This window comes from Podarcis erhardii (genome assembly GCF_964252035.2).
Source record: "Podarcis erhardii genome assembly, chromosome: 1".
Taxonomy (NCBI): Eukaryota; Metazoa; Chordata; class Lepidosauria; order Squamata; family Lacertidae; genus Podarcis; species Podarcis erhardii.
Genome location: NC_138497.1, coordinates 1859810 through 3013242, shown reverse-complemented (window position 1 = coordinate 3013242; position 1153433 = coordinate 1859810). Strand labels below are relative to the sequence as shown.

The following is a 1153433-nucleotide window of genomic DNA, read 5'->3' as shown; positions in this document are numbered from 1 at the left end:
TGATCCTCGGACCCCTGACTTGGTGACTCCTTGCTTCTTGATCCTCGACCCCTGACTTGGTGACTCCTTGCTTCTTGATCCTCGACCCCTGACTTGGTGACTCCTTGCTTCTTGATCCTCGACCCCTGACTTCGTGACTCCTTGCTTCTTGATCCTCGGACCCCTGACTTCGTGACTCCTTGCTTCCTGACCCTCGGACCCCTGACTTCGTGACTCCTTGCTTCTTGATCCTCGGACCCCTGACTTCGTGACTCCTTGCTTCTTGATCCTCGGACCCTTGACTTCTTGACTCCTTGCTTCTTGATCCTCAAGAAGTCAAGGGTCTGACTCCTGGCTCTCTGATCCTCAGACTCTTGGCTTCCTGACTCCTGGCTTCTGGACCCCTGTTCCTGCTCCCACCCCGCCATCTTGTCCCCGGTCCTGACGTCTGTCCCCTGCCAGGACTTTGATCGCCCGTGAACCAGACTGTGACACTCTGCTTTGAAACCTCCAAGGAAGGAGAGTCCACCACCCTCTGAGGGAGACTGTTCCACTGTTTTATTCTTTCTGATAGAACTGGGGCAGGCAGAAGGTAGATCTGGAACTCCTGGTGGATCTCTTGAGAGTTTTGCAGCAGATTGGCAAAGATTCCTAATTAGTTAACAAGAGGAACCATAGACCCCACCCCCTGTTGAAATGACAGAAAAGTGGGGTAGCCAGTAATGGATTGCTTCTGTAGAAAGAATGTAAGCTCTATTCTGCTGTGGCACTCAAAACAAATTCCTGGTCTCCTAATTCTTTAATACTATATTTTGCATTAGGTTGTTGAATTTTGGGGTTCTAGTGAAAAACAAAGTCGATCCCGCAAGTCTGAAGTCCGCCCATCCCTGCCCAAGAAGACGAGCCCCACAAATCTTCACAACTCCCAATGAAATCCCAGGAGAACTTATTATTAGATGTTTCAACTACCATCCACCTCCCTCCTCCACCCCTTTGTATTGGCCCAGAGAATGGGATAAATTACTCTTGGACTACAGTATGAAACCCAAGAAAACTTGTCTGTGGGTGATTAATGGCTCCATCTTTTAGAGCTGGCTTGAATTCCACAGCTATTAATTTGGGCTGCTGCGGCTGGCTCCAAAATCCAGGTTCAGCCTTCTCCCTGCCTCTCAGATCTTGCAGCTTGAAGAATGATGGGTTTGCTGTTCCTTACACTGTCAATCTCTGAGGGGAAAGCATTACTCCTTTTTCTTTCTTCTGATGGGAGAGGGAGGCATGAGCCAGATTCAGCCGGGTTCCAATTAGACTCTCAGTATTTCTCAAACCAGTGCTTGGGGCTGTGAGTGCATGTGGCCTCCAGCCACACAGAGAGCTCTTGAGGGGCTTCACACACACACACACACACACACACACACACACACAACTGCAACTCGCCAGAAAAGGTATTCTGCTGAATTACCGAGTGATGGATGCTCAGCAGAAGTCTAGCGATTATCTCCCAGCTGAGAGGCATGATTCAACTCAACTTTGCCATTTTTAGACATTAGAAAATGATCTGGTCTGAATTAAATCCAGACAACAGTAAACAGCGGTGGGATGGGGGACAGGGGAGAGTTCTGAGGTCCTTGTGTTCATCTGAGGGGAAGCATGCCATAAGAAGGCTTGGAACTCTCACATTCCTGCATTGCTAGGGGTCAGAATGGATGACCCTTAGGGTCCCTTCCAGCTGTACAATTCTATGGTTCTATGAGCCAACTCTGGTTTATTTTAATTTGTGCAAGCTGCCTTGAATCCTGGTCTGGGAAAAAGGTGGGATATAGATAAATATAATATCAATTGCAATAACAAATACAGTCATACCTCTTCTTGCGAATGCTTCATGTTGCGTTTTTCGGGTTATGAACGTGGCAAACCCAGAAGTGTTTACCTCTGGGCTTCGCCACTCATGCAGAAGTGTTCTGTGCAGTTCGCGCATGTGCAGAAGCGCTCTATCACGCTTCACACATGCGCAGAAGCCCCTTTTCGGGGTGTAAACGGCATCCTGGAACAGATCGTGTCCGCAACCAGAGGAACCACTGTAATAATAAAAACCACAGTTTAATGAGCCCCAGGCAGGGTGTCAGCTGTTAATTACAATACCAGCTTGTTTTTTGTTTTTTGCCCAATGAGGAGGTAGGTTCTGCATATCTAGGGTGTGAGTCATTTCGCTGTATAGCCGAGCCATGTCTGTAGGACTCTGAGGAAGTGCGTTAGCATTGTGTTCTCATGAAATCTGGTCCTTCTGTGTTAACAACTGGGCAGGAATAACTATTGTATCTTGTGGCAGCTCCGATTTGCTCCGCAGCTTTGGCAGTGATATGTGATGCGAGATGATCATTTCAGCTTCAAGATTACTAGAAATCAATGGACCTGTCATATCTGCTTGCTGACGGGTTGTGCCAAACAGTCTTCCGAGTTGCTCCGGGAAATGGAAAAAGACCCTATTAAATTGCTAACAAGCTGACAGGTCCGGACCAAGTGAGAGCATCCCTCGATGCGAGTGAAAACTTAACGGCGCCTCTCAAGACTTTTTGGAGGGAATCAGGAAGCATAACAGAAGTGCCCGTCTTGCTTGTGAAATCAATTACACACAACGTGATCCGGCCATAGCCTGCAATGTCCTTTATAGCATTGTTTGGAGACCGTGGGTTTCTCGGTCGAGGGGTTCGGCTGCACCAGGAGGAGGATTCGGGCGGAAATCGCCAGGGTCTGCTTCCAAACGAGGAAAAGCTTAATAGCACAGCAGGTGTAATGGCATGTATTATGGCTGGAGGTAAATGCCTTTGCTTTTTAAGAATGAAATGTAGCTCAACAGAATCCCCTTTTGATGCCTCCTGCATCTCCTGCGTGCACATAGCAACTGCAAACAAGGTAGCAACAAGGACAGTTTTTCTACCACATTAATTTTTGGAGTCTGAGGACACCACACCTCCCAAGATTGCAGCAAACTTGGTAATTTAGGTTGTTGGGGTGGGCTGAAGGGGAACAGGCAGCAGCAAAAGAGAGCCAGTGTGGTGTAGTGGTTAAGAGCCGTGGACTCGTAATCTGGGGAACTGGGTTCGCTTCCCCACTTCTCCACATGCAGCTGCTGGGTGACCTTGGGCCAGTCACACTTCTCTGAAGTCTCTCAGCCCCACTCACCTCACAGAGTGTTTGTTGTGGGGGAGGAAGGGAAAAGGGAGATTGTTAGCCGCTTTGAGACTCCTTAAAGGGAGTGAAAGGCGGGATATCAAATCCAGGGGGTCCCCAGTACAGTCACTGTCCTCCTCCAATATTTCTGTTGCTTTCTACTATACGCCAGACCTATATGGTTCTACCCATGAAGCTTAGATTGGGAATGAGAACCCTGTGGTTCTTCAAGGGGTTGGACACCAGTTCCCATCAGCCCCAGCCAGCATGACCAATAATGATTAATCTGGAACGTGTCCAGAGGAGGGCAACCAAAATGGTCAAAGGCCTGGAAACGATGCCTTATGAGGAACAGCTAAGGGAGCTGGGCATGTTTAGCCTGGAGAAGAGGAGGTTAAGGGGTGATATGATAGCCATGTTCAAATATATAAAAGGATGTCACATAGAGGAGGGAGAAATGTTGTTTTCTGCTGCTCCAGAGAAGCGGACACAGAGCAATGGTTCCAAACTACAAGAAAGAAGATTCCACCTAAACATTAGGAAGAACTTCCTGACAGTAAGAGCTGTTGGACAGTGGAATTTGCTGCCAAGGAGTGTGGTGGAGTCTCCTTCTTTGGAGGTCTTTAAGCAGAGGCTTGACAACCCTATGTCAGGAGTGCTCTGATGGTGTTTCCTGCTTGGCAGGGGGTTGGACTCGATGGCCCTTGTGGTCTCTTCCAACTCTATGATTCTATGATTCTATGATGCAAACTGTAGTCCAACCATAAGTGGAGGGCTACAGGTTAGGGCTGTGCATGGACCCCCACTGATCTGGCCTTGGAACACCGATCTGTAGCCCCCAGATCAGGGCAGTTCACTGTAGTGCAGCCAATTCCATGCAGAGTTAAGTCAACATCCATCAACTGACAGGTGCCAATTTCAGGCTGGGATTGGCTGCATGTGAGCAAATCTGTAGCACTGCCTATCCCAACTGGCTTGCTCTTGGCACCAATCATCTGATTGGCCCTGACAGCAAGCCTCACTCTGAATCATAGAATCATTGAAGAGTAGAGTTGGAGCGGACGCTAAGGGAAATCTAGTCCAACCTCCTGCGATGCAGGAATCTCAACTAAAGAATCATTGACCAGTTGGCCACCCAGTCACTGTTTAAGAACCTCCAAGGAAGGAGAGTCCACCACTTTCCAAGGGAGTCCATTCCACGGTCCAACAGCTCTTACCATCAGAAAGTTCTTCCTAATGTTTAGTCAGAATCTTCTTTCTTGAAATTTGGGCCCTGCCCTATGGTAGACCCTCAGATACCTGAATGTCACCTCTCTGTCTTTTCTTTTCTAGTTTGGTTGTTGTTGTTGTTTAGTCATTTAGTCATGTCTGACTCTTCGTGACCCCATGGACCAGAGCACGCCAGGCACTCCTGTCTTCCACTGCCTCCTGCAGTTTGGTCAAACTCATGCTGGTCCCTTCGAGAACACTGTCCCACCATCTCGTCCTCTGTCGTCCCCTTCTCCTTGTGCCCTCCATCTTTCCCAGCATCAGGGTCTTTTCCAGGGAGTCTTCTCTTCTCATGAGGTGGCCAAAGTATTGGAGCCTCAGCTTCAGGATCTGTCCTTCCAGGATCTGTATCTTAGTTGGTTTCTAAGTATAACCAACTCCCTAAACCAGGGGTCAGCAAACTTTTTCAGCAGGGGGCCGGTCCACTGTCCCTCAGAACTTGTGGGGGAAAAAATATGAACAAATTCCTATGCCCCACAAATAACCCAGAGATGCATTTGAAATAAAAGCACACATTCTACTCATGTAAAAACACCAGGCAGGTCCCACAAAGAACCCAGAGATGCATTTGAAATAAAAGCACACATTCTACTCATGTCAAAACACGCTGATTCCCGGACCGTCCGCGGGCCGGATTGAGTAGGCGATTGGGCCAGATCCGGCCCCCAGGTCTTAGTTGCCTACCCATGCCCTGGCCTAAACCATTCCTCATAAGTCTTGCTTTCCTTTATCATAAACTGGGGTGCACAGAACTGGACATAGGACCCCAGGTGACATCTGACCAAGGTGGGTTAGAGCAAGTCCTACGACTTCCCTTGTCAGTGGACATTTAGGGAGTGCCCTGGCAGCAGCTTATTCACCTGCCCCTCACCTGACTTCACCTGCAAGGTCAGGTGAGGGGCAAGTGGGGCGTGTTTTGGGGAAAACAGCATCCTGGTGCCCAACTGGAACTTGCACTGGGCCAAATTAATAGGCAGTGGTTTCTCAAACGAACTTTCCACTTAGATAAAAAAACAACAAAAAACCCAACACTCAGCCAACCGACACTTTTGAAATTCAAATGACTTGCTGTAACAGCTTTATTAAAATACTGCTTTCGTGTGTGTGCTTTTAGAAAAGGAAACCTAACTGTGTTACCAAATGCCTCGAAGAATAAGGCTGCATTCTTGAGGCTTCCCTGTTAAAACTTGATAATGGTATCAGTCTTCATTTAACAAGAAATGTCTGCAAAAAAAGAGAAACAATAAAAACATTAATTTCCCATTACGCTCGGCAATGACTTGATCGAATCCCCTTTGGTCCTGAAAACGGATATTAGGGAAGACAATATATTATGATTATTGCAACACCTGCATTTTTGAAACTCAATCTGCAGCCACCAGCCCTCCAATAAGGCGGCAGGCAGGCTGAGCCAGTCAGGTCCATTTTTCTTTTGTCTTGGAAGCTGTTCCAAATGGGCCAATTCTTATCTGCAGCTCCCCTCATTAAGGTGTCATTTAAAACCTCCGTGGTGCTCTTGACAGGTTTATGCCTCCCGGCAGATTAAATGATGAAAGATAAATGTATTCTTGAGCTTTCAGAGATGATTTTAGTATCAAAAGAAAGCGCAGTTGAAGAGTAGAAAAACACTGTGTTGCTCCATCACTGGAGAAAGCCCATGAGATAGCAGGTCAGAGGAGGGGTATCACTAGCCAGCTACCTGGAGTTGCCATTGAGGAGCGTACCTGGGACATTCTGGTTGCAAAGGAGATACTCCGTCCTTGAGCTACAAAGCCACTTCCGCCCTGCAGAGGAGGTGGGATTGCGGGCGTCACGGCCCTAGCCCCCGCGCGATTGGGAGAATCCCCGGCCACATCACCCCCTGGCCAGCCAATCGGCTGCCTTTGGGGGCATGGCTTGCCCAATTTAAACGCAGGCGCAGCCGGGGATTTCCCTCTTTTCCCTTATACCAGCTGTTCCTGTTTCCCACCTTCTCACCCTTTAAGGTTTTCGTTCCTTGACCTTGCTATGGACCTTGGTTGGTCGCCATTGAGGGCCTGGTAGGAATTTTTCCACTTGGCAAATTAGCACCAGCCACTTGGTTTTCGCCTAAAGGTAAAGGTAAAGGTAAAGGGACCCCTGACCATTAGGTCCAGTCATGGCCGACTCTGGGGTTGCAGTGCTCATCTCACTTTATTGGCCGAGGCAGCCAGCATACAGCTTCCGGGTCATGTGGCCAGCATGACTAAGCCGCTTCTGGCGAACCAGAGCAGTGCACAGAAACACTGTTTACCTTCCCGCCGGAGTGGTACCTATTTATCTACTTGCACTTTGACATGCTTTTGAACTGCTAGGTTGGTAGGAGCAGGGACCGAGAAACGGGAGCTCACCCCGTTGTGGGGATTCCAACCGCCGACCTTCTGATTGGCAAGTCATCACAACTTTCTTAGTATAGATGGAAGAGGGGAGGAACTGCCATCACCTGCCCCGCAGTGGCCCAGTCCGAAGCCTATGGAGGTGAGGGCCTAAGGCACGGCCCCTACTGGTGACTCCAGGGGAGTTCCTAGTTGATGTGCATCAGCAGGACTCCCCCTGCTGGTGGTTAACCCTTCCCGGACTTCAAGCAGACGGGCTGGAGTTGTATATAGTTGGTTAGGACCAATGCCTAAGCCAATACCGCTCATCACCTGTAACCAATAAAGTTGTGGCCTTTTTTAGCCCATTAACCTTAATATTTGTGTCATGTGTCATTATTTCCTCTGGGGGCTGGAAACTCGCCACGAAATGCTTCTGTTCACACCTGTACTAGCAGTTGGTACTTCTGGGAGGTTGGGGAAGAGAGTCAACCATCATTTTCCCATCTGGCATTTGCTTTTGCTGCTGCCAGCTTCCTCTGGAATAAGGATATGGCAGCCATCTCTGTGTCACGCACTCCTCCCCCTGAACTGTATTTAAGCCAGGCTCCTTGCAGAGCAGCAAGACCCGTGCCAGAAATGTTATTGTCAGCTAGTTGTTGCTTTGCTAGCAATGTTTTACTGGTTGCAGTTGTTTCACCGATGAAAAGGACACAACAAGATCCTCTCTCACCATTATATCTTAACTTTCATCCCCTACAGAGGAAGGTGTGCCCTCCCAGCTCTCACCTGAGCTCACCCTTCCTTCGTCACAGCCTCTGACCCTGGGAGATCTCCTCTTATCCGCCTCTCTTGAGGGGCCCTCAAAATCTCCTTCCCCTTCATTTGTATAAAGTTCTTGCCAAAGTGCAAGGAGAGAGAATATAAGAAGAATAAACTACCAAAGGAGAGAAAGAGAGAGAGAGAGAAAAGAATATACGCAACGGACAGATGGATAGCTGGAGGTCTTTTTATTGATGATTTGTTAATTATTCTATATGATTTATGCTATAGTTGCTTTATTATGTTATTTCATGTTGTTGTTATCCATTGTAAGCCTAAGAACAGAAGGCTGATCACTGAAGAATGGATGCTTTTGAATTCTGGTGCTGGAGGAGACTCTTGAGAGTCCCATGGACTGCAAGAAGATCCAACCTCTCCATTCTGAAGGAAATAGCCCTGAGTGCTCACTGGAAGGACAGATCCTGAAGCTGATGCTCCAATACTTTGGCCACCTCATGAGAAGAGAAGACTCCCTGGAAACGACCCTGATGTTGGGAAAGATGGAGGGCACAAGGAGAAGGGGACGACAGAGGACGAGATGGTGGGACAGTGTTCTCAAAGCTACAAACATGAGCCTGACCAAACTGCGGGAGGCAGTGGAAGACAGGAGTGCCTGGCGTGCTCTGGTCCAGGGGGTCACGAAGAGTCGGACACGACTAAACGACTAAACAACAACAAACAAGCCGAAGATCCAGGACAAAGCATCACCATTCCAAAATTCTTTGAAATCCCAGTAATGTCTGGGAAAATCCAGTCATATGGCAGCCCTTTGCCCCACCATGTCAGCTCTTCATATCCTCCAACATTTCTCCAATGAAAACAGGGATGTCCTATTAAATAACAACAACAACAACAACAACAACAACAACAACAACAGCAACAATAATAATTTGATTATGGGTTCTAGCCTGCGCATCCAACTGGGTTGCCCAAGCCACTCTGGGTGACTTTCAACATACTGAAAAACATAATAAACATTAAACATTTAAAAACATTTTAAAAACTTCCCTCGGGGGCACATACCTCCCTACTCTTCAACATTTTCCCAATGAAAATAGGAGCGTCCTAAGTAAAACCAGGACATTATGGGATCAAATCAGAAACCGGGACGGCTTCTCTACATCCTGGAAAACAGGGACACTTGGCGGGTTTGAGCTCTTGACAGCTGCCCCCTGAGAAGACCTCCTTATCCCCATGGCCCGTCATGTGACCTTATGCATGGGAAGCTTTTGCCTTCCTCACCCTTACGCAGAAGTGGCTGGCTAGATCCATCATGCTGTAAGTGAGCCGCATGAGCTAAAAAGCCAGGCCAGCAATCACTCCTGGTCCCTGAGGCTTCCACTTAGCTGAATATCTCCAGCATCTAATCCAGCCATTGCCCCCCTAACTAGAAACTGCAGTTTGTTCGTTTTCTGGTTTAAAATGCTTCCCACTGTGTTTGTGGTTACAGTGCAGAATTCAGTGGCGTAGCGTGGGGGGTGCAGGGGGGGCCGGCCGCACCGGCCGCAACATCTGGGGGTTAGGGTTAGGGGGCTCAAATCCATGGGTTAGGAGGCGCAAATCCACGGGTTAGGGGGTGCAAATTACTTGCCTTGCCCTGGGTGCTGACAACCCACGCTGCGCCACTGGCAGAATTAAAGAATCTCTAGGAACGAAAGAGGAAAATAAGAGTCCTTTGCGTTTGCGGGGTCAGAAGGAATCTTAAGACCCTCTCTCTCTCTCTCTCTCTCTCTCTCTCTCTCTCTCTCTCTCTCTCTCTCCCCTCTATGTTTGCATATATCCCAGTTTCCCACCCTGCTTGAAACTGTTGGCTCCATACGGAGAGATGCAGAAATGGCCTTCCTTTCATCTACCTCCAGCTGAGGCTGTTGTTGCTTAGAAAGGCTCAGCATCCTTTCAAGCGCTGTTGTGAAAATCAGGATGATTCCCTCTCCCCCAGGCTCTTGCAGGAAAGCAGAAGCAAGGGTCCAAGGGCCCGGTGCCCCCAGTGGAGTAATAAATGCAAATTACTGCAACATTCAGCATGTACGGGGAGGTAAGCTGGCGAGGGGAGGAGAGCAGAGGCAGGAACTAGGTTTGGGAAGGGATGCAGCACCTAGGAGAGTTTTCAGTGCAGCATTTATATTTTATAAGCTGCTTATTTACTGCAGATTCTGCAGATTGGCCCACTATTACTATTTTGTAGACTCACCCCATTGCTCTTCCTCTGAGGAGGGAGAAGTTGTTCTTCTAGGGTTGCCACCAAACGTGGAAGCGAGGATTCATTGCAAAGGGCCTGCTGTGTGCATGAACAGGGCTTCAATTTCATTATTTACTTAAGTAGATTCAGGACAGATTCAGGAAAGTAGCTCTTCACATAGTGCAGAGTTAAACTACGGAACTCCCTCCCACAGGAAGAATGGTGGTCGCCAACCTGTTGTTGTTTAGTCGTTTAGTCATGTCCGACTCTTCGTGACCCCCTGGACCAGTGCACGCCAGGCCCTCCTGCTGGTAGCTACTCATGCTGGTAGCTTCGAGAACACTGTCCCACCATCTCGTCCTCTGTCGTCCCCTTCTCCTTGCGCCCTCCATCTTTCCCAACATCAGGGTCTTTTCCAGGGAGTCTTCTCTTCTCATGAGGTGGCCAAAGTCTTGGAGCCTCAGCTTCAGGATCTGTCCTTCCAGTGAGCACTCAGGGCTGATTTCCTTCAGAATGGAGAGGTTTGATCTTCTTGCAGTCCAACCTAGATGGCTTTAAAAGAGGATTAGGCAAATTCATGGAGGAGAGGGCTATTGATGGCTAGTAGTCATGAAGGCTTTGCTCTGGATATCCGCTTCTTGAACCCACAGGAAGAGACAGACGGATACCAACAGGCCAATGTCGAGAGAAGCATGAGCTCAGAGGACAATTAGCAAGTCATGTAACTCTTTCACAGTAGCTTATAGAGTAGAGGATTCCCATGGATTTTCCCTTTGGAGCCTTTCAGCTTGATGATATGGTGGAATGTCAAGGGATCAGCTCCTCACTTACGACTGATACAACGCGCGGCAGCTTTCTGGTTTCCTTATTTGCCAAGAGAGAGACGCGCCAGCTTTGCCTGTTTGCAGTGATAGTTTAGTCTTGATGGGACTCGGCTGGTATCTGAGCGGCGTTTCGGGAAGCAATGAAAATAATCTCTGCTGTCCTGGTGTCTGAGAAGCGGTGTGTGTTCCGGTGGGGAATCTGGTAGTTTCCCTAGCTCTGAACATCGCTGCCTGGCTTTTCAGTCCATGCTGGGTCTCAACAGCAGCTTCACAAGCCACCCACAGCTCAGGAGGGAAATGAGGGCAGCCGAAAGCACAGAGGGGGGAGTTGTGGGAAGAGGCAGGAAAGCAAGCCGGAAGCCAAGCTTGCCTCATCGCAGCAAGAAAGCGAGAGCTAATCCTCGGAGTCACCGAGATTTAAAGCTGTGGTTTTAGCTGTGATTCCTTCATTGCAGGGACATGGACTAGGTGACGCTTCCAACTCTACAATTCTATGAGTCTATGGTTCATTGGAGGCATTTAAGCAGAATTCAGATGGCCGTCAGGGGTTCTTTTGCTATAATTCCTGCCTTGCGGGGTTGAGCTAGATGACCCCTTGGGCTCCCTTGCAACTCTACAATGATATGGTTTTAAAGCACTTGAACCTAAGAAGGGTCTGGCTGCTGGATGAGATGAAAGGAGGCCCATCTAGTCCACCACTGTTTATCGCCAGTGACTATTCAGAGGTGTCCTTTTTACTGACACTGGAAGCAGAACTGAGCAGAAGGGCTGCAGCTCAGTGGTAGAGCCCCTGCCTTGCATTCAAAAGGTCCCAGGTGTGAATCCCTCACAGCATCTCCACACAGGGCTGGGAGATTGAAGGAATGGGTTTCCCAAACCCAAAACTGACTGTGCAGGCAGTTTGAAACTGCACCAAAATCCCTATTTTTCCTTAGCTAAAATGCATAAACTTGAGCTCTTGAGCCAAAACCCAGCTGTACAAACAAGTGCTCAGAGCCCTCTCCTTTATCAGTTTGTGACGGCAAGAATGGCCTTGACTGTACCAGTAGAACAGGGAAGACACGTCTGTGCCTTATCTTACGTCCTGACCACAAAGATGCACAGACCTAGTCTGGAAACAGCGCCAGAGTGTGTTCCTGGATTTGGTGACCTCTTGCTCCAATATAAGAGTAGGAACAGGAAGATCCTTTTATGGTCAGAAGTATAGGAAGGAATACCCTTTTATGGTTAAGAATACCGGAGCAGGAACATATGTGATGTCAACCTGCGTGTATAGGCTGACGTGGTTGGATTCCTGGGGAAGGGGGGAGAGGGTGCCTGGAGGTTATATATACTGCATGAAATTTCTCATTTCCTTGGACTTGCTGTGGACACACCACGCAGGTGCCTTTCTGCTGTTCCAGAGAGCAGAAATAAAGAACTCTTTCTCTGAACCAACCCTCGGTGACATTTGATTTCCTTCCTCGTTTCCAGGAGCAACGCAGACCCAATCGGTGAACTCCAATAAGGCTACAAGATAACCCTCTCTGAAACCCTGTGAAGCTGGAAGGTGTGCAGAGGAGGACGACCAAGAGGACTAAGGGTCTGGAAAACAAGCCATATGAGGAACGGTTGAAGGAACTGGAAATGTTTAGTGCCTGGCGAAGAAGAAGAAGAAGAAGAAGAAGAAGAAGAAGAAGAAGAAGAAGAAGAAGACAAAGAGTTTGGATTTGATTTGATATCCCGCTTTATCACTACCCGAAGGAGTCTCAAAGCGGCTAACATTCTCCTTTCCTTTCCTGCCCCACAACAAACACTCTGTGAGGTGAGTGGGGCTGAGAGACTTCAGAGAAGTGTGACTAGCCCAAGGTCACCCAGCAGCTGCATGTGGAGGAGCAGGGAAGTGAACCTGGTTCACCAGATTACGAGTCCACTGCTCTTAACCACTACACCACACTGGAGAAGAGGAGATTGAGAGCAGACACGAGAGCCATCTAAATATCTCAAGGTTTGTCACATGGAAGCTTGTTTTCTCCTGCTCTGGAGGGTAGTATTCAAACCATTGGCTGCAAGTTACAAGACAGGAGATTCCAACTCAACATTAGGAAGAACTTCCTGACGGGAAGAGCCATTCAATGGTGGGACGGTCTCCCTTGGGAGGTGGTGTCCTCTCCTTCCTTGGAGGTTTTCAAGCAGAGGTTGGGTGGCCATCTGTCAGGGATGCTTGAGCTGAGATTCCTGTATTGCAGGGGTTAGACTAGATGACCCTTGGGGTCCCTTCCAACTCTACAATTCCATGAGTCAATGACTCATTGGAGGTTTTTAAGCAGAGACTGGATGGCCACCTGTCAAAGGTTCTTTAGCTGCAATTCCTGCATTGCAGGGGGTAATAATAATAATAATAATAATAATAATAATAATAATAATAGTAATAGTTTATTATTTATACCCCACCCATCTGGCTGGGTTTCCCCAGCCACTCTGAGCGGCTTCCAATAAAACACTAAAATACAATAACCTATTAAACATTAAAAGCTTCCCTAAACAGGGCTGCCTTCAGATGTCTTCTAAAAGTCTGGTAGTTGTTGTTCTCTTTGACATCTGGTGGGAGGGAGTTCCACAGGGCGGGTGCCACCACCGAGAAGGCCCTCTGCCTGGTTCCCTGTAAGAAGAAGAAGAAGAGTTTGGATTTGATATCCCGCCTTTCACTCCCTTTTAGGAGTCTCAAAGCGGCTAACATTCTCCTTTCCCTTCCTCCCCCACAACAAACACTCTGTGAGGTGAGTGGGGCTGAGAGACTTCAGAGAAGTGTGACTGGCCCAAGGTCACCCAGCAGCTGCATGTGGAGGAGCGGAGACTCGAACCCGGTTCCCCAGATTAGGAGACTACCGCTCTTAACCACTACACCACACTGGCTCCTCACAATGAGGGCACCGCCAGAAGGCCCTCAGAGCTGGACCTCAGTGTCTGGGTAGAACGATGGGGGTGGAGACGCTCCTTCAGTTGGGTTGGACTAGATGACCTTCCAACTCTACTATGACTCTCTTCTCTGGCTCCCCCTACAGCTGTTCTCCACTCATTAATCATCCATTTGGAAATGCAATTCTCGCTTGCATGATGAGCCTGTCATGGTTATCCATCGTTTGGCTTCCTTGGCACTGCCTGCTCAGGACATCCCTTACTTAATGTGACAGGTACAATAACCCGTCAAGAGAAGAGGGTCATTCTCCCGAGATGATTTAGCCATGTTGTACTTAGTAGTAAATGACCTTCTCTCTCTCTCTCTCTCTCTCTCTCTCTCCCTCTCCCTCTCCTTTTCCTTCTCCCTCTGATCTGTGGCTGAAGGTTAGCGCATGTCAAATATGTTTCCTGACAGTGTTTGCAGTTACTAAATTAACTCAAGAATTAGCGAGGGAGTGAGGGGCACTCCTACTGACATTTAATACGCTCCCAATCCGAATGTCCTTCTTCGGGAACAATGTTTTCATTTTGTTTCTTGGTTGATGTCCCACAGTGCATTCATACTGGGACATCTTGACAGATGCAACTCTGGGGTAACAGTTGACGTCTCACTGCAATCTTATAAAGCAAGGAGAAAAACACTGTTTCCCCACAAAATCTTTTCTGTCTCTCGTTGTAAATGAAATATACTCGGAGTCGCGTAGTGATTTCATGCTCTTTATTGCCGCTCGTAAAACAGTGGATGACACCTCCCCACCCCCAAATCTCAGGCTTTCTATACATTATTTACACAATGGGTCCCGTCTGATTTGCTGGTTCTGCTTCCCTCCTGGAGCCTGATTGGTCTTTTCCTACCTGCCCATTCTAGGATCCTACCTGCCTTTTGTTAAAAGACGCCTGCTTCTTGGGAGAAAAGCAATGACAAACCTAGACAGCATCTTAAAAAGTAGAGACATCACCTTGCCGACAAAGGCCTGTATAGTGAAAGCTATGGTTTCCCCAGTAGTGATGTATGGAAGTGAGAGCTGGACCATAAAGAAGGCTGATCGCCAAAGAATGGATGCTTTTGAATTCTGGTGCTGGAGGAGACTCTTGAGAGTCCCATGGACTGCAAGAAGATCCAACCTTTCCATTCTTAAGGAAATCAGCCCTGAGTGCTCACTGGAAGGACAGATCCTGAAGCTGAGGCTCCAAGACTTTGGCCACCTCATGAGAAGAGAAGACTCCCTGGAAAAGACCCTGATGTTGGGAAAGATGGAGGGCACAAGGAGAAGGGGACGACAGAGGACGAGTTGGATAGTGTTCTCGAAGCTGACCAAACTGCAGGAGGCAGTGGAAGACAGGAGTGCCTGGCATGCTCTGGTCCATGGGGTCACGAAGAGGCGGACACGACGAAATGACTCAACGACAACAACACAAGCGTAGCACATAACACCCCTCCCCTCTAAGTTCCCATTGCACCCGGAAGGTTTGCATTTGTAGTCATCGAGGTATGCCAGTCGCCTGCGTATGCATGGTGGTCTGGGGTGTCCTTCAGTAGGGGTTTCTGGTTCTGATTCTTGTTCCAGGGTTGCCGGAGCTGTTTGGTCAAGTGCCACTGGTCTGCTTGGTTGTGGCTCTGGTATCTGTGGCTGCTCGGGCTCGGGGCCACCTCTGGGCTTATTAGTTCTGCCTCCCTTGCCCGCTCCTCATGCTTTACTGGCCTCACCTCCCTGCTGTCCCCTTGGGTCTCCACCATCGTTCTGCCTGGACACTGAGATCCAGCGGCGAGGGCCTTCTGGCAGTTCCCTCCTTGTGAGAATGATTATCATGATTTAATGATTATCATGATTTTGCAAACCGACACAGAAATGGGGAGAGCCAAACGTGAGAACATGGGATCGACATGTTGTGGACTCTCCTTCCTTGGAGGTTTTTAAGCAGAGGTTGGATGAATTGTCAGGGAACTGCCATTGGCTCAGAGGCGAGAGGGGGAAGGGCAGATGGATTACAGAGAGCCTCCAAAAATCGTGGGAAGCAGCACTTCCTTGGTGGAGGAAGGAAGCCACGCTTCTAGTGGGGAAGAGCTGCAGGGCTCGGAGGAGGCAAGGTGGTGCCAGGACACCATGCCTGAGCAAAGCGGGGAGGAGGGAGGTCCTCCGTTACCCACACCCTCCCTGCGCAGTAGGCTTCCATGCAGAGAGGGGAAGCGCAGACTGGGCGTCAAGAGACTGTCAGTATATGGAAACATCACCGCTGCAGACAGCCAGATTGTTGACACCACATGATGCCCTTATCTCTGGGAAAGAATTTCCCAGGACGTTCACAGGCTGGATAAGTCTTTGTGAAGAGTGTAATTTGAAACCTTCTGATTGCGCACGTTCAGGAAGTTTGTCAGACTTGCTGGAAGAACGGACCTGAAAGGATGTGTTTTTCTCTAGTGCTGTAATGTCAGAAATAAACATCATGTAAATGGATTTCTGACTTATTTTCTTTCCCCTGTGGAAGCAGGAGGGAGAGGGGTTGTGCATTTTGCCCATGCTTGGGAAAATGTCACCTATCAAAATCTCCCTGGTCTGTCTGGATATCAGCCAGAGGAGGTTACCGGTAAGCAAGCTCCGAGGACAGTGAGAGGGGCCAGCCTCTGTGGAGGGGGCTTGCAAACCAACAGAGACTACTTTGCTGGGGAAAGTTTAAGGACTGTCCACTCTCAGATTCTGATAGTGAGTGAGCAAGACACGGACCAGAGGCGTTCTGCATTGTAAAGGTGTTTGCACCAATAATAAAGCTTTAGAACAGACCAGTGAGGGATCTTGCCTGGTCGCTCTTGAGCAACCACCCAATAGTCATAACAGAAACCTTGGAGAAAGTTGGAGCAAATTTATTGTGTAATTAAAGGATAATTGTAAAACTTTAAAAACACTGGCAGGATTGAAATAACTCTTAGAATGTTTGACAGATATAAGGTTAAAAATCAGAATACGCGATATAAGAAAATAAGGGATACCTGCTGAAGGGAAGGAGGGAAGTCGCAAGCCTTGCAGAGCTAAAAGTATTTATGTGATTCTATGTATTGTCTTGCAAAAGTATACATGAGGAAAATAATAACAAAAATAAAGCAGAGGTTGGGTGGTCGTCTGCCATAGTTGAGATTCCTGCAGCCTGGGGGGGGGGTTGGACTAGATGCCCCTCGGGTACCTTCCAACTCTTTTTTTTTAATTATTAAATTTTATTAAATGTCACAAAAAAGAATAGGAAAAAAGAAACAGAAACGATACATAACCATACATAAAAACATTTTGTCTACACAATTTTCCAGAATGCAGACTAGAAAAGAAGAAAGACAAAAGATAAAAGAAACAAGAAAAAGAACGAAGAGAAAAAATACTTTTCATAATCCATTATTCCAAATTCATACTTCAAGCATTACAATATTTTAATCCTAGTTAAAATATTATAAAAGACTTCCACCGCATTCACCACACGTCTCTTGGTTATCTATTTTAAATTTACATCTGTTCTTCAGTCACTTCCTTTCCTTAAATTCTTTCATAGTCCATCTAATCTTTGTATTCTCTGTATTCTTCACAAGGTTAGTCTAAGCACAACCAAACTTTCGTGTTTGATCCCTGTTTGAGTAAATATTCATTTAAGCATTCCCATTGTTTCTGTACCATAGATTTAGATTTATGCCTTATTATATCCGTCAATTTTGCTAACTCCAGATACTCACATAGTTTGTTTAGCCATTTCCTTATTGTTGGGATGTTATTTCCTTTCCAGTAACTGGCCACCAACGTTCTGGCTGCTGTTGTTGCATATAGGAATATGTTAATTTTATCGTTGGGAATATCCTTACTCAGAATTCCTAATGAGTATGCTTCTGCCCTTAAGTTACGGTATATGAAACCTTTATTAATTTTTTTATTTCTTCATGGATCATTTCCCAGAATTTTTTTAACTCTTTTGTCCAAGTCCAATGCCCTCCTTCCTTCTTGCGCGTCCGAGGGGCAAAATGTGCTGTGTTTTGAGATCTGAAACACCGGCTGTCGAAATCGTGCCACATCCCAGCATGGCGCAATTAGAGCGAAAGCAGAGGTGAGCCATGGAAATGGCTTCTGTTATGCCACACTGCACTCTGGGGGAGCCCAGCAGTGGGAGCCCAGCAGTGGCTGCTCTCCCCCTTCATGCCAGAGGGGGTGGGAGAAAGGGAGTATCCCCCCTCCCTCGCTCTGGCAGCTCCTGGAGAAGTTAATATTGGGATGAACCTGAAAAATGCAGATCCAACACTGAAAGAACAGCAGATCTCAAAGAGAGCAAGGCAAACGTTGCAAATTCCTTTCTAAGCTTATGAGACTGTTGTAAACAAACATCTGCCCTTGTTCCCTTATGGGGTGTCCAAGAGCCCATATAGAGTCCTTACGTAGGTTCCCTATTGGTAGGAGAAAATAACAGAGGTGAATCAGAGAATATTGAGAAGCAAAGCAGCGAGTAAGCTTGATCTTTGGGTCCTCACTCACCACACGCAGGAAAGGAGGAGGAACCCAGAACCAAGGTGTGCCTGCCCTTATATAGACATTTTAAATTCCCTGCCCTGGAGCTCCAGACCACCCCTCCATACATCATACATACATCACACAAGGGGTGTAACCTAAGACACCCCCCCCAGATACATCACAGAAAAGGCAGTCTACAGCAGAAATCTGAGTGTGTTGTTTATCTCGTCTGACAGGTTACCTGTTAATGTTAATACCCTGGGGAGCCTGGCCAGTCTTTTGTAATGATAAATACTTAGTTCCTGAGCCAGGTCACAGGCTCACCCTATTCAAACACAGACAGACATACCCTTAAGACAGGATTTGTGAAGGAAAAGACAATGGGGAGGCTTTTCCATTTTCCTTTGACCTTGCAGAGAAAACATTTGGTCAGTTTGGGAATCAAAAATGGTTCCAGGTCGGTCTTCCTGTGCTGATCTATGTACGTGCGTGGTTGGTACATTTATGAACATTTATTATATATCCAAGACCTTAAAATTCTTATCACAAGACCTTTTTGGGATCTCCTTGTCTGACCATGGAAAAGCCGTCCCAAACCATGGGCTAAGCCAGTGTGTCCCCTAAGGAACTGCCCATGCGTGGCATGCAATAAAGCAGCTGGAAAATGGACTTCCCTTGCAACTCCAAGGCTTCCGTGCCTGGGGGAGTCTTCTTGCTGCGCCTCTGCATGAGTCAGTGTTCTGGAGTTGCTCTCCACTTTGCCAGTGGGTGCATTTCTGGAGGATGGCTGGTGCTTAGTTACTTGAGGAGACCCTAATCCCAGAGCAAGCCAAATCTTTATATCCCAGCTCAATCACGGAGTTCATCTGCAAGCCGCTGACCTGAAACTGAGCATTAAGTGTCGTCGGCCCAGTCCTGTGGAACTGTCTGCCACTAGATGCCAAAGAATTGATCGCCGAAAAATTGATGCTTTTGAATTATTGCGCTGGAGGAGACTCTTGAGAGTCCCATGGACTGCAAGAAGATCAAACCTCTCCATTTGGAAGGAAATCAGCCCTGAGTGCTCACTGGACGGACAGATCCTGAAGCTGAGGCTCCAAGACTTTGGCCACCTCATGAGAAGAGAAGACTCCCTGGAAAAGACCCTGATGTTGGGAATGATGGAGGGCACAATAAGAAGAGGACGACAGAGGACGAGATGGATGGACAGTGTTCTCAAAGCTACCAGCATGAGTTTGACCAAGCTGCGGGAGGCAGTGGAGGACAGGAGTGCCTGGCGTGCTCTGGTCCAGGGGGTCACGAAGAGTCGGACATGACTAAATGACTAAACAACAACAACAGGTGACTTCTCTTTTAAACTTTAAATGCCTTCTGCAAACTTTGCACTGCCAGGTTTATGCCGACAGTTACTTCTTTCTGTAACTGTGAGTGGATGATCTCTGATTTTTTTATTTTTACACAGCCAAGGGCAGTGGCTCAAGTATTGGCTTTGCATGTGGCAAAGGATGGTTCAGCTTGGTGGTTCAGTGGGTGGACTTGGGAGAGGGACTGTCACCAAGCCTAGTCTGCCTCACAGGTTGTTGTGAATCTGGAGTCCCAAACTGAGCTCTGCAGAGAGAAGCCATTAAAAAAAAGAAGCCATTGTCTGACCCACATCCTGGGAGTAGCACAGATCTATAGCTTGTCCTGTCTTCCCTGGTTTGTGATGCCCACTCTCTCTGTTGTGTGTGGAAGAAAGAACTGGAAGCATGAAATATGGAAAGTCTGACTACAGCACAAAGACCCCTGACAGTTTAATGATTCTTTCAGAGCTCTTTCGATGATTTTTATGTGACGCCTCCAGGTAGAACGGAGCGTGTAAGTCGGCCCTCACCGAGAAGATGCCTTGGCCTGTTTGCAAAAACCAGCTTCCCACTGCCCAGGCGTTGACTCCTAAAAGGCATCGCCAAACTAATCTTTTCTAAATTGGTTGCTTCTCACTGAATGAGAACGGGCCCAACTTGCAGCCTGTCTCCATTAAGCTGGCCCAACGTATTTTTGCACAATCACTCTTTGTTTTGCATGCATGTTTTCTTTTAATGTACGCTTATTAATTTCCTTTTTTTAACAGTTTTTTATTTATACTTTTCAAATTTATACATTTCATTAATTTTACAATGCATTTAACATTTCGAAATTTGACTTCCTTCTCCCTCCTTCTGTGGTTCCTTAAACTTATTTTTTTCAAATCTTCTGCATATCCAAATTCATTTAACTTGCTCATTTAATTATCTACTGTAAATATGTACTCGTACAGAAGCTGAAGAGCTTAGGGAGGAGTTACCCAATTACGAGACAAGGGAGCCAGAAGGGAGGGTGCGTCTAGTTGAGATGTCCCTTGAGAGTGTGGGGGACCGCCCCCCTCACCATGGACTCGGAGGTCCAAACGTATCAGAGAGCAAAGCGGCCGGAGGGATGGAGGAACTTCCTGTCGACGCCTAAAATGCTGCGGAAGCCAGAAGGAGAATTTAGAACTTATCAAAAATGTATAACTTGCTGCTGAAATGGAATACGCAGGATGACTGTTAAATCAGCTATGATCAAGTGGGCACAAGATATTGGTCACAATATTATGTTCGCTGACTGGGAAAGGTTGTGGACCACCGGCATGAAATTCACGGCATGTAATGCCTTGAGAGAAAATATTATGAAAATGATATATAGGTGGTACATGACCCCAGTCAAGCTTGCAAAAATTAACCACTTGTCAGATAACAAATGTTGGAAATGCAAAGAGAATGAAGGTTCATTCTTTCACCTCTGGTGGACATGCCCAAGGATTAAGGCTTTCTGGGAAATGATATATAACGAAATGAAGAAGATGTTTAAATACACTTTCCTGAAGAAACCAGAGGCCTTCCTCCTGGGCATGGTTAGTCATGTGGTGTTAAAGAAGGATAGAACTTTGTTTTTATATGCTACAAGAGCAGCAAGGATTCTCATTACAAAGTATTGGAAGACATCAGACTTACCAACCCTGGAAGAATGGCAGATGAAGATGACAGATTATATGGGACTTGCAGAGATGACGGGCAGAATCCGAGACCAGGAGAAAGAGACAGTGGAAGAAGATTGGAAGAAATTTAAGGACTATCTTAATAAATACTATAAGATTAAGGAATGTTAGATTGACGTGGATTTAAAAATATGGTGGTTTTCAGAGATATTAGAGTATGAAAAGGAATGGAATTTGTTAAAAAAAATTGGGAAATAAGGGAATGGAGTTGCTGACGGGATAATGAAATTAGAATACAAAACGGTGAGGTATGAGGAAGTTGGGGAAATTAGGTTGAGAAAATAATTTTTGGAATTATACTTGTTGTTTTTTGTTTGTGTTTGTCTTTATTGTAATTGTTTTGTATTGGTATGTTTTACTGGAAAATTCAATAAATATTATTAAAAAAAAAAAAAACAGAAGGAGAATTTAGAGTAGTTAACTGCCCTCCTTGCTGAGAGCTGTGTATTTGTTCTCACAACATGATGCTGTAATGAATATATCAACTGCTCATTAATTTTCATCTGTGAATTTAAGGGAGAGGAGAACTCTCTACGTCTGACAGTACAGTCACACCTCGGGTTAAATATGTTGGGATACTGCCAGGGAGACAAAGGCCATCAGTGCCTCCACGTCGACTCCGGATGCCCATCGATCTCCCGTAGATACAGTATCAGCAATTAGCGACACGAGCTCCAGAAAATAGCTTTCCACATTCCAGAGCTCGTGCACGCTCTATCGCAAAGTTCGTACAGTGAAAGACGCACTCAGGAGAGCATTATTTAGGAGTTTATTCAGCGTTGGTCAGGACAGAGAAAAAACATGACTGCCTGCTTGCGTGTTCAGGCGCAGAGAGAGAGAGACAACAGCTCTATCAAAACAGAAACATCCTGTGAACAGGAAATACGCAGACTCTGTGACTCACAAAGCCTGCTCCCTTTTAAGGTGGAATGGAAATATCCTAACAAAATATGCTTCAGGTTGAGGGTTTTCGGCTTGTGCTCTGCGGCGACCAGCAAGTAACGGAACAGGTTACTTCTGGGTTTCGCCGCTCGCGCATGCACAGACGCTCAAAATGACGTCACGCGCATGTGCAGAAGCGGCGAATCGTGACCCGTGCACGCGCAGACGCAGGTTGCGTTCTGCTCAGGATGCGAACAGGGCTCCGGAATGGATCCCGTTCGCATCCAGAGGTACCACTGTACCTGTGTTCAGTCTAATGTGTGAATGTGTTTATACCTAGCAAGAAGCCCCCCCCCCTTATAGCATTGTTGAGAAGCACGGCAGTGAAGTAAAGGTAAAGGTACCCCTGACCATTAGGTCCAGTCATGACCGACTCTGGGGTTGCGGTACTCATCTCACTCTATAGGCCGAGGGAGCCGGCGTTTGTCTGCAGACAGCTTCCGGGTCATGTGGCCAGCATGACTAAGCTGCTTCTGGAGAACCAGAGCAGCACATGGAAACGCCGTTTACCTTCCCGCCGGAGCGGTACCTATTTGACGTGCTTTTGAACTGCTAGGTTGGCAGGAGCAGGGACCGAGCAACGGGAGCTCACTCTGTCGCGGGGATTTGAACTGCCGGCCTTCTGATCGGCAAGTCCTAGGCTCTGTGGTTTAACCCACAGCGCCACCCCGGCAAATGCCAACATTGCAAGCTTGGGTTTATTTTTTAAAAGTCTCCTTTTCCCTTTGCATCCCATTTGCAACAAACCAGAGTGTCACGAATTGTTTTGGTGACTCACTGACGCTTGCTGCTGTCCCCCCCCCCCACTTGTGGCCGCCTTGCTACCATTCCTAGGTGGCACAGGTTGGGGGGGGGCGTAATGCCACAAAACATTATGAGTCACTGCAGAAGAGGTGTCTGGAAAAAAGTGACAGGATTCCAGTTGTTCACAGAGCAGGCTTGTAATTATTGACCCAAAGATGATTCAGTTAGTGTCTCTGTGTGGAACATCACGCCAGGAAAGATTCAGCTGTTCAGCTTTCAGGAGCTCTGTCCACTTGGCATCTGGTTCTGCCATCAGTAATAGAATTATATAATCATAGAATCGTAGCGTTCGAAGGGACCCCGAGGGTCATCTAGTCCAACCCCCCTGCAATGCAGGAATCTCAACCAGAGCATCCCTCTTAAAGCAGTTTAATAAAAAAAAAGCCTCAGCAGCAGAAATCAATATGTAACCATAGAAAAACAGTGAAAACAGAAAGTTCTTCCTGAGGTTTAGAAAGAATCTCCTTTTTTTGTAACTTGAAGCCATTGGTTCAAGTCCTACCCTCCGGAGCAGGAGAAAACAAATACACCACCTTCAAATGTCTGAAGGGATGTCACATGGAAGAGGGAGAAAGCTCATTTTATTCTGCTTTGGTGGGTAGGACTTGATCCAATGGCTTCAAGTTACAATAAAGGAGATTAGTAAGTAAGAGCTATTCAACAGTGGAGCTGACTTTCAACACAGGTGGTGGACTCTCCTTCCTGGAGGTTTGTAAGCAGAGGTTGCATGGACATCTGCCTTGGATGTTTTAGTTGAGATTCCTGCATTGCAGAGAGTTGGAATAGATGACCCTCGGGGACCCCTTCCAACTCTATGATTCTCTTCTTCTTCTTTGGCGATCACTCTTAGCCGAGTAAGATTGTCTTCCATAAACACGTTTTTAACAGTGAGTCCGTAAGTGACTGTGGAGGCCAATTCTGGATCCACACGTCCTTCCACAGTGGGGACATTGGTTTCTGGACGGGAGTTGATCACGGTGTGGATTTGCCAAGCGTGTCTTCCTCTTAGCATGTTTCTCCCTTGCGTCCCGAGTTCAAGCGTCTTCAAAGTCCATATAAAATAAAAAAATTCATTCCAGTTCTTCTTCTTCTTTGGCAGTGATCCCTCCTAGCCGAGTAAGATTGTCTTCCATAAACACAGTTTTAACGATGAGTCCGTAAGTGACTGTGGAGGCCAATTCTGGATCTACACGTCCTTCCACAGTGGGGACATTGGTTTCTGGGTGGGAGCTGATCACGGTGAGGCTTTGCCAATTGTGCCTTCCTCTTAGCACATTTCTCCCTTGCGTCCTGAGTTCGAGTGTCTTCAAAGCCCATGACACCTTTGGTCAAGGCTGTTCTCCAACTGGAGCGCTCGCAGGCCAGTGTTTCCCAATTGTTGGTGTTTATACTACATTTTTTAAGATTTGCCTTGAGAGCATCTTTAAACCTCTTTTGTTGACCACCAGCATTACGCTTTCCATTTTTAAGTCTGGAATAGAGTAGTTGCTTTGGAAGACAATCATCAGGCATCCGCACAACATGACCAGTCCAACGAAGTTGATGTTGAAGAATCATTGCTTCGACACGGGTGATCTTTGCTTCTTCCAGTACACCGATATTAGTTCACCTGTCTTCCCAAGTGATGTGTAAAATTTTTCAGAGACACCGTTGATGGAATCTTTCAAGGAGTTGGAGATGGCATTTATAAGCGGTCCATGTTTCACAAGCAGACAGTAAGGTTGGTAGTACAACAGCTTTGTAAATAAGCGTTTGGTTGAGTTGGGCTTAGCAGAAGCCTGTGTCACTGTTCCCATGGGGAGGAGGGACCTTTTCCTGGCAGTGGGAGGGGCCAGTCTTGGCGGCCCTTTGGCTACGGTCTTAATTCAACATACAGTCCCTGACTACCAATTTACAATCTGCAGCTTGGGCTGTTCTTCACCTGAAGGCAACATGGATCTTGCACTCGAATCCTGGTCGGCCACAGTAGGAACAAAATGTGACTCTCGATTTCGGGGGTTCTGGGTTCGAGTCCCACCCCGGGCAAAAAGATTCCTGCATTGCAGGAGGTTGCAATTGTGCTGCCTAAAGGCTTTCACCCTGGCATATCACTGCCATGCCGATACTATGATTCTATGACTAGGTGGGCCCTTGGTCCAATCCAGCAGAATCCTCTTACGTTCTTATATTTAGGGTTATGTACAGAGCAGAAGAGGAATGGAGATGAATACACACAGACACACATTGAGAGAGGGAGCAATGAATTATCTGCTGTACTCTCCTGATACCAGAAAAGAAAATAGCTTTTCATTAACGTCTGTTTCCCTGGAAAAGTGAGTAAAAGATTGCAGCTAAGCAATAAAAAAACAACACCGGGTTTGTTTGTTTTTTGTTTTTATTTTTTAAAAAAGCTTTATTGCCTTTCTGTTGCCCTCCAGCCAAATGATTAAAATGTACTGTATATAAAACAGCGGCGCGAGACGGCAAGCTTGATGGTGCCTCGTGGGCTGGCACCCTGCCCAGGACTCAGAATGAAATAAAAACAGGAGGCGAAATGCCCTCTCCTCGCGCCCCCGGGAGAAGTGCAGGAACTCTGCCAAGTGGGCTGCTGGCGGGTCCTTACAAACAGGAGGCAGGAAAGGTCACCAGGCTCAGGGGATGGAAGGAAGGAAGCAGCAGGGTCTCCCTCTCCCTCTCGGACTTATGCCTTAAGGAACAGGGGAAAACACAAGAGCAGGGGTCAGGAAACTTTTTCAGCAAGGGGCCGGTCCACTGTCCCTCAGACCTTGTGAGGGGCCAGAGACCTACGTTGGCTCCCAGTACGTTTCCGAGCACAATTCAAAGTGTTGGTGCTGACCTTTAAAGCCCTAAACGGCCTCGGCCCAGTATACCTGAAGGAGCATCTCCACCTCCATCGTTCTGCCTGGACACTGAGGTCCAGCACCGAGGGCCTTCTGGCGGTTCCCTCATTGTGAGAAGCCAAGTTACAGGGCCTTCTCGGTGGTGGCACCCGTCCTGTGCAATGCCCTCCCATCAGATGTGAAAGAGAATCTTTGAGACAGAGTGTTCTACCAGGCCGGGGCCAGTGTTGAAAAGGCCCTGCCTCTGGTTGAGGCTAATCTAACTGCCTTAGGGCCAGGGACCTCTAGAGTGTTGCTATTTGTGGACCTTAAGGTCCTCCACGGGGCAGACCGGGAGAGGCAGTCCCATAGGTAGCCGCCATGTGAGAGAGAGGGAAAGAACGCGTGCGCTCGCGAATCACGCACTGGCGATTCCCGGACCGTCTGCGGGCCAGATCTAGAAGGCAATTGGGCCTGATCCGGTCCGCGGACCTTAGATTGCCGACCCATGCACAAGAGCCATAGAATCATAGAGTTGGAAGGGACCCCCATGGTCATCTAGTCCAACCCCCTGTAGTGCTGGAAACTCAAGTGAAGCATCCATGACAGAAGGGAGAGTTCTCACTCCCAACACTTCCCCAAATCCTGCTTCCCTCCTCATGGGAGCCACGGCCAAGGCAGTGAGGGAGTGCTGTGGCGCATTGGCCCAGAGATGGAAAGAAGATAAAAGTCCTCACCAGAGAGGAATGGCAGATCAAGTTGATGGATTATGCCAAAATGAATAAAATGACTGGCACAATCAGAAATCAGGAAGACCAAAATTTTAATAAAGAATGGGTTAAATTTATAATTTATCTTAAAAGCCATTGTAAACAGTTAAAATCGTTAGCAGGACTGGAATAACACTTGTAATTTAATAGTGAATTTTGGACACAATGGAGAGGTAAAAGATTTGGATTAACATAAAAGATGCAGGAGGAAATGATTAATAATAGGACCCACAAAGGAGAGGAGGGGAGATTTTTTGGAATCTTGTTCTTATGTTGTATGTTGGATATGTGATTGTAAAATTGTAATCTGAATAACCAAATAAATAAATTAAGAAGATGATCCTGGGTTTTCTCATTGTATCATTTTCTAAACTGCTTGGATGCTGTTGATCTTTTTTTCTTTTCTTTTTTACAACCAAGTGGTGTATAAGTTTTATTAAATATATAAATAAAGTTACATGAAAATGGGGGAACTGGGGAGAGGTAACTGAGTGTGGGAATATTCAGGGTGGCAGGAGAGGATATATTGTTTATTAATATCCTTCCTAACTTGCGCTAGCCGGTTCCTTTACTTAGCAGAGTGCCTTCCCCTTTAAACAGCAGAAAACTAGTTGGAAACTCGTGTGAGTTTCTTAAGACAATACTCAGTTCCATCTGGCTTGTCCAGACTGAAATGTGTTCTAATATTTTCCTGGTAAGACCCCTTGAATCCCTCCTAAAAGAATAAAGACACCATAGTCTTTTTTTTTTTTTTTAAAAAAAATATTTTTATTCATTTTACAGGATACAGAGATACAGAAAAGAAAAACAGAAAGAAAAAGAATATAAAAGTTTCAAATTTCCGTAATCCTTTTATCAAATCTACTGGACTTCCCCACATCCTCCAGACCTTGCATTATTTATAATACAAACTTCAGCAATTTGTCATCTTATTTCATAACTTATTGTATCTTTCAATTTATCATGTTATCAGATTCCAAATATTGTACACCAATTCTTATATATTTTAATTAAAACACAATAAAATTATTTCCTAATTCCACCTCAAATTTCTTGTACCTTAATTTTCATTTCACCTAATTGCTATTGCTGGGGCTAAGATTTCCTAAAAGGTGCATTTTCTTAGCAATCATACAACTTATAATGTTTTTGTAGATAGTCCTTAAATTTTTTCCAGTCCTCTTCCATTGCTTCTTCTCCCAAGTCTCGGATTCTGCCAGTCATTTCAGCCAATTCCATATAGTCCATCAACTGCGTCTGCCATTCCTCCAGTGTGGGTAAATCTTGTGTCTTCCAATGCTGTGCGATGAGAATTCTTGCTGCAGTAGTAGCATACATAAAAAAGGTTCTATCCTTCTTTAACACATTCTGGTCTACAATGCCCAGAAGAAAGGCCTCCGGTTTCTTAGGTAAGGTATATCTAAATACCTTTTTTAGCTCATTATAAATCATCTCCCAGAAGGCCCTCACTTTCGGACACGTCCACCAGAGGTGAAAGAATGTCCCTTCCGCCTCCTTACACTTCCAACATTTATTATCAGACAGGTGATATATCTTAGCAAGCTTGACTGGGGTCATGTACCACCGGTATATCATTTTCATAATATTTTCCTTCAAGGCACTACATGCCGTGAATTTCATTCCGGTGTTCCATAACCTTTCCCAGTCTTCAAACATAATGTTGTGTCCAATATCCTGTGCCCACTTTATCATGGCGGATTTGACTATCTCGTCCTGTGTGTTCCATTTAAGCAGCAAGTTGTACATTCTGGAGAGCAGTTTATTTTTGGGTTCTAACAATTCTGTCTCTAATTTCGATTTTCCCACCTGGAATCCCACCTTTTTGTCCACTTTAAAAACCTCCTGAATTTGGGCATAATGCAACCAATCTCGCACCTTGTTTTTTAATTTTTCCAAGCTCTGTAACCTCCAATTGTCTCCAATTTTTTCAATTATTTCCCAATATTTTGGCCAATAGGCCTCCATATTGAGTCTCTTACGTGCCTTGGCCTCCACCGGTGAAAGCCACCTCGGGGTCTTACTTTCCAATAAGTCTTTGTATTTTGTCCAGACCATAAAAATTGCTCTTCTAACAATATGGTTTTTAAACAGTTTATGAACTTTAACCTTGTCATACCACAAATATGCATGCCACCCAAAAGCATTATCAAACCCTTCCAGATCTAGGACATCAGTGTTCTCCAGCAAAATCCAATCTTTCATCCAGCAGAAGGCTGCAGATTCATAATATAACCTCAAGTCTGGCAGGGCAAATCCCCCTCTTTCTTTCGCATCAGTTAAAATTTTAAACTTTATTCGGGGCTTTTTGCCCTGCCAAACAAACTTAGAAATATCCTTCTGCCACTTTCCAAAACATTCCACCTTGTCCACGATCTGTAGGGTCTGAAACAAAAATAACATTTTCGGCAATACATTCATCTTTATAGCTGCTATTCGACCTAACAAGGAAAGTTTCAATCTTGACCAAATTTCCATGTCTCGTTTAATTTCTGACCAACATTTCTCATAATTATCTTTAAACAAATTCAAATTTTTGGAGGTCAGATACACCCCTAGGTATTTCACTTTTTTAACCACATTTAATTCTGTCTCTTTCAGGAACTCATCTGTTTCTGTAGATGTCAAATTTTTTGCTAAAACCTTAGTCTTTTGCTTGTTCAACTTGAATCCCGCCACTCGACCAAAATCAGAAATTAATTCTAAAACTCTTTTAGAACTAGAGACTGGCTCCTGTAATGTTAATACCAAGTCATCTGCAAATGCTTTCAGTTTGTATTGTTTCACTCCGACCTCGATTCCTTGTACCAACCGGTCCTTTCTGATCATGTTCAATAGCACCTCCAGGACTGAAATAAATAATAGAGGTGATAGGGGGCACCCCTGTCATGTCCCTTTTTCTATTTTGAACTCCTCTGTCACCACATTGTTAACAATCAATTTAGCTTTTTGCTCTGAATAAATTGCTTCTATTCCATTTTCAAACCCCCGTCCCACTCCCACCCCTTCCAAATTTTTCTTCATAAACATCCAAGAAATGTTGTCAAAGGCTTTCTCCGCATCAATAAATATTAACACCGCTCTAGTGTTAAGATTTGTTTGTAAAAGTTCCAAAATGTCGATGATGTTTCTTGTGTTATCAAACAAATGCCTACCAGGGAGAAAGCCTGCCTGGTCCTAAAGACACCATAGTCTTGTTCATAAGCAATAAAAAGAGAGTTTACTCACGATCCTAGAACAATAGGCAAGTAGGATCCTAGAATGCAACAACTGATTGATTGGCCTGCAGGAAAAGACCAATCAGGCTCCAGGAGGGAAGCAGAATCAGCCAATCAGATGGGACTCATTGTGTAAATAATGTATATAAAAGCCTGAGATTGGGGGGCAATTCCATCACTGTTTTACAAGCTGCAATAAAGAGTAAAATATACTTGGAGTCGAGGGTGGATTTCATGCTCTTTATTCAGCTCATAGTGGTGAGGAGGAATGGAAGTTCCCCCAGAATGTCTACATTATTTACACAATGGGCCCCACGTGATTGGCTAATTCCAGGATTCTCCTGTAGGCCAATCAGGTTGCAGATTCACTTCCACCTGGAGCTGGATTGGGTGGTTCCTGTGGACCAATCAGACTGCTGCATTCTGGATCGTAATGTTCTAGGACCAATCAGACTGCTGCATTCTGGGTCCTATTGTTCTAGGACCAATCAGACTGCTGCCTTTTGGATCCTATTCAACTCAGTACATAACAAAGAGCATGAAATCACTACAGGACTCCGAGTATATGTCACCAGGAGGAACAGGAAGTTTCGATTGGCTGGACTGAACATTCCCTTGCGTGTCCACTCTGGCAAAACAAGGAATGTTGTACTTGACTGCTCCCAGTGGATTACATCCCACGCTGAGGCGGCGAGGAGGGCCCATGAACTGACGGAAAAGCTCACTCTGTTCCTCCTAACAGCTCAATCTTTTTGCAAACATATGTTCCTTATCTCAGCCATCAATAAAATTGCTCCAGGAGACTTTGAGAGTGGCTGCTGATTCCTCCCTTTTTATCCTACCCCTCTTTTTCTTTTTCTTTCTTGCATTAGTAATGGGCGAGTGGGGAAAATCAAGCACACACGAAGCCTTGAGAGAGGACAGGCTGTCACAGCCCAGCCTGTCAGTCATGAGATGCCATGGCTCTGAAACTTCAGAGAGTTTGTCTGCAAGATGCAAAGCGGCGCTTGATGCCATCGCAAGGGGGGAGCAGCAAGTCCAGCTGTCAGGTGGTCCCTCCCTTCCAGCCGCTGTGCATCTCAGCGTCAGGGCCCCGCTCCGTCTCAAATCACAAAGAAATGCTCCCCCCCCAGCCTCTGGGCTCCCCTCAGCAAAAGAGCTTCCTTTCCAGCAGAGACAGGAAACTTGCCCGCCTGACTTGCCAAATTCTCCAAGGCTTCCCAGTCAGACAGAAAATGGTGAAGTGTCTTCTCTGCAATGCTCCAGACAGCTCAAAATGTTGGTCGGGATCCCCCGAGAAAGTCACTCTGAGAACAGCCCCCTTTCTCTCCCGGAAACTGGTGGTGCAGATGTTCTTGACAGCATCTAGTTACGTCCGGAGATTTCTTCCCTGTCTCAGGAGATGCTGGAGGTAAGCTCTGAAACAGAGCCTTCTCCTCTCCTTATATCCCCACCAGTGCTGGATTTACGTATGAGCTAAACAAGCTATAGCTTAGGGTCCCACTCTCTTGGGGACCCCCCAAAAATATAAAGGGAAAAAAAAACCCTGGGTGTACATTTCCAAAATAAAAGATAAAAACCAACTAAAATAAAACCTACATAAAGCAACGGTGTTGTGGTGTTTGCCTGTTCTTTTTAAAATGTCTGTACAGGGGGAGAGAAAGAGTTAATAGGTTGTTGTTGTTTAGTTGTTTAGTCGTGTCCGCTTCTTCGTGATCCCCTGGACCAGAGCACGCCAGGCCCTCATGTCTTCCACTGCCTCCCGCAGTTTGGTCAAACTCATGCTGGTAGCTTCAAGAACACTGTCCCACCATCTCGTCCTCTGTTGTCCCCTTCTCCTTGTGCCCTCCATCTTTCCCAACATCAGGGTCTTTTCCAGGGAGTCTTCTCTTCTCATGAGGTGGACAAAGTCTTGAAGTCTCAGCTTCTGATCTGTCCTTCCAGTGAGCACTCAGGGCTGATTTCCTTCAGAATAGAGAGGTTTGATCTTCTTGCAGTCCATGGGACTCAAGAGTCTTCTCCAGCACCATAATTCAAAAGCATTGATTCTTCGGCGATCAGCTTTCTTTATGGTCCAGCTCTCACTTCCATACATCACTACTGGGAAGACCATGGCTCTAACTATACGGACCTTTGTTGGCAAGGTGATGTCTCTGCCTTTTAAGATGCTGTCTAGGTTTGCCATCGCCTTTCTCCCAAGGAGCAGGCGTCTTTTAATTTCATGGCTGCTGTCACCATCTGCAGTGATCATGGAGCCCAAGAAAGTAAAATCTCTCACTGCCTCCATTTCTTCCCCTTCTGTTTGCCAGGAGGTGATGGGCCCAGTGGCCATGATCTTCGTTTTTTTGGTGTTGAGCTTCAGACCATATTTTGCGCCCTCCTCTTTCACCCTCATTAAAAGGTTCTTTAATTCCTCCTCACCTTCTGCCATCAAGGTTGTGTCATCTGCATATCTGAGGTTGTTGATATTTCTTCCGGCAATCTTAATTCCGGTTTGGGATTCATCCAGCCCAGCCTTGCGCATGATGAATTCTGCATATAAATTAAATAACCAGGAGACAAAATACAGCCTTGCCGTACTCCTTTCCCAATTTTGAACCAATCAGTTGTTCCATATCCAGTTCTAACTGTAGCTTCTTGTCCCACATAGAGATTTCTCAGGAGACAGATGAGGTGATCAGGCACTCCCATTTCTTTAAGAACTTGCCATAGTTTGCTGTGGTCGACACAGTCAAAGGCTTTTGCATAGTCAATGAAGCAGGAGCAGAGGTCTCCAGCCCCCCCTAAAATGTTTGGGGTTCCTCCACAGTTGACAGGCATTGTCTGTGCACCATGGCACGAGATCGATTATGCAGGGCAGGGCTTACTCCCCCCCATATTTTATTCCAGTTGGCCCCCCTGAAGGAACCCCAAGGTTTATCTGGTCTAAAGCCTCCCTGACAGATGGCCATCCATCCATCCAACCGTTGCTTAAAAGTCTCCAAGGAAGGAGAGTCCAGAACTTTAAAAGAAGATGAGACAATTTAATGGAGAAGAAGGCTTTCGGGGGCCATGATCCACAGTCGCCTCTGATGTTGGAGGTGGGACTCACAGGGTGGGCAGAGCGCTGCTGTGCTCATGTTCTGCTTATTTTAATTTTTTTTAAATAATATTTATTAAATTTTTAACAGGAAAAGGGTTACAAAAAAGTAAAAGAAAAACACAAAAATTACAAAAACCAAAATTAAACATAAAGAGAAAAAAGAAAAAATGAAAATCCCTCTTTCTAATATCTTACCACTCATTTACTTATTTTCATGACTTCCTCACACCTCCCTTTTTTGTATTCCATTTAAAAATTTGTTCAGCAAATTCATACCCTCTTAGTTTACCCTTAATTGTTTATCCTCACATATTATAACTTCAAATTTTCATCTAATATCAATCCATTCTTGCATATTCTTGTTTTGCCTTATTACTAGAACCACTTCGTTTCATTCCAACGTCATTAACATTCAATAATTTTACAGTGTTTCTGTAGATAGATTTTAAATGTCTTCTAATCTTCTTCCATCAACTCTTCTCCCTGGTCTTGGATTCTGAAAGAGACGTTCTGCTTATTTTAAATGCCTTGGCCCATGACATCTTGTCCTAACGCTGTTAGGCGAGGCGGGTGTTATCAGCCCCGTAGGACAGATAGGAGACTGCAGCTGATGGCAGCGAGATTCGAATCAGGGACTTCAGCCCCGTGAATGTTTCGGAACCGTGTCGAGTCGTGGATCCAAATTTTCATCAGCCGAGAAATGGGGCAGCCAGGTAATTAAGCCAAGAGTGGTGTTCGTTTTCCTGGCTTGCTTTGATATTTACGGCCATCCGGCAGGTCTAATTGGATGCCGGTTGCCATGACGATGGGCCGAAGTTGAAAGCTTCTTTGTGGGAGCTCTTTCAGTACAGATTCCACCTGCCATCACTTGAAATGCTCAGTGTGGGGTACACTCCCCACTTAAAAACCCCCAAACACCTGGCTCTGCTTTCCACACCTCACAGATCTCCCTGGGACATGGATTTGCCTCCAGCGACCTATTTGGACAGATCGCTTCATCTTCCCTGTTTTGATTCAGATCATATTATGCATTCAGTTAGTGCAAGTTATGGGCCTGTTGCCCCAAAATAGCTGTCAGGGTGGCTGGCTTTTAAAAAAAGTATGGGTTTTGGGGGAGGGATCAATAATTATGTGTCACAAGACCAAAGTGAGAGATCTCCATGGGCCAGATGTTTTAAAATGGAAGATTGGCTGTTCCCAACAAAGAGGTGGAAAAACTCTCCTATGAAGAAACCTCACAACATTTGTTTTTTTGCTTTTAGTTTAGAGAAAATGCATGCTGGAGAGGATACAATAAAAGTATATGCCTGGAGAAACTGGATAGAGAGAAGTTTTTCCTCTCCCTCTTATAACCCTATAATGCAGTGGAATGTCGGGAGATTCAGGTCAGATTAAAAAATCAGACTTTTTCAAACAACACATAGTTAACCTATGGAACTCCCTCCCACGATGGCTTTAAAAGAGGATTAGAAGCAGAATGCCTCTGGATACTAGTTTATTCAGCAATCATTTATTTATTAGAAATTATTTGCACCTGCTTGTCTCATGAAAACGATCTATCCAAGTGGTCTGCAGCAATAAAAACACAGGACCCTACGATAACAACCATGAAAAGTTAAAAAACAAGTGTTGATTAACCAGTGTGGAAGGATCTGTTCTCAATTGCCTGTGTAGGCCCGGTGGAAGGAGCCTGCTGAATCTCCAGTGGCAGAGAGTTCCACAGGACTGGGTCGATGACACGATAAGCAGGCTATCCCAGTTTCTGGGAATCACAAGTGGGAAGAGGCACTGTTGCAACCCAGATCCTCATTGGTTGCCTACCATGTTTGCGTAGACCTGTTGCGTAGACTATAAGTTGTGTAGACCTGTGTGGACTTTAAGGCCAAGAGAATCAAGCCTCGACTTCCGGTCGGCGCCAGCGTTTGATGGCGGTCCTAGCCTCGAGCTCCGAGGCAGGACTGCTCCGTAAGTTCGGGTCTTACCCGCTACGGCAAGCGGGGGACCCCTAAAATCACAGGCGCTGAAGCCTGTGAGCAAGGAGATTCGGTGGGCACCTTTGCGCCCCCCCGGCATCGTGAAAGAGCCTTTTTAAAGGCTCCGGAGCGGCATCGGGGTGAGCGCGGTGCTGAGGATCGCTACCCAGCTTACGGAGTGAAGCCGCGTCGCCATTAACGGAGAGCGCCGATTCCTTTCTGAAACTAAAGATTGGCAACAACAATACCCGTGAGTAAGAACGCAAAATTAAAAACGGGACTTAAAAATCTAGAAGATTTGGCTGAAAACGGGAAGGCAAAAATTAAGGAAGTCAGCCTCCCGGATCTGCATGATTAACGGAGCAATGAAAGACTGAGCTGTGTTTAAACGGACTTTCCTTTTAACTCTTATTAAACCAGACATCGAAAGGATCTCCCCCCTGTAGTGCAGGAGAAGGGGGGGAGGAAACAGAATTAATTTAACCTGCAAAAGAAAGGGATAAGGAATAAAAAACCTCTGCTGCTGACACTTCTGGTCAGGCTGCCGGAGCAACGATCGCCTGAAAAAGGAACTGTCAAGTGAGCTGTCAAAAGACAGTGGCTACAAAATAAGACTTATTTGAAACATATTAACGGGACTTTGGTGGATTACAATTTTAACAGTAAAGTGCTACAAATTAAAGACTCTTAGTGGGACTTTTGCCTTTGGACTTTCTGTTTCTTAGTTGTGGGTGCCTTTGGATGGTTACAATTTCCTCCTCTAGAGGGCTTTAGTTGTATTACGGTGTATCCAGCGGGATTTTCCACTTGCAACTTTCCTGTGTGAATGACCTTGAGTTATGAGCAACCCGCCAGAAGAAATTTCAACAAGAAGTAAAACAAAGCAGGCTCAAAAACAAGCTCAAAAAAGAGGCTCTTTATCAGGAGCAGCAGCTGCACAAGAAAAAATAACAGCAGCATCAATGGAGTCAATGACACAGGCTCTGCTCAAAATAAATCAGTCATTAGAAGTACTCACCAAGCAATCTGCAGAACTTACTAAACAGTCTACAGAGAACTCTAAGAAACTGACGGAGCTGACAACAAGACTAGACCTGAACACAACAACAATCTCATCTAATACAGATTCTATAAACCGTTTGGTTCAAGAGTCTACGGAAACAAGGAGAATAGCTGAGAGTGCTAGGTCTACTGCTGAAGAAACCAAAGGAAAGTTTGCGCCTATTGCAAAAAAAGTACATGAACATGATACAGCATTAGCCCTACTAGAACTGGAGAGGAAAAGTAAGAACCTGAAATTAAGACTGGTTCCAGAAGAGGAAGAGGACAAGCTTGGGGAATTCCTCACAGATAAATTTCAAGATTTTTGGAATGATGAGTTAGATGGAGAAGAAGATGAATTTGTGATAACCTCAGCCTTTCGGATTGGCAGGAAGCAAGGGAAGAAGCCAAGAGACTGTTTAATTACCTTGGGATCAAAGGAACAAAGAGACAAAATACTGAACCTACATTTCCAGAAGGCCTTGGTCATTAAAAATTCTCAGATCCAGATTTTTAAGGATATTCCTAAATACTTTTTGGAGGTTAGATCTCAATTTAAAGAATTAGTTGATCTACTTAAACAGAATAATATCCCATTCAGGTGGGAATTTCCACAAGGGCTGTCCTTTAACTTTAAAGGGAAGAAAATTAAAATAAAAACAAACCAGGATAAAGAACTCTTTTTGGAAAGAAATCAAGAGGATCTTCAGAAAGGAACTGTTAGTGAGGGGGAAGTACCGGACATTTCAAATCTATCGTTTGGACTGAACCGAGCACCGACCGAGGAGGAACAACAACTTGGTGCAGTCGGTGGAAGAGCTACCCAGTAACAAAAATGTCTCTGCAACTCTTCAGCTGGAATTGTAATGGTTTGAACCACCCTCGAAAAAGGGGTCAAGTATTTCATCTATTAAAGAAGGAACATCTAGATGTAATCTGTCTACAAGAAACTCACATTGCCAGGATACATAGAAAACTTTTAACAAATAAGAGATTAGGACAAGAATTTATTTCATCAGATAGAGTTAAGAAAAGAGGAGTTGTGATCTATGTCAAGGAAAAATTTGAACCAAAACTGATCTTTAAGGATGACCAAGGAAGATACCTGGCAGTGGAAATTCAAATTCATGGAGAAAAGATTTTGATTGTTGGAGTTTATGCACCAAATGAGGGGAAGGCTGAATTCTTCAAGAAGTTGCATGAGACTTTAATGGACTTTTTGGATTTTAAAATTATAATGATGGGAGATATGAATGGAGTCGTTTCCACAAACATGGACAAGGCCCAAAGACAAACAATATCTAATGATGGAAGACTACCAAAGACATTCTTCGAACTGACTGACACTATGGACCTGATTGACATTTGGAGAACTAGGAACCCTCTGGAAAGGGAGGGGACCTTCTTCTCTGAAGCAAAAATGACATGGACTAGAATTGATCAAATATGGACTTCTAGTAATCTGGCATCAAAAGTTAAAAAAATAGAAATCTGCCCAAAGACCTGTTCTGACCACAATGCTGTCAAGATGGAAATGAAACTGACAACAGCTGGAACCTTTAGATGGAGAATGAATGACACTCTTTTTGGAGATGAAGAAATTTGTAAAAAGGCCCAAAAGACACTTAAAGACTACTTCGAGATTAACCTGAGATCAGACACTGAAAAAAGAGTTATTTGGGATGCAAGTAAAGCCGTGATGCGTGGCTTCCTAATACAACAGAATTCAATAAAGAGGAAAAAACAGAATGAGAAGAAAGAGAAAATTTGGAATCTAATAAAAGAAGGGGAGAAGAAATTGAGATCTAAGCCTAAATCTCAAGAGATATTAAGAGAAATAAAATTCTATCAAACACAATATATGGAATTGATGAATCAGGAAATAGAATGGAAAATTAAACAAATGAGACAAAAGACTTTTGAGTCCGCAGATAAATGTGGGAAGCTACTGTCTTGGCAATTGAAAAAGAGGCAAAAATTGAATACAGTGACATCACTCGAAGTAGATGGGAAGTCTATTAATAAACCAAATGAGATAAGTAATTGTTTTCAAAGTTTCTTCAAGAAATTATACAAACAAGGGCCAAAAAACGAACAGGAGATAGAAGAATTTATTGGAAAATACGGCTTACCAAAAATCTCTGAAAATAATAGAAGGAGTTTGAATGAGAAAATTACAGATCAAGAAATAGAGAGCGCCATTCAGGATATGCAGCTGGGAAAATCACCAGGACCAGATGGACTAACTGCGAGATACTATAAAGCACTGAAGGATTGGTTAATACAACCATTGAAAGAAGTTTGCAATCAAATTTTGGAAGGGAAAAAGGCTCCCGAATCGTGGAAGGAAGCATTCATCTCACTTATACCGAAGACAGAAACTGAGAAACATCAAGTTAAGAATTACCGCCCTATATCACTCTTGAATGTGGATTATAAAATTTTTGCAGACATTTTAGCAAAAAGATTCAAAAAAGTTTTGTTAGAGGAGATTCACAGGGACCAAACTGGCTTTCTACCAGGCAGGCAATTGTCAGACAATGTGAGGAATATTATAGACATTTTAGAACTTCTGGAAACTGACATAAATAGAAAAGCTGTTTTGATTTTTGTGGACGCAGAGAAAGCCTTTGACAACATTTGTTGGAGCTTTATGAAGAGGAATCTCCAAGGGATGGGGGTAGGCAAAAACTTTGAAAATGGTATAAGTGCAATTTACTCTGAGCAAAAGGCCAAACTAATTGTAAATGGTATGGTTATGGACGAAATTCCAATAGAGAAAGGGACACGACAGGGATGCCCAATTTCCCCTCTATTGTTTATATCGGTACTGGAGGTTTTCCTAAATATGATCAGAAGAGACCAGCTGGTTAAAGGTATACAGGTCGGAACTAAACATTATAAGTTAAGAGCATTCGCAGATGATCTAGTCTTGACATTACAACAGCCAGAAACCAGTACAAAAAGAGTTTTGGAACTTATAGAAATATTTGGTCAGGTAGCAGGTTTTAAATTAAATAAACATAAGACAAAGGTGTTGGAAAAAAATCTTACGGTCGGGGAAAAAGATAGTTTTCAAAGAGAAACTGGTTTGGAAATTACTAAAAAGGTAAAATATCTGGGGGTGAATTTAACATCTAAGAATGTGAACCTATTTAAAGACAATTATGAGAAATGCTGGGCCGAAGTGAAGAAAGATTTCGATATATGGTCAAGATTGAGACTTTCCTTGTTAGGCCGAATTGCTGTTATCAAGATGAATGTATTGCCGAGATTGTTGTTTCTGTTCCAGACATTGCAAATTTTAGATAAGATGGACTGTTTCAAGAAGTGGCAGAAAGATATATCTAAATTTGTCTGGCAGGGCAAAAAACCCAGAATAAAATTTAAGATTTTGACTGATGCAAAGGATAGAGGGGGCTTTGCCCTGCCGGACTTAAAACTTTATTATGAAGCAGCGGCTTTTTGCTGGCTGAAACCATGGCTACTTCTTGAGAATACAGACATTCTGGACCTGGAAGGTTATGATAATAGTTTTGGTTGGCATGCATATTTATGGTATGACAAGGTAAAGGTACATAGAAATTTCAAAAACCATATTGTTAGGAAAGCATTGTATAATGTATGGAATCGATATAAAGATTTGCTTGAAAGTAAAACCCCCAGGTGGTTGTCACCAATGGAAGCCAAGGCGGTAAAAAGACTGAACATGGATACAGAGTGGCCAAAATATTGTGAAATTATAGAATATGATGGTGAAAAGTTGAAACTACAGAGTTTTGAGAAATTGAAACCTAAAGTTCGAGATTGGTTACATTATTTCCAGATCAATGAAACTTTTAAGCAGGACAGAAAACTAGGATTTCAGAAGGAGAGGTCAAAGTTAGAAACAGAATTGCTAGAACCCAATACCAAGAATTTGTCTAGAATGTATAATCTGCTGCTAAAATGGAATACACAGGATGAAACGGTTAAATCAGCTATGATTAAGTGGGCACAGGATATTGGTCATGATATCATGTTTGCTGACTGGGAGCAGTTATGGACCACAGGTATTAAATTTACGGCATGCAGTGCCCTGAAAGAGAACATAATGAAAATGATCTATAGGTGGTACATGACTCCAGTCAAGCTTGCAAAGATATATCATTTGCCCAATAACAATTGTTGGAAGTGCAATGAATGTGAAGGAACTTTTTATCACCTTTGGTGGACCTGCCCAAAGATTAAGGCCTACTGGGAAATGATCTATAATGAAATTAAGAAAATCCTTAAGTGGACATTTGTAAAGAAACCGGAGGCTTTTCTCCTGGGCATGGTCGGCCAATTGGTACCAAAGAAAGATAGGACCTTTTTTATGTATGCAACAACAGCAGCAAGAATCCTTTTGGCGAAGTATTGGAAGACTAAAGAATTACCTACTCTGGAAGAATGGCAGACCAAGGTGACTGAATTTATGGGACTGGCAGAGATGACCGGCAGAATTCGTGACCAGAGGAAAGAGACAGTGGAGGAGGACTGGAAAAAATTTAAAATCTATCTTAAAAATTGTTGTAAAATTTCGGAATGTTAAGATGTCAAGGGATTGGATACAAAGAATTACAGCTATAAATTGAAATTTATAAAATAGAATTTTTTTAAAGAGAATTAAATATAAAAATGGGATGAAGAATTGCTAAAAATTTTTAAAATATGGATGCAGGGAAGGGGAGGTTTGGGGAAGTCGTGTTATGTTTATTTGTTTTTTGTTTATGATGTAAAATCAATAAAAATTATTTAAAAAAAAAAAAAAAAGAGAATATTTGGAAAACAAACAAACAAACAAACAAAAATGGATTTTCATAACACGGGAGGAATGCGCTTCGCTTCGCTCCGGTTTCGAGGTTTGTGGGTCCTTCTGCTATTTCTGAGATTCATTCAAGTTATAATTAGTTTTGTTTTCCCCGAAGCTTTCAGGCCATCTGAACAAAAAGATTGAATTGGCATCGCCATGCATGAAATTATTTCTTTTCCATTGCAGAATGCTTTCAGTTGACATCAAGAGGAGACATTATTTGTGCATTTCCAGAAAACGCTGTGAAATTAGTCCCAGAATTGTAGGGTTGGAAGGGACCCGAGGGTCAGAGAATCGTAGATGTGTAGAGTTGGGGGGGCGGACCATCTAGCCCAACCCCCTGCAATGTAGGGATCAAAGCAAAAAAATCCCTGACAGGTGGCTATCTGACCTTTGTTTAAAAATCTCCTAGGAAGGAGATTCCACCACCTTCTGAGGCTATCCAATCCACCATCAAACAGCTCTTGCCACCAGAAAGTTCTTCCTTTTTAATTAATCCATTCATTAGGGCTGTGCCCTCTGGAAGACCAGAAAATGAGCTCGCTCCATTCCCTATGTGACAGCTGTCCAGATATTTAAAGGTTGCACCCATCCACCATTCCTCTTAAGGCTCTGTTTCCAGATCTTTGTTAAACTGCGATGAACAAAACTGGACTCCAAGTGTTGAAAGTTCAACGGGTTCTTAAAGCCTGTGGTCACAAACCACTGCCCTGAGCAGCGAAGACTGATGCACTGGAGCTCATGGGGCCCACCAAGATCCTTTCCACATATACGGCTAGTAAGCCAGGTGTCCCCCATCCTATATTTGGGCTCCCAGTATGTTTCCAAGCACAATTCAAAGTTTTGGTGCTGACCTTTAAAGCCCTAAACGGCCTCAGTCCAGTATACCTGAAGGAGCGTCTCCACCCCCATCGTTCTGCCCGGACACTGAGTTCCAGCACCAAGGGCCTTCTGGTGGTTCCCTCCCTGTGAGAAGTGAGGTTACAGAGAACCAGGCAGAGGGCCTTCTCGGGAGTGGCACCCGCCTTGTGGAACGCCCTCCCACCAGATGTCAAAGAGAAGAACAACTACCAGACTTTTAGAAGACATCTGAAGGCAACCCTGTTTAGGGTAGCTTTTAATGTTTAATAGGTTATTGTATTTTAATATTCTGTTGGTAGCTGTCCAGAGTGTCTAACCTGACATTTGTACCCATTGAAATTCATTTTGTTAGCTTGTGCCCTGTTCTCCAGTCTGCGAACGTAAACTTGAATCCCAATTTTGTCCTCTGCACAGTTAGCTACCGCTCCCAGTTTGGTGTCATCTGCAAATCTGATGAGCGTCCCCTCGATTCCTTTGCCCAAGTCATTTAGAAAAACGTTGAACAACAAACTGCCCAGGACAGAGAACCCTGCGGCACACCGCTTGACAATTTTTCCCAGGATGAGGAGGAACTATTAGTGAGCACTTTTGGGTTTCGATCAGTCACTTTGAAGGTGACCCGGAAACTACAACTAATGCAGAATGCGGCAGCTAGACTGGCGACTGGGGGCGGCTGCCGAGACCATATAACACTGGTCTTGAAAGACCGACATTGGCTCCCAGTACGTTTCTGAGAACAATTCAAAGTGTTGGTGTTGACCTTTAAAGCGCTAAACGGCCTCGGCCCAGGATACCTGAAGAAGTGTCTCCACCCCCATTGTTCTACCTGGACACTCAGGTCCAGCTCCAAGGGCCTTCTGGTGGTTCCCTTGTTGCAAGAAGCAAAGCTACAGGGAACCAGGCAGTGGGTCTTCTCGGTGGTGACACCCTCCCACCAGATGTCAAAGAGATAGACAACTACCTGACATTTAGAAGACATCTGAAGGCAGCCCTGTTCAGGGAAGTTTTTAATGTGTTACCTTTTAATGTATTCTTAATCTTTGTTGGAAGCCACCCAGAGTGGCTGCGGAAATGCAGCCAGATCGGCGGGGTACAAATAAATAAGAATAATAAGAATAATAATCCAGCTACAAATCCACCATGGTTGGCCACTGCGAGAACAGGATGCTAGCCTAGATCACCCATTGGCCTGGTCCAGCCGTCTCTTCTTATGTTCAGGGCATTCTGGGTATTTGGGGTGGAAGACAGTGGAGCCTTGCCTCTGGAGAACAGCCTGATCCTAATTCAGCTGGTAATTTGCAGCCACCCCCCCTATCTCTAGCCCGCATCCTGGCTCCTCTCTATCTGAATTTATGTCGATAAATTCCTCCTTTTGTTAAGCCCAGGCCTGCTTCTTTGAAGAGCGGGGAATTAGAATCTTTATCAACCCTTTGCGCAAATCAATTTGCTTTGCTCTCCTCAGTGACCGCAAGACTCGAGTGAGAGAGAAATGGCCCTGATCAAAATTCTGTCAGAAGACAACTTTCCGTGGAAGTTTCTTGAGCAAACATGTTAACTCTGACAGCTCTATTAAGGAGTGAATGGAAGCTTGAAGCCGAAGTTAGGATATTGATTGGCTATGGAATGCCATTGCAAGAACATCTCGCAAAGCAGTTCCAAAAGTCAGTTCCGGTTTGTTCGATCGGCACGATGCCTGTCAAACTTGCCGGAGTTCCCTGTGTCTGGCCATGATGGAAGACTGGGCCTTTCGGTAAGCTGGCTTGAAGAAAGAAAGCCCCTCTTCAGACAGCACACCGTTAAACTGTGGAACTCCTTGCCACAGGAGTCAGGGACGCCCCCCCCCCCAACTTGGATGGCTTTAAAAGAGGTTTAGACAAATTAGGACCACAATTTGAAAAAGAACTTTTACAAAATAAGGACAAACTTCTGTGTAAAACGTATAATTTTTGATTAGAATGGGAAACGAAAAACGAGCTTGTGAAAGCTTCAATGAAGCAATGGGCAATATATATATAGGACACAATATAGATCTTGGACATGGGTGGCACTGTGGGTTAAACCACAGAGCCTAGGACTTGCCGATCAGAAGGTTGGTGGTTCGAATCCCCGCGACGGGGTGAGCTCCCGTTGCTCTGTCCCAACTCCTGCCAACCTAGCAGTTTGAAAGCACGTGAAAGTGCAAGTAGATAAATAGGTACCGCTCTGGCGGGAAGGTAAATGGTGTTTCCGTGCGCTGCTCTGGTTCGCCAGATGTGGCTTAGTCCTGCTGGCCACATGACCCGGAAGCTGTATGCCGGCTCCCTCGGCCAATAAAGCGAGATGTGCACCGCAACCCCAGAGTCGGCCACGACTGGACCTAATGGTCAGGGGCCCCTTTACCTTTTTATAGATCTTAACCTCTGGGAGAAACTTTGGAAAAGTGACCCAAAATTTACTACATGCTATTCACTGAAAGGGAATTATTTGAAAATGATCCACAGATGGTTATTTATGTATGCAACAACTGCAGCCCATGTTTTGTTAGCCCCCAAATGGAAAATGAGCAAAGTCCCAAGAAGAGGATTGCCAATTTAAGATGACAGAATATGCAGAACTTGCAGATTTAACACACAGAATAAGAGAGCAAGAAGAAAATATATTTAAGGAAGAGTGGAAAACATTTATTAAATATATTGGGGGGGGGACTGTACACAACTGAAAAACTCTGGCAGCATTAAGATAAATTCAACAATGTAAATAATATTTGATTGATGTAAAAGTGGAAATCAGATTCGAATGGCTATAGTAAAATATGCAGGAACGTATGATATGTAAAATGAACCATGAAAAGAGAGACAGGGAAGTCTTTGGATATTCTAAAGTTTGTAAACTGTTTAAGTGGGAATGTAAAATTGGAAACTTCATAAAAATTACTACAAAAGGAGAGAGAAAGTATTAGACAAATTCATGGAGGAAAGGGCTATTGATGGCTACTAGCCAGGATGGCTTTGTTCTGTGTCCACAGTTGGAAGCAGTGTCAGGAGTGCATGCAGGAGCCAGGCCCTGTGAGCATAGGGCTTCGCAGGATTGGGGCCTTCCTAAGTTTGTTCTGGAGAGGCAACGTGCGTCCGCACAGGTGAAGGAGCGTCTCCACCCCCATCATTCTGCCCGGACGCTGAGGTCCAGCGCCGAGGGCCTTCTGGCAGTTCCCTCATTGCGAGAAGCAAAGCTACAGGGAACCAGGCAGAGGGCCTTCTCGGTAGTGGCGCCTGCCCTGTGGAACGCCCTTCCAGCAGATGTCAAAGAGATAAACAACTACCTGACATTCAGAAGACATCTTAAGGCAGCCCTGTTCAGGGAAGTTTTTAACGTGTGATATTTTACTGTATTTTTGGTTTTTATGGAAGCCGCCCAGAGTGGCTGGGGAGGCCCAGCCAGATGGGCGGGGTATAAATAATAAATTATTATTATTATTAACTCACAGCACCTGGTGGCAAGAGCCGGGAAGGGATATGAGGTCAGCATTTACCTTTGGCTCTTTGCCACAGCAACATGTTCCCTGCCTTGGGGTTCTTCCTCATCCTCGGACCTCGGCTTCTTGCCTCCTTGCTTCTCAACCCTCAGACCCTTGACTTCGTGACTCCTTGCTTCTCGACCCTTGAACCCTCGGTCCCTCGGACCCTTGACTTCGTGACTCCTTGCTTCTCGACCCTCAGACCCTTGACTTCGTGACTCCCTGCTTCCTGACCCTTGGACCCCTGGCTTCTGGCCTCTCGTTCCTGCTCCCACCCCGCCATCTTGCCCCCAGTCCCGATTTCCTCAGCCGGGACTTGATTGCCTATAGACCGGACCGTGACAGGCAGCAATGCTTCTGAATGGCAGTTCCTGGAAACCACATGTGCTCTTGTGTTCAAATCCTGCCTACAGGTTGTGGGATGTAATCCACTGAGAGCAGTCAAGTCCAACATTCCTTGTAATGCTACAGAAGGCATGCAAGGGAATGTTTGGTCCAGCCAGTCAAAACTTCCTGTTCCTCCGGGCTGGAGTATCCTTCCTTTTGCATGTGATGGAAGGTGGGCATGACCTAATCTGTCCAGGTAACAAAAGGATGAGTCACGCAGCACACCTCTCTCTTTTTCACTCCCTTCGTTGTTTGACCAACTGGGATTATTCCCCCATATGGGGTAGATCCACATGCACATTTTTGTAACTAAGTCTGCCTTCAGGAATCCAACTGTGAACTGATGTAAGTAAACTTCTTTTATTGGCTTGAAATAAGATTGTCATGTCTTTATTCTTTTAAGAGGGATTCAAGGGAACTTACCAGGAACGTACAATTCAATCTGAAGACAGATTGAATTGTATAATAGTAAGAGGCTCACACGAGCCTGCAATCAGCTATCTGCTGTGCATGAGAAGGGGGATGTAAACTCTGCTAAGTAAAGGGACTTGCTAGCACAGGTTAGGAAGGATATTAATAAACAATACAGTGGTGCCCCGCAAGACGAATGCCTCGCAAGACGGAAAACCCGCTAGACGAAAGGGTTTTCCGTTTTGGAGGTGCTTCGCAAAACGAATTTCCTATGGGCTTGCTTCGCAAGACAAAAATGTTTTGCGAGTTCCTACAGGTTTTTTTTCCTTTCCCCCCCTTTTTCTAAGCCGCTTATCTGCTTATACGATAAGCCGCTAATAGCGCTAATCCGCTAAGCCGTCAATGGGCTTGCTTCGCAAGACGAGAAAACCGCTAGACGAAGAGACTCGCGGAACGGATTAATTTCGTCTTGCGAGGCACCACTGTATATCCTCTCCTGCCACCCTGAACATTCCCGCACAGGTTTCCCGTTGGGGCAACTGGATGGCCTCTGTTAGAACAGGATGCTGGCCTAGATGGGAAAGTGGCCTGATCCAGCAGCCCTGTCTTATTTTCTTCTGCCATATGGTAACAGAAAAAGGTGCCTGTTTCAAGAAACGCCAAACTGCAACTGAAAAGGAAGTTCACGTACTTGTGGCTTGAAATGCTGAGTTGCACCTTTTATTCAAGCTGATCTGCAAAGGGGGGGGGGGGGAGAAACCTCCCTTGAACAGATGAAGAAAGGTGCTTTGTTTGAAGTTGAATCACCTGCCACCAGGTGACATCAAAGTGGTCCTCAGGGGGTGCAGGAGTCTTGGATCCAGCCCGTCACCTGGATCTAGTTTCTGTCCCTACATTAGAGAAATTAGAGCTCTGGTCTGCCAAGGTCCTGTGATCTGAGTTTCAAGGCTTAATTTCCTGGACAACGGGTTTCCTTAACTCCTCTTGTCCTCGCTGCTGAGGGTGAGCGACTCCTTTGACATTCTCACTCCGTGGTGGCCCACGCTAAGTGCACCTGTTTGCTTAGGTGCGCTGAGTTTCCATGCATATTTATTAAAAAATTAAGTCCTGAATTCCATCACATTAACCCAAGGATGGGCTTAAAGAGCATAAAAAGGCAAGTTTTCAATTGGTTTATGGGTGGTGGTTTTTATAATCTACTTCCTTCAAGGAAGAATGAGCAAGATTCTTCCCAGTGAGCAACTCAATACAAACGATTTTTTTTTTTACTTTAAACTTCTTTTTTTCTTTTTAAAATAACAGTCCTGTAAATTATTTCAAAAAGACCCTTTTATAAGGACATAATAAGAACAATGAGCAAAGGAAATGGAAAGGAAGAGAAAGGAGTAATGAATTAAAGTCTGGTTTGGCTTGTAAAGTCTCCATGGACATAAACATCAAAGGTGGAACACAACCCCCCCCCCTTGCAGGCTACAGACAGCCAATTTCGCTGGTCGATGGGTCACTCCAGTTGAGTTCACAGCTATCAGGCTGTGCTTAACAGTGCCTCTGTGCTTTACGACACCCTTCAAATATTGGTTCTGCTGGAGTGTGTTCTTGTTGCCTTCAGGTCCTGCTTTTAAGCTTCCCAGAGGCATCCGGTTGGCTGCTGTGAGCAGTGGCGTAGCAAGGTCGGGTGGTACCCGGTGTGGAAAATTTCTTGTCACCCCCCCACATTTACACACACACACACACACACACAGTATTATTATTATTATTAAAAAGCAGAGACATCACCTTGCCAACAAATGTCCGTATAGTTAAAGCTCTCGTTTTCTGAGTAGTGATGCATGGAAGTGAGAGCTAGACCATAAAGAAGGCTGATCGCCAAAGAATGGATGCTTTTGAATTCTGGTGCTGGAGGAGACTTTGGAGAGTCCCATGGACTGCAAGAAGATTCAACCTATCCATTCTGAAGGAAATCAGCCCTGAGTGCTCACTGGAAGGACAGATCCTGAAGCTGAGGCTCCAAGACTTTGGCCACCTCATGAGAAGAGAAGACTCCCTGGAAAAGACCCTGCAGGAGGCAGTGGAAGACAGGAGTGCCTGTCGTGCTCTGGTCCAGGGGGTCATGAAGAGTTGGACACGACTCAACGACTAAACAACAACACATTTTTCGCCTGCAAAAATGGAGGAGCCAAAGTTGTGGAACTTTTTGGGGGACGCCAGAGTTGTTGATATTTTTTTGCGGACATTGTGTCTCCCCTACAGCTGAGGGGGAGCCGTTTCGGTGGTAGGAAGCCTGCACACGCCAAAGGCACAGCGTCTCTCACAGACGTTGAGTGCCGTACAACATTTTGTCACCCCCTTGGAGGTGACACCTGGAGCAGACCGCACCCACCACACCTACCTTGCTCTGCCCTTGACTGTGAAAACAGAATGCTGGACTAGATAGCCCCCCCCCCAGCCTGATCTAGGAGGGCTAGGATTAAGTGTCTGGAAACCAAGCCTTATGAGAAAGGAGTTGGACATTTTCAGCCTGGAGAAGAGAAGACTGAGAGGTGATTGGATAGCCACCTTTAAATATCTGAAGGACTGTCCCATGGAAGATAGAGCAAGCTTGTTTTCTCCTGCTCTGGAGGAGGAGGAGGAGGAGGAGACAGAGAAGACGGAGAAGATGGAGAAGACGGAGAAGACAAGAAGGAGAAGACAAGAAGGAGAAGACAACAAGAAGAAATTATTTGTACCCCATCCATCTCGCTGGGTTTCCCCAGCCACTCTGGGCAGCTTCCAACAAAATATTAAAAATACAACAAAACATCAAACATTAAAAACTTCCCTCAACAGGGCTGCCTTCAGATGTCTTCTAAATGTCAGGTAGTTGTTTATTTTCTTAACATCTGATGGGACAGCATTCCACAGGGTGGGCGCCACTACCAAGAAGGTCCTTTGCCTGGTTCCCTGTAACTTCACTTCTCTCAGTGAGGGAACCACCAGAAGGCCCTTGGAGCTGGACCTCTGTGTCCAGGCTGAACGATGGAGGTGGAGACGCTCCTTCAGGTATACAGGACCAAGGCCGTTTAGGGCTTTAAAGGTCAGCACCAACACTTTGAATTGTGCCTGGAAATGTACTGGGAGCCAATGTAAGTCTTTCAGGACTGGTGTTATGTGGTCTCGGCGGCTGCTCCCAGTCACCAGACTAGCTGCCGCATTCTGGATTAGTTGTAGTTTCCAGGTCATCTTCAAAGGTAGCCCCATGTAGAGCGCATTGCAGTAGTCAAGTTGCAAGAAAGAAATTTCTGAATAAACACCAGGAAGAACTTTCTGACAGTAAGGGCTGTTTGACAGTGGAATGGTCTCCCTTGGGAGAAGGTGGACTCTCCTTCCTTGGAGGTTTTTGAGCAGAGGTTGGATGGCCGTCTGCCATGGATTCTTGGGCTGTGACTCCTGCATTGTAGATGCCCCAACTCTCCAATTCAATGATGCCCTTAACTCATTCCTGGACCTTGTGTGTCCAGCTGTTGTAGAATAATAGAATCATAGAATTGCAGAGTTGGAATTGTAGGGTTTGGGGAGGCCTCCCCCCCCCACAAGCCCACACAGTCCTATGATTCTGTGATCTCATAGAAGCTGAGTTTCTGAGCATGGTAGGATTGTGGGAGTCTGAAGATTGGGACAATCTCAGAACAGATTATTGCAGGTTGCTCCGGGAGCCATTTGAACCGAAGGACAGTGTAGAAATGCTCTAAATAAATAAATGCATAGTATCACCTTTCAAGCATATATATATATATAACCCACTGGGCTGATGTATTTGTAGTTTCTTTAGCCCATGTAAAGGTAAAGGGACCCCTGACCATTAGGTCCAGTCGTAGCCTAATCTGGGATTGAGGCACTCATCTCACTTTATTGGCCGAGGGAGCTGGCATACAGCTTCCGGGTCATGTGGCCAGCATGACTAAGCCGCTTCTGGCGAACCAGAGCAGCGCACGGAAACGCCGTTTACCTTCCCACCATAGCAGTACCTATTTATCTACTTGCACTTTGACATGCTTTTGAACTGTTAGGTTGGCAGGAGCAGGGACCAAGCAATGGGAGCTCACCCCGTCGCAGGGATTCGAACCACCAACCTTCTGATCTGCAAGTCCTAGGCTCTGTGGTTTAACCCACAGTGCCACCTGTGTCCAAGATCTATATTGTGTCCTATATATATATTGCCCATTGCTTCATTGAGCAATGGGTGCTCACCCCGTCGTGGGGATTCGAACTGCCAACCTTCTGATTGGCTAGCCTTAGGCTCTGTGGTTTAACCCACAGCGCCACTCATGTCCCTTTTTAGCCCATGGGATGCATGTATTTCTTTCAGCCTTTCCTCAAAAGCTTGCTTTTTTCTCCCAGCTCTCTTGAATCTGTTTAGCAACCATTTAACCCTTTCAATGGGAACAGCTTCCCCTCCTCGCTTTGCCATTGATGTTTTGACACATTTGCAACTTGCAACTCTGCCGAGTCTGGTGGCTGCAACCTACCAGCGTTGCTGAAAGTTTTCATTAGTTCTGGTAGATTAGACTGTATTAATTAACTCAGATTAAGCATTCTTTTAAACCGCCGTAAACTGCCATCTCGCTGCTGGCAGCTTATTAAGGAACATTTTCTGGTTGTTTGTTAAACCAATCTGAAGTGACAATGTAATTATAATTGTTCCATCAAACAGAAAGGTCAGTTGACAAGGCCGATGTTGCCAAGTTAATTACAAGTGGGTGATTCCATTGATTAAGAAAACATGGCACAAAGCTAAGAGGGAGAGATGCACACCAGGAGGACTTCCATTATTTCCGGAAGGACTTGACAGCAATTGTCTGTGTTCGTTCTTGCAGAGGAGCTGACAGGTTGGCCCCTTAATAGTCCCCCCCTCCCACATTCGTGGTGGGAAACTGGCATCCCTGATTGACCGCCTAAATAAGGGAAATTCATCGTGCCGTTTCAGAAGCTCAAGGCCCCAAAAGCAGGCCTCTTGCATTATTGTCTACATTTGAAAGGTGGGAAAAGAGAAAAATAAACAAATACCTGCTTAAAAATAAGATCCCAGCATCCAGGAGGTTAGAAATATCTGTGCAAGTGAATGGACGTCTTTTGCGGACCCCCTTGCCGACAAAGGTCCGTATAGTAAAAGCTATGTTTTTCCCAGTAGTGATGTATGGAAGTGAGAGATGGACCATAAAGAAGGCTGATCGCCGAAGAATGGATGCTTTTGAATTCTGGTGCTGGAGGAGACTCTTGAGAGTCCCATGGACTGCAAGGAGATGAAACCTCTCCATTCTGAAGGAAATCAGCCCTGAGTGCTCACTGGAAGGACAGATCCTGAAGCTGAGGCTCCAACACTTTGGCCGCGATGGAGGACGAGATGGTTAGACAGTGTTCTCGAAGCTGCCAGCATGAGTTTGACCAAACTGCAGGAGGCAGTGGAAGACAGGAGTGCCTGGCGTGCTCTGGTCCAGGGGGTCACGAAGAGTCGGACACAACTAAACGACTAAACAACAACAAAAATCTGAGATGGCTCTTAGCCAGGCATAGGCAAACTCGGCCTTCCAGATGTTTTTGGACTACAACTCCCATTGTCCCTAGCTAACAGGACCAGTGGTCAGGGATGATGGGAATTGTAGTCTCAAAACATCTGGAGGGCCGAGTTTGCCTATGCCTGCTCTTAACGCTGGACCACTGTCTGTGGTATCTGTGCACAGCAGAAGCTAGGGATGGGTTATGGAAAGAGGAGCACAGACTTGGAAGGTACTCAGAGGTCCTCTAGCCCCTGCCAGTGCAGGAAAATCTGCAACAACAGCACCCCTGACTGGTGAAATCCATTGCGCTGTTTCAGAAGCACAAGCACATCTCATGGAGGAGAAGGCTATCAATGATCATTAACCGTCAGAGGCAGGAGTGTTTCTGAATACCAGTTGCTGGAGACCACAGGAGAGGAGAATTTCTGTTGTGCTCAGGTCCTACTTGTGGGCTTCACATTGGTTGGCCACTGTGAGAGCAGGTTGCTGGACTAGATGGGCCATTGGCCTGATCTGGCAGACTTTTCTTACGTTCTTATGGCCCCAGTCCCAATCTCCCAAGAACAAACAGCCTTCTGACTCTATACCTTCTGTCAGGAATGATCCAGCTCCAAGTGAAGGTTTGCAGCCAACTGCAGAAAGCAGCTAGGAACAGAGAGGATTAGATGTTAGTCAGGAGAGTCGGCAGCTGCAGACTTTGGCTCTTCCTGACCTTGACGGGCAGCCTGATAAGGCAGCACCTGAGAGCGGGCTAGAACACCGACAAAGCTCGCAGGAAGCACAAATAGGAGTGAATAGACTCAGAGATAGTCTATCGGAAAAGGAAGAGGCTGGATTTGATCCAATAAGTCTGAGGAGTCAACAAATGGGAAGGCTGCTAGACAGGAAGCAAAACAAGAAATGCAAGGGGCGTCAGTTCAATATATTCTGTAGACACCGGAAGGAGTCTTCAGAAGGGTCATCTTGAGTAATGATGCTGGAGGCTTTGTCAGAGCCATCCGGAGCTCTCTGTTCGTTTTTGCAATAAATCCTCCTTTTTAATTACCTACGCTTACTGTGTTATCAAGCTGGGAACCTGGACTCCTGACACCTTCACACGAAAGCGTCGCAAACCCAATTACTCTGCGCCAACCTTTTACTCACCTCGGGATTGTTCTCCGATTGAGCACATTAGCGCAACCCAAAGGCTTCCCTTGAAAGCTTCGTAGGTTTCTTTGAGCTCACAGCAGCGGCGTCTTCAGCGACAGCTCCTGACAGCTCCTGGTTCCTGAGTGTTGCACCGGCTTGACAGAACAAAAGAACGGCACCTGCTGGATCCTGTTCAAAATGGAACACCCAAGTGTGACGGGGCCATTTCATGAGTCGTACACGAAGGAAGACTGACATCCAAAGGGAAGGAGAACGGGAGGCTTCACTGCTTGTGAAATGTGTTTGCCATGCAGGGCAGAAAGCAGTTAAGACACTGCTTGAATGCATTTACATTTCTTCTCCCTGAGCAGAGAGGTGCTAAAGCAACTGTCACGGGGTGCTGGTATTCAGTGTTTATTCTTCATCAACTTTGCTTATTCCTTCTGGTAAAAGGTAAAAAAGGTAAAGGACCCCTGGATGGTTAAGTCCAGTCAAAGGTGACTATGGGGTTGCGGAGCTCATCTTGCTTTCAGGCTGAGAGAGCTGGGGTTTGTCCACAGACAGCTTTCCGGGTCATGTCACCAGCAGGACTAAACCACTTCTGGTGCAACGGTTCTGTGTCAGAGCGCACGGTAATACCGTTTACCTTCCCGCCGCAGTGGTACCTATTTATCTACTTGCACTGGTGTGCTTTTGAACTGCTAGGTTGGCAGGAGCTGGGACGGAGCAACGGGAGCTCACCCCAGTGTGCAGATTCGAACTGCCGACCTTCCGATCGGCAAGCCCAAGAGGCTCTGTGGTTTAGACCACAGCGCCACCCACGTCCTTTACCTTTATTCCTTCTGGAAGCTCTGAGGAGTTGACCGAGAAAAAGGATGTGGCTCAGTAGTGTTTTGCATGCACGACAGAAGGTCCCAGGGTCAACCTTGGAAAACAATGAGCTAGGTGGACAAGAACCTGACTCAGTACAATGCACCTTCCTATGTTCCTAAGACATATGTGATCCATGCATGGAACAAGAACAAACGTCAGGACATAAGAAGAGCATCTGGTGGATCAGGCCAACAGGCCATCTAGCCCAGCAACCTGTTCCTACAGTGGCCAACCAGATGCCTATGGGAAACCTGCCTGGGATACAGTGGTGGAGGAAGCCGCTCAGGCACCTGGGATGGTGAGCCCAGGGGTGGTTCGAGCTGCCCATAGGGGCAGGGCGAGGGTGGGGCGAGCTGCCCATAGGGGCGGGGTGCACTTCGGTGCCTCCAAGGAGTCTGCCTGCCTCCTCCCACTCAGCCACCCTACAGCTGGGGGGGGGGAGAGGCAGCGGGCAGACCGTTTGGGCAGCACGTGCCAGGAGCGCAGCTACACTCGAGTAGGACCCTGGCAGAGACACATGTCCATCTGGCATGTTCCCTCCCTCCTGGTCTGTCGTTCGGCAGCTTCAAAATCTTTCTTCAGCCGGAAAATCACAGCGACCGATACCAATCGACACCGGCACACTTAGGGATCCGCAGAGTCTTCACAACTTGTGTGACAGACCTCAGCAACTCTGCATTTTGGCTAATCTACTTTATTTACATATCAACACACACGGAGCACTGCAACATGGCTCCCTCTCTCTCTAGCATCAGACAGCAAAGTGAAAAAGAACAAAGTACTATAGTCCCACTTCACGGAACACAGGAACACAAACATCCTGTCTCCGTCACTTCCCACTCTGTGGAGTCAAAACATACACCGTCATGTGATAGACAACAATCCCATGACTGCAATCATGGAGCAGGAATTCTAACAGCGTGGAGCCTGTGTGTGCCCGTGGCTCAGGCGTGCTGCAGGCCCCGCGGTGAGTGCTGCCCGGCATTTTGTCACCCCCCTCAGCGGTGACACCTGGGGCGAACCACACCCGCCGCACCTTCTTTCCTCCGCCCCTGCTGAGCCAATAAACTGAAGCTTAGTCCAGAAAAGACTGAGATGCTGTTAGTGGGGGCGTTCCCACTGTTGACTGGGAGGTTGCCTGCCCTTGATGGGATTACATTCCCTCTGAAGGATCAGGTACTTCTTGATCTTTTGCTCAGGTGGCCTTGGTGGCATGAAGGGCCTTCCATCAGTTTTGGCTGGTGGCCCAGCCACGTGAGATTTTGACCAGCTTCGGCCCATCTGAAGCTGAAGCTGATACAGGCTCGTCTTATCTGGAGCCCAAGCAGAGCGTCGTCACACACACAGCGGAAGGATAAGCAGTATGTGCCACATTCTTAACTTTATTTACACTTCTATGCTGAGAGAATACAAACATGCATTTTGCCTCTGCGAGAGCAGAGAAGCAACTCTTCTCAGAAACAAAGAACACTGAGAGAAACAGTGAAAAACAGGAAACCAGTGAACGTCACATCCAGTCTCCCATTCCCTTGGGAACCCAACAGCAACTCTGACTGTGGAATGCAAAACAAAGTCCCGTGACTGCATTTGCTGCACAGTGAGAGAAATAGAAACCAACACCTATCTGGACTGTTGTTTATGCTCTGGCAACCTCAGGGTTAGATTGCTGCAATGCGTTATACATACGGCTGCCTCTGAAGACAGTTCGGAAGCTTCAGCTGGTGCAGAATTCAGCAGCCAGGTTGGTCACTGGGGGAAAATGATTTCAGCATATATTGCTGATCTTGGCTACCAGTTACAGTCATACCTCGGGTTACAGACGCTTCAGGTTGTGTTCTTTTGGTTTACAGATTGCCAAAACCCGGAAGTACCAGAATGGGTAACTTCTGGGTTTCAGCAGTCGCACATGCGCAGAAGCGTTAAATCACGATATGCGCATGCGCAGAAGCGCCAAATCACAACCCACGCATGCGCAGTTGCGGGTTGCAAATGCTGCAGGTTGCGAACGTGCATCCCACACGGATCACGTTCGCAACCCGAGCATTCACTGTAGTTTCCCAGACCAAACACAAAGTTCTGGTTTTGACCTACAAAGCCTTAAAGGGCTCGAGACCGTAATACTGCAAGGACCGCCTCTCTCAGTATGAACCAACCTGGACCCTGCGAGCATCATCTGAGGCCGTTCTTCATGTACCTCTTTTGCGAGAGGACAGAGGGTGGCAACGTGAGGAAGGGCCTTTCCTGCAGCTGTTGCCCATTTATAGGATGCTCTCCCCAGAGAGGCACACCTGGCACCTTCATTACATGTCTTTAGGTGCCAGGTGGAAATGTTTCTTTATAGCCAGGCCTTTGGCTGGTTGTGATTTCCATGGCCTATTAAATGTGTTTGTGGGAGGGGGGGGTATTTGTTTGTTCTTGTTTTTATTATGCGCCTTGTGTTCCCTTTTTGCATTTTTATGTTGTGGGCCTCCCTGCCATCTTCGCACGAAGGGCAGTGTTCCGATTTAATAAATATATAAATAAAATCACCAGGGTGAAAACTCTGGGGTAATATGTACCTCTTAGCTAATGAGGCCCTTTAGTTTTTCCGCTGCCTGAGCAACAGGAGAGATTTAAGAGTTGTTTGTGGGTTCAGGCAAACCTGTAAACGCAATTTGCTGGCAATGTGCAACCAGAGAGTGCTTGACACAAAACACATAATTACATTAACAGATGTAGGCAAATTGTAAGGCTTGGCACATTAATAATAAAACTCACAGCCATTAGCTACCCACAGAACTCCGCCGAGGTCTTCTGCAGGGATTTCAGCCTGGGCCAATGGCTCCCTATTAGTGCTTGTTTATCTTTAAGCAAAGCAAAACCACAACAAAGGGGACATGAAAAGAGCCCTGCTGGATCGAAATGAAGGTCCAGTTCACCATCTGATTTCCAAATGGGAAGCCCACAAACTGAGCACTCCCAGGCCAGCAGGGTAGCTGACCAAGGAAGTAAAAATTGGATGTCCCCACCTATGAGTTGTGATCTATCAGGTATGCAACAAACCCTAGTTTTTGCAGTCCTAAGTAGGAAACACTGCCAGGTTGGTGGGTTACATTTGGCATAATGGATCACCAGTTTGGCAGCCAGGCCTATTATTATTATCATTATCATCATCATCATCCAGTTACAGATAGGTAGCCGTGTTGGTCTGCCACAGTCAAAACAAAAAATTCCTTCCAGTAGCACCTTAAAGACCAACTAAGTTAGTTCTAGGTATGAGCTTTCGTGTGCATGCACACTTCTTCAGATACACTGAAACAGAAGTCACCAGACCCTTCTATATAGTGAGAAGGTGGGGAGGGGTATTACTCAGAAGGGGGGTGGGAATGGGTGATTGGCAGATAGCTGTGATGAGCCTGTTGACGACTCTTAATGACTGCAATAGGTCTTACAGGAAAAAGCAAGGGGTGAGAAGGTGAAAAATGGCTTTGTCATGTATAATGAGATAAGAATCCAATGTCTTTGTTCAGACCAGGTCTCTCCATGGTTTTAAGTTTGGTAATAAGTTGCAACTCAGCAGCTTCTCTTTCCAGTCTATTTCTGAAATTCCTTTGTAATAGAACTGCTACTTTGAGATCTTGTATAGAATGTCCTGGGAGATTGAAGTGTTCTCCTACTGGTTTCTCTGTCTTGTGATTCCTGATGTCAGATTTATCCTTTGGCGTAAGGTGTGGCCTGTTTGTCCAATATAGAGAGCTGAAGGACACTGTTGGCATTTGATGGCATATCATATCATCATCATCATCATCATCATCATCATCATCATCATCATCATCATCACCATCCTGACTTTTCTCCCTAGACTGGGACAGCTTAAAGGTAAAGGCAGCTTAAAGGTAAAGGTAAAGGGACCCCTGACCATTAGGTCCAGTCGTGGCCGACTCTGGGGTTGCGGCGCTCATCTTGCTTTACTGGCCGAGGAAGCCGGCGTTCAGCTTCCGAGTCACGTGGCCAGCCTGACTAAGCCGCTTCTGGCGAACCAGAGCAGCTCATGGAAACGCCGTTTACTTTCCTGCCGGAGCAGTACCTATTTATCTACTTGCACTTTGATGTGCTTTCGAACTGCTAGGTTGGCAGGAGCAGGGACCGAGCAACAGGAGCTCACCCTGTCGCGGGGATTCGAACCGGCGACCTTCTGATCGGCAAGTCCTAAGCTCTGTGGTTTAACCCACAGCGCCATCCGCGCCCCCAAGGCAGTTTACACAAATTTAAATAATGCGTCCACATATGAAAGGCAATACCTACAAAGTAATTAAATTCTAATAGAATTGAAACAATATAAAAACAAATCTGTATCAAAATACAGATAATAAAAACACCATAGGAAGCTTTTTCCTGAGATGGACAGAAGATAAAGTCCTGACCAGAGATGAATGGCTGACAAAGATGATGGATTACGTCAAAATGGCAAAAAAAGACTGGGAAAATCAGAAACCAGGAAGAGAGGAACTTTGATACACAATGAGAAGAATTTACAATGTACTTAAGAGAACACTGTTGTCAGAGCTGCCCAAAGTCCCAGCTCACAGAGGACCAACACCAGGTCGTTGTTATATACAAAAGTCTTTATTGAAGTTCAGTCTCTATTTCAAAACCGTGGCACGCAGCTCTACGTCTTAAACCCTAGACCGCCGAAGCTCCGTCTGAATCTCCTCCCCTCTGACACCAGTTTAAGACTCTAGACCTGCTCCACCTCTTCCTCTGCTCTCTCCTCCTCTGGGTCCTCCTGTCCGCTGGGGCATTCCCCTTTCTGGACTCTTCTGACGCTGAGTCCCCTGACTCCTCCCCCTGCCTCCGGCGGGCTTTAGGACCTGGTTCCCAATCCGGGTTCTCTGCTGTCCCGCGCGCCTGTACATTTGAACTTGGCTCTCGCGCCAACCCAGTGACCTTCCTCCTGACCGTTACACTGCTTCTGTCACTACTTCCCTCTTCTGGGAGGCTAGCTGGACCTGACCTCCCCTCCGTTCCCTGACTCTCCGATGGAGGCGCGGTCAGCCCTGACTCATCTTCTCTCCCTGCTGGGGGAGACGCTGGCCCCGAGATCTGGGACTCTTCCCCCCCACTACGCTCTGGTGGGGAAGCTGGTCCTGATCTCCAACTGCTGCTCTGGGAGTCCCCGCTGGCCCCTTGCTTCTGGAGTGTCCCCTTTTGGACCCCCCTTGCCCTGGCCACCGGCGCCCCCTTCTGTGAATCTTCTGATTCGCTGGAGAGGCTCATGGAATCTCTCGGGCCACTGTCATCTTCTCCTACGCTGCCCTCAGATTCTTCCCCTTCGCTCTCCATTTCCTCTCTTCCCTGTGCCTCTGCTCCTGAGCCCCTGACATCCATCCCCCCTTGAAGTCCCCCTTCCCCCCTCCCCCTCTTCTGGTGTGGGTTCCGGGTGCTCCAGTGCTGTGGGGGTGAGTGCAGGATACAGTTCTTCCCCCCTGGTGTGCAGCCAGCCGGCTGGATCTGGCCAGTCCGCAATGGGCTCATCGATGTCGATCTCCTCTGCTTCCATCTCTCTGCAGGTGTGCTCGAACCCCGGATCCTCCCCCAACACGTCCATGTCCCCCTCTCCCCCTGTTGCCTCGGGTGACGCTGCATGCGAGGGCCCGCTCGGCAGTTCCCTGCTCCACCCCACCTCCGGTTGATCTTCCCACCAATAAGAGCGGTCCGTGCCAAACCCTGAGACTGACCCCTCTGGGGAGCTAGTCTCTGGCGCCGTTTCCTCAGCTGATGAGAACCCCTGGAACGTGCTGGCTGAAAGTGTGGGTGTGAAAAGATATTCATCGAAATACTCTGCCGGCATGGGTCTGTGTGGGAATAGCGCATGAAACTCGTCTTTGAGGTAGTGCTCCTCCATCGCATAGTAAGGCACCCACCTGTTGGCTCTGGCCGGGGTACCTTCCCTGGCTAGGAGATATTCTACCCCCTCTTCCCCCCATCTCGAGTCTAAAATCTCTGTGGCCTCGTTGAGTGGCACCGCCCTCGGTGACCCCCTCTTCGTGGGCGCCTCGCTGAGCGGGTCTGGTGCGGTCCCTGGCGCCTGAAACCTGTGGGGTTCCTTGTAGGGTGTGAGCACTGATCTATGAAAGACCGGGTGCATTCTGGAACCCTCCGGGAGCGTCAACCGGAAGGCCACTGGATTGATCTGTGCCTCGACTTGGTAAGGCCCTAGCTGCTTGTGTCCGAGCTTTTGCTTAGCTAACGATCTGGCCGGCACTGCCTGGACTGCTAACCAGACCCAGTCCCCCACCTGGATGTCTTCCCCAACTCTCCTGTGTCTGTCTGCCTGCATTTTGTAGGCGTGTTTTGCTAGCTCCAACTGCCGTCGGAGTTGCTCGTGGACCTCCTGTAACTCCACTGCCAAGGCCTCTGCTCCCTGTGGCTCCCCCTCCCCCACTCTCTCTAATCCCGGGAAGGTTCTGGGATGCCGCCCACTGTTGGCGAAGAACGGTGTCACCCCCGTGGACACGTGCTTCGTGTTGTTGTAGGCGAACTCGGCCAGCGGTAGGTAGTCCACCCAGGTCGCGGGCTGTTGATTCGCGTAGCATCTCAGGTACTGCTCCATGATGGCGTTGACCCTCTCCGCTTGTCCGTTGGTCTGCGGGTGTCGTGCCGACGCTAAGTTGATCTTGACGTTCAGAATGCCCAGCAGCTTCTGCCAGAAGCTCGAGATGAACTGGCGACCCCGGTCTGACAGGATGGACCGCGGTAAGCCGTGCACTTTGAACACGTGGTCTATGAACAGTTTGGCGGTCTGTTCCGCCGTGGCCACCTTCGCGCAAGGAATGAAGTGCGCCATCTTGGTGAACATGTCTACGACCACGAGTACCGCTGTTTTGCCCCGCGAGCTGGGTAGATCTGTGACAAAGTCCAGGGCCACCCTCTCCCACGGTTCGAGCGGCGTCTGTAGCGGTTCCAGCAGTCCCGCCGGCGGCCTGTGTACTGGCTTGGCCCTTTGGCATGTGTCACACCTAGTGACGTAATCTGTGACTTCTCCCCTCATCTTGGGCCACCAAAAGTCTCTGGCTACTAATTCCGCGGTCTTGTCCTTGCCGAAGTGCCCGGCGCTGGGCGCGTCGTGTAACTGTTGCAGTACTTTCGCACGGAGGTCGTCTCCCGGCACGTAGAGGGCCCCCTTGCGGATGAGCAGTCCGTCGCGTATCTGGAACTCATCGTCCTTCGCTGTGCCTCTTCGCACCTCCTCCATCTTGGATTGTGCGAAGGAATCTGTCTGCAGCGCGCGACGTACCGCGTCCAGGTCCACGGTGGCTGAAGCGCATGCCCACGCTTTCGGTGCGAAAATGTGTTTGGCCGCCGCCGGTGCCACTTCCTCGAGGTACTGCGGCTTCCTGGATAGCGCATCCGCCATGACGTTGTTGTCTCCCGGGATGTATTCTATCCTGAAGTCGAAATCCGCAAAGAACTCCGCCCAGCGGATGTGTCTCTGGTTCAGGAACCGCGCTGTGCGCTAGTACTCCAGGTTCTTATGGTCGGTGCGGACCTGCACCGTGTGTTTGGCTCCGATGAGGAAGTGCCGCCACGCCTTGAAGGCTGCATGAATGGCCAGCAACTGCCTGTCCCAGATGGTGTAGTTCTGCTCCGACTTGCTGAGTTTCCTGGAGTAGAAAGCACACGGCCTCCAGTCCCCTTGCGGATCTTGCTGCAACAGGACCGCCCCCACGGCTCTGTCCGAGGCGTCCGTTTCAACCCTCATTGGTTTGCTGGGGTTGACGTGTAGCAGTTGCTCTTCGGACACGAAGAGACGCTTGAGTTTCTGAAAGGACCACTCCGCCTGGTCCGTCCAGATGAACTTCTTCTTCTTGGAGCTGAGGGTGTCCGTGATGGCCACCGTCTGCATAGCGAATCCCTTGATAAACTTGCGATAGAAGTTGGCGAAGCCGATGAACTTCTGGACCTCCTTCCGATTGCGCGGGCTCTTCCAGTCCAACACCGAGCGGACCTTGGCGCTGTCCATGGCGAGTCCCTTGTCGGACAGCTTGTAGCCCAGGAAATCCACCTCCGTCATGTCGAACTGGCACTTCTCCAATTTGGCGTAAAGTCTGTGCTCCCGTAGTCTCTGCAGGACCTCCTTGACGTCTCTGTCGTGAGCCTCCTGCGATTCCGAGAAAATCAGGATGTCGTTTAGGAAGCAGACGCACTTCTTGTAGAGGAGTCCCGCTAACACGTGGTGCATGAAGGCTTGGAAACAATGGGAGCCATTTTGCAAGCCAAACGGCATAACTCTGTATTCATAGGTGCCTAAAGGCGTAAACATGGCCGTCTTCCACTCGTCGCCCTCCCGCATGTGTATAAGGTTGTACGCCCCTCGCAGATCCAACTTGGTGAAGATGCGTCCCTTCCTCACCGTCGCAAGCAGGTCGTTGATCTTGGGCATGGGGAATGCCGTGGGCTTTGTCCTCGAATTTATGACCCGGTAATCAACTGCAAGCCTCTTTTGGGGCGTGTCTTTTTTCTTCACGAAAAACACGGGACTGCCCCCCACTGCTTTGGATTCTTGGATGAATCCCCGCTTCAAGTTGTGATCTATGAACTCCCTGAGCTCTTGCAGTTCGTCTTCAGACATGGACTACAGTTTTCCAGTCGGCAGCGTCGCCCCCGGCAGGAGGTCAATCTTGCAGTCGTAGGGCCTGTGGGGAGGCAGCTTGTCCGCTTCCTTCTCGCAGAAGACCTCCAAGAACGCCTTGTACTTGTCGGGCACCGCTTGCAGCATGCCCAAGTGTAGCTGTGGTTCATCCTCTCGCCCCTCATCTTCCTGGCTAGTCAGGATGCAGTGTTCTGCGCAGTAGGAGGAGCAGAAGGTCAATTGACGCTGGTACCATGCTAATGCCGGGCTGTGCCTGTCCAGCCAACTCATGCCCAATACTATGGGCGTGTCCGACAGGTGGGTGACATTGAAGCTGATGACTTCGCGGTGATTTCCAATTTGCATCACCATTGGCGGTGTTTGCTGTACCACCTGTCCTCCCAGTAGCTCTCTGCCATCGACCGTGACGACGTTCAGGGGCATTGTGGCTGGTAAGAGCGCTATGCGATGTTGCTTGATGAAATCCACTCCTACAAAGTCTGCATTACTACCACAGTCAATGGTAATAGGGACTTCCAGGGTGCGTCCATTGGGCAGCTGGAGCGATGCGGTGAGTTGCACCACTGGTTTGGGCGGGAGGGGGTCTGTGGGCTGTAAAATCCCTGGGGACTGCTTCACTGACTCGCCTGGCTGGGCCCCAGTGCCTCTGCTTCCAACCAGGCTTCGTTGTTTCCCTGCAGCTGTTCCCCCTGCTGAACTGCTCCTTTTACTGTTGCTGAGGCTGCAGTGTGCTTTTGGAGCCTCTGGGGGCACTCTTTGGCCATGTGCTGTGCACTGTCGCAGATGTAACACTTCCTGCTCCCTCTAGGAGGCTTCGCCTTGACTGCTCCTGGTGTTTGGGCTCTGGTTGCTGTCTGAGCCCTGGCACCACCTATCTCCATCGGCTCTTCTCCCCCTCCCAGTGGAGGCGTGGACTGGGCGCGCGCTGTCTCTCTGGGTAGGAAAGGGGTTGATCTGGCTGGTGTGCGTCCCAAACGTCCTTCATCCTTGCTCCAAGGGCGTTCTTCCAGACGCACCCCTATCGCCAGCGCCCTTTGGACGACTTCCGTGGTGCTGTTGGGTCTCTCCCCCCTCGCAATTTCATCTTTCACAGCCCCGTTCAGCCCCTCCCAGAACAGGTCTCGGACGGCAGCTGAGTCCTTCTCCCAGCCCAGCGCATTTACCAACGCAAAAAAGCGGGCGTGATATTGTCTCACAGTGGCTTTGCCCTGCTTCAAACCATGCATTTCCCTTCTGGCCACATCCACATCAACCGTTGATTTAAAACAAGCGTCCATAGCCTTGATAAAAGCTGTGGAGTCTTTGAGGGCGGGGTCATTTTCGCGCCATAAATTGCGCAGCCACGATTTAGCTTCCCCATGCAGATGAGTTATTATGAACCCCACTTTCTCCTCCTCATCTCTAAAGTCTTTCCGAAGCAAATTGAGCGCAAAAACTACGTCTGCCCTGAAGTTAGGATACTGCTGCAGGTTCCCATCGAAATGGGATACGATGCTGCCCCCCCTCTTTCCGAGGCCAACTCCCTCCGGCTTCGGTCCTGGCAGCCCCTCCTTGCTCAAATGTTCCCACCTGGCTTGCAGATCCTGGCAGAACGCTACTGCTTCCTCCTCTCTCTTTCTGGATACTGCTACTTCCAAGGAAAGCCCTCGTGACTGCGTCTTGCAGGGCTGTCACTTTCTCATCTGTAGCCATCCTTGCCGATCTTCGTGAGCTCGCAAAACACCAAGTTTTGCCCCTCGCTGCGCCAACTCACGCTGCGAGGGTTTAGAAGGAGCAGACGGAGCTTACTGTCAGAGCTGCCCGAAGTCCCAGCTCACAGAGGACCAACGCCAGGTCGTTGTTATATACAAAAGTCTTTATTGAAGTTCAGTCTCTATTTCAAAACCGTGGCGCGCAGCTCTACGTCTTAAACCCTAGACCGCCGAAGCTCCGTCTGAATCTCCTCCCCTCTGACACCAGTTTAAGACTCTAGACCTGCTCCACCTCTTCCTCTGCTCTCTCCTCCTCTGGGTCCTCCTGTCCGCTGGGGCATTCCCCTTTCTGGACTCTTCTGACGCTGAGTCCCCTGACTCCTCCCCCTGCCTCCGGCGGGCTTTAGGACCTGGTTCCCAATCCGGGTTCTCTGCTGTCCCGCGCGCCTGTACATTTGAACTTGGCTCTCGCGCCAACCCAGTGACCTTCCTCCTGACCGTTACACTGCTTCTGTCACTACTTCCCTCTTCTGGGAGGCTAGCTGGACCTGACCTCCCCTCTGTTCCCTGACTCTCCGATGGAGGCGTGGTCAGCCCTAACTCATCTTCTCTCCCTGCTGGGGAAGACGCTGGCCCCGAGATCTGGGACACTTCCCCCCCACTACGCTCTGGTGGGGAAGCTGGTCCTGATCTCCAACTGCTGCTCTGGGAGTCCCCGCTGGCCCCTTGCTTCTGGAGTGTCCCCTTTTGGACCCCCCTTGCCCTGGCCACCGGCGCCCCCTTCTGTGAATCTTCTGATTCGCTGGAGAGGCTCATGGAATCTCTCGGGCCACTGTCATCTTCTCCTACGCTGCCCTCAGATTCTTCCCCTTCGCTCTCCATTTCCTCTCTTCCCTGTGCCTCTGCTCCTGAGCCCCTGACAACTGTAAACAACTAAAAACTTTGGCAGGATTAGAGTAATGCTTGTAATGTATTAAAAACTAACATTAGTAAAAATGGATTATTTGAGGAAATATGTGAGGCAGTTGAAAAAGATTGAAAACGGAAATTCTAAATGCTGATGGTGATGTCCAATGCATGAATTTAAATGTGCAGTGTAAAACTGAATAAAGAAGATTGTACAAAATAAAAATAAAAATAGAAAGCCCTTCCCTTAAAAAGCAGTCAGCTCCCCAAAGCCTGTTGGAACAACTGCTTCTCTAGGCAGGGACTTCCAAAGTTGTCTTGGAGGAGCCACCACCGAAAAGGCCTCTCCCATGTCCCCACCAAGCACGCCTGGAAATGCTGCGTTGGGACTTTCTGCATGCAGTGCAGATGCTTTACCGCTGAGCAACAGGCTCTGACAGGCTCTATGATGATGATGATGATGATGATGATGATGATGATGATGATACTACTACTACTACTACTATGACTAATATTTTGTTTATATCCTGCCCTCCCCAGCCGAAGCCGGGCTCAGAGCAGCTAACAACAATAAAAGTAACACGGTTTACATAAAATCACAATCAATTAATTGAAATGCATTCTAAAATCAATTCATTCTAAAATCAATTCAGAATCAAATTAATGGCAACCACTGGGCTAGGGTTCTGTGAGAATTACCAAAGGAGGGGGTCAGGCTGTGCACTCAGACATTGTGTGGGACCAAGAGCAAGTGGGAAAGAGATATATAAAACTGTTTATGTTAGCGGCAACAGCAGCAAGAACTCTTTTAGCCCCCAAATGGGAGCAACAGGAAATTCCATCATTAGAAGAGTGGCAGACGAAGATGATGGACTATGGAGAATTGGCAAGGCTGATCAGGGAAATCAATGAGCCAATGGAGATAGATGGCGGGCGCGAGAGAGAGGTTTCAAATTCCAGTCAAGGTCGCAAGAGGGAGGGGAAGGACTGGAAGACTGCCAAAAAGTGTTTCCTCTGCCAACGACCAGGACATTTTGCCAGGGTCTGCCCTCAAAGAAAGGCCTGGCAAGGGATGGTGGGGGCTGCTGGCTGTGAGAAGAAGGGGGAGGAAGGGCAGGCGCAGGGAAATGACAACGCCTGGCTGCCAACCAGCAGGGGCAGCAGCCAGGCCAGCAACCAATAGAAGTGCCCCAGCCTGACCCTCCCAGGGCAGTTATAGACATAGAGGTGGTGCTAGAACTCCTGAATGGGCACCCAGTGAAAGTGGAGGGGCTGCTGGATTCGGGGAGCTCCTGCAATTTCTTCAGCAGGGACTTCGCTCTGGAGCACCAACTCCACCTACTGCCACTAGATTTTCCCTTGCAAGTGACAACCATAGACGGCAGGGAACTTTTGGGGGGGAAGTGACACACCAGACCCCTCCAATGCGAATGAGGGTTTCCAGGCACACAGAGACCATTGCCTTTCACGTGGCCACTCTGGCAGGACCCCCAATAATACTGGGAATGAGCTGGCTGGCACTGCATGATCCAGTAGTGTCATGGCATCAGCGGTCAGTCACCTTTGGGTCAGCCTACTGCTTGGAACACTGTCTGGGGGGAGAGAACCCGAGAATGACAGTGGCCAGGGTGGCTGGGCTGGCGGTGGAAACAAAAGGGGAGGTGCCACCACAATATGCTGACCTGAAGGAAGTCTTCAGCGAGAAGGAGGCTGATAGACTACCCCCCCATAGACCCTTTGACTGCCAAATCAACTTACTCCCAGGGGCTCAGCTACCGGTGGGTAAGCTGTATGCCATGTCTGACTGGGAGATGCAGGAGTTGCGGCAGTTTATTGACAAGAACCTGAAGAGGGGTTTCATAAGGGAATCAAAGGTGGTGGGGGGCAGTCCGGTGTTCTTTGTGGACAAAAAAGACACCAACCAGCCCAGACTTGTAGTGGATTTCAGGGCCCTGAACCTGGTGTCAGAACCCGTGACCTTCCCAATGGTTTCTGGCGAAGAGTCTTGGGGCCTCCTCTCCGAATCCCCCATCTGCCCCCCTTCTCCACTGGTGTTACGCTGATTTCCTTCCCCAGCAGATGGGCTGCCTCTCTCCCTACTGGGACCCTCTCTGGCATCCCTCTGGAGCCTTCCCTCTGCCTCTGGCTCCAATGGCAGTTCCCTGACAGTTTCCAAAAAGACTGGAGTAAATTTGTACAATATCTGAAGGGCAATTGTAAACAATTAACAACGCTAGCAGGGTTGCCGTAAGAAAACTTGCAATGCTAAGGATTTGTACCTTTTAATATTTATTCTTTAAAATGGTGATCAACGGAAGGAGTCCGTATAGTAAAGGTCCGTGTAGTAAAAGCTATGGTTTTCCCAGTAGTGATGTATGGAAATGACAGCTGGACCATAAAGAAGGCTGATTGCCGAAGAATTGATGCTTTTGAATTGTGGTGCTGGAGAAGACTCTTGAGAGTCCCATGGACTGCAAGAAGATCAAACCTCTCCATTCTGAAGGAAATCAGCCCTGAATGCTCACTGGAAGGACAGATCCTGAAGCTGAGGCTCCAATACTTTGGCCACCTCATGAGAAGAGAAGACTCCCTGGAAAAGACCCTGATGTTGGGAAAGATGGAGGGCACACGGAGAAGGGGACGACGGAGGACGAGATGGTGGGTCAGTGTTCTCGAAGCTACCAGCATGAGTTTGACCAAACTGCGGGAGGCAGTGGAAGACAGGAGTGCCTGGTGTGCTCTGGTCCAGGGGGTCACGAAGAGTCAGACACGACTAATCGACTAAACAACAACAACAACAACAGAAGGAGTGAAACGTAAATGGGAAAATGTATAAATGCTATGAAGTAAGAATGAAATATGGAAGCCCTGAGATGGGAGGGAGGGGAGTCGAAGCTCAGTTGAGCAAATATGTAATGAGTATAATAAGGATTTGTTTAAATGTGATAAAATGGGAACTTAATAAATATTTTTTAAAAAGAGCAAGTGGCCGAAGTGAACTGAGAGTGTGCCCTCATTGCACTCTAGAACTCCCTGTGCATGCAGGTGCTGCTCTGTGGATTCTGTTGCTGCTTTTTCACAGGTGAAGAAGTTGCTTGGCCTTCAGGTTTGTGTGAATCGGCCCCCGTGCCGCACCTGAGCTATTCTTGGCTGCAAACATTCCAACAGCGAGGGACATTCGGGTATGTAATATATGTGCTTTGGCTTTTAAAGTTCTTGACTTGAATGCCTGCCTTTTATTTCCCAAGAACATGGAGCCAGAAATCTCTCGTCACCTGCAGCCTTTGTGCCTATCTGTACTCCATTAACGCACGATGCGCTTCCTTTTGTCAACACCACGGCAAACTTCGCTTTGAGGTGGAGATCAATGGGATGCGCAGGTACGTTGAAAGACATTTCCATCCTCCCAGCATCCCGGCACAACTTCAGAGATGACGGCTGTCCTTCTGATGAATCGTAAGCTGAGCATTTGCTGCCTGGTGAATCTAGGAGGGGCTTGGCGGTCAAATCTGCTTCCTGGCAGCTTGCAGAGAGGGATGCCACCTGGATGCCGTTTTACCTGCCAACCTGTTTTGTCAGTGCCTGGACCGCTTGCCAGGGCAGGCGATGGAGAATCCATTCAGCCTAGGTACCGCTTTCCTCCCTGCTTAGCAAACTGCCTTTGTGACAGCTAGGGCTGGGTGATATCTGGTTTTGAACTTCGTGATATATCACCAGCTGTATATTGCAATATACTAATGTATCACAGTGTCTGAAATAAGGATGGAGCTATGTTGGCTGCAAGTGCAAGCAGATAAATAGGTACCACTCCGGTGGGAAGGTAAACGGCGTTTCTGTGCGCTGCTCTGGTTCGCCAGAAGCGGCTTCATGCTGGCCACATGACCCGGAAGCTGTACGCCGGCTCCCTTGGCCAGTGAAGTGAGATGAGTGCCACAACCCCAGAATCGGTCATGACTGGACCTAACGGTCAGGGGTCCCCTTACCTTTTTAAAGAACTTTAAAGATGTGCCTCCTGTCATTTCCATAATACTCGAAAACACAGGAGTGGAAAATGTTCTACTTAATCCCTGTGAGAAGAGGATGACAAGATGGGCCATTGGCCTCATCCTGGAGGATCTTCTGACATTCCCTTGTCCCTAAAGCACATTTAGCTGTTGAGCTGAACTGGCAGAGCTGGGTATGCGGGTAAAGAAAAAGCAGAAAATGGTAGTATTGCACACCAGCAGTGAGCTGCGTGCTGTGTGCACTCGGAGCAGTGAGAACTTTCAGTTTTAGCAGCGGTGCCCTTAAAAGATCTACAGCCACTCAGAACTCACCCCAGTGTCAATTCTGAGGGTGGAGTGGCAGAAATGGGAGCCTTCCCTGGGGACATTTTGGAGGCGGGAGAGGATGGTGGTAAAAAAAACAAAACACCACATGGCACTGCAAGTAGTGTTAAAGCTTTCTCAAAAGGTCTGGACCTTCCCCAAGAAAGCTAGAAACTATCAAGGGAAGAGATATCCCCGTAACTGTCAAGGCAGCCAGTGAAACAGAGGAGGCTGCAGGCCATTCTGTGGACACGTCAATATGACAGATTAGGGGTGTTAAGTGACAGCGTAGCTGTGGTCTCTCTCTCTCGGAGCTGACAATTTTTTCAGAAAGTGGAGACAGGCTGCAGGGTGTCTTTGCTGGAGGGGTGGTTAAATCAGGTCACCCGTTTCCATTTTGCTAACACTTTAGCCCGATGATGGAAAAAAACAACACACCAAACCACCCAGCCATCGGCGCCAAATCCTTTCCGATTGCTCCTGAGTTCATTTGCGTTACCTGCAGGCAAAGAGACCCAGAACTCTTTGAGGCTTGCCCTTATTTACAGAGACAGCCGAGTCTGTGTGCCTGGCAGGAGGAGGTGCATCTCGCAGGACTTTTCAAAATCCCATTCCAGAAGTGTTTCTGAAATCAGAAGCATCGCTTCCTCCAGCTGTGGAAGCAGAGCGCAGGCAACCTGGCTAGGAGCTGTCAACAGCCTCCTCCTCCTGCTCCACCATGAATATCCCACAACATCTTTTTGCTAAGCAATCAGGGAAGAACTAGAGAACATCTCTCTCAGAAGGGGGAGGCAGTTCGGGCACATCACGATTTCCTATAGCCATGAACTGTTTCTCCCTGCGCCTTTCTCTCTCCTGTTTAAAAAAACAGCCCAAACAGAGACAGCCCCACACCAGAATGATGCATTATTCACATAGTCACGAGGGAAAGCAGAGAGAAAAATACGTTCAGATCTCCCAAGGATGTGCCCCACTGCAGACAATGAATACTTACTCCAGATGCCTGAGGTTCCACATTAGCCTTCAACTTCGCTTAGCTGTTCCTGCAAAGTGTCACGTAGGAAAGAATGCACACTCGCCCACACCAAGACGAGTTGTGCATTTGTTCCTTCTCCTTTTTAATTCCAGTGTAGTATATTCTACAAGTCTTTTGCATTCTGCTTTCCTGTCCTTGAGGAAATGCCCTAAAGTGACATCTGCCTTCTAGCACCAAGAAGCTGATATTCAGCAGGATAATGTATTCAAGCAATTCCACACAGCTGGGAGTTGTAGCTCCATCTGGTACGCAGGCTGAGACCCTCCATGCCTGCTGTCTGTCTCGCCAGAGTGGTGCATGCTCTGGTTATCTCCTGCTTGGACTACTGCAATGCGCTGTACGTGGGGCTGCCTTTGAAGGTGACTCGGAAACTACAACTAATCCAGAATGCAGCAGCTAGACTGGTGACTGGGAGCGGCTGCCGAAACCATATAACACTGGTCTTGAAAGACCTACATTGGCTCCCAGTATGTTTCCAAGTACAATTCAAAGTGTTGGTGCTGACCTTTAAAACCCTAAACGGCCTTAATTCAGTAAACCTGAAGGAGTGTCTCCACCCGCATCGTTCAACCAGGACACTGAGGTCCAGCTCTGAGGGCCTTCTGGCGGTTCCCTCACTGCGAGAAGTGAGGTTACAGGGAACCAGGCAGAGGGCCTTCTTGGTGGTGGCGCCCGCCCTGTGGAATGCCCTCCCATCAGATGTCAAGGAAATAAACAACTACCTGACTTTTATAAGACATCTGTGTTGTTCTAAAGCAGCAATGCTGCAGCAAGCAAAGGCTCTAGCAGCTCAGACAGCTGCCTGTGGCTGCAAAGCCAGACAGGGGGTGTGTGACTGCTGCCATGGAAACAAAGGGGCAGTCCATCCTTATTGAGCACAGGATATGAGCTCAGTGTGTGCCATATGACCTGTACAGGATGTACATGGGTGGAGTTTGGAGTTTCTCTCTGTTTGTTGAAGAGAGCAGACATCTTTTACTGTATGACTGCTATAGACAGGAATAAAAGCATGTAGTTACATTTCTGTCTGTGTCTGATTCCCCTCCCTGGGGATAAGCAGGGAGGAGGAGAAGCAGTTGGTGTGTTTTTCTCACAGCCTGAGGAAAATCGCCGGAACGGACCTCGTGTGTTTTTCCTGCCGGGAGTCGCCGGAGGGAGGTCAAAGGAATTCAGCCGGTGCCTGCTGATAGGCACATACCTCTGACCGAGCTTGAATTCCAACAATCTGAAGGCAGCCCTGTTTTGGGAAGTTTTTAATGACTGATGTTTTAATTATAGATAGGTAGCCGTGTTGGTCTGCCATAGTCAAAACAAAATAAAAAAATTCCTTCCAGTAGCACCTTAAAGACCAACTAAGTTAGTTCTAGGTATGAGCTTTCGTGTGCATGCACACTTCTTCAGATACACTGAAGAAGTGTGCATGCGCACGAAAGCTCATACCTAGAACTAACTTAGTTGGTCTTTAAGGTGCTACTGGAAGGAATTTTTTTATTTTGTTTTGATGTTTTAATGTATTTTTAATATTTTGTTGGAAGGCACGCAGAGTTGTTGCCCCAAACATCTGAAAGGTGCCAGGCACCAATGGCTACAAGGCAGCAATGCTTCTGAACACCAGCTGCTGTAAACCACAGGAGGGGAGAGGTCTCTGGTGCTCAAATTCCCAGAAGAGGCATCTGGTTGGCCACTGGGAGAATAGGATGCTGGGCTAGATGGACCATAGGCTTGATCCAGCAACACTGTTCTTCTATTCTTAGGTTGCGAAAGGCAGACACAAACTTAAGATGAATGAAATATACTCGGAGTCGAGAGTGGATTTCATGCTCTTTATTCAGCTCATAGTGGTGAGGAGGAATGGAAGTTCCCACAGAATGTCTGCTTTATATACATTATTTACACAATGGGCCCCACATGATTAGCTAATTCCAGGATTCTCCTGTAGGCCAATCAGGTTGCGGATTCACTTCCACCTGGAGCTGGATTGGGTGGCTCCTTTCAACCAATCAGACTGCTGTATTCTGGATCCTATTGTTCTAGGACCAATCAGACTGCTGCATTCTGGATCCTATTGTTCTAGGACCAATCAGACTGCTGCATTCTGGATCCTATTGTTCTAGGACTAATCAGACTGCTGCATTCTGAATCCTATTGCTCTAGGACCAATCAGACTGCTGCATTTTGGATCCTATTTTTCTAGGAGCAATCAGACTGCTGCATTCTGGATCCTCTTGTTCTAGGACCAACCAGACTGCTGCATTCTGGATCCTATTGTTCTAGGACCAACCAGACTGCTGCATTCTGGATCCTCTTGTTCTAGGACCAACCAGACTGCTGCATTCTGGATCCTCTTGTTCTAGGACCAATCAGACTGCTGCATTCTGGATCCTATTGTTCTAGGACCAATCAGACTGCTGCATTTTGGATCCTATTGTTCTAGGACCAATCAGACTGCTGCATTTTGGATCCTATTCAACTCAGTACATAACAATGAAGCCCCGAAAGAAGCTAACGCTATTCTAGGCTGCATCAAGAGGAACCTGGATTCCGGATCAAGGGAAGTAATAGTACCATTCTATTCTGCCACACCTGGAATACTTGTCCAGTTCTGGGCATCACAATTTAAGAAGGATGTTGACAAGCTGGAACATGAGCAGAGGAGGGTGACTAAGATGATCAAAGGTCTGGAAATCAAGCCTTATGAGGAACGGTTGAAGGAGCTGGGTATGTTTAGCCTGGAAAAGAGGAGACTGAGAGGAGATATGATAGCCATATTCAAATATCTTAAGGGCTGAAACTGTTAGAATTCAAGCTCGGTCAGAGGTATGTGCCTATCAGCAGGCACCGGCTGAATTCCTTTGACCTCCCTCCGGCGACTCCCGGCAGGAATGCACACACGAGGTCCGTTCCGGCGATTTTCCTCAGGCTGTGAGAAAAACACACCAACTGCTTCTCCTCCTTCTCCTCCTCCCTGCATATCCCCAGGGAGGGGAATCAGACACAGACAGAAATGTAACTACATGCTTTATTCCTGTCTATAGCAGTCATACAGTCAAAGATGTCTGCTCTCTTCAACAAACAGAGAGAAACTCCAAACTCCACCCATGTACATCCTGTACAGGTCATATGACACACACTGAGCTCATATCCTGTGCTCAATAAGGATGGACTGCCCCTTTGTTTCCATGGCAGCAGTCACACACATCCTGTTTGGCTTTCCAGCCACAAGCAGCTGTCTGAGCTGTTAGAGCCTTTGCTTGCTGCTGCATTGCTGCTTTAGAATAACAGAAACATGGGAGATGGAGGAAGGTTTTTTGCTTCTGCTCCAGAAACTGAACCAATGGCTTCAAGTTGCAAGAAAGGAGATTCCGACTAAACATCAGAAACAACTTTCTGACATAGTAAGAGCTGTTTGGCAGTAGAACAGTCTCCCTCAGGAGGTTGTGGACTCCCCTTCACCAGAAGTTTTTAAGCAGAGAGTGAGTGGCCATCTGTAATAATAATAATAATAATAATAATAATAATGATAATAATAATAATTTATTTATATCCCACCCTCCCCAGCCGAAGCTGAGTTCAGAGTGGCTAACAACAATAAAAGTAACACAGCATTCTAAAATCAATTCATTTTAAAATCAATTCAAAATCAAATTAATGGCAACCATTGGGCTAGAGTTCTGTGAGGATTACCAAAGGAGGGGGTCAGACTGCGCCCTGGCCAAAGGCCTGGTGGAAGAGCTCCGTCTTGCAGGCCCTGCGGAAAGATGTCAAGTCCCGCAGGGCCCTGGTCTCTTGTGACAGAGCGTTCCACCAGATTGGGGCCACGGCTGAAAAGGCCCTGGCTCTGGTTGAGGCCAGCCTAACCTCCCTGTGGCCCGGGATCTCCAAGATGTTTTTGTTGGAAGACCGTAAGGTCATCCGTGGGACAATACCAGGAGTGGTGGTCCCGTAGGTTCAAGGGTCTTAGGCCGTATAGTGCTTTCAAGGATTCTTTGGCTGTGATTCCTGCATTGCAGGGGGTTGGACTAGATGACCCCTGGGGGTACCCCTTCCAACTCTACAATTCTACAAATCCTGTCCCCACCCCCCTATTTCTCTCATGTCCATACAACTTCCTGTTAGGATATTTCCGTTCCACCTTAAAAGAGAGCAGGCTTTGTGAGTCACAGAGTTTGCGTATTTCCTGTTCACAGGATGTTTCTGTTGTGTCTATGCTTTCGTTTCTCTCTGTGCCTGAGCAGACCGAAGCAGGCAGTCATGTTTTTTCTTTGTTCTGACCAACACTGAATAAACTTCTAAATAATGCTCTCCTGCGTGCATCTTTCGCTGTGCCTTATCTGCTGATAGAGCGTGCATCTGCTCTGGAATGTCACAAGCTATTTTCTGGAGCTCGTGTCGCTAATTGCTGATACTGCGTTTCTACGGGAGGTCGATGGAGGTCCGGAGACGGCTTGGGAGCCATGGTGGCCTTTGTCTCCCTGGCAGTATCCCAACACTTCCCCAGGTCCCACTAGGGTCACAAGGTAAAGTGGGAAACAGTGGGAACCCTCATTCACGGCCACCTTTGGCCAGACCTGAGTCCAGTGCATCTCACAAAGAGCATGAAGAGCAGGCTGTTACCCAGAATGCACTGCTAACTCTTAGCCATTCTGCAAAGGAAGCTCTAGGGAAAAGATTCAAAGTGCAGCAGCACCTGGTTGTCTCCTAACTTGCCTAAGCAGAACATTACTAATGATAGCTTCAATTTATCTCATTTACTCCAGTTCCTGAACAATATGACTGGAGCCTCTGAAGCATTAAGTTGGAAGTTAATGTTCATTGAACCTGTGAAGTGCACTCGATGCTTTAATATATATTTTTTCTTCAAAGAAAAATCTGCATCAGTGGCTCTGGAACAAAAGGGCGCAGGCAGGATGGCAGCTACATCACAGGACAGCCAGCATGAGATTTGCAGAAAATACATATTGTTTGTTGCCAACCTCTAAGTGGAGAGAGACTCTAAGGGTTCCAGGCACTGACCCAGGTTCAGTTTGCCTGGAATGAAGGTCAGCAGAGACTGTGGTGTCTTTGGGATAAATGGGCCTATTTACACATACATATGGACGCGGGTGGCGCTGTGGGTTAAACCACAGAGCCTAGGACTTGCCGATCAGAAGGTCGGTGGTTCGAATCCCCGCGACAGGGTGAGCTCCCGTTGCTCGGTCCCGGCTCCTGCCAACCTAGCAGTTCGAAAGCACGTCAAAGTGCAAGTAGATAAATAGGTACCACTCCGGTGGGAAGGTAAACGGCGTTTCCGTGCGCTGCTCTGGTTCGCCAAAAGCGGCTTAGTCATGCTGGCCACATGACCCGGAAGCTGTACGCTGGCTCCCTTGGCCAATAAAGTGAGATGAGCGCCGCAACCCCAGAGTCGTCCGTGACTGGACCTAATGGTCAGGGGTCCCTTTACCTTTTTATGTAGGGTTTTGTTTCAGTGTTGCTTGTGCAGGTTGTCTGCTGTTCATTTGTGTTTCTTTGGTGGTGAGAGAGGTTGGGGTTGGCCATGGGGGTGGTTGTTTGTTTGTGATTGGCTGTGGTGATCTTTGTTTTCGTGTGTGAGTGGGGTGGGTGGGTCTTTTGGATCAGGTTAGCCATATTGATTTGTATGCTGTTGGTGGATTATTGTTATTGTCTTGTTGGGCTGTGTGATAAAGGGGAGCCATACTGGGGTGAAGGCGTCTTCTTCTGTTTGTCCCCATGTCAGTTTCAGTTTATTGGTTAATTTTTCTAGTAGGGCTGTTTCCCATACTATTTGGTACCATTGGTCCATGCTTACTCCTGACAGGTCTCTCCAGTGTCTTTTTGAAGATGGGGACAGCATTCACCCCCTTCCAGTCTGCAGGCACCTCACCTGCAGGGGCGAACAAAGGCTAACCGACACCTGGGGCAGGACAAACTGCCGGCTGCGCATGCGTTGCGCTGCTACGTACGACGCATGCATGGCGTTGCTACATAGGGCGCATGTGCATTGTTGCTATGTGCAGCGCATGCATGCAAAACTGCACATGTGTCGTAAGTATTAGTTTGCCGCCACTGCTGCCTGAGCCCCACCCAGACGGTGGTGGGATCCTCTGCTCGCGGCTGCAGTGGCGGTGAAGGGATCTTCGGCTTGTGGCTGTAGCAGTGATGGAGAGATCCCACTGCTGTCTGTACGGCACTCGAGCAGCGCCAGCGGCAAACCGCTATGTACAGCGCATGTGCAGCGTCTCTACATACAGCACATGTGTGCAACACTGCGCATGTGTTGTATGTAGCAGTTTGCTGCCGGCGCTGCTCAAACGCCATATGGATGGTTGGCAGGATCCTCTGCTCATGGCTGCAGCGGCTCGATGGCTGCCGCGCCCAGGGGCAGCGGGGCGAGCGCCCTGCAGGGTTCCTTCTTGTCACCCCCCCAGACAGGGCACCTGGGGCGCCCGCCCCCACCCCCTTGCGACGGCACTGCTCACCTGTTCTGCAAGAATTCTCAGAGATGGAAGGCAAAGGCTCTGAGGTTACATCAGCAAGCTCCTTTAGTACCATTGGTACTGCAGCTAATCAGCCTTCAAGGACACAGAGGAGAAGATGAGGATGAGAACCAGGTGGCTTCAGCCTTCTTCATAGAATCATAGAATCACAGAGTTGGAAGAGACCACAAGGGCCATCGAGTCCAACCCCCTGCCAAGCAGGAAACACCATCAGAGCACTCCTGACATATGGTTGTCAAGCCTCTGCTTAAAGACCTCCAAAGAAGGAGACTCCACCACACTCCTTGGCAGCAAATTCCACTGTCAAACAGCAGCTCTTACTGTCAGGAAGTTCTTCCTAATGTTTAGGTGGAATCTTCTTTCTTGTAGTTTGGAGCCATTGCTCCGTGTCCGCTTCTCCGGAGCAGCAGAAAACAACCTTTCTCCCTCCTCTATGTGACATCCTTTTATATATTTGAACATGGCTATCATATCACCCCTTAACCTCCTCTTCTCCAGGCTAAACATGCCCAGTTCCCTTAGCCGTTCTTCATAAGGCATCATTTCCAGGCCTTTGACTATTTTGGTTGCCCTCCTCTGGACACGTTCCAGTTTGTCAGTGTCCTTCTTGAACTGTGGTGCCCAGAACTGGACACAGTACTCCAGGTGAGGTCTGACCAGAGCAGAATACAGTGGCACTATTACTTCCCTTGATCTAGATGCTATACTCCTATTGATGCAGCCCAGAATTGCATTGGCTTTTTTAGCTGCCGCGTCACACTGTTGGCTCTTCTTAAGAAGAGCTTCCAGCAGCAGTCAGATGCTGGTAAAAACGTTTGTCATTCCTGGCCCTATATTGCTGCTTCCTGCTCATCTTGACCCTTGACCTCATGATCACCGGATTCCCTGACACCTGGACTGCTTAACCACAAGGATTGCTGTTTCCCCAACCCTAGGACTGGACCTCCTTCGGATGCTGACTCTGAGTCTGCCTCCAAGCAAGTAGACCTCGGAGGCTCTCCTGGTTGACTGGCCTCCCACTCCACTGAGCTCTGCATGTTGCTGCTCAGCAGCGAGACTACGACATTAGTGAGCAGGAAGAACCAATGACAGGGACTGGTTCAGACTCCGAGGCTGAAGCAGAGGAGGAGGTCAAGAGTCTGGTGGAGAATCCAGGGAGTCTCCCTCTCCTGCTGCAACAAGCTCCCCTTCCCTCGGTCTCCAAGAACTCACAGATTAATGGGAAGAGCAGAACAGAGGCCAGAGGTGCACAGATGCAGCTTGAGACTGCTTGGGAAACATCTGGGAGAGGGGAAGCCTTAGAAAGGTGGACGGCAGGGACCTTCAGTCCTGGCAACTTCTCCCCAGGGGCAAGACCTACCGGGATGGTGTATGGGCAATCTTTTCCAGAAGATAATTGTAATTTCGAGGGGTTAGTTGATCTAGCATGGTCGTCTTTTCCTGCCTCTGTTTACTTCTCAGCCCTATCTCTTGTTGAAGTTCTTTGATGGCTGAGAGCAGCCTTTAATGTATAATCTGGTGGAAGGAAGAAGTGATAATGTTGGGTACCTTCTGACTCTCCTTGATGTGGGAGCATCGGGAAGAGGGTGACTAATGAATGACCTGCACACTTGCTAATGTATATAATGCTTGCTGTTTAGAATAAAATATTTAATCTTCCCATTCACTTGTTGTGATGGCCTGGGAATCCGATTCAGAAGCCGAATTGGAGGAACTTCAGCCTGCACAGGAGTCCCCGCCTCCAGGGCCGGCTGAACTGGGGCAGGGCCTTGATTCTGAAGCGCCTGCACCTGTGCCGGATCCTCAGGAGCAGGCACCAGGTGATTCCACTCTGGCTCCAGAGGTGACTGAGGACTCAGTGCCTGCAGGTGCTCCTCTCCCAGCCCTGTCAGGGGAAGAGGAGTCTCCCCCTGAGTCCAGTAACCCTCCAGCCTCTCCTGAGCTGCAGAGGCTCAGGGCAGAGAGGTGGAGGGAACTGGTTTCTCCCAGGAGGAGTGCTCGCCTTAAGGCCAGGAGAGGCAGGTCACCTGGGGGCCGGGACCACCCCTGGCCTCAGAGAAGATAAAGGCCAGTCAGCCCGGTCCCAGGTTGCGGGAGCAACGTCGTTGAAGAGCTGTTTCGGCCAGCACCCAGACCTGTTCCTCCAGAGTTCCTCCAGAGTTCCCCGCCTCGCCCGTGGAGGACAGTCTACAGACCCTCGACCCAGGTCCTGGACCTCGCCCCATGGTAACCTCCCCCCGAGACCAGCACACTTGTGTTTGCATTGCTTCTGAATCTCGTTAAAAGAACCACCTTCCATTTGGCGAGACAAAAGGGTTGTTGAGCTGTATGCCGTTGCCTTGAATGAAGAGTTAACTTTACTGACAACAGAGCCTGGCATCTTTTGTATGGACTTGCAGCTGGTTCTGGCCCTGAAATCTGGCCTACAATGACTGCCAGCAGCTGCCCAGGGTTTTCAGGAAGAAGTTTCTCCAAGCTCCACTTGGCAATGCCAGAGACTGAAGCGAGGACCTCTTCCATGCAAAGGGTGTGTTCTGCTGCTGAGCTGCGACTCTTCCCGGCAACAGAGGTGAGTGCGACCCTCTCATTTCCGAAAGATCTCCGATTCGCAGGCTGGATCCGGGGCCTAGCAGCTCAGTCAATTAGAGGCAATGAAACTAATCAAGGTAGCTAAGCACCATTCGCCCTCTCCTTATAAATATGCTCAGGGAGGCAGATGTCTTGGCGTCTGGTTATTACATGGCTGAACGGTGGCTGGCATTTGATTGCAAAGCTGCCGTCATGACTGTATCATCCAAATCACTTTTTAATAAATCTTGCACCCAGGAGTCTGAGGCAATCAAATTAACTCCAAAGTAACCATTTTTCTTGGTTTCTTCTTAAATAATTGGGAACATTGTTTTGCCATGTGGGGAGCGGGTGGGGAGAGCTTGGAGGGAACAAAGTGTGCCCACCATCATTCTCAAGATGATGCTTCAGAGAAAGGGATAGAAAAAGGTGGGTGGTCCTTTCTCCTGGCTCAGGGAAGGTGAGATATTGGACTTCCCCAGACTGTCCAGCTGGCAAAATCATACAATCATAAAGTTGCAGAGCTGGAAAGGTCCCCAAGGGTTTTAACTTGAAGCCATCATCATTCAGTGGTTTGGTCCTTTGATGATAGCCATACATTTGAAAACGCATTCCCGTCCCAAAGCACATCTCAGCAGCTGCAGATTTAGACTTCCATCCTTTCCGTCAAGATAAAGGGACATGGAAATGGACCCGACTTATGTGTAAGCCTTTTAGCAAACAGAATTGTCAAACGTTTCAGTAATGAGTAGAAATCCTGGACATCACTGCTCTCAGCACACACAGCTTGCCAATTAGCTGGGTTGCATTAATTAAGTTGTGGAGTGAAGCATTGAACTGTCAAGGCTCACGTCACCTCGCATTAATGTTCAGTGGAAGAAAACGGAGAGAAAGATGCAAATGTGTAGCTAGAGCAACACACCAAACTCATAAACCAATATTGTAATCCTCTTAATTGGGTTCCACTAGATTATTAGGACGGCTTCAGATTCTAGGCCTAGGTAAGGAGGAAGAGAAGCGATGATGAGCAGGGACAAGGTAGGTTTTCCTTCTGTTTTTATGGCCCCTCGCTCTGATGTGAACCAACAGACTTGTGCCGCAGTGCATAACCGAAAACACCTGTCGTTGGGTCCCTTGCTCTGGCACGGACAGCACATGGGAACAAAGTTGGGGCATTTGGGATTGGGATCCAAAGTTGGCTTCTGTTGATTTGGGGGGTCCCGGTTAAATTGGGACCCTTTAGGTTTATGGGATGCTGGAGATGATGCACTCACTTCCTGGAGTGGCTGTTGGTCCTCAAGAGGGGAAGGAAGGCTGTTTGGGAAGCTGGAGGCACCTCCTCCCTGTATGAAGATCCTTAACCTTTCAGCCCCAGGGATAAAGCAAAATGACGGCCGTGTGACATCTCATCATGGAGGTGGCATTACGTGATGGTCCAGCTCTCTCCTCTCACGGATTTATGGGGTCACTGCTAAGTGCAGGTATTGAGTGGTCAGGAAATAGATTTTAATGCACAAATCATTTGCCCTTTTCCCAAGCGCTAGCTTAACAGTCTCTGAGCAGGACGGCAGTTTTTGGCAAAAGAACAAGTCGCGCTCTTCTTTAGCTGCTCACGGAATTCTCCACTTGCTCCTAAGAAAACTCATACTTCAATGCTTTATGGCCGGACTTTCACAGGTGCCACATAATGTTCATTTCACACTTGCAAAGAAAAGATTAACGTTGGAACTCCCTGCCCATTGGTGCTAAAAACTTTTTTTGTTCAAGCAAGCCTTATCTAGGCATGCATATTCGACATGTATATACTTTGTAACTTAAGTCTGCCTTCAGGGATCCAAGTGTGAACTGAATGTGAGTAAATCACTTTTATATACTTTACACAAGACTGTAGTGTGTTTATTCTTTTTAAAGGGATATAAGGGAACTTACCAGGAACCTAATAGTGAGAGGCTCACACAAGCCTGCAACCTGCTACCTGCTGTGTATTTAAAAGGGGAATGTGAAACTCTGCCAAGTAAAGGAACTTGCCAGCGCAAGTTAGGAAGGATATTAATAAACAATCTATCCTCTCCTGCCTCCCTGAACGTTCCCACAGTCATCACTGCCGCTGGAGCCGTGCTCCCTTCTCCAGTCCCCCCTCTGGCATAACACTGCTCAGAACAGAGGGACAGCATCGTAAGATTCCACTCACTTATGGCAAGATGGCACCTTCGTTTAGTCAATGCCCCCAAACCACAATTAATATTTCACTGCTAGGAGTCATTATGCATACAAGAAGAGATAGCAAAATCTCCATGTCTCTATAGCCTGAAGTCAAAACGCTGCTGTAAGGCAAGAGGCAGAATAATCAGGAATAAACTGTGCCCTGTTCTGATGCCTCCTGCATGAGAACTGATATCTCATCTGTGCCCTCAGAGCCTTTCCCTCAAAGGATGCTGGGAGCTATAGAATAGCAAATGAGCATCAAGGAAGTTGGGAAGCAGTTCATTGGATCGTAGAATTGTAAAGTTGGAAGGGACCACAAGAGCCAGCTAGCCCACCCCCCACAAACATAGCTATCTTTCTTTCCATGTGTGTATGGAATTATGTTGATATATCTTTGATGTTTTTGGAGGAATTTCTGCGAGTAAAACTTATGGGCATTGACAATGTTTTATTTCCGAACGGAGCTTCCAAATGCACTTTATTAGTTTCTTTAATACAGCCAGTGCAACTGCCATAAGGGAACACTGTGATGGGCAAGGGTTGTACCCACTTTCAGGGCCATCTTACCCATAGGTGCCAGGGGTGCGGGGCACCCGGGCGCAGGGTTCTCAGGGGCGCCAGGCTGAGAGACCGGGGACCGAGAATCATAGAATCATAGAATCATAGAGTTGGAAGAGACCACAAGGGTCATCGAGTCCAACCCCCTGCCAAGCAGGAAACACCATCAGAGCACTCCTGACATATGGTTGTCAAGCCTCTGCTTAAAGACCTCCAAAGAAGGAGACTCCACCACACTCCTTGGCAGCAAATTCCACTGTCAAACAGCAGCTCTTACTGTCAGGAAGTTCTTCCTAATGTTTAGGTGGAATCTTCTTTATTGTAGTTTGGAGCCATTGCTCCGTGTCCGCTTCTCCGGAGCAGCAGAAAACAACCTTTCTCCCTCCTCTATGTGACATCCTTTTATATATTTGAACATGGCTATCATATCACCCCTTAACCTCCTCTTCTCCAGGCTAAACATGCCCAGCTCCCTTAGCCATTCCTCATAAGGCATCGTTTCCAGGCCTTTGACCATTTTGGTTGCCCTCGTCTGGACACGTTCCAGTTTGTCAGTGTCCTTCTTGAACTGTGGTGCCCAGAACTGGACACAGTACTCCAGGTGGGGTCTGACCAGAGCAGAATACAGTGGCACTATTACTTCCCTTGATCTAGATGCAATACTCCTATTGATGCAGCCCAGAATTGCATTGGCTTTTTTAGCTGCCGCGTCACACTGTTGGCTCATGTCAAGTTTGTGGTCAACCAAGACTCCTAGATCCTTTTCACATGAACTGCTCTCAAGCCTGGGAAAGAACCTGCCCGTTGCGAGCTTGGGGGCGAGCGATCAAGCTAGACGCTGAGTTGGCCGGCCAGCTCCGCCCTCCTGTGTGCCTGGGATTGGTGTAGGACCATGGAGAGGCCCGACCAGCGCATGCTGTTTAGACCATGAGACGCCCAGCTTCGCTCAGTCGCCGACGCTGATGCCCTTTGCACCCTGGTGCCGCATATGCTTAAGACAGCCCTGCCCACTTTGCATCCAGAAAACCTCAGGTTCAATCCCTAGTGTCTCCACAAGGACTCCTGTCCAGAAATGTCACAGCTGTTTGAGCTGAACCAGATCTGCTACACCACATGGCCTGATTCAGGCACCTTCTGAGTGATAGGCAAATCTCCCCTAATCTTCCTGACATTTCAAAGTAGTTCTCTCAGAATTTATACAGATTCTTTGCCTGATTAGGACCTTCAATATTTACTCAAGGCTGTCACTTTAGGGAAAATTAGGTGGCAACACAAGTCACATCCATTTTTCTTCTCCTTTTCGCCTGACATACTCACTCATTTGCATGAGATTTCTAATTGCCTCTGTGGCTCGCTTCTCTTTTTTCCTCATCCATTTTTTTAAAAAATATAAAAAAATGGTATACCATTTAATTAAATTAAAACAGAAACAATAATCACAATCTCTATGCCCACCATACAAAATGCACCCATATTAATAAGAGTGCCCAAGTTATGAAATCTGTCCTCCAACAAATTTTAACCAACTGATTCCCCTGCTCTGCCTGGCCTAACTCACAGGACGGTTGTGAATAATCAATGGAGGTGGGACTTTAACTCCTTGAAAACAATAATAATAAATAGCTAGCCAGCTAAGTCAATACCCACACCTCTTCATATTCATTCATTCTCCACTTCCTATTATTTATGGGGTGTTAGGGGATGGGTCGTACCTGCAGGGGGACACACGTCATACTCCATCTGGGGTAGTTTGTCCACCTTTGGTCCCCACCCTGCACTCAGCTCTCACCTGTGGCTCCTAGAAGCTGTCAGCAGGTGACAGCAGCCACACCTGGAGAACAGCTTCGACTGGCTGGCTAAACTGGGTGAGGGTAGCCGATGGGTCTCAAACCCTCGATGCGTTAGGGACTTCCCCTGCGTGCAAAGACAGGCTCTGGCAGATTGAGCGGACAAGACCAAGAGTGGGCCCATGGGTCAAGAAAGTGGTTTCTTCCCATGCTGTAGAGGGAAGTGAGGGGCAGATGGGGCTCGTCTGCCTGGGAAAGGAGCCCACCTAGAAGAAGGAAGACTCTGGCCCTAAACCTCTGCTGCTTTGCAGGATATCTTCAGGAGAAGAAAAGTCTCAGGAGGAAACCTTACACAAATCTGGAGCGGAGTCCCTAAGGCAGTTGGGTGGTGTTATGTACAGAGCTGAATAGGATCCAAACTGCAGCAGTCTGATTGGTCCCAGAACAATAGGATTCAGAATGCAGCAGTCTGATTGGTCCTAGAACAATGCAGCAGTATGATTGGTCTGCAGGAGCCACCCAATCCAGCTCCAGATGGAAGTGAATCTACAACCTGATTGGCCTACAGGAGAATTCCGGAATTAGCCAATCATGTGCAGCCCATTGTGTAAATAATGTATATAAAGCAGATACCTTGAGGGGACATTCATTCCTTCTCACCACTATGAGCTGAATAAAGAGCATGAAATCCACTCTCAACTCTGAGTATATTTCAGATGGCGCCTTGTATATCTTCTTCCTCCTGCAGCCAACCTGGTGCCAAACGTCTTGCTCTGCTTTCCTTTGGACCACATCAGCCAGGCTGAGAGGTGGGCCTTGTCCTCTGGGCAGCCCAGGACCTCCAGACACACTTGCCAGGCTTGTGGCCCGGGTAGGTCACTTTGGTGCTGCTAACACATAAGTTTGACTTCACCCTTGGAGGCACGCTCCATTCATTGTCTCTTGAGACAGATGCCAACAATTGTGATGAAGATCCCAGCCTGCAGGTCTCAGGTGGATTTCCTTCCAGCACTGTTTAGGACCTCACAGCAACCAGTTGAAGCCCATCATATGGAGAAATTCCTGGTTCAATCCTGGCATCTCCAGGTTGGGCCAGGGGAGAAACCCAAGTGTGGGGGGCGGAGGTCCTGATAGCTCCCTACATTCCCACCTTAGCTTTCACCATGGGACTTTATCAGATCTTTTCAGGTCCGGCTGAAATTCTCTTTTTCATCAATGGCTCTGCTGGCTGCCTTATTCATTTATTCACTTGACTCACTTGCTGTTGAACTCTGGGCTGGCATTTCCCATACAGGAATTTCATTCACTTCTAAATTCATTGATTCCAAGCTCTGTAGGTGGAAAGGCTCTCAGAGCAGTCTCTGAATATCAATGCTAAGGCACTCTCTGCTCATAGGCTTGCAATCCACCAGTTCTTAAAGCGTCAGTTCTTCTAATGGCAGCGGCATGAAAACAATGCAGAAATCCTGGTGGACTGACTGCTGTCAGTGGTAGCTGGGATACTGAGTTGCAAAATGATGTAAGTGCAGCTTCTGTCTTTCTTTGGAAGACGATAATCAGGCATCCGCACAACATGACCAGTCCAACAAAGTTGATGTTGAAGAATCATTGCTTCGACACTGGTGATCTTTGCTTCTTCCAGTACACTGGTATTAGTTTGTCTGTCTTCCCAAGTGATGTGTAATTTTTTTTGGAAACATTCTGTGGTCTAAACCACTGAGCCTCTTGGGCTTGCTGATCAGAAGGTCAGAGGTTCAAATCCACACAACAGGGTGAGCTCCCGTTGCTCTGTCCCAGCTCCTGCCAACCTAGCAGTTCGAAAGCACACCAGTGCAAGTAGATAAATAGGTACCACTCTGGTGGGAAGGTAAACAGCATTTCCGTGCGCTCTGGCTTCCGTCATGGTGTTCTGTTGCACCAGAGGCGGTTTAGTCCTGCTGGCCACATGACCCGGAAAGATGTCTGTGGACAAACGCCGGCTCCCTTGGCCTGAAAGTGAGATGAGTGCTGCAACCCCATAGTCACCTTTGACTGGACTTAACTGTCCAGGGGTCCTTTACCTACTTATTACATGAGCAATACGACATTGACATCAAGATCAAGTAGCCATCGGTCTGCCTGCACAAACAGAGGCAGCCAGAGTACCAAACCATTTTCATCTGGGTAACTCCAAAGACGGACAGTTGGTTCAGTGTGGTGTAGTGGTTAAGAGCGGTAGTCTCGTAATCTGGGGAACCGGGTTCGCATCTCCGCTCCTCCACATGCAGCTGCTGGGTGACCTTGGGCCAGTCACACTTCTTTGAAGTCTCTCAGCCCCACTCACCCCACAGAGTGTTTGTTGTGGGGCAGGAAGGGAAAGAAGAATGGTAGCCGCTTTGAGACTCCTTAAAGGGAGTGAAAGGCGGGATATCAAATCCAAACTCTTCTAGGAATAACCAGACTTCCCCAGGCAGCCAAACCATTTAGAAAGTCAACTACTAAACTGTATAGAGATGTATTCATGTATGCCACTACAGCAGCAAGAATGCCACTCAACCCAAAATGGAAAGAAGCAGAAGTCCTAGCAAAGAAAGAATGGATACAAAAGCTTATGGAATATGCAGAAATGGCAAAACTTAACAGAAGAATAAGAAATCAAGATAACAAACTTTTTTTATAAAAGAATGGAAATGGTTTATTGGATATTTGCAGATAAATTGCAAACAGATAAAAGCACTGGCAGGATTGTTATAATAACCTGCAGTTTCATAAGAGTATATATTTAAAGTAGATAAATAAATGAGCAAATTAAACGGATTTGGATATGCAGAAGATATTAAATTTTTTTTTTAAGGAACCGCAGAAAGAGAGGGAAGGAAGCTAAGCTTTGAAATGTTAAAGCGATTGTAAAATTAATGAAATGTAGAAACCTGAAGAGTATGCATAATTTTTTAGAAAAAAGAAAGAAAGTCAAGTTCCGGAATAGTAACTCGTGCAACTTCGCTACGATTCCAAGCAGATGTGCCCATTGCCTGTGATAAAAACAGAGCAGGGATTCTCTGTGGTTTTGCAGGATGCTTCCTCCCCAGTGCTTTGTCTCCGTGGGAAGTGGTACCTTCATTTCTCTGCATCACTCATTCAGCTGCTTGGCGGCATGCCAGTTCCAAACAAGATCCACTTCGAAGGGGCGAAGGAGAACTTGTTCCCTGTCACATTCCAGACTGCAAAGTGCTGGTTTATTTAAAGCGCTTTGCTTCTCTCCCCCACTGCTGCCCCACAAACCAGATACACCTTGCAGTAAGCCCTCCCAGGCACCCACCCTTAATAGGCAGCAGTTGTTCTACATTAATCTATTTTAATGAAGTGCACGGCCTCCTTTCTCAGAGGGCCGAGGGCTAATTTAGCAAATAAATCTTCCCGGTGTCTTAATTCTATTTCGCAAATAATCCCAGCAGCTCATGTATGAGCACTTCGTATACTTCAGCGCGGGGACAACAGACAAGAAAGGAGACAATGCACAAGAAGGACTCTCCTTCTTGGAAGCTTTAGCTGTGATTCTTGTCTCTCAGGGCGTTGGTCTACATGAGCCTTGAGGTACTTTCCAAACCTACAAATCTGTGATTCTATCAAGCTGTGATGGCCTAGGACTCGGACTTGGACTCGGATTCAGACCCAGAGGAGTCTCAGTCTGCACCGGATCCTTTGCCTCAGGCATCATCTGAACCAAGTCTGGGGCCTGATCCTGAAGAGACCCAGTCTGCACAGGTTCCCCTGCAACAAACACCAGCTGGGCCGAATCAGGGGCCTGAGCCTGCCCTGGTTCCAGATGTGGGGATGACCTCGTTGCCTCCAGCTGGGCCATCACTTACAGCTGCTCCACTACCGGTTGGGTCAGGGGAGGCTGAGGCGGCCTCTGGGTCTAGTAACCCACCGATGTCTCCCGAGCTGCAGAGACTGAGGTCTGAGAGAAGGAGAGACCTGAGTACTCGCAGGAGGAGTGCTCGCCTTTGGGCAAAACAAGGAGGTGAATCACCAGGGGATCAGGACCGGCCACTACCCCGACAGAGATAAAAGGCTGTCGAACCCCGCCCCAGGTTGCAGGAGCAACATTGCTGTATGCCAGATCCTGCCTGAGATCCTGTACCTGCCCTTGCCTGGCTTCCTGCCTTGGCCCTGTTGGACTGACTCCTAGCGGAACCTTTGGATTCTGGACCAGTCCTGGATCGCGTTTCACGGGTTACCCCCGGGCCCAGCACACAAGCTCCTGTAATGCAGGAATCACAGCTAAAGAATGTGGGAATGTTCAGGGTGGCAGGAGAGGATATATTGTTTATTAATATCCTTCTTATCTTGCGCTAGCAAGTTCCTTTATGTAGCAGAGTCACATTTCCCTTTTCATAGCCTCCCTGAGCCCGGCTTCAGCTGGGGAGGGCGGGATATAAATAAAATTTATTATTATTATTATTATTATTATTATTATTATTATTATTATAGCTGGTTGCAGGCTCGTGTGAGCCTCTCACTATTATACAATTAAATCTGTCTCGGATTGAATTATACGTTCCTGGTAAGTTCCCTTGAATCCCTCTTAAAAGAATAAAGACACCACCATCTTATTCAAAGTGAATAAAAGAAGTTCACTCACATCAGTTCACAGTTGGATCCCTGAAGGCAGACTAGGTTACAAATATGTACATGTGGATCTACCCCATACAGGGGAATAATCCCAGTGCTTCTGCTAGCAGAGCAGTCCTAGCTAAAAGCTGGTCGAACGAAGAAGGAAGTGAAAAAGAGAGAGGTGTGCTGCGTGACTCATCCTTTTGTTACCTGGACAGGTGAGGTCACGCCCACCTTCTATCACATGCAAAAGGAAGGATGCTCCAGCCAGGAGGAACAGGAAGTTTTGACTGGCTGGACCAAACATTCCTTTGCATGTCTCCTCTAGCATTACAAGGAATGTTGTACTTGACTGACTCTCATGGATCACACCCCACAAGGACATCCTCTGAGAGATGGCCACCTAACCTCTGTTTACAAATCTCCAATGATGGAGAGCCCACTACCTTCCAAGACAGTTAGCTCTTACCCTCAGAAAGTTATTCTTAATGTTTAGTCAGTATCTCCTTTCTTTTGAATCCATTGGTTCGGGTCCTGTCCTTCGGAAAGCAAGCTTGTTCCACCTTCCATGTTATAGTCCTTTAGGTATTAGAAGATGGCTATCAAATCACTTCTCTCCTGTCGGACTACAATTCCCATCACCCCTGAACATTGACCTTCCTGGCTGGGGCTGAGGCCACTTTGCATGCAGATGGTTTCATGGTTCAGCCTCCAAAAATATCACCAGGTTCAGTTCAGTAAGTTTATTGTGCTAGCCGAAGGCCATGACTTAGCATAGAAGCACGAGCAATTTCAGATGCAAAATATAAATCAAGAAGTCCACTAAAACAAACAGAACCATCAATTTCTAGCAAGACTATAAGCAGGGAGCCTGCAATGCTACACATAATACAAAGTGTATTTCAGATTTAGACCTCTGACTCCCCCTTACAGTTCACAGCTATTTAGTCCAGTTCCTTCTTCCTAATCTTCCTTGCCACCAACGCAAATATGGCCACTCAATATGAGTCACTAATGCTTTGCCCTCACTCAGTAGCCACTGAACCTGCTCTGTTGGGGGAAGACAACTTCCTTGAACAAACAAGGATTTTTGAAAACAACTCCCCAAGTCAGCATATCTGGGCTGGCATATGTCCAGATTTCCCAGACATTACTGGGATTTCAAAGGCAGAATTGAGGTACGGGTGGAATTTCCCAAAGGCAGTGCCTTTGTCCTGGGTTTAGGCAAGTCAATTGAGAAATTGTGGCTTATTTTTTGTAAAAAAAATAAAATTAAAAATTAAAAAAGCTCAGCAACTTCTAGGCTTTCCTAAAATAAGCTTAAGAATTTCAGTGGTTTCCTTAAAAAAAGCTCAACAACTTTTCAGGGCGACCTGTCTACAATATCGCCTACCTGCAGTTGCTCACATATACATTGGCTATCTGCATATGGAATAACTGGGGGCATTGCTTGAAATCGCAACTCAGTAAAAGTGGATCTTAATGGTAGATGTCTGCAAACATGATATGGAGGCTGGCAGCATTAACCCCATTGTGTGGGAATCTCTTGCAGACGTTGGTGGTGCCTGGAAACAGTTAAGTTGTACATCCACAACAGTGACCAGAGAAGGAATGACCTCTGGGAGGAACAAAGAGAATCTGTAGCAGCACCTGTAACAGCAAAACTGGACGCCTTCAACTGTCCCAGGTGCAACCAAACATATCTCTCCCATATTGGTCTCTACAGCCACAGCAACGGTTTGACTTCACCCCCAAAGGTCTCCTGAGACAGATGGATGCCAACCAATCTCATGGTACAGGCAGAAGTTTAGATAAGTAACCGGGTCTGCAATGCTCCTTTTTCACTACAGGGAAATATGGGGAACATTTAGATGATTTAGTTGCTTGGAGGTCCCTTCTGGATTCTATCATTTAGAGCCAATCCCTTAGCTGGTGCTTATCCATCTTCAGAACCTCATTTGGCTCCGGCAAATGATAATAATCAAGACTACATTGAATGTTTAATTTTTCCCAATGTGTGTCCCCCAGTTCCGTACAGAAAATGGATGGAAGGCGCTCATTGGGTAAGGATGTACCGATAATTCTTTCCAGGTAATTAAACTGTGCACAGTCTTGCCTTGATTGTTGTCCAACCTGCTTTGTAAAAGGGCCATGGATGGTCCATTGATTAATCTCCAAAGAAATGGACTCAGAACTCTTTCCCAAATTTCACCTCCGTACAACATTTGGGGGTCACTTTGCTACCAACAAGGGATGCGGGTGGCGCTGTGGGTTAAACCACAGAGCCTAGGACTTGCCGATCAGAAGGTCAGTGGTTCGAGTCCCCATGACAGGGTGAGCTCCCATTGCTCGGTCCCTGCTCCTGCCAACCTAGCAGATTGAAAGCACGTAATGTGCAAGTAGATAAATAGGTACTGTTCCAGAAGGAAGGTAAACGGCATTTCCGTGTGCTGCTCTGGTTCGCCAGAAGTGGCTTAGTCATGCTGGCCACATGACCCGGAAGCTGTACGCCGGCTCCCTTGGCCAATAAAGTGAGATAAGCGCTGCAACCCCAGAGTTGTCCGCGACTGGACCTAATGGTCAGGGTCCCTTTACCTTTACCTTTACCTTGCTACCAACAAATTGTTAGTATTTCATTCCTTTGATGGTGCAGATGAGGTTGTTGTAAATCACATGCCTGTCTGGGACGAGTCTGGGAAAGTCTCTTCTGCTGTGGGTACTATTACAATGTACTTTCGCTTTTATTTCTGTTTGTTTGTTCTCTCGGAGCTGGAGAGAACCAACGCCATTATGCCTTTGTCTGTACATAGTGTGTAAATAAATTGTAGACTAGTTTCTACGATGTCTCAAGCTTCTTGCTGTGTTTTGCCAGAAGATTAGTGTGCATAAGTCATCTGATGGGAAATGTCTTTTCCAGAGCTGTGCATACTGGAGGATGCTCGGAGTTCCGGGGGCTTGCATGCTCACCCCCCAGGGCATTTTTCCAACACAAATTTGCTCAATCCTAGAAAGGCTGGGCTGGATGAATCCCAAGCCGGAAGAAATATCAACAGCCTCAGATATGCAGATGACACAACCTTGATGGCAGAAAGTGAGGAGGAATTAAAGAACCTTTTAATGAGGGTGAAAGAGGAGAGCACAAAATATGGTCTGAAGCTCAACATCAAATAAATGAAGGTCATGGCCACTGGTCCCATCACCTCCTGGCAAATAGAAGGGGAAGAAATGGAGGCAGTGAGAGATTTTACTTTCTTGGGCTCCATGATCACTGCAGATGGTGACAGCAGCCACGAAATTAAAAGACACCTGCTTCTTGGGAGAAAAGCAATGACAAACATAGACAGCATCTTAAAAAGTAGAGACATCACCTTGCCAACAAAGGTCCGTATAGTTCAAGCTCTGGTTTTCCCAGTAGTGATGTATGGAAGTGAGAGCTGGACCATAAAGAAGGCTGATCGCCAAAGAATGGATGCTTTTGAGTTATGGTGCTGGAGGAGACTCTTGAGAGTCCCATGGACTGCAAGAAGATCCAACCTCTCCATTCTGAAGGAAATCAGTCCTGAGTGCTCACTGGAAGGACAGATCATGAAGTTCAGGCTCCAAGACTTTGGCCACCTCATAAGAAGAGAAGACTCCCTGGAAAAGACCCTGATGTGGGGAAAGATGGAGGGCAGAAGGAGAAGACAGAGGATGAGATGGTTGGATAGTGTTCTCGAAGATACCAGCATGAGTTTGACCTAACTGTGGGAGGCAGCGGAAGACAGGAGTGCTTGGCGTGCTCTGGTCCAGGGGGTCATGAAGAGGCGGACACGACTAAATGACTAAACAACAACAACAAGAGCAAACAACTGACTGCCCTCCTTGAAATTAACTTCTGTGCCTTGGCTTTCATCGCCTCAATATGCCACTTCCAGGTCAGGGATTCACTCAAGAGAACGCCAAGATATCTAAAAGTTTGGCCCAACAGCATCCTCAGTTGGGGCTGGGAGCCAGTCCCATTGGAAACCCCAGAGAGTCATTGTAGACAATTGCCTACCTAGTCTTTTCAGAGTGCAAAACTCACCGCAGCTAGAAATCGCTGGCGTGGGCGGAGCAGGGAGCTTGCAGCATTTATTGAAACAAATTCCATCTTTTGTAAAGCAGAGTTCATAATGCAGGAACTATTTTAACTCGGTAAATACACGGAGGGCTCAATATCCCAGCCGCCGTGTTCTCTTATTTTAACGGTTTGTTTGCTCTTTGCAAAGCACCTCTCTGTATCCCTTTTATGGCCTCTGTAAAAGCTTTTCGGCTGCTAACTGGCTTCCTTAAGGCATAATTATATGTTTTATGAGAAACTGATGGGCATGCCCGAGAATAATTATTTGGATAAGTCTTGGGAAATAAATACAGTAATGAAACAGAAAGTTCCTTTCTGCCGAGCTTATATAAAAATCACGTACAGAAGATGGTTCTAGTCCCCTGAAATGGTACAGGGTCAGAGCTTGTTCTTTGAAAATAATAAAAACGATGGGGAAATCTCTGCAGGAAAAACGATACAGGAAATTAATGGAAATGTGTATGTCAAAATGAACCACGAGAGCCACTTTAGATGCACCTTGTTTTAAGACCAGCTCCCAGTGGCATTTCACTCTGGTTCCATGAAAAGATATAAGCCTGACATTTGCTGGAGACGGGCAGAGAAAGGGCATTATGAACATGGAGGGTGTTGCAGCTACCGAGGAAACAATGGTTAAGTGATCCATGGAGATGAGCAGATTTTGGAGCCAGGTGATCTTTTGTTAATAGAAGGGATAAAAGAATGGGTCTGATATCTAGGTGAAATATACTCGAGAGTGGATTTCATGCTCTTTATTCAGCTCATAGCGGTGAGGAGGAATAGACGTTCCCCCAGAATGTCTGATTTATATACATTATTTACACAATGGGCCCCCACGTGATTGGCTAATTCCACGATTCTCCTGCAGGCCAATCAGGTTGCGGATTCACTTCCACCTGGAGCTGGATTGGGTGGCTCCTGTCGACCAATCAGAATGCTTCATTCTGGATCCTATTGTTCTAGGACCAATCAGACTGCTGCATTCTGAATCCTCTTGTTCTAGGACCAATCAGGCTGCTGCATTTTTGGATCCTATTCAACTCAGTACATAATACTAGGGACATGTAAAAACTTCATTGGTTTTGCTTTATTTGTCTTTGTTAAGAATAACCGCCCCCACATCAAATGGGGGTGGGGTGCCTTTTGCATGGTCATGCGCAGCCCCCTGGATCCCAGTGCGACTCCTGGTAGTTGGGGCTTGATTCATCCTCCCCAGACTGCATACCTGGAGGTCTCCGCCTACCTCAGCCAATCGCCCAATCCCACCTGGGAAGGCGTTGCCAAGGGATTGGCCAGGTAAGGGGAGGGACCGTCCTGTCCACACAACAGAAGGTGAGTCTTACCTGTGAAGCAGCAGTCGGCTCCAGAGCTTCTCCCACCCTCCCCTCCCTCAGTGAAGTCTTCTTTTGCAGGTTAACCTCTTCTCCACAGGTACGCAGGTGCTGCTACGTCAGGGTCACTGTTGAAGAGCTGGAAAGGAATTCTCCTGCATTGGCAGGTTTTTCCCTTTCCTGGAGCAAAACGTCGCAACTTTGGCGGTTTCAGGCCTTGGGCGGAATCCTTTAATCTATCTTCCTAAACGGGGGGGGGGGCATGAAGTGGTGACCCACGCCCCCCTTGCGGCAGTGATCCCAGGGTTCCCCATTAAAGGGGTCTTGAGGGGAGGCATTGGCCATACACTGAGAGATTGTCATTGCTCTCCCCTACAACGGTGGTGAAACAGGGGGGCGGGCTTTCTGCTTGAACATATGTTCTCCAGAGTCAGCCCAGTCCTCACACATTCTGGATAACCCTGAAGTCTCCCAGATCGCCAGCTGGGGACTGGGAGGGATAAGCGCCCAATGTCTGAGCCAAGGTCAGTGTAAATAAGTTTTGATGGGTGCAGTAATGGAATACTGAATGCTTTAGTTTATATAAAATATGCAGGGATTTATGCTATGCAATGCAAAACAAGGGACGCGGGTGGCGCTGTGGGTTAAACCACAGAGCCTAGGACTTGCCGATCAGAAGGTCAGCAGTTCGAATCCCCGCAATGGGGTGAGCTCCTGTTTCTCGGTCCCTGCTCCTGCCAACCTAGCAGTTTGAAAGCATGTCAAAGTGCAAGTAGATAAATAGGTACCACTCCGGCAGGAAGGTAAACGGCATTTCCGTGCGCTGTTCTGGTTCACCAGAAGCGGCTTAGTCATGCTGGCCACATGACCCGGAAGCTGTACGCCGGCTCCCTCGGCCAATAAAGTGAGATGAGCGCCGCAACCCCAGAGTCGGTCACGACTGGACCTAATGGTCAGGGGTCCCTTTACCTTTACCTTTTTGCTATGCAAAATGAACCATGGAAAGAGAAGAAGGGAAGTCATTGCTATTTTAAAGTTGTTTAAATGAATATTCCAAATTGTGAAACAGAAAATTTAATTCTGTCTCTCTCTCTCTCTCTCTCTCTCTCTCTCTCTCTCTCTCTCTCTGTGTGTGTGTGTGTGTGTAGGGTCCAGCAAGCTCTCCTTATGGTCTTAGATTGGAGTACCAAAAGTAGCAGGAGAACCAAGAACTCCAGAAAGAGAAGGCTTTGTGTCCCTCCGTCTGATCTATTTCCCTTTTAACTCCCTGCATCACGCCATTCCGATTGATCTCAGATATGAGAAGATGAATGCTGAGAGATCATTTGGCTGTGTCATCAGAAGGTTCCTTATCTTGAGCCGGAGAGAAGCCTCTCTCTCTCTTTTTGTACTCAGAGATGAAAACACTAAGATCACTCTGGGTAATGCGACCAAAGCACTATAGGCAGGAGAAGGGGGTGGGGAGACAGAGAGCTCATTTTGCAAACCTTCATCTTGCTGTGGAGAGATTGCAGGCAAATTGCAGAATAAACTGATAATTTACTGTATTTTCCTCCTACCTCAGGGGCATTCTGTTGATGCAATTTCATCGCAAATTGTGTGCATGCCCTTAAAAATAAATGGAGTCTCGAGGCTTTGGCAGAGCTCAGAGTGCCAGAGTGGATTTCAAATGCCGTTTATCAGCATATGCCACTGAAATATCCTAAGATTTTTTCCCTCTTCTGTATTAGGGGAGGTAAAAGGGTTTCCTAATTGGGCCTGATTGGTTAGAGAACCCTTTGAGTTGTTCTGTGTTTTTGGGCAGATTTGGACTCCTTTAGAATTTCTCCTTCAGAGCCCCATTAAAAAGAAAGGGGTTTCTGAGGGGGAGTGGTCCAATGCGCCGTGTGCCAGTGAGTCAGATTTGTTCCTTGTTTTGCTTCTCAAATTTTGTACCTGGTACTTAGCAACCTGGCCACACGATAAGAAGAAACTATCGGCAAATGATTTTAATGAAACCACTCCAGCTATTACAGGATGAACATCAAAGGGTATGGACTGTTTTCCGCTTGCTTTGAGAGATTATTGGGTGGGTGGGTGGCTGAAGGGTGCAAGGAACAGTTGCCACCCCAGGCTGAGCGTCCTCTGGGTGATGACCCTGGATTTATATGGATGGATTACAGTGGTACGTTGGTTGTCGAACTTAGTCCATTCAACTCTCAGAACGGTTCAAAAACAGAGGTGTGGCTTCTGATTGGCTGCATGAGCATCTTGTGCTCAACTCGAATTCACGGAAGCAGCGTCGGACGTTCAGCTTCCGAAAAACATTTGCAAACCGGAACACTCACTTCTGGGTTTATAGTGTCTGGGAGCCAATTTGTTCGGGAGCCAAGCCGTTTGACAACCAAGGTACCACTGTACTGTGATCCCAAACCGCAGGATTAGAACCGGAAACTCAACTAGTGTGTGCTAGTTGTAGAATTAGCTAATAATAATAATAATAATAATAATAATAATGTTTTATTATGTTTTTATATATCCTGGAAGCTGCCCAGAGTAGCTAGGGCAATCCAGTCAGATGGGCAGTTTCTTCTTCTTCTTCTTCTTCTTCTTCTTCTTCTTCTTCTTCTTCTTCTTCTTCTTCTTCTTCTATTAAATAGGATGTCCCTATGTTCATAAGAAAAATGTTGAAGGCTATGCAGGTGAAGAATTTTTTCCCCAACAGGCCTTTGGGAACTGATTAGGTTTTTTCAGATGTCAAGGAAATAAACAACTACCTGACGTTTAGAAGACAGCTGAAGGCAGCCCTGTTTAGGGAAGTTTTTAATGACTGATGTTTTAATGTATTTTTAATCTTTTGTTGGAAGCTGCTTAGAGTGGCTGGGGAAACCTAGCCAGATGGGCGGGATATAATTAATTAATTAATTAATTAATTAAATCAATAAATCTGCTGGATTGGGCCAAAGACCTACCTACCTTCCTTCCTTCCTTCCTTCCTTCCTTCCTTCCTTCCTTCCTTCCTTATTCCACCTTTCCACCCAGGAGCTCAAGGCTGGCATACATAATTTTCCTCCTCCCTGTGTTATCCTCACAACAACTCTGTGAGGTGGGCTAGGCTGAGAGTGAGTGACTAGCCCCCAAGGGGACCCAGCGAGCTTCAGGGCCAAGTGGGGATTTGAACCCTAGTTTCTCCCAGGTCCTAGTCCTGCACTCTAACCACTATGCCACACTGCCTCTCTAGTCCAATGTCTTGTTCTCACAGTGGCAAGTCCAACACCTGCAAGCAGGACCTCAGCACAACAGCAGCTCCCAGCGACTGGTGACCAGAGGCTCCCTCTAGCCTTTGTGGCCAGTAGCAACCAGTAGCCACCTCCTTCTCTCCTTCAGCTTTTGGTTGTCTGCTGTGGGAATCAGGAAGCTGGACCAGATGGGCCTTTGATCTGATCCCTCGGGGGGCCCTTTTTGCTTTTCCACATCTCTGCCTCTCTGCTCTCCTGATCCTTTTAACTGCAGGTGGAAGTCAGGAAAGGAATGAGGACCTTATGGAAAGAAGGTTTAAAATTTACTGCAAGCAACGCGCTAAAAGAAAATGTGATGAAAATGATGTATAGATGGTATATTACACCTGTTAAGTTAGCGAAAATGTATAAAGTCAGTAATAAATGTTGGAAATGTAAAGAAAAAGAGGGAACATTTTATCACATGTGGTGGGAATGTCAAAAGGTGAAATGCTTCTGGGAGATGATATATAATGAGATGAAAAAAATGTTGAAATATACATTTATAAAGAAACCAGAAGCATTCTTATTGGGCATTGTTGGGAGTGATATAAATAGAAAGGAATATAAGCTCTTTTTATACGCAATAACAGCGACCCCTTCATGGATCACTGCCTTGCCGTGGCGAAGGGGCTTGAATAACTCAGAGAAGCTATGAGCTATGCCATGCAGGACCACCCAAGATGGACAGGTCATTGTGAAGAGTTTTGACCAAACGTGATCCACCTGGAGCAGGAACCGGCAAGAGCGGAGGACAAGTACAAGTAGATCCAGAGCTGATGAAGTGGCTGGGCCAAAGCCGAAAGGACGCTCAGTTGCAGATATGCCTGGAAGCGAAAGGAAAGTCCAATGCTGTAAAGAAAAATATTGCATAGGAACCTGGAATGTAAGAACCATGAACCTGGGTAAGTTGGATGTGGACAAAAATGAGATGGCAAGAATAAATATTGACATCCTGGGCATCAGTGAACTAAAATGGACGGGAATGGGCGAATTCAGTTCGGATGACCATCATATCTACTACTGTGGGCAAGAATCCCGTAAAAGAAATGGAGTGGCCCTCATAGTCAACAAAAGAGTGGCAAAAGCTGTACTGGGATGCAATCTCAAAAATGATAGAATGATCTCGATACGTATCCAAGGCAGACCTTTTAACATCACAGTAATCCAAGTTTATGCACCAACCACTGGTGCTGAAGAAATTGAAATTGACCAATTCTATGAAGACTTACAAGACCTTATAGAAATGACACCAAATAAGGATGTTCTTCTCATTATAGGGGATTGGAATGCTAAAGTAGGGAATCAAGAGATAAAAGGAACAACTGGCAAATTTGGCCTTGGAGTTCAAAATGAAGCAGGGCAAAGGCTAATAGAGTTCTGCCAAGAGAACAAGCTGGTCATCACAAACACTCTTTTCCAACAACACAAGAGACGATTCTACACATGGACATCACCAGATGGGCAGCATTGAAATCAGATTGATTATATTCTCTGCAGCCAAAGATGGAGAAGCTCTATACAGTCAGCAAAAACAAGACCTGGAGCTGACTGTGGCTCAGATCATCAGCTTCTTATAGCAAAATTCAAGCTTAAACTGAAGATAGTAGGAAAAACCACTGGGCCGGTAAGATACAATCTAAGTCAAATCCCTTATGAATACACAGTGGAAATGAGGAACAGGTTTAAGGATTTAGATTTGGTGGACAGAGTGCCTGAAGAACTATGGATGGAGGCTCGCAACATTATACAGGAGGCAGCAACTAAAACCATCCCAATGAAAAGGAAATGCAAGAAAGCAAAGTGGCTGTCCAACGAGGCCTTACAAATAGTGGGGGAGAGAAGGCAAGCAAAATGCGAGGGAGATAGTGAAAGATACAGGAAATTGAATGCAGATTTCCAAAGAATAGCAAGGAGAGACAAAAAGGCCTTCTTAAACGAGCAATGCAAAGAAATAGAGGAAAACAATAGAATGGGAAAAACCAGAGATCTGTTCAAGAAAATTGGAGATATGAAAGGAACATTTCATACAAAGATTACCATAATAAAAGACAAAAGTGGAAAGGACCTAACAGAAGCAGAAGACATCAAGAAGAGGTGGCAAGAATACACAGAGGAACTATACCAGGAAGAAATAGATGGCTCGTACACCCCAGGTAGTGTGGTTGCTGACCTTGAGCCAGACATCCTGGAGAGTGAAGTCAAATGGGCCTTAGAAAGCACTGCTAGTAACAAGGCCAGTGGAAGTGATGATATTCCAGCTGAACTATTTAAAATTTTAAACGATGATGCTGTCAAGGTGCTACACTCAATATGCCAGCAAGTTTGGAAAACTCAGCAGTGGCCAGAGGATTGGAGAAGATCAGTCTACATCCCAATCCCAAAGAAGGGAAATGCCAAAGAATGCTCCAACTACCGCACAATTGCACTCATTTCACACGATAGCAAGATTATGCTTAAAATTCTACAAGGCAGACTTAAGCAGTATGTGGACCGAGAACTCCCAGAAGTGCAAGCTGGATTTAGAAGAGGCAGAGGAACCAGAGACCAAATTGCAAACATGAGTCTGACCAAACTGCGGGAGGCAGTGGAAGACTGGAGTGCCTGGTGTGCTCTGGTCCATGGGATCATGAAGAGTCGGACATGACTAAACAACTAAATAACAACAACAACAGCGGCAAGAATATTATTGGCCCAAAAATGGAAGCAAGAAGAATTACCGACGATTGAAGAATGGAGGATGAAGTTAATGGACTATGCAGAACTAGATAAACTAACAGGAAGGATTCGAAACCGGCGGGACCAGAAATTCACAGAAGACTGGAGTAAATTTACGGACTACTTGAAAAGTAATTGTGAAGAACAGACGACGTTTGTAGGTTTGCAAGAAGTTTTGTGAGGAGTATTGTTGGAAGTATTGCAAAAATGGAGAAGGGGAAGGATGATTTGTTAAGAGATGTACAGGCAATATAAAGTTAAGAAATGCATAAGAAGTGGTTAAAACGGTGGATCATCAGAGGTGCTGCTGGAAGTCCAAAAAGATTGTATAAGTGATAAGTTTTGTGGTACATTTTATAATTTATATGTTAAAATCATTTTTTTTTAAAGGAACGGAACGAGGACCACCTTTGTGCAGGACCTGAGTTGTGGCCTCTCCCAACCATCCCTGCCTGTTTCCCAGCTCTTGCGTTTTTATGCTGCAAACCGCTCTGTGATCTCCGGATCAAGGGCGGTGCATAAATTTAATAAATAATAGCAACAGCAAAGTGTGCTTCTGGTTCTGCTTGCCTCCCATCAAAAGGGACATTGTAGAGTTGGAACAGGTTCAGAAAAGGGCAAGGGATGGAGCAACTGCTCTATGGAGAACAGTTGTAACTTTGGGGACTCCTTGGCTCAGTGAAGAAGAGGTAACATACCGTATTGCCCCAAATATAAGCCGCACCCGCAAATAAGTTGCACCTTTAAAATTCAAGGGGGGGGGGAGAAAATACCCGAATATAAGCTGCTCCCTTAAAATTGGAGTCCTTTTTTTGCACTTAATTTATTTATTATTAATGTTGCAATACACATGAAATCTTTACATTTCGATACATATACATTATATTTGTAAATTCACATTTTCACATTTCATTATGTACCAATATTTATCCATTTCTTGCCCTGTGTCTCCCCTCCATCAGTATGTGACTTCCTTGTTATTATTTTGTAACTTTATTATTGAGATTGTAATTTTGTATCTTAATAATTAAACATTCAATCTTATATATCTGCTTAGCTAAGCTTAGCTTAGCTTAACTTTGTGAAATCAGTGTATACATATCAATAAATTCTTGTTGGAGCATCTTTTGGTCATGTATTCTTCTACACATTTCCATTCCTGTTTGAGATTTTGATCAGATTGCATTCTAATTGTTGCCGTCATTTTTGCTTAACTCAATCATTTTTAAAAAATTTATTTTGCCAATTTTTTGGAGTCAATTTTTTCCTGCAGCAATCTCCAGGAAAAGAGCAGTGACGAAGTGACAAAGTCAGTGAGAAATAAGAGAATGACCGAACGGCAGGCAACAGCAGGAGATGCAGCCAAGATCCGGCGAGGAGGCCACCCCCCCGGCCGCGCCGCAATTTAAAGAGTCCTGCAGCCACGACTCTGGCCGCCCAATTGGACGGCCAGGAGCATGACGCAGCCAGAATCCCCATGACGTGGGCAGCATCCCTCAACCCCCAATCTGGAGAGTGGACATATCATAAAAGCTAACTTTTGTAAGGTCACAAATTTAAGCCACACTTTTACTTTTAATGGTCAGAATTTGGGGGATAAGTGTGCGGCTTATATTCGGGCCAATACGGTAAAGCGTGTTCTCCTTCATGGAGAGCACGTGTTGTTGCGGTGGAGGCCGCCAGGACACTCCAAAGTTGGGGGGCGGGCTAATTGATCGTTGGCCACTGATGCGATTGGGGCTTCCCTTGTTGTTGGGAAGAAGTTAATGTTGCCATTTATTGACAGCCAGAAATAGTAAAACTCCTTGCACGAGGCTAGGGCTTCCTCTTTTCGCCAGTGCATTGGATTGCCCGTCCCCCCCTCCCTAGAATTAGGGTTGTTTGCTTTGACCTTGCTATGCCTGTCATGGGGTCGTCTGCTTTGGAGCGGGGGCCTGGTAGGAATTTTGTCCATCTGGCTGATTGGCTGGGGCCATTTGGTTTTTGCCTACTGCGTAGCAAATCGTCACAACTTGTAAGGTTCGTGGTTAGGCATTGGTTTATGGTTTGTTTGGTTGAGGGGCTTGGATTGGCTGTGCCTGCCCCTCTAATGCTGCTGCTGCAAGGGATTCCGTTAAAGGAATTGGGAGCTAACTATTGCTTGTCCACTCTGTCAAGGGGGCTCGGGCCATAGCAATGAGCTCCTGGTTGCATTTGGGATGAGGGCAGGTTCCCTGCTCCGCATAACCCCCAAGTGTATTCCCCCATTCTGACTTTCGCATCGTGTGGAATGTCAGTCTGTCCCCCATGGTGGGGGCAGATAGTCGCAACCAATGCCTACGCAACCACTCACAAATTTGTATTTTAATAAAGTTGTGGCTAAAATTATGCCAAAAATCTTAAACAAAAATTTCTGTGTGATGTGTGAGTTATTGGGGTGGACCTGGGGACCTCGACACGCAATAGACATTTATGAAATTGTGCATAGCATGGAGAAATTGGAGAAAGGGCATTTCTCTCTCATAATACTTGAACTCATGGACATCCAATGAAGTTGAATGCTGGAAGATTCCAGACAGATGAAAGCAAGTCCTACTTCATAGTTGAACTATGGAACTGAGGCAGCGACGGCCACCAATTTGGAAGGTGTTAAAAGAGAAGGCTATCAATGGCTACTAGGCATGATGGCTGCATTCCACCTTCACGGCTAGAGGCAGTAATGCTTCTGAAAAATGATTGCTGGAATCTGCAGGAGGGGAGAAGTCTCTTGCGCTCGGGTTCTACACATGGGTTTTCCATTGAAGCTGGAAGGGCCCAAGAGGATGCAGAAGACTTTGCACCAGGCCCGAGCCCTCCGTGCTGGCAGATTGGAGCAGATCAGGGGTATGTGTGGCTCCCTTGATTAGCAAAGCCTGGAGAAACAAGCACTTTGCTAAATGAAAGGCTAATGGCTTTGGGATTCTTAATGTTGTCACAGGGCACTTAAAGATCAATGCACTTGCTCGTTAAGGAGCTATTTCCACCAACTTCCCTGGAATTAGCAGGCTTCTATTTTAATGGAGGGACGCGGGTGGTGCTGTGGGTTAAACCACAGAGCCTAGGACTTGCCTATTAGAAGGTCGGCGGTTCGAATCCCCGCGACGGGGTGAGCTCCCGTTGCTCGGTCCCAGCTCCTGCCAACCTAGCAGTTCGAAAGCACATCAAAATGTAAGTAGATAAATAGGTACCACTCCGGCGGGAAGGTAAGTGGCATTTCCGTGCACTGCTCTGGTTCACCAGAAGCGGCTTAGTCATGCTGGCCACATGACCCGGAAGCTGTCTGTGGACAAACGCCGGCTCCCTCGGCCAATAAAGCGAGATGAGCGCCGCAATCCCAGAGACGTCTGCGACTGGACCTAATGGTCAGGGGTCTCTTTACCTTTATTTTAATGGAAAGTGTAATGCTGGTGGTCAACAAAAGAGGTTTAAAGATTGTCTCCAGTGGCGGAGCAAGCCAATTGGGTGCCTGGGGCAGTGCGTGTGCCCTGTGCCCAGGGGCGGGGCCAGCTGCCCATGGTGGTGGGGCCAACCACACATGGGGCGGGGCGAGCCGGGGCAGGACATTCCGTGGGGCCTCCAAGGAGTCTGCCTGCCTCCTCCCACTTAGCCACCCTACAGCTGGGGGGCGGGAGGCAGGGGGCGGACAGTTTGGGCAGAGCGGAGCCTGCAGGCGCCCAAGCCACCATTGTCATTCACAGGAGAGATGCGTGACTTGGGCGCACTGCAGGCCCCGCACTGAGTGCCACCCAGCATTTTGTCACCCCCCTCAGTGGTGACACCCAGGGCAGACCGCCCACACCACACACCCCTTCCTCCGCCCCTGACTGCCTCAAGGCAAATTTCAATGCAATTCTGGGCTGCATCAATAGGAGTATAGCATCTAGATCAAGGGAAGTAATAGTGCCACTGTATTCTGCTCTGGTCAGACCTCACCTGGAGTACTGTGTCCAGTTCTGGGCACCACAGTTCAAGAAGGACACTGACAAACTGGAACGTGTCCAGAGGAGGGCAACCAAAATGGTCAAAGGCCTGGAAACGATGCCTTATGAGGAACGGCTAAGGGAGCTGGGCATGTTTAGCCTGGAGAAGAGGAGGTTAAGGGGTGATATGATAGCCATGTTCAAATATATAAAAGGATGTCACATAGAGGAGGGAGAAAGGTTGTTTTCTGCTGCTCCAGAGAAGCGGACACGGAGCAATGGTTCCAAACTACAAGAAAGAAGATTCCACCTAAACATTAGGAAGAACTTCCTGACAGTAAGAGCTGTTTGACAGTGGAATTTGCTGCCAAGGAGTGTGGTGGAGTCTCCTTCTTTGGAGGTCTTTAAGCAGAGGCTTGACAACCATATGTCAGGAGTGCTCTGATGGTGTTTCCTGCTTGGCAGGGGGTTGGACTCGATGGCCCTTGTGGTCTCTTCCAACTCTATGATTCTATGATTCAAAAAATGTAGTATTAACACCAACAATTGGGAAACACTTGTCTTTTTTTTTTTTAAAAAAATAATATTTATTAGCAGTAAAACAAAAACAAAAACAAAAACAAAAACAAAAACAAAAACAAAAACACAACCCAAACCCTAAAACATTAAACCAACCAAACAAAACAAAAACAATTTAAAAACACAACACATCCAATAATTTCGCAATTGGGAAACACTTGTCTGCGAGCGCTCCAGTTGGAGAGCAGCCTTGACCAAAGGTGTCATGGGCTTTGAAGACACTCAAATTCAGGACGCAAGGGAGAAACGTGCTAGGAGGAATGCACGCTTGGCAAATCCACACCGGGATCAACTCCCGTCCAGAAACCAATGTCCCCACTGTGGAAGGACGTGAGGATCCAGAATTGGCCTCCACAGTCACCTACGGACTCACTCTTAAGACCGTGTTTATGGAAGACAATCTTGCTCGGCTATGAGTGATCGCCAAAGAAGACGAGAGAAGATTTTATCTGCTTTCCACACTTAGATGATGCACCAGTTGAGGAGACACTTGGATCCAGAAATCTGTGTCTGCATACAAACAGATGCTTCTTGCACATTGAACTCTGTACAGAAAGGCTGTTGAAATGCACAGAGGTTTTCTGTATCTGTAAGTCAAGGAGGACTGACTGCCACAACGCTGCTCCCTTTCTCTGCCCACTTGCAGCAGACCCAGCTGGTTATGTGACCCGGCTTTGAGTGTGTGTGGTTGTGCGTATGGGATTTGGGTTTTTTGAAATACCAGTTTGGTGTGATTTGTAACGTATTTGCAAATCAGAATTGGGAGGGCATCTTCTGATCTGCAGTTGTCACAGGATCACCTGTCAGTTAAAAAGCAGCAATACCATGTAGATCTGAAACATTTTAAATAAGAAAGATTTGCATTAATTGGAGTAAGTTTTCCTTACAAACAAAAATAAAAATAAAGAATTTGTGACACTGGGTGATATTCAACTGCATTCAGACTCAGAACAGATGCACCCTTTCTCACCCTTTAAAACTCAGTGCCCCCACATCCCGCTGGAAAACTGGCTCTTTAGTGCTGAATCAGAACAAATGGAAATTTGGGTTTTCCACAGATGCTAGAAGCAGGTTAACATGAGGAAAGTACAGGGGCCAAAAAGTGTCATGGACCTTTGTTAAGGGTTTGCAAAAATTATTGCCCAACTATTTCTTATTTGGGATACTTATTTGGGTGTGTATGTGAAGGAAATCGGGGGCATTCCTAACTTCCTGACATCTATATTTACCTAAAATGCGGCTTTGGGACTTATATTTCCAAGCATCTGCAAAGATGCCCAGCAGGCATTTCAGCACTCGAGTAATAGCTACAAAGGCCCAAGATGGGAGAAAGTGAGCTGGAGGCTGGCTGTGTGCTGGTGATGGCAAAGCAGAAGAAGCTGCTGAACGGAGAAAGGGAGGAGGGAATTCCGCAGGGATGCTTTCGAGCGAGTGGGAGAGGACAAGCTCCGTTCTTTGTCCCTAACATGTTGAAAAGGAGACTAATGGGGTGGAACCGGAGGCACCGTTCCAGAGATTGGCACTCTTTGCAACAGAGACAAAGAAACTCCATTAGTTGGGAAATGTACGCGGGCGCAGTCCCTGCCAGACGGGAAAGGCAGTTCTTGGAACACATCAGACAAGACTCCATGTGCTGGTCCCGAGGGTTACCCGTGCGGCGAGGTCCGAGTCCAGTCTGAGGTCGAGGGTGTGGTATGGAGGCTGTCCGTCAAAGCTGTAGCTGAACCCAAGGCAGGGATTCGGGTGAGGTCAGGAGTTCCGGCAGGACAGGGTGCAGGCAGGAACAGGCTACCAACAATGTTGCTCCCACAACTTGGGACTGGGGCTGGCTGGCTTTTATCTGCCCCGAGGAATAGGGCGGCCCCGATCCTCTGGTGACTTGCCTTTCCTGGCCTAGAGGCGAGCCCTCCTGCGGGAACTTAGTTCCCTCTGCCTCTCTGCCCTGAGCCTCTGCAGCTCAGGAGAGGCTGGACCCAGAGGCAACCTCACCTTCCCCTGATGGGGCTGAGAGTGGAGCACCTGCAGGCAGTGGGTCCTCCATCACCTCAGGAGCCAGAGCAGACTCAGCTGGTGCCTGCACCTGAGGACCCAGCACAGGTGAGGACCCTTCGGGCTCAAGCCCCAGCCCTGGCTCAGCTGGTTCTGGAGACGGGGAATTCTGTGCAGGCTGGGATTCCAAATCCCAGGCCATCACACCCCATCTCCACAGACAGGGATATCTTCCAGTGCCCCTACAGAATTTGGAAGCATAATGAGGTTGTTACACGTCATCCAATTGCCACCTGCTTTTTGTGCTAAGTGCCTGAGGTCTTCCTGAGTCCACAAAGTCTTGGGTGGGTTTGAGAACTTGCTTCGTGATACTGTTTGGAGTGCGAGTTTTGTGGTTGTTCTATTTGCCTGGGGTTCAGCTTTACCCAACAATGCCGTCTTGGGTGCAGGGTGACTCATTATTGTTGCATTCACCCCAATCTCACAGCGGAGAGAGAATCTGGGGGTTCCAGGCACTTACCCCAAGCTCAGCTTCCTTGAAATGAAGGTCAGCAGAAACTGCAATGTTTTCAGGATATATGGTTTTATTTACACATATACCGTATTTACTCAAGTGTAATACGCACCTTTTGGGGCCAAATTATGTCGTGAAAATTAGGGTGTGTATTAGATTTAATGGCGCCAACACATAGAATCATAGAATCATAGAGTTGGAAGAGACCACAAGGGCCATCGAGTCCAACCCCCTGCCAAGCAGGAAACACCATCAGAGCACTCCTGACATATGGTTGTCAAGCCTCTGCTTAAAGACCTCCAAAGAAGGAGACTCCACCACACTCCTTGGCAGCAAATTCCACTGTCAAACAGCTCTTACTGTCAGGAAGTTCTTCCTAATGTTTAGGTGGAATCTTTTTTCTTGTAGTTTGGAACCATTGCTCCGTGTCCCCTTCTCTGGAGCAGCAGAAAACAACCTTTCTCCCTCCTCTCTGTGCCATCCTTTTATATATTTGAACATGGCTATCATATCACCCCTTAGCCTCCTCTTCTCCAGGCTAAACATGCCCAGCTCCCTTAGCCGTTCCTCATAAGGCATCGTTTCCAGGCCTTTGACCATTTTGGTTGCCCTCCTCTGGACACGTTCCAGTTTGTCAGTGTCCTTCTTGAACTGTGGTGCCCAGAACTGGACACAGTACTCCAGGTGAGGTCTGACCAGAGCAGAATACAGTGGCACTATTACTTCCCTTGATCTAGATGCTATACTCCTATTGATGCAGCCCAGAATTGCATTGGCTTTTTTAGCTGCCACGTCACACTGTTGGCTCATGTCAAGTTTGTGGTCAACCAAGACTCCTAGATCCTTTTCACATGTACACATACTTTTCACATGTACACATACTTTTCACATGTACACATACTTACTTGGTTTCAAGGTTTTGAAAATTGAGGTGCACATTAGATTCGAAGGCGCATTAGATTCGTGTAAATATGGTACGTAACAACAACAGTTGTATTATTTGTACTCCACCCATCTGACTGGGTTGCCCCAGCCACTCTGGGCTGCTTCCAACATAATAAAACATTGCACATTAAAAAACTTTCCTACACTGATCATAAGACGAAGCTCACAGCATCAACACCCCAACAGATCTTGATCTCTATTGTTGTTGTTTAGTCGTGTCCGACTCTTCGTGATCCCCTGGACCAGAGCAGGCCAGGCACTCCTGTCTTCCACTGCCTCTCGCAGTTTGGTCAAACTCATGCTGGTAGCTTCAAGAACACTGTCCAACCACCTCGTCCTCTGTCGTCCCCTTCTCCTTGTGCCCTCCATCTTTCCCAACATCAGGGTCTTCTCTTCTCCTGAGGTGGCCAAAATCTTGGAGCCTCAGCTTCAGGTTCTGTCCTTCCAGTGAGCACTCAGGGCTGATTTCCTTCAGAATGGAGAGGTTGGATCTTCTTGCAGTCCATGGGACTCTCAAGAGTCTCCTGATCTCTATTAGCCACAGCTTTGGATCCAGAACAGATCAAGCAGGTCTCTGTGTCTCCAGCTTCCAGCCTGCTCCCAGTCCAGCTCATACACACACCTCTCTGGCTGCTGCTGCTGCTGCTGCTGCTCTTCTTCTTCTTCTTCTTCTTCTTCTTCTTCTTCTTCTTCTTCTATCACTCACAGCTAGGTGAGGGGATGTTGGAGGAGAAAAGGCCACCCATTCCCCTGGAGGCCAGCACCACTTAGTTGCAGCTCTTGCAGCCTAGCTCAATCTTCTGGGATGCTGATGAGGAAGCTTAAGGAGCCAGCTAAGGTCATTGTCTTAAAAAGAAACTTGTCTGAGTTGCTCAGCAACTTCCTCTCTGGAGAAAGTCGTTGAGCTTTGCCCAAAATTCTTGAGCCATTTTTTAATGAAAGTTGCCAAAATCTAGACTTGGGTTGCCACATGTCTGGATTTTCGGTGATTTCTGAATGCCATATTCTGCTTCCGACTGCCGTATTCTGGCTGTGTGCAGGAAATTCCAGGTGTATGGCAGCCCTATTCTAACCCTCACTGGGTACAGAACCCCAAGAATTGGAAGGCACTCAGGGCATCATCCACACTGCCCCCTCCAACTCACAACACCATGGCTCATTTTTGAAAGAAAAGTCACTTGCCTATGTGGGGATTGAGTGAGGAGGGGAAAACCAAGAAGGCCCCTAAAAATTCCTGCTCAGCTCCCAAGCAGGCAACTAGCAAAGCCAAGGCTGTGTACAGAGGGAGGGAATTGCAGAGGGAAGAATGGAGTGCTTGGGGTGGAGCCAGTTTATACAGCTTCCTTTCTGGGTCCCTAAAACCACTGCGAACCTTCTTCCCAGGAGAGCTGGGGCATGGCAAATTCAACCTCCCCCCCATGTTTCAGAATACACAGTGATGTCACAGATGCACAGTCCTTGGAAGCTTCTAGAATGCACGGCAGTTGAAGGAAGAGCAAGGAGACCACCGCAGGGGAAGGGCAAGTCCAGAGTGCCGAGGGCTACTGTGACGACTCAAGGGCCATGATTCCAGCTGGCTGCCAGTAGACAGGAAACAACCGCAATCACCACCCAACATCTTCCCCTCTGGACAATGACACAACCTACATGCCACCTGCAGCCCCAATGAGAAAAAGGAAAAGGAGGAGGAGGAGAGACCTTGAAGTGAAATCCTATGCGAGGGGAAAAGGGACTTTCCATCTGTTTCAAGAGCGGTGAATTTAGCCCCCACGAAGAGCACCGAGCGAGAGGGCTGGGAGACGTTTGCCAGTGGTCCAGGCCTACCCAACGGACAGAGGAACTGTGCATTAATCTGCCCCACCGAGGTGTCATAGCAGAGAAGCAGGATGGATGACGACCCAGAGCCCGGTCTCGACGAAGCCGTCCTGGGCAGCTGCGAAGTGAGCGAGCAATCGTTCAGCGTTGCCGAGTTGCAGAAATGCACCCTTGAGGACGAGGTGAACATCCACCAGGAAGGTGGGGACAATGGCCCTTTCATGGATCAAGAACCCACCAAGAAACCCCTTTTGGGCAAAGATGTGCCAAACCAAGCCCTGCAGACAGAGAACAAAGGGGGCATTTTCAGAAGGAAAGACCAAAGTCAGGCACCAGATGTGTCCGGGAACATCAAGAGCAGCGCGTCGAGTCTACGGAAGCCATCCCGCCGCAGCATCCCACGACTTCCTGGTCAGGAGTCCCGCCGGAGCAGCCAGCAATCTGTTGGTGTGCAGTCCCCGCTGAGCCTGAACCCTTCCCGAACACAGTCCATCAGTGAGTCGGATGCGAAAGACATCACGTGGGTGAGCAAAAGGACCGGGAAGCTGATGAAGTGTCGGACCCAGCAAACGAGCCTCATATGGGAGCAGAAGAGCTTTTCCGATATCCTCAGTCCTTCCAGCGACGAATCCGACAGGAGCAGAGAGGGATCAATGGAAACCCTGAATACAGTAGACGAGTCTGAGATGATGTATTCGGAGGAAGCATCACTGCAAGAGTCTTTGGGGAGCAAAGGGTGCCACAGCAGCCAGCAGCTGGAAGGGAAGGGGTCAAAGCGCAACAGCCTAAAGAGGGACTCTTGCAGGAACAGCCAGAGGTCCATGGAGATACCTCTACTGCTCCCAAAGGGGATTTGCCTCGACGAGGACATATCCTGGATCAGCCCAAAGACTGGCAAGGAAATGAAATGCAAAGCTCAACAGACAAGTGTTGTTTGGGAACTGAAAACTCTCTCGGAAATCCTGCATACTTCGAGCCAGGAATCTTTCCCCAATGCCTTAGAAACAGATACAACCGAGTTGTCTTCTGAGACCGAGGCTGAACAGCGAGCCAGACGAGGGTCACAGCGCACTGTCCAACGACCAGAGAGCAGGCCGCCCATGGGTCAAGAATCTCGCCGAGGCAGCCTAGTTTCAGAAGCTGTAAAATCCTGGCAGGATACCCAGAAACTGGAGGAGCAAAAGCCAACGCCATACAGGAACGCTAAAATGGACACCTTTATGTTTGAGCAGGCCCAACAGACAGACAGCTGTGAGAGTCTAAAGGAAGAATTGATGCACCACAGTCAACAGAGGGATGCCTTGGTTGGAGCCCAAGTTGTTTCTCAACGTAGCAGCTTGCGAGAAGATGCCCAAATACCCCAGCCTGCCAATCAAGAGCTTGTGTGGGAAGAGTCACAGCCGAGCATACCAACAGCAGTGGATTTCCAGAGGGGTCACCCAATGCCACCCCAGGGCATTGGGAAGGACGTTGGTGTTGGGAAGGAGTCTAATATGCCAGCTGGTCTTCAAAGCAGGGCGACTGAAGCCACCCAAGAACCTCCTCTTGAGCAAGGCACCTGGATCAGCAAAAGGACGGGCAAAGTTGTGAAGAACAGGAGCCAGCAGACGGACAAGAGTTGGCTTCAGTTCTGTGCAGCCAAAAGGCAGAAGGTCAAGAAGTGCACCAGCCAACAGACCGACGAGAGTTTCCTCCAGAGCTATGCAGAGAGGAAAATGAAGAAAGCGAGCAGGGAATCCATGCCTGCTGCCAGGGATCAGCAGGAACAGCCCAGGACTGGGGACGCCAGCACTAAGTGCAGAAATGAAGATCCCAGAGGCTTCCTGCCCCATGGTTCACATTCATTGTCACCGCAGAATGAGCTATGTGGTGCAGAAATGGTGAGGGAAGGTAGCCGTGCAGAGGTAATGAAGGAAGTTGGCCATGCAGAGGAAGGTAGCCGTGCAGAGATGGTGAAGGACAGTGGCCGTGCAGAAATGTTGAAGGAAGGTGGCCCGGCAGAGATGGTGAAGGAAGGTAGCCGTGCAGAGGTGGTGAAGGATGGTGGCCGTGAAGATGTGGTGAAGGAAGCTGGCCCTGCAGAGGTGGTGAAGGAAGGTAGCCATGCAGAGATGGTGAAGGAAGGTAGCCGTGCAGAGATGGTGAAGGAAGGTAGCCGTGCAGAGGTGGTGAAGGAAGCTGGCCCTGCAGAGGTGGTGAAGGAAGCTGGCCCTGCAGAGGTGGTGAAAGAAGGTAGCCGTGCAGAGGTGGTGAAGGATGGTGGCTGTGAAGATGTGGTGAAGGAAGGTGGCCGTGCAGAGATGGTGAAGGAAGGTAGCCGTGCAGATGTGGTGAAGGAAGCTGGCCCTGCAGAGGTGGTGAAGGATGGTAGCTGTGAAGATGTGGTGAAGGAAGGTAGCCGTGCAGAGATGGTGAAGGACGGTGGCCTTGCAGATGTGATGAAGGAAGGTGGCCGTGCAGGGGTGGTGAAGGAAGGTAGCCAGCGAAGCTCTCATGAAGATGGTAAGGGACCACTGCTGCTCCACCCTGTAAAGGACCCCCCAAGCAGCAAGCTTGTCAGAAGCTCTCTCCAGTGGCCAGATGATTCTGAACCCAAGTCGTATATGGAGAACGGCATGCCATACTCATACTATATGGAAGGGGAAGATGACCAGATCTACAGCATCATTTCTCTGGAAGATGGAATCTGGATGAACAGGAGAACTGGGAAATTAGTGGTGAGTCACTTTCAGCAAACAGGTAAGACAGCTGTCCCAACCATCAGCAGGACATCTCTCCTGGGAAAGAAAGGCAACTCAGGAAGAGCCTTTGGGGCTCCTGGAAGTGGGTCGGATGGAGCCAGGAGCGATCAGGAGGAATCTGAAAAAGAAGAAGCCCCGTCAGGTCAGGAAAGCCACCGTGGCAGTCATCAAGATTCCGACCGAGATGCCAGCCTTATCATAGTGAAGCCTACAGGGGGCGAATCTCAGTGTGCAGACGATGTTGAGAAGCTCCTGAGCCGTCGCCTGAGCGAGGCTATGCTTCTGAGCGTAGAGTCTCCAGACGTGGGGGACGAAACTGCATTGTACACTGCTGTCTCCGTGGAGAAAGGGAGTTGGGTGAACCTGAAAACAGGCCAGTTGCTGGAATCTCAGAGTCAGCAGACAGAGGAGGAGCACATCGATCAAGTCCTTGTAGAGGATGTGGAACTGTCATCGGAAGGTGTTAGCCAGCAACAAGCACCTGGAGAAGGCCCAGTGGGATTTCCAATGCAGAGCCATGATAACATGCAAGGGTTTGGAAGAGAAGGCCCAGTGCGATTTCCAGATCCAAGCCACAACAAAACGCAAGGATTGGGAAGAGATGGCCCTGTGGGATTTCCAGAGCCAAGCCACAATAAAACGCAAGGATTGGGAAGAGATGGCCCTGTGGGATTTCCAGAGCCAAGCCACCATAACATGCAAGGGTTTGGAAGAGAAGGCCCTGTGGGATTTCCAGAGCCAAGCCACAATAAAATGCAAGGATTGGGAAGAGAAGGCCCTGTGGGATTTCCAGAGCCAAGCCACAATAAAACGCAAGGATATGGAGCAGAAGGCATGGATGATGATCCCATCAGCAGAGACGAACAACCAAGTCCCGCGGGTCGCGGGTAGTTGATAGAACCACCAACCCTTGATGGGCAAGGGCTGCTGGCACCTCAAGGAGATGGGGAGCACCAGAGGTGCAGACTCTAGGGATGGAGAACATGGAGGTCGAGAATGAAGTCTTGAAGATCAAAAGAGTAATCCTCCCAGGGACAAGGAAGGAAACACAAAATAAAAAAAAGATGACGAAACCAAAATACCGTCTTGTTTGTCTGACTGCGATGGCTGGGATTCCTGCATTGGTCCTGGGGTTGGACCAAATTTGGGTTCCTTCCAACTCTACAATTTCATGAATCAATGACTGAATCATCCCATCATTTGCTCTTCCACGCCCCACCTCTTCCCCAAGGAGAGAAATAGTATAGGGATGGCGGAAGAGGGCTTTGCTTTGCATTTGTTCCAAGTTGAGATTTTTCCACTTCCCAAAAAATGATGGCTCCATTACGAACATTTGCCAAAGTGAGAGGTGAGCCCAGAGAACTTTTCATTTGAAAGTGAGGAGCTCTTGCTGGGGAGGTGGGAGTGGGGGTCTTGCAGGACCTCCTCCCACCTTGCAGGGCCTTTTCACCACCTTGATTTCTTTGTAGCCCAGTGTGCTGGGCCTGGGGGCTAACCTGAGCAACGCAGTCCTAGTCCGGTCCCGAATCCAAGGATTCCATGAGGAATCAGTCCGACAGGGCCAAGGCAGGTCACAAGGCAGGAAACCAGGATAGGTCAGGCACAGGGTCACAGGCAGGTCCTAGCAAGCAGCAATGTTGCTTCCACAACCTGGGGCAGGGTCCAACAGTCTTTCATCTCTGTCGGGGTAACGGCCAGTCCTGATCCCCCGGCGACTCACCTCCCTGTCTTGCCCAAAGGTGAGCACTCCTCCTGTGAGTACTCAGGTCTCTCCTTCTCTCAGACCTCAGTCTCTGCAGCTCGGGAGACGTTGGTGGGTTACTAGAACCAGAGGCCACCTCAGCCTCCCCTGACCCAACCGGTAGTGAAGCAGCTGTAAGTGATGGCCCAGCTGAAGGCAACAAGGTCATCCCCACATCTGGAGCCAGAGCAGGCTCAGGCCCCTGACTAGGCCCAGCTGGTGCTTGTCACAGGGGAACCTCACCTGTGCAGACTGGGACTCTTCAGGATCAGGCCCCAGACTTGGTTCAGGTGCCGCCTGAGACAGAGGATCCAGTCCGGACTGAGACTCCTCTGGTTCTGAGTCTGAGCCCGAGTCCCAGGCCATCACACCCAGGCAGCCGTGACGCACCGGCTCATGATAGCTGCCAAGTGTTATCCCCACCACCAAACACCAGGCTTAAGAGTGAGGGCATGAAGCCCCACCCTCACTCTGAGTTGGCTTCAGCCCATAAGGTCATCATCACAAAGCAATCAGGAAGAAGGCAATTCTCCCTGTCCTCACACTGGAGCCCTGGAGAAAGAGGGGGGGGGGAGAGGGCATCTATCGTTTATTTTACCCCTTTAAACAAGGCTGGTATAGGCACCTGGTTCCACATGCCTCGCTTCCATGGTTAACAAGTTGACAATGCCAGCCATTCAAAGATGGCGTCATAATTTGGCAAAGTGAAAGAGTCATGCAGTCAGGGTGCAGCCAATGGGGGCATGGGATGGGTGGGTGGTAATCTGTCAGAAATTCTTTAGTGGGGATTTCTGTATTGCAATGGGTTGGACATCCTCATCATCATAATTATTATTATTTATTATTTATACCCCGCCCATATGGCTGGGTTTCCCCAGCCACTCTGGGCGGTTTCCAACAGAATATTAAAATATATTAACCTATTAAACATTAAAAGTTTCCCTAAACAGGGCTGCCTTCAGATGTCTTCTAAAAATCTGGTAGTTGTTTTTCTCTTTGACATTTGGTAGGAGGGCGTTCCACAGGGCGGGTGCCACTACAGAGAAGGCCCTCTGCCTGGTTCCTTGTAACTTGGCTTCTTGCAGTGAGGGAACCACCAGAAGGCCATCGGAGCTGGACCTCAGTGTCTGGGCAGAATGATGGGGGTGGAGACGGTCCTTTAGGTATACTGGACCGAGGCCATTTAGGGCTTTAAAGGTCAGCACCAACACTTTGAATTGTGCTCGGAAACATACTGTGAGCCAGTGTAGGTCTTTCAATGTAGGTCTCGGCGGCCACTCCCAGTCACCAGTCTAGCTGCCGCATTCTGGATTAGTTGCAGTTTCCAGGTCACCTTCAAAGGTAGCCCCACATAGAGCGCATGGCAGTAGTCCAAGCGGGAGATAACCAGAGCATGCACCACTCTGACGAGGCAGTCCGCAGGCAGATAGGGTCTCAGCCTGCGTACCAGATGGAGCTGGTAAACAGCTGCCCTGGACACAGAACTGACTTGTGCCTCCATGGACAGCTGTGAGTCCAGAATGACTCCCAGGCTGCGCACCTGGTCCTTCAGGGTCACAGTTGCCCCATTCAGGACCAGAGAGTCCTCCACACCCACCTGTCTCCTGTTCCCCAAGAACAGTACTTCTGTCTTGTCCCTAGAGTTGGGGTCCCTTTCAACTCTACAGTTATATGATTCCATGGGTTAGAATGCACCCAGCTGTTGGGGGAATGGGTTTGGAATTCCACATCCGATGGGTGACCCTCAGGATTCCTTCTCCACCTTTCTACGAGTCTATGATTCCCTTTATATCAACACAGCTCAGTCCCTTCCTGATGCCGTCACTGAAAGTACACCTGGAGAACGGTAACAAAAAAGCCCTGCAAATTCCTTTTCCTCAACAACACACAGTCCTTCAGTCCTAAAGCCTTTTGCTTTTCCTCTTGGCCTTTGAACACTTCAGTCATTAGGAGATACCTGGTGACGTTCCGCCTGGATGAGAAGATTGATTCTGACCCGAACTATTATTAAAATCCAATAAGGGCTGCAATGCAAAGTGAGTGAATGATGATCTGCTTAAGTGAATAATGATCTTGTGTTTTCCTGCTTGCTTGAAATAGCTATAGCTTCCACTGAATTTCAGTCAGCTCCTTGAACTGACATATAATCCTACCTGATTACTGGCAATCATTATGCTGAAAGGAAGGCAGTTGGATTCTGGAATATTCCACTGTCCACAAGAGAAGCATTTCTCTGATCCTAGCACACACTGTCCAGGGGCAGAGCGGTGGTTTTGTAGATGTGGGTGGAGTCAGAACGGAGCATGCCAGGAATCTGAGATCAGCTGTTTGCAGGATCTCACCACCCTTCTCAAGTGTGTTCAATGTATGAGGAACTTTATTAGGGGGGTGGTTGTAGCTCAATCGTCCAGCAACAATGCTGCATGCACGAGGTCCTTGGCTCAGTCCCCAACTTCAGAATCACAGCATTCCATGCAGAAGATTTACAGTTCTGTCTCCAGGGCAGGGGTCAGCAAACTTTTGCAGCAGGGGGCTGGTCCACTGTCCCTCAGACCTTGTGGGGGGCCGGACTATATTGGGGGGAGGAATGAACAAATTCCTATGCCCCACAAATAACCCATAGGTAAAAGGTAAAGGGACCCCTGACCATTAGGGCCAGTCGTGACCAACTCTGGGGTTTCGGCGCTCATCTCGCTTTCGAATCCCTGCAACGGGGTGAGCTCCCGTTGTCCGGTCCCTGCTCCTGCCAACCTAGCAGTTCAAAAGCATGTCAAAGTGCAAGTAGATAAATAGGTCCCGCTCTGGCAGGAAGGTAAACGTCATGCTGGCCACATGACCCGGAAGCTGTACACCGGCTCCCTCAGCCAATAAAGCGAGATGAGCACTGCAACCCCAGAGTCGTCCACAACTGGACCTAAGGTCAGGGGTCCCTTTACCTACACAGTGGTACCTTGGGTTACATACGCTTCAGGTTACATACGCTTCACGTTACAGACTCCACTAACCTAGAAATAGTACCTCGGGTTAAGAACTTTGCTTCAGGATGAGAACAGAGCGGCAGCGGGAGGCCCCATTGGCTAAAGTGGTACCTCAGTTTAAGAACAGTTTCAGGTTAAGAACGGACCTCCAGAATGAATTAAATTCTTAATCCGAGGTACCACTGTACAACTATGCAACCTTTAGAAGACATCTGAAGGTAGCCATGTAGAGGGAAGGGGGGTGGTTTTTTTAATGTTGAATGCCTCATTATGTTTTTATACTGTATATGCTAGAAGCCACCAAGAGTGGATGGACAACCTAGTCAGATGGGCAGATATTATCATTATTATCATTATTATTGAAAAGGACATCCCTATTTTCATTGGAGAAATGTTGGAGGGTATGGAACAGGGGGCTGCATTAGATGGGCCTCTGGCCTGATCCTGGCAGAACTTCCTATGGGCTTCCCATGGACATTGGGTTGGCCACTGTGAGAAGAGGATGCTAGATTAGATGAGCCAGTGACCTGATTCAGCAGGCTCTTCTGATGTTAGGTTAATTGCCTGATTTAGTATAAGGCAGTTTCCTGTGTCTCGTATCTTCAGAGTGGGATGGGGGTAAAGTAAAAGGAGAAGAACCGGGCAGTTTGGGAGCCCACCACAGATGAGCAGCTTCTGAGGAAAGATCATGCTCCTAATTTATATCGGTCATTGCTGGACTTGCCTTTCCACAGCTCTGAGCCCGACTCTCATTCCTACAGGACTTTGATCTCTCTTGCTACAAGCCACACGTGCAGCCCTGACATCTAGTCCTAATTGAACACCTTTGTCCGATGAAGCTGGCATCTTGCGCCGCTCAGCACATCAGGACTCACAAACCATTTGCTCTCTGATGTGCAGCCGGGGGAGGGAGGAATGCAAAGCAGGAAGAGAGCAGCGCCATTGTTTCGAATGCTGCCTGTGTTCTCGTTTTTTATCCGATGAAGAAAACCAGCCCTTGCATTTTGTTTTCCTTTCCTTGGCCCATCAAAGGTTTTCCTGTGGCAAAGATGGATCTAAACAGATGTGCTGTGAGAGGAATATCTCCCTCTGAATTTCTCAACCCCCCTCCCCAGTTCCTTTCATGCCCTCAAATGTTTAATGCACGAGCACCTTGCAAGCTTGCGAGATAGGGAGGTGAAGGGGAATGTCTGCCAATTAGTAAAACAATATTTTCCCTGCAAGATGAGGCTATGACTTGGAGGGGGGGAGAGGAACTTACCCATTTGTAATTGGGCTTATGTGGAACACCAGAGGAACTAATGGAATATGAACCTGGAAGATTAAAATCCTGCATAACCTTGATAATGTGCAGCCCTGGGAGATGAGTAAGAACACAGGAAGGAAGAAAAACAGAATACATAAATGCAACATTTGAAAACCAGGTTTCTTCCTAGTCATTTGGGATTGTCATTACTGAAAACTAGAGGAATGGCTTTCCCCCGCTGTGTTGTGAAGAGGTCTAGGCCAGGCAGCTGTTCCACAGGGGCAACTTCCCTTGGCATGGAGCTTCCGTTGTTGGATTTCTGCCTGCAAGGCAGTGGTTATTTTTTTAAAAAAATAATATTTATTACTTTTAAAGCTTACAAAAAGAAAAGGAAGAAAGAAGACAAAAGAAAAAAAAAGTACAAAAAAGAAAAAACAATACAATACATAAACAATACAAAACACAACCTTAACACATTAAACTAAACCAAACCAAACAAAAACAATTTAAAAACATACATCATACTCGACATCATACCTTTTCCATATTCTATATTTCATTCCCTTGTATCATTGACCTCCTCTCACCTCCCTCTTTGTATTCCACTTCCATTAATTGTTTCAGCAAATCCTCTCCATCTTTCTCTATTTTCTATCATATAAATGTCTTAACATATTTTTAATCTTATTTCCATTAAAATTAGTATACTTATTTAAGCTTAACTCCTTATAGCATTTCAGCTAAAGCCATGCAAGGCAGTGGTTAAATGCATTGAACCCCTCCCAGAAAATTGGTGGCTTGAAAACCCAGTGCTTTAGCATTTCCAACAAATGTCCGTCAAGTCTCTGCTAAAAATGGAAAGCTGAATCTCCCTGCCTCTCTGATCATCCACTTGCTCTCACCCTTAAGACTTTTCTCTTAATGTTCAGCCCAAAACAACACTCCTGCCACATCAACCTATTAGTTCCAGTTGTGCCCTCGAGGGCAGCGGAGAATAAGGTCACATCTTTGACCTTTGATTGGTCCTAGAACATTGGGATCCAGAATGATTGGTCCTAGAACAATAGGATCCAGAATGCAGCAGTCTGATTGGTCTGCAGGAGCCACCCAATCCAGCTCCAGGTGGAAGTGAATCTGCAACCTGATTGGCCTACAGGAGAATCCCGGAATTAGCCAATCACGTGGGGCCCATTGTGTAAATAATGTATATAAGGCAGACATTCTGGAGGAACTTCCATTCCTCCTCACTACTATGAGCTGAATAAAGAGCATGAAATCCACTCTCGATTCCGAGTATATTTCATAAACTCTGGAACTCTTTCCCACCAGGGAGGCAGGGATGGCCACCAATCTAGGTGGCTTTAAAAGAGGATTAAACAAAGGCACCCTTAACCCTACTGGATTCCTACCAATCCAAATGGAAAGCTATACTACATGAAAAGCTAAGAGGCTTTGGGCTTCCCCCACAGGCCCTGATAGCTTTAGGTTATGAGAAAGCTAGAGCAATAATCCGCCAATGAATTTGGGATGTGGAACTGCAATGCCACGTGAGCGAGGTGAATAAACACCAAGCAATAAAAGATAATGGAAGAGGATTTACCCCAGCAAATTATTTGTCAAAATTACAAATACCCAAATACAGACGGTCATTTACCCTCGCTAGATTCAACGTGCTGCCATCTGCCTTATTGCAGGGCAGATTCGAGGGTAAACCGTACGCGGAACGAGTCTGTCCCTGCAGCTGGATGGAAGTAGAACCTGTCTCTCATGCCTTGTTACGCCGCCGTTTCTATGGGGATATACGCTCAGTATTTATTACCCCTGATATGCAAAAATCTCCAAATGAATCCGAACTTCAATGTCTAAAATCCCTGGTAGAGGACAAGGATCCTGAGATCACGTTAAGGGTAGCCAAATTCTGTGAGTTTGCCATAAAACTCAGGGAACAAGCTGTGCTATCATAGTGACTAAGGCCTTAAATGATAATTTTAGGTTATACGTTAGTGACTAAGTTTTAATTTATATATTTTTAAACTGTTGCTGTATCTGTAGTGTCCCTGTTCTTTATTGTTTAGTCGTTTAGTTGTGTCCTCCTCTTCGTGACCCCATGGATCAGAGCACGCCAGGCCCTCCTGTCTTCCACTGCCTCCCGCAGTTTGGTCAAACTCATGTTGGTCGCTTACAGAACACTGTCCCACCATCTCGTCCTCTGTCGTCCCCTTCTCCTTGTGCCCTCCATCTTTCCCAACATCAGGGTCTTTTCCAGGGAGTCTTCTCTTCTCATGAGGTGGCCAAAGTCTTGGAGCCTCAGCTTCATGATCTGTCCTTCCAGTGAGCACTCAGGGCCGATTTCCTTAAGAATGGATAGGTTTGATCTTCTTGCAGTCCATGGGACTCTCAAGAGTCTCCTCCAGCACCAGAATTCAAAAGCATCAATTCTTCGGCGATCAGCCTTTTTGATAGTCCAGCTCTCACTTCCATGTCCCTGTTATACCTAATTGCAAATTCAAATGTTTCCCTATCATGTTTTATGACTTCCTTGATATTGTATTTCCAGTTACAGATAGGTAGCCGTGTTGGTCTGCCATAGTCAAAACAAAACAAATTCCTTCCAGTAGCACCTTAAAGACCAAGTCAGTTCTTGGTATGAGCTTTCGTGTGCATGCACACTTCTTCAGATACTTCAGATGTATCTGAAGAAGTGTGCATGCACACGAAAGCTCATACCAAGAACTGACTTAGTTGGTCTTTAAGGTGCTACTGGAAGGAATTTGTTTTGTTTTGATATTGTATGTGGGCTGGAACTGGTCTGTGGCCAAAATAATAAATTCAGTTGCTTTCAGGATTAAACAAATTCAGGGAGGAGAGGACTCTGCAGTTGGAGACAGCGATGCTTCTGAATACCAGTTGCTGGAAACCACAGTGTGTGGACTAGATGGGCCATTGGCCTGATCCAGCAACCTCTTCTTAGGTTCTTATGTGGGGCCACACAAGTGTGGGAATGTTCAGGGGTGCAGGAGAGGATATATTGTGAGATTATATCCTAATCCAACTTGTGCTAACAAGTTCCCAAAATATCAGCAGAGTTTATGACATTCCCCTTTTAGTTCGCAACGGTAACATCTGCACAGGTTCGCTAGAACCTCTATAATAATTACTCTGGTAATTTCCCCTTTGTTCCCTCTTAAAATACCAAGACACGACACAGTCTTCATAAAAGTATAAAAGAGTTTACTCATGTTCTGTTCACAATATGATCCCAGAAGGCAGACAGCTTAAAAAAGGTAAAATACACTTATAGGAAGATAGTACTGTCCTCTGTTGGCTGAGAGCCAAGAGGGCATGTTGTTCCTTCAGAAGATGAAGATGAGAGAGAGAGATATGGCTGCCTGCCCTGTGCTTTTATCATTTACCTGCAAAGGTGAGGCCACACCCACCTCTGGTCACATGCGGAGGAAGTCCGTCCCCAGGAAGTTTACCTGCTTGCTAGACAGACATCCCTCCCCATGTTCTAACATGTACACTCTAGGAATGTTGTCATTGACTGCTCCTGTGTTTACATCCCACAACAAGATGGAGCCATTTGTGTGCCCCCGGGAATCCCGAACCTTCAAATCACCATGAAGTCCACGGCTTGGATCCCACCCCTTCCAGTAGCATCGCCAGGGATGTTCCACTTCACTTCTCCATGATGCTCTCGCTTCTTTGATTTCTGCTGCTGTCATTGTTTTGACAAATGCAGTCTGGAGAAGTGCCTGCATGGACTCCAGCCAAAGCAATCCAGAGTGTCTGCAGGCTGGGCATAATTACTACACATCCCTGGGCCCTTATTGGGGTTAACAGGCGAGCAAGAGGAGCCAGGAGAGCTTGTCCAATGCTTTAGCCTTGAATGAACTCCATCCTCTGCTCCATCCCTCCCTTGCTCTGGTCCAAACCTCACCTGTCCAGAGACAGAGAGATGAGAGTCTCAAAACACAGCAATGTCAGGAAGTGAAAGACGTATTTCATTATTTTTTTTAGCATTTTTTAAAAGGCAATTTATACTTAATATCCCCCCGATGTCTATGCACAAACACACAGATCAGAGTGATCCAGTTGGCAGCCTGAGGCTTTGGGGGCAGGCCTAGGCAACATATGACACCCCCCCACACACACATACTGCCTTCCCAAAGCCAGTTGAGGTGCTGGGCTTTGGGAAAGAGGCATGAGGGCTCTGGCGGGGTCCTAGAGCCCTCCCAGCTCCTTCCCAAAGCTTAGTTAGCAATTTCCCAGCTTTGGGAAGGTACAGTGATACCTCGGGTTAAGTACTTAATTCATTCTGGAGGTCCGTTCTTAACCTGAAACTGTTCTTAATTTGAAGCACCACTTTAGCTAATGGGGCCTCCTGCTGCCATCGCACCGCCGGAGCCCAATTTCTGTTCTTATCCTGTTCTTATCCATGGGACTCTCCAGAGTCTCCTCCAGCACCAGAATTCAAAAGCATCAATTCTTTGGCGATCAGCCTTCTTTATGCTCCAGCTCTCACTTCCATACATCACTACTGGGAAAACCATAGCTTTAACTATACGGACCTTTGTTGGCAAGGTGATGTCTCTGCTTTTTAAGATGCTGTCTAGGTTTGTCATTGCTTTTCTTTCAAGAAGCAGGCGTCTTTTAATTTTGCTACACTGAGAGTCTGCAGCTGCTCTTAGCAGCAACCTTATCTATACACACGATCTCTAACACTCAGTCTCTCTCTCTTTGACTTCCTTTCTTTGTTGGAGCAGCTTTTTAGCTTTTTTAGCTTTTAGCCAACAAAGGGACTATCTCCATATGGGATAGACTCACATGTATATATATCTGCAACTAAGCCTGCTTTCAGGGATCCAACTGTGAACTGATGATGTGAGTAAATGACTTTTATATATCTTAAATAAGATTGTGGCATGTTTATTCTTTTAAGAGGGAAATAAAGAGGGAAATAAAAAATTAAGAAGGAAATAAAGGGATCTTACCAGGAATCTATATTGAGAAGCTTAAACAAGCCTGCAACCAGCTACCCTCTGTGCTTTTAAAAGGGGAATGTTCAAACTCTGCTAAGTTCTAGAACTTGCTAGCACAAGTTAGGAAGGATATTAATAAACAATATATCCTTTCCTGCCTCCCTGAACATTCCCACACACAGGGCTTGCTTCATCCTCTTCATCATTTTGGTTGCCCTTTCCCAAACCTTTTACATCTCTACAGTAGCCTTCTTTAGGCGAGGCAACCAGAACCATACACCATATGGTGTGCTTGCACCGTAGATTTGTATAACGGCACTATGCTCCTGGCTCTTTCTTTCCTGTGGTTCTCCATTCTGCTTCCCAGAAGGCTTATTCGCAGGTCCTGCCTAGAAATTTTGGCCGCTTTGACACATTGGCTTCCTGACACGAGGCTGGAGCGTTTGCAGCATCTATAAAAGGCCCCACTCAGTAGCAGGGCTGGCAGCTCCCTGTTGCAGTGCAAGATTGCTTGTTAGATTTCCATCCTGGCGGTGACAAGTCATGCACAAAAGGACTCTCCCAGAGGTGCTGAGTTGAACTGCAGACTTGTTGCAGTGGGGAATGAAGGAATCAGTGGACAGGAGAGGCTGAGAGAATGACTGATGGATTGCACAGGGCATTCATTTACAGCTGGAAAGAGACAGCTTTTCACTGAGCAAACGGATCATTGGTTTTCTGTGTGCACAGCGAGCCCTCTGAGCAAAGGATAACAATCATTTTAAACATTTCTGCAAATTTATTTTCAGCGATAGACCACTTGTTGGGAAGACCTCCTGCTGAAAGCAAGGACATTTTATTTTTATTTTATTTTTTTGGCAAGGAGCCTCACTAACACTGAATACAGATGTTACATTTTTAAAAGGGTTGAGCTCATCCTCTTTCTTGGAGGTTGGAGCTGATTTCTTGGAGCTGATTGAGATCAACCTCTTCCCTGGAGTAAGATCTGAATGGGGGGACACACACACACACACACACACACACACACACACACGGAGTATTGTGCAGGTTTTTACTTATGGTTCAATTTGAACAGCTGAGCTGTACCTATTGGCTAGCAACTGTGAAGTCACTAACATCCACCCCAACAGACTCTCAAGAGTGCATTGCAGGGGGTTGGACTAGATGACCCTTGGGTGCCTTCCAACTCTCCAATTCGAAGATTTTATGAGTGGTTTTGCAACCATGCTAAAATGTTGCATATTCTTTTTTGAATTAAGGCGACGTATGAACCCCTATATAGATTAAGGTATCAGCCTCCCTGCACAAAAGGAAGAGAAATACTGAGGGCTTTCGACACTGAAAATCGTAATGTCCTGTGGACTGTCCTTCTGATAATTGGCTGCCCAGATAAAGCAATGATTCTTCAACATCAACTTTGTTGGACTGGTCATGTTTTTCGAATGCCCGATGATTGTCTTCCAAAGCAACTACTATATTCTGAACTTAAAAATGGAAAGCGTAATGCTGGTGGTCGACAAAAGAGGTTCAAAGACTCTCAAGGCAAATTTTAAAAAATGTAGTATAAGCACTGACAAGTGGGAAACACTGGACTGTGAGCGCTCCAGTTGGAGAACAGCCTTGACCAAAGGTGTCATGGGCTTTGAAGACACTCAAACTCAGGACGCAAGGGAGAAACGTGCTAAGAGGAAGGCACAATTGGCAAATCCACATCGGGATCAACTCCTGCCCGGAAACCAATGTCCCCACAGTGGAAGGACGTGTGGATCCAGAATTGGCCTCCACAGTCACTTACGGACTCATTGCTAAAACCGTGTTTATGGAAGACAATCTTACTCAGCTACGAGGGATCACCGAAGAAGAAGGAGACGAAGATGAAGACGAAGACGAAGACGAAGACGAAGAAGAAGAAGAAGAAGAAGAAGAAGAAGAAGAAGAAGAAGAAGAAGAAGAAGATACTTTGAATGAGAAGGATCTGGTCCAATAAATTGCTTCCAGGTTTTGGAAGGTCACGTGCAGGGGATCAAAGTGAGTGCCATTCCTGGTATCTCGTATTCAGTGATACACTTCCACTGAACAGGGAGGCTCTATTTACTTTCCACCATTTGACACGTGCTTGTGTCCATCCGTAATATGAATTGTGAAGTTGGGTTCATTCATGAGTCTTCTTAAAATCTACCATCTGTCTTTATCTGAACATCACAGTGCAACAGTTCCATAGATTGAAAAAGAGTTTCTGACTTTGGTCTAACTACTGCAAGTCTCCCTTTGTCCCCAAGTGTGACAGTGTTCTCCTCGCTTGTGACTACCAACGACTGTTATCCGGTAACAAACTTTTTATAAAAGAATGGAAATGGCTTATTGAATATTTACAGATAAATTGTAAACAGATAAGAACATTGGCAGGAATATTGTAATAACCTGCAGTTTGGTACGAGTATATATTTAAAGTTAGATGAATAAATGAGAAAATTGAGTTTATTTGGATATGCAGAAAATATCAAAAATAAATTTAAGGAACCATAGAAAGAGAGGGAAGGAAGTCAAGTTCTGAAATGTCAAAATGATTGTAAAATTAGTGAAATCTGTGAACCTGGAAAGCACAAATAAAATTTAAAAACAACTGTTATCCAGAGGCATGCTTCCACTGCCTCCCGCAGTTTGGTCAAACTCATGCTGGTACAGTGGTGCCTCGCAAGACGAAATTAATCCGTTCCGTGAGGCTCTTCGTATAGCGGTTTTCTCGTCTTGCGAAGCAAGCCCATTGACAGCTTAGCGGATTAGCGCTATTAGCAGTTTAGCGGCTTTTAGCGGATCAGTTGATAAGCGGCTTAGGGCTTAGGAAAAGGGGGGAAAAAGGGGAAAACCCCCGCAGGAACTCGCAAGACATTTTTGTCTTGCGAAGCAAGCCCATAGGGAAATTCGTTATGCGAAGCACCTCCAAAATGGAAAACCCTTTCGTCTAGCGGGTTTTCCATCTTGCGAGGCGTTCATCTTGTGGGGCACCACTGTACCTTCAAGAACACTATCCAACCATCTTGTCCTCTGTCGTCCCCTTCTCCTTGCGCCCTCCATCTTTCCCAACATCAGGGTCTTTTCCAGGGAGTCTTCTCTTCTCATGAGGTGGCCAAAGTCTTGGAGCCTCAGCTTCAGGATCTTTCCTTCCAGTGAGCACTCAGGGCTGATTTCCTTCAGAGTGGATAGAATGTATAAGAATGGGGCCATGTTACAAGCTGTCAAAATGCTGTTCTTCTTCCACCTCTGAATTATGTCTCTGCTGGGAATCGCAGGGTGGCCAAATGCTCTTGCACTCACGTCTGGCTTGCAGGCTTTCTGCAGGGATCTTGGTTGGCTATGGAGAGAGCAGGATGCTGAGCTAGATGGCCCTTGGCCTCATCCAGCCAGCTCGTTTTATGTTCACCTCCATGAAAAGAACCATCTCGCTTCATCGGAATCATTGCAGCAGTTGGCAGTCTGCGCTTGGTCCTCCTAGTGATCTCTCCTTGGTGTTTCCACCTTTCTGAAGCCACAGTCTTCCGATTTGTGTGGGTGTTTCTTTTCCAATTATCGAGGGCTACTCTTTATTTATTTGCAATGCTCTCGTGGTGCAACACGCCTCCTGGAGCCTGTCCACTGATATTGTGAAGTTAATGAATTTTTGAGCAGATCTTTTTTAAAAGGCCTCCTTCAGAAAACGCTGTAGAGCTCGAAATTAATTGGTAACATTCACAAAAGGGTCCATGCTCAGCCTCTACGGAAGTCAGCAATGCAGGGGAAGCAGAACACAGAGAGGTTTATGAGGAGAGCATTGTGTGGCTTTCATTTCTCAGTACGTCTCTAACTCTCAGCCGCGTATGACTCTGCTTTATATTGGGAATTTAAGCAGGCACTCGGAACCAATTTAGGAAAAGGGAAGAGGGACTGCAGGGTTGGGAGCAGGTAGACATGGCTCAATTTGAGGGGAAGCCACTGCATCAGCCAAGCAACATCAAATAGCTGGAGCTTGTTAAGATAGAATATTTATTCAGCTGGTGCTGTTTTTTAAAAGATTTCTTTAATTCTGAAGGTTGGACTGTTGGTTTTAGCATGTGCTCTGGTGAAATCAACTTAGAAAGAGAGAGCAAATGCAACCAGAGTCTAGAAGCCTACAGTTTCTCCAAGAAGGTCAAGGAAAGGCCAGCATGGGCTTGTTCTTCATCATCATCATCATCATCATCATCATCATCATCATCATTTTATTATTTATACCCCACCCATCTGGTTGGGTTTCCCCAGCCGCTCTGGGCGGCTCCCAACAGAACACTAAAAACAGAGTCAAACTTCAAACATTAAAAACTTCCCTAAACAGGGCTGCCTTCAGATGTCTTCTAAATGTCAGATAGTTGTTTATTTCTTTAACATCTGATGGTAGGGCATTCCACAGGGCGGGCGCCACTACCGAGAAGGCCCTCTGCCTGGTTCCCTGTAACTTGGCTTCTCAGAGGGAGGGAGCTGCCGAAAGGCCCTCGGAACTGGACCTCAGTGTCTGGGCTGAATGATGGGGGTGGAGACACTCCTTTGGGTCTACTGGGCCGAGGCCGTTTAGGGCAGGGGTCAGCAACCTAAGGCCCGGGGGGGCAGATGCGGCCCACCGGACGCGTTAATCTGGCCCATGAACCTTGCAGACCCTGCCACCCGCTTAGTCAGTCCCTGCGCTAAACTGGTGCAGTGTGGAGGCTTGCCGTGCAGGGACTGACTTCCGTGATGCTGGTGCGGCTTCGGACTGGCCGACTCTGGGCGACGCCCCTTCTTTCCCACTGAGGCGGCCGGGTATGGCCAAGATCTGAGCTGAAGGAAGCGGTGGCAGCAGGAAGGCTGCCTCCGCCACCCAGGCCTGCGGCATGGGCTCTGCGCCCTGTGGACCCCCGGCCAAAGCAGAGGATGAGGACGATGCTGCCAAAGATGAGGCGTCGGCATCAGCGTGAGTGGCGGCAGTGGAGGTGCTTTCGGGAGAGGGTAGGTCCAGCCCCCCACAAGGTATGAGGTCTGTCCCGTCCTGAAAAAGTTTAAATTTTATTTATGCTTTTCAGGTTTATACATTTCAATGATTTTACAATCATTTTGACATTTCAGAACTTGACTTCCACCCCCCTCTTTCTTGCTTAAATTTATTTTTAATATCTTCTGCATATCCAGATAATAATAATAATAATAATAATAATAATAATAATAATAATAATAATTTATTTATTCCCCATCCATCTGGCTCGGCTTCCCTAGCAACTCTGGACAGCTTCCAACAAAATATTAAAATACAGTAATGCATCAAACATTAAAAGCTTCCCTAAACAGGGCTGCCTTCAGATGTCTTCTAAAAGTCTGGTAGTAACTTTTCTCTTTGATATCTGCTGGGAGGGCGTTCCACAGGGCGGGTGCCACCACCGAGAAGGCCCTCTGCCTGGTTCCCTGTAACTTGGCTTCTCACAGTGAGGGAACCGCTAGAAGGCCCTCGGCGCTGGACCTCAGTGTTCAGGCAGAATGATGGGGGTGGAGACGCTCCTTCAGGTCTACTGGACCGAGGCCGTTTAGGGCTTTAAAGGTCAGCACCAACACTTGGAATTGTACTCGGAAACATACTGGGAGCCAACATAGGTCTTTCAAGACCAGTGTTGTATGATCTCGGCAGCCGCTCCCAGTCACCAGTCTAGCTGCCACATTCTGGATTAGTTGTAGTTTCTGGGTCACCTTCAAAGGTAGCCCCACATAGAGTGCATTGCAGTAGTCCAAGCAGGAGATAACCAGAGCATGCACCACGCTAGCAGTTCTGCTTCTCCCACACCTAGAAAGCAGGGGTCTGAGTGGGTTTCCTCTTCTCCCACACTTTCTAGGCAGGGGTCTGAGTTGCTTGCCTTTGCCATGCTACTCCTCCCTGGAAAACCCAATGTGCCTTTGCCCTAAGAGAGTTTGTGTACTGGTCCAGTAAACGCTTCCGCTGCGCAACCAGCAACAGTTCTCTTTGCAGAGCATTAATTAAGTCCAGTGCAGAGATTCTTGTTGCAGTACAAGCTTCAGAGTCTCAGCAGCAAAGAAATAACGACACAGGGAAGCCTGTCTTTCCAAAGACAGGTTTATTGCAGAAAGATAACAGAAACACCTCCGGAGCTTTCAGACATTTTTGCTTCACACCCCACAGGCAGAGAAAACAAACACTCTTTATATACTGAGCAACTTAACAACTTAACGAGCTTGACTACTTAAAGTCACATGACATTCCTAACTTGGCAGCGTCTTAGGTTTCACACCCTAACATGCCCCCCCTGCATATTTGTTTGATGGGGGCCAGGCCCCTTCAATGTTGAGGGCACCTGGTGCATGTTGCACGTGTGATGTCATGTGCATTGTGCGTTGTGCAGCGCAGCATCAGGGCCTGGCTCCTCCAGAGCGCTCGGCACTATATGTTGCAGCTGTCTGGTGATAGGGGAATAAGCCCTGTATTCCCACTAAATCTCACCTAAAGTGAAGCAGAGATGAGAACCATAGGAAAGGGAAAAGCAATTTCAGAAAGATTAGCTATGTTTTTCAGAAGGGTTCTCTGCCCACAATGGCAGGAAGGAGAAAAAAGAAATAAAAAAAAGCACCCCCCCCAAGATATAACTTTGTTTGTAGATGCGTGATGCAGCAGAACAGCCTTTAACAACCTGGTGCTCTCCAGATGTTTTGCACAGCAACTCCCATCAGCCCCAGAGAGTTGTTGAGGCTGCAGAAGGAAGACCATTGGGCTGGGCTAGGAGAGACCTATAAGCAGATCCTCAGCTGCTCTTAGCTGCCCCTACTTTTGCCATGGGCCAAGATAGCATTGGGAAAGGAAATAATTTAACTCGATTTTCACAGAGGGATGACCTAATCTGATACTTGTAATCTTGCTCGTAGATCAGAAAGCAACTCCCGGTCGGATGATGCACTTCGGCAGATCTGACAATGCATGCACAAAAATACGTACTTTATGTAAATGATACTCACAAAATGTGTATTCTACAAGTGGATGCATTGAAACGCATTGTCCAATTGTGATGGAACAGGACCCAAAATGGATGCAAATGACCTCTCACTGAGTGCTAGTGAGTCAGAAATGGGGCAGAATTAGCTGTCTAGCCCAACATTTAGAGTCCTTGGACCCAGACTCCCTGAGTAGTAATTGCTCCAAGGTAGGGTTACCAGACGTCCCCAGTTCCTGGGGCCAGTCCCCGGATTTGCAAATCTGTCCCCGGACAAATTCCATGCCCAGAATGTCCCCAGACTTGCAAATCTGTCCCTGGGAAACATGGCAGCAGCAGCCTCAGCAGCCCGGAGCCAGTCTGGTAGCGCAGTTGGCTCTGGCTGGCTTCAGGAGCTGCCGTGGTGCCCGCCATAATTCCTCTCCAGAAGTCCCCATATGATGTGTTGCTGGGGACTTCTGGAGAGGAACAATGGCAGGTGCCACGTCAGCAAACAGCTCCTGAAGCCAGCCAAAGCCAACTGCGCTACCAGGCTGGCTCCGGGCTGCTGAGACTGCTGCTGCCACTGCCGCTGCAACTGCCGAGGGGGAACCAGGGATATCCGGCCGTACAGATCTCCTGCCCCTTTTGTTTTGACTGATCGGGGGAGGCTCAGGAGTTGTGGGCCATTGCCCAGTTTTTTAAAAACTCTACTCATTTATGTTTCACAGGATGTGAAATAGTAGTAGTAGTAGTAGTAGTAATAATAATAATAATAATAATAATAATAATAATAATAATAATAATAATAATAATTTATTTATGCCCCACCCTCCCTGGCCAGGGCCGGGCTCAGGGCAGCTAACACCAAATATGAATTACAGTAAAACATAATAGAAAAACAACCAACCAACCAACCAACCAACCAACAGTTAATTAAAATATGGCTTAAAAAGGGCTTTGCACCTTACCTGGCAGATAAACCATGCCCCTTGTGCCCCTCCTGGGCAACGGCTGCCTGCCCACCTCCCCGATCTATCAAAACAAAGGGGGAAGGGGGCAGGAGATCAGGGAAGGCTCAGGAGTCATGGGCAGGCAGCGTGCTGTTGCCCAGTTTTTTTTTAAAAAAACTCTGCACATTTATGCTTCACAGGGTGGGAAAGAAGGGCTTTGCACCTTTATACAATGTCCATGTGTGCTTGGGCCCAGGGTCTTTTGCTCACCATCCCCACTACTGACTCCCTGTTGCTACTCAGCTCCCCCCCCAAAAAAGTGCCCCCAGATTCATGCCCCCAGATTCATTGAAAAAAATCTGGTAACCATACAGTGTCTAAGGCGGAGATGGATTAAGTCCCTGTCCATTTCACATATATTCACTAGCACCAGATTCTGCATTCAACTTATCCTACTCCACAATCCAGAGGGTACACCTTTGACTAGGAACTTTGCAGTTCTGCTAATTCCTGAAGCCACCACCAAGAAGGACTCAATGGCAGCACACATCCTAATCTCAGGGTCTCGGGTTAGAGCCTCACATTGAGTGAAAGATTCCTGCATTTCAGGGGGTTGGACTAGATGATCTCTGTGGCCCATTCCAACTCTGATTCTCTGATTCTATGGCACTGGCCCTTTAACAAGCAGGCTGCAGCATCAGGAGACAGGGCTTCAGTCTGGATTTTCAAGGCCATTGCGACAAGCAGTGAAGCAGCCTTTCCATTTTAAGCAGCAGAACTGCTGTCCATGGTCCTGAAACTCTTGCTTCTGAATTCTGAGCCAGCAACCTGGGCTCTGTCCAGGGTCCTAACCTCACTCAGCACAAAACTGGCGCGGGAAGACCAGAGGCTGCTTCCATCATTTCATTTGAACGGCCGCCTTCTCATGGCAGGGGCAGAGATAGCTGTGGATCAGGAGAGCTTTGCTATTAGATTTATTTTCTCCCGCCTCACTATTATCTAAGTCACATTCATCTCATAAAGACTGTAAGACTGGGGTCACCTCACAGCTGTGCGCTGCACAGCACCTAATAGACCATTCAAAGTCATACACTGTATTCCAAGTGTGGTCATGCTATAGATCTGTGTTAAAAGCATGGGGCTAGTGGCAAGATTATTTCCAATCCTTTTCTTAATCCTTTTCTTAATCCTGCCTAACACTGGACTCACCCTTTTCGCAACAGGCCTCCTGCCCAATCCAGTGATGTCGTATTGCGTCATGGGGGCTGATACTGCAGACACAAACACACCTGCTTCCTCCTACGCTTGAAGAGGGCAGTGGGTCCTGAGCAAATTAAATCTTCGTTAGATTATGGGTTTAGTTTTTAGCATCAGGCCCTACAAATGAATGTGTGTGTGTGCATGTGTGTGTGAAGAAACAGGACTTTCTGGCATCTAGTGTTTGAGTTTGGGTTGCAAAACCTGACTTGTTAAATGTCTGATTTTTCACTGTAAAGGTTCTCCTGCACAGGAGGTCAAAAATTCACTGGGGGAAGTTCTACACAGGAGGGTCAAAAGTTCAGCCTTAGGAGATTGCAATTAAGGAGAAATTGAAACGCAACCAGGATTTCTTTCTCCTTCTAATAGGCTTAGAGGTTAGAAGAGAATGTAAATGCATTGGGGCAGATTCAGCTAACCTGGGGCAGTAGTGGCAGCCAGTGAAAGGAGTTCTGCTAGCATAGTGGAACTTCCTCTCGTCTCCCTGCTGCACATTCCCACACATTCCCCAAATCCAGTGTGGAGTATAAGCAGAACCCCTTGAAAGGTGTACTGGGGGCAGGGGGAGGAAAGCAGAATTGCTTGCGTCGACAGAACAATTGTATCAGCATGACATTGAATTCCACCCATTGCATAAATGCAATTATATAGAAGCCAATCTGGAAAACAGGGGTGCTAGCTGAAGATGCGTTGAAGAGGCACTTGAAGAACTGAAGAGAAATAACTGAATCACTGTAAGAGACAGAGAGGCATCACCATAGATGAAAAAGATCAGTGGAAGGTTGCAAGGGGACCCAGGAGTTGAATGATGCAAACTGAAGCATTCGCTTCGTTCGGAAAACAATGTACAATAGGGATAGAGCTGGGGTGGTGAACCTCCTGCTTGCAGCAGGTCTATTCAGCTCTCCCTGTTCTCCCTGTTTGGCCTCCAAGGCTGTTGCATAGAACTGTGGAGTTGGAAAAGATCCAAAGGATTGTCCATCAAACCTTACGAGGAACGGTTGAAGAAGCTGGGTACGCTTAGCCTGGAAAAAAGAGGAGACTGAGATAGGATAGGTAAAGGGACCCCTGACCGTTAGGTCCAGTCGCGGACGACTCTGGGGTTGCGGCGCTCATCTCGCTTTATTGGCTGAGGGAGCCGGCGTCCAGCTTCCAGGTCATGTGGCCAGCATGACTAAGCCATTTCTGGCGAACCAGAGCAGCGCACGGAAACGCCGTTTACCTTCCCGCTGGAGTGGTACCTATTTATCTGCTTGCACTTTGACGTGCTTTTGAACTGCTAGGTTGGCAGGAGCAGGGACCGAGCAACGGGAGTTCACCCTGTCGCAGGGATTCGAACCACCAACCTTCTGATCGGCAAGTCCTAGGCTCTGTGGTTTAACCCACAGCGCCACCTGCGTCACCTGAGATAGGATAGCCATCTTCAAATATCTCAAGGGCAGTCACATGGAAGAGGAAATAAGCTTGTTTTCTCCTGCTCTGGAGCATAGGACTCGAGCCAATGATTTAAAATTACAATAGGTTCCAACTAAACATCAGGAAGAACTTTCTGACAGTAAGGGCTGTTTGACAGTGGAACAGACTCCCTCGGGAGGTGGTGGGCTCTACTTCCTTGGCGGTTTATAAGCAGAGGTCGGATGACCATCTGTCATGGATGCTTTAGCAGAGATTCCTGCATTGAGGGGGTTGGACTAGACGACCCTCAAGGTCCCTTCCAACTCTACAATTCTATGAGTCTATGATCAGCCGATGACATAGGATACTGGGCATGGGATAGGCAAAACTGCAGCTCTGAACAGTGCCAACGAAACATTCCTTTGCAGCTGTGGCTTGAATCTGGAGCCTCATCCTGCTGTGTTGCATTAGGCAAGGACCTCCTGAATGGTGTGGCTGAAAAGGAACAGGCAGACATTTTCCACTCACCTAGAAAGCAGCCAATAGTTAAACTATGGAACTCGTTCCTACCAGAGGCAGTGATAGCCACCAACTTAGCTGGCTTCAAAGGAGGATTAGACAAATTCAGGAAGAATAAGGGTGTCCAGTGTGGTGTAGTGGTTAAGAGCGGTAGTCTCGTAATCTGGGGAACCGGGTTCGCGTCTCCGCTCCTCCACATGCAGCTGCTGGGTGACCTTGGGCCAGTCATACTTCTCGGAAGTCTCTCAGCCCCACTCACCTCACAGAGTGTTTGTTGTGGGGGAGGAAGGGAAAGGAGAATGTTAGCCGCTTTGAGACTCCTGAAGGGGAGTGAAAGGCGGGATATCAAATCTAAACTCTTCTTCCATGGCTGGCTCCTAGCAATAATGGCTCTGCCCTGCATCCACAGTCAGAAGCAGCAATGCTTCTGAATGTGGGATGTGAAACACAAGAGCAGTCAAGTACAACATTCCTAGAGTGAACATGTTTACACATGGGGAGGAATGTTTGTCCAGCCAGCAGGTAAACTTCCTGTTTCCTCCTGGGCTGGGACAGACTTCCTCTGCATGTGACTAGAGGTGGGTGTGGCCTCACCTGTGCAGGTAACGACAAAAGCACAGGGCAGGGCAGCCATCTCTCTCTCTTTGACTACATGCATCGAAGAAGCAACATCTGCTTAGCCAAAGATGCTCTCTTCCAGCCAAGAGAGGACAAAGGGACTGTCTCCTTATGAGATAGTTTCCAGGTGTATGTTACTTTTCTAAGCTAAGTCTGCCTTCTGGGATCCGATTGTGAACAGAATGTGAGTAAACTCTTTTTATACTTTTATAGAAGCTGTGTCGTGTCTTATCTTTTATGAGGGAATAAGGGGGAAATACCAGAACAGTTGTTATAGAGGCTTTAGCGAGCCTGAGCAAATGCATCCGCTGTGAGTTTTAAAAGGGGAATATTACTCTGCTAAATTGTGAACTTGTTTACACAAGTTGGAAAAGGCTATAACCAAACAATATATCCTCTCCTGCATCCCTGAACATTCCCACACTGAATACCTGCCTCTAGCAGGTGCAGGAGGGGACAGGGCTCTTGTGCTTGGATCCTGCTTGCAGGTTCCCCATTCAGGCACCTGGCTGGCCACAGTGAGAACAGGATGGTGGACTAGATGGGTCATTGGCCTGATCCAGCAACCTCTTCTTAGGTTCCTATGGTGCAGTCTACAGCCTGTCTCATCACAGAGAGGAGGAAAATATGAAAGCTGTACATTGAATTAAATGTATGGTTTATTTTCATGAAGTGTATAGCTTACATGCAAATAAATAAATGATAACCTTGCATATCTCCTTAGCTGGCATTTTCCTGCACTGGGACCACATTTTCAGAATGGTCAACATTTGAGCAACTCTCCAATTACTTAAAAGGATCCTGGCTGCTGCCAATTATTGAATGAATGATCCCCCCCCATTAGGTCTCCTCTCCCCCCTCTTTCTCCCCTCTCCTCTTCTTTTGGAATGTAGCAGCTCATGTGTCATTCCCAGTAATAGCTCTGGCTTCTTTTCCATTGTGTCTGTGAATTCTCTCTCTCCCCCCCCCGAAATTAAAACGCCAATTGCTTGGTTCGTGGATGAGGGCCAAGCGAGTGGATAGGGTGAACGGGAGGTCAGCTCCAAAGTGAGCAGATGCTCGAAAACATCCTTTCCACTCTTCGCTTTGCAATAAGCTTTAAAAGGTTTACATCGGGACTTGTCAGTCTGCAATTGTGTCAGCATGTAAGGCCCCGCTCAAGCAGGGGACACGGAGGATGAGTCAGACCCAGTTGCCTTAATCCCTTGGCAGCTGGCCAGAAGAGGGCACTGCTAACCTGCTCTCTGGTGGGCCGGCGCTGCAGATGGGCAGAGAATGGGGGCACCTGCCCTGCTCCTTGGCTAAGATGTTGGGCTCAGTTTGGTCTGAACTGACAAGTCTTTTCCTACATTGTACTTTGGTTTGTTTGTTTTTATCAGACCTCCTGATAGTCAGCCTTGTATGCCCACTGCACTTTTTTTAACAGGGAGAAAACATGCATTCTTCACACAATACAAAATTAAGCAAAATTACCAGCACAAGATGCCATGATGGCTACTGGCTCAGAGGGCTCCAAAGGGGTGCTAGACAAACGGACATGAGATGAGAACTGCTGGATCAGGCCAATGGCCCATCTAAGAGCTGTTCGACAGTGGAATTTGCTGCTAGGGAGTGTGGTGGAGTCTCCTTCTTTGGAGGTCTTTAAGCAGAGGCTTGACAGACATATGTCAGGAGTGCTCTGACGGTGTTTCCTGCTTGGCAGGGGGTTGGACTCGATGGCCCTTGTGGTCTCTTCCAACTCTAGGATTCTATGATTCTATGATTCTAGTCCAGCATCCTGTTCTCACAGTGGATAACCAGATGCCCCGATGGGGAACCAGCAAGCAGGATCTGACCACAAGAGCATTCTCCCCTCCTGCGGTCTCCACCAACTGGTATATGGAAGCATGGGAGGGTATAAATGACTTCTAGTCATGATGGCTATGGATTACTTCCAAGTTTAAGAGGAAGGATGGAGGAAGGTTATCATTTGGTCTTTTTGCAGCATCCAGTGTTCCCAGACTTGCTTGTGGATAAGAATGAGGCTATTGATTGGGTTATGTGCTTCTCCGGATTTTGCAAGGCAGATTCAAGTCTCCAGAAAGTGCACACGTAACAAAATGCTTATTTGGGGGGAAAATGCATTGAAAAGCATTGGAGGGAAAATTGTATTTTTTTTGTAAAGTGTGGTACTCAGCTGAATAGTTGCACTAGTGACTAGACCAAATATTATTGCTAATGCAACAGGATGTCCCTTTCTTGTCCCCACCCTGTGAACCCTGCACCATCCTCAAATCTATTTTGGATGGTTGGGCGAATCCCCAGAACAGATTTAGGGTGTGCATGGGGGCAGGAGGAGGTTGGAGGAACATCCCGTTATGTGAGAAGAAACACATGCGCTGATGGAACATTTTGCTTAGCGCTACATTGAATGCAACCCGAAAATGTGTACAATGAACATGCTGGCTTTCCATGCATTCTTCCAAAAGGTACGACACAGAATAGACTTAGATTGGTCTGCCCATTCATGTTTAGCAGGAATCATACTTTTCTGTGCCAGTTCTTCTGCAAATATTGATTGACATGATTAGCCAGAGAAAGCACAGTGCAAACACTAAGAGCAGCCCCAACACAGCACATTCTAATGTACCCCACACCTTCTGTTCTTACAACCTGCGAAGCACGGTTGCAACATCAGAAGGAGGCTGAGAGAGGGTAAATGTTTTGCAAGAACAGCAGTCCAGAAGGTTCATAAAGAAAAAAGGATGTTATCCGCAAATAAAGGGCCGGGGCAATATTCCCACCTGGAGGAGGAGGCAAACTCCGCTCATACCAATCCTTTGTTTGTTGTCCCCAGACAAGGCTGCAAGAGAGAACATAATTCTGGACTTGGCACTTGGAAATCACGCCAGGTGCTAAATGGCTCATCAGGTAATTCCCTTTTCGAAACAGAACAACTTGGCGCTTTTGAGCATTCCTGGCAAGCAAAGGCTGGACTGCAAAGGGGCTTACACAACAGAATGGTGAATTGGGTGGTTTTTTTTTAATGGGGTGGGGGTGATATTTCCAAATGCGTACCTAAATCCCAAACCCTATCTTCTCATCTGAAGGCCTAGAAAACTTTGTTGTTTTTGTCGTTGCCAACGCCATCTTCTCATTCACAGGAAGCTAGAGCAAGTTTCAAGCTGGTTTCTCATGAGTATTGAAAACCACTTCCCACTTGTCAGTGATTTCCTTCACCTGTTGCAGAGATAACCCACATTGTTTCATAATCATTCCCAGCACTAGTGAGTGGAAATGCTGTAAAATGCATTATCAGTGCCACATATATGTAGAACCTAATGTCTGGCTGTTAAGAGTGAAAAACAAATGCATATAGGGCACTTATAAGCTCTGGATGGGGTTACACTTCTTCTGAAGGAGACGGCACGTAGCTTTGGGGTGCTTCTGGAACCTTTGCTGTCACCAGGGGTGAACATTCCTCTGATCATTGCATGAAGGATGGTATACGTATAATAATAATAGTAATAATAAGGAGGAGGAGGTCTTTGCACACACAGCAAAAATATTTGTGTTGAGTAAGTGTTTTCAGGGGATGCAGGTGGCACTGTGGTCTCAACCACTGAGCCTCTTGGGCTTGCCTATCAGAAGGTGGGCAGTTTGAATCTGCACAACGGGGTGAGCTCCCATTGCTCTGTCCCAGGTCTTGCCAACCTAGCAGTTCGAAAACATGCCAGTGCAAGTAGATAAATAGGTACCACTGTGGCAGGAAAGTAAACAGTGTTAACATACACTTTGGTTTTCGTCGCGGTGTTCCATTGTGCCAGAAGTGGTTTAGTCTTGCTGGCCACATGACCTGTAAAGCTTTCTGCAGACAAGCGCTGGTTCGCTTGGTCTGCAGTGAGATGAGCGCTGCAACCCCATAGTTGCCTTTCAGTGGACTTAACCATCCGGGGGTCCTTTACCTTTTACCTTTCAGGCACTATGTTTGAATGAAAAGAGAATAAGGTGCTGGGTGTTACGATATAGAAGCAATGCAGCTGCAAAGTGGTAGCTTGAAAACAAAACATGATGGGAATGTTGGGACTGTCTCTGGGAAACAGAGGGACAGTCAGTTCACAGGGTGATGCACCGGAATTAGCTCAGAGTGTAATATGAGCTCTTCCTCTTGCATATGTACAGGAAGTACAGGAAGTCTTTGTCACTTGACTGCTGGAGTTTGAAGAGTACAGACATGTTTTCTGTAATGCTGCAAAGACAGAAATAAAGGCATGTAAATACATTTCTGTCTATCTCCTTTCCCTGCCGGGGGAGCAGGAGGGAGGGGGGGTGTTCTTCGCACGTTTGGGAAGAATCGCCTATCATGACCTAGCCTGGATCTTGCTGGGAATGCAGCCAGGGAGGTCAACAGGAGACCAAGCCGGGTGCCTGGGAGAGTTGCCAGTTTCTCCCGATAAAGGCTTGATTTCCGACACTGGGGTGGTAAAAGGTGGTAGAAAATGCTCGGGTGGAGGATGGAACAGCTGTGTTGTTGTTTAGTCGTTGAGTCATGTCCGACTCTTCATGACCTCCTGGACTAGAGCACGCCAGGCCCTCCTGTCTTCCACTGCCTCCCACAGCTTGGTCAAACTCATGCTGGTAGCTTCGAGAACACTGTCCCACCATCTCGTCCTCTGTCGTCCCCTTCTCCTTGTGCCCTCCATCTTTCCCAACATCAGGGTCTTTTCCAGGGAGTCTTCTCTTCTCATGAGGTGGCCAAAGTTTTGGAGCCTCAGCTTCAGGATCTGTCCTTCCAGTGAGCACTCAGGGCTGATTTCCTTCAGAACGGAGAGGTTTGATCTTCTTGCACTCCATGGGACTCTCTCCTCCAGCACCAGAATTCAAAAGCATCAATTCTTTGGCGATCAGCCTTCTTGATGGTCCATCTCTCACTTCCATACAACACTACTGGGAAAACCATGGCTTTAACTATACAGACCTTTGTTGTCAAGGTGATGCCTCTGCTTTTTAAGATGCTGTCTAGGTTTGCCATCGCCTTTCTCCCAAGGAGCAGGCGTCTTTTAATTTCGTGACTGCTGTCACCATCTACAGTGATCATGGAGCCCAAGAAAGTAAAATCTCTCACTGCCTCCATTTCTTCCCCTTCTTAGCTGGATTTCCCATACAGAGTATGTGTTAATGGACATGTTCTCACACACCTTTTTGGGCTGCAGCGATGCATTTCTGAATAAAATCTAACTGGAAATTTGGTGTGAGCTTCCTTATTGAACCTCCAAAGGGTATTTTCTCCTACAAGCTGAAGGGAATGAACATGGTTCTCCCCTCCTCTTTTTACTCAAACAACAATCCTTTGAGGTAGGTTAGGCTGAGAGGCAATGACTAGCCCAAGGTCACCCATTGAGCTTCCTAGCTGAGTGGGGATTCAAATCCTGGTCTCACAGGTCCTAGTCCAACACTCTAAGCTCTAGACCACACTGGCTTGGCTCTTAAATATAGCAGCCTAAATTTGTGCAGCTGTTAGGCTAGCACTAGTGACACCCAAGAGCATCATCACAGGTGTGTGTGTGTGTACAGAAAACCCTGGATAGCTTTGAAAAGGTAGGCTTGAGTCAGCTTCTCTTGGCTCCTGCCCATCATTCCTTTCACTGCTTGCAGGTAAAGTTCTGGGATGCCAAATATAGCAAGCGCCTTCTGGCGCAGCAGCGAAAAGCACCGTTGAGCATGAATCTTTTATGGCAGCAGGCCGGGCCCCGAAGTTCTCGGCTCATGCAATATGCAGGAGTCCCGCGTCTCCAGCATGTCACTCTATTGAAAGGGTAAATTCCAGGCAGCTTCTCTGACAGCCTGCCTTCTCTGCAAATGGCTCATTGTACACCACAAGGCCTCTTTAAAATTAACATGTGAATGCCTTGCCTTTTCCACTCCTCCTCTCTCTTTGCCTTTTGGCCCCTTTTGCACACCATGCCACAGCTGTTTTTGCATCTCTGTAGTTACACTGTGAGCAGAATAATTATTATGATTACTTATGGAATTTATATGCCACCCTATGCCCAGAGAGATGATGGATCCAGGGGAAGGAACTGAGGCAAGTCCTGCTTTGGGTCTCTCTGTCACTCGCCATGGGAGCATGCTGGCAGTAGATTATGGGCTCCAGACCTTGGGGCCCTCAAATGTCAGGTCAGTGAAGAACTTAAGAAGAGTGTTTTGGAAGAAGAAGAAGAAGAAGAAGAAGAAGAAGAAGACGACGAAGAAGAAGACGAAGAAGAAGAAGAAGAAGAAGAAGAAGAAGAAGAAGAAGAAGAAGAAGAAGAAGAAGAAGTGGTGTAGTAGTAGTAGTAGTAGTTTGGATTTGATATCCCACTTTATCACTACCCGAAGGAGTCTCAAAGCGGCTAACATTCTCCTTTCCCTTCCTGCCCCACAACAAACACTCTGTGAGATGAGTGGGGCTGAGAGACTTCAGAGAGTTATGACTAGCCCAAGGTCATCCAGCAGCTGCAGGTGGAGGAACAGAGAAGCAAACCCGGTTCACCAGATTACAAGTCCACTGCTCTTAACCACTACTCCACAGTGGGACTGGAGATTACAACCAAATGCAAGGAAGAATTTGGAAGGTGGTAGACCTTGGAAGGTGGTGGGCTTTCTTTCACTAAAGATTTTTAAGCAGAGAATCATAGAATCATAGAATCATAGAAACACAGAATCATAGAATCATAGAATCATAGAATCATAGAATCATAGAATCATAGAATCATAGAGTTGGAAGAGACCACAAGGGCCATCGAGTCCAACCCCCTGCCAAGCAGGAAACACCATCAGAGCACTCCTGACATATGGTTGTCAAGCCTCTGCTTAAAGACCTCCAAAGAAGGAGACTCCACCACACTCCTTGGCAGCAAATTCCACTGTCAAACAGCTCTTACTGTCAGGAAGTTCTTCCTAATGTTTAGGTGGAATCTTCTTTCTTGTAGTTTGGATCCATTGCTCCGTGTCCGCTTCTCTGGAGCAGCAGAAAACAACCTTTCTCCCTCCTCTATGTGACATCCTTTAATTTATTTGAACATGGCTATCATATCACCCCTTAACCTCCTCTTCTCCAGGCTAAACATGCCCAGCTCCCTTAGCCATTCTTCATAAGGCATCATTTCCAGGCCTTTGACCATTTTGGTTGCCCTCCTCTGGACATGTTCCAGTTTGTCAGTGTCCTTCTTGAACTGTGGTGCCCAGAACTGGACACAGTACTCCAGGTGAGGTCTGACCAGAGCAGAATACAGTGGCACTATTATTTCCCTTGATCTAGATGCTATACTCCTATTGATGCAGCCCAGAATTGCATTGGCTTTTTTAGCTGCCGTGTCACACTGTTGGCTCATGTCAAGTTTGTGGTCAACCAAGACTCCTAGATCCTTTTCACATGTACTGCTCTCAAGCCAGGTGTCACCCATCTTGTATTTGTGCCTCTCATTTTTTTTGCCCAAGTGCAATACTTTACATTTCTCCCTGTTAAAATTCATCTTGTTTGTTTTGGCCCAGTTCTCTAATCTGTCAAGGTCGTTTTGAAGCTAACTGTCCTCTGGGGTGTTAACCACCCCTCCCAGTTTGGTGTCATCTGCAAATTTGATCAGGATGCCCTTGAGTCCATCATCCAAGTCATTGATAAAGATGTTGATAAAGAGGTTGGATGGCTACCTGTCAGAGAAGTCTCCATTGCAGGGGGATGGAGCAGGCTGCATGTGGAGGAGCAGGGAAGTGAACCCGGTTCACCAGATTACGAGTCCACCGCTCCTAACCACTACACCACACTGGATGAGGCCAACAAGGCCATCTCTTCCAGCATCCTGCTCTCACAGTGGCCAACAAGATGTCTGTGGAAAACCTGAAACCAGGATTCAAGCACAAGAGCCTGCTCCCTTTCTGTGGTTTCCAGCAACTGGTATTCAGAAGCATTGCTCCCTTCTACCGTCGGAGGCAAAACATAGTCAGCATCCTGGCTAGCAGCCATTCACAGCTCTCTCCTCCTCCATGGGTTTGACTGACCCTCTTTTAAACCCATCCAAGTTGGAGGCCATCGTTGACTCCTGTGGCAGAAAGTTCCACACTTTGCACTCCAAGAAGAAGGACCTCCGTCTATCTTGACTATCCCATTATTCAGTTTCATTAGATGTACGTGAGTTCTAGTGTTTCTCTAGACGCTTTCTCCTCGCCAAGCAAAATTATTTAAACTGAGAATCATAGACCTGTCTTCTTCTTTGGTGATCCCTCATAGCCAAGTAAGATTGTCTTCCATAAACACGGTGTCAGAGTCACCCGTGGTCCCAGCTCACAAGAGACCAAAGTCCACTCCAGCTTATGTACAAAAGCTTTTATTGAAGAACATTATTAGCTTTGCATCCGAGCTCCGTGACTCTACGTCTGTTACCCTTAGACCGCTGAAGTCCCCTCTGAGTCGGTCCCCCCTCTACACCAGTTTAAGAGGCTTGTACTGGTCCACCTCTTTCTCTCTTTCCTTTTCCGCAGGGTCTTTCTGCCCCCCTGTGTTCTCTCCCTTCGGGACTCTCCAGAGGCTGAATCCTCTGCCGCCTCCTCCCCCCTCCTTCGGGCTTTGGGACCAGGCTCCTCCCCAGGACTCTCTTCATTTCCGCGCGCCTCCCATTTTGAACTTGGCGCGCGTACGTTGCTCCTGACCTTCCCTTCAACAGTTACACTGCCCTCGATACTACTTTCCTCCCCTTCCGGCAGGACGTTTTGCCCTGATCTCCTTTCCCTCTCTGCTTCCTGTTCTGCTCCTTCTGACACACTGGTCACTCCTCCCCCCTCACTCCGTTCCAGCGGAGCAGCCGGTCTCGCTCTCCAACTCCCACTGGGGGTTCCCCCTTCGTTTCCCTGCTCCTGACTGCTTCCCCCTCTAGCTTCCCTTGGCTTGACCAGAGGGGCTCCCTTTTGGGAGTCCTCCGATTCACTGGACGGACTCATGGACAATCTTGGGTCATTGTCATCCTCTTCCTCGTCACTCTGGAATCCTTCCCCCTCACTCTCTGTCTCCTCCCTCATCTGCGCCTCTCTCCCTGAACCCCTGACACACGGTTTTAACAATGAGTCCGTAAGTGACTGTGGAGGCCAATTCTGGTTCCACACGTCCTTCCACAGTGGGGACATTGGTTACCAGGTGGGAGTTGATCACAATGACGGTTTGCCAAGTGTGCCTTCCTCTTAGCACGTTTCTCTCTTGCATACTGAGTTCAAGTGTCTTCAAAGCCCACGACACCTTTGGTAAAGGCTGTTCTCCAACTGGAGTGCTCGCAGGCCAGTATTTCCCAGTTGTTGGTGTTTATACTACATTTTTAAAGATTTGCCTCGAGAGTGTCTTTAAACCATTTTTGTTGACCACCAGCATTACGCTTTCCATTTTTATGTTCAGAATAGACCTGTGGAGTTTGGAAGATTCTTCTAGCCCAACTCCCTGCGATTAAGGAATCTCTTCTATCATGGAACCTCTTGCTCGCCCTTTCTCTAACTCACCCTCAATTTCTCCCTGCCCCAGTCTAACTCCCTTTGAAGAAGCAGTTTCTTAGTTTTGGGGTGCTTCTTGACCCAGTTTTGTTGCTGGGGGCCCAGGCAGCCTCGGTGGCTAGAAGTTCCTTGTATAAACTCCTGCTGGCACAGTAACTGTGGCTGTTATTGGACCAGGATAGCTTGACCACAGGAATTCAGGCACTGATGATTTGAGGATTGGATTACTGCATTGTGCTTTTTGTAGAGTTTCCCATGGTTCAGAAAGTGCAGCCAAGGCAGAAAGCTACAGGACAGTTGCTGGCAGGGGTGAGATCCTGTCTGCATCCTCTGCTCAGAGTTCTGCACTGGTTACTGTCATGTTTCTGGGCTGAGTTCGAGGGCTTACTGTTGGCACATAAAGCCCTTAATGGCTTTGGACCAATTTACTTGTGGGATTACCTTGCCCATTATGTGCCCACTCAACTACAGTGGACACTTGGGTTGTGAACGTGTGGGAGGCACGTTCATAACCTGCAGGGTTCGCAACCCACAGTGCTGCATCTGCGCACATGTGGGTTGCGATTCGGTGCTTCTGCGCATGTGCAAAGTGCGATTTAGCATTTCTGTGCGTGCATGAGTGCCGAAACCTTGAAGTAACTCATTCCGGTACTTCCTGGTTCGGCGTGGTGCGCAATCCAAAAACGCGCAACTTGAAGTGTCTGTAACCCAAGGTATGACTGTATTTTGACCTGCAGATAGGTCTTAGCTGTAGCTGACTTAGCAGGAAAAAGGGCAGCTCCCCCAACCCCACCTCTATACTCCACAGCCCAGGTGTTGCAGGGCAAATTCCCCTTGTGGGGTTCAATTTTTCCCAATTTCCCTTTTGGTCAGACTTTCTTCAGTAATCTTTTACCGGGCCAAGAATTTGAGAGAGCATTTCCCTTCGGGCACACCCTATATAGGCAAAAGATACATTATCTTAGCTGCTCCGCCTCCACCCAATCACCTCCTGCCACATCACCACCTCTCATCCATCCAGCGTCCCTGAAATGAAACTCACTCAACCCATTTGGATCCCTTCCAATCGGGATTCAGACCTCACCATGGGACTGAAACTGCCTTGGTCACGCTGGTTGATGATCTCCGGCGGGCTAGGGACAAAGGTGAGAGCGGTTTCCTAGTTCTGCTGGATCTCTCAGTGGCCTTTGACACCATCGACCATAACATCCTTCTGGACCGTCTAGAGGGGCTGGGAGCTGGGGGCACAGTGGTTCCGCTCCTTCCTCCTGGGCCGTGTCCAGAAGGTGGTGGTGGGGGGTGAGTGTTCAGACCCCTGGGCTCTCACTTGTGGGGTGCCTCAGGGTTCTGTCCTCTCCCCCATGCTTTTTAATATCTATATGAAGCCGCTGGGAGAGATCATCAGGGGGTTTGGACTGGGTGTTCATCAGTATGCAGATGACACCCAGCTCTACCTCTCCTTTAAATCAGAACCAGTGAAGGCGGTGAAGGTCCTGTGTGAGTGCCTGGAGGCGGTTGGAGGTTGGATGGTGGCTAACAGATTGAGGTTGAATCCTGACAAGACAGAAGTACTGTTTTTGGGGGACAGGAGGCGGGCAGGTGTGGAGGATTCCCTGGTCCTGAATGGGGTAACTGTGCCCCTGAAGGACCAGGTGCGCAGTCTGGGAGTCATTTTGGACTCACAGCTGTCCATGGAGGCGCAGATTAACTCTGTGTCCAGGGCAGCTGTCTACCTGGTACGCAGGCTAAGACCCTACCTCCCCGCGGACTGTCTCGCCAGAGTGGTGCATGCTCTAGTTATCTCACGCTTGGACTACTGCAATGCGCTCTACGTGGGGCTACCTTTGAAGATGACCCGGAAACTGCAAATAATCCAGAATGCGGCAGCTAGACTGGTGACTGGGAGTGGCCGCCGGGACCACATAACACCGGTTCTGAGAGATCTGCATTGGCTCCCAGTACGTTTCCGAGCACGATTCAAAGTGTTGGTGCTGACCTTTAAAGCCCTAAACGGCCTCGGTCCTGTATACCTGAAGGAGCGTCTCCACCCCCATCGTTCAGCCCGGACACTGAGATCCAGCGCCGAGGGCCTTCTGGCGGTTCCCTCATTGCGAGAAGTGAGGCTACAGGGAACCAGACAGAGGGCCTTCTCGGTAGTGGCGCCCGCCCTGTGGAACGCCCTCCCATCAGATGTCAAAGAGATAAAGAATTACCTGACGTTCAGAAGACATCTTAAGGCAGCCCTGTTCAGGGATGTTTTTAATATGTAATGCTGTATTGTTTTTAATACTGATTGGGAGCCGCCCAGAGTGGCTGGGGAAACTCAGCCAGATGGGCGGGGTATAAATAATAAATTATTATTATTATTATTATTATTATTATTATTATTATTATTATTATTATTTTCCACTGCGCATGTTGGAACCTTCCTTGTACCTTGAGTTGCTTTTCACGTTCATGCCCAACATTAGATTCCTCCTTGACTGGTCCTTACCAGTCTTACAGTCAGGTTGTGTTCTTGCTGGCCTCTCCAATAACACAAAGTCCACCTCAAAGTGAACCCTGTTCGCTCCACGTTTTATGCCAGCTTTAAACTCTTGTGATGGCCCTGTTCTTTAAAACCCCAGAAGGCCTTATTAACGAAGGAACAAGATGGTAATAACAAAGGCAAAGACTTATGGGCAGCAATATCCTTATTGCAATATCTCCCCCTTCCCTGGGGCTGCTCCCTGGCTCCTCAGTACTCAAAGCGGAGCATTCCTCCCCCCAACAGGCCAAGGGAAAGTCATTAAGGGCAATACAGGCCTCTTAATAAGGCTTATAACTCAAGCCTAAGAGTGGACATTCATTCCTTTTCCTAGACATCTGAGAGAGAAGCTCAGCCTTTTAGCAAATGTGAGGAACATTATGCTCACATTAAACCACTTTCTCCCACAAAAGCTGCATTAACCTCTGGGGGAAAGGGCTACTTTCACAGTGCATTGTGAACTTTTCTATTTAGCCTCGGGCTGATCTTCAAGGCTCTTTTTTTGTTGCTCTTTCAGAAATGTGGCACTTGAGAGCAGTTTGACTGGGTCCTTGTCCTAATAAACCAGTTAGTCTTATCTAAGCACTCAGGGTGGTGTAAAGAACTTTACAAACAGTAGTAAACTCAAGTCAAATCAAGTAGCAGCTGGCTTTCTGAAAAGTAGCCATTTCCCCTTTCTAATCAATTTCCCCTTTCTAATCTCCTTCAATTAAGATTGCCGAAGAAATTTCAACAACCTCAGATATGCAGATGACACAACCTTGAGGGCAGAAAGTGAGGAGGAATTAAAGAACCTTTTAATGAGGGTGAAAGAGGAGAGCACAAAATATGGTCTGAAGCTCAACATCAAAAAAACGAAGATCATGGCCACTGGGCCCATCACCTCCTGGCAAATAGAAGGGGAAGAAATGGAGGCAGTGAGAGATTTTACTTTCTTGGGCTCCGTGATCACTGCAGATGGTGACAGCAGCCACAAAATTAAAAGACGCCTGCTTCTTGAAAGAAAAGCAATGACAAACCTAGATAGCATCTTAAAAAGCAGAGACATCACCTTGCCAACAAAGGTCCGTATAGTTAAAGCTATGGTTTTCCCAGTAGTGATGTAGGGAAGTGAGAGCTGGATCATAAAGAAGGCTGATCACTGAAGAATTGATGCTTTTGAATTATGGCGCTGGAGGAGACTCTTGAGAGTCCCATGGACTGCAAGAAGATCAAACCTATCCATTCTGAAGGAAATCAGCCCTGAGTGTTCACTGCAAGGACAGATCGTGAAGCTGAGGCTCCAATACTTTGGCCACCTCATGAGAAGAGAAGACTCCCTGGAAAAGACCCTGATGTTGGGAAAGATGGAGGGCACAAGGAGAAGGAGACGACAGAGGACGAGATGGTGGGACAGTCTTCTCAAAGCTACCAGCATGAGTTTGACCAAACTGTGAGAGGCAGTGGAAGTCAGGAGTGCCTGGCGTGCTCTGGTCCAGGGGGTCACGAAGAGTCGGATACGACTAAACGACTAAACAACAACAAAATCTCCTTCTCCCCCTACCCTAATTCTTGAGGATCTTTCACCCCCCCCCGCTACAATCTGATCTATGGTTTAATTCACTCAAGGGGAAAGGAAATTAATTACTGAGTCAACTAAGCATTCCTCCTTAAGTCATCTTCTGGATCTTGCCTCTACTGCCATTTCAATTATTTTATTACTGAAAAAAACAGGCAGGTGGACTTCAGAACCTAACTCTCCACTGTGTCAGGCATGGGCATCAAAAGCAATTAAATATTTTATAGCTCCCTTAAAGCTCTATCTGGATTTCCCCCCAACCACCATAAAAACGTCTCTTTTGCTCTACTCTCCTGCCCCCACAGATATGCACATGGTTTCTCTGGAAATGGAAAAACAGTCGATTCTTTTCTTTATGCACACCAAGTACCTCTCTTCAACAAGCTATGCCATGGATTTTAATGTCGAATCCCCAATCAAGCAGCGTATAATTTTTTTGGAAATAGAAATGAAATAAAAAAATCCATATGCTGAAAATGCAATGGTCTCTAGAACAGGAAAATAGCAAAACCCAGACCATAGTGACTTATTCTGCCATTGCTGCTCTTAGCAGGGGAAAAGGCCTTCAATTGTCTTCAAGGGCACATTAAATTTCTTTTAGGGTCAGGGTGTGTTTGTTTCAGTTTCTCTCAGTGTCCCATTTTTCCATGCTGATATTGTCTGCCACATTTCCACATTGGTTTTGCATTTTAAAAACAAACAGAACAAAAGCCAAGAAGATTAATCACAGGGCACATAACACACACCTAGCAGAAAGTAGTGCATCGACTTCCCCCACAGGAAAAAAGGATCATCTGCCAGGTTAGTGTGTGAAGCACCTAACCCAATGAGCCACACAGCTCTAATCCTGTTTAAGCCTCACTCTGAGGACTTAGAGTCTGATGGGCTTTTGACAAGGCACTTAACTTGCTTCACCTGGGAAGCTGCCTTCTGCAAGTCCTGGTCGCTGCATGATGGCAAGGGACTTTCAGTAACAATGCATTGTGAGACCTTTGTCAAATGTGCTGGGTTGTGGTCCCCCAACCCCCCCAAAAAGATGTTGTCATACGCTGATTCTGTTTTGTGATGTAATGGGTAGAATGGCTCTGCGAGTGCAGCTTTCTCCTGATTGAAGTGCAGAGTGTTTGAGGACTGGGACATTCGCAGGGAAACCAAAATGCTTGTTTACAAAGCTGTGGTACTACTAAGCTTACTGTATGCTTGTGAAACGTGGGCCACTCATAAATGCCATCTCCATCTCCTCAAAAGATTCCATCAACGGTGTCTCTGAAAAACGTTACACATCACCTCGGAAGACAGGTGAACTAATGTCAGTGTACTGAAAGAAGCAAAGATCACCAGTGTTGAAGCAATGATTCTTCAACATCAACTTCGTTGGACTGGTCATGTTGTTCGGATGCTTGATTACAGTCGTACCTCGGGTTACAGATGCTTCAGGTTACAGACTCCGCTAAAATAGTACCTCGGGTTAAGAACTTTGCTTCAGGATAAGAACAGAAATTGTGCTCTGGCAGCATGGTGGCAGAGGGAGGCCCTATTAGCTAAAGTGGTGCTTCAGGTTAAGAACAGTTTCAGGTTAAGAACAGACCTCCAAAAGTAATTAAGATCTTAACCCGAGGTACCACTGTATTGTCTTCCAAAGAAACTACTGTATTCCGAACTTAAAAATGGAAAGCGTAATGTTGGTGGTCAGCAAAAGAGGTTTAAAGACTCTTTTGTATAGGCAAATTTTTAAAAATGTAGTATAAACACCGGCAATTGGGAAACACTGGCCTGTGAGCACTCCAATTGGAGAACAGCCTTTACCAAAGGTGTCATGGGCTTTGAAGACACTCGAACTCGGGACACAAGGGAGAAATGCACTAAGAGGAAGGCATGCTTGGCAAACCCTCACTGTCTCCGCTGTGGAAGGATGTGTGGATCCAGAATTGGCCTCCACAGTCACTTACATTCTCACTGTTAAACCATGTTTATGGAAGACAATCTTACACAGCTACGAGGGATCGCCAAAAAAGAAGAAGGAAGAAGAATGTTTGACTTGGACCTGGGAGACTTGGGTTCAAATAATAAGCAAGCAAATTGTCAAACATGTAAGATGGCTGTAGAGTCCAAGCACCGTTCAAGGTAGGTCACTAGACCCCTAGATCTTAGCTAGGCATCATGTGATTCCTCATTCAGGTCCAGAATCCCTGATGTTTTATTCCCATCATGAGATCCACTTTAATGGCACAGAAGCTGGGATGAACCCCACAAGTTAATTACGCCTTGTGTGAAAAAAGAAACAGGTGTGCAACAGGCACCGACTGTTTCCAATCTGTCCTCCGTCAGGTACCAAATCATCTTTTAATGCCAGATTTATTTGCTGGAGAGCACACCTGAGCCACCGGGTCTCATCCTGTTCCTCTTCGGCTTTACATCTGCTTTGTAATTATTAAACAATAACAACAATTAGGGGAAAGACATTTTTTGCATTTCCCAGATGTAATTACCATCTCAGGCAACAACACGAGACCGAAATGATTTCAGATTGGTGAGCTGCAGCGGTGCAGGTGGCCCTGGCTTTAAGCGAGTGGGGTCTTGTCGCTGCAGCTGGAGATCAGTGCAGGATTGTCAAAGGCCAGTTGCATTCATCCTCACAAAGCTTACTCCCTTTATGCTGAAAAGCTCCTTCCCTCGGAAGGCAGGCGCCGGGGGGGGGGGGGGGGGAGGCATGTGAGCTGCTGTGCAGATGAAACGAGGAATGGAATGAGTGTATCTCATGATGAGAACATTGAATGAATCCAGAAGCAGAAGATTTATAAGAACATAAGAATGGCTTGCAGGATCAGGCCAGCATCCTGTTCTCACAGTGGCCGACCAGATGCCTTAATAGGAAACCCACCGACCAAAGAAGAATGGCAAATCCAGTTGATGGACTATGCCGAAATGGCAAAACTAACAGGGAAGCTCAGGAATCAAGAAGACAAGAAATTTAAAAAAAGAATGGGAAATGTTTATAATGTACGTACAGAATCATTGTAAACAGGCCAAAACTTTAGCAGGATTTAAAACACACATGTAATGTAACAGAACGTAGAGATCAGGGATGTGCAACTCCCAAGAGACTGTGATCTACTCCCACTATAAAAACACTGGCAGTGATCTACCCATTAGATGGACCAAAGTTGTTGAGCTTCTTCTGGGGAGACTATCAGGATCTTGTAAAGATCTATCAGGATCACGCGATCGACCAGGATCGACCAGGAACGCCCCATGATCGACCTGTAGATCGCGATTGACCTGTTTGACATCCTTGGTATAGATAATTTAGGAAGATGAAAAAATTGACAAGCATTGATATGCAGTTGAAAATAGAATCAGTAGGATGGGGGAAGTCAGGCAATAATTAGATTGGGAATTGTTTTTGCTGCATGTTTAAATTTTGGAAAATCAAATGAAAAATATATTTTTTTAAAAGGAAACCCAGAAGAAGGATTCAAACACAAAAGCAACACTTTCCCCTCCTGTGTTTTCCCGAAACTGATATTCAGACGCAACTGTGGAGGCAGAACAGAGCCATCATGGCAAGTAGCCTCCGATAGGTAAAGGTAAAAGGACCCCTGATCATTAGGTCCAGTCGTGACCGACTCTGCAGTTGCAGCGCTCATCTCGTTTTATTGGCCGAGGGAGCCAGCGTACAGCTTCCGGGTCATGTGGCCAGCATGACTAAGCCGCTTCTGGCAAACCAGAGCAGCGCACGGAAATGCCGTTTACCTTTCTGCCGGAGTGGTACCTATGTATATGCTTGCACTTTGACATGCTTTCGAACCTCTAGGTTGGCAGGAGCAGGGACCGAGCAACGGGAGCTCACCCTGTCACGGGGATTCAAACCGCCGACCTTCTGATCGGCATGCCCTAGGCTCTGTGGTTTAACCCACAGCACCACCCGCACCCCTCCAGCCTCCGATAGTCCTCTTTAATATGTCTTTAGCTTTTTGTATTTTATCGGCGTGGTTTTTAATTTGTGTAGGCTGCCTTGAATCCCAGCCTGGGGAAAAGGTTGGCTATAAATATAATAACAAAAACAACATTAATATCATAGACGGTCTGTTTTTCAGTCTCCATCATCTCCAACTGGGACTGGCAGAAAGCCCCATCTGAATTCCTGGAGAGCAGCTGCCATTCGGTGTATACAATATTTAACTAGATAGACTAAAAATCTGACTCATTATAAGGCAACGTTCTGCATTGCAGATGGCAAAATGTCTTGGGCTGGTCCTCTTGCCGTGACCCAGTGAGAGCAATTCATGGGTTGAAACTCAAGATGGGGTGGAATTCTGAACAGAAGTGGCAAATTAACTGGGTGTGTCCAGGGTGTGTGTGTGTGTGGACCTTGTCCATAAATGACCTTTAAAGGATAAGCAGTGATGTAGCCAAGTTTGCTGACGATACCAAATTGATCAGGGTGGTTAAAACAATAGGATTACCATAAATGAGGTCGACTTAATGCTATTGCAAGCCATCCTCTTTCCTGCCAATTGATTCCAGCTGCAGATAATGATGGGCATTTGAAATTATGGAATGTGGCCAAAGAGAGGAAAAACCTCTGGGGCCAGAGAGTGGGTTTTTTTTTTTTGGGGGGGTGGAATGCACCCCCTCAATCAAGTCTAATTTGATCTCCAGATGTTTTTCTTTTTCTGGAACGAGGGAGAAGCACAATGAGTTGTGCACATTGGGGTAGGAATAGACGGATTTTCTTGGATTTGTGGAATGCTTCCATTACCTAGATGAAATCTGAATTGAATGAATGGGATGCAGGATTGTGACTGGTCTCACAAAGATTTTCATAGTGTGGCAGTATACAGTTTGCTGTTCTATTCTTTTCTATTTTGATGAAAAAGGTCCTGCAGCCTGCAGTTCAACGACTTGCCACATGGAGCAGCCACACTCAGAGCAAAGAAAGAGGCAGGATGGTACCCAAAATCTGGCAGTCATCTGCCCTGCAAGTTCCCTAAGCTCCAGGCTCACACGTAGTGCGGGCACCCAACTGCAGGCTGCTATGGATTTGAGTCTTCCACACATTTAATTGCTTGTCAGGGCAAAGGGTATCCTAGGCGTTCCCTCATTGGCAAGTGCCTCCAGAAGACACATCTTCAGGCCCATAAGTGGAAAAGATGCATCTCAGTGGTGTTGTTGTTGTTTAGTCGTGTCTGACTCTTCGTGACCCCATGGACCAGAGCACGCCAGGCACTCCTGTCTTCCACTGCCTCCCGCTGTTTGGTCAAACTCCTGTCGTAGCTTCGAGGACACTGTCCAACCATCTCATCCTCTGTCATCCCCTTCTCCTTGTGCCCTCCATCTTTCCCAACATCAGGGTCTTTTCCAGGGAGTCTTCTCTTTCATGAGGTGGCCAAAGTCTTGGAGCCTCAGCTTCACAATCTGTCCTTCCAGTGAGCACTCAGGGCTGATTTCCTTCAGAATGGAGAGGTTTGATCTTCTTGCAGTCCATGGGACTCTCAAGAGTCTCCTCCAGCACCAGAATTCAAAAGCATCAATTCTTCATGGATCACTGCCTTTCCGTGGCGAAGGGGCTTGAAGAACTCAAAGAAGCTATGAACTATGCCGAGCAGGGCACCCAAGATGAACAGGTCATAGTGGAGAGTTTTGACCAAACGTGATCCACCTGGAGCAGGAACTGGGAAGCACTCCAGTATCCCTGCCAAGAAAACTCCATGGACAAAGAAAAAGACAACAGTGGTATAGTGTCTGCTTTTCATGAAGAAGGCCTTGAGTTCAAATCTCTGAGTCTCCAGGTAGGACTGGGGAAAACTCCCTGGACAGCTGCTGCCAGCCAGTGTGGGTGCCACTGAGGTAAATGAACACAACATCACACAGCTTCCTTGTGTCCATAGAAGTTTCTTTGCATGTGGCCCCCAAGTGAATTGGTCATGTTGTTTGGATGCCCGATTATTGTCTTCCAAAGCAACTATAGTCGTACCTCAAAAGTCGAACAGAATCCGTTCTGGAAGTCTGGAAATGTTTGAAAACCAAAGCGCAGCTTCTGATTGGCTGCAGGAAGTTCCTGCAGCCAATCGGAAGCCACAGAAGCCCGTCGGATGTTGGGCTCCCAAAAGAACGTTCGAAAACTGGAACACTCACTTCCGGGTTTTGATTGTTTGGGAGCTGGAACGTTTGACTCCCAAGGCATTCAGGAGCTAAGATACAACTGTACTCTGCTCTGAACTTAAAAATGGAAAGCGTAATGCTGGTGGTCAACAAAAGAGGTTCAAAGACTCTCTCAAGGCAAATCTAAAAAAATGTAGTATAAACACTGACAGCTGGGAATCACTGGTCTGTGAGCGCTCCAGTTGGAGAACAGCCTTTACCAAAGGTGTCATGGACTTTGAAGATGTTTGAACTCAGGATGCAAGGGAGAAATGTGCTAAAAGGAAGGCATGCTTGGCAAATCCACACCATGATCGTATCCCGCCCGGAAACCAATGTCCCCACCGTGGAAGGACGTGTGGATCCAGAACTGGCCTCCACAGTCACCTACAGACTCACTGTTAAAACTGTTTATGGAAGACAATCTTACTTGGCTATGAGGGATAGAAGAAGAAGAAGAAGAAGAAGAAGAAGAAGTGCACATATGAAATCAAACACACAAAATGCTACACTGGTTTTTCTTCTCTGGCTACGTTCGACTCAATAAAACCCAGGCAGGATTTTAGATTTGGTCTCTCCACTCTTTTCCCCCGTTTTAAATGCATTGTCTCACTTGTGGCATTGTTGATTAAAAATCATGTGCTTTATTGCCTCTGGTTTGCTGTAACTCTCTGTTCCTGTCCTCATTAGGTGCTTGTTTTAAGACAGTTGGCTACAGAAAGGCAATATATTTGGATCCCCCGGCCAAAAAAGAAAGAAAAAAGTCAATAAATAACCATCTGTAGTGTTAATAACTCACCTGGTGAATTTCCTAACACAAAGTTCGATCTGTCGCTTCTATCTCTGGGAGGTTTTCCTGTAATATGAGAGCTCTCTAAGACATGATAAAATGCAAAGTGGCTCAGGAGAAGTCAAAGTATTTTCCCTTTTGCAAGGAAACAAACCATTTGTTTCAGGAGAAATGGAATTATGAATTTGATTCCAGCGGAACAGGGGTGGGGTCAGTAATCTGAGTGATTCCTTCTCTTCTGACTGCCCCATCAACTAGGTTATTAATAGCAAAGAGCTTAGCTTTGCTAATCCTTACATGCTGGATGGTCACCCTCACAAATACAGGAAGTTTCATGTAAAAAGAGAGGATCCTGTTTTCCTTAAAACAATAGCCAGTCACAGGCTAGAGCAACTCCTCTTTATGCCTAGACTCAATGCCCAGACACCCATCACAGACTGCTGGTGATCTTCCAGATCTGGGGTTTGCAAACTAAGGCCTGGGGGCCGGATCAGGGCCAATTGCCTTCAGGATCCGGACCATGGACTGTCCGTGGATCGGTGTGGGGATTCTGATCGTTTGGGCTGCTCCATTTCTCTCCCTCACACGCATCGCGCTGCCGCCTCCTCCCTCCCTCCTCCTGGCTTCTCCCCGCCCTGCCTAGAGGAGGAAGGGGGCTGGGCTGAGCTGGCTGAGCACCATTTTGAGCTGTCCCTCTCCAGATCCAGGCCTTTCACGCTGCTCATCTTCCCTACTCCTCCTCTACCACCGCCCTGGTGCTCCTGTGGGCCAGAGAGCGGAGCGGACGACCTCCCTCGGCCTACTCACGAGAAGCAGCAGCAGCAGGGATGGTGGTGGTTGTGGTGGCAGAGGCAGTACCTGGGAAGGTAAGCGCAGCGGCTGGGGCTGGGGGGGGGGACTAATTGCGCTCCTTGCCGCCTCTTCCAGCTCCGCCCCCCGGTGCTTCTTCTCTGGCCCACCACAAGGTCCAAGGGACAGTGGACTGGTTAGCAGCTATAAATTTTTGCTGACTCCTGTTCCAGATCCTGTAGTTAAGAACAGAAAAAGAACCTGATGGATCAGGCCAATTGCCCCTTGAGCCCAGCATCCTCTTCTCACAGTGGCCAAGCAGATGCCCATCATGGGAAACCACAAGCAGGATCTGAGCACCAGAGCCCTCTCCCCTCCTGTGGTTTTTGTGGGATGTGAAACACAAAAGCAGTCAAGTACAACATTCCTAGAGTGAACATGTTTACACATGGGGAGGAGTGTTTGTCCAGCCAGCAGGTAAGCTTACTGTTTCCTTCTGGGCTGGGACATGTGACTAGAGGTGGGCGTGGCCTCACCTGTGCAGGTAACGACAAAAGCACAGGGCAGGGCAGCCATCTCTCTCTCTTTGACTACATGCATCAAAGAAGCAACATCTGCTTAGCCAAAGATGCTCTCTTGGGCTCCAGCCAAGAGAGGACAAAGGGACTGTCTCCTTATGAGATAGTTTCCAGGCGTATGTTACTTTCTACAATAAGGCTGCCTTCTGGGATCCGATTGTGAACAGAATGTAAGTGAGTAAACTCTTTTTATACTGTTAAAGAAGACTGTAGTGTCTTATCATTTATGAGGGAATAAGGGGGAAATACCAGAACAGTTATTACAGAGGCTTTAGCGAGCCTGAGCAAATGCATCCGCTGTGAGTTTAAAAGGGGGAATGTTACTCTGCTAAATTGTGAACTAGTTAACACAAGTTGGAAAGGCTATAACCAAACAATATATCCTCTCCTGCATCCCTGAACATTCCCACAGTTTTCAGCAACTGGTGTCCAGAAGAATTGCTGCCTCCAACTGTGGAGGCAGAACATAGCCATCCTGGCTAGTAGCCATCAATAGCCCTCTCCTCCATGAATTAGAATTGCTTTTCTCATAAATAGATGGGGAATCACAATCTTCCCATCCCCATGTGTGTGTGTGCGCGCGCGCACACACACACACACACACACACAAACATGATAGATATATTTTTGGCACATCATTATCTGGAAAAAACCAAAACTTCCAATTCTATCCATTCCTAGCTGCATCAGTGACATTAGCTTCCATTTTTTCCCAGTTGTTTTTTTTTTAATCCATCTGTCTCAAGAGGCAATGGAGCACACCTGCTGTGATAGCTGCACTGAGGTGACCACCCCGGGGCGCAAGCCTGAGCAGTGCGTTGGAGGTCCTGGGACGGCCAGACAACAAGAGTCCCATCTCAGCCTCACTGATGGGGTCCAAAGGAAAGCAGAGCAAGGCATTTGGCGCCAGCTTGGCTGCAGGAGCTGCAAGGAAGAGCAGTGGCGTAGCATGGGGGGTGCAGGGGGGGGCCGGCCGCACTGGGCACAACATCTGGGGGGGCGCGCTCGCCACCTCCGGAGTCGCCGAAGAGCCTCGGGCGCAGGCTGTAGCAGAGCCCCATGTCTCGCGGAACTGACGAGCTGTGCGCGCACCCAGGCAGCAGCAAGAAGAAGCTGGCAGCGGCGGCAGGTTAGGGGTTAGGGGCGCAAATTACTTGCCTTGCCCCGGGTGCTGACAACCCACGCTACGCCGCTGAGGAAGAGGCACACAAGACGCCACCCAACTGTCTTAGGAGCCAGGTTACAAGTGCTACAATTAGGGATGGGGGGCCTCCCATGGTGGGCCTTTCCTCCACCCCACTCAATAGCTGGTGAAAGTGTGCATGAGTTGGACTGGAAGCTGGAGATACAGAAGGCTGCTTGCTCTGTGCTGGATCCAAAGTTGTGACAAATGGAGAAACAAGGGTGGAATCTACACACATAAAAAAACCCCGCTGTGAAAATGCCTTTTAAAAAAAGTTCTGAAAATATATTGAATTTGCCATAGCTCACCATTGCCATCTAGTGTCACATTTGTACAATGCACTTTACAACACACTTAAAACTTTTTATTTGCAGCTGTATAGAAGACAGGAGTGCCTGGTGTGCTCTGGCCCTATGGAGTCATGATGAGTCGGACACGACTAAATGACTAAAGAACAAACAACAACAGCTGAGTCCAAGATCTGTTGGGGTGTTAATGCTGTGAGCCCTTCCATCCGATGCTCAGGTTGTATAGATGTGTACATAAAACCATGCATTCTAAAGACACCACAGTTGTTGATGACCTTCATTCTAAGGAAGAAGAAGAAGAAGAGTTTGGATTTGATATCCCGCCTTTCACTCCCTTTAAGGAGTCTCAAAGCGGCTAGCATTCTCCTTTCCCTTCCTCCCCCACAACAAACACTCTGTGAGGTGAGTGAGGCTGAGAGACTTCAGAGAAGTGTGACTGGCCCAAGGTCACCCAGCAGCTGCATGTGGAGGAGCGGAGACGCGAACCCGGTTCCCCAGATTACGAGACTACCGCTCTTAACCACCACACCACGCTGGCTCTCAAACAGAATCTTGACCAAGCGCCTGGAACCCCTGGAATCTCTCAGAGATTGGGGTGGTGTATAATGATGTACTGTATTTTTCGCTCTATAAGACGCACCTTTTCCCCTTCAAAAATTAAGGGGAAATGTGTGTGCGTCTTATGGAGCGAATGCAGGCTCCTTGGCTTCAGCGATAGCAACGCGAAGCCTCCAAAGTGCAGAGGGAGAGCTCCCCCCGCGCTCCGGAGGCTTCGCATTGCTTTCGTTGAAGCCGCCTGAAGCCCCCAGAGCGCAGCGGGAACTCCTGCTGCACTAAGGGGCTTCAGGTAGCTATCCGCAAGCCTTCGGAGCACAGCAGGAGTTCTTGTGGATAGCTGCCTGAAGCCTGGAGAGCGAGAGGGGTCAGTGCACACTGATCCCTCTTGCTCTCCAGGCTTCGCTTTGCTGGAGAGGCGCTGCAGAGTTTTCCCTCTCTGTGCAGCGCCCCTTCAGCGAAGCGGGAGGAGAAATGGAAGGGACTCCATTTCTCCTGCCGCTTCGCTGAAGGAGCACTGAGCAGAGAGGGGGAGAATTTTTTTATTACTGTTCTCCCCCTCCTATGGTCTGGTACGTCCTATAGAGCAAAAAAATACGGTACTTGCTTGAAGTGTGTTTATTACAGACAGAGAGTGATACCTGTGGGATATTTAAAATGCAATCAAACCACCAGTTCGTGTTTTGCTAGAAAGGCATATTAAAGGAGCCAAAGCTCACAGAGTTTCCCTGTAAGTTTGCTAGAGAGGACTCTGAGAGACCCACTGTCACAGTCCGGTTCACGGGCAATCGAAGTCCCAGCAGGGCATGTCAGGACAGGGGGAAAGATGGCGGAGTGGGAGCAGGAATGGGGGTCTAGAATCCAGGAGTCTGAGGGTCAGGAAGCAATGAATCGTGAAGTCAGGGGTCTGAGGATCAAGAAGCAAGGAGTCATGAAGTCAGGGGTCCAAGGATCAAGAAGCCAGGCAGGGAACGTGTTGCTATGGCAAAGAGCCAAAGGGAAAATGCTGACCTTATATATCCCTTCCTGGCTCTTGCCACCAGGTGCTGTGAGTTACCAATCGGCCTCACCTGTGTGGCCACGCCTTGCCTCTTCAGAACAAACTTAGGAAGGCCCCAGTCCTGAGAAGCCCTATTGGCCACAGGGCCTGGCTCCTGCATGCACACCTGACACCTGCCCACTGTGCCCTGACAGCGGGAGGGCATAGCTATAGGTATTTTCTTACATCTGCCAAGTCTGAGCTCCAGGGCTCAGACTCCATCTTAAGCTAGACTCCAGATGTAAGAAAGGAAAATCCATTCTGCCTTAAAGCATCCTGGTTTACTTACATTAAAAGGCTAAAACTAACCTACCCAAGCTTCCCTTTTAAGCTGATGAACTCACAAATGTGAGGAAGGAAAGATAATATCTAGCAAATATATCCTCTCCTAGCATTTATTCACACCCCAACAGTACTTTTGAAAAATCAATGGCACATCCCTCTCGACTGGAAGCAGCCCCCCCCCTTTATTCTGCTGAGTGTCTTTCGGGTAAAATCTTGTTCAGCATCTCTTCTCCCTCTCTGGTCACAAGAGGGACCTTCTTTCCCTGATTCTGCATCTTCCACTGATTTTCCCTACACAGGAATTCAGCCGCGAGGTGCTGGCCTCTGTTCTATGCGTCTTGTCAGAATTGGGTTCCCCAGGGCCGTCCCTTTTGACGAATTAGGGTTGTGTTAGGGGCGGGCGAGAGGCATGCTGAATGTTAATGCTCTTGCACAAAACATCCCCATGAAATCTAATGATCTCAGTGTATCTTTTATGGGTCAGAATGCACTTAATGAATTGAACCAGGCAGGTTACCTCTTCTGCTCTCTTTTCTTTCAATGGTTCAGGGAAACAGGCCACGGGAGAGGAGAGGCTTTTTAAATTATAAATTTTATCGTTTAAAATATATGTTACCAGAGTGGATAAAGCACGTACACTTAAAACACAGCTTATTCAAACATATATATCTTTTGCAAGGAGGGTGGGTCAGTGTTATAAAATCTGGGCACCCAATGAAACTGAATGCTGAAAACAGGCTCTTCTTATGCAGGTAGCACTGTGGTCTAAACCACTGAGCCTCTTGGGCTTGCCGATCGGAGGGTCGGCAGTTCGAATCCCCTAGACGGGGTGAGCTCCCATTGCTCGGTCCCAGCTCCTGCCAACCTAGCAGTTCGAAAGCACACCAGGGCAAGTAGATAAATGGGTAAGGTAAGGTAAGGAAGGTAAATGGCATTTCTGTGCACTCTGGTTTCCGTCACGGTGTCCCGTTGCACCAGAAGTGGTTCAGTCCTGCTGGCCACATGACCCGGAAAGCTGTCTGTGGACAAATGCCAGCTCACTCGGCCTGAAAGCGAGATGAGTGCCACAACCCCATAGTCTCCTTTGACTGGACTTGAGACTCCAATACTTTAGCTACCTCATGAGAAGAGAGGACTCCCTGGAAAAGACCCTGATGTTGGGAAAGATGGAGGGCACAAGGAGAAGGGGACGACAGAGGACGAGATTGTTGGATAGTGTTCTCGAAGCTACCAGCATGAGTTTGACTAAACTGTGGGAGGCAGTGGAAGACAGGAGGGCCTGGCGTGCTCTGGTGGTCCATGGGGTCACGAAGAGTCGGACACGACTAAACGACTAAACAACAACCACAACAACCATCCAGGGGTCCTTTACCCTTTACCTTAAAGCACATACAGTGGTACCTCGGGTTACATACACTTCAGGTTACATACGCTTCAGGTTACAGACTCTGCTAACCCAGAAATTATACCTTGGGTTAAGAACTTTGCTTCAGGATGAGAACAGAAATCGGGCTCTGGTGGCACGGCAGCAGTGGGAGGCCCCATTAGCTAAAGTGGTGCTTTAGGTTAAGAAAAGTGTCAGGTTAAGAATGGACCTCCAGAACGAATTAAGTACGTAACCGGAGCTACCACAGTACACTTAAAACGCAGCCTATTCAAACAAGCACATATTTTGCAAGGAGGGTGGGTCAGTGGTAGAAAATCTGGGCACCCAATGAAGCTGAATGCTGAAAACAGGCTCTCCTGATGCACTTGTGCTCCTGTGTGGACACACTTTCGGGGTGTCCTGGTTTTTACTTTTTGAAATATGGCAACCCTAGCTTAGCGCATAGCTGATGTGGCTCTTGGTTAGCATTCAGGAATGCGAGAGGCAGCCGCTAACTTAGCCTGAACTATTCCGCTTGCTAAGCACCCGCAGACTTTGCTCTCCAAAGAGCACTGGAGAGAGAGATAAAATCATGGTGGAGACTGCAGGAGGAGCATTTAGAGATTAGCGGCACTTGTGGAATACCCCCCCCCCCTTCTCCCTCCCTAATGACATCCTCGAGATAAAAATGCTCTCAGCTCCGTGCTCTGTTTCCCTATTTAGATCCACGAATGTGAGTCGAGATAACCTTTATCCTGTTATCAGCTCCCTTCCTCTACAACAGCCGATCTGCAGCCCTTGCAATTAACATCTATCAGAATCGGGGACTAGGAGAAGGCAAGACTCCCACCTGGCCCTTGGGGAGGAAGGGAGGGCAAGAGAGGAACCCTCGCTGAGGACCAGGAGACCAGTGGGTAAAAGTCAGAGCAAGCAAAGGGCCTTGGAGCAGAGCTTCCAGGCTGAACTCCCGGGCCTGTTTAAATTATGCAAAACAAACAGATTGCTGGCTCATTGCATTATTTACTCTGCTTTTGCAATCACAGGGAGATGCTCTGTGAGACATTGAAGTCATGTTTCTCAAAGGATGGATGTTAGCTGGCACAGTTCTCATCTAAATTCCAACATGAGAACATTGGATCCAGAGTTGTAAAGACTGTGGAGAGAAGAATTGGGTGCACTCTTCCCACCTTGGATCAAATCTATGCTTCCAGGTGTCATAAGAAAGCTGCAGAGATAGCGCAGGATAGTGCGCACCCCGGAAACGATCTCTTTCAGCTCCTGCCTTCTGGAAGAAGGTCCAGGGTTAGAAAGACTAGGACTAGCCGCCTGAGAAACAGTTTCTATCCAATGCAAATTTGGTTTTAAACGCAGTGTAAGGTAGTCTCTATGGGAGTATATTGTATTTAAAAATGCGGTATCAGAGTTTTTAGGGGGCTAACCAGGCTGGGATAGCTGGGATAGCAGGCTTGTTGGTTTTTGAATGTCTGGTGTAGATTTTTTCAGTTCCGTTGTTCTGTATGGGACAATGACAATAAAAAATATCATATCATAACGTATTGACATGGGACAATCTAGTCCAGCATTACAGTGGCAGGATCCAAGCATAAGGGCCCTCCCCCTCCTGCCATTTCCAGCAGCTGGTATTCAGAAGCACGACTGTCTCCAGTCCTGGACGCAGAGCACAGCTATCATGGTTAGCAGCCATCAATAGCCCTCTAGGTGGCTGGCCATCATTGGATCAGGCCATTGGTTCATCTGATCCAGCATCCTGTTCTCACAGTGGCCAATCAGGTGCCCCAGGGGGAAGCTTGCAAGCAGGATCCAAGCACAAGGGCACTCTTTCCTCGTGCCATAGGCGCCATCTTTGGGAGGAGGACCTGGGTACATTGGCACCCACAAAATTTCCACTGTGGATGCTGCATGAACTGCTCAGAGTGTCTGTGGCCATAGCAGGCCTCGGTGGAAGGCCATCTCTACAGGGCTGTGGGTACCTGTGCTCCTCTGTGTGGGATGTGATCTATGAGAGGCAGTCAAGTCCAACATTCCTTGTAATGCTAGAGAAGACATGCGAGGGAATGTTTGGTCCAGCCAGTCGAAACTTCCTGTTCCTCCTGGCTGGAGCATCCTTCCTTTTGCATGTGATAGAAGGTGGGCATGACCTAACCTGTCCAGGTAACAAAAGGACGAGTCAAACAGCACACACACCTCTCTCTTTTTCACTTCCTTCTTCGTTTGACCAGCTTTTTGCTAGGACTGCTCTGCTAGCTGTCAGCTAGCAGAAGCACTGGGATTATTCCCCCGTATGGGGTATGTACACATTTGGGACTATGTCTGCCTTCAGGAATCCAACTGTGAACTTATGTAAGTGAACTTTTTTTATTGACTTTGAATAAGATGGTGGCGTCTTTATTCTTTTAAGAGGAATTCAAGGGAATTTACCAGGAACTATACAATTCAATCTGCAACGGACTGAATTGTATAATAGTGAGAGGCTCACACGAGCCTGCAACCAGCTATCTGCTGTGCATATAAAAAGGGGAATGTAGCTAAGTAAAGGAACTTGCTAGCAGAAGTTAGGAAGGGTATTAATAAACAACATACTCTCTCCTGCCACCCTGAACATTCCCACATGCTGGCTGCAGCTCTTTGAGCCAATTGAAGTTGCTGAACCCTTAACGCTGAGTAGACTTGCTAAGATGTACAAGACTGAATCAGATAAATGTTGGAGATACAATGAGACTGAGGGTACCTTCTGTCATATGTGGTGGACCTGTAAAAGGGTAAAAGAGTATTGGGAAATAATCCATAATGAATTGAAAAAAAATGTTTTAAATAACTTTTCCAAAAAACAACAACAACAATCTTTATTACGGTCCAGAGACCCAACAAATCATTACAAATAAATACACAGTTCATACAGCCTACCTCCAGGTTAATCAAGCACTTTGTTTAGAATATAGGGCTCATTTGTTCTTGCAACCAAAAAACAACAACCCAGAGTCCTTCTCTTTAGGGATAATTCAGATGGAAATTCCCAGGTATCAAAAAAGGTTATTTATGTATGCCACTACTGTGGCTCATGTTTTGTTAGTCCAAAAATAGAAATGGAATGAAGTCCCAACTAAGGAAGAATGGCAACTTAAAGTGATGGAATATGCGCAGCTTGTGGACCTAACATAGAACAAGAAGAACATATGTTTAAAGAAGATTGGAAAATGTTTATTGAATATATGGGGGGAAATTGTACACTTGAAAATGCTGTAGCATTAAGATAAATTCAACAGTGTAAATAGGTTTTGATGGAAGTAATAATGGAATACTGAATGGTTTAGTTTATATAAAATATGCAAGGATTTATGTTATGCAAAATGAACCATGGAAAGAGAAGAAGGCAAGTCATTGATATTTTAAGGTTGTTTGAATGAATATTATAAAATGTAAAAGAAAATTTAATAAAAAATATAGAAAAATAAAATACAAGCTATTTATACCTTTGGAAAAAAGAAGAAGTTGTTTCTTAGCCCATTTGAAAGGTAGTCCCACATATAGCACATGACAGCAATCCAGACGGGGTAAAACTAAGGCATGAATCACTGTGGCCAAAACAGAAAACTCGAGAAGTAGGTGGCGAGTTTGCAATAAATTAGAACCAAATGGATTTCTCTCCCAACCTGAGGCTGGGAAATGGGGGTGGGGGGCTTCTCCATGGCATTCCCAGCTCCCCGCTTTCAACAAGGACTGACTGATAGCCAGATGACAGTAACATCCAAGCAGTAACAACTCCATGGTGATGACATTTCAGGCAAACGGTAGGTTTTATTTCCCCCTCTCTGCTTCCTTGGTGCTGACTTTTCAGTGGAAGAAATCTTTTAACTGTCTCTGGTTCACCTCCAGAGGAGTGCAGTTGAGATTTTTCCTAGACAGGGATATGTTACATACAGGATTTGTCACACTGCCATTGTCCAGTTGCTTCTCTTTCTCTCTCTCCTGTCCCAAGGTGCAGAACCCTACTGCCATAACTCTTAACACGGGCCTTCTGAAACTCCTTGATAACGCCCACAGTTAATGTTCTTGTTGTTGTTTAGTCGTTTAGTTGTGTCCGACTCTTCGTGACCCCATGGACCAGAGCACGCCAGGCACTCCTGTCTTCCACTGCCTCCCGCAGTTTGGTCAAACTCATGCTGGTAGCTTCAAGAACACTATGCAACCATCTCGTCCTCTATCATCCCCTTCTCCTTGTGCCCTCCATCTTTCCCAACATCAGGGTCTTTTCCAGGGAGTCTTCTCTTCTCATGAGGTGGCCAAAGTAGTGGAGTCTCAGCTTCAGGATCTGTCCTTCCAGTGAGCACTCAGGGCTGATTCCCTTCAGAATGGAGAGGTTTGATCTTCTTGCAGTCCATGGGACTCTCAAGAGTCTCCTCCAGCACCAGAATTCAAAAGCATCCATTCTTTGGCAATCAGTCTTCTTTATGGTTCAGCTCTCACTTCCATACATCACTACTGGGAAAATCATAGCTTTTACTATACGGACCTTTGTTGGCAAGGTGATGTCTCTGCTTTTAAGATGTTGTCTAGGTTTGTCATTGCTTTTCTCCCAAGAAGCAGGAGTCTTTTAATTTCGTGGCTGCTGTCACCATCTGCAGTGATCATGAAGCCCAAGAAAGTAAAATCTCTCACTGCCTCCATTTCTTCCACTTCTATTTGCCAGGAAGTGATGGGACCAGTGGCCATGATCTTCGTTTTTTTTGATGTTGAGGTAATAGAGACACTTTTAAAATGGGTTTGCAAGTCTTGAATACAGATGCATGGAAACCCACACACCCCACCGCCAAGTCTGGCTTGGAAACAACTTTTGGGATTTCAGAATGCTTCCTTATAGAAGAGAATGTTTTAAAAAGACACTCTGTCCCCACTTCCCCACATGCTTCTCCATTCCCCAAACCCTCTTCCCTTTATTTACCTGAAAGAGGAGACAGTAGAATTCCCTCCCTCCTCCTGTTAAACATCACTGTCACTATGAAATCGCTCATCTGGGTTCCCTGACTCCCCCCCCCCCCACTGCTCACTCGCTTCCCTGCCTGCTGTTTCATCACGATGCTGGAGTTGTCAGCCATGCAAACTGCAACATGATGGCAGCCTTCCATTTATATGGAGAGATACAAAAAATAGACACTTGTTGCAGAGACCCATTCATCCAGCTGGGAAAGCGTGTTATAACAAAAACGTCTTCCATTGTTTTCAGAATTTGAACCCAGACTCACTACAAATCCTTCTGCAGTGCTTGACCAAAAACGCTAGCTAAATCAGAATTATGCCCTGCTAAGTAAATATAAAGGGACGTGGGTGGTGCTGTGGTCTAGACCACAGAGCCTAGGGCTTGCCTATCAGAAGGTCGGTGGTTCGAATCCCCATGACGGGGTGAGCTCCCGTTGCTCGGTTCCAGCTCCTGCCAACCTAGCAGTTCGAAAGCACATAAAAGTGCAAGCAGATAAATAGGTACCACTACGATGGGAAGGTAAACGGCGTTTCTGTGCACTGCTCTGGTTCTCCAGAAGTGGCTTAGTCCTGCTGGCCACATGACCCGGAAGCTGTACGCTGGCTCACTCGGCCAGTAAAGCGAGATGAGCACCGCAACCCCAGAGTCGTCCGTGACTGGAGCTAACGGTCAGGTGTCCCTTTACCTTTACCTAAGTAAATATAAGCAAATCAATCCAATTCACAATGCAGTTGTAGGTGAGTTTTTGGCGCACAGAATTTGCAAAGGTTTTTCTTCTCTTTTTGGAAGCACTGAATCCCCGGCTTCCAGAACATGTCATGTGTCCTACTTAACACCAGAGCCAAACAGTTACATGTTTTCCAGGTGGCCTTCAGCCAGCAGGGAAACAATTCTGGCTCTCTGTTTGGGCAGCCTCAAAGTGGTCCGTGAGTGTCGCTCGCTGGCTTTGTAAATGCATTGCTATTTGAAAAGCATCCAAGTCGAGGGACTGGGAATACGGGACGCTTCATAAATAATTTCTGCACCACTTAGCTTCAAATTCCGCGGCTCTCGCTGATAAAAATGCAAGGCCAAACCTTCAGAATGCATATGCCCCCAATCCCACACACCAAATCCTTCACATTTTGTGCGAATGGAATTGTCAGAGAGTTCTAAGCTTGCATCAGTCCTGCAGCAATGGAGTGACTGAACTTTGCAGGCTCCCTGAGCTGCAAACCAAGCTCGTATATTCAGCTCTAGGAGAGAGGCAAAAATAAAAGCTGTCCAGATCATCTGAGTACACAGAGTAAGGCTTAGACATCTCTTGTGGTCCAGAGACTCAGCGCATTACCATGTCAAAATTCTGCCTAGGTCTAAAGAGTCTCCAGGGCCAATTTGTTCAGACTGCAGAATTCTTGGTGCAGAATTGGGGTTAGCCTAGTACAGGGTAAGGATTAGTTTTTCACAGAAGAAACACTGCCCAAACACCGCTCCTGACTGAGCTTCATTGAAAGATGTTACTGACCTCATCTTAGGGAATGATTTGGAGGTGCTGGCCCCAATCCCTGACCCTGGAGGTGGCAGGAGTGCCAGCTTGGCTCCGTGACCATGGGTGCCCCAGGTCGTGGGTGCCATGCAATGTGCATGGCCCTGGCAGTAAAATTGATGGGTGCCCAGCCCCTTCATGGGGAATTTTGTGGGTGCTCAGGAATGCAGGGTCCCAGGGAGCCGGTGTCAGGAATGTGGCCCCCCAGAGCACAGGGGAAGAGTTATACTCGGAAATCGAACTAAGTGAATGAGAGGCCGACTCTACAGATGAGAGCTGTCTGACAGAGTCGAGAAAGGGCAGTTTGACTCCCCTTCCCTGGGAAGACTCTGTTATCTCTCAAGGAGAGGAAGAGTTGGAAGGTAGCCAGAGCATTGCTAGGCAATCAGCAGGTAAGCAGAGGTCTGAGTCTGTGTCAAATAGCAGTGGGGAGGGGACAGGCCAGCCTCTCAGTCCCTGTGCTAGGGATATGATCTGAATAAGATCATATGGCACCGGAAGGGCAAGAGGGGAAAGGCGGGAGTTTGGAGTCCTTCCTGCTGTAGGAGGGGTGAAAATTCAGACTGACCAACTATCGTCAATGCGAGCAGGCGAGCAGCTGTGCTCTGAATGTGTCTTTTTGTAAATAAACGTACATAAAACTGCCGGAGAGTCATTACTTCTTATCAGGGGCTTGCTTGTCTGACAGAGATCATGCACCTATGGGAGTTGGTGTTGGACTGCACTGTTAGAATAGTTAAACAATGGAACTCACTTCCACAGAAAGCCATGCTGGGCACCAACCTGGGTGCTTTTAAAAGAGGATTGGACAGTTTCATGGAGGAGGGGGGTAATGGGGGCCATTGATGGCTGCTAACCAGGATGGCTATGCTCTGCCTCCAAAGGCCTCTTTCCACTTGCCTTGCCCCACCCCTTGGCCCTGGGACTCCTCATAAGGAAGCTGTGCCTGGAGGAAGAACTGTGAGGGGAGAGACTCCATCAGGCAAGGCCTCCTTCCACCTGCCTTGCTCCACCCTCCAGTCTCTGCTGCTCAATTTCTATTTGTAATGGTTCTAGGGGTTCCTCGCGCGTAAATCGGCGCCACGCTTGGCTGAGTTCCCTGGCTGAACCTTTTCTGTCCGGACAGCCACTCATCCGTGGCTGTCTCAATCGCTGGCAGAATCCGTCAGTGGGCGTTTCTTGAACTTCTTCCAGCAAAGAAGCTCTTTGACGCCTAGTCTCCGCCTACTCTCCCTGCGCGGAAGTCTTCTGCGCAGGGAGGGTGTGGGCAGCGGAGGACCCGTGCTCTCCCCGCTGGTCTCCGGCGAGGAGTCATGGAGCCCCCTCGCCGATTCCCCCATCTGCCCCCCTTCTCCACTGGTGCTACGCTGATTTCCTTCCCCAGAAGATGGGCTGCTTCTCTCCCTCCTGGTACGCTCTCCGGAATCCCTCTGGAGCCCTCCCTCTCCCTCTGGCTCTGATGGCAGTTCCCTGACACTATTGTACAGTGGTACCTCAGGTTAAGAACTTAATTCGTTCTGGAGGTCTGTTCTTAACCTGAAACTGTTCTTAACCTGAGGTACTACTTTAGCTAATGGGGCCTCCTGCTGCCACCGCGCTGCTGGAGCACAATTTCTGTTCTCTTTTTAAAAAAATAATATTTATTAACATTTTAAAGACTGTAAAAGAAAGACAAAGAATTAAACAAAACAATACAATACAATGCAAAAACAAAAACACCACACAGCACCAACCCCCAAACATTAAATTAACAAAACCAAACACAATTTAAAACACATCTAATAAGTTCAGTATCTTAACTTTCATTTACTTGTTTCAATGACCTCCTCACACCTCCCTTTTTGTATTCCACTTTAATGAACTGTTTCAGCAATTTCTTTCCATCTTCCTCTGTTTTCTGTCCTGTAATTTATCTTAGCATATTCTAACCTTATTTTTCCCTTTAATATATAATTGTCTTAACACATTTTAACTTTATTTTCCCTTTAATACTCTAATAATCTATTTGTACTTAATTCCTTGTAACATTTCTACTAAAGCCATATAGATCCTTTCCAACATTTTTCTAACACTCATTAATTTTACAATATTTTTATAAATAGTCTTTAAACTTTTTCCAATCTTCTTCCACCGACTCTTCTCCCTGGTCCTGGATTCTGCCAGTCATATCTGCCAATTCCCTATAGTTCATCAACCTGGTGATCTTCTGTCCAATGCTCTTAACTCTTTTCCAAGTCCCTTCTGCAAGTCACAATTTCTGTTCTCATCCTGAAGCAAAGTTCTTAACCCAAGGTACTATTTCTGGGTTAGCGGAGTCCGTAACCTGAAGCGTCTGTAAGCCGAGGTACCACTGTGTTTGCCATTGTTTTACTGATTATAGTTTAGAAATTATTCATCGTAACAGTTAAGGGTGAATTTCTGTTTAATTTCTATATGCTGATATTATTATTTTATACTATTATAATGATTGTTGAATGTTACTTTTTTGATGTAGATTGCTTATTTTAAAGTTATATTTTATTATCACATTTTTGTATTGCATTAGATTGTTATAAGGTGAACATTTTTTGTTTCTTCAGCTTGTAAACCACCTTGAGTATTGTAAGATAGAAAGACGGTATACAAATTAAAAATGATGATGATGATGATGATGATGATGATGATGATGAAGAGGGTTTCCCAGTGGGAGGACAGGCCTGGATGGGCCATCGGCGTGATCCACCAGGCTCTTCTTATGCTATTACTTCCTTAATATTTCACTCTGGATCCTTCACTTAAAGGAACTCTTGGTCTCAGATAGCCTCAACTCTTTGCCATCTGCTGAGCATTCTTTAGCTGTGATTCCTGCATCAGAGGAGGTTGGATTGAAAGAACGTCTCCACCCCCATCGTTCTGCCCGGACACTGAGGTCCAGCGCCGAGGGCCTTCTGGTGGTTCCCTCCCTGCGAGAAGCCAAGTTACAGGGAACCAGGCAGAGGGCCTTCTCAGTGGTGGTGCCCTCCCTGTGGATCGCTCTCCCGTCAGATGTCAAGGAAATAAACAACTATCTGACTTTTAGAAGACATCTGAAGGCAACCCTGTTTAGGGTTTGATGTTTGATGTTTTATCGTGTTTTTAATATTCTGTTGGGAGCCACCCAGAGTGGCTGGGGAAACCCAGCCAGATAGGCAGGGTATTATTATTATTATTATTAATTATTAATTATTGATAATGGTCCCTTCAAATTCTATGATTGCATTATTCAGTGTTACCTAATCAAAACAAGCAAATACTTCAGTTTCCCTCTATGTTTTTGCTCCTTGCATATGATCAGGTCCTCTCCTTTTTGAAAGCTTGGCCACGGATATAACAGAAAGATTTTGTTGTCCCGTTTCCCTTTTTGTCTGGATGTCCCCCAAAGTGGCCAAGGTGTCAGCAGCCAATGTCCATCTGTTGGTCCCAGAAGAGTCCTTTGTTGTAGTGAGCAACACTATGGCAACACTAATGGGTCAACTCAAAATCAATGGCGTTTCCTTGGGCACCTTACAAAAGGAATCATGATCTTGAATGAAGCACCCAGTGTCGGCAGGGACATTTCTGATCCTCAAATGGCAGCCGTGCTCAAAATGTCAAGGAGGTTGCAAGAGCTGACGTTATTTCTGGGCTGGGAGACCTTTAAGATACAATGAAGTCCTTTGCTGACAGCCTTTGGCATGAAAAAGTCAACACATCTGCAGCAAAATGGGAGACTTTCACAAGCCCAAATGGAGCATGAAACACAATAAGAAGGGGGCCTCTTGCTTTGGAGACCCAGAAGTACTTTCCTCACAAAGGATAAGATTTCCAGGACTAAGAGTAAACCTGGTGCTCTCCAGAAGAGAACTCAGAAATTTGGTGTTTGATATAAGAACATACAGTGAGGGGGGAAAGTATCTGATCCCCTGCTATTCCAGCATGACAATGACCCAAAACACATGGCCAAGGCAACAAAGGAGTGGCTCAAGGAGAAGCACATTAAAGTCCTGGGGTGGCCTAGCCAGTCTCCAGACCTTAATCCCATCAAAAATCTGTGGAGGGAGCTGAAGGTTCGAGTAGCTACACATCAGCCTTGAAATCTTACTGACTTGGAGAGGATACAAGGATACAAATCCACTCAGTGGATTTGTAACTGGCTGACTGACCGAACCCAAAGGGTGCTCATCAATGGTTCCTCTTCATCCTGGAGAAGAGTGACTAGTGGGGTGCCACAGGGTTCTGTCTTGGGCCTGGTCTTATTCAACATCTTTATCAATGACTTGGATGATGGACTCAAGGGCATCCTGATCAAATTTGCAGATGACACCAAACTGGGAAGGGTGGCTAACACCCCAGTGGACAGGATCACACTTCAAAACGACCTTGACAGATTAGAGAACTGGGCCAAAACAAACAAGATGAATTTTAACAGGGAGAAATGTAAAGTATTGCACTTGCGCAAAAAAAAAAAAAATGAGAGGCACAAATACAAGATGGGTGACACCTGGCTTGAGAGCAGTACATGTGAAAAGGATCTAGGAGTCTTGGTTGACCACAAACTTGACATGAGCCAACAGTGTGACGCAGCAGCTAAAAAAGCCAATGCAATTCTGGGCTGCATCAATAGGAGTATTGCATCTAGATCAAGGGAAGTAATAGTGCCACTGTATTCTGCTCTGGTCAGACCTCACCTGGAGTACTGTGTCCAGTTCTGGGCACCACACTTCAAGAAGGACACTGACAAACTGGAACGTGTCCAGAGGAGGGCAACCAAAATGGTCAAAGGCCTGGAAACGATGCCTTATGAGGAACGGCTAAGGGAGCTGGGCATGTTTAGCCTGGAGAAGAAGAGGTTAAGGGGTGATATGATAGCCATGTTCAAATATATAAAAGGATGTCACATAGAGGAGGGAGAAAGGTTGTTTTCTGCTGCTCCAGAGAAGCGGACACGGAGCAATGGATCCAAACTACAAGAAAGAAGATTCCACCTAAACATTAGGAAGAACTTCCTGACAGTAAGAGCTGTTTGACAGTGGAATTTGCTGCCAAGGAGTGTGGTGGAGTCTCCTTCTTTGGAGGTCTTTAAGCAGAGGCTTGACAACCATATGTCAGGAGTGCTCTGATGGTGTTTCCTGCTTGGCAGGGGGTTGGACTCGATGGCCCTTGTGGTCTCTTCCAACTCTATGATTCTATGATTCTAGGATCTGCAAAGAGGAGTGGGACAAAATTGCCTCCTGAGATGTGTGCAAACCTGGTGGCCACCGACAAGAAACGTCCGACCTCTGTAATTGCCAACAAGGGTTTTGCCACCAAGGGATCAAATACTTATTTCACTCATTATAATGCACAACAATCACTGACTTTTGACTTCTGGGTTCTGTCTCTCACAGCTGCAATAAACCTATCATTAAAATTATGGACTGGTCATTTCTTCATCAGAGGGCAAATGGGCAAATTTGTGTTGGGCCGAATTGCTGCTATAAAAATGAATGCATTGCCAAGGATGCTGTTTCTTTTTCAGACTTTACAGATTGTGGATAAAATGGAGTGTTTCGGGAGGTGGCAAAGAGACATCTCTAAATTTGTCTGGCAGGGCAAAAAGCCCAGAATTAAGTTTAAAATATTAACTGATGCTAAAGAAAGAGGGGGGTTTGCCCTGCCAGACTTAAGGTTGTATTATGAATCAGCAGCTTTTTGCTGGTTGAAAGATTGGCTGCTTCTTGAAAACACTGATGTTTTAGACTTGGAAGGATTTAACAATGCTTTTGGATGGCATGCATATCTGTGGTATGACAAGGTTAAGATTCATAAGAATTTCAAGAACCATATTGTAAGGAAAGCAATGTTTAATGTCTGGACAAAATATAAAGACTTATTAGAAAACAAGACCCCAAGGTGGTTATCACCTATGGAAGCTAAGGCTTTGAAAAGACCCAATATGGAGGTCAAATGGCCGAAATATTGGGAAATATTAGAAAGAGATGGAGACAATTGGAGATTGCAGAGTTTGGAGAAACTAAAAGACAAAGTGCGAGATTGGTTACATTACACTCAGATTAAAGAGGCTTTTAAATTGGATAAAAAGTTAGGATTCCAGGTGGAAAAATCGAAATTGGAAACAGAACTGTTAGAACCTAAGACTAAGTTACTTTCAAGAATGTATAACTTGCTGTTGAGGTGGAACACACAGGATGAAACGGTTAAATCAGCTATGATAAAATGGGCACAGGATATTGGGTATAATATCATGTTTGCTGACTGGGAAAGGTTATGGACCACCGGTATGAAGTTTACGGCATGTAATGCCTTGAAAGAAAATATTATGAAAATGATATATAGGTGGTACATGACCCCAGTCAAGCTAGCAAAAATATATCACCTGTCAGATAATAAGTGTTGGAAATGTAAGGAAACTGAAGGAACGTTCTTTCACCTCTGGTGGACTTGCCCTAGGGTTAAGGCCTTCTGGGAAATTATATATAATGAGCTGAAAAAGGTATTTAAGTATACCTTCCCTAAGAAACCAGAGGCCTTCCTTCTGGGCATTGTTGGCCAGAGGGTGTTAAAGAAGGACCGAACATTATTTATGTATGCAACAACAGCAGCAAGGATACTTGTTGCCAAATATTGGAAAACTCAAGATTTGCCCACGCTGGAAGAATGGCAGATGCAACTGATGGACTATATGGAGCTAGCAGAAATGACCGGCAGAATCCGAGACCTGGGAGAGGAAGCAGTGGAAGAGGATTGGAAGAAATTTAAGGAGTATCTTCAAAAATATTGTAAATTACATGAGTGTTAAGAAGGATGAGAGATTTGAAAATAACAGGGCACCATAAAGTTAGCTGAAAAGATTATGAAAATTAATTTCATGAGAAAGATATACTTTGAATAAATATTATGTTAAAACAAGGTATTTAAGATTTAGATAAAAATATTCAAAGCTAGGGATAAAATATTTGAAATGTGTACAATAAGAATAATAGTAATAATAATAAATTTTATTTATATCCCGCCCTCCCCAGCCGAAGCCGGGCTCAGGGCGGCTAACAACACTAAAACAATACAACATTATAAAACATTATAAAAATGAGTTAAAAACAAAATTAATGGCAACCATAAGCTAAAGTCTTGAAAAGATTGCCAAAGGAGGGAGTCAGGCTGCGCCCTAACAAAAGGCCAGGTGGAACAGCTCTGTCTTGCAGGCCCTGCGGAAAGATGTCAAGTCCTGCAGGGCCCTTGTCTCTTGTGACAGAGCGTTCCACCAGGTTGGAGCCGCAGCCGAAAAAGCCCTGGCTCTGGTTGAGGCCAGCCTAACCTCTCTGTGGCTTGGGACCTTCAAGGTGTTTTTATTTGAAGACCGTAAGTTCCTCTGTGGGACATACCAGGAGAGGCGGTCCCGTAGGTACGAGGGCCCTAGGCCGTATAGGGCTTTGAAGGTTAAAACCAGCACCTTAAACCTGATCCTGTACTCCACCGGGAGCCAGTGCAGCTTGTATAGCACCGGATGAATGTGATCTCTAAGCGAAGACCCCGTAAGGAGTCTCGCTGCGGCATTCTGCACCCGTTGGAGTTTCTGGGTCAGTCTCAAGGGCAGCCCCACGTAGAGCGAGTTACAATAATCCAGTCTGGAGGTGACCGTCGCGTGGGTCACAGTGGCTAGGTCAGGGCGAGAGAGGTAAGGAGCCAACTGCTTAGCTTGGCGGAGATGAAAAAATGCCGCCTTTGTTATAGCTGCAATCTGCGCCTCCATAGAGAGGGAGGTATCGAAGATTACACCCAAACTCTTAACGGATGGTGCTGGCACTAATTGCACCCCCGCAAGAGATGGGAGTTGCCCCCTCAGTCCCAAGTCGTCCCGTCCCAGCCAGAGGACCTCTGTCTTCGAAGGATTTAACTTCAACCGGCTCCCACGAAACCATCCAGCCACAGCCTCCAAGCATCTGATCAGTGTGTCTGGGGCCGAGTCCGGGTGGCCGTCCATCAACAGATAGAGTTGGGTGTCATCAGCATACTGATGGCAGCCCAGCCCAAAACTCCGGACAAGCTGGGCGAGGGGGCGCATAAAGATGTTAAAAAGCATCGGGGAGAGTATTGCACCCTGGGGCACACCACACACCAAGGAGTGGCGGGATGACAATTCCCCCCCAAGCGCCACCCTCTGTCCCCGACCAGAGAGAAACGAGCGCAGCCATTGAAGGACTGTGCCCTGGATCCCCACGTCGGCAAGGCGGTGGTCTAGGAGTTCGTGATCGACCATGTCGAAGGCTGCTGACAGGTCTAGAAGAATCAGCAGCCCCGACCCGCCTCGATCCAGCTGCCTGCGGAGATCATCTGTTAGGGCGACCAGAGCCGTCTCGGTCCCATGACCAGCGCGGAAGCCGGACTGGAATGGATCCAGAGCTGATGTTTCATCCAGAAACCTACCAAGCTGTTCAGCAACCGCTCTCTCAATCACCTTACCCAGGAATGGAAGATTCGAAACCGGGCGGTAATTGGATAGATCTAAAGGATCTAATGATGTTTTCTTTAAGAGCGGGCGCACCACTGCCTCCTTCAGTTCCCCTGGGAATGTCCCAGCGCCAAGAGACAGATTGATGATATTCCCCAGGGGGCCCCGCACCTCGTCTGGACACGCTCTAATCAGCCAGGACGGGCACGGGTCGAGAGGACAGGTGGTGGGCTTTCCAGCTCGGAGGAGTCTGTCCACATCAGCTGGGGATATCCAGTCAAAGTGGTCTAATACTGAACCCGAGGACAGTCGAGGGGCCTCCAGTTCCTTTATTGTATCCAAATTGGCAGGGAGGTCATGGCGGAGCAACAAGACCTTCTCCGCAAAAAAGCTCGCGAATGCCTCACAGCTGTGTGTCGAATTGTTATTTAAATTTGGCTGTCCTTCAAGGGACGTTAAAGACCGAATTATACTAAATAATTGCGCCGGGCGAGAGCTAGCGGATGCAATGGAGGCCGAGAAGTAGGACTTCTTAGCGGCCTTCACTGCCATCTCATAGGTTTTCATAAAAACCCTATAAGATGTTCTTGAAGCTCCGTCACGGGCACCCCGCCATACTCGCTCTAGCCGTCTGAGGTCCCGCTTCATTTTCCGGAGCTCCTCGGTAAACCAGGGAGCCCGGTTTCTGCGGGGTCGCAGAGGGCGCTTAGGTGCGATCTCATCGATGGCTGCCAGGAGCTGGGTATTCCAGGCCTCAACAAGCTCAGTCAATGAGTCGCCAGGGGGAGAAAGGTCCCGCAAGGCTTGACGGAATCTATCAGGGTCCATCAGCCTCTGCGGGCGAGCCCAAATTGGCTCGCCACCCAAGCAGGGTGGGGGTGGAACGTCAATCCTGGCTTTCAGAGCATAGTGATCAGACCATGGCACCTTCATTGAAGGAAACATGATCACATCTATACCGATGCCAAAGATCAAATCCAGCGTGTGGCCTGCTTGATGTGTGGGGCCCGAAACAAACTGGGAGAGCCCTAGTGTCGCCATGGAAGACACCAGGTCCAGAGCCTGTGAGGAGGGAGTGGCATCAGCATGGATGTTGAAGTCCCCCAATACCAATAGGTTAGGGAACTCCAAGGCCCAGCCGGCCACCGCCTCCAGCAGGCCTGACAGGGTGGCTGCTGGTGTGCTAGGTGGCCGGTACACCAGCCAGACAGCCAAGCTCACCTCGGAGCCCCACACTAGGCCAACACATTCAATGCCGGGGATCGATGGCGATGGTAGAGCCCTGAAAGAACAATCTTCCCGGATTAATAACGCCACCCCTCCCCCCCGGCCCACAGTCCGCGACTGGTGAAGGACGGAGAAACCCGGGGGCGCCATCTCTCGTAAGGGAACAGTATCCCCTTCACGCACCCAGGTCTCAGTCACACATGCCAGGTCAACCCCCTGCGAGGTGAAGAAATCTCGCAGGGTGGCGGTTTTGTTGCCTATAGACCTGGCATTGCACAACACCAGTGACGGAGGTGAGTAATCCTTGCTCACCCTACCCTCGTCTCTCGGGATGGGGCGCAGATTGGAAGGGGTACGAGCATATCCGTATCTCGATCCCCTTCGCCTATGACATCTGCCCCCACCGCCATACCTCCCTCGCCCCTGCACAGTAGGAATCCCAAGCCTAATATTCGCCTCCATTTACAGAATATAAAAACAAACAAATAAAAAACAATTACATGAAAACAAAACCAATCCCCACCCCACTCCACAACCACCCAACCCTGACCCAAAATAAACCAAAACAAAAAAACCCTGACCCAAAATAAACCAAAACAAAATAAAAATACATAGATAAAAGCCACCGCTTATGGTGGTACAACTAAGCAAAAAATAAAAACCGTTTAAAACATATAAAAACACTTCAAACAACCACTGCAGCAGCACTAGTGTCCCCCAAAGCTGCGGCAGTGGTAAGCGTGGGCCCCGCCCCCTGGCCTGATGGAAAGTGGGCCTGCAGGGGGAAGAGCCCTCCCCACAGATGCACGGCAAAGCGGCAGCAGCAATGATTCCAAGGGCTCCAATGCTGAGATGGAGTCTGGGGCCCGCCCCCAGGCCCAAGGTGGAGAATGGGCTTGCAGGGGGAGCGGTCCTCCCCAAGACTCACCGGCAAAGCGGCAGCAGCAGTGTCCCGGGCCTCCTTGGAGTCTTTTATGCTGGGGTGGAGTCTGGGGCCCGTCCCCAGGCCCAAGATGGAAAATGGGCCTGCAGGGGAAAGAGCCCTCCCCACAAACGCACGGCAAAGCGGCAGCAGCGATGTTCCAAGGCCTCCTTGGGGCCTTATATGCTGAGGTGGAGTCTGGGGCCCGCCCCCAGGCCCAAGGTGGAGAATGGGCCTGCAGGGGGAGCGGTCCTCCCCAAGACTCACCGGCAAAGCGGCAGCAGCAGTGTCCCGGGCCTCCTTGGAGTCTTTTATGCTGGGGTGGAGTCTGGGGCCCGTCCCCAGGCCCAAGATGGAAAATGGGCCTGCAGGGGAAAGAGCCCTCCCCACAAACGCACGGCAAAGCGGCAGCATGGAAATAAGGTGATAAGTTGCTGGCTAAAGTTTTATAAATTTGGAACGTAGGAGCGAGAGATGTGAGGAAGTCCAAAAAAATGAAGCAGAGATGGTTGTTATAAGAGGTAAAATTTTATGTTTGTTTCTTTTTGGTTTGTTTTCTGTTTATTCTAGTTTGTTTTCTGTTTTCTTTTTTCTATTGTATTAATAAAACTCTTAATAATTTTTTTATTTTTTTAAAAAAGCAAATGGGCAAATTTGGCAGGGGATCAAATACTCCCCCCCCCCCACTGTACACAACATACCCCATTGCTGCATGCCAAACCAGTCTGTGGTTGTTTTTTTTTGGGGGGGGGAATGAGGCACAGCAGAGACTGGGCAGAGATATGTGTTATTTACATATATATATACAACCAGAGCCTACAGTGGAGGGGGATTCTAGGGGTTGTTCTTGTTTACATTATGTATTGTATGTTTAAATATTGTGATTTTATGGTGTGAACTGCCCTGAGGGTTATAGGAGCCCACTCCTAGGGGCTAAGGGGGCTTCATGCACCCAATAAAATATTTGAGGGGGTTGAGCCAAAGTTGATGGGCACTGCCATTCAAACAATGTGTGTACACAGCGTCATGTGATCAATAATAATAATAATAATAATAATAATAATAATAATAACAACATTTTAATTATTATTTATACCCCGCCAATCTGTCTGGGGTGGTGGGGCTTACCTGGGCCCTTACAATATTTTATTCAAGTTGGCACACCTGCTGTGGGTATCATCATCACCATCATCATTTTTAATTTGTATACAGTGGTGCCTTGCAAGACGAAATTAATCCGTTCCGTGAGGCTCTTCGTATAGCAGTTTTTTCGTCTTGCGAAGCAAGCCCATTGACAGCTTAGCGGATTAGCGCTATTAGCGGTTTAGCGGCTTTTAGCAGATCAGCTGATAAGCAGCTTAGCGGCTTAGGAAAAGGGGGGGAAAGGGGAAAAAACCTGCAGGAACTCGCAAGACATTTCGTCTTGCGAAGCAAGCCCATAGGGAAATTCGTTTTGCGAAGCGCCTCCAAAACGGAAAACCCTTTCGTCTAGCGGGTTTTCCGTCTTGCGAGGCGTTCGTCTTGCGGGGCACCACTGTACTGCCTTTCTATCTTACAATACTCAAGGTGGTTTACAAGCTGAAGAAACAAAAAAAGGTACATCTGATAACAATCTAATGCAATACAAAAATGTGGTAATAAAACATAACTTTAAAATAAGTAGCCTACATCAAAATAGTAACATTCAACAATCAATTAGAATAGTATAGTATAGTATAGTATAGTATAGTATAGTATAGGGCAGTATACAAATTTTAACAACAACACGCCAAGGGTGCCTTGTTTTTCACATAGCCACCATCTTGGATTCAAACACACATCAAACATTGCTCTCTAGTGTTGCTCTCCCTCTCTCTCCATTTTGCTACTTTTCATCTCGGTGACATCACTTCTGTCCAGCACCAGAATTCAAAAGCATCCATTCTTCGGCGATCAGCTCTCACTTCCATACATCACTACTGGGAAAACCATAGCTTGAACTATACGGACCTTTGTGGGCAAGGTGATGTCTCAATATGGGGGGCAGGTAATGGCGCTTCCTCCCCTCTTGCATCTACAGAACAATACCAATGCCAAACCGCCAATACCAAGAAAGTTGGCATGATTTGCTACGAGGTGGGCGAAAACCAAGTGGCTGGTGCCAATTTGCCAAGTGGAAAAATTCCTACCAGGCCCCTCAAAGGCAACCTGCCAAGGTCCATAGCAAGGTCAAAGAACAGAAAGCTTATAGGGAGGAAGGGTGGGAAAAGCAGGAACAGCTTGCAAGTGGCAAAGAGGGAGATCCCCGGCCACGTCCTGGTTTAAATAGGGCAGGCCACGCCCCCTGAGCCAGCCGATTGGCTGGCCAGGAGGTGATGTGGCCGGGAATCTCCCCTATCGTGCGCGGGCTGGGGGCCGTGAAGCCCACAACTCCACCTCCTCCTATGGGCGGAAGTGGCTTTATGTGCTAAGGTCACCAAAAGTGAAGGCAGCCAATTCAGAGTGAGGACAGCCCTCCTTGAAGATCTGAACAGTTTTGTCCTGTTTCACAGCACTATTAGGAGCGAGGGGAGTCATTTGAAGTAGAGAAAAACTTTTTTTTAAAAAAACCCTCCCTTTCCAACTGTGCCCTATTATTAATAGGGCAGCACTTTAATGTTTTGGGGTTTTTTTGGAAAGAAAAATCTCACCGTTCTCACTGATTTGTATGCACATATCAAAATACATTATTAACTTCTGCATACCATAACTAATTATGCTTATTTTGGGCCCAGCGCTACACTTTAATTAGGAACTGTTTGCGTTTTCGCAGCCTCTCAGTGCCAAAAGTTTGCTTTCGTAATTAAAAGTAAAAATGCAAACGAAGGGCTTTCTTTCCGCTGGCGTGCGAATTATGTCCTAATGAAGGGGGAAGGAGGGGGCAGGATGGAAACTTCTTGACCTTTGGTTGCCTGGTGGCCTTACCTGAATCTCATTAGGCTACCGTCTGTTCAATGTCAAGGAGGAAGGCAAAATAGACTAATGAGGCCCTTTTCTTCCACAGAGTATGCCGAGATTCAGCTTGGCCAAGGGAAGAGAGGAAAAGAAGCATTTATGAGCCAAACAGTCTTCTAAAAATGCTGTCAGTGCTTAGGAATGGGGAGGGACAACTGGTGCAGCAGCTACGTTGAAGTCAGTAAGCCAAGAAGAGCCCTCCAGGATCACGTCAAAGAGGGCCCGCTTATTCCAGCATCCTGTTCCCACAGTGAACAACCAGATGCCAGTGGTGTAGCAAGGTGAGGTGGTACCCGGTGCGGGCAATTTCTTCTCAACCTTCCCCCCCCTCCACATTGAAATCTAGTTGGACTCCCAAGAGACCGCGATCTACTCACAGTATAAAAAGACTGGCTGTGATCTGTGTTATTGTTTAGTCGTGTCCGACTCTTCGTGACCCCATGGACCAGAGCTCCTTCAACCATTCCTCATAAGGCTTGGTCTCCAGACCCTTGACCATCTTGGTTGCCCTCCTCTGCACATGTTCCTGTTTGTCCATATCCTTCTTAAACTGTGGTGCCCAGAATGGGACACAGGACTCCATCTTCCAGTAAAAGTGAGATCCTCCATTAGTAAACCAAAGCCTTTGTGCCCATCATGACCTCCTCAAAATGCCAAGAAAGGGATTTTGATAAATCTTTTATTTCCATAATTTCATACCCTCCAACATTGTTTGTTGTAAAGACCTTCCACAGATAAACAGAAGGAAATAACATTTTAGCTATAAGCTGCCTTGAGTCTCTATCTGGGGAAAAGGTGGCAAGATATAATAATAATAATAATAATAATAATAATAATAATAATAATAATAATAATGAAGTACGCTCCATTGAATACATTGGGACTTACTTCTGAGTAGACAGTGCAAGGCTCAATTTACAATAAAGGAAGAAACATTGCACGTTTCCTTAAAAATTGCTGACTGCTGAAGCATTGCAGCTAAAGAATCTAAAGTGGATTGCTCACTTTTTTCGTCAAAAGTATAGGAAGGGCTTTGTATGCCAGCTTCACAACTTCCTTCATCGGGTGCAGGTATTTTATTTTCAGAATAAACATGACTCTGTTTTTACACCTACACACACACCACCACTTTTAATTGTTCTCCGAGAAGTGGAGAGGAAGAAAAAGGGAATCCGGGACATTCCTGGATCAGATCAGAAACCTGGTCGGTTTCCGTAATTCCAGGACAGTCCCCGGAAAATCGGGACACATGGAGGGTATGTAATTTCCAGATGAAACACTCCTGAATGCCCTGGATGGCTATTCCCCCCCCCTCCCCACGATACTCTTGCTCCTTGGACCATTATGGGAAATCTTGGCTTTGTGATGGCAGCTGCCAAGTGAGATGCCATCAAAAAGCAAACGTCGGTTTCCTAGGCACGCAACTCTGTGTACCCGCCGATGGAAAGGTTTGTGTATAAAGGTCACACACAAAGCAACTCCACTCGCAGCATGTCAGGTTGGCTGTAGAGGTGTACCCTTGTGGGGGATCATTTTGCACTCCCCCGTGAAATCAAGTTGGCAGTTTTCTGAAAGATGCAAAAAACCCCAAGCACATACGCTCTTTGAGCAAGGAGAGTGGCCGCCCCTCCAAGAGGCTCTTTGCTGTGTTTTCCGGGACAGCTTTATAAAAACAACAATCCACTGACTGCCGAGGCTTCCTTTTCAGTCAAGGCAGTGACCTGGATAATGGCATGTTTGACGTAGAGCAAATTGCGCTCTGTCTCTGGGTAAATGGCCCTGTCCTGGTTGAAGGACTGCTTGACCCAGCTGGGCCAAAGGGCTACCAGGGAGTAGGCAGCCAACATGGACAGAGGGATGCTAAAGGTGGGTCTTGGCAACGCAGTCAAACCAACCATTCATGTTTTGCTAGATAGGCATATGATAGAGGATGGCGTTGTGGTCTAAACCACTGAGCCTCTTGGGCCTGCTGATCAGAAGGCAGTTCGGATCCCCGCAACAGAGTGAGCTCCCATTGCTCTGTCCCAGCTCCTGCCAACCTAGCAGTTTGAAAGCACACCAGGGCAAGTAGATAAATAGGTACTGCTGCGGCGGGAAGGTAAACGGCATTTCCATGCGCTCTGGTTTCTGTCACGGTGTCCCGTTGCACCAGAAGTGGTTTAGTCCTGCTGGCCACATGACCAGGAAAGCTGTCTGTGGACAAACACCGGCTCCCTCAGCCTGAAAGCAAGATGAGCGCCGCAACCCCATAGTTGCTTTTGACTGGACTTTACCATCCAGGCATCCTTTACCTTTGCCTTTTACCTTTAGGAGCCGAAGCTCACAGAGTTTCCTTGTAACTTTGCTAGAGCATGAGAGACACTCCCAAAGGGAGGCCTAGCCATATGTATTGTCCTCACCTGACTGCAGACAGCCTCTTTTCTTCTTTTATCTCTTCATCTCATCAGCAAGACAGGAATGTGGAAACATCTGCATGTCTGAGCTCCAATGCTCAGGCACTATTTTAACCGACATTTAAGTGGCTGATAGTCTTAACCATGAATTTGTCCCGTTCTTTCTTAAAGCCATTCACATTGGTGGCTATCCCTGCCTCCTGTGGATGTGAGGTTTAACTCGGCACTGCGTGAAGAAGTTCTTTTAACTGTCCTGAATCTTCCGATATTCAGCTTCGTTGAACGTCCACCTGTTTGAAGGTTATTCCACAAAATTTATACACCACTTGGTTGTAAACAACAACAAAAATCCATCAAAGCAGTTTACCAAAAGGTAAAACAGTAAAACTAAACAAAATAAATCTACAAACATACTTAAAGGTAAAGGGACCCCCGACCATCAGGTCCAGTCGTGGCCGACTCTGGGGTTGCGGCGCTCATCTCGCTTTACTGGCCAAGGGAGCCAGCGTACAGCTTCCGGGTCATGTGGCCAGCATGACTAAGCCGCTTCTGGTGAACCAGAGCAGTGCACGGAAACGCCATTTACCTTTCCACCGGAGCGGTACCTATTTATCTACTTGCACTTTGATGTGCTTTCGAACTGCTAGGTGGGCAGGAGCAGGGACTGAGCAATGGGAGCTCACCCCATTGTGAGGATTCAAACCGCCAACCTTCTGATCAGCAAGTCCTAGGCTCTGTGGTTTAGACCACAGCGCCACCCACGTCCCACAAGCATACTTAAAAACACACAAAAAGTAAAAATACTAAAACAGATTAAAATTACCTTGTTGTTTAAACAAGATTTTTTTTTTAGCACTGAAAAGAGAACAGTGAATGTTTGATATCAATAGGCAGGGCATTCCAAAGTGTAGCTACTGCCACACTAAACAATCAACTTCTAACTGTTGCAGAATACATATTAGGTATGTAACTCTGTTCCTTGGCTTTTGATACCGATCACCTTGCTCTGATCCAGCACTTTGAAAAGGTGCTCACTCACACATGACTGCCACATTTCTCCTACTGCACCCGCATTCCTGGTTTACAACCTTCATTCGGTATCATCGCTCAAGTTCCTGGGCAGCTGTTCAGAGACGGTTTGTCACCGAATGCCACCAGAGGACCTTTGCAAGGTAGGAAACAGGCCTGGCTGCGCTCTGCTCTGCTTGCTTTCCGCCCAGACCTTGTGTCTGTTTTCATTTAATTGCTAATATGTTTTTAAATTTGCGGTGTGTTGTTTGCTTGCTTCCTGGATGCCCTTTGGTGACTTCCTCTGGCCTCATTTCAATATTGACATTTCCTCCTGTCCACAGTCATTAAGTGCTGAACTGTGGTGTCGCCAACCTTTGCAAGTGGCACTGAGAACAAAATAGGTTGGTTAAATGCAAGTCGAAGCTCCAGCAGGTGCAAAATGCAGCAGCCCGGCTGCTCGCCGTTCCTGGAAGAATTGAACTGGCTGCCAATTAGCTACTGGGCTAACTTCAAGGTTTGTCATAGGTTTGTCAATGACAAACCTACACAGCATCTTACAAAGCAGAGACATCACCTTGCCAACAAAGGTCCGTATAGTTAAAGCTATGGTTTTCCCAGTAGTGATGTATGGAAGTGAGAGCTGGACCATCAAGAAGGCTGATCGCCGAAGAATTGATGCTTTTGAATTATGGTGCTGGAGGAGACTCTTGAGAGTCCCATGGACTGCAAGAAGATCAAACCTATCCATTCTGAAGGAAATCAGCCCTGAGTGCTCACTGGAAGGACAGATCCTGAAGCTGAGGCTCCAAGACTTTGGCCTCCTCATGAGAAGAGAAGACTCCCTGGAAAAGACCCTGATGCTGGGAAAGATGGAGGGCACAAGGAGAAGGGGTCAGCAGAGGACGAGATGGTTGGACAGTGTTTTCGAAGCTACCAGCATGAGTTTGACCAAAGTGCAGGAGGCGGTGGAAGACAGGAGTGCCTGGCATGCTCTGGTCCATGGGGTCACGAAGAGTCGGACACGACTAAATGACTAAACAACAACAAAGTTCATAGAATCATAGAATCATAGAGTTGGAAGAGACCACAAGGGCCATCGAGTCCAACCCCCTGCCAAGCAGGAAACACAAGTTCAAGGAGCTGCTTTTGGTGTATAAAGTCTTATACTGCTTGCGACCAAGATAGGTGTGTTAACGGAGAAATCTGAGGGCTCACTTGGACAGAAAAAAAAGGACACCAGCCAAGAATACCTGAGCAAAACAGCAGCCAGTAGGCTTGGTCTTGATTGTGGCGACAGTACTCCCACCTGCCACCAGGTGAAACAAAATGGAAGCACAGAACAAAAGAAGACCCCAACTTTTATCAGCTACTAATCCCCCAAGCTACACCCCTAGAACTACATCACAACTACATCATGACTACATCATTGACACATCACAAAAAGGAGGGGTTGAGGGAGGAGTTGTGGAGGTAACCTGAGTATCTTGTCACCAGGCTGGTTCTTCCTCTCCCCCTCCCCATGAGTCATTTCCAGAGGACAAAAGGGAGTTGGCAGTTTCCTGCCCCCAGAGGGAAGAGCTGATCATTGTCCTTTGTTCCAGTCCGTGCTGAATCCACTCCCATATGCAAGTCCTTTGTGACCCTGATGGTCTTCTGTCTGGGACCATCAAGGTTGGCATAGCAACTGGGCAGGGCTCCTGTGTATGTGCTGGTATGCTCAAGGGATTATGGCTGCCCTGTATCAAACCTTCCCCATTTTGTAGTCCTTCCTTCATGGAGTAAAATAAAAGTGGAATGGTACAGATCCGATGTATGGTTGATTTTCTATGAGTTTATAACAGAAGCGTAGCGTATGTCGTGTGTGTGAGTGTGTGTGTCGAGTTTGTACAAACCGAATGATTGGGGGGGGGGTGTTTCCTGCGACAGGTGAAATTTTGCATTGCCCCTTAGGGGACATTTTTTTTCAGGCAGAACCCACCGGAACTGCATTCTGGCACCTCTCAGCTGGGCCCCAGAAGTGGGGGGAGAGGCCTGACTGAACTGGTGGAAGTTTTAGGATGGGGTGGGGAACGCTTTTGGCTCCACAGACCAGATCCTTTTCAGGATCAGCCTCAGGGAGGTAGGGTGAATTTGAAAGGTAGCAGGGCTGCCCATCAGACAATCACATGACATTGTTATGATATCATGTGGTTGACGGTCCACCTTTCAAAATCCCTTATGCTTGGCTTCAGAGCCCTTTTGCTCTTTGCAAAAAGGCTGCGAGGCAGCTTCCATGCACCTATCTAAGCCTTCAGAAGTCCTTTCTGAAGCAGCCTCATTGCTCATCCTTTCAGATGGTATGGGGTGTTAAGAGAAGATTCATTCTCCCCTCCCCTGGAGTCATGGCCTGCCTGATTAAAGGAGAAGCTGCTTCAAAGAACGCTTTTGCACAGAGCTGTGACCCCTGCTCATCAGCTGTTGATGAGGGATTAAATCCAGCTTCCTTGGCTGTGTCTGCCTGTTCCCTTCTGGGGAGAGGGTGTGCATCTAATGCAGAATTAAATCCTGTCCTCCCACGCATCTGCTGACATTGCTAATGATATCAGCTGATGGACAGGTGCCTGTGGCTTGTGGACAATGGCCTTATAGGCCAAACGGGACCCCCTGGTAATCCAGGATTGGTCCACTGGTGGAAGATTCTGAATACAAGTTGCTGGAGACCACAGTAGGGGGTGAGAGCTCCTGTGCCCTGGTCCCACTTGGTTTTCCATACCTGCCTGTTTGGCTATTGCGAAGAACAGATTTTGGGCTAGATCGAGCCTTAGCCTGTTCCAGGATCCTCTTCTTATGTTCTTATGTTTATAAGATTCCCATCTCCTGTTTCGCAAGGATGCAATTGAGTATTATCCATGCTTTCTTGGTGACTTGCTAATTCTTCTCATTTGCCAAATTAACATTGTTCTTTCCCATTTATAAATTGCTCCTATATTTCATCCCTCCTTTCTTTTTATTCTTCTGTGTCAGATATTGCTGAGTTTGTGCATTTCATTTATTGGCGAGTTTGCATATTTTCGCCATTCCTTTGCTTTGATCTTAACAAATATTTCCAATCGATTTCATTTATTTCATTTTATTTGGGGAGCTCTGACCCTTTCCTGATTGCTACCTCTGGCTCACTGGAGCAAGCCTGAGAGAGTCAAAATTCAAGAACATGGTTTTCAGAGGGCTAAGTGGATTGCTTGTTTGCAATTCACAAGGGCAGCGAGCAGGAAAGGCCAACAATTTCTCCGGGTGAAATAAGCTGCAGCCTTTTCATTTCAGCTTGAGCACAATGGGCGATGTTCCCCAACTTACAGAACTTGATTGCGCCTGGGAAACTCCTCCGGTTTTGTCCATGCAGCTTCTCAGCATGTACGACAAAGATGGACACAAAGGCCCTGGCAGGCAGGACCTGTGGAGACTCAAAAGGGCAGCACTGAACTCTGATCCTTGGGAATCCCCTCCTGTTATGAGACTATTGCCTGTTCCCAAAAGGCCGCTGGGAAAAGTGCAAAAGGCAGCGTCCTTTGCTCCAGCTCTGAAGTTGCATTTTCTTCCTGCATTTTCTTGTTTCGACATGCATAGAAATAACAACAGAAACTGAGATGTACAAGGAAGACAACAAGAAAGGGTTTAGTTCTACAACTTCTAGATTTCAAAAGGAAGTCATAGAAGAAGAAGCTGTTGAAGAAAGCATAAAGTATTCTGCTAGAATGGGAAACAAAAGATGAGGAGGTCAAATCGGTCATGATCAAATGGGCACAGGATATCAGACATAATATACAATTTGAGGACTGGGGAAAATTGTGGAAAGTAAATTTGAAATTTACAGATTGTTCTCTTTTGGGGGGGTTCGAAGGGGGGGTGGGGAAAAAGGGAGAAATTAATGAATATGATATGTCTTGATAATTTGTTATGTTGAAATTGTTAACAACAGAAACATAGAATTATAGAGTTGGAAGGGATCTTCAGGGGTCATCTAAACCACCCCTACTCAATCCAGGAATCACAGCTAAAGAAACCCTTGACAGGTGGCCAGCCAACCTCTCTTTAAAAGCCCCCCCATGAAGGAGCGTACATCGCCTTCTGAAAGAGCCTGTTCCACTGCTCAACATCTCTCACTGCCAGAAATCCTTCCTAATGTTCTGTCAAAGGGCTGATCCACATTTAGCATTTTCCCTGCTCTTTCTAGGGTTAAACCACAGAACCTAGGACTTGCTGGTCAGAAGGTCTTCACTAAGGTAAACTCCCAGGAATTTAAAGGAAGAGACTCTCTCCACACAACCCCCCTGAAATACAACGGGGCTTGTTCCCCTCTCTTCCTCCGAAAGTCCAACACCATCTCCTTTGTCTTGCTAATATTTAAAGGTAAAGGGACACCTGACCCTTAGGTCCAGTCATGGCCAACTCTGGGGTTGTGGTCTCATCTCGCTTTATTGGCCGAGGGAGCCGGTGTACAGCTTCCGGGTCATGTGGCCAGCAGGACTAAGCCACTTCTGGCGAACCAGAGCAGCGCACAGAAACACCGCTTACCTTCCCGCCAGAGTGGTACCTATTTATCTACTTGCACTTTGGCGTGCTTTTGAACTGCTAGGTGGGCAGGAGCAGGGACTGAGCAACGAGAGCTCACCCCGCCATGGAGATTCGAACCACCAACCTTCTGATCAGCAAGCCCAAGAGGCTCAGTGGTTTAACCCACAGCGCCACCTGTGTCCCGCCTGCTAATATTTAGGTTCAAGTTATTCTCTAAGAACCATGTTGATACTTTTTGAACCTCCCCTCTTGGTCACCCTCCTCTACACACAATCCAGTTTGCCCATCTCCTTTGTAAACTGGGGTGCCCAGAACTGGACACAGGACTCCAGGTGGGGTCTGACCAAGGCAGAAGAGAGCGGTACTATTATTTCCCTTGAGCTGGACACTAGACTTCTGCTGATGCTCCAGTGTGGTGAAACAGAGATGTTCTGCATGCAAACCATGCGCCTGACTACTTTGATCCTGCTTGCACTTTGAGAAGATAGATCCCCCTGCTTATTATCCCAGGTCTCCCGTTGGAGGACAGCGCCTGCCCTTAGGAACCCTCGCCATCATTATCACACCGGTGAAAAAACAGCACAGCTTCTCCTCGGAATTCAATTAAGCCTGTAGCCAGAGCAATAAAAGATTCTTTTGCGCATAGCCAAAGGCGAATGATGCCTTTGTGAATCCCTGCAGATGTATTCCCTAATTGTTGCTTCCTAGACCCTAACGGCATTATATCCGATTTGCAAGTGTAAATAAATATGCTTCTCGTGATGATCACATTTCACACCAATTTATTTGAATGACACTAATGAGCTCCTGCCACCTTCACACAAAGAAGGGAGACTGCATTTTGCTCCCCACAATTTAGGCTGAGCTGGTGTCAATGGAGAAAGTCTGACAGAGGGAGATTCTAAAAAGGACCACACATTTTGGGTATCTGTGGATGCTATATCTTCCCAGAACAAAATTCCCTTCAGGAATCTAAATTCAAGCAAAACAAGATAAAAAGTCACCGGTTTGGGAATTGTTCTCCAGAAGCGCCAACGGCACTTAAAAAATAAATCAAGGCAGTTGTGCTGCATCTCATCTGAAATACCGGTAGTTTGTTACAAGTCAAGATGATATTTTTAACCTAAATATAATGCCCTAAATGGCTGAGATCTTGGATTAGGAATGGGCAAATATGATGTTGTTGTTGATGATGATTTGAATTTTTCCTCTTTGTCTTCATCTTCGTCTTCGTCTTCTTTGGTGATCACTCGTAGCTGAGTAAGATTGTCTTCCATAAACACGGTTTTAACAATGAGTCCGTAAGTGACTGTGGAGGCCAGTTCTGGATCCACACGTCCTTCCACAGTGGGGACATCGGTTTCCGGGTGGGAGTTGATCAAGGTGAGGGTTTGCCAAACGTGCCTTCCTCCTAGCACGTTTCTCCCTTTGTCTTCAAAGCCCATGACACCTTTGATCAAGGCTGTTCTCCAACTGGAGTGCTCGCAGGCCAGTGTTTCCCAATTGTTGGTGTTTATACTGCATTTTTAAAAATTTGTCTTTAAACCTATTTTGTTGACCACCAGCATTATGCTTTTCATTTTTAAGTTAGAAATAGAGTAAGCTCAGACTAGAATTGAATTTATATACCGCCCTGGTTTCACATTTTCCCAATCTTACATTTAGTTTGCCACATCTCCACATGAATTTGCATTTTTCAGAAAACAAAACAAAACAGAAACTCTTCTCAAAAATTTGCTGTGTTACTCCTCCACACATCATCCTTCCCAAACCTCAAACGTTCAGGGTGTTTGGACTACAAATCCCATCTGTCCTAGACAGTGCTTGATGGGGATGATGGGAGTTGCACTCCAAAGCATCTGTGGCACACCTGGTTGGAGAAGGCAACTGTATGTCACAGTCCGGTTCACGGGATTGAAGTCCCGGCTGTTGACGTCAGGACCGGGGGCAAGATGGCGGGGTGGGAGCAAGAACAGGAGTCCAGAAAGCCAAGAGTCCGAGGGTCAGAGAGCCAGGAGTCAAGAAGTGAAGGGTCCGAGGGTCAGGAAGCAAGGAGTCACAAAGTCAAGGGTCCGATGGTCAAGAAGCAAGGAGTCAAGAAAGCGAGGTTCAAGGATCAGGAAGCAAGAAGCCAAACGCAGCGAGGAAGGAAACGTGTTGCTGTGCAAAGAACTGAAGGGAAATGCTGACCTTATATCCCTTCCTGGCTCTTGCTACCAGGTGCTGTGAGTTACCAATCGGCCTCACCTGTGAGGCCACACCTTGCCTCTCCAGAACAAACTTAGGAAGGCCCCAGTCCTGCAGACTCCTATTGGTCACAGGGCCTGGCTCCTGCATGCACACGTGACACTGGGCAGCCTCTACCATGTTGCTGAAGCCAGGTACAAGCGAGTAGCAAAAGTAGGGATTGTCTTCCCTAATCTAGTGCATGTTGTATGCACTGTAAGAACATAAGATGAGCTCATCTAGTCCAACATCCATTTCCCACAGTTGCCAACCACATGCCTGTGGGAAGCTGGGAAGCTGGATTCAGAAGATGGTGGACTCTCTTTCACTGGAGGTTTTTAAGGAGAGGTTGGGTGGTCAACTGTCGGGGACACTTTAGCTGTCATTCTGATATTGCAGGAGGTTGGATGAAATGACATGTTGGGTCCCTTCCAACTCTACAGTTCTATGATTCTATGGACCCAAGGACATGAGCCCCCTCCCCTCCTCTGGTTTCTTTTTTTTAATATACACTTTTATTGTTTTTTTTTTAACATATCATTTCCAACAATCATATAACATACGGTAACTTCTTATCTTATACAATATTTTAGACTTCCGTCAACACCTCTGATGATTTTTCATTCTTTATCACTTATTCTGCATTTCTTAATTTCTCTATTACTCTTAATTATCATTAACTAATAACTCTCCTCATAGTATTTCTTGCAATATTTCAGATAGTCCTCCTTACAAAACTTCTTGCAGTCCTACTAGCGTAATCTGTTCATTACAATTACTTTTCATATAGTTCATATATTTACTCCAGTCTTCTAAGAATCTCTGCTCCCGCAGGTTTCGAATCCTTCCTGTTAATTTATCTAATTCTGCATAGACCATCAACTTCATCTGTCATTCTTCTTCCATCTGTAATTCTTCTTGCTTTCATTTTTGTGCCAATAATATTCTTGCTGCTGTCACCCCCTCCTGTGGTTTCAAGCAACTGGTATTCAGAAGCATCACTGCCTCCAACCGTGGGGGCAGATCTGAGCCTTCATCATGGCCAGTTGCCAGTGAGAACCCTCTCTCCCATGAATTTGTCCAATCCTTTTTTATAGCCACCCAAGTTGGTGGCCATCACTGACTCCTGTGGGAGTTGTACACATGACTGAACATATCCCACAACGGAGGAAGCTTTCTCCTTTTCCCTAGGGCTCAATGTACACAGCCCCAGCGTGCAAAGACAACTCGCCTGGGGCATTTGTGCAACTGAATTGCCTCCCACTGGTTAACGCAGCATCCATTGGATCCGTCCATTTTGAGACTCGGCGAGCGAGCCTGAAACCGCGGCGTATAATGGCAACGTTGGCAAGGCTTCTGAAAGTGCCACCTCATCAGGAATGGCATCTGCCAAGCCGCATCATGCACGCAATGCCTGGTTAGCATCGACAATTCCTGTGTGATTTACTCTCTTTGTAATGTATGGGTGGCAGGACGCCACGCCAAAGGAAGGGGAATCGCTCATCTGCCTGGAATATCAAGTGGAAGAGATAACACGCTAGGCTGAGCTGGCTGGCTCTGCATGAATTCTGATGCAAACGCCTCTTGGAACGTCTCCCGTGAAACAATGGAATGAAACCAGGAAGAAAGGATGATTCCCGGAGAAGGAGAAGCTGCCAGCACCCCAAGGCTTCTGGGAAAGACGGAGGCACTAGGAAGCAGAATCCGTACCCTTCAGCGAGGAAATCTACTAGGCATGGTCTGATGTGGCGTTAAAAAGGCAAAGTTCACTTGGAGTATTCCCTTTGGCCAGGAAATAAAATAAAAAGAGCTATGCTGACTCTTCCTCAATCCGTCTTGTAATTTCCAAGAGTAGCAGTGGTCCCCAATACCATATAACACTGGTTCTGAGAGACCTGCATTGGCTCCCAGTACGTTTCCGAGCACAATTCAAAGTGTTGGTGCTGATCTTGAAAGCCCTAAACGGCCTTGGCCCAGTAGACCCGAAGGAGCGTCTCCACCCCCATCGTTCTGCCCAGACACTGAGGTCCAGCTCTGAGGGCCTTCTGGCGGTTCCCTCCCTGTGAGAAGTGTGGTTACAGCGAACCAGGCAAAGGGCCTTCTCAGTAGTGGTGCCCACCCTGTGGAACGCCCTCCCAGCAGATGTCAAGGAAATTCAGTGGTATCTTGGTTTATGAACTTCACCCATTCTGGAAGTCCGTTCTTAAACCAAGGCATGCTTTCCCTTAGCAGCGGGGGACTCAATTTACAAATGAAACATGCTCAACAGGAAGCGAAACATGTTCTTATTCCAAGGCAAAGTTCACAAACGAAAACACCTTTTTCTGGGTTTGCAGCACTCTTAATTCAGGTTGTTCATAAACTAAGCAATTAGCAATTTAGAAAATTTAATAACAACAACAACAACAATCTTTATTATGGTCCAGAGACCCAACAAAACATTACAAATCAATACAGAGTTCATACAGCCTACCTCCAGGTTAATCAAGCACTTTGTTTAGAATATAGGGCTCGTTTGTTCTTGCCACCACCGATAAAAACTTTGCCACTGCCAACGTTCTAGCTTTTGTCCGGTCTTCCAGTAGGAACCTGACATAGTGAGCCTCTGATTTTCCCGGGAAAGGCACCAGCAAGGGTAGTATCAGTTCAGCCCTGGCCTGCTCATACTTCGCACAATGTAACAAAATATGATTTATGGAATTGATGTCTTGAGCAAAGTCTGTCCTGGTAGGGAACTCCTCTCAACCTACCATCCAGCACTGCAGAGGGGAAGACATTTAGTCTGGCTTCGGTGAAAAGCCTTCGATAGTTAGGTACTGTCAGGTTTTTGATGTAAGATGTTAGCTCAAAGACATACCGATATTGAACTCCTGCTGCCAGCGGACTACAGACTGTGTGTGATCGAGATCGCAAGTCACTGTGTGCATTGTCCCATAATCTTTGCTTTAAAACCTTTTGGGTGCCTTCATAACCCAGGTAATACAGTGGGGGGGGGGGGGAGACAGACCAATAGAGGTGGCTTTTTTAGCCATGGTTTTCTGCCATTTGCTGACAAATTCCTCATGGGTCAAATGTTGGTACAGACCCTTCCCTAGATTTAAACACTGAAATCCTGAGCCAATGTTTTAGGGCAGCCCGCCACGCTCTAGCTGAAATTGGGCATTCACCAGCTTCCAACAGAAGTACAGAGTTGGGGACGCAGTTAGGTACCTCCAGCAGAGATCGTATAAATTTTGCCTGAAAGCCATCTAGCTTTGGCAGGTCCCCATTATGCCAGACATTTGCTGTATACAGGAGTTGGGAAACGGGCTTTGCGTTGAAAACCCTTAAGGCTGCTGGAACATATTTGCTGCCCTTTGTGAAGAAGAATCTATGTATGGCTAGCTTTGTAATCTCCACCTTTTGGAGGGAGGTTTGCCAATGGTGCTTCCAAGATCCTGTATGATGGAATGTGAGCCCTAGGTAACTGAAGTATTTTACCTGTTCAAGGTTATGGCCATCCAGCACCCATTCATAAACTAAGCTGTTCTTAAACCAAGGCACCACTGTAAACAACCACCTGACTTTTAGAAGACATCTGAAGGCAGCCCTGTTTAGGGAAGTTTTTAATGTTTGATCTTTTATCATGTTTTTAATATTCAACCAGTGTGACCAAGGCAGTTTCAGTCCCGTGATGAGGCCTGAATCCTGACTGGAAGGGATCCAAATGGTCTGCTTCTTCCAGGCATGCCTGGAGTTGTTCAGCAACCCCTCGCTCAATCCCCTTGCCCAAGAATGGAAAATTTGAGACTGGGCGATAGTTGGGCATAGTGGCCACATCTAAAGATGGTTTTTTAAGAAGCGGTTTAATAACCGCCTCTTCCAGAGGTTCTGGGAAGGCTCTCTCACAGAGGGAAGCATTCACCACCCCACAAAGCCCATCGCCCAGCCCTTCCCGGCTCGCTTTTATCAGCCAGAATGGACAAGGATCAAGGAGACAGGTGGTTGGTTTCACTCGTCCAAGCAGCCTGTCCACATCCTCGGGGGTAACAGATTGGAATTGATCCCACACAACTTGACTAGACAGGACTCTAGCACTCTCCCGCCCCGGCCCTGCTCCCACGGTGCATCTTCAGTCTTCCCACCGGTGTGATGGCAAGAAACTCTGAAGTCATGTTGTTGTTGTTGTTTAGTCGTTTAGTCGTGTCCGACTCTTCATGGCCCCCTGGACCGGAGCACGCCAGGCACTCCTCGCAACTGCCTCCCACAGTTTAGTCAAACTCATGCTGGTAGCTTCGAGAACACTGTCCCACCATCTCGTCCTCTGTCATCCCCTTCTCCTTGTGCCCTCCATCTTTCCCCACATCAGGGTCTTTTCCAGGGAGTCTTCTCTTCTCATGAGGTGGCCAAAGTCTTGGAGCCTCAACTTCAGGATCTGTCCTTCCAGTGGGAACTCAGGGCTGATTTCCTTCAGAATGGAGAGGTTGGATCTTCTTGCAGTCCATGAGACTCTCAAGAGTCTCCTCCAGCACCATAATTCAAAAGCATCAATTCTTCAGCGATCAGCCTTCTTTATGGTCCAGCTCTCACTTCCATACATCACTACTGGGAAGTCATGTTAATCGGGGCCATTTTACTGCGACGTTGCATCTTAATTATTTTAAAATAAATAAAGCTGAAGTGGTGGAGGGGAACACAGTGGCAGGAACTGCTATTAGCCCAATTGCATGCAGATTGCCAACACTTCACCCCCGAGAATCCACAAATATTTCACGTAACGCTAAGTTCCAAGGACTGTCCAAGCTCCTGGTTCGCCTTGAGCTGAGATGCCCCCCCCCCCCCGGAAATTAAAGCTCTGTTTTCTTCCATTACACTGCAAGGCCGAGGTGTTTCTGTTTAGCAGACTGCTCCCCTCTCCATATCTGCAGAAAGTCAGGTGGGGGAGGGAAAACCTTTTGTCTCTCCCAACAACTGCTGAATAATATGCAGCACTGTCCTTGTTCAAACTTACCTGCCTTGAAGTACCAAGGCAGGTCCCCCCCAGCCCCCTCCTGCGTCGACTCCTCAATGAAGTGTCAAGAAGAGATTTGCAATCCTTTTTTGCACTGACCCCCATAAATCTCATATGCGCCATATGAATTATGCTGCTTTAAAGAGTCACAAAGGACCACTTTGCACTTTGCATTATTCAGGCTCTTGTGGGAGATGACAAACTCACTGAAGAACTTCCTGGACTGGGTCCAAATCAGAACTGGATACCAAGCCTTTTGAGGAATGGCTGAGGGAGTTGGGGATGTTCAGAATGGAGAAGAGGAGACTGAGAGGCGACCTGAGAGCCCTCTTCAAATCTCTGAAGGGCTGTCCCACAGAAGATGGAGCAAGCTTGTTTTCTGCTGCTCCAGAGGTTAGGACCTAAACCAAAGGATTCAAATGACAAGGAAGGAAGGAAGGAAGGAAGGAAGGAAGGAAGGAAGGAAGGAGAAGAAGAGTTTGGATTTGATATCCCGCTTTATCACTACCCTAAGGAGTCTCAAAGCGGCTAACAATCTCCTTTCCCTTCCTCCACCACAACAAACACTCTGTGAGGTGAGTTTGGCTGAGAGACTTCAGAGAAGTGTGACTAGCCCAAGGTCACCCAGCAGCCGCATGTGGAGGAGCGGGGAAGCGAACCTGGTTCACCAGATTACGAGTCCACTGCTCTTAACCACTACACCACACTGGCACTGGAGATTACAACCAAATGTAAGGAAGAACTTGGAGGTGGTAGACTTTGGAAGGTGGTGGACTTTCTTTCACTGAAGGTTTTTAAGCAGAGGTTGGATGGCTACCTGTCAGAGAATTCTCCATTGCAGGGAGATGGATTAAACCCTTGGGGTAACTTCCAACTATAAACTAGATAGCAATTCAGAGAAACCAAGGCACCACTGGTTTATTTGTTTCCTTATTTGCTATAGACTTCAGTCAGTACTCTGGAGCTGGTGGAGCTTCTCAAACTTTCCATTGGACATATAGTACCAGATGAACTTGTTCATCTTTGCTTCTACCACTTGGCTAAAGAAGAATGCTTCACTGCTTTAACTGATTAATTCCACTGGTGTTCCACCTCTGGGTCCAGCTCAGGCCAAGAAGGGCTCTGAGGAAAGTGGCGACAGGTGAGGTCCCCATCTATTGGGGCTATGAAGACAAAGGGGAAGGATTTACCTGCAAACTGCCAGCCATTAATGCTAACAAATCAGAACTCACAACTGTACAGCCAGCCAATCCCAGGGGTTGATTTTGCCATCTGAATATTAGCAAGAAACTATAAGAAGCTGCTTTAAAAAAAATAAATTAATGGACAGGAATTATCAATAACCCAATGGTGTTACACCATCTCAGAACCCATGATAACAGTATAATTAGATTTGAGAAAATCAAAAGGGGTAGATGAAAAAGTGCAATTAGTCTGATAAAAACTAGGAATGTTGGAGAGTGCGACGGACTGGATTAAAGGGAGAAGGAAAGGTTAATTGGGAGCAAGAATGGAAGGAAAACTATTAGCAAGGAGCTGGAACTGTTCAAAACAGCGCTATGGTCAGAAGCAGCCTTTATGGAGCTTGGGAAATGCTAAGAACACCCAAACGTCAACACCCATTGAGAGAATAAACTGAGGATGTCCAGTAGAGTGAAACATCTATTCTTCCCAACACAGGAAAGGGCCTTTAACAGAACAGAAGAAGAGGAGAGCATGCCCGCAACTGGATCAGACCAAAGGACCATCGAGTTCCAGCATCCTTTCTCACAGCGGCCAACCAAATGTCTCAGCGGGATGCCTGCAAACAGGACCCAAGCACAAGAGCCACTTTCCCTACTTGTGGTCCCCAGCAACTGGCACATGAAGGCCTACTGCCTGACAGTGGAGGAAGACCACAACCATCATGGCTAGTAGAATCGTAGAATTGAAGAGTCGGAAGGGACTCCAAGGGTCATCTACTCCAACCCCCCGCAATGCGGGAATTTCAGCTAAAGCATCCATGACAGATGGCCTTTCAACCTCTGCTGAAAAACCTCCAAGGAAGGAGAGTCCACCACCTTCTGAGGGAGTCTGTTCCACTGTCCAACTGAAAGTTCTTTTTCCTGCTTGGTCGGAATCTGCTTTCTTGGAACTGGAATCCATTGGTTCGTGTCTGACTTTCTGGAGCAGTGGGAATTGAGTTTGCTTCATCTTCCAGGTGACAGATATTTGTTGGGAAAAACGCCCAGGAAGGCCGTCACCTTCCTAAGACACTGGGGCGTCTCTCCGGTGGTCACCCTCTGGCTGTAAATCTTCCTCAGTCCAGAGAGACCGGTGATATGCAACCCCTCCCTCCTGAGAGGAGCACACTTGTTTTCTGGCATCTCATTGCAGAAGAAAGAGACAATCAGTAGCTTGTTATTGTTTAGTCGTTTAGTTGTGTCCGACTCTTCGTGACCCCCTGGACCAGAGCACGCCAGGCCCTCCTGTCTTCCACTGCCTCCCGCAGTTTGGTCAAACTCATGCTGGCAGCTTCGAGAACACTGTCCCACCATCTCGTCCTCTGTCATCCCCTTCTCCTTGTGCCCTCCAGCTTTCCCAACATCAGGGTCTTTTCCAGGGAGTCTTCTCTTCTCATGAGGTGGCCAAAGTATTGGAGCCTCAGCTTCAGGATCTGTCCTTCCAGTGAGCACCCAGGGATGATTTCCTTCAGAATGGCTAGGTTTGATCTTCTTGCAGTCCATGGGACTATAGCCATAAACTACTTTATTTTACAGTCTATATACAAAGAACCCATCAGCATGTCTGTGCTCTCTCAGCATCAGTACAGAAAAGCATCACACACAGAAGTGAAACTAAACTCCCAACAGTGCTGAGACTTCCTGTCTCACGCTCTCAGGCACTCACATGCTATAAACAACATAGTGCTACTTGCTGGAGCAGCGCGGGTGGATAAAATTCCTAACAATATTCCAGTCCCTTGCTATGAGAGGAGACACGAGAGGAGAATTTGTGTCCCTGCTGGATCAGGTCAAAGAGGCCAATCTGACCCAACCTCCAGCTCTCACTGTGGTCAACCAGATGCCACAAGCAGGATTCAAGCAGTGCTTTTCCCCTAGTGGGGTTTCCAAAAGCTGGACTCTCCTTCATTCGAGGTTTTTAAGCAGAGTTTGGATGGCCACCTAGTAGCCATTGATCGGCTTGCCCCCTTTTGACTAATTGGCCCAACTCTCTTTTAAAATCGCCGAGGTGGCAGCCTGTTCCATAGCGTAGGTATGTGATGTGTGAAGAAGCAGTTTCTTTGGTTTGTTCTGAGCCTTCCAACATTCAGCTACGTTGGATCACTCCAGAATTCAAGCATTATGTCTATTGAGTCACTCATCCGCCTTGATCATTCTTGTTGCTCTTTCCTGAACCTTTCCCACCTCCACAATAGCCTTTTTTGAGTTGATTCGACCACAACTGTGCACAAATGGGGTTGCAACATAGACTTGAACAATGGCCTCATGATATTAGCAGGTTTCTTTTGAAATATCAGGCAAGCATTGTTCGGCAAATCCACCACGGAAGGTCATAAAAGCTGTTGACCTGTTGGGGAAGAGGACAGAACAGGAGAGCAAAGTCTTTATTAGGGCCAACCAAAATGTCATAAAGTGGGGAGCAAACTTTTCGAGTCCTTTGGAACTTTTCTTCAGGCTGGCTATTGAGTTTCAAAAGCAGGTGAGGAAATAGGGCGTGACGTTAAAAGCCCCCAAGTCTGCTGTTTGTAACAGTTTTAGGATGGAGTGTAGAAAGGGCTGTGCAGATTTAATTAGATTCGCGTCTTGCTAGGTGCTAAAGAGATTTCCGGTTCCACCAAGGGCGAGTGGAATGAAGAAGCAGTAATGGAATTTTTTTGAAAAGGATATGCAATCTAGCAGCTAGTTCTACTGGAGATCCTGAGCAGAGTTGAGCAGAAAAAGAAGTATTTCAGGGCCCAAAATGGAAGAAAGCAATTGAAGATGTACACCTTGCGAGAAGAGAAGCCTGCAAGCCATTGGAAGGAAGGACACAAACTGATGGATTCAAGTTACAAGAAAGGAGATTCTGACTAAACATCTGGAATAACTTTTTGACAGTAAGAGTTGTTTGCGGCGTAAGGGTCTCCCTGGGGAGGTGGTGGACTCTCCTTCCTGGGAAGTCTTTAAGCAGAGGTTGGATGGCCATCTGCCATGGATGCTCAAGTTGAGATTCCTGCATTGCAGGGGGCTGGACTAGATGACCCTTGGGGACCCGTTCCAACTTTGTGATTCTATGATGCTATGAAATGGGGAGGCCTCCCAAGTTCCAATCAATGTACTAGGTGGAATTCGCTCCCACAAAATGAAGTGATGGCATTAAAAGAGGGTATAATAATATTACTCTATTATTTATATCCCACCCATATGGCTGGGCCTCCCCAGCTACTCCGGGTGGCTCCTAACCTAATATTAAAAACACAAAACAGCATTTAACATCAAAAACTTCCCTAAACAGGGCTGTCTTCATATGTCTTTTAAAAGTAGGGTAGTTGCTCATTTCCTTGACGTCTGTTGGGAGGGCATTCCACAGGGTGGGTGCCACTACCGAGAAGGCCCTCTGCCTGGCTCCCTGTAACTTTGCTTCTCGCAGCGAGGGAACCGCCAGAAGGCCCTTGGAGCTGGACCTCAGTCACTGATGACTCTGGGGTTGCAGCGCTCATCTCGCTTTATTGGCTGAGGGAGCCGGCGTACAGCTTCCGGTTCATGTGGCCAGCATGACTAAGCTGCTTCTGGCGAACCAGAGCAGCGCACGGAAACGCTGTTTACCTTCCCGCTGGAGCGGTACCTATTTATCTACTTGCACTTTGATGTGCTTTCAAGCTGCTAGGTTGGCAGGAGCTGGGACCGAGCAACGGGAGCTCACCCCGTCGCGGGGATTCGAACCCCCGACCTTCTCATTGGCAAGCCCTAGTATCCAACTGGAAGTCCACAAGCTGCTCATGCAGTGCTTTAGCCAATAATGTTGCATAAATGAGAGGGGCACGACGACTGCATGTATTTACCCGATAGAAGAAGGGTATTATAAGAAGAGCCTAAGGGCATGTACTGTTGTCAGACCATGCTTGGGGCAATAGCCTGGTGGCTGACCATTCAGCGCTGCCTTAATGATTAATAAATCTCTGCTGAGCCTCCCTGTTGTGTACCTGACTCCACTATCCTTTCGGCAGTCTGCTCCCAGGAAGGGAACCTAGGAATTTTCCTAACAACCTCTAGCTATTTCCAAACAGTGCTTTGATATTCGTAATCTATCACAGTCACTCTGCAAATTACACGCCAGAAGGAACATTACACTTTTTTTTTTTTAATAAAAAAGAGAGACTATGCTACGAGTGAATTAAATATGCTTCTCTTGATTGTTATACTCCCTCCGTCAAATCAAGGAACCGCAGTCACTCACCGTATGAATTGTTCCTCATTTTCTTTTTTTATATTTAATGTGCAATGTGCGGCGTATGAATGAATCTTCTCTCTCTGCTCAGCATAAAAGGGAACAGCGGGGGCATGTTTAGATAGCGTGCAGCAGTTTAGGACTTAGCCTCCGTGTTCAACACTGGCAGCCCCGCTTTCCTTCCAATTAGAAAGCTATCTGCAGAGCTCTGCTGCTCACCTCCTGAACCCCCCATGAAAGTTCTGCAAAGGAGATCTTTGTACAGGCACTTTAATCTACCGAGGCATTAGCTCAGCTCTAATTCTGCAGAGCGGCTCAAATTTGAGCAGAAATTCAAATCTCGTGGCCTGCATCATGTCAATTCGCAAAGCGCCCCTTCACTTACAATGGGGGATTCATAGCTAAGGGAGATTCTCAACCAGTGGTTTCAAAGGGGGCAGTTCTGGTGGAATTACCTAGGGGGGCACTAAGAGGCAAGGGGGTGGGAGGGGACGCTGGGGGTGTAAATGACTGTCAGCTTCTGAAAAGCTGGGATCAACTGGGGGAAAAGACTGGTAAAAACTGGACCATCCTCTTCGGTTTTGTTGAATCAATTAAATGAAATTGTTGTTGTTGTTAAATTAAATTTGTATACCACACGCCAGAAAATGGCTTCAACTGCTCGGCTAAGCCAGAGGAGGGTGGCCAATGGGTCTCAAACCCTCAGTGAGTGAGGGACTTCCCCTGCATGTGAAGACAGGTTCCGGTGGATTGAGGAGATGAGGCCAAGATTGGGTCCAAAAGTCAAGAAGGGGGTTTCTGCATGTGCTGTGGAGGAAAGGGAGGGTCAGGTGAAGCTCAGCCTTCTGAGATTGTCCACTCTGCTGTCGAACAGCTCTTACTGTCAGGACGCAAGGGAGAAATGTGCTAAGAGGGAGGCACACTTGGCAAACCCTCACCGTGATCAACTCCCGGCCAGAAACCTATGTCCCACTGTGGAAGGACGTGAGTCACTTACAGACTCACTGTTAAGACCGTGTTAATGGAAGACCATCTTACTTGTCTATGAGTGATCACCTAATAATAATAATAATAATAATAATAATTTATTATTTATACTCCGCCCATCTGGCTGGGTTTCCCCAGCAGCTCTGGGTGGCTCCCAACCGAATATTAAAAACAATACAGCATCAGACATTAGAAACTTCCCTAAACAGGGCCATCTTCAGTTGTCTTTTAAAAGTAAAATAGTTATTTATTGCCTTGACATCTGCTGGGAGGGCGTTCAACAGGGCAGGCGCCACCACAGAGAAGGCCCTCTGCCTGGTTCCCTTTAAGCTCACTTCTCACAGCGAGGGAACCACCAGAAGGCCCTCAGAGCTGGACCTCAGTGTCCGGGCTGGATGATGATGGTGGAGATGCTCCTTCAGATATACAGGACCATTTAGGGCTTTCAAGGTCAGTACCAACACTTTGAATTGTGCTTGGAAATGTACTGGGACCCAATGAAGATCTTTCAGGACCAGTGCTATATGGTCTTGGCAGCTGCTCCCAGTCACCAGTCTAGCTGCTGCATTCTGGATTAATTGCAGTTTCCGGGTCACCTTCAAAAGTAGCCCCACATAGAGTGCATTGCAGTAGTCCAAGCGGGAGATAACCAGAGCATGCACCACTCTGGCAAGACTGTCTGTGGGCAGGGAGGGTCTCATCCTGTGCACCAGATGGAGCTGGTAGGCAGCTGCCCTGGACACAGAATTAACCTGCACCTTCATGGAGAGTCCAAAATGACTCCTAGGCTGTGCACCTGGTCCTTCAGGGTCACAGTGACCCCATTCAGGACTGTCAGAAAGTTGTTGCTAATGTTGAGCCAGAATCTCCTTTCTTGCCATTTGACTCCTTTTGTCTGAGTCCTCCCCTCCAGAGCAGTTGAAAACAAGCTTGCTCCATCTTCCATGTGACAGCTCCTTGGATATTTGAAGATGGCTCTCATATCTCTTCTCAGTCTCCTCTTCCCCTGGCTAAACATACCCAGCTCCTTCAACCGTTCCTCTTAAGGCTTGGTCTCCAGACACTTGTCTGGACAGGGGAAGATGACTGAAGAGTCCCAAGAACATCTGGAGGGTGACAGCTACCCCATCGCTGCTTTAGACAGGGCTAAGCCAGGTGGACGAATAGCCTGACTCAGCGTGAGGCAGCTCCTTCCAAGCTCTCGACTGCTGCTGCAATCCTGCTGCGAGGCAGCTGTCAGATTTGGACATCTGCTTGTCAGATGCCATCGCACACCCAGAACAACTGTGTGGCAAATCGTGAATTTGATAACACAGCCGTTTTGGAAAATGACCAAACGCGTGGCTTCAAAAAGGGCATGTCCCGAACCTCCCCCCGTTCCCCTGTTCCCAGAAGGGCACCGGTGCCCCCTCTTTTGGCTGCCAGTTTGGTTAGTCACACTGGCAATCCAGACGGACTCTGTTGCTAACAAGGTTATCTTTGCTAAACACCTCTGCGCTATGCAATAAACACATACTTTCTGCTTTAATGAATGATGTCTGGTTGGGGTACAGGCGACTGTGCCCATCAAGCGGGAGACAGCTCCTTTAATCTGCTCCGAAGCCACACGCCTTCCGCTGGGGTTTGCTCTCCCTCTAATATTTTTTCCAAGATTACAGGAGCGGCTGAACATTTTTTCCTGGCAGGTTTCATTGTTAAAGCTCCATTCTGAGTTGTTTTGTGTTTCTCTCTCTCTCTCTCTTTGCCTTTAATTTTTTCTCCTTTGGTTTCCCCTGCCTCTGTTTGTTCTTCTGTTTCCTGTAAGATGTCAGGATAAAGGCATTACAGAAATGTGCTCCAAATGCATTTCCTAGCTTGCATCATTCTCCCACGAGCATCAATCCAGCCGTAACATTACAGCATATTCCATTCTCAGACCCAGCAGGAGGGGGGAGGGTCAGAGAAAGTGAGTGATCTTATTATTATTTCTTCCCAATTCATATATATATGTTGTTGTTTAGTTGTTTAGTCGTGTCCGACTCTTCGTGACCCCCTGGACCAGAGCACGCCAGGCACTCCTGTCTTCCACTGCCTCCTGCCGTTTGGTCAAACTCATGCTGGTAGCTTCGAGAACACTGTCCCACCATCTCGTCCTCTGTCGTCCCCTTCTCCTTGTGCCCTCCATCTTTCCCAACATCAGGGTCTTTTCCAGGGAGTCTTCTCTTCTCATGAGGTGGCCAAAGTCTTGGAGCCTCAGCTTCAGGATCTGTCCTTCCAGTGAGCACTCAGGGCTGATTTCCTTCAGAATGGAGAGGTTGGATCTTCTTGCAGTCCATGGGACTCTCAAGAGTCTCCTCCAGTACCATAATTCAAAAGCATCAATTATTCCATATATATATATCCATAGACAAATATTTGCAGGTGGTGTATTCTGGAATAGGAGGGCAGCCTCTGAAGAATGAAGAACAACAGTTTGCAAAAAGGTGGGAAGAAAGGAACAGAAGAATGAGAACATTGGTTACCTTCATGTTCCAAAACTAGTTGCAGAAGCACCAGCTCTCCCATGTCCTGAAGGATACCAGTACAAAAACACCTGGAGTCCTGTGTCCAGTTCTAGGCACCAGGGCTTAAGAAGCACATTGGCAAGCTGGAACACATGCAGGGGAGGGCGACCAAGATGATCAAGGATCTGGAAACCAGGCCTGATGAGGAACCGTTGATGGCATTGGGAATGTTTATCTTGGAAAAGAGGAGACTGAAAAGAGATATGAGAGCTGCCTTCAAATACCTCAAGGTCTGCCACGTGGAAAATGGAGCAATTCTGTTTTCTCCTGCTCCAGAGGCTGGGACCCAAACCAATGGCTTCCATTGACAAGAAAGGAGATTCCAACTCAATCTTAGGAAGAACTTTCTGGCCGTGGAATGGACTTCCTCAGAAGGTGGTGGGCTCTCCTTCATTGGAAGTTTTAAAGCAGAGGTTGGTTGGGTGGATATCTGTCTGTGATGATTGAGCTGTGATTCCTTCATTGCAGGGACTAGATTACCCCTGAGGGTCTCTTTCAGCTATTCTGTGATTCTATGAATACTGAGCAGGCACCGTAAATATAGCCCATGCTGCATTATAAATGTCCACATGTGATGTGAAAAGACTTTTATGCTTCTTTAATGCTCCAGTCCCTTGTCTACAGGACTTCAAAACTACTGTTTCGGGAGATTAAAATAATGCAGGAACTCTGGTGCCTGTCAGGCTTTGCAAGAGGCTGCTGAGATCTGTCAACTCTCAGCCTCCAGGCAGGAGTGATTTTATGAGCCTATTAATTGTGTTAATTCTTTCAGATTCCTTCATCTTCCCCAACTGGAGCCTGGCCAGATCTGGAATGCGTTGCCTGTCCAAATACAGAACTGCTGGAAGTTGCAGATTCTTCCCGATGTGCTTTATTCTACTTATAGCTCACGAATGCCAGCGTAAGCCTCTATTGTCTTTCCAGTTATATATAAAGTTAAAGCACATCAGTTTGGAATCGTAAGATAATTTGCAATTCGCACTTTAAAAGCCATACCATGTGCGTGATTTAAACTGCAAAATGACAAACCACGACTGGCTGCAATTTAACTCTGCACAGTAACTATTTGTGGAGAATTCTCACACACACACACACACACACACACACACACACACACACACTTTGTGTTTTATCATTACTTAACCACAAACACAGGGACAAGGGTGGTGCTGTGCGTTAAACCACAGAGCCTAGGACTTGCAGAAGGTCGGCAGTTTGAATCCCCGCGATGGGGTGAGCTCCCGTTGCTCAGTCCCTGCTCCTGCCAACCTAGCAGTTTGAAAGCACGCCAGTACAAGTAGATAAATAGGTACCGCTCCGGTGGGAAGGTAAACGGCGTTTCTGTGCGCTGCTCTGGTTCGCCAGAAGCAGCTTAGTCATGCTGGCCACATGACCCGGCAGCTGTACGCCGGCTCCCCCGGCCAATAAAGCGAGATGAGCGCTGCAATCCAAGAGTCGGCCACGGCTGGACCTAATGGTCAGGGGTCCCTTTACCTTTAGCTTTTTAACCACAAACACAGATAATAGAGGTTTGGAATAAAAATCTCCCTCTCTGTGCTGGTCCCGGGGGAAGGTACCGTGGGTGTAAGCAGAGTCCACACGAAGAGGGGCGAGGTCCAAGACGGGGAGCCGGGCGGGGAACAGGTACGCTGGAACAGGAGGCCGAGCTGGGAACTGGAACACCGGATAGTCAGGAACAGGAGGCCAAGCAGGGATCAGGAACACAGGAAGGTCCAAAGCCAACAACGACGTTGCTCCCGCAACCTGAGGCCAGGCTGACTGGGCTTTTATCCTCTTCTAAGGCCGGGGGCGGTCCCGGCCCCCAGGAGCCCCGCCTCCTCTGGCCTTAAGGCGAGCACTCCTCCTGGGGGCAACCAGTTCCCTTCGCCTCTCTGCCCTAAGCCTCTGCAGATCAGGAGAGGCCGAAGGGTTACTGGGCCCTGGAGGAGGCTCACCTGTGGCCACTGAGTCGTCAAGCCCCTCTGGGGCCAGAAGGGCTTCACCTGGGGCCAGCTCCTGATGCTCTGTCACAGGTGCAGGCTCTTCAGCATCTAGGCCTTGCCCCAGTTCAGCCGGCCCTGGAGGCGGGGACTCCTGTGCAGGCTGGGATTCCTCTGGTTCATCCTCTGAATCGGAATCCCAGGCCATCACACCATCCCCCCTCCCAGGCCCCCCCCTCAACCGAGGGTCCGGACCCGGCTTGCCGGGGTACGTCGCATGGAACTCTCGGAGGCAGGCAGGTGCGTGGACGTTGGCCGCTGGTTCCCAGGAACGGTCCTCCGGTCCATACCCCTTCCAGTCAATGAGATACTGCAGCTTTCCCCTGCGGTATCGGGAGTCCAGGATGCGTTCCACCTCATACTCAGGCTCTCCCTGAACCAACACTGGCTGCGGACGGGGACGGTTCGGGTGGAACTCGTCGGGTGGGTTCACCGGACTCAGCAGGGACCTGTGGAAGACCGGGTGAACCTTCAGGGTTGCGGGTAACCGGAGACGGAATGCTACAGGAGAGACTTGGTCCACGATAGGGAACGGGCCGGTGAAGCGGGCGTCCAACTTCCGCGAAGGTCGAGAGGGGTGGAGGTGGCGAGTGGAGAGCCAAACCAGGTCACCGACGCGAAGTTCCGGCCCCACCTGGCGGTGGCGGTCGGCCTGGGCTTTGTACGCTTCCTTGGCCTGGTGCAGTTGCTCCACCAAAAGCTGTTGCTGGGACTGGAGCTCTTGAAGCCACTCCGTCACCGCCGGGACCGCGGATGCCGGCAGCACATCTGGAAACAGCCGTGGATGATAACCGTAACTGGCCTGGAACGGGGTCTGCTGGGTGGACGCATTCACCGCGTTGTTGTAGGCGAACTCCGCCAATGCCAGGTGGTCGACCCAGTCATCCTGCTGGTAGCTGCAGTAACACCGGAGGTACTGCTCCAGCACCGCGTTCGCCCGTTCCGTCTGGCCATCGGTCTGTGGGTGGTAGGCTGACGAGAGGCAGACCTCTGTCCCGAGGGTCTGGTGTAATGCTCGCCAGAACCGGGATGTGAACTGAACGCCCCGGTCGGACACCACGCGCTCTGGTAGGCCATGCAGGCGGAAGACATGCTGAAGGTACAGCTGAGCGGTTTCCTTGGCTGTGGGTACAGATGGGCAGGGGGTGCAGTGCACCATCTTGGTGAAATGGTCGGAGAACACTAGAAGGCAGGTACAGCCACGAGACGGGGGTAAGTCCACTACAAAGTCCACCGAAACCGTGTGCCAAGGGCGCGGTGGAACTGGCAATGGCTGAAGTAGGCCGGGGGGTCGCCCGGTAGGACCCTTGGCGCGCCGGCAGACATCACAACCAGCAACGTAGCGAGCCACGTCGGCCTTCAGGCGGGGCCACCAAAACTCACGACTGACCAGATGGGTGGTCCGATACCGTCCAAAGTGCCCCGCTGCTGGGGCATCATGGGCCATCCGGAGAACCTCCAGCCGCAGTGGCCCTGGCGGGATGTACAGACGGCCGTGGTGCAGCAGAAGGCCCTGATGCAGGACCAGCCCCGGATACTGTGGGCTGGACCCTTCAGCCAGCTCCCGGAGTCGTTCCTGGGCCCAAGCGTCGACCCGCTGCTGTTCCCGCACCCGAGCCTGCAGTGGTTCCGCCTCCTGGGTGGCCAGGAACGCAGCTGGAGGTAGGATCGTGGTGGGTTCTGCTTGCTGTACCGTGTCTGCGTTGTCTTCAGGTTTCCGGGACAGGGCATCTGCCTTCTGGTTCTGAGAGCTAGGGATATAGCGGATCCGGAACTGGAACCGGGAAAAGAACAACGCCCACCGGATCTGTCTTTGGTTCAGCTTGCGGGTGGTCTGGAGGTACTCCAGATTCCGGTGGTCGGTTCTCACCTCCACCGGATGTCGTGCCCCCTCAAGATGGTGGCGCCAGACCTCAAAGGCCACCTTGATGGCCAGTAGTTCCCGCTCCCACACAGTATAGTTACGCTCCGCTGGTAGGAGCTGGCGGGAATAGAAGGCACAGGGCAAGAGTGGCGCTTCAGGTCCATTCTGTTGAGACAAGACGGCACCGAGAGCCGTACTGGAGGCGTCGGTCTCCACCACAAAGGGTCGAGAGGGGTCAGGATGTTGTAAGATCGGCGCCCTCTGGAAACAGGCCTTCAACCCCTGGAACGCCTCCTCTGCCTCCTCGTCCCAGGAAAACGGCGTCTTTGGGCGCAGTAGCCGGGTCAACGGGGTGGTGCGATGAGCATAATCTGCGATGAAGGTCCGGTAGTAGTTGGCGAACCCCAGGAAACGCTGTAGGTCCTTGCGGTTCCGGGGTGCCGCCCATTCTCGAACCGCTACCACCTTCCCAGGGTCCATCTGCACCCCATCTGGAGAGAGCCGGTGACCAAGGAAGTCCACAGTCCGCTGATGGAACTCGCACTTGCTGAGCTTTGCGTACAAACGGTGCTCACGCAAGCGCTGCAGCACGGTCCGGACATGTCCCTCATGGCGAGCCGGGTCACGGGAGTAAACCAGTATGTCATCCAAGTACACCACCACGTACTTGTCTAACAAATCCTGGAACACGTGGTTGATGTAGCGTTGGAACACAGCAGGCGCGTTGCATAAACCAAAAGGCATAACCAAGTATTCGAACTGCCCGTACCGGGTCCCAAACGCTGTCTTCCACTCATCCCCGGCTCGGATCCGAATCAAGTTGTAGGCCCCCCGGAGGTCCAGCTTGGTGAACACCTGTGCCCCTTGCACCCGCTCCAGCAACTCCGAAATAAGGGGCAAGGGGTACCGGTCTGGGATGGTGATTTTGTTCAGGGCTCGGTAATCATGGCAAGGACGGAGTTCCCCACATTTCTTCTTAACGAAGAGCACTGGTGCCGCAGTAGGCGAGGTGGAAGGCCTAATGAACCCACGCTCCAGGTTCTTGCGCAAGAAGTCCTGCAAAGCCTCGCGCTCTGGCTCTGTTAGAGAGTATAAGCGACTCACTGGTAGGGGCGCTCCGGGCTGGAGGTCTATGCCGCAGTCAAAAGACCGATGCGGCGGCAGCTGGTCTGCCCCCCGTTCCTCGAACACGTCTTGGTAGTCCCGGTACACGGCTGGGAGCGTGGGTGCTGCCTCCTCCGTGGGTGCGGCCGCTAGCATCTGCGACTGAGCATGGGAACATGGATCTGGGAAGTGTACGGTCCGTTTGACCCAGTCAATCTGAACGTTGTGAGCCTCTAGCCAGTCCATTCCGAGCACCAGGGGGAACCGGGGCATGGAGGCAATGTCCAAGGTTCGCACCTCCCGGTGCTGCTGGAGACACAGGACCAAGGGCTGGGTCTCCCGAGTGACGGCACCCGAACGCAGGAGCCGTCCGTCAATTGCCTCCACCTGTACCGGTTCTGGCTTGTTCTGAAGTGGCACCTGATGATGAGCGGCAAAGGCAGCGTCCATATAGGAGCGGGTTGCCCCCGAATCTACCAAAGCGTGGGTAAGAATCCAGGGCCCACCTGGAGGGTAGAGACGCACCGGTACCATGAGATGTCGCAATTCTACTGGTGAGGGCCCTTCTTGCATGGTTTGGGACCCCACGTTGCTAGGGCCTTCGGCTACCGAGGTTGGCGGTTTCCCTGCGACTGGTAGCTTCTCGGGACAGGAACGGGCGTAATGTCCACCCCCACCGCAGTAAAGGCACAGGTTCCCCTCCCGATGCCGCGACTTCTCCGAGGGGGAGAGCCGAGGTCGCGCAGCCCCGAGCGGCGTTGGCTCGACTGGCAACTCGGCTGTGGGCGTGGACCTGCTGGGAAGGACTGGCGCCAGGAGTCGGGAGTGCTGGCGGTCCCGGGTCTGGCGACGGTCCTCCAACCGATCGTCTATCTGCAGGCTCCGCTGAATGAGGGTATCCAGTGTGGTGGGACGATCCATCATGGCCAACTGGTCCAGTATCTCGTCCGACAGTCCCTCAAGATACTGGTCCCGTAGTGCAGAGTCATTCCAAGACAAGTCTTGTGCCAACAGCCGAAATTCTGTGGCGTAGGCGGCGGCTGTGGACTTGTCCTGTCTCAACCGACGAATCGCCCGATTGGCTTGGCTCTCCTTCAGTGGGTTACCAAACGCAGTCTCTAAGTGGTTACAAAACCCCACATAGTCCGTTAGCAAAGGAGAGTCTTGCCGGAGCAGTGGCAAAGCCCACTTGGCCGCCTGGTCCTTTAACAAACTGATTAAAAAATGCACCTTGGTGCGGTCGTCAGGGAAGTTCCGGGCTCGCCCCTGAATGTACAACTTGGCCTGGGCGAGGAACATGGGAAAACTGGCCTGGGTCCCATCAAATTTCTCTGGCAAGGCCACTGGGTACTTGCCTGGAGCTAGGGCGTCGGCCCCAGGATCTGGAAAGGCTTCCAACCGCTGCTGAAGCGCCGCAACCACATCGCTTAGCTGCTGAACGGTGTGGGTCAAGGCCTGGTTTTCCTGGGCCAATGCCACCAGCGCAGCCGCCTGGTCAGCCATGGCCTCTGGCTCTTCCCGAACGCACCCCAACGAAGGGGGAGTGCGGGTGTGGCGGGAGCAAACTGTGCTGGTCCCGGGGGAAGGTACCGTGGGTGTAAGCAGAGTCCACACGAAGAGGGGCGAGGTCCAAGACGGGGAGCCGGGCGGGGAACAGGTACGCTGGAACAGGAGGCCGAGCTGGGAACTGGAACACCGGATAGTCAGGAACAGGAGGCCAAGCAGGGATCAGGAACACAGGAAGGTCCAAAGCCAACAACGACGTTGCTCCCGCAACCTGAGGCCAGGCTGACTGGGCTTTTATCCTCTTCTAAGGCCGGGGGCGGTCCCGGCCCCCAGGAGCCCCGCCTCCTCTGGCCTTAAGGCGAGCACTCCTCCTGGGGGCAACCAGTTCCCTTCGCCTCTCTGCCCTAAGCCTCTGCAGATCAGGAGAGGCCGAAGGGTTACTGGGCCCTGGAGGAGGCTCACCTGTGGCCACTGAGTCGTCAAGCCCCTCTGGGGCCAGAAGGGCTTCACCTGGGGCCAGCTCCTGATGCTCTGTCACAGGTGCAGGCTCTTCAGCATCTAGGCCTTGCCCCAGTTCAGCCGGCCCTGGAGGCGGGGACTCCTGTGCAGGCTGGGATTCCTCTGGTTCATCCTCTGAATCGGAATCCCAGGCCATCACACTCTCCCTCTGATGGTGGTAAAACTCTTTCTGTCCAGAAACAGATGAGGGGGTGAATGAAGGCGAGGGATTTCCTGAGGCCACCACCTTGCTGAAGCTAAGGGGGTCTGGTCAATGTCTGGATAGAAGACCACCTGAGGATCAGAAATATGCTGCCTTGGGTTCAAAAAGCATGTTGTAGAGTCAAAGGGATGGTGCGACTCCCCTATGCTGGAAAACGCCCTGGGGTGCCCCTGCAGCCCCCGAACTCCGAGCGTCCTCCGGTATGCACAGCTCTGGAAAAGGTATTTCCCTTCTTCTCCAGTGCGCTTCAGTAACATATAGCAAATTATATGTGCACACTAGTCTTCTAGCATTACACAGCAAGAAGAACGAGACATTGTAGAACAAAACTACGTATTTATTTACACACTATAGACAGACAAAGGAATTATGGTGTCCTCTCTCTCCAGCTCTGAGAGAAAGAACAGGGACAAGTAAAAGCAAAAGTACAGTACAATAGAACATACAGCGGAAGAGATAAGACTGTCTTCCTTTCCCACACTCTTCCCAGACAGGCATGTGATTTACACCAATCTCATCTGCAGCATCGGAGGAATGAAATACTAACAGGCCGCAGCGTTTGGGGCTGTATAGCTTAGAGAAAAGGCAAGCAAGAGGTGAAACGTCATGAGTATAAAATTATGCCTGGCATGGAGAAAGCAGAGAGAGAGAAGGCTTTCCTTCCTCTCTCAGAAGACTAGAATTGGTGGACAACAGACTTTTATTGATGGAACTGTTGGTAGGGGCCGAGACCGGGGAGGGGAGTTGGTGAAAGAAAAACTGGGAATTTAAAGTGTATATCTTTTTTCTTTTTTTTTCTTTTAATGAGAGATGGGGAAATCGTGGAATGGAATTTCTATGATCTCAGGGGAAACGTCTTAAGAGAATAAGTTCAGATATATAAGTTTTAAATGAGAAATAAGATTAAATAAAGTAAAAGTGGATGGCTAATTGGTAAAAGAGAGAATGGAAAATTACAATATATTAAGATAAGTTATAAGGATAAAAACAAGGATGAAGGATTTGCTGAAATATCTATTTGAAGTAGAATACAAAGAGAGGAGGTGTGAGGAGGTCAAGGAAATAAGTTAAGAAAGGGAACTATATTAAGGTTGGTTTTTTTTCACTGTATTTTTTTTTCTTCTTCTTTTCTTTTTGGCTGTTTTTTGCTTTTTTATCTCTTTATTTTACTCTTCTTTTGGATATGTTGTGTTTCTGTATTCTGTGTTCCTTTTTGTAATTTTTTTTTTTAAATTTGAATAAATATTATTTTGGGGGGGGAAAAGAATTAGTGGACAACCAAGGAAGATGAATGTTGGACGATTCAGGACAGATAAGCTCATGCAGCGTCTGGAAACCACAGAAGGGGAGATTTGCTCTTGCTTTCAAATCCTGCTTGCTGGTTTCTCACAGACATCTGGCTGGCAACTATGAGAGCAGGATGCTGGACTAGGTGGACCACTGGCCTGATCCAGCAGGCTTCTCTCACATTCTTATGGCAGTTGCCAACATCCTTGACCATTGTCCACAGTGGAGCAGGGATTGTTTTGTGGGAATGTTCAGGGAGGCAGGAGAGGATAGATTGTTTATTAATATCCTTCCTAATGCAAGTCTCTTTAATTAGCAGAGTTTATATTCCCCTTCTCACACACAGCAGAAAGCTGGTTGCAGGCTTGTTTAAGCTTCTCACTTTTAGGTTCCTGGTAAGTCCCCTTATATCCCTCTTAGAAGAATAAACACGCCACAATCTTGTATACAAAAGAAGTTTACTCACATCATCAGTTTACAGTTGGATCCCTGAAGGCAGACTTAGTTACAAAGTATATACATGTGGAGCTATCCCATATGGGAATAATCCCAGTGTCCTCTGTTGGCTGGAAGCCAACAAAGCATCTCTAGCTAAAAAGCTGCTCCAATGACAAAGGAAGTCAGAGAGAGAGAGAGAGAGAGAGTGCTGTGTGCCTTGTGCTTTTGTTACCTGCACAGGTAAGGTCATGCCCACCTCGAGGGAAGTATGTCCCAGCCCAGGAGGAAACAGGAAGTTCTGACTGGCTGGTCCAAACATCCCCTTGCATGTCCACTCTAGGAAAACAGGGAATGTTGTATTTGACTGCTACTTATGCAGCACATACTACATGCCTTCCAGAGGGCAGCAAGTTGGGGAAGGGCTGTATTCCGGGGCCATAGAATGTGGGCAATTTTTCAATGTTCAATGTTTACTTCGTTTTTATATATGCTGGAATCTGTCTAGATTGGCTGGGGCAACCCAGTCAGAGGGATGGGGTATCAAGATAATAATAATAATAATAATAATAATAATAATAATAATAATAATAATAATAATATAATGGAGTAGGATGTCCCTATTTTCATCATGGTGCTGGAGGAGACTCTTGAGAGTCCATGGACTGCAAGAAGATCAAACCTCTCCATTTTGAAGGAAATCAGCCCTGAGTGCTCACTGGAAGGACAGATCCTGAAGCTGAGGCTCCAGAACTTCGGCCACCTCATGAGAAGAGAAGACTCCCTGGAAAAGACCCTGATGTTGGGAAAGATGGAGGGCGCAAGGAGAAGGGGACGACAGAGGATGAGATGGTTGGACAGTGTTCTGGAAGCTACCAGCATGAGTTTGACCAAACTGTGGGAGGCAGTGGAAGACAGGAGTGCCTGGCGTGCTCTGGTCCAGGGGGTCACAAAGAGTCGGACACGACTAAATGACAACATTTTCATCAGAGAAATGTTGGAGTATATTGAAGTGGCTAATGTGGGGAGACTGGTGGCCTGGTAGTCTTGTCACTTCTGAAGGGCACCACGTTGCTTACCCCTTCTTCAAGTCCTTGGCCAGTGCTCTTGTGCTACAGATGCCCATCGAGGTGCTAATTAGCGCAATTATGTATGAGTGATCCACACTGCAGGCAGCTTCTCTGCAAGGCGCCAAGCAACTGCAACCCATCTGCGTCGTTCTGCATCCATCATCTGCCGGCCCAGGGCTCCCTTCTCCCCCCTTGTTTTCCCAGCGACTTGTCAGATGTGGAAGGCAGGCAGTGACCTCAAAGCAAAGAGTCCTCCTTGCAGTAGCAGCCCCTGGAGCTTTTCCTTCACCTCTTTCCCAAGGCCGCTTTGCTTTATGATCTCTGCTTTAAAGTCTGCAGAGGCTGTCTATGGGGCTAACCTTTGTGATCTGCTCAATCAGGCTATTGACTTTAAAGAGGCTTTTGATCAGCTCTGGGGCAATGAGACACCAATCGGACTGGATTATTTTTGTCTGCGGTGCTGCTCTGGAGAACGGAAGGGAAAAAAGCCCTTCTGCTTTGCAGTTTCCATTTGTTTCTCAACACACACAAAACCCCTACAGTGTCTGTAACCTGCAGTGCTTATGCCAGCTTTGATTTCTCAGGTCCCAAAGTAGGATTTTCATTTTTTTGTTTTTTTTAGCCAAAGAATTGCCAGAGTCTGTTGGCAGTTTTTCTCCCCTAGAATGAATGCCCTCCAGTTCACCTTGTGATTCTTCCACTGTCCTATTTGGTTAATCTCCAAAACTCTTTCCCCATTTTCAGGGCTAACAGGAGCTGAAAGTTTCTGATGGAAAAGTTTCACCTTATATTTGGGGAGAGACAGGGGCAGGCTCCTGGTGCCCTGCAGCTTCAACCTTCAAATACATAGAAGCATAGAACCACAGAACTGCAGAGTTGGGAGGGACCCCAAGGTCATCCAGCCCACCCCCTGCGGTGCAGGAATCACAGCTAAATAACTGCCTCCAAACATTGATTCAGTATTCCCACAGCCTCCATAGGATTAGCAGGATTAGTAGATGGAGAGGAGAGGTAAGGCAGAGAGTCATCTGCATACTGATGCAAGCTCAGCCCAATGAAGCTTCCATGTGACTTCTTGTGTTTTCATGCAAACATTAAAAAATATCGTGGGGCAATATAAATGAGACCCCCGTGGCCATGGCAGAGGGGATGCCATAATAGCTACAGCAACACCTTTCCTCTGAGTCGCACTTTAGAGAATAATAATAATAATTTATTATTTCTATCCCGCCCATCTGGCTGGGTTTCCCCAGCCACTCTGGGAGGCTTCCAACAAAATATTAAAATACAGTAATGCATCAAACATTAAAAGCTTCCCTAAACAGGGCTGCCTTCAGATGTCTTCTAAAAGTCTGGTAGTTGTTTATTTCCTTGACATCTGGTGGGAGGGCATTCCACAGGGTGGGTGCCACTACCGAGAAGGCCCTCTGCCTGGTTCCCTGTAACTTGGCTTCTCGCAGCGAGGGAACTACCAGAAGGCCCTCAGTGCTGGCCCTCAGTATCCGATGGGGGTGGAGATGCTCCTTCAGATATACTGGACCGAGGCCGTTTAGAGAAGCAGTCTAGACAGACGCCTTGGCTGATGAAAAGAAAAGTCATGGGAAGATCCAGGAGGGTCAAATTGGGACCTTCACCTCCATTCGTTTCAGGTGTTGGCCATCTATGCCAAGGTGGTGCACCCTATACAAACCTGCGCAGAGCTGGTCCGAGAGGCCTGGTTTGGGAGTCTTGTTTTTGGCATGACAGTGTAAGTTGGGCCGAACTGTGGCAGCCCCTCTCCTCAGGGCAAGTGGACCTGGCTGCCCCGCACTCTGCATGGGACTGACCACAGGTTTCGTGGGCTACAATTGCAGAATTCTCAGGGGCTGCTCCCAGACTCTGGAACTCCCTTCCTAGAGAAGCAAGATTGACTCCCTGCTGGTCCTTCTGCTGGCAGGTGAAGACTGGCTTATTCAGAAGGCTTTTCGGAACCGATTGTTTTTAAGGAAAGGGCTGGTGCGATGTTGTTTTCACGTCAGGCACAACAGAACACAGTGACAGAAGCCAGAGTGCATGGAAACGCCATTTACCTTCCTGCCAGAGCAATACCTATTTATCTACTTGCACTGGCGTGCTTTCGAACTGCTTGGTTTGTGGAATGTGATACATAAGTAGCAGTCAAATACAACCTTGTTTTCCCAGAGGGATGTTGGGTCCAGCCAGTTGGAACTTCCTGTTTCCTCCTGGGCTGGGACATATTACCTTTGCCTGTGACTAGGGGTGGGCAGGACCTTACCTGTGCAGGTAACAAAAGCACAAGGCACACAGCACTCTCTCTCTCTTCCTCCATCGTAGGAGCAACAGCTTTTTAGCTAGAGATGCTCTGTATATATTTTGTAACTAAGTCTGCCTTCAGGGATCCAACTGTGACCTGATAAACTGATGTGAGTAAACTTCTTTTATTGACTTTAAATAAGATCCTTGTGTGTTTATTCTTTTGAGAGGGATAAAAGGGGACTTACCAGGAACATACAATTCAATACAATACTGAATTGTATGATAGTGAGAGGCTTAAACAAGCCTGCAACCAGCTAGCTGCTGTGTGTTAAAAAGGGAATGCAGTCTGCTAAACAAAAGGGACTTGCTAGCGCAAGTTAAGAAGGATATTAATAAACAATATATCCTCTCATGCCACCCTGAACATTCCCACAAGGTTGGCAGGAGTTGGGACAGAGCAATGGGGGCTCACTCTGTCGTGGGGATTCGAACCATCGACCTTCTGATCAGCAAGCCTAAGAGGCTCAGTGGTTTAGACCACAGCGCCACCCACATCCCCTTTGATATAGATAGCTTTAATTCTATCAATGCTTGCTTTTTAATGTTTGTTTTTGCTCTCTTTTTAGTGTGGGAGTCCATTGCAGTGCCTGGAGACAGTTGGGTTGTGCAGTGACCAGAGGAGGAATGACCGCTGGGAGGAGGACTCAGAGAAGGAACGCCCTGGTGCACCTGCAGCAGGCAACTGGAAGCCTTCCTCTGCCCCAGCTGCAACAAAACATGTCTCTCTCATATCATTCTCGACAGCCACTGCAGGTGCTATAACCTTTCAACAGTTTGACTTCATCCCCAAAGACGCCTGTAATGGTTCTAGGGGTTGCTCGTGAATAAGTTGTCGCCACACCTGGCTGAGTCACCTGGGTGAACCCTTTCTGTCCGGACAGCCACTCATCCGTGGCTGTCTCAATCGCTGGCAGAATCCGTCAGTGGGGGTTTCTTGAACTTCTTCCAGCAAAGAAGCTCTTTGACGCCTAGTCTCCTCCTACTCTCCCTGCACGGAAGTCTTCTGCGCAGGGAGGGTGTGGGCAGCGGAGGACCCGTGCTCTCCCCGCTGGTCTCCAGCGAGGAGTCATGGGACCGCCTCGCCGATTCCCCCATCTGCCCCCCTTCTCCACTGGTGCTACGCTGATTTCCTTCCCCAGAAGATGGGCTGCTTCTCTCCCTCCCGGGACGCTCTCCGGAATCCCTCTGGAGCCCTCTCTCTCTGTGATGGCCTGGGATTCCGATTCAGAGGATGAACCAGAGGAATCCCAGCCTGCACAGGAGTCCCCGCCTCCAGGGCCGGCTGAACTGGGGCAAGGCCTAGATGCTGAAGAGCCTGCACCTGTGGCAGAGCACCAGGAGCTGGCCCCAGGTGAAACCCTTCAGGCCCCAGAGGGGCTTGAGGACTCAGTGGCTACAGGTGAGCCTCCTCCAGGGCCCAGTAACCCTTCGGCCTCTCCTGATCTGCAGAGGCTTAGGGCAGAGAGGCGAAGGGAACTGGTTGCTCCCAGGAGGAGTGCTCGCCTTAAGGCCAGAGGAGGCGGGGCTCCTGGGGGCCGGGACCGCCCCTGGCCTTAGAAGAGGATAAAAGCCCAGTCAGCCCGGTCCCAGGTTGCGGGAGCAACGTCGTTGTTGGCTTTGGACCTTCCTGTGTTCTTGATCCCTGCTTGGCCTCCTGTTCCTGACCATCCGGTGCTCCTGTTCCCTGCTCGGCCTCCTGTTCCTGACCATCCGGTGTTCCTGTTCCCTGCTCGGCCTCCTGTTCCAGCGTTCCTGTTCCCCGCCCGGCTCTCCGCCTCGGACCTCGCCCCTCTTCGTGTGGACTCAGACTACGCTCAAGGTACCTTTCCCCCGGGTCCAGCACACTCTCCCTCTGGCTCCGATGGCAGTTCCCTGACAACGCCCTTCTCCATTTTGTCCTGAAACAGAAGGATGCCATCTAAAACAATACAAATTGAATGCAAAGCCATTGCATGCCTCTAAGTCTCACAGGAGGGAAATACAAGTATTGGGTGATCTGCAAATCCATTGCTCATGCAATTTTCTCGATGGATGTTCAGCTTCACCAAAGATTCCACCTCTGCTACAGACATAGAAACTTGAGGTTCACTTTTAATGAGTTTCAACAGAATTGCACACTGAAAACTTGTGACTGAACCATGTACCATCTTGGCTTATAACCAAATCATTCTTAGCCGCTGAAGGAGTGGCAATCATACTTGGATTCCAAGCCACCTTCCCCAAGGGAAGGGATGGCTAAAAATATCCTAAAAGCTTCTCCCACCCCCTTCCTAGCAGGCGTTCTAATTCTCAGGAGCCAAAGTTAATTCAGTCAGCGATTTTCCAGTCCCGCCAGCAAGGATGTGTGGCTTGTTTGAACTCCTCAGGCAATTTGTTGAAGTGCCTTTTGATGGAAGTTTTTTTCAAGATACACTCAACAAGTGTTTTAAATCTCAGAGTTCAAGGAGCTTCTCATGAGTGCCCATTAAGTGCAAATTGGGACAAAGGAAAAAAAATGAAATTATGTCAGCTCAGTCCTAATATATGGATTGACAAGCATAAGGTAGTGAGGTTAACCGAGCAATGTCCGTGATTTGTTTTGTTTTTGCTTTTAAATTCCATATTTTAAATGGATGGTGCAATTCGTGTGTTTGGACCCATCGGGCCAAAAATTGAGTGAAGTCAGTTCAAAGTCATGTTTAGGTCTGCTATCTTGAATCAAATGGAATCTGGCACCCAAACATTGACAAAGACTGTCACCCGCACCTTGGGAAGATTTGGGCTTAGCTTGGTGACAATATTGGAACCACAGTTTTGGAAGGAAGTTCTGGAAGGTGTGCAGAGGAGGGCAACCAAGATGATCAAGGGTCTGGAAACTAAACCTTATGAGGAATGATTGAAGAATCAGGGTATATTTAGCCTGAAAAAGAGAAGACTCAGAGGAGAACAGCCATTACAGCCATGGGTTTTGAAGATGCTCAAACTCAGGACGCGAGGGAGAAACGTACTAAGAAGAAGGCACGCTTGGCAAACCCTCACTGTCATCAACTCCTGCCCGGAAACCCATCTCCCCACTGTGGAAGGATGTGTGGATCCAGAATTGGCCTCCACAGTCACTTATGGACTCATTGTTAAAACCGTGTTTATGGAAGACAATCTTACTCAGCTACGAGTGATTGCCAAAGAAGAAGGAGGAGGAGGAGAAGAATGTTGTTGTTTAGTCTTTTAGTCATGTCTGATTCTTCATGACCCCCTGGACCAGAGCACGCCAGGCACTCCTGTCTTCCACTGCCTCCCGCAGTTTGGTCAATCTCATGCTGGTAGCTTCAAGAACACTGTCCCACCATCTCGTCCTCCGTCGTCCCCTTCTCCTTGTGCCCTCCATCTTTCCCAACATCAGGGTCTTTTCCAGGGAGTCTTCTCTTCTCATGAGGTGGCCAAAGTCTTAGAGCCTCAGCTTCAGGATCTGTCCTTCCAGTGAGCACTCAGGGCTGATTTCCTTCAGAATGGGACTCTCCAGAGTCTCCTCCAGCACCATAATACAAAAGCATCAATTAGCCACCTTCAAATATCTCAAGGACTTTCACATGGAAGAGGGAGCAAGCCTGTTTTCTCCTGTTCTGGAGGGGAGGACTTGGACCAATGGCTTCAAGTTACAAGAAAGAAGTTTCTGATTGAACATTGGAAAGTAAGAGCTATTTGACAGGGGAACAGACTCCCGGGGTGTGTGTGTGTGTGTGTGTGTGTGTGTGGATTCTCCTTCCGTGGAGGTTTTTAAGCAGAGGTTGGACGGCCATCCATCATGGATGCTTTAGCTGAGATTCCTGATTTGCAGGGGGTTGGACGAGATGACCTTTGGGACCCTTCCAACTCTACAATTCTGTGATTCTATAATTTTCGAGAGGCCTCCGAATGCATACTAGACAAACAGACAAATGGACAAACCATTTTAGGACAAGCTGAGAGGCAGAGACTGACAGCTCTTCGGCTATTTCAAGATCTCCAGGTTGGGGGAAATCAGCGACTTCCCATCCACCAATGCACGCTCTTGCAGTTCTTTCCGGGTGCTGCAATTTGTCTGCTGTGCTCAGTTTATTCATTTACTTTGCATTTACTGCTCTTCTCCACATTTACTTTGCGTTTAATGCTTTGCTCATAACTCTGGAACGCAACACAGTTTATGTCAACTTTGTACTTTGTTTTGCAACCTCATTGTAATCTCATTTTATGCCATTTCGGCTTTACTGCTTCAGTATTTTGTGCATCTCGAGCCTGCCTCTTAAATTATTTAGCATTGCTTTTTGAATGCTTTTAATTCATGTGATCTCAATTAGCCTCCTTTCTGCTTAAATTCGTATCAACGGCACAACCTCCAACATCTCACACGCTGCGGAAACCGTGACATTACTAAGGTCTTGGAATTGCCACCCCAAGAGTCCCTGGGACAGGGATGGGGGGAGGCTGGAGAGTAGCCCCTCCAGCATTTTAATATGAAACTTGTTGTTGTTGTTGTTTGACCCTCCTGGATCTTCACATGACTTTTCATTTCATCAGCCAAGGCATCTGTCTAGACTGCTTCTTTAAAAGGCCTCGGTCCAGTATATCTGAAGGAGCGTCTCCAGCCCCATCTTTCTGCCCAGACACTGAGGTCCAGCGCCGAGGGCCTTCTGGCGGTTCCCTTGCTGCGGGAAGCCAAGTTACAGGGAACCAGGCAGAGGGCCTTCTCGGTGGTGGCACCCACCCTGTGGAACGCCCTCCCACCAGATGTCAAAGAGAAAAATAACCACCAGACTTTTAGAAGACATCTGAAGGCAGCCCTGTTTAGGGAAGCTTCTAATGTTTAATAGGTTATTGTATTTTAGTGTTTTATTGGAAGCCGCCCAGAGTGGCTGGGGAAACCCAGCCAGATGGGTGGGGTATAAATAATAAATTATTATTATTATTATTATTATTATTATTATTATTATTATTATTAAAGCCATCCAGTTTGGAGGACGTCACGGCCTCCGGTGGGAGGGAGTTCCATTTGAATGTCCATGAAGAAGAGCTTTCTTCTATCTGTCCCAAGTCTTCCAAAATTTGGCTTTATTAGATATTCATGTGTTCCAAGGGAAAATAAGGGACTTTTTACCATATGTGGTGGGATTGCAGAGAAATTTTTTAAAAATGGGAAATGATATATAATGAGTTGAAGAAAATGTTTAAATTTACATTTGTAAAAAAGCCAGAAGCATTTTTGTTTGGGATTGTAGGAAAAGACCTGCCAAGGGAAATGAAGAACATATTTATGTATGCGACAACGGCGGCAAGAGTCTTAATAGCACAAGGATGGAAGAATGAAGAAACCCCGACAAAAGAACAGTGGCAAGAGAAACTGATGGACTACGCGGAACTGGCAAAATTGACTCACAAACTACGTGATAAGGACAACTGTGACATTAAAGAAGAATGGGAACCTTTTACAAAGTACTTAAAGAAACAACCAAATGAATTGGACTCCCTGGCAGGTTTTGAATAAACATACAGAAATTTATTTGTTAATATAATAGAGGGATAATTCAGGGATTTTTACATTTTTTATAACCTGCAGAGAACAATATGTGTTAAAAAAAAATCAGAAAGAGGAACTGAGGGAAGTCGTAGGGGGGAGGGAGGGGGTATGTGGGGGAGATGGGAGGGGGAAATGGGGGGGGAATACAATAAACATGATTTGTCGGAATAATTTGTTATGTGAAAATAGTCAATAATAATAATAATAATAATAATAATAATAATAATAATAATATATCCATGCGTTCCAGTGTTACAAGAGAGGGAAGAAAACGTTCTCCGCTTTCTCCATGCCACACATAATTTCATAAACTTCCATCAAGCCACCTCTTCAAAGAATCCTGGGATTGTAGAGTCAGAAGGGACCCTGAGGATCATCTAGTCCAGGCACCCCCAAACTTGGCCTTCCAGCTGTTTTGGGACTGCAACTTCCATCATCCCTAGCTAACAGTACCAGTGGTCAGGGATGATGGGGGTTGTAGTACCAAAACAGCTGGAGGGCCGAGTTTGGGGGTGCCTGATTTCTAATCCAACCCCCTGCAGTGCAGGAATCAAAATGAAAGCATCCATGACAGATGTTTTAGTTTCCTCAGCACTCGGCGATCTACAACTGCATGTAGAAAAATGAAAAGCATTGCTCTTGGTTGCAAAGCAGAAGTTCTGCCTGGGCTGTTTGAAGTGCAATGGTCTTTTGATCCTTGTAAATCACAATTTGATCCTGCAGTCACCAAGCAACCAAGATGCTTGCACAGACCGATCCAATCTTTGCATCATTATTTTTAATTTTCGCTTCCCACCCCCCGCTACGCTACGTCTTGGAAAGTTCTGAATTGAGCATGATCGCCGCTCACCTTGAACCCGCTGAGAATAGGATGGGCCATAAATCAAAATCAAAAGCCGAAAGGGAACTTGGAACTTCCTCCGTAGGAAACGGGAGCCTTCTTGCTACAAGCTGCTCTGGAATATCTAATGAGTTGACTCCAGCGCCATTAAAATTCTCTCCACAAAAAAGTTTGCAGGGTATTAATTCTATTTCCTCCCCTCCCCCCCCCCGTGACATTTATCGCTTTGCAAACAATTCTCAAATGATTTGAGAAATATTTTCACTTATGCCCAACAGAGAAGCATCCTTTTGCCTTTCATCCTGGAACAGATTTGTCCTCAAGCCTTCTAAGCAAGATCAAATCAATACTTTCTGCTGGGTATCAATACGCTTCCTTCTTCAGCCGGTGGTATAATACAGTCCCATTGCTCCAGGGCTGGCAGCTATGGACAGGAGGTTTGCCTGCCGGAAAATAAATCACATTACGTGTGGTTTCCCCCCCCCCCATCCATGCACATGCCATTAAAGATTATGTGTGGCCGTTGTAAAAGGACCAAATTCTCCTCGAGAATTGCCTCTTTGATCTACATTTAGTAATCTTCCTATTTGGGCCACGCTCTGATTGGCAAACCATGTTTGCCGGATGGATTTTGTCCTTGGAGTTATTTCTGTTTCATTATTTTCAACGTTTGGAAACGACGCCGTGATGTCAATTTGCAAAAGTAAGATGAAAATGTTTAATAAAGATGCTTCTCTGGCGTTGGAAGGAAGGAGATAACTTCAGAAAGGAAGGCTGGGGTTTGCGCAAGATATGATCCACGAGGAAATAGAGGCCTTAAATTTACAGAATTAGACTTGCCAGATTAATGCTGCTTTTCAGCCAATTAAGGATGTCCTATTTTAAGTCTTAAAATGTCATTTTTTAATACATATAGAAACTGAGTGGAACTGACTTTGAAACCCACAGCTAACAACATTTCCAAAATCTAGGGACAGAAGGCTGTCCTTTCCTTGGAGGAGTCTCTGGAAGGCATGGTTTAACCAAACAAGGTTGTTTGAATAATAATAATAATAATAATTCATTATTTATATACCCTGCTCATCTGGCTGAGTTTCCTCAGCCACTCTCGGTGGCTCCCAGTCAAGTGTTAAAAATATTAAAAACTTCCCTAAACAGGGCTGCCTTCAGATGTCTTTTAAAGATAAGATAGCTGCTTATTTCCTTCACATCTGGTGGGAGGGCGTTCCACAGGGCAGGTGCCACCACTGAGAAGGCCCTCTGCCTGGTTCCCTGTAACCTCACTTCTCGCAATGAGGGAACTGCAGAAGGCCCTCGGCGCTGGATCTCAGTGTCCGGGCTGAACGATGGGGGTGGAGACGCTCCTTCAGGTATACCGGACTGAGGCCATTTAGGGCTTTCAAGGTCAGCACCAACACTTTGAATTGTGCTCAGAAATGTACTGGGAGCCAATGCAGATCTCTCAGGACCGGTGTTATGTGGTCCCGGTGGCCGCTCCCAGTTGCCAGTCTAGCTGCTGCATTCTGGATTAGTTGCAGTTTCCAGGTCACCTTCAAAGGTAGCCCCACGTAGAGCGCATTGCAGTAGTCCAAGCGGGAGATAACCAGAGCATGCACCACTCTGGCAAGACAGTCTGCGGTCAGGTAGGGTCTCAGCCTGCATACCAGATGGAGCTGGTAGACAGCTGCCCCGGACACAGAATTGACCTGCGCCTCCATGGACAGCTGTGAGTCCAAAATGACTCCCAGGCGGCACACCTGGTCCTTCAGGAGCACAGTTACCCCATTCAGGACTAGAGGACCAAAATAGCTATAGAATCATGGGATTGTTGAGTTGGAAGGGACCATAGGAGCCATCTAGTCCAACCCCCTGCAATGCAGGAATCTTTTGCCCAACATGGTGCATGGGAGAGGAAGGAGCATGTGATGATGGCCAGAAGTCTGCTCATTACCCAGATTTGGGACTTAGTGCCTTGGTAGCGAATCAAATGGCCCTGATACTAAGCATTGGTTTTCCTCCCCCAGGAACCCAGAAAAAAAAAAGTCAGAGATTGATGTGCATTATAATGAGTGAAATAAGTATTTGATCCCTTGGTGGCAAAACCCTTGTTGGCCATTACAGAGGTCAGACGTTTCTTGTCGGTGGCCACCAGATTTCCACACATCTCAGGAGGAATTTTGTCCCACTCCTCTTTGCAGATCCTCTCAAAGTCAGTAAGATTTTGAGGCTGATGTGTAGCTACTCGAACCTTCAGCTCCCTCCACAGATTTTCAATAGGATTAAGGTCTGGAGACTGGCTAAGCCACTCCAGGACCTAGGGTCATCTAGTCCAACCCCTCACCGTGCCCAAATCCAGCCAGTAAAAGTCCCCGGCTGCTTGAGGATTGGAAGCCAGATTTCCTGCCAACAGACCCAACTGACACTTAAGCCAATGCTCTGTTATTTACTACAAACCACCAAGGTGGTTAGCATAAAAGAGAACTAAAGATCTGAAATAATAGAACTGGATCTCTCTCTCTCTCTCTCTCTCTCTCTCTCTCTCTCTCTCTCTCTCTCTCTCTCTCTCTCTGCCCTAGACAAACACATTCTTACATCTGTTCAAAGAGCCATATTTACTATAATTCTTCTCTAATGGGAAACCTGCACAATCATTAATGCTATCAGTGTATGTCTTCATTTAATATGTCTTATGAAAAGCAGCTTAGTTATTGATATCCTCTCTCTCTTTTCATTTTGGCAGATGAAAGGCGCCTTTTTGTGTTTCGGGAATATTTGCTACATAAAAGTTAATGTGGAAGAGATGATTCAATATCCTACAGCAAGCCTGGGAGCAAACAATACCTAAATATTTAAACACGGAGTGGAGATGAATGCAACGCTGCACTAATATTGTTTTTCTGTTTCCCAACCCTTCTCCTCTTTTTGATGCAGAGTCTTTGTGCCGATAAAATGAGCTATGAATCCTTTGATTTAGCCGTTTTAAGAAGGAGGCCGTAAATTTTGAGTTAACTGTTGCATCCTGATTGAAAATCCATACTAAGTCCATCGGCAGATTCAAATGAAATTGTACATTTAGGAAGGCAATGGAGGAACACCCCTCTTCTTAGCCGGATCAGGTGCTCCAGGACACAGACAAGAAAAACCTTCTGGATCAAGCCAAAGGGTCCTCATCCAATTAGGGGCTTTGTAGACTGGTGGCGCTGTGGGTTAAATCACAGAGCCTAGGACTTGCCGATCAGAAGGTCGGTGGTTTGAATCCCCACGGCGGGGTGAGCTCCCGTTGCTCGGTCCCTGCTCCTGCCAACCTAGCAGTTCGAAAGCACGTCAAAGTGCAAGTAGATAAATAGGTACCGCTCCAGCAGGAAGGTAAACAGCGTTTCTGTGCGCTGCTCTGGTTCGCCAGAAGCGGCATAGTCATGACGGCCACATGACCCGAAAGCTGTACACCAGCTCCCTCGGCCAATAAAGCAAAATGAGAGCCGCAACCCCAGAGTCGGCCATGACTGGACCTAATGGTCAGGGGTCCCTTTACCTTTACCTAGACTACAAGCTTAGCATGAGCCAACCATGTGACGCAGCAGCAAAAACTTCTAATGCAATTCCAGGCTGCATCAAGCCTCCAGACCAAGGGAAGGGATAGTCCTGCTCTCTTCTGCCTTAGTCAGACCTCACCTGGAGCAGGGTTACCAGATGTCCCTGTTTCCCGGGGACAGTCCCTGGGTTTGCAAATAAGTCCGCAGACAAATACCAGCCCCGGAATGTCCCCGGATTTCATCTAACGTCCCTGGGAAACGCAGCAACGGCAGTCTCAGCAGCCCGGAGCAGTCAGCTCTGGCTGGCTTCAGTAGCTGCTGGGAAGTCCCCATGTGTTGGTGGTGCAGGGGCTCCAAGATGCAGCTTCTGGGCTGCCTCCACCTTCCCTGACCCCAGCAACTCAGCTGTGAAGGGAGGCTTCATGCTGCCTATTGGAGCAGCCTCACAACTCCTACTTGTGTGCAAACAGGAGTGGAGCAGGGATCTCTCAGCTGTGAAGGGAGGCTTCACACTGCCTATCAGAGCTTGCGTGCAAGCAGGAGGGGGCAGGGATCTCTCAGTTAGGCAACGGGAAGCCTCCCTGCCCAGCTGAGGGATCCCCGCCCCCTCCTGCTTGCACGCAGGTAGGAATGGGATTGGGGCTGCTCTGATGGGGAGGGAGGCATTGCGCTGCCTGAGCCTCGCCACCACGCCACTCTCGGCCCTCCTTCTCCGCCTTCCATGCCTGAACCACTGCGCACTGCTTCCTCACCACCACCCCCAAAGAACCAACAACTCAGGGGCTGCCCAGGCTCATGGAGAAAGGAGATAGAAGCCTCGGAGGAAGGGGAAACGTGGCAGTTGAGGTCAAGGCGGTGGCAGCCCCTCTGCCACTGCCATCACTGCAGCATCAACATCCCGAATGTGTAGTATTTATTTATTTATTTAGCATGTTCCCAGATTCATTGAAAAAAAATCTGGTAACCTTAACCTGGAGTCCTGTGTCCAGTTCTTGGTGCCACCATTTAAGAAGGATGTTGACAAACTGAGAAAGTGTGCAGAGGAGGGAGAAGAAGATGATAAAAAGGGTCTGGAAAGCAAGTCTTATGAGGAATGTTTGGCAGAATTGAAGGTCTGCCACATGCAAGAGGGAGCAAGCTTGTTTTCTGCTGCTCCAGAGGATAGGATTTGAACCAATGGATGCAAATTACAAGAAAGTAGGTTCCTCCTAAACATTAGGAAGAACTTTCTAAGAGCTTTTGACAGAGGACTGGACTCCCTCGGGAGGTGGTAGACTCTCCTTCCTTGGAGGTTTTTAAGCAGAGGTTGGATGGCCATCTGTCTGGGATTATTTAGCTGTGATTCCTGCATTGCAAGGGTTAGACTAGAAGACCTTTGGGGTCCCCTTCAACTCCACAGTTCTACGATTCCATGCTAATTCAGCCTCCTGTTCTTGCATAGGTTAATCGCCTCCCATCTCCATGGGCTTCCCTGGTGATTTCAAAGAGGCGGCTTTCAACCAGGGACTAAAGAGAAGATGTGTGCAAAGCAAACTCTTCCACTGAAACACAAGCAGACAGGAGTTCCACAAGTGCTTTGGAGCATCACATAGGAAACCTGAGGTTTTTGAAGATATTTGCATAACCATTTAAAATCCAGAACTGTGTGACCAATGGCTAAGTGACTTTTCCCTCAGTTTTAAAATAAGGATAGATGGATGAATCTGTCAATTTAAGTTTCTCTCAATTTCTCATTTTTCTGGTCTGAAGTTATATTCTCCACATTGCGGTGGTTTTTTGTTTTAAGTTCATTGAAAGTTCTGTTAAGTTTTTCAAGTTCTATGAACACCATCAGCACTTCAGTGTGAATTTCTAATATGCCTGTGTCTGTGTTTGTTGATTTCCTTGAATATTTACAAAACACACTTTCCTATGAACAACAGGCAGTGCACACCACGCAACTGTTACAGCAGCAACAACAAAATACAGTGGGACCTTGATTTCGAACACCAACAACCCAGAAGTGAATGCTTCCATTTTCAAACGTGCCTCGGAAGTTGAATGGCTTCCGAAGCGTGTTTCTCCATTTTTCCAATGGGTTTTCCCAACCGGCAATTGTGCCTTGGTTGTTGAACATTTCGGAAGTTGGATGGTCTTCTGGAATGGATTATGTTCAACAACCAAGGTTCCACTGTAAAGGTAAAGGGACCCCTGACCATTAGGTCCAGTCGTGACCAACTCTTGGGTTGCGGCGCTCATCTCGCTTTATTGGCCGAGAGAGCCGGTGTACGGCTTCCGGGTCATGTGGCCAGCAGGACTAAGCCACTTCTGGCGAACCAGAGCAGCGCACGGAAACGCCGTTTACCTTCCTGCCGGAGCGGTACCTATTTATCTACTTGCACTTTGACGTGCTTTTGAACTGCTAGGTTGGCAGGAGCAGTGACCGGGCAACGGGAGCTCACCCCGTCACAGGGATTCGAACCGCCGACCTTCTGATCGGCAAGTCCTAGGCTCTGTGGTTTAACCCACAGTGCCACCCGCGTCCCACAATGGATTATGTTCAACAACCGAGGTTCCACTTTACTTGCATGTAATTTTGCCTAACATGCATATTCCTTCTCTTCCCGCCCCCCCCCCAAGTGCCCTGAAAAAAATTGGAAAAACACGAATTTTGAAGGATGGCTGTGTCTTGATTCTCACATTCTCTTGGAAAGTGTGAATTAAGGATCACCACCTTAATCTGAATCAAATCCATCCCCTATCGCTCTTTGCAAGTCACCTGACTTTCAGCATCCCGTTGGGAAGCCAGTGACCTTTCTCTCGCCCCTCTTCCCATTCGCTTCTGCTTCTCTTTCTTCAGATGCTAAAATCCTGGGCAGGGACTGCCATTACATTTGTGCGCAGCCCCTACATTATTGATTGGGGCACTTAAGAAGTATTAAATAATTTGCTGCCTACACTCTCCTCATAAGATTGTGGGTTTGCAGCATTCCTCCGAAATTCCTCTGAAACCCAGCTGGATGGGCGTGGTATAAGTAAAAAATTGTTGTTGTTGTGCTGACCATTAAAGCCCTAAATGGTCTCAGCCCAGTATACCTGAAGGAGCGTCTCCACCCCCATTGTCCGGCCCGGACACTGAGGTCCAGCTCCAAGGGCCTTCTGGCGGTTCCCTCACTGCGAGAAGCCAAGTTACAGGGAACCAGGCAGAGGGCCTTCTTGCAGACCCTCCACATGTCCCTAATTTCCAGGGAAAGTCCTGAATTTATAGAAGCATCCCAGTTTCTGATTTGATCCTGGAACGTCCCGCTTTTCCTTAGGGTGTCCATTCTGAAATATACTCGGAGTAAAGAGTGGATTTCATGCTCTTTATTCAGCTCATAGTGGTTAGGAGGAATGAAAGTTCCCCCAAAGTATCTGCTTTATATACATTATTTACACAATGGGCTGCACGTGATTGGCTAATTCCGGAATTCTCCTGTAGGCCAATCAGGTTGTGGATTCACTTCCATCTGGAGCTGGATTGGGTGGCTCCTGCGGACCAATCATACTGCTGCATTGTTCTAGGACCAATCAGACTGCTGCATTCTGAATGCTATTGTTCTAGGACCAATCAGACTGCTGCATTTTGGATCCTATTGTTCTAGGACCAATCAGACTGCTGCATTCTGAATCCTATTGTTCTAGGACCAATCAGACTGCTGCATTCTGGATCCTATTCAAGTCAGTACATAACACAGTCCAACCCCCTGCAATGTAGGAATCTCAACGGAAAGTCCATCCAACCTTAAAAAGCTCGAGGGAATCTCCTTTCTTGTAACTTGAATCCATTGGGATCATTAGGGAAGGAATGGACAGTGACCAGGAAGATGGAGCCACTCTACTATGAGGAAAAGCTACAACATCTGGGACTCCTTAATTTAGAGAAAAGGCAAGCAAGAGGCAACATGATAGAAGGTTATAGAATCGTGCATGGCATGGGAAAAGTGGATAGAGAGAAGTTTCCTCCCCACTCTGTCTTAACACTGGAACTTGTGGACATCCAATGAAAGTTATAAAAGAAAGTATTCTTCACACAGTGCATAGTTAAGCTATGGAACTCACTGCCACTGGGAGCAGAGATGACTCCCCTCTGTCAAGGATTCTTTAGCGGAGATTCTAGAACCAACATCCACGCACACTGCCCAAAGCTCAGCAGAGGAAGGGTAGGATGGGACTATATGACTATATGTTGTTGTCGTTTAGTCGTGTCCGACTCTTCGTGACCCCCTGGACCAGAGCACACCAGGCACTTCTGTCTTCCACTGCCTCCCGCAGTTTGGTCAAGCTCATGCTGGTAGCTTCAAGAACATTGTCCAAGCATCTTGTCTTCCAGGGAGTCATGTTGTTGTTGTTGTTTAGTCGTTTAGTCGTGTCCGACTCTTCATGACCTCCTTGACCAGAGCACCCCAGGCACTCCTCGCAACTGCCTCCCACAGTTTAGTCAAACTCATGCTGGTAGCTTCCAGAACACTGTCCCACCATCTCGTCCTCTGTCGTCCCCTTCTCCTTGTGCCCTCCAGCTTTCCCAACATCAGGGTCTTTTCCAGGGAGTCTTCTCTTCTCATGAGGAGGCCAAAGTATCGGAGCCTCAGCTTCAGGATCTGTCCTTCCAGTGAGCACTCAGGACTGATTTCCTTCAGAATGGAGAGGTTTGATCTTCTTGCAGTCCATGGGACTCTCAAGAGTCTCCTCCAGCACCATAATTCAAAAGCATCAATTTTTCGGCGATCAGCCTTCTTCATGGTCCAGCTCTCACTTCCATACATCACTACTATACTATACTACACTTCCATACATCACTACATCACTACTATATATGACTATATAGTGCATGGGATTTTTAAAAAATGAACCCACCACAAAATCCTGTCTGTGCCAAAGATATATTGGATCCATGTTGCAGACCTCATGTTGCAGACCTCAAAAAAACTACATACAGCCAAAAGATGATGATGGAAAGAATATTCCGGTCTGCAACTTCCCCGTCTGCTATTTGTTTTAAGTTTTTAACGAGGGTAGGCAAAAGCGAGCTCTTGCATCACTTGAAGACAATTTCAATTAGAGCAATCTCTAGCGATCTAATATTCTTATCATACAAGTCGTACAGCATAAATATTTCATGCTGTATTTAGCATGCTCTTTTTTTAATAATGAAGAGACTTGTGCAGCTACCTAGGAGAGCTTTTTTTTCTTCTTCTGAGGGTGAAGGCTGCTGACGATGCAGAGGGGAAGCGGGGGAAGGGAGGCGGCCCTGGGGAGCCCATCTTGCTTTAGGGCAAAATTCAGGATGCATAACAAGGACGTGAAGCTGGGATTCTCCCTGCGGCCCAAGGCAAAGGGGGGGTGAGTCTGGATTTTGCACTTTGATTTGGGAACATCCGCAACAGCAGCCCTGAAAGAAAACCAGAGAAATCCCTTTGAGGGTCTTGGAGTGACTAAAAAGGAACGTTCAGCGCTCGAGAGCTTCCCATGGTGTTCATATGCAAGAGGCAGTGTGGTGCAGTGGTTAGAGTGTCGGACTAGGACCTGGGAGAGACCAGGATTCAAACCCTCATTCAGCAATGTAGTTCACTGGAGGAAAACTATGTCTGTCACCTTGAATGCTAAGAGAAGAGGCAGGAAAGAAATGTAGCAAAATAAATAAGTGTAGATAAATTATGTAGCCCTTTCAAGTTATTTTGCTGTGTCCTCAGGCACAGAACCCTCTGATTTTTACGCCACTGAAATGTCACCTGTGTAGAAACTTCTTCTTCGTCTTCTTTGGTGATCCCTTGTAGCCAAGTAAGATTGCCTTCCATAAACACAGTTTTAACGATGATTCCGTAAGTGACTGTGGAGGCCAATTCTGGATTCACACGTCCTTCTACAGTGGGGACATTCGTTTCCGGGCGAGAGTTGATCACAGTGCGGATTTGCCAAGCGTGCCTTCCTCCTAGCACGTTTCTCCCTTGCGTCCTGAGTTCGAGTGTCTTCAAAGCCCGTGTCACCTTTGGTAAAGGCTGTTCTCCAACTGGAGCGCTCGCAGGCCAGTGTTTCCCAGTTGTCGGTGTTTCTACTACATTTTTAAAGATTTGCCTTGAGACAGTCTTTAAACCTCTTTTGTTGACCACCAGCATTACGCTTTCCATTTTAAAGTCTGGAATAGAGTAGTTGCTTTGGAAGACGATCATCAGGCATCAGCACAACATGACCAGTCCAATGAAATTGATGTTGAAGAATCATTGCTTCACCACGGGTGATCTTTGCTTCTTCCAGTACACTAGTATTAGTTCGCCTGTCGTCCCAAGTGATGTAGAAACATGAGATGCTTCACTCATCCCCAGTCTTCGCCCATCCTGGGAACATGATCTCTGGAAGGATGTCCATAAGGGAATGTAGCTTAAAAAATATCAGCTGGTCTCTGCCGGTGCTCCTTAATTCTGGAGGGAAGGGGGAATCTGTCGGAACCAGAGCTTGTTAATTAGGACGACAGCCCAGGAATGTTGACTGAGTGGCATCACTGCGTCCCTCTGTGCTACGTTGAAATCCGACTGGGGCCTCGAATCGAAACACGATTCTCACTCTTTGCCCCCTGCACCAGTTTGTACAAGCTTCCTGGCAGGCAAATCATTAATTAAAAATAGTTGGGAAATCATACTAAAAAAATAAATTGGAATAATTAATCCCCCGTGTGCTGAGTTTGAGGCGGGGGAGGCGAGGGGAGAGGGGAGGTATTAATAAATAAATATTTAAATTGACAGAAGCTTTGGAGCCAAGGCCTCTTGGAAGGGAACTGCGCTCCGATTCTTGATCATGTGAAAGCTGTACTGAATGAAGGGTGCAGCGTTCTTTAAGCTTGGGGGGAAAGAATCACAAATCCATGACTCCCAATTTTATGCATTTTTTTTTTTGTGGTGGTGGGGTAAAAATGATTGTTGTTTGGGAGGAAAGTCCCCCTCTTTTTAAATCAAGCCTTCCCTCTCTTATTTCCAATGTGACCAAGTTCTGTGCTGCAGAAAAGTAAAACTCTCCAAGAACGGGTCCAGGTAGTTCATAACCTTCTCCTTGGGAGTTTGTGACATGACTAGAGCTTTTATAATGCTGCTGTTTATTATTTTAGGGTGCTTTTATTTATTTTTGTTTTATGTTGCTATGCATATTTGGGTCATGTTGTTCATCGAAGGGGGTTGGAGTAGATGACTCTTGGGATATCAGAACAAAATAAAAAAATTCCTTCCAGTAGCACCTTAAAGACCAACTAAGTTAGTTCTAGGTATGAGCTTTTCCGTGTGTATCTGAAGAAGTGTTCATGCACACGAAAGCTCATACCAAGAACTAACTTAGTTGGTCTTTAAGGTGCTACTGGAAGGAATTTTTTTATTTTGTTTTGACTATGGCAGACCAACACGGCTACCTCTCTTGGGATATCTTCCAACTCTACAATTCTACGATTCTCTGATTATGTGACACTAGCTTTGTGGGCTGTTAGAATTCCTGCTCCGTGATTGCAGTCATGGGATTGTTGTTTTTCACATGATTTGGTATGTTTTGACTCCACAGAGTGGGAAGTGACGGAGACAGGATGTTTGTGTTCCTGTGTTCCTTGAAGTGGGACTATAGTACTTTGTTCTTTTTCTCTTTGCTGTCTGATGCTAGAGAGAGAGGGAGCCATGTTGCAGTGCTCCGTGTGGGTTTATATGTAAATAAAGTAGATTAGTCAAAATGCTGAGTTGCTGAGGTCTGTCACGCAAGTTGTGCAAACTCTGCAGATCCCTAAGTGTGCCAGTGTTGGTTGGCAGCGGTCACTGTGATGTTTAGGCTGAAGAAAGCTTTTGAAGCTCCCGAACGATCGACCAGGAGGGAGAGAACATGTCAGTCGGGAATATGTCTCTGCCAGGGTCCTACTCGAGTGTAGGCTGAACTCCTGACAACTTGTAGACATCCAGAGAATCTGAACATTGCCAGGTTCAGGACAGATAAAAGAAAGTGTTTCTTCATGCAGAGCAGAGCTAAACTGTGGAACTCCCTCGAGCAGGAGACAGGGATGGCCACCAAACTGAATGGTGTGAAGAGAGGATTGGACAAATTTGTGGGCTAATGATGGCTCCTAGCTAGGATGACTATGCTCTGCCTCCAGGGCTGGATTTAGGTTTGATGAGGCCCTCAGCTACTGAAGGTACAGTGGTGCCCGGCAAGACGAACGCCTCGCAAGACGGAAAACCCGCTAGACGAAAGGGTTTTCCGTTTTGGAGGCGCTTTGCAAAACGAATTTCCCTATGGGCTTGCTCTGCAAGACGAAAATGTCTTGCGAGTTCCTGCGGGGTTTTTCCCCTTCCTCCCCCTTTTCCTAAGCCCTAAGCCGCTTATCAGCTGATCCACTAAAAGCCGCTAAACCGCTAATAGCGCTAATCCGCTAAGCTGTCAATGGGCTTGCTTCGCAAGACGAAAAAGCCAGTATACGAAGAGCCTCACGGAACGGATTAATTTCGTCTTGCAAGGCACCACTGTAATGGGGCCCTTTATCAACTGCCCATTGTCAACAACAAATTGTTGCTGTTTTTTGTGTTGAATATATGCTATATGGTCATTGATGGACCTCATAAGTACCTCAAGCCATTTGCACATGTTGCCCTGCAACCAATCCATGCAGAATGTAGGCACCCTATATACAGAAAGGAGCAAGCCAGTGATATTTGAGGGAGCAGGCTAGCAGGCGGGGCCCATGACTTACATCATAGGAGCCTACACAACACAAAACACTGTTGCTGGATATAGCTTTTATTTTATTTGATTTTTATCTTATATTTTGGAAATGTACATCCAGGTTTTTTTTTCCTTTAAATTTTTGGGGGCCCTTAAGAGAGTGGGGCCCTAAGCTAGAGCTTGTTGAGCTTACACGTAAATCCAGCACAGAGGGCAGCCCTGCATCCTGCGTGCCCCTCCGAGCTGTTGCGTCGCCTGGGGCTGCTAATATGAGCTGCACAAGGGAGGAGGCCGGAAGCAGCAGCCATGGAGAAGCCGTGGAGAGGCAGCGGGATTCTCCCTCGCAGCTGCTGCTATCACTCAGGACTGGCTTCTCCTTCTCTCTGAGCTCAGCAGCGGTAGGACTGGCAGGGGAAATCGGAACATTCCTGGATCAAATCAGAAGCTGGGACAGCTTTCATAATTCTGGGACTTTCCCCGGAAGATAGGGGCACTTGGAGGGTATGATATCGGGAAATTGCTCCACGCTCAATGGGCAGCAAGCGGGTGGTGCTGTGGGTTAAACCACAGAGCTTAGGACTTGCTGATCAGAAGGTTGGCGGTTCAAATCCCTGCGACAGGGTGAGCTCCCACTGCTCGGTCCCAGCTCCTGCCAACTTAGCAATTTGAAAGCACGTCAAAGTGCAAGTAGATAAATAGGTACTGCTCCAGTGGGAAGGTAAACGGCGTTTCCGTGAGCTGCTCTGGTTCGCCAGAAGCGGCTTAGTCATGCTGGCCACATGACCCGGAAGCTGTACACCGGTTCCCCCGGCCAGTAAAGCGAGATGAGTGCTGCAACCCTGAGTCGGCCATGACCTAATGGTCAGGGGTCCCTTTACCTTTTACAATGGGCAGCAAAAGTGCTGCCTCCCTCTCTCTGCAACACCCCTGTCTCTCTAGTCCTAATAGGCAGAGTTTGCAGCTTGCAGCTTGTGCATAACTTGCAGGTCACCTGGGATGTCATTCCCCAGAACATGCTAACTGGATTTTGCTCTGCGCAGACCACATGAGCGAGACCTCCAAACAATTTGCAGCTATGCAGAAAAGTTTCCTCTGGGCCCAACAAAGTGGTGTGTTTTTTCTCGGTCTTCTTCTCCCTTGAGTGTCAACAGGATTTTAATTTGCCTTGTGATGATGAGGAACCTTTGAAGGCAGCAAAGCTGACGAAGAAGGTCAAAAGGCAATTAAAAACATGGAGAGAGACTCCTTTCTCTCTTCTGGGGGAAGAAAAACTTGCTAATTAGCCCAAACCGGAATGAAACAGCAAGCCCTTTCATTTGGAAACTGTACTGCGCCTGCTATCAAACAAATTGATTAGCTGCCGAATCAGAATCCGAATGCTTGGATAAGGAGTTAATTGGCGGAATCAATTAATTGCAGGATTTTGATACCCCCACCCCGTCTCCTAAATGGGGGTAATGTATGGCTGTATGGGCTTGGAGATAAGAGATGCAGGATTAGGGCTTTTGAGCAATCCCAGGTGGCCAAAGTCTTTTCATGGGAAGTTTGTTTCTTGGGTTGTGGTGGTGTAATTCTTCCCATATTGTGTCCCCCCCCCCTTTATGCTGTCAGAATTTATTTACAATCGGGAGCACATTATTCTGGTATACATTTATTAAAAGCCTTGTGCTTGGTTGTTTGACTCAAGGGAACACGCACTAGTAATAACTTCTTCCCTCTAGGGCAAGGAAACGTTTTGCAGGGGGGTGCAATTATAAGCGACAATGAAAAAGCAAGGGGGGGGGGACACACATTCCAGAGGTGGCCCACGGCTATTTTCTTATTGCTTGAGTAGAGGGCTGGACCACAGAGCGATGATGTTGCAAAGATCCGAAGTGATGGGCTTCCTGCAGGTGGTCTCTTGACCATTACGCAGGGCAGGGAATTTGCATCTCTATGTGGGACAAGAAGCTACAGCTAGAACTGGATATGGAACAACTGATTGGTTCAAAACTGGGAACGGAATATGACAAGGCTGTATATTGTCTCCCTGTTTATTTAACTTATGTGTAGAATTCATCATGCGAAAGGCTGGGCTGGATGAATCACAAGCCGGAATTAAGAGTGCTGGAAGAAATATCAATCTGAGACAGATTGAACTGTGCAATAGTGAGAGGCTCACACGAGCCTGCAACCAGCTATCTGCTGTGCATGTAAAAGGGGAATGTAACTCTGCTAAGTAAAGGAACTTGCTAGCGCAAGCTAGGAAGGGTATTAATAAACAATATATCCTCTCCTGCCACCCTGAACATTCCCACACTTCTGGAGGTTGTTCTTTTGTTCCCTCTGGGCTACAGCGTCCCTGTGACTTTTGGACTTTTCCATTTCCTCTTCCTGGCTCCCTGGATGGATGCATTGCAAGCAACCTGTTCCTTCTTGACATCTCTATCTCCTGGCACCGGACGCCTGGAGCTGATTTTGACTGCCTCTTTACTACCCACTGTCACCTTCCCTGTATGCTCCCTCATCTTTTGTCCTCAATTAACCTTGCGTCATTTTGTTCTCAGGGGCCAAAGAACCTGGTATGGTAACAACTCCCCCCTCCTTCTGACGCAGTCCTTTCCTCGTAATACGTATTTTATTAAACTTCTCTCCCTGTTTTTATAGACATGGCAATCTCGCATTGTAAATTAAAAAGGCAGCCCATAAAAAAACCCTATAAAACTCTAATAATGTTTTTATGCATCGAGCTTAATTCTTATTGATTTTCCAGGCAGCGTATGGCTGTAAGCAAAAGTCAGCTGCCTTGTTTTTTTAATGACTTTCTCTCTCTCTCCCCCCCCCCCCCCGTCTTGCAGCAGTAATGTCCCAGGTCTATGAATCTGAGCTGGGAGGAATGAGCGCTTAAAAAAACAGCAACAAACCATTATTATTATTTTTAAGTTTGCAAATGACGTTTTGCATTTTACAATCTTCTAATGAATCCTGGAGGTTGAATTTGGGCCACCTTGAGAGGAAGAGAGAGAGAACGCTGGCATGCAAAGTAGCAGCAGAGCAACTCAGCAATTTGAGCCTAAAACTCCCTATTCCAAATCTCACTTCCATTGTGTCATGTTAACGGAGAAATCTGAGGGCTCCCTTGGACAAAAAAACAAGGACACCAGCCAGGAATACCAGAGCAAAACATCAGCCAGTAGGCTTGGTCTTTATTGAAGACTGTCGCGAAAGGACTCCCACCTGCCACCAGGTGGAACAAGATGGAAGCCCCGAACAAAAGAGCCCCCCCCCCAACTTTTATTAGCTGCTAATCCCCATTATGGTGCTGGAGGAGACTCTTGTGAGTCCCATGGACTGCAAGAAGATCAAACCTATCCATTCTGAAGCAAATCGGCCCTGAGTGCTCACTGGAAGGACAGATCCTGAAGCTGAGGCTCCAAGACTTTGGCCACCTCATGAGAAGAGAAGACTCCCTGGAAAAGACCCTGATGTTGGGAAAGATGGAGGGCACAAGGAGAAGGGGTGACAGAGGAAGAGATGGTGGGACAGTGTTCTTGAAGCTACCAGCATGATTTTGACTAAACTGCAGGAGGCAGTGGAAGACAGGAGTGCCTGGCATGCTCTGGTTCAGGGGGTCACGAAGAGTCAGACACGACTAAACGACTAAACAACAGCAACAATCCCCACATTACACTCCCCCAAACTACATCACTAATCCCTCATGGTTACATCATGAAGGGGGATGTCTGGTGACAGTAATCTGAGCATCCTGGACCCTGCCCCATGGTTCTCCTTGCCCTCTACCAAACACCCATCAAGTGTAACAAAAGATATCTTTACATTTCCCTATTTCCCAGCCAAGTTCATCACACCCTTTTGTCTTCATCTGGGTTTGTTATTTCTGGAATGGCTACCTGTCTGGTCCTCAGGTATCAGGATGCCAGGAATTATCACTCTAGCAGAGGGGCTGCTGAGTAACTGAGCTCACATGTCTATATGAATTTCTGAAGTTTTCCCAGTGAGCCAGTACATAGATACATTTATCAGTGAATTCTTACATTTGGTATCGTGCAGCAAAGGCCCTTTGAATAGATAGGAAGAAACTGTGATGAAGTGTTTTGTGGGGACAAATCACAAAAGTCACAAAAGTGATCGTGCTGGTTTTGGTAGTGGGCTGCATGTGCATGATATCTGCTGGAGGGGCCACCCCCCCAACCTGTACATAAATTCCCGCAACAGTCATAAGAGAATCGGAAGCTGCCTTATAAAGGTAAAGGGTAAAGGGACCCCTGACCATTAGGTCCAGTCATGGCCGACCCTGGGGTTGCGGCGCTCATCTCGCTTTATTGGCCAAGGGAGCCGGTGTACAGCTTCCGGGTCATGTGGCCAGCATGACTAAGCCACTTCTGGAGAACCAGAGCAGCACATGGAAACACCGTTTACCTTCCCGCCAGAGCGGTACCTGTTTATCTACTTGCACTTTGACGTGCTTTCGAACTGCTAGGTTGGCAGGAGCTGGGACCGAGCAACGGGAGCTCACCCCGTTGCGGGGATTCAAACCGCTGAACTTCAGATCGGCAAGCCCAAGAGGCTCTGTGGTTTAACCCACAGCACCATCCACAATAAAGAGCCTCCCATCTGACTATGTAACCACTCACCCTTTTCTTTTGCTCCTTCTGCTAGAAACTTTGATATGGAAAAAACAATTATTATTATTATTGTTATTACTATTAGTTTCTTTGTTAAATTTGTATATTGCACTTTATATGTAGATCTCAGAGTGGTTCACAAATGACAATTAAAAAAAAATGCAAAATACTGTTATAGATTTGGAGGGGACCCCCCCCCAAACCTATAAATTTATAAATGGTAGGATTTTGATTATTTGGGATGTGAAGGGAGAATGCAAGCTACAGATGAATTCCTGGGCTAGCCTGTGCAAAAATACTTGGCCAGGCTAGAGCCATTCAGAAATAATAGATGGTCATTGAGGGGCGTTGGCAATGTGAGAGAACTGTCCTGTCCCCTCTGCTCCTGAAGTGTCAACAGAGACTGGGGTTTGGGAAGGTTGCCAGAATAACTGGGTGTGAGGTGACAGGAAAAGAGAATCCTGAGCAAGGGTTGCTGGGAAGAAGAAGGAGGAAGAAGAGAAGGATCCATCTTGGGCAGGCTGGCTGTAGGCTGGCTGGGAGAGATGCCTTGGAGTCCAGATATTCTGGACGACATCTGCCATCACTGCCAGTTGTCATGGGCAATGATCAGGGTTGATGGGAGTTGTTGATGGGACTAATGGACTTTAGGACTTATGGACAAACCCTGAAACTAGCGTCAAGTATCATTAGAATTTTTTAAATAATAATTTTTATTAGTTTTACAAATAATCAAATTGCATAACATCGTACCCTCTTATTTAATCTCTTTGGCTCAACACAGCCTAACGACTTCCCTCCCTCCCGCCTAATGGTTTACAACAGGGGTCGGCAACGTGTGGCCCAGGGGCCAGATCCGGCCCATGAAGACCGTTTTACCGGCCCACAGCCCTCCTAATCCCATTCAGAAATTGAGTGAAGAATATCAGGAAGTGACAAAATGATTTTTAAAAAATAAAAAAAATAAAAAATGTTCCATTTGATTAAATCTCAGCTAACCTTTGGATTTCAAACGGCAACATTATCCCTGCAAAATCCCTGGACCACTTTTCTCACCCACGCAGATGGCAGGCGACAAAGACGCTCGCCAAATGTTTCGCGAGGGCTGGCGAGGAGTGTGTGTGGAGGGAGATAAACAAATAAATAAATAAAGCGCATCCATCATCGTAAGTGATAGGAAAGCGGCACAGAGGACGAGATGGGCTCATCTGACAGATTGCAGCCGACTGGAACATATGCCGGCTTCCCCAATTGAGATGGAATCTTTGGCTACAAAGAAGTGACAGACTCCGCAGAAGCCCGCCTTTTATTTTATTTTTGAGTAGCCCGTGTGCCCACAGAACGTTAACCAATCGAGGGCCATTAAAAAAAGGGGGGGGGAGAGTGGAAGCCTCTTCAGTTCTATAAAGCTTCCTCCGTCTTCTCACGTGGGGGTGGCGCTTACTCTCTTGCAGACCATTTTACAAGGCCAGGCAGCCCACCAGTGTCCCACACCATGGAGATAACCCTTTTAAGCTGATGTTTCAGCAGGGAAGAGGGGGCCGAGGCAGCAGAGAGGGCTTGTAGCCTTCTTAGACTTTACCGATTGGTAGGGTGAGCGTTGCTCCCAGAACAGGGAGGAAGGAGTCAAATGACACCGAGGTTGGTTCAGAGAAAGAGTTTATTCTGCTCTCCGGATAGCAGAAGGCACTGCGTGAATCGGTTCACAGCAAGCACACTTAAAGAGCGGTTACACACAGCTTATATACCCTTTCTGGTCCCCTTGCCCCCTCCCCAGGAATCCAGCCACGCCAGCTTATACACGTAAGTTGACATCCATGACCATAAACACATGTTCCTGTCCCTGTACTCTTGACCATAAAGGATGTTCCTGTTCCTGTATTCCTTATCTTGGGGTAAGAAGGTCACCAACTCTAAGAGCACTCCTGGCACCATCCCCGAGCGCGGGGGTGTCTTGCAAGGTCTGTGCATCAGTGTGTCAGGATATTTACAACCCACTAGATAAGATAAGCCCCAGCTCTGCCATCCTGTCTCTACTTCGGAACTGACAAGGCCATCCATTAAGCGTCACGGACTGATAAAGGAGAGGGCTTTGTTTATACAGCTGGGTTCCTGTTATACATTGGCTCAAGTGCTCAAGTTAATGGTTTTTAGCTAATGCACCCTTGGAGAAGGAAAAATGGGGATTTTGGGGCCCGTTTCAGACTGACTGCACAGTCAGGTTTTAGATTTGGGAAACCCATTCCTTCAAGCTCACATTGGAGGCAGGGGTTGAGCTAGTTATGATCTGAGAGCCAGTGTGGTGTAGTGGTTAAGAGCGGTAGTCACGTAATCTGGGGAACCGGGTTCGTGTCTCCACTCCTCCACATGCAGCTGCTGGGTGACCTTGGGCCAGTCACACTTCTCTGAAGTCTCTCAGCCTCACTCACCTCACAGAGTGTTTGTTGTGGGGGAGGAAGGGAAAGGAGAATGCTAGCCGCTTTGAGACTCCTTAAAGGGAGTGAAAGGCGGGATATCAAATCCAAACTCCTCTTCTTCTTCTTCTTCTTCAGCCCAAACTGCAGAGAAGTTTGGGCTCAGCTCATAATTTGCTCCCAAATGAAATAGAATACAACCATTTTAAAAAGGGTTTGCAGATGTGGATATACCTTCTCCTTGCCACCACTATGGCCCTTCTTCTCTTGCTCACCTGGTCTGGGCCAGAGGGAGAGGACAGGTGCGAAAGCAGAGGTACAAGTCAAAGAAGAACCTGCAGGATCAGGCCAGTAGCCCATTTAGTCCTGGTTCTCACAAAGGCCAACCTTTGAGACAAACACCCAGGGCTGCTGGGCATGGGCCTCACCAGAACCATCTTTCCAACAACTATACCAAACCGTGACGCCTCCTCTTCCAACAGTGATGTAAATGTGGGCCCATCTGAAAAGAGTGGTGTGCTGGGTCCGGGGGTAACCTGAGAACCGCAGTCCAGGTCCAGTCCAGAATCTGTAGGTTCCGCTAGGAGTCAGTCCAACAGGGCCAAGGCAGGACACGAGGCAGGAAACCAGGCAAGGACAGGCACAGGACCTCAGGCAGGTTCTGGCACACAGGAATGTTGCTCCCACAACCTGGGGTGGGGTCCAACAGCCTTTTATCTTTGTTGGGGTAACAGCTGGTCCTGATCCCCCAGTAACTCACCTCCTGGTCTCGCCCAAAGGTGAGCACTCCTCCTGCAAGTACTCAGGTCTCTCCTTCTCTCAGACCTCAGTCTCTGCAGCTCGGGAGATGTCAGTGGGTTACTAGACCCAGGGGCTGCCTCAGCCTCCCCTGACCCAACTGATAGTGGAGCAGCTGTAAGTGGTGGCCCAGCTGGAGGCAACGAGGGAATCCCCACATTTGGAGCCGGGGCAGGTTCAGGCCCCTAACTCGGCCCAGCTGGTGTTTGTTGCTGGGAAGCCTGTGCCGACTGGGACTCTTCAGGATCAGGCCCCAGACTTGGTTCAGGTGATGCCTGAGGCAAAGGATCTGGTGCAGACTGAGACTCCTCTGTTTTTTTAAAAATAATATTTATTACTTTTCCAACAATTTAAACACTACAAAAAAGAAAAACAATACAATACAATACAAAAACACTACATAACACCAACACATTAAACCAACAAAACAAAACAAAGACAAAAACAAAAACAATTTAAAACACATCAAATAATTTCAGTATCTTATCTTTCATTCACTTATTTCTGCGACCTCCTCACACCTCCCTTTTTGTATTCCACTTCCGTTAATTGTTTCAGCAATTCCTTTCCATCTTCCTCTGTTTTCTATCCTATAATTATCTTAGCACATTCTAACCTTATTTTTCCTTTAATACTCTGTTAATCTGTTTACACTTAATTCCTTATAACATTTCTACTAAAGCCATATAACTTCATTCCAACATTTTTCTAACATTCATTAATTTTACAGTATTTCCATAAATAATCTTTAAACTTTTTCCAGTCTTCTTCCACCGACTCTTCTCCCTGGTCTCGGATTCTGCCAGTCATTTCCACCAGTTCCATATAGTCCATCAACTTCATCTGCCATTCTTCCCTCAGTGGCAAAATTCAGACTGAGACTCCTCTGGTTCCGAGTCTGAGCCTGAGTCCCAGGCCATCATAAGTGGCATCTGAGTATCTATCTGAGCTGAAATGTTCTTGTCTGGAATTACCAGGATAAATGACAACACTGAACTCGCCGAGAACCTCCCCAGTTAATTATCTGATCTCCACATGCAATAGTTCCAACAGCTGTCAAAAATATTCAAATATAAAGGGTTTTTTAAACCACCTCTTGTAAAGACTGAGAACCATTTTTCAACGATCTGAAAGTGCTTCGAGCTCAATTATAGCCCTGAAAGGCAATGGCGGGGGGAAGTCTTCCTCCTTTCTCTTTGGATGGGTGAAACATCCGTCTCCACTTAATAGCTCTGCAACCTGCACAATTAAGCCCTTTCCCGGGCAGATGTGGGATTGTAAAATATTGCCTGCAAATGCCAATTAGTGGTGGTGGTGATAGGATGAGTGGAGTATGTGCCACAACTTGCTGGGAGACTGTAAAATTATGGGCTTCGAAGCCAGAAAGGATTCTGGGAGTCATTGATATTTACCTAATCTTTCAACGAGGTAAGAACATGCATGCAATAAAGTGATCAATTGGCCCCATGGTAAGAAGAACCTGGCTTTTGGATGAGGCCAAATGAGACCCAGTTGATCCAACATCCTGTTCTCACAGTGGCCAACCAGATGCTCATGTTGGGGAGCCTATATGCAGGACCTGAGAGCAACAGCATTTGCAGAATCATAGAATCGTAGAGTTCGAAAGGACCCCAAGGGCTCTGCAATTTAGGAATCTCAACTAGGGCATCCATGGCACATGGTCATCCAACCCCTGCTTAAAAACCACCAAGGAAGGAGAGTCCAGCACAGTGGCGTAGCGTGGGGGGTGCAGGGGGTGCCAGCCGCACCGGGCGCAACATTTGGGGGGGGGCGCTCGCACTCGCAGCTCTCTGCCCCTACCTGGCTCACTCTCTCTCTCTCACTGCAGTGCTGGCTGTGTGAATCCGATCCGAGCTGCCGGGTCGCCGCCCACTGTGGAGGGGGAGGGTGCCAGGCGTGTGTTGCGGTGCGGAGCGGAGAGAGAGCAAGGGAGGGACTATCTGGGGGAGGGACAGTGCAGCGGCTGCCCAGCGCAGCGCTGAGCGCAGGAGAGAACCACATCCGACCAGCCCAGGCAGCAGCAAGAAGAAGCTGGCAGCGGCGGCAGGTTAGGGGTTAGGGGGCGCAAATTACTTGCCTTGCCCCGGGTGCTGACAACCCACGCTACGCCGCTGGTCCAGCACCTCCCAAAGGAGTGTATTCCACTATCGAACAGCTCTTGCCATCAGAATGTTCTTCCTAACTTTTAGTAGGAATCTTCTGTCTTGTAACTTGAAGCTATTGGTTTGAGTCCTCCCCTCCTGAGCAGGAGAAAACAAGCTTGCTCCCTCTTCCACGTGACAGCTCTTGAGATATTTGAAGATGGCTCTCATATCTCCTCTTTTCCAGGCTAAACATACCCATCTCCTTCAACCTAATTTGCACCCTATTCTTCCCCAGCCATTGCTATACGGCCTCTGAAATTGGAGTAGCCAACATGACGAGCAACTGTCAACCGGTGGCCAACCAGGGGTCTGTAGGAAACCTCCAAGGAGGACGTGAACACGAGAGCTGGTTTCCAGCAAATGGTGTTCAAAAGTGTTACAGCCTTCATCTGTGGGGGCAGAGCTGAGCCATCCTGGCTGGTAGCCATCAATAGTGCTCTCCTTCATGAATATCCCTATTCCTCTTTTATTGCAACTGTTAGAATTCCTGCTCCATGGTTGCAGTCATGGGATTTTTGTCTTTCACATGACGATTTATGTTTTGACTCCGCAGAGTGGGAAGTGACAAAGACAGTATGTTTGTGTTACTGTGTTCTGTGAAGTGGGACTGTTGTCCTTTGTTCTTTTTCTCTTTGCTGTCTGATGCTAGAGAGAGAGGGAGCCAAGTTGCAGTGCTCCGTGTGTGTTGATATGTAAATAAAGTAGATTAGCCAAAATGCTGAGTTGCTGAGGTCTGTCACGCAAGTTGTGCAAATAATTCAAAAGCATCCATTCTTTTGCGATCAGCCTTCTTTATGGTCCAGCTCTCACTTCCATACATCACTACTGGGAAAAACATAGCTTTATTTTTACATGTAGCACATGGCTAAACCATGGAACTCACTCCCAAATTCAAGGAGGAGGAGACTAACAATGGGTATTAGCCAAGAGGGTTCTGTTCTGCCTCCCCAGTTGGAGGCAGCGATGCTTCTTGAATACCAGATGCTGGAGGGGAGAGAGCTCTTGTGTTCGAATCCTGCTTGGTCACCGTGAGAACAGGATGCTGGTCTATGTGTGCCATTGGACCTGGTCCAGCAGGCTCTTCTTATGATAGCTCCCATCATCCCTGAACATTGTCCGCACTGGTCAAGAGGGCAGCTGGTTGGGGAAGGGCTGAGCTCGAGTGCAACAGAGTGTGGGCCACCGCCTTCAGTGGCATAGTGTGGGGGGTGCAGGGGGGGGGGCGGCCGCACCGGGCGAAACATCTGGGGGTTAGGGTTAGGGGGCACAAATCCACGGGTTAGGGGGCACAAATTACTTGCCTTGCCCTGGGTGCTGACAACCCATGCTACGCCACTGTCCGCCTTCACGAGGATAGAGGTCCGCCTCTGAATGTGACTTTGCTGCCAAACCTGCTCCTGTTTCCCAAGCTTGAAGGTTATGTTCCTCTTGCAGTTTAATGTTTTTCCTCTCCACCAAGGGGGCTTAAAGAAAGAACAGGGGAAAAAAAGAGAACACCTTCTTCTCTTTCAAACCATGAAAGCTGATGCTATCGTGATTTTCTTATTGCAAGGCTTGTGATTTTTGGAGGCCATTAATAATACAATGAATCTCCTGAGACCAGCAATAAACCCATGAAAAGCTGGCAAGTCTGCTCACTCCGAGGGTGGTCTTGTTAAAAAATTTACCAGACAGGGAGGAAAGCTGCTGGCATTTGGAGTGGGAAGCTGGGAAGAGGAGGAGGAGGAGGAAGAGAAAGGCCCAGGTTTGCAGAAAGCGGTGCTGAAATCTGCAAAATGTCGAAGAGCAGAATGGAAGCATCTGCCTGATCGGACCAGGGTAGCAACTGAGACCCAGAGCCCTCAAAGGGAGGGACCAAGCACAGCGTAACCCAAAAAAGGAATCCAACACCAGTCTTGGCCTGGGTTAGGTAGGCACATAGTTAAACCATGGAACTCACTGCCACAGGAGACAGTAATGGTCCCTAAGCTACATGGTTTTAAAAGAAGACAAATTCATGGAGGGCTATGGATGGATGCTAGCCATCTTGGCTATGTTCTGTCTGTATAATTGGAGGCAGCAATGCTTCTGAATATCTATCTATCTATCATCTATCTATCTATCTATCTATCTATCTATCTATCTATCTATCATCTATCTATCTATCTATCTATCTATCTATCTATCTATCATCTATCTATCTATCTATCATCTATCTATCATCTATCTATCTATCATCTATCTATCTATCTATCTATCTATCTATCTATCTATCTATCTATCTATCATCTATCTATCATCTATCTATCATCTATCTATCTATCTATCTATCTATCTATCTATCTATCTATCTATCATCTATCTATACATAATCTATCTAATCTATCTATCTAATCTATCTATCTATCTATCTATCTATCTATCTATCTATCTATCATCATCTATCTATCTATCTATCTATCTATCTATCTATCTATCTATCTATCTATCTATCATCTATCTATCTATATCTATCTATCTATCTATCTATCTATCTATCTATCTATCATCTATCTATCATCTATCTATCATCTATCTATATCTATCTAATTAACATATCTTCAACAATTATTAAACATACTTTTATATCTTATACAATTTTTTTTTGACTTCCATCAATCACATCTGAAAATTTCCCAATCTTTTCCACTTACCGGTAATTTACACTTCTTACTTTCACTATTACATTTAAATATCATAACTAATATCTCTCGTCTTTCTCTTCTTTGCAATATTTCACATATTTCTCCTTACAAAACTTATTGTAGTCCTACTAGCGCAATTTGTTGATTACAGTTGGTCTCCAAATAATTCATATATTTCTTCCAATCTTCTGTGAATCTCTGGTCCCGCAGGTTTCGAATCCTTCCTGTCATTTTGTCCAATTCTGCGTAGTCCCATTAATTTCGTCTGCCATTCTTCTTTCGTCGTTATTTCTTCTTGCTTCCATTTTTGGGCCAGCAATGCTTCTGAATATCAGTAGCTTGAAACCACAGGAGGCAACTGTGTGCTGTGCTTGTGCTTGAATCCTGCTCCAGAGTGCAGGACCTGAACAAACATTTTCAAAATGCAAAGAAAGCTGAATACAACAAAATACAAGAAAGCTGATTCTGACTAGGAAGAACTTCCTGAGTGTAAAAGCTGTTCAACAGTGCAATGGACTCTCTCAGAAGATGGTGGGTTGTCCTTCATTGGAGGTTTTTAACTGAGTTTAACTGTTACGGCTTCCTTATTATTATTATTTATACCCCGCCCATCTGGCTGGGTTTCCCCGGCCAATCTGAGCAGCTCCCAACAGAATATTAAAAACAGAATAAATAAAACCTCAAACATTAAAAACTTCCCTAAGTAAGGCTGTCTTCAGATGTCTTCTAAAAGTCAGGTAGTTGTTTATTTCCTTGACATCTGATGGGAGGGCATTCCACAGGGCAGGCGCCACCACTGAGAAGCCCCTCTGCCTGGTTCCCTGTAACTTCATTTCTCGTGGTGAGCGAACCACCAGAAGGCCCTTGGAGCTGGACCTCAGTGTCTGGGCTGGATAATGGGGGTGGAGACACTCCTTCAAGTCTACTGGGCCAAAGCCATTTAAAGGTCAGCACCAACACTTTGAATTGTGCTCAGAAATGTCCTGGGAGCATCACTGCCTTCAAATGCAGCAGAGAAGAGCCATCATGCTAAGTAGCCACAGATAGCATTCTCCATGAATTTGTCCAAAATTCAAAGCCATCCAAGTTTGTGTTTCAAAGCCATCCAAGTTTGTGGCCATCGCTTCCTCCCAGGAGGACAAATAAGAGGAGAGACTTGTTTGCAGGCAATGGATTCCACTGTTAGGTCACTTCCAGACAAGCCATTGATGGAACGTTCATCCTGACTTTTGTTTGCAGGGAGATTAGGCAGCCTTTTAAAAATAAGGTTTCATTAGAGATTTTTTTGCATTACAAAAGAGACAAAAAAACATGGAAAGCCCCGTCGGACGTTTGGCTTCCAAAAAAATAGTTCGCAAACCAGAACAGTCACTTTCGGGTTTGCGGCATTCAGGAGTCAAAACGTTCGAGGACTAAGCTGTTCGAAAACTGAGGTACGACTGTAGATTTACAAAAAGGAAAGCACACACTATGGAAGTGAGAGATGGACCATAAAGAAGGCTGATCGTGAAAGAATTGATGCTTTTGAGTTATGGTGCTGGAGGAGACTCTTGAGAGTCCCATGGACTGCAAGAAGATCAGACTTTTCCATTCTGAAGGAAATCAGCCCTGAGTGCTCACTGGAAGGACAGATCCTGAAGCTGAGGCTCCAATACTGTGGCCGCCTCATGAGAAGAGAAGACTCCCTGGAAAAGACCCTGGTGTTGGGAAAGATGGAGGGCACAAGGAGAAGGGGACAACAGAGGACGAGGTGGTGGGGCAGTGTTCTGGAAGCTACCAGCATGAGTTTGACCAAACTGCTCTGGTCCATGGGGTCACGAAGAGCTGGCCACGACTAAATGACTAAACAACAACAAGCACACACTAATAAATTGATTTTAGAAAGGAAAGGGGCAAGGTTAGATGTGGATGCACAAAGCATTTTGTTTCGTTTTTAAATCAAGACTCTTTCCACTTTGCTTCACTCCCTCTTTCTTCCTGCCCAGGGTGGTCCTGCTCTCTGCCTTCCCCTCAGAGCTGGTTATCCCACCAGGCTGGACCTCGGAGGCCTCAGTCTCTCCTCCTCCTGACATGCAGGAATCTCAGCTCAAGCATCCATGACAGACAGCAATCCAACTTCTGCTAAAAAACCTCCAAGAAAAGGGAGTCCATCACCTCCTCAGTTCCACTATTGAACTGCTGTTAGTGCAAAGCACAAGAGGACATTTCCCTGTTCCCAAGGCGCTTACAATCTATAATGAGACCCGGGGGAGGCGAAAGGGGAAGGGGAACAGAAAGGAGCATATTGGGTTTTGGTCCCATGCAGGGCATGGGGTGGCGGGAAGGGGAATTTAATTGCGATCTCCAGATTCGGAGGAGCTTCACAATGCCATGGTAATCTGCCGCTTTGAAATTGCTTTGAGCAGTGGGAGAACGAGGTGCAGAAAACACTCTGAGAGGTTAAAAGGCTTTTGCAATCGTCCGTCCCTAATTGGCTGATCTTTGCTGAATAAGGCTGATGTTCAAGGCTTTTGCTGGACCCCGGCCAAGGACTGACACGGGCAGTGGGAAATGTTTTTGGGTCTGCTGAATAGAGAGACCTTGTGAGTGCCTTGGGGGATTCCCTGCTCTCTCCTCCGACTCTGTATTTTTGCTGAGGTGTCTGCGAGGTGTTCGATAATCTTTGGCTGCGCATCTCTCGACAGCCTTCGCTTCCAGGCACTCGGATGCCTGCTTCGGTCATCATTAGCTGCAAAGCCAGGAAAAGCTGAGCGAAGCTGGAGACAAACCCTTGTGGGCAGTTAATTAGGCCCAGCTCCGCAACAGAATCATAAAATTGGAAGGGACCCCAGGGGTCATCTAGTCCAACCCCCCCCCCCCGCATGGAGGAACCCTGAGGAGCTTCCAGGATCCAGATGCAGAGCCAAGCAGATGCCCCAATTGGAAGCCCACAAGCAGGACCTTGGGTGGCCCTATGCTTGGGATTCCTGCACTGCAGGGGGGTTGAGTTAGATGACCCTCAGGGTCCCACCCAACTCTGCAATTCTGTGCTTTGCTTTCTTCAAGTTGGGCTTTGTCTAAAACTTGCCATTGAGGTTTCCAAACCCCTTTTTTGTAAGTTCAGTATTAGAATCTGTACCTTTGAGTCCTCAATCCTTTATTACTGCCCTTTGCTTTATGTAGTTTGAGCTAGGATTATAACACTTCAGAATTTTTGGGAGTTCTACCCCCTTTTTTGAATTTTGGTCATTTAAGGTTTATGATTTTTCTATTTCCTTCTGAGGAAACTGAATAGTTCAGTGGAATGAGGTTTGTAGCTGGCATCCCGTTCAATTTTAGGTTTTTCTATTTTCCCCCCTTAAACTTTTTGATATTTATTTAGTTTATTTGCACAAGATAATATTTCTAGTTGATTACTTCTCATTTCAGGGATTTTCATGGTATTTCATTTGTTTTGTGCAATTTTCAGTTCCGTGACTGTCTTTTTTCTACCGGTGTTCAGTAGCAACTGTGGATGCAGAGCATAGCCATCAAACATAAAAGCATCCTGCTGGATCAGACCAAAGGGGGCCCGTTAAGGTCCAGCATTTTGGTCTCCCAGGAGCCAACCAGATACCTGTGGGAAATTCAGAAGCAGGATCTGAGCACAGCAGCAACTATCCCCTCCTGTGGCCTTCTGGTATTCAGAGGCATTGCTGCCTCCAACTTTGGAGACAGAACTTTGCTTCTGTCATGGCTAGTAGCTATGAATAGCCCTCTGCTCCATGAATTTGGTCCTTGGCACCCAGGAATTCTCTGTTCTATATACAGTGGTACCTCTGGTTACATACTAAATTCGTTCCGGAGGTCCGTTCTTAACCTGAAACTGTTCTTAACCTGAAGCACCACTTTAGCCAATGGGGCCTCCCACTGCCGCGGCTGTGTGATTGTGCTTGTGTGTGAGTGTGAGTGTGAGGGCTTTTCTCCAGCTGAAACTCACCAGAATTCACTTCTGGCCCCTCTCAGGTGTGCGCCATTGCCATTCTATGAGAACAAGGGAGGTGTTTATGGTGATTTCTGGCACTACTTTTTCGAGAAAAATAGCACTGTAGCACTCTTATTTTTTTTTTAAAAAAAAATGGTATCAGCTACCTTGGGCATTCTGGGTCCAGAGCAAAAAATGCAAGATAAAAAGAATCAATTGATGAATTGATTAATACTTTCCTGATGCATGAAAGAGAGAAAATGGCAAGTCAGGGTTAATAATGAATAAATTGTTCTAAGGCAGACTCAACAGTTTTCAGAGCAAAACTGCTACTTCAGCTGCTGAGAAATAATGCAATTTAAATGCACTATACTTGAAAGTGAATAAAAAGGATGAAGGTGAAATCTTGATGCTAAGGAGACGAAAGGCAGAAGATATCTATCTATCTATCTATCTATCAACCCACAGCCAACAGATTCTAAGAAGCTGCTACAAAGCGATGTGTTTCCTGCAGGAAGAATGAACTTTGGATTGTAAGCTCATCGGGGCAGGGACCTGCCCTGTCAATTGCTATGCATCCTGACAACTGATCAAGTCAGTTGGAACTCTCTGCCTGTTGACATCAGGCAGGGGTCTTTCCTGTACTTTTTTTGCCGCCTGCAAAAACCATTTTTTGTTTAGACAAGCCCAGTCCTCCCCCCCCCAAAAACCCCACGATTTATGGGTACTCTCATTTTCCTACTCATATTGAAATACTGCCCCTCAATGAGGCCAAGCTTAGATTCACAAAATGTTTAGGGGTATGCGTACCCCTGCGTCCCCCCAGAAAAAAAAACACTGGACAAGCCATCCCAGATTTTTAGAAAGCTGATGCACGTTTTAAATCTGTTTTTAGTCTATTCAACCTTTTTGAAAGTCTTTAATTGTTGTTAGTCCTTCTTATTCATAATTTTATTATCTTTTTCTGTAAACTGTTTTGAGGTGTGAGTTTTTTTAAGAATCAAGTGGCATATAAATTTTATGTTTTCTTAAAAGAAAAGAAAAGAAAAGGAAAAAAAGAAAAGAAAAGAAGAGAAGAGAAGAGAAGAGAAGAGAAGAGAAGAGAAGAGAAGAGAAGAGAAAAGAAAAGAAAAGCGAGAGCCTTGCAAAACGCTGTCTCTCTCATACGTACCTTTGCAACCTGAAGTGGTGCAGAGTCTACAGTGCTTTGAAGAAAAAATAAAATTTATACGCCACTTGATTCTTAAAAAAACACACCTCAAAACAGTTTACACTTTGCCTTCCCACAGTCGCTGTAGCTACGAGGCAGGGAAAAGAAAAACAGAGCACCTTGCAAAACACTGTCTCTCTCATACGTACCTTTGCAACCTGAGTCCTGCTATTATTCCTGCCTCGTAGCTCCAGCGACTGTGGGAAGGCAAATCTCTTGCCACTCCTGACAGGCGCTCATTGCCGCCTCCCTCTGTGACCCATCCAAAAGAGTAATGAGGTTGTGGCCAGAGTCTGGCCCCGTCACATTGCTCAACGCTGCTCTGGACCAATGGTCCACAGAGTAGTCTCTGTCCCGGCTTAATCCAGCCCACTGGGCACACGCTTGCTATGATTTAGCTCTTTCAAAGCCACCAGATTAATACCTCGCATCTCGTGTTTTATTGCCGTTGAAGTAAAATATTGCGCTGAGCCGTAAAGAGCCATTAAAAGGAAGGCTATATATAGCACAGGTTTTTATGAGGAGTCATTGCGCAGGCATTCTCAATGTGCTTTGGCTTGTTTCTTTTCGCACTGACTCAGAGGAATGGGATTCATAGTGGCCTGCCCTGCTGGGCTGAGAGCTGGCTGGCAACCATTCACTTCTATGGCAGGAAGGGGCCTGTAGGCCAAAGATGGAGGATGCAATGTTTCTGAATACCAGTTGCTGGAAAATGCAGGGAGGGAGAGGGCTCTTGTGCTCAGATCCCGCTTACTGGTCTCCTGCGAACATCTGGTCAGCCCCTGTAAGAACAGAGTGGTGGATTGGGCAGGCCACTGGCCTGATCCAGAAGGCACTTCCATACCCTCCTGATCTTCTGCATTGCAGAAGGTTGGACCAGATGAGCCTTAGTGTCCCTGATATTGTAGTATGTTGTTGTTGTTGTTGAGTCGTTTAGTCATATCCGACTCTTTGTTACCCCATGGTGGACCAGAGCACGCCAGGCACTCCTCTGATTGTAGGTTAAACACCGACAACTGGGAAACACTGGCCATAAACCGTGTTTATGGAAGACAATCTTACTCGGCTACGAGGGATCACCAAAGAAGAAAAATTGTCAGAAATTTTGTATTTGGGACCTTAGAATTCCTATAACAGCAGGGAACGACTTCCCTATGGAGAAAGGTCCCTTCCGACGCTACACCTCTTCTTCTTCTAAACACTGACAACTGGGAAACACTTGCCTGTGAGCGCTCCAGTTGGAGAACAGCCTTTACCAAAGGTGCCGTGGGCTTTAAAGACGCTCGAACTCAGGACGAAAGGAAGAAATGTGCTAAGAGGAAGGCACGCTTGGCAAACCCTCACTGTGATAATATCCTGCCCAGAAACCAATGTCCCCACTGTGGAAGGATGTGTGGATCCAGAATTGGCCTCCACAGTCACTTACGGATTCATTGTTAAAACCGTGTTTATGGAAGACAATCTTACTTGGCTACGAGGGATCGAAGAAGAAGAAGAAGAAGAAGAAGAAAAAGAAGAAGAAGAAGAAGAAGAAGAAGAAGAAGAAGAAGAAGAACTGGAAGGATTTTTAAAAATTTTGCATGGATTTTGAAGACACTCAAACTCAGGACACAAGGGAGAAATGTGCTAAGCGGAAGGCATGCTTAGCAAATCCACACCGTAATCAACTCCCGTCCGGAAACCAGTGTCCCCACTGTGGAAGGAGGTGTGGATCCAGAACTGGCCTTCACAGTCACTTACGGACTCATTGTTAAAACTGTGTTTATGGAAGACAATCTTACTTGGCTATGTTTTGCAGGGGCAGTAAGTGACCTACCTGCTTCATTCCCTTCTATCCTTAAGTTCTATCAATTGGTTTCATGGGGGAAAGGAGAGATTTTGAGTTCCATGTTTTTAAAAGCTTGGGTTTTGAGTGGGGATCTGTCCCTTTAAATGCCTGGTGCCCAATCTGTGGCAGGATAAATGGTTGTCATCTGCCTTTCCATAAATCCTCGGGTCATAAAAATGGAGAGTAAATGATGGGGTTTGAGATGCAGGGAATTGTTTCCCGTTTGTGGAAACGTCGTTATTTTTATGAGGACTTTTTTTTTTTTAATCATCCTTTCGGTGGGTCAGATGGTTTCCCCTCCCTCGTCTCCAGAGAGAGAGACGGGCGTGACTTGATTTGTGCATTTAACCAACACCCATTGGGATGAAAAACCATTGCAAAAGTCAAAAAGCAGCCAAAATGTGGAGAATTAAAGGCAGGATGGCATGTTGCAGAAATCAAAGCGGAATCAAGCATGCCTATAGGATGAACCAATAGCAGGTGGGCACAGGGGTGGGGCAGGGGCGGAGGAAGGCATAGCTGTCAACCTCTTCGTTGCGTTCGCTGCTAAAAACCTTTATCTCTCTATCCTATTTACTCTCTCTGTTCCAAAGGACCTGCAAGGTGACTAACAGCCATATCTATAAAATAACAGAAATCCAATTTTTAAAAACGCAACAAAACTGCCAAATTCCTGAAACTCCATCGAGCAGAGCAGCAAAGCATAAGCAAACTCATACCAGGGAACAGAAACTACATATTAGATTTCCAGGCAAAGATGTAGTATTTTGCTTACACCGGGAAACAATTTTCATTTTATTTTTTCATTTTCTGTTGCATGAGATTTTTCAACTGTTCTTATATGTTCTTTCAATGGTGATTTTAAATCTGAAATCGATTTTCGTGTACATGCTATAGTTATCTTTAATTACCGACTTTTGCTGATATGTCATATTTACACTGGGGATAAGTGGACACTGACACGTTGATCCACCCTAATCACATGGTAATTATTGTTTTGCAAACTTATTTTTTCTTTATTTTTATAGTGTTTAATAAAATATTGAATTCTTGCATTGTGAAAAACAAAGATTATGGTGAAAAGTGAAAAATATGAATTGCAAACGAACTAGAGCTTACAGAACAAAACCAACTTCAGATATGAAATCAGCATGTCGAAATTAGGTTAGAACAACTGCAGGTGTCAATGCAACAAAAAAAAATTGTTCCCCAGTGTTATTGTTCAGCCTGGTGAGCCACCGTCAAATGAGGGACCACCTGGATGTCTCAGGGAAAGATGTTGCTTAGACTGAGGTGGGGGCAAAACAGAGAAAGCCTTATCTCACGGAAACAAAGAGCTGTAGACTTGGAAGGGACCTTGGGGGTCATCTAGTCCAACCCCCCCACACACACACAATGCAGGAATCGCAACTCCAGAATCCCTGACAGATGGTCCATAGCTCCACGGTTCTCCATTCCTCTGGATCCAGGAGCATAATTGTATAGGTTTGTGGGTGCTAAATAAACGTTCAAATTTAATTAGAGCTTGTGTGTTAGAATCGGGAAATAGCCAGAATCACAGATCCATGTGTGCATTCACTGGGGAGGGAGGCCGGCTCAGCACACCAGTTCTGGAATCTAAGAATACACACGCGAGATCTTGCAGGAACTTGGACGGCCCCAGGAGTTGGGTTGCAAGACCCTCAGGCTGACCCCCCCCCCATTAGGATAAATAAATTCACACAGACACGGATATTTTGTTTAAGGTTTTTTTTGGGCAAAAATTTGGCCACAACTTTATTGATTACAGGAATGAGAGCGGTATTGGCTTAGGCATTGGCAAGACTATATCTGACTCCTTGGTCTGAGGAGAGAAGAAGGCTTAAAGTTAATGAGCTTGCTGAACTAACTTTTAAAGTGGAATACAAAAAAGGGAGACGTGAGGAAGTCAGGAAAATAAGTTAATCAAAGAGGAGAGGGAAAAAAAGAGGGGTTTTTGTTTTTTCTTTGTTTTAATGTTAATTGTGAGAATTTTTTGTATTTGTGTACTTTTGTGTTTATGTATTTTCTTTTCTGTGTTTCGTTATTGTATGTTTTTTAACCTTTTTTATTGTTAAAACTTAATAAAATATCATTTAAATATATATATATATATATATCGGACTCCTGTCCCCTTTGCAGAAAGTCTGTAAAGGTAAAACAACCCAAAGGGAAATTGCATAGGGGGAACCCACCTGCATCTCCCCTGGCGTTCCCAGAGGCCTGGCATGGCCCTAGCCCCTCAAGCGGACTTCAGATAGGAAACAGGCCCCGGATGCCTTTAATGGAATACCGTTGAAACTGGAGGGGCAGGCGATAGGCGACCTCCCCTCCCCCATTCACAATAAGCCACTGCCTAACCACCAAACCTTACAAAATTGTGACAATTGCTAAGAGGTAGGCAAAAACCTACAGGGAAGCGGGTGGCGCTGTGAGTTAAACCACAGAGCCTAGGACTTGCCGATCAGAAGGTCGCCGGTTCGAATCCCCGCGACGGGGTGAGCTCCCGTTGCTCGGTCCCTGCTCCTGCCAACCTAGCAGTTTGAAAGCATGTCAAAGTGCAAGTAGATAATTAGGTACCGCTCCGGCGGGAAGGTCAACGGTGTTTCCGTGCACTGCTCTGGTTCGCCAGAAGCGGCTTAGTCCTGCTGGCCACATGACCCGGAAGCTGTACGCCGGCTCCCTCGGCCAGTAAAGCGCCGCAACCCCAGAGTCAGTCATGACTGGACCTAATGGTCAGGGGTCCCTTTACCTTTAACAGGCAAAAACCAAATGGCCCATGCCAGTTTGCCAAATGGAAAAAAATTCCTACCCGGCCCCCGACTGAAGCCGGACAACCAACCAAAGGCCAAAGCAAGGCCAAAGGATCTAACTTAAAGGGAGGGTGGGCGGGTGTTCAGCAGCGCGAAGCAGGAGCCTGACACATGTCACACTGCTGCTTTTATACTTTCCCCCACTATCACCCTTTGACATGATTGGGCAATAGCCCTGGGTGATTGTGGTGCCAGGCTGGGTGGGGGGGAACCAGGTTGAGAGCCTGCACACAACCAGGACCATCTATAAAATGATCCCATATCTCGTGAAAGTCTCCCATGGGTGGCACGCTGAGCTGTCTAGCAAGGAAGTCAGAGAGCTCAAGGGCTCTTAAATGTGTCAAGTAGCCCCCGGCAGACTCAGCACGGAAAAAAAGCTTTTAAGCCACTTCTCCTGCCTTTAGCACTATCTGGTTAATTTAGCAACAATCTCAATTGAACCCTATCTCCTCTCACATATCCTTGCGAGGCAATAAGAAAAGCAATTGTCATATAACCCCAATACCATTTTATGATCGGAAAAACCGCTGCTACTTACCTGCTCCAGGAAAGCTCAGAGCTTGGAAAGGCTTCCACGTTGCAGCTGCATGGATGCTTCTCGTTCTGTTTCTTTTATGTTTTGCATTTGATTCAAAGCTCTGCACCTCAGTGCTCCAAGACAATGTTTTGGATACTGTGTTGGGTCATAAATGGAAGATAATTGACCATTTTGTTTGTTTTGTGTCTAGTGGTTTTTTGGGAGAGGAAAAAAAAAAAAGCTCTCCACCTTGCACAGGATTTGACTTGCACAATTCCCACCAGCCTGCCATCAACCGCGTATGGTTGAAATTGCGTCAGTTAAAAGCGAGAGTATCCTAGACAGTATCTTAAAAAGCAGAGACACCTTGCCGACAAAGGTCCATATAGTAAAAGCTCTGGTTTTCCCAGTAGTGATGTATGGAAGTGAGAGCTGGATCATAAAGAAGGCTGATCGCCGGAGAATGGATGCTTTTGAATTCTGGTGCTGGAGGAGACTCTTGAGAGTCCCATGGACTGCAAGAAGATCAAACCTCTCCATTCTGAAGGAAATCAGCCCTGAGTGCTCACTGGGAGGACAGATCCTGAAGCTGAGGCTCCAATACTTTGGTCACCTCATGAGAAGAGAAGACTCCCTGGAAAAGACCCTGATGTTGGGAAAGATGGAGGGCGCAAGGAGAAGGGGACGACAGAGGACGAGATGGTGGGACAGTGTTCTCAAAGCTACTAGCATGAGTTTGACCAAATTGCGGGAGGCAGTGGAAGACAGGAGGGCCTGGCGTGCTCTGGTCCAGGGGGTCACAAAGAGTTGGACATGACTAAACAACAACAAAAGTGAGAGAGATGCAATTGTACTGTGGTCCCATGCCTTTGGTGGGCATCCCCTAACCTCCCCCTGGTGAAGGACTTTAGCTGAATGGGGCAGAAAGAAAAAGGGATAGGAGAGACCCAGAGAAGGAAGTCCCTCTCTGCACAGGCGTGAGGCTCTCCAAAGGGACTGCAGGAGACAAATGCTATTCAACACAGAACTATAGAGTTGGAAAAGACCCCAGGGGTCATCTAGTCCAACCCCGTACAATGCAGGGATCACAGCTTGCATTTCGTCAATGAATATAGGGGCCTGCTATGAATGGGGGAGGAAATGGGTGGCTATCATAAAGGGATGTGTGGTTCAGTGGTTAGAGTTTTGGACTAGGATCTGGGGGAGGAGGGTTCGAATCACCACTTGGGCATGAAGCTCTCACTGGCTGACCAGTCATTCCTTCTCTCGGCCCAACCTACCTCACTGGGTTGTTGTGGGAATTAAATGGAGAAGGAAAGGTGGGGTGGAAATGGAATCAGTAAATAATAAAAGGAAATGATAAGGGTGGCTCCGGCACAACTACTTTTTCCTACCCTTTTTCTATTTATTTACAATTTTGAAAAATAAAACCATAAAAAGACGTTGCGGCATTTGGGAGCTTGTGGGAAGGGTGGGGGCAGTCAGTGGTAGAAGGAAGCTGTTTCCGGTCTTGTTGCAAAGCAGATCAGAGCTGTAAACATCAGAGTCCTTGCATGGCTCCAACAACCCAGACATTTCTGAGGAATCAAATCAAATTAGAAGTTGATCCTCTGATGTGCCGCAGGATTAGGCGGAAAAAAGCCGCCGTGTTCTCCGCCTCCCCTGACAGTTCCCTGGTGCATCATTTTTTAAAAATGGATAATCCAGCAGGAGGAAATAAAAGTCGAAGGCTTGGTTGGAGGGGAGAGTAGAAGCGCCCAGCCCAGGCAAAGATTATTGTCTGAGGTTTTAATCTGGCGGAGGAAAGCCAGTAGGGGTCAATAATATATTAATACACTTTTGGGGGAAAGAAGGAAGGCCTGGGGGATTAGCGGAGATGAAAAACGTGACCCTTCACCTCCCAGGCGACCTGAGATTGGAAAGAGGTCTCTACACGCACCACAATCTGATCATCCGTAGGAAATTAACCAACAGTTGCCCTCGCAGGAACATCCCATAAATCATTTGGAATCACAGGTGGCATCGGAGGTCCAGAAAATAATGGATTCCATTTAAAGACTACCCCAAGTTTCTAGGCCTTATGACCGCGGGGTGATTAATAGTACACAGGATAATAGCCAGGCCCAAGCAAGCCCTCTAAGTGGGTCCAGGCTCCAACCCAGTCCTGCACTAGACTTGTAGCAGATTCTGATAAGCCTTAAAACTGCTGAGGAGGAATTAAAGAACCTTTTATTTATTTATTTTTTAAATAATTTTTATTAATTTACAACAAAAACACACAATAGTTTCACATCCAATTTTTCACAAAATATCTCTTTTCTGGACTTCCTTCAGCTTCTCCGTAAATCATCCATAGTCAATATTTAAGTTACGCATTCCTTAAGTTTGTATTGTCATTATTTAGTCCTTTCCCCTTCTAGTCCCTTTTAACAATACTTCTCAAATTTCACAGTGCTTCTTTAAATCCCTCTAGCGTTATCTGCCCCTCACTTAAACTTCTCAGATATTCCACAAATTTTCCCCAGTCCTCGATGAACTTTTGGTCTCTTAGATATCTAATCTTCCCAGTCAATTTATCCAACTCAGCATAGTCTAACAGCTTCATTCTCCATTCTTACATGGTAGGTATTTCCTGTTGTTTCCAAACTGGGAGGGGTGGCTAACACCCCAGAGGACAGGATCACACTTCAAAACGACCTTGACAGATTAGAGAACTGGGCCAAAACAAACAAGATGAATTTTAACAGGGAGAAATGTAAAGTATTGCACTTGGGCAAAAAAAATGATAGGCACAAATACAAGATGGGTGACACCTGGCTTGAGAGCAGTACATGTGAAAAGGATCTAGGAGTCTTGGTTGACCACAAACTTGACATGAGCCAACAGTGTGACGCGGCAGCTAAAAAAGCCAATGCAATTCTGGGCTGCATCAATAGGAGTATTGCATCTAGATCAAGGGAAGTAATAGTGCCACTGTATTCTGCTCTGGTCAGACCTCACCTGGAGTACTGTGTCCAGTTCTGGGCACCACAGTTCAAGAAGGACACGGACAAACTGGAACGTGTCCAGAGGAGGGCAACCAAAATGGTCAAAGGCCTGGAAACGATGCCTTATGAGGAACGGCTAAGGGAGCTGGGCATGTTTAGCCTGGAGAAGAGGAGGTTAAGGGGTGATATGATAGCCATGTTCAAATATATAAAAGGATGTCACATAGAGGAGGCAGAAAGGTTGTTTTCTGCTGCTCCAGAGAAGCGGACACGGAGCAATGGTTCCAAACTACAAGAAAGAAGATTCCACCTAAACATTAGGAAGAACTTTCTGACAGTAAGAGCTGTTTGACAGTGGAATTTGCTGCCAAGGAGTGTGGTGGAGTCTCCTTCTTTGGAGGTCTTTAAGCAGAGGCTTGACAACCATATGTCAGGAGTGCTCTGATGGTGTTTCCTGCTTGGCAGGGGGTTGGACTCGATGGCCCTTGTGGTCTCTTCCAACTCTATGATTCTGTGATTCTGTGATTCTGTGATTCTGTGATTCATTTCTGAGCTATGTGGGACAAGAAACTACAGTTAGAACAGGATATGGAACAATTGATTGGTTCAAAATTGGGAAAGGAGTACGGCAAGGCTGTATATTGTCTCCCTGCTTATTTAACTTATATGCAGAATTCATCATGCGAAAGGCTGGGCTGGATGAACCCCAAGCCGGAATTAAGAGCGCTGGAAGAAATATCAATAACCTCAAATATGCAGATGACACAACCTTGATGGCAGAAAGTGAGGAGGAATTACAGAACCTTTTAATGAGGGTGAAAGAGGAGAGAGCAAAATATGGTCTGAAGCTCAACATCAAAAAAACAAAGATCATGGCCACTGGTCCCATCACCTCCTGGCAAATAGGGGAAGAAATGGAGGCAGTGAGAGATTTTACTTTCTTGGGCTCCATGATCACTGCAGATGGTGACAGCAGTCACGAAATTAAAAGACGCCTGCTCCTTGGGAGAAAGGTGATGGCAAACCTAGACAGCATCTTAAAAAGCAGAGACATCACCTTGACAACAAAGGTCCGTATAGTTAAAGCCATGGTTTTCCCAGGAGTGATGTATGGAAGTGAGAGCTGGACCATCAAGACGGCTGATCGCCGAAGAATTGATGCTTTTGAATTCTGGTGCTGGAGGAGACTCTTGAGAGTCCAATGGACTGCAAGAAGATCAAACCTATCCATTCTGAAGGAAATCAGCCCTGAGTGCTCACTGGAAGGACAGATCCTGAAGCTGAGGCTCCAAGACTTTGGCCACCTCATGAGAAGAGAAGACTCCCTGGAAAAGACCCTGATGTTGGGAAAGATGGAGGGCCCAAGGAGAAGGGGACGACAGAGGACGAGATGGTGGGACAGTGTTCTCGAAGCTACCAGCATGAGTTTGACAAAACTGTGGGAGGCAGTTACAGATAGGTAGCCGTGTTGGTCTGCCATGGTCAAAACAAAATAAAATAAAAAAATTCCTTCCAGTAGCACCTTAAAGACCAACTGAGTTAGTTCTAGGTGGGAGGCAGTGGAAGACAGGAGTGCCTGGCGTGCTCTGGTCCAGGGGGTCACGAAGAGCTGGACACGACTAAATGACTAAACAAAAACTGGTCTCTAGTGATGTGGAGAGGGGGGACCCTGAATTTTGCTATGGGGATGTAAATAATCCTAGATTGCAGTGACACAAGAACAGCCTTCTGGATCAGACCAGCAGCTCATCTCCTCCAACCTCCTGTTCTTATAGTGGCCAGCCAGGTGGCTGTGGGAAACCTGCAAGCAGGATTTGAACACAAGAGCCCCCTCTCCTTCTGTGGTTTCATGCAACTGGTATTCAGAAGCATCGCTGCCTTCAACATTGACACTCTTCTCCTTCATGGATTTGTGTTGCTGTTGCTGATTTTGTCATTGTTGTTGCTGTTGTTGCTGTTTTTGTTACTGTTTTCAGTATGAATGAATGAAATACTTTATTGTCCCTTGTACAACTTGTATACAGCGGTGCCTCGCAAGATGAAATTAATCCATTCCACGAGTCTCTTCGTCTAGCGGTTTTTTCGTCTTGCGAAGCAAGCCCATTGACGGCTTAGCGGCTTAGCGCTATTAGCGGCTTTTAGCGGCTTTTAGGGGCTTAGCGGATAAGCAGATAAGCGGCTTAGCAGCTTAGAAAGGGGGGGGGAGGGAAAAAAAACCCGCAGGAACTCGCAAGACATTTTTGTCTTGTGAAGCAAGCCCATAGGAAATTCATTTTGCGAAGCACCTCCAAAACGGAAAACCCTTTCGTCTAGCGGGTTTTCCGTCTTGCGAGGCATTCGTCTTGCGGGGCACCACTGTACAGTGAGATTACATTAGCACCCCCCCCCAGCTCTCTTAGTCTTAATTCCCCTTGTTTACTGACGCACACCCACCAAACCCCAAAGTCAGTTGCCCTGTTGTTATCTTTTCATTCAGCAGCCTAACAGCCCACGGATAGAAGCTGTTCTTTACCCTGTTGGTGTGACTAATCATGCTTCTAGATCTTCTGCCTGAGGGCAGGAGATCAAGAAAGTGCCGGCCAGGGTGTGAATCATCCCTGAGAATTTTCCTCACTCTCCTGAGGCAACGTTCTCCCGCTATTTCATCCATCCAGCGGATTCACGGGACAGCCCATAATATATTGTGCTGTATTCACCACCCTCTGTAGGCACTTCCTATCAGTTGACTATTAAACCAGCGTACCACACTGTGATGCAGTAGGAAAGGATACTTTGGAAGCTGCCCAGAATGGCTGAGCAACCCAGTCAGTTGGACGAGGTACAAAAAAATAAAGTAGCATGATTATGATTAAATCCGCTTTTCAAGCCATCCAGATTGCTGTCCATTATTGCCTCCTGTGGGAGAGAGTTCCGCACATTAACTATGCACTGCGTAAAGAAGAACTTTCTTGAATGTGCCCTGGATTTTCCAACATTCAGCTTCATTAAAAGGTAAAGGGACCCCTGACCCTTAGGTCCAGTCGTGGCCGACTCTGGGGTTGCGGCGCTCATCTTGCTTTATTGGCCAAGGGAGCCGGCGTACAGCTTCCGGGTCATGTGGCCAGCAGGACTAAGCCGCTCCTGGCGAACCAGAGCAGCGCACGGAAACACCGTTTACCTTCCCGCCAAAGCGGTACCTATTTATCTACTTGCACTTTGACGTGCTTTCGAACTGCTAGGTTGGCAGGAGCAGGGACCGAGCAACGGGAGCTCACCCCGTCGTGGAGATTCGAACTGCCGACCTTCTGATCGGCAAGCCCAAGAGGCTCTGTGGTTTAACCCACAGCGCCACCCGCGTCCCTTCAGCTTCATTGGGTGTCCACAAATCACATGCCATGCATAGTTTTACAGACTTCTACCATGTCCCGACTTCCTCTCCTTTTCTCCAAATTAAAAAGACCCAAACACTGCAAGCTTTCTTAACAGGGCAGTCTCTGCATCCCACTGACCATCTGGCTTGCCCTCTTCTGAATCTTGTCCAACTCTGCAATATCCTTTTTGAGGTGGGGCGACCAGAACAATAAATTTTGGGGCACCAAGAAGCCTGTTCTATAAAGAGCAGTTTGAGTGACTCTTGCGGATGCGAAACATGCCACAAATCCTGTTTACTTTCCTCACCAAGTGTTTTAGAAGGGTTAGCAAAATATGGAGCTGCCGGAGTAATCTGCGCCGTAAGAGAACGTCCATGATAATGTTAAGGTTTCGTATATTAGGAATGTCAAGGCAGAGCAGCCACTTTGAAAGCTTCCATCAGCATCTCTGTGACCTGCAAGCTCCTCTTCACAGCCTCCAAAACATTAATAGAGCCATTTCAATTCACACCCCGCGTGACACGGCCACTCTGCCAAAGGGGTCCGGAGCGAGGAGAGAGGGCTTTCTGAAAATGAAGCTGCCATGCAAGACACGGAAATAATTTCCCGAAGACGTACAAATGGAAAACACATTAGAAACAAGGCGGGGGAGGAAAGAAAATCCTACGGTATCAAGAAACAGTTTGGTAAGCATCAGTGTTAGCCAGCTTGGCCTTTGAGAAAGCATCATGTTTTATGCAGCCCAATATTCGAGTGGTGAGAGATGCCTGGGCTTCCAGGAATGAAGGTGAGAGGAGACTGTGCTGTCTTTAGAAAACAGTGGTACCTCGGGTTATGAACTTAATTCGTTCCGAGGTCCATTCTTAATGCCAAATCGTTCTTAACCTGAAGCACCACTTTAGCTAATGGGGCCTATTGCTGCCACTGCACCGCCAGCGCACAATTTCCATTCTCATCCTGGAATCTGAGGTACTGCTTCCGGGTTAGTGGAGTTTGTAACCTGAAGTGTTTGTAACCCGAGGTGTTTGTAACCCGAGGTACGTTCCAAAACCAAAGTATTCCCAAACCAAGGCATGCCTTCCCATAGAAAGTAACTTGAAAGACGGTGTATGAATGGTTTAAATATTTCCGTGAAGGGCGGCAAACCATTGAAGATGACCCTCAGTATGGCAGACCGTCGAAGAGAAGAATGGCGGCAAATATGAGCAGAGTTTGTGAGTTGCTGATGTAGGATCGATGTTTGTCTGTCCAAATGATGGTGGAAGAATTGCATATTCCACGTGAAATCGTTACTGAGGTTACGGAGTAGTCCCACCCTCCCTAATTTCCCAATCTGGCCCCACCGGATTTCTTTCTTTTTCCAAAACTGAAATCTGCCCTGAAAGGGCACAGATTTTCCAACATTTCACGCATCCAAGCTGCTGTGACGAGGGAACCGAAAGCAGTGCAAAAAGATGACTTCTCCAGAAGTTTCCAAAAGTTCTACAAGCATTGTCAATGGTGCATTGTATCAGAGGGGGCCTACTTGAAGGCCTGTAAGTCATGTAAAGGTAAAGGGACCCCTGACCATTAGGTCCAGTCGTGGCCGACTCTGGGGTCTCAGCGCTCATCTCGCTTTATTGGCCGAGGGAGCCGGCGTACAGCTTCCGGGTCATGTGGCCAGCATGACTCAGCCGCTTCTGGCGAACCAGAGCAGTGCACGGAAACGCCGTTTACCTTCCCGCCGGAGCGGTATCTATTTATCTACTTGCACTTTGACATGCTTTCAAACTGCTAGATTGGCAGGAGCAGGGACCGAGCAACGGGAGCTCACCCCGTCTCGGGGATTCGAACCGCCGGCTTATGATCAGCAAGTCCTAGGCTGTGTGGTTTAACCCACAGCGCCACCCGCGTCCCTTGTAAGTCATGTATGTTCGAATATTTCTCACTGTCCGTTTTCTTTCTGTTCACACCTTGTATTTGTCCCACTTCTGTTGCGCTGCAAGAAAAAGACTCTCCCTCCAGCCAGCAATAGTGCAGAAAAGCATCACTGAGTGACTCTAGAAAGGGGAACCCTGTGTGGAGGCTCCAGAATAAATCCCCTAGTAATGCGCTGTTACTGCATCAGCAATGTGTTGCAGGCAGATCTGTTCCTTTGTGTGCCAGCCCATAATTTCACAGGGAAAACGAGGGGCAGCCTCAGCTCCCCGCAGCCCTCTTCATCTTACATCAAGGATCACTGCCTGAGCCTCTCCACCTGTGCGATGCTACAACACATAGCTGAAGGCTCTTCCCCACACAATGCCTTCGTCGACCTGCCACGATTTAAAAGGAGCCAGAGTCTCTCTTTGGATGGATGAACATCCCCTGGAAAAACTAATATGTTATCAACCGTTCGCAGCGACTTGTACCAGCTGAAACATGAATTGGCAGGCACTGTGCTACATAGCAGGCTTTACATTTCATTGGTGTTTACAAGCGTCTGGAGGAGAGATCCAGCAACTCCCCACCTGCACGAAGCATTTCACAGAAGCACAGAATTGCAGGGTTGGAAGGGACACCCCAGGGGTCATCTAGCCCACCCCCTTGCCATGCAGGAATCACAGCTCATATGCATATGAAATCTGAAAACATGGGCATGTCCACAGGGTGCCCAAGCTGTCTGGAGTGGCAAACTGGGGCCCACAGCTGCCACGGTGCTCCTGAGGCAGAGTCACCATTGCCACCATTGTGGCTCTGCACTTTAGTTCAAAATAATAATGATAATAATTAATAATAATAATGATTTATTATTTATACCCCGCCCATCTGGCTGGGTTTCCCCAGATGCTCTGGTGGCTTCCAACTGAATATTAAAAACAATACAGCATCAGACATTAAAAACCTCCCTAAAGAGGGACGCCTTCAGTTGTCTTTTAAAAGTAAAATAGTTGCTTATTGCCTTGACATCTGGTGGGAAGGCATTTCACAGGGCGGGTGCCACCACCGAGAAGGCCCTCTGCTTGGTTCCCTGTAACTTTGCTTCTCACAGTGAGGGAACCAGCAGAAGGCCCTCAGCGCTGGACCTCAGTGTCCGGGCAGAATGATGGGGGTGGAGACGCTCCTTCAGGTCTACTGGGCCGAGGCCGTTTAGGGCTTTCAAGGTCAGCACCAACACTTTGAATTGTGCTCGGAAACATACTGGGAGCCAATGAAGATCTTTCAGGACTGGTGTCATGTGGTCTCAGTGGTCACTCCCAGTCACCAGTCTAGCTGCCGTATTCTAGATTAATTGCAGTTTCCGAGTCACCTTCAAAGGTAGCCCCACGTAGAGCACATTGCAGTAGTGGGAGATAACTAGAGCATGCACCACTCTGGCAAGACAGTGGAGTCTCAAAGGGGCTCACATTCTCCTTTCCCTTCCTCCCCCACAACAAACACTCTGTGAGGTAAGTGAGGCTGAGGGACTTCCAAGAAGTGTGACTAGCCCAAGGTCACCCAGCAGCTGCATGTGGAGGGAAGCGAAACTGGTTCACCAGATTACAAGTCTACTACTCTTAACTACACCACACTGGCCAATGTTACATGGTCTTAGCAGCCACTCCCAGTCACCAGTCTGGCTGCCGCATTCTGGATCAGTTGCAGTTTCTGGGTCACCTTCAAAGATAGCCCCACGTAGAGCACATTGCAGTAGTGGGAGATAACTAGTGCATGCACCACTCTGTAGAGACAGTCTGCGGGCAGGGAGGGTCTCGTCCTGCGTACCAGATGGAGCTGGTAGACAGCTGCCCTGGACACAGAATTGACCTGCACCTCCATGGACAGCTGTGAGTCCAGAATGACTCCCAGACTGTGCACCTGGTCCTTCAGGGGCACAGTTGCCCCATTCAAGACCAGGGAGTCCCCCACACCCGCCTGCCCCCTGTCCCTCAAGAACAGTACTTCTGTCTTGTCAGGATTCAACCTCAGTCCGTTAGCCACCATCCATCCTCCAGGCACTAAAACAGGACCTTCACCGGAAAGGGAAAGGAAAAGGGCTAGAGACCTCCAACCACAACCCACAAAACTTAGGAGAGGTGACAGCCATTTAGAAACATCACAGAACCCTGCACTTTGGTGGTCAATCCACAGAAGCTGATGAAGTATGGGGCAGGGTGGGGCAGGAATCACAGAATTCTAGCTGGGGACCCCAAAGGTCATCTAGTCCCAACTGGGAGGGGAATTTCCCCTTGGAGACACACACTAAATTCCAAATTGGTTGTGGAGGAACCTAACTGAACATTAGCATGAAAAATGCCTCCATTTAAGGTGCAAGGAGTGCTCTGCATATATAGTAAAAATAATAATGGGTTGAGTAAATTGTATTTCAAGGACCACGGATGGATGTGAGATGGTGGGGTGATGGGATGGCAGAGGGTAGTTAGATAGAGGATGAAACAGCCGGACACTGCATATTTCCCCTATATAGTGTGTATCCATAATGGCTTTGCTCTCACAGACTCTTTTGAATCACTGGAAGGGGGGGGGGAGTCTGAGTCTCCAGTTCCCCATGGAAATTGTCTCCTGTCTCAGAGGTAAGGAGTCTCCCGTTCCAGTTCCCCATGGGAATTGTTTCCTGTGTCAGAGGTAAGGAAGGGAAGATCTCCCAGGGTAGGAGGCAAGGAGAAGTTAAGATCCCAGGTGAGAAATGGGAGAGTTCACTTTTTTCTGTGTGGGACAAATTAAGATCTACCTGTGAGAGAGGACTCTGTGTTGTTGTTGTTGTTGTTGTTGTTGTTGTTGTTGTTGTTGTTGTTGTTGTTCTTCTTCTTCTTCTTCTTCTTCTTCTTCTTCTTCTTCTTCTTCTTCTTTTCTTTTCTTTTCTTTTCTTTTCTTTTCTTTTCTTTTCTTCTTCTTTTCTTTTCTTTTCTCCTTTTCTTCTTCTTCTTCTTCTTCTTCTTCTTCTTCTTCTTCTTCTTCTTTTCTCTTCTTCTTCTTCTTCTTCTTCTTCTTCTTCTTCTTCTTCTTCTCCTCCTCCTCCTCCTCCTCCTCCTCCTCCTCCTCCTTCTTCTCTCTTTCTTGTTGAGATCAATTTGTTTTTTATTGTATTGCATTATGAAAGCTCTTAATAAAATCTTACTGGGGGGGGGAAGGAATTATCTCCCACAGCTGGGGTTGATAGGAGCCGTAGTCCAGAACATCAGGAGGGAACCAGATTGGCAAAGATTGGACAGGGAGTCTGCTCTGGAATAAATCTGCACAATAATAGCACAATATCTGAGGCTTCCTGAACGGCATAAGAGGCTGCATCCTGCAAATCAGACCAGAGCATTTTCCTTGCTTAGCTTCCAAAGCTCTTGGGGAGCCCCACCTCCTTGCTCCCTGAGCCCCAGCTGCATATTTCCATCTCTTAATAAGACGTGGATGTTAAAACGTCTGAATTAACTTGACAACTTGTTTGCAGTTGGCTCCTGCCCAGAGGGTGGCACAGACGACTGGAACGTGCCAGGCGGAGAGACTCACTGCTCAGATGAAAGAATAGGCAGGAGAAGAAAACTGGAAGGGCTGCATTTTGTTATTATTATTGGCAAGGATCAAAGGCAACACCAGTTCATATTGCCATGGGTCCAGACTCAGGCTAAGCAGATGAGCAAAAGAGGTTTGGGAAATGCCAAAAGCAAAGAGACCACTTGTGCCTTTAGCTGGTCCTACTGGCTAGATGGGAAGGGGTGTGTGTGTGTTTGTGTGTGTGTGATTTTACAGAGGCTTTGAGAATGGCAGGGTTTTGTGCGGTCCCCTGAAGGAAGCAGGGCTCTTTCTGTCTGCTGAAAGACCTCCAACAACAGGCATCCCCTAACCCCAAATTCTTTCCATTTCAACTGGTTATCCTAAGAACTACTATTTCATTTCAAGATTTGGTGCTTGAGTTTGCTTCCCCCCTCCCCCCCGATCCCTTTTCCTTTTGTGTTGTATCTTTTATACAGTGGTCCCTTGGTTCTCAAACTTAATCCGTTCCAGAAGTCCGTTCCAAAACCAAAGCGTTCCAAAAGCAAGGCACACTTTTCCATAGAAAGTAATGCAAAACAGATTAATCCATTCCAGACTTTTAAAAACAACCCCTAAAACAGCAATTTAGCATGAATTTTACTATCTAATGAGACCATGGATTCATAAAATGAAAGCAATGAACGATGTACTGCAGTCACACAATCAATCCATCAGTAGCCGAACTAGGTTCCACACAGTCACACACAAAAAAGAGCCGCAAAAACAAAAATTCAAAATGAATAGCAAAAACAGACAGACCTCAGCGTAACACTTAAAATGGAAGTGTGGCACTCAAAATGGAGCGTGCTTGGTTTCCGAAAAAGGTTCGCAAACCAGAGCACTGACTTCTGGGTTTGTAGTGTTTGGGTTCCAAGTTGTTTGAGTACCAAAGCGTTTGAGAACCAAGGGACCACTGTATTGTAAGCCTGCAGATACAGGTGGTCTTTTAAAAACCTGGATGCACACGAGCTGCTCTGGGAGCTACTTTGGAAGAAGAGTTGGGTTCAAATGCTCATGAACATAAATGTTCATGCCACCTGAATCTCTGTGTGGCAAAAGACTCCAGGGCTTCCACGCGTTTACTTGGGTTCAGTTTCCTAGGAACGAAGGTCAACCGAGACTCTGGGGTTTTGGGGGTATGTTATTTTATTTAGATATGCATGCAACCTGAGTCACATAACTCCACACCCCCCAACATTTCTCTGATGAAATTAGGGACTTCCTAAGGAAAAGAGGGACGTTCCGGGATCAAATCAGAAACTGGGGTGGCTTCTGTAAATCCGGGGCTGTCCCTGGAAAATAGGGACACTGAGAGGGTCCTCTCATATCGTCTACCCAGACAGATGCAGGATCTGAAGAACTGGAAGGGACTCTAGTTGCATCTTCCAGACAGTGACCCTTCAAACTCATAACAATAAATTAATAATAATAATATACTTTTTTTTATACCCCGCCCTTGCCGGTTCAAAAAACTGGGCTCAGGGCGGCTAACAACAAATTTAAAACACTTAACTGATGCAATGGGATGTGGGTGGCGCTGTGGGTTAAACCACAGAGCCTAGGGCTTAAGGATCAGAAGGTCGGCAGTTTGAATCCCCGCGACGGCATGAGCTCCCGTTGCTCGGTCCCTGCTCCTGCCAACCTAGCCATTCGAAAGCAAGTCAGAGTGCAAGTAGATAAATAGATACCGCTCCATCGGGAAGGTAAACGGCGTTTCCGTGCACTGCTCTGGTTCGCCAGAAGCGGCTTAATCATGCTGGCCACATGACCCGGAAGCTCTACGCCGGCTCCCTCGGCCAATAAAGAGAGATAAGCACCACAACCCCAGAGTTGTCCATGACTGGACCTAATGGTCAGGGGTGCCTTTGATGCAACAAAAAACAGCATAAAATACAGTATAAAACGTGAATAACAATAAATTCAGAATTCAAAAATCAATTTAGGGAGGAAATCCATCAAATAAACATTAGCTAAATTAGTCCTATTTGGGCCAGTGAGGAGACCAGGGGAGAATTAGCTGTGGGATCCCAGAGCAGATAATCTTCATAAAAAGGGGAGGTGGAGGGAAGGAAGGGGAATAAAATATCAGGCTAAGTTCAAATTGAAAGCCAGGTGGAATAGCTCTGTCTTACAGGCCCTGCAGAAGGAATTTAAATCCTGCAGGGCCCTGGTCTCATGGGAGAGAGCATTCCACCAGGTCGGAGCCATCACTGAGAAGGCCCTGGGCCTGGTGGAGAATAATCTGACTTCTTTAGGGCCCGGGACCTCTAAACTATGGTTATTCATGGACCTTAAGGTCCTCTGCAGGGCAGACCAGGAGAGGCAGTCCCATAAATATGAGGGCCCTAAGCCACAAAGGGCTTTAAAGGTCAAGACCAGCACCTGACCTGATACTCCACTGGGAGCCAGTGCAACTGGTAAAGCACTGGGTGAATATGCTTCCATGGCAGGGACCCCATGAGGAGCCTCGCTGCAGCATTCTGCACCAGCTGGAGTTTCTGGGACAGTTTCAAGGGCAGCCCAGTGTACAGTAAATTACAGTAGTCAAGCCTGGAGCTGACCGTCGTATGGATCACTGTGGCCAGGTTGGGGCGGGAGATGTAAGGGACCAACTGCTTGATGCGGCGAAGGTGGAAAAATGTATTAAAGAACTACATCAGGCCCACCCACCCCCAAACAGCCTAAGAAATACAAATGACCCCCACCCCCGGAGTGAAATAAGCTCCTGATGTTATTGTCCCTTGTTGTCCACCTGGGCAAACAGGGAGTCACCCAGCAGGGCCTGATCCATGGCTGGCGGGTCCCAAGTTGCAAAGGCCATCACGATTTGCTTGCCTTCCTTTCCTAAATTCTGCCTGTTCTGCTGCCAAGGGCAGCCCAGCCTCCAGGTGCTTCGCTGCTGTCAGCGCCTGAAGGGGAGCCAAAATATCTCTCATCTGGTTTGCAAATGAAGATGGAACACCTTGCAAAACAGCCCAGACAGTTTTGCCAGCATCAGTCTGGAAAGCCCAGAATTTCCCCCTCGCCTGTCCAAGCATCGGGGCCCTTGCTTGCTCCATCAGACGCAGAGCCGGGGCATCCATCAAATTCATCAGAGACTTCAAAAGCAACAAGAGCTAAAGCAGTCTGTGCAATTAAGATCAGAGCGCTGAAAATAACACTGCCGATATCCTAATGCCTTTATATAAATCTATGGTGCGGCTGCAGTTGGAATGCTGTGTGCAGTTCTGGTTACCTCGCCACAAAGAGGATATTGTAGAGCTGGACAAGGTCCAGAAAAGAGCAAGACCCAGAAAATAAAAAGATCAAGGGGATGGGGCGACTATGAAGAAAGGGTGCAGTCAGGGACATACGGAGGGGGTGCGGTTTGCCCCGGGTGTCACCCTGATGGGGTGACAAAATGGCCGGTGGCCATTTGATTCTTAAGAAAGAATCAAGCAACAACATGTAAAATTTAAAATTAAGATTTACTTACTTTATAATCATGCACTGGTTCACAGCAGAGACAGCAGCAAATCTATGCATGCAAAATACTTACATTCACAATATAATCAGCTTCAGACATTTGCTGAAAACTGGAGCTAGCGCAGCACACATCTGCCCTTATGGCTAGTCAAAGAAAGGGGGGACAGGAAGTACTATATGCTTCAAGAGGAAATGACATCACACAGAGCCCTCTCTACCAATTGTATTTCCATGGTCTGCATACCTGCATCTAAGCAATTCATCTCTATGGACTTAACCCCTTCCCATGCTAACTAACTTTTTAGGTTTGGTAGCTAATCTCCCACCCTGGAGACCTTCTTGGGTGGGTTCTGTCCTGAGGTTCAGCAATGCCTGCCCACCCCACTGCCACCCTGAACCCACCGCCTGAAGCAGATGCTTACCTGTCCCTCCCTGCAAGGCCACCTCTAGAATTGAGACGAAATATTAGCCAATGATGCCTTGGAATAAAAATATTAGCATAAGTGCAGGGAGGAAGCTGAGTCACATCAGACATATCGATCAGGCCTGCGGGGATATCTCCCAGGGACAAATTACCTTATTTATTCAACAGAGAGCTGACAGAAGACACTTCAACAAATGCAAAATTGGATTTAAATCGGATTTGAATTTCCTATGGGGTCGGGAGGTTGAGGCGGCGATTAGAAAGAAAAGTGCTTTACGGAATAGGGAGAGGAAGAAGAGCGAGTGGATAGGGACTGCTTTGGCTGGGGGCCAGTTGCGTGGCGAATTCCCGCCCCCCCACCAGGATAAATAAAGACACGAGACACCATAATTAAGGTTGATTGGGCGAATTAGGCCACAACTTTATTGAATTCAGGAATGAGAGGCATTGGCTTAGGCATTGGTCCTAACGACTATCCGGCTCCAGCCCATTTGCTGTAGACACGGGGAAGGGTTAACACTATATGGGGGAGTCTCCTGCCGAGGCACGTCGACTAGGAGCTCCCCCCGGGTCACCGCTCGGGGGCGTGCCTTTGGCTCACACCTCCATAGGCTTCGGACAGGGCCACGCCCCCAGAGTCCTTTAACGGACCACCCTTCGGTCGCTGGGGGGAGGTGATGGCGTTCCTCCCCCCCCATCCTTTTGACCCCTTCTTACCAATGCCTACCGCCAATGCTGAAAAGTTGTGACGAGTTGCTACGAGGTAGGCGAAAAACCAAAAGGCTACAAATTGCCAATTGGGAAAAATTCCTACCATGCCCCTTGCGGCGACAGACCGAAGTCCATAGCAAAGTCAAAGACCTACCTAAAGGGAGGGAGGGTGGGAAAACGTGAGGGCTAGCCGGCGAAAAGAGGGTGAGCCCCCTCTGCGCCGGCCCTAAATAGGGCAGGCAACGCCCCCCCCCCAGCCAGCCGATTGGCTGGCTGGGGGGGGGGGCAGACACGGCCGGGATTCCCCTGTTCTCGCGGGGGCTGAAACCAGGCCCCGCTCACGTGGGGGTGGGCGTGAAGCCCGCAACCCCACCTCCTGGGCAGGCCGGAAGTGGCTTTGTCGCACAAGTTGCCACGGAGCCTGTTTGCAGGCCACTGTCTGCCACAGCACCACCATTTCCAAATTTCCCTGAAATCGCATGCAGAGCAGAGGTGTGTGGAATTGCCCTGAGAAATCTGAGCAGGTTTGGACACCTCTCAAAATTCTGCAGATGTTATTATTATTATTATTATTAATTATTATTATTATTATTATTATTATTATTATTATTATTATTAATACCCCGCCCATCTGGCTGGGCTTCCAAAGCCACTCTGGGTGGCTGCCAAAAAATATATTATTATATTAAAATACTGTAATACATCAAACATTAAAAACTTCCCTCAACAGGGCTGCCTTCAGATGTCTTCTAAACGTCAAATACTGTGGTACCTCGGGTTAAGTACTTAATTCGTTCCGGAGGTCCGTTCTTAACCTGAAACTGTTCTTAACCTGAAGCACCACTTTAGCTAATGGGGCTTCCTGCTGCTACCGCGCCGCCGGAGAACGATTTCTGTTCTCATCCTGAAGCAAAGTTCTTAAGCCGAGGTAATATTTCTGGGTTAGCGGAGTCTGTAACCTGAAGCGTATGTAACCTGAGGTACCACTATAGTTGTTTGTCTCTTTGACATCTGGTGGGAGGGCATTCCACAGGGAGGGCGCCACTACCGAGAAGGCCCTCTGCCTGGTTCCCTGTAACTTGGCTTCTTGCAGTGAGGGAACCGCCAGAAGGCCCTCGGTGCTGGACCTCAGTGTCCGGGCAGAACGATGGGGGTGGAGACGCTCCTTCAGATATACTGGACCGAGGCCCAGAGAACTGCAAACCTGAGGTGGAGAACTGAGCCCCCATTTGGGAAAATGCAAGAGAGAGAGAGAGAGAGCCTAACCTTGAGCGATTCACCTCTCCATTGCAGCGTTGGTATCCTGTGCCCAGGAAACAGGGTGGGGGAGGGGAGGCAAGCGGGATCTCTGTGTGTCCAAGTTTCCCAATGCAAATGGGATGCGTTTTCATTATGCTAAAAGCCTGGGGAGCAAATTCAAAAGCCGAAGAGGGTTAAACGGGATTAGAAGCGCTCTTTTCCTTGATAAGTCTCTGCCAAATAATTGAATTGTTATTTGAAAAGGAGAGCGAGAGAGAAAGCCAGAGGGAGGGAGGGAAAAGATTGCTTGATACATTGAGCTGGCTAGATGTTCCCCTGGAAGAATTTCCAAGAAGAAAAATGTGGCTCCGAGGCTTCCTTTCTGATCTTGGAGCTCCCCAGGTGATCCTCAGGTGTCGAACCACATGGCCAACGTTTAGTGAATTATTTTGGAGATGCATCCCTTGCCTTTCCGTATGAATATTTCCAAGATTTCTAGTGATAACATTCAACATTCATTCAAAAATAAGCATGTGTGGTGTTCGTACGGAGCCCCTGGTCATCTCACGGACTATTGACCCATACACCAGTAATCCGCTGCCACCAACCAGGTCCTCCCCAGTAAATCACTTAGTTTCAGTCAGGTTCTCAATTTTTTTTCTCAATTTTTTTATATTGATTTTCCAAAATTTTAAACAAACAAACATACATCTTAACAGTACTTGATCCAATCTTAGTAACATTGTTAAGTGACTTCCTCAAATCCCCCTAGCTGAATTTCAGTGTATATCATTGTGACAGTTTTCCAAAAACAATTTTTCTCGTAATATTAACTTATTCACTTAACATCTTTTTTCTTTTCATTTTAACTTTAAACATATTTCTCTAACATCACATATTTAAATCCTAAGCCTGTCTGATATTTGCAAGTTTTTCCAATTAAGTTACCTTAGCGTATTTAACTAAATAGTCTTTAAATTTCATCCATTCCTCCTGGTACTCCTCCTCCTTCTGGTCGCAGACTCTTCCAGTCAGGTCGGCTAGCTCCGAAAAGTCCATCATCTTCATCTGCCATTTCTCTACTGTTGGGACTTCTTGTGATTTCCAATTCTTGGCTAACAAAATTCTAGCTGCAGTTGTGGCATACAAAAACAATCTAACCTCTTTCTTGGGCAATTCCAAACCTATTTTTCCAAGAAGAAAGACCTCTGGTTTCTTTATAAATGTATATTTCAACATTTTTTTCAATTCATTATAAATCTTCTGCCAGAAGTCTTTCACCTTGGGGCAGGTCCACCACATATGATAAAAGGTACCTTTTTTTTCATTTCCAGCATAGATTATCACTGTTATGATAAATCTTTGCTAGTTTTACAGGAGTTAAGTACCATCTATACATCATGTGGAGAGAGGGTGAGCCAGAGCAGGCTTAAATTGCCTGCCACCACCTCCCCTCATTGGGCGATACTGCCCTCAGGCCACAATGTTCTCCCCTAGGGAGAAACCGCTTTCCCTTTTCTTCCAAAAAAGGAGGGGTGTGACAAATTCACCTGCCTCCATAATGGGGTGGGGGGAACAGCACTCCTGGTTTTCCAAAACAAAATAAAAAAATTCCTTCCAGTAGCACCTTAGAGACCAACTAAGTTTGTTCTGGGTGTAAGCTTTCGTGTGCATGCACACTTCTTCAGATACACTGAAACAGAAGTCACCAGACCCTTATATCTAGTGAGAGGGTGGGGAGGGGTATTGTTAAGTTGTGGACGAACATATCAGACAACACAGTGATTCTTCAAGCAGCTCTTGTTTATTCAAAGGCCAGAACAGAACTGAACTGAGGAGCTCAGTCAGCCTGCTTATATAGAGCTCCCGAACAGTGTAACTGTTGCAACTTTCTAAAACTATCCAATCACTGAACGTCACTTTTGATCCTTCATTTGCATACAAACTATCCAATCACTGAACGTCACTTTCGGTCCTTCATTTGCATAACTATCTACAGTATCCCCCTGCTGGCCCAGGGTGATAACTTTAGTACATAACAGGTATTACTCAGAAGGTGGGTGGGAGATGCGTGATTGGCTGATAGGCACGGTAAACCTGTTGACGACTGTTAACAACTGCAATTGGTCTTATAGGAAAAAGCAAGGGGTGAGATGGCTAAAAATAGCTTTATCTTATATAATGAGATAATAATCCAATGTCTCTATTCAGACCAGGTCTCTCCATGGTTTTAAGTTTGGTAATAAGTTGCAATTCAGCGGCTTCTCTTTCCAGTTTATTTCTGAAATTCTTTTGTAATAAGACAGCTACTTTGAGATCTTGTATAGAATGTCCTGGGAGATTGAAGTGTTCTCCTACTGGTTTCTCTGTCTTGTGATTCCTGATATCAGATTTATGTCCATTTACCCTTTGGCGTAGGGTTTGGCCTGTTTGTCCAATATAGAGGGATGAAGGACACTGCTGGCATAAACAATGTTAGAAGATGAGCAATTAAATAGGCCTGAGATGGTATGTTTGATGTTATTGGGTCCAGTAATGGTGTTGTCCGGGTGTCTTTGGCAGCAAAGTTGGCATCTGGGTTTATTGCAGGCTCTGGTGCCAGTGTCCATGTTAAATCTGGTTGTTGTATTATTGTGGGTGAGGAGTTGTTTAAGACTGGGTGGCTGTCTGTAGGCAATGAAAGGTCTTCCTCCCAGAGCTTGAGAAAGAGAACTGTCATTGCTAGGAGATGTTGTAGATCTCTGAGGATGCGTCAAACTGTTTTATACCTGAAGGATACCTGTATACCTGTATACCTGAAGGAGCGTCTCCACCCCCAACGTTCAGCCCGGACACTGAGATCCAGCGCCGAGGGCCTTCTGGCCTCATTGTGAGAAGTGAGGTTACAGGGAACCAGACAGAGGGCCTTCTTGGTGGTGGCGCCCGCCCTGTGGAACGCCCTCCCTTTAGATGTCAAAGAGATAAACAACTACCTGACATTCAGAAGACATCTTAAGGCAGCCCTGTTCAGGGAAGTTTTTAATATGTAATGCTGTATTGTTTTTAACACTTGATTGGGAGCTGCCCAGAGTGGCTGGGGAAACTCAGCCAGATGGGCGGGGTATAAATAATAAATTATTATTATTATTATTATTATTATTATTATTATTATTATTATTATTATCTTGGGAGCTGTCTCCAAAATCCTACAGCAAACTGGTCGCCCCCCCCCCCAAGTCCTGCTAGAAGTTCCTCAGCATTTTAGTGCAAATGTCTCCTAATAATTCACATATATCATAGTGCCACTGAGCATGTGAAAAGCTTGGCTGGTTGGCTGGCTGGACATCAGCCCAAACTGCTAAGTGTTTCCTTCCAAGTTCTGGTTTTTGCTCTGAATTCTGTCCTGGGTTATTTCTGAGAGCAGGCAGGAAGGCGAGGGACTGTGCTGTGTTATGAAGGTGGCGTTTGTGTGTGTGTGTATGTGGTGTTCCAAGCATTTGTGAACAATATGTGAGGGCAGCCCTGGGTTGCCGGTGCCACTCCTTGTGAAAAGTTTGATAATTAAAGCATCCTTTGGGAGGGCTAGGAGCTCTCTGTGTGCATCCCAGGACCCCAGCTGGCGACCCTTCCGAGGTGGCAGGGTCTCCAAAGGCACAGGAGGAGCTTCCATAGGGGAGAAATAATGAGGTCTAATTAAAATCTTCAAACTTGCAAGACAGCATGGTGGGGGCCGCCTTGCCCTGATCTCATTCCATCTGGCCCTTCCTGGCCTCTGCGCAGTGCCGGATTTACGTATAAGCTAAACAAGCTATAGCTTAGGGCCCCACTCACTGTTATTCTAAAGCAGCAATGCTGCAGCAAGCAAAGGCTCTAACAGCTCAGACAGCTGCTAGTGGCTGTAAAGCCAAACAGGATGTGTGTGACTGCTGCCATGGAAACAAAGGGGCAGTCCATCCTTATTGAGCACAGGATATGAGCTCAGTGTGTGTCATATGACCTGTACAGGATGTACATAGGTGGAGTTTGGAGTTTCTCTCTGTTTGTTGAAGAGAGCAGACATCTTTTACTATATGACTGCTATAGACAGGAATAAAAGCATGTAGTTACATTTCTGTCTGTGTCTGATTCCCCTCCCTGGGGATATGCAGGGAGGAGGAGAAGGAGGAGAAGCAGTTGGTGTGTTTTTCTCACAGCCTGAGGAAAATCGCCGGAACGGACCTCGCCGGAGGGAGGTCAAAGGAATTCAGCCGGTGCCTGCAGATAGGCACATACCTCTGACCGAGCCTGAATTCTAACAGTGGTAGCAGAGGATGGTTTCTTCGATCCATGGGAGTCTGCATGAAAGAGTGGCAGAGCTGCTGTTTCAATTGCTCCATAGAAGCCTGAAGTGAGAGGCTATTTCTCTGCAGCCAGAAGCTCACCAGAGGAAGCTGAAAGCCAAGCTACGGAGCCCAGGTATGAGATTTTCGGGCTTAAAAGTGTGAATGCAGATTGATTCATTCTCTGCTTCGAGGGAGCCGCGTTTGGGAAAAACAGCTCCGAGAGAGAAGAACTCTGCATTCCAAACATTCCTGTGGTTTTCCTGTCCAAGGAAAAGGAATGCAGTTGCTTAGCAACACAGGCCAGTTTCAAGATAAGGGCTGTAAGTCACACAATGCCTCAGAGAGGCAAAAACAGTTCGTGATTAGACTAGGCCCTTAGAAAGGAACTCTTGAAAACAACTCTGCAAGCAGCCAGTGTTATAGCTGCCAGGTGCACAGAGTGTAAACAAGCCAGCTATTGGATTTTAGAGGCTTGTGTTTGAGAGTCAATGCAAGGACTCAAAATGGATGCTAAGAAGGGGGGAGCCCTGCCTTCTTTCCCCCTTTTGACCAGTGACAATTATGCATCTTGGTCTATTAAGATGAAGGCCTTGCTGCAGAATCAGAGACTGTTTGGGGTGATTGAGAACCCCATCCCAGCAGCACCAACACGTGCTTGGGAGTCACAGGATGTAAAGGCCAGAACTGCTATAATTCTGTGCGTGTCAGACTCTGAGCTTATTCATATACAGGATTTACAGCACGCGAGAGATGTTTGGGAAACGCTGAGAAGGACACATCAGAGAGATGCAGGTTCTTCAGCGTTGCTGTATTTTGAGAAGCTGACCAACCTGAGGCTTGCGCCTGATGGAGATGTTCAAGCGCACCTGACGGAAATGAAATTTCTGCGTCAACAGATGGTGGAACTCAATTTCCGTCTGCAGGAGGAAGTGTTTTGCTTCATGGTAATCAACAGTCTGAATCGGACTTACAAAACAGTTGCCAGTCAGCTGGGGTCCCTCCCAGCAGCTCATCTAACGTCGGAGAGGGTCTTTGCCGTGGTTCTTTGTGAACATGACAGACTTGCCGCCCTGGAAGTCAAGGACAGGGGGAGACAAGAACGGAGTTCTGACACCCCCACTGCTACAGCTACTGGAGAAAATGCCGTAGCTTTGACCGTTGTCCGATGCTACAATTGTGGACAGACTGGGCATCTTCAGCGGTACTGCAAGAAGCCACGTCAGAACAAGGGAGCCAAGGGAAGCTCCACGAAGTCTGAGGCGTCAGGCAGAGGTCATGCCAAGTCACAGGCGAAGCCTGCAAAGGCTTTGATGTCGAAAGGAACCAAGCCGGATGTGGAGAACACTTTTATCATAGACACTGGGTGTACATTTCACATGACCCATCGTAGGGATTTGTTTTCGTCGTTTAAGAAGCAAAGCTTCGTTGTACAACAAGCCAACGGTCAAGAGCTGGAAGCCACCGGAATTGGGACTGTGTATCTTAAAAGTCAGAACTTGACTGTAAACAATGTTTATTTGGTTCCAGAGTTAAAGTACAATCTGCTCAGCGTTTCGCAGATTGCCAAGAAGGGACTAAAACTGTCCTATGATGATCAACACTGCGAGATCTACAAAGATGGAGAGTTGTATCTTTCTGCCGAAGAGAAAGATGGACTATATTTGTTGACTTTTGATCAAAGTGATTACATGGAATGTAATTCTTGTGATTCTAACATGATTTCTTTTGCAGGTGTAGCCAAGAAGAACGCCAACCAGGTCACCTCGAGGGTCGACAGGGCATTTCAGCGGGTGTATGCTGATGTGATTGGTCCTTTAGCACCTTCTAGAGGCAATGCAAAGTATTATCTAATATGTGTTGATTCTTTCACAGGTTTTGTCTGGATTTATCTTTTGGAGAGACCGAAAGAAGCCTTAGAAAGGTTTAAAGAGTTTTGTGACAAAATTAAAAATATGCATGATGCTGACATAGATTGTCTTTGCACAGATGAGAAGCCAATTTTTCTTTTACAGGATTTCCAGAGGTTCCTGAAGAAGAAAGGGATAAGACACAAAATTGCAGCTTCAGAAGAAGCTTGGAACAGATGTGTCTGTGTTAGGGTGAACAAAGAATTGCAAAAGGGAATGGAAGCGCAATTGCTTAGTTCACATCTGCCACATGAGTACTGGGCTGAATCGCTAACGTCGTTTTGTTATACGTGGTTGAGAAAGTTTTCAAAAGAGTTGGGAAGTTCTCCTTTTGAGAAACTGTTCCACAGAAAACCTTCTGTTGCCCATTTCAAGGTTTTTGGGTCTCATGTGAGAACAGAAGCTCCGGGTGGAGTAAAGAATGCCAGAGGCATTTTTGTGGGTTATGAAAAGGGTCTCTACAGAGTAATTTTGTCTGAATCTGGTAAGGTGATTCTCACAAAATTTCTAGAGAGTGCTCCTGAACAGGAGCGAGTGAGTGTTCACACATTTCCCACAGGTGATGATGATTCTGATGATAATGATGATGATGTTGATTTTGTTGAGTTCAGTAGTACTGATGACAGCGATAGCTCAGACAGCTCAGTTGTCACAGTCATTGAGAGGAAATCTCACGTAATGACTAGACCCTCAGAAGAGGAAGACGAACCACTGTTCACAATTGGTACTGGTTCTCCAAAGAGTCCAAAGGCTGAACCAGAAAGCAAAGAAGAGCAGCACTTCTTACGTAGGTCTGAGAGAGCAACGAAGGGTGTACCACCCAAGAGGTATTCAAAGGAGTTTGCTAACCTAGCTGTTGCTATTGTAAACGACCAAGGTCAAATTGAAGCTGTGTCTGAGTCAGAGACAAAGGCACATCAGGGAGTTGTTAACCAAGGTAATGCAGATGCACTCATTCCCTGGGAGACACACAACCAGAGAGGTACATTGGTAAAACCAGTAGCGGGTAGTTCCAAGGGTGGAACTGAAACAACAGGGGAGTGTTATAAGTATAACAACTGTTTGTTTTCTTCTCTGGATGACGCTTTGCTCGCAGCACGCATTGATACTTTAGGGGGAGTATGTTATTCTAAAGCAGCAATGCTGCAGCAAGCAAAGGCTCTAACAGCTCAGACAGCTGCTAGTGGCTGTAAAGCCAAACAGGATGTGTGTGACTGCTGCCATGGAAACAAAGGGGCAGTCCATCCTTATTGAGCACAGGATATGAGCTCAGTGTGTGTCATATGACCTGTACAGGATGTACATAGGTGGAGTTTGGAGTTTCTCTCTGTTTGTTGAAGAGAGCAGACATCTTTTACTATATGACTGCTATAGACAGGAATAAAAGCATGTAGTTACATTTCTGTCTGTGTCTGATTCCCCTCCCTGGGGATATGCAGGGAGGAGGAGAAGGAGGAGAAGCAGTTGGTGTGTTTTTCTCACAGCCTGAGGAAAATCGCCGGAACGGACCTCGCCGGAGGGAGGTCAAAGGAATTCAGCCGGTGCCTGCAGATAGGCACATACCTCTGACCGAGCCTGAATTCTAACACTCACTTGGGGGCCCCCAAAAATTTTGAAGAGGAAAAAATGGATGTACATTTCCAAAATATAAGGTAAAGAACAAATAAAATAAAACCTACATACAGTTAGAGCTTAATAATTATTTCACTATTAATATACTTCTTTTTAACTGTTGTTGTTCTTGTTTAGTCGTTTAGTCATGTCCGACTCTTCGTGACCCCCTGGACCAGAGCACGCCAGGCCCTCCTGTCTTCCACTGCCTCCTGCAGTTTGGTCAAACTCATGTTCATAGCTTTGAGAACACTGTCCCACCATCTTGTCCTCTGTCGTCCCCCTCTCCTTGTGCCCTCCATCTTTCCCAACATCAGGGTCTTTTCCAGGGAGTCTTCTCTTCTCATGAGGTGGCCAAAGTATTGGAGTCTCAGCTTCAGGATCTGTCCTTCCAGTGAGCACTCAGGGCTGATTTCCTTCCGAATTGAGAGGTTTGATCTTCTTGCAGTCCATGGGACTCTCAAGAATCTCCTCCAGCACCAGAATTCAAAAGCATCAATTCTTCGGCGATCAGTCTTCTTTATAGTCCAGCTCTCTTCTTAACTGTATTTCACTATTAATATGCTTCTTAATTGTATTTCAGTTCAACAATTACTTTGATAAAATACATACTGGTACTTTGTTATGTACGAATGGCTTTAGATATCTATTACAGTGGTACCTTGTGTTACGGACGGGATCCATTCCAGAGGCCCGCCTGTATCATGAAATGCCTGCAACTCGACTCAGGGGTCTGGAAACTAAGCCTTATGAGGAATGGTTGAAGCAGTTGGGTATGTTTAACAAGGAAACTAAACCGAGGATACTGAGGGGAGATATGATAAAAGGTAAAGGTAAAGGTGAACTGTCCTAAGATCCATTGATGAAGGAGGATATGCACAATTAATAAAATGAAATGACTGCCCAGGAATCTCTAAAGATTGTGCAGGACAGAAGAAAACAAGAAGAGTCTGCTGAATCAGGCCAGGGACCCACCTAGTCCAGTCTTCTGTTCCCACAGCAGCCAGGGAGACACCTGCAAGCAGAATTCCAGCACAAGAGAATCACTCTCCCCTCCTCTGTGGCTTCCTTTTTTAAAAAATAAAATAAAAATTGCATTTTTTAAATTTGTTAACATTCTTATATTACATCGGTAAACGTTGTCATATTACATTGCAGGACTTACGATAATATAACTTCCAACATGTATACAAAAATTATATACAAATTTTATATACAGTGGTACCTTGGGTTACATATGCTTCAGGTTACATACGCTTCAGGTTACAGACTCCGCTAACCCAGAAATAATACCTCGGGTTAAGAACTTTGCTTCAGGATGAGAACAGAAATTGTGCTCCGGCGGTGTGGCGGCAGCGGGAGGCCGCATTAGCTAAAGTGGTACCTCAGGTTAAGAACAGTTTCAGGTTAAGAACGGACCTCCGGAACGAATTAAGTACATAACCTGAGGTACCACTGTATTCTATTTTATTGGTTTTGTCATCTATGACGAGAATTTGCATGAGAAAGCAGGGCCAAAATCAAATAAGTTAGCTGTGCATGCTTTTAAAAGGATTTCTACTCCTGCAAGAGTTGGGGGCTCATCAGGACAGCTCTGCTCCCAGTTCCCACAGTGACCAACCCCTTTGCTGTAAAGGTAAAGGGAAGGGAAGGGAAAGGACCCCTGGGCAGTTAAGTCCAGTCAAAGGGGACTATGGGGTTGCGGCGCTCTGTTGAATGGTTTCTTTAAATGTAAAGGTTCATCATTGTTCCACCTAATGTGTATGTCTTTAAGGGGCCAGAGCAAGGGCCAGAGCAAGATAATGAGACCCAGCTTTACAGCTGTGAAACATAGCAGGTGCTGCTGAGTTGCATTGATTAAGGTGTGTCAGCATTTGCATGTAGTATATAAGGAGCAGCACCTAGCTCTCCCATTACCCTGGGGGTTGGCTTGGTGGTTGGGTCTGGTTTGTTGTTAATGTATTTAGTGTATAAGGAGTTTTTGTTTTTTGTAATTAAAACCTTGTTTAAGTTATTTTTGAGTCCCTTTCTTTTTAATGCATGGTCTCCCCAGCAAGCTCTCTGCAGCGCTAGCATACTGCAAATAGCCAACATCTTTGGTTATGGGCCCAGCACGCTTCCGCTGGGCCCAGCTGCTGAGTGGATGACTGCATATTTTTGGACTCTGAGAAAGGTTTGAAAACTCCTTCTCCTGTTAGTGTAGTTTTTGTGGGTCTGGAAGATTTCCAGAATGGTTGACCGGGTTCCTGAAGCTGAGAAGGCTCTGGTCTTCCCACAGCTAACAGATGAGAACTATAGTTTATGGTCTTTTCGGGTGGAGGCGCTTTTGACCTCTAGGGAAGTATGGACCTATGTAACTGAAGACCCTCCTGACCCTGTAACTAATGCTTGGTCGAAAGGAGATGCAAAAGCCAGGGCAATAATTAATTTGGCAGTCAGCGACCAGCAAGTAGTCTATATAAGGAATAAGAAAACTGCCAAAGAAATGTGGGACAGTCTTGCAGCAGTGCATGTTAGAAAAGAGTCAGCGTCTGCATTGACGTTTTTCAAGCAGCTGTACCAGACGAAGTTGCAGCCTGGTGGTGATTTGGCAGCACACTTGAGACGTCTGGAGGCAATACGCGGCGAATTAATTCGAAGGGACATGGACATACCTGATATTCAGTATGTTTTTATCATTCTTTGTTCCCTTAACGAGGACTTTGATGGTGTAGCTAGCCAGATATCTGCCGTCCCACCAGCACAATTAACTGTGGAAGGGGTAACGGCAAGATTAATGGGCGAGTTGGATAGAAGGGAGGCTTGTGCCATAAGCACTCCTATTTCCAGAAGTAATGAGGAACGCCATATGCAAACTTGTGGTGATACGACTGCATTTAAAGCTGCAAAGCGTTGTTGGTCCTGCAATAAGCAAGGACATTTTGCAAAGGACTGCAGAGCCAAAAGAAAGCAAAGTACTCCCAAGCCTGTTTCTGATCGTCAGTCATGGTTGTCATCTCAGCAGCCAACATCGCACCGTAAAGACAAAAATGAGCCGCGAGCTTTTCATGCTCGGACAACAGATCGTAAAAGAATTAAAGGTGCCAAGTGGAATTCTTTTATTGTTGACTCAGGAGCTTCTCACCACGTTTGCAACAATCGAAGCTTGTTTATTTCTTTCGAAGAGGAAATTGGTAATGTACATTTAGCCAATTCACAAGTCTTGCAGTCACTTGGCAGAGGTACTGTTAAACTTGACTCTTTAAACATTACAATAGCGAACTGCATTTACTGCCCATCAGTGGACAACTTATTATCAGTAAGGTGTTTTGCTCGTCAAGGCATAAGTGTGCGTTTCTTAAATTCAATGTGTGAGTTTTTTGAGGGGAACAAACGTCTATTGTATGCCCGGGACTCTGATGGTTTATATAGACTGTATTTTCGCACCTACTCCCAATTGCCTATAAATTGCAGAGCAGCACAGTCAAGCCAGGGGTTGAGGAATGCAAGGCCTCATTCCGGGTGTCTCCACGAGGCGCACAGAATTCTGGGACACTTGAATTTTGCTGATGTAATTAGGACGAAGAATATTGTTAATGGCCTCAACTTAAAGCCATGTAAATTCTTTATGCAATGTTTATCCTGTTGCAAGAATAAGATTAAGGTTGCACGCAAGGGTAGGTGCTCAGATAGGAAAGTAACTGAGCCATTTGAGCGTGTACATTGTGATTTAGTTGGGCCACTCCCACCATCATTAGGAGGTTCTAAGTACTGGCTTACCCTGATAGACCAGTATAGTAGATACTGTTGGACTTATGCAATAGCTGAAAAGTCACAAGCATTTGAGAAGTACAAAGTTTTTTGCAACTGGGTAAAAACGCACTTTAACAAACCAATTAAGAACCTGTTTTCTGACCGGGGCGGGGAATTTGTTTCTGAGGATTTTGAGAAATTCCTGGAAGCGCAGGGGACTACTCATGAGTTATCTTGCCCCCGAAGTCCCTGGCAAAATGGGCTTGTTGAAGTTGTGCAGCGTGACCTGCAGGCAGGGGTTAAAACGTATCTGCACGATGCTAATCTGCCCAAAGACTTTTGGGCTGAAGCGCTTAATGCATTTTGTTATGTTAGAAATCGCAGTTATCATTCTGGTTTAGATGTCACCCCCTATGAGAAGCTGTTTAAAAAACGCCCTAATCTGAAATACCTACGCATTTGGGGTTCAGATGTAATTATGCATTATCCCGCTAAGCAGAAATTGGGTGAGCGTAGTGTCCAGGGTAAATTAATGGGCTACCAGCAGGGGGCATACAGAATTTACATACCAGCAACTGGCAAATTTCATATTACCAGAAGCATGATACAAACTGTAAATTGGAATGGAGTTGCTGTTTTCCAAGATACTGATGGTATAGATAATACTGAGGGTATAGATAATACTGAGGAAGAAGAGGAAGAAGCAGCAGCAGCAGGAAATGGTGCTTCTGAATTAATGGAAAAAGACAAAAAGCCTGTTGAATCTGATAATTTGTTTGATGATTTAAAGTCACAGGCACCCGAGGGGAGGTTAGATTCTCTTGAGTTTTCTGACCGTGAGCTTAGCCTACAGGCATCTCTTCAATCTGACAATGATGATTTACAACCTGAAACTAGTGATTCACTTAGTCCCATTAAGTCTGAGGAGTCTGACTCTCCTTCTGGACTAAGACGTTCAGATAGAAAGAGGCAGAAGCCACAACGATTTGCAGATGAACATTTTAATACTGTGTATGCCAATAAGGTGGTTTTTGAGCCAAAAAGCTACAGTGACATTCAGAATTTACCTAAGCACCAAGCTGCAAATTGGTATAAAGCTATGAACTCTGAGATAGCTTCTTTAAAAGAGCATAACACTTGGTCTCTTGTACCACAAACCCCAGATATGAGACTTATTGATTCAAAATGGGTTTATAGAGTTAAAATGAATGACAAAAATGAAGTTGTAAGGTACAAAGCAAGATTAGTTGCTAAGGGTTTTCAACAAATCCCAGGCGAAGATTATGATTTGTGTTATTCGCCAAGTGTAAAATATGAAACAGTTAAGCTTTTGTTAAAAGATGCATCACAACGTGGACATTCTGTTTATCACCTAGATATAAAAACTGCATATTTGTTCGCAGATTTAAAAGAACAAATTTTTATGCGTGTTCCTGAAGGCATAGACGCTGCTGAAGGTTTGGTATGCAAATTAAATAAATCCCTTTATGGTCTGCACCAAAGTGGAAGGAATTGGCACCAAACTTTAGCAAAAGAATTGCTGGATATTGGTTTTTCACAAGGAAAGGCAGACAATTGTGTATTTATAAAGGAAAGGGCAAACTCTGTGACAAAAATATGTGTGTATGTAGATGATGTGTTAATTTCTACAAAAACTAAACAGGAATATGAAGAGGTAGTTTCACAGTTACAGAAGAAATTTGATGTGGTGGAATTAGGCATAGCTAAAAATTACTTATCCATGCAAATTGAGAAAGGCAAAAATGGATCTTTTCTGGTTCATCAAACTGCAAAAATTGATGACCTTGTTGAAATGCTACATTTAGAAAATGCAAATGGGAAGGAAACGCCTATGGTGTGTGGTTTCACCTTTACAGGTGAAGATAAGCCATTTCCTAACAAAACTTTGTATCGTTCTGCTATAGGCAAGCTAAATTTCATTCAAAGAATCTCAAGACCAGATATAACTTACGCTTTTCACTTTCTGGCAAAATTTGTGGAAAAACCTACTACACAATGTTTCTCTGCTCTTAAGAGAGTGGTAATGTACCTTAAACATACCAAACATTATAGGTTGCAGTTTACATCAAGTATTGACAAAGGTTTTGAAATTTTCTGCGATGCATCTCATGCAGTGGAACAAAATAATTGCAGGGGTGTGTCTGGTATGGTGTTTTGTTATAACGGTTGTCCATTTGAATGGAAGTCCCAGACACAAACCATTATTTGTCTCTCCACAACAGAGAGTGAATTATGTGCATGCGTTCAGGCCACTCGTGATGTAGAATGGTATCTGCAAGTATTCGCAGACCTACAGATGCAAGTAACACTACCAGTAAAAGTTTACCTTGATTTCCAGAGTGGACTTGCTATCCTATGTTCAGAAACCAATACGCAGCGCACCAGAGTCTTAAGATTACGTTTGGAGTTTGTAAAGAAATTAATTGCTGACGAAATGATTGTATTTGAATATGTCCCAGGTGATAATCAAATTGCGGACATTTTTACAAAAGCACTTCCAAAGGTTACACATGAAAAACATGTACAAAGTATGCTTTATGTTTTTGTTCCACAATGATGAACCGCAGGGGAAATGTTGAATGGTTTCTTTAAATGTAAAGGTTCATCATTGTTCCACCTAATGTGTATGTCTTTAAGGGGCCAGAGCAAGGGCCAGAGCAAGATAACGAGACCCAGCTTTACAGCTGTGAAACATAGCAGGTGCTGCTGAGTTGCATTGATTAAGGTGTGTCAGCATTTGCATGTAGTATATAAGGAGCAGCACCTAGCTCTCCCATTACCCTGGGGGTTGGGTTGGTGGTTGGGTCTGGTTTGTTGTTAATGTATTTAGTGTATAAGGAGTTTTTGTTTTTTGTAATTAAAACCTTGTTTAAGTTATTTTTGAGTCCCTTTCTTTTTAATGCATGGTCTCCCCAGCAAGCTCTCTGCAGCGCTAGCATACTGCAAATAGCCAACACGCTCATCTCGCTTTCAGGCCGAGGGAGCCAGCCTTTGTCCACAGACAGCTTTCTGGGTCATGTGGCCAGCAGGACTAAACAGCTTTTGGTGCAACGGGACACCGTGACGGAAACCAGAGCGCACGGAAAAGTCATTTGCCTTCCTGCTGCAGTGGTACCTATTTATCTACTTGCACTGGCATGCTTTTGAGCTGCTAGATTGGCAGGAGCTGGGACAGAGCAATGGGAGCTCACCCTGTTGTGAGGATTTGAACTGCCGACCTTCTGATCAGCAAGTCCAAGAAGCTCAGTGGCTTTAAAATCTATTAATACTTAACTGTTACTAATGATATTTTCTGTGTTTTTAGCAGTTCTTGTTTTGAACTTGTTACATACGCTTCAGGTTACAGACTCCGCTAACCCAGAAATATTACTTTGAGTTAAGAAATTTGCTTCAGGATGAGAACAGAAATCGTGCAATGGCAGCAGCAGGAGGCCCCATTAGCTAAAGTGATACCTCAGGTTAAGAACAGTTTCAGGTAAAGAACAGACCTCCGGAACGAATTAAGTACTTAACCCGAGGTACCACTGTACCTAGAAAGTAAATGAAACAACAAAGAAAGAAAGAACAAAGAGAAAAACCAAAAACAACCCCCCCCAAATCATATACATACCAACACACTAGACTTCCTGTCTTTCCTGTTGTATATTCCTTTTTTACAAATGAATGCTTTCTTATTATTGTATTCTTCTCTACATATTATCTAATACATTCCTATATCAATATGTGCTTTTAGTCTTATTTCTCAACTCAGTCTCACTCCAACGTCAATCAAATGCTAGCACAGATAGCGAACGTTTACTGCATTTTTGAACGTATGTTTTATAACTATCCCACTTTTCCATAAATTTTTGTTTTGAATTGCCTCTCAGTAGCCACCGATAGCCCTCTCCTCCCTGAATTTGTTTAACCCATCCAGGGTGGTGGCCAACGCTGTGTCCAGTGGGAGGGAGTCCCACAGTTTAACTCTGCGCCTTGCGAAGGACTTCCAAAAATCAGTTTTACCAGAAATCCATGAGTTCTAGTGATATGGGAGGGGAAGGAAAACTTTATCCGTGTTCTCCGTGCCAAAATAAGCCGAATTCCTCATCCTAACGAACATCCAACGCGCCACCCACCTCTCTTATTTCCCCAACCCACGTTTCCTGGAAAAAAAACAACAACACACGATGCTCCTGCCATCCTGGCTGTGAGATGGACTTGCGAGGTAAACAGCCTCTCTCTGTCTCCGTCCTCGCCTGTTAAATATGAAAGCCACCCAGAGCACAAAACAGATGATTAATGGCTCGGAATCTTCAGCCTGGCAACGTAAATTAGAGTCTTGGGCAGAACAAAAGTTTGCCGCAAATTGATTATTGCGGCCCCTGCTTAGAGGCCGGTTGGCTGGAGCGAAAGCAAAGCCGTCCGGGTGTTAAGCAGAGCGTCCGTGCGTGCGCGCAGGGCCAGAAATGTTCATTACGCCGCTACCGAAGTGATTATCCACCAGCGAAACCTGGGACTATTCCATTACTGTCAGACAGCCGTGGCAAGCGGGTGCGGCAGAGGGAAATGTATTATGCATCAGCAGGATGCCCAGATCCTGGTCATGCAAGCCACCCCGAGGTATTTGTTCAGCAGCTGCTGAAAAAAAATCAGAGAATCCTAGAATGGTAGAGTTGGAAGGGATCTCTGAGGGTCATCTAGCCCAACCCCCTGAAACACAGGGCCCACGTCCCTAACAGACGGCCACATAATCTCTGTTTAGTGTAGCAGCAAGAACTGCTAGGGGTGTCCACCTCTCTTTGGACCCCTCTAGTTTGCAGAGGTGAACAGATTGCACACACTTTTAATGTAACATAGTGAACATCATTTAGCAGGTTTTTTTCTCGCCAGGGTGTTGCATGCTCTGGTTATCTCCTGCTTGGACTACTGCAATGCGCTCTACGTGGGGCTACCTCTATGTCTCACGGATGGGAACAGACTCAGCTTCTTTCTTTCAGCTCTGCAACCCTTGAGAGACCATTGGTTGGAGGAGCAGAGTGTTCTTTCTTTCTTTCTTTCTTTCTTTCTTTCTTTCTTTCTTTCTTTCTTTCTTTCTTTCTTTGAGAGGGAGAGATGCAAGCTCCCGGCATCTCCTTATGTAAGGCAGAGAATTCAAAACCGCAATCAACCCCGTTCAGGTCAGGGAAATCAAACAGCCGCACAATGTTCTCATCTATTCTGCAGAAGATTTGAAAGTAATTTGAGAGAAAAGAAACCCATTCACTGCAAAATGCAGGGCTTGACGGCAGAAGCAGGTTCCCAGATCTCTCAGAAATATCACGTTGAGGAAACCTCTGCCATCTCTGCAGCACTAGGAGGAGGAATGTTTTTATAGCGCTTTCCCGAAGTGCTCAACGTGTATTGCATAGAGCAATTGTTATGAAATGTTTTAAATTGTTGGGCTAGATGACCCTCGCCATACCTACAATGTTGCGATTCTATGATGCTATGTTTTTAATAATAGTATTCCACTATATTGCTTTTCCTACTCTGTCCTTCGCCACCCATGGATCCTTTGGGCAAAAGGGTGGGGAGAAAAAGCTAATAAATCATTAAAGCCTTGCAACAGCCCTGTAAGGTAGGACAATATATTTAACCCCATTGCCACAGGCGGCTTTCTAGCTTCAGTTAGGGGTTTGGGTTGGGTGTTCATCAATATGCGGATGATTCCCAGCTCTACCTCTCTTTTAAATCAGAACCAGTGAAGGGGGTGAAGGTCCTGTGTGAGTGTCTGGAGGCGGTTGGAGGATGGATGGTGGCTAACAGATTGAGGTTGAATCCTGACAAGACAGAAGTACTGTTCTTGGGGGACAGGGGTGGGAGGGTGTGGAGGACTCCCCGGTCTTGAATGGGGTAACTGTGCCCCTGAAGGACCAGGTGCGCAGCCTGGGAGTCATTCTGGACTCACAGCTGTCCATGGAGGTGCAGGTCAATTCTGTGTCCAGGGCGGCTGTCTACCAGCTCCATCTGGTACGCAGGCTAAGACCCTCCCTGCCCACAGACTGTCTCGCCAGAGTGGTGCATGCTCTGGTTATCTCCCGCTTGGACTACTGCAATGTGCTCTATGTGGAGCTACTTTTGAAGGTGACCCAGAAACTGCAATTAATCCAGAATGCGGCAGCCAGACTGGTGACTGGGAGTGGCTGCTAAGACCATGTAACACCGGTCAGTGGGGTGTAGTTAAGAGTAGTAGTCTCGTAATCTGGTGAACCAGTTTCGCTTCCCCGCTCCTCCACCTGCAGCTGCTGGGTGACCTTGGGCCAGTCACACTTCTCTGAAGTCTCTCAGCCCCACTCACCCCACAGAGTGTTTGTTGTGGGGGAGGAAGGGAAAAGGAGAATGTTAGCTGCTTTGAGACTCCTTTGGGTAGTGATAAATTGGGATATCAAATCTAAACTACTCTTCTTCTTCTTCTTCTTCTTCTTCTTCTTCTTCTTCTTCTTCTTCTCCTCCTCCTCCTCCTCCTCCTCCTCCTCCTCCTCAGCCCTCTCCTGCTCTGTGAATTTGTCCAGTCCTCTGTTAAAGCCACCCGGGTTGGTGGCCATTCCTGTGGGAGGGAGTTCCGCAGTTTAACAATGAACCGCATGGAAAAGTCCTTTCTATTATCTGGTTGTCCCTTGTGTAAACTGAATCTCAGCTGTAGGATGTCGGATGGGCGGGGTACAAGTACTATGTTGTTGTTGTTGTTGTTACTGTATGGAGGGAGCAGGGTGTGAGCGTCAGAAGGAACTTGCGGGGGCGGGGGGGGCATAGCGAAATTAGTGGAACTGCAGCAGAATTGCAGCTTTCCTGCACACAGGAATGGAGCCGTCTCGCCTGCTGCTGCTGCTGCTGCTTTGTGGAGGAGGATGTGTTTGGTTCCGTCTGAGCGGAAGTTGCAGGGAGAAATTCTCTCCTGCCCAAAACTCCATTAGTGCATTAGGAACTTGCAAGGCCCTGGGGCATTCTCTGTTTCCACCACCACAGTGTCTCTGCCAGCTCCATGAGCCTGGAGTATGCAAATACAAGAGTTGCTGTTGAGAGTCTTTGAACTGAAGAGTCCTCAAGACAATTATCTTTATTTTCGCAGCAAGGCAACAGCTTCCCTCCGATTTGTTCCCTGCCGAATGGCGAAAGCTCGAGAGAACCCTCCCAGTTGGGTGTGGGTGTGGGTGTGTTCCTCTCCTTCCACAACACACCTTTGATCTGATCCTGCAGGGCTCTTTTCTCAAGCCACATCATGCTATTCTCTTCCTGGAACCTCTGGGAGACAACAGAGGTAGTTTGACGGTAGCACAACCGGTGCGGCGCTACCGGGCTCTGCGCTGCAGGGGGCGCCACAACAACGTTGTAGAATGGAAGGTGAGACAGGGTGGTGGTGGTGCACCAAATTTTAGCATCGCACAGAAGTCCGCTGAATTTTGAGAGCCCCAAATCCGCCACTGGTGACCAAGAGGCATGGAGCACTGCAGCCGGGAATAGGTGCATTTTGACAGTGGTGGACAAAAGCAATTGCCTCGCACCCTTTCCGCCTCCCACAAAGGGCTCCTTGGATCTTTCAATGGATAGTTTTAATTCTAGCTCGACCCCAAGCAATAGAGGAGTATGCAGAGGTCCCGCACGGTCACCAAATCTGCAACCTTGGAATTATCAGCCCACGCTGGTCGGCCTCCTCTGCAAACCTTCTGTTGCTGTCCTTCTTAAACAACGAGATACAGAACTACAGATTGAGCCTGGCACTTTTTGCATGCCGCTACCAGTCAGATGTGCTAATAATAATAATAATAATAATAATAATAATAATAATAATAATAATAATTTATTATTTATACCCCGCCCATCTGGCTGAGTTTCCCCAGCCACTCTGGATGGCTTCCAACAAAATATTAAAATACAATAGTCTATATTAAACATTAAAAGCTTCCCTAAACAGGGCTGCCTTCAGATGTCTTCTAAAAGTCTGGTAGTTGTTTTTTCCTTTGACATCTGGTGGAAGGGTGTTCCACAGGGTAGGCACCACTACTGAGAAGACCCTCTGTGAGGGAACCGCCAGAAGGCCCTCGGAGCTGGACCTCAGTGTCCAGGCTGGACGATGGGGGTGGAGACGCTCCTTCAGGTATACAGGGCTGATCAAATATTCTGATCTGGAACAAGCATCAGTGTTTGCGTGGCGAGTTCCCGCCTCCCCCTCAGAAATAAAGACATGAGACACAAGAATTTGAGTTAATGGGTCAAATTAGGCCACAACTTTATTGATTACAAGTGATGAGCGGTATTGGCTTAGGCATTGGTCCTAACAACTAACCTGTTTCAGCCCGCTGGCTGGAAGACCGGTGAGGGTTAACCACCAGTAGGGGGAGTCCTGCTGAGGCACGTCAGCTAGGAGCTCCCCCCGGAGTTACGGCTTGGGGGGTGCCGTGGGCCCACACCTCCATAGGCTTAGGACAAGGCCACGCCCCCCGGAATCCTTTACCGGACTACCCTTATGATTGGGGGGAGGTGATGACGCTTCCTTCCCCCCTTCATCTGCATAACAATACAACAATACCCCTACCAATGCCTAACCGCCAATACTGGGGAGTTGTGACGGATTGCTACGAGGTAGGCGAAAACCAGGGGGCTGGTGCCAATCTGCCAAATGGAAAAATTCCTACCAGGCCCCTTGACGGCGACCAACCGGAGTCCATAGAATCGTCATAGAGCCTATGATGACGGGTGGGAGGGAAGAGAAAAAACCTGGCTAGCTGCAGCGTGGGAAAGAGGAAGACCCTTGGCTGTGCCAGACCTAAATGTGTGAGGCCACGCCCCCCGAGCCAGCCGATTGGCTGGCCCAGGGATGACACGTCCGAGGATTCCCTAGCATTGCGGGGTCTGGAAGCAGCCCCCACGAGCTTGGGGGAGGGGTGTGAAGCCCACAACCCCACCTCCTCTCTAGCTCAGAAGTGGCTATGGGGTCAGGAAAAGGCACAGAACCCCGCTCTCAACACTGGCACCATTGCCGCTGTTAGCTGGACGGCTGTGGCAGACAGCACCAAGGGCAAAACACTGGTGGGACATCTGCCACCAATCACGACCCCCACATGGACCTGATCTCACTGCCCCCCTGCTAGAGCTCATCCAGGTAAGTGGTAGTGGCAGCACAAGCCTGGAGAAGAGGAGGTTAAGGGGTGATATGATAGCCATGTTCAAAGATATAAAAGGATGTCACATAGCGGAGGGAGAAAGGTTGTTTTCTGCTGCTCCAGAGAAGCGGACACGGAGCAATGGTTCCAAACTACAAGAAAGAAGATTCCACCTAAACATTAGGAAGAACTTCCTGACAGTAAGAGCTGTTCGACAGTGGAATTTGCTGCCAAGGAGTGTGGTGGAGTCTCCTTCTTTGGAGGTCTTTAAGCAGAGGCTTGACAACCATATGTCAGGAGTGCTCTGATGGTGTTTCCTGCTTGGCAGGGGGTTGGACTCGATGGCCCTTGTGGTCTCTTCCAACTCTAGGATTCTATGATTCTAAGTCTCGGGAGAGCAGCTTCATAGCTCTGCCACATCAGACATGCTGCAACTGTCTTGAAGAAGGCAGCATCCTGCAAGTTACAGTCACCATGAGCCCTTAGGGAAAAAACAGGGCATGCAAAATTGAAAATGATAGTCAGAAAAAATGGCTGCTCTAAAATGGGTAGGAACATATGACCTGTGGTGGAGGTTTATCAAAGTGAAAACTTTTCCGGAAAGCAAAAAGCAGTGGGATCTAAACTCTCTGTGTGTGTGTGTGTGTTTGTGTGCAGATGGCACACAAAACTAACTGCATCTTTAATTTCAGCCCATATTTCATCCCGACTTTCCAGGAAGCGCTTATGAAATGCTTGCCCAGGGGGCTCGTGCCTACAAGCCCAGGTCCTTACCGAAGAGCAGGAAGCATCTCCTGCCATTGCGAAGGTGAGATTGTTTATAAGTTTCTCGGATTTGCTGAATAACATTTGCTTGCAAGCTGCCCCGTTGGGAATCGGAGGAAACTTGTTGAGATGCAGCCTCCTCTAATGAAGGAACACGTTGTTCTGGTTTCCCGAAGAAAAGAATGTGTATAGCACGGTGTAGCTCTCGGCGCCACATGCCCTCCCCTGCACTTCAGGACGGGGACCGTTGTACGAGCTGCAGAGAACACGAGCATCAAGGAGTGGGGCTTGACCTCTGAAGAAGGTCGTGCGACCTTCAACAACACAATGCAAATGCTTCATCACAAAGAGAGACACACGGTCAACTCATGCATTCATCTGCAATTGCGCTCAGCCCAATGCTCACATCTACACCGGAACATCTCTGCACATCTATGCAATGGTTGACGATGGATGTGTGGAAAACGAGGAAGGGGCTACCAGGAGGTTAATCCCACTAATCTCTCCCATGTCTTCACAATACCTTTATTTTTAAAGATTTCATTAAATTGTTTCACTATGTAACAACATCAGTCAAGTAAGTGATGAAATATCCCACCCTAGACCCGAAGCTGGAGTTAAGCAGTGTCTGCAAAACAACATCTGGATAACATGTTACGTTCTTATCCCAGACTGCTATTTGTACAGAAGGTATAAAAATTAGCCAAAAAGCTTTGAGGGGAGCCTTCTATTTGCATTTTTAGCCCTGCATATAATGGAGCTGTGCCAGTCAGTTGCAAGAGGGTCTTTGTGCTTCAGACCTTGTGCCAGTTTACGTTTATTGTTTAATTTTTCCACAAAGGCTATTTGCTATACATTGTTGTCCCAATTGGTCAGAGAAGCACCTTCATAAGGTCTTCCAGTTCCTCATTCTAATGAGCCTGGCCACTATTAAAAGCAAACTACCACTACGTCTTCTTTGGCGATCACTTGTAGCCGAGTAAGATTGTCTTCCATAAACATGGTTTTAAAAGTGACTGCAGAGGCCAATTCTGGATCCACACATCCTTCCACAGTGGGGACATTGGTTTCTGGGCGGGAGCTGATCACGGTGTGGATTTGCCAAGCGTGCCTTCCTCTTAGCATGTTTCTCCCTTCTGTCCTGAGTTCGAGTGTCTTCAAAGCCCATGACACCTTTGGTCAAGGCTGTTCTCCAACTGGAGCGCTCGCAGGCCAGTGTTTCCCAGTTGTCAGTGTTTATACTACATTTTTAAAGATTTGCCTTGATAGAGTCTTTACACCTCTTTTGTTGACCACCAGCATTACGCTTTCCATTTTTAAGTTTGCAATAGAGTAGTTGCTTTGGAAGACCAGAATCAGGCATCTGCACAACATAACCAGTCCAACAAAGTTGATGTTGAAGAATCATTGCTTCGACATCTTTGCTTCTTCCAGTACACTGGCATTAGTTCGCCTGTCTTCCCAAGTAATATGTAAAATTTTTCAGAGACCCTGTTGATTAAATCTTTCAAGGAGTTGGAGATGATGTTTATAAGTGGTCCATGTTTCACAAGCAGACAGTAAGGTTGGTAGTACAATAGCTTTGTAGTCAAGCATTTTGGTTTCCCTGCAAATGTCCTGGTCCTCAAACACTCTGCACTTCAATCGGGAGAAAGCTGCACTCGCAGAGTTTATTAGAGGTTTATTGCCACTATCTTGGAAGACCTTTCTCTAAGACCTTGGATCTTGGGGCTGATGTCCAGAGACCCCCAGCCAAGAGGGCTCCCAAATCACTATCCAGAGGGGGACAGATGATGGGAGCAATTCCAAACAGGCCTGGCCTCCGCGCCTATCCTGGCATGAGCAGTGTGCTTCTTGCTACAGCATGCTTCTTTAATTGGAGGTTTTTAAGAAGAGGTTGGACGGCCATCTGCCATGAGTGCTTTTGCTGAGATTCCTGCATTGCTAGGGGGTTGGACTAGATGACCCTCGGGGTCCCTCTCAACTCTGTGATCTTAGGATTCTTCATTTTTAAAAGCCTTCGTTCTCCAGAGAGTGGCCCAGTGGGCACACACACAATTAGTGCTGTTTTTTTGCAACACTATGGTGCTTATCATTCCCAAGTAACTGAGTTGAGCCACCAGGGCAGCAGAAGCAAAGCACATTTTATTCCTTTTGTCATGGGGGGGGGTGGTACGATGCAAGTGAGTTTTCAAATGCAGACCTGCACGTGCTCAGGGATTAATTATTGTCGCCCTTTAAAAAATCAAAGATTGCAAACTTTCTTTGTTTCTGCTTTTTGCTGTAACTGTATCAGGAATGTAAGAAGCGTTTGCAAAACATGAAATGGCTTTGAGAGGATGAGAGAAGAGGGATATGTATTGCGTAACTCTAAATTGAAGCAACAGACTTGTTGTTTTTTTAAAAGGATCCCCCCCCCAAAAAAAAAGACCATTAAATTCAGGTTCCAGGCACTGAACTGCATCAGTAAGGAAGTAAAAAACCCTTTCAGGTGTGGAACATCTTTGCAGGCATCTTTGCAGGACCTTGTCTTTGCCCAGGTCTTTCCAGGATCCTGGCAGAGCTGGTTTTTCAATGGGTCCTATTTTATTCCCATCCTCTGGTTTTCAGTCTTGATTGTTCTAGCATGTATGCCACTTTTTAAATGTCATTAATCCTTGATTTCATAGAATCATAGAATCATAGAATTATAGAGTTGGAAGAGACCACAAGGGCCATCGAGTCCAACCCCCTGCCAAGCAGGAAACACCATCAGAGCACTCCTGACATATGGTTGTCAAGCCTCTGCTTAAAGACCTCCAAAGAAGGAAACTCCACCACACTCCTTGGCAGCAAATTCCACTGTCGAACAGCTCTTACTGTCAGGAAGTTCTTCCTAATGTTTAGGTGGAATCTTCTTTCTTGTAGTTTGGAACCATTGCTCCGTGTCCGCTTCTCTGGAGCAGCAGAAAACAACCTTTCTCCCTCCTCTGTGTGACATCCTTTTATATATTGGAACATGGCTATCATATCACCCCTTAACCTCCTCTTCTCCAGGCTTGCGCTGCCACTACCACTTAACTGGATGAGCTCTAGCAGGGGGGCAGTGAGATCAGGTCCATGTGGGGGTCGTGATTGGTGGCAGATGTCCCACCAGTGTTTTGCCCTTGGTGCTGTCTGCCACAGCCGTCCAGCTAACAGTGGCAATGGTGCCAGTGTTGGGAGCACGGTTCTGTGCCTTTTCCTGACCCCATAGCCACTTCCGAGCTAGAGAGGATTTTTGGAGTCGCATTTTATTGTTTCATCTTCTCTCCTTTGGAAGCCACCCTGGGGGGGGGCAGTCCTTTAATTGAAGTGCGGGATATAAATAAGTCAAGTCAATTGAAATAAATAAATAAACCCCTCTCAGCCTTGAGAGCTCAGCTGACTTGAAAAAGCCCCTTGCGGAGAATCCATTTTCAAGAGCGGCTTCTTCACAGGGAATTCCTTGCCCCATAAAATATGAATGGTCCGTTTTAAATTATGATCACGGAAGATGTACTCAGGGCATTTGGAGGGGATACGACTGGTGCTTTGAGGATGTTTCCCAGAAATGTTGTCCTCCCTTCATCTCAGTTGAAATGATGGCTGATATATATATATATATATATATATATATGTTTTCGTAGATTTTCACGGGTACAGGAATGCAGGTTTTGGTGTCCTCGGGTGTCTTCCCGTGTAAAAGTTGGGGTGTCTAGGCGACGTTTCGACGAGGTCTCACTCGTCATCTTCAGGCTGGTGCTTTCGGCTTCTTGTTACTGGAACAGAGCAGGATCTCAGTGTTTGAGTTCCTATAAATACTGTAGAGGGGGTGTGGTGTATAGCCTCCAATGTTCTGGGCAGAGAGGAAGTTCCCAGGCTAGTGTGCCTTTTCTTCTTTTGTTCCTTAATTACTTGAGAGATATCTTGAGTGATTTCTTGAGTGATATCCTGAGTACCACTTAGGTGGGTCATTAGGTGTGGATTAGTTGTTAAAGTCTTTGTGTCTTGACCTCTTGAACTTTGTGAAGAGTTTTCCTGAGAAGATGGCTGTACTGTACTTAGTTGTGCTCTGGCTTGGCTTCGTGTATAGGGGCGAGCTGTGGTTTTGTGGCTTGTGTCAGCCAGATCTGTGTAGGGATTGCAGGGGGGTGCAGCATCCGGAGGTGCCACCATGGATTGGCTACTGGATGGTGTCTGTAATTCATCTGTGGAGAGGGTCTGGGTTTGGGTCTGGTGTGGTTGATTGGTGTTGGCGTTCTGTGTGCCTCTGGATCTGGTGTCAGTTTTTGTGGGGAGGGCTAATTTCCAGATGTCTGGCAAGCGGGATGTGTCGTCACGCTTGTTCATGTTGTGAGGGTGTTTCTCTATCTCGATGGCTTCCATGATTATTCTCTTGTGGTGATGTTCCGTGTTAAAGAGCAATTTGGAATCTGCAAAATTAATTTCGTGTCCTGTTTCTTTCATGTGTTGGAAAAGAGAGGAAGTTTTTTATCCTCAGAAACCCCAAGGATAAAATCCAGTTGGAAAACCAAGGGATCTATGAAATACCCTGCAAAGTCTGCCCAGCCACGTACATTGGACAAACAAACAGACGAATAAATGCACGTATCGCAGAACACAAGAATGCCGTCAAAAAAGAAGAAAAAACTTCCTCTCTTTTCCAACACATGAAAGAAACAGGACACGAAATTAATTTTGCAGATTCCAAATTGCTCTTTAACACGGAACATCACCACAAGAGAATAATCATGGAAGCCATCGAGATAGAGAAACACCCTCACAACATGAACAAGCGTGACGACACATCCCGCTTGCCAGACATCTGGAAATTAGCCCTCCCCACAAAAACTGACACCAGATCCAGAGGCACACAGAACGCCAACACCAATCAACCACACCAGACCCAAACCCAGACCCTCTCCACAGATGAATTACAGACACCATCCAGTAGCCAATCCATGGTGGCACCTCCGGATGCTGCACCCCCCTGCAATCCCTACACAGATCTGGCTGACACAAGCCACAAAACCACAGCTCGCCCCTATACACGAAGCCAAGCCAGAGCACAACTAAGTACAGTACAGCCATCTTCTCAGGAAAACTCTTCACAAAGTTCAAGAGGTCAAGATACAAAGACTTTAACAACTAATCCACACCTAATGACCCACCTAAGTGGTACTCAGGATATCACTCAAGAAATCACTCAAGATATCTCTCAAGTAATTAAGGAACAAAAGAAGAAAAGGCACACTAGCCTGGGAACTTCCTCTCTGCCCAGAACATTGGAGGCTATACACCACACCCCCTCTACAGTATTTATAGGAACTCAAACACTGAGATCCTGCTCTGTTCCAGTAACAAGAAGCCGAAAGCACCAGCCTGAAGATGACGAGTGAGACCTCGTCGAAACGTCGCCTAGACACCCCAACTTTTACACGGGAAGACACCCGAGGACACCAAAACCTGCATATATATATATATATATATATATATATATATATATATGTCAGGGAACTGCCATCGGAGCTCAGGGTGGTGGAGAGGCTCTCGGATGCTGGGAGACCCTCGGATGCTGAGGAGGGAACCAGCAGGGAAAGAGGGAGAGCTTCCACTGAAGAAGGAGGGGAGGAGGAGACAGCGTCAGAGGTGAAGCTCAGAGATGCTTCCAGCGAGACCAGCGGTGAGAGCTCAGGACCTCCCCTTGGAACGCCCACTCTGCGCAGAAAGCTGTCGCGCAGGGAATCAAGGAGGAGACTTTCTGTCAAAGAACTTTTATGTTGGAAGAAGTTCAGGAAACGCCCACTGACGGATTCTGCCAGTGATTAAGGCAGCCACGAACTTATGGCTGTCCAGTTAGGGAGAGTTTAAAACCAGCCACGCAACTGGGAGCGTTTTGGCGCTTACGCACAAGCAACCCCTTATCCCATTACAATATATATATATATATATATATATATATGCGCAGCAGGATTCAGGTCCTCTATCCCTAGATAGTGTACACCCCGGAAATGATCTCTTTCAGCTTCTGCCTTCTGGAAGAAGGTGGTGGTTGTTGTTGTTGTTTAGTCGTTTAGTTGTGTCCGATTCTTTGTGACCCCATGGACCAGAGCACGCCAGGCACTTCTGTCTTCCACTGCCTCCCACAGTTTGGTCAAATTCATGCTGGTAGCTTTGAGAACAGTGTCCCACCATCTTGTCCTTGTATGGAAGCGAGAGCTGGACATAAAGAAGGCTGATCACACGAAAGCTCATACCTAGAACAACTTAGTTGGTCTTTAAGGTGCTACTGGAAGGAATTTTTTTTATTTTGTTTTGACTATGGCAGACCAACAGCTACCTATCTGTAACTGAAGAATTGATGCTTTTGAATTCTGGTGCTGGAGGAGACTCTGGAGAGTCCCATGGACTGCAAGAAGATCAAACCTCTCCATTCTGAAGGAAATCAGCCCTGAGTGCTCACTGGAAGGACAGATCCTGAAGCTGAGGCTCCAGGACTTTGGCCACCTCATGAGAAGAGAAGACTCCCTGGAAAAGACCCTGATGTTGGGAAAGATGGAGGGCGCAAGGAGAAGGGGACGACGGAGGACGAGATGGTGGGACAGTGTTCTCAAAGCTATGAGCATGAGGGAGGCAGTGGAAGACAGGAGTGCCTGGCGTGCTCTGGTCCAGGGGGTCACGAAGAGTCGGACACAACTAAATGACTAAACAACAACAACAACCAGGCTGGGATAGCAGGCGTGTTGGTTTGTGAATGTCTGGTGTAGATTTTTTCAATTTTGTTGTTCTGTATGGGACAATGATAATAAAGATTATCGTATCGTATGCCATCTCCCCTTCCTGATACCGCCAAAGGCTGCTACTGGGGTCAAGGCGTCAATCAGCTTCTCTAACTCCTTCAACTGTGTTCTTGTCCATTTCTTCAGAGCAGAGGAGGCACTGGAGAAAATGGATGGAGGCAGTGGTGGAGGAAGGGGGGTGGTAGGGGCATTTCGCCCCAAATGTCATCCTGAGGAGGGGCGACATTCGGCACGCTGCCCACCTGCGACTCCCAACTTCCCAAGCCTACCTTTGGCTGCCAGCAAAGTGGAGCAGCTTGAGGATTGGCAAACTCAGTTACCACCCCGGGCAGCAAAAGCCTTAGCTACGCCACTGACTGTAAGTATCTTATTTTATCTTCTTTTAATAATTTCAATGTGTGTAGTAGGATGACAAGAAAATTTCTGCACCAGGTACCACCTGACCTTGCTATGCCACTCCTTCTCTCATCACACCAGAATTCGTGGATATCCAACGAACCTGAAGGTTGGAAGAATTGATTCTATTTCTATGCCCCTTTTCATTCAAATAAATCTCAAAGCGGCTTACAAACAAAAGATAAAAATAACATAATGGAACATCACAAATACAGCATAAATCGTATAGAATACTTAACAAACCATCAATAAATCAATCCCAAATCAAACGGTTGCCATCTATGTAACACTATTAACAAAACAACTAAAAAATAAGCCAAACATAACAGTTACACCAAAAGTCATATTCTAGGATTCACAAAGTACGACAGCATTCATATCTATAAAACAATATCACCAACATTAACAAAATAACAAAAAACAAAAAAACAAAGCGCTGTTGAATTTGCACACGTGCTCTCCCCTCCGCCATGACTCATAAACTTTTATTCTATTCAATGCATCAGGGCAGATGGAAGGAAGGGCTTCCTCCCATCTTCTTTGCAGCATGACTCCCTCTCTCTCTAGCATCAGACAGCAAAGAGAAAGAACAAAGGACAATAGTCCCACTTCGTGGACCACAGTAACACAAACATCCTGTCTCTGTCACTTCCCACTCTGTGGAGTCAAAATATACACCGTCATGTGATAGACAAACATCCTGTCTCCATCACTTCCCACTCTGTGGAGTCAAAATATACACCGTCATGTGATAGACAACAATCCCATGACTGCAATCATGGAGCAGGAATTCTAATAATTACCAAGGTCTCCCCTGTTCCCTCCACTGGAACTTGTGGGTTTCCAATGAAGTTAGAATCACAGAATCATGGAATCTTAGAGCTATAAGGGGCCCCAAGAGTCATCTAGTCCAAACGCCACAATGCAAGAATGTCAACTAAAGCATCCATGACAAGTGGCCCTCCAACCTTTGCTCAAAAATTCAGGACCAAAAGGAAGCACTCCTTCATGTATTGTAGAACTATGGAACTCCCTCCTGCAGGAGGCTGTGATGGGGACTGACCGAGATGGCTTTCAACGAGGACAAGGCAAATTCATTGATGACTGCTAGTCATGATGGCTATGTTCTGGCCATGATTGTGTGGGAATGACCGCTCCCCACTTAAAACGGGGGGCGCCCTTTGCGTGGACGCGTGCAGCCCTGGATCTGGAGTGGCCCCATCAGCATAGGCTTTGCCTTCCCTCAGGTGGGATACCTGGAGGTCCCCGCCTACCCCAGTGAGTTGTCCAATCCCACCTGGGGGAAGCGTTGCCAGGGAAACCAGGCCAGGTAGGGGGAGGGATTACCTGCCCACACAATAGAGGGTGGATCTTAATTGGTAATCCTCACTTGGCTCCAGAGCTTCTCCCACCCTACCCACCCTCAGTTAATGTCTTCTTTTGCAGGTTAACTTTTCTTCATAGCTTTTGCAGGTTAACCTGTCTCCACAGGTATGCGGGCGCTGCTACGATAAGGTCGCTGTTAAAGGGCCGGAAAGGAATTTCCCTGCATTGGCAGGTTTCGCCTTTCCCGTAGCAAAACGTCACAACTTTGGCGGTATCAGGCCTTGGGCAGAATCCTTTAGTCCATCTTCCTCTTTGCGGCGGCGATACCAGGGTTCCCCGTTAAAGGGGTTTTTGAAGGGAGGCTTTGGCCGTACGCCGAAAGGTCGTCATTGCTCTCCCCTGCGGCGGCGTAACGGGGGCGGCTATCTCTGCTTGAACATATGTTCTCCAGAGCCGGCCCACCCCCCCCACACACACTGGATAACCCTGATGCTCCCTAGGTCCCCGGCTGGGGATTAGGGAGGGAGAACGCCCAATGCCTGAGCCAAGGTCTACCCACATTTGAAATTTAATAAAGTTGTGGCCAATTTAATCCCATAGCACGTTGTCTAGAGTCGTTATTCCACATGACGGGGGAGACCACTCGGGATCTGGGGACTCCGCCTGTCCACGCAATGTTCCGGGATGCAGGAGAGGATATATTGTTGGATTATAGCCTTTCCAACTTGTGTAAACAACTTCACAACTTAGCAGAGTAACATTCCCCCTTTTAAACTCACAGTGGATGCGTTTGCTCAGGCTCGCTAAAGCCTCCATAATAACTGTTCTAGTATTTCCCCCATATTCCCTCATAAAAGATAAGACACAACACAGTCTTCTATAAAAGTATAAAAAAGAGTTTACTCACATTCTGTTCACAGTTGGATCCCAGAAGTCAGACTTAGCTTAGAAAAGGAACATACACCTGGAAACTATCTCATAAGAAGACAGTCCCTTTGTCCTCTTTTGGCTGGAGCCCAAGAGAGCATCTTTGGCTAAGCAGATGTTGCTTCTTCGACGAAAGTAGTCACAGAGAGAGAGATGGCTGCCCTGCCCTTTTGTCATTACCTGCACAGGTGAGGCCACGCCCACCTCTAGTCACATGCAGAGGAAGTCTGTCCCAGCCCAGAAGGAAACAGGAAGTTTACCTGCTGGCTGGCTGGACAAACATTCCTCTCCATGTGTAAACATGTTCACTCTAGGAATGTTGTACTTGACTGCTCTTGTGTTTCACATCTCACAGATTGGAGGCAGTAAATGCTTCTGAATAGCAGTTGCTGGAAGCCACAAGAGGGGAGAGTTGGTCTTGTGTTCGAATCCTGCTTGCTGATTTCCCATTGGAGTGTCTGGCCTGATCCAGCGGGCTCTTCTCACGTTCTTCTGTCAGCCTGGGACCTTCTGCATGCAAAGCAGCTTCTCTGTCACTAGGCTGTGGTCCTTCCAGTAAGAAAAAACTCCCCCCACCCACCCACACATTTCTCATTTTTCTTGGATTAGCGTGGAAGGTAGACGTTAGTCCTGAAAAGGGAGAGGGAATAATCCTTGGTAGCCTCTATGAAAAGCAGGGAAATTAATGAGATTCATTCATCTCCATTTCTCATTTGGCTGAGTGTTTTAAGAAAAAGGGTAATGAATTTATGACTTGTTTATATATTGCATTGTCTGTGTGCATGTAGATATAAACAACCAAGGGAGATGATCATCTTTCTTTCCTTTTTTTTTAAGCCAGCGAGATTCAGCTTTGCCGGCTGATGTTCTGCCTGCTTGTGAATCAGACGCATGAAATCTTAGCCTCCGTTTGCAGGTACTGGGGGAGGACGAAGGAGCCAAGTGGTAGAGAATTGCAAAAGGGGCCATCTGTGAGAAGAGGAGAAGAGCCTGCTGGATCAGGCCAATAGCCTATCGAGTCCAACGGAGCGGCCAGCCAGATGCCCCCAAGGGAAACCCACAAGCAGAACTCGAACACAAGACCACCCTCCCCTCATCTGGTTTCCAGCAGCTCATATTCACAGAACCATGGAACTGTTGAGTTGGAAGGGACCATGAGGGTCATCTAGTCCAGTGTTTTTCAACCTTTTTTGGGCAAAGGCACACTTGTTTCATGAAAAAAATCACGAGGCACACCACCATTAGAAAATGTTAAAAAATTTAACTCTGTGCCTATATTGACTATATATAAAGTAATTCTCTTGAATAGGAATCAAATAAACACAAAGAAAGTATTTTATAATTACTTTTTTATGAAATAGTAAGTAAACAGAAATATGAAAAATTATAAAATACTTTATTTTTAAATCTTTCGAATTTTTCAATTTTTCCCACGGCACACCAGGCAACATCTCGCGGCACACTAGTGTGCCACGGAACAGTGGTTGAAAAACACTGATCTAGTCCAATGCTGGAATCTTTTGCTCAGCATGGGGCTCGAACCCATAACCTTGAGATCTCATGCTCTACCATCTGAGGCATCTACTGCTGAGCTGCCACTCTTCATCCATGATTGATGGATGGATGGATGGATATAAAATGGCCATCGGAGGTCAGTTTCTGGTCCGACTAGTTCAGCAAGCTCCCCTATGAGATTCTCACCCTTACTGGACAAAGGCCTCTTAGTGAGCGCCATGGCCGAGTCAGGATTCAAACCCCGGCCACCCAGGTCCTAGTCTGACACTCCAACTCAGTATCTGAAGAAGTGTGCATGCACCTGAAAGCTCATACCAATAACAAACTTAATTGGTCTCTAAGGTGCTACTGGAAGGAATTTTTTTATTTTGTTTCGACTACGGCAGACCAGCACGGCTACCTACCTGTAACTCCAACTCAGTGTTTCTCAAATGTGGGTTCCTAGGCTGTTGTTGGACTACAACTCCCATCACCCATGACCACTGGTCCTGCTGGATAAGGATGATGGCAGGGGCAGATTTAGGGCAGCAGGGCTGGTTCCGCTGCCAAGCCTAGGGGGCGGCTGCAGGGCACTGCAACTAGGGTGCAGTGAATTGGGGCCGGATGGAAGGCGAAGGGGAGTCTTGCTAAGGGTGTTGCTGACATTTGAAAGAACGCCGTCTGCCCCGGATGATGGGAGTTGAGAAACACTGCTCTAACTAGTACTCCGCGCTCCCCAGAAGGTCGGGAAATAATCTTGGTAGCTGGTTTGGTTTTGTAGATGCAGAAGAGGATGCTTGAATTGGGCCAGGGTCAATTTGGGTACCCCTTTGAGAGGCACCTGGGGCAAGAGCCTCACCCAACTCAACCCTCTGCCTGTTTCTTCTACCCTTTCCTGCTCCGTCTCCTCTTTTCTGGAGCCTTCCTTTCTTTTCAGCACATAAGGGCGCCATCTATAGGGCCCTGGGAGATTTATTCCGAGAGATTTGCCACAAAGCCTCGCTTGCACGGGGAAAGCAGGAACCGGGCAGGGGAAGTTGTCTGGATTTGCAATGGATGGAATATGCTATTTGCTGTTCCCAGCGAGGGGGGGGGGGACACATGCACACAGAGTCAAACTGAGCAGGATTAAACCTTCAGCTGGGGAAGGGAGGATGCAATCCTGATGGCTGCAGGGGTCTGCTGTATTCCCCCCCAGAGCAGCATAGGTAAAACAGCTCCCAGCAGGTGTGACCTTCCTGGTGTCTACAGTGCAGCCAGGAGGGGCCCAACTATATATTAAATTAGGGGATAAAATACCCCTAATTAGGTAAAGGTAAAAGGACCCCCCCGGGACGCAGGTGGTGCTGTGGGTAAAACCTCAGTGCCTAGGACTTGCCAATCGTATGGTCGGCGGTTCAAATCCCCGCGGCGGGGTGAGCTCCCATCGTTTGGTCCCAGCTCCTGCCCACCTAGCAGTTCGAAAGCACTCTTAAGTGCAAGTAGATAAATAGGTACCGCTTTATAGCGGGAAGGTAAACAGCGTTTCCGTGTATTATGCTGGTGCTGGCTCGCCAGCTGCAGCTTCGTCATGCTGGCCACATGACCCGAAAGTGTCTTCGGACGGCGCCGGCTCACGGCCTCTAGAGCGTGATGAGCACGCAACCCTAGAGTCGGACACGACTGGCCCGTACGGGCAGGGGTACTTTTACCTTTTTTAAAGGGACCCCTGACCATTAGGTCCAGTCGTGGCCGACTCTGGGGTTGTGGCGCTCATCTCGCTTTACTGGCCGAGGGAGCCGGCGCACAGCTTCCAGGTCATGTGGCCAGCATGACTAAGCCGCTTCTGGCGAACCAGAGCAGCGCATGGAAACACCGTTTACCTTCCCGCCGGAGCGATACCTATTTATCTGCTTGCACTTTGACGTGCTTTAATTAAAGACCCCCTAATTAAAAACTGCGGGAGGCAGTGGAAGACAGGAGTGCCTGGTGTGCTCTGGTCCATGGGGTCACAAAGAGTCGGACACGACTAAACGACTAAACAACAACAATTAAAGACCAGCCCCACACCCCAAATTGATTCAGGGACAAATCCAAGTGTTCCGCATGTCAACCTGGGTGGGATTGGTGTCGGGGTGTGAGCACAACCCTGGTTTTGAGACACAACATATCTTTGCATGTTATTTCCACCAATGCACATGTTCTTTTTAAATGTATTTATTAGATTGCATGCCTTGCAGGTAGTGCATAAAAGCAGTACAGTAAATGAACGGCAGCAGTGTAAACTAACATGTGGAAAAGAGTAAGCGTCTTGACTTAGGAAATAGGTGAGAGGTTATCATGAAAAAGTATAGGATGTCTTTGCAGGTCTTAGGGATCAATGTCCCAGCTGTTCAATGCAGACTTTTTCCTAGTGTATCCATTTTTTGTAAGCGTTAGCTGGAGAACCGAATTGTGAAAGTTGGAAAGGCACAGATTTCAAAGGGTACTTGTGTTTTGCCCTGTGTCTTGGTTTGAAAAGTGCAAATTGCATAGTTTCTTATGAAAATGCAAGCAAAATTGGATTCCCCCCCCCCATCCCTTCAATAAATATATCCTTGAAAACACTACAATTTCAAGGCAGCTAATCAGTTTCAGTTTCTGAGAGATAAGCAGCTTCTAATTCATTTTTCTCTCCCTAGACCCCAGAGAACTCGTGCTTTGCATGGACTGAAACAAGCTTCTCTCTGTTTCTTTGCGCGCTTATATTTCACAGCACAGATCTTTAATTTTTTTTTGCTTCAAAAGATGAAGGCATCTTAGGCAGGTATTTTCAGAATTGCACATGTCTACAGTTTAGAAGATTTGTAGCTGCCTAATACTGGAGATCGTCTTCCATAGCTCTTAGAAGGCATATTGGAAGCTGCGAAGGATTCCTAAAGTGATACCTTATAACCTCGCCTTTAACACAGCACATAATTAAACTATGAAAAAGGAGGCAGTGATGGCTGCCAAGTTGCAGGGCTTTAAAAGAGGATTAGACAAATTCACTGAAGATGGGGCTACAGGTGTGTAAAGGACTTCCTTTTATCCCTCTTGAATCTTCTTGCACTCAGTTTTCCTGGATGCCTGTGAGTTGTTAGGAGAGGAGAAGAAAAAACTTTTCTGTGTCTGCTTTCTGCCTGCCAAACATCATATTACAGACTCCGATCATGTCGCCTCTTGTCTTTCCTCTAAACGCAAAAGTCCCTAACTCTGCAACCTTTCCTTATAGGGTAAGGTTACCAGATAGATAGATACCTTCCAGTAGCACCTTAAAGACCAACTAAGTTAGTTCTAGGTATGAGCTTTCGTGTGCATGGTATCTGAAGAAGTGTGCATGCACACGAAAGCTCATACTTAGAACTAACTTAGTTGGTCTTTAAGGTGCTACTGGAAGGATTTTTTTTAAATTTTGTTTTGACTATGGCAGACCAACACGGCTACCTATCTGTAGATAGATAGATAGATAGATAAACTTCATTCGCATTAGCCAGCGGCCATAGCAACATAAAACAAGCAATACATACAATTAAAAAGACAATGTAGTGGTTCTAAGGGGTTGCTCATGCATAAGCAGATGCCTATCTCCCTGGCTGGGTGCAAACACCTGGCTGGGCTGCCAAAGTGAACCTCCTCTGTCCAGACCGCCACTCACCCGTGGCTGACTCAGTCGCTGGCAGAATCCGTCAGTGGGCGTTTCTTGAACTTCTTCCAGCAAAGAAGCTCTTTGACGCCTAGTCTCCGCCTACTCTCCCTGCGCGGAAGCCTTCTGCGCAAGGAGGGCGTGGGCAACGGAGGACCCCTACTCTCCCCGCTGGACCCAGGCAAGGAGTCATGGGACCGCCTTGCCGCTTCCCCCATCTGCCCCCCTTCTCCACTGGTGCTACGCTGATTCTCTTCCCCAGAAAATGGGCTGCTTCTCCCGATCCCTGGATGCTCTCTGGAATCCTTCTGGCTTTTGCTCTCTCCCTCCGGCACTGATGGCAGTTCCCTGACAAACAACAATGGGTAAAAAGGACAATCAAATGACCAAGATTATCATTCAGATAGTAGTTACCAGATTTTTAAAAAAGAATACTGGGACACTCTTTTTTTTTTGGAAAAGAGGGAATTTTATTTTATTTTTTAAAAAAATTATTTAAAAAAATAAATAAGTAAGTAATGTCTTCTCTTCTGTTGCACAGCCTTCCTCTGGGCCTCAGCCTGCTCTCTTGGAGTGCTAGCCACCATGGAGTAGGCTCGGGTTGGGTCTGGGCTCAGCCACGTTTCCTTGCCCTCCCGGCGCTCTCCTACCTCTCCTCCTTGGCGGCAGTGGCGCTGCAAGGTCAGGGCTCCCCTCTTTTCTCCTTCCTCTTTCTCTCTCTTCCTCCTCCTCCTTCTTTGTCAGCTCTAGGGTTTTTACTGGCCCTGGAGCGCCACTGGGCCATTGCCTGGGTGGCCAGGCGTTCTTGCCCCCGGCTCGATTTGGGTTTCAGGAAGGGGGGGGTCAGCAGTTCGCCCAATTGATTCGCCGGGCGTCCCCGGTTCCCCCTCATCAGTGGCAGCGTCAGTTGGCTCTGGCTGGCTTCAGGAGCTGCTCACTGCCATGACACCCACCATTTTGCCTCGCTGGAAGTCCCCATATGATGTGTCTTGTGCCATTGAACCAATCATGCAACATTCATTCCCTATTAATAAATCTAAAGTAAAGGTAAAGGGACCCCTGACCATTAGGTCCAGTCGTGACCGACTCTGGGGTTGCGCACTCATATCACTCTATAGGCTGAGGGAGACGGCGTTAGTCCGCACACAGTTTCTGGGCCATGTGGCCAGCATGACTAAGCTGCTTCTAGGGAACCAGAGCAGCGCACGGAAACGCCATTTACCTTCCAGCCGGAGTGGTACCTATTTATCTACTTGCACTTTGACGTGCTTTCGAACTGCTAGGTTGGCAGGAGCAGGGACCAAGCAACGGGAGCTCACCCCGTCGTGGTGATTTGAACCGCCAACCTGATCATCAAGTCCTAGGCTCTGTGGTTTAACCCACAGCGCCACCCGCGTCCTTCTTAATAAATCTTGTTGTTGTTTAGTCATTTAGTCGTGTCCGACTCTTCGTGACCCCATGGAACAGAGCACACTAGGCACTCCTGTCTTCCACTGCCTCCCGCACTTTGGTCAGACTCATGTTTGTAGCTTCGAGAAATAATAAATCTACAACACTTAAAATCTGAATCCGGGACATTAAATGAAATCCAGGGACGGATTTTGTCCAGGGACAGATTTGTAAATCCGGGGACTGTCCCCAGGAAACGGGGACGTTTGGTAACCGTATCATAGGGAGTTGCTCCATCTGTAGGCAAGGTGCAATAATAGAAAATGGAAGGCTCCAAGAAGGAATTGGGATAAGTTGGGGCATATCTCAAGATGAGAAGGAGCAGCAGAATTCATTGCAGGGGGCTGGACTAGCTGGTTTCCTTTACGACTCTCTACGATTCTTTGAAAGGAGCCGGGAGAAATGATCAAAGGAGCCAGTGGGAGCTCAAGACTGAAGGCAGGCTCCTGGTGTCTTCCTGGCTCTCTCACTCTGTCACAGCTGAGCAGATGCGGAAAAGCCCTCTCTGTGCGGCTGTGAATCAGAGACTCTGTTATCATCCGGCTTCCAGAGGGTTTCTGCGACTGCTTTTAGTGCACTCTGGAATGATCTGAATTGCTATCAATCCAGCTATTTAAAGCAAACTAGGCCAGCTTCTGAAAGGTGGATAAGAGCAGGACCAGGAAGCTGTTGCCAGCTGACAAATAATTCAGTTTTACAGGGCTGTCTAGAGGCGTAAATGCCGGCCGTGGACACGGTGGGGACGGGGATGGACAGGCCTGATCTGTGCTGTGGAACAGAGGGGAAGGGGACCTAGAAGCCACCCTGATTTTGTTGGAGGAAGGGTGGAGGGTGAGAATTTGAGCAAGAATTTCTTTGCTTGTTCATTCATTCATTCATTTGAGAGAGAGAGATATATATATATATATAAAATACAGTGGTACCTCGGGTTACATACACTTCAGGTTACATACGCTTCAGGTTACACACTCCGCTAACCCAGAAAGAGTGCTTCAGGTTAAGAACTTTGCTTCAGGATGAGAACAGAAATTGTGCTCTGGTGGTGAAGCAGCAGCAGGAGGCCCCATTAGCTAAAGTGGTGCTTCAGGTTAAGAACAGTTTCAGGTTAAGAACGGACCTCCAGAACGAATTAAGTACGTAACCCAAGGTACCACTGTAGATATCATCCCGCTTTTCATTCCAGGAGAAACAAAATTTACAAATCAGCCCTATCATTCCTACTGAAGTTGAAAAGTGTCCCCAGATTCATTGAAAAAAAATCTGGTAAGCTTACTCTGGGACCTTTGGCATGATAAGCATGTGTTCTACCAGTGAATTATGGTCCTTCCCTTTAGGTGGGATGCAACTGTCGGCCCACAACACACCGTGCAAATTTCAGAGCAAATCCCAAAATATAAGCATCCGCAAATGCAACAACACGAAACTAATGAAGAGCAAATAGCAAACTAATGGTTATTACATTCAGTAATTAATGAATACTAATACCAATGCTTTTAATATTTATTTAGCTTCAGCGCGATAAACAAGTGAGTCCTTCATTTGCATGTGGGATGCAAATTCAAATTTATTTGCAGCGTGTCCCCTATTTATTTTCCTTTCCTAGCCTCACTCAGATCTCGAGTGGTGGATTTGGGGCAAAAAAACAAAACACCTTGGAACAAAGTTTTAGATGAGTTATTGTATGGGCATCGGAGGGGAGGAAATGCAAGCTGGGAACAGCTGTGTTTCCTGCATTGCAAGGTGTCAGGTTATATGGCCCCTGGAGGTCCCATTCTACTCTGCAGTTCTGGGATTCTGTTTTGTGAATAATTCTTATTTATTTATTTATTTATTCATTCATTCTCCGCCCATCTGGCTGGGTTTCCCCATCCACTCTGGGCAGCTTCCAACTGAATATTAAAATACAATAACCTATTAAACATTAAAAGCCTCCCTAAACAGGGCTGCCTTCAGATGTCTCCTAAAAGTCTGGTAGTTATTTTTCTCTTTGACATCTGGTGGGAGAGCGTTCCACAGGGCAGGCGCCACCACTGAGAAGGCCCTCTGCCTGGTTCCCTGTAACTTGGCTTCTTGCAGCGAAGGATCTGCCAGAAGGGCCTCAGTGCTGGACCTCAGTATCCGGGCGGAACAATGGGGGTGGAGATGCTCCTTCAGATATACTGGACTGAGGCTGTTTAGGGCTTTAAAGGTCAGCACCAACACTTTGAATTGTGCCTGGAAACGTACTCGAAATACATCTTTAAATAACAAACCACAGGTTAATGTGGAAATGGGGCAGAACAAATTTAGGAATTAACAATGCAAAAATTACTCAGAGTTGTACCGGACACTGTCATCCCTGGATAACTTAAATCCATTTCAGTGGGTCTCCTCTGAGTAGGGCTACATTCACAGCACAGAGTTCACAAAAATGGACGGGTCCAGCCATCCTTTACGAAAAGGCATTTTGAAGCAAGAGGAAACGTGTATTCAGAGAGAAAAATATGTCTGAAAATACGTTTGAAAATGTATTTACATGCAAAGGCGATAGCTCAGTAGAGCATGTGGCTCTTCATCTCAGGATCGTAGGTTGGAGACCCAAGTTGGGCATAAGATTCCTGCATCTCAGGGGGTTGGACTAGATGACCCTCGGGGTACCTTCCAGTTCCACAGTTCTAGGATTCTATGAAAGTTTTGTATAGATTTCCTTTAAAAATTAAGCCTCTAGATCAGTGCAGGAAAGGGGTGAGATGGAGTTAACAGAGGAAGACATGGACCAGAAATCAACCAGTTTTATCACCCGTTAACTGAAGTCCCCTCTCTTATGCTCACCCTGCCCTCCTCTGAAGGCTGATTTGCTTTAACCTGCTTGGGAAAGAACTTTCCCCTGTTCTTCTTAGATCTTCAATTAGCCAGCACGATTGGCTCAGCAGAAGAGAATTAATGCAACATATGCTAAGTGTATGCATGACCTATTTAACCGAGGGATAATCTTTTTCTTCTCTTCCTGGTTAAGGCTCTTTAATGGTATAGTCCTGGTGCGCATCAGTGGGTATAAAATTCCCATTCTAAGTAGCAGCATTAGGGCTTGATGAACCAGCAAAAGGACGTACAGAAGCAAAGATGTGCCCAGCTGCAGGCTGGTGGGCAGGATGAAGAGGAAGGCAGGGAATGGAAGGGGGTGGAAATGCCTCTTGCCCACCTAGGAGGGCACTTTCTATGTTTCTGTGAGAGATGGTCTGCCCATGGACCTGGTGCTTGAAGCCAGCTTCCCATAGAGCATGCCCCTGGTGAAGGAAGCATGGAAGTCTTATGTGGGGAGAACACCCTTAGGGTGCCCTAATCCCACTCATTAAGGTTAAGAAAGTTGTTCTCTCTGGGTTTGCTGAAGTCTTGTCAGAATCCGTCCAACTTAGTAGCCATCAACACATCCCACAGCAGTGAATTAATGAGATGTAGCACGAGGACTTAAAAAGCAGAGACATCACCTTGCCTTATGCCTCTTAAAAAGCAGAGACATCACCTTGCCAACAAAGGTCCATATAGTTAAAGCTATGGTTTTCCCAGTAGTGATGTATGGAAGTGAGAGCTGGACCATAAAGAAGGCTGATCGCCGAAGAATTGATGCTTTTCAATTCTGGTGCTGGAGGAGACTCTTGAGAGTCCCATGGACTGCAAGAAGATCAAACCTCTCCATTCTGAAGGAAATCAGCCCTGAGTGCTCACTGGAAGGACAGATCCTGAAGCTGAGGCTCCAATACTTTGGCCACCTCATGAGAAGAGAAGACTCCCTGGAAAAGTCCCCGATGTTGGGAAAGATGGAGGGTGCAAGGAGAAGGGGATGACAGAGGACGAGATGGTGGGACAGTGTTCTCGAAGCTACCAGCATGAGTTTGACCAAACTGCGGGAGGCAGTGGAAGACAGGAGTGCCTGGTGTGCTCTGGTCCAGGGGGTCATGAAAGGTCGGACACGACTAAACAACTAAACAACAACAAGCACGAGGACTTCATATTCTCCCTGCCTCCATCCCAAATATACTGCCAAACAATTTTGTTGCATGACCTCAGCTTCACCCAATGTGCAACGAGCAGGAGGAGTAAAGTTTAATTGTATATTGCAGAGGGTGGGGTGGGGGGAAGTTAAGTGATTTCTGAAGTGCATTGTTAAATAAATAAATAAATTGTGCCCCAGTTTGAGGGTGCGCTTTTTTGCCTTTTTTTTTTTTTTTTGAGTAAACAAGGAAGCATCTGAAATTAATCCATGTCTGCTTTTTATGCAAATGCTGCATTGATTAAACCTGGACATTTGCTTTGGTCACAGCACTCTCGAGAAACCTCTGCTCGACGCACTTTCCCCTTAATCAACTGTGTTTTTGTAAGCAGTGTTGTTCGGTCACCAAACATGCAAATGAGGGTTCTGACCCCTGTCCTGGACCGGAATAATGCATGGAAACTGCCTGGTTTGTTTTGTAAGCCCGGCTGAAATGACCCATCTCCAAATCATATGCAGAAGTTGGTCAGATTTGCTCATCAGCTTCTCCACCGCTCCAGCAGTAGGAAAACTCACCGTATTTTTCGCTCTATAAGACGCACCAGACCACAAGACGCACCTAGTTTTTTGTGGAGGAAAACAAGAAAAAAAATATTCTGAATCTCAGAAGCTAGAACAGCAAGAGGGATCACTGAGCAGTGAAAGCAGTGATCCCTCTCGCTGTTCTGGCTTCTGGGATAGCTGTGCAGCCTGCATTAGCTCCATAAGAAGCACACACATTTCCCCTTACTTTTTAGGAGGGAAAAGGTGAGTCTTATAGAGCAAAAAATACGGTACTTTGCCACTGAAACATCCTCAGAGATGGAATTTGCTGGGATGTCTTTTTTTCCACTGCCATCCTTTGCTACCCCTTCCCTCTCCTATCCTTTGTTGTTCATTTATCTATTAACTTGCAGTCTTCCCGTCTGTGTATTCAGGAAGGAAAGCAGCAGCAATTTATTATTTACTATTATTGCACAGTTTTACAGGCTCTTTCCAAAAGCAGTTTGCAACCTACTGAATACAGACAATTTAAGCCTTTCAAATATCAAATTCATTTCAAATGCCACTAAAAGGCCAGGACAGAACGACAATGACCCGATATTGCTAAAGACATCAGAATCAAACCAGGATGGGATTTGCACAGCTTCCATCATAATCAGCTGCCCCCATTAAGAATGTAATAAAAGCCTTGCCGGATCAGGCCACTGGTTTATCTAGTCCAGCATCCTGCTCTCACAGTGGCCAACTGGGAGCCCATGATAGGAAACCTGCAAGCAGGATTCGAGCACAAGAGGAACTCTCCCCTCCTGTGATTTCCAGCAACTAGGATTCAGAAGCATGGTTTCAACCATGGAGGTAGCAACACGAGTAGTAGCCACTCATAACTTTGTCTTCCATGAATTTATCTAACCCTCTTTGAAGCCATACAAGTTGGTGCCCATTCCTGTGGGAGTGAGTTCCATAGTTTAACTAGGTGCTGCATGGAGTCCTTGCTTTCCTCCAGGCCCGCAACCCTGCCTGCTCATCCCTTTGCCCCAGTGGCATAGTGTGGCTAGAGCACGGTGTTCCATCCATCACCTCCACGTCGGCATCGGAACCATGGTTTCACTCGTGCCTCTACCGCCATTTGCGCCAGCCTCTGAATCATGGGACTCCTACCTCGCTCGGTTCGACTGCTACCTCCAAGCCAACGAGCTGACGGAAGTATCACAGGAGTGTAAGTGGGGCCTATTCCTCAGTCTCTGGGGACTTGAGGTGTTTGAGATGGCCCGAGCATTGGTTGCGCCTGAAGCAGTCCAGGCAACTCCATGGGACACGATTCAAGAGAAGCTAAAAAACCACTACACACCAAAGCCGTTCAAGATTGCTGCCCACCATGCGTTCTACCACCGGAACCAGGCAGAGGGGGAGTCAATCAACAACTACACCACCACCCTGCGACAGGCTGCAATGCACTGCGAGTTCCGAGACTTAGACGATGCCCTGATGGATCGAATCGTCTGATATGTTCACCCACAACTTAACACTGTTAAGTACAACATTCCTTGTAATGCTAGAGAAGACATGCGAGGGAATGTTTGGTCCAGCCAGTCGAAACTTCCTGTTCCTCCGGGCTGGAGCACCTTTCCTTTTGCATGTGATAGAAGGTGGGCGTGACCTCATCTGTCCAGGTAACAAAAGGACGAGCCACGCAGCACACCTCTCTCTTTTTTACTTCCTTCAACGTTTAGCTAGGAATGCTCTGCTAGCTTCTCAGCTAGCAGAGGCACTGCGATTATTCCCCCATATGGGGTAGACCCACATGTACATATTTGTAACTACATCTGCCTTCAGGAATCCAACTGTGAACTGATGTGAGTAAACTTCTTTTATTGACTTTGAATAAGATTGTCGTGTCTTTATTCTTTTAAGAGGGTTTAAAAGGAATTTACCAGGAACTACAGTGGTACCTTGGGTTAAGAACTTAATTCGTTCTGGAGGTCCGTTCTTAACATGAAACTGTTCTTAACCTGAGGCACCACTTTAGCTAATGGGGTCTCCCACTGCCGCCGCACCTCCGCCACACAATTTCTCTTCTCATCCTGAAGCAAAGTTCGTAGCCCGAGGTACTATTTCTGGGTTAGCAGAGTCTATAACCTGAAGTGCCTGTAACCTGAAGCATCTGTAACCTGAGGTACCACTGTATTCAATTCAATCTGAGACAGACTGAATTGTATAATAGTGAGAGGCTCACATGAGCCTTCAACCAGCTATCTGCTGTGCATGTAAAAAGGGGAATGTAAACTCTGCTAAGTAAAGGAACTTGCTATCACAAATTAAAGGTAAAGGTAAAGGTACCCCTGCCCGTATGGGCCAGTCGTGTCCGACTCTAGGGTTGTGCGCTCATCTCACTTAAGAGGCCGGGAGCCAGCGCTGTCCGAAGACACTTCCGGGTCACGTGGCCAGCGTGACGAAGCTGCTCTGGCCAGCCAGCACCAGAGCAGCACACGGAAACGCCGTTTACCTTCCCGCTATAAAGCGGTACCTATTTATCTACTTGCACTTAGGGGTGCTTTCTAACTGCTAGGTGGGCAGGAGCTGGGACCGAAAGACGGGAGCTCACCCCACCACGGGGATTCGAACCGCCGACCATACGATCAGCAAGTCCTAGGCACTGAGGTTTTACCCACAGCGCCACCTGCGTCCCAGCACAAATTAGGAGGATATTAATAAACAATATATCCTCTCTGGCCCCCCTGAACATTCTCACATAGCATGCATTGGAAGCGCCCAGGACAAGGCAAGGGTTGTACCCCCTAACCTCCTTGAGGACATTGCGTGGGAGGCAACAGGTGGATTTTGCTGCACCCCTTCGGTGGCTGCTCCTCATGCAGGTTGGCTGCTGGTCACTGTGTTTTCCCTCTCAGCTCTGTGAGCTCCTGGCGGGAGTAGCAGCTGGCACTCCTTGGTGAACTTGGTGGTATCCCAGCCGTGCCAGAGCCACAGCTGCTGCAAGTCTAGGCTGTGATGGCCTGGGACTTGGGCTTGGACTTGGAACCAGAGGAGTCTCAGTCTGCACCAGATCCTTTGCCTCAGGCATCTTCTGAACCAAGTCTGGGGCCTGATTCTGAAGAGCCCCAGTCTGCACAGGTTCCCCTGCAGCAAACACCAGCTTGGCCGAGTCAGGGGCCTGAGCCTGCCCTGGCTCCAGATGTGGGGATGACCTCCTTGCCTCCAGCTGGGCCATCACTTACAGCTGCTCCACTACCGGTTGGGTCAGGGGAGGTTGAGGCGGCCTCTGGGTCTAGTGACCCACTGACGTCTCCTGAGCTGCAGAGACTAAGGTCTGGGAGAAGGAGAGACCTGAGTACTTGCAGGAGGAGTGCTTGCCTTCGGGCGAGACAGGGAGGTGAGTCACCGGGGGATCAGGACCAGCAGCTACCCCGACAGAGATAAAAGGTTGTCGGACCTTGCCCCAGGTTGCGGGAGCAACACTGCTGTTTACCAGCTCCTGCCTGAGATCCTGTGTCTGCCCTTGCCTGGTTTCCTGCCTCGTGTGCTGCCTTGGCCCTGTTGGAGTGACTCCTTGTGGAACCCTTGGATTTTGGGACCAGACCTGGACCACGTGGCTGGGGCTACCCCCGGGCAGCAGAGAGCAAGACAAAGTGCCAATTGCAGCCCTTCTCTGGCTGCATCTCCTTGCCTGCACAGTCAAGGACTGTCAGTGGCAGGTCCCTGGTGAATGAGTGACTCTCCTCTTTGTGCTCCTGTGGCTGGGGGTGCCCCTTGCCCAAGGACAGAGACCAGGAGGGAGGCCACAGAGAAGGACCAGGCCAGGAAAAGTCTGGGCTCTGACTGGCAGGAGTTATACCCGGGGCAAGCGTCCCTTCAGTGGCCATGAGGAGGAGGCACGGCTGCAGTCTCAAGGGCCATGTCTGAGCGCGTCTCACCTCTCCATGGCTCCAGAAGGCAGCCTGTTGTGGGGGCACCCCTCAGAATTCTGTGCCCGGGGCCACAGCCCCCCTTGCCCTCATGCTACGCCACTGCTTAGTCCCCATTCCAGATGGCCTTGCACTTCAGTAGCATGAAGGCCGTTTCCGCCATTGTCCACGCAGCCTCAAACCAATGCCTGCAGCACAGATAGCGCACGGCCGGCCCCCCTAGCGTTGCTGGACTGTCGAGATAAGGCTGCCTCAAGCCACAAATCCTCCACTCTGACCATCCCCTGGAAGAGGCGGCGGCAGAGGCAGGCAGGGAGAGTAAGTGGCGGTGCCCAAATGGCTGCGTTAAACAATGTGAGCCTGCACGAAGCGAGCTGGAATTACATGAAAGGGCCAAGGCTCCGTTGACGGGGACGGCTCTGCTGGGATTGAGGGGACTGCCTGCTCCTCTTCATTTCCAGCTGCTGACGGCGCCTCTGCCCAAAAAGAGGAGAGGGCAGAAATGATGGAGCGATGGTTGAGGAAGCCGGCTGGTCCATGTCTCCCTGGCGCGCCTCGGATTCGTCTCCTCTTGCGTCCTGACAGCCGGGTCTCTCCTCTCCCTCTCCCCGGGAGCGAAAGGCGGCTGCAGATCGTTACAGCTTTTCAGATGCAGGTGCCGTTGGTGGTTATGGATGGCGGAACCTCGCAGGCATGTCTCTTCCCAGGAACGGAGCTGTCAGGGAAGGCCTCGCATCATTTTCTGCTCGGCTGCCGGCGCGCCCCTGGCTGAGCGCGCCGGGACAAACGGAGCCGGGCGGGCGAGGCGGCAGCTACAAGAGCGTGGAAGGCAGAAAGAGGGAAGCGGGTCACGGGGAGGAGGAGGAGGAGCTGGGAGTTTCGGAAGTGCATGCTCCTCGCGTGTCCAGGGGTGGAATTCGAAGGCTGTGGGCACTGAAAGCCGAACCGCTCAAATTCACGTTTTCCATGAGAGGCGAAACAATGGGACGGACTCCCTAGAGAGGTTATGGACTCTCCCAGGGCTTTTTTTGAGCACGAACTTGGGGGAGCGGAGTCCCCTTGCCTTTTTAAAATTAAATAATAATTTTCTGGCTGGGTGGGTGGGGGGAGCAGATACACACCCAATGCCTGAGCCAAAAAACCACCCATATCTGTAATCATTAATGTTGTGGCCGTTTCTAATCCAGATCATTGTCTGCTTGAGTTTATTAATCACATCTTATATTTATCCTTTTCCAGGGGGCGGGCGGTTGGCACTGCCAACTAGGCCCACAATAAACAAACAAACAAACGAAATTCGTGGGGATTTCCCCAACATTTTTCCCAAAAAAAACCAATGGTCTCTCCTCCCTTGGATGTTTTTAAGTAGAGGTTGCAAGTCCTCTGTCTTGGATGCTTTAGCTGAGATTCCTGCATCGCAGGGGGCTGGACTAGATGCCTCTAGGGGTCCCTTCCAACTCTATGATTCCATGAAACACAGCCGTCCTACGGAATTGCCACTGGTCCAAGTTTAACAATGTGGTTCTCCAAGCACACAATGTACGAAAATGTATATATTATGGTAAAGTGCATAAAAATGCATAGAAATAATTTGTTATTGAAATTAGCATATGGAAATGGCACTGGCCTGTTTTTATGTTCTTAATGATGCCAGGCTCTTGATCATTTCAGTTGCCATTTTCTGAATCCTTTCCAGGTCTGCAAAATCCTTTTCAACATGTAGAGTGGTACACAGCATTCCAAGCACAGTCACACCATTGGCATTATATAATGGCATTATGACATTGGCAGTTTTGTTTTCAGCCCCTTTCCTAATGATCCCTAGCATGGAATCGGCTTTTTCCACAGCTGCTGCATGCTGGCTCGACATCTTCGGTGAGCTACATTCGCAATGACCCCCAGATCTAAGTGGATCATATTCCAATGCTCCTATTCCTTTCCATCCTGCCTTTCAGGATACAAATTCCTCCAAGGCACCTTCATTGCACACACCACCAAGCTACCACGTCATAATGACAATATTAAAATTCCTCAGGATCCTTGCAACATGGCACTGGGGAAGTGAGCACCTAGGGACTTCTGGGATAGACCAGACCTGCTGCATGTTCCAGCGACATCACATAAAATCCCTCCCTTCCCTGTCAGAAGGAATCCAACAGCTCAGCAGAATGTTGACTATTTGCAGTATGGTAGCACTGCAGAGAGCTTGCTGGGGAGACCATGCATTAAAAAGAAAGGGACTCAAAAATATCTCAAACAAGGTTTTAATTACAAAAAACAAAAACTCCTTATACACTAAATACATTAACAACAAACCAGACCCAACCACCAAGCCAACCCCCAGGGTAATGGGAGAGCTAGGTGCTGCTCCTTATATACTACATGCAAATGCTGACACACCTTTAATCAATGCAACTCAGCAGCACCTGCTATGTTTCACAGCTATAAAGCTGGGTCTCGTTATCTTGCTCTGGCCCTTGCTCTGGCCCCTTAAAGACATACACATTAGGTGGAACAATGATGAACCTTTACATTTAAAGAAACCATTCAACACAGAAAGGGGCCGCCCTGATGGGCTGTTTTCCTATGTGCAAAGAAATCTTCATAGGGAAAACTGGTCCTCTCCAAATCTCCATCCCATGTTTATAGTAAAGGCGACACCAGCTTAATTTCAGGGGGACCACATGTTGATTTTCACAGTTTCCGAATCATAAATTTGCTTGCAAGAGATTTCCAACGTCTGCATGACATCTGTTTCTTGCTTACAGGAGGGGGTGATATTTAAATCTTCTGGCAAATGCAAGGATTAGTATGCCGATCTTTTCTGCAGCTATTAGAGGTCAGGGTGGTAATTATTCCTTCCAGGTCACGTCTGAGATAGGCGCTTGTAACCAGGGTCACAGATAGTTCAGGAGCAGTATATTTTACATTAGGCTTACCCTCCACTGCGCTGATGCCACGGTGCACAGAAATAAACCATGTTAAGATTCCAGGCCAGCCCCCTCCCCTTGCTTACAAAACCTTGAGGCTGCTGGTTCTGCAGGTGGTATGTTTGAGGCGGCCTCTGTTGCAGAAGCTTCCCCCAGAGGAACCCACCCAGGGGAATCCCGGGTGTTTCGCTCCCACTCTCTGCAGCAGACATTGGGCTCAGCTCAAAAGAAGAGGCCATTTCCCTGCTGCTTGCATTTGAGATTCCAGACCACAGTTTTGCTGCGTCCTTTTAACAATGTCATGCAAGCTATTTAATAATCATTAAAGTGGAATTGCCATTCTGCCGTCAGCTGCGGAGCCAAAATGCTCTGTTTGTGCCACATTGCCTTAATTTTCAGCAAGTTCAGCAGGATTCTTTTTCTTTTTAAAAAGGGAACCAGCCCAATTTGGATTTCCAGGAATGAGCACCCTGCAATTTCTCTTTATTTATAATTCATAGACGTATTGTAAAGAAAATAGCCCTCCCCGCAGAGGCGGCGAGCGATCTGCAGTGCTGCGTCGTCGCTTGCAGAGGACTGAGAATGAGACCCTTCTCTCTGTGATGCCTTCATCTTTTTCTCTCAGCAAAAACTCCCGCTACTTCTTGGTTACGGAAAACAAAAGGCTCTGCAAGCAGGCCTTCGGAGGGCATGCGGAAAAGATGCGTGAGCCCATCGGGAGTCCTTCTGTGGAGTTCACAAAGATCAGGTGGAGAGTTTCGCTTCTCCTCCAACCATAGGGGCCAACTCCTAGGGGCCGAGGGGTCTTTGCCCCCCGAATAAAATATTTGAGGGGGCTGAGCACCACCCCTAAAGTTGATGGGCCTTGTCATTCAAATGGGGTCTGTGCACCACACCATGTGGTCAATTATGCAGGACAGGGCTTACTTGGGCCTACCAATATTTTATTCAAGTTGGCACCCGTGTCTCCAACAAGGAACAACTTCTGAGGCAGAGTCTTGCCCTTCACAAGCACCCTGATGGGAACAGAGGAAGCTGGCTTATGCCATTTGTTGTTGTTTAGTCATTTAGTGGTGTCCGACTCTTTGTGACCCCCTGGACCAGAGCACGCCAGGCACTCCAGTCTTCCACTGCCTCCCACAGTTTGGTCAAACTTATGCTGGTAGCTTTGAGAACACTGTCCAACCATCTCGTCCTCTGCTGTCCCCTTCTCCTTGTGCCCTCCATCTTTCCCAGCATCAGGGTCTTTTCCAGGGAGTCTTCTCTTCTCATGAGGTGGCCAAAGTCTTGGGGCCTCAGCTTCATGATCTGTCCTTCCAGTGTGCACTCAGGACTGATTTCCTTCAGAATGGAGAGGTTTGATCTTCTTGCAGTCTATGGGACTCTCAAGAGTCTCCTCCAGCACCAGAATTCAAAAGCATCCATTCTTTGGCGTTCAGCCTTCTTTATGGTCCAGCTCTGCACGCTAAACACCCCCAACCTCTTAACAGCTCCTTACGTTGGTGGATAACTTCCATTTTTCCTATGCAGGTTGCTCCTCGTAGAGCAGAGTTAAAGGGACCTCAGAACTGGGGACCTCTTGTATCCCTCCGGTCCTCTCCTCCTGGTCCTTCTCACTAGTCTTCCTTCATACCCTTCTTGAAAATGTTTGCCTGGTTGGAATGTATCCTTGAACTATGCTAATGCTCCCCTGGATAGAGATGTGTGTGTGTGTGTGTGAGTGAGAGTGAGAGAGAGAGAGAGAGAGAGAGAGAACTCCCTTAGAGTCATAAAGTCTACGTTTCTGAGCACAATTCAAAGTCTTCGTGCTGACCTTGAAAACCCAAAACGGCCTTGGCCCAGTAGACCTGAAGGAGCGTCTCCACACCCATTGTTCTGCCCAGACACTGAGGTCCAGCTCGAAGGACCTTCTGGCAGTTCCTTCCCTGCGAGAAGCCAAGTTACAGGGAACCAGGCAGAGGGCCTTCTTGGTAGTGGCGCCCTGTTAGGATTCACGCTCCCCGGTGCTGATTTTATGGTTGGTATATTTCACACGCCTGTCTGAATGGAGCCTGAGAAAGGAAGACTGTCTTATCTCTCTTCCGGTGTGAGTCTGTGAAACTGTACTTTCACTTTTACGCTGTCCTGTTCTCTCTCGGAGCTGGATGAGAGAAAGGACCATGATTCTGTGTCTGTGTAATATAGTGTATATAAATAGTAGTTTAGAACTACGATGCCCCTTTCTTTTGCTGTGTTAAGAGAGAAGGCTGGTGTGCATAAATCAAGTTGGTTTATGTCGCTTGAGCACCTTGGAAAAGAAGGGGATGCCTTTTCCAGAGCTATGCTCACCGGAGGATGCCCAGAGATCCTGGAGCTTTATCCCAACACGCCCACCCTGTGGAACGCCCTCCCAGCAGATGTCAAAGAAATAAACAACTACCTGGCATTCAGAAGACATCTGAAGGCAGCCGTGTTTAGGGAAGTTTCTAATGACTGATGTTTTAATGTATTTTTAATCTTCATTGGAAGCCGCCCAGAGTGGCTGGGGAAACCCAGCCAGATGGGCGGGGTATAAATAATAAATTATTATTATTATTATTATTACTACTGTTATATTTTTGTAATTATGTAAATCTCTTTATGTGCCTTGAGCGCTGTTTAAACTATGGAAAAAAAGGTAAAGTAAAGGACCCCTGATGGTTAAGTCCACTTGCAGACGGCTCTGGGGTTGCGGCGCTCATCTCGCTTTATTGGCCGAGGGAGCCGGCGTTTGTCCACAGACAGTTTTTCTGGGTCATGTGGCCAGCATGACTAAGCCGCTTCTGGCGAAACCAGATCAGTGCACGGAAACACCGTTTACCTTCCTGCCGGAGTGGTACCTTATCTACTTGCACTTTTGGTGTGCTTTTGAACTGCTAGGTTGGCAGGAGCTGGGACTGAGCAATGGGAGCTCACCCCGTCGCGGGGATTCGAACTGCTGACCCTCTGATTGGCAAGCCCAAGAGGCTCAGTGGTTTAGACCACAGTACCACCCATGCACCCAACTATGGAAAAGTGGCCTACACTAGGACGATTGTGATGATGGTGCTCCAAAAAATTCTGCATCAACTATTAGCCATGGTGACTTGGCTGTCATCCCCACCCAGTGAGCTTCCATTGACATCTGGGTGGGCATTGTTGCAATGTGGACTTGGGTCCCATTCTGCTACAATCTTCTGACATTCTTCTGCTCCAGAAGCTTGAAAAGTAGGCTCAACTGAGTAGAACTTCTCAACCAGTTTAGCCCGGCCATGATTTATGGACCATCCAGCTTCTTTCCACATCGCATTGTATTTTGTAGGTTTCCAATGCAAGCGTCAATAGGGATACATTTTTTTAAAAAAAATAATTAAAATATATATATTGCTCTTCTATTAATAATACAGCAGCGCATAAATAATGGATGGGTAATTAATAATACGGCCGGGCGCGAATTCCCTCCGCAATTCATGGATGAGAATGAAATGTCAAACAGAGATTACGCAATGAATATTTGATGTTTTAATTTATTGTGTAATTTCAAAGGGGACAGTCACTTGGGTGCTTGATTGAGGCCATGATCTTAGGCATGCTTACGTGGAAATGGGTTGCGCTGGAGTCGGTGGGATTGTGATGCTCCCACATGGTGCTGCATCTACAGAGAGAGAGCACGACCGGTTGGACTCACTTGGGCATAAGCTTACTGCATGGCAGTTGGGACAGGCAGAGACAGACGCGCTAAGTCTCATGCCTGACTCTTGCCATCCAAACCTGGTTTGGCAAACCTGCAAGTAAAAGTCAGCTCCTGGACCAGAGGAGGAAAGCATAGTGCCCTCCGGTTGATGTGGGTTACAACTCTCATCAATTCCAGCCAGAAAACCTAATGGTCATAGAATCTTCTTCTTCTTTGGTGATCACTTGTAGCTGAGTAAGATTGTCTTCCATAAACACAGCCTTCTTAACAATGAGTCCGTAAGTGACTGTGGAGGCCAATTCTGGATCCACACGTCCTTCCACAGTGGGGACATTGGTTTCCGGGCAGGAGATGATCAAGTTGAGAGTTTGCCAAGCGTGCCTTCCTCTTAGCACATTTCTCCCTTTCGTCCTGAGTTTGAGCATTTTCAAAGCCCATGACACCTTTGGTAAAGGCTGTTCTCCAATGGGAGCGCTCGCAGGCAAGTGTTTCCCAATTGTTGGTGTTAAATACTACATTTTTAAAAAGATTTGCCTTGAGACAGTCTTTAAACCTCTTTTGTTGACCACCAGCATTACGCTTTCCATTTTTAAGTTCGGAATAGAGTAGTTGATTTGGAAGACAATCATCAGGCATCCACACAACATGACCAGTCCAGCGAAGTTGATGTTGAAGAATCATTGCTTCATGACTGGTGATCTTTGCTTCTTCCAGTACACTGGTATTAGTTCACCTGTCTTCCCAAGTGATGTCTAAAAAAAATTTGGGGACACCATTGATGGAATCTTTTGAAGAGCTGGAGATGGGGTTTATAAGTGCTCCATGTTTCACAAGCATGAAATATAGAACCATAGAACCATAGAGCTGGAAGGGACCTCCAGGATCTCCAACCCCCTGAAATGTAGGAACTGCAGCTGAAGAATTCCTGACAGATGGCATCCAGCCTTTGTTTGAAAGCCACCCATGAAGGAGAGTCCACTACCTTCCAAGGAAGTCCGTTCCACTGCATCTCTTACTATCAGAAAGGTCTTCCTGATGTTCAGTCGGAATCTCCTCTTTTGTCACTTGAGTCCATTGGCTTGGGTCCTCCCCTCTGAAGCAGTAGGCTCCCTTCACCTTCCATGTGACAGCCATTGAGATAGTTGAGGACAGCTATCATATCACCTCTCTTTCTTCTCTTCTCCAAGCTAAGCATACCCAACTCCCTCAACCATTCCTCATAAGGCTTGGTTTCCAGGCCCTTGGTCACTCCAGTCGCTGTCCACACAGATCTTCTACCTTGTCAATTCCCTTCTTAAACTGGGGTCCCCAGAACTGGACACAGGACTCCAGTGGCGTCTGGCCAAGGTAGAATAAGCTCCTGAGAGATTGCAGGCTCTATTCATTGACCTTTGGGTGGTGGTCCTCTACAGACCTGACTCAGCCAACCTGCAAATGAGAATCAGACCAGAGGCACGCAACAGGGTGTCCTCTAGATTTTGGGAGTGACAACTCTCATCACCCCCACCGACAAGGCTCATAGTCAGGGGGTATGGGAATAGCGATATAAAAAGGCATTGATTTATGTTCCAACCCACATTCGTCACCTGCAGGGCTGCTTCCGTCTCGCTGTAATTTGGCTTCTAGCAAAAACTCTGTTATTTGTCTCAGCATCCACTGAGGTGGCATTTTACACAATTCATTGTGTAATTATTTTATTACTCCACACCGTTCTTTGCAATGCAGAGGAAACACAGTGCAAATGATGGGGGTAGGGGGATGAACATAATCAATTTCATATCGTTTAAAGAGTGAGGACAACAACGGCGGCAGCAAACACCGTCAGTGTTTGCTGGATCGATTTCCTTTCTGAACATGGGACTAATAAGAAAACACTGGCAGCCTCCAATCCTATTTTCGCTAGATTCCTCTGACAGCAGGATCCTCAATGCAGGGAGATGGTCCTTGAGGGTCCCCATCCAATTCTTCAATTATAGGAAATATTTGAAATCCCTAGATTGGAATTGTAGCATGTTGGCTACTGCTTGGCCACTGTGTGAGCAGGTTTCTAGACTAGATGGGCCATTGGCATCATCCAGCAGACAGGCTCTTCTTGTTTACTTATAAAGCCAGTGTGGTGTAGTGGTTCAGAGCGGTGGACTCGTAATCTGGTGAACGGGGTTCGCGTCTCCGCTCCTCCACCTGCAGCTGCTGGGTGACCTTGGGCCAGTCACACATCTCTGAAGTCTCTCAGCCCCACTCACCTCACAGAGGGTTTGTTGTGGGGGAGGAAGGGAAAGGAGAATGTTAGCCACTTTGAGACTCCTTAGGGTAGTGATAAAGCGGGATATCAAATCCAAACTCTTCTAAAAAAAAATAAAAATTGTCCAGTAGCACCTTAGAGACCAACTAAGTTTGTTATTGGCATGAGCTTTCGTGTGTTATTGGCATGAGCTTTCAGATACACTGAAACAAAAGTCACCTTATACATAGTGGGAGGGTGGGGAGGGGTTTTTCTCAGGAGGGGAATAGGAGATGGGAGATGGACTCAATGGGTATGGTAAACCTGTTGACGACTGTTAACGACTGCAGTTGGACTAATTGCAATCATGAACAGTCTCAACAGGTTCTGTTTCAGTGTATCTGAATAAATGTGCATGCACACGAAAGCTTATACCCAGAACCAACTTAGCTGGTCTCAAAGGTGCTACTGGACAATTTTTAATTTTAATTTTATATTTATTTTGACTGCATCAGACCAACACAGCTACCTACCTGAATCATATTTTCTTATGTACATGGACTATATCAGGGATGGAAAGAGACCCCCCCCAGGCTTCCCCCTCATAGAATCATAGAATCATGGAGTTGGAAGAGACCACAAGGGCCATCGAGTCCAACCCCCTGCCAAGCAGGAAACACCATCAGAGCACTCCTGACATATGGTTGTCAAGCCTCTGCTTAAAGACCTCCAAAGAAGGAGACTCCACCACACTCCTTGGCAGCAAATTCCACTGTCGAACAGCTCTTACTGTCAGGAAGTTCTTCCTAATGTTTAGGTGGAATCTTTTTTCTTGTAGTTTGGAACCATTGCTCCGTGTCCGCTTCTCTGGAGCAGCAGAAAACAATCTTTCTCCCTCCTCTATGTGACATCCTTTTATATATTTGAACATGGCTATCATATCACCCCTTAACCTCCTCTTCTCCTCCTTTCATTGCTTCCTAGCAAGAGGTCTCCAAAGCGACTTACAATATTCAACACGTTCAACACAGCGAGCCGTAAAAACCACCATCGGCAATAAAATAAGCAGCAAGCAGCAGACAAAATCAATAAACAGCAGTCAATAAAAGCACAGGGCCAATAAAAACTAGCAGCAACAATTCAATTAAAAGCCTGGATAAAGAGGAGGAAAAAGGGAAACAGCTGGTGTCTAAATGATCATAATACAGGCGCCTTGCGAATCCGTCCTAGGGGGCTGCTGCAGAGGCATGACACCGCTGCCGCAAAGGCCTTCTTCTCTGTCAGCACCCAGTTAAGTTCTGAAGGTGGTGTTGGGGATGGGGAGGAGAACCTGGAGAAAGTCCTTGGAAGCAGATCTCAAGGAACAGGCAGGTTGACACTGAAATTTGTGGGCATCCCATGAAGGTGGAAGATTCAGGGCAGATAAAACAAACATTTTCTTCCCACAGTGCAGAGTTAAACTAGGGAACTCATTGACCCAGGAGGCAGTGGTGTCTGCAACCAAGATGGGTTTAAAAGAGGATTGGATAAATTCATGGAGCAGGAGGGGGCTATCAGTGGCCACAAGCCAGATGTTATGGCCTGGGACTTGGGCTCAGATTCGGAACCAGAGGGGTCTCAGTCCGCACTGGATCCTTTGCCTCAGGCATCACCTGAACCAAATCTGGGGCCTGATTCTGAAGAGCCCCAGTCTGCACAGGTTCCCCTGCAACAAGCACCAGCTGGGCCGAGTCAGGGGCCTGAGCCTGCCCTAGCTCCAGATGCGGGGATGACCTCGTTGCCTTCAGCTGGGCCATCACTTACAGCTGCTCCACTACCAGTTGGGTCAGGAGAGGCTGAGGCGGCCTCTGGGTCTAGTAACCCACCAACGTCTCCTGAGCTGCAGAGACTCAGGTCTGAGAGAAGGAGAGACCTGAGTACTCGCAGGAAGAGTGCTCGCCTTCGGGCGAGGCAGGGAGGTGAGTCACCAGGGGATCAGGACCGGCCTTTACCCCGACAGAGATAAAAGGCTATTGGACCCCACCCCAGGTTGCGGGAGCAATATTGCTGTATGCCAGATCCTGTACCTGTTCTTGCCTGGTTTCCTGCCTCGTATTCTGCCTCGGCCCTGTCATACTGACTCCTAGTGGAACCTTCAGATTCTGGACTGGACCTGGACTGCATTTCTCGGGTTACCCCGGGCCCAGCACACCAGGATGGCTATGCTCTGCTTCCACAGTTGGAGGCAGCAATCCTTCTTAATATCACTTGCTAGAAACCACAGTGGCATGGGGAGCTCTCTCATGCTTGGATCCTGCTGGCAGGTTTCCCATTGGGGCATCTGGTTGGCCACTGTGAGAACAGGATGCTGGACTAGATGGGCCACTGTCCTGAACCAGAAGACTTTTCTTATGCTTAGTCATGGCTTCTCCCAAAGTGATGTATGTAAGTGAGAGCTGGACCATCAAGAAGGCTGATCGCCGAAGAATGGATGCTTTTGAATGATCGTGCTGGAGGAGACTCTTGAGAGTCCCATGGACTGCAAGAAGATCAAACCTCTCCATTCTGAAGGAAATCAGCCCTGAGTGCTCACTGGAAGGCAGTGGAAGACAGGGGTGCCTGGCGTGCTCTGGTCCAGGGGGTCACGAAGAGTCGGACACGACTTAACAACTAAACAACAACAACAACAACAGAACCCAAGTTCCCCCTTTGGGCCTCACCTACAGAAACACAGGCAGTTAAGAAAAAGAGTATGGATGGGGAATGGGCCACATACTGATTATTATTAGAAGGACAACAGGATGAACCTATACTGAAAAAATATGAAGAAATTAAAGGGCACCTAACAGACTGGCTGCAATATTTTCAAATACATCAAAGATTAACCATTGATAAAAAAGCAGGACTTGCAAAAGAAACATCAAAATTTGAAAAAGAGTTGATACAAAGTAAAGGAGTGTCCACCACATTCCAAGGGAGTCCATTCCATTGCCAAACAGCTCCTGTCATCAGAAAGTTCTTCCTAACGTTTAATCGGGATCCCCTTTCTTGCCATTTGAATCCATGGGTTCGGGTCCTGCCTTCTGGACCAGCAGCCAACATGCTCACCCCATCTTCCGATGGCTATCATCTGTTCCACAAAGAAAATGCCCACATTGAAAAACACAAAACCAGACAAGAGCACCACAGAAAGCTGGTAGGAATGGGCCCTTTTTAAGTAGTGTAGGTGAATGAATTTTATTATTTGTGTCACAGACCAGTTCCAGCCCACATACAATATCAAGGAAGTCATAAAACACGATAGTTATACATTTGAATTTGCAATTAGGTATAACAGGGACAATACAGATATAGCAACAGTTAGAAATATATAAATTAAAACTTAGTCACTAACATATAACCTGAAATTATCATTTAAGACCTTAATCATTATGATAGCACAGCTTGTTCCCTAAGTTTTATGGCAAACTCACAGAATTTGGCTACCCTTAACGTGATCTCAGGATCCTTGTCCTCTACCAGGGATTTTAGACATTGAAGTCCGGATTCATTTGGAGATTTTTGCATAGCAGGGGTAATAAATACCTAGTGTATATCCCCGTAGAAATGGCGGTGTAACAAGGCATGAGAGACAGTTTCTACCTCCATCAAGCTGCAGGGGCAGACTCGTTCCACGTACGGTTTACCCTCGAATCTGCCCTGCAATAAGGCAGATGGCAGCACGTTGAATCTAGCGAGTGTAGGTGATATTTTCAGAATTCCTGAGGATCAGAAATGCCAGATTTAGCAGAGAGAACGTTTGAGACATCGGCTGTTACCAGTGAGCATTGTCCGAACAAGGGGAAATTAAAAAATGCCAAAGGGATCACATATTCAGCTTTTAGCCAAGTAGGGCAGGTGTGTAATATTTGCACAGTGGGAACCTCCAGGTTCAGTCTATCAAGGTCTGATTCCTTTGCTGAATGAGAAAAATCCTCTACGTGTTCCCAGCTGAGGCGTATCACTTTCTTCCAATTTGTGAAGGCATTATCGGGAACGATCCCATCAAGGACCAGAGCATGTAGCTCCGCCAAACGACCAGCGTTAGCTCATTTGACACAAGCAAACATTTCTGAGCTGCTGCTGGGAGAGTCGTACTTGGGTATTTGGCCGAGGGCAACACACCCCAGGCAGCTGCTGCCAAAACTCACTCCAGTACACACACAAGACGTAACCGGCTGTATTTTTGAATAAATAAGGTATACTATTCATTGTATCAAATTGTAGATTTCAATGGAAGTGTCATAAAGTTCAATGAAAAAAGCAGAAGAACCAGTGGATCAGTTCATTCTATATCCTGTTCATGCATAAGGTCCATAAATGTATAAGTGTCTATTCTACCTGTCTGTTCACAGAGTCCAAAAATCCACATGAAGCGTTGTTACAGTTCCACAGAATCCTTTCACAGAGTCTAAGACAAGGATTTCCGGAATATTAGCCTTGTTTCGCCATCCTAGGCTTCATCAGTAGTGCAGGCTCTAAGCAATGCAAATAAATACACTATCGTAATCTCACACATTTTTCAGCAAAAAATAATATTAAAAAAACCTTTAAGCTACTGTACATACCATATGTAATGTTACAGGATATTGGATCTTATAGCATAGTAGTGGTTGCAGTAAGCAACACCTTTTACTAAGCAGGATTATGTGGACAAGCACAATATTGGTTTGAGTAACAGGTGTTGGCAATCCACAGATACAAAATTTCTTTCTTAAAGTGACCCATATGGCACAACAGAAGTAAAGCAAACTTAATCCATGCTCAGATATTATACATGTAAACTCATACATAAATGTAATCAAGAGTGGCTGGGGAAACTCAGCCAGATGGGCAGGGTATAAATAAATTATTATTATTATTATTATTATTATTATTAGATCTAAAATAATAGCAGCCCACAGATACATGGACCTTATGCATGAACCGGATATAGAATGAACTGATCTACTGGTTCTTCTGCATAGCTGTCAACTTTCCCCTTTTTTTAAGGGGAATTCCCTTATTCCGAATAGGATTCCTCACAAGAAAAGGACAAAGTTGACAGCTATGTATCTTCTGCTTTTTTCGTTGAATTTTATGAACAATTAATGAATGCTGATGCAAAGATTTTGAATGCAATATTCGCGGCAAATTTACAAAAGGTTTATGTAAATTCCAGGACTGTTCCTGGAAAATAGGGACACTTGGAGGGTGTGTTGGTGTTTGCTCTGACTCAGCAGCAAACAGTGGGTTTTTCTGGGCAAAGGGGCAGGATCAAAGCAACACCTCTCAGACCTTTGCCTAGAAGTCATGGATCAGAAGTCATGGATCAGATGGAAGTGGGCATGAGCCCTCAGTCTTTGATGGAAACAGGAAACGGGAAGAAGAAACAGGAAGGGGGCCTTTCCCATCAGGCAGCTGGCTGGTCCCTGTGAGAACAGGATGCTGGAACAGATGGGCCATTGGCCGGATCCAGCGAGCTCTTCTTAAGATCACCATCTTTGAAGCTGGGTGGGACCCAACACCCTCTCCATTTCGTCCAAATGGCACGTGTGCTGGTCCCGATGGTTAACCGAGTCCAGTCTGAGGTCAAGGGTGTGGTATGGAGGCTGTCCGCCAAGGCTGAAGCTGGGTCCAAGGCAGGGAGTCAGGTGAGGTCAGGAACTCTGGCAGAAGAGCAGGACAGGGTGCAGGCAGGAACTAGCAACCAACAATGTTGCTCCCGCAACTTGGGACTGGGGCTGGCCGGCTTTTATCTGCCCCGAGGCATAGGGCAGCCCTGGTCCACAGGTGACTCTCCTCTCCTGGCCTGGAGGCGAGCACTCCTCCTGCGGGAACTTAGTTCCAACTGTAGCAGGAACCCCCCCACCCCAATCATTCTGTTTGTACAAACTTCACACACACTCACACTCGCACACTACACACTTCTGTTATAAATTCATAGAAAATCAACCATACATCGGATTTGCACTGTTCCATTTTTATTTTACTCCATATGACAAGGACTATCAAAAGGGGGTGGCTTGGTTCTGGTCAGCCATAATCCCTTCAGCATCCCAGCACATCCACAGGAGCCCTGCCCAGTTGCTATGCCAACCCTGATGGTCCTAGACAGAAGACAATCAAGATCACAAAGAACTTGCATATGGGAGTGGATTCAGCATGGACTGAAACAAAGGACAATGATCAGATCTTCCCTCAGGGGGCAGGAAACTGCCAACTCCCCTCTGTCACCTGGAAGTGACTCATGGGGAGAGGGAGAGAAGGGAACCAGCCAGGTGACAGGACACTCAGGTTACCACCACAACTCCTCCCTCAACCCCTCTTTTCTGTAATGTATGCATGATGTTTCTGGGGGTGGGCTTGACCTAGAGGAGGGGAATTTCAAAAGTTTTTATAAGACCTTGCACACTATTCTTCTTGGTCTTTCCTCTCACCTGCAAGTGAGGGGAGTACCCTGTTGCAACAGTCAATAAAGGCCAAGCCTACAGGCTGCTGATTTGCTCCAATTTACTCTGGTTGGTGTCTTTACTTTTTATCCAAGGGAGCCCTCGGATTTTTCCGGTAACACCTCCACCTCTCTAACCCTGAGCCTCTGCAGTTCAGGAGAGACTGGAGGGTTACCAGACCCAGAGGCAACCTCAGCTTCCTCTGAAGGGGCTGAGAGTGGAGCACCTGCAGGCAATGGGTCCTCCATCACCTCAGGAGCCAGAGCAGACTCAGCTGGTGCCTGCACCTGAGGATCCAGCACAGGTGAGGACCCTTCAAGCTCATGCCCCAGCCCCGGCTCAGCTAGATCTGGAGGCAGGGAATCCTGTGCAGGCTGGGATTCCTCAGGTTCAGCCTCCGAGTCCGAATCCCAGGCCATCACACCACGTCTCTTAATATTGTAGCCCTTAAGAGTTCTAATACTCCCGCATTTTGGAGCTGGAATGAAGATTGAAACCGCCTTTAACGCAGCATTTAAAATGAAAGGGTTTTTTTTTTTGGTTAATTGAATTAATTATGTGCCGTGTGTGAAGAAGGGCTTTCTTTCATCTGTCCTCAATCTGCTGCCAATCAGTTTAATTGGGTGAGATTGTGCTTTGGTACTATGAAGAAAGGGAGAGGAGAGAAAAAAACCCTCTCTCTGCCTGCACCACGCATATCTGTTACAAACTGTGATATCCGAAGTCTGGCAAGAGCCCCTCCCCCCTCAATGCACTACAAATCCACAAGGGAGCTGACAGAGGCTGCTGCAGCAGGTAGCTGGATCACCGTCCTCCTGCTGTGAGGAGCTCTCCACTAGGATGCTGAATGTTAGAAGTGTTTTCCTACACAATTACCTCCATGCAGGTAAATCATCCTTCGTGGAGCGGCGCTGAAGCTCGCCAGATCCATTCCTCTCAGGGGACACTCTAAGCTGGACAAACAAAACATCACAAACAGCTCCTGTTAAGAGCCTGCTGGATCAGGCCAATGCCTGTTCTCATTGTGGGATGAGAAACACAAGAGCAGTCAAATACAACATTCCTAGAGTGAACATGTTTACACATGGGGAGGAATGTTTGTCCAGCCAGCAGGTAAACTTCCTGTTTCCTTTTGGGCTGGGACAGACTTCCTCAACATGTGACTAGAAGTGGGCGTGGCATCACCTGTGCAGGTAACGACAAAAGCACAGGGCAGGGCAGCCATCTCTCTCTCTTTGACTACATGCATCAAAGAAGCAGCATCTGCTTAGTCAAAGATGCTCTCTTTGCTTCCAGCCAGGAGAGGACAAAGGGACTGTCTCCTTATGAGATAGTTACCAGGTGTATGTTACTTTTCTAAGCTAAGTCTGCCTTCTGGGATCTGATTGTGAACAGAATGTGAGTGAGTAAACTCTTTTTATACTTTTATAGAAGACTGTGTCGTGTCTTATCTTTTATGAGGGAATAAGGGGAAAATACCAGAACAGTTGTTATAGAGGCTTTAGTGAGCCTGAGCAAACTCATCTGCTGTGAGTTTAAAAAGGGGAATGTTACTCTGCTAAATTGTGAACTTGTTAACACAAGTTGGAAAGGCTATCATCAAACAATATATCCTCTCCTGCATCCCTGAACATTTCCACACTCATAGGGGCCAACTAGATACCTGTGGGAAAGCTGCAGGCAGGAGACAAGGACAAGACCCCTCTCTCCTCCTCTGGCTTCCAGAAACATTGCTGCCTCTGGCTGTGGAGGCCGAGCCGAGCCACCCTGGCTAGTAGCCATCAACAGCTCTCTCCTCTTCCATGAACTTGTCTAAACCTCATTTAAAGCCATCCAGGTTGGTGACCATCATTGCCTCCTGTGTGGGGTGTGATCCATGAGAGGCATGTCCTAGAGTGGACATGCAAGGGAATGTTTGGTCCAGCCAGTTGAAACTTCCTGTTCCTCCTGGCTGGAGCATCCTTCCTTTTGCATGTGATAGAAGGTGGGCATGACCTAACCTGTCCAGGTAACAAAAGGATGAGTCAAGCAGCACACCTCTCTCTTTTTCACTCCCTTCGTTGTTTGACCAGCTTTTAGCTAGGACTGCTCTGCTAGCTCTCAGCCAGCAGAAGCACTGGGATTATTCCCCCATATGAGGTAGATCCACATGTACATATTTGTGACTAAGTCTGCCTTGAGGAATCCAACTGTGAACTGATGTGAGTAAACTTCTTTTATTGACTTTGACTAAGGTGGCGGCGTCTTTATTCATTTAAGAGGGATTCAAGGGAATTTACCAGGGAATGTACAATTTAATCTGAGACAGATTGAATTGTATAATAGTGAGAGGCTCACACGAGCCTGCAACCAGCTATCTGCTGTGCATATAAAAAGGGGGAATGTAACTCTGCTACATAAAGGAACTTGCCAGCGCAAGATAGGAAGGATATTAATAAACAATATATCCTCTCTTGCCACCCTGAATATTCATTCACATCCTGCAGGAGCCAGTTCCATAGTCCACTGCGTGCAACTGCACTGCACTACAGTTTTTCCTGAATCTCCCAACATTCAGCTTCATAGGATGTTCGGAAGTTCTAATGCTATGAGAGAGGGAGGGAAGGCTTTCTTTACCCACTCCTTCCATGCCATGCATAATTCTAGAATATGCACAACCCTGTTTTTCAAACTTCTATTATTCTAATGTCTGTTTCACACCCACCAAGCTCCCTGTCTCCCCTTGCCGGCAGAGTGTGCTCAAATCCATCTACAGTCATACCTCTTGTTAAGTTTGGTTCAGGTTACGTCTTTTCAGGTTGTGTTCTGTGGCGACCCAGAAGTACCAGAAATGGTTACTTCCGGGTTTTGCCACTCGCGCATGCGCAGACGCTCAAAATGACATCGTGCTCATGAACAGAAGCGGCGAATCACAACACGCGTACGTGCAGACGCAGCTTGCGTTCTGCTCATGTTGCGAACGCGACTCCGGAACGGATCCCGTTTGCAACCAGAGGTACCACTGTACTCTCTGGCATCCTCCTCTCACGAGGGATGGGCACAGCCTTCCCATGCTAATAATATCTCTCCTGTGTTTGATGCAGAGTATCTGTTAGCCGGGGGTGATGGTGGAGTGCCCAGCATTTCCCTGGGAATTCTGAGGAGGCCTCGAGAGAGACGTTCCAGAAGAGTTTCCCTCCATGCAGGCGTATCAGCTCAGCTAGGTTACGCGATATTAAATTGCTCCCGCAGCTCATTTCCATAGCACACAAGAGAGAACTTTGCCAGGCAAGTGCGCTGTGCATTCATCTATCTGTATAACTTAACAAGGGCTGGCTCCCTTGCTCCCCCCCTCCCCTGCTGATAATGCAGAAGATCGTCATTACTCTTTTTAATGTCAGCCTTCGCTGAATTATCTGTGTGTGCCTTTCGCTTGCAAAATAACCTGAAGAAAGTATGGGAGGAACAAGGTTGCATTTTTTTTGAGTGCTGCTGGTATTGGCAGAGCAGAAGAGCAAGCTCATGTGTTAAGACCCAAGGCCATCCATCAACCAACATGCTGAGGCATCTTACCTGACTCCTGGATTTTCTTCTGCTCAATTAAAAGAGCTCCCAACCTCTGGGAGTCCAAGTCCTGGTTTTCAGAGAATCAAAGAATTGTAGAGTTCCCAGGGATCCCATAAGGATCACCTAGTCTAACCCCCTGCAGTTCAGTAATGGCAGCTACAGCACCCCTCGCAGATGGCCATCCAATCTCTGGTGGAAAACCTTCAATGAAGAAGACTCCAATACCTATGCAGGCCACCCCTTCCACTCTTGAACAGCTCTTGCCATTATTAAGTTCTTCCTAGTACATGGGACTTCCCCCTAGTCCCTTCCTTGGTTCCATTATTTGTCAATGTACCGCATGTCCATTCTTAACTTTGAAGTTACCTATTGTCCATTCATAACTAAATTACAAGTAATCCTAAAGGTAAAGGGACCCCTGACCATTAGATCCAGTCATGGACAACTCTGGGGTTGCGGTGCTCATCTCGCTTTATTGGCCGAGGGAGCTGGTGTACAGCTTCTGGGTCATGTGGCCAGCATGACTAAGCCGCTTCTGGCAAACCAGAGCAGCACACGGAAACGCCGTTTACCTTCCTGCCGGAGCGATACCTATTTATCTACTTGCACTTTGATGTGCTTTCGAACTGCTAGGTTGGCGGGAGCAGGGACCGAGCAATGGGAGCTCACCCCGTCGCGGGATTTGGACCGCCGACCTTCTGATCGGCAAGTCCTAGGCTCTGTGGTTTAACCCACAGCGCCACCTGCGCTAATCCTAAAATCCTGCTAATGTATTAATCTGTGTACAGTGCTTCTGTATATATGCAATAAACATCTCCTATTCTTCCTTAAATTCATTGTCATCTCTTCCTCTTCATTTCATTGTCATTTTTTGCCTTTTCAGATTATTCCATTGGTTTGACTTGCCAATCTTCTTTAGCTGGGACGCCTTCTTGCTTCCAATGTTGTGCTAACAGTGTCCGTTCGGCCGTGGTTGCATACATAAATAAATTCTTTTGTGATCTTGGTAAGTCCACTCCTGTAATACCCAGTAGGAAAGCTTCTGGGTTTTTTTTAAACAAAGTTTATTTTAATTTAAACAAATCTTTGGTTCAACTGCATTTGGATGGCCCTCTCTCGTTCTGGCTGCCTGATCTCAAAAAGGATACTGTAGAGTTGGAGACGGTTCGGAAAAGGGCAACCCAGAGTCTCAAGGGGGGTGGAGTGATGTCCCTATGAGGAAACTTTGCAGTGTCAGAGATTTTTTAGGCTGGAGAAAAGGCGAGTATGCATTGACCTTTCCGCAATCTATTTGGGGTCTAGCTTTGCTTGGCTCACCCACCGCTTTGCCCCAGTGTTCTCTCACTGCTCCACAAATGAGGCAGGCAGGCAGGCAGGCAGGCAGCCTGTCGGCAGTGTGGGATGGAAATCAGGGCACTGTGGTAAAGTTTGCTGACAGCTCTTTCTTTCAGCCTCTACAGGAATAGAGCTGCAATTTAGATTTCTTTATATATATATAAAGAGGATGCACAACGTCAGAGGCTGCAGGGACTGTATCTCCACAGGGCCGCTGCCTATTGTGTGCGGGAGTCTGAGATGAATATTAAGCGATTGGGGTTTATGGCGGTGAAAGGCTATATTCCAAAAATAAAATGTTACAGTACCGCACCGTGGAAAATGTAATTATCTCACAGTCCTCCTGGATCCACCGCCTTTTTTAATCAACGGTGACATCCTGATAAAACCTAATTGTTATTCTCCTGCAATCCTGTGATAAACATCCAGGAAGACGTCTTCCCGGGACTGAAGGGGGCTGCAGGGGAGCCGTGAGCCCCCTCGCTCAGTCAGGGTGGGCCAAGTGGGCAAGACGTATCCATCAACATTCCCTCCTTTGTCCTCCCCATGGCCACCACTCCAATGGTGTCCTTTAGCCTTCCTTATAATACTGCCATTTTGAAATGTTATTTAGTTACTTGTCGAAATTGTATAGTGCCCTTCACCTGAAGATCAGAGGGCAGTTCACAACATTGAAAAATAAAATGAGAAAAGAAAATGCATAATAAAACGAAAGCATGTCAGGAGTGCGTGCAGGAGCCGGGCCCTGTGACCATTAGGGCTTCGCAGGACTGGGGCCTTCCTAAGTTTGTTCTGGAGAGGCAAGGCTCACAGGTGAGGCCGCTTGGTAACTCACTGCACCTGGTGGCAAGAGCCAGGAAGGGATATAAGGTCAGCATTTCCCTTCGGCTCTTTGTCCCAGCAACACGTTCCCTGCCTTGCTGCGTTTGGCTTCTTGCTTCCTGATCCTTGGACCCTTGACTTCGTGACTCCTTGCTTCTCGACCCTCGGACCCTTGACTTTGTGACTCGCTGCTTCCTGACCCTTGGACCCCTGGCTTCTGGACTGCTCCCACCCCACCATCTTGCCCCCGGTCCCGACGTCCTCAGCCAGGACTTCGATCGCCTGTAGACGTGAGAAAGCAAGAGCAAAATAAAATTTTATCATTGTTTAAATATCTGAAGGGCTGTCCCATGGAAGGTAGAGAAAGCTTCTTTTCTTCTGCTCCGGAGGCTAGGACATGAACCAGTGTCTTCAAGGTTCCATAAACGAGATTCTGACTAAACATCAGGAAGAACTTTCTGATGGTAACCATAGAATGGACTCATTTGGGAGCTGGTGGGTTCTCCTTCCTGGAGGTTTTTGAACAAAGGCTGCCAGGGATTCTGTAGCCGTGATTCCTGCATGGGAGGGGGCTGGATTAGATGAGCCTTGGGGACCTCCCAACTCTGCAGTTATTTGATTCTATGAAACAACTTCCAGAATCCCCCTTCAACCTGGTCATGCTCCCAGCAGCCAAAGTGGCAGATGGCCACCTTGGGTGGGGCTGACGGAAATCTGTTTGCCTCCTATTTTACATTTAAATCAATGCTTCTTGGATTGCTAGGTTTTTTGGGGGGTGGGTGGGGGGAGGGATATGTTACTTCTCATCAGTTTAAAGTATGGAGAGGTTGGATCTTCTTGCAGTCCACGGGACTCTCAAGAATCTCCTCCAGCACCATAATTCAAAAGCATCCATTCTCCGGCGATCAGCCTTCTTGATGGTCCAGCTCTCACTTCCATACATCACTACTGGGGAAACCATGGCTTTAACTATACGGACCTTTGTTGGCAAGGTGATGTCTCTGCTTTTTAAGATGTTGCCTAGGTTTGTCATTGCTTTTCCAAATGCCTTTATCCATAGAGGACTTCCTCCATTCTCTTGACCAGGGGTCAGCAAACTTTTTCAGCAGGGGGCCGGTCCACTGTCCCTCAGACCTTGTTGGGGGCCAGACTATATTTTGAAAAAGAAAAAAGAACAAATTCCTATGCCCCACAAGTACAGTCATACCTCGGGTTGAAGTAGCTTCAGGTTAAGCATTTTTGGGTTGTGCTCCGCAGCGACCTGGAAGTAACGGAGCACATTACTTCCGGGTTTTGCCGCTCGCGCATGCACAGACACTCAAAATGACGTCACGCGCATGCACAGAAGCAGAAAATCGTGACCCGCGGAGACGCAGGCGGCGTTCGCTTCAGGATGTGAATGGGGCTCCAGAACGGATTCTGTTCGCATTTTAAATAAAAGGATACATTCGGACTTCCGGGTTAGCGCGAACGCGAATGGCGGATTCCCTCCGAGCTCCGGAGGGAATCGGCTCCGCTGAGGACGGATCTTGCCGCGCCGGCGACGTGGGGACCCTCAGAAACCGCAGGCGCGGATGCCTGCGGACCTGGTGACTCGGTGGGCACCTTAAGCGCCCCCCCGACTCATGAAGAGCCTTTTTAAAGGCTACGGAGGGGTACGGAGGGCGGCGTGGTGCTGTGAGTAGATCGCTACCTCAGTGGAGTGAAGCCGCGAGCCATGACCGGAGGGCGCTAACTTTCTTCCTGAAATTTGGACTGTAAAACAAGCTACCCGTGAGTAGAAGGGAATTTGGACTCAAAATTTCTTGGCTTTGAATTTGGTACGACCGGGGGATGTGCTAAAGGGAAGTCCGCACCCCCCCTATCTACAAACGATCTAAAGCAAGGATCGGAGAACTAAGGTGGAAAAATTGCTGTCTGATCAGGGAAAAAAAGATCTTTCCATGAATCTGACAGGTGAAGATTTTGTGCTGGAGAGAAAGGGAGGAATTTTGGAACTTTTAATGTAACCCCCCCCCCCCCCGAATCCGGGAGCGTCTTGCCGGAGGGAAAAAGAACAAAGAGTTTGACAGCTGTCAAAGGAGCTGTCAAACGAGCGGCCAAAGTTAAAATCTTGTTATCTAATAACTCTCTCTTTTAAAAGCGATACATTTAAAATGAGATGGTTGGAAACAAAGTAGTAAATAAATGACAAAGTAACAGACTGTTGGAAAGGACTATTGAGCAATTGGAATCCCCCTAGGGGGGGACTAGAGGCACTACAATGGCTGCAGAGGGAAAATTACTGGCAGAAATAGAAAAAATGTTTTTTCTCGTGGGAATTTTACAAGAGCAGACTACGGCTATGAGCAAAGTACTCATGACCTTGAACTCCAAAACAAACAATTCTGCCGAATGTACAAACGACACGCCTGAAAAAGAATCTGCAGCCGAGCCACAAGGAGGGATGGAAAGGAAAGGAGGAAGGGAGACAGTTCAAGTGGAAAATATCAACCAACTAAATATTAACCAAAAGCCTATACTGACAGAAAGTAAAGAAGAAGACCTTTGGATTACAACTCTGCAAAAGATGAGAAAGATGAAGAAGGAAGCCCCTGGATTACTTGGAACACTGGAATTTAAAAGAATAAAGAAATATGACCGAGACTTTCTTCTTAAGCATGGGCCTGATCTTCAGAAACAACAGCTTTAAAACTTTTTGGATGGAAGAAAACTTGATGTGACTGTGACAGAACTGTTTCGAGAACCGAAGACCAACAAAAAAGACTACCAACAAAACTGGCAGAGAGAGACTAACAGAGAATTAAGGGCCTCGGATGTGAGGAATCCGGGCTAGGAACTCTTTTTGGGGATGCTTCTCTGGGGACGGAAGCCGGGGTAGGGAGGGAGGGGAGAACAAAAACTTTTAAAACTTTATAATCTTTTATCAGGCCAAATGGATTTATAAGTAATACTAAAGGGAGAAATTCATGGAAGGGAAATGGGGTCGACCTTAGGAAAAAGAGAATTGGAAAGTGAAAAGTTAAATGTTTTTAAGTAAAATGTTTCTTCTTTTTTAAAACAACAATAATAATAATAATAATATGTGTAAGATAATGGATAGGAACTTGCTGAAATAATTATTGAAATTGGGATGTAGGAAGAGGGGGTGGGGGGAAGTCAGAGAAAGAGGGTAATGAAAGTAAGGGTATGAAATTACATACGTGTTTGTCTGTGTCTTTTTGTGTATGTATGTCTTTATAAAATGTGAAAACCTAATAAAAATTTATATATAAAAAATAATAATAATAAAAGGATACATTCTACTCATGTAAAAACATGCTGATTCCCGGACCATCTGTGAGCCGGATTTAGAAGGCGATTGGGCCGGATCCGGCCCCCGGGCCTTAGTTTGCCTACCCATGCTCTTGACATTTTCGGTTGTCCTTTTCCAGCTCTACAATATTGTAAGGCACCCAGAACAGTAGAGAGCCCTCTACAATGGGAAGGAAAGCTGCAAAGTTTCTTTTGTGCTGAATCTGAACTGGGATCCCCTTAGCATACACCTATATCCTTCTCCCCCCCCCCTTTGTTTTTAAGGTAGTGTTTTGCACATGGCAGACATTTGGGGTGGAGCTAGTGTCCTCAAGGCCTCTCCTTATTTTGCAAGACTTGAAAGATAATATTGAACGCTTTCCCTGTCAATAGAACAGAGGGATCGATAAACATTGTCTGGAAAACTTGTCACCCGATAGAGCATCTGTTCTTTCCAGCATCTGTCACTGAAGAGCAGAGAATGTCAAACTTTCACCTGCCTTCCTTTGGCAGTTGTCTGGCAAGTCCACCAGAGGGACTTCTGCCTTCTCCACAAGGACTGCCTTCTCCACAAGGACTGTGTCCAATTCTCAGGCAAGATCATTCTGGGGAGAAGCTGGGCAGCCACGTGGCTCTCTGCATACTTGCCAGGAGCCCAGACCTCATGGTTGGACCCCCATTGATCAGAAGACTGGGTCCCAAGGCAGTTGTAAAAATAGAAGAGGAGCCCTGCTGGGTCAGCCTAAGCCAGTGTCCTCTTCTCCAACCCAGAGCATCCAGGAGGGCCAGGAATAAAATGCCCTTCTCTGCTTTGCAGCTAATAGAAGTCCACAGTCAGAGAGGTCTGTTAAAATTAGAGGTTTTGTTTCTCACAGATCCATAGTTCCTGTGAATAGACCTCCTCCTCCTCCATGTTTGTCATGAAGTTGTTTCATCACCCTTTAAAGCAAGCTAATGGTCATCTCCACATTTTGTGTTAGTGGATCCAAAGTTCATTATGTATTGCGAAAATAAAACAACCCTTTAATAGAATCATAGAATTGCAGAGTTCAGAGGGACCCAGTGGTCACCTAGCCCAAAACCCTGCAATGCAAGAACCAGAAGAAGAAGAAGAAGAAGAAGAAGAAGACAACGGCCATTGGTTAAAATGTGGCACTTACTGTAACAATTTCATGGTGAGTACCGGCACCTTATCTTCTAGGAGAATAATAATAATAATAATAATAATAATTGTACCCCACCCATGTGACAGGGTTGCTCCAGGGACTCGGAGCGGCTTCCAACATATATAAAAACATAATAAAACACTGAATCTTAAAAAGCTTTCCTATACAGAGCTACCTTCAGATGTCTTCTAAAGGTTGTATAATTACTCATCTCCTTGACATCTGGTGGGAGGGCGTTCCACAGGGCGGGCGCTACAACTGAGAAGGCCCTCTGCCAGGTTCCCTATAACCTCACAGTGAGGGAACCAGCAGAAGACCCTCGGAGGAGGACCTCAGTGTGCCAGGCTGAACGTTGAGGGTGGAGGCATTCCTTCAGGTATACATGGCCGAGTCTGTTAGGGCTTTACAGGTCAGCAGCAACACTTTGAATTGTGCTCGGAAACATACTGTATTTTTCACTCTATAAGATGCACTTTGCCCCTCCTAAAACGTGTGTGCGTCTTATGGAGCGAATGCAGGCAGGAGGCTCTGCTCAGCGCTCCCTTTAAAGAGCCGCATGGAGGGAACGCGGCTCTTGGGGGAGTTTTAGCCATGCGCAGGCTGTGCGCGGCCATCCCATAAGCCAGGACACCCAGCAGAGTCGCTGTGCTGCGATCCCGCTGGCTGTCCTGGCTTCTGGGATTCAGAATATTTTTTTTCTTGTTTTCCTCTTCCAAAAACTAGGTGCGCCTTATGGCCTGGTGTGTCTTATAGAGTGAAAAACACAGTGCCTGTGGTGAATCTGCTGCCTATGAAGTTCCTTGAGCGACTCAAGTATTAGGAGAAAGTGTTGTGGGAAATGCTCTCTCCCTTCACATCATTTATTTTTTTAAAAAATAAATAAAATAAAAACCCATCATTTAAAAAAATAAAAACCTTTCATATCTCATCCCATTCATCTTTTTCCCCCCCAAACCCCAAATGCTTGGCCTAGTTCAAAGATGTCAGAAGAGGCCCGTCTAGTTCAGCATCCTGGTCCCACAGTTCGTCAATCAGATGTCCCAGCAGGAAGCTACTAGAATCATAGAATCATAGAATCCTAGAGTTGGAAGAGACCACAAGGGCCATCGGGTCCAACCCCCTGCCAAGCAGGAAACACCATCAGAGCACTCCTGACATATGGTTGTCAAGCCTCTGCTTAAAGACCTCCAAAGAAGGAGACTCCACCACACTCCTTGGCAGTTCTTACTGTCAGGAAGTTCTTCCTAATGTTTAGGTGGAATCTTCTTTCTTGTAGTTTGGAACCATTGCTCCATGTCTACTTCTCTGGAGCAGCAGAAAACAACCTTTCTCCCTCCTCTATGTGACATCCTTTTATATATTTGAACATGGCTATCATATCACCCCTTAACCTCCTCTTCTCCAGGCTAAACATGCCCAGCTCCCTTAGCCGTTCCTCATAAGGCATCGTTTCCAGGCCTTTGACCATTTTGGTTGCCCTCCTCTGGACACGTTCCAGTTTGTCAGTGTCCTTCTTGAACTGTGGTGCCCAGAACTGGACACAGTACTCCAGGTGAGGTCTGACCAGAGCAGAATACAGTGGCACTATTACTTCCCTTGATCTAGATGCTATACTCCTATTGATGCAGCCCAGAATTGCATTGGCTTTTTTAGCTGCCGCGTCACACTGTTGGCTCATGTCAAGTTTGTGGTCAACCAAGACTCCTAGATCCTTTTCACATGTACTGCTCTCAAGCCAGGTGTCACCCATCTTGTATTTGTGCCTCTCAGTTTTTTTTGCCCAAGTGCAATACTTTACATTTCTCCCTGTTAAAATTCATTTTGTCTGTTTTGGCCCAGTTCTCTAATCTGTCAAGGTCGTTTTGAAGTGTGATCCTGTCCTCTGGGGTGTTAGCCACCCCTCCCAGTTTGGTGTCATCTGCAAATTTGATCAGGATGCCCTTGAGTTCATCATCCAAGTCGTTGATAAAGATGTTGAATAAGACCGGGCCCAAGACAGAACCCTGTGGCACCCCACTAGTCACTCTTCTCCAGGATGAAGAGGAACCATTGATGAGCACCCTTTGGGTTCGGTCAGTCAGCCAGTTACAAATCCACTGAGTGGTAGCATAGTCAAGTCCGCATTTTACCAGCTTCTTTACAAGAATATCATGAGCAAGGCTAGAGCACAACAGCCCTTTGCTAGTTTGCTGTGTCCAGGGAGCTGCTTACAGATGGAAACCTTCAGAGATATGGCTTGGGGGCAGGAGTGGGCTGCCTGTTGCAGACTGTCCCAAGTGTCTCTTTTGGAGGGGAGACCTTTCCATGGGGGCTACAAAAACCCATATCGGCCAATGACTTTCTTTACATTAAAATGCATACCTGCCTTCCTGGAAAATTGGCTCAGTGGGACACGCAATCAAAATGCTAAAAGGCAACCGTGAAATGGTTACATAGGATTTAACCCTTAACAAATCGGTGTTCTTCCCAGCATTGGAACTGAGCCCCGGAGATGTTCTTATAACAGGGTCTCGGTCTCCAGCAATTGCAGGTCTTCTAATCTGTTGCAATGCATGGGAACTGGGAGGGCAGCATCCTGGCCGGAAACGGATGCCTCTCATTTGTTGTAACAAATGGAAGGAGCTAGCAGAGGTTGACCTGGTGATATTGACATATGGAACTTCTTAAAGGAGCTGGACAGATTGCCTCCCCCCCCCCCCCGCCCAGCTGGCAGCGATCCGTTCCCTCCTGCCCACCACCTTCTTCTGCATAAAGTAGCTTCCGCTATGCACTCCATTAAGTGACACAGATTTCATTTCTTCATTTCCCTTTTAATTTGTATACCATCTTTCTCTATTGCTCTACACAGGGCAGTTTCTGTAAGCTGCAGAAACAACAAAATATAAAACAAGGATCGCACATCATGTAACAATCCGACCCAATGCAGATGTGTCATAATAAAAAAAAACATGACCTTAAAATAAGCAACTTGTACCAAGTAATGGTCAATAATCCGTATAGAATATATTACGCAATAAAATTAACTCTCAAAATGTCAGCAAAGAATAAACAGAAATCCACTCTCAACAGTTACAGCAAATCATTACTAGACTATAATCAATGACAACAAAGCCACAAGACATAAAATATCACAGTGCATGAAAAGGCTGTGTAAAAAGTTCAAACTACAGCAAAGTCACATACAGCTCATGAAATTAAAAAATTCCCCAGCATAATTGGCCCCCTGGTTGAGGACCATATCTAATCCACAAGACTCTTCTCGTCTGTGTATTTCCAGTCTCTTCACAGCTGGAAATCCCCATTAGAGATAGAGAGAGAGAGTTGTGTGTGCTTTATGTAAACTCAATATTTTCTAAGGATGTTGTCACTCTGCAGTTCACATGGCTGCCAACAGGTGGTGCTCTGAACTACAGCATCCAACAAAATGGGCTCTCAGAGCTGCTGGTCCATCACAACTGTGCTGGAGGCTTTGGAGAAGGGAGATGGGGGCAGGCAGGTAGACAACTGGGCAGCCCAGGCCAGCAAGTGTCTTGGTGAATCTCCCAGTCTAGTCTAGCATCCTTTCTCACAGTGGCCAACCAGAAGAATGTTGCAAATTGGAAGTATTGCTGTCTCCAGTTGTGGAGGTAGAACCTAGCCATTGTGGCTAGGAGCCATCGATAGCCCTCTCCTCCTCCAGGAATTTATCTAATCCCCTTTTTAAGCCATCCAGGTTGGCGGTATTCTGATTGATGTAATGTGTGAGAAGTGAGAAGGTCAACATTATCAAGCCCATTTCGGATTGGAATGAAATTGAATTAGTTTGGCACATTTAAAGAGAAATATGATGGACCCAACCATTTGCAGCTATTTACTTATGGGATTCTAGGTGTGCATTGAATATGAATTGCAGGAAAAATCCCATGAGGCAGTGAGCTCTCCCCTTCTCACAATAGCAGCTGGGTTAGATGGCAGGAACTGCAGGAACTTTGCCAAACAGTGGGATTTACTGCTCACTGGTACACTGTTCTTTCAAATGGCAGACAGGCCTGAGGTCTAATCAACAGAAATGGAGTGTCCCGACCAAGGGAATTCCTTGTGCTTTGGTCAAACCCAACCTGGAGAAGTGTGTCCAGTTGTGGGTGTCACAATTTAAGTAGCATATTGACAGGCTGGAATATGTGATGATCAAGGGTCTGGAAACCAAACTTTATGAGGAATGGTTGAGGGAGTTGGAGGTGTTCAAGCTGGAAGAAGAGAAGACTGAGAGGTGATTGGTGTGGGATGTATCCATCGGAGCAGTCAAGTACAACATTCCTTGTTTGCCTAGAGTGGACACGGACAGGGGGATGTTGATCCAGCCAGTGGAACCTCCTGTTCCACCTGATCTGAAGCATCCTCCTCCTGCATGTGGCCAGTCACACAGCCACCTTCATCTCCTTTGATGTCTTTTCTTCTCTTGGACTTCACTGCTGGTTCTCTGTCAGCACCACATGGACCCTTCCTTACAAGGACGTAAACCACACTATATCTGTAGCTACAAGCTAAAGCCTGCCTTCAGGGATCCAGCTGTGAACTGGATCTGCATAAACTTCTTGTTATACTTTTAAAAGAAGCTTCTTGTGTCTTTATCCTTTTTTGGAGGGATAAAAGGGGTCTTGGGACACGGGTGGCACTGTGGGTTAAACCACTGAGCCTAGGGCTTGCCAATCGGTGGTTCGAATCCCTGCAATGGGGTGAGCTCCTGTTGCTCGGTCCCTGCTCCTGCCAACCTAGCAGTTCAAAAGCACGTCAAATAGGTACTGCTCCGGTGGGAAGGTAAACGGCGTTTCTGTGTGCTGCTCTGGTTCGCCAGAAGCGGCTTAGTCCTGCTGGCCACATGACCCAGAAGCTGTACGCCAACTCCCTCTGCCAGTAAAGCGAGATGAGCGCTGCAACCCCAGAGTCAGCCACGATTGGACCTAATGGTCAGGGGTCCCTTTACATTTACCTTTAAAAGGGGTCTTGCCAGGAACACACTCCAATCCGAACAAAGCCACAATGGATTGCTTAAGTAAAGAGATTCAAAGGAATCTACCAACTAGCTTCTGGCTATATATTGGGGAATGTCTCTCTGCTGCTGACTCACATGTGTGGGTTAGGAAGGATACTATTAAATCAATATATCCTCTCCTAGTACAGTGGTACCTCGGGTTACATACGCTTCAGGTTACATACGCTTCAGGTTACAGATTCTGCTAACCCAGAAATAGTGCTTCAGGTTAAGAACTTTGTTTCAGGATGAGAACAGAAATCGTGCCCTGGCGGCACGGTGGCAGCAGGAGGCCCCATTAGCTAAAGTGGTGCTTCAGGTTAAAAACAGGTGCAGGTTAAGAACTGACCTCCAGAACGAATTAAGTACTTAACCCAAGGTACCACTGTATCTACAACATTCCCACAATTGGATAGCCATAGAATTGCTGTTGCATGGAAGTTTGCAGCAAGCTTCTTTTCTGCTGCAAGAAGTTAGGACCTCAACCAATGGCAAGGAAAGAGAGTCTGGCTAAACTGTAGGAAGAGTTTTTTGTGGTAAGAGGTGTTACCTGGAAACCATGCTATTTTTCTAGAAACAGAGGGACTGGAGCTCACCACGAACTTCTCCCTTGTTCCCTTCTGTCAATGGCACCCAGCTGGAAGGTTCTGGAGTTGAGCTCTGGCTGGGGAAAAAGCCCCACCTGGAAAGGCAATGGACTCGCCTACATTGGAAGTTTTTAAGCCACAGGTGGATTCTTCAGATGTGATTCCTACCTTGCAGAGAGTTGGACTAGAGGATGCTTTGGGTCCCTTCCAAATCTCCATTTCTATGGTTCTGTGAAATCTCCAGTCTGCCATGGAGTTGAGCCTCTGACTTACCTTGATCCACTGTCTCTGTGCCAGGCTAACCCCTATTTCTGTTATGGCAATGAATGGAAGGGGAGGGCAGTGCCCCCCCACCCCTTTCCTCCTTCAGGAAAGGATGGGATACAAAAGTAATGGATAATGAAAAGTTCTATAGGTGAAGCCTTCTTTAGGAAAGACCATCAAGAAGGCTGATCGCCGAAGAATTGATGCTTTTGAACTCTGGTGCTGGAGGAGACTCTGGAGAGTCCCATGGACTGCAAGAAGATCCAACCTCTCCATTCTGAAGGAAATCAGCCCTGAGTGCTCATTGGAAGGACAGATCCTGAAGCTGAGGCTCCAAGACTTTGGTCACCTCATGAGAAGAGAAGACTCCCTGGAAAAGACCCTGATGTTGGGAAAGATGGAGGGCACAAGGAGAAGGGGATGACAGAGGACGAGATGGTTGGACAATGTTCTCGAAGCTACAAACATGAGTTTGGCCAAACTGCGGGAGGCAGTGGAAGACTGGAGTGCCTGGCGTGCTCTGGTCCAGGGGGTCACGAAGAGGCGAACACGACCAAATGACTAAACAACAACAACATAGGTGAAGCTTTTCCAGCATATCCATACGGTGATATGGATACCACCACCTGTTGAGTTTACAGTTGAGAAACAGATGTTAAGGGCACAGGAGCCCTCAGAGAGGGGGAAAGTTGGCCAGTATGACTGCATAAGGGATCGCGGTCTGTCTAACAGCAGTGACATACCACTTGGTGCAGCTGCCCGGCAGATGTGTCTATCTTGCAGGGGTGTCACAGAATTCTGACAGAAACTGGAGTGGAAATTGCCAATGCTTGCTTATTTGTCATCCCCATGTCTGGAATGGAAATCAATCTTGCAAATATGATCAGCATTTGCTGCTAGTGTTGTTTTCTGTCTGCAAATGGCAAGTAATTGATCCTCCCCCGATTTGCATTGGGTTTCTTTTGCATTGAAATGAATGGGGTGGGATAACATAATGGCAACACAATTTACATAATTAATTCTGTAAATTACATTAAGTTGCAGCGTTTTGCCATGGTGGACGGCGAGGCGAATAATGTAGCTTTCGGGGGAAGACAAACTGCAGTATAACATCGAAACATAAAATTGCAGAGTCGGGAGTCATCTAGTCCAATTTTATTCCATTCCATTTATCTATTGAAGGTGTTACACATTATCCCTTCCCTCACACCTTTTTTCTTCACAACAAACCTGTGAGGCAGGTGAGGCTGAGAGGTTGCAATTCACAAAAATTGTGAATTTTTCACAAAAGAGTGAAGACATGAGTGCCTGGCGTGCTCTGGTCCATGGGGTCATGAAGAGTTGGACACAACTAAATGACTAAACAACATGCAAAAGAGTAAAGGACCTCTGGACGCTTAAGTCCAGATAAAGGCGACTATGGGGTTGCGGAGCTCATCTCGCTTTCAGACAGAGGGAGCCGGCGTTTGTCTGCAGACAGTTCTCCAGGTCATGTGGCCAACAGAACTAAACCGCGTCTGGTGCAACGGGACACCGTGACGGAAACCAGAGCGCACGGAAACGCTATTTACCTTCCTGCCGCAGCGGTACCTATTTATCTACTTGCACTGGTGTGCTTTCGAACTGCTAGGTTGGCAGGAGCTGGGACCGAGCAACAGGAGCTCAGTCCCTTGCGTGGATTTGAACCGCCAACCTTCTGATCGGCAAGCCCAAGAGGCTCAGTGGTTCAGACCACAGCGCCACCTGCGTCCCTGTATATGAGTATATGATGTTTATGTCTGTGGAGAGACCAAACTCAGGCAAAACTTCCTGATGTAGAATAGGACGTCCCTATTTTCATTGGAGAAACCTTGGAGGGTAGGCTGGGGTCTGTCTCCAGGTATGGATTCCACAGTTTAAGAAAGATGTTGACAAACTGAAGTGTGTCCAGATGAGGGTGACAAAGGTAGTAGGTGCTTGGAGACTCAAGTCCTCTAAAGAAAGGGTGAAATAGCTTAGCATGTTTCATTGGAGAAGGCCAGAGGGACATCCAATCCTGTGAGCCCCCAACCTACAATACAACACAGTCCTTGATTTTCCCCTTCAATGAGAACTCAACCCTCACGCAACACCGACTTGGCTTTGCAGCGGAGCCACAGTCCCGTCGACAGCCAAGATAGCATCAGGTATCTTGGCTTGATGCCTCCCAATCTAGTTAAGGCTTTGGCCTACCACCATCTGCCCCTTCTGGACAGACATTTTGACAAGCAGGTTAGCTCTTTGCAGCCTGCATCATCTGTCATTCATTTTGGGCACGAATATTGCACTGACAAGAGGGAGGAAAAGGAAAGGGAGGCTTCTGTTTGTTTTTCCCCTCGCAGCAAGAACATAAGAGGATCCTGCTGGATCCCTCTAGCCCAGCCTCCTGTTCTCACAGTGGCCAACCAAATACCCCAATGGGAAACCTGCAAACAGATTTCAAGAACAAGAGCAGTCTCCCCTCTTGCAGTTTTCAGCAGCTGGTATTCAGAAGCACTCCAGAGGAGGGCAACCAAAATGGTCAAAGGCCTGGAAGCGATGCCTTATGAAGAACGGCTAAGGGAGCTGGGCATGTTTAGCCTGGAGAAGAGGAGGTTAAGGGGTGATATGATAGCCATGTTCAAATATATAAAAGGATGTCACATAGAGGAGGGAGAAAGGTTGTTTTCTGCTGCTCCAGAGAAGCGGACACGGAGCAATGGATTCAAACTACAAGAAAGAAGATTCCACCTAAACATTAGGAAGAACTTACTGTCAGGAAGAGCTGTTCGTCAGTGGAATTTGCTGCCAAGGAGTGTGGTGGAGTCTCCTTCTTTGGAGGTCTTTAAGCAGAGGCTTGACAACCATATGTCAGGAGTGCTCTGATGGTGTTTCCTGCTTGGCAGGGGGTTGGACTCGATGGCCCTTGTGGTCTCTTCCAACTCTAGGATTCTATGATTCTATGAAAAGTGGAGGCAGAGCAAAGCCATCCTGGCTAGCAGCCATTGAGAGTGTTCTCTTCTATGAATTTGTCTAATTCAGGCATGTCCAACAGGTAGATCATGATCTACCAGTAGATCACTGGTAGATCACTGGCTCCCCCCAAAGAAGCTGAACAACTGTGGCTCCCCTAAAAAAAGCTCAACATTTTACCTCCTCCCTGAAAAAATTCAACAACTTTGACCCGAACCCCCCCAAAATGGGCCTTCCTCCTTCCTAAAAAAAGCTCAACTACAACTTTGACCTGAACCCCCCAAAAGGGGGTAGATCACTGCCAGTTTTTAACTCTGTGAGTAGATCACAGTCTCTTGGGAGTTGCCCACCCCTGGTCTAATTCATAGACAAAGCCCCCCAAGTTGGTGGCCATCAGTGCCTCCTGAGAAGCATATTGCACCTCTGCTCAGAGATCTGAACTGGCTGCTAACTTCTTACTGGGCCCAGTTCAGAGTGGTATCTTAATGACTTGGTTTACTTGTTGGGTCACCTTACCTCAACCACTTATGCTCAACCACTTCAATGTGCAGAACTGGTGCTGTCACAGATTCCAAATAACACTTATACTGCACTTGTAAGAAATCAATATTTTAGCACAGCACCTAAACTTTGGAACTCCCTGCCAATTGACACCAGACAGGCACATTCGCTGTGCTCTTTTCAGTGGCTGATTACCGTATTTTTCGCTCTATAAGATGCACCAGATCATAAGATGCACCTAGTTTTTGGAGGAGGAAAACAAGAAAAAAAAAATCTGAATCCCAGAAGCCAGAACAGCAAGAGGGATCGCTGCGCAGTGAAAGCAGCAATCCCTCTTGCTGTTCTGGCTTCTGGGATAGCTGCGCAGCCTACATTCGCTCCATAAGACACACACACATTTCCCCTTACTTTTTAGGAGGGAAAAAGTGAGTCTTATAGAGCAAAAAATACAGTAATTGTTGTTGTTGTTGTTGTTGTTGTTTAGGTAAGCCCATCTAGACTCGTAGATATTGCTGTGTCTTTTTTTACTGTTAACGTTAATTATCTTTAAATGTTTTTAGTTGCTTTTACATGTTTTAATTGATAATTTTAAATATTTCATGTGAGGTTCTAATATACATGTGTGATATATGCATTTTGTTAAATAAATGAATGTTATAAATAACAGTTAATGAAAAGAAATAGGCATTGAGTTTTCTGCCAGAAATTCTGGACAAATTTCTAGGTGTACATTTGCGGGGGGGAAACATTAGGTGTACACCTAAAATGTGATATATGCAGGGATCCCAATTAGAGATTAGCTCAGATATGTCATGTTTAAGCAATGCCAACATTGCTGAGATCTCCCAGTATGGTTTAGCATATGTCTGCTCCTTATTTTTATATGTCAATTCGAAATGTATTCACAACATTTTGGGGTGGGGAGGGGAAGGCAGTTTTGCTTTCCTACAATGCCAAGTTTTGAGAGTTTTGACAATTTCCCATGTTTGCCAAAGACAGGGCTGGGGTGGAGGACAGGACACAACCCCTTGGACCGGAGGTGTTGGTTCTGCGTAAAGAACAACCTCCCCCTTTTTTTTGCTGGGAGGAAATGCCATTAGCATGCCATATCAAACCATGGAGGCTGACTCACCACCCTAAAATTGGATTTGGAAAGCCCTGGCTCTCCCCCCCCCCATGTGTGAAAGCCCTTGCACAGACTCATGTGCTCAAATCTCAAGCCGAGACGGCAAAATGATCTGGAGCGTTGGCTTCGAGAGTGTCAGCCAAGCAGGCAGGAGGGGAAATGAATGGCTGGTCTGGTCCTCAGGATGCTTTTGCGCCTTCTAGCCCTTTGTCAATGATGAACCAGGATGTGGCAACTTTGGGGCTTTTATCTGCAGCTACTTCCCTTCTCCTCTGGTCACACCACTCACTGACCACCCCCTTTCCACCCCAAGCATTCTTGCCTGGGTGGAAAGAGCCCTTGAACTCTAGTAAGGAGAGGGGCTGGCCAACAACGCTTTGCCACCTGGAATGAAGAACCATATGGGACCCTGCACCCCAACCCAATGATGGACTCAAGGGCATCCTGATCAAATTTGCAGATGACACCAAACTGGGAGGGGTGGCTAACACCCCAGAGGACAGGATCACACTTCAAAACGACCTTGACAGATTAGAGAACTGGGCCAAAACAAACAAGATGAATTTTAACAGGGAGAAATGTAAAATATTGCACTTGGGCAAAAAAAAAATGAGAGGCACAAATACAAGATGGGTGACACCTGGTTTGAGAGCAGTACATGTGAAAAGGATCTAGGAGTCTTGGTTGACCACAAACTTGACATGAGCCAACAGTGTGACGCGGCAGCTAAAAAAGCCAATGCAATTTTGGGCTGCATCAATAGGAGTATAGCATCTAGATCAAGGGAAGTAATAGTGCCACTGTATTCTGCTCTGGTCAGACCTCACCTGGAGTACTGTGTCCAGTTCTGGGCACCACAGTTCAAGAAGGACACTGACAAACTGGAACGTGTCCAGAGGAGGGCAACCAAAATGGTCAAAGGCCTGGAAACGATGCCTTATGAGGAACGGCTAAGGGAGCTGGGCATGTTTGGCCTGGAGAAGAGGAGGTTAAGGGGTGATATGATAGCCATGTTCAAATATATAAAAGGATGTCACATAGAGGAGGGAGAAAGGTTGTTTTCTGCTGCTCCAGAGAAGCAGACACGGAGCAATGGCTCCAAACTACAGGAAAAAAGATTCCACCTAAACATTAGGAGGAACTTCCTGACAGTAAGAGCTGTTCGACAGTGGAATTTGCTGCCAAGGAGTGTGGTGGAGTCTCCTTCTTTGGAGGTCTTTAAGCAGAGGCTTGACAACCATATGTCAGGAGTGCTCTGATGGTGTTTCCTGCTTGGCAGGGGGTTGGACTCGATGGCCCTTGTGGTCTCTTCCAACTCTAGGATTCTATGATTCTAACCCGTGTGCAAAAGCCAACCATGCTGGGAGTTGCATCCTAGTTCAGCACTGGTAATGGGACAGCTCCTCCATGTCTGATCTCCTTCAGAGGCTTAGGGGAAGGCAAACAGCTCACATAGCTGTGTCCCCTCAGCAACTGCCACCCGAGGCAGGCACTTCCCTCAGCCTAATGGTAGGGCTGGGCCTGCTAAGAAGAGCCTGGCTGGATTAGGACAAAGGCCTCTCCAGTCCAGCTTAGTGCTTTCCATGGTGATGAACCAGGTATCTTTGGGAAGACCAGAAGCACAAGACCATTCTCCCGTTCATGAAACCCAGCAACTGGCTTTCTGAGAGGCTGTCTGTCTCTGATACTGGAGAAAATATAACAGGCTATGGGCAGGACCATTCACTGTCTGAGACTGTGTGACTGAGTGGAGAATACCAGGATGAAATAATCTGATCCAGTAGAAGGCAGGTCCCCATGGACCTCACTATCAAGGATCCCTTCTCTCACACAAGTACTCTGACTAGCTAGTGAGGTCCTCTTGGGAGGGCCTTCTCAGTGTTGGCACCCTGTCTCTAGAATTCTCTCCAGGAAGACCTTCCTTCTGCTGCTTGAAATGTGCCTGCAGCAAAGACCTTTTATTTGCCCAGGCCATCTAGGTTGTGTTTATTAAATGCTATTTTGTTGTTGTTGTTGTCTTGCTTTTATTATCTCAGAAAGGGAGCCTGTCTGCTGGATCAGGCCCAAGGTCCTGTTCTCACAGTGGCCAACCAGATGTTCCAATAGGAACCATGCAAGCAGGATAGAAGCACTGCAGCACCTCTCCCCCATTTGTGATTGCCAGCAACTTGTATCCAGAAACTCTCTCAAATGCTGGAAAGGGTGCACAGGGGTCCTGCTGGATCAGGCCAATGGCCCATCATAGCACAGCATCCCATTCCAACATTGGCCAATCAAACGCCAATGGGAAGCCAGCCAGTGGGAAACGAGGTTCCTGTCAATTGGTGGGGCTTTTTTGCAGGTGTCTTCTGCAACATATAATTGACACAATAATAGTGCATTAGTGGCAGATTAGTACAGGCAGCGACCGTTGTAGGCGCACCCGATATGTGCATGACCGCGCATGTGAGCATCGCACTGAACGTGGAAGTGACCCGGAAATGTCACAAAAAAGTCACAGAAAGGGGCACAGAAAACTTTGCAGGCTTTTTCAAATGTACTTGATTTTGCTTAAAAGCATGGCACATTGGAACGCAACCACCATGTAAACTGGAAGTTGTCTGCATTGGAGTCCACACCTCACTCTGCTCCATGAATGATCATGCATTGTCTAGTGATAACCTTGTACTCAATAAATTTAAGAACATAAGGAGAGACCTGCTAGATCAGCCTCCTCAGTTCTTTCTCTTGATAGGATAGATTCATTCACCCCAAAATTTATGAACTGTCCATCTCTTGAAAGTCTTCAACTTCTTTGTGTAGGGCAGGAGGAACCTGTGGGCCATCTAGATGTTGTTGGATGGTGGTTGGCTAAGCTCCCCGGGGCAGATGGGATCTGGAGTCCAGCCCCATCTAATCATCCCTGGCCAAGAGTCCCAATTCTCACTTTGGGGGTCATGTCCCAGGCTCAAATCCCAGATTAGCCCATATTTGAGGAAATGAAAATTAAATCATGTGTGGGAAGAACTATAGCTCAGTGGAAGAAGACACACATTGCCTGCAGACCATCTCCATAATTTCAGTGACAGGGCTTCAACCAGTGGGCTGATTCAACACAAAGCACCTGTTGACGTTTATCCCAGAAGGGAGAGGGGGCCTTGAGAGTAATGCAGGTCACCCTCTTATTCCCCCTCCCAGGTTGACTTTGGGAACTTCTTTCTGTATATATGCATGTCTTCACTTTTGAGAAGCTCCTGGGAGGGGTATGTCTTGTGGGTGTCAACTGGCTTCTGAGCCCACCCAAAATCAAGTCGGTGAAAAGACCTGATGCCCAAAAGTGTGATGCAGAGTTCCCCAGCTTGCACATCATGTCCCCTTGCACATCATGTCATCCATATTTTTTTTTTTGGGGGGGGGGTTATGGCTGGTTTTGCTTTGGCTTCCAGGACCAGGGCCAGGGCCAGGAGTCACATATTTAAGAACATAACTATTCTTCACTTATTTATTACCCTCCCGTCACCCTAAGGTTCCAGGGTGATGGCCCAATGGACCATCTAATCCAGCACCCTCTTCTCACAGTGGCCAAACAGATGCTCATTGTGGGAAACACAGGAGCAGGACCTGAACACAAGGACTCTCCCCCCCTCGTGTGGTCTCCAACAATTGGGATTCAGAAGCATTATTGCCTCCAGCAGTGGAGGAGAGCATAGCCATAGTATCTAGTAGCCATTGGTAGCCCTCTCCCTCTTGATTTATGGTTTATATTAATGGGCCTAGAATCCTGGAATTGTAGAGTTGGAGGGGACCCCAAGGGTCATCTAGTCCAACCCGCTATAATGTAGGAATCTCAGCTAAAGCATCCATGACAAATGGCCACCCAACTTCTGCTTAAAAACCTCCAAGGAAGCTAAGTCCACCTTCTCCCGAGGGAGAGCGTTCCGCTGTCTAACAGCTCTTAGTGTCAGAAAGTTCTTCCTGGCGTTTAGTTAGCCGTGTCCATTAAGAACATAAATTGAGTCGGCTGGATCAGGCCCGTGGCCCGTCTAGCCCAGCAATCCGGTTCTCACGATGGCCAACCAGATGATGCCCATAAGCAAGCCCTGAGCGCAAGAACCTCTCTCTTTTCCCGCAGCCTCCAGCAACGGGCATTCAGAAGAACTGCTGCCTCCAACTGTGCCATTCTGGCTGGTAGCCATCGAGGGCCGTCTCCCCCGCCAATATCTGTTTGCCTCTTTTAAAGCCTCCAAGTCGGTGGCCGCCGCTGACCCCCCCCCGGAGGAGGGGGCATTTCCACGCTTTAGCTATGCGCTGCGTGAAGAAGGACCTCTTTCCACCCCTCTCGACTCTCCCCAGGAGACGGGTCGGCGCGCCCTAGCCAAAGATGTCCAAGCAGACGTGAGCGAGATCCCTGCACCCAGCCGCTTGCCGACGAAGCGTGCGGTGCTGCCCGCAAGCCGGCGAGCTTCCCACAGGCCAGGAGGAGGGAAGAAAGGAGGAGGTGCGCGGAGGCTGGGCAAGCAGGAGGCAGGCAGGCGCGGCGCCTCCCATTCCGCGGCGCTCGCGAGGAGGAGAAGCGAGAGGCGGCGGCACGAGCGGTCCCAGCGGCTGTGGCGGCGGTAGCGGCGGCGGCGGCGCGCGGTTGACGCGGCCGGCTCGGGGCTGCCTTGTCGGCTGGCGGCTCGGAGCACGTAGCGCCCAACGTGACCGCGGCGCGCAAGCCCCGCAGCTGCTGCCAGGCGCGCATCCTGCCTTTCCCAGCCCGGGCCCGCCGCTGCAGGAGGAGGAGGAGGAGGAGGAGGAGAGAGCCAGCCGCCCGCAGGCCCGGGAGTGCGCCGGGGGCGCTCCCGCCATGGCTGCGCCCTGTTCCGCCGCCGCCGAGCCGCTGCCGCCGGCCCCGCCGCAGCAGAGTGCGCCGCGCAAGGACGCCGCGATCTAGCCGGGGCTCGGAGCCTCCGCCGCCGCGCGTCGCCTCCTGCCCGGGGGGCGCCTCCTCTCCGCCTCCTCCTCCTGCCGCTGCCTCCCTCTCCATCCTCGTCCTCGCCCTCCTCCATCCTCAGGAGCCGCGAGCGGGCCGTGGCGGAGCGAGCGAGCGAGCGGGGCGCGCCTCCTCCTGCTCCCGGTCCCCTCCGCCCGGATATGTGGCTGCCGCTGCTCCCGCCGCCGCCAAGATGGATTTAGCCTACGGGGCCGTGTGGCTGCTCGCCGTGCTGCTGGAGGGCATCTCCGGGCAAGGCGTCTACGGTGAGTGCCGGCCACCGCCTCGCTACTGCTCTCTCTCTCTCTCTCTCTCTCTCTCTCTCTCTCTCTCTCTCCACCGGAGGGGAAAAAACAGCCCACCTCTCGCGTCGTGGTGACCTTGCAAGCGTGGAGAGCCTTCTGTTCGCACCCCCGACCTTCCGGGGCTCAAAAAGCAGCTCTTTCGCGCTCCCCCAAGCCCAAATCTCAACCGAATGTGGCTCGAACTCGGGTCTTGGCTCAGGCGACCGGATTGCTGCCCCCACCTCCCCGCCGGTCCGGGAAGAGAGGGAGAGGGGAGGGGGACCTGCTCTGCGCCACCGAGGAACGGTGGAGGGGGCTGGCATCCCAGGGAGAGGGACCGTTTGGAGGGAGCTGACTTTGGGGTGGGGAGGGAGGAGATTTGGCGGAGGGTGGTGGGCAAAAGAAGGATGGAGAGGAGAGGAAGCCCCAGGCTCCCTCCTCTTCTTCCTCCAGCTGCAAATCCAGCCGGTGGCACATCTGGGCACCGGGCAATGCCCGGGAGGACTCGGTCCGTCTCTGACTCGCTCCGTCCACCGCTCCATCCTCCCAGCTCCGGGCTTTCTGGAGCTCCGCGTTGCCTAGGTTGGCCGGGCTCTCCTGGGCGCGTAAATGGCCCCCTCTGTTCTCTTGCTGGCCCCCGCTCCCCTTCTCCACGCAGCTGTCTAAATACCAGCTGCAAAGACCTCGGGAAAGAGAAGGAGGCTCGTTTGCCTCACTCCTCGCCACCTCCCCCCGAAAGATGCGATGCCAGCCACGGTCTGCTTGCACATGGGAGGGGGGAATCCTTCCACCTCTGGGCTCGGTTTGGGAGCCTCCAGGGGGTCTTGCATTGGTGGGCAGGAGGCCCTGGTGATGGGCACCCGGAGAGGCTGGTGGGTGCAATCGGAGGCTGCAGAGACAGGCAGGCGTGTGCGGAGATGTCAGCAGAGCCCAGAGAGAGTCTTGGAGGCTGAAAAAGACCTCTCTCTCTCTCTCTCTCTCTCTCTCTCTCTCTCTCTCTCTCTCCCCCCCCCCCCCTTTCCTGAACTCCTCTCAGCCCTGCTTCCCGGTGAGCGGAGGTTAGGAGAGGTTTTGACAGGCTGCAAACTTTCCCGCATCTATTTCTGGGGTGGCCTTTTTTTTTTGCGGGGGGAAGCTTCCCTGTAGAAGGTTTTTGGTGTGCGTGTGTGCGCCCGCGTGTGCGCGCGTGTTGGAAGGATGCTAAAAATAACCCTCTATTAAATCTCCCCAACCCCCGGTGTTGTGGAGGTGGAAATTAACTCGGGTTGGCAGCCAGGGGGAGATGGAGTTTAACCCTCTGGAAGCAGCCGAGAGCGGGCGGCATCTTCAGCGTGGCACATTTACGCACACACAGCGCTGGCCGGCTCCAATGGCCGCGGTGCCCGGTTTGGAGGAGGAGGAGGAGGAGGAGACGGCGGTGGGCGCCGCTTGTGCCATGCAAATCTCCGGCTGACGTTGGCAGAGCGAGGGGGCGGCGGGGGAGGGAAGATTCATTCACTCCCCAGGCAGGCAGGCAGCTTGCTTCTCCTTCTCTGCGGCAATTGTGTGTGTGTGTATGTGTGTATGTGTGTACAAAAAACCCCTGCTCCTCCCCAGAATCAGCCTCCTCCTGCTGCACCGAAAAGAGACAAGGCTCCATGCCTCTGTATCGAACCCCTTTCTCCCCCTAGAAGTAACTGCTCCCCCCCTTTCTTTTTTTTTGCTTTGGTAGGGGTGGGGGTAGTTTTGCATTTTCCTTCTGAATTTCTCTCATTCATTCCATTTCCCTGGCAACAGCCTTCTGATGTGGGGAATGCCGAACCCAGAGAGAGGCCAAACCTTCCCCGCGTCTCTTCTCTCCAGCTAGTGATGACACACACACACAGAGAGAGGGAAGAGATGTATTTCATGCCTCTTTGAAGAACATCCTCTCTGGAAAGGGGGCTAGTGGGCAGGGGTGGCCCTGGGCCAGAGAGGCAGGCCCATTGGCTTCCCCTGGTGCCTGGAAGGCCATTTGGTAATGATGAGTGGTTTCTCTTGGGCCCTGGGAATTTTGCCTCTTGTGTGGTTTTCCCGCGATCAAACCAGGTTCTAGCTGTTTGAGGTGGCCTGTTCCTGGGGAGAAAAAAAACAACTAAACAAATTCCTCTCCTCTGGTGTGATTGATAGTATCCCCCATACACTCCCACCAATTTCCTTCCTAGCCGAACACCCAAAAAAATATTGCATGCAGAGAAGGTGTGTTGCTGAAGTTCTGTGCTAGTTTCATAATATTTTGGGGGCAAATGCATGAGATTTTCACCCCTGAACAGAGCACTCTAATGGCACTTGGACTTGTGTTTGGTTATATTCAATTTATAATGATCCCCCAACCATCTGTTGATGTCTCTGCCCGATTTTGTGACTCCTGCAGATCTGAGTTTTGATGGCAGGTGGTGTTATTTGGCACCATGGTTGTATAAATATATATATATATAGGGAAAAAAATAACCTTCTTTGTGTGAGTGTGCATTACAAAAGGTTCTCATCGGAGGACAGGATGTTCATTCAATCTAGTGTGTGTGTGTGCTTCTTTTCTCACAAAAACAGCATGTTATATGTGGGCAGGAAGAAACAGGCCGCGGTCAGTCTTGGTGGCTCTGAGGTGTGGGATTCCTGGAGTCGGGCACAGAGCGATGAGCATGATTGGCATAACCCTTCCCCGCTGCCGTTTTGCTCAACGCCGGGTGAGCTGTGCTGGTGCTGAGAGCGCATGGATGTGGCAGCCGACACACAGCTCTCCCCTGGCAAATGGTGTGTGATTCTGCTCACACTCCCCATTCAAAACACGGTGGTTGGTTGAGGAATTTCATCTGCAGGTTTTGGGTGCGAGTCTGCATCTAGAGACGGTTGGTAGGACTTAGTTGTCAATACCCCAATCATTCCGTCAATTCCTGTTGAAAAGGATTCTTTTATATAAAAAATGCAGATAAAGAATTGTCTTGCACTCCATGCTTTATCTCCTTCTTTTTGGCTGTTGCACACAGCTGGAATCTGTTTGGGTTTTTTGTGTGTTTGGTGTGTGCAGACTGCCCTAAGGATTCTTTCTTGTGGGTTTACCTTTGCTTTGGCATTTGTGATGGTCCTGCATGAACTGGTTGGATTTTTGCACATCCTCTGTTGGCCCCCTGGAATCAACTGCCCCAGTGGGGGCTGGAAAATGGAGCCTTTGTGAACCCCGCAGTGCTGTGGATACCCAGGTAGGCTGCTGGGTGGCTTAGCAGGCTGCTCAGATCCAGAACATTTCTGATTTTAAGGTGCGCCTTCTGTGGAAGATGGGGCCATCCATGTACTGTTGTCCAAAATGCCTAGTTCAGCAAAAGCAACTCTAGTTGAATTATTTCAATGCTTTGTGCTCACCACCTTCTCCTTGAGCAGCAGGAGCCTCTAGGGGGCAGTCTTTCACAGGGTCAGTTTCCTAATGATGAGACTGTCCTGGGGAGATAACACTTTCTTTTGCTGTACCTGTTTGCTTCAGGAAAAATGCATGCCAAGCTGGAGAGGGAAGGAAAGAATGTCAGCAGAGCTGGCTTTTTAAGCAATGACGGTTGTTTCCCCAAACCTTGGAGTTTCCACAGTCAAAGCTCCTTCTTGAATTGTGCAGGGTGGGGTGGGGGGTGGGATGACAACATTCCCAGGCATCTCCTGTTTGGTATCTCTGGATTCCTAACCTGTAAGCAGCTTCCTATTAAACCTCACCAAAATAGGTAGAACTTGTGCTACAGCTAGTAGCCACCAGCAATCAAGGGCAAGCAATGCTCATCTAAGCAAGCATCTTCTAGCCATTGGCAGTGGTTCTCAAACTATTTTCTCTGGGCTCACACTGATTTTTTAAATTGATATTGATATTGGTATAAATATTGATGCTTTTATTGATATTGATAGATATTGATTATTGGGTGTACTTCTTATACACTGGAGAACCAAAAGGAACAACTCCCTAGCGGGGCTTGATTTATAGCACAGAACACAGCTACTTTATAATATGATCATGGGACATCCCCGGAAAGTATAAAATAATGCAGCTACATAAGAACAGGAATAATTTCCAAAATATAACTATAAATGAGCATATTGCGTATGGGCCTCAATGAGAAGGGTGAGCTTGCACAATCACTTGATGCTCTTGCTCTCATTTTGCAAAGCTATCCAGTGCTTTTTTCTATAAAAAATAATGTTTAGGGGCATGTGTACCCCTGCGTACCCCTAGAAAAAAAAAGCACTGAAGATATCTATGTTCTGCAAAAAACTAAAACAAAACTATACAATACTACTACACTGAAAGGTTTAGATGCTTCTTTGATTGTGCTTGAATCTTCCTGCCACACTTACCTTCTTCGCCTGCCATACTAGTGTTCTGCTCCACACCCCTCGAGAACCACTGCTTTAAGGTGTCCCTTTTAGCTATTGGCTAAGGCTAAGCAAACACCTTGGGGAAAGGCCATCTCCTTACTCGGGAATTGTAATGTATGTATATTTATTTACAGTGTCAAAAGCACATGTGTAAACTAGCTGACACACACAAAATCTCAGGTATACACCCTGTACGCATTGGGGATTGCAGAGTTTCTGCTGTGGTGTTATTGTGAGAGCTCAGTAAGGCAGCAAGATTTGCTTTTGAGTGTTTTCTCTTTTAAATCAGAACCAGTGAAGGCGGTGAAGGTCCTGTGTGTGCCTGGAGGTGGTTGGAGGATGGATGGCGGCTAACAGATTGAGGTTGAATCCTGACAAGACAGAAGTACTGTTTTGGGGGGACAATGGGCGGGCAGGTGTGGGGGACTCCCTGGTCCTGAATGGGGTAACTGTGCCCCTGAAGGACCAGGTGCGCAGCCTGGGAGTCATTTTGGACTCACAGCTGTCCATGGAGGCGCAGGTCAATTCTGTGTCCAGGGCAGCTGTTTACCAGCTCCACCTGGTATGCAGGCCGAGACCCTACCTGCATGTGGACTGTCTTGCCAGAGTGGTGCATGCTCTAGTTATCTCTCACTTGGACTACTGCAATGTGCTCTACGTGGTGCTACCTTTGAAGGTGACCCAGAAACTACAACTAATCCAGAATGCGGCAGCTAGACTGGTGACTGGGAGCGGCCGCCGGGACCCCATAACACCGGTCCTGAAAGACCGGCATTGGCTCCCAGTATGTTTCCAAGCACAATTCAAAGTGTTGGTGCTGACCTTTAAAGCCCTAAACGGCCCAGCCAGATGGGCGGGGTATAAATAATAAATTATTATTATTATTATTATTGTTGTTGTTGTTTCAAACTATTCTTGACATTGTGTTTTAATTGTTGTAACCTGCCATGGGACCTTAGGGTGAAAGGCCTAAGAGCTGAACCTGACAGTTGTCCCTATTGAAATTCATTTTGTTGGCTTGTGGCCTGTTCTCCAATCTGATAAGGTCCAATCTGGCCTCAGTCCAGTATACCTGAAGGAGCTTCTCTCCCCCATCATTCAGCCCTCACACTGAGGTCCAGTGCCGAGGGCCTTCTGGTGGTTCCCTCACTGCGAGAAGCCAAGTTACAGGGAACCAGGCAGAGGGCCTTCTCAGTAGTGGCACCCATCCTGTGGAACGCCCTCCAACCAGATGTCAAAGAGAAGAACAACTACCAGACTTTTAGAAGACATCTGAAGGCAGCCCTGTTCAGGGAAACTTTTAATGTTTAACAGACCACTGTATTTTAATACTTTATTGGAAGCCTCCCTGAGTGGCTGGGGAAACCCAGCCAGATGGGCGGGGGTATAAATAATAAATGATTATTATTATTTTGAATTCTGATTCTGTCTTCTGCTGCATTAGCTACCCCTCCCAGTCTGGCATCATCTGCAAATTGGATGAACGCCCCCTCAATTCCTTCATACAAGTCATTCATAAAGTCTTTGAAGAACAACAGGCCCAGGACAGAACCTTGTGGCACCCCACTTGGCACTTTTTTCCAGGATGACAGGAACCATTAATGAGTCATCTTTGGTTTCAGTCTGCCAACCAGCTACTAATCCACCTAACAGTTACCTCGTTCAACCCATATTTTACCACCTTCCTTGCAAGAATATCATGAGGGACTTTGTCAAAAGCCTTACTGAAATCAAGATACGCTATGTCCAGAGCATTCCCCTCATCCACCAAGTTCCATCAAACTTAATTCCATAAAAAAAAAGAAAGAAATGAGGTTTGTTTGACGTGACTTATTTTTGAGAAACCCGTGTTGGGTCTTAGTAATCACAGATCACAGATGATATATGCTGTTGGAAGATCCAAGATCATTTTTTCTACCTGTCTCTCAAGAGTCTGCTTTCATAAACTGATTGACAATAGATTCAGGATGGAAACTTACTTCATTACTTAATGCATGAGTCAATGTCTTGCTGCCTGTTAGCCATGACAGCTAAATTTATTTGCTATAGACCTAGACTGTCATTTATCCATCAGGGTCACAGGGTGGTGTGCAATGTGCCTGTTGAGACAGTAGTGAACAATGGAGCCTCCAGGCTCAGGGGTAGCCTACCATGGAATACTAGTTGCTGGAGACTGGATTTGTCTTGTGACTCTGTTTGTGGCTGCGTTGGCTGGCTGCTATGTGAAACAGGATTGTCACCCCGATTGACCCACCTAGAGGGGCATGCCTGACGCTTAGGACATAAGAAGCAGGGTTAGCCCCTTGCAAGCGCTGTAGGAGAAGCAGAGGTCTGCATCCCGTGAGCTTCTCCTACTGCCTTGCAGTGTTGCTATGAATGGTGGGGCAGCTGTGCTGTTTACAACCAACTGCTCAGCACCCTCCGTTTCATTTCAGCATCTCTTTGCTCATTGAAGTCAGTTGGGAATACAACGTTGTCTTGGAGCTGTGCAAGGTTGCTAGGGTACTTCTTGCGGGTTTTCCACAGACATCTGGTTGTCCACTGTGAGAACAGGCTGCTGGACCAGTTGGGTCATTGGCCTGATCCAGTAGCCTCATATTATTGTATTATGCTCTTATGAAATATGTGAAACCACAGCCAGTTTGTAGTAGACTCTGTCGGCCACCATCAGTAGCCAGATCAAGGATGGTTCCTTGCCCGCTTTATGGTGATCTTAGATTTCTCCCTCTCCTTGTTCCCCCTTCTGTGGGCTCAGAGTCTGTTTCAACACAATCCCAATCTCATTTCCTTGATCTGCTGGAAGCGGGCACATCTCTGTGTGATACCATGTATTTCTGGTGATTGTGGGAAGCTGAAAGCATTTTTCAAAGCTCCTGGAAAGGTCGAACAAAAGGTCCTGTTAGCCTCTTTGTTTAGCATACTGACTTTATTTTCTTGGGGGGAGAGAACCCAACCTTAGAATTACCTCTTTGTCAATCCCGACAGGAGTGGTTTTTAACTCTCCATATGCAAATTAAATGGAGAATGAACACGAGTCTAATGTTGCTTAATAATAAGAGAAGCTCAGCTTTTCCCTTTCCATGCTTTTATTCAAGAGGGGTGTCATGGGGCAATCATTTAAGTAAAATGAAAGGGAAGAGCACAGCATGGCTGCAAGGAGCCATTGTTACAGCAAGGAGGATAAAAAATGTGAGATCATTAACATAAGAAATATCAAGGAGATTGAGCTTTCAAAAGGACAATTCTCCCTTTTTTCCTCGAAGGAGGAGGAAGAATAGCAAAAGTTCGCTCTTCAAGTCAAGTTCCGGAAAGCTGGTAAGAGTTTCCTGAGATTCTCAGAAGACCCAGGAGTCAAATTCTAGCTCTGCTGGAGTCTACTGAATTATAGAAGTCTAATGTCCAGATCAAGGGAAGCCATAGTATTGCTCATTTCTGTCTTGATCTGACTCCACCTGGAGTCCTATGTCCAGTTCTGGACACCAAAGTTTAAGGAGGATACAGACAAGCTGGAAGGTGTGCAGAGGAGGGTGACCAGTATGATCAAGGGTCCTGAAACCAAGCCTTATGAGGAACAGTTGAAGGATTTGGGTATATTTAGGCTGGGTAGGTGAGGCTGAGAAGCAGAGACTGGGCCCAATGGTCAACCAGTGAGCTTCATAGATGAGTGGGGAATTTGAACCCTGCATCCCAGGTCTTCATCCAACACTCTCTAACCACTGCACGACACTGCCTCTTCCCATAATATTGTTATAGGGAAAATTCTTGTTTGGCTTTGGCTGCCCAACTCCCCAAGGGACTCTGAGTCCCCTAAGTCCATGATTGGTCAGGGAAGAAAGGATGGAGGCAGAATCCAGTGGCAGGGAGGAAGATCTTTATTTTTCTGTTGCCACAGTGTCCCCCAAACCTCCTTGTAAACAGGTGAGAGACCCAGAACAAAGAAGGTTAGCATTTTTGGCATGGAGAAGACAGACATCCCCTTTACAAACCAGAAATACATCAGACATAAGGTGGGGTCACAGTGGCTCAGGCAGGTCAAGGTGTGATATTCCTGAGGATTAGAATCATAGAATCATAGAATCATAGAGTTGGAAGAGACCACAAGGGCCATCGAGTCCAACCCCCTGCCAAGCAGGAAACACCATCAGAGCACTCCTGACATCTGGTTGTCAAGCCTCTGCTTAAAGACCTCCAAAGAAGGAGACTCCACCACACTCCTTGGCAGCAAATTCCACTGTCCAACAGCTCTTACTGTCAGGAAGTTCTTCCTAATGTTTAGGTGGAATCTTTTTTCTTGTAGTTTGGAGCCATTGCTCTGTGTCCGCTTCTCTGGAGCAGCAGAAAACAACCTTTCTCCCTCCTCTATGTGACATCCTTTTATATATTTGAACATGGCTATCCTATCACCCCTTAACCTCCTCTTCTCCAGGCTAAACATGCCCGGCTCCCTTAGCCGTTCCTCATAAGGCATCGTTTCCAGGCCTCTGACCATTTTGGTTGCCCTCCTCTGGACCCGTTCCAGGTTGTCAGTGATTAACAGAGTTTACACAAAGCATCAACACTGGAAAGAGGAAGAGGAGGATCATTGATATGACAATCAGAAAGCCCAGCTGGACCTGGTGATCCCTCTATGCAGAGCATCTGGGCCATGGGTTGGCAAACTAAGGTCCTCAGGCTGGATCAGGCCCAATTGCCTTCTAAATCTGGCCTGCGGATGGTCTGGGAATTGCCACATTGAATCTGGTGCCATGCAAGTGAGTCTCCTCGCTGTGCTGTGCTGCGCTGCACTGGTTTAGCACAGTGCGTGAGCGGGTGGCTCGGTTCGGCTCATGGGCTGGTCAAACGACCTCTGTGGGCTGCTTCCGGCCCATGGGCCTTAGGTTGCTGACCCCTGGTCTATGTGCTCTCAGGCAAGGGGAATTATGAAGGGCTCCTACAATGCAAAGAGGCCCACATGACCAACAAGTTTCAAAAGCAAGAATTATGCATTTATTCTATATATTTGAGACTTCAGAATTTTCATAACAATATATACTTCTCCCAGATGACAGGTTCAGGAAAACATCCCCTGGTTCTTTTCAATGGATTGTTTCCTTCCAAACCACATCATAAAATCTGGGAGTTGAGCAATCTGGCTGGGCGCTGCCTCCCAAACTGTTGTTGTTCTCTTTATTTACATACTGCTGTGTTTGATATCATAGTAATGGAGCGTTTGTTGTTTATTAATGTGGTTGTGATTATTCTGAGCCACTTTTAGCTCAGCATTTGTTGCTGGAAAAGCAGAATACAAATATTAAATCGAATCACGGAAGTTCAGGAGCAGCATAATAAATTGGTCCCAGGCAGAAAAAAATTCCTCCAGCGGTCTTGTCCCATGTGCCACAGAGGCTGAGCTCTGTATTTATAGCTCGTGTAATTCCAGAAAACTAGAGTGCTGATGGTACACTAAAGCCTACATAAAATAGCCAATAAAATCAAGGAAGCAAACGGATCCTCACCGCTTTGCTTATACTTCTCCCTCCTCACCACAATGCCTGAAAAAGGTTTTGTCTTTGGGGTAAACAAATTAACAATCAATCGATCAATACGGAAAAGGGATCTTTCCTTACCCCACCCATGGCTTTGCAGAGAAGGTCTCTCTGGTTTCTTTTTAAAATAAAAATGTTGCTAAAGGTAAAGGGTAAAGGGACCCCTGACCATTAGGTCCAGTCGTGGCCGACTCTGGTGTTGCGGCGCTCATCTCGCTTTATTGGCCGAAGGAGCCGGTGTACAGCTTCCAGGTCATGTGGCCAGCAGGACTAAGCCGCTTCTGGCGAACCAGAGCAGCTCACGGAAATGCCGTTTACCTTCCTGCTGGAGTGGTACCTATTTATCTACTTGCACTTTGACATGCTAGGTTGGCAGGAGCAGGGACCGAGCAACGGGAGCTCACCCTGTCGCGGGGATTCGAACCGCCGACCTTTTGATGCCAAGTCCTAGGCTCTGTGGTTTAACCCACAGCGCCACCCGCGTCCCTTAAAAATGCTGCTAGTGGACATTAAGCTTTTTTAGGCCTTTGGACACATTTGGATTTTTGTGTGGGTGCCAGGCATGTCACCCATCTTGGTCAGCCATGAGAGAAGGAAAGTACGAATGAAAAAACACACACACACTTCTCTCTTTTTAAAATGGTTGCATTCAATTCCACCTTTTCTCCAAAGGGCTCAAGGCTGATGTACACACTTTTCTGCTGCTTTATATTTTATCCCCACAACAATTCGGTGACGTCGGTTATGTTGAGAGACAGTGACTGTCTTAAGGAGAGACAGTAGTGGGCTTCATAGCTGAGTAAGGCTTGCACCGTGGTCTCCCTGGTCCCAGGTAACAGCTGTATCCCTACCAGGTCCTTTCTGAGATTTTCTGTGAAAGTTTCTTAGAAGTCAAAAGCTGAGCTTGCTGCTTGGTGTTATAAGAAAAAAACTGCTCCTTTTCCCTTATGGGGTAGCCAAAAGCCCGTATAGAGTCCTTATGTAGGTTCTCTATTGGTAGGAGAAAACAATAGAGGCCAACCAGAGAATATTGAGAAGCAAAGCAGCTAGTAAGCCTGATCTTTATTACACTGTTGCAACAGGGTCCTCACTCACCACACACAGGAGGGAGGAGGAACCCAGAACAATGGTGTGCAAGCCCTTATATAGACTTTTGAAATTGCCCACCCTGTAGCCCAAAACCACTCCACAAATACCATACATGCATCACAGAAAGAGGTGGTCCCCAGCAGAAATTTGAGTGTGTTGTTTCTCTCCTGTCTGCCAGGATACCTGATAATGCCTTATCTGATTGCCTTTTCTGGGTAGCCTGGCCCTCCCTTTGAGATGGTAAATACTTAGTTCCTGAATCTCTTACGCATATTGATAGCATGTTGATAGTGTGCTCGGCTTAACAGATACTTGCCAGACTGTCTTTGCAGGAAAGGGTAAGCCCTTACAGTCCAAAGACAATTGGAAAGCCTTCCCCATTTCCTTCCTCCTTGCAGAGAAATATTTGAGGTCAGTTTGGGAGAGTCAAAATGGCTTCAGGGTTGTTCTCCTGTACTATTTCAGACACGTGGTTTATATACTTACGTATGTGTTTGCCTTGTAAATTTATGAACATACGCTTTATATATATATGATGTAGCACCCTGCTTGTGGTTAACGCTTAGCTGGAATGAAATATTCAACGCAGCAATAGAGAAATTAAAATAGTAATTTATTTGTCAGACAAATAAATAAGAGGCTCAGTGGTACGTGGTTACCAAGCTCTGGCCTGGCCTCCTGCCATTCTGGCCAGCACTTATATTCCCTTAATCCAGCCCCCTTTGCTCCTCCTGTGGCTGCCTCTGTCCAATCAGCCTGGTTGAAATTCCTATTGGCTGTTTGCTAGAGCCAATCACAAAAGATACACCCACAAAAGATACACCCACTTCCTTGCCCTTATAAGGGAGACAAAGAGCTATATATATGACATATAAGTAATAATATATCTTACATGGAATCTTAATTACCAGCTCACCTCTTGCCCTCCTTGCCCTATTGCCTTCTAAAACAAATGGTTTAATCTTACATTTTATGTTCAACAGATGTCAAGGATCTTGAGTTTCACATCAACATTGAAAGATTTCCTTCATTTAATGTTTCTAAACAAAATGCCTGACAACTATATATCAAGACTGCTTAGATGGCGTCTTCTGTCTGGCAGGGTGGGGGGCTGGTGGCTGACTTAATTTCAGGATAAATACAACTCTTACAACCATATGAAATAAGAATCTAGCATTCCTTAAATCCTTTGCATAATTACATTTAAGCCAATATATTTAAGCTAATATATTTCATACATTTATCATAGGTAGCCTCTTAAAAGAATAAAGCTTCTCAAAGTGAAAAGGAAGGAACTCAATAAAACACAGCTTTTAAAAGAAGCCTCTTCAGTTTGCACCTCCCCCTTTCCCCCTCCTCTCCAGCCTCAAAATAAAATAGGAAGAAGCTGCTTCTTCTGCCAAGCCAGTTGCCTTTCCAACATTTAACACATTTTAACCTTTTTTTAACTCTCTTAGTTTAAGAAACAGCTTTAGAAGAGACTTCCCCAAAAATGCTCTCTTTCCAGCTAAATGTTTCTCCCCATTGCTCCTGGCCTTTTAACCTTAGAAAGAAGATCTGGCTCATTTTACTGGGAGGCACATTGGTATTATCTTCCCCATTCCTAATGGTGTTTTCTCAGCCTTGGGGCAGCATATGTAATTCTCCCTTTTTATGACTTTGAGAATTGTTTTTCTACTATAAATCAATGGGGCCCTTCTTGTCTTAGGAGGAAAAACATCTTGCCAAGGTTCTTTTAGGCAGCTGGTCTTTTGCCTGGCATGAAACATTTGAAAATCCTTTTTTTTTTAAGCTCATTTTTAAATACAAGCCTTGATTGAAATATATAGAAGCTTTGATAAAAATGCAGGCTTATGATTAGATGCCTCATTCCCCCCTTTCAAGCTCAAGGACCTTCATCCCAAGTGTCCTTGATAGCTTGACCTTCATCATATTCCTGAGGTAAAGCTCTGTATAGGGCCATGATATGAGGTAGAGTTTCATTTGAAACCATCTTGCTAATTGTACTTCTAAAACATGAAATGATACATGGCATCATACATAAAACCAATACTACTACTGTCAAGAAAAACAAGCAAGACAATAGTATCCCTTTGAGTCCTGTGACATTAGGTAACCAATTGGTGAGCCATCCCATATCCCATCCTTCCCATGTTTGTACTGGGACATGTGCTATATTCTCCATCTTTGTGGCCAACACACGGATTGCCTCACCATTATCAGAAATGTTAAAGCAACAGGCATTCCCTGTCAAATTCAAGACTCCACATAGGCCTCCCTGCCTGGCAAGTACATAATCCATTCCCATTTTCAGCTGCAAAATGGCGGCTCTACTTTCATCCAACTGTTGTGCAATAAGTCTCAAACTCTGGGCCGTTGCATTGGTTACAAGTTCCACTACTGCTTGCAATCGAATTATTCTGTTTAGATTATAAATAGGATCCCGTGCCCCTTGTATGAGCTCACCAGGATTCCAGGAGGCAGGATCATAATAGGCTATAATGCGCTCTGGTGGCCAATCATCAGTACCGCTCCAACTTTGGGTACTTCCTCCTGCTATATGAGAAATATCAGCATTCCTTCGTGTTCGCCTGGCCGAACTAGTGGGCATAATCCACATTGGTGGTAATACCCAACCCAAGAAACAAGTCCCACTCCATTTGGAAGGGAGTTTCTTGTATGCCCATTCTCCACATATCCACCACAACCATCGGGTCTGAGGTTTTTGGTACGGGGAATACAGAAGGCAAAATACCAAAAGGGGTAGAGAGTTTACAGTGCAGTATGTTAGATTGCCTTTTTCTGTCACAGTTATGTTCCACACCACTTTCCATGCATGAATAAAAGGAGGTGCACAGGGCAAGGCATTCCGAGTTCGATAGGTAGTACCGTGTGCCCAGGTATGACTATTCTTCTTATAATCCCAAGTATAGTGACAATGAGAAGAGCCTATCATGGGAGAATCAGCTGCATCTGATGATTTATGTACACAGAATTCCCCTTGTACAGGTATAACTCGTAATGGTTTAGTTGAGTTCCATCCGGGGAAATTCTGTATTTCAGTTTGGTGTGGCATTTCGCTTACCATACCAATAGCATCTAATGGTATCGGTAATAACGGCATACCTCCCTCTGAATCATCTGGCCCAAGAGAGCAAACAAGGCAATTGGTCCTATTTGCAACATTAGCTACCATTTCAGCTAAACCTACCCACATATTGTGGTCATGGCTGAATCCATATTTAGCCAATTTGGTCAGATTCAAGGACCCTTCCCCTTCCCAAGGGATCAGGATTAATAATAAAATCATGTTGATGTCTAGTATATGCATTCCTTCCACAAAAGATTACCTTATTGTGATAGCAAATAATTATTAGCCCCAATATAATTCCCCCAGTGACAGAAATGGGGAACCACCAAGACCAAAACATATATCCCGAGGATCCCCAATGAGTAATATCTCTGATAATTGTTCCACAAGGGGGGCAGTCAATCAATTGTATTAGAGAATCTTTCTGTTCACAGTCGCTGGTTCAGACGCTCCTCAAGCTTCAGGCGTGCGCAGGTCAGCCAGCTTCCAGGTTGTGGCTGCAGCAGGCCGGTCGTCAAATGTTGCCCGTGACCTAGCCCGTTCCCGGTAGGGCTAGATACAGGGGTTTTTGGAGAGAGTTAGTTTTAAAGGATTAGAGGGGTCACCTTTGCACGTCCAACTGCCTTCAGACTTCTTCAAACGAGAGTGATGAATCCAGGGGGTCACCTCAGCTACCTTCACCGCTGTTGGAGTAGAGAGCAAGACGGTGTAAGGTCCACGCCACTTAGGTGCAAGTGGATCACGTTTCCACTCTTTCACCCATACGCTATCGCCAGCCTGGAACTGATGAATCGGCTCGGCAATGCTGCACGGCGTGCGCTCGAGGGCCCACCTGTTAAGAGAAACAAAAACACGGGAGAGAGATTGCACTTGTTCCTGTGTCACATGGTCTCCTATTTGTTTAAGGTCAGCTGGAATATCCTGAACAAAGGAGGGCGGTCTCCCATACAGGAGCTCAAAAGGTGACAACTTAAGTCTTTTTGTGGGTGCACACCGAACACGAAACAGTGTTATGGGTAACACATCTACCCATCCCAATCCCGTTTCCTGGGTTAATTTTGCCAATTGGGTTTTCAGAGTCCGATTCATTCTTTCAGTTTTCCCTGAACTCTGAGGCCTATATGCTGTATGCAGTCTCCATTTTACTTGTAGGACTCGACATACATCTTGTACTACTTGATCAATGAACGCTGGCCCATTATCACTTCCAATGCATCTAGGTAATCCAAACCTTGGGATCAATTCAGTGAGGAGTCTTTTAGTTACCTCTCGTGCCTTTTCAGTTCGGGTGGGAAAAGCTTCAACCCATCCGGTAAGAGTATCTACAAACACAAGGAGATACTTGAATCCCTTAGAAGGGACCAGCTCTGTGAAGTCCACAATTAGGCTTTCCATGGGGACGTATCCCACATGCTGAATTCCAGGAGGTTGTACCGGTCCCTGCCTGGGATTGTTTTTAGCACAAAGAACACATTTCTGTGAAATGCAAGTTGCTAATTGTGATAAATTAATAATATACAACTTCCGACTGAGACTCTCTCTAGTTGCAGTACCGCCAAGGTGAGTAGATTCATGATAATTTCTTACAATTGTGCCTGCTAGATGATGAGGTACATAAATCCTATTGTCCGGCAGGATCATCCAACCGTCCTTCACAACTGCTCTTTCCTGTTCAGCCCACTTCCTCTCTTCTGGGGTATAGTGAGGTTTAACTTCTTCTGGAACTACCTCTGGTATGAGGGCTGCTATAAATCCTCCCACAGGCTTTTGGGCTGCCTCTCGGGCTGCTTTGTCAGCAGCATGATTTCCTCTGGTTATTGGATCCCTTCCTCGTCCATGACCTTTGCAGTGCATTACAGCAATCTGTTCTGGAGCCCATACTGCTTCTAACAGGATTTCTACTTCAGGTCCATATTTTAAGGCCTTCCCGTGGGCTCCGATTAGACCTCTTTCTTTCCATAGAGCTCCATGTGCATGCAGGGTTAAGAAGGCATATTTTGAATCAGTATAGATGTTTGCCTTACATCCGGCTGCCAATTGCAGAGCTCTAGTTAAACCTATAAGTTCAGCCTTTTGTGCTGAGGTGCCAGCAGGCAAAGCTTCAGCTTCCACAACTTCCTCATTGGTAACCACAGCATATCCTGCTCGTCTGGTACCTTCATGCAGGTAACTGCTACCATCCGTATAATATACAACATCTGGATTTTTCAATGGCTCATCTTTCAGATCAGGTCTACTGGAATAAACTTCATCCATTACTTGGAGACAATCATGTGATTCCTCATCATCTACCTCTGGTAGGGGCAGCAAAGTCGCTGGATTGAGCATATTCACTACTCGTAGATGAATCCTGGGATTTTCACACAATAGGCCTTGGTATCTAGCCATCCTTGGGTTCGTTAGCCAATAACTACCCTTATATTCCATGAGTGTCAGAACAGCATGAGGTACATTCACATACATCGTCTGGCCAAAGGTAAATTTATCAGCTTCTTTGACAAGGCTCGCAGTGGCCGCTACTGCCCTTAGGCATGGAGGCCATCCTTTTGCTACTGAGTCCAATTGTTTAGACAAATAAGCTACTGGACGGTTCCAACTTCCTAATCTCTGGGTCAGGACTGCCGCTGCAATCCCATTCTGTTCATGTACATACAGCTGAAAGGGTTTTTCCGAATTAGGCAATCCAAGGGCTGGTGCCTCCATAAGTCGTTGTTTGATAACTAAAAAGGCTTGTTTCTGCTCAGGTCCCCATACGAATGGGTCCTTTTCTGCACCTCGAGTGCTTTCATGTAAGGGCTTGGCCAGACTGCTGAAATCAGGTATCCATAGTCTACAAAACCCTGCTGTTCCCAGGAATCCCCTAAGTTGTTTTCTTGTGGTAGGTTCCTTGATAAGGCAAATAGCTTCTTTCCTCTCTGGTCTCAATGCTCGTTGTTGGTGTGAGATGTCAAAGCCCAAATATTTGACCTTTTCTAAACATAACTGTGCCTTTTTCTGGGAAACTCGGTAGCCAGCTTCCCAGAGCAAGTGGAGCAGTTCCTCTGTCCCTTCTTTACAGGTATCAAAATCCTTTGCAGCTAGTATAAGATCATCCACATATTGCAGAACCACCTTTTCTCCCGGTATTGAGGGGTAACTTGTTAGATCCCTCGCCAAGGCAGTGCCAAATAAAGTTGGGGAATTTTTGAATCCTTGGGGCAATCTTGTCCAGGTTAGCTGGCCTTTTGTTCCTGTCAAAGGGTCTTCCCACTGGAAGGCAAATATAGGTTGGCTCTGTGGTGCCAGCCGGCAACAGAAGAATGCATCTTTCAAGTCCAATACAGTAAAAAATGTTGCTTCTGGTGGGATCAAACTCAGCAAGGTATATGGGTTTGGTACATTTGGGTGCAAGGTCTCGATAGCCTGGTTTACGAGCCTCAAGTCCTGCACTGGCCTATATTCATCTGTCCCAGGTTTTCGAACAGGCAAAAGGGGTGTGTTCCATTCTGATTGGCAAGGCTTAAGCAGACCATATTTTAATAGGCGGTCCAAATGTTTCTGGATGCCCTCCGCTGCTCGCCGGGGTAAGGGATATTGCTTTACAGATACAGGGGTAGCCATAGGTTTTAGGGTTACTACAATTGGAGCTATATTCTTAGCCATTCCTGGTGGGCTATTTTCGGCCCATACTCCTGGTGGCACCTGTAGAGTTCGGAGGAGCTTGTTTAATTCTGTATCCAATGTGGGTTGGACTTGCAAGGCTGACATTAGGCGCCATGATTGTTCCTTAGGTACTGAGAGGGTAATTATTCCTGCTGCTTTTGATGGCAGTTTCATTTCTGGACCTCGAGGAGTGAAAGTGATTTGGGCCTGCAATTTGGACAGCATATCTCTACCTAAGAGAGGTATTGGACACTCAGGTATATACAAAAACTGATGGGTTAAACGATGTCCCCCAATCTGGCATTCCAAAGGTTGGAGGAAAGACCTCTTGGCTGACTGTCCAGTGGCACTTTTAATGATTACACTTTTGGATGCCTTTTTCTGCAATAGTTCTGGGAGTACCGAGTATTCAGCCCCAGTATCAATCATAAAGTCTATTAAATGGCTCCCTAATTGAATCGTGACCGTGGGCTCCTGGAAGCCTAACTTTATGGAGTCCGGTCGTTCCTAGTCTTGGGTAAAATCCTCTTCTGCCAGTCCAATGAAATTGTCTCTACTCCGTCCCTGTCCTGGTCTCTGATATCTTCCATCTCGGATCATTCCCCGTCCCCGTCCCTGGTTTCTTGGGCCGGAGCCTGGGCCTGGGCCTGGGCCTGGGCCTGGGCGTACTTCTTCCAACCTCAGGGGTTCAGGACACTCCCGCTTCCAATGACCCTCCTTCTTGCAATTTGCACATTGATTCCTTCCCAGTGGTGGATTCCTTCCTCGCCCTCGCCCTCCATTTAAGGGGCGGTGGTCTTGCTTCACTGCTGTGGCTAGCATTACCATCTTTTCCTTCTGCCACTTCTTCTTCTCTTGTTTCTCAGCCTCATCCCTATTCCGATAAACTCGGCGTGCAATGGCCATAATTTGGCTCATCAGCATCCCTTCCCATCCTTCTGATTTCTGAATTTTCTTACGAATGTCAGAAGCGCACTGGGCCACAAATGTAGCAGTAATCATTCTGCTGTTTTCAGGGGCTTCAGGGTCAAAAGGAGTCCATATACGATAGGCTTCTTGCAGCCTCTCTAAAAAGTCTCCCGGACTCTCATTTGGTTTTTGTTCTACTTCTGAAACTTTAGACATATTAGTGGGCTTCTGGCATGCCCTGCGGATACCTTGCACAAGTGTCTGGCGGTAGGTGGTAAGTCTGGCCAGGTGAATTGCATTGTTTGGATCCCAATTAGGATCTTCCAAGGGAAAGTTATCTTGGAGATGACGGTCAATATTATAAATATTTCCCGCTCTGGCCTGCTCACGCAAATATATCTGTGCCTTTTCAATTATGTCTCTCCTTTCCTCAGTGGTGAACAGAGTATTCAGGAGCTGGCGGCAATCTGTCCAAGTAGGGCTATGAGTATTTACTATTGAAGTCACCAAGTCCATCATAGCCTGAGGTTTTTCTGCAAAAGATGGGGTGTGTGTTTTCCAATTCATCAGATCTGTAGTTGTGAATGGAATATATTGCAGGGTCGAAGTTCGAGGTGGCCGTGGTCCGGGTTGCCCATTAACCAGTGCAGGCTCCTCAAGTGCATCAAATACTCTTCTAAGAGGGGCTACTACGTGATCTTTCTCTTCACTTTGCTCTAGGGGCCTCAAATCATAGGGGATGGTATCTGTCGCAAGGCGTTCTTTTAGCAGCTTTATACGCCTGGCTGTATTGCTTGCTGACCGAGCAAGGTCTCCCTGTAACTTCTGTAATATTTCTCTGGGACTTGGATGCACAGGGGTTTGGGGTGGGCAATCAGTTGTTCCACTAAAGGAGACTGTAGATGGAGGTCTATTAGGAGTCACAGGTGGAATAACCACTTCTGCTTGGGCTTTATTATAGAACTCCAATGCCTCCTGAAGATATTTATCATAATCTATCAAGGAATCAAGCTCTGTGACTCCACTCCCATTATTCATTCCAGTTTCTTGCCTTGTGGTTACAACTGGTGGAGTGTTTGGATTAAGCTCCCTTCGATGTGGAGCATAGGGTGGAGGTGGAAGCACCTCTTCCTCTGGCCCCTCAAAAATGGGTTTGAGTTTATTTGGCAAGATTCCTTTCCTAGCTTCGGCTTTTACAGCCAATAATTTGCATCGTTTGACTTTGCATTCCCTTATCCATGGAGGATTTTTATTTAATGTGTTCAGCCAGGAATCTATATATGGAAATTGTTCTGGGCACCCTCCAGTTTCTTTGGCGATATCAGTCCAAAGTTTGCTTACTAAATTTATATCAAAGGTTCCCTGGGATGGCCATCCAGTAATTTGTTTTGGCCATTCTAGTTCACATAACGTTCTCAAGCGCTCTGGCGTCATTTTGACTCCATATGCCCCTGAGAAGGCTTTCTTAAAATTATTTAACATACACTCAAGAGGTGTATTTTCCCCCTTTGAACCCCCAACTCCCATTGTATGGCCCTGTGAAGTATCCACTCAGTCACTCACAGACGCGCTTCGTGGGTTTCCTTGCCTAGTGAAGTCGCCTTACTAGGAACCGAAGTACTGCCCACTCCACACTCGGGTCAGCTACAGATTGCTCTGTACTTTCTCACACATACAATGCGCTGGATACTTCACCACACTCTACCTCCCAATTTTTTCCTTTCCCTACACCAGATCACCATCTGATGTACCCAACCACCTAGCGTACTCAGTTTCCCCTTACTGAGACGCAGAAGTTTGATCAAGACTTCTCTTCCTCCTAATTAATTGGAGGGCCAAAAATCCCTTTGTGCACTTACCCTTGGTTGGTTCCCTGTTTCCCCCGGTCCGTCGCCGCCAGTGAGCAGGGTATCAGACAGACGAGTCTTCTGCGTTCCCCCTGGAAAAAATTACCAGTGCGCGCTTTGGGTAAGCAGTTGTCCTCTCTCTTGTACCCTGCCCAGTAGGGCGAAGGGGCTGCGTTCCAGCAGACCACTTATCCGAGTCACAGGGCACCATAAAATGTAGCACCCTGCTTGTGGTTAACGCTTAGCTGGAATGAAATATTCAACGCAGCAATAGAGAAATTAAAATAGTAATTTATTTGTCAGACAAATAAATAAGAGGCTCAGTGGTACGTGGTTACCAAGCTCTGGCCTGGCCTCCTGCCATTCTGGCCAGCACTTATATTCCCTTAATCCAGCCCCCTTTGCTCCTCCTGTGGCTGCCTCTGTCCAATCAGCCTGGTTGAAATTCCTATTGGCTGTTTGCTAGAGCCAATCACAAAAGATACACCCACAAAAGATACACCCACTTCCTTGCCCTTATAAGGGAGACAAAGAGCTATATATATGACATATAAGTAATAATATATCTTACATGGAATCTTAATTACCAGCTCACCTCTTGCCCTCCTTGCCCTATTGCCTTCTAAAACAAATGGTTTAATCTTACATTTTATGTTCAACAGATGTCAAGGATCTTGAGTTTCACATCAACATTGAAAGATTTCCTTCATTTAATGTTTCTAAACAAAATGCCTGACAACTATATATCAAGACTGCTTAGATGGCGTCTTCTGTCTGGCAGGGTGGGGGGCTGGTGGCTGACTTAATTTCAGGATAAATACAACTCTTACAACCATATGAAATAAGAATCTAGCATTCCTTAAATCCTTTGCATAATTACATTTAAGCCAATATATTTAAGCTAATATATTTCATACATTTATCATAGGTAGCCTCTTAAAAGAATAAAGCTTCTCAAAGTGAAAAGGAAGGAACTCAATAAAACACAGCTTTTAAAAGAAGCCTCTTCAGTTTGCACCTCCCCCTTTCCCCCTCCTCTCCAGCCTCAAAATAAAATAGGAAGAAGCTGCTTCTTCTGCCAAGCCAGTTGCCTTTCCAACATTTAACACATTTTAACCTTTTTTTAACTCTCTTAGTTTAAGAAACAGCTTTAGAAGAGACTTCCCCAAAAATGCTCTCTTTCCAGCTAAATGTTTCTCCCCATTGCTCCTGGCCTTTTAACCTTAGAAAGAAGATCTGGCTCATTTTACTGGGAGGCACATTGGTATTATCTTCCCCATTCCTAATGGTGTTTTCTCAGCCTTGGGGCAGCATATGTAATTCTCCCTTTTTATGACTTTGAGAATTGTTTTTCTACTATAAATCAATGGGGCCCTTCTTGTCTTAGGAGGAAAAACATCTTGCCAAGGTTCTTTTAGGCAGCTGGTCTTTTGCCTGGCATGAAACATTTGAAAATCCTTTTTTTTTTAAGCTCATTTTTAAATACAAGCCTTGATTGAAATATATAGAAGCTTTGATAAAAATGCAGGCTTATGATTAGATGCCTCATTGAGACCTTAGAATTCCTATAACATTGGAAATCCCAGTGTATTGGCCAACCACTGGCTAGCAGAAAGAAACTTTGCAAGCTCCTATGTCCCAACAGAGCCGACTGCAAGAGCTGAACTGCTCTGCAAATCAGTTCCAATAAATCTCAGTGCTCTTGGTCAAAAGTAGAAAGACTTTGGTACCCAGTCTTCCCATTTCTGAAGGAGGTGGCAGAGAGACGAGTCACAGTGTAAACTCCTGGAGATAAGTTGAGGAACCTCTGGTCATCCATATATTATTGGACTTTGTCTTGCCCTGAGCTGTACTCTAGATGTTTCTGGCTTAGTGCTTTCTGCACCAGACCGAAGGGCACATTTTGAGAAAATACTATGGGAGCCAACCATAAAATGGCCGCTGTGTTGTGTGTGGCACAAAATGGCCGCCACACCGCTCTCCTGTTCTTCACAGAAGGGAGGGCAGGTGTCCAATCCTGGCACCCAATGAAATTCAGGCATGCACCTAAGCCAGTGCAAAGAGAAAGAACAAACAGCAGCTGGGATGTTGAATAAGATTTTTAGTGGGGTATTTAATGGGCATCAGTACTGATGGGCACACTGCATACCCTGAAAGTGTCGTGTGAAAACTGGGACATCCTGTGTGTGTTTTTTGCGAGAGAATGTCGGCCCTTTTAGGACAGCGCTCTCTGGTGAGATCTTGAAGTGCGGTGCAAATTCACACAAGGGCACAGTGTCCAAAATGGGCACCGTTCTCTTGTGGGGGGAAACGGGAAGATGGCAACTGGCAAGATTGTGCCCCAGATTTTGCCACCGAGTCATTGGAGGGCATGGCACTTTTATAGTCACCATGTTGGGGACCTTTGGTCTACCCAAACTAGTAGTGGCTCTCCAAGGACTCTGGTGGAAACCTTTGCCATCCAACTTGGAGATCCTGGGAATAAAAAACTGGGACCTTTGGCATGCAAACTATGAATCATAGAATCATAGAATCATAGAATCATAGAGTTGGAAGAGACCACAAGGGCCATTGAGTCCAACCCCCTGCCAAGCAGGAAACACCATCAGAGCACTCCTGACATATGGTTGTCAAGCCTCTGCTTAAAGACCTCCAAAGAAGGAGACTCCACCACACTCCTTGGCAGCAAATTCCACTGTCAAACAGCTCTTACTCTCAGGAAGTTCCTCCTAATGTTTAGGTGGAATCTTTTTTCTTGTAGTTTGGAACCACTGCTCCGTGTCCGCTTCTCTGGAGCAGCAGAAAACAACCTTTCTCCCTCCTCTATGTGACATCCTTTTATATATTGGAACATGGCTATCATATCACCCCTTATGAGCTCTTATACACAGAGGCATTCCTTGTGCCCTTGGCAAAAAGCTGTATTGGCATTCCCAGCAATGAGCTACATCAGCCCTTGCCCACCCCCTGGGAAAAAAAATCAGTTTACTGCACACTTTTATGCTGTGGTGGAAGAAGGACGGGGAGTTTCTGCCCCTTTTGATCTTGCGGCGACAAATGCCACACAATCCATAGAGTGATAGGTATTTTTGTGCCCCTGGCGGGAACTGGTTTAATCTCTGATAACAGGAAGGCCCCAGCCCTTCTGTCTCCCTTTAACACCAAACAGCATGACCAGTCATTGGGGATGATGGGCGTTGTAGTTCCCCTCTATTGCCTCAGCTAGTGGGAGAAATTCTGTGCCAATGGAAAGGTATCTGTTCAATTTGCTTTTTTAAAATAATAATAATAATGGTTGGTGCTTCTTCATCTAGGAAGGGTCTGTTTCTTGAGCAGGCTGTAGTCAAAGTCGACTTTTGTTGTCCATGTCACTCCTTTTGTTTCTCATGTTTTGCCGCCAAGCGGGGCGGAAGGGGGGGGGGATGAATGGGGGCTGGCTCGGTGGTTCTTGATGGATGGATGTCATCGGAGCTGGCTCAGGTTTGCCTAACGCTTCGTGTTTGGTCTGATGCTTTAAGGAGAGTGAAAAGGAGGGTGGGATTTGCTGTGGGTGGGAAGGAGAACATCGAAAAAGGAGGTCTGGCGAAACCTCTCCCTCCCAAAACACAGCTTTTGAAATGCACCTTCCTCATTAGAAAGCCTAATAAAAACAGGGGGCGTAGTTCATTATTCCTTGTTATTTCCCCCCAAGCTGGTGATGATTGTCCTTGTGAGCCTGTCTTTTTTGGGGGGAGGGGGTTGCTGCTGCTGCTGGTGGTCCGTGGCTGTTTGGGAGCGCTGTTTTGAATGCGGTTATTGTATCATATGGGTTTAACCCTGTACAATTCTGGATATTGTGCGATAGGAACCAAAGTGGTTTCAGCAGAGAACAGGGACCTCATTATGCTGGGGCTGCAGTGCCATGCATTTCTAAATAGCATGCTGCACTCTCTTCCCAGCGCAGCCAAGGGACTCCGGCAAAAATTTAGAGAAACAACCAATCTTTCATTGGGTTTTAACTCTTACGTTGGCCTGCTTTGGGTGGGTGCGGGGGCAGAGAGATTTGTATGGCTGATCCAAAGATCTTCTGCAGAGATGCACAGCTGACTACAGAAGGCTGATTGATCTGGTTTCTAGTGGATCATAGAATCACAGGATTGTAGAATTGGAAGGGACCCTCAAAGGTTATCCATACCGACCCTCTACATTGCAGGATCACCACTGAAGAATCCTGGACAGATTGCCCTGATTAAAAACCTCCAGCGAAGGCGAGGCCACCACCTTCTGAGGGTGTCCTTTCCAACGCTTGCCATTAAAAAGTTCTTCCTAATGTTGAGTTGGAATCTCCTTTCTTGTAACTTGGATCCACTGGTTAAGGTCCTCATCTCTGCAGCAGCAGCAGAAAACAAGCTTGTTCCCTCTTCCATGTGACAGCCCTTGAGATATTTGAAGATGGCTCTCAAACCATCTCTCGGTGTCCTTCCTCACAGGCTAAACATACCCAGCTCCCCTAATTTGCTATCAAACTTGATAGCTGTCAGATGCTGGTGGTGGTTGCTCGTGAGTAACCAGGCAGGACTCCGACCTGTCTTTTACAGGTTTTATTGTGCAAACTATTTACAGTGCAGATCTACCAAGTTCATGTCCGTCTCAGTCACTTGCAGAATCCGAGAGTGGCCCCTTCTGGCTTCTCCCCCAGTGTAAGAACTTTGACACCCCAAGCCGCCTCCTCCCCTCCTTGTGTTTCACCCCTCTGTGCAAGCTGGGTGACGGAAGTGGCGTGCGTCACTCCTGGCCAGCCTGGCTAGGTGAGGCGCTGGGGTTCTCAGCAGCATCCTCCAGCCCTTTCCTCGCCTGGCTGGCCCCTTCCCTCTCTTCCCCACTGGAGGTGAGGCTTTTCCAACTGCTGGAAGAGGAACTGCTCCTCAGGAGTTTTGGGGGCTCTCTGTATTCCAACGGCCCCCCTGCCTCCCTCCCCTATTCCGATGGCAGCCCCCTGACAATAGCTTTCTTAAAAAAGCAAGACTTTCCATTGATTGATTGACTGATTGATTGATTCTACCCTACCTTTTCCTCCAAGAAGCTCAAGATGGGGTACGTGGCCTAATCCTATATAAATCTAATTATAGGAGCCAAGTCTTAGGGGCCAAGGGGTCTTTATCCCCTCCAATAAAACATTTGAAGGGGTCAGTCCACCCCCCCAAAGGTGATGGGCATTGCCATTCAAATGGTGTGCGTGCACTGTGCCATGCAATTGATTATGCGGGGGGGGGGGGTTACCTGCCCCCATTTTTTATTCAGGTTGGGACCCCTAAATCTAATAAACAGATAGATAAAGTGCTTTTTTCTGGGGGTACGCATGCCCCTAAACATTTTGTGAATCTAAGTTTGGCCTCACTGAGGGGTAGTATTTCAATATGAGTAGGAAAATGAGAGCACCCATAAACTTTTTTTAAAAAAGATAGATTAATAAATAAATAAATAAATAAATAAATAAATAAATATCCAACAAGTGTTTCTTATGTTCTCATGTTTTTATGTCTCCCATTCAAAAACCACATTGAGTAGCATGACTCACCACAGAAGTAATGAGCCGCTTTTGTATGTGTGGTGTTTTGTGTGTGTGTGTGTGTGTGTGTGTGTGTGTTTGGCTGTGTTTTTATCTTGCAACAGTGATAATTCTCGGACCCGCTGACTCCTTGGGACCCTTATCCCAAATGAGAGAGGAATCAATACATAGTTATCACTTTGGAGGCTTGAGGTCCTGGGTATTAATGGCATCTTTAATATGAGGCAGTTTTTTGGTCCCTTTACGGGGTCTTTGCAGGAGGAGAGCAGCTAAGCGGAGGGGCAGGAACACAGACTCGGTGTGCTGGTCCCAAGGGGTTACCATGCAGCGAGGTTCGAGTCCAGTCCGAGGTCGAGGGTGTGGTATGGAGGCTGTCCATCAAGGCTGAAGCGGGGTCAAAGCAAGAAGTCAGGTGAGGTCAGGAACTCTGGCAGAAGAGCAGGACAGGGTGCAGGGAGGAACAGGTTACCAACAATGTTGCTCCCACAATTTGGGACTGGGGCTGACTGGCTTTTATCTGCCCTGAGGCATAGGGCGGCCCCGATCCTCTGGTGACTCGCCTCTCCTGGCCTGGAGATGGGCACTCCTCCTGCGGGAACTTAGTTCCCTCCGCCTCTCTGCCCTGAGCCTCTGCAGCTCAGGAGAGGCTGGACCCAGAGGCAACCTCAGCTTCCCCTGATGGGGCTGAGAGTGGAGCACCTGCAGGCAGTGGGTCCTCCATCACCTCAGGAGACAGAGCAGACTCAGCTGATGCCTGCTCCTGAGGATCCGGCATAGGTGAGGGCCCTTCAGGTTCAAGCCCCAGCCCCGGCTCAGCCGGTCCTGGAGGTGGAGACTCCTGTGAAGGCTGGGATTCCTCAGGTTCAGCCTCTGAATCCGATTCCCAGGCCATCACACTTGGCTTGCCTCGCAGCTCAGTGGGTAGAGCACCTGCTTTGGACACCGAAGATCTCAGCTTCAGTCTCTGGACGGGGCTGGGAAAGCTCCACCGTCTGAAATTCTGGGGAGCCACTGCCAATCCGTGCTAGATGCACTGATTCAGTATCAGGCAGGTGCCTACGTTTCCGCCATGCGCATCACACCCGACGTCCTCTTGATGGAGCAAGTGCTGTTTTTTCTGTAGAGAAGTTGAGGCTGCAGTGCTGCTGCAGAACGCCTTTGCAGTCATAGAATCATAGAATCACAGAGTTGGAAGAGACCACAAGGGCCATCGAGTCCAACCCCCTGCCAAGCAGGAAACACCATCAGAGCACTCCTGACATATGGTTGTCAAGCCTCTGCTTAAAGACCTCCAAAGAAGGAGACTCCACCACACTCCTTGGCAGCAAATTCCACTGGCGAACAGCTCTTACTGTCAGGAAGTTCTTCCTAATGTTTAGGTGGAATCTTCTTTCTTGTAGTTTGGAACCATTGCTCCGTGTCCGCTTCTCTGGAGCAGCAGAAAACAACCTTTCTCCCTCCTCTATGTGACATCCTTTTATATATTTGAACATGGCTATCATATCACCCCTTAACCCCCTCTTCTCCAGGCTAAACATGCCCAGCTCCCTTAGCCGTTCCTCATAAGGCATCGTTTCCAGGCCTTTGACCATTTTGGTTGCCCTCCTCTGGACACGTTCCAGTCCTGGAAGGCTGTGTTTCTTTCCCCCTCGATTGCTTCCCTCTCTCCAAACCGAGCTCTTCGCTAGAAGCTACCTTGGGTGCCTGGATCAGGGGCATAGGCAAACTCTGCCCTCCAGATGTTTTGGGACTACAGCTCTCATCATCCCTCGCTAACAGGACCAGTGGTCAGGGATGATGGGAGTTGTGGTCCCAAAAACATCTGGAGGGCCAAGTTTGCCTATGCCAGGCCTGGATGCTATGCAAACTGGGTCTTCAAGGTTGGCCCTGCCTGATGGGAAACCCTGAGGACAAGGCCAAATGAATCAGATATCTTTATAGCACCATCTTTTTACCCTTTCTCTCTCTGGCTGATGCTAGCCTTGTTAGTTCAGGTGAGGCAGGCTGAGAGTGGCGGTTAATTGCTGCATTTATACGTCAAGCCGAGACTCGCAGCCAAGGAATTGGCCGATGAGAGTTTGCATGCAATTGCACCTTCCTCCTCCCTTTTTGTATCCACACAACACCAGCACTTAAGCCGTGTATGAAGTCTCTCCCTCCCTATCACCATCGTCCTCCTCCACTTCTTTATTTATTGCATTTATATCCTACCTGGGCTGGATCTGCACACAGGAGAAGAAATGCTATAAATAAGTCACAAATGAAATCATTTTAACAAAAGAAAAAAAAAACGCTATGTGAAATCACATAGAAAAGTTTTGTGCTCTACAGCGCCATCTGGTGTTGCATGTTTGTATTGCATTTAAAACACTGGGTGTGGTTTTTTTTCTAAGGTAGCTGAGTCCCTGTTCTCTGAGGAGCTCAAGGTGGCATGTATGGTTCCTTTTCTCTCTCCTCATTTAATCCCCACAACAACCCTGTGATGTAGGTTTGGCTGAGAGGCAGTGACTGGCCCTCCAAGGTAACCCAGTGAGAATTCAAACCCTGGTCTCCCAGACCCAAACGCAGCCCTCCAGATGTTTTGGGACTACAATTCCCATCATACCTAGGGTGCCTCTGGGATGCCTGAAATCAGGGGCTTCTGCACAGACCCCTCTCCTGTAGTGTCCACTAAACTGAATGTGGGTTTGGAGATGGTAGATATTTGCAAGGGTGCTGAGATGTGTCAAGGTTGGGAGAGGGAGGGTCCAGTCATATGAGTTAGGCCCACAGTAAAATGCGAAGAGTCTTCAGTTTACATCAAGCAAAGACTTAGTTCATGACAAGAAGAGGCACAGAGGTGTGCATTGTCAGAGCCTGTACAAATATCACGGTCCTTAAAATAATGTCAGTTATTTCCAGGGGCTTCTAATAAATGGGCCTTGCTGCATGTTGGCCTCATATTCTTCCGGCAATCCTTTTAAGAGACAAGAAAATGCTCTCAAGCCCAGTATTTAAAGCTCTCACCCTCAAATATTCATCAGACAAGAAGTTTGAAAAGGTTTTAAAAGTTGGGTGGGTGTGTAGAAAAAGAGTGAACCATTTCAAATGTTAATCTCTGCGTTCGTGGCTACTGCAGAGAAGGTGGATCTTGTGCCTTCGCTGATGGTGCAGCAGATATTTCCAAGTTATGTGTTTTGGGGTTTTGAAAGGAAGGGAAGCTTTTAATGTTTAACAGACCACTGTATTTTAATACTTTGTTGGAAGCCACCCAGAGTGGCTGGGGAAACCCAGCCAGATGGGCGGGGTATAAATAATAAATTATTATTATTACAGTCATACCTCATGTCCACTTCATGTTACGTTCTTTCAGGTTATGTCCCACGGTGACCTGGAAGTATCGGAAAGGGTCACTTCCGGGTTACGCCACTCACGCATGCTCAGAAGCGGCGAATTCCAGTCTGGAAAGAGAAGCTGCTGAATTGCAACTTATTACCAAACTTAAAACCATGGAGAGACCTGGTCTGAACAAAGACATTGGATTCTTATCTCATTATACATGACAAAGCCATTTTTCACCTTCTCACCCCTTGCTTTTTCCTGTAAGACCTATTGCAGTCGTTAAGAGTCGTCAGCAGGCTCATCACAGCTATCTGCCAATCACCCATTCCCACCACCCTTCTGAGTAATACCCCTCCCCACCTTCTCACTATATAGAAGGGTCTGGTGACTTCTGTTTCAGTGTATCTGAAGAAGTGTGCATGCACACGAAAGCTCATACCTAGAACTAACTTAGTTGGTCTTTAAGGTGCTACTGGAAGGAATCCTTAGATCTTCACCTTATAGAATTAAACATATTAATTCATCACTTAACATAAATAAAATCCTAAGCCCATTAAGTATCTGCAAGCTATTTCCAGTTAGTTTAACTTAACAAATTTAACTAAATAATCATTGAATTTATTCCATTCTTCCTGATACTCCTCCTCCTTCTGGTCACAGACTCTTCCAGTTAGGTTGGCTAGCTCCAAAAAATCCATCATCTTCATCTGCGATTCTTCTATTGTTGGTAATTCTTGGGTTTTCCACTTTTTAACTAACAAAATACAAGCAGCAGTTGTGGCATACAAAAATAATTTAACATCTTTCTTGGGCAATTCCAAACCCAGAAGCGGCGAATTGCAACCTGTGCGTGTGCAGATGTGCCGCTGCGGGTTGCGTTCCTTTCATGTTGCGAACGGGCCTCCAGAACGGATCCTGTTCGCAACCAGAGGTACCAGTGTATCATCATCATCATCATCATCATCATCATCATCATCATTATTACCAAGGCATAGATGTCCAGAAATGAATTTAGTTAAGCCCAGTGATTGATTGATTGATTGATTGATTGATTGATTGATTGAAGCTGCCGGTTGTTTCTCCTCTGCCCTTAGTTGCTGAAGGAACTTCCAGCTCAGTACGAATAGAATGGTATTCATACCAAACAAAAAAATCCCAGACATTTTTCCAAATTTTATAAATCTGCCTGGACAGAAATTTTAACTCTGAAGAAGAGGATGTGTCCGGGGGGGGGGGGGGATGGACATATGACAATCCTACTTTGGATGCCATTGGGAAATAACATCCCCCAGGATACCTACCACCAGGCCCAGATGGAGGGCCACTGAGGGAAACAGTCCTTTCTTCAAAATACAGGCAAGTACCCTGGTCTGGATCAGGGACGTGGGTGGCACTGTGGGTTAAACCACAGAGCCTAGGACTTGCCAATCAGAAGCTCGGCGGTTCGAATCCCTGCGATGGGGTGAGCTCCCATTGCTCAGTCCCTGCTCCTGCCAACCTAGCAGTTCAAAAGCACGTCAAAGTGCAAGTAGATAAATAGGTACCGCTCCGGGGGGAAAGATAAACGGCGTTTCCGTGCGCTGCTCTGGTTCTCCAGAAGCGGCTTAGTCATGCTGGCCACATGACCCGGAAGCTGTGCGCCGGCTCCCTCGGCCAGTAAAGCGAGATGAGTGCTGCAAGCCCAGAGTCGGTCACGACTGGACCCAATGGTCAGGGGTCCCTTTACCTTTATCTTTACTCTGGTCTGGATATGTGCATGTTCCCAGCCAGGTGAATATAAAGTTGGGTGCCACCACTTTCACATTCTCCTAGAAGCCTGTGGCATGGAGCAGCTTCTGAGTTGAAACATGCTCTCCACTGCTAGACACTGGAGAGGAAAGAGTCTTGTTTTGCAGAAGGGGTGTATAGAGGCATCTGGTGCTTTTGCAAACAAAGAGCCATTCCTGGCTTCTGGCAAGTTGATTTTGTTGGGGTTTTATCTTGAGCTGTATGCCTCTGGATTATTTATAAATGCTGGCACTTCTTTATATCCAGCAGGTAGTCGGCTTGCAGTCGTGTATAAAATAATTCAAAAACATTCTAGTGATGCAAATTTAGTGCTGGATATTTAAAACGCTGCAAGAATAAAGCCCCTACAAAATCAAAGCAAACCATTCTATAGAAAGTTTATCTTGATAAAGCCAGGAGGGTTTTGTTTGGGGGTGTGTGGGGGGGGGACCCATCATTGCCCAGACTTGCTCTGCAATGCAGGAATCTCAGCTCAAGCATCCATGACGGATGACCACCCAACCTCTGCTTAAAAACCTCCAAGGAAGGAGAGTCCACCACCTCCTGAGGGCGTCCGTTCCTCTGTCGGACAGCTCGTATTGTCAGAAAGTTCTTCCTGATGCTTAGTCGGAATCTCCTTTCTTGTAATTTGAATTCATTGGATGGAGTCCTCCCCTCCAGAGCAGGAGAAAACAATCTTGTTCCATCTTCCATGAGAAAGCCCTTGAGATATCTCGGACCAAACAAGGCCCATCTAGTCTAGCATCCCTTTCTCTTAGAAGCCAACAGATGCCTGTGGGAAACCTGTAAGCAGGATTCAAGCAGAAGAGCCCTCTCCCCTCCTGTAGAATCCAACAACTGGTATTCATAAGCATTGCTCCATCTTCTGCACTGTGGAGGGCAGAACAGTGTTGGTGCTGACCTTTAAAGCCCTAAACGGCCTCGGTCCAGTGTACCTGAAGGAGCGTCTCCACCCCCATCATTCAGCCCGGACACTGAGGTCCAGCGCCGAGGGCCTTCTGGCGGTTCCCTCATTGCGAGAAGCAAAGCTACAGAGAACCAGGCAGAGGGCCTTCTTGGTGGTGGTGCCTGGCCTGTGGAACGCCCTCCCATCAGATAGTCAAAGAGATAAACAACTACCCGACATTCAGAAGACATCTTAAGGCAGCCCTGCTTAGGGAAGTTTTTAATGTGTGACATCTTAGTGTATTTTTTGTCTTTGTGGAAGCCACCCAGAGTGGCTGGGGAAACCCAGCCAGATGGGCAGGGTACAAATAATAAATGATTATTAATTATTATTATTATTATTAACATAGCCACCATGACAAGTGGCTCTCAGTAGTCTTCTCCATGAATTTGCTCAATCTTCTTAAACCACCCAAGTTGTGGGCTTCTGTGCTTGTTTTCTACTTGTTGTCCCGTGATTTATATATCAATTTAGTCAGTTCCGCATAGCTGATCAATTTTTCTTGCTACTGTTCTTTTGTTGGGATTTCCTCGTTCTTCCATCCTTGTGCTATCAAGACTCTTGCCACTGTTGTACCATAAATAAGTTCTTTGTTTTTCTTAGTAGGTCTTGTCCTACAATCCCTAACAGAGATGCTTCTGGTTTTTTTACAAATGCCATTTCAAACATTTTTTTTTTCAATTCATTGTATATCATTTCCCATTTTTTCCCACTACTTTACATTCCCACCACATATGATAAAAAGTCCGTTCTTTTTCTTTACATTTCCAACATGTGTTTGACCCAGTTTTGTACATTTTTGATATCTGTACTGGTGTAATATACCATCTATGCATCATTTTTATGTAATTTTCTTTCAAAAGAGAACAATATGTAAATTTCATATTTTTGTTGTTGTTGTTTAGTCGTTTAGTCGTGTCCGACTCTTCGTGACCCCCTGGACCAGAGCACGCCAGGCACTCCTGTCTTCCACTGCCTCCCGCAGTTTGGTCAGACTCATGCTAGTAGCTTCGAGAACACTGTCCCACCATTTCGTCCTCTGTCATCCCCTTCTCCTTGTGTCCTCCATCTTTCCCAGCATCAGGGTCTTTTCCAGGGAGTCTTCTCTTCTCATGAGGTGGCCAAAGTCTTGGAGCCTCAGCTTCAGGATCTGTCCTTCCAGTGAGCACTCAGGGCTGATTTCCTTCAGAATGGAGAGGTTAGATCTTCTTGCAGTCCATGGGACTCTCAAGAGTCTCCTCCAGCACCAGAATTCAAAAGCATCCATTCTTCGGCGATCAGCCTTCTTTATGGTCCAGCTCCCACTTCCATACATCACTACTGGGAAAACCATAGTGATGTATGGAAGTGAGAGCTGGACCACATATTTACTTTCCACAATTTCCCCCAGTCCTCAAATTGTATATTATGTCCTATATCTTGTGCCCATTTGATCCTAACCGATTTGACTCCCAATGTTTGGTTTAAAGTCCCTTAGCAGGAGTACTAAATGGTCACTTCCATTTCCCCTCTGCTAGCCCTTTGTCTCTTAGCACTCCTCTGGATAATCCCACTGCCCCCAGGGAGAGTCCTTGCCCATTTTGGGAAACGCTGATTTGGGGAGACAGGAAAGAACAGGCTCTAGTTGCAGTGGAGAGTGATGGGTTGGGGCTTTAAATTGGTTGGCAGAGCTACTGTTTCCAGGCAAACTCTGCTTCCAGTCCGGAGTTCGGGATTCGTGACCCCTGAAGGCTACACAGGTTGGGAGCCGCCGCTGGCTAACGAAGCTGCGAGTGGCTCGCTAAAGGCAATCAGATGCCGACAAGTTTGTATTAACATTTTAATACTTGTCTTCTTTCTTACTCTCTCTCTCTTGCCTGCCTCCCTGCCTAAAAATAGCTCCTGTGAATAATGACAGATACCCAGGTTCTTCAAGCTGGCTTGAACATTTCTATCACACGTTTCCTTGGAATGAGATTCCCTTGGGGAGGGGCTTGCACTTGGAGAAATTCCAAACTTCTTCTATTGATTTTTTAAATAATAATAAAAACAATCATCCTTTCTGTAACTTGGATCTGGCAAGGGATAGAATCGTAAGAATCAGAGAATTGTAGAATTGGAATCTTTCACCCAATGTTGGGTTCAAACCCAGAGTCTCTTGTTAGAAGCAGGAGGACTGATGGCATCTATCAGCTGGGTGATTTCTTTTCTTCTTCTTTTTTTAATTAATTCATTTCGGGATTTTTACATGCATTATATTATGTCCTTCCAATTTTTAAATTTCTCGTACAGTTTTTTCCTTCCCCTCGCTCCCTCCCCCCCCCCATATCCAGTGGAAGGGTTCAAACAATTATCCTCAGCCATGGACATAGCGTCTTTCGTTTCCACCGAATGTCTTTTGTTCCAGTAGTATCGTTGCCTTTCCCGCTAATATCATAGCTTTGAAAATAAGCTGGTCCCCTTTCTCTATAGCCGTGATTCCAAGTATACCCATTGTCATGAAATCAAAGTCTGTTCAAAGCTTCACTTTAAACAGTTCATTATCATAGAATCATAGAATCATAGAGTTGGAAGAGACCACAAGGGCCATTGAGTCCAACCCCCTGCCAAGCAGGAAACACCATCAGAGCACTCCTGACATATGGTTGTCAAGCCTCTGCTTAAAGACCTCCAAAGAAGGAGACTCCACCACACTCCTTGGCAGCAAATTCCACTGTCAAACAGCTCTTACTGTCAGGAAGTTCTTCCTAATGTTTAGGTGGAATCTTCTTTCTTGTAGTTTGGAACCATTGCTCCGTGTCCGCTTCTCTGGAGCAGCAGAAAACAACCTTTCTCCCTCCTCTGTGACATCCTTTTATATATTTGAACATGGCTATCATATCACCCCTTAACCTCCTCTTAATAACCTTTAGGATTTTATTCCAGAATTCCTTTACCTCTGGGCATCCCCAGTACATATGGGTAAACCAATAATAATAATAATAATAATAATAATAATAATAATAATAATAATTTATACCCCGCGCATCTGGCTGGGTTTCCCCAGCCACTCGGGGCGGCTTCCATCTAAACACTAAAATACAATAACCTATTAAACATTAAAAGCTTCCCTAAATAGGGCTGCCTTCAGATATCTTCTAAAAGTTTGGTAGTTGTTGTTCTCTTTGACCTCTGCTGGGAGGGCGTTCCACAGGGCGGGCACCACCACCGAGAAGGCCCTCTGCCTGGTTACCTGTAACCTCACTTCTCGCAGGGAGGGAACCACCAGAAGGCCCTCGGAGCTGGACCTCAGTGTCCGGGCAGAACGATGGGGTGGAGACGCTCCTTCAGGTATATCTAGTTGGCATCACTCAGGTGTAGCCAATGCAGTCGGGGCTCCTGACTTTGGGGATGCCAGATCACACCAGCCTCATCCAGCAGAGAAAACAAAGTGGGGTGTTTGTAGTCAGGCTGTCAGAAATCAAGCCCATATTAGGAGAAACTGGCAACTCTCCCAGGCACCCAGCATGATTCCCTGTTGACCTCCCTGGCTGCATTCCCCAGCAAGATCCAGGCTAGGTCGCAATAGGCGATCCTTCTTTCCTGCCCCCTGGCAGGGGAAAGAGATAGACAGAAACGTATTTACATGCCTTTATTTCTGTCTTTGCAGCATTACAAAAAACATGACTGCTCTCTTCAAGCTCCAGCAGTCTAGTTACAAACACTTCCTGGACAGGAACAAACGGAAGAGCTCATATTACACTCTGAGCTAATTCCGGTGCTTCACACTGTGAATTGACTGTCCCTCTGTTTCCCACAGGCAGTCCCAACATTCTCATCATGTTTACTTTTCAAGCTAGCACTTTGCAGCTGCATTGCATCCATATCGTAACACAGGCAACATCCAGAAGGCAGGATGTTGTGTTGCTTTGGGGAGCCCTGACTTGGTCCCTAGCAGTAGGGAGAAGCACAAATTGTGTTTTCTGCTGCTGCCGCCTTCCTCCTCCCATTTCCCCACCAATTACTTCCTCTTTTACAGACACAGATGACTCGAATAAAAAGGATCATTATATGTTAATTCAAAGTGTGTTGCTATTTTGGGAAGATGGGCTGGTAGGATGAAGGACTTAGCTTTCATTATGATAACCACCATGTACTTTTATTGGCAAATCGTCTACTTATCTTTAAAACCGAGCACCTTTTTATTGTAAGCCCCGTGATGGAAAATTGCCCTGATAGCCAGTGATGCCGATTTAGCTCTGACTTTAACAAAGGAAGTGAAAACGCTACGAATGGTGGGAAGTCTGAAGCCCAAAGGTCACATCTGCAAGAGTAGGTTTGCATTCGGATCTTAACATGTATTGCAGATATTAATATTGCACAGTTTGAAGAGACTGGAAGCATAAGAACTGACCCCTTTGCAAGAAATCGTTGTCCTGTCCCATAAAAATATTATTCAAAGTTTTACTGGCAGAATTCTTCAAAAACTGAACATAAGCATCAAAGATGCAACCAAAATACCCATACAATGTCTTGTGTTCTCCAGCAAAGGCTCAGCATCTTTTTTGAAATAAAAGATTCCAAAAATCCAAACTCTGTCTCTCCTCCATTGCAGCTTGCATCTCACATATTTACAGGGAGCATGAGAGGTCAAGGCAGCCCTGCTCATCTCCCATGCAGTGTTAGCTGTGCGTAGAAAACACCCAGACATGTTTACTGGCCAGTGTAAACACAGAATCCAGAATAAAATATGCATTGGAAATGGAATAAGGTGTCAAAGCAAATGATAAACCATTGCAGGGAGTTGGACTTGGGATCCCTTCCATCTCAACAGTTCTATGGTTCTCTGATAACTGAGGAATGATACAGTGGTATCCAAAATAACTAATGATATCCATAGGTACAAATGACAACAAAGACTGATTAATTTTTTAAAGAAAGGATTGTTGTTGTTCATTGACTTGAGTTAACAGACTGTTTGTTTTTTGGATGACATCAACGGTGCTTTTTATTGTAATACCAATTTCAACGAACTTTTTATTGGTGTGCTACACTTGAAAAATAATAATTAAAAAGGATTAAAGATTGGATTACCTTAAGAGATACAGGTGTGCTAGACCTAGAGGTGTTTGATAACCGCTATGGTTGACATGCTTTATCTGATTTATGAAAAGGTGAGGGTACACAAGGGATTTTTGAATCACATTATAAGAAAATTGCTGTATAAGGTCTGGGTAAAATATAAAGGAGTATTAGAACCACAGATCCCTATGTGGACCTCACCCACAGAAGTCCTGGCTGTCAAAAAGAAAAATACGAAGGGAGATTGTGCTGGCTGTTCAGTGCACAACTGTAGGGCTGAAGAGGAGATGATTACTGTTCTTTCTCATCCTTCCAACACCTGGTTGAGCAGAGAGCTGGATCCTGGAAGATCGCCATGTTGCAGGTGGCCAATGGGATTTTTAAAAATCTTGGTGCAGGAAACAGTAGTTGCCCCTCTCCCTCCCCACTGTGCAGGACACGGGTGGCGCTGTGGGTTAAACCACAGAGCCTAGGGCTTGCCCATCAGAAGGTCGGCGGTTCGAATCCCCACAACGGGGTGAGCTCCCGTTGCTCGGACCCTGCTCCTGCCAACCTAGCAGTTCAAAAGCACGTCAAAGTGCAAATAGATAAATAGGTACCACTCTGGCGGGAAGGTAAACAGCGTTTCCGTGTGCTGCTCTGGTTCATCAGAAGCGGATTAGTCATACTGGCCACATGACCCGGAAGCTGTACGCCGGCTCCCTCGGCCAATAAAGCAAGATCAGCACCGCAACCCCAGAGTGGGCCACGACTGGACCTAATGGTCAGGGGTCCCTTTACCTTTACCTTTACCTTTACCTTTACCTCCCCACTGTGCAGATGTTAGAGCTTTCTGCTCAAATTGGGCTCCTGGATAAATATCCGCAAACATGGAAATGGTAAAGTTGTTTGTTGAAATGGTTTGGCTTAGAACAGACAAGAGGAGCAGGATTTCGACACTGCCCATGGTGAAGTCCGACGCCTGCAGAGCACGAGGAATAGATTAGAAGTGGCTGCCCCCTTTCCTTCAGCTACCCTTAATTCAGTTTAAAACAGCATTAATCTTGGCTCAGAGGAGGGCCTGCTAATCTACAACGGGCGCCCGTCTGGAGGTTTAGAAGGGCTTAGCACAGATTAAGCTCTGTGTATTAAATGCACACCCTAAATTAATCTGGGTTAATTATGTAGACTTTCTCATTAAGACGAGGCTTCCTCAGCACGAAACACAGCAAACATGGAATGTTGCCACACACTTTTGTATGGAACTGTGCTGCGTTTCCTGTTCTCGTGTAAATGGCGACACCATAAATAGCCCCTTCTGAAACAGACTGAAGCCCATCTGCTACAGTGGGCAGCAGTTTACGGCCAAGGCAGGCACTGGGGGAAAAGAAATCACGTTAGCATATCTGAAGGGCTAAGAATGATATGCCAGGTATCGATGGAGACATTCGCCTATGGCGAGCAGAGGGTTCTTTCCAGGTGAACAGTTGGGGGAAACAGAATGGCTTATGTCTTCCACCTGCCAGGTTCGAGCTGACTTAACATTAGATAGCATATGCGGTGATAAATCCCCCTTGCAAACAGAAAAGGCAAGCGTTTTCCTTCCGATGTGTCCCTACATTTATCATGTGTGGCATATTGCAAGCCTGAAATAATAATAGTAGGAATACTGAACAGAGAGTCTGAGATGAACTTTCGGATAAAATTATCTTCAGATGAAAAAATCATCATAAAACCACAGAGTTGGAAGGGATCCCCTAAGCCCATGTAGTCCAACCCCTGCAATGCAAGAGTTACAGGTTGGCCATCCAACCTCAGCTTAGAAACCTCCAATAAAAGAGAGTCCACCACCTTCTGAGGGAGCCTGTCAAGCAGCTCTTGCCATCAGAAAGTTCTTTCTAATGTTGAGTCAGAATCTCCTTTCTAGTCATTTGAATCCATTGGTCCTATCTTCTGAAGCGGCAGAAAACAAGCTTCCTCCATCTTTTCTTCAGATATTTGAAGACTCCTTTCAGTCCTCTTCTCCAGGCTAAACATACCCAACTCCCTTGACCGTTCCTCATCAGGCTTGGTCTCCAGACCCTCAGTCATCTTGGTTGCTCTCCTCTGCACACCTTCCACCTTGACGATATCCTTCTTAAACTGTGGTGTCTAGACCTGGACACAGGATGGGGTCTGACCAAGACAGAATAGAGAAGTACTATTACTGCCCTTGATAGTATTGGGCAGTTGGATGGAGAAGACCTCAGTTTTGGGTTTGGGAAACTGGTCACCTTGGGGTTAGATTGGCCTCCTTGAATATATGGCACCTCATCATATGAAGACTTTCAGGTATAAATCTGTTGGTATGTGAAAGGGCAAAGTATGTGCCTCAGGAAGTCTGAGTCAAGAAAGGCTATTGAAGGTCCATAGTGTATTTATTGGGTCTCTCCGATAATTGCTCCCCATTCCCCATAAGTACCTTTCCTCCCTCCATGACCTTTCTGTCTTCTGTTAGGTGCAGCACTCCAGGGTCCCTTCCTTCTTGTAAATTAGCTTAGCGAGCCAACCTTTATCTTGGATGGGTTTCTTCCATCAGCAGGTAACCTTCATCTTCCTCATTGCAGCCAAGCACGCACAGATTATGCTGATATATGAACAGAGCTTCCTGGTTACTCTGGAAGGTCACCGGGTGGGATGAAAGCAAGGATAAGTGAAATAACTCATCTGACTCTTGGACCGAGCAGAGAGTTTCAGGTGCACTTACTCTTACGAGAAGATAAATCCATTAAGGTGTGAAATGGTGGAGCACACCACTGGGGTTTGGCAGATAACGTTGTCTCATAAAACATGGCACCGTCCCTTAATTGTCCTTCCTTGCATAAGTTGGGCAGGAGGATATTTTGTTCTCTTGCTTTGCTATTCACTTTCCTTTCTCTCTCTGATCCCCTGAACTTTGGGTTTAGCCATCCCCTCTAAAAGGTGACATGATAGAAATTATATGGATGGACGGACCCCTTTTGGCCGGATCCAGCAGGCTCTTCTTATATTCTTAAGTTAGGCTGTCATTTATTTGCAGTTTTTGCAAACAGATGCTTTGGATTTACACTGCAAATTTTTCAGGGTGGGGACAGCAAAGGAGGAGGAAGACTACCTCCCCACTAACAGCACATGTGAACCTCAAACTATGATGAGGATAATAAATCTGAAAATTGCATAACTATTCATGGCAAAATATATTGCTCTCAGGAAAGGCCTAGGATTCCTCCTCCCACCCCCACCCCCCAGCTCTGATGTTTCCATTTGAGTTGCATGCAAAAATTCTGATTATTTTGAAAAGTTCTGGTAGAGAAGAATGAAAAGCCATGTTGCGAGGAACGAGCAAAACACTTGCGCTGGTTTCTGTTCTCTGCGTTTAAGTTTTGAAAGTTGCAGTGCTCCATTTCTAATGGAGGATGCATTACCCACCCAGACCTCATTAACTTTGCTCTTGCAAGACTCAGTGGGCTGATGGTCCCTTGGAAGAGGCTCATTAGCTGAATGTTTACTTGTGCTCAGAGTTAGGCGCTCTCCTCCCCACAGACACAAGGCATTCAGTCACCTCATCCAAGCAGAGAAGCAAGAGACAGATGAGGGATGGGTGCTGCCAGGTGTGTGTGCAGGAGCCAGGCCCTGTGACCGGTAGGGCTTCACAGGACTGGGGCTTTCCTAAGTTAGTTCTGAAGAGGCAAGGCACGGCCGCACAAGTGAGGCCGATTGGTAACTCACAGCCCCTGGTGGCAAGGGCTATAAGGTCAGCAATTCCCTTCAGCTCTTTGCCACAGCAACACGTTCCCTGCCTTGCTGCGTTTGGCTTCTTGACCCCTGGTTTCCGGACCCTCAGACCCTCGGCTTCTTGACTCCCGGCTCTCTGACCCTTGGCTTCCGGACTCTCATTCCTGCTCCCACACTGCCGTCTTGCCCCTGGTCCTGACATCCTCCGCCAGGACTTCGACCGCCCGTAAACCAGACCGTGACAGGTGCTCCTTTCCAACTCTCCAGATTCTTCTGGGCTCAAACTCCCATCATCCCTTGCCATTGGCCAGGCTGAATATGGCTGGTGGGAGTCCTACAATGTCTGGAGGCTCACAGTTTCCCCAACGTTGTATTTACTTACTTCTTTATTCATTTCACCTCCTACCTTTTCATTACACCAGCTCAAAGTGGGATAGATGGTTTCCCCCCTCCTCATTTAATCCACACAAAGGCCCTGGGATGTTGGTTAATGTGGTGTTTGCCCATTGGTTTGAAAATGTCTGTACAGGGGGAGAGAAAGGATTAATATGTAGACCAATAGGAAAGCCGGAGGCGGAGCATACCTGTTTATAAAAGGGCTTAGCCCGAGGTTTGGGTGTGGGTAGTTGGTTGGTTTTAGTGGGTTGGTTGGGAAAGGCAGCTGGAAAAGCAGTTGGCAGGCAGTTGGAAATAGAGGGACACTTAGTGCAGTTGGTTCTTGCGTGAGGGGAGGTAGAAGAGTTAGAGACAGGATAAAATAAGAATAAGAAGGTAAAGAGTAATAACGTTTGGAATGCAGTTAAAGTTTGTTTGTGTCTGCAATAAACTACACTCTTCTTTGTTAATTTGAGACCCTGACTGAGACAAAGTGATTTACCGGGGAGGACCTGGTTGGTGGCAGTGGATTAGTGGTGTATGGGTCAATAGTCCGTGAGACGACTGGGGGCTCTGTACAAACGTCACAGTTAACTAATTGATGCTGTTAGGAGTGGACACTAGAATCTAGAACCAGTATGGTGTAGTGGTTAAGAGCGATAGACTCATAATCTGGGGAACCGGGTTCGCTTCCCTGCTCCTCCACATGCAGCTGCTGGGTGACCTTGGGCCAGTCACACTTCTCTGAAGTCTCTCAGCCCCACTCACCTCACAGAGTGTTTGTTGTGGGGGAGGAGGGAAAGGAGAATGGTAGCCGCTTTGAGACTCCTTCGGGTAGTGATAAAGCGGGATATCAAATCCAAACCCAAAGCATAGAACTGTAGAGTTGGAAGGGACCCCAAGGGTCATCGAGTCCAACCTCCTGCATTTCAGGAATCTCAGCTAAAGCATACTTGACAGATGGCCATCCAACCTCTGCTTAGAAAACTCCAATAAAAGAGAGTCCACAACCTCTTGTGGGGGCCCAACCCATGGTCAAGCAGCTCTTACCACCAGAAAGGTCTTCCTAATGTTGAGCCAGAATCTCTTTCCTTGTCGTTGGAATCCACTGGTTCGGGTCCTAACCTCTGGAATGGCATTTAATAACACCCTCTTCCAGTTGCTCCTGTAGTGGGAGACTGAGTGGGTGGGAACTGTCAATTGTTGTGGTGCCATCCAAGTTTCAAATGCCCTACCTGGGAGGCCCACCTGATGCCCTATGCTCATGTTTTTATTCACACTGGACTTATTTTTTAAAAATCTTTATTACACCTAGCTATATTCAAGGTCTGTATAGTTAAAGCTATGGTTTCTCCAGTAGGGATGTATGGAAATGAGAGCTGGACCATAAAGAAGGCTGATTGCTGAAGAATGGATGCTTTTGAATTATGGTGCTGGAGGAGACTCTTGAGAGTCCCATGGACTGCAAGAAGATCAAACCTCTCCATTCTGAAGGAAATCAGCCCTGAGTGCTCACTGGAAGGACAGATCCTGAAGCTGAGGCTCCAATACTTTGGCAACCTCATGAGAAGAGAAGACTCCCTGGAAAAGACCCTGATGTTGGGAAAGATGGAGGGCACAAGGAGAAGGGGACGACAGAGGACGAGATGGTGGGACAGTGTTCTCGAAGAGACCAGCATGAGTTTGACCAAACTGCAGGAGGCAGTGGAAGACAGGAGTGCCTGGCGTGCTCTGGTCCAGGGGGTCATGAAGAGTCGGACATGACTAAATGACTAAACAACAACAATATTCAAGGTGCTGATTTTGGTGTTTAAAGCCCTATACAACTTGGGACCAGGATACTTGAAACATCACCTCGCCTCTTATACAGCCTAAGAGATCACTGGACTCTGCAGGTGAGGACCTCCTGCAGCTACATCTTATCCCAGAAGTCCCTTCCGCACAGTGTAGGAATTTGGGTGTTTCGCGTGGTGGCACCTCCCCTTAGACAGGCAACATCTCTGTTGTCTTTGAGGGCCTACTGAAGAACTTCCTCTTCCAACAAGCCTTTTAAGAAGAGAGATCTTCCAGTCTGCACTGTTCTCTCTCTCTCTATATATATTTTACATAAAGTAAACAGAAAAATAGCCATAAAGAGGGATTCATAATATTACAACAGGCTGAAAGCAACGTAAGATTGAACATTATCATTGAACTTATTGTTCCAAAACATTATGAAAGATGTTTTCCCATGTGTATTCTTTTTATCTTAGTCATTATTTCCAGAGACCTTTATTATTATTATTATTATTATTATTATTATTATTATTATTATTATTATTAATTCATTCATTCATTCATTCATTCATTCATTCATTCACTCACATAAAATAGCAGATGCACTTTCCCTGCAGTTTATGCTATCATAATCTTAGCAGCAGTTACAGGACTGGAACACTCTTTCTCGAACATTTTCCTTCCGCTCACCAAGTAGAAATATTTCAGGATCTAAGGGTATACGATACCCTAACATGTCAGAAATATTGTCCTGAGCAGATTTTTAAGATGTTAAAATTGTTTTATCTTTTCCATGATTGCCATCCTGGACTCCTTTGGGAAGAAGGGAGGATATTATTTTGATGTTTTCAAAGGCCTTTTAATCTGTGGCTGATTTCCCCCCATTTCCACCCTGCCGCTATGACTCCCCCCTCCCCCTTCACCGCCCTGGTGCTTTTAGTTGAGAGATGACTTTATTTGTCTGATTTATTAATGCATTGCCTTTTTATGAGTTTATTGCTTTTGTGTGTGACTGATAGTCCCTCTCTCCACCACCACCGCCCCAGCCCCCAAACTACTGATAACTGAAGGGTGGGACATCAATCTTCCGAAATCGTAAATAAGCCAGCCTCTTCGTGGAAGAGATGAGTTTTCTGATGGGTGAGACTTGGAATGGGGAACTTTCAAGAGAGAAAGAAGAGGCATTTCTTCCCACACCAGCTGAGATCAGAGGCCTTTCATAACACTGGAAATGATCAAGCACAGGGAGCAGCTTCTCATGAAGGTTGCAGCATCTTCAATTTTTAGTTTAGAGAAAAGGCGAGGGAGAGGTGACGGGAGAGAAGGTTACAAAATGATGCCTGGCATGGGGGGAAATGGAGGCAGAAAAGTATTCCCCCCTCTCTCCAAACACTAGAACTTGCAGACACCCAACGAAGCTGAATGTTGGAAGATTTGGCTAAACTATGGAACTCCCTCCCACAGTGATGGCCCCAAATCTAGGCATGCAGTCCAGCCGTTTGGCAGCCCAACAGGTTGAAAGTGCAGCCAGGCCACATTCCCACACCTGTAGCCAATCCAGGGGGCAAGACATTTGACGGTCAGTCCTGAAGAGCTCCCTAGAACATCTAAGCCAGGGGTAGGCAACTGAAGGCCCAGGGGCCAGATGCGGCCCAATCGCCTTCTCAATCCGGCCCACGGACGGTCTGGGAATCAGCATGTTTTCACATGAGTAGAATGTGTCTTTTTATTTGAAATGCATCTCTGGGTTATTTGTGGGGCATAGGAATTCGTTCATTTCCTCCCCCCCAAAAAACCAAAATACAGTCCGGCCCACCACATGGTCTAAGGCAATGTTTCCCAACCTTGGGTCTCCAGCTGCTGTTGGACTACAATTCCCATCATCCCTGACCCTTGATCTTGCTAGCAAGGGATGATGGGAGTTGTAGTCCAAAACAGCTGGAGACCCAAGGTTGGGAAACACTGGTCTAAGGGACAGTGGACCAGCCCATGGCTGAAAAAGGTTGCTGACCCCTGATCTAAGCCATGGTCCAACCAAAATGGGAAATAGAGCAGAACCAACCTCTCAGTTCTGCTGCCCTTTTTTGTTTTTTTGTTTTTGTTTTTTTAATAATTTTTATTGAATGATTTTATGTTACAAAAAACAATAATAATAATAATAATAATTTTTATTTATATCCCGCCCTCCCTGGCCGAAGCCGGGCTCAGGGCGGCTAACAACACTAAAACAGTGCAACATTATAAAAACATTATAAAAATTAATTAAAATCAAAATTGATGGCAACCATAAACTAAAGTTTTGTAAAGATTGCCAAAGGAGGGAGTCAGGCTGCGCCCTGACCAAAGGCCTGGTAGAACAGCTCTGTCTTGCAGGCCCTGCAGAAAGATGTCAAGTCCCGCAGGGCCCTTGTCTCTTGTGACAGAGCATTCCACCAGGTTGGAGCCGCAGCCGAAAAAGTCCTGGCTCTAGTTGAGGCCAGCCTAACCTCTCTGTGGCCTGGGACCTTCAAGATGTTTTTATTTGAAGACCGTAAGTTCCTCTGTGGGGCATACTAGGAGAGGCGGTCCCGTAGGTACGAGGGTCCTAGGCCAATACAGCCATACTACCACTAAATATAATTAAGAAATAAGAATTACATACATCAATATTTGGTTTGTTATTTGTTATTTACCGTCTTATTTCCTCCCAAACATTGCATACAAAAACACACATATGTGCAGACACCCACACACCCACACCCGCACACAAAATGATAATAATGAAAGTAAATATTTTTTCCCCTTTTATCTTCCAAAATCTTTTCTTCAGCTTTGCTGCCCTTTTGTACTTTGCATACTGATTGCAACATCTGGACATCTGGAGTGCATAACCCCACAGCAGATTCTAGCATGCAGTCCAGCAGGTCAACAGGCCAACAGGCCAACAGGTCCAGAGTGCAGTCAGGCCAGGTTCCCACATCTGCAGCCACTCCAGGGGTCAAGACATTTGTCCATCAGTCCTGAAGAGCTCCCTGGAACATCTAAGCTATGGCCCAACCAACTTGGGAAGTTGAGCAGACTCAGCCCCGCAGTTCAGCTGCTCTTTTATACTATGCATGCTGATTGCAACACCTGGACTTGATGAGGAACGTGACCCTCAACTGTTCTGAGCTTACTTCAGCTGAGGAATCACAGATCTTCTCCCAGGGCTACTGAGCCCCACCTGGTGAGACAGTGAGCTGGGCTGTGGGCCCTAGCCTCAGCTATGGAACTTCCTCCCACAGTGGGGCAGTGATGGCCCCAAATCTACGTGGCTTTAAAAGATGATTGGGCAGGAGATTGATGGAGGAGGAGAAGGCTACCAGGAGCAGACAATGCTGCTTTGGTCCTGAAAGTTGCTTGTGGGTTTCTCATAGGCATCTGGCCAGGCACAGTGAGAACACGATGCACACCCTCCCCTCCATGTGTCCTGGTTTTCCAGAAACAGTCCAGGAACGACAGAAACCATCCCAGCTTCTGATTTGATCCCGGAATGTCACTATTTCCCTCACCAGTGCTGCTGCCACCCAGCTCAAAGAGAAGGAGGCGGCGGCGCTTGTCCCAAATCACATCTGCGGCTGTGAGAGAGCACCCAGTCACCTCTCCATGGCTGTTGCTGCCGGCCTCCTTCCTTGGGCAGCTCGTAGGGGCAGCGGCGTAGCATGGGTTGTCAGCACCCGGGGCAAGGCAAGTAATTTGCGCCCCCTAACCCGGGGCAAGGCAAGTAATTTGCGCCCCTAACCCCTAACCCCTAACCTGCCGCCGCTGCCAGCTTCTTCTTGCTGCTGCCTGGGCTGGTCGGGTGTGGTTCTCTCCCGCGCTCAGCGCTGCGCTGGGCGGCCGCTGCACAGTCCCTCCCCCAGATAGTCCCTCCCTCGCTCTCTCTCCGCTCCACACCGCAACGCACGCCTGGCACCCTCCCCCTCCACAGTGGGCGGCGACCCGGCAGCTCGGATCGGATTCACACAGCCAGCACTGCAGTGAGAGAGAGTGAGTGAGCCAGGTAGGGGCAGAGAGCTGCGAGTGCGAGCGTGCCCCCCCCATGTTGCGCCCGGTGCGGCTGGCCCCCCCTGCACCCCCCACGCTACGCCACTGCGTAGGGGCTGCTGGAGAGAGGGGAAGGAGGAGGAGGATAGGTTGCAGCCGCTGATGTCCAGCCCTGCATGATGCGCCGGCTCTGAAGGGCAGGCAGAGGGCAGGGCCAACCTGGGCAGGAAGAAAGGGGAGCCTAATGGAGCCTAAATGGAGGGCACAAGGAGAAGGGGACGACAGAGGACGAGATGGTTGGACAGTGTTCTTGAAGCTACCAGCATGAGTTTGACCAAACTGCAGGAGGCAGTGGAAGACAGAAGTGCCTGGCGTGCTCTGGTCCAGGGGGTCACGAAGAGGCGGACACGACTAAACGACTAAACAACAACAAATGGAGACTAAAAGAGATGACCTAACCCGGGAGAAAACAGTAAAGACCTGATGAACAGAGCACAGTAGAGGTTATATTTTCTGAGAATCCTCTGGAGAAATAATCTCTCAGAGGACCTGTTGATGGCATTTTACCATTGTACTTGTTATGTACTGAGTTGAATAGGATCCAAAATGCAGCAGTCTGATTGGTCTGCAGGAGCCACCCAATCCAGCTCCAGGTGGAAGTGAATCCGCAACCTGATTGGCCTACAGGAGAATCCCGGAATTAGCCAATCACGTGCGGCCCATTGTGTAAATAATGTATATAAAGCAGATATTGTGGGGAAACATTCATTCCTTGCTACTATGAGCTGAATAAAGAGCATGAAATCCACACTCGACTCCGTGTATATTTCACTGTACTGTTGAGAGTGTATTCACTTATGGTCTGTGTGTGTGGTTTGGGAGCTGCACGGTCAGGGAAAAACCAATGCTGTCCAGGGTTGTAAAGACTGAGGAGAGAATAATTGGGTGCCCTCTTCCCACCTTGGATCAAATCTATGCTTCCAGGTGCCATAAGAAAGCTGCGGAGATAGCGCAGGACAGTGCGCACCCCGGAAATGATCTCTTTCAGCTTCTGCCTTCCAGAAGAAGGTACAGGGTTATAAAGACTAGGACTAGCCGCCCGAGAAACAGTTTCTACCCAAATGCGATTTTGGTTTTAAATGCAGTGTAAAGTAGTCTCTATGGGAGTATATTGTATTTAATTACGGGGTATCAGAGTTTTATCCCAGGGCTAACCAGGCTGGGATAGGAGGCTTGTTGGTTTTTGAATGTCTGATGTAGGTTTTTTCAGTTTTGTTGTTCTGTATGGGACAATGACAATGAAGATGATCGTAAAATATAAGATTGGGATGAAGGTGTTTTCTCAGGAAGATGGATGGCGTCTGTGCTGTGCCCCATTGGTGGCACTCTCTTCTAATAGGAAATGCTCGGGGGAGAGGCAAAATAATAATAATAATAATAATAATAATAATAATAATAATAATAATAATAATAATAATTTATTACTTATACCTCCCCCCATGTGGCTGAGTTTCCCCAGCCACTCTGGGCGGCTCCCAATCAAGTATTAAAAACAATACAGCGTTAAATATTAAAAACTTCCCTGAACAGGGCTGCCTTCAGATGTCTTTTAAAGATAGGATAGCTACTTATTTCCTTCACATCTGAAGGAAGTCTTAACCTGCGTGCCAGGTGGAGCTGGTAGACAGCTGCCCAGGACACAGAATTGACCTGTGCCTCCATGGACAGCTGTGAGTCCAGAATGACTCCCAGGCTGCGCACCTGGTCCTTCAGGGGCACAGTTACCCCATTCAGGACCTGGGAGTCCTCCACACCAGCCCGCCCCCTGTCCCAACCTCAATCTGTTAGCCGCCATCCATCCTCCAACTGCCTCCAGACACTCACACAGGACCTTCACCGCTTTCACTGGTTCTGATTTAAAGGAGAGGTAGAGCTGGGTGTCGAGGGAGGAGTCGAGAGGGTTAGTTGGGAGGGAGGGGGAAATGTCCTTATTTTCATCTAAAGAATGTTGGAAGGGTACATAGCATGCTGGACTAGATGGGCCACTATTTGATGCAGCAGACTCTCCTCATGTTTGTATATTCTTGTTCTGAAGAGAACTGCTTTACCGATAGACCTTCATCTTATAATTAGATGGGATCCTGGACTGGGATTTTCTAAACTGGAATGGAGTCACCTTTTGCCCTGTTTACCAAGAGGAATTTGCATCTATATCACCATGGCTTGCAGGAGCCCTGGCCATGCACTGGTGCAACAAATCATTGCAAGAAACTCTTCTGCGGCTGCCATTTTCGCTGCCCCAGGCAAGTCCCAGGAGATGGGATTAATTAAACACACAAAGGCATTAAGCGAACATTACTGTGGCTGATTTAAGGTGGTACAACCACTGAGTGAGTCTGAATAAGAAAACGTCGCGGCTTCTTCTCTCTCCTGTATCCAAGGAGAGTGGGAACAGCCGATGGTTCACTTGCTGGCACAGAGCATCCAGGGACAAGGAGATGCAGAAAGTTACCTGGAAACACCTAAAGACTATTTGGGGGTGGGATTCACCTGCGGATGCATAAATTCATGTTGCACAATTAATAATAATAATAATAATAATTTTTTATTTATACCCCACCCTTCCTGGTTCAGGGCGGCTAGCAACAAATTTAAAACACTTAATTGATGCAACAAAAAACAGCATAAAATACAGTATAAAACATGAATAACAATAAATTCAGAATTTGAAAATCAATTTAGGGGGAAAATCCATCCAATAAACATTAGATGATCACCAGGTCTAGCTGGCTAAATTAGTCCTATATGGGCCAGCGAGGAGACCAGGGGAGAATTAGCTGTTTGACCCCAGAGCAGATAATCTTCATAAAGAGGGGAGGGGGAGGGAAGGAAGGGGAATGAAAGATCAGGCTAAGTTCAAATTGAATGCCAGGCGGAATAGCTCTGTCTTACAGGCCCTGTGGAAGGAAGTTAAATCCTGCAGGGCCCTGGTGTCGTGGGACAGAGCATTCCACCAGGTCGGAGCCATCACTGAGAAGGCCCTGGCCCTGGGGGAGGATAATCTGACTTCCTTAGGGCCCGGGACCTCTAAGCTATGATGGACCTTAAGGTCCTCTGCGGGGCAGACCAGGAGAGGCGGTCCTGTAAATGTGAGGGCCCTAAGCCACAAAGAGCTTTAAAGGTCAAAACCAGCACCTTAAACCTGACCCGATACTCCACCGGGAGCCAATGCAATTTATAGCTAATTGGGAGGCAATGTTCTGCTCTGCCTGCATGGTTGGAGGCAGCCATGATTCTTAATGCCAGTGGAAGTCACTGGAGTGGAGAGGGCTTCTTTTGCGACCATATCCTGCTTGCTAGTTCCCCACAGGCATAGAATCATAGAATCATAGAATCATAGAATCACGGAGTTGGAAGAGACCACAAGGGCCATCGAGTCCAACCCCCTGCCAAGGAGGAAACACCATCAGAGCACTCCTGACATATGGTTGTCAAGCCTCTGCTTAAAGACCTCCAAAGAAGGAGACTCCACCACACTCCTTGGCAGCAAATTCCACTGTCAAACAGCTCTTACTGCCAGGAAGTTCTTCCTAATGTTTAGGTGGAATCTTCTTTCTTGTAGTTTGGAACCATTGCTCCGTGTCCGCTTCTCTGGAGCAGGAGCAGGAAGCGGATGTAGGACTAGATGGGCCCATGGCCCAATTCAGCATGATCTTGTTATGTTCTGAATCCTCTCAATCCTCACACAGATATGAAATGGCCCTCAAGGTTGAAAAACAAAATACTCAACGAGAACACAAGACGGTGTGCAACCTCCTGAGCCCATTCTGTAAACAGTTGTCTGCCAGAGGGCACAATCGTGATGTTTTAAAAGACCTTGTTCTGCATTTTTTCTCTTGTTCAGTTATCTCATAACACGCCAGATTCTCACAATGGTTTGCAATATCTTTTTGTTTTTTGTTTTTGCAACTCTATGAAATGAACGAGGTGTTCAGAGAGCTCTAATGTATTTCGCAAGAAACCTGGGCTCCCTAAGCACCAGCAGCTCATGCTGCGATGCAACGAGGGCCGGATTTAGGTTGGATGAGGCCCTCAGCTCCTGAAGGTAATGGGGCCCTTTATATGTCCAGCTGTCCTTTGTCAACAACAAATAACTGTAAGAAAGACCATGGAGAGAGTTATTAGTTAAGGACAATTAAATGTAATATAGAAATTAAGAAATGTAGAATAAGTGATAAAGAACGAAAAAGCATCAGAGGTGTTCACGGAAGTCTAAAATATTGTATAAGATGCGAAGATACGTTGTATGACTTTTGGAACTGATATGTTAAAAAATCAATAAAAGTGTGTGTGTGTGTGTGTGTGCTGGCATTGTGTAACCCATGGGTAGGTAAACTAAGGCCTGGGGGCCGGATCCAGCCCAATTGCCTTCTAAATCTGGCCCGCAGACAGTCCAGGAATCAGCGTGTTTTTACATGAGTAGAATGTGTGCTTGTATTTAAAATGCATCTCTGGGTTATTTGTGGGGCATAGGAATTCGTTCATCCCCCCCCCCATATAGTCCGGCCCCCCACAAGTTCTGAGGTACAGTGGACCGGCCCCCTGCTGGAAAAGTTTGCTGACCCCTGGTGCGACCCCAGAAAAAAGCACCAGTTTTCATCAATTTTGGGCTGAAAAAGAAGATGATGAAAAAGCTCTATTGACTGAAAGTGTTTTAATCAATGGGTAATTGAATGGGTTCGTTAAATAATTGTTGCAGCTCTGTAGTCCATCTTGTTCTTCCATCGTCAACATCAACATCATCACGGTTTTCAGAGTTTTGACTCCCTGAACCATACCTGGTTCAGCTTCCATGTGTGCACCAGAGATGGGTTGTCTGGTCACATTAAATCTCTGATCAAAGAAAGCATTTAAGCGAAAGAACAGGTGGTGGTTCTAACAGAGGGGAGCCCCAGAGCAGGTGACCCAGGAGAATTCCCTCTTGCTGCCATCTTTGAGGAAGGACTGGAGCTCAGAGGCAGAGCTTCTGCCTTGCATGCAGAAGGTTGCAGGTTCAATCCTCAGTGGTGGCTCCAAGCAGCGTAATAATAATAATAATAATAATAATTTTTTATACCCCGCCCTTCCCGTTTCAAAAACCGGGCTCAGGGTGGCTAACAACAAATTTTAAACACTTTAAAACACCTGATTACAAAACCAGCATAAAATACAGTATAAAAACATGAATAACAATAAAAATCAAAAATCATTTAGATAATCCCCAGGGCTAGCTGGCTGAATTGGTCCTACTTGGGCCAGCGAGGAGGCCAGCTGCGGGGTCTCAGAGCGGGTGATCTTCATAAAAGGTGAGGGGGAGGGAAGAGAAGGGAAGGGAAATAAAAGATCAGGCTGAATTCAAATTAAAGGCCAGGCGGAATGGCTCTGTCTTACAGGCCCGAAGGATGGAGGTTAAATCCTGAAGGGCCCTAGTCTCCTGGGACAGAGCATTGCACCGGGTCAGAGCCATCACTGAAAAGGCCCTGGCCCTGCGGGAGGATAGTCTGGCTTCCTTAGGGCCCGGGACCTCTAAACTATGTTTATTCATGGATCTTGGGAGAGAACCCTCTTGGAAAAGGTGGAGAGCTGCTACCTGCCCAGGCGGACCATACTGAGCTAGATGGGACCAACAATCAGACTCAGTCCAAGTCAGTATTCAATGTTCCTAAAGGCATCCAAGAAAGTACTTATTCATTCAGCGCATAGTTAAATTATGGAGTCAGGAGGCAGGGATGATCACCAACTTGTTGTTGTTTAGTCGTTTAGTCGTGTCTGACTCTTCGTGACCCCCTCTTCGTGACCAGGCCCTCTGTCTTCCACTGCCTCCCGCAGTTTGGTCAAACTCATGCTGGTAGCTTTGAGAACACTGTGCCACCATCTCGTCCTCTGTCGTCCCCTTCTCCTTGTGCCCTCCATCTTTCCCAACATCAGGGTCTTTTCCAGGGAGTCTTCTCATGAGGTGGCCAAAGTATTGGAGTCTCAGCTTCAGGATCTGTCCTTCCAGTGAGCACTCAGGGCTGGTTTCCTTCAGAATGGAGAGGTTTGATCTTCTTGCGGTCCATGGGACTCTCAAGAGTCTCCTCCAACACCATAATTCAAACACAGATCACCAACTTAGATGGCTCTAAAAGAGGATTGGAGAAAATTCATGGAGGAGGAGAGAGCTATTGATGGTGCCTCCACAGTTGGAGGAAGCAATGTTTCTGAATATCAGCTGCTGGAAACCACAGGAAGGGAGAGTGTCGTTGTGCTCAGGTCCTCCTCGGAGCATCTTGTTGGCCACTGTGAGAACAGGATGCTGGACTAGATGTGTCACTGGCCTGATTCAGCAGGCCCTTCTTATGTTCTTAGGTGGCCATCGCTACATCTTGCGGTAGGGAATTCTGAATCCTCTGATAACCCCATCAGTCGGCTGGCCAAAGTGGTTGATCCTAGAGCTTTCCCATCATTTCAGGGCTTACATGAATCTATTCTCAGTTTCTTATTAAAAGGAAAGTAGAATGGTTATTATGAGGAATGGTTGAAGGAGTTGGGTATGTTTGGCCTGGAAAAGAGGAGACTGAGAAAAGATATGAGAGCCATATTCAAATATCTCAATGGCTGTCACATGGAAGATGGAGCAAGCTTGTTTCTCCTGCTCTGGAGGGCAGGATCCCCAACCAATGGCTTAGAGTTACAAGAAAGGAGATTCTGGCTAAACTTCAGGGAGAACTTTCTAGGAGGTTTTTAAGCAGATGTTGGATGGCCATCTGTCAGGGATGCTTTAGCTGAGATTCCTATATTTCAGGGAGTTGGAACAGATGATCTTTCCAACTCTACATTTCTATGATTCTGTGTTTCTATGAATTTTTATGGTCTATGGATTCTTTTCACGTATCCTACTGTTGAGCCAGGTGCCCCCCCCAACTTTTACTGGTACAGATGGTTATTCCTGCCTATGTGTAGAACTTTATAGTTGCCTCTGCTGAAATTTATTTTCTCAGTTTTGGTCCAGTTCTTATGCTGTTCCTCTTGTTCATAGAAGGTGGCTCAGATATCTCCCACTCCCAACCCCTTTCATTGGTGGTGAAATATTCCAGCTGCATGGGAACATCATAAGCTGCACTATTTTATCAGGCTTTCAGGGTTGAGATTACTGCATTGCAGGGGAGTAGATGACCCTCGGGTTGTCTTCCAATTTTCAACTCTATAAGTCTATTATTCTATGATCCTACAAAGTGTTGGCTGAGTGGCTTTCTAGATCCTTCTGTTATCTCTAGCTCAGGCATAGGCAAACTCGGCCCTCCAGCTGTTTTGGGACTACAACTCCCATCACCCCTGACCACTGGTCCTGGTTAGCTAGGGATGATGGGAATTGTAGTCCCCATACATCTGGAGGGCTGAGTTTGCCTATGCCTGCTCTAGCTGCTGCTGTTCAAGTGGATAAGCTTTGCAAGAAAAGGAAATCCACAACCTGGAGTAGAATATTTGTTTTGAAAGGAAACACATTAAAATATTATTATTATTATTATTATTATTATTATTATTATTATTATTTTATTATTATTATTAGCATTGTGATTACACCTATTTTGCATAGAAGTCTTACCTGTGGCACTTTAATTAAGGAAAAGAGGGGGGGAAACCCTCCATGCCCCATCGCTTCAAGCTCTTTAAACGATCATTGCTAACGAACATTGAAATAGTGGCAACGTCTAAGCTTTTTATAGCACATTGTGAACAAAATTGCTCTGCAGAGCCTCAGCAAGCTGAAGTGCTTTTAACTGTACATATTTTCAAGGGAAATCAGTTTTGAGATGTCATTTTCTCACCAATCTCCATAACATTAGAACAGAGAGCATCAAATTGGGATTATTTTAAGGAACACTCTTCTCTCCTACCCAGCGCACTGGGATCTCGTATTGAAACGCTGGAGGTTTTAATGTTTAAAATAAGGCTCTTCTTACGCAAGTTCTAAATAAAGATTGCAAACAAGGAGTTGCAGGGGAATAACTTTGGCGGAGGAGCGAAATTCAGAAAACAACTAGGCCAGTGGCTGGACGAGCCTTAAGAGGTGTGTGATGGAATGGAAGCCTTATGGTGTGCTTATTTCATTGCTCTTTTATTTTTCATTTTGCAAAATTACTTTTCATTCATTTCCTCCCTTTCCGGCCGAGTTTTATGGTTTGTTCTGGTGACCATGGCTTTGAAAGAGGATTAAGCCAGGAGCAGACTTTGTTGTTGTTTAGTCGTTTAGTTATGTCCGACTCTTCGTGACCCCATGGACCAGAGCACGCCAGGCCCTCCTGTCTTCCATTGCCTCCCGCAGTTTGGTCAAACTCATGCTGGTAGATTCGAGAACACTGTCCCACCATCTCGTCCCCTTCTCCTTGTGCCCTCCATCTTTCCCAACATCAGGGTCTTTTCCAGGGAGTCTTCTCTTCTCATGAGGTGGCCAAAGTCTTGGAGCCTCAGCTTCAGGATCTGTCCTTCCAGTGAGCACTCAGGGCTGATTTCCTTCAGAATGGATCGGTTTGGTTTTCTTGCAGTCCTTAGGACTCTCAAGAGTCTCCTCCAGCACCAGAATTCAAAAGTATCAATTCTTCGGCGATCAGCCTTCTTTATGGTCCAGCTCTCACTTCCATACATCACTACTGGGAAAACCATAGCTTTAACTATACGGACCTTTGTTGGCAAGGTGATGTCTCTGTTTTTTAAGATGCTGTCTAGGTTTGTCATTGCAGACTTTAGTCTTTCAAATTTCAGCAGCTCCCTCTTGGATCCTGGCCGGCTGGGGGAAGGGTGGGACAAGGCGGTGTCAAATCCATGATGAATGGCCTTGCGCAGGAAGTCTCATGTCAGGAGCCATCCCTGACAGGCTCTTTCTGAGAGTGGCCATTGCCGGTGGGTATGAAACGGGCACCTGACATCCCTTTGATTATTTCCTCTTAGCAACCTGCTTATTCAGCACTCGCAGCTGATGAGCAAAATGGATATATTGTCATACACTCCTCACCCGGCAAATGCTATTTATGCCAACGCTCCATGTCTTCCATTTATGTTTTTAATGGTGCAGCATTCTTTTAAGAGAAGGATTGGATGATTTCATGAAGGAGAAGGTTATTGCTGGCTAGGAGCCAGGATGGCTGCACTCTGCTCTCATGGTCAGGGGCAGAAATGCTTCTGAATGTCCGCTGCTGGAGATTATGGGAGGAGAGGGAGCTCTTGTGCTCAGATCCTGTGCGTTTCCTACATGCATCTGGTTGGTCATTGTCAGTAGAGGATGCTAGACTAGATGGGCCACTGGCCTGATCCAGCAATGCACTAACAACAACAACAAGAAGAAGAACAACAACAACATATTAGTAGTAGTAGTAGTACTATTTGTACCCCACCCATCTGTCTGGGTTTCCCCAGCCACTCTGGGTGGCTTCCAACAAAGATTAAAAACACATTAAAACATCAGTCATTAAAAACTTCCCTGAACAGGGCTGCCTTCAGGTGTCTTCTAAACATCAGGTAGTTGTTTATTTCCTTGATATCTAATGGGAGGGCGTTCCACAGGGTGGGTGCCACTACTGAGAAGGCCCTCTGCCTGATTCCCTGTAGCCTCACTTCTCGCAGGAAGGGAACCGCCAGAAGGCCCTTGAAGCTGGACCTCAGCGTCTGGGCAGAACGATGGGGGTGGAGATGTTGGGCCGAGGCTGTTTAGGGCTTTCAAGGTCAGCACCAACACTCTGAATTGTGCTTGAAAACATACTGGGAGCCAATGTAGGTCTTTCAAGACCGATGTTATGTGGTCTCAGTAGCTGCTCCTTGTCACCATTCTTACATAACCCCTGAAATGCATCTAAGCAACCTCTGGATTCTCCCAGGACTATGGTTTGGAAATCAATGTCTTGCAGCAGTACAGTAGCCGGTAGGTACTGTTCATTAGCTGCCTTTTGCCTGCTGTCTTGTCACAGTGGGATTTTGCTTGACATTCGTTTTTGAAGATCTGTTTGGCTTGGCTCTAGCAGAGATCCTAACCTGCCTCCAAGATTTTCCGTATACAGAGTAGACTTAACGGAATGAATAGATGTGACTGACTTAGGTTCGTTAATTTTTGTGGTGTTGATCAGTTGGATCCAAGCCCTTTTGTCATTCTTACGCTGCTTGGTGACTTGTACGTTATCGGTAGTCCACCTGGGTTGGAAAGGGATGTGGGACAGGGGTAGTCAACATGGTGCCCTCCTATGCTAGACCCCCAACTCCCATCAGCTCCAACCAGCAGAGCCAATGGCCAAAGAAGCTATTCTTGGAAGGTGGTGGACTCTCCATCACTGGCGGTTTCCAATCAAAGGTTGGCTGGCCATCTGTCAGGAAAGCTGTAACTGTCATTCCTGCATTGCAGGGGGAGTCTATAGTTGGGTCCCTCACAACTCTACAATTCAGTGGTTCTAAATTGTGATCTAAAAGCCTCTGAAGGCCACCGCATTGGCCCCCCTGATGTACAGGATGGTATTCATATTCTGAATGCTGCCGTTTGTGGTGACAGATTCTTCCTTAGCCAACCATCCAGGTATAACTAATTGATTTACTTGGCTCTGCATTCCTCGCCAATCTACACCCAGCGCATGGAAGGAACACCCCAAATCAGACTTCCGTTCTGCGCTTCAGGCTGCTCGGCTGAACTGATATTCAAGAGGACATTATCTCCATCCTGCAGGCACAGAAGGTGCTGCTGTCCCTCTTGTGTGTTTTCCACCCTGTCTCAAGAAAGCTTTGCTTCTGAGGAAAGATAATAGGGTTGCATTAGTTTAGCATGGATCCATTCTGACTAATTGTGATTGAATGCGAAAATTGCAACACGAAACCAATCTAATTATTACACTCAACGATCGGTGTCAGGGCTTATGTTCGGCACTGCAGGAAAAAACAAAGCCAATCTTCCCTTAGAAAGGGGTGCATGGTGGAATGAAGTGCCTTCACCTTTGATGTTGCTGCAATGTTTCAGCAGTCTTGCTATTGCTGTTCAATACGGTACTGGGATAGATTGCAAGGAGGATGCAGTTCATAGAATCATAGAATCATAGAGTTGGAAGAGACCACAAGGGCCATCGAGTCCAACCCCCTGCCAAGCAGGAAACACCATCAGAGCACTCCTGACATATGGTAGTCAAGCCTCTGCTTAAAGACCTCCAAAGGAGGAGACTCCACTCCACTCCTTGGCAGCAAATTCCACTGTCGAACAGCTCTTACTGTCAGGAAGTTCTTCCTAATGTTTAGGTGGAATCTTCTTTCTTGTAGTTTGGAACCATTGCTCCGTGTCCGCTTCTCTGGAGCAGCAGAAAACAACCTTTCTCCCTCCTCTATGTGACATCCTTTTATATATTTGAACATGGCTATCATATCACCTCTTAACCTCCTCTTCTCCAGGCTTAACATGCCCAGTAGCCTGCCTAACACAGAGACTTTCCAGATGGTGTTTTGGGTCATCATTATTCTGAATTGCAGAATTGGAGAGAGTTGGAGAAGATGACCTTTGGAGTCTTCTGCAGCTCTACAGTTCTTTGACTATGATTCTATGAAAAGAGCTGGGTAGCCCCTGTTGACTTAGTTCTGTGGAGTTTTCCTCTTTCCTGCCACATAGCCTAGGAAGGGATGGGAAAACTCAGTCCAGAGGCCAAATGAAGCCTTGCTGTCTGGCCTTTGGGAATGTTGTCCTGTGTTCCTTCCCAGGGTGGCTTATAAAATCATAGGGTTCTAAGGGCCCAAAGAGTAATCTTGGAATGGCTTGGGTCTCTCCCACACACGAGAGATGACTCCGGCAGTTAATTATTTCAGATTTATTAGTCACATTAAAAAGCCCCGCTCGGAGCTCAGCTAAACTCCATCATCCTCAAATTGCACAGATATAATGTGGTGTAGTGGTTAAGAGCGGTAGTCTTGTAATCTGGGGAACCGGGTTCGCATCTCCGCTCCTCCACATGCAGCTGCTGGGTGACCTTGGGCCAGTCACACTTATCTGAAGTCTCTCAGCCCCACTCACCTCACAGAGTGTTTGTTGTGGGGAAGGAAGGGAAAGGAGAATGTTAGCCACTTTGAGACTTCTTAAAGGGAGTGAAAGGCGGGATATCAAATCCAAACTCTAATAATAATAATAATAATAATAATAACAATAATTTATCATTTATACCCCGCCCATCTGGCTGGGCTTCCCCAGCCACTCTGGGTGGCTTCCAACAAAATATTAAAATACAGTAATGCATCAAACATTAAAAGCTCTGCCCCCTTTCTCCCCAACATGAAAACCCCCACCTTCTCTCCCTTTCCTTTTCATGCTTCCAGCCAGTCTCGTGACCCTACGAGATTTTGGAGAGGGCACCAACTGTCCGAGCCAACAAGTTGCATTCTTTCATTTTCCCTGTGTCCAGAGATCAAGTTATGGCTGCTCCCAGCTGCTTCTCCCTCCCCTCTGCGTTCCACTCTTATCTGTTTTCTCTCTATGCCTGTGTTCTCATTCCCTGTCAGTGAAGGAACGCAGCTGACAAATCTAGCCCAAGCCCCAGTGATGCAGGAATCACACCTGAAGAATCCCTGAAAGGTGGCCATCGTTCAACCCCTTCTTAAAAACCTCCAATGGAGGAGAGTCTCTCTCAAAATCTGCACCCCTTCCTCTTTAAGTGGTTCCTGCATTGCAGGAGATTGGACCAGATGACTACAGTTCTATGATTCTGCTTTCTGAAATAGTCCATCCCACAGCTAAACAGTTCTTACTGTCAGAAGGTTCCTCCTAACGTTGAGTTGGACTCTCCACCCTTGACATTCATATCCATTGGTTCAGGCCCAACCCTCTGCTCCATCTTCCACATGGCAACCCTTCAGATACAGGAGGGACGCACGTGATTTGTTTGTGGCACACCGTGGAAGTGAGACCAAACCCTTTGGTGTCTTTCATTAGGAGAGAAAAGTGCTTGGTCTTCTAATATTTTCATCAGCCTGGCCTTGAGGAGAAAGGCTATCATTAATTTGGCACGTGTGGATTCATGCAAAATTCAACCCATTTCTATACTGAGTTAAGGTCTCACTTCCCCGACTCTGTGAACGTGGTTTTGGCATTTTAGTAAAGCAAGAGATTGTCAAAGTTTCCCTCCCCTCCCAGCTTGAAGGTGGATGTCTTTGTTTTGGTGCATTCCACCTGGTATGAACACCTGGGGGTGGCATCTCAGGTACAGCGAATCCACTTCTGCATTGAGGGAAATGGTTAGAGTTCCAACCAAACATTCATAGATTTTGCTTCTGAATGGGAGAAGAAAAGGCTATGGACTCCTGGCGGTAGCATAAGCATCCATTCTCCTGTTTACCGCAGGTTTCCTTCCTTTTGTTTCCTTCCAATTCACTCAATCTTTTTAAAAGCCGGATGAATAATACAAGCACAACTTTTCGGAAGGAGCCAGGGGGCTGATAAGGAACTCTGGGAGCTATTTTTACCTGCCTAGTGTGCTATTTTTCGAATTCATTTTGCTCGATTCTGGGTTTAGTGTCACAGATGGCAAAGTCAAATTTAAGAAGCACAGCATTTGCACAGGGGTTGGAAAGGACCAAATGTCAATCTGCCCACGGATTGGCCTCTGTAGTTCCGGGCTGCCATGTGCTGCAGTCAGGGAGCCTGTGTGTGCGTGCGTGTGTGTGTGTGTGTGTGTAATTAAAGGCAGACTGAGCAGCAACCACTTCTCACTTGTCCAAGCAAGAGAGCCAAGGAAGCTCCATGCCGGAGGGAAGAGCATAGGAAACATCTAACTGGATGGATAATTCTTTCCTTGTACATTAGAACATAAAAGGTAAAGGACCCTTGGACAGTTAAGTCCAGTCAATGGCAACTGTGGGGTTGCGGCACTCATCTCGCTTTCAGTCCGAAGGAGCTGGTGTTTGTCCACAGACAGCTTTCCGGGTCATGTGGCCAGCAGGACCAAACTGCTACTGGTGCACGGAGGACCATGACGAGTGCCAGAGCGCATGGAAATGCTGTTTACCTTCCCGCCGGAGCGGTACCTATTTACCTACTTGATCTGGTTTGCTTTCGAACTGCTAGGTTGGCAGGAGCTGGGACAGAGCAACAGGAGCTCACCCTGTTGCAAGTAGTGCAAGTAGATAAATAGGTACTGCTCCAGCGGGAAGGTAAACGGCGTTTCCGTACACTGCTCTGGTTCGCCAGAAGCAGCTTAGTCATGCTGGCCACATGGCCCGGAAACTGTACGCCGGCTCCCTCGGCCAATAAAGCGAGATGAGCACCGCAACCCCAGAGTCGGCCATGACTGGACCTAATGGCCAGGGGTCCTTTACCTTTATCATAATAGTAGTGGGTGCTGCCTTATAGCACGTTAGGTCACTGGTCCGTCTATCTCAGTTCTGTCAACTCCTACAGGCAGCTACTAGCTAGGCTTTCCGGCAGGAGACTTTTCTACCTGGAGATGTTGCATGTTGAACCTGAGATCTTTTGCATGCGAAGAAGATGCTCTGTCACTGAGCTATTTCCTCGGGAGCAGGATAGAGAAATCCTAATTTCAGAACCGTGGACATTAGAACAAGTTCCTCTGTTCTGAATCACTGGATAAAAACCAGTGCTTTTGCAGGAGGGAAAAAACCACATTTCCCCATAAGCCTTTAATTGTGCAAATCGTCAGCCGGGATGAGTCACAGGAGCATTTTCAAAAAATTGCCATTGGCACCGTGAATGGGATGATGGAAAGATGCTCCGGAGGCAATCGGATCTGGCCATCTGCCAACATCACTGAGACTGGCCACAGAAATCGATTTGGAGGGATGGCAAAGTTTGATTATTAGGAGGATTCTCTGAAAGTGCTCAGAAGAAATGTCCTCAGATTTGACTAAAGGGGCGGTGGCTGCATTTCAACACTGCCAAAACCAACAACAACGCCCACTTCAGTCTGTCGGCACACATATAGATCAGCTCTGCTTGGAAGATCTTCTGGCCAAAATGGGAGGTATAAGAATAGAAATCACATGATCACAGAGTCAACGAACTCTGTTTTGAAGCCAGTGGAGCAGAGGTCAGCAAACCTTTTCAGCAGGGGGCCGGTCCACTGTCCCTCAGACCTTGTGGGGGGCCGGACTATATTTTGGAAAAATAATAATGACCGAATTCCTATGCACACCAGGCAGGCCCCACAAATAATTCACAGATGCATGTTAAAAGGGCACATCCCATGCAAGAGCAGGCTCTTCTTTTGACATATTTTTGGAGTTCACCATTCTCTCCTTTGCCTCTTTCCTCCTTTGCTCTGGGCTGTGCTGTAAAGGGGACAACCCTTTGCCTCCTTCCAAGAGGAATTCATAGGCAAAGGTAAAGGGACCCCTGACCATTAGGTCCAGTCGTGACTGACTCTGGGGTTGCGGTGCTCATCTCGCTTTACTGGCCGAGGAAGCCGGCGTATAGCTTCCGGGTCATGTGGCCAGCTTGACTAAGCCACTTCTGACGAACCAGAGCAGCACACAGAAAACGCCATTTACCTTCCCGCCGGAGCGGTACCTATTTATCTACTTGCACTGGTGTGCTTTCGAACTGCTAGGTTGGCAGGAGCAGGGACCAAACAATGGGAGCTCACCCCGTTACGGGGATTCGAACCGCCAACCTTCTGATCAGCAAGTCCTAGGCCCTGTGGTTTAACCCACAGCGCCACCCGCGTCCCATTCATAGGTAAGGGTTGGCTAAATTTGGGAAGTTGGGCTATATAAGCTCACCCCCATATTCTCTCCGATGCAATGAGCTTGCAATTGTGGGCCTATCGGGATGAGAAGTGTGAGTGGTAACCTGATCGCTGCCAAATTTTCAAGATGGTCATCTGTCCTTCGCAGCTTCTTGGTTCCAACTGCAGGAAAGAGGCATCTTCCAGCCTTTGCTGGATGCCTCCCCACCCCCTATAGTCCTGCAGAGCCAGGAAAAGAAATAGAAATTAATACTCTGCCAAATCATTGCGAACTTGCTGTGCACAGGCACTCATCAAAAATGCACAGGCATCTGGTACTGTCTTATTTCTCTCTCTTCTCCTTTCCCCCTCTTTCAATCTTCTTAAGCATTACTGAAAAAGTGTGAGCAAGGAGTAGAATTAGGAGCTGTTCTGTGACCCTAAAGTAAATAATCTCCCACCTCCCTAAAACAGGGGTTAGCAAACTTTTTCAGCAGGGGGCCGGTCCACTGTCCCTCAGACCTTGTGGTGGGCCAGACTATATTTCGAAAAAAAACAATATGAACTAATTCCTGTGCCCCACAAATAACCCAGAGATGCATTGTAAATAAAAGCACACATTCTACTCATGCAAAAACATGCTGATTCCCGGATTGAGAAGGCGATTGGGCCGCATCTGGCCCCCGGGCCTTAGGTTGCCTACCCCTGCTTTAGTTGGACAAACAGCTTGTGTTAAACGAAGGCCAAGGATGCTTGTGTGACTGGACAGTTCCCTTGCGATCGCAAGTGCTTGGATGGGCTTTGCAGTCTGAAGCCTTCATAAAATTCGTTCCCAAGAATGCCTGCTGACAGGGCTGCCTTCAGATGTCTTCTAAAAGTCTGGCAGTTGTTCTTCTTTTTGACATCTGGCGGGAGGGCGTTCCACAGGGCGGGCGCCACCACCGAGAAGGCCCTCTGCCTGGTTCCTTGTAACTTGGCTTCTCGCAGTGAGGGAACCACCAGAAGGCCCTCGGAGCTGGACCTCAGTGTCCAGGTGAAATTATGGGGGTGTAGACGCTCTCTTCCAGGAGAGACGCATAGCTCAAGCACACTGCAGGCCCCGCAGTGAGTGCCATCCAGCATTTTGTCACCCCCCAGTGGTGACACCTGGCTCAGACTGCCCCTACCGCACTCCCCCTTCTTCCACCCCTGTTCTGAGCTACAGCCTTTTCCCACCATGAAGGCTTCATTCGAGCCAGAACGCCCTACAGCCAATGGAAGGAAACATCGCTTAAAAATAACAAGCCATTCTTGTGCCGAGATGCACACTCGGTTCATTGCAGTTGGGGTTGCGGGTGTGTGTGTGTGTGTTTCTGAAAAAAAAGGGTCTTCTTCTCCTTCCATCTCCTCCTCTCTTCCCACGTCTTCCTCCCTCCCCTAAGCCGCTTTAATCTTTCTGCCGCATACGGGATGGAATAAAACCCCGTAATTGGACTGCGCAGCTCCAAAGTTGGGATTTCCTCTTTAAACGAAAGTGCATTTCGCTGGATTTCCCGGCTTGTAGTTAAAACTGCCTCCATGTCATTAAACACTGGTGCTAAAAATATTCTAAAGCCCAACTATCAGTGTTTAATGGTAGCTGGGCTTTCCAGATGGGGGGCTTTGATCTGTGCATGGTGTGTGTGTGTGTGTGTGTGTGTGTGTGTGTGTGTGTGTCATAAAAGGGGACTTTGTGGGACTCGGATATATAAATTGGGTGTGATTAGGAGGGTGGAGGAGGGGCAACAATATCAGTTTCTATCAGGCATTTTGCTAAAGCAGCAGCACTCTTTCCTGTTGGCACATCAACCACAATGGCTATGCACTGTCTCCCCAGTCAGAGGCTGCATTGCTCTGGGGAGCCAGCATGGTGTAGTGATTAAGAGCAGTGGACTCGTAATCTGGGGAACCGGGTTGAATAATAATAATAATAATAATAATAATAATAATAATAATAATACCCCACCCTTCTGACTGAGTTTCCGCAGCCACTCTGGGCTGCTCCCAATCGAGTGTTAAAAACCATACAGCACTAAATATTAAAAACTTGCTGAACTAACAGGGAGGATAAGAGGAGATATGGTGGAAAAAGTGAATAAGGAGTGGGCTATCTTTAAGGAATACATGAAAATTTATGTGGAAAAAGTAGAATTTCTGACAGATGCTGAGTGAATCTAGAAAATGATTAGAGTGAAAGGAGAGTAAAGTTAAGATAAAAGAAGAGATTAAAGAAATAATGAAATGCGTTTAAGCTAGTTGGAAAAATAAAGCAGCGTAACAAGAACGGCTGGAAGTCAAGTCACTTGGTGGGTGTCCATAACACTCAAAACGGAGTATGTGCAGCTTCTGCAAAAAGTTCGCAAACAGGAACACTTACTTCCGGGTTCGCAGTGTTTGGATTCCAAGTTGTTTGAGTACCAAGGCATTTGAGAACCAAGGGACCACTCTACTCTTGGACCTGATCCAGCTGCAAAACTCTTCGTAACGTTCACAAGAACCTGCCAGATTTCTAGATTTCCACAACCAATCCATGAAGACTCAGCTCTCCTTCAAATTCCTCTGAATTCTGCCATGCGGTTCTCAAACAAACAAATAAAAATCATTCCAAAATGCACATATCAGTGGGGGAAAGCATGCAAAAGAGGGTGTATTTGTGCTGGCAGGTGACATTAAAAATTTTCTCGCAAGAATGTATGTACTAGGCCAGGGGTCGGCAACCCACGGCTCTTTTACACCTTTGCCGCGGCTCCGGGGCGGATACTAGCGAGGGGAGGAGGCGCATTGTGCGCCCCGACACTCCCCACTGTGGCGGGTGCTGTACTGGCTGTGACGTCACATGGGGGCGGTGCGTGCATTTGTCACGCACCATCCCGCCGTCACCTTCCCGGTTTTGCGGCTCCCAGTTTTTTTTCTTCAGAAACGGGTCCAAGTGGCTCTTTTTGTCTTAAAGGTTGCAGACCCCTGTACTAGGCAAAACTTTGTACAGAAGTTCATAGATTAGCAGAAATACATATGGAAAAATGTGTGATTTTTCATGCAGCTACCTTGGCACTGCTTTTTGGTAGCTCTATTATTAATTAACCTTTATTCATCTTTTAAAAGAAACCATAAAAATATTACAACTGCCCAGACAGTATTATACACTCGAAATAAACTGACACAATCTAAGGTTGGCAGCCAATAAAAGCACTAAAGAAATGAATAAATAAAAAAGAAGTAAATAAAACAAAAGTAGGTATTTTTTAGAAACACACACACACACAAATACATACATACATACCACAGTCGGTTTACCATATCCAAAGCATATCCATTGGGCAGGTAAGTTTGTTATTCATTTTTCACAGAATGGAGGAGTTCAAAACAAATTCCTAAATTTATACATAAAGATTGGAACCTTTTCCTGGCTGTCTTAGATACACCACGTGAAAAAGTAAGGGGAGCTTACGTCAACTGTTTTTATTGTATTGGTTTGTTTGCTTTGCTTCAATCTTTAAAAAAAAAATATTTATCAAAATTGACATATTTTCCCATTCCTACGATTAACATATCAGCGCGCAGACAGGCAGTTAAGAATCCTCCACAACTCCAGTCTCAGAGTCAGCTGTTGTTGAAACTTGGCAAATATGCAGCAAATACAGGCCTGGCACAACACAAAATGTGGCTTTCCTAATTATCTATTTGCTGGATCCGTCTCTTCCAGATATGGAAACACAGGACTGTAGCGTCAGGAGGGTCATCCATCCCACCCCCTGAAATGCAGGAACCATACAACACAGCTCTTTCCTTTTTGCATTGGTACTTCTATTTTTCTTACTCTACTGATCTGTTTGACCTAATATAATAATTGCTGGTTGGTTGGTTACATATTTGCCCGTTCCCTAAGATTGAAATGTTACGCAGAGGATCCTTAACTGCCTGTCTCGGAGACGGCTGACTGCTGAGAGTTGACAGGAGACCTTTGCCCCCCCCCTCCGTTTGGGGCTCTTCCTCCGGGGCCTAATCCTGAGTTGGCATTCTACTGGAGGATGGCACAGAATTGCCTCTCTGGCAAAGGGCCAGGCCTTGGCGGCCGTCCAACGCAGCCTCCAGTGGATCAGGTGTAATCAACCTCCACGTTTCCACATGCGCCGGAATACCAATTAGGCTCGCAGGCCGGCAGGTTATTAATAAGGCCCGGGGTGCGCTGGCGAGGCCGCGCTTCAGTCGTAAATAGAGGGTGCATCGGGAGCTGGGAGTGTGGGGGGGGTGTGCGGGATTGGAAATTACATGTATTATTGAAATAGCGAAGGAGAATGATTAATCTGGGGACTCGTAATAGCCAGGGGTTGTCGCAGCTTGACATGAAAATGATGCTTTGTGCGCAACAAGGGCATCATTAACCGGAGTGCGTCCATGCTTCTTTGGGGCCTCTGAGATGCAGGAGCTGCTTGGCAAAGCGCAGGATTCGTGCCTTGGGGGAAGCAGGCGTTGTTTGTTAAGAAGCCAACAACCTGTGACTTTCCAGACTAGGCGGTGATGCCGGCCTGTTGCGTCCCCCCCCCCCCTTGCTTGGGAGCCCCTTGTTCTATGATTGGCTGGGATTCTGTGATGTCACTGCAGCTTCACTGTGATAGCTGTCTTCAGATATTTGAAGGGCTGTCCCGTGAATGATGGAGCAAGCTTGTTTTTCTTAGAATTCCTACTCCGTGATTGCAGTCATGGGATTTTTGTCTATCACATGGCGGTGTATGTTTTGACTCCACAGAGTGGGAAGTGACGGAGACAGGATGTTTGTGTTCCTGTGTTCCGTGAAGAGGGACTATTGTCCTTTGTTCTTTTTCTCTTTGCTGTCTGATGCTAGAGAGAGAGGGAGCCATGTTCCAGTGCTCCGTGGGTAAAGGTAAAGGTAAAGGGACCCCTGACCATTAGGTCCAATCGTGGCCGACTCTGGGGTTGCGGTGCTCATCTCGCTTTACTGGCCGAGGGAGCTGGCGTACAGCTTCCGGGTCATGTGGCCAGCATGATTAAGCCGCTTCTGGCGAACCAGAGCAGCGCACGGAAACGCCCTTAACCTTCCCGCCGGTGCAGTACCTATTTATCTACTTGCACTTTGAAGTGGTTTTGAACTGCTAGGTTGGCAGGAGCAGGGACCGAGCAACAGGAGCTCACCCTGTTGCGGAGATTCGAACCAGCGACCTACTGATCGGCAAGTCCTAGGCCCTGTGGTTTAACCCACAGCGCCACTCCGTGTGTGTTTATATGTTAAATAAAGTACAGTGGTACCTTGGGTTAAGTACTTGATTCGTTCTGGAGGTCTGTTCTTAATCTGAAACTGTTCTTAACCTGAAGCACCACTTTGGCTAACGGGGCCTCCTGCTGCTGCTGCCCCGCCGGAGCATGATTTCTGTTCTCATCCTGAAGCAAAATTCTTAACCAGAGGTAATATTTCTGGGTTAGCAGAGTCTGTAACCTGAAGCGTATGTAACCTGAAGCGTCTGTAACCTGAGGTACCACTGTACTGTAGATTAGCCAAAATGCTGAGGTCTGTTACGCAAACTGCGAAGACTCTGCGGATCCCTAAGTGTGCCGGTGTCGTTTGGCATTGGTCGCTGTGATGTTTGGGCTGAAGAAAGCTTTTGAAGCTCCCGAATGAATGACCAGGAGGGAGAGAACATGCCAGTTGGGCATGTGTCTCTGCCAGGGTCCTACTCGAGTGTAGGCCGAGCTCCTGACAGTTTTCTGCAGCTCTGGAGGGAAGGACCCAAAGTAATGGGTTCAAGTTACAAGAAAGGAGATTCCAACTAAACATTCAGAAAAAATCTTTCTGACAATAAGAGCTGTTGGACAGTGGAACAGTCTCCTTTGAGATTGTGGACTCTCCTTCCTTGGAGATTTTTAAGCAGAGGTTGGATGGCCATCTGTCATAGATGCTTTAGCACTGCAGATGGTTGGACTGGATCATACCCTCCATCATTTCTCTGATCAAAATAGGGATGTCCTATTCCATAATGACAATAATTTTATTATTTGTACCCCACCCATGTGACTGGGTTGCCCCAGCCACTCTGGGGTGCTTCCAAAATATAGTTAACATTTTAAAACTTCCCTGTACAGTGCTGCCTTCAGACGTCTTCTAAAGGTTGTACGGTGGTGCCTTGGTTTAAGAACAGCTTAGTTTATGAACAACTTGGATTAAGAACGCTGCAAACCCAGAAGGAGGTGTTTTGGTTTGTGAACTTTGCCTTGGAAGCAGAACATGTTGGGTGTGTTCCATTTGTAAATTGAGTCCCCTGCTGCTATGGGAAAGCATGCCTTGGTTTAAGAACGCTTTGGTTTAAGAACAGGCTTCCGGAACGGATGAAGTTTGTAATCCAAGGGGTACCACTGTATAGGTACTTATCTCCTTGACTTGGGGGGGGTCACAGAACCCCATGATTGTTGAAAATAGGGATGTTCTAAGCAAAAGCAGGACATTCTGTTGTTTTTTTAAAAATAATATTTATTAAGTTTTCCAATCTAACCATCCAATAAAGGCTACATCAAAGACATTCCAAAGTATAAAAGAAGCAAACAGGCCAAATATTAAGCCAAATCATCAATCTTTCTTTGAATTCCCATGCTCTGAGGTTGGAGCACTGCCATCACCTCACATTTGCGCTGGATTCTGTAAATCTGGGACTGTCCCTGGAAAATAGGGCTACTTGGAGGGTCTGCTAGATGACCCCTGGGTTACCTCATGGCTCTACACTTCGATGGCGCTATGCCTTCCTCCTCCATTTCCTCCTACAGTTGGAGGCAGCAAGGCTTATGAATACCAGTTGCTGGAAACCATATGAGAGAATACCGTATTTTTCGCTCCATAAGTCGCACCTGACCATAAGACGCACCTAGTTTTTAGAGGAGGAAAACAAGAAAAAAAAATATTCTGAATGAAACAATGGATGTATGATTTTTGTGGTTCATGCTGTGGCCACAGACATGTGATCTGATGGTGAATTTGGGGTGACCCAATGCAAAAATCCTGAGGATCCATGGGCTTTTACCTCCCTCCTCCCAGGCAGCTTCCTCTAGTGTCCCTTATCTCTCTTCTGATCCCACCGATCAGCTGTTTCCTTTCAATACCTTCCCTCTTGTTTGCCTTAGTGTCTTTTCCTTAGCTGGAGCAATTTTTTGCTCCTCCTTTTCTTCTCATTTCTCTCCTTATTCCTTTAGTCTTCCTGTCTCCTCTCCTACAAGTTTGCTGTCTTTACCTCCCCCTCCCAGGCAGCCTCCTTTATCTCTAGCGTCCCTTATCTCTCTCACCGATCGGCAAACGATCAGCGGCTTTGTTTCAACACCCCCCTTCCCTCTTTCTAAAAATAAAAGCACGATCTGCTTTTTTGCCCCTGGGCAATTTGGCTCCAGGGACCACGCATTCGCTCCATAAGACGCACAGACATTTCCCCTTACTTTTTAGGAAGAAAAATGTGCGTCTTATAGAGTGAAAAATACGGTAATTGCTCCTGCGCTCGAATCCTGGTGCTGGTTTCCCATGGGCATTTGTTCACTGTGTGAACAGGATGCTGGAATAGAGGGGTCGTTGGTCTGATCTGGCAGGCTCTGTTCTTACCATTTTGATTGCAAAAACCTTGCGAAACATGGCAGAATCTGGCCCTGCGGTTGGTTTTCTCCCTGCATTCTCCTGTGCTGTTGGCTTTCCCTGGTGCCTCTGCCAGCCTGGGCTGGCTCCGCTTCACCCTCCCGCCTGCGTTGTTGCCGGGTCCTTGCCCTCCTCATTTTCACGCACGCCCTCGTAATCCCTTGTTGGAGCAGGCGGGGATTAGGCCTCTGGAGCCAAGCCCACCCTCGCGTCGGATGGGGTGGCAAAGTTCAGAGCAGAGCCGTCGTATGTTGGGGCTGGCTCAATGGACTAGCTCCAGGGTCAACTAAATCTGGTTTATTCAGATCAGCCATCTGTGTGCGCACTTGTGTGTGTGTGTGTTAGACATTGTGACATACTTCCGTTCCCTCCTTGGAGGCACAATTGCCAGCTGATGGGGTGTGGGGCTCAGCGGGGCTGCCAAGATGGGTGCCTGGAAAGAGTTTTATTAGGAAGTGCTACCACTATAAATAAAGTTGGGGGGTAACGATGGGAGAAGATTCAGCTGGCATTTAAAAGCCAATATCCCTGATTCCAGACCCTCCCAGTGTCCCTATTTTCCAGAGACAGTCCTAGATTTACAGAGGCTGTCCTGGTTTCTGATTTGATCCCAGAATCTCCCACTTTTCCTTAGGACTTCCCTATTTTCATTGGAGAGATGTTGGAGGGTGTAGAGTTATCCGACCTCCAAGCAAAGGAGCTAAGTTATATAATGGTACCTCAGGTTACAGACGCTTCAGGTTACAGACTCCGCTAACCCAGGAATATTACCTCGGGTTAAGAACTTTGCTTCAGGATGAGAACAGAAATTGTGCTCCGGCGGCGTGGCAGCAGCAGGAGGCCCCATTAGCCAAAGTGATGCTTCAGGTTAAGAACAGTTTCAGGTTAAGAACGGAACTCCAGAACGAATTAAGTACTTAACCCGAGGTACCACTGTACAAGCTTTAGAAGACATCTGAAGGCAGCCCTGTTTAGGGAAGTTTTTAATGTTTTATTATGTTTTTATATATTGTTGAAGCTGATCAGAGGGGCTGGAGCAATCCAGTCAGATGGGTGGGGTATTATTATTATTATTAAAGACATCCCTATTTTTTATCGGATAAATGTTGGAAGGTATGTACTTCACACAGCTGTCTTTTGGAGATCGCCCTTCTCCAACCTTTCCAATGTAGTTCTCTGCCCAGCATATGCAAAATGCAAATGCCAAGGGAAAGTTTGAATAAATGCATGTTAGTGCAAACAGCGTACTCAAATGCATTATAAAAAGATGCACGATAGGCAAAATTGCATTTCGAAAATGGGTGTATTAGGAGAAAAACTGTGAAATGCTGACTAATGCCCATGAGGATTTATTCATTTATTTATTTAAAAAATATTTATATACTGCTAGGTCATGAAAAAAAAAAAGCTGTTTACAGTAATAAAACATTACAACGGTACCGTAAAAACCATAAAAGTTAAAATAGTAAAAAAAACAGACTTTGATTAACATTGTGGGAGGATGTACTTTTAATTGCCTGCAGAGGCCAGGCAGAATGAAGAGGTTTTAAGCAGGTGCTTAAAAGTTGGCACAGAAGGCGCCTGCTGAATCTCTGGTGGCAGAAAGTTCCGCAGGACTAGGCCGATGACACTAAGGACTCGGTTTCTCACTGTTATATATGAGCTTCACCAACTCAGGGAATGAGCAGCGATGCTTTTGCAGGTGATTTCAGTGATTGAGCTGGGATGGTCCCTGAGGTTGTTGTTGTTCTTTAGTCGTTTAGTCGTGTCTGACTCTTCGTGACCCCCTGGACCAGAGCATGCCAGGCACTCCTGTCTTCCACTGCCTCCCGCAGTTTGGTCAAACTCATGCTGGTCGCTTCAAGAACACCGTCCCACCATCTCGTCCTCTGTCGTCCCCTTCTCCTTGTGCCCAACATCAGGGTCTTTTCCAGGGGGGCTTCTCTTCTCATGGCCAAAGTATTGGAGTCTCAGCTTCAGGATCTGTCCTTCCAGTGATCACTCAGGGCTGATTTCCTTCAGAATGGAGAGGTTTGATCTTCTTGCAGTCCATGGGACTCTCAAGAGTCTCAGCCTTCTTTATGGTCCAGCTCTCACTTCCATACATCACTACTGGGAAAACCATGGCTTTAACTATACGGACCTTTGTTGGCAAGGTGAGGTACCCTGGACTTTTTAATTAATACAACAACCTTGAACCTGTCTTGTTACGGCTGGTCAGGAGAGGCGTGTTGTTCCTTTCATCCCAGAGCAACTTGCTCCTTGTGGTTGTTGGTGTGGAACACAGATGGATGCGATATGACTGCCTTGGCCAACCTGGTGCCCTCCACCTGCCATGCAATTCCCGGGGCTGATGGGAGTTGCCGTTCAAAATGGCACCACATTGGCAAAGGCTAGCGCATACAAATAGCTGAGGGCCAGCACCAAGTGAAATGCGTGTTGTGTTGCTATTCCCCCGACACAAGTTGTTCCCTTTCCCCGCTTCTCACTATTTCTGCACATCCTCTGACCTCTTCCCATTGCCCTGCGCTATTGATCCTCTTAGCATTCCATATGCTCTCCAGCGTCACTTTCATAAGGTAAAGATAAAGGGACCCCTATTAGGTCCAGTCGTGACCAACTCTGGGGTTGTGGCGCTCATCCCGCTTTACTGGCCAAGGGAGCCGGCGTACAGCTTCCGGGTTATGTGGCCAGCACGACTAAGCCGCTTCTGACAAACCAGAGCAACGCACGGAAACGACGTTTACCTTCCCGCTGGAGTGGTACCTATTTATCTACTTGCACTTTGACATGCTTTCAAACTGCTAGGTTGGCAGGAGCAGGGACCGAGCAAAGGGAGCTCACCCCGTCGCGGGGATTCAAACCGCCGACCTTCTGATCGGCAAGCCCTAGGCTCTGTGGTTTAACCCACAGTGCCACCCGTGTCCCTGACTTTCATACTTCAGATTAATAAGGCTGGAGTGGGGCTGGGGCTGGCGAGTTGGCGGTGCAGTCCTTGAATATGTGATTTGCTTGATGCCAGAGAGGCTGATGGGAAAATCACCCCCTTTTTTGGGGGGGGGGTGGGCAAGTTTTTGCAGAGGCAACCGGTGGTTCCTAAGGCCAGCTCCCATGGGGAATGTTGTGGGCTTCTCCTGCTAAGAAGAGCTGCCGGCAGAGATCCTGGCAGCGCTCAAACTGCGCTCGGAAATCAATTGACCTCTTAATTCCTCCATAAATATATACGCGAGTTTGCTGATGGGGGAGCAGCTAACTGATTCTGACAGGGGTCCTCTGATCTCTGTGCGCAGATGACCTGCGATAAATAGGTTTTCCATTTATCCTCTAGGACAAGCAGAGAGAGAAGTTGCTCCAGCAGACCTGGTGGAAGCCTTTCTCGTCCCATAGGAGACAGTGATGGCCGCCACCCCAAGTATCTCTTTTTGTTAAAAAAAGAGACAGTTTTGTGTAGGAGAGGGCTAGCAATGGCTACTTACTGGCCATGATGGCGATGCTTTGGCTCCACAGTTGGTATCCTGCTTGCTGGTTTCCCTTTATGCTAGAAAAATGCAAACTGTGCTGCCCAACCTGTCCAAGTAATCAAGGTGCAAAATGCTGGTTTCTCTTTATAATAATAATATAATAATAATAATTTATTATTTATACCTCACCCATCTGGCTGGGTTTCCCCAGCCACTCTGGGCAGCTTCCAACACAATATTAAAAGACAGTAATGCATCAAACATTCAAAGCTTCCCTGAACAGGGCTGCCTTCAGATGTCTTCTAAAAGCAGTTCCCTCGCTGCGAGAAGCAAAGCTACAGGGAACCAGGTAGAGGGCCTTGTCGGTAGTGGCACCCGCCCTGTGGAACACCCTCCCACCAGATGTCAAAGAGAAAAACAACTACCAGACTTTTAGAAGACATCTGAAGGCAGCCCTCTTTAGGGAAGCTTTTAATGCTTAGTAGGTTATTGTATTTTAGTGTTCTGTTGGAAGCCACCCAGAGTGGCTGGGGAAACCCAGTCAGCTGGAAGGGGTATAAATAAATTATTATTATTATTATTATTATTATTATTATTATTATTATTAATCTCACACTGGTGGTGTCTACTCCAACCAGCAGGGCGGTCTCCAGAGACGGAAGCAAGGAGACTTCCCCATCACTTTCTACCAGTCCTTTTTAGCTGGGAAATGCTGGAGATCTCACCTGGGTCCTGCCACATGCAGAGCATTGTGCTGTAACCACTGAGCAAGGATCCCTTCCCATTTCTTGGCTGCTGCTTTCATCTTGCTTCCTTGAAACGTACAGACAAAAAGGAAGCTCGGGCGACTTGTGAAATTGTCCTCTTTTTTTTTATCCTACCCTTTCAAAAGTGGTTCCTTCCCTTCTCCAATAAGGTGATTGAAAGGACTATTACTTGGTAGTATCAATTCCTTTAACCAAGGCATTCTGGGAATTGTAAGGGGAATGAGAGAGTCTCCCAGCAACTCTCAGCACCCCGAAGGAACTGCAGCTCCAAGGATGTTTTGAGAGAAGCCCAGGCGGTTTTTAACGTGTTACGAAACTGCTTTGAATGTTTAGCGCAGAGGTGTGGCCCTCCTTCTTCGAGGGCCAGTTGGTGGGAAGGAGAGCCGGCCGGTAATTGGTGCATTTTTGCTTTGCAGCGGTTCTTGTTTGCCTGTTGTGCTGCCTGCATCCCAAGCATTCTGCAAAGACCCCCCTTCTTCCTGCCAAATACGCGGTGTGAGTTTTGACATGCTAGGCAGTTCAAGAACGAGGTCAAATGGGACATATGGCAGATTTGAGTGGGGAGCGGAGCTGGGGGCTATCCAATCAGATGAAGGGAAATACAATTTGTAGGTAGCTGGTAGTAGGACGTTGGTACTGGAGCCCAAGAGGCAGAAAACACTTTATTATCTGACAGAGGGGGATGGAGCAACTAACTTCTTTTGATTTCTGGATGTGTGCTTAAGACCCCATCTGGCTCAGCATCCTCTTCCCACCACAGCCTCTCACATGCTCCAAAAGGAAGCCTGAAAAGCAGGATTTGAATAATATTTATTCAGAGTTTAAAAGTTACAAAAAGAAAAAAGAACAATACAAAATACAAAAAAGAGTAAAACAGCAAAATAAAAATACATTCACTTAAAAAAGAAAAAAAAAACAGATTAAACCTTTACATAACTTTCTTCCTTTACTTATTTCCTTGACCTCCTCACACCTCCCAATTTTGTATTCTAGTTCAAATCGTTATTTCAGCAAATCCTTCCAACCTTATTTTCATTTAAGTAATTTAATTTAATATATTATAATTTAACGTCCTCTCTTTCGTCAATTTCATCAACTCATTTTTACTTAATCCTTTATATCATTTCTACCAAAACCACCTAATTTTCTTTTTCCAACATCTTTCTAACAGCAGGATTTGAGCACATGAACACTTTGCCCTTCCGTGGTTTCCAGCAACTGGCGTCCAAAGGCAGGTCACATAAAATGCAATAGATAGAATAATAATATACAGTAGTACCTCGGTTCTTGAACAGAATCCATTCCGGAAGCCTGTCCAGCTTCTGAAATGCTCAAAAACTGAGGCACGGCTTCCCATTGGCTACAGGAGCTTCTTGCACTCAGCGGAAGCTGCATCGCCCATTCAGGTTCCAAAAAACACATTTACAGTACTTCCAGGTTTTCAGCGTTCGAGAACCGAAACATACGACAACGGAGGCATTCGGGAACCGAGGTACCACTGTACTCGTATTGTTTGTTAAATGTATTGGTGTTGCTCTCTTAGTTTACCAAAGTAACACCACAAAGCGACTTACAATATATGCACAAACACATAAATTTAAACCGGCATAAAAGAGAACAAAGAATATATATATATATATGATAATATATATTATCATATATGGCAAGAAAAAGATGTTTTCACCTGGCACCTAAAGATACGTAAATGATAGTATCATGTAATGCATGGGTAGGCAAACCAAGGCCCCAGGGGCCGGATCTGGCCCAATTGCGTTCTAAATCCGACCCGCGGACAGTCCGGGAATCAGCGTGTTTTTACATGAGTAGAATGTGTCCTTTTATTTAAAATGCATCTTGGGGTTATTTGTGGGGCCTGCCTGGTGTTTTTACATGAGTAGAATGTGTGCTTTTATTTCAAATGCATCTCTGGGTTACTGGTATTTGTGGGGCATAGGCATTTGTTCACCCCCCAAAAGAAAATATAGTCTGGCCCCCTACAAGGTCTGAGGGACAGTGGACCGGCCCCCTGCTGAAAAAGTTTACTGACCCCGACGTAATGCTTCCCTGTTGGTGGAAGCCACAGGAAGGGGCTGGAATTCTCTTGTGCTTGGATCCTGCTTGTGGGTTTCCCACTGGGGCATCTGGCCGGCCACTGTGAGAACAGGAGGCTGGACTAGATGGGGCATTGGCCTCATCCTGCAGGCCATTCTTATGTTTTTATGGTCAGATGGGGCAAGGAGACTGGGGCAGAGGGAAGATGGAGAACGCCTTTCACATTCATTGCAGATGGAAGATCCAAACTGGGAACTTGGTGGTCAATAGTCAAGTCTCTAATCTGCAGCTATGATTGGCAGCTGAACATATCAAGCACCCCATTTTTCTAAGCTTTTTTCCCCCCTTCCATATGCCAGGGACACTTTGGAGCTGAATTTCCATGGTCTCCTTTACCGTCTTCCTGGTTTCCTGAACTTTGATGACATTTAATATTCTCGCCCCCTCAATTTGCATTTTTAATATTTCACCTCTCTCAATATGTCACACATAGGAAAAGCATAATGAACTATATCCCCCACCCCCACTTCTTGCACTCCTGAGTTAAGATTTTATCTTCCTGTCTCTTTTCTGTGTGGCATGTGTGTTTTAAAAGTTTCCTATCAGGCTTTGATCACGCTTTTTTAATAACCCAGGCTTAGAGGGCTGTCTTCCTCTGGTTTGAAATGATAATCGCCTGTTTCTCCGCAAATATGTTTTGTACACCAAAGTGACAACTGTGTAGATATTTTACATTTGAAAAGGCTGCTACACACAACCCCCCACCAAAAGGGGTGGTGAGGGGGGGGGGAATGAAGATGCTCCCAAGGAACTTGAGGCCTCTTTAATTCCCCCCTCCCTGCCTGCCCTTGATTTGTCCTCGAGCGTTACTGGAAAAGGTTGTCAGTTCCACTCTGTGAAGATAGTTTTCAGGGGAAAATAAATGCTTCAGCTCAGCTTTATGATCCCATTTGCTACACTCTTCAGCTTGCAAGCTGCTAATGGAAGAAATAGGAGACAGTTTTGCTTGGGTTCCAAACTGAAGCCGTGTACTTTTATTTGATGGATAGCTGTGCAGGGAAGATGCTGGCCTTGTGACTTTTTGAATAAATGCTCCTCAAAATCCAACCTGAGGCTGTCCGGGGAAAACACCCAGTTTTACAACTCCTGTCTGCTCTTGCTTTTTATCATGGAGTCGTAGAATTGTAGAGTTTGGAGGGACCCCGAGGGGTCATCAAGACTAACCCCTGAAAAGCATCCATGACCGATGGCCACCCAACCTCTGCTTAAAAACGTTTAAGGAAGGAGGGTCCACTGCTGATCAGCTCAGAATGTTTTTGTTGTAGTTTTGTCATCGTTGTAGTAGGAGTTGCAAATCATTGTAAATCACATCTGTGCATAAACTGTGGAACTCTCTCCCGTATGGTTACCAGATGTCCCTGTTTCCCGGGGACAGTCCCCGGATTTACAAATCTGTCCCCGGACAAAAATCTGTCCCCGGAATGTCCCCGAATTTCATTTAATGTCCCTGGATTTATATTTTAAGTGTTGTAGATTTATTAGTAGGGAATGAATGTTGAATGATTGGTTCAACAGCACAAGACACAACATATGGGGACTTCTGGCGAGGCAAAATGGTGGGCGCCATGGCAGCGAGCAGCTTCTGAAGCCAGCCAGAGCCAACTGTGCTGCCACTGCCGCTGCCACTGCTGAGGGGGAACCGGGGACGCCTGGTGCGTCAACTGGGGGAACTGCGGACCCCTCTCCTGCAACGCAAATTGAGCCGGGCACGAGAGCGCCTGGCCACCCGGCCGACTGCCCAGCGGTGCTCCGGGGCCAGGAAAATCCTGGAGCCAACATAGGGAGAAGGAGGAGAGGAGAAAGAGAAGGAAGAGAAAGAAAAAGGAAGGAGAAAAAAGAGGGGAGCCATGACATTGCCGCACCGCTGCCGCTGCTGAGAAGGAGAGGTAGGGGAGCACTGGGAGGGCAAGGACACATGTCCGAGCCCAGGCCCGACCCTACTCCACGGTGGCTAGCACTTCAAGAGGGCACGCTGGGGCCCAGAGGAAGGCTGTGTGACAGAGGAGACCACAGAAGAGAAGATATTCTTAATTGTAAAAAAGTGTCCCCTTTTTTAAAAAATCTGGTAACCTTGCCATAGGAGGCAACAATGGCTACTAACCTAAAAAGGTAAAGGGACCCCTGACCATTAGGTCCAGTCATGGCTGACTCTGGGGTTGCAGAGCTCATCTCGCTTTACTGGCCGAAGGAGCCGGCGTACAGCTTCTGGGTCTTGTGGCCAGCAGGACTAAGCTGCTTCTGGCGAACCAGAGCAGCACACGGAAACACCGTTTACCTTCCCGCCGGAGCGGTACCTATTTATCTACTTGCACTTTGAGGTGCTTTCGAACTGCTAGGTTGGCAGGAGCAGGGACCGAGCAACGGGAGCTCACCCCGTCGCGGGATTCGAACCACCGACCTTCTGATCGGCAAGTCCTAGGCTCTGTGGTTTAACCCACAGCGCCACCCAGATGTCTTTTAAAGAGGATGGGACAAATTCATGGAGGAGGAGAGGGCTATGGATGACTCTGTCCTGCCTCCACATTGGAGGCAGCAGTGCTTTCAAATGCCAGTTGCTGCAAAGCTCAGGAGCAGAGAAATAATCTTCCCAATCTCTGTTTCATGATCATTTGCACAGTCTGTAACAACTGCCTTCCAGTTTGAGAAACTTTCCAAAAATGCAGCTGTAACATTAATTCAAAATGGGACATGCCCAGAGGACTGGCAATAGTCCTGGAATCTCAAATGATGTGACAGGTTGATTAGCTAACACCTTGGCTTTGTTCCGGAAATGAGACCAGGCTAATCTCTCAACCCCCCCCCCCCATCATCTGTTCCCTGGCTGCAAGGGGAATGATGGGACGAGACAGTGTCAAATCCATGATGAATGGCCTTGTGCAGGAAATCTCATGTCAGGAGCCATCCCTGACAGGCTCTTTCTGTGAGTGGCCATTGCCGGTGGGTATGAAACGGACGCCTGACATCCCTTTGATTATTTCCTCTTAGCAACCTGCTGATTCAGCACTCGCAGCTGATGAGCAAAATGGATATATTGTCATACACTCCTCACCCGGTGAAGGCTATTTATGCCAACGCTCCATGTCTTCCATTCGACTTTCTGTTTAGACAAGGATTGGGCAGATTCATGGAGGAGAGGGCTATCAATGGCTACTAGCCAGGATGAATCCTATGCATAGCTGTCAACTTTTCCCTTCTCTTGCGAGGAATCCCATTTGGAATAAGGGAAGGGAAACGTTGACAGCTATGATGCTATGGTCTGCCTCCATAGTTGGAGGCAGAAATGCTTCTGAATTTCAGTAGCTGGAAGCCACAGTGTAAGAGAGTTGCTCTTGTGCTCAAATCTTGCTTGCAGGTTTCCCATTGGGGCATCTGGTCGGCCACTGTGAGAACAGGAGGTTCTCCTTATGTTCTCATGTTTGAAGCCCATGGAAAGGAGAAAACAGAGGCAATTGTTGTTGTTGTTAATTCAATTTATAGACCACCCTTTATCAGAAAATCCCAGTACAGTGTACAGTGGTACCTCGGGTTAAGTACTTAATTCGTTCCGGAGGTCCGTTCTTAACCTGCAACTGTTCTTAACCTGAAGGACCACTTTAGCTAATGGGGCCTCCTGCTGCCGCCGTGCCCCCGGAGCATGATTTCTGTTCTCAACCTGAAGCAAGGTTCTTAACCTGAAGCACTATTTCTGGGTTAGCGGAGTGTGTAACCTGAAGCATATGTAACCTGGGGAAACTGTACAACATTGAAAACACATTACAAAACATAGATGATAAAAACCATACTGACCAACAGCCAAATAATATAATAGTCATCATGATAACAGTCCTCTGGCCCACACTTTCAAAGACCACAGATCATTTAATAGTCATTGGTTTGGCAAAGAGGAATGTTTTGTCTGATGCCTAAAGACATGTAATGAGTGGAGCCACCACAGAAAAGGCCCCGTTCTCTTGTTGCCACCCTCTGAACCTCTCGGGGGGGGGGCATAGAGAAGGGTATCGGATGACAACTGCAGGCCAGGTCTGGGTCAGTTCATACGAGGACAGACGATCCTTAAGGTGTTGAGGTCCTGAGCCATGTAAGTTCCTAAAGATGTGTGGAATGAACTTGTCTCTTTGGTTAAAGACCTCCATTAGGCTGCTTCTCCAAGCCAAATGGAACATGCTAGAAATATTGTGCTGAACAAGTTTCCCCCTCTTCCTTACAGTTTCAGGGAACCAGGCAGAGGGCCTTCTCGGTGGTGGTGCCTGCCCTGTGGAACGCCCTCCCACCAGATGTCAAAGAGAAAAACAACTACCAAACTTTTAGAAGACATCTGAAGGCAGCCCTGTTTAGGGAAGCTTTTAATGTTTGATAGGTTATTGTATTTTAGTGTTCTGTTGGAAGCTGCCCAGAGTGGCTGGGGAAACCCAGCCAGATGGGCGAGGTACAAATAAATTATTATTATTATTATTATTATTATTATTATTATTATTATTATTATTATATTATAATTATTATTATTATATTATATTATTATTATTATTATTATTATTATTATTATTATTATTCATACCAGCAGAAAACAACCGCAGTTGGGTTAAAACTGTTTGCTACACTCGAAGCCACGACTTGCTTGAAACTGTGGCAGTGGAACTTGTGTGATATTTACAAGGAGATTAGACAAACTCACAGAGGACAAGGCTATTGCTGGCTACTATCCACATGGTCAGAGGCAGCCATGCTTCTGAATATCAGTTGCTGGAAACCACAAGAAGAGAGAGTCTCTTGTGTGCTTGATTCCTGCTCAGAGTTTCTTACGGCTCTCCTGTGCTGCTCTTTTTGGTGGTTAGCTGGGTGGGTTTCATCATATCGTCTTAATAGCACTTGTGCTTTTTTTAACTGTGACATTTTTGTAAAGGCAAAGCCAAACCCAGAGAACATTTGGCAAGGGGCAGGCGACAAGTGTGAATAATTGAAACCTTCATTGCTGCTCTGTGAGGCTCTGGGCTGTGTCTCTGTCCACATGGGGCAGCTTAGTCCTGCTATGAAGGAGACAGGCTGCAATCAGACAGCGCTTTGTGCCATTTCCTTCCCTGATGTTTCCCGCATGTTGCATAACCTTTCTCATGATGTAAACACCACTTGTGGAAATCTAGTGGAAGTTTGGGAAGAACCAGATCTGACCAAGCAACAATCTTACCCAACATCTTGCCTCATGCTTCTTCTTCTTTGGCGATTCCTCGTAGCCGAGTAAGATTGCCTTCATAAACACAGTTTTAACAATGAGTCCGGAGGTGACTGTGGAGGCCAGTTCTGGATCCACACGTCCTTCCACAGTGGGGACATTGGTTTCCGGGTGGGAGTTGATCACAGTGTGGATTTGCCAAGCGTGCCTTCCTCTTAGCGCGTTTCTCCCTTGCATCCTGAAGGCTGTTCTCCAACTGGAGCGCTCGCAGGCCAGTGTTTCCCAGTTGTAGTGTTTATACTATATTTTTTAAGATTTGCCTTGAGAGAGTCTTTAAACCTCTTTTGTTGACCACCAGCATTACACTTTCCATTTTTAAGAAGAGGAGTCTGGATTTGATATCCCGCTTTATCACTACCTGAAGGAGTCTCAAAGCGGCTCACATTCTCCTTTCCCTTCCTCCCCCACAACAAACACTCTGTGAGGTGAGTGAGGCTGAGAGACTTCAGGAAAGTGTTACTAGGCCATGGTCACTCAGCAGCCGCATGTGGAGGAGCAGGGAAGCAAATCCGGTTCACCAGATTACGAGTCCACCGTTCTTAACCACTACACCACACTGGATCATCGGGCATCTGCACAACATGACCAGTCCAATGAAGTTGGTGTTGAAGAATCATTGCTTGAGAGTGAGCCCCCTGCAACATCCAGCTGGATGTTCAGACAACCAGAAAGCCCTAATGGGCTACCCAGTGTCAATTGGACAGCAGCCCATTGGTGGAGAGCAATCAATGCTCTCAATGCACCTAAGTTAAGTTATAGCTGGAGCTTCCTTGGCTCAAGATGCAGCTGCCTCATTCAGAAGTTCCCGCCCAGATAATTTGGCACTCGGCTCTTGGGATTCTCTCCAGCCACTGCCAATCTTGCAAAGCCTTGACGGGCGGGAATTCTTGATTCTCCTCAAAACAATGTACCGCCATCCAAGAATATGAAGTTGCCAATATTCACCACTGTGTTGGCTGGGTCTTGTCTTCTCTGCCTCCCACAGGATGACACAGTTCTTAATTTAAAGCAGCTCTTTTATTGATTCCTGATTGTTTGCTTGGATGTGGTCCCATTAATTTTAACAGAGCTGTTAATAAAATGTCAGCTTTCCTCTCGGAGGCTCCTTCCCCCCTGCTCTGAGCTGGCAGCTGGCTACCACCCCACCCCACAAGCCAGCTCAGCTGTTTTCCTTCACTGTCATTCTTACAATAACCTCAGTTCATAGGAGGGCAAGTGGTGATCAGTTTGCGGGTTGTGGGTATCTTTGAATGAATTTAACTCTGGAACCATTTCCCCAGCCCTTTGGGAGAGGAGACCTTATCTCCCAGCCACCCAAGGTCATTGGCTCTATCCAAGAGATCCCTGTTGAAAAAGATGACGACAGTGATCTAAGGATATCCTTCTGGGCTGTGGTGGTCATTAGCCCTACTTAGGAAGTAATTCTCCATGCAGTGAGAAGAAGGCAGGGATGGCCACCAACAAGGGGGGCTTTAAAAGAGAAGGAGAGGGCTATTGATGTATATTAACAATGATGGCTATGTTCTGCTACTGTTGGGGGCAGCAATGCTTCTGAAGATGAGTGGCTAGAAACCAAAGGAGGTGAGAGTGCTCTTGTGCTTGAATGCTGGTTGCTGGTTTCCCACAGGCAGTGGCGGAGCATATGCCCACACTGTCCAGGGCAAACACACTCCTGTGTAGGGTCTAGCATGGAGGGTGCCCTCCCAGGCGTGGGATAGCTGCACGGGTGCCCAGAGCGGAGTGTGTGCCCTGCAGCCGGGGGCAGAGCAAGCCACCCATAGTGGACATTCGGTGCGCTGCCCGCCTGCGACTCCCAAGCCCCCCCCCCCAAGCTGTCAAAATCAAGGGAGAAGGGGGGAATGTCACCAGCAAAGCAGCACAGCTCCCCCCCTTACCCCGATGGCTCAGGGTAGGCTTGGGAGTTGTGGGTGGGCAACACGCTGAATGTCACCCCTCGGTGAGGGTACCCGGGGCGGTCCACCCCCACCACCCGCTTCCTATGCCCCTACCCACAGGCATCTGGTCAGCCGCTTTCAGAACAAGAAGTTGGACTAAAGCAGCTTTGGCCTAATCCAGCAGACTCTTCTGATGCTCATATGTTAGGAAGTTGCCGTTGGATCATCTAGCTCCCATTCCTGAATGGAAATGCTGGGGACTTAACCTGAGGCCTTCTGCTCGCAAAGCAGGTGCTTCCCTTTTGGATGCAGTCAGATCACACTCCAGGTCTCATCAGTTTATGGACCATGTCCCTTTGCTCTTGCTCTCAGCAGCACAACCACTTCCTTAGGACAGTGTTTCCCAACCTTGTGCCTCCAGCTGTTTTTGGACTACAATTCCCATCATCCCTTGCCACTGGTCTTGCTAGTCAGGGATGATGGGAGTTGTAGTTCAAAAACAGCTGGAGGCACAAGGTTGGGAAACACTGCCTTAGGAGAACACTTGAGCCAGCAAGCCCAACTCCCTTGGAGCTGTCCAAGGTGCTGTTCTGCCTTCCAGGAACTGATGTTCAGAAGCATCACGGCCTCCAACTGTGGAGCTAGAGCAGGCATAGGCAAACTCGGCCCTCCAGAAGTTTTGGGGTGTGTCTGTGTGCTGGGCTTGGGCAATTGTGAATTCTCCTTGCACCCCTTGTCAGTTCCCAGGCAAGCGGATTCTGTGACTGTGCAGGATCTGGCCTGGGGGGGACCCTGTGCATGCCAACCTCTGAGTGTGCGAGTGCGTGAGAGGGAGAGGGAGAGAGGGAAAGAGATTCTGGAGGCTTGGCATAAACACCAGGGTGCACTGGGCACCAAGAACTGAAGAACCCTGCAGCTGGATGAAGCCAAAAGAGGCCCATCTAGTCCAGCATTCTGCTCTCACAAGGGCCAACCAGATGCATGTGAGAAACCAGCAAGCAGGATCTGAGCACAAGAGAAACTCGCCTCTCCTGTGCTCTCCAGCAACTGGCATTCAGAAGCCTTGCTGCCTCTGACAGAGGAGATAGACAGTAGCCATCACAGCTAGTAATCATCAATAGCCTCCTCTTCCATGTATTTGCCTATTAGATCATTTAATATGTTCATTTGGACATATATTTCCCATTGAGACAATTAGAGCAGGCATCCCCACACTTGGCCCTTCAGATGTTTTGGGACTACAACTCTCATCGTCCCTAGTTAACAGGACCAGTGGCCAGGGATGATGGGAATTGTAGTCCCAAAACATCTGGAGGGCCAAGTTTGCCTATGCCTGAGCTATAGCAAGGCCATTGTGGCTAGTAGCCATCAACAGCTTTCCTCCATGAATTTTAAAAACCCTCCTTTAAAGTCGCTTGGCATGATTTCACCAGACACCACCCATTTCACTCCATCCTCCAAACGACAAAGGTGGGTTAACCTTCTTTGATCTCAAGATTCCTCAGCAGTGACAAAGACCCATGGCTTTTGTTTGTATTTCATTTGTAGTTTATTTGTGGTTTCAGCGTGTTCCTAGCATCTGCATTCTATTGTGATAGGATCCATAAAAATGTATACAGAAAATGTTATCCTTTTTAAAGCGGTGCGGAAGATTGATGGCTTGACCTTGAAGCCAAGGTCAAACATGGTCTGTCTTGGCCATGCAGCCTGTTGATTACGGGCTTATTCAATTTATGCATTTCAATCCCTTTATTCCCCCCCAAAAAATACTGGAACTATCGTCTTTTTAAGGGTGCGCTTTGTGAAGGCAGCCTGAACAAACTACAGTTCTCAGAATTCTTTGGGGAAAACACTTTCAATGCAGTTTATATGCATAGTGTGAATAAGCCTTTAGACAGGACCCAGTAGAAACTGTCCCTTTAACTGCTATGGAGGCAGCCACTTCACAGCAGTTCCATGCTGCTGAATATAGCATATGCAATAGGCTAAAGAGCTCCAAAAGTAACGATTTCCAGAGCATTCCCCTCCCAACCAAGCATTTCTCTTTTCTTTTCCAAGTATTTTCATGCATAATCACCTCTAGGCAATTTCTGCTCCCTATAGTCAACCAGGTGAGTGGCTCTTTAGAAGCCCGAGCTAACCCTGTTCACCTGCATATTGGTCCTGTGAGTTGTAAGTCCACTTACATTTTATCCTTACTTCACAGGCAAGAGAACCATTGCTCAGAGTCTTCCTCAAGGCTGCAGTTCTATGGTAGAGGTGAATTCTGAGCCACTCTCAAGTGCCTCGCTTGGGGCACTTAGAAGGAATGGGTTGCATCTGCGAGGCGGTGCACCAAAAACCATGCAAAACGTGCTCAGCTTCCTACAAGCCTCTCTTTCAGCTGGAGACTTGCATTTACATTTTGCACCTGAGCTATTACCAAGCCTTGGCCTTGATTCAGGCATGGATAGATTTATTAACTTCACCCCGCAGGCCTGCTCCTCATAAGTCATCCTGATCCTGGGCACTTGAAAAGAAGAGATCATATCCGTTAAGAACATATCTGCTTTAATTTATGTTGCTGGTGACTTCAGCCTCCCTTTGTGGGCTGGTGGTGACTCTCTCTCTCTCTCTCTCTGCATGTGGAGGCACTTGTTTGTAAAAAACCAAAACAAACAAAACAAAGTAAAGTTCTGGATTTGTTTGGCTGTCATCTTAGATGGAGAAAGTCCTGCCAAACCTGCATAATGGACAGTTGAGGTTCAAACCTTCTCTTGACTGTTGTTGTTTAGTCATTTAGTCATGTCTGACTCTTCGTGACCCCATGGATCAGAGCATACCAGGCACTTCTGTCTTCCACTGCCTCCTGCAGTTTGGTCAAACTCATGCTGGTGCTTCGAGAACACTGTCCCACCATCTCGTCCTCTGCCGTCCCCTTCTCCTTGCGCCCTCCATCTTTCCCAGCATCAGGGTCCTTTCCAGTGAGTCTTCTCTTCTCATGAGGTGGCCAAAGTCTTGGAGCTTCAGCTTCCCGATCTGTCCTTCCAGTGAGCACTCAGGGCTGATTTCCTTAAGAATGGATAGGTTTCATCTTCTTGCAGTCCATGGGACCATCAAGAGTCCAGACCAATTAAGTTTGTTCTGGGTATAAGCTTTCATGTGCATGCACACAAAAGCTTATAAAGTGGTACCTCTTGTTACCTACTTAATTCATTCCGGAGGTCCGTTCTTAACCTGAAACTGCAAGCCCAGGCCTTTTGCTCACAAAACTTAGCATGGGAGTTGGAGAACCTGCAACCTGTTCCTCTGCCGGCAACCCCATCCTCAGCAACACTTAGGAAAACATCTCCATTTGTGTGGATCACATGCTACTCTCCAGAACAAAACCACAGCAGTGGCCTCCAGCAATTTGTCATCTTTCATTTTCCTTAAGGTTTCCCAAGGGAGAAAACCTACAGCATCGATTTTTCTTCTTCTGTATTATCTATCATTATTTCCCCCAAATTTCTTTTTTCCATCCTCTTTAGCCCTGGGGGAGATGAGTTCATCCCTGGGGCATGAAGGAAAGGATGTTCAAGTGGCTAATTTGGAAGGTAACCACCTGAATTATTTATCTCTCATTTTAAACGTATACATTTTAAACGTAAAATATATACACCACTTGATTGTGGAAAAACAACAAAGGGGTTATGGAATGGATGAATAATATAGAAGGATTAAAAATTTGGATAAGTATTGATATGCAGTTGTAAATAATAATATTATGACCCATTGAAGGAATGGGGGGTGGAGTCAGGAGATTCAGGGCAATCCCAATATTTGGATTTGGAACTGTTTTTGTTGTTGTATGTTTTATATATATTTTTCCGTCTTTTAAAATCAAATACAAAAATTATACAAAGAAACACACATCTGGGTTGTTGTTGTTGTTTAGTCATTTAGTCATGTCTGACTCTTCGTGACCCCCTGGACCAGAGCACGCCAGGCACTCCTGTCTTCCACTGCCCCCCGCAGTTTGGTCAGACTCATGCTGGTAGCTTCGAGAACACTGCCCCACCATCTCGTCCTCTGTCGTCCCCTTCTCCTTGTGCCCTCCATCTTTCCCCACATCAGGGTCTTTTCCAGGGAGTCTTCTCTTCTCATGAGGTGGCCAAAGTCTTGGAGTCTCAGCTTCAGGATCTGTCCTTCCAGTGAGCACTCAGGGCTGATTTCCTTCAGAATGGAGAGGTTTCATCTTCTTGCAGTCCTTAGGACTCTCAAGAGTCTTCTCCAGCACCAGAATTCAAAAGCATCAATTCTCCAGCGATCAGCCTTCTTTATTGTCCAGCTCTCACTTCCATACATCACTACTGGGAAAATCATAGCTTTAACTACACATCTGGGTAAGCTTCTCTAAAGAAAAATGTTTTTAGCAGTACCAAAAAGAGCACAACAAAGGTGCCTTCTTGATCTCAATAGGCAGGGAGTTCCAAAGTGTAGGTGCTGCTACACCAAAAGATGGTACGGGTATTGTGTGGCATCTGTAATAGTGCCAGTTCCACTGATGGAGGTGGTTGACTGGGATATGGTATAAAATGAACTCATAGATAAACTGGTTCCAATTTGTTAATTTCTTTGTGCAATAGTAGTAACATCTTTAACTTGGCCCAGTGGCAAATTGGCAACCGGTCCAGATCTCTGGGCTGCATGAAAATTTACATTTAAATGCATATCTAAATACACCAGACTGAATTCATTTTCTCTCACCTTTCTAATTATTTCATCTCTTCCAGTAAGCTTTCGAAAATGTATTTTGATGTGTGTGTTTTTGAGCTGAGAATTGCACTGGAACATTCAGCAAATGTAGAAGCCAGTGGATAAAGAAGCTCTGAGCTGCACATCCTTACGGGGTCAGGCCAATTCACATCAGAATTTGCAAAGAGCAAATTCCTCCCCCATCTCTTCTCTGGCTGGAAGGCAGAAATATTGTTTGTTGTTTAGTCGTGTCCGACACTTCGTGACCCCCTGGACCAAAGCACGGCAGGCCCTCCTGTCTTCCACTGCCTCCCGCAGTTTGGTCAAACTCATGTTTGTGGCTTGGAGAACACTGTCCAACCATCTCATCCTCTGTCGTCCCCTTCTCCTTGTGCCCTCCATCTTTCCCAACATCAGGGTCTTTTCCAGGGAGTCTTGTCTTCTCAGGAGGTGGCCAAAGTATTGGAGCCTTAGCTTCAGGATCTGTCCTTCCAGTGAGTACTCAGGACTGATTTCCTGAAGAATGGATAGGTTGGATCTTCTTGCAGTCCATGGGACTCTCAAGAGCACCATAATTCAAAAGCATCAATTCTTCGGTGATCAGCCTTCAGGACCTGGGACAGAGCCCTGCGTGGATGGAGGCAAGATGGAAGCTTGCCTGGCTGCTCATAGACTACAGAGCAGGATTGGGCTCCTGTGTTGGGCCCAAGACTTGCAAGTGAAGGCAGGTCTAGGAGCTGAGCACCCCTACCTGAAACCTTTGAATCATCCTCTTTTGTCGACCTAAAAGAATGGGGCACTGCATTAATTTTATCCCTGCTGTGATGTAAAAAGCTCCCTTCCCTCTCTCACTGTGTCTGATTTTTAGTGATTAGACTAATGTCATTAGTCCTTTACAAAAACCCATCAGCTTTCTAAATTGCCTTCTCGTGGTGGCGGTTTAGGTGAACTGCCAGGGCTTTTGACGTGATGGATGTTTTTGTGCTTTATTAATTCCAGGCTAACATGGGCCGGGAAGGAGAATCTCACATCGGGGAAATAGGTGCAGATCAGAGGAAGGTATATCTATGCATGCAGGGATCACGTTGGGAGATCACTGGGGAATCTTGATCCCACATAAAAAAAAGAAACCCTCCATGCATGAAGAAAACTAGCACAGGAGGTGAGACGAGACCCCCTTTCCCTGACATGCTGGGTTTGTGAATGCAATGAATCTTTGACATGGGGAGGAGGAGGTGCCAACAAAAGTGTGTATAGTTAAAGCCATGGTTTTCCTAGTAGTGATGTATGTAAGTGAGAGCTGGACCATAAAAAAGGCTGATCGCCGAAGAATTGATGCTTTTGAATTCTGGTGCTGGAGGAGACTCTTGAGAGTCCCATGGACTGCAAGCAGATCAAATGCATCCATTCTTAAGGAAATCCCAACATCGAGTCTTCTCTTCTCATGAGGTGGCCAAAGTCTTGGAGCCTCAGCTTCAGGATCTGTCCTTCCAGTGAGCACTCAGGGCTGATTTTCTTAAGAATGGATAGGTTTGATCTTCTTGCAGTCCATGGGACTCTCAAGAGTCTCCTCCAGCACCATAATTCAAAAGCATCAATTCTTTGGCGATCAGCCTTCTTTATGGTCCAGCTCTCACTTCCATACATTGCTACTGGGAAAACCATAGCTTTTACTGTAAGGACCTTTGTGGGCAAGGTGATGTCTCTACTTTTTAAGATGCTGTCTAGGTTTGTCATTGCTGTAGAAGTAGTAGTAGTGGTGTTTTATTAATATTTATGTGCATGATGAGCACTGAGAACTCAGTGCAGGCATACTCCTTTTGATAGCATCCCAGCACCGAGAAAAATGTGTCGTTCTGCTCTTAGAGAACATAAGAAGAGGCTGCTGGATCAGGCAAGCCCAGAAGCATGATTCAAGCACAGAAGCAGCATTCTCCCTTCCTGTGGTTTCTGGAAACTATTAGTCAGAGGCGTAGCATAGCCATCGTGGTTAGGAGCCATCCAAAGCCCTCTTCTCCTCCCTGAATTTGTCTAATTCTCTTTTTTTTTTTAATAAAGATTTTTATTAAGTTTTAGAAAAGACAACAAACATAAGAAAGAAAAACAAAAACACAAAAATACAAAATTATAAAATACATAAGAAAAGAGAAAAATAGTTTCAAAAAAGAAAAGAAAAAACACATTTTAAGAAAAAAGAAGAAAAAATACAAAAAATCCCTCCTTTTACTTCTCATCTTTGATTCACTTATTTTCTTGACTTCCTCACATCTCCCTTTTTTGTATCCCTGTTAAAAATTTGTTCAGCAAATTCATATCCAATTTATTAGTCTAATTATCCATCCCATCTTATTTTTAACCTCGTTGCTAGAACCCCTTCAGTTCATTTCAATGCCATTAACATTCAAACATTTTACAATATTTCTGTAAATAAATCTTAAATTTCTTCCAATCTTCTTCCACTGACTCTTCTCCCTGGTCTCGGATTCTGCCGGTCATTTCCGCCATCTCCATATATTCTATTACTTGCATATGCCATTCTTCCAGAGTGGGTAGATCTTGTGTCTTCCAATGCTTTGCGATGAGAATTCTTGCTGCTGCTGTTGCGTACATAAAAAAAGTTCTATCCTTCTTTAACACCAATTGGCCGACTATGCCCAGGAGAAAGGCCTCTGGTTTCTTAGGGAAAGTGTACTTAAGTACCTTTTTTAGTTCATTATATATCATCTCCCAGAAAGCCTTAATCCTTGGGCACGTCCACCAAAGGTGAAAGAATGTACCTTCTGTTTCTTTACATTTCCAACATTTGTTATCGGGCAAATGATATATTTTTGCTAGCTTGACTGGGGTCATGTACCACCTATACATCATTTTCATAATGTTCTCTCTTAGGGCATTACATGCCGTAAATTTAATCCCGGTGGTCCACAACTTCTCCCAGTCAGCAAACATAATGTTATAACCTATATCTTGTGCCCATTTTATCATAGCAGATTTTACCGTTTCTTCCTCAGTGTTCCATTTCAACAGCAAATTATGAATTTGTCTAATTCTCTGTTAAAGCCATCCCTGCTGGTGGCCATCGATCGCTGCCTCCTGGGGGCGGGAGTTCCATAGTTTAAATATGTGCTGTGTTATTAAGGACCTTTTTTTTTTTTTTTTTTGGCCTCTTTCAGTCGGTCTGCAACTTCATCATGCTTTAAGGCACTGGCGAAAATAAAACTTTATTATGTCGGAGAGAAGCAGCAGCACTTAATAATAGTCTAAAATCCAGGCCTTGCAGTTAATGGAGATGAGTTCATTATTTTTAGCCCATCAGGGACTTTTTAAAATTAAGCCTTGGTTGACACAATTTCTGTTTTTAATGCAATTACGAAATGAAAAGGATCTGGAAGTTATGGGTGAAGGAAGTTAGCACTCCCTAGTTAATAGTCAATAACAAACATTAATAACCAAGCAGTCAATCTTTGATAAGTCTGAATAAATATTAATTGCATTTGGAAATCCTACTGGGAGATCTGTGGAGTCCAATATATGAAAATGCGATTTAGTCGTGGAGCGAAGCAGCTGACTCGGCGTTGAATTGCCTTCGCAGAGAAGCACGGAACCTGTTATTTCCGCAGAAATGGCTTTTCTTCTGGGGCCAAACAACCTTTTGAAAAAGCCCTCAATTCATCACTGCAGTCCAGCATTCTTTCTCAAAAGCTTTGTTTCCTAAGCAACAGCCACGTTCCAGCATCCTTCAATTAAACGGCATAGCATCTTCCTCGTGATGAAAGTATCTGGCCCTGTATAAATATGTCATGTCACCATGGAGCAGTGTAGATTTCAAAATCCCTTCTAGAGATGCGCATCATAATTTATTTTTTTACAACTATATTCTTGGCTTTCTACTTTATCTCCCTATATTTCCTCTCCCCCCCCTTTTTTTTTTTTAAAAAAAAACCCACAATCCTCCCTCTTCTTCTTGGAAACTGACATGCCAGCCACTGATGGAGGCAGATGGGGGCAGCTTCAATGGGAAGGAGAATATGAGGCCCAAGGGATGCTGGTAAGTCATGAATGGAAGCTGACCAGGCCAGCTCTCTTGGGAACAATAATTCCATTTGAGAATGGAAAGAAAGGGAAGTGGTGCCCTGTTGCAAGTTCACCCAAGGGTGGTCCCTGGTTCACTTCATGATCATGGAATCATAGAATTGTAGTGTGGGGAGGGACCTTGAGGGTCATCTAGATGAACCCCCTGCAATGCAGGGATCCCAGCAAAAGAATCCCTGACCACCCAGCCTCTGTGAAAAGCCTCCAGTGGAGAGCCCACTACCATCTGTGGCAATCAATTCCACTGTGAATAATAATAATAATAATTTTATTTATATCATGCCCTCTCCAGCTAAAGCTGGGCTCAGAGCGGCTAACAACAGTAAAAGTAACACAGTTTACATAAAATCACAATCAATTAATTGAAATACATTCTAAAATCAGTTCATTCTAAAATCAATTCAGAATCAAATTAATGGCAACCATTGGGCTAGAGTTCTATGAGGATTACAGAAGGAGAGAGGGGGTCAGACTGCCTTGGCCAAAGGCCAGGCAGAACAGCTCTGTCTTGCGGACCCTGCGGAAAGATGTCAAGTCCCTCAGGGCCCTAGTCTCTTGGGACAGAGCGTTCCACCAAGTTGGAAACAGCCCTGTCTCTGGTTGAGGCCAGTCTAACCTCCCTGTGGCCCAGGATCTCCAAGATGTTTTTGTTTGAAGACCGTAAGGTCCTCTGTGGGACATACCAGGAGAGGCAGTCCCGTAGGTACGAGGGTCCTAGGCCGTATAGAGCTTTAAAGGTTAAAACCAGCACATCTCCCGGAGGGTCCACTGTATAGCTGTAATTTGGATGTAGAACTCGTAACTGAGTGGATCTAGCACAGCATGCCGTGAATTCCTATGATCTCTGTCTTTTTGGCTGAAACAAAATAAAAAAAATTTTCTTTCCAGTAGCACCTTAAAGACCAACTGAGTTAGTTCTAGGTATGAGCTTTCGTGTGCATGCACACTTCTACATACCTAGAACTAACTCAGTTGGTCTTTAAGGTGCTACTGGAAAGAAAATTTTTTTTATTTTGTTTTGACCATGGCAGACCAACACGGCTACCTATCTATTTTTGGCTGAAGAGAGAGTTGTGATTTTGGGTAGAAATTGCACTGTGCTGCGCTAGATGCAAGGTGAGAAGTGCCATCAGCAGGGGGTTATCTTGCCCAGAGATGGAACAGAAGGCTCTCCTTTGATTTATCAGCAAGAGGAATGGGTCGGACCATTTTCTGAACATTTAAGCTCTTGGCAGCAAGATTCCAGGTGGAAAGTGGTTGCGGGCAGTGAATGGCGCACTCCATTGACATTGACCCAACAGCCTTTATGGCATCAATGGCAACCCTATTGCATGCCCACTATCCTGGAATGCCTATTTTATAGTTGGTGTGCTCATAGTGGGGCATTTTGGTGGGTGAGGTATGAAATTCACACTGTGCTTCTTCGCACAGCGCAAACTTGGGAACTCCCACAGGAGGCAGTGATGGCCTCTCATTTAGATGGCTTTAAAAGAGGACTGGATAAATTCTTAGAGGGGAGAGCTGTCAACGGCTGTTAGTCATCATGGCTATGCCCTGCCTCCAGGGTCAGACGCAGCAATGCTTCTGAATACCAGTTTCCGGAAACCACAGGAGGAGAGAGGGCTCCTGTGTTCGAATCCTGCTTATGGGCTTCCCAGAAGAGGCATCTGGTTGGCCACAGGATGCTGGATTTGATGCACCATTGGCCTGATCCAGCAGGCTCTTCTTCTGTTCTTATGCTTGTGGGCTCCCCAGAAGGACCTCCTCCTCTCAGAGCCAGGGTGCCACATTGGACATGCCTCTGGTCTTACATAGCCAAAATTATTTTATTATCATTTTCCTTATTCATACTTTTACAACGCAATACAGTAAATCCCATAGTTACTTTAGCTCTGCTGAGCTCGCAACTTCCCTCCCTCCCTTCAGCGAGTATCCCTTATTTTCTTATATCACATATTCTATTTATTTAATCTTATATCTGCCATACATTGTAAGAGCTATTTCAATCCTGCCAGTGTTTTTAAGCTTTTACAATTGTCTTTTATATACACCGTAAATTTACTCCAACTTTCTTGAAACCTCTGGTCGTCCTGGTCCTGAATTCTTCCTGTCAGTTTGGCTAGTTCTGCATAACTCATCGTTTTCGTTTGCCACTCCGCAATGGTAGGGACTTCTGGCACTTTCCAGTTTGGGCCAATCATATTTCTTGCTGCAAGTCCACTTTCTTAATTTCCTTCCCCATCAAACTCAACCAAAAGGCTTCTGGTTTTTTGGGAAAGGTGTTTGTTGTTGTTTAGTCGTTTAGTCGTGTCTGACTCTTCGTGATCCCCTGGACCAGAGCATTCCAGGCACTCCTGTCTTCCACTGCCTCCCGCAGTTTGGTCAGACTCATGCTGGTAGCTTAGAGAACACTGCCCCACCATCTCGTCCTCTGTCGTCCCCTTCTCCTTGTGCCCTCCATCTTTCCCAACATCAGGGTCATTTCCAGGGACTCTTCTCTTCTCATGAGGTGGCCAAAGTCTTGGAGCCTCAGCTTCAGGATCTGTCCTTCCAGTGAGCAGTCAGGGCTCATTTCCTTCAGAATGGAGAGGTTTGATCTTCTTGCAGTCCATGGGACTCTCAAGAGTCTCCTCCAGCACCAGAATTCAAAGGAAAGGTGTACTTAAATGATTTCTTAAGTTCATTATAAATTAACTCCCAAAAGTTCTTAACTTTGTCACAAGTCCACCACATGTGATAAAAGTCTCCATCCTCCTCTTTGCTCTGGTCTTACATAGCAATAAAAGTCTCCATCCTCCTCTTTCCTCTGGTCTTACATAGCAATGCTTCTCTTTTGTTCTTCCCGTCTTATTTCCACCTCAGCAGAAGCAAAATGCACATTTTTTTGAGCAGCCGTCATGTTACGTCGCTAATGGGTGAGATGAAGTGCGAAGCCTGCCTCACCACTTCCTGGTGACCCCAGATGCCCTTCCTTGATTGGCTCTGGGCTGCTGCTCTGCATCCCTTGAACCAGCCGCCAGAGAAGGAGCAACCTGTCCTTGGGCAATTTAATTAAAGAGGTCAGGAGCGGAAAGTCCTCAGCAGAGCCTGGCTTCAGACTGGAGCTTGTGGCTCGTAGCTGATTTATTAAGTATCATTTAGGATTGGATTAATTTTGGTATCAACTGCCATCCTTCATCAAGATCAGAGCTGGCCACACACTCCCCATAAATCTTATCCAGGAAAGGCCTTGGGAGGAGGGTGGGGGAACAAGAAGAAGAAGAAGAAGAAGAAGAAGAAGAAGAAGAAGAAGAAGAAGAAGAAGAAGAAGAAGAAGAAGAAGAAGAAGAAGGAAACTCACCCACTCATCTCTGATTAAAAGCCTTGGGGACAAATAATTGCTGTCATCTTCCTGGGCTTGGCCACCACACTGAAGGAAAAACAAAACACCGTATGTCAATCTGTTTATCCTGTTACACACCACTACAATCTCAGAGCGATGAGAGATACCAGGGGCTCCAGGTACTCACTCAGGTTTGATTTCCTAGGAAGGAAGTCTACCTTTGAAGGTGACCCAGAAACTACAATTAATCCAGAATGCGGCAGCCAGACTGGTGACTGGGAGCGGCTGCCGACACCATATAACACTGGTCTTGAAAGACCTACATTGGCTCCCAGTATGTTTCCGAGCACAATTCAAAGTGTTGGAGCTGACCTTTAAAGCCCTAAATGGCCTCGGTCCAGTATGCCTGAAGGAGCGTCTCCACCCCCATCATTCTGCCCAGACACTGAGGTCCAGCGCCAAGGGCTTCTAGTGGTTCCCTCACTGCGAGAAGCCAAGTTATAGGGAACCAGGCAGAGGGCCTTCTCTGTAGTGGCGCCCACCCTGTGGAACGCCCTCCCACCAGATGTCAAAGAGAAGAACAACTACCAGACTTTTAGAAGACATCTGAAGGCAGTCCTGTTTAGGGAAGCTTTTAATGTTTATTACAGTATTTTAATGTTTATTATAGTATTTTAATATTTTTTTGGAAGCCGCCCAGAGTGGCTGGGGAAGCCCAGCCAGATGGGCGGGGTATAAGTAATAAATTATTATTATTATTATTATTATTATTATTATTATTATTATTAACTGTAATGTCTTTACAGGGCTTCCCAAACTTGAGTCTCCAGCTGTTGTTGGACTACAACTCCCATCATCCCTAGCTAGCAGGACCAGTGGTCGGGGATGATGGGAATTGTGGCTCCCCAAACAACTGGAGAACCAAGTTTGGAAAGCCCTGCTTTAGAATATATGACTTTATGTACACATATATACAACCTGAGCAGATGTTGTGTGGAGCTCACATCATCAGCATATATTGCTTCTCCATAAGTCACAACTCTGTATACAGCACAGAGCAAGCATGTTTCTGAGACTCCAGCTTCCAGCCTCTTTCTAGCTCAGCTCTGCTCAGCTCTCACAAGCCGCTCTGTCTCTTGTTCTCCTACCTAGCAGCTAGGTGAGGGGGGGGGGGGCGGGAAGGAAAGGCCCACCCGTTACCCCGGAGGGCCCCATCACTTAGTTGTAGCTCTTGCAATCTGGCTCGTTCTTTTGGGGTGCTAATGAGGACACTCAAATGGCCAACTAAAGTCATTGTCTCCTAAAGAAACTCCTTTGACTAGTTCAACAACATCCTTCTCACTGGAGGACCCCAAGACCCCAATAATTAAATAATAATAATAATAATAATAATAATAATAATAATAATAATAATTTATTTATACCCTGCCCATCTGGCTGGGCTTCACCAGCCACTCTTGGCAGATTCCAACAAAATACGAAAATACAGTAATGCATCAAACATTAAAACTTCCCTAAACAGGGCTGCCTTCATATGTCTTCTAATAGTTTGGTAGTTGTGGTTCTTTGGCATCTGGAGGGAGGGTATTCCACAGGGCGGGTGCCACTACCGAGAAGGCCCTCTGCCTGGTTCCCTGTAACCTGGCTTCTCGCAGTGACGGAACCACCAGAAGGCCCTCGGCGCTGGACCTCAGTGTCCGGGTAGAACGATGCGGGTGGAGATGCTTCTTCAGGTATCCTGGACCAAGGCCGTTTAGGGCTTTAAAGGTCAGCACCAACACTGTGAATTGTTCTTGGAAACGTACTGGGAGACATATTGAATGGTACTCAGGGCACCATCCAAACTGACCCCCAGAAACCCACAGCTCTATTTCTTACTCACTCTCATATCTCTTAATAATCAGAATTACGTTATAAAAATCAGCACACTGCTGGTTTCATGCACACACACCTCCAGTTTCTAGGTCTCTCTTGTGTGGCCGGTTCCTTCCTGCCAAAAGCTCACAGTCTTTCCATTTGACCTTTCCCTTTCCTCGCTGAAGCTGCAGTGTTTTCCAGCATTCTATTGCATGCACCCTAATAATATTATGTGTTGACGAGAGAGGGGCGTATGATGCATGAACAAAGAATCACAGAAATAAGACTAAAAACCAAAAGGAGTGTTAGTGGTAGAACTATAAAAATACTTCTCCCTTAGCTCCTCCATTCTGATGTTATCATTATTCTGCTAACTGCAGTTCCATGCTGTAATCTTATCATTTTTTCGCCTTAGATTCTTTGGGCTTCTGCATTTTTGTAAATGTAAATGTTTTTGCCCCTTTTTATGCACTTCAAAACATTTTTCATGGTTTTATCACCTGACCTTTCAAGGAATCTCTGCTTCACTGCTTTCATTGACTGCCGTTGGAAGTTGTTTTGTAACAGGCCAAATTATCTGCCCACTGAAAGCAGTATTACTACTCAGGGACTGAGCTGGACTCCCCGATCCTTATCTACCATATTTTTCGCCCTATGGGGCGCACTGGCCCATAGGACGCACCTCATTTTTTGGGGGGGGAATGAATAAAAAAAATTATCCCCCCCCCAGCTGCGGGGCTGGGGCAGAGGAAGCCCGAGCTTCCCCCGACCCCAGCCCCCAGAACAGGCTGCTATCCGCAAGCCTTGTGAGCCCGGTGGCAACTCCCGCCGGGAGCGCAAGGCTTGCGGACACCTGTGCGAAGCACGGGGCATCCTCTGGAGGGCGCCCTGTGCGAACCACGGGGCATCCTCTGGAGGGCGCCCCGTGCTCTGCGCTGCCGGCTGCCGCCCGCAAGCCTTGCGCACCCGGGGGAACTCCCGCTGGGCGCGCAAGGCTTGCGGATAGCTTCCTGAAGCCTGGAGAGCGAGAGGGGTCGGTGCGCACCGACCCCTCTCGCTCTCCAGGCTTCAGCGAAAGCCTGCATTCACCTCATATGACGCACACACATTTCCCCTTCATTTTTGGAGGGGAAAAAGTGCGTCCTATAGGGCGAAAAATACAGTACATGTGATTCCACATGTCCATGCAACTAACCGGAACCTTAGAGCAGACCCTCCAAGGGTCCCTATTTTCTAGGGATGCCCCTGATTTAGAGAAGCCACCCCAGTTTCTGATTAGATCCCGGAATGTCCCACTTCTGTTTTCTTTTTTTATAACTTTTTATTTTCAATACAAAATTACAGCAAAAATTACAAACATTGAGTCCAAAATAAAACAGTACAAACAAGAAAAAAAGAACACAAAAGAAAAAAGAACACAAAAAACCAAAAAGACACATCTACAAATAAAACCATATCATCATTCTAATCTAGTCATTACATACATATGCAAATATTGACTTCCTTCCTTTGTTCTAAGACCTTGAAATTAAGTTGTTGTGTCTAATGTAGATAACTTCTATCTTTATACTTTTTACACCGTTTTTCTCTTTCTTTAACTCTGCAAAGCATCATTCATTACATACCGATATGCTTATTCCAGAACAATGTGTTTTCATATACTCTTTAGCTGGATGTCCCTGTTTTCATTGGAATAACATTGGAGGGTCTGGAGTTGTCTGATACCTGAGTTGTATGACTGCAATCCTGTATAGGGAAGGTTTTTATTTTAATGTTTAATGTTTTATTATGCTTTTATATATGTTGGAAGCTGCCCAGAGTGGCTGGGACAACACAGTAAGATGTGTGTGGGGGGGGGAGGGTATTAATAGTAAAATTACCATTATGGAACGGGACATCGCTATTTTCATCAGAGAAATGTTGAAAGGTTTGTTAGAGTCATGGGGTGTAGGTTAAAAACTGGGGGTGGCGTTCAACAAAACAGCTGTGAGGACACAAGGATGACAGCTAGTTTATAAAATTTAAAATCATGGACATCCCACGAAGCTGAATGTTGGAAGATTCAGGGCAGACACAAGAAAGCAATTCTTTATGCCATGCATAGTTAATAATAATAATAATAAATTTTATTTATACCCCGCCCTCCCCAGCCAAGACCGGGCTCAGGGCAGCTAACACCAGGCATAAAACAATTGATTAAAATACAACTTAAAAACAAGATTGAAATACAACATTAAAATGCAGCCTCGTTTCAGTAGAAACTCAAATCAAAAACTTTTGGGGGATGAAAACGTCAAATCTTCACCAAGGCCAACTATCCAGGCTGGTCCTACGTGGGCCAGAAAAAAGCCAGGGAAGTCCCCAAATAGGAGTTCCATCACAGGAGAAGAAAGGGAAAAGGAAAGAGGGGGAGCGGATCAAGTTGATTCCAAGCCAAAGGCCAGGTGGGTGAGTGTCAGGGATCTGCTTGGCAGTCAGTGAGGGGTGGCTCTCAACTAATAATAATGATGATGATGATAAATTATTTATACCCCACCCATCTGGCTGGGTTTCCCCAGCCACTCCAGGCAGCTCCCAACAGATTAAAAACAGAATAAAACATCAAGCATTAAAAACTTCACTAAACGCCCTCCCACCAGATGTCAAAGAGAAAAACAACTACCAGATTTTAAAAGACACCTGAAGGCAGCCCTGTTTTGGGGAAGTTTTTAATGTTTGATGCTGTATTGTGTTTTTAATATTCGGTTAGAAGCTGCCCAGAGTGGCTGGGGAAATCCAGCCAGATGGATATAAATAATAAATTATTATGATCATCATCATCATCATCATCTCAAGGTTATGAGTTCGAACCCCACATTGGGCAAAACGCATTGCAGGGCGTTGTACTAGCTGACCTTCATGGCCCCTTCCAGTTCCACAATTCTACGATTCTATGAATCTATGGATCCTGTTTTCACAGTGGCCAATGCTTCCTGCTACTGAAATGAAGTCCGTCCCCCTCCCGCTGTACCCTTACCCCCAAATTGGTTCTGGGGTTTAAAACACACACCCCTAAACACTGTGCAAGGGAAGGAGAGAGGGGGTAATTTCATCTAACAAGCAGAAAATGTGATTAATACTTTACTGTGCTGGTTTTACTGTATTTTTTTTCTAATAATAATAATAATTTTTATTTATACCCCGCCCTCCCCTGCCAAGGCCGGGCTCAGGGCAGCTAACAAGCAATAATAAAAACAAGTTGAATGAATACAACTTAAAAACAAGATTAAAATACAATGATTAAAATACTGAAACATTAAAATATTAAAGTGCAGCCTCATCACAGGAGGAGAAAGGAAAAAGAAAAAAGAGGGGGAGGGAATCAAACTGGCTCCAAGCCAAAGGCCAGGCGGAACAACTCTGTCTTACAGGCCCTGCGGAAAGAAATCAGATCCTGCAGGGCCCTGGGCTCATGAGACAGAGCGTTCCACCAGGCCGGGGCCAGTGTTGAAAAGGCCCTGCCTCTGGTTGAGGCTAATCTGACTTCCTTAGGGCCCTGGACCTCTAGGGTGTTGCTATTTATGGACCTTAAGGTCCTCTGAGGGGCAGACCGGGAGAGGTGGTCCTGTAGGAAGAGGGTCCTAGGCCATAGTTAAACTATGGAACTCCCTGCCACAGGAGGCAGTGATGACCACCAGCCTGGAGGGCTTTAAAAGAGAATTAGACAAATTCATGGAGGAGAGGGCTATTGACGGATACTAGCCAGGATGTCTATGCTCTTCCCTCCACAGCTGGAGGCAGCAATGTTTCTGAATACCAGTTGATGGAAGCCACAGGAATCATAGGATCCTAGAGTTGGAAGGGACCCTAGGGGTCATAGAATCATAGAATCATACAATCATAGAGTTGGAAGAGACCACAAGGGCCATCGAGTCCAACCCCCTGCCAAGCAGGAAACACCATCAGAGCACTCCTGACATATGGTTGTCAAGCCTCTGCTTAAAGACCTCCAAAGAAGGAGACTCCACCACACTCCTTGGCAGCAAATTCCACTGTCAAACAGCTCTTACTGTCAGGAAGTTCTTCCTAATGTTTAGGTGGAATCTTTTTTCTTGTAGTTTGGAACCATTGCTCCGTGTCCGCTTCTCTGGAGCAGCAGAAAACAACCTTTCTCCCTCCTCTGTGTGACATCCTTTTATATATTTGAACATGGCTATCATATCACCCCTTAACCTCCTCTTCTCCAGGCTAAACATGCCCAGCTCCCTTAGCCGTTCTTCATAAGGCATCGTTTCCAGGCCTTTGACCATTTTGGTTGCCCTCCTCTGGACACGTTCCAGTTTGTCAGTGTCCTTCTTGAACGGTGGTGCCCAGAACTGGACACAGTACTCCAGGTGAGGTCTGACCAGAGCAGAATACAGTGGCACTATTACTTCCCTTGATCTAGATGCAATACTCCTATTGATGCAGCCCAGAATTGCATTGGCTTTTTTAGCTGCCGTGTCACACTGTTGGCTCATGTCAAGTTTGTGGTCAACCAAGACTCCTAGATCCTTTTCACATGTACTGCTCTCAAGCCAGGTGTCACCCATCTTGTATTTGTGCCTCTCATTTTTTTTGCCCAAGTGCATAGGATCCTAGAGTTGGAAGGGACCCTAGGGGTCATCTAGTCCAACCCCCTGCAATGCAGGAATCTCAGCTCAAGCATCCATGTCAGATGGCCATCCAACCTCTGCTTCGAAACCTCCAAGGAAGGAGAGTCCATTCCACTGCTGAATGGCTCTTACCCTTAGAAAGTTCTTCCTGATGTTGAGTCGTAATCTCCTTTCTTGTAACTTGAAAATGGAGGGGAAAGTTGCTCTTTTACTCCAATCTTGCTTTCAAGTGCCCCACAGGGACTGGACTTGTTGGGCCACGGGCCTGATCCAGTAGCCTCCTCTTTTGTTGAAGGCTGCTTAGGCAGCAAGAGTTAACCAAGTTCATTTAAACTAAGTGAAACGATGCATTATGCATCAGAACAGAGACTTCTGGGATCATAACGCCACAATTTATTTATCCGTAATATCCGTGATGCTTCCTGGCTCCTCCATTCCTCATCCCTACTGCTTATTTCTTGATTGTTTTATACAGCCTTCTGGTTACTTGCTAGCTGAGGTGCGGCATTCATCCTTGCCCAAACAAATGACTGGAAATGTAATGCTACATTATGCTTCAGATTTACATGTACCAGCATCAGGCAAGCAAAGAGTTATGGTCCACCAGTCAGTCGTAGCTCATATGAGTTATGCTTGGAGAGTCTTTCTGGCTGAGTCGGACAAAGTACCTTACACAGAACCAGCCCCCCACTCAGTGTTCAAACGGATGGGTGGGCGCTCCAGATTACTTGCCGGGACTCTACAGAACTATACAATGGGGAAATCTGCAATGGCTGATCAAGGCAGAATAATTTGCCACTTGCTACATTCAACTCTCAGCCTTCATATCCATTTGTCATCTTAAAAAGGTAAAGGTAAAGGGAACCAGCCATGCAGTGATGGATCATTGAGCCATCTTGCTCAGTATTGTCCTCAGCAGACTTTCTCAACCCTGGCTCCCCAGGTGTTGTTGGACTACAACTCCCATCATGCCAAGCCAGCAGGACCAGTGGTTAGGGACAGTGGGAGTTGTAGTCCAGAGACATACAGAGATCCAAGGTTAAGAAAGGCTGGTCTAAACTACAGGGTTGGAGCTGAGGGACACTCAGTCCTACCTTGAGATGCTTTGTTGTTGTTGTTGTTTAGTAGTTTAGTCGTGTCCGCCTCTTTGTGACCCCATGGACCAGAGCACACCAGGCACTCCTGTCTTCCACTGCCTCCCGCAGTTTGGTCAAACTCATGCTGGTAGCTTTGAGAACACTGTCCCACCATCTTGTCCTCCGTCGTCCCCTTCTCCTTCTGTCCTCCATCTTTCCCAACATCAGGGTCTTTTCCAGGGAGTCTTCTCTTCTCAGGAGGTGGCCAAAGTCTTGCAGCCTCAGCTTCAGGATCTGTCCTTCCAGTGAGCACTCAGGGATGATTTCTTCTGCATTCCAAGCAGATGTTCTAACTAGCTAAAGGTAAAGGTAAAGGGACCCCTGACAGTTAGGTCCAATCGCGGACGACTCTGGGGTTGTGGAGCTCATCTCGCTTTACAGGCTGAGGGAGCTGGCATTTGTCCACAGACAGCTTCCAGGTCATGTGGCCAGCATGACTAAGCCGCTTCTGGCGAACCAGAGCAGCGCACGGAAACGCTGTTTACCTTCCCGCCAGAACGGTACCTATTTATCTCCTTGCACTTTGACGTGCTTTTGAACTGCTAGGTTGGCAGGAGTTGGGACAGAGCAACGGGAGCTCACCCCGTCGCGGGGATTCAAACCGCCGACCTTCTGATCAGCAAGCCCTAGGCTCTGTGGTTTAGACCACAGTGCCACCCACGTCCCTTTTTGTCATCTTAGATGTTGGCTTTTGGCTTGCTTTATTGCATCCCTCTCTTCTTTCTCCCTGACCCAGATTCTCTTAGGAGCCAACGGTTTTGTATGAGTCATGATCCATAGAATCATAGAATTGTAGAGTTAGAAGGGACCCCGAGGGGTCTGTGGTCCAACCCCTGCAATGCAGGAATCTCAAGTAGTCCAGTCAATAATGGCAAAATTCCCATTTTTGTGATATATGGGGGGAAGCCTGCATATTACAGGGCTAATGGGCATGTACAAAGAAACATGCATGCACATGCAGCCAACACCACGAGATCATCGAGGGAAGGAATAGTTCTGTTCTGTTCTGCTTTGGTCAGACTCACATGGAGGAACCTGGCAGCGTTCGGGAATTTTTATTTCAGAGAAATGGCAAGTCAGATGTGACATGATAGAAGTCTCTAAAATTATGCATGGCATGGAGAACGTGTCCTTCAGCTCTCTATATTGGACAAACAGGCCAGACCTTACGCCAAAGAATAAACGGACATAAATCGGACATCAGGAATCACAAGACAGAGAAACCAGTAGGAGAACACTTCAATCTCCCAGGACATTCTATACAAGATCTCAAAGTAGCTGTTTTACTACAAAGGAATTTCAGAAATAGACTGGAAAGAGAAGCTGCTGAATTACAACTTATCACCAAACTTAAAACAATGGAAAAACCTGGCCTGAACAAAGACCTAGGATTCTTATCTCATTATACATGACAAAGCCATTTTTCACCTTTTCACCCCTTGCTTCCTCCTGTAAGACCTATTGCAGTCGTTAAGAGTCGTCAACAGGCTCATCACAGCTATCTGCCAATCACCCATTCCTACCACCCTTCTGAGTAATACCCCTCCCCACCTTCTCACTATATAGAAAGGTCTGGAAACTTCTGTTTCAGTGTATCTGAAGAAGTGTGCATGCACACGAAAGCTCATACCAAGAACTGACTTAGTTGGTCTTTAAGGTGCTACTGGAAGGAATTTTTTTGTTTTGACTATGGCAGACCAACACGGCTACCTATCTGTAAATGGATAGTAAAGTTTTTCTCCTTCTCTTTTATGGCCACCAACTTGAATGGCTTAGAAGAAGACAAGACAAATTCATGGAGGAGAAGAGGGCTATTGGAGGCTACCAGCCATGATGGCTATGCTCAGAGGCGGAGCTAGCTGTTCCAGCACCCAGAGTGGTGCACATGCTGTGCACCCAGGGGCAGGGCCATGGGGTGTAAGACACCCATGTCCCAGTGGGTGAGATGCCCATGGGGCCAGAGCAAGCCACCCATGGTGGGCTGCTTCCTGGGCAGGGTGGTGGTGGAGAGAGCCATGCCACTTTGCCAGCAGCCTTCCTCCCTTCCCTCTTCCTTTTGACAGCTCAGGGGAGGCTCCCCTGCCCAGGAAACAGCCCAGGAGTGGGGGGGGCAATGGCGTGCCACCCGCCTGCTACTCCCAAGCCTCCCCCAAGCTGTCAAGACAAAGGGGGAAGGGGGGAAGGCCGCCAGCAAGGCGCCACAGCTTTGCCACTTCCCCCAACAGCTCGGGGTAGGCTTGGGAGTCATGGGTAGGTGGCACACCGGATGTCACCCCCTCCGTAATGACACCTGGGGTGTCATTCCTCCAAAGTTGGAGGAAGCAATACTTCTGAATAGCAGATGCTGGGAAATGCAGGAGGAGAGACAGTTCTTGTGCTCAGGTCCTGCTTATGGTCTTCCCAGAAGAGGCATCTGGTTGGCCACTGTGAGAGCAGGATGCTAAACTAAATGGACCACTCGCCTGATCCACAGGCTTCTTAGATTCTTAATTGTCCATTTGCCCCTGTTCTCTGCTTCTTGTTACTTAACCAGCTCCTGAACTGCAAGAGGACCTCTCTTCTTCTTCCCTGACTACTAAGCTTGCTGAGGGACGCGGGTGGTGCTGTGGGTTAAACCACTGAGCCTAGGGCTTGCCGATCGGAAGGTTGGAGGTTCGAATCCCCGCGACGGGGTGAGCTCCCATTGCTCGGTCCCTGCTCCTGCCAACCTAGCAGTTCAAAAGCACCTCAAAGTGCAAGTAGATAAATAGGTACTGCTCCGGCGGGAAGGTAAACGGCGTTTCCGTGCGCTGCTCTGGTTCATCAGAAGCGGCTTAGTCCTGCTGGCCACATGACCCGGAAGCTGTATGCTGGCTCCCTAGGCCTATAGAGCAAGATGAGCGCTGCAACCCCAGAGTCATCCACGATTGGACCTAACGGTCAGGGGTACCTTTACCTTTTACTAAGCTTGCTCAGGGGTCTTTGGTTAGGGACTTTGTCACGAAGGCCTAGGAACCCCTTCCCAAAGATTGCACCCTTGACGTTTATACGTGGAACATGCAGTGTGTGTTTAAAAACCCATAAACCTCTTTAGTTAAATATTTTTGTTTCTTGCCTTCCTAAGTATTACACCTGGGATTTTAAATTAATGCTGGGAGCCAAGGTGACAGTTTTAATAACACTAAGGATGGGGGGGAGGGGGGAATCTAAGGAAATGCGGCAAAGAACAAATTAGCAGAAAAATCTGGATACAAAGTAGGTGTTATCTTCAAGATGAATTCTGCGGAGCATTGGGGTCTTAAGTCTATAGAGGCAGAAATCTCAAATTTCTTCCAATATCCTATGAATGTTTAATTAAACACAGCCTCTGCTTAGTCATTCACTTATTTGCATAAGTTACAATTTTGTATTGGGCACAACACAAGGATGCAGAGAGTTCTAGGATTCAGAGCCTCCTTGTTTGCAGTGCGGCTAAGCAGCTTTTTCATAGAACTGTAGAATTGAAAGGGACCCCAGGGGTCATATAGTCTAACGCCTGCAATGCAGGAATCTCAACTAAAGCACCCATAACAAGGTGGCTATCCTTCTGAGGGAGTCCATTCCACTGCTGAACAGCTCTCGCCGTCTGAAAGTTATTCCTGCTGTTAAATTGGAATATCCTTTCTTTTCATTTACAGATAGGTAGCCGTGTTGGTCTGCCGTAGTCAAAACAAAATAAAAAAAATCCTTCCAGTAGCACCTTAAAGACCAACAAAGTTAGTTCTTGGTATGAGCCTTCGTGTGCATGCACACTTCTTCAGATACACTGAAACAGAAGTCACCAGACCCTTCTATATAGTGAGAAGGTGGGGAGGGGTATTACTCAGAAGGGTGGTGGGAATGGGTGATTGGCAGATAGCTGTGATGAGCCTGTTGACGACTCTTAACGACTGCAATAGGTCTTACAGGAAAAAGCAAGGGGTGAGAAGGTGAAAAATGGCTTTGTCATGTATAATGAGATAAGAATCCAAGGTCTTTGTTCAGACCAGGAGAGACCTGGTCTGAACAAAGACAATGGATTCTTATCTCATTAAGAGAAGGAAGGATTTTTTTTATTTTGTTCTTTCTTTTCATGATACATAGATCCATACAGACACATCCCACCTTTTCTCTATTTCAGAGGTGTGGAATCTTTGACCCTCCAGATGTTGTGGGACTCTTCTTCTTCCTCCTCATCCTCTTCCTCCTCCTCCTCCTCCTCCTCCTCCTCATCATCATCATTATCTTCTTCTTCTTCTTCTTCCCATGCTGACATTTCAGTCAGCGCGGAGCCTGCTGGTGCCCGGACCACCGTGTCACTCCCAGGAGAGACGCATGACTCAGGTGTCCTGCAGGCCCTGTGGTAAGTGCCACCCCCCACGGTGTGGCACCCAGTGCCCCTGCCCCCTGCCCCCCTAGCTACACCTCTGAACGTAGCTTGATTTTCTTCATTAAAACCAACCAGCAAAGAACACTACCTTGGGGCCACTCTGACTTGTCCTGTTTGTTTCCCAACCTTCCTCCAATGAGCTCAGAGTGGCGTTTCCCCGGCTGGTTTTCGTCCTTGTCAGCGGCAGCTGCATCTGACAAAAATCTTAATTGAGGAGACTGACAGCAAAGCAGAGCTCTGCTGTGTCTTTAAATAACTCCCTTTGTGATCTAAATAAAAGAAAAAACCGAGAGGGAAACTGTTTTCCAGACAACAACAGGGTGAAGTGGTGTCTTCGTCATCCCAGCTGGGATGTGGATCATGACATTTCATAGAGGGATTTGCAAACTGCAAGTCCTTGAGACTCTTACTCAGTCTCCATCTCTGAGCTGAGCGTGTGGGCCACTGATCTTGGCCCTTTCGGATTTGGGACTTTGGCGAAGTCTCACCTGAGTTCCAACTCTGAGACAAAACGCAGGAGTCTGAGACTGCCAGACTGTATGCGAAACAGAGGAAAATGTTTGTTTCTTGGCGAGCATATACTTTGGTGCAGGTGTTTGGGGGTGGGGTGCTCCCCACTGTTGTTGTTACATTTTCATTGTGCGAAAATAGCATTTCTTGGGGTGTTATTTCAGAGACCAGCTGTTCACCAGTAAGCTGGCAAAACTTAAATGTGACTACCCCTCCAAGGGAGATGCTAAATATACTTTTTATATGGGCATTGTGTGTGTGTGTGTGTGTGTGTGTGTGTTGAACAGGTGGAGATAAGCCAACAGAAAGCTTTCTTTGCGTGTCAAGACCCTTGAAGCTACCCCCTTGTTGAGAAACGACACACACAAGGACATATTAGGTCCACCGCAACTCCTCCCCACTGGGAAGTGGAGCGGATTAACCAGCTATTGATGCAATTCAACTGGTCTAGAATCCTGTTCCTACGGTGGCCAACCAGTTGCCCCAATGGGCGATCCCCAAACAAGATTTGCACACAACAGCCCACTCCCCTTTTGTGGTTTCCAGCAACTGGTCATGAAAAGCACTGCTACCTCCAAGATCTTAGCCATCCTTGCTAGGAGCCATCCATAACCCTCTCCTCCTGGACAAATTTGTCCAATCCTCTCTAAAGCCACCCAAATTGGTGGCCAGCACTGTCCCCTGTTGGAGTGAGCTCTGCCCTGAATATTCACTGAATGGCCACGAGTTCTAGTGCAAGGAATAAGTTTTCTCTACGCCCTTTCTCCAAGCCGTGCACAATTTCATAAAGTCCTCTCACGTCCCCTCCTGACTTCCAGAGGAGCTCTATCACACCTTCTGGTTTCTTAACTCATTAATTTTCCCGTCTTGTCCGAAGGGGCATTGTGTGGTCTGGGACTTTTTTTTTTTACGAAGCGCCGTGCTAGAAGAATAGCTAAACGATTCAGGCGGGGAATGACGGCGACAGACTTGTCAGCGCGGCAGAAAGAAGGATAGCAGAAAAATGCATTTTTACAACCCTGGAGGAGCGCGGCAAAATACATTATATTCTGTTTCATTGTGTTCCCTTTTCTGTTCTATTTGTCATGTACCTCTCCAGGAGCGGCGTCAAGAAATTGAATTCCATTTCCTGAGTCATTTCTTTGCTGTTCCTAGTTGTGTTTGTCATTGTCCTGACCACCGACACGAACCTTCAGATGTGGTTTGCAGGTGTGGGCGGGTATTCCTTGTCTGTGCGTGCTTTCCAATATCACCACTTTCCTTCTCTGCACTGTTATTACAGTGCATGAGCGAGCCGGTCTCTCCAGGCAAGCTCAAGCGAGCATGTTAATTAGGGAGGTTTATAAACAGCACCAAATCAAATGACAAATGCAGAAGGTTTTTATTTGTTCTTTCGGGGCCAGAGCACTGGCAGATTGGAGACAGAAAGGCTCTCCTGTTTCTCGCTTTGTAGCTCCTCGGAAGATTGCAAAGAGAAGGGATCGAGCATCCATGTGGGGCGAGGGTGGTCCAGGGTCAGCCCTGTTATGAGGCAAAGGGAGGCGGCTGCCTCAGGCGGCAGATATTTGGTGGTGGTGGTGGTAGTGGGGAGAACCTATGCACAACCAATGAAGCTGAATGTTGTAAGGTTCAGGACAGAGTAATAATAATAATAATAATAATAATAATAATAATAATTTATTTATACCCCACCCATCTGGCTGTGTTTCCCCAGCCACCCTGGGTGGCTTCCAACAAAGTATTAAAATACAGTGGTCTGTTAAACATTAAAAGCTTCCCTAAACAGGGCTGCCTTCAGATGTCTTCTAAAAGTCTGGTAGTTGTTGTTCTCTTTGACATCTGGTGGGAGGGCGTTCCACAGGGAGGGCGCCACCACCAAGAAGGCCCTCTGCCTGGTTCCTTGTAACTTGGCTTCTCGCATGGAGGGAACTGCCAGAAGGCCCTCGGAGCTGGACCTCAGTGTCCGGGCAGAACAATGGGGGTAGAGACGCTCCTTCAGGTATACTGTACCGAAGTAGAGTTAAACTATGGAACTCACAGACACAGGAGGCAGTCATGGCCAAGTAGATGGGTTTAAAAGAAGATGAGACAAATTCCTGTACAGGAGGGCTTTCAATGGCTCCAAGCCATGACATCTATGCTCTGCCATGCTTGTGAATACCAGTTGCTGGAAAGCCGAGTAGAGAAGGGTGCTCTTGTGTTCAAATCCTGCCTCTGGGGTTCTAGAACTAGATGAGCCTGATCCAGGAGGCTCCTCTGATGTTCTGAAGGCACAGTGTTTCCTTAGTCTAGTCTGCTGCCTTCAGGCAATTTTGAGGATCTTCTCCCTTTGCCAGTGATGACATAGCAATCAGTTTCTGGTCACGGAATCAGAGAATAATAGTTACAGGTATCTGAAGAAGTGTGCATGCACACGAAAGCTCATACCAAGAACTGACTTAGTTGGTATTTAAGGTGCTACTGGAAGGAATTTGTTTTGTTTAGAGAATAATAGAATTGCAAAGTTGGAAGGGATGCCAAGGGTCATGTAGTACAAGCTCTGCAATTCAGGCATCCTGCCCACAGCCATCCTTGGGTGGGCTTGAACCACCCACCCTCTGGTCAGTGGTGTTGCAATGGGGGGGCGGGCGGTGCGCCCTGCGTTCCGTGTCTGCAGGGGTGACAAGAAGTCACCCTGATGCCTGGATAGCTCAGTTGGTTAGAGCGTGGTGCTGATAATGCCAAGGTTGCAGGTTCAATCCCCATATGGGACAGCTGCATATTCCTGCATTGCAGGGGGTTGGACTTGATGAACCTCAGGGTCCCTTCCAGCTCTTTGATTCCATGCAGGGGCTCACGGTGGCGCAAGCAAGCAGCCATGTGGAGGATCCTCCATTTTTGGCTGCAGCCGTGAGCAGAGGATCCCAGTGCCAGCAGCAAACCGCTATGTACAGTGCATGTGCGGTGTTGCACGCATGCTCTGTACGTAGCGACACTGCACATGTGCTGTACATAGCGGTCTGCCAGCAGAGCCTCTCCAGCGCCATACAGACGGTGCCGGGATCCCTCCGTCGCCACTACAGCTGTGAACGGTGGATCTCCATTTGTGGCTGCAGCTGCAAGCAGCGGATCCCTGCACTGTCCATATGGCACTGGAGCGCCGGCGCCAGCAAACCGCTATGTACAGCACTTGTGCGGCGTTGCTACATATAGCGCATGTACCCTACGTAGCGACGCCCGCCCCGGGTGTCACAACGCCTTCCTTTGCCCCTGCCTCTGGTTAACAGCCAGACGCACTGACCCATTGCGCCACTGGAGGTCAAGTCAGGTTCTGCATGTAGTATGGGAGTCAACATTTTGACCTCAGTCAGGTTTGATGTCTTGTGTTGGGATTCAACACATGTCCCATGCTTTTTCCCAATATGCTCCAGAAGATTGGGGGAACCCCTGGAGCAGATATGAGGAATGTAAGGGAGGAGAGGTGAAGGATATTTTGCCGAAAAAGGAGAAACCTTTGAACTGATCTAAGTGCGGCTTTGAATACAGTCAGTTGGATGGTCCGTGGCACTGAATAGAGGTTCAGAGGCATTCTACCATGATCTCCTGTTGCTAGAGGGGGACGGGCAGAGAGGATTTCTGGAAACATCTGACCACCAGGGACATCGCAAGGGGGGTGCGGGGGTGTGGTCCATACCGGGTATCATGCTTTGGGGGGGTGACAACCCCCGTGGGCAGATCACACCCCCGGTGGGCAGATTTTTGCAATTGGTGCAATTGCCACCGTGAAATCTGCTAGCTGATTGCATCCCTGGCAGCCAGTGCTGCACGCTGGGCGTATTTGCACAATGAGCAGGCAGCACTGGCACCTCTGGGAGGATCGGGGCCACTGCTGGCACCCCTGGGAGGATCTGCGTGCCCCCATGGGCATATTGTACTGCCTCCGTGGGTGGATCGCCCTGCCCCCAGGTGCACGTCATGTTTGCCGCTCCGGGTTCCTTTTCTCCGCCACTGCCAACCACCATTGGAAACAGGAGTGGCAGTCAAGATGGGCCATTGGCCTGATACAACCAGGGCTTTTCTTGCATTCTTTCATCTGCCTTTATTTGTAACCAACCCCTTTTTCAAATATAGGGTCACGCATGACAAAAAAGACCACATCAAGAACTGTGTTGTGTTCCGGGGGGTTGGACTAGATGACCCTTTGTGACCCTTCCAAATTCTAAGAAGCTGTAGAAAGCAGAGAGGACAGTCCCCACAGTGGCATGAAGAAGTCTTAAAGAGGAGCCATTCAACAGATTTCTTTTTTTGGTTGTTGCGGCTGCTCCTCATGGCAACTATTGATAGAACTCTATTTTTAACTATCGCGGCTGCAGAACACCCTTGAATTTATTTTATTGAAGTCATCTGCATGGTTTGTTGTTATTGGAGCTGGTGGCATGGTTCTGCCTTTGCAGAAAGCAAAACGAGCAGTCTTCAAATGCATTGGGAAGTCTTCATAATGAACATTGTAGTCCATTCATTGTCCAAAGGGTTTTGGGACAGCAAGGCATTTGATCAAGGAAGTACCATATTTTTCCTTCTATAAGATGCCCCCATGTATAAGACGCCCCCTATTTTGGGGGACTCAGATTTAAGAAAATGGCCTCGGCACTATCCATGTATAAGACACCCCCTAATTTTTGACATCATTTGTTAGGAAAAAAACCTAGTCTTATACATGGAAAAATACGATATATGCAGAAGTGGCCATTGACTGCAACACATTTATCAAACACACACACAACTGAGCGCAGGAGTGTTCAAGTCCTGCTAGGTGCAAATAGTCACAACTTTGAACTTCCATGTTATGAACTACCCTGTGATCTTTGAATGAAGGGCAGTATAGAAATTTAATGAAAAGTAATATTTGGTTTTGTCTAGTCTTTTGCAATTGATCAGCACACCCACTTAAGGGGATTGTAAACCCTAAGACTCTTGAATTTGTTTCAATCAGACGTAAACAAAAAAAGGAACTAACTTAGTTGGTCTCTAAGGTGCTACTGGAAGGATTTTTTAATTTTTTAATTTTGTTTCAAAAAAAAAAAAAAAAAGGAAAGTGAGAACAGCAAAGTACAGATATTTCACCTTAATGTTTTGATAGGTTTGGAACATTCTGGTTTTTTAATCACTCTCGCACTGGATCTTCGTAAAGTTCCACAAAGCCCTTCTTTTCCTGTAACTTCCCCTGTTCATTATTGATCCAGAGGGGAGAGAGAGAGGAAGATGACACAGTCCTCCAGAGTGAAACAAAAGACCTTAATTCCCTAACAGTGTCTAATGCGTAGTTGAAGTTCAGTGGTGAGTCAACGTGTTCATCAAGGCGACTCAACGTGAACGTTAGTCGGGGGAGGGATTTTGGAAAAAAATGTTAGGGTGGGGGAAGGGGGGAAACGTTCTTAAAAAAAGATTTGTGGGGGTGGTAGAGCATGATGTCAGCCTCACCCACTTGGGACATGATCCGCTGCAAGGTTTTGGAGAGCTGGACGGAAGACGCAGAAGCTCTCTGATGAGAAATCCTGCTGCAGGAGAAGACCATCAGTGTCATGGTCTCATCTAGCAAGACCATACAGCTGCCTTTGTGAATCTGGTGCTCTCCAGATGTTTTGGACTACAACTCCCATCAGCCTCAGCCAGCACAGGGTGGAGCCCCCTTTTGCATTCAGGAGAAGTTTCCTAAATGGGAAACCCTGGAGAGCTTCTGTGAGTCTGTGCAGAGAATGATGAGCTAGGTGGACCTGTTATCTGACTCAGGAGACAGAAGCTGCCTGTATCTCTAAATATCTGAGAGAAAAAAAACCTCATAAACACACCACATGGAAACTGGCCAATCTCAGCTGGGAAGAGTTCCTTCCTGATGCCAAGGATGATGATCAGATGCGGTGTCGGAGCAGTGAGTGAGTGTGTGTGTGTGTGTGTGTAATTATTGACTGGTTTGGAGAACTGAGTTGCGGCTCAGGGCATAACATCAAATGTGCTCCTTGGCACTCGGGTGGCAGTTTCAGGTTAATGTTATGGAAATAAAACACACACACACACACACAGAGTATGCGGGTGGCGCTGTGGTCTAAACCACTGAGCCTCTTGGGCTTGCCCATCGGAAGGTCGGTGATTTGAATCCTCACAACAGGATGAGCTCCCACTGCTCTGTTGTTGTTGTGGTTTATTCGTTTAGTCATGTCCGACTCTTCATGGCCCCCTGGACCAGAGCACGCCAGGCACTCCTGTCTCCCACTGCCTCCCACAGTTTGGTCAAACTCATGCTGGTAGATTCAAGAACACTGTCCCACCATCTCGTCCTCTGTCTTCCCCTTCTCCTTGTGCCCTCCACCTTTCCCAACATCAGGGTCTTTTCCAGGGAGTCTTCTCTTCTCAGAAGGTGTCCAAAGTCTTGGAGCCTCAGCTTCAGGATCTGTCCTTCCAGTGAGCACTCAGGGCTGATTTTCTTAAGAATGGATAGGTTTGATCTTCTTGCAGTCCATGAGACTCTCAAGAGTCTCCTCCAGCATCAGAATTCAAAAGCATCCATTCTTCGGCGATTAGCCTTCTTTATGGTCCAGCTCTCACTTCCATACATCACTACTGGGGAAACCATAGCTTTCACTATATGGACCTTTGTTGGCAAGGTGATGTCTCTGCTTTTTAAGATGTTGTCTAGGTTTGAGAGTTCAACATGTTAAGCCTCAATTCTAAACCTAATTTGCTGTCTGACATCAATGATGGGGCGAAATCACAGGATTGTAGGAAGGTGCCTTCTAGTGAGTCAGACTGTTGGTCCATCTAAGCCAATATTTCCTGCACTGACGGCAGCTGCTCTCCAGGGTTTCAGAAACTGGAGTCTCTTCAAGTCTCACCATTGGGAACTGAACCCAGGACCTTTTGCGTGTAAAATGGATCCTCTGCTTCTGAGCACCAGACTTTTGCCAGTCCTGAGCAGCAAATGTAGACTGTGGACTCCTGGTGTGAAATTTGACAGAAAGCTTCATTGTAATTCCCAGAAGCAGAGCGAGCGTGTCGGAATGAGCTTGTGCAATCCAGTCACAGAGAGATTCTTGCTTGGTGATTATGAATCCAGGGAGGCACTTTTGCAAGAGATAGAGCTGTCTCTAGAGCACTCTGCTCGATCTCCAGGGAGGAGCAAAGCCTGGATAATGAAGCTCTGCAGTGGATTGCAAACCGGAACACTGACAGCTGCTTTCCACAGAGCTGGGGTGGGTTTGAGGGTGTGAACCCAAAGTTTAGGTTCTGGGCTGTGCCAGGTTAGAATAATAGAACTCTAGAGTTGGAAGGGACCGCGAGGGTCATCTAGTCCAACCCCCTGCAATGCAGGAATCTTTTGCCCAGTGTGAGACTTGAAGCCACGTCCCTGAGACTCAGGGTCTCATGCGCTCCCAACTGAGCTGCTCCTCTCTCCTATCATTGGGACAGTGAAACTGTTGGGCAGTGGACTTCACATGATGTGCAATTAATTAAAAAAATATATAGAATACCTTTGACTCTAGAAAGAATTTACCCTCACCCTTTACCCGGCCTAGGGCCCTCGTACCTACAGGACTGCCTCTCCCGGTATGCCCCACGGAGGACCTTAAGGTCCATAAATAGCAACATCCTCGAGGTCCCGGGCCTATTATTGTTTGTCAAGAAAATTACGCGTCTATGGTTATTTTTGTAATTTGTGTGTAATTTGATACTTGTGGGGGGGTTTTTTGTGTGTGTGTTTTCTTGTTTTTTCTTGTTGTATAAACAAATAAAAAAAAAAAAAAAAAAATAGCAACACCCTAGAGGTCCAGGGCCCTAAGGAAGTCAGATTAGCCTCAACCAGAGCCAGGGCCTTTTCAACACTGGCCCCGGCCTGGTGGAACACTCTGTCTCATGAGACCAGGGCCCTGCAGGATCTGATTTCTTTCCGCAGGGCTCTGTAAGACAGAGTTGTTCTGCCTGGCCTTTGGCTTGGAGCCAATTTGATTCCCTCCCCCTCTTTCTTTTTTCTTTTTCCTTTCTCCTCCTGTGATGAGGCTGCACTTTAATATTTTAATGTTTCAGTATTTTAATCATTGTATTTTAATCTTGTTTTTAAGTTGTATTCATTCAACTTGTTTTTATTATTGCTTGTTAGCCGCCCTGAGCCCAGCCTTGGCTGGGGAGGGCGGGGTATAAATAAAAATTATTATTATTATTAGAAAAAAATACAGTAAAACCAGCACAGTAAAGTATTAATCACATTTTCTGCTTGTTAGATGAAATTACCCCCTCTCTCCTTCCCTTGCACAGTGTTTAGGGGTGTGTGTTTTAAACCCCAAAACCAATTTGGGGGTAAGGGTACAGCGGGAGGGGGACGGACTTCATTTCAGTAGCAGGAAGCATTGGCCACTGTGAAAACAGGATCCATAGATTCATAGAATCGTAGAATTGTGGAACTGGAAGGGTCCATGAAGGTCAGCTAGTACAACTCCCTGCAATGCGTTTTGCCCAATGTGGGGTTCGAACTCATAACCTTGAGATGATGATGATGATGATGATCATAATAATTTATTATTTATATCCATCTGGCTGGATTTCCCCAGCCACTCTGGGCAGCTTCTAACCGAATATTAAAAACACAATACAGCGTCAGACATTAAAAACTTCCCCAAAACAGGGCTGCCTTCAGGTGTCTTTTAAAATCTGGTAGTTGTTTTTTCTCTTTGACATCTGGTGGGAGGGCGTTTAGGGAAGTTTTTAATGCTTGATGTTTTATTCTGTTTTTAATCTGTTGGGAGCCACCTGGAGTGGCTGGGGAAACCCAGCCAGATGGGTGGGGTATAAATAATTTATCATCATCATCATCATTAGTTGAGAGCCACCCCTCACTGACTGCCGAGCAGATCCCTGACACTCACCCAAGGTATGTGGTCATTTGGAGAATTGAGTCACTGCAGAGACTGTTGCGTGGTGAGCTCCCACCTCCCCCAGTAGAAATAAAGACACAAGACACCATTGATTAAGGTTTAACTGGATAGCTCAGTTGGTTACAGCATGGTGCTGATAACACCAAGGTTGCAGGTTCGATCCCTGTATGGGATAGCTGCATATTCCTGCATTGCAGGGGGTTTGACAAGATGATCCTCAGGGTCTCTTCCAACTCTACAGTTCTATAATTAAGGTTAATGGGCTAAAATTGGCCACAACTTTATTGGTTACAGGTAAGAGCGGTATTGGCTTAGGCATTGGTCCTATCCAGCTTCAGCCTGTTTGCTTGAAGACCGGGAAGGGTTAACACCAGCAGGGGGAGCCCTGCTGATGCACATCAACTAGGAACTCCCTCGGTCACCGCTCGGGGGCGCGCTTTAGGCCTTGGCCTCCATAGGCTTCGGACGAGGCCACGCCCCCCGGAATCCGTTTCCCGGACTACCCTTCAATATTTGAGGGAGGTGATGGCGCTCCTCCCCCCAACACATCTAAATAACAATACTCCTACCAATGCCTAACCGCCACTCGAGCGAAGCTCACCGCCAATACCCTCAAACCTGCAACCAATCCCTAATCCCAGCAAATATGGCATTCAGCCAAACATCATCATGGAGGGAGTCTAGATCTCACAGCATGGTCATTTCAGGAGGGTCTTGTCCCCCACTGTGGTGCATCCCTGGAGGCATGTCTCCCAGCCAGCCTGCAGCCAGCCTGCCCAAGATGGATCCCTCTCCTTCTTCCTCCTTCTTCTTCCCAGCAACCCCTGCTCAAGACCCTCTTTTCCTGTCACCTCACACTCTGGCAACCTTCCCAACCCCCAGTCTCTGTTGACACTTCAGGACAAGAGGGGACAGGACAGTTCTCTCACATTGCCAACGCCCCTCAATGGCCCTTTACTGTTCCTTAACTGCCCCAGCTTGGCTAGGTCATTTGGCGTAGGCTAGCCCAGGAATTCCTCTCCAGCTTGTATTCTCCCCTCATACCCCAAATAATCAAAACCCTATCATTTATTGAATTCTAGGGTTTTGGAAGGTCCCCCACCCACCCAATCTGTAACAATAGAAATGAGAGCTGGACATCAGTAGCTGTCAGAATGCAAATCCATGCATAAAACTAGAATTAACTAGCTTTCCTTAAGTTCTATGTACAGATAGGTAGCCGTGTTGGTCTGCCATAGTCAAAACAAAAAAAATTCCTTCCAGTAGCACCTTAAAGACCAACTAAGTCAGTTCTTGGTATGAGCTTTCGTGTGCATGTGTATCTGAAGAAGTGTGCATGCACACGAAAGCTCATACCAAGAACTGACTTAGTTGGTCTTTAAGGTGCTACTGGAAGGAATTTTTTTTGTTTTAAGTTCTATGGTTCTGCATTTCCTACAGCATGTGAGTATTCAAATTCATAGAATCATTGGCCACAACTCAGTGCAGAATAATGCACAAAAAGTGCATTTCACCAAAATCTATGGCACATGTGACTCAGCGCTGGATCTGAATGTCAACATCCAGGTTTGCAGAATTCATTCCTCAGGGGCCTCTCTGCTGTCAGATCTTGCCAAATGGATTGCTGCACTGTCACACCGAGGAGCTTTTAACATGTCTATTTTCACCTGGTGAGCAATGGAAGGAATGACCTTTCAGGATGCCAATTAAATAATGAATGTTCTCTGTGGGTAGGAAGAAACAACTTCCTCAAAGGTTCCAAAAAGATGTATTGCTCCAGTTGGAGTGCCAGGTGTGCCTGGCGTTAGGGATAAGTTGAAACAGCTAGCAAACGGAATATGGAAGCATGGAAGCATAGAATCATAGAACTGTAGAATTGGGAGGGACCCCGAGGGTTATTCAGTCCAACCCCCTGCAGAAAACTAGATCATACATGACAGATGGCCACCCATCTTAGATCATGGTACAGTCATACTTTGCGTTACAGACGCTCCAGGTTGCATTTTTTCAGGTTACGGACCTGCCGAAACCTGGAAGTTCTGGGACGGGTCACCTCTGGGTTTCAGGGGTTGCACATGTGCAGACGCGCTTAATTGCACTTTGCACATGCGCAGAAGCACCAAATCGCAACCCGCACATGTGCAGACGCACCGCTGCGGGTTGTGAATGCTGCAGGTTGCGAACGTGCATCCCGCCCGGATCACGTTAGCAACCCGAGAGCGTCCATTGTAGCCTGTAGTCCATGGTCCTGATAGCCATGGTCATTGCAAATTCAAATAACTAGAATGTGTAAGGTGATACAAAGAGCCTTGCAGAAGCAAGGCAATGGCTGATCTAACCCAGAATTTGCAAATTTACATGGAGAAGTCCCCTGGCAGCCACTCCAGGCAGGGTTGAGAGAGACTCCCTGACTGACTCTCAGGGAGCCCTTGCTTCCAGTCAGTGCAGATGGTACTTGTGGGAATGCTCAGGGATGCAGGAGAGGATATATTGTTGGATTACAGCCTTTCCAACTTGTGTAAACAAGTTCACAATTTTAGCAGAGTAACTTTCCCCTTTTTGAACTCACAGCAGATGCATTTGCTCAGGCTCGTTAAAGCCTCTATAATAACTGTTCTGGTATTTTCCCCTTATTCCCTCATAAAAGATAAGACACGACACAGTCTTCTATAAAAGTATAAAAAGAGTTTACTCACATTCTGTTCTCAGAAGGCAGACTTGGCTTAGAAAAGTAACATACACCTGGAAACTATCTCATAAGGAGACAGTCCCTTTGTCCTCTCTTGGCTGGAGCCCAAGAGAGCATCTTTGGCTAAGCAGATGTTGCTTCTTTGATGCATGTAGTCAAAGAGAGAGAGATGGCTGCCCTGCCCTGTGCTTTTGTCATTACCTGCACAGGTGAGGCCACACCCACCTCTAGTCCCATGCAGAGGAAGTCTGTCCCAGCCCAGAAGGAAACAGGAAGCTTACCTGCCTGCTGGACAAACATTCCTCCCCATGTGTAAACATGTTCACTCTAGGAATGTTGTACTTGTGTTTCAAATCCCACAATATTAAGATGGGCCCCAATATTCTGACTCGGTATAAGGCCCCTTCCTATGGCCCTATACTTTAAACCTTCCTCTTGTTTGCAAGCCTTTTCCAGAACATGGCACTGGCTCTGTGGGCGTCCCATTCTCCAGCCACGGCTGCAGACATAAACGAAAGCTGGAAGTTGCACTAGAGAAACAGAAGAGAAGCAGCTAAATATCTGGGAGGTGTGCCGCGCCCAGCATGGATTGATCTGCTGAGCTGCCTGCCGATCCATTTGTTTATGCAATTGATAAGCCATTGCCTTTATTACAAATAGGCAATCAGGCTTTTGAAGGAAACCCTCTACCGAAATCAATCCTATCGAGCATCGTTTCAGACTTAATTAAACCCCCGGAAAGCTCTTCTTTTCACAAGCCCAGACCCATCGACCCCCTTGGCGTTCCATCGGAAACGTGGGAAGCAGATCGGAATGCCTGCAAACGCAGAAATTCACATGCATAATGGAACCACAGAACTGTCATTCTCCAACGCTTTGGCTTCAGCCCTGAAGTCATACCTTTCCATTGTCTCCTGAGACAGACGGGTGCCTGCCAACCAGAGTTGAAGGGACTCCAAGGGTCATCTAGCCCCCAAAATGCAAGGATCACAGCTAAATAATCCTTGACATCTGGCCATCTAGCTTCTATCTAAGAGCCTCCAAGGAAGGAGAGTCCACCACCTTCTGAAGGAGCCCATTTCCCTGTCGAACGGCTCTCATCACCAGCAAGTCCTTCCTGATGTCAGAATCTTCTTTCTTGTCATGAGAATCCATTGATTTGGGTCCTTCCCTCCAGAGCAGCAGAAAATAATCCTTCTCCATTCTCCATATGATAGATTGATGTGTGCAGATAGCTATAATATCAGCTTCCCCAGCTGCAACAAAACATTTCTCTCCTGTATTGGTCTCGGCCACCACAGCAGGCGCTGTAACTCGCCAATGGTTTGACTTCGCCCCCAAAGGCATCTTCAGGGAATAATGCAATACCGCCTTCTCTAAGCTAGACAGACCAAACTGCCTCAACTATTTCTCCTAAGGCTTGGTTTCCAGACCCTTGATCACCTCAGCCACCCTGTTCTGCACTCCTTCCAGGATGCCAATAGCCTTCTTCATCTGAGGTCCCCAGAAATGGACACAGGACACTGAGTATGGTCAAGGCACACACTCTTTCTTGGTCCCAGAATGGATATTCCAGATGCGAGAAGCAGTTCATTATTTCCATTACGCCATAGATTTCCACCGTGTACACCTTTCTTCACAATAAACATTTCCTTTATGCTCACAACAGCCCTGTGGCAGATGCCTGCTTGGGCTGGCAGAAATGCAAGAAGTAGGGGATATTCGGACACTGCCACCTTTGTGATATGCTTGCTGCAAAATGGTGCTCCTTTAGCTAATGGGGCATTTGGGACTCGAAGGCTTAAAGCCAGCATCTTTCCTTCTTTGTTTATTTTCAGGGTTTCTATGCTGCTGTTTCCTTATGAAGGGACACAGGTGGCACTGTGGTCTAAACCACAGAGCCTAGGGCTTGCCGATCAAAAGGTTGGCGGTTCGAATCCCCGGGACGGGGTGAGCTCCCGTTGCTCGGTCCCTGCTCCTGCCCACCTAGCAGTTCGAAAGCACGTCAAAGTGCAAGTAGATAAATAGGTACCACTCCGGCGGGAAGGTAAATGGCGTTTCCGTGTGCTGCTCTGGTTTCACCAGAAGCGGCTTAGTCATGCTGGCCACATGACCCGGAAAAACTGTCTACGGAGCAGACAAACAGCAGATCCCTCGGCCTGTAAAGCGAGATGAGCGCTGCAACCCCAGAGTCGTCTGCGACTGGACTTATCTGTCAGGGGTCCCTTTACCTTTACCTTTATTTCCTTAGGAGTGTCAGCAGTGGAGAGCTTCTTGATGGGCTGGGGCAGGGCAAGGCAGCAGCAAGGTCAGGGTTGCACGGTTTTTAATTATTTTATTTTGTTTGCTTTGTTTCTATCCCGCCTTTCTCCCCAAGGAGCTCAAAGTGATGTATATGGTCCACCCCTCCTCAATTAGTCCCCACAACAACCCTGTGAGGTAGGCTGAGGGGCAGGGATTGGCCCAAATGAGCTTCAGGGAGGGATAGAGATTTGAAACCCCATCTCCCAGGTCTTAGTCGGACACTCTAAACACTACATCCCACTGGATCTCACACAGATAAGTTCGGGGTTTTCAATCAAGGCGAAATTGTTTCCAAAGCCGTACTCCACCACCAGTTGCAAAACATTGCTATCGTTCGCTATATGCAATTTGAATCATAGATGCACTTAGAAGAGGCTGATGCCTTAAACGAATGAATTGGGTCTGAACTGAACGTAAGTTCTCCTTACGAGGAGGGATGGCGCAAAGTCCATTTAATTTAATTTGGTGCCTATGGATCTTGGGGGTTCCTCTCTTCTCCCTCTCCTTTTCTTGCAAGCAAGCCTCTTCCTTCTCCACCCTTCTTTCCTTCCAAGCAATTTAGAGTGAAAGCAACAAGGAGGCTGTTAAGGGAAAGATTCAAGAAGGGCAGGCACCGGGCCGTTAATTTGATGCTTTTCCTTATTGCATTGTGTCGAAAGAATCCAATTAGGATCAATCCACATTTCTTCTCCCTACTTAGGAATGAATATCGGAAGGCGAGGCCCCCCCTGTGCATTATTCTGTGTGCAAGAGGCTTGTAGCCAAGAGGGTTTTACTCATAATTGAGAGGATCTTTGTTTGTTTCTTTGAGGTACGGAAAAGCTCCATAGTATTCCCATTGTCCCCATCCATTCACTCCCCAAGCATGCGCAGGTTCTGTGGAGTGGAAATGCATGGCCTCTCCAAAGCGGAAGGATGCGCAGCTGTAAAAAAACACACCCAAATACTCTGCAATTCCTGGGACTTCCTTAAGAGATTGTGTGTGCATTTGCGCAAAGCTCACCAAGGGTCCTACAACCAGCTGTTTGTCAGGTGCGCTGGGTGATTCAGTCAAGCCCCGCCCTTACCTATAGATGACATCAGGTGTAGTTTGGATGGGCGTGGCTTGGCCAAAGGGATCTCATGGGCCAAAATGGAGATCCTGGCAAGTCAAGGTTGACCCACCAGACAAGGGGCCACCCACCCCTCATCTAGGGATACGAACATTCACCTTTGCGTCTGGTAACGGGATAACCCTGTAAAAGGTTGAAGGCTGTCTTGAACAGAAAATGTAAAAGAATTTTGACATCATTTGAAATAAACACCACAAACACAGGGAATAATGTGCCCATGGGAAATGCAGATTTGTTATTGTTGGATTTGAGAGTGGGAATTTGATAAGAAAATTTCTTAGCTTGGTGATTTAATGTGATGTATTCATTAGTATGAAATATATTTTCCCCCTTTTAAAAAAAGAATAAGGACTTCTGTCACATGATAAATATAGGGGTTAAAATACCACAAATCATTACTAGTGATTTGGGTGGGGTATAAGTAATATTATTATCATTATTATTATTATTAAATTTATTTATACCCTGCCCATCCAGCTGGCTTTCCCTAGCCACTCTGGGAGGCTCCCAACAGATTAAAACTTCCCTGAACAGGGCTGCCTTCAGATGTCTCCTAAAAATCAGATAGTTGTTTATTTCCTTGACATCTGGTGGGAGGGCGTTCCAGAGGGCGGGCGCCACCACCAAGAAGGCCCTCTCTCTGGTTCCCTGTAACCTCACTTCTCACAGTGAGGAACCCAGCACATGTACAGAGTCTTGCATTGGAAGCATCTGTCAAGGAATTTTCACATGTTACATTGGTCACATTTTGTTGGTCACATGTCATTTCATCTGCCAGAAAAGCTTTCCTCCACCGTTTACAGTAAACATGACCATAAGTTTGACACTTGTCCATGAAACATTAGATCTTTATATATATTGTCATATTTGGGCAGGGGGTATGATTCATACTTTTAGAGAAAACGCTTGTCCAAGTCTCAGATAAATTCTTGAGGTTGCAAAACTGTTACATGGGTCACAGCTTTTAAAACGTGGGCCACAGCTTTTATTTTTGTAGGGAAGAATAAGCAGTAAACAAGTAGTTTGATGTTAATTGCAGTTAAATAATATTAGCTAAAACACACACACACACAAAAAAAAATGGAAGGAAGCATGGAAATGTTACACTGGTCACTATGGAATTACCCCAAAGCATTTCACATATGGCTGCAGCACAACTCTGGCTATGACATGATAATACCAGCTGTTCAATATTCAATCCCTTTCCAAATAATCACCAGTGTGGAATTTTTCACAGCTGCAACACACACTGGATTGACCTTGTCATTGACCTCTCCATCAGGAGCCTGAGCTCTGTTCCCTGGTTAAGCCCCTGTCACTTTAGACCCAGTCAGTATATATCTGATTGCTGGGTTTATAGTCTTATGTAGGGTGACAAGGATGTGGTCAAAGAGTTCTATTCAGTGCAGTGTATCCTTCAGAAACAGCTGAGCCTCTTGGGCTTGCCGATTGGAAGGTTGGTGGTTCGAATCCCCATGACGGGGTGAGCTCCTGTTGCTCGGTCCCTGCTCCTGCCAACCTAGCAGTTCGAAAGCATGCCAGTGCAAGTAGATAAATAAAGACCGCTCCGGCGGGACGGTGTTTCCATGTGCTCTGATTTCCGTCACGGTGCCCTGTTACGCCAGAAGCGGTTCAGTTCTGCTGGCCACATGACCCAGAAAGCTGTCTGTGGACAAACGCCGGCTCCCTCGGAATGAAAGCAAACTGAGTGCTGCAACCCCAGAGTCGCCTTTGACTGGACTTAACCGTCCAGGAGTCCTTTACCTTTACCTTAAAAGATAAAGGGGCCCCTGACCATGAGGTCCAGTCATGACCGACTCCAGGGTTGCAGCGCTCATCTCACTTTATTGGCCGAGGGAGCCGGTGTACAGCTTCCAGTTCATGTGGCCAGCATGACTAAGCCGTTTCTGGCGAACCAGAGCAGCACATGGAAACACCGTTTACCTTCCCACCACAGCAGTACCTATTTATCTACTTGCACTGGCGTGCTTTCAAACTGCTAGGTTGGCAGGAGCAGGGACTGAGCAACGGGAGCTCACCCCGTCGCGGGGATTCGAACCACTGACCTTCTGATCGGCAAGTCCTGGGCTCTGTGGTTTAACCCAGAGCGCTACCTGTGACCCTTCACCTTTACCTTACCTCTGCCAAAACCCAGGCCACGTCAGGTACTGGGGGTGGTATCCCTTTAAACCCTTAGGATTGTGGGTAAGATGCCCTGGAAGATTTAGCATCCCTTCTGGATTTCAGATGCAAATGAAGTGAAGACTTTTTCTAGGCCGTTTTCATGTCGAGCTATATCACTCTGGACCCAAGAAACACCCTTCATTCAGGAATATAAATTCATTACCATGTCCAAAACCAATTTTTGGGCATTTTACCAAAGCCCCAAGGGTTGCATCGCATTTGCACAGAGATTTGCATACTTACATATATATGTGTGCCCCCCCACCACCTCCATCGACCTGAATTTCACTGTAGTGCAATTAGGATGCACAAAGCATGGCTAAATAACTGTAATAGAGTTTGTAACCCAGGAAAGTTGCAGGAGCAGTCACTGTTGTGTGCCATTTGCTCATTTGTCGTCTGCTTTTGTTGCCGTTCTCCTCCTTAGCCCCACAACATTGCGTCCTCCTCTCCTTTGAGACTGGGGAGCAGGGAAACAATACAGTCATACCTTGGGTTACAGACACGGTTTTTTGGGTTATGGACTGCCAAAACCCGGAAGTACTGGAACGGGTTACTTCCGGGTTTTGGCGGTCACGCATGCGCAGAAGTGCGGAATCGCAACCCGCACGTGTGCAGATGCACCGCTGCAGGTTGCGAATGTGCGTCCCGCAAGGATCATGTTCACAACCCAAGCGCCCACTGTACTGAAATTCCCAAGAGCAAGCATTAAAATGTTGAAGCACTTCAAATATTTCTCTGTTTGCTGATATCTTCCCTCTTCTGCACCTCCTCTCCCAACACTCTTTCTGAATCTCCCCATATTGTGCTAAGAGCTGGGCAGCTGCAACTTGGCTCACCCGGGGCTGCCCTTGGAAGCTGCAGCTGGCACAGTAAACTGTGGACTGCCTTTTAGTTGGAATGATGGAAGTAGAGCTCCTACCTTAAGGTCTATGAATAATCGTAGTTTAAAGGTCCCAGGCCCTAAGGAAGTCAGACTATCCTCCACCAGGGCCAGGGCCTTCTCAGTGATGGCTCCAACCTGGTGGAATGCTCTGTCCCATGAGACCAGGGCCCTGCAGGATTTAACCTCCTTCCACAGGGCCTGTAAGACAGAGCTATTCCACCTGGCTGTCAACTTGAACTTAGCCTGATCTTTTATTCCCCTTCCTTCCCTCCCTCTCTCCTTTTCATGAAGATTCCCTGTTCTGGGATCCCACAGCTAATTCTCCCCTAGTCTCCTCGCTGGCCCAAATAGGACTAATTTAGCCAGCTAGCCCTGGTAATCCTCTAATGTTTATTGGATGGATTTCCCCCCTAAATTGATTTTTGAATTCTGAATTTATTGTTATTCACGTTTTATACTGTATTTTATGCTGTTTTTTGTTGCATCAATTAAGTGTTTTAAATTTAGTTGTTAGCCGCCCTGAGCCCGGTTTTCTGGACTGGGAAGGGCGGGGTATAACTAAAAAATTATTTATTATTACATATATATATATACTTTGTATATCTCTCCTTTTCTCTGGTGGCACCGGCGTTGTGGTCCCAGGTTCAGTCCTTGGCATCTGCAGCTAGGGCTGGGACTGTCCCTTTCCTGAAACCCTGAGAGTGCCTGCCAGTCAGTGCAGCGACTGTTGAGCTAGATGGATCAATCGTCTGGCTCAATAGAAGCCAGCTTCCAAGGTTCCTATCAGGCCAAAAGGCTCCTCTGCTCAGGTCCTGATGTTCTTATCATAGGGCTGCCATACGCCTGGAATCTCCTGGACATAGCCGGGTTTCGACGGTTGGAAATGGCGTCCAGGTGGAATTTTATGAAAGCAGTTATGGGAAAACTTGGGTGTGTGGCATATCGGAAGTGTTGATGTTTTCGAGAATTTCCTGGAAAATCACTCCTAAAGCTCATCAACTTTTTTGTCCACGTTTGTTCACGTTTTGAAATACGGCAACCCTATCTAATGGTTGTGATGATGGTGTCTCCAGAACTTAATTTCTTTTATTTTTTGAGATTTTGCTCAACAACTTTGGCCAAAAAAGCTCAACAACTTTTTGCCCACCCCTATCTGATGGTTGTGATGGTGTCTCCATGGGCAGCTGCTTGAGTTGTCACAAAATCATTCTGAAGGCCAAGATTTCATCTCCGGCAAGATCCAGAAGCCAAGGACAATGCTGTTTATGTGACTTACTCGAATTGTTGTTGTTGTTGTTGTTTAGTCGTTTAGTCATGACCGATTCTTCATGATCCCATGGACCAGAGCATGCCAGGCACTCCTGTCTTCCACTGCCTCCCACATCTTGGTCAAACTCATGTTCGTAGCTTCGAGAACACTGTCCCACCATCTCGTCCTCTGTTGTCCCCTTCTCCTTGTGCCCTCCATCTTTCCCAACATCAGGGTCTTTTCCAGGGAGTCTTCTCTTCTCCTGAGGTGGCCAAAGTCTTGGAGCCTCAGCTTCAGGATCTGTCCTTCCAGTGAGCACTCAGGGCTGATTTCCTTCAGAATGGAGAGGTTGGATCTTCCTGCAGTCCATGGGACTCTCAAGAGTCTCCTCCAGCACCAGAATTCAAAAGCATTAGTTCTTTGGCAATCAGCCTTCTTTATGGTCCAGCTCTTACTTCCATACATCACTACTGGGAAAACCATTAGGGACTCCAAACTCCTGTTTATTTCAATATTGGCCGTCTCGGTGGGGCTGCTGCAAGACTTTGGGACTCCCTCCCTAGAGAAGCCAGACGGGCTCCCTCCTTGCTGTCCTTCTGCTGGCAGTTGAAGACCATCTTCTTCCAGTGGCCTTCGGACTGTTTGAGGAAAGGGCTGGTGCCATGCTGTTTCTCTTGTAATCCTCTATATGTTTTATATATACATTTGTTCTTAAATTGTTTTCCCCCTATGTTTTTAGCTGTTCTTATTTTATCTGTAAGCTGCCTTGAGCCCCGTCAGGGAAAAAGGCAGGGTACTACTACTACTACTAATAATAATAATAATAATGGGGGGAGAAGACTCAGTCCACAGCAGTGCATCCTTTCAGAAGGGGCCGATGACCTTAAATTTGCCTGCTCTGTCTTGTCTGCTGAACTTGTTGCCACAGAGGAAACATGGGCTATTTTTAATATGTATTCCTTATAGTTCAAGACACATGAAATGAAACAAGTTGCAAGATAAGCGCCCGGCGGGCCCTCGGCTGTGTCACAACGCATAAGTCTTCTGGGAGACTCTTATTGTACCTACGGAGTGGAGCTAAAAATAGGAGGGAGGGGGAAGGCTGCGTGTTGCCTTTCATTACTTTAATGGGAGAAGAATGTCGGAAATAGGCTATGACTTCTTGTAGCAGCAGAGACGGTTCTCCCTCCTCCCCTCCCTCCCTCCCTCCTCTCCGACTACTAGCCATGGCGGTCATGTTCTGCCATCACAGATGGAGGCAGTAAATACTGTATTTTTCTGTCTGTAAGACGCCCCCATGTATGTTGTTTAGTTGTTTAGTCATGTCCGACTCTTCGTGGCCCCCCGGACCAGAGCACGCCAGGCCCTCCTGTCTTCCACTGCCTCCCGCAGTTTGGTCAAACTCACGCTGGTAGCTTCGAGAACACTGTTCCACCATCTCATCCTCTGCCGTCCCCTTCTCCTTGTGCCCTCCATCTTTCCCAACATCAGGGTCTTTTCCAGGGAGTCTTCTCTTCTCATGAGGTGGCCAAAGTCTGGGAGCCTCAGCTTCAGGATCTGTCCTTCCAGTGAGCACTCAGGGCTGATTTCCTTCAGAATGGAGAGGTTTGATCTTCTTGCAGTCCATGGGACTCTCAAGAGTCTCCTCCAGCACCAGCCCTCATGTATAAGACACCCCCTATTTGGGGGACTCGGATTTAAGAAAATGGGGGGAGATGGCCCCATGTATAAGACACCCCTTAATTTTTGACATTATTTCCAAGGGAGGAAAAACCCTGGTCTTATACATGGAAAAATTGGGTACTTCCGAAACCCAGTTGCTGGAGAGTACTTCTTGTGCTTGAATCCTGCTTTCTGGTTTCCAACAGGCATCTGGTTGGCCACTGTGAAAACAGGCTGATGGGACATAAATCTGACCCAACAAGCTCCCCTTGTGTTCTTCCCCCAGCCCCTCCCACATCTACGCAATAAAATACAGTTTCCCCTATTGATCTAGAGTTCTGTCAAAATGGGGGGGGGTCAGGAATTAGAGACAATAATAATAATATTATAATAATTTATTATTTATACCCCGCCCATCTGGCTGGGTCCGCCAAGCCACTCTGGGCAACTTCCAACAAAACACTGAAATACAATAAACTATTAAACATTAAAAGCTTCCTTAAACAGGGCTGCCTTCAGATGTCTTCTAAAAGTCTGGTAGTTGTTGTTCTCTTTGACATCTGGTGGGAGGGCATTCCACAGGGTGGGTGCCACCACCGAGAAGGCCCTCTGCCTGGTTCCCTGTAACTTGGCTTCTCGCAATGAGAGAACCGCCAGAAGGCCCTTGGCACTGGACCTCAGTGTCTGGGCAGAATGATGGGAGTGGAGACGCTCCTTCAGGTATACAGGACCGAGGCCATTTAGTGCTTTAAAGGTCAGCACCAACACTTTGAATTGTGCTTGGAAACACACTGGGAGCCAATAAAGATCTTTCAAGACCGGTCTTAGGTGGTCTTGGTAGCTGCTCCCAGTCACCAGTCTAGCTGCCGCATTCTGGATTAATTGTAGTTTCCGGGTCACCTTCAAAGGTAGCCCCACATAGAGCGCATTGCAGTAGTCCAAGCAGGAGATAACTAGAGCATGCACCACTCTGGCGAGACAGTGGTGAGACAAGGACAATAGTGCAGTGTTTAGCATGTTGGACTAAGACCTGGGTTCAAATCCTCGCTTGGTTAGGAAGCTCCTTTTGCATGACCTCCCTGCCTCTCTGCCTAAACTACCTCTCAGGGTTGTTGTGGAGATTAAATGGGGATGGGGGAGAGCCATGCATGCCCTTTGAGCACCTTTGAGAAAAAGTGGGATAGAAAAGCTATCATAAAAAATATAATAATAATAATAATAATAATAATAATAATAATAATAAATTATTTTTATTATTATTATTACAGGTACTGTAGATGAATAAGTGAGCAGTTTTACAAAGCTCACAAGGCAAAGGGTTTGTTTAGTTCTACACTGTGAATATTTTGGGACTGAGGATATATCGGGGTGTAAATTTGTGTGTTGCTTCCTCCTACACTTAGCAGAGCATCCGTAAATAGTTCATTAGTACAGTGACTAATCACCTGAGAGAGGTTTTAATGGCTGAAATCCTCATATTGTTCACCAGGTTTCTTCGCTACAGCTGATTACCACCTACACACAAACACACTTCCTTTACTTGAAAGCAGGGAAGGGAACAAAGAAACGTTTCCCTTTGCTGATAATTTAATCCCTAGATTATACACTTCACCCAGCGCTGCTTATTCTGCGTTGCTGCAGGTATTTAGATTCCACATCTCTCTTGTCTGCTGGGGCTTATGGCCCACAAATGCTTGAGAGATCCAGAAGAATGGAGTGGCTGAAATATCCAGGGAAGGAAAACAAGGCAAAGCCAAAAAAAGAAGAAGAGGGGGGTACATTCAGTGGCGTAGCGTGGGGGTGCAGGGGGGGTCGGCCGCACCGGGCGCAACATCCGGGGGTTAGGGTTAGGGGGCACAAATCCATGAGTTAGGGGGCGCAAATCCACAGGTTAGGGGGCGCAAATCCATGGGTTAGGGGCGCAAATTACTTGCCTTGCCCCGGGTGCTGACAACCCACGCTACGCCACTGGGTACATTTTGTCAATTGGTTAGAAAAGTGGCTCCCAAAGTGGACAGGACCACCTCCGGGGGTGGGGGGTGTTGGTTGGGGGGTGCTAAAAGGCAAGGGGAATGGGGGGGGGGTGCTGGATTCTCAGACTTTAAAAACCTGTTATCACTGGAACAAGTTCATCCGTTTCATTGAACTGATCAAGCGGAATAGTTTTAAATTTGAATGTGCAATTAATTGCTACCATTTTGAATTTTATTGTGTTATTATCATGCAAACCACTATTCTGAATAATGCTTTTTATAGGGTGGAAACACCAGGGATGAGTTTATTGAACCAAGGGGGTGGTGGCTCCCCAAAAAACCACTGGGAGAGATGCTTTATAGGAACATTTTCCAAAAGGAGAAGCACATTGGGGAGACAACCGAGTCTGTTGCCATTAAAAAATGGGTTTTGAAATATAAAACTTGGCTTATATATTGCAGAGTTAAAAGGATGGGAGCTGGATTCACCCAGTCCTTCCACCGCCCGTCTGTCTCATTAGCAGTGCTTAAAAGAGTAAAGATTCTCTACTTACAGTTTTTTCATATTTATTCCATGGCGGGAGCTAGTTTCTCACGGTTTCTTCAGGCAGGAGAGAGGGGAGGAGAGGTGGAGCTTGAAGAGTTAGTGGAATACCACAAATAGTATATTTCTCCCTATCTGTTCTTGCCCTTATTATTAGAATTTATATGCCACGCTTCCTTTCCAAAGGTTCAACTATTTTACACGTAACAAATTTTGGACAGTTGTTGTTGTGTTCATTAGAAGAAAGTGTCAAGACAGAAATGCAAACCATCTATTAGCTGAGAAGCAAAGACAGGTCCAGGCCAATTTAATTCCGCTTGCTGGAGGAGAGAGGGCCGCTCTTGTGTTCGAATCCTGCTTGCTGGTTCCCCATTGAGGCATCTGGTTGGCCACTGTGAAAACAGGATGTTGAAGTGAAGGACATGAGGCAGGAGTTGATAATGCAGGTGAGCTGTGCACAGGTGAGCTGCAGGCAAGCTGCCAGCCAGCTTTGTGGAGGCTCCTTTTATTGACACAATATGCAATCCCTGGCAGATACATTTTGGGCTGTGACCTTTACGCATCTTCCAGTCCCAAGATCTTGGGGTGGTACAAAGTTATTTTGGCACCTATTTCCACCGCGTCATTTTCCCCTTGCACAGTGTATGACGAAGGAGACAAAGGTCTCAGAGACAAAGGTCGCAGACAGGACACCACAGACTACTAAGACTGCAAAAGGTTAGACAGAGGGCAAGATGTTCAGACAGCTGTGGCTTTATCTGTGAGGGAGAGTGTGCTCCAGGTGGGGTTTGACCAAACACCCCAAGGTCACGCATGCAGACAGCTGAGGCTGCCCGCGGGCAGGGAGTGTGCCCCCCAACCCAGCGATCATTCCTATAGATGTTGGACCCAATGGGCCCCCTTTGGCCTGATCTTCTTATGTTCAGAGAGCTGGGCCTCGATTTACTGAAATGAACAAACATAGCCACAGCAGATCACAGAGAGAGATGGTGCCATGTGAATGAAGTGTGGTGAAGTCATGTAAGGAGACAACTATCTGGAAATACAGGATTTGCCGGGTGACAAGGCAAACGTCCACCCAGTTAATTACTTTTAGGAGTGTGAAAAGCCATGTTGAAGGGTTAAGGGGAGGGTGTGCCTCAGGGACATATTATCGTTGGTGTTTTTGCTGGTGGTTGTCATCTGATGAAGAATGCAAAGGCTTTGCCCTCTTCCCCATCATAAATACAAGGACTGGAGATCCCAGCAGACCGAGGGGGTTAAGTGAGGGGGTCGGCTCACACTGCGGTTGTGCAAACAGCTTGTAAAATGCCAAGACACGTCCTTTAAACCCTCCTGCGAGTTTCATTCTGAAAAGAAGTTGACGCAGCAAAATGAAAAAAATGGACTGCTAAGAGGAGCCCTGTTGGTTTGCGTTGGCCAACAAGATGCACACGAGAAACCCACAAGCAAGAACTGAGCAGAAGAGCTGTCTCCACTTCTGTGGCCTCAGCAACTGGGATTCAGGAGCATTGCTGCCAGACTCCATTTCCCCCAAAGGACTTTTTCTCCTTTGCTTATAGCCTCCTCGCTTTCCTCATTATTTCTACCGGCGGCTCAAAGTTACAGCCAGTTCCTCTGACAGATGCATGTTTTCCTGGCTTTGGTTGCGACCAATTTTCCACCCTGCAAAGATGGGCGAGCAGCTGTCTCTGATGGGGACATCAATGCTGGTCTTCAGAAGCTCCCAGAGAGAATCCATTCATTGCCAGAGGGGGGGTGGGGGACAAAAGCCTCAGCCATCCTTTGGCTTCCTCCTCTGGCATGGTACGTGCCATCTGCCCTCAGGCGATCCAGCGAGAGACATGGCCAGCAATGAGCTGGTGCATCATCATTGTTACAGAAACTTTGGGATGGGGTGAACATTTTCACTTGGGAAGGACCCAAATGCTCACGAAAAACCTGCCCCAAGTTTACCTTTTTAAAAGCAATATTTGCTACCCCCTTTAGAGCTATTGCAACCAGTTTCAGAAGAAGTTGTTGTTCAAGTCTGGAAGGTAGGACCTGAACTAATAATAATAATAATAATAATAATAATAATAATAATAATAATTTATTTATACCCCGCCCATCTGGCTGGGTCTCCCCAGCAACTCTGGGTGACTTCCGACCTGGAAGACAGCAGGGTTCAAATTCTTACTCAGCCATGAAGCTCACTGGGTGACGCAGTCACTGCCTCTCAGCCTAACTTCCCTCATAGCAGTGTTGTTTTGGGGGTTAAAGAAGGGGAAGAACCACAGGATAAAGGTAAAAAAGGTAAAGGGACCCCTGACCATTAGGTCCAGTCGTGACCGACTCTGGGGTTGCGGCGCTCATCTTGCTTTACTGGCTGAGGGAGCCAGCGTACAGCTTCCGGGTCATGTGGCCAGCAGGACTAAGCCGCTTCTGGCAAACCAGAGCAGCGCACGGAAATGCCGTTTACCTTCCCGCCAGAGTGGTACCTATTTATCTACTTGTACTTTGATGTGCTTTTGAACTGCTAGGTTGACAGGAGCAGGGACCGAGCAATGGGAGCTCACCCTGTCGGGGGGATTCGAACCGCCGACCTTCTGATCGGCAAGTCCTCAAATGTTTTGTGACCAATTCCCCTTCCTTTCAGGTTCTTGCCCTTTCCTCCCCCCCTCCCTGAACAGGCACCTGCAGGGACCCAGTAGAATATTATCCTGATGGGACATTTCGTTAATTGCCACTTGGTTCACTGCCTTGCAAAAGAAAGAAAGAAAGAAAATGGGTCAGGCCCAATTAAAGGGAGACAAATTGGCGTGTTTTTATTTAGAAACAAACATGTCCCTAATGAGAAAAGGAAGCGTCAGCTATAAATGGGCAGACCAAAGCACTTGGGAGTGGCCAGCAAGCAGACAACTTAGATTTTGAATTTGGGTCTTCATCTTTCTAAGTCCGTTGTAAATTTAATCTGAATTGCAGCCGTCTGAATTTTGTGATACAACTCTCAGCTCAAAAAGGGCCCAGATGCATCAAAAACTCATTTATTGGGCTAAAATAGTTTTTTTCAGAGATGTGCATATTGAGAGAATATTAAATGCACATTTTTGTACAGATATATGTGTGTGCTGATAAATGTGGAAACTGGATGGAACAGGCTTAGGAACGAACGCAGGTAAAACCAGTGATATTTTTTCCAGGGGAAAAAGGCACCAAAATTCAGCATGAACTCCTTCCTTGTTATCTTAGAGTAGCAATGGCGCCCAGTTGAGAGGTGCTGGAGCTGAGCTCTGGTGAACTCTAGCTGGAAGAAAAAAAACCAAGACCTGTGTAAAACTATTATGGTTTGGGGAAAAAATCAGTGAGCTGTAAAATAACTTGGATGAATCATATATCAGGTGAAGATGTTACAAGCAAAAAGTTTGCAGGTTCAGTCCCGAATGGCATCTCTGGAAAGGACTCCTCCTGTCTGAAATGCTGGAAAGCCACTGACAGTGAGTGTGAAGGCAGTAAATACTGAGCTAGATGGAACAATGGTCTGAATTAGTATAAAGCATCTCTCTGTGTTCTTTAACCGAACTGTCCATCTCTATTTCAAGGGTAGGTGGGGACCAATTTTCAGGACCATGGACAGCACCCATGGAGACAGAGTTCTGTTTTATGCCTATGTCTGACAACGCGCTGCGGGTTAAACCACAGAGCCTAGGACTTGAAAATCAGAAGGTCGGCAGTTCAAATCCCCGCGAAGAGGTGAGCTCCCGTTGCTCAGTCCCTGCTCCTGCCAACCCAGCAGTTCGAAAGCACGTCAAAGTGCAAGTAGATAAATAGGGACCACTGTGGCGGGAAGATAAACGGCGTTTCCGTGCGCTGCTCTGGTTTGCCAGAAGCGGCTCAGTCATGCTGGCCACATGACCCGGAAGCTGTACGCCGGCTTCCTTGGCCAGTAAAGCGAGATGAGCGCCGCAACCCCAGAGTCGTCTGCAACTGGACCTAATGGTCAGGGATCCCTTTCCATTTCCCTTTACTGACAAGCCACCAGACTTTGATAGCTGCCTGAGACTTTTACCAGGAAAGTAGGATGGGATTTGGCCATTGGATGTTAAGATCTCCTGTCAGAAATGGTTCTGTCATGTGGCTTACTTTGGACATTTAATGACATTACAGTGGTACCTCTGTTACGTACTTAATTCGTTCCGGAGGTCCGTTCTTCACCTGAAACTGTTCTTAACCTGAAGCACCACTTTAGCTAATGGGGCCTACTGCCACGCCGCCACCACACGATTTCTGTTCTCATCCTGAAGCAAAGTTATTAACCCGAGGCACTATTTATGGGTTAGCGGAGTCTGTAACCTGAAGTGTCTGTAACCCCAAGTACCACTGTACTGGGAAAATGCCAGCACATACTTTTAAATCAGCCTTCCCAAACCAGGTGGCCTCCTTGTTTCCAGGGCTCATGGGAATTGCAGTACAAAACATCTGGATGACACCTGTGAGTTAGAGAAATGAGAAGGGAAATGTTCATTACCCCATTACCTGGCCTCTGTAAGGTCTGTCTGACTCAGAATATATATAGATCATAGTTTCATGTGTCCTCCTTCTACAGTTGGAGGCAGTAAACCTCTGAATGTTAGCTACTGGGGGAAACATACTATTGCATTCCAGCTGTGCTTGCTGGAAGATGCAGGAGAGATAAAATAAAGTCCGTCTTCATGCATCACGTACTTAAACTATGGAACTCTCTCCCACATTAGGCTGTGATGCCCATCAACCTGGATGGGTTTAATAATAATAATAATAATAATAATAATAATAATAATAATAATAATATATTTTTATTTATACCCCACCCTCCCCAGCCAAGATCGGGCTCAGGGCGGCTAACAACCAATAATAAAAATAAGTTTATTAAAGTACAATTTAAAAGATTAAGATACAATATTAAAACAGTTAGGGAGCAATCTCATCATAGGAGGAGAATGGAAAAAGAAAAAGGGGGGAGGGAATCAAACTGATTCTAAGCCAAAGGCCAGGCAGAACAACTCTGTCTTCCAGGCCCTGCGGAAAGAGATCAGATCCCGCAGGGCCCTGGTCTCATGAGACAGATCGTTCCACCAGGCGGAGCCAGTGTTGAAAAGGCCCTGGCTCTGGTTGAGGCTAATCTGACCTCCTTAGGGCCCGGGACCTCGAGGATGTTGCTATTTATGGACCTTAAGGTCCTCTGTGGGGCATACCAGGAGAGGCAGTCCCATAGGTATGAGGGTCCTAGGCCGTGAAGGGCTTTAAAGGTCAAAACCAGCACCTTAAACCTGACCCTGTGCTCCACCGGGAGCCAATGCAGCTGGAAAAGCACTGGGTGAATATGCTCCCATGTCAGAGACCCCGTGAGGAGGGATCCTTTTAATCCTTTTAAAAGAGGATTAGACAAATTCATGGAGGAGCTGAGGGTTCTGATGCTCTTGTCCGACTTACCAATTTGCCACTGGTTGGCCACTATGAGAACAGGATATTGGACTAGATGAGCAACTAGAACTTCTTATCCACTTACATTCTTATGTAGGCTTCTTGTGGTCATCTGGTTGGCCACCGTGAGAACCAGATGCTGGAATAGATGGACCACCTTTTGGCCCGATGCTTCAGGGCTCTTCTTACATTCTGACGTGCATAACCGCGGCAAGTTTTGCCAGATCACATTTTCCTTAATTGGATCTCCACACATGGAATGGAACCTGGGGTTTTGATATGGTCCCAAACAGAGGAAATTTGTTCCCTGCAAACGTGCCTGACAATTCCTTTAATGTGTTGTGTTTCTTGAACATTTCTTAGCAAACAGCTGCGGGGAACACTTTAATTATAAAGGATACCTTTGATCGGCAGTAATAATGCCGGCATTCAATGGCTGTGTTGCATACTGAATTGTCTGGCAAGCTGTGCTAACTGCATTTGATGTGTGCACATAACAGACAATCGTGCCCAGTTTGGGAGTTTGATTATCTGATGGAAAGATGCTGAAAAAGCCCACCGATATGCTTTCATCCATCACACATGTCCCGATTTGCAAACGAGACACATCCCACAACTCTCTCCCTTTTGAGAGATAAATTAATAAATAAATGAAGTTTTATGAATAGAGCAGCTGCTCAGCACAGACTTGAGTCTAGTAAATATTTGGGCTGAAAACACAAGATTAGAGGCCTTCAAATATTGTGCATGGTTATTCAGGCTTGACAGCTGTCACGGAAAGAAACTTTGGGGATTTTCTGGCTGGCTCCGCGGGAATTGGAGGTGGCAGCCGGGGACAAAAAAAGCACAGCAGCCTGCCTCCTGGTGGCAGTGGTGGGAATTACAGCACCAAGCACAGAAAAGCGGTCGACTACTCATACCTAGGGATGCGGGTGGCACTGCGGGTTAAACCACAGAGCCTTGGACTTGCCGATCAGAAGGTCGGCGGTTCAAATCCCCGCGACGGGGTGAGCTCCCATTGCTCAGTCCCTGCTCCTGCCAACCTAGCAGTTCGAAAGCACGCTAGTGCAAGTAGATAAATAGGTACCGCTGTGGCGGGAAGGTAAACGGCGTTTCCGTGTGCTGCTCTGGTTCGCCAGAAGCGGCTTAGTCCTGCTGGCCACATGATCTGGAAGCTGTACGCCGGCTCCCTCGGCCAGTAAAGCAAGATGAGCGCCGCAACCCCAGAGTCGGCCACGACTGGACCTAATGGTCAGGGGTCCCTTTACCTTTACCTTTACTCATACCTGCTTCTGCATGGAATGATAGGGGTCTCCTGCACATCTATAAGGCTTCTGGGTCTCAAGCCAGGGTCTGTATTCTACAGTTTCCCTCCAGATGAGCTGCTGTAGGTCTTTTAAATAAAATGTGCAGATTCACTTACAATTTCGAAGTGGGGTGTGGGGGGCATTGTCCACCCATTGTCTCTGCCGATTTTGCAGCCACAACACCTTGAAGATTCCTGCGTGTGATATCACAGAATGTCAGGTGAGCAAGAGGGGGGCTCAAATACGGATCTGGCCCTCCAGCCCCTGCAATGTTAAACTCATTGCTGCCTTGAGCAAGCTGCCTGCCGGCTAACCACCGGAAACTGCCTTATGGTGCTGGGTGACTTGCTCAACCCTTGGTGGATGTGGCTCTGATAATAACCATTTGTCTTTGAGGTGATAGGGCAGTTTGATCAGTAGTGCTTGTCCTTTCAGGAAGGCAATTCGTCACTCTTAGCCATTGCCCTTGAGTGAGCCATGCGCATGTGTGGACTGACTTTGCATCCAGAACATAAGAAGGTCCTGCTGGATTAGGCCAACGGTCCAGCATCCTGTTCCCACAGTGACCAATGAATTTATCATTATTAGGAAGAATTGCAGCAATTAAGATGAACGCCTTGCCGAAAATGTTGTTTTCGTTTCAGGCAATACTGGTAATAAGTAACACAGCATGTTTCAAAAAAATGGCAAAAAGGATACTTCAAAATTTACATGGAAAGGGAAGAAGCCAAGGATAAAATACAAACTACTTACAGATGTTAAAGACAGAGGGGGATTCTCCTCATTTTAAATTATATTACGAAGCTGCTCGTGTTACTAGGATCTGAGATTGGATAAAATGAGAAAACATGGATATCTTAGATCTGGAAGGAAATGACAACAGATTTGGATGGCATGCATACTTGTGGTATGAAAAAGGGAAAGTACATAAAGGATTCCACAATCATATAATTAGGAGATCACTATTAAAAGCATGGGAAAGATATAAAGGTTTACTAGAACAGAAGATTCCATGGTGGTTGTCCCCAACAGAAGCAACCTCAATTAAGAAAATAAACAGGGAAGGAAAATGGCCTACAAAAAGAGACCTCTTAGTAGAAACAGGAGGGAAATCTTAGCTGTTTGCCTAGAGTGAGCCATGCACATGTGTGGACTGACTTTGCATCCAGAACATAAGAAGGGCCTGCTGGATCAGGCCAATGGTCCAGCATCCTGTTCTCACAGCGACCAACCAGATACCCATGGGAAACCCACAAGCAGGATTCAAGCAAGCGGGATTCAAGTCCTCTCCTGTCCTGTGGTTTCCATCAACTGGAATTTGGGTGCATCTCAGCCCCCAACTGTGGACACAGAGCATAGCAATCGTGGTCAGGAGCCATTCCTGGCCCTTTCCTCCTCTATGAATCCCCGCAATTTGCTCGATCCTCCTTTATTTATTTTTTAAATATAATTTAAATAAATTTTCTGCTTTGCAATTTAGAATGCTCACTTAAGCATCCTTAAAATATCAGTGCCTTCCCTTCGTCTCTTTCCGTGGTTCATTTTACAGATCATAAATCCCTGCATATTTTACCATTCAGTATTCCATTATTATACCCATCAAAACTTATTTACACTGCTGAATTTATCTGAATTTGTGCTGCCGTTTTCAAGTGTACACAATCCTGCACATATATTCAATAAACATTTTCCATTCTTCTCTAAACGTACGTTCTTCTTGTTACCTTTTTATATGTTATGTCCGCCAGCTGAGCATATTCCATTAGCTTAAATTGCCATTTTTCTTTAGTTGGGACCTTGCTCATTTTCCATTTTGGGGCTAACAAATCACAGGCCGCAGTAGTGGCATACATAAATAACCTTTTTTGACACCTAAGAATTTCCGTCTGAATAATAATAATAGTAATTTATTATTACGGTTGGAGACCAGCTTGTGAAACACAAATGGGACTACCATCCCAAAAGCAAAACCAACATTTAAAACAATATACAACAATGGATTTAAAGTTTAAAAATGTGATAGACCTATAAACCCATAAAACCTTTAGGATAAACTACCTTAGAGAAATGACCCAAAGTCGCCTGTGGAATTTTCTTAACAAACTAGTTTGAATTGGGGGGTGGTCTGTGCCTACAGATCTGTGCACAGAATCTGGCGACCATCCAGGTCATCTTGTGATCTTTGCCTAACAGGAGAAGATCAAATTTTTGCTTTTCCGGGAGGTCAGCAAGCCTCACCAGCAGGGGGTCAATGGTATCTCTACATGCCTCATCGCGAAAGTAAAGATGAAGGGACCCCTGACCGTTAGGTCCAGTCACGGACAACTCTAGGATTGTGGTGCTTCCGGGTCATGTGGCCAGCATGACTAAGCTGATTCTGGCAAACCAGAGCAGCACACGGAAACACCGTTTACCTTCCCGCCGGAGCGGTACCTATTGAACTACTTGCACTTTGACGTGCTTTTGAACTGCTAGGTTGGCAGGAGCAGGGACCGAGCAACGGGAGCTCACCCCGTCATTGCGGGGATTCAAACCGCTGACCTTCCGATCGGCAAGTCGTAGGCTCTTTGGTTTAGCCCACAGCGCCACCCACGTCCCATAGAGGGAAGTCATAGTCCCGTTCTATTCTGCCTTGGTCAGACCACACCTGGAATACCGTGTCCAGTTCTGGGCGCCACAATTTAAGAAGGACGTTGACAAGCTGGAAGGTGTGCAGAGGAGGGTGACTAAGAGGATCAAGGGCCTGGAAACCAAGCCTGAAGAGGAACGGTTGAAGGAGTTGGGTATGTTTAGCGTGGCAAAGAGTGGACTGAGAGGAGATATCTTGGAGCTTCTTTAGCTGTGATTCCTGCATTGCAGGAAGTGGGACTAGAAGAGGCCTGGAGACCCCAATTTTCCTGTGACTCCATGGTTCTATGAACACCACCCCATTTTTCAGCAGTCCTTGCTAGGCTTGAGAATTCTTATAATTTTTTTCAGACCTGGCAGTTTTCTGCTGCTGAACAGGCACCTCTGGTGTCCCATCTCATCGCAAAAGGGGCATCTAAAAAATAAATAAATGTGGTTGGATCTTCCTATATCCCCCAATGGGCAGGCGCAAAGTCTCTGGGCATATGGGACTTTTTTTAAAAAAACACACACAAACAAATTGACAGCAGCTCCACAGGGTTTAATGGAGGGAGTGTCTCAAAGAATTGTAGAGTTGGAAGGGACCACCACGATCATCTAGTCCAGTCCCTTGCAATGCAGGGGTATCCATGAGAGATGGTTATTCAACCGCTGCTTTATGGTCTCCAAGGAAGGAAAGTCTCTCACCTCCCAGGGAGTCTGTTCCTCCATCGAATGGCATGAGTATTGACCCATGGCACCTTCTGCCTGGAAAGCACATCCTCTACCACTGAGCTAACATGCTTCCCTGTTGGGGAAGACCACCTGCTGCACAAAGACTGCCTTCCGTTTTAGTCTGTGGCTTCAATAAAACTTCGCATTTGAATGGTTTAAACTTGCCTCGCCTCACAGCAAGTAAAAACAAGATTAAAAGCCTGCCGAATAACCTCCTGAACATGCTTCAGTGGAATTCCCTGTGGTTAGATGGTTCCACACCAAAGCAGGCGTATGGTGAGAAACAAAGTCTAGAGGAGGGGATGCTATCTATATTAGTTTGCCGGGAGAGCAAGAAACTGAGAAACTTGCCTGTGGGGTTCTAGGGGTAGATTTCTTTGGCTCCATCACACCTTCCAGGTTTCTTTTTCATGCAGTTCTGCAGAAATGGGCTTTAAAACTAATTTCAAATATGTAGGTGCTGTGATCCAAGTTTTAGGAGCCCATGTTAAACTTTAGGTGACAGCTCTGTAGAAGCTTCAATGAGTTCAGTGAGGCTTACTCGCAGGTAAGAGGGTGTTGGGTTGCAGCCTAAGGCTGCATCCAGATCTCTGCCTTGTTTTGTTGCATCTCAAGATTATTCGTCCTGATCCCAGAGCTCCCCGTTGCATGCATATTTGGAATACTCTTAAGAACATAAGAAGAACCTGCTGGATCAGGCCAATAGCCCATCAAAAAGGGTATTGTGGAACCAGAAAAGACTCAGAAAAGGGCAAAAGGAAAGTTCGGGATATATAATAATAATAATAATAATAATAATAATAATAATAATAATACTTTATTATTTATACCCCGCCCATCTGGCTGAGTTTCCCCAGCCACTCAGGGCGGCTCCCAGTCAAATGTTAAAAACAGTACAGCATTAAATATTAAAAACTTCCCTAGACAGGGCTGCCTTCAGATGTCTTTTAAAGATAGGATAGCTGCTTATTTCCTTCACATCTGAAGGGAGGGCGTTCCACAAGGCGGGCGCCACCACCGAGAAGGCCCTCTTTCTGGTTCCTGTAACCTCACTTCTCGCAGGGAGGGAACCGCCAGAAGGCCCTTGGTGCTGGATCTCAGTGTCTGGGCAGAACGATGGGGGTGGAGACGCTCCTTCAGGTCTACTGGACCGAGGCCATTTAGGGCTTTCAATGTCAGCACCAACACTTTGAATTGTGCTCGGAAACGTACTGGGAGCCAATGCAGATCACTCAGAACCGGTGTTATGTGGTCCTGGCGGCCGCTCCCAGTCACCAGTCTAGCTGCCGCATTCTGGGTTAATTGCAGTTTCTGGGTCACCTTCAAAGGTAGCCCCACGTAGAGCGCACTGCAGTAGTCCAAGCAGGAGATAACTAGAGCATGCACCACTCTGGCCAGACAGTCTGCGGGCAGGGAGGGACTCAGCCTGTGTACCAGGTGGAGCTGGTAGACAGCTGCCCTGGACACAGAATTGACCTGCGCCTCCATGGTCAGCTGTGAGTCCAGAATGACTCCCAGGCTGCACACCTGGTCCTTCAGGGGCACAGTGACCCCATTCAACCTCAATCTGTTAGCCGCCATCCATCCTCCAACTGCCTCCAGGCACTCATAGTAGTCCAAGTGTTCTTTTCCATTCTCTAAACTTCTCAGGAGACTAGGTCCTTGGTATATATCCAGTGGCATAACCAGGATCATTATGAAACCCGGAACTTGAGGTGAAAAGGAGCCTCAAATCTTAAATGAACCCAAATCTGCTCCTTAGAAGCAAGGCCATTTCAAATCTCTTTTTAAAAACATTTTTATTGGTTTTTTAAACAAATGCAAATGCAATAACCACTAAACACTTATGCAGAAGTACAATCATACCTCGGGTTACAGCCGCTTCAGGTTGAGATTTTTTGGGTTACGCACCCACCGAAACCCAGAAGTACCGGAATGGGTTACTTCCAGGTTTCGGCGGTCGTGCATGCGCACTAAACCGTGCTTTGCGCATGCGCAGAAGCACCGAATCACAACCACACATGCGCAGACGCGCGTTGCAGGTTGCGAACGTGCCTCCCGCACGGATCATGTTCGCAACCTCAGCATCCACTGTACAGCTAATGGTGTTTGTTTTATCCATTGTCTCTAGACAAACATGATACAGGGGTGCTAGAGCCCGGAGAATAGGAGACAGAGAGGAGATATGAGAGCCCTCTTCAAATATCTGATGGGCTGTTGTATGGAAGATGGAGCAAGATTGTTTTCTGCTACTCAGGAGGGGAGGACCCAAAGCAATGGATTACAATGACAAGGAAGGCAATTCAACTGAATGTTAGGAAGAACTTTCTGATGGCAAAAGCCATTCAGCAATGAAAAGGGTTCCCTTGGGAGGTGGTGGGCTTTCCTTCCTTGGAGGTTTTTAAGCAGAGGTTGGGTGGCCGTCTGTTGGAGACTCCTTAGCTGTGATTCCTGCATTGCAGGGGGTTGGACTAGATGACCCTTGGGGTCCCTTCTAACTCTACACTTCTCTGATTCTATGAAGTCAAGCCTGGGAAATGCTGTCCATCTCTGCTCCAAACCAATTTCCCATTTCCTCTCCCTTTGCACACTTAACTGGCTCTCTCCAGTTCTCAACAGAACGAGCGCTTCCATAATGAAAGTTAATGGCTAATTGTATTGTGTTAATTAAACTGAAAATGTCATACAACAGCTTGAAGGGGGACCAGATATTGTATAAGCCTTAATCCATCATCTTTATGTGCTCTGGAAACTGGAACAGGGAAACGAGAATCTTCGTCATTAATTTTTTTATTGATTTGTTGATCTTATGGAAGAATAAAAAAGCCCAAGGAAGTGCTAATAATTAAACAAACTCTGGGGATATCGGGGCAGTAAAATTTGCATGATCCCTATTTGATATGGATTTTTATTTCATCCATGGTGCTGTTGGCACGGAAAGAAAAGGCTCTGAGCTTAGTTGCTGTTGGGAAGGCTTTGCATTTAATTTTGCGTCCCTGAGGTTGCCATGGCCATCCTGATGCCCTCCAGATATTTCAGACTGCAACTTGCATCAGCTCCAGCCAGCATGCCCAGTGGTGAGGGAGGAAGGGACCTTCAGCCCAACACAGCTGGAGGGCCACAGCTTGGCGAAGTCTGCACTGGGTAGTGTTCTGCAGCAATGGGCAAAGGGGAACGTTGTGTTTCAGGAGTGACTCAGTTCCTGGTGCACCATCAATGCTGAACTTGGTGGACTTTGCTGTGATCCATCAAGGCACTTCTTAGATTCTTAAGAATAGTTCAGAGATAGAACAACTAAGAATAGAAGAGATGGATGAGGCCAATGGCCCACCTAGTCCAGCATCCTGTTCTCACAAAGGCCAACTGGATGCACACAAGCACTTTCTCCTCCTGTGGTTTCCAGAAACTGGCATTCAGAAGCATTGCTGCCTCTTGTTGGTATTCCATTCCTTCGTTGTGCAGACGTGTGGAATTGATTTAATGGCATGTCTGTGTTTTGCATTCCAGCGCTGATTGTTGGAGTCTTGTGAACGGAAGTTCTGTTCTGTATTGCTTTTGTGTTTTCCCTTTGCTCCATGAGCAAGAAGGAGAGGAGCCATGTTTTCCTTTCTCCTGATTTTGTATATGAATAAAGTAGCTTAGTCCTCACACCCCAGAGCCTGGTTTCTGCTGATGGTGCTTCTCTGGACATGAGTCACAGAATTTCGTCGGGGAAGAAGTTTGATGGACTGTTGAGAGGAACGGGCTGGCACATATAATGTCATTTGAGAGCCAGTGTGGTGTAGTGGTTAAGAGAGGTGGACTCATAATCTGGTGAACCGGGTTCGCGTCTCCGCTCTTCCACATGCAGCTGCTGGGTGACCTTGGGCCAGTCACACTTCTTTGAAGTCTCTCAGCCCCACTCACCTCACAGAGTGTTTCTTATGGGGGAGGAAGGGAAAGAAGAATGTTAGCTGCTTTGAGACTCCTTCGGGTAGTGATAAAGTGGGATATCAAATCCAAACTCCTCTTCTTCTTCTTGCCTGGTCGCCCGGTCTGCCTGCCGGCAATTACCCCAACAGTTGAGGCAGAACATAACCTTCCTGGCTAGTAGCCATCAATAGTCTTCTCCTCCTCCATGAATTTTCCTAATCCTCTTTCAAAGCCACCCAGCATGGTGGTCAGCTATGGGAGTGAGTTCCAAAGCTTAACTAAGCACTGTGTGAAGAAGGACTTTATTTCATCTGTCCCATATAGTCCAATGTTCAACTTCATTAGCTGTCCATGAATGAAGCTAATGTTGGGGTTGACTTCTTTCAGGTAGCAAAAAGGATGTATATGAGAGCTGTGGATGCGTCCCACTCCAAACAATATGAGTGTGTTGAAGACCCCTGAACAAGGACTTATTTTACACCAAAGCTCCATTAAATTAAATGTAAAAATTAATCAAAGGCCCGTTTAAGATAGAATCATAGAATCATAGAGTTGGAAGAGACCACAAGGGCCATTGAGTCCAACCCCCTGCCAAGCAGGAAACACCATCAGAGCACTCCTGACATATGGTTGTCAAGCCTCTGCTTAAAGACCTCCAAAGAAGGAGACTCCACCACACTCCTTGGCAGCAAATTCCACTGTCGAACAGCTCTTACTGTCAGGAAGTTCTTCCTAATGTTTAGGTGGAATCTTTTTTCTTGTAGTTTGGAACCATTGCTCCGTGTCCGCTTCTCTGGAGCAGCAGAAAACAACCTTTCTCCCTCCTCTATGTGACATCCTTTTATATATTGGAACATGGCTATCATATCACCCCTTAACCTCCTCTTCTCCAGGCTAAACATGCCCAGCTCCCTTAGCCGTTCTTCATAAGGCATCGTTTCCAGGCCTTTGACCATTTTGGTTGCCCTCCTCTGGACACGTTCCAGTTTGTCAGTGTCCTTCTTGAACTGTGGTGCCCAGAACTGGACACAGTACTCCAGGTGAGGTCTGACCAGAGCAGAATACAGTGGCACTATTACTTCCCTTGATCTAGATGCTATACTCCTATTGATGCAGCCCAGAATTGCATTGGCTTTTTTAGCTGCCGCGTCACACTGTTGGCTCATGTCAAGTTTGTGGTCAACCAAGACTCCTAGATCCTTTTCACATGTACTGCTCTCAAGCCAGGTGTCACCCATCTTGTATTTGTGCCTCTCATTTTTTTTGCCCAAGTGCAATACTTTACATTTCTCCCTATTAAAATTCATCTTGTTTCTTTTGACCCAGTTCTCTAATCTGTCAAGGTCGTTTTGAAGTGTGATCCTGTCCTCTGGGGTGTTAGCCACCCCTCCCAGTTTGGTGTCATCTGCAAATTTAATCAGGATGCCCTTGAGTCCATCATCCAAGTCGTTGATAAAGATGTTGAATAAGACCGGGCCCAAGACAGAACCCTGTGGCACCCCACTAGTCACTCTTCTCCAGGATGAAGAGGAACCATTGATGAGCACCCTTTGGGTTCAGTCAGTCAGCCAGTTACAAATCCACTGAGTGGTAGCATAGTCAAGACCACATTTTACCAGCTTCTTTACAAGAATATCATGGGGCACCTTGTCAAATGCCTTGCTGAAATCAAGGTAGGCTACATCCACTGCATTCCCTTCATCTACCAGGCTTGTAAATCTGTCAAAAAACGAGATCAGGTTAGTCTGACATGACTTATTTTTCAGAAATCCATGCTGACTATTGGTGATCACAGTATTCCTTTCTAGGTGCTCACAGACTGTTTGCTTAATGATCTGCTCCAGAATCTTCCCTGGTATTGATGTCAGACTGACTGGGCGGTAATTATTTGGGTCCTCTCTTTCCCCCTTTTTGAAAATAGGGACAACATTTGCCCTCCTTCAGTCTGCCGGGACTTCGCCTGTTCTCCAGGAATTCTCAAAGATGACTAACATGGTAAACACATGTTAGACTCAACATTGAAACCCGTTGACATGATTATAATTATAATTATAGAAAAGGCTTGTTCTGAAATATCTGGCTTCAACCACCGTGTCTGCTTACTTCCCCGCTTTGTTTAGAAAAGGGGAATATATCAAATCAATTCCCTTCCCCTTAGCTCTGCATTATTCAAGTGCCAAATTCTACAAGGGAACATTGATTTCTTCAAAAGAGGAGAAAGAATGGTCTTTGTTCCAGAGCCAATCTCTCTGCTGACATTTGTGATTGTGCTTGGACTTCTTCTGCAAAGTTCTCCAAATTAGCGGGTAATGCAAAGAGTTTCTGCTAATGGCCTGATGCTGAGATCAGGAGAGGTACCAAAAGGCTTTCCTTTCATTTAATAAGGAAGTAATCAGGGATGTCTGCTGTTTCCTCAAAACCCTGACAAAATATAATGTAGCAAGGAGGTTCCACCTTTTGTCCAGCTTCATTGGTAAACTGATTTCCTGACCTCCGCAGAGGAAGTTTGGCCAACTATCCAGAACTAACTGGATTCCATAGCTGTGTTCTGGATCCCACCCAATACCTTCAGATGTTGTGGTTTCTCCTCTTACATTTGAAGTGGCTCAGACTATGGAGAGACAAGGTGGTTAGAAAGTAGGGGTTGGTCAAAGACTTGGGAGACCAGGATTTGAGTCCACGAAGCTCACTGGGTGACCTTGAGCTAGTCTCTACCTCTCAGCCTAACATACTTCACAGGGTTGTTGTGTAGATTAAACGAGCAAGGGGACCTGTGTATACCACCTCAAGTTCATGGAAGCAAAAAGGGGGTATATAAATGATATAAATAAGTAACAAACATTTAAAAATGACACAAGGTGATAAAATAATGGCATCTAACAAGATCTGAGTAATGAGATCTAATAATAATCAAATAATAATTTATTATTTATATCCCGCCCATCTGGCTGGGTTTCCCCAGTCACCCTGGGCGGCTTCCAACAAAACACTAAAATACAATGACCTATTAAACATTAAAAGTTTCCCTAAACAGGGCTGCCTTCAGATGTCCTCTAAAAGTTTGGTAGTTGTTCTTCTCTTTGACATCTGATGGGAGGGCGTTCCACATGGCGGGCGCCACCACCGAGAAGGCCCTCTGCCTGGTTCCCTGTAACTTGGCTTTTCGCAGCGAGGGAACCACCAGAAGGCCCTTGGAGCTGGACCTCAGTGTCCGGGCTGGATGATGGGGCTGGAGACGCTCCTTCAGGTCTACTGGGCCTTTGAGGCCGTTTAGGCTCATGACAGCCCCCAGATAAAATAGCAATAACATCTTCTTACGTGGAAGTCATGCCCCACCATCCCAGAGCTGTAGAGGGGGATTAGGGAGCAGAATCCACATTCTCAGTTGATCATTTAATATTGCTTCAAGACATGGGGGAGATAGGGACGTGGGTGGTGCTGTGGGTTAAACCACAGAGCCTAGGACTTGCCAATCAGAAGGTCGGCGGTTCGAATCCCCACGACGGGGTGAGCTCCCGTTGCTCGGTCCCTGCTCCTGCCAACCTAGCAGTTCGAAAGCACATCAATGTGCAAGTAGATAAATAGTTACCACTCCGGTGGGAAGATAAACGGCGTTTCCGTGCGCTGCTCTGGTTCGCCAGAAGTGGCTCAGTCCTGCTGGCCACATGACCCGGAAGCTGTACGCCGGCTCCCTCGGCCAGTAAAGCGTGATGAGCACTGCAACCCCAGAGTCATCCGCAACTGGACCTAATGGTCAGTGGTCCCTTTACCCTTTACCTTTATGGGGGGAATAATTAGTATGGTTCCTCTGAAGAACGAGACCTTGGTGTTGCATTTTCTTTTGCCGTTTAAAAAGCAGTTTCAGGGGTCCCGGCCCCCTCAGAGTGGAAATCAATGACTTCCGACTCTTAAGAAGAAGGCCATGAGGTGATTCCACCATCTCACTTTCAGATGTCTGATGGTGCTGATGAGGGAAACCAAGCCTGAAGAGGAATGGTTGAGGGAGTTGGGGGTGTTTAATCAGGAGAAGATGACTGAGAGGTGGTCTGAGAGCTGTCTTCAAATATCTGAAGGGCTGTTGTTGCGTGGAAGATTGAGCAAGCTTGTTTCCTGCAGACGCTTCTTATGTTAAGTGCTTGCCATGAATCATGAAATCCACAGGGCTGTTAAGATGGGTGTTTATAAAGGCCTCCAGGAAGCATCTGAAAGGGTCAATGTGACCCGCCAAGAGCAACCTGGGTATAGTTTCTTTATCTCTCCTTCCTCCATTAGCTCTGTCTATCAGCAATGCCCCCTCTCAATTTGTTTTCTGGAGTGGCAGTTCTCAAGTGCTCCTAAGACCCTTTGAGGAGCAGCTTCCTTTCATTTGCAAAAGCCTCTTGTTCCTGCATATCAAAGCAGATACCTTTCAGTACTTGTGGCGGAGCAGAAGAAGGAATTTGATGCCGCCTCTCAGTGGCTGTGAATGTGATCACTCAGCAGCATGAGATGGTGTTTACAGAAATGCAAATTCTCCCAAGGCCAAGTGGGAAAGGGGGGCATCTCTTGAATACTAAGAATCCATTTCTTCCTGCTGAAGCTGCCTAGGGACTCTGAGTCACACACAGACCTGTGTTTTGTGTGTGTGTGTGGTGTGTGTGTGTGTGTGATGGAAGTCACATTATCACCTTTGCTTTCCCCTAGTTTCACATTTCCTCAATCTTACTTCCATTCCTCACATTGTTGCATCGGCCTGCATTTATTTATTTATTTTTTAAAAAAGATTCTCACAAACATTATTAGCATTTTAGTACGCACTTTGCCTTAGTAGACACATTTTTATATGTGTTATTGCCCAATATAGACGTTTCGTTCATTTTCATTTGGAAAATTATATCTCAGCATTCAGGAAAGCATGTGTTTCAGGAGACGGCTGTGACATTTGAAGATGGCTCTCATATCACCTCTCATATATCATATATTGTAAAGGCCTCCGCGGGAATAATAAAGAAGGACAGATCCTGGCCACCTTGTTGAGCCTCACGCAGGGCCAGTTGCCAGGGTCTTTCTGACTTATAGCAGCCCCCTCCCCACTAAAAATCCATGTCAACCCCCTTCTCTTCTTCTCCACAAGCAAACCTTCCTTAACATCTCAATTGCAGCTTTCAGCATTCCACACTGATGGTCCCCTGGGGACAGCTCCCTGCTCTCAGGAACCTGGCATTGTTGCCTGCAGAAAGCATCCCTTGTTTTCCTCCCCTGTTTGTAGCAGGATCTGCGTTTTCCAAAAGACAGTCCCAACAATTGGTGCCAGCGATAAGAACATAAGAAGAGCCTGAGACAAAATGGGGAATTTTGATATTCTTTTCTTTTGATATCTGGTATGCCCCACGGAGAGCCTCAAGGTCCATAAATAGCAACACCCTAGAGGTCCTGGGCCCTAACGAAGTCAGACTAGTCTCCACCAGGGCCAGGGCCTTCTCAGTGGTGGCTCCGGCCTGGTGGAACACTCTGTCTCATGAGACCAGGGCCCTGCGGGATCTGTTTTTTTTCCGCAGGGCCTGGAAGACAGAGTTGTTCCGCCTGGCCTTTGGCTTGGAGCCAATTTGATTCCCTCCCCCTCTTTCGTTTTTCTTTTCCTTTCTCCTCCTGCGATGAGGCTACATTTTAATATTTTAATGTTTCAATATTTTGATGTTGTATTTTAATTTTGTTTTTAAGTTGTATTCATTCAGCTTGTTTTTATTATTGCTTGTTAGCCGCCCTGAGCCTGGCCTTGGCAGGGGAGGGTGGGGTATAAATAAAAATTACTATTATTATTATTAAAACAAAACAAATTCCTTCCAGTAGCACCTTAAAGACCAACTAAGTCAGTTCTTGGTATGAGCTTTCGTGTGCATGCACACGAAAGCTCATACCAAGAACTGACTTAGTTGGTCTTTAAGGTGCTACTGGAAGGAATTTGTTTTGTTTTGACTATGGCAGACCAACACGGCTACCTATCTGTAACTATTATTATTATTATTATTATTATTATTATTATTATTATTAGAATTGTAGAAGTATCCAGTGGCCCTCTAGTCCAGCTCTCGGCAGTGCAGGAATCTCAGCTCAAGCGTCCATGACCGGTGGCTATCCAACCTCTGCTTAAAACCCTCCAAGGAAGGAGAGTCCACCACCATAATATGTACATATGTAGAGCCTGCTGGGTTGGGCCAGCAGCCCATCTAGTCCAGCCTCCTGTTCTCACAGCGGCCAACCAGATGCCCCAATAGGAAACCAACAAGCAGGGGCTGAGCACAAGAGCAACTCTCCCCTCCTGGCGTTTCCAGAAACTGGTAGTCAAAGCATTGCTGCCTGTGACCACAGTCCCATTGATAGTCCCCTCCTCCTCCTCCATGAACTTCTCCAACCCTCTTTCAAAGCTATCCCAATTGGTGGCCACCTCCGCCTCCTGCGGGAGGGAGTTCCGCAGTTTAATTGTGCGCAGAGTGAAGAAGGATTTTCTTTTCTCTGCCTGGAATCTTCCAAAGTTCAGCCCAAGCAATCAATAGGTAATGCTAGGCGCCTTCTCCTGGCTCCTCAGCATCGTTTTCACCGGTAAGCTTCCAGTTCATCAGAGTTGTCAAGAAAGGCATAATGTTCATGCCGAGACATCAGGCATTCCTGGAAGCACATGGAAATGAGTCTCATGGCATTCAATGCACAGGAGCATCAGCCATGCTTCATCAGCTGCTTGTTGTTGTTGTTGTTGTTGTTTAATTGTTTAGTCGTGTCCGCTTCTTCGTGATCCCCTGGACCAGAGCATGCCAAGCACTCCTGTCTTCCACTGCCTCCCACAGTTTGGTCAAACTCATGCTGGTAGCTTCAAGAACACTGTCCAACCATCTCGTCCTCTGTCGTCCCCTTCTCCTTGTGCCCTCAATCTTTCCCAACATCAGGGTCTTTTCCAGGGAGTCTTCTCTTCTCATGAGGTGGCCAAAGTATTGGAGTCTCAGCTTTAGGATCTGGCCTTCCAGTGAGCACTCAGGGCTGGTTTCCTTCAGAATGGAGAGGTTTGATCTTCTTGCAGTCCATGGGACTCTCAAGAGTCTCCTCCAGCGCCATAATTCAAAAGCATCAATTCTTCGGCGATTAGCCTTCTTTTTGGTCCAGCTCTCACTTCCATACATCACTACTGGGAAAACCATGGCTTTAACTATACGGACCTTTGTTGGCAAGGTGATGTCTCTGCTTTTTAAGATGCTGTCTAGGTTTGTCATTGCTTTTCTCCCAAGAAGCAGGCGTCTTTTAATTTCGTGAGTGCTGTCACCATCTGCAGTGATCATGGAGCCCAAGAAAGTAAAATCTCTCACTGCCTCCATTTATTCCCCTTCTATTTGCCAGGAGGTGATGGGCCCAGTGGCCATGATCTTCATTTTTTTGATGTTGAGCTTCAGTCCATATTTTGCGCTCTCCTCTTTCACCCTCATTAAAAGGTTCTTTAATTCCTCCTCACTTTCTGCCATCAAAGTTGTGTCATCTGCATATCTGTGGTTGTTGATATTTCTTCCAGCAATCTTAATTCCGGCTAGGGATTCATCCAGCCCAGCCTTTTGCATGATGAATTCTGCATATAAGTTAAATAAGCAGGGAGACAATATACAGCCTTGCCGTACTCCTTTCCCAATTTTGAACCAATAATTTGTTCCATATCCAGTTCTAACTGTAGCTTCTGGTGACTATCCAACCTCTGCTTAAAAACCTCCAAGGAAGGAGAGTTCACCACCATAATATGAACATATGTAGAGCCTGCTGGATCAGGCCAGCAGCCCATCCAGTCCAGCCTCCTGTTCTCACAGTGGCCAACCAGATGCCCCAATAGAAAACACACCAAACTCTTCCCTTCTGTGGTTCAACATGGATTCAATAAAGAATGTGAAGTGGATCTTGCTTTGCAAAGGACTCGAGGAAAATGTCTTGATATGTTCTTTATTTGTGAAGGATAAGGCTATCAGTGACTATTGTCACCCCAATATCATGTGCTGGCTATGTATTGCTCTCAGTCTATGTACTGCTTTCAGTGCTTTTGAATCCCATTTGCTGGAATCAACAGGAGGGGAGGTTCCACTTGTGCTCAGATGCTTCTTGCGGGTTCCCCACAAGCATCTGGTGGGCCTCTGTGAGAACAGGAGGCTGGAGCAGATGAGCCATTGGCTGGAGGGAGCATCCCTCTGAATACCAGTCACTGGGATTCAGCTGTGAGGAGAGTTCCTGCGGTGTTCAAGCCCTAGTTGTGGGCGTCCCACAGCTTGACCACTGTGAGAACAGGATGTTGGGCCAGACAGGCCTTCGTCTTGATCCAGCAAACCTCTCCTTTTGTTCTTATGGCCAGCCTGGGAGTCATTCTGGACTCACAGTTGTCCATGGAGGCGCAGGTCAATTCTGTGTCCAGGGCAGCTGTCTATCAGCTCCATCTGGTACCCAGGCTGAGACCCTACCTGCCTGCGGACTGTTTGGCCAGAGTGGTGCATGCTCTAGTTATCTCCTGCGTGGACTATTGCAATGTGCTCTCATTGGGGCTATCTTTGAAGTTGACCTGGAAGCTACAACTAATCCAGAATGCGGCAGCTAGACCGGTGACTGGGAGTGGCCGCCGAGACCACATAACACCGGTCTTGAAAGACCTATACTGGTTCCCAGTACATTTCTGAGTGCAATTCAAAGTGTTGGTGCTGACCTTTAAAGCCCTAAATGGCCTTGGTCCAGTATACCTGAAGGAGCATGTCCATCCCCATCGTCCAGCCTGGACACTGTGGTCCAGCGCCGAGGGCCTTCTGGTGCTTCCCTCCCTGCAAGAAGGGAGGTTACAGGGAACCAGGCAGAGGGCCTTCTTGGTGGTGGCACCCACCCTGTGGAACACCCTCCCATCAGATGTCAAGAAAATAAACAACTATTTGACTTTTAGAAGACATCTGAAGGCAGCCCTGTTCAGGGAAGTTTTTAATGTTTGATGTTTTAAGCTGTTTTTAATATTCTGTTGGGAGCCACCCAGAGTGGCTGGGGAAACCCAGCCAGATGGGCGGGGTATAAATAAATTAATAATAATAATAATAATAATAATAATAATAATAATAATAATATTTACTGTGTGTAGCCCTTGCCACTTGCAGGATTCATTCTTGCCTTGGTGAGCTAAATCCTCAATCCTTCTGCATGCCTTGCGCTCATTTTGTAAAACAGCATGTGCAGGATTTGCAAGTGGTTTCTCACCCAGCCCTCGCACACCCGGCAGTCCTGCCAATTGGCCTGAAGATTCTGCCCTGCCATACAGGATGCTGATCAATACAAAGGAACTGACAAGCTCGGATCCATCAGCAGAGAACTGAAAACACAATGGCCTTTTAAAATGCATGATAAAAGTCCCTGCTTCCCACCTCTCCCCTCAAACTGCTACTGCCTCCTTCTCTGCAAGTAAATATGAACATGCGCCGTATGTCACAGGCCATAAGTTTTTAATGCTCGCCCAGCTGGAGGAGCACAAAACAGCCCTGCAAATGTGCTATAAGGGGGAGATCTCGCCGCTTCCAAGAACCAGAGTCTTTCCCCCCACTCTAACTTAATAGATAGCTTGCTGATCAGCCTTGCAGTGTCAAAATTAGATCAGCCGGCTACAGGAGGGCCAGAGAGGCAGGGCTGGGATCTAATTAGCGGCGTGTTTTCTTATGCTTTTGCTATTAATTAGGGACACTGGCACAAATTGGGCAGTGTGGTTTGGGGGTCGAATAGAAACAGACAAATGTTCAGCAAATGGAAGCCGCTGGCCAGAAAGGCAAATCTGTCTCTGTGGGTCTGTGGTTGTGTCCATACCATACATATAAAACAAATTTAAAGTGTATCACATCCCCCCCCCCAAAAAAAATTATAATCCTGGGTTCTGTAGCTTACCTGGAAACTGTTTGTGGAATACTGTCAGCAGGGAGGTTCATCTGATGACTTCTGATTAATATTCTACAGCCATGTGTTTATGGGCGGGGGGGGGGGGGGGTTACTATTCTGTTGCCTCTGTTTGGACTGTTTATCTGTGGTTTTATCTTGTGTTTCTGACGCAGGTGGCACTGTGGGTTAAACCACAGAACCTAGGACTTGCCAATCAGAAGGTCGGTGGTTCGAATCCCCACGACGGGGTGAACTCCCGTTGCTCAGTCCCTGCTCCTGCCAACCTAGCAGTTTGAAAGCACGTCAAAGTGCAAGTAGATAAATAGGTACCACTCCAGTGGGAAGGTAAACGGCATTTCCATGCGCTGCTCTGATTCGCCAGAAGTGGCTTAGTCATGGTGGCCACAGGACCCGGAAGCTGTCTGCGGACAAACACGGGCTTCCTCGGCCTATAGAGCGAGATGAGCACCGCAACTCTAGAGTCAGCCACGACTAGACCTAACGGTCAGGGGTCCCTTTGCCTTTACCTTTAAGAACATACAAGTACAGTGGTCCCTTGGTTCTCAAATGCCTTGGTATTCAATCAACTTGGAACCCAAACACTGCAAACCCAGAAGTAAGTGTTCTGGTTTGCGAACTTTTATCGGAAGCCAAACAAAGGTTTTGAGTGTTATGCTTCCGATTTGAGTGTTATGCTGAGGTCTGTCTGTTTTTGCTTTTTATTTTCTGTTTTTGCAGCTCTTTTTATTTTATTTTTGTGACTGTGTGGAACCCAGTTCAGCTACTGATTGTGTGACTGCAGTACATTGTTTATGGCTTTCATTTTATGGATCAGTGGTCTCGTTAGATAGTAAAATTCATATTAAATCACTGTTTTAGGAGTTGTTTATAAAAGTCTGGAACGGATTAACCCATTCTGCATTTCCTTCTACGGAAAAGCGCACCTTGGTTTTGGAATGCTTTGGTTTTTGGAACGGATTAAGTTTGAGAACCAAGGCACCACTATATTACTGGCCTGCAAAGGTAGTTTGTGGCAAAACACTGGCTGAAGGAGGCTGGATCAATCTAGTAAGGTTCCTTTATCCTTTGGATAGCAAACTTGGATGGCTTTGAAAGAAGATTAGACGAATACATGAAGAGGCCTATTGATGGCTCTTAGCCACACTGGCTGTGCTGTGCTGTGCTTCCAGGGTCAGAGGCAGAAATGTTTCTGAATACTGGAAACCACGGGAGGTGAGAGTCGCTCAGATTGTGCTGGAGGCTTTTCCCACTGGGGCATCTGGCTGGCTGCTGTGAGAATGGTCCACCAGCCTGATCCACTAGGTTTTTCTGATGTTCTTCTGTATGGAAGCGCTTTGGAACAAGGGCAAGCAAGTCAATATGCCATGTTCAAATATATAAAAGGATGTCACATAGAGGAGGGAGAAAGGTTGTTTTCTGCTGCTCCAGAGAAGCGGACACGGAGCAATGGCTCCAAACTACAAGAAAAAAGATTCCACCTAAACATTAGGAAGAACTTCCTGACAGTAAGAGCTGTTTGACAGTGGAATTTGCTGCCAAGGAGTGTGGTGGAGTCTCCTTCTTTGGAGGTCTTTAAGCAGAGGCTTGACAACCATATGTCAGGAGTGCTCTGATAGTGTTTCCTGCTTGGCAGGGGGTTGGACTCGATGGCCCTTGTGGTCTCTTCCAACTCTATGATTCTATGATTCTATGATTCTATGATTCTATGACCCCTCATCCCCCCCTGCCACGCATCTGTGCAGCCAGCCTTGCCGCGAGATGCATTGTATTAACATCCAGCCTCTTCTCCCCACTGTGAAATAAGATGTTGAGGCTGTGCTCTGGCTCCTTTGCATGCTGCCGTGGTGATCGCATTCCGCATTTGTCCTCTTCCCATGAAATGCATCTGGTCGCCTGTCTCCATCTCTTAGTTCAACGGCATTCCTAGCGCTCCCCAGATAGGCTGCCGAAGATGCATGGGCTTGTTCTGCACTTGTGCCACCTCAACAAATGGCTTCGGCTGAGTTTTATTTCTCTAAGCCAATTGAAGATGCTTTTGTGAAAAGTACACGGTGGAAATCAGAGGGTGCAAGGTGAAGGGGACCCCTGCAGTCTGCCTCCCCAGGGAGGGGACATTTTGCTGCCAGGCTCATTTGCAGTGGCTCCAGCGAATAGCTACGCACCTTCAAAGTGGCCATCATAGAGTAGAATCGTAGAATTTTGGAGCTGGAAGTGAACCCAAAGGTCATCAAGCCCAACCCCTCTTGTGCAGGAATCACAGCTAAATGAGCTCTCCAAACTCTGCTTAAAAACATCAAACGAAGGAGAATCCACCAACGTCTCTCCCCCCCCCCATAATTTTTATTACATTTTCTGTTTCACCGTTTAGAATATTAATTTATACAACCTTAAACTATCAATGACTTCCCTTCTTCTCTTTCCGTGGTTCATTTTGCATAACAGAAATCCCTGCATATTTTATATAAACTAAACCATTCAGTATTCCATCAAAACTTATTTATGCTGTTGAATTTATCTTAATGCTGCCAACATTTTCAAGTGTAGACACCCCCCCCATATATTCAATAAATATTTTCCAATGTTCTTTAAACGTGTGTCCTTTTTGTTCTCTTATTCTATACGTTAAGTCCACAAGCTGCGCATATTCCATCAGTTTAAGTTGCCATTCTTCTTTAGTTGGGACTTCACTCGTTTTCCATTTTTGGGCTAACAAAACACAGGCTGCAGTGGTACTATACATAAATAACCTTTCTTGACACCTGGGAATTTCCATCTGAATTTTCCCCAACAAAAAGGACTCTGTTTTTTTTGGGGGGGGGGGTTGCTGCAAAAGTACTTTTAAACATTTTTTTCAATTCATTATAAATTATTTCCCAATCCTCTTTTACCCTTTTACAAATCCACCACATATGATTGAACGTGCCCTCAGCCTCATTGCATCTCCAGCACTTTTCTGATTCAATCTTTTATATGCAAGTCTATTCAGAGTTAAATACCACCTGTAAATCATTTTCAGGTAGTTCTCCTTCAAGGAATAACATGCTGTGAACTTCAGATCACTCTCCCAACGTTCTTCCCAAAGATTATATTATGTCCTATATGAGAATCCACCAACTTCTGACAGAATCCATTTCCGTGTCAAACAGCTCTCACCATCAGAAAGTTCTTCCCAATGTTGAGTTGGCCTCTTCTTTCGTGGGAATCCACCGGTTTGTGTCCTCTGCTCTGGAGAAGCAAAAAGAAAACTTGATCCATCTTCCATGTGACATTCCTATAGATAGCCGCAGATATGTTCTAGGCTGATGAGACAACAACCCTGGTAGATGAAGGGAACGCAGTGGATGTAGCCTACCTTGATTTCAGAGTCCTGCAGGGCTGAATCAGGCCAATGACCCACCTAGTCCAGCTTTCCATTCTCAGGACTTGATGTATATAATAACAGAACATGTTTGTAAGAATAGCCTCTTTAATCAGACCCAAGGGCCCATCTAGAAAAGAAGAAGAAGAAGAGTTTGGATTTGATATCCCACCTTTCCCTCCCCTTAAGGAGTCTCAAAGCGGCTCACAATCTCCTTTCCCTTCCTCCCCCACAACAGACACTCTGTGAGGTGAGTGGGGCTGAGAGACTTCAGAGAAGTGTGACTGGCCCAAGGTCACCCAGCAGCTGCATGTGGAGGAGCGGGGAAGCGAACCTGGTTCCCCAGATTACGAGACTACCGCTCTTAACCACTACACCACACTGGCTCTCTAGTCAGTGTGGTGCAGTGGTTAGAGTACTGGTAAGGGTAAAGGGACCCCTGACCATTAGGTCCAGTCGCGGAGGACTCTGGGGTTCGCAGCGCTCATCACGCTTTATTGGCCGAGGGAGCTGGCGTACAGCTTCTGGGTCATGTGGCCAGCATGACTAAGCCACTTCTGGCAAACCAGAGCAGCGCACGGAAACACCGTTTATCTTCCCGCTGGAGCGGTAACTATTTATCTACTTGCACATTGATGTGCTTTCGAACTGCTAGGTTGGCAGGAGCTGGGACCGAGCAACGGGAGCTCACCCCGTCGTGGGGATTTGAACCGCCGACCTTCTGATCAGCAAATCCTAGAGTACTGGACCAGGGTTCAAATCCCCACTCAGCCATGAATCTCAACAGGTGATTTGGGGCCAGTCGCTTTCTCTCTGCCCAATCCACCTCACAGGATTGTTTTGAGATTAAATGAGGAGGGGGAGAACCACGGAAGCCACCTTGAGCTTCTTGGAGAAAAGGGTGGGGTAAAAATGTAGTTTTTAAAAATAAAATAAAAAACAGCCTAGCATCCTGTTCTCACAGTGGCCAACCAGATGCCCCGAAGGGAAAGCCTGGACGCAGGATATGAGTTCAGCTGATTCCCAGCATTCAGATGTATTTGCTCCTTTCAAGATCTGGAAAGAGAGTCTTTAGACTAATTAATTTAGACTAATCAGTCATAACTTTGGCTGTACCGTGTCAGTTCCTCGTTGCCTCTGCCTTCTTGCATTTGGTTTATTTACTCCTGAGGATAGGATCCTAATGGTTTCTTTCGTACAATTTTTATTGGGTATAATAAAAAGATGAATTCTTCTACGGGGGAAGAAAGAAAGTCTCTTCCCAACATAAATGCCACATAGTATATTACCGCCGTGTCTCGCCTGGCATTTAATCCTGGCCGACCTTCTCTCAGGAGGAGCCACGGTAGCGATTATTTCCAGGGGTGGGAAGGAAGGGACATTTGGTAAATATGCGAGATCTCCTGAACCATAAAAAAGCAAGGAGTCGAAACAGCAGCAAGCGGCAGCAGCAACAAAACGTGATACTCTTGATCACTGCATATGAGTTTGATCTTTACTATCTCCTGACTCAACCATTTGTCTCTCACGATTGTTCTGCATCATTTTAAATGGCAGGAAGTGGGATTTAGGTGAAATGTCAGGAAGAATTTATCTCCACTGAAATTGCAAGGAGTAAAAGGGGATGGAAACCAGAATCATTGCTTCTGTGACATCTTCATGGTAGAATCATAGAATTAGAAGAGGTCCAAAAGGGTTCAGAGCTACAGAATACCTCACAAATGGTCCTTACAGTTTCTGCTAGGTATATTCAGGGCCGTATTTAGGTTTGATGAGGCCCATAGCTACTGAAGGTCATGGGGCCCTTTATATGTCCAGCTGTCCTTTGTCAACAATCAATTGTCACTATTTTTTTGTATTGAGTATATGCTATATCGTCATTTATGGACCTAATAGGTATCTCAAGCCATTTGCACATAACAAAATATGTATTTTATCAAAGGAATTGTTGAACTGAAATTAAGGAGAAGTATATTAATAGTGGAAAAATTTTGGGGGGCCCAAGAGAGTGGGGCCCTAAGCTATAGCTTGTTTAGCTTATACGTAAATCTGGCACTGGGTATATTAATGGATGAATGGTATTTGCAACTGGGTATGGGAAGCCCAACCATCTGGAGGAATTCCATGTTGAAGTTCATCTTTCGGGGTGGAGCAGCAAATTTCAATCTGCGACATGGACTTTCAGGACTTTCTGATCGCAAGTCGGTTCCATTAGTTCAGGGGTCAGCAGCCTTTTTCAGCCATGGGCTGGTCCACCGTCCCTCAGATCATGTGGTGGGCTGGACTATATTATGAAGGGGGGGGGGAAATGAACAAATTCCTATGCCCCACAAATAACCCAGAGATGCATTGTAAATAAAAACACACATTCTACTCATGTAAAAACATGCTGATTCCTGGACCCTCTGTGGGCCGGATTGAAAAGGCGAATGGGCTGCATCTGGCCCACGGGCCTTAGGTTGCCTACCCCTGCTTTAGTTGGAGAAACATCTTGTGTTAAAAGAAGGCCAAGGATGATTGTGTGACTGGACAGTTCCCTTGCGATCGCAAATGCATGGATGGGCTTTGCAGTCCAAAGTCTTCATAAAAGTCATTCCCAAGAATTTCTGCTGACATGAGGCTGGCCTGGACAATGTCCTTTAGAATGATGCTGCCCAGAGGTCTGCTGGGGTACAACCCTTTGCAGAAGGTAGACAGGACAGGTCTGGGGTTGTTGTAGCTGACCATCCCCAAGGGCCAGGAACGCAGTGATGGCGGGATTGCACCCTGCATGAGTCCATGGGAGGAGCAGGGAACATTCTGGTGACAACCCTATGGCAAAAGAAAGCCCAGAAGAAGCCTGTTTTTGAAGCAGTCTTGCTAATTTAAAAGTTGGGCATCTTGCTCATGCATTCTTAGCCAGTTGGTAGAAATGGTGCATGTGTTCGTTCTTTCATTTGTTCATTCATTTGTTCATTCTCTCTCTCTCTGCCTTCAAATCCCTCCTCAAAATCTATTTCATCCTGTGTTTAAGCCCTTCACCTGTTCGTTATGCCAATCTGGAAATAATATACCAAGAAAGAAGCACACCAAGAACTCAGGTCAATGTAACTTTCAATAGTGGGAGTGGTCCCTGCTCACAAATCAATAGTCAATAGTAACAAAAACTAATCCATTCAAAAGTATGTATTCTGACAAGGATTACAAACTCAAATAAAGATTACAAACTCTAACAGAGATTACACACTCAAATGGATTAGTTTTTGTTACTATTAACTATTGATTAATTGTTACTATTGATTATTGTAACTACTGATTACTGTTACTACTGATTTCGAGCAGGGACCACTCCCACTATTGAAACTTACATTGGCTTGAGTTCTTGGTGTGCATTTTTCTTGGTATAAATCTGGGAATAATAGCAAGTGGACACTGACTGTGGAGCCAGGATGTAGCCACAAACTCTACTCTTGAACTCCATGCATTGAACTGAACTTCTGTGCAGAGCCTACACCCATTGGCAGAGGAAGCAGACCGCCCCTGGCACCACTATTCTGGCAGGGAGCCATCATGCCCCCCCCGACACATGCCGCACCCCACCACGCACTGGGTGGCATGCCCCATAGGTGGTACGCAACGCCCCCAGAATCCGCACCATGCCCTGTGGGCAGCATGCCACGCCCTCGCAGGCAGTGTATCATGCCCCCACGATGCGCACCACACACCCCGGGTACACGCCATGCCCCCGCCTGCTCTCCGCCCCCAGTAGTGGAGCATGCAGCTTCGCCACTGCCTACACCAACAGATTCTATTTTTAAAAAAATAATATTTATTAAAATTTTAAAAATTACAGAAAGAAAAAGTAAAAATACCACATTAAACAAAAACAAAACAACACATCACAATATATAAAAAAAGAAAAAGAAAAAAACCCAGAGAAATAAGACCCATTAAACAAAAACAAAAACGCAGAAAAAAAATACATCAGATCTCCTCATTACTAATCTTTCATTAGCTTATTTCGTTGACCTCCTCACACCTCCCTTTTTTGTATTCTAGGTCAATTATCCATTTCAGCAAATCCTTTCCCTCTTGTAAAATTTTTGTCCTGTAAATTGTCTTAATATAATGTAACTTTACTTTTCCTCCTTTCACCAATTAACAGTCAGTTATTCCCAAATCCTTTATATCATTCCTGCTAAAATCATATAATATTATTCCAACATCCCTCTAACAAATATTAATTTTACAATGTTTCTGTAAATAGTCTTTAAATTTCCTCCAATCTTCCTCCACCGACTCTTCTCCCTGGTCTCGGATTCTGCCAGTCATTTCCACCAGTTCCATATAGTCCATCACCTTCATCTGCCATTCTTCCTGGGTGGGTAGATCTTGTGTCTTCCAGTACTTTGCAATAAGTATTCTTGCTGCTGTTGTTGCATACATAAAGTTCTGTCCTTCTTTGGCACCAATTGGCCAACCATGCCCAGGAGAAAGGCCTCTGGTTTCTTCAGAAAGGTATATTTAAACACCTTTTTCATTTCATTATAGATCATCTCCCAAAAGGTCTTAATCCTTGGGCATGTAGGTGAAAGAATGTACCTTCGGTCTCTTTACATTTCCAACATTTATTATCGGGCAGATGATAGATTTTTGCAAGCTTGACTGGTGTCATGTACCACCTGTATGTCATTTTCATTATATTCTCTCTCACCAACAGATTCTAAATGTTGTTGCCTTGTTTCTCTGTGACGGAGCTCAAGCTCAGTCTAGCAACAGGTGGCATAATCAGCACCGCTGGCCTATTTGCAAAGTGCATCTCTGAGGTGGTAACTGTCTACCTTGAAGAACATAAGAAGAGCTTGCTGGATCAGGCCAATGGCCCTTCTAGTAATAATAATATTAATAATAATTTATTATTATTTCTGCTCCACCCATCTGGCTGGGTTTCCCCAGCCACTCTAGTCCGGCATCCTGTTGTCACAGTGGCCAAACAGATGTCTGTGAGAAACCCCACAAGCATCACGGCCTCCAGCTGTGAAAGCAAAGCATAGCATTCATCCTCTCCTCCTCCATGGATTTATCCAATCCTCTTTCAAAAATATTGAAGTTGGTGTCCATTACTGTCTCCTGCAGAAGTGAGTTCCGTAGTTTAACTCTGCACCATGCAAAGCAGGACTTTCTTTTATCTGTGCTGAATATTCGAACATTCAGCTTCATTGGATATCCACAAATTCAAATATTAGGAGAGAGGGAGGGAAAACTGTCTGCTTTCTCCATGCCATGAAACAAAGGAGCTCATTTAAAAAAAAAAAAAAAACGGGGTGGCTCTTCCTCTCTCTCAGTGTGTTTGATTTTGTTCTGTTATTTTAATGGGCCAATGGAATTCCCACCTCCATAGACATCACTTCTACAGGACACAGGACACTCATCTGGGCTGAACCCTCGCTTGCAATTAAGTTTAAATTCTGCAGAGTGTTAGTTAATGCTTCACTGTCAATTCCCACCCAAGGACTGGAAATTGAGCTACCTAGAAAAGGAGAGGCATGGGGAGGCCTCTTATTTTATTTTACGATGATTGAGTCAGAAGCCTGAGTGTCCCCAATAGGCCAGCAGGAGGCGCCTCCCGTGGAGACAAACGGGCTGTTCGAGATGAGTTGTGCAAAAAGAGGGAGGGTGGGGCGGGGGTCCCATTGTGCCAACTGCTTAGTTTTATTGTCCTCATTAAAGTGCTTCGCTTGCGTAACGAGCAAGATAATGCACTTCAAGCAGTACATACAATAATGAAGGAACAATAATGAAAAGCTAATTTTTGAAAATTAAACCCAAAATAACCAGAGTTTTTTTTTAAATAAAAAATAAAAATGAAAGTTTCCTTTGGGGGGTTCTTGGAGATTAATAAAACGATGATGGATGGAGCCTTGTCTGCTAATTTCCCACCATTGCCGTGAGAATGCTGATGCAGAGATGGAGTTTTCCCCACCTGCATTCAGCGGAGGGGAAATTTCTGTACATGCCAGTGAAGTGAAAAATGGGGGACAGGAATCTCATTTCAGTAGGACTTCGATGTAGCCATGTGAACCTTGGATGGTTCCATTAGCTTAAGCTAAGGCTGGTAATTATTTGGCTCCTAGTGCTGGTGGACCTGGGTTCAAATCCTGCTGTCAATTCATGTCCACTCTGTCCATTTTCCATCTCATAGTACCAAGTGATTACTGGGATGGCATTTCAGCTGGCATAGCTCAGTTGGCAGAACATGATATTTTTAACCTCAGGGTTGTGGGTTCGAAACGCACCTCAGACAAAATATTCCTGCATTGCAGGGGGCTGGACTAGATGGCCCTCATGGTCCCTTCCAACTCTACGATTCTATGAACCTGTAACAAGATGTTGCAATGCCTTGTTCAGGGTGACAAGGAACCTTTTCTGGGATCTTCTCTCTCTCTCTTTTTTTTATAAAAATAATATTTATTCCAAGTTTACAAGTTACAAAAAGAAAAGAAGAACAATACCAAATACAAAAGCAAAAAAAAATACAACAACAACAGAGAAACAAAAACAAATAAAAATACATTCTCTTAAAAAGAAAAAGAAAAAAAGGAACAATATTAAACCTTTATATAACTTTTTTTCCTTTACTTCTTTCCTTGACCTCCTCACACCTCCCAATTTTGTATTCTAGTTCAAATGGTTGTTTCAGCAAATCCTTCCAACCTAATTTTCATTTAAGTAATGTAATTTAATATGTTAAATTTTAACGTCCCCTCTTTCGTCAATTTCATCAACTCATTTTTACTTAATCCTTTATATCATTTCTACCAAAACCACCTAACTTTCTTTTTCCAACATCTTTCTAACATTCCTTAATTTTACAATATTTTTGAAGATATGCTTTAAATTTTTTCCAATCTTCTTCCACAGACTCTTCCCCATGGTCCCGGATTCTGCCAGTTCTGGGATCTTCTCTCCAATGGGTTTCCTTTCTGCCAGTTTTCCATGCTGGTTTTCTTCCTCCTCTTAGGGGTCCTCCCCACAGATATTTTGGCACTTTTAAAGTTCTGCTGATACCCCCCTCTTTTGTGAGGGCAATGCTCTTTTGGCTAGAGCTAGCACATGGAGAAATAGTTCACTATTACTATACAGAATTAATGTAGTAGTCACAAAATCAAAAGATGGAAAGTTGGAAGGGACACTAATGAACACCTGGTCCAATGCCCTACAGTTCAGTGGGGTTATAGGTAACAGGTAAAAGTAAAGGACCCCTGGACGGTTAAGTCCAGTCAAAGGCGACTCTGGGGTTGCGGTGCTCATCTCGCTTTCAGGCCGAGGGAGCCGGCGTTTGTCCGCAGACAGCTTTCTGGGTCATGTGGCCAGCAGGACTAAACCGCTTCTGGTGCAACGGGACACCGTGACGGAAACCAAAGTGCACGGAAATGCCATTTCCCTTCCCACTGCAGCAGTCCCTATTTTTTAAAAAAATAATATTTATTACTTTTAAACACTACAAAAAAGAAGGACAATACAATACAATACAATACAATACAAAAACACAACATAACACTAACACGTTAAACTAACAAAACAAAACAAAAACAGTTTAAAACACATCAAACAATTTCAATATCTTATCTTTCATTCACTTATTTCTGCGACCTCCTCACACCTCCCTTTTTGTATTCCACTTCTATTAATTGTTTCAGCGATTCCTTTCCATCTTCCTCTGTTTTCTATCCTATAATTATCTTAGCACATTCTAACCTTATTTTTTTCCTTTAATACTCTATTAATCTATTTATACCTAATTCCTTATAACATTTCTACTAAAGCCATATAACTTCATTCCAACATTTTTCTAGCATTCATTAATTTTACAATATTTCCGTAAATAATCTTTAACCTTTTCCCAGTCTTCTTCCACCGACTCTTCTCCCTGGTCTCGGATTCTGCCAGTCATTTCCGCCAGTTCCATATAGTCCATCAACTTCATCTGCCATTCTTGTGTCTTCCAATACTTTGCGATGAGTATTCTTGCTGCTGTTGTTGCATACATTAAAAATGTTCTATCCTTCTTTGGCACCAATTGGCCGACCATGCCCAGGAGAAAGGCCTCTGGTTTCTTCAGGAAGGTATCGCTTCTCGGCCTTTTGGCTAAGATCAAGTGCAGCAGTCCCTACTTATTACTTGCACTTTGTGCTTTCGAACTGCTAGGTTGGCAGGAGTTGGGACAGAGCAACGGGAGCTCACCCCATCGCGGGGATTCGAACCACCGACCTTCTGATCGGCAAGTGCTAGGCTCTGTGGTTTAGAGCACAGCGCCACTCGTGTCCTCCTCAGTGGAGTTATAGCAGGTGTCTGACAAATGAGTGAATGAATGACTGTACATGAATTCATTGGTTAAAAAAGAGAAGGATCGCTGCCTCCAAAGACACTACAATCTCAAATGAAACATAGCTGTCAACTTTCAGATTTGAAAATAAGGGATCAGCAGCCTCAAAAATAAGGGATCAGCAGCCTCACCTGTCCCGGGGACAGTCTACGGGATATCTAACAATCCAGGATAGTGGTGGGAAGAAGTGGGAAACGGCACTGGAATAAGGGAATTTCCTGCAAAAAAAGGGAAGGTTGACAGCTATGGTGGGAGCATTGCCACAAAGGATAAATGTTTGGCATTCAGTTAGGGTTGTGGCATACTAAGGGGTGTGTGCAAATTGCTTCCTTTGGCACCCTCAAATGCTATTTCTGCGTCTCATCTATCATTATTGCTTCAGATTTATTTTCCTGTGCATCGACAAGCAGTAAGTTCACGGTTTGGTTTTGTCATGTATCCTATTTTCAAAATGATAACAGAGATCTCCTTCCGCTTGTCTTTGCAGCCCCACCCACAGTGAGGATCATCCACTCGGGCCTGGCCTGCAACATTGAGGAGGAGCGATACTCGGAGAGAGTGTACACGATCCGGGAAGGGGAGACGCTGGAGCTGACCTGCTTGGTCACCGGCCACCCTCGGCCGCAGGTGAGCTTTTCTTGTGAGGTGCAAGGTCCACAGCTGGATTTGTATCTCCAAAATTCGGGGAGGGCGGTTTTTCTTGCCTTTACCTGCGACATTTTTGTATGACGTCATTGGCTGCTTAGAGACACCTTTGTATCAGTATGTGGACTGCACCAAACCTACGTAATTAAATGACCTTACAGGGCTGTTGTGAGCACTGAGAATATATGACTGGCCACTGCAAGAGCAGGTTGCTGGACTAGGTAGGCACTTGGCCTGATCCTGCAACTCTCCTAGGTTGTTAAGGCCCTTCTGCAGCCCCTACAGTGGAGAGACACTACGATATATATTTTGTTGTTGTTTAGTCGTTTAGTCGTGTCCGACTCTTCATGACCCCCTGGACCAGAGCACGCCAGGCACTCCAGGCACGATATATATTTATATGGGGGCATTGCTTCCATGGCAACTAATGTCCCACTTAATGGATATTGACAGGGGGGGCAGGCCGGGAGGTGAGACTCCCTGGTCCTGAATCAGGTAACTGTGCCCCTAAAGGACCAGGTCTGCAGTCATTTTGTTTTTTGTTTTTCCCCCCAATTTTTTTTATTGATTTTCCAAAATTTTTAAACTAACAAACAAACATACATCTTAACTGTACTTAATCCAATCTTAGTGACATTGGTAAGTGACTTCCTCAAATTCCCCTGACTGAATTTCAATATATATCATTGTAACAGTTTTCCAAAACAAATTTCTCATAAAAATTACTTAATCAGTTAACATCTTTCTTTCTTTTCATCTTTACTTTAAACATATTATTCTATAACTTCACATATTCAAATCGTAAGCCTATCTATTACTTTCAAGTATTTCTATTTAAGTTACCTTAGCATATTTAACTAAATAGTCTTTAAATTTCATCCATTCCTCCTGGTACTCCTCCTCCTCCTGGTTGAGGACTCTTCCGGTCAGGTCAGCTAGCTCCGAAAAGTCCATCATCTTCATCTGCCATTCCTCCACTGTTGGGACTTCTTGTGATTTCCAATTCTTGGCTAATAAAATTCTAGCTGCAGTTGTGGCATACAAAAACAATCTAACATCTTTTTTGGGCAATTCCAAACCTGTTATTCCAAGAAGAAAGGCCTCTGGTTTCTTTATAAATGTATATTTCACCATTTTTTTCAATTCATTGTAAATCTTCTCCCAGAAGCCTTTCACCTTAGGGCAGGTCCACCACATATGATAAAAGGTACCCTCTTTTTCTTTACATTTCCAGCATAGATTATCACTATTATGATATATGCTTGCTAGTTTTACAGGGGTTAAGTACCATCTATACATCATTTTCATAATGTTTTCCTGCAGTGAACTTGCAGGTCTGCAGTCATTTTGGACTCATGGCTATCCATGGAAGTGCAGGTTATTTGTGGGTTCAGGACAGCTGTCTAGAGGTAGACTGAGACCCTACCTGCCTGTGCCCTGTTTCACCAGAGTGGTACATGCTCTGGTTATAATTTACCACCACTTGGGGACGGCACAGAACTGTATCAGACTCCTGGAGGACTCCTAGCAATTGCTCCCTGAGAGCTTCAGATGCTTTGAATGGCTTGGTGTGACTGCCAGCTTTTTATAGTGTCTGGAAAATGGCTTCCTTAAGCAGGCATAAACTCTGATGCTACTAGATCAGCAAAACTCTGGCAAAACCAGCCTATCGTGGTTCCAGCACGTTGCACAGATCAGTGTGTTTTCTCCCCTCAAATCTCTATTTTTTCATCTCAGGCCCTGGAAGGAAAATTGATTTCACTTCGTTCTACCAGTTTATAGATTTCTCTCTCCCTCCTGCTCACACGCTGATCATCTCCGCCTGTCTCCCATCCTCTCTCCTGCGCTCTCTCTTTCTCTCTCATTGCAACTCTCAGCAAAGAGAGGGGTGGGAAAAGCCGTCCCTTCTGACAATGAATTGCTTGAAGTCCCTGATGAAGAAAGGGAACCACGGTTGTGTCCTGCCAAGGGGGATGAACTTGGAATCAGGAAGTCCACGGCTTAAGAACATAAGAAGAGGCTGCAGGATCAGGCCAGGGGCCCAGTGGATATTGCATTATGAGAAAAGGAGACTTTCTCTATCTGCTTTCTCCTTGCCATGCATTCTCTGCAACCTTTCTTAATCAGGGTGTTTCTCCATCCTCTTAATATAGGAGAGAGCCAGTATGGTGTAGTAGTTAAGAGCGGTGGACTCGTAATCTGGTGAACCGGGTTCACTTCCCCGCTCCTCCATATGCAGCTGCTGGGTGACCTTGGGCCAGTCACACTTCTCTGATGTCTCTCAGCCCGACTCACCTCACAGAGTGTTTGTTGTGGGGGAGGAAGGGAAAGGAGAATGTCAGCCGCTTTGAGACTCCTTCGGGTAGTGATAAAGCGGGATATCAAATCCAAACTCTTCTTCTTCTAAATCATTTTGGTTTGCTTGAATCTTGCCTCTCCCATGAACTCCCAGGGTGGCCTCAGACATGCCTCCCTCTATAGAATAGAGAATCATAAAGTTGGAAGGGAACATAAGGGTCATCTAGTCCAACCCCCTGAAATGCAGGAATCTTTTGCCCAAAGTGGGGTCGAACCCACAACCCTGAGATTAAGAGTCTCATACTCTACCAACTGCAACTATATTGTCCTACCTTACAGGGCTGTTGTGAGCACTGAGAATATATGACTGGCTGCTGCAAGAGCAGGTTGCTGGACTAGGCAGGCACTTGGCCTGATCCTGCAACTCTCCTAGGTTGTTAAGGCCCTTCTGCAGCCCCCACAGTGGACAGAGAGACTACGATATACGTTTATATGGGGGCATTGCTTCCATGGCAACTAATGTCCCACTTAATGGATGAAATTATTCACATTCTTCCTGGCTTCCTGCACCAGAATGATGCAAAATAGAAAATTAAGTAATTTGCCAAAGTGTTTGATATTGCGGCACAGATAATGGCTAAAAAGCATCCAGGAGTGCTTTGTTTTGGAGAGGAGGGTTGTGTACAGACAATCGTAAGCATGTCTACTCTGAAGTGTGTCTAAAACAGCCGTTGTGTTATACCACATGCCTGGGATCCAGCCATGCAGAACTCGGCGGGAGTTATTTCTGAGCGCAGGACTGCAGTGTTCGACAACCAAACAGAGGTCCTTTTCTTCAGATAAATTGGAAAACACAAAACAAGCATGTCCCCTGGTTGAGACCAGCCTAACCTCCCTGTGGAAGATCTCCAAGATGTTTTTATTTGAAGACTGTAAGGTCCTCCATGGGACATGCCAACAGAGGCGGTCCTGTAGGCACATGGGTCCTTGGCCATATAGGGCACCTTAAACCTGATCCTGTACTCCACCAGGAGCCAGTGCAGCTGCTACAGGACCGGGTGAATGTGATCCCACAGCAAGGACCCCATAAGGAGTCTCGCATTGTGCACCCGCTGGAGTTTGTGGGTCAGTCTCAAGGGCAGCCCCACGTAGAGCGAGTTGCAATAATCAAGCCTGGAGGTGACCGTCACTTGGATCACAGCGGTTAGGTCAGTACCTTTTGTTTAGGCACCTGAGAGAGTGGTCTGTAACCCCAGGAGAGTCAGTGAATCCTCTGGGAACATGCAGAATGAAAGAAATATTTATGCACAGCTTGTCCCGCAAGATGCAAGGTTCACTCCTTAAAATAAAATGGAAGGTACAAGCAGTTTTCCAGCATTTTTTGAATGAAAGCTGTTGACGTGAGTTTGCACAGCAGTTGCTTCCTTGTTCCAGGCAGCTTGTGGCTACATGTGAAAGAACACTGCGGTCATTTGTTCTTTTGCAGCTCAGTGGTCAGTTTGGCCTTTTGCACCAGGTCACCTGCTTCTGGGGTGTGTGGGGTGTTAGGGGATATGCTGTGCTTCTTCTGAGGTAGTTTGGTTCCCACCCTGCACTCAGCTCTCACCTGTGGCTCCTAGAAGCTGTCAGCAGGTGACAGCGGCCACACCTGGAGAACGGCTTTGACTGGCTGGCTAAACCAGGCAAAGGTAGCTGATGGGTCTCTAACCCTTGATACGTAGAATCATAGAATCCTAGAGTTGGAAGAGACCACAAGGGCCATCGAGTCCAACCCCCTGCCAAGCAGGAAACACCATCAGAGCACTCCTGACATATGGTTGTCAAGCCTCTGCTTAAAGACCTCCAAAGAAGGAGACTCCACCACACTCCTTGGCAGCAGATTCCACTGTCGAACAGCTCTTACTGTCAGGAAGTTCTTCCTAATGTTTAGGTGGAATCTTCTTTCTTGTAGTTTGGAACCATTGCTCCGTGTTAGGGCAGGCATCCCCAAACTCAGCCCTCCAGATGTTTTGGGACTACAACTCCCATCAGCCCTGACCACTGGTCCTGTTAGCGAGGGATGATGGGAGTTGTAGTCCCAAAACATCTGGAGGGCCGAGTTTAGGGATGCCTGCATTAGGGACCCCCTGTGTGTGAAAACAGGGGTGGGAGTGGACAAGACCAAGAGGGGGTGCAATGGTTAAGAAGGTGGATTCTGCATGTGCTATAGAGGGAAATGAGAGGCAGATGGGTTTTGTCCACCTGGGAAGGGAGCCCATGTAGGCAGGGCCGGAATTAGGTTTGATGTGGCCCTCAGCTACTGAAGGTAATGGGGCCCTTTCTATGTCCCGCTGCCCTTTCTCAACAATAAATGGCCACTGTTTTTTATGTTGAATATATGCACAGCCTAGGACCCTCGTACCTATGGGACCGCCTCTCCCAGTACGCTCCATGGAGGACCTTAAACAGCAACACCCTAGAGGTCCCGGGCACTAAGGAAGTCAGATTAGCCTCAACCAGAGGCAGGGCCTTTTCAACACTGGCGGAACGCTCTGCCTCTTGAGACCAGGATCTGATTTCTTTCCGCAGGGCCTGTAAGACAGAGTTGTTCCGCCTGGCCTTTGGCTCGGGATCAACTTGATTCCCTCCTCTTCTATCCTTTTTCCTTTCTCCTTCTGTGATGGAACTCCTATTTGAGGACTTCCCTGGCTTTTTTCTGGCCCATGTAGGACCAGTCTGGATAGTTGGCCTCGGTGAACATTTGATGTTTTCATCCCCCAAAAAGTTTTTGATTTGAGTTTCCACTGAAATGAGGCTGCATTTTAATGTTTTAATGTTGTATTTTATTCTTGTTTTTTAAGTAGTATTCCAATCAATTGTTTTTATATCAGGTGTTAGCCGCCCTGAGCCTGGTTTTGGCTGGGGAGGGCAGGGTATAATTATTATTATTTATTTATTTATTTATTTATAATTGTTATTATTATTATTGAATATATGCTATATTGTTATTTATGGACCTAATAGGTATCTCAAGCCATTTGTACATAAAATATGTATTTTATCAAAGTAATTGTTACGACCAGTCCATGCAGAATGTAGGCACCCTATATATAGAAAGGAGCAAATTGGTGATATTTGAGGGAGCAGGCGAGCAGGTGGGGCCCATGACTTACATCATCGGAGCCTCCACAACACAAAACACTGTTACTGTATGTAGGTTTTGTTTTATTTGTTTTTATCTCATATTTTGGAAATGGACATCCAGTTGCTTTTTTCCCTTCAATTTTTTTTGGGGGGGCCCAAGAGAGTGGCTTGTAGTGACAGCACATAGACAGCATCTTTAAAAGCAGAGACATCACCTTGCCAACAAAGGTTCGTATAGTTAAAGCCATGGTTTTCCCAGTAGTGATGTATGGAAGTGAGAGCTGGACCATAACGAAGGCTGATCGCCAAAGAATTTTGAATTCTGGTGCTGGAGGACACTCTTGAGAGTCCCATGGACCGCAAGAAGATTCAACCTCTCCATTCTGAAGGAAATCAGCCCTGAGTGCTCACTGCAAGGACAGATCCTGAATCTGAGGCTCCAAGACTTTGGCCACCTCATGAGAAGAGAAGACTCCCTGGGAAAGACCCTGATGTCGGGAAAGATGGAGGGCACAAGGAGAAGGGGACGACAGAGGACGAGATGGTGGGACAGTGTTCTCGAAGCTACCAGCATGAGTTTGACCAAACTGCGGGAGGCAGTGGAAGACAGGAGTGCCTGGCGTGCTCTGGTCCAGGGGGTCACGAAGAGGCGGACACGACTAAACAACAACAACAACAATCTTTCGTGTGGCAGCACTCGAACTTTGGAACTCCCTGCCTCAGGGAGTGGGGCCCTAAGCTAGAGCTTGTTTAGCTTATACTTAAATCCGGCGCTGCACCTAGGAGAAGGAAGACTCTGACCCCAAACCTCCACAGCCTTGTAGGACATCTTTCGGAACCCCACAAAAATCTGGAGAAGAGTCCCCAAGATGGTTGGGTGGCGTCTTGTACATCTCCTTCCAGCAACTCCTGCAGCCAAACTGGTGTTTGTATCTCTCTCAGCCCACCCACCTCAACCCTGTCCCTTCTTTCCAGGGCCAAATCAAGACCTTTTGATGCCTTGAGCGCTTAAGAGATTTCAGTACCCCATTGTAATGGTTCTAGGGGTTGCTCGTGCGTAAATCGGCGCCACACCTGGCTGGGTTGCCTGAGTGAACCTTGGCTGTCTCAATCACTGGCAGAATCCGTCAGTGGGGGTTTCTTGAACTTCTTCCAGCAAAGAAGCTCTTTGACGCCTAGTCTCCTCCTACTCTCCCTGTGCGGAAGCCTTCTGCTCAGGGAGGGTGTGGGCAGCAGAGGACCCGTGCTCTCCCCGCTGGTCTCCGGCGAGGAGTCATGGGACCGCCTCGCCGATTCCCCCATCTGCCCCCCTTCTCCACTGGTGCTACGCTGATTTCCTTCCCCAAAAGATGGGCTGCTTCTCTCCCTCCCGGAACGCTCTCCGGAATCCCTCTAGAGCCCTCCCTCTCCCTCTGACTCCAATGGGAGTTCCCTGACACCCATATACATCTAATTCAAAATATGAACAATAATAAACAGCAGTCCTTTTTTTCCTAAAAATAAATAAATGTCGAGGGGTACTCTCATTTTGTCTCAAGAAAATCACCACTTTGTAGTTTAAATCGAGGGGAATAAATACAGTAAATGGACAAAAGTATAAAGATTCACAAAAGGTTTAGGGATATGCGTACCCCTGCGTCCCCCCAGGAAAAAAAGCACTGATAAACAGCAAAAATAAATTTCATTTTTCGAAATGGAACAAAACCTGCAATGAGATGGAAAATAATGCTTATTATTGTATACTTCCACTTTATTTATATCTGGGGGGAAAAATTCTCCTTTTTTCTAATTTCTGTGCTGCCTGCCTTACCCCTCTTTCTCTCCACTTCATTCCTCTCCCTCTTTCTCTCTCCCTCTCCTCTCTCCTTCCTTCCTTCCGCTCTCTCTCTCCCCCCCTGATTTATTTCTTTATTTCTTTCCCCCTGCTTTGCATGGCCGTAGCCCGCAGTTGTGATTACTGCATTACAAGTTGATTAGCAGCTATTACTGCCACAGTGGGGAAAGCGAGAGTCATCAGCATTAGCAGGGAAAGTGAAATTCCATAACGAGTTGGAGAGGCTGTGGGCCCTGGAGCGGGGGGGGGGGGGGGGAGAGAAGTGCTGAAATGCGCAGGAGTCTGCGCTTGCACATTTCTCTCCCATTCTTGGCCTCGTCTCCCGAAAACAGCCCGCTGGAAGTGTCTCAGCACTGCAAGGGAGGGAGTTTCGGTGCTCAGTGCTCCCTGCTAAACAACCATTTTTATGCAGCCCCTAATATAGATGATGCATCAGCTGAACTATCTGCTTGCTGCATCCCTGACAGAGATACAGTGGTACCTTGGTTCTCAAACGCCTTGGTTCCCAAACGCCAAAAACCCGGAAGTAAATATTCCGGTTTTTGAACCTTTTTTGGAAGCCGAACGTCCGATGCGGATATCGGCTATTGTTTCCAGGGCACCTGCACCAATCAGAAGCCATGCCTTGGTTTTCAAACATTTCGGAAGTGAAACGGAATTCCGGAACAGATTCAGTTTGGTGCTCCCCCCTCCCCATATATTTTGCGTTTTTGTTTTTGAGGCTTTTCCGGTTCATTTGCTTTTGTGACTGCGTGGAACCCAGTTCAGCTACCGACTGATTGTGTGACAGCAGAAATGGATAGAAGCCTCCCATCCAAAGAGTGACTATCATTTAATTTGAATTTTTTGTCATCTACAATACTGTCTTATTTATTTATTTTATAGTACAGTACATTGATTATTGCTTTCATTACTATCTTGTTAGATAGTAAAATTCATGTTAAATGGCTGTTTTAGGGGTTGCTTTTAAAAGTCTGGAATGGATTAATCCATTTTGCATTACTTTCTACAGGGAAACACACCTTGGTTTTGGAACGCTTTGGTTTCCGAACAGATTTTTATCATCTACAATACTGTCTTGTTTATTTTATAGTACAGTACATTGATTACAACGCGGGTGGCGCAGTGGGTTAAACCACAGAGCCTAGTGCTTGCCTAACAGAAGGTCGGCGGTTTGAATCCCTGCAGCGCTCATCTCGCTTTCCTGGCCGAGGGAGCCGGCGTACAGCTTCCGGGTCATGTGGCCAGCATGACTAAGCTGATTCTGGCAAACCAGAGCAGCACACGGAAACACCGTTTACCTTCCCGCCGGAGCGGTACCTATTGAACTACTTGCACTTTGACGTGCTTTTGAACTGCTAGGTTGGCAGGAGCAGGGACCGAGCAACGGGAGCTCACCCCGTCATTGCGGGGATTCAAACCGCTGACCTTCCGATCGGCAAGTCGTAGACTCTTTGGTTTAGCCCACAGCGCCACCCACGTCCCATAGAGGGAAGTCATAGTCCCGTTCTATTCTGCCTTGGTCAGACCACACCTGGAATACCGTGTCCAGTTCTGGGCGCCACAATTTAAGAAGGACGTTGACAAGCTGGAAGGTGTGCAGAGGAGGGTGACTAAGAGGATCAAGGGCCTGGAAACCAAGCCTGAAGAGGAACGGTTGAAGGAGTTGGGTATGTTTAGCGTGGCAAAGAGTGGACTGAGAGGAGATATCTTGGAGCTTCTTTAGCTGTGATTCCTGCTTGCAGGAAGTGGGACTAGAAGAGGCCTGGAGACCCCAATTTTCCTGTGACTCCATGGTTCTATGAACACCACCCCATTTTTCAGCAGTCCTTGCTAGGCTTGAGAATTCTTATAATTTTTTTCAGACCTGGCAGTTTTCTGCTGCTGAACAGGCACCTCTGGTGTTTAGAGATGAATCTTCATGACTCTCCTACTTAGTGATCCAATTCAACTTTCCTTAGAGGAACAACCATTAGCAAAAATGCTTGTTCGCTTTAAGAATCTATAAGGAAATTTAATTGGGGAAAACAATCAGGCGGGAGGAGGGACGAACAACTAATTCATCTAACAAATTTCCTCTGCAAAAAATAAAATAAGAATAAAGTCACTGCACATCCCCCCCAAAAAATGGAGTCCCAGCTTGTATATAGCTATTGTGTTAGTTTATGCCGCAAATTGATTTGCTCCTGTTAAATCTAATTTCCTTGTTCAACTTATAACCGGCCTTATTTTGATGCCTAAAAGGGTCCCTCTTCTTATTCCCCAAACCTACCACTTGATCCAAAGGCAATTTATTATTTTGTGCCAAACCCAATTGGCAACAATTTTCCCTGGGACTCGGTCCATCATAATCGCATTATGCCTTCATTAGCGGTGCATGTAATAAAAGTGAAATCTATAAAAGACAGCCTCCCTAATGGCGCTTCGAGAATAATGGCGCACAAACCTTGTTAACGCAGTCCGAGGTGCTAAGCACGGAGTCAGGTGTAATTAACTACGTATGGAAGGATGCAAACGCCGAACTGAAATACATTGTCAATATTTGAAGCGGGCTTGGCTGGAAGGGCATAAAGACCAGTGCCGGATTTACATATAAGCTAAACAAGCTATAGCTTAGGGCCCCACTTTCTTGCCCCCCCAAAAGGGGGGGGACCCAGATGTCCATGTCCAAAATATAAGAATATAATATAAAAACAAATAAAATAAAATCTACATCCAGCAACAGTGTTTTGTGTTGCGTAGGCTCCTATGACGTAAGTCTTGGGCCCCGGCTGCTAGCCTGCTCCCTAAAATATCACTGGTTTGCTCCTTTCTATATAAAGGGTGCCTACATTTTGCATGGACTAGTTGCATGGCAACATGGGCAAATGGCTTGAGATACCTGTTGGGTTCATAAATTACCATATAGCATATATTCAACACAAAAAACAGCGACCATTTGTTGTTGGCTAAGGACAGCTGGACATAGAAAGGGCCCCATTATCTTCAGGAGCTTAGGGCCTCATCAAACCTAAATCCAGCCCTGGTAAGGACTCAAGGCGAACCTGCTGGATCAGGCCAACGTGTGCTGGGCCTGGGGGTTAACCTGAGCAATGTGGTCCAGGACCTGTCGAGAATCCAAAAGTTCCGCTGGGAGTCAGTCCGACAGGGTCAAGCCAGGTCACGAGGCAGGAAACAAGGCTAGGTCAGGTGCAGGTTCTCAGGCAGGTTCTGACAAACAGCAACATTGCTCCCGCAACCTGGGGCAGGGTTCAACAGCCTTTTATTTTTGTCGGGGTAGCGGCCGGTCCTGATCCCCTGGTGACTCACCTCCCTGTCTTGCCCAAAGGCGAGCACTCCTCCTGCGAGTACTCAGGTCTCTCCTTCTCTCAGACCTCAGTCTCTGTAGCTCGGGAGACGTCGGTGGGTTACTAGACCCAGGGGTCACCTCAGCCTCCCCTGACCCAACCGGTAGTGGAGCAGCTGTAAGTGATGGTCCAGCTGGAGGCAAGCAGGTCATCCCCGCATCTGGAGCCAGGGCAGGCTCAGGCCCCTGACTCGGCCCAGCTGGTGCTTGTTGCAGGGGAACCTGTGCACATTGGGAGTCTTCAGGATCAGGCCCCAGATGCTACCAGAGGCAGAGGATCCAGTGCAGACTGAGACTCCTCCAGCTCCGAGTCTGAGCCCAAGTCCCAGGCCATCACACAGCGGAACACCAAGTGCAGAATCCTGTTCTCCCAGCAGCCAACCAGATGGCTCTAGGAAGCCCCCCTTATTATGGGCTGTGCTGGCTGGACTGACAGGAGTTGTGACCAGCTGAATCCGAGAGATGTCATTGGGTTAGGTCCCAGCCTTACCTATCAATCTGTGCTTGAGCTGCCATTTGTGCATTGCAAGGGGTATGACCAGATGACCCCCTGGCTCCCTTCCAACTCTACGATTCCATGATCCTCCTGTTCTGAAGGAAGGCTCCGTGTCGCCCGCATCCCTGCCGCTTCTTCCGAGCGAGAGGCCTGCTCCCGGCGAAGATGCTGATGCGCAGTTAGGAAGGAATTGCTGGAGCATCTTCCTTTGTATCCCAGCAGTGGCCTAGAGAGGAGGGCTATATTTAGCACAGCCGATCCTTGAGCTTTGCAGGGCTGGTTAGCATCAAGCAGCAAGCCAGTGAGGAGCGAAGCTGGTGTACACTAACATTGCCCAAAGGCTCTTGCTGCATGGATGGCGTCGGCTGCGCAAGGAAGTGCTGGGGGGCAGCTCGCTGGCCAGTGTGGGGTGGGAGCCGGTGCTGGGCCTCGGGGCAGCCAGCTGAAGACTCCTTCTTCCACCCTGTCTCCTAGAAGCACAGACGGCAGACGGGCAAGGCTCATCCACAGCAGCAGGAAATGGGGCCCGAGATGCAGGCCCACGCGGCTGGTGCTGTGATATAAACCACTAAGCCTCTTCGGCTTGCCGATCGGAAGGTCGGCGGTTCGAATCCCCGCGATGAAATGAGCTCCTGTTGCTCTGCCCCAACTCCTGCCAACCTAGCAGTTTGAAAGCACACCAGTGCAAGTAGATAAATAGGTACCGCTCCGGCAGGAAGGTAAACAGTTATTCCGTGCGCTCTGGCACTTGTCATGGTGTCCAGTTGCACCAGAAAGGGTTTAGTCCTGCTGGCCACATGACCCAGAAAGCTGTCTGTGGACAAACGCCGGCTCCCTCGGCCTGAAAGTGAGATGAGCGCCGCAAGGCCAGAGTCATCTTTGACTGGACTTCACCGTCCAAGGGTCCTTTACTTTACCTGCTGGCCCATGCCAAATAAGCTCGGTGCATCTTGTGCTCCCCTGCTCTGAGAGCATCTTTCCCTGTCTCTGCTGGAGAATTCCCGTTCAGAACGCAGGTTGAGCAAATCCTTGTCTCCTAGAACACGGGAAGGGTCCCATAATTAAGGTTACCAGATTATTTTCAATGAATCCAGGGAATCTTTAATTAATTAATTAATTATTACATGTTCAGGACATTGATGCTGCAGCAATGGCGGTGGCAGAGGGGCAGCCGCCGCCTTGACCTCAACCGCCACGTTTCCCCTTCCTCCGAGGCTTCTATCTCCTTTCTCCATGAGCCTGGGCAGCCCCTAAGTTGTTGGTTCTTCAGTGGTGGTGGTGCGTGGTGGGTCAGGCATGGAAGGCGGAGAAGGAGGGCCTCCCTTCCCATCGGAGCAGCCCCAATCCCTTTCCTACCTGTGTGACACTTCCTTTCAGAGCAGCCCCACCCCAACTCCTACTTGCGTGCAAGCAGGAGGGAGCAGGGGTCTCTCAGGCAGTGCAATGCCTCCCTTCCCATTGGAGTAGCCCCAATCCCATTCCTACCTGCGTGCAAGCAGGAGGGGTCTGGGATCCCTCAGCTGGGCAGGGAGGCTTCCCGTTGCCTAACTGAGAGATCCCTGCCCCCTCCTGCTTGCACACAAGCTCTGATAGGCAGTGTGAAGCCTCCCTTCCCAGCTGAGAGATCCCTGCTCCACAGGAGTTGGGAGGCTGCTCCGATAGGCAGCATGAAGCCTCCCTTCACAGCTTAGCTCCCGGGGTCAGGGAAGGTGGAGGCAGCCCAGAAGCTACATCTTGGAGCCCCTGCACCACCAACACATGGGGACTTCCGAGCAGCTCCTGAAGCCAGCCAGAGCCAACTGCTCCGGACTGCTGAGACTGCCGCTGCTGTGTTTCCCAGGGATGTTAGATGAAATCCAGGGACTTTCCGGGGATGGAATTTGTCCGGGGACTTATTTGCAAATCCGGGGACTGTCCCCGGGAAACGGGGACGTCTGGTCACCCTACCATAACTCACTGGTAGAGCATCTGTCTTGGTAGAGCATCTGTCTTGCAGGTCTCTTGTTCAGTTCCTGGCATCTGCCTCCGTGGTGGGAGGCAGCAATGTTTCTGAATTCCAGTTACCAGAAACCAGCAGAGAGGGCTCTTGTGCTCAAATCTTGCTTGTCGGTTTCCCACAGGCGTTTGGGTGTCCACTCTGAGCATAGGATACTAGACTGGACGGGCTTTGGTCCGATGCAACAGCTGGGCTGTTCCTCCTCCACCACCACTGGCCTGATCCAGGAGGCTCATCATATGGTCTTATCATAGACTCATAGAATGGTAGAGTTGGAAGGGACCTCCAAGGGTCATCTAGTCCAACCCCCTGCGATGCAGGAATCTCAGCTAAAGCATCCATGACAGATGGCCATCCGACCTCTGCTTCAGAACCTCCAAGGAAGGAGAGTCCTCAACCTCCCAAGGGAGACTGTTCCACATGTTACCTTTTATATATATATAAAGGTGAAGGTAAAGGGACCCCTGACCATTAGGTCCAGTCGTGACCGACTCTGGGTTTGCGGAGCTCATCTCGCTTGATTGCCCGAGGGAGCCGACGTTTGTCCGCAGACAGCTTCCAGATCATGTGGCCAGCATGACTAAGCCGCTTCTGGCGAACCAGAGCAGCACACGGAAACGCTGTTTACCTTCCCGCTGGAGCGGTATCTATTTATCTACTTGCACTTTTGATGTGCTTTTGAACTGCTAGGTTGGCAGGAGATATATATATATATATATATATATATATATATATATATATATAATTAGCAATTGCAACATAACAAATTATCAAAACAAATCATCTTCATTATCCCCCCCATTTCCCCCCTCCCCCCTCCCCAACAATCCCTCCCCCCCAAGATTTCCCTCAGCTCCTCTTTCTGACTTTTCAACCCATGTTAACTTCGGCATATTATAAAATTGTATACATCCTTATATTATCTATCTACTATATTAACCCTCAACAAATTTGTGTATGTTTATTCAAAACCTGCCAAGGAGTCCAGTTCCTTTTGTTGTCTTTTTAAATTTGTAAAAGCTTCCCTTTCTTCTTTAAAGTCACAGTTGTCCTTGTCTCGCAATTTGCATGTCAATTTTGCCAGTTCTGCATAGTTCATCAATTTCTCTTGACACTGTCCTTTTTTCGGGGTTTCCTCATTCTTCCATCCTTGTGCTATTAAGACTCTTGCCGCTGTTGTAGCATACATAAATAAATTCTATATTTTCCTTGGCAGGTCTTGTCCTACAATCCCTAACAAAAATGCTTCTGTGTTGTTTTTTATATATAAATGTTATTTTAAACATTTTCTTCAACTCATTATATATCGTCTCCCAAAATTTTTAAATTTCTCTGCATTCCCACCACATATGGTAAAAAGTCCCTTCCTTTTCTTTACATTTCCACATGTTACCTTGAACCCAGGCACAAGCTGCCTCTACACATGTACAAGTGTTTTTGTGAAAGAGTTACCGTACATTGGTTGATTTGGACAGTGCAGCTATTCCATACACAGGTAGACAGACTCACTGAATGTCACATGTGAATGACTACACAACCATAGAGATTTGCACCCAGGCAGACTGAACACTCATTGAACCTGCAATTCAAGACATGTTTGATGAAGTGGACTGCAGGCTGCAAAAGCCTCTATCATAATCAATTTTTTCATCCTTAAGATCCCGCAAGACGGTTATTTCTACCTCCACAATCTACCTAAAGCTTTGGAAATTTGTCTCCAAGAGCTGCCTCACAAAGTATGAATTTTCGTAATCCAGGCCTGGAGCGTTAAATCAGGACAGGAGTGTTCTGAGTAAGCACTATCCCCCTTGCAAGCAATAATGAAGTGTAATTATCAGCATTTCTGTCAATTAAAACTGCACTTCCTGTCTCTGCTTAGACATGAAAGGAGCCTTTTATGTTGCACTTAATTGTGATCAAAGGAAGCTGTAAATATAATTTTAAAGAGGTCCTTTTATTTTCTTTTTTTGTTGCAAATTTGGCTTGCAAAATAACAATGCCCACTTTAGCAATCCTTACTGTGATGAGGGGAGAAGCAGATTGCACAAAATCAAAAATAGCTGCGTCGGTGGCCTCTTTTCTCAACGAGGCAGCAAACCTGCATCTTGTCTTTACCATTCCAGAATGCTGGCTGAGGCTCACAGGACTGCAGAGACGCGCCACTGCCACCCCACAAGGAACCTAAACACAAAGTCGCATGCCAGCCCAAACTCCAAGTGGCAAGAGACTCTGGGGGTGCCAGCCAGCCCTTGCCCAGAGTTCTGTTTCCTTGGAATGAAGTCCAGTGGAGAATGTGGTGCCTTTAAAATACAGTGGTACCTCTGGTTGCAAAGGGGATCCATTCCGGAACCCCGTCTGCAACCTAAGCAGAATGCAACCCACGTCTGCACATGTGCGGGTCGCGATTCGCTGCTTCTGTGCATGCGTGTGACATCATTTTGAGTGCCTGCGCATGCGCGAGCGGCGAAACCCGGAAGTAACCCTTTCCAGTACTTCTGGGTCGCCGTGGGACGCAACCTGAAAACGCTTAACCTGAAGCAAACGCAACACGAGGTATGACTGTATATGCTTTTATATAAACATACAGTGGTATCTCGGGTTACATGCTTCAGGTTCCATACGCTTCAGGTTACAGACTCCACTAACCCAGAAATAGTAGCTTAGGTTAAGAACTTTGCTTCAGGATGAGAACAGAAATCGTGCTCCGGCGGTGCGGCAGCAGCAGGAGGTCCCATTAGCTAAAGTGGTGCTTCAGGTTAAGAACAGTTTCAGGTTAAGAACGGACCTCCGGAATGAATTAAGTACTTAACCCGAGGTACCACTGTATATACAACCTGAGCATAAGACTGAGAGGCTCACAGCATCAACACCCCAACAGATCTTGCTTCTCTATTAGTCGCAGTTTTGGATCCATCACAGAGCAAGCAGGTTTCTGTGTCTCCAGCTTCCAGTCTGTTCTCCTACCTCACAGCTAGATGATGGGGTTGAGGAAAGGCCCCTATCCTGGAGGGCCCCACCACTTACCGTATTGGCCCAAATATAAGCTGCACCCGGATATAAGCCACACCTTTAAAATTGGAGGGAAGGAAAAAATACCCCAATATAAGCCGCTCCATTCCCCGCTGCTCCTGGCTAAATATGGGGGGGGGGGCTGTGCTCTCTCACTTTCTCCCTTCCCAACCTTGGGGCAGGGGATGGGGGATGACATGCAGGGCGGGCGGCGCTTTGCCGCGCTCCTGGCACTGTTTGCCCCACACTCCAGGCGGCATACTGTAAGGTTGTGAATATAAGCCGCACTTTAAATTTTCACAGTCAGAATTTGGAAAAAAAGAAGAGTGAGGCTTATATTCAGGCCAATATGGTAGTTGTAGCTCTTGCAACCTGGCTCATCCTTTTGGGATTCTGATGAAGACACACGAGTGGCCAGCTAAGACCACTGTCTTACAAAAGAAAACCTTGCCAGGCCAGCTCAGCAAACTCCTCAAATCCTCACTGGGCACAGGAGCCAAAGAATTGGAGGAGACTCAGAGCATCTTCCAGACTGACTGCCCCCATCCCAAATACCTACAATGATTTCAAGCCAAAGGCAAACGAAAACCAGGAGAGGACACCAGAAACTTCTCCATCTTAGTAGGATGTTGTTTTTGTAAAGGAAATGTAAAAAATATCTTGAAAGACAGAAGGCCTCCTTCTCTTCCCTGGGCTTCCCTTACTCCATCCACACAAGTGTCAATCAAAGGATGGAGATTTTGTCTTATACCTTTTTTTTAAAGGCGCAATTAGGCATAATGACATGTTCAAATGATTACACATATGAAAACTAATTGCATAATTGTGGATCATTATGCTGATGAGGTAAATACCCAATTACCAGAAAAAGCTTCTTTCCCACCTAAAAAAAATAAATCAAGGAAATTGGCAGGAACCACCCCAAAAGAGTAAGTTGAACCCCTGAGGAGATCATCAAAGTGCAAATGTTATTCACAGGGGAGAGTGAATAACAGGGGAGAGAGAGAGAGACCTGAGCAGGGATTCTAGACTGAGACATCCTTGAGCATTTCCAACACGTAGTTCGGATGCAGGAAGTCCCATGTTCTGTCGCAGAAGGGCAGCGCTGCCAGATGAGGCCAACGACCCATCTAGCTCAGCTTCTTGTTCTCCTAGGGGCCCCGCTGCTACCCATTATGGGAAATCTGCAAGCAGGATTCGAACACAAGAGCATCACCCCTCCTGCGGTTTCCAGGGAGGCAGAGAACATATCCCACAACTGTCCCGTTTTATGTGCGACATCCCGGAATCACTGAACCCAATCCCAGCTTCCATTTGCATCTCCTGTTTTTTGGACTGGCGCAAGTCAGCAGGGTCATGCCAGAGCTCTGGCGCACCTGCTGATGATGGCTAGAGTGCCTTTCATACACTGCTGACTTGTGCAAGAACCAATTTTGTGGACAAAAATGTTGGAGGGTATGGTAGAGCATAGCCACTGCGGCTAGTATAATAATAATAATAATAATAATAATAATAATAATAATAATAATAATAATTTATTATTTGTACCCCGCCCATCTGACTGGGTTTCCCCAGCCACTCTGGGCGGCTCCAACAAAGATTAAAAATACATTAAAATGTTACACATTAAAAACTTCCCTGATGTCTTCTAAATGTCAGGTAGTTGTTTATCTCTGTGACATCTGGTGGAAGGGTGTTCCAAAGGGTGGGTGCCACCACCGAGAAGGCCCTCTGCCTGGTTCCCTGTAACTTGGCTTCTCACAGGGAGGGAACTGCCAGAAGGCCCTCAGTGCTGGACCTCAGTGTCCGGGCAGAACGATGGGGGTGGAGACGCTCCTTCAGGTATACTGGACCGAGGCCGTTTAGGGCTTTAAAGGTCAACACCAACACTTTGAATTGTGCTCAGAAACGTACTGGGAGCCAATGTTGGTCTTTCAAGTGTTATGTGGTCTTGACGGCTGTCACCAGTCTGGCTGCCACATTCTGGATTAGTTGTAGTTTCTGCCTCACCTTCAAAGGTAGCCCCATGTAGAGCGCATTGCAGTAGTCCAAGCAGGAGATAACTAGAGCATGCACCACTCTGGCAAGACAGTAGTCATCTATAGCATGGGTAGGCAAACTAAGGCCTGGGGGCTGGATCCGGCACAATCGGCTTCTAAATCCGGCCCACAGACGGTCTAGGAATCAGCATGTTTTTATATTAGTAGAATGTGTCCTTTTATTTAAAATGCATCTCTGGGTTACTTGTGGGGCATAGGAATTCGTTCATCCCCCCCCAAAAAAGAACATAGTCTGGCCCCCCACAAGGTCTGAGGGACAATGGACCGGCCCCCTGCTGAAAAAGTTTGCTGACACCTGATCTATAGCCTTAACTTCCTTCATGAATATGTCTAATCCTCTTTGAAGGCCATCCAGGTTGGTGGATTCCTGTGGCAGGGAGTTCCATAGTTAACTGAACTTAAGTTGACTATGTGCTGCACAAAGGACTTCCCTTTATCTGGGCTGAATCTTCCAACGTCCAGCTTCATTGATGTCCCTAGTAATCTGGGAGAGGGATAACCTGCTTTTTTTTATTTTTTACTGAACGTTTTGTGTATTTAGCCATGGAGAAAAATTGCCGCCATGGCCCAGCGCACATAAAACATTGTGCTGGAATCTACCCCGCTTCTCGTTTAACTAATGCTGTGGGGTTTTCACCATGGGAGCTAGTTTAAGTAAACACTATTGTATTGCAAGAAATCAATAGTGTCTGTGCGCAAAGGACAATATAGTGGGAGGAAAGAAAACATTCAGAGAGCGTGTTCCTGGATGCTCAGTTAACTGGATTTAATTTGAAGGTGGGGGGAGGCGGCGAAGGGGCCAAAAAGAGTGCCAAGGCTGCTGTAGGGAGAATGGCTGGAATAGCTCAGCACCAGCCTAGCAGTGTAGTCTCTGACACTCTCTTGTCTCCAAGGATATGAGTTCGAGTTACGGAGCTGACAGGCAGGTCAGTGGTTCACCCCTGGCATACAGCTCGATGCATGATCCTGCTTCAGTACCTCCAGGATTATTTCGCTTGGGAAGAAAGGCTTTCAGAGGCTCAAGGAGCTTCCTTCTTGCAGGGCCAGGATATAGAGAAACGCTCCCTGGAGCCCTGAGAATGGAGAGCTGATTGCAAGCCTCTCAGCAGCGGGGTGAGAAAACCTCTTCCTCTGGGTCGCAATTTGCAAAAGTGAGCCATTGCCCCGCAACAAAACCAGCATCACGGGAGCCAGCATGGTGCATAGCTGTCAACTGTCTCTTATTTGGCGGGAAACTCCCTTATCCCAGCGCTCTGTCCCTGTCCCGCTTCTGTCCCTTATTGATGATGTCCCTTAAATTTCCAGGGTTTCAAAGGAAGCAGCTCCTCTCCCTCCCTCCCTCCCTACCGGCCAGGGAGAAGGGAGGCTCCAACTGTGTTGCTTGGCTGCGTTGCTCACCCAATAAGAAGTCTAAGAACGACTGGGGGGTGAAGCTTGCATGCCTTGTGCTGATCAAATCGGCCGCGTTGCCTGGGGACTCGCCTTTGCTCAGCGCTTCCCAGCGGAGAGGTGACGGTGGTTTTCCTTGCTGCACCCTCTTTGCCGGGTTGCTGCGCTGTGGGAACCATCGCTTGAGGCTTCGTTTGGCTGCTGGCTGGGCTTTCTGCCTTTGGCTCGGAGGGGCTCAGAAGTTGAACATACCTGTGCCTCTTGGAAAATCCCTTATTTTGGATGCTGATCCCTTATTTCGAGGCTGTTGGTCCCTTATTTTCAAATCTGTTAGTTGACAGCTATGGCGTGGTGTAGTGGTTCAGAGCGGTGGACTCGTAATCTGGTGAACAGGGTTCGCGTCTCCGCTCCTCCACCTGCAGCTGCTGGGTGACCTTGGGCCAGTCACACTTCTCTGAAGTCTCTCAGCCTCACTCACCTCACAGAGTGTTTGTTGTGGGGGAGGAAGGGAAAGGAGAATGTCAGCCGCTTTGAGACCCCTTAAAGGGAGTGAAAGGCGGGATATCAAATCCAAACTCTTCTTCTTCGCTGTTGCTTGGCATCCAATGAAGCTGAATGCTGGAAGATTCAGGAGAAATAAAAGGAAGTTCTTCTTCAAGCAGCGGAGAGTTAAACTTTGGAACTCCCTCCCACAGGAGGCAGTGATGACCAGCAACCTAGATGGCTTTGAAAGAGGATTAGACAATTTTATGGAGGAGAAGAGGGCTATGGATGATTACCAGCCAGGATAGCCATGTTCAGCCTCCACTCATTGAGGCACCAATATTTCAGTGTGGTGTAGTGGTTAAGAGCGGTGGACTCGTAATCTGGTGAACCGGGTTCGCTTCCCCGCTCCTCCACATGCAGCTGCTGGGTGACCTTGGGCCAGTCACACTTCTCTGAAGTCTCTCAGCCCCACTCACCTCACAGAGTGTTTGTTGTGGGGGAGGAAGGGAAAGGAGAATGTTAGCCGCTTTGAGACTCCTGAAGGGGAGTGAAAGGCGGGATATCAAATCCAAACTCCTCCTCCTCCTCCTCCTCCTCCTCCATATTCAGCCCTGCACCTCCCAGCAGTGACTTTCCCTAGGTGTGGACTTGTCAGCAAGTAACTTGGGGTCGGCAGGCAAGCAGAATGCAATGAATGCCCTTTTCTGTGGTGTATTATAAGATATTAGAGGTTACCGCTCACACACTTCCGCTGTGCTTTTCTGCTTGTGTGGTGCCACCTCGGTAAAACCACTTCTTACGGTTTGTAGCAGAGTTTTCCCCGGAGGCAGAGGACAAGAGCAGGAGTCAGTCGAGAGCTTCTTTATTGCTTGACTGGTTGCACAAGCATTTCTGTTACTATTATATACAAAATATTCACATTCCTCCTTTATCTCTCCAACACGGTATAATCTCAGTCCAGTAATCAACAATCCTGACACAGCTAAACTCACAGTATCAGCAGCACACATTGTCTTACTTCCAACCTTGTTGTCAGGGTCCGTGCTGACAGCGTGTGTGTGTCTGCTTTCCTCTTGCAGAATTGCAGCCTGCAAATTCCTCCCTTTGTTTGCCCCTCCAGCCGACACCAATCAAACCAAGAGTGCCACTCCTACACACTAAAGAAAATTTTGTGGGACACTGAATGCCAGGAACTAACAGCAGAGAATACATGTTCCCCTCTTTACTTTCAACTTTCTTGGGCACATGAAACTAATGATAATTATCTTGAATTTCTGCTTCTTCCCCCAAGAAAGAAGGACATTTTCGTTGGCCAGGTTTAATTCAAACCCATCAAACCTCCTTTGGGGTAGGTTCTCGGGAATGGTGGAAGGAGAAAGAATTTGCCCATGTCAAGACCACCTGCTGGAAACTTTTACTCATGTGGTCTTTAAATGTAAACTATTGCTGATCTCCACCAGCAGTTGTGTGGCAAGTCCCCCCCCCCCCCGAGGAAATAATGACACATGACACAATTATTAAGGTTAATGGGCTAAATAAGGCCACAACTTTATTGGTTACAGGTGATGAGCAGTATTGGCTTAGGCATTGGTCGTAACCAACTATATCTGACTTCAGCCTGAAGTCCGGGAAGGGTTAACCACCAGTAGGGGGAGTCCTGCTGATGCACATCAACTAGGAACTCCCCCGGGGTCACCAATAGGGGGCGTGCCCTAGGCCCTCACCTCCTCTTCTGTTTTGAGTGCCATGCCTCTGTTTTGAGTGTTATGCTGTGGTCTGTCTGTTTTTCCTATTTATGTTGCATTTTTGTTTTTGGAGCTCTTTTTGTTTTGTTTTTGTGACTGTGTAGAACCCAGTTCAGCTACTGATTGATTGATTGATTGATTGTGTGACTGCAGTACATTGTTTATTGCTTTCATTTTGTTGTTGTTGTTTAGTCGTTTAGTCATGTCCGACTCTTTGTGACCCCCTGGACCAGAGCACGCCAGGCACTTCTGTCTTCCACTGCCTCCCACAGTTTGGTCAAACTCATGCTGGTAGCTTCAAGAACACTGTCCCACCATCTCGTCCTCTGTCGTCCCCTTCTCCTTGCGCCCTCCATCTTTCCCAACATCAGGGTCTTTTCCAGGGAGTCTTCTCTTCTCATGAGGTGGCCAAAGTCTTGGAGCCTCAGCTTCATGATCTGTCCTTCCAGTGAGCACTCAGGGCTGATTTCCTTCAGAATGGAGAGGTTTGATCTTCTTGCAGTCCATGGGACTCTCAAGAGTCTCCTCCAGCACCAGAATTCGGCACCTACTTGATATCAATAGGCAGGAGGTGCTAAGTGTAATTGTTTAATTAGCACTGGAATGGTAAAATGCCTGTGTGTGTTGCTGAAAGGTTTAACATTGGAAAATTCTTTTTTAAAAAATAAAATAATATTTATTACTTTTAAACACTACAAAAAAGGAAAGAAAAAAGACAAAAGAAAAAAAGACAAAAAAGACAATACAATACAATATAAAAACATTACACAACACTAACACAATAAGCTAAACAAAACAAAACAAAAACAATTTAACACATATCATACAATTTCAATGTCATATCTTTCATTTACTTGTTTCAACGACCTCCTCATACCTCCCTTTTTGTATTCCACTTCTGCTAATTGTTTCAGCAATTCCTTTCCATCTTTCTCTGTTTTCTGTTCTATATTTATCTTAACATATTCTAACCTTATTTTTCCCTAATACTCTAATAATCTATCTATACTTAATTCCTTATAACATTTCTACTAACTTCATTCCAACATTTTTCCAACATTCATCAATTTTACAATATTTCTATAAATAGTCTTTAAACGTTTTCCAGTCTTCTTCCACCGTCTCTTCTCCCTGGTCTCGGATTCTGCCAGTCATTTCCGCCAATTCCATATAGTTTATCAACCTGGTAATCTTCTGTCCGATGCTCTTAACTCTTTTCCAAGTCCCTTCTGCAAGTCTTCTTCGTATTTATACATGCACTTTACTTTGTCTTCTACTGATCTTATTTTTATTTTCCTTCCTTTGAGACTGAAGAGTAGATCTCGGGGAAACTCCCACCTAGAGATGATTTTGTTCCTTCTCAACAGGGCAACCAAATCTCTGTAGTTAAACCCAAAATCCAAAAGATATTTCGGGACGTCTTTCAAAATTTCCACTATTAACTGTTGTTCTAGGTTCTTCTGTTAGTTCCAACAGTCTCTTATTTTTTTATTCTCTTTTTTCCCTCCTCTTCCAAGTCTGAAGGCCCTCACAATTTTAATCTCTTCTTGACCCAAGTCCAGGTCCCCAAAATCAGCAAATTCCTGCGGGATGAAATCCATCAAACTCCCCTTCTCCAGTTCAAGTAGGGCTCTAATCCTCAAAATCTGATTTTCTTTAAATTCAGTCGTAGAAGGCATCAATTTATGGTCATCAAATTGCATCTGTAAGGCTGGGACTCTCTCTCTCTCCAACTGTGTTACTTTAGGTTCAACGGCAACAACTTTCTCCCTAGCCTTCTCCGCAGTTTGCCATGTCAAAATAGATTCCTGTATCAATTTCTGAATAGTTTCTGTATTGATGTTCACTTTTTGTCCCAAATTATCAATTTTGGTAGTTACCACATCCACCTTCTTGTTAAGCTGTTCCAGTGAGTTACTTATCTTACTTAATGCGACCGCTAAGGCCTCTTCTATCGACATTCTTAACCGATTCAAGGTCAGTCCTAGAGTCTCACAGCTTTTTATCTTGCAGCTGGAAATTCCCCCAGATCAGCTCTTGTAACAGTTTCAAAAGCTTCCTCTAGAGGGAAACAGTTTCTATTTGTATTAGTCCTTTTAGACACAGTTCAAACAATAAAGTTAGTTTCAATTTTCAGTTACTTTTACTCCTTTTTAAACGCAGACGGAGACATTGGAAACAATGTATTTCTCTTATTTAACTAACTGTCAGTGACTGTCAGTGAACGTTCTAATCACGATCAATAAGCATTCCAGAACACGTCAGTCCTGTTGGCAGCCCGTTTCCAGGATCGGAGCGGTGGTATTGTAACTCTGTTCGCTCTCTCCTGTAGGTATACTCAGTCCAAAACTCCCCCCCCCTCTTCTCCTGCCACCAAGGGGGGTTTAGTATTTTTTACTGATGGAAATTTAGTCCTTCACAGTAGGCTTTCCAAGACTTTAGCTTGCAGCCTCTTTGCTTCAGTCTATTTACAAAAGGGGAAGGCGGACTTCCTGTTTTGAACCTCCCCGTTTCGGTGCCAAATTAAGACGTTTAAAAATCCAATTCTCCGCTCTACTCACGGGTAGTTGCTTTAAGATCAAATTGTCCACAGGAAAAAGTCAGCGCTCTCCGGCAACAGCTATGCGGCTTCGCTCCGTGGAAAAAGCAATCAATTCGAAGCACCGCGCCGCTCACCCCACATCGCTCCGGATCCCTGAAACCAGGTTTCCCCACGAGTAGGGGAGGCGCAAAAGGTGCCAGCCGAATCCCACGTTCACAGGCTTCACCTGCCTGCGATTTTTAGTGGGTCTCCGCCTTCGCCGTGGCGGCCAGACCCGGATTTCCACGAGGCAAATTCCTCCCGGTCAGAGGAATTCCGCCATTACCGGAGGTGCCAACCCGGAGGTCAAACATTGGAAAATTCAACTGAAGTATACTAAATGGTCTCTGAGCTCTTTGACTGGTTGTTAACTAATTATTTTTGTTTTCTGCTAGCTAACACATGAGTGTTTAACCTTAGATCAGGTGACAAAGGTATTTGGTTGCAAATCTCCATTTTGAAAGGAAAGCCTTTAGTTTTTGTTCCCAGGCTCTGTGGAAGGAAGAATGTGTAAATGGATCTCCAGGTATAAAAGTTGCAGGCAAGGACTTCCGGGTTAGCGCGAACGGCTAATGGCGGATTCCCTCCGAGCTCCGGAGGGAATCGGCTCTGCTGAGGACGGGTCTTGCCGTGCCGGCGACACGGGGACCCTCAGAAACCGCAGGCGCGGAAGCCTGCGGACTTGGTGACTCGGTGGGCACCTTAAGCGCCCTCCCCGACCCACGAAGAGCCTTTTTAAAGGCTGCGGAGAGGGTACGGAGAGTGGCGTGGTGCTGAGAGTAGACCGCTACCTCAGTAGAGCGAAGCCGCAAGCCATGGCCGGAGAGCGCTGACTTTCTTCCCAAAATTTGGACTGGATAACAAAGGACCCGTGAGTAGTGGAATTTGGACTTTAAAAATTTTATCCTGTGAATTCGGCACGATCGGGGGATGTGTTAAAGGGAAGTCCGCACCCCCTCTACTTATAGACGTTTCAAAGCAAGGAACGGAGAATTAAGGCGGAATGAATACTGTTTTGAGGATTTAAAAGTTTCTCACAAATTTGATAGAACAAGATTTTTGTGCTGGAGAGAAAGGGAATTTGGAACTTTGTGGGTATCCCCCCCAAAAAACCCGGGAGTGTCCTATTTGGGTCTCGGAGGAAGAAGTGAAAGGAGTTTGACAGCTGTCAAAGAAGCTGTCAAACGGGCGGACAAAGTAAAGAATTTTGCTATTTAATAACTCTTGGAATTAAAGCTGATACATTTGGACTGAGGCGATTGGAAACAAAGTACTGATAATAACAAAGTAACAGATTATTGGAAAAGGACTACTAAATAACTGAAAGCCCCCTAGGGGGAATTAGTGACATTACAATGGCTGCAGAGGGAAAATTACTGGCGGAGATAGAAAAAATGTTTTTTCTCGTGGGAATCCTGCAGGAGCAGAGTATGGCTCTGAGTAAAGTTTTTATGACCTTGAATCCTGAAACAAACAACTCTGCTGAATGCACAAAGGAGATGCACGATAAAAATTCTGCAGCTGAGCAGGAAGAGATGCCTTTGGAATTGACAGAGAAAAAAGAAGGAGTTCAGACACTACAAGTGGAAAATATCAACCAGAAATCTGCAGCGTTAGAGTATGAGCAAGAAGACCTCTGGATTACAGACCTGCGAAAGATGAGAAAGAAGAAGAGAGAAGCCCCTGGAGTACTTGGAATATTAAAACTAGAAAGAACAAAGCAATATGATTGGGACTTTTCTCTTGAGTATGGAAAACTAGATGGTCTTTCGCAGCAAACACTCTTCAACATTCTGAATGAAAGAAAATATGATCTGACTCTGACTGAACTCCTTCGGGGTCTTAGGACCATCAAAGAGGACTACCAATATAGCTGGCAGAGAGGGACTGACAGAGAATCAGACGCCTCGGACGTGAGGAATCCGGGCTAGAAATATTTTTTGTTTGCTTTCTGGACATTTGTCTAGGAAGGGACAGAAACCGGGGCGGGGGGGGAGAGAATAGAATTATAAAATGTTATGTTTTGTTTTACTTGGTCAATGTGACCTATAATTAATATAATAAAGGGAAAATTTGTGAAGGGGAAGTTAGATCGACCTTAAAAAAAAAGAAATTAATGATTATAAGAGAATTGGATAGTTGAATACAGATAAACAAAAGATTTTAATTTTTAAAAGCAATGTGAATATCTTTAAGAGGTTAGGTAAGAACTTGCTGAATTAATTTTGGAATTGGGATGTAAGAGGAGGGGGTGGGGGGAAGTCAATGAAAGTGGGTAAAGAAATTTAGGGTATGTAATTGTATTTGTGTGTTTGTTTGTCTTTGTCTTTGTGTGTGTGTCTGTTGTTATAAAATGTAAAAACCCAATAAAAATTATTTAAAAAAAAAAAAAATAAAAGTTGCAGGCAAAATGAAAGCTGGAAGGAGAGAGACATTTTGAATTTTCTTTTATTTCTAAGGAGTCTGGAACTATTTGGATGGATCATCTACTGCCTTTTTCTGTTTTGAAGAAAGTTCTGCAAGTAAAGCTTTAATTAGACGGATGGGCCTTGGCAATGTTTTATTTCTAAGAGGAGTCAGTTCTTATGCATCCAGTCACTTCAAGCTGCACAATATGAACATCTGCAGCAGAAAGTTCCAATGTTCAGGTGAAGGCCACACTAAGTGGTCAAGTTCTTACAGATGTGGCAGCTGGTTGAGTGGGCATTTGTAGGGCAAAGCCATCTTGTAGGTTGTTTTGTAGTTCCCTTGAAGTTGCTTGTAGTTGATTTCAATATTGTGTTTTAATGTTGTGACCCGCACTGGGAGATTTGGTGAGAAGGGCAGGTAATAAATAAGTAGGTAAGCAAATAAGCAAATATTCACTAGTCACGTTAATAAAAATATATCTGGAAGATGTCCTGGGAGGTCCTGATCCATTAAGGAGAAAGAATCTATCTGCTGTATTTTGAAAGCAAGAAGGGGAAAGGTTGTTTCCCCTGCCTGCATTGACAAAAATACAAAATAAATAAAGCAGCCATTCAAAGGAATTATTTAATCATAGAATTAGTATTGATTATTTCATATGAAAAGTGCTAAATGTGAAGCGATAAAAACCTCTTCACATCCCAGAGGAAATTATGGGGATTAATGGCCGCCTTTGATCACTCGGTGGGTGAGCCCCCAGAAGAGATGCCTTTACAGCATCCCGTCTTCCTTGCCTTCGCGATAATGACACATTTACTCGGATCTGTTATGATGGCGATTTCCAGAATGGTCTTCTCATAAGACAGCTCCAGCAATTTTACTTTTAACAGCATACCTTCTTTTCTGCATAATGCAGCCATTAACTTGCTCGGGGGCTTTTTAAGCCTCTCATTTTGAATGCAAGGATTTCGCTACCCCTTTATTTGTGCCAAAGAACTGCTGAGGGTTCAACTTCCAAAAAAGCAATTCCAAACAGACACACACATCCACAAAACCTTTGCCCCCCACTCCTTTTAAAAGGAAAACGAAACAAAATCCACAGGCATTTCTATAATTCGGAATCATAGAATTGTAGAGCTGGAACTCCTTTCTTGTAACAACCCTCCAGAACAGGTGAAAGCAAGCTTTCTCCATCTTCCATGCAACAGCCCTTCAGATATTTGAAGATGGCTATCATATCTCCTCTCAGCCTCCTCTTTTCCAGGCTAAACAGGCCCAACTCCCTCAACCCTTCCTCATCAGGCTTGGTTTCCAGACCCTTGATCATTTTAGCTGCCCTCCTCTGCACATATTCCAGTTTCTCAACATCCTTCTTAAATTGTGGTGCCCATAACTGGACACAGGAATCCAGGTAAGGTGGCCAGGACGAGGCAGAATAGAATGGTACTCTGTCCCCTTTTTAACCTCCAATATAGGGGGAATCATACAATTGCCTCATGCGTGATAATAAAAGAAATAATAACAATAATAATTTATTTATACCCCGCCCATCTGGCTGGGCTTCCCCAGCCACCCTGGGCGGTTTCCAACCAAATATTAAAATACAGTAATGCATCAAACATTAAAAGCTTCCCTAAACAGTGTGCCTTCAGATGTCTTCTAAAAGTTTGGTAGTTGTTGTTGTCTTTGACATCTGGTGGGAGGGCATTCCACAGGGCGGGGGCCACCACCAAGAAGGCCCTCTGCCTGGTTCCCAGTAACTCGGCTTCTTGCAGTGAGGGAACCTCCAGAAGGCCCTTGGAGCTCGACCTCAGTGTCCGGGCAGAACGATGGAGGTGGAGACGCTCCTTCAGATATAATAATAATAATAATAATAATAATAATAATAATAATAATAGTAATAATTTATTATTTATACCCCGCCCATCTGGCTGGGCTTCCCCAGCCACTCTGGACCAAGGCCATTTAGGGCTTTAAAGGTCAGCACCAACACTTTGAATTGTGCTCAGAATATAGGTAGCCAATGTAGGTCTTTCAAGACTGGTGTTATGTGGTCTCGGCGGTCCTTCCAGTCACCAGTCTGGCTGCTGCATTCTGGATTAGTTGTAGTTTATGGGTCACCTTCAAATGTAGCCCCACATAGAGCGCATTGCAGTAGTCCAAGAGAGAGATAACTAGAGCATGCACCACTCTGGCCAGACAGTCTGCTGGCAGGGAGGGTCTCATTTTGCGTATCAGATGGAGCTGGTAGACAGAATTGACCTGCGCCTCCATGGACAGCTGTGATTCCAGAATGACTCCCAGGCTGCGCACCTGGTCCTTCAGGGGCACAATGACCCCATTCAGGACCAGGGAGTCCTCCACACCCACACACCCTCACTCCTCCCAAAACTGTACTTCTGTCTTGTCAGGAATCAGCCTCAATCTGTTAGCCGCCATCCATCCTCCAACTGCCTCCAGACACTCACACAGGACCTTCACTGCCTTCACTGGTTCTGTCTAGTCCAAAGCCCTACAGTGCAGGAATTGCAGCTAAGAAGAGTCATAGTGGTTGAGCAGGAAGTTTGAAAGGATCAGCGTAGGTTGTTAGAACATAGCCATCATGGTTAGCAGCCACTCATAGCCTTCTCATAGAATCATAGAACTGTAGAGTTGAAAGGGAACCTAAGGGTTATCTACTCCAACCCCCTGAGAAGCAGGAATCCTGTCCACAGCCATCCCTGGGAAGGCTTGAACTACCAACCTTTTGATTAACAGCCAGACCCATTGTTCCACCTGATAACTCTCCTCCAATAAGTTGCCTAATCCTCCTTTAAAGACATTGGCATTGAACTCCATGAAAGGAAGAGAGCAGGAAGCAAACAAATCAATGCTTTTGATATTTGGTGCTATCAGTAATAAATGAATTTGTGGTTCTCCTCCTGTGAGTCTTGTTCTTCCCGATTTGCTACTTAACTGCTGGGAAAGGAGGTTGGACAAAGCAAAGCTGTGCGAATCGAAGGGGAACATCTGCAGAGGCTAAAGGAGCCACACCAAGTTATCCATCACTGTGAGAGATGCAGCCTGCAGGGAGATGTCAGACATACTTTGGCACATGGTCACATCCCAACATCTGACCTGAGCTCAGAAGTCCAGCCTGTTTAGTCTCTGCACCTTGTCTGGATCATTAGGCGGCGGCGTCTAGTGAAGGAGAGCCTGTAGTCTCTCTCCCAAGAGGGCTGGCACGTCAATGGTTTGCACCATACTGTCTGCAGATGATCTGGAGCAGATGATCTAATTAAATTAAGCTGCTTAGCCACAGATACTTCAGCCATCAGAGAAAGTTAATCATGTCTGGACGTCCTGGGCTTTAACACTACAACTCGCAATCGTCCAACCAAACTGAATGTCGGAAGATTCGGGACAGACTCCCAGAAAGTCCTCCTTCATGCGGCACATAGTTAAACTGTGGAACTCCCTCCCACTTGAGGCAGTGGTGGCCACTGGGTGGCTTTAAAATAGGACTGGGCAGATTCATGGAGGAGAGAGTTCTCAGTGGTGACGAGGCAGGGTGGCCCAACTCTGCCTCCAAAGTTGGAGGCAACAATGTTTATGAATCCCAGTTGCTGGAAGACAAAGGAGGGGAGAGGGCTCTTGTTGTCGAGTCATAGAATTGTAGGGCTGGACAGGATCCCAAGGGTCATCTAGCCCAACCCCCCTGCTGTGCAGGAATCACAGCTTGTGCTGGGCCTGGGGGTAACCCGTGAAACACAGTCCAGGACTGGTCCAGAATCTGAAGGTTCCGCTGGGAGTCAGTCCGACAGGGCCAAGGCAGGACACGAGGCAGGAAACCAGGCAAGGACAGGTACCGGATCTTAGGCAGGATCTAGCATACAGCAATGTTGCTCCGGCAACCTGGGGCTGGGTCTTACAGCCTTTTATCTCTGTCGGGGTAATGGCTGGTGCTGATCCCCCGGTGACTCACCTCCCTGTTTCACCCAAAGGCGAGCACTCCTCCTGCGAGTACTCAGGTCTCTCCTTCTCTCAGACCTGAGTCTCTGCAGCTCGGGAGATGTTGGTGGGTTACTAGACCCAAGGGCCGCCTCAGCCTCCCCTGACCCGACCGGTAGTGGAGCAGCTGTAAGCGATGGCCCAGCTGGAGGCAAGGAGGTCATCCCCGCATCTGGAGCCAGGGCAGGCTCAGGCCCCTGACTCTGCCCAGCCAGTGCTTGTTGCAGGGGAACCTGTGCAGCCTGGGACTCTTCAGGATCAGGCCCCAGATGGTGATGCCTGAGGCAAAGGATCCAGTGCGGACTGAGACTCCCCTGGCTCCGAGTCCGAGCCCGAGTCCCAGGCCAACACACAGCTGAAGCATCCTTGACTGATGGCCGCCCAAACCTCTGCTTAAAAGCCTCTAATGAAGGTTCCTGCTTGCTGTTTTCCCATAAAAGGCCTGATTCAGCGGGCTCCTCTTCTGTTCTTAAAAAGGTTTGCAAAGTCTTTTTAGGAAGACAGGATGTTGCGTGGCAAGTCCCCTCCCCCAAGAGAAATGAAGACACTGGACACATTATGTAAGGTTAATGGGCATAAAAAGGCCACAACTTTATTGATTACAGAATTGGAAGGTATTGTCCTTAGGCATTGGCTCCTATCGACTACCCGGCATGGAAACCGGGAAGGGTTATCCACAAGCTGTGGGAGTCCTGTTGAAGTACGCCAACTAGGATCCCACGGGTGTCACCACTCGGGGGCGTGCCGGAGGCCCTCACCTCCCTAGGTTTTGGACAAGGCAATGCCCCCCGGAGTCCTCTACCAGACTACCCTTTCCATTGGGGAAGGTGATGGCGCTTCCTCCCCCCCATTCATTTGCATAACAATTGACCCCTGCCAATGCCTAACCGCCAATACTGAGGAAGTTGTGACGTTTGCTACCAGGTAGGCGAAAAAACCAAAAGGCTCGAAGTGTGCCAAATTGGAAAAATTCCTACCAGGCCCCTTGCAGCGACCAACCGAAGTCCATAGCAAGGTCATAGCTAGCTAAACCTAAAGGGTGGGTGGGATGGGAAAACTGCTCGGCCGGGAAAGGGGAAAGAGGGCGGTCCCCGGTCGTGCCTGGCCTTAAATGGGCTAGGCCACACCTCCCCGGCCCGCCGATTGGCGGGTGGGGTGGAAGGCACGCCCAGGGATTCCCTCTTCATGTGGGAGCAAGGTCCCGCCCCCGCATGAGTGGGAGGAGGGTTCTGCCCGCAACCCCCTCTCCTCCCAGTCAGGTCGGAAATGGCTTTGATTGACTCATTCCTGGATTCACATTGCCTAGAACAAGGGGCAGATCAGGAGGTCTGAAGAAGCTCAAATATCCACCCCCTGTGTGCGAATGGACACCGAAAGCTCATCAGGTGGCAGGATCCTGTTCAGCTTCAGCTGCCTTGTTCTGGGCAGCTGAAGCTTCATTCACCTCAGGGCAGCAGAGGGTTATTGCTGCGCACAATTGCTTTGAAGGCCTTTCAGGTAGCCAAACACTTCCTCGGTGTGTTAAGCTATAAGGAGAGCTGAGCCCTAAGGCATAGCAGAAGGAAACGTCTCAATATTAAGTGCCAAACCTTTGGATGATGAGGCCTGGAGGATGTGGAGCTAGATAGGAAAGAGAGATGTTGCATTTCTTGCAGGGAAGAAGGTCAGAGGGAATCTTGTCCTGCAGACCCTCAGAGGAGGAAGTCCCTGGGTTGTGTTTCCATATACAGTGGTGCCCTGCAAGACGAATGCCTCGCAAGACGGAAAACTTGCTAGACGAAAGAGTTTTCCGTTTTGGAGGCGCTTCGCAAAACGAATTTCCTTTGGGCTTGCTTTGCAAGACGAAAATGTCTTGCGAGTTCCTGCGGGTTTTTTCCCTTCCCCCCTTTTTCTAAGCCGCTAAGCCGCTTATCCGCTTATCCGATAAGCTGCTAAAAGCCGCTAAACCGCTAATAGCGCTAATCCGCTAAGCCGTCAATGGGCTTGCTTCGCAAGACGAAAAAACCGCTAGACGAAGAGACTCACGGAATGGATTCTTTTCGTCTTGCGAGGCACCACTGTATCCATGAAGAAAAGGTTCCTTGCTTTCCCCCTTGCTGATCCATGGGAGAGTTGGAAGGAGGGTCTCAGGAGAGAGGGTCCAGGGTGGGTATTTATTATGGCCCTGGCCAGCATCCACTTCTCACAAGGGCCAAACAGATGCCAGTGTGAAGCTCACAAGCACAACATCGCAAGAGGCCTCTCGTGGTTTCCAGCAACTGGTCTTCAGGAGCTTTGCTGCCTCTGACTGTGGAGGGAGAGCAGAGCCACGCTGGCCAGGAGGCACCAATTGTGCTCTCCACCACAAATCTGCCTAATCCTCTTTCAAAGCCAAGCAGGTTGGCAGTCATCCCTGCCAACTGTTGGAGTCACCTTATTTTTTGCTCCATAAGACGCACCTGACCATAAGATGCACCTAGTTTTGAAGCTGAGGAAAACAAGAAAAAAAAATATTCTGAATGAAACAGTGGATGTATGATTTTTGTGGTTCATGCCGTGGTTCAACCACAGACATGTGATTTGATGGTGAATTTGGGGTGACCCAGTTCAAAAATCCTGAGGATCCATGTGGATCCGTGCTTTGTAACCACGTTTTTCATAGAATCATAGAATCATAGAATCCTAGAGTTGGAAGAGACCACAAGGGCCATCGAGTCCAACCCCCTGCCAAGCAGGAAACACCATCAGAGCACTCCTGACATATGGTTGTCAAGCCTCTGCTTAAAGACCTCCAAAGAAGGAGACTCCACCACACTCCTTGGCAGCAAACTCCACTGTCGAACAGCTCTTACTGTCAGGAAGTTCTTCCTAATGTTTAGGTGGAATCTTTTTTCTTGTAGTTTGGAACCATTGCTCCGTGTCTGCTTCTCTGGAGCAGCAGAAAACAACCTTTCTCCCTCCTCTATGTGACATCCTCTTATATATTTGAACATGGCTATCATATCACCCCTTAACCTCCTCTTCTCCAGGCTAAACATGCCCAGCTCCCTTAGCCATTCTTCATAAGGCATCGTTTCCACGCCTTTGACCATTTTGGTTGCCCTCCTCTGGACACGTTCCAGTTTGTCAGTGTCCTTCTTGAACTGTGGTGCCCAGAACTGGACACAGTACTCCAGGTGAGGTCTGACCAGAGCAGAATACAGTGGCACTATTACTTCCCTTGATCTAGATGCAATACTCCTATTGATGCAGCCCAGAATTGCATTGGCTTTTTTATCTGCCGCGTCACACTGTTGGCTCATGTCAAGTTTGTGGTCAACCAAGACTCCTAGATCCTTTTCACATGTACTGTTCTCAAGCCAGGTGTCACCCATCTTGTATTTGTGCCTCTCATTTTTTTGCGCCATTGCGGCCCCACACAGCAGTGGGTGCATGGGTTTTTTTGGTGCAGGCTGTAGCCATGGACATGCTATGTGATCTGATGGTGAATCTAGGGTGACCCAATGCAAAAATCCTGTGGATCCATGGGCTTTTACCTCCCCCCCCCAGGCAGCCTCCTTTATCACTAGGATCCCTTATCTCCCTCCTGATCGCTTGCCGATCAGCTGCTCAGCAGCTTCGTTTCAGCACTCCCTTCCCTCTTGTTTGCCTTAGTGTCTTTTCCTTAGCTGGAGCAGTTTTTTGCTCCTCCTTTTCTTCTAATTTCTCTCCTCATTGTTTTAGTCTTCCTGTCTCCTCTCCTTGCAAGTTTGCTGTCTTTACCTCCCCCTCCCAGGCAGCCTCCTTTATTGCTAGCGTCCCTCATCTCGCTCCCGACCGCTTGTCCATCAGCGGCTTTGTTTCAACACCCCCTTCCCTCTTTATATAAAAAAAGAAAGCACGATCTGCTTTTTGCCCCTGGTCAATTCGGCTCCAGGGACCACGCAGTTGCTCCATAAGATGCACAGACATTCCTTACTTTTTAGGAGGAAAAAAGTGTGTTTTATGGACTGAAAAATACAGTAGTTCTCCCACTGCTTGAATTCCTGCATCTTCCAACCTTCAGCTTCATTGCATGTCCACAAATTCTAGTGTTATGGGAGAGGGAGTGAAACTTTTCCCCTCTCCCCCTTCTCCATGCAAACTTCTGTCATGTCGGCTTTTACGTTAAACTATCATTATTATCAACTGTGGGACTTGCTCTCGGGTGATTATCTTGCAAACTATTTGATATTCCCATTTTTTGTTCTAAGCTGTAGATGACCAAGGCTGCTTTTCTCTGCATCTCACAGCTATTAGCATATGAAATAAGGTACGAAGGCAGGTTTCCATCCAGCCCTCGCATATTCATTACCCTGCTGCCTTCTTTCAAATGAAGAGCTGCGTCCTATACATTTTTCCAGACTCTGTGGGTGGCCAGTAAGTTCCTTCCTGCCGCACAATAAAAATTTAAATCCACCTCCTGCAAGTATTTACAAATGGGTCTACAGTAAAACCTGTAATTTGCCACACGGGCAAGGTGCGCCGGGGCCTCCTCCCTTCCTAGATGTTCTTCTCTGTTATGAAGCCGGCTGCGGGTGTCAGCCTATCAGCATTAGCAAACAATCCTCTCCTTCCCAAGCAAAATATGCTAAATGGGAGTCTTTGGTGCCTCACAAGCTAAGCAGCCTGCTGTTTCAGGCCGCGGAAGTGGAGCGCAGACGTGGCAATTTGCAAAAGTTCAATAGGAGACAGTGATATTTCATCATTCTCCTCCTTTACAAGGCTCACGGCAGAAGCTACATCTTCGCATTTAATGGGGAATAGTGCCTGGCAAACTGTAGGAGTGAATCAGAAGCAGTTGCAGGGATTCGTCGTGGAGTTCAAACTTCTGTGTTCTGCAAAGGGAGACCATGTGTGTTGCACAAGAGGAGCTTTTTCTGGTGGACCTCAGCAATCATCTGGAGCTGGAGCTCTTCAGTGGCTCGTGTGGCGTGTGGAAGAGGACATGGGACCATCTAATGGCTCAGTGGTAGAACTGTTACTTTTCATGCAGAGGCCACAGGTTCAGTCCATGGCATCTCTGGGAAAGGGAAGGGATGTCTCTGCAAAACTCTGGAGAGCCACTGCAGGTCATGATAGAGTGGACAACACTGGGCTCAATGGAACAGTAGTTTGATTCAAGGCATCTCCTGATCTTCCCATTGTCAGTGGCGTACCGTGGGTTGCCAGTGCCCGGGGCAGGCAAGCCACGAATCCTGCCTGTGCTCCTCCCCACTGGAGCCAAGCGAGGCCACACTGCAGTGCCTGCCTACCTATACAGTGGGGAGCCTGGCTGGCCAACACGGCCCTTGGGGGGCAAATCCCCCTGATGCCCACAGAGAGGAGCACTGGGCTCTTCTGTGCTTGGGTTGCCCCTTGTCTGTCTCCATCTGCACCCACTCACTCTGGACCTAGGCTGCTCTGCCAAGTGGGGATTCCCACAGAAGCTGGCACCTGCGTGGGGGCGCCTGGTTGACCCCCTCAGAATTTTGCACCCGTTCCCCCGTTACACCATTGCCCATCATGACTGGTTCTCTTCCTCTCTTCTTTTTATATACATTTTAAGTTAGCTCCAACATCCAGTTGGAATACATTTCCCATTTCTTCCATTTGGACATTATATTTTATTTTTTTAAAAAATATATATAAATCAAATGCCATATGATTCGCTCCATCCTTCTTTGCTTGCTAATCTCAAAAGGCACAATGATGATTCCAAATTCTGGTTCCCGTGAATTAATGCAATGAAGGATGCATTTTCTAACGTGAAAGCAGGAAGGGGAAGGGAGAAAACAATCAATTTGACCTCCAATCATGCATTTATCCAGTGGCACATTCCTTGTACAAATGATTTAAAGCTCCTCATTGCCAGGAGTTTAATAATAGAAAAATGCTGACAGTCTGAGATGGGGGGGGGGGATATATCTGTGCTAAGGTTAGCTGTCTCGCGTGTACGTCAAGTTTTCTTGATAGAACACATCTGTTCGGTTTTAGACGGACTGACAGATGGTGCTTGTCTTGTCGAGTGTGGCACGGATGGGGGCAGCTGCCACTCCAAGCTCTGAGAGATCTGACAGCTCTGGAAAGACATTGGCAGTGCCTCCCATTGCATTTGGAAGGGAATTTTGGAGCAGACATTGACCACAAACCCTGCAGCAAAATGCACCACTTTCTAAGTCAAGAGCGTGCTGCCCGTTTCCAAGATGGCGGTGCTATTGTTGCACGTAGACATGACCTTCTTGGGCTCGCTGGTTTTTCAAGATGGGTGGGATTTGCGAAAGGGCAGACTGCCTACTCTTATGAGTAGGTGACAGGGCAGCCATCTTCAAACATCTTCTTAATATCTTAAAGCTTTCACGTTAGAAAATGCATCCTTCATTGCATTAATTCACGGGAGCCCTGAGGGCTCACTGAAAGCACAATGAGGTGAATCGGAAGTTAAAGGGTATGTAATGTCAAATGAGGTGTTGTTAGTGTCTATGTTGTTTTTCGTTTTGTTTACGTTCTATGTAAATGGTTTTGTATTAAATAATTTTTTTAAAATACAGTAAATAAAAATAAACAATTGCTGACGGGTCTTGTAACACCCGTCCTCAGAGATCTACTATTGTTGCTACAGGGCTGATTTCAAGGCATTACTATTAGTATACCAAGCCCTTAAGAAATTGGGACCAGTTTACCTGCAAGATCTCCTTACCCGACATGTGCCCTCTCAGCTGCTTCAGTCAGCGGAACTGGCACTTTTACAGCTGCCACGTAATACCTTCATTGCATTTGTAAGAACGTAAATGGAGACAGCACCTTACCAACAAAGGTCCATATAGTTAAAGCCATGGTTTTCCCAGTAGTGATGTATGGAAGGGAGAGCTGGACCATCAAGAAGGCTGATCGCCGAAGAATGGATGCTTTTGAATTCTGGTGCTGGAGGAGACTCTTGAGAGTCCCATGGACTGCAAGAAGATCCAACCTCTCCATTCTGAAGGAAATCAGCCCTGAGTGCTCACTGGGAGGACAGATCCTGAAGCTGAGGCTCCAAGACTTTGGCCACCTCATGAGAAGAGAAGACTCTCTGGAAAAAAACCCTGATGTCGGGAAAGATGGAGGGCACAAGGAGAAGGGGATGACAGAGGATGAGATGGCTGGACAGTGTTCTCGAAGCTACAAACATGAGTTTGACTAAACTGCGGGAGGCAGTGGAAGACAGGAGGGTCTGGCGTGCTCTGGTACAGGGGGGCAAGAAGAGTCGGACACAACTAAACAACTAAACAACAACAACAATCTTTTGTGTGGCAGCACTGGAACTTTGTAACTCCCTGCCTCATGTTATTATTCTTTTTGGTGGACAAACCTACCCAGATGCTTAGAAAGTTTCTATTGTTTTAGTTTCTTTAGGTCTATTCTATCACATTTTTATTATTTGTAAGTTTTGAATTATTACTCTAAATTTTTTAGTGATAATTTTATTTTGTCTTTTTTTGTAACCTGCTTTGAAGTTTCCCCTCCACAATTCATCAGCATATAATTTCATGAAATAAATAAGAAACCTCATGCCTGCCCCTGCCTGCCATCTCCTTCTGTTCTTTTCCTTCCCTTGTCTAGCTGAGATATTAAAAATAGGAAGGATATTGGCTGAAGTGTACAGATTCTACTTGGATGCTGTGAAAATGGCTTTCATCTCAGTTGAAAAATAAATGGGTGGGTTTTTGGTTTTTTTACAGTTTCCGAAACCTGTTCCCTAAGATTATTGTGTGTGCTTAAATATGTGATGATTTGCAGACAGTGTTCTTCAACATCTCTAGAAAACAGACAATTAGATGCAGATGAGAGGTTTAGCAGAAATGTTTGAACATCTATGGCTAGCAACAAATGCTAGTTTGAATATAATTATTGCTGTGCTTCTTATTTATTGCTTTTTATGATGGGGTTTGACAATTGAATTATATAGGTACATTGTTAATTGCATTGTGACTTGTTTACCATCTTGACTTCCTGAGGATATACCGTATTTTGAGCTCCATAAGACGCACCTAGTTTTTAGAGGAGGAGAACAAGAAAAAAATTATTCTGAATGAAACAGTGGATGTATGGTTTTTGTGGTTCATGCTGTGGCCACAGACATGATATGTGATGTGACGGTGAGTTTGGGGTAGCCAAATGCAAAAATCCTAAGGATCCATGTTGATCCGTGCTTTGTAACCATGTTTTTGTGCCATTGCAGCCCCACAAAACAGTGGATGCGTGATTTTTTTGGTGCAGGCTGTACCCATGGACACGCTATGTGATCTGATGGTGAATTTGGGGTGACCCAATGCAAAAATCCTGAGGATCCATGGGCTTTTACCTCCCCCCTCCCAGGCAGCCTCCTTTATCACTAGCGTCCTTTATCTCCCTCCTGATCGCTTGCCGATCAGCTGCTCAGCGGCTTTGTTTCAATACGCCCTTCCCTCTAACCCTCCCCCCAAAAAGCACAATCTGCTTTTCGCCCCTGGGCAATTCGGCTGCTGGGACCACGCATTCGCTCCATAAGACGCACAGACATTTCCCCTTTTTAGGAGGAAAAAAGTGCGTCTTATGGAGCGAAAAATACGGTAGGTGGAATATAAGGGCTGGACTCAACTTAGTCCACAATGGCTATAGTTTGCCTCCAGGGTTGGAGGCAGCAATGCTTCTGAAAATCGGGCTTTAGCAGAAATATTATAAAGGATTAAGTAAAAATAGATTGTTAATGGATGAAAGGAGGAAAGGTAAAGTTACATTATATTAAGATAAATTATAGGATAAAAATTGGGAAAGATGGAAAGGATTTGCTGAAATAGCTAACCGAACTAGAATACAAAAAAGGGAGGTGCGAGGAGGTCAAGGAAACAAGCAAATGAAAGATAAGTTATGGGAAGGTTCGTTGTGTTTTTTAATTGTTTCTATTTTTCTGTTTTTTATATATATTTTTTCTCTTCTCTTCTTTCTTTATTGTGATGTGTTGTCAAGTTTTTGTTTAACTTGGAGTTATCTCTTTCTCTTTTTGTAACATTTAAAACTTTAATAAATATTATTTTTTTAAAAAAGCAATGCTTCTGAAAATCGGTTGCTGGAAACCACAGGAGAGGAGAGTAGCTCTTGTGCTCGGATCCTGCATGCAGGTTTCCCACTGGGGCATCTGGTTGGCCACTGCGAGAACAGGGTGCTGGACTAGATCCGGCAGGCATATCCTCCAACATTTCCCCTGCCCATCTCACTGGGTTGCCCAAGACACTCTGGGAAGCTTCCAACACATTAAAAAAAACCTTCCCTCTTCAGGATTGCCTTCAGACAGCTTAGGAGTCAGATAACTGCAAACCTTCCAACATTTTTCCAATGAAAATTGCCGTTGTTTAGTCATTTAGTCGTGTCCGCCTCTTCGTGACCCCCTGGACCAGAGCACGCCAGGCACTCCTGTCTTCCACTGCCTCCCGCAGTTTGGTCAAACTCATGCTTGTAGCTTCGAGAACACCGTCCCACCATCTCGTCCTCTGGCGTCCCCTTCTCCTTGCGCCCTCCACCTTTCCCATCATCAGGGTCTTTTCCAGGGAGTCTTCTCTTCTCATGAGGTGGCCAAAGTCTTGGAGCCTCAGCTTCAGGATCTGTCCTTCCAGTGAGCACTCAGGACTGATTTCCTTCAGAATGGAGAGGTTGGATCTTCTTGCAGTCCATGGGACTCTCAAGAGTCTCCTCCAGCACCAGAATTCAAAAGCATCAATACTTTGACGATCAGCCTTCTTTATGATGAAAACAGGGACGTCGTATTTTCTTTTTTTAAAATAAATGTTTATTAGAGTTTCCAATTTAATACAAAAAACAAAAGTACACAATTACACAATTAAAAAACAAAAACAAAACACATATAATTTCCAATACTTATTTCTATTACCTTGTTTCTCGGACCTCCTCTCACCTCCCCCTTTTGTATTCCAGTTCAAATCTTAATTCAGCAAATCCTTATTGTAACTTATTATATCTTATTTTAACTTATTACTCCACTTTTACATTACAGCTGGAAACCACTTGATTTCTGTCCAACAACTTTCTAACATTCGTTAATTTTACAATATTTCTGCAAATAATATTTGAATTTCCTCCAGTCCTCTTCCGCCGACTCTTTTCCCTGGTCTTGAATTCTGCCGGTCATTTCTGCCAGTCCCATATAGTCAATCATCTTCATCTGCCATTCTTCCAGAGTGGGTAGATCTTGTGTCTTCCAATATTTTGCAATCAATATTCTTGCTGCTGTTGTTGCATACATAAAGAAGGTTCTGTCCTTCTTTGGCACCAATTGGCCGACCATGCCCAGGAGAAAGGCCTCTGGTTTCTTCAAGAAAGCGTACTTAAGTACCTTTTTCAATTCATTAAATATCATTTCCCAGAAGGCCTTAATCCTTGGGCACGTCCACCAAAGGTGAAAGAATGTACCTTCAGCCTCTTTACACTTCCACCATTTATTATCAGGCGAATGATAGATTTTTGCAAGCTTGACTGGAGTTATGTACCACCTATAAATCATTTTCATAATATTCTCTCTTAAGGCATTGCATGCCATGAATTTCAAACCAGTGGTCCATAACTGTTCCCAGTCAGCAAACATAATGTTGTGTCCAACGTCTTGTGCCCATTTAATCATAACAGACTTCACAGTTTCATCCTGAGTGTTCCATTTCAACAGCAAGTTATACATCTTAGACAAATTCTTAGTTTTAGGTTCTAACAATTCTGTTTCTAATTTCGATTTTTCCACCTGGAATCCGATTTTTTTATCCATTTTATAAACCTCCATTATCTGGTAATAATGAAGCCAGTCTCGTACTTTACTCTTTAGTTTCTCAAAACTCTGCAGTTTCCATTTGTCTCCCTCTTGTTCCAAAATCTCACAGTATTTTGGCCAATTGGACTCCATGTTAAGTCTTTTGAAAGCCTTAGCTTCCAGGGACGTCGTATTTTCAATGAAAATAGGGACAGCCTAAGGAAAAGCAGGACATTTCAGGGTCAAGTCAGAAACTGGGATGGCTTCTGGAAATCCAGGACCATCCCTGGAAAATAGGGACACTTGGAGGGTCTGCCAGCAGGTTCTTCATATGGTTGCATGCCACCCCAATCTCTGAGCAGTGTGAGATTCCAGGAGTTCGAGGTGCTCAGCCAGAGTTTGTGTTTCCTTTTGGGAATAAGTCACAGTGAGATTGTGGGGTCTTCACAAGATATATGGTTTATTTACACATATATAGAACTTGGAGGGGTCACAACTAGGGCTGGGCGATGCCTGGTTTTCAACATTGTTAATTAATTTTATAATGAATGATTTTAGAGTGTTGTTGTGCTGTACTTTTGTACTGTTTTATTGTTGTTAGCCGCCCTGAGCCCGGCTTCGGCTGGGGAGGGCAGGATATAAATAAAATTTATTATTATTATTATTGTGATATATCACCAGCTAAACATTGTGATAGATAAATATATCACAATGTCTGAAATAAGGAGGGACCTAATGGGGTAATGTCCTGGTAACTGCTACAACTTAGGGGTCTAAAACTGATATGTGTTTCCTTACCTTTCGCATATTTTTACAACTGTTATTTAATATTCCCGGGCACTAGGGGTGGCAGGAATCACGAGAGAAGTGATTTACGGCTTCACACTTTCCCCCGCATCACACTTTTTTACACAGCATGTGCACACATCATGATGTATCGCTTTGTTGAATATTGCGAAACCATTATCATGGGATTGGGCGATGTATCGAGACATTGTCCAGTCCTTGTGACAACATCAACGCCCCCCCCCCCCAATGTCCTCCTTCTCCCATAGCCACAGGCTATGCAGCAGTAAGCTAGAAACAGATTTAAACATATAGCAACAAGTCTACATGTCTAGGTAGGTTTGTCTGAGCAAAAACATTTGCAGCAGGTGACGAAAACAGTACAGTGAAGTTGCCGTCCTGATATCAATAGGCAAGGAGTTCCGAAGTCTAGGTCCTGCCATGCTAAGAGATCAATCTCTTACAAATGTAAATGGGTGTTTTGTGACACTTGTGACAGTGACAGTTCCTCAGATCAAAGCAGTCAAGTGGAATAATAATAATAATAATAATAATAATAATAATAATTATTATTATTATTATTATTATTATTATTATTATTATTATTATTTCTTATCTATACCCTGCCCATCTGGCTGGGTTTTCCCAGCCACTCTGGGCATCTTCCAACAAAATATTAAAATACAGTAATGCATCAAACATTAAAAGCTTCCCTAAACAGGGTTGCCTTATACAGAGCAAGGTGTTCTCACAGGTAAACTGGCCCCAAGTTGTTAAGGGTTTTATATACTAATGGTATCCCCTTGAACCTTGACCAGTTTCAATGGCTCATGAAACACCAGTCTCTCTTTTTCTGTGTCTTCAGAAAGCAGCCCTCACTCCGCAGCACAAATGGGCATGCTAAAGTAACAATCTGTTTTGATGCTTGCTCAGATCAGGTGGACCAAAACAGCAGGAAGTGCCTCTGACCGGTTTCAAGACTCCAGCGTCTTCAACGAGACGTTGAGGATCGCCAACATCCAGCGACATCAAGGAGGCCGCTACTACTGCAAGGCAGAGAATGGCTTGGGCTCGCCAGCAATCAAATCGATCAGGGTCGACGTGTACTGTAAGTACCTGCTTCTGGAAGCCCCAGAGCTGTTCTTTTCTCTGTTGCGGTTGAGTGTCAAAGTGCCATGGCTGGCAGCCTGAAGGGAAGAGAGGGGTTGACCAGGCAGGAGGCCAGGTAGGTGGCCGGCAGAGTTTGCTAGCGTTTGAACGCAACAATTTATTTTTTCCAAATATTTTATTGTTTCCACTTATTTATACGAGAAGCAACAACCAATATTCAACAATCCCATGCCCAGCAAAAGCACCAAATGTTTATTTTATTGCATTTAACGGGTTCTAGACAAAGGTATTGTTCCATAAGTTGTCATGTGTTGGTGGGCACCAAAAAGCATGTTCTGCCAATGTTGCATATGTAATAAAACTGCCAGGCGGATTGAAAAGTAGTGGTTTTCTCGTTTATTCCACTCTCTAGGACATGGTCTGTAGGTTTGTCTAGTAATATTGCATCTCAGAGTTGTGAGGTCCAGATCTCAAACAGGTCTGCATTTAGGGAATCCCAATCCCTTGCAATAGTATACTGCGCTGTAGCCATTTGGTGAATAATGAGATCCTTGTGGGAAAGTTGTTCAGCAGTTTCTGAATACAGTGGCACCTCGGGTTACATACGCTTCAGGTTACATACGCTTCAGGTTACAGACTCCGCTACCCCAGAAATAGTGCTTCAGGTTAAGAACTTTGCTTCAGAATGAGAATAGAAATTGTGGTCCGGCGGCACGGCGGCAGCAGGAGGCCCCATTAGCTAAAGTGGTGCTTCAGGTTAAGAACAGTTTCAGGTTAAGAACGGACCTCTGGAATGAATTAAGTACTTAACTAGAGATACCACTGTAATATGATAGAAGCGCTATTTTAGGAACCAAAGGGACATCTTGTTTTGTGATAAGGCCTGCTTCATGAAAGACCCTTTTCCCCAAACAGAAAGAATCATAGAATCATAGAGTTGGAAGAGACCACAAGGGCCATCAGTCCAACCCCCTGCCAAGCAGGAAACACCATCAGAGCACTCCTGACATATGGTTGTCAAGCCTCTGCTTAAAGACCTCCAAAGAAGGAGACTCCACCACACTCCTTGGCAGCAAATTCCACTGTCGAACAGCTCTTACTGTCAGGAAGTTCTTCCTAATGTTTAGGTGGAATCTTCTTTCTTGTAGTTTGGAGCCATTGCTCCGTGTCCGCTTCTCTGGAGCAGCAGAAAACAACCTTTCTCCCTCCTCTATGTGACATCCTTTTATATATTTGAACATGGCTATCATATCACCCCTTAACCTCCTCTTCTCCAGGCTAAACATGCCCAGCTCCCTTAGCCGTTCCTCATAAGGCATCGTTTCCAGGCCTTTGACCATTTTGGTTGCCCTCCTCTGGACCCGTTCCAGTTTGTCCGTGTCCTTCTTGAACTGTGGTGCCCAGAACTGGACACAGTACTCCAGGTGAGGTCTGACCAGAGCAGAATACAGTGGCACTATTACTTCCCTTGATCTAGATGCTATACTCCTATTGATGCAGCCCAGAATTGCATTGGCTTTTTTAGCTGCCGCGTCACACTGTTGGCTCATGTCAAGTTTGTGGTCAACCAAGACTCCTAGATCCTTTTCACATGTACTGCTCTCAAGCCAGGTGTCACCCAAGACTTTGGGGCATTGCCACCACATGTGGATAAGTGAGCCAATGGCCTTATTATTTTGTCAACACATAGCTGATACACTTTTAGTCATTTCACCAAACAATAATGGGTATATATACCATTTGTGCATATCTTTGAGTGCATTTTCATATCACAGGTCAGAGAAACATAGAATCATAGAACTGTCGAGCTAAAAGGTACCCCGGGGGTCATGTAGTCCAACCCCCTAAAATGCAGGGATCTCAGATATGGGGAACTAGCTATTCTGGAAGAAAATGTAATCCACCCTTTTGGCCTGCATTGCACAGGGCTGCACTAGATTACTCTTTGGGTTATTTGCAACTCCACAGTTCTGATGCTATGATCGTCTGCAGCTTTAAGTCACACACAGCATGAAGAAAGTCATAGGAAAGACATTCAGTATAAGGCAGATATATAAGATCTCAGCATGCGCAAAGCATTTGCTGGTATCTCTTCTCTCTCTCCACCCGAGGGTGCTGATGGGGAATGTTTTATACTTTCCCTGGAAAGGAAATTTGACCTAGTGGCGGATGAATTATCGACATTGTATAAAGCAAAATCAGCTAATGGGGGGGCCGGGAAATGGTCGTCTTATCTTTTAAAAGAAGGAATTCTAGTCAGAAAAGAAGTTGACTAGCTTTTGAACAAAAGGAGTCTTAACAGATGCATGGCGAGTGTGTTTTCTTAATCTTCTTACGTGGCTGATCCTGGCAAACGCCCAAGGTCAGGAATCGCTTGGCATGGGGCAATGGTTACGAGCGAGGTCATCAGGGCTGAGTTCTCGTGGAGAGAGCCATCCTGGGCTGGGACTGTACCGCTTTAGGCTGCAGGTGGTGACTTGCCAGACTGAAGGCTCGTCAATGCAAACAGAACATGCCTCCATGGCACAGATCCTGAATCCTGGCGGTGGGACAGGTGCGCTGAAGGACCAGGTGCGCAGCCTGGGAGTCATTTTGGACTCGCAGCTGTCCATGGAGGTGCAGGTCAGTTCTGTGTCCAGGGCATCTGTCTACCAGCTCCATCTGGTACGCAGGATGAGTCCCTCCCTGCCCGCAGACTGTCTCGCCAGAGTGGTGCATGCTCTGGTTATCTCCCGCTTGGACTACTGCAAGGCGCTCTCCGTGGGGCTACCTTTGAAGGTGAACCAGAAACTACAACTAATCCAGAATGCGGCAGCTAGACTGGTAACTGGGGGCGGCCGCTGAGACCACATAACGCCGGTCTTGAAAGACCTACATTGGCTCCCAGGATGTCTTGCAGAGGGTAGTTCATGCATAGTGAAGAAGGAAGCCCTTCCTGAAATCTTCTGTATACTGATCTGGTGCTTCCTAATCCAAGAATTCATAGAATTGAATTGTGGAGTTGGAAGGGACCACGAGGGTCATCTAGTCCAACCCCCTGCAATGCAGGACTCCTTTGCCCAACATGGGGCTCAAACCCACAGCCCTGATTTTGAGAGTCTCATGCTCTACTGGCTGATCTATCCCACCAGTCACAAGCAGGTAAATTTCTATTTACTGAATTCCTATTTATAGAATGTCATACAATTCTATGGTTTTATTTTCCCAGAAGTTATGGCCACCTCCCCTGCATTTTGTCCATTACTGACCTGTGACTTATGTTCCAGCTTCCTGCCAGTCGGAACATAGATCGTTTCTCAAATTTATCCCAGAATTAGTGCATGGGCAGTTTGCAGCAAAAGTTCAGCCCCTTTGATTAATTTGCGTCCCTTTCCTGGCCTGGTTTGCCGATGCACTCGGATGCTGAATAATAGCCAAGGCTCCTGGCGAGTGTCAGGGCAGATGGATGAAGCGTGTGATCACGCATAACATTACACCTTTTGAGATTCCTTGTTTGGCATGGCGTGTGCATCAGAAACCAGATCGTCTTTTTAAAAAATACAGAGGTGCAAAGAACGGGGGAATGAAATAAGAGTGTGTGCATGGATGAAGATAAAGATGCACAAAATGAATAAATAAAAACTTTGCTGAAAACATAGGAATAGCTCTGCTGGATCAGACCAGAGGGGGTCCATCTAGTCCAGCATCTGGTTCTCATGGTGACCAAGCAGAGGCCAGTCAAAAACCTGTCAACAAGATCTGAGCACAAGAGTAACTCTCCTCTGCTGTGGTTTCCAGCAACTGGGATTCAGAATCATGGCTGCCTTCAGTGGTGGAGATAGGGCAGAGCTACCATAGTTAGCAGCCATCGCTGGCCCTCTCTCTCCTCCATGTAGTTGTCCAGTCCCCTGTTCAAGTCATCTAGTTTGGTGGCCATCGCTGCCTCCTGTGGGAAGGAGTTTGTGATAAGAATTTTGAGGTCTTAAAGGTAAAGGGACCCCTGACCATTAGGTCCAGTCGTGGACGACTCTGGGGTTGTGGCGCTCATCTCGCTTTATTGGCCGAGGGAGCCGGCGTACAGCTTCCGGGTCATGTGGCCAGCATGACTAAGCTGATTCTGGCGAACCAGAGCAGCGCATGGAAACACCGTTTACCTTTTCACCATAGCAGTACCTATTGATCTACTTGCACTTTGACATGCTTTCAAACTGCTAGGTTGGCAGGAGCAGGGACCGAGCGATGGGAGCTCACCCCGTCACGGGGATTCGAACTGCCAACCTTCTGATCAGCAATCCCAAGGCTCAGTGGTTTAATGCACAGCGCCACCCACCCAAGTGTACCAACCAAGCAAGTACATAGATCAGCACAGGAAGACCGACCTGGAACCATTTTGATTCCCAAACTGACCAAATGTTTTCCCTGCAAGGAGGGGGGGGGGTCAGGGAGCCTTCCCATTGTCTCAGGAATTGAGTAATCAGCATTTTAATGGGTGACAGACTATCAGGAAAGGCAATCAGGAAAGGCAATCAGATAACCTGGCAAACAGGAAAAACATTCAAATTTCTGTTTCAGACCACCTTTTCTGTGATGTAGGTATCTGGGGGGTGGTCTTAGGTTACACCCCTTCTGTGATGTATGTATGATGTATGGAGGGGTGGGTCTGGAGCTCCAGGGCAGGGAATTTAAAATGTCTATATAAGGCCTTGCGCGCCATTGTTCTGGGTTCCTTCTCCCTCCTGCGTGTGGGGAGTGAGGACCCTGTTGCAACAGATCAATAAAGATCAGGCTTACGAGCTGCTTTGCTTCTCAATATTTTCTCATTGGCATCTGTTATTTTCTCCTACTGACAGAGAACCTACATAAGGACTCTATTCGGGCTCTTGGATACCCCATAAGGGGAAAGGGGCAGATTTTGTTTACAAGAAGTTCCATAGTCCAACTCTGTACTGTGTGAAGAAGGACTTCCTTTTATGCATCCTGAATCTTCCAATGTTCAGCTTCAAGTTCTAGTCTTAGGAGAGAGAGAGGAAAACTTTTCTCTGTGTTTTAAGAAAAAAAACTGCTCCTTTTTCCTTTATCTAAGAGCTCATATAGAGTCCTTAAGTAGGTTCTCTATCGCAGAAGAAGATAACAGAGGCCAACCAGAGAATATTGAGAAGTAAAGCAGCTAGTAAGCCTGATCTTTATTAAACTGTTGCATCAGGGTCCTCACTCACCACACGCAGGAGGGAGGAGGAACCCAGAACAATGGTGTGCAAGCCCTTATATAGACTTTTGAAATTGCCCACCCTGTAGCCCAAGACTACCCCACAAAACACCATACATGCATCACAGAAAGAGGTGGTCCCCAGCAGAAATTTGAGTGTGTTCTTTCTCTCCTGTCTGCCAGGATACCTGATCATGCCTTATCTGATTGCCTTTTCTGGGTAGCCTGGCCCTCCCTTTGAGATGGTAAATACTTAGTTCCTGAATCTCTTACGCATATTGATAGTGTGCTCAGCTTAACAGATTTTGACCAAACTGCAGGAGGCAGTGGAAGACAGAAGTGCCTGGCGTGCTCTGGTCCATGGAGTCACGAAGAGTCGGACACGGCTAAACAACAACAACAACAGCTTAACAGATACTTGCCAGACTGTCTTTGCAGGGAGGGGTAAGCCCCTACAGTCCAAAGACAATTAGAAAGCTTTTCCCATTTCCTTCCTCCTTGCAGAGAAATATTTGAGGTCAATTTGGGAGAGTCAAAATGGCTCCAGGATTGCACTCCTGTACTATTTCAGACAGGTGGTTTATATACTTATGCATGTGTTTGCCTTGTACATTTATGAACATTTATTTTTCATATATAAGACCTTAGAATTCCTATAACAACTGATATGGGGAGAAGTGTGGATAGGGGGGGATTTTGCAGGCATCCTTATCTCCCATCACTCCACCTGTAACTACGATGACAGGGGGAAGGTCCAGGTTTGTCGCTTTCCGCCTTGCACAAAGGCCCCCGCGAAATGCCTGCTTCCAACATCAGGCTTGCAAGGAGCGAATGCATTTGCATCCCAACAGCTTGCAAGATGAGGACGCAGGATGTTTACAAGCCTTCACCCCAGGCCAGGACAACTCCTTGCTGCTCCTGATTCTTTCCCAGGGCAGGGAGGGAGCGAGGCATCAAGCGATCTTCATGCAGAGCACACCGCTGACCCTTTCATCCAAAGGGCAAGACAGTCTCCCTCCATTCCAATTGACAACTTGATTGGCAGCTCCTGCACCTCCACACCTAGCCTGCCTTTGACAGTTCTCTCCCTCCACAGACCCCGGCGTAAAAAAAAAAAATGAAGCAAAAATTGAACACAGCAAGAATGATAACAAGACCTCCGGGAGGAAAGGGCAAATCTCGGCCAAATATTCCTACAAAGTGACTAGAATTGCAGAACTTGCATGCCAGCCAGGAGTGGGGGAAGCACATGCTTTTGTTTTTATTTTTAAACTTAATAATAATAATAATAATAATAATAATAATAATAATAATTTTATTATTTATACCCTGCCCATCTGGCTGTGTTTCCCCAGCCACTCTGGGCGGCTCCCAACAAAACACTAGAAACAGAATAAAACTTCAAACATTCAAACAAAAACTTCCCTAAACAGGGTTGCCATCAGATGTCTTCTAAAAGTTAGAAATAAAATTATATACTGCTTCTATAGCAACAGGGACCCTCCCAACAGTACATATTCATTTTGCCCTGATTACTACTACTACTACTATTATTATTATTAACATTTATATGCCACATTTTTCTCTAAAGAGCTTGAGGTCCTGTTACAGATAGGTAGCCGTGTTGGTCTGCCATAGTCAAAACAAAATAAAAAAATTCCTTCCAGTAGCACCTTAAAGACCAACTAAGTTAGTTCTAGGTATGAGCTTTCGTGTGCATGCACACTTCTTCAGATACACTGAAACAGAAGTCACCAGACCCTTCTATATAGTGAGAAGGTGGGGAGGGGTATTACTCAGAAGGGTGGTGGGAATGGGTGATTGGCAGATAGCTGTGATGAGCCTGTTGACGACTCTTAACGACTGCAATAGGTCTTACAGGAAAAAGCAAGGGGTGAGAAGGTGAAAAATGGCTTTGTCATGTATAATGAGATAAGAATCCAATGTCTTTGTTCAGACCAGGCTCATCACAGCTATCTGCCAATCACCCAATCCCACCACCCCTCTGAGTAATACCCCTCCCCACCTTCTCACTATATAGAAGGGTCTGGTGACTTCTGTTTCAGTGTATCTGAAGAAGTGTGCATGCACACGAAAGCTCATACCTAGAACTAACTTAGTTGGTCTTTAAGGTGCTACTGGAAGGAATTTTTTTATTTTGTCTTGAGGTCCTGCACATTGTTCTCCTGTTGTTGTTGTTTAGTCGTTTAGTCATGTCTGCCTCTTTGTGACCCCCTAGACCAGAGCATGCCAGGCACTCCTGTGTTCCACTGCCTCCCGCAGTTTCATCAAACTCATGCTGGTAGCTTCGAGAACACTGTCCAACCATCCTGTCCTCTGTCGTCCCCTTCTCCTTGTGCCCTCCATCTTTCCCAACACCAGGGTCTTTTCCAGGGAGTCTTCTCTTCTCCTAAGGTGGCCAAAGTCTTGGAGCCTCAGGTTCAGGATCTGTCCTTCCAGGGAGCACTCAGGGCTGATTTCCTTCAGAATGGAGAGGTTGGATCTTCTTGCAGTCCATGGGACTCTCCAGAGTCTCCTCCAGCACCATAATTCAAAAGCATCAATTCTTCGGCGATCTGCCTACTTTATGGTCCAGCTCTCACTTCCATACATCACTACTGGGGGAAAACAACCCTGTGAGGGCCTTTAAGATGAGAGATGGTGAGTGGCCCAAGGCCAACTTGTGAGCTTCATGGCTGAATGGGGATTTGACCGCTGGTCTCTCAGGTCCTAGTCCAGCACTCCAACTATTAGCAGCCGCCACCACTGTCTGCTTCACTTTAACTTTTAATATGTCTTTTGAAAACACTTTTAAAATAATTCTTCACTGCTTCAAAGATTGGAAAGCAGTCAAGTAACCCTATAAAAATAAATTCATTAGGACTCTCAAGCAATTAAATATGTATTTTTAGATGAATGACAATCTGCTTTTACCCAATTAATCCAACATCACAAAAAAAGATGCATTTTCCAAAATGGATGTGCATTCAACTGCCTAATGGTGGCCATGCCACCCAGGAGATCACAGATGCAGAGGCAGGAAAAGAAGAGCCATTCTGTTGTCTGGAGTGGTCACTTCCTGGTTTGCATGGAGAAACCCTTTCTTTTAATCAATTTTTAAAAATTGATTTTCCACATTTATCACAAAAAAGACAAAACAAAACACACAACAAAGAAAAACAAATTGGACTACATTAAACTAAACTAAACACAAAGGAAAATTATTACTTCAAATACCTAAATCTCTTTACATTGATAACTGACTTCCTTGAAACCCCTCTAACTGAATTTCATTATATCACCTGTATAACAGTTCTCTAAATTCATATTTCTAATAATAATGGGATGCAGCACCAGAAGTTGTTGAGGCAGCACCAAGTGTTGAAATTTTGTGCCTCTAACAACTTTGTAACCTCCCCTGCAACCCCCCTACACCATGGGGCAGCAAACTAAGGTTTGCGGGCTGGATCAGGCCCAATTGCCTCCTAGATCCGGCCCGCGGACGGTCCGGGAATCCAGGCAGTCCGCATAGCATGCGTGTGCGATGGTTTTTGCAACTCAGCCAGGCTTGGGGGTCAAAAGTGAGGCAGGCAGCTGCTTGAGACAAGCCCCTTCTCTGTCCATCATGCGCAGCAAGCTTTTCTTCCGGGGTGGGGAAGAGGGAAAAGGAGCCACAGTTCAGATTTCCACCTTGCAGCTGCTGGCGACTGACCTCAGGAAGGGCAGCTGCAGTGACAGGGGCACAGAGGCGCCTCGGGAGCAATGCCTGCTGGTGTCTATGGCAGCGGTGCTCCTGCCGGAGGAAGCGGTGAGCGCCTGGGTGGCTGCACTCCTAAGCAGTTCTGTACTCTCCTGGGGAAGCTTTTCGTTAGCTACATGGTGCGAGCCATGGAAAGGTAAATAGCCGCTGCCACCTCGTCTTCCAGAGAGCCAGCGTGGTGTAGTGGTCAAGAGTGGTGGACTCGTAATCTGGTGAACCGGGTTCTCTGGTCTAAACCACTGAGCCTTGGGCTTGCCGATGAAAAGGTCGGCGGTTCGAATCCCCGTGACAGGGTGAGCTCCCGTTGCTCAGTCCCTGCTCCTGCCAACCTATCAGCTCGAAACCACATGAAAGTGCAAGTAGATAAATAGGTACCGCTCTGGCGGGAAGGTAAGTGGCGTTTCCGTGCGCTGCTCTGGTTCGCCAGAAGCGGCTTGGTCATGCTGGCCACATGACCCGGAAGCTGTCTGTGGACAAACGCCGGCTCCCTCGGCCTATAGAGTGAGATGAGCATGCAACCCCAGAGTTGTCTGTGACTGGACCTAATGGTCAGGGGTACCTTTACCTTTAAAGTTCTTAAGCACAGTGCAGAGTCTAGATCTGGGACTACAAAGGAACTCTCTTTCTCTCCAGGGTGTCTGAGGGTCCTGCATAATGTTGGAGGCAGAGCAGAGGCAGGAAAGGAGAGCAGCTGCTGGCATCTTGATTCACAACGATCCGCAACAGCTCTGGCTCCCAGCCTCCTGGTCCTCAGAGAACCAATTACCACCATAACAAATAAAAAAAAGGTTGTAATACAGAGATGAGTCTCTCTCTCTCTCTCTCTCTCTCTCTCTCTCTCTCCCTCCCTTGTTCACCCCCCAAGCACAGAGAGGCATTTTCCTGAAAAGCCAATATTATTATCTTATATGTTCCCCCACCCGCATCCTGGGGAGAGCAACGCCTGAGATTTGTGTTACCTTGCAGCGAGGGAGGTAGCAGGAGCTGCTGATTGCAAACCGAGCCCAGTCTCTGAAGAGGAATGCCTGGTTTAGCATTTCTCCAGCAACCAGCCCTCTTCTTGCAACTGCCTGCCAGCCTAGGTGCATCCTTCGCAACGTTCACTTCCCTGAACTGTGAAGTGCAATGTTTGCAAAATAAATAAATAAATGCAGATGTTGGTGAAGCAAATGTACAAAAATGCCTTAAATTGGGGAAATGCTTAGCAAAAAAATGTGCATTTTAGGACTCTAATGCTGGTGCATTTTTAAGGGGATTTAAAAATAATAATGCAAACTTGCCTGGAAATATGAAGAACTGCACTTATGACCAGAAAAGGGAGAAATGGGAAGAATCTGCTGGTCTCTTTCCATTCTGCTCCTGCAATGAGCACCTGCCCCAGGAGATCTGAAATAGGACTTTGCACATTTCAAACATTTCCTGACTCTCTGAACACCCAAACTGATGGCAAAGGGTTGGTCTGGATGACCCTCTGGGTCCCTTCTAACTCTGCAATTCTATGACATAGCTCTGCACAATGCTGAGCTAACATGAGGAACTTATAACTGATTATTATTTTATTTAAAAAATGAACACATCACCTGTAAACAAATGAGAATTACAAGCTACTGACTGTTTTTTTAAATGAGAATCCATTATTATCTTTTTTATCATCTCTGATTTAGAAATGGGGGGGGTTGATATTTCAGATAACCAATTGCACTAAGTTACACATGGAGCCTATATTGGACTAGAGATTCAGCTTGCTTGAAGTCCAGCAGAAGCAAACTGCACCAGAACAAGCTCACAGTAGATTTTTATTTATTTTTTTTAGTTACAAATTAATGGGCTGGAGAGCTCATTTGCATTTTGTCTCCATTTGGAAAAGAACTAATTAATATGTTTTATTGAGCTAATTGCAGTGCCACCAGCCTTTGTGGGAGGGGGGGGAAATAGGTCTCAGGGATGTGTTTCCAGAAAGAAAAATCTTACTGCTAACATGCGTGACTAATAATGGATGTAGCTCTGTTAAAAAATTAACCACACTTTAATTAAATGAACATTGCAAAGATACCCATTGTAGCAGGCCTTCCTGATTTAAAGTCCCTCGGGGCTGGCCTGCCATTGGTTATATGAGGCGAGGCAAAGGCTCATTAAAAGAAAAAAAGAAAAAACACCAAACTCCAAACACCTGCCAATCACTTCTTTTCCTTCAGCCTCCGCTAATGATCACTTACTGCAAGGAGGCTCCAAGTTCAGAACTAGTTACCGTGGAAGAAGGTCTCCCCACTTTGAAACGAGGGAGAATTGCCCCAGTTTTAAACTAAAATGAAGTTTACAAACCTTCCTTGCAGGTTTTTAAGCAGAGGATGGATGGGCATCTGTCCTGGATGCTGAGATTCCTGCATTGCAAGGGGGCTGGACTAGATGAATCCCGGGGTCCCTTCCAAATCTACCATTCTGTGATTCTATGAAAGCGCGTAGAGAAAAGTTTTCCTTCCCCTCTCATAACACTAGAAGTCATGGGCATCCAAGGAGTGCCGAATGTTGGAAGGTTCAGGAGAGCTAAAATGCAGTTCTTCTTCAGCGTTAAACTGTGGAACTCCCTGCCACAGGAGGAAGTTATGGCCACCAATTTAGATGGCTTTATAAGAGGATAAATTTACAGACTACCAGTGGCTACCAGCAGGGCCATCTTTACCCAGGGGTGCAAGGGTTGCGGGGCACCCGGGCGCCAAATTCTGGGGGGCACCAGGCGCTGAAGCCGCCTAAGCTCTTAACTATCTATCTGTTATGAAATAATAAATAATTTTGATCAAGCTAGAAAAACAAAATACATATATACCTGGGTATTACCGAAATGAATACATGCTGTTTCACTAAAGGACTTTCGACTTTGTGCGCTCGTTTATCAAAGACGCGCCGAGCCAGTCGTGGCGCTTGTCATTCACAACGGCGGCCCTTGTCAGACGAGTCAACAACAGCGGTTGTCATTCTCAGTTAATTGGGGGGCTAAACTAAATTTGGGGGCGCTGGGCGGATCTTTGCACCCCAGCGGCACATATGCTAAAGACTGCGCTGGCTACCAGCCGCAACGGCTGGGCTGCGCATCCATTGTCTTGCTTGTGGATCCCAGTTGATGGACACCACAGGAGGGGAGAGTTGCTGTTGAATTCTGCTTGTGGATTTTCCATCTGCATCTGGCTGGTTGCTGTGAGAACAAGATGCTGGACTAGAGAGGTCCTCGGCCTGATCCAGCACTCTCTTTTCATTTTTTTTTAAATGAATATTTATTAAGATTTTACAAAGTCATAAATACAAAAATACATAATAAAGCAAAAAGAAAAGACTCTCAAACAAAAATACAAAATACAGAAAATGAGAAAAATAGGGAAAAAAGTTAAAAACAAATCCATTTTTTATGACTTTAGACTCATAAGCTTGTTTCTTTGACCTCCTCACACCTCCCCTTTTTGTATTCCCATTAATATAATCAAATCAGCAAATCATTACCCTCTTTCAGTTATCTTAACTCTATATCTTAACATATTATAGCTCTATATTTTCATCCATTATCAATTCATTTTTATATACTCTTTTTAACTTTGTTGCTAATGCCACTTATTTTCAATCCAACATCATTTTAACATTCATTAATTTTACAGTGTTTCTCTTTTCATGTCCTCATGTCCTTAGTGTGTCAAGTACACACAAGAGGCAGCCATTTTTTTAATAAGATCCCCAATTCCCAACAGTGGTCCGACCAGTGCAGGATTTACGTATAACCTGTATGCTCCTGCCCACCTAGCAGTTTGAAAGCACGTCAAGTGCAAGTAGATAAATAGGTACCACTCTGGCAGGAAGGTAAACGGCGTTTCTGTGCACTGCTCTGGTTTCGCCAGAAGCAGCTTAGTCATGCTGGCCACATGACCTGGAAAAACTGTCTGCAGACAAACACCGGCTCCCTTGGCCTATAGAGCGAGATGAGCACCGCTACCCCAGAGTCGTCCGTGACTGGACCTAACGGTTATGGGGTACCTTTACCTTTAAACAAGAAAATCTTAGGGTCCCACTCTCTTGCAAGGCCCCCAAAACAGTTTAAAGGAGGGAAAACTGGTTGTAATTCAACAATAACTTTGATAAAATACATAATTTTGTTATGTGCAAATTGCTTTAGATACCTATGAGGTCCATCAATGACCATATAGCATATATTCCACACAAAAAAAAACAGCGACAATTTGTTGTTGGCAAGGGACAGCTGGACATATCAAGGGCCCCGTTACCTTCAGGACCTTAGGGCCTCATCAGACCCAAATCTAGCCCTTTGTCCAATCCTGTCTCCTATGCTGAACACAAGGCGGGGTTAATATTTCTCCAAGTCCTCTTTCGGCGGCGATACGATTTGGGTATCTACCTTGGATGGATATTGAAAGTGGCATTGCAATAAGAAGGCTGGCCTGTCTGCAGAGAGGCCAAAGGAAACTCGACTCCGAAGGTAGCATGGAAATTAATGAGGCAGCTGAACTATATTTTCAGTCCCCGAATTGGATCTTAATTGCTGCAGCCGGGAGAGAGTTACAACCCTCTGTAGGGACATTTGCTGGAAGCAAGGCTTTAGACTACACTCCCGGCAAAAGGTACAGAATCCGAAGGCCGTGAGGCAGGAGAAGGTTATGAAGCTCATTGCCCAGGGCATCACTGCTCAAGTTTGCAGCTAGATCCTTTATATGATTACTTAGGAGTAAGTCTTACACCTCGGTGACCAGGCAGAGAGACACAGCTTTGCGTTTGCTGAGCAGACATTTCCTTGCCCAAGGAGCTGAAATCCTGCAAGCGATTCTCCAACGGAATTCTCAGGAGTTTCTTCAAACTGGGATGCCAGAAGATGCCAGAAAGCAGTTGACTATCATTAATATGCAATGATAAACCTAGACTGCATCTTAAAAAGTAGAGACATCACCTTGCCAACAAAGTTCCGTATAGTAAAAGCTATGGTTTTCCCAGTAGTGATGTATGGAAGTGAGAGCTGGACCATCAAGAAGGCTGATCGCCAAAGAATGGATGCTTTTGAATTATGGTGCTGGAGGAGACTCTTGAGAGTCCCATGGACTGCAAGAAGATCAAATGTATCAATTCTTAGGGAAATCAGCCATGAGTGGTCACTGGAAGGACGGATCCTGAAGCTGAGGCTCCAAGACTTTGGCCACCTCATGAGAAGAGAAGACTCCCTGGAAAAGACCCTGATGTTGGGAAAGATGGAGGGCACAAGGAGAAGGGGACGACAGAGGACGAGATGGTGGGACAGTGTTCTCAAAGCTACCAGCATGAGTCTGACCAAACTGCGGGAGGCAGTGGAAGACAGGAGTGTCTGGCGTGCTCTGGTCCGGGGGGGTCACGAAGAGGTGGACATGACTGAACGACTAAACAACAACAACAACAACAACAATTCTCCTTTTGCATTTTTCTGTTGTCCTCAGAACTTCAGATGAAGCGTGGTAAACAAAATTAATAAATAAATGAAAAATGAGGCTCTACCAGGTTCAGATTTCTCGGTTTCTCTCCCCCCCCCCCCCAATTTTAAAATCAGTTCTCCAGACGTCTGCAGGAAACAACACAGAGATTTATCAGCATTTGGGGGGCAAATTTCTCTTAATATGCACATGGTTTTGTATGCAGTTTTGTACATATCTTTTTGCAAGCAATTATCCCTCATATAACGAATTTTCATATGTTGCTTTCACAATCATATTCATTTTGATTTCCTCTAATAAATGCATTTCGGTAACATTGCTTGGCACAAGAACTGCATTGCAAAAGTGCAAAATTCAGAAGATGGTTGTGTTGTGTTTCCCCCATTGTTTGGAAAGGCTTAATGTGGTAGATTGACCTTAAGATGCAACCTGAATCATCTGTAGAGGACACATGCAATAACCCTGTTTAGAAGTCATTTTGAACTCACTGTCATCTTGGGAGTCATTTTGGATTCACAGCTGTCCATGGAGACGCAGGTCAATTCTGTGTCCAGGGCAGCTGTCTACCAGTTCATGCAGGATGAGACCCCCTCTGCCCGCAGACTGTCTTGCCAGAGTGGTGCATGCTCCAGGTATCTCCTGCTTGGACTACTGCAATGCGCTCTACGTGGGGCTACCTTTGAAGGTGACCCGGAAACTACAACTAATCCAGAATCCAGCAGCTAGACTGGAGACTGGGAGTGACCACTGAGACCATGTAACACTAGTCTTGAAAGACCTACATTGGCTCCCAGGATGTTTCTGGGCACAATTTAAAGTGTTGGTGCTGACCTTTAAAGCCCTAAAGGGCCTCAAAGGCCCAGTAGACCTGAAGGAGCTTCTCCACCCCCATTGCTCAGATACTGAGGTCCAGCGCCGAGGACCTTCTGGTAGTTCCCTCACTGCGAGAAGCAAATTTATAGGGAACCAGGCAGAGGGCCTTCTCGGTGGTGGCGCCTGCCCTGTGGAATGCCCTCCCATCAGATGACAAGGAAATAGACAACTCTCTGATGTTTAGGAGACATCTGAAGGCAGACCAGTTTAGGGAAGTTTTCGATGACTGATGTCTTAATGCATTTTTAATCTCTTGTTGGAAGCTGCCCAGAGTGGCTGGGGAAACCCAGTCAGATGGGCGGGGTATAAGTAATAAATTATTATTAATATTGTTATTATTGAAACAAGGGAGCCCTATGCCTCTGCTAACCTCCTGCTTCCTCCTCCTTCCCTTTCCAGATCTGGATGACCCAATTGTGACCGTCCACCAGAGTATAGGGGAAGCCAAGGAACAGTTTTACTATGAACGGACGGTGTTCCTCAGGTGCGTGGCCAATTCCAACCCACCTGTCCGGTACAGCTGGCGGCGAGGGCAGGAGGTGCTGCTCCAAGGATCCGACAAAGGGGTTGAAATTTACGAGCCCTTCTTTACCCAGGTAGGAATCAAGGTACAGTCATATTTTTTCTTACTTACTACTCTTATCAATGTCATTTCAATTTTGGAAGAAACGCCTTTCAAATGGGCATGTGGGTTGAGGTGAAAGCAAGGCAGACCGGTGACAAAATAGCTGCACTAGTGGCCAGTATGTCTCTGGGTTCCACTGAATGCCAGGTTTTAATCTTATAAAGGCTTGTCTTAGAGCAGGGATCAGCAACCTAAGGCCACAAGCGGCCCACGGGGGTTGTTTTACCGGTCTACGGTCCACCCCCAAACTGAGCTGCCCACTCGGCAAGTCACTGTGTACAGCGTGCTGCAGAGAGTCCCTTCCATGGTGCCGGAAATCGTGTCTGCGCATGCTCAGACGCCCCAAATCATGTCTGCACAGACGCTGGAAATCACGGTCGCGCGCGTTCTGGCCCACGGAGGGAACTCCATGAGAGTGAACTGGCTGAGGCGAGGTAAACCTTTCTGAACCCTGCCCTAGAGAACACCTAGCCAGGTAAGATCTGCCAGGGAGGCCCTGCTCCCGGGTTTGTCCTCTAGGACCAGGGTGGACAACCTTTGGGGGTCTGAGTGGTGCATCCTATACTGTGAAAGTGCTTGGGGGCTGCGCAATTCTGACAAAAGTGGGCGGGGGGGGTCACCTCTTCTCTTTCCCTGTGTAACAGCCTGTCATGCTCCATGGGAAGCCCTCAGGGTCAAGAGTTGTAAAAGCCTTTCACCCAAAAATGTATGCAAAAGACTGGGGTTCGAGGTGCAGCCTAGTCTCAACATGCATGGTTCAATGCGGAGAATCAGTTTGGCTCCAGAACATGATCCGAAACAGAGCTCAGGAAAGGTCCATATGATCAGGAGTCTGGAAAGCAAGCCTGAGGAGGAAGGGATGAGGGAGTTGCGTACGTAGAGGAGAGGACACATAAGATAAGGCTACCAGATTTTTTCAGTGAATCCGGGGACACTTATTGTTCGCTATGTACACATGAATGCTGAGAAAACCGTAAATCTGGGGACTGTTCCCGGGAGACGGGGATGTCTGGTAACCTTAACATAAGAGCCGTCTTCAACTATTTGAAAGGCTGCCACATGGAAGAGGGAGCAAGCTTGTTTTCTGCTGCTCCAGAGGGGAGGACCCTAAACAATGGATTTGAATGACAAGAAAGGAGGTTCCAACTCAACATGAGGAAGAGCTGTTTGACAGTGGAATGGACTCCCCTGGGACTTCCTTGGAGCACATTCTGAGCTGCCTTCCCAATGTGGGCACTGCGTTCGGCTCCAGACCTTTCCCCACATGGCGGAGCCACAGCTCCTGGGATCGAGGCACGAGAACTGACGAGAGGCAACAAATGAGATACTGAGTGTACAATCAGCAACCCGGCGCAGAACAACTTTCAACTTTCATAGATAATTCTCAACTAATGGCTCGGAAAGGCCCATCACTTCCATCCTTTATTGCACCTGACAGCTTTATATTGCTCAGAATCGCTGGCAAAGCCTCGCAGAGGATGAGGCAGCGATGAGACCTCAAGAAGGAGGAGGGACTGGGCCAGGTTCAACACCGTGGGATTGGACTCCCCTCCTTAGGAACATTTTAGGAAGTTGCAGCCTTCTTCCCAGGATGGGATCACCTGCAATGCTCTGCAGGATAGGGCCCCTGCTCAGGAGAGGCTCCTTGCTGGAACTGAATTGTGGATAGTCTTCTGCTGTGGACAATTTTTTGTTTATTCCATTTATATCTCTCCTTTTCCTCCAAGGAGTTCAAGATGACATACATGGTTCTTTCCCTCCTTATTTAATCGCTGAGAGGCCACACGCAGTGAACTTCAGGGCCAAGTGGAGATTTGAACACAGCACTCCCAGGTCCTGGTCCAAAACTCTAACCACTAGACCGCACCGGCTCTCAAAAGTGCACTTTAAAATACAGTGGTACCTCGGGTTACAAATGTTTCAGGTTACAAATATTTTGGGTTACAAACTCTGCTAACCCAGAAGTAGTACCTTGGGTTGAGAACTTTGCCCCAGGACAAGAACAGAAATCACGCAGTGGGAGCGTGGCAGCAGCGGGAGGCCTCATTAGCGAAAGCGCACCTCAGGTTAAGAATGGTTTCGGGTTAAGAACGGACCTCCAGAATGAATTAAGTTCGTAACCCGAGGTACCACTGTAATTGTGCAAAATAAAACTAAGAGCAACAGTAGCACCAATAATTTTCAACAGAACAAGCACACGAGATACAGTGGACACTCGGGATGCGAATGTGATCCGTGTGGGAGGCACATTCGCAACCCGCAGTGGCGCGTCTGCACACACACAGGTTGCGATTCGGAGCTTCTGCGCATGTGTAAAGCGTGACCTAGCGCTTCTGCGCATGTGCGACTGCCGAAACCCAGAAGTAACTCATTCCGGTACTTCCGGGTTTCGGCATGTCCTTAACCCAAGAAAACACAACCTGAAGTTTCTGTAACCTGAGGTATGACTGTACTTTACACCCAGAATGGAGAGACCTCCAGGCTAGTCAGATATTTATTTTTATTTTCAATTTTAGTTGTAGAACCCCAAGATCTACCAACCAGAGCATGGTGCAGAAGACGGACAGATTTTTTTGGTGTGGTGAGAAAATGTGCCATTAAGGGCTGCAATACCTCAAGGACAGCCTCTCCCCATATGAACCTACCCAGACCTTGAGATCATCCTCTGAGGCAGTGGCATCACAACGGGGGGGGGGGGGCAGTGCAGGGGCTGTGCGGGTGCCATGTCTGGTGGGGGGGTGACAAGAAGGCACCGCGTGGGGGCTTGCGGTGGCGTAAGCAGCCATGTGGAGGATCCTCCGTCGCTGGCAGCAAACTGCTATGTACAGTGCCGCACACATGCACTGTACGTAACAACAGCGCTCATGCGCTGTACATAGTGGTTTGCCAGCAGCGTACGGGTGGTGGTGGTATCCATCCGTTTCTGCTACAGCTGCGAATGGAGGAGCCCGGGTGGGACCTAATAATAATAATAATAATAATAATAATAATAATAATTTATTTATTATTTATATCCTGCCCATCTGGCTGCATTTCCCCAGCCACTCTAGGCAGCTTCCAACCGAATATTAAAAACTCAACACAGCATTAAACATTAAGAAACTTCCCTTAGGGATCACTCACTGCCTTTCTCAGCCTAACCCCCCTCGCAGGGTTGTTGTGTCATGAAATGAGACTGGAATAACTGCATTCGCCTCCTTGGAGGAAAAGGTTGGGACATAAATGCAAGGCAGTAATCCATTACGTCAAAGCATTAGCTGCCCAAATGTCAAGGTGCGTTGATAAGAAGCATTCTCTCCCCCCCCCCCCCCGAAATTGACAAGGCCCCGTAATCCAGTGGGGAGATTGCCCTGTCAAAAGCGATCTCAGCCGCTGGATTTCATCTCCATGCCGCGTGGGTGATTCGCAATTTATTAATTTATTAATTATTATTGGGGGGGGCGGACACAAACAGGCTGACTGGCTGCTCTTTTGAGCGTTTAATTAAAAGTGAAGGGCTCCTTGCGAGCTGGGATTCCTCACCTAATAATGCCGCGATACGGAAATGTTTATTATTATCTCCTTTATTAGATAAGTTCTTACCGGGTTATATGATATGTCACATTAAATTAGATTCCATTTTGGAATAGCGCTGAGCTTTTTAGGCTGCTACCCGGGATTCGTTCTCTGCTTTGAATTTAATGAACAAATCAAGTTGCCGCCTTGATAACTGAAGGCTTATCGCTAACCTTTTCTATATTTATCAGAGGTCAGCTTGAATTAGTGTATCTCTCCCTGGGTAAGGGTGAGATTGGAAAGATGTTTATAAAAAGGACAAAATGTAATTAAAAGTTTAAGAATCGCCAATGTTCCCCACAAATCTGCCTTGATGTTGGGGGCGGTGGTGGTCTGAAGCTTAATGCATGATTTCCATGTACAACATGCAAGGCTCCAGTTATTGTTGTTCTTTTTAAAGAGGATCGTGGAAAAGGCTGCTTAGATGCTGACATTCCAGGGCTGCTGCAAGCCAGTGTAGGGAATATTGGACTAGAGAGAGTAGACCTATAGCTTCACCCTTTGCAAAGGCCCAGATCCTGTTGGAATGAACTGGAATGCTGTCAGCCCTATCAGCAGTGCTGATACTTATGTTTTAATGTATTATGTATTAAGAATTAATATACTTATGTATTAATTAACGCAGGTGGCGCTGTGGTCTAAACCACTGAGCCTCTTGGGCTTGCCGATCAGAAGGTCGGCGGTTCAAATCCCCACGACGGGGTGAGCTCCCGTTGCTCTGTCCCAGCTCCTGCCAACCTAGCAGTCCGAAAGCACACCAGTGCAAGTAGATAAATAGGTACCACTCCGGCAGGAAGGTAAACGGCATTTCCATGCGCTCTGGTTTTCGTCACGGTGTCCCGTTGCACCAGAAGCGGTTCAGTCCTGCTGGCCACATGACCTGGAAAACTGCCTGTGGACAAACACCAGTTCCTTCGGCCTGAAAGCAAGATGAGCGCCGCAACCCCATAGTCGCCTTTGACTGAACTTAACCATTCAGGGGTCCTTTACCATTACCTTTTATGTATTATTGTTGTTATTATTTATTATAATTATTATTATCATTTAAGGTAAAGGTAAAGGTAAAGGTAAGGGAAACCCTGACTGTTTAGTCCAGTTGCAAACGACTCTGGGGTTGCGGTGCTCATCTCACTTTACAGGCCGAGGGAGCTGGCGTTTGTCCACAGACAATTTTTCCGGATCATGTGGCCAGCATGACTAAGCCTCTTCTGGTGAAACCAGAGCAGTGCACAGAAACGTTGTTTACCTTCCCACCGGAGCGGCACCTATTTATCTACTTGCACTTTGATGTGCTTTCAAACTGCTAGGTTGGCAGGAGCAGGGACCAAACAACGGGAGCTCAACCTGTCGCAGGGATTCAAACCACAACCTTCTGATTGGCAAGCCCTAGGCTCTGTGGTTTAACCCACAGCGCCACCCACATCCTATTATTAGCATTATCAATCACTCGATTCCAAAATAGGATACTAAGTGGTTCACCAGCATTGAAAGCAATCGCTCAGGCATTAAAGTATGAAGATGGAATTCAGCATAATATGCTGAACTAGCTAGAATAACAGGAAGACTAAGAGACCAGGATGACCAGAAGTTTCATGAAAATTGGAACAAATATCTGACGTATATAAGAGATAAGTATAGAACTTCGATGACTCTGGCAGGGTTGGAACAACTCTAACAGTGTTTGGCAAATATGTAAAGGAGATAAAACACGTAACTTTAGAAATTATCTGATACTTACCAATGAAGTGAAGGGAAGTCCGAGGCTCGGTGGAGCCCAAAATAACTGTGTACTATATATATGATTCTTGTAACAGCTATGCTATATGCAACTTATGTAATCTAGACTGTATATATGTAGAATCGATGGAAAACCAATAAAAATTTATATGGAAAAAAAAAATATGAAGATGGAATTGGTTGCCATCCGTCTGTCTCATGAGACAATGGAGGAGTGCACCGCTGAGGGTGAAGCGAAACTGTTGGAAGGTTGCAGCGCCTGCTGTGGCTGTAGAGACCGATATGGGAGAGACATGTTTTGTTGCAGCTGGGGCAGATGAAGGCGTCTAGTTGTGCTGATACAGGCATACCAGGGCATTTCTTCTCTTTGTTCCTCCCAGAGGTCATTCCTCCTCTGGTCACTTCCGTGAATGGACAACCTGACTGTCTGCCTCCAGGCACTGCGGTCGTCTGCAAGGGATTGCCATGAGGCGGGGTTGATGTTGCCAGCCTTCATATCACATCTGCAGACATTTGGGACCTGCTATCTGAAGCCAGCTCCCCAAAGAGCACATCATGGAATAGAGGAGTACCATTACTTCCTTTGCCCTTTTCCTACTTGTCCTAGAATCATAGCACTGTAAAGTTGGAAGGTACCCAAAGGCAGCATTTTCCAGGCTCGACTTCATAGAATCAGAGAAGAAGAAGAAGAAGAGGAAGAGGAGGAGGAGGAGGAGGAGTTTGGATTTGATATCCCGCCTTTCACTCCCTTTAAGGAGTCTCAAAGCGGCTAACATTCTCCTTTCCCTTCCTCCCCCACAACAAACCCTCTGTGAGGTGAGTGGGGCTGAGAGACTTCAGAGAAGTGTGACTGGCCCAAGGTCACCCAGCAGCTGCAGGTGGAGGAGTGGGGAAGCGAACCCGGTTTCCCAGATTACGAGACTACCGCTCTTAACCACTACACCACGCTGGCTCTGTAGAGTTAGAAGGGACCCCAAGGATCATCTAGTCCAATCGCCTACAATACAAAGAATCACAGCTAAAGACTGATGGCCTGACGGATGACCATTCAATCTCTGCTTAAAAACCTCCAGGGAAGGAAAGTCCATCATCTTCCAAGAAATCGACTTCCAACTAACTCCATGTGGATCTTTATTCCTCATATCACTGGTTGTCTGTAATGATTAAATTATTGAAGAATAAGTTCAATCTAGGTGAAATTGTTTCCAAAGGTGTACTCCACCACCAGTTGCAAAACATTGCTATCATTTGCGATATGTGATTTGAATCATAGGTGCACTTAGAAGAGGCTGATGCCTTAAACAAATGAATTGGGTTTGAACTGAACGTAACATCTCCTTACGAGGAGGGGTGGCCAGACATCATCTTTGCAGGGAGGAGGGGGACCTCACCCCCACCCCCCCAAAAAGCAATTTTCATCATCATTACATATTATAATTGCAGAGCCCAATTATGAGATTACATTTGCTGTGTTTACGCTAATTAAGTCATTAGGCATAATAAGTCTAATTACACAAATTGGCTGAGAAAAATTCTTTTGACAAATGTTTGAAATTTTCATGGCATGGATCCCACTCCGATTGGGAGGTAGAACCTGTTTTTGGGGGTGGGGTGTGTTTTGCCCCCTCTGCTCGATATCTTCATAAACTTAATATGCAAAATACTTTATTGGTAGAGGTGGGGAAAGTGGTCTGTTTTCAGTCTCATAACTCTGCTCCATCTTGTTACTGAATCCATCCCTGAAAATCTGCATGAAACTTTACAACTTCATACGGATTTTGGAACAGGTTTTCTCAAAAAAAATATGCATTCCTGGGCATATTTTATCTCAGCAAATCTAAGAGGCTTTCAACTTGTTTCGTTGTCCTATTTTTGCTATGGTATTCCAAGAAGTACAAAATCCAGTAGTTACGTTCCAAGCCAAACATTGGCCAGCTCACAATACTGCCGTACGAAATTGTCGTTTCGCAAGCCCCCTCCACAGAGGCTGGCCCCTCTCACTGTCCTCGGAGCTTGCTTACCAGTAACCTCCTCTGGCTGATATCCAGACAGACCAGGGAGATTTTGATAGGCAACATTTTGCCAAGCGTGGGTAAAATGCACACCCCCCTCCTCCTGCTTCCGCAGGGGAAAGAAAATAAGTCAGAAATCTATTTACATGATGTTTATTTCTGACATTACAGCACTAGAGAAAAACACGTCCTTTCAGTTCAGTTCTTCTAGCAGGTCTGACAAACTTCCTATACAAACGCAAACGGAAGGTTTCAAATTACACTCTTCACAGAGACTTTTCCAGCCTGTGAACTTCCTGGGAAATTCTTCTTTCCCACAGATAGGCGCATCATGTGATGTCAACAAACTGGCTGTCTGCAGCTGTGATGTTTCCATATACTGACAGAAATAACAACTCCGGTGATTCCCTGCAAAACTGTTCTCCCTCAGTTAATGAGGAAAGAAATTGTATTTGAAAATTATCAAAGGAGAGAGGTGGTGGGAATCAATAAAATGATCATGGGTGGTGTTTGTGACTTTCCCTTCTTTTATTCCACAACACATATTCGTCCTACAAAGAACATAAGAAGAACCTCAGTTGGATCAGGCCAGTGGTCCATCTTTTGAGAAGATGGCAATGAACTCACTCTCTGCACCTGTGGCCTCCAGCAACCAGGACTCCAAAGCATTTCTGCCCCCAATCAGTGGCAGGACATAGTCATTCTGGCTAGGAGCCACCCATAGCCCTCTCCTCCATGAATTTGTCTAATCCTCTTTGAAAGCCCTAAGAGGTTGATGGTCATCTCTGCCTCCTGTGAGAGGGAGTTCCATAGTTCTTCATTTTCTGCATGAAGAATTGCTTCCTTTTTATTTGTCCCCCACCCCTTGTAAAACTGGAACTCATAGGCATCCAATGAAACTGAAAGTTGGAAGGTTCAGGACAGAAGAGGAGTTTGGATTTGATATCCCGCTTTATCCCTACCCGAAGGAGTCTCAAAGTGGCTAACATTCTCCTTTCCCTTCCTCCCCCACAACAAACACTCTGTGAGGTGAGTGGGGCTGAGAGACTTCAGAGAAGTGTGACTGGCCCAAGGTCACCCAGCAGCTGCATGTGGAGGAGCGGAGACGCGAACCCGGTTCCCCAGATTACGAGACTACCGCTCTTAACCACTACACCACACTGGCTCTCATTTTGTGTTCTCCTTTCCCTTCCTCCCCACCAACAAACACTCTGTGGGGTGAGTGGGGCTGAGAGACTTCAAAGAAGTGTGACTGGCCCAAGGTCACCCAGCAGCTGCATGTGGAGAAGCGAGGAAGCAAACCCGGTTCACCAGATTACAAGTCCACTGCTCTTAACCACTACACCACGCTGGCTCCCAACAACAACAAGAAGTTGGCCAACAACTTGGATGACTTCCAAAGAGGATTAGACAAATTCATGGAGAAGGAGAGAGCTGTCAACAGTTACAAGCCAGGATGGCTATGCCTTGCCGCCACATGCTTCTGTGTGCTGGCCCCGGGGGTAACCTGAGAAACGCGGTCCGGGTCTGGTCCTGAATCCGAAGGTTCTGCTAGGAGTCAGTCTGACAGGGCCTAGGCAGGACGCGAGGCAGGATACCAGGCAAGGACAGGTAGAGGATCTCAGGCAGGATCTAGCATATAGCAATGTTGCTCCTGCAACCTGGGGTGGGGTCCGACAGCCTTTTATCTCTGATGGAGTAACGCCCGGTCCTGATCCCCCGGTGACTCACCTCCCTGTTTTGCCCGAAGGCGAGCACTCCTCCTGCAAGTCCTCAGGTCTCTCCTTCTCTCAGACCTCAGTCTCTGCAGCTCGGGAGACATCGGTGGGTGACTAGACCCAGGGGCCGCCTCAGCCTCCCCTGACCCAACCGGTAGTGGAGCAGCTGTAAGTGATGGCCCAGCTGGAGGCAACGAGGGAATCCCCACATCTGGAGCCAGGGCAGGCTCAGGCCCCTGACTAGGCCCAGCTGGTGCTTGCTGCAGGGGAACCTGTGCAGACTGGGACTCTTCAGGATCAGGCCCCAGACTTGGTTCAGGTGATGCCTGAGGCAAAGGATCCGGTGCGGACTGAGACTCCTCTGGTTCCGAGTAAGAGCCCGAGTCCCAGGCCATCATGTTCTGAATCCAAGTTGATGTAAACCACAGGAGGGGAGAGTGCTTTTGAGCTCGAATCCTGTTTGCTAGTTCCTCATGGGGACATCTGGTTGACCACTGAGAGCAGGATGCTGGACTAGATGGGCCATTGGCCTGATCCAGAAGACTCTTATCAAAACATTCCTCTATCCACTTCCTCCAAGCCAGGGATCATTTCATACACCCCTATCATGTTGGTTCTTCCTCACCTTTTCTGCAAGCCACAGAGTCCCAAACTCTGCAAGCTCCTAGGGGAGTCATTTCACCCCCTTGAGCGTTTGGGTTGCCCTTATCTAGACTCTTTCACACTCACAATTGTTTCTCCTGCTGCCAACAGGGTGAAACCAAGATCCTGAAGCTCAAGAACCTCCGGCCGCAGGATTATGCCAACTACAGCTGCATCGCTTCGGTCAGGAACGTCTGCAACATCTCCGACAAAATGGTGTCCTTCCGGCTTTCCAACAAAACAGGTATTTCACGATCCCCTGTTCTCATTGCTGTTGTCGGTCAGTAGGAGACCTCTCACCAAGCCCACTCACTTTTTGGGGGGGCAGGGAGCTCAGGGATTAGTGCTACCGACCCATTTCCACCCACCATGTTTCCATACTGTGCACAGTCGCTCCCACACAGATTTACAGTCGTACCTTGCTTCCAGAACGCCTTGCGAGTCAAACGTTTTGACTCCCAAACACCGCAAACCAGGAAGTGAGTGTTCCAGTTTGCGAACGTTCTTTGGAACCCAAATGTCCAGCGTGACTTCTGATTGGCTTACAGGAGCTTCCTGCAGCCAATCGGAAGCTGCGCCTTGGTTTCTGAACGTTTTGGAAGTCGAATGGACTTCCAAATCCAGGGAGGGCTGGATTTTTTAAAAATGTGGAAATATGCTTTTCCGTGTGCTGTTCTGGTTTGCCAGAAGTAGCTTAGTCCTGCTGGCCACATGACCCGGAAGCTGTCTGCGGACGAACGCCAGTTCCCTCGGCCTATAGAGCGAGATGACCATGCAACCCCAGAGTCATCCACGACTGGACCTAACGGTCAGGGGTCCCTTTACCTTTATGCTTTGATTTTTATCCTCATTGCATCCTCTTCCCTCCTGTTGTTAACCATCCTTCAGATTCCATATGGACAGCAACCTTTGGCCAGCCACATTTGATGCTCTAGCACACAAAAAGTCTCTGGGGTGTGACAGCGAAGTGGGGTTGAGACCACATGGAGACTTCCATCCTGAGTGCAGGATATTCCGATTGGTGCATCAGCCCCCCCATCCTTCGGGCTGTTTGCCTGAATCCAGCCTGGATTAATTTATGCAAAACACTTTCCTTGGCAGAGGTGGGCTGTCAGAGGCTTTTGGTGGATCACCAGCCAAACACGGCTGCCTCTGCTTTCCTCTGCAACCCCCCCCCCCGCCAATCCCTTCCTTGTTCCAAGTAAAGAGGAGCTACTAATTTTGAGCTGATGTTTGGTGGGATGCGATTTTGCAGGGAATGTCAAAACATTTTGGAGGACAGGATGAATAATATCAATGTTGCCAAGGCACAGAGCACTCCGAAAGAAGGGAGACTCCTGCTTTGTGTCTAGATTGAGAATTGGGGCCCCTTTGCATCTGACTTCTTGGATCTCACTGGGCTCCTTCCTTTATTTTTGCAGTGAGAAAAGGAAACTACCCCCCCCCCAAAAAAAATTATTCATTTTATAACACAAATAAACAACACAAAGAGAAAAACAAACAATACAAACAAATTCTTGTCTTATCCTTATTTTTTCTAAACATGGTTAGGTGGGCTTCCCCAAGTCTCCCCTATCTGGTTTTCATTTTACCTCATCTTTAGCAGTTTACATATATCATAATTTCTAACCATTTTTTTATCACTCTTCCTTTAACCATACAAATTTTATCACTTACAAATAATACTATTTTAAAATACACTGTCTTCTGCTTCTAACCCTACAGCCTATAGCCACTTCCAAAGCTATTCTAAGATTTAAATATTAAGGAAACTCTTGGACAATGTACAGTAGTACCTCGCGTTACGTAACCCTCTGGTAAACTTCGGGATGCAAACCCAGAAGTATTTTTCCGGGGTTTGCCACACGCACATGTGCAGAAGTGCTCTACCTTGTTGCACACATGCGCAGAAGCAGTCCTCAGGTTGCGGAAACCTCGGGATCCGACCGGACCTCTGGAACAGATCCCGTCCGCAACCGGAGGTACCACTGTAATGCCTGGGAGCGAATAGTCAAGTGTTTCCATTATGCAGCATATAGAAGAACAAGCCTTGCTGAGGCAGTCAGCATGGCTTCTGCGAGGTCAAATCCTGCCTCGCAAACCTAGCAGAGTCCTTTGAGAGTCTCAACAAGCATATTGATAGAGATGATCCACTGGACATCACGTACTCTCACTTTGAAGAAGCTTTCGACAAAGTACCTCACTAAAGACTCCCGAGTAAGCTTAGCAGTCAAAGCAGACGTCCTCTTGTGAATGAGGAATTGGGAAGCAAAGGGTTGGAGTTAATGGATGGTTCTCTGAATGGAGGGATGTAGAAAGTTGAGTGTCCCAAGAATGTGTTGGGGGACCTGGGGTCAGCCACTGGGAGAACAGGATGTTTGACAAGATAGGCCATTGGTCTCATCCAGGGGTCAGCAAACCTTTTCAGCATGGGGCTGGTCCACTGTCCCTCAGACCTTGTGGGGGGCCGGACTATACAGTGGTACCTCGGGTTAAGTACTTAATTCGTTCCAGAGGTCCGTTCTTGCAGCGCCGCCGGAGCCCGATTTCTGTTCTTATCCTGAAGCACTATTTCTGGGTTAGCAGTGTCTGTAACCTGAAGCATATGTAACCTGAAGCGTATGTAACCTGAGGTACCACTGTATTTTGAAAAACATAAAATAAAATATGAACGAATTCCTATGCCCCACAAATAACCCAGAGATGCGTTTTAAATAAAAGGGCACATTCTACTCATGTAAAAACACAATGATTCCCGTACCATCTGTGGGCCAGATTTAAAGATGATTGGGCCTGATCTGGCCCCCGGACCTTAGTTTGCCTATACATGGTCTGATATCCATCAGACTTTTCTGATGTTCTTAGAAGGAGTGGGCTTCAGAGAAGCCCCTTAATACCCCACCTCTTGGTGAGCGGGGACTCAAACTCAGAAATCCTGCTGGGGGAGAAAGTCAAACTGGTTGCACAAATTTAGGTCAGGGATGCATCCCAGGGACTGGTGAGACTGTTGGATATGGTCTCAGCAATGACCAGACACCATGATGCAGGAGACTTCATAAATCATAGCATCGTGGAGACCAAGGCAGGCAGGCAGGCTCACAGAAACATAGAGTTGGGAATTACTTATTGTGCTTTCTTTATTCTAAATGCACAATATAATAATAATAATAATTTATTATTTATACCCGGCCCATCTGGCTGAGCTTCCCCAGCCACTCTGGGCGGCTTCCAAAAGAATATTAAAATACTGTGATACATCAAACATTAAAAGCTTCCCTAAACAGGGCTGCCTTCAGATGTCTTCTAAAAGTCTGGTAGTTGTTGTTCTCTTTGACATCTGGTGGGAGGGCGTTCCACAGGGAGGGCGCCACTACCGAGAAGGCCCTCTGCCTGGTTCCCTGTAACTTGGCTTCTCGCAGTGAGGGAACCGCCAGAAGGCCCTTGGCGCTGGACCTCAGTGTCCGGGCAGAACGATGGGGGTGGAGACGCTCCTTCAGGTATACTGGACCGAGGCCGTTTAGGGCTTTAAAGGTCAGCACCAGCAATTTGAATTGTGCTCGGAAACGTACTGGGAGCCAATGCAGCCAGTGTACAAAAGATAAGAATTTAATTTCAACTCACCTGTAACCTGGGCAACTTACTGCAACACTGCAATTTAGTTCTTTACGGCTGGTTTTGTTTTACAGTATATCGCTTGTTCATTTCATGGTTGCTGGATCACCTGCAGATTTGTAACTATGATGGTACGTTCTGTATTGACGGCGGCTGAGTCCTATGTTCATGGCAAATGGTTACTCAAAGAAAGCTTCTTCTTTTTTTAAGAAAAAACTAGGCAGTTGATGGCACTTTCACCTGCCTCTTGGCATTCTACCAAACCTGAATCGAGCTTTTGCTTGTCTTCCCTCCTGTAGGGAAAACCAGATCTGCCAATCAATTTCCTCCCCGTTAGAATTTGTCCCTGAGCATCCCGGTTCCTGGTGATCAAATCGGGTGGGAACAGCCCTGTTGCCTGAACAATCTGCTCCTGATCTGCATGATTTGTTCAGAGGTCTTCTGGGCATGCACAGATTGCCGCAGCTTTCCATTTGGGTCTCTCCGCTTCCCCCTTAGAAGTGGCTGAAGCACATGAGTGCATTGTGTGCTCCTCATTAAAACTGGCGTATCCATGCTCACTCTTGCGCAGTGGAAACCGCTAAGGGGGGAAAAGGAGAATTGAAATGAATCTTAGCATTTTTCAACAGGTGGGGTGCAGCAGGTGGCAGAAACAAGGAACGGAACAGGAACAAAAGCGGGTGCAGACACCTGCTCATCCCTGAGCATTTTCAAAAATGGCCCCAATCTATCCAAAGCCAGCCAAGTTGGCGGCCATCGCTGCCTGAGGGAGCAAGTTCCATAGTTTTAAATGTGCGCCGTGTGAAGAAGGACTTTCTTCTCTTCTCCTCAGCGTGCATCCCTGTAGTTCTCCAGCCAAGTAATGTGTATAAAAATGCCGATATTGGGGTAAATTGTGCATCTAAATGCCCATATTACTGAAAATAACATACAAGAATGCACTGTATTAGGGGAAATTGCTTTGCAAGGCTGTGTGCATTAGGCAAACTTGCATACTAATGTGTTCGTGAAGGGAAGTGCACACTAAAAGCCTGATGAATTTTCAGGGGAACTTCTTCTTTTTTAAATTGCAAAGCAATGTGGAACTGAAGTTTAGACCAGAAAAATGAGAAACTGGACCTGGCAGATTCAGGCTCCCTTAAATCTTCACCGTACCTGAGACATTTGAGCTGTGTGACAGAATAGACTTTTGTCATTATTGTCAAGAGAATATATGCAGCTTCGGTGGGGAAAACATTCGGTAAGGAAGGAGTGTCTGAATGCTTTGCTCAGCCTGTTGACAAAGGTGAGATGACTCTGTTTGTGGGCCTGGAGCCAACACTATTCTCAGGCTCAGAGATTTATGCCTGTATTGGGGAGTCAGCTCTGAAAAAGCTGTGTCTTCAGTGTCCGTTTAATATCACAAAGCGATAATGACAATCGCCTCCCAGAAAGCAGCTGATGGTCGAATAATGTAAAATCCACACCATTCACTGGGGATGGTGGTGGAATTAATTTTATTCCAGCATCCATTTCCTGCTGATATCGCTTTCCTCCATGCTTTATGGAATTCGTAAAACAGGGGTTGTCTTTTGAACATTTTATCTATGGGGGAAAAAACCACTAGTCGCCAGCATTTGAAAATCGGAAATTGAGAGAGGGGGGCAAAACTTAGAGGTCCTTAACCCAATGACCAGAATATAAGGAAAGCTTGCAGGATCAGGCCAATGGGCATCTTCTTTGCAGTGGTGGAGGAAGGGGCCGGGGGTGGTGGTCTGACCCAGGTGCCATCTCTGAGGGGGTGACAAGAAGGTATGTAGCGGTGCTGCGCATGCGCTGCCAGGCGGTTTGCCCTGCTCCGCTGCAGCCACGAGCAGAGGATCCTGCCGCCATCCATACGGCGCATGCGCGGCAGTGCCATATGTAGTGGCGCCACGCCTGCACTGTATGTAGTGGCACAGCTCATGCGCCGTACGTAGCGGTGCTGCGCATGTGCCACCGGGCGGTTTGCCCCGCCCCTTGACACCCCGCACCAGGTGCCGGAGAGCCTGCTTCTTTGCATCTTCTGAAAGCCAATTTTCCCAGTGCAACCTGGCCATCAGCTGGCTGGGTTCCTAATCGACGGGTCCTCTGCCTTAATCAGAAGCAAACAATTAAGCCAATGCCTCAGCTCCACATGTGTTCATCAGGAAGGCATCAGACGCAATGGAGGTTTACAGCATTACACAGAAGTGTAATTGGGAGCACTTAAACCCACCTAATTCACCGGCCGCTTGATTTTATCTGTGGGGCTTGACTGTACATCACCTGAGTCATCGTGCTTGTCCTCGGAAGCTCTCAGAGGCAGACTACTTTTTCTCTCAAGCACTGCCGAGACTCGTGAAGCTGAACATTGGAAAATTCAGGACGGATTCAAGAAAGTGGTTCTTCACTCAGTGCACAGTTAAGCGGTGGAACTCCCTGCTACAGGAGGCCGTCATGGCCAAGAACCGAGATGGCATTAAAAGAGGATTAGACAAATTCATGGAGGAGGAGAGGGCTATTGGTGGCTCTTAGCCAGGGTGGCTTGAGTCTGCCTCCACAGCTGGAGGCGGCGATGTTTCTGAATACCAGTTGCTGGAAACCATATGCTTGACTCCTGTGTGCTGGTTTCCCACAGGCATCTGGTTGGGCCACTCTGATGGCTGTTCTAAGGGTGGGTGCCATGGCACCAAAGGCCCGGTTCCTCTAGTGTGCAGGACAGCTCCACAGACCTCCCAAGGAGCCACAATAAATAACAACATTGTTGTTGGCCTACATCTGTCTTAGGAGGCAATGGAGCTCACCTCTGGGGGTGAAGTCAAACCGCTGCATGAGCAGCACTGGAGTGACCTGTCAGGTGTGCATGCAGGAGCCAGGCCCTGTGACCAATAGGACTTTGCAGGACTGGGGCCTTCCTAAGTTTGTTCTGGAGAGGCAAGGTGCAGCCTCACAGGTGAGGCCACTTGGTAACTCACTGCACCTGGTGGCAAGAGCCGGAAAGGGATATAAGGTCAGCATTTTCCTTTCGGCTCTTTGCCACAGCAACACATTCCCTGCCTTGTTGCATTTGGCTTCTTGCTTCCTGATCCTTGAACCTCAGCTTCTTGACTCCCTGCTTCTTGACCCTCAGACCCTTGACTTCTTGACTCTTTGATTCTTGATCCTCAGACCCCTGACTTTGTGACTCCTTGCTTCTTGATCCTCAGACCCTTGGCTTCTTGATTCCCGGCTCTTTGACCCTCGGACTCTTCGCTTCCTGGCTTCTGGACCCCTGTTCCCACTCCCACTCCGCCATCTTGCCCCGGTCTTGATGTCCCCTGCCGGGACTTTGATCACCTGTGAACCGGGCCATGACATGACCTCCCTGAGGTGCAAGCCTGGGCAGTGTGCCTGGAGGTCCTGGGCTGCTCAGATGACAAGACCTAGCCTTGCTGATGTAGTCCACAGGAAAGGAGAGCAAGACGTTTGGCACCAGCCTAGGCGCAACAGTTGCCATAAGGAGGCATGCAACGCTCCACACAACAGTCTTAGGGACTCCACTCTGGATTTGTGTGGGGTTTACTCCTGAGCCTTTTCTTCTCCTGAAGATATCTCACAAGGCAGCAGAGGTTTAGGATGGAGTTTTCCTTCTTCTAAATGGGCTACCTTCTCAGGTTCCTGTTGCATGATTGCAGTCATGGGATTGTTGTCTATCACATGACAGTGTATGTTTTGACTCCACAAAGTAGGAAGAGACAGGATGTCTGTGTTTCTGTGTTCCTTGAAGTGGGACTATTGTCCTTTGTTCTTCTTCTCTTTGCTGTCTGATGCTAGAGAGAGAAGGAGCCATGTTGCAGTGCTCCATGTGTGTTTAGGTGTAAATAAAGTAGATTAGCCAAAATGCTGAGTTGCTGAGGTCTGTTACACAAACTGCGAAGACTCTGCGGATCCCTAAGTGTGCCGATGTCTGTTGGTATTGGTCGCTATGATGTTTAGGCTGAAGAAAGCTTTTGAAGCTCCCGAACGATCGACCAGGAGAGAGGGAACATGACCGCCAGGCATGTGTCTCTACCAGGATCCTACTCGAGTGTAGGACAAGCTCCTGACACATTCCCTGTACAGCAGATGCAGAAATCTCCTTCTTGACAGTTGGACCCATTTTGGGTCTCATCCTCTCAGTCCACCGCAGCCTGTCTTTGCATGCAGGGGAAGTCCCTAACTCGCTGAGGGTTTGAGACCCATCGACTCCCCTCACCTGGTTCAGCCAGCCAGTCGAAGCTGCTTCACAGGATTGTGACTGCTGTGACAGGTGAGCAGCTTCTAGGAGCCACAGGTGAGAGCTGAGTGCAAAGTGGGAACCAAAGGTGGACCAACTACCCCTGAAGGAGCGTGACACCAGAGGTACTACACCTCTCTTTACTCTCTATGCATCAACATCATCATCATCATCATCACCACCACCACCACCATCAGAATAAAATAATAATAATATTTCTATCCTATCCTTTTCTCCACGGAGCTTGAGGTGGTGAAAATGGTCCTTGCACTCCTCATTTCATCCCCACAACAACTTTGTGAGGTAGACTAGGCTGAGAGGCAGGGACTGGCCCAAGGTCACCCACTGAGTGGGGATTTGAACCCTGCTCCCCCAGGTTCTAGTCCAGGGGTCGGCAAGGTTTACTTCGCTTGGGCCTCTTCACTCCAGCGGAGATCCCGCTATGGGCCAGATCGTGCACATGACCACAATTTCCAGCGTCTGCATAGACTTCTTTTCTGGTGTATGCCTCTGCGTAGACATGATTTCCAGTGCAGCGGAATTGAGTCTCCATGCCACGCTGTGCTGGTTCAGCACTGTGCGTGGGGATTTGCCGAGCAGGCGGCTAGGTTCGGGGGTGGCTCATGGGCCAGTTAAACGACCCCCGTGGGCCGCTTGTGGCCCATGGGCCTTAGGTTGCTGACCCCTGTTCTAGTCCAATGCTTTGACTACTATGCTACATAGGCTAAGCCAAGGGTCAGCAAACTTTTTCAGCAGGGGGCCAGTCCTCTGTCCCTCAGACCTTGTGGGGGGCCGGACTATATTTTGCCAAAAGAAATGAACGAATTCCTATGCCCCACAGATAACCCAGAAATGCATTTTAAATAAAAGCACACATTCTACTCATGTAAAAGCACGCTGATTCCCGGACCATCCATGGGCTGGATTGAGAAGGTGATTGGGCCGCATCCGCCCCCCGGGCCTTAGTTTGCCTACCCATGGGCTATGCTCTTCCTCCTTGGTCGGAGGCAGCAGGGCTTCCGATGATCTGCTGGGTCGAAGTCAGGCAACGTTGATGACCTCCCTGGCCCCTGCCAGCACTGCGATGCTCAGCCGCTGCTCCGGCGATGACTTCATGCTCATTTTGCGAAGGCATGGCGGGTGGATTAAGCCCACCTCTCGACTGAGATTTCACGGCCCTCGTGGCGAGGAGCACAATGCGGATGTTAGATGCTGATGGGTTGCTTAAGGAAAGATGATCCCCTGCAATCTGCCTGCCTTAGCGGTGTGGCGCTGTGTAATGAAATCATGTCATAAGCTGCCCTTTTATCTTCTCTCCTAAGGTCCAGACTAAAAAGGTTGCCTCGGCTCTTAATCTCGCCATTAAGTGTCGGCCTGTTTTGTCTAATGCTTCTTTTAGAGAGAGAGTGAGAGAGTGGGGGGAGAGAAATTCTTTTCAATGTCAACATATTAAGGAATTATCTGGGTTGAGGAGTGTATGCATGTCTCTGTGTTCGCGTTACAATATATAAATTATTCCTTTAGTAGGCAGAACAACAACTTGCCTCGCTCCAAGGATGCCTGTAATCCCACGATAAGGAAAACAGCCCCTCTAATAAGCAGAACGGAGTGATAAAATGGGGTGGCTTCACGGCGGAGGCTTGAAATAGCAAATTACCCATGGCCAACAAGCAATAAGCCAGGGGTCAGCAACCTTTTTCAGCCGTGGGCTGGTCCACCATCCCTCAGACCATGTCGGGGGCCGGACTTCATTTTGTGGGGGGAAATGAATGAATTCCTATGCCCCACAAATAACCCAGAGATGCATTTTAAATAAAAGCACACATTCTACTCATGCAAAAACACGCTGATTCCTGGACTGTCTGTGGGCCGGATTGAGAAGGTGATTGGGCCGCATCCGGCCCCTGGGCCTTAGTTTGCCTATCCCTGCAATAAGGGAAAGAGGGATAGTTGGCAGTGGCTGGAAGGGAGCAGTGGGCACAGCCCATTTCTGGAACGACAGATCAGGTCCATAGCCTATTTATTCCAGCATCCCATTCCCATGGCAACTCTCCCCTCCTCTGGTTTTCAAGGCTAGCAGCCACCCAGAGACCTCTCCTCCTCCATTAATTTGTCTAATCCTCTTCTAATGCCATCCAAGCTGGTGGCCATCAGACGCACCAGGTTCTGCCTCCATTTTGTGGGTGCCCGCGGCACGTGCATGAGATCACAGGGCAGGGGAAGGCACCGTGGGAGGCGCCATGGCCACAGGGATGCCTGACGGAGTCTGCCATTGGCTATGGGAGAGCCCGATGGGCCCGTTGCGGCCTTGGGGGGGGGCTGGCAGGTACAACAGCGGGTGACAGCAGCGGGAGAAGGTCAGGCATCCACAGTCAACATTTTGTGGGTGCCCAGCCCCCCCCCCCCCGATGCTGCCAGGTGTGGCCATTACTGCCTTCTAGATGAATTTATACTTTTCAAATTTATCCATTTCATTCATTTTACAATCCTTTTGACATTTCAAAGTTTGACTTCCTTCCTCCTCTTTCTGTAGTTCTTTAAATTTATTTTTCAATATCTCCTGCATATCCAAATTCATTTAATTATTTTCTTGAAATATAAACTCTTATGAAACTGCAGTTTATTACCATAATCCTGCCAATGTTGTTTTTTTATCTGTTTGCAATTTATCTGCAAATATTCAACAAGCCATTTCCATTCTTTTATTAAAAAAATTGTTATCTTGATTTCTTATTCTTCCGGTAAGTTTTGCCATTTCTGCATACTCCATAAGTTTTTGTATCCATTCTTCCTTTGATGGGACTTCTGCTTCTTTCCATTTTTGGACGAGAAGCATTCTTGCTGCTGTAGTCACATATATAAATCAATTTCTATGCAATTTAGCTTGTTCTGTCCCTATAATTCCCAAAATTCTTCTGATATTCTTTTTTTTTTAACTAACAACCAAAACGCAAACAGTGAAACCCCCCAGGTGGCTGATACATTTGGTATACATAATCAATAATAACATATTCAAATCAGCCATATGTACGGTTCTATATACATTAACACTCCTCCCTCCACAAGGTTTATTTAACTTTTAACATTTTAATTGCCCCAAGTTGTTCAAACCTACCCAAATAATTCAATATCTTCTCAAACCAATCCTCCTCTTTCTTTTATTTTGGGGTGTTTTTTTTGAAAAGTTATGAATGATTTAATATATAAGGACCAAGCAGGTTTTCTCATTGACCTTAAACCCTTTCATTTTGTGTATCTTCACATTTAGATATTCTAAAATTATAATATTATTCAGTTTTTCCCACCATTGGTTCACCCCTAGCTCTTCTGCATTTTTCCAATTACTTGCTATAACCTGTCTGGCTGCAATTACCATCAATTTTACCCATTTACATTCCTCTTTTGTTTTTACCTTGGTGCTACTCAGGCTAATAAGAACCATTAATTTAGATATTTCCACCTTCCTGCCCACAATTCCCGATATTTCTATACCAATCTGTTTCCAAAATTCATTACCTAATGGACAATCCCACCACATATGACTGTATGTTCCCATCGCTCCACATTTCCTCCAGCAATTCTTACTTCCAGATTTTGTAATATGATATCACCTTACAGGTGTATAATACCATTTTTGTACCAATACCAACCCTTGTTCCTGGATTATCCTAGAGGTTGCAGCAAAGGGTGGTTGCAACAAAGGGTGGTTCTTTCCCAATCTTCATCTAAAATCTGCTCCTGAATATCTAGCTTCCAATATTCTTTCAAACTTTCCTTTAGTGATTTCCCTTTGTCTAATAACACCTTATACAGTTTTGAAATTATTTTGGACCTATCTGTCCTATAGGTAAAGGGACCCCTGACCATTAGGTCCAGTTGTGGCCGACTCTGGAGTTGCGGCGCTCATCTCGCTTTATTGGCCGAGGGAGCCAGCGTACAGCTTCCGGGTCATGTGGCCAGCATGACTAAGCCGCTTCTGGCAAACCAGAGCAGCGCATAGAAACACCATTTACCTTCCCGGCAGAGCGGTAACTATTTATCTACTTGCACTGGTATGCTTTCGAACTGCTAAGTTGGCAGGAGCAGGGACCGAGCAACGGGAGCTCACCCCGTCGTGGGGATTCTAACCGACAACCTTCTGATCAACAAGTCCTAGGCTTTGTGGCTTAACCCACAGTGCCACCCACATCCCATCTGTCCTATATCCTTTCACAAATTCTTCGAAGGGTGTAATAATTCCCCCCCACACACATTTTTTAACTTCTTCCTTTATCATCCTTCTTGGCGCTGACCTTGAACCCTGACCAACTTGCCCCCTTGGTCCTCTTTCCACAGCATCTCCCTCGATCAAGCTCTTGGTGGACGACCCCATTGTGGTCAATCCTGGGGAGGCTATCACCTTGGTGTGTGTCACAACAGGCGGGGAGCCCCTCCCCACCCTCACCTGGGTCCGGTCGGTGGGGGCCCTGCCTGAGAAGACGGTCCTGAAGGGGGGGACGCTGACCATCCCAGCCATCACCTCTGACGACGACGGTACCTACAGCTGCATCGCCAACAACAACGTGGGGAACCCAGCAAAGAAGTCCACCAACATCATCGTCCGAGGTAAGAGCCGCCGGCCACCTTCTGTGGCAATGAGAGTGGGTCTTCTTTGCCTGCGCAGTTTTGAATTGGCGTGAGATCTGGGTCTCCATGCCTCTGATGGAGACGGTTCAAATCCCGGCGGACTGCGCGACTCTTTTGGGTTGAAACGTTCAGTGGAAGACCCATGGAATGGCGTTGGAACTGGGCTTACTGGCTAGAAGGTGCAGATTCATGCAAAGTGCATCTGTGTGGGGCTACTCTTGAGGTGTGTCCAGCTGGTGAAGAACGTGGAGGCTCAATGGCCTCTGGGGGCAAAATGCCACAGGATATGGCACCTTTGTAGCATGGATGTCAAGTTTTCCCTTTACTTGCAAGGAATCCTATTTAGAATAAGGGAATTTCCCTTAAAGGGGAAAACATTGACAGCTATGCTTTGTAGGCTGTTGGGAGCAGCCCAGAGTGGCTGGGAAAACCCATCCAGATGGGCGGGGTATAAATAACAAAATTATTATTGTTGTTGTTGTTGTTGTGAAGGCCTTATGTTTATTTATTTGTTTTGGGGAGGTTTTTTTAGAGCATTTGTGCCCCACTGTTCAACTATAAGGGCTTGCAGAGTGACTTACAAACAGGTAAAATAAGGCAACAACAACAACAACAACAACAACAACAACAATTTATTTATACCTCTCCCATCTGGCTGGGTTTCCCCAGCCACTCTGGGCGGCTTCCAACAGAACACTAAAATACAATAATCTATTAAACATTAAAAGTTTCCCTAAACAGGGCTGCCTTCAGATGACTTCTAAAAGTCTGGTAGTTGTTTTTCTCTTTGACATCTGGTGGGAGGGCGTTCCACAGGGCAGGCGCCACCACCGAGAAGGCCCTCTGCCTGGTTCCCTGTAACTTGGCTTCTTGCAGGGAGGGAACCGCCAGAAGGCCCTCAGAGCTGGACCTCAGTGTCCGGGCCGAACGCTCCTTCAGGGATACCTGCAGGCTTACAATGATCATAATCAGGGCTTTTCTTCAGCTGGAACTCTCTGGGAGTCAGTTCCTGCCCCTCTCAGGTGGGCACCATTGCTGTTATAAGAGAACAAGGGAGGCGTTCGTGGAGAGTTCCAGCTCCTCTTTTTCTTGTGGTGGTAGTTGTGGTGGTAGTAGTAGTAGTAAGCCGAAGGCATGACACACAAGGGAATAGGCACAGGGAGAGAGGAGGAAAATAAAAATCGGAACTCAGTCATCAATATCTTTTTTCTTTTTTTTAAAATAGTTTTTATTGAAAATTTCAACATAACAAATTATCAAAACAATTATCATCTTCTTTTCATTCCCCCCATTCCACCCTCCCCAAAAAGAAACCCTCCCTCCCACCCCCCCGAGACTTCCCTCAGTTCTTCTCTCTGATTTTTCAACACATATTAATCTCTGCATATTATCAAATTGTCAAGATCCTTAAATCATCTGTCCATTATGTTAACAACCAATAAGTTTGTGTCTGTTTATTCGAAACCTGCCAAGGAGTGCAATTCATTTTGTTGTTTCTTTAAGTACTTTGTAAAGGGTTCCCATTCTTCTTTAAAGTCACAGTTGTCCTTGTCCCGTAGTTTGTGCGTCGGTTTTGCCAGTTCTGCATAGTCCATCAATTTTCCTTGCCGCTGTTCCTTCGTAGGGGTTTCTCAGGCATCAATTTCTAAACAGTTCTTATTCTGACCAGCTGGGACAATTTGGGGCAGGAGGTGGCTGGTGGAGCAGGGCTTCCAGCAAAGCTGATGAAATGAACCTTCTCCTTGCTATCTATCCCACCAAGAATGTGTATTCCTGCATTGCAGGGGATTAGACTCGATTTTGGGGTCCCTTCCAACTCTACCATTCTATGATTCCATGTTTGTGTGTTTATTTCTGTCCTATCTAAGGACCGGGTAACTGGAGAAGCCAGCTGATTGATTTCTTCTTCTCCTTGGGGGGGGGTCCCCAAAATACCTGAGGCCTTCTCCACAGAGCAGGGCTTTGAACGTGGCTGTCCCTGTTATGTGGCACCGCATCACAACATCCGGATATCACAGGTGCTTTCCGGAAACAGCTGAAGACATTTTTTTGCTTCAAACAAGCTTTCTCATTGGGATGAAAAGGTCTCTGTCTGAGGAGTTCATTTTCTACCGTTTCCTGACCTAACTTCAGTTATTTTTAGTGCCATTCTTTCGAAACAACAACTATTTTTAGCATGGCACACATGTAGAAGGTAATTCAGAAAGAAATAGTTGTGCTATTTTTAAAGCTGTCTTTGCATTGAGGACAGATGTCAGCTCCTGCCTGTTGATGGAGGAGACGGGCCATTGCCCCAGAGTTCTGCTAGTGCCCAGGATGGTCCTTTAAGACAACTGCTGCCTCTCCAACCAAGCTTCACACTTGGCATTTCATCTAGGGTTGCCATTCCTCCTCTTTTTCCAGGATGTGTCCTCTTTTTCAGGGGTAAAATTTCTGTCCAGGCAGATTTTTTGAATTTGCCAAAATGTCCAGGGGTACGGGAGTGGGCTACTTTTTATGTTGCCTACTCAGTACTAGGCGACCAAGTGCAAAACATACATACTGTGTGGGTTTTGCATGATGCAGGAAAGGATCAGGTTCTCGTTTTTGTACATTTTAAAGGGACATTGTAGAATATGCCCACTTCTGCACCACCTCCCCTTTCTGCCCCAGGTGCCGGCAAAGTGTCCTCATTTTTGCTTTTCAATATATGGCAACCCTAATCATCTGGAGGATTTGGTCCTTATTCGAACTCTTGGTTAATCACTGCGGACCAGGCTTCTTCCCATGTGTGACCCACCATGCCAAAGCCATTGTTGGCATCCGTCTGTCTCAAGAGACAGTGGAAGAGTGTGCCATCGGGGGTAATGTCATACCATTGGAGGAGGTGTGCTAAACTAGCTGGCTGCCTCCTCCTTCTTCTTCTTCTTCTTCTTCTTCTTCCATAAACACAGTTTTAACAGTGAGTCTGTAAGTGTCTGTGGAGGCCAATTCTGGATCCACACTTCCTCCTTTTATGACCACTGGGTGGTGACCCCACTGAGCGCGGTAATCCACTCAGGGAAAAAGGGAGGCAGACTATGTTTAGGGCACCTTTTCTAGCCCCTCCTCTTTTGGGGGTGAGCAGAGTGGATCCTAAAAGGGGCTGTTCAGTCATGGATACAGCTGCCGAGCTGCTCAACTGCCTTGTTCCTTGAGTCAGAGCGACTGAATCTGTATCCACCGGCCATGTTCCAATTCATGACTAGGGAGAGCCAGTGTGGTGTAGTGGTTAAGAGCGGTAGTCTCGTAATCTGGTGAACCGGGTTCGATTCCCCGCTCCTCCACCTGCAGCTGCTGGGTGACCTTGGGCTAGTCACACTTCTCTGAAGTCTCTCAGCCCCACTCACCTCACAGAGTGTTTGTTGTGGAGGAGGAAGGGAAAGGAGAATGTTAGCCGCTTTGAGACTCCTTCAGGTAGTGATAAAGCGGGATATCAAATCCAAACTCTTCTTCTTCTTCTTCTAGGGGCTTCTAGATTTCATTATCCTGCCCCAGTTACTATTTGCCAATCACCATAGGACTTTTGGGGTTTGGGTTTGGGATGGGTTTTTGGAAGAAGCCTGTGCGTGGATTTGTTTTATGTGTGTAGATCAGGGCATGCTGACCAATGCACAGTCTTTGCAGTATGGCTCTGTTCCGATGGCATGAAGTAGTCATGACAATCAGGAGATTCTCATCTGCTGCAGCCTTCATCCGCCTTCACAGCCGTTGTAACATGCCTCTTGTCATCTTCCTCTTGTTCTGCCATTGAGGACTTCTTGGATCATTCATTGTCTAGCTCCTTTCCTTTGACCTTACCGCCTTGGTTGACCCAGCTGGGAGAACAAGTCTCCCAAAGGCTTCGCTCACAAGGGTCATAGGAACGTGCAAGCTCACTTGCCACGACCAGGTGGTGATCCAGCGAGATGGCTATCATGCATGGCTCGAAAGCTGTGGTTGGGCTTGGTGGGTCATAGTCTGCGCAGGTGCACAACTGCTAAAGGGGTATTCATCCCCAGAATCCCCTTGCAGTCTGGGCATGCATGAGAGAAGTCCATAGCTCCTTAGCAGAACATCTACCTTGTATGCAGAAGGTGCCAGATTCAACCTCTGATGGTATCTCCAGATAGGACCGGGAAGGACCCTGGTCTGAACACCTGGAGAGCCTCTGCAAGTCAGTGTGGACAATGCTGAGCTAGAGGGACCTTTGGTCTGGATCAGAATAAGGAATCTTCCTATGCTTCTGTGCTCCTCTGCTGCTTGGTCTTCTCCATCCAGCGTCCAGGTCTGTCCTCTGTTGTTTCTCTATCTCTCAGTTCTTGGCTCTGGTCATTTACTGCCTTGGTGTTTTGTTCCCTTCATAGCTCACCGTTCCAGAGTCAGGGTGCTTTGTGCAGTGCCTTGTTGTGTAGCCTTACTGGAGTTCACCGATTGGGTCTGCGTTGCTCCCGAACAGGAGGAAGGAAGTCAAATGACACCGAGGTTGATTCAAAGAAAGAGTTTATTCTGCTCTCCGGATAGCAGAAGGCACTTGCGTGATCAGTCCACAGCAAGTCCAAAGAAATGAGAAATTTCATGCAGTATATATATCCTCCAGGCACCCTCTCCGTCCTTCCCCAGGAATCCAGCCACGTCAGCCTATACACGCAGGTTGACATCACATATGTTCCTGCTCCAGTATTCTTTTTTTTAAAAAAAAAATATATTATTTATTAAAGTTTTAAAGGTTACAAAAAGAAAAAGAAAACACACAAAGTTAAACACAAACTTGTAAAAAACAGAAAAATAGAAAAATAGAAACAATTAAAAAAAAACACAACAAACCTTCCCATAACTTATCTTTCATTTGCTTGTTTCCTTGACCTCCTCACACCTCCCTTTTTTGTATTCTAGTTCGGTTAGCTATTTCAACAAATCCTTTCCATCCTTCCCAATTTTTATCCTATAATTTATCTTAATAAAATGTAACTTTACCTTTCCTCCTTTCATCCATTAAGTCTATTTTTACTTAGTCCTTTATAATATTTCTGCTAAAGCCACATAACTTCATTCCAGCCTCCTTCTAACATTCCTTGATTTTACAATGTTTCTGTAAATAATCTTTAAATTTCTTCCAATCTTCTTCCACCGACTCTTCTCCCTGATCTCGGATTCTGCCAGTCATTTCCGCCAGTTCCATGTAGTCCATCACCTTCATCTGCCATTCTTCCTGCTCCGGTATTCTTAACCATAAAAGGGTATTCCTTCCTGTACTTCTGACCATAAAAGGATCTTCCTGTTCCTACTCTTATATTGGAGCAAGAGGTCACCAAATCCAGGAACACCCTCTGGCGCTGTTCCCAAACTAGGTCTATGTGTCTTTGTGGTCAGGATATAAGATAAGGCACAGACGTGTCTTCCCTGTTCTACTGGTACAGCAAGGCCATCCTTGCCGTCACAAACTGATAAAGGAGAGGGCTCTGAGCACTTGTCTATACAGCCGGGTTTTTGTTTATACATTGACTCAGAGCTCAAGTTAATGGATTTTAGCTAAGGAAAAATAGGGATTTTGGTGCCTATTTCAAACTGCCTGCACAGTCAGTTTTGGGTTTGGGAAACCCATTCCTTCAGTTGAACTTTGGAACTCGCTCCCGCAGGAGGCAGCGAAGACCACCATCCTAGATGGTTTTGAAAGAAGATCAAACACATTCATGGACCATCAGAGGCTACTAGCCATGACTGACTCCACAGTCAGAGGCAGCAGTGCTTCTTGATACCAGTTGCTGGAGACCATGGGAGGGGAGAGGGCTCTTGCGCTTGGATCCTGCTTGCTGGTTTCCTATTGGGGCATCTGGTTGGGCACTGTGAGAACCAGATGCTGGGCCAGGTGGACCATTGGCCTGATCCAGCAGGCGCACCTTCAGTTCCTATGTTCTGAAGACTATGCACAAGTGAGAAACCACACAGGGACTTCCTGAATTTTGAGTGATGGGTACATCTCACTCAGGGTCCTTTGTGTATCCTGGATTTCCCCCCTTGTGTTTTCCCACCACAATTGCAGAGGTCCAGATTGGTAATAGATCTTGCTGGCAAGCAAAGAGATGGAGAGCGGTGGTGTCAGCCTCTGTGATATAGTGGATTTTGTGGATATGTGATGCGCCATCCATTAATTTGCTTCAGGTGTTTTGTAAAGACATATCTTTATTTCCAGGTTTTCCCTGGCCCGTAAGATCGGAGCTTTTTATCACCGAATTCCTTTTTTTTATCATACTTTTTTATGATACTGCTTTCTCGACTTCATGTTGTATTTCTGTTTTTAAACAGTAGGTGGTTCAGATAAAGAAAGAGGGTGTTAGACTTGTTCAACCATGGAAGCCCTGAGCTCATATTCCCCTTTCCCACCTTATTCATGAAGATAACATGACAAGGGAGCCATCACAGCACTCCAGGGGCCTCAAATAAAGGACAAGACCCAAAATATTAATGTGTGGAGAGGTGGCTGATCAGGGAAGGAAGGGAAATACAGTGGTGCCCCGCAAGACGAACGCATCGCAAGACGGAAAACCCGCTAGACGAAAGGGTTTTCCATTTTGGAGGCGCTTCGCAAAACAAATTTCCCTATGGGCTTGCTTCGCAAGACGAAATGTCTTGCGAGTTCCTGTGGGTTTTCCCCCCTTCCCCCCCCTTTTCCTAAGCCGCTAAACCGCTTATCAGCTGATCCGCTGATAAGCCGCTTATCAGCTGATCCGCTAAAAGCCGCTAAACCGCTAATAGCGCTAATCCGCTAAGCTGTCAATGGGCTTGCTTCGCAAGACGAGAAAACCGCTATACGAAGAGCCTCACGAAACGGATTAATTTCGTCTTGCGAGGCACCACTGTACAATGACAAGGGAGTGGGTGGCCTCAATCCCACAGAAAAATTGTTGTATGAACGTCAAAAGAAATGGCAAATCACATTTGATGGGTGGGGATGCAGTAAAGATTGGTGGGGACATGGCTGAAGCATTTATTTCCTGCCAGGCCTTTGGTTTTTAATTATCTGGGCCCTCCTCCTGTGGGTGGGATGCTTTCAACCTGCCTTTTAAAAACATGAATGTGTTTTAGGTTTTTTTTATACTGCTTTTAATGCACGTGTTCCATATTTATTGCTGTAAGTTGCTTTGAATTTCAGTGGTACCTTGGTACTCAAATGGCTTGGTACGCAAACAACTTGGAACCCAAACACTGGAAACCCCGAAGTAAGTGTTCCTGGTTTGCGAATGTTTTTCAGAAGACAAACGTGGTCCGTTTGGAGTGTTACGCTTCCATTTTGAGTGTTACACTGAGGTCTGTCTGTTTTTGCTATTTATTTTGTGTTTTTGTATCTCTTTTTTGTTTTGTTTTTGTGACTGTGTGGAACCCAGTTCAGCTACTGATTGATGGATTCTGTGACTGCAGTACATTATTGCTTTCATTTTATTGATCCATAAATAGTAAAATCCATGTTCAATTGCTGTTTTAGGGGTTGTTTTTAAAAGTCTGGAATGGATTAATCCGTTTTGCATTACTTTCTATGGGAAAGCGTGCCTTGGTTTTGGAATGCTTTGGTTTTGGAACGGACTTCCAGAATGCATTAAGTCTGAGAACCAAGGTACCACTGTACTTTTGCAAATTAATAAAAAGGTGACTGATAAGTTGTTGTTTTTAGAATCATAGAATTGTAGAGATCCCAGGGGTCATCTAGTAGAATGCATGGAGGCCTGGGGGCAGGAATCTAGCCTCTGTTTAAAAACCTCCAATGAAGGAGACTCTATCACTTCCTGGAGGAATCTGTTGCACTGTCAAACAGCTCAGGGTGTGTCTCTCTCAGTGTGTGGTTAGGACACCTCCATTCTTCCATCAGAATAAGTTTTCTCAAAAGTAGGTGTAATGGTTGTTAGGGGGTTACTTGTGCGTAAATTGCCTTCAGTTTAGTTAGATCGCTTGGCCAACCACGCTTAGGCTGACAGCTCGCCCTCCGTGACCTGTTAGTCACTTGCAGAATCCGTCAGTGGGCGTTTCTTGAACCTCTTCCAGCATAAAAGCTGTTTGACGCCAAGTCTCCTCCTACTTTCCCTGTGTGGAACTCATCTGCGCAAGTACGGGGAAGGCAGGGGCGTGTCAGCGCTCTCTCCACTAGTCTCGGGTGAAGGGTCTTGGAGACCTGTCTCCAATTCCTCCATCTCCCTCTCTTCTCTACTGGTGTTATGCTGAATTCCTTCCCCCCTGCTGGTCCCCTCTCCGGCATCGCTCTGGAGCCCTGCCTCCGCCTCTCGCTCTGATGTCAGTTCCCTGACAGTAGGGGTGGGAGGGAAATTTGATTCCATTTGCGTTTAAGGTGAGACTTCCTAATTTGCAACTAAAAATAATACTGATAACTCTTGTGGCGAGTTGGTTGCTTTCTGTTGGCTGCTTAGCACCGATGTGGCACATTAATCTTTCCAAACCGAGTAGTTCATATAAACCTTGTTTTCTCTCTTTCTTTCTGTAATCCAATAGGGCAATAACACTAGAACACAGCCTCGTTCGCAATGGGGGCTTTTAATAAGAACCAGAGATTAATCATAATAGCCTCGGAGGGCTTTTGCGGTGTCAGAGAAATCCCGCTGTGATTATTTCATGAGGGTCAGAACCTCTGTTTGCACTTTATTACCCAGAAAACTATAGAGTCCTCAGGATGACATGTTTTATAGTGTGTGGCTCACAGTGGCAGTGGGGGGGGGGTAGAGGTGTCACAAGGTAAACAGTAGATAAATTTTTAGATTGAGCGATTTGGATCTGCAGCAAAATGGTGCAGCGTGGAAAGTTCCTGTTCAGTGTTCACCTGCTATGACCTCCTTCTGGGCTATTCCATCCCATAATCCTAGTTACCCTAACTCCCCATTAGCCAATCGAAATTCTGGGCTCACTGAGCATGCTCAGTCCTCTGTTTGCGGGAGGGTTCCCCCTATAAATACAGTGGTACCTTGGTTCTCAAACTTAATCCGTTCCAAAACCAAGGTGCGCTTTCCCATGGAAAGGAATGCAAAATGGATTAATCCATTCCAGGCTTTTAAAAACAACCCCTAAAACAGCAATTTAATGTGAATTTTCCTATCTAATGAGACCACTGATCCATAAAATGAAAGCAATAATCAATGTAGTGTACTATAAAATAAATAAGACAGTATTGTAGATGATAAAAATTAAAACAACTTTTTTTGTTTACCTGTACTGATGATAGTCATTGTTTGGATGGGGGGCTTTTATCCATTTCCGCAGTCACACAATCAATCCATCAGTAGCTGAACTGCGTTCCACACAGTCACAAAAACAAATGAACTGAAACAGCCTCAAAAAGAAAAACGCAAAATAAATAACAATAACAAAAGCGCCAAACTTAATCTGTTCCGGAAGTCCGTTTGACTTCCAAAATGTTCAAAAACCAAGGCGCAGCTTCTGATTGGTGCAGGCACCGTGGAAACAATAGCCGACAGCCACATCGGATGTTCGGCTTCCGAAAAACGTTTGAACTAGAACACTTACTTCTGGGTTTTCAGCATTTGGGAACCAAGGCATTTGAGAACCAAGGTACCACTGTACCATAAATATTGTTCATGTTAAGGCAGAGACACTGTTAAATTAAATCTGTGGGAGATGGCTGATCCTTCATAGCAAGTGAGCCATGGCTTAAAACCACTCTCCCCTCTCTGAAAAGAGCCAGATTTTTGCCTAAAATGGAATGCCCCAATAATGGGAACTTTCGTTCAAGATTCATAGGCAGACTGTCGATATGTTTGTTGCTACCATCTGCTCAGCTGCACTGGAACGACTGTTACAGACAAGTGCTGCATGTGCTCCTTCATTCATAGGTAGCTTGCAGTCACACTGCATCATGTGTTTATAGTCTTATTTCAAAGTAATTGTGACTATTATTATTAGCAATAATAACCATTTCCCCAACCTGATGCCATCGAGGCAGTCTGGACTAAAACTCCCATGAGCCCCAGTCAGCAGTTCAGGACATCTGCCAGGGGACAGGCTGCTGAAGTCTAGTGGGTGCCATCAAAAGCAACAAAACCCATAATGCAGTGTGAAATTCATTTAAAGTTTTGATGGTTTGTTTATTAAATTTATAGGTCACTTTTTCTTGCCCAGCGCACCTCAAAACGACACGCAATCGAGCATCTCCTTCAACATTTCTTGCAGCATCATGTAATACTGCAAGGCTCATGGTGCAGTGTAAGGGTGAAGGGAGAATGCACAAGAGAAAAGATGTTGAAACTGAGAATTGTTGCACTGCAGGCAGGAATAGCCAAGACCAGTAGAGTAGATCTTTGTAATGTTTTCCATGGAAATGCATAACTTTGCACCGGGAAAATCAGTCTTTGTTGTTTAGTCGTTTAGTCGTCTCCGACTCTTCATGACCCCCTGGACCAGAGCACACCAGGCACTCCTGTCTTCCACTGCCTCCCGCAGTTTGGTCAAACACATGCTGGTAGCTTCGACAACACTGTCCCACCATCTCGTCCTCTGTCGTCCCCTTCTCCTTGTGCCCTCCATCTTTCCCAGCATCAGGGTCTTTTCCAGGGAGTCTTCTCTTCTCATGAGACGGCCAAAGTCTTGGAGCCTCAGCTTCAGGATCTGTCCTTCCAGTGAGCACTCAGGGCTGATTTCCTTCAGAATGGAGAGGTTGGATCTTCTTGCAGTCCATGGGACTCTCAAAGGTCTCCTCCAGCACCAGAATTCAAAAGCATCCATTCTTCGGCGATCAGCCTTCTTTATGGTCCAGCTCTCAATTGAGAGGTGCAATTTCTCCTTGGGGGGGTGTCACATATCCCTAACCGGAAATGTAAACTGAGAAGACACTGACTTGACATGTTGGTGTGTTTCGTTGGAGTGGGTTGGTATGCGTGTGTGTGTGTGTGTGTGTGTGTGTGTGTGTGTGTGTGTGTGTGTGTTTTAGCATTTCAGAGCAGGCAAGGAAAGAGGTTAGCATCCAAGATTCTCTCAGAGATAGCAAAGAATATAAACCCTGACTCCCCTTGGATACAGATTTCATGAGTCATGGCATAATAAACCAAACCTCCTGCATATTTATTCATAGCAACTCAAGCCTGGGAGCCTCATGAGACTGAACAAAATATAATTAAAATTCTATCTTGATTTTTTTTTTAAAATTAAAAAAACAACAAAAACCGCACTCCTGCACTGCCTAATGAATTCCTCAAACGATCAGAAGCTGGGAGAAGGAAATGGAAATGTCAGGGAGCGCGAGTAAACTCAGCTGCATCCCCAAAGCCTCCAACGCCGGCGAGAGAAAATACTTGTGATGGCCTGCCTCTCTCTATTGCCTGAACCAGCCCTGCTCCAGAAGCTCAGGGAGACCATCAGCGTTTGAAACAAGGAGATTGGCCACTCGGAACTGTGAGCTTCCTTATGAAATAAACAAATTTACAGCTCAAACGGTGAGCTTCCTTCCAAGCACATTTTGAAAACAGGGAAAGCGTAGGAAATAAGGAGAACGCCTACAAAATGGCTCTCTTTTCCTCCCTCCAGTTCCCATTGATTTTTGCAAAGATGCACACAGAGGATGTGGACTGAAGCAGCTATTTGATTTCTGCAACGTGTCCCCGCATGGTGGACACACCAAGTGGCTGAGATGTGGTGAGCTTCGCTTCGGACGTGGCATTGAAACATCTCCGCAGCGAACCCAGAAAATTCCCTTTGAGGGTTCAAGTTAAGAGGGTAAAGATTCCCAGTCAGCCGGGCTTCATTCAGCAGAGCAGAAATAACAATAATATTAATGATTGTTGTTGTTGTTTAGTAGTTTAGTCATGTCCGCCTCTTCGTGACCCCATGGACCAGACAACGCCAGGCACTCCTGTCTTCCACTGCCTCCCGCAGTTTGGTCAAACTCATGCTGGTAGCTTCGAGAACACTGTCCCACCATCTCGGCCTCTGTCGTCCCCTTCTCCTTGTGCCCTCTATCTTTCCCAACATCAGGGTCTTTTCCAGGGAGTCTTCTCTTCTCATGAGGTGGCCAAAGTCTTGGAGCCTCAGCTTCAGGATCTGTCCTTCCAGTGAGCACTCAGGGCTGATTTCCTTCAGAATGGAGAGGTTTGATCTTCTTGCAGTCCATGGGACTCTCAAGAGTCTCCTCCAGCACCATAATTCAAAAGCATCCATTCTTCAGCGACCAGCCTTCTTGATGATCCAGCTCTCACTTCCACACATCACTATTGGGAAAACCAGAGCTTTTACTATACGGACCTTTGTCGGCAAGGTGATGTCTCTACTTTTTAAGATGCAGTCTATGTTTATCATTGCATATTAATGATAGTCAACTGCTTTCTGGCATCTTCTGGCATCCTAGCTCATCTCTCGTCCAACCTCAGTCCTTGAAAACACTCAAACCAAGGGCTTTTTGTGGAGAGACCAGGGTTCAAATCTCTCGCCCTGCTACGAAGCTCGCTTGGTGACCTTGAGGCAATCACAGGCTGACCTACCTCACAGTTGGGGAAATTAAATGGGGAGGGGGAGAACCATCAATGCCACCTTGAGCCCCTTGGAGGAAAAGGTGGGATATCAGTGCAAAAATGAAAATGAATAGCATGGATTAGCATGTTTTTGTTTTCCGTCCACTGTGAGTGTCGTCTTCTGCCAGAAGAAAGGTGCGCAGAGTTGTCCAGGCTGCAGTTGTGGGGCCATGGGGCAGGGTGTTCAGGAGTTCAGCCTACACTCGAGTAGGACCCTGGCAGAGACACATGCCCCACTGGCATGTTCCCTCCCTCCTGGTCGATCGTTCTGGAGCTTCATTAGCTTTCTTCTGCCCAAACATCACAGCGACTGATGCCAACAGACACTGGCACACTTAGGGACCCACAGAGTTTGCGCAGCTTGCGTAACAGACCTTAGCAACTCGACATTCGGCTAATCTACTTTATTTACATCTAAACACACACGGAGCACTGCAACATGGCTCCCTCTCTCTCTAGCATCAGACAGCAAAGAGAAAAAGAACAAATGACAATAGTCCCACTTCACGGAACACAGTAACACAGACATCCTGTCTCCGTCACTTCCCACTCTGTGGAGTCAAAACATACACCGTCATGTGATAGATAACAATCCCGTGACTGCAATCATGGAGCAGGAATTTTAACAGCAAGTGTCCCAGGGGTCAAGACACCTATGGGGTGGAGCGAGCCGCCCATGGCAGGCTGCTTCCTGGGCATCGGGGGGTGGGGAGCCACACTGCTTTGCCAGCAGCCTTCCTCCCTTACCTCTTCCTTTTGTCAGCTTGGGGGAGGCTCCCCCCCCCCCAGGAAACATCCCAGAAGCAGGGGGCAATGGCATGCTGCCCGCAACTCCCAAGCCTCCCCTGAACTGTCAAAACGAAGAGGAAGGCCGCGGCAACGCGGCGCAGCTCCTCCCCCTTCCCACAATGGCTCAGGGTAGGCTTGGGAGTCACGGGCGGGTGACATGCCAAATGTCACCCCCCTCGGCGATGACACCTGGGGCAGATCGCCCCACCGCCCTCCTTCCTCTGCCCCTGGCTGCTCCATCCTTAACAGGAAGCAGGCCCTTCATTTGTGTCTCCTTTGTGCCAAGCTCTCATTTGGACAGGGGAATGAAAAGGTTGGGAGGGAGGGCATGGGAGTTGCGCCACATCTGTGGAAATGCCGCCTAATGCTCCAAAGCCTCTGTGGCTCATTTGGAAGGAGCAAGTCATTCATGTAGCAGCCCCACGTTTGCACTTAGGCAGGGAAGGCCAGCAGGCAGCCACAGCATTGGCAGAGTGGGCATTTTGGTGCCAGCTTTTTAATCCTCCGTGCTCAAGCAGTGGGGACCTTTCCTGTATTATTGCAAGATTACTTTGTCCTGTTTTATATGCTCCAGGGTACCAAGTTCTCTGTAGGAAAACTCTTCTCCGTATTTTGGGTTTCATAGAGATTTTTAGGGGGGGGGGGGCTTTTAAGATTTTGTTCCTGTGAGTTGCACTTCTTTTTTCTTTCCTTCTTATTTCCCTGCAGACCCCCCAAAATACATTATGAAAACCTATATCCCTGTACATACACCACAACAAATCACAGTACATTCGTACCTCGGTTTTTGAAGACCCTGGAACTTGTACGTTTCAGCTCCCGAATGATGGAAAACCAGAAGTGACTGCTCCAGTTTCCAAACGTTCTTTGGGAAGCCGAATGTACGATGGGGCTTCCGTGGCTTCTAATTGGCTGCAGGAGCTTTCTGCAGCCAATCAGAAGCCGCACTTTGGAAGTCGAACGTTTCGGAAGTTGAACGGACTTCCGGAACAGATTCCATTCAACTTCAGAGGTACAACTGTATATACATCTGTAAAACACATTCTTATTTAGTGATCCAGAAGTTCGTATAAGCCATTGAAATGGGTGTTTGGTTTCCTGGAGAAATTTGTAAATTTAATGAAGCTCCATTCTTCTCCTGCCAAGGAATCTTGGTGCCTTGTTCCTCTGTGGTGAAACTCTTCTCCATATTTTTTGTTTCGGAGAGTTTATTTTAAGAGGGGTGTGTGTGCCTTTTCAGGGTCTGTCAGTGTGAGTTGCAATTCTTCCTGTCTCAGCTCACGTCTCCAAAACAGAAGTCTTAGAAGCCCAACGCAGATGTTAGCACCTGTTCCAGGGCTGGGGAGAAATGCGAGCGAAGAGGGATTCAGGGACAAGAATTTATTTGCCATTTCAGCATACTGCTTGAGTCATCTGGAGCTAAATCAAGCCATGCCCCACCAGGAGGGACAATCTCCTTCTGCAGACAGCTAGATGCCTGTAATATGTGTTTGGGTCCATTCTCCTTCTGCTTGTTGATGTGGTGCTCAAACAAGTCCGTTCATGTTTCCCACTACAGACGGAAAGTTGCAGAGGATTCAATATCCTACCCCAACTTTTGGCACCTTCAAAGTGCATGCACCCCACAACTGTAAAGGAGTCCCCTCAATGTGCAGGTCTGGATTTAGACACTAGCAAAAGATATATTGCATAGCTATGATCCTTCCTGTTTCATGTGAGTGAGATCAGCAGAGTACAGTTATTTGCAGCTTAAACTCAGAAGCTAAGACAAGGTTGTTTTAAACTTTTAGAAACAATTATGCAGGATGCTTTAAGGTGCAGTTGATTTTCCTGGGATTAACACTTTTTCTCCCCCTTAAAAGCAAAAATCAAAGTTTTGTGAAGAAGTAAAAGTAGGACTTACTTACATAATCTAGGTCTTGAAGCAGCAATTGCAGTAGCAAAATGAAGGCAAGCTTATAACTATTATCTAAATTACAAAAGCTCAAAACCTAAGTTCAAAAATGGCATCTGAGGTGCAGAGCTCAGACATGCATATGTGGTCAGCTTGGAATCACGATGAAGAAAGAGGAGGCTGCTCAAAAAGGAAGTATGTAGTGTTGCAGCTTCCTGCCAAGGCAGACAAAGGAAGTAATCTCACAGAATTCTCTCTAGCAATTTTTACAAGAAAGCTCGTCAATAGGTTTACCACACCTATCAGCCAATCACCCATTCCCACCACCCTTCTGAGTAATAACCCTCCCTCTCACTATATATAAAGGTCTGGTGACTTCCGTTTCAGTGTACAGTCATATCTCGGGATGAATACGCTTCAGCTTAAATATTTTCAGGTTGCGCTCTGTGGCGACCTGGAAGTAACGGAGTGCGTTACTTCCAGGTTTCGCGGCTTGCGCATGCGCAGACACTCAAAATGACATCACGCGCATGCACGGAAGCGGCGAAACGCAACCCGCGCAAACGCAGATGTGCAGTCGTGTCTTATGTTCACTTCAGGATGCGAATGGGGCTCTGGAACGGATCCCATTCACATCCAGAGGTACCACTGTATCTGAAGAAGTGTGCATGCACATGAAAGCTCATACCAATAACAAACTTAGTTGGTCTTTAAGGTGCTACTGGAAGGAATTTTTTTATTTTGTTTCGGGGAAAAAACTCTGTGAGCCTCAGTCCCTTCATGTGCCTACCAGGCAAAGCATGAATTGTTGATCTGACTGCAATAAGGTCATCTCAATAAACCCCCTAGAGCCAAGGTTCTTCAGTAGAATCCAAAGTAACAGAATTGTACTTCTACATGCGGCACATAGTTAAACTGGATGGCCGCTAACCTAGATGCCTTTAAAAGAGGATTAGGCAAACTGATGGAGTAGTGGGCCGTTGATGGGAAAAAACGAAACTCATGGCCACTGGGCCCATCACCTCCTGGCAAATAGAAGGGGAAGAAATGGAGGCAGGGAGAGATTTTACTTTCTTGGGCTCCATGATCACTGCAGATGGTGACAGCAGTCACGAAATTAAAAGACGCCTGTTCCTTGGGAGAAAGGCGATGGCAAACCTAGACTGCATCTTAAAAAGCAGAGACATCACCTTGCCAACAAAGGTCCGTACAGTTCAAGCTATGGTTTTCCCAGTAATGATGTATGGAAGTGAGAGCTGGACCATCAAGAAGGCTGATCACCAAAGAATGGATGTTTTTGAATTCTGGTGCTGGAGGAGACTCTTGAGAGTCCCATGGACTGCAAGAAGATCCAACCTCTCCATTCTGAAGGATATCAGCCCTGAGTGCTCACTGGAAGGACAGATCCTGACGCTGAGGCTCCAAGACTTTGGCCACCTCATGAGAAGAGAAGACTCCCTGGAAAAGACCCTGATGCTGGGAAAGATGGAGTGCACAAGGAGAAGGGGACGACAGAGGACGAGATGGTGGGACGGTGTTCTCGAAGCTACCAGCATGAGTTTGTCCAATCTGCAGGAGGCAGTGGAAGACAGGAGTGCCTGGCGTGCTCTGGTCCAGGGGGGTCACAAAAAAACCGACACGACTAAACACCTAAACAACAACAACAACAAAGTCATGATGGCTCTGTTCTGCCTCCACAGTTGGAAGCAGCAATGTTCTGGATATCAGTTGCTGGAAGCCACAGGAGGGAAGAAGGGTCTTGTGCCCCAATGCTGCTTGCTGGTTCTCCACAGATGTTTGGTTGGCCACTGTGAGAACAGGATTCTGAATGAGATGGACCATTGCCCCCATCCAGCAGGCTCTTCCTACATTCTTTAGCAGCTTGCAAGTGGTTTAAGTTTGTACTTTTGCCATGCTGAGCATCCCTCTCCCCATGAAACTTTACAAGCCCATGGATAAAAACACAGAAGGGCAATGGCCACTCAAGGTTAATCGCCTTGTGCATTTTACAGCCGGGAACCCAGGCCGGGACTCTCTCCTTTGCCAGCAGCCGAGGCATTTCCTGGGTCGATTTTATAGGCAGCTCCGCATTAAGATGTAGATAGCCTATTGATCACGGTTGTTGCAGCCGGATGCAGTAATGATTATTCCTAAATAATAGGTTAAAAGCTTTCTGTGCTACGAGGGCGCCTCTGAAGAGTTGGGGGGAAGAGGGTGCAATCAAGCTGTGAAGGAAGGCTGCAAACAGCAGTGGATCTCCAGGGCCTGAGGAATATTGGAAGCTGCCTTCTGCTAAGTCAGATCATAGAATCGTAGAGTTGGAAGGGACCCCAGAAATTAGCTAGTCCAACCCCCTGCAGTGCAGGAACAGGCAGCTGTCCCTTATGGGGATCGAACCTCCAACCTTGGCGTTATCAGCACCACGCTCTAACCAACCGAGCTATCCACACCCAAGTATCACCTCGGGCGGAGATTTCCCTGAACCGCAATGTAACGTCCGGTAGGGGAACAGTCTAGCCAGAAGAGCTTTGACTCCTCGGCCCAGCTGGTGCTTTTTGCAGGGGAACCTGTGCAGACTGGGGCTCTTCAGAATCAGGCCCCAGACTTGGTTCAGATGATGCCTGAGGTGCAGACTGAGACTCCTCTGGTTCCAAATCCGAGCCCGAGTCCCAGGCCATCACATACTGGAACACCATGACTGAAACCAGGGTGCATGGAAATGACGTTTACCTTCCCGGCGCAGCGGTCCTATTTATCTACTTGCACTTTGACGTGCTTTCGAACTGCTAGGTTGGCAGGAGCTGGGACCGAGCAACGGGAGCTCACCCTGTCACAGGGATTTGAACCGCTGACCTTCCGATCGGCAAGCCCTAGGCTCTGTGGTTTAAAGGACCCCTGGACGGTTATGTCCAGTCAAAGGCGACTTCGGGGTTGTGGCGCTCATCTTGCTTTCAGGCCGAGGGAGTCGGCGTTTGTCCACAGCCAGCTTTCCAGGTCAATGTGATGGGGTGAGCAAACAAGCACCAGCTGGGCACCAGCTGGGCCAAGTCAGGGTCCTGAGCCTGCCCTGGCTCCAGATGCGGGGATGACCTCGTTGCCTCCAGTTGGGCCATCACTTACAGCTGCTCCACTACCGGTTGGGTCAGGGGAGGCTGAGGCGGCCTCTGGGTCTAGTAACCCACCAACGTCTCCCGAGCTTGCAGAGACTGAGGTCTGAGAGAAGGAGAGACCTGAGTACTCGCAGGAGGACTGCTCACTGGGGATCAGGACCGGCCATTACCCCGACAAAGATAAAAGGCTGTTGAACCCCGCCCCAGGTTGCGGGAGCAATATTGCTGTTCGCCAGAACCTGCCTGAGACCCTGTGCCTGACCTAGCCTGGTTTCCTGCCTCGGCCCTGTCGGACTGACTCCTCGCGGAACCCTTGGATTCGGGACCGGACCTGGACTGCATCACTCGGATTACCCCCGGGCCCAGCACACATTGCGCCAGAAGCGGTTCAGTCCTGCTGGCCACATGACCCGGAAAGCTGTCTGTGGACAAACCCCAGTTCCCTCGGCCTGAAAGCGAGATGAACGCCACAACCCCACAGTCGCCTTTGACTGGACTTAACCGTCCAGGGGTCCTTCACCTTTTTTTACCTAAAGGAGAGAAGCGAGGGGGGGCGCCAGCCCGCAATGGTGCCCACCTGAGAGGTGCCAGAACTGTGCTCAGGTGCACTTCAGCTGCTGAGTGCCTCACTCCTGCAGAGAATCCACCTATGGCCCCCACCCCCTGGAATCCTGCCAGACAAACAGTACCTAATTAACTTGATCCCAGGTGGATGAAGACATCTGTAGTGCTACACTTGCAAAAGATCAAGTTCTCTTGCCGTTCTCCCCCTCTCCTCTCCCCTCTCCTCCACCCCTTTTTTTAAAGAAAGAGGCATTTATAAAAATTAGAGGTACCAACCTGTGTAAATCCTTCAGCAGTATTTGCATTTAAATTGAAAATGTGAATGCATCTGGTCTCATAAGTGCCAAGTAATTACTTGATATTAAAAAGTTTTGAGATGCCCTGGTAGGATAATGCCTTGCTGCTTAACTGCACCGACACTTTTTGGAAGTTGGGGATTTGTTAAATGCTAAGGAGCAGAGGAGGAGCCCCACCAGGAGCAGAGGAAGGCGCTGCTGGCGTCTGGAAGGAGAGGAGCGTGGGGAGATGCTGTTTGCGGAGCCGGACTGTGGCTCCTTCCAGCTCAGTATCGCCCACACGGACTGGCAGCAACAACTCTCTGGGGATTCAGACGGGGGTCTCTATTGCAGTTAGGACTGTTCCACAGTTGGAAGCAAGATTTCCGGGGCTTCCTTGTGTCCCAGCGGCCCCTCTGCCTCCCTTCCCTTTTCCAATGGCAGTGCCCTGACAGTCTCGCTAGTTCCACAGATTCTCTTAATTTGCTTTGCCAGTCTGATTTAGATGGGGTAGCATCTGGGGGAGCTGTAGTTTGTTAGGGGCACTGCAGGTTGTTATGAGACCCTCCTATTCCCCTCCCAAAACCACCAATCCCTTTTCCCAGGGAGCTCCTGCAATTGTAGCTTTGGCAGGGGGGGGGGGATGAGAGTCTCCTAACAGCCATCAGCACCCTCAAGAAACTATAGTTCCCAGGATTCTTGGGGGGAAAGCCATGTGTGTTTCAAAGCGGAACTGTAGTCCTTTAAATGCACGGTGTGAATGTGGCTTTGATCGCGAAGTGGGGGTGAGAGAGAGAAAAAAGACTCAGCAGAATTTTCTCAGGGGGGAAGAAACAGTCTTCTGAGAATTGTTGGCTCAGCTCTAGCCCAATTTGCTTCATCTCGCAGGCTGGCTCGTCGACGCCACGGGCTTTGCATGGTCAAACCCGTAAACACCCTCTGCAGAGGCCGATGTGAGCAGCCCTGGGTCCCTGGTGGGCGCTTCAGAGGCGGCTGACTTTGCCATAAGTATTCCAGCAAAGCCTGTTGACAGAAGGGAGCTGAAAGGCTCCCTTTGATGCCATTCATGCCCGGCTAAATGTGCATTTGCAAGATAGGGATGTTTGGGCAGATTAGAGGAATGCTTGGGGTGGAGGTAGGCCAGCACAGCTACACCTCGAGAGGGCATGGAGAAGTTGTCGCCAAGGCAGTTGCAACTTAATTTGTGCATTAGAAATGCAGTTGGTTGAGGCAGGGGATAGGAGGGGTCGTGTTTGGCCACAGGGAGGGCTTAGGACATGTTTTGGAATTGCTTAAGAAGATGTTCTGGAGTAGTTGAGTCTTGCAGGTGGGGCGTTTCCTGAGTGTGGAGCAGTCAGCTGCTAAAATGGCCTCCCTTTTTTGTAAAAGTGTCAACTCCTTTAAGGCAAATGCCCGTCCAAAGCAGCTTAAAATGATCAGGGAGGAAAGATGAAAGGAACAATTAAAGAAAAGCGGAAAGCTACAACTCAGCAGCGCTCCATATAGAATCAGAGAATTGTGGAGTTGGAGGTATAAAGGGTAAGGTAAAGGACCCCTGACTGTTAAGTCCAGTCGTGGACGACTCTGGGGTTGTGCGCTCATCTCGCTCTATAGGCCGAGGGAGCCGACGTTTGTCCGCAGACAGTTTTTCCAGGTCATGTGGCCAGCATGACTAAGCCGCTTCTGGGGAAACCAGAGCAAGCGCACGGAAACATTGTTTACCTTCCCGCCGGAGTGGTACCTATTTATCTACTTGCACTTTGACGTGCTTTTGAACTGCTAGGTGGGCAGGAGCAGGGACCGAGCAACGGGAGCTCACCCCGTCACAGGGATTCGAACCACCGACCTTCTGATTGGCAATCCTAAGGGGCTCAGTGGTTTAGACCACAGCACCACCCGCGTCCCTTCTCACCTTTACGTACTTCTGAGAAGAGCAAAGCAGAATCTGGCCAGCATGTGCAAGTCTACTCTCTTTTTTAGACCTATGATTCCAGCTAGCTTCCTAGCTGCTGTTGGACAAGCTACAGGACAAACCCGTTTGCATTTCCTTTCCTTCAGCCCCTCTCCTGTGTAGCAGCTGTGGGCTTTGAACTTTCCAGCCCACTACTCTACTGTTGCACATGTGTGCGTTGGCGCAAGGGCCCATCCTGGCTGTCCTAGCCACCTGCTAAGAGAATGAGGAGTCAGGAGCACATTTATTTGACTGGCACCAGAGTTAGGGCCGATTCCCGAACCAGCTAGAGAGACAGCTTGCGCATGTCCCATGTGGAGCTGGAAGGGACCCCAAAAGTAATTTCTGCAATGCAGGGATCTCAGCTAAGGCATCCATGACAGATGGCCATCTAACCTCTGCTAAAAAAAAACTCCAGAGAAGGAGAGTCCACAACCTCTTGAGGGAGACGGTTCCACTGTCAAACAGCTCTTAATCCTTTAGAATCGGTGTTATATTGTCCCGGCAGCTGCTCCCAGTCACCAGCCTGTCAGCCACATTCTGGATCAGTTGTAGTTTCTGGAATAAGATGTTTGAAGATGGCTCTCATATCATAGAATCACAAAAACAGAGTTGGAAGGAACCCCAAGGGACCCCAAGAATCATCTAGTCTACCCCCTGCAATATCTCCTCTCAGTCTTCTCTTCTCCAGGCTAGACCAGCCAACTCCCTCAAGCATTCCTCAGGAGGCTTGGTTTCCAGAGCCTTGGTCCAAAGAGTCAAAGCTGTTGAGTGTGGATGAGAGATTTCTGTATTTGCCAGGGGGGAGGGAGCTGTCCTATGTGAACTATGGATGCCCTCATAAGACCTTTCCCAGCATGCATTGCTGCACATACGGCCACAAAATTGCCAAATGACGTAAGAACCGTGTCGCGACACAGAGGGACGATGAGCTTGTCTAGAGCCTTCTGCCTTTTGTTGCGATAATGTCCCCCTTGGTCAGTCCACCATTGCATCAGTCCAGGGCAACAGACTGTCAGCAGTGTCCTAATTTCACCCACACCTCGTCCTCCTGGGAAGTAAGGGGGTGTGGAATCAGCTGCCAGAGAAATAAGGGGGCGTGGAAGTTCTCCTAGGCTGCGGAGTCCGTGCTGCTGCTGCTGAAATTTGCATTTTGCTATTTGTCTTGCACAGTTTGCATTCAGCCTGAATGTTTGCTTGCTAAAACGTTCGGCCCGTGTCTTTGTCTTCGTGGCACTTTTCCAGCACGGAGCAAAACAGAGACACTTATACGAGCAGGAATCGTATGGGTGGCACTTAAAAAGTGGCTTATCTTTTAAGGTGGCTTGGGGAGCATCAAACTTCAGCACGCCCAGAGGCTAAGTGAGAGCAGCTGGCCAGGCAGAGAGGCACAGTGGTTGCTTCTCCTTGGCCTCGTGGCTACAGCATAACACAGCAAAGCACATTCAGTCCAAAGGAAAATGTATATTTTTTTGGGGGGGGGATTAGCTGTTACTTACAGAACTGCTGGCCCAACAGAGATGCTCTCCCTTTTTGACGGTTTGCCATAGTGTTGTGTGGAAGGGGGGGGGAATCTTACTTTGTTTCTTGTTATTTCTCTGCCCTTCCACCTAAGGCCCCAGGGTTTGGTTGCAACAGTGAAAACACGATATTAAAATCAGTTTAAAGAAACTTACAATCACAGAAATAATGTAGGTGCTGAAAATATACATCCCAGGTTGTCAAAAGCCATTCGTCATTTGCCAGAAGCTGCACAATGAAGGTGTCAGACACACTTCTGTGGGGAAGGGGTTTCCCAGCTCAGGGGCCACTACAGAGAAGGCCCTGTGCTGCCACCCCTTGAGCCTCAGTGGGTGGAGGAACGACCAAAAGGGCCCCATCTGCCTATCTCAGCACCCAAGAGAGTCTGTAAGGAAGGAGGTGGTTTTTTAGGTATTTGGGTTATATCTGTGTTGTTTTAATGAGAAATGACTTTATTCCAGCATTTCAAACCATTGCATGAACCCAACACACACTTATCCTCTGCAATCTGTACTTCTTTGAATTTTGCAAAACACTTCTCCAACCAAATAATGTGTATTAAAGGGTGCATAAGAATGTGTGTATTAGTGGGGGAAAGCATCAATGAATGCATTACATGGAAGGAAGCAGCTTGCAGAAATATGCACATTAGTCAAAAGTACATACAAAAAATGTGTACTTTAAGAGAATTTTGCACTAAATTGCCATCAAAGTTTCACACAGCTTTTGAAACATTATACTTGTGTTGCAAGTTGCTGAAAAAATGTGGACAACCCAATTGGAAAAGCTGTGAGAAGTAGAAATTGGCAGGTTCCTGCATCCCTGGTCTCACCTGTGCAGTGAATATAAATGGGTCCTTGCCCCCCAACTCACCTTGCGCTTCTCTTCTTTTTAGCCTTGAAGAAAGGGCGGTTCTGGATCACACCTGACCCATATCACAAAGACGACAACATCCAGATCGGCCGGGAGGTCAAGATCTCCTGCCAGGTGGAGGCGGTCCCTTCCGAGGAGCTCACCTTCAGCTGGTTCAAAAACGGCCGGCCGCTGCGCAGCTCGGAGAGGATGGTCATCACCCAGACGGACCCCGACGTCTCCCCGGGCACCACCAACTTGGATATCATTGACCTGAAGTTCACGGACTTTGGGACATACACCTGTGTTGCATCCCTGAAGGGCGGGGGGATTTCGGACATCAGCATCGATGTCAACATTTCCAGCAGCACAGGTGAGGGCATTTCCGTCACTGATGGAGTCTGATTTGGCAGCCAGAATGGGAGGCAAGAGGTAATGTGTCAGATGGCTGTTGCGGTTGCTCGAGAGTAACCAGGCAGGACTCCGACCTGTCATTTACAGGCTTTATTTTGGTGCAAACTATTTACAGTGAAGAGCCCCAAAGCTCATGTCTGGCTCAATCGCTAGCAGAATCCGGGAGTGGTCTCTTTTTGGACCTCCCCCAACATAAGAGTTTTGTTACCCCCAAACGTCTCCTCCCCTCTCTGTGCCTCAAACTACTGCAAGTCATTTTGGACTCACAGCTGTCCATGGAGGTGCTGGTTAATTCTGTGTCCAGGGCGGCTGTCTGCCAGCTCCAACTGGTACACAGGCTGAGACCCTCCCTGCCCGCAGACTGTCATAGAATCATAGAATCATAGAATCATAGAGTTGGAAGAGACCACAAGGGCCATCGAGTCCAACCCCCTGCCAAGCAGGAAACACCATCAGAGCACTCCTGACATATGGTTGTCAAGCCTCTGCTTAAAGACCTCCAAAGAAGGAGACTCCACCACACTCCTTGGCAGCAAATTCCACTGTCGAACAGCTCATACTGTCAGGAAGTTCTTCCTAATGTTTAGGTGGAATCTTCTTTCTTGTAGTTTGGAACCATTGCTCCGTGTCCGCTTCTCTGGAGCAGCAGAAAACAACCTTTCTCCCTCCTCTATGTGACATCCTTTTATATATTTGAACATGGCTATCATATCACCCCTTAACCTCCTCTTCTCCAGGCTAAACATGCCCAGCTCCCTTAGCCGTTCTTCATAAGGCATCGTTTCCAGGCCTTTTGGTTGCCCTCCTCTGGACACGTTCTGTCTCGCCAGAGTGGTGCATGCTCTGGTTATCTCCCGTTTGAATTACTGCAAAGCACTCTACATGGGGCTACCTTTGAAGGTGACCCTGAATTTGCAATTAATCCAGAATGTGGCAGCCAGACTGGTGACTGGGAGTGGCCACCGGGACCACAAAACACTGTTCCTGAGAGATCTGCATTGACTCCCAGTATGTTTCCGATTCCAATTCCAATTCAAAGTGTTGGTGCTGACCTTGAAAGCCCTAAACGGCCTTCGTCCTGTATACCTGAAGGAGGATCTCCACCCCCATCGTTCAGCCCGGACACTGAGATCCAGTGCCGAGGTCCTTCTGGTGGTTCCCTCATTGCGAGAAGTGAGGTTACAGGGAACCAGACAGAGGGCCTTCTTGGTGGTGGCGCCCACCCTGTGGAACACCCTCCCTTCAGATGTGAAGGAAATAAGCCGCTATCCTATCTTTAAAAGACCTCTGAAGGCAGCCCTGTTCAGGGAAGTTTTTAATATTTAATGCTGTACTGTTTTTAACACTTGATTGGGAGCTGCCCAGAGTGGCTGGGGAAACTCAGCCAGATGGGCGGGGTATAAATAATAAATTATTATTATTATATGCACAGGATGGGCAATGGCAAGGGCATGTTTCCCTCTTGTCCGGCCTGCCCAGAAGCGGTGTTAAGGCTCTCACCAGCATCCTCTGGTCTTTGCACCTTTTCCCTGCTGGAGGTGGGGCTTTCCTCCTCCCCAGAAGAGGAACTGCTTTGCAAGATTTTCGGAGGCTCCCTGTAACACAATTGCTCTTCTGTTTCTCGCCTCTGAGCCGACGGCAGTTCCCTGACATAATGTTTATTTATTAATGGCATTTATAGCCCAACTTTTACTCCAAGGAGCTCCAGGTAGTGGCATCCATAGTTCTCCTCCAGCTGCTCCTCATTCAATCCCCACAACAACCACAACCCTGGGAGTTAGGTTAGGCTGAGAGAGGCAGAGGCTGGCCCAAGGTCGCCCAGTGAGCTCCCAGCTCCTAGACCAACACTCTACTGGTGTTTCTCAAGCTGGGGTCCCCAACTGGTTATGGACTACAATTCCCGTCTCCTCTAGCTAGCAGGACCAGTGGTCAGGGATGATGGGAGTTGTAGTCTAACAACAACTGATGACCCAAGTTTGAGAAACACTGCTCCAACCCCTCCACCACTGTGGAGATTCAGGTGGGTGGGCAGTGAATGGAGACCAGTGGCACAGTTGTCACGGAGCCTTGAGACTCCGTTAGGTTTCCAGGAGTGATGGGCAACCGTTCCCCACCTCTCATTTCAACAGGGGCACATATCAAAGGAGCTAATTTGGGCTGGGATTCATCATTGTCGCATCTCTTCATTGTTAAAACCATGCCCAAGGTGACTTACAACATGAACCGATTTGCACAATTACAAAAAATATATATAACCCAAGCTAGTTATGAGCTAGGTGGACCAGTGAGTCTGGTTCCGTATGAGGCCAGACCGTCCAAGTACCCCAATTTCCCATGCCTGGAATTACAGAAGCCATCCCAGTTTCTGATTGGATCCTGGAATGTCCACTTTTCCTTCACTGGAGAAATGGTGGAGGGGGTGGAATAGGACGCCCCTGTATTCACTGGAGAAAAGTTGGATGGGGTGGAATAGGACATCCCTATTTTCACCGGAGAAATGTTGGAGGCAGTGGCGTAGCGTGGGGGTGCAGGGGGGGCCGGCTGCACCGGGCGCAACATCTGGGGGGTAGGGTTAGGGGGCGCAAATCCACGGGTTAGGGGGCACAAATCCACGGGTTAGGGGGCGCAAATCCATGGGTTAGGGGGCGCAAATCCACGGGTTAGGGGGCACAAATCCATGGGTTAGGGGGCACAAATCCACGGGTTAGGGGGCGCAAATCCACGGGTTAGGGGGCGCAAATCCACGGGTTAGGGGTCACAAATCCACGGGTTAGGGGGCACAAATCCACGGGTTAGGGGGCACAAATCCACGGGTTAGGGGTCACAAATCCACGGGTTAGGGGGCACAAATCCACGGGTTAGGGGGCACAAATCCACGGGTTAGGGGGCGCAAATCCACGGGTTAGGGGGCGCAAATCCATGGGTTAGGGGGCGCAAATTACTTGCCTTGCCCCGGGTGCTGACAACCCACGCTATGCCACTGGTTGGGGGGTATGTAAGGCCTCCTACTCTATTGATATAGACCCCACTCCTGTGGAAAGAATGCATTCTGCAAGTTAAGCACCTCGGCGTAGGCCCCAATTCAGCCTAATTTAGTCTGCTTATTACTCAGAGCACTAGAGGAGAGGAAGGAAGAGCTCGTGAGGCTTTAGATTTGATTTCTGAGAAAGATTAACATTTTGGGAGGGTGATCAAGGAGGTGTCAGGGAAGAAGAGGAGGTGAGTTTTCAGCTGAGGACTGAAAGGCAAGAGGCGCTGCCATTGTTTGATGCTTTTGTAAAGCCAAACCCCCTGACCTGTAAAGCAGACGTTGTGGTCCTGGGAATGAGTGTCTCTCCACAGTCTCCTGGTCCTTTGTGGTATGAGTAACACGTCTCCTGGGACAACTTCGAGGAAGTCAGGCTGCTGACTCACCAGAAGGAGAAGGGGGGGGTTGGACAATGAGGGGGGCAGAGATTCAGTCGCAGTCAGAGGCAGCAATGCCAGTCACAGGAGGGAGGAGTCGCCCTTGTGCTTGGATCCTGCTTGCAGGTTTCCCACAGGCATCTGAGAGAACAGGATGTTGGTGTAGATGGGCCACTGGCCTGATCCTGCAGGGATCTTCCTGGGTTCTTATTTCCAGGGGTTGGGCTAGATGGCCCTTCCAACTCGACAATTCATGATGCTGATAGTTAGACAACAGAACTGGCATCCTGCGGGAGGCAGTGATGGTTACCAACTTGGATGGCCTGAACAGAGGACTGGACAGATTCATGGAGGACAAGGCTATTGATAACTATTAGGCATCATGGCTATTTTGCACCTCCCCCCCCCCTTGGAGGCAGCAATGATTCTGAACACCAGTTGCTGGAAACCACAAGAAGGGAGAATGTGACATGCCAGCCCAATCTCTGGGCAGTGAGAGACTCCAGGAGTTTCTGCGCTTACCCAGGAGTTAGTTTTCTTGGAATGAAGGTCAGCGGAGACTGTAGTGTCTTTAGAATATTTGGATTTATTGGCACATAGATACATCCTGAGCATAGGATGGAGGAGCTCACAGCATTGACACTCCAATGGGTGTCAATGGGCTTCTTCATTAGCTGCAGTTTTGGAGCCAGCACAGAGCAAGTGGGATGTCAGGTGTTGGCTGGATGAAGAGGAGGAGTGGGAGGCACCAGCCAGGGAAGAAGACTCAGGGGAGGAAGACTCAGAACCTGGACAGTGGTGGTGGGACACTGAGGACACGCCGGAGGATGAAGGTGGGGGACAGGAGGGTTGGAGGCTGAAGAAGCGACCGGCTTGAGTGAGAGAGAAGAGCTAGAGCAGAAAGCAATATAGACTCAGGACATGAAGCAGAGAAGGAGGGGCCGCTTGTCTCCAAGGTCACAGAGAGCCTTGCATGTAGCAGAACGGTGGGCACGGTGGCCCCACCCCAACTTAGTTTAAGGCTGCTTGGGAGACATCTGGCAGGGGAGGAGACGTAATGGGAAGTAGAAGGCAGAGAGCTTCAGTCCTGGCAACTGTTTCATGGGGACCAGTCCTTTTTTATAGGCATTGCTGCCTAGTATGCTGTTTTCTTGAAGGAAGAGCTAACCATTCGTTCTGCTTGTCTACATCTTGAGTGCTGACCTGCATCTAAACCAGCTGACAGCAGGGTACAGTCCTCTGAGAATTGAAAGGAACTCAGGGCATCATCCAGGCTGACCCCGCCCCTCAAGCTCATTACAGGCACACACACACAATATGTCAGGCCCTGGAAAGGTGGGCATTTGCCCCCAACATCCTCGCTGGCCAGCCTATCAGTTCTGGTGGGCCTGCGGGCGAGAGAATCCCCACCCCTCCTCTAGGATTTAAAATCAATATAAGACAGAATGTGAGCAATGTTCATGGATCCTAAAGTAACTTTGCTCAGGGTTACCAACATCCTTCTTTCCTTTAGCACAACACAGCTGCTCATAACTCACAGCAAGACCCAAATGTTGAAGTGTAGTGTGAATACAGGTCTTATTGGATGTCCATGGCATGATGGATGGGCGGCGGACACGGCTGTGTTGTGACCGTCTCGCCAGGTTGCCGCCGGGCCGTTCCACACAGTGGCATATTTCTTCTCCAGCAGAAAGTAACCGATGCATTATTGTTAGTTGTGATGGATTCATTTGGAAGAGGGATTGGAGATATCAGAAGCATCCATCAGAAGGTCGGACCTGAAAGCTCTCCATAACTTCCTCGGGCAGTGATGGATGGGCGATGATGGATGGAGAAAGGGCTGAGAGGAAGAAAGCCTTGAGGTAGAACCAATCTCCTTGGGTTTCCTCTTAGTCATCAACACCGTCTAGAGGGCAGAACTTGATCACAATCGCACAGCAAACTCCAAGTGCATGTGAAGGTCATTGAGAGTTACTCATCACTGTTTGGACTTGCAGGGATAGCAAAGAGATATTTAGACATTTCCATAATGTCCAACAATTCACTCACACACACACATATATATATATCAAATCCCAAGTAGTGCTAAGTCACTGGGTGAGTGGAATGACTTCTGCTTCTGCAGTGGGACTTCCACCTCTCCCCACATGCCCCCAGATCTGTTCTGCACATTCCTTTGTGATTCCCCAGGTGTATTTAAAATCACAGAATCATTGAATTGTTGAGCTGGAAGGGACCCCGAGAGCCATCCAGTCCAACCCCCTGAAATGCAGGAATCTCAGCTCAAGATTCCCTGACAGACGGCAACCTTATTAAAAACCTCTAGTGAAGGAGAGTCCACCACATTCCGATGGCTCCTTTCCACTGCCGAACAGCTCTTACTGTCAGAAAGTTCTTCCTAATGTTTAGTTGGACTCTCCTTTCTTGTCATCTGATTCCATTGCTTCAGGTCCTACTCTCCAGAGCAGCAGAAAGCAAGCCTGCTCCATCATCCATGGAGCAGCCCTTCAGATATATGAAGAAGGCTTTCCCATTGTCTCTCTCTGCTGTTCCTTTACAATTCTATGATGGTGTGATGGAGCAGCAGCCCTCTCCTGACTTCTGGGTGTTTTAATGTGTGTGCTTTTTTTGGTTTTTTAAAAGAATATTTATTAAAGTTTTCCAAAAAAAAGCAACACAATACAAGACAAAACAGGAAAAAGAAAAAAAAAACAACAACAAAAATACAACAATACAAAAATAATTAAAAAACAAATAACGTTTTCATTACTTATTTTCTTTTAACATATTTTCCAGACCTCCTCATACCTTCCTTTCTTGTATTCCAATTCAAAATGTTAATTCAGCAAATCCTCACCATTAGTTATTACTTATTTCTAGACCTTTTTTTTTTCATATCTCTTAAACATTACAGCTGGAAACCACTTAATTTCTATCCAACATCATTCTAACATTCATTAATTTTACAATATTTCTGTAAATAGTCTGGGTGTTTTAATGTTTTTGATATACTGTATGGCTGTTTGTTTTCTGGAAGTTGTTTTGTAAGCCTCTTGGAGTTGACTTGGCAAAAGCCTACAAGATCTCCCTACTCCACATCTGCCCACTCAGTCGCTTCAATTGGCAGAATTGGCAGTTGCCACGTGGTACCAGTTCTGCATTAGCGAGAAACTTGATAGTTTAGTGAGACAGCATGTACTCTGTGGAACTCCCTGCCTATTGAGATCAAGCAGGCACCTTCACGGTGCTTTTTCCAGTGCATTCCTTTTTAGACAAGCCTGCCCAGATTTTCTTCTTTTATCTTTTTGTAAACCACTTTTGTTTACAATCAAGCGGTATATAAATTTTGTGAATTAAATAAACAAGTGGTGATGATAATGATGATGATGATATCATCTGACTTTCAAACAGCTTCTCCCATCCTCTCCTCCTCTTCAACTAGGTAAAGGTAAAAGAAGGGAACTTGGGTGGCGCTGTGGTCTAAACCACTGAGCCTCTTGGGTTTGCCGATTGCAAGGTTGGTGGTTTGAATCCCCGCAACGGGGTGAGCTCCCGTTGCTCGGTCCCAGCTCCTGCCAACCTAGCAGTTCGAAAGCACGTCAAAGTGCAAGTAGATAAATAGGTACCACTGCGGCGGGAAGGTAAACGGCATTTCCGTGCGTTCTGGCACTCATCACGGTCCTCTGTGCGCCAGTAGTGGTTTAGTCCTGCTGGCCACTTGACCCAGAAAGCTGTCTGTGGACAAACGCCGGCTCCCTCGGCCTGAAAGCGAGATGAACTCCACAACCTCATAGTCGCCTTAACCGTCTAGGGGTCCTTTACCTTTACCTTCAACTAGGGTAACCTCGCCAAAAGTTAGGGCACAGGCTGGTTGCTACAGAACATCCATCAGGATTCCTGTTCTGAGTCATTTCTTTAAGCATCTGGAGAAGTTGTTTCTTTCTCTGCCCCCCCTTTTTATCGTACAGGGTGAGTCACAGTTGGAAACTGTGTTAAGCTCTTTGAGCAAGGAAGTGGCGGGTCAGAGTGGCCTCTCCTCCTTTTGACTGACCTTTTTATCTGCAAAATGCACTTACTAATTGAATGTCACACTCTCAAGAGACCAAAGAGAGCCTGTTCTTCCCGGTGCTTTTGCTCCCTTCCCCGGATGAGCCTGGCGGGGAAGGAGAGAAACAACCTTCTCTTCATTCCGAAAGCAACCGCTGGAGTATTTTGTTACCTTTAAATAAATGTGCCCATTGCAATCATGACAAGAGTAAATTCCTACACTGTAATTAATGGCTCGGCCGAGACTTCTTAAAAACGGCAAGCCTTACACAGAGCAATAATAATAATAATAATAATAATAATAATAATAATAATAATAATAATAATAATAATATATTATTTATACCCCACCCATCTGGCTGGAACCCCCAGCCACTCTAGGCAGCTTCCAACAAAACAGTAAAATACAATAACCTATTAAACTTTAAAAGCTTCCCTAAACAGGGCTGCCTTCAGATGTTTTCTAAAAGTTTGGTAGCTATTTTTCTCTTTGACATATGATGGGAGGGCGTTCCACAGGGTGGGTGCCACCACCGAGAAGGCCCTCTGCCTGGTTCCCTGTAACTTGGCTTCTCGCAATGAGAGAACCGCCAGAAGGCCCTTGGCACTGCACCTCAGTGTCTGGGCAGAACGATGGGGGTGGATACGCTCCTTCAGGTATACTGGGCTGAGGCTGTTTAGGGCTTTCAAGGTCAGCCCCAACACTTTGAATTGTGCTCGGAAACATACTGGGAGCCAGTGTAGGTCTTTCAGGACTGGTGTTATATGGTCTCAGCGGCTGCTCCCAGTCACCAGTCTAGCTGCCACATTCTGGATTAGTTGTCGTTTCGGGGTCACCTTCAAAGGTAGCTCCACGTAGAGCGCATTGCAGTAGTCCAAGTGAGAGATAACTAGAACATGCACCACTCTGGCAAGACAGTCCACATGCAGGTAGGGTCTCAGCCTGCGTACCAGATGGAGCTGGTAAACAGCTGCCCTGGACACAGAATTGACCTGCGCCTCCATGGACAGCTGTGAGTCCAGAATGACTCCCAGGCTGCGCACCTGGTCCTTCAGGGACACAGTTACCCCATTCAGGACCAGGGAATCCTCCACACCCGCCCGCCTCCTGTCCCCCCAAAACAGTACTTCTGTCTTGTCAGGATTCAACCTCAATCTGTTAGCTGCCATCCAACCTCCAACCGCCCATCCATCCTCCAATCATTTCTAAAACTTTTTAAACACCTTTCAATATTATTGTGCCTGCAAAACAAATACCTGTTTTAATGGAAAAGTAAGTTATTTTTTCCACTTCTTTTTATCTACTTCTTGTGGGATATGTTTTAATACGTAGGAGAGGATATATTAATGGCAATTTATCCCTCCAGGTGCCAAAGTGTGTGGGTTGAACATACACTGAGAAGAGTTTAAAGTCTGATCCTTAGTGGAAAAATGGAAAGCATATAGGAACAGGTTGCGAATTAAGTCCAGCTGAGAAGCAAGCTGCCTCCCCCTTTTCTTCCCCTGCTTAACAAAGATGCAGACAACAGGCTGAGAAGTAGTTTAAAATATGATTTATTTACTCATAGTCCTGCATTTGTTCTCAGCAGCAACGGCAGGGAAATAAATGAAGGGAAAATCTTAACCACATAAACAGACCTGAGGCGTGTGGTTGAGATAGAACAGTAGGATCCATATCTGCTCCCATCGCTGGTCAAAGAGAAAGAGAGAGGAAAGGAACAGGAAATACTTCTTTGATTCTTCCTGCTCAAGAGAGGAGGGGAAATGACATCACGCAGAGCCCTCTCTACCAATTACATTTCTATGGTCTGAGTCTCTGCCCATCAGCAATACAACTCTGTGGCCTTAACCCCTTCTTATGCTAACTAGCAAGAATATGCATTGTTAGATTTGGCTGCTAATTTCCCACACTTCTGGTGCTGTGAGCAGCAGACATTGAGGAAGATGGACTGCACAGTGGTTGGTCTACTGCAAGGGGGAGTTTCCCCCTCTTTGTCCTGCTTCATGTGAAATTCTCAAAAGCCCAGATAATTTCTGTACAATGGCATCTTTATGTTCTGGGCATGGTGCGGATGTGCAAAAATGCATATATTCAAACGGCCTCCTTGGAACTGCCCCCATATATGCATTCATGCCTTCTGGAGCTGGTGCACCAACCAGGCTATACCCCCCCCCTCCACAACTAAAAGTTCTCTGCTTTGTTCATTGGGCAAGACTCTGTGATGCTCTCACGGGGTCTCACAGGGCCATCCAACTAGCCACAAGACCATCCCTAGCCTAGCAAGCAAAGCAGAGAGATTAAAATCTTTTTGCATGGGCTCCACTTGGGTCACCCGGTGCAAAAGAGTCCCCCCCCCGCATTTAATTTGCACAGTTTCACAGTTTCAACCATTATGTGTGTGTGTCTGTGTGTGTCAGGGAACTGACATTGGAGCCAGGAGTGGAGGCAGAGCTCCCAAGCGATGCCGGAGAAGGGGCAAGCAGGGAGAGAGGGAACTCTTCGGCTGGGGAAGGAAATCAGCGTAACACCAGGGATAGAGGGGGGCGGTCGGGGGAATCGGAGAGGGGTCTCCAGAACTCTTCGCTGGAGACCAGCGGGGAGAGCACAGGTCCTCCTCTGCCCACACCCACCCTGCGCAGAAGACTTCCGCGCAGGGAAAGTAGGCGTAGACTTGGCGTCAAAGAGCTTTTGTGCTGGAAGAAGTTTAAGAAACGCCGACTGACGGATTCTGCTAGCGACTGAACAGCCACGAAGTGAAGGGCTGTCCAGTCAGGAAAGGTTTGACCAGGCTAACTAGCCAGGCAGGGGAGCAACTTACGCACGAGCAACCCCCATACATTCATTACAATATATATATATAAATGCTGTAAATCCTGACAGACAGAGCAATCCTATGCTTGCATCATATGCAGAGAACTTCTAAGTACTAATCATCTCTTTTTTGTCCCCCTCTCTCTTTCCTCCCTTTTCTCTCTCCCACCCCTTTGCCCCCATTTGAAGTTCCACCCAACCTGACTGTCCCACAAGAAAAGTCGCCCTTGGTGACCAGGGAAGGAGACACGGTTGAGCTGCAGTGCCAGGTGACCGGGAAGCCCAAGCCGATCATCCTCTGGTCCAGGGCGGACAAGGAGGTCCCCATGCCCGATGGAACTATGCAGATGGAGAGCTACGATGGGATCCTGAGGATCGTCAACGTCTCGAGGGAGATGACGGGGACTTACAGGTGTCAGACCAGCCAGTACAATGGATTTAACGTCAAGCCAAGGGAAGCCCTGGTGCAGCTCATAGTGCAGTGTAAGTCCACACCCTCTCCTGCCCCCCGGTTTTGTAAAAATGAGTCTGGGTTGCTTTCTGGGCCAGGTCTTGTCTCTGGAACCATCCGCTGTTGGTGCTAAGCGCCCGAGGTTTTCCTGAGCTCCACAGAGTCTTGGGGATAGGTTTGGGAACCTGCTTCATGACACACTTTTGTGTGAGAGTTTTGTGGCTTCTCCTTTGTTGTCAGGGGTTCAGCTTCACCCAACAACGATGTCTTGGGTGCGGGGTAAATCAGTATTGTTGCATGTACCCCAATCTCCCAGTGGAGAGGGACTCTGGGGGTTCCAGGCAGTTACCTAGGCTCTGTTTCCTTGGAGTGAAGATCATCAGCGACTCCAATGTCTTTGGGATGTGTGGTTTTATTTACACATAAATACAAGCTGAGCATAGGATCTTGCTTTGCCATTAGTCACAGTTTGGGATCCAGCACAGAGCAAGCAAGTCTGTGTCTCCAGCTTCCAGCCTTCTTCTGGTTCAGTTCATACACACACCTCTCTGGCTCTTGTTCTCCTACCTAGCAGACAGGTGAGGCAGGTGGAGGAAAGCCCCCCTCCCATTAGCCTGGAAGGCATCGTCAGTTGTAGCTCTTGCAACCTGAACCATCCTTTTGGGATGCTGATGAAGACACTTGAGTGGCCAGCTAAGGTCCTCGTTTTGCAAAGAAACATGTCTGGTAATTTGGTAGGAATTGAACCCTTTATTTAGATTCTAACCCTCACTGGGTAGAGGACCCCAAGAATTGGAAGTAAGTTAGGGCATCCTTCAAACTGGCCCCACAAACTCACAACTGTATTGTGTAGTTGGCCCAAGGCAAGCCAAAAGAGGTAGCTTTGGGTATCTTGGAGAACAGAAGGTGATGACCACCTTTGACAATGCGAAGGGTGTTCTTAACCCTTGTGTGATTGGGGAAAGCTCTTTAGTAATGAAATATTGAGTTCAAAACATACCCCTCTCCCAAGTCACAGTGTGTTGTTGTTGTTGTTTAAAAGATACATTGGATACATTGCATTGCAGGAGATTTCACTATATGACCGTTTGGGTCTCTTCCAACTCTACAGTTTAGTGGTTTTGTGATCCAGTTTAGTGTAATAAAATTCTAGAGATGTCACCTTCTTAATCTGTTGTGCCTTTCACAGCTTTATAGCGACAACTTTTGTGGATCGGATCCTGTTTTGTTTAGCTTAAGATGGGTTTGTTCCATAAGGCAGGATAAATTGAGGTGTGTTTTTTCTTCTTTTCCAGAAGCTTTAGCTCATAGAATCGTTGAATTGGGAGGGACCCTGAGGATCATCTAGTCCAACCCCCTGCAGTGCAGGATTATACAGCTGCCCCTTACGGGGATCAAACTTGCAAGCTTGACATTGTCAGCACCATGCTCTAACCAACTGAGCTATTTGCCTCCAACAAATGTCATTTAGGGAGGATATCTGCTGCTTGCAGGGGTTTAGGTGATGGTCTCTACAGAGTCCGGCTCTGGGGGGTCTTTGACTGCTGATCACTCTTCATGTCTAAACAGAAGGAATTGGAAGTTTCAATGGCTCCTTGAAGGGCTTTGGAAGGTGCCACACTGAGCCCATTTTTAAATTTTGCATTTTGGGGATAATATGTTTAGGTTCTTGGTCTGGCGCTGCACTTTCTTTTCTCAGGGTGAGGGAAATGGCTTTCTATAGAATCCGAGTCACCTGCTTTTAGCGTGGCAATCAGAAAAGCGATCAAAGTAAAGATTATGAAATCTGGCTGCTATTATGTGAAAGAATGTGGAGGTGTTACATGAGGAGAGCTTTTTGCTCAGTGAGGAGGTGTGTTTGCATGACTGAGTTCAGGGTTATTTCTGAAGGCAAATGAGGATCCTGCAGAACACCTTATTAAGGCACTCCAGTTCCTTTTTTGGGAAGCAATTATGTAAGATTCCGTCTGCGATGACTCTGTGGTGGGCTATAAATAGAATGCGGTATCTTATCTTAGAGTGCCATAATTGGTTTCTTGTAAAATGTGTGAGTCTATATAAGACGAGAGGGTGTTTCTTCCCCCCTAAATGCAAAGACAGAAGTTGCAGTCTCTGGCTTTGCCAAGACTTCTGTGCACGCACGTATTTCTGAAGTTTTACATTTGCAACTTTCTTATTAATTTTTATTTTTATTTTTGCAAGTCACCGCTTTGCAGCAGCTACATTGTGACCGGAGATCACAGCACAAAAAAATCACAGTGCTGTGGTTTTTTGCAGTGTCACCTAGATACAAATGGGGAGAGTTGCAGTTTCACCGTTTCCCAAGTGTTCAAGTGGCTGTCGGAAACCTGTTAAGAAGCAAGGATTGCTGCACCACAGGGTCAGCCTGAAAATGATGGCAAGTTGCACACATTAAAATTCCAAATTTTAATTTTGAATTTTAGAAATTATCACAGGCAGCCCTGTTCAGGGAAGTTTTTAATATGTGACATTTTAGTGTATTTTTCATCTTTGTTGGAAGCCGCCCAGAGTGGCTGGGGAAACCCAGCCAGATGGGCGGGGTACAAATAATAAATTATTATTATTATTATTATTAAATAAGAGCATAACATAAGAAGCCTGCAGAATCAGGCTACTGGCCGACCTAGTCCAGGGACCTGTTCTGGGGGGAACCAGCCAGCAGTTCTGGGGGGAACCAGCAAGCACAAGACCAATGGTCGTCTCCTCTGGCTCACAGCATCTCATATACAGAAGTACTGCTGCCGTGTTCTGTTCCTGTAAATAGTCCACTGTATATAATAAACACCTAACTACAAGTTCCTGGTTCCAGCTTTGTCTATCCTGTCTACACCCAAGTTACCAATTGCTTCCATGGATTCTATGTGTACTCTGCTAGGTCTGGCTAAGGTCCTACAACTACTCAGAAAGTTATGAAACACCAAATAGGTTTTGCCAATAACAGAGCTTGGCCATCCTGGCTAGGAGCCATCGACAACCCTCTCCTCTTCCATGTAATTGTCCAATCCTCTTTTAATAATAATAATTAAAAGAGCTGGTGTGGTGTAGTGGTTAAGAGTGGTAAACTCGTAATCTGGTGAACCGGGTCTGCTTCCCCGCTCCTTCACATGCAGCTGCTGGGTGACCTTGGGCCAGTCACACTTCTCTGAAGTCTCTCAGCCCCACTCACCTCACAGAGTGTTTGTTGTGGGGGAGGAAGGGAAAGGAGAATGTCAGCCGCTTTGAGACTCCTTCGGGTAGGGATAAAGCGGGATATCAAATCCAAACTCTTATTCATCTTCTATCATGTCCCCCCTTACTTGCCATTTCTCTAAACTAAAAATTCCCAGCGCTGCAACCCTTCTTTGAAGAAGAGGCACTCCATCCAGTTAACCATTTGGGTGGCCCTTTTCTAAGCCTTTTTCGACTCTACAATGTCTCTTTTGAGCTTAAGTGCTGCATTCCGGTGTAATATGTAGCTTGGCCCTAAGACTCTCATGAAATGGGCAAAAATAGTACATTCCCGTTGGAAGTGAAGCCATTCATGTTATTTGTTCCAGTTGCTGCTATTAAACAGCCACTTTACACATGGCTGGAAGGATGGATTTGTGTGTGTGTGTGTGTGTGTGTGTGCGCGCGCGCAAATTGAGCAATTTACTTCATCATCGCCCTCTTTCCTCTGCAAAGTGATCTTGTTTAATGGCTGAAAATTGGAGCTTTTACAGAAGCAAGTGCCCTGATACACACACACACACACACACACACACACACACACACACGATCTAGAAAGAGTAGCAGTAAAGAAAATGTCTGAAAATTAAAGACATTAATGACTGACAAATTCACTGGAGCAGCAGGAGCTTTCATAGACAAGAGTGGACTCGCTTTTCCCTGATACCACCTTTTTCAAGATTGGAAAAATCATACAACTGCAGAGCTGGAAGTGCCATCTGGTCTAACCTCCCACAGAAAACCCAAACTGCCATTTGTTGCACTTCAGCTTTAGAGAGTGGGTTTTCACAGGGGGAAGGAGCGCTCGGACCTTTAAAGTTTGGACCTGTACTTGGAAAGAGGGGGGCAAAAGAGAAGTGTGCCTGAGCCTCTGTTCCCCCTTCCCGCTCCTCGCATCCATGCTGATGAGCGCAAAACCATCACTGCAGCGTGGAGCCATGTCCAAAAGCAATTTCAGCCATCCGCTTTTACCATCCTCGGGGACGACACCTAGCGCATAAAAATGCCACCAGGCACAATATAATCAGATGTTTACATCATGTACCTTATCAAGCCACAATATCCAAAAGGACAAGAGGTAAGTTATTGCCGGGGTTTCCGTCCAGAGTTTATATGCAATCATTTCGCGTTGGCGCTGCATAGAAAATATTGTTTATAGCATCCGCGGCTTGGGGAAAGGATTTGCCTCGGAACACTTATGAGGCCTTCTGAGAAAACCTGTTTCTCTGCCTTGTCTCTGCTCCCAGGCTGGAGCTGGTTTGCAAGGAGAGGCTCCCTTGATTAGATGCTGGCCGGCGAAGAGACTGACCGCTGCCAGCCACCAGGGGGTGCAACACTTGTCCTGCCCCGGGACCTGGTAACCCACGCTACGCCCCTGTTTGTTAGGAATGGCTAAGGAAATCTGCAGTATGGCATGTGCTGTGTTGGGAGGGGGGGTTAGGGAGGAATTTTGTTGTTAGAGATGAGGAAGAAAAGCCACCCATTTTGCATTTTAGTATGATCCTATCTAATTTGCATGCCCCACACGAAGAGCAGCTTTCGAGCTTCCCACAAGGACGTCTGGTTGGCCACCGAGAAGACAGGTTGCTGGGCCAGGTGGGCCATTGGCCTGATCCTGCAGGTGCTCTTCTCATGCTCTTCTGGTCCACTGCTCAAGTGGAACAGCTTCCTCTCAAGCAACGGACCTTCCTTCCCTCTCCTCCACCTCCACCCTTTGTGACCCATTGTCTACTTAAAGTTGGGGGTGGGGCGAGGGGAAGAGAGGGAGGGGAATCGTGGAATCATAGAGCTGTGGAGTTGACAGGGATGCCCAAGGACCATCTAGTCCAATCCCCTGCAATGCAGGAATCTCAGCTCAAGCATCCATGGCAGAAGCAAAGTTCTATTGCACTAGGAGAAATTGCTCCTCTCACGGAATGGCATTGCTATAGCCAACCAACGGAAGACGGCAGTATAGATGTATTGAGCGCCGCTCACCTTCTCTCGCTCTTGGGGTGCCGCGACTTGATGAGCAAACAGCCTTGTTTTGTTAACGGTAATCAGGATCGCGGAGAGCAGCTCCCCTAGGGGGCCACCAAGGAAGGAGCTCTCATCTAAAGCCAATATTGGGATCAGAACAACTATTGATTAACGCCAGCACCTTGGAAGAAGAAGCCTCGCTCTGTGTACAGGAGCGAGGAAGCCCTCCTTCCCGGAGGTATTTGCGAAGTGATGTATAACAATTTAATTAATTGTGCCGACACAGGTTATGACTTCCAAATTGATTGGAGAAGCTTGGAGCTTCACAGCTGAGAAGGTCTGTAGGAACCTCTTTGCTTGGAGAAGAGAAATCTTCATTCCGGATTTCATTTTTTTCTTGGACTCTGGAGTCATAATAGCTTCCATCTGTGACAACTCACTCCAGCACCCTTATTTCTCCCTTCTTCAACTTTAAGTAATCAAAATTCAATAAAGCAAAACCAAGAATCAGGCAGCAGCTTGCTATTATAGAATCATAGCACAAGGTTAGATATGTCATCAGAACATGTAGAGATTTGATCTGAACTCAGACAAGAAGATACAATTATTGTTCTCATGGAAACAAAGATGGCTGATCGCCGAAGAATGGATGCTTTTGAATTCTGGTGCTGGATGAGACTCTTGAGAGTCCCATGGACTGCAAGAAGATCCAACCTCTCCATTCTGAAGGAAATCAGCCCTGAGTGCTCACTGGAAGGACAGGTCCTGAAGCTGAGGCTCCAAGACTTTGGCCTCCTCATGAGAAGAGAAGACTCCCTGGAAAAGACCCTGATGTTGGGAAAGATGGAGGGCACAAGGAGAAGGGGACGACGGAGGACAAGATGGTGGGACAATGTTCTCAAAGCTAGCAGCATGAGTTTGACCAAACTGTGGGAGGCAGTGGAAGAGAGGAGGGCCTGGCGTGCTCTGGTCCATGGGCTCAAGAAGAGTTGGGCACGACTAAATGACTAAACAAGTGTCATAAAATGGTTTACAGTGGTTTACAACAAGAGGAAAACATAAAACAGGGTGGTGAAATAATAAAAAGTTAAAAATATGTCAAAAGCAAATAATAAACAAAAGCAAACATTGGTTGAGCATTGTGGGTGATGTACTCTTAAAGGTAAAAGGACCCCTGACCGTTCGGTCCAGTCATGGACAACTCTGGGGTTGTGGCGCTCATCTCACTTTATTGGCTGAGGCAGCCGGCGTACAGCTTCTGGGTCATGTGGCCAGCAGGACTAAGCCGCTTCTGGTGAACCAGAGCAGTGCACGGAAATGCTGTTTACCTTCCCGCCAGAGTGGTACCTATTTATCTACTTGCACAGCTGTCCGAAGGGCTGTCACATGGAGGATGGAGCAAGGTCGTTTTCTCTCTGGAGGGGAGGACCTGAACCCAGGGCTTCAAGTTAAAAGAATGGAGATTCCAATTAAGCATCAGGAAGAGCTTTCTGACAGCAAGAGCTTTTTAACGGTGGAACAGTCTCCCTCAGGAGGCAGTGGACTGTTCTTCATTTGAGGTTTTTAAGCAGTTGAGATTCTTGCATTGCAGAGGGTTGGACTAGATGACTCTCGGGGTCCCTTCCAACTCTATGATTCCTTCTTCTTCTTCTGCAATCCCTCATAGCCGAGTCAGATTGTCTTCCATATACATGGTTTTAACAGTGAGTCTGTAAGTGACTGTGGAGGCCAATTCTGGATCCACACATCCTTCCACAGTGGGGACATTGCTTTCCAGGAGGGAGTTGACCCCAGTGAGGGTTTGCCAGCCGTGCCTTCCTCTTAGCACATTTCTCCCCTGCGTCCTGAGTTCGAGTGTCTTCAAAGCCCATGACACCTTTGGTAAAGGCTGTTCTCCAACTGGAGTGCTCGCATGCCAGTGTTTCCCAGTTGTCGGTGTTTATACTACATTATTTTAGATTTGCCTTGAGAGTCTTTAAACCTCTTTTGTTAACCACCAGCATTACGCTTTCCATTTTTAAGTTCGGAAGAGAGTACAGTGGTACCTCGGGTTAAGAACTTAATTTGTTCTGGAGGTCCATTCTTAACCTGAAACTGTTCTTAACCTGAGGTACCACTCTAGCTAATGGGGCCTCCTGCTGCCATTGCACTGCCACTGCACAATTTCTGTTCTCATCCTGAAGCAAAGTTCTTAACCTGACGTACTATTTCTAGGTTAGCGGAGTCTGTAACCTGAAGCATCTGTAACCCGAGATAACACTGTAGTTGCTTTGGAAGATGATAATCAGGCATCTGCACAACATGACCAGTCCAACGAAGTTGATGTTGAACAATCCATGATTCTATTAAAAGAGCTGGGAGCATGTTGGCTACAGGACTCTGCTCAAGAGGTCTCTTACTGTGTCACTCTGTAAGGAAATACAGAGGCCCCCTTCTTCTCCTCCTGGGGTGATGTCCTAATAATGTCATTGCTTGATTTCTGCTCCTTTGGTGCATCACTGTTCCTTTCTTCTCCCCCAGCAGGAGATCTCTCTTAACTATGTTCCTGTTGCTCGTGCTTCTCCTGCACTTTTCACGTTCCCAGGATTGCTCTTTATCTCACCTCCCTTTTGATCATTTCTGCCCTGCTTTGAGTTATTAAGCTGGACCCTTATTCATCTATCGGCGCTGACCTTCCGACCTGTAGCAACTCTCACAGCTTGTTTCTGCACAGAGCCTCCTGCCGTGGACCTTTTGATAAAGAAAGCAGCAGTTCCGTCAAAAGAGAGGCTTTCATTTGAATTCTGTCTCTCTCGTGCACATGCACACACTTGTTAAATTCTTCTGTCCTATATGTCCGTTGGGATTTGAATCGGTAACGAAGAGAGTCCTTTGGCTTGAAAACTTTGGATCAAAAAGTGGAGTCTGAATTATTATGAAATTATTATTATGAAGCACTGAGCCAAGCTGCAAAAGGTAAAGGTACCCCTGACCGTTAGGTCCAATCACAGACAACTCTGGGGTTGCGCGCTCATCTCGCTTTATTGGCCGAGGGAGCCAGCGTTTGTCTGCAGACAGTTTTTCCGGCAAAACCAGAGCAGTAGTTGCTTCGGAAGACGATAATTCAGAGCAGAGTTATTGTGACTGGTTGCCATCAATAGCCCTCTCCTCCAAGTTGGCTGTTGCCGTTGGTGGCTAACAATGCCTCATGTGGCAGTGAGTTCCAGGGTGCATTAACATGCTTCATAAAGAAAGGCTTTGTTTTACCTGTCCTAAATTTTCCAACAGTCAGCTTTTGGGAAGCCCAGAAGTTCTAGTGTTTTGAGAGACAGAAATAAACTTTTTATCTTTCCACTTTCTCCAAGCTGTTCATGATCTTATAATCTTCTATCATGCCGCTGCTTCCCTGCCTTTTCTCTAAACTAACATGTTCCCAACGCTGCAACCGTTCTTCATTGTGGTGCTGGAGCTGATCTTCAGCTATGGGATGGCAGCGTGTGGGAAGGCTAGGTGCCACTCCTGAAAATGACAGCAAACTGACTGGGGGGCGGGTGGCTTGGGAAAAGTCCCCACTGGCTCCGGAAAGCAACAAAGCAAGAAAAATTAAGCAGCTGTCAACACCATGACTCTGTTTACTAAAGCGAGCAGTCAGGACACCCTGACATTTACGGTGGTTGAAGGCTATCTGTGCCCAACGACCTGTGCAAAGGTGAGGAATTTGCAAGTATTAACAGAAAAAGAAACTTCCAAATGCTGAGGATAAGTTTAGTAAGGTTGTGGCTGGTGGAAAGGGCTCTTATTCCTAGCTGGTGTATTTTATTTTATTGATTTATTTTTAAAAGGTGACCTACGGAGTGTTGTGTAGTTTGGTCCTTCCTGGCTGGAACATCAGTAGAGAATGCAGAGTCCGGCTATTAGAGGTTGAATTTATTTCTTTTCATATTGAAAGCAGTTGTTCCCAGACTTATGGAGATTACCTCCTTCTTGGCACCTCTTGGTAAACTTCTCCCCCAATGCCCCCTACCCTATTAAAAAGCACACACACCCAGAATAGTGGTTTCCACAACCCACTAAGGAAGATAATAATACCATACAATTCAAAACAGCAACAATTCATTGCACACTGATTCCAAAATCAAATTAAATCTATTTAGTGATTTATAAGCTTTTAAAGAGGAGAGCGCAAAATGTGGTCTGAAGCTCAACATCAAAAAACTAAGATCATGGCCACTGTTCCCGTCACCTCCTGACAAATAGAAGGGGAAGAAGTGGAGGCGGTGAGAGCCCCGAAATAAATAAAGAAGAATCTGGTAGAACAGATGAGACCTGTTGGATAAGAAAACAAGCAAACAGAAGCCTTCAAACAAGGCAGGCGGTGGCCCCCACCCCCCACCTGTCGGTGTTGCAAATATTGAAGGCAGGGAATCCTCAGTCCCTGAAGCAGTTGTCTGGCACCATCAGCATCACGGTTCTCTCTCAAGGAGGATGTGTCAACAGCATCCAGTGTTGACAACCTGCAAAGAATTCAGAGTAGAGATGAGAACTCCAACGGAGGACTAAAATGTGACTTTGGTTTAAGAAGCAGAACCAGTGCCGGATTTACATATAAGCTGAACAAGCTCTAGCTTAGGGCCCTACTCTCTTGGGGGCCCCAAAAAATTTAAAGGAAAAAAACACCTGGATGTACATTTCCAAAATATAAGATAAATAAAACCTACATACAGCAACAGTGTTTTGTGATGTGTAGGCTCCTATGATGTAAGCCATGGGCCCCGCCTGCTCACCTGCTCTCTGAAATATCACTGGTTTGCTCATTTCTATTTACAGTGGAACCTCCTGTTGTGGACGTAATTTGTGATGGAGGCACATCCGCAACCCACAGTGTTCACATCCTGAAGCACCGTGTCTACACAGGCACCGGCATGATTTGGCACTTCTGTGCATGTGCAAAGCACAATTTAGTGCTACTGCGCATGCACGAGTGGCGAAACCTGGCGAAATTTGAATTAATTTTATAATGAATGATTTTAGAACATTGTACTATTTTATTGTTGTTAGCCGCCCTGAGCCCGGCTTCGGCTGGGGAGGGCGAGGTATAAATAAAATTTATTATTATTATTATTTTATTATTATTATTATTATTATTAACCCATTCCAGTACTTCCGGGTTTCCTGCAATCCGCAACCCAAAAACACGTAACCTGAAGCGTCTGTAACATGAGGCATGGCTGTATAGGGTGCCTACATTCTGCATGGACTCGTTGCACGGCAACATGGGCAAATTAGGTCCATAAATTACCATATAGCATATATTCAATACAAAAACAGTGACATTTTGTTGTTGACAAAGGACAGCTGGACATATAAAGGGCCCCATTACCTTCAGTAGCTTAGGGCCTCATCAAACCTAAATCCAGCCCTGAGCAGAACCGACACACCCAGAATAAGAATGTGAGAAGAGCCCGTTGGACCAGGCCAGTAGACCATTTACCCCAGCGTCCTGTTCTCATAGTGGCCAACTGTATACACCCAAGGGAAACCATTAAGCAGGATTCGAACACAAGAGCAACAGCCCCTTCCGTGCTCTTATTGTGCATATAGATGGGGTCTTTATTAAATCAGGGTCATGAACCCAGCTCAGCAGCAGAAAAGGAGCTAATTCAGTTTCTCAACGCAAAGGGTTGGCAGGGAGAACTTGGTCTAGGAGCAAGGCTCAAGAACATAAGGAGAGCTAGCAACCATTGACAGCTCTCACCTCCATGAATTTCACCAATCATCTATTTCACCTTCTATCCCACAGTGCCAACCCTCTAAGGACAAGTCCATATATTTGTGGTTTTCTTTGGGTGGTGCATGCATACCAGCCCAGGAAGAATCCTTAGGGCTGGTCAACACTTCTGTTTGCACTGCGCCCGAGTCCAAGTGGTTTTCCTCCTGGCCCACACTTCCTAGGTAAGTGTCTGAGCACTTTTCCCCTTTCCAAGGGAAAACCCTCTCTTTACAGATTGTTGTTTAGTCGTGTCCGCCTCTTCATGACCCCCTGGACCAGAGCACGCCAGGCACTCCTGTCTTCCACTGCCTCCCGCAGCTTGGTCAAACTCATGCTGGTAGCTTCGAGAACACTGTCCCACCATCTCGTCCTCTGTCGTCCCCTTCTCCTTGTGCCCTCCATCTTTCCCAACATCAGGGTCTTTTCCAGGGAGTCTTCTCTTCTCATGAGGTGGCCAAAGTCTTGGAGCCTCAGCTTCAGGATCTGTCCTTCCAGTGAGCACTCAGGGCTGATTTCCTTCAGAATGGAGAGGTTTGATTTTCTTGCAGTCCAATGGGACTCTCAAGAGTCTCCTCCAGACCATAATTCAAAAGCATCAATTCTTTGGCGATCAGCCTTCTTTATGGTCCAGCTCTCACTTCCACACATCACTACTGGGAAAACAATAGCTTTAACTATACGGACGTTTCAGAACATATGACAATCTGGGGAAAACCCCATTTCCTCTGACTGAATGCTAAAGTGTGGTTTTCCCAGGGGGAAAGCAGAGGGACAAGAGAAAGTCTCCACCCCATCACTCAGCCTGGAAACCGAGGTCTACCTCCGAGGGCCTTCTGGCGGTTCCCTCCCTGTGAGAAGTGAAGTTACAGAGAACCAAGCAGAGGGCCTTCTCAGTGGTGGTGCCCGCCCGGTGGAATGCCCTCCCATCAGATGTCAAGGAAATAAAGAACCACACTGGTACCTCGGGTTACGAACTTAATTCGTTTCGGGGGTCTGTTCTTAACCCGAAACTGTTCTGAACCTAAGGCACACTTTTGCTAAGGGGGCCTCCCGCGCACAACGGCGCACAATTTCTGTTCTCATCCTGGGGCAAAGTTTGTAACCCGAGGTACTACTTCCAGGTCTGCAGAGTTTGTAACCCAAGGTGTTTTTAACCCAAGGTGCCACCGTATATGGCTTTTAGAAGACATCTGAAGGCAGCCCTCTTTAGGGAAGTTTGTAATGTTTTATCATGTTTTTAGTACAATCATACCTCATGTTACGTCCGCTTCAGGTTACGTTCTTTCAGGTTACGTCCCGTGGCGACCCGGAAGTACCGGAAAGGGTTACTTCCGGGTTTTGCCGCTCATGCATGTGCAGAAGAGCAAAATGACGGCACACGCATGCGCAGAAGCGGCAAATCACAACCTGGGCGTGCGGAGACATCCCGCTGTGGGTTGAGCTCTTTTCAAGTTGCAAACGGGCCTCTGGAACGGATCCCGTTTGCAACCAGAGGTACCACTGTATTCTGTTGGGAGCCGCCCAGAGTGGCTGGGGAAACCCAGTCAGATGGGTGTGGTATAAATACAGTGGTACCTCGGGTTACATATGCTTCAGGTTACATACACTTCAGGTTACACACTCCGCTAACCCAGAAATAGTGCTTCAGGTTAAGAACTTTGCTTCAGGATGAGAACAGAAATCGGGCTCCGGCGGCACGGCAGCAGTGGGAGGCCCCATTAGCTAAAGTGGTGCTTCAGGTTAAGAACAGTTTCAGGTTAAGAACGGACCTCTGGAATGAATTAAGTACTTAACCTGAGGCACGACTGTAATCAAGTTGCTGTTGTTGTTATGTGGATAAGCTCTTACCCTGAGTCAGACCACGGGTTTGTATTGCTCAGTACTGTTTTGGACTGACTGGCAGCAAAGCCCCTCCAGGATTTCATCCCCGGTCTCGCTGCCATCCCCACCCGCAGATGCCAGGGGGGTTGAAAATGGGCCCTTCTGCATGGAAGGCAGACACTCTCCCCTGAGCTGCACAAGCACCTCTCTTGAACTGCCACGTCTCGAGCACCGCAAAAAGTAGCCATTTTCTCGCGATTCTTGACAAATCCAGCCAAGCTCTGGGGCCCAGACATCTCGGTCCCACAGCTTCCCCCAGTTGCACATCCTTCCCTGCAGCTGCGCCCAACAGCACTCCGAACAAATCTCCAATTTCCAGGTTCCAGCCCGCTAATCCCTCCTCCATGCCCTTTCATACAAGCTCAAACAGCTTTGTTTTGGAAAATTGCTAATTAGCAGCTTATGCCGTCTTAGCCACATTATGCAGGTTGATTGCAGAGCCGATCTCATAAGTTTCTGTCTCGGGGGACTGTGTCGAAGTGGAAGCGAGTCCTTCATGCCTCTTCCTCCAGAGCACCCCCAGATAGCTTGGTTTCATTAGAGGAGGTAATTAGCGGCTTACGGCTACTCCAAAGGGCCATCTTGATTTTCTTTTTCAATCAAGCACACTCGTTCAAAAGAACACTCTTCCCCTTTCCTGAGCAGCTAATCAGTCCCCAGTCCAAGGCTGATGGCTTTGCTTTCTGCTTCTGGGTCAAAATATGCATCTCGTTAGCAGGAACCCAAACTTTCGTATCAAGTGCACATTAATTCCTCTAAATGATCCGGCCATGTCTGAATTTGGCAGGGGTGGGGTGGGCAAAGGGAGACGGCCTTTCTACTCTGAAACGATGGCAAAGTTTTCCAACGGGGGGGAAAGCCCAGATCGGACTCTGCAAACTTGCATCGACCCCTCGCCTCCACCGAGTGCTCTGTGCCAAAGGAGCAGAGAGAAGGGTTGAGGTGCAACACTCCCTGAGCCGCATTGTGCTGAGCCTGGATTTCAGTCCTGACCACACCTCAAAGCAGCAAAGCTGCAGGAGCCGTCAGGGCACAGTCCCTTCATCACAGCTGAATAATAATAATACAGTAATAATATTTATACCCCACCCATCTGGCTGGGTTTCCCCAGCCACTCTGGGTGGCTTCCAACAAAATATTTAAATACAGTGGTATCTCAGGTTACATATGCTTAAGGTTACAGGTTACAGAATCCGCTAACCCAGAAATATTACCTCGGGTTAAGAACTTTGCTTCAGGATGAGAACAGAAATCGTGCAGCGGCAACACAGCAGCACCAGGAGGCCCCATTAGCTAAAGTGGTGCTTCAGGTTAAGAACAGTTTCAGGTTAAGAACAGACCTCTGGAATGAATTAAGTACTTAACCTGAGGCACGACTGTAATCAAGTTGCTGTTGTTGTTATGTGGATAAGCTCTTACCCTGAGTCAGACCACGGGTTTGTATTGCTCAGTACTGTTTGGACTGACTGGCAGCAAAGCATGTTCTCATTAAAGGAGAGCACGGGTTGCGGATGGGGCTAACAGAACACCCCATAGATGCCAGGCAGGATAGATTCAAGAGCCTTGAATCAGATTGGAGGTTGGAGTTGCTGGGGCAAAAATGCTGTTGCCAATTTAGGGGTGGGACCTGAGGCTATTTAAGTAAGGTCCACTGCTCTTTCCTTTCTCTTTCGCTGTGGACACCGGATCACCCGCCCGCCCTCCCTTGATTGGGCTTCGCTCTGACCTTGCTATGCCTGTCATGGGGTCGTTCGCATTGGTGCGGGGGCCCGGTAGGAATTTTTCCTTTTGGCTGATTAGTGCGTGCCAATTGGGTTTTGCCTACTGCGTAGCAAATCGTCACCACTTGTAAGGTTGGCGGTTAGGCATTGGTTAAATTGGTTGGTGGAGGGGTGTGGATTGGCTGTGCCTACCCCTCCAATGCTGCTGCTGCTGGGAATTCCGTTAAAGGAATTCTGGGGCTTACCATCCCCTCGTCCAAACCCTTGGAGCAGGGTGCGGGCCGTGTAAGTTCCCAAGGAGCATGCGGGGAGTAGCTGAGGGTCTGTGTCGCAGCCCCAGTTGTCCCTGGTCTTGTTCCTCCACACTGACTCACGGGAGTCAGTGCTGTCCCCCAAGGCGGGGGGGGGGGGACAGCTAGTCATAACCAATGCCTAAGCAACCACTCACAATCTTGTATGATAATAAAGTTGTGGCCAAAATTATGCCAAAAACCTTAAACAAAAATTAAGTGTGATGTGTGAGTTATTGGGGAAGGGGTGTCCTGGGGACCTCAGCACGCAAAGCCCCTCCAGGATTTCATCCCCGGTCTCGCTGCCATCCCCACCCGCAGGTGCCAGGGGGGTTGAAAATGGGCCCTTCTGCATGGAAGGCAGACACTCTCCCCTGAGAGAGTGTTCAGGATGAGAACAGAAATCGTGCAGCGGCAACGCAGCAGCACCAGGAGGCCCCATTAGCTAAAGTAGTGCTTCAGGTTAAGAACAGTTTCAGGTTAAGAACAGACCTCCAGAATGAATTAAGTTCTTAACCCGAGGTACCACTGTACAATAATTTCTCAAATATTAAAAACTTCCCCAAACAGGGCTGCCTTCAGATGTCTTCTAAAAGTCAGATAGTTGTTTATTTCTTTGACACCTGGTGGGAGGGCGTTCCACAGGGCTGGTGCCACTACCGAGAAGGCCCTCTGCCTGCTTCCCTGTAACCTCCCTTCTCCCAGTTTAGGGGCCCAGTAGACCTGAAGAAGTGTCTCCACCTCCATCGTTCTGCCTGGACACTGAGGTCCAGCTCCGAGGGCCACCTAGCGGTTTTCTCCTTGCAAGAAGTGAGGTTACAGGGAACCAGGCAGAGGGCCTTCTAGGTGGTGGCGCCTGCCCTGTGGAACGCCCTCCCATCTGATGCCAAGGAAATAAGCAACTATCTGACTTTTAGAAGACGTCTGAAGTTCAGGGAACTTTTTTTTTTTTTTTTTAAAAAGCAATTTATTTATTTGTTTTTTCAGGAATCTCCTGGACTTCCATCCTCCCCTTTCTGGGTCCTATTATGAATCATTTCCTCCTGCATCTTTTACATAATTGTCAACGTTTCCCATTTTTTAAGGGAAATTCCCTTATTCTGAATAGGATTCCTCGCAAGAAAAGGGAAAACGTTGACAGCTATGATCTTTTATGGTACTCCAAGTCCTTTACCTCTTTCATTATGTCCAGAATTCAACTTTGAACTACAAGTGATATTCCAATCCTACTAACGATTTTAGCTGTTCACAATACTCTTTAAGATAAGTTATAATTTTTTCCCATTCCTTATTAAAATGTTAGTCTTCCTGAATCTTCCAGTCCTTTTAGCCATTTCAGCATAATCCATTAGCTTCATATTCCATTCTTCTCTGGAAGGAACTTTACCTTCTTTCCATCTCTGGGCCAGTAACATCCATGCAGCCATGGTCGCAGACATAAATAGTCTTTTCTGCTATTTTCAGCGCCTAGAATTCCTAAAAGGGAGGCTTCAGGCTTTTTTAAAAATAGTTGTTTTAAACATTTTTTTCAACTCATTATATATCATTTCCCAAAAGCCTTTTGCTACCTTGCAATTCCACCACATATGATAAAGGGTGACTTTGTTCGGGGAAGTTTTTAATGGCTGATGTTTTACTGTGTTTTTAATATTTTGTTGGGAGCCGGCCAGAATTATTATTATTTTCCTGACCTACCATCCTGGTCTGAACCCATAAGGAGGTAAGAAGATCCTGGATGCTGGATCAGGGCCAAAGGGCTTAGGGCCCTCATATTTACGTGACCGCCTCTCCTGGTCTGCCCCACAGAGGACCTTAAGGTCCATGAATAACCATAGTTTAGAGGTCCCTCGTATTTATGGGACCACCTCTCATGGTCTGCCCCGTAGAGAACCTTAAGGTCCATCATAGCTTAGAGGTCCCGGGCCCTAAGGAAGTCAGATTATCCTCCCCCAGGGCCAGGGCCTTCTCAGTGATGGCTCCGACCTGGTGGAATGCTCTGTCCCACGACACCAGGGCCCTGCAGGATTTAACTTCCTTCCACGGGGCCTGTAAGACAGAGCTATTCCGCCTGGCTTTCAATTTGAACTTAGCCTGATCTTTCATTCCCCTTCCTTCCCTCCCCCTCCCCTCTTTATGATGATTACCTGCTCTGGGATCCCACAACTAATTCTCCCCTGGTCTCCTCGCTGGCCCAACAGGACTAATTTAGCCAGCTAGTCCTGGTGATCATCTAATATTTATTGGATGGGTTTTCCCCCTAAATTGATTTTTGAATTCTGAATTTATTGTTATTCATGCTTTATACTGTATTTTATGCTGTTTTTTGTTGCATCAATTAAGTGTTTTAAATTTGTTGTTAGCCACCCTGAGCCCGGTTTTCTGAACTGGGAAGGGTTGGTGTAATCGTTCTAGGGGTTGCTCATGCGTAAACCGGCGCCACACCTGGCTGGGTTGCCTGAGTGAACCTTTTTCCGTCCGGACAGCCACTCGCCTGTGGTTGTCTCAATCGCTGGCAGAATCCGTCAGTGGGCGTTTCTTGAACTTCTTCCAGCAAAGAAGCTCTTTGACGCCTAGTCTCCTCCTACTCTCCCTGCGCGGAAGCCTTCTGCTCAGGGAGGGTGTGGGCAGCGGAGGACCCTTACTCTCCCCGCTGGTCCCCGGCGAGGAGTCATGGGACTGCCTCGCCGATTCCCCATCTGCCCCCTTCTCCACTGGTGCTATGCTGATTCTCTTCCCCAGAAGATGGGCTGCCTCTCCCCACCCCGGGACGCTCTCTGGGACCCCTCCGGAGCCCACTCTCTCCCTCCGGCCCTGATGGCAGTTCCCTGACAGTGGGGTATTTATTCTTATTCTTATTCTTATTCTTATTCTTATTCTTATTCTTATTCTTATTCTTATTCTTATTCTTATTCTTATTCTTATTCTTATTCTTATAAAGAGGGTCTATCTAAACCAGAATCCTCTTCTCCTGGTGTCTCCAACAGTGAAGGGAGAACATAGTCATTGTACCTGGTCACTGCTGATAGCCTTGTGTGCATTTGTCTAGCCCAGACACAGAGGACAGCTGCTCTGTTTATCAACGAAGCTGCATTTGCATGTATATGTGTCTGGTTCCAGAATGCGTGTAAAAGCATTACGGGCGAGTGAATCCGTATTTCCTGCTACACTGCATTAGATGATGTCTAATCTATCTCTGTGAGCCTGTTGTGTTATACACACTGGTGTACAACATGGGGTATGATGACTTGTCGATTTAGCCAGATTGCATTTTTATATACATATATAAAAAATGTGGTTTTTGAAATGTCTTGACTTGTGCTCAGAATTCTTACTGGGGTATGTTAAGAGGAAGGAAAATCCCAGACAATCGATAATACCTGAGGAAAAGAGCAGAAACGTAGAAACGTGGTTAGGTTGAGGGGTGGGTGGAGGGCAAGGAGCAGTTGGAGCTGCAAAAATGGAGGAATGAGAGAGAGAAAGCGACCCCAAAATGTTTTAATTACTCAGGGAAATGTGCTGTTAGCAGAGACTCAGAAAATGTTTGGCATTGCCTTGCTTTTGAGTCTGTGTGTTTGTTGTTGTTGTTTAGTCATTTAGTCATGTCCGCCTCTTCATGACCCCCTGGACCAGAGCACACCAGGCACTTCTGTCTTCCACTGCCTCCTGCAGTTTGGCCAAACTCATGCTGGTAGCTTCGAGAACACTGTCCCACCATCTCGTCCTCTGTCGTCCCCTTCTCCTTGTGCCCTCCATCTTTCCCAACATGAGGGTCTTTTCCAGGGAGTCTTCTCTTCTCATGAGGTGGCCAAAGTCTTGGAGCCTCAGCTTCAGGATCTGTCCTTCCAGTGAGCACTCAGGGCTGATTTCCTTCAGAATGGAGAGGTTGGATCTTCTTGCAGTCCATGGGACTCTCAAGAGTCTCCTCCAGCACCAGAATTCAAAAGCATCCATTCTTGGGCGATCAGCCTTCTTTATGGTCCAGCTCTCAGTCTCTGCTTTTTTGATGCTATCTAGGTTTGTCATTGCTTTTCTCCCAAGAAGCAGGTGTCTTTTAATTTTGTGACTGCTGTCACCATCTGCAGTGATCATGGAGCCCAAGAAAGTAAAATCTCTCACTGCCTCCATTTCTTCCCCTTCTATTTGCCAGGAGTTGATGGGACCAGTGGCCATGATCTTCGTTTTTTTGATGTTGAGCTTCAGTCCATATTTTGCGCTCTCCTCTTTCACCCTCATTAAAAGGTTCTTTAATTCCTCCTCACTTTCTGCCATCAATGTTATGTCATCTCCATATCTGAGGTTGTTGATATTTCTTCCGGCAGTCTTAATTCCGGCTTGGGATTCATCCAGCCCAGCCTTTCGCATGATGAATTCTGCATATAAGTTAAATAAGCAGGGAGACAATATACAGCCTTGTCGTACTCCTTTCCCAATTTTGAACCAATCAGTTGTTCCATATCCAGTTCTAACTGTAGCTTCTGTGTGTTTATGTGTGTGTATATGAGGAGGAAGATAGATGAGAGAGAGAGAGAAAGAGAGAGAGAGAGAGAGAGAGAGAGAGAGAGAGAGAGAGAGAGAGAGATTTGGGGCTTATTCCAATGTTTCTCTGCTAACTCTCTTTAAATAGAATACCTACTGTGTAACTGGATCAAATGTACATTTTAAAAGCCCCCAATAACTCTCAACCTGCTAAGAGTTATGAAGAACTTTCCTTCTCCAATAAAAACAAAACGATGGCACATAAGTCGCTGGGGAAAACAGTTCCACACCATATAAAGTACAAAAAGTTACAAATGCACATACGCTATGCATGGACATTCCAGCTAACCATTGGGAAGAACTGTCTCGCCAGAGTGGTGCATGCTCTGGTTATCTCCTGCTTGGACTACTGCAATGCGCTCTATGTGGGGCTACCTTTGAAGGGGACCCAGAAACTACAACTAATCCAGAATGCGGCAGCTAGACTGGTGACTGGGAGCAGCCACCGAGACCACATAACACCGGTCTTTAAAGACCTTCATTGGCTCCCAGTCCATTTCCGAGCACAATTCAAAGTGTTGGTGTTGACATTTAAAGCCCTAAACGGCCTTGCGGCCCAGTATACCTGAAGGAGCGTCTCCACCCCCATCGTTCTGCCCAGACACTGAGGTTCAGCGCCGAGGGCCTTCTGGCGGTTCCCTTGCTGCGAGAGGCCAAGTTACAGGGAACCAGGCAGAGGGCCTTCTCGGTGGTGGAACACCCTCCCATCAGATGTCAAAGAGAAAAATAACTACCAGACTTTTAGAAGACATCTGAAGGTAGCCCTGTTCAGGGAAGCTTTTCATGTTTGACGGACTATTGTATTTTAATATTTTGTTGGAAGCCGCCCAGAGTGGCTGGGGAAGCCCAGCCAGATGGGCGGGGTATAAATAAATTATTATTATTATTATTATTATTATTATTATTATTATTATTATTATTACTTTCTGAGGGTGTTTCTCAAACCTAGAACAAGCAACCTCGGAAGGTGATGGACTCTCCTTCCTTGGAGGTTTCTAAGCAGATGTTGGATGGCCATCGGTCAGGGATTCCAGAGCTGTGATTGCAGGAGGGGCTGGGCTTGATGACCTTTGGGGGTCCCCCCCAACCGCACAATTCTATGATTGCATGAGTCTAAGCTATGGGTGTGTGTATGTGTGTGTGTAGCATCTCCCTTCACAACTCAGGGAGGAAAAGGCCTTGTGACATCCCTCCAGAAAGCACAACCCTTCAGATCCGGTAAAGGCTCTTCAAAAACTGACAGTCGCGCCCGGGGTCTGTCCTTCAACAGTAACCTTTCGCGGCCGCTCAAGGGAAGGGTAATCAGCTGTAATGCCAGGTAAGCAAACCTGTCACCGGATTGGAGGCTTTCAGCTCCCAGAGCTTCCAAATGCGATGCCTTCTTCCCCACCTGACAAACAAGGGTGTTGCTTCCCCGGAGAATAACATAAATGTGCTTTATGGCCCAGTTGACAGCCTGGAGACGAAAGGTGTGCCTTTGTGTATAGCAGCAGGGGCAAGAGAGGACTTTGCATTCATCTTGTGGCTCTTGGTTTGTTGGGGAGGGAGACTCGCGCAGGGTCCGTATCCCATTGTGCATGCAAGGCTTTTCTTTTTTTGGGGGGAGGCAGCCTTGGAAAGCACTGCAGGGTTGCAATAAGGGGGTGGGGGAGAAAGTGCATCTGCAGAATAAGGTGTGACAGTATTCAGGAAGGAACAGAGAAAAGAAGGAGGGGAAAATACCTCTCTCCAGTAACCTTGAAATTCAATTTGAGAGATAAAAAGGGGGCTTGATAAAAATGAGCAAGGAGCTTGGAGGGGGCAGCAAAGAACCAAAGAAGAAAGGGAATGAGAAAGCCTGGAAGGGACGGGGTCGGTGCAGGTGGGGGGCAGGAGAGATGCTTTTGTGTGGGTCTCTTTTTTAATAATAATAAAAAGCAGACAATTATACGGCACAGAGGAAGAAAACAGACTTGCAAAGGAGAAGCATTAGATTTCATGAAATCCTGAAATAGGAGGGCGATGATCAGATGCAGGAATGCACTGTATAAAAAATAATATCTTCTTCCTGCCTAAAGGAGCCTGCTAAAGGAAGAAGATTGCCTGATGGACTTGACAGAAGCTGCAAGGAGCTATGTCTGGATTAGGCTCCCTATGGGCATGGGGTGCGGGTGAGACCCAAAGCCCAGTAGAAGCTGTGGGGTTGCAGAGCAAAAGGTGGGATTCAGCTCAGCTTTTGCACTGGTGCAAGAATTACATAAGAGCATCATAATGAGGAGATTTCACCCCTCCCATATCCAAGAATCTCCTGACGAGTCTGCTGATTCTCCAGAGAGGAGGAGCAGTGTTTTGCTTTCTACTTATTAAGCTCCAGCACCAAGTCAGTCAGTCAGTTAGTCAGTCAGTCAGTCAGTTAGTCAGTGTGTCGGAGAGAGAGAGACACTGAGTGTTAGAGATAGTGTGTAGAGATAAGGTTGCTGCTAGGAGCAGCTGCAGACACTCAGTGCAGCATTCATTTATGCTTAGACCTATTTAGCTCTGTATATAGTTTTGTAGTATAGTTGTAGTTATAGAATAAAAGAAGATATTCTACAGAGCTGCTCTCCGAGTCGTGTATACACTGCCAGACTCTGCTATACTCTGCTGTGCGACGACTGTATTGTGGAAGTGAATCCGGTCTCACAACTCTAAGCTGTGAGTCCACAGCACTTTGACCTGGTGGTCTCTGGAAGTGCTACCCAGCTCGCCTAGCCCAGTCAGGGTTGAAGTGCATGAGTCCAGTTGGTGACACTGGCTCAAGGGCGATGCCGACACATAAGAGCCTGCTGGGTCCAGCCAGTGACGCATCTGGTCCAGCATCCTTTGCCCATGAACATTTGCCCAGACTCCACTTCCAGCAGAAGAAACAGAGGAGGGCTAAGAAAAGCCTCTATGTCAGGAGTGCTCTGATATGTCAGGAGTGCTCTGATGGTGTTTCCTGCTTGGCAGGGGGTTGGACTCGATGGCCCTTGTGGTCTCTTCCAACTCTATGATTCTATGATTCTATGATTCTATGAAATGAGAAGCAAAATGGAAATATCCTTTCATTCCTACTCAGGGGGTGAAGTCCTGAGGGCCAGGGAGAGAGGTCTTGGAGGATCACATTTGGATCCTGGACCTTACTCCCCCACCCCTATTCCAGACCCTGGATGTAACGGTCGTCTTGGAAATGGAGAAGAGGCTGAGATGGTCAGGTGTGAAGCCCTGGGCTTCAGGCAGGGATCTCTCCCAACCCCAGCTGGAGATGCCAAGGATCAAACATAGGTCATTCTGCGTGCTAAGCAGATTCTCTAATCAGGGATCTTTCCTCGGAGAGCCACTCCCAAGCAGTGTAGAGTCCCACTGTTTCTCAGACTTCTCAACCCCAGCTGTGGTTGGAATACAGCCACCATCCCTTGCTAGCAGGTAAAGGTAAAGGACCCCTGGATGGTTCAGTCTAGTCCAGGCACTTCCAAGAGACTGCGATCTACTCCCAGTATAAACAAACTGGCTGTGATCTACCCATTGTCATTGTTGAGCTTTTTGGAGGGGAGGGTTGACCAAAGTTGTAAAGTACCACACAGGAGATCAATTTACTTCATACTGTGATCTACCTGGGACACACCTGCGATCAACCTGTTAGGCGACTCTGGGGTTGTGGCACTCATCTCGCTTTTCAGGCCGAAAGCGACAGCTTTCTGGCTCATGCTGCCAGCAGGACTGAACCGCTTCTGGAGCAACGGGACACCATGACGGAAGCCAGAGCGCATGGAAACACCATTTCCCTCCCCACCTCAGCGGTACCTATTTATCTACTTACACTGGTGTGCTTTTGAACTGCTAGTGGGTGGCGCTGTAGTCTAAACCACTGAGCCTCTTGGGTTTGCTGATCAGAAGGTCAGTGGTTTGAATCCCCGTGATGGAGTGAGCTCCTGTTGCTCTGTCCCAGCTCCTTGCTAGCAGAACCAGTGGTCAGGAATGATGAGAGTTGTAGTCCAACAACAACTGGGGACCCGAGTCTGAGAAACACTGGAGACAGTGTATTACGAAGCTGGATGACCCAATTGCAGCTTCCTTCCTCACATCCATATCTCAAGTCCTCACAGTCTTCTGCTTTACTCTTTCCTTTGTCAAGTACAGTCATAAATATCCTTCAGGATAAGTATTTATGGGTTGCGCTCCGCCGCTCTGTGTTACTTCTGGGTTTCACCACTCACGCATGCGCAGGCGATCAAAATGATGTCACGCGCATACGCAGAAGTGGTGAAACATGACCCGCACATGCGCAGACGCAACTTACATTTTGTTCAGGATGTGAACGGCGCTCCAGAACGGATCCCATTTGCATCCCGAGGTACCACTGTAAACTGTGTCTCTGTTGGTGATGAGGGCCTTTGTCAAAGCAAGATAGGGGCCACGAAAGGGTAGCCCTCTCCTCCTCTGGGCTGCTCTTTTGTGCTTCCGTCCTCCTGACACATCTTACACAATCCTGCTCACTTTTCTCTGCAAATTGCAAAGCGCTTGTTGGCGGAAGTGCAACAGGGCCAGCCCCGCCAGAGAGATCTGATTGCCAGTCAACGGTGATGATGAACTTACAAGTGGCCGCTGAATCGTAGAAAACCTTGCGTGCATGTGCCACATTAGGAAGAATCATTTCCAGGTAAAATTTACAAACCCTGGACGATTCTAATTTGTTCGAAATTACGCGTAAGTGGCTGTCTCTCGCTTGTACATTATCTAAATTACTAGCAAATTGGTCTGTTAGCTTTCATTACAGAGGACATGTGGCCGCAAAAAGCGCCGCCTGGGCTTATGTTTTGTGCTGTTGCGCGAAAGGGTGGCAGCGTTTGGGACCCGACTTGTGAGTTTTCGTGGCGGATGCAAATTGGCTCCGCTTCAAGGAACCATGTCTGTTGATGACTTCCCTTTTCCATTTCAGGTTTTGTCTGAATGTAGGGGGAAAGCTCTCTGCCTGCTTGTCTGCATTGTTTATTTTGTTTTAAAAGGCTTGCAGGCTGCTGAATCACAAAACTTTGCCAGTTGCATGCATGGCAAAATATTAGATGGAGCAGCTAAATAGCGTAAGAAGAGACTCCCACTGGATCAGGCCAAAGGGGGGGGGGCTGTTCTTCCAAGGGCTAAACATATGTACCATTGGGCCTCATCATGGGACTGAAACTGCCTTGGTCGCACTGGTTGATGATCTCCGGCAGGCTAGGGACAAAGGTGAGAGCTGTTTCCTAGTTCTGCAGGATCTCTCAGTGGCTTTTGATACCATCGACCATAACATCCTTCTGGACCGTCTAGAGGGGCTGGGAGCTGGGGGCAATGTCATACAGTGGTTCCGCTCCTTCCTCCTGGGCCGTGTTTAGAAAGTGGTGGGCGGGGGGATGAGTGTTCAGACTCCTGGGCTCCCACTTGTGGGGTGCCTCAGGGTTCTGTCCTCTCCCCCATTCTTTTCAACATCTATATGCAGCCGCTGGGAGAGATCAATGGGGGTTTGGGCTGGGTGCTCATCAGTATGCGAATGATACCCAGCTCTACCTCTCTTTCAAATCAGAACCAGTGAAGGTCCTGTGTGAGTGCCTGGAGGTGGTTGGAGGATGGATGGCGGCTAACAGATTGAGGTTGAATCCTGACAAGACAGAAGTACTGTTCTTGGGAGACAGGAGGCGGGCAGGTGTGGAGGATTCCCTGGTCCTGAATGGGGTCACTGTACCCCTAAATGACCAGGTGTGCAGCCTGGGAGTCATTCTGGACTCACAGCTGTCCATGGAGGCGCAGGTCAATTCTGTGTCCAGGGCAGCTTTCTACCAACTCCACCTGGTACGCAGGCTGAGACCCTCCCTGCCCGTGCACTGTCTCACCAGAGTGGTGCATGCTCTGGTTATCTCCTGCTTGCACTACTGCAATGCGCTCTACGTGGGGCTACCTTTGAAGGTGACCCAGAAACTACAACTAATCCAGAATGCAGCAGCCAGACTGGTGACTGAGAGTGGCTGCCGAGACCATATAACACCGGTCCTGAAAGATCTTCATTGGCTCCCAGTACGTTTCCGAGCACAATTCAAAGTGTTGGGGCTGACCTTTAAAGGCCTAAATGGCCTCGGTACTGTATACCTGAACAAGCAAGTCCACCCCCATCGTTCAGCCCAGACACTGAGGTCCAGCTCCGAGGGCCTTCTGGTTGTTCCCTCACTGCGAGAAGTGAGGTTACAGGGAACCAGGCAGAGGGCCTTCTCGGTAGTGGCACCTGCCCTGTGGAACACCCTCCCAGCAGATATCAAGGCAATAAGTGGTACCTGGGGTTACATATGCTTCAGGTTACATACGCTTCAGGTTACATATGCTTCAGGTTACAGACTCCGCTAACCCAGAAAGAGTACCTCGGGTTAAGACCTTTGCTTCAGGATGAGAACAGAAATCGGTCAGCAGTGGCGCGGTGGCAGCAGGAGGCCACATTAGCTAAAGTGGTGCTTCAGGTTAAGAACAGTTTCAGGTTAAGAACAGACCTCCAGAATGAATTAAGTTCTTTAGCCGAGGTACCACTGTATTTTACTTTTAAAAGACAACTGAAGGTAGCCCTGTTTAGGGAAGTTTTTAAAGTTTGATGCATTATTGTATTTTACTATTTGGTTGGAAGCCGCCCAGAGTGGCTGGGGATGAGATGGGCGGGGTATAAATAATTTATTATTATTATTATTATTATTATTATTATTATTATTATTATTATTAAGCCTGCAGACTGGTCATCTGCTATGAGAAGCAGTATTACAGCCTCAATGGGGCCTTGACCCCAGAGGGGTCACCTTCTTCTGAATACCTTCCAGGTGTCCCGATTTTCCAGGTACAGTCCCAGAATTACAGAAGCTATCCCGGTTTTTGATTTGATCCTAGAATGCCCCAGTTTTCCTTTTCCCTCCCTGCGAGTATAGGACAGTATAGAAATTTAATTAAATATAATAATAATAATAATAATAATAATAATAATAATAATAGGCGTGTGTAGGTGCAAAAATGGAGCTCTGTTTATACTGAAAATAAAGTACCTGCACCAAATGAAGGAAATGCAGAAGCTGGCATATAAAGCCCTTCCTATAATTTCTAACGGAAATGTCACCAATCCACTTAAAATTCTTTAATTGCAATGATTCAGCAGTCAGCCATTTCTTAGGAAGCGAGGGAGGCGTTTATTCCTTTATCGTAAATGGAGCCTTACCCTGCAAGCCTTTACATGTCTACTCAGCTGTAAGTCCCACCATATTCAATGGAGCTTACTCCCAGGCAACTGGGTAAAGACTGGGCGGCCTTACACTGCAATCCTAAGCATGTTTACTCGGAACTGAGTCCCACTGAGTTCAATCGGATTTACTCTCTGGTGTGATCCTGGTCATTCTCGCAGTTTCTGTTACTGTTGTTGTCGTTATCATTATTATTCGTGCCACTGTATTCTGCTCTGGTCAGACCTCACCTGGAGTACTGTGTCCAGTTCTGGGCACCACAGTTCAAGAAGGACACTGACAAACTGGAACGTGTCCAGAGGAGGGCAACCAAAATGGTCAAAGGCCTGGAAACGATGCCTTATGAAGAACGGCTGAGGGAGCTGGGCATGTTTAGCCTGGAGAAGAGGAGGTTAAGGGGTGATATGATAGCCATGTTCAAATATATAAGAGGATGTCACATAGAGGAGGGAGAAAGGTTGTTTTCTGCTGCTCCAGAGAAGCGGACACGGAGCAATGGCTCCAAACTACAAGAAAGAAGATTCCACCTAAACATTAGGAAGAACTTCCTGACAGTAAGAGCTGTTCGACAGTGGAATTTGCTGCCAAGGAGTGTGGTGGAGTCTCCTTCTTTGGAGGTCTTTAAGCAGAGGCTTGACAACCATATGTCAGGAGTGCTCTGATGGTGTTTCCTGCTTGGCAGGGGGTTGGACTCGATGGCCCTTGTGGTCTCTTCCAACTCTATGATTCTATGATTCTATGATTCTATGATTCTATGATTCTATGATTCTATGATTCTATGATTCTATGATTCTATGATTCTATTCCGCCTTTTTCACTGAGAGGGACTCAAGTCAGCTTACAGCTAAAATTTTTATTGCATTCCATTTATCTGTGCGAGATGTTGTACAGGATCCCTTCCCTCGTGCATTTTTTTCCCTTTACAACAATCCTGTGAGGTAGGCCAGGCGGAGAGGTTGTCATTGGCCAAGTGTAACAGCTTGTATTGAAATTGAAATACTTTATTGTCACTTGTACAACTTGTATACAGTGAGGTTACATGAGCACCCCCCCAGCTCTCTTAGTCTTAATTCCCCTTGTTTACTGACGCACACCCACCAAACCCCAAAGTCCGTTGCCCTGCTGTTATCTTTTCATTCAGCAGCCTAGCAGCCCACGGATAGAAGCTGTTCTTTACCCTGTTGGTGCGACTAATCCTGCTTCTAGATCTTCTGCCCAAGGGCAGGAGATCAAGAAAGTGCCGGCCAGGGTGTGAATCATCCCTGAGAATTTTCCTCGCTCTCCTGAGGCAACGTTCTTCCGCTATTTCATCCAGCGGATTAACAGGACAGCCCATAATATCTTGTGCTGTATTCACCACCCTCTGTAGGCACTTCCTATCAGATGATGTCAAACCGGCGTCCCACACCGTGATGCAGTAGGAAAGGACGCTTTCTATTGTGGACCGGTAGAAGGAGATCATCAAATGTTGATTGACATCGTTTTTCTGCAATACTCTGAGGAGACGGAATCTCTGTTGGGCTTTCTTAACCACCTGGGTTGTATTGATTTTCCAAGGAAGGTCTTCACTGAGATAAACTCCTGGGAATTCAAAGGAAGAGACTCTCTCCACACAGCCCTCCCTGATGTACAGCAGGGCTGGTTCTCCTCTCTTCCTCTGAAAGTCCATCACCATCTTCTTCGTCTTGCTGATATTCAGGTGCAAGTTGTTCCCTAGGCACCATGAAGATATTTTTTGGACCTCCCCTCTATATGCTGATTCATCTCCACATGGGTATATGTGTGTGGCAAGATAAAACATGGGAGAAGCTTCCAGATGGAGTATAGACTGTCCCTATTTTCATCTGAAAAATGTTGGAAGACTGTGGACTCTCCTTCCTTGGAGGTTTCTAAGCAGAGGTTAGATGGCCACCCGTCATGGATTATTTAGCTGAGATTCCTGCATTGCAAGGGTTAGACTAGATGACTCACAGTGTCCCTTCCAACGCTATAATTCCATGATTTTAACTTTTCAAAACTCTTGCATTATTGTCATTGTCAAAACAAAATAAAAAAATTCCTTCCAGTAGCACCTTAAAGACCAACTGAGTTAGTTCTAGGTATGAGCTTTCGTGTGCATGCACACGAAAGCTCATACCTAGAACTAACTCAGTTGGTCTTTAAGGTGCTACTGGAAGGAATTTTTTTATTTTGTTTTGACCATGGCAGACCAACACGGCTACCTATCTGTAACTGGAATTATTGTCATTGATTATTTTCTTATTGATAGTTTTATTGTTTTATCTTTTTGTCCACTGCCTTGAGGAGTTTTTTAAACAACCAAGCAGTATGGAAACTTTGCAAAATAAAAAGCATCAAATAAATGTCTGGAGGAACACCCCTTGTTCAAAAGATATTGCAGAATCAGCTATTATTATTAATTATTATCATTATTAAAAACATTTTCAATCTTAAATGAAAAATCTGGTGGTACCATTTGCAAAGAAGCATCATTCGAGCTGGAGGAACGACGCTTTTTCCAACTGCTGCATTGCGCTTTGAGATCCCCGTTGAAGGAGGAGGCGGCATTCCCCAAGGTTCTTTAGCAGAAATACGAAAGTGTTCGGGGGGGTTACTTTAACAAGTGAGTGCCCAGGAAAGATCTCCATGCACAGTGGCATGACCTAGATAAGGTGGGTTAGATACGTTGCCGCTGGTGTTTGTTTGCTTTTGAAAAGGTCGGGCCACACGCTACCCAGAAAATAATTTTTGGAAGGGAGCCAAAAAGTCAAGATATTTAAAGCTGCAAGAATCAGAGAACCTGGTGTTATTTTGTTAAAACACACACACACACACACCTGGATTTGTTCATAATTTAAATATGGATTTGCTAACCTTGATTTTCTTGTGAGCTGAAGAGTTTCTACATGGAACTCCATGAAGTGTGGAGAAACATGTCAATTTACAGGAAGACCTTCGCCTGAATCAAGCCATACACTGACTGGCAGCAGCTGTCTCAGGGAGTCTTCTCCCCCTAGGTGGAGATGCCATGGAGACCTTCTGCACTCAGAGCAGGTGCTCTAGCCCTGAGCTAGGGGGCCTGCACTGAAGATTGGGAAAATGAGAAGCAGGGAGGAATTGAAATGGACCCATTTGCCCCCCGCTGCCTGGCCTGAGCACAACACACTCAACTTCTGTATGTGCAGCTGGTCAGCTGAAACATGCAGCCGCGCCTCCTCCCATACCCTCCAACATTTCTCCGATGAAAATAGGGACGTCCCATTCCATCATTTTACTTATTATACCCCACACATCTGACTGCCACTCTGGGCAGCTTCCAACATGTATAAAAGCATAATAAAATGTTAAACATGTTTTAAAAAACCTTTCCTATACAGGATTGACTTCAGACAGCTCAGGGGTCAGATAACTCCATACCCTCCAAGATTTCTCAAATGAAAATAGGGACATCCTAAGGAAAGTGGGATGCGGGTGGCGCTGTGGTCTAAACCACAGAGCCTAGGGCTTGCCGATCAATAGGTTGGCGGTTCGAATCCCTACAATGGGGTGAGTTCCCCATTGCTAGGTGGGTCCCTGCTCCTGCCCACCTAGCAGTTAGAAAGCATGTCAAAGTGCTAGTAGATAACTAGGTACCGCTCCGGCGGGAAGGTAAACGGCATTTTCGTGTGCTGCTCTGATTCGCCAGAAGCGGCTTAGTTATTCTGGCCACATGACCCGGAAGCTGTACGCTGGCTCCCTCGGCCAATAAAGCGAGATGAGCGCTGCAACCCCAGAGTTGTCCGCGACTGGACCTAATGGTCAGGGGTCCCTTTACCCTTTACCTTTAAGGAAACATGGGACTTTTTGGGATCAAATCAGAAACCAAGATGGCTTCTGTAAATCAGGCAACGTCCCTGGAAAATAGGGAAACTTGGAGGGTCTTTTCTTACCTTGCAAAGCGCAATTGTGCTTTTTTGCTTTTTTCTTCATCTTTCCTCTTTGGTGATCACTCATAGCCAGGAATAAAGTAGTTGCTTTGGAAGACGATCATCCGGCATCCGCACAACATGGCCAGTCCAACAAAGTTGATGTTGAAGAATCACTGCTTCAACACTGGTGATCTTTGCTTCTTCCAATACACTGGTATTAGTTCGCTTGTCTTCCCAAGTGATGTGTAAAAATTTTCGGAGACACCGTTGATGGAATCTTTCAGAGTTGGAGATGGCATTTATAAGTGGTCCATGTTTCGCAAGCAGACAGTAAGGTTGGTAGGACAATAGCTTTGTAAACAAGCATTTTGGTTTCCTTGCGAATGTCCTGGTCCTCAAACACTCTGCACTTCAGTCGGGAGAAAGCTGCACTCGCAGAGCTCAGGCGATGCTGGATTTCGGCATCAATGTCGGCCCTTGTGGAAAGATAACTGCCTAGGTAGGAGAAGTGATTGACACTTTTCAACGTTACACCATTGAGTTGGATTTGTGGTGCTGCAGAGGGTTGTTGGTGCAGCACTTTGTTTTTTTGGATGTTGAGCGACAGGCCCAAACATCCAGTGCCTGAGCAATAGCCCCCACTGTTGTGGGTTTGTGGTTCCTTTTATGAGCCCCTCAAATACCTCCAAGATGAAGTATATTGTTGGCAAAAGGAGACTGCTGCTCTGGACATGGTCAGGGAAGCCATGCTGGCAATATTTTTATGGGTATTAAAAGCCTGCCAAGTGGTGCCCATTCCAGTCGCTTTTGTCACTTTTTATTTCCTACTGCCAGGCCCTTCCTAACTGTGGCTAGAAAGTGCTCAGGACGTCCATCGCAGGGCTTGCAAAAGTCTTGTGTTATTTATTTTCTGCCATATTCATAGCCTGCTCTTCGTTGAATGTTTTCAATCCCAGAGCGGGGGGGGAGCGAAGCAATAAAAATCAACAGAGGAATACAATACCCAAAAAAACAAAATCACATAAACAGGGCCAGTAAACAATGGGAAAGATTCAGTTGTTTGGTAACCAGGCAAGATTGCAAGGGCATAAATTAATATTTTCAATTAAACAGAGTGTGTGCCTTGAGATCAGAAGGGTTGTCAGGTCTCCGGGGTCTGTGAACAGAGATCTCTGCAGCAGCTTCTGTGCCCCTTTGAGGGAGAAGGAAGGACAATAACTATAATAAAAATTAAATGTTTTATTACCATGCAAAGGTCCTTATAGTTAAAGCTATGGTTTTCCCAGTCGTGATGTATGGAAGTGAGAGCTGGACCATAAAGAAGGCGGATCGCCGAAGAATGGATGCTTTTGAATTCTGGTGCTGGAGGAGACTCTCGAGAGTCCCATGGACTGCAAGAAGATCCAGCCTCTCCATTCTGAAGGAAATCAGCCCTGAGTGCTGACTGGAAGGACAGGTCCTGAAGCTGAGGCTCCAAGACTTTGGCCACCTCATGAAAAGAGAAGACTCCCTGGAAAAGACCCTGATGCTGGGAAAGATGGAGGGCACAAGGAGAAGGGGACGACAGAGGACGAGATGGTGGGACAGTGTTCTCAAAGCTACCAGCATGAGTTTGACCAAACTGCGGGAGGCAGTGGAAGACAGGAGTGCCTGGCGTGCTCTGGTCCAGGGGGTCACGAAGAGGCGGACATGACTAAACAACAACAACAATTACCATGCAAAAATGGGGAAAGGGGGTTGTTTGACTTGAATAAAGGGAAGGTTTTGCCTCTAATGAATGAAGAGGAACCACCATGCAGCTGGGCTTGCCACGGACCATGGCTGGAAGCTTATTTGAGGGAAACGTATTCTGCAAACAAATAATAATAATAATAATGTCATACTAATTCAACCCTGGAATCTCCCATTCAATAAACAGCAGGTGCCTCGGAAATGCAGGCTGGATTTTGAATGCTGAGGAGAAGAATAACACCTTTCCTCCCAGGCTCAATATAGAAAGAATGCAGAGTTGTGTTGGGTGGGGAGCCAGACTGACTTTTTTTTGCAGGTCGGCCCCTGTGAGAACAGGATGCTGGACATGATGGGCCATTGGCCTGATCCAGTAGATGCTCTTCTTATGTTCTAGTTCCCTGGGACAAGGGATTGGTTGTTAAACTGCATTGGGAACTGTAGTTTTGAGAGGGGAAGGTTGGGTCAGCTGACAACTCTCAGCACCCTTAACAAACTCCAGCTCCCAGGGTTCTTAGGAGGAAGCCATATACCGCATTCTTCCATGTACAGTCATACCTCGGGTTAAATATCCTTCAGGTTGAGCATTTTCAGGTTACGCACCGCGGCAAGCTAGAAGTAACGGAATGCGTTACTTCCGGGTTTTGCCGCTTGCGCATGCGCAGATGCTCAAAATGACATCACGTGCATGTGCAGAAGCAGCGAATCGCGACCCGCACAGTTGCAGGTTGCATTCTACTCAGGATGCGAACGGGGCTCCAGAACGGATCCCATTCGCATCCAGAGGTACCACTGAATTAGATAATAAAATAATAATAAACAATTTTATTTATATCCTGCCCTCCCCAGCCGAAGCTGGGCTCAGATGAGGTTTTTTGACTCAAAAATCATGTCAAAAAACTGGGGTTGTCCTATACATGGATAGTGGCATGGGGGAAACTGCGCTCCATCAGCCAGCTGGTTGGCAGGTGCACAACATCCCCCATGCCAATGCCAGGGGTGCATGCTCTAGGGAGCATTTCCCACCCGCAGTGGGAAACTTTGCCAGTCCCCAGCAACGGCTCTGCTGGGGTGATGGCGCGCTTGCAATTCCCCTTAAAAAAAGCTCAACAATTTTGGGCCTTCTCCCCTCATTTTCTTTAAATTTAGTCTCCAAAAATCGGGGGTGTCTTATACATGGAGGCATCTTATAGATGGGAAAATACAGTATATTTAGAGTGGTATGACATAGCTTTAACTGCATGCTGCAAGTGAAAGTGAGCATGGACCTCCATCTTCTCCATCCTTGCTTGTCCCTTCAGATGGGGACCGATTCTGGCTCCAGTCCATCTCCTGTGGCTTAACTGCACTGGGGAATCATCCTTTGGATTGAACAAAATCCCCCCCCCCGGCCGCCTATTTGCTGCCACCCACCCCTGGCAGAGCCTGCTAATCCAAGCCATTTCCACCCGCTTCCAATGATGCATCGCTCTTTTTTGCGCAGTCCATCTCCGCTATGCAAACCACCTCATCCAAAATATGAAGTATGGAGCGATAATGCATAAAACATCGGCCGCGGAGTCGGTTATTCTGAAGAGCCATAAATTATGCAGGCTTCATGGAACTTTAAAGAAGTCTGTCACTGTGGCAAATCAGGATCCCTCAAGAGGCGGCCGCGTAAGGCCCCCTCCTTGTGATTTGTGACTATTTCAGCAAATAAAAGTTTCAAATTCACTACAAACAGACTTGAGATATATCCGTCTCTTGGAGAATACTCTGGTGACTGGCGGCTTCTAAGGGAAGGAGGGAGCAGGAGACAGACGCTGCCGAGAAGGGAGCCCTGCGGCGAAGGAGGGGATCTGGAGTGGATTGATTCAGACACACACTGTGATGGCCTGGGATTCATTCTCAGAGGCTGAACCTGAGGAATCCCAGCCTGCACAGGATTCCCCGCTTCCAGAACCAGCTGAGCCGGGGCTGGGGCTGAGCCTGAAGGGTCCTCACCTGTGCTGGATCCTCAGGTGCTGAGTCTGCTCTGGCTCCTGAGGTGAAGGAGGACCCATTGCCTGCAGGTGCTCCACTCTCAGCCCCGTCAGAGGAAGCTGAGGTTGCCTCTGGGTCTGGTAACCCTCCAGCCTCTCCTGAGCTGCAGAGGCTTGAGAGCCTGGCTTGAGAGCAGTACATGTGAAAAGAATCTAGGAGTCTTGGTTGACCACAAACTTGACATGAGCCAACAGTGTGACGCGGCAGCTAAAAAAGCCAATGCAATTCTGGGCTGCATCAATAGGAGTATAGCATCTAGATCAAGGGAAGTAATAGTGCCACTGTATTCTGCTCTGGTCAGACCTCACCTGGAGTACTGTGTCCAGTTCTGGGCACCACAGTTCAAGAAGGACACTGACAAACTGGAACGTGTCCAGAGGAGGGCAACCAAAATGGTCAAAGGCCTGGAAACGATGCCTTAGGAGGAACGGCTAAGGGAGCTGGGCATGTTTAGCCTGGAGAAGAGGAGGGTGATATGATAGCCATGTTCCAATATATAAAAGGATGTCACATAGAGGAGGGAGAAAGGTTGTTTTCTGCTGCTCCAGAGAAGCGGACACGGAGCAATGGTTCCAAACTACAAGAAAGAAGATTCCACCTAAACATTAGGAAGAACTTCCTGACAGTAAGAGCTGTTGGACAGTGGAATTTGCTGCCAAGGAGTGTGGTGGAGTCTCCTTCTTTGGAGGTCTTTAAGCAGAGGCTTAACAACCATATGTCAGGAGTGCTCTGATGGTGTTTCCTGCTTGGCAGGGGGTTGGACTCGATGGCCCTTGTGGTCTCTTCCAACTCTAGGATTCTATGATTCTATGATTCTAGAGAGGCAGAGGGAACTAAGTTCCCACAGGAGGAGTGCTCGTCTCCAGGCCAGGAGAGGCGAGTCACCTGAGGATCGGGGCCGCCCTATGCCTCGGGGCAGATAAACGCCAGCCAGCCCCAGTCTCAAGTTGTGGAAGCAACGTTGTTGCTAGCCTGTTCCTGCCTGCACCCTGTCCTGCTCTTGTGCCAGAGTTCCTGACCTCACCCAAATCCCTGCCTTGGACCCAGCTTTAGCTTTGACGGACTGCCTCCATACCACACCATCGACCTCGGACTGGACTCAGACCTCGCCTCTCAGTTAGCCCCCGGGACCAGCACACACACCCAGTCTTAGCGATGACGGACAGCCCAAAACCACTTCACAGGGTGGGGGAGCTTCCTGTGGCATAAGAAGAGCATGTGCTGGATCAGACCAGTGGCCCATCTCGTCCAGCATCCTTTTCTCACAGTGGCCAACCAGATGGCTCTCTTGGGAAGCAGGATCTGAGCACAGGAGCCCACCCTCTCCTGGGGGTTCCAGCAATGGGTATACCAGGCCCTCCAAAGTGTCCTGATTTCCCGGGGACAGTCCTGGAATTACTGAAGCAATCCCGGCTTCTGAATTGATCCCAGACTGTTCTGCTTTTCCTTTTGATTTTCATTATTATTATTATTATTATTATTATTATTTATTTATTTTTACCGCACCCATCTGGCTGGGCTTCCAACAAACCACTCAAATACAATAAACAAGGCTGCCTTCAGATGTTTTCCATAAGTTTGGTAGTTATTTTTCTCTTTGACATCTGGTGGGAGGGTGTTCCACAGGGCGGGCGCCACTACTGAGAAGGCCCTCTGCCTGGTTCCCTGTAACTTGGCTTCTCTCTTTCTTTCTTTTTGCAAAAGTTTTATTAGTTTTTACAATATCAATGACAAACAAAAACATAAAACAAACAAAACATAACAGACATAAATCATAACCTTATTGAAAATAACAGTTATTTACTTTGTAAAACGACTTCCTCGTTTCCCCTTAGTTGAATTTCATTGCATATCCTTATAACGGTTTTCCAAATCCCAATTTTAATACCCTTTAAATTAAACATTAACATCTTTAAATCTTCTCCTTCTTGTATTAAAAATATTATTTTATCAGTTAACATAGATACAATCCTAAGCCCTTTAAGTATCTGGACGCTATTTCCAGTTATTTTAGCTTAACAAATTTAACTAAATAATCATTAAATTTCTTCCATTCTTCGTGATGTTCCTCCTCCTTCTGGTCGTGGACTCTTCCGGTTAGATCGGCTAGCTAATCCATCATCTTCATCTGCCATTCTTCTACTGTTGGTAATTCTTGAGTTTTCCACTTTTCAGCTAACAAAATACGAGCCGCAGTTGTGGCATACAAAAATAGATTAACATCTTTCTTGGGCAATTCTGAACCTGTTATTCCAAGAAGAAAGGCCTCTGGTTTCTTTATACAGTGGTGCCCCGCAAGACGAACGCCTCGCAAGACGGAAAACCCGCTAGACGAAAGGGTTTTCCGTTTTGGAGGCGCTTCGCAAGACGAATTTCCCTATGGGCTTGCTTCGCAAGACGACAGCCCATAGGGAAATCTCCGGGACAGTGGGGAAGCGCAGCTCGTCTTCCCCGCTGTCCTCGGACCTCCTCCGAAGCCTGGCGGCGGGGCGGGGACACCTCCTCCCGCCACCGGGCTTCGGAAGGATGCCCCGATGCCAGGCAGCGAGGCGGGAACGCCTCCCCCCGCCGCCCGGCATCGGAACGATGTCCCGAAGCCGGGCGGCGGGGCGGGAAAGTCTCCCCCCGCCGCCCGGCATCGGAACGATGTCCCGAAGCCGGGCGGCGGGGCGGGAAAGTCTCCCCCCGCCGCCCGGCATCGGAACGATGTCCCGAAGCCGGGCGGCGGGGCGGGAACGCCTCCCCCCACCGCCCGGCTTCGGGGCGGGAAAGCCTCCCCCCGCCGCCCGGCTTCGGGGCGGGAAAGCCTCCCCCCGCCGCCCGGCTTCGGGGCGGGAAAGCCTCCCCCTGCCGCCCGGCTTCGGGGCGGGAAAGCCTCCCCCCGCCGCCTGGCATCGGAACGATGTCCCGAAGCCGGGCGGCGGGGCCGCGAAGCCTGGGCGCGCTGGCAACTCTCCGCAAGGAGCGCTCCCGCTGCTTGCGGAGAGGTCCGCGAAGCCTGTCCTGGACCTCTTCTGAAGGCAGGCGGGGGGCAAAAGTCTTTGTCCCCCCTGCTTGCCTTCCCAGGGGCTTTTAAATCGCCCGGACAGAAGAGGTCGGGGGAAGGCGGTTTCCATAGGAACGCATTAATTGATTTTCAATGCATTCCTATGGAAAACTGTGCATCGCAAGACGAAAAACTCGCAAGACGAAGAGACTTGCGGAACGAATTAATTTCGTCTTGCGAGGCACCACTGTAAATGTATATTTCAACATTTTTTTCAATTCATTATAAATCTTTTCCCAGAAGTCTTTCACCTTGGAGCAGGTCCACCACATATGAAAGAATGTGTATCTGAAGAAGTGTGCATGCACACGAAAGCTCATACCAAGAACTGACTTAGTTGGTCTTTAAGGTGCTACTGGAAGGAATTTGTTTTGTTTTGAATATGAAAGAATGTTCCTTCCTTTTCTTTACATTTCCAACATGTATTATCACAATTATGATACATCTTTGCTAATTTTACAGGTGTCAAATACCATCTATACATCATTTTCATAATATTTTCCTTTAACAAAGTACATGCGGTGAACTTCACCCCTTTCTTCCACAATCTTTCCCAGTCCTCAAACATTATGTTATGTCCTAAATCTCTTGCCCAGTCTATCATCACCGATTTAACTTGTTCATCTTTCGTATGCCTGTCCAGCAAAAGCTTGTACATTTTAGATAAGTTTTTACCTTCAGTATCCAACAACTCCATCTCCAACTTAGATTTTTCCAAGGCAAACCATTTTTCTTATGCAGTTTATACAATTCGTTAATCTGGTGGTAATGTAGTCAATTTAGCTTATCTTTAATTTGCTCAAATGGTCTTAATTTATAGCCTTCTTCCTCCTCTATTAATAAGTCATAATATCTCAACCATTTGGTATCCATATTTAATTTTTTCTGGGCCTTTGCCTCCATTGGTGAAAGCCATCTGGGCGTCTTTCTTTCTAAAAGGTCTTTGTATTTTATCCAAACATTATACAACGATTTCCTAATTATATGATTTTTAAATGCTTTATGGGCTTTTACTTTATCATACCACAAATATGCATGCCAACCAAACACATTATCAAATCCCTTGATAATGTAACTTGGCTTCTCGCAGCGAGGGAATCGCCAGAAGGCCCTCGGTGCTGGACCTCAGTGTCCGGGCAGAACGATGGGGGTGGAGACGCTCCTTCAGGTATACTGGGCCGAGGCCATTTAGGGCTTTAAAAGTCAGCACCAACACTGTGAATTGTGCTTGGAAACGTACTGGGAGCCAATGTAGGTCTTTCAAGACCGGTGTTATGTGGTCTCGGCGGCCGTTCCCAGTCACCAGTCTACTGCCGCATTCTGGATTAATTGCAGTTTCCAGGTCACCTTCAAAGGTAGCCCCACATAGAGCGCATTGCATTAGTCCAAGTGGGAGAAAACCAGAGCATGCACCACTCTGGCGAGACAGTCCACGGGCAGGTAGGGTCTCAGCCTGCGTACCAGGTGGAGCTGGTAGACAGCTGCCCTGGACACAGAATGGACCTGCGGCACCTAGAAGTTTTGTTGCCACCAACTGTAGATGCAGAAGAGAGTCATCTGTGCCAGCAGCCACCGATAGCCCTTTCCTCTAGGAATTGGTCTAATGCTCTTTCGAAGCCTGCCAATGGCTTATGTATCCAAGCAGGGCGGTTTTTTGACCTGGTATCGTTCAATCGGAACAAACGTCAGTTGGGGTTTTAAGCGGATTGTCCCCCCCCCTCACCCCCCGACGCTATGCCCCTGCAGAGAGTACATAGCCTCCCGTTTTTTCTTTGTTTGGGTGGGTGGCTTTAAAAGAGGATTTGACAGATAGGAAGTGCCTACAGCGGGTGGTGAATACAGCACAAGATATTATGGGCTGTCCTGTGAATCCACTGGATGACATTGTGGAAGACATACCTCACTCAGGAGAGTGAGGAAAATTCTCAGGGATGAAAATTCTCAGGCAGAAGATATAGAAGCCTGATTAGTCGCACCAACAGGGTAAAGAACAGCTTCTATCCGTGGGCTGTTAGGCTGCTGAATGAAAAAATAACAGCAGGGCAACGGACTTTTGGGTTTGGTGTGTGTGTGTCAGTAAAAGAGGGGAATTAAGACTAAGAGAGCTGAGGGGGGGTTGCGCGTGTAACCTCACTGTATACAAGTTGTACAAGTGACAATAAAGTATTTCAATTTCAATTCCTGGAGGAGGAGAGGGCTGCCGATGGCAATTGATATCTTCTAGCCGCCATGGCTGTGCTCTGCCTCCACAGCAATGCTTCTGAACACCAGTATTTTGGAAACTGCCCTGTGACCCTCAGCAGTATATGAAACTAATAAATAAATAAAAAATTAATAAAACAGCAGTAAGGGAGAAGGTTCATGTGCTCAGCTACTGCCAGGGGGCTTCCCAAAAGACGCATCTGCTCAGACCCTGTGAGAACAGGATTCAAGACTTTAGCTGAGATTCCAGAGGGGTGGACTAGATGACACATGGAGTCCCTTCCAACTCTATGATTCTAAGACTAGATGGGACACTATCCTGACTCAGTGGGGCTCTTCCTCCCTTCTTATATTTAGGCTTCATTGAAGCTTGGTTTTTGGCACTCTATGGCCATCTTTGTTGGGAGGCAGGTCTGTTGCCAGGATTCACAGTGTACCACTGGGAAGCAGAGGCATAGAGAGGAGGAGAGACTCGCGTCAAGAAGCCTCAACATTAATTGTAGGTGAGGTGCTGATTGTTCCCAGCAACCTGTCTGCCAGGAGCCCGCCCGGCGGATCTGCTGTGAAACAGCCCTTTGACAGCCTTCTTAAAGTGGGAGCTGATTTCAGGGGCTGCTGTTTGCAATCCTTGATTGAAGCAGGTTGCAAATTGTTCTGCTGCCTGAGGAATCGGCAGCCGAGAAGCCAAAACCATGGCAATCTCCTTGCAGGAGGGGGCAGGAGGAAGGTTTCCCCCTCTCCTGCTATGATGTTTCAAGTGCAAGGAAACCAGAAACTGGGATCTGTGGCATCACCTCGTTTAGCGTCAGATTGGGAGCAATAGGATTTCTTCTTCTGCGATCCCTCGTAGCCCGGTAAGATTGTCTTCCATAAACACGGTTTTAACAGTGAGTCCGTAAGTGACTGGTGGCCAATTCTGGATCCACACGTCCTTCCACAGTGGGGACATTGGTTTCCAGGCAGGAGTTGATCATGGTAAATGTCTCCACTGTGGAAGGACGTGTGGATCCAGAATTGGCCTCCACAGTCACTTACGGTCTCACTGTTAAAACCGTGTTTATGGAAGACAATCTTACTCGCAGAAGAAGAAGAAGAAGATCATGGTGAAGGTTTGCCAAGTGTACCTTCCTCTTAGCGCATTTCTCCCTTTCGTCCTGAGTTCGAGTGTCTTCAAAGCCCAGGACACCTTTGGTAAAGGCTGTTCTCCAACTGGAACACTCACAGGCCAGTGTTTCCCAATTGTCGGTGTTTACACTACATTTTTAAAGATTTGCCTTGAGACAGTCTTTAAACCTCTTTTGTTGACCACCAGCATTGCGCTTTCCATTTTTAAGTTCGGAATAGAGTAGCTGCTTTGGAAGACGATAATCAGGCATCAGCACAACATGACCAGTCCAACGAAGTTGATGTTGAAGAATCATTGCTTCAACACAGGTGATCTTTGCTTCTTCCAGTACAGTGGCTTTAGTTCACCTGTCTTCCCAAATGTTGGAGACACTGTTGATGGAATTGTTTGAGAAGTTGGAGATGGTGTTTATAAGTGGTCCATGTTTCACAAGCATACAGTAAGTTTGGTAGGATAATAGCTTTGTAAACAAGCATTTTGGTTTCCCTGCGAATGTCCTGGTCCTCAAACACTCTGCAGTTCAATGGGGAGAAAGACATACTCGCAAAACTCGGGCGATGCTGGATTTTGGCATCATTGTCGGCCCTTGTGGAAAGATAGCTGTCCAGGTAGGAGAAGTGATTGACACTTTCCAACGTTACACCATTGAGTTGGATTTGTGGTTCTGCAGAGGGGTTCTTTAGTGCTTGTTGGTGCAGCACTTTGGTTTTTTGGATTTTGAGTCATAGGCCAAGCTTTTCATAAGCTTCTGTGAAGATATTTAGCAAGTATCTGTCTTCCTTCGTGTCTCTGTTTGGCTCCTCCAAACATTATTGCCTCTTCTTTGGCAACAAATCTACAGAGCGAACTTTCTTGTTAAGAGGAGAATATAACCCCTGTAGGAGGATCAGGACAAATGGAGCCCATCTTGTGTAACATCTTGTTCTCCCATTGGCCAGCCAGGTGCCACAAACCACAAACATCCAAGTTGTGCTTCTCAGAAACTGGTATTCAGAACTGTAGTCTTTTTTTCAAAGCTAAATATATCTTGGTAATTTTTCTACCCTGGAAGCAAACCCCAATCCCGAGTTCTTGACAGTGGGGAAGGATCCAGCCCAAAGCTCTTTTTGTGCCCTTACTATTTTTTTTATTAGATTTATAGGCCGTCCTTCATCACAAGACCTCATGGGAGATCACAAGAAAAAAATACCAGGTTGCTGATTTTATCAAATGTTATTTTTCTTATGTTCTGCATTACAATGAAAAAATTCATTACATTTGCACTTAAATATGAAGTTACATTATAGTCCAAAGGCTAATAAGGAAATAAGGATTTGTTTTAAGTTTTCATGTGTGGTAAAACTCAGTCTAAGGTGTGTGTTTTTTTGGGGGGGAGGACGTTTAACCACATCAGTTAACAAATATGGACACATATGCCGCAATGTTATTGTTTTAGTTCAATAAATGGTTTAAATAGTTGTTAAGGAAATGATTATTTTTCTCCTTTCAATAAAGTCCAGAAGAAAAGTTGTCCAAATATAAACAGTTCACTTATTAAACCTCACAAGAATTTCATAATTATCTGTCTATGTATTTCTAATAGTATAACCAAATCAGATTTTTTTTTATATAACTGTAAAAACTACTCTGAAAATTTATTATTCCAAAAATGAAACCTTCCTCTGGTTGTAAATATTAAGATGATACCAGCAAGAAGGAGTCTTTCTGTAAAAAGAAATGATTTAAATTAAGTCTTGCTGACTAGTGATTTAAATTGTGGTTTAAATCGATTTGATTTAAAGCAAATCCACCCTGGTCCCTTCGAACTATGATTCTATGGAAACATTGATCCGCCTACATGACTCAGGACTGTCCACACTGCTCTGCCACTGAACTAGGGAGCTTCCCAAGCCAGACCCACCTGAAAACCCGAGTCCAGGTATGTCTCTAGCTCCCTCCCACACCTGGATCGAATACCGAAATTCCTCAGAAGGGGGGAAATCTGCCTAGAGGATCTGTGATTTTAGGGGAGGGGCAGAGAGTTGAGGAAAAGAGAAAGAACTTTAATTGCCCTCCCGAGGACTCAGAATGACCTGTAACTCTCAGCACTGTTTAAAACTGTCTAATCTCCTGCCTGTCAATCAAACAGATGCTTGGAGCCGCAAAGGTCTTTGCTGCTCCACAGGCTGGGAGGTTCTGGCCCATTAATAGCCTGAAGGCTGGAGGAAAGATGACTGAGGGGGGGGGGCAGCTTCTCTGTAGGGGCCCAGCAGAGCCAGGATAGCTAATGTAAGGGTACCAGATTTTTTTTTCAAATAATCCAGGGACACTTTTCTTCTTCTTCTTCTTCTTTTGAAAAGAGAAAAAGAAAGTTATTTTTTAAAAAATAATTAAAAAAAAAAAAGTAATACAGTGGTACCTCAGTTTACATACGCTTCAGGTTACATACGCTTCAGGTTACAGACTCCGCTAACCCAGAAATAGTGCTTTAGTTTAAGAACTTTGCTTCAGGATGAGAACAAAAATCGTGGTCTGCTGGCACAGCGGCAGCAGGAGGCCCCATTAGCTAAAGTGGTCTTCAGGTTAATACCGTTTCAGGTTAAGAACGGACCTCCGGAACAAATTAAGTACTTAACCCGAGGTACCACTGTATCTTCTCTTCTGGGTCTCCTCTGTCGCGTGGCCTTCCCTTGGGCTCCAGCCTGATCTCTTGGAGCGCTATCTGCCGTGGAATAGGCTCGGGTCGGGCCTGGGCTCGGCCACGTCTCCTTGCCCTCCCGGCACTCTCCTACCTCTCTTCCTCAGTGGCGGCAGCTGTAGCAGCATGGCAAGGTCGGGGCTCCCCTCTTTTTTCTCCTTCCTCTTTCTCTCTCTCTCACCCTTCTCCTTCCCCTTTCCTCCTCCTCCTCCCTGTTTCGGCTCCGGGGTTTTTACTAGCCCTGGAGCGCCGCTGGGCAGTCGGCCGGGTGGCCAGGCGCTCTCACTCCCGGCTCAATTTGAGTCATGGGGGGAGTGTCATGGGGGGAGTGTCATGGGGGGAGTGTCCCAGTTGACACGCCGGGCGTCCCCGGTTCCCCCTTGGCAGCGGCAGTCTCAGCAGCCCGGAGCCAGCCTGGTAGCACAGTTGTCTCTGGCTGGCTTCAGGAGCTGCTCGCTGCCATGTCACCCCCCCCCCATTTTGCCACGCCGGAAGTCCCCATATGATGTGTCTTGTGTTTTTCTTTTTTATTATTATTAAATAGTATTTATTCAAATTTTAAAAATTACAAAGATAAAGAATAAAAGGGGAAAAAAAGAAAAATAAAAAAGACAGAAAAAACACAAACAATTGACAAAAAAGAAAAACAAGTCAAGCCTTTACATAACTTTCTTTCTTCTGCTTATTTCCTTGACCTCCTCACACCTCCCTTTTTTGTATTCTAGTTCAATTAGATGTTTCAGCAAATCCTTTCCAACTTTGTTTTTATCCTAATAATTTATCTTAATATACTGTAATTCTCGTCTTTCACCAATTAAAAAATCAATTTTAACCTAATCCTTTATATCATTTCTGCTAAAACCACATTACTTCATTCCAACAACCTTCTAACATTCCTTAATTTTGCAATGTTTCTGTAGATAGACTTTAATTTTTTTCCAATCTTCTTCCACCGACTCTTCACCTTGGTCTCGGATTTTGCCAGTCATTTCTGCCAATTCCATATAGTCCATCACTTTCATCTGCCATTCTTCCCGGGTGGGTAAATCTTGTGTCTTCCTCCATATGATGTGTCCTGTGCCATCAAACCAATCACGCAACGTTCATTCCCTATTAGAATTAGATTAATAAATCTACAACACTTAAAATATAATTCCGGGGACGTTAAATGAAATCCGGGGACATTCCGGGGATGGATTTTGTCCAGGGACACATTTGTAAATCCGGGGACTGTCCCCGGGAAACAGGGACGTCTGGTAACCATAGGCTAATGACGATGGTCAGAAAGGATGTTTGGGTCATTGCTGGGGGATGTACAAAATTGGGAATGTCTCTTCGGCCATTTATTTGTTGTTCAGCACTTCGGCACAAGCAACCAGATGCACGCAGGTAGGATGGAGGACACACCTGGCTTGACAGGAGTACACAGGGAAAGCATCTAAGAGTCTTAGGCCTTATCCAAATTCCCACTTGTCCTGCTGCTTCCCCCCAGGGAAAACTGCTCTTTAGTACTCAATCGGAGCAAACAGCAATGCAAGTTTTCACCAGATGGACATTTGCTCTGAATTAGCACTAAAGAGTGGTTTTTCCCTAGGAGAGGAGAGGGGCAAGATGAAAACGGCTCAGACTGGTACTTTCTAGGTACAGGACGAGTGGCAGTGTGGCCATAATAGACCCCAAGCTTAATGGAGTCCACAGTGTGATGCAGCAGCAAAAAATGCTATTCTAAGCTGCATCAACAGAAGTCTAGAGTCTGGATCAAGGGAAGGAATAGTCCCACTCTGTTCTACCTTGGTCAAACCACACCTGGAGTCCACTTCTGAGCACCACAATTTAAGGATGATCCTGACAAGCTGGAACGTGGGCAGAGGAGGGTGACCAAGTTATTAAATGGTCTAAAAATAAAGCCTGATGAGGAACAGTTGAGGGAGTTGGATGTGTTTAGCCTGGGAAAGAAGAGACTGAAAGGAGAGATGATGGCCATCTTCAAACATCTCAAGGGCTGTCATATGGAGAATGGAGCGAGCTTGTTTTCTGCTGATCCAGAGGGTAGCAAGCAATGGATTCAAAGGAGAGGAAAGGCGATTCTGACATAATATTAGGAAGATCTTTCTGATGGTAAGAGCTGTTCAACAGTGGAATGGACTTCCTCAGAAGGTGGTGGGCTGTCTTTCACTCGAGACTTTTAAGCAGAGGTTGGGGGGAGTGTCACCTGCCAGGGGTTCTTTAGTTGTGATTCCTACCTGGGGCTCCTACTGCCAGAAAGCTCTTCATAATAGTTAATTGGAATCTCCTTCCTTGCAATTTGAATCCTTAGTTTGAGTCCCACCCAGGATAATGACAGCTTACAGGCAGTGAGAAGAAACAGTTTTTTAAAATATCTATCTATATCTATATATCTATATGTATATATGTATATATATATATATGTATATGTTGTTGTATAGTCGTTTAGTCGTGTCCGACTCTTCGTGACCCCCTGGACCAGAGCACGCCAGGCCCTCCTGTCTTCCACTACCTCCCCCAGTTTGGTCAGAATCATGTATGTAGCTTCAAGAACATATATATACACACATATATATATACATACATATACACACACACACACACACATATAATTGAATTATTATGCAAATACAAATGAAACAAAGTATACAAACATTTCAACTGAATACAAAAAAGGGGGAAAGAAAAGAAACAGAAAAAAGAAGAAGAAGGGAAAAAAAGAAAACATAATAATCAATAAAAATATTTTTTTTATTTATACCCCGCCCTTCCCGGTTCAGAAAACCGGGCTCAGGGTGGCTAACAACAAATTTAAAACACTTAATTGATGCAACAAAAAACAGAGCCAAAAAGTAAGAACATCAGTATAGTATAAGCTAACTATAACAGACATCCCATAATGTCATTTCTCTACCGAGATGCTGACCCTTCTGGGGTGGACCTCTTTTTATTATACTTTTGGTTTTTTGACTTCCATTGACCTATAGGTTCATTTCCTATAGCTAGAACAATTTCTCTGTATTTCAATATATTCCTCATCTTGCTATAAGGAGACATTTTCCCACTTACGGGTTTATTCTAAACACAACCAAATCTTGGTTGTTGAACCTTGACTCGATAGGTAGGCATTTAGGCATCCCCATTCCTTCTGGACTATTTTATTGGGCTTGTTCCTTAAGGCTTCCATCAACTTAGTGAGTTCCAAGCGCTCGCTCAGCTTTTGTAGCCCTTCTTCTCCAGTTGGTATATGGTCACCCTTCCAGTGCTTTGTTGTTGTTTAGTCCAGGAGGACTCCCCTGAGTGAGTGCTTGAGGGCCCTGCTCTTGCCACTTACCATCTGGCCTGGGGCGGGGCCTGAAGCCTCACAAGGACTGCGTGCTGCTTGCTGCCTGCTGCCCAGGAGGACTCCCCTGAGTGAGTGCTGGAGGGTCCTGCTCTTGCCACTTACCATCTGGCCTGGGGCGGGGCCTGACAGGCCTCACAAGGACTGCGTGCTGCTTGCTGCCTGCTGCCCAGGAGGACTCCCCTGAGTGAGTGCTGGAGGGCCCTGCTCTTGCCACTTACCATCTGGCCTGGGGCGGGGCCTGACAGGCCTCATAAGGACTGCGTGCTGCTTGCTGCCTGCTGCCCAGGAGGACTCCCCTGAGTGAGTGCTTGAGGGCCCTGCTCTTGCCACTTACCATCTGGCCTGGGGCGGGGCCTGAAGCCTCACAAGGACTGCGTGCTGCTTGCTGCCTGCTGCCCAGGAGGACTCCCCTGAGTGAGTGCTTGAGGGCCCTGCTCTTGCCACTTACCATCTGGCCTGGGGCGGGGCCTGAAGCCTCATAAGGACTGCTTGGTGCTTGCTGCCTGCTGCCCAGGAGGACTCCCCTGAGTGAGTGCTTGAGGGTCCTGCTCTTGCCACTTACCATCTGGCCTGGGGCGGGGCCTGACAGGCCTCATAAGGACTGCGTGGTGCTTGCTGCCTGCTGCCCAGGAGGACTCCCCTGAGTGAGTGCTTGAGGGCCCTGCTCTTGCCACTTACCATCTGGCCTGGGGCGGGGCCTGAAGCCTCACAAGGACTGCGTGCTGCTTGCTGCCTGCTGCCCAGGAGGACTCCCCTGAGTGAGTGCTTGAGGGCCCTGCTCTTGCCACTTACCATCTGGCCTGGGGCGGGGCCTGAAGCCTCATAAGGACTGCTTGGTGCTTGCTGCCTGCTGCCCAGGAGGACTCCCCTGAGTGAGTGCTTGAGGGTCCTGCTCTTGCCACTTACCATCTGGCCTGGGGCGGGGCCTGACAGGCCTCATAAGGACTGCGTGGTGCTTGCTGCCTGCTGCCCAGGAGGACTCCCCTGAGTGAGTGCTTGAGGGCCCTGCTCTTGCCACTTACCATCTGGCCTGGGGCGGGGCCTGAAGCCTCACAAGGACTGCGTGCTGCTTGCTGCCTGCTGCCCAGGAGGACTCCCCTGAGTGAGTGCTTGAGGGCCCTGCTCTTGCCACTTACCATCTGGCCTGGGGCGGGGCCTGAAGCCTCATAAGGACTGCTTGGTGCTTGCTGCCTGCTGCCCAGGAGGACTCCCCTGAGTGAGTGCTTGAGGGTCCTGCTCTTGCCACTTACCATCTGGCCTGGGGCGGGGCCTGACAGGCCTCATAAGGACTGCGTGGTGCTTGCTGCCTGCTGCCCAGGAGGACTCCCCTGAGTGAGTGCTTGAGGGTCCTGCTCCTTCCTGCCACTTACCATCTGGCCCAGGGCGGGGCCTGACAGGCCTCACTAGGACAGTGTTACTGCAGGAGGGGCACAGAGTGTTTTTAAAATGTTTTTTTAAAAATTTCTTTTGGATTTTTTGTATGTGGGCGTGGGGGTGGGATGGATGTTTGGTTGGGTTTGGGGAATTATTTTTTTATTTTGATGATCTTGTAATTTTTACATTTTTTTGTTTGTATTGTTTTATTAGTTTTGTTTGTTTGTATAAGTTGTTATTTTGTTCTTAGGGGGAGGGGTCAGGGCTGCCGGGGAGTGGGCCCCAGCCCACAAAATGGCTGGGGCATGTTCCACAGGGGGGAATGCACTGGGACAACCGATCTCAGTGATCACGGGTAGGAGGAGGAGTTACGCTAAGACCAGACCATGTCATTACAGAGGAGGCAGGTTTAGTCGTTGTCTGAGGACTATTCCTGCCTCCGGGTCTGGTCCTGACCGGATGGATACTAGAATCAGCAAGGGATACCCACATGACCTGAAAGTGTTGCTGTGCAATGCCAGGTCAATGATTCATAAGACCACTGCCATCCATGACTTGATCATGGATGGAGGATTTGATCTGGCATGTGTAACAGAGACTTGGTTGGATGAAGCAGATGGGCCTGTCCTTGCCGCTGCTTGCCCACCGGGTTTCTCTTACGCACAGCAACCCAGGTCATGTGGGCGGGGAGGGGGGGTTGCAGTGATTTTTAGGAAGTCATTAGTCTGCACCAGGCGTCCTATTGGGAAGACCCAGTTTTCTGAGTGCATGTTCTGGAAGTTGGGCAATAGGGGCAGTACAGGATTCCTACTGGTGTACCGACCTCCCCGCTGCACCAAGGATTCCCTGCCCGAGCTGCTTCAGGTCGTGGCGGATATGCTCCTGGAGACACCTAGCTTGGTTGTCCTGGGGGATTTTAACATCCATGCCGACACGACCTTACAAGGGGCCGCTCGGGACTTCGTGGAAAGCATGGCCTCCATGGGGCTGTCCCTGAATAAGTCTGGCCCAACTCATAGCCACGGACATGCCTTAGACTTGGTGTTTACCTCTACGGATGCTGGTGATCTGACATTAACTAAAAGTGAAACAAAAGAAGTGCCATGGTCAGATCACTTCCTGGTGCAACTGGACTTCTCCGCAACCCTTCCCCTCCGCAGGGAGGTGGGACCGATTCGGATGGTCCGCCCCCGCCACTTAATGGATCCAGTTGGCTTCCAGAGAGTGGTAGGGGATGCTCTATCCCAAGTTGATGGCCTTTCAGCTGATTCCCTGGTGGCCCGCTGGAATGCGGAGTTAACCAGGGCTATTGACTGTCTGGCTCCGAAGCGCCCTCTCCGATTGCATGGAGCCCGGACAGCCCCGTGGTTTTCCCCGGAGCTGAGGGTGATGAAACAATCGTTGAGACGGCTAGAGCGCCGGTGGCGGAAAACTCATTCTGAATCAGACTGGACACGGGTTAGAGCTCAACGTCGAGCCTACCAAGTGGCAATGGCGACGGTGAAGAGGGCCTTCTTCACCGCCTCCATTGCATCTGCAGAAAACAGCAGCAGGAGACTTTTTCAGGTGGTTCGCAATCTATCAGAACCACCTGTACCAACGGGGCCTGGTAGGGACCCCAAGATCTCCTGCAATGCTTTTGCAAAGTTTTTTGCAGATAAAATCGCTCAGATTCAGAAGGAGGTAGACTCCACCGTGGGAGCAGGGCCAGGGCGGGAGAGTGCTAGAGTTCTGTCTGGTCCTGTTACATGGGATCGATTCCAATCTGTTACCTCCGAGGATGTGGACAGGCTGCTTGGACGAGTGAAACCGACCACCTGTCTCCTTGATCCTTGCCCATCCTGGCTGATAAAAGCGAGCCGGGAAGGGCTGGGCGATGGGCTCTGCGGGGTGGTGAACGCTTCCCTCTGTGAGGGAGCCTTCCCAGACCCGCTGAAAGAGGCGGTCATTAAACCGCTTCTTAAAAAAACATCTTTAGACCCGGCCAATTTGGCCAACTATCGCCCAGTCTCAAATCTGCCATTCTTGGGCAAGGTGATTGAGCGGGTGGTTGCTGAACAACTCCAAGCACGCCTGGAGGAAACGGACCATTTGGATCCCTTCCAATCGGGATTCAGGCCTCACCATGGGACTGAAACTGCCTTGGTCGCGCTGGTTGATGATCTCCGGCGGGCTAGGGACAAAGGTGAGAGCTGTTTCCTAGTTCTGCTGGATCTCTCAGCGGCCTTTGACACCATCGACCATAACATCCTTCTGGACCGTCTAGAGGGGCTGGGAGCTGGGGGCACTGTTATACAGTGGTTCCGCTCCTTCCTCCTGGGCCGTGTCCAGAAGGTGATGGTGGGGGATGAATGTTCAGACCCCTGGGCTCTCACTTGTGGGGTGCCTCAGGGTTCTGTCCTCTCCCCCATGCTTTTTAATATCTATATGAAGCCGCTGGGAGAGATCATCAGGGGGTTTGGACTGGGTGTTCATCAGTATGCAGATGACACCCAGCTCTACCTCTCCTTTAAATCAGAACCAGTGAAGGCGGTGAAGGTCCTGTGTGAGTGCCTGGAGGCGGTTGGAGGTTGGATGGCGGCTAACAGATTGAGGTTGAATCCTGACAAGACAGAAGTACTGTTTTTGGGGGACAGGAGGCGGGCAGGTGTGGAGGATTCCCTGGTCCTGAATGGGGTAACTGTGCCCCTGAAGGACCAGGTGCGCAGCCTGGGAGTCATTTTGGACTCACAGCTGTCCATGGAGGCGCAGATTAACTCTGTGTCCAGGGCAGCTGTCTACCAGCTCCACCTGGTACGCAGGCTAAGACCCTACCTCCCCGCGGACTGTCTCGCCAGAGTGGTGCATGCTCTAGTTATCTCACGCTTGGACTACTGCAATGCGCTCTACGTGGGGCTACCTTTGAAGGTGACCCGGAAACTGCAATTAATCCAGAATGCGGCAGCTAGACTGGTGACTGGGAGTGGCCGCCGGGACCACATAACACCGGTTCTGAGAGATCTGCATTGGCTCCCAGTACGTTTCCGAGCACAATTCAAAGTGTTGGTGCTGACCTTTAAAGCCCTAAACGGCCTCGGTCCTGTATACCTGAAGGAGCGTCTCCACCCCCATCGTTCAGCCCGGACACTGAGATCCAGCGCCGAGGGCCTTCTGGCGGTTCCCTCATTGCGAGAAGTGAGGTTACAGGGAACCAGACAGAGGGCCTTCTCGGTAGTGGCGCCCGCCCTGTGGAACGCCCTCCCATCAGATGTCAAAGAGATAAAGAATTACCTGACGTTCAGAAGACATCTTAAGGCAGCCCTGTTCAGGGATGTTTTTAATATGTAATGCTGTATTGTTTTTAATACTGATTGGGAGCCGCCCAGAGTGGCTGGGGAAACTCAGCCAGATGGGCGGGGTATAAATAATAAATTATTATTATTATTATTATAGTCGTTTAGTCGTGTCCGCCTCTTCGTGACCCCCTGGACCAGAGCACGCCAGGCACTCTTATCTTCCACTGCTTCCCACAGTTTGGTCAAACTCATGCTGGTAGCTTTGAGAACACTGTCCAACCATCTCGTCCTCTGTCATCTTCTTCTCCTTGTGCCCTCCATCTTTCCCAGCATCAGGGTCTTTTCGAGGAAGTCTTCTCTTCTCATGAGGAGGCCAAAGTCTGGGAGCCTCAGCTTCAGAATCTGTCCTTCCAGTGAGCACTCAGGGATGATTTCCTTCAGAATGGAGAGGTTTGATCTTCTTGCAGTCTATGGGACTCTCCAGAGTCTCCTCCAGCACCAGAATTCAAAAGCATCCATTCTTCGGCGATCAGCCTTCTTGATGGTCCAGCTCTCACTTCCATACATCACTACTGGGAAAACCATGGCTTTGACTATACGGACCTTTGTTGGCAAGGTGATGTCTCTGCTTTTTAAGATGCTGTCTAGGTTTGTCATTGTTTTTCTCCCAAGAAGCAGGCGTCTTTTAATTTTGTGAGTGCTTAGCAATAGCTAGTAGTGAAAAGAAACTATTAAATCCTTGTTGGGTGGGGTGAATGTTGTAAAAACAGAGCCAGGAGATCTTCTGATGATTGAAGAAATTTGTGGATGAGTTTATAGCCTTGATGCTTCCTCTGTGCCTGGGATTGCTCTGTCTGTTAAGGCTGTTGCTTAGTTACCTGGTTGCAGCTCTGCTTGTTATGTGACAATGTCTACTTGTGTGTAAAGCTAAGGTGAGGGAAGGCCTCTGTGCAGTTTAGAGGCCTAACAATTTAACCCCTGTGTTGCAAACAATGGTCAGTAATATCCAAGGCATATTATATACTTATACTTTTTCATTCACCATATAGATGGGTTTATGAAGCATTTCTGTATCCTTCTGCTGTGCTGAAGAAGAATTCCACGAAACAGTGGGTATATCCAGAATCACTGTTCACAACGTCTGTTTGTCATTGCCGGACGCCATAAACTAAGCTTTACAACCTGTTTCCACCAGATAAAAATCTGACACATTGCTTCTTTCAGAGACTTGCATAGTCTTCAAAGACTTTCAGAGACTTATAAGACTTATGTTTATTTGGTTTTATGTTTTCCAGAGAATCCATTAAGAGAGCATATTTTGTGACTTTCAGAGATTCCTAAGTTTTCTGTTTATGTGATTTCATATATTTCATATTATATAAAGAGCGTATATTGATATTGTATCATTGAATTTGGTCATCGTGTTGCCTTGGATATTACCGACTAGTTTATGGGCCTGGTGACTCTGCTTTTTGTGGGTTCTGACCTAGCAAAAGTGTCTCCATCATCACAGCCGGTGTGGCTCACTGAAGAAAACCTATTGCAATCCCCTCTCCTCTCCTGCTTCTTGCAGATCCTCCCGCCGTGGAGCCGACCTTCTTGGAGATCCGTCAGGGCCAAGGCCGAAGCGTCACCATGACCTGCCGTGTTCTGAGGGCTTACCCCACCCGCGTCTTGACCTTTGAGTGGCGGCTGGGCAACAAACTCCTTCGGACGGGGCAGTTTGACGCCCAGGACTCCACCGAGTACACGATCCGGAGCCTTTCCAGGGACAGCTATGGGATTTACAACTGCAACATCATCAACGAGGCGGGGGCCGGGAGGTGCACCTTTCTGGTGACAGGTAGGCTTCCCCCGTACTGCTGGGTCTAGGGCTGGCAGGCCAGGATGGGGCAGGGGACAAAGGCTTTCCCCCCACACCCCCACCTCCAGGATTGCCATGATGCCAAGGCTGTAGTGCGCACTCCAGCACATGAAAATCCGGAACAGGTGCCTTCTCTCTGGAGTGCAAAAGATGGGCCACCTCCCTCCATCGCTGATCAATGTGGGCAGGCAGTGGTGACTTTGTGATGGAGGAAAAGTAGTGTGTGTGCGTTGAGAGCATGTTGTCATAATTGTGTGTAGGTGTGGGGTGGGGGGAGAGAGAGAGAGACTCCAAATGTCCCTATTTTCCAGGGACAGTCCCGGATTTACAGGAGCTGTCCCAGTTTCTGATTTGATCCTAGAATGATCTGATGATGATGATAATGATGATGATGATGATTTTATTATTACTATTAGAATTTATATACCACCCTATACCTGGAAGTCTCAGGGTGGTTCACTGAAAAGATCACAATATATAAAATCAAAATAAAAACAATAAGCCAATAACACCCCTCCCATCCCAAAGAGCCACATTTTGAAAGGGTATAGGACGTCAATCAGGTCAGGCAAAGGCCTGGTTAAAAAGGAACGTTTTTGCCTGGTGCCTAAAGGTGTATAATGAAGGCGCCAGGCGAACTTCTCTGGGGAGAGCATTCCATAGACAGGGAGTCACTGCAGAGAAGTCCCTGTTTTTGTATTGCCACCCTCCAGACATCACGAGGAGGAGGCACACGAAGGAGGGCCTCAGAAGATGATCTCAGGGTCTTGGTAGGTCCATATGGGAAGAGGTGGTCCTTGAGGTATTGCAGTCCTGAGCCGTTCCTTAGGGCATCCCTATTTTCACTGGAGAAATGTTGGAAGGCATCCTGCATATGTGTGTAGGAAGGACTCGAGCATTTAGGATGCAATTTAGACAAATTCATGGAGGGGAAGGGGGGGGAGGTAAAGGACCCCTAGACGCTTAAGTCCAGTCAAAGGCAAGTAGGGGGTTGTGGCGCTCATCTCGCTTTTAGGCGTTTGTCCACAGTCAGCTTTCCGGGTCATGTGGCCAGCAGGACTAAACTGCTTCTGGTGCAACGGAACACTGTGACGGAAACCAGAGCTCATGGAAACGATGTTTCCCTTCCCACCGCAGTGGTACCTATTTATCTACTCGTGCTGGTGTGCATTCTAACTGCTAGGTTGGCAGGAGCTGAGACAAAGCAATGGGAGCTCACTCCGTTGTGGGGATTCGAACTGCCAACCTTCTGATTGGCAAGCCCAAGAGGCTCAGTGGTTTAGACCACAGCACCACCCGCGTCCCTAGAATACAATAGTGCACAATAAAATCAGCTCTTGAATTATCAGCAAAATCCCTTGGGGAAAGGGCATTGATTACTACCAGTAATCAGTGTCAGAGGCAACAATGCTTCTGAATGTCAGGTGCTGGGAATCCCAGGGTGGGAGGTTCCCTTTGTGTTCCTCCTTGCTGGTTCCCTGCAGGCACCTGGTTCGCCCCTGCGAGACCAGGATGCTGAGCTAGATAGGCCATGGGCCTGATCCACCAGGCTTTTCTGATGTGCCTTGGGGCGAGGAGGAGGAATGTGCAGGAGGAAGCAGGCTTCGCATCCTCTCTGGATTGCTTGCCTTGAGTTCCGCTTTGGATTCCCCACCTTCTGCAGTGATCTGAAAAGAATCCCTTTGACACGGTTGCTTTTGTGCTCAACTCCACTGCGTTGTCGGAAGCCCAAATTGCCGGTGCAGAGAGGAGCCTCGGGGACCATTAACGTCCCTCCTGCTCGCTGGCGAGTCCCTGTTTAATAGCTCTGGCACTCATTGCCCAACGATTTGCCACCCATTACGAGCAAGCGCAGCTCCATCGTTCTCCCCTGAGGTGTACATTAGGCCCTTGATCATCTTTCTTTCCTCTTCTTTCCGGTCTGCCTCGGAATGAAGACAGGCGGGAAGGACGGAGAAGCGTTTCAGGAGCCTGATGCAACGCGGAGATGCTCTGGGGCTCCGCAAGGCGGACCAGTCGCTTGTTGCTCAGGCTGTTCATCATCATCATCATCATCATCATCATCATCATCATCATCATCATCATTTATTTATACCCCACCCATCTGGCTGGGTTTCCCCAGCCACTATGGGCGGCTTCCAACAGAATATTAAAATACAATAATCTATTAAACATTAAAAGCTTCCCTAAAGAGGGCTGCCTTCAGATGTCTTCTAAATGTCAGGTAGTTGTTGTTCTCTTTGACATCTGCTGGGAGAGCTTTCCACAGGGTGGGCGCCACCACTGAGAAGGCCCTTCCAGGGAACAGGCCTGGTTCCCTGAAACCTCACTTCTTGCAGGGCGGGAACCGCCAGAAGGCCCTCAAAGCTGGACCTCCGTGTCCGGGCTGAATGATGGGGGTGGAGACGCTCCTTCAGGTCTACTGCGCCGAGGCCATTTAGGGCTTTCAAGGGCGCCCAGTCACCAGTCTAGCTGCTGCATTCTGGATTAGTTGTAGTTTCTGCCTCACCTTCAAAGGTAGCCCCACGTAGAGCGCATTGCAGTAGTCCAAGAGGCAGATAACCAGAGCATGCACCACTCTGGCAAGACAGTCTGCAGGCAGGGAGGGTCTCATTCATTCAGAGCAGATTATTCAACCACGATGGGCAGCTGCTGGCAACCTGATGTTATGTCTCCCAGATGTTGTGTGCTACTACTCCCATCGGCTAGAATGGTGATTTGGAGTTGCGGCTGAAAACATTTTGTGGAAAACGAAAATAGAGAGAGATGAGTTCTGGAGGCAGCAATGCTCCTGGGTACCAGTTGCTAGAAACCACAGGAAGGCGGTTGATTTCTGGTCCATCTGATGGGCTTCCCATTAGGGGATTTTCTGGGCAATTGTGAGGACCAGATGCTGGACTAGATGGGTGACTGGTCGGATGCAAAAGGCTCTTTTTATGCCCCAAAGGAAGGATGCAACTGTCAACTCAAGGGATATTAATGCCACCCAATTCAGCTTTGGATGAGTCTTCTTCTAGCCTATTCCCCACATTTCCCTTATGTAGGGATGGAGGATGACAAACCTAGACAGCATCTTAAAAAGCAGAGACATCACCTTGCCGACAAAGGTCCGTATAGTTAAAGCCATGGTTTTCCCAGTAGTGATATATGGAAGTGAGAGCTGGACCATCAAGAAGGCTGATCGTCGAAGAATGGATGCTTTTGAATTCTGGTGCTGGAGGAGACTCCTGAGAATCCCATGGACTGCAAGAAGATCAAACCTCTCCATTCTGAAGGAAATCAGCCCTGAGTGCTCACTGGAAGGACAGATCCTGAAGCTGAGGCTCCAAGACTTTGGCCACCTCATGAGAAGAGAGGACTCCCTGGAAAAGACCCTGATGCTGGGAAAGATGGAGGGCACAAGGAGAAGGGGACAATGGAGGATGAGATGGTGGGACAGTGTTCTTGAAGCTACCAGCATGAGTTTGACCAAACTGCAGGAGGCAGTGGAAGACAGGAGTGCCTGGCGTGCTCTGGTCCAGGGGGTCACGAAGAGTCAGACACAACTAAACGACTAAACAACAGGGATGGAGGAAGAATGCAGTTCCATTTCCATGGAAAATCAAACTTGCTTATCTTGTGCTTCCTGACACAACATACAGACTGACGTGCAACCGCCTTCAGAAATTCGTTTTCTTCCAAAATTTGCAGTCTTTTTCTCCAGACTGATGTGTACAAGAATGGATTTAAAGGTGCATTTTAAAAATGGATATATTGGTTAAAATGGATGGCATTAGGGATGCTTGCACAGCATTTTTCATGAGGATTTTAAAAAATAACAATCACAAGCGGATCTGAAAATGCACAGAACCAAATTTAAGATCAGAGGGAAATGATAAACTGAGCCTGGCATATTTTCCGATCCGCACAGTGCTGGCAGGGTTGAATCAGGGACCCGCTCCCTGTCTCTCAGCTCTTCCCTACAAAGAGAGTTGCAGGATCAAGGCCCATTGCCTGCTGATGGCACCCACTGCACCCAAGGCATTATGGAACCTCTCGTCCACATGACTTATAGATAGGCAGAAAAAAGTACACAAGGACATGCAAAATCCTTGGATCACTCTTTGTCTTCTGTGTGGGATTGATTCCTGTCTTCATGTCGCAATCCTGGATCCTAGGCTGAACACCTCACTTGGTTTTTTATTGCATTGCAAAAGAAAAAAGAAAAAGGATATAGCAAACCATTGTGCGAAATCTGGGCTCTTATGAGATAACTTGTAGAACAAGGTCTTTAAAACATCACGATTGTGCCCTCTGGCAGACAACTGTTTACAGAGTGGGCTCAGGAGGTTGCAAACAGTCTTGAGTTCTCATTGAGTGTTTTGTTTTTAAACCATAAGGGCCATTTCATGTCTGTGGGAGGGCTGAGAGGCTTCAGAACGTGAGATCCTGCTGGATTAGCCCAGTGGCCCCTCGAGTCCCCTATCCTGTCCTCACTGGGGCCGACCAAATGCCTGGGGGAAATAATAATAATTATTATTATTATTTATACCCCACCCATCTGGGCAGCTTCCAGCAAAATATTAAAATCCAATACAGTGGTACCTCTGGTTGCAAACGGGATCCGTTCCGGAGACCCGTTCGCAACATGAAAAGAGCGCAACCCACAGTGGCGTGTCTGCACACACATGGGGTGCAATTTGCCGCTTCTGCGCATGCGCGTGACGTCATTTTGTGCGTCTGTGTATGCGCGAACAGCGACACCTGGAAGTAACCCTTTCCGGTACTTCTGGGTCGCCGCGGGACGTATCCTGAAAGAACGTAACATGAAGCGGACGTAACATGAAGTGTGACTGTAATTCATCAAACATTAAAAACTTCCCTAAACAGGGCTACCTTCAGGTGTCTTCTAAAAGTCAGATCGTTGTTTATTTCCTTTTACAGATAGGTAGCCGTGTTGGTCTGCCATAGTCAAAACAAAATAAAAAAATTCCTTCCAGTAGCACCTTAAAGACCAACTAAGTTAGTTCTAGGTATGAAGTGTGCATGCACACGAAAGCTCATACCTAGAACTAACTTAGTTGGTCTTTAAGGTGCTACTGGAAGGAATTTTTTTAATTTTGTTTATTTCCTTGACATCTGATGGGAGGGTATTCCACAGGGCGGGCGTCACCCTTGAGAAGGCCCTATGCCTGGTTCCCTGCAACCTCACTTCTTGCAGGGACGGAAGCGCCAGAAGGCCCTCGGAGCTGGACCTCAGCATCCAGGCTGGATGATAGGGATGGAGACGCTCCTTCAGGTATACTGAACTGAGGCCGTTTAGGGCTTTCAAGGTCAGCACCAACACTCTGAATTGTGCTCAGAAACAGACTGGGAGCCAGTGTAGGTCTTTCAAGACTGGTGTTATGTGGTCTCCCCTCCTGGAGTTTCCAGCAACTGGCATTCAAAAGCATTCCTGCCTCCAACTGTGGAGCCAGAGCAGAGCCATCCCGGCGTAGCAGCCAATAGGCTTTTCCTCCTCCACCAATTTGCCTCCTTCTCTTTCAAAGCCATCTAAGTGGGTGGCCATCACTGCCTCCTGGGGGAGCGAGTGCTGCCGGCGCTGTGTGAAAAAGTGCTTTCTTTTATCAGTCCTGAACCTTACAGCAATTGGTGTCAATGGATTTCCATGAGTTCTCGTATTACAACAGAGAAAACCCTTTCTGTATCCACTTTCTCCACTCAGCGCATGATTTTTTTAAAGTGCCTCTTCCCTGGCCTTGTTTCTCCTTCGAAAAACCACATTCAGAAGGCTTTTGATATATCCTTAAACAAGTTGCCAACTTTGGGTTCATCTACTTTTTTGTCTGGGTATCTTTCTTTTCTTCCGAGGCCCCTTGCTGTATTTATTTTTTCAGAAGGACCAACGTTCAGTGGGAAAGCGTTTATTTTCGGTGCAAACTGTTGCATTTGCAACCATCAGGTTTTCCAAAGAAAGGTCCCAACAAGACAGCATTAGATAAGGGGAAGGGCCACAGACCGTTAAACTATAAAGCGCCTGATTTGCATGAAGAAGGTTACAGGTTCAATCCCGGGGGCTTGCAACATTCTTTGTCGGGAACCCCCTGGGTAGCTGGTACCCTCAAGACCATTGAATACCTCAGATACATCCGCTGTAAATGATGGCACTGAATTGAACGTGTTTCCTTGTGGGGCCATGAGAACAAATCCCCTGTAATTCTCTTCTGCCTGCCATGGGAGAGATTTGATTATCAGACTGACTGTTAGTTATTAGCTTCCACTTTTAAGTCCAAATGAAAGTTGGAGGCTATAAACCAGCAGAGTAAATTATAAGTTTCCATAGGAGCCTTAAGGACGGTTCCTGCGATGTTTAAACCTCCCGCAAGGACAGGGAGAACAGAAGTCTCTTTTTTCCTAGCTGTGCCATTCGGGGTGGCAGTTTCAGAGTCGTGCAAGCCATGTATCTGGTTCCTCTTTGAAGCCCTGACCCTCCAACAGGCAAAGTTCAAACCAAGCCATCCCTCACCTTTGATGCTCCGGTGCTCTGGTTCAATTCACACAGCCAGTTTAACACATCAGAGCTCTCATGACGGGACCTTTTGGGTCCGGCTGAGTCACCCGGCAAATGTTCTGTGACGTCTTGGGCACCATGTCGAGCCCTTCACATGCCGCCTCCTCGTTCAGTCGGCAGTTCGGAGAGCCAGCCTAGGCAAAGAGATCAACGTTCTTCTTGGAGTTTGCCTGGCTTTTGAGTTTAGGAGAAACGGCGGTAAATGGGGACATGGTAGAAGTTTATCAGATAATGAGTTGGGAGGGCCCTCTAGCCCAGGGGTCAGCAACCTTGCCACGCCTCGGGCCGGTGTCTCCAGCGCTGCTCTCGTGGCGGGCAGGAGGGCGGGGGAGCGCACTATTTCTGGTGCACCTCCGGGTTGGAGGAGCAGCGGAAATAGCACAGGCCTCCTCCAACCCAGATGTGCACCGCAAATAATGCTTGCGCACACGCAAATAACGTTTGCGCATGCGCACAAGCTATTTCTTGTGCTCCTCCTGAGGAGATTTCACCCCTCCCATATCCAAGAATCTCCTGACGAGTCTGCTGATTCTCCAGAGAGGAGGAGCAGTGTTCTGCTTTCTACTTATTCAGCTCCAGCACCAAGTCAGTCAGTCAGTTAGTCAGTGTGTCGGAGAGAGAGAGAGACTGAGTGTTAGAGATCATGTGTAGAAATAAGGTTGCTGCTAGGAGCAGCTGCAGACACTCAGTGCAGCATTCATTTATGCTTAGACCTATTTAGCTCTGTATATAGTTTTGTATTATAGTTGTAGTTATAGAATAAAAGAAGATATTCTACAGAGCTGCTCTCCGAGTCGTTTATACACTGCCAGACTCTGCTGTACTCTGCTGTGTGACGACTGTATTGTGGAAGTGAATCCGGTGCTCACAACTCTAAGCTGTGAGTCCACAGCACTTTGACCTGGTGGTCTCTGGAAGTGCTACCCAGCTCGCCTAGCCCAGTCGGGGTTGAAGTGCATGAGTCCAGTTGGTGACACTGGCTCAAGGGCGATGCTGACAGCTCCAACCTGGAAGTGGGCAGCCATGCAGCGCAGTGTCGGTAAGAGCGGGTGGCGGCAGCGGGGTTCGCTGCGGGCCAGATAAACGAGTCCCTCAGGCCTTATCCCCTTAGTTTGGGGACCTCTGCTCTAGTCCAACCCCCCTGCAATGCAGAAATCTCAGCTAAAGCATCCCTGATAAGTGGTTCATCCAACCTCTGCTTAAAAACCTCCAAGGAAGGAGAGTTCACTATCTCTCCTGGGAGTCCATTCCACTGCCAAACAGCTCTTACTGTCAGAAAGTGTTTCCAAATGTTTAGTCGGAATCTCCTTTCTTGCAACTTGGAGCCACTGGTTCGGGTCCTCCCTGTCAGAGGTTCCGTACAATCGAGATGAAATGCCTCTCCTCCTCCAGTCGTGTCTTCGGAATCCATCTAGGCTCTCCTCCAACAATGATTAATGACCTAAGCCTTTGATGAGGCTTAGGCACGCTGCCCCATTACGCAGAGTATCCAAATAGCAGAAGGAGTCGAGAAATGTGTGCTACATTGCTACGTTTATTCCTAACTACGCAGGACAGAAAAGAATATGCGACTGCTCTCTTTGTGAGAGAAAAGGCACAAAGAAACAGGAAACCAGAAACATCAACATCCGTCTCCCGTGAGATTTTCAGCAGTCTGGAATGTCAATAGAGTCTTGTGACTCCAAAAACTGCACAGCAGCATAACAGAAATTTAACACTCCCCTCCAGAGCAGGAGAAAACAAGCCTGCTCCCTCCTCCATCTGACAGCCCTTAATATATTTGAAGATAGCTTTCCTATCTCCTCTCAGTCTCCTCTTTTCCAGGCTAAACATATCCAGCTCCTTCAACTGTTCCTCATCAGGACCCTGGATCCTCTTGGTTGCCCTCCTCCGCACACCTTCCAGCTTGTCCGCATCCTTCTTAAATTGTGGTGCCCAGAACTGGACATGGTATTCCAGGTGTGGTCTGACCAAGGTTGAACAGAGTGGTACTATGACTTCCCTTCAGAGCCGGACCATGCATGAGGCAAGCTGAGGCTCCTGCGGCAGCGGGAGGCCCCATTAGCTAAAGTGGTGCTTCAGGTTAAGAACAGTTTCAGGTTAACAACGGACTTCCAGAACGAATTAAGTACCGTATTTTTCGCCCTATAGGACGCACCGTCCCATAAGGCGCACCTAGGTTTTTTTTGGGGGGGGAAATAAAGGGGGAAAATTATTTTCCCCCCAGGCGCAGGGCTGGGGCAGGGGAAGCCCGAGCTTCACCCGACCCCGGCCCCCAGAACAGGCAACTCTCTGCAAGCCGTGGGAGCCCGGCGCCATGCTCCCGCGCCTTGCGGAGAGCTGCACGAAGCCTGGAGAGTGAGAGGGGTCAGTGCGCACCGACCCCTCTCACTCTCCAGGCTTCAGTGAAAGCCTGCATTCGCCCCATAGGACGCACACACATTTTCCCTTCATTTTTTCAGGGGAAAAAGTGTGTCCTATAGGGTGAAAAATACGGTACTTAACACGAGGTATCACTGTGCTGCTTCACGAGTACCACCACACAACCCAGGTAAAAGTGTCTGTGCAAGGACTTCCGGGATAGCGCGAACGGGTAATGGCGGACTCCCTCTGAGCTCCGGAGGGAGTCGGCTCCGCTAAGGACGGGTCTTGCCGTGCCGGCGACACGGGGACCCTTAGAAACCGCTGGCGCGGAAGCCTGCGGACATGGTGACTCGGTGGGCACCTTAAGCGCCCTCCCTGACCCGCGAAGAGCCTTTTTAAAGGCTACGGAGTGGACCGGAGAGTGGCGTGGTGCTGAGAGTCGATCGCTGCCTTGGCGGAGCGAAGCCGCGAGCCATGACCGGAGAGCGCTGTCTTTCTTCTTAAAATTTGGACTGAAAATGTAACCCGTGAGTAAAAGGAAATTTCGGCACTAAAAGTTTCTTATTTACGAATTCGAGTATGATCGGGGGGACGTGTTAAAAAGGAAGTCCGCACTCCCCCTCCCCACCAAAAGATTTAAAGCAAGGAGATAGCACCAGGTCGGAAAGACTTTGGTGCTCAAACGGAGAACTTTTACAAACTGAATTAAGAAGTAATTTGAGCAGGAGTGGAAGAAAGAGGAATTCCGGGGGTTCTGCTTTTTAAGTTGACCCCCCCCAGACCCGGGTAGCGCCCAGTGTGGGAGCCCGAGAAACAGAATAAGGAGTTTGACAGCTGTCAAAAAGAGCTGTCAAACGACTAGCCGAAACGTGGAACTGTGTCATAACTGCTTTTCTGGATTAAATGCTACATTGAAACTGAATTGATTGAACTGATTGGAAACAAAATAATCCTTAACAACAAAGTAACTGACTGTTGGGTGAGATTCATGATGGAGATCCCTCTGGAGGGAACTGATGACATTGCAATGGCTGCTGAAGGAAAATTACTGGCAGAGATACAAAAAATGTTTTGTCTGGTGGGAACCTTGCAAAAACAGAACACAATTATGACTGAACAGTTGATGACCTTCAGTCTTAAACTTAACGACTCTGTCAATGGAACTAAACAAGTGGAAAAAAAATTTGCAGCTGCAGAAGGAGAGATAACCCTATGGGGGGAAGGAGAAAAAGAAAGAGTTCAACAAGAATGTAAACAGAAACCTGCAACTTTTGGGAATCAAAGAAACAAGGAGGATGACTATGGGATTGCAGATCTGCAGGGCCAGAGGAAGAGAGAAGCCCCTGGAATAATCAGAATATTGAATCAACAAAGAATGAACAAGTTCAATGGGGACTTCTTTCTGGGGCTGGACTTTGGGAGATTTGTTGTCTTTGGTCAAAAACTGCCTTTGTTTGATTTGGAAGAAAGAAAATATGAGGAGCTGCTGACAGAACTTCATGGAGAAGGGAAGACCAACAAAGAGGACTATAAACAAAATCGGCGGAGAGAGGCTAACTGGGGCCTGAAGGCCTCGGATGTCAGAAATCCGGGCTAAAGCTGTTGTTTATCTATTTGGATAGGGGCAAAGCGGGGGCAGGGGGGAGGGGAATTTGGGGTGGTAAAAACCTGGGATTTGGAACTGAAATATTATGATTTTAGATTTAATATTAAAAAAAAAAAAAGATGAGTTTGTGGGAGAGAAATTAGGCCAACCTTGGAGAATAGATCCAATATGGGAAAGGGAACATGTAAAATTATGATAAGTTAAAAAGGGGGAAAAGATAAATTGGAAGGAAAGAATTGAATAATTTTTAAGAGATCTAATAAATAATTTGCTGAGCTATGTAGTGAAAATGGAAGGTGGGCAGGGGAGTGCGGGGAAGTCATTGAAAGAAGGAGATGAAAATTTGGTTGTGTTTTGTTTTGTTTTGTGTTTGTTTTACCTTTGTTTTGATTTTTTTTATGTAAGTTTGTTTTGTCTTTAAAATTGAAAATTGAATAAAAATTATTTTTTTAAAAAAAAAAAACAAAGATGATTAAATTACTTGCATGTGTAAAAAAAAAAAAAAAAAAGTGTCTGTGCAAGTGGGGCAATGCCATCCCTGCTTCACTTGATCTGGGCATGATACTTCAATTGATGCAACCTAAAATGGGATTATTTTTATGGTGCTGGATCGCAATCTACCACCTCAATCCCAATCTGCCATGTCTAGTTTATGAAATGGGCAGACCTTTGCCAGGGTTTTATATTTAATCCTGAGCCGCCACGCCACAATTCTGATTTCAGAGGGCATCCCAGAATAGATAAGGAGAGGGTCTATAGACATATCAAACCAAACCCACGAGGAGCCATACTCAAAAGGGATCTTTTGTGGGTTCAGGAAAGCACAACATGGCAGCAAGGCGTTGTCTAATTATTTTGCAACAGACACAGCCTGGCCAAACTACAGTCTGCAGGAATAACTAAAGGCTGTTCATTAAACCACAGACTATTTAATACTGCCGGTTCCTTTATTTTTCAGTTATTAAAGCACCTGATCCATCAATGACCCCCACACACCCACGAGCTCCAGTTTAAACAGAAATGCACCTGTATCTCTCCTTTCACTGCCATCATCACACTGACCTCGCCGTCGCTGCCAAATGTCAGGGCAGGATTAAGCCCACCCTGTACATTTCCTCCCGCAGCCAAAACTCTGTTTTAAGTGTTCAAAGCTTCCAGTAAATTAGCGCTGTGGGTCTTTTCAAAGACGCTTTGTCACGTCTATTCCACGCAGCCAATACACCGATTATAGGGCTTTGTATCTGCGCAAGGTAAATTGGAAACGTGAGCCTGGCAGGCTGCCTCTCCATCACAGGAGGCTCAGGACGGTAATTAATTTTTGCGTGGTTTGAATGGACTGGGCTCCAAATCCCAGGGGCTCATAAACTGGAAAGATGCTCCACACGCCCTCCGAGCCTTGCAGGAACATTGTTCAGCTGTGGAGCTCCATCCATCTCTTGAGACAAGGTGGTCAAATGCCTGGGAAATAGAATCATTGAACTGCAGGAAGGGACCCAAGGGTCATCTAGTCCAACCCCCCGCAATGCAGGGATTGCAAATAAAGAATCCCCAATAGGTGGCTATCCAACCTGTGTTAACAAACCTCCAAGGAATCATAGAATCATAGAATCCTAGAGTTGGAAGAGACCACAAGGGCCATCGAGTCCAACCCCCTGGCAAGCAGGAAACACCATCAGAGCACTCCTGACATATGGTTGTCAAGCCTCTGCTTAAAGACCTCCAAAGAAGGAGACTCCACCACACTCCTTGGCAGCAAATTCCACTGTTGAACAGCTCTTACTGTCAGGAAGTTCTTCCTAATGCTTAGGTGGAATCTTCTTTCTTGTAGTTTGGATCCATTGCTCCGTGTCCGCTTCTCTGGAGCAGCAGAAAACAACCTTTCTCCCTCCTCTATGTGACAACGAGAGTCCATCACCATCTGAGGGAGATTGTTCCACGATGGAACAGCTCTTGCTGTCAGAAAGTTCTTCCTGATGTTTAGTCAAAAACTCCTTTCTTGTAATTTGAAGCCATGGGTTCGAGTCCTACCGTCCAGAGCAAGAGAGAACAAGCTTGTTCCCTCTTCCATGTGACAGCCCTTGAGATATTTGGATAGATGGCTATGTTGTCACTTCTCCATCTTCTCTTCTCCAAGGTCAGAGGGCTGCTTCTTCTTTGGTGATCCCTTGTAGCCAAGTAAGATTGTTTTCCAAAAACATGGTTTTAGCAATGAGTCTGTAAGTGACTGTGGAGGCCAATTCTGGATCCACACGTCCTTCCACAGTGGGGACATTGGTTTCCGGGCAGGAGATGATCACGGTGTGGATTTGCCAAGCGTGCCTTCCTCTTAGCACGTTTCTCCCTTTCGCCCTGAGTTCAAGTGTCTTCAAAGCCCATGACACCTTTGGTCAAGGCTGTTCTCCAGTTGGAGCACTCGCAGGCCAGTGTTTCCCAGTTGTCGGTGTTTATACTACATCTTTTTGAGATTTGCCTTGATAGAGTCTTTAAACCTCTTTTGTTGACCACCAGCATTACGCTTTCCATTTTTAAGTTGAGAATAGAGTAGTTGCTTTGGAAGACGATAGTCAGGAATCCACACAACATGACCTTGTTGCAGGAAATGTACAGAGCGTCATAGAACTGTGGAGTTGGAAGGGATCCAAATGGTTATCTAGTCCAACCCCCTGCCATGCAATGTGATGCACCCTCTGATCTTCACATTTCCCTGAATTGCAGGGTGCAGTTCTCCAGCCAAGGAATGGGTATGGAAATGGATATCCTAGAGTAAATGTCTCTCAATGTGTATATAGAAATATGTTCTATTGGGGTAAATTCCTTTGCAGGGGAAAAAAAGGGAAAAGTGGGTCTATTAGCCAAAGCTGCCTAGAAAATGTATTTATCAGCAGAAATTCTCATTGTAATGCTGATGAATTTTCATGAGGATTTATGGAAATAGTAATTGCCAAGTTGCTGCAGGAATGCATGACCGCCTCTCCTGGTCTGCCCCGCGGAGGACCTTAAGGTCCACAAATGACAACATTTTGGAGGTCCCAGGTTGCAAGGTGGTTAGATTGGTCTCAACTAGGGCCAGGGCCTTTTCAGTACTGACCCCGACATGGTGGAACGCTCTGTCACAAGAGACCAGGGCCCTGAAGGACTTGACATCTTTCCGCAGGGCCTGCAAGATAGAGCTGTTCCGCCTGGACTTTGGTTTGGACCATTATGTTTCCCTCCCCTTATGGTTTTGATCTATGGGCTGCTGTAAGGGTATCAGGGGGTTACTCGAGAAACATCAGGCAAATGCCTCCCTTGTTTGTTGTTTAGTCGTTTAGTCGTTTAGTCGTGTCCGACTCTTCGTGACCTGCTGGACCAGAGCACGCCAGGCACTCCTGTCTTCCACTGCCCCCCGCAGTTTAGTCAAACTCATGCTGGTAGCTTCGAGAACACCGTCCCACCATCTCGTCCTCCGTCGTCCCCTTCTCCTTGCACCCTCCATCTTTCCCAACATCAGGGTCTTTTCCAGGGAGTCTTCTCTTCTCAGGAGGTGGCCAAAGTCTTAGAGCCTCAGGTTCAGGATCTGTCCTTCCAGTGAGCACTCAGGGCTGATTTCCTTCAGAATGGAGAGGTTGGATCTTCTTGCAGTCCATGGGACTCTCAAGAGTCTCCTCCAGCACCAGAATTCAAAAGCATCCATTCTTCGCCGATCAGCCTTTTTTATGGTCCAGCTCTCACTTGCATTGGTGCCAAAAAAAACCTTCACCATGCAGAGCGCCACTATTCCATGGCTCCCTCATTCACTGGCAGAATCCGTGAGTGGGCGATCCTTAAACCTTCCCCAGCAAAGTAGTTTCTTGACGCCCAGTCTGCGCCTCCCCTCTCTGCGTGGAAGCCTACTGCGCAAGGAGGGTGTGGGTAACGGAAGACCTCTCTCCTCCCTGCTTTGCCCAGGCAAGGTGTCCTGTCACCGCCTCGCCTTCTAATGGGCCCTGAAGCTCCTCTCCACTGGAGGTGTGGTTACTCTCCTCCGTTGAGGAAGTGCTGCTTCCCACGATCTTTGGGGGCTCTCTGTAATCCATCCAGCTTTTCCCCTCTCGCCCCTGAGCTGATGGCAGTTCCCTGACAGCTACTTTTAAAACGAGGCTGCATTTTAAATTGCATTTTGACCTGGGTTGCTCTGACCAGGGAGGGCGGGGTATAAATACAATTTATTATTATTATTATTATTATTATTATTATTATTATTATTATTAGCATTGGAATGTGAAGATTGAGGGAATCTGAAATTAACATATCTGTCCCTGGTCTCTAGGATAAGCCAGTGACACACCTTTTTTTTGCACTGGGAGGATGAAGCTGGAGTTGGGGAAACAAGATTGCTGGGGTTGGACTAGATGACCCCTGGAGGTCATCTTCAATTCTTTGATTCTGTGCTGGAGGAAAGGCAGATGAGTCCGTGCTCTTTCCCTCTTCATCCAGCAGGGGTCACGTTTGCTTAGTTTTGGCACAGAGGGTTCTGTGGACTTTCTGTTATCTGGGAAAAGGAAAGAAAGGAGCATGGAGGAAACTCGCTCCACTTCTTAGGATTGCGCCTGCTCCAGAGATCCCGCTGTGCACATCTTAAGTTCCATAATTGTGTAATTAATGGAAGCAGCAAAAAGGGAGAGAGGATCAATTGGTGCAGGAAGGTGGGGAGTGACTTGCGATGTGAAGAATGGTCTCCTCCAACAGACCCAGGCTGCTTGAAGATGTGGAAATCACCCTTTGCGAATCTAATTCAAACGACGGCATGCCTTCCCCGTTGCACAGACAGAGGAGCAGAATTTGCATCTGCATTTATTATCAGCTCTTCATAAAATATATATTGCATAATAAAGGCCAAGTGGGTAATACAAAGCATCTTTCAGGCTGGCTGCAGCCGGCCGTAACTCGCAGGGTAAATATACAGCTTTGTTTAGGATTTATAAACCACAGGCCTTGTAAGGAGAGGAACCAAAACTTGCGAGGGGGTCACAGAATTGGCCCCCCCCCCATCTTCAGAACTGCAGTTTAGGGAACAGCCAGGGCCCTAAACCCCACGAGGAGCGTCCAGGAGGCTTGTGGAGTCATAGAGTTGGAAGGGACCCCCAAAGGTCATCCAGCCCAGCCCCTGCAGTGCATGAATCACAGCTAAAGCATCCCTGACAAGCTTCCTGTGCGCCTGGATCAGGTGATGCACTGGAAACCAAACACCTGAAACAGTTGTGTAATGAAGCTTGAGGCTGGCTGTGATGGCCTGGGAATCCGATTCAGAGGCTGAACCGGAGGAATCCCAGCCTGCACAGGAGTCCCCGCCTCCAGGGCCGGCTGAACTGGGGCAGGGCCTTGATTCTGAAGCGCCTGCACCTGTGCCGGATCCTCAGGAGCAGGAACCAGGTGAATCCACTCTGGCTCCGGAGGTGGTTGAGGACTCAGTGCCTACAGGTGAGTCTCCCCCTGGGCCCAGTAACCCTCCAGCCTCTCCTGAACTGCAGAGGCTCAGGGCAGAGAGGCGAAGGGAACTGGTTTCTCCCAGGAGGAGTGCTCGCCTTAAGGCCAGGAGAGGCGGGTCTCCTGGGGGCCGGGGCTGCCCCTGGCCTCAGAGAAGATCAAGGCCAGTCAGCCCGGTCCCAGGTTGCGGGAGCAACGTCATTGATGAGCTGTTTCGGCCAGCATCCAGTCCTGTTTCCCCCAGAGTTCCTGTCCTTGCCCGGCTTCCCTCTGTGGACCCCGCTTTGCTCGAGGAGGACCGTCTGCCAACCCTCAACTCAGGTCCTGGACCTCGCCCCACGGTAACCTCCCCCCCCCCCGGACCAGCACACTGGACCTACATAAGAAGCTAAGAAGATCCTGCAGGATGAGGCCAATGGCTCATCTAATCCAACACTTTTCTCCCAGGGGCCAGCCAGATGCCCCCAATGCGAAACCTGAAAGCAGAACGTGAGCACCAGAGTGCTCCCCACGCTCCTGTGGTCACCAGTAACTGGTATTCAGAAGCGAAGAAGAAGAAGAAGAAGAAGAAGAAGAAGAAGAAGAAGAAGAAGAAGAGGAGGAGGAGGAGGAGTTTGGATTTGATATCCCGCTTTATCACTATCCAAAGGAGTCTCAAAGCGGCTCACATTCTCCTTTCCCTTCCTCCCCCACAACAAACACTCTGTGAGGTGAGTGGGGCTGAGAGACTTCAGAGAAGTGTGACTGGCCCAAGGTCACCCAGCAGCTGCAGGTGGAGGAGCAGAGACGCGAACCCGGTTCCCCAGATTACGAGACTACCGCTCTTAACCACTACACCATGCTGGCTCTCAGAACTATGTGAGTTTCCGACATAGAGAACAGGATATTGGAATCGATGGGCTCTGGTCTGATCTATCACACTCCTCTTGGGATCTTGTGCTCTTAGTGGCGATCCCAAAAGGAGCAAATTCTTGAGCAAAACTGTCCTCCCCACAGACGGCCATCTGTGATCATCTGTGATTCCTACTGCAGTTTGATGTGACTGGATGCATAAAAACTCTTTTTTGAAATGAAACATTCTCCAGACCCATTAGGTATTATTCAAAACTTTACTTGCAGAACTTTCTTTAAAATGATACAGAAACATCAAATAATGCATCCATAGGACATATGCCAGTCCGAAGCATAAACTCAGCATTTTGCAACATATGAACTAATTCCAACAGTCCTAGAAGCAGAGGCCTGTCTCTCCCCACAATCTGCATTCCAGCCGGAGGCTGTTTTCCTGGAGAACTGCCTTTCTTCCATGGAGTCTGAGAACAAAGACTCCAGCCACCCCCTTTCCAGGATGGCGGATTTGCAATTCAATACCTCTCATGTGATCTAAGGTTAAACACTCATGCGTTGGCTAGCAGAAAACAATCATTAATTATCAACTCAGTTAAAGCTCAGAGTCCCTTAGAGTTAAACCCTTTCACCCATACCACTGGCATTCCCATTTCAGTAAATATTAAACAATTATGCTTAGCAATTGCTTCATTGCAGAGGGAGGGGGGAAAGTTGACCTTTGGGACCCCCTCCCAACTCTGCAGCCCTTTTTATTCTCTTTACAAACTTTGTTGTTGTTGTTTAAAAAACAAGCCATCCCCAATTACCTCCACGCAGTTCTACGATACGATGCTGCGATCTCTTCCTCTGAGAATGTGGATGAATGCAAAAATGCTCTTTCTTTCCTGAGCCATTTAAGAAAGGGAAGTGTAAACAGTTGTGTCTGCTTTCCCTGCCTCAAATTCTTTGCCAAATTGGTAATTATGAGAACGAGGCTTTGAGACTTGATGCGCCTGATCTTTCTGGGGGAGAGGAAATGCTTCCCCGCCATCTGCCGGAGCGCTGTTCCCCAGTTCATTTCCTCCACCGCACCCTGTCAGACTAATCGCTGCGTCTCCCTGTCTCTCTCTGTGTGTGTGTATTTATGGAAAACGCAGAGAGTGCTAAACGAACACACAACATATCCGTTAAGGCCTTTGGGATGTGGCCGGGGTTTCTGGAGTCCCTGTCTGCACAGGAAGCCTGTAGCTCCGTGGTAGAACATCGGCTTTGATTGCAGAAGGTCCCGGTGGCATCTCCTCATAGGGCTGAGAGCATCCCCTGCCCCAACCCCCTGGAGGGATGCTGCCAGTCAGTGCAGGATATACTGAGCAAAATGGACCAATGGTCTGGCTCATTATAAGGTACTTTCCCACGTCCCCAAGAGGCTTACATTTCATGCTTTGTCGCCGTCATCATCATCATTTTTAATTTGTATACAGTGGTACCTCGGGTTACGTACTTAATTCCTTCCGGAGGTCCGTTCTTAACCTGAAACTGTTCTTAACCTGAAGCACCACTTTAGCTAATGGGGCCTCCCGCTGCTGCTGTGCTGCCGGAGCATGATTTCTGTTCTCATCCTGAAGCAAAGTTCTTAATCCGAAGCACTATTTCTGAGTTAGCAGAGACTGTAAGCTGAAGCGTATGTAACCTGAAGCGTCTGTAACCCAAGGTACCACTGTACCATCTTTCTATCTTACAATACTCAAGGTGGCTTACAAGCTGAAGAAAGAAAAATGTACATCTCATAACAATCTAATGCAATACAAAAATGTGATAATAAAACATAACTTTAAAATAAGCAACCTACATCAGAAAAGTAACATTCAGCGATCATTAGAGTAGTATAAAATAGCAATATCAACATATAAAAGTTAAACAGAAATTCACTCAACAGTTACAATAAATAACTTCTAAACTGTAATCAATAAAACAACGGCAAGCCACAGGACATAAAATAATACAGTACAAATTGAGAAGCAGAGACTGGAGGGTGGGGCAAGGCAGGTGGAAGGAGGCCTTGCCTGACGGAGTCTCTCCCCTCACAGTTCTTCCTCCAGGACCAAGCAGGGAACTGTCTCTCAATAAGCCGGTTGAGACGCTTGGAGAGCCAGCGTGGTGTAGTGGTTAAGAGCGGTAGTCTCGTAACCTGGTGAACCGGGTTCGCGTCTCCGCTCCTCCACCTGCAGCTGCTGGGTGACCTTGGGCCAGTCACACTTCTCTGAAGTCTCTCAGCCCCACTCACCCCACAGGGTGTTTGTTGTGGGGGAGGAAGGGAAAGGAGATTGTGAGCCGCTTTGAGACTCCTGAAGGGGAGTGAAAGGCGGGATATCAAATCCAAACTCTTCTTCTTGTTGTTGTTGGTGTTTATACTACATTTTTTTTTAGATTTGCCTTGATAGAGTCTTTAAACCTCTTTTCCTGACCACCAGCATTACGCTTTCCATTTTTAAGTTCGGAATAGAGTAGTTGCTTTGGAAGACGACAGTCATTCACACAACACAACCAGTCCAACGAAGTTGATGTGGAAGAATCATTGCTTCACCACGGGTGATCTTTGCTTCTTCCAGTACACTGGCATTAGTTTGCCTGTCTTCCCAAGTGATGTGTAAAAAATTTTGGAGACACCGTTGATGGAATCTCCCTTCCATCCTGAGTTTGAGTGTCTTCAAAGCCCATGACGCCTTTGGTCAAGGCTGTTCTCCAACTGGAGCGCTCGCAGGCCAGTGTTTCCCAATTGTTGGTGTTAATACTACAGAATAGAACAGAATAGCGTAGTTGCTTTGGAAGACGATCATCAGGCGTCCACAGAACATGACCAGTCCAACTAAGTTGATGTTGAAGAATTGTTGCAGCAATGATTCATTGGAAGTCCACAATTTCCAGCTCTCTCTCACTGCCTCCCTCCCTCCCTCCCTCCCACACACACACACTTGCATTGCTTTGAGTTCAGCACCGCAATCTCTGTTCCGTATTGATCCTCCTGCTCACGGGACGGGAGAAACCTCTTTGAACTCTAGAGATCTTGCGTTTTCCTCCCCTGCTCTTTGGAAGCGCCGAGCTTGCAGTCGATAACAAATGCCGTGGAGATGGAAGGTGCTTTGCGAGAGGAATTTTAACTGAAATTCTCCTGGCTGGGCTGACAGGCGCCCCAGAGCATCTCCTTTCAAGGCACAGGCCAGCTCTGTCGGGGATCACAACCTAAAAGGGACCACGAGTTCCATTTCCTGTGGGAGAAAATATCCTACACTCCACTAATATTGATACATTTCACAATGCAAGGCAGTGTTGCTCTTTGCCCAAATATGTATAAAGGGCTCATTTGGATGTTTATTGTTCATTGATTTATTCAAAGGCCGCTTATCTCCCTCTCTTTGCTCAGAAGGGCTCCTGGAGCAGCTTATGTGTCAAGGAATGCAACACGGTCCTTGCCCTCTGTCTAAAATGACATGGCACAAAAGGAAACAGGGATGGGGAGGGAAGAGGAAAATGAGCGAGCTGAGGCACCAAGCATTAAGATCAGCAAGTAAAACCCACTCCATTTTAGAGTCAGAATTGTAGAGTTGGAAGGGACCCTGAGGGTCATCTGGTCCAACCCCCGCAATGCAGCCTTTCTTTATTATGTCTTTTGTGTTGTTATTTTGCATTGTTATGCTGTGATTCGCCCTGTGGTCTTTGGATGAAGGGCAGTATAAAAACTGAATAGATAAATAAAATGTGGCATGTACTCCCTAATGAAATGCAAGAGTCCCCATCTATGCTGGCATTCTGCCGGCTCTGGAAGATGCATCTGGTACGTAGGCTGAGACCCTCCCTGCCCGCGCACTGTCTCGCCAGAGTGGTGCATGCTCTAGTTATCTCCCACTTGGACTACTGCAATGCGCTCTATGTGGGGCTACCTTTGAAGGTGACCCGGAAACTACAACTAATCCAGAATGCAGCAGCCAGACTGGTGAATGGGAGCAGCCGCCGAGACCACATAACCCCAGTCCTGAGAGATCTGCATTGGCTCCCAGTACGTTTCCAAGCACAATTCAAAGTGTTGGGGCTGACCTTTAAAGCCCTAAACTGCCTCAAAGGCCCAGGATACCTGAAGGAGCGTCTCCAGCCCCATCGTTCAGCCCAGACACTGAGGTCCAACGCCGAGGACCTTCTGGCGGTTCCCTTGCTGCGAGAAGCGGTATTGTTTTTAACACTCAATTGGGAGCCACCCAGAGTAGCTGGGGAAACTCAGCCAAATGGGCAGGGTATAAATTATTATTATTATTATTATTATTATTATTATTATTATTATTATTATTATTATCTGATTACACCATACACCAGCACACCTTCCATCGTTCTACCTGAGCCTCTTGTTTTTAATTGCTGTGGTGTGTTTTTTAATGGGATTGCTTTACTGTGTATTTCATTTATGAATGTTTATAGTTTGAACTTCATCTGTTAGAAAAACTCATGGCAATGACTACCGATTAGTTTCCGGGACCAATTCAAAGCGCTGGTTTTGACCTATAAAGCCTTAAACGGCTCAGGACCGCAATACCCCAAGGACTGCCTCTTCCCATATGAACCTACCTGGACCCTGAGATCATCTTCTGACACCCTCCTTCGTGTGCCTCCTCCTCAAGAGGTTCAGAGGGTGGCAACACGAGAGCAGGGCCTTCTCTGTAGTGGCTCCCCATCTGTGGAATGCTCTCCCCAGGGAAGTTTGCCTAGCACCTTCATTATACACCTTTAGGCACCAGGCAAAAACGTTCCTTTTTAACCAGGCCTTTGGTTGATTTGATTGACATCCAACACCCTTTTAGAATGTGGCTTGGGGGGGGCAGGGGGCCGGTCCACTGTCCCTCAGACATTGTGGGGGCCAGACTATATTTTTTTGGGGGGGGGAATGAATGAATTTCTATGCCCCACAAATAACCCAGAGATGCATTTTCAATAAAAGCACACATTCTACTGATGTAAAAACACGCTGATTCCTGGACCATCCGCAGGCTGGATTTAGAAGACGAATGGGCTGGATCCAGCCCCCGGGCCTTAGTTTGGCTGCCCATGAGATTCTGAAACAGGGGTCAGCAACCTTTTTCAGCCCTAGGCTGGTCCACTGTCCCTCAGACCATATGGTGGGCCAGACTATATTTTGAAAAAAATAATGAACAAATTCCTGTGCTCCACAAATAACCCAGAGATGCATTTTAAATAAAAGGACACATTCTGCTCATGTAAAAACACGCTGATTCCCGGACCATGGGCCGTGGGCCGTGGGCCGTGGGCCGTGGGCCGGGTTGAGAAGGCGATTGGGCTGGATCTGGCCACTGGGCCTTAGGTTGCCTACCCACGATCTAGAAACATGATGTGCCCACACTGTTTGTTTTCTTGCTGCTTTGGCATCGCCTCCTCTAGCCTGACCCTCGTTCCTCTCTTCCCTGCAGGCAAAGCCTATGCACCGGAGTTCTACTATGACACATACAACCCGCTGTGGCAGAATCGGGCCCGCGTCTATGCCTACAGCCTCGAGTGGACTCAGATGAACCCGGACGCTGTGGACCGCATCCTCACGTACCACCTTGGCATCCGGCAGGTGAGAGTCTCAGGTGCTTCTTCCGAAGCAGGGCCAGGTGCCTTTTGCCCAACTCCAATCTCATCTCCTGTTTCAACTCGCTTTTTGTCTCTGTCAATTAGAAGTTTTTTGGGGGGGGGCGACACGTGATGTACAAAAGAGGGTTTTCGATGTGCAAAATGAATTTGCAGCTCTCTGGGATGCAGAGCTGAACAGGAAGATGAAAGACGTGGTCTCGGTTGAGGCTGGAGGGCTGCAGGAATCTCAGCAAAAAAAAAGGAGAGATGTTTTGCAGCAGAGACGGACACCTGCGGTGTCATCACATCTGCTGCATGAGCTTCACGTTGTGTTTTTTCCCCTGGTTGTTGAGGGTGTCGAGGGAAAGGCAGAAGGGGCACAGAACTCTGTCTATGGAGCCCAACATATTTCAAAGGCAACTCTTTTGTCTACAAAGATGGAGAGTTGGTTGTGCCTAAATCTTGTGGTGCAGTTTTCTGACCAAACACCGTGCATACATTTATTAGAGGAAAATGTCCGTGCAAATATCCATTTCAGTGAAAATAGCATACCCAAACCTATCATTTTAGGGATAAACTTGTTCTCAGAATGGGGTAGATTTGGGGAAACCACAGAAACAAAACTGTATAGAATGAGAAGTCAGTGTTAAAATGCTAATGCATTTTCATGGGAACTTTAAAAAATAATCTGAAAGTGATGTAGAAAGCGGAATGGTCTTTAGGAATTTAATCACCCCACTTTGGCAAAAGTTGGCATCCCTCCCTCCTCGTCGCATCACTTGGGCAAAGGTTGCATGAGGTCCCTCGCAGGTGTGTGACATAGGTATGGCTGTTGAGTTGCACATTTATAATCCCACTATGGAATAGCACATGCATAAGGAGGCTGGCTTCTTCTGCAAAGGAACTGTGTGCATTACTTCCAGATTATTTTCCTAAATTGGACTGCCAACTCACTGCTGGTCACTGGTGTGTAAGGCCACTCCCAGGACGCCTTGCAAAGCTTGAGTGGTGATTGAGAGCAGGTAAGAAAAAGTCCTTCTTTGCACAGCACAAAACTAGATTGTGGAACTCTCTCCCACAGGAGGCAGCGATGGCCAAAAACCTCAATGGCTTTAGAAGAGGATACAGCAAATTAATAGGAGGGAGGGCTATCTCAATGGCTACCAGCCACAAAGGGCTTCTGCTCTGCCTCCACAGTCAGGGGCAGCAATGGAAACCATGGATGAGAGAAGCTCTGGTCCTTGGGGGGGCACTAGGGGGCGCATCGGAAGATGGCTGACAATAACATCTCTCCGACCCACACGAGGTAATTTGGAGGCTGTGATGGGAGTAATTAGCTTCCCTACCCCCCCAGGATGGTGGGGGGACTGCCCTTGCCTGCTGTGCCCTATACCACCCCCGAATTTGTGGGGATGGGGGCACTAGGCACAAAGCCCTCCTGTGGGATTCCGGCGCTCCTGGACGCCGTCCCTGATCTGCAGCCACTAGCTGCAAGAACTTCAAAAGAAACAATTTGGATGAAGGAATGCACATATTTCAAGGAAGGAGGGGGAGTAAAGACTGCTAACAGAAGAGATCTCTGATAAAACAAGACAAGAATAAAACATGAGAAGATACGCCAAGATACGGTATGGCAAATGACTGATGGGGGAGGGGGGAAAACTTTCCTTTCTTTCCTTATGTGATTAAACAAGAATCCCCTCCCCTCACGAGTCAGAATTGTCGTTTTAAGGACTTAAGCTGTGGATTTAAGACTGTGTGGAGATAAACTTTCGAACCAAAGCATGTTTTAAGAAGAGTGTGGAATGTATAAGAGCTTTGGAATGACGCAGTTAAAAATGCCGTTGCCATATTGGGAAGTTCTGTCGGAGGTCTTGAGTCTGGGAGGAGAAAGAGAGAAATAGAGCTGTTTATATATGGTGGGTGAAACTCCTCAGAGGGACTTAAGAGCGACAGTTTTGCGAGATAAATGATGGAAAGAGCGATGTTATCTATGAAGGTGATGACATATAGAAACCATCTCGATTTGAGAATTGGAAGAGCGGAAAAATTCACACAGGATTATTATTGGTGTTTATTGGCTTAAGGAGACTATCAGAAGAGATCATAAAGAAAAAAGAGAAAATATATGAACAAGATGTGATGTGAAAACAGCAAGATAAGACTGGATAGAATTATGAACTCTGTTTGGACTGATTTGGATTGATTTGGACATTAACGCAGTAGCAAGAAGATGATCAGAATCCCCCTTCGGATCTTGAAATATGGGTCCCCCCAACAAAATTTAAAATTCGGCTTTGTAATTCGGAATTTATGTGATGTGATTTAATTTGGTTTGATTGGCCGGTTAATAAAAATTATTTAAAAAGAGAGAGAAGAGAGAGAGAGAAGCTCTGGTCCTTATGTTCTGCTTGCGGGCACCTTATGGAGTCCTTGCCGCGGGACCACTTTCATCCAGTGCTTTACCTACTGCACTGGCTCCCGGTGGAGTACAGGGTCAGATTTAAGGTGCTGGTTTTGACCCTTAAAGCCCTATGCGGCCTGGGACCCTCGTACCTACGGGACCGCCTCTCCTGGGATGCCCCACAAAGGACCTTGAGATCCACAAATAACAACACTTTGGAGGTCCCAAGCCTCAGGGAGGTTAGATTGGTTTCAACTAGGGCCAGGGCCTTTTCAGCACTGGCCCCGACGTAGTGGAGCACTCTGTCACAAGAGACCTGGGCCCTGCGGGACTTGACATATTTCCGCAGGGCCTGCAAGACAGAGCTGTTCCACCTGGCCTTCTGTTTGGACTCAGTCTGACTCTTCTGTTTCCCTCCCTTTATGGTCTTGATTTATCGGCTACTTTTAAAATGAGGCTGCATTTTAAATTGCATTTTAACCTGTATTTTAATTTTTTTTTTTTTTTTCTCCTCCCTCTATTTCCCCCCTATTATGTTTTTACTGTGATTTTATTTTATTGGCGTTAGCCGCCCTGAGCCCGGCTCTGGCTGGGGAGGGTGGGGTATAAATATTATTATTATTATTATTATTATTATTATTATTATTATTATTATTATTATCTTCTCGGTAACTGTGAGAGTGGGATGCTGGGCTAAATGGGCCATCGGCCTCATCCGGCAGGCTCTTCTTATATTCTTAAGGTAGATCCGTCTTTGCCAACCTGGTGCCCTTTCAGATGTTGCAGCTAATATCAGCCTCAGCCAACACAGCTCTGATGGGAGCCGTAATCATAGACTCAGCAAACTGTATAAAGTTGGGAGGAAAGCCAAGGGTCATCTAGTCCAATCTCCTGCAATGCAAGAATCTCAACTTAAGCACCTGTTATTTATTTATTTATTTCATTTGTACACAACCCTTCATCCAAAGATTTCATAGTGGTTTGCAACATGCAATCACGATACAGAAACCAAAAAATACATAACAGTGGAACATCGGTTTTCAAGCATCTCGGAAGCTGAACGTTTCAGTTTTCAAACGCCGAAAACCCCAGAAGTAATTGCTTCCATTTCCGAACACGTCTTCAGAATTGAGGCGCGTTTCTCAATTTTCTCCATTGAAATTGCAGACAGCCCTTTGCGCACTCAGTTGTTGAACGTTTCGGAAGTCGAACGGTCTTCCAGAACAGATTATGTTTGACAGCTGAGGTTCCGCTGTAGTAAAAATAAGAACAACAACAAACCAAGAACTGCCCCTCCCATAACACAGTTAAAATGGCATCGGATGTCAATGTCAATCAGCCAAAGGCCTGGTTAAAGAGGAACATTTTCATCTGGTGCCTAAAGGTGTATAATTTGGGGGCCTCGTGAACCTCCCTGGTTAGAGCATCTCAGAAACAGGGTGCCAATGCAGAGAAGGCCCAGTTCTCGTGTTGTCACCCTCCTGACCTCTCGTGCAGGAGGGACACAATGATTGATTGAATAAATATAAATAATTTTTTTATTTATACCCCACCCTTTCCTGTTCAGAAAACCGGGCTCAGGGTGGCTAACAACAAATTAAAAACACTTAATTGATGCAAAAAAAAAAAAAACCAGCATAAAATACAGTATAAAACGTGAATAACAATAAATTCAGAATTCAAAAATCAATTTTAGGGGGGAAATCCATCCAATAAACATTGGATGATAACCAGCACTAGCTGGCTAATTTATTCCTCTTTTGGCCATCGAGGAGACCAGGGGAGAATTAGCTGTGGGATCCCAGAGGGGGTAATCTTCATAAAAAAGGGAGGGGGAGGGAAGGAATGAAGGGGAATAAAAGATCAGGCTAAGTTCAAATTAAAGGCCAGGTGGAATAGCTCTGTCTTACAGGCTCTGCGGAAGGAAGTTAAATCCTGCAGGGCCCTGGTGTCATGGGACAGAGCATTCCACCAGGTCAGAGCCATCACTGAGAAAGGTTTCAGATGATGAATGTAGGGTCCTGGTCAGTTCATATGCGGAGAGGCAGTCCTTGAGGTATTGCTGTTGTAAACAAAAATTGCCCTTTTCCCTTATGGGGTACCCAAGAGCCCATATAGAGTCCTTACATAGGTTCCCTATTGGTAGGAGAAAATAACAGAGGCCAACCAGAGAATATTGAGAAGCAAAGCAGCTAGTAAGCCTGATCTTTATTGATCTGTTGCAACAGGGTGCTCCCCTCACACGCAGGAGAGAGGAGGGACCCAGAAAAATGGTGTGCAAGGCCTTATAAAGACTTTTGAAATTGCCACCCTTTAGATCAAGACCACCCCTCAGATACATCATACCTACATCACAGAAAAGGTGGTCTTAAAACAGAAATTTGAATGTTGTTTTTCTCCTGTCATTGTTTTTCTCCTCTCTGGCAGGTCACTTGACTGGATTTCCTGGGGAGCCTGGCTAGTCTTTTGTAATGATAAATACTTACGGTAATTCCTGAGCCAGGTCACAGGCTCACACCCTATTCATATCTTAAATGTGCCCTTAAGACAGGATTTGTGAGGAAAGAGACAATGGGGAGGTTTCCCACTTTGACCTTCCAGAGAAAACATTTGCTCAGTTGGTTCTCAAAATGGTTCCAGGTTGGTCTTCCTGTGCTGATCTATGTATGTGGTTGGTTGGTAGGCTTATGAACATTACCATATATCTAAGACCATAAAATTCCTATCACAATATCAGATGCCCCCCCCCAACCGCTGCTTAAAAACCTTCAGAGATGGAGAGTCCCCCACCTTCTAAGGGAGTCCATTACACTGCTACACAACTTTTATTGTTCTTGGTCTCAAACACCAGATCAGGGCACCAGATCAGCAAAGGCCATCCTAGACTTTGCAGGATAAACGAACGGCGAAGTGAGAAGATTGTGGGCAGCCTTTGGCCTCGGACGAGGACAACTGAGGAGATTTCACCCCTCCCATATCCAAGAATCTCCTGACGAGTCTGCTGATTCTCCAGAGAGGAGGAACAGTGTTCTGCTTTCTACTTATTCAGCTCCAGCACCAAGTCAGTCAGTCAGTTAGTCAGTGTGTCGGAGAGAGAGAGAGACTGAGTGTTAGAGATCGTGTGTAGAGATAAGGTTGCTGCTAAGAGCAGCTGCAGACACTCAGTGCAGCATTCATTTATGCTTAGACCTATTTAGCTCTGTATATAGTTTTGTATTATAGTTGTAGCTATAGAATAAAAGGAGATATTCTACAGAGCTGCTCTCCGAGTCGTTTATACACTGCCAGACTCTGCTATACTCTGCTGTGCGACGACTGTATTGTGGAAGTGAATCCGGTGCTCTCAGCTCTAAGCTGTGAGTCCACAGCACTTTGACCTGGTGGTCTCTGGAAGTGCTACCCAGCTCGCCTAGCCCAGTCGGGGTTGAAGTGCATGAGTCCAGTTGGTGACACTGGCTTATTAGGGTTCTCCTAATAAGCAGAGAACCAGGACCAATTCTTTGGACATCATTGACTAGTTCCTGATTTTCCCTGTGGATGAGATGATGCTTTTGTATCTGCCTGCCAGCATTGGTCTGGAACAATAATTGCGTCCTCCTTTATATGAGGAGTTACATGAGCACTTTGATATTCCTTACGTCCTCACAAGTGACACCTGCGAGGCGGGTTTGTCTTCAGAAAGGCAAGATGGCGGGACGTGTTCGACGCTCCCCGTATCGGCTGCTCGAGACGCAAGGCCGCCAGGCAAAGCTTACAAGGCATTATCAAAGAGCACTCATGGAGATAAGCAGCTTTTGAAAGGGCTGACATGTCTGCAACGGGGAGTTGGCTCACCTCGGCTCTCGCGGCAAGAGCACGTTTCAGGCAGAGCAACAGGATCTGAGCTGCTTGCCGTTTGGTAGGGAAGCTCAAAGCGTTCTGGAACAGCTTTCCTCGGGCCTTGCGCTATTTGCTTTCTTGCTCGGTGGGGCTGTGCCAAGAGGGGAAGCAAGTTGGAGGCGGTTCTGCTAGCTCGCACTTCTTGTTGTTTAGTCGTTTAGTCGTGTCCGCCTGTTCATGACCCCCTGGACCAGAGCACGCCAGGCACTCCTGTCTTCCACTGCCTCCCACAGTTTGGTCAAACTCATGCTGGTAGCTTCAAGAACACTGTCCCACCATCTCGTCCTCTGTTGTCCCCTTCTCCTTGTGCCCTCCATCTTTCTTTCTTTCTTTTTTTATAATATTTTTATTAAATTTATGAAATACAGAAAAAAAGAATAAAAGACAGATATAGAAAATAAAATAGAGAAGTTACAAATTTCCATATATCCTTTTTTTCAGCAAATCCAATGGACTTCCCCGCATCTTCCTAACCCTGCGTTCTCTGTGATACAAAACATCAGCAATTTGTTAACTTATTTCAAAACTTATTGTATCTTTCATTTTATCATGTTATCTAGTTTCCAAAGTGTTGTAACCCACATCTTATACGTTTTAGCTTAAACATAATAAAGTTATTTCATTATTCCACCTCTGACTTCTTGTACCTTAATTTCCATTTCATTAATTTACAATTGCTGAAGCTAGAGTTTCCTAAAAAGTGCATTCCCTCCATCTTTGTGCCCTCCATCTTTCCCAGCATCAGGGTCTTTTCCAGGGAGTCTGCTCTTCTCCTGAGGTGGCCAAAGTCTTGGAGCCTCAGCTTCAGGATCTGTCCTTCCAGTGAGCACTCAGGGCTGATTTGCTTAAGGATGGAGAGGTTTGATCTTCTTGCAGTCCATGGGACTCTCAAGAGTCTCCTCCAGCACCAGAATTCAAAAGAATCAATTCTTCGGCAATCAGCCTTCTTTATGGTCCAGTTCTCACTTCCATACATCACTACTGGGAAAACCATAGCTTTTACTATACGGACCTTTGTTGGCAAGGTGATGTCTCTGCTTTTTCAGATGCTGTCTAGGTTTTTCATTGCTCAGCTCACACTTAACAGCATTCAAAGAATGCTGGTGGATCAGGCTTGTTGTCCGGCATCCTGTTCACACAGGGGCCAAATAACCCTAAGAATCCAGATAGACTGCTGCAGGACCTGGAGGCTCCATAATAAAATAAGTGGAGCCTGCTGCCTGTGGCCCTTCTAGTCCAGCATCCTGTTCTCACAGTGGCCAACCAGATGCTTGTGGGAAACCAGCAATCAGGATTTGAGCACAAAAGCAGTTCTCCCCTCCTGCAGTTTCCAGCAGTTGGTCTTCAGAAGCATTGCTACCTCTGACCGTGAAGTCAGATCCGAGCCGTCCTGGATAGTAGCCATCAATAGCCCTCTCCTCCTCCATGAACTGGTCCAGCCCTCTTTTACAACCATCCAAATCGGTGGTCATCTCTGCGTCCTGTGGGAAGGAGTTTCACAGTCTACCTCTGCACTGTGTGAAGTGAATGGTCACAAATGGCCCCTACCAGAAGAGGCTCAAATCAGTGTGATGTAGTGGTTAAGAGAGGTGGACTCATAATCTGGTGAACTGGAGAAGAGAAGAAGACTGACAGTGGAGATGATGGCCACCTTCTGATATCTGAAGGGCTTCCAAGCGGAAGATGAAACAAGCTTGTTTTCTGCTGCTCCAGAGGGCAGGACCCCAACCGACAGATTCAAATGACAGGAAAGGAGATTCTAACTAAAGATCAGGAAGAATTTTCTGATAGGAAGAGCTGTTCGACAGAGGTTAGATGACCACCTGCCATGGATGTTTTAGCTAAGATCCCTGCATTGTAGGGGGTTGGACTAGATGACTCCCGGGTTCCTTCCAACTCTACAATTCTACGATTCCATGAATCCATTTTCTGTCTTTTGGAAACCTTTTCTGCACTGTCAAAAAGTCCATCACTTTCAATTTTTTATGGCAATGTCCTAAAGTCAGGGAGGGGAACCAGCCCTGTGGCCAAACCTTGGTTAAGAGCGATAGACTCGTAATCTGGGGAACCGGGTTCGCTTCCCTGCTCCTCCACATGCAGCTGCTGGGTGACCTTGGGCCAGTCACACTTCTCTGAAGTCTCTCAGCCCCACTCACCTCACAGAGTGTTTGTTGTGGGGGAGGAAGGGAAAGGAGAATGTGAGCCGCTTTGAGACTCCTGAAGGGGAGTGAAAGGCGGGATATCAAATCCAAACTCTTCTTCCATGGCTGGCTCCTAGCAATGATGGCTCTGCCCTGCACCCACCGTCAGAAGCAGCAATGCTTCTGAATGTGGGATGTGAAACACAAGAGCAGTCAAGTGCAACATTCCTAGATTGGACATGTTTACACATGGGCAGGAATGTTTGCCCAGCCAGCAGGTAAACTTCCTGTTTCCTTCTGGGCTGGGACGGACTTCCTCTGCATGTGACTAGAGGTGGGCATGGTCTCACCTGTGCAGGTAACGACAAAAGCACAGGGCAGGGCAGCCATCTCTCTCTCTGTGACTACATGCATTGAAGAAGCAACATCTGCTTAGCCAAAGATGCTCTCTTGGGCTCCAGCCAAGAGAGGACAAAGGGACTGTCTTCTTATGAGATAGATTCCAGGTGTATGTTCCTTTTCTAAGCTAAGTCTGCCTTCTGGGATCCAAATGTGAACAGAATGTGAGTAAACTCTTTTTATACTTTTATAGAAGACTGTGTCATGTCTTATCTTCTTATGAGGGAATAAAGGGAAAATACCAGAAGAGTTATTATAGAGGCTTTAGCGAGCCTTAGCAAATGCATCCGCTGTGAGTTTAAAAGGGGGAATGTTACTCTGCTAAATTGTGAACTTGTTAACATAAGTTGGAAAGGCTGTAATCAAACAATATATCCTCTCCTGCATCCCTGAGCATTCCCACAGATTCCAGCTAAATATTAGGCAAGAACCGTTCAACAGTAGAGCGGTCTGCCTCGGAAAATGGTGGGCTTGCCACTGGAGGTTTCTGAGCAGAGCTTGGCTGGCCACCTGCCATGGATGCTTTTGTTGAGATTCCTGCATTGCAGAGGGTTGGACTAGAGAACCTTTGGGGATCCCTTCCAACTCTACAGTTCTATCAGTGTATTGTTCTCACCCACCTTGGAACCTTATGGTGAAGGGTGAGTAGGACATCTTTCAAATAAACAGCCGCAATCTTTTAAAGGTCCTGAAGTGCCCATCAGGGAGCCTTCACTTGGAGCTGTTCTTGACTGTGTTATGTGACTCAACTGCAAATGGGGATTTTCACGTGTGTGTGTGTGTGTGTGTGTGTGTGTGTGTGTGTGTTTGTTTGAGGAAGAGAGAAAGAGACTCCGCTCTCTTCCTTCATTATGCCGTGATATCTCCTGGAGCCAGGGTGATAATTAGACGCCTTCTTCCCTGTTAACACCTGCTGCGAATTTGCTTAAGAGTTAGTCTGCCCAGCGATAACGTTCAAGAAATCTCTCAATGCAAACACATTTGCAGAAGTGAATATCCCTCTTTGACTCAGTTGTGGAACCTGATAAGGAGTGGGAATGAGTGTTAAATAATACAGTTTGATCTTTAGGTACACCAGTCTTCCTGGGGTGGCTTGAAGGAAATTCTCACCCACATGTTAAAAAGAGAAAAAAATCAGCTCAAGGGACTTTCCTCATCTGCAACCGTAACACTTAAAAAAATCTCATCCATGGTCCTGTGACCCCTTTTGCCCATGGGAAAGGAGCTATGCTACGTGCCACTTCAATCCTATGCCTGCTGTTGTAGGACTTGACCCCGTTGAGTTCAATGCAATTTAAACTCTGAGTAGACGTACTTAGGGCTACAGTCTTACTCATCTTTACCTGGGATTGCAGATAAAAGAAAGCTTATGTTCTCACTGAAAGCCATGAGAATTTCCTTTGAGAAGGCATGGTGAGGATTGTGCTGTTGATTCCAGGTGTGGTAAGAATCTTATACAATTCTTGCTATCCAGTTTTGTCCAAGGATAGCTCGTCCTACACTCGAGTAGGACCCTGGCAGGGACACATGCCCGACTGGCATGTTCTCTCCCTCCTGGTCGATCGTTTGGGAGCTTCAAAAGCTTTCTTCAGCCCAAACACCACAGCGACCAATGCCAACCGACACCGGCACACTTAGGGATGCGCAGAGTTTGCGCATCATATGTGTGACAGACCTCAGCAACTCAGCATTTTGGCTAATCTACTTTATTTACATATAAACACACACGGAGCACTGCAGCTTGGCTCCCTCTCTCTCTCTAGCATTAGACAGCAAAGAGAAAAAGAACAAAGAACAATAGTCCCACTTCATGGAACACAATAACACAAACATCCTGTCTCCGTCACTTCCCACTCTGTGGCGTCAAAACATACACCGTCATGTGATAGACAACAATCCCATGACTGCAATCATGGAGCAGGAATTCTAACAGTCACATCCTTTACACAGCTGTGTGGATCTTTTCAGACACCAGCTTTGGTCCAACTTGCAACTGGATCTGTACCTAGAACACCCTCCACCATTTCTGTTTCTCCTCTGTTGTTTAAAAGTGAATTCCTTACCCTCTGCTTTTGCAAATCCAGTTTTCTGCTGTGACATACACAAGCTGGTTAGGGATGGAGGTTGGAGCTGAAGGTGTCCAGGGGAGGTTGACGAAGAAGGTGATGGATTTGGAAACCAAGCCTGATGAGAAATGGCTGCGGGAGTTCAGTGTGTTTAGCCTGGAGAAGAGAAGAAGACTGACAGTGGAGATGATGGCCACCTTCCGATATCTGAAGGGCTTCCAAGCGGAAGATGAAACAAGCTTGTTTTCTGCTGCTCCAGAGGGCAGGACCCCAACCGACAGATTCAAATGACAGGAAAGGAGATTCTAACTAAAGATCAGGAAGAATTTTCTGATAGGAAGAGCTGTTCGACAGAGGTTAGATGACCACCTGCCATGGATGTTTTAGCTAAGATCCCTGCATTGTAGGGGGTTGGACTAGATGACTCCCGGGTTCCTTCCAACTCTACAATTCTACGATTCCATGAATCCATTTTCTGTCTTTTGGAAACCTTTTCTGCACTGTCAAAAAGTCCATCACTTTCAATTTTTTATGGCAATGTCCTAAAGTCAGGGAGGGGAACCAGCCCTGTGGCCAAACCTTGGTTAAGAGCGATAGACTCGTAATCTGGGGAACCGGGTTCGCTTCCCTGCTCCTCCACATGCAGCTGCTGGGTGACCTTGGGCCAGTCACACTCCTCTGAAGTCTCTCAGCCCCACTTGTTGTGGGGGAGGAAGGGAAAGGAGAATGTTAGCCGCTTTGAGACTCCTGAAAGGGAGTGAAAGGCGGGATATCAAATCCAAACTCTTCTTCTTCTTCTTCTTCATTATCAGGACCAGGCTCTGACCAGCTGAGCTATCCAACTATCCAGGGATTGGAATATTTGGGTGACTTTCAGCGGCAGACAAATTGTATATATTTAGGCGACTCTCGCCTTTATGGAGTGGGCTAGGGTTAGTTTTTATTTATTTTCCATTCATTTCATAAAATCTATATGCCACTTGATTGTAGGGGGAAAACCCTCAAAGATTTAAAAAAATTCAAATTATCACTAAAACTTTTACAACCATTATTATGTATTGAAGTTCTCACCCTGGGCCAGCAGGGGGATACTGTAGATAGTTATGCAAATGAAGGATCGAAAGTGATGTTCAGTGATTGGATAGTTTTAGAAAGTTGCTACAGTAACTGTTGTACTGGAGCTCTATATAAGCAGGCTGACTGAGCCCTTCAGCTCAGTTCTGTTCTGACATCTGAATAAAGAAGAGCTGTTTGAAGAATCGCTGTGTCGTCTGATATGTTCGCCCACAACTTAACACCCATCATTCAAAACATACACACAGTTAAAGCCACAATAGAGTAGACTGAAACTCGGTAAAACTCAAACTTCCTAAACATCTGGGTAGGATTGCCTAGACAAGAACGTGCTTCCGCAGGAGCTGAAATGAATACAATGGAAGTGCCTCCATGATATCAATAGGCAGGGAGTTCCAAACTGTCCACCACACTTTTCTTTCTGATGTTTAAGCCCTGCTCACTAAAGATGAGGAATCTGTTTATTTAGGTCGCACTGGAATCAAGCTATTTGAGAAACTGCTTGAAGAACCCATTTAGAATTCTAAAATTCTGAGGGTCATCTAGACCAACCCCCTTCAATGCTGGAAGATGCTCAGCCCCTGAAATCAGACTTACTTTCCTCTCCACCTTCCGACTGGCAGTTGCCAGAGTCAGGGTTTTCTTGGTGTTGGCTCCACATCTGTGGAATGTCCTTAACAGTAGCTGCCTTTAAGCAGTCCTCCAAAACTTTTTTTGTTTTGCTTGCTGTTTGGTTGATTTTGTCATACATGCTGGCAGTGAGTTCCTGTTGTCTGGCTGGTTTAGATCATCTTTAATTGCGTATCAACCATTTTTTGTCATTTTAAGTTTTAAAATCGCTGTGAGCTGCCTCGGGAGGGTTTCTCTGAAAAACAGAATAAAAACAAAGTGATAAATGGAGGATTTTTCATCTCACAGCTGCTGTGCTAAAGGAGCTCTCAACCTATGCAAAATAAAAATGGCTGAGACCTTTTTTGTGTGTCAAAATTTCCACACACTTTTGTTGGAGAAAACATCATCTCATTTCCATCTTTGGCAAAGAGTTGATTTTGGAGAGCGGGTGTCGAGTGCTCCAACTGAGAGGTTTAGATTGCCTTGCCTTGATTTCTTAAATTAACCACCCTGTTGGAGTGCGGGTGCTTAATCCACAATCTGACACTTGGGTTTTATTCCAGACGCCATCCAGGGCCAAGTTAACCGGGAGAAGAGCTCTCTTCTAAAGCAGAGAAACCCACAGAGCTCTTCGGATCTTGTTTGCAAGAGGTTTATGGGTGGCCAACACTAAAATTATTACCTTCCATGGTAATGATTTTGGAAGAACTCCCAAGGACATAAAAGGGACTGTGTAGATCATGGTGTCCCTTAGGCTTGGCACCTGATACACCAGAATGGGTTAAAGGTAAAGGGACCCCTGACCATTAGGTCCAGTCGCAGACGACTCTGGGGTTGTGGCGCTCATCTCGCTCTATAGGCCGAGGGAGCCGGTGTATAGCTTCCGGGTCATCTGGCCAGCATGACTAACCTGCTTCTGGCGAACCAGAGCAGTGCACGGAAACGCCGTTTCCCTTCCCACCAGAGTGGTACCTATTTATCTACTTGCACTTTGATGTGCTTTCGAACTGCCAGGTTGGCAGGAGCAGGGACCGAGCAACGGGAGCTCATGTCAAGCCGTGTGTTCAAAGCAGTCTTTCAAAAGATTCATGCTAAGGATCAGTGCTCATTAGATAGTGTAGTATCTGCTGATGACTATCTAGTGAGCACTGATCCTTAGCATGAATCTTAGTTGCATATTCTGTTGAAAAATATTGGTTGATGAAGACTATTACAAAACAGTAGTATCATTCTGGAGACACTGTCCTTTTGAGGCTTATGAGATGTCTTCCGTTGAAACTTTTGAAAGACTATTGAGAGACTGTCCTTAGACATCTGTTTTGAACATACGGCTTGTCGGTCTTTGCTACCACTCTGTTATGTTGTACATATGAACTTTGATTGGCTTATTCCTATAATTTGAATGGTATCATTATTCGATTATAAATTCTCTACTAACTATTAGCCTACGTGTTGTGTTTGTATTGCTGTGATTGGCTCTTATTGCAACACAAGGGTTCTTTTTGCTTCCCCTCTGTTGGAGAGCAGAAGCGGAAGTACCTTGCACACCGAAAACTTCCCGGCAGCCCTCAGGTGGGCTTGGAGATGCTGCTATCCTGTTGACATCAAGGAGATTCAAACTGCTGGTTTGAAATATATAAAAAAATATTTAAAAATGTCCAGTAGCACCTTAGAGACCAAATAAGTTTGTTCTGGTTATAAGCTTTCATGTGCATGCACACTTCTTCAGATACACTGAAACATGGGTCACCAGACCCTTCTATATAGGAGGAGGGTGGGGTGGGGTGGGGTTTTTCTCAGAAGGGTAGTAGGAGATGGGAGATTGACTCAATGGGTATGGTCAACCTGTTGATGACTGTTAACGACTGCAATTAGTCCTACAGGATAAAGCAAGGGATAGTATTTAGATGATTAGCATATGTAACGAGACAGGAATCCAATATCTCTATTAAGACCAAGTTTCTCCATAGCTTTCAGTTTAGTGATAAGTTGTAATTCAGCAACTTCTCTTTCAAGTCTTTTTCTGAAATTCTTTTGTAATAAGACAGCTGCTTTGAGATCCTGTATTGAATGTCCTGGGAGACTGAAGTCTTCTCCTACTGGCTTCTCTGTCCTGTGATTCCTGATGTCAGATGCTGGCTTGAATATGACTTAAGGCCAAGCTATCTGAAAGACCGCATTCCCTCATACAAACTTTCCCGGGCTCAGAGATCTTCCAGGGAGGCCCTTCTCTTGATGCCATCACCCTCCCAGTCATGTCTGATGGGGATACAAGACAGGGCCTTCTTGGTGGTGGCCTCTCCCAGGCAACTTTGGAACTCCCTCCCCAGAGAGGCCAGACTGGCTCCTTCCTTGCGGTCCTTCTGCTAGCAGGTATAGACTTTCTTGGTCCGACAGGCTTTTGGGAAGTGGTTGCTGTTAATGCAGGAATCACAACTGAAGAAACCTTGAGAGGTGGCCATCCATCCTCTGTTTTTAATAACCTCCAGCGAAGGAGAGTCCACCACCTGCAGTACAGGGGGTTGGACTGGTTGATTCTTGGAGTGCCTTCTATGATTCTACCTTCCAAGAGAGGGCACTGAGCTACTGAACAGCTCTTGCCCTCTGAAAGTTCTTCCTAATGTTGAGTTGGAACCTCCTTTTGTGTCATTTGAATTCTTTGGTTTGGGTCCTAACATCTGGAGCAGGAGAAAACAAGAAATCTTCCATGGGAAAGATGGAGGGCACAAGGAGAAGGGGACGACAGAGGACGAGATGGTGGGACGGTGTTCTCGAAGCTACCAGCATGAGTTTGACCAAACTGCGGGAGGCAGTGGAAGACAGGAGTGCCTGGTGTGCTCTGGTCCAGGGGGTCATGAAGAGGCGGACACCACTAAACAACTAAACAACAACAAATCCTATCTCCTCTCAATCTTCTGTTCTCCAGGCTAAACAAAATTCTGATCTTTTTCCAAGTCGTTCTATGCTCCCTCCGTTGCAATCTGTGCTTAAACAAAGCTCTTCATTTCCTGCATTTTAAAAGCCTTTGCAGCTCCACACCAGTTTGGGTCTTAGAGGCGTTCCGATAGGCATTACAAAGTGAGGCTGTCAAAAAGGCTGCCCCATGGAGTTCTGAGGAGCTCGGGGTGTCTTGTGTTGTTAGAGCAGAGCAACATGGGGTTTTTTAAAACTTAAATGAAGCTTTTTGCTAAACAAAAACAAAATATCCTCTATGCCTGTGCTTTAGCAAAAATAAATAAAAATAACAACCCTGAGCGCTTCATTTCTCCATGTGCAAAATCTTGGCTGGAATCATAGAATTGTAGGTTAGGAAGGGACCCAGAGGGTCATCTAGCCCAACCCACTTTAATCTAGGGATGACCCCTGCAGTGCAGATCCCTTGAGGCCAGAGAAACATAGAATATGTATGGTAAGAGCAAAGAGACAAAATGCATTCAGGTCCTGCTTATGGGCTTCCAACTAATCCAGAATGCGGCAGCTAGACTGGTGACTGGGAGTGGCTGCCGAGACCAGATAACACCAGTCCTGAAAGACCTACATTGGCTCCCAGTACGTTTCCAAGCACAATTCAAAGTGTTGGTGCTAAACAGCCTTGGCCCAGTATACCTGAAGGAGCGTCTCCACCCCCATCATTCAGCCCAGACACTGAGGTCCAGCACCGAGGGCCTTCTGGCGGTTCCCTCCTTGCGAGAAGTGAGGTTACAGGCAAAGGGCCTTCTTGGTGGTGGCGCCTGCCCTATGGAACACCCTCCCTGCAGACGTCAAGGAAACAAACAACTATCTGACTTTTAGAAGACATCTGAAGGCAGTCCTGTTTAGGGAAATTTTTGATGTTTGATCTTTTGCTATTTTGTTGGGAGCTGGTCAGAGCGGCTGGGGCAACCCAGTCATATGGGCGGCATATAACTCTTTTATGATGTTTTAAATATTCTGTTGAGAGTCGCCCAGAGTGGCTGGGGAAACCCAGCTGGATGAGCGGGGTGTAAATAATAAATTTATTATTATTATTATCATCATCACCACCATCATCATCATTCCCAATGGGGCATCCTGGGAACAGGATGTTGGACTACCTTAAGGACATACAAATATCCTGCAGAATCATGCAAGCGGTCGATCCACTCCCACATCCTTTTCTCACAACCAGATGCCCTGAGGAGAAACCAGCAAGCGGGATGTGAGTACAAGAGTCTTGTAGTTTCCAGCCAATGCCCTTGAGAAGTGTTGATGGTTGCAGCCGCAGATGGCCCACTGGCCTGATCCAGCACCCATGCTCTTTTGCCCCCCTGTTTTCTAGAGAGTTTCGCCAGCCTTCTCGGAAGTGGTTCCGAGCAGACTCCAGAAATGGCAAGCGGAGGAGCCTATTCAAAGCCACGTCAATCACGTCTTGATTGATGGGAGGACACAGGAGGCGATATCGGCAACTTCCAGGATCCTGAAAGGACGGATAAGGGTGTCAGTCACTTGCCAGATGGAGCAGGAACAGTCCTTCCCTGCGCAGATGGATGGATGATTCACCACCTGCCTGCCTCCCTTTCTTCCCTTCATCCTTCTTCCAAGGCTTCTTGTTGAATAACAAGGAATAAATGGCAAGAGAGTAAACTGATGGGAGCGATGAAGTCTCACTGCATGGTGCAACTTCGAAAGAGACTTCTCTGAGTTGCCTCCACCCGTGTGGGAGATGGGCTGCGGTGCTCAGACACAGCTCAGGCAGTCTTGGAAGTGGCAAACTATCCCTGGCCTCTCTCGTGAATGCAGATGCTTATTTTATTTTATTTTATTTTATTTTTAATTTCCCAGCGAGACAAAAGTCTGTCTGGATCTGAGTGAGAAACGACCCAGATTCCACCGGAGATCAATCGCCCGGCTCTGTGGCAGAATTCCTTAAACAGCACCTCTTGTCATTCTGCCGCTGTTCCCTGACAGAGCGAGTGCTAAACACATGTCAGGAGGGTTTTGACAGGTAACAATCTTGTGAAAGTTGAAAACCTTTAAGTTTCCGGAGCAAGCTGTCCTCCCTCCTGCACCCACCACCCCTCCGGCTGCAACGGCGTCGATCACCAAGATCCCTCGGAGCTGAAAAAATTGAGCTGTCACTCAAGCTCAGCAGGAGGAGACGAAGCCAGTGAAAGGGAAGAGGACCTGTCACTGTCTGCTCCCCTCTCTCTCTTATGTATGGGTGACCATCACAAGCCAGCAAAAGGCCTCAATCAATGCTGTTTGAGGAAAAGCAAGCAATGTACAGATTCACCATAAAGCTCTCTTTTTATTCAGACACCTGCATGTTGCTTTGGCATCTGTCTGTCTCAGGAGACAGTGGAACCAGGGCCGCCTTACCCATAGGCGCTAGGGGTGTGGGGCACCCGGGCGCTGGGCTCTCAGGGGCATCAGGCCGAGAGTCCAGGGCTGAGATTTGGAGGCCGGGGATTGAAGAAAGCCAGGCCAGCCAACAGCTGCTGCTGAGCAGAGCAGAAGCCAGTGTGGTGTAGTGGTTAAGAGCGACAGACAGGATGTATTGATCCCTTTGCGAAGCAATGTGCCACTTTGGTTGTCGCTGTCCACGTTTCAGCCATGAGGACAATGTCCTCCACTTGTGGTTCCCCCATGGCAAGAGTGTCCTTTTTCCATTCAGAGGGCCAGGGCTTCCTGTTGAAGCAGGCATGTGTGGTGTAGAGGTTAAGAGCAGTGGACTTGTAATCTGGGGAACCAGGTTCGCGTCTCCACTCCTCCACATGCAGCTGCTGGGTGACCTTGGACTAGTCACACTTCTCTGAAGTCTCTCAGCCCCACTCACCCCACGGAGTGTTTGTTGGTGGGGAGGAAGGGAAAGGAGGTTGTGAGCCGCTTTGAGACTCCTGAAGGGGAGTGATAAAGTGGGATATCAAATCCAAACTCTTTTTCTTCCTGCTGCGGGCGCTGAGGCAGCTGGCCTTCCCCCACCCTCTGTGGGGATTGCTCTCCTCTCACAGTGGCATGGGAGAGAGTTGCACCCCCCCCCCAAAAAAAGCTGCACAACTTTGGCCTGCCCCCCCCCCCAAAATGGGGGCACTGGGAAGTTTTTTGCACCCTGGCGCTACATATGCTAAAGACGGACCTGAATGGAACAGTGCACCTTTGTGGGTGAAGTCAGACTGTTGAGGAGTTACAGCGCCTGCCGTGGCTGTAGAAACCAATATGGGAGAGACATGTTCTGTTGCAGCTGGGGCAGAGGAAGGAGCCCGGTTGTGCTGCTGCAGATACACCAGGGCATTTCTTCTCCACGCTCCTCCCAGCGGTCATTCCTCCTCTGGTCACCGCTGGCTGTTTGCTGGCACTGCGGTCGTCTGCAAGGGATTCTGTTATGTACTGAGTTGAATAGGATCCAAACTGCAGCAGTCTGATGGGTCCTAGAACAATAGGATCCAAATTGCAGCAGTCTGATGGGTCCTAGAACAATAGGATTCAGAATGCAGCAGTCTGATTGGTCCTAGAACAATGCAGCAGTATGATTGGTTGGCAGGAACCACCCAATCATGCTCCAGATATAAGTGAATCCACAACCTGATTGGCTTACAGTAGAATTCCAGAATTAGCCAATCATGTGCAGCCCATTGTGTAAATAATGTATATAAAGCAGATACTTTGAGGGGACATTCATTCATTCCTCCTCACCACTATGAGCTGAATAAAGAGCATGAAATCACTTTGCGACTCTGAGTATATTTCAGATTCCCACACAGTTGATGTCGCCAGACTTCATATCACATTTATAAGCATCTTTGTAGCACAGAGTTGTTCTGCCAACAGACCTGGTGCCTGAAGCTCGTTCCACATGGAGCGTGTCCTTGGGGGTCTTGCCATCTTCCATTGTGTGGACGTGACCAAACCAGTGTAGACATTGCAGAGACAAGAGTGTGAACATGCCGGGAATGTGGGTTGGGAGAGCACATCTTTGTTTGGGATTCTCTCCTGCTACGTGGTGCCCAACACTGGCTCCTGGTGGAGTACAGGATCAGGTTCAACCTGACCTAGGACCCTCGTACCTACGGGCCTGCCTCTCCTGGTATGTCCCACGGAGGACCTTACAGTCTTCAAATAAAAACATCTTGGAGATCCCGGGCCACAGGGAGGTTAGGCTGGTCTCAACCAGAGCCAGGGCTTTTTTGGCCATGGCCCCGATCTGGTGGAACGCTCTTTCACAGGAGACTAGGGCCCTGCAGGACTTGACATCTTTCCGCAGGGCCTGCAAGATGGAGCTGTTCCACCAGGCCTTTGGCCAAGGCACAGTCTGACCCCCTCCTTCTGTAATCCTCACAGAACTCTAGCCCAATGGTTACCATTAATTTGATTCTGAACTGATTTGAGAATGTATTTCAATTAATTGACTGTGGTTTTATGTAAATTGTGCAATTTTTACTGTTGTTAGCCGCTCTGAGCCCGGCTTTGACTGGGGAGGGCGGGATATAAATAAATTATTATCATTATTATTATTATTAATTATTATTATTGATGCAATGCACATGGAAGGTGTTGAGGCATCGCTCCTGATGGTTATAAGTTGCCCACGACCCACGACCCACTTCCATAAAGCATCTTGCTCAACACACAAGCCTGGATGAGCGTCAAGTCCTCTGAGCTGTGTGCAGAATGTAAGGAATATTTATATGCATAGATGTCAAGTGTCCCTTATTTGGCGGGACAGTCCCTTATCCCAGCGCCATGTCCCACTGCTGTCCCTTATTAATGATGTCCCTTAAATTTCCCGGGTTTCAAAGGAAGCAGCTCCTCTCCCTCCCCCCCTGCCGGCCAGGGAGGTGCGAGGCTCCAACTGTGTTGCTTGGCTGCGTTGCTCACCCAATAAGGAGTCTGAGAACGACTGGGGGGTGGAGCTTGCATGCCTTGTGCTGATCAAATCGGCCGCGTTTCCTGGGGACTCGCCTTTGCTCAGCGCTTCCCAGCAGAGAGGTGACGGTGGTTTTCCTTGCTGCATCCCCTTTGCCGGGTTGCTGCGCTGTGGGAACCACCGCTTGAGGCTTCGTTTGGCTGCTGGCTGGGCTTTCTGCCTTTGGCTCGGAGGGGCTCAGAAGCTGAACATACCTGTGCTTGGAAAATCCCTTATTTTGGCTGCTGGTCCCTTATTTTCAAATCTGTAAGTTGACAGCTATGTTTATATGTGGTTTGTCACACGAAGCACAAGGACTAAGAACTTAAGAAGAACCTGCTGGCTGTTCTCACAGGGGCTGAGCAGTTGCCTGTGGGAAACAGGGGAGCAGGATCCAAGCACAAGAGCCCTTTCCCCTCCAGCAACTTCCAGCAACTTCCTCCAGGGGAGGCACGGGCGTAGACAGCTTGGCCAGTAGCCATCGGACGCCATCATTGCCTCCACGCCCCCCCCCCCCGATCATTTTGGTTGCCCTTCAAAATATAAAACGAAGCCATTAATACTGATTTACAGCTTATTACCACACTGCCAACAGCAGCAAAACAGTGTCTCGCGGGGAAATGGAAAAATAAAGATTCCCCCCTACCGTGTCTAATTGGTTAAGAAAAATTTGGCAAACTGCCTTAATGATAAAAAATTATGAGAGAAACACAATCAAGAAAACAAATTAATGGAGAGGTAGGCCCTGTTTTCACATTTCTGGAATTCTAATGTAAAAATGATGATTTTTTCCCCCCCTTTCAATTTATTCACCATACTGTAGAGGGTGTTTGTTTGTTTGCTTGCTTGCTATGCTCTCCCCCCACCCCCCCATTTCTTTTTATTATTTTCTTTTCTATTTCATTTGTATATAATGGTCTTGTCCACAAATTTAAATAATACCTGCAACGGGAAGTTCAAAGCAAACTTTCAGCATGTTCTGAAATTGCTGTCTCCCCTTTAAATTCATCTTGCAAATAGCCCAATTATTCTCCTGTCCCAGGCACTCTGCGGTTACATGTGTCAGGACACAACTCTGCTCTTTTGCAGCTAAGCAATGCACAAATCATTAAATGCCATGGCACCTTTTGTTCCAGGTCGCTCTCCTTCCCATTTTAACTGGGGCTGAGTTCCAGTGGCGTAGCGTGGGGGGGGTGCAGGGGGGGCCGGCCGCACCAGGCGCAAGATCGGGGGGGGGGCGCTCGCCACCTCCGGAGTCGCCGAAGAGCCTCGGGCGCAGGCTGTAGCAGAGCCCCATGTCTCGCGGAACCGACGAGCTGTGCGCGCGTCCGGGCTGAAGGCGTCCAGCAGGCAGCGGCTCTCAGCGCTCGCCACGGTCCCCGCGCGACAGGGGCGCGCCAGGCAGCCCCTCCTCACAGCCCCCCTGCTGCCGTTGCTGCTGCAGCTGCTGGACCATGTTGCATTTTCCTCGCCTCTCTGCCCTCCTCCTCCGGGCAAGCAGCGTTGTTTGGGCAGCAGCGCCAGCAGCAACTCACCTCAGATCACCTGACACGGACCCGCCGCCGCCGCCATGGCTACCTTACCATAAATACCCCAGCCCAGGCAGCAGCAAGAAGAAGCTGGCAGCGGCGGCAGGTTAGGGGTTAGGGGTGCAAATTACTTGCCTTGCCCCGGGTGCTGACAACCCATGCTACGCCGCTGCTGAGTTCAGCATCTTTAATTCTCTATCCCAAGCCAAACTTATTGATTCCGCTGACACACTTAATGAAATGGAGACAACAAAGAGTCTTGAGGTATCTTAAAAACTAACGTGTTCATTGCCTTTCGTGGACTACAGATTATGCCATAGCAAAGGTGCTAGTCCTCAAGGGCACATAAGATTCTTGATTCCAACAAAGTTGGAGGAGAGGGCTATTGAAGGCTGCTGGCCAGTATGGCTTGGCTCTGCCTCTGCAGTTGGAAACTGCAGGAAGGGAGAATTGCTGCTGTTCTCAAATCCACCGTATTTTTCGCTCCGTAAGACACACCTTTTTCCTCCTAAAAATCAAGGAGAAATGTCTGTGCATCTTATGGAGTGAAAGTGTGGTCGATCGCTGGCTCCCTTTCTGGCCCCGCCCCCTTGCTCAGGCCTCCATTGCTGAATGTTCTGCAGAAGGGGGGCCGTTTGTTTCCCCAGCAACATGTGACTGGCTGATTAGATTATCTGTTTGGAAACTGTAGAAACTGCTCCCTTTCCTTTCCTAAAGAAGCTGCAGAACTGTGAGTTGAAGCCCATAAAAACAGGATTTTTTCCCTTTGCAAAGTAAGCTCAACAACTTTTAGCTGATCCTCAAAAATGGGGGCTTTTCCCCTTTGCAAAAGAAGCTGCACAACTGTGAGCGGATCCCCCAAAACTGTGACTTTCCCCCTTTCCTCCTCTAAAAACTAGGTGCGTCTTATGGTCAGGTGCATCTTATGGTGCGAAAAATACGGTACTTGCGAGTTTGCCCCAATTATTTGGTTGGCCTCTATGAGAACAGGAGGCTGGACATGACTGGCCACTGGCCTGATCCAGGAGGGCTCCTCTGACGTTTCGTGTTTTATTTTTTTATGATTAAACTGATTAATTTAGGAATGTCTTTTTTCATATTTGCCACAATACTTTTTTTTACAGACATATCATGAAGCAACTAAAGTTGTTATTAAAACAGTGGGTGGGAGGTGCAGAAACCTAACTGATTTTTTTTTTTTTATAACAATCCCAAATTTATTGATTTGTTTGTTTATTATTCAATTTGTATACCGCACTTCACCCGAATATCACAGGGCAATTCAAAACAAATAAACTCCTGGTGCAAAGACCTTCTCATCTAGCTGGGAAAGCTTGTTACGTGGGGGGGGGGGATTGGCTTCAATCACTCCTGGAAAAAAAACAGAGAGTGGGCTTTTATTGCTTTTTTGATCCGTTCTTCAGGGCTCTGTTGCTGTTTTACATGTTGGAAGCAGCTCTGTGAGAGAACGGCCTTGGAAATCGGCCGCAAGATCTCAAAACAAGCAAACAAATTTGCTCACTTACATCCTAATGAATAATGGAGAGGGGCCCATCCGTTTCCTTCTCGGGTCAAATGGAAACTCTCTCTGCAAGCGAACCATCTCCCGATGCAATTTCCCAGGGAAAGAAGCGATGTTTAAAGAGGCATCTCCGCTCTGGCTTCCTTGCACCTTGAGCGGTTTGTTCCCATCAACCAGGCTAGCGCAGGATGTCAAAGGAAATCAAGCCTACGCACTGCGGTTGGGCAAAGGTTTGTTAAAAGACTCTGTTTATGAAGACAAGGCAATTGCCTCCACCAGCCAGACTTTGTTCTGAACTGATTAATAGGGTTTCCTCTCTACATACATAGAAATCGTAGAATCTTAGAGCTGGAAGGGACCACAAGCGTAATCTAGTCCAACCCCCTGCAAATGCAACTGTTTAATGTGGCATCGTAGTGCTTTCTTTTTATTATTATTATTCAAAATTATAACAAGACATATTATCCAAAAACATATCATCCTTGTTTTCCCCCCATTTTTCCTCCCTCCCCCCCAACAAACCCCACCCTCCCCCAGCCCCTGACTTCCCTCAGATCCAGTCTTTGTTTTCTCTAAAAATGCTGTTTTCTGCATGTTACACAGTTGTATAGATCCTCAAACTATTTAGCTGATTATTATCAATAAAAAGTTTTTGAATGTTTATTCAAAGCCAGCCAAGGAGTCCAGTTCGCTTTGTTGCATCTTCAAATACTTTGTAAAGGGTTCCCATTCATCTTTAAAGTCACAGTTATCCTTGTCCCGTAGCTTGTATGCCAGTTTTGCCAGTTCTGCATAGTCCATCAATTTTTCTTGCCATGATTCTTTAGCTGGGGTTTCTTCAGTCTTCCATCCTTGTGCTACCAGAACTCTTGCGGCCGTTGTCACATACATGAAGATGTTTTTCAACTTTTTTGGCAGGTCTTTCCCTACAATCCCCAACAAAAATGCCTCAGGGTTTTTAAACAAATGTTAAATGGAACATTTTCTTCAATTCGTTGTATATCATTTCCCCAAAAAATTTAATTACCTTACAATCCCACCACATATGATAAAATGAGGCATCGTAGTGTTTTCAATGCTTGGTGTGGATGTGGACAGTGGCTCTCCAGAACTTCAGACAGCGGATTTCTTTCTTTCCCAGCCATGCCGGGAGATGCCAGGGGACAGAGGCTGGGGCAATTGACATGCAGACCAAGCATGACTTGGAACAGGTGCCGAGAGCAAAGGAACACCATTGGAATTGAGATTTGAGCAAATGAATGAAGGTCCGCATGTGATTCTCTAATTCCCCTGCCATGGCTGTGACCCACTGAGGTCAAAGGGGGGCAGCCATTCATGGGATATTCCCCATATGAACTGACCCAGACCCTAGGACTATCACCTGAGTCCCTTTGACATGTGCTTCTCTCCATGGGAGGTCTGGAGGGTGACTACATCAGAACAGGGCCTTTTCAGTGGTGGCTCCTCATTTGCGTAATGAGGCTTTCCCTGGGATGCTTGCCTGGCACCATCCTTCAAGTGCAAAAACATTCCTTTTAAACCAGGCCTTTCGATTTTAACTATCTGTGGTCTTTTAGAGTGGGTGGCCTGTTTCAACATACAGTATATCTTTTCCCTGGTTTTATGTACCGTATTTTTCGCTCTATAAGACGCACCCGACCATAAGACGCACCTAGTTTCAGAGGAGGAAAACAAGAAAAAAAATATTCTGAATCTGCGCAGCGCCTCTCCAGCAAAGCAGGAGGAGAAATGGAAGGGGCTCCGTTTCTCCTCCCGCTTCGCTGAAGGAGCTCTGCGCAGCTTTCCCTCTCTGCGCAGTGCCTCTCCAGCGAAGCAAAGTCAGAACAGCAAGAGGGATCGGTGCTTTTGCTGTGCAACCATTCCTCTTGCTGTTCTGGCTTCAGCGATAGCTGCACAGCCTGCATTCGCTCCATAACACACACACATTTCCCCTTACTTTTTAGGAGGGGAAAAGTGTGTCCTATAGAGCAAAAAACACAGTAGTTTTCTTCCCCAAGTTGTTCTGTACTTCGTTTTGAGTTTCTGGGCAAAAAAGTAAGCAACCAATGCAGGCATAGGCAAACTTGGCCCTCCAGATGTTTGGAGACCACATTTCCCATCATCCCTGACCACTGGTCTTGTTAGCTACGGATGATGGGAGCTGTAGTCCCAAAACTAATATCTTTCATAAATAAACATCTTTTTGGTTTTCTCACATTTTGCCGGGTTTTGCGCTGCTGTTTTGAGTGTTTTGCTCATCTGGAACTCAGCAACCTTCTCACCTCTTGCTTCTAGGCCGGACAGCAGCGCTGGTGGGAGCAGGAAATTGCTGTGAACCTGAAGATCCAGAAGGGAGAATTGATCACCTACAACCTGACAGAGCTGATCAAGCCTGAGGCTTACGAAGTCCGCCTGACCCCGGTCACCATTTTCGGAGACGGAGACTCGACCATTCGCGTGATCAAATACAGCGGTAAGAATATTTGCTTCATCGTAGTAATTTCGTAGAATTGTAGATTGTAAACAATCACCCCTCGAAACCTCAAAGCAGTTTTCAGAAAAGGCAAGACAATGAAGCCATCAGGAAATGAAATAATTAAAATATTCCAAAGATAAAATCAGTGACAAACTAAAAAAATCCCTAATTTGAGGATCTTGGGAAATGTGGCTCTTCAAAGCTTTAGACAATATCCCTCCCTCAACAAATGGCTTTTTTTTTCCTTTTGCAGCAATAGGACAGGAGGGTGTCTCGCCACGCAGTAATGGAACATTAGATTCCAGTAGCACTTTTAAAGCCAATTAATCGTATTAATAGAGCATAAACCTTTTGTCAGCTGAAACGTCCTCCTCCAAATGCCAGGAACGAAACTGTTATCAGCCGGTAACCAAAGGCAGTTAATTGAATGTTTACAATCTCCCTCTACCTCGTTTTTAAAGGGGGAATTTTCCACATTGTAAGTACATCATCATAAAAAAGGCTGCTTTTTAAGGCTGCCTTTTATAGCATGAGAGGAAGCCAAAACCCCTCGCTAGGGCCTTGGCTCAGCCTGCCACGCACATCCATCATGCTTGCAGAACTTGGGTGCCCGCAGGATCAGGCCCCAATAGCAGGAGGTGCTGCAGGGAGCCGGCAGCAGAGGAAGCGAGATGTCGTGAAGCCTGCTGTCTAGTCACAGAGATACCTGCTCTCTTCTGGGAAACCCAGCCAGATGGGCGGGGAATAAATAAATTATTATTATTATTATTATTATTATTATTATTATTATTATTATTATTATTATTATTATCCTGCCTTGGTCAGACCCAGGGGAGTCTTTAGTGTATGCGCCACCAGGGCGCAAAGATCCATCCAGCACCCCCAAGTCTGACAAGCGCTGCCATTGTGAATGACAATGTCTCTGGTAAATGAGCGCACAAAGTCAAAAGCCCTTTAGTGAAACAGTAGGTATACATTTCAGTAACACCTGGGTATACCTCGGGTTACAGATGCTTCAGGTTGCGTTTTTTCGGGTTACGGACCCGCCGAAACCCGAAAGTACCAGAACAGGTTACTTCCGGGTTTGGGGGGGTCACACATACGCAGAAGCGCTAAATTGTGCTTTGCACATGCGCAGAAGCGCTGAATTGCAATCCGCACATGTGCAGGTGCACTGCTGCGGGTTGCGAACGCTGCGGGTTGCGAACATGCATCCCACACAGATCATGTTTGCAACCCAAGCATCCACTATGTATTTTGTTTTTCTAGCTTGATCAAAATTACAGTGGTGCCTCGCAAGACGAAAAGAATCCGTTCCGCGAGTCTCTTCGTCTTGCGGTTTTTTCGTCTTGCGAAGCAAGCCCATTAGCGGATTAGCGCTATTAGTGGCTTAGCGGATCAGCTGATAAGTGGCTTAGCGGCTTAGAAAAAGGGGGGGAGGGGAAAAAAAACCGCAGGAACTCGCAAGACATTTTCGTCTTGCGAAGCAAGCCCACAGGAAATTCGTTTTGCGAAGCACCTCAAAAACGGAAAACCCTTTCGTCTAGCGGATTTTCCGTCTTGCGAGGCATTCGTCTTGTGGGGCACCACTGTACTTATTATTTCATAACAGGTAGATAGTTAAGAGCCTAGGCGGTTTCAGAGGTGGGCACCAGACACCCCCCAGAATTCAGCACCTGGGTGCCCTGCACCCCTTGCATCCACAGGTAAAGGTGGCCCTGGTCAGACCCCACCTGGAATCCTGGGTCCAGTTCTGGGCACCACAATCTAAGGATACTGGCAAGCTGATAAGCTGGAAGGTGTGCAGAGGAGATCAACCAAGATGATCCAGGGTCTGGAAACCAAGCCTTGTGCTGAAAGGTCCAACCCTGTCTGCAGAGGCCAGCCATCCTGGCCAGGAGCCATCAATTGTCCTCTCCTCCATGAATTTGTCCAAAGTTCTTTTTAAACCATCTAGGTTTGGTGGCTATCACTGCCTCCTCTGGGAGTGACTTCAATAGTTTGCCTACGCCGTAGGTGAAGAAGTCCTTTAAAAAAAATCCTTCCTGAATATTATCTCTGTTGCAGGCACACACACATTTATGTATATACTTGGCTGGCTTTCCTGCGCGAAAAAAGGAGGGCAACATCTTTTTCACAGAATGAGTCATTTTGGCTTGTGCCAAGTGCCACACATGCAATTAGAAGTTTATTGAGAATATTAATAGTCTGATTCATGGCTCTTTGGCCGCAGGCTGGAAAGAGAGGAGTTGGGGGAGAGCGAAAGATTAGTCATGCTACCAACTGGGTTGTAAATTCTTCCTTAACTCCTGCATTCGTCTTGCTTTAACGTTTGAACTCCTGCGCGGTAAATGTTTACGATATCGCCTGCCTTCCTCTTGACTCACGGCTGCAAATGAGCCTCTTATCCAGGTATCGTCTGAGGCTATCTCCATGACAACACCAAACACTCAAGGTGGACGCAATCAGATCTGCTCCGGAAATAAGCAGGAATAAGTGGATTACTTCATCCAGATTCTAATTATTATTTATCTGCATGCCACCGTTTTGCCAAAGCTGGTTTATGGTTAGGACAATGGTTTGCAGGGGGGACTGAGAGGAGAAATGAGAGCTGTCTTCAAATATCTCAAGGTCTGTCAGGTGGAAAATAGAGCAAGCTTGTTGCCTCCTGCTCTGGAGAGCAGGACTCGAACCAGCGACATCAAGTTACAAGAAAGGAGATTCAGAAGAACTTTCTTCCAGCAAGAGCTCTTCGACAGTGAAATTATCTCCCTAGGAGGTGGTGGACTCTCCTTCCCTGGAGGTTTTTAAGCAGAGGTTGGGTGGCCATTTGTCATTTAGATGAGATTCCTGCATTGCAGGAAGTTAGACGAGATGCCCTCAGGTTTCCTTCCAACTGTACATTCCAATTATTCTGTGATTTTATAGTTAGAAATTAGGAATAGTGGGGAGGAGCATTCAGGGATTGACTCTTACGCATTGGTGCATAACAAAGTTGCATCGTGACCAGGTGGGATGTTCTAGGACAGGCACGTTCAACATGTAGATCATGATCTACTGGTAGATTGCGGGGTGTTCCTGGTAGATCTCTGGTCCCTCAGGGATATCCTTCCCCCCAAGATTAAGGTCCACTATTTGACTGCAGATTCAGGACCCTAAGCTGTGTTTGGTCTTTGTCCATGGAATTTTCTTGGCAGGGATACTGGAGTGGCTTGGCAGGTCCAGGTGGATCACGTTTGGTCAAAACTCTCAACTATGACCTGTCCATCTTGGTCGGCCCTACATGTCATAGCTCATAGCTTCTCTGAGTTATTCAAGTCCCTTCACCACGGCAAGGCAATGATCCATGGGCTGCAAGAAGATCAAACCTCTCCATTCTGAAGGAAATCAGCCCTGAGTGCTCACTGGAAGGACAGATCCTGAAGCTGAGGATCCAAGACTTTGGCGACCTCATGAGAAGAGAAGACTCCCTGGAAAAGACCCTGATGTTGGGAAAGATGGAGGGCACAAGGAGAAGGGGACGACAGAGGACGAGATGGTGGGACAGTGTTCTTGAAGCTACCAGCATGAGTTTGACCAAACTACGGGAGGAAGTGGAAGACAGGAGTGCCTGGCTGGGCTCTGGTCCAGGGGGTCACGAAGAGGCGGACACAACTAAACAACAAGCTGTGTTTTACACAATTGACTTTTTATTATGTTCTGTGTATATCACAATGCTCATTCAGTTCCATTCATTCATTTGCTTGCTAAGAAAAGCTCAACAACTTTGATCCATCCATGGGTAGGTCACTGCCAGTTTTTTTATACTGTGAGTAGATCGCAGTCTATTGGGAGTCGGACGTCCCTGTTTTAGGATGAGATAGTTGCTCCTGCAGCTCCACTACCTTAGGGATGGGAGAGATAATCGATCCATTTCACACTGAAAGGCATATCTACGTAATTCGCACTTTCTGAGATGATGTGCCAGCTGAAACAGAGGCAAATTTCCAAATTTTCTCCTCTCTGAATTTTGCACTGCATTTCCCCAGCCTAGTAATGTGCACAGAAATGCATTTTATTTGCATAGAAATGCACATATTAGTGAAACTGCCAAACCGAGAAGTGTCTGTTAGGGGAAATTGCTTTGCATTTTCTCCTCCCGACAAACCTGCGGAGTAAGCTGGTCTTAGAGGCGGTAACTGGCTTAAGGTCCTGCAATGAGCTGCAAGGCTGAGGCTGAATTCGAACCCGGGTCTCTCTCAGGTCGTAGCCCACTGCTCTATCCACCACCCTGCACTGGTTTGCCACCGTCTCTCCCACCCATTCGGCGCCAGAACTTTCAGAAGGGACAGCGGAAGAATCACCGTGAGCTGCAGCTCCCCCCACCTACATTTCTCTTTTTGCTGCCGTTCCCTGACATTCAAATAACTAACCAGCATGTTGGATTTGTTTCTGTGCTCCTGTCAGTCACAGGGGAGGTGAGCCTTGTTTGCCAGCCCACTCGTTCTGCCCTGGCCGCCACACTGAGAACAATATGAATATTGCGCCATTCAAGGTCCGCCATTAATGATAGCTTCCCTGAAAGCCACAAAGTTTTGCAACAAAGCGAGTGTCGCTCAGCGCTGTCCCCCCCACAATTTGGGTTCATTTGGAGTCAGGAGAATGCCAAAAAAAGGAGAAAGAAAGTGCGTTCCTCAGCAAATGAGAAGTAATTGTGTTAGCAAACACGGAGAGGGCGATCTTGAATAATTGACCACGTTTTTCCCGTGGAAAATTACACAGGAAGCAAATCGCTGATTATTCTTCTTAGAGAAAGGAATGGGGTGGGGGAATAAAGGCAGTGCAGCTGAATCAAAGTGTTCTTTCAAAAGGGTTTTTGCTGAGTAAAATTTCAGGGTAGCACTCGAGTGCTCAGATCCATAACGGGCTCAGATCCATAAAGGCGGAAAGGTCAGCACTGGAGCCATTTTCATGGGCATCTAATGCAGGTGAATGGGGGAAGATTTGGGTCAAACAAAAGGAAGTCCTTCATGCAGTGCATAGCCAAACTTTGGAACTCCCTGCCACAGGAGACAGTGGCAGCCACCAACCTAAAGTAAAGGTAAAGGGACCCCAGACCATTAGGTCCAGTCATGGCCGACTCTGGGGTTGCAGCACTCATCTCGCTTTATTAGCCAAGGGAGCCGGCGTACAGCTTCTGGGTCATGTGCCCAGCAGGACTAAGCCACTTCTGACAAAGCAGAGCAGTGCACGGAAATGCTGTTTACCTTCCCGCCAGAGCGGTACCTATTTATCTACTTGCACTTTGATGTGCTTTCAAACTGCTAGGTTGGCAGGAGCAGGGACCGAGCAACAGGAGTTCACCCCATCACGGGGATTCAAACTGCCAACCTTCTGATCGGCAAGCCCTGGGCTCTGTGGTTTAACCCACAACACCACCCGCGTCCCAGCCACCAACCTAGATGGCTTTAAAAGAGGATTGGACTGATTCATGGAGGAGAAAAGGGCTATCGGTGGCTCCAACCAGGATGAAGTCTATGCTCTGCCTTCAGAGCTGGAGGCAGCAATGCTTCTGAATACCCGTTTCTGGAAACCACAGGAGGAGAGTTTGCTTCTGTGCTCGGACTCTTCCTGCGGATTTCCAGAGGCGTCAGGGTGGCCATCTTGAGAACAGGAAGCTGTGGCATCTATGGCACCATTTGAATGGCCTCAGTGTAAAATAAAATTAAAAAAACAAGGAAAATAGATATGAAAAGGTGAAAGATATTATAAGATAACATAAAAAGAACAAAGTAATAATTACCATATATTTCGCTCCATAAGACGCACCTGACCATAAGACACACCTAGTTTTTAGAGGAGGAAAATAAGAAAAGAAATATTCTGAACGAAACAGTGGATGTATGATTTTTGTGGTTCATGCTGTGGCCACAGACATGTGATTTGACGGTGAATTTGGGGTGACCCAATTCAAAAATCCTGAGGATCCACGTGGATCCGTGCTTTGTAACCATGTTTTTGCACCATTGTGGCCCCAGGCAACAGTGGGTGCATGGTTTTTTTGGTGCAGGCTGTAGCCATGGACATGCTATGTGATCTGATGGTGAATTTGGGGTGACCCAATGCAAAAATCCTGAGGATCCATGGGCTTTTACCTCCCCCCTCCCAGGCAGCCTCCACTAGCCTCCCTTATCTCTCTTCCGATCCTACCGATCAGCTGTTTCCTTTCAACACTCCCTTCCCTCTTGTTTGCCTTAGTGTCTTTCCCTTAGCTGGAGCAGTTTTTTGCTCCTCCTTTTCTTCTATTTTTCTCTCCTTATTGCTTTAGTCTTCCTGTCTCCTCTCCTTACAAGTTTGCTGTCTTTACCTCCCCCCTCCCAGGCAGCCTCCTTTATCTCTAGCGTCCCTTATCTCTCTCCCCAGAAACTATCAGCGGCTTTGTTTCAACACCCCTTTCCCTCTTTAAAAAAAAAAAAAAAAAAGCACGATCTGCTTTTTGCCCCTGGGCAGTTCGGCTCCAGGGACCACACATTTGCTCCATAAGATGCACAGACATTTCCCCTTACTTTTTAGGAGGAAAAAAGTGTGTCTTGTGGTGCAAAAAATACGGTATATGTACAACAGATAGTAGAAATGGTAAATATACTGGGGGGGGGGGTATGACAGGAAGTCTTATGTACTTTAGTAAGAATTTATGGTGAAATGGACTAACTAAGATTGAACTGATTTTTATTTGTATACTTGGACATAATCATACACAGGAACATTTTGTTATCAATTAATTTCAATAAAGCATGTGAAAGCTAAGAGAGAGAGAGAGAGAACAGAATGTTGGACTAGATGGGCCACTGGCCAGATGGAGCAGGTTCTTCTTCTGAAGAGTTGCCTGGGAGAAGACAGAGAATCCGAGTGAATGAGATGGGCTGGAGAAAGGAAGCAGAGGTCTTGCCTGCAAAGACATCTTGGGCAAGCCACATATTTCTTTACACATTGCATAGTCAAACTATAGCACATGCTTCCAGAGGAGGCTAGGATGGGTACCACCTTGGGCGGCCTTGAAATCAGGAACGTACAAATTTGTGGAGGGGAAGGCTGTTGGTGGCTAGAGTTTCTGGGAAGTTGCAGGAGGGGAGGGTTGCATTCATGATCGGATTTCAGGTTCTCCGCAGGCATCTGGGTGGCTGCGGAGAGAACAGCATGCTGAACCAGGTGGGCCATTGGCCTGATCCAGCAGGCTCTTCTTACCCTCTGTTGTTTAGTAGTTTAGTCGTGTCCGACTCTTGGTGACCCCCTGGACCAGAGCACGCCAGGCACTTCTGTCTTCCACTGCCTCCCGCAGTTTGGTCAAACTCATGCTGGTAGCTTTGAGAACACTATCCAACCATCTCGTCCTCTGTCGCCCCTTCTCCTTGTGCCCTCCATCTTTCCCAACATCAGGGTCTTTTCCAGGGAGTCTTCTCTTCTCATGAGGTGGCCAAAGTCTTGGAGCCTCAGCTTCAGGATCTGCCCTTCCCGTGAGCACTCAGGGCTGATTTCCTTCAGAATGGATAGGTTTGATCTTCTTGCAGTCCATGGGACTCTCAAGAGTCTCCTCCAGCACCAGAATTCAAAAGCATCCATTCTTCGGCGATCAGCCTTCTTTATGGTCCAGCTCTCACTTCCATACATCACTACTGGGAAAACCAGAGCTTTAATTATACGGACCTTTGTTGGTAAGGTGATGTCTCTGCTTTGCTTTTTAAGATGCTGACCCTCTTATATACACAATGCTTTTCAAACCTATTTCCATGAAACACAACAGGGATGGGGAATCTGTGGCCTTCCAGAAGTTTTTGGATTACAGCCCCCACCCTGCTAGACCATTGGCTATGGTTCCTGGGCCTAATGTGAGTTGGCATTTAACAACATCGAGTGGGAGCAAACGTTCCCCTATCCCTGAAGTAGGATGCAGAAGAACAAATGGGTTCCAGATATTCAAATCTGAGATATTCCCTTCCTCTGTAGCCTTGGAGTCACATTACATCATTTATCTTTGTAATTATTTTATTATATTTTATTTATAAAATTCCTATGCCTTTTCAGGAACTTTTTTATTTATTAAATCTTCTCCGACGTATCAGCAAGAGTCGGGCAGAGTGCCAGGATTTCCTTCCCCATTCCCTCCATCTCAGAAGTTGTTTTACTGAAACATGAATATACACTTACAAAATAAACCCACTTGAACCGGAGGCAAAATGTTCGCTGTGATGCATTTATGTCATACAAGTATTTATGTAATGCCTTTCACTCTTCAGAAATAAGGCCAGTGCAAAGTTAATATAAAAAAACTGGACAAAATTAAACTGACAAAACATAAAAAATGCAACATCAGAAATCCTGTTTTCTGTAGGTGGTTTTGTATGCACACCATTTAGATGTATGAAAAATTGAGGTCTTGAATAAATAAATGTAAATGCCTTAAATAAAATGAACTGAGAATGCAATTTGAGTGGATTTGGAAACATAATTAGAGGGGGCAGAGAATCAGCCGCAAATTTCTCATCAGCATGTGCAGAAATTAATTAATTTTAGGATCTTCTCTCTCCTTCTCTTCTAGCCCCGATGAATCCTCACCTACGTAAGTATTTGCAATACCTGGTTTCTGCATTAATTAGAATGAAATGTCAATAAAAATAATCTATGGCATGCTTAGGGAAGTTGCTTGCTTCTCTGTTTGCTAAGCAATTTGGACACCTCTTCAGATGTCATGACCCAATTTTGCATGGTTGCCTCCTTAGATCAAGGGAGCAGCTTTTTGCCTATGTTGGGATGTGGTTGGGTGCCATTTTGAATCAAGATGGCAGACCGAACTTTTCAAAGCAGCACTGATTTTAACCAAATTTTGCATGATGGTTCTTGAGATCATGGGAACAGGTTTTCGTCTATGTTGGGATACAGTTAGATGCTGAACGGAACCTCTCTAAAATATTGTATTTTAATATTCTGTTGGAAGCCGCCCAGATATTCTGGGAAACCCAGCCAGATGGGCGGGGTATAATTATTATTATTATTATTATTATTATTATTATTATTATTATTATTCCCAAACAATGCTGGCTATGAGCCTGCTATTTATTGATGCAAGGAGGAATGTGACATAGCACTAAGGAGATCCCTCCATAAATGCAAAGATTTGTGCTTGCCTCATGGAACAATCTCACTCTCCTCCTTCTGCCCTGGGGGTATTTTGAGGGCAAGGGAAGAGAAGCAGAGCCAGCCCACTTCCTAGGATCCTAGGTGCAGTCTCTTAACTTCTTTTTTTGCTCCCAGCTTTTAAAAGCACTACTATAGAGTTCGGTGCAACCTATAGCCTGATCCCGTGCATGTTTACCTAGCTGCAAGTCCTCCTGCATTCGATGGGTTTTGCAGCCCAACCCCAGGCAGGTTTTCTCAGAAGTCCCATTGAATTCGGACGAATTTTCAGCTAAACCTACCTAGCGATGTTCTGCTCTGCTTTACAACCTCCACCCCATGCCCCACTTCCTTCCACCGCTGCTCCTTCCTGCCCCCACCAAGAAATCTTCTACATCAGGCATGTCCAACCGGTCGATTGCGATCTACCGGTTGATTACTGGGTGTCCCTGGTCGATCCTGGTCGATCGCATGAACCAGATTGATTGCCCAGCAACAACCAATTGTTGGAAAGCTCAACAACTTTGGTCAATCTAATGCGTGGATCACTGCCATTTTTTTTATAGTGGGAGTAGATTGCAGTCTCTTGGGAGTTGGACATGCCTGTTCTCTGTGTTCCTGCATGCAGGCAAAGGCTTTGCTTCACTTCCCAGGCTGTCTACTCCTAGAGGTTGCCAGGACTAAGGTCCAAAGTGGAGCCTTGTCTTGGGGTTGTCCGCATTCAGCCTGCCTGAGAAGATGAGCCCCAAACGCTTCACGGTTGTTGAAATCCTCTTTTTTTCATGCGAATGTGGTGTCCGTCTGTTGGCAGGAGAATTCCACTGCGGCTTTGAAGACGGCAACATTTGTTTGTTCACCCAAGACGAGAAGGACAACTTTGACTGGACGAGGCAAAACATTATCCTCCGGGACACCAAGTACACCCCAAACACAGGGCCCAGCGCTGACCGGTCAGGATCCAAGGAAGGTAAAGTTCATATCTTGGCCTAAAGCTCAGGTTGACTTTTGATCAAACACAAGAGCTCCTTCACTCTTCCATTTGTAATGTCTTGGGTGCCCTGGGTGATGAACTCTGCTGGGAGAGACACTAAGGGAATGTGTCCCTTGAGCATCTTTATTTTATTTTATTTATTTTATTTTACTTCTATACCGCCCTATACCAGAAGGTCTCAGAGCTGTTCACATAAAGGATCACATACATAAAATCAAAATACAACGACAACCCAATAGAACCCCCCTAAAAAGAGCCAGCATTTTTTAAAAACGCATAGGATGTAAACCAGGTCAGGCAAAGGCCTGGTTAAAAAGCAATGTTTTTGCCTGGCGCCTAAAGGTGTATAATGAAGGTGCCAGGTGAATTTCCCTGGGGAGAGCATTGCACAGACAGGGAGCCACTGCAGAGAAGGCCCTGCTCTCATGTTGCCACGCTCTGGACCTCTCAAGGAGGAGGCCTCAGAAGATGATCTCAGGGTCCAGGTAGGTTCATAGAATCATAGAATCATAGAATCATAGAGTTGGAAGAGACCACAAGGGCCATCGAGTCCAACCCCCTGCCAAGCAGGAAACACCATCAGAGCACTCCTGACATATGGTTGTCAAGCCTCTGCTTAAAGACCTCCAAAGAAGGAGACTCCACCACACTCCTTGGCAGCAAATTCCACTGTCGAACAGCTCTTACTGTCAGGAAGTTCTTCCTAATGTTTAGGTGGAATCTTCTTTCTTGTAGTTTGGAACCATTGCTCCGTGTCCGCTTCTCTGGAGCAGCAAAAAACAACCTTTCTCCCTCCGCTATGTGACATCCTTTTATATATTTGAACATGGCTATCATATCACCCCTTAACCTCCTCTTCTCCAGGCTAAACATGCCCAGGTTCATATGGGAAGAGGCGGTCCTTGGGGTATTGCGGTCCTGAGCCGTTTAAGGCTTTATAGGTCAAAACCAGCACTTTGAATTGGGCCAAGAAATTAAGGAATTGGGCCAAGCCAGTGCAGTTCGACCAGGATTGGTGTAATATGCTCAAACAGTCTTGCTCCGGTGAGCAACCTGGCCATTGAATTCTGCACCAGTTTCCGAACCGCTGTCAGAGGCAGCCCTACGTAGCACATATTGCAGTAATCTAACCTTGAGGTTATCTTATGTGCTGGGGACATGATTCAGGACCTCCAATCTCAGACATCTCTGGGAAGGATGCTACCATTTGAGCCAGGAACTTTTAAGTCTAATATGTCCTGGTTGTGCATTCATAGAAAGTTGCAGTTGGCCTTTGGGACCTGAGAGGTAAGAGGGTGACAGGGGGACCCTGGAAGTGGCAATTTAAAACTCCTGCTAAGCGACTCTAAACTAGACATTGGGAATCTGGCGTCATTTCATGCTCACCCATCATATTAAGAATTTACCGAAAATTGACATAGTTGTTAAATGTGGCCTCTAAGACCCTTGCTAAAACATCATCATGACTTTTAATTTGTATACCGCCTATCTTACAATACTCAAGGTGGTTTACAAGCTGAAGAAACAAAGAATATACACCTTAAAACATGGCTTTAAAATAAGCAATCTACATTAAATAAAGCCACATTCAACAATCATCAGAATAGTGTAGAATAATAATATCAGCATATAAAAATTAAACAGAAACCCACTATAAATAAATAAATAAATTACAATAAATAAATAAATTACAATAAATAATTTCGAAACTACAATCAATAAAACAACGGCAAACCACAGTGCATAAAATAATACAATACAAATTGAGAAGCAGAGACTGGAGGGCGGGGCAAGGCAGCTGGAAGGAGGCCTTGCCTGATGGAAGTCTCTTTCAGGCCTTGGAAAGCTGGTAACATTGGATCTACTTCATCAGTTTTGTTAAATCAATTCAACCCGGGTTTTCCCAACTTGGCCCTCCAGCTGTTTTTGGACCACAGCTCCCATCATGCCAAGCTAACAGGACCAGTGGTCAGGGATGACGGGAATTGTAGTCCAAAAGCAGCTGGAGACCCAAGTTTGGGAAAGCCTGAATTAAACTGAATAGTTTCAACTGGATTTGAATGTACGCGCAATTAATTGCTTCCGTTTTGAATTCCATTGCATTGCCAGCTTCCATTGTGGGTCATGCAAAGAGCTATTCTGAATAATGCTTTTTATAGGGAAGGGGGGCACTGGGGTGACTTTATGGAAGCAAGAGGGCGGTGCCCCCCCCTAAAAGTTTCGGAACCGCTGATTTACCTGCTTATGATTCATGCAACGGTCACCTCCAGGCTTGACTACTGTAATTCGCTCTATGCGGGGCTGCCCTTGAAGCTGACCCAAAAACTCCAGCGGGTGCAGAATGCTGCAGCGAGGCTCCTCACGGGGTCTCTGCCATGGGAGCATATTCACCCAGTGCTTTTCAAGCTGCACTGGCTCCCGGTGGAGTACAGGGTCAGGTTCAAGGTGCTGGTCTTGACCTTTAAAGCCCTTCACAGCCTAGGACCCTCATACCTACGGGACCGCCTCTCCCGATATGCCCCGCGGAGGACCTTAAGGCCCATAAATAGCAACACCCTAGAGGTCCCTAAGGAAGTTAGATTACCTTCAACCAGAGCCAGGGCCTTTTCAACACTGGCCCCGGCCTGGTGGAACGCTCTGTCTCATGAGACCAGGGCCCTGCGGGATCTGATTTCTTTCCGCAGGGCCTGTAAGACAGAGTTGTTCTGCCTGGCCTTTGGCTTGGAGCCAATTTGATTCCCTCCCCCTCTTTCTTTTTCCTTTCTCCTCCGGTGAAGAGGCTGCATCCTAATATTTTAATGTTGTATTTTAAGCTTTTTAAATTGTATTTTAATCAACTTGTTTTTAATATTGGCTGTTAGCCGCCCTGAGCCCGGTCTTGGCTGGGGAGGCCGGGGTATAAATAAATAAATATTATTATTGTTGTTTTTGTTATTATTATTATTATTATGGTCTACAGCCTGGGCAGAAGGAGAAGCTCCTGGGTTCAGTTGGCTGCTGTCATCTTGCTTCTTGAACTTGCTGTTTCCTCTTTGCAGGGTTCTTCATGTACATTGAAGCCTCCAGTCCCAGGAAGGAAGGAGACCGGGCCAGACTGACCAGCCCCCTTTTCAGCATCCCCCCAAAAAACCCCTACGGAGCCACCAACACGGCCTACTGCTTCAGCTTCTATTACAACATGTACGGACAACACATAGGTGAGCTGATTCTGCCGCTTGTGTTAATTTCACTGCTGTCACAAGATTGTGTTGTTGTTTAGTCGTTTAGTCATGTCCAACTCTTCGTGACCCCCTGGACCAGAGCACGCCAGGCCCTCCTCTCTTCCACTGCCTCCCACAGTTTGGGCAAACTCATGTTCGTACCTTAGGGAACACTATCCAACCATCTTGTCCTCTGTCGTCCCCTTCTCCTTGTGCCCTCCATCTTTCCCAACATCAGGGTCTTTTCCAGGGAGTCTTCTCTTCTCAGGAGGTGGCCAAGGTCTTGGAGCCTCAGCTTCAGGATCTGCCCTTCCCGTGAGCACTCAGGGCTGATTTCCTTCAGAATGGAGAGGTTTGATCTTCTTGCAGTCCATGTGACTCTCAAGAGTCTCCTCCAGCACCAGAATTCAAAAGCATCCATTCTTCGGCGATCAGCCTTCTTGATGGTCCAGCTCTCACTTCCATACATCACTACTGGGAAAACCATAGCTTTAACTATACGGACCTTTGTCGGCAAGGTGATGTCTTTTTAAGATGCTGTCTAGGTTTGCCATCGCTTTTCTCCCAAGAAGCAGGCGTCTTTTAATTTCGTGACTGCTGTCACCATCTGCAGTGATCACGGAGCCCAAGAAAGTAAAATCTCTCACTGTCTCCATTTCTTCCCCTTCTATTTGCCAGGAGGTGATGGGACCAGTGGCCATGATCTTAGTTTTTTTGATGTTGAGCTTCAGACCATATTTTGTGCTCTCCTCTTTCCCCTTCATTAAAAGGTTCTTTAATTCCTCCTCACTTTCTGCCATCAAAATTGCGTCATCTGCATAACTGCGGTTGTTGATATTTCTTCCGGCAATCTTAATTCCGGTTTGGGATTCATCCAGTCCAGCCTTTCGCATGATGAATTCTGCATATAAGTTAAATAACACATAGGTGAGCTGATTCCGCCACTCGTGTTAATTTCACTGCTGTCACGAGATACGTTTGCCCAGATCTTCCGGTTGATGTTGAATGTTCTCTGGGCAGGGAAGATTCCTCTCCTCCTCTCCTCTTCTCCCCTACCTTTGACCTTTATTCTGTCCTTCATCTCCAGCGCCTGGTCTTTGGAGATGAGCTGAGACTGCTTAGCAAATATTGCTACTGGCCTTGCCCTTTTCAACATCTCTCGCTTGACCTCCAGAGAGAATTCAGACGTGGAGAAGTTGGTGGAAGCGAGCTCTGGCTTAGCCAAATGCCCCAGGGAGGTCCACTGTCTCTCACCACGGCCAGCCTTTATTCTTAATGTTCCCAGACATCCCATTACATCTCAGCTGTTAGATCATAGGATAACAGAAGCATAGAGTTGAAAGGGAGTTGTGCAGATTTATTTTATATTATTTTATTTATATAAAAAAAATCTGTACTGCTGTATCATTAAATATATGTGTATATATCATAGCTGTTTACAACAAATGTACAATAAAAACCATATAAAGATTTAAAATCTGGCATCAGTCAACTACTGAGTGAAGGTTGTTTTCATAACTACCTGGCACAATAGAAAGGTTTTCAGCAGGCATTTAAAAGCTGGCACAGAAGGCACAATGGCAGGGAGTTCCACAGGACTGGACTAGTTTCTTATCGCTACCAAGTGAGCCTCTCCAGCTCAGGGAATGACCAACAAAACTCGTGCAGATGATCTCAGAGATCGAGTTGGGATCAAAGGGTTCATGCGATCCCTGAGAGACCCCGGACATAAATTGTTCAGGGCTTTGGGAATTAATCCAAGGACTTTGAACCCAGCTCTGTACTGGATGCGTAACTGGTGCAGCTGTTTTAACCATGGTGTGCTGTGTTCATCAGCAAGCCATCAACATTCTGCACTAGCTGGAGTCTCCAAACCAGACCCAGCCTCTGACCCTGCTGGGCACAAGTAGCAGGTAGCCTTCAGAAAGTCACCCAGATACGAATATGGCCCTTGGGCCTGAAAAGCACTCCCTGCGCCTCTTTCTGGGACATGAAGCCACAGGTCTGGCTGTGGATTCCTTCCGCCAGTGGCCACATCGCAAATCTTGGCTGACTGCCTCCGTCTTTCATCACTGCCTGGGATTATTCGCCGTCGAAAATCTTCCAGCCGGAATCTGTGCCAAGGGATTTTGGAGACTGTTAAATTAGGGTAATGGATCTGGAAGAGGGCAGGGAGTTTGCTGAGCTGAATTGACATCTGCCGTATAAAAGGTTCCCCCCTGAGTCTGGGGAAAAGGTCTGGGAGCTTGAGCATCTTGAGCGTCATTTGTCCGAGCGCCCCAGCGTCTTAAAACCTTCTTAAGCTCTTTGCGGAGATCAAACGAGGCTGGCTGGCAACATCCATATGCATGAAAGCTCTGCTCCTTATTAGAAGCAGGAATGAAAGGCCTCGCCGGGCAGACACGAGTTTGGGGGATAAGCTCCTTTCAAACTTCTCTGGGGTTACTCTTCCGCAAAGTCACCAAGTCCGTTGGAGCGAGCTTCTGAGGCCTTCGCCAGGTGCCCTCGGAGGTTTGAGGTCCGAATAGGGCAGGTGCTGTTGTTGTTTGGTCGTTTAGTCATGTCCGACTCTTCGTGACCCCCTGGACCAGAGCACGCCAGGCACTCCTGTCTTCCACTGGTAAACGGCATTTCCGTGCACTGCTCTGGTTCGCCAGAAGCGGCTTAGTCATACTGGCCACATGACCCGGAAGCTGTACACTGGCTCCCTTGGCCAGTAAAGCAAGATGAGTGCAGCAACCCCAGAGTCATCTGCGACTGGACCTAATGGCCAGGGGTCCCTTTACCTTTACTGGTTGGCCACTGTGAGAACAAGATGCTGTAGTAGATGGCCCCCCTTTGGTCTAATCCAGCACACTCTTCTTCTTGTTGTTGTTTAGTCATTTAGTCGTGTCCGCCTCTTCGTGACCCCCTGGACCAGAGCACGCCAGGCACTCCTGTCTCCCACTGCCTCCTGCAGTTTGGTCAAACTCATGCTGGTAGCTTCAAGAACAGTACCCAACCATCTCGTCCTCTGCCGTCCCCTTCTCCTTGTGCCCTCCATCTTTCCCAATATCAAGGTCTTTTCCAGGGAGTCTTCTCTTCTCATGAGGTGGCCAAAGTATTGGAGCCTCAGCTTCAGGATCTGTCCTTCCAGTGACCACTCAGGGCTGATTTCCTTGAGAATGGAGAGGTTTGATCTTCTTGCAGTCCATGGGACTCTCAAGAGTCTCCTCCAGCACCACAATTCAAAAGCATCAATTATTCGGCAATCAGCCTTCTTTATGGTCCAGCTCTCACTTCCATACATCACTACTGGGGAAACCATAGCTTTAACTATACGGACCTTTGTTGGCAAGGTGATGTCTCTGCTTTTTAGAATGCTGTCTAGGTTTGTCATTGCTTTTCTCCCAAGAAGCAGGCGTCTTCTTAAGCAGGGTCTTGTGTGGTTTCAGATTGGATGAGGAAAACCATGGTTGAGATTCCTGCATTGCATAGGGTTGGACTAGATGCCTCTGGGCTGGGGGTCCCTTCTGTGATTCTGCGAGTCTGTGATTCAAGAGATCTGGCTCAGCGGCCCATTTCAGGTTTCTCTTGCGGCATCCCACCACCCAACATCTCACAACGTCCTAACATTTGCCTTCTGCTGTGTGTGTTTGCTTCCCCCCTCAAAGGAACCTTGAATGTCTACCTGCGGTTAAAGAACCAGGCTTCCATAGAAAACCCCTTCTGGTCATCGAGCGGCAACAAAGGGCAGCATTGGTCTCAGGCCCGAGTGAACATACACCCAAACACTTCGTTTCAGGTAAGATGGAGGAGGAAAGGAGGGTCAGGGGGCCGTAGTCTCAGATCCAACCGCTGTTTTATTGGTTTCCTCCTTTGTAAAAACCCACCTGTCATGCACAAAGCACAAGCAACGTGCCTAAGGTTTGCACAATTCGACTCAATCCCAACAAAAATTATACGAAACGCAATAAAAACCATCACAATTAAACTGCAAAGAAAAACATAGCAGCAGTTCATAGCAGCAATGAGGTTCCTCTAATTTTTTTAAAAAAATATGTTATGCATGAATGTGCACTCATGGGAGCAAGCACACTGCCAGCAAAAAGCTTATAAATTGCTCTCGGTGTTTTGAAGTTTTGGAGGGTTTGGGAGGGAGGATCCAAAACAGGGTGGAACAAAAGAGAAAAATCTCCAGGCAGGAATCGTGACCCATAACTACAGTGAGCTTTGGATGTCTCACATTGCAAGTGCTAGAGCAGGGGTCATAAAACTTACTGTGCTTCGGGCCAGTGTCTCCAGCGCTGATCGTGTGGTGGACTGGAGGGCGGGGGAGCGCATGCCCATACGCATGCGCACATGCTATTTCCGGTGCACTTCCGGGTCGGAGGAGTACCGGAAATCACTTGTGCACATGTGCACGGGCCTCCTCCGAGCCAGATGTGATCGGAAATAATGCTTGTGCATGCGTACAATGCTTGCACATGTGCACATGCTATTTCCGGTGCTCCTCTTACCGTGGGCAGCCGCGCAGCGCAGTGCCAGTAAGAGTGGGTGGCGGGCGGCAGGGGTCGCCGTGGGTTGGATAAACGAGTCCCTCGGGCCTTATCCGGCCCGCGGGCCTCAGTTTGTGGACCCCTGTGGTAGAGACACAGGGATCCCACTGAGATTCTGCAGGTGTCCAGTTCTTTCCTTGAATTTAACAAACTGAAGCTCCAATCTGATTATCGCCAAAAGCAACCAGTGAGATTGACTTGAATGTAATCTGCCCTGAGAACCTTGGACAAAAGGTTCTCTAGAATCATAGGACTGAGGAGTTGGAAGGAACCCAAGGGTCATCTAGTCCAACCCCCTGCAATGCAGGAATCTCAGCTAAAGCAACCCTGACAGATGCCCATCATATTAGTAAATCCCCACAGCCTTCTGCTACAAGCCAACCCACTTGCCAGGGAGCTCTGAATACAGATTGCTGGGAATAAAGCATGGAGGAGTGATCTCGCACTCGGGTCCTTCTGGCAGGCTTCCTGTGGACACCTGCTTGGTCCCTGTGAGAGCAGGCTGCAGACTAGATGGTCTCCCTTTGGCCCAATCCTTCTTCAGGACCCTCCTTATATTATCCTGGGTTAGTTGCTTCTCCATTGGTGGGGCTTCCTTCTGCGTAATGAGGTTGCACTGTCTGTGTCTAAATAGCCACCCAAGTCAGGAGGACATTCCTGGGTGCTGAAGCTCAAATTTGGAATGACACATCTTCTTTTGGGATGGTCATGGGCACAGGAGACTCGTGCTCCTGGTCTTAGATGTCACGTCCAAAGATGGATGAAATTCAGAGTCTTCTGAACTGGCAGATGGTGGTTGAGGTCCAACATTCACAGTCGTCCAGTAGTTCCATTATTCTAATGTGTTACTCATCTCTTCGTTTGGCTTGCTGATCAAAGCATCTTTTTTATTTTTATTTTTGCAAATGATGACATTTCTGATTAAGCAGCAATATTGGACTTTATATTGCTAGGCAAAGCATTCTCTCCCCTCTTGCATATGCATCTGAAAAGGTCTGAAGGTCTGGTGCATATGCAGATGATTGGCAGATGCTTCCTGAAACAGGTCAAGTGGCTGAATAGATCCGTTCTGATTTCTTGCTCTTGGCTGATGAACAAAATTGACCCTTTTGTGTTAATGCACCTGCCAGAGCTACGAGGCTGGATTTCACACGTTGCAGAGGAAATGAAGATTTGGCTGCTTTTGAGGGGCATCCCATGAAATTCAAGTTGTCCCTGTGGTTCAGTCACAACCATGTTGCCTCTTTATAGATACCTCAGACTCAGTGGGCTTGCATCTCAGTAGCCATGGTTAGAACTGAATTGCAACTAGGGAGATACAGTAATACAGCACTGATTTGCATTCTGAGACATATTGGCTGCGTGCCGCTCTGTTTCCACTCTGCTGCGGTTCGGCTTCTGACAGAACCTGCTCTTTTCCACCTTGCTTTCTCGCCTGTGGCCTTATTTCCCATGATTAATTACGCCACCAGTTGTGTAACTATTAGGCCGGTCCACCCCATTTATTTCAATGCAAAGGAAACACAATGCAAATTGCAGAGGGGGGAGGCAATAATCAATTGTGTGTCGTTTGCAGAATGAAAACCACAATGAATACTGATAGGGGGACATTCAGACCAAGAGGGAAACTGCTTACAAGTATAGAGGGGACAGGGAAATAGTGAATGTGAGTCCCATGGGGTTCTAGTCTATGCAGTGTACCCCAAGAACTTTGCCATTCCCAAGATAACCCCCCACTACAAAAACCCCAACCCCGGATGCATCTGTGATGTTTAAAGCTTTTGCACAACTCATTGCTAACTCCAATGCCCTGTCCTTCTTACTTTCCCCACGAACAGGACTAGCGAGAGTCTGTTTTGGTGGAATCATTCAATTTGTCCATTCGCTCCTGGAATTTCCTGCCTCCCTGGTTCCTCTGCCCCTCCTTTTCTTATTTTACAGCATAAAACAAATTTAGGGCCGTGAAAACGCTGAACAAATAAAGCCGAATAAATGTCAGCACAGCTGGAACTTTAAATTTCTTTCTTTCTTTTTTCCAGCTCCTGGGCCAACCAAACTTTATTTTGCATTTCAGAGCCTAAATGGGAAGGGATGTAAACCTCCCAGTTAATTTTAAGTAGAGTGAATCAGAGTGAATCTCTGTCTGCAGTAAATGCTGTTGCTCCAGCACAGAAATTAAAGCTTTTTATAGGTTAATTCACACACTGAAGTGCATCCAAGATTTATTTTATGCTTTCCAGGCCCACATATCATCGGCAAAGCATTTCTCATCTGAAGAGGGGATTATGAATGCTTTGCAGCAATCCCTGATTCTAAATGACCAGCTAAGGCAGGGATAAATTATAGCAAGAGCATTTCCTAGTATAAACTAGAATTTAACATTACTGGAGTGCTGTTTTGTATAGATGAAAAGAGTGCCAGTCCTTGCCCAAAGGACCTTCTGAGATCTCACTGCAGTCTGACATAGCCCTTTTCTGAACCACCATAAGATATGCATTAACCACAAAGAATATAGAATCATAGAGTTGGAATGAACCCCTGAGGGACATCTAGTACAACCACCACACTGCAGGAATCACAGCTAAAGAATCTCTGACAGATAGCCACCCAACCTCTGCTTAAAAACCTCCAAGGAAAGAGAGTCTACCACTTTGCCAGGTGCTCCATCCCATGGCAAGCAGCTCTTGCCATCAGAAAGTTTCCCCTAATGTTTAGTTGGAATCTCCTATTCTAATCATTTGAATGCATCGATTCAGGTCCTCCCCTCTGGAGCATGAGAAAACAAGGTTTCTCCACCTTTCATGTAGCAGCCCTGAGATATTTGAAGATGGCTCTCATTGAACCCCACCTATCCACAATTCAAGCTATTGGGCCAGATGACATGAGGGGTGCCCATAGGGAAGAGGAAGATCACCCGTTCCAGGTGATGGAGGAATATGAGGCACAGAAGCAGGACTGTCAGGACCCATGCTGTGTCCCTGGAGTTGCAAAATTGATTCCTTGCCCTTCTCTCAGACACTGATTCGGAGCCAGAGGAGCAGAGACAGCAGTTGCCTCATGGTTTCAGTTGTCTCTATACTAATGCACAGAGTATGGGAAACAAGCAAGACGAATTTGAGCTTTTAATTCAGAATGGAAAAGATGACCTGGTAGGCATTGCTGAAACCTGGTGGGATAAAACTCATGACTGAAATGTAAGAAACTGAGGGGTATAACCTGTTCAAAAGGAATAGACCAAACAGGAAGGGAGAAGGAGTAGCATTGCATGTAAAGGATGTGTACACTTATGAAGAAATCCATGACCTGGAGCATGGAAGGCAGATTGGGAGTATATGGGTAAAAACTGTAGGTGAGGGAAACAACTTTTCTCTTACCGTGGGGGTCTGTGATGGATCTCCAAGCCAGTCTGAAGACTTGGATGATGCCTGCTTTCTTCTTTTTTTACATTTAATCTTTATTGGTTTTCCAGTATACATCACAATTATCATTCTCTATCAGAGATGTACATAAAAATAAAAAAAAATACTTAACTGTTGAAAATGAAATGAAATGAAAATAAAATAAAATTACCATATTTTTCTGTGTAAAAGACTAGGTTTTTTTCCCTTTAAAATAATGTCAAAAATTAGGGGGCATCTTATACACAGATATATCTCCCCCCATTTTCTTAAATCTGAGTCCCCCAAAATAGGGGACATCTTATACATGGGGGTGTCTTATAGATGGAAAAATACGGTATATAGTAAAGTATTAAGACTTCGCTCCACGTGGGTCCACTACAATTCTATATTAACTGCATATTGAATAATGTCTAGTTTATATTTATCCAATATATGCATAAGTTATGTCACCTTGCAGGAGTCATTCAAAGCCTGCCAAAGATTTCAGATGTTTACAATGATTTTTTAGGTATTGTCTGTATTTGTCCCATTCTGTGTTCAGTGTTTGGTCGTCATGATTCCTAACTTTCCCTGTTAGTCTTGCCATCTCAGCATAGTCAATTAGTTTTGCCTGCCATTCCATTTTTGTCGGTATATTGTCTCTTTTCCAACATTGGGATAATAGTATTCTCACGGCTGTGGCTGCATACATAAATAACGTCCTCAAATCTTTCGGTATATCTACGCCTATAATATCTAGGAGAAAGGCTTCAGGATTTTTGGCGAAGGTTAACTAAAATAATTTAGTTTGTGGTAGATCATGTCCCAAAATTCCTTTATCTTTTTGCATTTCCACCACATATGGTACATAGTAAAGAAATGTAAAGAAACAGAAGGAACTGTGGATGATGCCTTCTTAAAACAGATTATTGAACATTCAGAAAGCAGAGATATTGTAGTCATAGGAGATTCAACGGGCCCTGTATCTGTTGGAAGTAACTCTGCTTGTATGACCCCCTATTTCTGTTGCTCCTGCAGCACTGATCACCTTTTTCAGGTGCATCTCATGTGATCTCATTGCAGGTTGTTTTTGAAGGGATCCGTGGCAAGGGTATCGAAGGTGACATCGCCATCGACGACATCTCGATTGTGGAAGGCGAATGCACAAAAGAGGACTATGTGAACAATCGTAAGTGCCTCTTTGACCCAATCTATCCTCACAGCAGTGTCCCAGCCACAATCTGCTCCAAGGCCCCATGTAAATCTAATAATCTAAGTTCTTTTCTTTCTTTCTTTCTTTTATTCAACTTATACACCACCCTATACCCAGAGGTCTCAGGGCCGTTCCCAACAAGACAACATATAAAATTAACCAAAAGCTTGCTTGCTTGCTTTCTTTCTTTCTTTCTTTCTTTCTTTCTTTCTTTCTTTCTTTCTTTCTTTCTTTCTTTCAACTTATACACCGCCCAATACCCAGAGGTCTCAGGGTGGTTCACAACAAGACTAGTAAAGGTAAAGGTCCAGTCGTGACCGACTCTGGGGTTGCAGCGCTCATCTCACTTTATTGGCCGAGGGAGCCAGCGTACAGCTTCCGGGTCATGTGGCCAGCAGGACTAAGCCGCTTCTGGCGAACCAGAGCAGCACACGGAAACGCCATTTACCTTCCCGCCGGAGTGGTACCTATTTATCTACTTGCACTTTGATGTGCTTTCAAACTGCCAGGTTGGCAGGAGCAGGGACCGAGCAACGGGAGCTCAGCCCGTCATGGGGATTCAAACGGCCGACCTTCTGATCAGCAAGTCCTAGGCTCTGTGGTTTAACCAACAGCACCACCCGCGTCCCTCACAACAAGACTACAACATATAAAATCAAACCAAAAGCAATAACCCAATAAACCCCCTTCCAAAAAAAGTGCCACATTCTAAAAGGGTGTTGGATGTCAATACAATCAACCAAAGGTCTGGTTAAAAATGAACGTTTTTGCCTGGCGCCTAAAGATATATAATGAAGGCGCCAGCCAAACTTCCCTGGGGAGAGTATTCCACAGATGGGAATGAACAGGAGGATCTGGAAAATATTGTAAAATGACAAGAAAATATCCTGAAAGTAAACGTGGCAAAAATTTGACGTTTGGCCAAAAAAAAAAAAAAAAAAGGAAATATATGAGCTATAATAAATGGGTAGAAACAGCAATTAATAAATGCTTTTATCTATGATGAGAAGAAAAAACAGGCTTAGAGGAAGGCACAATAAATAAGCCATGATCAATGGGAGGGCTTGTTGAGTATTCAAAATATAAGCCACTACTAAGGAAAAGGTACAGTAAATTCAGTGGCATAGCAGGGGGAGGCATGGGGTCTGTGGCCCAGGGGGCACAATCTAGGGGGGGCACAAACTAGGTGACCCCCGCAGAGGCACCCCTTGCACACTGCTGGCAGTGGGGGCTGGAGAGCACGGAGGGTGAAGATCCCCCTCTGTGTTTCCTGCCCCCACCCAGCACGCCCAGCCGCACCCCCCCCCTTCCCAGGGCGAATCAAGACCCAAAGACAGAGAGAGGCTGTGCCGCCCACTCTCCTGGACTGGGGTGGGCAAGGGCACCCCTGTGCTGGTGCTGTAGTGGACTCCCTCCGTGTCACGCCCCCTTTGGGGACTTGCCCCTTGCACCCGATCCAGGCCCTATTTAGATGCACTCTGCCACTGTGTGAATTGCAATTGATTACAGGGTTCCTGCAGGGGGCTGGTCCACTGTCCCTCAGACCTTGTGGGGGGCAGACTATATTTGGGGGGGGGAGATCCCCCCGACTCTCCCTTCTCCACAGCACTGGACCCGGTGGCTGCTTACCTGGGCCTTGCGAGTGGCAGGGGCTGGCGGTGGTGGCAGCGGAGGGATGATGAGCGGCGCAAAAGCGCTGGCTCCAGAGAGGGGCTGCTCAAAATGGTGCTCAGCCAGCTCAGCCCGGCCCCCTTCCTCCTCTAGGCAGGGCAGGGAGAAGCCAGGAGGAGGGAGGGATGGAGGAGGCACCACTGAGGTGTGTGTGAGGTAGGGGGGGGAATGGTGCAGCCCAAACGATCACAATCCCCACACCGATCCATGTGGCGATTCCCAGGCCGTCCGTGGGCTGGATCCAGAAGGCAATTGGGCCAGATCCGGCCCCTGGGCCTTAGTTTGCCAACCGATGGGTTACGCCTTAGTTTGCAGAAGATCAATATTTGTTTGTTTGTTTGTTTCCTGCCCTTCACCCTAGGTTTAACCTTCTGAGTAGGTTAAAGCGCTATAATTCAGCAGAGCATCAGAACATTAAAACGCTACGGCAGATTGCTCCCATTTCTCCGTTTCGCTCTCCCATGCGCATCTCCTCGTATTACGGCATGAAATGTGTAAGAGGCTTAATGTCTCCTGACTGCTTCCTTTGGAACAGAAGACTTGCAAACGGGGAAGCAGCCCCTTAATCTCAATTTAAGTGGCTAACCGCTCTGTCCCTTTAGCCGAGGACGCCGCTCGTTTGTCATTAACCCCACGCGACATTCAGGCCAACACTGAATTGAAGCTGTGGGTTGCTCATAAGGGTGAACTAGCCAAAAAGGAGGAGAAAAATACAGGTCTAGTTAATGGCATTACAGAACAAGATGCCCAACTGGAAAAACAGAATTGTTGGAAGGGACCGCGAGGGTCATGTAGTCCAAGCCCTACAGGGCCGTCTTTAGCATATGTGGTGCCAGGGTGCAAAAAACTGCCCAGCGCCCCCAATTTTTTGGGGGGGGGGGCAGCTCAGAGTTGTTGAACTTTTCAGGGGGCACGCAACTCTCTCCCATGCTGCTGCAAGAGGAGAGCAACCCCCTAGAGGCTTGGGAGGGAAACTGCGTGCTTCGTGTGAGCAGCATGTGTGCGTTGGGCAGGCCTCTCTATGGCCCGCCTATCCCAGGCACTCAGAAGGGCCTCAGCGCCCGCAGCAGAAACCCCTGCGGTGCTCTAACGGGCTCTGCTCCACTCGGCAGCAGCTGGCCTGGCTCTTCGATCCCCGGACTCCAAATCTCGGCCCTGGACTCTCAGCCTGGCACCTCTGAGAGTCCAGCGCCTGGGTGCCCCGCACCCCTAGCGCCTATGGGTAAGCCGGCCGTGAGCCCCTGTTAGCAGCTGAACCCCCAGCTCATACCATTGAAAGGGGAGGAAGATAATGAATTTATCGAGCAAATTCAGCACTGAAAGACTATACTTCTAGCAGTGATGGAAGGGCAGTTTCATAGGAAAATGTTCTTTCTAGGAGGAATGCATCTGAAATCTGGTCAGGTTTTTGGGAGGGCAAAAAACTACGTCAAACTGGAAACAGGAAAGGGAGAATTCTGTCCGTCCATTGAATCCTCAGAGGCCTGCCTAACTCCAATGCTTGCTAACTCTCTTTCCCCTTCTCTCTTCAGATATACCTTCGGGCACAGTCAGGACTCTGCCGCATATACGGATTTTCCCCGTTTTCCTTCTCATGTCTGTCTTAAGTCATCAGAGGTGACCTTATTCCGGCAGAGGCTACAGCAGACGAGGTGGGCATGAGGAAACGAGAACATTTTTAAAAAGAAACAAAAACTACCAAAGATTCCTCCACTGACTGACTCAAAAACGATTTTTTAAAAAATAAAAAAGAAGAAGACGATGAAGAAGAAGAATCAAACATTAAAAAAAATATAAATATATATAAAAAAGGGAGCCTTGGGAGTTTATAAACGACAAAAGAGATGGAGCGACAAAGGGGCTGCGGACGCCACAGTTTTCCACGTGGAAGTGAAGGAGAGAGACCTTCAGGTGCTTTTGTGGTTAATTAGAGACAAAGAAACGAAACCAGAGAGGGAGAAAAGAGAGAGACACACACATACACACATATACACAGCATTCATTGGAAGAACTCTGTCAAAGAGCTATAGAATTCCTTGTTCAAAGCACAAAGTCATGGCTTGTTTTGTTTCAAATGAATAGCTCGCTTGTTGCCATGGAGGCCCTAATGACTTGCCAATGGAGAGATTTCGTGAAAGAGAGAGAGCGTGAAAGAAGGGGGAACGGAGGAGAGAGCCCACTCCCTACACCTCACTGCAAAACAGGGTAGAAGATGAGCCTGCATTTCTGTTCTTCCCCCTTCCACACGAGGTTTTCCCCCCGCATCGAGTCCCACAATGCCCTTTCAGGCCCCCTTTCCTCGCCGCTGCCCTCGGGAAGGAGGACCCGGCGGCACCCGAGCTCTTCTTGAAGACATTCTCGTTTCAGTTCCCCATGGCAAGGCCAGATCCACGGTATGCGGCCTCCTCGCTTTGCATGCATCGACGTAACTCCGGGAACGTGCGGACGTTCGGTGGTGACACGGGTCTGTCCAAAGTTGGCTTGCGGCCACTCGGACGCCATGCCCGGATGCCATCTTTCCCTGCCCCCAGGCCCTCGCACCCTCTGAGACCCCTTTCCTCCTGCTCCTCCTCCTCCTCGCTCTGCCCCTCCCCTCCCAAGCCCGGCCGGAGTCATCCGTTTGAACCAAGTGACGAAACCAAACTACCATCTTTTTTTCTAAAAACGCCATGGAAACCAAGTGCCTTCAACAATAACAAGCCTGAGGAGAAGAAGAAAAACGTGGGGTGGTTGGGGAAACGGAATCACGGAGGGGAGAAGCTTGCAGGTTCGGGGGACGTTTGCAAAAACAAAACAAAAAACACTTCTCTTTTTTCCCCTAAAGAGCAAAAAAAAATCAATCATAAGAAGTCAATCGTAAACGTCGAAGAGGAATGGGAGAGAGCAAAAGCAGCGAGCTGCTTCTGGAGATGGATTGACTTGGAAGCCCCTTGCGGGCAGAGACCTTCCCGACAGCCATGGCCTTTCTACGTAGCGCCCATGAGAAATTGGTGCCCGTTTGATCCTGGGGGAAACGGGGGCAGCCTTTGCTTTTCAGAGTACCATGTGAGGTTGGCTGGAGGAGTTGTAAAAGAAGGTGGTTCACACACACACAAACACACACAGAGACACACAAACACAGAGTTTTTCTTACTCTAACCTCTGCGCAAAACCAGATTGGTCCTTACTTTTAGCGAGCTGAGGAAGCAGGGGGAGGTCAGCGAGGCGAGGGGACGCAAACAAGACTCTTTGCGGCAAAATGCAAGCCAGCCGACCTGGTTTCATGTCAAAAACACGGAGAAGAGAAGTCCTCTGCCCTTTCATCAGACTCTTGTGCAAAATTGTGAAATATTATTTTATTATTTTAGCAAAATTTTAAGAAAAAAATACAGAAAAAAAACCAACGACAGCAAATCACTTTTACAAAAAAATAATAATAAAAGAAAAAAAATAAAACCTGTACAAATTATTTTCAGTTCCCTGGCTCCACCCCATACCTCTAATCAGCCAATTTTTCCAATACACTGTAAATTTCCCCTTCTATACAAGTCGGTAATGGAAAAAAATAGAAGACCTTTTTTCCTTAAATTATCTCAGCTTTTGACTTCATTAAAAAGAAAAAGAGTTTTGCCTAAGCAAGAGTTATTATAATTATTACGAATATTCTCCATTCTTTCAGAACCCTGGGGATGGAAAGGGGAGGGGGGAACCGTGTATGCAAATAATTCGGATATTAAAAGGAAGAAAATAAAAGTTCAATATTTGAAAACAGTAATATTTCAAAAAAAAAAGCACAAAGAGACACAGGTAAACAATGAGGAGGCTTGATTTTATATTTTAAAAAAACAATCTGTAGAAAAACGTTTGTGCCGATGATTCAGTCATTCAACTGAAAGAGATAATTTTACAACTATGTTCAATAAAGCTTATTTCCAGGTAAGGTATTGGTAAGTGGTGATTATGTTTGTTGAACACTCCAGCCACCCAATGGTCCCCAGCTTCAGGAATAATAATAATAATAATAATAATAATAATAATAATAATAATACTGGCGAATGTTTTACACAAAGTGTGGGTGGCTAGACGACGATGATGATGGTGATGATGATGATGATGATGATGAGAATAACATTGTGTGCCACAAAACTAGGCTGTTGTCTTGCTTGCTTGGTGGCTGCCTAGCAACTGGAATTAGAACAATCATCAGAAAAACACTATAATAAGGTGGCTGGCTGTTGTTATAATAAAGTACTGGACTGCGTGCAATGTACTCACAACACACGCACAACACAACACAACACAACACAACACAGCCCTAATAAGAGAACTGAGAAGTTAAAGGTAAAGGGACCCCTGACCATTGGGTCCAGTCGTGACCGACTCTGGGGTTGCGGTGCTCATCTCGCTTTATTGGCCAAGGGAGCCGGCGTACAGCTTCTGGGTCATGTGGCCAGCATGACTAAGCTGCTTCTGGCCAACCAGAGCAGTGCACGGAAATGCTGTTTACCTTCCCACCGGAGCAGTACCTAGGTTGGCAGGAGCAGGGACCGAGCAACAGGAGCTCACCCCGTCACAGGGATTCGAACCGCCGACCTTCTGATCGGCAAGCCCTAGGCTCTGTGGTTTAACCCACAGCGCCACCGCTAAATTCAGTTGTAAGTAAACCTTACCTAGGAACTAGAAGCAAAACTGGTGGTGGAGAGGCTGAGACAAAGACAGCAAACTAAAAAAAAAAAGAATGGGAATAATTGGGATATATGGGGACAAGATTCAAAAGAAACACAAGCGGAGCAATTGCCAGCCAATTCCACCAAACGTTTTCTGAGACAGAACTTCAAGTAAAGTCTAGCTTCGCCCCCATTTGCTGTGATTAGAGAATGTTGAGTGAGGTCATAGCATTCTAGGCTAATCTTGTGTGCTGGTCCCATGGGTTACCCGAGAGGCGAGGTCCAAGTCCAGTCTGTGGTCAAAGGTGCAACGTAGAGGCAGTCCGTAGTAGCTGAATCTGGGTGCAGGGCAGGGAGGCGAGTGAAGTCAGGAACAGGCTTGCAAGCAGGGAGCCAGGGTGGGTCAGGAGTTCAGGCAGGAACTTGTTGTTGCTTAGTCGTTTAGTCGTGTCCTCCTGTTCGTGACCCCCTGGACCAGAGCACGCCAGGCACTCCTGTCTTCCACTGCCTCCTGCAGTTTGGTCAAACTCATGCTGGTAGCTTTGAGAACACTGTCCCACCATCTCGTCCTCTGTTGTCCCCTTCTCCTTGCACCCTCCATCTTTCCCAACATCAGGGTTTTTTTCCAGGGAGTCTTCTCTTCTCATGAGGTGGCCAGAGTATTGGAGCCTCAGCTTCAGGATCTGTCCTTCCAGTGAGCACTCAGGGCTGATTTCCTTCAGAATGGAGAGGTTGGATCTGCCTGCAGTCCATGGGACTCTCAAGAGTCTCCTCCAGCACCTTAATTCAGGCAGGAACTAGCAACCAACAACATTGCTCCCACAATTTGGGACTGGGGCTGGCCGGCTTTTATCTGCCCCAAGGCTTAGGGCGGCCCCGATCCTCTGGTGAATCGCCTCTCCTGGCCTGGAGGCAAGCACTCCTCCTGCGGGAACTTAGTTCCCTCCGCCTCTCTGCCCTGAGCCTCTGCAGCTCAGGAGAGGCTGGAGGATTACCAGACCCAGAGGCAACCTCACCTTCCCCTGACGGGGCTGAGAGTGGAGCACCTGCAGGCAGTGGGTCCTCCATCACCTCAGGAGTCAGAGCAGACTCAGCTGGTGCCTGCACCTTAGGATCCAGCACAGGTGAGGACCCTTCAGGCTCAGGCCCTAGCCCCGGCTCAGCTGGTTCTGGAGGCGGGGACTCCTATGCAGGCTGGGATCCCTCAGGTTCAGCATCCGAGTCCGAATCCCAAGCCATAACATCTTGCATCCCTCATTAGGCAAAGTCTAGCTCCGCCCCCATTTGCTGTGATTTGAGAGTGCTGAGTGAGGTCATAGCATTCTAGGCTAATCTTGCATCCCTCATTATGCAAAGTCTAGCTCCGCCCCCCAATTACTGTGATTGGATAGTGTTGGGTAAGATCATTCTAGTCCTCCCCCAAGTCCTCTCCTCCCCCTGGTCTTCTCCTTCTGTGGTGTTGAGGGAGATGGGTATGTTTAGCCTGGAAAAGAGGAGACTGAGAGGAGATAAGAGAGCCATCTTGAAATATCTCAAGGGCTGTCCCGTGGAAGAGGGAGGAAGCTTGTTTTCTCCTGCTCCAGAGGGTAGGACTCGAACCCATGGCTTCAAGTTGTAAGAAAGAAGATTCTTTTTTTAATAGAATATTTATTAAAATTTTCAGAATTAATACAATGTAAAAGAAAAAGAAAAAATAACAAAAATACAAAAATACAAAAATAAAAACAATTAAAAACACATAGAATTTCCATTACTTATTTTCTTTTAACTTATTTCCCAGACCTCCTCATACCTCCCTTTTTTGTATTCCAATTCAGATTGTTAGTTCAGCAAATCCTCACCATTAGTTTTTACTTATTTCTAAACCTTATTTTTCATATTCTCTTAAGCATTACAGCTGGAAACCACTTAATTTCTGTCCAACATCATTCTAACATTCATTAATTTTACAATATTTCTGTAAATAGTCTTTAAATTTCTTCCAGTCTTCTTCCGCCGACTCTTTTCCCTGGTCTCGGATTCTGCCAGTCATTTCTGCCAGTCCCATGTAGTCCATCACCTTCATCTGCCATTCTTCCCGGGTGGGTAGATCTTGTGTCTTCCAATACTTCGCGATGAGTATTCTTGCTGCTGTTGTAGCATACATAAAAAAAGTTCTGTCCTTCTTTGGCACCAATTGGCCGACCATGCCCAGGAGAAAGGCCTCTGGTTTCTTCAGGAAGGTGTACTTAAACATCTTTTTCATTTCATTATAGATCATTTCCCAGAAAGGTAATAAAGGAGATTCTAACTAAACATCAGGAAGAACATTCAGACAGTGAGAATGGAATGGACTCCCTTGTTCCTTGGAGGTTTTCAAGCAGAGGTTGGATGGCCACCTGTCATGGATGCTTTAGTTGAGATTCCTGCATTGCAGAGGGTTGGACTAGATGACCCTTGGGGTCCCTTCCAACTCTGTAACTCCATGAATTCTATGTAGTGACCGCCCTGAGGTGCAAACCTGGGCAGTGTGTCTGGAGGTCCTGGGCTGCCCAGATGATGAGACCCCTCCTCTCAGCCTCCCTGAGGTGATGCAAAAGAAATCAGAGCGAGACGTTTGTCATCAGCTTGGCTGTAGGAGTTGCCAGAAGGAGGCATACAAGGCATGGCCCAATGGTCTTAGGGACTCCACTCTGGATTTGTGTAGGGTTTTGGATTTGGTGGTGGTGGCTATAGCTTGTTCCTTGGGGTTTACTCCTGAAGCCTTTCTCACTCATGTCCACAAGGCAGCCACGGTTGAGGATCAGTTTTTCTTTCTCCTGGATGGGCTGGAGCTTGGGGGGGGGGAGGCTTGTGATTCCTAGAAACCCCCCGTTTGATGGATTAATTTGTAATGTGAGATGAAAGTTTGTGTTGGGCAATACAGGTTCATACCGTAGGAGAGAGAATGGAAGTTGGTTATCTTTGGGCGAGGCTTCCTGAGGGCCATCTCTGTCTGTCTGGAGCACTGACTCAGTGGCGGAGGAATAATAAAAATAATAGTAGTAGTAGTAATTATTATTATTATTATTATTATTATTATTATTTATTATTTATACCCCGGCCATCTGGCTGGACTTCCCCAGCCACTCTGGACGGCTTGCAACAAAATATTAAAATACCGTAATGCATCAAACATTAAAAGCTTCCCTAAACAGAGCTGGCTTCAGATATATTCTAAAAGTCTGTTTATTTCTGTTTATTTCTTTGACATCTGGTGGGAGGGCGTTCCACAGGATGGGTGCCACTACCAAGAAGGCCCTCTGCCTGGTTCCCGTGTAACTTCGCTTCTTGCAGTGAGGGAACCGCCAGAAGGCCCTTGGAGCTGGACCTCAGTGTCCAGGCAGAACAATGGAGGTGGAGACGCTCCTCCCAATGTACTGGGCCGAGGCCGTTTAGGGCTTTCAAGGTCAGCACCAACACTTTGAATTGTGCTTGGAAATGTCCTGGGAACCAATGTAGGTCTTTCAAGACCAGTGTTATGTGGTCTCGGCAGCTGCTCCCAGTCCCCAGTCTAGCTGCTGCATTCTGGATTAGTTGTAGTTTCCGGGTCACCTTCAAAGGTAGCCCCACATAGAAGGGTGCAAGGGGGCAGTCCGCCTTGGGTGCCATCTCTGAGGGGGTGACAAGAAGGCACCCTGTGGGAGACTTGCCCTGCTGCCCCCGGACACAGCGTCACGAGCCACCGGCATCGCACCCCCGCAGCTGCATGTGGAGGATCGCGCTGCCGTCCATACGGTGCTCGTGCGGCGCTGTCAGCAAACTGCCTAGTGGGCATGCGTGGCAGCATTACGTACGTCACATGCATGTGCACTGTACGTAGCCGCGGTGCACATGCACTTTACATATGGCGCATGCGCCTCTGAGCGGTTTGCCCTGGCACCCTGCACCGGGTGCCGGTTAGCCTTCCTTCACCCCTTAACTGACTTAGCCCAGCCACATTAAATTGGCTCTGCGGGCATCAGATGGATCTACGCGAGAGGCTGGCACAGGAGCCCATGGCTCTCCAGAGAAGAGAAATCCAATGGTCCCTGGCTAATTATTTTTTGTGATCCCTTTTGCATGCTGTGCTCCTTTACTGAAGGGCAGCCAAGCTTGCCCAGAGCTGCTCCCTTTTGTTTCATGGACACAATAACTCCTCGCAAATAGATTCTCTCTGGTGGCATCCATTAGGTGACTAGGGAGAGGCCTTTCTCGCCCGGCTGAATGAAAGGCATCTATTCATTATGGCCCCAGGCTCATGCTAACCCCCAAATTACTCCCTTTCTTTTTCCTTCCTGTGGGCATGAGCTGGCTCATCTCCATGATGTCAGCGCAGGATTTCCTTTCCACAAGGAGAAGCCACACTTTAGACGTGCAAAGAGGTGAATTGATCCTTTACTGCAAAATAATAATAATAATAATAATAATAATAATACTTTAAACCTGTCTTTTTCATGTTTTCACATGGTTTGCTCAGGACGTTTTGCTGCCTAGAACAGAAATCACAATGGTATTATTATTATTATTATTATTAGTTTTGTTTTGTTTTATAGTTAAATTCAATAAAGTAAACAAATAATAATAATAATCCATAAACAGGTCCTCGTGATATTACAACAGGGCAAAGGCAGCTTGAGGTTGAACATTTTCATTACGTACTCCAAAACATTATGAAAAATACCTATTTTCCCAGAAATCTGTTAGGATGATTTATATGTATTATTTTTTAATACACTAACTTAATCATTGTTACTATAGACCAGTTTGGGTCTATTGCACTGGGGGGGGGGGAATCTGGTTATTATTATTATTTCATTCATTTATCCCCGACGCTCTCTGTGAGAGCCTTCCATTAGAAAACACTATATAGAAAAAGTGTGTGTCAACTTGCCTGTTTCACCTTCTCATCCAGCCACAGCCCTTGAAAGGCAACTTACTCAAACCATTTTTTACTGCACGTATCGGAACCCTCCTTGAACTTCATGCGAAGTTGTTTTTCACTTTAACATTCCGCTGTTCCTCTTCAACCAGCTCTCGCCAGTCTTGTCCTTCGGTTGCCCTCTTGTTTATGTGACCCTGGACTCAGTAATAATGGATCTAAAAGGGATTCCACCCAGGGGCGGAGGAAGGGGGTGCGGTGGGGGCGAGTCGCCCCGGGTGGCACCACTGAGGGGCTGACAAAATCCCAGGCGGCACTCACCACGGGACCTGCAGCGCACCTGAGCCACGCGTCTCTCCTGGGTGTGACACGGTGGCTTGGGCGCCCGCAGGCTCCACGCTGCCCCAAACGGTCTGCCCACCGCCTCCCTCTCAGCTGTAGGGTGGCTGAGAGGAGGCAGGCAGACTCCTTGGAGGCCCTGCTGAGCATCTTGCCCTGGTTGGCCTCATCCCTGGGCGCAGGGCACGTGCACAACCCAAGGTGCCCAATCGCCTTACTCCGCAGCTGATTCCACCGCATGCAAGGCTGTGACTGTGATCTGCAACCCTTTGTGACAAGGGACAGTGTGTCCAGGCCCAGACAGAGGGGGGGCCATATGCGATCTGCTCCACAGAGGAGCGCGGAACTGGCGCCGGGTGGGTGGAGGCAACCAAGGCTCCAGCAGCCAGTGCGCCGCGAACGTGATGGTGGAACATGTTTTTCAATGCTGTTAAAGGTGGTGAGTTTTTGTTTGAAAGCTTGTTTGCCAAAAATGAAAACCACACGTACCTTGAAGATAAGACTTCAGTTATCCCCAGGGTAAAAAAAAGGAGGACACATTACCTACCTGGGCTGGGCCTCTGCCTGGCTCTGCAAGTCCCTGAGTGTGTGAGGGTCAGTCTTGATGGAGTCAGGCTGGCCAGGAATGCAATGGTGAGAGAGGGTTAATGCCCACAGCCGTGTTCTCTCTCAAAGCAATGTTATTTGTGTGGAAAGGAAAACCTTTCCACACAAATTTTGACCCAAATTATGCATCAAGCCATTTTACAGCGGAGCAGATGGATGCCCCAAGCCCCCACCAGATGTTTCGAGACACAGGCAACTAGCTTGTATGGATGTGGATTTCAAAAGAGCGACTGAGATGTGCAGAAATCGGCATACATGCCACCCTAAGGATGCCAGGGCTCCTGCCGCAATAAATGAGGATTGTGTGTTTTCCAAGGAAATTCCTGCCCTGCTACCAGGGAAAGTACCTCATGGGGGACCCCTGGGGTCTCCCAAGACCAAGAGATTGTGTGATCTCAAGTGGTTTGAGGTTCTCTTTCTTTGCTTGCAAGAGTGTGAACCTTTTCCCTTCCTCTTCTTTACAAGACCAGCCTCTCTGCAACCTGCTAATAAATCATCTCTGTTGTTAACGAATGGTAATCACATCCTACAGACAGCCATTAAGAGAGGCTGAATGAGTTTGGAATGACCTTTAAACCCTCTCTAATTTTCATTAGTGTTGCCACTACGGGCTCTGTGGGGGGGTCTTCGCTGCAATGCTCTTTCCCCCGCTGGGCATGAATGCTAATCCACGGCTCACATCAGCAGAGAGTGGCCACTTGAGTGGGAATGAGGCGAGCAAGACAATCAAGAACTTTCAGGGCAATGCGAAGGGAGGGTCCGGCTGGACAATCCTCTGTTTCTGAATTTGCATCCTGCCCGGCAAGGGGGGACACAGCTCTCAGAAACCATCAACCTGTTCAGAGGCTGTTCAAAGGCAGGTGTAAAAGGCTCGAGATTTAAACTCAAATAGAAATTGCATTCTAGGCAATAGTTGTCTTCTTCTTCTTCTCCTTCTCCTTCTCCTTCTCCTTCTTCTCCTCCTCCTTCTTCCTCACGTTGATCATCTTCTTCTTCTGCGATCCCTCGTAGCCGAGTAAGATTTTATTCCATAAACACAGTTTTAACAATGAGTCCGTAAGTGACTGTGGAGGCCAATTCTGGAGCCACGCGTCCTTCCACGGTGAGGACATTGGTTTCCGGGCGGGAGTTGATCTTTTACGACCACTAGGTGGTGTCCCCACTGGGCGTGGTAATCCAGTCAGGGAAAAAGGGAGGCAGACTATGTTTAGGGCACCTTTCCTAGCCCCTCCTCTTTTGGGGGTGAGCAGAGTGGATCCTAAAAAGGGCTGCTCAGTCACGGATACAGCTGCCGAGCTGCTCAACTGCCTCGTTCCTTGAGTCAGAGCGACTGAATCTGTATCCACCGCCCATGTGCCGGTCCATGACTAGGGGCTTCCAGATTTCACACTCCTGCCCCCGTTACCATTTGCCAATCGCCATGGGACTTTTGGGGTTTGGGATGGGTTTTTGGAAGACGCCTGTGCGTGAATTTGTTTTATGTGTGTAGATCAGTGCACGCTGACCAACGCACAGTCTTCACAGTAAGGCTCTGTTGCGTGGCAAGTTCCCGCCCCACCCCCAGTGGAAATAAAGACACATGAGACAATTATTTAAGATTAATGGGTTAAATATGGCCACAACTTTATTGGTTACAGGTGATGAGCGGTATTGGCTTAGGCAGTGGTCCTAACAGACTATCCGGCTTCAGCCTGTCTGCTTGAAGTCCGGGAAGGGTTAACCACCAGTAGGGGGAGTCCTGCTGATGCACATCAACTAGGAACTCCCTTGGGGTCACCAATAGGGGGCGTGCCTTAGGCCCTCATCCCCATAGGCTTCGGACAGGACCACGCCCACCAGAATCCTTTACTGGACTACCCTTCAATATGTGGGGCAGGTGATGGCACTTCCTCCCCTCTTCCATCTACAAAATAATACCAATACCAATGCCTAACCGCCACTCGCAGGGCAGAAGTGGCTTTCCGATGGCATGAGTAATCATGATGACCAGTAGATTCTTATCTCCTGCAGCCTTCACCTGCCTTCACAGCCGTTGTAACTTGCCCCTTGTCATCTTCCACCTCTTCTGCCATTGAGGACTTCTTGAATCATTCTTTCTCTAGCTCCTTCCCTTTGACCTTACCGCCTTGGGTGACCCAGCTGGGAGTACGAGACCCCCGACGGCTTCGCTCACAAGTTTCATAGGAACATGCAAGCCCACTCACCACGACAAGGTGACGATCCAGCGATTGAGAGGCAATAGGCAACCAGCAAAACGTTCACTTCGCAGTGCAGGACCTGTCAGCCGTGATGTGGAGCACATTTTTTTAATTATTATTATTATCCTATCTGCCTTTTAGAAGACATCTGAAGGCAGCCCTGCTTAGGGAAGTTTTTAATGTTTGATGTTTTTAATATTCTGTTGGGAGTCGCCCAGAGTGGCTGGGGAAACCCAGCAAGATGGGCAGGGTATAAATGATAATTCATTGTTGTTTAGTCGTTTAGTCATGTCCGCCTCTTCGTGACCCCATGGACCAGAGCACGCCAGGCACTCCTGTCTTCCATTGCCTCCCGCAGTTTGGTCAAACTCATGTTTGTAGCTTCGAGAACACTGTTCCACCATCTTGTCCTCTGTCGTCCCCTTCTCCTTGTGCCCTCCATCTTTCCCAACATCAGCGTCTTTCCCAGGGAGTCTTCTCTTCTCATGAGGTGGCCAAAGTATTGGAGCCTCAGCTTCAGGATCTGTCCTTCCAGTGAGCACTCAGGGCTGATGTCCTTCAGAATGGAGAGGTTGGATCTTCTTGCAGTCCATGGGACTCTCAAGTCTCCTCCAGCACCAGAATTCAAAAGCATCCATTCTTTGGCGATCAGCCTTCTTGATGGTCCAGCTCTCACTTCCATACATCACTACTGGGAAAACCATAGCTCTAACTATACGGACCTTTGTTGGCAAGGTGATGTCTCTGCTTTTTCAGATGCTGTCAAGGTTTGTCATTGCTTTTCTCTGAAGAGAATTTAATTTAATTTAATTTAATAAATCTACTTCAATGAAATCTTTAAAGAAATAACAACAAGAAGAACATTAAAACAATAAACAACTTCCGGGGGCACTGTGAGAATTACGACTTGGGTCATTCTAACGTGCCATACAAATCCTATGGTTTATGGTTCACGATGGCTGGCCTTTGACAAGAGAGGAGACCTCGCTCCTGTGCTTCAATCCACCCACTGAGCTCCGCTTCCTTCCCTCTAATGCCCCATGGAGTGGATCCCTTCGGAACAGGAAGCCTCCTTGAAATATACTTGGAGTCGAGAGTGGATTTCATGCTCTTTATTCAGCTCATAGTGGTGAGGAGGAATGGAAGTCCTCCAAGAATGTCTGCCTTATATACATTATTTACACAATGGGCCCCACGTGATTGGCTAATACCGGAATTCTCCTGTAGGCCAATCAGGTTGCGGATTCCCTGCCACCTGGTGCTGGATTGGGTGGCTCCTGAGGACCAATCAGACTGCTGCATTCTGGATCCTATTGTTCTAGGGTGAATCAGACTGCTGCATTCTGGATCCTATTCTTCTAGGGTGAATCAGACTGCTGCATTCTGGATCCTATTGTTCTAGGGTGAATCAGACTGCTGCATTCTGGATCCGATTGTTCTAGGACCAACCAGACTGCTGCATTCTGGATCCGATTGTTCTAGGACCAATCAGACTGCTGCCTTTTGGATCCGATTGTTCTAGGACCAATCAGACTGCTGCCTTTTGGATCCTATTCAACTCAGTACATAACACTCCTTCTGACACCCCCACCTGAATGGGTTTGTTTTTGGCACCCCCACCCGAATGGCAGCCGCTTGGGGACTCGCGAGTGTCTAGGAGGGTGGAAATAATCTGGCCCCCGCTGCTTCCACCTTTCTTTAAAGGCCTGTTTCATTCAAGGCAAATAGGTGGGAATGAACCGCAGATATCATTACATCCCACTTCATCACTACATAATGTCTTTTTAATTGACTGGAGACAGGATCAAGTGCCCTCCAGTTGTTAATTAAAATAATGCCAAGTATTGATTCCAGCCTCTGACTTGCTTCGACGGCAATCCTGGTTTCCTGTGGATGATGAAGAGTTCATAATGTGCTCCCTGAAGACCATCCCTTCCAGACGGGAGGAGAGCCCAGGTTGCACGGAGCTCTTGCAACTTCCCTATCAACCCACAAGGCACAAAGCTGCCACCAGATCTTGCACGAGCTCCAAGGGTTGCGCGAAACCGTATGCCTTGGTTTTTTGGACTCCTTGCCAATCTGGTTCGCTGCATGATTTACCTTCATTTATTTCCCTGCTTACATCACAATCCTACCGATTTCTACTTGGAATTTCAAGAAGAAGGGATTGTGGTTGGAGGATGAATGGAGATTGAGATTGAATCCTGACAAGAAAGAAGTACTGTTTTGGGGGGAGAGGAGGCGGGCAGGTGTGGAGGACTCCCTGGTCCTGAATGGGGTAACTGTGCCCCTGAAGGACCAGGTGCGCAGCCTGGGAGTCATTCTGGACTCACAGCTGTCCATGGAGGCACAGGTCAAATCCGTGTCCAGGGCAGCTGTTTACCAGCTCCATCTGGTACACAGGATGAGACCCTCCCTGCCCGCAGACTGTCTCTCCAGAGTGGTGCATGCTCTAGTTATCTTCCGCTTGGACTACTGCAGTGCGCTCTACGTGGGGCTACCTTTGAAGGTGACCCGGAAACTACAACTAATCCAGAATGCGGCAGCTAGACTGGTGACTGGGAGCGGCCGGCGAGACCATATAACACCGGTCTTGAAAGACCTACATTGGCTCCCAGTACATTTCCAAGCACAATTTAAAGTGTTGGTGCTGACCTTTAAAGCCCTAAACGGCCTTGGTCCAGTACATCTGAAGGAGTGTCTCCACCCCCATCGTTCTGCCCGAATGCTGAGGTCTAGCACCGAGGGCCGTCTGGCGGTTCCCTCACTGCAAGAAATGAGGTTACAGGGAACCAGGCAGGGGGCCTTCTCAGTAGTGGCGCCCTCCCAGTGGAACGCCCTCCCACCAGATGTCAAACAACAACTACCAGACTTTTAGAAGACATCTGAAGGCAGCCCTGTTTAGGGAAGCTTTTAATGTTTGATGTATTACAGTATTTTAATATTTTGTTTTGGAAGCCGCCCAGATGGGTGGGGTATAATTAGTAAATTATTATTATTATTATTATTATTATTATTATTATTATTATTATTATTATCTCAAGCCTGATTTTCCCAGTCTTCAGTTCAGTTCTCTACATCGCTACAGACATTTTAAGTGAGCTGCAAATGATTTTTTTCTCTCTCTAAAAAACCCCAAAACCTCCTGGTTTTTAAAACTCTTCTCCTGCTGCTACCAATGCTGTTTGTCAGTTCCTCGTTCCTCATCTCTCACGACCCAACTCTTTGGTTCGTTTGGAGGAATTTCAGAATCCAGGGGCTTCCAATCCATTTCTCTAGTTGTACAACTTCTGGAGTTCTTCAGAAATTCCAGATTTGTTTGCTTTTTAATCCATTGCAAGGACAGTGAGTGTGAAAATACTTATTCTTTCGCCCTTGATTTCACTCAGCTGGAGTGGTTTTCTTTTTGGCTTTCAGACTAATTCATAAGAGGGTTTAGTGGGACATCTATGATTCATTAGCATTTAATGTTTCTATTCATTAAGCGGCTTCAATTAATTCTTCCTTATTGTCAACTTCTTCTCTCACATCCTCTCAGGAAAATTCTGCCTGTTGCTATGGCAATTTCTTCTGGGTTACTAGATTTGGGACAGAACATAAGGAGAGTCTGCTAGATCAGACCAGTGGCCAGCCTAGTCTGACTTCCTGTTCAAACAGTGTCCAGCCAGATACCTGGAGGAAGCCCGCAATCAGGATTCGAACCCATGACCTCTCTCTCACCTCCTGCGTTTCCCAAAAAGTGGCATTCAGAAGCATTGCTGCTTCCAGTTATTTTATTTTTTATTTTAGATTTTCTTGTTTTACAGAAGTAAGTGTAATGTCTCTCATATTTTTTCCATGTAACATTTTTACAAATCCGTTTCATTTGTTGAGACATTAGGGGGAGAGAAGAAGAAGAAGGAGGAGGAGGAGGAGGACCAGGAGGAGGAGGAGGAGGAGGAGGAGGAGGAGGAGGGGTGGAGGGAGGGAAGATGGGTGGGGGTGGGGTCGGGTGGCGATGTTTCTGTTATGCTTAATGTATGTAGGGTTTGGTGTCAGCGTCGCTTGTGCTGTTCACTTGTGTTCCTTTGGTGGTGAGAGAGGTTGGGGTTGGCCTAGGGTGTGGTTGTTTGTTTGTGATTGGCTGTGGTGATCTTTGTTTTCGTGTGTGAGTGGGGTGGGTGGGTGTTTTGGATCAGCTAAGCCATATTGATTTGTATGCTGTTGGTGGATTATTGTCATTGTCTTGCTGGGGTGTGTGTGTGATAAAGGGGAGCCATACTGGGGTGAAGGCGTCTTCTTCTGTTTGTCCCCGTGTCAGTTTCAGTTTATTGGTTAATTTTTCTAGTAGGGCTGTTTCCCATACTATTTGGTACCACTGGTCCATGCTTACTCCTGACAGGTCTCTCCAGTGTCTGGTTATGGTGTTTCTGGCTGCTGAAAGTAACCCCACTCAATGGACCAGAATGTGGTCTAAACCCCCCTTTAAATCCATATCAACGAAAAGAAAAGAACTCACTTTGAAACTCACCTACAGGTGGTACCTAACACCAAGAAAACTAGCGCTAATACACCCAGGAACCTCACCAAAATGCTGGAGAGGGTGCACCTCCACAGGCACATACCTCCACATGTGGTGGGAGTGCCCCAAAATCCAACTATTCTGGAAAACAGCCATGCAAGAAATATGTAAAATAACTAAGCAAGTAATAGCCCTCTCTTCCTCCACTAATTTGCCTAATCCACAGTTCAACTATATACGGTGTGAACAAGTCCTTCCTTTTATCTGCCCTGAACCTTCCAACATTTAACTTCCGTGGGTGTCTGCAGTTTCTGGTGTTACAGGAGAGGGAGAAAAGCTTTCCTCTCTCTGATTTCTCTCTCCCCCCCCCCCAAATAATTTTTTATTGTTTTCTTCATATGATCCTTTTCCCAACAATTCTTATTGTTGTTGTTGTTGTTTAGTCGTGTCTGACTCTTTGTGACCCCCTGGACCAGAGCACGCCAGGCCCTCCTGTCTTCCACTGCCTCCCGCAGTTTGGTCAAACTCATGCTGGTAGCTTCGAGAACACTGTCCCACCACCTCGTCCTCTGTCATCCCCTTCTCCTTGTGCCCTTCATCTTTCCCAACATCAGGGTCTTTTCCAGGGAGTCTTCTCTTCTCACGAGGTCGTCAAAGTCTTGGAGCCTCAGCTTCAGGATCTGTCCTTCCAGTGAGCACTCAGGGCTGATTTCCTTCAGAATGGACAGGTTTGATCTTCTTGCAGTCCATGGGACTCTCAAGAGTCTCTTCCAGCACCAGAATTCAAAAGCATCCATTCTTTGGCGATCAGCCTTCTTTATGGTCCAGCTCTCACTTCCATACATCACTACTGGGAAAACCATAGCTTTAACTATACAGACCTTTGTTGGCAAGGTGATGTCTCTGCTTAAACTTTTATAGTTCTCCTTTAAATATTCAATGAATTTACTCTAGTTGTTATTGTATCTCTGGTCCTCTTGGTCCCAGATTCTCCCTGTCAATTTGGCTAATTCCACGAAATCTGTCATCTTCACCTGCCACTCCTGGATAGTTGGTAAATTTTGTGTCTTCCATCTTTGGGCCAATAGAGTTCTCGTGGCGGCTGTGGCATACATAAACAAATTCTGATATTTTATTTTAATCTCTCTTCCCATTAGACCTAGCAAAAATGCCTCTGGTCTTTTGGGAATACTCTCTCCAATTTCTCCATGCCAGGCATGGTTTTATAAACTTCTATCCAGCCGCCTCTCACTTCCCTTTGCTCTAAACTTAAAAAGCCCCGACGGCTGCAACCATTCTCCATAGGGCAGTTGCTCCATTCCCTCGATCAATTTGGCAGCCCTTTTCTGAACCTTTCCCAACTCAACAATATCCTTTTCCAGGCCATGCGACCAGAACCATACGCAATGCAGCCTAGGACCCACGTACCTATGGGACCGCCTCTCCTGGTAAGGTCCCACGGAGGACCTTAAGGTCCACAAATGACAACACCTTGGAGGTCCCAAGTCGCAAGGTGGTTAGATTGGTTTCAACTAGGGCCAGGGCCTTTTCAGTACTGGCCCCAACTTGGTGGAATGCTCTGTCACAAGAGACTAGGGCCCTTGACATCTTTCCGCAGGGCCTGCAAGATAGAGCTGTTCCTCCTGGCCTTTGGTTTGGACTCATTCTGACCCTTATGTTTCCCTCCCCTTACGATTTACATTTATGGGCTACATTTATGAGGCTGCATTTTAAATTGCATTTTAATCTGTATTTTAAACTGGTTTTTTCCCCATTATGTTTCCATTGTAATTTTACTGGTGTTAGCTGCCCTGAGCCCGGCTCTGGCCAGGGAGGGCGGGGTATAAATAATTTTTTTAATTATTATTATTATTATTAATGCTCCAAATATGGCAACCCTTCTCATAGTGAAAAGAGAGGATATTCCCAAATGCACTGATTTGCTTCATTCTGGTTGCAGAAACCCCCCTTCTGCGGTCGGGGACAGAATATTGGCTCACCTGGCACCGATTAACAAGAGCTTTGAAGTCCAGGAATCGAGGCAATGCCCTGGATGTCAAACTGCCCATTGTGAGCGCCCTTTGCACCGTGCCAGGGAAGACAAATGAGTGGAATTATTTCTCCTGCCTTCTAACATATTGAAACAAAACAAACAAAAAGGCAATTCAGGGCGGGGAGGGGGCTGCCCAGCCAGCTTCCGTTTTTCCACATGTGCCAGGAATTTTGATGTTCTCGTATCTGCATGCTCGGCCCTCCAAATTAGCATATAAAACTGCTCCAAATGAAAGAGATAATCAGTTATGTGGCCCTGGCTGCTTCCAGAGTCGCCGGGCTCAGGGCCAGCTCCTTTTGTCTTCCGCGCTGTTCCTTGATGCACGTCAATAATACATATTCAGCAGGAAAAGAAAAGCTATTAACCAAACGTCCAAGATCAGATCGCCTCCTCCCCCTTTTTTTCCTTTTTTCTTTTTTAAAAAAATCCTCACCACACACAATACTGGAAGGGTAATTAATTCCTCCTAGTTTCCTTTGGCACAAAAGACGGGGCAGAAGAAAACCCGTGGAAAAGAAAAAAAAAGAACGGGAGAGAGCCTGAAAGGGCCCCAGCGTTTCATTAATTAGCGCCAGCACAAACAGAAGCTCTGCAAATATTTGCGTGGCACTAATTTGATATATCTAATTAAATGCTATTTATTAAATTAGGGCTGCAGCCCGTCGCTGCTCGCCTAACCATTGGAGACAAGGAGGATCTCTGCCCCCGTGCATTGTGGCTGCCTATGAAATTGAGTCATCTTTGTTAAATGGCTTGTGAGGTCTCCTTGTCACCTGCTGGGAAAGGCTGCTGGGCGGGACCTTTAAGAACCTAAGGCAAGCTGGTTGGATGAGGCCAAAGTCTCATCTAGTCCAGGATCCTGTTCTCACGGTGGCCAATCAGATGCCTGTGGGAAACCCGCAAGCAGGGGAGACAGCAGGATGTATTGATCCCTTTGGGAAGCAATGTGCCACTTTGGTTGTTGCTCTCCACATTTCAGCCATGAGGACAATGTCCTCCACTTATGGTGCTCCCATGGCAGGAGTCTCCTTTTTCCACCCAGAGGACCAGGGCTTTCTGTTGAAGCAGGCATGTGTGGTGTAGTGTTTAAGAGCGGTGGACTCGTAATCTGGTGAACCGGGTTCGCTTCCCTGCTCCTCCACCTGCAGCTGCTGGGTGACCTTGGGCCAGTCACACTTCTCTGAAGTCTCTCAGCCCCACTCACCTCACAGAGTGTTTGTTGTGGGGGAGGAAGGGAAAGGAGAATGTGAGCCGCTTTGAGACTCCTGAAGGGGAGTGATAAACCGGGATATCAAATCAAAAAGTGATATCAAATCCAAACTCTTCTCTTCTTCTCCCAAGAGATTGCTATCTACTCCCAATATATATATAAAAAAAACTGACAGTGATCTATCCATTGGATTGACCAAAGTTGTTGAGCTTTTTGGGAGAGCCAAAGTTGTTGAGATCGCAAGATCGACCAGGATCGAGCAGAGACGCCCCGCGATTGACCAGTAGATCATCACCATCAAACCTTTTATTGGCATCACATACCAACATCCAAAACAAATCAATACAGAATTCCCACTTCCCCAGTGGCACAAAACATTTGCTAAAAGAAAGGAGGCAGAGCAGTCTATCGTCGCATCTCTTGGCTTCCAGGGAGATCAGACGTCTGCAGTGTATTTTGACGACAGAAAACCAAATAGAGATATTTAGCCACTAACTTGGTGAGCTCCTGATCATTCCCCAGTAATAGAAAATGTATGACCTCCGACTCTGGTTTCCAATTGGGGATACAGAGTTGATCTAGAAATTGCTGACGGAGACCAGCATATAGTTTACAATTGAGAACCAGATGTGTGAGGGTGATAAAAAGCTGCCGTCCAGCTATTGGCCAATTGTCAAACATCAGGAAATTATATGCTAAACATCTGTTAAATAAACTAACTACAGTGGAACCTCGGGTTAAGCACTTCATTCGTTCCGGAGGTCCGTTCTCAACCTGAAGCAAAGTTCTTAACCTGAAGCACTATTTCTAGGTTAGCAGAGTCTGTAACCTGAAGCGTATGTAACCTGAAGCGTATGTAACCTCAGGTACCACTGTATTTGACTTGATGAAAATAACATCATAGGTCCAGAGCAGGCAGGGTTTAGGCCAGGGAAATCCACTTTATGCGAAGAACATCTCTATGTGGCCTTCCTAGATATTAAGGCTGCTTTTGACACTGTTGACCAGTAGATCGCGATCGACCGGAAATGTCTGTGTTAAAGAATCCCTGACAGATGGCCATCCAGCCTCTGCTTAAGCCTCCAAGGAAGGAAAGTTCTCCATCTTCTGATGAAGACCATTCTACTATCCAACAGAAAACACGCTTGCTCCATCTTTCATGAGACAGCTCTTCTGAAGAAGTGTGCATGCACATGAAAGCTCACACCAAGAACCAACTTAGTTGGTCTCTAAGGTGCTACGGCAGACCAACACAGCTACCTACCTGTAAACAGCCCTTCAGGTATTGGAAGATGGCCAACATACCTTCAACCGTTCCAGATCCTTCAACCGTTCCTCCAGACCTTTGATCATCTTGGTTGCCCTCCTCTGCAACATGTGCAAGTTTACTGCAAGCATGGCCCTGTGTCCTGCCATAAGCCACAGACCCAAACAGGGATCCCCAGATCAAGGCGAGAGCCTGCTTTCTTCTTCTTGCAAAGTATTGGCTGCCTGGCGAATCAATGACTCTATTTTAAGCAAATGCTAATGGCGAGCCATTAGGTAGGAGCTCAAATAGGTAGTCTTTCATGCTGCAAAAATATGATATATTTAGCCAAGGCAATCTTAAATAAAAGCAGGGGTAATTACTTGCTTTTTTCTCACCCCCCTCTCTCTCTATATATATATATTCAAGAAGCGGGAAAGCTGACCTTACATGCACATTTTCCCTCAAGGAATCCATTAGTCTCTTTCTATTGCTTTGCATAGCAAGGAATAATAGTTCACAATGGAAGTGGCAAGATTGGAGGGAGCTGAATGGGAGCAACAGAGGGGGCAGGTTGTGTGTGGAGCAGAGCGCCATTTCCCATTCTTTGGCTGCCTGCATTTTGTTCCAAAGCACTTGTCAGCTCTTTTATGCCTTGCTACTAGATGTTTCAACAGCGAGAAATACCCCACTATTTTAAAAAAGCGAATTCACAGCAATGATGCATTCAGAGAAGCAGGAGGAGTTTGGCTCCTGCCGAGGGAAGAGAAAACAGCCCGTCGCCAAGTCAGCCAAGGATCCAGGACAGATCAGACCTGCGTTGCGAAAGGTTTCTCCTGGATTGTCAAGAGTTGGTGGGGGGTTTTTCAAGCAGAGCAAGGGGGCACAGGGAACTCTTGTGAGAACCACATCACGCAGGCAATGGGGAAGAAAAATGATTCTCTTCGCATTTAAATGTGGGCCTACCCAATTTGCGAGGGACGCGGGTGATGCTGTGAGTTAAACCACAGAGCCTAGGGCTTGCTGATCAGAAGGTTGGCAGTTCGAATCCCTGTGACAGGATGCTCAGTCCCTGCTCCTGCCCACCTAGCAGTTCAAAAGCACCTCAAAGGGCAAGCAGATAAATAGGTACCACTCCAGCGGGAAGGTAAACACCATTTCCGTGCGCTGCTCTGGTTCACAAGAAGTGGCTTAGTCCTGCTGGCTACATGACCTGGAAGCTGTACGCCGGTTCCCTTGGCCAATAAAGCGAGATGAGCGCCGTAACCCCAGAGTCAGCCATGGCTGGACATAATGGTCAGGGGTCCCTTTACCTTTACCTTTACCTTTACCTTTACCTTTACCTTTACCCAATTTGCAGCATGGCCTTGTGGTTAGAGTGTGGAACCAGGACTTGGGAGGCGAGGGCTCAAATCCCCACTCGGACATGGAGCCCACAGGGTGACCTTGGGGGGCTGGTCACTGCCTCTCAGCCTAAGCTACCTCACAGGGTTGTTGTGGGGATTAAAATGAGGAGGGCGAGGGCCATGTCGCCCCCCCTTGAGCAGCTCGGAGAAGAAGGTGGGAAATCAATGCAACATCAGCAGTGGCAGCAAGCACTATGTGAACTGAAACACAGCAGTCCTTTGAAAACCTTCCTTCTCTCAAGAGGCGGAGCTACCTGCTCTGCACCTGGAGTGGCACGGGGGCGGGGCTAGTCACCCGCCACCCACGTGGCGAGCATCGGGGGCCCTGCTAGCCTCCCACCGCCTTCATGGCGAGCATCAGGGGAGGGGCACCACCAGTCTTCTGCTAGCTGTGCAGCAAGCATGGGGAGGCGCCACTAGCCTCCCGCTGCACATGTGACGAGCGTCAGGGCAGGGTGCCGCTAGCCGACTGCGTGGCAAATGTCTGGAGGCACAGTGAGCATGGGGGGTGCGGCGATGTCAACCCCCCGGGATGGCACTCGGGGCGAGCTGCATCCCTGCACCCCCTTCCTCCGCCAGTGCTTCTCTGAGCTTTGCATTGCAGTGTACAAAAATGTATCTTACCAACGGCGTAGCGTGGGTTGTCAGCACCCGGGGCAAGGCAAGTAATTTGCGCCCCCTAACCCGGGGCAAGGCAAGTAATTTGCGCCCCTAACCCCTAACCTGCCGCCGCTGCCAGCTTCTTCTTGCTGCTGCCTGGGCTGGTCGGGTGTAGTTCTCTCGCTGGGCGACCGCTGCACTGTCCCTCCCCCAGATAGTCCCTCCCTCGCTCTCTCTCCGCTCCGCACCGCAATGCACGCCTGGCACCCTCCCCCTCCACAGTGGGCGGCGACCCGGCAGCTCGGATCGGATTCGCACAGCCAGCACTGCAGTGAGAGAGAGTGAGTGAGCCAGGTAGGGGCAGAGAGCTGCGAGTGCGAGCGCGCCCCCCCCCCAATGTTGCGCCCGGTGCGGCTGGCCCCCCCCTGCACCCCCACGCTACGTCACTGTATCTTACTAGGACCTAAGAATGAAAACTGCATGCAAAATTGCATTCTATTGGGGCAAATTGCTTTTCAAAAACTGACCCTAGGCAAAATTACATGGGAAATGTGTTTATTACCCTGTTTCCCCGAAAGGAAGACATTTCGGGAATACCTAGGTATATATGTATTTTGGTTTTCTAGCTTGATCAAAATTATTTATTATTTCATGACAGCTAGATAGTTGAGAGCTTAGGTGGCTTCAGAGGCGGGTGCTGGGCGCCCCCCAGAATTCGGTGCCTGGGTGCCCTGCGCCCCTTGCACCTCCAGGTAAAGACGGCCCTAAGAACAATGCCCTCCACTTACGGTTCCCCCTTTCCCCACCCAGAGCTCCAGGGCTTTCTGTTGAGAGAGGGACTTTGCCAGAAAGGCAGCCTTCTCTGGTAGGATAAGCCCGGGCTCCCAAGGTGGTCGCTGAGTACTGGACCGGGTAGATTTGTACTATTGACTTTCTTTCTCGCTAAGCCAGAAATCATCAGATCCTATTACGGAGGGGGGAAATAATACATGGATTTCATCCTGTAATAAATCATAAACCAGATTGGATTTACAATAGCCGAGTGGATCAATGGAGGCAAGAAATAGCTGGAGGCTGAGCTTTATTGGCAGCAAAGATGCACAACAGGCATTCTGACCTTTCCAAAGTAATAATTGCTCCTTAGCTGTCGTCCGGCAGGGGGGGGGGCAGGGGGCAGCCTGGCCTCCTTTGTCCATTTAAGCCTTCACTTTGGGAGCCGGTGGATGTCAGTTACTGCAAAATGATAATAGTATTTATGTCTCCGCCAAATGCTTTGTATTGAGTGATACAAAGCCGAGATACGCCGAAATCAGGTGTGGCATTTCTGACGGGCAAGGCGAATGGCCCCCAGGAATTAAGGGAGATCTAGAGTATAGATAGGAGTATAGCATCTAGATCAAGGGAAGTAATAGTGCCACTGTATTCTGCTCTGGTCAGACCTCACCTGGAGTACTGTGTCCAGTTCTGGGCACCACAGTTCAAGAAGGACACTGACAAACTGGAACGTGTCCAGAGGAGGGCAACCAAAATGGTCAAAGGCCTGGAAACGATGCCTTATGAGGAACGGCTAAGGGAGCTGGGCATGTTTAGCCTGGAGAAGAGGAGGTTAAGGGGTGATATGATAGCCATGTTCAAATATATAAAAGGATGTCACATAGAGGAGGGAGAAAGGTTGTTTTCTGCTGCTCCAGAGAAGCGGACACGGAGCAATGGTTCCAAACTACAAGAAAGAAGATTCCACCTAAACATTAGGAAGAACTTCCTGACAGTAAGAGCTGTTGGACAGTGGAATTTGCTGCCCAGGAGTGTGGTGGAGTCTCCTTCTTTGGAGGTCTTTAAGCAGAGGCTTGACAACCATATGTCAGGAGTGCTCTGATGGTGTTTCCTGCTTGGCAGGGGGTTGGACTCGATGGCCCTTGTGGTCTCTTCCAACTCTATGATTCTATGATTCTATGATTCTATTCTAGAGTCTCTGGGATGTGGGTGGCACTGTGGGTTAAACCACAGAGCCTAGGACTTGCTGATCAGAAGGCTGGCGGTTCAAATCCCCATGATGGGGTGAGCTCCCGTTGCTCGGTCCCTTCTCCTGCCCACCTAGCAGTTCAAAAGCATGTCAAAGTGCAAGTAGATAAGTAGGTACTGCTCTGGCGGGAAGGTAAATGGCGTTTCCGTGCGCTGCTCTGGTTCGCCAGAAGCGGCTTAGTCATGCTGGCCACATGACCCGGAAGCTGTACGCCGGCTCCCTCGGCCAATAAAGTGAGATGAGCGCCTCAACCCCAGAGTCGGCCACGACTGGACTTAATGGTCAGGGGTCCCTTTACCTTTACCTTAGAGTCTCCGGATGCAGCAGCAGGACAGGTGTGTTGTGGTTGAAGAAGAGGAACGACTATGGAGGAGAAGGTGGATTCAGCTGGAGTCCTGTGCCAAGCAACCTCAGCACCTGTGCCAAGCAACGGTGAGCCAACCTAGGTGGCTTTCAAAGAGGACTGGGCGATTTCATGGAGGAAAAAGCCATCAAAGGCTACTAACTATGATGGTTTCACAGTCAGAGGCAGAAATGGTTCTGAATACCTGTTGCTGGAAACTGCAGGTGTGCACAAGGCTCTTGTGCTCAAATCCTGCTTGCTTGTCTCCCAAAGGCTTCCAAAGAGATAACAGGATTGTGGCTTCCCATGTGGGAAGCCAGAGACCAGGGACATGGATCAATGGCAATTTCCAATGAGAGGCAGAGAAGGGAGTCAGTGGGCAAGTTTCCAGCACCCTGTTGCCAGTGGCCAAACAGATGCCTATGGGAAACTCAGATTGAGGTTGAATCCTGACAAGACAGAAGTACTGTTCTTTGAGGACAGAGGGTGGGTGGATGTGGAAGACTCCTTAGTCCTGAATGGGGTAACTGTGCCCCTGAAGGACCAGGTGTGCAGCCTGGGAGTTATTTTGGACTCTCAGCTGTCCATGGAGGTGCAGGTCAATTCTGTGTCCAGGGCAGCTGTCTACTAGCTCCATCTGGTATGCAGGATGAGACCCTCCCTGCCCGCAGACTGTCTCTCCAGAGTGGTGCATGCTCTAGTTATCTCCCGCTTGGACTACTGCAATGCGCTCTACGTGGGGCTACCTTTGAAGGTGACCCAGAAACTACAACTAATCCAGAATGCGGCAGCTAGACTGAAAACTGGGAGCGGCCGGCGAGACCATATAACACCGGTCTTGAAAGACCTACATTTGCTCCCAGTACATTTCTGAGCACAATTCAAAGTGTTGGTGCTGACCTTGAAAACCCTAAACGGCCTCAAAGGCCCAATAGACGTGAAGGAGCGTCTCCACCTCCATCATTCTGCCCGGACACTGAGGTCCTCCTCCAAGGGCCTTCTGCCAGTTCCCTCCCTGTGAGAAGTGAGGTTACAGGGAACCAGGCAGAGGGCCTTCTTGGTAGTGGTGCCTGCCCTGTGGAACGCCCTCCCATCAGATGTCAAGGAAACAAACAATTATCTGAATTTTAGATGACATCTCTATTTAGGGAAGTTTTTAATGTTTGACCTTTTAGTATGCTCTTAATATTCTGTTGGGAGCCACCCAGAGTGGTTGGGGAAACCCAGCCAGATGGGTGGGGTATAAATAAATTATTATTATTATTATTGTTATTATTATTATTATTATTATTAGCAGAATTTGAGCACAAGAGCTCTCTCCCCTCCTGTGGCCTCCAGCAATATCATTCAGAGGCACTAGTGTGGTGTAGTGGTTAAGAGCGATAGTCTTGTAATCTGGGGAACCGGGTTCGCGTCTCCGCTCCTCCACATGCAGCTGCTGGGTGACCTTGGGCCAGTCACATTTCCTTGAAGTCTCTCAGCCCCACTCACCTCACAGAGTGTTTGTTGTGGGGGAGGAAGGGAAAGGAGAATGTTAGCCGCTTTGAGACTCCTTAAAGGGAGTGAAAGGTGGGATATCAAATCCAAACTCTTCTTCTTCTTCACTACTACCCCCAACCATGAAAACATAGAATAGCCATTGCGACTAGGAGCCTTACGCTCTATGAATTTATCTAATCTTCTTTTAAAGCCTCCTAGGTCAGTGGCCATTGCTGCCTCCGCAGCAGTGAGTCCCACAGTTTAACTAAGTGCTGCAGGAGTAAATTCTTTCTCTTGTCTTTCCTGGATTTTCCAACAGTCCCGTTGTCGAGGCTGATGAGAGTTGTAATCCCAACAACACTTGGGACAGCAACAGGTTGCCCATCCGGACTTTCAAAGCTGTGATATTCCTGCATGAGAAATCCTGGCTGCAGCTCCGAAACTGTTGACTGAGCTGCTCTGGCCTAAATTAGGCAAGAGATGAGAGCAGATCATAATGATCCGGTCTTGTATGGAAATCTATCAATCTATTACTTTGGAGCTGGGAAGTGAGTGTGTCTAAAAAGGCAGAGGGGACAAAGTCATCTAAATAATCTGTCTTTTTTCCCTTTCTCTCCTTTCCCCGGCGAGAAAATCATTTACAATAACGACTTGCTCATTTCTCCTTCTTTAACCTTCTCCTTCCATTACTTATCTGCCCATAATAACATTTTTTGCTCTTCCATCCTGCCGGCTACCCTCGTAAGTCTACCTTCTCCTTCCACAGTAAATTCATCATTCTGGTTTGGGTCATTAATCTCTGCTTTTCCTTCCAAAGATAATACATGTTTAATGGCTGTGGGATGTAATATCGTGGCAAGACCAGAAGTGTTTGACATGCAATTGAAGGGCAGCAGAAATTATGTTCTCCCAAATGTAGCTCGGATGACGTGTCTGCAATGAGAAGCGGCTCCGGGGGCTTTCGGGGGCTGCGCTGCGGGGCTCAGGATGCTCTGGGGAGAAGCGGGTATTCACAGTGTCAGCTTCAACCATCCCTGTGTTGATGTTTGCACTGAACCGACCATATGGTAGAGGAATAGAGTGGGGAGCAGCCTGACAGAAAGGATCAGGCACACCGGGGACTCTCTGGCCTGTGCTTTGCACCTAATGAGCACAACCAAATCGAGCTGAACTGAAACTCCCATTTCTTTGTCTAATAGCACCAGTCTGAGACAGGATGCAGGTGGCCCCAGGGCGAGATTTGTTGTTGTTGTTTAGTCATTTAGTCGTCCTTTTCCCAACAATCCTTATTGTTGTTGTTGTTGTTTAGTCGTGTCTGACTCTTCGTGACCCCCTGGACCAGAGCACGCCAGGCCCTCCTGTCTTCCACTGCCTCCCGCAGTTTGGTCAAACTCATGCTGGTAGCTTCCAGAACACTGTCCCACCATCTCATCCTCTGTCCTCCCCTTCTCCTTGTGCCCTCCATCTTTCCCAGCATCAGGTCTTTTCCAGGGAGTCTTCTCTTCTCATGACGTGGCCAAAGTATTGGAGTCTCAGCTTCAGGATCTGTCCCTCCAGTGAGCACTCAGGGCCAATTTCCCTAAGAATGGATACGTTTGATCTTCTTGCAGTCCATGGGACTCTCAAGAGTCTCCTCCAGTGAACTGTATAATCCCTTGCTAATGCCATTCACTGCTCAACCAAATGCCCATCTCCTCTCTTCCCCTCTGGAGAGGAAGAAGATTGTTGTACTCAAAATAAAGCTTTGGATTGGTTACGAAAGAAAGAAAGAAAGAAAGAAAGAAAGAAAGAAAGAAAGAAGGGGGGGGAGAGAGAAAGGAGATTCTGACTCAACTAGCATGCCTGACTGTCATGTTCTCTCTATCCTGGTCGGTTGTTTGGGATATTAAAAATCTTTCTCCAGCCCAAACATCACAGCGACATATACCTTAGAGGCATCAGCACACTTCAGGATCAGCAGAGTACAGGCAGGCAGTGTTCAGACTCAGTAGCACAGCTTTTTGGCTAAACTATGTTTAGTCACATATAAACACTTGGAGCATCGCAACTCAGCTCCTTCTCTGTCACTTCCCACAATGTGGAATGAAAACATACACCGTCATGTGATAAAAACAATCCCATGACTGCAACACGGGGAAAAAATCTTAACAGTTTTGAGGCATGAGTCCTACCTGGAGTTGCCAGGGATTAAACCCGTGAACTTCTGAATGCAAAGCAGGTTCTCTACCCCTGAGCCACAGTCTATCACCCCCTTCCCCAACCAGATGCCTTGGCAGATGGATTTCTGGAATTTGAGCATGGGGGCCTTTGTGCAACATGCTCACTTCTGCCCACCCCTGGTCAAGTCCAGGGCTGGATTTAGGTCTGATGAGGCCCTCGGCTACTGAAGGTAATGGGGCCTTTTATATGTCCAGCTGTCCTTTGCCAACAACAAATTGTCACTGCTTTTTGTGTTGAATATATGCTATATGGTAATTTATGGACCTGATAGGTATCTCAAGCCATTTGCCCATGTTGCCATGCAACCAGTCCATGCAGAATGTAGGCACCCTATATATAGAAAGGAGCAAACCAATGGTATTTTAGGGAGCAGGTGGGGCCCATGACTTACATCATAGGAGCCTACACAACACAAAACACTGTTGCTGGGTGTAGGTTTTATTTCATTTGTTTTTTATCTTATATTTTGGAAATGTACATCCAATTTTTTCCTCTTTTTTGGGGGGGGCCCAAGAGAATGGGGCCCTAAGCTAGAGCTTGTTTAGCTTATACGTAAATCCGACACTGGTGACCAAGCTGAGAAACAGCACACAGTCCTGGCAGAAAATGGTCCCGGGGGTCGCGAAGGGTTGGACACGACTAAACTGACAAACTGGAATGTGTCCAGAGGAGGGCAACCAAAATGGTCAAAGGCCTGGAAATGATGCTTTATGAGGAACGGCTAAGGGAGCTGGGCATGTTTAGCCTGGAGAAGAGGAGGTTAAGGGGTGATATGATAGCCATGTTCAAATATATAAAAGGATGTCACATAGAGGAGGGAGAAAGGTTGTTTTCTGCTGCTCCAGAGAAGCGGACACGGAGCAATGGATCCAAACTACAAGAAAGAAGATTCCACCTAAACATTAGGAAGAACTTCCTGACAGTAAGAGCTGTTCGACAGTGGGATTTGCTGCCAAGGAGTGTGGTGGAGTCTCTTTCTTTGGAGGTCTGTAAGCAGAGGCTTGACAACCATATGTCAGGAGTGCTCTGATGGTGTTTCCTGCTTGGCAGGGAGTTGGACTCGATGGCCCTTGTGGTCTCTTCCAACTCTATGATTCTATGATTCTAAATGACTAAACAACAACATACAGTTCGCGCATCCAGTTTGCGGTGTGGGGAAGGAAGTCAGGTGTGCTGAAAGGAGCAGAGAGAGGACCTTGTCCCGTGTACTTGGGCTGTGTTTGCACGTTACCCTCAAACCACGGTTTAGTGCAGCATTATCGAGCTGGACCACCTGTCCCACGACCCTCAGCCTCCTGCATAGCCAGGACAGTGCCAGAAGCTGTTGCAAGCTTGCATCTGAATGAGGCATCACGGCTCACCTATGGTCTGTTTCAAAAGATGCCTAATGCAAACCATGGTTTCACGAAGCTGCCTTGCTGAAACGAGCCCTTGCTATGGCGAAACTGGGATTGGACATGGCAAGTTTAAAGGAAAGGGGGAGCGGAATCTTACGAAATCCTCCTTTTCTGGCTGTGCGAGAGGATAAGGAGAGGAGAAAGGCACGACTTTCCTTTCTTGAAACTTGAATTCACTTTCAGAGAAGTTTGCAGAACAGCTGCTGGACTTTTAACTTGATGGGATTTTGATCACCCTCCCCTTCTCCTACATATGGCAGGTGAAGAAGGGATTCCACAGGGCTGAGCCCCAGAAACCTTTCCTTCCCACAAAGGAGAAAGCTCAGAAGTGCTAAAAAGTTGCAGACTTCAAAAAGCAAAGCCCCGTTTCCTGAAGCTAATGTGTTGTTCAGCTAATTGCTGTGCAAAACGCATGCCTGGCAGTTGGCTGGATTAGAATGGATCTCCGTTCCTCTCCATCTCCTCCTAAAATCTCCCAGGTCCCCTTTGAAATGTCATTTTTCACCACGTTCAGCTTTGCATGGCAGGCGAGTTTAAAATAAATAAATGTGTAATGCCACGACGTGTCATTAAAGGCCATCTATCTCCAGGAATTGCTGGTTAAGAATGAAGAGAAGCAGGTAATATTCCATAACTCTAATTTATAAAAGCCTATAAATCCTATTAGTCCCTTGTACATGATTCTGTTGACACAAAAGATTTTACATTGTAAAATGAAAGACAAAAAAAACCACACAAGAGTAATGGATCATCGAGAAAGCCCTGAAGAATAATGATATCACAGGGGGGTTGAGAAACAGGGTATCTTTCACCAGAGTAATAGTCTTGAACTCAAATATGGGGTGTTTTGGGAAAGTATTTGCCAGAGCTGAAAGGGGGTCCAGCTAGACAAAGGGGGGAAACAGAATTTTTCAAAAATAAAGTCTATTGGTTTTTTTTTTTCATTTTCTGCCAGGACTGGGTGCTGTTTCTCAGCTTAGTCCAGCTTAGTGCTGGATTTATGTACAAGCTAAACAAGCTCTAGCTGGAGGGCCAAAGGTTGGGGGTGCCTGATCTAGTCGAACTCCAGGCAATGCAGGAATCTCAACTAAGTCACACATGGCAGGTGGCCAAAGGTGGCCAAAATCATAGAACTGTAGAGTTGCCCACCGGCATCTGATCATTGTGACAGCAGGATGGTGGGTTTGATGGGCCATTAGCCTGATCCAAAAGGTTCTTCCAATGTTCTGATGGCTCTGGTACCCCAAGAGATATTGGCAGGGATGGGATTCTGACTCCTTCTGCCCTGTGGAACGCCCTCCCATCAGATGTCAAGGAAATAAACAACAGCTGGAGGCAGTCCTGTTTAGGAAGCTTTTAATGACTGATGTTTTAATGTATTTTTAATATTTTGTTGGAAGCCGCCCAGAGTGGCTAGGGAAACCCAGCAAGATGGGCGAGGAATTAGTAGTAATTGTTGTTGTTATCCCGAAGGTTCACTTGAGACTCTAAAAAATAATGTTAAAAGGGGGGGTAGTCTTATACACAGGGGCAATCTCCCCCCCATTTTCTTAATTTTAAGTTTCCCAAAATAGGGGGCGTCTTATACATGGGTGTATGTTATACATGGAAAAATACAGTATATGCGTTGTATATGCAATATAACATTGTGCAGCCAGGTGGCACCGTGAAGTCTCATTTTTCTCCACCTGTTTTCCCTGTTTAAATTTACAGCGCGTTTAACTGAAACGCTTCTATTAAATAGTGGGTGGACATAGCAGACAACACAGAGATTTCTCCAAGTAAAGAACTCCAAGTAGTTATTTACAAGTAAGCTGGTACTGAACCGAACAGCAAACAGCTCAGCCCTCTGTGGTGGAATGCATGGTGGACAGCAATTTTGGACAGCTTTGGAGCATAGTGGTTATTTAGCTTTTCTTTTGGCACGTCCCACGGAGCTGCCTGGACTGCTAGTGGCGCAACCAAAACTTGGGCCGTCTCAAACACCTTGGGCCCACAGAGATTGGGGAATAGGCCCCACTTACACTCCTCTGACCCTTCCGTCAGCTCATTTGCTTGGAGGTAGCAAGTGAACCGAGTGAGGTTGGAGTCCCATGATTCAGAGGCTAGGGCAAATGGCAGTAGAGGCACGAGTGAAGTCATGGTTCTTATGCCGACGTGGGGGCGATAGATGAAACACAGTGCTCTAGCCAGAACAGTCAGCTCTGAATTGGTTCTGTTCAGTGATTTCGCTCAGTGTTGCTCAGTGTTTCAGCTCAGTGAGCGTCCAAGTCTGGCTGTGCTCTGATGTCCATCCGATCCCATCCTTGTCGCCAGTATTAAATAGTGGGTGGACATAGCAGACGACACAGAGATTTCTCCAAGTAGTTCTTTATAAGTAAGCTGGAACTGAACTGAACATCAAACAGCTCAGTCGGCCTGCTTTTATAGGCAGCCGGCTGTCAACATTGTAACAACAACACCCCAGGGTTTCCTGCCTAAATTAACTCACGTGGACCTGAGTGAAAACTATATACATGATACCCCTGGTGGCCAGGGTGAGAACTTCAATACATAACAGCTTCTTTGCTACTTCTCAATCCAGCCTTGGCCCATGAACCATGGACAGAGCCTCAAGGAGACACCACACTCTCATGGTTTATTCCCAGAAACTGGTACCTACCTGGTGGCACAGTGCCAGCGGATGTGGAGACCCTGAAAGGTTTAGCATCTTCTCCAAGAGGTGTTTGCCAAGTCGCTCCTCTGCTAAAGAAGTTAATTTGCTTAGAATAAACCTTGGCTTGGGAGGAAAGAAACCCCACCAGAACACTAGGGAGAGAACAGACAGCTCCTAATGAGACCGAGAGGTTGTTAGGGATGTCCCCTCTCAATTACAATTAGACGCAACTGAATCTCTTTATAGTAATTCAGTTATCATCGTAAATTCATTAGGAGGCAAACAGCAGCTCCTTCTCTGCCAAGAGAACCAAGCTGGCTCGGTGTGGCAAACACCGGTCCTCATTAGGAAGCTGTGAAATATTCCTGGTGACACGTCAAGGAAGCTTCCGGAATGCGCTGGAAACAGATGAAGCCATTAGGTGTCTTCTCTGCATTTTTGCATTCTATAAATGGATCAGGGAGGGAGGGAGCCCATAAACCAGAGATTCGCAGGCTGGGAGACTAAAACGGGGAGGAAAACTCTCGTCTCCATCCCTCCAATAGGGCAGGTTTTACCCCATCACTGGGACTGGGCCCTATTCCAGCCTGCCGCACAGGAATAGCAAACTGAAAAGCAGTGTGGTGTAGTGGTCAGAGGCGTGAACTAGGGCCCGCGAGAGGCCAGTGTTCAAATCCCTGCTCAGCTGCCAAATTCAGTCTCTCAGCCCCATCTGTCTCCCGGGGTTGCTGCGAGGATGAGATGGGAAGGAAGAGGACAAGCTACGCCACCTGGAGAAATAGGTGGGATATGAATGTAGCAGATTGAGACAGCCTTGCTGAAGGAGAAGCTCGTTCCAGGAAGAGGGCAGGGCAATGAACAGGAGCTTCAAATAATAATAATAATAATAATAATAATAATAATAATAATAATAATAATAATAATATATTATTTATACCCCCACCCATCTGGCTGGGTTTCCCCAGCCACTCAGGGTGGCTCCCCAACAGAATATTAAAAACACGATAAATCTTCAAGCGTTAAAAGCTTCCCTAAACAGGGCTGCCTTCAAATGTCTTCTAAAAGTCTGGTAGTTGTTCTTCTCTTTGACATTTGGTGGGAGGGCGTTCCACAGGGCGGGCGCCACCACCGAGAAGGCCCTCTGCCTGGTTCCCTGTAACTTTGCTTCTTTGCAGTGAGGGAATCACCAGAAGGCCCTCGGAACTGGACTTCAGGCAAAACGATGGGGGTGGAGATGCTCCTTCAGATTTACTGGACCGAGGCCGTTTAGGGCTTTAAAGGTCAGCACCAACACTTTGAATTGTGCTTGGAAACGTACTGGGAGCGAATGTAGGTCTTTCAGGAATGGTGTTATGTGGTCTTGGTGGCCGCTCCCAGTCATCAGTGTAGCTGCCGCATTCTGGATTAGTTGTGGTTTCCGGGTCACCTTCAAAGGCAGCCCCACATAGAGCGCATTTCAGTAGCCCAAGCGGGAGATAACCAGAGCATGCATCACTCTGGTGAGACAGCCCGCGGGCAGGTAGGGTCTCGTCCTGCATACCAGATGGAGCTGGTAGACAGCTGCCCTGGATACAGAATTGACCTGCACCTCCATGGACAGCTGTGAGTCCAAAATGACTCCCAGGCTGCACACCTGGTCCTTCAGGGGCACAGTTGCCCCATTCACCACCAGGGAGTCCCCTCATCCCAGCAGTGAGCACTATCACAGGGTTGTATATTTCCACTTCCTTCCTTCCTTGAAGGCAGGTCTAAGGCTTGACCCCTTGCCGTGGTGTGTGTCTCATGAGAAAGGATGGTGCATTATGGCAAAAGATGTTCATTGCGGTGAGTGAGTGGCAAGGTCACCACAATGGCATTCCACAAGGAAGAAAATGTGCGGCAGGAAATGTGTTTTTTCCACTGTGTCTTAAACCTTTTCTCATTATATCAGACCCAGCAGCTGATCTTGAAACCTCCTATCACACCATGGATTCCTTCAGGAAGATTCTGGGCCCCATCAGAATGACCCTCCATGCCAAGAGATGGTGCATGCTGGGATTTGGTTCAGTTCGCATTCCAGTATTTAACTTCCCAATTTGTGCTTTCTGAATGACAAACCAAAATTCACCCAACCTTTGAAAATTCACACTTTTGGAATGCAACTCTCCAGCCCAAAAATGTGTACAAAAACCAGCGACTTGCTTGCCTCTGTGTGCATAAACATGCATATCTTAGTGGAAGTGACATACAAAAATGCAATGAATATGGGGACATTTCGAAATGTGTAAATTTCAGACAAAATGGCATACAGAAAATGTGTACATTAGGGGGAAATCATAGAATTGCAGAGTGGCATTGCCTAAAGCACAGAAATGTGGAAGTAAATATGGAATAGCTGCTGCATTTAAATGTTTGATAATCCTCAAAACCAAACAAGCAAAGGTGTTTATCTGCTGTTTTCTCCTGTTCTGCTATGACAAATGAGTGAGGGGAACACAAACACCTGCTTCCAGCAAAAGCAAAACATGGTTCATGGCATCCTACATTGCAGGGGATTGGACTAGATGAGGCACGTCCAACTGCCAAGAGACTGTGATCTACTCACTGTATTAAAAAACTGGCAGTGATCTACCGCTTGTCATTGGAGGATAGAAAAGAGTTGCTGATCTTCTTTTAGGGAGCCAGAGTTGCTGACCTTTTTTATTTGCTAATAGATCGCTCAGGGTCCAAAGATCCACCACAATCGACCAGGAACACCTCACGATGGACCAGGAGATCGTGATCGACCTGTTGGACTTGCCTGTACTAGATGATGCTTTGGGTCCCTTCCAACTCTATAATTCGTAAATCCAGTCCAACCCCCCATTAATGCAGGAAACACAGCTATAGCATCCCTGACAGATGGCAATCTCACCACTCTTCAAAAACCTCCAGCAAGTCCATCACCTTCCAAGGGAGTCTGTTCCACTGCTGAATGGCTCTTGCTCTCAGAAACTTCTTCCTAACATTGGGCTGGACTCTCCTTCCTTGTCATTTGAATCCATTGGTTTGGGCCCTCCTCTCCAGAGCAGCAGAAAACAAGCCTGCTCCATTTTTCATGGGACAGCCCTTCAGAAATTTGAAGAGGGCTCTCGTGTCCAATGGTGTAGCAAGGTCAGGTGGTACCCGGTTCGGGAAATTTCTTGTCACACCCCTGCATTGAAATCTTCTTGGACTCCCAAGAGACTGTGATCTACTCACCGCATAAAAGGATTAGCTGTGATCTAGATATTGTCATTGCCAGGAGATGCTGAGCTTTTTTGAGGGGAGGCCAAAGAAGTTGAGCTTTTGGGGGAGGGAGGGTTGGCCAAAGCTGTTTTTTTTGGGGGGGGGGTTACAAGCTTTCAGTCCTGAGCTGAGGGAGCTTCTCTTCTTCTCTCTATCCTCCACTTGTTTGCTTGCCTGCCTCCTTCCCGTCCTCTCCCTGCCTGCCTGCCTGCCTGCCCCCCTGCAGCCCAGGAGTGCGGGGCTGTCAAACCGAGGGGGGGAGAGGCAGCCGGCAAAGCAGCGAAGCTCCCCCACCATCTCCCCATGGTTGAGGTAGGCGGCAGTCACGAGCGGGCGGCACTCCAAATGTCACCCCCCTCACCGATGACACCCAGGTCAGTCCACCCCCACCTTGCTCCGCCCCTGCTCATATCCGAGCACAATTCAAAGTGTTGGTGCTGACCTTGAAAGCCCTAAACGGCCTTGGTCCAGTATATCTGAAGGAGCATCTCCATCCCCATCGTTCTGCCCGGACACTGAGGTCCAGCTCCGAGGGCCTTCTGGCGGTTCCCTCATTGCGAGAAGCCAAGCTACAGGGAACCAGGCAGAGGGCCTTCTTAGTGGTGGCACCCGCCCTGTGAAACTCCCTCCCATCAGGTGTCAAGGAGATAAATAACTACCAGACTTTTAGAAGACATCTGAAGGCAGCCCTGTTTAGGGAAGCTCTTAATGTTTGATGCATTACTGTATTTTAATATTTTGATGAAAGCCACTCAGAGAGGCTGGGGAAGCCCAACCTGATGGGTGGGGTTTAAATAATAGATTATTATTATTATTATTATTATTATTATTATTATTATTATTATATCTTCTCTTCTCCATACCCAACTCACTCCCCCAGTTCTAGGATTCTAGGTTTGATGGACTCAGAAATTCAAGTTTCCTTTTCCACCAATTTGCTTTCCCTGCCCCCCCGAGGACCTAAAAATATACGAATAACCAGATGTCTGACTTCCTCCCATCAGCCTCATTCCGCTTCAGGTCATTTCAGAAGCCTCCTCTGCCTCCTGGTTTGCAGTCCCAGAATGGCCTTTTCTCGGCCCGTTTGCCATTTGTGACACAAGGCGGCGAAACCTGATGGCTCTCCCCAGAAAGGTTTAATGACGAGAGGATTTGCTCGGGGAGCAGGTGAGTCCATAAATGGGCTTTAGCAGTGACTCTTGAGCCCTGAGCTGGTGTGTAAAATCTCCTCGAGTTTTACTGCCTCAATATCGGATGGCTGCAAAGCTCTGAGCCAGCAGCCCAGTCTTGCCCTGGGAGCACAGATCCAGGACGGTGCATTTGCAAACTCCTGGTGGTGCCTGGTAGGGAGGAATTTGGATCAGGTTGCATTTGAAAGGTGAACCTGTGCAATTCATGCTTTCCCAAAAAGAAGAAGATGCAAATGAAAAACAAGGATCCCCCTTCAAAATTAGCTACGTTCTGTCTCTAGTTTAGTGTTGTTTAGTGTCCTTTTAGTGTTTAGTGTTTAGTGTCCTTTTAGTGTTTAGTGTTTAGTTTAGTGTCCTTTAGTGTTGTTAGCCGCCCTGAGCCCGGCTTCGGCTGGGGAGGGCGGGATATAAATAAAATTTATTATTATTATTATTATTATTATTATGCTTGGAGGCAGTCAGTGCTTTTGAATCCGGCAGGTTTTTCTTAAGTTCTTACATTCTCAGGTTCTTAGACATTTATTATTTTATTTTATTTTATTTTATTTTATTTTATTTTATTTTATTTTATTTTATTTTATTTTATTTTATTTTATTTTATTTTATTTTATTTTATTTTATTTTATTTTATTTTATTTTATTTTATTTTAATCAATGTAATAATCATAAATAAATAAGAATAGAAATGTGCACCCCACCACCGAGACCATTCCATTGGAACTATCCAACCTCCCAAAATTTCAACACCTCTTGCGATGGTTGGACCCCTTTCCATTTTAACAATACAAATTCTGCAAACACCCTCCCTATCTCCTCAGAATCATTTCTCCTGCGTATTCCCCGTCTTACCTTAACGGCACTTGTTAATTTATCATTAACAGCTATATCCCACACATCTTTATCCCATTCTTCCATTTTATATCCTGCTTGCCCCTTCCACTTCCTAGCTAGAATAACGCATGCAGCTGTCAATCAATTTGTGAGCAAGTCCTTCATAGTTTGTGAACCTTCCACCCCATCGTACATTGATAATGATGCTAAATCTGGACTTTTGGTCAGCTTTAAGGCAGTGATTTCTGTTATCTCCTTAAACATCCTTTGCCCCCCAAAATTGTACATATTTGCACCCCCATCACATGTGAATGTAATTCCCTGTTTCCTGGCATCCCTTTCAACATAACACCATATATCCTTAAACCAACTACCGTAAACCAACTGACCGACAAACATATCTACATGCCTCTAGCTACCATCCCAAACACACCAAACAGTCCATTGTATATAGCCAGGCACTACGTTACAGCCGCATCTGTTCCAATTCTACAGACAGAGACTCTCACCTAAGAGATCTACAGCAAACCTTTTTAGAACTAAAATACCCAACAGATGAAGTTAGACAACAGATCAACAGAGCCAGACTGATACCCAGAGAGAACTTGCTGCAAGACAGACCCAAAAAAGAAAATAACAGAACACCTCTAGTCATCACATACAGCTCCCAAGTTAAAACAGTACAACGCATCATCAGAGATCTACAACCTCTCCTGGACAATGACAGTTCTCTTTCTCAAGCTCTGGGAGGAAGACCTTTCATTGCCTACAGACAGCCACCCAGTCTTAAACAACTCCTCACCCACAATAATACTACAACCAGACCTAACACGGACACTGGCACCAGAGCCTGCAATAAACCCAGATGCCAACTTTGCTGCCACATACACCCGGACAACACCATTACTGGCCCCAACAACATCACACATACCATTTCGGGGCTATTTAATTGCGCATCGTCTAACATTGTGTATGCCATAAAATGCCAACAGTGTCCTTCAGCTCTCTATATTGGACAAACAGGCCAGACCTTACGCCAAAGAATAAACGGACATAAATCGGACATCAGGAATCACAAGACAGAGAAACCAGTAGGAGAACATTTCAATCTCCCAGGACATTCTATACAAGATCTCAAAGTAGCTGTTTTACTACAAAGGAATTTCAGAAATAGACTGGAAAGAGAAGCTGCTGAATTACAACTTATCACCAAACTCAAAACCATGGAGAAACCTGGTCTGAACAAAGACCTTGGATTCTTATCTCATTATACATGACAAAGCCATTTTTCACCTTTTCACCCCTTGCTTTTTCCTGTAAGACCTATTGCAGTCGTTAAGAGTCGTCAACAGGCTCATCACAGCTATCTGCCAATCACCCATTCCCACCACCCTTCTGAGTAATACCCCTCCCCACCTTCTCACTATATAGAAGGGTCTGGAAACTTCTGTTTCAGTGTATCTGAAGAAGTGTGCATGCACACGAAAGCTCATACCAAGAACTGACTTAGTTGGTCTTTAAGGTGCTACTGGAAGGAATTTGTTTTGTTTTGACTATGGCAGACCAACACGGCTACCTATCTGTAACTGGAACCATATATCCTTGTTTGTTTAATCTGACAGGTGTCCAATACCATCTCCAAACTAATTTATACTAATTTTCTTTCATTCTTATAGACAACATTTTCAACGTACGTTTCTCCCATATTTCCCCCCAGCTTGGACTATCTATCTGCCCTCTTGTCTCCTTTTCCCACACCTCTTCTTAGTCATTTCTTTTTAACTGAAGAGACCAAGAATTGAAACTGGGGCCAGCTCAGCTGCCTGCAAAGCCACTGAGATATTGGCCCCTCTTTAAGGGACGAGTGAGTGGGCTGTGCTTGGAAGGTTTCCAAACTTGCAAGGTGCCAGGAATCCACCTGGAATTTGCAGTCTTCTGCGTGCAACACGATTAGGGTGTTTTTGCAGAAACTGAAGCCTCCAGCTCCATCACACGGCTCTTTGAAACAAATGGCAGCAATGCCGTTCCCCACCAGTGGAAGATGTTCGGGCAGCTCCGTCCGGAGAATGCTGTCTCCACTTGCTTTGTGCCCCACTAGGAGGAGCTACCGTCTTGTGGAATGAAATCCACAGGGGCAACAACTTCCCTGTGGCACAGGCTTTGACGGACCTGGCAGAAAGCGCTTCTTCAGAGACGTGCAATGCTATTCTCAGCTGGTGCAAAGGGGTCTGCCCCAAGGCTGCCCGAGAGGGAGCAGCAAATGGCAGCCCTTTGACCCAATACTACCTCACCCCAAAAGTCAAGGGGCAGAGCATCCATCAGAAGAGCCTGCTGGATCCGGTCAAAAAGGGCCCGTCTAGTCCAGGATCCTGTTCTTTCAGTGGCCAACCAGATGCCTGTGGGAAATCTGGAAGCAGGATCCGAGCACATATGCAACTCTCTCCTCCTGCTGTTCCCAGAAACTGGTTTCCAGAAAGCCACTTCCGCCCTGCAGAGGAGGTGAAGTTGCGGGCGCAATTGGGGGAATCCCCGGCTGCATCATCCCCTGGTCAGGCAATCAGCTGGCTCCGGGGGAGGCGGGGATCTCCCTCTTTTGCCGCCTCCAGCTGTTCCTGTTTCCCACCCTCCTGCCTTTTAAGGTTTTCATTCTTGACCTTGCTATGGACCTCGGTTGGTCGCTCCCGAACAATTGACCAGGAGGGAGAGAACATGCCAGTCAGGCATGTGTCTCTGCCAGGGTCCTACTCGAGTGTAGGCTGAACTCCTCTGACATCTCCTTCGTTGGAGGTTTTTAAGCAGTAGTTGGCTGGCTACCTGTCAGGGATGCTTGAGCTGAGATTCCTGCATTGCAGGGGGTGGACTGGATGACCCTCAAGGTCTCTTCCAACTCTAAGATTGTATGATTCTATGACCCTTTAGGTCCATTCCAGCTCTCCAATTGTATGGAGCTTTCAGTAAGAAGCTTCAGTCTTTTGGAAGAAGCACAGCGTCAGTCATCTGGCTATCATACTCCCTGTCATACTACAAAACCACAAATCCAAATCTACAAATTATAGTCTTGCAAAGATATTCCAATTTGAGCATCTCTCCCCCCCCTTTTTTTTTCCAGGGCAACCGTGACAGGGAGATGATGAACACTCATCAAGCGCCAAACTGTCGGAAAGATGCCAAACAAGAGATGGAGTCCCTGATTGACAGAAATCCATGCGGAAACTCCATTTGCATAAAAATAGACCGCTAATTTGGGCTGAGCAAGGTAGACGCTCGCAATGTTCTCGTTTGGGGTTTTAAATGCATTCTGCAATCAGGAAATTCACATTTCCTGATTGATTGATTGGTTCGAGTACATTGATGCGAAAGGAGCATTGTTTAAAGGAGCCTCTCCCCATCCCCACCCACGTTTACGGGGTTGTGGTTCAGGTGCTGCTGTCTCAGGGGTGGTTATTCTACCCAGGCTGTCCGTCACTCGCGTCACAAACCCACAAACCCCATAGTTCTTCCAGTGGTGTTTCTGTTATGGGGTGTGGAATAAAAAATCCATGGCCGTTTAGAGCTTTCAAGGCCAGCAGCAACACTTTGAATTATGCTCTGAAACGTACTGGGAGCCAATGTAGGTCTTTCAAGACCGATGTTATGTGGTCTCAGCAGCTGCTCCCAGTCACCAGTCTAGCTGCCGCATTCTGGATTAGCCTCCATGGACCTGCACAAGGGAAGCCCTGCATAAAGTGCATTGCATTGACCCAGCCTTGAAGTAACCGATGCACAAACTACTGTGGCCAGGCATTCCCAGGCCAGAAATGGCTGTACCTGTTGGGCTGCCGTTGGTAAAAGGCACTTCTAGACACTGAGGCTACCTGAGTCTCCAATGACAAAGCTGGATCCAGAAGCACTCGCAGGTTGCAAGCCTTTAGGGGGAGGCAGCTGAGAGCACACATGCCAAGTGTCCCGGGAAAAACAGGACATTTTTCCATAGCGGCCATTAGGGGTGCTGCAGTCTCATGTATCATGCGAAAGGCTGGGCTGGATGAATCCCAAGCCGGAATTAAGATTGCTGGAAGAAATATCAGCAACCTCAGATATGCAGATGACACAACCTTGATGGCAGAAAGTGAGGAGGAATTAAAGAACCTTTTAATGAGGGTGAAAGAGGAGAGCGCAAAATATGGTCTGAAGCTCAACATCAAAAAAATGAAGATCATGGTCACTGGTCCCATCATCTCCTGGCAAATAGAAGGGGAAGAAATGGAGGCAGTGAGAGATTTTACTTTCTAGGGCTCCATGATCACTGCAGATGGTGACAGCAGTCACGAAATTAAAAGACACCTGCTCCTTGGGAGAAAGGCGATGGCAAACCTAGACAACATCTTAAAAAGCAGAGACATCACCTTGCCAACAAAGGTCCATATAGTTAAAGCCATGGTTTTCCCAGTAGTGATGTATAGAAGTGAGAGCTGGACCATAAAGAAGGCTGATCGCCGAAGACTTGACGCTTTTGAATTATGGTGCTGGAGGAGACTCTTGAGAGTCCCATGGACTGCAAGAAGATCAAACGTATCCATTCTTAGGGAAATTAGCCCTGAGTGCTCACTGGAAGGACAGAAGCTGAGGCTCCAAGACTTTGGCCACCTCATGAGAAGAGAAGACTCCCTGGAAAAGACCCTGATGTTGGGAAAGATGGAGGGCACAAGGAGGAGGGGATGACAGAGGACGAGATGGTTGGACAGTGTTCTCGAAGCTACCAGCATGATTTTGACCAAACTGCGGGAGGCAGTGGAAGACAGGAGTGCCTGGCGTGCTCTGGTCCAGGGGGTCACAAAGAGTCGGACACGACTAAACGACTAAACAACAACAATCTCATGCACTCTTGCACCGCAATCTCAGGGCGAGATCATGTGAATGTGTCGCGGAAGATGTGCATCTTGGTTTTTCCTGTAAAAAAGTTGGACGGTATGTGAGAGCTTGTATGTGCAATATTCCAGAATGTTTTTAAAGAATGTCTGTTTTTTTTCTCCCCAGTTCAAGCCTTGTCCTGATAAACATCCACTTTTTAAAAGAGGCCGACCTTAAACCTTCATTATCTTCTTGAAAACGACGCTATCCAAAGCAACATTTAAATAAAATAAGGCAGCAGGTCCCTCATTGTTTCCTGCCGAAAGCTCTGCGAAAATGCCGGCCTCCTTCAAAGGGATTATGCTCTTTGCTAAACATTTATTCACCCTCGAAGGTGAAATAATCTCTGCAAATTTCCCCCTCTCTTTTCCCATGAGTGCAGCAAGCCTAAAATCATAAATTTAACCATTGCCCAGAGCAACAACAAACCAGGCCCAAGAGCCTGAATCAGTGGATTATGGATATTCACACCAAAAGGGAGGGCGGATGAGGAAGCAGAAAGCAAAAGGGAGATACTATATTATTTGACAAATGTTTTGCTCTGCAGAGAAAGAGTTGACAAAGGCAGAGTCAAAGGCAGTGGGAGTCCTTGTGATGTTTGCTACGTCGGAGATGAAAAATAAAATGTCTCGCTTTCTTCAGTCTTTTACCTTACTTTATCCCCCATTTTTAATACCACACAGACTGTACAAACACCCATTCGCACCTGAGCAGGTTTCTATGTCTTCTGAAAAAAGGTAATCAGGAATCCCTGAAAGCTGGCCATTCCACCTCTGTTCAAAAACCTCCAGCAAGTCGATCACTTTCCAAGGGAGTCTCTTCTGCTGCTGAATGGCTCTTGCTATCGGAAAATTATTCCTAACATTGAGTCGGAATCTCCTTCCTTGTCATTTGAATCCTTTGGTTTGAGAAAGCCAGTTTGCGCCCAGTTTGGTATCTGAAGAAGTGTGCATGCACATGAAAGCTCATACCTAGAACTAACTTAGTTGGTCTTTAAGGTGCTACTGGAAGGAATTTTTTTATTTTGTTTTGACTATGGCAGACCAACACGGCTACCTATCTGTAACAGTTTGCTCCCTCATCCATGTGACAGCCTTTCAGATATCTGAAGGTGGTTCTCAAGTCACCTTCTGTCTCCTCCTCTCCAGACCCTCGGTCATCCTGGCCGCCCTGCCATGAACACGTCCCAGCTTGTTGATATCCTCCTTAAATTGGGGTGCCCAGAACTAGACACAGTGATCTAGTACGTTGTTTAGTCGTTTAGTCGTGTCCGACTCTTCATGACCCCCTGGACCAGAGCACGCCAGGCGCTCTTATCTTCCACTGCTTCCCACAGTTTGGTCAAACTCATGTTTGTAGCTTCGAGAACACTGTCCCACCATCTCGTCCTCTGTCATCCCCTTCTCCTTATGCCCTCCATCTTTCCCAACATCAGGGTCTTTTCCAGGGAGTCTTCTCTTCTTATGAGGTGGCCAAAGTCTTGGAGCCTCAGCTTCAGGATCTGTCCTCCCAGTGAGCACTCAGGGCTGATTTCCTTCAGAATGGAGAGGTTTGATCTTCTTGCAGTCCATGGGACTCTCAAGAGTCTCCTCCAGCACCAGAATTCAAAAGCATCCATTCTTCGGCAATCAGCCTTCTTTATGGTCCAGCTCTCACTTCCATACATCACTACTGGGAAAACCATGGCTTTAACTATACGGACCTTAAATTGGGGTGCCCAGAACTAGACACAGGGATCTAGTACAATGTCTTCTAATTTGACTTTGGATCTGGGCCAAAGCATTTGGGGAAGCAGGTGCTATAAGAAAGCTGCAGAGATAGTGCAGGATAGTGCACACCCCGGAAATGATCTCTTTCAGCTTCTGCCTTCTAGAAGAAGGTACAGTGGTACCTCAGGTTACATACGCTTCAGGTTACAGCCTCCACTAACCCAGAAATAGTGCTTCAGGCTAAGAACTTTGCTTCAGGATGAGAACAGAAATCGTGCTCCGGTGCCGCGGTGGCAGCAGGAGGCCCCATTACCTAAAGTGGTGTTTCAGGTTAAGAACAGTTTCAGGTTAAGAACGGAATTCCGGGACAAATTAAGTACTTAACCTGAGGTACCACTGTACAGGGTTATAAAGACTAGCCGCCTGAGAAACAGTTTCTATCCAAATGCGATTTTGGTTTTAAACGCAGTGTAAGGAGTCTGTATGGGAGTGTATTGTATTTTTAAAATGGGGTATCAGAGTTTTTAGAAGACTAACCAGGCTGGGATAGCTGGGATAGCAGGCTTGTTGGTTTTGAATGTCTTATGTAGATTAATTTTTTTTCCAATTTCGTTGTTCTGTATGGGACAATGACAATAAAGATGATCGTATCGTGCATCCTTGAGAATGAGCTGCGGTAGCGATTGGCTCTTCGTGTGTCAGTCTCACCCGCTCCCTGTTGGTTGATGGAGCATGAATCCAGTGTTACCAGAAGCCACCTATTGCTTCTCTTAAGGTAAGGTAAAGGACCCCTGGACGGTTAAGTCCAGTCAAAGGTGACTGTGGGGTTGCGGCGCTTATCTCGCTTTCAGGCCGAGGGAACTGGTGTTCGTCCTCAGACAGCTTTCCGGGTCATGTGGCCAGCAGAACTAAACTACTTCTGGCACATGAAGGACAGTGATGGAAACCAGAGTGCACAGAAACGCCGTTTACTTTCCCGCCACAGTGGTACCTATTTATCTACTTGCACTGGCTTGCTTTTGAACCGCTAGGTTGGCAGGAGCTGGGACAGAGCAACAGGAGATCATTCTGTCGCAGGGATTCAAACTGCCAACCTTCCAGTCGGCAAGCCCAAGAGGCTCAGTGGTTTAGATCACAGCACCACTCGTGTCCCCTGTTGACCTTTAACACCCTGCTGACCCTATGAGGAAAGGTTGAAAGAAGGGAAGGATTTTTTATGGGAAAAAAAGCTTTGTGAATTTGTAGCATGTGCCTGGGAATGATCCCACTCCCAATTTGCTCTATCCTCTTCGTCTTCCTATATAAATAAAAACTGAAGGCTGTTGTCACCCTGGAGGTAATTCAGAATGCATCTTCCCACAATGGTTGATTTACATCTGCTTTTAACCTTTTGTTTTGTTTTTTCACTGTTTTTATGTTTTGCAAACTACTATGATCTTCTTTTTTGTGAAATAGCAGTCTATGGATGCTTTTTTATAAACAAACAAGACAAAACAAAAGCTGCTGAGATGCTTCAGTTGTGTTTTCTGGTTGCTAAGCCTTCAACCCCACATATTCTGGAGACAGGCCGAAAAGTGGGTGGCTGCAACTTGCTGCCTTTGAAAGTGCTCAGAAACTCCAACTAGCCCAGATGGCTATGAGTCTGTCTCTGGGCACAACCCAAAGGGCTGGATATGACCTGGAAAGCCCTATATGGCTTAGGTCCAGGTTATGGGAATCTGCCCAGACTCTTGACATCTTCAGGGAAGGTATTTATTTTGGTCCTGCCAGCCTCCCAGCCACACATGATGGGGACGCAGGAGAGGGCCTTCTTGGTGGTGGCTTCTCTCAGGCAACTTTGGATCTTCCTGCTTAGAAGAGCCAGACTAGTTTCCTCACCTGTTGCCTGCAGGCAAGTAAAGACCTGCTTATTCCAACAGGCTTTAGGGAACTGACTGCTTTTAAAGGGCTGGTGCTGTGCTGTTTTTATTGTAAGTATCTGTATGTTTTTAACAGATTATATATATATATATATATATATATATATGCAGGTTTTGGTGTCCTCGGGTGTCTTCCCGTGTAAAAGTTGGGGTGTCTAGGCGACGTTTCGACGAGGTCTCACTCGTCATCTTCAGGCTGGTGCTTTCGGCTTCTTGTTACTGGAACAGAGCAGGATCTCAGTGTTTGAGTTCCTATAAATACTGTAGAGGGGGTGTGGTGTATAGCCTCCAATGTTCTGGGCAGAGAGGAAGTTCCCAGGCTAGTGTGCCTTTTCTTCTTTTGTTCCTTAATTACTTGAGAGATATCTTGAGTGATTTCTTGAGTGATATCCTGAGTACCACTTAGGTGGGTCATTAGGTGTGGATTAGTTGTTAAAGTCTTTGTGTCTTGACCTCTTGAACTTTGTGAAGAGTTTTCCTGAGAAGATGGCTGTACTGTACTTAGTTGTGCTCTGGCTTGGCTTCGTGTATAGGGGCGAGCTGTGGTTTTGTGGCTTGTGTCAGCCAGATCTGTGTAGGGATTGCAGGGGGGTGCAGCATCCGGAGGTGCCACCATGGATTGGCTACTGGATGGTGTCTGTAATTCATCTGTGGAGAGGGTCTGGGTTTGGGTCTGGTGTGGTTGATTGGTGTTGGCGTTCTGTGTGCCTCTGGATCTGGTGTCAGTTTTTGTGGGGAGGGCTAATTTCCAGATGTCTGGCAAGCGGGATGTGTCGTCACGCTTGTTCATGTTGTGAGGGTGTTTCTCTATCTCGATGGCTTCCATGATTATTCTCTTGTGGTGATGTTCCGTGTTAAAGAGCAATTTGGAATCTGCAAAATTAATTTCGTGTCCTGTTTCTTTCATGTGTTGGAAAAGAGAGGAAGTTTTTTCTTCTTTTTTGACGGCATTCTTGTGTTCTGCGATACGTGCATTTATTCGTCTGTTTGTTTGTCCAATGTACGTGGCTGGGCAGACTTTGCAGGGTATTTCATAGATCCCTTGGTTTTCCAACTGGATTTTATCCTTGGGGTTTCTGAGGATATTGGCTATTTTTTGGTTGGTGCAAAAGGCTGTTTTGATATTGTGTTTGTGGAGGATTTTGCTAATTTTATCTGTAGTGCCCTTGATATAAGGAAGGAGGGCCATGCCATTGTTTTCTTCTGTGTCTTGGTTTTTGGGGGGTGTTTCCTTTTGGATTAGCTTCGTAATCCTGTTTTGCTGGTATCCATTGGCAATTAACACGTTTGAGAGATTCTGTAACTCAGTTGTCAAGTGGTCTTTGTCAGCCAGGCGTTTGGTTCTGGAGATGAGAGTCTTGGCTACGGAGTTTATTTGTGCAGGGTGGTGGTGTGATTGTGCATGTAAGTAGCGGTTGGTGTGTGTTTTTTTCCGGTAGATAGTGTGTCCTAGGGAGCCATCAGGTTTTTTGTAGATTAGGACTTCAAGGAAGGGAAGTTGGTTGTTGGCTTCTATTTCCATAGTGAATTGTATTTGGGGGTGTAAGTTGTTGAGATGTGTGAGGAAGCTATCCAGTTTTTCCTTCCCGTGTGGCCAAATTACAAAGGTGTCGTCAACATATCTGAGCCAAAGTTTGGGTTTGTGTTCTGACTTGTCTAAAGCATTGGTTTCAAAGTGTTCCATGTACAGGTTTGCGATGACCGGTGAGAGGGGTGATCCCATAGGTGCTCCTTCTATCTGTTTGTATCTTTGTCCATTGTGGATGAAGTACGTGTTGGTTAGGCAGTGGTTGGTCAGGTCCAAGATGTATTCGGGGGGATTGTATTTGTTTTGAATAGCTGTCAAGGCTTCATTAATGGGCACTTGTGTGAAGAGAGATACAACATCGAAGCTCAACCCAGATGAAGCCAATAAAATCAGACTTGAAGTCACCAACATCCTCTGCTCCAGCAAACCACCCAGAAGCAATTTACACAAAGAAGAACAGAAAGCACTCACCAACCTGAGGAAAGACAACAACATAATCATTCTCCCAGCAGACAAAGGTAATGCCACAGTGGTGATGAACACATCGGACTACCAAGCAAAACTATCAAATCTACTCCAAGATCCTGCCTACAAACCTATAAAAACAGATCCCACCACCTACCTGGAAAAAACCACCAAATCCAAAATAAAAGCCTCTCCTATCAGTGAAGAAATCCAGCTAAGAATCATCCCCAGAGAAAAATCATCCAGATGCCCCAAACTCTACGGCCTCCCCAAGATACACAAAGAAGGAACACCACTCAGACCAATAGTCAGCTCCATAGGCTCACCTCTACAAAATCTCGCTAAATTTCTCGCCAAGCAACTTCAGCCCTATGCAGAATCCATCTCTTCACACGTACCAAACTCCTTCCAGTTCATAGAAACAATAAAGAAGCAAAACCTACATCCTAATGACCTACTTGTGAGCTTCGATGTTGTATCTCTCTTCACACAAGTGCCCATTAATGAAGCCTTGACAGCTATTCAAAACAAATACAATCCCCCCGAATACATCTTGGACCTGACCAACCACTGCCTAACCAACACGTACTTCATCCACAATGGACAAAGATACAAACAGATAGAAGGAGCACCTATGGGATCACCCCTCTCACCGGTCATCGCAAACCTGTACATGGAACACTTTGAAACCAATGCTTTAGACAAGTCAGAACACAAACCCAAACTTTGGCTCAGATATGTTGACGACACCTTTGTAATTTGGCCACACGGGAAGGAAAAACTGGATAGCTTCCTCACACATCTCAACAACTTACACCCCAAAATACAATTCACTATGGAAATAGAAGCCAACAACCAACTTCCCTTCCTTGAAGTCCTAATCTACAAAAAACCTGATGGCTCCCTAGGACACACTATCTACCGGAAAAAAACACACACCAACCGCTACTTACATGCACAATCACACCACCACCCTGCACAAATAAACTCCGTAGCCAAGACTCTCATCTCCAGAACCAAACGCCTGGCTGACAAAGACCACTTGACAACTGAGTTACAGAATCTCTCAAACGTGTTAATTGCCAATGGATACCAGCAAAACAGGATTACGAAGCTAATCCAAAAGGAAACACCCCCCAAAAACCAAGACACAGAAGAAAACAATGGCATGGCCCTCCTTCCTTATATCAAGGGCACTACAGATAAAATTAGCAAAATCCTCCACAAACACAATATCAAAACAGCCTTTTGCACCAACCAAAAAATAGCCAATATCCTCAGAAACCCCAAGGATAAAATCCAGTTGGAAAACCAAGGGATCTATGAAATACCCTGCAAAGTCTGCCCAGCCACGTACATTGGACAAACAAACAGACGAATAAATGCACGTATCGCAGAACACAAGAATGCCGTCAAAAAAGAAGAAAAAACTTCCTCTCTTTTCCAACACATGAAAGAAACAGGACACGAAATTAATTTTGCAGATTCCAAATTGCTCTTTAACACGGAACATCACCACAAGAGAATAATCATGGAAGCCATCGAGATAGAGAAACACCCTCACAACATGAACAAGCGTGACGACACATCCCGCTTGCCAGACATCTGGAAATTAGCCCTCCCCACAAAAACTGACACCAGATCCAGAGGCACACAGAACGCCAACACCAATCAACCACACCAGACCCAAACCCAGACCCTCTCCACAGATGAATTACAGACACCATCCAGTAGCCAATCCATGGTGGCACCTCCGGATGCTGCACCCCCCTGCAATCCCTACACAGATCTGGCTGACACAAGCCACAAAACCACAGCTCGCCCCTATACACGAAGCCAAGCCAGAGCACAACTAAGTACAGTACAGCCATCTTCTCAGGAAAACTCTTCACAAAGTTCAAGAGGTCAAGACACAAAGACTTTAACAACTAATCCACACCTAATGACCCACCTAAGTGGTACTCAGGATATCACTCAAGAAATCACTCAAGATATCTCTCAAGTAATTAAGGAACAAAAGAAGAAAAGGCACACTAGCCTGGGAACTTCCTCTCTGCCCAGAACATTGGAGGCTATACACCACACCCCCTCTACAGTATTTATAGGAACTCAAACACTGAGATCCTGCTCTGTTCCAGTAACAAGAAGCCGAAAGCACCAGCCTGAAGATGACGAGTGAGACCTCGTCGAAACGTCGCCTAGACACCCCAACTTTTACACGGGAAGACACCCGAGGACACCAAAACCTGCATTCCTGTACCCGTGAAAATCTACGAAAGCAAATAATATATATATATATATATAGTTTTACTTCTGTTCATGTCTAATTGTTTTTTAATGGTTGTTTTGCTTCTATGGTTTTAGCTGTTCTTATGTTATCTGTTAGCCACTTGAGTCAGGGGAAAAGTGGGGTATAAACAAATATATAATTGTTGGCCTCCGTCTGTCTCGGAAGACGATGGAAGAAATTTATAATATATAAATATAATTATAAATTTATAATTATATAATTATAATGACATCATCAAAAAAGTGTCCCGGTAGCACACTTGCCCCTGAGACGGCAGGGTCATTCCCACACATGTTTTTCCACTTTGTCGTTGAATTCCCTGCCGAGGTTCTCTCAAGATGTTTGCAGTTTATCATCCGACGGTGGGTTTATTGCTACCCCGGAGCGAGAGGAAGTGGCTGAGCGCACATAACCAAGCAGGTCTCAGTTTGGCGGTGGCAGAGCCTGCTGAGCTCAGATGAAGGAAGACGCAGCTTCATTCATCCTCTTGGTTGTGTTCGTGTCTCCGAGGGAGGATGCCTTCATTTTGGTCTCCGTTCTCAAACAGAAGAGCACAAAGCAGAATGAGGCTGTTGCCGCCTTTCAGCGTGGGTTCAGCTTCAGCTAACGTGCGGGTCCCAAACCCAACATTCCTCAAACTTGTTGTTGTTGTTTAGTCATGTCCAACTCTTCGTGACCCCCTGGACCAGAGCACGCCAGGCACTCCTGTCTTCCACTGCCTCCCGCAGTTTGGTCAAACTCATGCTGGTAGCTTTGAGAACACTATCCCACCATCTCGTCCTCTGTCGTCCCCTTCTTGTGCCCTCCATCTTTCCCAACATCAGGGTCTTTTCCAGGGAGTCTTCTCTTCTCATGAGGTGGCCAAAGTCTTGGAGCCTCAGCTTCAGGATCTGTCCTTCCAGTGAGCACTCAGGGCTGATTTCCTTCAGAATGGAGAGGTTGGATCTTCTTGCAGTCCATGGGACTCTCAAGAGTCTCCTCCAGCACCATAATTCAAAAGCATCCATTCTTGGGCGATCAGCCTTCTTGATGGTCCAGCTCTCACTTCCATACATCACTCCTGGGAAAACCACAGCTTGAACTATACATTCCTCAAACCGGCTCCTTCCAAAAGCTAGGACTGCAATTCTCTTCAGCCCTGGCCAGCTTGGTGCTGATGGGAGTTGTTGTCCAAAACTTGTGGAGGGAGCCAGGTGGGCAAAAGTCTGCTCTTTCTTGATGTTCCTGCAGGATAACTAAAGATGCAGCTCTGAAAGTGCACCAACAGACCTACAAGCTCAGGCCAAAATCAGCACCACCTGCTACCAATGCTAACCAACTCCCCATAAGGCTGTGTTAATAAAGATGTTATGACCGCTGAGAGGAGCACAGAGGGAAGAATCACCCTGGTGCATCTGCAGCAACACACCAGAAACCTTCCTCTGCCCTGCTGCAACTAAACATGTCTCTCCCATATTGGTTTCTACAGCCACAGCAGGCATTGTAACTCTTCAATGGTTTGACTTTGCCCCCAAAGGCTCACTCCTCCATTGTCTCCGGAGACAAACAGAGGCCAGCAAGAAGCTTGGAGATCTTGCACATGATCAAATTAGCCTCTACTTCGCAAATCCTTATTATGGGGATTCAGACAATGGTGGTTGTATCTCAATTTGTAATTTACAGGAGAGCAGCACCCTTATCTGTGTCTTATTATCTCGACGCCTTTGTTAACTGGCCATTCCAGCTCCTGTAAGGTGATGTCCAAATTTACTTTGCGTCTGAGAGCCCATTTAGCGGAGCGATGTGATCAAATACCTTTGCACGGCAGAAGGTGTTATCTTTAGAAAAAAAGGTTTGCTCCTGTGCGCTGGGGATGAAAGGCTCCTTCCCGATAGCTCCGAAACAGAAAAGAAAAGGAAGATAATTGACAGGTGATGGATAGTGCAAGTGCCTCGGCGTATGAATAGCCATCAAGAGGATGACAGGCTGATGAAAGGGAAAGTTGCAGTGGAATATTAGGCAAGATTGCAACGGGTGCGAAGAAGTCACCTGATGATGGGGAACATTGTTAGGGTGATATAGCCAATCAGCATTATGAGATGGCCGAGCAAAGCTGCTGACATGCCCCAAGATTTCGTTCATCATTACCAAGAACATAACAGTGGGCAGAGGGCAGAATACATTCAAAGCTGTGTTTGGAGCTGGGTCGGACAGTGACAGTGAACGTCCAAAACTACAGGAACAATGACATTCAAGTTGCAAACACCGATGGCCCTAGTCAAATTTCATGAGTGTCCAAAGACTCACAGCTATGCCAGCAAAGATGGACAGGCAGCAAAAATGCAATTGCTAGAATTCACAGAGGCATTGTGGGATTCAGACATCCGGCACGTTTCTCTGTGCCTCTGGACTTTTCCCAGCTTTGAGCAGAGTACCGCGGACAGCGGTGTGTGCCTTGTGTGTGTGCAAAAATAACAGTCCATACACAGCTTCTTCCTAATCTAATAAGTGTTTATTTGTACAGCAGCAGTAAATCAGCATATCAGCATTCCAGGAGAACGAGCAGACATTGCTGGCTCTGATGGTCAGCAAAACCGAAACTAAGTCTCATAACAAAGAACAGACAAAACTCCTTATGTGGGACCAGCCCCCAGTGGGCAGAATGCACACTCTGAGCTATTAACCCTGTAAGCTCTGATTCTCCTCACAGACATGTCTGGAAAGCAGTGGTGGGGAGGAATTTCTCTCTATATGTTGTGATTCTTCTGGAATGGTGAGTGTCCACAGGTAGATGCCTTGGTGCTGTTCCGGGGTGATGGGGAAAGGTCTGGTAATTGAGAAACCCCAAACCCAGGCCCAAATTCAAGAGGGGAAAATTGGATTTCCATAAGAACAGAAGAAAAGCATGCTCAGGATCGCGATGCCTCAAGGACCGCCTCTTTTCATATGACCCTGAGATCATCTCCTGAGGCCCTCCTTCGTGTGCCTCCTCCTCAAGAGGTCTGGAGGGTGGCGACACGAGAACAGGGCCTTCTCTGTGGTGGCTCCCCATCAGTGGAATGCTCTCCCCAGGGAAGTTCGCCTGGCGCCTTCATTATACACCTTTGGGTGCCAAGCAAAAATGTTCCTTTTTAACCAGGCCTTTGGTTGACCTGATGGACATCCTATACCCTTTTAAAATGTGGCTCTTTGTTGGGGGGGGGAGGTGTTTTTGAGTTAGTGTTATTTTGATTTTATATATTGTGATCATTTCGGTGAACCTCCCTGAGACCTCTGAGTATAGGGCGGTATATGATGATGATGATGATGATGATGATGATGATGATGCTGTCAGAAGCATCACTGCCTCAGGCCTTGGAGGCATATTCCCCATATGTAGCCCAAAAGGAGGTAAAGGTAAAGGGACCCCTGACCATTAGGGGTCACTTTCTTCTCTTGTAACACCAGAATTCATGGGCTTCCACTGAAGCTGAACACTAGAAGATTCTGGACAGATCAAAGAATGGACTTCTTTAAAAAGCACATAGTCAAACTATGGAACTCCCTGCCACAGAAGACAGGGATGGCCACCAACCTGTTGTTGTTTAGTCGCTTAGGGCCTCTAGGGCAGGGGATTTAAAATGTCTATATAAGGGCAGGCACACCTTGGTTCTGTGTCCTCCTCCTTTCCTGTGTGTGAGGGGAGCACCCAGTTGCAACAGATCAATAAAGATCAGGCTTACAAGCTGCTTTGCTTCTCAATATTCTCTGGTTGGCCTCTGTTATTCTCTCCTACCAATAGGGAACCTATGTAAGGACTCTATACGGGCTCTTGGATACCCCATAAGGGAAAAGGGCATATTTTTGTTTACAACACTCTCTCCTCCTCCATGAATCAGTCCAATCCTCTTTTAATGCCACCTCATGAGAAGAGAAGACTCCCTGGAAAAAACCCTGATGCTGGGAAAGATGGAGGGCACAAGGAGAAGGGGACGACAGAGGACGAGATGGTGGGACAGTGTTCTCGAAGCTACGAACATGAGTTTGACCAAGCTGTGGGAGGCAGTGGAAGACAGGAGTGCCTGGCGTGCTCTGGTCCAGGGGGTCACGAAGAGTCGGACACGACTAAACGACTAAACAACAACAAGAAGAAGACTTTAAAATTCTTATCACAAGGGCTATCGGTGGCTCCTAGCCAGGATGAACACTATGCCCTGCCTTTGCAGCAGGAGGCAGAAATGCTTCTGAAATTCCAGCCTCTGGAAACTGCAAGAGGGGAGAGTTGCTTTTGTGACCAAATCCAGCTTGCAGGTTTCCCACAGGTATCTCGTGATCAGCTCCTCCTTATGGGTTTCCCATTGGAGCACCTGGTTGGCCACTGTGGGAAAAGCATAACGGACTGGGCAGGCCATGGGCCTGATCCAGCAAGTTCTTCTCATGTTCTTACTTCAAAAATAACCAAATAAAAATTGTCACCCTTAAACTGCATGGGGTGGCAGGAGGGCAGATATTCTTAGTTTATTAGTAGTATTAGTATTAGTTGTATTAATGTGCCGCCCAACTGACTGGGTTGCCCCCAGTTGAAAATTATGATGAAATCCACTTCAAAAAGTAAAATAATAATAATAATAATAAATCACCCAACAGATTGTGCCTGTCTTTCTTCACTGCCCCTCTTCATCTTCTTCCTCCCGCCACACAACAGCAACGCTGAGAGTCTGCCGAGTCCCGAATTCGATTTACCAGTCCCCTCGCGCTCATTAGCCCAACTGCTTTGCCGCCACTCCGGAATTCATGAGGATGCCCATCTTATGAACTAGTAAATTAAGCTTAAAAGTATGTGAGTTCCCTCTGCATTTTATTGGCTCCTCAGCCTTCCCCTGAATCTTAATTACAACGGGTGAATTCTAAAGAGGCTGATGGTGGCGGAGTCATTCGACAGGGGGAGGGAGTTGTAAATCCACCTTTGCTCTCAAGACAATGTGCCGTGACTCACGGCTGAGATGGGCTGGAGAGATGCTGTGGCTGTAATACCCCATGAATGGTTGCATCTGGCTGCACCTGAGAATGTAGCCTTAAGATTACCTGCCTGCAGACTGTCTGGCGAGAGTGGTGCATGCTCTGGTTATCTCCATCTTGGACTACTGCAATGCGCTCTGCGTGGGGCTACCTTTGAAGGTGATCCGGAAACTACAACTAAGCCAGAATGCAGCAGCTAGACTGGTGACTGGGAGCGGCCCCCAAGAACACATAACACCAGTTCTGAAAGACCTACATTGGCTCCCAGTACGTTTCTGAGCACAATTCAAAGTGTTGGTGCTGACCTTAAAAGCCCTAAATGGCCTTAGTCCAGTATACCTGAAGGAGCGTCTCCACCCCCATCGTCCAGCCCAGACACTGAGGTCCAGCTCTGAGAGCCTCCTGGTGGTTCCCTCATTGCGAGAAGTCAAGTTACAGGGAACTAGGCAGAGGGCCTTCTTGGTGGTGGCGCCTGCCCTGTGGAACACCCTCCCATCAGATGTCAAAGAGATAAACAACTACTTGACATTTAGAAGACATCTGAAGGCAGCCCTGTTCAGGGAAGTTTTTAATGTGTAACATTTTAATGTATTTTTCATCTTTGTTGGAAGCTGCCCAGAGTGCCTGGGGAAACCCAGCCAGATGGGTGGGGTACAAATAAATTATTATTATTATTATTATTATTATTATTATTATTATTATTAGCAGCAGCAGCAGCAGCAGCAGCAGCAGCAAAGAGGGATGTGAAGAGAGGAAGCCAGCCTTCACTGAGGGCTCCTTGTCGGGATGGCTGTGTCCTGCTTGCATATGGAACTCCCTGCCACAGGAGGCGGTGATGGCCACCAAGACAGCTGGCTTTCAAGGAGGATTGGACAAATTCATGGGCGAGGGAAAGACTATCAATGGCTCCTGGCCACAATGGCTGGGCTCTGCCTCCCCTGCATCTGAATACCAGGTGCTGTAGCGCTCAGATCCTGCTTCCAGGGCTTCCCATTGAGGCACCCGGTTGGCCACTGTGAGAAGAGGATGCTGGACTCGATGGGTCATTGGCCTCATCCTGCAGGCTCTTCTTATGTTCTTAATGTGGGGGTTGGACTAGATGATACCTGGGAATCCCTTCAAAGAATGATTCCATGATTCTGTCTGGCCCAAAGTCAACAGAGGAATGTAGGGAACTGCCTAATATTGGATCATACCATTCCTTCATCTAACTCACTATTCTCTGCACTGACTACCCAACAAAGAAACCTTCTACAGACTGCTGGAAACGGGGAATCATCCACACTTTTTCTTGTCCTGAGGCTTTCCTTGCCCCAGGGAAAGCTGCTTTTTACTGCTGAACCAGAGCAAACATCAAGAGTGTTTGCCATGGACTGACATTTGCTCTGATTCAGCGGCAAAGTGCCCTTTTCCCCAGGGGAAGTGGCAAGGCAAATAGATAACCTCTCAGACTCATCACCAGTCCTGAGAGATCTGCATTGGCTCCCAGTTTCTGGGCACAATTCAAAGTGTTGGTGCTGACCTTGAAAGCCCTAAATGGCCTTGGTCTCCACCCCCATCGTTCAACCCGGACACTGAGGTCCAGCTCCAAGGGCCTTCTGGCAGTTCCCTCATTGCAAGAAGTGAGGTTACAGGGAACCAGGCAGAGGGCCTTCTCGGTAGTGGCACCCACCCTTTGGAACGCCCTCCCTTCAGATGTGAAGGAAATAAGTAGCTATCTTCTCTTTAAAAGACATCTGAAGGCAGCCCTGTTGAGGGAAGCTTTTAATATTTAATGCTGTATTGTTTTTAACACTCAATTGGGAGCCGCACAGAGTGGCTGGGGAAACTCAGCCAGATGGGCGGGGTACAAATAATAATAAATTATTATTATTATTATTATTATTATTATTATTATTATTATTATTATTATTACATTACTTCTGTCTTGTCAGGATTCAACCTCAATCTTTTAATCTCAGTCTCCAGACACTCACACAGGACCTTCACCTCCTTCACTGGTTCTGATTTAAAGGAGAAGTAGGCAGAGCCTAGGGCTTGCTGATCAGAAGGTCGGCGGTTCGAATCTCCATGACAGGGTGAGCTCCTGTTGCTTGGTCCCTGCTCCTGCCAACCTAGCAGTTCGAAAGCACGTCAAAGTGCAAGTAGATAAATAGGTACCGCTCTGGCGGGAAGATAAGCGGCATTTCCGTGCGCTGCTCTGGGTCGGCAGAAGCGGCTTAGTCCTGCTGGCCACATGACCCGGAAGCTGTACGCCGGCTCCCTCAGCCAGTAAAGCGAGATGAGCGCTGCAACCCCAGAATCGGTCATGACTGGACCTAATGGTCAGGGGTCCCTTTAACCCTTTACTAGAGCTGGCTACACCTGGAGATATCTACCTTGTCCAGGACTGGAAATATATATTGCATGGCATTGTTTTTTCTGTTGCCCTGCCCCGGAATCTCTCTGTCAAGAGCTCAAGCGGTGGCAATCTCATCTGTACGCCTGACCAGCCCTCCTCTGCCCATCTTATGTAAACTGCATCCTTTTCCCAGACTCACCTTTCCTGACTCTTCTCCGCTGGCTGATGTCTGCCTGGGGAGCCCTTCCCTCAAAAAAGCTGTAAAGCTTGCTGCCATCAGCACCTGGTAAGATAATTACCATGTCAAGGGGGCGGGAAAGGAGACTCTTCTTCCAGGATATGAGGAGATGAGCCTGTTTGGGGGTTGATTTGTTGATGTTGCTCCCCCCCCCCCCTTTCTGAAGCAGATGCCGACCTCCTCAGCAAGGCCTCCTCAATGGTCCCTTAGCAAGAAATAGACTCCACGCTCTTTGCCCTTTGAGCTCTCATGCAATCTAGAAACATTACACATCTCGTTTCGACAGCCATTCTCTAGCTCCCTTGCTCTGCAGCAATCTCATATTCCCGAAATAGCTCTTTCTCCCCTGCGCTGGGCGATGTGTTTGGATTCCAGAGAACGGGGGGGGGGGGGAGGGAGAGAGAGAGAGAGAGAGAGAGAGAGAGAGAGAGAAAGCTTTCCTGTCCTTGTCGCTGAAACAGCAACAACTGCCAACAGTAGAAGAATGGCAACAGAAGGCAATGGAATATGCAGTGATAGCTAAATTAATGGGGGAAATTCGACAACAGGGTGATGAAACATTTCAAAAAGAATGGGAAAAATTTGTGTCATACATAGGAAAGATAAGGTGAAATAGAGAAACCAGTTGTTGTTTTTGTTGTTGTTTAGTCGTTTAGTTGCGTCCAACTCTTCTTGACCCCCTGGACCAGAGCACGCCAGGCCCTCCTGTCTTCCACTGCCTCCTGCAGTTTGGTCAAACTCATGCTGGTCGCTTTGAGAACACTGTCCCACCATCTCGTCCTCTGTCGTCCCCTTCTCCTTGTGCCCTCCATCTTTCCCAACATCAGGGTCTTTTCCAGGGAGTCTTCTCTTCTCATGAGGCGGCCAAAGTCTTGGAGCCTCAGCTTCAGGATCTGTCCTTCCAGTGAACACTCAGGGCTGATTTCCTTCAGAATGGATAGGTTTGATCTTCTTGCAGTCCATGGGACTCTCAAGAGTCTCCTCCAGCACCAGAATTCAAAAGCATCCATTCTTCGGCAATCAGCCTTCTTTATGGTCCAGCTCTCACTTCCATACATCACTCCTGGGAAAACCCATAGCTTTAACTAGACGGACCTTTGTTGGCAAGGTGAGGGAAACCAGCAGAACAGAAATAAACCTGATAATGCGGAATACAAAGGATTTTACTGGGCAATAATAACAATAAGAAGTAAAACGTACAATGTGACCAATCTAATAATAGTAGTTGTAAATGAACATAGACAGACAACAAGAATTGTATATATAGAAGGATTTCTTTGTTTACAGACACTTTATGGATAAATGTGGAAGAAGAAGAACAATATACAAAATGGATAAAGACCATGCGAAAAATTTAGAGGTGATATAAAAAAGCCAGAAGACGTAAGGAGTGAAGTCAGCTCCTAGGAGCAAGTATAAATGTAAAATATAATACAGTAGGTGCATGTACAGTTTGTAACTGAAAAACCAATAAAGATTATTGAGGAGGAGAGAAAAGAAAGGGCACATGCCACTCTTTGTATCATAGGTGATGTGGATGCCACACTTGCTGCACAATTGTTGGTGCTGAATTAGCACTCAGAGCTTATAGTCTGCCTGCCGGGGTCTTCACTTTGCTGGAGCTGAATCAATGGCATCTAGGCAGGCGAAGATTCCTTCTTGTTTTATGTGTCAAATGATATAGAAGCACCCGGACATTTAAGAAAGAAACTGCCCTAGTTATCATGCAGTATCTAAGCCAGTATAGAATCATAGAATCTTAGAGTTGCAAGGCACCCTGAGGGTCATCTAGTCCAACCCCCTGCCATGCAGGAATCTCAACTGACTGATCTAACCTCTGCTTAAAAACCTCCAAGGAAGGAATATGTGGCTCAGAAGAACATAAGAAAATACTGGATCAGGCCAGTGGCCCATCTAGTCCAGCATCGTGCCCTAATCCTCTTGGAAAGCCATCCATGACTGCGGAAATAATAAATAAATAAATAAATAAATAAATAAATAAATAAATAAATAAATAAATAAATAATTTTTATTTATTACCCCTCCCCCAGCCAGAGCCGGGCTCAGGGCAGCTAACACCAATAAAATCACAGTAAAAAACATGATGGGGGCGGGAACCAATTTAAAATAGAGGTAAAATGCAATTTAAAATGCAGCCTCATTTTAAAAGTAGCCAACAAATCAAGACCATAAAGGGGATGGAAACATAAGGGCTAGACTGAGTCCAAACCAAAGGCCAGGCGGAACAGCTCTGTCTTGCAGGCCCTGCAGAAAGATTTCAAGTCCCTCAAGGCCCTGGTCTCTTGGGACAGAGCGTTCCACCAGATCATATAGTTAAAGCTATGGTTTTCCCAGTAGTGATGTATGGAATCGAGAGCTGGACCATAAAGAAGGCTGATCGCCGAAGAATGGATGCTTTTGAATTGTGGTGCTGGAGGAGACTCTTGAGAGTCCCATGGACTGCAAGAAGAACAAACACATCCATTCTTGAGTTAATTAGCCCTGAGTGCTCACTGGAAGGACAGATCGTGAAGCTGAGGCTCCAAGAATTTGGCCACCTCATGAGAAGAGAAGACTCCCTGGAAAAGACCCTGGTGTTGGGAAAGATGGAGGGCACAAGGAGAAGGGGACAACAGAGGACGAGATGGTGGGACAGTGTTCTTGAAGCTACCAGCATGAGTTTGACCAAACTGCGGGAGGCAGTGGAAGACAGGAGTGCCTGGCGTGCTCTGGTCCAGGGGGTCACGAAGAGTCGGACACCACTAAACGACTAAACAACAACAACAACAATTATCTGAATACATACAAATACAGCTTTAACTGTAGTGATCCAAGCAAGATCTCCCAGTCTGTCCCAAAACATTGCTTGAAAACATCCAATGTAAAGCAGGATTTATTTTAACACACACACATACCACCAAATCCTGCCCCCCTTCTTGCCAGGCTCAAGAACATTGCCCAGGTCCTTGGCAATGGCTCACCCTCTTCCAAGCATATAAAAACAAGCTGTAGTCACACACTTTCTGCGCCTCCTCTCAGCGCCACTGATGGCCAATTTATCCTCAGCCGTGTATTTACAAGAGCGGCGGCGGCATTGAAATTCCACACCAGGGCCGGTGCTACATCACCTCCGAGTGCTATAGAATTTAATTGAACCAGAACAAGGAAGTTCTGATGAATGGGGCTCTCTGGCAAGGAATGTGCAGAGCACAGGGCAAGAATTTCAATCGCCGCTTCAAGGATTGCCGGAGCAAAGAGAGAAGAGAGGAGCAAAGACTACGCCAGGCTGGAGAGCAGAATGGCGAAGGCACCAGGATTCGACCCAAACATTGGAGAGAGAAGCCACAATCCTTTCTCGTGAGAAGCCTGTCTTTATGAGTCCCAACCCAACAGAGCATCATAGAAGGGACCCCCAAAGGTCATTTAATTCAACCCCCTGTCATGGGGGGCATAGGACACCTTCCTTTCTCATCCGTTCCACTCTCAAACATCTCTTACTGTCAGAAAATATTCCTAATGTAAAGTTGGAAGCTCCTTTCTTGTCACTTGAATCCATTGCTTTGCGTCCCACTCTGTGGAGGAGCAGGAAATAGGTTTTCTCCATCTTCCATGGGACAGCCCTTTACATATTTCAAGGTGGCCAACATTCATTCATTCATTCATTCATTCATTCATTCATTCATTCATTCATTCAATTTCAGTTATGAAAATAAAGTGCTAAAAGAGAGAGAGAAAGAGAGAAAGGGAGAAAGGGAGAAAGAAAAGAAAAGGGAGTGGGGATGGAGATGGAGATGGAGATGGAATACAAACCTGCTGTTCCCCTTTAAAAGGCAGCTGCAAAGCAGTGTGGTTGACTGCTCTTCAAGATTTGTGTGCAGAATCTGCTCACACAGAAAACTGGGCGGGGGGAGAAGCGGTGTGATCGTTGCAGTTGTGTTTTGAAATTCTGCAGTTGGCAATGACTGTGCCACATTCTGTGTTTCTGAGAAGGCAAATCATCCTTTAAAAGTAAAGGTAAAGGGACCCCTGACCATTAGGTCCAGTCGTGACCAACTCTGGGTTTTGGCACTCATCTCGCTTTATTGGCCGAGGGAGCCGGCGTCATGTGGCCAGCATGACTAAGCCGCTTCTCGCAAACCAGAGCAGCGCACGGAAACGCCATTTACCTTCCCGCCGGAGCGGTACCTATTTATCTACTTGCACTTTGAGGTGCTTTCAAACTGCTAGGTTGGCAGGAGCAGGGACCAAGCAACGGGAGCTCACCCATTGTGGGGATTCGAACCACTGACCTTCTGATCAGCAAGTCCTAGGCTCTGTGGTTTAACCCACAGCGCCCCCCAAATCATCCTTTAGAGAGGAAGAATCAAAGGGTTGAATCCGAATTAGGGCTTTGTAAGCATTTTCTCATTGCAAGAAGTCCTCGCACAAGAGAATGCCCCCCCCCCCCTCCTTGCTCTGCTCCCTGAAACTGTTAGAGAAGTTCCCCATGCCACCTGGAGAAGACTCAGACACTTCTGAATAAGAGTTTATGGAAACCACAAGAGGGGAAAGCTCTCTTGTGCTTGAATCCTGTGTGTGGTCTTCCATACCCTCTGACATTTCTCCAGTGAAAATAGTGATGTGGTCTAAACCACAGAGCCTAGGGCTTGCTGATCAGAAGGTCAGCGGTTCGAATCCCCGCGACGGGGTGAGCTCCTGTTGCTCGGTCCCTGCTCCTGCCAACCCAGCAGTTCGAAAGCACATCAAAGTGCAAGTAGATAAATAGGTACCGCTCCGGCGGGAAGGTAAACGGCTTTTCCGTGCGCTGCTCTGGTTCGCCAGAAGCGGCTTAGTCCTGCTGGCCACATGACCCGGAAGCTGTCTGCAGACAAACGCCAGCTCCCTCGGCCTGTAAAGCGAGATGAGCACCACAACCCCAGAGTCATCCACAACTGGACCTAACAGTCAGGGGTACCTTTTACCTTTTTAAGGAGAAACAGAACATTCCGGGATCAAATCAGAAACCAGGACAGCTTCTGTAAATTCAGGGCTGTTCTTGGAAAACAGGGACACTTGGTGATGGGTGTTTAGGCAATGTGGGAACGGAAAACTAATCCATTTGACCTAATCCAGCACGTTCTTCTTTTATTCTTACTACTGTGCCCACAGCTCAGCATCCTCATCAATACCTTGCTTTCATTTTCCAGCCTTCCTCTATTGATTTTGCCAGCTCCGACACTGACCTTCTGTATAAATATCTCCAGGCCGGCTCCCCTCTATGTCAGGGACACAGGAGGGGGGTCCTCCAGGGTCCTGTGGATATTCAAGCAGATTTTTCCAGCTGTTTAATCAGGTTAGAGAGGGGCGAGCTTTGGGCCCCCACCCCTTCTAATACTGAGATCAGGAGAATGAGAGCAGCCTGTTAGTACCGTGAGTCACCAGGAGAGAGAGAGAAAAGGTGTGTGTGTGTGTGTTTTGTTGCATTGTGAATTCCTGAGCAGGAGCCCTATCTCTCCTTTGCAGGGCTCTGGCAAGCCATGTTCAAGTGCATCGAACAATCCCGCTGAATAGAGCCTTCAGTGTAATAGCTGCATCCCAGTGGAAAGGTCACGCATCGAAGTTGAACGGAGATAACATTCAGGCAATTCAAACAGAATATCTTCATGTCCAGAATTGCTGGGATATAACACAGAAGGAGAGAGGGAGGGAGGCTAATGCCAGAAAAAGAGCGTTGGCAGGGGGCAGATTTACATCCAAACCAACAAAGGGCATTGAGAAACAAAATTAGGGAGGAGAAGGCTCTCAGTGGCGACCGGCCATGATGGCTGCATACAGGGCCGGATTTAGGTTTGATGAGGCTCTCAGCTCCTGGAGGTAATGGGGCCCTTAATATGTCCAGCTGTCGGGAGAAATACCAACTAAAGAACAACGGCAAGAGAAGTTGATGAACTATGCAGAACTGGCAAAAATGGCAGATAAAGAGAAAAAGACAACAGCGACTTTGAAAAAGAATGGGAACCATTTATATTATATTTGCAGAAACAAAGAAAGTCAATAGACTTGATGGCAGGATTTAAATAAACATTCACATTATTAGTATTAGAAAATGTTTAGAAAATAGTGAAATATTATAGTGCATTTTATTTTTTATGTTTTTAGGCTTGATGTTATGTTATTAATAACTTTTTCTGTTAAGAGATAGCAAAGTGGGTGAGAAGAGAAACAAACCAGAAGCGGAAGTTGGGGGGAAGCCCTGGAGGGGAGGGAGGGAGGAATATATAGTGAATGTTAAGAAATTGAGGTGTGTGTAATGAATGAAGAAGGAAAACTGAATTGTTATGTTGAAATTACTAATAAAATTATTTTTTTAAAAAAAGAAAGAAAGAAAGTTCTCCCTGATGCTCCGTAGGAACCTCCTTTCCTGTAACTTGAAGCCATTTGGCCGAAACCAAAGTTAACTCTGGAGAAAGGCTCAGAACCCATCTGGTATCTGTCTCCATTTCTAAAGGTCGAGCAGAACGAAGGATTTTTTCCCCTTCACAGGCCACATCCTTCACACTGAGAAAATGTTAGCTCAAGCAGGTGAGGCAGCAGCTGCCGCAAGGTGTGGAAGAAATGTTCCATAACCAGCCCAGGATATCATAAGTTTCGGAAGGAGATACTGCTTAATGGTGCCTTTCCCTTCCACCGGCCATTAATAAACGGCAGACAGCCTGTTGATCCACAGATAACTTTCACCATGGACCAGTCGCATCTTAGTGAAAGTTTTCCCTGGACAACGGAAGACAGCTGGAAGACCCAGAGGAACAAGAGGCTTGGTTGCCATTTAATGCTAAAAGTATCTTCATCGCAGAACCAGCAGAGAGGTAAGTAGGTTGGTAGGTAGATGGCAGATTCCCAGCTTAAGAATGGAAAGTGTGATGCTGGTGGTCAACAAAAGAGATTTAAAGATGCTCTTAAGGCAAATCTAAAAAAATGTAGTATAAGCACCGATAACTGGGAAACACCTGCCTGCAAGTGCTCTAATTGGAGAGCAGCCTTTACCAAAGGTGTCATAGGCTTTGAAGATGCTCAGACTCTGGACAAAAGGGAGAAATGTGCTATGAGGAAGGCACGCTTGGCAAACCCTCACCGAGATCAACTCCTGCCCGTAAACCAATGTTCCCACTGTGGAAGGACGTGTGGGTCCAGAATTGGCCTCCACAGTTTGTTCTGGGTATAAGATTTCATGTGCATGCATGGTATCTGAAGAAGTGTGCATGCACATGAAAGCTTGTACCCAGAACAAACTTAGTTGGTCTCTAAGGTGCTACTGGACAATTTTTTTATTTATTTTGACTGTATCAGACCAACACAGCTACCTACCTGAATCTCTGAAACTATCTACTATTTATTTAGATTCAGAGATAGTTACAGAGAAAGGGAACATCAGACAGATAGATGGAAGGAAGGGGGATGTATAGATTTTATGAAATAAATAAAATAAATAAAAGCTCATCACACCTACAATCATAGAATTGGAGAGTTGTACTTGACCCCCAAGGGGTCCTGCAATGCAGGAATCACAGGAATCTGCTCTGCTCTGGTCAGACCTCACCTGGAGTACTGTGTCCAGTTCTGGGCACCACAGTTCAAGAAGGACACTGACAAACTGGAACGTGTCCAGAGGAGGGCAACCAAAATGGTCAAAGGCCTGGAAACAATGCCTTATGAGGAACGGCTAAGGGAGCTGGGCATGTTTAGCCTGGAGAAGAGGAGGTTAAGGGGTGATATGATAGCCATGTTCAAATATATAAAAGGATGTCACATAGAGGAGGGAGAAAGGTTGTTTTCTGCTGCTCCAGAGAAGCGGACACGGAGCAATGGTTCCAAACTACAAGAAAAAAGATTCCACCTAAACATTAGGAAGAACTTCCTGACAGTAAGAGCTGTTCGACAGTGGAATTTGCTGCCAAGGAGTGTGGTGGAGTCTCCTTCTTTGGAGGTCTTTAAGCAGAGGCTTGACAACCATATGTCAGGAGTGCTCTGATGGTGTTTCCTGCTTGGCAAGGGGTTGGACTCTATGGCCCTTGTGGTCTCTTCCAACTCTATGATTCTATGATTCTATGATTCTATGAAAGAATCCTTGACAGATGGCCATTCAACTTCTGTTGAAGACCTCCAAAAGAGGGGAGCCCACCAGCTTCTGAGGGAGGTCTGTTCCACCATCTGACAGCTCTTGCCGTCAGAAAGTTCTTCCTGTGATTTAAGGAGGCAAACTGCAAGCATGGAAAAGGCTCTGCTCTCCCCCTGTTTTGGTTTGTCTCAACAAAAACTTAACTTGCATTTTTTTGAATAAAATAACATAAAACACACCATCAATGGAGAGTGAAAATGTGTTAGCGCAACTGGAGTGTGTGCCTGTCCTGTTTACGCTCCAATTTTCTACTAAGTACCCCCCTCTGCCGCTCGTTCAGTCTCTCCCAACTCCTTGTTTCTGCCGTCCTCTCCCTCCTGACCCTGCCAACATCAGCAGAATAGTTTTCTCCCAAAAGCAGCTCGCTTGCAGATCTCGTCCATGTGGGAATTACCAGGGAATAAAAATAGGTTTGGGCTTGTTTGCATTTGCCATCTCTGTTGAAGATGAAAACACTCAGGAAAGCAATTTGTAGCACTGGCCTTTTTTCTTATTCTTTTTTTTTTAAAAAAAGTAAAATTTATTTACCTGTTTATCAGAACCTTGAGCATCACTTCATATTGCACCACATAAGAGAAAGCAAAAATAGATCTGCAGACTTCATTTGCTGTTTTAGTGTCTCTGGGAAGAATTGCATTACCCAGCTCGGCGCAGCAGACTGCAAAAAAGACCTCGCTTGAAATTTTCCTCCCCTTTTTAGCAATTATCAAAACCATGTCTGAGTTGTTCAGTGAGGAGCGGACATCAGGAGTTTGCTGCAGCAGGTGCTTTTTACTACCTGGCTCCTGCTATCTGTCTTCAGGACAGACCCTCAGAAAAACATGTCAGGATTCCAGCGCAAATTTCCTCTGTATCAGGAGGACCAGGGTCCTTGATTTCTCCTTGTGTCTTGATGTTCTGAAGCTCCCAGGCTGTTGTTGCATCCCCTTTAAAAGCAAGAGAACATGCCGAATACATTCATTAGGGCTGTAGTTCATAGAACCCTAGAATTGTAGGGCTGGAAGGGACCCTAAGGGTCAAGGGTCATCTAGACCAACCCCCTGCAATGCAGGAATCTTTTGCCCAACGCAGGGTTTGAACCCACAATCCTATTCTCCCAGTGGCAACCAGGGGCCCCAATGGGAAACCAGAAGGCAAGACCTCTGCTGATGCAGCCTAGAAGTACATTAGCATATCATATGCTCACATATGGAGGCCATGTTGCTCCTGAGTGTGTGCAGAGTCTATAACTGGGGAGTCCTGGCTTTCAGGTGGTACCAACATCCCTAGATCCTACATAAAGATGACCTTCAGAGAATAGTAACCTTGGCTGCTCCCTGGCTGACCAGAGGATGCTTTTGCTTGGAGGGAAAGAGTTGAGACTGTGGGAATGTTCAGGGTGGCGGGAGAGGATATATTGCTTATTAATATCCTTCCTAACTTGCACTAGCAAGTTCTATAACTTAGCAGAGTTTTACATTCCCCCTTTTACATGCACAGCAGATAGCTGGTTGCAGGCTCGTGTGAGCCTCTCACTATTGTACAGTTCAATCTGTCTCAGACTGAATTGTACGTTCCTGGTAAGTTCCCTTGAATCCCTCTTAAAAGAATAAAGACTCCACAATCTTATTCAAACTCAATAAAAGAAGTTTGCTCACATCAATTCACATTTGGATCCCTGAAGGCATACTAGGTTACAAATATGTACATGTGGATCTACCCCATACGGGGGAATAATTCCAGTGCTTCTGCTAGCTGAGAGCTAGCACAGCAGTCCGAGCTAAAAACTGGTCAAACGAAGAAGGAAGTGAAAAAGAGAGAGGTGTGCTGCGTGACTCGTCCTTTTGTTACCTGGACAGGTGAGGTCACACCCACTTTCTATCACATGCAAAAGGAAGGATGCTCCAGCCAGGAGGAACAGGAAGTTTTGACTCGCTGGACCAAACATCCCCTTGCACGTCCACTCTAGGAAAACAAGGAATGTTGTATTTGACTGCCCCCATTGAATTACATCCCATAGAGACATGGGATCCAGCACTTTGGGCCTTCCAGCACGGCAGTTTTCTGTTTCCTGCAGGAGTTATGGGTTTGCACTGATGAAGATGATGAAAGCACCAGGGGAAACTTCCTTGGGCCAAAATGTCATGGGGTAAGTATTGTGTTGATTGCTCAGAACAACACTCTCCCATCCACCTTCCGAGAGGAATAGCCACTTCTCTTGAGGGATAAGATCTGGAAGCAGCAATTGCATTCTCAAGGAACTGCCGCCCCTACCCCACCCTCAGGCATGTGTGTCTGCGGAGTGGAGCTGCTATTTAGGCAATGCTGGAGCGCATCGCTTTTGATGGTAGCATTTGAGTGAAAACCAACCGCATCTTGTTTCTATGGAGACTGGAACATGAGTACAGGGCTCGGAGCCTGACGAGATGGGAGAGATGATTTAAATCAACCAACGAAGCAAATCGCCATCCCCGGTGGAGGACGCACTTAATGGAAATAATAGTAATTTCGTCTGAAGGAGAACTATGCTTTGCTTTGGAAATGCCGGGGTGTGAGTGTGTTTTGGGAAACTTGTTTTGTTAGCTCAGTTTCCTGCCGTTTTTCTTTTCTTAATTTCACAGCGTGCCAGCGAGATGGAGCGAGGGCAAGACGCCCTTTTGTGAATGGCAACCACCAGCATGGACCTGGGAAAGCCAACTGTGACTCCCAGCAGCTCATGGTGTGAAGCGCAGGACATTAGGGCACCAGAGGATGGGTGAGATGAGCTTAACAAATGGAGGGGAAAGAAGCAGGGGCGTGCCAGGCCACATTTTAGCTGCATGGAACTGCAGAATTGGAAGGGACCCCGAGGGCCATCTAGTCCAACCCCTGCAATGCAGGAATCTCTGGCAGATGAAGGTGATGGACTACATGGAACTGACGGAAATGACTGGCAGAATCCAAGACCAGGGAGAAGAGTCGGTGGAAGAAGATTGGAAGAAATTTAAAGTTTACTTACAGAAACACTGTAAAATTAAGGAATGTTAGAAGGATGCTGGAATGAAGTTATGTGGTTTTAGCAGAAATGTTATAAAAGACTAAGTAAAAATGGATTGTTAATTGGTGAAAGAAGAGAATGTAAAATTACAGTATATTAAGATAAACTATTAGGATAAAAACAAAGATGGAAAAGATTTGCTGAAATATCTAACTGAACTAGAATACAAAAAAGGGGGGCGTGAGGAGGTCAAGGAAACAAGCAAATGAAAGATAAGTTATGGGAAGGTTTGATTTGTTTTTGTTTTAATTGTTTGTATTTTTCTGTTTTTTTCCCTTTTTTTCTTTTTTCTTTTTTCCCTTTGTAACCTTTAAAATTTGAATAAATATTATTTTTTTAAAAAAAGCAATGCAGGAATCTCAGCTAAAGTACCCATGACAGATGGCCATCCAAACCTCCATGGAGGGGAGCCCACCACCTCCCGAAGGAGACCATTCCACTATCGAACAGCTCTTGCTGTCACCAAGTTCTTCCTGAGGTTGAGTTGGAATCTCCTTTCTTGAAGCCGTTGGTTCGAGTCCTCCCTTCTGGAACAGCAGAAAACCAGCTTGGTCCATCTTGTATGTGACAGCCCAGTTTAGACATTTAGAGATGTCAATCATTTCTCCTCTCCACCATCTCTTCTCCAGGCTTCCACAGCTCCCTAAACTGTTCTGCATAAGGCTTGGTTTCCAGACCCCGGACCATCTTGGTGGCCCTCCTACGTGCACCATCTAGGCTGTCAATAACCTTCTTCAACTGTGGTAACCAGAACTGGACACAGGTCTCCAGGGAGATCAGACCAAGGCAGAATAAAGCAGTCCTTTTACTTCTCTTAGGGACGTGGGTGGCACTGTGGGTTAAACCACAGAGCCTAGGGCTTCCCGATCAGAAGGTCAGCGGTTCGAATCCCCGCGACGGGGTGAGCTCCCGTTGCTCGGTCCCTGCTCCTGCCAACCTGGCAGTTCGAAAGCACGTCAAAGTGCAAGTAGATAAATAGGTATCGCTCCAGCGGGAAGGTAAACAGTGTTTCTGTGTGCTGCTCTGGTTCTCCAGAAGCAGCTTAGTCCTGCTGGCCACATGACCCGGAAGCTGTGCGCCGGCTCCCTCGGCCAATAAAGCGATATGAGCGCCGCAACCCCAGAGTCGGCCATGACTGGACCTAATGGTCAGGGGTCCCTTTACCTTTAATACTTCCTTTGATCTGCACTCCATTTCATGTGTCCCAGGGCAATGCATCTGTAGGGAAAATCTCTATGTGTGTGTGTTTGTGTGTGTTGTTAGCAATTTGGGTAGGATGAGTGCAGTTTCTCAAATGGGTGGGGCAGTGCCAGCCTGGTTAGCCGTGCGAAATGCACATTGGTGCACATTAAAGTCCTGACAGGCTCCATCTGTTTCAATGAAGCCTCTTTACAATTGAATTATGCAAGTTATCCATGGCTGAGCCATTAAGAGAGTGATGAATAATGGGATTCATTAGCGTGGTCCCAGGTCCCGGGCCTGCTGTTTGTTCCCCTCACATGCTTTATATATATATATATATATATATATATAAATTCTATTACTGTTTTGCTGTAATGTATTGCTTACTTTGGATGATTTGCTGCCTGAAAGTCCAGTTAGCATGTGCATATAAATATATTCTGTCTTTTGAGAAAATGCCCTGCTGGTGTTGCCAGCATAATGCACAGAATTCTTCAAATTCAGCTGAGGAAAGATAAGGACGAAGGCTCTGGTCCTCGTCAGCGCCTGCCAAAGCCAGTCCATCACCACTAGTAGCCATTGATAGCTCTCTTCTCCTTTTTTTGCATTTCTTGAGCACCATGGCAGTCAGTCATATAATAATTTATTATTTGTACCTCGCCCATCTGGCTGGGTTTCCCCAGCCACTCTGGGCGGCTTCCAACAAAGATGAAAAATACATCAAAATGTCACACATTAAAAACTTCCCCGAACAGGGCTGCCTTCAGATGTCTTCTAAATGTCAGATAGTTGTTTATCCCCTTGACATCTGATGGGAGGATGTTCCACAGGCTGTGTACCACCACCAAGAAGGCCCTCTGCCTGGTTCCCTGTAACTTGGCTAATCGCAGGGAGGGAACCCTCAGAAGGCCCTCAGAGCTGGATCTCAGTGTCTGGGCTGAACGATGGGGGTGGAGACACTCCTTCAGATATACAGGGCTGAGGCCATTTAGGTCTTTCAAGGTCAACATCAACACTTTGAATTGTGCTCGGAAACATACTGGGAGCCAATGTAGGTCTTTCAAGACCGGTGTTACGTGGTCTTGGCGGCTGCTCCCAGTCACCAGTCTAGCTGCCACATTCTGGATTAGCTGCAGTTTCTGGGTCACCTTCAACGGTAGCTCCGGTAGAGCTCATTGCAGTAGTCCAAGCGGGAGATAACCAGAGCATGCACCACTCTCGCAAGACAGTCCACAGGCAGGGAGGTTCTCAGCCTGTGTAGCAGGTGGAGCTGGTAAACACCTGCCCTGAATACAGAATTGACCTGTGCCTCCATGGACAGCTTTGAGTCCAAAATGACCCCCAGGCTGCGCACCTGGTCCTTCAGGGGCACAGTTACCCCATTCAGGACCAGGGAGTCCTCCACATCTGCCCACCCCCTGTCCCCCAAGAACAGTACTTCTGTCTTGTCAGGATTCAACCTCAATCCATTAGCCATATGAAGACTGCAGATCTGGAACTCCCCCTCCTCCTAGAATTACTTCTGTGGGTGCCCATGGGTGCTCCCCTGCTGAGCCGTGGTGCTTCTTCTTTCGCCCTAGGGACTAGCCTTGTCTGTTATCCATATCCCTAAGCAAATTCTCCTCTGCAAGTTCCACGAAAACAAATGTGAAGGGCAAACTTCTTCATGTGGTGGAGAGTTCAGCTGCGGAACTCTCTCCCACAGGTAGTGGCGAAGACCATCCACCTTGGCAGCTTCCTCCCGCCATCAAATACGTCTGTTTCCTTTTGTCACATAGGGAGAGAAAGCAGTTAGAAGCCTCAAAGAAGAACAAATATGAAATATACTCGGAGTCGCAAAGTGATTTCATGCTCTTTATTCAGCTCATAGTGGTGAGGAGGAATGAATGAAAGTCCCCTCAAAGTATCTGCCTTATATACATTATTTACACAATGGGCTGCACATGATTGGCTAATTCCGGAATTGTACTGTAAACCAATCAGGTTGTGGATTCACTTCAATCTGGAGCATGATTGGGTGGTTCCTGCCAACCAATCATACTGCTGCATTGTTCTAGGACCAATCAGACTGCTGCATTCTGAATCCTATTGTTCTAGGACCAATCAGACTGCTGCCTTTTGGATCCTATTGTTCTAGGACCAATCAGACTGCTGCAGTTTGGATCCTATTCGACTCAGTACATAACACCCCTCCCCTCTAAGTTCCAGTCCTGCCCGGGAGGTCGCATTCATAGTCCTCAAGGTACGCTGGCGGCCTACGTGTGCGTTGCGGCCTGGGGTGTTCCCTGGTCCGGGGTTCTGGTTCTGGCTCGTGTTCCAAGGATGCTGGCTGTGATGGGGCTGTTTGGTCTGGCGCAACCGGCTCGCTCAGTCGTGGTTCTGGTTCCGGTGTCCTTTCGGCCTCCCGGGACCTCTCTGTATTTACTGGTTCTGCCTCTCCTGCTGGCCCCTGCTGCTCTATGGGCCTCACTGCCCCACTGTTCCCCTGGGACTCCTCTGACCTGTCCTCCTCCTCCTGGTTTTCTCCCGGGAATCGTCGCCGTATCTGGTCACAGTGGCGGCGCCAGCATTGCCCCCCATCCGTTAGCACCTCGTACGACACGGGGCCAGTGACCCTGGTGACTGTGGCGGGTACCCATGCAGGGCCTGCCCCAAAATTCTTTGCGTACACTGGGTCCTGGGCCTCGAAGGTCCGGGGGTTCCTGCCTTCCCCCACCCCTACCTCATCCTGAGCTCTATCGGGGTGAAGGCGGTCCAATCTGATTGCAAGGCGCCGACCCATTAGTAGTTCAGCGGGGCTCCGGCCAGTCGTTGAGCTGGGGGTGCTGTGCTGTGCTAGAAGGAATGTGGCAAGGCGGTACTCCCAATCCCCTTGCGTCATGCGGCGAAGGGTGTCCTTGGTGGTCCGCACCATGCGTTCTGCTTGGCCATTGGTGGCAGGGTGGAATGGCGCCGAACGGATGTGGCGGATGGCGTTCTGCGCTGTGAAGGTTTGGAATTCTCCTGACGTAAATGCAGTCCCGTTGTCTGAGACGAGAGTGTCAGGGAGCCCGTGCGTTGCACACAGCCTGCGTAGTACCCGGATGGCTGCGGATGTAGAAGTGGATGGTACCAGTGCGACTTCCAGCCATTTGGTGTAGGAGTCCACCACTATGAAGAATGTTTTCCCCTGAAAGGGGCCAGCGAAGTCCACATGCAGGCGTGACCATGGTGCTCGGGCAGACTCCCAGGACTGGACTGGGGCCCTTGGGGGATCTGGGCGGGATTCTTGGCAGGCCTGGCAGTGTTTGACCCAGGCCTCTATCTCTCCGTCGATCCCCGGCCACCACACATAACTCCTGGCAAGGGCCTTCATTCTTACTACCCCTGGGTGTGTCTCGTGTAGGGCTGTGAGGACCCTTTTGCGGAGGGGCTGGGGAACAACGACCCTGCTTCCCCATAACAGGCACCCCTTGTGGGCCGACAGTTCATGTTTGCGGGTTGTGTAGCTGGCGAATTCTGGCCCGGGGCTGCTGCTGGGCCATCCCCTCCACACCCAGTCCAGGACCCGGGAGATGACCCTATCTTTCTTGGAATGGTGTGCAACTTCTTGTGCCTGAATGGGGCGGTCGGGAAGCAGCTCCAGGCTCATAACCTCTTGTGCAGGTGCCGGGTCGGGGCCTGTTTCTGGTAGTGGTAGCCTGCTGAGGGCGTCCGCATGGCCCATCGCCTTCCCAGGGCGGTGAATCAGTGCATACTGGTAGCTGGCAAGGAAAATTGACCACCTGAGGACACGAGGAGACAGCACTTGGGGGGTCTGCTTTTCGGGGGCAAACAAGCCAAGCAACGGTTTGTGGTCAGTCACCACGGTGAAGGGCCGCCCATACAAGAAATCATGGAATTTTTTTACTCCCTTCACGATTGCCAGGCCCTCCTTGTCGATTTGTGAGTAGTTCCGCTCGGTTGCGTTGAGTGTCTGGGAAAAGTATGCCACCGGTACCTCTCTTCCATCTGGGAGTTGGTGTCCCAGGACAGCGCCAATGCCATAGGGTGAGGCGTCGCATGCTAGCACCACCGGCAGCCTCTCGTCGAAGTGTGCCAAGACCGAGTTTGAGACAAGCAAGTCCTTGACTGCCTGGAATGCGGCCTCCTGGCGATGGCCCCACACCCAAGGGGCCCGCTTGTCCAGGAGTCTGTGTAGGGGCTCCGCTACCGCCGCCTTGTGGGGAAGGAAGGAATGGTAAAAGTTCAATAGTCCCAAGAAGGCCTGAAGTTCAGTCTTGTTCCTGGGCGCTGGGGCATCACAAATGGCCCGTACCTTGTCCCCAGTCGGGTGGACCCCTTCTGCGTCCACCATGAATCCCAGAAAGTCCACCTGGGGCACTCCTAGTAGACATTTTTCCCGCTTTACCTTGAGACCCGCTGTCTGGAAACGGTGCAGAACGGTGCGGAGGCGGTCCTCAAACTCCTCTGGTGTGGGCCCGGCAATCAACACATCATCGAAGAAGGGGGTGACGCCAGGAATCCCTTTAAGGAGAGAGTCCATTAGATTCTGGAATATGCCTGGTGCCACGCTGACACCGAATTGCAGCCGCTTTACCCTGAATGCTCCTCTGTGCGTCACAATCGTCTGTGCCTCTGCTGTTGCCTCATCTACTGGCAGCTGTTGATATGCTTGGGCCAAGTCCAGCTTGCCAAAAATTTTCGACCCAGCCAGGGTGGCAAGGACATGGCTGACCACTGGCACTGGGTATGCATGGGCCGTGAGGGCCTTGTTTATGGTACATTTGTAGTCTGCGCAGATGCGGACTGAGCCATTAGGCTTGACAGGTGTGACGATTGGGGTTTCCCAGGGGGCATTAGGTACCGGTTCCAGCACTCCTTGCTCCACGAGCCGGTCCAATTCCTCGTCTATACGGGGTTTCAGAGCGAACGGGACCCGGCGGGCCTTGAGCCTGACTGGTCGTACTGCGGGGTCAAGCTGTAGAGCAATGGGGGGGCCCGTATACTGTCCCAATTTCCCATCGAAAACCCCCGGAAATTCCTTGCATATGGCGTCCACGTCCACTTGTAAGCTAGTGTGGTTCACCCCGGTGACAGCTAGCCCCAGTGGTCCAAACCATGCCAATCCCAGTAAGCTAATGTAGGGGCCCTTGACCACAAGCAAGTCCAGTTGCCGCGTCCGCCCTCGGTATTGCACCCTGAAGGTCCCCACCCCCATTGTGGGGACCTTACGTTTCTGGAAGTCCCGGAGGGTGAATGGGGCCGGCCTGAGTTTGGGACCCCCAGTAGGACACAGTTTCCTTAAGGTCCTTGCCGAGATTATGGATAGAGTTGAACCCGTGTCAAGCTCCATGCGGCATGGGGCCCCCTCTATCTGTACCTCTACATAAATTTTCTCTATGTTGGGGTGGGGCAACTGGTATACCTGGAAGTCCGTGAGCTCTGTCGAGTTGCCTTGGTGCGTTGGGCCCCGGGACCTGGGGTTCTTGGATTGGTCGTCTGATGCCTGGTGTCGGGTGGGCCGAGCCCGACACACCCGGGCGATGTGTCCCGATTTTCTGCACTGTCTGCACTCTGCATTGCGGAAACGGCAGGTCCTCCTCTCATGACTTTCTCCACAGCTTGCGCAGTTCCCTCCTTCTCGTCGAGGCAGCTGTGGTATGTGGGCTGCTTGAGTGCGCTGCTGTACTCGGTGCACCTCCTCCCTGTCAGATCCTGAGTCGTCGGTGAGGTCTTCATGGTGGACCCTCGGTTGGGACGGCTGGCTCGGCCGTGCCTCTTGTGTCGACCTCTCGGCAGCTTCCGTTGCCAGGGCCTCCTCCAGAGCGACCTGGAACGTTAGGTTCTTCTTAGCGTAGAGGCGTCGTTGCAGCTTCTCATCCCTCAGGCCACCGACGAGGCGGTCACGAAGCATGTTCTCCAGCTCTGAGAAGTTGCAGAACCGGGCGGCTTGGCGGAGAGAGGTCACAAACCCAGTTATGGTTCCCCCAGGGGCTTGCCGCTTTGCGTAGAAGGCATTTCGACGAGCCACCACTGAGGGCTGTGGCGAAAAGTGCCCCTTCAGCTGTTCCATTATTGTTTTGTATGGAACAGTAGCAACGTCTTCAGGCGCAAGGAGAGCCCGGGCGATTTCAAATGTCTCCTCTCCGCAGACGCTGAAGAATATTGCCCTCTTCTTGGCGTCTTCATCATCGGTGACCCCTTTGGCTTCTAGGAGGAAGGTGAAACGGGAGGCGTACGCTTCCCAGTCTCCAGATGCTGGGTTGAACGGCGAGAAGTTGCTGTCAGTTGCCATTCTGAGTTCCTTGTGTCCCGGAGCTGAAGCCTGGATACACGGTGCGAGGCAGCGGTGCGGCAGGTGGCGGTGCTGCGGTGCTGTGTGTGGCAGTCAGCTCAGCAGGATCCCACCTTCGTCGCCAGTGAAATATACTCGGAGTCGCAAAGTGATTTCATGCTCTTTATTCAGCTCATAGTGGTGAGGAGGAATGAATGAAAGTCCCCTCAAAGTATCTGCCTTATATACATTATTTACACAATGGGCTGCACATGATTGGCTAATTCCGGAATTGTACTGTAAACCAATCAGGTTGTGGATTCACTTCAATCTGGAGCATGATTGGGTGGTTCCTGCCAACCAATCATACTGCTGCATTGTTCTAGGACCAATCAGACTGCTGCATTCTGAATCCTATTGTTCTAGGACCAATCAGACTGCTGCCTTTTGGATCCTATTGTTCTAGGACCAATCAGACTGCTGCAGTTTGGATCCTATTCGACTCAGTACATAACAAAATAGAACAAGAAAAAGGAATGAAAGGAGAGAGAAAAAGAAACAATAGAGCTGAGCTACAAATACTTAGCGAAAGAGGATTGGGCAAATTCATGGAGGAGGAGAGGACTATCAATGGCCCTCGTACCTACGGGACCGCCTCTCCCAATATGCCCCGCAGAGGACCTTAAGGTCCATAAATAGCAACACCCTAGAGATCCCGGGCCCTAAGGAAGTCAGATTAGCCTCAACCCAGGGGTCGGCAACCCGCGGCTCCGGAGCCGCATGTGGTTCTTTTACACCTTCGCCGCGGCTCTGGGGCGGATACTAGCGAGGGGAGGAGGCGCATTGTGCGCCCCGACACTCCCCACTGTGGTGGGCGCTGTACTGGCTGTGACGTCACATGGGGGCGGTGCGTGCGTTAGTCACGCACCGTCCCGACATCACCTTCCCGCCCGCCCGCCCGCTACATTGTAAGGGGCATGTACGCTGGTCACTGCATTGGAAGGGGGCATGTACGCTGGTCACTGTTTTGAAGGGGAGTGAAGAACACACACACAAAAAAAGGTAACTTGTTAATTTAACGTTTATTTCTATGAGGAGGAGTAATTCTGAGGGGTCAAACAAAGAAATAATAAAAAAGTGACAAAAAAGTTATTTTTATAATGACAAGTTTTGCGGCTCCTGGTTTTTTTTTCTTCGGAAATGGGTCCAAGTGGCTCTTTTTGTCTTAAAGGTTGCATACCCCTGCCTCAACCAGAGTAGGGCCTTTTCAACACTGGCCCTGGCCTGGTGGAACGCTCTGTCTCATGAGACCAGGGCCCTGCAGGATCTGATTTCTTTCCACAGGGCCTGTAAGACAGAGTTGTTCCGCCTGGCCTTTAGATTGGAATCAACTTGATCCCCTCCCCTTCTTTCCTTTTCCTTCTGTGATGAAACCCCTATTTGAGGACTTCCCTGGCTTTTTTCTGGCCCACGTAGGACCAGTCTGGATAGTTGGCCTTGGTGAAGACTTGACGTTTTCTTCCCCCAAACAGTTTTTGATCTGGGCTTCCATTGAAATGAGGCTGCATTTTAAGTTGTATTTTCATCCTGTTTTTAAGTTGTATTTTAATGAATTGTTTTTATACCTAGTGTTAGCCGCCCTGAGCCCGGTCTTGGCTGGGGAGGGTGGGGTATAAACAAAATTATTATTATTATTATTATTATTATTATTACAAGCCAGGATTGTTCTGCTCCATCTCCACAGTTGGAAACAGTAATGCTTCTGAACACCAGCTGCTTGAAGCCACAGGTGGGGCTTCAACTCTTGGGCTCGGATCCTGCTTGCTGGTTTCCCAGTGGGGCATCTGGTGGGCCACTGTGGGGAGAAGGTCTGGACTAGATGGGCCTGACCCAGCAGACTCGTCTTAAGTTGTTAAGTGAGCAGTTTAGAACTTGAGCAGGAGAACTGCCAGCCTCATACCTTGCAGCCGTCATAGCTTCATGCCCACCGCCTCTGATTGCCGAATGTTTCCCAACAAATATTAGGGCTTCCAATATTCACCCACATCGCAGAAGATCTAATCGACCTGCTTGAGGATTATTAACATTTGATGAGATTCAATCCGTCTTTTTTATTACAATTCGAGTGTGTTCCTCAAAGCACACAGAATTTAATAAATCCAAGCGGGACTTAATAGTGGAGCACAAGATTTATATATCTAATAAAACATTCATTTAGTCTTGATGGCCTCTATTGAATTTGTTTTCAATAGATTCCTCATCACCTTATAGATATCATATTTACCGGTTTATCTCCTTTTTGTAACCAAAGCATGTTTCAAAACTTCTCGTAAGGTAACTCTGAAGCTTGTTGGTGGAATTCATGAGCCTGGACAGCTGGTGCTCTTGGAGGTGGGACGAAGCAGTGTTTGAACATTACCTTATGGCTTGAAGTGGCTCTTCAGTCTCTTCCATAAACTCAATGAGGCCTTCAAGGCAGAGCCAGAAGAAGAAGAAGAAGAAGAAGAAGAAGAAGAGGAGGAGGAAGAGGAGGAGTTTGGATTTGATATCCCGCTTTATCACTACCCAAAGGAGTCTCAAAGCGGCTAACATTCTCCTTTCCCTTCCTCCCCCACAACGAACACTCTGTGAGGTGAGTGGGGCTGGGAGACTTCAGAGAAGTGTGACTGTCCCAAGGTCACCCAGCAGCTGCATGTGGAGGAGCAGAGACGCGAGCCCGGTTCCCCAGATTAGGAGTCCACCGCTCTTAACCACTACACCACACTGGCTCACTGCAAGACATGACTCACCTGCAAGGCTTCTATTGGCCGCTCATTTGAAAAGCCCAGATACAATGAGCTGGCCATAGTCATAATACAGTGGTACCTCGGGTTAAGTACTTAATTCGTTCCGGAGGTCCGTACGTAACCTGAAACTGTTCTTAACCTGAAGCACCACTTTAGCTGATAGGGCCTCCTGCTGCCGCCGCACCGCCGGAACCCGATTTCTGTTCTTATCCTGAAGCAAAGTTCTTAACCTGAAGCACTATTTCTTGGTTAGCGAAGTGTGTAAACTGAAGCGTATGTAACTTGAAGCGTATGTAACCCGAGGTACCACTGTACAGCATTGATATAATGGTTGTCTGTTTCGCCTTCTCTCTGTTGCCTGACACACCCTGAGGTAGAAATTCTGCAAAATCCATTATCAGTGTCACAAAGCAAGAGCGCTGGCTGACCGCAAAACTGGTAAGAACCACCTTAGGAGGAATCTGGTGCTGGCTTGTAGAGTGGAAAACAACTCCAGCTAAGGGGCAAGGAGGGCTCTGCATATACAGCAAAGAAAACTTGGGTTGAGTAAGCATTTTGAAGAACTATGGTTAGATGAGAGGTGGTGAGGTGCTGGGATGGCAGAAGGTGATTGGCTGAACAGCCAATATGACACATATTTCCCATATAGGGTGTGTACTAATGGATATATTCCCACAAATACTTCTGGACTTTCAGGAGCTTGTTCTACACTCGAGTAGGACCCTGGCAGAGACACATGCACAACTGGCATGTTCTCTCCCTTCTGGTCAATCGTTCAGGAGCTTCGAAAGCTTTCTTCAGCCCAACAGAAACCGGCACACTTAGGGATCCGCAGAGTTTGCGCACCTTCAGCAACTCAGCATTTTGGCTAATCTACTTTATTTACATATAAACACACATGGAGCACTGCAACATGGCTCCCTCTCTCTCTAGCATCAGACAGCAAAGAGAAAAAGAACAAAGTACTATAGTCCCACTTCAAGGAACACAGGAACACAAACATCCTGTCTCCGTCACTTCCCATGGGATTGCAATCCCATGACTGCAATCACGGAGCAGGAATTCTAACATGCAGTACTAAATAAAGTCCGGCTGATTGGGAATTTGGGAAAGAACCCTCCCCTGACCACCCCCACCACCAAGGGAATTACCTCCCACAATTCCCACATTCCAAATCTGTTTCTCAGAGTCTGTTTCCTGGTAAGAGCAGGGGAGGGAGCAGGCAGGAGCTCAGGCAGATGGTTCTCGTCCTAAAAGCAGCGCCAAACCTCCAAACCAGCAGCCATCCCATTCTTGCACCCCCATCCCCATTCCGTCAGCTCAGAAAACTCAGGACAATATTGCATCTCAAGGTAAATGCCCAATGGCACGAAAAATGAACTTTTTACTGAATGTTCAGGTCAAATTCCAATAAAACATTGCCATTCACCCATTGCTACAGGATTCAGAATCCAGGCATTTGTCCCTCCCTTCCTTTCTTTTTTTTACCCCCCCCCCCCAGTGTGTAGTCCTGTTGGTGGCTTTGAAGGGAGGATTTAAAGTAGATTCAGTCGTACCTTGGATCCCGAACACCTTGCGAGTTGAACGTTTTGGCTCCCGGACGCCGCAAACCCGGAAGTGAGTGTTCCACTTCGCGTACGTTCTTTGGAACCCAAACTTCTGGCGCGGCTTCCGCAGCTTCTGATTGGCTGCAGGAGTTTCCTGCAGCCAATCGGAAGCCGCACCTTGGTTTCCCAATGTTTTGAAAGTCAAATGGACTTCGGGATCAGATTCCGTTCCAAGGTACCACTCACTGTAGGTGATGCCAGATGCCAGGGGAAGCGACTGGGGTAGGAAGGGGGGCAGAGCAGAACATTGCAGAAAATCACATCCCTTCCATAGAAATTCCTTTCGACTCTCACTCATTTGCCCAAAAGCAATGATGAAATTTGCGATCCTCATATTTCCAAAGCGGACATTTCAAAACGGACGAGACATTAATGGATTTTAACCCCGCTGGCACGATGTGGTCAGTTCAGAGTAATTTACAGCGCTGCTTCTTTCTTTCTTTCTTTCTTTTTCTTGTTATAATGGGAAAACAATTTATAAAAGGAACCCAGCTTTCCATTTATTGTTCAGGCTATTATATTCTTTGTGGAGAGAGATGCGCTGTTGTGTCAGATGGAGCATTTAGCATCTTTGATTGCTGGCGAAGGGGAGAGTAAAAGCAGAGGCAAAATGGCTTTCATACAGCTATTAGCAAAAGCAGACTTTTAATCAAGGAGTTTTAATCAAGACCAGAGACAGCAAGAAAGTACATAAGTAATACTGTCTCCTTGCATGCAGAATAATGGCAAAAAGGGAGAAGAAAACTGGCAACGAGGCAAACATTAGTACGGGCAATTGTAAAACTCAATTATTCCTAATAGCAGGAGGACAAGGGAGGGGGGAGCACAGCCACCCAGGCTTATCATTTCGAATCACAATGGCTTGCCAGTCTAATAGATCTGAATTTTCATGTGCTGTAACAGTTACCATAACTCGTGGGCAGAAGGACATGGTGTGTTTCTGTCAACACACTGAGCACCCATCGATTGCTTCTTCCTAAGAAACACGGCAGACAAAATAAAGGAGGTTGGGGAACTGTGGGCTGAGAGAAAAGTGCATTTCAGACGGAACTCCAGAATCATCTTCCCGTGCTGCAGACTCCCCACCCCATCAACTGAAAGCAGCCAGTACGTCGGACTTCTGTAATTATTATTATTATTATTAGAAGAAGAAGAGTTTGGATTTGATATCCCGCCTTTCACTCCCTTTAAGGAGTCTCAAAGCGGCTAACATTCTCCTTTCCCTTCCTCCCCGACAACAAACACTCTGTGAGGTGAGTGGGGCTGAGACTTCAGAGAAGTGTGACTGACCCAAGGTCACCCAGCAGCTGCAGGTGGAGGAGCGGAGACTCGAACACGGTTTCCCAGATTACGAGACTACCGCTCTTAACCACTACACCACTACACCATATTATTATTATTATTATTATTATTATTATTAATCATTTGCACCCCACCCATCTGGCTGGGTTTCCCCAGCCACTGTAGGTGGCTTCCAACAAAGATGAAAACTACATTAAAATGTCACATATTAAAAACTTCCCTAAACAGGGCTGCCTTCCGATGTCATCTAAAATTCAGATAATTGTTTGTTTCCTTGACATCTGAGGGGAGGGCGTTCCACAGGGCAGGCGCCACTACCAAGAAAGCCCTCTGCCTGGTTCCCTGTAACCTCACTTCTCACAGGGAGGGAACTGGCAGGAGGCCCTTGGAGGAGGACCTCAGTGTCCAGGCAGAATGATGGAGGTGGAGATGCTCCTTCAGGTCTATTGGGCCTTAGAGGCCGTTTAGGGCTTTCAAGGTCAGCGCCAACACTTTGAATTGTGCTCGGAAACGTACTGGGAGCCAATGTAGGTCTTTCAAGACCGGTGTTATAGGGTCTCGGTGGCTGCTCCCAGTCACCAGTCTAGCTGCCGCATTCTGGATTAATTGCAGTTTCTGGGTCACCTTCAAAGGTAGCCCATTGCAGGAGTCCAAGTGGGAGATAACCAGAGCATGCACCACTCTGGTGAGACACTCTGTGGGCAGGGAGGGTCTCAGCCTGTGTACCAGATGGAGCTGATAAACAGCTGCCCTGGACACAGATTTGACCTGTGCCTCCATGGTCAGCTGTGAGTCCAGAATGACTCCCAGGCTGCACACCTGGTCCTTCAGGGGCACAGTTACCCCATTCAGGACCATGGAGCCCTCCACACCAGCTGGATTTATTCATTTAGGCCAGATATGCCCAACCAGTCGACCACAATCTACAGGTATATCTCTGGGATGTTCCACATTTATTGCAGATTGATTGCGGCATCCTGTTTGATTGTGGGCAAGGAATGTAGCTGCCCCCTGCCCCTGGCACTAGGTCCCTCTGCCCCCCAAAAAGCTCAAAAACTCTGGACAGTCCTCCCCCAATGCATGCTCTTCCTCTCTCCAATGACAATGACAATTTTTAAATACTGAGAATAGATTGCATTCTCTTGGGAGTTAGTTGGACGTGCCTGATTTAGGCGATTCTTGCGTTGTTCTTTGCACAAGCCACTCTGCGGTTTGTAACAAGGTGAATAGAGAGGCTTGGCCGTGGAGTGGTTAGAATGCTGGATTAGGGCCTGGGAGACCCGAGTTCAAATCCTCACTCAGCCAACAGATGGTACACAACACCAGTGCAGTTAGGGAAAATATACAAAACTAGTTCAAATATATGTTGGAAGTGTAAGGAAAAGGAGGGGACATTTTATCATATGTGGTGGGATTGTAAGGTAATTAAAAAAAATTGGGAAATGATATGCAATGAATTGAAGAAAATGTTCCATTTAACATTTGTTAAAAAACCTGAAGCATTTTTATTAGGGACTGTAGGGAAAGATCTGCCAAAAAAGCTGAAAAACATCTTCATGTATGTGACAACGGCCCCGAGAGTTCTGGTAGCACAAGGATGGAAGACTGAAGAAACCCCAGCTAAAGAATCATGGCAAGAAATATTGACGGACTATGCAGAACTGGCAAAACTGGCATACAAGCTACGGGACAAGGATAACTGTGACTTTAAAGATGAATGGGAACCCTTTACAAAGTATTTGAAGATGCAACAAAGCGAACTGGACTCCTTGGCTGGCTTTGAATAAACATTCACAAATTTTTAATTGATAATAATCAGCTAAATAGTTTGAGGATCTATACAACTGTGTAACATGCAGAAAACAGCATTTTTAGAGAAATCAAAGACTGGATCTGAGGGAAGTCGGAGGGTGGGGGTGAGTGGATTCTGTGGGGGGAGAGAGGAAAAATGGGGGGGAAATAAGGAGGATATGTTTTTGGATAATAAGTTTTGTTTCAATTTTGAATAAAAAAGTTATTTAAAAAAACAAAAAGCAAATCCTCACTCAGCCATGATGCTCATGGAGGGACCTTCAGAGAGTCACTGCCAGAGCTGTTGTCAGGGTTTAATGAGGAGGGGGAGGAGAACCTGGAACTCCTGGGGAGGGGAGGGGGATATAAAAGTCGGAGAGAGAGAGAATAGTGGGTGCCACATAAACCAAAAATCAGTGGCCCTGCATGGGAGCCACCCCAGCTTTCCCTGGAATGCCTCGGAGCATTGCAACATTCAGGGCATTTTGAGGAAATGCGATGGCAGCCATGAGGAATAGCTTCTGAAATCTGGTTACAGATAGGTAGCCGTGTTGGTCTGCCATAGTCAAAACAAAAAAATTCCTTCCAGTAGCACCTTAAAGACCAACTAAGTTAGTTCTAGGTATGAGCTTTCGTGTGCATGGTATCTGAAGAAGTGTGCATGCACACGAAAGCTCATACCTAGAACTAACTTAGTTGGTCTTTAAGGTGCTACTGGAAGGAATTTTTTTATTCTGAAATCTGGTCTGCTGTTCCGACTGTCACCACTTGAGATGGCAAAAAAGGAAAAGAAAAGAAGAAAAAAGGAAACAGCAAGGAAACAGGAGAAAGAAAACAAAGCAATTACCCAAATGAGCGTGCATTTAATGAGCAAATAACAAAATGAAAGTGATTTTAAAGGGGGGGGGGTAACAAAGAGCTAATTAAACAAAACAGTGAATACAAACGGAACACCAATGCTAAAGCAAACATATTGTTTTAAAACAAAAATGTGTTTGTAATGGCTATCATTATATAGATAACACAGAAATACACAAAAAAGCACATTGTATACACACATTGTAAATATAAAAAATAAATGTTGGGCAAGAAATTCTTCCTAACATTCATTTGGCATCTATCTTCAGTCTAATTCCATGCAAGGGATCATTAGGGGAGAAATTGAAAATAAAACTGTCGGCAGCATGATGCCATTATACAAATATGTGATGGGACCACATTTGGAATACTGTCTTCGGTATTCCACCTCCCCTCAAAAAGGACATTATAGGGTTGGAAAGATTCAGGAAAAGGACCCCAAAGTGATCGAGGAGACAGACCGAGTCCCCTATGGGGAAAGGATGCAGCGGGGGGGGGGGGCTTCCCAGTTTAGGGGGAAAAGAGAAGAAGAGGTGACCTGATAGAAGTTTGCAAAGTGATTACTGGCATGGAGAGAGCATGGAAAAGAAGAGTTTTTCTCCAGAACGCGTGGACAGCCAATGAAGCTGAATGGTGGGAAATTCAGGGCACATTAAAGAAGGGTCAGCAAACTTTTTCAGCAGGTCCACTGTCCCTCAGACCTATATTTTGAGGGGGGGGGGGAATGAACAAATTCCTCTGCCCCACAAATAGCCCAGAGATGCATTTTAAATAAAAGCACACATTCTACTCATGTAAAAACATGTAAAAACACACTGATTCTCGGACCGTCCGCAGGCCGGATTTAGAGGGTGATTTGTATCCGGCCCCAGGGCCTTAGTTTGCCTACCCATGCATTAAAGGTAAAGGGACCCCTGACCATTAGGTCCAGTCGTGACCGACACGGGGGTTGTGGCACTCATCTTGCTTTATTGGCCGAGGGAGCCGGCATACAGCTGCTGGGTCATGTGGCCAGCATGACTAAGCCGCTTCTGGCAAACCAGAGCAGCACATGGAAACGTCGTTTACCTTCCCACCGGAGTGGTCCCTATTTATCTACTTGCACTTGACATGCTTTTGAACTTCTAGGTTGGCAGGAGCAGGGACCGAGCAACGGGAACTCACCCCGTCGCGGGGATTCGAATTGCCACCGTGCTTATTTATGCAGCGAGTAGTTAAACTATGGACCCCCCTTCTGCAGGAGGCAGTGGTGGCCAGCTGCCTCGATGGCTTTTGGAGGATTAGACTGGATTAGTTGGAGGATTAGATTGGAGGATTAGATTGAAGGAGGCCATCAATGGCTACCAGCCATGACAGCTATGTTCTGGTCCACAGCTGGAGGCAGCAGTGCTTCCGAATGCGAACGCTGGAAACCATGGAAGTGGAGAGGGCTTTGGTGGTTGAGTCCCACTTGCTGGTTTCCCAAAGGCATCTGTTTGGCAAGTGTGAGGACAAGATGTTTGACTAGATGGGTCATGTCACAGTCCGGTTCACGGGCGATCGAAGTTCCGGCAGGGAACGTCAGGACCGGGGGCAAGATTGTGGGGTGGGAGCAGGGATGGGAGTCCAGAAGCTAGGAGTCAGGAAGGAAGGAGTCACAAAGTTAAGGATCTGAGGATCAAGAAGCAAGGAGTCACAAAGCCGAGGTTCAAGGATCAGGAAGCAAGAAGCCAAACACAGCAAGGCAGGGAATGTGTTGCTGTGGCAAAGAGCCGAAGGGAAATGCTGACCTTATATCCCTTCCCAGCTCTTGCCACCAGGTGCTGTGAGTTACCAAGTGGCCTCACCTGTGTGGCCTTGCCTCTCCAGAACAAACTTAGGAAGGCCCCAGTCCTGCGAAGCCCTACTGGTCACAGGGCCCGGCTCCTGCACGCACACCTGACAGGTCATTGGCCTCATTCATCAGACCCTTCTTACATTCTTAGGTTCTAATCCTTAGGACTCCCTTTCCTTGGAGGTTTTCAAGCAGAGGTTGGATGGCCATCTGTCATGGATGTTTGAGCTGAGATTCCTGCAGTGCAGGGGGCTGGACTGGATGACCCTCGGGGTCACTTCCAGCTCTACAATTCTATGATTCCAATAATTATTAAATAACCAAAAACAATTCCCACGAGAGCCACGCTGAGCATGTATGGTCAGAAGTATTATTGAATGCTATTGCTGAATCCAGTAGGGCTCGCTTTTTAAAATTTGACAAGAAGCATAAATATCACAGCACAATAAATATTCTTCCCCAGGTCCATGTGTGGCCCTCTCCCATTTGATAGCCAGTCAGTTTAATCCATGGGATAAAAAAACACCCCAAACCTTACTTATCCCATCGTTTGGGGAGGTGCCTCTTATTCGATTTCCAAAACCTTGCCAGTGTAATTCCAGCTGCAGCCAATAAATAAATCATAGACACACGAATACTTGGGAGATTTCATTACAACCTTGACAAAATTCAACAGGCAGGGGTTGGGTTGTGGTATTAATGCAATTTTAAATATTTCATTTATTATCTCTGTAATGATTTCTTCCCCCTCTGGAAGCCTCTCCCGCTCTGAGGCTGACTTGAGAAGCTCACTGCCAGAGAGGAAAAAGAAAGAAGTCAGCCCACCGTGTCTTCTCGTTGGCGTCTCCTCCCTGCGAAGTTTCCCTATAACTTCATGTTTAATTGATCATGGACTTGGGCGAGTTAATTGGCGAGCATTTCTTAGAATGCAGTGAAATATTAATCAGATCTTTGGGTGCCTTGGGGTGACGGCTTAGTAGCTTTCACCGGGAGAGTGACAGGGATAAGTCACCCTTGTCGGAAATGATCATGACCTCCCCCGACAAGGCTGTTTTGCTGCTTTTAAATTCCCGTCACCATGAAGCTGTCCTGAGATAGTCCCAGCACAAGCTGAGGAGCCATGACACTCAGCACATATTAGCATACATTAGCGTATTCAGAAGTGCCATTATCTCCTGCTCCTTTTCTCTGCGATAAACTTTAGGCACCTTGCCTCAGGCAGCTGAGAACAGCTGTGTGGTTCTCTTGCAGCAGAATTGCCGGGCTGGGTTTGGAGGAGACAATCGTTCAGTTGCGTGCGATGATTCATGTCAGTCTGGGCACATTAGGACCTTGTTGTTGTTTAGTCATTTAGTCGTGTCCGACTCTTCGTGACCCCCTGGACCAGAGCACGCCAGGCACTCCTGTCTCCCACTGCCTCCCGCAGTTTGGTCAAACTCATGCTGGTAGCTTCGAGAACACTGTCCCACCACCTCGTCCTCTGTCGTCCTCTTCTCCTTGTGGCCTCCATCTTTCCCAACATCAGGGTCTTTTCCAGGGAGTCTTCTCTTCTCATGAGGTAGCCAAAGTCTTGGAGCCTCAGCTTCAGGATCTGTCCTTCCAGTGAGCACTCAGGGCTGATTTCCTTAAGAATGGATAGGTTTGATCTTCTTGCAGTCCATGGGACTCTCAAGAGTCTCCTCCAGCACCAGAATTCAAAGGCATCAGTTCTTCGGCGATCAGCCTTCTTTGTCCATGGAATTTTCTTGGCAGGGATACTGGAGTGGCTTGCCAGTTCCTGCTCTAGGTAGATCACGTATGGTCAAAACTCTCCACTATGACCTGTCCATCTTGGGTCAGCATAGCTCATAGCTTCTCTGAGTTATTCAAGCCCCTTCGCCATGGCAAGGCAGTGATCCATGAAGGGGCATTAGGACCTAGCGTAAGCAAATAAGGAAAGCCATGCTGGATCAGGTCCATCTAGCCTACCTATGAGCTCAACCACTTTGACTGATGGAATCGCATGTTTCCGTGTCTTCTTCTTGCCGATCCAGGGTGACATTTGTGGACACACCGTGGCCAACCAGGAGTTAGAACGTCAACATAGGTTTAGAATTTGAGCAAGGACATATTCACAGCCCACACAGCAAGGTTTCTCTGATTTCCCTAAATTTTGTCAGCTAGTTCCGTCTTGAATTCAGCAGGGTCTTGAAATTGTGGCACCCAGGTTCCCGTGCCAGGTGCTTTAGCTGGTGAAACCGAGGTGCATCTTGTCTGTTTCTTGCAGATCTCTCCCAGATGCCTCCTTACTGTGGAAAACAGGAGTGAGGACCAACACCAGGGTTGCAATAACTGTTCTGGTGCCCCTGCTTCTTGAGATGCTCCTTATCAGGAAGGAGACCTCAGTGGCTGCTGGGACATGGAGTTCTCCATTGGGTTGTTGCATTTGTAGCAGTCCTTGGGGAAACTTATCTTCCAGGAGTGACCGGGCTTTGTCTTCTGATGTGCTGTTTATCTACATGTGGCCACCAACTTCGACAGCTTTCAAAGAGGCTTAGACAATTTCACGGATGGTAACAAGACTATGAGTGGCTATTAAACCCAATGGCTGTAGTTTTTTAAAAATTTATTTAATCATTTTTTTGATACAAACAACAACCGCTAAAGACACTACAACAAAAACCACACTAACAATAATAACACAATTTGACAATTCAGATTTAAATGCACTGATATACCAATGACTGCCCCCTTTTAACAATATTTCCCCACCTCTCTCTCCTCCCTCCACTTCTCCCCACTATCCGCCTTATCGCTTAAATATTCATTCCAGATTTCTTCATATTTATCCATTCCTAATTTGCGTCGACATGCAATTCATTCATATGTAGCTAATCTGTCCATATTATCAATCCATGTGTTCAATGGAATATTTTTTGCGGCTCTTCCAATTCATCAAAACAAGTTTTTTTTTGCTTCTAATATAGCACGGTACATCCATTTTTTTTTTTTTTTGACCCCTTGAAATCTCCCACATTTCCGGAATATAATGTAGAATTAAATTCAATTCCCCTAAATAACAATTTCTTTTTATTACTTTTACTATAGATATCCTCACCTTGCAGCAAAATGATCTTATCACCGGGCAGCTAATCCACATATGTACTAAGTTCGCATTTTTACTCCCACATCTCCAGCAGTTGTCTCCACTAACCCAATGGCTGCGTTCTGCTTCCGTGGCTGGAGGCAGTGCGCTACTGAATACCAGTTGCTAGAAACTGCAGGAGGACAGAATTTTGCTGTTGCTCTCGGGTCCTGCTTCTGGGTTTCCCACGAGGGCATCTGGTTGGCCGCTGCAAGAACAGGATGCTAGACTAGATGGGCCACTGGCCCTGATCCGAGAGATTCTTCTTATGGGAACAGAAGTGGGGGAAAGGCAAGGGACAACCTTCTTTTTGAAATCCCTAGGACTCTTGTTCCCATTCTGCCCATCACTTGACTTGGAAGAGAATGGGAGGGGGTTTTGGGGTGGGTGGGTGTTTGAGAGGAGAGGAGAGAGTGGGACTGGGAGCTTTTGAGGCTGGCAGGCATGAGGGTGGGAATTTTGGCAAGCCCCTGTTTTGACTATGGAAACTGACAAGCTTTTGTAATAAACGAAAATCTGCCCCTATTCCCTTATGGGGGACACAAGAGCCCTTATAGAGTCCTTTGTAGGTTCTCCATCAGTTGGAGAAAATAACAGAGGCCAACCAGAGAATATTGAGAAGCAAAGCAGCTCGTAAGCCTGATCTTTATTGATCTGTTGCAACAGGGTGCTCCCCTCACACGCAGGAAAGGAGGAGGACCCAGATCCCAGGTGTGCCCACAATTATATAGATATTTTAAATTATATAGATATTTTAAATTGCCTGCCCTGGAGTCGAAGACCACCCCCCAGAAACATCATACATCCATCACAGAAAGGGCGGTCTACAGCAGAATTCTGAGTGCCTTGTTTATCTCCTGTCATTGTTTATCTCCTGTCTGGCAGGTTACCTGTTAATGCTTACTTGATTGGATACCCTGGGGAGCCTGGCCAGTCTTTTGTAATGATAAATACTTAGTTCCTGAGCCAGGTCACAGGCTCACCCTATTCAAACACAGACAGACATACCCTTAAGAGGATTTGTGAAGGAAAAGACAGTGGGGAGGCTTTTCCATTTTCCTTTGACCTTGCATAGAAAATATTTGGTCAGTTTGGGAGCCAAAATGGCCCCGGGGCTGCCCTCCAGTGCTGCCTCAGACATGTGGTCTATATATTTATGTATGTGTTTAAAACCTTGATTTTTTTATTTCACTTTCTTGATCTTTTTGGGTTTAAACTTTCTTGATCTTTTTGGAACTTTAAACAGGGAGACCTTTGAGGAAGCTGCCCATCTCTAATATGTTTTTGTTTTTTAAATAATTTTATTGTCTTTTACATTTTTATCATGATCACATCACAACAGATAATTAGTAAATTAATTCCCCATTTCCCCCTCCCCCCATGACTTCCTTCAACTTCCCCTTCTGGGTTTTTTTTACATATAAATTTGTCCTGCTAGTATAATTAAACTTCAAAATTACATTCTTAAATCAAACGTTGTTGTATTCTTGTCATTTTAACCTCATCTTTATAGCTTCTGTATTAATTTTGTTAGTTGCAGGTGTTTACTCAAAACCTACTAGTGAATCCATTTCTTTACACTGATTCCGTCAATACAACATAAATGGTTCCCGGTCTTTTTTAAAGTCTTGTTACCGGAAAAATCTGAGGGCTCCCTTGGACAAAAACAAAGACACCAACCAGGATAACTTGGAGCAAAACAGCAGCCTGTAGGCTTGGCCTTTATTGAACTGTTGCAGGAAAAGACACAGAAAAATGGTGTGCAAGACCTTATAAAAACTTTTGAAATCCCCATCCTGTAGGTCAAGCCCACCCCCAGAAACATCATGCATACATTACAGAAAGGAGGGGTTGAGGGAGGAGTTGTGGTGGTAACCTGAGTGTCCTGTCACCTGGCTGGTTCCCTTCTCCCCCTCCCCATGAGTCATTTTCAGAAGACAAAAGGTAGTCGCAGTTTCCTGCCCCCTGAGGGAAGATCTGATCAGTGTCCTTTGTTCCAGTCCATGCTGAATCCACTCCCATATGCAAGTTCTTTGTGATCTTGATTGTCTTCTGTCTAGGACCATCAGGGTTGGCATAGCAACTGGGCAGGGCTCCTGTGGATGTGCTGGGATGGTCAAGGGATTATGGCTGCCCTGTATCAAACCTTCCCCATTTTGTAGTCCTTCCTTCATGGAGTCAAATAAAAGTGGAACAGTGCAAATCCGATGTATGGTTGATTTTCTATGAATTTATAACAGAAGCGTGGCGTATGTAGTGTGTGAGTGTGAGTGTGTGTGAAGTTTGTACAAACAGAATGATTGCGGTGGGGGGTTCCTGCTACAGTCTCTATTGTCTTTATCTCTAAGTCTTTCAGTTAACTTCGCCATTTCGGCATATTCCATCAGTTTCTCTTGCCATTGTTCTTTAGTTGGTACTTCATCACTTTTCCATCTTTGTGCTGCTAGTGCCCATCTCTAATTTGATGACAAGGGCAGCAAACCTCCCAAACCCATACCCACACTCACACACCCACACCCAAGAATCCAGCCCATTCATGCCATGCATCTGCTACCTCCAAACATGGACACAGTTAGCCCCCACTGACCCTTGCAATTTCTTCAAGAGATTGAATGCCCCTCCCTCCCTTATCAACTGCAAAAGGACTAAAGTATTCTCTTTTTTATTATTTTAGAGATTTTTATTGATACAACAAGAAAAAAAACACACAAATACCAAATTACACACAAGAATGACCATAGACACATAATTTTCTTAGCAAACAATAAAACATATATTGGTCTTAACACTAAAGACCCAACCTCCCATCTATTCCATATTTCAATTTCATATTACTTATTGCCAATCCAAACTTTTATCATAATTAAACCTATTCTTAATAAATCTAATTTCTTATATCTACCTTGCAACTATTAATGAAGTTCCTCGAATGCTGCAACAGAATTTAAACTACTATATTTATTTTTCAGATATTCTTTGAAGACCTCCCATTTTGAAACAAATTCCTGTTTTGATTTATTCTTTATTTTTTCTGATAGACCATCTAATTCGGCATGGACTAAAGTATTCTGGCTGCGCCACTCGCCTTGTTAGATCCATGACTTGCTTATTTGAAGCACATTTGCAGCTTCCTCATTCCAGGCACATTCTCTCTTCCTCTGTGTTTTTAAACCTGGTATTTTTCGCCTTAAGCTTCTGAAAGCTGCCCCCTGGAGGTCTGATTCAGCACATTGCTAATGATGGTTACCTTTTGCTGAGTCCAGCGAAAACGCTCCCTGGATCTCATTTTGCACGTGGCTTCAGCCGGTTCCCAGAAGAGGCTTTCTCTTTGCAACGAGCTGCAAGCTGAGCAAACATGCTGGAGTTCTGGTGGAAAGATCACATGTGACAAACCGTTGGACCATTGAAAGCTACCGAGGGCTTAAGAAAGATTGCAGGGCTAATGGTTTTTGTAACACAGAGAGCAGCCTGCTAAATCATGTTGGCCCCGGGATTTAGAGAAATGGGTGGAGATCTTTCTCAGCTATAGATTGTCTTGTGTCAAGTTTATTGACCTCTTTGGAAACAGTCCTTTCTCAAAGGAGTTGAGACTGGGGTAGGTGGGCAGGATTAGGCGTCATTGGTCCCTTTCCAACATATTCATATTGTGTTTGCCATTTAGGGTGTGTGATCTCCTGACTTAAGTGACCATCACATATTTGTCCGAAAAGGCCTACAAGGTGATGCAGCTGAAGTCTGTGTCCAGCGCATGAGATTCCATTGTTGGTGAGCATAAGAAACTGCCTTAAACCAGAGAATCATAGAATTGTACAGTTGGAAGGGACCCCAAGGGTCATCTGTGTTAGGATATAGTTCCGTTCCACCATTCCACCTTAAAAGAGTCAGGCATGATTGTTGTGTGTCACATGCCTGTTTACTTCCCGTCACTGGGAGTTTCCGTTTTGTATATAGCTTTTGTTCTGGCTGTTTCCTCAACATGGATGCAAAGCAGTCATGTTTTTGCTTTGTTCTGACCAACGTTGAATAAAGCTGTAAATATGCTCTCCTGGGTGAATCTTCTGTTGTGGGAACTCTGCGAGAAGGGCGTGCATGAGTCTTGGAATGCGTCTGAGGCTCGTGTCGCTAATTGACTGATGCTGTTCTACAGTAGACCGAGAGATCATCCAGAGATGACGTGTAGGCCTGCCTGGTGGCCTTTGTCTCCCTGGCAGTATCCCAACAACCTGGTCCACCCCTCCAATACAGGAATCTCAACTGAAGCATCCATGATGGATGGCCATCCAACCTCTGCTTCAAAACCTCCAAGGAAGGAGAGTCCAGAACTTGTTGGGGGAATTCCACTGTTGAAGAGCTCTTACCATCAGAAAGTTCTTCCTGATGTTGAGTCGGAATCTCCTTTCTTGTAACGTGAAGCCATTGGTTTGGGTCCTACCCTCCAGAGCAGGAGAAAGCAAGCTTGCTCCATCTTCCATGTATCAGATAAGGCTATTTTTCTGACTGCCCTAGCATTACCTGCTCTGGCTGGTACCACCTCCCCAGGGTCTCAGGCAAAGACAGTATGCATCACCTGCTACCTGTTCCCTTATTTTAACTGGAGATAACAAGGACGGAACCTGGGATCTTTTCCATACTGTTGACGTCTACTATTTTCTATGCTATCAAAGATAAAATGATGGAAAGAGCCATGCATGTTGCCTTCAGCCCCTTGCTAGGAAGACATACTATTGCAGAGCTGACAAGCCCAGATCAGTCACACACTCGGTTCCTTTCCTCCACCGTCACCTCCCAATGCCCAGAAAGAGAGACAGCGATGAGTCTGAGCCAACCAAGAGCAGAAGACTCACTGCACTTTGAGGAGGTTGAGGCCTTCCATGTCTCAGCCCTAAGCAGGAGGGAAAAACACAAAATCAGTTGTTTCAAGGGTCACTGATTCTCCCAGAAGAGGTAAACAGCTCCTCCTTCTGCATGCTGGCTCTCACAGCTCCTCGGATGCTTCCATGCTCCTTGCATCCAGGCTGCTTGCCTCGTCCTGGAATCACACAATCACAGAATTGAAGATTTGGAAGGTGCCTTCAAGGGCCATCTAGTCCAATCTTCTGCAATGGAGTAATCAAACCTAAAGAATTCCTGACAGATGTCCATCCAACCTGTGTTTGGAAACCTTCAATGAAGAAGAGTCCACCACCTTCCAAGGCAATCCGTTCCATTGTCTGAAAGCTCTGGCCATCAGAAAGTTCTTCCTAACGTTTAGACAGAAATTTCCTTTCTTGTCATTTGAATCCATTATTTGGGTTCCTCCTCACTGGAGCAGCAGAAAACAAGCTTGTTCCATCTTCCATTTGACATCCCTTCTCATATTTGAAGAAGGCTATCATTATCACCTTCTCGGTCATCTTCTTTTCAAAGCTGAACATGCCCAACTCCCTCAACCATTCCTCATAAGGCCTGTTTTCCAGACCCTTGATCATTTTGATTGCCTTCTTATACATACCTTCTAGCTTGCCAATATCCTTCTTAAACTGGGATGCTGAGAATGGGACCCAGGACCTCTGCTGGGGTCCAACCGAGGTGAGATGAAGTGATAGTTACTTCCATTGATGTGGATACTAAACATCTGTTGATGGAGCCTATAATTGCACTGGAGTTTTTTGCTGCTATACTTTTTATTATTATTTAATTTGTATGCCGCCCTATACCCGTAGATCTCAGGAAAATAAGGGGTTCTAGTGATTAAGTTAAATAAGAGTACAAAGGGAGGGACTAAGAATGAAAATGAATAAGAATGATCTTGCTGAACTAATTACTACATAGAATACAAGATCGGGAGGCGGGTGGAAGTAAGGAAAATAAGGTTTTGAAGGTTATAATTGGAAAGTGAGTTTTTATATATATATATGCTAAAATTCTCTTTTTCTTTTATATTTTTGTTCACGATTTTCTTTCTTTTTTCTTTTGTAATGTTTGCTTTTTTATGCTTTTTTGTGTAAAACTCAATAAAATATTATTATAAAAAAATAAATAAATAAAATATATATACCCATAGATCTCATGGCAGTTCACAACACAAAATCACAACATAAAAAAACAGAGTATTCCAAAATAAGATGGGGAAATCCAAGCCGTACAGCAGCACTGGGAGGAATAGGAAGATCATGACGGCTGTCACATTGCAAACAGTTCGTCCCCAGGGCTCTAGGGAGGTAAAATCTGTTTGCAGCGTTCGCACAAAACACTGCTTGCTATATCTTGATCCCAACTGATTCTTGTAAACAGAGCCCACTTCATCCTGGCCCTGTAACCACGGATAGAGACAAGATGCTGAGCAATTTGCATCAGCCCACACATCAAAGCCCTGCTACAAATCTGCTATGCAGAGCAAACAGTATTCTGGGGTCATTATTTCCCCACCACCACCCGCAGGCAACCAGAGGGAGAATTGAGCATAATAAACAGTTGCTTTGTTGTTTCTGACAGAAGGAAAAATTGCCATCCTGCAAGCCTCGTCTGTGTTTATCTTGGCCTTTGGGAGAAGTTGGAGACTTTCAGCATCTCTGCAGTTGATATCCAAAGGGGAGTATGTTCAACAGCAATAATATCACTCATTTGGCCCCAGCTGGGGAGGAATGGGGGACATTTGACGTTGTCGTGGGCAAGTTTGGCTCATCATGGCTGCGAGTCCTGCAAGACCTGCTCCTTGCCTTCTTCTCCCAGCTGGCCAAAGAGGGCGGGGCCCTGACCAGCTGAGTGACCATCTCCAGCTGCAATAGCTGAGGCAGCCAAGGAGGCCAGAGGCAAGCTTTGCTGTCAAGGGTTATTTAGTTGTGCACTGGAGAGCCAGTGTGGTGTAGTGGTTAAGAGTGGTAGTCTCGTAATCTGGGGAACAGACAAATCACCTTTCACCCTGTTGTGTTCATATTTTGTTGTTGTTTAGTCGTTTAGTCGTGTCCGCCTCTTTGTGACCCCTTGGACCAAAGCACGCCAGGCCCTCCTGTCTTCCACTGCCTCCCGCAGTTTGGTCAAACTCATGCTGGTAGCTTCGAGAACACTATCCAACCATCTCGTCCTCTGTCTTCCCCTTCTCCTTGTGCCCTCCATCTTTCCCAACATCAGGGTCTTTTCCAGGGAGTCTTCTCTTCTCATGAGGTGGCCAAAGTCTTGGAGCCTCAGCTTCAGGATTTGTCCTTCCAGTGAGCACTCAGGGCTGATTTCCTTCAGAATGGAGAGGTTTGATCTTCTTGCAGTCCCTGGGACTCTCAGGAGTCTCCTCTAGCACCATAACCCAAAAGCATCCATTCTCTAGCGATCAGCCTTCTTTATGGTCCAGCTTTCACTTCCATACATCACTACTGGGAAAACCATAGCTTCAACTATACTGATCTTTGTTGGCAAAGTGATGTCTCTGCTTTTTAAGATGCTGTCTAGGTTTGTCATTGCTTTTCTCCCAAGAAGCAGGCGTCTTTTAATTTTGTGACTGCTGTCACCATCTGCAGTGATCATGGAGCCCAAGAAAGTAAAATCTCTCACTGCCTCTATTTCATCCCCTTCTGTTTGCCAGGAGGTGATGGGACCAGTGGCCATGATCTTGGGGTTTTGTTTTTTTATGTTGAGCTTCATGGATCACTGCCTTGTCATGGCAAAGGGGCTTGAATAACTCAGAGAAGCTATGAGCTATGCCGGGCAGGGCCACCCAAGATGGACAGGTCATAGTGGAGAGTTTTGACTAAACGTGATCCACCTGGAGCAAGAATCGGCAAGCCACTCCAGTACCCCTGCCAAGAAAACTCCATGAACAAAAACAATGGATACCTATTAGGTCCATAAATGACCATATAGCATATATTCAACACAAAAAACAGTGACTATTTGTTGCTGACAAAGGACAGCTGGACATATAAAGGGCCCCATCACCTTCAGTAGCTGAGGGCCTCATCAAACCTAAATTCGGCCCTGGACTTGACCAGGGGTGGGCAGAACTGAGCATGTTGCACAAAGGTAATGAAGGACATGTTTTCTAGGAGACTCTGATCTATCAGGTCCTTGTCCAAAACTCCAATCTCTACACTTTGCTGCCTTGTATGCACATCAGCCACTCAGCACTGCCCTTGACATATATAATATCTCTCTTGCATGCCTTACAGCCTTATGTAAAATAATAAGATTAAGATGGTGATGAAGTGTTTAGAATACAGGGTTTTGACAAGTTTCATCAGACACTTCCAGTGAAATGTATGTCAATGTCTGGGGATCAAAATCTACCTTGTGTAAGAAGTTTCGTGTTGATCAAAGCAATAGTTGCAAAGATGTGCATTAAAAACCCCCCACCAAATTACACCCCGAAGCCCAAATTCCTCTCTACTTCCAGTTGTAACTTTGCAGACAAGAACTAATTAGCTCTTCTGTGGGCAACAAGATTCCCGCACAACAAATTTTGTTCCAAACCATTAACTTGTTCTTGGGTTAGCATGGCCACAACCTTTGCACATAAACATACACACACACAGCCCACATGACTGGTTTTGCTTTGAATCCCCCCCACCACCCCTACAGAAAAATGTTGAACCCATTTATGCTTTACAGAATAACCCAGAATAACCAACCATTCAACAAGAAATCAATAGTTTGATTGCAGCATTCAACGCACCTGGAATTACATAACAGGCCCCCGTTGAGATCATGATTCTGTCATTTCCCATGATGATTTTTTCCCCTGTTGCATTTACAATTAAGAAGATTCTTCTGAAGATGTAATTATGAGCAAGAGATTGCTGAGATCAAAGAGGCAAAAGCCCATGGTCAGCTCCAGCAGAATGGAGCTATGTCTCAGGCCACAAGCCCTAAATAAAGGCTATTATTTGCCCAGATATTTTAGCAGACATTTCCACTGAACGTAACAGGGGAAGAAGAAGGAAAACATACCCAAATCCCTCAGCCATATCTCATAAGTGCCTTAGAAGACTGCAATGGAATTTCCCACTGTCAAACCCTTTCACCAAAACACAATTCCCATTTCAGTGTCAATTAAACAATTATTCTTAACAAAGGCTAGCTATAACAAAATAAAAAAATTCCTTCCAGTAGCACCTTAAAGACCAACTAAGTTAGTTCTAGGTATGAGCTTTCGTGTGCATGCACACTTCTTCAGATACCGTGTGCATGCACACGAAAGCTCATACCTAGAACTAACTTAGTTGGTCTTTAAGGTGCTACTGGAAGGAATTTTTTTATTTTGTTTTGACTATGGCAGACCAACACGGCTACCTATCTGTAACAAAGGCTAGCTATGGCTGCTTCCTCCACAGCCGCATACCCCATAATTAAATACAATATACTCCCATAGAGACTCCTTGCACTGCGTTTAAAACCAAAATCGCATTTGGATAGAAACTGTTTCTCAGGTGGCTAGTCCTAGTCTTTATAACCCTGGCCCTTCTTCCAGAAGGCAGAAGCTGAAAGAGATCATTTCCCGGGGTGCGCACTATCCTGCGCTATCTCTGCAGCTTTCTTACGGCACCTGGAAGCATAGATTTGATCCAAGGTGGGAAGAGTGCACCCAATTATTCTCTCCACAGTCTTTACAACCCTGGACAGCATTGTTTTTTTCTCTGACCGTGCAGCTCCCAAACCACACACAGAGACCATAAGTTAATAGTCCTTTTGTTCCGACATTCTTAACTCAGTTGCAAAGAATGAAACCAATGAACTGCAGAGAGGGAGACCGATCCTGCCTGCTTCTTGACTTTATATTCTACCTCCTTTCATAAGATTTGCCTACAGGTATTTTTCCAGGGGATGGAATCCCCCCCCCTTTAATTAACTACTCATGTTACATGAGAACCTAAATTCTGACAAGCATTAAAAAAAACCAGGTCTGTATGTTCTACCCGTCAGCTGCTTTTTTCCTGCAGACCCTTGACATTTAAATGGACGCCATAGCTGTGAGCTCCCATTGATCTGTGCCTCTTTTCAAAGCAAACGTTGAGAAGTTACAAGGCTACATTTTCAAGAGTGAAAAGCAGTGATGAAAGGTCAGCTATAGGAAAACATTTACATAGGATTTGGAGGAGAAAAAAGAACATTTGCTCAATCAGATGAGATGGCAATTCGGTGGTACGTGGTTCATTTTCAACTTGTTCCATGGGGGAACTTGAGTCCACCAGATTTAGGCACTCACAAATGACCACTCTCTGTCCCTAAGTTTGGGAAACCTTGCTATAGGATAGAAACCCAATTTCTTTTGGAAAATTTGGCTTTTGACAGCACAGATTTAAAACCAATTGGATACCACATAAAACATTCAAATGACCTGGATCAGTAGTGTCGTGTACATGATTTCAAAATATCATCTCAAAGGGAAATTGATTTGTGAAGTACCAAACAGTGACTATTGGTTATTGGTTTTGGTTTTTAAGGCAAGGTTTGATACTGGGAAACCTATTTGGAAAACCAAACCTTTAAGCGCTTGATAAAGAAGAATGGATGCTTTTGAATTCTGGTCTGGAGGAGACTCTTGAGAGTCCCATGGACTACAAGAAGATCCAACCTCTCCATTCTGAAGGAAATCAGCCCTGAGTGCTCACTGGAAGGACAGATCATGAAGCTGAGGCTCCAAGACTTTGGCCCCCTCATGAGAAGAGAAGACTCCCTGGAAAAGACCCTGGTGTTGGGAAAGATGGAGGGCACAAGGAGAAGGGGACAGAGGACAAGATGGTTGGACAGTGTTCTCAAAGCTACCAGCATGAGTTTGACCAAACTGCAGGAGGCAGTGGAAGACAGGAGGGCCTGGCGTGCTTTGGTCCAGGGGGTCACGAAGAGGCGGACACGACTAAATGACTAAACAACAACAAAATATTAACACAGCAGGGTGAAAGGTGATTTGTCACAATCAATACTAGTATTTTAAATCTGAGTGTGTCCATAGAGTTGGGGATTTGGGGCAGGTTTGGGAAATGAATATAAGGATGGGTTTAGGAATAGTTTAGCATCTGACCCAGCAAGAACCTGAAAGTTGGAAGATTCAAGATGGATAAAAGAAATCCTGCTTCACACTGTGGACCGTTAAACTATGGAACTCCCTCCCACAGGAGAGGCAGCTACAGCTTGGGCAGTTTTAAAAGAAAATGAGACAAATCCATGGAGAAGTGGGTTATTGGTGGCTACTACGTTTCCAAGCACAATTCCAAGTGTTGGTGCTGACCTTGAAAGCCCTAAACGGCCTCGGTCCAGTATACCTGAAGGAGCGTCTCCACCCCCATCGTTCAGCCCGGACACTGAGGTCCAGCACTGAGGGCCTTCTGGCAGTTCCCTCCCTGTGAGGTTACAGGGAACCAGGCAGAGGGCCTTCTCGGTGGTGGCGCCCACCCTGAGGAACGCCCTCCCTTCAGATATCAAGGAGATAAATAACTACCAGACTTTTAGAAGACATCTGAAGGCAGCCCTGTTTAGCTTTTAATGTTTGATTCATTACTGTATTTTAATATTTTGTTGAAAACCTCCCAGAGGCAGCAATGCTCCTGAAGAACAGTTCATGGAGACCACAGGAGGGGGACAGTGGCTGTAGCATACATGTCCTGATTGCATGCTTCCCATTGGGGCACCTGGTCATCCACTGTGGGAACAGGCTGCTGGACTAGATGGGCCATTGGCCTGATCCAGCAGATGATGTTCTTACGCCCCTCAGATAATACCCTTGTCCTGATGTCCACCCAGTCATGTGAGAGCTGCGGAGCAAACGGGAACCCCGGCCCTTCCATCCAATGACCATTTTACAAAAGGTGGTGCTATAATAAAACTACTGTTCCCTTTCCCTTATGGCAGGCATGTCCAAAGTCAGGTCTGAGGACCTAATGCGGCCTGTCGGTCATTTTAATCTGGCCCCCTCGGGTAATTCCCACCCATCCCAGGGTTCTAAAAAAAGGTGAACAACTTTGGGGTAGAATCCTAAAAAAAAGCTCAACAACTTTAATCCTAAAAAAAGGTGTTTGGGGTAAAATCCTAAAAAAAGCTAAACAATTTGAATCTCTAAAAAACAGTGGTGAAGTTTTTATCAGTGGTTGCAAGAACCAATGATCCCTATCTTTAAGTCTGAACAAAATGCTTGTTTAACCTGGAGGTAGGTTGTCTGAATTGTGCATTGCTTTGTAATGATTTGTTGGGTCTCTGGACCGTAATAAAGATTGATTGATTGATTGATTGATTGATTGATTGATTGATTAAAAAAGGTCAACAACTTTTGGGTAAAATCCTTAAAAAGCTCATGCATGTTCACTTCATCAAATCTGGCCCTCTTTGAAAAAAGTTTGGACACACCTGCCTTATGGGGTATCCAAGAGCCCAAATAGAATCCTTATGTAGGTTCTCTATAAGTAGGGGAAAATAACAGAGGCCAACCAGAGAATATTGAGAAGCAAAGCAGCTACTAAGCCTGATCTTTATTAAGCTTTTGCAACAGGGTCCTCACTCCCCACATGCAGGAGGGAGTAGAGGAACCCAGAACATTGGTGTGCAAGCTCTTATATAGACTTCTGAAACTGCCTTCCCTGTACCTCAAGGCCACCCCAAAAAACATCATACATCCATCACTGAAGCGGCAGTCTACAGCAGAAATCCTGTCTGCCAGGATACCTGATAATGGTCACTTATTTCTTTTACCTGGGCATCCTGACCATTCTTTTGTGATGGTAAATACTCAAATTAAAAAAAATTGTCCAGTAGCACTTCAGAGACCAACTAAGTTTGTTCCGGGTATAAGCTTTTGTGTACATGCACACTTCTTCAGATACCTCAGTTCCTGGATGAAGGTCATGGGCTCGCCCTATTCATGCACAAATGTGCCCCTAAGACAGGATTGGTGAGCAAAGAGACAATGAGGAGGCTTTCCCATTTCCTTCCTCCTTGCAGAGAAGCATTTGAGGTCAATTTGGAAGAGGCAAAATGGTTTCCAGGATTGGTCTCCTGTACAATTTCAGATTTCAATTTAAAGCCATGGTTTTCCCAGTAGTGATGTATGGAAGTGAGAGCTGGACCATAAAGAAGGCTGATCGCCGAAGAATGGATGCTTTTGAATTCTGATGCTGGAGGAGACTCTGGAGAGTCCCATGGACTGCAAGAAGATCCAACCTCTCCATTCTGAAGGAAATCAGCCCTGAGTGCTCACTGGAAGGACAGATCCTGAAGCTGAGGCTCCAGTACTTTGGCCACCTCATGAGAAGAGAAGACTCTCTAGAAAAGACCTTGATGTTGGGAAAGATGGAGGGCACAAGGAGAAGGGGACGACAGAGGATGAGATGGTTGGATAGTGTTCTCGAAGATACCAGCATGAGTTTGTACAAACTGCAGGAGGCAGTGGAAGACAGGAGTGCCTGGCATGCTCTGGTCCAGGGGGTCACGAAGAGTCGGACACGACTAAATGACTAAACAACAACAACAATTTCAGACACGTAGTTTATATACTTACGTATGTGTTTGCCTTGTAAATTTATGAACATATGATATATATATATACGAGACCTTGTAATTCCTAGAACAATGGCATCTTGTGAATACTGAACTCATTTGCAGATTTCACACTGCGGTCTTTGTTATCCGCAGCACTGAGTTTTCTCCTCCATCCTTCTTCTATTAACCTCCAAACATAGCTAATTCATATTGCACCACTCCCATCAGCTGGAGTGGCAATTTCCTCAGAAAAACATCATGTTTGCATTGGAAAGGTGATGTGTTAATGATGAATCCTGGCTTCCCATTGTTCTGTGTATCTCTTGCAGTTTTCTGCCCTTGCATTTTACCTCACCTCTCTTTCAATTCTTCAGTTCTCGCCTTCCATAGAAAGGAACTCTTTCTGCCCGGAAACTTAAAACAGTTTGGCTTTCCAGAGTAGAAGTTAACAAGGGAGAGAAAATGAGATATCAGCAAGCAAGACAATTGGCCCTTATTCTCAGCAGCTATAAGGAACACAAGGACTGTGCAGACCATTTTTGCTTTAAATAACTTGTTTGCATCAAGATCTGCTCCATCCTGGTTTTGGTGTTGTTCAACATCTTTATGGATGACTTGGATGAAGGAATTGAGGGGATGCTTATCAAGTCTTCAGATGACACCAAACTGGGAGGGGCAGATAAAACCATAGAAGAGAGAATCAGGAATGGCAGAATAAGTTACTAGACTATGCGGAAATGACTCAATTGACAAAGAGATTAAGGGGAAACACAAAAGAATCATGAACTCAAAACCAGGATATGTTCAAGAAATACCTACAAAAATATAATAACGACATAACATCTATGGCAGCGTTTGAATGTCTCTTGTTTAAATCACACACTAATAAATAAGGAAAAATGGTACGGTATGTTATAAGAAAGTATTCAAAAATATATTAAGAGTAAGGTAATAAGTATAAGCACATTCAATATTGTAAATGTAAAGTACATTGGGAAATGACGAGAAGTTTACTTTGACATAGTTTAGTTTATTTGATTTTACTTTGGTTTATTTTTCTTTAGTTAGAAAGTATAAGAAAAGAGCACGTAGAAGTACAAGTTTAAATCAATATTTAACTGTATAATTATTTAAGGTTATTATTAATTATTATTATTATTACCTTTTCGTTGTACGTGTATTTAAGATTGTGTATGTTATCCATGGATTTCAATTAATAATAATGAAAAGGGGGGGGCGGTATCCAAGATGACTGAAATATACTCGGAGTCATGTAGCAATTTCATGCTCTTCATTGCAGCTTGTAAAACAGTGAATGAATTTCCCCCCAGACCTCTGGCTTTATATACATTATTTACACAATGGGTCCCGTCTGATTGGCTGATTCTGCTTCCCTCCTGGAGCCTGATTGGTCTTTTCCTACAAGCCAATCAGTTGTTGCATTCTAGGATCCTACCTGCCTATTTGTTCAAGGATCCAAGCTTAGTACATAACAATGACCTTACGGATTGGAGACCCTGGGCCAAATTCAGAAAAGGAATGTCCTTAGAGACAACTATAAGGTTCTGCACCATAGCTGTCAACTTTTCCCTTTTCTTGCGAGGAATCCTATTCGGAATAAGGGAATTTCCCTTTAAAAAAAGGAAATGTTGACATCTATGTTCTGCACTTAGGCAGGAATAACCAGTTCCACCAATATAAGGGATTGGATACTTGTTTCCTCCCACCCCCAAATGTAGACACATAGCCTCCCAATGTTCTAGTCAAACTTGGTGAAACTGATATTTTGCCCTCTCCCCTGATTTGCTATTGTTGTTGCTGTTGCTGTTGTTTAGTTGTTTAGTCGTGTCCGACTTTTTATGACACCATGGACCAGAGCACGCCAGGCACTCCTGTCTTCTACTACCTCCCGCAGTTTGGTCAAACTCATGCTGGTAGCTTTGAGAACACTGTCCCACCATCTCGTCCTCCGTCGTCCCCTTCTCCTTGTGCCCTCCATCTTTCCCAGCATCAGGGTCTTTTCCAGGGAGTCTTCTCTTCTCATGAGGTGGCCAAAGTACTGGAGCCTCAGCTTCAGGATCTGTCCTTCCAGTGAGCACTCAGGGCTGATTTCCTTCAGAATGGAGAGGTTGGATCTTCTTGCAGTCCATGGGACTCTCCAGAGTCTCCTCCAGCATCAGAATTCAAAAGCATCCATTCTTCGGCGATCAGCCTTCTTTATGGTCCAGCTCTCACTTCCATACATCACTGCTGGGAAAACCATAGCTTTAAGTATACGGACCTTTGTTGGCAAGGTGACGTCTCTGCTTTTTAAGATGCTGTCTAGGACTTTGCCTTTAGTTCTGTTATATCAGGGCAGGCAGTGGGTTGTTTGTGCAGCATAAATTATTTCCCCACTGCACATAATTCACCGTGGAGAGATTCTCCCCTCCTCTCCGCTGGCCCGTCCTGATCAGTCGTTGGCTTGGCTGTGATTATGGTAAAACTGACATTTACTAATCAATGTCTCATTCTGGCAGGACCAGAAGTAACCTTTCCCGGGGGCAAGGCTGTCGGCCCCCCAGCTGACAAATGGCTTTGCTATCAGATGAGCCATTTCAGGGGGCACTGAAGCTTCGCCCTGTCCTTGGCGCTCCAGACGCCAGCGGCTTCTCCCCTGAAGCCTTGGAAGAACAAACCCAAATGGGTTTGCTCCGCAGAAGGAGCAAAGTGTCTCCTGGCTTGGGTGGAATTGGGCCAGAACAAGACATGAAGATCCATAGAGGGGTAACTTTGGCTCCCAATTCTTCCAGGGGCCATGTAAAAATTAATAAATTAGTTAAACTTCAGAATTTGCTCCCACAGGAGGCAGTTGAAATCTCCAGGGACCAATGAAGGGGATTTGCCTTCTCCTCCTCTATGAATTTGTCCAATCCTTTTTTATTTTATTTTTGTAATATTTTTATTAAGTTTCCATTTTATAATATTTAATCACATCTACCTTATCCACTTGACATCTGCAGGACCTGCAAGACAGAGCTGTTCCGCCTGGCCTTTGGTCAAGGCAGTCTGATCCCCTCCTTCTGTAATCCTCATAGAACTCTAGCCCAATGTTTGCCATTAATTTGATTCTGAATTGATTTTAGAATGAATTGATTTTTAGAATGTATTTCAATTAATTGACTGTGATTTTATGTAAATTGTGCTATTTTTACTGTTAGCCACTCTGAGCCCGGTTTCGGCTGGGGAGGGCGGGATATAATAAAATTTTATTATTATTTATTATTATTTACTTCTTTTGCTGTTGAGAGCCTGTCGACTTCCTCCCGCCTCATGGTTTTCAAAGTTGGTTTTTATCTCATAGCATTTATACATTTTCCCATTTATGTTTCACGCATTAAAAATGTAAAAACAATTAGCATAGCAAGTCTTCTTACAACCCTGCTAATGGTGTTAATTCTTTGCAATGGTCCTTCAAGCGTTGTATAATTTTACTCCAGTCGTTTTTAGAAAGCTTGATCACGTTGGTTTTGGATTTTCCCGGTCAGCTTCGCCACTTCCGCAAAGTCCGTCATCTTCATCTGCCACACTTCTTTCGTTCGTATTTTTAGTTGCTTCCCTTTTGGGGCTAAAAGAATTCTCGCTGCAGTTGTTGCAGACATAAACAGTTTTTGATCTCTCTTTGGTACAGTCAAACCTCTTCTTACGTCCGCCTCTGCTTGCGTCGATTTCGCCCAACGTCCACGGCAAACCCGGAAGTTGGGTGGCAAGACCCTCAAGCCAACCTCTCATTAGGATAAATAAATTCACACAGACAGGGATATTTTGTTTAAGGTTTTTGGGCAAAAATTTGGCCACAACTTTATTGATTTCAGGAATGAGAGCGGTACTGGCTTAGGCATTGGCAAGACTATATCTGACTCCAGCCCCCTTTGCAGGAAGTCTGTAAGGGTCAACCTCCCAAAGGGAAATTCCTTCGGGGGAACCCACCTGCATCTCCCCTGGCGTTCCCAGCAGCCTGGCATGGCCCTAGCCTCTCAAGCGGTCTTCGGACAGGATCCAGGCCCTGGATTCCTTTAACAGAATACCCTTGAAACTGGAGGGGAAGGCGACGGCTGACCTCCCCTCCCCCATAAGCCACTGCCTGACCGCCAAACCTTACAAAGTTGTGGCGATTGCTAAGAGGTAGGCAAAAACCAAGTGGCCCTTGCCAATTTGCCAAATGGAAAAATTCCTACCCGGCCCCCGACTCAAGACGGGCAACCAACCAAAGTCCAAAGCAAGGCCAAAGGACACTTAAATGAAAGGGAGGGTGGGTGGGTGTTCAGCAGCGCGAAGCAGAAGCCTGGCACACGTCACACTGCTGCTTTTATACTTTTCACCACCATTATCCTTTGAATTGATTGGGCAATAGCCCTGGGTGATTGTGGTGCCAGCCTGGCGTGAGGGCGATAGCTCCACCCACGCCAGGGTGGGGGGAACCAGATTGAGAGCCTGCACGCAACCAGGAATGTTAAGATGATCCCATTAATCGGTGGGTTTGCCGCCAGTCGCGCATGCGCAGAAGCGGCAATCGCTGCCTGCGCACAACAGCGCCTCTCCCAGCGACCCATTTCGACCTGCAGACGGACCTCCGGAACGGATTATGGTCTCAGGTAGAGATTCCACTGTATCTCCTGTCCGATCCTTTTTAAAAGTCATCCAGGTTGGTGGCCATTTCTGCCTACGGTGGAAGGAAGTTTGATAGTTTCGCTATGCATTGCGCAAAGGACTTCCCTCCAGTCCAGGAAAGGAGTTGGACCATCAAGGTCCATCTGTTTGCCTGCTGTGCTTGTGAGACCTCCGTTGCCAAGGAGACACTGATGTGCTCAATGTCAGATGACGGATCTCTGATGGGAAACAACTGTTTGCTGCCATTTATCCAGCCCAACCTGACAGTCGACCAGCATCAACCCAATAAATTTGTGCTTTGAAGTCATTAGTTATTTCATCCAGCGGCAATAAGAAAACTGTAAATCTTGCCCCAAGCCAAGCACAATGACAATAAAAGCTATTTATTTTCGCCTCTCAGGGATGTGTCAACCCCTTTGCTGGCCAGCAGTCACAGACGAGAAGGCTTTCATTTTGAGGCGAGGGGGGCGCCATGCTTGTAGCAGGACCCATTTCACACACACACAAAAAAAACTTGTCTACTTTCTTTCTACCATACAGTGGATACTCGGGTTGCGAACGTGATCCGTGCGGGAAGCACGTTCACAACCTGCAGCTTCCACAACCCGCAGTGCCGCATCTGCGCACATGTGGGTTGCGATTCGGCGCTTCTTAGCATGTGCAAAGTGCAATTTAGTGCTTCTGCACATGCACAAGCGCCGAAACCCGGAAGTAACCCATTCCAGTACTTCCGGGTTTGGCGCGGTGCACAACCCGAAATCACACAACCCGAATCGTCTGTAACCCGAGGTATGACTGTATTCTGCTTGAAGAGCAGGAATTCTGAGTCGATGGAAGAGGCACCAAAGAAAAGCAGACTAAAAGGGCACTTGGAAAAAGGCCTTTGCCGAAACCTGCCCTCCGACATCGCAAACGTTTCATTCGCCTCGGAAGGAAGCCTCACTTTTCCTGACTCTTCTTTGGGCCCTTTAAAATTCATATATGCTTCACGTACGTCTCGCCAACCCTTTTCTTTTTTCTTCTTCATTTTTATTTACACATTTTCACAGGCTGAGTATATACACCTCTTACCCAGACCCTGTTAGCTCAAAGACGGAAGGAAGAAATGATACCGACGAAAGAAGAATGGCAAATTAAACTGATGGATGATGCAGAGATAGCAAAACTGACAGCAAAGCTCAGAGACTGCGATAATGAGAAGTTGTTTTGTTTTTTAAAAGAGAGAGTTGGAAACTTTTATTGTATATGTGCAAAAACATTGTAAACAAGTTGAAACATTGGCAGGTTTGGACTAAACGCTTGCAATTACCAGAAACTCAAATTATTTAGGATATAATAATGGGTTAATAGGAGATATGGAAATGCAGAAGAATTTGGTGTATATAAGGAACCAGAAGTGGGAATGGAGGGAAGTTGTGAGATTTTAAGAATCTCATTAGAGATAGTAATGAAAGGATAACTATATACAGTGGTACCTTGGGTTATATACGCTTCAGGTTACAGACTCTGCTAACTCAGAAATAGTGCTTCAGGTTAAGAACTTTGCTTTAGGATGAGAACAGAAATCGTGCTCTGGCGGCACGGCGGCAGCGGGAGGCCCCATTAGCTAAAGTGGTGCTTCAGGTTAAGAACAGTTTCAGGTTAAGAACGGACCTCCAGAACGAATTAAGTACTTAACCTGAGGTACAACTGTACATGGGGAATGGGGGACGATGACGTATTTTTGATGTTGATTGTGGAATCACTATTCCTTATGGAAAGAAGAAAAGAAAACCAATAAAAAATTGAGAGAGAGAGAGAAAGAGAGAGAGAGAATACACATCTTACATTTTCATTCTTTAATCTCCTATCAAAAGACTCCCCCCCCCATGGTTCCTTATTTATTCTTTAACACCCTCCCCATCTCCTTTTAATACAGCCCAATTCATTCTATTAATTTCCCGTACTGTTTTTGACTGCTGTTTATATTTCTAACCCTACTTGGAAATTTATTAGTTTATTATATCTCTTTAAATACTCCCCCCCCCCCAAAAAAAATCCCACTCTGCCATGATTTTTGACCCCCCGCACCAACCATTCTTGCAAATATTGAAGCCTATCAGCAAGCAGGCGGCCTTCAGCCTCCATCTTTGAAATTACCTGCACTGTTTAAGCATCTCATTTCAATGCTTTTCCCAGGATATCTTGCAATTCAATCTGTCGTCTTTGCCAGCCCCGTATCCTCGCCATCTCATTTCATTTTTTTTCTCTCCTGTGCTTTAATTACACACTAGCTCAGGTTTATCTCAAATATTAAACCTCAGAAAGCGATTTTTTTATTGTAAAAAAGCAATCAATTGATATTTAATTGCAATAGACTAGCTGCCTTATTAAATCTAAATTAAATGCTCATTCAGGACTATTAAAAAGTTACCAGGCCATCAAATATTAAATGCAGTATGATGCAGAATTCACTATTCCTCTGATAATTTTTCTTACGACGTGCCTTAGTTAAAACTAACTCAAAATCACAATTGCTTTATTTTCTAGTGATTTATTTCGCTAAGTACTTTCCCCTTCTCCTGCAAGTCCGATTATCATATTGATTTAAAAAACGCTTCAGAAAAGAGCAAGCGGAACGATTCAGGAGGTTCTAACCTGGTTCACAAAATTTAAAGGAAGCCCTGAAAAAAAGGCTGGTGCATTGCAGGGGACAGACTAGATGACTCGTGGGGTCCCTTCCAACTCTGTAATTCTATGATTCTGCAGAAGTGCCAACCATAAACTTGAATTAGCTGCTTTTACCTTGGAATAAGTTACAAACAGTGTCCTGAAGTCTTCTGGACTTCATTGGGGTGGAAGGCGCTTGGACCCATTTGGATGCTGATCGGCTATATATTTTGGAAAACAGTTTGTCCATTTGTCAGTCTCTCCATTTGTTCACTATGGGATTGATTATTGTAACTCGCTCTATGTGGGGCTGCCCTTGAGACTGACCCAGAAACTCCAGTGGGTGCAGAATGCTGCGGCGAGACTCCTTACGGGGTCCTCGCCACAGGATCACATTCACCCAGTACTCGCCAGCGTGGGGATCCAGGGCACAGTCCTTCAATGGCTGTGCTCATTTCTCTCTGGTCAGGGACAGAGGGTGGCGCTTGGGGGGGAATTGTATCGGGCGTTTGCATTCTTGCATGCCACCAGACATGGACAAAGAGCAGAGCCTCCATCAGGTCTAGGAGGAACAAGGTCCAACTGAAATCCATCTTTAATCTTTAATCCAGGCAGCTGGATCGAGGCGGGTCGGGGCTGCTGATTCTTCTAGACCTGTCAGCAGCCTTCAACATGGTCGATCACGAACTCCTGGACCACCGCCTTGCCGACGTTGGGATTCAGGGCACAGTCCTTCAATGGCTGCGCTCGTTTCTCTCTGGTTGGGGACAGAGGGTGGCGCTTGGGGGAGAATTGTCATCGTGCCACTCCTTGGTGTGTGGAGTGCCTCAGGGTGCGATTCTCTCCCCGATGCTTTTCAACACCTTTATGCACCCCCTCGCCCAGTTTGTCCGGAGTTTTGGGTTGGGCTGCCATCAAGTTCCCCGTTAAAAGGGTTTTTGAGGGGAGGCTTTGGCCGTACGCCGAGAGGTCGTCATTGCTCTCCCCTGCGACAGCGGCATAACGGTGGCAGGCTCTCTCTGCTTGAACATATGTCCTCCAGAGCCAGCCCATCTCTCACACACACTCTGGAAAACCCTGATGTTCCCCAGATCCCCGCTGGGGGACTGGGAGGGATAAACGCCCAATGCTTGAGCCAAGGTCTATGCACATCTGAAACATAATAAAGTTGTGGCCAATTTTAATCCCATAGCACGTTGAGTCGTTATTCCATATGGGGGAGGCTGCCCAGGGTTTGGGGGACTCTGCCTGCCCGTAAGGAGTCTCGCCTGTTGTATTTGACTGCTCCCAGTGGATTGCATCCCACAGGATCAGGTCAATGGGGTACCTAGTGAAGCGTCCTGTTCTCACAGTGACCAGCCAAATGCCTGCGGGAAACCCGCAAACAGGATCCAAGCACAAATCATAGAATCCTAGAGTTGGAAGAGACCACAAGGGCCATCGAGTCCAACCCCCTGCCAAGCAGGAAACACCATCAGAGCACTCCTGACATATGGTTGTCAAGCCTCTGCTTAAAGACCTCCAAAGAAGGAGACTCCACCACACTCCTTGGCAGCAAATTCCACTGTCGAACAGCTCTTACTGTCAGGAAGTTCTTCCTAATGATTACGTGGAAAGAGCAACTCTCCCCTCCTGTGTTTTTCAACAACTGGTACTAAGAAGCATTGTTGCCTCCAGACATGGACCAAGAACAGAGCCTCCATAAGGTCTAGGAGGCACAAGGTCCAACTGAAATCCATCTTTAATGAATGGTTCAAACTAGGCCCTTTGAGGAACAGATCTGCTGTCCCAGGAAGAGCTTGTTCCACTTGACAAAGCCCCGACTGCCGGATCAGCCTAATGTGCCGGATTTTGCTCCTGGTGTGAATCAAAATTAAAACCAAGCAAAGATCCGTCCATTAGCAAAACTGATGAGCCTAATTTCAATGCCTGTCTAAGTGAAGATGGAAAGGAGGTCAGGAGAAGAAACCTAAAGCAACATTGGTCTTCTAAGAATACATTAGCTTGAATAAGCACAAAGAATTCTGGACATGACCAGAGAATTGCCCATAATTCATCTAAAGTGATGCTCAGTTCCGAGTAATGGACAAGCCCTTTCTAGGAGAGAAATATGCCTAATTAGTCACTCAAATGTAGCATTTGCCTGGCTGTGATGGATGCAGGGCTCAGCGATTTGTCTTGATGGAAATTGAAGAGCGTCTTTCCTAACCAAGATGACTAGTCCTCCAGAGAAAACGGATTCTTCTACTCTCTTCTTCCTTGGCTTCAGAATAAAGGATGGGCCAGTCTGGCATCCAGCTCCTCCCAGAGTCCCATAACAGTCAGGGAGATCGTTTCAAAGAAATGATCTATATGGCTTTCATTCTCCAGCGGGTGCAGAATGCTGCGGCGAGGCTCCTCATGGGGTTCTTCCCACGGGATCACATTCATCCAGTGCTTTACCAACTGCACTGGCTCCCGGTGGAGTACAGGGTCAGGTTGAAGGTGCTGGTTTTGACCTTTCAAGCGCTATGCGGCCTAGGACCCTCGTACCTATGGGACTGCCTCTCCTGGTATGACCCGCGGAGGACCTTAAAGTCCACAAATGACAACATTTTGGAGGTCCCAAGTCACAAGGTGGTTAGGTTGGTCTCAACTAGGGCCAGGGCCTTTTCAGTACTGGCCCCGACTTGGTGGAACACTCTGTCACAAGAGACCAGGGCCCTGCGGGACTTGACATCTTTCTGCAGGGCCTGCAAGACAGAGCTGTTCCGCCTGGCCTTTGGTCTGGACTCAGTCTAACCCTTATGTTTCCCTCCCCTTATGGTTTTGATCTATGGGCTACTTTTAAAATGAGGCAGCATTTTAAATTGTATTTTAACCTGTATTTTAAATTGGTTTTTCCCCCCATTATGTTTTATTGTAATTTTACTGGTGTTAGCCGCCCTGAGCTTCTAGAATAATAGAGTCATAGAACTGTAAAGTTGGAAGGTTTTAGGAGCATCCTACCCTCATGTAGGACCCTTGGCAGAGACACATGCCCGACTGGCATGTTCTCTCTCTCCTGGTCGGTCGGTCGGGAGCTTCAAAAGCTTTCTCCAGTCCAAACATCACAGTGACTGATGCCTTGGAGACATCAGCACACTTAGGGATCCGAAGAGTATTCACAGTTTGTGTAACAGACCTCAGTAGCTCAGCATTTTGGCTAATCTACTTTATTTACATATAATACACTCGAAGCATTCTGCCTTAGCTCCATCCTCCTTCTCACCAGACAGCAAAGAGAAAAAGGACAAAGGACAATAGTCCCACTTCATGGAACACAGGAACACAAAACATCCTGTCTCCGTCACTTCCCACACGGTGGAATGAAAACATACACCGTCATGTGATAGGCAACAATCCCATGACTGCAAACACGGAGCAGAAATCCTAACATCCCAAGGGCCATCTAGTCCCGTGTTTCCCAACCTTGTGCCTCCAGCTGTTTTTGGACTACAATTCCCATCATCCCTTGCCACTGGTCTTGCTAGTCAGGGATGATGGGAGTTGTAGTTCAAAAACAGCTGGAGGCACAAGGTTGGGAAACACTGATCTAGTCCAATCCCTGCAATGCAGGAACCTCAGCATCTAATGATTTCTTTTTTCTTTCTTTTTTCTTTTTCCTTTTTCCTCCTGTGATGAGGCTGCATTTTAATATTTTAATGTTCAGTATTTTAATGTTGTATTTTAATCTTGTTTTTAAGTTGTATCCATTCAACTTGTTTTTATTATTGCTTGTTAGCTGCCCTGAGCCCGGCCTTGGCTGGGGAGGGCGGGGTATAAATAAAAATTATTATTATTATTATTATTATTATTATTATTATTATTATTAATGAATGGAGCTTCTCTGCAGCTCTCTCTTTCTCAGTAGTCATTTTCTTTTGTTGTTTTCGGGGAACATGATCCTTTGGTTGCTAATATTTTACTTGTTTGTCAAAAGTTCTTTCTGGTCGCCTTATCGCCTACAGTTCATGTTCCTTCTTCTTTGGGCAAGGCTTGCATTTTTAAAGGACACTTTAGTGTCTTTTATAACTCCCTTGATGTTGCTCTTCAACCATGCTGGCATCCTCTGAAGATTATATGAAGGGGGAAAGATGCTTTTAGGATCTGCAGGCATTTTGTTCCCATGCTGTTGTCTTTTCCCCTTACCGGGAAATTGTTCTTCAGCTATTTTTTTCTTCCGCAAGAAGCTCTTGAAGTCTTTTGTCACAACAGAATATCATTCCTCTTTCGCTGTGTTGGCGCACAAAGTGCATCTCTGCGTCTTGTAGTCATCGTTTTCAGGCAGATTAAAAAGGAGAGTTTGCCTTCCCCTTCCCCAAAAAATGTTCCTTTTATTGGGAAATGTGTCGGACAGGTTTTGCTAGACTTCCGTGCAACCCTAAAGGAAGCTGCTAATGGAAACAAAAGGCTTGATTGAAACGTAATCACTTTCAGGTGCGCATTTGCCTCCTGGTAAGACAAAAATTGCCAGCTCCGACCATGTTTTCCCCCCTCCGAGTAAAATCTATTTCTGTGTCCTGCTGCACTCGTCTTTCTCTCTTGGCTAATTTACAGCACAAATCTTTTGTCTGCGTTACAATGATTTGCTTATTGTCATCTGCTCTGGATCTCTGCGAGAGAGAAAATGGTCGTTTCCAATCCGTGTAACGGCTTAAATGAAATCTCGAGAAAGGGAAACACTTAGATTTCATAGCGCAGGTGTGGTTGTCAAAACGCAACTCCAAAACCTGAATGTCAGAACTGAAATTTAATTAAAGGACCCCTGACCATTAGGTCCAGTTATGACTGACTCTGGGGTTGCGGCGCTCATCTCGCTTTACTGGCCAAAGGAGCCGGTGTACAGCTTCCAGGTCATGTGGCCAGCAGGACTAAGCCGCTTCTGGCGAACCAGAGCAGCGCATGGAAACACCGTTTACCATCCCGCCAGAGTGGTACCTATTTATCTACTTGCACTTGACGTGCTTTCAAACTGCTAGGTTGGCAGGAGCAGGGACTGAGCAACGGGAGCTCACCCCGTCACGGGGATTCGAACCGCCGACCTTCTGATTGGCAAGTCCTAGGCTCTGTGATTTAACCCACAGCGCCACCAGCGTCCCTTTTGAAATTTAATTAATTATTCATAAAAACATTTGCATGCCACTGTGCCATACATATACATATGCTGTTTACTGCATTAAAAAGATGAAACCGTACAATAAAAACCCCCACAAAAACCTCAATTAACCATTGTGGGAAGATGTATTCATAATTGCCTGCATAGACTTGGTAGTATGGAAATGTTTTCAGCAAGCATTTGAAAATTGGCACAGAAGGTGCCCACTGACTCTCTAGTGGCAGAGAGTCCCACAGGTGACTAGACCGATGTCACTAAAGGTTAGGTTTCTTGTAGATGTTATGTGGGCCTCCTCAACTCTTGGCAGGTCAAATAGCAATTGCAACTCAGTGGAAAACAGCCCAAAATCATACTCTAGGTCACTAGAGGTGGAACGGAATCCATTCTGGAAGTCTAGGGCCTGATCCTGAAGAGTCCCAGTCTTCACAGGTTCCCCTGCAACAAACCCCAGCTGGGCCGAGTCAGGGGCCTTGTGATAGGAATTTTATGGTCTTAGATATATGGCAACGTTCATAACCACACGTACATAGATCAGCACAGGAAAGCCAACCTGGAACCATTTTGATTCCTAAACTGAGCAAATGTTTCTCTGCATGGTCAAAATGGAAAAGCCTCCCCATTGTCTCTTTCCTCACAAATCCTGTCTTAATCTGTGTTTGAATAAGGGTGTGAGCCTTATCATTACAAAAGACTGCCCAGGCTCCCCAAGAAATCCAATCAAGTAACCTGCCAGACAGGAAATAAAGAAAGCGACAGGAGAAAACAACATGCAAATGTTCTCTTTTAGATCACCTTATCTGAGGGGTGGTCTTAGGTTACACCCCTTCTGTGATGTATGCATAATGTTTCTGGGGGTGGTCTTGATCTACAGGATGGGAATTTCAAAAGTCTTTATAAGCCCTTGCACAGCAATTTTGGGGGTCCTCTTCCTCTCCTGCGTGTGAGGGGAGCAGCACCCTGTTGCAACAGATCAATAAAGATCAGGCTTACTAGCTGCTTTGCTTCTCAATATTCTCTGGTTGGCCTCTGTTATTTTCTCCTACCAATAGGGAACCTATGTAAGGACTCTATATGGGCTCTTGGATACCCCATAAGGGAAAAGGGCATATTTTTATTTACAACAGCCTGATCCTGCCCTGGCTCCAGATGTGGGGATGACCTCGTTGCCTCCAGCTGGGCCATCACTTACAGCTGCTCCACTGTCTGTTGGGTCAGGGGAGGCTGAGGCGGCCCCTGGGTCTAGTAACCCACCAACGTCTCCCGAGCTGCAGAGACTGAGGTCTGAGAGAAGGAGAGACCTGAGGACTCGCAGGAGGAGTGCTTGCCTTCGGGCGAGACAGGGAGGTGAGTCACCGGGGGATCAGGACCGGCCGCTACCCCAACAAAAATAAAAGGCTGTTGAACCCTGCCCCAGGTTGCGGGAGCAATGTTGCTGTTTGCCAGAACCTGCCTGAGAGCCTGTGCCTGTCCTTGCCTGGCTTCCTGCCTGGTGTCCTGCCTTGACCCTGTCGGACTGACTCCTAGCGGAACCCTTGGATTCGGGACCGGACCTGGACCGCGTTGCTCAGGTTAACCCCCGGGCCCAGCACACCACATCAGACATTCGGGTTCCAAAGAACATTCGCAAACCGTAACACTCACTTCCGGGTTTGCAACGTTTGGGAGCCAAAACGTTTGACTCTCAAGGCATTTGACTTCCAAGTTATGACTGTGTTGTTGTTGTTGTTGTTGTTGTTGTTGTTAGAAGGCTATTCCCACAGTAGCTGTTATGTACTGAGTTGAATAGGATCCAGAATGCAGCAGTCTGATTGGTCCTAGAACAATAGGATTCAGAATGCAGCAGTATGATTGGTCCGCAGGAGCCACCCAATCCGGGCTCCAGGTGGAAGGGAATCCACAACCTGATTGGCCTACAGGAGAATCCCGGAATTAGCCAATCACATGGGGCCCATTGTGTAAATAATGGATATAAAGCAGATATTTTGGGGGAACTTCCATTCCTCCTCACCACTATGAGCTGAATAAAGAGCATGAAATCCACTCTCGACTCTGAGTATACTTCAGTAGCCAACCACAGTAGCCTGTGGAAAAGCAACAAGCACAACCCAAGCAGGAAAAAAGCTCTTTCCTCCTGTAGAGGCAGAGTCATTCCTGGCTAGGAGCCATTGATAGTCGTCTCCTCTCCCCACTCCCTTCTGGCATTCATATAACCCCTGGACTGGGGGATTGTCTTCAGCTGAATTGTGTGTGTGTCCCCCTGTCACCTCCAGAGTAAAGGTCCCCTCCCCACAAGGCCTTGTCGCCATCTGGGCCGCCCTCCCAGGGAACTTTCCCTCATTCTGCCCCCCCCCCATTAACTTGCAAATCAAAAATTAAATCAAAACATTCAAGATCACACCATTTATTAGGGATGTTCTGTTCTGTCCGCTTCCCTTCCAAGTGGGAACATTGGAGCGCTTTATGGCTCCTGGCGTTTGATCAGCTCCGAAGTCAGATCGATAAGTGCCTTTTAAAATGCAAATGCAATTCCGTTTCAAACACTTCACTTAACAAGGTGCATTGATGTTTCTCACCAAGGGCTCAGCGCAGAATGGCAGCGAAGGAAGGAGACTCCGGGGGCTTGGAAATGGGGCAGCGACTCTCCCAGAAGGCAGCCTATCGAAGAATCACAGGACTGTTGAGTTGGAAGGGACCCCCAGGGTCATCTAGTCCAACCCCCCCACAATCCAATAATCTCTTTTCTCTCTCTCTCTCTTTTCTTCATTTTTTTTTGGGGGGGGATATTTTTATTAGAAATTTCAACATAACAATTCATCAAAAATACATCATCCTCAATACATTTTCCCCTCCCCCCTCCCCCAAAAAGAAAATGGGCTTTCCATCTAAACTGCAGAGGAATATTTGAGGTCACTGAAAGAGTCAAAATGGCTTTAGGACTGTTTGTGTGTTCAGACCTTTAAACCTCCCCCTTAAATAAATTCAGACAAGACTCAAATTTTGGTTTTTGGCAGAATTTAGGCCACAACTTTATTGATTACAGCTAGTGAGTGGTTGCATAGGCTCTGGTTCGACTAGCTCCCTGCACTGTGGCAGGTAGCGCTGACCCAGGGCACCAGCATAGGTCAGTCTAGGGTGAACACCTGGATGAACGGAAAGCCAGGAACAGGCTATCTCTGCCACCCAAATGCCCCCCTGGACTCAGGCACAGGCACAACCCCCTCACAGGGGTTGACCAAACCATCAAGTTCCTGGATTCCTTTAATGGAATACCCTTCACATAGGGATGGCGAGAGCATTCCCCCATCCCTATCACCTGAACCAGAGCCTATCCGCAACCTTACAAGTTGTGACAATTTGCTATGCGGCAGGTGAAACCCAAATGGCACCAGCCAATCAGCCAAGTGGGGAAAATTATTGCCATGCCCCTGTCCCAAAGACAGACGACACACGACGACATAGCAAGGTCAAGCGCAAAGCCCTAAAAGTAGGGAGAGGCGGGCAAGTGTTCCGAATGCACGCACTTAAAGAGGAAGCTCTGGGTCACGTGCATGGGCATAAATAGGTCCCTTGATCCGTTTGGACTGCGACCCATTGGCCAGATTGCACCCAGCTACGAGGGACCTACTAATTGGGTTTTGTGGCTGACTGATCATACCCACTCACAACACAGGGTGTTGGTTTCCAGGTCTCACTGCAATACGTGCCCTCTTTAAGGGAGGACCCGATTTCTCACATCCCATCATGTGCAAAAGGTCCAGAAATAAAGATTTAGGTGCATCTCTTCAAAAGGATGCAGAGAATAATTGTGGCAGCATTTGAGAGTTTTGTTTTGTTTTTCAAAGAGGCACATGTACCAGTAATTGAACATAACAACCTAAGATGAGCCTTCTGACTCAGGCCAGTGGTCCATCTAGTCCAGCATCATGTTCTCACAGTGGCTGACCAGATGCCCATTGTGGTGAAACCTTCACTCAGGGTCTGAGCACAAGAGCACTGTCTCCACCTGTGGCTTCCAGCAACAGGTATTCAGAAGCATGGCTGCCACTGACCCCGGAGGCAGAGCAGAGCCATGGAGGCAGGGATATGGAACACAAAGAGAAGAAGTGTGTGCAGGGGGAGAAAGTAATCGGAAAGCCTCTGCGTAGAGCAGCTGGATGCAATGGTACCTGCCCACAACACAGGGTGTTGGTTTCTAGGTCTCACCGCTACACGTGCCCTCTTTAAGAGAGGACCCAATTTTCCTGTACTGTTTCAGACATGTGGTTTATATATTTATGTATGTGTTTGCCTGGTACATTCATAAACATTTATTTTACATCTCATAACAACGTCAAGGGGCTAAAGTCTAAAGTGGTTTTTCTTAACCTTTTTGGGGGCCGCTCCCATTTCAGTTCCACAAACGCATCCCCTGTGCTCCGTAACCCACCCTATAAAGAACGACATTCAGAACTGCTGTTTGCACAACCGACTAAGGAAGATAATCACACAATAAAATTCAAAACGGTGACAATTAATTGCACATTTATTCAAAACCCAATTAAAACTATTTTGCTTAATTGATTCAACCAAGCTGAGGAACTTGGTTCCGTGGTACCAGCTGTTCAGAGTCTGCCAGACTTTTGCATCTCCAGCTCCCCCTGTCGCCCCCTCGTATCTTCGAGGCCCCCCAGGTAATACTACTGCCCACCAGGGGGCGCCACCACCCTCTTCGGGAACCCCTGGTCTAAAGCATCTTGTTGCTGAAAGCTGATTTTCCCCACATTATTACTGATATTTATCTGTTACAGTAATTGCTATCCCGACTTCCTACCCACGGCAGCTTGATTAAATGTTGCTACAACCTTTTTTTTCTTCCAAAAATTAACCCTACAGTCATCCTCCGTCCCTGGGAGAGACGCACAGTTCTGCGGAACACAATTTGGTGTCCAACCCTCTGATCATCGGAGGTCCTGCTGAGCCCCCTGCTGGATTTTTAAATCTGTCTCTGCGCAGCAGGCAGGGATTTGTTTTATTTATGTTATTCAGAAAGAAGCCAGATATTTTATTTAAAAAGAAAGCAACTCAGGAACTGAGATTCTGTCCCAAATATCAGATTTTTCTCCCATGTTGTGTGTCTGGTGGCATTTGTGGTGGGAAAGATAATTCTAGTTTTAAGAAACAGTGAAGAATGCCTTTCTTTCTCCACTCTCTCAATGAAAGGCAAAATTTTATGAACTTCTATCAAGCCAGTGGGACGCGGGTGGCACTATGGGTTAAACCACAGAGCCTAGGGCTTGCCGATCAAAAGGTTGACGGTTCAAATCCCCGCGACGGGGTGAGCTCCCGTTGCTCGGTCCCTGCTCCTGCCAACCTAGCAGTTCGAAAGCACGTGCAAGTAGATAAATAGGTACCACTGAGGTGGGAAGGTAAACGGCATTTCCGTGTGCTGCTCTGGTTTGCCAGAAGCAGTTTAGTCATGCTGGCCACATGACCCGGAAGCTGTACACTGGCTCCCTTGGCCAATAAAGCGAAATGAGTGCCGCAACCCCAGAGTCGGCCAAAACTGGACCTAAGGGTCAGGGGTCCCTTTACCTTTTACTATCAAGCCAGCCGTTTCTCACCTTTTCTCTAATGTGTTCCAAATGTTGCACCTATTCCTCATAGGGGGAGTCACTCCATCATCATCATCATCATCGTCACTACTAGTTCTTCTTTCGCGATCCCTCGTAGCCGAGTAAGATTGTCTTCCATGAACATGGTGTTCTTAACAATGAGTCCATAAGTGACTGTGGAGGCCAATTCTGGACCCACATGTCCTTCCACAGTGGGGACATTGGTTTCTGGGTAGGAGTTGATCACGGTGTGGATTTGCGAAGCGTGCCTTCCTCTTAGCACGTTTCTCTCTTGCATCCTGGGTTCGAGTGTCTTCAAAGTCCATGACACCTTTGGTAAAGGCTGTTCTCCAATTGGAGCACTCACAGGCCAGTGTTTCCCAGTTGTTGGTACTACATTTTTTTTAGATTTGCCTTGAGACAGTCTTTAAACCTCTTTTGTTGACCACCAGCATTACGCTTTCCATTTTTAAGTTCAGAAAAGAGTAGTTGCTTTGGAAGACGATCATCAGGTATCCGCACAACATGACCAGTCCAACGAAGTTGATGTTGATAGAATCATTGCTTCAATATTGGTGATCTTTGCTTCTTCCATTAAAGAAGCAAATCACTACTAGTACTACTATCCAACTATACGATTCTATGATTCTATGACTATTGTTTATTATTTTTTAACTTTGTATACTTCATCTGAAGGTCACAGAGTGGTTCGCAACATAAAAATGCAAAATGCATAATAAGCGAAAAAAACCAAAAACCAACCAATAAGCCCCAATACAGAAACACGTTTAGATGGTTGTTGTTGTTGTTTAGTCGTTTAGTCGTGTCCACCTCTTCGTGACCCCTTGGACTAGAGCACGTCATGCCCTCCTGTCTTCCATTGCCTCCCGCAGTTTGGTCAAACTCATGCTGGTAGCTTCAAGAACACCATCCAACCATCTCGTCCTCCGTCGTCCCCTTCTCCTTGTGCCCTCCATCTTTCCCAACATCAGGGTCTTTTCCAGGGAGTCTTCTCTTCTCATGAGGAGGCCAAAGTATCGGAGCCTCAGCTTCAGGATCTGTCCTTCCAGTGAGCACTCAGGGCTGATTTCCTGCCTTGCCGTGGTGAAGGGGCTTGAATTACTCGGAGAAGCTATGAGCTATGCCGTGCAGGGCCACCCAAGATGGACAGGTCATAGTGGAGAGTTTTGACAAAACGTGATCCACCTGGAGCAGGAACCGGCAAGCCACTCCAGTATCCCTGCCAAGAAAACTCCATGGACAAAGACAACAGGCATATAAAAGTTAATAATAATAATAATAATAATAATAATAATAATAATAATTTTTTATTTATACCCCACCCTCCCCAGCCAAGGCCGGGCTCAGAGCGGCTTACAAGAAATAATAAAAACAAGATGAATGATTACAAACTTAAAAACAAAAATAAAATACAACATTAAAATAATGGAACATTAAAATATTAAAATGTAGCCTCATCGCAGGAGGAGAAGGAAAAGAAGAAAAAAAAAAAAAAAAGAGGGAGGGAAGGAATCAAATTGGCTGCAAGCCAAAGGCCAGGCGGAACAACTCTGTCTTACAGGCCCTGCGGAAAGAAATCAGATCCTGCAGGGCCCTGGTCTCATGAGGATCACAGATTGTTTAATCAGCCCAGGGCAGGGTTATAAAGGAATGTTTTCACCTGGTACCTTTTAAACTGTGCAGGGCTTTTTTTGGTTTATTATTATGTCATGTATGTTGGGGGGTTTATATGTAAACTGCCTTTGGGATCCCCAGATGAAGTGTGGTATTATTATTATTATTATTATTATTATTATTATTATTATTATTATTAATGTCCACTATTATTATTTCAGAGAAATTTCACACGATGCCTAAATATTGGAGGGTCAGGAAGATGACTGTAAAATGAAGCCAGAACTTTCACGCTGACTATTTTTCCAACTCAGCATTGCTGTTTGTTCACACTTTATTTTTTCTTTGTTGATGCTGTTTAGGCTCTCTAATATATGCCATTTTTAAAAAACCCAACATGCTGGATATAAAGGGTCTCTGGGGAGAGATGCTACATCAGAAATCATCATTTCCAAGGCAACTTCCTTTAAAGAAATTCATTTACTGGACCACTTATGAATTTGCGCTACATTTTGCAGTCACTCATAGATCAATTTTGCTAAAACTGAAAAATTCCGGGGATGTACATGAAAGAAGGAAAAGGCAGGGGGCGGGGGGGGGGGGAGAGAACCAGGCACAAAAATGAAGCTGAAGGACAAATATATAAAGTGGAAGAGCTGGAAACAAGAGGATTCTGAATCCTTAAATTCATGGAGGAGGAGAGGGCTACTAGCAATGACAAACAGCATCTTAAAAAGACAGTATCTTAAAAAGCAGAGACATCACCTTGCCAACAAAGGTCCGTATAGTTAAAGCTATGGTTTTCCCAGTAGTGATGTATGGAAGTGAGAGCTGGACCATCAAGAAGGCTGATCGCCAAAGAATGGATGCTTTTGAATTCTGGTGCTGGAGGAGACTCTTGAGAGTCCCATGGACTGCAAGAAGATCAAACCTCTCCATTCTGAAGGAAATCAGCCCTGAGTGCTCACTGGAAGGACAGATCGTGAAGCTGAGGCGCCAAGATTTTGGCCACCTCATGAGAAAAGACCCTGATGTTGGGAAAGATGGAGGGCACAAGGAGAAGGGGACAACAGAGGATGAGATGGTGGGACAGTGTTCTCGAAGCTACGAACATGAGTCTGACCAAACTGTGGGAGGCAGTGGAAGACAGGAGTGCCTGGCGTGCTCTGGGCCAGGGGGTCACAAAGAGGTGGACACGACTAAATGACTAAACAACAACAACATGCATCCCCCTGTGTCCCCCCAGAAAAAAGCACTGGGTTTAAGTAATAAATTATTATTAATAATATACATGGTTCTATTACAGTGGTACCTTGGTTTACAACCATAATCCGTTCCGGAGGTCTGTTTGTAAACCAAAACAGGTTGTAACCCAAGGTGTGCTTTCACCAATGGGGCCTCCCCCAAAAATTGTCCGTAATCCAAAAAAATGGGTTGTAATCCAAAAAAAAGGTTGCAAACCAGGACATGCACTTCTGGGTTTGATGTGTTTGTAATCCAAAACATATGCAAACCCAGGTACCACTGTATTCTGTTACTCTGTGAGGGAGGGAAGCTAAGATAACATTGTTCTGAAGACCCTTTGGTGAGTATCAGGGCTGAATGGGGACTTGATCCCCGTTTCTGTCGCCTGAAACTCTCAAAGCAGCGTGCCGCTATTCCTCTCTCCAAAATACACCTTTGTTGGGTTGAAATAAACGACAGACGAATGGCAAGTGTCATATGGGAGGCATCTACCGAGCATGTCTCGGGGAGTCCCTTTTATTGAATATCACAGCATTGCCACATATGTGCTTGTTGCTGATTGGTTAACACAAATACAATACAAGGGTTGCACACAGGCATCAATCATCAATAGACCAAAGGCTGGGAAAGGGAACACAGAATTGGACAGGCGTGAAAACCTCCTTATTAAACTATTACTAGTGATTGATATAGCAAGACTTAAACTATTACTAGTGATTAATATATAGCATTCATCCGTAGATGTGGTCAACCAAGCACTAAGAACAGGTCAGGATGCAATGTCTCATGAACTCAATGTGAACTGAACATTCTAGGGTGATGAAGGAATGTCTCAGCTTAAAATGGTTTAGCCAGAGTCATGTGTAGAAGCAAGACTTCCCATCACACCTTGATAAGATGCCAGGGATCGGTGGCCCCAAGTGTGTGAGTGTTAATGGAGAGGAGAGAAATGGCCCCTTTCGCATCTCATGGTTTCTTCTGGGACGCGTTTTATCCCCCTGTTGATGGAGCGCACTTGACTAGCTCATTTCCTCTGTGCAGTTTTTTAATTAAAGTCAATTGCTGGACCCTCATAAAAGACACCATCCGAAGTATGGTGACACCCTCCTTAAGCCATGGAAAGAGGCAGAAGATTAAGCGCGCCCGCCAATTAGGCTCTGCTAATGAGTTCCTTCATCAGCGCTCGTGTGATATGGGCAAAGACAAGGCCCTCTCCTTTGGCTGAGAGAAAAGAAACATAGAATCAGAGAGTTGAAAAGGACCTCAGAGGGTCATCTAGTCCAACCTCCTGCAATGCAAGAAATCACAGCTAAAGAATTCCTGACAAAGGGCCACCCAAGCTATGTCTGAAAACCTCCAAGGAAGGAGAGTCCGCCACCGTCCAAGGTCATACGTTCAGCTGCCACATATCCTCCAAGTGTCCTGATTTTCCAGCGACTGTCCCAGAATTACAGAAGCTGTCCTGGGCTCTGATTTGAGCCCAGAATGTTCTGATTTTACTTTTTCCTCCCCTCCACGTCTCGGAGAACAATTAAAAGAGGTGCGGGTGTGTCTGTATGTGTCTGTTTATAATGAAAATGGAATACATGAACCAAATGAAGAAAATGGTAAAGCTAATATGCACATCCACTTTAAATTCTTTAATTGCAATGCTTCAGCAGCCAGCATTTTTAAAGGAAATGTGTGGGGTGTTTAGTCCTTTCTTCTAAATGAAGCCTTACACTATCTACTGAGAAGTAAGTCCCACTGTATTCAATGTAGCTTACTCCCAGGCAACTGTTGGGATGCTGCCAGGGAGACGGGGGCATCAGGCAGGCCATGGAGCGGCATCAATCAGTCAGTGACTCGAGCCTCGGTAGTCCATGGGACTCTCAAGAGTCTCCTCCAGCACCAGAATTCAAAAGCATCCATTCTTCGGCGATCAGCCTTCTTGATGGTCCAGCTCTCACTTCCATACATCACTCCTGGGAAAACCAGAGCAGTTCCAGGCTAAACATACCCAGCTCCTTCAACCGTTCCTCATCAGACTTGGTTTCCAGACCCTTGATCATCTTGGTCTCCCTCCTTTGCACACCTTTCAGTTTGCCAACGTCCTTCTGAAATTGTGGTGCCCAGAATTGGACACAGTATTCCAAGTGTGGTCTGACCAAGGCAGAAGAAGAGAGTAGGACTATGATTTCCCATGATCGGAACACATTGGGATGCTGATGGCTTAGAATCATAGAATCATAGAATCATAGAATCATAGAGTTGGAAGAGACCACAAGGGCCATCGAGTCCAACCCCCTGCCAAGCAGGAAACACCATCAGAGCACTCCTGACATATGGTTGTCAAGCCTCTGCTTAAAGACCTCCAAAGAAGGAGACTCCACCACACTCCTTGGCAGCAAATTCCACTGTCGAACAGCTCTTACTGTCAGGAAGTTCTTCCTAATGTTTAGGTGGAATCTTCTTTCTTGTAGTTTGGAACCATTGCTCCGTGTCCGCTTCTCTGGAGCAGCAGAAAACAACCTTTCTCCCTCCTCTATGTGACATCCTTTTATATATTTGAACATGGCTATCATATCAACCCTTAACCTCCTCTTCTCCAGGCTAAACATGCCCAGCTCCCTTAGCCGTTCCTCATAAGGCATCGTTTCCAGGCCTTTGACCATTTTGGTTGCCCTCCTCTGGACACGTTCCAGTTTCTCAGTGTCCTTCTTGAACTGTGGTGCCCAGAACTGGACACAGTACTCCAGGTGAGGTCTGACCAGAGCAGAATACAGTGGCACTATTACTTCCCTTGATCTAGATGCAATACTCCTATTGATGCAGCCCAGAATTGCATTGGCTTTTTTAGCTGCCGCGTCATACTGTTGGCTCATGTCAAGTTTGTGGTCAACCAAGACTCCTAGATCCTTTTCACATGTACTGCTCTCAAGCCAGGTGTCACCCATCTTGTATTTGTGCCTCTCATTTTTTTTGCCCAGGTGCAATACTTTACATTTCTCCCTGTTAAAATTCATCTTGTTTGTTTTGGCCCAGTTCTCTAATCTGTCAAGGTCATTTTGAAGTGTGATCCTGTCCTCTGGGGTGTTAGCCACCCCTCCCAGTTTGGTGTCATCTGCAAATTTGATCAGGATGCCCTTGAGTCCATCAATTTTGATAAGGATGCCCTTGAGCTTCCCCTGGATGGTCTGCAAAACCCAGTTACCGCTTTGGTCATGGCAAAGACCAGAGGCCAGTGCAAAACTACTACTACTACTATTACTATTACCATTATTATTATCATTATTACAGTCGTACATTGGTTGACAAACGCCTTACGACACTTGGCTCCCGAACACCACAAACCCAGAAGTGATTGTTCCAGTTTGCCAACCTTCTTTGGAACCCAAACATCTGACGTGGCTTCCGCGGCTTCCGATTGGCTGCAGGAAGCTCCTGCAGCCAATCAAAAGCCGTGCCTTGTTTTTCAAACATTTTCGGAAGTTGAACGGACTTCCAGAATGGATTCTGTTTGTCAACCAAGGTACAGCTGTATTATTGAAATTTATATACCACCCTATATCCACAGGTCTCGGGGCGGTTTGCAAAATAAAATCACAACATAAAAACACAAAATACATAATGAAAATAAAAACTAGAACAACCCAATGACCCCATGTAAATTATCAGAGAGGGAAAACAGAATTTAAAACGCATACACACTATTTTTTAATAAAACATATAAAAATAAGCACCCATCAGGTATCTTCAAGGAGTAGATTAAAAGATCAATTTATCTGTCTTTCGGATAAAACCATGTAGCCACTGGTGTGCGTTTTCAACCTGCAATCATTCATAGAAGCTCTTTGATCCAGAGGAGGCTTCCATGAAGGGGCGCTGGGAGACAATTTCCTATCCTCCCACCTTCCTTCCGCAGCTCTTTCCCCCATCCCCAAATCTGATCCAAGAGTTGGGGAAACCTTTGGGGCAACATTTGCAGCCTTGAGAGCTGCAAGAGACAGGTGCCATTTGCAAAAAAAAACCCCACCTCCTTCCATCCACAGAAAGCTCCCTGGAAACTCCTGAGGAATGCCTTCAAAGTGTCAAAACTAATGAGCATTTTGGAAGCAGGAGCTGGAGAGGATTTGAGGCACAAAGTGCTCCTGCAAGCCCAGGCTCTGTGTGGCATTGAATGGGTGGCTTGGAGGATAAACTAAGTGCACCGCTGGGTATTCAAAGGAATGAGGGATAATAAAATGGCGTTAAAGAGAGAGAAGCCTTTTTCCTTCCTCTTTCAGGTGCATCCTCTGAGAAAGGGACGGGATGAAAAGGGTATTGTTTGTGGAGCAAAGGAGCTGTTGCCTTGCGGTTGTGCTTCACAGCTCTTTTGTCTCCCAAGGGATGAAAGTCGCAGGCCATTTATCTCAACTGGAGAAAGCTCTTCGTTCCCTACTTTTTCCCCCCAAGAAGAAGAAACTCGCTTTTCATTTATTCTTTGCATCCTGTTTTCTGAAATGTTTCATAAGCTTCTTTCATTGTTTGAAGGTGGGGATGGAGAGAGCAGAATCTGTGGGCATTTTCACACACAGCATTTGCAGTGAATGATGATGGTGCTTTGCTGTCCTTCACCCCAAGGTCCCAGGATGGTTTACAACTATATATATATGTGTTTAAAACATTTTTTGTGCCAATTTTTAAACACTTGCAGAAAACTTGTTTATTCCAACACACCTTTGGAAGCAATTAAGAATACAATAGTTAATTGACGTGCATTTTAAACTTTCTTGCTTTCAAATTGTTTTTAACTTTTTGTGCTTGCATAATACCGTTTTTGTCCTTTTGCAAACCGCTTTTGCACGCTTTGTGGTTTAGCGGTATATAAATGCTTTCATAAATAAATAAACTCACAATCATAAAAACAAGGTGGGTCCTAAAACCATACCCCTCAAGGGCCAAAAGTCAAGGTAACGAAGGGTGTCAGCCGGAAGCTGTGCAATGAAGGTGCCAGACACAACTCTGTGGGAAGTTCCTCAGCTTAGGGGCTGCCACAGAGAAGGCCCTTTTCTGGATCAATAATAATAAGAAAATTAAGGAAATCTAACAATGCACCAGAAGACAATGCTGGTTCCACAGTGGTGCCCTGTGGAGTTTTGCTAGCTGGATGTGCTGGAGTCTCCTGGGAGAAATCCTTTGACAGTAACATCGCTCAAGGGCATACTCTCCAACATTCCTCTGATGAAAATAGGGACCTCCTAAGGAAAAGTGGGACATTCCAGGATCAATGGCAGCCCTGTTTAGCAAAGTTTTTCATATTTGATGTTTTATTCTGTTTTTAGTCTGTTGGGAGTCGCCCAGAGTGGCTGGGGAAACCCAGCAAGATGGGCAGGGTACAAATAAATATGTTCTTGTTCTTGTTCTTCTTGTTGTTGTTGGACTACTTATAAATGCCATCTCCAACTCCTCAAAAGATTCTATCAACAGTGTCTCTGAAAAAAATTACACATCACTTGGGAAGACAGGTGAACTATTACCAGAATACTGGAAGAAGCAAAAATCACCCGTGTGGAGGCAATGATTCTTCAACATCAACTTCGTTCACCTGCTCATGTTGTGCAGATGCCTAATTATCTTCTTCCAGAGCAACTACTCTATTCCAAACTTAAAAATGGAAAGCGTAATGTAGTATAAACACCAACAATTGGGAAACACTGGCCTGCGATCGCTCCAATTGGAGAACAGCCTTTACCAAAGGTGTCGTGGGCTTTGAAGACACTTGAACTCAGGACGAAAAGGAGAAATGTACTAAGAGGAAGGCATGCTTGGCAAATCCACAACGGGATCATCTCCTGCCCGGAAACCAATGTCCCCACTGTGGAAGGATGTGTGGATCCAGAATTGGCCTCCACCGCCACTTATGGACTCATTGTTAAAACCGTGTTTATGGAAGACAATCTTACTCGGCTACAAGGGATTGCAAAGAAGAAAGAAAAGATGATGATGATGATGATGATGATGATGATGATGATGATGATGATCCTTTCCACAAGTCCATCCTGAGAAGTCCTTGGTGGTGTTTGCAGGCTGTATTTCATTCCCTGGTCCTACTCAATGGGCCCTTCCTTTCACACCTTGTTCCCAGCAGGGGCTCCTTGGCTCTGGACTAATGAACCGCCAGCAGGCTCTCTATGCTGGCCTTCTAGACAAGGAAGGACTCTGCGCCGCCCTGCTGCGAGCAGACAAATTATATCTTTCAAGCAGCCTGAGAAAACTAAAGAGGGCCAAATCTCTGGAGACAGCTGCTAAAATATTTCCCACTTCTGAGAGCAGACTGAAAGCATATTCTGTATCTTCGGCATTCACCACTGAAGGTTTTCTTTTTAAAAAAAGAAAAGAAAAAACTTATTTTAGCTTCACTGCAGTTGCAAATGGACTTTTTAACTGGCGCTGCCTCCCTTCTACATCACCACGGGAAGCAGAGCTTGTCCTCGAGTTCTTAATGGCCCCTTGCTGTCCTGCCTCCTCACAGGATACCAAAATAAGGAGTAAAGTTATAGATGAGATAAATGAGGTGGGCAGGGAGAGGAGAAAGAGAAAGCAAGAGGGATTTGCAGGCTCAAGGGGTGCTGCCACAGGGAGAGAGGGTCTTCTCTGTGGCAGCCCCATGGCTGTGGAACTCCTTCCCCTTCCAAATTTTGGAGAATGCTGAAGACACGCCTCTTCACACTGCCTTCTGATTCCTGAGGTGCACATTGTTAGGACACGCCTTATATCCATGACTGTATGTTGTTGCAAACTGTCTTCAATAGTCGAAACAAAATTTAAAAATTCCTTCCCGTAGCACCTTAGAGACCAACTAAGTTTGTTATTGGTATGAGCTTTCATGTGCATGCACACTTCTTCAGATACAATTTGGATTCGTGCGCATGCACATGAAAGCTCATACCAATAACAAACTTAGTTGGTCTCTAAGGTGCTACGGGAAGGAATTCTAAAATTTTTTTTTCAACTACAGCAGACCAACACAGCTACCTACCTGTGTCTTCAATAGTGTGTTTTAATGTTGTAATTGTTGTGTATTGAGTCAAAGGATTTTATATCTGTATTATTACTGTCTGTATTTGCATTAGGGTAAAGTAACTGCCTTTTGGTTCCAGAGGGTACAGCTACTATTGGTTCATTTAAGCTGCTGTATTTGGATCCTCTGTCTTATTGGTTTCCTCCAAAAGGCAGGACTGTGATTGCCTGATATTGTTCCCTCCAAAATGTATCCTTTCTAGCTAGATCCCTGTCCCTATAAATGTAGCTCTCCCCTCCTCAGGTCTCAGTCTTGTTGCTTTAATAAAGAAGTGTTACTAGAGAACTGTCTCCAGCATATTATGTCAAGAGAGCTGAAATCACAAACCCCACGTCACAACAACTGGCGACGAAGGTAGGATCCGGAATGCTGAGGAGCGGTTAAACGCAGCCCTGCCTCAGAGTCCGGATTGTAGCTAAGAACAAGACTCACTGGCCAGCTGAGAAGACGACCCTGCCCACAGGACAATGGAGAGTCCAAGGGTATTGGAGCCCTTCCAGCCATCAGAGCCCCACACGTGGGAAGACTACGTCGAACGCTTCGAGTTCTTTGCAGTGGCTCAAGGGATCACCGATGCCAGCAAAAGAAGGGCCACATTCCTGAGCTACTGTGGGCCTGAGACCTTCAAGCTGGCCAAGGCATTGCTTGCCCCAGCGAAGCTAAGTGAGACATCTCTCAAAGATATTCTTGCCTGCCTAACAAGCCATTTAGCGCCTACTGAGACCAAGATGGCCCGGCGGATGGAGTTTCATAAGAGGCAGCAGCGTGCTGGGGAGTCTGTATCTGCATTTCTAGTTGAACTGCGGAAGCTCGCTCAGCACTGCGACTTCCAAGATCTGGAAGAGACTCTCCTGGATCGGTTTATCAGTGGTCTGAGCAGCAAGAAAGCCAGAAGACGCATCGTGGCTAAAGAAGAGGTTACCCTTGCTTCAGCCTTGAAGGAGGCCACCGCCACGGAGAATTATGAAAGAGAGGAGCTTGATGCCAGTCGCAGGGCCCCTAAGCCACAGATAGAAGTTGCGCATGCCATGGACGAGCTAGAGGCTACTCCGAGCCAGAGCCCAGTACGTGGGGTCGAGTCAGTGCGTCAGGCCTGCACAGTGCACAAAGATCACCGAGGCAGGTGCCCTGGTTGTGGCGGAAACCATGAGCGGAAGAGTTGTCGTTTCCAGGATGCTATGTGCCGGACGTGCGGAAAGACAGGTCACATCGCCAGGGTCTGTAGATCGGCGGCGTTGGGAGCGACAGGAGCACCTAGACTGGAGCATCGCAGATCGCCCACAGCAAACCATGTTCTAAAGGACTGCCACTATGTAACGGAGATCAACGGGAGGGTCGTGCAGTTTCCAGCGCAAGGCAAGGCACACGTCAAGGTGAAGATTGAGGGTCAGCTGTGCGACATGGAGGTGGACTCCGGATCTGGATTCACTATCATGTCGGACCAGACCGCGAGGACATTCTTCCCCAGGGGTAAGTTGCCCCCTCTGGAGCCCTTCCCGGCAACTTTGCAGTCATACTCAGCGGGCCGCATCCATGTCATGGGAATGTGTGCCGTGAGAGTACAGTTCCGGGACAAACAGGCGGTACTCAAACTGGTGATTGCGAAGGGCAGTCGCCCCAGTCTCCTGGGCACTGACTGGTTCCCCGCCCTGGGACTGAGTATATCAGGGCTTAATTCAATCCAAACCTGCCCTGAGATGAGCGAGGCATTATGCAAAGAATTTGCTGGTCTCTTTAATGGAAAACTGGGTTGTTATAAAGGGCCCCCAGTTGACTTCGAATTGGACCCTGGGGTGGCCCCAATCCGACTCAAACCAAGGCGAGTGCCATTTGCACTGCAACCCAAGATCGAAGCAGAGCTGGATAAATTGGTCAAGCAGGGAGTTCTCTCACCCGTGGACTCCGCTAAGTGGGAGACTCCAATCGTCACGCCCCTTAAAGCAAATGGGGAAGTCAGGATCTGTGCTGATTACAAATGTACTATCAATAAGGCACTCAGGGGAAACTCATACCCCATTCCAGTCGTATCACATCTGTTGGCTAAACTGGCTGGGGACAAGGTGTTTGCCAAAATTGACCTGGCACAAGCTTACCAACAGCTGCCAGTAACCCCACAATCAGCGGAAGCACAGACTATTGTCACACATAAAGGGGCATTCAGAGTTAACAGATTACAATTTGGAGTTTGTGTGGCCCCAGGGATTTTTCAAGGGCTCATGGAACGCCTGTTAAGAGGTCTGCCGGGGGTCTTGCCATTTTTTGATGACGTTTTGATTGCTGGAAAAGACCCACAGGAACTGGTTGCGCGTGTCCGTGCAGTGTTGCTCAAGTTCAAGGAGGTGGGGTTGCAACTAAAAAAGGAAAAATGCAGTTTTGGGGTGCCAACTGTGGAATTCTTCTTTTTTTTATAATAATTTTTATTAATTTTCCAATTTTAAAGTAAAACAACAACAACATACCGACATTAACAAAAACAAACAAACACACAAAATGTCATTTCTTAACCACATTTTCATAACCCTCCTTTCTCGGACTTCCCCATACCTCCTCCTTTTTGCATCCTTGTTTTACAATTTTTCAGCAACCCTTTTTACCAATTAAATTAAAACTTATTATCTTTCTCAATTTCACCTTAAATCATCAAACAATTTCAACTATGATTCTGCATCTTCCTTCCCCTTGACATTTTAGCACTCCTCAGTTTTATAGCAGTCCTTAAGATATACTTTAAACTTCTTCCAATCTTCTTCCACCGTCTCCCTCTCTTGGTCACGGATTCTGCCGGTCATTTCTGCCAGTCCCATAAAGTCAATCACTTTCGTCTGCCATTCTTCCAGTGTGGGTAGTTCTTGTGTCTTCCAATACTTTGCTAGAAGAATCCTTGCTGCTGTAGTGGCGTACATAAAAAAAGTCTTATCCTTCCTTGACACCAGTTGACCGGCCATGCCCAAGAGAAATGCCTCTGGTTTCTTGTGAAAGGTACATTTAAGTACCTTCTTAATTTCATTATAAATCATTTCCCAAAAGGCTTTAATCTTTGGGCAGGTCCACCAAAGGTGAAAGAAGGTACCTTCAGTCTCATTACATTTCCAGCATTTATTATTGGGCAGATGATAAATCTTGCGAAGCTTGCCAACTGTGGAATTCTTGGGGTTTAAAATTGATGCATCAGGCATCCACCCCACAGATGCTAAGGTTAAGGCCATCATCGAGGCACCACGACCACAGAACAAGATGGAGTTGCAGTCATTCCTGGGACTTATTAACTTTTATCATTCGTTCTTACCCCAGAAAGCTTCGGTAGCTGAACCATTACATAGACTGTTGCAGAAAAAGAATGTGTGGCGATGGGGGCAGGAGCAGCAGAAGGCTTTTGACTCCTTGCGAGGAATGCTGAGTAGCAAGAGCGTCCTGGCTCATTATGATGAATCGAAGCCGCTGGTCCTGGCATGTGATGCCTCTCAATACGGCCTGGGGGCGGTGCTGAGTCATAGGGAACCAGATGGGTCGGAAAAGCCCATCTCTTTCTATTCCCGTACGTTGTCGCCCACGGAGCGCAACTATGCTCAAATTGACAAAGAGGCGCTTGCAATTGTGGCAGGAATCAAAAAGTTCCATGATTATGTGTACGGTCGTCATTTCTCCATTGAAACGGACCACAAACCACTGTTGGGGTTGTTCAACCCGAACAAACAAACGCCACAAATTCTCCCCCAGAATGTTGCGTTGGTCTATATTCCTGAACGGGTTCCAGTACACCTTGACCCATGTGCCGGGGAAACGGTTGTGCCACGCTGATGCGCTGAGTCGATTGCCCCTTCCTGGCGGGAGCAATGAGGATCCTGCTCCAGCGGAGCACATAATGATGCTGGAAACACTTCCGGGGGCTCCTGTAACGGCTACTGATATTGCTGAGAAAACGAGGAAAGATGCTGTTCTCTCCCGTGTGCTCACTTGGGTGAGGAGGGGGTGGCCAGGTGGTCTGCATGAAGACAAATTCAGGCCTTATGTGACAAGGCAGCACGAGTTATCCATGCATAAGGGTTGTCTCCTGTGGGGAGATAGGGTGATCATCCCAGCACCACTGAGAAACAGGGTTCTTGAGACGCTTCACATGGGACACCCGGGAATGGTCAGGATGAAGTCGCTAGCCCGATGTTATGTGTGGTGGCCTGGAATGGACCAGAACATAGAGCAATGGGTACGAACATGCAAGGCATGCCAAGAGGTGCGGCCAGAAGTGGCCAGAGCACCAGGTCACTGGTGGGAGCAGTCCAGATCTCCCTGGAGCCGGCTGCACTTAGATTTTGCTGGGCCATTCCAGGGGAAGGTCTTTTTGGTTATCGTCAATGCATATTCCAAATGGTTAGAAGTGGCGATGGTCCCTAGCATGGCATCAGCTGCCGTAATCAAGGTGTTGAGGCAGCTGTTTGCAACCCATGGGTTACCTGAGACCATTGTATCAGATAATGGAGCAGCTTTTGTATCCCAAGAATTCAGGGCATTCTTGGCTGATAACTTCATAAGAGGGGTCACATCCGCGCCCTTTCACCCATCCTCCAATGGGCGCATGGTAAGAACAGCCAAAGAATCCATTGCGTGCTTAATGGAGGGTAACTGGTCAGCTCGCATCGCGCGAATGTTATTTTTGCAGCATGCGACGCCGTGTACTGCGATGGGCAAGTCGCCAGCTGAGCTGCTCTTGGGTAGAAGATTGGTCACGGTGCTGGATTATGTCCACCCGGATAAAATGCCAAACCGTAATTCAAGAGCAAACCCTCAGGCTGAGACTGACACAACAAGGTATTTCGCCCCTGTAGATCTGGTCTGGGTGAGGAACTATTCACGAGGTTCGCGGTGGGTGGCTGGTGTGGTCACCCGGACTAGTGGACCTGTGTCCTATTATGTGACCTTGGAAAATGGGCAAGTTTGGAAGAGACATATAGATCAGCTGAGGCGCCGGGCACTCAGCAGGGAGGAGTCTGATAATTCATCCCTGGCTAACGACGCAGAGCTGCAAGACCAGAGTGAAAATGGCCCAGAGGTGCAGTCACCAGGGGCTTCAGCAAATGAACCAGGGTCTGCTAGTCCTCAGGATGACGAGGTACAGGTAGGGGACCCTGAGATGTCTGGGACTCCATCTGTTCCTGACGAACCCCCTATAGCAGCCCCCCTACCACAGGTGACACCCAATCCAGAACCGGCAACACCTGTTGTCAGGAGATCAAGTAGAAGTTGTAGGACCCCACAGTACCTGAGAGATTACGTCTGCTGTGCTCACTAGGGGGGGAGGGGTGTTGTGTATTGAGTCAAAGGATTTTATATCTGTATTATTATTGTCTGTATTTGCATTAGGGTAAAGTAACTGCCTTTTGGTTCCAGAGGGTACAGCTACTATTGGTTCATTTAAGCTGCTGTATTTGGATCCTCTGTCTTATTGGTTTCCTCCAAAAGGCAGGACTGTGATTGCCTGATATTGTTCCCTCCAAAATGTATCCTTTCTAGCTAGTTCCCTGTCCCTATAAATGTAGCTCTCCCCTCCTCAGGTCTCAGTCTTGTTGCTTTAATAAAGAAGTGTTACTAGAGAACTGTCTCCAGCATATTATGTCAAGAGAGCTGAAATCACAAACCCCACGTCACAACAGTAAGGTTGGGGTACTTTCTGCCTCATGCTTTGCCTGCATGAAAGGGGCAAGCTGAGCTTCAGCAAGTTGCTTGGATAGGACCCTTGTTCTCTTGGGAAGGACTTGGAAGCTCTTTGCAGTCTTGGCTCCCTCTGTCCATTTCTTTCTTTAGGAAGAAATGTAGATTTAAGAGCAGGGCCTGTCAATCGATTCCAGCTCCGTAAACTCCACGTGGTGAATCTTCCCAGCTGAAAGACTCACACAGCCGGCCTTAATTCACCAACATGCTCCTGCAATGAACTTCTCTTTCCTCTGTGCTTTCCAAGTATGGTCCAAGCTTTAAATCTCCGTGTCTGAGTGTTCTATCTTTCTTTCTATCCATCTTTCTTTCTTTCTTTCTTTCTTTCTTTCTTTCTTTCTTTCTTTCTTTCCTTCTTTCCTTCTTTCCTTCTTTCCTTCTTTCTTTCTTTCAGCTTTCCCTGTGAAAACCTGCTCTTTAAGGCTCAGTTGGTGCAAATGGTAGTCCGTGGAAAAACCCAAACTGCTGTTTGTTGTGCTGCAGCTTTAAAGAGCAGGTTTTTTGTGAGGAAAGCTCAGGGATGGAAAAAAGATCACTTGGACACAGAGCTTTAAAGTCCAGACCTGAGCCTGGAAAGAGCAAAGTGAAAGGTAAGTGTAGATAAGCCCTAATTATTTCCTCTTGAAAACTGTTTTCGGAACCTCCTTTTGAAATCTTTCTGCCAACTAGATGGAGACATGTCTAAAGGCTCGTTTCTGTGACTTCTGATGTTTTGAGCATAAAGTCTTTTACTTCTTTATAAAGCATTGTGTTTGCAGTTCATGTTCGCCTCAGCTTTTTGTGGTGAGCGCATGTCAAGAAGATAGAGTGGTACCTTGGGTTACAAATACTTCGGGTTACAAACTCCACTAACCTGGAAGGTAGTGCCTTGGGTTGCGAACTTTGCCCCAGGAGGAGAATGGAAATCACTTGACGACGGCATGGCAGCAGCGGGAGGCCCCATTAGCGAAAGCGCGCCTCAGGTTAAGAATGGTTTTGGGTTTATTTGTTCCTCCAGAACGAATAAAGTTTGTAACCCGAGGTACCACTGGACATGCATATATTCCAGTACATCTGTGAGGTGGTGCATCCCATCATGTCTGTACCATGGGATCTGCTGGACATGTGGATCTTCTCCAAATCTTTCCTCCTGGCCAGGTCTGAAAGTCTCATGCTGGCAGGCAATTCCACAGGAGATTCAGCTAATGTTTATTTATTTATTTTTTTAATAATATTTATTAAAAGTTTCCAGTTATAACAATATATAAAAAACAACAACATCCAAATTTAAGATCTTATTTTCCGTAACATCTTTCCAGGACTTCCCCTCCCCTCCCCCTCTTATATTCCAATTCTTACAAATAAATTCAGCAATTTATTATCCCAAATTTTAACCTTATTATCATTAGCCCAATTTAAAAATATTTTCCCATCTCCTAAGATCGACCTATTCCCTTCCATGCATTCCCCCCTTTAATATACATAATAGATTAAAATATAATAAAATAAAATATAATTTTACACCCTTTGGATTCCAAATTTCCCTCCTCCTTTTCCTGGTTGCGTTCCCCATATTTATCAACATCTGATGTCTTCCTGGAGCTCCCACATTTATTTAAACCATAGTCCTTTACCAGTCTTCTTTAATTTTAAATGTCCAATCTTGGAAGGAGTCTATCTCAAAAAGGCCCATTTTTTCCATCCAGATTTTTATATACTTGGGAGTAAAAACTCCAATTTTATTTCTTAAACCTTTCAAATCTGGATGTCCCAAATGTTCCCACTTCCAACTTTGTCCAATTCTTATTATTCTTGTTGTTCTTGTTAATCTCTCTCCTCTTTCTTTTCCTGTTTTCCTGCACAAATGTTCTAATTCCAAAAGCTTCTAAATTCCACTGCAGAGGCTCTGTTATTCAGGAACGAAACATGATGCCAAGTCCCTTCCATTCTTCAATAGATAAGACTATTGTCTCCTTTAGTGTGTAGACCTCTGTAGCCAAAATAGTGTTCCATTTCTGCAGTTTCCCAGGAGATAAAAAGTTCTGTCAAATTCGGTGCCAACAACTTGTAATATCCCTCTGCTCCTCTAGGTGGATTGTAATAACTCAGTTCCCTTCCAGATCACGTCCACCAGTCAAAGTAACTTATTATTCCTTGTTTTAAACATTTTGTATCCAATTTGTAACAAATATAACCGGCAAAGTCCTCATAACAAAGTTCTCATTTTTGTTCTTCTGCTTTGACAGCTCTTTGACAGCTGTCAAAACCTCTCCTTGTCTTCTCCCGGCGCTCTAACTAAAACGCTCCCAGGTTCCGGGGGGGGGGGTTGCTTTTTGATTAAATTCCACTTTTCTCCTCCAGCTCAATCTTATAGTTTTCCATCGCGAAATTTCATAACTTTATCAAAATAGGATTGCGCTCAATCTTAGATGTTAAGTCCTTTACTTTAGCTCCTCTACAACGGGGGGGGGGCTGACTTCCTTTTTACGCCTCCCCCGCTCGTTCCGAATTCTTTAAAAAATTTCTCGCCTTTTTAAATCCAAATTCCGATTACTCACGGGTTATGCTTTTAAGTCCAAATTTTCAATAGAAGAAGTCAGTGCTCTCCGTCGAATGGCATGCGGCTTCGCTCGGCAGGGGAAGCGGAGGACTCAAAGCACCACCACCCCCCCTGTCACCCGTTCCGCAGCCTTTAAAAAGGCTCCTTCGCGGGTCGGGGGGGCTCAAAAGGTGCCAGCCGAGTCACCATGTCCATGGGTTTCAGCGCCCATGGTTTTTAAGGGTCCCTGCGTCGCCGGCGCGGTAGGACCCAGCCCCTGCCGAGCAGGCTCCCTCCGGAGCTCGGAGGGAGTCCGCCATTCAGCGATGGCGCCAACCCGGAAGTCCCGATTCAGCTAATGTTTAACCCTGAGATCTGTCATCTACACTCTATGTGGGGCTACCTTTGAAGGTGACTCGGAAACTACAACTAATCCAGAATGCGGCAGCTAGACTGGTGACTGGGAGTGGCCACTGAGACCACATAACACCGGTCTTGAAAGACCTACATTGGCTCCCAGTACATTTCTGAGCACAATTCAAAGTGTTGGTGTTGACCTTTAAAGCCCTAAATGGCCTCGGTCCAATATACCTGAAGGAGCATCTCCACCTCCATCATTCTGCCCGGACACTGAGGTCCAGCTCCGAGGGCCTTCTGGCAGTTCCTTCAGTGTGAGAAGCCAAGTACAGGGAACCAGGCAGAGGGCCTTCTTGGTAGTGGCACCCACCCTGTGGAACGCCCTCCCATCAGATGTCAAGGAAATAAATAACTATCTGACTTATAGAAGACATCTGAAGGCAGCTCTGTTTAGGGAAGTTTTTAATGTTCAACTCTATTTTTTATATTCTGTTGGGAGCTGCCCAGAGTGGCTGGGAAAACCCAGCCAGATGGGCGGGGTATAAATAATTATTTTTTATCATCATCAGCATCTCAGTTCTTTTCCATTGGAGTGATGGACAAAAAGAGGAATTCCCAAAGGCTTCTGGGCACCATTGACTGGCCTATAACCACATGACATGTGACCAAATTACCACCAAACCATGGCCAAGAGTGATATTAAGAACAAGCTTAGCTGGCAAATGGTGGTGTTGTTTTCCCCCCTGCGTCTCACTGCTGGCTCCCCTAATGGCTTGTGGCAGAAGACTTGTCAGGGCCTTATTGTCAAACCCTCTTGGCTGTGACAGTGTCTGGTATGAATAAATCACACCCTTGGCTGAGCACCAGCCAGCAGTGGCGGGCAGAGTGAGCAATAAGCCCCATTACGCCTGCCTCTTCTCCTCTCATGTGTTGGCATCAGCTCCTGATTTAATTTCCGACTTGCAACAGAGCTCCACGCTGCAGAGCACACAACAGACAAATACGCAGGAAGGCCACTCCCGGCATGAGGGCAAGCTATTTCTTTTTCTTTTTTTTCTTTTCTTTTTTTTAGATGATCTTTATTGAATTTTTAGTTACATACTATACAAACACATGGGGACGCGGGTGGCGCTGTGGTCTAAACCACAAAGCCTAGGGCTTGCCGATCATAAGGTTGGCGGTTCGAATTCCCATGACAGGCTGAGCTCCCGTTGCTCAGTTCCCGCTCCTGTCCACCTAGCAGTCTGAAAGCACGTCAAAGTGCGAGTAGATAAATAGGTACCACTCCGGTGGGAAGGTAAACAGCGTTTCCGTGCGCTGCTCTGGTTTGCCAGAAGCGGCTTAGTCATGCTGGCCACATGGCCCAGAAGCTGTACACCGGCTCCCTCAGCCAATAAAGCGAGATGAGCGCCACAACCCCAGAGTTGGTCACGACTGGACCTAATGGTCAGGGGTCCCTTTACCTTTATACATACATATACATTATATTTCACATTTGTTCTTGCTTTCCCGAGCTGACTTCCCTCCTTCCTTCTTCCGGCTTTTTTATGTCGTCTTTAACTTTTCGCATTGTCTTTGTCCGTTTTATATATAATTGTTCTTCTTAAATTTTTTCCATAAAATGTCTGTAAACAAATAAATCTTTCTATATATACAATTCTTGTTGTTTGTCTATATTCATTTACAAACATTGTTCAACAATAGTCCTAATATACATTTTTAATTAATTTTGATATTATTATCCAATAAATTTCTTGTGTTTTCCCATTATGAGGTTTATTTTAGTTCTACTGGTTTCCCTATTTCACATTGTCGTCTCTCTATATAACATAAATTTTTCCCCATTATTTTGATATGTTTCATCACCCTGTTGTCGAATTTTTACTGTTAATTTGGCTATTTCTGCATACTCCATAACCTTGTACTGCCATTCTTCTATTGTAGGCAATTTTTCCTGTTTCCACACCTGAGCCAGCAATAATCTCACTGCTGTTGTTGCGTATAAGAACAGCTTCTGATCATTCTTGTCAATATCCTCTCCCACCAGGAATGACTCTGGTTTTTTTCAAAAACGTATACCTAAAAATCTTCTTTAATTCGTTATATATATGTTCTCAATACGTTTTCATTATGTCACATGTCCACCACATGTGGAAGAAACTGCCTTCTTTCAGCCTACACTTCCAACAGTTCTTATTTCCTCTTTTATACATCTTTGACAATTTAATTGGCATGAGGTGCCATCTGTACATCATTTTTAACAGATTTTAAAAACAGGGCAAGCTATTTCATATGGCAATTGTGTGAACTGGAGGAAGCTTGCATTCATGTAACTGCAGCGACAGAAACTCATCCCAAATTCTCCTTGCCTTCCCCTTCCCTCCTCTTATTGCCCGCCCACCAAAATTGCAAGCTCCTTGGAGGCAGGGACCTCTTTCCACGCATGTCTGTCATTCTGAAAAGTGGCGTGTCCGTTACATGTGGGGATGTATTTGCAGACTGCTAGGAAATCAATGCTGGTTAAGTATAAGTGGCTTTGTGGGGAAACACTGTGACAATTCTTAAACAATTGTCTTATTGGCTCACACGACCTCTAGGAGATGTGGGGTTAAAGGCACATATTGGCACCTCTGGTGGGAGTGCGCTGCAAAACGAGGCTTTTGGAACTGACTAGTATTACAAGTGATAATTGAATTTACTCCTGAATTATATATATAAACCATATATCCTAAACACCCCAGTCCCCGCTCTATTTCATTCTAAAGGAAACACAAACCCTGGGTAAGTGACTGGAACTCCTGGAATCTCAAACCACTTAAAAATCAGGGTGAAGGGTATCTTTTTATACGCTACGGCGGCAGCAAGAGTTCTTATCGCGGCAAAATGAAACAGTAATCAAATTCCCTCTATGCAAGATTGGATCCAAAAGCTGACAGAATATGCAGAATTAGACGGTCTATCAGAAAAAAGACCTTTCTCAGTCTTCAAACATCTTCTTATATGTTCTTAGCACTTGGAACCATTTGTCCAACAGGTTGCTCCATTTATTATTATTATTATTATTATTATTATTTTGCAATGCAAGGCAGAGCTAGACCAGCTTGGAGGTCACTCAGGAAGAACTTCAACAAAAACAAAACAAAAAAGGAAAGAGGAGTTTGGAAGTACGGCACTAAGCAGTTACTCTGCTAGCATGTAGAGCACGCCAAAAATAAACAAATGAAAAATTAAAGCCCAAACTGCTTTGCAATTCAGAGCAACGAACCAGGGATGCAGCTTCTGAGGCTGCTGCTGCTGCATCTGGAGAGCTGAAGGGTTGCAAATCACACTTGTAAATTTTTTAGAGGCCGTCTCTTACAGCTGAGAGGTTTGGAACATGGAAAGTCCATTTGGGGCCAGTCCCGTGTCTGTCAGTGAGATGTTACGGATGATCAGATCAGACGTGTGTCCTCCCGCCTGCTGTTTGCTCCAGAAGTTGTGGACATCGGAAGAAGGCAGGGAGGCTGGAAAAACATGTCTAGATTCCTTTTAAACAAGCAATTAAAATAGGGGCAGGAGGTGGGAACCCCTTGGACATTCCCAAATATGGAAGAAAATAGCAAAAAGTATGTTCTCGAAGTGAGAAAACATGCAGTGCTGGTCATCTTCAAAGCCACCCCTCTCTGATTTCAGAATTAGAGAAATTCATTGAAATATACTCGGAGTCCTGTAGTGATTTCATGCTCTTTATTGCAGCTTGTAAAAGAGTGATTGAATTGCCCCCCAAACCTCAGGCTTTTATATACATTATTTACACAATGAGTCCCCTCTGGTTGGTTGATTCTGCTTCCCTCCTGGAACCTGATTGGTCTTTTCCTGCAGGCCAATCAGCTGTTGCATTCTACGATCCTACTAGCCTAATAGGCTGATTAACTTCCTCCTGGAGCCTGATTGGTCTTTTCCTGCAGGTCAATCAGTTGTTGCACTCTACCAGCCTATTATTCTAGGATCCAAGCTTAGTACATAACATTCATGGAGGAGAAGGAAGCTATTGGTGGCTATCGGTTGCTGGAAACCACACCTGGGGAGAGGGTTCTTGTGCTCGAATCCTGCTTCCATGCTTTCCGTTGAGGCATCTGGGCAGCCACTGTTAGAACAGGAGGCTGGACTAGTCATTGGCATGATCCAGCATGCTTCTCTCATGTTCTCACATGCCAGATATAGGGCAGAATCCAGGAGAGGGTTGGCCTGAGTGAACCCCACTGAAATGGGGCTGCACAAGAGAACTTTCCTGCCATGAACTCCACAGCATTGTCAGGGTTGGGTTGAGTTTGGCAGGCCACAATCCTGGAGGAAAAGGAAGAAACAGAGCGAGATCCTGAAGAAGAAGGTGCAGTCTTCTTACCTAGAACCAAGAAGGTGACACCCTGACATTTCCACAAGGCGAGTGAGTTTCATGGAATCACAGAACTCTAGAGAAGGAAGGGACGCCAATGGTCATCTAGTCCAATCTCCCATGATGCAACAATCACACCTCAAGGATCCCCAATCTCCAACGTCTACTTAAAAACTTCTGAGGAAGGAGAGTCCACAACCTCCTGATGGAGACCATTCCACCATCGAACAGCTCCTACTACCAGAAAGTTCTTCCAGATGTTGAGCTGAAACCTCCTTTTTCGTAACTTGATTCTGTTGGTTCGAGTCCTACCCTCCAGAGCTGGAGAAAACCAGCTTGCTCCACCATCCATGTGACAGCCCTTAAGATATCTACTGTATTTTTCGCTCTATAGGATGTACCCGACCATAGGACGCACCTTGTTTTAGAAGGGAAGAACAAGAAAAATAAATTCTCCCCCTCTCTGTCCAGCACCCCTTCAGCGAAGCGGCAGGAGGTGCTGTGCACAGAGTGGGAGAATTTTTTTCCCTTGTTCTCCCCCTCTAAAACAAGGTGCCGTTCAAGGTGCGTTCAGTCGCCTTCAGGTGGCTACCTTGGTGCGCAATGACCCCTCTCGCACTCCAGGCTTCAGTGATGGCAACTCGAAGCCTCCAGAGCCCGGCGGGAGTTCCCGCTGCGCTCCGGAGGCTTCGGGTTCCTTTCGACCTGCGCTTTGGGGCTTTTCCTGCCTGCCTCCCCCCTGCATTCACTCCATAAGATGCACACACATTTCCCCTTACTTTTTAGGAGGGGGAAAGTGTGTTTTATGGAGCGAAAAATACGGTATATATCCTGAGATATATAAGATGGCTATAATATCTCCTTTCAGTCTCCTGTTTTCCAGGCTAAACATAGCCAGTTCCTTCAACCATTCCTCATCAGGCATTTTCCAGAACCTTGATCATCCTGGTCACCCACCTCTGCATCCCTTCCAGCTTGTTAATATCCTGTTTAATAGGAAGAACCCCCTGCCTTAAAAGGGTGGGTGTGTTTGCTGTTCAAGTCCTTATTCTTGCTTTGTTGCCTTGGCAAAGTAATGAATATATTTTAATCCTTTTGAAATGCTAAGCGTTAATTTCATATTATTTTTTTTTTAAAAAAAATGCATTGTGTTGTATTTGCATTGAAGTTTTTGTTGCATTTCCATTATTTGCATTGTTGTATTTGCATATGTCTGTTTATTTTGAGGAGCCACCTTGGGAGGCTTTGGGGCTGAAAGGCGGCATATAGATAAACAGTAACATAAAATACAGTGGTGCCCCGCAAGACAAACGCCTCGCAAGACGGAAAACCCGCTAGATGAAAGGGTTTTCCGTTTTGGAGGCGCTTCGCAAAACAAATTTCCTATGGGCTTGCTTCGCAAGACGAAAATGTCTTGCGAGTTCCTGCGGGGTTTTTTCCCTCCCCCCCCCTTTTTCTAAGCCGCTAAGCCGCTTATCAGCTGATCCGCTAAGCCGCTAAGCCGCTAATAGCGCTAATCCGCTAAGCCGTCAATGGGCTTGCTTCACAAGACAAAAAAAACGGCTAGACGAAGAGACTCGCGGAACGGATTAATTTCGTCTTGCGAGGCACCACTGTAACACAATTGATCCTTTTAAGGCAGGGGGAACTCCACGGGAGAGTCGCAGCACCTGCTGTGGCTGTAGAGACCCTCACAGGAAAGACATGTTTTGGTGCAGCTGGGGCTGATGAAGGTGTCTGCTGCTGCCGCTGCTGCAGATACACCATAACTAAAATAATAATAATAATAATAATAATAATAATAATAATAATAATAATAATAATAATAATACAGTGGTACCTTGGTTCTCAAACTTAATCCGTTCTGGATGTCCGTTCCAAAACCAAAGCGTTCCAAAGCCAAGGCACGCTTCCCCATAGAAAGGAATGCAAAACGGATGTATCTGTTCCAGACTTTTAAAAACAACCCCTAAAACAGCAATTTAACATTAATTTTCCTATCTAACGAGACCGTTGATCCATAAAATGAAAGCAATAGTCAATGTACTGTACTATAAAATAAACGAGACAGTATTGTAGATGATGAACATTAAAATTATTTTTTCCCCTTACCTGCACTGATGGCAGTCATTGTTTGGTTGGGGGGGCTTTTATCCATTTCTGCAGTCACACAATCAATCAATCAATCAATCAATTAGTAGCTGAACTGGGTTCCATACGGTCACACAAAAAAAATTACCTGAAAAAGCCTCAAAAACAAAAACGCAAAATAAATAGCAAAAAGCGCCAAACTTAATCTGTTCCAGAAGTCCGTTTGACTTCCGAAATGTTTGAAAACCAAGGCGCAGCTTCTGATTGGGGCAGGCGTCCCGGAAACAATAGTAACCGAAAGCTGCCTCGGACGTTCGGCTTCCGAAAAGCATTCGAAAATCGCAACACTTATTTCCGGGTTTTGGGTGTTTGAGAACCAAGGTGTTTGAGAACCACTGTATAATATACCACTGTATATTAAGACAAACATGCTCTAAAATGTTCGCAAGCTTTCATGTGGCACACTGATGTGCAAATGTGCAGAACTGAACCTAAGGCTGGCCTGGGGAAAATGAGAGAACCCCAAATTTTGTCCATTCCAAGCCCAGATGCAGCAGCAAAACATAGGCAGAAGCAGAAAACAATGGTGGAATCAGCGCCTGGGTGTCCAGGACATGGGAGCTGGCTGAGTGGAGCCAAGATATTTCACATTCCCTTCTTCCACATGTGCCAAATGATGCGCCACGAGCACACGGGATTAACAGAAGCCTCGCGTTCCTCGATTCAGGGCGACGCTCGCGAACAACAAGGGGCCCGTTTGCATCATTGCTAATGCCCAACATTGCAGAGGCATGTTTGGATAGGAATCTAACATGATAGCTTTAGTACGTTAATTAGATAATTGCTCAACATACTAATTGATTTTTAATTAGCAGGAACAAAGCTCGCAGCCAAACCATGCCTGGAAGACAACTTCCTCATTAGGGAAGCGAAAGAGCAGGCAGGAGAACACAATGGAAAGAAGGAAAGAGGCATTGCCTCACTATTTCTACAAATGGCCCCCCTTCTTAAATCTCTGGGACTGTGTGCTTGCATTTCTAAAGCACTTGCACTCCGTTCTTCAGCTAAGGCGGCGCAGTGCTAAGACTATTGAACTTGGTCCTGGAAGACGTGGGTTCAAATCCCCTGACTCAGCCAATGAAGCTCACGGGGTGTGGCCTCTGGGCTGCCTCTATCAGCCTAACCTACCGTATTTTTCACTCTATAAGACTCACTTTTTCCCTCCTAAAAAGTAAGGGGAAATGTGTGTGCGTCTTATGGAGCGAATGCAGGCTGCACAGCTATCCCAGAAGCCAGAACAGCAAGAGGGATTGCTGCTTTCCCTGCACAGCGATCCCTCTTGCTGTTCTGGCTTCTGAGATTCAGAATTATTTTTTTTCTTGTTTTCCTCCTCCAAAAACTAGGTGCGTCTTGTGGTCTGGTGCGTCTTATAGAGCGAAAAATACAGTGCCTCAAAGGTTTCTTGTGGGGATAAAAATGGGGGGGGGGACCATGTAGGCCACCTTGATCTCCTTGGATAAAAAGGAGGGATATACATCCAATAAACCAAAATCATTATATTAGGGGGAAATGTATATAAAATACATATATTTGTGAAATTGCTTGCAAAAATGTACATATTGCAAGGGGACAAAACGGGAGGCATTAACATGCTAATGGATTTTCTTGAGGTCTTTTTAAAGAAATGCAAACGATGCAAAGAACTCAACTATGATAATGATAATGATAATGATAATGATAATGATAATGATAATGATAATGATAATGATAATGATAATAATAATTTATTATTTATACCCCGCCCATCTGGCTAGGCTTCCCCAGCCACCCTGGGCAGCTTCCAACAAAATATTAAAATACAGTAATGCATCAAACATTAAAAGCTTCCCTAAACAGGGCTGCCTTCAGATGTCTTCTAAAAGTCTAGTAGTTGTTGTTCTCTTTGACATCTGAAGGGAGGGCGTTCTACAGGGCAGGTGCCACCACCAAGAAGGCCCTCTGCCTGGGCCCTGTAACCTCACAGGGAGGGAACCACCAGAAGGCCCTCGGAGCTGGACCTCAGTGTCCGGGCAGAACGATGGGGTGGAGATGCTCCTTCAGGTATACTGGACCGAGGCCGTTTAGGGCTTTCAAGGTCAGCACCAACACTTTGAATTGTGCTCGGAAACATTGGGAGCCAATGTAGGTCTTTCAAGACCACTGTTATGTGGTCTCGGCGGCCGCTCCCAGTCACCAGTCTAGCTGCCACATTCTGGATTAATTGCAGTTTCCGAGTCAACTGCAAAGGTAGCTCCACGTAGAGCGCATTGCAGTAGTCCAAGTGAGAGATAACTAGAGCATGCACCACTCTGGCGAGACAGTCTGCGGGCAGGGAGGGTCTCATCCTGCATACCAGATGGAGCTGGTAGACAGCTGCCCTGGACACAGAATTGACCTGCACCTCCATGGACAGCTGTGAGTCCAGAATGACTCCCAGGCTGTGCACCTGGTCCTTAAGGGGCACAGTTACCCCATTCAGGACCATGGGAAAAGGGGAAACCTGGAGGAACTGAAATTGACATCTTTGGGGTGCGTGCATGCGTGAGTTCATTTGCCTGCTATAGCTACTTCAGCACCCATGTAATCCAGGAGCCAAGGTGATGTGGAGACACACAGAGAGAGTGGATTTGCCGGTGAATTTATATACAGTCCTAGACCTGTTAAATGAAACATGTCAAAGCGCTTGAATTATTGAAGGAGGCTCGCCTCTCCGTAGGTCTCTGTTTTTCTGTGTTTGCATCTGCCGGGTTCCTGGGAGTTTTGCATTTAGTTGGTCGTGCCCTCCAAACATGCTAAATTATACAAGGAGCATGTCATGAATTATGGAAATGGCACGGCTGGCGCAAGGTGCAAGCGTGGAAACAGGTGGGAGCGTGTCGCAGGGGGAGGAGGAATGCTGTTCAAGCACTCGGTGCTGTAGCAGAAGGAAAGAGAGGGGAAAGACCCTTTTCAATGGGCAAGGCCCAAGATAGACAATGTTGCTTGCAGATGAATTGTGCAAGTAATGAGGGTGGAACCAAAGAACATGCTATCACACCATGTTGTTAAAACTGCTCCTTTTCCCCTTATGGGGTACCCAAGAGCCCATATAGAGTCCTTAAGTGGGTTCTCTATCAGTAGGAGAAAATAACAGGCCAACCAGAGAATATTGAGAAGCAAAGCAGCTGGTAAGCCTGATCTTTATTAAACTGTTGCAACAGGGTCCTCACTCACCACACGCAGGAGAGAGGAGGAACCCAGAAAAATGGTGTGCAAGCCCTTATATAGACTTTTGAAATTGCCCACCCTGTAGCTCAAGACCACCCCCCAAAACATCATGCATACATCACAGAAGGAGGCGGGTCTACAACAGAAATACATCACAGGAGGCGGTCTACAGCAGAAATCCTGTTTGCCGGGGTATCTGTTAATGGTCACTGACTGCATTACCTGGGCAGCCTGGCCATTCTTTTGAGAAGGTAAATATTTTAATTCCTGAATCCAGGTCACAGGCTCACCCTATTCATACAAAGATACGCCCTTAAGACAGGATTTGTAAGCAAAAAGACAAATAGAAGGCTTTCCCCATTTCCTTGCAGAGAAATATATTGAGGTCAATTTGGGAGAGTCAAAATGGCTTCAGGACAGCTCTTCTGTACTATTTCAGACACTTAGTTACTTATGTGTGTGTTTGCCTTGTACATTTATGAACGTTTATTTTATAAGTGGGGCCTTAGATTTCTTATAACAACGTTCAAGATCTTGCTGCTAACAGGATGTTGTGGGTGGTGTGGGGTTCAGTCTGCACGATGCCCCAAGTCCCTTTCAGTTCTTGGGTTCCTGTCCCCAGTGAGGGTTAGCAGAGGAGGCAGCTCAAATAGTCAGACTCGGCGAGAAAAATAATTGATGCAGAGGGAAATGGGAGTCTCCCCTTCAGTTTGAAATTTGAAGGCTCTATTTGCTGTGGTGGTCAGACAAGCTTCTTTATAAGACAAAGTGGCCGTAGCAGGTCATTTAAGTGTCCTCATCAACATCCCAAAAGAATGAGCTCAGTTGCAAGAGCTACAACTAAAGCCCTCCAGTGTGGTGTAGTGGTTAAGAGCGGTGGACTCGTAATCTGGTGAACCGGGTTCGCTTCCCCGCTCCTCCACATGCAGCTGCTGGGTGACCTTGGGCCAGTCACACTTCTCTGAAGTCTCTCAGCCCCACTCACCTCACAGAGTGTTTGTTGTGGGGGAGGAAGGGAAAGGAGAATGTTAGCCGCTTTGAGACTCCTTAAAGGGAGTGAAAGGCGGGATATCAAATCCAAACTCTTCTTCTTCTCCTCCAGGCTAATGGGTGAGCCTTTCTTCCACCCCCCTGTCCTACCTGCCAGGTAGGAGGAGGAGAGCCAGAGTACTGGAGACCTACTTGCTCTAAAATGGATCCATTGCTGCAACAATTGGAGAAGCAAGGTCTCCTGGGGTGTTGATGCTGTAAGCACCTCCATCTCATGCTCAGGTGGCATATATGAGTAAATAAAACCATGCATCCTATAGATACCAAAGTCTCCGCTAACCTTCATTCCAAGGAAACCGAACCTAGATAGGCACCTAGAACTCCTGGAGCCTCCCCACTCATAAATTAGGGTGGTGTGGGACAATATAAAGCCCTGGACAGCATGGGACCACTATACCTGTAGAGCTGCCTGTCTCTGTACATACCTATAAGATTACTTAGATCCATCGGGGGAAGTTCTCTTTGTGGAGCTGCATCCTACAGAATATCAGGGCAGATAAAAAAAAGACGCCATCCTTCATGTAAAGGTAAAGGGACCCCTGACCATTAGGTCCAGTCGTGGCCGACTCTGGGGTTGCGGCGCTCATCTCGCTTTATTGGCCAAGGGATCCGGCGTACAGCTTCTGGGCCATGTGGCCAGCATGACTAAGCCGCTTCTGGCGAACCAGAGCAGCGCACGGAAACGCCGTTTACCTTCCCACCGGAGCGGTACCTATTTATCTACTTGCACTTTGATGTGCTTTCAAACTGCTAGGTGGGCAGGAGCAGGGACCGAGCAACGGGAGCTCGCCCCGTTGCAGGGATTCGAACTGCCAACCTTCTGATCAGCAAGTCCTAGGCTCTGTGGTTTAACCCACAGCGCCACCCGCGTCCCTCATCCTTCATGTAGTGCATTGTTAAACTATGGAACTCGCTCCCAAAGGAGAAAGTGAGAGCCATCAACTAGGATGGCTTGAAAAAACTATTTGACAAATTAGTAGAAGGTTGTTGATGACTGCTAGCCATGATGCCTCGGCTTTGCCTAAAAAGCGGGAGGTAGCAATGCTTCTGAGGAAGGGAGGTAACTCTTGTGCTCAGATCCTGATGTACTAGGTGGGCCCTTGGCCAGATCCAGCAGGCTCTTCTGATGTTCTTCAACAGCAAAGATGACAGAAACTACAAATTTGCTCTCACATTTTCTCAACGGAGCACCCAGCTTCCAAGCTGTGTCAAAATGTGTTGCAGAATCAGTGGATGAAATCCCTGTGATGTCATAAATATGTTGCTAACCATCTCAGGAAGCTTCTAGAACAGGGTGGGTAGCAGCCTGCACAACAAAACAGAGAGGCCATCCCACAATGAGGGCTGGAACTTAAAAGCATTCATAGCTTTGGTTTTACCATTAAGGGCCATGATTCCAGCAGGTTTTCAATAGGAAGGAGACAAAATAAGAAACTCAAGAAACTGTTTGGACAAGAATAAAGGAAACACCCTGGACACCTGAAATCACAAAGGGAAAACAAGTTCCCAAGTTTTGTATATTTTATAGCTTAGTAAAGCGGAATAAATATTGGTTCAGGGAGGGAAAGGGTCAAAGGCGGGTGAGGGGCAGGTTTGTCATTGGCCTAGAGAGTCACTGAACAACCATTGTCATATCCTCCCCCTCACCTGCCAGAACCAAATAATGTTGCTTCATAGGACGGATGTGGAAGGAAAGAGGGGAGGCCCTCAGCCCTCGCTGGACCAGTCAACTTTCAAAAGCTGCACAGGAAGAGAAGAAACACGAAGCATCATGGGACAGAAATATAATGATGAAATTGACGTGCAGAGTCAGAATGAGATCAAGCAACACCAGGAATGTGGAGATGGCCACCTCGTCATGGGAGAAGAAGCTGCAGACAGAACCATTTCTGGTCCAGAACCGTCAGGGGAATTCCTTTGGATACAACCAACGGATGGAAACCAGCAAAGTGATTATTCCAACAGTTTGTACAAAGAAGGGAGAGATACCAGTAGGGATGTGTGTACCTTGGCATCTCCCAAAGAGGGAGTCATTGTGAACAACAGATGTGGTCCAAGAGGATCCGAGCTTCCAACAGTCCATGAATTGGCTGCAGAAGAGTGTGGGAACACCAAACAAGGGTCCTCAAATCTATCCACATCAAGGATTGTTGGAGATGATGAAGATGTGGAGCAACTTGGCACCGGGGCGATTCAAAGAAAGGTAGATGAAGACCACGACTTGCCTTCTCCTAAACGTAAGGACCGAGGAGGCACAAGTTCACTTCCCACCAGGAAGAATCCAGACCATCAAGATGCCTACAGGCATCATTCACAGCAGCAGGAGGAGGAAGAGATCTGTAGGCCAAGCAGTGGTCGCCCCAGCAATGATGACGACTACGGCTATATCGAGGAGTTCCTTGGTGAGGGAGCCCTGGTGAACATAGACTCTGCACAGACCTTTGTGGACCTGGAGAGTGGGGCTGTAAGGACGAGTGTGGAAGTTTCCGCGGAAGACGACGGAGTGGCGGTCAAGCACGAGGTGGAGTGGGTCACACGGTTTGTGAGGTCCCAGAAGTACTAGGGACTGCTCCCTTGGAAATGGCGGGCCTCTTTCAGCAGACCCCACAGACTTTTTGCGGTCAGGCTGGGAAAGGTGAAATAAAAAAATAAGGGAATGTACATCTTGTTGTGCTTTGGTTCCAGCACAATTTCAAGGCTATTGCTGTTACCTTAGTCCTTGGAAAAGGCCCAATCCCTTCTGTTCACCATCAAAACCACCAGGAGAAGCCCTTCTCTGGGTAATCTTGGAGTAGGACCAATAGCTCAGTGGTAGAGCATCTGTTTTGCATGCAGAAGGTCCCAGATTCCATTCTTTATTGATGTTTCCAGGTAAGGCTGGGGATATCACCTGAGTCGGAAGCCTTGGGGACCTGTTGCCAGTCAGGGTAGATGATGCTGAGTAGATGGACAAGGGGGGTCTGACTCAGGATAAGGCAAATTCCTATGTTCTTATATCCTGGTTCAACCCCAATAGCATCTCCAGGTACAAAGGGGGATCAGAACCCCTGCCTGAAACCCCCAAGAACATCTGCCAGTCAGTGTAGGACAGGGTTTCCCAAATGTGGGTCTCCAGTAGTTTTTAGATCACAATTCCCATCATCCCTGACCACTGGTCCTCCTAGGCAGGGATGATGGGAGCTGTAGTCCAACAGCAGCTGGAGACTCAGATTTGGGAAAGTGGTGTAGACAATTCTGAGCCAGATGACCTAAGGCAGCTTCTGCTGTTCCGATGCTCTGGCACCTGATGGATGAAATCCCTCGTGAAGTGTGGTGTCCCCTATAACCCCCCACGCATTTTGGCAAATCTTATGGGAGGAAAGGGAGCAGAGCCTTCTCCTTCATGGTGCCCTCTTTGTGGAACTCCTAACTCCAGCAGACCCACCAGGTAATGCATAGTTAAAGTATGGAACTTGCTCACACAGAAGGCGCGGGTGGGCACCAGTTTGGGTGGTTTTAAATAAGAATTAGACTGATTCGTGGAGGAGGAGAGGGTGATTGATGGCTACAAGTCATGATGGTCCTGCTCTGCCTCCACAATTGGCTTCCCAGTATCAATATTTTATTGGGGAGGTGAAGGAACTTCAGCCCCTAGGAACTGGCTCCTATGTGCACCTCTAAATGCAGCTGGGGAAAGGAACAGAGGAAGAGACTATTTCTTTCTTTTCCTCCTGCTCTCACTGACTGTCTATCACATTTTGTAGACAGAAGAACAGTCTTTGACATGGTTGGACAGTAACAGATTGTGTGGACTATATCTCTACTCCACTTGCGTGGCCCCAGAAAAAAAAAAGTTTAATTATAAAAAGACATTATTTCATGTGTCGGGAGCTACAATGCCTCTGGAGAACTGATATAACTCTTACATGGCTTTTTAATTAAAAAAGAAAAAAAAACCCACACAAGGCTAGTGGGATATGTTGGCGATTTAGTGACGCTGTCACTGAGAGGCAAGTTCTGGTGAAGAATGAGAGGCTGTGCTGTGAAAAACTCCTGGGAATAGATTCGCAGGGAAGTCCAGCTGCTTTTGGCCAGTGGCTTGTTTTGAGGAGCGGGCAGAAGTTGGGGAGATCTTCAAGTATCTGAAGGGCCATCACATGGAAGATGGAGCAAGCTTGTTTTCTGCTCTTCCAGAGTGTAGGGCCCAATGGTTACAGGTAAGGAGATTCCAACGAAACCGTAGGAACCACTTTGAGAAGGGAGGAGCTGTTCAGCAGTGAAACGGTCTCCCTCAGAAGGGGGTGGACTCTCCTTTGTTGAGGGTTGGGTGGACATCTGTCAACCAGAGCTCAGTTCTGGCCCCTCTCAGGTGGATGCCATTGCCATTAGAAGAGAACAAGGGAGGTGTTGATGGTGAGTTCTGGTGTCTCTTTTTCTAGGAAAATAGCACGGATCCCATAAGACACATGACTGCTTCCTTCTCATGACTGTGGTCCGTACACAGTGAGGCCTTTAAGGACAGCTCCTTACCGTTACCTCCCATGGCCTCTTCAAAGGTGACTCATGAGAAAATCTAGCTGCCAATGGCTTCATGCTGATTTGAACATGCCAGCCTTGACAGCTGAAGCCACAGGACCTTCTCGTCTACCCTCCTAGTCCCAGAGCGACCAACCAGGTGCCCAACAGGAAGCTTGGAAGTAGAACCTGACTGCAAAATCAACTCTCCTCACTTGTGTTTCCCAGCAACGGGCATTCAGAGTAGAAGCAGAGTATAGCCATTGTGGCTAGTCTCCTTCTTTCTTCTTTCTTTGGCTATCACTCTTAACCAAATAAGATTGTCTTCCATAAACACGGTTTTAACCATGAGTCTGTAAGTGACTGTGGAGGCCAATTCTGGATCCACACGTCCTTCCACAGTGGGGACATTGGTTTCCGGGCAGGAGTTGATCACGGTGTGCTTTTGTCAAGCCTGCCTTCCTCCTAGCACGTTTCTGCCTTGCATCCTGAGTTCAAGTGTCTTCAAAGCCCACGACACCTTTGGTAAAGGCTGTTCTCCAATTGGAGTGATCCAATTTTGCCAAGTCTGCCTTCCTCCTAGCACGTTTCTGCCTTGTATCCTGAGTTCAAGTATCTTCAAAGCCCATGACACCTTTGGTAAAGGCACTCACAGGCCAGTGTTTCCCAGTTGTTGGTGTTTATACAGTGGTACCTGGGGTTAAGAACTTAATTCATTCCAGAGGTCCATTCTTAACCTGAAACTGTTCTTAACCTGAGGAACCACTAATGGGGCCTCCCACTGCCGCTGTACCGCCGCTGCATAATTTCTGTTATCATCCTGAAGCAAAGTTCTTAACCCGAGGTACTATTTCTGGGTTAGCGGAGTCTGTAACCTGAAGCGTCTGTAACCTGAAGTGTCTGTAACCCAAGGTACAGACTGCTGCTCCAGAGAAGCGGACACGGAGCAATGGCTCCAAACTACAAGAAAGAAGATTCCACCTAAACATTAGGAAGAACTTCCTGACAGTAAGAGCTGCTGTTTGACAGTGGAATTTGCTGCCAAGGAGTGTGGTGGAGTCTCCTTCTTTGGAGGTCTTTAAGCAGAGGCTTGACAACCATATGTCAGGAGTGCTCTGATGGTGTTTCCTGCTTGGCAGGGGGTTGGACTCGATGGCCCTTGTGGTCTCTTCCAACTCTAGGATTCTATGATTCTATGATTCTAACTGTACTACATTTTTTTTTAGATTTGAACCTCTTTTGTTGACCAGCATTATGCTTTCCATGCTTAAGTTTGGAATAGAGTAGCTGCTTCAGAGTGGAAGCAAAAAACAACTATTGGGGCTAGTAGACACTGATGGCCTTATTCCCCATGGATTTGTCTGTTCCTCTTTTAAAACCAGCCAAAAAATCATGGTTGTTGGTTGCTTTGAGTTGCCATGGGCAAGAGAAAGTGACTAAAAGATTTAATTAATAAATAAATTATTTAAAAAAGATTTAATAAATAAAAAATACTTTATAATTGGAGGCCACCGCTACATCCTGTGAAAGTGAGTTCTGCAGTTTAACAATGCCCAAGTCTGTCCCAAATCTCCTAAAAACTGGATGTCTTAAACTGGTCCCAAGTTGCTCAGGACATCATACACTCATAGTAACACCTTGAACTTGGCCCAGTAGTGAATCAGCAACCAGCACAGATCTCTCAGCACTGGCTTTCTATGCTGACAAGGCCTCGCTCCCATCAGCAATTGCACTGCAGCATTTTGCACCAACTGCACCCTCTGGATCGAGCGCAAGGGGATCTTGAGGCTTCTTGGAAGCTGCCAGCGCTGGCATCTTCCGTTTTCTGCAGCACCATGGAAAAACAACAACAACAACAACACCTGCAGCTTTTAGCCCTGGAGAGAAAGAAAGTCAAGGCACAATTGCAAGGTCGCCGTTGGGTCCAGAGTGCGCCCAGTCTCACGGATAAAAACAGCCAAGGTCCCTACGAGCCCCGGAGGGAGCTTTCCCTTTTCACCACCAGCTAATTATAAAAAGTAATTAACAAGATGTTTGTGAGAACTCTTTATCCAGAAGTGGGGCTAGATGGAGAGGGAGAGGCAAAGAGCAGTCTTTCAAGCCAAGGCATTAATTGAAGTGAGGAGCGCGAGATGCTCTTAAGACTCTCCTCCCAGCTAACCTGTCTCTGCTAATTACGGTGACCTTTCGTTCTCAAGCAGCGACTTGACGGGGAAGGAGAGGACCGGGGCGGCTGGTTTTCTTTTGCACAATCCTCGCTCTTTAGACCTGCAATGAACTCTCGATTTGACACAGTGCTCAGCTTGGGGAGAGGGGCCCACATGGCCCAGGTCTAGATGTTGCTGTAGTCTTTATTAACAGCAAACTAGGAGGAGGGGAGACTGAAAGGAGGGAGACTTCCTGGCAGGGCCGTCCCAAGAAAGTTTGCCGCTTGAGGCAAACCAGAAAATGGCACCCCGGTATGCTCCATGGAGGACCTTAAGGTCCATAAATAGCAACACCCTAGAGGTCCTGGGCCCTAAGGAAGTCAGATTAGCCTCAACCAGAGGCAGGGCCTTTTCAACACTGGCCCCGGCCTGGTGGAACGCTCTACCTCATGAGACCAGGGCTCTGCAGGATCTGATTTCTTTCCACAGGGCCTGTAAGACAGAGTTGTTCCACCTGGCCTTTGGCTTGGGATCAACTTGATTCCCTCCCCTTCTATCCTTTTTCCTTTCTCCTTCTGTGATGGAACTCCTGTTTGGGGATTTGCCTGGCTTTTTTCTGGCCCATGTAGGACCAGTCTGGACAGTTGGCCTTGGTGAAGATTTCACGTTTTCATCCCCAAAAAAGTTTTTGATTTGAGTTTCCACTGATATGAGGCTGTATTTTAATGTTGTGCTTAATTTTGTTTTTAAGATGTATTTTTATCAGTTGTTTCTATACTTGGTGTTAGCCGCCCTGAGCCTGGTCTTGGCTGGGGAGGGCGGGGTATAAATAAAATTTATTTTTATAATAATAATAATAATCCCACTACCATGTCTCATCTCACACACACACACCGCAAAACCCCCCAAAGTATCGACATCATCATCGTACAGCAGGCACTGAAAGCTTCCAATAATTTGACTTCATCTCCAAAAGCACACTTCTCCTTTGTCTCCTGAGACAACACAGATGCCAATCAATTATTATCTATCTATTTATTAATTCATTTATTTATAACCCGCCTTTCTCCCTTACAGCTTACAGGTATCTCGTGGGATCTAGCTCTTATCTTTCTCTATCCAGCGGTCAGCAAACTTACCACGCCTCGGGCCGGTGTCTCCAGCGCCGATCGCGCGGCGGGCCGGAGGGTGGGGGAGCGTGTGCCCATACACGTGCGCTCATGCTATTTCTGGCGCACTTCTGGGTTGGAGGAGCACCAGAAATAGCTTGTGCGCTTGTGCGCATGTGCACAGGCCTCCTCCGACGCAGATGTGCACCAGAAATAACGCTTGCGCATGGCCAAATGCTGGGCATGTTTAGCCTGGAGAAGAGGAGGTTAAGGGGTGATATGATAGCCATGTTCAAATATATAAAAGGATGTCACATAGAGGAGGGACAAAGGTTGTTTTCTGCTGCTCCAGAGAAGTAGACACGGAGCAATGGTTCCAAACTACAAGAAAGAAGATTCCACCTAAACATTAGGAAGAACTTCCTGACAGTAAGAGCTGTTCGGCAGTGGAATTTGCTGCCCAGGAGTGTGGTGGAGTCTCCTTCTTTGAAGGTCTTTAAGCAGAGGCTTGACAAGCATATGTCAGGAGTGCTCTGATGGTGTTTCCTGCTTGGCAGGGGGTTGGACTCGATGGCCCTTGTGGTCTCTTCCAACTCTAGGATTCTATGATTCTATGATTCTATGATTCTATGAAATAACGCTTGCGCATGTGCACAAGCTATTTCCGGTGCTCCTCCGACCCAGAAGTGGGCAGCCGCACAGCGCCGCTAAGAGCGGGCGGCGGGGGTCGCCGCTGGCCGGATAAACCTGTCCCTCGGGCCTCAGTTTGGGGACCACTGCTCTATCCCATCAGCATCAAGTTGCAAAGAAATTGGACTTTGCTGTTCCAGACTGATCCCTTGCAAAAAGGCCCCTCCCAATTTTCCCACCCTCAAAAAGGGGTGGGGGATTCTGGGAGGGCCATATTGCTCAGCCCATCTTGGAACCAGCTGAAAAGTGGCTCTGGGGGTCTTTCCTGCCTGCCCGACTGCTAAAACTCTTCTCTCCTTTTTTTGCAGGGGGGTGGGGATAATGTTTTCCATCTCTGTCTTGTAAAAAGCAATCAACATGTTCCAATTGGCGCGGAGAAAACCCCCACAGACACACAAACTAATTATTCAAGGAGGAGGAAATTATGCCAAACCTGACATGAAAAGACCCCTGTTTCAGGAGTATATTGGAATCCGACTTCTCCAAGCAGTTGTTTTTAACAGATAGGCATTAGAACTGGGCTGCCGGCCAACATTGCCAGGATGCGCTCTCTCTCTCTCTCCCCCCCCCCCCAATAAAAACCCCCAGCACTCCAGCCTTCCCTGTTTCAAAGGAATATCTCCACTTCCAAGCCTCAGCACGCCACTGGCAGGCAGTGAATCACTTTGGATGATGCAATTAAAAATAGATTAATAGTCACCAAAGACGAGCCTTTTATCAGCAAGCAGCAACCTCTGAGACGAGGCCACAAGTGTTGGCATGAAAACGCTGTTGAATGTTGCACAGAGCAAGCATTTAAATAATTCTCTCTTTCCACATCTCTCACACCCTTTTCCCAGGGTCCCGGGGTACTTTGAACAAAACAGATAAGCCAAAGGAACAAACATTAAACAGGGCGCAGGGGAAATTCATTTGGGTGTGTCCACATTGCCGCTTGTCCCGGGTCAGAGATGTTTTTCATTCGCACCATTGCCAGGAAAACCCTCTGCTTACCAGGGAAACAGAACAAATACCAGTCCACAGTGGTCAACAGCGGGATTTTGCAAGGAAAGCAGCAGGGATTGACTTTGAACTTTCAAATTTCAGCGGTGCCTCATGCAAGGCCAAAATTTGGTGGCCCCCACCCCAGCCTCTCCCCTTCTGCTCCGCTCAATTCACTACATCATATGAAATATACTCGGAGTCGAGAGTGGATTTCATGCTCTTTATGCAGCTCATAGTAGCAAGGAATGGATGTTCCCCCAGAATGTCTGCTTTATATACATTACTTACACAATGGGCCCCACATGATTGGCTAATTCCAGGATTCTCCTGTAGGCCAATCAGGTTGCGGATTCACTTCCACCTGGAGCTGGATTGGGTGGCTCTTGCGGACCAATCAGACTGCTGCATTCTGGATTCTATTGTTCTAGGACCAATCAGACTGCTGCATTTTGGATCCTATTCAACTCAGTACAGAACACAGTGGAAGACAGGAGTGCCTGGTGTGCTCTGGTCCATGGGATCACAAACAGTTGGACAAACAACAGAACTGTAGAATTGGAAGGTGTTAGGAGCGTCCTACTCTCACGTACGACCCTTGGCAGAGACACATGCCCGACTGTACATAACATCATAGTTGCAGCACCCCTAGGCTCAGCGCCCAGTGTGGCAGAACCAGTCAAGCTGCCCTCATTCCTTTTTAAAAAAAAATAATACTTTTTTTATTAATTTTCCAATTTTAAAACGAAACAACATACACACATCAACAAACAAAAACAAACACACAAATATAGTTTCATAACCTCATTTTCATAAGCCTTCTTTCTCGGACTTCCCCATACCTCACCATTTTTGCATCCTTATTTTACAATTTTTCAGCAACCCTTTACTCCAATTAATTAAAACTTATTATCTTTCTCAATTTCATCTTAATTCAACAAACAATTTCAGCTGCAATTCTGTATCTTCCTTTCCCTTGACATTTTAGCACTCATCAATATTGTAACAGTTCTTAAGATAAGCTTTGAACTTCTTCCAGTCTTCCTCCACCGTCTCTTTCTCTTGGTCACGGATTCTGCCAGTCATTACCGCCAATCCCATAAAGTCAATCACTTTCGTCTGCCATTCTTCCAGTGTGGGAAGTTCTTGTGTCTTCCAATACTTTGCTAGAAGGATCCTTGCTGCTGTAGTGGCGTACATAAAAAAAGTCCTATCCTCATTCCACCTCTGAAAACAGTGGGACGAACAAAGAACCTCTAGGAGAAAACACAAGACAAACAGGAGTGAGGATGAGCATTTGGAAGAGGGGAGTCAGCAAAGTGACTTGATGTTCATGGAAGCGGACAGGGGAATGGGACAGAAAGGGGACCATCCTTAATTTATTTCATTCTATGGGTGGCATTCCTCTAATGCCGTAATTACAAACTTTGGGGGGGCACCACCCCCTTAGTTCCATAAGGTAAAGGACCCCTGGACAGTTCAGTCCAGTCAAAGGCGACTATGGGGTTGCAGCGCTCATCTTGCTTTCATGCCAAGGGAGCCAGCGTTTGTCCACAGACAGCTTTTCGGGTCATGTGGCCAGCAAGACTAAACTGCTTCTGGTGCAACGGGACACCGTGACGGAAACCAGAGCACATGGAAACGCTGTTTACCTTCCCGCCACAGTGGTCCCTGTTTATATACTTGCACTGGCAATGCTTTTGAACTGCTAGGTTGGCAGGAGCTGGGACAGAGAAACGGGAGCTCACCCCATCACGGGGATTTGAACCGCCGACCTTCTGATCAGCAAGCCCAAGAGGCTCAGTGGTTTAGACCACAGCGTCACCCGTGTCCCATGCATTCCATAAACCCATCCCCAGTGCCCCCTATCCTTCACTATAAAAATCATTATTCCAAATAGCAGTTTGTACAACCCACTAAGGAAAATGGTTGGCATACATCTGCCTCAGGAGACAATGGAAGAGTGTGCCCTTGTGGGTGAAGTCAAACTGTTGGAGAGTTAACAGCGCCTGCTGTGGCTGTAGAGACTGATATGGGAGAGACATGTTTTGTTGCAGCTGGGGCAGAGAAAGGTGTCTGGTTGTTCTGCTGCAGATGCACCAGGGCATTTCTCCTCCTCTCTGCGCTCCTCCCAGCGGTCATTCTTCCTCTGGTCACTGCTGTGGGTGCACAACCTGATTGTCTGTCTCCAGGCACTGCGGTCTTCTGCAAGGGATTCACAATAAAATTCAAAACATTAACAATTAATTGCCCTTTTATTCGAAATCCAGTTGAAATGTTTAGCTTAATGGATTCAACAAAATGGCTGAACTTAATCCAGCGATACCAGCCTTGGGAAGTCTGAGAGTTATTTATAGCTCCAACATGCACACACACACACAAACACACACACCACACGACACCATCCTCTTGCCCCTTTGTTGTTGTTGTTGTTTAGTTGTTTAGTCGTGTCCAACTCTTCATGACTCCCTGGACCAGAGCATGCCAGGCACTCCTGTCTTCCACTGCCTCCCGCAGTTTGGTCAAGCTCATGTTCCTAACTTCTCCTTGTGCCCTCCATCTTTCCCAATATCAGGGTCTTTTCCAGGGAGTCTTCTCTTCTCATGAGGTGGCCAAAGCTTCAGGATCTGTCCTTCTAGTGAGCACTCTGGGCTGATTTCCTTAAGGATGGAGAGGTTGGATCTTCTTGCAGTCCATGGGACTCTCCAGAGTCTCCTCCAGCACCAGAATTCAAAAGCATCAATTCTTTGGCGACCAGCCTTCTTTATGATCCAGCTCTCACTTCCATGCATCACTACTGGGAAAACCATGGCTTTAACTATACGGCAAGGTGATGTCTCTGCTTTTTAAGATGCTGTCTAGGTTTGCCATTGCCTTTCTCCCAAGAAGCAGGCGTCTTTTAATTTCGTGACTGCTGTCACCATCTGCAGTGATCATGGAGCCCAAGAAGGTAAAATCTCTCACTGCCTCCATTTCTTCCCCTTCTATTTGCCAGGAGGTGATGGGACCAGTGGCCACGATCTTCGTTTTTTTGATGTTGAGCTTCACTCCATATTTTGCACTCTCCTCTTTCACCCTCATTAAAAGGTTGTTTAATTCCGCCTCACTTTCTGCCATCAAAGTTGTGTCATCTCCATATCTGAGGTCATCCCGTTGCCCCCCAGGCAGCACCACCACCCACTTGGGGGACCACTGGTCAATTGTGTCCCATCAATGTTATTTGAATGGGGTGTTTCGCCCTCTCAGATCTGCCCTTCTCTAATGTGTTTGTCTGTCTATATTAGTTTCTAACGCTCATTGGACACAGGACCCCAAGAATTGGCAGGGACTTGGGGCACCATCCATACCGACCCCCACCCCAAACCCATAACAGTATTATATTATTTTCATTTGCTTTCAGAATGCCAGTAATACACAAACACTTGTTTGTCTCCACTCTCGTGCCTTGTAATAAGAATGTGCTGGTCCAGGGGGGAGGTTACCGTGGGGCGAGGTCCAGGACCTGAGTTGAGGGTCAGCAGACAGTCCTCCTCGGGCGAAGCGGGGTCCACAGAGGGAAGCCGGGCAAGGACAGGAACTCTGGGGGAAACAGGACTGGATGCTGGCCGAAACAGCTCATCAACGACGTTGCTCCCGCAACCTGGGACCGGGCTGACTGGCCTTGATCTTCTCTGAGGCCAGGGGCGGTCCCGGCCCCCAGGAGACCCGCCTCTCCTGGCCTTAAGGCGAGCACTCCTCCTGGGAGAAACCAGTTCCCTCCACCTCTCTGCCCTGAGCCTCTGCAATTGAGGAGAGGCTGAAGGGTTACTGGGCCCAGGGGGAGACTCACCTGTAGGCACTGAGTCCTCAACCACCTCTGGAGCCAGAGTGGATTCACCTGGTGCCTGCTCCTGAGGATCCGGCACAGGTGCAGGCGCTTCAGAATCAAGGCCCTGCCCCAGTTCAGCCGGCCCTGGAGGCGGGGACTCCTGTGCAGGCTGGGATTCCTCCGGTTCAACCTCTGAATCGGATTCCCAGGCCATCACAAAGAAATGCCATGACTTGCCTCCTTCCCATGCTGTTGGTGTCTCGATGGATGTTTCCTACATTGAGGTCCTTCTCGCCAGTGGGGTCCTCCCTAGAGGGACCCCCCCCCCCAGAGACTGATGAAGCCAGGCTCCTCGCCACCACACTCCTGACTTTGTAGTTTAGTCATTTAGTCATGTCCGCCTCTTCGTGACCCCCTGGACCAGAGCACGCCAGGCACTCCTGTCTTCCACTGCCTCCCGCAGTTTGGTCAAACTCATGCTGGTAGCTTCAAGAACACTGTCCCACCATCTCGTCCTCTGTCGTCCCCTTCTCCTTGGGCCCTCCATCCTTCCCAACATCAGGGTCTTTTCCAGGGAGTCATCTCTTCTCATGAGGTGGCCAAAGTATTGGAGCCTCAGCTTCACGATCTACCCTTCCAGTGAGCACTCAGGGCTGATTTTCTTAAGAATGGAGAGGTTGGATCTTCTTGCAGTCCACGGGACTCCTGACTTTAAGTTTCGTTAAAAGAAAACCTTTGCATGTAGGGAGAGTAGCAGCCACCAGGAGGCAACTGGGAGCTGGTTTTATCCTCTCCTTCGATGGTCCTCTCCTGCTCATTCTGCATGGTTTGTCTTGTCATTTCTGACACATTGTTGTCAAGACTGATGGATGTTCTTGATGATGAGGAAAGGGGATCCGACACATTCATGGCAGGGGGTGCCCACAGTGGCTATGCTCCCCCTCTACCGTCAGAGATGTGATGCTGGTGCTCAGGTCCTGGTGACGGGCTTCCCATTATGGGCACCTGGTTGGCCACTGGGAGAAGAAGATGCTGCGCCTCTGTGACACACTGGGCAATAGATATAGGACACAATATCGATTTTAGCCTCTGGGGATAACTCTGAGCAGGCTTGCTAAGATGCATAAGACTGAATGAGATAAGTGCTGGAGATGCAGACAGTTCTACCTGAATGTTCTATCACATGTGGTGGGCTTGTAAAAGGGTAGAAGAGTACTGCGAAATGATCCATAATGAATTGAAAAATAATGTTTGAAAGTACTTTCCCCAAAAAACCAGAGTCCTGTCTGTTGGGGAAAATTGAGACTGAAATTCCCAAGTGTCAGAAAGGTTATTTATGTATGCTACAACTGCGGCCCGTGTTTTGTTGACCCCAAAATGGAAAACGAGTGAGGTCCCAACTAAAGAAGGATGGCAACTGAAGTTGTCAGAATATGCACAACTTGCAGACTTAACTTATAGAACAAGAGAACAAGAAGAACATACATTTAAAGAAGATTGTATTGAATATATTGATTGTATTGAACATGTATTGAATATATTGGAAATAATTGTGTACAGCTGAAAACGCTGGCAGCATTAAGATATATTCAACAGCGTAAATAAGTTTTGATGGATGCAATAATGGAAAACTGATTGGTCAAAGACTGCAGTCCAATATGTCCATACCTGGGCATAAAAGTAAAGGTAAAGGGACCCCTGACCGTTAGGTCCAGTCATGGACGACTCCAGGGTTGCAGCACACTTCTCACTTTACTGGCCGAGGGAGCTGGCGTTTGTCTGCAGACAGCTTCCGGGTCATGTGGCCAGCATGACTAAGACGCTTCTGGTGAACCAGAGCAGCGCACGGAAACGCCGTTTACCTTCCCGCCAGAGCGGTACCTATTTATCTACTTGCACTTTGACATGCTTTCGAACTGCTAGGTGGACAGCAGCGGGGACTGAGCAATGGGAGCTCACCCCATCATGGGGATTCGAACTGCTGACCTTCTGATAAGCAAGCCCTAGGCTCTGTGGTTTAGACCACAGAACCACCCACGACGGGGTGTCCAATATGTCCATACCTGGGCATCAGTCCCATCAAACTCATTGGGGCTTACATCTGAGAAGACATGCATAGGACAGCACTGTAAGTAGACAGTAGCAGTAATCTGTGTTTCCCCCAAGCAATAAAGGCATTAAGGGTCTGGAAACCAAGCCTGGTGTGGAACGGTTGAGGGAGTTGGAGATGTTCAGTCTGGAAAAGAAGAGGCTGGGAGAAGATACGATAGCCATCTTCAAATATCTGAAGGATACTTGTCCTATGCAAAATGGAGCAAGTTTGTTTTCCCGAACCAATGGATTCAAACAACAGGAAACGAGATCCCAACTAAACATCAGGACGAATTTTGTGAGGGTGAGAGCTCTTTGACAGTGGAACGGACTCCTCAGAAGGTGGTTGGCCATCCATCATGGATTCTTTAGCTGTTCTTCCTGCATTGCCCTATATTTCTAGCTGTTTTTATTTTTACTTACTGAGAGCAAGGGCTATTCCTGAAGCTGATGATGATGCATTGCAGAGAGTTGGACCAGATGACCCTTCCGGTCACTTCTACAATTTTATGATTCATAGTGAAGAGAGACTGAAAGTTGCAAATATTAACAAAAAGGGAAATGTTAACAAAGTCATACATACAGGGGTACCTTGGTTTGCAACCGTTTTGGATTACAGCCATTTTGGATTACAACCACGTCAAACCCTGAAGTGTGTGTCCCTTTTTTTGGATTACAACCAATTTTTTCTGGAGGCCTCATTGGCGAAAGCGCACCTTGGGTTACAACCTGTTTTTGGTTTACAACCGGACCTCCGGAACGGATTATGGTTGTAAACCAAGGTATCTCTGTATTATGGAATGCAGCAGATACAATTTCAGAGGGCTGGTCGTAGTTGTGATTCCTGCATTGCAGGCAAGTTGACCTGATAATTCTTGGGACACCTTCCAACGCTACAATTCCATGTTACTATGGTGGCTTGACTGCACTTTGGGTTTCTGAGAGCCCACATCCTTTGGAGTACAGCCACAGTAGAACCGGCAGAGATCATAATGAGGCAATAGCTTCGAGGGCTAGGTGGCCTTTTCTGAGAAGTGGCAGGAAATGAATATTTTAGCAAGCCCGTCTTCTTGTTCAAAACGTGTTTGCGTTGCCAGCCGATGATGGGGGACTGCAGTGTCCCCAGGAAGTCCAAGAGACCAAAGGACTGGAAGGGAGGCAGGCTGCTCCTTCCGTGGTCCAGGAAGATGCAGATGTGAAGTCCGCTGCCCTGGCGTGATTCGGAGAGAAAGGCCGACAGCCACTGCCATCCAGGTTCCCATAGCAACGAAATTAGCTTCCCTGTGTTGGGTCAGAACATTAAAGGCAGAGCCGTCACTATCACAACAGAGGATAATAGCGTTAGCAGCTGGAAGTGTGCTGGGAAGTCGGGAAATCTTTCTGGAGGCGAGAAGGACAGGCAAAAAGAACCAGATTGAATGAGCTACGAAGATCATGGTCGAATTGTAAAATGGGAAGGGATGTGAAGGGTGGTTTCTGTTTGTTTGTTTGTTTGTTTGTTTTGTTTTGTTTTTAATAAAAATGATAAAGGTAAAGGTAAAGGGACCCCTGACCATTAGGTCCAGTCGTGGCCGACTCTGGGGTTAGGTTGGCAGGAGCAGGTACCGAGCAATGGGAGCTCAACCCGTTGCAGGGTTCAAACCGCTGACCTTCTGATCGGCAAGTCCTAGGCTCAGTGGTTTAACCGACAGCGCCACCCGCGTCCCATAATAAACATGATAGAAATTCATAAAATTCTGTATGGTGTGGCAAGAGTGGATAGAGGAAAGCTTTCCTCCCGCTCACGTAACGCATGAACTCGTGGACACCCAGCTAAGCTGAATGCTGGGAGATTCACAGCAGATAAAAGAAAGTTCTTTTTCCAGCAGCACATACAGACTCCCGCAGGTGGCAGGCAGGGCCACCAACCTAGAGGGCTTTAAAAGAGGATCAGGCAAATTCATGGAGGAGGAGAGGGCTATGGATGGCTACAAGTCAGGATGACTCTGTCCTGCTTCCAGGGTTGGAGGCAGCAAGGCTTCTGAACACCAGCTGGTGGAAACCACAGGAGGGGAGAGTTAGTCTTGTGCTCAAATCCTGCTTGTGGGGTATAAATAATAAAATTATTTTTATCAATTATTATGTGGGTTTCCCACAGACATCTGGTTGGCCACTGTGAGAGCAGGGTGCTGGACTAGATGGGCCCCTGGCCTGAACCAGAAGGTTCTTCATAGGCTCTTATGTTAACATGGCTGATCTTTCCATCAAGAATCTTCATCGCTGCAGAATGCAGCCCAGAACCCAGCGAACTAGCTGCACAGGTTCGCCAAGACACTGTCATCCCTCGTGGTCCCAGCTTGAGAAAAATGCCCAGAGTTGGTCTGGATTCAACAGGTGATGGACCATGCAGAATCCCCTTTGCCATTCATCACCCGCAGGGCCGAGGAGAAGAAAAACAAATTGGGTCATTTCCCCCTCTGTGAGTTAGGGAGCATTTATTGCGAGGCATTCATTCTCATTTTGCATCTCCCTGCTAAATTAAATAGCCTTCTGCTACCCGGCTCTTTCTCCTTAATCAAATTTACCTCTTAGCCTCTAAATGAATCGGTCGCCTTCCTTTCTGTTCCAGGCACCCAATAAACATTTCTGCACATTTTCCTCCTCCTCCTCCTTCATGCCCCCCATCTGACTGTGTTGTCCCAGCCACTCTGGATGGCTTCCAACATATTAAACACATTACGCACATTAAAACATCAAACATTATGTCCTGCAGATGCTCTGGATGTAAAACAGTTTCTCTTCCCAATAATAAGTCAGGATGGGGAGAGTGGTTTGTCCAGTTCATGAAGCAAAATCTACCATTTCCTCAACTCCTTTGAAATACTAAACATTTGCCACCCTTTCCCTGATTGCAAAGATGCTATTCATTATTTTTTAAAGTGCACTCAATTTCAAAAATGCACAATGTTGGGCTTTGTGTGGGTCACTTGTTTGGATGTGTCTGTAGCCGTGGCCCTGATGTCTCCCTGTTTGCATCTGGATGAAAGTGGAAGGAAGTGGGTGGGAGAGTTGCACTGCTGCCATGCCGCCAGAGCACGATTTCTGTTCTCATCCTGAAGCAAAGTTCTTAACTCGAGGTAATATTTCTGGGTTAGCGGAGTCTGTAACCTGAAGTGTCTGTAACCTGAAGCGTCTGTAACCCAAGGCACCACTGTATTTTTGCCTGTATATGTTATGCTTATTGTATGTTATGTTCACGTTTAATGAGGGTGGCCTGTGTATTGGGGGGGGGGGTTATGTTATGTTGTAAATAAAATTCTAATAAAAATTATTTTTTAAATAATAGAGTGTGTCCTTATGGAAATGCTCTCGCAGACTCTGTCCTGTCATGCATTGCTGAATAAATCCTGACCAACTGGGACTTTGGTCTAAGCCTCTGTACTTGAACCCCCAAGGGAAATTTCTCCCAAAATGCCTTGCTCAGATTTCCCTACAGTGACTTGGCAGCAGTTTTTCCAGGTTTCAAGGAGGAGCATTTTCCAGATGCTGGGGTTGAACCTAGGACAGAACAGGGTCTCTGCCCCTGAGCGACAGCCCTTCTCAGTCCTTAGAATGCTTGACACTTCTTGCGGACTAAATTTCTGGAATATGAACAGTCCATAACAATTACGAACGAGCAGAAACCCTCAGACAGGTTTGCAAGTGAATGTTTATTGATTATATGCTTCGTGGTGACAAACATTTATTGGAGGTGTGCCGCTCACTTTGCATCTGCGTGAATAGCGTTCAGAAGCATCTGTTTCGAATCCACTGCGTGTTGTTCCAATTCCATTCATTATTTGGGTTCGGCTTGGGAGTAAGCCCCACTGAACTCAACGAGGCTTACTTCTGAGTAGATGTTTATTGCATGACGCTGCCAAGTCATGGGCAATCATGCTTTCTTCATCGACCTGCCTGGTGCAGAATGATAGTATGGATTTCTTTGTTCGGAAAGGAAAATTTCTCATCGTGTCAAAAGAAACATGTTGGCCTGAAAAAGAGACTCGCCTTGGTCGCTGGATGCCGTCTTTTGTTCAATTTCTCAAGGCATTTTGGATCCCTGAGTAATGCGTCCTCTTTCCCTTTGCTCTCGCTCCCCTCTAATGACATGCCGGAGAAATAAAATTGCCAGTAAGTAGATCCTTGCTGATTGCCTAATTGGCGAGCAATGGACCGTCCTGGGATGCGATGGCTGCTGCCCTGACATCATTAAGCATCTGGGCCACTTGCAAGGAGCCTAATGAAAGAGGCCACTCTGGGCTTGGAGGTGGGTGTTGGATGTGAAACACAAGAGCAGTCAAGTACAACATTCCTAGAGTGAACATGTTTACACATGGGGAGGTTGTTTGTCCAGCCAGCAGGTCAACTTCCTGTTTCCTTCTGGGCTGGGACAGACTTCCTCTGCATGTGACTAGAGGTGGGCGTGGCCTCACCTGTGCAGGTAACGACAAAAGCACAGGGCAGGGCAGCCATCTCTCTCTCTTTGACTATGTGCATCGAAGAAGCAACATCTGCTTAGCCAAAGATGTTCTCTTGGGCTCCAGCCAAGAGAGGACAAAGGGACTGTCTCCTGATGAGATAGTTTCCAGGTTTATGTTACTTTTCTAAGCTAAGTCTGCCTTCTGGGATCCGATTGTGAACAGAATGTGAGTGAGTAAACTTTTTTATACTTTTATAGAAGACTGTGTCATCTCTTGTATTTTATGAGGGAATAAGGGGAAATTACCAGAATAGTTATTATAGAGGCTTTAGCGAGCCTGAGCAAACACATCCTCTGTGAGTTTAAAAGGGGGAATGTTACTCTGCTGAAATTGTGGAACTTGTTAACACAACTTGGAGAAGGATATAATCAGACAATATACCCTCTCCTGCATCCCTGAACATTCCCACAGTGGAGAGGTGAGGAGATGCCCGCTGCGCCCTGTGAGCTCACACTGGGCTTTATCTGCTCAGCACCTTTGCATCCTTGCCTTCAAGTGTTACGGAAATTACAGTGGAGGGGCACATCTTTAAAGTGGTTAAATGTTACAAATAGTTAATGTATCCTTTTGACTTGACAGCTCAGTGAAAATACCTAGCTTTATGAATCATATAAAATCAACCCCTTTGCCAAGTTCCTCCATTCCAATGCCATTTTGCCCTTGAAAAAGGACTTGAAGACATGTATATATACCTCCTACCCCAGGAAGTGCCCAGTGGTGACAATTGTCGGGCACACTGTGCTCCAAGGGAAGCCAAATCTCATCACTGGACTTGTCTCAGGCTCCAGACATGCAAAGGAAGTTCTGTGGTACTTTTGGGTGGTGGGTACTAAAGACATGTTTGTCTATACGTGAGCGTTGGCCCTGACATATCTGTCATATTTAAAATGCATCTCTGGGTTATTTGTGGGGCATAGGAATTTGTTCATTTCCCCCCAAAAAAATATAGTCCGGCCCCCCACAAGGTCTGAGGGACAGTGGACCAGCCCCCTGCTGAAAAGTTTGCAGACCCCTGTTTGAGGGTCTGGCTGGCAGCCTTGTTGTTGTTGGGGTTTTTTTGGGGGGAGGGGATCCCATAAACTGAAAGTCTCTAGAGCAGGGGTCAGCAACCTTTTTCAGCTGTGGGCCGGTCCACTGTCCCTCAGAGCTTGTGGGGGGCCAGACTATATGGGGGGGGGGGGTGAACAAATTCCTCTGCCCCACAAATAACCCAGAGATGCATTTTAAATAAAAGGGCACAAGAGCAACTCTCCCCTCCTGTGGTTTTCCAGCAACGGGTGTTCAGAGAAGGAGTTTGGATTTGATATCCCACTTTATCAACATGCTGATTCCCGGACCATCCGCGGGCTGGATTTAGAAGGCGATTGGGCTGGATCCTGCCCCTGGGACTTAGTTTGCCTACCCATGCTCAAGAGTCTAGTAAAAGAAGCCAGTTTTTCATAGAAAAAAGCAGTCCTGCACTCTGATCCTGTTTGCGTGCTCTCCACAGGCATCTGGTTGGCTGCTGTGAGAAAAAGATGTTGTACTTTATGGGCCAGTCGACTCTTCTTATGTTTGTGTGTGTGTGTGTGTGTGTGTGTGCGCGCGCGCGTGTGTGTGCATATGTGTCTCTTGCATGTGAGCGCACATGCGAGAGAGAGAGAGAGATGCTCTCTCACCTTCTGCTACTCTTGACAGACACAGTCCTTGTTTCATCTCCCGGTGCTACATGGGGTTTTTTTGCACCTATCAGTGACTGTCGACCGCATGACTAATCCAATCGACCACTTTGAGAGGAACTTCTAATCTGTGCCTCTTTTTAAAAAAAAATGTATTTCCCACAAGTGATCATAGTCCAGGAATTAAAAAGGGTTTTCATATTTGTAAACATTTCTTTTTATTAAAAAAATAAACCTGGAATAAAAGAAACCTGTAGCTGGAAAGCAATGATAAACAGTTCGCCCGGAGGTGAGTTTTGATGTTTCTGCTGACGAAGACATTTGCCGCTGTGATGATAGAACTTGCGGGAGGTGGAAAATGGGTAGCAATTTGAGAATTACCAGGAATGTGTATCTCGATTTAAACATTACACTCCAAATTAGAGAGATCTTTTACAAAGTAGAGTCTGGGTTCTGAATTACGGGAACAGTGACTCAGAGCTGTCATTTAATTAAACCCTGTCTTCTGTAGCCGCAATGATTTATAGCACCTGCCCTGACACATAAATTAAGAAAGACGAATTGTCCACAGTTTCCTGCTTGAGCTGATAACTGGCGCAGAAGATTTTTCTCCTCCTCCCAATGCCCGCCTCCAAGCCCCCTGCCTTTCACCACAGAATAATCAAGTTGCCACTTTGCACACATGGAGACATATTTAACACATGACGGAATTGAAATATCCAGTGCTTAATTGCAAAAAATTGGAAAAAAAGCCACTAAAATGGGTTTGCCTGGAAACATCAGGACAGAATAAGAGCCCAGCAGGATCAGGCCCATGGCCCATCTACTCCAGCATTCTATTCCCACAGAGGCTAACCTGATGCCAGTGGGAAACCAGCAAGCAGGATGCAAGCACAAGAGCAACTCTCCCCTCCTGTGGTTTTCCAGCAACTGGTGTTCAGAGGAGGAGGAATCTCAAAGCAGCTAACCTTCTCCTTTCCCTTTGATATGATACGATAATCTTTATTGTCATTGTCCCATACAGAACAATGAAATTGGAAAAATCTACATCAGACATTCAAAAACCCACAAGCCTGCTATCCCAACCTGGTCAGCCCCTAAAAACTCTGATGCCCCATAATTGAATACAATATACCCACATAAAGTCTACCTTGCACTGCGTTTAAAACCAAAATCGCATTTGGATAGAAACTGTTTCTCAGGCGGCTAGTCCTAGTCTTTATAACCCTGGACCTTCTTCCAGAAGACAGGAGGTGAAAGAGATCGTTTCCGGGGTGCGCACTATCCTGCGCTATCTCTGCAGCTTTCTTATGGCACCTGGAAGTGTAGATTTGATCCAAGGTGGGAAGAGTGCACCCAATTATTCTCTCCGCAGTCATAGAATAGAATCATAGAATCATAGAATCCTAGAGTTGGAAGAGACCACAAGGGCCATTGAGTCCAACCCCCTGCCAAGCAGGAAACACCATCAGAGCACTCCTGACATATGGTTGTCAAGCCTCTGCTTAAAGACCTCCAAAGAAGGAGACTCCACCACACTCCTTGGCAGCAAATTCCACTGTCGAACAGCTCTTACTGTCAGGAAGTTCTGCCTAATGTTTAGGTGGAATCTTCTTTCTTGTAGTTTGGAACCATTGCTCCGTGTCCGCTTCTCTGGAGCAGCAGAAAACAACCTTTCTCCCTCCTCTATGTGACATCCTTTTATATATTTGAACATGGCTATCATATCACCCCTTAACCTCCTCTTCTCCAGGCTAAACATGCCCAGCTCCCTTAGTCGTTCCTCATAAGGCATCGTTTCCAGGCCTTTGACCATTTTGGTTGCCCTCCTCTGGACACGTTCCAGTTTGTCAGTGTCCTTCTTGAACTGTGGTGTGCAGAACTGGACACAGTACTCCAGGTGAGGTCTGACCAGAGCAGAATACAGTGGCACTATTACTTCCCTTGATCTAGATGCTATACTCCTATTGATGCAGCCCAGAATTGCATTGGCTTTTTTAGCTGCCGCGTCACACTGTTGGCTCATGTCAAGTTTGCGGTCAACCAAGACTCCTAGATCCTTTTCACATGTACTGCTCTCAAGCCAGGTGTCACCCATCTTGTATTTGTGCCTCTCATTTTTTTTGCCCAAGAGCAATACTTTACATTTCTCCCTGTCAAAATTCATCTTGTTTGTTTTGGCCCAATTCTCTAATTGTCAAGGTTGTTTTGAAGTGTGATCCTGTCCTCTGGGGTGTTAGCCACCCCTCCCAGTTTGGTGTCATCTGCAAATTTGATCAGGATGCCCTTGAGTCCATCATCCAAGTTGTTGAAAAAGATGTTGAATAAGACCGGGCCCAAGACAGAACCCTGTGGCACCCCACTAGTCACTCTTCTCCAGGATGAAGAGGAACCATTGATGAGCACCCTTTGGGTTCGGTCAGTCAGCCAGTTACAAATCCACTGAGTGGTAGCATAGTTAAGTCCTCATTTTACCAGCTTCTTTACAAGAATATCATGGGGCACCTTGTCAAATGCCTTGCTGAAATCAAGGTAGGCTACATCCACTGCGTTCCCTTCATCTACCAGGCTTGTAATTCTGTCAAAAAACCAGATCAGGTTAGTCTGACATGACTTATTTTTCAGAAATCCATGCTGACTATTGGTGATCACAGTATTCCTTTCTAGGTGCTCACAGACTGTTTGCTTAATGATCTGCTCCAGAATCTTCCCTGGTATTGATGTCAGACTGACTGGGCGGTAATTATTTGGGTCCTCTCTTTTCCCCTTTTTGAAAATAGGGACAACATTTGCCCTCCTCCAGTCTGCCGGGACTTCGCCTGTTCTCCAGGAATTCTCAAAGATGAGTGCCAGTGGTTCTGAGATCACATCTGCCAGTTCTTTTAATACTCTTGGATGCAGTTCATCTGGCCCTGGAGACTTGAATACATCGAAACTAGCCAAGTATTCTTGTACTATCTCCTTAGTTATTCTGGGCTGTGTTTCCTCTGCTGAATCATTTGCTCCAAATTCTTCAGGTCGGGCATTGTTTTCTTTATCGGAGAAGACTGAGGCAAAGAAGGCATTGAGGAGTTCAGCCCTTTCTGTGTCCCCTGTTTGCATTTCACCATCTTCTCCTCTGAGTGACCCCACTGTTTCTTTGTTCTTCCTTTTGCTACGAACATACCCATAAAAGTCTTTACAACCCTGGACAGCATTGTTGTTTCCCTGAGCGTGCAGCTTCCTCCCCCACAACAAACTGTGGGTTGAGTGGGGCTCAGAGACTTCAGAGAAGTGTGACTGGCCCATGGTCACCCAGGAACCGCATGTGGAGGGAAGCGAACCCGGTTCACCAGATTACGAATTCCACAGCTTTTAACCACCACACCACACAGAAATATTGGTGCCTCAATGAGTGGAGGCTGAATATGGCTATCCTGGCTGGTAATCATCCATAGCCCTCTTCTCCTCCATAAAATTGTCTAATCCTCTTTTAAGGCCATCTAGGTTGAGACCATTACTGCCTCCTGTGGGAGGAAGTTCCAAAGTTTAACTCTGCGCTGCTTGAAGAAGGACTTCGTTTTATTTCTCCTGAATCTTCCAGCATTGAGAGCCAGTGTGGTGTAGTGGTTAAGAGCGGTAGTCTCGTAATCTGGTGAACCGGGTTTGTGTCTCCGCTCCTCCACTTGCAGCTGCTGGGTGACCTTGGGCCAGTCACACTTCTCTGAAGTCTCTCAGCCCCACTCACCTCACAGAGTGTTTGTTGTGGGGGAGGAAGGGAAAGGAGAATGTTAGCCCCTTTGAGACTCCTGAAGGGGAGTGAAAGGCTGGATATCAAATCCAAACTCCTCTTCTTCTTCTTCTTCATTGGATGCCAAGCAACAGCAAAGGATCCAGGAGCATCCCCACGCTACCTTCCTGCTACTTCAGAGGAAGTATAACCCATCAAGAACCTCCTTTCCAAATCTTGAACCATTCCTATAGTCTAATGGGGTTTTTTTAAGGGGGGGAAATGAGAGGGGGCAATTTTGACCTTTTATTTTTTGAATTGACCAAGATCACCTCTCAAAAACAAAACAAAAAAAAGTTTAGATCATAAATACTCTTTTGGACTTACTTTAGGTCTGGCAATAGGATATTTCTAAAAGGTATTTAGGGACAGCTACAGCTATTGTATTTTTAAAGATTTTTTTTTAAATGGCCAGTCATTTATATAGTCATCAGACTGTTCTGTGTTTTACACAACTTCCCATTGTTTCTTTCTTTTTTATATATAAAAAAGCCCTGTAAAATACTTTCAAGGAAATCAGGAAATAAATTATTGTTTTTAAAGATTTTTTTTAAAAAAAGAACCTCCTTTCCATCCGGTCTGGGGAACTTGCCCACTCACAGGGTCTCCATCTTAGCTAGGTTGGTCCTTAGTTTATTGGCTCTCATCCAGTCCAATACCAAGGCAAGACTTTTGCAACTCCTTTTTGGGGTGAGGCGACCAGAACGGTACACAGTGTTCCAAACACAGTCACATCATAGATTTGCATGTCATTGTGATGTCAGCAGATTTATCACCCTCATCATTTATTTTCAGCTGATTTCCCAATAATTCCTAGCGTGGAATCTTCTCCTCTCACTGCTGCCGCACGTTGTGTTAACACCTTCACTGAGCTAGCTGGTATAACCCTGATCCTACCTAGGGATGCCCCATACTGGTCTTTTTTTTGGGGGGGGGCTCCCCACATTCACTATTCCTTCCAAACTTTGCCTGTTAGAATATTTCATTCCACCTTAAGGGACAGGCATGAGACTGTTGTGTGTCACATGTCTGTTTACACTCCAGCACAGCTTGCTGGGAACTTCCTTTTGTGTATAGCTTTTGCTTATGCTGCTTGCTTTGGACACAAAAGGGATCAGACATGTTTTCCTTTTGTCCTGATGTATGCTGAATAAGGGACGCGGGTGGCGCTGTGGTTTAAACCACAGAACCTAGGACTTGCCGATCAGAAGGTTGGCAGTTCGAATCCCCGCGACGGAGTGAGCGCCTGTTGCTCGGTCCCTGCTCCTGCCAACCTAGCAGTTTGAAAGCACATCAAAGTGCTAGTAGATAAATAGGTACCGCTCCGGTGGGAAGATAAACGGCGTTTCCGTGAGCTGCTCTGGTTCGCCAGAAGTGGTTTAGTCATGCTGGCCACATGACCCGGAAGCTGTACGCCAGCTCCCTTGGCCAATAAAGCGAGATGAGAGCCACAACCCCAGAGTCGTCCGCGACTGGACCGAATGGTCAGGGGTCCTTTTACCTTTACCTTATGCTGAATAAACTGATTGTAAATATGCTCAGACAGCCTCTCCTGCCACTTCTGTTTGCGCGTTATCTCTGCTGAGTAGTGTGCCCCAGCTTTTGAAGCTGTGGGTCGCAGACACTGCAACAAGGACTGGAGATTGCCTGGCACACTGGCCGGTGGGCTGGAGCCAGCTGGGGGCCTGCCAATTGCCCCTGTTTCCTTGGTTGTATGCCAAGAGCTCTGCCTCTCCCTACGTCATTTATCCATGCAGGTAGGAGGAAGCAGGTGAGCTCAAGGACCCTGATCTCCAAAATCACCCCTGAAGCACCAGCCTCCGTTGGTCTCATGACAGAGCCGGCCCTCCCTGTAGCCCAGAGCAAAGAAATCTCTGGGGTTCTCAGGAGGGGGGCGTTTTTTCAAAGAGAATTTTCCATGATGCTACTTTTCAGAACAGCAGTTTTTTGGCCACACTCCATGTTCGGGGTTTTCAAAGACAAGGATGTTGGAGAATTTGCCAAGACAGAAACTGCTGCACTCAGCAAACCGGAGGGCAGGGGGATTAGGCTTTGAAAACTGCAAGAGAAAGAGGAAAAGTGTTTTAACTTTTGTATGTTTTAAAGCACAGCTGTGAGTTTTCCCCTGTTTCCTAGTTTTATATTTTTGTAAACCGCTTTGAAGGGACACGGGTGGTTCTGTGGGTTAAACCACTGAGCCTAGGGCTTGCCGATCAGAAGGTTGGCGGTTCGAATCCCCGCGACAGGGTGAGCTCCCGTTCCTCGGTCCCTGCTCCTGCCAACCTAGCAGTTCGAAAGCACATCAAAGTGCAAGTAGATAAATAGGTACTGCTCTGGCAGGAAGGTATATGGCGTTTCCGTGCGTTGCTCTTATTTCAGTGTCCCATTGCGCCAGAAGCAGCTTAGTCGTGCTGGCCACATGACCCGGAAAAACTGTCTGAGGACAAACGTCAGCTCCCTCAGCCTGTAAAGCGAGATGAGTGCCACAACCCCAGAGTCGTTCGCGACTGGACTTAACTCTCAGGGGTCCCTTTACCTTTTTTAACCGCTTTGAGGTTTGTTTTTTTACAGTCAAGTGGTGTGTGAGTTTCATGAACATGTTTGTGATAAAACTATGCCCTACTTCTCAATCCCATCCTTGCTCCATGCAAACGGTTTGAAAAGCAGGGAGACCAGTCTTCATTGGGGAGATATTTGGCAGTCTCCAGAATAATTGGACTCTGGATTGGTCCAGAAACCTCCTTGTGTAGAGGAGAAATGCGCTTCCCGCAAGGTTGACATCAGGAGCTGAACTAGTTGGGCCTTTGGCAAGACATAGCTGGGCTGTTGTTATTACATTTTATTAGCTTTTGACAGGGGGGAAACAGAAGGGTCTGTTCACAGTTATCTGTTTCTGTAAGAACATAAGAATAGGAAGGGAACCTAATGGTCATTTAGTGCAACCCCCTGCAATGCAGAAATATCAATCCCTGGCAGATGGCCATCCAATCTCTGCTTCAAAACCTCCAAAATGGAAAAGTCCACCACCTTCTGAGGGAGACCATTCCACTGTCAAACAGCACTTACTCACAAATGTTTAGCTGGAATCTCCTTTCTTGTACTCCTTAACTTAAAGAAAACAAAACAGGTTATTGTGGACTTTAGGAAATGTAAATTGAATATTCAGTCACTTATTATTGAGGGGAAGTGCGTGGAACAGGTCTCGGTGTTTCGATTTCTGGGAATGGAGTTGAGAGATGACCTAACCTGGGGAGAAAACAGCAAAGACCTGATGAAGAGAGCACAGCAGGTTATATTTTCTGAGAATCCTCCGGAAAAACAATCTTTCAAAGGACCTGTTGATGGCATTTTACCATTGTACTGTGGAGAGTGTATTAACTTATGGTCTGTGTGTGTGTGTACTTTGGGAACTGCATGGTCAGGGGAAAAACAATGCTGTCCAGGGTTGTAAAGACTGCGGAGAGAATAATTGGGTGCACTCTTCCCACCTTGGATCAAATCTATGCTTCCAGGTGCTGTAAGAAAGCTGCAGAGATAGCGCAGGATAGTGCGCACCCCGGAAATGATCTCTTTCAACTTCTGCCTTCTGGAAGAAAGTTAAAAGGTAATGGGACCCCTGACCATCAGGTCCAGTCGTGACCAACTCTGGGGTTGCGACTCTCATCTCGCTTTATTGGCTGAGGGAACCTGTGTAAAGCTTCCGGGTCATGTGGCCAGCAGGACTAAGCTGCTTCTGGCGAACCAGAGCAGTGCACGGAAACGCCGTTTACCTTCCCGCCGGAGTGGTACCTATTTATCTACTTGCACTTCGTGCTTTCAAACTGCTAAGTTGGCAGGAGCAGGGAACGAGCAACAGGAGCTCACCCTGTTGCGGGGATTTGAACCGCCGACCTTCTGATCGGCAAGTCCTAGGCTCTGTGGTTTAACCCACAGTGCCACCCGTGTCCCTGGAAGAAGGTACAGGGTTATAAAGACTAGGACTAGCTGCCTGAGAAACAGTTTCTATCCAAATGCACTTTTGGTTTTAAACCGAAAGAGTCTCTATGGGAGTATATTGTATTTAAAAAATGGGTTATCAGAGTTTTTAGGGGGCTAACCAGGTTGGGATGGCTGGGATAGCAGGCTTGCTAGTTTTGAATGTCTTATGTAGATTCTCCCCCCCCCCCTCAATTTCGTTGTTCTGTATGGGACAATGACAATAAAGATTATCGTATCGTATTATCAAATTCATTGATTCAGGTCCTACCATCCAAAGCAGCAGAAAACACGCTTGCCGTTCAGACGTTTGGAGACGGTTCTCGTATCTCCTCTTTTCCAGACTAAACATCCCCCAGCTTATCAATGTCCTTCTCGAACTGCGGCGCCCAGTTAAGCTTAAGATTTTGCATGAAGTGTGTGAGGTTGATGATCAGTCCAAATCTGAGACATGTTTTGCAGTCCCTGGCCAGTTTCTGCGAACATTGAGCATCCCTGATTTGGATGTTGCTACCTGTTTCCCATCATGATAACCCATTTACAGTTCAAACCTGGGCAATCACTCCATCACGGGCAGGTGACTCTCCCTCATTTCCTGGACATTCACACCTTATTTCAATGCTAACTCATTTTCTCCAGCACACCAGCTGATGGGGAATACAATGAAAAGAAACTGATTATACTGAAGCCTTCTTGGAACAGTGTTGACAAGACGGTCCCAAAGGTAATTCTCTCCACAATGAAGTGTCTAAAAAATCCGGTACACGTTCCTTCTGAACCCCTCAATGTGCACACAGCTCAAACTAAATGCTGATCTCTTGCATAAAACAGGCAGAAGAACTGGTGGCCCTCCTTTATATATATTGGTAAAACCTATTTGGAGTTTCGCAACTTTCCGACTAGTTGCAGGACCTTAGCCAGACCTAGCAGAGTAAACGCAGAATCCATGGAAGCAATTGGCGACTTGGCTGCAGACAGGATAGACGAAGCAGGAACCAGGAACTTGTAGTTAGGTGTTTATTATATACAGTGGACTATTTACAGGAACAGAACACGGATCTTTTGCTAGCTCTCTCTGACATGACTCACAACTCCTACACTGACATACAGAACTCTGAACTCAAACACTGAACTAACAGTTAAAGGTAAAGGTAAAGGTACCCCTGCCCGTACGGGCCAGTCTTGACAGACTCTAGGGTTGTGCGCTCATCTCACTCTAGAGGCCGGGAGCCAGCGCTGTCCACAGACACTTCCGGGTCATGTGGCCAGCATGACAAGCTGCATCTGGCGAGCCAGCGCAGCACACGGAACGCCGTTTACCTTCCCGCTGGTAAGCGGTCCCTATTTATCTACTTGCACCCGGGGGTGCTTTTGAACTGCTAGGTTGGCAGGCGCTGGGACCGAGCGACGGGAGCGCACCCCGCCGCGGGGATTCGAACCGCTGACCTTTCGATCAGCAAGTCCTAGGCGCTGAGGCTTTTACCCACAGCGCCACCCGCGTCCCTGTTGAACTAACAGTTAGTAGGCCATTAATTATCACTCCTTTGAGAGAGCTTGACCAATCAGGGAGCAGTCTCCATGTCTCTGTTATCTCCAGGCAGACTTACTCCTTCAGATTGCCTTCTGGCTGGCGGCCAAACCTTAACTGACTCTGTGTGAGTAGCTGCATGTATTCAGATTCCCAACAATATAAGCAGCTGAATGTTGGAAGAAGATACAGGTCAGATGCAAGAAAGGACTTCTCCAGGCAGCACATAGATGAACGATGGAACTCCCTGCAGCAAACAACCTGGATGCCTTTAAAAGAGGGTTAGACACAGGGCCGCCTTTAGCATATGCAGCACCAGGGCGCAAAGATCTGCCCAGTGCCCACAAATTACCACGGATAGTGGCATGGGGGAAGCGGCGCACTGCTCGCCATCTGGTTGGCTGGCACACAACTCTCCCCCATGCTGCTTCGGGAGAAGAGCAATCCCCGCAGAGGCTTGGGAGGGAAGCTGCACACCCGCCAGCCATCCGGTGCCACCCATAATTCGGCACCGGGGTGCCCTGCACCCCTTGCACCCCCAGGTAAAGATGGCCCTGGTTGGACAAATTCGTGGAGGAGGAGAGGGCCATCGATGGCTCAAAGCCAAGATGAAAGCCAAGATGAAGGCAGCAACACCAGTTGCTAGAAATCATAGAAGAGAGTTGCTCTTGGGTTCAAATCCTGCTTGCAGGCTTCCCATGAGGACATCTGGTTGGCCAGTCTGAGGACAGGATGCTGAGCTCCGTAGGCCATTGGCCTCATCCAGCAGGCTTTTCTTATGCTCCAGATGTTACTGGAAGTCAGCAGAGCATAGTCATCCTGACTAGTAGCCATTGATAGCACTCTTCTCCTCCATAGAGTCCTTCAGGTATAGGGTGGTATAGAAATAAAATTTAACAATAGATTTGTCTGTGTTGTTTAGTCGTTTAGTCGTGTCCGCCTCTTCGTGACCCCATGGACCAGAGCACGCCAGGCACTCCTGTCTTCCACTGCCTCCCGCAGTTTGGTCAAACTCATGCTGGTAGCTTCGAGAACACTGTCCAGCCATCTCGTCCTCTGCCGTCCCCTTCTCCTTGTGCCCTCCATCTTTCCCTGCACCAGGGTCTTTTCCAGGGAGTCTTCTCTTCTCATGAGGTGGCCAAAGTCTTGGAGCCTCAGCTTCAGGATCTGTCCTTCCAGTGAGCACTCAGGGCTCATTTCCTTCAGAATGGAGAGGTTGGATCTTCTTGCAGTCCATGGGACTCTTAAGAGTCTCCTCCAGCACCAGAATTCAAAAGCATCCATTCTTCAGCGATCAGCCTTCTTTATGGTCCAGCTCTCACTTCCATACATCAGATTTGTCTAACCCTCTTTTAAAGCCATCCAAATGGGCGGCCATCACTGCCTCCTCTGCCCCCCACCTCAGTTAGAGAAAATAACATTGCAATGCATTGTATCAGGGGAAATTGCATTACAACTGTGGATATGTTAGGCAATATTACATACTGTGTATATCAGAAACAAAACCCCTTAGAAATAATCATCTCCACAAACTGATGTGTAGATGCAGGGAACTAAATTTAAGATCAGGCAAATGAGAAGCTGAGAGCATCTGTAATTGACATATGTCTCCATCCCTAAATGACACTAAACCAGGTCTTGCCATGTCTGTCACTTGCCAGGGGTCTTCAAAGGTGCAAGACTGACTCAGGATAGGAATTCTAACACCATTTACCTCCTCCCGCTGAGCGGGAAGTTATTTATCTCTCTCCCCCCTTCCCCCAGAAGGAGAAACTGGCTGGTTAAATGAGATGTGTCATTGACTGTGGTGGCAGCAAAGTTCCTCTCTGTGGCGCACAGAGTATTGTGGCCAGAGATGTGACCACACTTATTAACAGCTTCCTCCGAGAGCCTCGCAGGGAAGGAGGACGGTGGACCAGAAGGAAGAGTTTGGCAGCCAAGCTGAACAAGAAACTGGAAACTTTGCTAAGCAAAGCCTGAAACTGAGATAAAGGGGGATGAGAGGCAGGGAGAGGGGCCATCGGTCATGCTGAATCTGAAAAGTCTATTCCAACTATTTATGAATTCTCACTCCCTTCCTTCACATCACTGATGCCTTGTTTTATGTAAATGCTGTACGCTGTATGTTACGATTTACAGTTTGGCAGACGGTAGCAGTTGAAGCCGTTATGGCCTTTGGTTGCTACAAGAAACTTTCCAATTGATTGAGTTCCTGGGTTTACAGCTCTGGGCTTGGGGGCAGGTGGAGGGTTCAGCAGAGGACGCTTGGCTTTCCTCCTCCTCTCTTCTTGTCCCAAACGCCCCTGCAAAGATCGGCTCCAGGGCGGAACCCCTGTAAAGAGCTGGATCCAAGAGGCTGGTGCCCAGGGCCCTGCCGTCCAAGCGGAGGATCTGAGGTGCTGAGCGTGGCTTAGTTCGCCATTGTCTCCTTTCCGCTCCCAAGCCGTTATCAAGCAGGGACAGGCAAGGCATTTCATGTGCTTAAGATCATAAACAAGTCCCAACCATCATGTTTTATTTATTTTTGTGTCGAGAAGACTAGACAAGAATAATTAGTATTCCGGGGATGCGGAGCATGGCGTCAATCCAGGAGTTTTACTTCCCTTGTCCTTTGCATTGCGGGACTCTGCGTGCTTCTCAGCCCCTAACATTTATTTAGGCCTCACCTTCAATGCTCAGATCAGTGGCGTAGGAAGGGGGGTGCGGTAGGGGCGGGTTGCCCTGGGTGCCACCGCTGAGGGGGGTGACAAACTGGAAAAAATAAGTATTTTAAAATAAACTTATTGATGCTCCTCTCCAAGAGGCAGACAGGACTTCCCAGGTCCCGGGTGCCACCCTCCTTGCCTTGGGACCTTCGCCCCACCCCCAACCCAGCTAGCCAATCAGCTGGGGGCTGGGGGCGGGGTGAAGGCAAGGAAAGGAAATGGCAATATTGCCCGGTTGATATTTTCACCCCTCCCATTGCAAGAATCTCCTGATCTGATGTTTTGAGAAAGGAGGGGGCGGAAACTGCTCTTCTACTCTTCCGCTCCTGACTGACTGCCTGTCTCTGTGTGTGGAGAGTCTTATCTATGTAGTGACTAGATGGCTGAGTGGGAGATGTAATACTCATGCAAGCCAGTAGTTCTTTAGTTTGTAGTAGCTATTAGAAATAAAAGGAGTCATGCTTCACAGCTAGCTTCTGCGTTATTTCTACTCTGCTGAGTCTGGTCTCACTAGAAGAGAAGAAGAAGAAGAGTTTGGATTTGATATCCCGCCTTTCACTCCCTTTCAGGAGTCTCAAAGCGTCTCACATTCCCCTTTCCCTTCCTCCCCCACAAGAAACACTCTGTGAGGTGAGTGGGGCTGAGAGACTTCAGAGAAGTGTGACTGGCCCAAGGTCACCCAGCAGCTGCAGGTGGAGGAGCGGGGAATCAAACCTGGTTCACCAGATTACGAGACTACCGTTCTTAACCACTACACCACACTGGCTCATCGTGATGCTCTTCCTCCCCAATTGTGGGCCGCAGTGTTTTTGAATTCCAGTTACTGGAAACCACAGGAGGGAAGAATCCTGTTGGTGGGTTTCCCACAGACAGCCATCTTCAGATATCTCAAGAGCTGTCACATGGAAGATGGAGCAAGCTTGTTTTCTCCTGCTCTGGAGGGGAGGACTTGACCCATTGGCTTCAAGTTACAGAAGAAGAAGAAGAGTTTGGATTTGATATCCCGCCTTTCACTCCCTTTAAGGAGTCTCCAAGCAGCTAACATTCTCCTTTCCCTTCCTCCCCCACAACAAACACTCTGTGAGGTGAGTGGGGCTGAGAGACTTCAGAGAAGTGTGACTGGCCCAAGGTTACCCAGCAGCTGCATGTGGAGGAGCGGGGAAGCGAACCCAGTTCACCAGATTACGAGACTACTGCTCTTAACCACTACACCACACTGGCTCATCGTGACGCTCTTCCTCCCCAATTGTGGGCCGCAGTGTTTTTGAATTCCAGTTACTGGAAACCACAGGAGGGAAGAATCCTTTTGGTGGGTTTCCCACAGACAGCCATCTTCAGATATCTCAAGAGCTGTCACATGGAAGATGGAGCAAGCTTGTTTTCTCCTGCTCTGGAGGGGAGGACTTGAACCATTGGCTTCAAGTTACAGAAGAAGAAGAGTTTGGATTTGATATCCCGCCTTTCACTCCCTTTAAGGAGTCTCAAAGCGGCTAACATTCTCCTTTCCCTTCCTCCCCCACAACAAACACTCTGTGAGGTGAGTGGGGCTGAGAGACTTCAAAGAAGTCTGACTGGCCCAAGGTCACCCAGCAGCTGCATGTGGAGGAGCAGGGAAGCGAACCCGGTTCCCCAGATTACGAGTCCACCGCTCTTAACCACTACACCACGCTGGCTCTCAGACTGCACAGTAGTGAGTCCAGTGCACTGGGACCTGTTTTCCAGGATTGGAAGGTCTCTGAAAGTGCTCCAGTCTCCTAGCCCAGTCGGAGCAGAACCAGTTATTGAGCCCAGTCACTGACATTGGTTGAAAGGCGTACTGTCATACCCCTGGGTTTATTGAACATTGGAGGCAGGCAAGACAAGGATGAAGGCATGGGGAGAGGGAAATCAGCCGGTTGCTGGTAAAGCCCAATTAGGCTGGCTTAGAAAATATAAGGAGGTTTGCTGAGGAGAAGGGGGCTGATGGATACTTCATGTGAGTAAAAGGTGACGTGATAGAAGTTTATAAAATGCTGCATAGCATGGAGGAAGTGGACAGAGATAAGTTTTCCTCCCTCTCTGGTAACATTAGAACTGAAGGACATCCATCAGTCTACAGTCTCCCTTGGAAGGTGGTGGACTCTCTTCTTGGAGGTTTTGAAGCAGAGGTTGGATGGCCATCTGTCATGGATGCTTGAGCTGAGATCCAGCCCTGTAGGGAGGTGGACTAGATGGAAGGCTGAGGTCCCTTCCAAATCTATGATTCTGCATTTTGGGACAGTCTGTCATGGGCAGTCCTTGCACTGTTTCAAAGCACCTGAAGTCTCCTTCCTCAGCTGCCCTCTGGGTGCTACGGTGAGCATCTTCTTGCTCAGAGAAAGGGGAGTGTGACTTAGGGAAGTGCCTCAGGTACCTGCCTACAAACCTTCAAGCTGGGGTTGGACTAGATGACACTTAGGGTCCCTTCCAGGCATTGATGGCTACCAACCTTGATGGCTTTTAATGCCATACCTCCATGGTCAGAGGTGGTAATGCCTCTGAATTCTGGTTGCTGGAAACCACAGGACGGGAAAGGGCTCTGGGCTTGAATCCTGCTTGCAGCCACTGTGAGAACAAGATGCTAAACAAGGACCATTGTTGTTGTTTAGTCGTGTCCGACTCTTCGTGACCCCATGGACCAGAGCACGCCATTAGCCTGGCCAACTCAGCCAGGTGAGTGGGGTACAGGAAGAAGCAAAGATCACCAGTGCTGAAGCAGTGATTCTTCAACACCAACTTCATTGGGCTGGTCATGTTGTGCGGATGCCTGATGATCGTCTTCCAAAGCAACTTCTCTCCTCTGAACTTTTAAATGGAAAGCGTAATGCTGGTGGTCAACAAAAGAGGTTTAAAGATACACTCAAGGCAAATCTTTAAAAATGTAGTAATAAACACCGACAACTGGGAAACACTGGCCTGCGAGTGCTCCAGTTGGAGAACAGCCTTTACCAAAAGTGTCATGGGCTTTGAAGACAGTCAAACTTGGGACGCAAGGGAGAAACATGCTAAGAGGAAGGCACACTTGGCAAATCCACACTGTGATCAACTCCTGCCTGGAAACCAATGTCCCCACTGTGGAAGGATGTGTGGACCCAGAATTGGCCTCCACAGTCACTTACGGACTCACTGTTAAGACCGTGTTTATGGAAGACAATCTTACTCGGCTACGAGGGAAAGAAGAAGAAGAAGAAGAAGAAGAAGAAGAAGAAGAAGAAGAAGAAGAAGAAGAAGGTGGTGGTGGTGATGGTATCATTACTATTATTTCAGTAGGCTCTTCTAATGTTCTTGTCTTCTTTAGAATGGAATGGAAGACTGAAATGCTAGGAGTGAACTGCAAAGAAGAGCATGGCTGCTGGATCAGGCCAAAGGGGGCGCATCCGGTCCAGCATCCTGTTCTTCTCACAGTGGCCATGCAGATGCCCCAGAGGGAATTCTGCAAACAGGACCAGAGCGGTACAGCAACTTAGGATTCCCAGCAGTTGCAGTTCAAGGGCATCCTGCTCCCCACAGTGGAGGGTAGGGCCCAGAAACCTTCATTCACAATGGATTTAAGGACATTGGAGGAATCGTCTCTGGAGGAATCCAAATACACAGCGACCATTTCCAGAGGCAGCCACCAGTTCATTAGTTATCACTGATTGCATTCATTGGCCACCTTTTTTCCTGCAAGGAGCTCAAAGTGCCGTACATGGTTCTCCCCTTCCTTATTTAACACCCACAACAACCCTGCGAGGTAGGTTAGGCTGGGGATAAATGGCTGATGCCCAAGGTTACCCCGTGAGCTTAATGGCTGAGTGGAGATGTGAACCCTGGTCTTCCAGGTCCCAGTTTGTCTGACACTCTGACCACTATACCACACTCATGATGTCTAGTTTGAGGCTCCCCTCCCCCCCCGAAAAAAAGAAAATATTGTGTGCACAGTCTTGGTTTCTCTTGATGTCTGGCTATTGTAAGTAGCGTGTCAGAAAAATGATTGCAGGAGAAAGCAGACTCGGCGTCCGACTTCACAAATCTAGATTCATTTGCTGTAAATAATTCACAGATACCATTCTTCTCTTGTTATTAATTAAGATCCAATTGAAACCCCTAATATTAATTAATGTTAACATTAAGAAAAATGCCTGATTTCTGTCAGGTCTCTCCTGTCAGCCTTGAATGTAATTATCCCTTATCTTTCAACGCAGCCAGGCCCTGTAAATATAATTATGGAAATGTATGTTTACTGGAGTGTGAAAAGTAAGTCCATAAAATTAATATTGTATTTATCCTCTTACCTTTAACAGTTATTAAAATGCATCATGGATTTCCTGGCTTCTACAGACACCATTTCTTTCTTTCTTTTTTCAAGTATAGGTTGTTGCAGGCTAAGTATTCACCTCCCACCCCCAACAAAAGAAGCCACATTATGAAGAAAGTTCAAAGATTTGAGGAAACGGCTGTGATGTTTTCTGACTTTCTACCCAGATTTTGGAAAAGGGGTGTCAGAACCCCTCCTGGATGGGGGTTGCTGCAACACGGGAAAATGCAGCATTGGTAAATTCCAGTTGTGTTTGCTTGAGGGCTGACAACACAAACGTAAATGGCAGAGGATATATTTACACTAGGGCTAAAAGAAGACCCTAATCCATAGGTTGATCATTTGTGAGCTCCTCCAAACTCACACCAGATTAATCAAAGTGATTTCCCCCAGGAATGAAGGAACACATTGGCTTAATTGCAAACAATCTGAATGGATTTGGGGCCCATCCAAACTGGCAACACAACAGTGCCAGCTGCCCCTGCGACCTGCACACACACACACACACACACCCAAATCATCTGTTGGAAAATTCATTTTTTTAAAAAATAATATTTATTAAGTTTTCCAATAAAAACATACAAATACAAAACAACTACAACGCCCTTGTGGTCTCTTCCAACTCTATGATTCTATGAAAACAACACAAACAAAAAACAACAAGTATGATTTCGAAACTTACTTTCTCAACCTAATTTCCCCGACTTCCTCATACCTCACCGTTTTGTATTCTAGTTTCCTTATCCCATCAGCAAGTCCATTCCCTTATTTCCCAAAAGTTTTTTTGTTTTTTTTTGCTAATTCCATTCCTTTTCTTACTCTAATGTCTCTGAAAACCACAATGTTTTTAAGTCCATGTCAATCTAACATTCTTTAATCTTGTAATATTTATTAAGATAGTCCTTGAATTTGTTCCAATCTTCTTCCACTGTCTCTTTCTCCTGGTCTCGGATTCTGCCCGTCATCTCTGCAAGTCCCATGTAGTCTGTCATCTTCATCTGCCATTCTTCCAGAGTGGGTAGATCTGATGTCTTCCAATACTTTGCAATAAGGATCCTTGCTGCTGTTGTGGCATATAAAAACAAAGTTCTATCCTTCTTTAACACCACATGGCTGACCATACCTAGGAGAAAGGCCTCTGGTTTCTTCAAGAAAGTGTATTTAAACATCTTTTTCATTTCATTATATATCATTTCCCAGAAAGCCTTAATCCTTGGGCACGTCCACCAGAGGTGAAAGAATGAACCTTCATTTTCTTTGCACTTCCAACATTTGTTATCTGACAAGTGGTAAATTTTTGCAAGCTTGACTGGGGTCATGTACCACCTATAAATCATTTTCATAATATTTTCTCTCAAGGCGTTACACGCCGTAAATTTCATGCCGGTGGTCCACAACCTTTCCCAGTCAGCAAACATAATGTTATGACCAATATCTTGCGCCCACTTAATCATAGCTGATTTAACTATTTCATCCTGCGTATTCCATTTCAACAGCAAGTTATACATTTTTGATAAATTTTTAGTATTGGATTCTAACAGTTCTGTTTCCAATTTAGATTTCTCCACCTGGAATCCAAATTTCTTATCCATCTTGTAAACCTCCATTATTTGGTAATAGTGGAGCCAATCTCTCACTTTAATTTCTCAAAACTCTGCAGTTTGAAATTACTACCCTCCTGCTTCAAAATTTCCCAGTATCTCGGCCATGTACACTCCATATTAAGTTTTTTCACAGCTTTTGCCTCCATTGGTGAGAGCCACCTTGGAGTTTTGTTCTCCAGTAGGTCTTTATATCTGATCCAAACATTGTACAGTGCTTTCCTGACAATATGATTTTTAAAGCCTTTATGAACCTTAACTTTGTCATACCACAAATATGCATGCCACCCAAAGAAGTTGTTAAAACCTTCCAAATCTAAAATGTCTGTGTTCTTAAGGAGCAGCCAATCCTTCAACCAGCAGAAAGCTGCTGATTCATAGTAAAGTTTCAAATCTGGCAGGGCAAATCCCCCCCTTTCTTTTGCATCAGTTAAAATCTTAAATTTTATTCTGGGCTTTTTGCCCTGCCAGATAAATTTAGAAATATCTCGCTGCCATCCCTTAAAACACTCCATCTTATCCACAATTTGCAATGTTTGAAACAAAAATAACATTCTAGGCAATACATTCATCTTAATAGCTGCTATTCGACCAGACAAAGAAAGCTTCAAGTTTGACCAAATTTCTAAATCTTTTTTCACTTGGTTCCAACATTTCTCATAATTGTCTTTAAATAAGTTCATATTTTTAGCTGTCATATTAATCCCCAAATATTTTACACTCTTAACCACAGTTAAACCTGTTTCATTCTGAAACCTCTCCTTCTCTCTTACTGTTAGATTTTTCTCTAATACCTTAGTCTTTAACTTATTTAACTTAAATCCTGCCACTTGACCAAACTCTTGAATTAATTCCAAAACCCTTTTCGTACTGGATTCTGGCTCTTGCAATGTAAGTACCAAGTCATCTGCAAATGCTCTCAGTTTATATTGTCTCGCTCCGACCTGAACCCCTTTAACCAGCTGGTCTTTTCTTATCATGTTCAGCAAAACCTCCAGGACCGAAATAAAAAGTAGTGGGGAGATTGGGCACCCCTGACGTGTCCCTTTTTCTATCTTAAGTTCTTCTGTAATAACATTATTTACAATTAACTTTGCTTTTTGTTCAGAATAAATTGCGCCTATACCGTTTTCAAAACCTTGGCCTACCCCCATCCCATGGAGATTCTTCTTCATAAAGGTCCAAGAAATATTGTCAAAGGCTTTCTCCGCGTCCACAAATATCAAAACAGCTTTTGTGTTTATATTAACTTCTAACATTTCCAAAATGTCTATTATGTTCCTTACATTATCTGATAAGTGCCTTCTCGGGAGAAAGCCCGATTGATCCCTATGAATCTCCTCCATCAAAACTTTTTTCAGTCTCTTAGCTAAAATGTCAGCAAAAATTTTGTAATCCACATTTAATAGAGAGATTGGGCGGTAGTTCTTCAGTTGAGTCTTTTCAGTTTCTGTCTTTGGTATAAGCGTGATATAAGCCTCTTTCCACGTATCAGGTGCTTCTTTCCCCTCAAGTATTTCATTACAGACTTCCTTCAAAGGTTGTATTAGCCATTCTTTTAGAGCCTTATAGTATTTGGAAGTCAGTCCATCAGGTCCCGGAGATTTGCCTAATTTCATGTTTTGAATGGCATCTTCTATTTCTTGTTCAGTTATTTTCTGATTCAAAAGCACTTTGTCTTGACATGAAATTTCCTTCATCCCATTTTTCTTCAAGAATTGTTCTATATCAATCTCTTTTTCTGGCCCTTGTGCATATAATTGTTTAAAGTATCTCTGGAAGCAGCTTCTGATTTCAGTTGGATTGTTGATGTTCTTTCCATCCACTTCTAAATTTGTCACTGTATTTAATTTTTGTCTCTTCTTCAATTGCCAAGCCAAGAATTTCCCACATTTATCAGCAGATTCAAACGTTTTCTGTCTCATTTGTTTAATTTTCCATTCTATTTCTTGGTTCATCATTTCCATATATTGGATTTGGTATAATTTAATTTCTCTCAAGATCTCCTGAGACTTTGGTTTTGATCTCAATTTCTTTTCTTCTTCTTTAATTTTTTCCAAGATCTTATCCTTTTTCTCATTTTGGCTTTTCTTCTTTATTGCATTTTGTTGTATCAAGAAACCTCTCATAACCACTTTGCTTGCGTCCCAGATTACTCTTTTTTCCACATTTGTCCTCATGTTAATTTCAAAGTAGTCTCTTAGTGTTTTTTTGGCCTTTTTACAAAATTCTTTATCTCTAAATAATGAGTCATTCATCCTCCATCTGAATGTACCAGCTGTTGTTTGATTCATCTCCATCTTCACGGCGTTATGGTCGGAGCAAGTCTTTGGACAGATTTTCACTTTTTTTATCTTCGATGCCAGTCCTCTAGTAACCCATATTTGGTCAATTCTAGTCCAGGTCATTTTGGCTTCAGAAAAAAGGTTCCTTCTCTTTCGAGAGGATTTTTTAGTCTCCAGATGTCCATATTGTCAGTCATTTCAAAAAATGTTTTTGGTAACCTTCCGTCTTTAGAAATTACTTGTCTTTGTGCTTTATCCATGTTTGTAGAGACAACTCCATTCATATCTCCCATCAAAATTATATTTGAGTCCATGTAATCCAGCAAGATCTCATGCAGCTTTTTAAAAAATTCAGATTTGCCTTCATTTGGTGCGTAGATTCCTAAAATCAGAAATTTTTGGCCTTGTACTTGAATTTCAATTGCCAAGTATCTTCCTTGTTCATCTTTAAATATTTGTTTTGGCATCAATCTATCCTTTGCGTATATAACCACTCCTCTTTTTTTCACTCTGTCCGATGAAATAAATTTGTGTCCTAATTTTTTATTAATAAGTAATTTTCTATGTGCTCTTATCACATGTGTCTCTTGCAGGCAAATCAAGTCCAATTGTTGTTTCTGTAAAAGATGAAATACGTTCTTCCTCTTCCGAGGAATATTCAGGCCATTACAGTTCCAGCTCAATATTCGCAGGGCCATGATGGGGTTATTTACTTACTCCTCCTACTGCTCCCGATTGTTGCTCTTCGTCTGTTGGTGGCTGTAGTCCAAACGATAAATTTGCCAAGTCCAATATTCCTTTTCTGGTATCGTTGGCTCTTCTCCAAGTTCTGCTTCCTTCACTAAGTCTTCTTCGTGTTCTCTCAAGAATTTATCTTTATCACTCGGTGTCTTTATTCTGACTTTCTTTACTCTGTATTTGAAAGATAGGCCTTGGGGGAATTCCCACCTAAAGAAGATTCTGCTTTTTTTCAATAGTACAACCAGATCTTTGTAATCCTCTCTTGCATCTAGAATGGGCTTTGGGATATCTTTGAAGACCTCCACGTGAGAATCCTCAATTTGCAGTGTATTTTGATAGTGCAGATTTAGAATTTTATCTCTTTCCTCCTTTGATCCCAAAGTAATCAAACAGTCTCTTGGTTTGTTCTTTTTTTGTCTTATTCCAAGTCTGAATGCACTCACAATCTTGACCTCCTCCCCCTGCAGGCCTTCTTGCCAAAAGTCATAAAATTCTTTTGTAATAAAATCCACCAGATTGTCCTGTTCACTTTCTGGGACAAATCTCAATCTTAAATTACGATCCCTCCTTGAAGACCTAGCATAGCAAAGGATAAATCATGGTCTGCCAGTTTCTTTACAACTGGTGGTATTTTTCCCTGTACTTCAGTTGCAATCTCCTTAGCCTCCTCAGCAATCTATCGTGTAGTAACTGATTCCTCTAGGAGTCTTCCAATATTCTGAGCATTAGCAGTTACTTGAGTTCCCAATTCTTTTAGGCTGGAAGTATTCAAATCTAGTTTTTTTGAGATCTCAGCTACTTGTTTACTTGTATCAGTCCCTTGTTTCGTTAAAAATTCCAGAGATTCATTTATTTTTCCAAGAGCTTTCGCCAAAGCATCTTCTGCAGACATAGCTTTAGATTTTATTTGCGAGGCCGCAGCTGCTCCTACCTCTGAGGCCCTTCTTGGCTGTGTAGTACTATAAGTTTTGCCGGATCTGAGGTTTTTCTCCTGAGCCTGATCTATCTTTCCTTTGCCATCTGCCATGCCACTATCAGCCAGGCCAAGGTCAGTCCCACACTCCTAGTTTTGTTTTTACTAGTAAATTTCCAGTGGCTCAGTTTCTAGTTGCTTGGTTGTTTCTCACAATGTAACAAAGTCTCCTCTAGAGGGGGGAATTCACAGGTTACCTTCACAATTCACAGTTCTTGCAACAGATATATTGTTTCAAAGTTTCCCCCCCCCACCCCCATCTCTTCTAAAAGAGAAAGAATCCCCAGTTCCGGCACTTTTTTCTCAAATAATTACAACTATGTAACAGTCTAGGTAAAGTCCTCAACAATGTATCTTTCTCAGTTATTTCCAGGCTCACTTTTTTGACAGTTCAAGATTCTTTTTCCCTCCTTAGAAAGCAGTCCGTTCCCAGGGTATAAAAGACAGTAGGTAAAGTTCAATTCTTCTCTTTCATGCAGGTTAAATAGTTTCAATGACAGTTCTCCCTCACCGCTCCTGCCCGCTAAGTGAGGGGGTATTTTGCTTTTAGGCAATGGATTTGATATTCAAATTTAATCCTCAAAGGTTTCAGCTTAAAAGTCTCTTTGCTTTCTTCTCTCTACAATGCGGTAAGGCAGACTTCCCTTTTGTGCCTTTCCCGTGGTGGCCAATCTTTTAAACTTTAAGATCCGATTTAAGTCTTTAAATCTTTACTCTTTAAAATCCAATTTAAGCTTTTGATCCTACTCACGAGTAGATGCTTTCGGAGTCAATTTGCAGGAAGAAATCAGCGCTCTCCGATAATGGCAACGCGGCTTCGCTCCACAGGCTGGGTAGCGGCTCTCAGCACCGCGCTCCCCCCGACACCATTCCGGAGCCTTTAAAAAGGCTCTTTCGCAGTTCGGAGGGGTCGTAATGGTACCTGCCGAGCCTCCTTGTTTACAGGCTTCTCCACCTGTAATTTTTAAGGGTCCCCACTTCGCCGTAGCAGCAGGACCCAAACCCACGGAGCAGGCTTCTCCCGGAGCTCCGGGGAAAGTCCGCCATTAATCGCTGGCGCCGACCGGAAGTCCTCATCTGTTGGAAAATTCAGGACAGATAGAAGGAAGTCCTTTGTGCAGCACTCTGCAGAACTCACTCCCACAAGAAGCAGCCATGGCCACCAACTTGGATGTGTTTAAATGAGCATTAGACAAGTGTGAGTCTGAGAGAGCTATCCATGACTTCTCTCCACCATGACTATGCTCAGCCATGCTTCTGAATCCCAGTTGCTGGAAACTGCAGAAGGGAAGAGTTCGGCTCTTGTGCTCCTGTTTGTGAGTTTCCCACCAGCATCTAGTTGGCCACTGTGAGAACAAGATGCTGGGCTAGATGGGCCATTGACCTGATCTAGCGGACTCCTGTTAGGTTTTTATGGGAGCAGGGTGTTATAGGAATTCTAATACTTACTTCCGCATGCGCTGCTCCTGGCGATCCCGGGATATCTGACTGGTTGTTTTAGGCCAGTCTGATAGGGCATGGCTTCCTCTGGTTAGCCCCGCTGGAATTCTAATTATTTCCAGACCCTGCGATCGCTGGAGGACTGATGGATCCTCCTGGCAAAATGGCCTGGTGTACACCGGATCACCAGTCCTTCTTTCTCCCCAGGATCCGGTCAGCTGAAACTCCTGGCTGCCTCGCCAAACTGTTAAAAGAAAAAAACTGCTCCTTTTCCCAAGAGCCCATATAGAGTCCTTAAGTAGGTGCCCTGTCGGAAGGAGGAAATAATAGAGGCCAACCAGAGAATATTGAGAAGCAAAGCAGCTAGTAAGCCTGATCTTTATTAAAGCTGTTGCAACAGGGTGCCCCCTCACATGCAGGAGGCAGGAGGGACCCAGAACAAAGGTGTGCAAGCTCTTATATAGACTTTTAAAAGTGCCCACTCTGTAGTTCAAGGCCACCCCCCAAAAACATCATACATACATCACAGAAAGAGTAGTGTCTACAGCAGAAATACATCAGAGAGGGCGGTCTACAACAGAAATCCTGTCTGGCAGGATACCTGATAATGGTCACTTGATTGCTTTACCTGGGCAGCTTGGCCATTCCTTTTGAGATACTAAATACTCAGTTCCTGAATTCAGGTCACAGGCTCACCCTATTCATACACAGATACACCCTTGAGACAGGTTTTGTGAGCAAAGAGACAATGGGGAGGTTTTCCCATTTCCTTCCTACTTGCAGAGAAACATTTGAGGTCAATTTGGGAGAGTCAAAATGGCTTCAGGATTGCTCTCCTGTGCTATTTCAGACACGTAGTTTATACACCTCTTCATTGGTGATCACTCGTAGCTGAGTAAGATTGTCTTCCATAAACACGGTTTGTATACTTATGTATGTATTTGCCTTGTATATTTATGAACACATGATATTTATGAACATATGATATTTAGGAGGCTTTTAGAAGACACCTGAAGGGATTCAGTCATGTTTTTCCTTTGTTCCTGACTACGTTGAATAAAGCTGTAAATATGATCTGTCTGCATCTTCCGTTGTGGATGATTAAACCCTCTGCTGACAGAGTGTTCACAGGTCTTGGAACGTATCTGAAGCCCGTGTCACTAAGTGACTGATGCTGTTCCACAGGAGACCTGTGATCGTCCAGAGCCAGCTGGGGGCCTGCCTGAAGCCCCCGTCTCCCTGGAAGTATCCCAACAGGAACAAGAAAGTCTTCACCTGCCGGAGGAAGCACAGCAAGAACGGAGGCAGTCTGGCTTCTCTAGGAAGGGAGTTCCAAAGTTGCCTGGGAGCAGCCACCACCAAGAAGGCCCTGTCTGTGTGCCTGGTGGTGGGACTGAGAGAAGAGCTTCCCTTGAAAAGCTCACAGCTGGGCAGGTTTGTATGAGGGAAAACGGCCTGGCCCTGGGCCTGAGCTGTTTTTTAAGAGGCATCACAAATTCTCACCCACCAGTGATGTATTCATGGGCAGAAAAGTAATTGAGCGAGGAAAAAATTGGGATAGCCAAGTCTGCATGCATGAAACATACAGGGTGTAAAACCTGTCTGATAGCTCTCTAAAATGATGTGCAATATTTCTTTTACCTTGGGTGTTGTTGGGCCCTTCCCAGCAGTAAAGGCATGCAACAGTTTTTAAGAGTGTGTTTATGCTACATAACTCCCACTGAACGACATTTCTCAAGCTGTCAGCCTTAGCGATAAGTCAGAGATGGATAACGGCATGACAAGAACACAGTGTCTTTGGCAGCTGAGAATCCCCTTCTCCCCGCCCCCCTCCTCGCAGGACGCTCCTCGATTCCTCCTTTCCAGAGAATCTTCAGCTCATCATCTCTCACTGTTATTTCGCTGCTCAGGAACAGAACGAAGTGCCCCTTCCTCTCCCCCAACACACAGAAGCATCTCATGAGTTAGATGTGTGACAGAAAGGTGTCACCACCTCCTCCTTCGAATGTCAGGTTTTGGAAGAGATTTCTAATCCGAAGGCAACTGCGAGGATTTTTCAGCAGCTAAGAAGCCACCCAGGAACTCTGTAACAGATTAGCAAGTTGCTTTTATCCTGCAAATAGGAGGAAAGGCGAAGGGAACTGAGATGGCAATCCCACATCAATGGGTAGAACTGGCACTGCTACAAGTGCCACAAAATGCCCATTCCACATTTGTAAGAACTCTGGAACTCCCTGCCTGTAGACTTGAAGTCAGAGCCTTCACTGCCCCAGCTAAAAACATTTTTGTTTAGACAGGCCTGTCCAGACATGTAGAATGTTGCTGTATGTTTTAGTTTACAGTGGTACCTTGGTTCTCAAATGCCTTGGTACTCAAACAACTTAGAACCCAAACACTGCAAAGTAAGTGTTCTGGTTTGCAAACCTTTTTCGGAAGCCGAATGTGCTCTGTTTTGCGTGCCACACTTCTGTTTTGAGTGTTACGCTGAGGTCTGCCTGTTTTTCTATTTATTTTGCGTTTTTGTGGCTCTTTTTTGTGACTGTGTGGAACCCAGTTCAGCTACTGATTGATTGATTGATTGATTGATTGATTGATTGTGTGACTGCAGTATATTGCTTTTTGCTTTCATTTTATGGATCCATGGTCTCGTTAGATAGTAAAATTCATGTTAATTGCTGTTTTAGGGGTTGTTTTTAAAAGTCTGGAACAGATTAATCCATTTTGCATTACTTTCCAAGGGAAAGTGGTTTTGGAAGGCTTTGGTTTTGGAACAGACTTCCGGAACGGATTAAGTTTGAGAACCAAGGTACTTGGTGATTTTATCTTTTGATAGCTGCTTTTGCTGCTTTTACCAATAATTATATTGCTTTATTCTCTTTCCAAACTGCTTTGAGAGGCCTTTTTTTTTTTAACAATCAAGCAGTACATATATATATTATGAAATAAATGAATAAATAAATTTAGCAGAGTCAGAGCTGCGCACGATAGATGGCTGTTCCAGTTGGCTGCTTATTTCATGCCGCAAGAAGGAGAGAGAACAGAGCCTATTGCTTGTCTAGCTGTCAATCTGTGTTGGCGTTCTGCTGTTTCACTCATTCATAAATCACAGGGCGCCGTGGCATAACAAAGTTCATTGATGACATCTAATTATTTAGGATGGCCAAATCGCAAGGAAGCTGCAAAGGTCTCTGAGGCGCTCCTTCCAAAATGGGTGAAGAAGCAACGTAAGCGCAAAGAGATGTCCAATGGAATGAAACTTTTCTCCCTTCCCACATTCCCTTAAATAACTGGAGTCTGGAGGAGTCCGAGTGGGAAATGCCCTTGTCAACATCCGCTGGCAAATCTTTAGCTTAGCCTGTCCACGTTTAGAAAACGCTGCCTGCTTCCAGGGTTGCATCCAACCGAAGGCAATTCTGGAAGGGGAAGCAGGAAGCGCAGTCCTGTACATCGCCCCTCGGACCGAAGGCCCCATTGAATTCTATGGGTCTCACTCCCAAGGAACTGTGCAAAGGAATGCAAGAAGCCACCCTATGCAGTGTCAGACCATTGGTCCACCTACCTCAGTATTGTCTGCACTGACTGGCAGCTGCATTCCAGGGTTTCAGGCACGGTCTCTCACAAGCCGAGCTGCCAGAGAGCAAACCTTGAACCTTCTTAGAGTTGGTGGACTGTCAATTTTTCCTTTTAGAAAGCCCTCATCAAAATTCAACAACATTTTTGTGTGCATTTGTCCTGTTTTATGCAGTTTTATAGAAAGCAGTGTTCTAATGCATTTTTTTCTATTTCATTCCCACCAATCTATGCATATTGATCCAGGTGTTACCCCAAGGACATGCTCTACTTTATCCCAGGTCCTAGTCTGACATCCTAATCACTACGCCACACTGCCTCTGTGTTTGTCTTACAGTGCAAGCCAGAGCCAGTTTCTCTGCTATCCTTCCTCATATGCCTCTGTGACTGGAATAAGCACTGTCTTTTGTTGTACAGTGGTACCTCGCAAGACGAATGCCTCGTAAGACGAAAAACTCGCAAAATGAAAGAGTTTTTCGTTTTTTGAGTTGCTTCGCAAGACGGATTTCCCTATGGGCTTGCTTCGCAAGACGAAAACGTCTTGCAAGTTTGTTTGTTTCCTTTTTCTTAAAACCGTGCATTCACTTCGAGGAGCAACTCATAGCACGCAGTGTGGTAGCCTTTTTTGAGGTTTTTGAAGACTTTGGTATTTTTGAAGCTTTTCCAAAGTCCGTGCTTCGCAAGACGAAAAAATCGCAAGACGAAAAAACTCGCGGAACGAATTAATTTCATCTTGCGAGGCACCACTGTAAACAAAAATCTGCCCTTTTTTCCTTATGGGGTATCCAAGAGCCCATATAGAGTCCTTACGTAGGTTCCCTATTGGTAGGAGAAAATAACAGAGGCTAACCAGAGAATATTGAGAAGCAAAGCAGCTAGTAAGCCTGATCTTTATTAAAGCTGTTGTAACAGGGTCCTCACTCACCACACGCTGGAGGGAGGAGAGGAACCTAGAACATTGGTGTGCAAGCCCTTATATAGACATTTTAAATTCCCGCCCTGGAGTTCAAGACCACCCCCCAGAAACATCATACATACATCACAGAAAGGGAGGTCTACAGCAGAAATCTGAGTGCTTTGTTTACCTCCTGTCTGCCAGGTTACCTGTTTAATGGTCACTTGTTTGGATTGCCTGGGGTGCCTGGCCAGTCTTTTGTAATGATAAATACTTAGTTCCTGAGCCAGGTCACAGGCTCACACCCTATTCATATCTTAAATGTGCCCTTAAGACAGGATTTGTGAGGAAAGAGACAATGGGGAGGCTTTTCCATTTTCCATTGACCTTGCAGAGAAAACATTTGGTTTCATGTCGGTCTTCCTGTGCTGATCTATGTACGTGCTTGGTTGGTACATTTTGAACATTTAACATATATCTAAGACCTCAAAATTCCTATCACACTTTTCATGTCATCGTGGAAAACAACATTGTGGACGATTTGGGGCAGATCCTAGTTTTGCCTTGAGACATTCACTTGACCCTGCTAAGCAGAAGATGAAGTCAAAGGAAGTTCAGAAGAGCTCAGCAGATCCCTCAAATAACAAATGCCAGCAGTTTTTCCTCTCTCTCTTTCTGACAGATTCGTTCATTTTGTCAGCTGTAAAATCCACAATGAGACACCCGACTTCTGATGCTTTTTCTCAGTGAGGTATATCGTGAGTGATGGAACTGTCACCAGGCAGTGATGGGCTTGATCCGAGGGCATTCTCCTGTCACAGAAAGCCACCAAAGAGATATAGCCTGACAGCCACCTTCTCAGGGAGGTCCTTGAACTTCTATCGCTGTCCCTAAACTTTCCTGTTCCCTGGGAAATGGAGTTACGGCATCTTCAATCCATAGCATTATCAGTCCCATCCCACCCCACCTCCTCGGTGGACTCAGAGCAAACACAAGACATTTGGGTAAGTTGTGAGAGCCAGAACCAAGCTGTGATTTGGTATATTTTAATTGACCACTTCTTAATCCCATCAAAAAATGAAGATCATGGCCACTGGGCCCATCACCTCCTGGCAAATAGAAGGGGAAGAAATGGAGGCAGTGAGAGATTTTACTTTCTTGGGTTCCATGATCACCACAGATGGTGATAGCAGTCACAAAATTAAAAGACGCCTGCTTCTTGGGAGAAAAGCAATGACAAACCTAGACAGCATCTTAAAAAGCAGAGACATCACCTTGCCAACAAAGGTCCGTATAGTTAAAGCTATGGTTTTCCCAGCAGTGATGTATGGAAGGGAGAGCTGGACCATAAAGAAGGCTGATCGCCAAAGAATTGATGCTTTTGAATTATGGTGCTGAAGGAGACTCTGGAGAGTCCCATGGACTGCACAAAGATCAAACCTCTCCATTCTGAAGGAAATCAGCCCTGAGTGTTCACTGGAAGGACAGATCCTGAAGCTGAGGCTCCAAGACTTTGGCCACCTCATGAGAAGAGAAGACTCCCTGGAAAAGACCCTGATGTTGGGAAAGATGGAGGGCCCAAGGAGAAGGGGACGACAGAGGACGAGATGGTGGGATACTGTTCTCGAAGATACCAACATGAGTTTGACCAAACTGCGGGAGGCAGTGGAAGACAGGAGTGCCTGGTGTGCTCTGGTCCATGGGGTCAAGAAGAGACAGACACGACTAAACAACAACTGTGGCAGATTATTTCCTGGGGTAAAATACCCTCACGCTTGTTCACTTGGACACCCCTGCCCTAAACATTTATTATTATTTTTTTTTGGGGGGGGAGCATTAACAAACCTAGAATCCCAACTAAAGTTCTGCAGTTCAACTCTGGGCTGTGCAAAGAAGCCCTTTGTTTGGGCGAGGGGCGGCTCGTCCTGCAGCCACAAAGGTTATGTCCAATTATCCGGCCGTATTTCCAAGCGGATGTTAAACAGAATGCGAACGGCGTCCCATCAATAAGTCCGGGCCGTTTGTTTACTGGTCTGCTCCTGCTTATCAAAACGGGATCGTTAATATTCCTGAGCAGTAACCGAGAGCGGCTGCCAAGCTCGCCGTCCCTGCCGTGCGCCCGGCCACACATTCATCTTCCCGACTCCCCATTGATTTTCTTAAATGGTGGGGGCCTGCAGAAAATTACTGAGCTCTTTAAACAGCTGGCTGGCTTGAAAAGCGCATCCTTTTGGGACTCATCATCTCCCCCCCTCTCCTTGAACCTTTGCAACCTGCTGATAAACAGTAGAAGCTCTACTGCCGTCCCACTCTACTTAGGCCAGTTCCAAGTCACAACCGCGGCAAAGCCAGAAGTAAACACTGGGTTTGCTGTGATTTGCACATGCGCAGAAGCAGCTGCCACCGTCTGCACATGTGCAGAAGAGGGCTGCCGCCGAATGCGCCTGCGCATAACAGCGCTTCTACAAGCGACCTGTTTTGCCATAGGGACAGGCCTCCGGAACAGATTGTGGTCATGAGTAGAGGTTCCACTGTACCCATAGCTGTCAACTTACAGATTTGAAAATAAGGGACCAGCAGCCTCGAAAATAAGGGATCAGCAGCCAAAATAAGGGATTTTCTGAGCACAGGTATGCTCAACTTCTGAGCCCCTCCGAGCCAAAGGCAGAAAGCCCAGCCAGCAGCCAAATGAAGCCTCAAGCGGTGGTTCCCACAGTGCAGCAACCCGGCAAAGGGGATGCAGCAAGGAAAACCACTGTCACCTCTCCGCTGGGAAGCGCTGAGCAAAGGCGAGTCCCCAGGCAAGGCAGCCGATTTAATCGGCACAAGGCATGCAAGCTCCACCCCCCCAGTCGTTCTTAGACTCCTTATTGGGTGAGCAACACAGCCAAGCAACACAGTTGGAGCCTCCCTCCTCCCTGGCCGGCTGGCAGGGAGGGAGAGGAGCTGCTTCCTTTGAAACCCGGGAAATTGAAGGAACATCAGCAGTAAGGGACAGCAGAGGGACACAGCGCTGGGATAAGGGACTTTCCCGCCAAATAAGGGACGGTTGACAGCTATGCACTGTACCTGGCAAAGCAACCTGAGCACATCCTTCTTCCTCCCCCCAGTTGGTGCACTCGCACTCGGCTCCTGCTTGTGGGCTTCTTTCCTTTCAGGCATCTGATTGGCCCCTGAGAGAAGAACGTGCTGGGTTAGATCGATTTCCTGTTGGCCCGATCCCTTGTGGGCTCATATCTTCCATATCTCAGTTAACTGTGCACAATCATTTGGTTGATGCAAATTATGGTAATGCTTTTAAAAAAAAAAAATCATTCTAGACTAATGAAGTTCAGAGGCTATTTTAAATGTTGAACCTACTTATCTTTCACTTCTGACATTTTGCATGTTTTGGAGGAGGAAATAATCACATGGCAAGACTTAGAGTGCTGCAAAAGCAATTAATACATTTTTGCTGTCTTTCTCGACTAAACTCTATCATTAGCCTATTCCAAGATGGGTCATCAATTGAGAAACAAGAAATGAGGAGAAGAAAACATATTTAAGCATCTTTTATCAACTTTGTCTCCCCTGCAAACTGGGGAATAAAACAATTTCTGTTCATTTCAAAACAGATTAGTGGAATGAAAGCTCTCCAAGTTAATAGTCTGGAGAGGGGGGAAATTTTTCCTTTGCCTTATTCCTATTTTTAATTATTTTGCTTTTATTGTCTAAATTGGATTGCAAGCCTCTTTGGTTAGGGCCTGTTTTGTTTTGTGTTCTGTACACAGTTCTATTAGCTTCTAACTAATAAAAAAAAAAATATTAAAAAAAAACATTGCTAGATATGTAGACACGCAAAAGCCATGTGCAGTGTACAAGTCTTAAGTACTGAGACCACCCATGCTCTCCATGGCTGCGGCTTTCTCTTTAGGGGAAGAATTGGGGGTGGTCCAGGAGCTAAAATGGGGTGGGGTCATTGGGGTCGATCTCCCCCCAAAAGCTCATCAACTTCAGACAATCTCTCTGCCCCAGTTGCCAGTGGGGGCTGCTGTGCCGGTGCAGCTGCTCCCCCAAATCATGTAAGTAAGTAAAAATACTTAACTAAAGCTCAGTTCTGTCCCCCATGAAAAATCCTGGCTACACACCCATGCTTTGGACCACATCAGCAAAGCCAAAAGGGGGGTCTTGTCAGCAGGGCAACCTAGCACCTTCAGACACCCTGCCCACGCTTGCGCCCCAGAGAGGTCACTTTGGTGCCATTGTTATAAGAATTTAAGGTCTAAAATATATAAATCAAACGTTGATAAATTTACAAGGCAAACACATATGTGAACCACGTGTCCGAAGTAGTACAGGAGAGGAATCCTGAAACCAAATTGACCTCAAATGTTTCTCTGCAAGGAGGAAGGAAATGAGAAAGCCTCTCCCTTGTCTTTTGCTTACCTGTCTTTAGGGCATCTTTGTGCATGAATAGGGTGAGCCTGTGACCTGGATTCAGGAATTAAAGTATTTACCATCACAAAAGAATGGCTGGGCTGCCCAGGTAAAGCAATCAGTGACCATTGTCAGGTATCATGGCAGACAGGATTTCTCTTGTAGACCGCCTCCTTCTGTGATGTACGTATGATGTTTTTTGGGGGTGGTCTTGAGCTACAGGGTGGGCAATTTCAAAAGTCTATATAAGAGCTTGCACACCAGTGTTCTGGGTCCCTCTTCCCTCCTGCATGTGGTGAGTGAGGACCCTGTTGCAACAGTTTAATAAAGATCAGGCTTACTAGCTGCTTTGCTTCTCAATATTCTCTGGTTGGCCTCTGTTATTTTCTCCTACTGATAGAGAACCTACAAAGGACTCTATACGGGCTCTTGGGCACCCCATAAGGAAAAGGAGCAGATTTTGTTTACATCACCCCTAACTCAGGGGTTTGGCTTCACCAACAGATACATACTCCAATATCTCTAGACGGATGCCGGGAACTACCAAAAAAAAACCAGGGTCACCAGGAAGAAGGAGCGAACTTGTTTTCTGCTGCTCCAGAAGGAAGGACCCCAACCAATGGATTTAAATTCCAAGAAGGGGGATTCTGACATGGTTACAGAGCCTCTAGCTGAGATGAAGACTCTATCTAAAGTAGAGCAGCCTTGAAGAGTCAGCTTGAGTGATGGAGAACATGGAGGATGGAGGCCACTTCTGCAAATTACAAAACAGATGGATTGGTCCAGCAAAGCTTTTTTTAAAAAAAATCCCTTGCTTTGCACTGCGCGAATGGACTTCATCCTCCGAAGCATTTTAATATTGCCCAGAGGCTCAAAGGAACTGATCATTCCATGCAAGCAGGCACAAAGGTTTCCGACCAGCTCATCACATAGCCCAGAAATGTGCCTCTGTTTCAGCTGACACAATTGCAGCCCCTATGATGAACGGCGTACGCTGTTCTGAAAATTCAGAGGCAGCTCCGGAAGTCCTGGTATTAAAAAGTTGACGGCTCTCTCTCTCTCTCTCTTTCTCTCTCCCCCCCCCCCCCCCGGCACCTCCAGGCCCTCTGTGAAATCTTCCCACCTTCTATTCCGCAAATGTCTTCATTTGCATAAAATTGCCTAGAAACAATTAAAGTTAATTAAGATCATTTATCACTCAAAAGTAAAGCTGCCTTATCAGCAGGTATCAGTCTGCTAAGCAAACAAAGGATTAGTTGTAAGAAAATAGCCAGATCCCTGGTCCCATGTTAGACACGAGAGTGGCACGAAATCATTTCTTTATGAAGCCTCCTCTTTGGGCTGGGCGTTGTGTTTTGCAGAGTAATTAATGGCAATTAGCGAATCGTGTTTCTATAGCAGCTTAATTGGTGACACCGCACTATAGGTGCTATTTGGTTTACACTTGGGCAGCCTTCCCGCATATAAATCGCGAGCGGAAACTTTGTGGGTCCTATCAGAACAACTTCAGAAACTATGCTTGCATATTTCCATATATATGTAGACCAGCCTCCTCCGACTTGGCGCCCTCCAACAGATTCGAACTACAAAGCGTGTTCTCCTTCATGGAGAGCACGTGTTGCGGTGGGGTCTGCTGAGCCACCCCTCTGTTACCAGGCAGGGTCTCTAAAGATGGCCTGGGGCAGTGATTGGTTCACTGGGTTGCTGGGGTAAAAGTTATGTTGCAATTTTGGTGGGAGGGGTAAAATGTTTAAATACTCTGCACGCAACCTGGAGCTTTCTCTTTGCTGCGTGCAACGGATCACCCACCCACCCGCCCTTGAGTAAGGGGTTGTTGCATTGACCTTGCTATGCCTGTCATGGGGTCGTCTGCCGTTGGGGCAGGGGCCTGGTAGGAATTTTGTCCATCTGGCTGATTGGCTGGGCCATTTGGTTTTTGCCTACTGCATAGCAAATCGTCACAACTTGTAAGGTTGCAGTTAGGCATTGGTTATAAATTGGTGGAGGAGGGGTTGGGATAGGCTGGGCCTGCCCCTCCATGGTTGCTGCGGAAAGGGAATTCCGTTAAAGGAATCCTGGGGCTTGCCATCTTTTCATCCAGTCCCTGGAATGGGACAAGGGCCAGCAAGCCTTCGGGGAGCATGCGGATGAGAATTGAGGGTCTGTGGCTCAGCTCCATTTCTCCCCGACTTGCTTTCCCCCGCACTGTCTTTCGGTGGTGCCCGGAAGTCAGTTCTGTCCCCAGGCGGGGGGACAGATAGTCTTAACCAATGCCTAAACAACCACTCACGGTTTTGTATTTAAATAAAGTTGTGGCCAAAATTATGCCAAAAACCTTAAACAAAAATTAAGTGTGTGTTGTGAGTTATTTGGGGGGCGTGGCTTGGGGACCTCGACACGCAACTCCCAAGTCAAATGGCCATTGCCGGCTTGGTCTGATGATGGGAGCTGTAGAGTTCAAATCCTCTGGAGGGCACCAGGTTGGGAAAGATGGAGGGACAGTTTATGGCAAGTGTCCTGCTGGTGCAAGAATTTGTTTGTTTGCTTGTTTGTTTATTGCCCTCCCCTTCACCTCAGATTCCAGGGCAGGTTAGAAAATTAAAACCAGTTTAAAACATACAGTCACAAAATAAGGTGGGTCCTGAAAAGATACGCCTCAAGGGAAGAAGTGTGTCTTCAACATTCACCAGAAGTTGTACAATGAAGGTGCCAGATATGGGGAGTGTGTTCACAGCTTAGGGGTCACCACAGAAAAGACCCTGTGCTAGGCCACAACCCTCTGCTGGCCTTTGAGGGCAGAGGAGCTAGCTGTTAGCAATTTCACTCCTCCGCTGCTCCAGATGAGATTGTTGTAAATCACATGCCTGTCTGGGAGAAGTCTGGGAAAGGAAGAATGTCTTATCCTTGGGTAGGCAAACTAAGGCCCGGGCGCTGGATCAGGCCCAAACGCCTTCTCAATCCAGCTTGCGGACAGTCCGGGAATCATCATGCTTTTACATGAGTAGAATGAGTCCTTTTATTTAAAATGCATCTCTGGGTTATTTGTGAGGCATAGGAATTTGTTCATTTCCCCCCCCCAAAAAAGAATATAATCTGGCCCCCCACAAGGTCTGAGGGACAGTGGACTGGCCCCCTGCTGAAAAAGTTTGCTCATCCATGGTCTTATCTCTTCCGCTGCTGGTACTATTACACTGTACGCTTTTATTTCTTTCTGTTTGTTCTCTTGGAGCTGGAGAGAACGGACGCCATTATGCCTTTGTCTGTACATAGTGTGTAAATAAATAGTAGATTAGATCTACGATGTCTCACTCTTCTTGCTGTGTTTTACCAGAAGATTAGTGTGCATATACCAGCAGGTATAGGGACACAGTGACGCTGTGGGTTAAACCACAGAGCCTAGGGCTTGCTGATCAGAAGGTCGGCGGTTCAAATCCCTGCGACGGGGTGAGCTCCCATTGCTCTGTCCCAGCTCCTGCCAACCTAGCAGTTCAAAAGCACGAAGTGCAAGTAGATAAGTAGGTACCGCTCCAGCGGGAAGGTAAACAGCGTTTCCGTGCACTGCTCTGGTTCACCAGAAGTGGCTTAGTCCTGCTGGCCACATGACCCGGAAGCTGTACACCGGCTCCCTCGGCCAAAAAAGCGAGATGAGCGCCGCAACCCCAGAGTCAGTCACGACTGGACCTAATGGTCAGGGGTCCCTTTACCTTTACCAGCTGGTATATGTTGCTGAGGGCACTGGAGAAGAGGAGAAATACCTTCTCCAGGGCTGTGCATACCAGAGGACGCTTGGAGACTCGGGGGGCTTGCAGGCACCCCCAGGGCGTTTTCCCAACACTACCAAGAGAGGCTTCTCTGCTCAGTGCCTGAAAGGTTCTGTAGGGAAGGATGAGGCCTTTCAGTCATTTGGCACCTAAGTCATTTAAGGCTTTGACCACCTTCATAGAAGGTGAAGTTGGATGGGGCCTGAGGGTCATCCAGTCCACACCCCCCCCCCACAATGCAGGAATTTCAATAGAGCATCCATGGCTAGCCAAGCTCTGCTTAGAAACCTCCAAGAAAGGACAGTCCACCACTTTCCACAAATGCCGCTTACCATCAGAAAGTTATTCCTGGTGTGAGCAATCTTCTCTGACATTGCGTGGGTCTGCGCGGCCTGCGGCCCCTGTTCATTTCGGGAATGGCGCCAAATTGGGATTTTCCTTGCAGATTTGCAGTTCTACCCATGGTGGAATCAAACCAGGTTTAAGCTCTTTGATGTGCTAATCATGAGCTCTTAGCAAGCTGCAACATCTGGGCTTTGAAGTTGAAAGTTAAACTCCTGCTCAGTCAGGCTCCTGCTGCCCAAGTTAAGCTGGTAAATAGTTTAACTCTTTGTGGCACAGTAACTAAGGTATGCTTTGTATATTTTAGAAACCATGGAGGATTTCATGAAGAGGAAGCCCTGTCTCTTATAAGTTCTGGAAACGAAGCCTTATGATGGAGTATGTGGGGCATTTGTGTAGACACCACCCTATGGAGTACTGTGTCCAGTTCTGGGCACCACAGTTCTTCAAGAAGGACACTGACAAACTGGAACGTGTCCAGAGGAGGGCAACCAAAATGGTCAAAGGCCTGGAAACGATGCCTTATGAAGAACGGCTAAGGGAGCTGGGCATGTTTAGCCTGGAGAAGAGGAGGTTAAGGGGTGATATGATAGCCATGTTCAAATATATAAAAGGATGTCACATAGAGGAGGGAGAAAGGTTGTTTTCTGCTGCTCCAGAGAAGCGGACACGGAGCAACGGTTCCAAACTACAAGAAAAAAGATTCCACCTAAACATTAGGAAGAACTTCCTGACAGTAAGAGCTGTTTGACCGTGGAATTTGCTGCCAAGGAGTGTGGTGGAGTCTCCTTCTTTGGAGGTCTTTAAGCAGAGGCTTGACAACCATATGTCAGGAGTGCTCTGATGGTGTTTCCTGCTTGGCAGGGGGTTGGACTCGATGGCCCTTGTGGTCTCTTCCAACTCTATGGTTCTATGATTCTATGATTCTATGGCAAAAAAGGTAACATCTGCCTTTTGGGCTCCACCTAACCTCGCCTCTGGCTCCACCATATGGCAAGTGGCCACTGGAAGGTTACCCAGATGGGAATTTGGCCCTCAGGAGGGAAATGTCCCCCACCTTGCCAAAAAAGAAGGCTCTGGATCAAACTTCTCCTGAGGGTGGGTTGGAAAGGCCTAACAACATGACCTACCCATGCAGATCCAATGAATGAACAGTTCACACGTACTGTAACTACTATGCTAAAAGTCCATCTCCCAAGCTACCTTCACCAAGAGGTAGGCTGGCCAAGAAACAGCTGATCATCATCATCATCATCATCATTTATTATTTATACCCCGCCCATCTGGCTGGACTTCCCTAGACACTCTGAGCGGCTTCCAACAAAATATTAAAATACCATAATGCATCAAACATTAAAAGCTTCCCTAAACAGGGCTGCCTTCAGATGTCTTCTAAAAGTCTGGTAATTGTTTATTTCTTTAACATCTGAAGGGAGGGCATTCTACCGGGCGGGTGCCACCACTGAGAAGGTCCTCTGCCTGGTTCCCTGTAACTTGGCTTTTCACAGTGAGGGAACCACCAGAAGGCCCTCAGCGCTGGACCTCAGTGTCCGGGCAGAAGGATGGGGGTGGAGACGCTCCTTCAGTTATACAGGACTGAGGCCGTTTAGGGCTTTAAAGGTCAGCACCAACACTTTGAATTGTGCTCGGAAACGTACTGGGAGCCAATGCAGATCTCTCAGGACCGGTGTTATGTGGTCTTGGCAGCCACTGCCAGTCATCAGTCTAGCTACCACATTCTGGATTAGTTGTAGTTTCCGGGTCACCTTCACAGGTAGCCCCACGTAGAGCGCATTGCAGTAGTCCAAGCGAGAGATAACCAGAGCATGCACCACTCTGGTGAGACAGTCTGGGGGCAGGGAGGGTCTCATCCTGTGCAGCAGGTGGAGCTGGTAGACAGCTGCCCCGGACACAGAATTGACCTGCGGCTCCATAGACAGCTGTGAGTCCAGAATGACTCCCAGGCTGCGCACCTGGTCCTTCAGGAGCACAGTGACCCCATTCAGGACCAGGGAGTCCTCCACACCCACCCGCCCTTTGTACCCCCAAAACAGTACTTCTGTCTTGTCAGGATTCAACCTCAATCTGTTAGCCGCCATCCATCCTCCAACCGCCTCACACAGGACCTTCACCGCTGTCAGAGCTGCCTCTAGGTCCCAGCTCACAGAGGACCAACGCTAGGCTGTGGTAATGTATAAAAGTCTTTATTGAAGTTCAGTTTCCATTTCAAAGCCACAGCGTGCAGCCCTACGTCTTAACCCCTAGATCAGCGAAGTCCTGTCTGAGTCTCCTCCCCTCTGACACCAGTTTAAGATCCTAGCCCTGCTCCACCTTTTCCGCTGCTCTCTCCTCCTCTGGGTCCTCCTGCCCGCTGGGGCATTGCCCTTTCTGGACTCTTCCGACGCTGAGTTGCTTAGCTCCTCCCCCTGCCTCCGGCGGGCTTTAGGACCCGGTTCCCAATCCTCATTCTCTGCTGTCCCGCGCTCCTGTACATTTGAACTTGCCTCTCGCGCCAACCCAGTGACCTTTCTCCTAACCGTTACACTACTTCTGTCACTGCTTCCCTCTTCCGGGACACTAGCCGGATCTGACCTCCCCTCAGTCGCCCGACTCTCCGACGGAGGCATGGTCAGCTCTGCCTCGTCTTCTCTCCCTGGTGGGGAAAGCACTGGCCCCGATGCTTGGGACTCTTCCCCCCCCCACTCTGCTCTGGTGGGGAAGCTGGTCCTGATTTCCAACTACTGCTCTGGGAGTCCCTGCTGCCCCCTTGCTCCTGGGGCGTTCCCCTTGGGACCCCCCTGCCCCTGGCCACTGGCGCCCCCTTCTGTGAATCTTCTGATTCGCTGGAGAGGCTCATGGAATCCCTCGGACCACTGTCCTCTTCTCCTACGCTCCCCTCGGATTCTTCCCCTTTGCTCTCCATTTCCCCTCTTCCCTGTGCCTCTGCTCCTGAGCCCCTGACAACCGCCTTCAGAGAGTCTTTCTTCATGGAGCACATTGTTAACCTGTGGAACTCCCTTCCACAGGAAGCAGTGATGGCCACCAACTTGGGTGGCTTTAAAAGGGGATTAGACTAATTCATGGAAGAGGAGAGGGATATGGATGGTCACTAGCCAGGATGATTCTGTAACAAGATGGCTCTGCTCTGCCTCCGTGGTTGGAGGCAGCAATGCTACTGAATACCAGAGGGGCGAGTGCTGCTTTTGTGTTTGAATCCTGCTTGCAGGTTTGCCAGCCTCTTCTCACATCCTTAAGGGTTTCTCAAAGCATCTGGTTGGCGACTATGAGAACAGGATTCTGGGCTAAGTGAGCCACCGGCTGAATCCAGCAGACTCTTCTTCTGTTCTTCTTTCCTGGTATTTCCAGGATCGTTCAAATGGCAGCACTGATGATCCTCAAGGAAAGCAAAGAAAAAGAAGGGGGGGGAGTGAGAGAGAGGAGTTTAATTTTGCATTTGTGTGATTAGTTACATATTAACATTCATAAAGGCATTAGCCCATCAGGGTAAACTGACTTAATGCTGTGCGAGGACCGCTAAAAGGCAGGGAGGAACAGTAATTTTAAAAATTAATTTAAAACAATTTCAGAGAGTGCCCTGGGAAAACAAAAAATCATTAAGTGGGTGAGATTAATATTCACAGCAGCTGCTAGACAATCACACATTGCCATGCCCCCCCCCCCGCTTTGAGAGAGCTCGCCTGGCGCATGGATGCCCAGAGATGGGAGGGCAAATGGGGCAGCCGGCTCTGAGTTCATCCGGCTTCTGCCAGCCATGACCACGAGGCCCTTTAGCATCGCCGAGTTCCCCTTGGCCTTCTTCCAGTTTTCAAACACGGCCAGGGAAAATCCAAGAAGCTTTGCATCATATGCAGGAAAGAGGGAAATCATCTCCTTTGCACCCGTAGGAGGGTTGTGGGGGAGAGTGTCACTCTTCTTCCCAGTTTCTTTCATCCATCAAAGATAATTGTGGCAAGAGCAAATGGGTGCCCCATGGTTTCTTCTTCCCACGAAAAGAATTGCATTTGCTCCATCAGCAGAAGTATGGCAGGAGAGAAGTCACAGCAATGCTCTGTTCTGTCTTAGTCAGACCTGACCTGGAGTTCTGTGTCCAGTCTCAACCAGCTGGAAGGTGTACAGGGGAGGACAACCAAGAGGATCAAGGGTCTGGAAGCGACACGAGAGCCATCTTCTGAGCGGTTGTCCCATGGAAGATGGAGCAAGCTTGTTTTCTGCTGCTCCAGTAAGGGGTATGATGGCCTGGGACTGGGGCTCGGACTCGGAACCAGAGGAGTCTCAGTCCGCACCAGATCCTTTGCCTCAGGCATCACCTGAACCAAATCTGGGGCCTGATCCTGAAGAGCCCCAGTCTGCACAGGTTCCCCTGCAAGAAGCACCAGCTGGGCTGAGTCAGGGGCCTGAGCCTGCCCTGGTTCCAGATGCGGGGATGATCTCCTTGCCTCCAGCTGGGCCATCACTTACAGCTGCTCCACTACCGGTTGGGTCAGGGGAGGCTGAGGCGGCCTCTGGGTCTAGTAACCCACCGACGTCTCCTGAGCTGCAGAGACTCCGGTCTGAGAGAAGGAGAGACCTGAGGACTCGCAGGTGGAGTGCTCGCCTTCAGGCGAGACAGGGAGAAAAACAAAAAAGAGAAAAACAAAAAAGAGAAAAAATCTGCCTCCTCCTCCAGATTGTACAGTGGGACCTCGGGTTACATACGCTTCCGGTTACATACGCTTCAGGTTACAGACTTCGCTAACCCAGAAATAGTACCTCGGGTTAAGAACTTTGCTTCAGGATGAGAACAGAAATCATGCTCTGGCAGCGCAGCAGCAGCAGGAGGCCCCATTAGCAAAAGTGGTGCTTCAGGTTAAGAACAGTTTCAGGTTAAGAACAGACCTCCGGAATGAATTAAGTACTTAACCAGAGGTACCACTGTAGTGAAATGCAAATACAAATTTATGGAAAATCATTATGGAAAATCATTTATGGAAAATCATCATAGTTTTGTTCGTTTGTTTGTTTGTTTCAAAAACAGGGGGTTGCCACCTCCTTTGCTGTTGTTTCAAGGTTGACAATGATTTAGACTCGGTGGTGTTTTTTTTTACAACCGGTGCCTAATCCAGGGTATAAATCATTTTGAAGGACGCTTATTCCTGCCTGTCATTTTGCAGGAGGATGCTATTAAAATGACACTCAGTACAATGCGCAATTCAAAAACAAATTTGCGGCTGACGATTTTGACATGCGTTGCTTTTTCATCAGCTGCCGATAGAGTCAGAGGCTGGAGGGGGGGGCGAAGGGAAGGAGGGAGGGAGGAAGGAAGGAACAGCAGCAAGTTTGTCTGGCGAAATGATAATTGCTTTCTCCTTCATTTAACAGCACATCAGGGGGGTGGGGTGGGGTTCTGCTTTAATAACCGCACTTGTTTCCAATTTCTTTCTGTCTCCAGTGCCATGTTCTGGAGATGGAGATCTCGGGAGCCACCCCATAGAGTGGCCAAGAGATGGGTTTTAAATCCTGCCCCCTGGACATCAAGACATGACGTGTTTCATCAGGACTGGCACCCCATCTCAGATCCAGGAGAATCCTTCTCTCACCCTGGTGCCTGTCTCTGTTACGATATGGATGCAATGCAGCTGCAAAGTGCTAGCTTGAAAAGTAAACATGATGGGAATGTTGGGACTGCCTGTGGGAATCAGAGGGACAGTCAATTCACAGTGCGAAGCACCGGAATTAGCTCAGAGTGTAATATGAGCTCTTCCGTTTGTTCCTGTCCAGGAAGTGTTTGTCTCTTGACTGCTGGAGCTTGAGGAGAGCAGTCATGTTTTTTGTAATGCTGCAAAGACAGAAATAAAAGCATGTAAATACGTTTCTGTCTATCTCTTTCCCCTGCCAGGGGGCAGGAAAGAGGGGGGGTGTTCTCACGCTGAGAAGGATCGCCTATCAAGACCTAGCCTGGATCTTGCTGGGGAATGCAGCCAGGGAGGTCAACAGGGAATCATGCCGGGTGCCTGGGAGAGTTGCCAGTTTCTCCTGATATGGGCTTGATTTCCGACAGTCTCCTGTCTTTGGACTCCAACTCCCATCAACCCCAGCCAGCATGGTCACCAGTCAAGGCATGATGGGAGTTGTAGTCCAGCAATACCTGGAGGCCAAATATTCTCCAGCCTGGTTCTAGGCGGGCATAGAATATGAACTCTCCAATCTAATCCAGCTACAAAACTCAGGGCTCCCACTGAGTATTATGATCATTAATATATATATTTTCTGTTTATATGAAGTAATTTCTATTGGTATTTTGCAAATACAAATGATCATTAATATTTTTTCCCATTTCAGTTCTATAACTCTTTAATTTTTTATGGAAAAAATATAAACCCACATTAAAACATCAAATGAAACAATCCAAAATAAAACATTACCATATATATATATATATATATATATGGAGGTTTTGGTGTCCTCGGGTGTCTTCCCGTGTAAAAGTTGGGGTGTCTAGGCGACGTTTCGACGAGGTCTCACTCGTCATCTTCAGGCTGGTGCTTTCGGCTTCTTGTTACTGGAACAGAGCAGGATCTCAGTGTTTGAGTTCCTATAAATACTGTAGAGGGGGTGTGGTGTATAGCCTCCAATGTTCTGGGCAGAGAGGAAGTTCCCAGGCTAGTGTGCCTTTTCTTCTTTTGTTCCTTAATTACTTGAGAGATATCTTGAGTGATTTCTTGAGTGATATCCTGAGTACCACTTAGGTGGGTCATTAGGTGTGGATTAGTTGTTAAAGTCTTTGTGTCTTGACCTCTTGAACTTTGTGAAGAGTTTTCCTGAGAAGATGGCTGTACTGTACTTAGTTGTGCTCTGGCTTGGCTTCGTGTATAGGGGCGAGCTGTGGTTTTGTGGCTTGTGTCAGCCAGATCTGTGTAGGGATTGCAGGGGGGTGCAGCATCCGGAGGTGCCACCATGGATTGGCTACTGGATGGTGTCTGTAATTCATCTGTGGAGAGGGTCTGGGTTTGGGTCTGGTGTGGTTGATTGGTGTTGGCGTTCTGTGACTTTAACAACTAATCCACACCTAATGACCCACCTAAGTGGTACTCAGGATATCACTCAAGAAATCACTCAAGATATCTCTCAAGTAATTAAGGAACAAAAGAAGAAAAGGCACACTAGCCTGGGAACTTCCTCTCTGCCCAGAACATTGGAGGCTATACACCACACCCCCTCTACAGTATTTATAGGAACTCAAACACTGAGATCCTGCTCTGTTCCAGTAACAAGAAGCCGAAAGCACCAGCCTGAAGATGACGAGTGAGACCTCGTCGAAACGTCGCCTAGACACCCCAACTTTTACACGGGAAGACACCCGAGGACACCAAAACCTGCAGTATATATATATATATATATATATAGTATACATTCAAAGCAGAATAATAAACAAGAAACAAAAGGTTCTTCTTACTGATTTCAAAATAAGACATAGCAAAGGAGGTTAAGTGTAGAATATGCATTTAAAACATTGAAGTTAACAAAAAGAATACTTTAAATGTTTTAAAATAAAGCATGACTAAAGGAAATCCACTATAAAACACACATTTAGTACAGCATAATTAGCAAAATAATAAAATATTACCTTAAACATAGAATATTCCTGGCTGTTAAGATCAGCCTCAGTCAATGGTCAATGGTCAGGGATGCTGGACTTGGAGAGGACCTTAACCAGAGTCCATTATGTACCATAGGAAGAAGTCCTTCCTATTCTCCGTCCTGATTCCTCTAACATTCAGCTTCATTGGGTCACAGTTCAGGTCTTTCCAAAACCTTGAAAATTTTAGGAACCACCTGATTCTTTCTTCAAATTCAGAGGTTGGAAAGATTCCATCACATGCAAAACACGTCCTGGACAATATGGGGTGAAATTCCCCTTGAAGGTTCAGTGTGAAAGCTCACACCAAGTTCCCAATTACTCAGTAATGCATTTAAGGGATGGAATCTGTGAGCCAGTGTGGTGTAGTGGTTAAGAGCGGTAGTCTCGTAATCTGGTGAACCGGGTTCACGTCTCCGCTCCTCCACATGCAGCTGCTGGGTGACCTTGGGCCAGTCACACTTCTGTGAAGTCTCTCAGCCCCACTCACCCCACAGAGTGTTTGTTGTGGGGGAGGAAGGGAAAGGAGAATGTTAGCCGCTTGGAGACTCCCTGAAGGGGAGTGAAAGGCGGGATATCAAATCCAAACTCTTCTTCTTCTTCTGGGAGTGTGTCTGAAGGTCCTGGGCTGCCGCCAGTCACTGCCTACCTCACAGGGTTGTTGGAAGGGTAAAATGAAGATGGGGAGAACTGTGAGCACCTTCCTGAGCTCCTTGGAGGGAAAAGGTGGGGTATAAATTAATCAAGCCTTCTGAGGAATGGTTGGAAGAGCTGAGGATGTTCAGCCTGGAAAAGAGGAGACTGAAAAGGCATATGATGACCACCTTCAGATATCTGAAAAGCTGTCACACAGAAGATGGAGCAAGCTTATTCCCTACTACTCCAGAGGGGAGGACCCAAACCAATGGATTTAAACAAGAAGGAAGGAGGTTACAACTAAAGGATAGGAAGAAATTTCTGGCCATGGACCCAATTACTTAGGAAGATGGTGGACTCTCCTTCATTGGAGATTCTTGAGGTGTGATTCCTGCAATGCAGAAGGCTGGACTAAATGACCGCTGGGGTTCCTTCCAGCTCCACAGCTCCACAGTTCTACGATTCTATGCTCCTAATACATCACTGAACCACGGCACTTTGCAGCTGGGCCCCAGGACTTCCATCTGATAGGTCATCTCCTGCAGGTAGCGGCTGCACAATCCAAGCTATAAGGTAAAAGTTAAAAGGTACAGTGGATGCTCGGGTTGCAAACGTGATCCATTCGGGAAGCACGTTCACAACCCGCAGTGTTCGCAACCCACAGCGCCACATGTGTGTGCACGCGCGGGTCATGATTTGGCACTCCTGCACATGCACAAAGTGAGAATTAGTGCTTCTGCGCATGTGCAAGCACCGAAACCCAGAAGTAACCAGTTCCAGTACTTCCAGGTTTGGAACGCTGCACAACCCGAAATCACGCAACTCTAAGCGTCTGTAACCCAAGGTATGACTGTAAAAGGTAAAAAAGGACCCCTGGACAGTAAAGTCCAGTCAAAGGCTACTGTGGGGTTGTGGTGCTCAATTCACTTTCAGGCCGAGGGATCTGGCATTTGTCCACAGACAGCTTTCCGGGTCATGTGGCCAGCAGGACTAAACTGCTTCTGGGACAAGAGAAAACCGTGATGAGTGCCAGAGTGCACAGAAACGCCATTTTACCTTCCTGCCACAGTGGTACCTAGTTATCTACTCACACTGTCATGCTTTCAAACTGCTAGGTTGGCAGAAGCTGGGACAGAGCAATGGGAGCTCACCCCGTCATTGTGGGGATTCGAACCGCCGACCTTCCAATCAGCAAGCCCAAGAGGCTCAGTGGTTTAGATCACAGTGCCACCCGCATCCCTATACAGTCATACCTCATGTTAAGTTTGTTTCATTATCCGTTTTTTCAGGTTGCGTCCTGCAGCGACCTGGAAGTACCTGAAAGGGTTACTTCCGGGTTTCACCGCTCGTGCATGCGCACAAGCACCAAATTGCACCACGCACCTGCGCAGATACGGCACTTCAGGTTGCACGCTTTTCATGTTGTGAACGGGCCTCCAGAATGGATCCCATTCACAACCAGAGGTACCACTGTATATATTTTTTAGCTATAAGGAGAAGCAGGGAGCTCTGCTAGGTTTTGGAATGCGCACACAGGAAATAATAATAATAATATGATGCTATTTAAGGCTGTACTGCAAGAGCATTTCTGTTTCCTGCCTCTATCGCAGCACTGCTGATGAGTTCTTTACGCATTCCACTTACCAAACATAATTATTTCAAGAGCTGATAGCCAGGTTATCCATCAAGCCATTAATGCTGCACTGTTCCCTAATGAATACTCAGAACTGGCAAGCTTCACTCCTGATGTGGCACCGAGTAACAATTTCCCGCATTCCAAATGCTGATTCCCACTTCCAAAAGGCCTAATGGTGGCAACGGCAAGTACGTAGGTTCCCCTGAGAGTTTTGACCCCTTGTGCCACGCTCTTTCCAGAGTGGGGGCCCCAGGCAGGCTTATTGATTGTGCTTTGAGGGGGGCAGAAATGTTGAACTTTCAGAACTTGAGTTGGAATGTGCAGCACAATCTATCAGCTTCCAAACCTTTCCAGAAGCATTACCGGTATATATGTTGTTTAGTCATTTAGTTGTGTCCGACTCTTCATGACCCCATGGACCAGAGCATGCCAGGCACTCCTGTCTTCCACTGCCTCCCGCAGTTTGGCCAAACTCATGCTGGTAGCTTCAAGAACACTGTCCCACCATCTCGTCCTCTGTCATCCCCTTCTCTTTGTGCCCTCCATCTTTTCCAGCATCAGGGTCTTTTCCAGAGAGTCTTCTCTTCTCATGAGATGGCCAAAGTCTTGGAGCCTCAGCTTCAGGATCTGTCCTTCCAGTGAGCACTCAGGGCTGATTTCCTTCAGAATGGAGAGGTTTGATCTTCTTGCAGTCCATGGGACTCTCAAGAGTCTCCTCCAGCACCAGAATTCAAAAGCATCCATTCTTCGGCGATCAGCCTTCTTGAAGGTCCAGCTCTCACTTCCATACATCACTACTGGGAAAACCATAGCCTTCACTTTACGGACCTTTGTTGGCAAGGTGGTGTCTCTGCTTTTTAAGATGCTGTCTAGGTTTGCCATTGCCTTTTTCCCAAGGAGCAGGCGTCTTTTAATTTCGTTACTGCTGTCACCATCTGCAGTGATCATGGAGCCCAAGAAAGTAAAATCTCTCACTGCCTCCATTTCTTCCCCTATTTGCCAGGAGGTGATGGGCCCAGTGGCCATGATCTTCGTTTTGTTGATGTTGAGCTTCAGACCATATTTTGCGCTCTCCTCTTTCACCCTCATTAATGGTGACAATTGCAAGCACATAGGTTTTCCTGAGTTTTGACATGCTCTTTCCAGAGTGGTGGCCCCAGGCAGGCTTATTCCATTGCGTTTTGAGGGGGGAAGAAACGCTGAACTTTCAGAACTTCATTCGGAACGTGCAGAACATTCGGATCGTGAAGCTTCCAAACCTTTCTAGAAGCATTATATATGACGTGCACAGGCATGGTGTAACTATCGATAAAAATACATCTTCTTTGAAAAAATATGTATCAATATGTGGCACAGTGCATCAACTCTGAAGAAAAATGCTGCCGTGGCAAGTCACTGCGGTAGCCTATTTTATTTAGCAAAATGTGAGTGTAAATGTTAAGCCCAGATCTGCTCTGCAAAGGAGGAAAATGGCTTGGAGGTACAAATGCAAGGAAAGGCTTGTGTTGTGTCATTATTTTCAGGAAGGAGGAAATGACTGGGTATGCCAAAAGCATGGAGTGATGTTTCTGCATTTGGTAACAGTCTAGCAACTTCCTTCTGAAAGGCCCCCGCAGACCTTGCACACACACAAACCCATGATTGTGACACACTGTCTGATTCCACACCGGCGCAGGCGGGGGACTGATTGGAGAGCCAGCCATCATCAGAACGACAAAGGGGGGCTGCACTGTGATGGTGCCCTCCCCTTTGCAAGCTCCCACTCTCCCCTGGCTGAGTCAGGCGGCAGGGGTTCATCTGCCATTGCCTGAAAACACCAGATGGCATCAATTTGATCACTTAAGTGTTTTGTTTGCACGAAAGCATTGCTGGAGTCTCCTGCGAGTCAATGGTCAGGAGCGCTGCGTTGAATCCATTGACGGCAGCCAAGTTGCTTTTTGCGTTTTTTCACACACACCAAATGGGCTACTGGGATAAGCTCTCGTACGAGGCAAGAGCTGTCACTATAGAGCACCAGGGGCCTCAGCTAAGAGACCAACCTTGGAAGGCAATGCCCATTGTTTGGCAAACCATTTTACCAGTTTGGGGAAATTTGTAGAATCGTAGAATTGTAGAGCTGGAAGGTGCTCCCTAAAGTTCATCTAGTCCAACCCCTTGTGGTTTGGGAACCACAGCTAAAAAACCACAGACTCATCACAGAATGGTAGAACAGAAGGGAACCCCATGGGTCATAATAATAATAAATTAATAATAAATTTTATTTATACCCCACCCTCCCCGGCCAGAGCCGGGCTCAGGGTGGCTAACACCAATAAAATTTCAGTAAAAACATAATAAGAAAAAAGAAAAAGAAAACAAACAAAAAACCAATTTAAAATACAGTGGTACCTCGGGATGCGAACGGGATCCGTTCCGGAGCCCCGTTTGCATCCCGAATGGAACGCAAGATGCAACGCTGTGTCTGCGCATGCGCGGGTCACATTTCGCCGCTACCGCGCATGCGTGTAACGTCATTTTGAGCGTCTGCACATGCGCGAGTGGCGAAACCCGGAAGTAACGCGCTCCATTACTTCCGGGTTGCCACGGAGCGCAATTCGAACGCACTCAACCCGAAGCACATTCAACTCGAGGTATGACTGTTCAAGTTAAAATGCAATTTAAAATGCAGTCAAAACCATAAGGGGATGGAAACATAAGGGTTAGACTGAGTCCAAACTAAAGGCCAGGCGGAACAGCTCTGTCTTGCAGGCCCTGCGGAAAGATGTCAAGTCCCGCAGGGCCCTGGTCTCTTGTGACAGAGCGTTCCACCAAATCAGGGCCAGTACTGAAAAGGCCCTGGCCCTAGTTGAGACCAATCTAACCACCTTGTGACTTGGGACCTCCAAAATGTTGTCATTTGTGGACCTTAGGTCCCCCATGGGACAGACCAGAAGAGGCAGTCCTGTAGGTATATGGGTCCTAGGTCGCATAGGGCTTTAAAGGTCAAAACCAGCACCTTAAACCTGACCCTGTACTCCACCAGGAGCCAGTGCAGCTGGTAAAGCACTGGATGAATGTGATCCCGCGGCAAGGACCCCTTAAGGAGCCTCACCGCCACATTCTGCACCCGCTGGAGTTTCTGGGTCATCTAGTTCAACCTCCTGAGATGCAGGAATCACAGCTGAAAAATCCCCGTGGGATGACCACCTGATCTCTGTTTAGAAAGAGAGTCCACTACTTGGCCCAGGAATGAACTGGCAAACAGTGCAGCTGTTTTAAAACAGGGTTATCTGTTATGTGAGATTTAATGGGAACCCTGGCCAGGAATCCGGCTACTGCATTTTGCGCCAGCTGATGTTCTGAGTCATGCACTCATCTCCTGAGCTCTGGCCCCTTCACATCCATGGGGATGTGGGTGAAAATAACATCCCAAAATCAGAACCGTCTTCAGCTGAAGACTTGCAAATATTTGAAAAACAAATTGGAACTCAGATGCATTTCAGAGACGTCTCCTTATCTGCCGCAGTCTCACTGCCTTGCTCCCTCTCTTTGTAACTTAATGGGGGAATGTTGCAAATTTTCCAAATTTGCTACAGGGCAGAAGCCAAGCGCCACCTGCCTCCTGATTTTTGTTAAGCTGTGGGGTTTGCAAGGGGGCGGCAGTCCTCCCCTTCCTTAAGACATTAAACGGTTGATAGATATTTTTGCCATAATTGGTCTTATTCCTATCTGAGCTACTTTTATGAATAATATTAATTTTCTGGCACTTGCAAGCAGATGGTAGCAAGGAAATTAAGATTAGGGGGGGGGGACAACTTGAGAAAATGAGCATCTACAATTCTCCAGGTGCCGCTGCAATATAAAATATACCTTTCAAGTTACACAGGGTGTGTTTTTTAAAAAATAAGAACATAGTTTTTATGGAATCGGAAATAGGAATCGGAAGGGGAGATGTGTGGAAGTTTCACTGGGCTGGCAGAGAAATAATTATGGCATTGTAGTACAAAATTCAATCAAGGAGGGCAGCGTATTTGCATTATTAACTTCAGATGAAATCCAAGGTAATTCAATTTATTTTTAACTCCTTCAATTAAGTCGTATGAACACCATTCTTTCTGCAAACAAGACCATGGAACTGATGCTTATGAGGCATGAGGACTGATGATGATCTGTCATTTGGCCCTGATTCAAAATGGAAATCTGGCATAAAGGCACACGTTAGGGATTTTGCTGTTTCCTTGCTTCTTCGGAGCAAACCCGAAAGTGTGTGTAGGTGTGTAGGTGTAGCTATCATAAATTGTATGTTGGAAGGTTCAGGATGGATAAATAGATGGTGTGCTTCAAGTCCTTCGTTAAAAGTGGACTGGACAAATTCGTGGAGGAGGAAAGGGGCAATGGCTCCTAGCCAGGAATTCTCTGCTCTGCCTTCGCAGTTAGAGGTAGCAATACTTCTGAACAATGGTTGTGGGAAACCACAGGAAGGTAAAGGGCTATTTTGCTCAAATCCTGCTTGTGGGCTTTATTTCCAGTCTCCTAAAACAAAAGGGTTCAACAGAAGGTGCCTTTGTTGTTGTTGTTTAGTCGTTTAGTCGTGTCCGCCTCTTCGTGACCCCCTGGACCAGAGCACGCCAGGCACTCCTGTCTTCCACTGCCTCCCACAGTTTGGTCAAACTCATGTTGGTAGCTTCGAGAACACTGTCCCGCCATCTCGTCCTCTGTCGTCCCCTTGTCCTTGCGCCCTCCATCTTTCCCAACATCAGAGTCTTTTCCAGGGAGCCTTCTCTTCTCATGAGGTGGCCAAAGTACTGGAGCCTCAGCTTCAGGATCTGTCCTTCCAGTGAGCACTCAGGGCTGATTTCCTTCAGAATGGAGAGGTTTGATCTTCTTGCAGTCCATGGGACTCTCAAGAGTCTCCTCCAGCACCAGAATTCAAAAGCATCAATTCATCGGCGATAAGCCTTCTTTATGGTCCAGCTCTCACTTCCATACATCACTACTGGGAAAACCATAGCTTTAACTAGACGGACCTTTGTTGGCAACGGGTTGTCTCTACTAAGGTGCCTTAGTTTTCATTAGCCCATAATAATAGAAAAGGCCTATGCGAGATGATGGCCATAGCGATGGCCCATTTGGTCCACCATCCTATTCTGACAGCGACCAATTTAAAAACCTCCAGAGAAGGAAAGTCCACCACCTTCCCAGATCATCCGTCCAGCAGTTACTCTCAGAAAGTTCTTCCTAACCTTCAGTTGGAATCTTCTTTCTTGTCATGGGAACCTACTGGACATAAAGAAGAACCTGCTGAGTCGGACCAATGGCCCATCTAGTCCAGCATCTTCTTCCCAAAGTGGCCAACCCAATGCATCTTTGGGGAAACCAAAGAGTAGGATCTGAACCAAAGAGCAGCTCTCTCCACCTGAGGTTTCCAGCAACTGGTATTCAGAAGCATGGCTGCCTCCGATTGTAGAAGCAGAGCAGAGCCATCGTATCTAGAAGCCATTGATAGCCCTCTCCTACATAAATTTGCTCAGTTCTCTTTTAAAGCCATCTGGGTTTGTGGCCATCACTGCCTCCTGTAGGAGGGAGTTCCTTAGAGCCACTTCCACCCTTCAGAGGAGGTGGAGTTGCGGGCTTCACGGCCCCAGCCCCCATGCGTCACCCCCAGGCCAGCCGGCTGGCTCTGGGGGCGTGGCCTGCCCTATTTAAACCAGGACGCGGCCGGGGATCTCCCTCTTTGCCACTTGCCAGCTGTTCCTGTTTCCCACCCTCCCGCCCTTTAAGGTTTTTGTTCCTTGACCTTGCTATGGACCTTGGTTGGTCACCATTGAGGGGCCTGGTAGGAATTTTTCCACTTGGCAAATTGGCACCAGCCCCTTGGTTTCCGCCTACCTCGTAGCAAATCGTCACAACTTTCTGGGTATTGGTGGTTAGGCATTGGTATTGCTCTATAGGTGGAAGAGGGGAGGAAGCGCCATCACCTGCCCCACATATTGAAGGATAGTCCGGTAAAGGATTCGAGGGGGGGGGCATGGCCCTGTCCGAAGCCTATGGAGGTGAGGGCCTAATGGTGACCCCGGGGGAGTTCCTAGTTGATGTGCATCAGCAGGACTCCCCCTACTGGTGGTTAACCCTTCCCGGACTTCCAGCGGATGGGCTGAAGTCGGATATAGTCAGTTAGGACCAATGCCTTAGCCAATACCGCTCATCACCTGTAACCAATAAAGTTGTGGCCTTTTTTAGCCCATTAACCTTAATAATTGTGTCATGTGTCATTATTTCCATGGGGGGGGCGGGCAGGAACTCGCCACGCAACTTAACTGTGCACTGTGTGAAGAAGGACTTGATTTTACCTGCGCTGAGTCTCCCAACAGAATCTTCCATAGCTAGCTTTCTGGCATGTTTTGCTGCCAAAGTTTTATTTTCCCCTGCTGTTTTACTGGGCCGGCTCTCTGGGTTCACGCTTTTCTTTTAATTGCCATGCTCCATTCTTCGTTCTGTCTCTCCCAGTTTTATGTTATCCTTTAGGTTTCCAAAACGAGTATACAAAAAGGCAGGCTGTGTGCACAGAGCGTGGGGCCTGGGCGTTCATGTGCCTCCGTCCACACATGTGTGAGAGGTGAGATGCATCTGTTTTTCACTCAGGGACCCAAGTAATTTCTGGAGGCTGTGGGGGGAAGTGGAACCCTGAAGCCTGGCAAGGTTTAGCAACTTGCCTCCATGACGCTCAACCTCAAGAGGCAAAAATGGGCCAAGGTAAGAATTGCACCCTTCATGGATCACTGCCTTGTCATGGTAAAGGGGCTTGAATAACTCAGAGAAGCTATGAGCTATGCCGTGCAGGGGCACCCAAGGCGGACAGGTCATAGCTGAGAGTTTAGACTAAATGTGACCCACCTGAACTGGCAAACCACTCCAGTATTCTGGCAAGAAAACTCCATGGACATAAAAAAGGAGAAGCTTTGAGAAGAAAGTGAGTTTCTCCAAGGCATGCTCTGGTTCATGGGGTCATGGAGAGTTGAACACGACTAAGACTACTAAACAACAAGAAGAATTGCACAGATCTTGATGCTTTCAACGCCAAGGCTGCCATGTGATGTGACCAAGTATAATAATAATTCCAACAGATTCCACACGAAAAACATCAATGTCCCTGTGGAGATGGAAGTACCGAATCAGTGGTGCATGCCCTTCTGGCTTCCCTCTTTATAAAGACTTGAGGAATGAGATTATCAGCCCTCTTTTATTGTCCATTCCGGGTCACCCAACCACTGCCACAATGTCCTTTCTCTTGGCAGATCAAGATGAGCAGGTGACAGCAAAGGTGGCAAGATTTTTAGCTGGGGCAATCAGAATAAGGTCCACTATTTGACTGTTGATTCAGGACCCTAAAGTGTGTTTTATATAATCGACTTTTTATTTCTGTTCTTTGTATATCGCATTGTTCTTTTGTTGCTATGGCCGATGGCTGATGCAAATAAAATTTCATTCATTCATGGTCAAGGTAAGAATTGTGCAGATCTTGCTGCTTCAGCGCCAAGGCTGCCATGTGATGTGACTAAGTATAATAATAATAATAATAATAATAATAATAATAATAATAATAATAATTGTCAGGGACGCAGTGGGAGCGCAGGGAGGGGAGGAGATGGAGAGCGAGGGGGAGCAATCCGAGGGCAGCGTAGGAGAAGAGGACAGTAGCCCGAGAGATTCCATGAGCCTCTCATGGGTGTCTCCCAACAGAACATTAAAAACACGATAAAGCACCAAACATTAAAAATTTCCCTAAACAGGGCTGCCTTCAGATGTCTTCTAAAATTCAGATAGTTGCTTATTTCCTTGACATCTAATGGGACGGCGTTCCACAGGGCAGGTGCCACCACCGAGAAGGCCCTCTGCCTGGTTCCCTGTAACCTCACAGGGAGGGAACCGCCAAAAGGCCCTCGGAGCTGGACCTCATTGTCCAGGCTGAATGATGGGGGTGGAAATGCTCCTTCAGGTCTACCGGGCCGAGGCTGTTTAGGGCTTTCAAGGTCAGCACCAACCCTTTGAATTGTGCTCGGAAATGTGCCCATATCAGAAAGCCAACTCCCCAAATAATTGAAAAGTCTCACTTGTTCAGATGTTTGTCCATTTAGGAACCATTTATGCTTCACGAGCCATAAATGCGTCAAGGTTAGAACCTTGAAAGATGCCTTATACAGAGTCAGACCGTTGCTCCATCTGGGTCAGTATTGAACCTGGGACCTTTGGCATGCAAGGAAGGCCCTCTGCTGCTGACTCTGCCCCTTACTCTGCAGCCAGCCAAGGAGCAATGAAAAGGGGCTGACCCAGTCCATAAAGGCAGGGGGCGTATTTGCCACCCTCTCTCATCTGTGCATCTTTTACACTCCTTGTCCCGCAGCGGCAGGAGAAAGCATTACTCCAAGACCTATTTTAAGCCGGCATCTGCGGAGGGAAGGGCTCTTGATGCGCAATAACCGTTTGTTAGGCCGTTTGCTGCTCCCTTTGTGGGCTTGGGGGAAATCTCCTCTGCTCATTGCCATCTACAGCCTCCCACTAATTGCCCACCAAAGAGCCTTTTTGGAAAATCAAACTGGGCACGTCTGGAGAACGCAATTCTCTCTGCTTTCCCTTTAGCTGCATTAAGGAAGACTGATGTGGGCCTAGCGGGTCTCCAGCAGCCCCATTAAACCATTACTGCTCTCTGTAACTCTGCAATATTGGCTCGGCGAGCGCAGAGGAGCTTGCTTAACTGGGACAAAATGGGAATTCTTACATCGTTGCCAACGCTGGGTAGTTAGCAGGGAGATGTATTGTTGGCTTACTGGTTCTCTCTCTCTCTCTCTCTCTCTCTCTCTCTCTCTCTCTCTCTTTCTTTCTCTCTCTCTCTCTCTCTCTCTCTCTCTTTCTTTCTCTCTCTCTCTCTCTCTTTCTCTCTCTCTCTCTCTCTCTCTCTCTCTCTCTCTTTCTCCCTCTCCCCCCTCTCTCTCTCTCTTTCTCCCTCTCTCTCTTTCTCTCTCTCTCTCTCTCTCTCTCTCTCTCTCTCTCTCACACACACACACACACACACAGACATATTCTCTGTCTTGCCATTTTGTTCATTTATACGTATTTTTAATACTACCGAACTCACCAACCTCGTCATCTCTTCTGCTCTTTCAGCCGAGCTATGAATTAACAGAACGTAAGCATAGAAGGTGCAGGAAACTGGTGGCACTGTGGGTTAAACCACAGAGCCTAGGACTTGCTGATCAGAAGGTCGGCGGTTCGAATCCCCACGACGGGGTGAGCTCCCGTTGCTCGGTCCCAGCTCCTGCCAACCTAGCAGTTCGAAAGCATGTCAAAGTGCAAGTAGATAAATAGGTACCGCTCCAGCGGGAAGGTAAATGGCATTTCCATGCGCTGCTCTGGTTCTCCAGAAGCGGCTTAGTCATGCTGGCCACATGACCCAGAAGCTCTATGCCGGCTCCCTCGGCCAGGAAAGTGAGATGAGCACCGCAACCCCAGAGTCGGTCATGACTGGACCTAATGGTCAGGGGTCCCTTTACCTTTTAAGCATTGGAGGCATCTATCAAGGATTCCAATTTTCATTTTAAAATTATAGTCTGCATTTCGATTAAAAAAAAAAAAATTCAAAACTAAGAAAAATACTGTACGGCTTCTGAGTGAGTTGATGGCAAGAGTCATAAAATCACAGAAATGTACGGTTGGAAGGGGACCTGAGGTCATCTAGTCCAACCCCCAGCAATGCAGGAAATGCAGCTTAGAAATCCCTAGCAGGTGGTCCATCTGACCTCCATTTAAAAACTTAGGATTATATCTTCTTAGCAGGGGCAGACTTGGGCAATGTAGCACCCTGGGAAAGGACAACATTTTGTAAAAAAGGTGCTGGTCTTCACCTTTAAAGCCCTTTGTGGCTTTGGGCCCTTGTATTTACAGGACCACCTCTCCTGGTCTGCCCCGCAGAGGATCTTCAGGTCCATGAATAATCATAGTTTAAAGGTCCCGGACCCTAAGGAAGTCAGACTATCCTCCACCAGGGCCAGGGCCTTCTCAGTGATGGCTCCGACCTGGTGGAATGCTCTGTCCCAGGAGACTAGGGCCCTTCAGGATTGAACTTCCTTCCACAAGGCCTATAAGACAGAGCTATTCCGCCTGGCCTTTAATTTGAATTCAGCCTAATCTTTTATTTCCCTTCTCTTCCCTCCCCCTCCCCTTTTATGAAGATCACCCACTCTGAGACCCCACAGCTAAATCTCCCCTGGCCTCTTCGCTGGCCCAAGTAGGACTAATTCAGCCAGCTAGCCCTGGGGATTATCTAATGCTTATTTCCCCTAAATTGATTTGTGAATTTGTGAATTTTATTGTTATTCATGTTTTTATACTGTATTTTATTCTGCTTTTACAATTAAGTGTTTTAAATTTGTTGTTAGCCGCCCTCAGCCCGGTTTTTGAACTGGGAAGGGCGGGGTATAAATAAAAAAATATTATTATTATTATTTATTACCCCTTTATCTGGCCCTTAGGACTTCCCTCAGGATCCAGCCCTTAGCCAGACCACACACATCCTCAAATGTTTCTGCCTGGGGGTTTGACTAGATGGCCCTTGAGGTCCCTTCACACCCTACGATTCTAGAAGTCTAAGATTCTCTCCTGGACGTCTACTTTCCCAGGAGCTGTCCCTGGTCCTGGTTCTATCTGGTTCTCTGCGATCAGAGGCTCAATGCCTGATCCAGGCCATATTCTGCTCCTTAATAACAGATCCTTTTCTCACACAAATTCTGCACATCCAGGCATGGCATGTCCCTGAGGCTGCTTATATTCCAATATTCTACATGCTTAGAATTGGAAGTCCGGTGTATTATGTGGTGCACATTAAATTCAGAACAGGCTGAGGTGAATGTGCAGCAAAGAGGGACTCGGGCAAACAAAGAGATCCGTTCCACTCTTAAATCACTTACTCCAGGGCTTAGTGCACTCTTGCCAAGAGGCGTTTTCTGAATTAAACATTTCTGAGCCAGGCAGCCCAAAATCCGCTCACCTGGCTGATTCCAGAAGGGGAATCACTGCCACAAATTGCTCCTTCCTTTGTGACAGGTGAGAATCCAGACTGTTCAGTCAGCCCCAGAGAAATGCAGGAGGACCCTGGGCCCCATCCCCACACCACAGATCCATACAGGGGGTCTTTGTGTACCACAAAAATTATAGAGCTGGGAGGGAGCTGAAGGGTCATTTAGCCCAACTCCCTGCAATGCAGGAATCTCCATTAAAGGATTCCAAATAGATGGCTATCCAATTTCTGCTTTAAAATCTCCAAGGAAGGCGAGTCCACCACCTTCCGTGAGAGTCCATTCCTCTGCTGAACAGCTCTTCCGGTCAGAAAGCTTTTTTCGTATGTTTAGTTGGAATCTCCTTTATTGGAACTTGAAGCCATTTAGTTGACTCAGAAATCTAGTGTCCAGACCAAGAGAAGGAATAGTCCCACTCTCTTCTGCCTTGGTCAGACCACACCTGGATTACTGTGTCCAATCCTGACATGGCAATTTAAGAAGGAGGTTGACAAGCTGGAAGGTGGGCAGAGAAGGGTGATCAAGATGATCAAGGCTCTGGAAACTAAGCCTTATGAGAGGAGATGGGACAGTTGTCTTCAAATACAGTGGTACCTCAGGTTAAGTACTTAATTCGTTCTGGAGGTCCGTTCTTAACCTGAAACTGTTCTTAACCTGAAGCACCACTTTAGCTAATGGGGCTTCCTGCTGCCGCTACGCTGCCAGAGCACGATTTCTGTTCTCATCCTGAAGAAAAGTTCTTAACCCGAAGCACTATTTCTGGGTTAGCGGAGTCTGTAACCTGAAGCGTCTGTAACCCGAGGTACCACTAGTCAAAACAAAATAAAAAAATTCCTTCCAGTAGCACTTTAAAGACCAACTAAGTTAGTTCTTGGTATGAGCTTTCGTGTGCATGCATACCAAGAACTAACTTAGTTGGTCTTTAAGGTGCTACTGGAAGGAATTTTTTTATTTTGTTTTGACTATGGCAGACCAACACGGCTACCTATCTGCAACCGAGGTACCACTGTACACAGAAACATGAGGCCAATGAATATTCCTAGCCTCACTCGGGAAAGCACATTTTGCCCAGGATAATGTGTGCTAAAGATGGCGGCTCTGGGTGTTCACCTCTTGGAATGTGTTGCTAATTGCACCACATTTTCAACAATTTCCTCCCTCAATTAAACAGCACATTTCAAAAAGTTGTTTTTCCAGGCAATCAAGGCACTGGTCTGGCAAAATAGAAACGCCATTCATGGGAGCCTCGGGGCGAGAAGGGAGGTCTTCGCTGAATTGTCATGACACCCTTCTCTCTTCAAGGGAGAATTATGTTCACACTTTGGCTCACAAGTGTTTCCTGAACACCTGACAATTTGCACCCTGCATCTGGTGACAGGAGGTGAGAGAGGGAGAGCCAGACTCCATAGGTTGGTTCTCACTTGTCACAAATGACACTTAGAAGCTTTTGTAAATGCTAAAATGACAGGAAGGGTTCGAAACCTGCGGGACCAGAGATTTACAGAAGATTGGAAGAAATCTACGAACTATTTGAAGAGCAACTGTAATCAACAAATTACACTAGTAGGACTGCAAGAAGTTTTGTAAGGAGAAATATAAGAAATATTGCAAAGAAGAGAAAGAAGAGAGACATTAGTTATGGTATTTAAATGTAATAGTGAAAGTAAGAAATGTAAATTGAGTGAAAAGATTGGAAAATTTTCAGATGTCATTGATGGAAGTCAAAAAAAATGTATAAGATATAAAAGTATGTTTAATAATTGTTGAAAATGATATGTTAAAAAACTAATTATAAATGTGGTGGCGAAAGAGCACCCTTGAACATGAAAAAAAGGAAGATTTTGTAAATGCCGTTTGATATCCCAATGCAAATCATTCCATGGTGTTCCCCCTCTCTTCCTCCCCCCCCCCTTTTAATTACACCTACAAGTAGCTATGCTTCACTAAGCCAAAGCATAAACAGCAACTCCAGGGTTTGGTTTTTATATATATATATCAGAAAGCGAATTAATTTAAACCTGTGTTCATCCATGTTTATCTCGCTGACCCAAGGGGTGACTCATGTTACAAAATGTTCAAGGTGGTGCAGGGCAGAGGAACGGTAGCTTTCTCTCTCAGCCTCAGTTCCCCCAATTGTGCAATAGGAATTGCGGTAACAACCTAATCCGCAGGGTGGCTGTGAGGATTCCTGTGTTGCGGGGGGGGGGGGTTGACTAGACGACAGGTGGAGGAAAGACCTGGAGGGACCCATTCAATTTTGGGGGTCAGCAAACTTTTTCAGCAGGGGGCCGGTCTCCTGTCCCTCAGACCTTGTGGGGGGCCAGGCTATATTGGGGTGGGGTGGGAATTGAATGAATTCCTATGCCCCACAAATAACCCAGAGATGCATTTTAAATAAAAGCACACATTCTACTCATGTAAAAACACGGTGATTCCCGGACCGTCTGCGGGCCAGACTTAGAAGGTGATTGGACTGGATCTGGCCCCTGGGCCTTAGTTTGCCTACCCATGCCATAGTTCTTGCAAGCTGGCTAATTCTTTGAGGGTGCTGGTGAGGACACTTAAGTAAGCTGGTCTTGTCTGACCAGCTCAGCAATAGAATATTCTACTAGATTCTAATGCTCACTGGGAGAGATTGAGAACAGAATCCAGACTAAAACCCCCTAACCTACAACATTATTGTGATTATTATTATACTACTATTGTTATTCCTGTTAAGTTGTGGGTGAACATAACAGACGACACAGCAATTCTTCAGACGACACAGCAATTCTTCAAACAGCTCTTGTTTATTCACAGGCCAGAACAGAACTGAACTGAAGGGTTCAGTCAGCCTGCTTATATAGAGCTCCATTACAACGTAACGGTAACAATTTTCTAAAACTATCCAATCACTGAACGACAGTTTCGATCCCTTATTTGCATAACTATCTACAGTATCCCCCTGCTGTCCCAGGGTGAGAACTTCAGTACAGTGGTGCCCCGCAAGATGAATGCCTCGCAAGACGAAAAACCCGCTAGACGAAAGGGTTTTCCGTTTTGGAGGCACTTCGCAAAACGAATTTCCCTATGGGCTTGCTTCGCAAAATGAAATGTCTTGCGAGTTTTTCCAACTTTTTCCCCCTTTCCCCCCCCCTTTTTCTAAGCCGCTAAGCCGCTTATCTGCTTATCCGCTAAGCTGATAAGCCGCTAAAAGCCGCTAAAAGCCGCTAAACCACTAATAGCGCTAATCCGCTAAGCTGTCAATGGGCTTGCTTTGCAAGACGAAAAAACCGCTAGACGAAGAGAATCGCGGAACGGATTCTTTTCGTCTTGCGAAGCACCACTGTACATAACAATTCCCATTTAGAATACGTCATCAAATGCAATCATTACTGTCTCTTGGGCAATTCCAAGCTGAAGGGGAGACTCCTGTCCCCCTCTGCATCCATTATTTTTCTCACCAAGACGTACCTACATGCACATAGACCCGGACACCCACTTTGCTGCACGCAGAGCCCAAGGAGTGGATTGGGCCCTGAGAACATGAAGAGCACTCCAGAAGAACCAGATCAAAGCCCAGGACGAAGCACACCATGTCCAGCCTATGATGATAAACAGGCAATAACTGGAAATCTGTGTTGCAAGGGCTGGACAGCCATGATTCTGTGAGTTAACTCTGCATTGCAAAATTCAGAGAACCATTGATTTTGCAGGATGGCTGTGCTTTGGTCCGTGCAATGCTTAGGAAGGTGTGAGTCACTCAGGTTCACTTGCATTGAATTTCTACCCCATCCCTAAGTGGGGCTTATTCCCAGGGAAGTGGATTTAGGATTGCACCCTTCCTGCCGGAACTGAGGCTACAGCAGAACTGCTTCAAGGCTGCCTAATCTCACCCGCCTGGCAAGGCAAGTAGCATGCAAAGGACATGGGGCTTAACTTGCCCTTGCCCCCCCCCCCCGCTCCTTACTAGCAAACGTTGCTTATTTATACGGAATGATCTCACCTTAAATCATCCCTCGCTTGAAACAGAAGCTGGCGTTGTGTTACACAGTGATAAAATAGTAGAGCTTTATCTCAAAATGCAGCCGACAAAAATACCCTGATAAGAGCAAAGAACTTGTTTACTTCCAGTGGATTTCTTCTACTGGAAACAGGAATAAAGGCCCTTTCAGTACCATATATATATATATATATATATATATATATTTACACACACACACACCCCTATGATTCTATATTTATCACCTCAAGAGAAAACTGTCCCAATAAGAAGGCATGAGCTTTATTTAAACCATTCACTATATACACAAGGAGTGTATACACTATATACACAAGGAGACTCTCGAGAGTCCCATGGACTGCAAGAAGATCCAACCTCTCCATTCTGAAGAAAATCAGCCCTGAGTGCTCACTGGAAGGACAGATCCTGAAGCTGAGGCTCCAATACTCTGGACACCTCATGAGAAGAGAAGAAGACTCCCTGGAAAAGACCCTGATGTTGGGAAAGATGGAGGGCACAAGGAGAAGGGGACGACAGAGGACGAGATGGTTGGACAGTGTTCTCGAAGCTACCAGCATGAGTCTGACCAAACTGTGGGAGGCAGTGGAGGACAGGAGTGCCTGGCGTGCTCTGGTCCAGGGGGTCACGAAGAGCCGGACACGACTAAACGACTAAACAACATATATAATGCTTCTGGAAAGGTTTGGAAGCTGATAGATTGTGCTGCACGTTCTGACTGACGTTCTGAAAGTTCAACGTTTCTGCCTCCCTCAAAACACAATCAATAAGCCTGCCTGGGGCCCCCACTCTGGAAAGAGCTTGGCAAGGCACAAGGGGCCAAAACTCTCAGGGGAACCTACGTACTTGCCCTTGCCACCATTAGGCCTTTCAGAAGTGGAAATCAGCATTTGGAATGCGGGAAATTGTTACTCGGTGCCACGTCAGGAGTGAGGCTTGCCAGTTCTGAGTATTCATTAGGGAACAGTGCAGCATTAATGGCTTGATGGATAACCTGGCTATCAGCTCTTGAAATAATTATGTTTGGTAAGTGGAATGTGTAAAGAACTCATCTAAACAACAACAAATATACTAAACAACAACAAATATACCCAAGGATGCAAAATTACAGCACACTGGACACAAAGCCTTTTTCCTTTGGATTTTTAAAATAAATGTTCATTCTTATTTACCCGGGTGAGGGATAAGCCCTCTCTTTCAGAAAAAATGCCTTCCCACTATAGCAACTGTAACTGCATGCAGAAGTTCAGTTTAAAATATTCACAGACAAACTTCAGATTACAGCTGAAGCAAGCAAAAATTCAAATTAAGCATGGATGGAACTCCAGATTCAAAATCAAGCCTGTTGCTCTGTGGCTGAGTACCTGGTTTGCATGCAAAAGGGCCCAGTTCCTTTCTGGACATCTCTAGGCAGAGCTGGGAGAGATGCTTGCCTGAAATCCTGGACAGCTGCTACCAGTCAGTGTAGACAATACTGAACTAGATGGACCATTGATCCAGCTCAGTATATGAGAGCTTCCTGTCTTCCGTGTCAGATTTTGAGGTGAGGGATTAAATGTTGAGTTTTACCAGTTCAGAAGACCAAACTACTTAACAGAACTAAATTTCTCAGTTGCAAAAATTCATCAGCTGTGGGTTTCTTAGGAAGGAAGAAGTGGCCAGCTCCATGGTTCAGCAAGGACAGATCAAGGAGGTGTATCCTTGCATAAGAAAAGCCACCTGAACCAGATGGAGATTCCACCCATTGCTCTTTATTCTTTTGTTCTGTATTTAATTTTTTATCCCACCCTTCCTCCCAAATAAGCCCAGGATGGCAAACACCAAAGTGGTAACACAAGACAACAAAGATCTCATCCAGCAGCCTGATTCCCATCGGTGGTTTCAATATGTCTTCAGCAGGCCAGGAGGACAATGGCCACCGACAGCCTCCTCAACCTGTGGTAGCAGCTGAGGAAAGCACTGCTGTTGCACTCAGGTCTGTTACTGACTCACATTTGAGTGCATGAAAGGGCTAACCAGAGCCCTGAGTTCAAGTCACCAGTGGGTGTGGCTTAGCAGCAGTCTTTGCTTCCCACCTCTCCCTCCCCCCCCCCCCCCCCCCCGCATGTGGACAAGGCTCCCAGCTGCGAGAAAAACCAATTGAACTAAATCTATGCAAAATGAGATTTCACAGCCTTCACCTTTGCTAACCCAAAGACTGCATGATTATTTTGTAAGAAAACCAAGTTATTCAAGTCTTTTGGAACCTTTTTCTTTTTCCTCATTTTTCAGCCAACAGATGAAAACGTATTTGCTGTAACTTTTGGAAACTTAATAAAAGCTTTACTTATTTGCAAACCTAAGTGTCTGTGATTTATTCTAGCCTAGGTATTTGTGCATGTGTCTCCGTGTCCAGTTTCTTCATGCCATGCATAATTTTATGCATCACTATCATGTATCTGCCCATCTCACTATTTTTACTGAACTACAAGTCCCCGAATGTTGTAACCGTTCCTCATAGAGGAGTTGCTCCAGCCCATTGATAATATTGAATGCCCTTTCCTGCACCTTTTTTTAAGCTCTACATTTTGTTAAGGTGAAGTGTGACCAGAACTGTACACAATATTCCATATGAGCTTGCCCCCAAATTTATATAAAACAATTTATCAAGCTGACAATTTTAATTCTAATTCCTGTCCTACAGATCCATTTTTTGTTATTGTACATGCAAACCCCACCTTGAGCTTTTTATGGGGTTGTTTTTTCCACTTTGTCAGCCATTAATTTCACCTTTAAATGGTTCTTGACCGTTTTGTGGTCAGGTCGCACTCTTGCATACGTGACACCGGCCTCATTGATTACAGACCTGACAAAATTTCCACCCCACATCATAGCTGTCAAGTGTCCCTTATTTGAAGGGACAGTCCCTTATTCCAGCGCCATGTCCCGCTGCTGTCCCAGATTGATGGATGTCCCTTAAATGTCCCTTAAATGATGTCCCTTAAATTTCAAAGGAAGCAGCTCCTCTCCCTCCCTCCCTGCCGGCCAGGGAGGAGGGAGGCTCCAACTGTGTTGCTTGGCTGTGTTGCTCACCCAATAAGAAGTCTAAGAACGACTGGGGGGGTGGAGCTTGCATGCCTTGTGTGTGGCTAGTTAATGCAAGCTGAGGGGTTTTTTGAATGCTGTACGCCATGTTGTTGCACATGCTGCTGCAAACTTTGCAGTGCAAAGCCAGGCCGGGGAGCCATCTTAAATTGAGGCTGCATAGGCCTTGTGGTGCATATGATTCAGTGCCTGGAACAGGTGAGGCTGCAGGTCCCTTATTTTGGCTGCTGGTCCCTTATTTTCAAGGTTGCTGGTCCCTTATTTTCAAATCTGTAAGTTGACAGCTATGCCCCACATAGGAAAGGGGGTTTACTGAGAGCTGAAAGGCCTTTGGGGGCCCAGCAGAAAGGGGCTTGTCTGGCTAAAGGCTGGAGGATGAACAAATGTACTGCTTCATTTTACACTTGCCCTAGTTTTTAAAATGCCGTTCTTGACAAATCTCTTCATCACTTAGGAACTGTGCAGCGAAGAAAATGTCCTGGTTTCCTCCAACTTTATTTAGCTTGCCGTTCATCTACCTAAATCCTTGCCAGCTTCAACAGAGTTATGGAAGGCTAATTGAAGCTTTGAGAATGTGAATGTTTTCCACCTGATTAGACAGAAGGAGCAATTAGGGAAGTGCTTGAATGTGCTGTTTTCTTCGGGTTCCCTCCTTGTAAAGATGCGGAGATGAAACTCTGGGGAACAGAGTCAGGCATTTGAAGGAACTTCCATCTCTTAACAGCCTATTTGAATTTCTGCTTCATGGGCTATTTTCCTCCAAAAGTGATTACAGAGGAAGGAAAAATTAAAGGGCAAAGTTCCCCTCTGATTTCAAATGACAAAAGAACAACGCGGTGATGGGAGGTCGGCTATTTTAGAAACAAAAAGGGGGAGGAGACAGAGATGCAGGAACAGAAAGGAGGAGGAGACAGAGACGCAGGAGGGGAGCAGAATCGCTCCTTAAAACTGCACCATTCACCGTAAACCCCAAAGAAAGGTGTGGTTCACTCCTCCCCTCCCCCCAATTCCACAGGAAATGGGACAAGAAAAGGAGTGCCAAGAAAAGCATCTTCTGGATTAGGCCTGTGACCCATTTTGTCCAGCATCCTGTTCTCACAGTCGCCAACCAGAAGCCCTAAGGATCTTCTCGCCTCCTGTGGTTTCTAGCAAGTGGTCTTCAGGAGTAGCATTGCTGCCTCCAACTACAGAGGCAGAGCAGAGCCATCATGACTAGTAGCCACTGATAGTCTTCTCCTCCATTAATCTGCGTGGCAAGACCCTCAAGCCAACCCCCCATTAGAGTCATTCACACAGACACAGATATTTTGTTTAAGGTTTTTGGGCAAAATATTGGCCACAACTTTATTGATTTCAGGAATGAGAGCGGTATTGGCTTAGGCATTGGCAAGACTATATCTGACTCCGGCCCCCTTTGCAGGAGGTCTGTAAGGGTCAACCTCCCAAAGGGAAATTCCTTCGGGGGAACCCGCCTGCATTTCCCCTGGCATTCCCAGAGGCCTGGCATGGCCCTCACCCTTCAAGCGGACTTTGGACAGGATCCAGGCCCCGGCTTCCTTTAACAGAATACCCTTGACACTGGAGGGGCAGGCGACAGCTGACCTCCCCTCCCCCATAAGCCAATGCCTAACCGCCAAACCTTACAAAGTTGTGGCGATTGCTAAGAGGTAGGCAAAAACCAAGTGGCCCGTGCCAGTTTGCCAAATGGAAAAATTCCTACCCGGCCCCCGACTCAAGACGGGCAACCAACCAAAGTCCAAAGCAAGGCCAAAGGACACTTAAATGAAAGGGAGGGTGGGCGGGTGTTCAGCAGCGCGAAGCAGGAGCCTGGCACACGTCACACTGCTGCATTTATACTTTCCCCCACTATCACCCTTTGACATGATTGGGCAATAGCCCTGGGTGATTGTGGTGCCAGCCTGGCGTGAGGGCGATAGCTCCACCCACGCCAGGGTGGGGGGAACCAGGTTGAGAGCCTGCCCGAAACCAGGACCATCTATTAAGATGATCCCATTTGCCCAATTGTCTTCTGAAACCCTCTAGGTTGCTGGCCACCCCCGTCTCCTGTGGGTGCAAGTGCCATAGCATATGCGCTGCTTAGTTCTGGTCCATTTGATCTGCATAGTTTCTTGCACAACCTCATCATTAGAAGCTGACGTTCTTATCTGCATAGTTTCCTTTAAAAGGAAATCCATTCTTGCATGACCTCATGATTAGAAGCCGACATTATTCATCACTTAAATGTGATGGTGGCACAAATTTCTCTTTTGGTACTCCAGCTAGTTTCTATGCTAAACAGCTTGTTGGCTTTATCATACCAAGGGCCGGATTTAGGTTTTATGCGGCCCTCAGCTACTGAAGGGAATGGGGTCCTTTATATGTCCATCTGTCAACAACAAATTGCTGCTGGGTTTTTTTTCTGTTGAATATATGCTATATGGTCATTTATGGACCTCATAGGTATCTAAAGCCATTTGCACATAACAAAATATGCATTTTATCAAAGGAATTGTTGAACTGAAATACAGTTAAGAAGAAGTGTATTAATAGTGAAATACAATTAAGAAGAAGTATATTAATAGTGAAATAATTATTAAGCTTGGTTTTGCAACGCTTTGGTTTTGGAACAGACTTCTGGAACAGATTAAATTTGAGAACCAAGGTGTATACAGAAATGAGCAAACCAGTAATTTTTTAGGAAGCAGGCAAGCAGGAGGGGCCTGTGACTTTGATATAAGGAGCCTACACAACACAAAACACTGTTGCTGTAGGTCGGTTTTATTTTATTTGCTTTTAATCCTATATTTTGGAAACGTACATCCAGGTGTTTTTTTTTCTTTAATTTTTTGGGGGGCCCCCGAGAGAGTGGGGCCCTAAGCTAGAGCTTGTTTCGCTAATACGTAAATCTGGCACTGGTCATACCCCTCCAGAGGTATCCAGGCCATATCTGTATAAAGGTAAAGGGACCCCTGACTATTAGATCCAGTCGTGACTGACTCTGGGGTTGCAGCGCTCATCTCGCTTTATTGGCCGAGGGAGCCGGTGTACAGCTTCTGGGTCATGTGGCCAGAATGACTAAGCCGCTTCTGGTGAACCAGAGCAGTGCACGGAAACGCCGTTTACCTTCCCGCCAGAGCGGTACTTATTGATCTACCGTATTTTTCGCACCATAGGGGGCACCGGATCATAGGGCGCACCTAGTTTTTAGATGGGGTAATAAAATAAAAAAATCTTTTTCCCCCCCAGCCCCAAAGAGCAGCGTACAGGCTGCGCACAACCTCTTCCTGCCGGAGGGGTTGCGCACAGCTATAGAACAAGCCAAGGCAGCGAGTGGGGATGGATCCCGCTGGCTGCTTTGGCTTCCTCTTTAGCCCCGCGCAATCCCTCCCTGCCAGGAGAGGCTGCATGGAGCTAAAGAAGCCATAGCCCCGTGCAGCCTCTTCCTGCAGGAGGGGTTGCGCGCGGCTATGGCACAAGCCTGCATTCGCTCTATAGGATGCACACACATTTCCCCTCAATTTTTGGAGGGGAAAACTGCATCCAATGGAGTGAAAAATACAGTACTTGCACTTTGACATGCTTTCGAACTGCTAGGTTGGCAGGAGCTGGGACCGAGCAACGGGAGCTCACCCCGTCACAGGGATTCGAACCACCGACCTTCTGATCGGCAAGCCCTAGGCTCTGTGGTTTAACCCACAGCACCACCCACATCCCCTCCATATCTGTATACTTGCTCTCAAACTATTTTGTGAATGACAACCTCTCCCTGCTTCCGGTTGCTCCCCCCCCCCCCGGCTTCAACACCCCCTGCTTTTGGTTCTCCAGCTGAGCAGACCAAGGAGCCACTGCCACAACGATTCTCCTTTGAGGAAATGCGAGTGGAGAAAGAGGCCCTGCGAGGTGCCTTGGCAGCCTGACGGAAGCAGGTCCTTTACGAAGCCTCGCTGAAAATCAAATCAACAAAATTATCTCACTCTCACTCCTGACACCCATTCAATTAAATTCCACTTTTTTTAATGTGGAAAGATTCAGTCACTTCAACAAATTTGCATTTTTAATTTTTGAGTAATGAATAATGTTCTAAACAAATCCAGAATTAAGAACTGCCCCCGCCCCCCGGATTGGGCTTTGGAATCAAGTTATTGCAGGAGCATATTTTGTTATCGATATTTAAGTGTTTTAAATTGTTCTCCACTCCCCCAGCACCACTCTCGGGTGATCAATGCTGCGCATGCAAGAGTCATAAAGGGCTCACTTTGCAAGCAGAGAGATGCAGGTCTCTGGCTGCCTCCAGTAGTCACCTCTTGCCTTTGACCCCATCTAATCTGGCATCCTACTCTCACAATGGCCAACCAGGTGCCCCCATGGAAAGGTCACAGGCAGCCCATGTGCACAACTGCACCCTCCCCTCCTAGAATCATAGAATCATAGAGTTGGAAGAGACCACAAGGGCCATCGAGTCCAACCCCCTGCCAAGCAGGAAACACCATCAGAGCACTCCTGACATATGGTTGTCAAGCCTCTGCTTAAAGACCTCCAAAGAAGGAGACTCCACCACACTCCTGGGCAGCAAATTCCACTGTCGAACAGCTCTTACTGTCAGGAAGTTCTTCCTAAGGTTTAGGTGGAATCTTCTTTCTTGTAGTTTGGATCCATTGCTCCGTGTCCGCTTCTCTGGAGCAGCAGAAAACAACCTTTCTCCCTCCTCTATGTGACATCCTTTTATATATTTGAACATGGCTATCATATCACCCCTTAACCTCCTCTTCTCCAGGCTAAACATGCCCAGCTCTCTTAGCCGTTCCTCATAAGGCATCCTGTGGTTTCCAGCAGCTGGTATTCAGAACAGTGGCATAACAAGGTCAGGTGGTACCCGGTGCAGAAATTTTCTTGTCACACTCCCCCCCCCACACACACATTGAATATATATACCGTATTTTTTGCTCCATAAGATGCACCTAGTTTTTAGAGGAGGAAAACAAGGGAAAAAAATATTCTGAACAAAACAGTGGATGCATGATTTTTGTGGTTCATGCTTTTGCCACAGAAATAATATGTGATTTGGCGGTGAGTTTCTCTCCTCATTGCTTGCTTTAGTATTCCTGTCTCCTCTCCTTGCAAGTTTGCTGTCTTTACCTCCCCCCTCCCAGGTAGCCTCCTTTATCGCTAGAGTCCCTTATCTCCTTTCCAATTGCTTGCCGATCAGCAACTCAGAGGCTGTGTTTCAACACCCACTTCCCTCTTTCTTAAAAAAAAAGAAAAAAAAAGCACGATCTGCTTTTTGCCCCTGGGCAATTCGGCTCCCGGGACCACACATTCGCTCCATAAGACACACAGACATTTCCCCTTACTTTTTAGGAGGAAAAAGGTGTGTCTTATGGAGCAAAAAATACGGTGTGTGTGTGTGTGTATTGCCTGCAAAAAGGTTTGACTTTATTTCATATTTCAGGGGAGAGCCAGAGTTGTTGATCGTTTTGGGAGGAGTCAAGGTTGTTGAGCTTTTTTGGCGGAGATTGTGTGACTGCCGCCCTACAGCTGAGGGGGCCGTTTTGGCAGTGGGAAGCCTGCGCATGCCAAAGCCACAACGTCTCTCACAGACGTTCAGTGTTGCACAACATTTTGTCACACACACCCCCTCGGAGGTGACACCCAGGACGACCCACACCCACCTTGCTCCACCCCTGATTCAGAAGCATTACTGGAGAGAGAATGTAAGCATCATGCTTAGTAACCATTGATGAATTGGTTTCATCCTCTTTTAACGCCATCCAGATTAGAATCATAGTATTGTAGAGCTGGAAGGGACCCTGAGGATCATCTAGTCCAACCCCCTGCAGCGCAGGGAGACGCAACTGTCCCATTATGGGCATCAAACATGCAACCCTGACATTATCAGCACCATTGAGGCTTTGGTCCTCATGGAAAGGGGATCCCAGCGAAATAGGTCGGATGCCTTTTCACAGCCCTTTGTCACACAGCTGGAGCAAAGCTTTCAGGAAAGGAAATTTCCTGGGCAAGAATGACAACCCCAAAAGGTAAACTGCAGGGGGGCTTTTGAAGCAATCGCCTGAACAAGCTGAAAGCAAGGTGGTACGACAGCTCTCGAGGGCTCTTGTCGCTGGCAGACTCTGCCTGGGTCTTTTGGATTAAGCCTTAACTTCATCAAGGTGCGTCTTCCCTGCCAGCTATCGAAGATGTTCAAGTGTTCTCCAAGAAGATGGAGAGAGTGAATGTGACTAATAGTTAATCACAAAACCATGAGGTGCAGAGACCTTAATTAGAGATAGGTATGAATGGATCCATATTTTCATTGATCCCTGCCTTGTTAGTCTGACTTCTAACCCTTGTCAAATATGTGTGTGTGAGTGAGTGTAGTCCCACCCTGTACTTCTAATTCTAAATTGATTTTAATATTGCATTTTTACATTTTTTTTCAATCTGCTCTGGGGCCTTACAGTGAATCCCCAGCAAATAAAAATTCAGCAGAGACCTTCTGTTTTAAACTTTAAAATGAAAAGTTTTCTACTCTGCCAGGCCTATGCAGGCTATTAAGAATACATATTTCCACAACGGTTAATTTATGTCTGGTTGGCAGGAGCTGGGACAGAGCAACGGGAGCTCACCCCGTTGCAGGGATTTGAACTGCCGAACAGCAAGCCCAAGAGGGTCAGTGGTTTAGACCACACCATCACATTTAGTCCTGCTGGTCACATGACCTGGAAAGCTGTGTGTGGACAAATGCCGGCTCCCTCGGCTTGAAAGCGTGGTGAGTGCCTCAACCCCGTAGTCGTCTTTGGCTGGACTTAACCGTCCAGGGGTCCTTTACCTTTACCTTTTTAATTTATGTCTGCTTTTAACTTTCCTATATGGTTTTACTGTATAATTGTAGGAAAACCACTTTGGTATTTTTTATGGAATGTTGTTGTTTAGTCATTTAGTCATGTCCGCCTCTTCGTGACCCCCTGGACCAGAGCACGCCAGGCACTCCTGTCTTCCACTGCCTCCCACAGTTTGGTCAAACTCATGTTTGTAGCTTCGAGAACACTGTCCCACCATCTTGTCCTCTGTCGTCCCCTTCTCCTTGTGCCCTCCATCGTTCCCAACATCAGGGTCTTTTCCAAGGAGTCTTCTCTTCTCATGAGGTGGCCAAAGTCTTGGAGCCTCAGCTTCAGGATCTGTCCTTCCAGTGAGCACTCAGGGCTGATTTCCTTCAGAATGGAGAGGTTTGATCTTCTTGCAGTCCATGGGACTCTCAAGAGTCTCCTCCAGCACCATAATTCAAAAGCATCAATTCTTCGGCGATCAGCCTTCTTGATGGTCCAGCTCTCACTTCCATACATCACTACTGGGAAAACCATGGCTTTAACTATACGGACCTTTGTTGGCAAGGTGATGTCTCTGCTTTTTAAGATGCTTTCTAGGTTTGCCATCGCCTTTCTCCCAAGGAATATGGAATAGCAGTCTATAAATATTTTTATGAGTCAAACAGATAAAAACCATCTGAGTCACATGTCCATTCATCAGTCCATTCCATCCTATTTCCATATTAAACTGCATTTAAAAAAAAAAAAAAACTCTATGAAAATCTGTACAGTCATACCTCGGGTTGAAGTAGCTTTGGGATAAAAAATTTTGGGTTGCGCGCTGCAGCGACCCAGAAGTAACGCGCTCCGTTACTTCCAGGTTTCGCCACTCGCACATGCGCAGATGGTAAAAATGACGTCACACACATGTGCAGAAGTGGCGAATCGCAACCCGCGCACGCGCAGACGCAGGTTGCGTTCGCTTCTGGATGTGAACGCGGCTCCGGAACGGATCCCGTTCACATCTAGAGGTACCAGTGCATTAAAACAAGTTGAATGTGCATTTTGTCGAGAATAAAGATTGATACAATTATTGGCTCAAAAAAAAAAAAAGGGTATCACAATATTCAGACAAATGTATAGATAAGAATACAATTAAATCACAGTGATAATGACATCATGATATATACATCAGCCTGGGAGATGAAGAACTTTGCTTCAGAATTCACAGAATTGAATCTCTCCAGGAAGCTCTGATTGGCTCCTGAAGTTGGCCTGAGTAAATGTGTGCAACTATGTGCGCATAAATTAAAAAAGCAGCAGCTGAAGCTCATAAAACACAAGTCACTTTGATGGAAGGAAATTGGGAGACGGGGCTTTGAGCAGTGATGAGGTTATTCCAATTGGACTTAAATCTTCGTTACAAATATCTCATAAAGGGAGAGGGGAAGAGCTCGCTCTTTCTTTCTTTCTTTCTTTCTTTCTTTCTTTCTTTCTTTCTTGTCTCTCTCCCTCCTCCCCCTCCCCACCAGTAAATCTCAGGTGCTTCATCTCAGCTCCCGATTAAACGGTGCCTGCAACTCTCTCGCAGAACTTCCCAGTAGATCATGAACTTTGGGTGCTTAGCAGAGCACATCGCACATTATTAACGTGGCAAATTGAAATTACCCTTTTCCCTCTTGCCCTTTCATTAAGCAGCTGTCCGGACGAAAACCTTCAGAGTCTGATCAGGAACAAGATGGGCGAAAGCATCCCTCCCCTCTCCCACATTTCTTTCTTAATATTCAGCTGTGAAGTAAGTGAGAACGAGATGGGGTGATGGTCCCAGGAGACACCTTCTGAACCTCCAGGCTGAAGGAACACCAGGCAATGGGCCTTCTAGTTCAGCGTCCTCTTCTCAAAGTGGCCACCCAGATACCTAGCTGAACCCACAAGCAAGATCTGAGCACAACTTTCCCCTCCTGTGGTTTCCAGCAACCAACGTTCAGAAGCACGGCTGCCTCCGATTGTGGAAGCAGAGCAGAGCCATCGTGGCTAGAAGCCATTGGCAGCCCTCTCCTTCCTGAATTTGTTTAATCAAAGGAAGGGTTGTACCTAAATTTATTTCATTCTTGCCAAGCACCAGTGCCAGCAGAAAAATTTCTCTATTAATATACTTCTTGATTGTACAGTGGTACCTCAGGTTAAGAACTTAATTCGTTCTTAACCTGAAACTGTTCTTAACCTGAAGCACCACTTTAGCTAATGGGGCCTCCCACAACTGCCGCACCGCGATTTCTGTTCTCAACCTGAAGCAAAGTTCTTAACCCGAGGTACTATTTCTGCGTTAACAGAGTCTGTAACCTGAAGCGTATGTAACCTGAAGTGTCTGTAACCCGAGGTACCACTGTATTTCAGTTCAATAATTGCTTTGATAAAATACATATTTTGTTATGTGCAAATGGCTTTAGATACCTATTAGGTCCATAAATGACTATATAGCATATAAAAAGGTAAAGGGACCCCTGACCGTTAGGTCCAGTCGTGGCCGACTCTGGGGTTGCGGTGCTCATCTCGCTTTACTGGCCGAGGGAGCCGGCGTACAGCTTCCGGGTCATGTGACCAGCGGGACTAAGCCGCTTCTGGTGAACCAGAGCAGCGCACGGAAACGCCGTTTACCTTCCCGCTGGAGCGGTACCTATTTATCTACTTGCACTTTGACGTGCTTTTGAACTGCTAGGTTGGCAGGAGCAGGGACTGAGCAACGGGAGCTCACCCCGTCGCGGGGATTCAAACTGCCGACCTTCTGATCGGCAAGTCCTAGGCTCTGTGGTTTAACCCACAGCGCCACCCGCATCCCTCAAGAATTGCAGAGTTGGAAGGGACCCCGAGGATCATCTAGTCCAACCCTCGGCAATGCAGGTATATGCACATGTCCCATTTGGGGATCGAATATGCAACCTTGACATTACCAGCACCACACTGCAACTGACTGAGCTATAGATGTCGTTTCCCTATAGATGTCATTTCCAGTCATAAATGTAGAGCTGAGAGATATGCAGAACAGAAGTCTTCTTACGCCAACATCTGTGAAATGACTCCTCCCTACACGCGAGCTCTTTGAAGTCAAAGGGGAAATGGTCGGGAATTGACCATCAATAATATTTCCCGGCCCACTGTTTTGGTTTTTGATTTTTTTTATGGTTCCATCAGCAATTCACCTGTGAAAGATGTCTTTTCTGACAGCTCCTGCTCAGAAGATGATGGATTCCACAAATTATCATCAAATGGTTTTGTTGGCTGCTGATGGGAGACACGACATTTCCACAACCTCCGAGCATCTTGTCGGAGAGGAACAGGCGGTGTGCTGGGACTGCGGTTGTGGATGCGGGGAACAGCAGATCTGTTTCCCCATCAGAGGCAAGGTAGAAAAAGCCCTGCTGCTGCTGCTGCTCAAAGCTTCCATCTGTTGTCCTGGAGGTGGTGTCCAACTTGACCTTTTCAAACTTCTGCACTGCCTGAGCCAAAACTTTGCTGGAGGTCATCTCAGAAACATGCTGGGCTTTCAGCGCACTGAACATCTGCCTTGCGGTGGAGGGAAAGAGGAGTTGTCAGAACTGAAGGAAGCTGTTCCAAATGTCATTTTTCATGCAAGTTGTGGGTGTAATTAATCACATTCCCATTTTAAACTATTTGAGCTACAAAACCCTGAGAGCAGGACCTGGGCTATGGTGCATTTCTGGCAGACACAGAAACCTCCTGTTTCTAGGAATTAATTTTATGACGCTTATCAGATACAAAGGTCTAGCTGAAGGTAGCAGCTGCTTGCTATATCAATTGCACTTTGAAGTGTGAAGTACTTTAATGAGCTGTGAGGTGGGCACTGAGATTGGGACCTGTACACTAACGCCAGAAAGGGGTTGCCAGGGAGCCCAGAGCATCAGTTGTGTTCTGCAACTACATCTGAAGAGCCATGGGTGTGGTTCAGCAGCAAAATAATAATAATAATAATAATAATAATAATAATAATAATAATAATAATAATAATAATATCTTTATTGTCATTGCCCCCTCTCAGGGACAACGAAAATTACTTGGCTGCTCCATCCACCCAGGTAGGGCACTCCACACAAAATCAGAACAACTATAAAAACACTAATTAAAACAATACAGTATAATACAGCAAGGAAGATTAGATAATTTTCAAAGTCCAGGTTTCCCATTCAGGGCCGAGATCGCTCTGGAGAAGAAGCTGTTCTTGAGACGGCTCATTCTTGTCTTCATCGTCCTGTATCTCCGTCCCGACAGCAGGAGCTCGAAGAGACAGTGACCAGGATGCGATGGATCTTTTACTATGTCCAAAAAAGGCTAATACTATTCTAAGCTGCATGAACAGAAGTCTAGTGTCCAGATCAAAAGTCCCACTCTATTCTGACCACACCAGGAATACTGTATCCAGTTCTGGGCACCACAGTTTAAAAGCAATAGCGACAAGATTTAATGTGTGCAGAGGAAGGTGACCAGGATGACAAATCTCTGAAAGCCAAGCCTTAAGAGGAATAGCTGAGGGAATTGTTTAACCTGGAGAAATGAAGACGAGAGTGTTAGAATTCCTGCTCCGTGATTGCAGTCATGGGGTTTTTGTCTATCACATGACGGTGTATGTTTTGACGCCACAGAGTAGGAAGTGACGGAGACAGGATGTTTGTGTTCCTCTGTTCCGTGAAGTGGGACTATTGTCCTTTGTTCTTTTCTCTTTGCTGTCTGATGCTAGAGAGAGAGAGGGAGCCACGTTGCAGTGCTCCGTGTGTGTTTATATGTAAATAAAGTAGATTAGCCAAAATGCTGAGTTGCTGAGGTCTGTCACGTGTATGATGTGCAAACTCTTCAGATCCCTAAGTGTCCCGGTGTCGGTTGGCATCGGTCGCTGTGATGTTCGGGCAGAAGAAAGCTTTTGAAGCTCCCGAACGATCAACCAGGAGGGAGGGGAAATGCCAGTCGGGCATGTGTCTCTGCCAGGGTCTTACTCGAGTGTAGGCTGAACTCCTGACAGAGAGATGATATGAGAAGCATCTTCAAATATTGGAAGAGCTGTCAAGCTTGCTTTCTCCTGTTTCTGTAGGACCCAAACCAATGGCTTCAAGTAAAAAAATTCCTTCCAGTAGCACCTTAAAGACCAACTAAGTTAGTTCTAGGTATGAGCTTTCGTGTGCATGCACACTTCTTCAGATACACGAAAGCTCACACCTAGAACTAACTTAGTTGGTCTTTAAGGTGCTACTGGAAGGAATTTTTTTATTTTGTTTTGACTATGGCAGACCAACACGGCTACCTATCTGTAACTGGAACAATGGCTTCAAGTTACAAGAAAGGAGATTATGACTAAACATCAGGAATAACTCTCTAGCAGTAAGAGTCATTAGGCAACAGTGGAGTGGACTCCTCCAGCAGGCTGTAGAATCTCCTTCACCGGAGGCTAATAACAAAGGTTGCATAGCCATCTGAGATGCCTGAATTCCAGGGGGCTGGACTAGATGACCTGTGAGGTCCCCTTCCAACTCTACAATTCTACGATTCTATGAGCCATGGACCCAAAGAAACCTCAATGGCCAACACTGAACCTGGACCAATAAAGGTACAGCCTCTCTACTGCTAATTGTGAAGGAACTTCGCACCGTAAAGGCACCAACAAATTTCTCAGAAAAATGTCTGAAGCAAAACCAGAAGCCCCAGTCCCCAGGCTGTGCAACAAACAGATCCAAAGCAGTGAGACAGATGCATTTCCTTTCAGAAAATCCTAAAATGTTCTACCTCATGCAAAGATTTTTTTTCCCACACGTACTATTTGCAATTAAGCTTGTCTTCTTGTTTTGGAGCAAGAACTATTTATATTCCAGAAATAGGTCGTCCCCCCCCCTTTAAATAGACAAGATTTATTCTTCCCCTGGAATCTTTCTGCACCTCTTGGTAGGAGCTCCTATGGAATCACGGGGGTAAATCTTCTCATTTCTTAGATTTATGGGGCTGCAAATATTTTCTGCGGTAATTGTGCAAACCTTTTTGGATCCAGACTGGAAACCAAGTTATTTCACGAGGAGCTTTTCTTGAAACATTGCACATGCACAGCCCATAATGCATTATGTGGAAACCAATGTTAAATGAGGAGAATTAATCACCAGGGAAATAAATCGGGAGCAGTAACCTTTTTTCTTTTTCTTTTTCTTCTTTTTTTGCGGGGGTGTGTGTGTGTGTGTGTGTGTGTGAAAGTAGAAGGATCTTAGAAAACGCTCCAAAGCACACAGAGAAATACGAAGACTCCCCCCCTCCCTTAAATGCAACCCATTATCTCTCAAGCACAGCTCACATTCCTCTGTGGGGGACAAAAGGATTTGATTTATACCAGGCAAACACCGTCCAATATAGCACCATCCAAACCCCAGCAAGAAGAAGCTGTAGAACATAGATTGGAAATGGACACAGAAAACACAGCGCCAGGAGATGAATATTTCTTGGCTGCATTTTTTTTAAAAAAAAGAAACAGACACACAACAGATTCAGCATCACTGTAGGGCTGACAAGATGATTGGGATGCAGGATTTGGGGGTTTGAAGGTGGCCCAGGTGAGGAGGGAGATGCTCATTTTTCTGTATCCCAAAAGAGAGACCCTCTGCCAGCTTCCTCCATCCTGGTGCCACGTAAAGCTTTTGGACAGCAAGTTCCATCAGGCAGCATGGCCATATGGCGCTGAGGCTGATGGGAAATCCACCATGCTGCCTGATTGCAGTGGTGTTATGTACTGAGTTGAATAGGATCCATAGTGCAGCAGCCTGATTGGTCCTAGAACAATAGGATTCAGAATGCAGCAGTCTGATTGGTCCCTGAAAAATAGGATCCAGAACGCAGCAGCCTGATTGGTCCTAGAACAATAGGATCCAGAATGCAGCAGTCTGATTGGTCCTAGAACAATAGGATCTAGAATGCAGCAGTCTGATTGGTCCTAGAACAATAGGATCCAGAATGCAGCAGTCTGATTGGTCCTAGAACAATAGGATTCAGAATGCAGCAGTCTGATTGGTCCTAGAAGAATAGGATCCAAAAGGCAGCAGTCTGATTGGTCCACACGAGCCACCCAATCCAGCTCCAGGTGGAAGTAAATCTGCAACCTGATTGGCCTACAGGTGAATCCTGGAATTAGCCAATCACCTGGGGCCCATTGTGTAAATAATGTATATAAAGCAGACATTCTGGGGGAACTTCCATTCCTCCTCACCACTATGAGCTGAATAAAGAGCATGAAATCCACTCTCGACTCTGAGTATATTTCACTAAAAGATCTGGAGGGCGCCTGGTTGAGGATGCTTGCCCTAGGAAGGCTGTCTGTCATTGTTGCATGCCACCCCAATCTCTGAGCAAGACTGAAAGACTCCAGGGGTATCCGTATTAAACCAGGTTTAGTTTCTTCGGAATTATATGCCTACTCTAGACACTGAAAATGGATTCCTCGAGCCCAAACTGTGGCCAAGAGACAGGTACTGATGAATTGGAAGAATTAAGATAAGATCCCCTTTAATCAATGGATTGACAACATGACAACACACGCCGCGTATGAACCGATTGCCTAAAGACATAAACTTGGTTTGGATAAACATATTGACGTTTGGAATGAGTTTTTACAGAATATACCGGTAGGTTTCTAATAATCATATATGTATTAGGACATATGTATGTTTATACTCATTGCACTCATTGTTTTATATTATATCGTCCTTTCTTACTGTCTTTTTGTGCTTTCTTCCTCTTTCTTTTTTATTTCATCATTTTCTTTTCTGTAACTGAAATCCTTTAAATAAAATGTTAGTCATAAAAAGGGGTTCGATTTCCCCGGAATGAAGGTCAGCGGAGACTGTGGTGCTTTCGGATATATGGTTTTATTAAGGTCCCCACCCCTAATTTCTGATTGGATTGCACTTTGATTCTATTTGATTTTAGAATGTATTTTGCTTGATTGCTTGATTTTATGGTAATATGTTATATATTTCTTCACCCGGAGTCTCTGAGGCAACCCAGTCAGATAGGCAGCATATAAGTAATGCATTATTATTATTATTATTATTATTATTATTATTATTATTATTATATAGTTGCATCCAGATTTCTGATGAGCTGGTCACGGTGCTTCCAGATGGGGCCCTTAATATTTCAAAGGGATTGTACAGATATCACAAACAGGTTTTTTTTAAAAAAAAACAACAACAACACAACAACTCATTGACTGGAGATTTTTAGACAGGGATCAGATATGATACGATCATCTTCATTGCCATTGTCCCATACAGAACAACGAAATTGGGGCGGGGGGAATCTACATAAGACATTCAAAACCAACAAGCCTGCTATCCCAGCTATCCCAACCTGGTTAGCCCCCTAAATACTCTGAAACCCCATAATTAAATAGAACATACTCCCATAGAGACTACCTTACACTGCGTTTAAAACCAAAATTGCATTTGAATAGAAACTGTTTCTCAGGCGGCTACTCCTAGTCTTTATAACCCTGGACCTTCTCCCAGAAGGCAGAAGCTGAAAGAGATCATTTCCGGGGTGTGCACTATCCTGCGCTATCTCTGCAGCTTTCTCATGGCACCTGGAAATATAGATTTGATCCAAGGTGGGAAGTGAGCACCCAATTATTCTCGCCGCAGTCTTTACAACTCTGGACAGCATTGTTTTCTCCCTGACCATGCAGCTCCCAAACCACACAGACAGACCATAAGTTAATTCACTCTCAACAGTACAATGGTAAAATGCCATCAACAGGTCCTTTGAGAGATTGTTTTTCCAGAGGATTCTCAGAATATATAACCTCTGCTATGCTCTCTTCATCAGGTCTTTACTGTTTTCTCCCCAGGTTAGGTCATGGCTATCTATCAGGGATTCTGTAGTTGTGATGCTTCCATCACTCAATCAAACTTTACAGGCATACAGAAATGACAGGAATATATGACTCAAAACATAAAATTGGCATCTATTCACAGCTGTGATCCTTACATTGAAGGGGGCTGGTCTAAATGGTCTTTCCAACTCTACAATTCCATGATTCCATACAGGACGAGAGACAGGAAGAGAAAACCCATTGTGGACAGACTGCTCCAGGGTGCCGATTTATTTGTTTCCGGGACAGACGGACTGTCATGTTGCATGGTGAGTCCCCCCCCCCCATGGAAATAATGACACATGACACAATTATTAAGGTTAATGGGCTAAATAAGGCCACAACTTTATTGGTTACAGGTGATTGGTCCTAACCGACTATATCCAACTCCAGCCCGTCCGCTCGAAGTCCGGGAAGGGTTAACCACCAGTAGGGGGAGTCCTGCTGATGCACATCAACTAGGAACTCCCCCGGGGTCACCGCTTGGGGCCGTGCCTTAGGCCCTCACCTCCATAGGCTTCGGACAGGGCCACGCCCCCCGGAATCCTTTACTGGACTACCCTTCAATATGTGGGGCAGGTGATGGCACTTCCTCCCGTCTTCCATCTACAGAACAATACCAATGCCTAACCGCCAATACCCAGAAAATTGTGATGATTTGCTACGAGCTAGGCAAAAACCAAGGGGCTGGTGCCAATTTGCCAAGTGGAAAAAATTCCTACCAGACCTCTCAATGGCGACCAACCAAGGTCCATAGCAAGGTCAAGGAACGAAAACCTTAAAGGGCGGGAGGGTGGGAAAAACAGGAACAGCTTGTGAGTGGGCAAAGAGGGAGATCCCCGGCCGCGTCCTGCTTTAAATAGGGCAGGCCACGCCCCCAGAGCCAGCTGATTAGCTGGCCAGGGGGTGACGCAGCCGGGAATCTCCCCAATCACATGTGGGGACATGAAGCCCGCAACCCCACCTCCTCTGTAGGGCGGAAGTGGCTTTACGGTCATTGAGGGTGGCCTTCCAAGAAGCCAAGAACATGTTGCCGTGATCTCCATTGCATGTGGAGTCTTAGCCGTTTGTGGCTTTGTTGCAATTGCTACTGGAAACTTGCAGGAAGCCAGCCCAGATGCTGGAGGTGGGAGGTGAGGGGGCCCCCGGGGATGGCACAGGAGGCCAGATGACATCGCTGGCATGTGTGGAGTTATCACTTAGAGACGCAATTTGCTTGTCACGCCTTGCTTCAGCCTCCTCTGGCAAGCGGTGCACACACAATCCATCAGCAGAAGGCCGCCGGCTGAGTGAATGCTAACAGCTTTCCTGGGGGAAAGATGACCCAGCCTCTTCTGTCACTGGCATATGCCGCTGGGCTGGCACCATCCCTTCACTCATATTATCTGTCACCCCGGTGCTCTCCCTGCTTCGGGAGCCGGCCGCGCATTTGCCTGCCGAAGCAGATGTCTGCTTTCCCCAACGCTGACACCGGACAGGGGCACGATGCCCAGGCCTCCTCCCCAGGGCCTGAAATGAATTTCTGAGAGTTTGCCAAGGCTTGTGACCACCCAGGAAGGCAGCCCTTGCAAGCACAGAGTCTGCTCGCAGCTCTTTAGGGAGTGGTTTTTGAAATATGCTCGGAGTTGAGAGTGGATTTCATGCTCTTTATTCAGCTCATAGTAGTGAGGAATGGAAGTTCCCCCAAAATATCTGCTTTATATACATTATTTACACAATGGCACCACGTGATCGGGTCCAGTATTGGACCACTTTGACCGGATATCCCCAGCCGATGTGGACAGACTCCTCCGAGCTGGAAAGCCCACCACATGTCCTCTCGACCCGTGCCCGTCCTGGCTGATTAGAGCGTGTCCAGACGAGGTACGGGCCCCCCTGGGGGATATCATCAATCTGTCCCTTGGCACCGGGACATTCCCAGGGGAACTGAAGGAGGCAGTGGTGCGCCCGCTCTTAAAGAAAACATCATTAGATCCCTTAGATCTATCCAATTACCGCCCAGTTTCGAATCTTCCATTCCTGGGTAAGGTGATCGAGAGAGCGGTTGCTGAACAGCTTGGTAGGTTTCTGGATGAAACATCGGCTCTGGATCCATTCCAGTCCGGCTTCCGCGCTGGTCATGGGACTGAGACGGCTCTGGTCGCCCTAACAGATGACCTCCGCAGGCAGCTGGATCGAGGCGGGTCGGGGCTGCTGATTCTTCTAGACCTGTCAGCAGCCTTCGACATGGTCGATCACGAACTCCTGGACCACCGCCTTGCCGACGTGGGGATCCAGGGCACAGTCCTTCAATGGCTGCGCTCGTTTCTCTCCGGTCGGGGACAGAGGGTGGCGCTTGGGGGGGAATTGTCATCCCGCCACTCCTTGGTGTGTGGCGTGCCCCAGGGTGCAATACTCTCCCCAATGCTTTTTAACATCTTTATGCGCCCCCTCGCCCAGCTTGTCCGGAGTTTTGGGCTGGGCTGCCATCAGTATGCTGATGACACCCAACTCTATCTGTTGATGGACGGCCACCCGGACTCTGCCCCAGACACACTGATCAGATGCTTGGAGGCTGTGGCTGGATGGTTACGTGGGAGCCGGCTGAAGTTAAATCCTTCGAAGACAGAGGTCCTCTGGCTGGGACGGGACGACAGGGGGCTGAGGGGGCAACTCCCATCTCTTGCGGGGGTGCAACTAGTGCCAGCACCGTCCGTTAAGAGTTTGGGTGTAATCTTCGATACCTCCCTCTCTATGGAGGCGCAGATTGCAGCTATAACAAAGGCGGCATTCTTTCATCTCCGCCAAGCTAAGCAGTTGGCTCCTTACCTCTCACGCCCCGACCTAGCCACTGTGATCCACGCGACGGTCACCTCCAGACTGGATTATTGTAACTCGCTCTACGTGGGGCTGCCCTTGAGACTGACCCAGAAACTCCAGCGGGTGCAAAATGCTGCAGCGAGACTCCTTACGGGGTCTTCGCTTAGAGATCACATTCATCCGGTGCTATACCAGCTGCACTGGCTCCCGGTGGAGTACAGGATCAGGTTTAAGGTGCTGGTTTTAACCTTCAAAGCCCTATACGGCCTAGGGCCCTCGTACCTACGGGACCGCCTCTCCTGGTATGCCCCACAGAGGAACTTACGATCTTCAAATAAAAACATCTTGAAGGTCCCAAGCCACAGAGAGGTTAGGCTGGCCTCAACTAGAGCCAGGGCTTTTTCGGCTGCGGCTCCAACCTGGTGGAACGCTCTCTCACAAGAGACAAGGGCCCTGCAGGACTTGACATCTTTCCGCAGGGCCTGCAAGACAGAGCTGTTCCACCTGGCCTTTGGTCAGGGCGCAGCCTGACTCCCTCCTCTGGCAATCTTTACAAAACTTTAGTTTATGGTTGCCAGCAATTTTGATTTTAATTCATTTTAATCCATTTTTATAATGTTTTATAATGTTGTACTGTTTTAGTGTTGTTAGCCGCCCTGAGCCCGGCTTCGGCTGGGGAGGGCGGGATATAAATAAAATTTATTATTATTATTATTATTATTAATTCGGGATTCTCCTGTAGGCCAATCAGGTTGCAGATTCACTTCCACCTGGAGCTGGATTGGGTGGCTCCTGTGGACCAATCAGACTGCTGCATTCTGAATCCTATTGTTCTACGACCAATCAGACTGCTGCGTTTTGGATCCTATGCAACTCAGTACATAACACCTTTGCTGCTTTTGCTGCCTTCTCCCTCGCAGTTTTCTAGCCAGGCAGAGAATGAGGACAAGGAAGTAAGAAGAAGATAAGAAGAGCCTTGCTGGATCAGGCCAGAGACCCATCAAGTCCAGGATCCTGTTCCCAACAAGCAGGATCTGAGCATGTGGAGAGGAGAGCGAACCAGGTGACCCAGGGTCTGGAAATTAAGCCATATGAGGAACAGTTGAAGGAGCTTGGGTGCTTAGCTTGGAAAGGAGGAGACTGAGAGGAGATAGGATAACCATCTTCAAGTATCTCAAGGGCTGTCATGTGGAACAGGAAACAAGCTTGTTTTCCCCTCCTCTGGAAGGTAGGACTCGAACCCAGGGCTTCAAATTACAAGAAAGGAGATTCTGACTCAACATCAGGAAGAACTTTCTGGCAGTAAGAGCTGCTCGACAGTGGAACGGACTCCCTTGGGAAGGTGGTAGACTCCCCTGTCCTTGGAGGTTTTTAAGAAGAGGTTGGATGGCTGTCGGTCAGAGATCCTCTAGTTGTAATTCCTTCATTAGAGCTGCCAGGGAAAGATTCCCCCTCTCCGGACATCCATGGAGATCAAGTCTTAGTCACTGTTGAGTCAGACTTGGCCTATTGCTACTTCCTTTGTCGCAGGGGAATTTCTATAGTGAAAGAAGCAGGTTGCTGTGTTCAGCAGAGGATTTGGGTGTGTGCAAGGCCTGTGATGGCGGAGGCCTCAGAGACCCTGATAATAATAATAATAATAATAATAATAATAATAATAATAATAATACAGTGGTGCCCCGCAAGACGAATGCCTCGCAAGACGGAAAACCCGCAAAACGAATTTCCCTATGGGCTTGCTTCGCAAGACGAAAATGTCTTGCGAGTTCCTGCGGTTTTTTCCCCCCTTCCCCCCCCTTTTTCTAAGCTACTAAGCCGCTTATCAGCTGATCTGCTAAGCCGCTAAAAGCCGCTAAGCCGCTAATAGCGCTAATCCACTAAGCCGTCAATGGGCTTGCTTCGCAAGACGAAAAAACCGCTAGACGAAGAGACTCACGGAACGGATTAATTTCGTCTTGCGAGGCACGACTGTAATAATATTTATTATTTATACCCCACCCAGCCACTCTGAGCGACTTCCAACAGAATATTAAAATACAATAGTCTATTAAACATTAAAAGCTTCCCTAAACAAGGCTGCCTTCAGATGTCTTCTAAAAGTCTTCTCTTTGACATCTTAGAGGAGGGCGTTCCACAGGGCGGGTGCCACTACCAAGAAGGCCCTCTGCCTGGTTCCCTGTAACCTCACAGGGAGGGAACAGCCAGAAGGCCCTTGGCGCTGGATCTCAGTGTCCGGGCAGAATGATGGAGGTGGAGGCGCTCCTTCAGGTATACTGATGGGGAGAGGAAGCTGTTGTTTGGAGATTAAGGTTTACAAGCACATGGACAACTCAAGGCGAGAACGTTACAGAAAACGACATGTCTGTCTTGCACCCCAGAAATACCGTTGCTCTTTTTATTAGACGACCGCGACACGGTTCACCCTCTCCCCTCGCGTCAACAGCAACAAGATGAAGTTCCGGCTTTTTACTTCTGGCGTTTCCATCCTGCCTCCTCTATAGAAAGGAGAAAGCCGAAACCATGATAGTAATAATAATAAGCAGCAGCTTCTTAAAGAACAAAGGAATGGAAGAAGATAAAGAACTTCAAAGCAAACTCCATTACATGCTATATAGAGAGAAACAAGACATTACCAAGATGGATCAGGGCTTCCCAGCTCCAAATCCACTCAGATTTGCGGGGGGGGGGGGAGTTATGTTGCTAGCATCGCGCCCAGCAATTTCTCGCTTGATGCCAGCACAAGACCAGGAGAGAGAAAAGGCGAGGGCTTTAGCCGTTCGTCCCGCGTTGCTTGGTATTTTCAGATCTCGGCATGGGCTTGAAGGGAGGGGAGAAAGAGGAGATTTATTGTCAATGCATTAAGGGGAAAGTTTCATCTCACTCAGAGGCAACTTTTGCAAAACGCTCGCTGTGCGTCTGTGTGAGATTTCAAAGGAAAGTTAGAATCTTAGGCCTGTAAACACGACCTCCTGCTTCCTGCTTGGGCAAGTGAGGAAAGAGACAGCACACTCCCACAACGCAGGAGGTTGGAGTCGATGGCCTTTGGGGGTCCCTTCCAACTCTGCCATTCTAGGATTCTGTGATTCAGACAAGGTGACCTGCTCATGGAGCTCCAGCACCAGGGGACTCTGAACATGTGAGCCAAGCCAAACTCTGCAGGGAAAAGCGAGCACAAAGGACATTGTGAGGTGAAGAAGACACAGGGTGGTTGGGTGGTCCGTGGGTGGTCCTGTAGTGCTGTGCCCAGTTCTGGGCACCTCTGTGTGGGAATGTTCAGGGGTGCAGGAGAGGATATATTGTTTGATTATAGCCTTTCCAACTTGTGTAAACAAGTTCACAATTTAGCAGAGTAACATTCCCCTTTTTAAACTCACAGCGGATGCGTTTGCTCAGGCTCGCTAAAGCCTCTATATTAACTCTTCTGGTATTTTCCCCTTCTTCTTGTTGTTGTTTAGTTGTTTAGTCATGCCCGACTCTTCGTAACCCCCTGGACCAGAGCACGCCAGTCACTCCTGTCTTCCACTGCCTCTCGCAGTTTGGTCAAACTCATCCTGGTAGCTTCGAGAACACTGTCCCACCACCTCGTCCTCTGTTGTCCCCTTCTCCTTGTGCCCTCCATCTTTCCCAACATCAGGGTCTTTTCCAGGGAGTCTTCTCTTCTCATGAGGTGGCCAAAGTATTGGAGCCTCAGCTTCACGATCTGTCCTTCCAGTGAGCACTCAGGGCTGATTTCCTTAAGAATGAATAGGTTTGATCTTCTTGCAGTCCATGGGACTCTCAAGAGTCTCCCCTTATTCCCTCATAAAATATAAGACACGACACAGTCTTCTATAAAAGTATAAAAAAGTTTACTCACTCACATTCTGTTCACAATCAGATCCCAGAAGGCAGACTTAGCTTAGAAAAGTAACATACGCCTGGAAACTATCTCATAAGGAGACAGTCCCTTTGTCCTCTCTTGGCTGGAGCCCAGGAGAGCATCTTTGGCTAAGCAGATGTTGCTTCTTTGATGCATGTAGTCAGAGAGAGAGAGATGGCTGCCCTACTCTGTGCTTTTGTCGTTACCTGCACAGGTGAGGCCACGCCCACCTCTAGTCACATGCAGAGGAAGTCTGTCCCAGCCCAAAAGGAAGCAGGAAGTTTACCTGCTGGCTGGACAAACATTCCTCCCCATGTGTAAACATGTTCACTCTAGGAATGTTGTACTTGACTACTCTTGTGTTTCACATCCCACACTCTGTTTAAGGAGAAGGTTGATAAGCTGGAAGGTGTGCAGAGGACGGCGACCAGAGTGATGAACGGTCTGGAAACCAAGCCTGATGAGGAATGGTTGAGCAAGTTGGGGATGTTTAGCCTGGATAAGAGGAGACTGACAGGAGCTCTGAGAGCCAGATTCTGATGAAATTTTAGACTGCCAGGGTGGGGAAAGGTCCCTTACGCACCAAAGGACGAACACATGTTTGCAGAATTCAATCTATGTTCCAACTAGTATGTCCATTGTTATATTTTGACCCTTGGTGGAAGAATCACCGGAATAGCAGAAGCTTTTGGGTTGTCATGAGTTTGGGGGGGGGGTCAGAAAACTGTTCTTTACCTGCCCCCTTCACCCCTAAGGTCCCAGGGCAGGTTGTAGCAATTTAAAATGCAACGCTTTAAACAGATGAAAGTCACATGAAATAGGCTGGGTCCTACAACTGTGCATCTCAGGGCAAAACTGCATCCCATATCTTTCAGTAAGATGCCCAACAGACCTGAGGGACTCATTGCCACAGGAAAACAAAAGGAGACTGCTTCAACATGCTTAGCCAAGACTATGCATTCAGCCAAATTGCAGCAGATTGAGAAATGATTGACCTGTGAAACCTTCGGGGGGGGGGGGAATCTCACCAGCCTTCTACTGTCTGTCAGCGCATCTGCACATGAAATTCTTTATTTTATTTCATATATTAAGGCCAGGTTTGGGGAAGGCAAGAGCGAGCCACAGATGAAAGAGAAAAATTAAACTATTTATGAAACATTCATCAAAAGGCTGGTTGCGGTGCTGCAGGAGGGGTGGTTCTGCTCTCGTGACACAGGCTTTCCGTCCTGAACTAGAGGCTTTTCAGAGATTTTTTCGAGCGGAGCTTGGCAGCAGCTCAGCACCATGCAGGTATGAGGCCCACAATTTGCTTTTTTGTGCATGACTATCAAACAGGCAAAGAAAGTGGCTGATTTGGCGCTTTAAGTCATCATGAAGTTTTAAGTTCCTTTTAATCTCAAATGGGATTTGAGGGCATGAAATATACTCGGAGTCAAGAGTGGATTTCATGCTCTTTATTCAGCTCATAGTGGGGAGGAGGAATGGAAGTTCCCCCAGAATGTCTGCTTTATAGACATTATTTACACAACGGGCCTCACGTGATTGGCTAATTCCGGGATTCTCCTGTAGGCCAATCAGGTTGCAGATTCCCTTCCACCTGGAGTTGGATTGGGTGGCTCCTGTGGACCAATCAGACTGCTGCATTCTGAATCCTATTGTTCTAGGACCAATCAGACTGTTGCATTCTGGATCCTATTGTTCTGGGACCAATCAGACTGCTACATTCTGGATCCTATTGTTCTAGGACCAATCAGACTGCTGCATTCTGGATCCTATTTTTCAGGGACCAATCAGACTGCTGCATTTTGGATCCTATTGTTCTGGGACCAATCAGACTGCTGCATTCTGGATCCTATTGTTCTGGGACCAATCAGACTGCTGCATTTTGGATCCTATTCAACTCAGTACATAACAGGGCAGCAGCGTGTTTCTTCCATCCATACTAACACTTTGTTTCAAACTCTTTTTAAAAGCAGCTGAACTTAAAAACGGATAAGAACGTAAGGTGATCCTGTCGGATCTTGTCCAGCTTCCTGTTTCCACAGTGGCCAACCAGATGCCTCTTTTGGGAAACCAGAAAGCAGGATTTGGTCGTCCTGATCCCAAATTCTTCCAGTCAGTTTGGCTAACTCCGCTTAGTCAGTCCCTTTTGTCTGCCACTTCGCAATGGTAGGGGGATCAGGACGATCAGAGATTCCAAGAAAATTAGAGTAAATTTACTGTATATTTAAAAGACAGCTGTATAAATTTAAAGACACTAGCAGGACTGAAGTAACTCCTACAATGTAGATGACAGGAAAAAAAATGAAAAGATAAAATACGCGAATGGAATTGACATGGGATACCGACTGGAGGGAGGGAGGGAGGGAAGCCACAAGCTCGGCAGAGCTAAAACGGTTTTGTGTTGATTAAAGTATTGTAAGAAAGACTATGTAAAGAAAATAATAAAAAATTATTGGCAAAAAAAGAAAGCAAGCAGGATTTGGACACAAGAGGACTTTCCCCCCGTCCTGTGGTTTCCAACATCTGCTGAGGAGGCAAAGCTCAGCCATCTTGCCCAGTAGCCATCAATAGCCCTCTCCTCCTCCATGAATTTCTCCAATCCTCTTTCAAAGCCATCCAGGTTGGTGGCCACACTGCCTCCAGTGGGAGTCAGTTCCACAGTTTAACTCTGTGCACCATGATGATGTCTGGTCTTAATCTTCCAACATTCAGCTTCGTGGGCTGTCCAGGAGTTCTAGTGTCAGGAGAGAGGGAGAAAACCTTTTCTCTCTCCACTTTCTCCTTGCCAAACACAGTTTTGTAAGCTTCGGTTTTGTCACCTCTTGACTTCTCGCTCACCTTTCCTCTAAACTAAAAAGTCCCAAATGCTGCGACTGTTCTTCATAGGGCAGTTGCTCCATCTCCTTGATCCTTTGGGCTTTTCTGAACCTTTTCCAACTCCGCAATATCCTTTTTAAGGCGAGGCGACCAAAACTATACCAAATGCGGTCACACTAAATAAGAACATATTTTTGTTTAACCCGCAAGAAAGAAGGGCTTTTTCGCCGGCTAGGTTCAATTCTAATCCTTCTAACCTCCTTTGGGGTAGGTTTGCGGGTTTGGCAGAAGGAGATAGGATCTGCCCATGGGATGCCCACCTGGTGGAAACTCTAGCTCACATGGCCCTTAAATGTAAAATGTATGATGATCTTCGCCAACAATTTCTAGACCATCTATGTATCCCAACATGGAAACCAGAGACGGAGGTTATGGGCTTCTTATTACAGGCGAGAGGCCAGGAGCTCAACAAGACAGTAGCTAAGTTCCTCTATTTGAATTTTTTTGACACCGAAGTATGCTACAGGATCCTGCCCTTGCTGGAAACCCTCAGAGATGAGGTGGATTGCTCACCTATTCTGCCCTTTGGCAGGTGACTGTGCTGGTGGGGTGGTGACGAGATCGCACTGGCCTCTCTATTCTGAATGTATTCTGAATGTTCCTATGCAATGCCAATAAAGGTTACTTGACTTGAAAATAAAAACATAAGTGTTAACGGAGAAATCCCAGGGCTACCTTGGACAAAAAAACAAGGACACCAGCCAGGAATACCAGAGCAAAACAGCAGCCAGTAGGCTTGGTCTTGATTGAAGACTGTGGGGACAGGACTCGCACCTGCCACCAGGTGAAACAAAACGGAAGCACAGAACAAAAGAAGACCCCAACTTTTATTAATTACTAATCCCCCAAACTATATCACAACTACATCATGACTACATCACTGACACAACACAAAAAGGAAGGGTTGAGGGAGGAGTTGTGGAGGTAACCTGAGTGTCCTGTCACCTGGCTGGTTCCCCCTTTCCCCCTCCCCATGAGTCATTTCCAGAGGACAAAGGGGAGTTGGCAGTTTCCTGCCCCCAGAGGGAAGAGCTGATCATTGTCCTTTGTTCCAGTTCGTGTTGAATCCACTCCCATATGCAAGTCCTTTGTGACCTTGATGGTCTTCTGTCTAGGACCATCAGGGTTGGCATGGCAACTGGGCAGGGCTCCTGTGTATGTGCTGGCATGCTCAAGGGATTATGGCTGGCCTGTATCAAACCTTCCCCATTTTGTAGTCCTTCCTTCATGGAGTAAAATAAAAGTGGAACGGTGCAGGTCCGATGTATGGTTGATTTTCTATAAATTTATAACACAAGCGTAGCGTATGTCATGTGTGAGTGTGTGTCGAGTTTGTACAAACTGAATGATTGGGGGGGGGGGTTTCCTGTAACAAGAAGAAGAGCCTGGTGGATCGGGCCCATGGCTAGCAGACTTGCTTCTGATCCAGCAGTACATGCGGCTCCTCCAGACCTTCAGCTGCCCTTAACAGTCATGGCTGCCCATAAAGGAATTCTGGGAATTGTAGTTCTTACCACTGCTGGAAAGCTCCACCCCACCCCCCGCTCTGTACCAGGGACTCAGGGGGCATCCTAGGGGCCCTCTAGGGCTGGTAGAAGGTTGAGCCACTGGTGAAGGAAGAAGAGTGGGGGGGGAGCGCACCGTCCCCGGCAGCACGATCCCAGTGGGGTGCCATCGTGGCTGCACCCCCCCCCCCAGGCTGGGCACCACGCCCCTGCAGGACCCCCAGGACGTGCGCCAGCTCCGCTCTGCCTGCTCTCTGCCCCCCCCCCCAGTGCCGCCACTGGATTGAGCACAGCCATGCCCTAAATCTTCAGAAAGGAGCATCTTTCAGGTGAACTGAAGGAGGAGTATGTAGAAGAAGAAGAAGAAGAAGAAGAAGAAGAAGAAGAAGAAGAAGAAGAAGAGGAGGAGGAATCATAGAGTTGGAAGAGACCACAAGGGCCATTGAGTCCAACCCCCTGCCAAGCAGGAAACACCATCAGAGCACTCCTGACATATGGTTGTCAAGCCTCTGCTTAAAGACCTCCAAAGAAGGAGACTCCACCACACTCCTGGGCAGCAAATTCCACTGTCAAACAGCTCTTACTGTCAGGAAGTTCTTCCTAATGTTTAGGTGGAATCTTCTTTCTTGTAGTTTGGAGCCATTGCTCCGTGTCCGCTTCTCTGGAGCAGCAGAAAACAACCTTTCTCCCTCCTCTATGTGACATCCTTTTATATATTTGAACATGGCTATCATATCACCCCTTAACCTCCTCTTCTCCAGGCTAAACATGCCCAGCTCCCTTAGCCGTTCCTCGTAAGGCATCGTTTCCAGGCCTTTGACCATTTTGGTTGCCCTCCTCTGGACCCGTTCCAGTTTGTCAGTGTCCTTCTTGAACTGTGGTGAGGTCTGACCAGAGCAGAATACAGTGGCACTATTACTTCCCTTGAAGAATGTCCCACTCTGTGAGGTGAGTGGGGCTGAGAGACTTTGGAGAAGTGTGACTGGCCCAAGGTCACCCAGCAGCTGCAGGTGGAGGAGCGGAGACGCGAACCCGGTTCCCCAGATTACGAGTCCACCGCTCTGAACCACTACACCACACTGGCTCTCTCCTCTCACACTGGAAGAAGTTGCCGTACCCATTGCCTCAACTTTAGACTGCCATGACATGACCAGGATTTCAACTACAGAAGTGACGTCAGCTCTGCAGGGAATTTCCGGAAGGCGGCAGTTTGTCCTGGATCTTCGGCAAGTCAAAAAGCTCAACAACTTTGGAGTGTCCTGGTTTTTAGTCTTTGAAATACGGCAACCCTAGACCTGGCTCTGCACGGCTCCCTTTCATCACTATGGAGCTAGTACAGGACGCTTTCTCTGGCGGTGGGTTGTGTCTGCCCCCCCCCCTGTTCTTCCTCCCAATTCTGCCGCAGGTTGGATCTTAGCAAATGAAAGGCTGTAATTTTTCAAGATTGGAATTAATTGTTGTGGCGAAATGAGTATCTTTAACAGCTTGAAGTACTAATTTTCTGATCAAAAATGTCTCCCGCTGAAAACTCTTTCCCCCTCACCCAGATTTACATTTGACTCTTTTCTCGTATTATCACCGAATTGTCCTTACTTACATAAGAACTTAAGGAGGCAACATCTGAAGGCAACCCTGTTTAGGGAAGTTTTCGTTGTTTGATGTTTTATTGTGCTTTTATTATTATGTGGGGAGCTGCCCAGCAGTGGCTGGGGAAGCCCAGCCAGATGGGCCAGGTATAAATATATTATTATTATTATTATTATTATTATTGTTGTTGTTGTTGTTGTTGTTGTTGTTGTTGTTGTTGTTGTTGTTGTTATTACCTGCTAGATCAGGCCAATGGCCCATCTAATCCAGCATCCTGCTTTCAAAGTGGCCAACCGGATGAATTCAGAGCCTGGTCAACAAGTTTCCGAGCTGATGAAGACATTCATCCAGGGTTTCTCCAAATATTATTTTCCAGTTAATTTTGAAGGCACATACACACCAATCGGTTGCCGTGAGTCCTAGACAGACAGTGAGGTGGTTTGGCAACCAGCCCAGGCCAGCTGGTTTGAATGAGCCTCAGGTGGACCAGCTGAGCTCCAGGGGTGGAAAGCAGAATCACCACAGAAGCTGGGTGGGTGTTGTTTCTGCCTCTTGATTTATTAGCAGCAGGGAATTCGAAGGAGAAAAGCGGAGGACTTCACAGGAGGAGGGAGGGAGGGAACTTCAAGGCAGCAGCGATGATAGAAAAGGAGGAAGACTCAAAAATGGGAAAGCAGGTGGTCTGCAGAAGGAGGGAGGAACAGAAAACCCTCCCATCCAATGAGTAAGCAGTGACAGGTGCATGAAATACTTTGTGGATTAAAAAGGCACCATATTTTTCCATCTATAACATGCCTCCATGTATAAGACGCCCCTATTTTGGGGGACTCCGATTTAAGAAAATGTTGGGAGATCTATCCGTGTATCAGACGCCCCCAAATTTTGGACATTAATTTTTAGGGGGGGGAATAGTCTTATACACGGTAAAATACGGTATTTCTCCTGGTTCACAACACTACAACTCGTCTGAGGAAGCTGAACGTTGCAAGATTCAGGACACCTAAACTGTCAAGTACGTGAGTTCCCCTCTCCCTTCTGGTGGCTCACCAATAAGAATTCACAAGCGCTTGGTAGATTTATAGTCCTTTTATTACAGCATTAATCAGGCCAATCAGATTGCGGATTCCCTTCCACCTGGAGCTGGATTGGGTGGCTCCTGTGGACCAAACAAACTGCTGCATTCTGGATCCTATTGTTCTAGGACCAATCAGACTGCTGCATTCTGGATCCTATTCAACTCAGTACATAACAGTTTGATTTCCAGGAAGCATTTCTGTCCCTTTAAAAGCTGGAAAAGAGAAGAAGCAAACCCACACACACACCCCATCTCCTGATGTGGCGGCTGTTATTGTTTTACTCCCCTAGGAGAAAGCTCACACCGTTAAGAGGCCGCAAGATGAGACAGGCTCCACGTTTGATTGAAATGGCAAAGCAATTTCATGTCCAGATTTTAACAGCTTATCATGTGTCGGGAAGGCTGCTAATGAAACAGGGGCTGTGATGTGGCCCGTGTTTTGCCAAGTGCGTCTGCAGCGCTGCAAGCCCACAGGGCACCCTCCCTGGCAGCTCTGGCTTCCACAGGCAGGAAGCATTGGGGGCACATAAGGTAAAGGTAAAGGTAAAGGACCCCTGGACGGTTAAGTCCAGTTAAAGGTAACTATAGGGATGTGGCGTTCATCTCGCTTTCAGGCCGAGGGAGCCGGTGTTTGTCCATAGACAGCTTTCCAGGTCATGTGGCCAGCAGAACTAAACCGCTTCTGGCACAACAGGACACTGTGATGAAAACCAGAGCGCATGGAAACGCCGTTTCTCTTCCCACCACAGTGGTACCTATTTATCTACTTGCACTGGTGTGCTTTTGAATGGCTAGGTTGGCAGGAGCAGGGACCGAGCAATGGGAACTCACCCCATCGTGGGGATTCGAACCCCTGACCTTCCGATTGGCAAGCCCAAGAGGCTCAGTGGTTTAGACCACAGCGCCATGGCTTGTGCTGCAGGCATACAGTGTGGGAGTCAGTGTTGTGCCCGTTGCCAGAACAGCTGCTTGGCATGCAGAAGGTGCCAGCTCAATCCCTGTTTGGCATCTTCAGGAAGGGCTGTGAGAGACTCCCACTCTGAGACCCTCCGGCAAAAAAGGACCTGAGCTTAGCAGCGCTCTGATTGCAGACCCTCCCAGTGTCCCTATTTTCCAGGGACAGCCCCGGATTTACATAAGCCATCCCAGTTTCTGATTTGATCCCGGAATGTCCTGTTTTTCCTTTGGACGTCCCTATTGTCATCAGAGAAATGTTGGAGGGTATGGAGTTATCTGACCCCCGCCCCCAGCCGTCTGAGTGCACCCCTGTCCAGGGAAGGTTTTATTATGATTATGGTTATGGTTGTTGTTGTTGTTGTTGTTGTTGTTGTTGTTGTTGTTATATATGTTGGAAGTTGCCCAGAGTGGCTGGGGCAACCCTGTCAGATCAGATGGGCAGGGTATAAATAGCAAAATTATCATGATGGAATAGGATGTCTGTATTTTCATTGGAGAAATGTTGGAGGGTATGTCATATTGATTGATTGATTGATTGATTGATTGATTGATTGATTGATTGAGTTTACTTATATGCTTTTCCAAGCAAGCTTCTGCCCGGAGCGGTTTCCAGCAGATAATCAGAACATCAAAAGAGAACAATGGAAAGGCAAACATACAAAACACAGAGCATGTCGGCAAATTCAAAAGAACAAAACCCAACAATTCAGCAAACACAGAATAAATTCAATACTACCAAAAAACATAAGAAATAAATCTAGGCTTATGTATATAAACACCAAGCAAAAACGTGGACCAATATGAAAGCTTTTGGTGCTGGTCTTGTTGAACTCCAAGGAGCCTGGCTTAAACGCAGTCCAGAGGGGATGATGGCATGCAGCTTCTGCCCACCTGTGATTCACAGCCCCCCATATTCAGAGGCACCCCGGCTCTGGACAGTGGAGGCAGAACAGAGCCCTTGTGGCAGCCTTTCCCTCCATGGCTCCAGGCAGGAGGCAAGAGGTCTCTGAGCACCAGCTTCTGGGGGGTCCTGAGCAGGAGGGCAGCTGGCCTCCGAAAGAAATGGAAGAAAGAAACTCCAGCGCATGGAGATATCTGATTCACGTGCAAAACAAACGCAAATGGGATTCAGATGGTTCCTTTCAGATCCATCATGCGACAAGGGAGTTTATGGCTAAGGTGAGTTTCTTGCGGGTGTCTCCTCCCTCCCAGCCTCCTTCTTCTCATGTCCCCCAACCCAGAGTGGGGTGGAGATACCTTGCCTGAAGGTTCAACTGCATAATTAACACCCCCTGCCCACCCACCCAGATCACATCTAATAGATTTTCGGAAGTTATTAGCAAAGAAAACACACACATGTCGATCTCAGGAATCTAGACTAATTACAGTATGAATTTTTTACTTCTTAATTCTTTGCCATTATTATTTACCCACCAGGTCCTGAAATATAATAAATTTCCCTTTACCTCCTCTAATAGATTTCTGTATTATCATATATATTAAATTCTCACTTACTTCATTCCCCCCTTCTTTTAAACATGATTGCTTTCCCCACGCTGACTGTACGTACTTCATTAAAAACATGTAATCTGGTAGTTGATGTCAAGCCATTGTTGGCTTAATTTTGATGGGGATTATAAGAAAGGGCTTATTCTTCATCCTTTATTAGTGAACTCCCTGTGTCTGGGCTAACCTTTCAAGCGGCAGCTGGATTAGGAACGAGAGGAATCTTCTGGGCAGCTAATGGAAATGTTAGGGCAGAGACAGAAGGTGCTGATTTGCAAAGGCTTCTTTCCAAAAGACACACTTGGTGCTCATCCTGTTTTTCAAATGCGCAGGAGCACGCAAACACACACTAGACCCTGCACATGTTGTTTAGGTCCAGACTTAGGTCAAGGCAGCAAGGAGACCTCCCCCCCCCCCTTTAGCTAGACTCATTCAGTAACACAGATCCTGGCTGATATTGATGCCAAAATCCAGCATCGCCTGAGCTCTGCCAGTGCAGCTTTCTCCCGATTGAAGTGCAGAGTGTTTGAGGGAAAGCAAAATGCTTGTTTACAAAGCTATTGTCCTACCAACCTTACTATATGCTTGTGAAACATGGACCACTTTTAACGCCATCTCCAACTCCTCGAAATATTCCATCAATGGTGTCTCTGAAAAATTGTACACATCACTTGGGAAGACAGGCGAACTAATATCAGTGTACTGGAAGAAACAAAGATCACCCGCGTCGAAGCGATAATAATAATAATAATAATAATTTATTATTTGTACCCCGCCTATCTGGCTGGGTTTCCCCAGCCACTCTGGGCGGCTTCCAACAGAGATAAAAAATACACTAAAATGTCACATATTAAAAACTTCCCTGAACAGGGCTGCCTTCAGATGTCTTCTGAATGTCAGGTAGTTGTCCATCGCCTTGACATCCGATGGGAGGGCATTCCACAGGGCGGGCGCCACCACCGAGAAGGCCCTCTGCCTGGTTCCCTGCAACTTGGCCTCTCGCAGTGAGGGAACCTCCAGAAGGCCCTCGGAGCTGGACCTCAGTGTCCGGGCAGAACGATGGGGGAGGAGACGCTCCTTCAGATATACTGGACCGAGGCCATTTAGGGCTTTAAAGATGATTCTTCAACATCAATTTCATTGGACTGGTCATGTTGTGTGGATGCCTGATGATCGTCTTCCAAAGCAACTACTCTATTCGAAACTTAAAAATGGAAAGCGTAATGTTGGTGGTCAACAAAAGAGGTTTAAAGACTCTCTCAAGGCAAATCTAAAAAAATGTAGTAGAAACACCGACAACTGGGAAACACTGGCCTGCGAGCGCTCCAGTTGGAGAACAGCCTTTCCCAAAGGTGTCATGGGCTTTGAAGACACTTGAACTCAGGACGCAAGGGAGAAACGTGCTAAGAGGAAGGCATGACTCTCCCCTGTGAGTGCCTGAGGGCCCTGCTCCTTCCTGCCACTTACCGGCCACCTAGGGCCAGCAGCCACCCTGTCAGGCCTGCTGGAGGCGGTGGCCGGCTGGGCCTTGGAGTTCCCTAACCTATTGGTATTGGGGGACTTCAACATCCATGCTGATGCCACTCCCTCCTCACAGGCTCTGGACCTGGTGTCTTCCATGGCGACAGTAGGGCTCTCCCAGTTTGTTTCTGGCCCCACACATCAAGCAGGCCACACGCTGGATTTGATCTTTGGCGTAGGTATAGATGTGATCATGTCTCCTTCGATGAAGGTGCCATGGTCTGATCACTACGCTCTGACCCTGCTTAGGTGGCGAGCTGATTTGGGCTCACCCGCAGAGGCTGATGGACCCTGATAGATTCCGTCAGGCCTTGCGGGACCTTGCTCCCCCTGGCGACTCATTGACTGAGCTTGTTGAGGGCTGGAATATCCAGCTCCTGGCAGCCATCGATGAGATCGCACCGAAGCGCCCTCTGCGACCCCGCAGAAACCGGGCTCCCTGGTTTACCGAGGAGCTCCGGAAAATGAAGCGGGACCTCAGACGGCTAGAGCGAGTATGGCGGGGTGCCCGTGACGGAGCTTCAAGAACATCTTATAGGGCTTTTATGAAAACCTACGAGATGGCGGTGAAGGCTGCTAAGAAGTCTTACTTCTCGGCCTCCATTGCATCCGCTAGCTCTCGCCCGGCGCAATTATTTAGTATAATCAGGTCTTTAACGTCCCTTGAGGGACAGCCAAATTTAAATAACAATTTGACACACAGCTGTGAGGCATTTGCGAGCTTTTTTGCGGAGAAGGTCTTGTTGCTCCGCCATGACCTCCCTGCCAATTTGGATACAATAAAGGAACTGGAGGCCCCTCGACTGTCCTCGGGTCCAGTATTGGACCACTTCGGCCGGATATCCCCAGCCGATGTGCACAGACTCCTCTGAGCTGGAAAGCCCACCACCTGTCCTCTCGACCCGTACCCGTCTTGGCTGATTAGAGCGTGTCCAGACAAGGTGCGGGCCCTCCTGGGGGATATCATCAATTTGTCCCTTGGCACGGGGACATTCCCAGGGGAACTGAAGGAGGCAGTGGTGCGCCCGCTCTTAAAGAAAACATCATTAGATCCTTTAGATCTATCCAATTACCGCCCGGTTTCGAATCTTCCGTTCCTGGGTAAGGTGATTGAGAGAGTGGTTGCTGAACAGCTTGGTGGGTTTCTGGATGAAACATCGGCTCTGGATCCATTCCAGTCCGGCTTCCGCGCTGGTCATGGGACCGAGACTGCTCTGGTTGCCCTAAGAGATGATCTTCGTAGACAGCTGGATCGAGGCGGGTCGGGGCTGCTGATTCTTCTAGATCTGTCAGCAGCTTTCGACATGGTCGATCACAAACTTCTGGACCACCGCCTTGCCGACGTGGGGATCCAGGGCACAGTCCTTCAATGGCTGCGCTCGTTTCTCTCTGGTCAGGGACAGAGGGTGGCGCTTGGGGGGGAATTGTCATCGCACCACTCCTTGGTGTGTGGAGCACCTCAGGGTGCAATACTCTCCCCGATGCTTTTCAACATCTTTTTGCGCCTCCTCGCCCAGCTTGTCCAGAGTTTTGGGCTGGGTTGCCATCAGTATGCCAATGACACCCAACTCTATCTGTTGATGGTTGGCCATCCTGACTTGGCCCCAGACACACTGACCAGATGTTTGGAAGCTGTGGCTGGATGGTTACGTGGGAGCCGGTTGAAGCTATATCCTTCGAAGACAGAGGTCCTGTGGCTGGGACGGGATGATATGGGATTGGGGGGGCAACTCCCATCTCTTGCGGGGGCGCAATTAGTGCCAGCACCGTCCGTTAAGAGTTTGGGTGTAATCTTTGACACCTCCCTTTCCATGGAGGCACAGATTGCAGCTATAACAAAGGTGGCATTTTTTCATCTCCGCCAAGCTAAGCAGTTGGCTCCTTACCTCTCTCGCCCTGACCTAGCCACTGTGATCCACGCGACAGTCACCTCCAGACTGGATTATTGTAACTCGCTCTATGTGGGGCTGCCCTTGAGACTGACCCAGAAACTCCAGCGGGTGCAGAATGCCACAGCGAGACTCCTTATGGGGTCTTCGCTGCGAGATCACATTCACCTGGTGCTATACCAGCTGCACTGGCTCCCGGTGGGGTACAGGATCAGGTTTAAGGTGCTGGTTTTAACCTTGAAAGCCCTATACAGCCTAGGACCCTCGTACCTACGGGACCGCCTCTCCTGGTATGCCCCACAGAGAAACTTACGGTCTTCAAATAAAAGCATCTTGAAGGTCCCAGGCCACAGAGAAGTTAGGCTGGCCTCAACTAGAGCCAGGGCTTTTTTGGCTGTGGCTCCGACCTGGTGGAACACTCTGTCACAAGAGACAAGGGCCCTGCGGGACTTGACATCTTTCCGCAGGGCCCGCAAAACAGAGCTGTTCCACCAGGCCTTTGGTCAGGGCACAGTCTGACTCCCTCCCTCGGCAATCTTCGCGGAGCTCTGGCCCAATGGTGGCCAGTGGCTTGAATTTAATTAATTTTATAATGAATGATTTTAGAGTGTTCTTTGTGCTGTACTTTTGTACTGTTTTATTGTTGTTAGCCGCCCTGAGCCCGGCTTCGGCTGGGGAGGGCGGGATATAAATAAAATTTATTATTATTATTATTATTATTATTATGCTTGGCAAACCCTCACTGGGGTCAACTCCCGTCCAGAAACCAATGTCCCCACTGTGGAAAGATGTGTGGATCCAGAATTGGCTTCCACAGTCACTTATGGACTCACTGTTAAAACTGTGTTTATGGAAGACAAACTTACTCACCTACGAGGGATCGAAGAAGAAGAAGAAGAAGAAGAAGAAGAAGAAGAAGAAGAAGATGATGATGATGCTGGTCCAATTGCACTGGTTGCCAATTAGCTTCTGGGCCCAATTCAAAGTCCTTGTTTTCCCCTGGGGTGGATCTACCTTGGCAATCTCCTCCCCTCCATAGCTGTCAACGTTTCCCTTTTTTAAAGGGAAATTCCCTTATTCTGAATAGGATTCCTCACAAGAAAAGGGAAAAGTTGATAGCTATGCCTCCCCTCCCCAGCTGAGCCTCCTGCCTGGTTGATGGTTTCCACTGATGGGCTCATGACTTGCTTCCAGCACCTTTTGTCATCCCTAGCAACACCTGTCTCAGGTGAGGCCCTGGCCTGCCTTTTCCCCCTGGCCTGGCCTCTTCCCTTCAATACTCCAAGTATTATCTAAATTCTACCATTTATTCATTTCTAACATCCACTACCTCTATCAGTTCTAGGTGCCCTTGACTCCGCAAACTCTGTCACTTCAATTCTGTAAGTTTGAAGTATGCCAGGCCCCTCATGACGTGCCAGACGTGATGGGCAGGACGAGGGCAAGGCCGCCGTGGGTAGGAAGAAAGGGAATCGGATCAGAGGAAAAGGAGTCTTGGTTTTTTAAATAAAATGCTTTGCACATCCGTGTCTAATCTCGCTCCTTTCTAAAATGTATTTATTGGTGTGTGGGCGGGTGGGTGGGTGGGTGGGTGGGTGTGTTTCTTTTTGCAAATCCATCAAATAATAAAATAAAATTGAGATGAAAGGGGTTTTCTGAGGACGCTGGAGGGTGTCTGTGCTGTGTCCCATTGGGTGGCACTCGCCCTTCCTCTGACAGGAAATGCTCTGCAAGGAGATGGGCAAAAATGGGGGGAGGGTCTCGAGGAGGGTCAGTTGCAGGGAGGGAGAAATATCCCTATTTTCATCTGAGGAATCTTGGAGGGTATGTCTTTGGGCACCAGAGGTTTCACAGAAGCACTTCGCCACGGGAGCAGCTCCTCCCAGGATTTTCCCCGAGGATCCTTGTAAAGAAAATACAAAACAAGCTAGCTAACTAACTAATGCTCCTTTCCAGTTTGTGAGCGTGCAATCATCTAATTATCCCAAGTAATCACATTACAGTTTCTAGCATCCTCCACGGATTGTCCCAGAGCAGCTGGGCCAAATTAACAGCCCCCCTGGGCTGGCTGGCTGCAATCAGATTGGTTCCTATTAGCTATTTAGGAAGCAAGTCCACATTGGAACGAGATGGATTACATCCAGGTTTATATATAACACACACATAAACACACATACATACACCAGGGGGTAAACTGGGCTTTATAGTGCCTTCCTTGAAGACTTGCAGGTTAGTGAAAGGTTGATTCACACATGCATATGCAACACTTTAGTGCAATCCCAGCTGGTATCTTATATTTGGGAACGAGTCATTCGCAAATCCATCCTAACTTCCATTTCACCTTTATTTATTTCTTGCATTCATGGCCCACCTTTTTTCCCTCCTCCAAACAGCTCAGGCTGTTCTCCCCCTCCTCACTTAATCCCCACAACAACCTGTGAGGTAGGCTAGGGGGAGAGTGAACATCTGGCCCCAGCTCACACTCCATGAGCTCCATGGCCGAGTGGGGGATTCGAACCCTTCTCTCTCCCAGGTCCTCGTTTGCCACTCTAAGCACCACGCCATGCCTGCCTCCAAACACAAACCTCCCACACAAATGTTGTTTTTTATTATTATTAAAAAAATTATTGAATGTTTGTTGTTGTTGTTGTTGTTTAGTCGTTTAGTTGTGTCCGACTCTTCATGACCCGATGGACCAGAGCACGCCAGGCACTCCTGTCCTCCACTGCGTCCCGCAGTTTGGTCAAACTCATGCTGGTAGCTTCTTTTCTCAGGAGGTGGCCAAAGTATTGGAGCCTCAGCTTCAGGATCTGTCCTTCCAGTGAGCAATCAGGGCTGATTTCCTTAAGGATGGAGAGGTTTGATCTTCTTGCAGTCCATGGGACTCTCAAGAGTCTCCTCCAGCACCAGAATTCAAAAGCATCCATTCTTTGGCGACCAGCCTTCTTTATGGTCCAGCTCTCACTTCCATACATCACTACTGGGAAAACCATAGCTTTAACTATACGGACCTTTGTTGGCAAGGTGATGTCTCTGCTTTTTAAGATGCAGTCTAGGTTTGTCATTGCTTTTCTCCCAAGAAGCAGGCGTCTTTTAATTTCGTGGCTGCTGTCACCATCTGCAGTGATCATGGAGCCCCAAGAAAGTAAAATCTCTCACTGCCTCCATTTCTTCCCCTTCTATTTGCCAGGAGGTGATGGGACCAGTGGCCATGATCTTCGTTTTTTTGAATGTTTACACATAACAAATTATTCCAACAAATCATCTTCATTATATTTCCGCCCATTTTCCCCTCCCCCTACGACTTCCCTCAGTTCCTTCTCTCTGATTTTTTAACACATATTATTCTCTGCATGTTATAAAAATGTAAAGATCCTCCAGATATCTATCTATTATTTTAACAACAATAAATTTGTATATGTTTATTCAAAACCTGCCAAGGAATCCAGTTCATTTTGGGGGTTTTTTAAGTAGTTTGTAAAAGGTTCCCATTCTTCTTTAAAGTCGCAGTTGTCCTTGTCACGCAATTTGTACATCAATTTTGCCAGTTCTGCATAATCCATCAATTTCCCTTGCCACTGATGAACACAAATGTTGTTTTTTTCCAAGTTGAGCCCACTACCACACCTGGAAGCAAGTGCCCAAACACTGGATAACCAGGAGATATGCCTGCATGTATTTCTGCTTGAGATTGTGCCGAGTCACTCTCACATGCTTGCTGACTCGCACTGAACTAGTTGCAGGTGCAGGAAAAACACACCTAAAATTTACCAGCACACCTAAGTCAACCCTTCCTTGTTGTTTCTCTCTCTCTCTCTCTCTCTCTCTCTCTCTTTCTCTCTCTTTCTCTCTCTTATATAAATCATTTTTATTAGTTTTCCAATAAGAACATCCAATTAACAAATCCATCAAATCATAATCCAATTAAAAATAATAAAATAAAATAGAAAAACAGGCAAATTACAATCCAAATTATTGATTATTAATTTTTTTCCGGGCTTCCCATAGTCTGGACCTCTGAAGTATATCTCCAATATTTTCATTTCTGCCTTCTTCTCGTTCTCATATTCCCCACATTCCGATCTTAACGCTTTAAAGTTCCCCGTTCCTGGCTGTGTGATTCTCAATCATGTCAGAAATCATATAGCCTTTCATCCATTGGGTACAGCTTTATTTGTGTATATATATATTTTCAGCACACCTAAGTCAACCCTTCCTTGTCGTTTTGCTCTGCATGCATAAATTCTTATACATTAGCAGTAAAGTGTCATGATCTTCGAATAAAAGGCAGTATATAATAATAATAATAATCCCAATTTTGCTCTGAATTCTTTTAAAGGTTGGAAGCCACAAAGAGCCACCATTTAGCCAGAGGGTGGTTAGCTCTGTCCCCCTCCCCTCCCTCTGTTTCCCACCACATGCTTATTTCGCTAGAACACCTCTGTCTCTGACCACAGTTTTTCAATGCAACTCTCTGACCAGGTGGCCTCTCCCGTTTCTGATGCTTTGCTGGAACTCGGAGCTTTTAGGACAGGTTGTTTGTTCTGCAGAAGGAAGGGAAGCATGAAAAATCTGAGCCTTTTGACTTGGCAGGAGCAGCGCCAGCCCTTCTGTTCTCGGAGCACCCTCAGCGAACCCTGGGAGGTGACAGCACCTTTGTGGGCGCACTTGGAGCAGAACATCTCGACTTCCTACCAAATGCAGCAGGAGCCACTGAGCAGGGCCAGAAACCCCACCTGAACAAGGTGGTCTGGACCTTCTTGAAATATTCATTGGCTAAAAAGCTGCTTTGCAACAGCATCTCATTAGCTCAGCGCAGAGAAGAGGCCAAAAGAGGTAAATGCATTTGGAAGGAAGAAACCAGGTCAGCCGAAAGAGACAAGGGAGAAGGCGCCTGCTTTCTGCACTTCTCCGACAGCAGAGGACATTTTGGAGACACCAGTGTTGCTCTGCAACACAGAAAGACTTATAGAATCAGAATTGTAGAGTTGGAAGGGACCTTGAGGGTCATCCAGTCCAACCCCCTGCAATGCAGGAATCTCAGCTCAAGCATCCCTGACAGATGGCCATCCAAACCTCTGCTTAAAAACCTCAAAGGAAGGAGAGTCCACCACCTTCCAAGGGAGACCACTCCACTGTTGAACAGCTCTTTCCACCAGAAAGTTCTTCCTACAGTTGAGCTGGAATCTCCTTTCTTGGAAAGGTCTCTGCCTTCACAGAGTCCAGAGTCCAGAGTGATGACGATCCCAGTTTTACAAATTGTGGAAGAACGAATGCTTCTTGGAATGCATTTGAAATTTAGAGTTTGGCATTGATCTTGGGATGGTGCAGGAATGTATTGGTTGGTTTAAATTGCTGGTGTCTGGATTCATTGGGGTCTGATGGGGCAGAAGGCAGGGAGATTGACAGTAGGTGGCGCCAGCAGAGCCACGGCAGACAGAGCCAACGCAGTCTAGGTTTGTCCCCATCCTCCTCCCTGCTGATCCATTTGCTGCTGTTTTATGCAATGCTGCACAGAAGTGTGGGAATGTTCAGGGATGCAGGTGAGGATATATTGTTGGATTATAGCCTTTCCAACTTGTGTAAACTGTTGGAGTTCAGAACTTAACAGGTTAAGTTGTTCCCATGATGCCTCAACATTCTGATGTCAGGATTCGAAGCTGGGAGGAGATTCTCTCTGTTCCTCTCTGTCTTTGAGGGAGAAGGACGCAGTTTTGTCATGGCTGCGAGAAGTCCGGAGGTATTTTGCAAGAAGTCCGGTGCAAGCAGTCGCCAGTGACAGAGGTGCTGGGTTTACTGGGTCTGCGTTGCAGAAGTTATTTCACAAGAAAGGGATACGTCACTCAGTTACTTCACCCAATCAGAGGGGGGTGGCAGAGCTTAGGAGTGAGGCTCTGGTTAAGGCTGCACAGGTGATGCTGGCAGACTCTGAGTTACCTCCAAGGTTTTGGCTGGAGGCGATCAGGTATGTAAGCTACACCTGGAATCGTACCTACAATTCACTGGTAGGTGACACACCTTTTTTGTTTGTTGCATGGCAGGAAACCCCAGATTCATTTTCTGCGGTCGTTTGGTTCACATGCACCTGTGCTGGTGCCTAAGGCTTTGCAAGGGCCAGATGGATCCAAGTTCCAGAAAATGATCTTCTGTGGGTATGAGCCAGCAGCTCGTGCATGGAGGTTTGCGTACCCATCAGGTGATCAGAGTAAGGTGCTGATCAGTAAACACGCTGAGTTTTATGAGCAGGATAAAAGGTCAAAGACTCCTGTAAAGCATGATGTTCTTTCAGAATGTCTTTCTGATTCAGAGCAGGAAGGTTCTGATGAGGAGGAAGGAGAGGCTGAGTCTGCTGATGACGATCAGGTCAATGACCAAAGTCAGGAGCAGGATGGGGCGTCTCCACAAGTTGTTAAAAGAGAGCCCAAGAGTGAGCCTAGTTCTCCTGTGAGTGTAATGGAGAGGATTCGAAGACGCGTTAAGTCAGAGGGGGAATCCCGTGATGCTGAGGACACACCTGCTGGTGACGGTGAGTCAGGGGAAACACCTGAGTTTGTGCCCAGGCGGTCCAGTCGCACAACGAAGGGTATTCCACCTGAAAGGTATCAGGCCACAGGTGCGTGGGTAAGTTTCACACAGTGTGAATCTGAGAGTTGTGTGGATGTTCCACAGGTCTTGTCAGAATGTGACGCAAGAGGGGGTGTTGGAGTTCAGAACTTAACAGGTTAAGTTGTTCCCATGATGCCTCAACATTCTGACGTCAGGATTCGAAGCTGGGAGGAGATTCTCTCTGTTCCTCTCTGTCTTTGAGGGAGAAGGACGCAGTTTTGTCATGGCTGCAAGAAGTCGGGGGTATTTTGCTGAGAAATGTCGCAATAAAGAACTGTTAATAGACAAACCGGTATTCTGTGTGTTTGTCTGAAGCTAAGTGACAGCTTTGCCGCTGTGTTTACTCTGCAAGGCGTGACTGGACGGAGCAGATTGCGCAGCTGAGAGGAAGTGCGCCGGACCGCTGTAAAGAGCTAATTTGGATCGTAAACAAATTAGCAGGTCACGCCCTAATCAATAAATCGCACATAAACAACTTCACAACTTAGCAGAGTAACATTCCCCCTTTTAAACTCACAGCGGATGCGTTTGCTCAGGCTGGCTAAAGCCACTATAATAACTGTTCTGGTATTTTCCCCTTATTCCCTCATAAAATATAAGACACGACACAGTCTTCTATAAAAGTATAAAAAGAGTTTACTCACATTCTGTTCACAATCAGATCCCAGAAGGCAGACTTAGCTTAGAAAAGTAACATACACCTGGAAACTATCTCATAAGAAGACAGTCCCTTTGTCCTCTCTTGGCTGGAGGCCAAGAGAGCATCTTTGGCTAAGCAGATGTTGCTTCTTCGATGTATGTAGTCAAAGAGAGAGAGATGGCTGCCCTGCCCTGTGCTTTTGTCGTTACCTGCACAGGTGAGGCCACACCCACCTCTAGCTGTGGCTGGATGGTTATGTGGGAGCCGGTTGAAGCTAAATCCTTTGAAGACAGAGGTCCTGTGGCTGGGACGGGATGATATGGGATTGCGGGGGCAACTCCCATCTCTTGCAGGGGCGCAATTAGTGCCAGCACTGTCCGTTAAGAGTTTGGGTGTAATCTTCGACACCTCCCTTTCCAGGGAGGCGCAGATTGCAGTTATAACAAAGGCGGCATTTTTCCATCTCCGCCAAGCTAAGCAGTTGGGGTCTTCGCTGCGAGATCACATTCACCCGGTGCTATACCAGCTGCACTGGCTCCCGGTGGAGTACAGGATCAGGTTTAAGGTGCTGGTTTTAACCTTTAAAGCCCTATACGGCCTAGGACCCTCATACCTACGGGACCGCCTCTCCTGGTATGCCCCACAGAGAAACTTACGGTCTTCAAATAAAAACATCTTGAAGGTCCCAGGCCACAGAGAGGTTAGGCTGGCCTCAATTATGGCCAGGGCTTTTTCGGCTGTGGCTCTGATCTGGTGGAACGCTCTGTCACAAGAGACTAGGGCCCTGCGGGACTTGACATCTTTCCGCAGGGCCTGCAAGACAGAGCTGTTCCACCAGGCCTTTGGCCAGGCACAGCCTGACCCCCTCCTTTGCCAATCCTCACAGAACTCTAGCCCAATGGTGGCCAGTGGCTTGAATTTAATTAATTTTATAATGAATGATTTTAGAGTGTTCTTTGTGCTGTACTTTTGTACTGTTTTATTGTTGTTAGCCGCCCTGAGCCCGGCTTTGGCTGGGGAGGGCGGGATATAAATAAAATTTTTTTATTTTTATTATTATTATTAGTCACATGCAGAGGAAGTCTATCCCAGCCCAGAAGGAAACAGGAAGTTTACCTGCTGGCTGGACAAACATTCCTCCCCATGTGTAAACATGTTCACTCTAGGAATGTTGCACTTGACTGCTCTTGTGTTTCACATCCCACAAGAAGTGTGTTCCCAGGAAACATTGCACAGCCCTGAAGCAGATGGCTGTGTTATCAGCTGCAAGCAACACGAAAAGAAGAGGACCTCTGTCTCCCATTTCTAGTGGCTAGGTTGACCCGGGGCTCGCAAGCCGAGGCAAGGAGGGGATTTTCAGAAAGGCTCATTGTGCTCCGCATCTCTCTTTCACACAGCCCCTTTCAACCCTTTGTTACCGAAAGAGCGTTTCCTGCAGAGGTTCCCGTTGCTCTGGCACTCCAGCACATTGCATGAGAAACAGAACCGCAGGGAGCCCAGGATCCCAGGGGAGGAGGAGGAGGCGAGAGGCAGCTCAGAGGACTTTGTGGAGAACAGCTTATCACCAAAGGAAGAAAAGCAAACCGGAACAAGGAAACAAGGAAATGTTGCCTGGGCTTCCAGCTCACCCCTAAGCAAGCAAGGGAACCGTTGGAGAACTGGGACCTTTGTCCTACGAGCGTGAACCTTTTTAGTTTCGAGAAAAGGTGAGAAAGAGTCAAGAGTTGCAGTCGCCTCACCTCAAAAGGGATATTGCAGAGTTGGAGAAGGTTCAAAAAAGGGCAGCTAGGCTGATTGAGGGGATGGAACTATGCCCCTACGGGGGCGCAATTAGTGCCATCACCGTCCGTTAAGAGTTTGGGTGTAATCTTCGACACCTCCCTCTCCATGGAGGCGCAGACTGCAGCTATAACAAAGGCAGCATTTTTTTCATCTCCGCCAAGCTAAGCAGCTGGCTCCTTACCTCTCTCGCCCTGACCTAGCCACTGTGATCCACGCGACGGTCACCTCCAGACTGGATTATTGTAACTCTCTCTACGTGGGGCTGCCCTGGAGACTGACCCAGAAACTCCAGCGGGTGCAGAATGCCCTATACAGCCTAGGACTCTCGTTCCTACGGGACTGCCTCTCCTGGTATTGTCCCACAGAGGAACTTACGGTCTTCAAACAAAAACATCTTGGAGTTCCCGGGCCACAGGGAGGTTAGGCTGGCCTCAGCCAGAGCCAGGGCTTTTTCGGCCGTGGCCCTGATCTGGTGGAACACTGTGTGGGGGAGGAAGGGAAAGGAGAATGTTAGCCACTTTGAGACTCCTTAAAGGGAGTGAAAGGCGGGATATCAAATCCAAACTCTCCAAACTCTTGTGTCACAAGAGACCAGGGCCCTGCGGGACTTGACATCTTTCTGCAGGGCCTGCAAGACAGAGCTGTTCCACCAGGCCTTTGGCCAAGGCACAGTTTGACTCCCTCCTTTGGCAATCCTTATAGAACTCTAGCCCAATGGTTGCCATCAATTTGATTTGAAGTAATTTTATAATGAAATGATTTTAGAATGTTGTGTTATTTTATTGTTGTTAGCCGCCCTGAGCCTGGCTTCAGCTGGGGAGGGCAGGATATAAATAAAATTTATTCTTCTTATTATTATTAAGAGAGGTTGCAGCATTTGGGACTTTTAGAGAAAAGGCCAGGAAGAAGGAACATTATAGAAGTTGATTTAATGATGCGTGGCAAGGAGGAAGTGGAGAGAGGGAAGTTTTTCTCCCTCTCGTAACACCGGTGGCCTCCAAGGAAGCTGGATGTTGAGAGATGCGGGAGAGATAGAAGGAAGGACTTCTTCATGCAGCGCAGGGTTAAACTGAGGAACTCGCTGTCCCAGGAGGCAGGGACGGCCAGCAACCAGGAAGGGGTTAAAAGAGGAATGGACAAATTCATGGAGGAGGAGAGGGCTATGGAGGGCTACCAGCCAGGCGTAAGTTGTGACATAGGCGAAAAAACCAAAAGGCTCGAAGTGCGCCAACTTGGAAAAATTCCTACCAGGCCCCTTGCGGCGACCAACCAAAGTCCATAGCAAGGTCAAAGCTAGCTAAACCTAAAGGGTGGGTGGGATGGGAAAAACCGCTCGGCTGGAAAGGAGGGCAAAGAGGGCGGTTCCCTATTCACGCGGGGGCAAGGGCCAGCCCCCGTGTGTGTGATGTGGGAGGGATTCTGCCCGCAACCCCCTCTCCTCCCAGGTCGGAAATGGCTCTATGGAGGGCTACCAGCCAGGATGGCTGTGCTCTGCCTCCACAGTGAGAGGCAGCAATGTTTCTGAATACCTTGATGGTAATTCAAGCCCTGTATCCCAATCCAGACATAGGCAAACTCGGCCCTCCAGATGTTTTGGGACTACAAATCCCATGATCCCTAGCTAACAGTGGTCAGGGATGATGGGAATTGTAGTCTCAAAACATCTGGAGGGCCGAGTTTGCCTATGCCTGTCCTAAAGACACCACGGTCTCCACTGACCTTCATTCCAAGGAAGCCAAAGCCTGAGAAAGCACCTGGAACCCCCAGAGTCTCTCACCACTAGGCATGTGGTGGATGGGGAGGCATGTGACAGGACGGTGTGGATGTGACCTAAGGGTTCATCCAGTTTCCCCTTTTCCAGGCTCATTTCCCAAGGAAACCGGCTCTTTAGTTCTAAATCAGAACAAACAGCAATCCATGGAAAACCCGATTGCTGTTTGTTCCGATTGAGCACTAAACAGCCGGTTTTCCTCATGGAAAAGCAGCAGGAGAAGAGGACGTGTGGGTAAGCCCTAAGAGGTCTGATCCTGCCTGCCAGACGTGGGGAGCAATATTGCAATAATGCAAACAGGGGACACAGAAAGGGCTGAACTCCTCAATGCCTTCTTTGCCTCTGTCTTTTCCGATAAAGAAAACAATGCCCAACCTGAAGAATTTGGAGCAAATGATTCAGCAGAGGAAACACAGCCCAGAATAACTAAGGAGATAGTACAAGAATACTTGGCTAGTTTAGATGTATTCAAGTCTCCAGGGCCAGATGAACTGCATCCAAGAGTATTAAAAGAACTGGCAGATGTGATCTCAGAACCACTGGCAGTCGTCTTTGAGAATTCCTGGAGAACAGGCGAAGTCCCGGCAGACTGGAGGAGGGCCAATGTTGTCCCTATTTTCAAAAAGGGGAAAAGAGAGGACCCAAATAATTACCGCCCAGTCAGTCTGACATCAATACCAGGGAAGATTCTGGAGCAGATCATTAAGCAAACAGTCTGTGAGCACCTAGAAAGGAATGCTGTGATCAGCAATAGTCAGCATGGATTTCTGAAAAATAAGTCATGTCAGACTAACCTGATCTCGTTTTTTGACAGAATTACAAGCCTGGTAGATGAAGGGAACGCAGTGGATGTAGCCTACCTTGATTTCAGCAAGGCATTTGACAAGGTGCCCCATGATATTCTTGTAAAGAAGCTGGTAAAATGCGGTCTTGACTATGCTACCACTCAGTGGATTTGTAACTGGCTGACTGACCGAACCCAAAGGGTGCTCATCAATGGTTCCTCTTCATCCTGGAGAAGAGTGACTAGTGGGGTGCCACAGGGTTCTGTCTTGGGCCCGGTCTTATTCAACATCTTTATCAACGACTTGGATGATGGACTCAAGGGCATCCTGATCAAATTTGCAGATGACACCAAACTGGGAGGGGTGGCTAACACCCCAGAGGACAGGATCACACTTCAAAACGACCTTGACAGATTAGAGAACTGGGCCCAAACAAACAAGATGAATTTTAATAGGGAGAAATGTAAAGTATTGCACTTGGGCAAAAAAAATGAGAGGCACAAATACAAGATGGGTGACACCTGGCTTGAGAGCAGTACATGTGAAAAGGATCTCGGAGTCTTGGTTGACCACAAACTTGACATGAGCCAACAGTGTGACGCGGCAGCTAAAAAAGCCAATGCAATTCTGGGCTGCATCAATAGGAGTATTGCATCTAGATCAAGGGAAGTAATAGTGCCACTGTATTCTGCTCTGGTCAGACCTCACCTGGAGTACTGTGTCCAGTTCTGGGCACCACAGTTCAAGAAGGACACTGACAAACTGGAACGTGTCCAGAGGAGGGCAACCAAAATGGTCAAAGGCCTGGAAGCGATGCCTTATGAGGAACGGCTAAGGGAGCTGGGCATGTTTAGCCTGGAGAAGAGGAGGTTAAGGGGTGATATGATAGCCATGTTCAAATATATAAAAGGATGTCACATAGAGGAGGGAGAAAGGTTGTTTTCTGCTGCTCCAGAGAAGCGGACACGGAGCAATGGTTCCAAACTACAAGAAAGAAGATTCCACCTAAACATTAGGAAGAACTTCCTGACAGTAAGAGCTGTTCAACAGTGGAATTTGCTGCCCAGGAGTGTGGTGGAGTCTCCTTCTTTGGAGGTCTTTAAGCAGAGGCTTGACAACCATATGTCAGGAGTACTCTGATGGTGTTTCCTGCTTGGCAGGGGGTTGGACTCGATGGCCCTTGTGGTCTCTTCCAACTCTATGATTCTATGATTCTATGATTCTATGATTCTATGATTCATCCTCTGAGCTTAAATGGGGATCCACAGCTTGTTGACTCCTCAGCCCCCCAAGCTTCCTGGGGGAGCTAAATCTCTGCCCCAGTCTCTGCCTTGAAGAGGTTCAAACGGTTTGGTCTGGAGGGTCTTCTCTGCTTGGAGGCAAATGGAGCAGAGCGGAGTCATCCCGGCCCCCCTCAACTAGCAGGCTCCAATCTAAGGCGACGCTGTGCCCCATTGATCTGCCTTAATTGCTCCGAGGAAAGGCTCGATAAAGGCTGTCCCTCCACTTTACCTAAATTATACCAACTGCTGTAATTAGCCAGCGCTGCGAGAGCTCTGCTGTTTATTTAGCCACACACTGCTCATGACTTGGGAGTGAGCGCTGGGGAAGCAACGAGCCTTAGATTTCTTGACGTGAGATCGCTTCCAGTCTAAGGGTAAGGGGATCTGGCCTCTGGGCATTGCCTGTTTTTAGTAGGAGAAGCCATTCCAACTGTTATATACTGAGTTGAATAGGATCCAAAAATGCAGCAGTCTGATTGGTCCTAGAACAATAGAATCCAGAATACAGCAGTCTGATTGGTCCACTGGAGCCACCCAGTCCAGTTCCAGGTGGAAGGGAATCCGCAACCTGATTGGCCTACAGGAGAATCCCGGAATTAGCCAATCACGTGGGCCCACTGTGTAAATAATGTATATAAAGCAGATACTTTGGGAGAACTTTCATTCCTCCTCACCACTTTGAGCTGAATAAAGAGCATGAAATCCACACTTGACTCCGAGTATATTTCACCAACCCACACCTGTGGGACTGAGCAGCAGCTTTTAAATAGCCTTACGGTCTGCTGCTGAGCTACAACAAAGAGTGGGGAGTTTGAGTTAGGCCCTCCCGTACAATCCAGAGTCCTTTGACAAGGCCAGTGGCACATCCCTCCGGAGACTCTCTCTGGCACCTGAGTAGCAAATGACCGGGACAAATCCACACCACCGGGTGAGCTCCCATTGCTCTGTGCCAGCTCCTGCCAACTTAGCAGTTCGAAAGCACGTCGAAGTGCAAGTAGATAAATAGGTGCCGCTCTGGCGGGAAGGTAAACGGCATTTCCATGAGCTCTGGTTTCCGTCACAGTGTTCCATTGCACCAGAAGTGGTTTAGTCCTGCTGGCCACATGATCCGGAAAGCTGTCTGTGGACAAACGCCGGCTCCCTCGGCCTGAAAGCAAGATGAGCGCCACAACCCCATAGTCACCTTTGACTGGACAACCGCCCAAGGGTCCTTTACCTTTAACTATATTAAAGAATTCAGTAATGCACTACAGGATTTAGTCGAAAGAGACTACGAGAGCATTTTCATTAGGAAACACATGATGTAGAGTAAATACAGTCATCTTGGCTGTTTCATCCCCTACTCTCTCATCTTTCACCCAACAAAAGTCGGTGAAATACAACTTACTCAACCCATATTTTTTTATTCTTTATGTGGACCCTCCTTGTACCTTATACAGAGTTATTTTTCACTTTAACATTCAGCTGTTAATTTCCCCTGTAACTGGTTCTTACTGGTTTTGTGGTCAGGTCACTTTTTTGCATTCACGACACTGGCCGCACTTAAATACAAAAACCCCACCTCAATAGCCAGGTCTCAGAGCAAGGAACCAAGGTTGGATTCCCGCAAAGCAGAAAGAAGGTGAGACCAATCCTACTTCTGAAGGGCGCTGGGAAAATATTACTCCAAACACATACCTTTTTCTCCCAGCCTAATAGGCATATCAGACTCTCGCACGCTCCCATCAGAGGCAGTAATGAGAAAGAAAATGTCATGAGATTAATCACGGCTCCTGACAAAGAGCATAATAGGAACAGGGGCGGATTGCAGCCCTAAATCACTCTCATTACATTCTTAGCACCCGGTGCCTGTCAGGCCTTGTTAAATGGGTTCCCTGCTGGGGATCCTTTTTGCAGGATCTGAGGCTGAACGTTGCGGGACCCTCCCCTGGTGGCTTCCTCCCCTGTTCCAGTCAGAGGCCACCAAGAGCTTCAGAGCCCTGAGTCACAAAGAAAAGGCATTTGAGTTGGGCAGCTTCAGGCGAACACACCTGGAATATGAGGGAGCAGAATGGGATGCATGAACAACTGTGGTGAAGGGTCCCCAAGCCATTTCAAGTTAATTTCGGAAGCGCTTTTTCATGCAGCGCAGAGTTAAACTATGGAACTCCCTCCTGCAGGGCTGGCCACCAACTCTGATGACTTCGGAAGAGGATTGGAGAAACTCATGGAGGAGGAGGAGGAGGCTATCAAAGACTGCTAGCCAGGACGGCTCGGCTCGGCCTCCACGGTTGCCAAATTCCAGTTTCTGGAAACCATAGGAGGGGTTGAGTTGCTCTTGTGCTCGAATCCTGCTTGCTGGTTTCTCACAGGCACCTACATGCTGGACTGGGTGGGCCATTGGCCTGATCCAACTGGGCTCTTCTGATGTTCTGGTGTTCTTCATTCATACCCTCTCCTACACCAGCTCCACCACAAACTCTGTTGTTGGCCAGCAAGGCAGCCGTAGAGAGTTGTTGGCTCTGTGCAGAGGTGACCTTGAAAACCTGCTTATTCTGCATGAGCGCAGGGCAACCATGCAGGATTAACATCTCTGACAGAGGATGTAGAATCTAGCTAACATGTTTGGTAGCCTCCTAGAGCCCGATGCTGAGTTGTGAAATGTCACATAGTATGTAAGTAAAGGACCCCTGGACTGTTAAGTCCAGTCAAAGGCGACTATGGGGTTGTGGCACTAATCTCGCCGGTGTTTGTCCACAGACAGCTTTCCGGGTCATGTGACCAGCAGGACTAAACTGCGTCTGGCACAATGGAGCACCGTGACGGAAACCAGAGCGTACAGAAATGTTGATTACCTTCCCGCCACAGTGGTACCTATTTATCTACTTGCACTGGCGTGCTTTCAAACTGCTAGGTTGGCAGGAGCTGGGACAGAGCAACGGGAGCTCCTTCTGTCACACAGATTCGAACCGCCGACCTTTCAATCGGCAAGCCCAAGAGGCTCAGTGGTTTAGACCACAGTGCCACCCGCGTCCCTCACACAGTATGATACGCTGGTACTAAGCATGTAGTGGTTAGACCAGAGAGTTCTCATCCAAAGGGTTGGATAAGCAGAGCTTGGATGGCCACCTGTCATGGTTGCTTGAGTTGAGATTCCTGCATTGCAGGGGGTTGGACGAGATGAGACGTGGGTCCCTTCCAACTCTACAATTCTATGGTTCTATGAAAGCTCTCCACCCTTAGTCCTGGATGTTACTTGCACAAGTGTATCCTGAGCCTTGAGCCCCATCAGTGCGCACAGTGGTGAGAACCCTGGTGAGATGGGAAAGGATGGAGCACCTTGTAGAAATAATGGAGGACAGCACAGGAGTTGAATGCGTGTGAGCTGTGCAGGAGCAAAGAAGCTAGCAAGCTCCAAGCAAGCTGCCGGCTAGCTCTGTAGAGGCTCCTTTTATTAGCAGAAGTCAACAATTAGAAACAGTAGTGAAACCACCCTGAACTTAACGTATTTCCAGCAAGGCACATTTCCAGCGTTAGCAATACACGTGTCAGACAGGTGTCGCCCCCCCCCAATGTTCCCCTGATACTCAAAAGTCTGCTTCATTCGTCATACTCCGGCCAAATGGAACCTTAAGCAAAGCTTTGTGCGAGGGAGGCAAAAGGACAGAGAGTGGGCCTGGCGGCTAGACACGCTGTGGCGTGTCTTATGCTGAGGTGGCGGTGTGCCCCTACATTGCAACTGTATCCCCACACACCTTAATAGAGGAAGAGGCGTCCTTTATTGGCAAGACACTTGCTGCACCCACCATTGGCCAGCCCAGGGGGCCTTCTGGCGGTTCCCTCACTGCGAGAAGTGAGGTTACAGGGAACTAGACAGAGGGCCTTTTCGGTAGTGGCACCCACCCTGTGGAACGCCCTCCCACCAGATGTCAAAGAGAAAAACAACTACCAGACTTTTAGAAGACATCTGAAGGCAGCCCTGTTTAGGGAAGCTTTTAATGTTTAATAGGTTATTGTATTTTAGTGTTTTGTTGGAAGCCGCCCAGAGTGGCTGGGGAAACCCAGCCAGATGGGCGGGGTATAAATAATAAATTATTATTATTATTACTGCCAGGGTCTCTTTACCTGTGATTCCTGCATTGCAGGGGGTTGGATTAGATGACCCTTGGGACCCCTTCCAGGATCCTGATGTCCCATAATGTTGGGCATTGCGAGACATCTTGAAATGTCAAAACCAGCCCAAGCACCGTACCAAGTGCAGGGGGGTGCGGGGCGGGGGGGAGGGAGCCATTAGCAAACCTTTCAAATCCAGATAGCCTCCCGCGAGATTAGTTTTATACATTATGCACAGAAATAACTTTGACGGCTTCGAGGATTTGTCGAGCATTTCAATTGCCCAGAGATAATTAAGAATTTGCTCAGCGAACAAAACGGCAAACCTGGAACGTGCAGGGGTTGAACAAATTATTCCCCGCCACCACCGAGAGGGGGGGGAAATGCTGCGTTTATTATATGCCTGGTAGAAAAATTAACATAAGATGCAGCTCTGGCTGCTTGAAAAAATCCATGAAGCTGGAGCAATAATAGTAATAAAAGCAAAATAAAAAATAATAAAAAATAGGACAGACAGATTTAAAGACTCCTTTTCCTCTGTAAAGGACCAGACTACGCTCATCGCTTGAAACACCTTGGAAACATAATCCACTCCTGAGCGAAGTTCGGCAGTTCTGGTCCTCCCTTTTTCAAAGTTATCCTTATTGGATTTGCTATGAATGATTGAATCACCGCTGAATGCTCTAGCAAATTAGAAAGCGATTGTACGAGTCTATATGGGCAAAGTGTAGCTATCCTTCCCTTTCGCAGGTTTCAATATAACTTTCTTGAAAGGCCACGTGGATAAAGATCAGGCTGTGAATACTGAAAAAGACCCTCCCCCCTTTCCCCCCCCCCCCAAAAAAGCGCAGCCACTGATAGCACAATGTGAATAATGGATTCCCTGGGATTTCGGCTCCCGTACATTAGCATGCCTGACTTGTGTTAGCCCTGATCCAAACGGCCCAGCAGGGATCACTGGGAGGAATCAGGCTCTCATCCCAAGAGTAAAAAAAAGGGGGAACATCAAACACAAGCAGATTATACCCCAGTACAAAGGATTGGTTGTGAAGTGGAAAGTTAGTTTGCAAAAAAAAACACACCACAGAATTTCTAATGAGGAAGCAAGCACTTTGGTCAAAAGGCAATGAGATCACAGGAGTAAATGTGCAAAAAAAAATAATTAAAAAATCTGCTTAATGCAGACCTCTCTCTTAATCCCACTGGCTACCTGGGATTCTTACGGAAAGAGGAAAGGCTGAAATGTTTTGGGGATTGACATACACACACACCCCAGACACAGTTCCAAACCTTGCACTGACCTCACATCTTCACATCTCTAGCTGCGTCCTGGTCAACAATTTGGATGTTCTCCTAGCAGATCTCATAATGCCGTCATACAAATCTATGGCGTGGCTGCATTTGGAACGCTGTGTGAAGTTCTGGTTTCCTCTTCTCCAAAAGGAAGGTGTGGACTTGGAAAAGGCCTTCTTGGTAGTGGCGCCCTCCCTGTGGAACCCCCCCCCTTCAGATGCCAATGAGATAAAGAATTACACAACTATTGGAAGATATCTGAAGGCAGCCTTGTGTTGGGAGGTTTGATGTTTTTATTATGTTTTTAGATATGTGTATGCCATCAAATGCCAACAGTGTCCTTCAGCTCTCTATATTGGACAAACAGGCCAAACCTTACGCCAAAGGATAAACGGACATAAATCTGACATCAGGAATCACAAGACAGAGAAACCAGTAGGAGAACACTTCAATCTCCCAGGACATTCTATACAAGATCTCAAAGTAGCTGTTCTATTACAAAGGAATTTCAGAAATAGACTGGAAAGAGAAGCTGCTGAATTGCAACTTATTACCAAACTTAAAACCATGGAGAGACCTGGTCTGAACAAAGACATTGGATTCTTATCTCATTATACATGACAAAGCCATTTTTCACCTTCTCACCCCTTGCTTTTTCCTGTAAGACCTATTGCAGTCGTTAAGAGTCGTCAACAGGCTCATCACAGCTATCTGCCAATCACCCATTCCCACCACCCTTCTGAGTAATACCCCTCCCCACCTTCTCCCTATATAGAAGGGTCTGGTGACTTCTGTTTCAGTGTATCTGAAGAAGTGTGCATGCACACGAAAGCTCATACCAAGAACTGACTTAGTTGGTCTTTAAGGTGCTACTGGAAGGAATTTTTTTATTTTGTTTTGACGATGGCAGACCAACACGGCTACCTATCTGTAACTGGAACTTTAGATATGCTGTAATAGTGGTTGGGACAACCCAGTCAGATGGGTGCATAGCTGTCAACGTTTCCCTTTTTTAAAGGGAAATTCCCTTATTCCAAATAGGATTCCTTGCAAGAAAAGGGAAAAGTTGACAGCTATGGATAGGTGGTGTACAAATAATAACATCACTGCCATCATAATCATTATTATAATTATTGCAGCGTTGGGAAGTTATAGTTTAGCAAAAAAAAGGGGGGGGAGTAAAAGGTGTCTTATAGCAGCTTATAAAATTATGCACTGCAAGGAGAAAGTTGATACAGGAGAGTATTTCTCCCTTTCTCATAATTCTAGAAGTGGTGGACGTCCGAAGAAGCTGAATGTTGGAAGAATCAGGGCAAATGAAGTCCTTCTCACAGTGAATGGCCACCACCAGAGACAGCTTTAAAAGAGGAGCGGGCAAATTCATGGGGGAGGAGAAGGTTATCAACGATAACTAGGCATGATGGCTGTGCTTTGTCTCCATGACTAGAGGGGACGATATTTCTGAATGCCAGTTTCTGGAATCTGCAGGAGGGGAGAGGGCCCTTGTGCTTAGATCCTACTTGCAGATTTCCTGTTGGGACATCTGGTTGGCCACAGTGAGAACAGGATGCTGGACTTGATGGGTTCCTTTTGGCCTGATCTAGCAAGCTCTTGAGGGACACAGGTGGCGCTGTGGGTTAAACCACTGAGCCTAGGACTTGCCTATCAGAAGGTTGGTGGTTCGAATCCCCACGACGGGGTGAGCTCCCGTTGCTCGGTCCCTGCTCCTGCCAACCTAGCAGTTCCAAAGCACGTCAAAGTGCAAGTAGATAAATAGGTACCACTCTGGAGGGAAGGTAAATGCCATTTCCGTACGCTGCTCTGGTTGGCCAGAAGCGGCTTAGTCATGCTGGCCACATGACCCAGAAGCTGTACGCCGGCTCCCTCAGCCAATAAAGCGAGATGAGCGCCGCAACCCCAGAGTCAGCTGCGACTGGACGTAATGGTCAGGGGTCCCTTTACCTTTATAGCAAGCTCTTCCTATGTTCTTCTGTGCAGATGGTTGGTGGCTCAAGGAAACTGGAGACTCCACATTCCCCTGTGTGTCTGTGTTTGCACAAGTATGTGCATGCACGTGCATGTGAACATAAGATGACCCCTTCTGGACACTGGCGGAGGAAGAGGAGTACAAGGGGAGCGTACTGCTCCCGGCAGCGCAATCCCAGTGGGGTACATACGTGGCCACGCCCATGCAGGCGGCATGCCACACCCCCAGGACGTGTGCCATGCCCCTACGGGCACCACGCCATGCCCCCAGGACGCGTGCCAGCCCTGCCTCTGCCTGCTCTCCACACCCTGGTGCCGGAGCATGAAGTTCCGCCACTGCTTCTGGATAAAGCCAATGGGCCATCTAGTACTTGTCGGAGGTTCCGTACGGCCAACCTGAAATGGCTCTCCTCCTCGGACGTATCTTCGGAATCCATCAGTGATTAAGGACCTAAGCCTTTGATGAGGCTTCAGGCACATTCCTCCATTACGCAGAGTATCCAAACAGCACCAAAAGGAGCCAAGAAATGAATCATAGAATCATAGAGTTGGAAGAGACCACAAGGGCCATTGAGTCCAACCCCCTGCCAAGCAGGAAACACCATCAGAGCACTCCTGACATATGGTTGTCAAGCCTCTGCTTAAAGACCTCCAAAGAAGGAGACTCCACCACACTCCTTGGCAGCAAATTCCACTGTCGAACAGCTCTTACTGTCAGGAAGTTCTTCCTAATGTTTAGGTGGAATCTTCTTTCTTGTAGTTTGGAACCATTGCTCCGTGTCCGCTTCTCTGGAGCAGCAGAAAACAACCTTTCTCCCTCCTCTATGTGACATCCTTTTATATATTATAAATGTGTTACATCGCTACGTTTATTACTAACTACGCAGGACAGAAAAGAATATGCATCTGCTCTCTGTGAGAGTCGTTGAACAACTGGAACAAAGAAACAAGAAACCGGTAACATCAACATCCGTCTCCCATCTCCAGTGAGACTTCCAACAGTCTGGAATGTAAACAGAGTCTTGTGACTCCAAAATCTGCACAGTGGCATAACAGAAATCTAACAGTACTGATAGAAATTCATCCGTATTCCTGTGCAAATCCCTCCTAACAGACACATTTCCTCTTCTGCAAGCTGGTTTCCCTAATGCAGTGCATTTTTGTATGTTATTTTCATCCATGTGTTCATTTCCAGACACACCCTCTCCAAAATATTTGCATTTCTGTACCCACTGGTTGCTGGAGAACTAAAATGCAAAATTCAGAGGTGTGCAGGTTTGGAAAGATAACTGTCTTTTGCATAGGAGCGACTGGTGTCCCTTTGGCACCCCCATTTGGGGGGCGCCCCCCAAAGTTGATGGGCATTGCCATTCAAATAGTATGCGTGCATCTTGTGATCTCTTATGTGGGGCGGTGCTTGCCTTAGCTTCTCCCCCCAATATATTGGTCAAGTTGACACCCCTGGTGTTTCGGCTTGCCTATTGGCTGGAAAAGTACAAATTGGAGAGTCTCATTAAATGGTAAACAAAATCAAATTTCTCCTTTATCCCTAGTACCAACTAACTCCACACCCATCCTGAAACGCAGAGGCGTAGCGTGGGGGGTGCAGGGGGGTCGGCCGCACCGGGCGCAACATCGGGGGGGCGCTCGCACTCGCAGCTCTCTGCCCCTACCTGGCTCACTCAGGGTTAGGGAGCGCAAATTACTTGCCTTGCCCCGGGTGCTGACAACCCACGCTACGCCACTGCTGAAACGCATCTACTTCTTCATGCAGCCCAACACCTTAGGTGACTTTAAAGGAGAAGCCAAATTCATGGAAGAAAGGCCAACTGTTGGCTACTAGCCATGTGGGCTATTTTTTAAAAAAATATTATTATTATTTATTTGATTTTCAAATTAGAGTTTTACAATCACATATCCAACAAACAACATAAAAACAAGATTCCAGGGAATCTCCCGGATTTCCTTCCTCCCCTTTGTGGGTCCTATTGTTAATCATTTCCTCCTGCATCTTTTATAATAATGCAAATCTTTTACATCTCTATTATATCCAAAATTCACCATTAAACTGCAAGTGTTATTCCAATCCAATTTTAACTGTTTACAATGGTTTTAAAGGTAATCATAAGCCACGCCTTGGTTTTTGAACATTTTGGAAGTCAAATAGACTTCCAGAACAGATTAAATTTGGTGGTTTTGGTTTTGCTATTTATTTTGTGGTTTTGTTTTTGAGGTTTTTTCAGTTAATTTGTTTTTTGTGACTGTGTTCAGCTACTGATTGATTGTGTGATTGCAGAAATGGATAAAAGCCCCCCATCCAAACAATGACTATCATCAGTGCAAGTAAGATTTTTTTTTTAATCATCTACAATACAGTCTTATTTATTTTATAGTACAGTACAGTGATGATTGCTTTCATTTATGGATCAATGGTCTCATTAGAGAGTAAAATCCATGTTTTAGGGGTTGTTTTTAAAAGTCTGGAACAGATTACAGTGGACGCTCGGGTTGCAAACGTGATCCTTGCAGGAAACACATTCAAAACCCGCAGCGCTGTGTCTGAACATGCATGGGTTGCGATTCGGAGCTTCTGCGCATGCGCAACCGCCGCAACCCGGAAGTAACCCGTTCTGGTACTTCCGGGTTTCAGCGGGTCCATAACCTGAAAAAAATGCGACCTGAAGCACCTGTAACCCGAGGTATGACTGTAATCCATTTTGCATTACTTTCTATGGGAAAGCGCGCTTTGGTTTGGGAACGCTTTGGTTTTGGAACGGACTTCTGGAACAGATTAAGTTTGAGAACCAAGGTATCACTGTACCAGTTGATGGAAACCACCGGAAGGGAGAGGGCTCTGGTACCCAGATCCCGCTTGCGGGTCACCCATCACGGTCATCTGGTTGGCCAATGGGAGAACAGGATGCTGGACTGGATAGGCCACTGGCCTGATCCTGAGACCCATTTTGTGTTCTTAAACCAAGTGGGTCGCCCACAAGCCATCTCTCTCGATGGTGGATAGCTACCTTCTCTCTCTCTCTCTCTCTCTCTCTCTCTCTCTCTCTCTCTCTCTTTGCTATTCTTCTCCAGTTGGCAAAGATTCCCACAGCCTCATTATCTGGTGTCACTTGCCATCACACCCACCTGGTGCCCGCAATGCCCCCCCCCCCCGGAAGCACTTCATTAAGTGTGAGGGGGAGGCTTAAGAGGACCACCAGCCGGGCTTCCCTCCCACCCCAGCCAGAGCTTGGAGGGTGTCAGCCTTTTCCACAGCTGTTAATATCGCCGCCAGGCTGACCTTTGCCGCTCCTGCCATTTTGCAATGTACAGATCAGCAGGTGCCGGTAAATCTTGTCAGAATTAATGCAAATGAGAGACACAACTCATTACCATCCTCCCTCGGCTTGTGACGGTGGCGTCGCCAAGACACGTTTTATCCAGAATGCGGGGAGAGATCGGAAGCCAGAGGCGGGGGCATGGCGGCATCCGTTTTGTGGATCCTGCCCACACAGAGACCCTGAGTTTGCAAGGGCTTCAGAGGGTGGAGGGACTGCAGACAGAGAGCACTGCAAGAGGGAGACTTATCTTGGAGTTCGATTGATTGATTGATTGATTGATTGATTATTGAATTTCTATACCACCCTATCCCCGGAGGTCTCAGGGCAGTTCACAGAATAAAATCAAAATATAAAACCACAAAATACATAATCAAAATATAAAAACAACCTAATAACACCCCTCCAAACCCCCCCCCCCCACATTTTAAAAGGGCATAGGATTTCAATCGGATCAAACAAAGGCCTGGTTAAAAAGGAACATTTTTGCCTAGCACCTAAAGGTGTATAGTGAAGGCGCCAGGTGAACTTCCCTGGGGAGAGCATTAAACAGACAGGGAGCCACAGCAGAGAAGGCCCCGTTCTCGTGTTGCCACCCTCTGGACCTCTCGAGGAGGAGGCACGCGAAGGAGGGCCTCAGAAGATGCTCTTTGGTTCTGCTCTAAGCTTGGCCTCATGGATGCACAAAACTGCTCTCAGATTTTGCAGGATCAGCTCAGGGTTTGTACAGCATGGAAAACTCAAAGAATCATAGAATTGTAAGGGACCCCCAAGGGCCATCTAGTCCAATCCCCTGCAATGCAGGAATCACAGCTTCATAATCCTTGACATTTAACCATCCAATCTGTTTAAAAACCTCCAAGGTTAGAGAGTCCACCACCTCCTGAGGGAGTCTGTTCTAATGTCAAACAGCTCCTGCTGTCATAAAAGTTCTTCCTAAGGTCGAGTCAGAATCTTCTTTCTTGTAACTTGAAGCCCTGGGTTCAAGTGCTCCCCTCCAGAGCAAGAGAAAGCAAGCTTGCTCCATCTTCCATGTGACAGCCCTTTGAATATTTGAAGGTGGCGCTCACATCACCTCGCAGTCTTTTTTTCTCTAGGCTGAACACCCCAGTTCCCTCAACTGTGCCTTACAAAGCTTGGTTTCCAGACCCTTGAGGGCAACCCAAATGGTCAAAGGCCTGGAAACGATGCCTTATGAGGAACGGCTAAGGGAGCTGGGCATGTTTAGCCTGGAGAAGAGGAGGTTAAGGGGTGACATGATAGCCATGTTCAAATATATAAAAGGATGTCACATAGAGGAGGGAGAAAGGTTGTTTTCTGCTGCTCCAGAGAAGCGGACACGGAGCAATGGTTCCAAACTACAAGAAAGAAGATTCCACCTAAACATTAGGAAGAACTTCCTGACAGTAAGAGCTGTTTGACAGTGGAATTTGCTGCCAAGGAGTGTGGTGGAGTCTCCTTCTTTGGAGGTCTTTAAGCAGAGGCTTGACAACCATATGTCAGGAGTGCTCTGGTGGTGTTTCCTGCTTGGTAGGGGGTTGGACTCGATGGCCCTTGTGGTCTCTTCCAACTCTATGATTCTATGATTCTATTCTACGATTCTATGATCATCTTCGTTGCCCTCCTCTGCACACCTCCCAGCTTGTCAATATCCCGTTTAAACTGAAATGCCCAGAACTGGACACAGTATTCCAGGTGTGGTCTGACCTGTGATGGCCTCGGACTCGGAACCAGAGGAGACTCAGTCTGCACCGGATCCTTTGCCTCAGGCATCATCTGAACCAAGTCTGGGGCCTGGTCCTGAAGAGTCCCAGTCTGCACAGGTTCCCCTGCAACAAGCACCAGCTGGGCCGAGTCAGGGTCCTGAGCCTGACGTGGCTCCAGATGCGGGGATGACCTCGTTGCCTCCAGCTGGGCCATCACTTACAGCTGCTCCACTACTGGTTGGGTCAGGGGAGGCTGAGGCGGCCTCTGGGTCTAGTAACCCACCAACATCTCCCGAGCTGCAGAGACTGAGGTCTAAGAGAAGGAGAGACCTGAGTACTCGCAGGTGGAGTGCTCGCCTTCTGGCGAAACAGGGAGGTGAGTCGCCGGGGGATCAGGACCAACCATTACCCCGTCAGGGAGAAAAGGCTGCCGGACCCTGCTCCAGGTTGCGGGAACAACACTGCTGTTTGCTAGATCCTGCCTGAGATCCTGTGCCTGTTCTTGTCTGGTTTCCTGCCTCGTGTGCTGCCTTGGCCCTGTCGGACTGACTCCTAGCGGAACCTTCGCATTCTGGACCGGACCTGGACCGCATCACTAGAGTTACCCTCGGGCCCAGCACATGACCAAGGCAGAAGAGAGTGGGACTATGACTTCCCTTGATCCAGACACTAGACTTCTGTTCATCCTGCCTAGAATAATGTTAAGGTTTTTTGCTGCTGCATCACACGGACACATGTTAAGCTGGAGGTCTACTAAGACCCCTAGACCCCTGTCCTGCTGTCAAGCCAGCTGTCCAGTCACCCACAGCCCAAGCATCAGGATTTGACCATGCCTCTGCTCTTTGTTGTTGTAGATGGGCGTCAACAGAGGAAGTGCCGCCATCTTGGAAAGGGTAAGTCAAGCCTACTGCCTTCATGTTCTGCTTGTTGAAAGGAATTGCTTTTTTCCTCTCCTTCTTCTGAAGATTCCCTCACTGGGAGAAGGGGCTCCCCAGTCCCTGGACCCCATCTTTCACAGGAGTCAGTGTGTTGCATGAGAAGAATGGCTTATGGGAAAGCTCCTTAAACTGGCACAGTAGTCAGAGGGAGGCAGCAAGCCAAGGTAGGAAAAGGGTGGAAAAAGTTATATCTCTGTCTCCAGAGCTGGGTGAAATACATACATTTCAGTAATGCAAATAGGAAATATAAATGCTGTAACTGGGAAGAATTTCAAATAAGAAATACTAATGCTATTTGCATAAATCCATAATGCATTTTTGGAATGCAAAACACATTAATTCAATAATTTCTCCAAGTACTAATGTAATAACTTGGCATGCGTGTGATTGTTCCTGGATTTATATGTTTTATTTCTTGTTTTCCAAGGACAGAAAAGGAAATGAATTGTCAGGGAAGGAACTTAGTTCAACTCTCTAATACAGAGCTTTCCAAACTTTTTGTGTTGGTGACACACTTTTTAGACATGCATCATTTTGCAACACAGTAATTCAGTTTTACTAGCAAACTGGAGGTTATACTAACCACTTTTCAGCCCCAGGAGGAGTGCAGGGAGCGTTTGTACAACACACCTACATACTGCAGCCGACACACCAATGTGTTGCGACACACAGTTTGGAAAGCTCTGCTCTGATACAAAGTACCGTATTTTTTGCACCATAACACTCACTTTTTTCCTCCTAGAAAGTAAGGGGAAATGTCTGTGCGTGTTATGGAGCGAATGCCTACAGATGGCGGGGGGATCTGCTGCAGTCGTGAGCAGAGGATCCATGGTTCCCCTTCCTTCCCTTCTCTGTGGCTTGCTTTGAGGAAAGAGGGACAGAGAGCCTGCTTGCTTTAAAGGAGCAAAGCGGGAGAGGAGAGGAGCCGCTTATACGAGTCCGGAGCTCTTTTTTTCAGCAAGCCAGGGAGGAGGGAGAGAACAGCTCACTAAATAGCAGCAAAGTTTTTCGCAAGCAGGCTCTCTGTCCCTCTCTCCTCCCCACTCAGCTGGCTTAATAGCAGCAAAGTTTTTCAGCGAGCTGGGGAGGAGGGAGAGAAGCAGAGCCTTTAAAGGAGCAAAGCGGGAGAGGAGAGGAGCCTTCTCCTCTTATACCCCTCTTCTGCATTATTAACAGCATCCTTCTCCACCCACCCCACATGTGTTCCTTGTCCCTTGAGTGCTTTTCCTTCCCTCCCCACTTAAAACGTGGTTACAAAGCACGGATCCACATGGATCCTCAGGATTTTTGCACTGGGTCACCCCAAATTCACCATCAGATCACATAGCATGTCCATGGCTAGAGCTTGCACCAAAAAAATCACGCACCCACTGTTGCCTGGGGCCGCAGTGGTGCAAAAACGTGGTTACAAAACATGGATCCACATGGATCGTCAGGATTTTTGCATTGGGCTACCCCAAACTCACCGTCAGATCACATGTCTGTGGCCACAGCATGAACCACAAAAATCATACATCCACTGTTTCGTTTAGAATATTTTTTTTCTTGTTTTCCTCCTCTAAAAACTATGTGCGTGTTATGGTCGGGTGCGTGTTATAGAGCGAAAAATATGGTAGTTCTGGTTTCCTGTTGTTGTTGTTGTTGTTGTTGTCGTCATCCTACTTTTTCTCCAAGGAGCTCAAGGTAGCCTACTAGCTTCTCTACCCACAATGTCCTTCCTTCTATCTGATCAAAATGAGCAGATAACAGAAAAGGTTGCTAGGTTCATAGCAGGGGCAATCAGAATAAGGGCCACTAACTTACGGCTAGGGACACGGGTGGCGCTTTGGGTTAAACCACAGAGCCAAGGACTTGCCGATCAGAAGGTCGGCGGTTCGAATCCCCGCAACAGGGTGAGCTCCCGTTGCTCGGTCCCTGCTCCTGCCAACCAAGCAGTTCGAAAGCACGTCAAAGTGCAAGTAGATAAATAGGTACCACTCCAGCGGGAAGGTAAATGGTGTTTCCGTGCGCTGCTCTGGTTTCGCCAGAAGCGGCTTAGTCATGCTGGCCACATGACCTGGAAGCTGTACGCCGGCTCCCTCGGCCAGTAAAGTGAGATGAGCGCCGCAACCCCAGAGTCGGCCACGACTGGACCTAATGGTCAGGGGTCCCTTTACCTTTAACTGACGGCTGATTGTGCCCTTATATCAAATTTCCTTTTCTGTGTATACTGTAAAGTTTTACTGTTGCTATGGCCATTGGCTAATGCAAATAAAGTTCTCTCTCTCTCTCTCTCTCTCTCTCTCTCTGCCAATCAATTCCCACAATAACCCTGTGAGGTAGGTTAGGCTTCATGACCAAGTGGGAATTTGTGTCCTAGTCTCCAAGGTCCCAGTCCAACATTCTGACCAGGCAGGTGACAGGTAATGCAGGTGCTGGATTTGGGTGTGTGAGGCTGTGCATACGTGTTGGGGCACCAGCAGTCTCTGCCCCAGACCTCTGAACATCACTCAACTGCCTGCATATCTAACTATGGAACTCACTTCCCCAGAAGGTAGTGATGGTCATCAAGTTGGGTGGCTTTAAAAGGGAATTAGGCAAATTCATGGAGGAGTAGAGGGCTATTGAAGGCTTCTAGCCAGGATAGGGGATGTAGGTGGCACTGTGGTTTAAACCACAGAGCCTAGGAGTTGCCGATCAGAAAGTCGGTGGTTCGAATCCCCACGACGGGGTGAGCTTCCATTGTTCAGTCCCAGCTCCTGCCAACCTAGCAGTTCAAAAGCCCATCAAAGTGCAAGTAGATAAATAGCGGGAAGGTAAACGGCGTTTCCATGCACTGCTCTGGTTCACCAGAAGCGGCTTAGTCATGCTGGCCACATGACCCGGAAGCTGTACGCCGGCTCCCTCGGCCACTAAAGCGAGATGAGTGCCGCAACCCCAGAGTCGGTCACGACTGGACCTAATGGTCAGGGGTCCCTTTACCTTTAGCCAGGATAGCTTTGTTCTGCTTCCACAGTTGGAGGCAGCAATGCTGAAGAAGAAGAGGAAGAAGAAGAAGAAGAATGCTAGCATTTATGTGCCGCCCAACAAAAAATAGTAAAAACACAAAACAACATCAGAGGTCTCTTGTGCTCATTTTCTGCTTGCAGATTTCCCACAGGCAACTGGTTGGCCACTGCGAGATCAGGATGGAGGATAAAATGGGCCATCAGGCTCTTCTTATGTTTCCATGTGTGCAAATAAATCTCATATCACAGAAGTCTCCAGTGACCTCATTCAAAATCTCTCCTTCCTTGGAGGTTTTGAAGCAGAGGTTGGATGGCCATCTGTCAAGGATGACCATGGGGGTCCCTTCTAACTCTACAATTAATAATAATAATAATAATAATAATAATAATAATAATAATAATAATTCATTATTTATACCCCACCCAACTGGCTGGGTTTCCCCAGCCACTCTGGGCGGCTTCCAACCGAATATTAAAAACAATACAGCATCAAACATTAAAAACTTCCCTAAACAGGGCCGCCTTCAGTTGTCTTTTAAAAGTAAAATAGTTGTTTAGTGCCTTAACATCTGATGGGAGGGTGTTCCACAGGGCGGGCGCCACCACCAAGAAGGCCCTCTGCCTGGTTCCCTGTAACCTCACTTCTCACAGTGAGGGAACCCCCAGAAGGCCCTCAGAGATGGACCTCAGTGTCTGGGCTGGACGATGGGGGTGGAGATTCTCTGAATCCACCCAGGGTGTGTGCTGGGCCCCATGAACCCACTTGCAGCTTATAACAATACATTTGCTGATCATTATGGGGTTGTGTAACTTCTTGGCATCCTTTCAGGAAGACTATCATACTTCTGGAGCAGGCCCCCATTTGAAACTGTTTTTTTTTTAATGCAATACAGCAGGACACAAGTGTCGGGGGAGAGATTAAGCAGTTCTCCTGATGGACCCAAGTGAAGACAACCTCATCTCAGCTGGCAATCCACAATGTCTTGGAACTCCACCTACGGTGTTCAGAAGCATCCTGGACAACGACACAGTCACCTCTGAAACAGGGAGGTCAGGCATGCACACATACTGAGAGCTGGCATCCAAAATACTTTTGTTTCATCATAAAAGGGGAGAGTCCAGCTGGCCATCGGCAGCAAGAACCAGAAAGATGAAAGGCGCTAAAGGCACCCTGCAACCTCCGCTCAGGGTGAAGCCTGGTGAGACAAAGGCAGGGAGAAAACACCTTGAAGTGAGATGAAAGTTCTCAAATTCCGTTAGCTATGCCTTTTAAAAAGAAAGGAAGAAAAGTGAAATGAAAGAAGAGCTGGTTTTACAAGCTTTGGACAACTTAAAGTAAATTGTCTTTTTGATATTTTTTTTAGCACTGATTCTAATGTGGAGGGGTAAGCTACAGTTCCCTGGGTTCTTTAGAGGTTCTCTAGTTATCTCCCGCTTGGACTACTGCAATGCGTTCTACGTGGGACTACCTGCGAAGGTGACCCGGAAACTACAACTAATCCAGAATGCAGCAGCCAGACTGGTGACTGGGAGCGGCTGCTGGGACCATATAACACCGGTCTTGAGAGACCTACATTGACTTCCAGTACATTTCTGAGCACAATTCAAAGTGTTGGTGCTGACATTTAAAGCCCCAAACAGCCTTGGTCCAGTATACCTGAAGGAGCGTCTCCACCTCCATCGTTCTGCCCGGACACTGAGATCCAGCTCCGAGGGCCTTCTGGCGGTTCCCTCACTGCGAGAAGCAAAGCTACAGGGAACCAGGCAGAGGGCCTTCTCGGTAGTGGCACCCGCCCTGTGGAACGCCCTCCCACCAGATGTCAAAGAGAAAAGTAACTACCAAACTTTTAGAAGACATCTGAAGGCAGCCCTGTTTAGGGAAGCTTTTAATGTTTAATAGGTTATTGTATTTTAGTGCTTTGTTGGAAGCCGCCCAGAGTGGCTGGGGAAACCCAGCCAGATGGGTGGGGTATAAATAATAAATTATTATTATTATTATTATTATTATTATTATTATTATTATTAGCAATTGTGCTTCCAATGTTCTTTCAGTGTATGCTGTGTAGGCAGCCATAGTTAAACTAGATGCAGCGACAGCTACTTGGACGGCTCTAAAAGGGAGCCAGGCAGATCCACAGATGGAAAGGCCATCAATGGCCATGAGCTCAGTTTGCCTGTGGACGCCAGTTGTTGGGGTTCACAAGATGGTTGTTTAGGAAAATTGTTGGCATCCGTCTGTCTCAGGAGACAATGGAGGAGTCTACCTTTGGAGGTTAGGTCAAACCATCAGAGAGTCACAGCGTCTGCTGTGGCTGCAGAGACCGATAGGGGAGAGACATGTGTTGTTGCAGCTGGGGCAGGCAAAGGTGTCCAGTTGTGCTGCTGAAGATGCACCAGGGTGTTGCTTCTCTCTGCGCTCCTCCCAGCGGTCATTCCTCCTCTGGTCACAGCTGTGGATGCATGACCCGTCTGTCTCCAGGAACTGCGGTCGTCTGCAAGGGATTCCCACACAGTGGGGTTGATCTTGCCAGTCTTCACGTCATGTTTGCAGGAAGCTGCATTATGCAGAGTTAGACCATTGTGATCCCTCTAGCTCATTGTTGTCTACAGTGACTGTCAATGTCTCTCCCGGATTTCGGACAGGGACTTTCTACCATCCGAAGATACTCTTCTGCTGAGCGACGGCCATTCCTGAACTCCCCTGCTGCCTGAATTCGCCAAGGGCAAGTGTAACGTGATGGCTGAAATGGGAAAGACCTCTGTTCAAATGGCTTCAGTTAGGCAGTGTAGCATAGTGGTTAGAGTGCAGGACTAGGACCCAGGAAAGACCAGGGTTCAAATCTCTCAACCTAACCTACCTCACAGTGCTGTTGCGGGGATTCAATAATAATAATAATAATAATAATAATAATAATAATAATATTTTATTTATACCCCGCCCATCTGGGTGGGCTTCCCCAGCCACTCTGGGCAGCTTCCAACCAAATATTAAAATATAGTAATTCAATGTGGAGGCGGGGGAACCATGTACACCCCCTTGAGCTCCTGGGGGCAGAGGAGAGGGGCTGAAAGAGGAATAAACAAATCATAAATAATAATCTTCACCACAGAGCCATGAGAACCAATAGTGTCCTTGGGCTCCTCACCATCTCTCAGCCAAACCTACCCTGCCAAGGTGTTGTGAGGATAAAACAGGGAGAGGGGGAGAAGCCCTTGCCCTGAATTTTAAGAGAGAAACCTAAATAAATACATGGTCACATTTTCATTTAAGCATCTGAGGTGCTGCTGCAGAGATTTCTCCAGCTTTGGGTTTTGTGAACAGCGCACCTGTGTGAGGGGTTTTTGTTTTGTCTCCTGAGCTCACAAGAAGGAAGAGGCAACCAAGCCCCCCCCCCCCCCCCGAGATGGGCAGCCAGCCCCCCAGGGAGCCAGATCTGTTCAAAGGAGGAACGCGTTACAATTGGTAAGTGTGCGTGTTTCTAAAACTTCCAAGGAAAACAAATGGTTTTCCTCTGATGTGTCTTCACATGCGTTCCTCAAGAAGGGTGGTCTCCAAAGCAGGTCTCCAAAGCAGTTTCCACTTGTCCAGCGGGTGGGTGAGGGGAGCCAGGGCAGGATCCTAAATGACACGGAGGCATAAAAGCCTCTCCATCTGAGTGACAATATTGCCACCTTCAGGACAAGCCTTGTGCTGCCCATTCCAAAAATCTGCAAAGAGGTTGTGATTGTGGGACTCGGAAGAGACAGGTGAAACCACCACCGCCCCTCTATCTCCACCAGCCATTCCCTGTGCTGCCTGAACTCCAAACATCTCTATTTCCCTAAAAGAATAATAGAATTGTGGAGTTGGAAGGTACCTCCAAGGGTCATCTAGTCCAACCCCCGCAATTCGGGAATCTCAGCTAAAGCATCCATGACAGGTGGCCACCCAACATCCGCATAAAAATCTCCAAGGAAGGAGAGTCCACAATCTCCCGAGGGAGAATGTTCCACTGGCAAACAGCTCTTGCCATCAGAAAGTTCTTTGTAAAGTTTAGTTAGAATCTCTTTTCTTGCAATTTGAATTCAGTGGTTCGGGTCCGTCTTCCATGTGGCAGCCCTTGGGATATTTGAAGATGGCTCTCCTATCTCCTCTTTTCCAAGCTAAACACGCCCAGCTCCTTCAACCATTCCTCATCAGGCTTGGTTTTCAGACCCTGGATCCTCTTGGCTGCCCTCCTCTGCCCACCTTCCAGCTTGTCAACATCCTTCTGAAAGGCAGAGTGGCTAAAGTCTTGGGCAGCAGAGCTTTAAGCGAGATAAGTCATGGCAGCTTTATTAGTTCCCATCAAAGCAAAGGTAAAGGTAAAGGGACCCCTGACCATTAGGTCCAGTCGTGGCCGACTCTGGGGTTGCAGCGCTCATCTTGCTTTATTGGCTGAGGGAGCTGGCGTCCAGCTTCCAGGTCATGTGGCCAGCATGACTAAGCCACTTCTGGCGAACCAGAGCAGCGCACGGAAACACCATTTACCTTCCCGCCAGAGCGGTACCTATTTATCTACTTGCACTTTGACATGCTTTCAGACTGCTAGGTGGGCAGGAGCTGGGACCGAGCAATGGGAGCTCAGCCTGTCACGGGGATTCGAACTGCCAACCTTCTGATCGGCAAGCCCTAGGCTCTGTGGTTTAGACCACAGCGCCACCCGCGTCCCCTTCAAAGGAAAGGCCTGTGCCAAACACACAGAGCCATGCAGGAGAAAAGTTCGTGGCAGAGATGCTCGACAGGAGCAGCTGATCCTCTCTGCTTTTTGTCTTTAGTGAAGGCCAGAGGAATCTGCAACAAAGTGTTGCAGCCTGATGTTCTCCTCTTCAGGTTTCCAGCTGCTCCACTCCATTCCTCCTGAATCCCTGGGCTTTCTCTTTCTCCTTCTTCCCCTAAATCAGCCAGCATTTTGTGGCCACTGAGCACTTCCTCAGTCCTTATTAAGCTGATTTGGTGTGGCTCTCTCGCCCTTCCTTCCTTCCTTCCTTCCTTCCTTCCTTCCTTCCTTCCTTCTCCAGTTTGTTTGGGCCCTGGGTGAGAGCCAGTTAGGCTGAGAAGGGAATTGCATCAGAAGGAACTGATATTGGTTTATGTGCATTAGCATTTTTAAAAATTAATGTAAAGTTTCCATATTTAGCTGTATATTTTTGTAAAAAAAATGTTGTCTGTTGTTGCTTTAGTTTTCTCTATGCTGCTTAGAGGGGTTTTTTGGAGGCAGCAATGCTTCTGAACGCCAGTTGCTGGAGACCACAGAAGGGGAGATGTCCCTGTGTGCAAATCCTGCTTGCAGGTCTCCCAGAAGAGGCATCTACTTGGTCACCTGTGAGAACAGGATGCTGGACTAGATGGGCCATTGGCCTGATCCAGAAGCCTCGTCTTATGTCCCTAAGGTCACCTCCAGATGACCTGCTTCTTGAGCATCAGTTCTGATTTGTTTGTGAAAGGAAACCGTCCCAGAGGAACTGCTATCCCAGTGCGCCTTGCCCATTGCTTTCCCTCTTGCAAAAACTCTGATTTGGCGAGTCGGATTGGGGGAGAAGTGGCTTTGCTGTGCCAGAGCACTGAACCCACACAAATTCCCCCTAAGCATCAACTCCTTTGTAATTCAATTTGCTGGGTGTGTGACTGAACCCCTCTGCAGAACGCTGACAGTCTGGTAACAAGCCAAAGCCTGTGACATTATTATCTTAACTTTTGGCTTTTGTTGGAAGGCACAAACAGCAGCTGGACATTTTTAAGGGGAGCCACAGCACAGCTCGCAAGCCATCTGCTTTGTCTTCTTCAGCTTCTGCGATCCCCTGGTTGGGAACGAAACACTGATATTGCCTCCTCCCCTTTGCCCTTCATGGCTTCTTGTCCTCCTCCCTCTCCTTCAAAAGCCTCTCCTCCTCCTGAAACGGCCAATATCGACAGAATCCTGGAGCCCGGCCAACAAAGTTGCTTCGCCCCCTTTTCTTCCAGATAGGGCAGCCCGTCAAGGTCGAGCCTGTCTTAGCAGAGACCTGAACTTCCCAGGCTTGATAGATGGGCCCTCCCTTCTGCCATTGGACTATCAAGGTCCACTTTGCTGGCTGGATGGTTCCAAGGTTAGGGTGCAGTCAGCAGGAAACAATGTCAGGGAGTTTAAAAGCATGCAGTCGGTGTGACCGCAAGTAGCTGAAGCTGGCTGCTTCCTGGGATGGGAGTGATGGATGGCTCTTCCTTCCCAGAAGCACCTCACTGGGAATTTGTTTCATAATACCGAGGTTCCGAAAGGCTACGGAGCAAACCTAGCCTTAAATGCTCAGAAGCAGGAGCACCGAGTGTATTTACGGAGCCGACACGGATAGTGCAAAATGTTCTGTGTTTCCAGAAGAGTTCAGCTGTCACAAAGGATGAAACCAGGAATATTCTCCAGCGAGCCTGTCTGCAGAGTTCATCTGAAGATGAAAGGGGAATAAAATATTCTGGAGCGGATCCAAGGGTCTCCTCCCTCGTTGTTTGGAAGATAGACGCTGGAAACAAGAATGATTTCAGGAGTGGTGGTAGGATCGACCCCGCTGTCGCTTAAAGATCATAGAATCATAGAATCATAGAGTTGGAAGAGACCCCAAGGGCCATCGAGTCCAACCCCCTGCCAAGCAGGAAACACCATCAGAGCACTCCTGACATATGGTTGTCAAGCCTCTGCTTAAAGACCTCCAAAGAAGGAGACTCCACCACACTCCTTGGCAGCAAATTCCACTGCCGAACAGCTCTTACTGTCAGGAAGTTCTTCCTAATGTTTAGGTGGAATCTTATTTCTTATAGTTTGGAACCGTTGCTCTGTGTCCCCTTCTCTGGAGCAGCAGAAAACAACCTTTCTCCCTCCTCTATGTGACATCCTTTTATATATTTGAACATGGCTATCATATCACCCCTTAACCTCCTCTTCTCCAGGCTAAACATGCCCAAGATGTTGTTGTTGTGTTGTTTAGTCGTTTAGTCGTGTCCGACTCTTCGTGACCCCATGGACCAGAGCATGCCAGGCACTCCTGTCTTCCACTGCCTCCCGCAGTTTGGTCAAAGTCATGCTGGTTGCTTCAAGAACACTGTCCCACCATCTCATCCTCTGTCGTCCCCTTCTCCTTGTGCACTCCATCTTTCCCAACATCAGGGTCTTTTCCAGGGAGTCTTCTCTTCTCATGAGGTGGCCAAAGTCTAGGAGCCTCAGCTTCAGGATCTGTCCTTCCAGTGAGCACTCAGGGCTGATTTCCTTCAGAATGGAGAGGTTGGATCTTCTTGCAGTCCATGGGACTCTCAAGAGTCTCCTCCAGCACCATAATTCAAAAGCATCCATTCTTTGGCGATCAGCCTTCTTTATGGTCCAGCTCTCACTTCCATACATCACTACTGGGAAAATCATGGCTTTTACTATACAGACCTTTGCTTAACGAGGGGCAGAACTAGGCTTTATTTCACCCGGGTCAAAGGCCCAGTTTGGCACACACACCCCACGCACATTTGCATACACACACACAGGCTGAGAGCCTCCATGGCACTGCTATGGAGGCTTCACCCCAGGGCAAAAATACCCAGCTATCTCCCCTGTAGTTATGGCACTGGCTTAACATAAGAAGGGCCTGCTGGATCAGGTCAAAGGGGGCCCATCTGGCCCAGCACCCTCTCCTCAAAGTGGCCGACCAGATATCCCAAAGGGAAACCCGCAAGCAGGATTGAAGCACAAGAACCTCTCTCCCCTCCTCTGGCTTCCAACAACTGGTGTTCAGAAGCATTGCTGCCTCCAACTGTGGAGCCAGAGCAGAGCCATCCTGGCCAGTAGCCTTTTTTCTTTGGCCCCACGGCCCCCTTGGGTCAAGCCAGCGATGCCTAGTTTTGCAGCAGTGCAAACCCCTGCAGAATCTGCTTTTCCATTGTAGCTCCCTGGCCAGGAAAATTCTATTGCCAGTCTCCAGGCAGGGAAGTCCCATCCACAACTGTGCTGGTCACCTCTTTTAACAACCCCAAAAGAAGGAAGGTTGAAGTCTCCACTGCTGCTTTTAGGCAGATACCTCTCTGATCCATTCCACTGCCTTGGGAAGAGGAACACAGGAAGCTCCCGTATACTGAGTCAGACCACTGGTCCACCCAGCATTTCCTTTCTGACAGGGTAGAAATCACCCTGATAAATGAACAAACAAACAAACAAACAAACAAACAAACAAACAAACAAACTACTCTTTTCTGCAGAAATGATCTTGATTCTTCCTAATTCATAACAAATCACCCTTGATTCATACAATTCATCCCCGCCCCCGCAGCCTGCAAGAGATCTCATTCTGCCAAGCAGCTTAATTTGAACTGAAAAGACAAGAATAATGAGTACATTAAGGTAACCGCTTTTGGCCGGTTAACCAGTCGGGGGTCCCTTTGCAGTGGAAGACGTAATCAGCTTTGCATTTTGGCCAGCGACTGCTAATTAGCTGCAGATCATTTAAGCATATTTCACCTCGATCCTCTGAAACAATGGAGCAGGTAGACAGACTCTCCTGGAGACGTATGAGAGGGAGTTGTTTTCATTTTCTTCGCTGGGGCAGGAGAGAGAATGGGCAGATCGTGGTGGTTTCCTGGGAACTGCTGGCATATGAAAGGCTCCCACTTAACCAAGGAGTTTGAGGAGCTGAGCAAGAACTTCACTGCCTGAAGTGGAAAGGTATCCCTCGGAAGATGGCGGGCTCTCCTTCAGTGGAGGCTTTTTAGCAGAGATTGGGTGGCCATCAGCCAGTGATCATAGAGTTGCAAGGGACCCCAAGAGTCACCTAGTCCAACCCTCTGCAATGCAGGGCTCTCAACTAAATACTAATACTAATTATTATTTATTATTTATACCCGCCCATCTGCCTGGGCTTCCCCAGCCACTCTGGGCGGCTTCCAACAAAATATTAAAATACTGTAATGCATCAAACATTAAAAGCTTCCCTGAACAGGGCTGCCTTCAGACGTCTTCTAAAAGTCTGGTAGTTGTTTATCTCTTTGACATCTGGTGGGAGGGCGTTCCACAGGGCGGGTGCCACTACCGAGAAGGCCCTGTGTCTGCTTCCCTGTAACCTCACTTCTCGCAATGACGGAACCGCCAGAAGGCCCTCGGCGCTGGATCTCAGTGTCTGGGTTGAACGATGGGGGGTGGAGACACTCCTTCAGGTATACTGGACTGAGGCCATTTAGGGCTTTAAAGGTCAGCACCAACACTTTGAACTGTGCTTGGAAACGTACGGGGATCCAATGTAGGTCTTTCAAGACCGGTGTTATGTGGTCTCAGTGGCTGCCCCCAGTCACCAGTGGATTAGTTGTAGTTTCCGGGTCACCTTCAAAGGTAGCCCCACGTAGAGCACATTGCAGTAGTCCAAGCGAGAGATAACTAGAGCATGCACCACTCTGGCCAGACAGTCTGTGGGCAGGTAGGGTCTCAGCCTGCATACCAGAGGGAGTGGGTAAACAGCTGCCCTGGACACAGAATTGACCTGCACCTCCATGGACAGCTGTAAGTCCAAAATGACTCCCAGGCTGCGCACCTGGTCCTTCAGGGGCACAGTTGCCCCATTCAGGACCAGGGAGTCCTCCACACCTGCCCGCCTCCACGGCAGAGGACCATCCAACCCCTGCTTTACAACCTCCAAGGAAGGAGGTCCTTCAGCTGTGATTCCTGCTTTGCAGGAGATTGGGCCGGGTGACCTTTGGGTCCCTTCTAACTCTATAATTCTACAATTCTACAATTGTAGAGTTACTCGTTATCCAGGACTAACTTCTTAACACAGATCACAAAGTGTCCACATCAAGTGCTGCTGGGCCACACGGAGGTCACACAGTTATAATAGCATTCCAGCCGCGATGATTAATGACTGGTAATAAACTGGCTCTGTTAATGCCTGGCGAGAAGGACTGGCGACAAGCTGCTAAGGAGATGAGAAGGAGGCCCAAGATCCTGCCCAAAGCAGAGGCCTTTGCCTCCATTGACTTGCGCATCCAATTTCACAGATGGAAGTGCCTACAATAAGCACACACTCCGTGGTCCCAGAAAACGCACCACATTTGAGGGGTAGAACCCATCAGACACGGTGCCTGTTGCTCCCAGCTTTCAGTAGAAGGTAAGCTATACCTGCACCCAGGTGAAGTGATGCAAAACGTGTGTGTGTCTTCGGAGCAGAGAGAAAGAGAGACAAAGTTGTGTGACGGGTTTTAATTTATTTACCTATTTTAATTCTTCTTGACGTGACATTGGTTGTCGGAGCTCAGGCTGCAATCCTGACTCCAAACGTTACTTTCTTTTGCAATGAGCTGGAGCAGAACCACTTACCCTAAACCCTTCAAAGCAGGACTGAATACCTTCCGACATTTCTCTGATGAAAATAGGAATGTCCAAAGGAAAAGCGGGACATTCTGGGATCGAAACCATGACAGCCTCTGTAAATCTGGGACTACCCTGGAAAATAGGGACACCGGGAGGGTCTGGGAGTGCTGGAAAATGATTCCTGCCACGGAGAGAGCAGATAGAGAAAAGTTGTTCTCACGCAAGAACTCAGGGACATCCAATGAACCTGAAAGTTGGAAGGTTCAGGACAGAGAAAAGAAAGTCCTTTTTTAGGTAGGATTTGGGCTCATCTAAGGGACGCGGGTGGCTCTGTGATCTAAACCACTAAGCCTCTTCGGCTTGCCGATCGGAAGGTCGGCGGTTCGAATCCCCACGACGGAGTAAGCTCCCGTTGTTTGGTCCCTGCTCCTGCCCACCTAGCAGTTCGAAAGCACATCAAAGTGTAAGTAGATAAATAGGTACCACTCTGGCGGGAAGGTAAACGGCGTTTCCCTGCGCTGCTCTGGTTCGCCAGAAGTGGCTTAGTCATGCTGGCCACATGACCTGGAAGCTGTCTGTGGACAAACACCAGCTCCCTTGGCCAATAAAGCGAGATGAGCGCCGCAATCCCAGAGTCGTTTGCGACTGGACCTAATAATCAGGGGTCCCTTTATCTTTACCTTTACTTAGGCTCATCTAGACTTCGTTTTGTGCCATGTTTCTAGGCATAGGTCCACACTTTAAAGCACCATGTCGAAGCACCTTTTCTTTTTGCCCCAGTGCTTTCCCTGCAAAAAAACCCACTCTTTACTGCTGGATCGGAGCAAATAGCAATTTGCTGAAAACCCACTGGCCCTTTATTTCGATTCAACACTAAAGATCAGGAAAAGCGCCAGAGGAACAAAGAGTGTTTCGACATGGCGCTTTAAAGCACAGACCTGCGCCTAGAAAGCATGGGGGGAAAGGTACCGTATTTTTCGCCCCATTGGACGCACCGGCCCATAGGACGCACCTAGTTTTTTGGGGGGGAAATAAAGAAAAAAAATTATTTCCCCCCACGTGCGGGGCTGGGGCGGGGGAAGCCCAAGCTTCCCCCGACCCCAGCCCCGAGAACAGGCTGCTATCCGCAAGCCGTGGGAGAGCTGCGCGACTTCGCACAGCTCTCCCACGGCTAGCGGAGAGCTGCGCGAAGCCCGAAGCCTGGGGCGTGCTGAGCTTAGCGCGCCCTAGGCTTTGGGGTGCAGGCAGCTCTCCGCAAGCCGCGCAGCTCTCCCACGGCTTGCGGATAGCTTCCCAAAGACTGGAGAGTGAGAGGGGTCGGTGCGCACCGACCCCCCTCGCTCTCCAGGCTTCAGCGAAAGCCTGCATTCGCCCCATAGGACGCACACACATTTCCCCTTCATTTTTGGAGGGGAGAAAGTGCGTCTTATAGGGCGAAAAATACGGTAAGTGTGAATGAACCCTTAGTTCATAGAATAATAGAAATGCAGAGTTGGAAGGGACCCCAGGGGACATCTAGTCCAACCCCCTGCGATGCAGGAATCTCAGCTAAAGCATCCAGGACAGATGGTTAAACTATGGAACTGGATCCCCAAGGAGACAGTGATGGCCAACAACCTAGATGGTGTTCCTGGAAACTTCAAGAGGGGAAATAATTGCTCTTGTGCTTGAATTCTGCTTGCTGGCTTCTCATCATTGGCATCTGGTTGGCGACTGTGAGAACAGAATGCAGGACTAGATGGACCATTGGCCTCATCCTGTGGGTCATTCTTATGTTCTTAGAACCACAGAGTTGGATGGGACCCCAGTGGTCATCTAGTTCAATCATAGAATCATAGAATCATAGAGTTGGAAGAGACCACAAGGGCCATCGGGTCCAACCCCCTGCCAAGCAGGAAACACCATCAGAGTACTCCTGACATATGGTCGTCAAGCCTCTGCTTAAAGACCTCCAAAGAAGGAGACTCCACCACACTCCTTGGCAGCAAATTCCACTGTCGAACAGCTCTCACTGTCAGGAAGTTCTTCCTAATGTTTAGGTGGAATCTTTTTTCTTGTAGTTTGGAACCATTGCTCCGTGTCCGCTTCTCTGGAGCAGCAGAAAACAACCTTTCTCCCTCCTCTATGTGACATCCTTTTATATATTTGAACATGGCTATCATATCACCCCTTAACCTCCTCTTCTCCAGGCTAAACATGCCCAGCTCCCTTAGCCGTTCCTCATAAGGCATCGTTTCCAGGCCTTTGACCATTTTGGTTGCCCCCCTCTGGACACGTTCCAGTTTGTCAGTGTCCTTCTTGAACTGTGGTGCTCAGAACTGGACACAGTACTCCAGGTGAGGTCTGACCAGAGCAGAATACAGTGGCACTATTACTTCCCTTGATCTAGATGCTATACTCCTATTGATGCAGCCCAGAATTGCATTGGCTTTTTTAGCTGCCGCGTCACACTGTTGGCTCATGTCAAGTTTGTGGTCAACCAAGACTCCTAGATCCTTTTCACATGTACTGCTCTCAAGCCAGGTGTCACCCATCTTGTATTTGTGCCTCTCATTTTTTTTGCCCAAGTGCAATACTTTACATTTCTCCCTGTTAAAATTCATCTTGTTTGTTTTGGCCCAGTTCTCTAATCTGTCAAGGTCGTTTTGAAGTGTGATCCTGTCCTCTGGGGTGTTAGCCACCCCTCCCAGTTTGGTGTCATCTGCAAATTTGATCAGGATGCCCTTGAGTCCATCATCCAAGTCGTTGATAAAGGTGTTGAATAAGACCGGGCCCAAGACAGAACCCTGTGGCACCCCACTAGTCACTCTTCTCCAGGATGAAGAGGAACCATTGATGAGCACCCTTTGGGTTTCCTTTGGCTTTCTGCAGGTCCTGCAAGACAGAGCTGTTCCACCAGGCCTTTGGCCAAGGCACAGCCTGACAATCTCCTGCAATGCAGGAATCTCAACTAGATCGTAAGGGACAGGTGGCCATCCAACCTCTGCTTAAAAACCTCCATGGAAGGAGAGTTCGCCATCATAGTTTAACTATGTGCTGTGTACTCAAGAAGAATCCAAGGTGTGTAGATGCTTTCACATGAACAATCAACTGCAATGTTGGACTTCTCATTCAAACTCACTCTGCTCACTCACTTTCATTGTAACTCACTCTACATGGGGCTGCCCTTGAGACTGACCCAGAAACTCCAGCGGGTGCAGAATGCCGCGGCGAGACTCCTTACGGGGTCCTTGCCGCGGGATCACATTCACCCAGTGCTATACCATCTGCACTGGCTTCTGGTGGAGTACAGGAACAGGTTTAAGGTGCTGGTTTTAACCTTTAAAGCCCTATGTGGCCCAGGATCCTCGTTCCTACGGGACCGCCTCTCCTGGCATTGTCCCACAGAGGACCTTACGGTCTTCAAACAAAAACATCTTGGAAATTCCGGGCCACAGAGAGGTTAGGCTGGCCTCAGCCAGAGCCAGGGCTTTTTCGACTGTAGCTCCGATCTGGTGGAACGCTCTGTCACAAGAGACTAGGGCCCTGCGGGACTTGACATCTTTCTGCAGGTCCTGCAAGACAGAGCTGTTCCACCAGGCCTTTGGCCAGGGCACAGCCTGACCCCCTCCTTTGGCAATCCTCACAGAACTCTAGCCTAATAGTTGCCATTAATTTGATTTTGAATTGATTTTAGAATGAATTGATTTTAGAATGCTGTCTTACTTTTATTCTTGTTAGCCGCTCTGAGCCCAGCTTCGGCTGGGGAGGGCGGGATATAAATAAAACTTTATTATTATATTTTTTATTATTAAGCCTCTGATCAACTGTGAGCTCACCGGGGGCCGATTCACAAGCAAATTTGCCCATGTTCAACATGGGCGGTCCTTGCCCAGGTAAGGTTTTGCCTGCACTTTGTCCCTTGGCAGTGAAAGGATCCCATCGCTCAGTGTGACTGAGGGAGAATCTGGCATGGTTTGTTGGATTCCACAGGCTGAAACCCCAGAAATGGAGATTGTTCTTGTGCCCATGTTCTGCTTCCTGGTTCCCACAGGCATCAGGCTGGACACCACCAGACCAGGATGTTGAACTCGATGAGCCATTGGCCTGATCCAGCAGGCTCTTCTTGTGTCCTTATATGTCCCCACCACCCCAGTGCCTTGTAACCTGCTGCCCACAGACAGACTAGCCTGCAGGTATGCAAAGGAAAGTTGATGTATTGATCCAAGGCAGTTCCTCTTCTTCTCCCACAGTTGTGATAATTTCCCTCCAACTGGCAGTCAGGCCATCCCATCAGCTGCATTCATGCTGATAATAGCATTTTGCAAGGGGGGGGGAGCAGGGAGGCCTTCACCTGCCCAACAGGAATCTGTCTTTTGATGCAGAGATGAAACTTGCTTTTCAGAGTATTTCCAATAACTCCATTAATGCCTGCAGTGACTCAAAGATTCTTAAACTCCAGCTGTTTGCGTGCCTTTGAACATCTGAGCAGTATTGCCTCGATAGCATTCGTTTCCCAGTTCGTAGTAAAGTCCATGTTGGCATGCACAGACTCCTGCCATGCACATAGTTAAGTGATGGAACTCTCTGCCACCGGATAGCCACCAAGCTAGGTAGCTTTAAAAGAGGATTAGACAAATTCATAGAGATGGATTTGAATGGCTACTAGCCACAATGGTTTCACAGTTAGAGACAGCAATGCTTCTGAATAGCAGTTGTTGGAAACCACAAGAGAGCAGAGTCCTCTTTTGTGCTAATCTTATCTTACAAAATGATTTCACCCCTTTATGTTCTGGAACTGACAAAGCTATAAGCAAAATCATGGAACATATAAGAAATCCATTGTACTCGGTTTGGGCATGTTGTCACCCATTATCTGCATAGTGTACCAACTGTAGGCTTCCAGCTCCTCAAGTTAGAGTTTTCTGTTGGGTTTTGCCGCTACAAAATCTGAAGGAAGAAACCAAAAGATCCACTGCTACCCACAAACCACCAGCGCTTAGTCCAAAGTTATTATCAATGTTCATGTTCCTACAGTCAGAGACCCTGGGTGACCTTCTGCTCACTGCCCTTGGCACCCAGAGGACACACAAGACATTCACTCGCCGCCACGACACAGCTGGCTGTGAGGGAGAGTCATTATCAAGGTCAGAGGCATCTTCCAGAACTGTAGACTTGGGTTAATTAGCACTTGACCAAGCCAGTGATGGCAAAGGTCTTAGAAGACAGAGCGATTAATCATGAAAGTGTCTCTAACCTTGAAGATGAAGTGTGTGGGTGACATTCTGCACCGAGAAAGTGACTGGTTGTGAAAGGCCTTGCAGGAAGGAAATTTCTACGCTAGACTGCCGTGCTGGGATAAATCGAGTCTCTGATTTCTACAGCAGTGCTATTCTAAGAAGGTGTGGGGAATGAGAACTTTTCTCCCTATTGTTTTAAGTCCATCAAAGCACAAAGAAGGTCCTACTGGATCACACCAAGGGCCAGTCCAATCCTACGTCCTGTTTCCAGCAGGGGATTTGCCTAAACCTTGACTAAGAACATAAGATCCTGCTGGATCATGGTCAAGGACCATATAAATGTATAAATGTCCCCTCTGTTTCTTTGCATTTCCAACATATCTTAGATCCCCTTTTATGCACTTTGACCAATTTAGTCGGGGTGAAGTACCATCTGTAGATCATCTTTTGTAGATAGTGGAAGGCAACTTCCTGTGTTCCTAAGCCATTGATACAAGCAGTCATCACTAGGTCTTGTGGCACTGAGTTCCAGAAGTTAATTATTTTGTTTAACATTGGTACTTCCTTTTATCTATCCTAAATCTCCTGCAGAACTTGGGTCTCTTCCAACCTCACCATTTTTGGACCCCATGGTTTCATTGGATGAGCTTGAATTCTAGTGTTTATAAGAGACAGAAGAGGGGAAACATCTCTCTTTCTGCTTTTCCACATTGTGAATAATTTCATAAAGCCTTGTTCACTTTTTTCCTAAACAAAACAGCCCCAGATGTTTTGGCACATTAGCAATGTTCCAAAATCCACATCATGGGATACGCCCAGTGGCTAAAATGCTCCAGCAGTTGAGCGCCACAGGAAGAAATGGGCTCAGGAGACTCTCCCGCATGCCGTGCAAGATCAGACTTGTCTTCCTACATGGAAAATCCTTGAGGTTTGTCCAGATGGCAGCTCCCTACACTACTGTTTGTGCAATTTATTAGTAAATTGGAAATGCAGGAAGAAGAAGCCAAGAGAGGAAAAGAGATGCAGAATGCAGAAGGGGTTGTGTGTGTGTTTTTGTCCATCCTGATTCCTCGTTTGGAAACTGGCCCCAGCCCTGCTGCTTAGAATGTCAGTTCTGGGATCTCTGAACATGCTCTGAATTAGTTGGAGAAGGAGATTAAGGACAGGAACGTAGCAATCCCGGACAATTTTGTACCATCAGAGAACCTGGCCACCTCACTGCTCACCCCTACTTCTAGATTGCTTATATGAAGAAGTTTAAAAATATAGGTGCCACAATTTGGGTCAAATCTGTGTTGGAAATGCAGAGGAATGGAAGGAACATGTTTTCACATGTGGTGGACATGCAAAAAGGTTAAAGGCTATTGGGAAATGATCTACGATGAATTTCAAAAAATGTTTAAAACAACATTCCCAAAAAAACACCTGAGGCCTTTTCGTTAGGAATACTTCAATCTGAAGTTCCCAGTTGTCAGGAAAAAATAATTTATGTACAAAACCACAGTGGCTTGAATTTTGCTAGCCCAAAGATGGAAAGTGAGTGAAATCCCTAGTAAGGAAGATTGGTAACTTGAGATGATAGAATTGGTGGAAGCAGCAGGTTTAACTTATAGAATAAGAGAGCAAGAAGAACCTTTATTCAAAGAGGAGTGGCATTTTTTTGCTCAATATTCAGAAAATAATTGTGTACAATTGAAAACGCCGGCAGCATTTAGATACCAATTCAACAGTATGGTAAATATTTGAATGAGGTAAAATAGAGAAACGATTAGATTGGCTATAGCAAAGTATGTAGGAATGATAGATAAGTAAAATGAACCATGAAAGGGGAAGGAGGGAAGTCAATTGTTACATGGTATTACGTAAAATGTTTATTTTGAAATTTATAAACTGAAAAACTAATTTTAAAAAGTTTTTAGTTCGTGAGCACTGCCCTAAAGTTTTAAATCACATTTTCTGTCAGGCTCGACACTAGACTGAGAAACTGCTTTTTTTTTTTCTCGGATACTGCTAGTGCCAACATACTGTATTTTTCCGTCTATAAAAAGGGCACATTCTACTCATGTGAAAACACACTGATTCCCAGACTGTCTGCGGGCCGGATTGAGAAGGTGATTGGGCCGGATCCAGCCCTCGGGCCTTAGGTTACCTACCCCTGCCCTACACCACTTAATCTGTTATTACCAGGTTCAGCATTGCTTTCCTTTTGGGTGAAGGCAGAGGCAAAGTAGGTGTTGAGAAGTTCCGCCTTTTCTCTGCCACCCAATAGCATTTCTCTGTGCTCCAATAAATCCTTTTTTAGCTGAATCTTGGTCTCAGGTCATGCCTGAACCCACCTACACTTCACCGGCCGAGTTAAGGAGGGCTTGCTTTGTCAAACATCCCTCCAGCCCCTACCTCTGCCGTACGGTTCTGTGTAATAACATGAATTAAGTCCTGGGAATTAGCTCCCTTTGTGTGCGCTTTGAGGTGCCTCAATGGAGCCCACATTAAAATGATAGGCATATCGTGACTTTGGCTTAATGGCTCTGGCCATTCAAATGACACAAGCGAGCTGCAGCCAGAAAGCTCTTTTCACCTCCCCGTCTTTCTTCTCCTCTGCCTAGTATTTCCCCATTTTTTCCTAAACATGATAATTTGACAAGTCCTTCACATGGCTGGGAGCCCGAGCACAATAACCTTAGCTGCATCCAGGAGAATGTGATAAGCGAGAGCCGGTCTGTGGGGGCTAATAATGCCGTTAAAATAGCTCCCGTTTAATGTTAACAACTTTGACGCACTTGTCCAATAAGGCAGGAGTAGCTGCAGGCCTCTATTTTTTTGAAGAAAAGGAGGCTCTCTGCAAAAGCATTAAAATTAAATTACCCTCTTTTAACAAAGTGCCGGTTGAAGTTTATTACCCTGATTCACTTCACCTGCGTGCGAAACGCAAGCCAGGCTGTAATGTATGCTGGCAGGGGAGGGGACTTTGCTATTGCACCCTTCTGACTCCCACAGCACAGGCGCTCGACTGAAAGGGCAGCTTCCAAATGCACTGACGGATTTGGGGAAGACCAACCCTTTCTCTCTGCACAGGAGAGAAAGAACAGTGACCTTCTTGTGGGACTTCGCTGTTGCACCCTTCTGACTCCCACAGCACAGGGGCTCAACTGAAAGGGCAGCTTCCAAATGCACTGACGGATTTGGGGAAGACCAACCCTTTCTCTCTGCACGGGAGAGAAAGAACAGTGACCTTCTTGTGGGACTTCGCTGTTGCACCCTTCTGACTCCCACAGCACAGGGGCTCAACTGAAAGGGCAGCTTCCAAATGCACTGACGGATTTGGGGAAGACCAACCCTTTCTCTCTGCACGGGAGAGAAAGAACAGTGACCTTCTTGTGGGACTTCGCTGTTGCACCCTTCTGACTCCCACAGCACAGGGGCTCAACTGAAAGGGCAGCTTCCAAATGCACTGACGGATTTGGGGAAGACCAACCCTTTCTCTCTGCACGGGAGAGAAAGAACAGTGACCTCCAAGCCAGACTGAGGACTTGGGTGGTGCTTCCCATAGCATATTACCAAACATTCAAAAAGGAGAGATATAGCACTCGTGGGTCCTTCATGGATCACTGCCTTGCCATAGCGAAGGGGCTTGAATAACTCAGAGAAGCTATGAGCTATGCCCTGCAGGGTCACCCTGCTTGGCAGGGGGTTGGACTCGATGGCCCTTGTGGTCTCTTCCAACTCTATGATTCTATGATTCTATGATTCATAGTGGAGAGTTTTGACCAAACGTGATCCACCTGGAGTAGGAACCGGCAAGCCACTCCAGCATCCCTGCCAAGAAAACTCCATGGACAAAGAAGATCAAACCTATCCATTCTAAGAAGATCAAACCTATCCCTTCTGAAGGAAATCAACCCTGGAAGGACAGATCCTGAAGCTGAGGCTCCAGTACTTTGGCCACCTCCTGAGAAGAGAAGACTCCCTGGAAAAGACCCTGATGTTGGGAAAGATGGAGGGCACAAGGAGAAGGGGACGACAGAGGACGAGATGGCGGAACAGTGTTCTTGAAGCTACCAGCATGAGTTTGACCAAACTGCGGGAGGCAGTGGAAGACAGGAGTGCCTGGCGTGCTCTGGTCCAGGGGGTTACGAAGAGTCAGACACGACTAAATGACTAAACAACAACAAGCAGTCATGGGAGACTTCAAGTACCCCGGTATCTGTTGGAAGTCAAACTCTGCCAAGAATGTAAGGTCCGACAAATTCCTCCATTACATCGCTGGCAGGGCCGTTTTAAACATATCTGGCACCGTGGTGCAAAGCTTCCTCTGGCGGTGGCGGCGCAAGCCCCCCCCCCCCCCGTTTCCCAGAGTTGTTGACACTTTTTTAGGGAGGACGGCGCTGCCGGTGGGGCTGGAGGTGGAGGGCAGCTCCTCCTGTGGGGAAGAAGCAGAGACTGGACGTGGCACCTCCCCGCTCAGTTGGCTGCTTCGTGCCGCAGTACCCATGGAAGACGGAGCCTCCAGGCATGGTGCTGCTTCGGTGTGGCATGGCTGAGGTGGGCGAGGGCGGCGAGCTGATACCGGGAGGCACCACGTCCAGCCTCCGCCTCTTCCCTGGCGCCCTCCAAAACTTGGCGCCCAGGCACCCAGCGCCAGGAGCCTCTATGGGTAAGACGCCCCTGCTCACTGGCCCTGTCTCAGCAGGGATGGGCAGCCTGCCAGCTACCAGCAAATGTCATTGGATGGTTTTAGAATCCTCTCTGTCTTTTGTTATGCACATGAAGCTCCTGAACTCCAGGAGGCCTGAAGGCTTGGATTGCATTGCATGCCTACAGCTTGGCTTCAGCCTACGAGACATTTTTTGCCTGGCAATTTAAGCTTCCAGTTCATTGTTACTTTCTTAAGGGTTTTTAGCTTGTGTTCCACAAAAGGCTTTGATTTTTTAAAAGTAGTGCTGCTTCCGTTTGACGAAATGATATTGACGTTAGAAGAGCCCTGATGGATCCGGCCAAAGGGGGCCCATCTAGTCCGGCATCCTGTTCTCACTGTGACCAACCAGATGCCGGGGGGGGGGGACTCACGAGCAGGATTCAAGTACACTGGATTAGATCTTCTTTATAGAGCATTCCACAGCAGTGATTGTTACTACTCTGGGAAGATTTTACTCCTCCTTCACCAGGAACTGTTCCTGGTGATTTTTGCACAGAGCAAGCTTTTTCTGTGTTGGATTTTAAGCAGTTGCACAGTGTTACACAAAGACCTTGGTCAGATTATGACATCAGTGCTCAGAGATCTGCACTAGTTGACAGTTTGCTTCTGGGACAGGTTCAAAGCGTTAATATACAAAGCCCTTAACAACTTGGGACCAGTCAACCTGTGAGATAGCCTCACCCCATGCGCGCCCATTCGACTACTTCAATCTGCGGAACTAACATGGTTATTGATGTCACGCAATACCCGTTTTGGATTTGGAAGGAATCAATCTTCTACCTTCAAAACTCCCTCCCTTTTGACAACAGGCAGGCGTCTTCACTGTACTCTTTTGGGGCGTCTGCTAAAAACATTTTTGTTTAGGCAAACTTACCCAAATATTTAGAAGGCTGGTGTGTTTTTTATTTATTGCTGGTTTTAATTTTTTTAACTTGTTTTTATTAAGGATCTTATTGTTTTATTTGTTTTGTCAATCACTTTGAGGTTTTCCACAATCAAGCAACATATAGAATTTACGAAATACAGTCCATACCTCGAGTTGAAGTAGCTTCAGGTTGAGAATTTTCGGGTTGCGCTCCGCAGCAACCCGGAAGTAACAGAACACATTACTTCCGGGTTTCGCCGCTCGCGCATGCACAGATGCTCAAAATGATGTCACTTGCATGCCCGGAAGCAGCGAATCGCAACCCGTGCACGCGCAGACGCAGGTTGCGTTCGCTTCAGGATGAGAACAGGGTTCCGGAACGGATCCCGTTCGCATCCAGAGGTACCACTGTATACAGATATATGCGATGCTCTCTCTAGAGAAGTACAAGTCCCACAGTTCCTTGCGACCTGCAGGCATTCCTGTGCACAGGCAGCAGGCAGTGCAAAAGCAAGAACAGTCAGGGCCATTGAGGTCCCAGGGAGAGTAGGAGAAAACCGGTGCTGCTGATAGGATTTATGGGCCCCAGAATACATGGGGACAACAGAGATTCAGGCCTCTCATTGGCCACTCAGAAAAAGAGGGGACAATGGTCTCACCTCCTTGCTAAATGAGACAGGAAGAAGGAACTCTGGTGCCACCTAGTGACTAAACTGTATAATGGCACTATCCACATAGGGCTCCTGTTCTCCAGAATGTAACAATATGAGATTCTGGCGAAAGCAGACAGGGCCTGAAGGACATTTGTCACTTGTGAATAATTGCCATACATGCATGCTGTGCTGTGCTATGCTGTCCTGTCAGGTCTGGCTATAAATACAAATCCATCAACCAGAAACATAAGTTGCTTAAACGAAGGGAAGTAAAGGATAACAATCAATTCTCAATTCCCACGAAACGAACATAGGAACCAGGGGCTGCGAGGGAGGGCCAGTTCTACAAGTTTGTAATTCACCCAGATAAATGGAGGGCCGCTGGAATGAGTCATCACCTGGAAGGGCCATAGCTCAGGCACTGAGCATTTGCTTTGCAGACAAAAGGTCACAGGTTCGATCCCTGATGGCATCTCCAGGTAGGGATGGGACTCTCACTTGCCTGAAACCCTCAAGATCAGCTGTGTAGGCATTCCTAAACTAGGTAGACCAATGGCCTGACTCAGATTTAAGCAGCGGCGTAGCGTGGGTTGTCAGCACCCGGGGCAAGGCAAGTAATTTGCGCCCCCTAACCCAGGGCAAGGCAAGTAATTTGCGCCCCTAACCCCTAACCTGCCGCCGCTGCCAGCTTCTTCTTGCTGCTGCCTGGGCTGGGGTATTTACAGTAAGGTAGCCATGGCGGCGGCGGCGGGTCCATGTCAGGTGATCTGAGGCGAGTTGCCGCTGGCGCTGCCGCCCAAACCACGCCGCTTGCCCGGAGGAGGAGGGCAGAGAGGCGAGGAAAATGCAACATGGTCCAGCAGCTGCTGCAGCAGCGGCGGTGGCGGGGCTGTGAGGAGGGGCTGCCTGGCGCGCCCTCCGCGGCCCTGACGCGTGGGGACTGCGGCGAGCACTGAGAGCCGCTGCCTGCCGGACGCCTTCAGCCCGGACGCGCCCACAGCTCGTCAGTTCCGCGAGACATGGGGCTCTGCTACAGCCTGCGCCCGTGGCTCTTCGGCGACTCCGGAGGCGGCAAGCGCGCCCCCCCCCCAGATCTTGCGCCCGGTGCGGCCGGCCCCCCCTGCACCCCCCACGCTACGCCACTGGATTTAAGGCAGTTCCTGTGTTATCCTGTGTGTGCTGGAAATTGTCTGTCTCAGAGTGGTCTAATCCACAGCTTGTGGGCTGTGGGCCTCGGCAACATTCAAGAAAAAAAAAACCTTAAAGCTTTAAAGCTTTATTTTTTGTGTCATGTGTTTCTAATGAATGTGTATAGATCTGTTTGTGTATTGAATCTGCTTAATAATTGAATATATTAAATCTATTGTGTATTTAATTATAATTGGAGAACAGCCTTTACTAAGTTACAGATAGGTAGCCGTGTTGGTCTGCCATAGTCAAAACAAAACAAATTCCTTCCAGTAGCACCTTAAAGACCAACTAAGTCAGTTCTTGGTATGAGCTTTCGTGTGCATGCACACTTCTTCAGATACACATGAAGAAGTATATCTAAAGAAGTGTGTATCTGAAGATATTGAATATATCTGAAGATATCTGAATATATCTGAAGATATCTGAAGATATCTGAAGATATATCTGAAGATATCTGAATATATCTGAAGATATCTGAATATATCTGAAGATATATTGTGTATCTGAAGAAGTGTGCATGCACACGAAAGCTCATACCAAGAACTGACTTAGTTGGTCTTTAAGGTGCTACTGGAAGGAATTTGTTTTGTTTCAGCCTTTACTAAAGGTGTCATGGGCTTTGAAGACACTCGAACTCAGGACACAAGAGGAAGGCACACTTGGCAAATCCACACCATGATCAACTTTCACCCAGAAACCAATGTCCCCACTGTGGAAGGACGTGTGGATCCAGAATGGGCCTCCACAGCCACCTACGGACTCACTGTTAAAACCGTGTTTGTTTATGGAAGGCAATTTTACTCGGCTACGAGGGATCGCCAAAGAAGACTCTACAAGGATGCTGTAGGGCAGAGCTGGAGAGCCCATCTTCTAAAGGGATTTGGGTTTCAACTCCTATTAGCCCCAGCTGGCATGGCCAGTGGTCATGGAGCTGCAGTCCAGCAAGATCGGAAGGGCTGTAGGTTCCTGCTCCATGCTGCGTTCTCATCCCTTGTGCATGTGCAAACAGCCATGCCACTCTGAATTGCCCAAATCGCCTGGGTTCCGCACGGCTTCTGGCCACTTCTTTCCCTGCGACAAACCCCTTGACTTTGCAGGCTGTGCCTGGAAGAGTTTAAGGCGTGCCAAAGTCCCGGAGCGAGAGGCACCAAAAACACGGCCTTGTTTTAATGGAACTTTGCTCTCGCCTGGACATTTTTCATCTGCAGATCTTTTTTTCCCCTAATTAAATCTAAAAAGAAAGCAATTGCCCACTTCAGTTGTTCGGGCTCTCTGAGGGACACTTGCAATATAATAACTATCATTATGGAGTATCAGGTCAGCCTCTGACACCCTCTGTGATTTATCCACCCATTAAGAATCAGAAAGAAAGGAGAAGGAACCGTTGCCTTGCCAATATGACGACGCCTGGCTTTTTATCGCTCCCTAGAGCGGTCGGGGTCCAGATTCCCTACGCAGGCAATGCCCTCCTCCGTGGGGAGAACTGAAGCAGCCTGTGGACCTTTTTAAAAGGAAGAGAACCAGGCAGAGGGCCTTCTCGGTGGTGGCGCCCTCCCTGTGGAACGCCCTCCCATCAGATGTCAAAGAAATAAACAACTATCTGACGTTTAGAAGACATCTGAAGGCAGCCCTGTTTAGGGAAGTTTTTAATGACTGATGTTTTAAAATAATTTTTATCTTTTGTTGGAAGCTGCCCAGAGTAGCTGGGAAAACCCAGCCAGAGGGGTGGGGTATAAATATTATTATTATTATTATTATTATTATTATTATTATTATTATTGATTTCTGTGGCCTCTGTTGATGTCAGGCCGCCATAACAGTGACCGCCTGAGGCCTTGTACCGGGGAGAGACAGGCGCTTTTAATACGCAGGGGGCGGCGCCTGCATTGAGGTAAGATACGTTCTGATTGGGTCTGGGGAAAGAACAGGCTTTGATTGGCCAAAGGGCTGCCTCCTGGGTGAAGAAAGGCAGCTAATGGTTAGGCGGGAAAGTCAGTTGCTGAGGGAAAGTCTGCCTGAGGCAAAAGCCAGAGAAAGCTGAGGGGAAAATGGGCGGCTGAGGGGAAAATAGTTAGCTCTTCATCCCTCAGCGCGTTAAGGATTTTGGGGGGTGAAGGCCTTGAGGAGAAGGCCTTGCCAGAAGAAAGTGTCATAAGTGTGTGTGTGTGTTTCATAAAATCTGGTCACCGCTTGATTGCGGGTTTTTAAAAAAAGCAAACCCCAGAGAAGTAGTTTACGATAAAACAGTAAAATAAAAATTCATAACTATACTTTAAAACGTACAACAGTTAAAATACCAAAACGCGTTAAAATATCCTCAGCTTTCTAATGTTTACTCATTTATCTGCTAAACAGATTATAATGACCTCAACTTTCTAATAATTATTCATTTATCCGCTAAACTCTTCAAGCACAATCCTGAGGAGATTTGGGGGGTTGGAGGCAGATTGTACCCAGTAGCTGAGTGAAATTTAGCCGGGGTGAAGGGTTAGGGGAGCTGGTCGATGGCTGGCGTCAGTGAGTCATTGCTATTAATTTATTTACTACATTTATATGCCACCTTTTGCGCCAAGGAGCTCCAGGTGGCATCAAGGATTTCCAGGGGTACACATTATCACATTTATTGTGGCCCTCTGGGCCACCACCACATAAGGAAGTGTCTAGTGATGGACACTGGGGCAAGAGAAATCCTAACGTCTTGCCCCTGTTAATGAGTTTGCAGTCTGCAGGTGACAGACTCCTGCAGATTTATCAGGAGCTCTGTGCCCCACAGCGTAGTAATGGGGCGTCTAGTGTCATGACCCCTACCCTTTGGAACTCCTCCCCTTGAATATTGGGCAGGCGCCATCTTTATTTTCTTTGGCACCCGTCCTCTTAACATAAGAATGGAAGAAGAGCCTTCTGGATCAGGCCCATGGCCCAACTGTTGGAATGTTAAAGACAGTAGGGAAGGATATACAGTGGTACCTCTGGTTGCGAACAGGTTCCGTTGCGGAGCCGTGTTTCTCAACATGAGCAGAACACAACTCGCGTCTGGATGTCTGTGCATGCGCAGGTCACGATTCACCGCTTCTGTGCATGCGCGTGACGTCATTTTGAGCATCTGCGCATGTGCAAGCGGCGAAACCCAGAAGTAACCCTTTCCGGTACTTCCAGGTGGCCGCGGGACGCAACCTGAAAAGATTTAACCTGAAGCAAATGTAACAAGAGGTATGATTGTATGGCATAAGTATTATCCTTCCTTCACTCACACTAGTAAGTGATGTTGTGGTAGTGACCCAAAGGGCCACAATAAATGTGATAATGTGCACCCCTGGAAATCCTTGAGTGCACTTCTAATAGAGAAGTTATGGTAACCTGTTGCTTTATGAAACTGATGATTTTGCAAGTTGCAGCCCCCCCCCCCCCCGCACATTGGGGCAGAAATACAGCTAATATGTGAACCACAAAGATTCAGCTCAAAGCTAGACCATAAGTTGCTACATGGTGCAAATGGCTATAAAGTGGAACCTCTACTTACGGACATAAACAGTTCCGGATGTCCATCCGTAAATCGATCCAGGTTGCCGGTAGAAGCACCATTGTGTGAAGGTACATTCAGCAGCAGTGCGCTTCTGCGCATGTGCAGAGGGCGACAGCCGCTTCTGCGCATACACAAACGGCAGAAGCCGCTTCTGCGCATGCATGAATAGCGGCAAACCCTGTATTTAATTCCGAGTTTGCAGCAGGAGCAACTTAGATTGGGCCCAAGTAGAGGCGGTCGTAAGTAGAGGTTCTACTGTACAGAGCACAGATTCCCAATATGCATACTAACACAAAGTAACAGAATATGGAGGGAATCAGCAGAAATTGCTAGTGCTTATTGTGCATGTGTATTAATCATGAAATGAGGTAATGATATAGAACAACTCTAAGTGATTTAGTGATTTAAGACATATAAAACAATTCAAACAACAATGATAAACTACTATTCCCATTTTTACAAATGAGAAAACTGACCGTGATCTAAGGATCTAGGAGCTTAGGTCTTCAGGATTAAAATACAAGAGGTTTCTCGTTAAATTGCACTTGTTGTCACCTCAGGATGATGGCTCCACTGCCATTTACAAACTTTCCAAGTGTATGGTTCTATCTGAAGCCCTCTTCAGGTCCTGCCTGTTGTTAAATAAAAGGACAGATGGAGCAGAATAATAACTGATGTCATAGATATATGGAAACCAAGTTCTGAAGCTTCTAGAACAACATGGTAGTTATTAGCAACGGAAAGGAAGGAATACATTGGAGGAAGGCGGCCACACTCAGAATGAAGCACTAAGTCGCAGGGCTTTTAAATATAAGAGCCATGAATCCATCTGGGCCTCAGAATAGTTTTTGTAAAGAGCAGCCCTGAATAAAGAACAGAAGCAGGAAGGAAAAGAGCATCCGACTGGAGTAGTTAACAGACACCTCAGGAAACTCCAGAAGTCCTGCTCTGGAGACTGAACAACCTAGCATAGCCATATGCAGATGGAAGAAGAATGGATGAGCCTGAGGAAACTCTTGAGAGCAGTGACGCAAATGAAGGTGGGCTAGATACTGAAGAACAGGGAGATAATGATGGAATCAAGGAGGAAATCAAGGAGGAAATAGTTGAAATTAATGAAGAAGATGCACATGAAATCAATGAGGAAAAGAAACAAAGTGATGAAATCAAAGATAGTGAGGAGGAGAAACATAATGATGAAATCGAAGAGTTGACACCACACCAGGAAAGTGGAGATAATGGCCTAGCAATGGACCAAGATGTCCCAAAGACAACAAGTTCTGATAAAGGTGAGGTGGAGCGACCTGAGAGCAAAATCAGCATTATTCAGCATAAGGAACTGATAGAGGAAAACCAGCAGCCTGACTTGCCTCCTGGCAGTGTAAGTGCTAGCATGTCATCTCTCAAAAAGGAACTTGGTCATGACTCCCGTCGTGGCAGCCAGCATAGCCAGCACCTCCCGGGCCATGAATCCCGCCGAGGCAGTCAGAGTCAACCTTTAATAGGCCAGGAATCCAGGCATAGCCAGCAGCAACCAGGACACGAATCTCGCCGAGGTAGTCAACCAGCTGGAGCCCAGGAATCCCGCCATAGCCAGAAGCTCCCGGGACATGAATCCCACCGCGGAAGTCAACAGCTCACAGGCCAGGAATCCCGCCATAGCCAGAAGCTTCCGGGACATGAATCCCATCGCGGAAGTCAACAGCTCACAGGCCAGGAATCCCGCCATAGCCAGAAGCTCACAGGCCAGGAATCCCGCCATAGCCAGAAGCTCCCGGGACATGAATCCCACCGCGGAAGTCAACAGCTCACAGGCCAGGAATCCCGCCATAGCCAGAAGCTCACAGGCCAGGAATCCCACCATAGCCAGAAGCTCCCGGGACATGAATCCCACCACGGAAGTCAACAGCTCACAGGCCAGGAATCCCGGCATAGCCAGAAGCTCCCGGGACATGAATCCCACCGCGGAAGTCAACAGCTCACAGGCCAGGAATCCCGGCATAGCCAACAGCTTCCAGGACATGAATCCCGCCGAGGCAGTCATCAATCCATTAGCCACCAGGTCCTACAAAGCCATAGACCTTCCACAACACAACCTATAAATGAAGTTGAAACCAAGGAGGACATGACATGGATTAGCCAAAGGACAGGGAAAGTTATGAAATGTGAAAGCCAGCAGACCAGTAGAATTTGGGAGCACAAGCCACTCTCTGAAATTTTGCAACCTCTTGGTTACCCGAAAAGTGTCGAGAAAGCAGCCGAGCAGCCTGCAGGAAAAGCACCTGCAGTAGCTCGTGTCAGCAGCCAAGAGTCAAAGCAGCAGCAACCGACAGAGGATGGGTCTTGGATCAGCAAAAAAACAGGGAAGTTATTGAAATCCACAGGTCAGCAGACAAGTAAAATCTGGGAGCGAAAGCCTCTGGCAGAAGTTCTTCGTCTTTCTCGCCAACCAGATGCCGATAGTGATGCTGCAGAAAAAGTGAAAACTGCCGAAGAAGTGATTGCTGCTCCCAAAGATTCGGAAGCTAAACCAGTAGAAGTGGCAGAGGTTCAGGAATCCCAGCAAGGTGATCAAGAGGTGGAAGGAAAGGAATCACAAGTGGAAGGAAAGAGAAAAGCTTCTAATAAAATGTCCGTAGACAAAACACTGCAGACCGATAGCAAAATAAGCGTTTTTAGACATAAAGAACTGGTGCATAAAAATGAACAGACAGACTTTCCTCCTGACACTTTACCCAGCAGTAGAACCTCTCTCAAAAACCAGCATGAATCCTGGCATAGTAATCAACAAGCAGAAGGACAGGGATCAAGACGTGGTAGTCAACAGGTAGAAGGCAAGAAGTCACAGCAGGAGAGTCAACAACCAGAAGGGCAGGAATTGATGGTTGAAAGCCAGCAACCAGATGCTCAAGGATCTCAACATGGAAGCCAACAGCTAACTGGACAGGAATCTCGGAGAGGCAGCCAACAGCCACAACAGCCAGATGAGAACAAGCCAGCACAACTTGAAAAGGAGCAAGTGCAGCCAGAGGACCATCAGAAACTTCCTGAAGAGGAAACATTCTACCTGGACAGAAAAACTGGTGTAGAAGTAAGATCTGCAAGTCAACAGACCAGCGAGAGTTTGTTCATAGACTACCTAACAAAAATATATGGCCCTCGATATGGCGAGGCTCCTCTTCCAGTAGGTGATCAACCAAAGGCTAAAGAGGATCAGCCCCCAGAGAGTGACGAAATCCAGGGGGAAGTTAAGGTAGAGGAGGAAGAAAAACAAGAACCAGTCCCTGGTGGGAGTGAAGAAGCAGAAGCGGAAGTACAGCAGCCTCCCCAACTAGAGGCCCAAGAGCCCCAAGATACAGAGTTGCAATCAAGTGGGCAACAACCAGAGGCTCCCGGGTCCCGGAAAGAGAGCCAACAGGCAGGTGGTCCCAGGTCCCGGAGAGAGAGCCAACAGGCAGAAGGGCCAGGGTCCCGGAGAGAGAGCCAACAGGCAGAAGGGCCAAGGTCCCGGAGAGAGAGCCAACAGGCAGAAGGGCCCGTGTCCAAGAAAGAGAGCCAACAGGAGGAGATGCCAGGGTCCCCAAAAGATAACCAAGATGAGGAGATACCAGGGTTCCCAAAAGAGAGCCAACAGGAGGAGATGCCAGGGTCCCCAAAAGATAACCAAGATGAGGAGATGCCAGGGTCCCCAAAAGATAACCAAGATGAGGAGATGCCAGGGTTCCCAAAAGATAACCAAGATGAGGAGATGCCAGGGTTCCCAAAAGATAACCAAGATGAGGAGATGCCAGGGTTCCCAAAAGATAACCAAGATGAGGAGATGCCAGGGTTCCCAAAAGATAACCAAGATGAGGAGATGCCAGGGTTCCCAAAAGAGAGCCAACAGGAGGAGATGCCAGGGTTCCCAAAAGAGAGCCAACAGGAGGAGATGCCAGGGTTCCCAAAAGAGAGCCAACAGGAGGAGATGCCAGGGTCCCGCAAAGAGAGCCAACAGGTGGAGATGCCAGGGTCCCGCAAAGACAGCCAACAGGTGGAGATGCCAGGGTCTCGGAAAGGCAGCCAACAAGTGGAGATGCCAGGGTCCCGCAAAGACAGCCAACAGGTGGAGATGCCAGGGTCCCGCAAAGAGAGCCAACAGGTGGAGATGCCAGGGTCTCGGAAAGACAGCCAACAGGTGGAGATGCCAGGGTCCCGCAAAGAGAGCCAACAGGTGGAGATGCCAGGGTCCCAGAAAGGCAGCCAACAGGTGGAGATGCCAGGGTCCCGCAAAGAGAGCCAGCTATTTGCACAGCATGAATCTCCACTACATACCCACCTATCTGTGGGTGAAATAACGGAACAACCAGGTCCCTCCGAAAGCCAAGGAACGCTAGGGAGCATTGTGTCATTTACCGAAGGGGAGGATGTAGCTCTGCAGACGTACAGCATAGTTTCTCTCCCGGACGGAATTTGGCTGAACAGGAAGACAGGCAAGTTTTTGGTAAGCCACGGTCAACAGACAACAGTCACTTCACTTTCAGCCTTGAATCAAATAGCATTGGAAGAGGCAGCAATTGCTTCAAAGCCATCTGGACTTGGCGCTGGCGGCGAGGGAGTGGTGGCCAAGGCCTTGGAAGTGCATCAGGACAGTGCTACAGCTGAAGCAAAGCCTGAAGAGGACCAGCCGCCACCTTTAAGCCAGGAATCCCGCCGTGCTAGTCAGCAGTCAAGGCACAGCCAAGGATCCCGCCGTGGCAGCCAGATTCCTTTGGAGCAAGAACCCAGTCCTGTCAACCAGCCAGCTTCTGATGACCAGAAGGAAGAGGGGCTCCAGGAAGCGGAGGAAGCTGAGGGAGAGCTGAGCCATCGCTTGAGCGAAGCAGCCCTGGAGAGCATAGCAGCAGCCGCCGTGGACGGAGAGGACAACGTATCTCAGCGGACTTACAGTTCCATTTCTCTAGCGAAAGGATCCTTTGTCAACAAAAGAACAGGCAGGTCGCTGGTATCTCAGCAACTGCAGACTGAAGAGTCTTCATTTCATAACGCTGGAGAAGCAGTGGAAGCACCCCAGGACGGTGACCAAGTACCTGAAGAAGACCAGGTTGAAAACCCTGAGCCAAGTGAACCTGAGAACCTGGGGGAATAGCAGGTGAAACAGCGGGAAAGAGAAGAAGGTCCTTATATGAGCAGACAGTTAGTCGATGGCTAAGGCCCAGCTTACCCTGTGAGTCATGAGCTGTTCCTGGAATCGTAGAGACCTGAGTGGCAGAGCCACCTGTATCCCCAAGAGATATCCACAGGAGTCACCATGTCCTGTTTTCCGAACAGAAGGCACAGTGGCTAGCAAGGGGAAGTGAAGTTCCTGGGAGCATGGTGGGCCTCTTTCGTCAGAAAAGCAAAGCCTTAGGCTGAAAGAAGCAGAATAAAAAACAAAAATGGGAAATGTGTACCTTCCTTTGTCTTTCAACGTATGCAAAATTCTTGTCCTTTCGGTTAATTTTTCAACATACCCAGGAAGCTCTTAAGAGGCAGGGGCTTTCAGCTGAGGAAGAAATGCAGCACAACCACATCGCGGGCACATTTAACTCATGCAGTTTTGACCTTATGGGGTTGAAGGGCGGCTGGTTGAAATCTTGCAAGGTTTCCTGGTGAAATTTTCAAAAACAAGAAATTCAGTAATAAGCAATCGAGGTTCTTGACAATTGTAATTCGCTCTACGCGGGGCTGCCCTTGAAGCTGACCCAGAAACTCCAGTGGGTGCAGAATGCCGTGGCGAGACTCCTTATGGGGTCCTTGCTGTGGGATCACATTCATCCAGTGCTTTACCAACTGCACTGGCTCCCGGTGGAGTACAGGGTCAGGTTTAAGGTGCTGGTTTTGACCTTTAAAGCCCTACGCAGCCTAGGACCATAGCTGTCAACCGTCCCTTATTTGGCAGGAAAGTCCCTTATCCCAGCGCTGTGACCCGCCGCTGTTTCAAAGGAAGCAGCTCCTCTCCCTCCCTCCCTGCCGGCCAGGGAGGTGCGAGGCTCCAACTGTGTTGCTTGGCTGCGTTGCTCACCCAATAAGGAGTCTAAGAACGACTGGGGGGTGGAGCTTGCATGCCTTGTGCTGATCAAATTGGCTGCGTTGCCTGGACACTTGCCTTTGCTCAGCGCTTCCCAGCGGAGAGATGACGGTGGTTTTCCTTGCTGCATCCCCTTTGCCGGTTCGCTGTGCTGTGGGAAGCATGAAGCTTGAGGCTTCGTTTGGCTGCTGGCTGGGCTTTCTGCCTTTGGCTTGGAGGGGCTCAGAAGTTGAACATACCTGTGCTCGGAAAATCCCTTATTTTGGCTGCTGATCCCTTATTTTCGAGGCTACTGATCCCTTATTTTCAAATCTGTAAGTTGACAGCTATGCCTAGGACCCTCGTACCTACGGGACCACCTCTCCTGGTCTGCCCCGCAGAGGACCTTAAGGTCCACAAATAACAACACTTTGGAGGTCCCAAGTCGCAAGATTAGTCTCAACTAGGGCCAGGGCCTTTTCAGTACTGGCCCCAACTTGGAGGAACGCTCCATCACAAGAGACCAGGGCCCTGCAGGACTTGATATCTTTCCTCAGGGCCTGCAAGACAGAGCTGTTCCGCCTGGCCTTTGGTTTGGACTCAGTCTCATCCTTATGTTTCCCTCCCCTTATGGTCTTGATCTATGGGCTACCTTTAAAATGAGGCTGCATGTTAAATTGCATTTTAACCTGTATTTTAAATTGGTCCCCCCCCCATTATGTTTTTACTGTGTTTTTTTGGTGTTTTTCGCTCTGAGCCTGGCTCTGGCCGGGGAGGGCGGGGTATAAATTATTATTATTATTATTATTATTATTATTATTATTATTATTATTATTACAATAGGCCCTCCAAGTGTCCCTGCTTTCCAAGGACTGTCCCAGATTTACAGAAGCCATCCCGGTTTCTGATTTGATCCCAAAATGTCCCGCTTTTCCTTATGATATCCCTATTTTCATCGGGGCAACCCAGTTATGTGGGCAGGGTATAAACAATAAATTTACTCTACTATAGAACAGGATGTCCCTATTTTCATCAGAGAAATGTTGGAGGGTGTGTTACAATACTGCATCCGAAATAAGCTTTGGCCCACCCTGTGCCATACATCTCCATAACCAAGGGATTCTCTCTTTTGAGAACCACCAAAAACACCAACAATAAAAACGGTCGGCTTTGTGCAGCAATCCATGTTCGATGACCACAGGTGACAATGACAGATCTGGAACTGAGGCCGGGCACTCTGCCCTTTGGGTCCCTTCCAGCCCTATAAGTTTATTATTCTGTGAAATAGCTACAGTAGGCACAAGAAAAGAAATAGCTTCATTTTGGTGCTTTTAGTTCGGTTTTAGAACATGTCTACTGGGGACCAAATAATGGGCGAAATTTTCGGATGAGGGAACCGATTAACAGTAAATTGTTTGGAAATTTTAGGATAGTATTCAGTTATCTCATCCTGTCAGTGCAAGGATTTCTGCTGATGTACTGGGACTTTTGCCCCTCTGCTTCCATACCCCACCTTCCCCAAATCTGCTCCAAGGGGATGATGATGATGATGATGATGATGATGATGATGATGATTACGTGGGAGGCACAGAGGGGACCATTCCATTGCACAACCAGAAATCCTTCCACTGACAGAATGTCTACTCAACGCTGCGTTGGATCCTGCCCTTGGCATCAGCCGACCTTCTTTTGGTGACTTGGAACAGGAGAAAGATGATAAATTCTTAATGGATATTATGAGGAGCAAAGCATTAAATATAAATGGAACAAGGTGGTTGGACTGTCAAATGTTTTGCAAACGGACAGTGACTAATTTGAGAAAAGGCGCTAAGGAGTTTGTGGCAGAGACTGAGAAAGTAACTTCATAAGCAGGATAAATGCAGCTGTTGAAGTTATATAACGACTGAGAAAATAAGCCCTAGTTAAACATGTGATTGTTTATTTTTTCAGTTGACTAGTGAATCTAGAACTTGATTGTGGCCCGGTAAATTCTTGAGCTCTTAACTCAGGAACGAAGAGAAAAAGAGAAAATGGGGCTTTTGGTTAGAGAAAAATAGGTTAGTCACCGAGCAAGTGTAGATCTTTTTACTCGGCAACTCCAGAAATGTTTTAAAAACATGACACAATGTGAGATTTTGGCCAGAATAATATCTGACTACACAGCCTTGAAACCTGCAGTTTACATGGTAGAGAAGATGGGGAACACACAGATCGGAGGTGGTTCAAGATTTATTTGTGAATTAAAAGAGAAATAAAACAATTTTCGTACTGAATTTTACCCCAGGGATGCATACATTTATAATTTGGGAAGCTGATAAAGCTTACACGAGGATTTATTAATAAGAGAAATGATCTATTGTAAGCGAAAGCAGGAGGGTGCGTGGGAGGAAATCATTTTTAAAATTAAGGATCTGGAATTGAAGGATAAGTTTAGTGGAAGCGAGGAGAATTGGAAGAAAGGCTGGAACCATCAGGAATAAATGAGCACAACTGGGGCAGGAAGAGGGTCTGGCACATATAATTCCTTCAGCATTTTTATAACGAAGATAGTTCTTAGATTGACTGTGGCAGTGGCGTAGGAATGGGGGCCAAAGGGGTGGGCCGCCCCAGGTGCCACCCTGGGAGGGGTGACAAGATGGCCGTCCACGTGTGCACCATCCGTACGGCCTGCCTCTCGCACGGTGACCGTAGGGGCTGCCGCACATGTGCAGTCCATACGGGATGCCGCTCATGCTGTGTTAGTTTCTGTTTGCCACTGAGCAGCTGCATAGAGTCACAGGACTCTGTTTACATTCCAGAGACCTTCCAGGCTGTTGGAATTCTCATGGGAAAGGAGACAGGATGTGACGTTAGTGGTTTCCTGTTCCTTTGTTCGGTTGCTCTCTGCTTTCACAGAGAGAGGATGTCTTTTCTGTCTGCGTAGCTTAGAAATAAAGCATAGCAGTGTAGCCCATACCTCTCGTCGGGAGGCGATTCCAAAGGCTCGGCTGGAAGATGAGGCTTTATCAGCCTGGCTGAGCGGAGATCCTGACATGCGGCAGCCTGTACGGTCGCTGTGCAAGAGGCAGCCCGTATGGACTGTGCATGTGCGGCATCCCTGTACGGACTGCGCATGTGTGACATTCCGTACGGAGTGCGCATTCGCAGGATGCCGCACATGTGCAGTCTGTATGGGCTGCGCCGCCCTGGGTGCTGGAGAGGGTTCCTCCGCCACTGGACTGTAGTAATAAATAGTACAGTAAATGATAAGTACCTGGCCACCGGCAGAAATCGTTTTGATGTTGAAAGAAAGGAAAAAACTCACTAATGTAAAATCAGACTATCCAACAGCAATTCTTAACCAGGATTACAAGGCTGTGGCAGCAACAACAATTGCAAAGAGGATCAATTTAATTATTGGCTAATAGATTAAGGAGGATCAAGACTGTTTTGTGAAAGCGATTTTGTAAAATCATATAAGGAGTACAATAAAGTTAATTTGTAAGAGTAATAAGCTTAAACGGTCTGCTATTTTTATATTTTTGCGTATGCATAAGGCTCATAATAGGGTTGAAAAAGAACTTCCAAAGGTAAATTTGGGGTAGAAAAAAGTGAGAGCAGGATAGTACAAAACCTTAAATTTTCTAAAATGGAATATTGTCATTTAGAAAGGGGCTCTGCATCAAGGGTCCCCCTTTAATCTGCATTATTTCTTATTTTTACTCAAGTGTTTGGCCTTGGCCATTTTAAATAATCAGGGTAAGATTCCATTCCCCAGAAAGTAAGATCATGCTGTGGATCACATCGTATTTTTTATGTTACTCTGGTCCTATAGGAGGTGAAATAATTGGACCTAAAAATGAATTTATTGGGGTGGGTGCTTAGAAGACAATGCTAAGAATACAAGTCAAACGATGTTTGGAGGTAAATGGAAGTCTATAGCTGTGCAATATCTGGGTTTATGTGTTTAGCACCTATATAGATCATATGGTTTCAGACCATTTTGATTTCCCTGTTAACATGATTCAGAGACTGCAGAATAGAGAGATTTAAACATTTCTTGGTTTCTGCTTTGCAGGATTTGGGGCAGGGAGTCTTTCCCAAAGGTAAAGTAAAGGTAAAGGGACCCCTGACCATTAGGTCCAGTTGTGGCCGACTCTGGGGTTGCGGCGCTCAGCTTGCTTTAGTGGCCGAGGGAGCCGGCGTACAGCTTCCGGGTCATGAGGCCAGCATGACTAAGCCGCTTCTGGCGAACCAGAGCAGCACACGGAAACACCGTTTACCTTCCCGCTGGAGCTGTACCTATTTATCTACTTGCACTTTGAAGTGCTTTCGAACTGCTAGGTTGGCAGGAGCAGGGACCGAGCAACGGGAGCTCACCCCGTCACGGGGATTCAAACTGCCGACCTTCTGATCAGCAAGTCCTTGGCTCTATAGTTTAGACCACAGCGCCACCCGTGTTAAACTTGAGACCTTCTGCATGCAAAGCAAGGGCTCTGTCACTGATCTGTGGCTCTGATATGAACATTTCTGAACTTTACACCCACACCCCACTCCCTTCTTAATGAGTTTTGCAAACTGTAGATGCAGCTAATTACATCACAGGGCTGTCAATCATTTCGAGGGCAGCTGGATTCGCTTGCTGATAGAAAAAAAAAGCAAAAGCCCATTCTAAGGAGACAAACTCGACAGCTACTTAATCTTTATTCTGAGCCACTACAGCTGGCTTTCATTAACTGCTTAAAAAAAAACCAAGCACCCACGTATTAGAGTAACCAGGTAATTAATGTTTGAAAAGTATTAGTTGCAGTAATGCAGAGTGATCTATTAGGGGTGATGAGGTATTAGCTCAACCCCAACAGTCGAAATAAATATTCCTGGACCTTTGGCTCATTGGCACATTGACAAGTGCAGTGGCTGGAGGCTGGCACTGAATTTGGTGGGCATATGCATCATTCTTCAGTCTTAAACTGGTTTAGAAGAAACTCAGATTACTCTGGGAACTGTAGTCCTGGAAGCATCGCTGAATTGTATTTCTTCCATATTGGGCTCAAAGGAACCTCTACAACCTGTAGCATTCTGTTCCGTGTCTGCTTTGTGAACGCGAATCCCACACAGGTCATGATTCTCAATAGATGTTGTGTTAAACCCTGAAAGAACCTCAGTTATGATTAAATGGGCACAAGATGTAGGTCACAACATTATGATGGAAGATTGGGAAAAATTATGGAAAACTGAATTAAAATTTACAGATTGTTCCCTATTGAAGGAGAATTACATGAAGATGATGTACAGATGGTACACAACACCAGTGCAGTTAGGGAAAATGTACAAAACTAGTTCACATATATGTTGGAAGTGTAAGGAAAAGGAGGGGACATTTTATCATATGTGGTGGGATTGTAAGGTAATTAAAAATTTTGGGGAAATGATAAACAACGAATTGAAGAAAATGTTCCATTTAACATTTGTTAAAAAACCCGAGGCATTTTTGTTGGAGATTGCAGGGAAAGACCTGCCAAAAAAGCTGAAAAACATCTTCATGTATGCGACAACGGCTGTGAGAGTTCTAATAGCACAAGGATGGAAGACTGAAGAAACCCCAACTAAAGAATCATGGCAAGAAATATTGATGAACTATGCAGAACTGGTAAAACTGGCATACAAGCTATGGGACAAGGATAACTGTGACTTTAAGGATGAATGGGAACCCTTTACAAAGTATCTGAAGACGCAACAAAGCGAACTGGACTCCTTGGCTGGTTTTGAATAAACACTCACAAACTTTTTATTGATAATAATCAGCTAAATAGTTTGAGGATCTATACAACTTTGTAACAGGCAGAAAACAGCATTCTTAGAGAAACCAAAGACTGGAAATGAGGGAAGTCGGGGGGTGGGTGGGTTTTGTGGGGGGGGGAGGGAGGAAAAATGGGGGGGGGGGGAGAAGGATGATATGTTTTTTTGATAATATGTCTTGTTATTATTTTGAATAAAAATGTTTTTTTAAAAAACCCTGAAAGAACCTCAAAACGCCGTCTTTCAGATTTGTGATTCAATTGTTGTGGAAGCATCTGGTAACTTCCTGTGTGCACTGGTCTCAAATTATTGTTTGTTTTTGTTACTGAAGACAGGAGTGCCTGGCGTGCTCTGGTCCAGGGGGGTCACGAAGAGTCGGACACGACTAAACGACTAAGCAACAACAACATTTTTTAATCTTTTTCTTTAACCACTCTGAGGGCTCTCTCTCTCTTTTAACAATCAAGCGGTGTCTCAGTTTTATGAAATAAAATAAATAAATAAGCAAGGGCTTCTTTTAAAAGTTATTTCTCTTCTCCAGATGCCGCTCCCTTCAGAGACCAAGCAAGGGACAGCTAGAGAAAGGGCCTTCTCAGTGGTGGCACCGGAAACCTACCTGTTCTGCCCAGGAATGCTTCCCCGCCCCAGGAATGCTTCCGCACAAGTCATTCATTGTAGAAATGCCACAAGTCTTCATGACTCGGTCATCTAAGCCTTGTTTTCCCCAGGTTCCTTCCATCACTTCTCAGGCTGCAGAGAATCCAACTTTTTAAAATTAAAAGCATGGAACATTTGTGCAATCCCCACAAAAGCGTGTGGTTGTGAGCAGTACTCTTCTGCTTTACGGTGAGCCTTGGTGCTCACTTCTGAGCAGGCATGTGAGGGAGTAATTCTGAGAAACCCATTACCAGTGAGGCCAGTTTCAGGTACACGAGGGTCTGGCCCAACCATAAAACTGGTAAGAACCAGTTTTAGGAGGAGCCTCATGCTCAATGATAGGGACACGGGTGGCACTGTGGGTTAAACCACAGAGCCTAGGGCTTGCCGATCAGAAGTTCGGCGGTTTGAATCCCCGCAACGGGGTGAGCTCCCGTTGCTCGGTCCCAGCTCCTGCCAACCTAGCAGTTCGAAAGCACGTCAAAGTGCAAGTAGATAAATAGGTACTACTCCGGCGGGAAAGTAAACGTAGATTCTGTGTGCTGCCCTGGTTTGCCAGAAGTGGCTTAGTCATGCTGGCCACATGACCTGGAAGCTGTATGCCGGCTCCCTTGGCCAATAAAGCGAGGTGAGCGCCGCAACCCCAGAATCGGTCACGACTGTACCTAATGGTCAGGGGTCCCTTTACCTTTACCTTTCATGCTCAATGCTAGAATGGAGAATAACTGACAGATAAGGTGCAAGGAGGGCTCTGCATGCACAGCAAAACAAAAACACAAAAATTTGGGTTGAGTAAGTGTTTTCAAGGGCTGTGTTTGGGTGGCAGATGATGACCAAAGGTGGCTGGGCAAAGAATAAGCAGCCAAAATGATGTGTTGTGTTGTGTTGTGTTGTGTTGTGTTGTGTTGTGTTGTGTTGTGTTGTGTTGTGTTGTGTTGTGTTGTGTTGTGTTGTGTTGTGTTGTGTTGTGTTGTGTTGTGTTGTTGGTGGTGTGCTAATAGATATGGTCTCACAGACACTTTTGTCCCGTAATGCAAAACTGATGTAAAAGTCTGACTAATTGGGAATTTGGCTTGAGTCTCCATACTTAAACCCGGAAAGGGAATTTTCTTGCTGGATTCCACCTGAAGAGTTGAAAACTGGCTGGGCATAAACTCCCTTCTTCCTTCCTCTCTCCCTCGGCCTGCCCTCGTGTGACATCTACCCCAGACCTTCCGCCTTCCTCTTGCCCCTTCCCAAATCTGCTCCTGCCCTCCTCCGTTCCTGCTGCGTCTAACTCGGCTGCGCTGCTGAGATAAGCCCCCGGCAACTGATGTGCTTCCCTGCGATCGGCACTCACATTTCAAAACTGAGCTGACGCAGCCTTTCATATCGCTGCCTGCTGAGCATAATCTGCCCAAGCAATGCAGTGAAGCTGTTGTATCAACCGGCCACGGGATAGAGATGCATCAACAATAAATGTGCTATTCTTTTCCGTATTAATTTGTCATATAGTCTTCATCCCCAAGGACTTTCGATCTGTAAATGTTCCCTGTCGCCCTGCTTGGCAGTGGAGGGATCATGGTTGCGATGGGTGACAAAACCTTTGTGTTTCTCATTTCTCAAATTCCAACTGCTTCCTTATTATCTGGTTCTTCATAAGAATGACAGGAATACAAGAGCTCAGTTTGTTAGAGCATGGTGCAGATAGCAGCAAGGTTGCAGGTTTGATCCCTGTATGCGACAGCTGCATATTCCTGCATTGCAGGGGGGTTGGTCTAGATGATCCTTAGGGGACCCTTGCAGCTCTACCATTTTATGATCCTCCCAGCCAATATATGTAGACAATATAAGGATATGTTCAGCTGTTAAATATGGACCAGGCCTCTTTGGGTACCCATAGGGAAATTTGCTTTGTGTACTACTAAGAGACCAGTGCATGTGCAACCGATTGCAATTATTACAACTACACAGAATAATTCTATCCCTTCCATTGTGGAAACAATGCTCAGAGCGGGTGGTGACTAAGGTTGGCATACATTGACAATTTCCCGGACATATCTGCTGGAATACTGCAGTCGGAAGCAGTGTCCGGGCAAAAAATTGCTTAGAAAGTCCAGGAAATTGCCGGTTTCCCTTAAAATCCAACCACAAACTTCATTGCTGCTAATTTGCCAAAAAAAGCTTAACAACTTTTCAGCCTGGGTTTGAAATAATGGCGATCCTAGTGGTGACATACTAAAAATAACCCAAAGGCCATCTTTTGCCATCTCTATTCGGTGTCCTTTGGTTTCACAGAATATGTAACAGTGGCATCTAGCAGACCAAATCAACCAGATGGCCTTATATAGGGAGTAATCATTAAGGTTAGGTCCGTATAGTTCAAGCTCTCTGTCAGGGAACTGACATCAGAGCACGAAGCGGAGGCAGGGCACCAGAGCGATGCCGGAGAGGGAACCAGCAGGGGGGAAGGAATTCAGCGTGACACCAATAGAGAGGAGAGGGAGATGGAGGAATCGGTGTCAGGGCTCCAAGACCCTTCAAGCGAAACGAGCGGAGAGAGTGCTGGAACGCCCCTGCCTTCCCCTTACTTGCACAGACGCGTTCCACGCAGGGAACATAGGCGGAGACTTGGGGTCAAACAGCTTTTATGCTGGAAGAGATTCAAGAAACGCCCACTGACGGATTCTGCAAGTGACTAACAGGTCACGGAGGGCGAGCTCTAACCCTAAACATGATTGAGCAAACGATCTAACTAAACTGAAGGCCAATTTACGCACAAGTAACCCCCTCACAACCATTACACTCTCGTTTTCCCACTAGTGATGTATGGAAGTGAGAGCTGGACCATAAAGAAGGCTGATCGCCAAAGAATGGATGCTTTTGTTTTTTTTTTAAAATAATTTTTATTGATTTTACAACATAAACAAAAAACAAATAAACATAACACGACTTCCCCAAACCTCCCCTTCCCTGCATCCATATTTTAAAATTTTTAGCAATTCTTCATCCCATTTTTATATTTAATTCTCTTTAAAAAAAAATTCTATTATAAATTTCAATTTATAGCTGTAATTCTTTGTATCCAATCCCTTGACATCTTAACATTCCGAAATTTTACAACAATTTTTAAGATAGATTTTAAATTTTTTCCAGTCCTCCTCCACTGTCTCTTTCCTCTGGTCACGAATTCTGCCGGTCATCTCTGCCAGTCCCATAAATTCAGTCACCTTGGTCTGCCATTCTTCCAGAGTAGGTAATTCTTTAGTCTTCCAATACTTCGCCAAAAGGATTCTTGCTGCTGTTGTTGCATACATAAAAAAGGTCCTATCTTTCTTTGGTACCAATTGGCCGACCATGCCCAGGAGAAAAGCCTCCGGTTTCTTTACAAATGTCCACTTAAGGATTTTCTTAATTTCATTATAGATCATTTCCCAGTAGGCCTTAATCTTTGGGCAGGTCCACCAAAGGTGATAAAAAGTTCCTTCACATTCATTGCACTTCCAACAATTATTATTGGGCAAATGATATATCTTTGCAAGCTTGACTGGAGTCATGTACCACCTATAGATCATTTTCATTATGTTCTCTTTCAGGGCACTACATGCCGTAAATTTAATACCTGTGGTCCATAACTGCTCCCAGTCAGCAAACATAATATCATGACCAATATCCTGTGCCCACTTGATCATAGCTGATTTAACCGTTTCATCCTGTGTATTCCATTTTAGCAGCAGATTATACATTCTAGACAAATTCTTAGTATTGGGTTCTAGCAATTCTGTTTCTAACTTTGACCTCTCCTTCTGAAATCCTAGTTTTCTGTCCTGCTTAAAAGTTTCATTGATCTGGAAATAATGTAACCAATCTCGGACTTTAGGTTTCAATTTCTAGAATGGATGCTTTTGAATTCTGGTGCTGGAGGAGACTCTTGAGAGTCCCATGGACTGCAAGAAGATCCAACTGATCCGTTCTGAAGGAAATCAGCCCTGAGTGCTCACTGGAAGGACGGATCCTGAAACTGAGGCTCCAAGACTTTGGCCACCTCATGAGAAGAGAAGACTCCCTGGAAAAGACCCTGATGTTGGGAAAGATGGAGGGCACAAGGAGAAGGAGACGACAGAGGACGAGATGGTGGGACAGTGTTCTCGAAGCTACCAGCATGAGTTTGACCAAACTGCGGGAGGCAGTGGAAGACAGAAGTGCCTGGCGTGCTCTGGTCCATGGGGTCACGAAGAGGAGGACACGACTAAGTGACTAAACAACAACAAATCATTAAGATCAGTTTCAATAATAAATATGAGTGGGCTCAGTTCTTTAGGTGCGCAGCAACAGAATCTGCATCCAGCTGCTCTATGCAGAGGCTTTCCGATTACTTTCTCTCCCTGCACACACTTCTTCTCTTTGTGTTCCATATCCCTGCCTCCATGGCTCTGCTCTGCCTCCGGGGTCAGTGGCAGCCATGCTTTTGAATACCTGTTGCTGGAAGCCACAGGTGGAGACAGTGCTCTTGTGCAAAGATCCTGAGTGAAGGTTTCACCACAATGGGCATCTGGTCAGCCACTCTGAGAACATGATGCTGGACTAGATGGACCACTGGCCTGAGTCAGAAGGCTCATCTTAGGTTGTTACGTTCAATTACTGGTCCATGTGCCTCTTTGAAAAACAAAACAAAACTCTAAAATGCTGCCACAATTATTCTCTGCATCCTTTTGAAGAGATGCACCTAAATCTTTATTTCTGGACCTTTTGCACATGATGGGATGTGAGAAATCGGGTCCTCCCTTAAAGAGGGCATGTATTGCGGTGAGACCTGGAAACCAACACCCTGTGTTGTGAGTGGGTACGATCGGTCAGCCACAAAACCCGATTAGTAGGTCCCTCGTAGCTGGGTGCAATCTGGCCAATGGGTCGCAGTCCAAACGGTTCAAGGGACCTATTTATGCCCATGCACGTGACCCAGAGCTTCCTCTTTAAGTGCGTGCATTCGGAACACTTGCCCGCCTCTCCCTGCTTTTAGGGCTTTGCGCTTGACCTTGCTATGTCGTCGTGTGTCGTCTGTCATTGGGACAGGGGCATGGCAATAATTTCCCCCACTTGGCTGATTGGCTGGTGCCATTTGGGTTTTGCCTGCCGCGTAGCAAATCGTCACAACTTGTAAGGTTGCGGATAGGCTCTGGTTCAGGTGATAGGGATGTGGGGACGCTCTCGCCATCCCTATGTGAAGAGTATTCCGCTAAAGGAATCCAGGCACTCAATGGTTTGGTCAACCCCTGAGAGGGGGTTGTGCCTGTGGCTGAGTCCAGGGGGACATTTGGGTGGTGGAGATAGCCCGTTCCCGGCTTTCCGCTTATCCAGGTGTTCACCCTTGGCTGACCTATGCTGGAACCCTGGGTCAGCGCTACCTGCATGGCAGGGAGCTAGACAACCCAGAGCCTATGCAACCAATCACTTTCTGTAATCAATAAAGTTATGGCCTAAATTCTGCCAAAACCAAAATCTGAGTCAAGTGTGAATTTATTTAGGGGGGAGGTTTCTGGGTCTGAACACGCAAGGGCCATAGACCAATGACAGAACATCTGCCTTACATGAAAAAGGTTACAAGTTCAGTCCTCAGTGGCATCTCCAGACAGATGAGGACCTCCTCTTCCACATCTGATCTCTGCCTCGGCTTCTTCATTGGCCTGTAGAACTGAAGACTGCTATTGCTGAAAGGCCAGAGTGAAACCCACCTCAATGAAGCTTACTTCTTCACAGGAAGCATAGTTAAACTATGCAGAGTCAGATGACCACCAACTTGGATGGCTTTAAATGGGAATTGGACAAATTCATGGAGGAGGAGCAGGCTTTTGATGGCTGCTGGCCAAGATGACTAGTCAAGATCAAACCTCTCCATTCTTAAGGAAATTAGCCCTGAGTGCTCACTGCAAGGACAGATCCTGAAGCTGAGGCTCCAAGACTTTGGCCACCTCATGAGAAGAGAAGACTCCCTGGAAAAGACCCTGATGTTGGGAAAGATGGAGGGCACAAGGAGAAGGGGACGAGAGAGGACGAGATGGTGGGACAGTGTTCTCGAAGCTACCAGCATGAGTTTGACCAAACTGTGGGAGGCAGTGGAAGACAGGAGTGCCTGGCGTGCTCTGGTCCAGGGGGTCACGAAGAGTCGGACACGACTAAATGACTAAACAACAACAGTCAAGATTCCAATGTTCTGCCTCCATGGTCAGAGGGAGAGATGCTTCTCAATTCCACAGTTGCTGCTGTGCTCAAATCCTGCTTGCTGGTTTCCCACAGGCATCCAGTCGGCCACTGTGAGAACTAGAGGACTAGACGGCCCATTGGCTTGATCTAGCAGGCTTCTTATTGTTTTCGGGTTACAGACACTTTGAGTTGCGCGATTTCAGGTTGCGCACCGTGCCGAACCCAGAAGTACCGGAACGGGTTGCTTCCATCTTTTGGCACTTGCGCAGAAGCGCTAAATCACGCTTTGCACATGTGCAGAAGTGCCGAATCGCAACCTGCGCGTGTGCAGACACAGCACTGCGGGTTGCGGACACTGCGGGTTGCAAATGTTCTTCCCATACAGATCACGTTCGCAACCTGAGCGTCCACTGTACTTTAAAGTCAAGTAAGCACGCCCCAAACCTTGATCCCCATCCATGAGAATTTCACTGAAATTTTGTCGAAGTTTCAGTTGCAGTTTCTATTCTCGATGATTGATGGAGCATTGATGCAAACTCTTCTTATGAGACGGGAGTGGGGAATGGCTGCAGAGATTAGACACATGCGTTGGGGCACCAGCGAAGGAACGGCCCTCTCCTCTCGTTTCTCCACCTTCCCTGCAAACGCTCCCAATCACCTTTCGGCGGCGGCGGCTGCAGCGGGAATCTTTTCGCTCCCCAAATGAAGATAGATGAAGGTCTGTGGCATTAAGCTCCTTCTCCTTAGTTAACCTCCCGCCTGAGTGGCCGGTGGCATCTCCTTGACAACTCAGCTATCAGTGTCGGTCACAACAGCTGAGCGGGACGGAGGCGAGGCATCATTTAAGGCTGACACTGTCATAAAAGCTGACCTTGAGCTGCTTTGGGAGAAAATGAATTAGCTTATGGGAGTAGCCATGTGGAAAGCTGGAACTATCATTTTCTAAAGATGTTCAAGGTAAAATGCCCGAGGGACAATCTTTTGTCAGTTTCTGGGGGGTTGATTAACTGTCTTAATTTAGCCGTGATTAATAGTTTTCAAATCTCAGGGGTGGGGGTGGGGGGTGGGCTCCGAGTTTTCTTACATGCTACGGTGAACTCCAATTCCAAAGAAAGCCAGAAGAAGCCCACAGGTGGACAGCAGGCAGCCTTAGTTTCGCAAGCAGGAATCCAGAAAATTATTGCTGTCGTTGTTTTATTAGGTTTATATACTGCCCTTCGTCCAAAGATCAGAGGGTGGTTTACAACATAAAAACACAAAACCCATAATACCAAGAAAAGGACAATAAGTGCCTCTCTCCGCGACGCAAAGCCAAGTTAGACCCTTTGAGTACCTGCAGAGGAGGCAGGTGTCATGGGGTCTCATCATAAGAACATAAGAAGTGCATTGCTGGATCAGGCCAATGCTAGTCCATGCTAGAAGCAGGAAAGGCCACCAGCCTGGATGGCTTTAAAAGAGGATAAGACAAATTCACGGAGGAGGGGTGGGCTATTGATGGCTACTAGCCAGGATGGCTATTGAAATATACTCGGAGTCCTGTAGTGATTTCATGCTCTTTATTGCAACTTGTAAAACAGTGATTGAATTGCCCCCCAAACCTCAGGCTTTTATACACATTACAATGAGTCACATCTGATTGGCTAGTTCTGCTTCCGTCCTGAGAGCCAGTGTGGTGTAGTGGTTAAGAGCGGTAGCCTCGTAATCTGGGGAACCGGGTTCGCGTCTCCGCTCCTCCACATGCAGCTGCTGGGTGACCTTGGGCCAGTCACACTTCTGTGAAGTCTCTCAGTCTCACTCACCTCACAGAGTGTTTGTTGTGGGGGAGGAAGGGAAAGGAGATTGTGAGCCGCTTTGAGACTCCTTCGGGTAGTGATAAAGAGGGATATCAAATCCAAACTCTTCTTCTCTTCTTCTTCCTGGAGCCTAACTGGTCTTTTCCTGCAAGCCAATCAGTTGTTGCATTCTAGGATCCTACTTGCCTATTGTTCTAGCATCCAAGCTTAGTGCATAACAGCTCTGGCTCCACGGTTGGAGGCAGCAATGCTTCTGAATACTACCTGAGTTGCTCTTGTGTTCGAATCCTGCTTGCTGGTTTCCCCTTGGGGCATCTGGTCAGCCACTGTGAGAACAGGATGCTGGACTAGGTGGGCCATGGGCCTGATCCAGCAGGCTCTTCTGATATTCTTACGTAGACCAGCATCCAGTAGACCAGTGGCCAACCAGATGCCCCAGTGGGAAACCAGCAGGCAGGATCCAGTCACGAGAGCAACTCTCCCCTCTGTGGTCTCCAGCAAAACCACCTCAGGCCATCTGTCAGGGATGCTTGAGTTGAGATTCCTGCATTGCATGGGACAGATGAGATGACCTCGGGGTCCCTTCCAGCTCTACAATTCTTATGGATAAAGCTAGAGAGTTCCAGAAAGACATCTACTTCTGCTTCATTGACTATGCAAAAGCCTTTGACTGTGTCGACCACAGCAAACTATGGCAAGTTCTTAAAGAAATGGGAGTGCCTGATCACCTCATCTGTCTCCTGAGAAATCTCTATGTGGGACAAGAAGCTACAGTTAGAACTGGATATGGAACAACTGATTGGTTCAAAATTGGGAAAGGAGTACGGCAAGGCTGTATATTGTCTCCCTGCTTATTTAACTTATATGCAGAATTCATCATGCGAAAGGCTGGGCTGGATGAATCCCAAGCTGGAATTAAGATTGCCGGAAGAAATATCAACAACCTCAGATATGCAGATGACACAACATTGATGGCAGAAAGTGAGGAGGAATTAAAGAACCTTTTAATGAGGGTGAAAGAGGAGAGCGCAAAATATGGTCTGAAGGTCAACACCAAAAAAACTAAGATCATGGCCACTGGTCCCATCACCTCCTGGCAAATAGAAGGGGAAGAAATGGAGGCAGTGAGAGATTTTACTTTCTTGGGCTCCATGATCACTGCAGATGGGGACAGCAGCCACGAAATTAAAAGACACCTGCTCCTTGGGAGAAAAGCAATGACAAACCTAGACAGCATCTTAAAAAGCAGAGACATCACCTTGCCAATAAAGGTCCGTATAGTTAAAGCTATGGTTTTCCCAGTAGTGATGTATGGAAGTGAGAACTGGACCATCAAGAAGGCTGATTGCCGAAGAATTGATTCTTTTGAATTCTGGTGCTGGAGGAGACTCTTGAGAGTCCCATGGACTGCAAGAAGATCAAACCTCTCCATCCTTAAGGAAATCAGCCCTGAGTGCTCACTGGAAGGACAGATCCTGAAGCTGAGGCTCCAAGACTTTGGCCACCTCAGGAGAAGAGCAGACTCCCTGGAAAAGACCCTGATGTTGGGAAAGATGAAGGGCACAAGGAGAAGGGGACGACAGAAGATGAGATGGTTGGACAGTGTTCTCGAAGCTACCAGCATGAGTTTGACCAAACTGCGGGAGCCAGTGGAAGACAGGAGTGTCTGGCATGCTCTGGTCCAGAAGGTCACGAAGAGGCGGACACAACTAAACGACTAAACAACAACAGGATCACGATGGAAGCTTAGTGGCTTATAGCAGCTCAGGCTATTTGTTCACCCCACCTAGGATTGCCCACTCTGGCCTCCCCACCCTGACACCCTCTCGCTGTGCTTGCATCACATTTCCCATCAGCCCCAGCCAACTTGGCCAGTGACAAAGGGTGATGGGAGCCACAATCCAATGTCTGTCAGGGGGGCACCTGGTTGAGGGAGGCTGGTTCAGTCTGTCTCGCAGTTGCTCTCCAAACTCTCTGGCAGACAGAAACATTTCCCTGTTACCAGCTACCTGAAAGTCTGTTAATAGGAGATCTCAGGGGCTGCACCTGTTGCCTTCTGCCTGCAGGACTGAAAGAAGATGCAGATCTCTTATGACTGAAAGAAGATGCCGATCACAGGCCCTCTGCCAGAAACATTCCTCCTTTCATTTTTTCATTTATTTATTTATTTTTAAAAAACACCCTGCCTCAAGTTTTCTATGTAATTCCAAAGCTGGCACACCACATTATGGATATTGATTGGTCCTAATTTCAGCATTAGTGAATTTTCTTCTAATGGGATAACTGTTTTGATATTCCCCTCTCTCTTTCTCTCTCTCTTTGCAAACCTTTAAATACATTGAGAGAATAGAAAGGAGCCACAAACAGACTCCCTACAGATGCTTTCATGAAACCCTGAATTCTGGGCCATTAATCACCTGTCGGAGGTTAAAATGGTGTGTGTGTGTGTGTGTGTGTGTGTGCGCACACACACACACACACACACACACACACACGTTAAAAGTCATGGTGTTTTATGCAGCACAGGTTTTGTGATGGATGAAAATCTTGCGGTGTTGATGCCCCGGTTAATAAAAGGTGAGGAGTGAAAACAGCATCTCGTGCAAACATGGTATATCAAAGGCACCCTTTCCCTTTGTACTTGAGGCCCAGAAGCCAAGGCAGCAAATTGCAATGAAAGAAAGAAAGAAATATAAAAACATGCTGAGCTTGGGGGAATATTATTTATTTATTTACAGAACTTATATAGCCACCCCAGGATCTAAATTCTCTGGGAGCAGACCTTGCGCATGTCAAATAAGGAGAGTAATCCTGAGCTGATATTCAACGACTTGGGGTTGTTAGTGTTCAGTGTAATTGTTTAATTGACACTGAAATGGAGAATGTCTGAATGTGTATTACTGAAGGTTTTCACATGGGGATTTTCCATGTGGCTATATTAAGCTCTCTAAGCAGCTGTGTGGGTTGATCATTAAGTGTTGCTATTTTCTGCTAGCCAACACGTGAGTGTTTAACCTTAGATCACGTGGCAAAGGTACTTGGTTGCAAATCTCCATTTTGAAAGGGAGTTGCCTTTGGTCTTTTTTCCAGGCTCTGTAGAAGTAAGGATGTGTAAATGAGCCTCTCCTGAAGCAGGAGAAAAATAGAGGCTGTAAGGAGAGAGAGAGAGAGAGATCTGTGCTTATAGGTCTGTTTGGAGTTATCGTATATTTTCAAGATGCTGAAGCTGTGCTGGACATGCACAAGATATTGCATGGAATTATTTGGATGTATCTTTGATGTTTTGGTTCTGTTTTGAAGGTAGTGCTGCAAGTAAAGTTTTGCATAAAAGCTCATTTTTCATTCCAAGAGGAATGCAGTTTTTATGCATCCAGCCACTTCAAGCTGCACAATATTAATATCCGCAGTAGTTTGCTCCCCCACAGACACCACCACATTGGTTTATCATTATGTATTTCATTATATTTTATTTCAGCAATTATTCACTACTTAACCCCTTACACAGAAAGTTGCCTTATACCAAGTCAAGACATTGGTCCACCTAGCTCTGTACTCTGGACACTGACTGGCAGCAAGGGCTCTCCAGGGCCTCAGGCAGGGGGTCTCGCCCAGCCATACCTGGGGATTGAACATGGGACTTTTTGCATGCAAAACAGATTCTCTGCCACTGAGCCCTGGCCGTTACTCTTAGTCTCAGACCAGTGTGCATTGAGATTTTGTTGTTGTTTAGTCGTTTAGTCGTGTCCGACTCTTCGTGGCTCCCTGGACCAGAGCACACCAGGCACTCCTGTCTTCCACTGCCTCCTGCAGTTTGGTCAAACTCATGCTGGTAGCTTCGAGAACTGTCCCAACCATCTCATCCTCTGTCGTCCCTTCTCCTTGTGCCCTCCATCTTTCCCAACATCAGGGTCTTTTCCAGGGAGTCTTCTCTTCTCATGAGGTGGCCAAAGTCTTGGAGCCTCAGCTTCAGGATCTGTCCTTCCAGTGAGCACTCAGGGCTGATTTCCTTAAGGATGAAGAGGTTTGATCTTCTTGCAGTCCATGGGACTCTCAAGAGTCTCCTCCAGCACCAGAATTCAAGAGCATCAATTCTTTGGTGATCAGCCTTCTTGATGGTCCAGCTCTCACTTCCATTCATCACTATTGGGAAAACCATAGCTTTAACTATACGGACCTTTGTTGGCAAGGTGATGTCTCTGCTTTTTAAGAATGCTGTCTAGGTTTGCATTGAGAATTAAAGAGAAACAATAAAAATAAAACCAGTTAAAGCAAATCCGAAGATCAGCTGGCTCCACTCTGCCTCCACAGTCAGAGTCAGCAATGTCACAGGAGGGGAGGAGGTTCTTGTGCTTGAATCCTGCTTGCCAGTTCCTCACAGGCATCTATGAGAACAGGATGCTGGACTAGATGGGTGAATGGCCTGATCCACTGAATGGTTCTTAGGGCAGCAGACTTTGGGTTCCCAGGTGTGCTCCCATCCAGGTGGAGGACAGAGCCAGCCCTGCTTCAGTCCAGTTGGTTTTATGCCTACAGACCATCAACATGTGGGGTGGGGGAGAAGGGACTTCATTAAAAGCAAAACAGCAGTAATGAAGCAGAAGGGTCATAAGGAAGCTTGCAGTATAAGTTGCCAACATTCTGCAAATAAAAGTTACTTCTCTCCACGCACTCCCTCTTTCGTATATGCAATAAAAAGGGAGCGATCCAAATATCCCAGAATCTCATTTCTGCAAGGTAAACAAGAAAGCCATAAAGAGATGAATTCGTATCAATCCAAATCACGTGGGGCAGAATCTCTCCGCAACTGCACAACTTTCCCAATCCTCCCCCTGCAAATTTATAAAAGGTACAATATTTTTTTTTCCCCAGCAGAATGCCCCCCTCCCCTATTTTTATGGAGTGTGGGCTTTTCTCTTCTTGCAAACACCTTGAGGTTTGTTTGAGTGAGTAATAGCCCGAGCTAATGCAAAGAGATATACCGCCAAGTCGTTATTCTTGTCATCATTAAGCTGGCAAGTTGGCAATGCAGTCTAACCTGGAGTGCCAGAAATAATGAGGGTGCCAACCGGCTGCCGATGAATAATTCACAAGGTCCGATTCCCCCAGTTCCCAACAGACCCCTTCAAGCCCACCCCCCACCCCTCCCACCCCGGTAATAATGTGAAGCGAGTACAAATCCGTATTGTTGGGCTGAGAGTCTTATCTCTTTACCTCGCTCATTTGTTTCCCCATAATCACCACTGTGCAGCCGGTTTGTATTCCGAGAGGAAACCCCAGAACAACAGTGTGCATCTCTAATCTGCACAATACTTGAAGCTGGAGAGAACAGAGGAAGAGGCTGCTGGATGAGGCCCATGGCCCATTTGGTCCAGCTTCCTGCTCTCACAGTGGCCGACCAGATGCCCCAAGGGGAAACCAGCAAGCAGGATTTGAGCACAAGAGCAATTCTCGCCTCCTGTGGTTTCTCCAGGAGCCATCGAAAGCCCTTTCCTCCTCTAATCCTCTTTTAAAGCCATGCACGTTGAGGGCTGTTATGTACTGGGTTTAATAGGATCCAAAAGGCAGCTGTCTGATTGGTCCACAGGAGCCACCCAATCCAGCTCCAGGTGGAAGGGAATCCGCAACCTGATTGGCCTACAGGAGAATCCCAGAATTAGCCAATCACGTGGGGCCCATTGTGTAAATAATGTACCGTATTTTTCGCCCCATAGGACACACTTTTTCTCCTCCAAAAATGAAGGGGAAATGTGTGTGTGTCCTGTGGGGCGAATGCAGGCTTTCACTGTTCTCATAGATGCCTGTGAGGAACTGGCAAGCAGGATTCAAGCACAAGAACCTCCTCTCCTCCTGTGACATTGCTGACTCTGACTGTGGAGGCAGAGTGGAGCCAGCTGATCTTCCGGGTTAGCGCCATCGGCGAATGGCGGAGTTCCTCCGATCGGAGGAACAGGCTCCGTGGAAATTGGGTCTTCCCGCCGCGGCGAAGGTGGGGACCCGCTAGAAATCCCAGGTGGAGGAGCCTGGGAACGTGGGGTTTGGCAGAGCACCAAGAGCGCCTCCCCTACTCGCGGGGAAACCCCTTTTTGGGGCTCCGGAGCGAAGTGGGATGAGCAGCGCGGTGCAGTGAATCGACTGCTACTTTCACGGAGGGAAGCCGCACAGCCATCGCCAGAGAGCGCTGACTTTCTCCTGTTGACATTCGGACTCTAAACACGTACCCGTGAGTAAAAACGGAAAATTGGATCAAGAAATTCTTGAATTAGGCACTGAAGTGGGAAGGTTTAAACAGGAAGTCCGCCTTCCACTTTTTGTAAATAGACTGAAGCAAAAACCTTACAATCTAAGAGCCTGGAAAGTTGTTTTTAAAGATTGAATCTTCCTGCATCTACAACCAATAAACCCCCCTTGGAAAGCAGGAGAAAAGGAGGGGGTTGACTGTTTAAGCCTGCAGGAGAGAGAGTAAAGGAATATAAGTTTCCATCGTCTCAAACCTGGGAACGGGGTGTCAGAACAGGAACTCTCCGCAAGCCTTGGGAGTTCCGCGGGAGTTCCCGTCGGGCTCCCAAGACTTGCGGATAGCAGCCTGCATCTCGAAGCCTGGGGCGCACTGCACAGCCCCACAAGCTCGGGGGACAGCGGGGAGGCAGAGCGCACCTTCCCGCTATCCCCCGACCTGGTTTGGAGGCTGGCGGCGGGAAAAAGTGTGCTTCTCCCTGCCGCCAGCCCCACAAGCTCAGGGGACAGCAGGGAGACGGAACGCCGCCATCCCGCTGTCCCCCAACCTGGTTTGGGCTTCAGGCAGATATCCACAAGCCGTGGGAGCCCGGCGGGAAGTCGCGCCGGTCTCCCAAGGCTTGCGGAGAGCTGCCTGTTCTGGGGGCTGGGGTTGGGGGAAGCTCGGGCTTCCCCCGCCCTGCCCCGCGCCTGGGGGGGAATAAACGTTTTTAATTTATTCCCCCCCTCAAAACTAGGTGCGCCCTATGGACCGGTGCGCCCCATTGATTTTTTTTTCCTTTTCTTTGCTCATATTTTGACAGTTCTTGCTTACTATTTTTTCAAAAACTATTTTTTTTAAAGAAAGTCTTCTCCTCCCTAGAGAATCCTGGGGTCTTCTATGTCTATGAATGGAAGTGGGGGTCTGGAAGAAGCAAAGATCACCTGTGTTGAAGCAATGATTCTTCAGTATCAACTTCATTGGACTGGTCACGTTGTGCTGATGATCGTCTTCCAAAGCAACTACTCTATTCCAAACTTAAAAATGGAAAGCGTAATGCTGGTGGTCAACAAAAGAGGTTTAAAGACTGTCTCAAGGCAAATCTAAAAAAATGTAGTATAAACACCAACAATTGGGAAACACTTGTCTGTGAGTGCTCCAACTGGGGAACAGACAGCCTTTACCAAAGGTGGCATGGTCTTTGAAAACACTCGAACTCAGGATGCAAGGGAGAAACGTGCTAAGAGGAAGGCATGCTTGGCAAATCCACACCGTGAGCAACTCCCACCCAGAAACCAATGTCCCCACTGTGGAAGGACGTGTGGATCCAGAATTGGCCTCCACAGTCACTTACGGACTCACTGTTAAAACCGTGTTCATGGAAGATAATCTTACTCGGCTACAAGGGATCGCTGAAGAAGAAGAAAGAAGAAGATGTCTATGAATAGAAGTGGGGGTCTGCAGTGCATAATTATGGACCCTCCAAGTATCCCTATTTTCCAGGGACAGTCCTAGATTTACAGAAGCTGTCCACGTTTCTGATCTGAACCCGGAATGTCTTGCTTTTTCTTAGGACGTCCCTATTTTATGTTGGAAGAGAAAGTAATTCTCACTTCCCTCGACAAACTCCCAGGATTTCTTGTGGGAAGCCGTGGTAGTTGAAAGGAAGATGGAAGTTTGCAGTGGAGACCTGCCCATTCTGCGCAACGTCTGCCTCCCCCCTTCCCCAGCTCACCTGCTGCCTTTGCAGCCATCTCCCTTCTCCGTGGCCATGAAGCAGCGTTATTTGCATGACTTAACATTTCCGCAGAGTCTGGCTGGGGAGCAGAGGCAGAGCCCAGCACAGGAGAAATCCTGATGCGGAAGGAATTCAAGCGGACGGACGCCGCAGAACAGATGTGCCAAGGTAGCTATGGCAACCCACACCACGGTCATCTGAGTCCCCTCCCTACTTGCCAACCTCCTGTTTTTCAACGGCTGCCCTTCTCATCACAAAAGCATCACCACCGAGATGCTAATAAGGCCCGAGGAATAATTTCACTACCAGATCTCCATCTTGTCCTCTGAAAAAGCCTTGAAATTGTATTATTCTCTTTGTTGCAGACCATTCAGAAAGCAGCAGCTCTTGCAATTGTGGCACGTGAGGTGGGGCAATGCCACTGCCCTGCTGTCTTGGCTGGAGCCAGGATAGAGCTGGGCAGGGGAAGCACTGGGCTGATGGCAAGCACAGATGGGCACACACTTGCACCCGTCTCCACTGCCGCCTGACATGGGATTTTTCTTAGGCCCTTTATCGATGAGGTCAGTGCTTGACCACAAAGCTGGTAAGAACAGTATAGGTACAGCCTTTCTCAACCTGTGGGTCCCCAGATGTTGTTGAACTACAACTCCCATCACCCCTAGCTAGCAAGGCCAGAGCTCAGGGATGATGGGAGTTGTAGTCCAACAACTTCTGGGGAGCCACAGGTTGAGAACCGCTGGTTTAGGAGGAACCTAGGTAAAGGTAAAGGACCCCTGGATGGTTAAGTCCAGTCAAAGGTGACTATGGGGTTGTGGCGCTCATCTCGCTTTCAGGCCGAGGGAGCCGGCGTTTGTCCACAGACAGCTTTCCGGGTCATGTGGCCAGCAGGACTAAGCCGCTACTGGCGCACGGAGGACTGTGACGAGTGCCAGAGCGCACAGAAACGCCGTTTACCTTCCTGCCACAGTGGTACCTAGTGATCTACTTGCACTGGCGTGCTTTTGAACTGCTAGGTTGGCAGGAGCTGGGACAAAGCAATGGGAGCTCACCCCATTGGGCGGATTTGAACAGCTGACCTTCCAATCGGCAAGCCCAAGAGGCTCAGTGATTTAGACCACAGCTCCACCCATGTCCCTAGGAGGAACCTAATGGCTAAATGCCAGAGTATAAAACAACTCTAGATAAGGTGCAAGGGGGGTTCTAATACACACAGTAAAAAAAATAGGTTGAGTAAGTGCTTTCAAGGACGTGGCTGAATGACAAGTGGTGGGGGTGCTGGGGAAGCAGAAGGCGACTGGGTAGAGAATAAACAGCTAATCTGATTTATATTTACTCTGTAGCGTGTCCTAACGGAACTCACTTCACAGCTGGAGGCAGCCATGCTTCTGAATCCCAGTTGCTGGAAAACACAGGAGGGGAGACTTGCTCTTGTGCTTGAATCCTGCTTGCTGGCTTCCCATGGTCACCTGGTTATCAGAGCAGGGTGGTAGACATTGTCCTGATCCAGCAAGCTGTTCTTATGTGTCTTGCCAGAAGTACCCAAACAATGGGGACAAACAGCATTAGGCCAAAGACAAAGCAAATGCGATGCTGAGAGCTACCTGTTTCTTTTCAAGTCCCTCCAAACTGAGCCGAAAGCACGAATGAAATTTGCACTTTCCACCAGAAATAAAAAATGTTATTCGCTGACTTTTTACCTGCCACATTCCTCTGCTGTTATCGGAACGAGAGGACTGTTGTTGCTTCTACCCCTGGACATCACAAGTATTGAAATTAGTTATAAAAATAACCACCATTCCAGAACGTGGGGGTCGTGGGCGACGGTGCTGAGATGTATTTGTAGTTCTGAGAGATGAATGAGCAGAGGAGTCCAATAGGAAAGGAGAAGATCCCCACCAAGTGGAACAAGGAGGCTCCTTCCTGCCTCCGCTGAGCCAGCCAGCTTGCTGCTAAGAAAATGCATTTTGCAGCCCCGGACATTTTGCAATTTCTCTTTGCAGAGCCCTTTTCTGCACTGCAACTATTTGCATGGAACTGTTGCCCTCCAGCAGATTAAAGTTATTCAGAGCTTAGCATATTAACACAAGAGCCTTGCACCTGGTCCAGGGGCAGATGGGCAACCAGTATAGATGGTTTAACAGGAATGTCAAGTTCCGTCAACCGTTTGCTCCCGTCAGCAGTGTAAATGCCTCCTTCTACACCACCTGGAGCTTCCTCCTGGAGCTTCTGCATTGGCTTTTTTAGCTGCCGCGTCACACTGTTGGCTCATGTCAAGTTTGTGGTCAACCAAGACTCCTAGATCCTTTTCACATGTACTGCTCTCAAGCCAGGTGTCACCCATCTTGTATTTGTGCCTCTCAGGACTACAGGACTATTTTTTATTTTTATTTATTTATTCCAACTGCGTCAGACCAACACGGCTACCTACCTGAATCTAGAATGTTTTAATATGTTTTTACATGTGTTGGAAGCCACCTAGAGTTTCTGTGGCAACCCATTCAGATTGGCAGGGTACAAATAATAAAATTATTGTTGTTGCTATTATGGTTGTTATTATCGCAGGGTCCAGGGTGGGCTTCTTAAGGTGCAGCCACACCACTCCCTCCCCAAGGGTGATGGCACCTCTGCCTCCCTCCATGAGACATCCACAACTTCTTGAACCCCCCTGGCTGTAGCGTAGACAGAAGTGAGGCCAATTTTGGGGGCACCCCCCAGGAGCACCCTCCCCACATGCTCATTGGGTCTGAACTGGAGGGAACGGACCATGAGCAAGACCTTGAGGACATATTAGATAGCTCAGTGAAGATGTTGACCCAGCATGTGGCAGCCATGAAGAATAAAGCAGCAGGTGTTGTGATGCTGTTATACAAATCTATGGTGCCACTGCAGTTAGGACACTGCGTACGGTTCTGGTCACCTTACCTCGAAATGGATGTCGCAAAGCTAAAGGTTCAAAAAAGTTTGCCTGGCATCTTCATTATACCAGGCCTTTGATTCATTTGACTGACATCCTATGCCCTTTTAAAATGTGGGTATTTTATGGGGGGGGGGGGCTATTGGGTTGTTGTTTTTTATTTTGATTATGTGTTTTGTGGTTTTATATTTTTATTTTATTCTGTAAACTGCCAGTAGACCTCTGGGTATAGGGCAGTATAGAAATTCAAATTCAAAATACATTGGTACCTTAAACCAAGGCGTGCTTTCCCATAGCAGTGGGGGACTCAATTTACGAATGGAACCCACTCAACAGAAAGTGAAACATGTTCTTATTCCAAGGCAAAGTTCACAAACCAAAACACCTGCTTCTGGGTTTGTAGCGTTCTTAATCCAAGCTGTTCATAAACTAAGCCGTTCTTAAACCAAGATACCACTGTAAAACGAAGTCCTTCTCTATGTGCTGCAGAGTTACAGAATGGCTTGGTTCAGAAGAGGCTTGGGCTAAAATAATGCAACTACTTGGAAGTTGCGAAAATGACAGAGTCAATAAGAAATAAATCAACAAAGTTTAAAAAAAAGAATGGGAATGTTTTAACAAGTATTTGATGAAACAAGGTTCCAGTATTAAGACTTGGTTGTGCTTTGAGTAACTCTGCAAATAAGGAAATATCTTTTCTTCATTCCAAGATGAGGATAAATAAACACAGGGTAAAAAAGGGATGCTGGTGGCGCTATGGGTTAAACCACAGAGCCTAGGACTTCCTGATCAGAAGGTCGGCGGTTCGAATCCCCGTGACGGGGTGAGCTCCCGTTGCTCAGTCCCTGCTCCTGCCAACCTAGCAGTTCGAAAGCGTGTCAAAGTGCATGTAGATAAATAGGTACTGCTCCAGCAGGAAGGTAAACGGCGTTTCCGTGCGCTGCTCTGGTTTGCCAGAAGCGGCTTAGTCCTGCTGGCCACATGACCCGGAAGCTGTACGCCGGCTCCCTCGGCCAATAAAGCGAAATGAGCGCCACAACCCCAGAGTCGGCCACGACTGGACCTAATGGTCAGGGGTCCCTTTACCTTTACCTATATATGTGTGTGTGTGTGTATAGAAGAGGCTTGGGCGAATTCACAGACCTTTTATTAGGAGATATGTATTCTTATTGTTTAAGTTGTCATTTTGATATAGTTATTCCCCCCCCCCCGATTTTTTTCCTTTCTTTTTTCCCCCCTTCTGTTTTATGTATGTTTTTACATTGGTTCTGTATGTATGTTTTGGCCAATAAAAAATAATGCAAATACATATCAATATATAGAAGAGGCTTGGGCGACTTCGGGGAGGAGGAGGAGAGGGCTATGGGTGGGTCCCCGACATGCTGGCTCGGCTCTGCTGCCCCGGGCCCGATCCAGCTGGCTGCTCCCCAACGCCAGCGGGCGAGGCGCTCCTGGCAAGGCAGAGTGGCGCCTCCTCCGGGCGGGACCATCGCCCACCAACGCGCGGGGGGGGGGACCAGCGGCGCTCCCCGGCCGCCTCTCCGCCCGAACCATCCCAACGTTCCATGGGGGGGGGGCGGGGAGAGCCAGCGAGCGAATGCCGAGGCACCCGCTTCAGCCCCGCCCAGAACGGCAATCTACGCATGCGCGCCCGGTCCCGCGTCTGGCTCGCCAGCTTCCAACAGGGCCGCCGAGGGGCTTCCGCTTCCGCCGCCGCCGCCTCGCGCCAGGGGAGCCAATGGGCGTCGTGGGCGCCGGATTCGAAGCTGGCGGCGGGCAACGGTCGTCGGCTGAGGGGAGAGGCGGCTGAGGGGAGTCGGGGCCGCGCGGTCGGGGGGTGAGTGAGTCGGGGCCTCCCCTTCAGGCGCCTCCTCAGGGGCGGGAGGGCGAAGGCGGCCTGAGGGAAGCGGCGGCGGCCCAGCTCCTCCTCAGAGTAGACCCCCCGAGTCCCGCCGAGCCGAAGGCCGCGGAGGGAAGAGGGGATCGGGGGGGGAAGGAAGTATTATTATTATTATTATTATTATTATTGTTATTAGGCGGGGTCTAAATATTATTATTATTATTATTATTAGGCGGGGTCTAAATATTATTATTATTATTAGGCGGGGTCTAAATATTATTATTATTATTATTATTAGGCGGGGTCTAAATATTATTATTATTATTATTATTAGGCGGGGAGACGAAGGCCGCGGAGGGAAGAGGGGGTCGGGGGAAGGAAGGAAGTGGGGAATGAAAGAAAACTGGCAGCTTCTTGGTCCCCCAGAAGTTAGGCGGGGTATAAATAATATCATCATCATCATCACTATTATTACATTATTATTATTGTTGTTGTTGTTGTTGTTGTTACTGTTATCATTATTATTGGTTCCTTCCCTGTGGAACCAACTGCCATCCTTGGCAGTCATCAACAGTTATAATAATAATAAATACAGTGGTACCTCAGGTTCCATACGCTTCAGGTTACAGACTCCGCTAACCCAGAAATAGTGCTTCTGGTTAAGAACTTTGCTTCAGGATGAGAACAGAAATCGTGCTCCAGCAGCAGGAGGTCCCATTACCTAAAGTGGTGCTTCAGGTTAAGAACAGTTTCAGGTTAAGGACGGACCTCCGGAACAAATTAAGTACTTAACCAGAGGTACCACTGTAATAATAATTTTTTATTTATACCCCTCCCTTCCCGGTTTAAAAACCGGCTTCAGGGCTGCTAACAGCAAATACAAAACATTAAAATGTGACTTAAAAACAACGTAAAATGCAGCATCAATATCAATCAAATTCAGGGGTCATTTTGGGGAGGGGGGGGGAACAACCCAGTCAGTAGACATCAGATGATCAAGCTGGTCCTACTAGGGCCAGCAAGGTTGTACCGATCCCTGCTTCAGAGTATCTGAAGAAGTGTGTATGCACACAAAAGCTCATACCTAGAAAGCTTATACGTACTTTCTTGGTCTTTAAGGTGCTACTGAAATTATTATTTTTTTAAAAAAAAATGGGAAAGATTCTTTTAAAGACTGTCTTAAGACAAAAAGACTTGATTCTCTTGGTGCTGCCTTCAGAAGCACTTTGATAGTGGACATACTGGGGGGGAAACAGCCTATCATGATGGGACAGTCATTTTCATTAGGACCAAAACAAGTGTGTAATGTTTGGTGTAGCCTACAAATTTTGATACGATTTCTTTGCACTGAATGTGAGGGACTTTAAAACAATTGCATGATATTTAGAAATATAACTGACAGTAGCCATTGGTTTTTCATTGTCATGTTGCCTGATAGCTATGATAGAAACAATGTTACTCTTTCTTGTGTGACCATCAATAAAAACAAAACCAATTATGCTTCTTTTGCAGGTAGGATGCGAAGAAAAAGTAGACACACTCAAATCCTCTTTTTTACTTCATTAAAAAAGACACCTACATTACCAGGCCTTAATGAATTTGCTTTTGACGCAATGCCTGTTTTATTGAGATGATTGGAATCCCTTGATCTTTTAAAGGTACAGCCATGTCCCCACTTCCTTCTCCTAGAAGAAGAGAAATGTCTTTGAAAGGTGTTCTCCTAAGCAACATCCCTGGAGGTACACCGTTAAAGGATTTTGGGAAATTTCAAGCGGATTGCGTTCCTGCTTCAGCAATGAAGAAAGCTACTTGGCCTTCAGGGGTTCCTGCCGGCCAAAATCTTTGCTTGGAAAAAGGTGGCAAAAGAGGAAACGTTTTCCAGTCCACTTTAATAGCTGGTGGTACTCATGCTAAAGAATTGCTTGACCTCAGCGAGATAAAGCCAGTTTCTGAAGGACAACTGAATCCGCTTGCCTCTTGTCCGAAACCGGAAGCTGTGCCACCGACAGGGAATGCGGCCCTGAAACGTAAAGCTTGCGGGCAATTATCCCTGGAGTCTCCAGCAAAAGTCTTCGCAAGAATGAAGACCAGGGCAGCTCTTGCTAAACAGCAGAAGTTGTCACAAGAAAAGAAATTGTTAAATGTAGACATTACCACAGATTATATCCTCACTCCTGAAAGGCATCTTGCCCCTTTGGGAAGACAAGGCAAAAAATCCACGGCTGAAGATGATAAGCCAAAGGAGAGGCTGGCTGAGGAGCCCCTTGGAAAGGCCAGGGAAGAACAAGGTTTGCTTTATCATTTCTTCTTAGAAAATGTTGCTTAACAGAAGCTTCATGTTTAGATGTTTGGGGTGTAGTTGCAAACATGGGCCTTCACCTCTTACCAATGGGCAAACCTCCTGTTTCCATTTCGTTGGTTACCTTTAACCTTTGGCTCCTTTCGCCCTACTGTACTATACTTCTTGCTCACTATGTTCTTCACTCCAGTCACAGTCCTCTTGTGCATGCAATCATCTGCTGTAACACAGGCTTGAATAATTTTATCTCCCACCACCAACTCTGCAGAAAGGTCTGCCCTTGGGGAAGCAGAAAGTCTGACTTTGTTTAAGGCACCTATGGAGGAGGCTGTTGGCAACTATTCAAGCAAAGACAGCTTGCCCACAGTACAACGGACTTTTCTCTGTGGGTGCTGGTGGGAGTAGCTTGGTCAGCTAACTCAAAAGAAATAGAAGTTGTAAACCACTGTTTTTCAGCTAGGTTCTAAGTAGCTCTGGGATCCCTCAGAAACATATCTGAGTTTCTTCAGTGAGAGTAGTTTCCCACTGCTTGAGGTTATATGTTGTTGTGCAAATTTAAATAGAGAGCCTTGTGGAATGCACATTATTTCTAACACATAATCCAGAGGCTACTGATATACCTTTGTTAAAATCCTTCTTCTGTCTTTCCCATTTCAGTGCCCAGCCATATTGCAAAGAACAAAAAAATTTGTTCTGCAGTAATGAGCCCTCCAGTTTTGGAATCCCCTCACAAATTTTTTTCACGTGTAAAGCAGAAGCTGCAGCAGAAACCATTGGAAAAAGGTACCGGTACTTCTCCACAGAAATCACGTCAGGTTGTATGTTTGTCCCGGGAATGCTTACTCTTTCAGTCTGCAACAGAAACATCTGGGGTACACTGAAGGAAGGAAGCACTTTGCAGTTGCATGAAAACTACTGACCAGAGTCATTCTTTGATGCCTTTAAGATTCAGTTTGTGAAGCATTACAATGGAAGATTGCTCTAGTTATCCTCCCATCAAGCTTCAAAAGGTACCATGTAGTCAGCACTCGAATATGATTTGGCAGTTGTTTAAGGTCTCTGATTTTTAAAATGGCAATAATCACAGCTTCCTAACCTGATTGCATGACTCATTGGTGGAGCAAAAGGGTTGACAGTTATCTAAGCCAGCTGACATCACAAATAACGAAATGCCAAGTGGTTGGGGTCGTGCTTTAATTCCATCACTGCTTCCATTCACCTGTCTTGACACCTCCACAGCCCCTAATTCTGATGGAATAGAGGGGTGTTTTCTAGTTTTACGTGGGGAAGATAATGTTGCCATTTTTAGTGTGTAGTTTTTATAAAAGGTATACAAATATTTTGTTGGAAGCTGCTGGAGCTCTGAATGCCAAGAAGTTGGATTTTTTAAAAGTTTAAGTAGTAAATTCCTTGAGGTGCTGGGGATTGAATCTGGAACTTGTAAAGTGTGTCCTCTACCAGTGGGTTTTGTCCCTTTTATGATGAGATGTTCAAGAGAAGCCTGAAAATGCCTACAGTGTGGTCCATTTGGAGAGAGACTTGTACTGATTAAAGCAAATAGCATAACGATAGCAGACAAAATTGTGGCTGTGTGAATGTGCTAATGAACACTGAAATGTCAGATAACAATTGAGTTGTTCTTGTGTTCTGTGTAGTAGATGCTTCATCTTACCAAACCAAGCAAAATGTCCCTCCTTCACCAGCAGTGAAGCAACATTTAACTGTATCCAGTTCACCCAAAAAACTAAATAATCTTAATGAAGATTGTCTAAACACTCCTGCCAGTGAGGATGATGAATTTATTGTGGAACCGGTTGAATTGGACAATGAAACTTTTAGCATGGGAGTGAATGTTATAGACATGAGCTTTGATCTTGTTAAGCCTGGGGAAACCTTGGAAGAAATGGAACCTGGAATGGGACTTCCTGAAGAAGGAAGAACATCACATCAGTCCAATCAGAAACCTGCCCCAAGAGGGCAGCAGGAGTTGAAGGCTGGGCCTCAGACGCTTCCCCAACGTTTGTGCGATATTATTTTTGCTACTCCAAAAGTCCAAATACCAAGGAAGCAAAAACAAGTGGGGGCAAATTCAAGCAGTGATGACACAAACGAGGAGGTAGGAGGTTGTCTCTTATTCACAATCAAAAGCATTTTTGGTGGTGGTTTAAGTTCAGGTGCTCTTAATGAGAAGGGGGAGGTCTGAATGGCTCAGTCAGCACCCTGCTTGATTTAGATTATGTGCATGGGTAATCAGTGATGACAGCAAAGCTGCCAAATTGAGTGTAAATGAAATGCATAATGTTTTCTATAAAATGAAACTATAGCTCTGTAGACACTTTCACATTTAAATGTTGTGAAATTGATAAACAAGTAGCATAATTTTATTATTATTATTTATTCAATAATACACCGCCCTATACCCGGAGGTCTCAGGGCGGCTCACAATCAAGACCACAATATATAAAATCAAACCAAAAACGATAACTCAACTCAAAAAAACCCCCAAAGAGCCACATTCTAAAAGGGCGTTGGTGAATCTCTGGGAAATTTATTTTGAATAGATCTGTTTTTCTGTGAATGACTTGTTCGGTGATGGTTTATAAATTTCTGTAATACAGGAAGCCCACAACTTACATGTGTGTGGCAATAAAAAAAACCTCATTAAAAGGGATGGGAAGGGGGTGGGTTTCCAGGAAAAATGACTGGCAGTCTCACCCTCCAAAAAACCCAATGGGTTTAGACTACATGTGATTTTGACTTTAGCAGTGGTCCCTGGGATGTAACCTCTGTGTATTTTGCAGGCTTACTGTACAGTAATAGATTCCTGTTCATTTCAGTGCTACTTTTATCAAGGGAGCTCATGGGTGAAGGCTGCTGCTCCCAGGTTCATTCTAGTACCAGAAGCCAAACACTTTTGCATGCACATGAGATGTAGGATGATGCAGGTGCTCATGCACTCTGGCCTCTAAATGCGACATACTGGCCCAAACTGCGTGCTCTTGACTCTACAAAGCCAGAGGGTTATAATCAATGAAGTCATCCCATTAGGGTAACAACTTTTGCTTGTGCAGTGGAACTTTCCCTCCCTCACCTCTTCCTGTGCCCCTCTTTTTGCTCTGGAGGGCTGGGGTAACCCCTGAACAAGGAAGGGAGAAGAAGTTCCCTTGCACAAGTGGAGGTCTTTGAGCTAACATGGGATACAGTCCTTTGTATCTGAGGCCAAGCCTTGTTGGCACTGAAATGCCGATGTCGTATTTAAATACCAGGGTATGAGGGGAGCAGGTGACAAGGCCGCTACTGTTTTCACAATGGTGTGCTTAAATTCCAGCTTTCGGTTTAACAAACTCTGTAGAAATAATTGTGGCCCTTAACGGTTTCCCTAACTTTGTAAAGGAACAACAGATGGTCTGCCTCAGTGGATGGAGAATCAAGGTGATCAATAACAATACCGCTGTGTGCCTGGAAGGAAAACGAAGGCAAGCAACTTCACTTCTCAGCTATGTTCAGATGTATTTTGTTTGCGTAGCGCTAGAATCTGCTTCTCGATTGCATTGGGTGGCCCCCAAGGACTAGTATTAGGAAGAAGGAAGAGGGTGTGAGTGGTTGCTGCTTTTGTTTGTAATGTCAGAGCCAGCAGCTGGGTCCTGGTTGCAGATGGGAAGGGGAGTCCTGCTAGATGCAGCATTGGCTCTGAAGGCTCGGTGGCTGGGAGTACCTGTTTCTAGTTCTGGATGGTTTGACAGCTAGGGGGCCCCTTTTGGGGAGAGAGATGACGGCCACCGTCCTCAAAAACGGAATAAACCATATGAGCTCAGCAACCTTGAAGCAAAGGAAAAATAATCCAGATTGAATTATTGCAGCATTGCAGACTGGCTATGGATACAAGATGAATTCCCTTATAAGAGAATATGGTTATATACGTATCTCTCTCCTGTACATCTGTTCACTAGAATTTACCAACTCTGGCTTCCCAGTCTATCTAACCTGAATTCTGCCTACAGTCTTGCATGCCAATTAGATAAAAAGCCCAGTAGCTAATAAAGGCCTTGATTCACTTTTGTTACTTGTGACTTGGGGTGGTTTTCAGTTTTTCCTTAGGTTCTCCATTAGCTAACCACGGAGCACTTGTTTGTTATGTTCTCTCCCTTTGGTTTCAGGGATATGAACGGCGTTTACTGGCATAGCAATGCCATTGTGGAACGAATGGCACCCAACAAAGTTAAAACTTCATCTGGCAACGTCTACAAGTTAGAAGGGTGCGTTGACGCAAGCACCATGAAGAAAGAAGGTATGATAACTTGACTGAGAAAGAAGAGGACAGGCTGGGATTCAGATAGGCTTCCTCAGTGGGCGGGGGGGGGGGGGACTTTACCCTCTGCTCTCTCCAGGGATGCTGAGCTTTCTTCAGCATGTGGACTGGACCTCCAGTCTCTGCTGCCACTGGTTCAGCTGGCCTATTTTGATGCCAAATCTGCCAACTTGCTGCAGTCTGCCAGGTTTTCAGATCTTGGGTGACGCACAATGTGACTTTACCTTCCTCCCTTGAGGGTGGTAGGAGCTGGGCTGTTACACTGGTGGGAAGCCAGTAGAATGCCAATTCCCCTCTTGTCCTGGGCCACAGGGGGTCTCATGTGGTGTGCATAAGCCAATGACATTGAAAGGTACACACTTCTAATGGTGCTGTACCACAAAATTCTAATCTGAGTTTCACGACAGCTTAAACTTACTCCACTCCCAAAACTGGGTGTGTGGAAAATTAAGAATTCTTATAAATTCTAGTTTATAAGAATCTGCCCAGACCTTCATGCTCATCACATTTAACCTGTGTCCTTTGCTGAACTTTACATGTTTCCTGCTCCCAGTACTGGATGCTTTTAATTTTAAGGATTTTCTTGAGTCATTTTAGAAAATGGAATGCCATCTGTGTTTGGTTCTGCCAAATGTTTCTGACAACTGACACATAAGGTTTTCTTTTTACTCTAATACATACCTTGCCTCAAACAGGAATGCCAGCTAAATTCATAAAGAGGTTTGAATCTGGAATTCCACAAAACTGGAAAATGTATGTTGAGGATCTTCTTCGTTTTCTGAGGAGGTAAATACCACTGAAAATAATATTTGTGCCATAGAAAGCTGCTTTGTTCCCTGGCTTCTCTAGCTCAGTGTTGTGTCTGCTGGCTGTACATGCCTCGCCTGGGTTTCAAGAAAGGGCCCTCCCTGGGGATGTCATTGGCACAGCAGATGATCTGCCAATACGTATTTTGCATGTGGCTTCCGACAACCTATTCAATCCCTCTTCTCTGATCCAGTTTCTTTACAGAGTGATTCTGCTGCCAGTTGCCTAGGACGCTTCTATGGGTCTGGGGTAGGGTGGGGGTTGTGCCTTTGCTCTGTGCAAAAGGGGAACAACAAGCTCTGGGCATTTTGTGGGCAGCCAAGTCTGCTGCTCTAAGGCCTGAGGCAAGCAGCTTCAGAAAGCAGCTGCTGCAGGTTAATTGACGATGGCAGTGGTTTTTTAAATGTTTCATAGAGGTTTTGTATCCACCAAAGGTCCTTCTTAAGAGATTCAGTGAATTAATCCTTCTTTTCAACAAAACCTCTCAATGCTAGGAAAGAACAGAGAGCCTTCGCTGCAAGCATGGATAGCAATGAAAGGGAGGACCCTGTGGAGATGGAGGGCTTAGAAGACATGCCCAGAAAAGTTGGGAGAAAATCTAGAACGAAAAACACCACTTACGTGGCAACACTGCAAAGTAATAACAAGCTTGGTAGGTGTTATTCTTTTGTTAGGCCTCAGAGGACATTAAAAGCCCAATATTTTTATTGATTGATGGATCAATAATAATATTCACTTGTTTTCCAGCATGTATTATCATAGCCGGGTCCCATTCCCGCCCCCCCCCCCAAATACTTGGTTATCTAAAAACGGAGGCCTCCGCCTGTGGCTTGGGTCAGGGAGGGCCCACTAAGGGATAGGAGACATGCAACCATTTGACTGTTCCATAGGGCATCTTTGCCTATTGACATAACTGGCTATGGAGTTGTTCTTTGAAGCAGGTTGCCCCTGGTCAGGAGTGTACATTCCATGGGTCTTTGAAGGAGAAAGAAATGCCTGGGAGAGCGCTTCTTAAGCCAAGCAGAGTGCACAGATTGTTCAGATGGTGGTTGCTAAAAGTGCAGAAAACCCTATTTTTATATTATTCTTTCTAAATAAGCCCAGGGTAGCTTCTTGGCTTTCCCCATGGATGCTGACTGAGTCGGCTGCTTGACACAGAAGCTGCCTTAAGCAAACAGGGTGGTCGATTTGGAGCTGGATCCAGTTCTGCAGCTCCTCCGACTCAAGGGAAGAAAGCTGTTGTTGAAGGGAGCCTTTTTGTGTCTTGACAGGTGTGCAGCCACAAACATCTCTGCAGAACGGCAGAACTGACAGAAGTTGCACCCGCAGCGGCCGGCAGGTTAAGCCCCCTATGCAGTTCTGGTGTGGGGAACGGATGCTTGTCGATCAGGCGCTGAATGTCACTGTGACCAAAACAGGCACCAACTATTTGACTCCTGTAAGATTCCACTCTCCTCACAGTTAACCCTGGTTGGAATGACTGGAGACTTTAACGGTTTTCATTTCATTCTGTGTGTTCTGGACTCTCGGCAGATGGAGAGCGATAAGCTTTGGATTATTATTAATTATATTTGTGTACCACCCTTTGTCCGAATAGTGCAGGGTGGGTCACAGCGTGAAAATACACACGAGAACACAAAATACAGTGGTACCTCGGGTTAAGAACTTAATTCGTTCCAGAGGTCCGTTCTTAACCTGAAACTGTTCTTAACCTGAGGTACTACTTTAGCTAATGGGGCCTCCCGCTGCCACCGCGTGATTTCTGTTCTCATCCTGAAGCAAAGTTCTTAACCCAAGGTACTATTTCTGGGTTAGCGGAGTCTGTAACCTGAAGCATCTGTAACCCGAGGTACCACTGTGCATAATACAGAGAAACCAATAAGCCCCCTCCCACAAACACATTTTGAACACCATAGAATGGAATTTCCTAGCTTGTCTTTCTTTTATTATTATTTCATAAACTTCATATACACTCCTTCCAGTAGCACCTTAAAGACCAACTAAGTCAGTTCTTGGTATGAGCTTTCGTGTGCATGCACACTTCTTCAGATACAGAATGCACACTTCAGAAGTGTGCATGCACACGAAAGCTCATACCAAGAACTGACTTAGTTGGTCTTTAAGGTGCTACTGGAAGGAATTTGTTTTGTTTTGACTATGGCAGACCAACACGGCTACCTATCTGTAACTGTTCATATACACAGTTTTTAAAAATAATAATTTGTTAGATTTTACAAGCGTTAAAGTTATAACAATACCAAATATATATCCATACTTAGAGATTTCTCTGAATCTCTCCAATCTTCCCACCATCCCTTCCATGAGTCCTATTGTCAGCATTTTCAACTGCATATTATTTCATCATCCATATTTTATATCTCTCCATATTGTCCATAATATTTGTTACATTACAAGGGTTATTAGAATCCTACTCATGTTTTCATCTGCTTACAGTGGTCTCCTAAATAAATTATAATTTCCACCCAATCTTTCTTGAAGTTTTTGTCTTCTTGGTTCCTGAGCCTTCCGGTCAATTTTGCCATCTCGGCAGAGTCCAACAGCTTAGTTTGCTATTCTTCTCTGGTAGGGACTCTGTCTTCTTCCCATGTCTGGGCTAGTAACATCTGTGCGGCAGTCATTGCATACACTGCTTGGTTTTAAAAAGTCTCAGAGCGGTTTACAAAAGATAAAACAGCAAAATCAAGAAAAATTTACAACCCTGCTTTAAAACATACAAAAGTTAAGATATTAAAACAGATTAAAATTGCCTCTCTATGCTCAACTTTACTGCTACTACTACTACTAATGCCTTTTAGTGTTTTAACCTGATAGTTTATGATCCAAAAAGACTTTCACAAATAAAATGCTGGGAAGTTGAGAGTGTCTGGGTTTGGTGGTGGGTGCAAGGGCCATAGCTGTCAACCATTTCTTGCGAGGAATCCTATTCGGAATAAGGGAATTTCCCTTTAAAAAAGGAAACGTTGACAGCTATGGCAAGGGCCCTTTAGTGCAAGACACAAATCCAGTGGGAGAGCAGATCTGCCTGATCTTGCATTCTCCTGGGGCTCATCAGGCTTCATCCCTGACCTCAGACAGGGTTTCAGAGATCTCTGAAGCTCAGGGCAATGGATGAGATGCTGCTTTTGACAGCTTATTATGTTTATATTAATTGTATTGTCACATTTTGTATTTCACTTTGCAATGTGGGGCCTGGGTTAAGTTTGCTCTGTAAAGGAGAAAGTTTTTGGTAGTTTATTTGTATTATTATTATTATTATTATTATTATTTATTAAAATTTGTATTCCACCCTATACCCGTAGATCTCGGGATGGTAGTAACACCTTCTGATATTCTTATGTATGTATTTCTCTTTTGTAACATGAATAACTATATTAAAAATGAGATAAGATCCTCTTGCTTCAAAATAAATTTGGTAATGACCACAAACTTTGACTGGCTCCCAAGGTCAGTTTGAGATCCTACAGCTCCAGGGGAATATATATATTCTTAGTGGGATTCTGGCTGTATATGTAAGGTCAAAGGTCACTCTCTGTCTTGTTCAGTCTTGCACATGTGTCTCTTTCTCTGATTAAAACATTTGTAATTGTGTAACTGGCTATTCAGCCAGTTAGGCCGTGCAGCCTTAATGCCTTCGTAACCCAACCCAGATAAAGCGTCTGTTGCATGTGGAGTCTTTGCCTGACGATTCGTGTCTCCCTTTGCTTACGTTCATTGCCTTGTTTCTCAAGACAGTGAGCAGCGCACGACGTCAGGACAGGCGCAACATCACGTCCCACGTGGAAAACAGAGAGGAGAGCTTGAAGGCTTGTGAAGAAGGACCTCCAAGCCAAGCAAAAGGTAAAAAGAGTGCACCCTGTCCTTGAATCATAGAACTGTAGAGTTGGAAGGGACCCTGAGAGTCATCTAGTCCAACCCTCTGCAATGCAGGAACCTCAAACATCCATGACAGGCGGCTATTGAACATCTGCTTACAAACCTCCAGCTTGTCAACATCCTTCTTAAATTGTGGCTCCCACAACTGGTTACAGGACTGCAGTTGTGGCCTGACCAAGGCAAAATAGAGCTATGACTTCCCTTGATCAGGACATTAGACGTCTGAAGATGCAGCTTGGAATAGCCTTTTTTGCTGCTGCACCACACTGTTGACTCATACAGTCATACCTCATGTTACGTTCTTTCAGGTTACGTCCCGCGGCGACCTGGAAGAACCGGAAAGGGTTACTTCCGGGTTTCGCTGCATGCGTAGAAGTGGCGAATCACAACACGTGTGCGCAGTTAAACTCTTTTCATGTTGCGAGTGGGCCTCCGGAACGGATCCCGTTCGCAACCAGAGGTACCACTGTACTATGCTTGGGGTCTACTAAGACCTTGAGCCACAGAAGGCCAACAGTGAGTTGCTTCAAGCTTGGCAAAATGTCCCTGGAGGATAAATTCTGCTCATGCTGAGGGCCAAATAACTGTTAGGGGGTTAGGAAGGTTTTTTGCTCAGGTCAGATTGGCTAGTGCTTGGGGTGGGAAATGTGTGCACGTTTGTGTTTGTCTTGTAAAATCTGGAGGCTGAGCTCTTGTGCTGTCCTGTGTGACATCTCCGCAATCTTCCTTTAATTGCGGTGTTGATGTGGGTGGGCTGGACCTGAAAGCATTTTATTTATCTCCCAACGCAGGGGATGTGCCAAGGCATTCTGCTTTTGATCTCTGTTTTTCTCTGATGGGAAGACAGTTGGACAGCCAGTTTTATTTACAAAATGATTTCCATCCATCCAGTTCCTGTTTCAGCTTTATCAGTGTTGCCTCCATTGCACTTCTGCCTTGCTCATGGAGAGAAATTCTGTTGCATGATGGGTGTCTCATTTAGCTTCACTGTGCAAGAGTTTGGATTAAGATTTGAGGACCATTTCCAAATCAGAGATTCTATGAGTCTGTTGAGAATCTTTGTTTTGTTTTGCTTTCCCTAGGAAGAACAAGACCTGAAACCACCAGACAAACTGAGCCTGCCAAGAAGCAAAATGCCTGGCGCTTTGTTTCTGACTCTGAAGAAAGCGACTATGAAGCCACGATCGCTGACGCTCGCAAGAAGAAGGCTGTTGTTACCCTGACGCCACTGAACTATAAAAAGCTGCATGAAAAGGCCTCCAGAAAAAGCAGCCAGCCCAGGAGGAAACAAAACATGCCGGCGCAGGGAGTGAAAGCAAATTGCGACCAAAGATGTTTAGCTGAAAGCTCCATGCCAAGCGAAGATGAATCTAGCGAAGAAATGCAGTGTATTCGGAGGAAGGTCCAGCCCACTGTCAAAAGAGGGCCATTCAACAGACAGCAAAGTGAGACGAGGAAGCAGCTGCCAAGAGGGTCAGAGTCTCCTCCAGCCCATTCTCAAAGCAGAAAGCTGAGGGTTGCTCAACCCTCTGGGAAGCAAAACAAGTTGGAAGAGCCAACTTCTCCAGACTTGGCTAGCAGTACTCAGGGGTCACTCAGAAGGATTGCAAAATTCAGGAAGTACAGCCCTGAATCCGAGTCCGAAAGTGAAACAAGTTTTAAAGAGTTTCAAGTGAAAAGGAAAAACTTGAAGGCCCAAAGAGCCAACGGTGAAATTTCTAATACTGCCAAGTCCTTGGCTTTTCCCCGAAAGACGCCTGGGAAGAAGCTGCTAGGGAAGGGTGGGGATTCTTTCCCAGATGTTAACGAAGACTGGACTGAAAAGGAACTGCAGAAACTACACAGGTAAGTGGTGGTCTTTGGTAAGAATTAAGCTCCCCCACCCCCAGAGCTATGAGATGGAAGCTCTTCCCAGTTCCGGTTTCGGCTGCTCCTCCAGTGCAAGAATAGTGAAGCCTGCAGATCCCTAATTTCCGTAACTAACAAAGTCATTTCCAAACCTTCCTGTACTCATCCTCTTGGTGCTTATCGTGTGCTGTGCTCACTTCACTCCCGCTGCCCCTCCATCCTCGCCTCTCCCTGGAAATTCCTACCTTTTCTCCTTTTCTCCTGTCTGATGTCGGCTTGCAAGGCCTCCTTTAGGAATTGAAACAGGAGTCAAAGAGCAACGGTGGGCTTGAGCTTCACTGGGTCTTCTGTGTCTTGCAGGGCTTTGGCTTCTTTGCCCAAACACAAGAGCGACTTCTGGCTGCTTGTGTCAACGGCTGTGGGGACACGATCTGTTGAAGAATGCCAGCAAAGGTACATGGAAGAGCAGGAAAACCACAAGCGGGCCCCAAAGAGGACCACCAAGCGGAGAAAGGAAGAAAGAGGTACAGGACGGGCCTTGTGCCTGTCTCCCGGGCTCCGGGAGCAGATGCAGAGGCCAGCAGAAGCCCCCTGCAAGAGCCAGCAATTGTCTGCTCCCCTCTCCCGCTTGCTTGTTCTTGTGGGAATGTAGGAGGGGCACCGGAAGTGGCTTAATAGGAGAAAGGACTAATTTTTGAGTCTGACCTTTAGAGAACGGAGGTGCGCTCCGAACACATCAGGAAGGGGCAGGGGTAGGTGAGAGTGTTTGCCTGTTTATACCTGTTGAGAGAGAGAGAGAGAATTCTATCTGTCTGTGAATTCTGCCTTTAAAGTGGTATGTAAAACCCACATTCTGGGCAAAGGGGCAGAACTCCAGCTCAATACATAACTCATAGCTATGTTTTAGGCTGCAGTTCAAGTGGGGTGGGGACATAACTCCACAGTGGAAACCTGAGGTTCAGAGGGGTGGCGGGAATGTTCTGAGGTGGGTCCTTCCCCCTGCCCAGCTGACGGCTCTCTTTGTGTGTCGCCCTTGTTGGCAGAGGAGGGGGCGAAGCAGCCAGTGGCCGTTGTTGCAAAAGTGGGAACGCTGAAAAGAAAGCAGCAGATGCGGGACTTCCTGGAACAGATGCCGAAGGACAACCACGACGACATCTTCGCTACAACCCCTTTTCAGAACAGGAACACAAAGGTAACTTTTTCACCTTTTATCCCAAGCAATAAAAAGTGCTCCTGGGTGCAATCTGTTATACAGGTCCATAAATTTACTGCCCACCCCCTCATCATGTTGAAGGTTCCCTGCTCTCTTTCCATGCCCAGAAGCTGGGAAAGGGTCCGTCCCTGGGCTCCTGCTGGGCTTCAGAGAGGCTCCAGAGCTCAGTGTGATGTCTGGATAGACATCGTCTCTCCAGGCCAGCTTTGATTATGACTACAAATTTTGGTTGGCTTCTGAAATCAATCTAAGTTTTGTGGAGTCCTGCAAAGGCTATAGATTCTCCCAAGGGACTTCTGGGTATCAAAGGAAGCACACTTAACGTGTTCCTCTTTTCCTCAGGCCTTTTGAGCCCTTCCTCTCCTTTCCCCTCACTCCACGGTGTACCTGCTTTGTCCCCTTGGGGTTTTAGCATCAGTCTGGACTCCTTCGTAGTTCTCTGGTCATCAGTCTGCCCGTGCCACTATTGCTGTCAGCATGGCTTGTGTGAGGTTGTAATGCCAGCCTCCTCTCCCAGAGCTTAACTGTCAGCCACCGCCAAAACATTTGTGGTCGGTAGAGAGCACCGTAGGTGACAAATGAGGAGCTGAGTTGGGTTAGGAAGAGTCTTCCAGCACCCGCCAGGCCTTGTCTTATGGGGGGCCGTAACAAAGATGTGATCTGTAGTTACCACAGTTTCGTACCGTCCCAGAGGAAGATGTCTTCCAGTTGAAAGACAGCCACCCCATCACACCCTCTTCGGCCATCTTTCCGTTGGTGAAGACCCCTCAGTGTGAGCACATCAGCCCTGGCATGCTGGAATCCCTGGACAGGTGTGTACTACAGGTGGCTTCTCCTAAGATAAGGGCGTGAAGCAATTCCCTGCTACGGCCAGCTTGGAAGAGCACCCCACCCAACTCCAAGATTCCAGTTTCCTCAAGATTCCTAGCCAGGGGTCTAATATCCAAGCATGCATGTGCCGCTCGTATAGCAGAGTTTGACCAGATGGACATATAAATTGGAATTGAACTGGGCGTGTGGCAGGGGGTGGGGGAAAGGCAAGCAAGAAGAGATTTCCGCTGTGCTGGAAAGTGCTGTTGGCAGTGAGTGAGGGGCTTATGGGATGGTGAGCAAGGGGTTTTAAGAAGTGGCTGCTAGACGGGAGCATAGTAAACCCACAACTTATACATGGTTTACTTATGCAATTGCAGCTTTGCGGAGGGGGAACAATAGGAAGGGCTCCCTGAGGTCTCACCCAACCTTCCCACTGCCCATCAAGCAAGGCAGGGGGCTCTGAAATCTTTCTGCACTGGGTTTTCCTGCTGCAGAAAATGCTTTTAGGTCCTCTACCATGCAAGGAAAGATGAGAGAGGCTCTTGTGAGATCTCCCAGACACCTTACACAAATTTCCCAGAGCCTGGTAAGGCATTTGGCAGTTACTGGGGTCTTCCATTCCATGATTTTGCCTTTGTGTGTGAAACCCCAGAACCTAACCCTCGCATAGTTTTAAACCCAAAGCGAGGTTTGGGATGGGGAGTGTCTTAAGGCAGCAAAAGAGCACAGCTGCCCCCATGGCCCTGCCTTCTCTTTCTAGCCAGGCTTCCTCTTAAGTAGCAAAAATGAACACTTGCTGACCTGCAGCTGCTTCTTAGGCTTGCTTTCCCTTCTGGAGGGAGACTAGGGCAGGTTCTAGCTGCCTAAGCACTCTAGGGTGGTTATTAAAACTCAGTGAGACGGATTCTAAAAGGCTTTTTACATTGCCTGCCTATATGCTTTGGAGCTGAATTCAGGGTGCTGGTGTTGACCTCTAAAGGCTTATAAGACTTGGGACCCAAATAACTGAAGGAGCAACTCCCTTCATCAGGCTGCCCATGTCTTGAGGTGGTGATGATGGGACTCCTTGCTGTTCCACCACTGGGAGGTGCCTGTTAGGCGGTGATGTGGGAAAGGGCGTTCTTTGTGTTGGTGGAGTCCTGTCTTGGAGAAAGCTGTCCTTCTGGAAGCACTGGTGCTTTTCTCCTTCGGGTGCCAGGTAAAAACCCATTTGCTTGTTCGGTCCTTTGCAGGGCAGTGTTGAAGCAATCCGCCTTTTAAAGATTCGCACTGTATTTTGGATTTCCGCCCCCCCCACTACTTTCTTTTGTAAACTGATTTATGTTGCTATTGTTTTAGGGTTTATTTTGTATCCTGCCCCGAGATCTTGTGGCGAAGGGCAAGTTAGAAACTCACTGGACAAATCGTTTTGTGTTCTAGGAACTACGAAAAGCGCGTGTTCCATCTGCAAAGGAACATCAAAGGCAAGGAGCGCACCTGGCACAACGTGAAGAAGAAACAGGTACGATTCCACTTGAGCAGCACACGCCAAGCTCCATTAAGAGCAAGAGGAAAAGGAAAAGTTCCCAAAACTCACCAGAGCAAGCCCTTGCTGTCTTATTTTATGTATTGATGACGTCTATATACTGCCCGTCAGCCTGATATGATGTCAACACTTCCCTTATTACAATAAGGGGATAAAGAGAGGGAACTCCATGGAAGTGCTCCTTTGCCCTGTTCACTGGGCACTCTTGTGGTCTTGCTTGACAGATCTGGTGAACTCCTGGTGTGGGGAGAACTCAACACTTCCTGTCTTTAAGCTCCATCAATTTTTTGCCAATAACAAGCACAGAAAAGGAGTGAACATGTCAGAGGCTGCTCAGCTCTCTGAAAATGCCCTGCTCTGTCCTAGTGCTGGCTCTGAGCCATGGGTAGGCAAACTAAGGCCCAGGGGCCGGATCAAGCCCAATTGCCTTCTCAATCCAGCCTGCGGACGGTTTGGGAATCAGCTTGTTTTTACATGAGTAGAATGTGTCCTTTTATTTAAAATGCATCTCTGGGTTATTTGTGGGGCATAGGAATTCGTTCATTCCCCCCCCCAAAAAAATATAGTTTCCGCCCCCCCCCAAAGGTCTGAGGGACAGTGGACCAGCCCCCTGCTGAAAAAGTTTGCTGGCCCCTGCTCTGAGCACTCTGGTGTTTCCGAGCCTCTCTGTGAAGCCTCAGTCTACAGG

General features: G+C 47.0%; 4 protein-coding genes and 2 long non-coding RNA genes across 21 annotated transcripts in view; 5 read left to right on the top strand and 1 right to left on the bottom strand.

Annotated features, from left to right (window-relative positions):
- Positions 1 to 108847: 108847 nt before the first annotated feature.
- On the top strand, positions 108848 to 113017 carry LOC309338044 (uncharacterized protein). Of its 8 annotated transcripts, none has more exons than XM_081855131.1 (3): positions 108848 to 111101; positions 111417 to 111456; positions 111592 to 113017. In XM_081855131.1, the coding sequence occupies exons 1-3, from the start codon at positions 109269 to 109271 to the stop codon at positions 112827 to 112829; spliced, it is 3111 nt and encodes a 1036-aa protein (XP_081711257.1). In that variant the 5' UTR covers positions 108848 to 109268; the 3' UTR covers positions 112830 to 113017. The 8 variants fall into 8 exon arrangements, with proteins under 8 accessions (XP_081711257.1, XP_081711254.1, XP_081711255.1 ...); XM_081855128.1 differs by having other exon boundaries at positions 111147 to 111456; XM_081855129.1 differs by having other exon boundaries at positions 111147 to 111510; positions 111673 to 113017.
- Positions 113018 to 363747: 250730 nt separating this feature from the next.
- Positions 363748 to 777669, top strand: MDGA2 (MAM domain containing glycosylphosphatidylinositol anchor 2). Of its 2 annotated transcripts, none has more exons than XM_081875889.1 (17): positions 363748 to 364029; positions 532149 to 532288; positions 575535 to 575709; positions 591382 to 591590; positions 601383 to 601515; positions 613474 to 613743; positions 637279 to 637608; positions 648103 to 648396; positions 701250 to 701519; positions 723805 to 723953; positions 749732 to 749909; positions 758488 to 758508; positions 759874 to 760029; positions 763092 to 763250; positions 766907 to 767037; positions 772255 to 772360; positions 775588 to 777669. In XM_081875889.1, the coding sequence occupies exons 1-17, from the start codon at positions 363957 to 363959 to the stop codon at positions 775674 to 775676; spliced, it is 2883 nt and encodes a 960-aa protein (XP_081732015.1). In that variant the 5' UTR covers positions 363748 to 363956; the 3' UTR covers positions 775677 to 777669. The 2 variants fall into 2 exon arrangements, with proteins under 2 accessions (XP_081732015.1, XP_081732016.1); XM_081875890.1 differs by having other exon boundaries at positions 363749 to 364029; positions 591382 to 591578.
- LOC309350062 lies at positions 469200 to 961218 on the bottom strand. Its single transcript, XR_014160284.1, has 3 exons — positions 960976 to 961218; positions 899233 to 899346; positions 469200 to 469324 (listed from the first exon to the last, which is right to left on the bottom strand). It is a non-coding gene; the product is annotated as an uncharacterized lncRNA (long non-coding RNA).
- Positions 961219 to 999541: 38323 nt separating this feature from the next.
- LOC309350074 lies at positions 999542 to 1000031 on the top strand. Its single transcript, XR_014160288.1, has 2 exons — positions 999542 to 999610; positions 999833 to 1000031. It is a non-coding gene; the product is annotated as an uncharacterized lncRNA (long non-coding RNA).
- Positions 1000032 to 1103654: 103623 nt separating this feature from the next.
- On the top strand, positions 1103655 to 1108317 carry LOC309337990 (uncharacterized protein). Of its 8 annotated transcripts, none has more exons than XM_081855086.1 (3): positions 1103659 to 1106363; positions 1106400 to 1106460; positions 1106536 to 1108317. In XM_081855086.1, exons 1-3 carry the CDS (start codon positions 1103890 to 1103892, stop codon positions 1108018 to 1108020), a joined length of 4020 nt encoding a protein of 1339 aa, XP_081711212.1. In that variant the 5' UTR covers positions 1103659 to 1103889; the 3' UTR covers positions 1108021 to 1108317. The 8 variants fall into 8 exon arrangements, with proteins under 8 accessions (XP_081711215.1, XP_081711210.1, XP_081711212.1 ...); XM_081855087.1 differs by having other exon boundaries at positions 1103666 to 1106363; positions 1106572 to 1108317; XM_081855089.1 differs by lacking the exon at positions 1106400 to 1106460 and having other exon boundaries at positions 1103655 to 1106313; positions 1107142 to 1108317.
- A 27653-nt stretch (positions 1108318 to 1135970) lies between these two features.
- Positions 1135971 to 1153433, top strand: part of MIS18BP1 (MIS18 binding protein 1) — a 19322-nt gene continuing 1859 nt past the window's right edge. The window contains exons 1-15 of the mRNA XM_081876570.1: positions 1135971 to 1136034; positions 1137550 to 1138325; positions 1138994 to 1139119; positions 1139992 to 1140452; positions 1141730 to 1141812; positions 1142494 to 1142624; positions 1143341 to 1143431; positions 1143947 to 1144104; positions 1144724 to 1144890; positions 1147202 to 1147310; positions 1148429 to 1149191; positions 1149555 to 1149718; positions 1150238 to 1150386; positions 1151074 to 1151219; positions 1152640 to 1152721. Of these exons, the coding sequence (XP_081732696.1) occupies positions 1137704 to 1138325; positions 1138994 to 1139119; positions 1139992 to 1140452; positions 1141730 to 1141812; positions 1142494 to 1142624; positions 1143341 to 1143431; positions 1143947 to 1144104; positions 1144724 to 1144890; positions 1147202 to 1147310; positions 1148429 to 1149191; positions 1149555 to 1149718; positions 1150238 to 1150386; positions 1151074 to 1151219; positions 1152640 to 1152721 (3252 nt within the window). The 5' untranslated portion in view covers positions 1135971 to 1136034; positions 1137550 to 1137703. The remainder of the gene's footprint in view (positions 1136035 to 1137549; positions 1138326 to 1138993; positions 1139120 to 1139991; positions 1140453 to 1141729; positions 1141813 to 1142493; positions 1142625 to 1143340; positions 1143432 to 1143946; positions 1144105 to 1144723; positions 1144891 to 1147201; positions 1147311 to 1148428; positions 1149192 to 1149554; positions 1149719 to 1150237; positions 1150387 to 1151073; positions 1151220 to 1152639; positions 1152722 to 1153433) is intronic.

Coding starts and splice junctions, on each gene's coding strand:
- LOC309338044 (XM_081855124.1), top strand. CDS start 109,269: ATGGATGACGACCCAGAGCCCGGTCTCGACGAAGCCGTCCTGGGCAGC. Junction 111,102..111,146: donor GGGAAGGTAGCCGTGCAGAG/GTAATGAAGGAA, acceptor AGCCGTGCAGAG/ATGGTGAAGGACAGTGGCCG.
- MDGA2 (XM_081875889.1), top strand. CDS start 363,957: ATGGATTTAGCCTACGGGGCCGTGTGGCTGCTCGCCGTGCTGCTGGAG. Junction 637,609..648,102: donor CAACATTTCCAGCAGCACAG/GTGAGGGCATTT, acceptor CCCCATTTGAAG/TTCCACCCAACCTGACTGTC. Junction 749,910..758,487: donor TCGCGTGATCAAATACAGCG/GTAAGAATATTT, acceptor CTTCTCTTCTAG/CCCCGATGAATCCTCACCTA.
- LOC309337990 (XM_081855082.1), top strand. CDS start 1,103,890: ATGGATGAGCCTGAGGAAACTCTTGAGAGCAGTGACGCAAATGAAGGT. Junction 1,104,710..1,104,742: donor CGGAAGTCAACAGCTCACAG/GCCAGGAATCCC, acceptor AGAAGCTCACAG/GCCAGGAATCCCACCATAGC.